General features: G+C 36.3%; 8 long non-coding RNA genes and 1 other non-coding gene across 10 annotated transcripts; 5 read left to right on the plus strand and 4 right to left on the minus strand.

Moving 5' to 3' along the window:
- Positions 1–135,696: 135,696 nt before the first annotated feature.
- On the minus strand, positions 135,697–650,537 carry LOC144580583 (uncharacterized). 2 transcript variants are annotated; one of them, XR_013530466.1, is made up of 3 exons: positions 650,439–650,537; positions 166,837–166,979; positions 135,697–135,842 (listed from the first exon to the last, which is right to left on the minus strand). It is a non-coding gene; the product is annotated as an uncharacterized LOC144580583 (long non-coding RNA). The 2 variants fall into 2 exon arrangements; XR_013530467.1 differs by lacking the exon at positions 650,439–650,537 and adding an exon at positions 257,481–257,972.
- LOC118149838 (U6 spliceosomal RNA) lies at positions 264,530–264,636 on the minus strand. Its single transcript, XR_004737548.1, has one exon. It is a non-coding gene; the product is annotated as a U6 spliceosomal RNA (small nuclear RNA).
- Positions 650,538–725,927: 75,390 nt separating the features above from the next.
- Positions 725,928–731,290, plus strand: LOC144580541 (uncharacterized). Its single transcript, XR_013530186.1, has 3 exons — positions 725,928–726,160; positions 728,091–728,156; positions 730,427–731,290. It is a non-coding gene; the product is annotated as an uncharacterized LOC144580541 (long non-coding RNA).
- A 100,954-nt stretch (positions 731,291–832,244) lies between these two features.
- On the plus strand, positions 832,245–844,667 carry LOC100894904 (uncharacterized). The gene is made up of 3 exons (XR_004737295.3): positions 832,245–832,483; positions 836,137–836,192; positions 840,448–844,667. It is a non-coding gene; the product is annotated as an uncharacterized LOC100894904 (long non-coding RNA).
- Positions 844,668–854,475: 9,808 nt separating this feature from the next.
- On the plus strand, positions 854,476–895,115 carry LOC128930271 (uncharacterized). The gene is made up of 3 exons (XR_008478121.2): positions 854,476–858,168; positions 882,497–882,618; positions 894,261–895,115. It is a non-coding gene; the product is annotated as an uncharacterized LOC128930271 (long non-coding RNA).
- A 17,252-nt stretch (positions 895,116–912,367) lies between these two features.
- Positions 912,368–935,085, plus strand: LOC118149702 (uncharacterized). Its single transcript, XR_004737327.3, has 3 exons — positions 912,368–912,678; positions 930,555–930,707; positions 931,953–935,085. It is a non-coding gene; the product is annotated as an uncharacterized LOC118149702 (long non-coding RNA).
- Positions 916,019–918,188, minus strand: LOC118149703 (uncharacterized). Its single transcript, XR_004737328.3, has 3 exons — positions 918,139–918,188; positions 917,909–918,016; positions 916,019–916,126 (listed from the first exon to the last, which is right to left on the minus strand). It is a non-coding gene; the product is annotated as an uncharacterized LOC118149703 (long non-coding RNA).
- LOC118149704 (uncharacterized) lies at positions 928,484–931,556 on the minus strand. Its single transcript, XR_004737329.3, has 3 exons — positions 931,499–931,556; positions 930,104–930,274; positions 928,484–928,906 (listed from the first exon to the last, which is right to left on the minus strand). It is a non-coding gene; the product is annotated as an uncharacterized LOC118149704 (long non-coding RNA).
- A 21,087-nt stretch (positions 935,086–956,172) lies between the features above and the next one.
- On the plus strand, positions 956,173–957,126 carry LOC144580585 (uncharacterized). The gene is made up of 2 exons (XR_013530471.1): positions 956,173–956,287; positions 956,402–957,126. It is a non-coding gene; the product is annotated as an uncharacterized LOC144580585 (long non-coding RNA).
- The last annotated feature ends 196,307 nt before the right edge of the window (positions 957,127–1,153,433 follow it).

Genomic DNA, 1,153,433 nt, shown 5'->3' on the forward strand with positions numbered 1-1,153,433 from the left:
CAAGTTTTACTGTGTTCACAGTGATTTTCTCTTGCTCATGTAATGAATCCTTATTTGTTTAATGATAGTGATTAAGTTTCTTAAATTACCAGAAATCAAATCCATTTCCCTCAGCACTGGGCATATACATGAGAACTTTCAGTTGTATATTCTCCAGGCTCCTTTTATAATGGCACTAAATATATATAAACAAGCATCTGTTGCAGTAATTTAAATGTTTTCTTCATATGCACTGCATGTATATTACATACAGAATGTGCTGTTTAACATATTCGTTATGTTCACAGATTAGTATCGCTATTTGTGAATAGCTGGCTTATAAATACCGCCAAGTAAATGTAGCAAAGTATATCTTTCAGAGTCAAATAGGAACATTTTTTATTTGATGATATGTTTTATATTTATTATTCAAGATCATGTTTCAAAGTACTTAGATTCTACAGCTATATGAGGTCACACCTCTCCTTGCTTTAGGTGATTTTCAAGAAAATAACTACCTTTTCTTAAACTATCCTGAGATTCAAATATGATTTTGACATTTGCTGCCTTGAAATAATGGTGCTAATTAAAATTAAAATTGGAATAGAAATGGAAAATAAAATGACAAAAAAGACCCTGCAGTTCATAAAAATATATGTAAAACAGAGTCAAAGAAAGAGAGTAGTTGGAAAATAGTATGCTAAATTGACTTTTTAAATAAGATGTTGGCAAGTATAATGGAGGTTTGTATATTCTACGTAGAATGAGATGACTTTTAACCCTACAGTTTTGGGCGCAGTGACAATTCATGTTTAAGAAACTAGATGGAACATGAATTAAACTATTCAAAATAAGAAAGGTTGGTGTATACACATTATCTTTTTTTTTTTCATCAATTTTGCTGCTTACAAATTCAAGTGGAATTGCAGAACAAAACCAACTTTATAAACATGCCATTTGACCTAAGCCCCGTATAAATGATACTAACCTTACTACCAGACTATAATAAAATGCTGTGTATTTAAAAAGCCAGTAAGTGTTTTTCCTATTCTTTTCCACTATGAACTTTTGCAGGTTTACATTAAACAGCTTAGAACAGCATATCCTACATTGAAGAATAGCCTCATGATGGTTTTATGAATAACTGATGTGCCAATTAGTTAATATTTCACCTTCAAATCATATGTGTGACTTGATCCACATTCAGACATTCTGTTGTTAATTTATTTAGCTATTTTAAAGATTGTATTAGTTGTATATTGCTATGTAACAAATAACCACAAATTTAGCAGCTTAAAACACTACACAATTTATTTTCTCTTAGTTTCTTTAGGTATACGATAACTCAAAGCATGGCATAGACATGTTCTCTGTTCAGGGCTTTGGAAAAGTACAGTCAAGCTGTCAGTCAAAACACAACTCTTTGGAGTCTCTGGGTCCTACTCCAAACTCATTCAGATTGTTGGAAAAATTCAGTGCCTTGTGGTTGAAGTACTGAGGTCCCTATTTTCTCGCTGTCAGTTAACAAGGTCAAATCTTATTTTTCCAACACTGCTCACAGTGCCTAGCCACACAGCTTCCAACATCAGTTCACAACAAAGCAAAGCTGTTTGCTTTCTTCTACACCAGCAGAAATATGACTCTAAAGTCTATATGAAGGGCTAGCTAAGGGAAATGCTTTACTTTCAAAGGACTCACTTAATTAAGTCAACTTCACCCAGCATAATCTCCCTATTTTTAGGGCAACCGATTTGAGACTTATTGCATATGCAAAATCCCTTCACAGGAGCACCTAGATTAGTGTTTGAATGCCTGGGATAACAGGCATCTATCTCAGGTTCCTGAACCTTGATGGACATCTTAGAATTCTCCCTACCACAAAAAGTGTAAGATAGGGCTTTTTATGTAGCAAAGACATTTTACAATAGACTTTTACAGTAAAATGGCATGGCCTTGAAAGATCAAGAAAAGAAAAGTCTGAGTTTTGACTCAGACTGCCTTGAGTTTACCTTTATGCACCATCCTTTGAGAAAGGCTTTTTACCATTTTTTAAGAAAAGTAAAATTCCACATCTCTTATAGGTAGAATTCCTATGTATCTTGATATACCCAGAAATACCCAGTAATAGCCAGTTTACCTCTGTTTTTCTGGTGATATAACTATGGTGCTGCTTATAGTACATTCTAAGATGTAGTCTTGTTTGGACAATAAGTCACATGGTCTACTTACATGGCTACTCTGAGATTCTAATAAGAATGTGTAAATAAAATATTGCAGTGTTTGGGTAATGAAGGCACTCAAAAGACAGTAGTATAGATCCCTCTTTTTTACCAGCCTAGATTTGTATAAATGCCATTGTGCAAAAGGTTTGTGTACACACCATCATATGACAAATACAAACAATTAACAAAATAAGAAACTAAAACTAAAATTGCATAAAATACACTTAGGGATGTAGAAAATTAGGTAATAAAAATTCAGAGCCAAAAATTACAAGTTAGTTTAAGAATATGAAATTTGAGTGAGTGTTTGTATGGAGCAGTGTTATATTAGGGTCCTTAGGATAGAATCTGGAATAATTTTTAAAAGATGAATCACATTTATACAAATTAAAAAGGAAGGGAAGATACTCAGTTAAAAAAAAAAAAAACTAATAGAACCCAGCGGATGAACAGCAACTGAGTTAGAAGTTCCATGTGGATAGAGCACAAAATGATGACAGGATCCAGTGACAGACACAGCCAAAAACCTGAAGTCTATTTCAAGCAATAAAAGATTCTGACAGCTGGGAAAGGACTATATATGTTTTTAATAGGTGACTGACACAGTCACAGTCTGTCAAATATTTGTAAAGGTCAAGGACTGAAAGAGGAAACAAGGTCAGGAGAAACTTCCAATTATTTGAACGAAAAGAGTCTTGAGTTAATACAGTAATGTCATGAACAAAAAGAGGAAAGAAGAAATACAAGGAATGGAAGTATATATGTGTAAGCATACATAAGTGTATATGTATACACACATGAAACAAAAGCATATATTTGTGCACATGCAAGTATAAATATATACACATGCATATATACTTTCACTTCTTGTATATGTGTAAATATACATATATGTGTGAATTTATCTAGCTCAAATCATATATATTGAATATAAAGATGCCAATCACTAAGGAATGTATGAAGGGGTCTACTGAATAAAAATAGAAAAAGGCATCAAGGTTAAGCAGTGGAAATACTAAAAATAAATATACTTACAAGAAAATCCCGTTAGCCCATAGCCAGGTATATGAATTATTATAGAAGCAAAGACTTTTTTAAGTGGGAAATAGAGTGATAAGCATGATTTGCACCTTATTAAACTGAAGCGTTATTGTGACCAAGGTATAGTAAGAACCTGACTAGTTAAATGTCTTCAAAGCAAGTACACTTTTTATGTGGTTGCTGCATTTTTGTCAACAGGGTGGCTATTTTATGATACAAGTATTATAATTAATTTCATCTTCAGAAAACCTATGTGGAAAAGTTTGGCAAGCAGGCAGGCTTCAAGGAGTCTTAAAAAGAAGACTGTGACATCTTGAGTCTGCCTGCTTAAGATATATTAAATATTATATACGCTATATATGGTGTTTATTATGTGTATTGTATATACACATGTTTAAATACCTACACATACATATATGAACACATGCATACATGAAACATATATCATATATATGTATGATAGCTACAGATCTTTATAGATCTTCAGTCTATATCTTTATAGATATATAGATATCATTAGTGCCTCATCAATTCAACTAACCCACCATCAACGTGAATGAAAAACTTAGAAAACAGAAAAAAATCAAAGACAAGATCTGTAAGAATGTTAACCTCAGTATGTCAAAACTTAGAACTATGTTGCTTAGATTTTTTTTCTTACTATAGCCCTAGATGTTTGAACTTACCCTTAATGACAGTTGAACAAAGAGTAAACGATATGCATATTCTCAATCTGTGATAAGTATTCTATTTGACTTACTATTTTTCACCCCATTACTTCCAGTGATCCAGTGAAAATGTGGGTTTCCATAGCATCCTTGACTGCCTTTCTATACTCCTAGGAAGTGTAATGGTCTCCCTCTGCATCTGGTAACTGATACCATTAATTAGACCTGACAAATTAATGATAGGATATATTAACCATATTTGTCTAAGCATTCCACAGATAGCTCCTGCTTCCAGTGAGAGTCATTTAGATTAAAAAATATTTAGAATCCTGAATTTTCCCATAAAGCTAGGTTCCCTAATCCCAAAATTATCTCAAATAGAATCTTTAAAAAGTTATTATGGTGATGGTTTACCAGTGTACACATATCAGATAGGATTTTTTCAATGGGTCATGCTGAAATTCATTACATGATTTTTATTCAAAAGTAGTAGAATTTCCATTGACTAACAAGTTTAAAACATCCTAATATTTGAGATATTTCTAAGGGTTAAAATCATCAGTATTTCCCTATTGCTAACCATATAAGCATTGTTCTTCTCAGCCAGATAAAGAACTTCATGTTCTGCCTTTCCCAATGTGTACCTCTTTTCTTTCATATGAACTATATTCCTGTTAAGTTGAATTACTTGCTAATTCATGAACATGCCTTGAGATATAATATCCTTTTGAAATTGGTTTTATTCAGACAAGCAAGATTTGTCTGTACCTGCTTAGTTCATCTTTATCTTATGAAAGTGCATGAGGCAAAGCAATTAATACATAACTCCATTCCTACAGTGTTTTGATGGTAGGAAACAGGTGTAGTATGGGTAGAACAGCTGCAAGTACTAGTCCTTCATTCATTCGCTTAACAAACTACCTGTGAGTTACTATGCCAAGTCTTGTGTATCAAGGTCAGCCAGCAAGGAATAAGTGGGAACAATACAAGCATGCAGAGTCCCAGCTTTTTTGCTCAGGAATCATGTAATTTAGAGAGTGAAGATGGAAAAGCTAGGGGGGATAGCACAGTCTCAGGCTTTGAGGAATCTTGCCTCTAGAAAAGATGAAGAGTCAATATAGAATTTAATTATGGTGCAAGCATAACTATTTAGCAAAACCCACGTTAGAATATAATATTTCTTTCCATTTTTACCCCAAGACTAAATCAGTAAGTCTTACAATCTAGTTCTGGGTTTCTTTTTTTTTTTTTTTTTTTTTGAGACGGAGTTTCGCTCTTGTTACCCAGGCTGGAGTGCAATGGCGCGATCTCGGCTCACCGCAACCTCCGCCTCCTGGGTTCAGGCAATTCTCCTGCCATAGTTTCTGAGTAGCTGGGATTACAGGCACGCGCCACCATGCCCAGCTAATTTTTTTTTTTTTGTATTTTTAGTAGAGACGGGGTTTCACCATGTTGACCAGGGTAGTCTCGATCTCTGGACCTCGTGATCCACCTGCCTCGGCCTCCCAAAGCTCCCTCGGCTGGGATTATAGGCGTGAGCCACCACACCCGGCCTGTTCTTGGTTTCTTAAGTGACTCCACAGCCAAACAGGAAATAGCTCATGCATCAGTACACGGTCATGTTTTACCTCTGCAAACATCTCAGACTGATAATTCTCTAGGCATAACAAAGCTGAGGAATCTGGTGATGTTCTTCAACATTTAGCCACAATGATCAAAATACCCCTCTAAATTTATCCCTTTTGTTGGAGGGAGTTGAAATAAACAATAAAAGAGGTGTAAACTGACCAATAAGATATGAGAAGCCATTCGTTTCAATTATGCTCATGGATCTATAGTAAAGTTCTTCAAGAAGCTTCCATTAAAAAATCGCATTGTCTAAAATGGTAAATTGAGGTATGATTGAAAAAGTCCATGTTGGGACTTATGCATTCACTAAGAAAATTAATACTGACATGTTGGAATTGTCGTGATTATTAAATACAATATAGGGAAGGGCATGAAAAATGCTGTTAATAGTGTACTCCATAATTACTGGTCTGTACAACTTGTCTGTAACTGTAATCATGTGTTTTCAACAGGCAGATAGCTTCCAAATTCAAGTGCCTCCATATCTCCGCTTCTTTGTCCAAGGATTTTCTCCAATACTCCTGAGGGTCACTAAACTGAAAGCAGTTCTCTCTTTTTTAAATATGAGGAATTAACATCCACGGCACAAGCCTCTGCCATTAGGGAATGAGAGTTGTATGATAGATAATCCAACTTCTTGCCCTCTGATCCTGTAATTCTGAGCTTGTACTACATAATTTCTCAACAGCTCCTCATTGTATTTGAGCTTCATTTGCCCACAGAAGTAAAACTAACACACCCTCTATTTATTCCCTTTCTTCCTTCCTTTCTCATTTTACTCACTCTTTCACGTGAAACTTCTGAGATCACCTCTCAATTGAAATACCAGCCCTCAAGGCCTTAACTCAGTGTCATGTTTTTGGGAAAACTTAAACTAAGTTAGTAGTTTTTTTTTTTTTCTCTTGTCTCTTTATTATCACAGTAATTTTAGACTTATTTAAATATTTAATTGTTATTTTGTTCTCTCTAATTTACAGGCTTATCTCTCCTACAATAAAAAGATAAACACAAATATAAGAAAATGATTGTATTTAACATTCTAACTTTATACCCATAAAATCAGTAAATGGTTGTCGAATGAATGAATGGCTGAATGGAAAATGGAAGATGTAAATCCATGAGTTGGTCTATACATTACTGTGTATTGCTTTGATCAATGTGGCAATAATTCAGATAGCAATAGCAGATGATAATTTTCATATTCTCTAAGGTTGTAAATCTTGACTCACCATAGTTCAGATTTCAAGGACCCGGGCTATCCTCTTTCCTGAAAAGGAAACTACAGTAGGTAATACTGATCCACTATGATAGTAAAACCATGGGCGGGCACCGTGACTCACACTGTAATACCAGCACCTTGGAAGGCTGAGATGGGCAGAGGTCAGAAGTTTGAGAACAGCCTGGTCAACATATTAAAACCCCATTTCTAATAAAAATACAAAAACTTATCAGGGCATGGCAGCAGGCACCTATAATCTCAGCTACTTGGGAGGGTGAGGCAGGAGAATCACTTGGACCCGGGAGCAGAGATTGCAGTGAGCTGAGATTGCACCATTGCACTCAAGCCCAGGCAACAGCGCAAGACTCCATCTCAAATAATAATAATAATAATAATAATAATAGTAAAGATATTTGGCCACCCAAGCTATGTGCAAACAAGTAAGATATCAATTTAGACTAAGGATCTCAGATGTATCTGGAAAAGTTTGGGAAAATAACATAGATAAAATTACTTTAGGTACTGATCTTTCTACTCCAGAAACTAACATGCCAATTGTAGGCACTTCTTTCCACATGAAATACTTGTTCAACAAGTTGAAACTGACAGTATGCAAAATGTTTTACTGCCATGTGTCAGGTAGCTTGATGCATTTTATGCCTGAATAAATGCAAAATGAAATTTTAGCTGAAGGTGATGTTATAGCAAATGGCTTTTCATAGAGCAGGGAATAAAGTATATGTCTCCCATGGAGAAACCCATGGTGACAATGGGTCTGATTCATATTTAATTGCCAGAATAAAATCAAATGTACGTAAACTCAGGCATGATAATAAATAAGAAGCAGAATTGGCTTTTTCTCTGACTACTGAATTGTCTAATGTTTGTTAAGAGAAGCAAACAGCATTATAGGTCCAAATATTACTCTAAGGTGTTATAAACTCTGTAACTTGCAGATTAACATTGAATGGTCTTTTGTAATGACACTGATTCTTTAGCAACATGGTTTGTCCCAAAAGACATATGTTGAAATGGTTTGCTGAAATTTTCCAATGAATTTCTTTAAACTTTCTAATGAATTTCTTTAAATTACTATAAACCTGATCTCTGCTCCAGGTTTTAACAATTGGATTGAATAATTATTGATTTCCTTTTTACCAAAATAACTTACTTTGCTATCTTCCCCATTTCTTACAAAGATGTTGAGTACTATATTTTATTTGTATTAACAGTTAATAAAAATATAACATATTATGTGAAATATCTTTATTTGGCATGAGAAGGTTATTTGCCTAAAATGAATCAGTGTAACTTTTAGCTTAAAAACTAGGCGCGCATTTAAAGTTTTAGTTTGTCCATATGGTCTAGTTATGAGAAATATGCACAATCTTGAAATTTTAACAATGGATTCTCCCAGCACCCCACAGGCTCTCTCTATGAACATCAAGCCCATGTCCCAGTGGATACCTCATATGAGTGCCATCTGAAAATACCTGTGTCTCACCAGCAGTTGTGAATCTTAACAGGTGGCTCTACTCTCCTGGTGTGGGAAAAGATGCATAATGTTGAGTACTTCAAAGCACTTCCTTAGTGAAAATAAATGGGAGGCTCTTAGCACCAGAGCTGGCTTTACAGGATCAAGAGAAGATACACAATTCTAAGACTTGTTCCCCTAAGAGAAAATAAGAGGAGTAGATTAAGAACTTTTTTAGTAAAGGACTGTGAAATCACCAGAATCTTTAGCTGGGCTTACAGAAAAGTTTGTTATACTTGAAAAAGACCTTTAGGGCTAGGCATGGTGGCGCATATCTATAATCCCAGCATTTTAGGAGACTGAGGCAGGAGGTTTGCTGAAGCCTGTGAGTTTGAGACCAGCCGGTGCAACATGGTGAAATCCTGTCTCTTCAAAAGGTAGCTGGGTGTGCTGGTGCTGCTGGGGAGGTTGAGGTGGGAGGATCACTTGAGCCTGGGAGGTGGAAGCAGCAGAGAGCCATGACTGCATCACTGTATTCCATCCTGGGTGACAGAGGGAGACCCTGTCTCAAAAAAAGAAAAGAAAGAAAAGCTCTTCACCATGAGCCCAGCTGGAAAAAGATGGAGAAGGTGACTGCTTCTTCAGATACAAAGATGTCAATATAATTTTCATTAAACATTAAAAAGCCAAGAGAATATGACACCACTAAAGGAAGAACATAAAGTTCCAGTGGCTGACACCAAAGAAATGGTAATCTGTAAATTACTTGACAAAAATTTAAAGTATTTATCTGAAAGAAGGTCAGTGAGCTACAAGATAAAACACACTGTCTATTCAATTAAACCAGAAAAATAACACATGAACAAATGAGAAGTTAAATAAAGAGATAACAACTATAGAGAGGAACCAAACATAACTTCTGGAGCTAAGGAATACAAAGTTTAAGCTGAAATATTTACTAGAGAGCTTCAAAAAGCAGTCTCAATCACACAGAGAAAGGAATGTGTGAATTCAAATATAATTCATTTGCAATCACATATTCAGAGGTACACAAAGAAGAAATAGGATAAAAGTATGAAGAAATCCTACAAAACCTGTTGGATACAATTCCAGAAGAATTTTAGTTTTTTTTTTTTCTGTCAATTTTTCAAAGTTAAAGACAAAGCAAAAGAAAAGTGACTTGTCCCACATAAAGGAACTATCATAAGGCTCTAGGTAGATATCTCAGCAGAAAACTTGTGGGCCACGAGAGATTGGAATTCAAGGTGATATATTCAGAGTGAGGCATTCATGGTGCTGAAAGAAAACACAAATATTAAAAAGAAAAAGAAATCTGCTAAGAATATTTAACCTAGAAAATCTGTCCTTTAGAAGTGAAGGAGAGCCTTTCCCAGAAAAGCAAAGACTGACAAACTTCACCACCACTAGACCCGCCTTAGAGAAAATGCTAATGGAAGTTCTTCAAGCTGAAATGAAAGGCCACTAATTAGTAACATAAAACAACAGGAAAGTATAAAACTCACTGATAACGTTAAGCACATTATCAAATTCAGAAAACTCCAATGCTTCAATGTTGGTGCTATTTCATATAATCTCTAGTGTATTGGTCAATTTAATGCAATTTGTATCAAACTTTCAGTGACATTTTTGACAAAAATAGGAAAAAAATTAAAATTCTTTTGGAACTACAAAGGCCCTGTATAGTCAAGGTAATCTGGAGCAAGAATAAAGCTGGAGACATAATGCTTTTTCATATCAAATTCAAATTACATTAGAAAGTGATAGTAATGAAAACAGTATGGTAACAGCATAAAACAAGCAGACAAACCAATAAGACACCATACAGAGTCCAGAAATAAACTCACACATATAAATCAAATATATATCAACAAGAGTGCCCAGAATACACAATGGAGAAATGCTGTTCTCTTTAATAACTGGTATTGGGAGAACTGGATATTAACATGCAAAATAATAAAATTGGATGCTTACCTAAAATAGTGCACAAAAATGAACACAAAGTATATTAAAGATCTAAATGTAAAATCTGAAATCATAAAACTCCTAAAAGAAAACATTGAAAAAAGGCTCCCTGTCCTTGGTCTTGGCAAAACGTTTTTTTGTATATAAAATCAAAAGCACAGGCAACAAAAGCAAAAACTAACAAATGGGATTACATTAAACTAAAAAGCTTCTGTACAATGAAGGAAACAACCAACAACTTAAAAGGCAACTGGTGGAATGGCATTAAACGTTTTCATATTATATCTCTGATAAGGGGTAAAAAAACACAATATACAATAAACGCATACAAATTGAATATCAAACAAACCAAACTCAAATTATTCCAATGAAAATAGGCAAAAGACATGAATAGACATTTTCCTAAAGAAGACACACTAATGTCTAGCAGGTATATGAAAAGCTGCTCACCATCACTAATCAGAGAAATACAAGTTAAAGCGACAATGAATATCACTTCACACTTGTTAGGATGGCTAGTATTAAAAAAATAATAAATGCAACAAGTGTTAACAAGGATTTTGAGGAAAGGGAATGCTTACACATTGATTGTGTAAATGTAAATTGATAGAGTCATTATGGAGAATAGTTTAAGATTCTTCAAAAATTAAAAATAGAAGTGTCATGTGATGTAGGAATATGACTTCTGGGTGTATAGCCAAGTAAACTGAAATCAATATGTTGAAGAGACATCAGAATTCCCTTATTTATTTAAACATTTTTCACACTAGTCAGATATATAAACAACATAGGTCATTGATGGGATGACACAAATAAAAGAGATTTTCTTTATATATAATGCTAAATAATATTCCAATATACATACATTATAATTGTACATAATAGAATTATATATAATGGAATATATATAATTATAATATATATGAACAGCATTTATATCAAACATATTACATAATATATACAAATTATATATAATCCTATTGTATATAGTTATAATATATAGTATAATACACAATTCAATTATATATATAATTCCAATCATATAATTACAATTTTATATGTAATTCCATTATATATATAAAGTGGAATATTATTTGGCCTTTAATAAAAAAGGAAATTCTGCCATTTGTGACAACATGGATGAGACTGGAAGTCATTTAAGTGAAATATTTCAGAAACAGAAAGAGAGATACTATATGATCTTACTCATATGTGGCATGTAAAATAGTAAAACGCAGAGATGCAGAGAATAAAATAGTGGTTTCCGGGGTCTAGAGAGACTGATTAATTTGGAGTGAGGCTTAAAAGACCCATAGATTCTCTTATGCAAGACAAATAAATTCTGGATCTCTATTATAAGGTATAATGTCTATAGCTAACAATACTTCATGGTGTACTTGAAATTTGTCAAGAGGGTATAGCTTACGTAGCTTCTATAAAGTGTTCCTACCAAAAATAAACACATACCCATAAAACCCCAATGATAATAATAAAGGAGGTGGGAAGAAACTTTGAAAGGCAATAGACACACCCCTTCAGAGGTGGTGGTGGTTTTACAGGTGTATACTTACCCTGAAACTCATTAAGATGTATATTTTAAATATGTTTAGGTATTTAAATGTCACTCATGCCTCAATGAGGTAATATTTAAAATACATTTATATTAGCTCTCATATTTCCCAATGTCATTACTTCACTTAAGTCTGAAAGATTCCTTTTAGTACTTCTTATAGGGCAACTGTACTAGAAACAATCTCGGTTTTTTGTCAATCTCTTTGAATTCATCTGACTTGAAGTTTATATTGAGCTTCGTGGTTGTATAGATTAATGTTTTCTTTCAAGTTCGAAAGCTTATTCCATTATTTCTACAAATATTATTTTTCCCATTTTCTATCTCTTCTCCTTCTAAAACTCCCATTATGCATATGCTTTTGTGTCTGATGATGTCTTACATAAGGTCTTTCATCTGAAACTCTGTTCATTTTTCTTTCTTGCATTTTTTTTCTGTTTCTCTGAGATCTGAGACTGTTCATTTTTCTTTTTTTCTCTCTTTTTCTGTTAAGTGTATAATCAACATATTTTTAAGTTTGCTAATTCTTTTTCTGCCAGATTACATCTGCTAGGCCCCTACTAGCAATATTTCACTGTGGTTATTGTACTTTTGAACTCCACAATTTTTGTTTTTAACTTTTATCTCTTTATCAATATTGTTTCTTTCCAATTTTTTATGTTTTATATTTAGACATGATTATATTTAGTCCTTTGAATGTATTTCAAATAACTGTTTTAAATCCTTTTTATTAGCAATATTAATAAAATATAAAATATTAACAACAATTTTTTTACTTTGAATCTACTGTTTGGGCCTCCTGAGACTGTTTCGGTTGACTTCATTCTCTCTGTGAGTGGGACATACTTCCTTCCTTCTTCGTATATCTAATGACTTTTTGTTTAAAAATAGCCATTTAAAAATATGTAATGTGGCAACTTTGAAAATCATGTTTTCTTCTCTTCCAAGCTTTTAATTTTATATTGCTGTATAATAACAATATAATAACAATAAAATTTTTATATTGCTATTGGTATTGCTGTTTGCTTATTTAGGGAATTTAATGAATTAATTCTATGAGGCCTGTATCCTTTGTAGTGTGTGCCCACTAACGTTTCTGCAATGTTAGCTTAGTGATCAGCTAGTGGTTGGACAGTAATGCCCTCAAAGGCCTTGGATCAATAAGTCTTCCTGCATTTGCAAAGGGTTCTAGGTGTGTCTTGTGGCTTACCTTCAGCCTCAGTTCAAAATTATAAAATTCTGTCTTATTCTTTATACTTTCTCAAGGTAAACAACAGCTGAGAGCCTTGGATATTCTCAGGTCTTTCTGTTTCATGCTAACACTCCTTGTTGTGTACACAACCCTATACCTGCATTTTAAACTTCATCCAAGGCCTGCTATGAACATTTCATTTCCAAGGTTTTTCTTTTAGGTATTTTAGTCAGCCTCTTTTCATTGCTGTTATCACTACCTCAGAGAGAGGTGGTGCAGAACAATTACCTGTCTTTGGATTCAACAGACTTACCCCAGGGAAATGACTGTTTTGCCTAGACTGAGGACTAAGTCAGGTCAAATAGCAACAAGAAGTCCTCCCCATGAGTGGGAATTCCTAGGAAACATCCAGAGTGATCAACTAATGACAATTCTCTGGCAATGGAGCATTTGGTAAGCTTTAGTCCTGTTTTATCCCTGTCAATGTCTGCTTGGCTGCTGGAATTCATTGTGATAATGGGCCTACTGGTTTTTATCCAAGGCTACAATGGAGGCGATAGAGTAGGATGGAAATAAGACAGAATACTAGAAAGCTCATTACCCCTACCAAGATTCCGGTGTTTTGTTGTTGTTGGTGGTGGTGGTGTGGGTTTTTTGTTTTTTTAAAAAACACTCTTTGGATTGTTAAAAAAATGGTTAAAGAGATCTAAAGAATTGATTGTGATGATTTTAATCTGTGTTGTGTTTCTTTTATGAACTAACAGGTATTTGGAGATTCTTATTCCATCATTCTTACTGACATAATTTTAATTTAGTTTTTCTTAATGTACTATGTATAGACAGCTTTATAAAAAAGGAAAGTGAATTTGAAAAAATGAGACAAGTTAAAAAAGAATAATGATGATGAAAAAAGACAGTTTTAAGAGGATAACTGTATTTATATTATTGCCACTCTAAAATGTAATTATTTCTATTCAATGAATTGTTACTATACAGTCAAAAGATGAAGCCCAAAATTAAATAACTTCATTTACAACAGCTTAGGAAAAAAAATATTTGATGGGATTCTTACATGTTGAGAAGAGGCCTTTTTTAACACACAGTCTTGTTGACCCTCCATATTTCAGAGAGAAATTTAATATTAGTAAAATTAAATACATACACATATACACATACCTACAGGTACAGATACACTTAGGGTATATAGTACAGTCAATTGTTAGGCTATACCTGTACAGCATGTTACTGTACTAAATACTGTAGACAATTGAACCACAATGGTAAGTATTTGTGTATCTAAATACATATGATTATAAAAAAGATATTCAATATACAATAAAAACACCACATAAAAGATAAAAAGTGGCACACTTGTATAGGGCACTTGTGAATGAAGCTTGTAGGACTAGAAGCGGCTCTGGATAAGTTAGTGAGTGAGTGGTGAGTGAATGTGAAGGTTGAGGACATTCCTGTACTCTGCTGTAGACTTCATAATCACTGCACAGTTACGCTACATCACATTCATTTAAAAAAATTCCTTTCCTCAATAAGTTAACCACATATTATTGCAATTTTCATACTTTATAATTTCTTATTTCTTAAAGGTTTTTTTTTTTACTATTTTTATAATAGCCTTTACATTTAAAATACAAACACATTGGACAGCTGCACAAAAATATTTTTTTGTTATGTTGCTATTCATAAGTTTTCTAATATTTTAAATTTTTAAATTTTATTTGTTAGCTTGTAAACCCATGTTAAAAACTAAAACAGTGACACAAACATTATCCTCAGCCTACACAGGGCCAGGGTCCTCAGTATCACTGTCTCATCTCCACATCTTTCCAACTCGAGGGTTATCAGTGATAGAAACACACATGGAGCTCTTATTCCCTATGATAATAATGCCTTCTTCTGAAATACAACCTGAAGGACATGCTTGAGGCTGTTTTCATTGTTAACATTATTTAATTTATTTATTTAAGATGAAATCTCACTCTGTCACCAGGCTGGAGTGCAGTGGTGCTATCTCAGCTCACTGCAACCTCTGCCTCCTGGGTTCAAGCGATTCTCCTGCCTCAGCCTCCCAAGTACCTGGGATTACAAGTGCGCGCCAGCATGCCCAGCTAATTTTTGTATTTTTAGTAGAGACAGGGCATTGGCCAAGATGGTCTCGATCTCTTGACCTCGTGATCCAGTCACTTTGGCCTCCCAAATTGCTGGGATTACAGATTACAGGCGTGAGCTCCCGCACCCGTCCTAACATTTATTTTTATAAGTAGAAGGAGGTCATTCCAAAATAACAATAAAAATCATACTATAGTAAATATATAAACCACTATCAAAGTCATTTATTATCATGCTCAAGTATTATGTACTATATATAACTGTATGTGTGAGAGTTTCCTATGACAGGCAGCACAACTGGTGTGCTTATATGAGCATCACCACAAACATGTGAGTAATGCATTGATTGTGCTATGGCATTATGACCACTCCAGAATCACTAAATGATAAGAATTTCTCAGCTTCATTATAATCTTATGGGAGCACCATTATATATGAAGTCCTTTGTTGACAAAAATATTCTTACGTGGGACATGACTATATAAACCTGATTCTTTTGATAACTTTTGTTGTGACCTTAGGAAAATTGTTCACTTTATCACCTCATGTTCTCTTTTTCTTAATTTGCAAAATGGGAATAGTAATAGTAGCTATATTGCCTTTCAAAAACTAAGAAAACAGTATATGTTTTAAAGAGATATTTTTTACGGGAAATTGCTTACACAGTTAATGAACGAAACAAGAAGTTGGCAAAGAGATGTGAGACAACTCAGAATTTAGAAAACAGGGAGCCACTAACATTCCATAGACTTGGAGGGAAAAGGAGGAAGTATTTTACTAGCGCTCAAAAGTAGGTCTGTTCATGGAAGTCACGGGAGAGTTGGCACAGAAAATTCAGGCACTATTTATATTTAATATCATACAGAAAAACTATATAAAGAAAACACTGACTTCATTTAACCTAAACGGACCTGTTGTTTGGCATCTCCTTAGGACAATAAAGTTTCCAAACTTTGTGCCTGACCCATCATATCAATGTATTTGCTTTTGGGCATAGTTGACTGTTACTCCTTGGGGAGTAAGGTTCATCCAGATCTGAGAAATGGGCTCAGTTGCCAAAACATAGGTATTGTTGGATGAGAAAAACAAAAGAGAGGGAGGGGAACTGAGACTTTATTATTTACTCCGGCATCTAGAAGCACTCTGTCATAGCAAAAACTGTAGACCTGAATTTGAATTGTGCCTTTGCCCCAGGGTTAACCTGTGTCGTGAATAAAATGAAGAACTTTCAGCGCCAATGTCTCTTACCTTTAAAATGTAGTGGCAATTATGCTTATTATTTCTTGCCTGAGTGACAGATACTACTGTCTATAAGTTTCCTTTTCAAATGAAATTACATAGGATCATGCGTTTTAAAGCAAGAACATACTATTGTTAATAAATGATACAAACTGCAACTAGTGAAAGCTTAAAAAGACCCTGTATTCTGGTATTCTCACATTCATAGTCCTTTACTTGTCTGTCTCTCGAGCCCCAGTCGTTCTTATGTTGTAGAGATTTCTGAACTTGGCATCCTTCTAGACTCTGAACTGCTATACTCTGATACATAAAATCTACTCTAAATATCTTGGGAACTGTTTAGAATAATCTCAAGCAAAGCGGCAAGTTGTAAGTGTTATTTAGAGGCTTTATTCAGATTTAAGGCTTTGTAAATAAAGTGGGTTTGCAAGAGAGTACAGAACTTAGTATTCTTTGTAGCAATTGATAAATAATAAATTATCTCAAAATTTATTGGCTAACATGAACAAAAACTCTTCTATCTCTCAGATATTGTGGTAGAATAATTCAAGACAGGCTCTGATTTGTGGTTCTGACTTGGCATCTTACATGTGATTACAATCAGACGGTGGCTGGAGCTACAAGAGGAGGTAGGAGAGAGCTGGGCATCTTTTTCTCTTAATGTAGTCTTAGAACTAATGTTGTTTTTTGCGTGTGGAATAATTTGAGCTTCCTCACAACATGGTGAGCTCAGCACAGTCAGACAGCTTACACAGTAGTTACAATCTCTGAAGACAGACAATACCTGAGAGAAAAATGAAAGGTGCATTGTGATCATGACCTAATGTATAATTGCTTATATTACAGGCTGTTGTTTGAAACAGTCTCAGAGCCCACGTGGTTTTAAGGGGAAGGAGATGAGAAGGATTCCACCTCTCACTAAGAGAAGAGTCAACATATTTATCTACTTCTTTCAAAATCACTGCAAGAAGTTTCTATTCTCTCCACTTTCATAAATTAGTCCCTGTTGCCTTATCAGAAAAATTTACTTGTAAAATGAGTCAATCAATCCAAAGCAAGTAGCACAGAGACTAATATATAATAAATTCTATATAAACCACAGGTACTAGTAACACTAGCTTAATTAATAAATATAGATATTTGCTTTTTAATAAAAAAAGAGGGCTTTTCAAGTGCAAAGATATAAATAATTTTCTGACTAGTGTTATGTAATTATCTTTACCCATCTACTGGTGAACAGAGAAGGTTATTCCTCAGTTTATTCAGGTGTCCATTAAGTTCTCTTATTTTTCTTTTAGTCTTTGCTTAATGGACCAAGAATTGACTGATTGATTGAGAAATAAATCAAGACACATTAGTACCTTAAATCCAATGTGTGAAATAAGAAGATGCTTGAAGGGATCTGAGAGATGAGAGAAAGAAAGAGAGAGAGAGAAAGCAAGCATGCAAATGGGTTTAAAGAAAGTCTGGCTTTTCTTTAATGTAATATGTCTGGCTTTAAGACTCTCAATCATCTTAGATAGTAATTAGTAGAGCAGATTCAAGTCACTTCGAATGCCATTGGAGCTCAAGTTCATGGAAGAAAATGCAAATTGACAGCAGTAGAAATGTTCAGCACTTAAAGCTCTACATTATAAATATTTCAGTGAGGTAAAAACAGAATCCACAGACATGCCTACTTGGAACAACATGAAACACAAAGTAAAATAAAATGAAAAACCAGTGGAGGGTTGGGGAGAAAGTACTTGCAGACTGATGTTTTTTGTAGCCTTGGTATTTTCCTTATACCACTATTAGATTTAGAACTCCATAAAGATAGGTATCTTTTATAACAAAGATATATAATTATATATATTACAATGATGTATACAGAAATTATATACATAATTTATGGTATGATACATAAAAATAATGTATAATATATAAACTATATGTGGAAATAATTTATTCATAAATTATAACATATTTTATTACATATTAAATCAATTTAGCCATACTATAAATATAATCTATAACTATTTTATTAATAGTAATAGATACTATCATCTGAATAAATTTATTTAAATAAATACCAAATAATGAATACTAATTATAGATTAATAGAGATATTCTGACTTAAATTAAATGTATGTATCATACAATTCAACCATTTATAGGGTACAATTCAGTGAGGGAGTTTTTAGTCTATTTTCAGAGTTGAGCAGACATTAATACATCCAATATTAGAATATTTATATTACTCTTTTAAAAAAATCTGTACACTCAATCAGTCCCACTACATAATTCCCTATATTTCCAGCCATAAAGAACCATTATTATACTTTCTATCTCCATAGACTGGTGCAGACATTTTATATAAAAGGTGTTATACAATATGTGGTCTTTTGTGTTCGGCTTTTTCACTTAGCATAGCATTTCCAAGGCACATCCATTTTGTGGCATATACTAGTATTTCAATTCTTTTATTACTTACTACTATTCTGTCATTGGGATATGTTACATTTTATACATCTATACCTGAATAGATTACCAATTAAATTATTTCTACATTTTGCTTATTATAAATGATGCTGTTATAAATATTTATGCATAAATTTTGATGTTGACATACGTTTTTAATTCTTTAGAGTATATACTTAGGAGTGAAATTGCTCGGTCATACGGTAACTCTTTAGTTTTTGCGTTTTTAAATCTAATGGGTTTCTACAGTAGACAACGTGGCAGAATTTTGTTTTTTTAATCAAGGCTGACAATGTTTGATTGAACAATTTATTTCATTTTTATTTAAGGTAATTATTGACATAGTTTATGTATTTATAGAGTTTATTAAATATTTTAATTTACTATTTCTGTTCATCTTCATCTATTCTTTTTTATTGTAGTTGTCACCTGATACCACATGCTCGCAATGACATATCTTTGCTTCCACACATCTTCTTTGTGCTGTTATTATAAACTATATTTTATGTAAAATATACCCCATATAATAATATTTTATAATTATTGTTTCTGACAAGAGTTTTTAAATCAATTAAGAAAAGAAAGGAGGATAAATATTATGTGAATTACCTTTTACAATTAAATAATTACCTTTACCAGTACTCTGGTATTGTTTATTTCCTAGTGTGAATTTAAATTAATGTCTTTTTATTTGCTTTTATTCTACATAATTTTCTTTAGTATTTCTCATAAAATAAGTCTGCTAGCAACACATTGCCTCAGTTTTTATTTACAATGAATTGCTCTGATTTTATCTTAATTTCAAAATATAGTGTTGCTGGGGTTTGGCTGAAGTTTTCCGTTTCTGATAGCATTTGGAATATGTCATATAACTTTTTTAGCCCCTATTTTGTCTGATGAGAAGTTGATTCTTAATTTTGTTAGAGTCCTTTTGTACATATAAATTGGTTTTCTTTTGCTAATTTCAAGATATTTTTTCTTAGTCTTTGTTTTTTTATTATTTCTACTATGATGTCTTTAGATCTAATTTTTTGTGTGTGTTTGTCTTACAGTTCAATGAGGGTTTTAGATTTGTAGATTCAGGTTTTTCCTAACATTTAAAAATTTTTCAACCATTATATCTTTGAATACTTTTCTGCTCTTTTCTTTCTCTTCTGGTACTCCCAAGGTACATACATTGATGTACTTAATAGTGTTCTAAATTTCTCTAAAGCTCTAATTATTATTCTTCATTTTTTCCCCTCATTGTCTTTTGGATTACACAATCTGTATCAATATGTCTTCATATTTCTGATTATTAATTCTTTCAATTCAGATACACTTTTGAGACCCTAGTATATTTTTTATTGAAACTAAGGTAATTTAACATTACAGTAAAGAATTTTTAGAATGAAGCAATATTCCTGTTCTCTCTCCCTCTTTTTCTTCCTCTCCTTCTCTCCTTTTTTTACTTTTCAACATCCTAGTTTCTCAGCTTTACTCAATACATTCCTCTGAACACCTGATTCCTTGTGATTCTCCCATCCCACTGAAACCTCCAATCCATTAAAAAAAAAAAAAAAAAAAAGAAAAGAAAAAAAAAAAACAGAAAATGCACTTGGGGCACATGGAGGCACAGTGCAGTGTTGTTGGAAAATAGTTATTCAGCACTTTCAGTGAGCAGGATGGGCACAGAGAAATGTCCCATAAAAAAAAAAAAAAAGAAATGGTGGTCTGCCATTTGTTGGATAGAACCTCCACCATAGGACTGTGGGATAGGTGCAATAACAGAGCCCCTGATCTCTTGGGTTCACCCAGTTGAAGCTTTATTATCTGCAACATAAAACTGAGGGGTGGGAACAAGAAATTTTGGTAGCTATTCCTCCTGGTGGGATGCTATAGTACCTATTTGAGAGCCAAGAAGGAGAAAGCCTCATTGTTTTGCCCACATAACCTGGAGTTTCTATGATGTTAATCTGGGGTAAAGATGAGTGAGAAAGTGAGTCATGGATCACGTTCCAATAACTCTCACTCATCTCATTGGAATTTAGTGGGTTCTCCTGAATGAACACTTCTTCATTTACTGCAAGCCCCCAAGATAAATTTTATACACTTTATATGTTTATTTTTAAAAATTTTCAACAGTTAATAGTTTTGCAGAGGATCAGGTCCATGGAGATTCTCCTACAACCATCCTAGAAGTTGTCTCAAAATAGTTATACTTTCACGTTATTCCTGACCTATGTATAGGTACACAAAGCCTAGCACTAATAAGATGTTTACAGAACGCTTTCTGTAAAAGAAAAGGGGAAAAAAAGAAAAGAAAAAACAGTAAGTGAACAAGGCTGAGGAATTCTAATACATAGACCAGTATTAAGTGCTGTGAAGTTGACTGCCCCCACATAAAGGTGCTCAACAATATGGACGCGGTGGCTCAAGCCTGTAATCCCAGCACTTTGGGAGGCCGAGGCAGGTGGATCACGAAGTCAAGAGATCGAGACCATCCTGGTCAACATGGTGAAACCCCGTCTCTACTAAAAATACAAAAAATTAGTTGGGCATGGTGGCGTGTGCCTGTAATCCCAGCTACTCAGGAGGCTGAGGCAGGAGAATTGACTGAACCCAGGAGGCGGAGGTTGCAGTGAGCCGAGATCGCGCCATTGCACTCCAGCCTGGGTAACAAGAGCAAAACTCCGTCTCAAAAAAAAAAAAAAAAAAAAAAAAAAAAAGAAAGAAAGAAAGAGAAATATAACTCAGTTTTGTTTTCTAATTTTGAAAATAGTATGCAAAGAGTATGTTTGGTTTCAGTTCTAAACAGCTTCAGTAGATCAGAATATACGTGTGCCAACAAAGTGGATTGGATCACCATGAAAGCAAGATAGCTCTGCCCTCCGCTTTTTTCAACTAATAGGCATCTTTCCATATATATTACTCTGTGCCCTCTAGAGAAAGCTGGCTCATTGTCAATTCGAACTGGAAACAAAAAATGCACAGAGGAGAATAAACACCTTCTCTGTTAACATGTTGAGGAAAACTTTACAAGAAATCTTTACATAGTATTTCAATAAAAACAAAAATTAATTTTTATTTTTTTGATAAAAATGAGTACTCTGCCCTGTTAGGTGTCTGGATATTTTATATGTAATTCTTGCAAAAAATGAGAATTTTGGGGGTGCGTGCTGTAATCCCGGCACTTGGCGAGGCAGAGGTTGGTGGATCACCTGATGTCAGGACTTCGAGACCAGCCTGGCCAAAATAATGAAACCTCATTTTTACTAAAAATACAAGATTTTTAGTAGGATTTAGTAGAAGCATGGTGGCGCATGCCTGTAATCCCAGGTACTCGAGAGGCTGCGGCAGGAGAATCACTTGAACCCGGGAGGAGACTGCAGTGAGCAAATATCGCACCATGACACTCTAGCCTGCTCAAAAAAAGTGCAATTCCATCTCAAAAAAGAAAAAAAAAAAAAATGCAGACTCTCATATAAGCTATTAAGTGAAGAAGTCTAAGTCAGGAATATCTGAAATCAATGTATTTTTTTCCCATAGTTACTGCATATCCTTTCAGTCATAGGAATAAAGTAAATCCATAGTATTTAAAAATATATATTTAGTCTTTATCCTCTGCTTCTGTGGCTAATCTATAAAAATGGGCTCTTTCAACCATAAGACTAAAACACTCTGTGACTTACTAAGCATTATTTAATAAACTTTTAGCTTTTTGCATTTCTTTTTGTTTCAGTATGTATTTTTTATTTTTATTTTATCTGAAATTCGCATTTGGATAACCAAAAAAAAAAGAAAAAGAAAAAGAAAAAAGCATGATTTTCTTCCTTTTACACTGAAAAACAAAACAACTCAAATGCATTTATTTTGTTTGTTCAGCTACAATACTACAAAAGTGTTTTAAAAATAAAATAGTATGGCAGGAAATGGGCTTTATACCAGATGTGTTTCATAAATTTCAGCTTTCCCATTCTTTAGTCAAAGGCCTTCACTAATTACTTTTTTGCAACACTATAAAAATACCTTTATATTATATTTGACATTAATTTAGTTTTGGGATGTCTGTCTTTTCTGACACTTTCCTATGGGGAAACCTCTAGTCCTGAATAAACTCGATATTGAAAGAAGGAAATGGGTCCAGATCACATGAAGTATATTTTTACATTAGAATTCTTTCTTAGCCACAACTACAAGTGTCATTTATATAAATCAGTTTATCAAGGACTGTGAAATTCTAGAATGCGGCAGTAATACTTATCAAACAATCATCTCTCAAATAATAATTGATTGTCTGTGTCCAACTTCGTTTCTTACTCACTGTTAATGCAAAATATTCATTGGAATTTTAAAGAAACCATAATCAAAGCAAAATATCTAACATGAACTTGTGATCACTGTTTTGAAAAATGTTTTTATCAATTAGTAAATGATGGAGAATTGTTTTTTCAAGATATGTTATAACATAAAACTCTTCCCTCAACTTTTCTTTAGTTCGTTGAAATTCATTTCTAAATTCAAATAGTTGTCATTTAACAGAATGCTAAGATTATACCCTGACAGTCTTCATAATTTGAATGTCCGAAGTCACAAAATCAGACCTTTACACTCTATAAATAGCAAATACAATCCATATTGAATACATTTGTAAAATCGCAATTATGGTTTCTGCTGTTTATACTTTGTAAATCACATATATATTCCGTGTTACTCAATTAGCTTGGTGCAAACAGAGCATGTCCAAAGGAAGGATATCAGGATGTGAGGAGATTTCCAAGCAAGCCCTTCAGGGAGTGAGTAAAAGTACTTTTTCCTTTTGATTTTCTGAAGAAAAAGAAAAGCCTAGATGAAAACTGTAATTTTCCTAAACCATTACACAGTGTTTCATGGGAAAGAATAACTTTGTAAATACCCTGTGTATTCAGGAAAAGATACTGATACAATGAAAAGCAAACATGTAAACAACCAGAAATGGAAAAAGATGTCTTAGTGTTTTGGAATATCATTTAAATACATTGGAATCTATGTTTTCATAGCCATTCAAGTGCCAGATTTTAGTTAAACTTATCAGAACTTTTTAACCCCGAGACCCTAAAATTAGCCAATTTATCCGTTGTCTTTCTGCTGCTGTTTTTTTAATGTGATTTTCAGTATACTGTTTTATCCAACTATCAATCCTGAGATATAAGTATGTCCTCCAAATTTTGACTTAGACGAATCCATTTCAACTTTTTATTGTGGTCCTTATTTTCCTAAAAATTTCATTTTTTTCTCTTAACTCTTTCCAATTGCCATAACATTTACCTTAAGGAATTATCTTTCCTGTCTTTTTTTTTTTTTTTTTTTTTCTGTCAGTAGCATTAAAACAAGTGAAAGAGCACTAATTTGCTCCCTAGGCCTGGATTCAAAGTTTCTTAACATAACCTGTCTACCTCTTTTCAATGAAGTTCATGTTCTCTATTATCAGACTATGTAAATTATACGATTTGCCCTTCCCACAGGGGAATCATTCCAAGACCCCAGGGGATCACTGAAATAATGGAGAGGACTGAACCCAAGCGCTGTGATGGTGCAACAGTTGATCTGACAACCAAGAAGACTCCTAAGTCTAAAGGTCTGGGAGCCTTTACAGAATGGATACACTGAGCAAAGAGATGATTTGTATCCCAGGATGTGAAGAGCGGGATAGCACAAAATTTCATCAGGCTACTTAGAAGAGTGGGCAATTTAAACTTCAGGAATGGCTTATTTCTGAAATTTTTCATTTATATTTTCAGACCACTGTTGACTATAGGTAACTAAAAGTTCAGAAAGCAAAACCATGGATAAGAGCAGACTACTGTACTTCAACCATCAGTTGTGTTTAAATATACAAAGAAGGAAGGACATCAAGTTTTATTTCATGTTCAGAATGTCCAAAGCCCTCTAATAAACAGTTTATGGCAATTATGTTATTTAAATTGTATTACAAACATAACAATAGATATTCTTTTTTTTTTAGCAGACGGTAATACCAGTGTTCAGTAGATTAAATAATGTTCCCATGTCACAGGTGTACTTTGACACCCAATTGCGTTCACATTCCACAAGTTTACCATATGATGTCAGCTCTGGTGGCCTGCAAGCTTGGTGCTTAAAAGAACTGTGCACTACTTCACTCACAGGTCTGGCAGTTGATTCTGGCTATCCTCTTCTGCCTCTTTAGAACTTAACTGCACCTGTGTACTGGGACAGTAACATGTCCTCTCCGTATGATCTGAGATTTCTTACAAAATGATAGCCTGGGCCGGGAGCAGTGGCTAATGCCTGTAAACCTAGGACTTTTGGAGGCCAAGACAGGTGAATCACCTCGGGTGGGGAGTTCGAGACCAGCGTAACCAACATGAAGAAACTCCGTCTTTACTAAAAATACAAAAAACTAGCCATGCATGGTGGCACATGCCTGTATTTCCAGCTACTCGGGAGGCTGAAACAAAAGAATAACTTGAACCCAGGAGGCAGAGGTTGTGGTGAGCTGAGATCATGCCAATACACTCCAGCCTGGGCAACATTAGTGAGAGTCCATCTCAAAAAAATAAATAAAAAGGTAGCCTGTTTCCAAAAGCAAGAACAAGGGAGGAGAGAAAGAAAAAAAGGAAAAGAAGAGAGAGCCACAAGAAATGTACATTGTCTTTAATAACCTAGCTATGAATCCTATACAAAGTCATTTCTGTTGCAATATATTGATTAAGGCAGTAACAAAAGAGAGGAGAAATAAACTGCCATTCTCTCCAGATACTACGAGGGCATGTGGTAATGAAATATCATTCTGAATATTTTAGAAAACATATTCTTCCACATTACCTAAGCAAGTTTATTAATGATACAAAGTAGACTTTTTCTACTATTCTGCATTGTTTTCCTTCTTCACTTGTTGATATGGGCCTTGGAGTGTGAGCCTGGACCAAAAGCCTTCCATAGATGAAACTGGATTTCATTAAGTACAATTGTTAGGTCTTTGACAGTTGCCTTAACAATTCTCACTGGCCTTGGAATCAACAATCAAAGTGCCACATTGATTTTACAAGTCTGGCTTTTAATATAACTGAATTTGCACCAAGTGCCCAAGAAAAACTAAAAACACCATTCACTCCTCTATAACATATTGTGATTGCATTGCAGTAAAATATTTGATGTTTAACAACAACTACAGTTACATTTCTGCCGTTGCGTATTGCAGTACGTACATAGAACGCATCGTCTTTCAGCATGTCAACAACGTATTTCTCCCTAAAGGGGTGAAATTATTATTTTACTGTTCCCTATTTTCTTTCTGTTTATTTTTAACATCAATTCTGAAAATACTATGGTCCTATAATGCCTTTTGTTCCAACTGTAGGTGTTTTCAAACTAATTAATGTGTAATAATTGGAAGTATATGAAGTATCAGACTGAAGTGGTTAAGAAAAAACAAGCAAACAAAGCCAAGGCTCCCGTGTTGAAGTTTACAAAGCTATGGTCAACATTATCAAATAAAGCTCCTCTTGCTTTGCAACCAATATAGCACATTTATAAACGAACATTTGGTCCTCAAAATGTTTGCTGTGCTTGGAATTCCTTCAAACATCCTCTTTTTCTTCACTTTATAAATTCTAACACTGACCATCTTCTTGCTTTATTTCACAAGAGCTGCTAAGGGAGTCTAGACTTTACGAAAATGTGTGTTCTTGAGAATTTATTTTCTGGAAATACAGAATATATGTACTTTTTTCTATTTCTTCTGCTAAGTACAACTAAAAACCTATGGCATTATATATAAAACACAGAATAGATACATATTATATATGAAATGCAGAATAGATACACTTTTCTATTTCTTCTGCCTAGTACAACTAAAAACCTAGGGCATTATATATAAAATACACATAAAAACATTGTGAAGGAGAGAAGAGAAACGTGCTTAAGGAACCCTGGGCCTAAGGAATGTCACAGTGGTGAATTCCTTGGGTTTCCTTTTTACCTTATTTATACCAGATCAGGAGCTAAAGAAGCCACCATACCAGAAATGTTAATGGCTACACACAGAAATCCCCAGTGAAAGTCTGCTGTCTTTAGCTGAAAGACCAGAAAAGAGGACTTCTGGCAAGAAAGTAATATTTTAGAAAATAATGTATTTTAGACAGACACCACAACAAAAATGGTGGCCCTACTCTCATTAACACTAGCACAGCCAGAATGATAAATACAGACTGCCACCTTCATTCAGCAGGATGCAATGATGTTTCCCAACACCTGCACCAGAGAAGCCTCAGAAAAGTGAGCCAGAATTTTCATCTCTATCACATGGTAGCTTTCAATTCCACTTCCAACATGGTATCAGAAGAGATACATGGGCAGCCTAGACTTGCAACCCTGCACCCCCATGTCAGCAGTAACAAGGCACCCCTCACCTCCCAGTTGGGGTTGTGTCAGAGGAAGCCTCGTAGGCTTTCACCACCACCAAGTATTAATAAGGCCACACGCACATCCCATGATGTTACATCTAATACAAAAAAACAGAGACATCACAAATTGAATAGAAAACACAACTAAAAGATGTCAGCACTGAGATGACAGAGTTATTAGAATTGTCTTCCAGAACAGAAAATGAAACACCGCATATTCTCACTCATAGGCGGGTGATGAAAAATGAGAACACATGGACACAGAAAGGGGAGTACTAAACACTGGGGTCTACTGGGGGGAAAAGGGGAGGGCCAGTGGGAGGGGGAGGTGGGGAGGGATAGCCTGGGGAGAAATGCCAAATGTGGGTGAAGGGGAGAAGGAAAGAAAAGCACACTGCCCTGTGTGTTCCTACGCAACTGTCTTGCATGCTCTGCTCATGTACCCCAAAACCTAAAATCCAATAAAAAATTAAAAAAAAAAAAAGAATTGTCTTCCAAAGATTTTAAAGTGACATCATAAAAATGACTAAACCAATGATTAAAAAGACATTTGAACTTGATAAAGAGCGTTTATGGAACTTACAGCTAACATTTACTTAATAATAAAAGACTGAATACATTCCTACTAAGGTTGAGAATGACAGATACCTTTTAAAACACAGTGCAATAAACATGGCAAAAAAATAAAATAAAAAAATAAAAGGCATGCAAATTATAAATAAAACTCCTTAATATGCAGATAATATTATTGTCTATATAGGCAATTCCAGGAAACCTACCAAGCTACAAAGAAAATATATTCAATAAATAATAAGAATTTCAATAAGGTTGCATGACAGAAGATAAACTTACACAAATCAAATATATTCCAATTGTTTAGCAACGAACACATGGACACCAAAATGGAATAAAGTAGTAAAATAAAAATATTTACATATAAACCTGAAAAACTCATGCAGGAGTAATATACCAAAAACTATAAGATGCTGATCAAAGAAATTAAAGATTTAAATAAATGAAGAAATTCAGGTTTACAGACTGGAAAATTCAACTTCGTAGTATAACAATTATCCCCAAATTGATATAAAAGTTGTATTCATTTGTTATTAAAATCTTAAAAAGAATTTTTAGAAATATATGCAAGATTATTCTAAAATATACAAGAAGAGGAATCTAGAAACACTAAAACAATTTTGAAAAATAAGAGTAAAATGAGAGAGAAATGTCTACTTTGTTTCAACACTCATTAAATAGCTCCAGTAATCAAGCCTCTAGTACTATTGGAGGGAAAGACATGTAGTTGAAGGGAACAGAATAGAGTCAAGAACTAAAACTACACAGATATGTCCATACGATTTTTGACAAAAATGTAAAAGGCAACTAAATGCAATAGAGATAACTTTTAAATCAATGCTGCTGGAGCAATTGAAACTCCACAGGCAAAAAATGAACCTCAAACTAACTTTTACATATTATATAAAAATGAAACAAAAATAGATTATAGAGTTAATTTAAAAAGCAATACAAAGAATTATATAAAAAATAAATAAACGGAAGATAATCTTTTGGATCCAGGACTATGGAAGAGGTAAGGCTAGGGTTCTTTGACTTGATACCAAAGTAACAATCTGTACCAAGAAAAAATGATAAATTATACTTCAACAAAATTAGGACATTTTACTCTGTGAGAACTCTGGCAATATGATGGAAAGACAAGCTACAGACTGGACGAAAAATGTAGAAACCATACCTCCATCAAAGAGCTAGTTTCTAGGCTATCTAGAAACCTCTCAAAACTCAACATTTAAAAAAAATCCAGTTAGAAAATAGTCAAAAGATATAAAGGGCGCTTCACCAAAGACAAATAATCACATAAAAAGCAGTTCAATATTATTATTCATTAGGATAATGCAGATGAAAATCATGTGAGCCATCACCAAACATCTATTAAAATGGTGATGATAGAGATAGATAGATAGATAGATAGATAGATAGATAGATAGATAGATAGATGATAGATAATAGATAAATAACAAATGCTGATGAGGATACTGATGAATTGATCCATTCATATTTTCCTTGTGGGAACTTAAAACGACATAACACTCTGGAGAAAACTTTAAAAATAATTTAAAATGCAACTACCACAAGACCAAACAATTGTACTCCTCAGCTTTTGTCCCAAATAAAGGAAAGCTTATGTTAACATGAAACTTCGGCATGGATGTTTATAACAGCTTTATTTATAAGAGTCCCGAATTGGAAACAACCCAGATATCCTTCAATGGATTAAAAGCTCACATTAACTATTATACATCCACAACATTAAACGTTAGTCAGCAATTTTTTAGAGATCATATTATTAATATAGGCAATAATCTAGATGAATCTCCAGAGTGTTATGCTCAGTGAAGAAGAGTTAATTCCAAAAGTTTACATACTATATTATTTCATTTACGTAACATTATGGCAATGACAAATTTACAGAATTGAAAAAGAGACCTAGTGGCTAGGGCTTAAAGAGGATATTGGGCATGAGGGAAGGAGTTTAGTTTTAAAAAGACAATATAGGGGATCTTTGCAGTGATGGAAATGTTCAGTATCTTGACTACAAATAGCACTATATTGGTTGTGATATTGTATTAGAGTTTTATAGAGACTTTTATTGGGGTAAACTGTGTGAACAGTATGTGAGATCTTTCTGCATTACTTCTTAAAACAGCACACCAATCTACAACTACTTCAAATTTAAAAGTGTAAAAGTAACATTGCATAATACTTTATTTGCTATGCTTTACATGTCACCTCTAACATATCATACTGAAAGTGTCCTGAAGATAGGCAATGGTACTTATTTTATTTAATTTATTTATGTATGTATTTATTTTGGAGACAGAGTCTTGCTCTGTCACCTAGGCTAGGGTTCAGTGGTACAACCTAGCTCACTGCAGTCTAGAAGTCCTAGTCTCAAGCAATCCTTCTGCCTCAGGCACACACCACCATTCCTAGCTAATTTATTTTTATTTTTATTTGTCTTATGGAGATGGGTATTGCTATGTTTTTCAAGCTGTTTTCTTTCTCTTTTGTTTTTCTTTTATCATACATTAAGTTCTGGGATACATGTGCGGAACATGCAGGTTTGTTACATAGGTGTACACGTGGCATGGTAGTTTTCTGCACCCAGCAACCTGTCATCTACATTAGGTATTTCTCCTAATACTCTCCCTCCCCTAGTGCCCCCACCGCTGACAGGCCCCAGTGTGTAATGTTCTCCTCCCTGTGTCCATGCGTTCCCATTTTTCAACTCCCACTTATGAGTGATAACATGCGGTGTTTGGTTTTCTGCTCTTGTATTAGTTTGCTGAGAATGATGGTTTCCAGATTCATCCATGTCCCTGCAAAGAACATGAACTCATCCTTTTTATGGCTGCATAGTATTCCATGTGTATATGTGCCACATTTTCTTTATCCAGTCTATCATTGATGGACATTTGGGTTGATTCCAAGTCTTTACTATTGTGAACAGTGCTGCAATGAACATACCTGTGCATGTGTCTTTATAGTAGGATGATTTATAATCCTTTGGATATATACCTAGTAATGGGACTGCTGTGTCAAATGGTATTTCTGGCTCTAGAGCCTTGAATCCCCACACTGTCTTCCACAATGGTTGAACTAATTTACACTCTCACCAACAGTATAAAAGCTTTCCTATTTCTCCACATTCTCTCCAGCAACTGTTGTTTCAAGCTGTTTTCTGATTCGTGGACTCAACCAACAGTTTCACCTCAGCCTCCAAAATCCCTGTGATTAGGAGAGTGACACACTCCAACTTGCCAAGAAACATTATTTAGCGCTTTCAGCTACTTTTTTCTGTGCCTGGTTCTCTTGACAATGGCTAACGAATCTTAAACACACCAGTCCCATTATTTCCCATTTCAGCATATCTCTACTTAAAACTTTTCCTTTGCCTCACACTGCTTTTTAATTAAAGAATAGCATAGACTTTGTGGCCCAGTATTAATCACTGTCTGTCCACTTCTTCAGTGGCATCTCATTCCTCTTCGCCTCTCTTTTGGTGCTTCAGGAAAACTGAACAGTTCCTGATCATGTCCAAGTCCTTCCTGGGTTGGATTTCCTGGCTTGGATCCTATGAACACTGGTCTTTCTTTCTGGAATGGCCTTTAAAAGACTACAATTAGTGGAATAAATTTAGTTACATACTGCTTGAGATTTTAAATAGTGGGCAGTGGGAACATAGTTTGAAAACAAGCTTTGCTGAAAAGATAAGGAAGCTATGAAGACAAACCAGAAAGATGATATTTGAATCCAATCTGAAGGGGCGTGTCACATAGTACAGCTCACTATAGTACTATACAATTATGTACTGCGAAATGATTATTTTCTGTTTTTGTTTTGGAGACAGTGTCCAGCTGCGACACCCAGGCTGGAGTGCAATGGTGTGACCTCGGCTCACTGCAAACTCCACCTCCCAGGGATTCTCCTGCCCCAGCCTCCTGAGTAGCTGGGATTACAGGTGCTCACCACCATGCCTGGCTAATTTTTGTATTTTTGGTAGAGGCAGGGTTTCACCATATTGTCCAGGCTGGTCTCAAACTCCTGACCTCAAGTGATCCACCTGCTTTGGCCTCCCAAACTGTTGAGATTACAGGCGTGAGCCACCATGCCAGGTCCATAAGAACGTTTCGGTCAACAACAAACTACATAGATGATGGCGATCCCCTGAGATTATACCACCATAATTTTACTGTACCTTTTCCATTTTTAGATACATTTAGACATGTAAACACTTACCACTGTGTTACAATTGCCTACCATATTCACTACAGTAACATACTGTACAGATGTGTAGCCTAGGAACAATAGGCTATGTCACATAGCCTAAGTGACCTAGGTTGTATAAGTACCCCTTATGATATTCACACAACAATGAAATTGTCTAATGATGCATATCTCAGAATGTAGCCTCCTCATCAGATAGATAAAAATGAATGATATATTTCTCCTCTACTATGCTATAAAAGGGTAGCATTTTGGAAATTTTGCTTATGATTTTCTCAAATGTTAGAAACATATGAGTTTGTCATCTTTAGAAGGTCTTCAAAGAGATTAAAATGCCAGCAATACAGTTGCTTAAATTGGTATGATTTTTAAAGGCACATATATTTACTAGTGACTTCTTTCTAAACATGAAGCATAATTCTAACAATGAAGATCCTTAGGCCTATGAGGCATTAGTACTTCTTCCACCCGCCTCATCTCCAGTCTCTATAATATGTGCTCACAAAAGCTGTCCTTTCACTGCAGCACTTCTTTCCACACATTTCCATACTTTAATGCATCAGGATAATCCCACAATTGCTTCACCTCTGGATCGGTTTCTCAGCTTTCCCCAAAACATTGCTATGTGGTTTTAGAATTAAGGAGAGGCAGTAGAGGGAGCTCTGACAGCATCAATTCTAGAGCCGTAAATATTTCCTTTTCCATGAGACGCAATCTCACAGCCTCAGTGAAGAATTAACACCTTGTGAGAGCCACTGTGATTTTTCGAGAAGAATATTTGAGATAATGCACATGAGAACAAATGCAGAAATTGTTTAAATATCCACATAGTGTCCCACTTTTATGGAGATCTTTAAAATCACTATTGATAAAAGACCATCTTACCATATACCTGGGAGACATCCCCATCCCTTTTTCTATATCTTTTCTGTTATCTTAAATGTCAACCATACATTTCAAAATCAATATGTAAAAGTATTTGGTAAAACACTGCAAAATTTAATTTGTATTTCTGATGGAAAAGGAGAACAAAATTAGGCTCCCTCTTCCCACCTCCTGGCCCCCCACTTATTTGTCCGTCTGATCAACAGTGGTTTCGATTTCCTGATCTTGAAACCTAATGCTAATTGAACTCTCCTGTGTTCCCCAAACCTACAGTTTACCATTCCATTGATGTCCTACCTGCCTTAACTAATCACAGACCAGTGGTTTGATGACAGAAAGAGCTAGTGACCTTCTCTGATATAGGTCCCTTAGAAAATTCTCTTCTGAGGTTAGTGCAAGTGACAAGACAAAATTCACAGCCATTGCTACTAATGACATCTAACAGCAGCATTAAAAATGGAAACCTCTTGGCACACCTAACAAAGGTCATCCAGAAAACAACAGTGCCAGCTTGCACTGAATACCAGAGTCTCTGCCCGTCATGAACCCAATTACTCCTTCCTCCTGTGTCTCAGGGTATCTGTAACTGCTCACCGGCCACCATCCTTGGAATGTGGCCACGAATCGTGCCATTGTCCTAAAATCAGGGGAAAGATTTCTTTCAGTGCATAGCCTGAAAGAAAAAAATAAAGTTAAAAAAATACTGAAGCTCACTTCTGCAATAAAACAAAATGTTTTTCATTGTTCTGCCACTTCTTGTCATTCAGACTTAGGACATCACTGTCGCTGATGCTGAACCCTAGGTTTTTTTTTATTTATTTTGTTTTGTTTCAATTTGTAAAGCAAGAATAGTAATGCCCATAGTGAGAGGCTTTGTAAGTATCAGAGATGATTCATGCAATGTTTGACACAATGATTGGCACAATGAGAGAGGTTTATTAAGATTGGCGTGTTATATGTATTGTGATTTATCATTTATTTGTCTTACTGAATAAGTTGGAAAAGTATTAAGATATCAGTTTAGTTGTTACTAGGAATTGATGTGATTATTTTTACATGTTATTTTGCTGTGGGGTACAGAGTCCTACTAAAAGGAGTGTCAGCACAAAATGTCCCCAGATTCAAACTGTCAATTTAAAATAAGTATCACCAATTATTCTCCATTATTTACATCAGCCAGCCGAGATACTGAAAACAGACTTGGTTAGAATTATAGAAGGAGTAGTAGAGTCAGTGGGAGAATACTGAGATCCATATCAAATACAGATCTGGAAGAATCATGAGCCTCATTCTAATAACTCAATTCAGAAGTCAGAAGCTAGAGAAAGTTTTCATTTTACATTAGGGTACAGATTTACAAGATCCTCGTTAGATTGGAAATTCATTTTAACTCACACTTGTGTGATAATTTTATTGTTTGAAAATTGTCTCCTTGAGGTTATAGCCATTAACTATCTATAGAACATAAGTTAAGTGTGGTATTTTCTTTAAGTGACTTTAAAAGTGAAAAAAAGTGGCTGCTTTGATACTCATCTACAACAAGTATAAACTTAGCGTCTACTTTGTGTACTATGTTTGGTCTTGAACTTATGACAATAAATATGCTAAACCCGTTTTCAAAATGCTTATAATTCAAAGGAAAGGCAGGCATTGAAACAAATTTGTCTTTAATAACACAATTATTATACAAGGTATAATAATCATGCTAAATAGTGATGAAAAAAGGCTTCACATATAGTTAACATAGGCATACCTCAGAGATATTGCAGGCTCAATCCCAGATCACCGCAATAAAACCTATATTTGAGTAAAGCAAGTCACACAGATGTTTTTCTTTTTCCATGTTTTTGAAAATCATAAGTCTATTAAGTCTATATATAGCCTACTAAGTGTGCAATAGCAGTATTTGTAAAAAAATTATACACACCTTAGTTAAAAAATACTTTATTTTTACAAAGTTCTAACAGCCATTTGAGCCTTTAACAGGTTGCATTCCTTTTGCTGGTAGAGGGTCTTGCCTCACTGCAGATGGCCGCTGACTCATCAGGATGGTTGTTGCTAAAGGTAGAGACGGTTGTGGCAATTTCTTAAAATAAGACAACAATAAAGTTTGCCACATCCGTTGATTCTTTCTTGTCACAAAAAGTTTCTTTGTAGCATGTGATGCCGTTTCATAGCATTTTACTCACAGTGGAACATCTTCCAATATTGGTGTCACTCCTTTCAAACTTTGCCACTGCTTTATCAACTAACAGTATATAACCTTCTAATTCCTTTGCTTTCATTTTTTTTTTTTTTTTTTTTTTGAGACCGAGTTTTCGCTCTTGTTACCCAGGCTGGAGTGCAATGGCGTGATCTCAGCTCACCGCAACCTCCGCCTCCTGGGTTCAGGCAATTCTCCTGCCTCAGCCTCCCGAGTAGCAGGGATTACAGGCACGCGCCACCATGCCCAGCTAATTTTTTGTATTTTTAGTAGAGACGGGGTTTCACCATCAATATTCACAGCAACTTCACCAGTAGTAGTTTCCATCTTAGACAATTTCTTTGCTCGTTCAAGAGAAGCAACACCTTGTCTATTAAAGTTTTATCATGAGATAGCACCAATTCAGTCATACCTTCAGGTTCCATTTCTAATGACAGTTGTCTGTTTATTTCCAGTATATCTACAGTTACTTCTTCCAGCCGAAGACTTAAACCCCTCAAAGTCATGTATGAAGGCTGGAATCACCTTCTTCCAAAGTCCTGTTAATGCTGATATTTTTATCTCCTTCCATGAACAATGAATGTCTTAATGGCATCTAGAATAGCAAACTATTTCCAGAAGGTTTTCATTGTACTTTGCTTAGATCCATCAAGGAAATTACTACCTATGGCAGCTATAGTTTTATAATATGTATTTCTTAAATAATGTCAAAATTATTTCTGATACATAGATTGCAGAATAGATTCTGTGTTATCAGACATGAAAACAACATAAATCTTCATCTGTATCTCCATCAGACCTCTTGATGCATTATCAATTAGCAGTAATATTTTGAAAGGATTTCTATTTTTTTTATTGAGCAGTAGGTCTCAACAGTAGGCATAAAATATTCAGGAAACCATGTGATAAACAGGTGGCCTGTCATCCAGAAGTTGTTACTCCATTGATAGAACACAGGCAGAGTAGAAATAGCATAATTTCTAGGGATCTTCTTAGGCTTTTTGACAAGGTAAATGAACATTGGCTTCAATTTAAAATCACCAGCTACTTCAGCCCCTAACAAAATAGCCAGTCCTTTGAAGGCAGACATTGACCTCTCCTCTCTAGGGTTATAAAAGTCCAAGTTGGTATCTTTTTTTCAATAGAAGACTTTTTCATCAACATTGAAAATCTGTTATTTAGTGTAGCCACCTTAATCAATAATCTTAGTTAGATCTTCTGAATATCTTGCTGTTGCTACTACATCAAGACTTGTTGTTTCACCCTGCAATTTTATGTTGTGGTGATAGCTTCTTTCTTTAAACTTCATGAACCAATCTCTGCTAGCTTCAGACTTTACTTCTGCAGCTTCCTGACCTCTCAGTCTTTATAGAATTCGTTGTTTACTTTTAAGGAATGTTTTGGCTGGTTTGATTTTTTTATCTAGACCATTCAAACTTTCTCCATGTTACCAATAAGGATATTTTGTTTCTTTCATTTGTTTGTTCACAGGAGTAGAACTTTTAGTTTCCTTCAAGAATTTTTCCTTTGCATTCACACCTTGGCCAAATGATTGGAGCAGAAGGCCTAGTTTTTGTCCTATATGGATTTTTTTCATGCCTTCCTTACTAAGCTTAATTGTTTCTAACTTTTGGTTAAGAATTAGATGTGACTTTTCTTTTAACTGGAGGCCATTATAGAGTCATAAAATGGCCTAATTTCCCTAATGTTGTATTTCAGGAAATAGGGAGGCCTGAGGTACGGGAGAGAAATGGAGGAACTGCGGATTGGTGGAGCAGTCAGAACACATGCAACATTATTGACTAAGTTCACTTTCTTACATGGGTACAGTTTGTGATGCCCCCACCAAATGATTACAATGTTGACATCTAAAATCAGCTATCAGGACAGTCTGAGATTCTGACATCAGCTGAAAGGAAAACCAAGTTACCAAGAAGGAACTAAGAAATAACCCACATTGGAAAGTAGAATGATCTATGGCCTTTTTTTTTTCACTATATTATTTCTCAACATCATAATCATCTTATTTATTCAGATCCATAGGCTTCTTTGACTTTTCCCGAAAAGTTGATTTCAACAGCATTTAAACAATGTTTTATAGTGACAACTCAGGTCCTTCTAGGAAAGAATATCATGTTATCTACATGGGCAGGTTTCTAAACAGCTAAATGAAAGGAATTCCTATCCTGTGCCTCAGATCATGCACTGACTATGCTGGTAAATTACATGCTATTCCCTCTAATTAGACTGAGACCTTCAATGGTAAGAGGACTATTTTATTTACTTTGAATGAACATCTTGAGGTGATCACTAAAATTGTTTTTAGTATCAATTCACCCCAAGAGGCCAAGAAATCTGGATTAAGTGGACATTTCTGAGGCAAGGTGTTTGTTTCAAAATGATAGGGGATATCACAGCCAACATTGCTATAGAAGCTATAGTCCAACATGCTACTAACAGGAGTGCTGGAAGGTGTAGTCAGGAGAAACTTAGAATGCCATGCAACAGAAGCATCAGAATATTTTCAAGAAGCACTACAGTTCAGTTGTGGTAAACTAGGGCTTCATCAAGTATCAGAAGACTGAATCTGTCAATATCAGGTTAAGAACAATTATCATTGCTCCTAACAACACTAACTACAAAGTAAAGGCCCTGGGTTTAAACTTTGTAGGACATAATTCAAATCCTGGCTTTTTCATATTATGGTTTCATACCCATGAAACCATATAATATAACAAAGTTTCAGGCTTCTCAACTGTAGAGAAAGAGAAACATACATTTATTCTTCAAAGTTATTGCAATAATTTGTTGGAATTATGTCTCACATAATGTATAGACCTTATACCTGCTCTTTCTTTCATGTGGAGATGGAGAACTACTGAAGAAAATAACCATCACACAGTCCCACATCTAGGTACCAGAACAAGTCTCTAGTAAAAGTTGAATTGAGCTTTAATATAGTGCCTACTGTGTGCTAGATATTTAGTTAATATTTGATACAGCAAATGACATAATACAATCACTTTTCAATGTTAGGAAGTAATGGATGATTCAGGTTTACTGAGAATATCATTTAAAACAAATTTCATAGAAATAGATTACTCCATTGTTCTTTTTTTATACAGAGGAAATAGGACAGAGATGAAGCATGTAGACAGAGCAACCAATGAGAGGCAAGGCTGACAATTAAACTGTGGCATAAGATTTTCAATTGTTCTCTTTATATATTTTTGTCTTTAAGAGTTAGGTTAAGTTGAATAGATAATCCAAGAGGTCCTTAGGTCACACTTACTCTTTGGCTCAAAATAATTCAATGACTGTTCTTTCAGATATATGGTTTTCAAAATGTTTTATGCAATAAACACACAATATATCTCAGGGTGGTGTTTTGTTTATGTATGGTGTGTGCCTGTATACAAGAGTTCTTTTCTACATATATTCTCCATAGATGCAGATTTATTTGATTTGAAGTAGATTAAATGCATGTGCATTTTCATATGGAACAAAGGGAATTGAGAGGCAGAGTGTTTGTCTTTCTGTTAGAGAAATACCATTTGCATTTATTCCTTGATTCATTTTTCAATAATTTTGCACTAAAAGTATTTTAAAGTAATAATATAATAAACACCTGAGTGCCACGGCCTGACTAAATAACATTGTAAGTTTTTATCATTGGCTTCATGGTTATTAAAATGAAATTGCGATTTCCTTTGTAAATTCTCCCTGAATCTATTCCCATCTCCCTACTCAAAAGTAATCACTCTCCTAATGTTTTTCCCTATTCTATTCCTACAAATGTTTATTATACTATAATTTATTTATGCATCTATAATCTATGTTTGCAATTGATTTTCATGTTCTCAAACTTTATATAATGTTATCATACAGCATGAATCATTCAGCATTTTGCTTTTCTTAGTAAATATTATAATTTGGGGATATTGGTGCACATATTTCCAGTTCATTCACTGCAATTCCAGCACAGGATTCTGGTTCATGAATATCTCATACTTTATCTGTATCCAATTGATGCACATTTAGTTCCAATTTTTACTGTTAAAAACAACACTGCAATTAAACCCTCTGGTGCATGTTTTTCTAAATATATTCCTAGAAGTCATGGATTTTTCTGGTTGTCACTTTTTAAGATTACTTGGAAAAATAGTGAGAATTTGGGGCAATTTACTTAATTTAACCCAGCTCAATTTCCTTGCTTAAAAATGAGGATTGTAAGTCCTATAAGATTTAACAAAAACAAAGTGATCATCTTTTATGAAATATCAGCAAATTAGGATAACAAATGGTCTCTCCCATTTTTTCTTTCTCATCCTAAATTGTGTCTGTAGACAGAGAACTGAACATACAAGGGTGCCACTGGGGCATTTAGCATTTCATGTGTTTATCTAAGTCAGAGAAGCTACCCATATAAATGAGAAACATCTACATTCTGTCTGAGTTTGTCTGAGTAACTTTTACATTGATATTCAAAATCATCATCTTTGAATTTCTGATTTTGTGACCCACATATGTGGGTGGTGTGTCTGTGTTTCTCTGATTTTCAAAAAGTAAAAGAAAACAATGCTGCTGAATCTTATTTCTTATTCTGTTCCATTTCTCCTTCTCTATTTTATATTCATTTGCTTGTCCTTGCTGAGGCTTCTCAGGCTTTTCAACCAAATGCAAACATTAAATGAAGGTTTTCCTGCAATTTCAAAGCAAAGCAATTACCCTAAAGGGAGAGAAGGCAATTGTTGATTGTCCACAAACATAGTGAGGCTCAGCATACACATTTGGAAGGAGAAAGGGAGGTCTGAGCTAAGAATAAGAATCCAGGACAGTGGTCCTGCTGGATACAAGTTGTTAGGACGGGGCAAGGAGAAAATCGAAGAATAAAGGTTATGTTCTTAATATGTATGTAGAAGACTCTGATATGAGAACCTCGTCTCTTTCACAAGACAGCACAAAACTGCCTGTGTTTGGGGATTTCAAGGTTATGAGAAAGCCAGTGTCATTCTTCATTTGCCACTGCCTCCGATAATCTTGTGTTGTGTCTGACTGTTGAGCCTTGATCCCCTCTCCATCATGACAGAGCCTATATTTTAGCCACCAAACTAAAAATTATATGCCTAATTTTATAGAATGTGCATTTTTAGAAAATGTATATAGCATAAATGTAATTTTTCCCTTTGGCCCAGAAATTATATTTCTCTGAATATGAACACATAATAATACTGTAAAACCAGTCTTATATTTATATATAAACATATTTATTTTCACATTCTTTAGACCTGAAAAAAGTGTAAAGCATTAAATGCATGATAACTAGGCAATAAATAACTTAAATAGCATATATTCATGTTAGAAAATATTACAGCACCTTTAAGTTGAACTTTATAATGAACTTACAATTTGTAAACAAGGGGAAAACTTCTCACATCAAGTTATGGAAGCAAAATATAATAATAATACAAGAGGGTTTCAATTGAATATATCGTCTACTACAAATTTAAAAAGGATGTAGGCAAGGTCCAATAGCTGACACCTGTAATTCCAGCAGTTTGAGAGGCCAAGACAGGAGGATTATTTGAGTCCAGGAGTTTGAGAATAGCCTGAACAATAGAGTGAGATCTCCTCTCTACAGATAAAATTTTAAGGATTAGCCAAGAGTGGTGGTGTGCACCTGTAGCTCCACCTACTCAGGAGGCTGAGGGAGGAGGATCACTTCAGCCCAGGAAGCAGAGGTTATAGTGAGTCCATGTAGCATGGCACACAAAAGAAATACTCTGTCTCAGAAAAGAAAAAGTACCTAATATGACTGAGGCATGAAAAGAAAAGTAAAAATGTAAATATATGGTCTGTTTTACTTTTAATACTAAATGCATTTTCCTTCATGTTTTTGTGTATGTTTATTCTATTGATACAATAGGTATGTGCTGATTTCACAGACTGGAAAAAAAAAGTCTTAAGTTTTAAACGATTGCCATTGTTTATGGGTAGTTTTATTGAGAGATGAGATAACTTGGACAGTATAAAAAAAAATCTTCTTCACAAAGATTGGCCACAAAGCCAGTCAAATGATTGGAATTCTACAGCCTCATTTACAACATGAGGCTCTATAACCAGATCTGCCCATGGGTCTACTCTCACTAGACTCGTGGTTTACAGAGGTCCTAAGGGAAAAATGCACAGATAAGTGTGAGGATGTTATACAGACATTCATTATTAAACAATGATCCACACTGTGGCAAAGCAGTCTTATTTCCTTGTTTATGTAGGGTAAAAGGCCATGTTTATTGCACCAAAAATTTCTCTCTGGCCTAAAGATGTTGAACAGATGCGGGGAATAGGTGGTCTCCCTTGAGTGGGCTTCTTCAACAAGTGGCGTGGAAAATGAGTGAGCTTTCAAGTCAAACACACCTAACAATTTGAAAGAATGTCTGATGTCTGTTAATCTGCTTTCTAAAATTTTATGTAAAATAAGCATCACTCCTCTTATGAGGTTGCTTTGAAGAATAATGTGGATGACATCTGTGAAACACCTTTAAAGCATGGTTTGTAACAGAATCAAAACTTTGTCAACTAGTAGCAAGCATTCAGCTCTTTCTGTTTCCATTGGAGGAAAGAATGAAGCAACAAGCAATTTGGGAACACAATTGAGCTGAAATAATAAACAAGGAATCAGGGTAAAAGGTAGTAAATCATAACACTAAGAAAAAAGAAGTAAGCAAAACAACAATACTAAAAACAGTAACTTCCAACGTCAATCACTTCTGATTACTGAGGCAAAGCAATTTCTAGTTAGCAACCATAATTTAATATAACTTGCTGTCAAAAGATTAGAAAGACCCCATAATAACTAATATACTTTGCTCTTGTTATAAACTCAATGTTGACTGAAGGCTCTTGAGTATTATGAGGCAGGCACAAAGATATTCCTTTCAGAATTGTTTCAGTAGTGAAACTCTGAAAACTAACTAAATGCCTATCAAAAGAGGAACAGAAAAAATATAATGGCTACATTACTGTAAATGACAACGACATGGTGGGCAAAAGCCATGGGTTAGAACTCTAGAGCAAAGGGTAGATGTGAAACTATATGTCATATGTGAACAAAACTATCCCATATCTCCAGAAATTATATTTACCTCAGAAACAACACACATGAAAGAATTCAAAGGCTGTAAGGTCCTTACACTGTCTGGGAATTTGAAAGGTAGTAACTAATAATAATATATAATATGTAAGAGATATAGGTAACAACATCATTACCAGCACTTATGACAAAAACAGTAACATTAATAATAATAAAATAACATATAACTAACAATCTAAAGAGTATAATAAAATAAAAGTAATAGGTAAATCTAAAGAAGTGCAAAAAAGAGAAAAGAAAAACAAAAAATATGTGGGACAAATAAAAACACATAATTGAGGTACTTTTAACACAAATATTATTTTGAATATCCAAGCTTTTTCAACCTGTGGCCCACAGGCCATATGCAGCCCAAGATGGCTTTGAATGCAACCCAACACAAATTCATAAACTTTTTAAAAACATTATGAGATTTTTGTAAGTTTTTTTTTAGCTCATCAGCAATTGTTAGTGTTATTGTATTTTATGTGTGGTCCAAGTCAATTCTTCTTTTAATGTGGCTCAGGGAAGCCAAAAGATTGTACACCCCTGAATTATGTTAAATAGTTGTAATTTGTCCAATTATAAGACAATGAATGACAATCTAGATAAATAATCCAATGACATACTGTTTATAAGAAACAAAATTTAAGTATAATAAATAATAGTTTATATATCTAGATATACAATGCAGAGACTAACATAAAACTTCATAAATGTGCTAATAAAAGACAGATTGTCATTTAAGACAATACTTATTGCAGAATGTACAGAGAGGCATTTTATGATGTTAAAAGAACTCTATCAGGAAGACATAATAATCTAAAACTTTATTTGCCTAAGACCATATTTTAAAATATATGAAGGAAACCTTCACTGAACAAAAATAGAAAAATTCATACTCTTAGAAAAATAAGTTACCATGTCTCTATAAAGATTTCATAAATAAAAAGAAAACAAATTAATAACATAAAATAACTTAGCACAATAATTAATGCAGTTTACAAAACTGACATATATATTTGGTATTTTATTTATTTATTTTTTAGAGGCAGTGTCTAACTCAGTCAACCAGGCTGGAGTGCAGTGGTACAATCGTGGTTCACTGCAGTCTTGAACACCTGGACTTAAGTGATTCTCCCCCCACCCCCCCATCTTCTGACAGCTGTGAAAATAGGTGAAAGCCAGTGTTCCCAGGTATTCTTTATAAAAATATGAAACATTGCAAAGAATAACTGCAAATACATATTCTTTTCTACTGTATTTAGAAATACTATGAAAAGTATCTATATGCTAGACCATAAGGTAATGCAGAATGAATTTTAAATGTCTAAAATTATGGATAGTTGAACATCCTAACACAATATAATTAATTTAAAAATCAATGATAGAAATGTACCTAGAAAATTCCCCAGTGTTGAAGATTACACAACAAAATTCTGAAGGACTTATGGATCACACAAAAAAAATCACAATAAATTTCAGAATGACTGCTAGATACATTAAGAGGAATGAAATAATACAAATTAGAGCAGGAACAAATGAAGTAGAGACTGTGTATCTAAAGGAAAAGCTCTGAAAATGCAAAATTGGATGGAGATCTGTTGTGAAAGAAAGAAAAGATAAAAATTAACAGCATCAGGAATGAGAACAGCAACAAAATTCTAAAGACACCTAAAAGCAGTAAACATTTTTACAGATAATATTTAAAAACTTCACTTAAAAACTTTGAAAAATGATCAATTATTTGAAAAATATTAATGCCAAACTGCACAAGAAGCAGAAAATCTGAAGACACTATATTTAGTAAGCTAATATAATATTGAAGTAAGACTTTTCCTACTAATCAAACTCCAGATCCAGATGGCATTACTTGTGAGTTACTCAAATACTTAAAATATAAATAGCACCAATCTTAAACAAAATTATACAGCGTATAGAACATATAGAATTTAATCAAATACCAGAGTCACTGGAAGAATAAAATTTTCAAGTCAATGTCTCATATGCACATAAGTGGAAATATCTTAATAAAACATTAAAAATGAATACTACATCATTATCTAAACAAGATGATATATGATATACAATGCGGCAGTAGGTATTGTTTCCACTTGAAGTTCAGTTAATGCAGTTTATCACATTAAGGATAATGCAGTTTATCACATTAAGCATGCCAAAAACATGCTTAATTCAAATCATTTTCAAAAGCATTTCATGAAATTCACCACCCATTTATGAATAAGCTCCATATGAACTGGAGATAATAGGACAGCTAACGTGATAAAGAGATGCTACAAGCACCAAACACTTTATAAATAACATTGTACTTAATGGTAAATTATTAAAAACTTTCCCACCGATTGGGAATTAGAAAAATGGTTCCATTACTGCTACTTTTTAAATGAATTTTTATCAGATTATCTAAAGAATAAGAACTAATTTTATATGTATATATATATATATATATATATATATATATATATATATTTCCACCCATCTCTATTGACAGATAAAAATAGATAGAGATGGAAAAGACAGAAATTAGAAACTTCATTATATACAAAATTAGATATTGCATTTCCATGCTCTTTAACAAACTATCAGAACATGAAATGGAAAAAGAAAGGGTAACATTTGCAATTGTATCAACGTAACATCAAACACTCAAGGAAAATGTAATGTTTAATACATGCAATACCTTTACAAAGTTAAAGAGAGAATAAAGAAGACTGAAATAAAGTAATATATGTATAATAGACTGGAATAATGTATTTTTAATAGATGTAATTCTGAACAAAAATTGTTGTTGTGTTTTGTTGTGTTTGTTTGTTTTGCATTCACTAGTTGTTTTACATTTTATATGCAAATGAAATGACTAACAACTACGATCTTTATAAAGCACATTGCTGGATAACTTAAACGATCAAACATGAAGACATACTCATTAAGGCAGTAGTGTAACACGGTCCAAAGTCAGACATACAGCAAAGACACATAGAAGCACACACACGTGTACAGTAAAATGATTCACAACAAATGTATCACTTCAGAGCACTAGAGAAATCTATGTCATTTCAATAAATAGTAAACATGTACTTGTTATAGTTTTACTAAACAAAATAAATTTATTAAATGTATACTCCTACAATATATCATACACAAAATAAATGCATGGTTTATAGATCTAAATGTGAAAGTGGAGCAATAAAGTTTCTAGAAGGCAACATACAGAGTAATTAATTCACTATTTGGGATGGACAAAAAGTGCTAACACTCATGGTGAATTTTATGTTTTAACCATAAAAGGAAAGGTTAATAATGTGAACTACATTAAAAATAAAAATTTCAGCTTGTATCAAAAGATGCCTTTAAGGAATGAAAATGGAAGCCACCAAGTAAGAAAAGACATTTGCAAAACATATTTGGCAAAGGACTTCTATCTAGAATATATATACTTACATATGTATGAAATTCTCAACAATGAAAAACAAATGCAAAGCAGTTGGAAAAGGACAAAGAAAAAGGGAGAAGGGAGGGGAGACATTGGTAAGCTCTCGAGTGACATTTTACAAAAACTGTATAACTTAATGTTCAACAAATATGTGAAAATTTCTGAATATTACTGATATACAGAGAAACTGAAATTAAAGGGCCAGCGTGGTGGCTCACGCCTGTAATCCCAGCACTTTGAGAGGCCGAGGAGGGTGAATCAGGAGGTCAGGAGTTCCAGACCAGCCTGATCAGCATGGTGAAACCCTTTCTCTACTAAAAATACAAAATAAATAAATAGCTGGTCATGGTGGTATATGCCTGTAATCCCAGCTACTCAGGAAACTGAGACAAGAGAATTGAACCCAGGAGGGGGAGGTTGCAGTGAGCCGAGATCAGGCCACTGAACTCCAACCTGGGTGACAAAGCGAGACTCCATCTCAAAAGAAAAAAAACCACAATAAATATATATTTCTAAGCCACCTGAATGACTAAAATTAACATAATTCTAAGCATGAAAGGATATGGAGGAATCTCAACTTTCATCTTGGAATAACCACTTTAGACATGTGTTTGAGATTATCTGTTAAAATCATACCTATGTGATCTAGCTACACTACTTACATATATAAGCTGGAGAAATACTCATTTAAATACCGCAAGGGCATATACAAAAATATTTATAGCAACAGTATTCATAATAGTCCCAAATTTCAAAAAAAAATGTTTATCAAGAATATAAAATAGATAAATAATTGGTGATATTACATGTAATATACAGAGCTCTGAGAATGCACAATCTAATGTTATATGCAATTATAAATACATATCTCTTGAATTTGAGGTTGTGTGAAAAAGGCCAAACACAAAAGAGCACACCCTGTACCATGTGATTCAGGCAGGCTTCTGGAGTTTTGTTATGTTCATTGTTTTGGTAGCATATGTTTCTGTTTTTTGTTTTTCCTTTTTGCAAAACATTTAAAAGCTGTATACTATGGCTTGTGTGTTTTATTTTATGTAATACTTTGAACAGTTTACCTACAAAGTGAAACCACATGTAATATATTTGGATCTAATTTAAGGAGATGCATATACAAACATTTAAAATGTTTTGAAGAGTCACATACCATTGAAGTCAAGAGTTGCCTCCAGTAATAATTTAGCTAGAAAATATGTTAAGATTTTAATGCTTTAAGTTGCAGTAATGCGAACAGTTTGTACAAAATACTTTTAGGTTGATATGCTAGCTGGGAGACTAAAATCCCAAGAATATGGTTAATATATCTTGAATTTGTGATGGAGTTTGTCTACTTAACATTTTTGAGCAATTTTCTCATTATAAAATGACATGTGGCACTTCGAATCTCTTTAACCAAAGCCAGACATCAAAGAATATAAAAACAGCTTTATTTTTTTAGTAATAGCTAAGGACAATGAATTGTTGCTAACTGGTACTTGGACCTGGACTACTATGTAATATACTTTATTTGCTCTTCAATAACTTAATTAAATAATGTGTGAAACAAACTAAACAAAATGAGAATATATTTCTGATAGTGACTCTAACTTGACTCTCAATTTCAAGACATTTAATAATTTCTAAAAACCCAAGATAAATTCCAGAAAATATTTGTGTCTCTGATTGATTATTTAGGACAGATATGCGTTGGTATCTCTGGCATATTGGCATATAAAATATACTGGTATATAGTTTGGATATAGTATTGTATCTGAAATTTCACACATTTTGACATTAAATATTGACTGAATTGTCATTTTTTCATTTCTTTCTTTTCTAGATTTGTGATTTTAAGTTTCTTAAATACGCTGATGTTCAATTTTACTTCTCTAAAATGATTCTATTAACAAATAATTTTCAGGATTCATGTAGGTCCATAAACTAATCTGTAGTTATATAAGGTAGAGATTGGTTTAACTGCAATTGCTGAGTGCATTTATTAATTTACGTTACTGAAATTGACTAAGTAATATTTAAATCTCTTCAGTCATCATCATGTGATGAAAGTGAAGCTCTGCACCTAATTCATTCAATGAAACTTAGATTATTATATGCTTATTTATATTTGGATATCCTTACATATTTTATTATAAGCTATTATTAGGTTGATGCAGAAGTAATTGAGGCTTTTGTCATTACTTTAAAGGCAAAAACCACAATTACTTTTTTATCAACCTTGTGTAAGGTTTCAATGGTACCAAAAAATTGGTCAGGGTAGCAAAATGGAGTATTATTAACAGTTACAGCTGGATGCGGTGGCTCACGCCCATAATCCCAGCACTTTGGGAGGCTGAGGTGGGTGGATTGTGAGGTCAAGAGATCAAGACCATCCTGGTCAACAGGATGAAACCCCGTCTCTACTAAACACACAAAAATTAGCTGGGCATGGTTGTATGTGCCTGTAGTCCCAGCTACTCAGGAGGCTGAGGCAGGAGAATTGCTTGAACCCAGGAGGCGGAGGTTGTGGTGAGCCGAGATAGTGCCATTGCACTCCAGTCTGGGTAACAACAGCGAAACTCAGTCTCAAAAAAAAAAAAAAAAATATAATATATATATATATATATATATATATATAAAACAGTTACAACAAAAAATACAATAAGAGAGATGAATATATCCTTGTTTATCTTTAGTCTAAACTTCTCATATTAAAAATGAAAAAGCTGAGGTCTAATGCCACCCAGTGATCAGGGTGGCAGACGACTGAATCTGAAGATATTGAAGAGAAGTTGAGTCATTTTTTAATATATCATTAATGAATTATCCTTAGTTTTATCGCATTCATACATTTTCAGTAGATCTAAAATCACTCTTTATTTATCAGAGTGGTACAATGGAAGAATACATGATGATTTTATTCTCTGTGTAATAGTCATTCATATTTAGGTTTTTATATATTTATGGATTTATATAAACTTTATTCATTTAGAGAATTTTTAATTTCACAGAAAGTTGAGTGGGAAATAGAATTTCCACGTGTTCACCCTACATGTGCAACCTCCCCACCATAAACATCATGCCCCAGAGAGGAACAGTTGTTGGAACCTATGAACCAACATTACCACATCATCATCACCCGAAGTCCTTAGTTTATATTATGGTTCACTCTGTGTTATATGTTCCATGGGTCAAAGAAATGAACAATTACATGCATCCACCATTCTGGTATCCTACAGAGCACTTTCACTGACCTAAGTATCTCCTATTCTCCACCTATTCATCTCTCCCTCTCTACAAATTACTGAAAACCATTAATATTTTTATAGTCTCCAGAGTTTTGCCTTTTCCAGAATGTCATAGAGTTGGAATCATATAGTATTATAGGCTTTTAGATTGGCATCTTTCAGTTAGTGATATGCATTTAATTTTCTTCTATGTATTTTTACAATTTGATAGCCCATTTATTTGTAGTGATGAATAATATTTCATTGCCTGGGTGGTACCACAACTATCCATTTTCCTACTGAAGAAAATCTTTGTTTCTTACAGGTTTCAACAATTAAGAACAAAACATCTGTGCACAAGTTATTGTGTAGACATAAGTTTTCAGTTTCTTTGGATAAATACCAAGGAACATCATTGCTTGATCATATAGCAAGTGTATGTTTAGTTTTATTTTAAAAACCCTCCAGGCCGGGCGCGATGGCTCAAGCCTGTAATCCCAGCACTTTGGGAGGCCGAGGCAGGTGGATCACGAGGTCAAGAGACCAAGACCATCCTGGTCAACGTGGTGAAACCTCGTCTCTACTAAAAATACAAAAACTTAGCTGGGCATGATGGCGCATGCCTGTAATCCCAGCTACTCAGGAGGCTGAGGCAGAATTGCCTGAACCCAGGAGGCAGAGGTTGCGGTGAGCAGAGATCGCGCCATTGCTCTCTAGCCTGGGTAACAAGAGCGAAACTCCACCTCAAAAAACAAACAAACAAACAAAAAAAACCTCCAAACTGTCTTTCAAATGGCATATCTAACAGCAATAAATAAAATTTCTATAGCTCCACATTTTCACTGGCAGTTGGTGAAGGCAGTGCTTTGGATTTTAGTCAACCTAGTAGGTGTGTAGTGATATCTAACTGGTGTTTTAATTTCAAAATCTCTAAAGATGTAAGATGTTGAGCATCTTTGCTCATGTTTATCTGCTACATATGTATCTTCTATAGCAAGGTGTCTTTATATATATTTTGCCCATTTTAACATCAGATTATTTTCTTGTTTCTTAGTTTCAAGAGTCCTTTGTACATACATTTTAGATAACAGTTTTTATCAGTTAAGTCTTTTGCAAATATTTTCTCCCAGTCTGTGGCATGTTCCTTTTCCTTTGGCAGTGCCATTTGAAGAACATAAATATTGTTTGCTTTTTTAAAAAATGTAATAATGTCCAATTTATCAATTCTATTATCCACAGATAGTGCCTTTGGTGATGTATGTAAAAACAAATTGACAAACGAAGTATTATCTGGATCTTCTCCTACAGTATCTTCTAGGTATTTCATTGTTATGCTTTATACATTTAGTTCTATGATGCTTTTTGAGTACCTTACTTATTTTTTGGTCTGAGATTTTTCAAAGGATGATGCTCAATGTCAAAAACCTCCATCAGTCTGTAAAGATACTACGAATATTCACCAGTGATGATTAGGAAGGAAGGAATTTCTTTCATTGATTGAGTATCCAAATTGAATCTGGCAACATACTGAATCATATGGGAGAACAGTCACAGAATCTTAGAATACATAAGCTGGAAAGAGAGCTGGGAAACTGTTCCCCTTTGATGGAAATGCATTTAATGCATCAACAGGCAGATAAAAATGAATGTCTTTGTCAAATAAGCTTTGAAAAATGTTAACTAACATGCAACATATGCCTTTACCTTCCAGATTTTTTAACCCATTAATTTATTAATGAATCTTGTAATTTTTCAAATGAGCAATACATGATTCAGAGTTTCCCAAACTCATTTTACTGAACAAATATATTTTTTCTTAATAAACTAGTGTTTTGAGTAGAAAACAACTTTATTTAATAGAAAAGAAAATAAACTCAAGATAAAAGTTTCAACATTAAGCCAAAAGTCATCCAGCTAGTTATGAGGCTATCAGAGGTGGCACAAAATGGATGAGTAAAAGTTACTATCAATTTTATTTGTATATTCTTCTCCCTTAAAAAACAGACTCATAAAATAAGGGATCACAGAGCATTTATTGGGATGTACCTAGGAATGGAGGAATGACATGATAATGGCCATGCCTTGACATTGAGCCCTAATGTCCTAATGGATATAATCTCTATCATAATATAAGTGATTGTGTTATGACTGAGTGGCTGTTCTAATTTTTGGGAGTTTATGTTTTCATGCATACATTGCTAACTCTAGCCTTTTATAATTGATGCAGCATCAAGACAGTGTTGCCTATGTTGTTTGGGGTCTTTCTTGACTTGCCCCACTGATCTCACTTACAATAACTATATTTAGACTGCTCTATTTGCCTGCTGACTTTGTATTCAGATATTATTTTTGTGGTTATCCATTCTTCAGTCATAGAAAAAATGTATCTGTTAATCGTGATTTATTTTCTCCTTAAAAAACACCATTAATTAAATTATTTTCCAATCGCATTTGGCTCCTTGCAGTGAAATAAATGCAAAGTGTAGGGACATGTATTCTTCACACAATTCCAAAAGAGTTGACATGGGAGCACTTTAGTGAGAATTCTGAGCAAAGATTAGCATTATGAAACAGCTTGTCCATCTGTTAGAACAAAAGCTAAATTGAATTCAGCTTTAGCATAATGCATGCATTTTCAAAGCAAAGTATTCATTCAAAGTATCTGTTGTACAGGTAGTGCAGTGTTCATTACTAAATGCCACACCACAAATAAAAAAACTTAACATTTTGAAGTCCTAGATATTGATAATTGAACTTTGGTACTATGACCCTCTCTAATAATCTATCCAGCAATAAAACAATAAAACTGGTTATATTTATACAGTTAATTTGTGCAGTGTCTGTCTGCCAATGTTTCCTATGTGTACCACAAAACAGAATAAAGACATTTTCAAAATATGCAGAATATTTTCTTAGTGAAATCTTATATTCATTAAGTGAACAAAGTCTTAAAGCATTTGATAAAACAAGTTTTGAGTTTTTATAGCAAAAACAAGTAAACAAATTTAAAAAACTCTTGAACATTTCACAAGTCATGCTCACATGAAGAAAGGACAACCACTTCATTCAAAAGGATGATGCTATCCTGATTGAGAAAAGACCAAGAGCTCACAAAGGCAGGTAGGTAATTGGCATAAATCTCAGTTCTTTTACTTACCAGCCATTTGGCCATGGGCAATGTAAGCGACTCATCTCATCTCAGTGTCCTCATTTGGCAAATGGTCAGAATGACAATTATATTGTCCTGTGTATTAAAAAGTGAATAATAGAACGTTACTAGAATAGTACTTAGAATTCAATAGATGTGCAGGAAATGATTTCCTCTTTTCATTTCACAGAAAAAGTGCTCATTTACAAATGCACAAGTTATTGTATAGTTCAGTGCTAGAGAAAGGAAGGAAAGCCACTTGCCCTTATCACGCTAATTTACTGAAACAAGGCTATATTGTGCAATAAAATAAGATATTGTGAATCATTCAAATGAAGAAAATTGAACTAGATCCAATTTGTATTGCAATTCAATAGTTACAACACTTGTGTTTCCTTAAATATTTCTTCTAAATGACACCTAGGTGATATGTAGAATACTTGGCTTTTTAAATATAATTTAAATTTTATTTGGCAGTTTGTAATACTATTAAGGTCCTTTTACTTCTGAAGAGGATAGAGTGAAAATCTGACTTACACAATAGAAATGAGCAAATGGTTTGAGAAGAAAATTCTCAAGGAAATTGAAATGGGCAAAAAATAAAGGTGTTTAACATATTTAGCCATCATAAAAATGTGAATGAACATCACAATAAGATTTAGCTGTTGTATTGTTATATATTATATTGTATCGTATTCAAGAGAACACGATTTAAAAACTTTACAACACTAATTATTGGGAAAGATGTGTGGAGAAACTAGACCATAAATACACTGTTGTTGGAATGCAAAATGATACAACAAATATATAGACCCTTATCCACCACACTATATACCTATCCTACAACACAGAATTCCATGTTTAGGTATTTATACAACAAAAATAATTACATGTGTTCTCACAAACTTTTTCTGAGTGTTCACAGCAGAACAGGAAATCAACAGATCAATGACTGTGAACTGAGGTAAATCTTAACAATGGAGAACTACTCAAAAAGAAAAAGAATCAACTAAGAGGTAGTGTATTAGTGTAGTCTCATTCTGCTATGAAGAAATATGTGCAACTGGGTAATTTATGAAGAAAAATAAATTTAATAGATTCAGAGTTCTACATGGTTAGGGAGGTCTCACAATCATGGCAGAAGGTGAAGGAGAAGCAGAGTCACATCTTATATGGCAGCAGGCAAGAGAGCATGTACAGGGGAACTCCCATTTATAAAGCCATCAGATCTAGTGACACTTAATCACTATCACAAAAATAGCATGGGAAAGACGCACCCCACGATTCAATTACCTCCCACTGAGTCCCTTCCATAACACATGGGGAATGAGATTTGGGTGGGGACACAGCCAAACTGTATCAGGTAGTTGGTGGAGAAGGAGCTGGATAAGTAGAAAACACTTATTATTTTCTACTTGACAGTCTCGCTCTGTCACCAGGCTGGAACGCAGTGGTGCGATTTTGGCTCACTGCAACCTTCCCCTCCCTGGCTCAAGTGATTCTCCAGCCTCAGCCTCCCCAACAGCTGGGACTACAGGCACATTCCACCATAATCAGCTAATTTTTGCATTTTTTAGTAGACACGGGGTTTCACCATGTTGTCTAGGATGGTCTCGAGCTCTTGACCACATGATTCACCCACCTCCCTTGACCTCCCAAAGTGCTGGGTTACAGGCATGAGACCTTTTAAAAGACTTTAAACTATGGTCAATAATATATATTTATTCTTTACTCAGTGGAAATCCATGAAATGTTTTAAGTCCAAAGGTGCCAAAAAACTTTGCAGGAACATAGATGAAGCTGGGACCCATCATTCTCAGCAAACTAACACAGGAACACAAAGCTAACTAAATACCACATGTTCCCACGCATAAGTGGGAGTTGAACAATGAGAACATGTGTGCACAGGAAAAGGAGAGTCACACTCTGGGACCTGTCAGGGAGTTGGGGGCAAGGGGAGGGATAGTATTAGGAGAAATACCTAATGTAGATTATGGGTTGATGGGTGTAGCAAACCAGCATGGCACATGTATACCTATGTAAAAAACCTGCATTTCTGCACATGTATCCCATAACTTAAAATAATAATAAAAAATGAAAAACAGTACTTTAGAACAAATTTTACTCTGGGTTGAAAATAGATTGTCGAAGATATAGTTGGGAGTCAAAACAGTGAAAAGAAAGTAAATAACTTATTGTAGCTATTTTACTGAGACAAAATGTGCATCTTTGATGGTAATGTAGCGAAATGAACCGATTTTAAACATACAAACACATTTTCATAAACATGCATATCTAGATTGATGTAGACATAGATATTGCTATAGGAACAAATGTAGATATATAGATATAGGTATGTAATATGGATATGAATGTTTCTATGAATATAAATATAGATTTGTAGAACTGACAAAGTTTTCTGATGACTGAATGTAGAAAAAGAGAAGGTGAAATTAGATATGCCTAATAGATTTCTGTCTTGGGAATTTGGGGAATGTGGTTCAACTTAAAAATTATGTAACACTGGGAAAAGAATAGACTTAAGATTTTTGTCATCTTAAGACTACAGCAACGTGAAGCAAACAAGAAGAAAATAATGCCAATGCCCAAAGCTATCTTGGAGCAGCAACAAGGAAAAATTGTATCTATTGCAGGTGTCTCAGGAGTGGTAACACTAACAATTTTTGTAGAGATGACAATGGATGCATGTGTAATTTGGGTCCCACTTCGATGATAACAATTGATCGATTAAATGTACAGCGGAGCAGTATAAATTATCTTTTAAGGGCTATCTTGTGTCAAATTTGCCAGATACATAATAAAAACAAATCCCTTTAAGACATAGACTTCTAGAAATACCAGTGTAATAGGACATTACTTCTCTACTAATCTGTGTAAAAACAAAACAGGCATAGCTAAATACCAAGAAGAACATTTTTTCTACCATAATATAAAAATAAATTTAGGCTTGTATACTTTTTTCTAACTGGAGAAATTCTAGATATCCATACAGTTTTCTTGAATATCTGCATAGTCACAAGGCCAAAATGAGCTACTTTAGGAAATATTTTTCATAATTTTCAATTTTTATGTAAAGATGGAAACATTTACTCTCTGGTTACTTGATGAAAATTTTAAATCTATTAGCAAAATAATGGAATTAGGTGGTTTTGAAATCACTAGCATAATTTGCCATGAGTTCAGTAAGTCAGGAACATCTTCCTTACAATCAAGGTACATAAAGATCTGGATGAAGGAACGTTAGCAGAGAAGACAACAGATGACATTATTAACCACAGGATATGAAATCTAGATCTGGACTTTACAGCCACTTAGCAAGTTACTTCACAATCTTATCTCTCACTTTTGTCATTTATACAATGAAAATAGCAGGTTTATACTACGTGAGGGTATTATAAAAATTAAATATATTCTCAGTCTGAAAATTGCTTTGGATATGAAAACAGTGAATATTAGTTTCTCTATTTATTAAATTATTCAACAAACACAGGACAGCACTAAATGAGAGCCATGCTGCATGTTGATGATGGTGATAAAGGAGTCCCTGTCCATGAAGATATCACATTCAAATAGGAAAAAGAGCCAATACCAAAGACTAATTCATTAAATAACTGACTCAGCGAAAAATGTAATGGAGAAAGGAAAAGGCTTGAGAAATAAGGATTTTTAAAAGTGAACAGGATAATTTAGATGAGCTAGTCATAATTGTCCTCTGTAAACAAAACCTGAGTAAAATGAAGGACTGAGCCATGCAAAGGTCCAGGTAAGACTATACCAGGTGAAGACAAGAGCTAAAGCAAGAGTCTTGAAATAGAAACCATGCTGGTGTCCTCAAGGACAGGTAGCGCTTTCAGTAGATGTGTGAAAAGAGATTATAGGGGATGAGAAGGACAGCAGGAAAATCTGTTAGTTTGTAACTACAGTCATTCAGAGTAGACATGATGAAGGAATTGGATCGGATTGATCAACAGATATTTGGACTTAGCCAAATTGCAAGTCATTTAATATCAGGAAGACTAGAAAGCTAAAATCACAAAGCAATACTCAGGGTTAAATTTGGTAGCATCTAATAACTTCTGGGGAATTAAAACCTGTAATACCCCTTAAATGCCGTTATATCAAAACTAAATGCATAATTCTCCACCGTGCTTTGTAGTTTAAAACAATAGCTAATTAGGTAATGAATATATGTTAATCATAAAATAACTAAAAGAAATATAACAAAAATAATTACAACACTACCTCCCAAATACACTCACTATTGATAGAGATAGGTAGATAGGTGGGTAGATAGATAATCTGTAGTTAGAAATACACCATAACACTTTTAGGCATTTTCTTTGGGTAAAATAGAAATAGACCCTAACACTCTCAGGCATTTGCTGTGAGCCAAACATTTTATAAATGTTTAAAAGTGGAATACTAATATCCACCCCATCAGTACATTTGTCCATATATCCTTCTAACCATCCACATTTCTAATTTAATGTATACGTTAATTAACATGACCATTTTTATTGTTAGCATATCCAAAGATGGAACTTTTGAACAATACAGATGACTTAACACTTCATAACTCTCATCGTTCTCTTTCTGTAACATATGTGGAAATCAGTAAGTGCTTTAAAGGACAGAATGACCTTAATGAAGACATTAAGTAACTGAAAAACAGAGACAACTTTAACTGTAGTAGAAGGTTAGAAAAAATTTTCTCATAGCCATTTTTTTTTCATGCTACCCTTGACTTGATCTGAGAAATTCATTGTAACATGAAAATTTAAAAAACCCTCCAGACCTTGAGGGAGGAATTTCATCAAATGCTTCTTTTCAAGTAATAGCACATACAAATAGAATACATGCATCTGTAAAATATTAAATATCAATGCAACATATAGTTATTCCAAAGTCATTCATTTTATATAAGATGTTAGGTCTTGATTCTCCTTTCAATATATCTTTGCTACTCTACTCCTGATAGATTTTTTTTTTCTTTTCAAATAACAGCTAGGTATGCGGATATGACAGCAGCACAGATTTTAGCTTCACACTGCATGCATTACCCAATCCAGGCTCACAGTAAGTTAGAAAGAAAACAATATATATACAATCAATTGTTGGTGTTTTAGTTAAGGATTCATTTTTTGTATTTGTTATGTGTGTATGTGTCCATTATAAAGAATGAAAGACAAAGCTGAAAGTTTTGGAAAGCGTAATTAAGGCAAAGTAAACACAGCATGAAGAGTCAGAGTTAACCAAACCTAATTCTCTGCCATACCGTAAGGAACGGACGCTTACTCACTGGAGAGTTTTGAGGACTGGTTTTAAATCCTAGTTTCATTTTGTGACATTTGACAACTTACTTATAATCAGAAAATGAAAGATTCTTTACCTGTAATATGAAAACATGAAAGAAGTAATTAGCTCAGAACCTTTGAGACAAATATATATATTATGAATATATATAAATATATATATATTATATATATATTTATCTCAAAGGTTTTGAGATAAATATATATTTATTATATATTCACATACATAGATATTTATAATATGTATTTATATTATATATATATTATAAATAGTGTCAATTTACTTATAGTGACACATTAGGGAAATGAAAACATCAGTAAATTCAAATAGAGGCAAGGCATCCTGAAGGAGGTGAAAGGAGTTACGACCTTACAGATGATTAGGCGTCAGCTTGCTCAGTACAAAGGTTGGTTGGAGGAGAAGGCATTCTAGGACAGAACATGGGAATAAAGATACCAGAGTATAATAATGCATCATTATATGCCATTATTTTAATATTATTATGCAGAGAGCTCAGGGTTCTAGAGAGACTGCACTTGTGAGTAGGCACCTTGCCTAGAATAGTACCTGGCCCAGAGTGAACACAAAATTAGATACATTAGGTTAATTAGACACTGCTATACATCTACGTCTTATAAATGCCAAAACTGGATGATAGGATGATCTTATTGGTCTTGAAATTTGCTTCTCTTTAGTAATAATTTTTGGCCGGATATTAGAGTCCCAACATTTAAAAATTAATGGGACAAAATCTTTACACGATGTTTCCATTATTAATACGCTTAGAGTTCTCGGCAAGGCGTCTTAATGTCTATAGATTCTAAGTGATGAGTAACTCTGGCCTGGCATCACTTCTTCTGCTCAGACATGTACCCCTACTCTCTGCGAATTTAAATTACCCTCTGTTAGACTACATAAAACAATTATTCCCAAGTTAAATTAAATCTCTGCAACAAATTTTTAGTCAGTTTTCTTGTCTTTAGCAAGAATTTTTTCTCTCATCTTGTTTTTGACAGTAACAAAGGCAAGAGTCTGAATGGAGAAACAGGGTCCCTTGACTCTATTTCCACTAAAGCTTGCTTATTTATAGAGATATGTTTCTAGTGCTCTATATTTACTCTGATGTTAACCTACTATTTGTTTGTTTGTTTTCATTGAAAAAAAAATCCAAAGAATTAATGAGCATACAGAAACAATAAAATATAATAAAGTTTGAATAATAACTTTAGAAGTTCTCATTTCCTGAATTGTTTTTTCCACTACATGCTGGTGAAGTTTCTCAGTAATGAATTGAAACACATAATCAATAAGCCAATATTGTTTATTTTTAAAGCCTTTAAAGAAGGAAATACAAAGAGTGACTGATTGGATACTCCTACCACTTTTAGCGACTTGAAGGCCAGTTACAATTTATTCCACAAATATCAGAGTATCTATGCATGTGTTTGTAAATTTTACAAGGATTTAACATACCGAAAATTGAGATACCTCCACTCAGTCATTCATTCACTAATTTATTCAGCATTTCAAGAGCAGTAACAAATGAGTCAGGACAACTAGACTTTGAAAAAGAAGACATTTTCCATTATGTGTTTAGACTTTTTGCATTACATGCTCACACTTTTCACTCTCTTGTAGATATTAAGACAAAGATGATGGAAGAACAAGAAATATGACCTGGTAATTATTCTGTTTCTCAATCACCCACTGTGAAGAAGGATGGAGAGTGGACTAAGAGTCCTGGAAATGAGGATGGAGAATGAAACAGATAAAGTAAAGATAGCTTAAGAGATGCTCATGTGGTAGAATTTACGTAATTTAGAACAGGAAAATGATAGAGAAAATCAACAAGGATATCTAGGACTTGAACTCAGATCTGGACCAAGCAAACCTAATAGACATTTACAGAACTCTCCACCCCAAATCCACAGAATATACATTCTTCTCAGCACCACATCACACCTACTCTAAAGTTGACCACATAATTGGAAGTAAATCACTCCTCAGCAAATGCAAAAGAACTGAAATCATAGCAAACAGTCTCTCAGACCACAGTGCAATCAAGATAGAACTCGGAATTCAGAAACTAACTCAGAACCGCACAGCTTCATGGAAACTGAACAACTGGCTCTTGAATGTTGACTGGAGAAACAATGAAATGAAGGCAGAAATAAAGAAGTTCTTCGAAACTAATCATAGTATAATGAGTAACAAGAAATATCATTTGTTGAGCACAAATTATATATTAGGCACTATGCTTAGTACCTTGCATGCCTAATCATACTTTAATAAAAACTATGTTTTAGGTAGTATTAATATGCTAATTTTTGAGTTGACTCGTCACAGTTCACAATGCTAGCATGTGTCATTGCTAAAATTTGAACCCCTTCGTTTCATTGTAGAGGTCATACTCTTAAGTAGGTAGCCATTTTAGCCATTTTTCTTACCTGCTGTCTTAGATTGTTTAGACTGCTGTAACAGAATACACAGACTGGGTGGCTTATAAACAATAGAAATACAGTGACACATTATTGGAGCCTGGGAAGTCCAAGATCAAGGTATCAGGATATTTGATACCTGGTGACAGTTGGCTTTCTAGTATCCTTGGTGTGTTCTGACTTGGTGGAAAGGACAAGGGAGCTCACTGGGACTTCTTTTATAAGAGCTAATTCTTAGGTCATTAGGGTGATGACCTCGTCATTTCTCAAAGGCCCTGCCTCCATATGATATTACTCGAGGATTAGGTTTCAATATATAAATGATGGAGAGAAGCAAATAAATGTTTGGTCTGTAAGCACTCGCTTTATTCTTTGTGACATCAGGACATAATGGAAACAACTCCAGAACAGAACTGAGACTTTTGGTTTGTATCCTGATGTCGCCATTTGTAAATCCTATGCACTTGGTTACTTGTGTTTTCAATATAAATCTTTGCTTCTAGAATAGTTCTATGGTAGCTGGAAACTCTTGCATCTAGAAAGTGGATATTTTAACATACTGTTCTGCCAATAATAACACATCCATATGTTGTTAGTGAGATAACTTAATTTTTCTAACAATATTTTATTGTTTGTAAAATAGGCATACACATCTGTCTCGCTGCTGTGATAACACTTTCAGATAAGGAAGTAAAAGTAATTAACATAGCACCTGACACATTTCTAACCAATAAAACATTAGATTAATCCACATTTCCTCCAAATAATAAGACAAGATAATCTAATATCTGTTCATCCATAAATTGAAGATCCAATAAACCATGGTTTCTTAACCTGAGATTAATGTAATGTTCTTTCCAGCAAGTAATCGAGACAAAATCACAGAGCATATGGTTATAATCAAGGTATTCTCACTACTACACAGATCTGTGCTCTATAAGTTATGGAAAGACAGTTTAGAAGAAAGAAAAGCTATGGGCAGATTTGCAAACTTAAAGTGGAATCTATTAGCCAGAATTCAAGCCAGAGATATCAGCCAAAGACTTATTTTTCTGGGACCACAAAGCTGCAAAGCACAGCAGGAGCCATTTGGATGTCAAGCAAGACAGAACACACGGGAAACATTTGTGATAAAGCTCAATATGATTAATGATCTTGAATGCTGTGGAAGGAAGGGATCATAAGGGTGAAATCTACAAAGAAATAATTTACTTAATGAAAGCGTTATACAATGATCAAGTTATTCTAATCCCTGTACCTCAATACTACACACACACACACACACACACCACATGGGTGTGCACACATGAAATTCTATTTATTTAGGATTAGGGAGGCAACCACCTAGCAAACAGATTCTCAGAATGCTCAGTAGAAAAAGCAATTGCTTGATAAGTTCAAATTTCAACATGTTTACTAGTTATACATTTCAAGTAATCTCTCCTGTTAAATTTTAGTTTTGTTTTATACCTCTATGGAAATTTAGGTGAAATCTATGAAAAAAAAACTATTGAAGTGTGAAACAATGCACCATAGAATACTTTTTCACAATGAACTTTCCCTTCTAAATCACTAGATGTCCATTTTTCATATCTAGCAGAGATTTTGTAGCAGATGAATATGGTTAGAAGCCCTAATATGTGGCAGAGTTTTAAAAAACTGTCTTCTCAGAGAGTAAAGAGATGGAGGCGAAAGGGAGTCAATTTGTGACTAAGTAAGACTAAGCCATGAAGACACATGGATATAATTTGCTAGTAGCTTCTGGGAGGAAGTTAAAGTCAGTGGGAAGTCATAGGTTGTGGGTCAGGAAACAGGGATCAAGCCAGTCACTTCTGGACTAGGTAAATGGGCTAGAAAATATGATATAATTGAAAGATGGTATCATGGTATGCATTAGGCTAAGTGTGTACCATGGTAATACCTGTTCAGTCCTGAGAAAGCCTCAACAGTCATAATTGCCAGAGAAGAAGGCGCCAGTGAAAATGGTTTCTCATTGGCTAGAGAATTACCCCTCTATGTTTAGGGAAGTGTTCTTTGATGTCAACCACAAACTCGGTTAGATCTTTGTGTTATGCTGCACAAACCTCTGGAGTTTTACTTCAGAGCTCCCAACAGCCTACTTATTAAATCACTCATCACTCTATCCATTGATTAATTTAACATATATTTATGGAATGCCTTCTCTATGTCAGGCACAATGCTAAGCCAATTGCCCTACTAAAACTCAACCTCATGAAGTTTTTGGGATTTTCTAAATTTTTAATTTAATTAATTAATTTATTTTGAGACAGGGTCTCAATCTGCTGCTCAGGCTGGAGTGCCATGGTGCAATATTGGCTCAGTGCAATCTCTACCTCCCAAGGCTCAAGTGATTCCACTCCCGAGTGTCTGGAGCTATAAGCACATGCAACCAGAGACAGGGTTTTGCCATGCTGCCCTGGCTGGTGCCCAACTCCTGAGCTCCAGTGATCTGCCCACCTTGGCTTCCCAAAGTGTTGGGATTACAAGTGTGGGTCATCGTGCCAGGCCAAAGTTTTTGGATATAAGGGAAACTTTAGTGCATGAGTTCCCTAAGGCCAGAGACTATTCCTTTTTCATGTATAAGCTAAGACCATGATCTAATACATGGCAAATAATCTTTATAGTATGATAGAATTTAACTAAATGATCCCCCAGAACTGCTCAAGCTCTACTATTCCAAAATAATGAGGATAATGACAACAATAATGATGTCAAACTGATAACAATAACTAACACTTTTTCATGTTCACTAAATGCCAGACTCTGGTAATTACTTTACATGAATTAAGTCACACTATACTCAGACAAGCATATAATCAGTCATTAATAGCTCACATTTTATATTTAAGGAAAGTGAGTCCTAGGTTAGTGAATGTGGACCAAATCTTGAGAACAAAAAACTGTAGAACCAGGAATCACACCCAGGATGACTGATTCTAAAACCACCATGTGATAGTATCTTCTTTCTGAAGAAACATTTGCCAGTGATAGATCAATATTGCTATGGGTAACAGCAGCACCAAAGTACAAATACACTCTTTCCAAATACAAATTTTAAAGACAGAAGAAATATCTGTTAAATACAATTTGGGATTTTCCTTCTATCCATCACACTCAATGCAGTTAAAAATTCAGGTAACTTTTTACAGCCTCCCTTGCCATTTAACTTGCCTCTCCATTACTTTGGCACAAGCATCACCATGGCAACCCTTTTCTTCCAATTGGGTTTACACTAATGTTTTTTCATGTTAACTACTGACCTCGAGAATACGCTCTAACTCTGGCTCTACTGTAAGTTAGGATAACACAGTTGTAAATGGCAAAAATGTACAACCAGAAAGGCTTTGAGCAGAGTCCCTGAGCTAGAATTATTCTCAGAGAAACAACGGTAGTAGTGGTATGAATAGTAATAACAACAGCTACTCTTTACTAAATTTATATGATATACCAGGACATCTAGGAAGTCTTCTATGTATGATATTTAATTCCTGGAAATAGTCCTGTGAGATAGATATTACAGCTAGGGAAACTGAGACACAGTGAGGTTAAGTAGTTTTCTAGAGTTCAAATACTTAAGTAGCTGATAAATCATGTATGATCAAATTTGTCAGACTCTATAGACCACTCTTTTTAAAAAAGGCTCAATGGCCTTTGCAGTGTGATTTTTAGGGACACCAATATCTACCTTTAGCTGGTTAATCTCTGGCAAATAATTTCCATGTCAATTGATTTAAATTGACTTTTCTAGAAGTAGAGTGTAAGACTAGGATTCTTGTGAAAGTTATTTATTGAAGGAATGCTCCCAGGAAAAGATACCAATGGGATGTCCCAAGTTCATTTTTTTCTCCTTTTTCTCCTCTCCCTTTCTCTCTCTCTCTCTCTCTCTCTCTCTCTCTCACACACACACACACACACACACACACAAACACACACTCACACACAAACATCATCATCATCATCATCACCATCATCATCTATACACAAGTCTTTGCCTCACATTAAAATTCTAGGAGAGAAAAATATCTGAATCACTGAATTTAAATCAGTTATCTAATTCTGGTTCCATAAAATCTGGCCAAGAAGACAGGATCATATAATAAATACACTGATATGGATACAATACTTCATATAAGGGTCAATTTTGAATAAAGAGGAGTAAACATACATCTCCTCAAAACTATCCTTCACATTTAGCCTCAAATAAATATCTGTAATACACAGCTGATTATAGCCACTGGCACAATAGAGCTATAAACTTGTTCATAGCTTTAATACAGGTTGTATTATTTAACCAACAGAGCACCCCTGGAGGTAGAGAGTTTCTTCAATATGCAAATGACTAAACAGCTCAGAGAACTAAATAATGTGTCTGGGGTCACTGATTGGCAGCAACAGAATCAAATTTTCTGTTTACCACACCATGCATCTTCACATCCCAGCTGCCTTAACAGATCCACTATTTCCAGGGAAACTGTTGTAGGAGTGTTAGAGTGCGTGTTCCTTTTATGATTCTCTCCATCCTTCCTCCTTCATTAAAACAGGGTCAAGAAGTCTAGCTCAGGTCTCAGCAGGCTCCTTTTAAGGAACAGCACCAGGTTCCCTGGAAACCATTCATCTTCCCTCCCTTACCAGAAGACTATCCACAGCCTGCCACTCTCACTGCTAGACTGTTTAGATAAATATCTCACAGATAATCTTTTTTCTCCCTTCTTTTCTACTTGAAACGCCCCCCATCCTTCTTTCCTCTGCAGTTTCCAAGGACTTAATCTGAGATAAGGGCAAGAATTTTCAAACTAGAAAGAATTTCTGCGGGTTCATTTGAAGTATAAACAACTCTCAGAAATTCAGTTTCACCACCACATAAGGAATGCCTGTGATGATCCAAGTACCAGAGGAAGATTTGGAGATGAAACAGAAATAAGGTGGCTTCACGTTGAGAAACATTAAGTACTTATTTTTAAAAATCAAACGTTGTGAATAAGAACAATATGGTTCATATTTTTAAATAGCTGGTAGTTACTGAGGGTATACTATGCTGCTCGTACAGTATTCTCTGCTTTATAAATGTTTTCTTCTTCAGTCTATTTCAGGACTCTTAGGATTGCATTATCATCACAGTTTACTGATGAAATATTGAAACTCATGAAAATATTACTAACAGTAATCCCATGTGAAATTCAAATATGTATTTTGTTTACTCTTTTTAATACAGGTAGTTTCCCTTTATCTATGATTTATTTTCACAGTTTTATTTACTCAAGGTCAACCATGATCCAAAAATGCTACATAAAATATTTTAAGTGTAAGAAATATCATATTCATGTAACTTTTATCACAGAATATTGTTACAACTGTTCTATTTTATTATTTGTTACTGTTTTAGTCTCTTAGTGTGCATAATCTGTATACTAAACTTGGTTATACATTTGTATATATAGTAAAAACATTGTATATTGGATGCAGTACTATCCACAGTTTCAGACATCCACTGAGGATCTTGAAATGTATCCCCCACAGATAAGGGGGGACTATAGTACCTTCTTTTATCTATTCTACCATTCAGTGAAATGTAATAATATATAAAACATAAGGGTATAATAAAACACACCAAAATGCCACACAAGATAAAGAGTTATATAAAATATTACATCCAAATGTGAAATTATGGATTCTTTCTTATACTCTAATCCTCATAATGTGATTGTCAGAGGTTAGTATTCTCGGGCAAGATTTCATTGGTAGTAGTCACAGGTCACATGCTTTCATCTATTTGGATTAGTCGATAATTCCATACTATGGAGAAGTGGGAAACAGGTGTTCAGAATCAAATTGGAAATTATTGGTGGGGGGATATGTAGATAATGAAGTTGCCTGAAACCAGTTGGATAGATATGGACAATTAGGGTCATTATACCCATAGAAAACGGGAAATGAGCAAGGGGAATAAAGAAAAGCAGGCAGGCAGCTCAAGACATCACAGAAGGTGATACAGAAGACTATGCCTAAACTCTGAGTTCTACTCACTCTGCATCTTGCTTCCTATGAGGCTTTATCTAATTCACCACTTACAGCTTCAATTCTCTCAGCTGTAATTTTATTATGAGTGATCACATGTAAACACAATGCCTAACTTTAGTTAAGTGTTCAAAACATGTTATCTGAAGTTCATAGAATAAATCCTCAACTTCAGCTTATACCTTGTTCCTGTTTCACTTAGATTTGAGTCCTGCCTGCCTCCATCTGTTGAAAGACATCCTTGGTCTCTTGTAGGTGCCAGCAGCCCTGGAGAATGGAGAGACAGGGAGCCCAATCACTAGATGTAGGAAGTAAGACATATATATCTCATATTGTGCATTAATTCCCATTGTAATCCCAGTAAAATATGGACAGAGATAAATTAATCCACTCACTTGGGAAATTGGATCATTTGCCTTGACTTCCTCTTTTCAATAGCACTGTTGTCCTGATCTGTACCTCCTGAGGATAGGAATCCTCATTTTTTTGCAAGGAATTTAAAGGGATGAAAGTTGTTGCAGAGCTATAAAACGTGCTGCAGTGTAAGTCGGATCTCATCCAAACAGCCACAGATGGACATTGATGGATTTGCCAATTATATCATCCCAGCATCTAATATGTAAAAGGAACATATTTCTGTCTCTCTTAAAGACTTCATGGGATGCTGACCATGGCTCTGTCTCGCCTCTCTCCCTGAAGCAGTAAATTTCAATGGAATTAATAGCTGAGCTTCTTTGAGTAGGCTTTCTGATAGGACTATATTAAAGGGCAGCAGTAAACTGTGTATTATAAATTTCACATTGATTGCCTCATCTTCCCACACATTCTCCAGAGGTGGCCGATGAAGAATCTCTAGTGTGATGATGGAGCTGTGGTTGTCTTCTTAAGGAAACCATATTGCCTAAGGTTAGGATTCTCAATGATGTCTACTTTTGTTCTTCTGGGTAACCTGCATACTAATGTAAAGTGTGGAATGAAAAAATGGAAATTAAATAAGATTTTAAGGGATCTTTAGAGAAGAAATCTAATATTGAGATTCCTTATTAGAGGTAAAGGAGATAGTTTCACTATTTTATCAAGTATTAGAAGAGCTTGAACTTTGGCTCAGATCATAAATACAGTTGTTAAAATGGTAAATGCCTGTTCCTTTGGCTGGAGTTGTGTCACCGCACCACGGACAGACTGATTATCTCTTGCTGAATCAGCTCTGACAAGCAGTGATGAATGTCTTTGATTAATAAAACATCGGGAATTAAATTAAATATTACTGAATACATGTAGTATCTTTGGTAGACAAGATCTTTCTATATATACAGCCTGTTCATGGGTGGAAAATAGTAACAGCTAATAATAAAAGTTAAATTTGACTGGGCACCTTTCATGTGATAGGCAGTGTTCTGAGTGCTTTACAAGTAGTGTCTTTTTAATTTTTAAAACAAGCCTGTAAGATATTTTGCATTTGTATTTTCCCTTTGCAGATGAGAAAAATGTAGCACTTTGCCTGGAATTTGCAAGATCTGGCTCAAGATATTGTTGTTTTATCAACTATAATATGCTTTAAAAATATTACAATGATGAGATGCTCAGTAGTGTAGTAGGCTGAATAATGGCCACTCAAATATCAGCCCCTAGTCCTTAGAACCTGAAAAATATTTTCAGATGAGAAGAGATTGTCTACGAATATCTAGAAAGTCCCTAAATCCATTGATCATTGACTTTGTCAGAGGGAGGCAGATTATACACATCGAAGCAGAGAAGATGATATGAAGACAGAGGCAGAGACTGGATACATGTTGCCAAAAGCAAGGAAACATTATCAGATACCAGAAGCCAGAAAAGGCAAGGAATGGATTTTTTCCTAGGGCCTCCAGAGGGAGAATAGCCCTGACTAAACGTGATACTTTAATATCATGCAAGTGAAGTAGCTGTTGACCTTCTGGGCTCTGGAAATCTGAAAGAATACATTTCTGTTGCTTTAATCTACAAAGTTTGCAGAAATTTGCTAAGGCAGCTATAGAAAACTCATACAGATTGTGAGAGTAAGCTCTACTTGAAAGACATGCTTCGTATCTTGTAGGTGTCAGCAGCCCTGGAGAATGGAAGAGACAAGGAGCTCAATCTCTAGGAGTAGGAAGTAAGAGACATGTATCTCATACAGTGCATTAATACATTTTTGAAAAATTTATCACAAATTTTATTGTATTCATAGAGGGGAGACTATATTTAGACCAGGGCCACTTAGTGATAACTCCAAGGAGTAGAAACCATGTTTACTGACTCCTAGCGTGACATTTTTGGCTCATAGGAAGCATCTTGTCTATTTAAACCAGAATGTCCTCTAGAGCACTCACATCAAAGACTCCTCTTCCTCCAGGGAACTCTTTCGGATTTAAAGTAGTCTTAAACTTAGATAGCAGTGCCTCTTTCTTTCTACATCTCAGTTGAAATCCTGACAGATTATCTTGTTCAAGATCTATGCTGCTTTTGAAAGAAAGTGGAATTTCAATCAACTAGAATGCAGTGTTTTCATGTTGAAAGATGTGTAACATTACTTACCTTCCATGGCTTTTGTATTAAAAGGTATAATATATGTAAAGGGCCATCTCTGAGTAATACTTGCTTTTCTTTTTAATTTTATTCACTTCCTTATCATATTATCAGCCATCTTTAGAGAGATAAAACAACTACATTTTCTGAAGGATTTTAATTTCTCATTTATACCACTGTTTGAATTTAAGTGTATCAGAGGCCAAACACAGTGGCTCTTGCCTATAATCCCAGCACTTTGGGAGTCCAAGGCAGGGAGATCATGAGGCCAGAGTTCGAGACCAGCTTGGCCAATATGCTGAAACCCTGTCTCTACTAAAAATACAAAAATAAGACGGGCATGGTGGTGCATGCTTATAGTTGCAGCTGCTCGGGAGGCTGAGGCAGAGAATCGCTTGAACCTGGGAGACAGGGGTTACAGTGAGCCAACGTCACACTACTGCACTCCAGCCTGGGTGACAGAGCAAAGCTCCATCTCATAAAAGTAAAAAATAAGCATCAGAGATCCATGGAAAGGTAGCATGTTGCACACAACACACACACACACACACGATTTAAAATGGAAAATTCTTTTTCGAATCATGGGATATGAAGTTTGCAGGACAACGTCAGACATGGCCTTACACTCCTTGCTCCTTTTCTCCGCTCTAGACTAGAGATGGTTGTTCTTGCCTTACCACCGCCAGGAAGGCTTGGGGGTGGGGGAAGGGGTTGGGGCCACAAATTACAAGGGATCTGGCACTTTTTTAACCTGGATAATTCCATGTACATATAAAAGATTAGAATTTAGATGACCTAATCCATAGTTTGAAGGGTACACCTTGTTTGTGCTAATCCTTCATGTATGAAAGCAGGAAGCAGGAAATCTTTAAGCCATTTGAGAAGCATTTGTGGGCACTATGTTGCAGCTGTAAAATAGAATCTTTCAGATCTTACAGATAAATCCACATTTTATATCATCACTTTCTCACCTCTGATTTCATTTATTTATTTATTTATTTAAATATGTTGATCTCTTCTTCATGACCTCATTCAATCATGGCATCTTTGGGGAAAAACTTCCACAATCCTTCAAAGTAGAGTAAGTCTCTTTTTGACCCATGCCCCATGCTTATTTCATGTCCCTGTGACAGCACTTATAACTACCCTGTAATAGATCTTTTCAAGTCAGTCTCCTCTGCTAATTCCCTGAAATGCACAGGTAATTTAAGCCAATCTGCACCATCCTACTTCTAACCATCCAGCTAGAATGCTATACCCTCTTCAATGGTGATACCCACAGATAACTGTAAAAGTCAAATTCTAACATCATCTTTCAATTTATCTACTCAGCCAAATCGCTTTCAGAGCTAATTCTTGACTCCAGATTGATTTCTCTTAATATCCCTTTCCCTGGTTTCATTTCATTTGGGCCACTTCCACCATTTTGACCTGGTCCTTCTCCTTAAGGATAATTTGAATTCTACTCCCAAGCAAGTGGCCTTCTAGTTAAAAAATAAATTTTAGAGGAGCCCTTTATAGGAAATTCACACATTGGCCCAACTATAAAGCTAGGAAGATCATAAAACATGATATCCTCATGGTTAGGGATCTATATCCCTATACTTCTTTAACCCTTTGACCAGTAATTTTGACATGATTTATATATTATCACTAAACACATGATGAGAGTAAATCTTAGGAAGAGAAAATTAAAATACTCTAATGATATTAAGATCTCACTGTGCTATAAAATCATGCAGCCACTTTATTTTAATTCAGATATAATGAACATCAACTACATGCTAGGCATTGAAGATTCAGTTATAACACTGATGTTCTGGAGATATATATAACAGAGTTCTGAAGACCAGTCCAGGAGTAAGTAGGTTGTTATAACTCACAGTGAAAAGGGTTTTGGTGGAGAAAGTCCCCTATGACAAGGAAGTAAAAGAAGATAGCTTACTCCAGACTAAAATATGTATAAGCATAGATTCTAAAAGGCAGTGACGTAGGGCACAGTGGCTCATGACTATAATCCAAGCACTTCAGGAGATGGAAGTGGAAGGGTCTCTTGAGCCCAGGAGTTCAAGACCAGCCTGGGCAACATAGGAAGAACCCATCTTTACAAATTAAAATAATAATTAGCAGGGCATGGTGGTGCACACCTGCAGTCCTAGCTACTTGGGAGACTATGGTGGAAGGTCTCTGGAGCCCAGGAGTGCAAGGTTGCTGTGAGCCATAATTGCACCACTGCTCTCCAACCCCAAGTGACAGAGTTAGATCCTTTCTCAAAAAATTAAAGTTAAAAAAAATTAAAAATAAAAGGAAATGACTCATGAAGGAAGAGGGATTAGTCAGGTAAAGAAGGAGGGAGAAAGCAATCCCCAATCCTCCTTCTCTCATTTCTCTTTACTTTCCAAAGTCCTTAAATGCATATTGAACATCTTGCTGTGTTTTAAGCTATATATTATAGCTGATATAAGTTCTGATATCCTCATTTCCCTCCACTTTATTCTAGATTATTTATCTTCATTTTGTAAAATCCACTCTGTAATTAGTCAGATATGATAAGCAATACAACAATTAAATCTCAGTATTCTGGTTATAAAAGCAAACTGATTTTATAGCAGGCCTATCACGAAAACTATATGGCTAATTGTTGAAAGCTCTTTAAAGTATGATCTTTGGGTTTAAGCAACACCCCAAACACACAAGTTGGTTTTATTCAAAAGACACAACTGGGTGGTTCCTGTAATAATTGGGATCATAATTTTCAGTGACTACCAAAGCTCTGTTCCTTGGTATTTAAATCCAAGTTCTAAAGAATTTGTGACATTATATTTCATGCTCTCCTCATATGACTGGAGGTAGAGTGTTTCAAGAGGCTTATAAAGGTTTCAAAATACAAGTCATGTTAGCACTGAGTAACAAAGCTATTTAAAATAACTAAGGGTTGTCACCCACAGAGATTGAAAGAGGTTGAAAGGTCCAGAATAACTACTGAGTTCATTTATATGCAAATACTTTCTCAGAAATGTGAGTCTTCAGCTCTGATATTTAGCAAGGCCAGCTGGAGGAGATTTTAGTGCAAGGGGTATTACCCAGTGCAATCTATCTGAGAGGATATTGCATCAACTTCAAACTAAGGGTTACATAAACAATTGTAAAAGCAAACTCACAATTTTCTGTAGGGTTTTTCAGCATATGGAGTCTTAGGTTTCCTCTCCCCTGTTGAATTTGATTGAGTCCTTTCCCATCACACAGATACTCATTTCTACAGGGCAGTCATTCTCCACCTTTTCCTAAGCACATTTTTCTCCACTCTCTGACTTCTCTGTTGCTCTCAGAAGCTAAGCTAGAGAATAGCAGCAGCATTTCCTTCTGTCTAGACCCCAAGGCAAGGCTGATCGGTCAACCTCTGCTTCCATTCCTTGAACACCTCTTGGCCACTAAAAGTGTCCAGTGTAGGGGACAATAATGAAAATGACAGTAGTCATGACTGCCTCATTTATGTTGTCTTAGGAGTGGCCTTTAGCTTGACTTTCCCAGATGGGCTTGTTAGTACTATTTCCATTTCCTAGATCAGGAAACCAAACATCTGAACAAAAGACAGATAATTTGTTATTGGCTTAGCTTGGATTCCAAATCAATTTTGTCTGACTGCAAATATCACACTCTCATCACAGGCAGAAGTTGTTCTCTGAACTTCGGATTATATAACCATATCATTAAAATCAAAATTCTAACTTCTGTTGTTGTTATGAAAAATAAACTGATTAACATGCAAAGCAAAGGAATCACATTACGTGCTCAATAAATAACATTTTTTTCTATTAGGATTCTGGGTAACAAGTAATATGTATTTGATTATTTGTTACAGTTACAGATACATGATAAGTGCTTAAGAAACAATTCCTGAGAAAATAAATAAATAATAAACCAAAAAATAGATGAATGATGGTTTGAAGTTTCCTACTAGTCTTTTTATTTTCCTTTGAAGTTTTCTAGACTTGGAATCCCTTCAGTTTTTCTGAAAGCAGATGAGAAATTTGGAGAAAAGGGGCTAATAGATATCCTACTAGCGAGTAAGGCATTGTAAAAACACATTAATTTTTCTGTTACTTATCTTTTCTCATGTTCCCAATTGATGCTGTCTCCCTGACTTCCTCTAGTTATAACGTACATACCTAAAAGTGGTAGAGAGGTTTATTTCCAGGGAGTCATCCTTACCCCCTCGAATTACAATGTATACACCCAAAATGGATAGCGAGGTTTATTTCCATCATTACACATATAACTGTATTATTATTGTAACATAAAAATTATCTATCACAAATTTGTCATCAGGTATATATTGAGTCACTACCCATGTACCAAATGTCTCTTACAAATAAAAAGGATGGTCAGGCGCAGTGGCTCATGCCTGTAATCCTAGCACTTACGGAGGCCAAGGGAGGCAGATCACTTGAGGTCAGGAGTTTGAGACCAGCCTGGCCAACATGGTGAAATCCTGTCTCTACTAAAAATACAAAAATTAGCTGGGCATAGTGGCTCGTGCCTGTAATCCCAGCTACCTGGGAGGCTGAATCAGGAGAATCCCTTGAACCCCGGAAGTGGAGGTTGCAGTGAGCTGAAATCAAGATATTGCAATCCAGCCCGGGAACAAGAGTGAAACACCATCTCAAAAACAAAAAAAGATAATAAATAAATAGTATGTATATACTAAGTTGAAATTGAATTTTTAAATAATACATTTCCCAGAACTTTTGTCATTGTAAAATTAAAGGAAATTAAAAATCTCTCTATATAACAACAGATGAAGAATGAGTATATCACTAATTACTATGTATTGATAAAGAGAATGATTGAGATTCTATATACATGGATATAAATGCACTGCAAAGCATATCGATAAATGGGGGAAAAGGAAAGTCACAAAATAATACAGAATGCACAACTCCATTAATATAAAAAAAAAGCAAATTCAGACACAGGCAGCTATAATTTTCTTACATTTTCCTGTGTAAATATACATGCATAATTGCTGTTGAAGGTGTCTACCCCTAGAGAGTAGAAGACTTGGAGGGTTTAGCTGAGACTTTCATATCGTTTGCTGCGTATTATGCAGTTTGTGATCAAACAAACAAAACAGGGTTAGACCTCAGTTCAACTAAATGTTATGGGTATGATATGGTAAAATTTTACGGGGATGATATGGGCATAAAGTCTTATCACAAGTGTATATTCTCTGTGGAAAAATATCTGTGTTCATATTTATAACATACTCTTCTTATTTATAACAGTTGTACTTGTGGAATTAAAACAACTATAATAACAAGTGAATTAATTTGGTGCACTCCTTGAATAGCAAATGTTGGTCTTAACCTTGCTAATGAAAATATCAAAAATAATCAATAACCCTCTCCTTCATATTACACGTGTGGAAAGTTAGGTCAAGATAAGGAAGGCTACCAGGCAAAATCACATAGCAAATTCCCAGTAGAGTCAAGGAATATACAAGTTGAAAGCCACATTTGGATTGATTATTTGGGACTTAGTTTTATTCTGAAATCAAAGAGAGTAAATAGAGTTTGATGTAAATAGAATTTGAAGGATTTAGTTATCTTAGTGGTGGCAGCATGTGTTTATTCTACAATACAAAGTAGGCAGAGGTGATACTTAACAATTAGAAAACACTGAGGTATAATTATGCATTGCTTTCACCATAAGACTGCTGAATACCACTCTGCCCCTTTCCTTTGATCTCAGCCTTGCAATTTGAAAGCCAGAGGAATGATAAATGGCCATGAAATAGAGACAAAGATTCTTTTTGTTTGTCCCACAGAATAGGAAGATAGTCAAATTGATCAGTCATCAAGCTATAATGATCTGAAATAAATCCCAGCCTCTTTTATGTGGCTTAGGAATTGAATGATTATGTCTGTTTGTAAATGAGCTTCCTTAATTGCTAACTGGTAATTTGGCATCCTGACATGAGTGTGTGTGAACTGTGATCCCTCACCCTGCACAATGGAAAAAAAGATTGATCTGAGAGAAATGAATGGAGAGCTATGTCTCCAAATTATAAATAATCGAAGCAGAGAGCAGGTGATGAGAAAAAGGCACAAGTTACTCCACCTGCCTTCAAAGAAATGACACTGATTCATCTGAATGAAGCTGCAGCCAGGATCTCTGACAGGTACATATTTGTTTATAGAAAACACCAAGCAAATAATAGAGTCAGTGGGATTTTCCATTTATAAGAAGAACAAAATGTGAGAAGACTTAACCATCCTGATCTTGGAAAAGCTTAACATATACGTGTGTGTGTGTGTGTGTGTGTGTGTGTGTGTGTGTGTGTGTGTGTGTGTTTGTAAAGCTACCTGAGATAGTAATTAAAAGGTATCTGAATGGATCAAGAAATATAAGAAAATGTTAAAAATGCACCTACTGAAATAATACAGATGCTTGAGCTAGCAAATATGGCTCGTGACCTACCATTTTAATTTACTTGCTGAGCTAAATGAGCAAATTTGCTAACTTTCTGAAATCTATTTCCTTCCTCTCTCTCAAAAAGAGGACAATGGGATCACAATTGACTTTTTGTGATGACTAAAAGAGGCTTTGAAAGTGGTATTGTCCAGTAAAATGTATAGAACATCTGGTAGGAACTATCTTCACTTTCTCTTGCTTAACTTGGAATTCAACAAAGGCAGTGATGTCAACATTTCACCGGCCCTTAGAAGACACTTGGTTATTCCCCTTTAATCACAAACACTTTTCTGAGTAATTTCTCCTTCTTTGAAATACAATAAACCTCATCCGTCACTCATACAGTTTCTTGTATTTTAGGTATTTAAAACCTTATTGATCATGATTATTTCAGAGTTTTTGCAGATTTTAAATACTATACTCTCAGGTCCTTACCTCTACTGCCATTCACTTCTCACTATTGATTGAACATTTTTCAAATTTGGATATCTTATGGATAATTCATGCACAAACTGATAATACATTTCTCTACCCACTACTAAAGTTTTCTTACAGAACATCCCTTATTTGGTTACTTCATTATCTTCTAATTTGAACAGCTAAAAAAAAAAATGTACTAGAATTCATTATGGGCCAAGAACTGGGAAAGGCACAAAACTGGTACCTTTACCACTTTCGTGAAGCTTACTACCTAGAGGAAAGTATAAATACAGCCTCTGATTAGTCTTGTAACTCTTAGTATTTATTTGGAATTAAGAAGAAGAGCCCCGGGTGGGTATTGTCTAACATTAATGTGGATACTTTCTCAAACCCTATAATTTCATGCCTTCATATCTTTGCTCACATTATCTTCCTGTTGGATAAAACACCCCATCATGCTCTACCAGATAAACTACAACCCATCCTCTAAGAGTTGTCTTAAATGCTTCTTTAGTTCTTCCTCAAGAAAAAATAGATTGTTTCCTTCTCTGTGCTTGCATGGCACCCCATGTCCACTTTATTTTTGTTTGTTTGTTCGTTTGTTTGTTTTTGAAATGGAGTTTCATTCTTGTTGCTCAGGCTGGAGTACGATGGTGTGATCTCAGCTCACTGCAACCTCTGCCTCCATGTTCTGGCAATTTTCCGGCCTCAGTCTCCCAATTAGCTGGGATTACAGGTATGTGCTACCATGCCTGGCTAATTTTGTACTTTTTTTAGTAGAGATGGAGTTTCACCATGTTGGCCAGGTTGTTCTTGAACTCCTGACCTCAGGTGATCCACCCACCTTGGCCTCCCAAAGTTCTGGGAGTACAGGCATGAGCCACTGTGCCCAGCCCACAATCTTATTTTAGTACTTACTATCTGTCCTTACAGTTATCTTTAAAGTGTCTGTCTCTCTTCTTAAGGGCACTGTAAGACTTTGCATTTTGAATGTCCAGTGTCTTGCACAATTCCAGAAACAGAAGTAATGAATGGCTGGCTGTTTGTGAATCTCTACTAAATCACTGAAATAAAACTGGGTGTCTTGAGATCAACTTCAAATTTTACGACTTCTTCAAGATTTAGGCAATAGCCACTTCCTTAATATATTATTTTTCTAAAACTCTTTACATGCCTCATTTCTGGGATTTAGTTTCTTTCTTGTAATGATTCACATTGCTGTCAATTGTTGTGTGGTTGCATTATTATCACGATGTAAATAAATTATCATGTGCCTAATTTTGTCCCTTCAGAATATTCCACCTTTGAGAGAAGGAGCCATATCTTAATGTTTACATTTTTTAAAATGCCAAAATTGAAAAGTGAATGCAAGGGACATGCAATAAAAAGTTTTAAAAAATGCATTAAACTGCAGTTTCAGAATTTAATGATTTATATTATGGTTGTTTAAGAATCTGCTTATTAAGTTGTTAAAATGAGTCTGATTTTGCTACCTTTAAAAAAGGCACATTTTACTTTGTTCCATAACCATTATTTCCATTCCAATAGCAGTTGCTAGTTCACAAACCACTTTTACATGCATTATGCTGTCTGATCCAGATAATTGTATTTTATAAATATGGAGAAGGTATGAAATAAAGGAAAGAATGCTAATTTAGAAGCAAAGAGAACTAATTGTTCAACTCTGTCTCCAGGAATTGGAGAAGCCATTTAAATTACCTCATGAAGTTTAACATGAAAAATAAAGATGTTGAGACCTGCTTTGATTGATAAAATTTTGAATTTCTGTTATTACCTTATTTTGGAATGTAAGCCAAAAAAATGCTATATTTCAGTCTAGTTAAAACTACAACTACTAAGATAAATTTGAAAATAATAATTAGTTACTACTGACCACAAAATTGTTTAAGTCTCTAGAGTTAAACACCGCCATTATTCTGAGCAGCATTGAGTTTTAACAAATACACATTAGAATTCTGCTTCTATTATGCAATTTTTAGTAGATCCTAAGTTACTGGAAAGAACTGTTACTTCTGATAATACTTTGAGATGTAGCTTGACCTTTTTCTCTTCCATTCAGCTGAAAATGGAAGCTGAGTACTCTAGTACTCACTTCAGCTGCAAAACTGAATTTTCTCAGATTATAGGTACACCATGTGTAAAGACAAAGAAGAAGTAACTAGGTGTCCCAGGTGGTAATGTCAGCTCTAGCTTCTATGTCGAAAATACCACAAACAAATGCCCTTTCTATTTCCAATTTAGAGTCTAGAGTGAACAATACGTAATTAGAGAAAATATCTAATTTGATGGGCTTTTTTGGGTAGCCAATGAGTCAGTATAATGCCTATTTTTCCAGTACCCTATACCTGAGAAATCTGCAGTTCAAGAAGATAGCTAGAAAAGTAGGCAGGCAGGTAGATGAGATAGATAGATAGATGATAGATAGATAGACAGGCAGGTAGATAGATAGATGATAGATAGATAGGTAGATAGATAGATAGATGATAGATAGATAGACAGGTAGATACATAGATAGATGATAGATAGATAGACAGGTAGATATATAGATAGATGATAGATAGACAGGCAGGTAGATAGATGATAGATAGATAGACACAGGCAGGTAGATAGATAGATGATAGATAGATAGACAGGTAGATAGATAGATAGATGATAGATAGACAGGCAGGTAGATAGATAGATGATAGATAGATAGGTAGATAGATAGATAGATGATAGACAGGTAGATAGATAGATAGATGATAGACAGGTAGATAGATAGATGATAGACAGGCAGGTAGATAGATAGATGATAGATAGGTAGATAGATAGATGATAGATAGGCAGGTAGATAGATGATAGATAGATAGACAGGTAGATAGATAGATGATAGATAGATAGACAGGTAGATAGATAGATGATAGATAGATAGGCAGGTAGATAGACAGGTAGATAGACAGATAGATAGATATAGATAGATAGATAGATAGATAGATAGATGACAGAGAGAGAGAAAGAGAGAGACAGACAGATAGATAGATAGATAGAGATAAAGAAAAGGCTGGAGATATTAAAATGATGATTACCAGAGGCTGGGAAGGGTAGTGGGGGTATAGGTAGGGCAGAGAGTGAGGAGGGTTAATTGGTACAAAAATCTGGTTAGACAGAATGAAAAGATCAATATTTGATAGCACAACAGTGTGACTACAGTGAACAATAATTTACTGTACATTTTTAAATGACTCAAAGAGTATAACTGGATTGTTTGTAAGACAAAGAGAGGTTAAAAGTTTGATGTGCTGGATACTCCATTAACTGTGATGTGAATATTATGCTTATATGCTTGTATCAAAATATCTTCCATAACCTATAAATATATATACCTACTATGTGCCCACAAAAATTTTTTAAAATAAAAGGCTGGAGGTATTTAACTTCCTATCTGTTGACTTCAAAGTTGCTCATTGCCATGGTTTCAGTGTTCCCACCAAAATTCATGCTGAGACATTAATTCTCAGTGTGAATATGTTGGGCTGTGAAACTTGAAACTGCTATGAGGTGGGGCCTGATGGTCGACACTGGGCCATGGGGCTTCCACTCTTGTGGACAGAGTCCTACAGTTCTCTTTGTAGCAGTCAGTTCTCTCTCTTCAAAGATGACATCAGTTCTCCTGGATTGGATCAGTTCCCAAGACAGTGGGTTGTTTTAAATAAAGGTCTCCCATCCCGTTTGCCTCCTTTGCCTTTGTCTGCTTTCCATTTGACCTTCCAGCATGTTATGAGACAGCACAAGATTCTCAGGAGAAACCAGAAAGATGCAGGCATCATTCATGTTGGACTTCTCAGTTCCAGAGAATCCTGAGCCAACAAACCTCTTTTCTTTAGAAATTACCCAGTCTTAGGTATTCTGTTTTAGCAACAGAAAATACACTAAGACACTCATGTCATGGTAGCCCCTAACCTGACTCACACACACATACATACCACACAGCCCCAGCTTGCTTGAGTGGTCTCATTGCTGTGGCCATTCGTATGCCACCTTATTTGGTGGATGTGCCATTTTTCTAGCTCTGTTAATCTATAAATTTGAATGAATTCTATATCAGTTTGTTAACAGTTTAACAAAAATTATGGATAGGGTAGGAGGGAGATGATTTTTAGCATGTTTTCCTCCCACTGTCTTGAAACAACTATGCTATTATAATTCCATAATCAATACATGTGCAATGATTTAATGCAAAAGGTAATAACCTATATCACCCTTTGCAGGTTTCCCTGAGGATTTATTTTTATTGTTTAGTTTACTATTTGCGTTTTAATTACACCTTCTCCCTTGCCATCCCCCACAAAATGTGGAAGGTAAACTCTCCTGGTTGCCCGCCAGCTGAGAAGAACACAATAGCTTTCATAAACATTGAACTAATCAATTAGAGTTTAGGGCTCTCATTTTAATTTATATAGCTAGTTGTTTCAGATCTGAGTGAATCTAAAGATTAAGGTTTGATTAAATGCATTAAACAAGTGGGTAAGATGTTTCTCTATCTCTTTAGTGTTTAAGAAAAAAAAGGGTGCTTCGCAAAATGATACAGAAGCAATGTTAATGAGTGCCTTGTCTGTTGCTTGCATTAATTAAAGCCATTCTCTTCTCCTTCTTAACTTCAAAGTACTTTGTATCAATGATAATTAATCGGAAAGGCCATTGCAATTCCTCTTGACAGAGACCTGGAAAAGAGATTTGATTTCAGTTTTAACTCTTGTTAGGAATTCAAGCCAACAATTTACATGTCTCATTTTACCCTGTGGCTTTGGAAAAGTGTGTCCAGTTTCATGGTGTCTTGTAGGTACTCTCAGTGAAATAATAACAGTAGCCATATTTTGAATATTTGAAATAAGTTTCAAAGGAAAAAAATGAAAGAAAAAAATAAAGTCGAAAGGCTCTGAACTCAAAAATACTGACAGTAAAACAATTCTCAATGCTGCTTAATTCATGAAAGATGTTGGGTTCTCTGTGATATTTCTTAAGATCAGAATCTTTTTAAAAGTCTTGTCTTGATCCCAGGAGCTTGAGGTTACAGTGAGCTATGATTGCCCAACTGCATATCAGGCTGGGAGACAGAGCAAGACCCTGTTTTTAAAAATGTTTTAAAACATTGCATAGAATTTTATGTAATGAATGGATGTTAGTGTATATAATTATGTCTTTACAAATGTGAGCATTTAGTATTGTACTAATTTTGCTATTGAAAGGTTTCCATAAAACTTAGGCTTGCCTTTTAGCATCCATGGACAAGGTTTGGTTTGCTTGATTTTTGTTTTGTTTTTATTGTTGCTATTGTTTTTCCCTTTGATAAATACTAGTGAATATAAATACTAAGCAAAGGTAATGAATATTTAAAATTTCTATAGATGATGACACATTTTGTTCTAAAAATACTGGGATTTTTACATTTTCACTATGAATTTGTGAGACTTTCCTTTGCCCCACCCTGTTGCCACTGATGAGTGTGAGTTAACACTTCTTCCTTTAAACAATATTTTAAAAGCCAGCACACTGTTGTTATATTACACATTTATTTAATACTATTGAAGTTGAGTCTTTCAAATGTGCATGGTCTTTTGTATTTTCTTGCCACTAAAGAGATTGGTCATATGTTTTCAATTTTTATAAGAGTTTTCAATAACCTTGATTTTTTAACTTGTCCTTTAAAAGTAAATTAATTGACCAATGTTATATTTATTTAAATATCCCAGGTAAATCTTCTGTATCCTCACATTTTCTAGCCAGTGTTAGTATCTACTCTCTGTTACCCATGCCATAAAGTCTAATCTATTTAATCTGCCAGATAATCCCTTCCATGATGTGACTTTTTTTTTAAGTTTTTACTTTTTCTTTTGTTAACTTTTTAGCTAAATCTTGTAGTATTTCTGAACTCACTTTTAAAGTCTACTTGGCATGAGAGCCTAGGATTACAATGGTGTGCAAGAAATGTTTGCTTCCCTGATCATTAATTCACTGTGGCCACCCATCCTGGAGTTCCAGCAAGCTTACTCTTAAAGATAGTACCTAACTCTCAGTGTTAGCACCTCAGTCATATTTCTCTATCTGAGATGGCTCTAGGAATTTGAGGACAGGCCCTGAAATAAATCAGTTTTTCTAATAATAAACTATTCTTTGCCACTTGTAAAAGCAATGTGATCATATTGTTAGAAGTAAAATGCTTGGTGCTGCAAAGTGGAACTAACACTCAGGCAAAAGTTTTCTCAGCAACGCAATTGACTTCTATAGAAGAGCACTTCCTGCATGAAAAGCAGAGGCAAGGGAGAGTGCCTAGAACAAAGACGAGCAGCAGACTTTATCTTTAATGCAGACTCTATTCTCGTGTCCTCTTCCTGTGGGCTGGGGTCAGACTGAACAATCTAGGCTAATTCTAATTGGCTATTGTTGACATCATCAAAGGAGGCAAGGGTGGGCTTTTGATGGGAAGGGTGGTTACGTAGGTGACGGTAAATGCTTGGGCATGCTTGATCACAGCAGATGTAGGGAGGGCTGATAGATGAATGGGTAAGATTACTTCTTAGAAAAGAACAAAGAACTAGAAACTGAAACTTTTTGAAGAGGAATTATTTGTTCTTAACAGCAACATGAAAGTGTTTTTCATAGTAGAAAAAATTAAAGACAGCCCTCATTACATGATGTTAACAGTGTTGGTAGTTTTTCATTCTTTTACCTTTAAAGGAAAGTTGATAGAAAGTGTAACAATAACTGAAAAATTGTAACCTCACAATAAATGTCAAAAAGCAACATTTTTATTAAATGAGATCATTGTAATTATAGTTTTGGATAGTTTAGATTATTCTTACTGTTCCTGCCACTGATCTTAAGTTGATGAATTCTACTTTCCCTCTCAAGTGATGTGTCCTTGACTGTATGACTGGCTTTGACCAATAGGAGGTTGGCAAAAGTGATGTATGCAGAATTCATATACAGTATGTAGTTGTGCAGCCTAACTTGGCTTTTTCACCTTAGTGATGTGCCTTGAGAGAACTATGCCCCATTGACCTGTTGTTTTAGACTCTTTGGTCCAAAACAAAAGTTCATGGAACAGTTCTAAATCCAACCCAGAGCCCAGAGCCATGTTCAGCTGGATCTGCATCCTGACACAAAGCCACCCAGCTTAGACCCTTCCAGCCTCAGCAAAATCACAGTTGACCTGGACCCCCTTCTCTGAGTGTGAGAATAAATGCTTATTATTGTAAGCTTAGTTTGGGGATCATTTGTTATATCCGTTCAGTAGTAACTTAAAGGTATAGCACTAGTGCCCTGGCATTCATAACAACAGTAATTGGTTGTCAAATGCTTACCATACCTTTTTTCACTTGATCTGCCTACAACTATAGATATTGCATTATCCTTATACACAGAAACTTTAAGTAATATATTGAAATAAAAATATAATGTTATACACCTAGCATTAGAATCCAGCCTTTCTGAATTTAGTACCCAGGTTCTTAGTGACTGTAACTCACGGTTTCACTAGATATCCAAAATATGACTCCCGAAGAAAACAACACAGTGTGTTTTAAGGTCCTCACAAGTGTATCAGATATTGTTTTCCTGTAGGTTTGAATCTGGCCTAATTTGACATGAATAGTACAAAATAAAGCAGTAATTCCTAATTCAAGTTATTCCTGGGAATTGCCCAGTGGGGTCAATGAGAAGAAGTTGAGGATGTTCAGGGTTCACCTTGGATATTCTCAAGCAGAAACTTCAGGACTAGGAACCATAGATGTTTATTTAGAATAAGTTGCTTAGGCAGTCTTAAAGAAGCCAGAATTTCATCTCTTCAAGGGCCTCTTATGGTAGGAATAGCGATTTTTTTTTAAATAAAAAGTCTGTTTATACTTTATTTTTGAAATGCAAAGTGACTTGAATCTCCATTTTTACTTGGAAAGAATGTCATGTCCAGTATACTGAGCTCAAAATATGGACTCATTAAGAAAACTTTACATTCCCTGTCTTAACGGTTTAAGGAGTACAACATCATGAAAGGTCATGGCAATGGAAATCAAAAAATCTCTGGTTCCAATTCCATCTTTGCCTTCCTAGCTGTGTGACTTCCGACAGGCCCCTTAAACTCTCTAAATTTAACTTCAATGATTAAAAATTGAGTTATTAAACCTATCGAGTAGGTTTTTGGGGAGGATTTATGAAGATAAAATATTTTAGAACATCTTGTTTAATGGCGTAACTTGTTCTGTGTTCAGTATACATCAGGAATCATGATCCTTTCTTATATAAATTAAGTTGCACATAAGGCTCGTGGAAATAAGAAAACAAAGGCGGTAAAAGTCTCAATTTTTGAAAGTCCTATGAGCATAGGATACTGGATGAGTGTCCTTCCTTAAAAAACACAATCCAGGAGTGAGCACCTAAGTAAATATGGAATTATGCCTCAGGATACAATTGTCTTCACAGTTTTTGTTTGCTGTCAAAAAAAAAAAAAAAAAAAAAGGAAACCAGACTTCTGATTGTCTGTGACCCCAGGGCCTTGGCACCAGAATCCCAAATTTGCAAAATAAGAAGCTGTCTCCAGGTAGTGAAATTGATTTGGAATGATTCTTTCTTCATTTTCTAAATTCACAAAAAGATATAATAATGTAAGATAACATATCTATGCATGCTTGCCTATCCCTAATTTAGAGCAATATTAACTTTTTGATACTTAAAAGATTGTTAGTTTTTTAAAGTAAATATGGTGGGAATTAAGCAACAGACAATATAATTGTTTGCATACAAAATAATATTATTTCCCATCTCAACCTATCCTGCCCCATTTTGCAGGCAGGCAAAGCAAATTATCAGCCATATATTCCTACTGGAAAATGAAATCCTAAAGATGTTAGGTTATATGCCCAAAAAACTACAAAAAATATAGGCAATAAAAAATATATTTTTTAATTCCTGACACAGTGTACATTTTACTAAAACTTGCTGAAATTTTGAGAAATTGTGTCCTGTTAGAAATCAGTATGCATATCAAAGTATGAAACTTCAATATCTCATTTATTTTCTAAATTATTACCACGCCTCTCAATCACTGGGATAATATTTTGTTTTATTATTCTCAATGGAGGGGATCAACTCTTTTTTTTTAAACCATGTTTTTATTTATTTTTTATTTTTAATACTGGTTTTGATGTGTCCAGAAAAGAGGTCTATATATTGCTATGTAGATATATAGTTAAGTAGATACCTCAGATGATGAATTTTTATAAAGACGAAGTATCCAGAAACAAACTTTTTGAAGCAGGAGTGAGTGAGAAGCCAAATCTGGTTACTGAGAGGTGAAATTTATGATGAACACAGTATCAAGGTGACAATCACAACCCAGAGAACTGAGTGCTGGCTGAGTTCAGAAGCGTATGACTACGACCAGGTCTCACAGTAAGCAAGTGGCAGAGTTTAGAGCCACCTGGTTGACTGCTATGATCAGATATGCAATGTGCTCAAAAGGTGTTTTGTTTTGTTTTTGAAATGTAGTTTCACTCTTGTTGCCCACGCTGGAGTGCCATGCCATGATCTCGGTTCGCTGCAACCTCCACCTCCCAGGTCCAAGCGATTCTCCTGCCTCAGCTTCCCAAGTAGCTGGGATTACAGGCATGCGCCACCATGCCTGGCTAATTTTGTATTTTTAGTAGAGATGGGGTTTCCTCATGTTGGTCGGGTTGGTCTCAAACTCCGGCCCTCAGGTGATCTGCACGCCTCAGCCTCCCAAAGTGCTGAGATTACAGGCATGAGCCACTGCACCCAGCTCAACAATTTTGATGGTGGGTAGAAACTTGAATGTATGGGTGAGATGTCTGCATGAAAGTGAGATGTTTTCAATTTATAATCTATGAGGCACTCAGCATCATCGACATAGTGGATGGCATAGCAACACATGGAAAAAAAGATATGTTTGTCTAAAAAGTACTTTGCTTTTGTTAAAAACATTATTTGGAAAAATAAATAAATAACATGCTGCAATACAGTGGTGTAAATTTTTATGTTTGGTTTCCAAATATCTTTCCCTTAGCAAATAGGTACATTTAAGTAGATAATACAAACAAGGAAGAGCTCTTTCCTTAGAGAATATGTATGGAATGTCTTCACCTTATCTAGTTTGGTACAAGGGAAAGTCCGCATAAGGCAGGGACTTGGTTTTGCTGTGACCATAAGATGGTGAGAAGTACTGAACACTCAGGATCACTTTTGTGTCCTGTTCCTGCCAAGTTCCTCCTGTCTTTCCAAAAATGACTCACTGTCACCATACCTCAAACCCAGGTTTCCTCATTAGTAAACTAAAAAGGCTCATTTGGCAATTTCTGAAATCATAAGCTTAGTCCACCTAGGCTCTGTTCTTGTCCAGAAAAAGCCAAGGGTCATATGAATGACTCCCCTATAAGATTATTTTTGCTTTGAGATGCTATGGCTTCAGAATATTTCTATTGCACCATATAATCACATTCAAAGTCATTTTAGTTGTTTTTTCTCTGTTTTAATTGTGAAATCTTCTTTCTTTCCTACTGTTCTGTGTTCTTTATTTTTCTCTGAACCTAATTTGATGGCAAAGTAAGGCCAGGAATATAAAGAAATTCATCCTCTAGCCATTGCATTAATTGATGTCTGGGAATAAGGTAATGATGTCTAATGAGACTGAATCAAGTGATTGGTACAAAATGCTGATTTTTGAATACATTTTATCTAACCATTTGAGCTGCCTTGAAAATTGGCATAATTATACAGTCTGAGCCTCTAAGATATGATAATTCTTGATTCAGAATTTTTATTTCACAGGAGAGGGAATGAGAAGGCAAGGTTTGATGTGAGTGACTTCAGTACCTATTGACTGTAACAGAATATACTTTTCAAACACACATGAAAAAAATGTAAATTATTAAATTATCTCAAGTGATTCTGAATCAGTAGACCCACCCTAACATCTACTACAAATGAAGCTTCTCTTTTCTTGACAAAAAGTCCCTCATAATCAAAGGACTATGAATATTCAGAACAAAAATGGGATTAGAAAATTTATGATGCTTATACAATGAGAGGAAAGAAATGAGATTGTTAATTCACTGGGTCACATCATATCCATTCCAGATTCCATGGTTTGACACTTCCTCCTCACTACAGAAGATTCATTATGAAGTAAAAGCAATATTAAAATACATTTTCCTGAATAATGGCAAGAAAATTGCTATAAAATTACTGGGAGTTAAAAAAGAAAATAATGCGTGTGTGTGCTAACATGTGTGAGCACACATTTTCCAATATACATGTAAGAATAAGCATTGATGAGAGGCAGAGTAAATGTTATGAACCCTATTTCCATATGATAAATCCTGTTATATGACTGTGAACTCCAAGTATCTGAGACAGATCTCAGTCAATTTAGGAAGTTTATTTTGCCAAAGTTAAGGACGCTTCTGTGACACAGCCTTAGGAAGTCCTGACGACATTTGCCTGTGGTGGTCGGGACGCAGCTCGCTTCTATATGTTTTTGGGAGAAATGAAACATCAATCAATATGGGTAAGATGTACAGTGGTTCAGTCTGGTTAGGCAGAACCACCGGAAGTGGAACCTTCCAGGTTAGAATTAGGTAAGAGACAAAAGGTTGCGTTATTTTGAGTTTTTGATCAGCCTTCCATTGAGTACAAAATTTAGTCTGGCTTAGTGAGTTTGTATTTTTAAATAAACAAATAGGGCAAAGGATGCAATCATTCATTTGTTTCAAATGAGCCCCAGAAAGATGACTTTGAGTTCTGTCTGCCTTTTGTCCACAAGGAATTCCCTCGTGCGCAAATTGTGAGAGGTAGGTTGCCCTAAGCAGTTCCCTGCCTGACTTTTCCCTTTAGTTTAGTGATTCGCGGGTGGGGGGGTCCCAAGATTTATTTTCCTTTAGCAACTCTATAAAGTCAGTGAAAACACATCCTCTTCCTTTCAAAAATGAAAATCACTACTGTATGTTACTGTGTTCCAGGAATTAGATAGTGCCATAAATGCCATAAAGTTGACTATGTCAAGCTCCCTATCCAGAGGAGCAGAATAATTAAGTAGAAAAGACAGCCTGTAAAATATCAGTTAAATATACTGTAGAAGATATAGTGATTTATTTGCCTCACCTGGACTGTTTCATTTTTATTTTTTAAATTTATTTATTTTACTTTAAGTTCTGGGGTACATGTGCAGAACATGCAGGTTGGTTAAATAGGTATACATGTGCCATGGAGGTTTGCTGAATGCATCACCCCATCATCTACATTAGGTATTTCTCAAGGGCTATCCCTTCCCAATCCCGCCACCCTCTGCTATCCCTTTTCTAACTCCCCACCCCCTTACAGGCCCTGGTATGTGATGTTTCCCTCCCTGAGTCCCTATGTTCTCATTGTTTAATACCCACTTATGAGTGAGAACATGCAGTGTTTGAGAAGGGATGAGTTCATGTCCTTTGCAGGATGATGAAGCTGGAAATCATCATTGTCAGCAAACTGACATCTGGACTGTTTTAACATACGCTGAAAGTTCACCCCTTCCCAATCTGCTTCCATGTCACTATTGTCTAAGGTGCCTTTAGTTGTCCTGCCGAAGTAACTGCTTTTCTAGAATGTGAAAAGCTGATTACGTCATCTCCCCAACACTACATTTGGAAAAACAAATCTGGTTTTGGGATTTTCTGACACTGTGTACATATTGATGATAAATCACAAATTTTAATTTTAGAGAGAAATAACTTTTCCTCTTGCTTTTCAATATTAGAAAATAGTTTTGTGTGAGGTATTTGATACATTAATATATGAACAAAGCCATTAATTTTTATCTTCACAAACAAAACAATATTTATGTGATAACATGAAGAAGAGGAAAACTGATTGTTTATGAACAAAGAGGCCATAAAATCATGATAAACGACTATGGGAAAAAATGGTATTTTAAAACTATTTTCAGCTTCTACACAAAAAGGTGGTACGCGCGCACACACACACACACACACACACAATCCTATTTTTAGAAGTCTAAAGCAAAAACTTTATTAGATTCTCAAAAATAAGGCAATCGTTATTCACTGTTACATCAATAGGTATATATTATAAGAACTGTATAAATATAGTGTTCAAACCGAATAACTAGAGTTCAAGCAAAAAAAAGAAAGATGACATATTGAATGAGCCAAGATTTCAAACTGTGCCTAGAGACCCTAAACCCAGCTACAACCCAGCTTATTTGTGAATTATATGCTAATGAATCTTACCCATAATAATATATATGTGTCTTTTGTTTTATTTATCAGGAAGCACCTACATTTAAGTGGAAATGAGTACCCAAAATATCTCTCTTTATATCCCTCACCAATCTTGTTTCTGTTTATTTCAATGATGTTGCTATCTTTTCATCCTGCACTGATCAGCTTTAATTATATCTGCTGATGCTCAAGTCACTGCAAAATTCCTCGCCATTTTTGAAATGCATTCAATTCAAATCAAAATAGTTTCAAAGTATCCCAGCAATCACCAAGGAAGAGTCTTTGTGGCTACTTCACTGAGAGCATTTGGAAGAAAGGGACTTATTTTATGTCTGTCCCAAAAACTGAAATATAACAAGAAGAGAATAAAGACAAAGCCCTTGTCTTTTCCTCAAGTTTTATCAATTTATATGATACTTAAGGGTCTAGACATCAACTTTGACCTGTCTGCTTCTGACTTACATGATATCAGAAAAGAAACAGTTTACAAATATTCTGTTACCTTATTCCCCTTCTATGTATTTTCTGTACTACTCACCATACAAACTCATGTTGAAAGGAATCCCTACTATAAACCCTCATAGCACAAATATGCAGTCATTAGTTTATGTTAAACCACACAAAAAATTGAAGAATAATAGAATTTATCTGTAAGAAAAGGGTAAGAATGGGAGGAAAAGGTAAATGAATTGTAATTATTTATCATGGATTAAAAATAATTCCGGGGTCATGTAAGATTCATCTTTGGTTCTAGCAAAGGTTACAGCACAGTTACATCAAACAAGGGTGTATTTCGTTCAGAACATCCACAATGAAATGAAGATACTTTTTTTTCACGTGAACAGCTTAGTTTAGGCTGAAGGGCTAATATTCTGAGAGGTTTTACAATTTGAAATGGATATCTGGGAAAGGTACGGGTTCATCACTGTAGTGACATCTGTATTGTGAGATGATCACTGATGGTAGTAGAATTTAAGAACATTTACTCACATTATAAGTTTCCAACTAGGCATGTCTGATTAGTTTTGTTAAGGAAGTTCTACCACAGTTAAATGCCAAGATACTTAACATATTTAGGTAGACACTTAAATTTTATTGAGACAAAAATAAATACATAGGCTTCTCCTGTCAATTTTTAATATTCTGCATTTAAAAAATTGTTTTAGTATGAAATTTAGAAAACCTCCCTTACTCTTTTGTGTATTTAAGCGAAATAAGTATCTGTGACTCTTTGGGAAGATGCTTTACAGAAGGACAGGGCTCTGTTTTTGCATTAAATAGACCCAAATGCCATGTTTCGCTGGTACAGCAATGAGCATTTATGCAAATCTGAAGAGTAGGCAGGTGCAAGAGCAAATTTCTTAATGCCATTTGCTCTGAAAATTATATAAAGGCTCTAAAGCTATGCTTTTTATAGTAAAGGATTTTTGTTTGGTATTTTTAAAAAATAACACCTGCTCCAAGCAGAAAAGTAAGTACCCATCCAGCAGGAAGTGGGCTGCTTTTTGTGGGGAAGGAGTTCCAGCTCTTGTCTCTAAGAAATAATAAGACAATAAAATGAAATATATTTTGAAAATGCTGAGGAGAGTGGTAGAGGTAGAAGGAGGAGAGTGAGAGGGGAGAGATTTTGCTTTTTGCACTGACAGATGCAGGCAAATGGCAGCTATTCAGCTCAGCCAAGGAGATGGCAGAACTCCACGGGACTCCATCTGGGGCCTGTTTCTTTGGCCTGTGAAGCCTGGCAGAGCTTTCCCCTGATAGGCCTATATTTCCCTTTCTCTTTCTACCCTGGCCTAAAATAAGCAGGCCTTTGTGTACAATTATCTGATTGACTCTCATGAGCTAATGACTCTTTTTTTTTTTGCTGGATGAACTTTCCTTCATCTTTTCAACACACTGCCGTAGACTCAACACTGAGTAATTAAGATCAGAGATTTGTTTATTCTGATTCCTTTCAACAAAGCTGAATTCTCCCTGACAATATATTTTGGTAACCTCCTTATTTTCAAAGAGAGGTAGATTTTCTTTTAATGTTTTAATTACATGATGTCTCAATATATTTGCCTGCTCCTGGAGACAATAGTAATTCACTCATATATTTGCTATACCTTTAAAGAGGTCTTATCGTGTGTTATCAAGAACTGGTGGGGCTGGAAACAAAGAAGCTAATTTTTCATTCTAGTTGTGTCATAAACTCCTTTCAGCCACTCAGTCTTGTAACATTTTTTTTTTTTTTTAGCTTTTCTGAATATAATGGCATTGTGGATATAAAAGCCATCTTCCCATTCACCTCCAAGGTTGGTTGCCTGTTTCTGTACTGATGTTCCATTCTCAAACATCCCCATGTACATCCCCCTGAAAATTATCATACAAATTAAGAACTACGAAAGAGGTAGGTTAACTTTTATTTGGCAAAAGATAAACAATATATAAGCATGAGCTTTACATCCAGCACTGTGCTAGGTGTAAGAAACATAAAATGAGTAGCATTTACCCCCCCTCATTAGAAAGCTCAAAATCTTCCTTAAGATTTAAATGTAGAAATATATCATCATTATAAAATTGTATATATTTATTTAATGTATCAAATAATAGAATAGACACTCTTAGGGGTGGTTCTTTTTTTTTTTTTTTTTTTTTTTTTTTTTTTTTTTTTTTTTTTTTTTTTGAGACGGAGTTTCGCTCTTGTTACCCAGGCTGGAGTGCAATGGCACGATCTCGGCTCACTGCAACCTCCGCCTCCTGGGTTCAGGCAATTCTCCTGCCTCAGCCTCCTGAGTAGCTGGGATTACAGGCACGTGCCACTGTGCCCAGCTAATTTTTTTTTGTATTTTTAGTAGAGACGGGGTTTCATCATGTGGACCAGAATGGTCTCGATCTCTTGACCTCGTGATCAGGTGGTTCTAAGTGACATTACAAGGCTCGCTACATTTGGTAAGGAAGGTCATCAGGCTGTATTTGGGGGAGCATCATAGGAAAAAGGGGAAGCATGTTATGAAAAGTGTTGCTAGCAGAGCTAATACATTGTGCCATTTAACAAGTTATTTATACTTTCTGAGACTCATTTGATTATAAAATGCAAGAGCTGGTTATATCACTGAGATTTTTCAGGTTTTAGCTTTCCTCCAGTGTACCCAGATCCTGTCCTCATGAATGTTAACAAGAAAATAATAATTAGGAAGCTAAATATGTTTGCTACATCCCCTGGTATGTACGTATGTATGTATTTTAGAGACAGCGTCTCTCTGTCACCCATGCTGGAGTGCAGTGGCATGATAGTAGCCCACAGCAGCCTCAAACTCCTGGGCTCAAGTGATCCTTTTCCCTCAGTGTCCCAAAGTGTTGAGATTACAGGCGTGAGCCACTGTGCCAGGCCAACACTGGTCTTCCGGAATGAACCCTTAATTAACCTCTTCAACCAGAGAAAGCAAAAACTTTTATTGAATGTCTAAACTACCCCAGTTACCGTGCTACTTTCTAGCCTGTATTAGTAGATTGTATCTATATTTTGAGTTATTTTTGTCTTATATACATTATAATTAAAGGTATACACATTTTCCAATCTCCTGTTCTGTCAAGGTAAGACCATTGATATTTTATGAGCACTTACATGGGATCAGATTAATATTCCACTCCTTAGTAGTTATGGAACCTCTGGCTGATTCATTAAAGTAACTCAATCTTAGTTTCTTTGCTGGCAAAAATGGAGATCCATTTCTTTTTTTCTAAAATCTACAACATATATAAAATACCCTGTTGAGTACATGGAAGATAGAAGATACTGAATATTTCATTTTATCTCTACCATCTCTGTCACATGTTTTCTTCTTATACTTCCTTTCATGCTTTCTTTCTTTGCTTGGTTTCTCTTTCCTGGGGTACCCCCTGAAAACAGAGTATGTGCATAACATATCTTAATTTTGCAATGGTAAAATAGTGCCTATGTCTTAACAAATGCTTTCTAAGACAGTCTTTGGGCCACCAATATCAGTGAGTTACTATATTTCTTTGTAAATATAGAATCATAGCCTGTAGTTCAAAATACCTGATTCAGAATATCTGAGGTTATACTTACCCATTTTATGAATATTCTCAAGTTAGTCTTATACATGTAGAAATCAGGGAATTTTTAATTCAAGAAATTCAGGAAAAATGTTTGTTAAAAACACATATGTGTGATGGGATTGTTCCCAATATTCTTCTCTTAAGGAAATGAGGATGGTCAGAAAGAAAAAAAAAGTAAGAAAGAAAATCATGTTTTTTAAAATCCACTAACCTCTTTGTATTAATAGTTTAAAGATAAAATAATGAGAGGGCATACTGAAGTTAGATTGAGTTAACTATGTTCTAGGAGATGATAAATTAGAAAAGATGCTGGGTCCAGTTATAGTCTCCAGTGATTCATGCCTTGATGAAATGATCAGAGAATTAAGGATCTTTTATTTTAAATGTGGTTATTAAAAAGAAATGAGATCAAATTTCCTAGGATCTTTGGCATTATTCTAGATGAACAAGGTTTTTCTGCTATAGAAAAATTCAACATAAATAAGACTCAATGAACTAGAAACTAGAAAATCATGGACATCCCTATAATGTAAAAACTCTGGTAATAGACTTTTCCATCATTCCCCTTAATCATTTATCTATTTTGAGGGTCAAGGAAAAGGTGTGTTAAGGTTTCTGAGTAATATTTCTAATGTGTAACTTTTCTAAACTCTTAATCCATTTTGCCTTTATCCTCTGCCTTTTCAGTTTTGAGTCTACAGGAGTTCTAGTGAGCACAGTGCAATTCCTTCGATACCTCTGTTGATTTCACTCCAAATGTTGACGTTTTATACCTTAGCTTTAATCAAAAAGTGTTTTGTTTCTTAATTCTTACCATGGGACGAGTCTGGTTCTACCATATCATCATTTGTATATGATCTCTAGAAATATGATTCTGCTGCTTTTGGGACTGGATTGATCTTTTTCCCAACTAAATATGCCCTTATCCTTACCAAAAGAATACAGGGACTCTTGCTAGTATTCTGTGAAATTTTGCCTGGAAATCCCAAGGAACTGAAATTGAGACCAATATCTGCTAAACATTGGAAATAAACTATAGATGGTTCTCAGCGATGTGTGGAAACACCAAAAGAATAAAAAAAAAATACATGAATTTTTGTTACCAGAAAGGAACCCTCTCTTTTATGAAAGGAGCTAATGACTAATACTTAACTCCAGTTTCAAATAGTTTCATATTGTTTACAACAGCTGAATACACTTATACATACATACCTTTTCATCCAAATGTGGGAGCATTTTCTACCTAAACTTATCCCTAACCTGCCTTAATTTTGCCTTCATTAGGTGCATTTTATCTATATGATGCCCTAATTTGATATTCTACTAATTCTTATTTGTACCTTCATTAGCAATTTATCGTTTCTCTTTGTCTTATTTGATTTCTAAGATCATCTTCATTTACCAGCCTTAATTCTATAGAAATCAATCCAAATAATAGTCAATTACCTAGCATTCAGCCAGAATTGCTCCAACTTTCTCAATAAGAGGTACTGTACTACCCGTGGCTAAATAATCTTCCTACTCATATGCCAATGTGTGAATTACATAGCAAGATGAACTTAAAAAAAATCTTCACCTTTCTACATTATCGATTTTTCTATGCTGGGTACAAAATATGTCTCTGGATTCTGTTATCTAATCGTGTCCTCAAACCTCACAATGGATTATGTCAAAATTTAGGCAATAATTTCAGCGTATGAATCATTAAGGTAAGAGACAAGATTTACCTTTGGTATTCTGGAGGACTCGAGGGATTGAGATAATGCATGCAACAAAGTTAATATAATAGGAAGTCATTACAGCATATTTGCAGAATGTCATTCTGGAGAATTATGTTTCCCACAGTCTTAGTTTGAATCAAAGTAGATGTAGAGGTTGTGTATAGCTTATAAAAGAGGTCATAATTGCATTGAAATATGAAACAAAACCACTAAAAACAAAGGGTGTATAATAGCATCTTTTAAACACATTTTACTGTTTTTTTAAAGTACTCTTTAAAAATATGGTATTTAATAAACCAAATATATGATACATCTAGGATGAGCTATTTAAAATATTACCTGAAGAAAACAGCACTGCACAGAGTTTACTAAAAAACAGAAATGTAAGCAAATGGTGATGCTTCTATTTGGGGCACTCCTGGTAGAGCAGGGGTGAAAATGGCGATGGCACTAGAGACACGGTTGAGGGTAGGGAAGTGGATAAGAGTGGGTGTGAAGATGGGGATGGGGGTGAAAATGGGAAAAGGATGAGGATGGAGTTGGAGTTAGGATTGTGGAGGTGGGAATGCAGATGGTGTGGGGACAGTAGTGTATATGTATGTAATATATATTTTATATTTATAAATGCATATATGTAATATATATTATAAATGTATATCTTATTACTTTATTATATTTATATTATCTATTTATAAATTTATATTACAATATATGTATATATTATATATGTGTGTGTGCATATATGATGTATATTATATATATATTTACTCTCCTGTCCCATTCCATCCCCATCCTCAACCTTCCCTCCATCTGCATCCCCACCTCCACTGTTCTAACCTCACTTGCTACTTGGGGACACGTGTGTACATACATACATATATCACACACATTTAGAGAACCATAGCTATGGTATGGGATTTTATTTGCAATTGGCAATCAGACTCATAAAACAAAAGTAAGCTTTCATCTTACACTGTGTTAGCTTAGTTTTATGAAAGTACACAGGGCAATAAACACATCAAGTATAGCACCTTCATCTCACTGAGAGAGCTGACAGCTTCTAGAGTGGACACATAGCCTCTTCCATCTCCTCACGTATAAGGGCCATGCATGGCTCCTAAGAATAAGATCCAAGGTGTCTGCAAGTCACTTTGGTACAAAGAAGAAGCCACCTTAGGTTTCCACCAATCTTTTATACTATTTGAGTCATATAGGCTTAAAACTGTCCTGACCACACAGCTTTACAAAATCAGGTGTGTCCCCAAGTAGCAAGTGAGGCACAACTATATTCTGCATTTATCTTAGCCCTTGAGTTCCTAAGGAAACATGACTGTGACATAAGAAATACAAAGTTCAAGGTCCCTTCCAGCCAAACCTGCAGAAACTGGGCCTAAGAAATCTGGTAGTCAGAACTATATAACAGTCATAAAATTTGGCAAATACTAACATATAGATATGGGAATTTGTATGGAATAAAAATCAAAATATTTGGCCCAGTGTGGTGGCTCACACCTGTAATACACACACTTTGGGAGGCCAAGGTGGATGGACCACCTGAGGTCAGGACTTCGAGACTAGCCTGGCCAACATGATGAAACCCCACCTCTACTAAAAATAGAAAATTAGCCGGCTGTGGTGGCAGGCACCTGTAGTCCCAGCTACTTAGTAGGCTGAGGCAGAAGAATTGCTTGAACCCAGGAGGTGGAGGTGGCAGTCAGCTGAGGTGGCACCACTGCACTCCAGCCTGGGCAACAGATTGAGACTCCATCTAAATAAATAAATAAATATTAAATTCTAAGTGGGATATGCAGAAAAGGCTTTACACAGGAGATTACATTTATGTTTATTAAGAAAATAAAGAAAAATATTAGTGGCTGGAAAATAAAGCTTGGAACAATTTAGGGAAAAGAAAGAGACAAGTAGAAAAATAGATGGTTAGATATTTGAGGTGGGGTATTGAGATTTCAAGATGATGGAAATATTGTGAGGACAGAATTCAAGTAATACGAAACTAGAAGGAAGGCTCAGCCCAATTGATTGGACTCTTTTGAATTAAAAACATTAATTCTTGTTTCTCTAATTATTTTGCACATTGAAAAATGCCTTGATAAATGTTTACATTATAAAAATATTAACATGGGTTACTATCAATTGTGAGGCTATTCATAATTTTGGAAAATAAAAATCACCTAAACTAGCAAAGGAGAAGAATAGCAAGTAAGCTTTGCTCCCCTCCACTTGAAGACATATATGTTTATTAATAAATGATGCATATGTTGGATGTGTATCAGAAAATGTTATATCCCATAGTATATTAAGCATTTCTGAAATAAGGGAAATTGGAAGAAACTAGACCAGAAAGAGCAGAAGTACCAAAATTTCCCAATCGGGAATGGGAAATTCCCTGATACACTGTCATCATAAATAACACAAATATTTTGTGTTTTATTGTTTGCTGATATACCATGTCTTAGAATAAAGTTTGGGGTTTCATGTAATCTAGATATATCTACTCCTCCCTCTAAAAGTTTATTAAAGCATTTTTTTTACTCATATAAAAATATTAACATCGAGCCAAGTTTCTATGATTTTTCTGACAATATTGAAATAAAAATATGTCACAAGGACAAAAAAACTCTCAGTTAAATCCCAAGGAATTAAGGTAATTTTGTTCTGAAATCACCTGCATTGTTACATTAGTACTTGCACGTCTTTGAAAATTTACATTGAACTGATATGGCTTCTTATAAAATGATTCAATTCTAAGAGATGATATTAAAATCTGTGAATTAATTAAGTTTAATTGATAAGAAATGAGGATACTTGTTGCATTCTTTTTACCCAAGATTTTATGACTATTTTGATCTTTATTACAAAAAAAGTATATAGTAATTTTGGAAATTTTTACTTCATTCTTGAGCATTGATTCTTTAATATTTCACAGCCACAACCAGTTTAGTTATATGCCTAGAGCAAATTTATCCCCTTGAGCACATTTTTTTTTAATTCTGTATTTAGAAGCTGGTTAATTTTTCTTCATTTTTCTAAGTGGTTATTTTAAAAAAGAAAGATGCTGACAAGGTTACAGAGAAAGTGGAACACTCATACACTGTTGGTGGGAGTGTAAATTAGTTCAACCATTGTGGAGAGCAGTATGGCAATTCCTCAAAGAGCCTGAAGCAGAACTACATTCAACTCAGCAATCCATTACTGGGTATGTACCCAGAGGAATATAACTCTTTCTACTATCAAGGTACATGCAGGTGAACGTTCTTCGCAGCATTTTTCACAAAATCAAAGACATGGAATCAACCTAAATGTCCATCAATAACAGATTGGATAAAGAAAATGTGGTACATATACACCATGGAATACAATGCAGCCATAAAAAGAATGAGATCATGGCTTTTGCGGGAACATGGATGGAGCTGGAGGCTATTATTCTTAGCAAACTATGCTGGAACAGAAAAAAAATACTGCACGTTCTCCTGTGTAAGTGGGAACTAAATAATAGGTCCCCATGAGCAAAAAGAGGGTCTACTTGAAGCTGAAGGTTGGGCGGAGGGAGAGGAGCAGAAAAGATAATTATTGGGTACTAGGCTGATAAAATAATCTGTACAACAATCCCTGTGACACAGGTTCACTTGTGGAACAAATCTTCAAATCCTTAAACCTAAAATAAATGTATTTTTAAAAAGACAATTATGCATATTTTTCCGACAATAGATTCTAGGCTCATTTATTAACAATTTGGAAATTCAAAAAATGTAAAGAAGTAAATAATTCCACCCATACCCTTCCCTTGGGTGCAGTCACCACCCACCGTTGTTATGGTTTCTTCTAGAAGTTTTCACTTTTTAAAACGTACATCCTGATATATTCTCATCTAATATCAAGACATAATCTTTCACCAAGTACTATCATTAGTTATTTCATAAAACACCCTTTAATGCATACATTAAATGATTAGTTGTATTGTAATTTATATTATGATTTTCAGTCTGGGGGAATTTATATACATGTTACTGTTTTGAGCTAGGGGTGGTGAGCGTATTTGTGAATATAGCTGTTTTGGGTTTAATGTTTTCTCATTGTCTGTTAAATGTTTAGCATTTATTTCTTCAAGTTATCTGAAACAAGAAAATCTACTTTTGCCTCTTAGAGGTAATCAGTATGGAAATAATAGAAAAAATTGCTTTTTTCACTACAAGTGAAACTTTGGCTGAAATTAAGAGGTCTCTTAATTTCAAAATGATTCATTATCAACCTATTTGCTTATTGAGATACTTAAAAATAACTGAACATATAAGTTTACTTTGTGAATAAACTTGTAGAGATCTCACACTGAATGTAGCAGTGTGGATCGTTTATTTTCATAGGACAATTGATACAGAAGAAAGTCATCCTGAAAAATATGGATAGAAATAAAATTTTACCAATATAATCAAATTTCTTAATTCCTAAACTCTCTTAGGTTAGTTGATGCTCAAACAGGTAGAGGAGGAACATGGAACATTCAAACTTGGTAATTTACAATAAGTTTAATAAAGTTATTTGTCTAGATGTGAGCAGGATATAGGGCAACCAGCATGGGATGGTGAAGCACCCCAGAGCTAATAATTCTGGGAGCATATATATTACTAGCAGGACTGATGAAGCAAGAGGAAACCCTGGTTACTGGAACATGAAGATGTGAGTTGGGTGAACAGGTTACTAGAAGTGAGCTATGGCTTTCGTTAAGGGACAGGATGGCCAGCAGTGAGCTCTCATGGATGGGTTTGTGAGAAATACACACCCGCAGCTGAGTGTCTCTCTACCCCCTAACCTTATTTTAATTTCTCCCACTAGCTAAATTTACATGGCCAGCAGAGAACAAAACAGGTGCCTCTAAAAATCAGTTTTCTGCTTCAGAGAAGGACAAAAAACAATTTAGAGGGGATTCAAATTCACAAATAATAGCACATTCTTAAAATGATTCTAAGACAGTTATTTGGGGTGGAGTCAGATATTGCTTTGTGAACAAGTAATTATTTTGTGTATTCCTGCTTTGTAAGTAAGGATAGAACTCTCTATTATAAAGCAAAATGAAAGAAAAAAGAAACTTTTTGGAAAAATCCCTTGATCCCTGTTGAACCTCAGCTTCAGGGGTAACAGAGCTGCTAGTAATTATAGCTTTTATAATGTATTTGTTTTTATTTATTTATTTAGCTGTTAGTTAGTTAATTTTTGCTATTGCCAGACATGGAGTTAGGTGCCAAGAGCACTCTCATCTGATCTCCACAGGTATTCCAAGGCCTAAATGGCCTGCCCACATATACACAGCTAAGTAGAGACAGAACCAAAATTTCAGCGTAAGCAATTTCTAGTGTTAGCACAATTAACTATTGTAATCTCTGTAAAGTGGACATCATTCCGCTACTAGGGAAGATGCCCTCACTATGTTTTACTATAGCCCCTCCCCTCCTCTTTATCCTCCAAAAAAGCAATTTTGTTTCTGTTTCTGTTGCTGTTGTTTAATTTTCTATATTTACCCCATTTCAGGTAGCCCTTCTTTCCGGGCGTTTGTTTCAGGTATTTTTCTCCGGAAGAAAGTTTTTGAGATGTAGACAACCATGCATGATATTTAGGATATTTTAGTGGGGAGAATTCTTAGGATAAGCATCTGAGAAAGGGAGGTGTTGGCCAGATGGAGAGCTGGATGCCTGTTGGGATTTGCAGACAGAGCCTTTGCACTCCCATGGTGCCCAGAAAAGAGAACTGACTCCGAGTGATGTTGTTTTCTGTATCTAAGGCAATCCACAGCATGGGGCTGGCAACCAACAGCTAAGGGTCATCTTAGTAGCACTCCCTCAGATGGAGAAATGAGCCTTTAATTCCTGAAGGGCGATCTGTGCAGTGCATCACAGGATGCTCCATGGTAATTATAAAACTCTTCTTTAATTCATAAGTGAAATAATATAAATTATGCACGTGCATGCATATACATATGTACTCTATTGTATGCATAAATATATTGGTATAAATATCAAATAAGGAAGTTATGGCATAGTCAATTAAAGGCAGTTACTGCAGTAACACCTTATAAAATATTTAATGTACATACTTACATATGCAAAAATATGTATGTGCATGTCTATGTAATCTGTGCTATTCCCAAATATAAAAGACTCATTGAAAAAGCTAATGAATTACTCAATTGCAGAAATATATGTGTTCATGTCTTACATTCATATTGGATCCTTGAATTAGGAGAACTGATTCCTGTCCATTATAAGCACAATTTCTGAATTCCTGCATCTAAATGACTAATGGTAGTGTAAATTGTACATGTTTATCATTATTAAAGAAAAGTAAATAAAGCTTCTGAGTGGTCCTGATTGTATGTTCACAGTGGGACAAATTGTTTATTTTTATACATAGGCCTACAAACTGTTAATTCATGAATCTGACTTCTTCCTTAGCCTTAAACTGTTTCTTCTGTAGCCTAGGAAAATGATATAGGGAAGTCAAGCTGCTCCTCTGGGGAGAGTTCTGAGAGGCAGAACCAGAGCAGAGTAGACATTTCAGAGAAAGAAAAGAGAAAAACAGCTGTACTCTCTATATTTTATTCCATTTAATCTTCACAATACACCCTAATCAAAAGGTACTTCCAAATAAAAAAGTCCACATTAGAGATTTTAGATTAACTTGTCCAAGATCACATATGATATATTTTTTGCAGCGTCATGATTAAACCTAGTTCTATTGACCCAAAATGCAAGTTTTAATACAGTTTGACCTACTAGGAATTTTTTTCAAAGGTATACTTGCATTTGATGTAGCCAACTGGAAGCACATATAAGATGAGCATCCTGGTGAAACACCAGACACTTTCTTTTCCTGTTTTTTCTATCTGCAATTCTTGACATGGATTTGTGAACATTCCTCTTTGGGAGAGAATTAATACTGATGCACCACAAAAAGAAATGAACTCTTAAAAATGTTAAAATCTTAAAGCAAAAGAATCATTAAGGCATCCAGATAAAAGTCAAATGAAGCTCCTTGTGACTGTCTTTAAGGTTTGGATTCAGATTCCTCAATTCTTGGATAAGTCTGCGCCACGGATTCTACTCTTCCTCCTTTAAAATTCAATGGCTGACGGAGGTTTGCTTTTGCTTCATTACTCTGCTCTTGGGAAGCAGTATTTTCTCAAAATTTTGGTGACATTTTTATTTCTCATGTTTAAAGGATCCCTCTCCAGCTCTTCCAGGGGTCACACATTTCTACCATCTCAGACAGATGGACTCTCTCATTCTTATCCAAGCTGGCAGTGTTAGAATTCAGGTGCTCATTTTTTTTTTCCTTTGATTTACCACTGCTCATTTACATCTCTGCCCATTAGATAGAATTGTCAATGCCTTTTTGTTTCTTTTTCCTTTCCCTCCAAATTACAACTCACCCAACTTGAATTAGGAGATATATTTTGGATTTTTCTAAAAATATAAGGGGCTTATTATCAATGAAAATCTGATCAAATGTAAGTAGAATTAATATAAATGTTAATTATTTAAAAATTGCATAGTATGTTTTATATATATATATATATATATTCAGGTTCTTAAGATAATTAATATATGCATTTAGAGTCTTTTTCTCTATTCCTGCAGCTCTGCTTGGATGTCAGGGTATTCAAGTAGCCTTCAATGCTTTTCTCCCAAATTAACAAGCATATTAATATTTCTCATATTGAATTATATTTTATCAAATCAAATATAATAGATTTGTGTTTTTCCTGAGTCAGAATATTTGAAACTAGCAAGCTCCAGAAGAGAAGAAATTAGTGTGGAGAAAAAAGATAAAAACAGATTAGAACCAGGACTCTGGCTATTAATGATTATGAAACATGTGTTTGGTTGCTTAATCTCTCTAAATGTTATTTTTCTCATCTCTAAAATGGTGCCATTACCAATGCCAATGTTTTAGCATTGTTGTGAGGACAAAATAAATTTTATATGTAAAATTTTTAACTCAAAATATGAACCATGCTAACTTTTTTGAAAATGCTTTATTACTGACATGAAGAGGTTTGGAGCTCAAGATATGTGGGTCTCCAATGGCAAGACAGTTATGCACACTGAGTTTTCGACTTTTCACTTCTAAAATGAGAAAAAGAAAACAAAGAAAAGCAAAAGCAAAGTCTCCTCTTGGCTTTAGTGAAGGCAGGTTTTCTTTGTTTGGCTTTGCTTATGTCATCATGATCAACATGTTTATTTTATCTGTGTCCTTAAATGACCATCACCCCCATTGCCTATTGCAGTGTTGGATTTTTTTTTTTTTGCAGCAGAATTATTGATGCATAATTTTAGAATGTTTTCATCACCCCCAAAAAAGTTTCTGTGCTTTTTTCAGGAACGCCCTTCCCCCCACAAACCTACTCATACACAATCTTCCTCCCTCCTCACACAGGTTCAAGCAACCTTAAATCTACTTTCTCTCTATCTCAACTTTACTATTCTGAACATTTCATATGAATAAAATCACATAATGTGTGATTATGTGGCTTACTGTGAATGTCTCCTTTAACATAACATAATGTTTTTAAGGTTCACCCACGCCATAACTTATGTAAGCACTTTGTTTTAGTTTATCATTGAATGTTCCATATGTGATATTCCACATATTTATCAATTGATCCACTGGCAGATATTTGGGTCATATGCACCTTTTGGCTATTCTGAATAATGCAACTATAAATATTTGTGTACACCATTTTGTTTGTATGAGCACTTTCATTTTTATTTATTTATGGTTTTGTAAACGGGTCTCACTCTGTCCCTAGGCTGGAGTGCAATGGCACAATCACAGCTCACTGCAACCTCCACCTCCCAAGCTCATGGGATCCTTCCATTTCAGCCTTCCTAATAGCTGGGACTAAAGGCATGTGCCACTATGCCCGGCTGATATTTTAATTTTTATAGAGATGGGGTTTTGCCATGTTGCCCAGGTTAAGTCTTGAATTCCAGAGCTCAAGTGATCCAATCCCACATCTCAGCCTCCCAAAGTGTTGGGATTACAGGCATGAGTCACCACATTTGGCCTGCTTTCATTTTTATTTGATGTATACCCAGAAGTGGAATTTCTGGATCAAATAACTCTGTTTAATTATTTGAGTAATGGAAAGACTGTTTTTTGAAACAATTATACCTTTTCGTATTCCAGCCAACAATGTATGACAGTTTTTATGTTTCTACATACTCACTGACACTATTTTCTGTGCTTTGTCTTTATTTTATTTTAGTAACAGCCATCCTAATGGGTGTAAGTGGTATTTTATTATGATTGTGATGTTCTTTTTCCTAATGAATCATGATGTTGAACATATTTTAATGAGTTTATTGGCCATTGGAACCATGACATTCTTCAATTGACATTGGAGAAATGTCAATTCATCTTTTGCCTATTCTTCAATTTAGTGGTTTGGTTCCTTACTGTTGAGTTGTAAAGTTATTTCTATAGTCTCGATATTAATCCTTTATTAATCATTATGTGTATTAATCCACATACGTGTTGCAAATATTTTCCCTCATTATGCAAACTGTTTTTTACGTTTTTGATGGTATTCTTTTGAAGCACAAAAGTTTTCATTTTGATAAACTCCAATTTTTAATGACTTGTGCTTTGATGATATATCTAAGAAACTGTCATCAAATCCAAGATTACAAAAAATTAGCTCCTTTGTTTTCTTGAAAGAATTTCATAGATTTAGCTCTCACATTTAAGTCAATGATCAATTTTGCCTCCATTGACTTGTCTCGGCATCTTGTTGGGAATCACGTAGGCATAGACATGGCAGTTTATTTCTGAGCGCTCAATTTGATTCCATTGATGTGTACGTGTTTCTTTCAGTATGAAAGTTCCAGGAAAACTGTTGCTTTGTGTTAAGTTATATTATCAGAAAGTGCACAGTTTCCAAATTTTTTCAGTATTTTGACTATTTAGAGTTCCTAGAGTTTTCATATGAATTTAGAATCAGCTTGTCCATTTCTACAAAATATGCTAAATGATATTGTGATGCAAAGAGTTTTCAATATAAGGATTAATTTTGTGAATGTTGTCTTCTTAACAATATTGTTTTCCAATTCATGAACATGAGATATGTCATAATCTATTTAGGTGTTTAATTTCTTTCAACACTACATTTTTTTACAAATTTTATTCTGTTTTTCAATTATTTTGTTAAATATATTCTCTGGTATTTTATTTCTTTTTCATCTTCTTATAAAGGTAAGTTTTTGTTTATTTATTTGAGACTGAGTCTCACTCTGTCACCCAGGCTGGAATGCAGTTGCACGATCTTGGCTTCCTGTAACCGCCGCCTCCTGGGTTCAAGAAATTCCCCTGCCTCAGCCTCCTGAGTAGATGGGATTACAGATGTCCACCAACACACCCAACTAATTTTTGTATTTTTAATAGAGATGGGTTTTCACCATGTTGGCCAGGCTGGTCTCAAACCCCTGACCTCAAGTGATCCACCTGCCTCGGCCTCCCAAAATGCTGAGACTACAGGCCTGAGACACTGCACCTGGCCTTAATCATTTATTTTTAAATTTTGTAATTGAATTATGCTTTTCAAGTGTACAGAACTATAATGCATTTTTGCATATTTATATACCCTGTAATCTTCCTGAACTCTTTAAAATATATTAATATTTTTAAATGAATATCTCTGAGTTTTCCATATATAAGATAACATTATCTTTTAATAGACAGTATTATATTCTCAATCTGGAGGATTTTTAGTTTACTTTCTTTCCTAACTGATCCTGCTACAACCTCTAGTATGATGTTGGATACAAATCGAACCTCCTTGTTTTGTTCTTGATCTTACTGTGGCACTTGTGGGTTTTTATAGATGCTCTGTAACAGATTCACTAACTCTTCTCACATAGTTCATCTGGTATTTTTATCAAAAAGGGTATGGATCTTGACAAGTGTTCTTTTTCTTTTTACATCTGTAGATATGATTATGTTGTATGTGTGTATGTGTGTGTGTGTGTGTGTGTGTGTGTGTGTGTGTGTAAGATAAAGTCTCACACTGTCGCTGTGGCTGGAGGACAATGGTGTGATCCCAGCCCACTGCAACCTCCCCCTCCCGGGTTCATGCGATTCTCCTGCCTCAGCCTCTCAAGTAGCTGGAATTACAGGTGCGTGCCACCATGCCCGGCTAATTTTCTGTATTTTTAGTACAGGTGACGGTTTCACTATGTTGGCCAGACTGGTCTCGAACTCTTGACCTCGTGATCCAACCACCTCAGCCTCTCAAACTGCTGGGATTACAGGTGTGAGCCACTGTACCCAGCCAATCTGTGTTTTATTCTATTGATAGAGCATATTATATCAAATGATTTTTGTTTGTTAAGCCAACATTAGATTCCTGGCATAAATTCCACTTGGTCTTGGTGTATAGAACATTTTATATGTTCCTGTAGTTGTAATGATAGTATTTTGTTGAAGAATTTTGTGTCTTTAGGGTGTAGTTTTTATATTACTATTTCAATATTTTTGCTAGTTATGGATTTTCTATTCCTTTTTGAGTCAGTTTTGATAATTTGTGGCTTTCTAGGAAATCGTTGAATCTATATAAATTGCCAAATTTATTGATTTGGTATACATTTGTAATATTTCCTTTTAAATTTCTTTAAGGTGGTAGTAATGTCCCCTCTTTAATTTCCTATTTTCATCACTTGAGTATTGCATCTCTTTTCCCTTGGCAATCTATTTAAAAATTTGTCAATTTTGTAGACTTTTTCCCTTCATTCATTTTCTCTATCATTTTCTGTTTTCATTTCATCAATTTCTACTCTAATAATGATGATGTCCTTCCTTTTGCTGGCTTTGGGTTTACTTTCTTATTGTTTTTCTAGTCTACTAGGGTAGAAGTTTTATTTATTGGCTTCTAGATTTTGTTTTAATAAAGGCACTTACAGCTTTCAGAGTCCCTTTAAGAACAGATTTAGCTGAATCCTATACATTTGGGTATGGATATTTTTACTATAATTTGTCTCAAGTATTTTCCACTTTATCTTGTGATTTTCTCTTTGACTCATTTGTTTTTAAAAAGTATGTTGTTTAAATTTTATAATTTCAATTATATTATTTCAGTGTTTTTGTTATTGATATCTCATTTCATTTTACTGTGGTCCTAGAGTATATTTTACATTATCAATTTGCTTAACTTTATTGAGGTTTATTTTATGACCTACCATGTGGTCTAATCTTACAATGCTGCAGATAAAATAGCTGTGTTAAAGATCTTTTCCATGAATTTAAACATCTGAGTCATCTTAGGGTCTCTTTTATTGAATTTTTTACTTTTAATATGGCTCATGTCTACCTATTTAACCTTGGTTTATATTTTACTTCATTGTTACTTGCTGGACACTGGGAGTAATAAATTGTGGGGAATACTAGAGGCTACCTTCCCTTAAAGGATGTTGTCTTGTATTCTGTTGGTAACTGACTGATGTCTCCTGGTCAACCATTCAGTCTTAGATTTATTTTTTATTAGTTCTCTTTATATTTTGGCCTCACTTCTAAAATGTGACTCTAACAACAGTATGCGATTCTTACTTCCTTGGTCTTTCATAGGTTTCAGTGAAATGCCTAAGTTGTTCAATAAGGTCTCTTAACCTAGATTGAACCAGAATTTCTATTTCTGGAGGCCTGCATAAACTCTGGTATTTCTCTTCAGTTCTTAGCTCTTCATTAACATTCTGCCAGGCCTCCATGTGACTCAGCCTATGCTAAAACAACACACTCCTGTGCCCAGGATCTATAATAAATGCTCATGCAGAATTCTGTCCTTTCTTTTCACAGTTCCCTATTCTCTGGTAACTTACTCAAACATTGTAGCTGCTTCAGCAGCTCAGAACACTGATCTGTCTCTTCAGGCTCCACAGGCTCAGCCCAGGCTTTATCTCCTCGATATGAAGCATGTCACAGGCCCACAGCAGAAAGCCAGGCAACATGTTGAACTTACCTAATCTGGTTGCTCTAAAATTTTACAAGCATGTCCTACTTGTTGCTCGTTGTCTGAAGAGAGAGAATTTATATATTTATTCTGGCCATATAGCTTCTTTCAGCATGAAGACAAGTCTTGTAACAGTTATACTCTTGTGTGGCTGGAAGCAGATGGCTGGATGTTTTTTTTTAAGCTGATGGAAATAATTATTTTCACCCACAGACTTTCTGGGAAGTGTTTATTTCTAGGACCCATGAAAATATTTGTTGAGCATGTCTCCAAGGAAGACTGGGTTTCATGCCAATAGGAGTTAGTAGGAATACAAAGTCACTGCTATTTCATTAAAATAAAGAAATGTATCTTTATTATGTCCTCCATCCTTAAAAGCATATTGTGTTATAATAACATGGTGGATCTTGTACATAAGGTTTCCATTCACTGATATATGAGCTACAAGTTATGAAGCTAGTTTTGAAAAAAGTGTCCTGAATTCAAGTTTAGCGGCCATAGAATTTACACTTCTTGTTGTATAACAAAAATATATATGCCTGCTAGTTATAAGAATGCTACTGTAAGCCACTATAGTTGCCTTTATTTAAACTTTTATTTTACATTAAGGGGGAGTATATGGAGGTTTGTGACAAGGATATATTGCATGATGCTGAGGTGTGGGTTCAATTAAACATGTCACCCAGATAGCAAGCATAGTATCCCAGTGAGTAGTTTTTCAACCCTTGCCCATCTCTTTCCCTCCTTTCTTTTATAGTTCTCAGGGTCTATTATTCCCATATTGATGCCCATGTGGGCCCAACTTACAGTTCCCACTTACAGGTAAGAACACGTGGTGTTTTGTTTACTGTATCTGCATTATGTTTGCTTAGGATAATGGCCTTCAGCTGCATTCATGTTGCAGCAAAGAACATGATTTTATCCTTTTTTAAGCCACTATAGTTAAACAAGAGGAAGTCTATGACCAAAGCTCCATCAGGTGACTATGGCTTCAACCAGGTTATAAAAACCGATGATCACAATATCATTCTAGTTCTCAGTGAATGCCACAATAAACGTACAGTTTTTAATGTATTCTGGTCAGATTTATCTAATAAATTGGACAGAGATAATTCTGAGGAGTCAGGGCACAGTGATATTGTCATGGAATCCATGGGGTGTCCCTTTGCTTGTTGGAAACCTTTGTGCCTGGCAGTTCCTTCTGCCTGAGTATTGCTTGTGCCCACTGAGCTCGTTCCATGCACTTGGTCCAGCAGGCTGTGCTTGGCTCATGCGACCAGCCCAGATCCCGTATCTGCCAAGGGCTAGTCGGGTGTAGGCAGAGAGGCGAGGGGTGTGTGGGCGAGTGAGCGTGGGGTTTGGCCACTGCGCACAGTCAGGCACACTGGCTGCGAAGTGGCTAGGCAGCTCCAGGCACCAGCACACGTACTGGCTCCATGGGAGGCTATGGCTGGACCAGATGTACTACAAGCCGCTTCTTCTTGGGGGTACTTGCATCTGGATGAGGGTAACGTGGTGTCACTCAGAAGCTTGAAGATGCCAGGAACTGCAGAGCTCTAAAGAGGGTTTCACACCTCTGGCTCAAGGAGCCCCTGGGTCTATGTTCCCATAAGGGCCAAAGCTTTTTTCTCCTTCTCGTCACCTGTAATATGGTAAGTGGGGGTGGGAGAGGGGCCTGTTTATGTTACAGCTCCTTCAGTCCCACCATTCAGCAGGTCCCGAGTTCAGGCAGGTCATCCTGTCAAGTGTCCAGCTGTCAGTGGAGAGGAGACCTACAGTGGGTAGCTCCTTTACACAGCTGGTAGTCCAGACATCCCTGTGAGTCTGGTTGAGTCCGGAGTTTTTATGGGCTTCAGAAGAGAGGAAATGTTGTGCTGATTGGTCCATGGGTGGCCATGGGTTGGCCTGGAAAAAGCACCTATCAGTTCTCACTCGAGGTCATGGACTCCATCCTAACTGATAGCCCAGGCCCCAGGCTTCAGGCTGTCCCTGGCTTGAAGATGTGGCTTCACCAGGTACCTGCCCCTTTCTGCCCAGGAGCTTGTCGTCCTCCTGCCACCATTAATTGTGTTGTCCACAGTTCCCAAGCTGTTTGTGTCAAGGGATGCCTGCAGGCCTGTGGCAAGCCACCCTCAGCCTCACCTTGGCCTCCCGCCCATGCTCCTTGGCACTCAAAATCTGGAAGGGACTGAGGAGTCAGGGGTTAGCATGGTCAGTGCCTCCCAAAGCATGTACACACCTGGGCAGGTTGCAATAGTGCCAGGGCTCAGCCTCAACTTTGCTCTGAAATCAAAGCAGGCACTGCAAACAGAGAGAGGTCACGCAGGGGGAGCAAGCACTTCTGAGCTTGCTGGGGCAGGGGGCTTCCTGGGCCCCCAAGAGCTCAGGAATGTCTGGGTTCACAGTACCTATTGGGTGCCTGCAGCTGTGCCCAGCAGGGTGGGGCTCCCATCCTGCCAACTGGGGCTCCCTCCTGTTCCCAACTCCCACCGGCTCCATGGAGGGCACAGACCTGGCTGTGCCTCCCCTGCAGCAGCCAGTGTCTTCACAATGGCCACCACTGTGATCAATATTGAATAAGGTGAAGTACTCTATAAACCAGGGGCTGATATTCTCATTGAGTTTCTATTTAACTGGGCAATTGTCAAAATAAAGTATTCAGTGGGGAGTTTTGAGTAGTGGCTCCAAACAAAATGTTGATTCCACTGAATTTAGAGTCTCTTGTAAAAGTTAATATGCATCAGCAATGGACTCCAAGTTAAATAACCATGTTCAGTGTTTGTTTGAGGAACAATATAAGTAAAGATACCTAAGCTTTTTATCTCCTGAGGGCAGATGTTTTTGATGAGCAGGCAGTAATGCTTCCTTCCTTACGTACTTTTAAAAATATAAATTAATGTCTTAACATTATGGCTTCTGTAGCAGTCTCTTGTGTTTTAGAATAGCATGAATCAATTCACCAAGGCTAGAGCCTTCTTATATTGTAAACCAGTGAAATTAAGTTTGTGAATCTGAAAAGCTGAAAAATCACCCCTGGGACTGAAGAAAATGTGAGAGTAAGATTGAGAAGCCATAATTCCCTATCTATCTTCCTACACAGTTTCATAGCCTTTGTCGTCTGAGGAAAAATGAAAGGTTTTCACCTCGCCAGTTAAAAGCTGTGAATGTGACCTAGATAATTCTTGGGGAATTTAAGTTGAAACACTTCTTTTAATGTCCTTTGAAAGGAAAAGCTACACCTTTATTACTCAGAATGAAATTGTAGTAAAAACAAGTGTATCAAAAGGGCTAGAGAGAGATGAAAACAAATTGTACTTCCAGGTAAGCTGCTTGAATCTATTTGGTCATTCTCTAAAATATCTAAAATCGTCTCATCATATTCAAATCACTAGAAACACTGTGGGGTGGGTGTGTGTGTGTGTGTGTGTGTGTGCGTGTGCGTGTGCATAATGGTTTAAATAATAACTAAACGTCATTCTCTGCAATAGAAATACACAACTTCACCCCAGAAATAAGAAAAACTTAACATTCAAGAAGTATCTAATTTAGGATTATAATGCTACAGTTTTCTCACTAAAAATATGACTCTGTTTTTTCTTTTCTTTTTGAGACGGAGTCACATTCTGTTGCCCAGGTGCAGTGGCGAGATCTTGGCTCACTGCAACTTCTGTTACCTGAGTTCAAGTGATTCTCCTGCCTCGACCTTCTGAGTAGCGGGGATTACAGATGCCTGCCAGCACACTGGCTAAGTTTTGTAGTTTTTAGTAGAGACAGGATTTGACCATGTTGACCAGGCTGATCTTGAACTTCTGACCTCATGATTCACCTGCCTCAGCCTCCCAAAGTGGTGGGACTACAGGAATGAACCACCACGCCCAGCCTAAACAGGACATTTTATCCCATAGTAGAGTTCTCTTTTGCTACTTGCCTCAAGACAATAAATTCTGGGCCAGGTGCGGTAGCTCATGCCTGTAATTTTGGGAGGCTGGGTTGGGTGGATTACCTGCTACTCAAGAGGCTGAGGCAGGAAAAGTGCTTGAACCCAGGAGGTGGAGGTTGTGGTGAGCTAAGATAGTGCCATTGTACTCCAGCCTCGGCAACAAGAGTGAAATTCCATCTCAACAAAGAAAAAGAAAAAAAGACAATAAATTCTGTAGTAAAATTTAATAGTTTTAACTTCATACTCGAATTAGATCAAAACAGAGGAGGATAAGCAGGATGATTACTTGGCTTGATTTTTAAATGTTTTATAGATATCCAATAAAATTTCACTGAATGATTAACAATTGACCTTGACACAATATCAGAGGTATTAAAGTTGAATAAATTTGGGCTGCTCAGTGTATGAAAAGAAAGTCTTCACCGGTCATGGTGGCTCAGACCTGTAATCTCAGCACATTGGGACGTCAAGGCAGGCAGATTGCTTGAGGTCAGGAGTTTAAGACTAGCCTGGCCAACACTGAGAAACCCTGTATCTACAAAAAATACAGAAACTAGCCAGGCATGGTGCTGTTCACCTGTAATCCCAGTTGCCTGGGAGGCTGAGGCAGGAGAATCATTTGAACCCAAGAGGCAGATGTTGCAGTGAGCTGAAATTACACCACTGCACTCCAGCCTGGGTGACAGAGTGAGACTTTGTTTCAGAAAAAAAAAAAAAAAGATAAAGTCTCCATGTTACCATTAGAAAATCTGACATTTAACCCAATTTAACAGGAAAGAGACATGGGGGATTATTTGTCCTGTTCCCCAGAAGAGTACATTTAAAAGGAGGAGGAATTTGGATCACTAAAAGAAAAAGAAAAAAAAGAAGGATGAAACAGTAAGTATTGTCTCCCAGTAGTTTAATTTGCTGGCCATGATAAGTAGTGTGGTTCATTGACTAAAGGGAATGAGAAAAGTATCATTTCTTCTTTGGAGATGAGCTTAACTGGGTGCCCTAAAAGATTTTCTCCATCATTGGGTATATAAAAATTTAAATATCTAAAGATTTCGATAATATGTCCATTTACTCAATAATTTATTCATATTTAATCTTGAGTAATTCATTTCTTCAGTTGTGCTAGTTACTATTGATCAAAGTTGTGGAAGATGCAGATTTATCTTACCCTTCACAGCTTCAAATATGAGAGTTCAGACGAGAAGTAAACAGACAATGTGTGCACCATGTGATAACAACTATAACTGAAAACGTAGAGGAATTATGGAAGCAGAAAGGAAGGGGATTTCAACACCAATACTTTTCACAACAGTACAGAGCATTCAGGCACCACCATGGAAATGCCACACTCCTCGAGACACTTATGGCAAATATTCTGGGACCACAGTAAATTTTGACTCATCATTGTGTTTAGAGTGTGCTGAGGGGCATGACAGAGAGCCCTTTTACCACTGAATGATTTTCCCTAGTGAAAGCAGTATTGTCACTAGGTTAGCCCAGTGTAGTCAAATGTTTTCTTCATCAATACTTCCCATTATGATCTTCATTAATAAATTTCTGTGAAATAAATTGAAATTATATCATAAACAGTTTTGGATTTAGTTAAGCAAATATTTTCTGTGATTTAATTGACTTAATTTTTTTAGATTTGCCAATCATTATATGTCAATTAGAAGCTTAAATAACTAATAATATTACTTTTAGAGTCTTCTTATTGGATGAAGAAAGTCCATTTAACCACCTGCAACTGTTTTCCTAAAAAAAAAAAAATGATGCCAATATAATAGAATAATTATTTCCATGTAGTGGAATGCAAGGTAGCAAGGTAAAACAGGCTTTGCCCCAAATAGCAATTAGAAGTAGCAAAGTAGAATGACCAAAGATCTCTTTTTTCTATGCATATTTTTATCTACTTTTATAATTTCTGGCTTCATTTTGAAAAAGAAGCTATAATATACATCTTTATAAAGTATAACTAGAGAAAACTCTATTTACTGCTGTACATATATGTTTTGATGTGGTCTATTATTAGTCTTAATTAAAAAATCTCAATATCCTCCTGAATGTCTATTCATCCTCTACTCTTAATTCATGGTATTTGCATGAGTTAGAGCACACCAGTGATAATAATGATGGTCAAAATTTATTGAAGACACCCTTACATAGGGTGTGCTAGCAATTTTCATAAACCAGGCACACAAACATTATTTTAAAAATATGAGTTATCTATTACAATTCACACTTTATATAGGGAAACTGGTAGCAAAAAAGATTAAGTAGCTTGCTGAAGATAATATAGTTATAATAATCTAGGGAACTTGGGCTCAAATCGGGCAACAGAATCCTAAAGATGAAATCAGAATATGACCAATCAGATATTTTCTTTTATCTTTTACTTTTTTTCTTTTTTTTTTTTTTTTTTTTTTTTTGATACAAGGTCTCATTGTGTCACCGAGGCTGAAGTGCAGTGGCATAATCATGGCTTACTGCAGCCCCTACCTCTAGGCTCAAGCAATCCTCCCATCTCAGCTTCCTGTGTAGCTAGGATGGAAATGTTCTTTTTCTTAAAGGTAAGGAATGGGCTGACGTCCAAATCAAACCAGTGGAATTAATAAATGTTTGGCTTTCTGGGAAAAGAATTACACTTCTCATATGGACTTGAACCTCTGAGTATGTAAGGGTTTTTGCTTCCTTCTAGTAACTTTGTGGCTGAAAAAATGAAGACTATGAAAAGGAAGGCAACCCAAGGCTGGACCTTACTTGAGACTTGTTGCTACCATTTGGACCAGAAGTCAAACTGGGCATAAATCTCTGAATTACTCAACAATTGAAAAGTACATAAACCAGTATGTTTATGCCACATTTTTCTGTTTCCTGAAAGAGCATTTTAACCAACGTGGTCCAAGCTTCACAGATTTCAAAGTTCATTGAGATGTCTTTAAGCAAAATCTTAGTGCATTTTACTGTCAGTGAAAACAAAGAGTTCAAAAATTATATCTTGACAGCATGGTCAATTTCCTCTTTGAGAAAATAAAAATGTAGTGTGTGTCTGTGTGTTTATACACAAACGCAATTTAGCCACGAGTCTTACATATTTTTTGTCAACTTAGTAAAAGCAACTATGCTTGTGTGTGTGTGTGTGTCTGTGTTTATATACAAACTTACATTTTCTACTATGGTCCTTGTTTGTCGTCTGTCATACTGCTGGGGAGAAGGGACAGTTTCATGCTTGTGTACACCTGCACTTTTCCCATCCAATCCGGAAATACGTCTTTTGTGAATGACATGCAAAATTAATGAGGCCCATTAACATAAGCTGAAAGACTGATACTCTTATATGTACAAGTGTTACATAAAATGTAGTTCCTAATAAGAACTTTTTTTCTTATTTATTTAACATTAGTGAAACAAGACCAGCAAAGTTGGAATATATCCTGGAGTTATTTGTTTATCCTGTCACAGAACATTTAATTTAAAGGTCTCTATAACTCAGAGAGAGACTTCTGTGTTTGCTCTGTTTGACTTCTGATATGTCTTTCCCAATCTTGACAACAATAACAAGATTGTGGGCAGATAAAAATAAAATATATGCCATTCATCATGCTACTTGCCAGGAACCAGAGAAACAAAGAAATATCAGTTATGGTCTGATTCCCCCCATCACAGTTACCGTCTGATAAGAACACAAAACGTATTTGCAACAATATGATGAATCCTATCATAAAGACATGAGGAAGGTATTACTAATCTTTGAATATACCACAATGCCTTACTCTGGGACTTGTGCAAAGGAGAAGCTCACTAAATGACACTTTAATTAATATTTTTAAAATGCATTGGGTTGTTTTGCAATTCAGGTAATAACCCATTGCAATGGCATATCTTTTTGTCTACAGATTTCATATAAGATCTATATTTCAACATCTGTTTATTTATTTATTTTAGTTTTGTTTTAAATTTTTTAGATTCCAGGGTGCATGTGCAGGTTTGTTACAAAGGTAAATGTGTGTCATGGTGGTTTGCTGTACCTCTTAACCCATCACATAGGTACTAAGCCCAACATGCATTAGCTCTTTTCTTAATTCTCCAAATTTATGTACCTTAACTTAGAAAGTATTTTTTAACTTGAAAAATTTTTGTAAGGCAATTGCCTTCTGTTACTTTTTGTATCTCAATCCAAAATCCATAATGTCACAATGTCACCCCAGTTCCATGCTTCGTAACCTGATAGTCATAAAAAAATATCCATAATGGAATCATCCCAGCAACTAATTACTATTTACTTTTCCTCTAGCAGGTAAACTATGTTGTATAAGTGGTGGTGATCTCATCATTCCATCACACTAACATTTCTGTATTTTACAAGCTCGACAACAGGAAATTCTACCTACTATAATATTTATTCTGTTGGGTCAAAGAAAGTCTGATTAGTTAACAGACACAGAATGAAAATTCAAATACGTTTTATTGTGATTCAGGCTGTTCCTCTTCTGGTCTCACTCAGAGATAGCACAGGTCTTCAGATACGGGAATCTCCATCTCTACCAATCTAGCAGTTCATGAGGGTATTAATTACCCACTATGACACGGCACAAGAGACCTTTGGCCATAGTTCAGCATCAAATATCAGCTTCACATGGGAAGAATCAGAAGAAAATAATGCCTTCAAAGATCCTTTTCCTGTAACATTTTAGAATTTCAATTCCCAATCTTTTCAGCTGAAAAATTCTGATTATTTTCTGTCACATGGGTTGTGCACAGAACACAACTGAAGCAAGATGACAGATACAAAATTACTCTAAGAACTAGAAAATGCAGGCTTTGATTTTCTAATTATAAAGTGACAGCAAAAATAATTATTTTAAAAATGAAGATATTATAATTTCTTTGTGTCTCTGAATTGTGTGACAGGCAAAGATTTTCAAGATAACATTATAAAGTGTTAACTGTACAATGCTTACTGTATCACACCACGTTACTAAGTGGAGCTATGCTCAACTCCGATTGTTTGTTCAATCAGGCTCAGGCTGATGTCTGTAGGAATTTCCACCCATATGTTAGGCAATGGTCTGAAGTAAAGCAGTATTCTTTGCCAGATTGTGCTGTTGTAATGCTTTCTAAAACAGCTGGAGTATGTTTTCCAATAGTACACAATGGCACCTAAATAGCTGTCTTCCTGTGATTTAGAGATTTTAAACTCATCCCCATGTTTAATTCATCATAAGACTCTGTTCTGACATTTTAATGAGTAATTTTTTAAAATGATGCTTATTTCTTAAAAGTTGTCTTTTTAAAAATATACTTTTGATGGACCTCTAACAAAACCAATGTTTGGGATTTTTCAGAGGAGGAAAAAGTAGCAATGTGGTGAAAATAGACAGTGGGGATAGATGACCAAATAATAAAACATCAGTCACCTATAAGGGAAAAGGAGTACACTAGGACTTGAAAATCAAATCTGAAATCCCAGTTCTTCTAAACTAATGAGCTCCTATGTATGTTGAGATAGAAAGTGACTGAATTTGTGATTAACTTCAGCTTGATTAACAGAGTTTATTGGTCAAAACAAACTACAACTTCCAAAGGTTGCAACTCCAAGCTAGGTCAGAGGTTGAATAAGATCATCCAGGAGCCAGGTATTTCTACCTCCATGTTCCATCATCCTAAAAGTAATAGCTTTATATTGTATGATTATCTCTTGACAGTTTCATGACATTGTTGAACTTGGTTGTTGCATATATGAATATTTCTTTATTCCATAGCAGGAAGAGCAAGTATGACAAAAGGGCAACACAGTTTATTCTAGAAAGAGGTTATAGATTTATATAAGATGAGAATCTTTTTCTAGCTAACTAATTTCTTATTAACCAGAATTGGGTAAAGCACACTTCCTTAGAGTAAACCTATTCAAAAGAATACAATTTCTAAAAATAGTAGAAATTTATAATTATTTGAAAGCAGACTAGAAATCTGTGTTTGAATAATTCCCTCAAGTGATTCTCATGCCTGCAAAAATTGTAAGACCAACCACACAACCAGTTTAGGTGGTGTGTTATTTTTCCTAGGGTGACTCATGACTTATGATCTAAATAAACCAGAAATGCTGGAACAAAAAAAAAAAAAAAAAAAAACATTGAATATGTTAGTGCAGGGGGTGGCTACTGTAAAACCAATTCCAACGTACTCTTAGGAATGCACCTGAACTCTTTAAGGTTTTGTTGTCTTTTATTTACTATGGGATTAATTCTTCCTACACGTCTCTCACATTAAAAGAACAAATAGAAATAGTGTAATAGAAGAATACTTAATATTAACTTTTGATGATGAAACAGAAAACAACAAACAAACAAGCAAAGAAAGAAACATGACTTTCTCCTAGAGTGCGGAAGTGAAAATGAAATGGAGAAATTGAGGTGAGAAAGTAAGAGTGGTAGCCAGGTCTTTAAAAGTGTACAGGAAATGTAATTTTTGTTGTTGTTGAATAATGGGCATACACTTCAGCCTAGACAACATTCAGAGTATGATTCTTCTCTATAATAAAATATCACAATAAATACTGTGAATCAATATCAAGAGGAAGCAATTAAATTATGGAGAGAAACTTTTTTTTCTGAATAAATAGCTACAGTGAAGCATTTTCCTAAATTAATAGAAGGAGCAAACATCCACAGAAATAAGTTGATTGAATATTACAATGAAAGGGGACATTTATAAATTGCAGTGGGGACTAAAAATACATTTCCAATTTTACTAAAGGATTTTGAAAATGACCAGTAAAGACATAGAGGTATAGAAAAAGGAAGTCATAAGAAACAAAAAGATGACAGAAGAAAACAGACAAAATTATTGAGACTGCATTAAACCATTTTCAGCCATACTGTCAAAAATTCCCATTAGTTCTTTAGTATGGAAGAATTAACACTTAATATCAAAATAAGTTAGATCATAGTAAATGTTTAGGTTTTATAACTTTGCAATGTAAAGGCTGTAGTGAATTCTATTTCATTCTCATTCTGAATTTTAAAAGACATTATTAATTTATGAATTTTTTACCCTTATATCTTAAAATCCTTCCAGACAGTACAGGTCCTAATAGTGAGAGCAGCATATGAGGATATTAAGTAAAATCCCAGTTGTTCAGAAAGGTTAATCAAAGATGACCACAGTCCCTGTACCTCCAAAAGAAGTTCCTTTAACAATAGTTACATCTGACTGGATTTGCCTTATGTACAGAAGTACTTAGTGAATTTTTCAAAGGTACCTAATAAATAAATTATTAATATTATTTTAAAACAGCATGAAATTCTAGCATAGAGAGAAAAGGAAATGTATTTGTAATCTTTCATGGCTTGTGTAATGTAAAAAAAATACTCATGGATAAGTGTCTTTCTAATTATTTTAGTCAGTAAAGATGGCTTACACCTGATCAGCTTGATAACTAGCAGGAAAAGAAATCCTCAGACACTGTGATACTGGGTATATTCTGTGCCTGACTAGACTCATTTATCACAGACAATCAATTTGATCACTGAAGAGAAAGAGGGCACGTCTAAGAGTAATTCAAAATATATTTGTACTTCAGAGCTTATACCTGTCAAATGGGATATTCTTTGAAGTCAACCCATTGTTGCTCTGACTTAAATTCTTTCCACTGTGGAACAAAAGTGCAGTAATTTTGAAAATGGCATTTTAAGTGAAGCTATTTACTTATACTTTACACTATATTATTATGTTTCAAAACCGAAAAAGAATTGTGTGGTATAAAATGAAGTATGTTTCTGTGAAAAATGCACTGAATACAATACAATTTTATGGATAGAGAGGTATGGAATTCTCAATTGTATAAATATTGCAATTCACAGAAAAAAGTTTCAGTAGAAAAGCATCAACCTTCATAGAAGGTCAAAATTAAAGTCCTATCTTTGTCATTGTCTATGACCTATGGGAGATTAATTCTCCGCTGTTAAATGAGATGCTTAGACTCAAAAAAGCTCTCTCTCTCTCTCTCTCTCTCTCTCTCTCTCTCTCTCAATTTCTCTAGATTTGAGTTTGTAAATTTCAATTTTGAAAATACATGTGAATGTGTGTGCATTTTAAAAATAAGTGTATTTCCTTATGAAAAGTTTCTGTAAGGAATGAAATAAGCAGATCTTTAAAAAATATATCTGTATTAATATCCTAGCAAGAAGCAAATGAAACACAGAAATTACACAGTTTTGAGGAGGTCATAATAAAGACACTATTTCAAAATACATAAAAATATATCAGTTAAACAACAAAGGATGGTGCATTTTCTTGAGGTTTTAGCCGCCCCTAAGTCTAAAGTGGTAACTAAATAGAAGGGATTACAGAGATTTGAAAAGAAAGGGTCTGATATTAAGTGCAACCTTGAAAAGAGCTTTTACTTAATTGAGTCACAAACATTCAGTGGTGATTCTTCAGAGAGGAAGTAAATACTCTGAGCTCACTTTCTTCCTCTCTTCCCCAATATTTTGTCACGAAACCCCATTGACTAGAGTCAATGTGAAGCTGGAGGAAAAAGGAATTGCGCTGATAAACTTCATACCTGTCAGTCTCAGTTAGGGGTACAGTGAGTGGAGAGGAAGCATAAATTAGATTGGAGAATAGTGAGACTTGGATCTTGGGAAGCAGAGGGAAGATACATTGTTTCATTGGTTTTGTTTGCCTTTAAATAAAATCATTGGACTGTATGCCAACAAATCACTAATATGACAAATTACTATCTGCTTCTCTGCAAATCACCTTTTTTGTGTAGATCAATCTATTAGATATTGTTTTACTTTGAAAAAGAGGGATATATTTATTCTATGCAGTATTATTCCAAATCCAAACTTATGAGTTTCAAATAATTAAAAATGGCAATGATTGCATGAACAGAAATTACTCAGGAACCTTCCATAAACCTAATACCTACAACATGCTTCAACATGCACTCACATATACACACACACATCATATGTACATGTGACACAATTGAAATACACATGAACTTGAAGCAATCACTTTAAATTAGGTAACCTTAACAGTAGCGAGTACTAATTGTTATAGATTCTCTGTAGAGAAATCTACATAGCAAATTGCCTAAGAACCTAGGCTCTGGATTAGATTACCCGGATCCGTTCTCAGCTTTGTTTCTTATACCCTGTGAATTCTTGATCAAGTTACTCAACATTTCTAAGCCTCAGTTACTTGTGTATAAACTGAGCATTTTTGGAAATCCTAATTGCTTTTTGGTGGGGAGTACCTGACAAAATAGTACGGGCAAAGAGCTTAGTATGATTTAGTTCAAGGGATATTAGATTAGTTACCAGTCATAGTAGCAGGGCTTTTCCTCTTCACACCCTTCTGCTTCTACTGCTAATAATGCTTCTACTTTATGTGGAAAAAATAGTCAAAAGTTTTGGGCATGTGTGTTTACTTTTATCATTGTAAGCACCTATTTAAAAGGTCAGGTGAGACAATAAATGTCATTCTATTTAATTTTAGCAAAATCTTTGATGCTGTTAAAATAGAGTAACATAGGAATTTCATGTGCTAGTCTCCATCTGAAAATGTAGCAGCTAAAAATGGAAAATCCCTACTAAAACAATTTCCTTTATATGTTACATACCTTGAAAGTAAAGAACCAGTGTCTTTATGGGTCACGCTGTACTTTCATTTGCCTGCTTATCTGTGATTCCCAACTGTGATCTAATCATAATTAATTAGGTAAATCTGGAGTGAGCACTTCTTTCACTAGGGAGTGTTTTATCTTAGCTGCTTATCCTAGAATGTTAGAGAAAACCAGGAATGTTTGTGAGGTACAAAAGTTGAAAATTTCTATTTAGAAATGAAGCCACACATAAATGCCTATGACAAATTCTACACCACATAATATGATGAGGATATTGACTATCTAATTAGGGAGCAGAGATGGATTTGAAGCCTGGATTTCTATCCCAGCTTAATGAACTGGCAGTTTATGTTTAAGTGGAAAATGAGGCCATACGGACTCAGGTATACATTTTCAATATCAACATATCTTGCTGAAACAGATTTTGGCATGATAAACCTAATTCAACCAGGGAAAGAACCATTTTTTTCTTTCCCAACTTGCTCTGCAAAATCTGTTTATCAGGCAACGGAACTAACAATTGAGTGCCTCATATATATGAAGCACAATAGTAGTGACTTTACATATAAAATTTTACTTGCAAGAATTTAAATGAATAGGTGAGGGAGGTACCACTGTAGATCATTTTTTTTTAATGTGTAAGTTGGAGAACATTATGAACAGTAATCATTTCAACTGAAGACACTGTCTGAAATCTAATCGCTTTACTCGTTTAAGATGATATATAAAAAAAAAAAACAGAAATCAGTAATGCCCTTGGCAGATGGCATAGAAGCTTAACCAAATCACATACATATTTCTCATCTTGCCTGAACTTGAGTCAGAAATGAAAAAATCTGAAAATAAGAAAGATCTAAACTTCCTTGCTTTCCCAAAAAGTGGACTCTTAATAAGTTATTTAAATAACTCATACCTTCTTTTATAATTTGAAAATGGATGCTTTTATTAGAAAGTCATGAAATATGAAACAGACACACATGGACTCAAATTCAAGTTCTACTACTTGTTTTAGAAACAAGTTTGAATAAATTAAACTCTGTGTTGCAGTTTTCTCATTTATGAGTAGTGCTACAACTACCTTAGAAGATACTTGAGAAATTAGACTAATAACAAGAAAAAAGTAACCATATATATTGTTATATACCACTTTCATTTCAGAATACTTCCAAACAAATTATCTCAAGAGGTAAAGTCAGCTTCTAGATTCACTAAGATTAGAGTAGCCCATCTCTCTTAGATTTTCCTTTTTACAACTAAAGAACTGTGGGAACAACATAATAAAGAAGCATACACCGACTCTGAGAGGTGGAAAAATGCCTGGCTACCTAAGAAGCTTAAGACTTGAATTACACTTCAGTGAATCTCCTGAGTTTTTTATTGCTTTGCATATACCACATACAGAAAGTTGCAGAAGACTCCAACATTTTACCACTAATAGGTAAAAACAAAAGAAGCTCCAAATAAAATATTTTTGCTCCTAGTCACAGAAAAGAGGGTGATCTAACCAAAATAAGAAAGTCTTTTTGGCAATACGTGCTCAACTACAAGCCAAAACCCAACTGGAAACATAACCTTCACTATACTTTCAGTATAGTGAGAGCACGGTGGTTGTCAGAGATGGAGGTGGGGACATGGGGGATGTGGGAGTGTCCATAAAAGGGTAACATAAGGAATCCTAGTTAGGAAATTGCTTGTATTTTGACTGCATCATTGTCAGAACTTTTCTAAATCATAACTGCTTGTGTTCATGTAAAGTATAGTCTCTTACTTTTTAGTTTGTAGTTTAAATGCAAAGAAAGAGTAGTGGCTTTTCTCCAGTGTTTTGTAGTATTCCTGTCCCCTTCAGTCCCTCCTGTGTGTATATTACCATACTTCAATGAAATAATAGGGCATTTAACAAAGATCCCTATGTGCAACACTTTATTTAGCATTTCTATTTTAAGTTTTCTAGGATATTAATTTACATGAAAATAAAATGAATAACAAAAAAAAGTTAGTATTGTACTATAGTTTTGCAGGACTGTTTCTCTGTATCCAGGGGAAACTCGATGAAGTATATACAAGGTGTTTATATAATATTTCAAATTACTGTTTTTGAGTCTACACTTATGCCAACATAAAATTAATTTAAAAAATAGTTTTGGTCATAAGATGTGCAAATCTTGGTCAATGTTCTGTAAGCTAGCTCTTGACTTCATGGGTAGAGGACTATGTAGTATAGCAGTAATTAATTAATGACGTCAAAATGAAATAACCCAAATAAGCAAGTATGCCTAGAGATTTCTCTCTGGTAAGTACTCGTTTTTTTTTTTGTTTTTTTTTTGTTTGTTTGTTTTTTTGCTGTGATGACATCAGTATGTCAAAATGTCTGGGTTTTTTTTGTTTTATTTTATTTTCATATTTGATGGTAATAATAACTTTTACATAGTACCGAAGTTTGATGGACAAATAAGATATAGATCTGTTGGCAAGAGAATAATTTTCAATGGAAGTGTTGCTTCCGATAAAACTATTTTAAAATATCACTTACGTTAACCTGAGTTATTGCTTATGGGAGTAACTTCTTCTAACTTGGTCAATTCCATGGACTCTCACTTTTTCTTCAGGAGACCTCCAATCATATTCCTTTATTTCCCCTTGTGATTCTCCACACCTGCCATTATCCTCAAAGATCTAGCTCTTTCCTATTATACCACCGTATCTTGTGCCACTCTCTTTTTCTCTCTGTATATGCCAGCAACACTGCCCACTAATTCGTTGCTTGAAGGAAAAACATTACATTTATCCGTACATTAAAATTATTTCTTTGTCCCTCACCAATTTCTTCTCACGCTCTCACTTTGCACATTCATGGCAAAAAGTTTGAGTTTACAGTTTGGGATCTATTTGCATTCTGTGTGTGTTTACAACTGTTTAAGGCTTGTGTTCCCCACTAGATCATAACCTCCCTGAAAGCAGAGGGCACAGCTTCATATTTTATCCCTTATACACCACAAATTACAAATGTTTACCAAATACTGGGGAACGGGGAAGTGAAAGAGAAAGAGAGAGACGGAGCAAAGTTAAAGAACATGAAGACCGAGAGGGAAAAATAGAGGGAGGGAAAAAAGAGGAGAAAGAAAAGAGTAAAGAATGAAGAGAAAGAAAATGAATAAAGGGAGAAAATTGAGGATTGGTATAGAATAAAGAGAGAAAATTGAGGCAATGTTAATTTGGCAATTTTACAGATAATTTTAGCACTACTATTAACTAGCTCCTTGTGACTTCTACTGGGCTCTGAAAAAGCAAAAACTCATCTTGGTCCAGGCAACAAAATTAGTAGATGTATTGAACACCTACAGTGTACCATGTGGGGGATTCATTAATAAAAATGGAAATATTGTGCTTACTTGAAATTTAACATATACTTGGAAAGAATCACATGAAAATTACAAAATAACATTATGGGCCTTTTGATACAGAATCTTAATCCTGGTGACATCTTGAAAAAGATACAGTATATGTCAACTTTAGATCATTGGAGAATACACAGAATTTTACAAAGGAAAACAGTCACATATTATACTGTCACCTTCTAATTACTACTGTCTGAATATGTGCAGACTTTTTTCTAGTCATTATTTTCTAAACAACGCAGTGTACTATTTACATTGCATTTACACTGTATTAAGTATAAGTAATCTAGAAATATTTAAAGTATATAGGAGGATGTGCACAGGTAATATGCAAATACTATATGATTTTATTTCAGAGATTTGTGCATCCATAGATTTTAATATTCTGGAGCAGTCCTGGAACTAACTCCCATGGCTATGGAGAGACAACTCTACTTTCTTGCTTGGCATTAAACATACTATTAATTGGTATACTAGAAATAGTTTATATTTTAAGCTGGATCATGGCTACATGTGATTACTTAAATTATTGAGCTATACACTAAAGTTTCATAAACTTTATGTACTTATTATTTATTTTTTCTTTGGGTGGTTGTTAAACTGAAGAAGAAAATGAGGGAGGAGGAGAAGAGAAAGGAAAAGAAAACTTGGTGAGAAATATGAGTAATGACTTTGAAACACAAATTATGATTTTCAAGAGAGACCAGATGTTGTCAGAGATGGTTTATTGGGAAGGTAATATGGATTTTGATGTAGTTACAATCTATCTTCACAATATTTAAGCTCTGTTAATATATCTTTAGATTTGCTTCCTAAGCCAAGCATAAAAATTAGAGTTTTTAAACTGTCCTGTCTCATTTGATTCAATCTTCCTAATAGTCAGGTACAAGAAAGATGAATATTTATCAGTTTATATGATCCTCAGGGAACTCATTATAGAATAAATAACAATAAGCAACAATACCTGCACTGGCGAATTATAATGTTAACTGAGGAAAGCGAAAGATTTATCTTGAATACCACAGAAGAGGCACATTCAGTTTGATCTTCCTACTTCTTTGGTTCTCTTTAAACATTTATGCTCCTTCATGTTCTAAATTTTCTGAGCCTCAATTCAAGGAGGAATTGAAGGCTACTCTGAATTTTGTTCCTTTGTATTCCTCTGATTCAGTTTTTCAAAGAGGCATGAGTGTTTGTAATGTTGTTTACATTATGCTAAAATCCACCATTTTCATTAAGACATGTCTAAGTGGTTGATTTCACCGAAATTCCTTTTGTTAGAAAGAATGCCAAGGTCAAGCGACCTTGAATAAAAAAGAGAGAATTGCAGGATCCACCATCTCAGAGTTGGGCACAAGGAACAATGACTCTGGATTTTAGTCTTTCTGCTTAGCTCTACCTGGTTTTACTGTGAAATGAGCTTTTCACATATAGCTGCTAAAATAAATGTCTATAGTCAAACTCCCCAGTCTTAGGACTTGCATTAAACAATGGAGCATTATTGAATTTCTGTAGATCAACCTCCTGAGAAAACATTTCCTCTATTTGGTCTTTGGTCTGAGCAATGTCATGACACTTGAATTAACAATCAAAACCATGCAAGTACTCTGTTTTGCCAGACCCTGTGTCCCAGGACCTCACAAAGCTAGATAGGTTGCTAAGATCCTCAGCTCAATTAAGACCACATTGCATGGGATGTTGAGTTCTGAAAGATGTATACTAAACAAATGGAGTAATGATGTGTCTACTAACGTGTCTAGGATGCAGATTTGGGGGATTGATTTGTTTATTAATCTTTGATCTTTTGATACAAATGCCCAATTATTTTTAATGTATGAGATATACTTTTTTTTTTTGTCTCCTCATTTTCTTGGATCTGTCCTTTTGAAATGAAAATTATCAGTGAATTAATGTTCCTGGAGACACTCCCCATGTAATTTCTCATTCTTCTTAACCTATCTTGTGAAATAGCCCCATCGCTTTCCACATTGACCTAATAACTCATAGAGGGTTAAGTCTTAAATCCTCATTCTTCTGATTTTTCTCTCATACACCCAGTCTCCCAATTTTCTTTACTTCAACTTTCAAATTACAAATTTTTTCTTCATAACCATTCTCCATATCTTGGTGTGGTGGAATTAATTCTCCTTCTCTCTTTGTCTATTTCTCTTATTCTTTAATCTCAGGAACAAAGTAGGAGATGACTACCACAAATTAATAGAAACTAATAAGTATAGGTGGTTAAATAGGCCTGAGTTTCATATTTGTAATTAGATAGTTGAATAACCTATAAAAATGCACTGAATTCCTCATTTATAAAGTGAGAGAAAATAATTCTTGTACCTCACTTTTTTTTAAGAAACAAGACAAGCAAAATATTAGCTGTTGCTTTGGTAAAATCTCTATCTAAAACAAGTAAATATTGTTTCACTAAGGTGATCAGCTCAAAGAAAAGTGTGTTTGTTTCTTTACTCATCCTAATGCTTAGGTAGGTCCCAACGTAAAGAGCAAATTCATAACTTCATCGCATGACTTGTAACAGCTCAACAAAATATCAACACACTTCAACATATTTTATATGCAAGATACCACTAAATTTCTATCAATTTTTGTGTACCTTATCCTTTATATATTTCTTCTTAGAAGGATTTTGTGTTTGGCTGAAGCGTTCTTTGTTTTCCTTCCACCCAAATTTTTGCTCTTTTTTTAACCAGAACAAATAACACTTATTCGAGTGAAATGTTTTCTAAATTCTGAAATCAACTGCAGGTGTTGGTGCTGGGACACTGAACACATACCTCTTAGCCTATCTAATAAATTGAATAATAGTTATATGTGTACATGTGTATATCTCCCTCAGGTGGTTAATACATTCGAGGACATAAAATATTTTATCTATTGTTACCAAGTTTTCTTTAAAATATTCTCTAATTTAGAATGTAGATTTTTACCAGGTCCAGGCTTGACTGAGGTAGGAAATAAGTATTTGTGCATATATTTTATTTGTATTATCTCTTCCAGCCCTCACAATAGAGTCATTTCTCAAAAGTGTTTTGCATGGCTAAATAAGCAGATGAAAAGACAAATTGGTAGGTGGAAGAATGAATGACTAGGCAAATGCTTTCTCGGTTAAAATGATTTTCAGTATATGTATTCATTCACTAAATATTTGTTAAACTTATCAAGTAAACCTGTTTTTTCTATTCTGATATAAATACACCTTAAGTGATTTATCATTCTAATTGCCTTGGAAAATAAACTCTTTTAAAACAGTTACTTCAGATAGTTTTCTTTCAAAATTTGCATTCTTCCAGCAAATTATTTATCATTAATTTGTATTGTACATTATGGTACAGACATATACAGGTTGCCTCTTCTGTGTTGCTTTCTGGAATGGTAAAGGGCTGCTTACACTTGGCCCCTTGATTCTCTTTGTACCATGCTCAGAGTGCTGGGGAAGCAGAGTCTGGGCTTCTTTCTGGGTCCTCAGGGAATCTTTTGAGGCTACTTTGCCCTGAGCAGTTTTATCCAAGCATGACATGTATCTGATTTCCTGTGAGGATGTTATACACAGAGAATCAATAACTCTTAGCAAAGAAGGGAAGATTAGTTTTAGCATCTTCTTGCAAAAGTGATAGCTTTATCTATTGATTAATATAAGTACATATAACCACATTATATCTAGCACACATTCATAGAGAAGACTAATAAGATCTGAATAGAACTATAATAAAATATTTTTTTAATTTCAGAAAATTTTTCATAACCCTTTAAAAATAAGCCTATTGGAAAGAATATTAAGAGATACTTTATATTTGTGAACCATGAACATGTTTTTGGCCAATAAAGACTCTAAATAGTGGAACAGAATACAGTTGATGATTAGAAGTCATATCCTCAACTTTATACCTCTGTCACTGTGACAACATGGGCACATATATATCCTGATTTGGTTCCATACCAGTCATATAATAATGTGGTCGCTAAAAAGATGAGACCATGATCCATTAGTTCTCTTATTCATTAAATCAAACAATGATTGTTAATGCCTAATATATTCTGAGCACTACCTTAGGTAATTGATGCATAGTAATTAGAAAAACAAAGATCACTCCTGACTTCATAGTACATAGTGTCTAGTGAAGAAAGAATATCAATTTACAGCTCAACCAATAAGCATTCAATTAGATAGCAAGGAAGAAATGCTAGAGTGTTAATAAACAAAATAGGACTCTGATGAAGATTAATTAAAGAAAGCTACTGAGTTAGGTTTACTTTGACAGACCTGAGACAAAAAGCAATAAAAAAAAGACCAATGAAAGACACTTAGAAAAAAAAAGGAGTTAGTTATGGAGTTGAAACAAGACAATTATTTTGGAAACTCAGAGGAAAAATAGAGAATTCGAACATAATGAAGAAAGGGGTAATGGCCCAAAGTTTAGTTGGAGAGTTTCAAACACTTTTTAATCTGATAAGGGGCTTTAATATTATTTTATGTTCAATAAACATTGAGATTTTTATTATTTAAAGTAATGGCATGTTCTAACTTATATTTTAAATATAATTCCAACTTACTGTTAAAAACAAAAAAGACTTAGAAAGAACAACAACCAAAATAGAGATGACTTGTGATATTTATTTTATTTGTCAACTTAACCAGGCTAAAAGATGCCCATATCGATGGTAGAACATTATTACTGAGTGTGTCAATGAGTATCCGTGGAATATATTAGCATTTGAATCAAGAGACTGGGTAATGGAGATCACCATTACCAATGTGAGTGGGCATTCCCCAATCTACTGAGTCATAACAGAACAAAAGGAAAACAACGTACAAATTTGTTCTCTGTTTGAATCAGGATATATACTTTCTCCTAACCTCAGACATCGGCAGTCTTGATTGTCAGAACTTCAGACTCAGACTAAATTTCCTGCTTCTGCAGCCGTCAGACAGATTATGGGAGTTCTTGGCCTCCATAATTATGTGAGTCGATTTCTATTTTATATTTGTGTCTGTGTTTGTGTATTTCTGTATGTATGTTACTGATTCTGTACTGATTCTGTTTACTATGAATAATACTCAAGAAACATATAAATTGAAATAATTGGGTCTGTCCCTGGAGATTTCGAGTGAGGGAAAACATCCCAAGACCTCCATCAGAAGCGAATACATCTGAATTATTTTCATTGAAATGTAGTTTAGATGGAGGACACTGGGGTGAGAAATTAATAAGATACTGCTAGCCTGAAGCTTATATGTCTTTGTGATATTCCCTGTCTGAATTAAGCTGAAATCAAGACACATTTCATTCTTTTTTGATATATGAAAATTTTCTAAATGTCTGTAATACCAAAGGGATCTGGACTCAAGTTATTTTTGAAAATTTAGAAAGCACAGACTCTGGATAGAAGTAAAAAAAAAAAAACTAAAAATACATGAATATTTCAGGAAATCATTCATTTATGTTCCCACATGCTTTTACTTATGTCGATGAACACAATCTTTCATTTCTTCCTTATTTTGTGAAAGAGAACCTGGGACTTGAATGACATTCAATCTTGTTAAATTCTGCTGTCTGGTATCAGTATAAACATCTATATTTGGAGCTTACTAGGATAATATATGAATATGATAAACTAGCTTTATCTTTCTGAATAAGAAAAAAATAAATTTGTTCTTTCTTTAGTTTCTTCTTCTCCCCAAAGAAGAATTGATATTGACAATATTCAAACTTTCATTTAGCTTTAGTTTTCTATGATAAATATTTGAGAACAGCAAAGAGATGGTTTCTCTTCTCTGTCTTACAGCTTGAAAATGGTTTTACATGAAAGATTTTCCTGATCCACATGATCATTGAGAAAAATCCAATAGGTAGGATGAGAACATATTCTATACTTTTCTAAGTTCTAGAGAATGCTGGATTCCTTGTTTGGTTTAACAAACATTCCTTTCACTGTGTGTCATGTATGGGGTACATAGAAACTCAAAATACAGTGTCTGTCTTCAGGGTATGCATGATCCAGTGTATTAGTTTGTTTTACACTGATGATACAGACAGACCCCAAACTGGAAACAAAGTAAGGTTTAATTGAACTTACAGTTCCACATGGCTAGGGAGGCCTCAGAATCATGGTGAGAGGTAAAAGGCACTTCTTACATGGTGGTAGCAAGAGAAAATGAGCAGGAAGAAAAAGCAGAAACCTCTGATAAACCCATCAGATCTCCTGAGACTTACTATCACAAGAATAGCACAGGGAAGACCGGCCCCCATGATTCAATTACTTACCCCTTGGTCCCTACCACAATAGGTGGGAATTCTGGGAGACACAATTCAAATTGAGATTTGGAGGAGACACAACCAAACCATTCCATCTGGTAAAAATAATTGGTGAGTAAATGACAATGAAAATCTAGGGAGAAATGATACATGATTGTGCTATTAATAACATTATGATCCTATAAAATTGGAGCACGGGTTTTTTTTTTTTCTTTTCTAAGTTTCCAAATAAATACTGTTCTTCTGGATTCTGTCCCAGGCTAATTGCTTCCTTAGCAATTTCCCAACATGTCTGACAGCTCCTATATAATTAAATAAAATAGTAGTTCAAGATATATCTTTAGCCACTAAAGTTGAAAGTAGTTTCGAGATTCTTTTCGGCAAGCTGATCAATACAGATTGCATGCCACATTGTCCACTCTGAATTTATTCCTATAGTTTATCTTAGCTTTGAGTGCAGCCATGGTTAATTGCTAATCCATATTCATTGAACACCACAAATGAGGGCATAGTCAGGAGATACTTCACGTACCATCTCATCTACTGTGGAAAGTTATAGGCTCAAATTTTCATCATCTTTTACAGTTGATTGATTTCTCTACATCTCTTAAAATAAAATTTTAAAAAATGAAAAAAAATACTATTGCAGATTATCACAAACTTTGCATGGTGAAGTTTAGCAGATAATGTCTTATTAGAAACACGGACATAATTTAAATTGCCATCATATACCAATTGAATTGGTTTAATTAGACTGTATGAGTTAAAGATATCTTTTTAGTTGTGAAATTATTTATATTTCCAAAGGCACTGACTCTACTAACATTGAAAATGTAATTATTTGGAATGCTTTATGAATTCTAGCTGAAATTACCCCTAAATTAATGTGAAGCATAGAGCTGTAAGCTAATGCTTCCTACTTAAGCTAATGCTTCCTACTTAAACTTCTAGATATTTCCAAATCAGCTTTATTCTTTCACCCTGAGTCTAGACATTGTTGAAAACTCTATAGTAGATGGGACACTAACGAATAGGGAAATAGGAAATTCACCTCTGGGATTCAGAATAGGTTAATTTTGTGGAGCTTTTCAGTTCTAAAATATTTTTTACTAATTTTATTTAATTCTTTGGTTATCCACTATGACATGCAAGCAAAAACTGAACTATGTAATCAACATTTTGATTTTTATAAGCAATTATTTATATAAATATTAGGAGGTAGCAATTTTTCAAATAAAAATGTTCGTGAAATGTAATCTCCATCTAGCCTTCAGATTTTTATAATTTTCTCTCATGTTAATGATTCCCCAACTATTTCCAGCAGTTGGTGAAATACTTTTCAATACTGATTTTATAAGTCCTTAATTATAAAAATACCATACCCATTTCTGCTTTCAATCATGTTTCCCACTTCTTTATTTGTTGCCTTAGTGTATTAAAAGAGAATTTAAAAACAGAGTGTTAGAAAATAGATGAAAGCTGTTTTTCTGCTGCTATAACGGAAAACCACAGACTGGGTAATTCATAAAGAAAAAAAAATGTATTTGACTCATGTATTTCTCTCAAAGTTGAGAAGTCTAAGAGCATAGTGCTGCATTAGAAGAGGGCCATCCCATGGCAGAAGGCAGAAGGGCAGGAGCAACCAAGCAAGACAGAGAGCAAAGAGGGGGAGAAATTAATCTTGTTATCAGAAGCCCAGTCTTGTAATAACTAACCCACTCCCAGGATAACGGCATTAATTTCTCCATGAGGGCAGAGCCTTTATAACTTAATCATCTCTTAAAGGTTTCACTCTTAATACTCTCAAAATGGTAATTAAGTTTTCAGCACATGAACTTTGGGAGACATTTGCAACTCATAACGAAAGCCATTCCCATGACCTTGTATAAGCAACATCAACTTATTGATCTTCTCTTATTGCCCCTATGAAATAACACTGGCTAAAATTTAAGAACATAAAAATAGCAAGTATTGGTCTTTTAGCTTTCAGGGTTACATATATTATTTTCTCTCAACCACAAATTCAATCATAATATTTTTGAAGTTGTACAAGAGGCAATACATCCTTGGCTTAAAAACGTAGTTTCGTATTGCGTTGTGGACAATATATAAACTTATATTCCTGGCTTTCCAGATCTCATGGCTCTATAGATGAGAAGAATGAGATTTAGAAAAACTAATTTTAATAACTAACACTGCTAACATGTGACCATGTATCTGAACTTGAGTCTAACTATTATGCTAACATTTTTTTATTGTTACAATCTGCAGATTATATAGGGTTTATCTTATTAAGAAAGTCTGTCAGTCTATGTCATAACAGAAGACGATGCAAAACAAAAAAGGGTTTAACTAAAGAGAAAATAATTAGAAATTATTTAGACAGTTGTAGGCAGAGTTATAGAAATCAAAATGAAATGGCTTGTAATCCCAGCATTTTGGAAGGCTGAGGTGGGTGGATCACTTGAGGTTAGCAGTTCGAGACCAGACTGACCAACATGGCAAACACTCTCTACTAAAAATACAAATTTTATCTGGGTATGGTAGCACACACCTGTAATCCCAGCTACTAGCAAGGCAGAGGCAGGAGGACTGCTTGAACCCAGGGGGCAGAGGTTTCAGTGAGCAGCAATCATGCCACTATACTCCAGCCTGGGTGACAGAGTAAGACTCCATCTCAAAAAATAATAATAATAATAATAACTTTAAAAAAGGAGCTGATGAATTGTACACTGACTAATAATAGCTAGAAGCAATTTCCATACCTAAATTGGATGGGACAAGGGAAGTTGACATCATTTCCTAGAGATTCTGTTGAAATAGAACTTGGGAGAAAGGCTACAAAATTGTATCCATAGAAAAAAATAAGTTATTTCAAGATCTACAGAAAAGCAGGAAATAATCCCAAACTATGTTATTTGATGCCTCTTATTGGCCAAACTCGACAAAAGTTGGAAGACATGGAGCCAAGGAGATGCCATCCTTAGAGATCACAGGACAGGACAGGTCAGAAAAGGGAAGAAACTAATTAGGAGGAGAAAGTAAAAATAACTAGTGCAAAAACTTTCTGGATACATCACAGTGGTGTTAGGGGTCCCTCCTAGGCGCCTCCTTTGCATTCTGTTTGGTTTTTATGTACATTTTTCTCATACTGTCTAAAAGTTACTTTTTTTGGTGGGGTGGAACAGAGTTTCCCTCTTGTTACCCAGGCTGGAGTGCAGTGGTGCGATCTCGGCTCACCACCACCTCTGCCTCCTGGGTTCAGGCAATTCTCCTGTCTCAGCCTCCTGAATAGCTGGGATTACAGGCACGCACCACCATGCCCAGCTAATTTTTTGTAGTTTTAATAGAGACAACGTTTCACCTTATTGACCAGGATGGTCTTGATCTCTTGACCTCGTGATCCACTCGTCCAGGCCTCCCAAAGTGCTGGGATGACAGGCGTGAGCCACCGCGCCCAGCAAAGTTACTTTTTTAATTGTCTTAATCTACTCCTATATCACAGCATGTGAGATCTGTAAGAAAATGCACTGTGTCTCTTTCTATCCCCACAATTTCACTTCTAATGACTAAGATAATACCTGGAACACATTTTGTACAATGTGTATGCTAAATGAACAAATGGGAATGAATTCATGTAAACAACAAAGAACCATTTTAAACTTCCAAATGTTCAAACTTCTAAATTATATAAGTGAACCAAATTATTTGTTCCTGTGTGGCAAAATTTGTTGTTGCTACTGTTGTGGTTGTGCTTGCTTGTGCATTTGTGTGCACGTGTGGTGTCTATGTGTAGGTGTACAGTTTACATATAGCAAGAGGCACAAATGTTAAGCATACCACTTTTCTACCATTAACATGTGCATACACTCACATGTTTAATAAATGGATTGATTTCCATGAATACTACTCAAAATCTAGGCAGAAAGTTTTGTCCCAATCAGTATTAGTAACTTATTAAATTGAAAACGGCAAAATTTCTATATGGCAGGACCTTAGAGTTGACAATGTGTTCTAGAGATCTGTTTTTAGGCTCCATTTTGCACGAGAAGCTTTCTGTTTTCACTTGTATTATTTGTTTATCTTGAGTGATTTGGGAATTGGTACTTATAAAATTAAAGGCAGAGGCACTAAAATACATTGTGTAAGTCTGTGAGGGACCATTCATACTTTAATTCACACTAGTGGCACCCTCTTGACAGTATGCTGGGATTCCAGTGATTAGCTAAAGCTGTCCCAAACCACTCTTTGGCCACTATCCCTAGCACCATTGTGTTCATCATGTTCAAAGGAACGGCTGACAATGATTCTGTGTGTTTGTTAAATAAATAGGCTCAGCTCGTAGTTTGGTGCTTATTAACCAATACACTGGATTTAGACAACTTGATACGCAGCCCACTGGCCTTATTACTTGTATTCCATCTTGAAATCTACTCAGAAGTTACATGTATGATACCAATGATTGTCCTGATCCCAGTTTCCTCATGTCAAAAAAGAGAAAAATTTTAAAACAAATCCAACTAGGGTAGATTTGGTAACAATAAAATTTTCAAAAATGTATAAAGTAAATAGCTCAATGTCTAAACCTTAATGTGACTACAACTAAACCATTTTCTTTTCCAGGTCATTGCCCAATTCTAGAAAAAGAACAAAATTAAGTGCACATCTTTACCTTTCCGTGAAGTATATCTTTAATTTAATAACCCCATTTCTTCTGGTTTCAGGCTGTCTCTAAGAGATCATACTGTATCCCAGTACTTTTTCTTGCCCAAGTCATTTGTTTGCCTGCATCAGTTTTCTAGCAATTTTGGCATGAACGCTATCAAAGACATTTTTTTTTCTTGAAAACATCAGTATTTATTTATTTATTTATTTATTATTTTCTTTTTTTTTTTTTAATTGCATTTTAGGTTTTGGGGTACATGTGCAGAGCATGCAATACAGTTGCATAGGTACACACATGGCAGTGTGTTTTGTTTGCTTTCTCCCCTTCACCCACATTTGGTATTTCTCCCCTGGCAATCCCTCCCCACCTCCCCCTCCCACTGGCCCTCCCCTTTTCCCCCTATAGACCCCAGTGTTTAGTACTCCCCTCTCTGTGTCCATGTGTTCTCATTTTTCATCACCCGCCTATGAGTGAGAATATGCGGTGTTTCATTTTCTGTTCTTGTGTCAGTTTGCTGAGAATGATGTTCTCCAGATTCATCCATGTCCCTATAAACGACACAAACTCATCATTTCTGATTGCTGCATAATATTCCATGGTGTATATGTGCCACATTTTCCCAATCCAGTCTATCATCGATGGGCATTTGGGTTGATTCCAGGTCTTTGCTATTGAACAGAACAGAGGCATCAGAGGCAACACAACATAGCTACAACCATACAATCTTTGATAAACCTGACAAAAACAAGCAATGGGGAAAGGACTCCCTGTTCAACAAATGGTGTTGGGAAAACTGGCTAGCCATGTGTAGAAAGCAGAAACTGGACCCCTTCCTGACACCTTACACCAAAATTAACTCCAGATGGATTAAAGACTTAAACATAAGACCCGGCACCATAAAAACCCTAGAAGGAAATCTAGGCAAAACCATCCAGGACATAGGAGTAGGCAAGGACTTCATGAACAAAACACCAAAAGCATTGGCAACAAAAGCCAAAATAGACAAATGGGACCTAATGAAACTCCACAGCTTCTGCACAGCAAAAGAAACAGTTTCTAGTGTGAATCGGCAACCAACAGAATGGGAAAAAATTTTTGCAGTTTACCCATCTGACAAAGGGCTGATATCCAGAATTTACAAAGAACTCAAACAGATTTACAGGAAAAAAACAAACAAGCCCATTCAAAATTGGGCAAAGGATATGAACAGACACTTTACGAAAGAAGACATATATGAGGCCAACAATCATATGAAAAAATGCTCATCGTCACTGGTCATCAGAGAGATGCAAATCAAAACCACATTGAGATACCATCTCACGCCAGTTAGAATGGCGATCATTAAAAAATCTGGAGACAACAGATGCTGGAGAGGATGTGGAGAAAAAGGAACACTGTTACACTGTTGGTGGGAGTGTAAATTAGTCCAACCATTGTGGAAGACGGTGTGGCGATTCCTCAAGGCCTTAGAAATAGAAATCCCATTTGACCCAGCAATCCCATTACTGGGTATATATCCAAAGGACTATAAATCGTTCTACTACAAGGACACATGCACACGAATGTTCATTGCAGTACTGTTTACAATATCAAAGACATTTATAAATAGATGAGTAATATTTGTTCCAGATTATGCCTTTATCCCCCTTCTTTAAGGGAACTGTGAACGTTTGTGATCTGTTTATATAGTTATATATATATATATATATATATATATATATAACCTTTAAAAACTTCCCTTTGTCTACCTATATGTTGAAGAATTAATGAACTTATTTATGCAAAAGAAATAAAGCAAGCAGATGTGGGAGAAGTTCACTTTATGACTTCAGTGAACTGGTTGTGTTCTGATTAAAGAATAATGCTTAGAACTTCATATTGACAACACAAGGGAAATTAGCATGTCCATATTTGAATTTAGTGCATAATTTGGCATGCAGTATAATACCACAAATATGCTAGTACATGCCTGCATAACAATTTGTGGCATGAATCACATGCAATATTTACTCTGAGTTGGTTTTAAAATGCATTTGGAAACCAGAATTAACCAGATGACATTTTATTATGTATTGGGACCGATGTAACGTAAAATTTAATTACATAATATTTCACACAGAGCTATGACAAAACATATATGAGCTTCCAAGACTCACCATGTCCTGAGGCTCTTTTCTTAAAAACTCAAATGCCATTTGTACCAAGTTCCTCTGAGAGAACAGACATGCTCTAGAGAATTGGTTACAACAAAGTAAAACAAACGATACAAAACAACTCCTCTGCAGCACCCTGAAAAGCATCACATGTAGATGGTGAGCTCGCCCCACTTTAATCCTCCTTGTGTTTACAAAGCTTCAGATTTTTGGTATCTAATTGCTAGCAAACAGTAGATAATAAAATGCACTCATCAAACCAAACAGGATTTGAGTTCATTTTGTGGCTACATTGTCTCTGTCTAAAAAAATTTTATCTGAAATGTGCTTAGTGAAAAGCCATTTTACACCTAGAGAGAGAAATTTAATTAGAATAAAGTGAATGAGCTGCCAATACCATCAATTCAGTAAGCATTTATTGAGTCTTACTGTTTACCCAGCACTGCGCAAGGAGACAAAGACATATGGGAGATTGAGTTTTTAAAGGCTTTTGTTTCCAGAACTTTCTATCTGAGGTTATGTGGTAGTATAGGAAACAGTCTCAAGGGCTACAGAAGAGGCCCTTTGATGCCCCCTCCCATGCTTCTGTTTCAAGAGCATCCTAACATTATTCCAAGCTGAGCAAGGGTGATGCAAAACGTCACTCAAAACTAAATCTGCATTTAAAGAAAATTTGGCCAAGTGTCTGGAATCCCAGCATTCTAGGAGGCTGAGACAGACGGATCACTTGAGGTCAGAAGTTCAAGACCAGCCTGGCCAACATGGCAAAATCCTATTCCTACTAATAATACAAATAATACAAAAATTAACCGGTTGTAGTGGTGGGTACCTATAATATCAGCTCCTGGGAAGACTGACGCAGGAGAATTGCCTGAACCCAAGAGGTGGAGGTTACAGTGAGCCAAGATCGCATCACTGCACCCCAGTCTGATCTGTAACAGTGAAGACTTGTCTCAATCAATCAATAAATAAACAAATACTTTAATGAGGCCCCTTCCCACATAATCTGTGATCTGCTTTTACTCTGTGGCCCTCTCTAGCACTAAGGCTTCCTACTAGCTCTCAGATCTTCCTTCAGATGTGTTTCAAGGAGGGGAGGTGGTGAAGATTGGAGCTGTGAAAATCTGGGTCTTCATCACAGTCATCTTAAAAGGAAGCTCTTTCGCTAGCTTCAGGTTATCTCAACCTGCAATTCAAAGATGCAAAGCTGGCGAGGGTATGTGGTAAATATGTCAGTAAGGTTGAACCTTAAAACAATTCCAGGGTGAAATAACACACACAGAGTTCCTGATTCATTAAAGGCAGCTAAATTCTGACCCAAAATATGTACCCATAAAATTGAGGGCGGCTATAACAGACCTCAGTGTCAGTTTCTCCATAAAGGGGAAATTTATATTCTCACCCTGAAATTATTCTTGCAATTACACAGCCGACTTTAATGCACTTTGAACAATTGTGATTACATTGTCAATGCCTTTATTCTTCTAGCTATATTGCCCCTCTTCCTACAATATTCATCATCTATAGCTCAACTCATAGTTTTGAATACCACCCAGGTATCACTTTTTTAGGAAATTCCTCTCTGTAATTCAGGCCTCTCAGTAATCCCACTATCAACACATTCACAATTATGCATTGGGATTGTCTATTTTGTCTCCCTCAGGCACTAGGTTGTAAACGTCTTAAGAAAGAGCATAGCCTCTTCCTGTGTGTCTCCACGTTCAACCACCATGCCTGGTACAATCTAAGTGCTGGACTAAAGAATAATCATCAGCTAAAAAATACTCTTTACTGAATTGGTCTCATAAATTTATGATTTATAGAAGCAAACTCTCAAAGAAAGATAGAAATCATTGCATTTAAGGATTAACCATTCTGGTCACAAGACAAATGACAGTTACATTTGCAAATGCCACTTCCACAATATATATATTTGGAGAAAAACACAAGCTTGTAAGTTAATACAATTATCTTTAGACACCATACTCAAGAACAAACTAATAATATCACTCTGTTAACTATGGTCTTAGATCAATTAGTTTTCAGACTTTTGCAGTTTCAGAAATCTTAACTTTAAATTTACCCATCAAAATCTATATCACGATGACCAGGTATTGACTATTTAATTTTTTAGTTCAGATCATAAACTCTACATAGGCAAGTCTGTGTACCAGAAAATTCAGTGACTTAACAGGTACCCTATATGATTCCCTCTGGTGAGATTTTGACTTAGGCACACTCTTTATTATAAGTCATGACTTGAACTCAAATGTCATGTAAAATAATACGCGAAGCCATATGTGAACTAGTACAGTGCAAGTCACCAAAAAGAGCTGTATCATTGAAAGATGAGATATCATGAAATTATATTTCCATTACATTGAACTCCTGATGATGCCAGCTGAGAGGCCAGTGATTTGATCCTCATACGTATTGAAATTTTCACAAAACAAAAGTCTGGGTATTTTTCCCAGATTCTGGTATCCAATTCTGCTAGATCTTTCTGTGCTCAGCATGAAAGCGGTGAGCAACAGGAGCCCATACACCTGTGACTATCCATGTTCCTATGAGATTATCTCAATAAACGCTGCTCTTAGAAGACTGTGCACATGTGCATCTTAATCATTTGGCCTTGTTTGCTTGACACTGAACAATATTCCCCCATGTTCTAACCCACAACACAATCAATTATTCCTTCTTCCTAGAGCCTTTTGTGTTAATGCTGAAATTTATATTGGTTGTTCAAAATCTATAATCAAAATTTGAGGTTGCAGAATATCCTGGAAAATCCATTTGTCATCTCTTTGATATAGAGTCCTCTTTTCTGTTTGCATACATGTCTGTCTATATCTATTCATTTTTCATTATTTCATAATTTAATGAATGTACAGTTTCCACCAAGAGATGTTTTTACAGTTTTTTAGCCCTTTTATGCTGTTCTCTCACTTGGTTGATAATTGGTTTTGATTATAGAAACCTAGGATTAAAGTATTTTTAATGAGAATTCTGATGGCATCGTTGTGACATATTTTATTATCCAAAATTACTGTTGAAAAGTCTTATTCTATATACATTTACATTATTTTGCATGTGACCTGTTTGTCTATTTAGAAGGCAATGAAGATCGTTATCTCTGATAATCTAAAACTTCATGGTTATATATCATGATGTGTGTGTGTGTGTGTGTGTGTGTCTTTTTGACGTTTTCAAGTTTCCTCTTCTGTGTTTTTACTGTTATCTATGTCTAAAACTTGGATTAAATTTTGAGACTTCCAATCAAACTTTAAAAAAACTGCATGTTCTACTTTTCATATTTTCATTTTTGCTTTAGTTTACTCCTTATACCTTCCCTTGATACTATCTTTTCAGCATTCTAGTGGTTAAGGAATACATGCACACACACACATACATGTATATGAAATGTTCTTCATTAAAAAAATTTTTATTTGCTCTTTGAATTTTACAAGTTCCTGTTTTCTTGATTCATCTGTCTCATGTTGAAGTATTTCCTCAAGTATTTAGCAGTTCTCGGGTATCCACTCAATAAAGCAAAGCAATGAAATATTGTGCATAGAGAAAGCATTAATGACTAGTTATCTTTGAGTTACAGTCTATGTATTGTAGCCCAACATTTTATTTGGGATATGTATGCAGAGGTATTTTTTTGGGTCACTCAGTCTGTCTAAAGGACAATCCTCTCATCTCTCACTTGAGTATGAATAAGCCATACTTCCTAAATGTGAAAAGGATGAACAATGAGGAATTGTCTGTAGTATACTATGCGAATCATTACTCTTTTCACTTTTAACTGTCCCATCCCCTGCTCAGTTTACCCCCATATTCTGACTAGCATGGCTGAGTCAGGTATTTTGATAAAAATCCTCTAAATAATAAACATAAATAAAACTATTTCTCATAAAAGGAAGAGTCAGTGGAGGAAGAAGGAGTAATTTCTAAGGTGTGTGAGATAAAAGAGAAGCAGGAGAGATACACAAGAATATCTGTAAATATCCCATGTTCACATCTGCATGAATTCACCTTCGAATTCTGAAACTCCCTCCACCCAACAGGTGTTCTTCAGGGCAAATTGTCCAGTTTCTGTCTTTTACGTCAGAAGACACTTATGACTTAATTTCTGCTCTTCTGTGACAGTTGCAACTCCTCCTCCTTCACCTGTATTCTAGCTGCCAAATTTGCTCAAAAAAATGAGTCTGCTCTTTTCTTCTCATCTGTCTCTTTGTAATTTAAGTACATAGCACCTTTACTCCTCTTTTTCTGCAGCATAGTGAGGGGTTAAAGGGAGGAAAATGAAACTGCATGTGGTCAATACCTTGCATTATATTTATTAGGTTGGCTAAAAGCTATTGCAGATTTTGCCATTGAAAGTTACAACTAGAAAAAGCAAAGAACATCTAAACTTTGAAAAAACAAACTTGACCTCAGTGTCAAATTATTAAATTTGACATGAAATGCTGAAGTGACATGAGTGGGGTTCACAGAGGTTGCACACATTTTTGCTTATGCAAAGAGAAAACTTAAGGACATGTAAAACACACATGTGAAAATTTAAATGGCTGGCACAGAAAATCAGATTGACTAAGTCAGGAAAATAGGTATAAAAGTGAGGTAAACTTTTTTCAACTCTAAATTATCTTTAGTGCTTGAAAGAGGAGGAAAAGTAGGCACACACATCCCATGGAAGAAAGTGGATGCCACACTTGGAAACAATAATATGGCAATATTAATGAAGAATTATTTTTATGCTACCTATTCTATTAATTCTGATTCTGGCACTCTAGCATATAAAGTGGCAGGGAGAGGCAAATATTCTAATAATAAATAAATCATACATAATTGGTGAAAGATTGAAAACAAAAACAAATGACAGAAAAACAACCCGGATACAAACTAGTAAACCAAGAAACTATCATTAAAGTGAAAAGGCCACCAACAGAAGGGAAAAAAGTTTTTGCAAGCTACCCAACTGACAAAGGGCTAATATCCAGAACCTACAAAGAACTTAAACAAGTTTACAAGAAAAAAACAAACAACACCATCAAAAAGTGGAAAAAGGATATGAACACTTCAAAAGAAGTCATTTATGCGGCCAACAAACATATGCAAAAAAGCTCATCCTCACCGGTCATTAGAGAAATGCAAATCAAAATCACATTGAGATATCATTTCATGCCAGTTAGAGTGGCGATCATGAAAAAATCTGGGGACAACAGATGCTGGAGAGGATGTGGAGAAATAGAAATGCTTTTACACTGTTGGTAGGAGTGTAAATTAGTTCAACCACTGTGGAAAACAGTGTGGCAATTTCTCAAGGATCTAGAACCAGTAATACCATTTAACCCAGCAATCCCATTACTGGGCACATACCCAAAGGATTATTAATCATTCTACTATAATGACGCATGCGCACATATGTTTATTGTGGCACTATTCACAATAGCAAAGACTTCGAACCAACCCAAATGCCCATAAATGATAGACTGCATAAAGAAAATGTGGCACATATACACCATGGACTACTATGCAGCCATAAAAAGAATAAGCTCATATTTGTTTCAGGGACATGGATGAAGCTGGAAACCATTATTCTCAGTAAACTGACACAAGAACAGAAAACCAAACACTGCATGTTCTCACTTATAAGTGGGTTTGAACAATGAGAACACATGGACAAAGGAAGGGGAACATCACACACCGGGGCCTGTTGGAGGGTGGTAAGCTAGGGGAGGGACAGCATAGGGTAGGGGGATCAAGGACGGATAACATTAGGAGAAATACCTAATGTAGATGACGGGGTGAATGGATGATGGATGCAGCAAATCACCATGGTATGTGTACACCCATGTAACAAACCTGCATGATCTGCACATGTACCCCAGAACTTAAAGGATAATAAATAATAATATTACATGAATAGGACTATATATATAAAGTTGTTACAGATTATGGTTTCACATATAAGAAAATACTTTCTACTGATAGTAGTTTTGAATGTTGGACACAAATTATGCATGCAATGTGGCCATGCTCACTTGGACAGGTTTGAATCATAATCCTGATAAACACAATCCCAATGCCATTATTCCAAATGTTGAAATCGTAAAAGATCAAAACTTCTCAACTGTCAATCCCTAAAGTCTCAAAGTCTTAACATCTAAAATCTCGAAAATCCCAATCCCAGGATAGTGGCAACATGTTAGGTGAAACCATTACCTTGTTATTTTCTTTATTTAAAAATTAGGTATGGTTTCAGGAGATGCATATGGGTGCCAAGATGACAAAAGGCAGACTTGTGGACTTAATTTTGGGTGTCAGTTTGCCTGGATTATGGAATACCTATAAACTTGGTAAATAATTATTTTGGGTATGTCTGTGAGGGTGTTTCAAGAGGAGATTAGTGTATGAGTCTGAGTAGATTTGGTGGAATGCTTATGTCAGTGTATATCGATTCATATAAGAATCTCACTCTACTGACTGTTTCTTTTGCCGTGCAGAAGCTGTGGAGTTTGATTAGGTCCCATTTGTCTATTTTGGCTTTTGTTGCCAATGCTTTTGGTGTTTTGATCATGAAGTCCTTGCCTACTCCTATGTCCTGAATGCTTTTGCCTAGATTTTCTTCCAGGGTTTTTATGGTGCCAGGTCTTGTGTTTAAGTCTTTAATCCATCTGGAGTTAATTTTAGTGTAAGGTGTCAGGAAGGGGTCCAGTTCCTGCTTTCTGCACATGGCTCGCCGGTTTTCCCAACACCATTTATTAAACAACCCAAATGGCCATCGATGATAGAGTGGACTGGGAAAATGTGGCACATATACACCATGGAATATTACGCAGCAATCAAAAACGATGAGTTTGTGTCCTTTGTAGGGACATGGATGAATTTGAAGAACATCATTCTCAGCAAACTGACACAAGAACAGAAAATGAAATAGCACATGTCCTCACTCATTGGCAGGTGATGAACAATGAGAACACATGGACACAGGGAGGGGAGCACTACACACGGGGGTCTACTGGAGGGAATAGGGGAGGGGCAGTTGGGGGGAGCTGGGGAGGGATAGCATGGGGAGAAATGCCAGATGTGGGTAAAGGGGAGGAAGGCAGCAAATCACACTGCCACATGTGTACCTATGCAACTATCTTGCATGTTCTGCACATGTACCCCAAAACCTAAAATGCAATTTAAAAAAAAAGAATTTCAAAGAGCAGCGTATTGTGAAAAATAAATGTGAAAGAATTCTTTGAGAAAAATTACATCCTAAAAAATAAAAAGCTGCTATTTATTGTGATGCAAGACTTTAAAATATGCTAATTATCATGAAAGGGACCAGCTCTTATGGACCATCTTTGGGCAATTGCCTATCATCTGTCCCCATAATCCACTTTTTCATAGGTCAAATTATCTTGTTAGGTTTTAGTATTTTTTCACAATTTTAAATTGTAAGCAGTACTTCTTTTACAATTTTGTATGGCTACATATTTTATCTCTTCCAGTAGCAGAGGTATAAATTGTGTGAAGACTTTTTAGAGTTCTAATTTGTTGATTGCATTTTTTTGCTAACTTAATCTCACAAAAGTGTATTACCACACCACTGACTTTTGTGTGTTATGCATGTACATAAAATCATTGAAACTTCCTCAATAAATGAATAGATGTCCTTTCTAAACATCTGCATTCATGAAAGATAAAAGTTCTAGAGATCTTGGCTCTTTGGCTAACTGTACATGCAGAGGTGACACATCACCATTTTTGACTGATCTATCAAAAGACTTTGATTGTTATTCACAATATTTCAGATGCTGGGTGTACAAAATTACCAACCATAATGATACCTGTTTGATCCATTTGATCTGTTTCTTTATAAATGTTGTTGGTCTGCTTATAACTATTATACTATTGTACCCATACAACCATCTTTAGTATACCTGAGTGCCTTTGCTTGCAGAAATATGTATGTTACCGTCACCTGTTTTATTGTGTTCTTATGATTCTCAAATGAATCCCCTTTTAAAAATACAAATATATCTTCTAAATAATTTTTAAATTGTTTTATTCAAAATGATATTGGCAGAAAATTTATCTTTTGAGATTGTGATTTTTTGACTCTAGGAATTTTGATCTTTTGGAATTTCAACATTTGGCATTTGAGATTTAGGATTCTGTCTTTTGTGGTATAATCGGCTCCCATTTGGACTCACCCTTGAAATCAGAAGACTCTTGCAACTTAGCAACCATTTGTTCATCTGTCTTTGGTACATTCCAACAAGCCCTACTTAAGTATACTTCCTATGTGTTCAGAATAAACCCAGAAAATCACAGTTGCTGACTGTATGCAGTTGAACAAAATAGCCAATCAATATGTTTCTCTTCTTCATTTAAACAAGGCAACATTTTCCTAGGTAGAAGTTGACTCATTGAAAGATGAAATTGGAACATTTGTTAATAAGAGAAACAACTGGAAACTGACCGTTTGAATCTGTGTTGAATGCTAGCAATGTTATGCCTTATAAGAGTGTATTCATTAGTTATAGAAATTGATGGAAGGTTAACTTCAGTGAGAGTGCACATTATAATCTCTCATGATGTCAGCTGCCTTTCCTAGTAAACTTCTAAAGTGCAACACAACTGGAATCTTTTCTACTTACTTCCTATTGATGAGTTTTACCTCTGAAGGGGTGGATTACCTGGCAGAATGAAATGTTTTTATTTATTTATTTATTCATTTTCATTGCAGTTTTGAGACAGAATCTCACTCTGTCACCCAAGCTGGAGTGAAGTGCAGTGGCACAATCATGGTTTACTGAAGCCTTGACCTCCCAGGCTCAAGCGATCCTCACACCTCTGCTTCAAGAGAAGCTGGGATTACAGGGATACACCATCATGTCTGGCTGATGTTTGTATTTTTCATAGTTACAAGGTCTTGCCATGTTGCCCAGGCTGATCTCAAACTTCTGGGCTCAAGCAACCCACCTACTTCACCCTGCCAAAGTGCTGGGATTACAAGTGTGAGCCACCACACCAGCCTACTCTTTTGTTCCTACATGAATTTAGCCACATAGCCTCACCATTGCAGAAGATTTTTGTGTTTCTTTCATGAAACTTATTAACTTAAACTTATTAACTTATTACATAATTATTACATGATCCTTTTTGGTTTTTTTTTTTTTTTGTAGACAAAGTCTCACTGGACTGAAGTGCAATGGTGTGATCTCGTCTCATTGCAACCTCCACCTCCAGGGTTCAGGCAGTTCTCCTGCCTCAGCCTCCCAAGTAGCTGGATTACAGGCACATGCCACCACACCTGACTAACATTCATATTTTTAGTAGAGATGGGTTTCACCAGGTTGGTCAGGCTGATCTCAAACTCCTGACCTCAATTGAGCCACTCACCTTGGCCCCAAAGTGCTGGGATTAGCATGAGCTACAGCATGAGCTACAGCACCCGGTCCAATTTTATTTTTTTAATTAGTCATTGTAACATACAATATTCTAAAAATGTCATTCTATGTAAATAGCAAGTGCTAGAGATGGGCACGTCATGTGATAGCACAGAAAACAACACATACACATGTCTCTCTGCCACCACAGATAAAATTTGTGATTCTACCCTTCACCTGCCGCATCTCAATTGCCTGGCACAATGCTAGACAGAATAAAAGCTATTCTCTAAGTTTATTTTTAAATAAATTGATGACTTCATAAGTGAACTAGGTGTTGGTGCACTGTATTATGTTACTATTTTTTTAATATTAAAAATTAAATTTATTTGTTGCATTTGCTCCTTTCTCTCTCTCCTGCCCCTACCCTCTCTTCTTGTAATTGTAAGCTTGAGGCTAAACAATCTTGCCCATCAATAAATGTTAAGTGAATGAATGAATAAATGAATGAATGGTAGTTCATGATCAAGGTCTCCATATTGTATCCTTGATATTCTTCTTTTCTCACAATCTTTTCTTAGCATATTCTCCCTAGTCAATCTCAGCAACTTCAATCATTTTGGCCATTATACCTATGCAGAAAACTTCCAAATAAATGTCTTCAAATCAGAATCCTTCTCACCTTCCACTCTATGTGTAGCTCTGCCAACTTGTTATCTACCGATATGACCCACTGGCTCCACAAACTGAATAATTTTATAACCCACCGTTTTGTGTTATTCATCCCCAGTACTCTGCCTTCAAGAAGCTCATATTCTAGTCAGGAAGAATAAATATAAAAGAAGTATAAATTATGAAGAGTGTCACATAACGGTGTTTCATACCCTTGTCATTCAGCATCTTGACTCTAGCAATTGTCTTTTGCTTCTCATCTTTGCCTTGGACTGATTTTCTAACATATTGGTGGGTTTAGTAGAGATAGATAAATGTAGGGAGTTCCTAGGATGAATGTCCTGGAAGAGGGTGGGATTTCATGATTTCTTTCCAGGAAATGTTTACATATAATGCCAGATAGTGATACTTAAATATATACCCAAAACAGTACCAGTATTCAAATTAGAATACATATGTTGCTGCCATCCAAATTCCTAACAATAAGGTTGAGATGATCATAGTCACTGAGTTACAGCAACAAAAGTATTGCCCAAGGGGAAACAAACAGGAAAGTCAATTGAATAAATAAAAAGTAGGCAATCAGCAGGTGGTTTGGAAAAATTCTGAACTTATATTGTCACAAACACAATTGTAAACTTTATGCCCATATTTGTCTGTGTCTTTTTGTTGAGAAATATATAGAGGGTGAGGTACACAGCAAGAAATATTTCCATTATATAACCATCTTCATAATGTATTTTAGAGTCCGTTTTTATGTATTCCTCCCAACTAGAATATGAGCTCTTGAAAACAGAGATGGCAATTATTTATCACATTAATTCTAGTACTTAGTCTAAGACCTGAGCTAGAATACGTGGTCGTGAACATTGGTTGAATGAATGAATGAAACATTGTCATAAGGCAGTAACAAGAAAGTCACTTACATAACTGCATAATGGTGTAATTACAACATGACTGCCCAGAATTTTCTGCTGAAATATTTTTCTGATCTTGATAAATTAAGATGATACCAGCTTCGTTCTTCCTCCAATCTGTCTATGCATCTCTTTGCCAGGTCTCACATCAGCAGTATTCTAAGGGGAAGTCAGCAAACTTTTTAATGACTTTGGAGATATCATCTCAAAGAAGTGATGTTGTGAGAAGAGCGATTTCATGCTGAATTCCATTCACTTCTGAGAGGGGCTTATACCGTTCCTTGCAATGGCAGGCACTCCAAAATAGTAGCCGAGAAGGAAAGCAACCGTAGGGAGATTCCCCTTCCTGCTGTTGATGAAAGAGTTTTTAGAATGAAGCTTATTGATCTTTGGTAAGTGAATGTTGCAATCGTAAAGTCTCCCTCCATGATATTTAACCAAAGTCCATTCTAAAGGAAGTCCTGCCTAACCCACTAAGCTGACTCTGTTGAACAAATTGATGAGGCCTCCCCCATCTTTTAGAGATGTATTCCTGGAAAGGCTTTTTCCCAGGATGTGAGTTCATTTCGAGTGAATCACATAGTTACCTATCTCTCAGGGAAGCAGATCCATTAGACAATAATTTTAGAGGAGGGGAAATGCCATGCTCTTAGTTGTCAAAATGAATTGCTTGCTAATATTTCTGTTTTGAAAACTCTTAAGGTAACTTTTGCTTCTTAAAGTTAGCTGTTACTAAAAGTCAAAAAGTTTAATATTGTTAGTTAATTTTTCTAAAAGCCATAAAAAATGTGATTCAGAATCATATTATTCCATATTTCAGAGAAGCATCATGAATCACTTTGTGGCATGGTAGTACTTGAATTTCTGCCCAGGCATTCCTCTGTAAGACCTCTATTAGAATCTTACTACCAGGAAGAGCTGCTGTTGCTGACAGTCTCACAGCTGATGTGTGATTTTAGACAAGATTTCTTAATTGCTGCAGATTCGCACAGACTGTGTAGTAGGCACAGTGATTAGTCTCAGTGATGAGAGTAACTGGAATGGTCACACCTCCTGTGCAAGGTATCTCATTGAGATTTTACATGTTTTTATTGAATGCCTAATATCTGACAGGCACAGAGCTGATGCACTTCCACATGGTTGCATTTAACTTTCACAACTATTTTGTGAAGTTTCTAATATTGTCTCTATTTTACAAGCGATGAAATTTAAGTATAGACAAATTAAGTGTTTTTCCTAAAATCATAGAGATGAAGTAGGAGAGAAAGGTTTAGATGTCAGATTTCCTGATTCTAACTTAGAGCTATTTTCTATAGTCTCAGCATATGACCTTTTACCATTCTACATTGACTTTACAGGATTTAATCCCTCATGCTCAGATGGTGCCTGGCAATTCCTGTTTATTGTCTCTATTTTCCAAGTATTTTATTATCTAATTTTATAAAGACCTGAAGTATGTATACTTTTTGGATATCTCATATTAAAAACATTATATTCTTCTGTTATTTAAACCAAGGGCCAGCAAATTACCACATGCTTTTGTAAATAAATCTTTATTGAAACATAGCCCCACCCATTTGTCTATGTATTGTCTATGGCTGCTTTTTTCCTGTGATGGCAGAGCTGAGAAGCAGCAACACAGATTTTATTAGCTTCAAAGTCTAATATATTTATAATTGGCCTTTTACAGACTCCTACCATAGAGAATTTAGAGTTCTGACTCTGAATATGGCCCTTACATTAATGTTAATCCACCTATGTGGCCTATTTGCTTTACTGTACTAAAATGCCCCTAGATAATGCTAAGGTAATTACACATTTTTAAATTATTGTCTAAAATGTTTGCTCACTCTTGGTTTAAGCCATGAAAAATTATTCACAGAAATTATTTGCATTTGTGCGTGCACATGCAGCAATGTTCACATATGCACTTAAAAATGTCAGACAAATCCTTTCTTGAAAAAGGCTGGGTTTGCATATGAATGTTCTAACTACATATATATGTTTCTGCCACCTCTCATACCCCGTCTTTCATTCCAGTTATTGCTGCAATGACAATTTTTCCAGAAAAAACATTTAGAAAGCTTGTCTCAGCTGAGCCACATGTCTCTCTCTTGCTGTCTTAGGCTTTCTCTGATGCCACAGGATGGGATGTCTGGAGACTCCTATTCCCATGCAGTACAAACTTGGACAAGCAAGGGAATTTACATCCCTTGGTCAATCCTTAATTCATGGGATGAAACAACAAAACAAAACAGTAGATAACACCACTTAATTTTGTCCCCTGCTCTCACAACTCAGAGATGCATTCTACATGGATCCTTGATGTAGAAGCCCAGGTGCCTATAATGATGACCAGTTTGATCATCCATCTTCAGACTGGCTTTTTGCTCTTCCCTCTTTACCCTATCTAATTTCTCACTCCTAATCCCCAGAACACTTCCTGAAATGAACTAATTATCCACCTACTCAAACCCACAGAATATCGAAATATGTACATATATTGCATAGTAGATAGACTGAATTTTGAGTTGGTGAAAGAGATATTTACTTCCAGCAATTTTCCCCTACCATGGCCACAGCATCTTTTATTGTGCATATGTGCCCCCATGAACCTTATAGGAGCCTTCTGAATCTTTTTCAATAGAGCATGTTTGAAAATTGCTACTAAATATTCAGAGTCACCACTGGAAATAAAAACTCTCTGTCATACCCAGTAACTCCAATACTATTTAAGCCTAAATGTAATACGTGTGGCGAGAGATAGGGGAGGGTAAGTACTCACAGACATACACCTATACTATGGCATCACACAACTTTATTTTAATGACTTGGTATTATTGAATACATTCAAAATATAATTTTATATTATATAATGATATAGTTAGTTAAAACGCTTGTAATATTTGAAAACTGGTTATATATATATATACATGCATACATATATATGTATGTATTGGGTGGCATTCAACATCAAAAAACCACAAAACGGAGAAATTCAAAATAGAACAAAAATACTAATACAAAGCAGTGATGTAATTTTTATCCAGCCTTTGACATTAGATTATTAGAATGTATTCTGTTCAATATTCATTGTTAGGTTCTCATATTTTAAAATGGTGAATGTTTTTCTTCATTTTTTGGACAGAAAAAAAGGGTAATGTGAAACACAATGCATTATGGGGTTGCTGTTTTGTGTTACTATTACTTAATTCAATTAGCACAATGTCTTCTCTCAGGAAACAGCAAGATGGTATTTATCAATCAGGTCCTAATATAACTGGCATCATCAGGATTCATAGACAATAGACTGTATTACAAGTTTAAAGAAGATACAGACATTCTCTTCAAAATGATGTCTCTTACACTCACCTTCCATAAAATCTGATGTCATAATATTATATCTTTTCTCTGTGAAGGTATTTTCTTGTCGGCTGCAGGAATTATGTCTTCTACTGCTATAAAATCTGTCCTTGATCCACAAAAGAAAGTCTTCTAGAGAAAATATAGTCTTTCAACACTATATTGGAATGATGAAGAGATTATGGGGCCTACTGTAAGACTCTCATAAGTCTATGTCTGGGATGTGTGTAGGTGTGTGTGTGTGTCCTTCTCTGACCCTCTGTCTCTTTCTCAGTAGGTTTTTATTGCTACTGTAATGAACTACCACAAACTTAGTGGCTTAAAACATCACAGATTTACTACAGTATAGTTCTTGAGGTCAGAAGTCAGATGCAGGTTTCACTGGACTAAAATCAATGTGTTGGCAGAACTGCATTTCTTATTGGAGGCGCTAGGAGATAATTTTTTTTCTTGCCCATTCTATCTTCTAAAGCCCATCAACACTCATTGCTCCTGTCTCCCTTGCTCTATCTTTGAGGTCAATAATCACATTTTCTGTATCATTCTTTTATAGTTATACTGCTCTCTGCCCATAGCTGAGAATGGTTTCCTACTTTTATGGACCTGTGTAATTAGAAATCTCACTCAAAATAATCTTCTCATCTCATAGTCTTAGTGCATTCTCACACTGCTATAAGGATATGCTTGAGACTGGATAATTTATAAAGGAAAAAAGTTTAATTGGCTCACAGTTCTGCAAGCTGTACTGGAAGCATGGCTGGGAAAGCCTCAGGAAACTTAGAATTATGGTGGAAGACGAAGGGGAAGCGGGCATGTCTTTCATGGCCAGAGCAGGAGGAAAAGAAGAAGGAGGAGACCCATACACTTTAAAATAACCATATCTCATGAGAACTCTATTATAAGAAGAGCACCAAAGCAGGAAATCTGCATCCAAGATCCAATAACCTCCTACCAGGTCCCACCTCCAACACTGGGGATTAAAATTCATGAGATTTGGGTGGAGACACACAGATCCAAACCATATCAGTCTACAACCTCAATCACATCTGAAAAATAACTTTTTCCATGTAAGATAACATATTCATAGGGTCTACGGTTTAGCATGTGGACATCTTCGGGTAAAGGACATGAGTCTACCTGGCATCCTCAATACAGAGACTAAAAGTATCTGTCGTATAAAACTACAGGATTGATTTAATCAGACGTTGTGGGTAAAGTGCCCACCATACTCTAGCCTACATGGAGTAATTTATAGGTGTAAGTAATTTTCCATTTTTCCCCACTTCCTTTGAGGTATTTAAACACTATGAAGTTTTTATGTGTCAGACATATAAGACTACAGCTGCCTGTTGAAAACTGTGTGTTACCATATTCTGGGTGATGATACTAACCTAGAACAGACATAGATTAAGAAGTGAGAAAAAATATTTGTTTAGTCAAATAGAAACATTCATGTGCACAAAAGTTACAAATTCACTAAGGAAGGACAATGTAAAAATATATTAATACTTTTTATCCATATCATTCTTATGTTCTCACTGTTTGTTAATAGTTTATTTTTATATCTTTCAAAACTAGATAGACCCATCCTTCAAAAGCAGAATTTTTTTTCTTATTTCTCATAGTATTTGTGTACCAAATGTTGTATGCGAGCATGTGTGAACTTGTGCAATACTTTGATCATAGTTACTACAGATATATTTATATAACATGCAGTGTTTTATATAATGGTCCATATAATGTATAAACATATGTTAAGCAAGGTTGTGCAATACAATAAATACATACATGTGTATGTATGTGTATACTCTATATTTTATTTATTCATATATACCTATGTTTGAGTTCTCCATCTGTTCATAAATAATTCAGTGTGTTAGAACAATATTTTGCATACATTAAATTCATATTTAGCTTTTATATCTGTGTTTATATATATGAGTTTATAGACACATGCTTTCTTTTTCCCCTTTGTCACTGAATTAATTGCCATGGCGTTTATTCTTCCCAAACTCCCCAAATCATGAGATAAACTAAAATGGTTGTGGTTTCAAGCTGTTAGCTATTGGGGTCATTTATTTCATACTGATTGACAGTGATGTAAGGTTGAAGTCAAGAATGGTTTTGAATTCCTAAGCAGTCCACAGAAAATGATGGAGTGAAAGATAATATTCCAGGACATGGTTAAAGAGAAGTAGAGATTAGGAGAAAAAACTCATGCACTCTCAAAATGGAAAAAATTGAACCCTAAGTTGTAAATTCACTTTTAAAGAAAACTGGCTCTTTGAGACTTCAACATAGTGCAGATATATAAATGTGAAAGACAGTATGTGTGCTATATTATCTATGTCTGGGTCTAATTAGGTCCTTTAGGAAAGAAAGAAAGAAAAAAGAGAAAGGAAAGAAAGAAAGAAAGATAAAGAAATTGGCTGGGTGTGGTGGCTCACGCCTGTAATCCTAGCACTTTGGGAGGCTGAGGTAGGTGGATCACATGAGGTCAGGAATTCAAGACCAGCCTGGCCATCATGGTGAAACCCCATCTTAAAAAAAAAAAGAAAGAAAGAAAGTTAAAGAAATTAAGAATGTCAGACAGGGCAGATACAGTGATTCACACCAGTTTTCCCAGTACTTTGGGAGGCTCAAGTGGGAAGATCACTTGAGACCAGGAATTCGAGACCAGCATGGGAAACATAGCAAGATTTTGTCTATACTAAATGATATTTTGACAAGAAATTAGTGAGTCCTGACAGTGCATTCCTGCAGTTTCAGCTACTCAGAAGCTGAGTCATTACTTGACCCCAGGAGTTCAAGGTTGAAGTGAGCTATGATCATGATTGCACCACTGCACTCCAGTGTGAGCAACAGGGGAGACTGCCAAAAAAGGAAAGGAAAGGAGAGGGAAGGGGAGGGGAGGGGAGGGGAAGGGAGGGAAAAAAAAGAAAAAGGAAAAAGAAAAAGTGACAGAGGTTTTAAATGAGATGCAAATCAATAAGTAGGTCAAATAAGCCAGGGTCTACGCAATTGGTTTTCCACCAGCTTAAAGGGCCAGTTCCTGCAATCTGTTATAGATATGATGCCATTTTCTTCTCTCTCTCTTTTTTATACTTTTAAAGCCTCCAGATGCACATGATATATATAATTCAGGCTTTTTAGAAATTGTGGTTCCTCTTGAAGCCACAATGATGCTGCTTTCAAATAAATAACTACTTTCAGTGTATTTACCTGTTTCTTGAATGTGTCCATCAAAATGTCCTAATGGTAATTTAGCTCACAGTGCATGATAGATCATGGTTTGGAAACACCACTATTTATGTTTAGGACTCTTTCACTTGCAGCATATGCTGCTCCCTTTCCTTAGAATCTCCTCTTTCTGGGCTGGGCGCAGTTGCTCATGCCTCTAATCTCAGCATTTTGGGAGGCTGAAGTGGTGGATTGCCTGAGGTCAGGAGTTCAAGACCAACCTGGCCAACATAGTAAAGCCCTCTCTCTTCTACAAATACAAAAAAAAAAAAAAATTAGCTGGGCATGGTGGTGGTCACTTGTAATCTCAGCTACTTGGGAGGCAGGATAATTAATTGAACCTGGGAGGCGGAGGTTGCAGTGAGCCAAGATAGCTCCATTGCACTCCAGCCTGGGCAATGAAAGTAAAACTCAGTCAAACACACACACACACACAAAGGATAATAAAAAGATTCTCCCCTGTCTTTCGCTTTTTCTTGTTTATAATGAATTCATCCTCTTGTCACCAAAAGTGAGTTTAGCATAGCGTACTGTCTTCTGAGCTAGACTGCTCAGGCCCAAATTCTGTGCCACTTACTGGCTGTGAGACCCTGGCAACATAATTTAATTATCTTTGTCTCTAATTTATTTCTTAGTGGGCTAAAAATGGCATTGTTCGTTCAGTATGCATGTTTATTATAAGAAATGAAAGAGCTGATGTACATGAAAGAGTTAGAAGGTTGCAGAATGAACTCAAAACATATTCAATATTATCAGACTCAAAATCAACATTTCTTTGAAGACTTCTCAGTACCCTCAAGTAAGTTTCAATCCTCATATTTTTCCATCATAGCACTTTTTAAAATCACACAGAGCAGGATTAAAACAAACTTTGGCATCAAGCACTTGCTGTTTGATCTTCAAGAAGTGATTGAACAAACTTGAATCTCTTTTTTCCTACCCACATTGCATCAACATTGTAAGAACTTATATAAAATATGAAAAGGACCTTAAACCTTGAAGTCACCTTGTGGTGGATAGCTATTATATTGGCATTGTCAAAGGTTATAAGGCTTGGCTATTCATAGAAGCACATTATGGAGTCTTAGGAATAAATAATCCTGCCTAGACAGAATCACATTGTTATTCTGGTTTTAAAACAAAAGTAATTTAATGCCTTCCAGATAAGCTCAACTTTCATATGTTGTCACCTGAGGCCAGGGAGAATATCGGTGGGAAACCAACTGGTATAAATAGATAGGGTTATCTGCTCTCGAAGTGTCTTTGAGCCTGTGAAATGACGGTCCTATAGTCAGATTTCCCAAAGTCTGTAAGAAGACTTCGGTTCCAGTGAAGTTTTTACCAGTGCATTAAAAAAACTGAGAGTAGCTTCCTTTATATAAGAAGTCTTAAGTTTGCCTGTTTACTCAAAGTCAATAAAACTAGCTCTTGAGTTTTTTCTAAGTATTCATTTGCCACTAATACAAAATTGAGTGAAAAAGTATTACTTTCAAGAAGAAAATATCTCATAACAAAAGTTGCCACATATTTAGTGCCAACACAGCCATGTTGTTTCATGCACATTATTTCATTTAATTCATACCAAAATCCTATGACTTAGATACTGCTATTATTTGCATCATGTAATAGAAGAAACTTGGAATAGTAAATAAATATTCATAGAAAATGAGAGGTGGAAAAGAGATTTACACTCAGTTTTTTCTTACTTCAAAACCCTGATTTTTCCATTAATTTGCACTGTCTTTCAAAAATAATAGTTAACTAGCACACATTACTGAAAACTAGAGCTGAACTGGAGATCAAGTTATGTAAGCTAAATGGTCATACTTAATTTGTAAAGTGAAGAACCACTTGATAATAGGATGACAAAAAAAAATGACAATTTGGTAAGAAGACCTTTATCTCAGTTCAATTCTTTGAGACAGAGTTTCGCTCTTGTTACCCAGGCTGGAGTGCAATGACGTGATCTCAGCTCACCGCAACCTCTGCCTCCTGGGTTCAGGCAATTCTCCTGCCTCAGCCGCCCGAGTAGCTGGGATTACAGGCACATGCCACCACGCCCAGCTAATTTTTTATATTTTTAGTAGAGATGGGGTTTCACCATGTATCTCAGTTCAATTCTTATGGCTAAAAACTAAAATGTGTGGGTAAGACATGTATTCTTTGTCCCACCTCCATCGATTATTACTATGTGAATTTAAAGTAGTTACTAACTATCAAAAGTTGTTTACTCTGCAAGCTGACCTATGACAAAAATTGGGGGGGCAGGTTTTTTCTTTTCTTTTCCTGTTTTTTTTTCTTTTTTCTTTTTTTTTTTTTTTTTGGCAGAGTCTTGCTCGTCACCAGGCACCAGGCTGGAGTGCAGTGGTGCAATCTTGGCTCACTGCAACCTCCACCTCTTAGGTCCAAGCAATTCTCCTGCCTCAGCCTCCCAAGTAGCTGGGACTACAGACACGTGCCACCACGCCCAGCTAATTATTTTTGTATTATTTTTTAGTAGAGACAGGGTTTCACTATGTTTGCCAGGATGGTTTCGATCTCTTGACCTCGTGATCTGCCCGCCTTGGCCTCCCAAAGTGCTGGGATTACAGGCGTTAGCCACCGTGCCCTGCCTTTTTTTTTTTTTTTTTTTTCTTTTTTTTTTAGAACCAGTCCTATATGTCATAGTAGAAAAAATGGGAAGTTACTACTGGTCACAGTTGTGGGCAAACAGGGTTCAATCCCACTTGAGACCACTGAGAGTTTGCAAAGGACAATTAAAACCTCATGTCTCCCAGGAAGAGTGAAGAAGCTAGAGCATTTATCCAACAACTTATGTCCATCACTGAGCAGGACTGCACTAGAGGCATTAATCCCTGTCATTTATGGGCTGCTCCATGGAGATGAGCCTGCTTCAATTGCAAAACTCTCAGTCAAATATCACAATTTCTGGAAGCAGAAAGCCATAAATGTATATAAAAATCATAACTGTGAAATTCCAATGCTTCTTTCCTTGAAAGTATCATCATTTTGAATTTGATTTTAGTAAATCCAGCTTTGTTTATTATTTCAATTATTTATCCAGCCTTGGATATTGCATCTGGTTTTTACCCGGCATTTATGCCATGGAACTCTCAGAGCAGTCTTTGGTAAAACTAAGATCCAGAATGCTGTTCACTGTACTGATCGGCCAGAGGATGGCCTATTAGATGTTCAATACTTCTTCAACTTCTTGGATAATTAGCAGAGTGAAAAGTAAAGAAGTCACAGGTTGGGACATTTAGGCAAGAGTGAATCACACAGATGAGGAATGTGTTCACCGTTTATTGTCCATTGTTTTAACCTGACTGAATACAAGATCAACAAGAGCACTGTACTCCTGGCAATTATTATGTATGTTAGAACATGGATTTTGCACTGTAGACAACATTTAACACCAGTCTATGGGGTACTGAATTGCTTTTTATAAAGTTCAAAACAAAGATTTATTTTCAAACAAAAAAATCATAACTACTGAGGACATATGGATAAGGTGCTGACATTGCCTATACTGAAATTTTCTGTCTATAAAATAGAAATAATAATTCATGGTCTGTCCAATGTAAATATTTTTAAGGTATAAATAACATGAATACCAAAATAGTTTGAGGGAAAATATTAACCAAATACTCTCTGTTGTTATTTTTCATGAAATCATTAAGGTTATTGTGGTAGCAAAATTGTATTAAATTACTTTAAGTGGTTTCTTTCCATGATGACAAATCTAGTATTTCCCATTTCAGCTCTTTGCTAAGCTGATGAGAGATGTACATAAATGATTGTCTTTCAAGGAATTTACTTTGCATTTTTCAACTGAGGGGAAGAGTCTTTTTTCCCCCTAGGGCATGTTCAGGAAACAATTTAAAAAAGCATTCTTATAGAAGAATATCTCCATTATCTTTGGGTATCCTTAGTAAGTAGTATATATATTAAAGGTGATTCATAAATATTTGATAGATATATGAATGAAATTTACAAAGTTGTATGTTAGACTAAAGGCTTTAAAAGTATATACTTCTAAGTTTATTACTATTATTATTTTGAGACAGGGTCTCACTGTCCCCCAGACTGGCGTTCGGTGATGCAATCATGGTTCACTGCAGCTTCAACCTCCTGGGTTCAAGTGATCATTCTATCTCAATCTCCTGGGTAGATAGAACTATAGTCATACATCACCATTCCTGGATAATTTTTAAATTATTTGAAGAGATGAGGCCCCACCATGTTGCCCAGGCTGCTCTCAACTTACTATGTTAAAGTGATCATTTCACCTTGGCTTCCCAAAGTGTTGGGATTTACAGGAGTGAACCACTGTGCCCAGCCAAGTTTATTATTTCTAAAATATTTGACTGTCATTTTTTTCTGACCTCAAATTTAGTGTTTTATGTTATAAGAACATTTTTTAAATGTCTTTTCTTATACTCCATTCATTACAATCAAAAGAGCAGGTATGCTCCCATCTTCCAACGAAGGAGAGCTTGTCATCATTTGTTTATCTGAAAGATAATGTTGACATTTGATTGTTTACTGCTTAAAAGATTTAAAAGAGTATTTTCCCACACCTGAGGAGATTCGTAAAACTCTTGTTAACTCAGTTGTACGTACTGAAAGCAGCCTATTGTCAACATATGGGGCAAACATATCTAAATGATATCAGAAACATTTTGGGAATCGTAACCAATTTCAAAGGTATTAATTATGGTGTCAAACAGCAAAATGTGTGCTAGAATGGATGGAAACTAGCAGCATCATGGTGTTTGTAAGCAATTTAAAATTTCAGGAATGAAATGGAGATTAGAAGAGGACAAAGAATAGAGTCAAAGGGTCAAACATCGAGGGCCTGGAAAAACAAAAACGTGCCAAACTGTTTTAGGTACATATAATTTAAGGATTTATAGCTAAGACCTAATATATCTAAAATTATATTTTCAAATAATATATCTAAATTAATATTATAAAATAATATATCTAAAACAATATTATATGTTTCAGGTAGTAAAATTTTCCAGGGTAGCCATCAACTGCACCATTAAAACTAAAACTGGAAAAGATACATGACATGTTCCAGGCTCAGAAAATGTGCAGTGCACTATGCGATCTCTAAAGGGGAGCTCACTTGGTGAGTCCCATTGCTAAGACATCTGTCTAGAGGAAATTTCTCATCATACATGGATCATGTCTGAGCAGGACACTGCTGTCTTCTGAGCTGAGAATGTGGAGATCAGAGATTGGGCAGCTGAGTCTAAGAGGTGTATGTTATAGACTGAACATTTGTATCCTTGTGTATATAATAGACTGAATGTTTGTGTCCTCCTGTATTAGTCTATTTCTGCTGCTATAACATAAATACCTTAGACTGGATGGCTTATAAACAATATAAATTTATTTCTCACATTTCTGGAGGTTAAGAAGTCTTAAGATCAAGGCACCAAAATACTCGATGTTGGCGAGGGCCTGCTCCTCTTACACAGCAGAAGGAGAAAGGAAGCTCTTTTCCACCTCTTTTATAAGCGCACTTAATCACTCTTCCTGAAATTTCTTCTCTTAATCTTAGCACATTGAGCATTGTGTTCCAACATTTGAATTTTGAGAAACAACATTCAGATCATAACATTCCCCTGCTCCAAATCGATATGTTGAAACCTAACTCCCAAGTGATGGTATCAGAAGGCCAAGGCTTTTGGAGGTAATTAAATTATTAAGGAAAAGACCCCATGAATGGGATTGGTGTCCTTAAATAAGAGATCTCAGAGAGACTCTAATCATTTTCTTTTCTTTCCATGTGAGGATACAAGGAGAAGTCAGTAGTCTACAACCTGGAAAAAAAAACCTCCAATAAACACAAAAACTGCCAATACTTCAATATTGAACTTTCCAGCCAGCGAAACTGTTAGAAATATATTTCTGTTGTTTATAAGCCAACCAGTCTATGGCATTTTTATTTCTTATAGTGGCCCAAACTGACTAAGACAGTGGTGAATCAATGAGAGCCCTGGGAATCCATATGGGGTCTCCCACAAGTTTGTGGCTGAGGGCTGCATTATATATGTACCAAATGGTTCATCTGACTCTTACCAGAATAAGCTTCTGTATAATTGAAAGCAGGGTAGATGTTAGTCATCAGGCAGTGCTTAGAGAAGAGTAATGGGAGAGGACATGAGATCCTGTCCCTGGCAGACTGCAGGGCTTTCCATATTATCTTATTTCCAATTCTGCACTATTTAGGATACAATAAATGCTATGACTTCAGAATAAAGATCACACAGAAAAGCAAGGTGTATTCTCCCCATAAAGAAAGCCTAAAATAAAGACTTGGTAAGATTTTTAGGCTAGATAAAGTACTATTCACTCCTACAGAAGTTAAGGAAGCTTTCTATAGATGCCCATTAACAAAATATAAAAACAAACCTACACAAGATAGTCAGGCCATAATTGACTGCAACAGACAAATGCATAAGGAAATCATGGTATTTCCATATAAAGAAATACTACTCAGCAATATAAAGGAATGAACTACTGAATCCCAAGACAAAAACAGATATTCAGAAACATTACACAGTGTGAAAGAAGTAAAACACAAGGCATAAACACTGTATGATTCACTTATATGGACTCTCAAGAAGATTAACTAATATAGGAGCAAAAAGCACACAAGTGGTTTATTAATTGAGTTTCATTTGTTTTTTTGCTGTTTTTTGGTTTCTTGTTTTTTGAGACGGAGTTTTGCTCTTGTTACCCAGGCTGGAGTGCAATGGCGCGATCTCGGCTCACCGCAACCTCCACCTCCTGGGTTCAGGCAATTCTTCTGCCTCAGCCTCCCAAGTAGCTGGGATTACAGGCACGCGCCACCGTGCCCAGCTAATTTTTTGTATTTTTAGTAGAGACGGGGTTTCACCATGATGACCAGGATGGTCTCGATCTCTTGATCTTGTGATCCATCTGCCTCGGCCTTCCAAAGTGCTGGGATCACAAGCATAAGCCACCACACCCACCAGAGACATTAGATTCTTATATATATTTCTCTCTCTCTCTCTGTCTCTCTCTCTCTCTCTCTCTCTCTCTCTCTCTCTCTCTCTCTCTCTCTCTCTCTCTCTCTCGTAAGGACACAGAAAGAAGGGGATTGTCCGCAAATGAAAAAGAAAGACTTCACTGAAAACTGAACACCTTGATCTTAGTCTTCTAGCCTCCAGAACTGTGCAGAAATAAGTAACTGTTGTAGAAGCCACCCAGTCGACGATACTTTTGTTATGGCAGCCCACGGCAGTGAATACAATGGCACATACATTTATTAAGACATACTAAACACTGTTTTTAAATATGTGTAAATTTTATTATATCTTAATTATACTTCAATACAATTGATTAAAAGATGCTATAAGGCCAGCATACCACTAGCAGTATGATTGAATGAGAAATAAAGCTGGAGATGGCTGCACAATACCTAGTTATTGTCTGCATATAAGTTCAATGGAAAGGACCAAACAACAACAACAAAACTTATCTGGAATTTTGGCAGAAGGAGGGAAACAGGCACAAAACACCTACATTATCCAGAAGTTATAATCAATATAATTTACAGTTTGATAAGTTGTGTTGCGATGAAGAAGACGAATGGGTCTCGACTTGTGCCCAAACTTCTGGAGTAAGTGACTAAGTGAATGATAATGACATCATATAAAATATGCGGCATCATGTAACTTGCAGATGGAAAGGAAGGTTCATTTATTTTGGGAATAATGGATTTGAGTTGCCTTGGGAATGTTCAAAAAATAGATGCTTCTGTGGCACTGACTATAGAGCTTTAAATTTTAGAAAAAAAAACTGTACTTGCCTATAAATTAGAAAGTCATTAGCATAGAACTGAGAATTATAATCATAAGAGTGAGTGAGATCACCCAGTCCGAGATGCTAGAAAAGGGAAAGAAATTAGCAGTGAACACATAAAAATATTAATATTTAGGAGACAGGCAGAGGAAGTCAAGTTCATGAAGGAGGCAAAGAAATACAAAAGAGTGAATTTTTAAAAAGGTGGTGTCACGGAAGTCAAGAGAATAGAGAATTTTGAAGAGAACAACATCAATAATGTCAAAGGCAGCTAAGGAACCTACTAAAAGAGTCCATTTAAATCTAAAACACATTTATTGGATTTGGCACTAAGAACTTGGAATGGCCAAGGACAAAAGAAAGAAATCCTGAGCTAAAAGCTAAGTTATCTGCATTCACATTCAGACTCTAGGTAATTGCTGTGCAGTACGGAACAACCTCCTTTGCCCCCATGAGCCTGAACACCCTCTTCTTCAAAATAAGATGATAAAAAAATTAGGTTGTAGGAAGGATGAAATGCAATAATGATCATAGGAACATTTTCTTGCTTCTGATGTTTTACTATATAAGCTGTTTTATGCAATCCACTTTGTGAGGAAGGAATAATGTTTGAGAAATATATTCATTTTAAGTTAATCGATCAGAAGAAGCTTCACTATGCTCCATAACTAAATATCAAAAATCTTCATAGCTTAACACAATGAAATTTTATTTTAAACTATACTAAACTTTACATACTCAACACAAATTGGTGGTAGATTTATGTCCACACATCACCCTATACCATTTTATGATGCAATGACAAACACATGTGTCTTCGGGTTCAGTGTGAAACGAGAAGAGAAAGGTGAAAAATCAAATACAGTCAATCAAATACTTTGGCCTTATGAAACAGCAAAGTTCCCTGATCCCCCTCACAAGATAGGTGGCAGGGGTGTGATCTGCCTCTTTGGTCACCACTGCTGCTGCTCAAACCCCTGATGGGAAGGGGAGCATACAGACGAACAGGTGCAGGAGCCCACGTGGGAGTGTGTTACAGTGTGCCCTTTTAGCCCTGCAGTCCATGGATGGCTTGAGTGTTAACCAGCTCAGTAGACCCTCTGCCTTTCTGCAGGGGCAGAGGGCCAGTGTGACAGTTTTCTGTATCCTGAGCTCTTATCCAGTATCCTGGAAGAATTGGGTCACACACAAGACTCAAAGGATGGATACAGGGGTTTTATTGTGTGGTAGAGATGGCTCTCAGCAGGAGGGATGTGTAGTGGAAAATGGTAATGGAATGGTATGAAGATCCTCTTCTGGAGTCTCACTGTCCACAAGCCAAACACCTCTCAGACCACCCTTGGATGAATTCCTCTTGGCATTCAGACATTCCTCCTCCTCTCTCTTTCTCTGTCACATCATTCTGCCCTTAATGTGTGTATCTCCTCATCTCTTTGCTTATCTGCCTGTGAAACCAGGGGTTCAGGGTTTATATGGGTACAGGATGGGGCTGTGGCAGGCCAAAAGGCAAAAACTGTGGCATGATAACAGGAATGTCTGTCCATATTTAGGGCCTTCAGGCTTGAGGGTGGGGCCTTTCTCAGGGACTGGCCTCTTTTATCCAGTGTTTTCCTGTCTCCAGTCCATATCAATGGAAGTGACAGGCCACTTCTTCTCATGTATTCTATTGACAAAATATTAGATATTTAATCATCTCAGTTTCAGAAAATTAGGAAATTTTAATTTTTCCATGCACTTTCAAGAAGACAAGAACCATAATTTTTATGGATACTTAGAACTCCTATTATAATACTCTAAAATAAGATTATAATTTATGGTCACTAGAAAGACATTTAAAAACAGATATACATACTTATGATCTCATTCAATGCAAGACAATATTCAACGTCCTTAATGTTGATACTTATAACATTTAACAATGTCCTTTAACTTTTCAGAAAAGCTTAATCTTTCCACTTACATTGTATATGAGTTGACTGGTAATACAAAAAGGCTTTAGAGTGCAGTGAAAAGAACATGGATGTTGGGTAAAATATGTATGCATATGTGTTCTACATACATGTTTCAAATATAGGCAAACTAAACTCTCAAAATTTGTCATATATTATCTTTATTATAATAAAAATATAATATATAATAAAGATATATCATTTATAAAGATAATATGATTATAATATATTATAAAGATATATAATATATATTATCTTGATAAAAGTGGTCATACTGCCCAAAGTAATTTATAGACTCAATGCTATCCCATCAAACTACCATTGACCTTTGTCACAGAATTGGGAAAAAAAAAAAAAAAAACACCTTAAACTTCATACAGAACCAAAAGAGAGCCTACATAGCCAAGACAATCCTAAGCAAAAAGAACAAAGCTGGAGGTATCACACTAACTGACTTCAAACTATACTACAAGGCTACAGTAATTAAAACAGCATAGTACTGGTACCAAAACAGAGATATAGACAAATGGAACAGAGCAGAGGCCTCAGAAGTAACGCCACACATTTACAACCATCTGATCTTTGACACATGACAAAAACAAGCAATGGGGAAAGGATTAACTGTTTAATTAATGGTTCTGGGAAAACCGGCTATCCATGTGCAGAAAGCTGAAACTGGACCCCTTCCTTACACCTTATACAAAAGTTAACTCCAGATGGATTAAAGATTTAAACATAAGACTTACCACCATATAAACCTAGAAAAAAACCTAGGCAAAACCATTCAGGACATAAGCATAGGCAAGGACGCCATGACTAAAACACCAAAAGCAACGGAAACAAAAGCCAAAATACACAAATGGGATCTAATCAAACTCCAGAGCTTCTGCACAGCAAAGAAACATTAGATTGAACTGGCAACCAACAGAATGGGAAAAAATTTTTGCAAGCTACCCATCTGACAAAGGGCTAATATCCAAAATCTACAAAGAACTAAAACAAATATATAAGAAAAAAGCAAACAAATCTATCAAAAAGCAGCCAAAAGATATGAAGAGATACTTTTCAAAAGAAGATCATGTGGCCAAGAAACACGAAAAAATGCTCATCCTCACTGGTCATTAGAGAAGCGCAAATCAAAACCACATTGAGATACCATCTCACACCAGTTAGAATGGCAGTTATTAAAATAGGAAGGTTTTACACTGTTGTTGGGAGTGTAAATTAGTTCAACCATTGTGGAAGACAGTGTGACAATTCCTCAAAAATCTAGAAACAGAAATATCATTTGACTCAGCAATCCCATTACTGGGTGTATACCCCCAAAATTATAAATCAATCTATTATAAAGACACATGCACTAGTATGTTCATTGCAGCAGTGTTTACAATAGCAAAGACGTGAAACAAATCCATATGCCCCTCAAAGAAAGACTGGATAAAACAATGTGGCACATATACACCATGGAATACCACACAGCCATAAAAATGGTTGCATTCATGTCCTTTTCAGGGACATGGATGAATCTGGAAACCATCATTTTCTACAAACTGACACAAGAACACAAAAACAAACCACCTCATGTTCTCACTCATAAGTGGGTGTTGAACAGTGAGAACACAAGGACACAGGGAGGGGAACATCACACCCTGGGGGTCTGTTGTGCGGTGAGGGGTTAGGGGAGGGATAGCAGGGGTTGAGGAGATTGGGAGGGATAACATTAGGAGAAATACCTAATGTAGGTGATCAGGGGATAGAGGCAGCAAACCACCACGGCATGTGTATACCTATGTAATAATCCCAGAACTTAAAGTAAAATAAAGTTTAAAAAAAAAGCTTTATGGTTTGTGTGCTGCTTTAATTTAATTGCAATCTTCCCTGAAGCCATAAGTCAATGTCAACATTTCAATCAAGATTTTAGGTCAAGCAGCTTAATTGTCAATTACCAGGTTGTTATCCGATCAGTTATTTTGTGTATTATTGAATTACTGAAATCATGGTCAGCAACACTTACCTTCCTGTTGTGAAAGGACATCTGCTTTTTGAGAAAAAATAATTCTTTCACTTTCCATAGTTCCTTCAGGTTCTCGTATAACTCGTTCTACTGCATTATCTCAGCGGTGACTGTTGACAACATGGCAAGCATCTTCTTAAAACCTATGAAGTATGGTTGGAAAATGATGCTGCTTTAGTGGAACATAGATGCCCTGTCTTGATATTTGGCCATTTGACATATGTCTGACATCTGGGCCATAGTTTGAGTAATTTAACACATGACTGCATATCTAAAGTTATGAAAGAGATACCCAAAAGTAAGTCTTGCTCCTGTTTCCAAACATTCAGTTACAATCAAGAATCAAGAAGCAGCATGTGCCAAAAGACTGCCAACAATATACATAAACAGTGATTCAAGCTCCCTGGAGAGAAATCACCTCTTTGTGTGTTTTTTTGGAAAAAATGTAATTTATATTATTACTGTAAAAATATAATGTGTAAAAATGCAGTTACCCCTCTTCATAGCCATAATTTATCAAAGTAACATATTGTAAACTAAATAAAATACAGATTATTAAAAGATACTCAACCTTAAAAATTTTAATCAATTTACATTAACATTTTTCTGACAATGTCACTTTCAATTTTAAAAGTACAACTGTAAATAGAAACCACTATGAACACAAATAAAAGTCCAGATTCATTTTCACAAATATTTTTCTCCTTTATTTTTTAGAAATAAAAAGTAACCCACCTATATTTGAATTAAACTGGTTTTAAATTAATTAAAAGCTGAAGGGTTGATTAATAAGAAGTATTGGCTAATCCTTCTAATCCTTAAGCAGATTATCTATAAATAGATTTCTGATGGTCATAGACTATGCAACACAAAAATACTGGAGTGCCTATTAAAAAATATGTAACTGTGCTTTAAAAACATAAACAAACAAAATCCTGAAACCAAAACCAATCACATAGTGTTTGTTAAAATAATTCAAATTTAATTGATAACATGCTTTATTGTTGGATTATGTTACAATGACAGAAGTTGATCATTGTCATCTCTGGAATTGTTTCTAGAGTTGTTCTTTATTACTGAGCTGTATTAGTCAGGGTTATCTACAGAAACAGAACCAACGGGTTTCATGATGGCAGTTACATGATGGTTTCACACAATTGTGGCTGCAACAAATGCTTCATATCATTTCAAAATTCTTAAATGTGTTAAGATTTATTTTGTAGCATAATGTATAATCTATCCTGGAGAATGTTCTTTGTGCACTTGAGAAGGATATGTATTCTGTTGTTGTGGGACAAAGCGTTCTATATATGTCTGTAGGTCCATTTAGTCTCAAGTTTGGTTCAAGTCCAATGATGGTGGGTGGGAGAGATAGGGAGGGAGGAGGGAGAGGAGAGGACAGAGAGAGAGAGAGAGAGAGAGAGAGAAAGAGGGGGGGAGCGAGAAGAAAGAGAGAGAGTAGCGAGAAGAGAGAAAGAGAGAGAGGAGAGGGAAGAGACAGAGAGAAAGAAATATAAACTTTACAGAATTGGCTCACATGACGGTGGGTGCTGGTAAGCCCAAAGTTTTCAGGGCAGGCTGGTAGGCTAGAGACTCAGAAGAGAGCTGATATTGCAATCCTGAGTCAGAAGTAGTCTGAAATTTAATGCTTCCTTCCTCAGGGGACCTCAGTCTTTTGCTTTAAGACCTTCAACTGTGAGGACTACCCACATTATGGAGGGTAATATGCTTTATTTATTGTCTACTGAGGTAAATGTTAATCACAACAAAATTACCTTCACAGCAACATCCCTACCAGTTCACTGACCAAATACCTAGACTTTAGTTTGAATCACACAAATAGCCATTACATGGGTATATCATCTTGTGTTTGTTTGTTAGGATGATTTCTTATTTTCATTATTATTTTTTAAAGTTTCTTGTAGGCTTTTGGGACTGTGTCAAAACCTCTCCAAAAAATATATGCATAATTCTTGATTATATCTATGGTAAAGATGAATTCGGTTTCTTTAGTGTGAAATTAATTGACATGGAACCCATAAAGGAATTTAGGCTAATCAGCTCTATAGTTTCACGATTGCTATGTAGTTACCTGGGTTCAGACATTTTTACAATGCACAACAAAGCAGAGTATAAAAAAAGCAAACAGGAAAATCTGTTTTATGGATTTTTAATATCTTCCTAAAAAAAATGGGAGTGACATCAGCAAGATTACAGAAGAGGAGATCCCACCAAGGGAAAGGCCTTCATGTGAGCGCTAGGCTCCTTTTTGTTGATAAAAGTTAACAATTAGACATCTATCCATAAATGAAAATATCCCTAGAGAATTCAGGAGTCCATTGAAGAAGCTGTAACAACACAGAGGGACAAATATCTGAGAATAACAGCACAAAACAAATAGGAAGAAGTTTCATTTTCCCTGCATTATCTCAAGCCCCAGGTCAGCATAGCACTGAGTGGGCATGCCCAACTCATGAGTTTCCTTCACAGTGAAAAGGAGAGCAAGATGAGTAACCAATTTCCCTAGTTTTTTGGAATGTGTTCCAAAGGACCCACTTTGATTGTACTCTATTCAGATTGCAAGGGAAATAAACATGACTTTGACATCTAAAGACAGCTAAGAACAAAGGCAAAGGGTGGGGATTATCAGTTTCAGCCACACAACAGGTCCCCCGACTATCTGCAGTGGCCTACTCTACAGAGAATCCCAACAGCCTTTGCCACTGAGGGCCTCAAAAGCCTTCATAGCTGATGTGCACCCTCTGCAGCTTTCAGTGCTGAAGATACCCCAGAGTTCGATATCATGAGCCACAAAGAGCTGCGACAAAGAGGAAATCGAGAATTTTCACTGCTAAGGAAACCAACAGCCAGCACGGACTCCATGAACCACTCAGTCTTAACCAGGGAGGGCCCTGCAGTTTCTTTGCCTTCTCAGACTTCTACTCTCTGAGCCATGCCTCTCCCTCCAACCTCTCTGGAGCTGCCCCAGCTGGTATTGCCATGTATGTTTTGGCCCCAGAATCTAGCAAGGTCACTGCATTTGTGTCTGCAAATGACCCAGATGTTTACCTCTAGTCCGAGCTCCCACTTCTGCATAGGTATCTGAAGCTGTCTCCTACAGCCATATGTATGCCCATCACTAACCCCAATTCCTGCAGCACTGTGTGGGCACATGGCCAGTCTAACCACTGTCAACAATCTCCACCACCACGTGCTAGTTCATAGCTGTTGTCCCTTAGAGCTGCACATGTGCATATTTCTAGTATTAGTCCCAGGAGCTACTTTGTGCACATAACTGGCCTAACCCCTGTTGCCAGCCCTCCCAATCACACACATGCTTGCAAATGGCCCCTGCAGTCATGTACTTGCTTGCCACTTACCCCAGTCCCTGTAGCAGCCTATACATGCCACAGGACCCTTCTGCTCTGCATGTGCTCACAAGTGACTCCTGCTCCTATGTACATGCCTACAGCTATCCAGCCTCTATAACACAGACTGTATGCACTGCTGGTCCCAGTTTCCACAACCAGTAGCTCTAACCCCTCATTACCAAGCCAGAGATGCTGCCAAAGACCCAAAAAGACCTTACAGCCACTGCAGACCCCTGAAGCCCTCACTGCCGAGAACCATGCAGATGTTGCAGACCCCAGCTTTCTGGGTGAATGAGACACTGTGATGCCCTGCATCTAGAGTCTCTGTGTGCCCCACACTTTGTGCCTGGTGACAGAGCACATTCCAGTCAGGCTCGCACTACACAAGTAAATGTCTTTCCTTACCAAAGCCAGTCTATGAAGTGTATAAGAGGGTACTATTTATTTGAATGTGTAGGCATCTATTGCAAGGCTACAAGAGTTGTAAGAAATCAGTCAAAATGATGTTACCTAAGGAATGACATAAATTAATAATAACCAAACCCAAATAAATAGAGATCCACAAATTCCCTAAGAATAAATCAAAATAATTGGTTTAAAGAAGATCAGTGAATTAAGAGATACATATAAACAATATAATAAAATCTGGAAAAAATAACAATGTTAAGAGATAGCAAAACATTAAAAATAACCAAAAAGAAATTTTGGAACTAAAAACACAATAACTAAAATTTAAAATGCAATATGTTCTCACTTACAAGTGGAAGCCGGATGATGGGAACACATGAATGCACATATTATGTACACAGTTGTAATTGTGACATCGAAAACAAAGAATATGTGGTAAGGAGTAAAAGCACACGGATTTTGTATATGATCAATGTTGTAATCAGCATAAAATATACTGTTTTAACTATAAGATGTTTTATGTGAGCCTTATGGTATCTATACAGCAAAAACCTATAGTAGATAAACATAAGATAAAGAGAAAAAAAAATTAAAGAATACCACGACAGAAAATCATCAAATCACAAGGAAATATAATAAGGAAAGACCAAAAATAGAAGTAGCAAAGAATCAACAAAGCAGACAAAAAGCAGTTAACAAAATGGGAGTAGTAAGTTCTTACCTCTCAATAATTACATTGAATTACATTGAATTTAAATGAATTAATTATCTAATCACAATCATCTAATACATAGAAGGGCTGAATGGATAAAACCAATACTCAACTACATACTGCTTACAAGAGAGTCACTTCAGCTTTAACTACATGCACAGACTGAAAGTGGAGATACGGAAAGAGATATTTCATTCGAATGTAAATCAAAAGAAAGCAAGTGTTTCTATTCTTATAGTAGTCAAAATAGACTTTGTTAAAAACTTTTCTAAAAGACAAAGATGGTCATTTAGTGATAAAGGGATCGATTGCTCAAAATGATATAAAAATTATATACATATATATATATATAATCTCCAATGTTACAGCACATAAATACATAAAGCAAATATTGACAGATGTAAAAGAAATAGAAAGCAATACAATAATAGTACTGGACTGTATTACTCCACTTTCAACAATTGATTGATGATCCAGACAAAAAAATCAATAAGGAATCATTGGACTTGAACCAAACTTGAGACTAAATGGACCTACAGACATATATAGAACGCTCTGTCCCACAACGACAGAATACATATCCTTCTCAAGTGCACAAAGAACATTTTTCAGGATAGATTATACATTATGCTACAAAATAAATCTTAACACATTTAAGAATTTTGAAATGATATGAAGCATTTGTTGCAGCCACAATTGTAGGAAACTAGAAGTCAATAACATGAGGAAAATTAGGAAATTTACAAATTTGTACAAGTTAATACACTTCTGAATAACCATCGAGTAAAAGAAGAAACCAAAACAGACAATTTTTTAAAAGTTTGGAGACAAACACAAATTAAAATCACAATATACTAAAATGTATGAGATGTAGCAAAAGCATCTTATAAATCTTAGATAAATTTATGGTGATAAAAGCATACATTAGGAAAACAAGAAGATCTTGTGTAAACAACCTAAGTTACTATTTCAAGGCACTAGAAAAAGAAAGATAAACTAAACACAAAGTCCGCAGAATGAAGGGTATATAAAAATCAAAAAAGAAATAAATAAAATAGAGACTAGAAAAATAATACAAAAGTTCAATAAAACTGAGAGTTGGTTTCTTGAAATGGACAAAATTGGCAAACTTTGGCTACATTAAGAAGAAAGCAGACATGTCTCTAATATACCAAAAGAAATCAGAAGTGGAAGAGGAGACATTATGACTATCACACAGAAATATAAATGATCATATGAGACTGCTCTGACAACAAATTCGATAACCTAGAATTAATGGATAAATTCTAAGAAACGGACAACCTACCAAAAGTGAGTGATAAAGAAAGAAAAAATCTGAACAGATCAATAATGAGTAAGGAGATTGAATCAGTAATCAAAAATCTTTCACCAAAGAAAAGTCCAGGACCAGTTGGCTTCACTGGTATATTCTAACAAATATAAAAAAATATATATCAAACAACAAGAAAAAACTAATCCTGAACATCCCCAAACTCTTTTAAAAAGTTAAATATATCAGGACACTTTCAAACCTAATTTATAAGGCTAGCATTGCCCTAACGCTAAAGCCAGACAAGAAAACTACAAGAATATTCATTATAGATTAATATTCCTGATTCACATAAATGCAAAAATCCTCCATAACATACTAACAAACCAAATTCAACAACACATTAAAAGTATCATTCACCTTGATCAAATTGCATTTATCCGTAGGATCCAAAGGTGGTTTGACATACACATTCAATAAATGTGATATACTGCATTAACAAAGTGAAGGATAAATGATATGATCATCACAGTAGAAGCAGAAAAAGCATTTGGCAAATTTAAACATTTTTTTCATCAAACACTCTAAAAATATTGATATAAGAGGGATTTACCTCACCGTAATACAGGCAATATATGTCATACACACAGCTAACGTCCTACACAGCAGTGAAAATCTGAAAGCATTTCCTCTAAGGTAAGGAAAATGTTAAGAGCCCCGCCCCATCCATCTCTACTCAACAATGTCCTGGAAGTTCTAAGGAGAGCAATTAGGCAAGAAAAAGAAATAAAAAATATGAAAACAGGAAAGAATAAAAAGTAAAACTGTCTCTTTGCAAATGACATGACCTTTAGGTTTTCTTTGACGCCACCAAAAAAAAAGGGGGGGGGGAGAGGAGAAAGAAAAATAAACTGTTAATCAGTGATTAAAAAATAAGCTCAGTAAAGTTTAGGATACCAAATCAATATCCAAAATTCAGTTGTGTTTCTATGCAGTAGTTATAAACTATCTAAAAAATAAATTAAGAAAGCCATATTTTTGTTATGGCACCAAAATGAATAAAATACTTAGAAATAAATTAAACAGGGAGGTGAAAGATCTGTACACTGAAAACTATAAGAAACTGATTTTAAAAACTGAAGAGACCAGGCATGGTGGCTCAAACCTGTAATCTCAGCACTTTGGAAGGCTGAGGTGGGCAGATCAGGAGGTCAGGAGTTCAAGACCAGGCTGACCAATATAGTGAAATCCCATATCTACTAAAAATACAAAAATTAGCTGGACACGGTGGTGTACCCCTGTATCTGAGCTACTCAGAAGGCTGAAGCAGGAGAATTGCTTGAAGCCAGAAGGTGGAGGTTGCAGTGAGCTGAAATCATGCCACTGCACTCCAACCATGGTGACACAGTGAGACTCTATCTCAAAAACAAAAACAAAACTACAAAAACAAAAAGCAAAAAACGTGAAGACACAAATAAGTGAAAAAGTATCTTCTTTTGATTGATTGAAATAATTAATATTATTAAAATGTCTATGCTACCTAAAGAGATCTATAGATTGAAAGTCATCCCTAATAAAATTTCAATAATATTATTCACAGAAAATTAAAACAGTTCTAAAATTTGCATATATATACACACACACACACATATACGTATATATGTATATACGTATGTGTGTGTGTATATATATATATATGTATCTAGTGTTCAACATCACTAATTATCAGGGAAAAGCATATCAAAATGAAAATGAGATATCACTCCATATCTATAAGGATGGCTATCATAAAAATGTCAAAAGATGACAAGTATGTTGAGGATGTGGAGACAAGCATATTCTTCTATACTGCTTGTATAAATATAAATTAATATAACCATTATGGAAAGTGGTATGGAAGTTCTCAAAAAATTCAAAATAGAACTACCATATTGTCCTTCAATAGCACTTCTGAGTATATATCCAAAGGAAAAACATATATTTCCAAGAAATATGTCCACTCCTTTGTTCACTGCAGCATTATTCACAATTGCTAAGATACAGAAACAGTCTAAGTGTCTATCAACCGAAAACTGATAAAGAAATGTGTGCATTTGTGTGTGCATGCATGTGTGTGTGTAAAATACATTGAAAGAGATTTATTATACCACATGATTTCACTTACATATGAACTCTAAAGAAAAGTCAAACTCCTATTAACGAAAGGATAATGGTGATTACCAGGGGCTAAGAGGTGGGGAAAAAGGGATATTATCAGTGAAAACTTATAAACATTCTGTTATAAGATGAATAAGTTCTGGGGACTGAACACACAACATATAAACTTTAGTTAATATACTTACAATTGTCTACCATAGTGGATCTCAAGTGTTGTCAACACACACATAAACACATATGCTGTGTATGTTTGATTGTGGCAATCATTATATCATCTATTATCATCTATATAAATCTCAAAAGATCATGTTGTATACCATGGATGTATACTTTTTAAATTTCAATATTACAAAATATATAAATACTAAAATATATAATATTTCTTTGTAACTCATGCTTCAACAAAGCTGGAAAATGAAGTTTAAAAACTAGAAATAAGGTTCTACACGTAATCCCAGCAATTTGGGAGGCCAAGACAGGCAGTTTCTTGAGCTCACGAGTTTAAGACCAGCCTGGGTAACACGACAAAAACCAACCTCTACAAAAAAATACAAAAATGAACTGGGCATGGTGACATGTTCCAGGTACTCAGGAAGCTGAGGTGGGAGGATGGCTTAAGCCTGAGAGGCAGAGATTTCAGTGAGCAAAGATTGTGCCACTGTACTCCAGCCTGGGTGACAGAGCCTGTGTCAAAATAAATAATTATATAAAAATAAAAATAAAAATTAGAAATAAACAAAATTGAAAAATACATGTTTGTCGATGTCTTATATAGAGTGGGAAAAACAGACATTAATGGTGACTCATTAAAGTATAATATTTTCTTCATTTCTTCCAAGGATTTATAGTTATCCTAACAATTTTCCTTTGTGTATAACAACAATTCTACATTTTTCTTGCTTTCAGCTTCTACCTCTGCTGTTCTTGGCAATTTGCCTTATGGAGTGCCCCATATTTTTATCCTTGATACATCTGGGCCCTGGTCATCTTCCTTTCTTTTTGGCTATGGCTGTGTTATTTTTCAATTTACCATTAAAACTGGGCATGAAAGCACAGTATATATTCCAATGAATCACTTGAGAGAAAAAACATTCTTCCATTTTCTAATTGTGTAGCATTATCTTGCTGGTTTCCAAATCCATGGATACCACCTGCTGAGTACACAATATGGCTTTTGATTTAGAATGTATGCTGCATCTGGAGGTTAGTGCTTCTTCTTTGCCAGAAAATGTCTCCTTTTCTAATTTAAAAACCTGCTCGATGGGTCTGAGATGCATCTTTATGAGGTCATTACACCACAACATCATACCAATGATTCTGAAATATGTGGTATGCAGTAAGATCAGTAATCCATCATTGTGTACCACTATTGTAGTTCCTCTTCTGTAAAGTGAGTAATACATGGTACCTCACATAGAATTCACTATACTGGTTCTGGCCATTGCCCATAGGGCAGGATAAGTAAACCTCTACTTATGATATGTGTCTATTTCTTGGAAACTATATAACTGCCTCTTTTGAATTGAAAGTCCAGTGTGGTCAACTGGGTACCAAGTAGCTAACTGCTTTACTTGGTCAATGGGGCCATATAGGAGATTCAGCATTGGTCTCTATTTTTAGCACACTGGGAGCTCAGCTGTGAAAGACCTAGATCAGCCTCAATGAATAGGAGCGCATGCCATTACCCCCATATAGCCTCTGTTCCACCACTGTGGCTATTGTGTTCATGCTTCAAGGTGCATCTCCCTAAAATGGTCAATGATAGAGGCCAGCTGAGGTTGGTTGGCTGGATCATGCTGTATATTTACTTGTCAAGTGTTTTTCCCATAATAATTGATGCTGTCTGGTGGGTGTTAACATGTAATATAAAGATATCATATTCTATGCCCACTCTCAAATGTTTGTCTGCATGCTTGTTGGCTAGATCTCTTTGGCCATAATCTTCCAATCTTTTTTCTTCTAGATTCTGACCCATTAGGTTGGCTGTTTGTGAGCCCCTATAAATCCATGTATACACTTGTCTCAGGCTACTGTACTTTTTATACACTTTGGATGATGATGTACACCACCCAGAGAGCTCCCCATTGTTTTTCTTTCTATGCTATCTTTTATGACAACTCATGAAAGATAGGCATGTAGTAAAACAGTCAAATATTATCTCTGATCCACATACTGAGCCAGTACTTATAAGAACCACACCATCCCATTTTCTCTTTCACCAGTTGGTGATAAGAAACACTCCCCTCCCCATATAGACATAGATATAAGCAGAGGGTGAGGCACAAGCACAAAAATAGAAGGTAGTTTCAAACTGCCTGCTTTTACAGTTTGCCTGGGCTTTTTATTCTTCTTACTATTCGATCCTGGCTGTTCTGCTTACATCTTATGTTGATCCCACCTGACCTTATCACTTGATGGGCCTAACAGAGCTCAGCTCATAAAGAATATTTTTACTTGTCCTAAATTGAAATAAAAGGAATGGACCTCCGTTCCCCTTCAGCCAATACATGACCATGAACCACCCCTGGGAGAAGGTACAAGGCGGTTTCCTGCAGCTGAGTGGACTGAATAACAAAAGACACAGCTGTGGGCCATCAACAGCAGATATTCCCAGCAGCTGTGTGTAGTTTTGCTTGACCATAAAGAGAGGATCTTGGTGCAACATGATATAATCAACTACAAAGAATATGTATTATATGCTTTGACCACCAGATAAAGAGTATGGTAAAAAAAAAAAAAAAAATCACAGTTTAACTAGTTGAGCAAATCTGAAATCTAATAGGATTTGTACTTTTACTTAATTTTGAAAAATTAATGGGAGCATACAGTGGGAGAGATGAAATTATATAAAGAAGTCAGCATTTGTAATGCATAAAGTCATAAAGGGGTGATGCATACCTTAGTGACAGTAAAACTCTTACGCTCTTCTGTTTGTCCAGAGTTTTTTTCAAAGAGAAAACTCTTCTTTCTTTTTTTTTTTTTTTGACTTAGAGTTTCGCTGTTGTTACCCGAATTTTTTTCAAAGAGAAAACTCTTATTTATTTCTTATTTCTAACAGCCTAGCTTAAATGTATCTTCATATGTAATGCTATCCCTGAATAAGTGTTCTAGTCTAACTTGAATGCCTCTGTTTCTCATTTCCTGAGATTTTCTCTACTTAAGTTCTAATATTCAGTTAGAAGTTAGCACTCTGGGCTGGGTGCAGTGGCTCAGGCTTGTAATCCCAGCACTTTGGGAGGCCAAGGCAGGCAGAGCACCTGAGATCAGGAGTTCAAGAGCACATGGTGAAACCCCATCTCTTAAATATACAAAAATTATCCGGGCATGGTGGCAGCTACTGGGGAGACTGAGGTATGAGAATCGCTTGAACCCAGAAGGTGGAGGTCGCAGTGATCCTAGATTGCCCCAGTGCACTCCAGCCTGGAGGATAGAGCCAGACTCTATCTCCAAAAACAGAAGTTAGCATTCTGCAAGAATGCTATAATCCCATTGAGGATGGATAATTGTTTTTATTTTTCTGTATCTACTCAGTGTGTAGCACAGTGATCTGTCTACAATAGGTGTCATAGCTTTTTCTGATGATTGAATAAATGCATGAAGCTTTCTTGGCAGGAATGCAGACAGACACTATGTGGATGAACTGAAATACAGTAAGACATAAATATTACTTGCTGTTTTCTAGCTTTGGGACTATGAAATGTTAGCAATGAGGAACCAGAAGCTTTAACGGAGGAAGAGCCAAAACTAGTTTAAAGCAAGAAAGATGGTTAGTCTGTCTTAACATTCACGATATGTACCCTACTAACTGCTTTCACATGTGAATAGGTGTTACTTTAATTCTCATTTTTAAAAAGTGTCTTATTCTTTCTTGCGGGAGAAAGAAAGGATAAAGGTGAAAAAATATAGGAAATAGATGACAAAAGTAGAATATATATTCTATAGAATGTCTGAACCTGACATAATCTTCTAGAAGCTCTTACTTTAAACTTGAAATAGCAGTTTGATTGTTCATGTATTCCACAGTTTGCATGGAAAACAGAGTATTTATTTCACATGTTTAACTTCCATTCCTGGTAGGTTTCACTGCAGTATTCACGTTTGGCATTTGGAATACATACTTCCCTTGCTAGGATATTCAGATGACTTCAGCTTATTGGCTGTTTACACCTAGATTGCTAGTTTTGCTAGCCGATTAGCGCTAGCACTATGACATTTCACTCTCATAGTTCTGTTGTTTTGTTCGTTTAGACAGAGTTTCACTCTGTTGTCCGGGCTGTAGTACAGTGGTTCAGTCACAGCTCACTGCAGCCTCCACCTCCAGGCTGAAGTGATCTTCCCACCTCACCCTTCCAAGTAACTGGGGCTACAGGTGTGCACCACCATACCTGGATAATTTTTTATTTTATTTTTAGTGGCTATGAGGTCTTGATATGTTGCCCAGGCTGATCTCAAACTCCTAGCCTCAGGTAATCTTCCTGCCGCAGCCTCCCAAAGTATTCAAATTATAGGTGTGAACCACTATGCCGGGCCTACTCTTGTTTTCTCTAACAGTTCTCTCTCATTGCATCCTCTGTTCATCTGAACTGTTGTCAATTTTTACTTTAATCACATACTTATGCAATGCATGTTGTCCCCAAATAGTTTTCAGGATGAGAGTAGTTGTGCACTTTCAAATATTTTAACTTTTTACTAAAAAACCAAATGTTTAAATCATTTAAAACTGTTTATTTGTTAAAATAAAAGACAAAGTACTTTACAAGTATTTTAATAAAATCCTTATAAACAATCTTCAAACACTCCTAAAATGTGGTGAAGTTGCACATTATGGGAATTTTAGGATTTTTAAAAAATAAATGCTTAGTATGGAAAATGTTTCTAATAAGTAGTCATTGCCTAGCTAGTGCCTATCACTGTCCATAAATTCTCATAAATTAATGAGTCTGATTTTCCACATCATCAATGTGCGTGCATGAATTATGTGGAGGTGTAATCATGTGATAACCATAACAGATGAGCTAATCATTGTGTATACTTAAGAATGATTTAGAAAGATTCGTGCTAGGATGCAGTAGAGATATAATGAAATGAGAGCCTAAACAGAAGGGACAGACTGAAAATGAAATTCTAGAAAAATACAACTTTATCTGCAGCTGTGTAGCTCAAGTTAAATTCATGCATCAGATAATTTCTAAGCTCTACTTAGTACTCTGCTACTACTACTTACTATGTTGCAGGCGTATACTGCCACACAGTGAGGCTAAAAACATAATATGGTAACTGTTCCCAAGATGTTCATGATCTTTTGGGAAAGAAAACATGTTGAAATAAATCAGGTTATGCTGCTGCTTTTGTTCAAAATTCTATAAGCAAATAAACATCAAACTCATTATTCAGTGAGACTGGTTTTGACTGAAGAACCTAATAGGACTTCTCAAATTAGTGCAATTTGTTGTGTAAATAGTCTTTCTACAGATGGAAAGGTCTAGGGAGCTAATTCCAGGCAGAAAAAGGATCCCAGTGACATAGGGACACAAAACTTCACAAAATTTACATTCAGGACAAAAAGTAACAGATGTTGGCAAATATGTAGAGAAAAAGAAATGCTTGTACACTGTTGGTGGGAAGGTAAGTTAGTGTAACATCTATGGAAAAGAGTATGGAAATTTCTCAAATAATTAAAAATAGAATTACCATTCAACGCAGAAATTCCACTAGTGGGCTTCCACTCAAGGGAAAAGAAATCACTCTATTGGCCTATCACTGCACTATTCACAATAGCAAAGTAATAGAATCAACCTAGGTTCCCACGATGGTGGATTGTATGAATAAATTGTGGCATACATACACCATGGAATACTATGCAGCCATAAAAAAGTGAAATTATGCCCTTTGCAGTAACATGGATGCAGCTGGAGTCCATTATCCTAATTGAGTTAGAAAATCAAATACTGTGAGTTGTAGGAGTTAAACACTGGGTATGCATGGACATAAAGACAGAAACAGTAGACACTGGGGACTCCAAGTGGGAGGAGAGAAGGAGAGCAGTGGGTCTGAAAAAACTACCTACTGGGTACGATGGTCACGATTTTGGTGGCAGGTTCAGTAGAAGCCTAAATCTCACATTGTGCAATATGCCCATGTGACAAATCTACACCTGTACCACTAAGTCTAAAATAACAATATGCATTTTAAAAATTCAGCTGTATTTTTTAAATTTAATCACTGTTGTCCACAGTATGTGGGAACAGAAAGAGTCCAGAGAGACAGATTTTTTGTCAAATTTTGAAGTGTTCTACAATTTATCTGATAGGCAAAGGGGAACCATCAAGAGGTTGGAAGGGTAAAACATTCCTGTGGTCTATATTTGAGGTCATCCTGATAGCACTGGGGATGAAAGAGCAAAGGAGTGAACAAATATAATATGTGATGCTTGAAAAGGGAATATATGACTGAAAAAATTTCAGAGGCATAAGCAGTAGAGGCATTTAAATAGGTTAGATGATCTGCTTATGCTGTGGAAGGAATTCTGGTGAAAAAGAGGGATGACTGGTTAATGAATGATTTCATTTTTTTCAGCCCTAAAATTATAAGATTTTATAATCTTCCAACACACAGTGGAATATGCACAGGTTTCAGGTCACAGGGCTTTGGATTAAAACCCCACCTCTGCCATCTTTTTAACATGAATCTTGGAATGGTCTTTAACCTTTTGGGGTCTGTTGTCTCATCTGTAAAATGAGGGTGAGCATTGAGTCTTGTTGTAAGGGCTGTGCTTAGCTCAGTGCCCAGTAGAGAGCAAATGCCCATTGAAGTGAATCTGCAGTCACTTAAGAGGAGAGATAAAGCAGTCATCTGGCCTTTGTTTAGTGGCATTTTGTTTTAAGAGGTCAGCCTTGATCTCATACCTTTATTGCAAAGCCACATGCACAGCCTTATGTTGAATAGATTCCTCTCTTACCCACACACTCTTATCACCTGTGACCAGGTGTATATTTGTACCCTGTCTTTATTTCAGCACTGAACTCTTAGAAATGTTCCCAGGGACCATCTGGCATTAATCCTAGGAAATGACAGATACTTAGACCAAATTACACAAGATTGAAAGCACCATTTGTTCAGCTATTAAACCAATGAAAGAACAATTTTGTCAAGAAAAAATGTTCAGTAAGGCAAAAATCTGTGTAAGATAACATCTTTTCTTTTTGTCCTGGGAGAGTAAAAATAGTAGCTCTATGTCATCAATATTTTAGGATGTTTTGAAATATGTTTAGTTAGAAATACAAGGGATATCAGAAGTAGTATTTCTTCTCCTATTTATGTCTGTAGTTCTCAAAATTATTTCCCAACAGCTGTTAAAACAAAAACAACAGTGTTTGCTTTGACTCTAAATACATTGAAGTGATATATTTCTAATTTTTTTCCCAGTTTCAAAATTAACATAGAGTTCAGTAAGCTAAGAAATTACATTTAAGAAGAAATAATATGCTAAATTATGGGAATAAGGTGAGCCAAGAATATTTTAGGTGGTATCCCAGTATTATATAACATTTTTAAATGCATTGTCTTATTCCTATTTTAAATTCCTGAAGGCCAAAGAGAAAAATAGGCTCATCGTTGTTTTACTTGCCCTCTATAGATCAGAGGGCAGGTAGTATCTATCTAAGGTCTGTTTCAAAGTATGATTATTTGGGTATATCTTGAAGATATTGTGTTTTGGTGAAAAGTCTAAAAGATATTTTCCATGAAGGACACGTTTAGTGTAAAACTGGGCATTGATCTGTCTGACTTCTACCTTTTTGTTTTGTTTTGTTCCTCATTGTTTTTGTTTTGCTTTGTTTTGTTTTGTTTGAGACAGAATCTCGTTCTGTCACCCAGGCTGGAGTGCAGTGGTGTGATTTCGGTTCACTGCAACCTCTGCCTCCCAGGTTCAGGCAATTCTCCTGCCTCAGCCTCCAAGGAGCTGGAACTACAGGTGTGTGCCACCACACCCAGTTATTTTTTGTATTTTTAGTAGAGACAGGGTTTCGCCATGTTGACCAGGCTGGTCTTGAACTCCTGACCTCAAGTGATCCACCTGCTTTGACCTCACAAAGTGCTAGGATTACAGGCTTGAGCCATACCATGACCAACCTTTGTCTGACCTCTGCGTTTGACTCTCCCAGTTGTCTGAACATAAGTGTCACCGAGATGACATAGGAGAGGGAAGAGACAGATTATAATTATTATTCATTCATCTAGTGTTAGTTCTCACGTTACTTAGTATTCAGGAAGAACTGGAGAAACCTGGGCTGGAGGACAATCAGAGAAGCAAGATACAGACATGTTTTGAATCACCCCTTCCCTTGGACTCAGGTCCAATTCTCTGAATCTTTTCTCTTTCCTTCTTTTGAAAAGAAATGTCCAGCATTACCAACTGTACGGGGAATTCTAATATAGCAGACAAAGCTGAGTTTTATCCTGAACTCAGGCTGGGGCCTTCCTCAACTTCAATTACCCCATCTGTCATTTTGCATTAAAACCGTGTCCTGGCATTCTGTCTCCTTATATAGAGTACAAACAGTGCTTGTCATAACCGCATCCTTTGGGCACAGAACCAGGTCAGGCATGTGGTCGGTACCTGTTTGTCAAACATCTGAATAGATGAATGTATCCATCCGTGTATGGAAGGTTTAATGAATGGTATCATTTAGAAGATAAAAGTACTTATTAGTAAATATTCATTGCACTCAAAGTAGACTTTGTATGTTAATAGGTGTCCCAAGGAAAAATTATATCAGCACAATAATAGCTTTCTGCCATTTTCTTTTGTGTTGCTATCATCCCTGACAGTGATAGTAATAGTTCGCCTTAGAAACTAAAGAAATCAGGTATCAGGTAATAAAGGGCTTATAATCAAGATGAAAAATGTCCCACGACTCCAGCCTATTCAAAATATTTATATAGAAACAGATGACTAAAAACGTAGAAGTGAGTGTTTTCTTATAATGCCTAAATTCTCTCCTTGGCCGGAAGCACTGAGGTTTTGGCCGCTGGAATATTTTTATTGCTAATAATGACTATTGTCGACAATCAATAAAGGCGAATTAATACTCAGAAACATTGGAGGAGAAAATTGCAAACTCGATATCCAAACACGCAGCTAGAAAAATTATTATCTAATTACCTTTAAGGTCAGTTTTGTGCACATTGTTTTTAATTATTTGTATTTTTTTCCAGAGACAGAAAATAAAATTCTGCTACAATGGAAATCACTGTATTGTGGTAACATGCTTGTGTTTTCCATGTGCTTTTTTAATCTGTTGAACTAAAAGACTATTTAATCTGTTGAACTAAAAGACTATATTTCATAAGGTTGAAATTTCATTCAATATATGCCATTAATTAACAATTTATTTTGTATTTCTTATTCCACAGTCTTTTTGATGATGCTTTGAAGAAAAGATAGATATGCAGTTAAAATTCACAATAAAATGTTTATAACATAAAACCACACTCCATTATTTTTCTTCCTTTCTTATCCTACTACCAGAACCAACTATCTCCTTTTTGTTTTGGTTTTTTTTTTTTAAGTTTTTTTGTTCATTTAGCTTCTTATTTTGCCATTTACCTCCATATATCTAAATGATATGTATATTCTAATTGTCTCCTAATCAAATTTAGACATTGTGTATTGTTTTAAGGTAGATGTAGACTGAGCCTATTCACACTTCCATCCTTTCTCCCTTCTACCAAATAAATTACATCTCTATTTTCCAGATAAATGAAAAATTATATTGCTATTCCTATATTTATATAAGTGGCATTTATAACTAAACCAAGAAACAAACTATGGCTTCATTCCACATTTTGAACAAGTGTTTGTTTTGTTTTGTTTATACATAACTTTTTTCTTTTGTATTGCTATCATCCCTGATAGTAATAGCAATAGCCTTAGAAACTAAAGAAATCAGGTATCGGGTACTAAAGAGTTTATAATTAAGATGAAAAATGTCTAAAAGTAACTAAGTGTAATTGTTAAGTAACTAAGGTCATCTTTTTAAATATTTCATGAGTTTTCCTTTGTTCAAAAGTAGTAATGGTAGTAGCAACACTTTGCATTATTACTGCCAAATCCCCAAAACTCAGCTTTCTCTAAAGGTTAGGTAGAAATTTTCAGAAAGGCCAACCTGATTCTAGGTATGCAGAGTGGGCCTGTGCAGGAGAATTTTGAAGGTAACTTTCTATTTTTTTTCTCTCTTCTCAAATGAAGCAATATTCAAGGTACTTCAAATCCTTAATCCATATTTTTAAAGCCACATTGAGTTCAACAAAATTTTCTCCACAATTTAGGGTGAAAGGAATTGTCCCTAAAAGCTGAAGCATTGACATCATAGTTATTGGAATTTCCTGAGCAAATTAACACAGTATGAACATTACCCATTGAAATAAAAACATGTTACTGAGTAGAAACTAACCCACTTTCATTTATGTATCAACTGTGTCCTGAATGTCCCCTTAAATGCCACCCTTGCTGGCATTCCAGATACACAGATGAGCAAGTTATCTTCTGCCTTCAAAGAAGGAAATTGTCCAATTACAAAGCAAGTGCCTAAGCTAGTAACTTGAATGCTTTTTGAGTCAGGATAATAGGTTAATAAAGTATTATATGATACAGAACAATCTCCAATATGTAAAATTAAGAAATACAAAATTATTTTAAAAATAATTTATGGAATATAGTTTAAGAATAATAATGGATTTATTTGCTTTATCTTGGGCTTGCATAGACAAATGGAGAGAGATTGTGTTTGTCACATGGATTGAGGAGTTATTTAGAAATCTAAGAAACTTTTGTAGATATCGCTGAAAGTTCTTTTTTTTTTTTTTTTTTTTTTTTTTTAGACAGGGTCTCACTGTCACCCAGGTTGGTGCAGTGTGCCATCTCTCAGCTCACTACAGCATCGACCTCCCTGAGCTCAAATGATCCTCCCATGTCAGTCTCCCAAGTAGCTGGCACTACAGGTGTGGGCCACAATGTTCAGCTAATTTTTTGTGTGTTTTGAGTAATGACAGAGTCTTGCTGTATTGCCCAGGCTGGTTTTGAACTACTAGACTCTAGCAATCTTCCCCAGTCAGCCTCTTAAAGTGCTGCATTACTGGTATGAGCCATTGTACCCAGCCATACTTTCTTATATGAGGAAAAGCAGCAAGACTTTCAAGATAAAGAGAACAATAAGGCAGGAATGTCAGAAGCAGGAAATGTTAGCTGCACTGACTGTATTACCAGAAGATGAGGCAAGTCCAGGTGAGCGAGGCAGGAGCCACAGCCAGGGCAGCATTGACAAGATTTTTGGTACTCTGTGAAGACCTTTGGTATGTGTTGCAGAATTGAAAATTATATACCTAGGAATGGCGACTAACCCCCAGGAAAGAACTTCATTGATTCAAATGAGTAACAAATTTTCTAGGGAATTCACTTTATAAGCAGTTCTGTACATGATAATGTATTTTTGGAATTTACTTAAAAATATTATTGAGTTTGTTAGTAGAAACAGAATAATTTGACACCATTTTTCATAATACAGCAGACCAGATTCCTGAAAACTTCACATTATGGAACCTCTTGTATATCAAATAAACATAATAAAAATGCTTTCTATTACCTAGCTGAACTTAGAAGAAATTAAAGAATATCCCCAAGGTCCAAACCATCAGTGGAAGCTGAAAACCAGAGTAAAACATGGGCATGAACACTTCTGCTATCCAGGGGCATTAGTCAATTCTAACCCAGTGAGGTGATATTTGTACAGCCTCAAGTGATAAATGGACAAATCATTGAGTTACTAAAGGGATAACGTTGGTGAAAAGGAAACAAAAATGTATTAGTGTGTTCTATGAGTGTTTGATTCAGGGCTATGGGAATAAATAAAACAACAAAACTGTCCTCTAAGGGTAGACTTCAACCTTTCCATCAATACCTACCTGTAGGGCGGAGATTTATACTGCATGCCATGGAATGACTTGGAAAAGTATTCGCTTTTCATTATTCACCTGACACAGTAATGAAAACCTTAATTAAACCACATGTTTATGATGCCATGTTATCTTTATTGTTCTAACTTACTTCATCCCCACATGGAAGAAAATTACAGAGTAAAAGAAAGAGAAAGAGGAATCAATCAGGGACCATTAAGGCCTGGGGCTTGGGTGAGATGTCTCAGCCTTGTTCCTACCAACTGAGTCAGAAAGCATAGGATACCTGATAGTCAACTGTATTTTAACAAATAAACTGCATAAAAATGAGAATCACCGGCAAATATAGTGGTTTAGAAACAAGTTGTGTTTTTATTGTCAGTTCCAATAAAATCTCCTTGCTAAAGTCTGTAAGTTTGTAAATTTTCAGTCACCTCATTAACGCATCTCCAATAAACGTACCTCAATGCCTTCTAGGACTTTATGTAGAAATACCAATGGCCTCTGAGATTTGACTTTTTCATGTATCAGTACGTGACTGCAGACAAATTGAAATGTGGGAGGAGAAACAGTGGGGATACCTGATTTTTCTTCTAAGTAAATAGGGAAAGAACACAGGTAGCATTGTGGATGGTGAACACTGACACTCCATTTCCAGACAAAGTACAAACTATTTTTCTTCTTTTATGCCTTCTATGAAATTAAATATTCAAACTTAAAGCCATTGAAACCTAAATTATTTGAGCCTTGAGAGGAATGTGACTATGTGGCCTGAGTCATGTAGCATGCAGCTGCAACTTCTGTTTCTCTGATTATAGATTAACTACCTCCCTTACTCCTGTACTATAGGAAGAGACAATGTGTGCCTGCCCAGCTCTGCAGACAAAATCAAGGTGTCCTGAAGGCACCCATAGAAGATGCCTCGACCTCCCTCCAGAAGCAGGTACCTCCTGGCTTGTGGAAGATCCGCTCTGATTTCACACAGGTTCCCCTGCATACAGAAAGCCTGAGACGATAAAACACGACCATTTTTTATTGAGATTCCCTCACTTCATTTCAGCAAGTGTAGGAAGCAGAAATATGTAGGATATGGGTGGAAAGCAAGAGTTGATTTAGCAAGGCATACACAGATACATAGCTCGTGATGTCAAATGGTCTCATAGGAAATCCTTTAAGCCAAACATACAGAGAACAACGTTTAATTTGAGGGGCACATGTAAATGCTGCTCACCTAGTGCCTTAAGAATTCAAATCCTGGTCTGGTGCGGTGACTCATGCCTGTAATTCCAGCACTTTGGGATGCCGAGACAGGCAGATCACCTGAGGTCAGAAGTTCGAGAGCAGCCTAGCCAAAATGGTTAAACCACATCTCTAATAAAAATACAAAAATTAGCCGGGTGTGGTGACAGGTGCCTTTAATCCCAGCTATTCCGAAGGTTGAGGTTAAGAGAATTTCTTGAATCCAGGAGGAGGATGTTGCAGTGAGCTGGGACTGTGGCACTGCACTCAAGCCTGGGTAACAGAGGGAGAGTCTGTCTCAAGTCTCAAAAACAAAGCAAAACACCTCTCAAGTCTCTTGGGATCACCAAGGCATATTAAAGGGAGGCATCAACTCAAGTGTGACCCCTTTAGAAGCCATTCTCACAAGCAGCACACCCAATCCTAAAACCTCCCACTAGGTCTTCTGACAACTCTGTCAAATTTCAGAAGGAAAATCTAAATTATGGCAATTGCACTTCTAAATCCAAGTCTTCCTCCTTAAGGAGGAGACTCATCATTAGAAACATTCGCTGGATTCATGTATAATACTGGGTCTCTTCATGCAAATATTTAGAAAAATGGTCTCACATAACTCTCAATGACCTGAAATTGCAATGTCCAAAATGGGGTATCTTTGAAATGCCTAAATTAGTTTATCTGTGTATTCAATTAGAAAGTAATCTTTAAAGTAAAACGAAATAACTGGGAGAGCTATTTTCAGAGGTACTTACAAGTTTCTAAAAGAGGTTTTGATAAAATCATTTCGTTGCAGAAGGAAAACAAACAAAAATAGTGCCAAAAACGATTTCTGAATTGAAAAAGACTGCTGAAATTGATTATCCTTCAGCTCCTCCTTCTCTTTGTGCCCCACTGACAAAAATTCTTTCACTAGACTCAGAAGGAATTTCCCATTCCTTCTGCTCGTCCTTCTTCTGCTGTTCCAACTCCATTTCAGGAACACCATCTCTGTTAGAGAAAAACCTGCCTTGGTTTATTAGCCATGGGCCATTGTAGAACTTGAGGGGATAATTAAAGAATTCTCAGATTTTCTTCCACACTATATTTGATTTACTTGGAAATTTGAATTAAATATTTGAATATATAATCCCAGATTCCCTGATTTGTATCACTGAGTTCACATGTTAGTGTCAGAAAGTAAAGCCAAAGATTGGTAGAAAAGACAAATTAAAGAAACGCTTTAGGATATCAATAAATTTTCTGAAGCAGATCATAAATGGCCCTGCAATCCTGTCAAAACTCTACTAAATGTTTTCCCTAGGCTTTTCTAAATCCTGCCACTCTACCCCCACCATCAGAAGAAATGATAGGATTACATAATGTCTCTTTCCTAGGGCAGACCTGCAACCCCAGCTCCCCATAAACACTAACATTATTTGGTTGACAGATGAATCTTACTTGAAGTGTAAACGTAGAATTAATCAAGGAGGTTATACTATAGTATATTTAATTGAGGAAATAGAAAGTGCTTATCTTCCAGAAGCAATCTTGGCTTAACAGAGTTAAAGCATTAATTAGAGCTTGTCAATTATCAAAAGAAGTAACTGTTAATAGTTACACAAACAGCTGATATGCTTTTGCAGTAGCTTATGACTTTAGAATACTGTGAAACAATGAGGATTTCCTGATTTTTTCCAGTAAGTCCATAAAAAAGTGGACACTTTGTTTTAAAATTATTGTAAGTCAAATTATTGCCATAGTCTTTACCATTATCAAGATTCCAGGCCATTCAAAGTCAAACCCTGCAGAAAGCAAGGGAAATCAATTGGTAGATTACATGATCTAAAGAGCTGCTCTAAATATATCTATACAGGAAAATCCACCCATTTTAACTTTTAAGAAAGCATTTGATTCTAATATAAAACCAGCTCAATCCACAGCTCCAAAAGCACAAGAAGAAAATCAGGAAAGAAAGACGGGACATACTCCTCTGAGACTGACTGTGGTACGGACCAAATGATCTACCCACACTTCCAACCAAATTATAGTCATTGTTCTTAGTATGTTTTCCAACTCGTTGAAACATAACCCAGGGAAGCTCTCATAGTTTTCAAGGTCATTTTTCTTTACAAGAAGGCCTTTTCAAAGTATGGCAATTGTATTTTATTCACCTACCACCATCACAAGGATGCAAGTATGTTCTAATGATGGTTTGTATGTTTTCTCATTGAGTAGAAGTATTTTCAAGCAGAAAAGCAATAGCCTTAGCAGTAAGCAAACTTAACAGATTAAAAAGAAATTATTCCAACATGAAGAGTTCCTCTAGAACTTTATGCTGATAGAGCTGCTCATTTCAGTAGACAAATAATCTAGTCAGTAGGATAAATACCTATCACTACAGTCATCTGCATTAGTGGAATGCACAAATAAAATAATTAAAACTCAACTGGCCACCTGTAATCTCAGCACTGTGTGAGGATGAGAGAAGAGGAAAGCCTAAGGCCAGAAGTTTGAAGCCACCCTGGACAACACAGAAACACCTTGACTCTAAAAAAAAAAAATTAAAACTTAGCCAGGAATGGTGACACATGCTTGTAGTCCCAGCTACTTGGGAGGCTGAGGTGGGAGGATTGTTTGAACCCAGGAGATCAAGGGTTCCGTGAACCTTGATCATACCAGTGCACTCCAGCCTGGGCAACAGAGCAAGAATTTGTCTCAAAGATAAATAAATAGGCCAGGTGCAGAAGCTCATGCCTGTAAACCCAGCACTTTGGGAGGCCAAGGTGGGTGGATTACCTGAGGCCAGAAGTTTAAGATCAGCCTGTCCAACCTAGTGATACCCCGTCTCTACTAAAAATACAAAAAATTGGCTGGGCATGATGGCACATTCTGTAATCCCAGCTACTCAGGATGCTGAGGCACAAGCATCACTTGAACTTGGGAGGTGGAGATTGGAGTGAGCCAAGATAATGCCACTATACTCCAGCCGGGGTGACAAAGTGAGACTGTCTTAAATCAATAAATACAAATGAAAATCTCAATTGGCAAAATTAACTGAGGTTTTTAAAACTCCTTGGCCAAAATCCTTTCCATTAGTTTAGCCTAATATCAACTCCTTTCAGTAAGTACCAACTGTCTCCACTTGGAATTTGAACAGGTAGATCTTTGAAAATGTCTCTAGGAAAATTTTAAATTAATAATATTAAAAGAAAATGTGCTCTATTATTGCAATGGTTTTAAAAACAGCTCACTGAAAACTGTAATTTAGTAAAAGACCCTTTCTACAGTGAGTTCCTGGACCTCTAGTACCCTGGGATTCAACCAGGAGTCTTTGACTATTTAATACAGAATTTTTTTTTTTTTTTTTTTTTTTTTTTTGAGACAGAGTCTTGCTCTGTCGCTAGGCTGGAGTGCAGTGGCACAATCTCGGCTCACTGCAACCTCTGCCTCCTGGGTTCAAACAATTCTTATGCCTCAGCCTCCTGAGCAGCTGGGACCACAGGTGTGTGCCACCATGCCCGGCTAATTTTTTTTGTATTTTTAGTAGAGACGGGGTTTGGTCTTCATCTCTTGACCTCGTGATCCGCCCACCTCGGCTTTGCAAAGTGCTGAGATTATAGGCGTGAGCCACCACACCTGGCCTGAAACAGAATCTTTTAAAAGACTCCTTCCAACAAGGTAGAAGGAACCTTATCAGGTGCTTCAGACTAACCCTTGTGCTGCTAAGGTAGAAGTAATTGATTTCTGAATACACATCACCCATTTAAAGAAAGTTACTTTGCCAATTTGTACTTCATCTCAGACTTGTGACCTACAATGGAAATTCTCCACAACCAGCAAAAATGAGAAGGCATCTGAGGGAGACAGCTTTTCCAAGACACCAGACTGTTAGGTTTTGTTGTTACTATTATCAGCTGTTGCCAATGAAGCAATCCTCTTTTTGCATTGGGCTGAGGTACAGAAAACCACTTGTTGGGTATACAGCCTCATGCCTCTTTCCAGTGAGTCTGGCCTACTATGGTGGGTATCTCCTTTCCAAGGACAAGATTGGGTAGAACACCAGAAACTTATCTGTTTCTCAAGAATAGTCACTGGTGCTTAACACTTGTATGGCCAAGGATATTATACATCACTGGCTTAATTATAGTACTCTACAAAGTAAAGGATATAGGGAAAGACTTTTGATAAATGAAACCAATTATTTAGCTTTAATGCTAGCGCTGATCAAACTGAGCAATAAGGCAACTCAATTTGAGGAGGACAGAACACAAATTTGAGATGGTCTTATTTGGTTTACTCTGTCTTTTGGTCAGCTTAGTGAACTTGCTCGTTCATGTTGGGAACAAAAGAATCACTCCAAAGACATGTGGCCCAATAGCACTGGGAACAAAAGAATCACACCAATGACACATGGCCCAATATCACTAGAATTATCAGATGGATACCCAAGGGAACAGTGTATTTACACCATGATATTACAACGTACTGATTGACATGGCACTGCCTGGGCACAGTGGCTGGGTGTTTAAACACTAACTTCAGATAAAACTGTTGGCTACGCAGCACCAATCTGTGGTCATGGCTACCATGAGGATATTTAGGACTTTATTTTGCAGGTTATATCTCAGTACAAGTTCAAATATTTCGTACTCTTTTAAAGCACCCACACTTCCCTTACTTACAATCTTGTCGATTCATTCTGTATTCTATTGATGTGATCATTTGGCTTCCATCCTTCTGCCACAACTGGGTTTTGTAGATGTCATTTGGCATGTAGATGCCCTAACCAATTATACAAGAAAAGGCCGGAACAATACCTCGTGGATATCTTGTTATTCAGCAATGAAGTTCACTTATGAGAAGGCTACCTTACAGACCCATATGGCATTAGACATACTCACTGCAGCCCAAGTGATAACCTGTGCTGTCATAAAAATTAGGTGTTGTGTGCATATCCCAAATGAATAAGGTAACATCACTAAATTAATTATTGATATTAAAACCCAAATAACCAGTCCTTTCTAAGCAATTGGCTAAGCAGCTTGTTTCGATTTTGGGGAACCTGGTAGCACAAGCTGTTACCTATTCTAGGAACTATAATCATTTGTTATGTTTCATCCTGTTTTTGTCTTTACTGCTGCTGTGGGATTTGTTTGCAGCAGAGCCAATGCAAAACTAAAAAATAATAATAAAAATAAAATAACAATCAGGCAAATAATTGCATTAATTGAAGAGATACAGCTATGTAGCCTGACCCAGGTCACAGGAGCACCTCCTTCATGTTGCTCTAAATTAGTCCACTGCCCCATCACCTTTATAACCTGACATTCCTTCTGCTACGGGATATTACTTTCTAGGAATGAGAATTCCTAGCGATGTGGGACTAAGCTTCTGAACATAAGAGGAGCCAAACGAGCTTGAATTCATCTATGATGTTTTCTTTGAAAGATCTTGATGAAAAGGAAGAAATTTGAAATTAAAAAATTTAAACATTAAGCTGTTGAAACTTTAAATTATTTGAGGCTTGAGAGGAGTGTGACTATGTAGCCTGAATCACATAGAATGCAGCTGAAAATTCTGCTTCTCTGATTACAGATTAGCTACCTTCCTTATTCCTGTACTATGGATGATTAGGAAATACTAAAAGGTGCAAGAGATAAGACCCTTCTTGAGTCCATTTACCCTCCTTAGGGAACATTAAAGCAATTTTCCTTGGAATGTAGCAAATTGTAACCAATCATATTGCTGCAACTTATGTATTGGCCTTGGAAGGGAAAATGTTGCAACTCTTCAATTTCCCTATCTCTCCCTAAATAAGCACAATCTTTATTTCTCCACTTGCAAGCACGGACTCCACTCTTTTTCAGTCAGTGTTATCCAAGTGGCTATCCTCATCCTTCACACTTGAATAAAAGCTACACTTAATCGTATCTCCAGATTTTCATTATTTAAGGTTGACACTTCCTTTATGCGCTTATTAATTTATTTTCATAATATTTATTTATTTAAGCCTTAATGTTTTTGAATACTACAGTTCACATTATGTGACTTTATATTCTCCCTTCATCATTATCATTGATTATCCCTGCTTTTTCATTAAACAACTTTGCACTTTGTATTAAATCACAATTGCCACGTGTAGGTAATCCTCTACTGCAGTAACTAATGCATTTTTCTTAAGATTACGAAGAAGGTTATGCAGACCTGAGGACACCTTATTGAATTAGAATGTACCAAATGTAGGGGCGTTACATATCCGGGATTTCTGCTTTACAGGGCATCACACTTGTTACTCCAAATCGTGTGTGTCTTCTGTAACGAGGAAAGTAAACTAAAAAATATCTTATGCAAATATTATGTGACTGACAGTTCATATACATTTTCCTTAACAAATCATTTAGCTATAATCATTTTATACATAATCCAAACCTCTCCAATATGTAACATTCTCGTCATGCCATCATAAGAAACAAAAAGTCAGGCGGGGTGTAGTGGCTCACGCCTGTAATCCCAGCACTTTGGGAGGCTGAGGCGGGTGGATCATGAGGTCAAGAGATCGAGACCATCCTGGTCAACATGGTGAAACCCCGTCTCTACTAAAAATACAAAAAATTAGCTGGGCATGGTGCGTGCCTGTAATCCCAGCTACTCAGGAGACTGAGGCAGGAGAATTCCTTGAACCCAGGAGGCGGAGGTTGTGGTGAGCCGAGATCGCGCCATTGCACTCCAGCCTGGGTAACAAGAGCGAAACTCGGTTTCAAAAAAAAAGAAAGAAAAGAAAAAGAAACAAAAAAAAATCAGATTCTAACCCAATTTATATGATACCCTAGGTATTTTTCTTTTACTCTGATAGTTTAAGTCAGCAAAGTCAAAAGCTGTGTGGTCGCATGTCAATTCCCTGAACTCTTTTTCTTGGCGTTTTTGAATTAGGAACAGTGAGAACTAATATGTAAACAACATCTACTTATGTCATGTACTATGGTGAGTGATTGGCCCACATCCTTTTTGTTTCTTTTCTCCCCCAAATGTCACAGCACACTATTTTCTTTTTAGAGTTGAAAGAATAGAACATTACTTGAAATGAATAATGTACAGAATACACCTGGTCAAGGAGTGAATAACTGATCAAATGAATCAGTTTTAGAGTTGAGATCCAAAGTCTAACTCTCTACTAGAAAGTATTAACAAGAAACCGATGGCCTAAAATAGGCAAAAATTGCTATCCATCACCAAGGAGTTCCACAATAACTGACCAGAGCTGAGCCAAGAAAAAACAATGCGAAGAACAAATACTAAATATTGAATATTTGCTAGAGAAAGTAACCACCCTTTTCTTCTCATTCATTTTGGGGGAAAAAGAGTAAACCTCCTTCCCAATCTAGATCTGGGAAATCAAATCAAATTCTCAGGTATGAAAAATCAGTATCAGGTGAATTAAAGAGGTAACATTAGGTACCATGCTAAAGGTGACAAACAACAGAGATATGGCCCCTGCTGGATACCCAAGTTTTGAAGTAGAAGCTGTGGGAAACAGTTCAAATTGATACAGGAGCTTAAAAAATTATTTAGGCAGATAGTGAGAGTTAAGAGAGTCCTTCGTGGAATTTCCTTTTAATAAAATGCAGCCCCAAAGTCTTTTTTTTTTTCTAACAAAAAGCAGCCTAAAAAATCAAGCTGCAAACATAGATAAGCAAGCAGGAAGCTTGCATAAGTAAATGCCAGCAGCTGTGCTAATAGAAAAGGGATACCTGGAAGCCAGGTATGTTCAACATGGAAGCTCTATCTTCCCTTTTCTTTGTTGCCACGTGTGCAGAAAAGAAGCAGGTAACATGGCACCAGCCAGGCAAAGAACCCATCTGCTTAATAAAAGACTAGGGTATGGTGGCCAGCTCCTTCCCACATTGTATAAATGGCGCACCTGGTCCAACCAATCCCTTGTACCCTATGTAAATCAGACACTGCTTCCGCTAGCTACTTATAAAATCAACTACGTCTCCCTGCAAATAGGGAGATCTGTTCAAACCCTCTCCCTTTGCACAAGGGCGCTTTTCTCTTTTGCCTGTTAAACTCCCACTCTTAAACTCACTTCTCGTTCTGTGTCCTTGATTTCCTTGGGGTGAGGCAACGAACCTTGGGTATTACTCCAGATGATCAAAGCCACTTCAAAATTACCTCATCTTGAACCTAATCACATTTATTTAGGGTGAATATTTAGTATATCAGCCAAATTAGGACCCTTCTTGAAGTGTGTGAAGGTCCGAATAATAATCAGATTTTGAGAGAAGGAATAAACAGGATGGTTCCGAGGAAGTCCAGTAGGTGTCGTTCCTGTATATGTAACACCAGGCCACTACTCGGAGGGCACCTGAACATGTTATCATGCCAATTAATGCCTCTCCACATTTTTCTCATTTATGGAGTTATACTTGTTCCTCAAATAGTGTCCTGTAATGGCCAATATACACCTCTTAGTTTGCTTTCCCAAACACCAACGTTTCTACATGCCTTAAATTATTTTTTATCAAAAAGAAAATAGACTCTTTTCATAAGTAACTCATTTTCCACCACTGGGGAAAAATGAGAAATATTGGAAATAGAATATTTTATCTCATCCATAAAATTAACAAATTAGTTCCAAAAGCATAAGAGAAACCCATGCAGAGCTCCTATAATCCCAGAGACCATCCACAGGAAACGCCAGGGGAAAGAATGATAAAAGAGCCCCAAGATCTCCAGTTAGGTTTTTTCCTATCACAAATTAACATTTCATAATAATAACTCCTCATCAATCCACTAAGGAAATATTCTGACAGGTGCTTCTTTGAGGCTATCAAATGAAAACTCTATTGTTTTTCTTACCCAAACATTATGAGAAGGAAACAGGGAAAAGAGCTGAAATGATCGTCATTTATCATTTGACACTGAAAATCTGAGCCTGTCTCTTGGGCATCTCTTCAGTTATGTATGTTTCCTTTTTGGTCCATGTATGATAAACTTTTGTCTGCAAAATAAATCACCTGAAGACAGCAGTAATGTTTCAGTTTTTATGAATGCAAAATATATAATCACTAATCAGAACTATCAACAATGCAAAATGACAGCAATGAGTCATATTTTTAGACATAAAATGGGACTCTGGTGTTGCAATACCTGCGGTAGCATTTTCATCAGAAAACTTAGAATTCCTTTTAGAGTCCTGAAATGATGCTTGCAGTTTTTGTATCTCTAGCTCCACTTACAGTCTTTTAGAAAGCAAGGAATCCCTAGTTCTAATAACACATTGAGACTAATGCTTTCTTTTAAGAGAGAGAAGTAAATTCTAGGGACAGAAAGTTGTATTATTACTCAGTGTTACACTGCTAGTGAGGACCACAGTTAGAACTGGAGCCTGGATGGAGCTGAGTCCCTGGCTCATTGTACTGTATTCTTCCAGCTTTATTGAGGTGACTGATAAAAATATATTTAAAGTATAAAAATGTGTTGTTTGACATATATATTCATTGTGAAATGACTATCACAATCAAGCTAACATATCCATTGCCTCACCTACCTACCATGTGTGCGTGCACATACATGTGTGTGTTCATGCAATGAGAACATGACATGTACTCTCAGCAAATTTCAAGAATTTATTATTAATTACAGTCACCATGCTGTAAATTATGCATCCAGAACTTAACTGAAAATTTGTACCTTTACCAATATTTACATTTTTCTTTCTCTCCCTCAGCACCTGATAACCACTACTCCTCTTTTACTATGCGTTTGACTTTTCATTTTTTTTTTATTACACATAAAAGTGTGATCATGCAGTATTTGTACTTCTGTGTTTAGCTAATTCCATTTAGCATAATGCCCGCAAGGTGCATCCATGTTGCTGCATTTGTATCAGCATCTTTGCCTTCATGACCATCTTTGTCCTCTGATACCTACCAGGGCTCTTAATTTTAATATTACTTTTATCCTTTATATATGCCATCCTATAATCTCTATTTAAGTCTCATATGGTAATATTGACCTTCTCCTGGCCTCCTTACACCCTGGCTTTAGCCTTTGTGTATTACCTTGGTTTCTCTTTATCCTTTATTTATGAATGCATTTATAAAGCTTAACCTTTGATAACATGCATATTAAATAGAATAGGCTTAAAAATGTCTCTGATCTTTTTTTATTTTTCCTCTCTTGGCATTCTCCTTCATTTATAAACTTGGAATAAAAGCTATTAAATGCATTAAAAATAAAAGAAACAAAATAGTATGAGAGGGATACATTTTTAAGGCTAATTATAATACTAAATATTGTCAGGTCTATATTTTAAGGAAAACATAACGGGAGTCTTATAGGAGGCACTTTATAAATAGTCCCTAGACTTTGACAACAGTCTTCTAGCTGGTGTCTTGGCTAGCAGCCACCTTCTCCTCCATTTCATTTCCATTCAACTGCCGAATTGATCTTCCTAAAATGCAAAATGCATCATTTCATTTAGGAGTCTACATGCCTTCTGTGACTTCCTATTACTCAGAGAAGAGAAGATACATTCATTAACTTTGAGGTTTTTCCATAATCTGCCCTATCCTCACCTTTCTAAATGTGTAGACTTGTCTCTGGCCACTGATCAAGACAAGTGGGATGCTTCCCCCCTTAACACCACCAAAATATTCTCTAATATATCATAACTTACTTTATGCCTCAGTGACTCAGTGTATATTATTTTTTTCTGCTTCAGATTTATCTCCCTCTTTTTGAAAAGGAAAACCTTTTTGCCCTGCAAGATCAAATTTAAATTTTAGAATTTCTGTAGTCGAGATCTATCCAAGATGGCCGACCACTAACAGCTCAGGATTGTAGCTCCCAGTGAAAGCTCAGAGAACGAGACGACGCCACATCATTAGACGAATTTTCGTCACTCACCGATTAGCCGACTCCCAGTGGAGGAGCCCCACGGGTCGCCAGCGCGACTCTTGTGGCCGCTGCAGCGGTTTTGCCGGCGTCTCGGCGCAGCAGCTCTTCACGCAGAGCCAACGGGACTGCTTCCCCTACTGACCAGAGTTTGGAGCTCCGGGAAGTCAGAGCCGCTTGTTGCGGACTCAAGAGGGAAGCCAGACCAGAGATTCCCGGGCAGAAGAGCACCATCAGTCTTATCGCTGCTATTTAGGCTGCCACAGTGGGTGGCTCGGATCCCAGCACTGGGAATCAGTAAGTCGGACGTCGACTCAGAAAACTAATTAGAAAGGCGGTTCATCTAAAATGAAGGGAAAAAAACAGCCTAAGAAGGCCGAGTATACTCAAAATCAGAACCCATCAGCAACGGAACAAGCCCTGATGGAAAAGGACTCATCAGCAACCGAACAAGCCCTGATGGAAAAGGACTCATCAGTAACGGAACAAGCCCTAATGGAAAAGGACTGTGTTCCATTATCTGAAGTAGGCTTTAAAAGGTGGATGATAAGAAACTTCTGGGAGTTAAAGGAACTTGTTCTAACCCAATGTAAAGAAACTAAGAACTTGGAAAAAAGGTTCGATGAAATGTTGAAAAGAATAGACAATATAGAGAGGAATACAAATGAACTTATGGAGTTGAAAAATACAACACGAGAACTTAGTGAAACATGTACAAGCTTAAACAGCCGAATGGATCAAGCAGAAGAAAGGGTATCAGAGGTCGAAGACCAACTTAATGAAACAAAACGACAAGACAAGAATAGAGAAAAAAGGATAAAAAGGAATGAGCAAAGTCTCCAAGAAATATGGGACTATGTGAAAAGACTTAATATACGCTTGATTGGTGTACCTGAATGTGACGGAGAGAATGAAGTCAAGCTGGAAAATACTCTCCAGGACATTATCCAGGAAAATTTTCCTAATTTAGCAAAGCAGGACACTATTCAACCCCAGGCAATACACAGAACACCACAAAGATATTCCTCAAGAAGACCAACCCCAAGGCACATAATCGTTAGATTCACCAAGATCGAAACGAAGGAGAAAATATTAAGGGCAGCCAGAGAGAAAGATCAAGTTACCCATAAAGGTAAGCCTATTAGGCTTACAGCAGATCTTTCAACGGAAACCCTACAAGCTAGAAGAGAGTGGGGGCCAATATTCAAGATACTTAAAGAACAAAACTTTCAGCCCAGAATTTCATATCCTGCCAATTTAAGCTTTACATTTGAAGGAAAAATAAAATCTTTTAGGAACAAGCAAGTACTCAGAGATTTTATTACCACCAGGCCTGCTTTACAAGAACTTCTAAAAGAAGCATTATACACAGAAAGGAACAACCAGTATGATCCTTTCTAAAAATACACCAAAAAGTAAAGAGCGTTAACACAAAGAAGAATTTTTATCAACAAAAGGACAAAATAGCCAGTTAATATCAAATGGCAGCAACCCTAAAGTTAAATCAACCAAATCTCCCAATCATAAGATACAGACAAAATCCAACGGTATATCCAAAGATATACATAGACTCAAAATAAAGGGTTGGAAAAAAAAAAAAACGTACCAACCAAATGGAGAGCAAAAATAAATAAATAAAAAGCAGGAGTTGCAATTTTCACATTTGACAAAACAGATTTCAAAGCTATAAGGATACAAGGGTAAAAGGATTAATGTAACAATAAGAGATCTTAACACCCAGATACATAAGACACACAGATTTAGATTCAATGAGACAACAAATTGATAACGATATCCAGGATTTGAACTCAGAGCCAGAACAAATAAACACAATAGAGGTCTCCATTTTAAACACATAAAATATGCATTAACCACTTTAAACACTCAAAATATTGATCGGCCATTATTGAAACCCATTTTAGGAATGAAGTAATATTCCTTTTTCCCCCTTTTTCTTTTTTTCCCCTTCTTTTTCTCTTAAAAAAAAAAAACCACATCTGGATTGTATGTATAAAGAAACTTAGGAGATTAGTGTCTCAAATGTTTTACGGTTTACATTTGAGCCTCTAATCCATCTGAAAGCAGGTTTTGCATATGTTGCAAAGTAGGGGTTCAATTTTGTTTTCTTCTAGATGAGCAAGTTGTATCAGTTACATTTATGATATATATGTGCCTTCCCCCCATTGTTTTGAATTATCCCTTTGATATGTGGTAAATTCTCTTATATACTGAGATTTACTCTGCTTTTTAAAGTTCTACTGCACTTATAAACTTAAAAATACATCTACACATCTACAAAATTAAATAACTTACTCAGCTAAATGGATAAGACAAAACATTTCACTGAAGGTATCCAAGTGGTGAAGATGAAAGAATTATTTAGGTGCCTTAATTTTCCATATCAAATTAAGAAATATTTTGCAATGCCTATTGATAATATAAATTCAAATATACAGAAGTTATAGTAATAAGTTACTTACTTTGATGTATTTCCTTATGACTTTTTTCATATGTATATACTATCATTACTATACATATGCCCTTAAAAAAAAAAAAAAAATAGAATTTCTGTAGTCTCCTAACTTATGCATTTATCCTTTCACAATCCATATACTCATTCAAAACATATTTGAGGGTGTTTTCTAGTTCCTTGGCTCTCTCGTACATCAGGGAGAAGAATGCTTAAAAAAGAAAAAAAAGCTTTTCTTCTCCCATACCATTTATATCCTAAAGGATAGAAAAATTAAAAATTAACAAATACTTAAGAATGTATTTAAAAATAATATTGACTACTATAATAAAAGCAAGGGTGTAGTCTTAAAATGCCAGGGAAAAGGGATGAGTGTTGTAAACTTGGTTGTTAGGGAGGCAACTTCTAGGAAGCTTTTCTCGAACAGAACGAGTGAAGGGGGCCAGAGTGGAAGAGACAGAGATTTCATACACATATTATAGGAATACAAAAAACCTAAAGGGAACCAAATTTGTTTCATTTGAAAGAAAAATAACAACAGAAGAAGGCTTTTATTAGAATGTGATGAACAAATGGAAATTGATAGAAGATGATGCACACACTTGTTGCGGGGTGTGGGGTGCAAATATCTGTACATACTCCTGCTTCACTGTTCCTATATCTATTATAACACTATTAAGCCATTTTCATATTTATTTTGCTTTGTGTGCTCGCATATCAGAGCCCCTACTACCTTGTGAGATACTTCCACAAAAAAACAGTTTACACATTTTGCCATATTTTCCTGTCCCTAGAATGGCCCGAGAAAACACAAAGTGTGTGTAGACTCATATGCTCATTCACTTATTTATTTCTTTATTCCAGGTGTATTTACTGAGGGTCCAATACAGATCAGGTAATATATATATAGACATTGGGGATTAACTGATAAGATTGCTGTAGCCTCTGCCTTTATTACAGAATACATTCACCAAATTACTGCATTGATTAATATAGAATTAAAATTTAATTGATAATATAAAGAAGAGATATGTATTCTATGATTAGGAATCAGGGAATATGTTCTAGTGGACTCTAAGCCACAATCTAAAGAATAAACTGGAGCTTATTTCATGAATATTTTGGCTGAAATGAGAGCTTAAGAAAATGCCCTAGTTGTGGAAGGCAAGATTTGCAGCATTGAAAAAAAGCTACCTTTGCAAATCTTAGAAAAGATTTTGCCTTTTACCCTAAGAACAATGGAAGTCCATCGTTTAATCTTAAGCAGCCACTCAAGTATTATTAATAATTAACTATACTTGGCAAACATTTTGAATTTCCAGTTCATGGCTAATCAATCTTGTCTCTACCCCTACTGCTGCCATAAAATAGAACAACATAGCCAGATGACTTTCCTGACAAAAACATGACATCAAATAACCTTCCTGCTTTCTTTCCAGGATCACACTTTCACTATTCTCATCTGTATACCTGTTCTCATGCCATTCCTGTAATGTTCATTTCCCAAAAAATGCAGTGTTATCACTTGTCTTTGTGACTTGGAACCTCTGTTCATTTGTGCTGCCACACATGAATGAATTCTCGTGAGAGGAGCAATAACATGAGAGATCAGGCATCTCTTCATGGGTTTTGTGCACAGGATTTACAATCTGGGGTTATCAATGACTATCTGGTATCTGTCTCACGCAACCAGAAATTGTTATTCATCTGGATGTGGAGTATGAGAATTTGTGATACATTTTCAGGGTTTTCTTTTATTTTTTTTTTAATTTTGATAAAATTAGTCTACAGAGGAAATTAATGATGCTGCCAAGCGGATTCAAAAGTTATAATCCTGCTAATGTCTTTAGGCATAGAATTCAACATTGAGAAGACTGCCTATCTCTACCCCAAACCAAACTATATTTTGATTTAATTTATGGAGGCAGACATACAGAAAGTCTCTAAGAAATAATTTAAGTATCTTCCAAGAAAAAAGATACAAGGGAAAAGGAATCAGGAATAATGTCACCATACTGGGCACAATGTTCTAGTTTTATTATGGCAGCAGTCACAGCTTCTGCATAAGATGTGGCTGCTTTATTGGACCCTGCTGACCACTAACCATGGCAAAACTAAAGAATAGCCCACCAAAAATATATATATATATGAGCAAACAAAAGAGACAAAGGAAAGAAAATAACAAAATGTACGCTTCTAGTTTACTTTCTCTCCCTCCTTCCCTCTCTTTCTCTCTCTCTGTACAGATTAATTTTTCATTTTTTAGAAGCTGTACACATATGAAGAATAGAATATTGCATGTCTGCTTTATTTATTCATTGCAATGGGATTTCTCAGCCTCTGCACTATTGATATTTAGGACTGAATAATTTGTTGCAAGGGGCTGTCCTGTGCATTGTAGCATTTTAAGCAGCATCTTTAACCTCTACCCACTAGATGCCACTAGCACCCTTCTGCCCCTGTCTGTGATACAAAAATATCTCCATATATTGGCAAAGGTTTTCTGGGGGCAATAGTGAGAACCACCGTATTACAAAATAAATTAAGTATCTAATATGATCAAGAAAATGTACTAGATAATTTACCTTTCCACATGCTCTCTGCCTTTGTCTATGTATCTATGTACAAAACTCATTAAGTTGTGTATATCCTGTAGGTATAATTCTTACATTATCTCATTTAATTCTCACAAATATTCTTGAACCAGATATTTTAATTACCTTCATTCAACTCCTGCTAAAACTAAGGTTCAGAGAAAGAGCTAACTTAAAATTCATAAACAATAATTTGTAGTAAAATTCAAAAACAGTAAAAGGTACACCCAGGATGGGAACTTGAATACTCTTATATAAACCACTGGCAAACTGAGAAATTTTTGATTAATTATAATTTGATATCTGAGTTTTACAAATAAAATGAAATTCACTACCTTATTACTATCTTTATATTTCAAATATGCACACAATAAAAATATCTTATGCATCTAAAAAGAGCATATTTTAAATGACCTTTCATGTCCTATTTCTGTTATATCTCTCACAATAACCTCAGGAGGGCAACATCACGGGAGTTATCCTCATTTTATAGCTGTAGTGACTGCGAATCAAGGAAGTTAAATGACTCACACAAGTACTTGTAGTTTATGTTCAACAGAACTTGGATTTATCATATATATATATATGCATATACACACACAAATGTAAACACCTATGTAAATGTCAAAATATAATGACCACTGGTTATGTCTCTAACATACTCATTTGGGGTTTTTTATTATTTTTTTAATTTCTTCTTAAAAAATGGGATACATGTGCAGAAAGTGCAGGTTTCTTACATAGCTATATGTGTGTCATGGTGGTTTGCTATACCTATTAACCCATGCATTAAGTTTCCTCCCCTTATTCTCTACCCCCCAAAAGGCCCTGATGTGTGTTGTTTCTCTCTATATAACCATGTGTTCTCAACGTTCAACTCCCACTTAGGGGTGAGAACATGGATGTTTGGTTTTCTGTTCCAGTGTTAGTTTGCTGAGGATGAGGGATTCCAGCTTCATCCATGTCCTGCAAAGGACATGATCTCATCTCTTTGTATGGCTTCATAGTATTCCATGGCATGTATGTGCCACATTTTCTTTATCCTGACTATCATTGATGGGCATTTGGATTGGTTGCGTGACCTTGCTATTATACATAGTACTGCAATAAACATACCTGTGCATGTGTATTTATAGTAGAATGATTTATATTCCTCTGGTTATATGCCCAGTGATGAGATTGCTGGGCCAAATGGCATATCTGGTTCTAGATCCTTGAGGAATTGCTATACTGTCTTCCACAATGGTTTAACTAATTTATATTCCCATCAGCAGTGTAAAAGTGTTCTTTTTTCTCAACAGCCTCGTCACATCTATTGTTCCTTGACTTTTTAATAATCACCATTCTGACTGGCTTGAGATGGTATTTCATTGTGCCTTTGACTTGTATATCTCTAAGGATAAGTGATGTTAAACTTCTTTTCATGTTTGTTGCCCACATAAGCGTCACCTTTTGAGAAGTGTCTGTTCATATTCTTTGCCCACTTTTTGATGAGGGTGTTTGTTTTTCTCTTGTAAATATGTTTAAAATTATTGTCAGATGGATAGATTGCAAAAATTTTATACCATTCTGTTGGTTGCCTGTTCACTGTGATGATAGTTTCTTGTGCTGCGCAGAAGCTCTACCGTTTACTTAGAACCCATTTGTTAATTTTGGCCTCTGTTGAAATTGCTTTTGGTGTTTTTGTCATGAATCTTACCAATTCCTATGTCCCAATGGTATTGCTTAAGTTTTATTCTAGGGTTTTTATGATTTCGTGTTGTACATTTAAGTTCTGAATCCATCTTGAGTTAAATTTTGTAAGGAAGTGGTCCAGTTTCATTTTTCTGCATATGGCTAACCAGTTTTTTCAGCACCATTTACTGAATAAAATGGAATCATAAAAATATTGAAATCATTCAGAGAATGCAGGTAAAGGTTGAATAAACCATGAGACAAATAAAAAGCTAGAAATAAGATGAAAGACCTAAAACTAATCATAAAAATAAATGCAAATATTAAATATCCCAGTAGATTTTTAAAAAACCCACAAGACCCAACTACATGCTAGCTGAAAGAAATTCTCTTTAATAAGAAAAAAGCAGGTTAAAACTAAAAGAACTGAAAAAGCTATGCCATGCTAATATTTATCAAAATAAAGTTGGATATAATATTATATAATAGTAATATTTGACTTTAGATTTTGGAGAAAATATATTACTATGGACAAAGATGATCACTTCATTATTATAAAGGAGGCAAGTCTTCAAGAGATCATAACAACCTTAAACGTTTATGTACCTAATAAGAGAGCTTTAAAATGCATAACTCACAACCCAATAAAACTGCAAAGAAAAACAGAAAAATAGACAAATGCACAGTCAGATATTTTAGTATATATCTCTCAATAATTGATAGGACAAATCCACCCAACATCTGATACCTGCAGTCCCATGTCTTGAAAATCCATTGCTTTATCTATTTTGCTTTTTATGATTTTCATTATTTTATGTCAAAGGTAAATGTAGTCCCTGTTATTTCATTTTTATCAGAGCAGAGGTATTTTATTTTTCAGGGCTAAGCTCAAATATCACTGCATCAAAGAGGCCTGCTATGAACTTTCTTCCTCTTACCTTTCCCTCATGTTATTAGATATTACATCCTTTATGTGTTTCCTTTATGTCTACTTTTCCAATGTATAATTATTTTTAATTATTTTCATAGTTCTCTTTCTTCTCTTAGACAATTTTTTTCATCACAATATGAGCCTGAAAAATCCCAGCAACTGTATGTTATAAAATAATTGCTTATTAAATATTAGCTGAATTGGTGAATAAATCTCAATGGTATTATTCTCTCTTCTACTTGTATTTGCTTCTCTTCTTAATCAAAATTTAACATTCATTGTTTATCAAAGAACTTTGTTAACCAGAATATTGGGTTAAGCAAAGAGACAAATTGCATTTCCCAGGGCCTCATTTTTTTGCAATGGAGTCACTCAGCTGGCTGAATTATACTCAAAAGGAGGATACAATGCTCAATATTTGCCCATGAAAAGCATTTGACATTCACATTGTTTGAAAACAATCCAAGCTGCCTTCTTTCCTCGTGTAGAACAGCTCCCTGAATTGTATCCTCCAAACGAGTTTACTTGAGTGGGAATTGGAAAATAAGTAGGAGCTTGTCAAGAGGTAAAGAAGGCAAAGTAAACTCTCCTAGAAATGACACAGGAGGTGACATATGTCTCACGCTACACGACCTTTCTGTCCCTCCAGCAACACGCATTACTCAGTTAGAAGAAGAAAAAAATTGAGCCATCAACCTGAGACACTGTTTAGTAACAACTAGCTTGTTTACAGCTCTTTCTCTAACATAAGATGCTGATCGACTTTTTGAATTATTTCTCTCACCTTCCTTTTAAGCAGAGAATTTCAAAGCTAGATATAATCTGCAGATAATATTACTTTCAAAGTGTCTACATATACTGAACACATAGTAGTCCTCTCTTACCCATGTTCTAACATCCCCATTGGATGCCTGTAACAAGGAATAGTATAAAATTCTATATATAATATTTTTTCCTATACATATGCACCTATAATAAAGTTTAATTTATAAATTAGACATAGCAAGAGAATAGCAATAATAGAGAAATTATATTAATATACTCTAATAAAATTATGTAAATGTGGTCTTTCTCTTAAAATATTTTAGTCTTATATTTACTTTTCTTCTTCTTGTGATGATGTGAGATGGTAAAGTGCCTATAATGACAAGGTGAACAGAGATGAATGACATAGGCATTGTGACATAATGTTAGGCTACTATGGACCTTCTGGGGATACATCAGGAGGAGGATCTTTTGCTTCAGATAATCCTGGATCACTGAGCCATGAAGATGTTGATAGTTGGATATCAGGGACAGACTATGTCAATGACTAATGGGCAGGTCACATCTACCTCATAGAAACATTGGACAAAGAGATTATTTTCATCCCAGGCAGGATGGAGCTGGATGGTGTAAGATTCTATCAAGCTACTCAGAGTAATATGTACTTTAAAACTTATAAATTGTTTACTTCTCAGATTTCATATTTAATATTTTCAGATCACAGTTGACTAGGGGAAACTAAAATAATGGGAAACAAAACCATGGATAAGGGAGTACTACTGTATATAGCTGGCCCTCCATATTCACACACTCTGCATCGCTGATTTAATCAGCCATGGATCAAAAAATGTTTGAAAAAATTAAAAAGAAGGATTGTTTCTGTACTGAACAAGTAAATACTTTTTCCCTTGTCATCGTTTCCTAAACAAGATAGTATGGGAACTATTTACATAGCATTTACATTACATTAGTATTAAAGGTAATCTTGTGATGATTTAAGGTATACAGAAGAATATGTTTAGGTTATATGCAATCACTACTCCATGTTATAAAAGCATTTCTAGCATCTGCATAATTTAATATCCACAGAGTGTCCTGAAATCAATCCCTCGTGGATACCGAGGGAAAACTATATTATATTTAAATGGGCTAAGAAGGAGAAAATGCAATAATTATTAAGGAAAAACTAATTTCTAGAGGTCCTTTAATTTAGGGAAATGGATATGTAAAAAACAGACACTGGATTTCTGTAGGGTAGGTCACTGTCTGATAAGTAGAGTACGAGTTCTAGAAATTTGAGGGTATTTGTGTAGGATAAAGTGTTATGGAGTGAGAACAGACATGTTATTGACTTTGAGAGCACAGAATATACCACTGGAAATTTAGAAAAAGCTTTTATTTAATCTTTTTAGTGATAAAAATTGTATATGTACAATCACATGCTAATGTAATAGAAATACCAGGGACTATAGGAGTCAGAACATATTCAATGATGTTAAGTGTGTTATCTAAGATCACATGGCTAATAAGTATAAGATCATGGATTTAAAGCCAGCTCTCTCAGATTTGAAAGGTGAGGCTCGTTGTTCTACTAGATTACCTAAAAATAGCAATATTTGTATTCTTAAAATAAGAATCTCCTCTTTTTGTGGTGCAGGTTAGGTGTTCAAGCTGTGTTAAATCACATCTTTGATGCTTATGTGGTCAGGATATGTGCCCTTGAGTGACTTAAAACTCAACACCCAGAAGTGAGTGGACCTTTCTACCATGCTTTTTATGCTAAGACTTCCATCAACGAGTGATTTTCTTGCTTTAAATTTAATGCTGACTCCATTGAAGCAGAAAATAGATTTGAAGACAATGAAAAATGCACCACTCTATTTCCCTAAGGCCTTCTCTGCACAGTAGGCCTTGAACAAAAGTAATTCCATGAGGGGAGACAAACAACCAAGTTAATCTTCAAATATAAAAATTTATTGTTTTTTTTGCTAAATTATTTTACTAAGCATTGATTTTCTGATTCTTATTATCCATCTTCAAATCACAAGGCTTAGTGTAGAATATGCTTACACTGTGATAAAATTCATAATCAAATGGAAAGAGGAAATAATCCCATCATGGTGTGTCATTTTTCTATCCAAGGGAACTTTGTAAGTTGCTGATAAGAATAAATTGCAGTGAATGAGAAAATCATGAGAAGTCAAAAATTAAAGACTCCTTAGTGATAACCCAGCACAGTCATTATTTTTTGCCTTCCAAGGGGAGGAACATTTTATTTTTTGAAGTGGAACTTTTTTATTGCTGTCTTTCTACATGTTGACCATGTGTTTAGAATATCTTCTAATGGGCTGAGCAAGGTGGCTCACGGCTGTAACCCCAGCACTTTGGGAGGCCAAAGCAGGCAAATCACAATGTCAGAAGATCAAGACTATCTTGGTCAACAGAGTGAAACCCCATCTCTACTAAAATACAAAAAATTAGCTGGGCCTAGTGGCACGCACCTGTAGTCCCAGCTACTTGGGAGGCTGAAGCAGGGGGATCACTTGAACCCGAGATGTGGCAGTTAGAGTGAGTGAAGATAATGCCACTGCCCTCCATCCTGGCAACAGAGCAAGACTCCACTGTCCCTCCCAAAATAATATCGTCTAATGTACCAACATTGTATTTATGGAGAAATAATGGCTAATACTGAATTTGCTCAATTTAAAAAGGAGAAAATATGCAGAGTTTATGATCATAAACAACAGTGGTAACAATTGCAAGCAGAACAACTCTCTGAAATCCAAATAATTCCTGACCTTCAAGAAAACCTAGTAGGTCTGAGGAGGTGATTGCCATAGTTGATTTCAGTGAGTTTTATGACAGCATATCCCCTCAAACAAAGTTGAAAGAGAAAGGGACAGTTGATTGCTTTATGGATTAAAGACTATTGAATAATATCAAACTGAGAGGCCAGATTGTGCCTTCAAGGGCATGGAGAGAAATCTGAGAAATATGTGACAATGGACTTGACAAGTGAGCATATGGAGGTAGAAGGAGTTATAGTGAGTTTAAAACGGAAGAAAGGTGAGATTTAACAGGATACGTTCGCAAAATTCCTGTATCATCCATTTGTGGTGTCCTTTCACTTGCTAGGTGCCTCATAAGTATTATAGCTTTAAAGTCTAGAGAAAAGGAGGCCACGTAGGAGACTTTAGGTGGTATGCAACCTCTAGGTGTCTTTGTTGGACCCACAAAGTGCTTATAGCTTCTATTTGTTGTGTCTCTAGACCAGTTTGCAAGAAGTGAGACTTCTGTTACTGTATGCTCTCAGTTTTCAATGTTCATGTGGTGGTTTCACCCTTTAAATAGCACAGTAAGTCTGCTTTTCAATTTGAAGTCTCCAATATTCTCTGTTGTCTGACAATCAGTTGACTTAACTTGTTTAAATAATTTGTCTGGCCTCTGATGCATTTGAATTTGTCATCTGATATAAATTGCTATGATATTTGAATTTTAAGACAAAGTTTCCAGGTTTCAATGAGCACCTATGATCTTGCTGAAATGCAGGTTGAAATTCTCTAGGTCCAGGATACTCCTTAAGGCTTATCCATCTAACAGGCTCCTGGGTGATGCCAAAACTGACGTTATACAGATCATACTTCAAGGAACAAGGATTTAAAGCAAGAGTCTTCTTCTGGGGCATGAAAAAATGGTTTACATGAAGGTGATTTATTTGGTAATATACTAGGGAATGGGAATACATGGAAAGTAAGTGACACAGAGAAGGAATGAGAGCTAATACGAGGATAAATTATCAAGTTGGCCACTAGTATGAATAACTAGTTACCAGTCCCACTGGGAATTTTTGAAAAGCTTTATGAAATATATGTCAAAATATACTGTCTGGGGGATAAAAAGGGGAAAATATCTATCAGATTTTTTTCCCATTGGCCAAAGGTGGGTCCCTGAGCCTGTACTTCCAGGTTGCACATAGTCCAGCTTGCAGAGACTTTTTCTATGACAGTCCCATCTTTACACATCAATGAAACCCCAGAGTATGAAGCAAAAATATTTACAACATGGACCAAGACAATGTGCTCTTCATGCTGCTCCTGCAGGGAACTAGTCAAGGCCTACTTAAATCAGCTGTCATGGGAACTATGAATGACTAAGAAGATTTTGAAGTGATACATAAGAACTCTGAGATGCTTTTGTATGACCATTGATGCCCTGAGCTGGAGCACTTGGCCACAAAACTCATGTTTCTTGGAGGCAAAAGCCAAATGGTCCTTCCAGCACTATGCAACACTGCTTTCCTCAAAGCAAAGTCATGATTTTACCATGATGCTAATGGTAAAAGCATAGGCACATTGCCAGACAATGTTTCTAGGGAGAAAAGAAGCATTGCATGTTTTTTTGTCTTCTTTTAAGATTAGCAGATGGCCTTTACTGGACTGGCAAAAGTTAGTGTATACTTTTCTCCTTCCAGACATTCTGTGGCCCCTTAGTGCCTTCCATTTCATAAAATGGTCACTAGTTGACAGACTGTCAGACCCAATTCTTCTTTCTACTCTCTAAATGAAAGCCATATTCTATAGTGGAATAATTATGCACTATTAGTACATGATACATGTACACATATAGATATGTAAGAAATCTCTCTCCTTTGAAGGACTATTCCTTTTAGCATTGCTGATAATGCTACTGAACCAAGCTCTGCATGCATTCCCTAAGTGAGTCCAACGGATCATCACCACTAACATAACAATGGCTTGAGAAACTACACACCTTTGGGTTGTAGGTGGCTCACCTTTCACTTTTTAAACTACATATATCTAAAACCAGAGTGGAATGGCAGCTTATTAGAGACATGCGACATTCTTTAAGTAATTACAATGTGTCCATGCATTTATTCCGTGCAATAAATATTTAAACCAGAATTCACTGTTCTTTTTTCAGGTTGGGGTAGATGTGTTCTGTGCTTAACTGTTATGATTTCATTACCCTGCCCTCAGGATGAAAAAGGTTATTGAAACCTAAGGGACTTTAAATGTGTCAGTAGCACACAGACAATCTTACACATGCATTTCTATCTGTTTTGGACTGTAAGAAACTGACATATTCAAAAACCGATGGGATTAAACAGAGCATCAAATGACCTACACTTGGCAAGAGGCCATGTTGTGTAGGGAGAGGAGCTTTGGCTCAAGTGTGAAAATAAATTCTCTGTATTCTTGAATTTGATTCCAGCTCTTCTTTAAAACAAAATTTGTGACTTCATATTTATTTTCTCGATTCTAAAACCCCAGTTTTCACATAGGTTTTTGTTCTTTTTAGACAGAGAGTTGCTCTGTCACCTAGGTTGGAGTGCGGTGGCATGATCTCAGCTCAATGCAACCTCTGCCTCCTGGTTTCAAGTGATTCTCTGCCTCAACCTCCTGAGTAGCTGGGACTACAAGTGTGCGCCACCATGCACAGCTAATTTTTTGCATTTTTAGTAGAAATGGTGTTTCACCCTGTTAGGCAAGATGGTCTCAATCTCCTGACCTCATGATCCACCCACCTCAGCCTCCCAAAATGCTGGGATTATAGGTGCCAGCCACCATGCCCAGCCTTCACATTCTTAAAAGAATCAAAATATTATTTTTGTTCATATCTCAGGACTTCCAAGGAAAACAAATATTTTAGTTTTGCCTTGTGCCACACACTGGGTGAAAAAAATAACAGATCAAGAGAGGGTAAGGTGCTTATAACCAAAAAAGGACCACATGGGGATTGTTCTGCATTTTTGCAAACCACAAGGGAGGTAATATATGTTTTTAATTCAGTAATTGCATCCTATTATTTACACCGCCTTTTCAATGCACCTGCTGCTACTTCATGGTCACTCTACTGTTTTCAAAAGTCTTCTTCAGTTTGCTGTTTGATGAGAAATCAATGACCACAAAAATAATGATAATGTTGACAAAGGTAACAACAATGACATATTTGTGTGTGAATATTACAATTTTAAAACCATGTGAGTATCTATTGCTCCTAAAAATGGCAAGTAAACAAGTCTTCATTTTTCATAGTGTCCATGAAGTTCTGAAAGAATAAGTCCCTTGATCTCACTAGCAGAATTAATAAGGTGTAGCTCTAGAATTTGAACCAGGTATATCTGGCTCCAAGGCCACAGTTGTTTTTAATGTCACACAATGACTGCACAATCATTAGTTCAATCTAGCATTATTAATTCTTCAAAAACCAGCCAGGAACTTCATCCTTCTTAAAGACAAAAATTTCCAGAACATCTGAACACTGCCCAAGCTCAACAAGATACTATTCTTTCCATGGTGCCCCATATTGAAGAGTTCCATGAATCATTCACTAGGATTCTATGGAAATAAATTGAAAGCTTCGTGAAATGGTATATGCAGAATAGCTAGAGATTGGACTTGAACTTGATATCCACAGAAGATAGGAATAAGACTCAAATATAAAATTGAATAACAAATTAGGCTCACTATAAGGAAATTATTCTCAAATGTATAGTTACTTAATACTTAGCATGCATTCTGTACTATTTGTTTTTTTAGGAGGCCATTATATGGCTACTTCTAACTGTCAAGAACACGCATTAGAAATAGCATTGGCTATCTTAAGAGACAGCAGATTCCCTTATGTTAGAAGTGTAAAATCACCAAATTGGGTTAGTGTTAGACAATTTCAAACTGCTATGGAGAACTGGATTAAATAACCCTTTATTTATTTTTTGCCCTTGATAATAAGTGATTCTCACAAAATCCATTTTCTGGGAATCTCAGACCTACTAGGCTGAGTATGAGTGGCACTCAAGAAAACCTTGGATAAATATTTCTGAGCAAAGAATCAGCTCACCTGTACATGCTGAGAGTTAGCACTGAACAAGGTGTGCAAACTATGGTGGCATATCCTCCACCATCTCAGGATATGAATAAGCAAATCACGTTTATGTCTCTTTCATCCTCTATTTAAATAAGAAATCCATCTATGTAAGTAGATGTACTTATTTAACTGAAAGAATCGGCATTTATTGGGTATCACTTAGTATGCAAGTACTAGGCCAGTTTTAGAGATTCAGAGAGAAAGAATAAACTTATCTTACAGTCCTGTCTTTTTTTTGTTGTTTTTTTGAGACAGAGTCTCACATTTGTTGCCCAGACTGGAGTGCAATGGTGCAATGTCTGCTCACTGCAACCTCAGCTGCATCCTGGGTTCAAGGGATTCTCCTGCCTCAGTCTCCCAAGTAGCTGGGATTATAGATGCCCACTACCACACCTGGCTAATTTTTGAATTTTTAGTAGAGACAGGGTTTCACCACATTGGCCAGACTAGTCTCAAGCTCCTGACCTCACATGATCCATCCACTGTGGTCTCCCAAAGTGATGGGATTACTGGCATGAGCCACTGCACCCGGCCAAGTTCATATTTTTATGGAGGCAAATGTAGGCATCTAACCTAAGAGGTAGCAGATGGGAGAGTGTTTCTTTCATTAGTGATAACAAATATGTGAATCGGTTAAGAAAACCCCAGCCTCCCCACACACATATTTAAACCTTCCCAGTTACTGCCCTTCTACCTATGAGAAAAATGCAATCACATTGTTTCCAAGTCCCTATTTTATCTTCGTCCAGTGCACTCTGAAAATCTCATCTTATCTACCATGCTTCACTGCATTTGCTATGTTCTAGAAATTCATGTGGGTATTTTTTTCTGCTTTTTAAATAGATCAGGCTCATTCTTATCCTCTGCTTGGATGTTTTACCTCAATTCTTCAAATGATTGGATTCTTCTAAAGAATTTTATTTCAGCTCAAAGTCACCCCCTCAAAATGATATTCTTGAATGATTACACATTATAAAGTACCTTTCACAAGACTCCCTCAGTAACAACCAACATAGTACAATTTCTCCCTAATATGTACTACTTCCTGACATTAGCTTGCATTCATATGGTCATCTTTTACTGTCTTTACATCTTCCAACTCGAATACACAATGCTTGTATGTGTGCACATGCATGCATACACCCCCCCACACACACACACAGAGAGAGAGAGAGAGAGAGAGAGAGAGAGAGAAATAAATTATACTAGAGTGAGATGTGTATAGATCATTTTCTCCATACCCTTAGTACCTGGTACATTGTTTGGCATAATAGGTGCTTGACAAATATGTAAAAAAGAGCTACATAAAAGAGAAAAAATGAATATACAGTGTAAAGAGAGAACTAGGGATAAGAAGTAACAGCGGGCATTCAGAGAGATGGAAAGTATAATAAGATTTCAAAGAAAATCTAAAAATCAGAAGAAAACATGGAAATTAGAACTTTCATAGAATTATCAGTAGAATGCATATAACAGAGACATAAATCAGAGAGCTTGAGATAACCCAGTAGAAACCCTCCAACACGCAATTAAATAAAGAGGAGAGACCCAAGAACAGTGGGATTATTTCAAAATGTAGAACAATTGCATAATTGGAATAGCAGAAGCAGGAAACCAAAGAAGATAGCAGAAGACATATTTGAAGTAATAATTACTGAATTTTTCAAAATGAATGGCAAACACCAAACCACAGATTTAGTGAGCTCAGAAAACACTAAGAAGGATTTTTAGAAAACAGTCCTATCATATGCAAATTATGGAAACCAAAGACAAAGGTAATATTGTGACAGAAGACAGAGAATAAACCATTTACTTATCTATAGAGTTAAATGAATAACAACAACACGGAGTGTGTCTTCAGAAGCTATAGCAGCAAAAAAAAAAAAAAAAAAAAAAAAAAAGAGTAGAGTTAAATATTTAGTTTTGGGAGAAAAACAAGCCTTCAACCTAGAATTCTATACCAATAAAATTATCCTTCAACAGGGAATGGAAATAAAGCTTTCTATGACAAACAAAAATTGAGGGAATTCATCACCTGTAGAACTGTCCTGCAAAAAATTTTATGAAAGTTATTTAGGAAAAATTTAAATTAAAACTATCTGAAAGTTAAATCTACATAATAAAGAAGAAGCATCTGAAAATAATAGATGAAAGAAGATAAAATATATTTTTTCATTTGAAGAGTTATCGTTTCATGTGAAGATAGGCTTATAAACTCTAGCGTAATGACTAAAATTAAAAAGAAAATATCTTGATATGCTAAGAAATTAGATTAAATAGAATCATATAAAATGATTAATTAGAAGCAGAGATGACATTAAAAGTTTAGGGCTGGAAAGAACACAAAGAAGTACAACAAACAAGAAATAGTTAAAAATATGATAGATATTAATCCAAATATGTCAATAGTCACTTATTATATAGACAATATAAAAATACTAATTAAAAGACAGCCAAGGAAATGAGAATAGCCAACTGTATTATATTATGGTGTTTCTTCTTTTTTTTTTTTATACAGAGTTTTACTCTTGTTTCCCAGGCTGGTGTGCAATGGCATGATCCCTGCTCACCGCAACCTCTGCCTCTTGAGTTCAAGTAATTCTCCTGCCTCAGCCTCCAGAGTAGCTGGGATTACAGGGATGTGCCACCAGGCATGGCTAATTTTGCATTTTTAGAGAGATGGTGTTTCCTCACGTTGGTCAGGCTGGTCTCGAACTCCAGACCTAAGGTGATTCGCCCACCTCAGCCTCCCAAAGTGCTGGGATTATAGGCATGAGCCACAGCATCCAGCTTATATATTGCTTTCAAGAAATGAATTTAAATACAAATATTAGGATATGTTAAGTGTAAGAGGATAAAGAAGGAAATTTCATACTAACACTTATCAAATAAAGCAGGAGTATCTGTATTAGTTGCACAGAAAGCAAATCTCAGGACATGGAAAATTGCCAGGGATACATATATCAGTCATATAATGATTCAATTATCCACAAAGTTCAGTTCTCCAAAAAGGCATTACAATCCTAAAAGTGTATGCACCTAATATCAGAGTATTAAAATATGTGAGATGAAAACTGATAGAATTGTTAGGATAAATAGACAAATACAGTATTATAGTTGAAGACTTCAACATGTCTCTTTCAATAAGGGATTAATTAGCTGGCTTGTCCAACACTATCAATTAACGTAATCTAGTTAACATTTTTTGGGATATTCCATTCAGCTATAACAGAACACACATTTCTCCTAATCTTCTCAGGTAATATTCAGCATCATAGAACATATTATAGTAAATAAAACACACATTAACAAACTCAAAGAAGTGATACAAAGTATATTTTTAGACTGCAATGGAATTAATCTAAAAATAAAAAAGAGAAAGACAACTGGAAATTTCCTAAATATTTGGAGATTTTAAAAAAAATTTAAAAACATACATAACAAAGTCTTAAGGTATGTTAATATATTATATTCTATACAATTTTCACATCATATATAACATACTAGATATTTGTGAACTAACATAGAACAAAATGAAAATGAATTAACAACTTACCAAAATTTGTGAGATATAACAAAATTAGATATTAGAAGAAAATTTATTGCATCCAATGCACATATTAGATGAGAAGAAAGATCTAAAATAAATAATGCAAATATTTCCACTTTAGAAAACTAGTAAAAACTAGACCAAAAACATGTAGAAAACAATAAAAGTTAGAGCAAAATAAAAGATATTAATGAATAGAAAACAGTAAACCTAAAAGTTGATTCTTTTAAAAGATAAATAAAATTGATAAATGTTAAACTTGGCTAACCAAGAACCGAAAAGAGAAAATAAAAGTCACAAACATCAGAACTGAAAGGGGGATGGATCATTAACGGCCCTCTGGATACTAAAGGGATAACAATGGAATGTCTCAGAAAACTCCATGACTTTTAAATAATAAAACGTATTTAATTCATTTAATTATTGGTGTCTGAGAGAGTGAACAAGAGAGAGCAAGCTACTTGAAAAACATATTTCAGGATATTGCCCATGAAAATTTCCCCAACCTTGCTAGAAAGGTCAACGTTCATATTCAGTAAATGGAGAGAACTCCTACCAGATACTTACAGCACACAACCCCCCCAAGACACATAGTCATTACATTCTCCAATGTGATCATGAAAGAACAAACATTAAATGCAGTTAGAGAGAAGGAACAGATCAGTTAAAACCTATTCCCACAAGGCTTAACAGAAATGCTATAAGCCAGAAGGGACTGAGGGTATATATTCAGGATTCTTAAAGAAAAGAAACTCCAGCCAAGAATTTCATATCCAGACAAACCAAGATATATAACCAAAGGGGAAAAAATACATTTTTCAGACAAGCAAATACTTGTCTATCAGACCTGCCTTATAAAATGTCCTGAAGGGAGTGATGAATGTGAAAAGGAAAGACCTTTACCAGCGATCACAAAAACACACGTAAGTACATAGAGCATTGACACTATAAAGCAACCAAGTAATAGTCAGCTAACTATAAAAAATAATTACTAATTCTAGGACTGGAACAGAAAATATGCAAGATGAGCCTACAGCATTTTGTAGTGACAAATGTAAAGAATTACTAAAAAGACAACAAAAACCAAGACACTATGGTGGGAGGTATAACAAAGGAACTCAAGATTCAACTGAAAAAGTATCAGATGGCCAAAGCTGGAACAATTTAGGCAATAAAACAAATACAGTAGGATAGATTAATAGCCCAAAGTAGCAAAGCAATATTTATGAATCTATATCTACAAATAGGTGATTGAATACCAATTCATTATAAATAAATGGGGCCCAAAAGTCAAATCTCTCATGCAGAACAGAGATAATTTATGTAGATACTCTGTCCTAAAAGGGATAGAGCATAATTCTCCACTCATGTATGTGCTATATAGAGTGTCTTCTTTTACAAGAATACAGTATGGAAAGAGAAGGTAATGACTTTATAAAGGAGAAATCTCAGCCATGTGAGCAAGTTTAATATCAATGGTGATAACAAAGGTTGTTAGTATGCACCTTCAACGTGACGTGATGAAATGACAGTCTCTGTTGTCTTTCTCTCAATACCCATAATCACAATCTGATCATAGAAAAAGCATCAGAGAAATCCAATTTAATGAATACTCCATAAACTATCTGACCAGTACTCCCTAAAATTAAGATTATCATAAACAAGGAAAGTATGATAAACTTGTTTAGTGAAGATGAGCCTAAGGAGAGATGATTACTAAGTGTAGTGTGGTATCCTAGATGGAGTTTTCAAACACATAAAGAACAACAGGGAAAAACTCAGAAAATTTAGATAAATTGTGGGTCTTATTTAATAACAATGTACCAGTATTGATTTATTAATAGTGAGCACTATGCCATAATAATTGAAGATCCCAATAATAGGTAAACTGGATTTAGAGAATGGGAACTTCCTTTACTATCTTCATAATTTCTCTGTACACCTAAAATTTTTCTAGAAATCAAGTTTATTAGCATTTTTAAAAATGCAGTTACATGACAGCCAGAGAAACAGGAAACAAAGTATAAATTTATATATCTGTCTATCATTTACTCATTCCTTTGACAACCTTGTAAAGAATAGCACTGATCTCCAAGTTCCTCACAGTCTGATGGAATAAAAAGTAAAAAGGCAGTAATAATTTTTACCCAGTGCAAAGACTATGCTTAGCCAAATTTAATCAGCATGTCTACTCTCTAAACCTTCCCATCTTTAAGAGTTCAGGTGCATCAGGAAAACCAAGGTGATAGCACCCACCATCCCATGTTATCCTGAAATCGTTTTTTTCAATGCAGATTATATAAAATGCTTAATAAAGTACCTTTTTCTTGATAAAAGTTGTAATGTTGACTATAAGATACTTTATTGTTCATGAGTGACTAGTCGAGAGATATTTTTAATTATTTCCATTAATTTTACTACATAGTCTATTTTCAAAATTCAAAATTAAAAGCAATAGGGCAGTGGCAAGGAATGAGAAAAAATATAATCACTAGAGGGTAAATTATGAGTGATGGTAAATTGTTAAATTTTAAAGAAAAATAAAGTAAATATTCTTGACTCTTATTTCAGGGAAATGTATAACAAATATTTACCCAGGAAAGCAGAATGGATGAAGAAAACTAACATTTGATAATCTGTTCTAGGTTCTAGGCCTTTTGTTAAATATTATTAGCAAAATGGGGTATTATTGATTTGTCCTCTGTCTTAGTTCAAGTTGCCATATCAAACTACCATAGACTGGATGGCTTAAATTACAGACATTTGTTTCTCACAGCTGTAGAGTGTGGGAAGTTAGAAGTCTAAGAAAAAGCTACTGGCTGATGTGATCCTTGGGAAGCATTCTCTTCCTGGCTTTCAGATTGCTGCCTTCTTCCCGTGTTCTCACATGGTGGAGAAAAGAATAAAGATCTGCGCTCTCTTCTTTTTCTCATATGGACAATAATGCCATCATCAGGGCCTCATCTTCATGGGCCTATTTCCCAAAGGCCCTTCTTCCCAATACCATGGAGTAGAGGGGACGGTAGATGAAGGTGACACAAACATTCAGTTCATAACATCACCATAAGCTCAAAGAGTAAATGTTATATTTTTTTATTTCTTCTTATTTTTCAGCTAACTTAACTAAGGTTCAGACAAGTTCATTAAGTTGTACAGGGTCTAACAGCAACTTCAGGTCTAGCTCCTGGCTACTGGCCGAGTTGTGCTCAGCTATGTAATTCACAGAAATAACTGTTGGTAGCAAATCTAAAAGCTCAGTGCCATAATACTGGGGAAGTTTATTTCTCTCCACTTTCATAGTGCAATTCAAGTCAGCAAAGACCCCTACATATTCTGTCTGGTAAATCTGACATCACCAAGAGATTTGGGGTCCTCCAATAGCTCCCCTGCAGTAGACCAGTAGAGTGGGAGAAAGATCATGAAGGATTATAGAATGTGTTGTTGCAGCTGTTGTGCTGGTGTTTAACAGCCACTTTTGCCTTTATTCCACTGGCCAGAATTCAGTTACAATGTCATGAATCACTGCAAGGAGAGCACAGAAATATAGTCTTGCTGCATGGGTAGGTAGAAAATGGAAAAGAACAGAAATGGTGTAATAAAACAAACAGCCTCAGCCTCAGTAGTAGAAAAGTCTCTCTGGAGCTTTAGTTTCAGAGAGAGGGTCCTCTGTTATGAAGGAAGCTGATTATAGCAACTCAAGCACAGTTTGGGGTTTATAGGCATGACATCACTTAGATGTGGGCAAAGAGGAAAAGGAAAGACTTTTATTGAAAGGAAATGTATCTCACCAAAAGACAAATCAAAATGAGCCAAACTGTATGTGAAAAAGGCAAGAGGTATGGGAAGTGTATAAGGATGGGAAATGAGCAGTACAGAAGTTCTGATTAGTCAGTATGAGGAACACTTCAAATGAAGCCAAGAGGTAATTAAAACTTAGGAAGGAAACCATATTGACTGTAATGTGAAGCAATAAACTCCAACTTTTAGCAACACTTCTTGGGGTATAGTCAGACTATTTCTGACAGTCTGTGATTCTTCTGATTGTAAAAAAGTAGAATGAGCTTAAGCCAAGACTTCAGGAATGTATACCATTCCAGGAAAGTAGCTTTCCTGTTGGGAAGCTTTATGGCTAAATATGAGCATGATCCCATTAAATCAATTGCATGCAGGTGTTAGAATTTTCAATAACATGTAGGGGTTGTAGGCTAAATCTTATCTCATCTAAAGAAAAGGCATCAGCACATGTTACCAGTGGTAAATTCCTGTGAGTCTGCAACAACCTCAATTTTTGCTGTCTCAGATGAAAGTATTTGACCAAGAAAACAAAAGATAGAGTGAGAGACTGAGGCAAGTTTTAGAACAGGAGTGAAAGTTTATTAAAATGTTTTAGAGCAGGAATAAAAGGAAGTAAAGTACACTTGGAAGAGGGCCACATGTGTGACTTGAGAGACTCATGTATGTAGTTTGAAGTTTGACTTAGAGTTTTCTATGTTGCTATTCTTCCAGGGTATGTATCTCTTCTCCCCTGAGTCTTCTTTGGGGTAAGCTGTCTGCACACACAGAGGCTTTCCAGCTTTTGAGAGGGGCCACATGTGCATTGTGTTTACTAGAGTTGTACGCATGCTCACTTGAGACATTTTTCCCTTACCAGTCCAATGTTCTCAGAAGGTCATGTACCAGTTAAACTCCACCAGTTTTCTTCTTAGTGTACATGCTTGAGTCCACTCACCTAATTCCTGAGATCTTATCAGGAAGCTACTCATCACCAGTTTCTGTTTTTTTCTATCTATTGGGAGACTGCTTTTCCCTAATGCTGTTAGTGACCAGTTATTATTTCAGACAGACAGTATAACAATCATCTGACTATCACTTGATGGTTGCCTGACATTCCCGATTTGTGGGGGAGGCTTCAGCCTTCCTTATGTGTGGCTAGCTATCTACTATAACACACATAGTTCTTAAGAAAGTCCAGAAAGGCCACTAGGTAGATAGAGGACAAAATTTGAAATCCTATTGTATTTTTTTATCCTTATCTTGTCAAACCCTGATTGTTACTTCCTAAAGTTATGTATAAATGGATTCTTTAAAACCCCGATGTCTTCTACATGGCTACATCTTACACCTGGCTTCATCATTTCTCATCCCATAACAGCAATTCGAACCTGTCCTTTTAACTATTCCATCTTCATGCCTTGTGTTTACTAGCTTGTTTCTTTGCTCCTGCATTCAATTCTTCCTAAAATGCAGGGCTTTCTCATTATGTACATGGAAATACCTACTTCATGATTGCCATAGTTCGGACATTTGACCCTCCAAACTTCATGTTGAAATTTGATTCTCAATGTTGCAGATGGGCCTTAATGAGAGTTGGCCTTAATTCACCTCAAGGGGGTGAATCCCTCATTAATTTCTTGGTGCTATCCTCACATCATCCTCATAGTTTCTGTGAGAGCTGGTTGTTTAAAGGAGTCTGGCACTTCCCTCATCTCTCTTTCTTGCTTCCTGTCTTGCAAAGTGGTCTCTGCATGTGCCAGCTCCCCTTCTCTTTCCATTATGAATGGAAATGCCTTGAGGCCCTCACCAGATACCAGCACCATGCTTCCTGTACAGCCTGCAGAACCATGAACCAAATAAACCTTTTTGCTTTATAAATTACCCACCCTCAGGCTTTCATTTATGGCAACACAAGTGGACTAAGAAGCACACTATTATATAATTTGCCATACAAATTTCTGCCTAAGTATTTATTACTTTGTTCGTATTATCGAATCACTGGAATGACATTTTCTGTTTGAAAAATAACCCCCAAATAATTAAAGGTCATAGCAAGACTATTTTAGACATTATTATTTGAAAAATCAAGGCAATACTTAATATTTCCTAGAGGACTTTTTTTTTTTTTTTTCAAAATCAGGCTAATTTCATTAAAAATAAGCAGACTAGAAATTTTTAATTGGGTATTTTACATGCTCAGATAAATAAAATAGTTTATATCTGAAGGTTTGATTAAAATCATTATTCCATTTTATTTTTAAAAATATATACATTTTCCATTGTTTCATCAAATATTTAGGTATTGCACATTAAGTACCTAACGTGGCCATGTTTCCTTTTCATAGAGAAGTTGGATGGTAGAATGATTCTCATGCCTGTAATCCCAGCACTTTGGGAGGCCGAGGCGGGTGGATCACGAGGTCAAGAGATAGAGACCATCCTGGTCAACATGGTGAAACCCCCTATCTACTCAAAATACAAAAAAAAAAAAAAAAAAAAGAAAAAAATTAGCTCGGCATGGTGGTGCCTGCCTGTATTCCCAGCTACTCAGGAGGCTGAGGTAGGAGAATTGCCTGAACCCAGGAGGTGGAGGTTGGGGTGAGCCGAGATCGCGCCATTGCACTCCAGCCTGGGTAATGAGCGAAACTCCGTCTCAAAAAAAAAAAAGAAAAGAAAAGAAAAGAAAAATAGCCATACACTGCTGAATTTCAATAACAACTCTAATAACTAGCATCCTTATAACTATACGAATATTAATTAATTTTTGCTAAATCCAATACTATCTTGAACAAAATAAAAATTTGCGTGACTGTGTAAAGCTAATTATTTTAGCTTTATGTCAAATGGGAACTCTCCTGAAATCAGGGACGGGCTTGCAATTTTGATACTCATAATCCAAGAGGTTCTGAGAATTTATAAAGCGACATAAAAGAGTTAATTATTTCCCCTTTGGTGAATTTGTATGTTTGAAATTTGATTAAAGTCTTTCTTCCTGACAAATGAAAACAGACATATAAGAAACAATACTGCCAAAACAGAGAGAGACAAAATTGCTAGTTAAAGGGAGACAGCTCTGGTGGATAGCTCTTGTTTGGAATTTTCTAGGCTCCTGTTGCCTTTGCTCATCTGAGGAATTCCTCTTTCTAGCTAATCTTACAGAGAGTCAGAATGCTTCTATGAGAAAAACCCCTCAGGAGAGGTGGCCAATTTCTAAGCTAGTCTAATTGGATGCTACTCTCCCATTGTCAGTACAGAGGGTATAATACACAGAGTAACTGCAAAAATATATTTGCTGATTTGTTGGTGTTGTCTATTAATTGGCAGAGGTAGCTGCATCTTGACAAGATACAAGTGGTTTTCTAGAGGAACATTCCTGATACAAAAAACGCTAAGTGTATTGCTCTTTCACTTGCAGAAATTTCCTTGATTTATTCCATATTCCAAACTTTGGTCTCAACCTACATAGATTCCAAGAATGTCTAATATTTTTCAAACTTTACTTTTCCTTTTACTCTTAACAGAGCTGCTACTGACTTTCAGGTCTCAGCTTCTTTTATGAAACCCTGAAAGCTTAGCTATACATTGCCTTCCCTGTCATTATGTAAGCCAAAAAATTAACCTACCTTTAGTCCCAAGTTAATCTAAGTTATTTCTGATACTCTCAACTCAAAAAGTTTTGATTAATTCAAATGTAAGAATATTTGTTGCTGACAATGGCTATAGAAACAAAGTATCTTATGCAAAATAGCTAATGATGTTGAGCATATGAAATGTGGTGAGTAAATATTCCTTTCTTTGGAGTCCTAATACTAATTTCACAAAAGAAGTAGAAAAATGGTCTTATTAAAATTAGCCACATAGAAAATTGTGCTCGTTATCATTTGACTTTACTTATACAGTGTGCCAAAATTGTTTCAAATTAAAATTAAGTTTTGACCTCTTTGATATTTAGCTTCTAATATTCACAACTTCTTTTAGGCAGAATTTTGCAGAATTCACTTTGCTTAACTTATTTCACTTGATAGAAAACAACTAAAGTGGGTCAAATATAGCTCATAATGCCTTTTTAATGGATACTAAAGAAGTTGAAAGACCAGGTAAGAAAAGGCTTGCTCCAAATTTCTCTACATAACTCATTTATTTTACAGAAAGTAATGTTCCAGTCTGCTAAGCTCAATAACCACCTGCTCTATAAAGTGAAAATTACCTATTCCATATGAATCTATTTATTTAATTTAGGTAGGTGAAAAAGTAGAATTACTTAAAAATCTATAAGGAACCATTTGTTCCAAAATGGTGGTATAGGCACAAGCAGGTTTTACTTATCTATCATGGAAAACCAAAAAAAAAAAAAAAGTGTGTGTGTGTGTGTTAAAAAAAATGTATATATAAGCTATGTTGAGATTATAACCAGCAACATCCCAAAACTCAAATATGAGGATGAGTGAGTTTCTGGAGCCACAAAGAAGTGAAGAAACCTTTGACCACATGGTAAGATAATTAAATTTTCATATCCACAATACCGTTCCCCTAACACGCCTGGTACCAGGTAAGCAAAAGTTTCCCCCAACTCAGTTTCTACTCTGGAAAAAGTCAGGTTCAGATGTTCAACTAGCTTTCTCATCTTATGTTCTTTAGAAGAAGACCTACCCAGGCCTTGGACCATGAGAAGCATCAAAAGTGCATGAAAGGAGACAGTTTTGAGACCAGCAAGTGACAAAGAGGGGAGGCAGGACTGAATGTCCACACTTGGCTTCACAACTGGGACAAAGGAGATACTAAATCGAAGTGGTTATTTAGCAGCAACATGTTGTGGGATGTACATTTCACATTTCCCTGAGCACAAATCCTTAGCTAGCCTTTCCACACTGCCTGGATATCCCCTTAAGGGCCTTTCTCATTCTGGACCAACAGGGCTCTAATCATTTGCTGTAGACAAGGCAAACCTGGGTTATAGGCACTACCTATTGCCAAAAAGGAGGCAATGACCTAGTAGTACAAAATATAAAATACTTAATATGTAAATTATAAAGAATGTCAAAGCAAACACACCCAAATAAACACGAACACAGGAAAAAATATCAGCGATCACAGTGCATCCTCAACCTTGGCTAAATAAACCTCTAATCAATTGAGACACCTTCCTCAGTCATATTTTTGTTTACTTCTTGGTAACCACAAAGGGATATTCTGAGTGGAGTTGGTCTGTGACCTGCAACAACTCTCCTATCTGGGCCCTGGTATCAGGTAGAGAGCTCTTTATGGCTCTGATCAAATGGACAATTTGTAAAGATCTAGGAGCTTCTCCCTCCAGAGATCCGGATCTCCCAAAAAATTTTGTTTGAGATGTGAGGTTTATTTTGCTGCAGAATTTATTTTTTCTAAGAGTTTTTATTGACTTCCATAAAGAAGGCTAGTTTCCTGCATCTGACATAGCAAAGTTTTCAGCTTGGACCCCATCTTCAGGTAAGGAGCTGGTTTGGTGTTTCATTTTGGGATTTGGTAGCAGAAGGTCAAGGTTTATTGCAGGTGGCTATAACTTCTCCTTATACTAAGAAATCATTTTGCCTATATTTAAATTTACTTTTTTCCCCAACTTTTATATCCACTCGGTTTTATCTATCATTTTTTTATTCCTTTAGTTTAAATAAAGCCTCTAGGCAAATTTACTATACTCTAACAAAACCACATTACCATGCTGCCTTATTACTATTATTTTTTACTAAAATCACATCCTACTTTCCCTATATATTTTAAAGGAAGCATTTTGTATCTTATATGTAGTTGTCTTAATTACATACATTTGTTATAAGGTAAGTTATATTTAGTGAAAAACTAGGAGGTAAGGAATTTTAATTATGAATCAGATGCAGAGCCTAGGACAAAGGACAGAGCTGCAGATAAGGCCTGACCCTTCCCAGGAGAGCCAGGAGGCAGAGTGCTGCCCAGGGGAATGCTACCTGTCACTAGGCCTTATCATGGCCATTTGTTTTTACAGCCTAGAGTCTAATGGCTCTAATCCAGACAAACAATTATCAAAAATATCACAGAAGTAGTTTATAAACTTAAACCATCCAGCAGGCAAAATCTGACCTGCCTAATTCAGATCAAACGTCTAAATTAAATTCTGAAGTCTTATATTTTATCTTACCAGTTTTAAAACTGTCTTACAGTTTTAAAATTGTCTCATTAACCAAAGATTACTAAAATTGCCTGACCTAAAAAGCGTTTGAGCTAGCGTTTGTGTTTTTGATTAAATATTTCGTTTAAGTGCTTCCTTTTTTTTTTAAGCCAATTAATTACAGCTCTTTTATATCTTTTGGTAGTGCAATATCACAGACATGAGACACATAAAATATATAGACATAGATCTTACAGCTTTATAAGATAGTTCATTTGCCAGTTTTCAAAGTTTTTCTTGTACACTTTATACTATCAATCTGTTTTCCGTCCCAAATAACTGCTTGGTAGGCAATCCTGAATTTGAATTTCTAAAGGGGCAAATCCTAAGCAATATAAGGTAGAAAATTTATACCTCAAAGCACAGAACCAAAATATTAAGGCTGAATAAACTCAAACCAAGGAAAAAACAGTGATATAAATAAAAGTTCAGTTGAGATATCCAGGAAAAGTACCTCAAAAAAGTTATTACTTACAAATTTAAAACAATGCTATGAGTTTCTAATATACACAGGCAGACACCATTCCAAGCAGAAACCTTTAAAAGATGTAAATTTTTTTGTAAAAAAGTGTTTGAGAGGAGTCAGCTAAATGACAGAAATTTATATTTTGGCACTCAAACTTAGCTTGTTTCTTAATTAGAATAGCAGTTTCTTGGTGGAGCCCTGTAGTGAATATGGGAAGGAAACATGTATATTTTAAGGACTAATATCTAAATATGTGAGAAGCAAGCACAGCTAGAAGGCAGAACACAGTTCCCCCAACAATCAAGGGTCCTATTTTTACATCAGATCTTGGGTTTCTCCGTAGAAGAAAATGCTATGGGATAAAGTGCTTTCACATTGTACCTGCTTGTAAGAACATCTCCCTTAGGCTGGTTGAAATGCAATGCAAAAGAAACTGAAGATGGCTTAACAGAGGAATAAGGTGGAATAAAAATAAATAGAACAATTTTTAAAAAGGAAGTAAACAGAGGTGCCAAGTACATAATGGTTTTAAAAAGTTTTAGAGAGCTAAAAAACAAAAGTTACCCAAATCAGGATAAAAAAGAGAAGAAGCATAAAGACTATATATATACATAATCTCCCAAAGGTCAAAGACAAATTTATAATCCTAAAAGCATAAAAGAATAGCTGCAAATAGCATATACATGTATTTTATCTGCAATGTTTTTACTGAAAGATTTTGAAGAATGGGGAAAAATTAGAAAGAAAACTAGAATCTTGGGACATGAAACTCACTATGCCAAGGAGATAGTTAAGCTTGGGAACTGAGTAATCAATGCTGTGTCTTTTTGTTCTTAGACAGCTGTAATTTTACAACTACATGTCATAGCCTCATTTCCTTTACTTCTTCTTTTTATATGTTTATCTTATATAAAATGTAGATCTACTGAGTGTGAGACAATGCATAATTATTTTTTTCTCTATTCTCTTTTCATATGTAAAATGTAGATTTACAGATGCTAATCAGAGCTTCAGGAGAATGTAACCATTTGACTCACTGCCTAACCTCCCTATCATTTCTTTCTCTCCTGCTTGCTCCTTCTCATTTAAATACTGAAGTTCACAAAAACCTCTTTGGAAAAAGCACAGATTACAAGTGTACTGTATTCTGTGTACGTGTGTGCGCACACACGCACGTGTGTGTGTGTGTGTTCCAGGTGCATCTTCAATGTTGGGTAAATCAACCTCTAATCTATTGAAGGAAAAAAAACATCAAAGCAGACAGAGAAGATTGGAATGAATATATAACTAGTCCTTCAATGCAAAGACAGAGCCCTACATCATGAGAAACAACAGCCAACAAGGAATCATGACCTCAACCCCACAAAAACAAAACAAAACAAAAAAACAGTCACTGACCATCACTGACCATAATAAGACAGCAATATGTGAGTTCTCTGACCAAGAATTTAAAATAACAGTTGCTTTTTTTCTTTTTCTTTTTTTTTTTTTTTTTTTTTTTGAGACAGAGTCTCACTCCATCACCAGGCGCCATGCTCACTGCACTCTCCACCTCCCAGGTTCAAGCAATTCTCCTGCCTCAGCCTCCCAAGTAGCTGGGACTACAGGCATGCACTACCACGCCCAGCTAATTTTTATGTATTTTTAGTAGAGACAGGGTTTCACCATGTTGGCTAGGATGGTCTGGATCTCTTGACCTCGTGATCTGCATGCCTCAGCCTCCCAAAGTGCTGGGATTACAGGCGTGAGCCACCGCGCCAGGCCTTAAAATAACAGTTTTAAAAATACACAGTGTTCTCTAAGATAACACAGAATAGCAATTCAGAAATTTATCCAAGTAATTTAACAAAGAAATTGAAATAGTTTTTAAAAATAAAATTGAATAAGAAGGCCGAACAGAAATAGCTCCAGAATGCAGTACCCAGCGAGAGACACACAGAAGCCGAATGATCTCCACATTTCCAAACGAGGTACCAGGCTCATTTCAATGGGTCTGGTTGGACAGTGGGTATAACACAGAGGGCAAAGTGGGGCAGAGTGACATGCTGCCCCACCTGGGAAGTGCAACTGACCAGCGAATCAGGGGCTATCCCCTCCAGGATTCTGGTTCAGATACTGCAAGTCACCCAAGCCCTAAGCAACCCCCTAAATGGGAGATGTTCACCAGACTGAAAAGCACCCACAAGTTACAGGAACAGAGCTGCCATGGGTTGTCAGCGAGAGCTAAATGGAAATATTGGCTAGCACTGAGAAAGCCCACAGAACAGACCTACCCACCCCCCAGAGAGCAGGTAATTCCCTGCTTCCTTGATACACCTTAATACACCTGGGCGAGTCCCTACCCAACAAACCCCAGAAAATTGAAGCCCTCTCGCTTAAGAGTTTCCTAGCCAGAACAAGGGTTCAAGCTCCACCAGGAACTATCGATAGAGATCGATGCAGAAAAGGGCAGCTGCCATTGCAGAGGCAGGTTTAATCTTCCAGTGTAAACAAAAGACACAGGAAATATACTCAGCAGCTCTGCTGAATCAGTGGCAGCCCAGCAGTGCCTCTGCAGGCAGACAGAGGAAAGGCTGCCTCCTCCAGCAGACCCCTGAGATCAAAGCTAGATAAATCCATGAAGAAGGGAAGAAACCGGAACAAAAAGGATGACACCATCAAAGACCAAAATGCCTCTCCTCCACCAATGGATCACAACTCCTCACCAGCAAGGGAACAAAGCAGGATGGAGAAAGAGTTTGACAAATTGACAGAAGTAGGCTTCAGAAGGTGGTTAATAACAAACTTCTCTGAGCTACAGGAACATATTCTAACCCAATGCAAAGAAACTAAAAACCTTGAGAAAATATTAGATGAAATGCTAACTAGAATAACCAGCTTAGAAAAGAACATAAATGAGTTGATGGAGCTGTAAAACACAGCACAGAAACTTTGTGAAGCATACACAAGTTTAAATAGCTGAATCGACCAGGCAGAAGAAAGGATATCAGAGATTGAAGATCAACTCAGTGAAATAAAATGAGCAGGCAAGATTAGAGAAAAGAGTGAAAAGAAATGAACAAAGCCTAAAAGAAATGTGGAATTATGTGAAAAGGCCTCATCTACACTTGATAGGTGTACCTGAATGTGACAGCAAGAATGAATTCAAGCTGGAAAACACACTTCAGAATATTATCCAGGAGAACTTCCCCAACCTAGCAAGGCAGGCCAACATTCAAATACAGGAAACACAGAGAACACCACAAAGATATTCCACAAGAAGAGCAACCCCAAAGCACATAATCGTCAGATTCACCAGGGTTGAAATGAAGAAAAAACACTAAGGGCAGCCAGGGGAGAAAGGTCACGTCATCGACAAAGGGAAGTCCATCAGACTCATAGTGTATCTCTCGTCAGAAACCCTACAAGCCAGAAGAGAGTGGGGACCAATATTCAACATCATTAAAGAAAATAACTTTCAACCCAGACTTTCATATCCAATCAAACTAAGCTTCATAAATGAAAGATAAATAAAATCCTTTATGGACAAGCAATTGCTGAGAGGGTTCATTGCCATCAGACCTGCCTCAAAAGAGGTCCTGAAGGAAGCACTAAACATGGAAAGGAACAATCAGTACCAGCCACTGCAAACATAAACCAAATGGTAAAGACCAACGATGCAATGAAGAAACAGCATCAACCAACGGGCAAAACAACCAACCACTAACAAAATGGCAGGATCAAATTCACACATAACAATATTAACATTAAATGTAAATGGCCTAAATGCCCCAATCAAAAGACACAGACTGAAAAACTGGATACAAAGTCAAGACCCATCCATGTGCTGTATTCAGGAGACCCATCTCATGTGCAAAGACACACATAGACTCAAAATAAAGGGATGAAAGAAGATTTACCAAGCAAATGGAAAGCAAAAAAGAGCAGAGGTTACAATCCTAGTCTGTGATAAAACGGATTTTAAATCAACAAAGATGAAAAGAGACAAAGAAGGGCATTACATAATGGTAAAAGGATCGATAAAACAAGAAGAGCTACCTATCCTAAATATATATGCACCCAACACAAGAACACCCAGACACATAAAGCAAGTTCTTAATGACCTACAAAGAGACTTAGACTCCTGCACAATAATAGTGGGAGACTTTAACATTCCACTGACAATATTGGACAGATCAACGAGATAGAAAATCAACAAGAATATCCAGGACTTGAATGCAGATCTGGACCAAGCAGACCTAATAGACATCTACAGAACTCTCCACCCCAAATCCACAGAATATACATTCTTCTCAGCACCACATCACACTTACTTTTAAATTGACCACATAATTGGAAATAAATCACTCCTCATCAAATGCAAAAGAACAGAAATCATAACAAACAGTCTCTCAGACCACAGTGCAATAAAATTAGAACTCAGGATGAAGAAACTAACTCAAAACCACATAACTTGATGGAAAGGAAACAACTGGCTCCTGAACGTCAACTAGATAAACAATGGATTAAAGGCAAAAATAAAGATGTTCTTCAAAATCAACAAGAACAAAGACACAATGTACCAGAATCTCTGGGACACATGCAAAGCAGTGTCCAGAGGGAAATTATAGCAACGAATGCCCACATGAGAAGCTGGGAAGTGAAGAAAGATCTAAAATTGACACCCTAACATCAAAATTGAAAGAGATAGAGGAACAAGATTAAAAAACTCAAAAACTAGCAGAAGACAAGAAATAACTAAGATCACAACAGAGTGAGAGGAGATAGAGACATAAAAAACCCTTAAAAAAAAAAAAAAAGACCAGGCATGGTGGCTCATGCCTATAATCCCAGCGCTTTGGGAGGCTGAGGTGGGTGGATCATGAGGTCAAGAGATTGAGACCATCCTGGTCAACATGGTGAAACCCCGTCTCTACTAAATATACAAAAATTAGCTGGGCATGGTGGCGCGTGCCTGTAGTCCCAGCTACTTGGGAGGCTGAGTCAAGAGAATTGCTTGAACCCAGGAGATGGATTGCGGTGAGCTGAGATTGTGCCATTGCACTCCAGCCTGGGTAACAAGAGTGAAACTCTGTCTCAAAAAAAAAAAAAAAAAAAAAAAAAAAAAACCATAAATCCAGGAGCTTGTTTTTGAAAGATCAACAAAATAGACCACTAGCCAGGCTAATAAAAAAGAGAGAAGAAACAAATAGATGTAATAAAAAATGATAAAGGTGATATCACCACTGATTCCACAGAAATACAAACTACCATCAGAAATTACTACAAACAACTCTATGCACATAATACAGTAAATATGTAAGAAATGGATAAATTCCTGGACATTTGCACCCTCCAAAGACTACACCAGAAAGAAGTAGAAACCCTGAATAGACCAATAACAAGGACTGAAGTTGAGGCAGCAATTAATAGCCTACCAACCATAAAAAGTCCAGGTCCAGAAGGGTTCACAGCCGAATTCTACCCATGTACAAAGAGGAGCTGGTACCATTCCTACTGAAACTATTCCAAACAATACAGAAAAAAAAAGGAATCCTCCCTAAATCATTTTATGGAACCAACATCATCCTGAAACCAGAATCTGGCAGAGACTCAACTAAAAAAGAAAACTAACTTCAGGCTAATATCCATGATGAATATCAATGCAAAAATCTTCAATAAAATACAGGCAAATCGAATGCAACCGCACATCAAAAAGCTTATTCATCAGGATAAGTAGGCTTTATCCTGGGGATGCAAGGCTTGTTCAACATACACAAGTCTACAAACTTAATCCATTGTATAAACAGAACCAAAGAGAAAAACCACATAATTATCTCAATAGATGCAGAGAAGGCCTTTGACAAAATTCAACAACTCTTTATGCCAAAAACCCTCAGTAAACTAGGTATGAATGGAACATATAACAAAATTATAAAAGCTATTTACAACAAACCCACATCCAATATCATACTGAAAGGCAAAAACTGGAAGTATTCCATTTGAAATCTGGCACTACACAAGGATGCCCTCTCTCACCCTTCCTATTTAATATAGTATTGAAATTTCTAGCCAGAACAATCAGGCAAGAAAAATAAATAAAGCGTATTCAATTAGGAAAGGAGGAAGTCAAATTATCTCTATTTGCAGAGATAATTGTATATTTAGAAGACCCCATCATCTTAGCCCAACATCTCCTTAAACTGATAAGCAACTTTAGCAAATCTCAGGATACAAAATCAATGTGCAGAAATCAAAAGCATTCTTATAAACCAATAACAGACAAACAGAGAGCCAAATCATGAGCAAACTCCCATTCACAATTGCTGAAAAGAGAATAAAATACCTAGAGCAACAAGAGCAAAACTCCATGTCAAAAATGAACAAACAACAAAAAACACAAAAAAAGAAATAGCTAGAACAGAATAATTCAAATGTTCCCAGCAAAAATAAAAAATAAATATTTAAGGTGATGAGCATGCCAATCACCCAGATTTGACTGCATGAACATATCAAATTATCACAGGCATTTCAAAAATATGTATATTTAATATATATTAACAAAAGTAAACATTTTTTAAGAAAAATTCTATAAGCATGAACCAATTATTTGGTAGAATGCAACTTCTGTATTCAAAATGGTTAGCATGTATATGGGGTTAAAATAAGTGTTTTCTTTTTTTTTAGAAAAGGGGGTTCTAATACAATCACAATAGCCCAAATGGTGCACTGATCATTTTCTGAGAATCATAATGTTAGCATACATTTTCTACAAAACTATATGACCTTTTATTGTAAATTTTAAATTACATTTAGTAAAGAAGAAAACTGTGACTGAAAAGGTAATGTAAGTAACTTTGTCAAGTCTCCAAAGCTAAAAATTATCAGAGATAAGAGTCCAAGCCTACTTACTAAAAAGTTCCTGATAGCCTGGGTGCAGTGGGTTACGCCTGTAATCCCAATCCTTTGGGAGACTGAAGCAGGTGAATCACCTAACCTCAGGAGTTCAAGATCACCCTAGCCAATATGATAAAACCCCGTCTCTAATAAAAAATACAAAAATTAGGTGTTGCGGCATGTGCCTGTAGTCCCAGCTACTCAGGAGGTTGAGATAGGAGAATTGCTTGAACCTGGGAAGTGGAGGTTGCAGTGAGCTGAGATCAGTTTACTCCTTACAATCAATTATTCAGTTTTCATCACCAAAGTGAAACCAGGTAGCTATTTTGCAATCTCAATATTTTTCTGTAGAATATGTTCTACTTAAATAATTTGTATAACAATAGCACTGGAATTCTTGTTTTCTTCATTGCCGATAAAAGTAATGTAGTTATTTTTTTTTTCTTCTAAAAATAGCCTCTAGGAACAAGCAACAAAAGACAAACAAATGTAACAAATATAAATAAAAAATTTATTTTGGAAAATAACTTCCAGAGTTATAAAGTGCTTCTCGAAACCTTACTTTAATGTCAGTTCTGGTTCAGATGTGGCAGAATAATTGTGTCCTCAATATTCTATTTTCATAAATGGCTTCTGTTAAGAATAGCTGGTATATAAGCTAAAAAGAGGCACACGAATCTTTTAAGAAAATGCCAAAATATCTCATAACACACAGGAGATGCTAAACAGACCGTATATAGCATTATTGTCTGCTAAATAATGGCCAGAGAAAAAGTCACTCTGGAAGATAAGATAATATTGTAGAGGAATGTATTAGGAAAATACGTAAGCTTACATTGAATTGGTCTCTTGGACTTGAGGCCAGCTTTAAGAGCAAGAAAATAGGTGAAGCTTATTCATACCAATGGTTACTTACAGGATTTGAAGTATTTTATCATCTTCATTCATTCCATAAAATTCATTGATCACCTACTATTTATCCAACACTGTTCAGGTCAGTGAGGATTTAACAGCATACAAAACCACAGCAACAAAAACGCAAATGTGCTGTAGCTTGCATTAGTAGGGTATGCTACTGCACATCAGGATAGAGATGAAATGCTGCTCTCAGGGGGACAATAACATCAATGTTAGCTGGTTTAGCAAGGCTTAGGTGGGAGTAGTAATAAACACTACTCAGTATGAAAGTGGGGCATGCATTCATGTACATGTGCTCCTGTTGTGTTTAAAATTCACATAATGCAATTGTTTCAATAAAGAGGGGTATAATCATTAGAGATATATTTACCATAACTTCATATGTTTATTGACTATTACTTATTTAATTCATTTAGTAATTTCTTTAGATTGTAAGACTTTTGTTTATTTTTGAAACTTCCTACCTAAGTTACAGAGTTTATGAATCAGTAGTTAAGCATTTATCTTTGTATCAGGAATGACATTTTTTATTTATTTTGACCAATTCCTGTGTCACAGGATTATTGAAGAGCTTAAGGTTTAATTTTATGTGTCAACTTGATTGTGTTAAGGGATAATCATATAGCTGGTAAGGCATTGTTTCTGTGTATCTCTGTGACAGTGTTTCTGGAAGATATTTGTATTTAACTCAGTAGACTGGGTAAGGAAGATCCACCATTACCCAATGTGAGGAGGCATCATCTAATCTGTTGAGGGACCAAATACAACAAAAGGGCAGAGGAAAGGTGAAGCTGTTCTTTACTGGAGCTCCTGCCTTGGGGCATTAGAACTCCAGTTTATTTGGCCTTTGGACTCTGAAACTTATACATGTGGTCCTCCAGCTTCTCAGGCTTTCAGCTTTAGACTGAGTACACCTTTGCCTGCCCTGGTTTCCAGACCTATTGACTCAAACTGAATTACACCACAGGCTTACCTAGTTCTTCAGCTTGGAGAGGGCATATTGTGGGACTCCTCAGCCTCCATAATCACTCTCATAATATGGATGCATGTATGTATCTATCTATCTATCTATCTATCTATCTATCTATCTATCTATCTATCTGTCTTCTATTACTTTTCTTTCTCTATCTATCCTATTCTGTTTATCTGAAGAACCCCAATGCAGTCCAACACATCTACCACTTATTAAACCCCGGATGAAGAAAAAAATTAAACATGTATAATTAACATCTTAGAAGGCAGGAGAGGACTATTTTATCAACTAAATTTAAAGAAAATAGTATAAATATTATTCCTCCTTCCATGGCTCTTCCTCTTTTGAAAACCAGCCTATTACAATTGTCAAGCAATATTTTTAGTTTGTGCCAAGCAGTGTGGTTGGTGCTTAGTGTATATCAGGGTGTGGGGAGCAAAGAAAAATAAAATAGGTTTTCCCTTTTTGCTTTTATGATACAATTTGTCTCTACTGTATAAGAATCTGAGCAACTTCTAATAATCAGAAACAGCATACCAACTCTTGATCTCCTGTTTGTAATTATCACACTTGATTGGGAATTCTCAGGAAGGGTCTTCAGAAGGAGCTATCAATTACTACTTTTGTATTCTATTCTTGGAGAGCAATTCTGAGTGGGCTTTTCAAATCTCCTTGATCTAATTTATTTGTGGGTGTAAAGCACGTAATGTTAAACTCCATATATATTGTTATCCATTTATATTTCTTTTCTTAGAAATCTAGTAAACCATATTTATATGAAGGATTAAATCAACACTATAAAATGGTGCTATTTAAATTGCAAGTGCACTTAATGCTTTCCAAATGAATTTAGCAACAATCAATATTACAGTCCAATTTCAACTCTTTTATTGTTCATATACAAAAATAACTACAAAAACAGCAATTTGACAATATATGGATTATTTCTTCTAGGCTTCTCCATGCCTTGGAAAAAAAAACAGAGAAAAATAAAGTGCCTATGTTTGTACAATTTTAAATCTAGATGGAATCTAAATTAATATCTAGGACAACATAATCTTTCCCCATAATACTTCCATTTATTTATTTTTTAGAGTTTATAAAATGAACTTTTAGATAGATTGTTACATAAGTTTATTAAATGAGACTATGAAAGTCTATCCAAATCTACCAAATCCAAGCGGTCTGGAATCACATACATATGTAGCAGCCTGAAAATGTTGGGTATTTGAATTTGTAGCCAATCAAAACCTATAGAGACAAATCCCCAATGGACAAAACAATATAAAATCTTTATTAATAATTCTTTCTTGTCAAATACACCAAATAAGACCAATGCTGTGGTTAATTAATGATTAATGTATAATTATGATTAATTTATGAAGATTAATTATAATTATTCAGTGAGTACTTAAAGTAATCCTTAAGAAATCCTCTATTTGATTTAAATATAGGTAAATAGTGAAAATGAGTACATAGTGAATGTGTATATACATTCTATATTGAATTAGTGAGCCCTCCATTAATTTAGTTACTTAATAAATCTACAGATTACATGTACTCAATTTAGTAGACTGAAAGTGAAATCTTAATTTATGATCTGTGTTTTGAAAACAAAGGCAATGTGATCAACATGTGTTTTTTTGTCCTGTGTTTCACTGCTCTTATCTAACGAGTAATTCCAGAAATGGGGAGCCCATGTTGCTCATATGAGCTCCTATGTCAGCCCCAACAAGTATGGCTCAGAAACCTGATCATAAAGCATATTAGTGACACCAAATGATGTTCCAAGATGTTTTTAATTACAGTATCATTATATATATATATGTAAATACACACATATATATGTATATATACATATATATATGGTATTTTATAAGACATTCATTTTCTAGGTTCTTCAGACAGTTTTTAAAATTTTTATTCCCTCCTCAACTAAATTTTTAAATTATCATTAGTTTGGACCTTTCATATTCCCCTTCATCCTTCATCACTTACACTGCTGTTACAAATTAGGATGAGAATCTAGTGACAGAAATAAAAACCAGGTATAAATCCCCATTTGTCATAGCAACAATAACTTTTTTATCCTAGAAAATTTTGACCAATATAAGCACCATGGAGGTAGGAACCAGGAGAAGGCCCCAGAAGCTAAATAACTTTTTATATCTTTACTTCCACAGAGATTCATGTACTCTATGACTGTAGCGTAGAACTCTAGGATGTCGGGTAAGTGTTGTCTGATGAAATAGACTTGAAGCAATCTGTGGTGGTTGCATGTAGTGTTGGCTTGAGAAAGGCTCTAAAGACTCAAGAGTTTTCGGGAGTGCAACATCATGCATAATTAATATTTGCCACATTTTGCCAGGCTTTTAGTGATCCTCACTGTTAGTGTCTAGACTACATATTTATGCTTTTGAGTTATGCTACTAAGTTACTATTCCTCTAAAATTTGCTGTGTTGCCTCTCACTTCATACTTTTCTGGATATAATTTCCCATTATTCTAGAAAGTCTTCAATGATACATTGGTTCACATTTCTTGTCATATCATTTCTTGTCATTTCTATTCCAGTCCAGTTAATTGCAGTGCCCAGACCCACACCATGAGTGCTGAGTGTTCACCTGACCCACATGAGGACAGTCAAGGCTTCTCATTCAAAGTCTGTACTTGATGGCTGGGTGCAGTGGCTCATGTCTGCAATCCTAGTACTTCGGGAGGGCAAAGCAGGCAGATCATCTGAGGTCAGGAGTTCGAGACCAGCCTGGGCAATATGGTGAAACCCTGTCTCTACTAAAAATACAAAATTAGCTGGGTGTGGTGGCGGGCACCTATAATCCTAGCTATTTGGCAGGCTGAGGAGGGAGAATCAGTTGAACCTGGGAGGCAGAGGTTGCACTGAGCTGAGATTATGCAATTACACTCCAGCCTACACATGGATAGCAGAGACTCAATTAATCAATGGTTGGGGCTAGAGCAAGAAGCTGGATAAAAGACAAATCTTGAAACTGTTGGTTAGACGACAGTTAGTTTAACATTTCTGAATTAGCTAAATGGAGGAACCAGCTAATGGCAGTCAATGAGCTACAGAAACTTTATCGTTTTTAGCAAGGAAACTTTCCCAACCAGTGAGCTTCCATCATCATATAAACACATCAATATTCTCTCCCCTTTCTGTTTATAATATATAGAAAATCATGGGTACAGGGCTACTCTCCATTGGAACGTTGGCTATAATGTATAAACATCTATGACTAGATGATGATGTCCTTTAACTAGAGTTTGGAGAGATGGTATGCATGCTACTAGGCTACTATTCCTCTATTTGTGTGTCTTTCCTCCCCGACAAAACGTATGGTGCTAGTGATGTGTACTGATGAATCCTTTGCTAAACATAGGTCTTAAGGAAACATAGCTGTGGCAGGACTTTATGAAATGCAAAATGAAAAAAAAAAAAGAGAGGCAAGGGAAATGTAATTTGGAGAAAGAGGAGGAAGGCAAAGATGGCAATGTAGCTGTAGCAGATTCTCAGATGGAAGCAAATTTAAGGAATGTCATTGTCTCTTAGAGACCATAGTACTAATCTTTTTTTCTCCATTCCAATTTCCAGGAGGACTGCCATTCCTGTTCCTGAGTTCCATGCAGTTCCTTCATTTGAAATGCCCTTTCTTTCATTCTCAGATTATTAGAATATTCATCCTTCATGGCTAAACTGCAATGTCAATGCTGCTGGGATGCCTGCCCTAATTTCTCAAGCCCAAATTAATCATTCTTTCATCTGCACTCTTTCAGAACTATACTTATGAATTTATTAAAGATTAATTTTACCCTACCATAATTTATTGGTAATAAATGAATTCTTCCTCCACTATAAGTTTCCATTAAGATAGTGATTGGGTCTAGTGTATATATGCACAAGCTACATGTTCTATACACAATTAAGATAAAATAAGCATTAAAATCTCACTATTAGGCCCTGTGACATATTTCTAAAATATGTCTTGAAAATATTATGTACTACTATATGAGAAAGATATCATCCCATTTTAAAGATAAAAAATTGGAACTTACATAAGTATAAAAATATATTTATATGTGTAAAACTAGTTAATAATACAGCTAGGATTCAAATCAAGATCTTTCCGATACTAACACCTACACCACTCAATAGCTGCTAAAATGAATTTTCATTCATGGTTTTATTGCCTAACCAAGATCAAATGCTGACCTTGGATCACAAGGTGTTGCTTAGATTAACATGAGATGAACTAAGCCATAATTTTATTGATGGTCATTAACAAGGCTTAGATAGTTTCTATACTCTTTCTTTAACAGCCTGGGGAAATCTTTGTTGTAAACACTTCAAAGAGAGTCCGGTTATCTCATCTTATAAAAAATTCTCTGCATATTTATATCAAAGAAAGGAAGACCAAGTTTAAAAAAAAGACATCGTGACAGAGACATTGTGTTATTCCTCTGGAGTTGTGCATGTCGAGCACTCATTGAAGACAGTGCAGGTGATGAGTTTATTCTTAGGCTGTCATGTGCTCAGTATTCACTGAGTATTCACATGGATTCCATTAATTCAAAAAGTGTGATAATTCAGACTCTGGCTGTTTGAAACAGTCTAAAAATATCACAAAACATATAGGCTTAATAATACACAAAGATTTTAAACAAGACTGCAAAATTGCAGAGAAAAATAGTTTCATGTAATTAAATTATGTTTCAACTAAATTTGACCATGCACACATTCTACACAGGCATCATGCATTACTGTCTCCAATATTTTTCTCAAATATTGAGAAAATCCCATTGTCAATGAAAGTTCACCCTTCCAAACACTACTCATATTCAAACTTCTCCAAGCAGAATATTCCTGATTCAGGCTCTAGTCCCAATCATTTGTCCTGTAAGAACCTTTTCTCTCTATGATTGCCATAAGGGATCATGCCATCTTTCAGATTCCCAGATCATTATATTTTTCTCTCTCCTATGACCCAGAAGGGAACTAACAAAATCTACACAAATACCTTGAGCTTGAAACTGACTTTAATGCTTCTTTCTATAAATATCTGATGCTCATGTAAAGACTCAGAGAAATAACATATCATCCAAAACACAAATGTTTTAAATACAGGAATCAAAATTTGAATCCAAATCTAACTGCAAATGCTATTCATTTAAATTTTGTCATCCTATTGCCTGTAGTCTGAAACTATATGCAATTGATTTCTATATCTAAGTAGGGCAGTTTTTACAAGTCCCCTCACACAGCACATACTAGATGAAAGCAAACCAAATGCTGAAACACATTATGGCTACACATAAATATACATAGTTAGTCTTATCTCTTAGTAAAACAGTCTTGAAGTCTTCGTCTAAATATCAAAGTTGATTTTCACTACACAGTATTAGCAATTCACTGGAGTTACTGTGTTTTTGAAGAGAATAAAGCAATATACCTTCCCAAAACAGGATCTATACTTAAATATTTTAAGATATTTAATAATTCAGATGTTTTATTACTTTGACACAGTCAGCTATTAAGACACTATTATTTCAAATTAATGAAGTTGGTTTGACAAGTATCCTTGGCTGGTGAGCAAAAAGAATGATTCTTGACCATGCTGAGAGCCTACTCAATCCAACAGTGTTAACCCAGGTAGCAGAAACACCCGGCATCCCAGACCTTAGCACTGTCTTAAAATCATACATTTATTTGTGGGAGCTGCAAAGACTTTCAAAAGAATGCACAGCTGACACTGAGATACCACAGAGGTCTTAAAATTTTATGATCTCTTTGTAATATTCAAATTTACAAAGTCTTCAGGGGCTTGAGGAAGTCACTGACCATATTGAGCCCAACTGGGAGGTACAGTCACAGTGCCAGAAAAATAAGAGCACCTCTCCAGCTGCCCAAGCAATCCTGTAACCAGCTTGACAAATCTAAGGCAGTGGATGTAAGCACTTGTAGTTTACTCAAAACCTTTGTAAATGATGTTTTCTAGTATCTAAAAGGACTATGTAAGGTCGACCATACGCACTGACACATCCCTCCACACAACCATGCACAAACAGTCGCCAGCACTCACTCTTTCTCCTTCTATTTTTTCTCTCTGTCTTCCCTTCTCTCTTTCAATGTCACATGAAAGTCAAATTGGGTGGCAAATAAAGCCTGGATCATGCAGAATTCCTGCAAACAAGGTAGGGTAATGTTATCAAGGGAAGCCTTAACTAAAGTCCATTGAAAAATGAACTGAATCAAAAGCTGGCAAAACTAAGTTTATCTTCTAGATTTTCAAGAGCACTGAGGTAGAGCAATATATCCAAGACACAGAGTACAGTGCCTGGCACAGAGCAGGGAGCTCAATAACTATTCAATAAAGAAGCCAATAGATGATGATATAGCATTGATAGGTTTGAATATGGAGAGATTTTTGTTTATATTATGTTCTATTGGTGATTACCTAACATTTTAGTTTAAATTATACAGGTAGTTCATATTTTAACCAGTGATATTTGTATGCCAATATTTCCCCTCCCTTTGAAAGTTGAGTGTATTGTTCACATTACAACATTATAAAATGTGACATGAATAAAAGTTTTTTTTTAATTTTTATTTTGAGACAAAGTCTCACTCTGTTGCCCATTTTGGAGTGCAGTGGCATCATCTTGGCTCACTGCAACCTCCACCTCTAGGGTTCAGGTAATTCTCGTGACTCAGCCTCCCCAAAAGCTGGGATTACAGGGATGCATCACCATCATCACCACACCCAGCTGAATTTTTTGTTTTTAGTAGAGACGGGGTTTCACCATGTTGGCAAGGCTGGTCTCTTGATCTCATGTGATCTGTCTGCCTTGGCCTCCCAAAGAGCTAGGATTACAAGCATGAGCCACTGCACCTGGCTATAAGCTAATTTTTTTAATTGATCAACAAGATACAGCCGTAACAGTGTTCTAATTTGTTAGGCCTAAATTCCTAAACAAAGTTATTGAATCAATAATAATAAGACCCAATATTTTCCTTGATTTTTGACAGATATTCGCTTCCATTTAGGCCCAAAAGAGAAGTGCCAATTAGCAATCATCATTTCTCTGATGAAGCATGATGCATTCAACATTTTATGTCCATGCGATATATAACTTAAAGCAGTGGGTAAAATTGACAAGATAGTACTCTCCATTTCAACCTAGGCCAACTATAGGCTGTTTATGCCTGATATGATTCCACAAATCCCTCAACCTGGCTATGGATCTCAACCTCATTATCCACAAGACTGCCAGATCTCCAACCATCACATTTGTTTCAAGAAGCAGAATAGAAAAAAATGATTAATAGCAAATAGAGGTAAACACCTTCTCTAATCAAGAACCAGAAATTCCATGACATTCCCTTTTTCATCTTCTTAACAACTTAATTACTGAGACAAAACTAGTGAGAAGGTGTAGTCTTTGCTCATAATTGACATGTGACCTGCCAAATATGTTATTATTATTATCATTATTGTAGAAGGCTAAAACAAATATTGACATAGACAAATAAATGTCTTAGCCACAATTAGCATGGTGTGTAATAAAACTCTGCATCTTGGGCATTGCAGTCCACCAGGGCAATGCCAAGACAAACTCTATACCTCTGGATTTCTCTTGCATGAGAAAACTGGAGATCTGCAAAGTGAAGCTGGGGTCAGTTTTCAATTTCATGTAACATATGTCTGTCAGCCATGTTCATCCTATGGGAAAGCAATATTCTTTTCTGAGGTCAAAGATAAGAATGGTCAACTGGTAAATTAGCACAATTTGCATCTTTTCTTCTTTCCTCATAAAGCAAGAATGCGTTTTTCTATTTTTACGTCTAGAGTTAAAGCACATTTAATTCAGTTAAAATCCATGGGTTAGTCAACAAGATTTAAAATCGAATACTAACTGATAATTCACTAACCTAATCATTCTACATCCACAGGGGCACAAAAAATTATTAGAAACCTCACACACTAAACACATACATACACTGAACACCCTGCATGCCATGATTCTTATGTGTCAAGGACAGGACTAAATGTTAGTGAAGGCAAATATAGCTTCTTATATTTGAAATAATCTATATCACTTTAAAATATTTTATATGCTGGGCACGGTAGCTCAAGCCTGTAATCCCAGCACTTTGGGAGGCGAGGCAGGTGGATCACAAGGTCAAGAGATTGAGACTATCCTGGTCAACATGGTGAAACCCCGTCTCAACTAAAAATACAAAAAATTAGCTGGGCATGGTGGTGCGTGCCTGTAATCCCAGCTACTCAGGAGGCTGAGGCAGGAGAATTGCCTGAACCCAGGAGGCGGAGGTTGTGGTGAGCCGAGATTGCGCCATCACACTCCAACCTGGGTAACAAGAGTGAAACTCTGTCTCAAAAAAAAAAAAAAAGATAATATATAACCTCTATCATAGCTAAGAAAACAACAACATGTAGCTTCTACACAGGAGGCAATTTATGATAGTGGGATACAAGTGTAAAGTATTACTCTAAATTGCAGGGTTCTAGACCTGCCTCTGCCTCAAACTTTTTCAGTTTTTGAGAAAGTTAAATAAGCTCTCTGAGGCTTCTTTCCTCCTCTGTAAAATCAAGGGGGATTTAGTTTCCTTAGGGACCTTACAGCTATGACAGTCTACGGATACACGGATTTTGTTGTCACTTTCAATCAAGTTTAATTTTCTTCAAGAATCAATCTTTTCACCTTTGGAAATTTGTTTCATCTCATAGGTCTTAAATTTATGTCTGTATCTCATGGCCTCAGTATTCCCAAATCCTTATTTTAGTTTTATACTTACAGTCAGCAAAGGTTCTATTTTTAGCAGTTTCCCAGAGGAACTGAAAGAGAGCCTCATCTTTGGCTCATTACCTCTGAGAGCCGACTCACTGATGCCTGCTGTTTCTACACCCTGTGCCCAGCTCCTGCCTGTAATTGTCACCAGGTCAACACAGGTTTGTCACCTCTGTCAAATGGGGAAATCAAAATGAGTTTTCTCATGTTGAAGGCTGACTTGGGTTTGGGTCCCTAGAGCTTGAGGCTATTCCATGCTGACTAGATAAAATGTCCCACTAAACAGCTATGGAAGAAACACACAAACAGGAGTTTGGTAGTTTCATTTTCATTTCTTTGTTTTCCAAATTAAAATTCCTAGTAAAAGGAAATCATGGCTGTGTCCAGATTCAGGACTCAATATCTGTGCTAATATAAAAAAAAAAAGCCAAGTTTAAAAACTATTTTATTTTTCTTTTCCATTGCTATGAAATTACAGGCCTGCTGTGCTATCAGAAGCTCATCTAGACAACAGAGGTAAAAATAGAAATAGATTATGAAGAAGAGATTGAATAATGGGTTTAAGGGTCCCTTCAGCAGTTGTGATATAGTCGTTTTTGCTTCCTGTTTCATAGACACTGGGCTATAGCTTCATGAGAAGCTTGACACACTCTCAAATCTTGCACATATACCAGCCACACCACAGGCCCTTGGCTAAGATCTCGGCAATCACAGGGAACACCCTCTGTCTCCATCTTTAATCTCCTATCTTTGACTTCTGGAATTAAATTGAGGACTATTTTTCAGCATATTTTATCTTGATTTGATTGTTCTCCAAAGTTGTGACTTTCTGCTGGTGGATAAATTCAAGAGATGATTGAATATTCCCAACCGTCTCAGTAAAGGAACAGACATCACGCTTTGCAGTTCAAAAGTTTTCAAATTGATTTTCAGATTGATTTTTTAGAAGCAATGCAAATCCATGAGAATCTTTTTAAATAAAATTTCTGCTGTCTTTTCTAACAAAATAGGAAGAATATATTTATCACATCCTGTGTGATAAGAATCAAGCCGGATAAATGGTAAATATTTTTTCTTTCAATTCTTACATTTAAAAATGTGTAAAACTGCTTTAAAATTGATGAAATTACAATGCTTGGAGATTGTAAATTTAAGGTTACTCAGTCCATAAAGGAAGATAGCTACAATTCAATTCCGTTGTGGCTTAAAATCCGGGATCTCTCCATCAAGAGTTATGCTAATTCTAGCTAGCTCAGGGTTTCTGCCAGTTAGCTGCTTAAGCCCTTCTTTTGTGACCTCACTAATCATCTTCCCCACCGCTTGCTTTTCATGCCTCTCTGCTGTTGCTGACAATTCTCTGGGATCTTCTTCCCTTTTCCTGACCTCATCTCAGTCAGGGTCCTACATTTGATCGACTGTGGCATGTGGTGCTGGTATACTTGGCTTTCCCTAAAAACTTAGAATCACTTTGCATCTTTGGTATTTTGTGCTATTTCAGAGAAAACATTGTGCTAATCCAGAACTTCTGAAGGCCAACAAGGACTGAGATTTCATTGGCCAGGTCCTTGCTGAATCAAGGACCTGGGCAGCTGAAAAGCAGGACAGTTTACACCCCAACCATATACATTCTTTCTGTATTTATTTTTATTAACCTCTATTTTATAAATTTATCTCTATTTATTTTAAGGTTGTCAACATGTCAACTTTCTGAATGCTTTTTTAGTCACTTCCTTTGGAAAGCCAAGAAATTTTGCAGGCTGATAGAGCTGAATATCATCAACTGGAAATATCATTTTGGGGAAGAGAATTTATACATTTCACTCCTTTTTTATCTGTGTTGAACTGCAAAAGGTGGAAAATTGAATCGTATGCTACTATCCGGTCAACAAATGTGCCCGTGCTAGCAATGCTTTATGATGGCTTTTCAGAGCTGTAGCCAAGTCCAATCCATGATTAAATACAAATTTTAACCTTCTTGCTTCACACAGAAAATGAGATTTGTGCCGTGGGCTTTTTTCCTAAAATGTTGAAACCAGCAGAAAGTCTCATGTTGCCACCCAGTTTTCCTTTCTACCATTTCTATTTGCATTTCATTAGCATAATGTTGAAAAATGGAAGCAACCAAAATTTTTTTCATAACTGAGCAGTGAGAGAAATGGACTATCCTGCACTCTTTCAACTGCCTATTACTTTAGGATAGGGCAGTGTAGTACATTAAATGATTACAAATTGATATTTTTCTTGTGCTCATACTCTTTCCATATTCTCTGTTTCTAACCGTATATATCATATGAGGAACAAAGCATTCTGAAATCTATATGATCATTATTTGTAAACACATATATTACTGAAAAATATGTATGACATCTAATAAGTTTCTTGTTTTTGAAAGTCCGCTCCTAAATAAGTCTTACCTATCTTTGTATGTTGACACAGTTCCTTGCTACAATTCACACTGCATAAAGATTAATGCCCTATTCCAGCCTTAACCTAATTTATTTATATTGTTAGGATATCTTGATATGAGAATAGGCATTTGAGAAAAGTCATGCTTAAATAACTAATGTAAGCTATAACATGCCCACTCTCTGAGCCTAGAAACAGTGTCTCTTTGATCTTAAGAGTCTTTCTAAAGAATAGCTACATCTGCATTGACTCAAAATGTTCAGCTAATATATATGAATAACTTCAGGAATTTGCAAAAGTGAGTAAATTTTCTTTCAGAATTATAACTATATGCTTAATGAATACCTGTGGGTTGCAATTGTGTGGCAGAGTCCAAATTTTATGATATCAAGCTGGCCAATGTATACATTTGACCAAAAATGCATCTTCAAATTGAATGCATCGAAGACAGAGGGCATGTGCCCTGTTTGGAGTGCTGGTGGAGATGTGAGTTAATTTATGTAAAATGACCCAATGAATTTGCTCAATCTTAAAAAAAAGAAATAAAGCTGACCATGCATTTATAATTTACTTCAGCTGCTAACCTGTGATTAGTGGCTCATTAGAGACTCCTATCATAAACCATTTACTTAATAAAATAGCCTCAATAGCAAGGACTCCAATTTTTCCTAAAATATTCTTTAAAAATTTTTATTTTATATTTAATTGACAACTATTGTACATATTTACAGGGTATAATCTAGAATTTAAATACATGTTTACATTGTGAGATAATAAATCACACTAATTAGCACATCTAGGTTTTTCTCTTGCGTGGAATAGGTTTGTCTAATCCTACACAATGGCAAGCCACTGCTTAGTGCAGAAAATTCTGTCTAGTGGTGAGACTACAACATATTTTGTTTGTTTGTGTTTTATATATGGGGATGCATTAGGATACAGAGATGTGCTGAGTAGCCTCTCCTCCAAGTGAACGTGTAAATAAAGCTTGATGTAGTAGTTCAGTAGTACATTCTGGCAGCTGACAGCGTCCCCATAGGACTCTCCCAGACACAGGTATGGAAATTTCTGGTGCAAAAAGGTTGGTTCTGGGACCCAGAAGTAGGGCAAGGTATCTGACATGAGGCCACCAGGGAAAGGTTTGGTGACAGGTAAAATATTTTTCAAGAATAGTGTCAAAGCTGGAAAACTGGAACAAAGACTATCTTAGAACCAGGTAGAACTGGTCACTCAATTATTTTTTCCCCAGACCAGTATTTCCATTCTCCATATTTCTCATTCATCCATTTGAGAATCACGGAGTGTGGACAAAAGCAACTTACCTTGAGTGATGTTCCATCCAGACAGCAGTGAGGCCTGTTTAAATAAGGCCACATCTAAATGCTCATTTCCACCAGTGTTCATGTTATCTGCAGAGCCCTAAGCGATCACCGACACTTTTCTCTGACACTTGACTAGTTTTCTGTGGTTAGTGGAGTCTTTCTAAACAGAAGCATTTTCTACTCACAATCTCTTTCTTGTTTGGCATCAATTTCTAAAACACTGGATAGTAGTATTTAAGAATTAGTCCCTCATGCTTCCAAGTACCATAATCCTACCTCCATGCTCAACTGCCTAACAAAAGCCACACAGAAGACTAAGGTTGATGATTCCAGGTGTCTTAAGTTGGCACCAAGCAGAACCAGAGGCTGGATGAAGAATTCAGGTGCAACTGAAATGTATTAAGAAAATGACCCTAGGAAGAACTATTAATAGCAAGGGAGTAAGGAGAGACAGTCTAGGAGGGAGAGAAGCTGAACAAAGGAGTGATTTCAGGTAAAGTCCTAAACGCAGCATTATCCCCAATAGAGCTTTGAATAAGAAATTACACCTGCATTTACTGCATTCTGAGAGAAGGAAGCTGGGCTGTTTTACTTCTCCACCAGTCATGGGTTATGGGCTACCCTGGAATTGAATAAAGGGGGACGGTTAAGTTCTCAAGTGTTTCTGGGTCTTCCCATGGATATGGAGTCTCCAGTACTCAAAGAGCCAGTCTTAGAAGTTTGTAGGTGTGAGAGGTTAACGGCAAAGCACAGAAAAGCTCAATGATGGGTCCAAAGATGTGCTAAAATAAATTTCATGAGATCTTAGCAGGGTGACAACCATTTTATCCATAAAAATAAGGATTTTAATTATGTAAAATATTGATGGGCACATAGAAATAGATATTTGTGCAGAGAAGGCTGTGGAGTAAGAGTAGAAAATCGCAGCTGCATTAAATAAGGTAATTTATATTCAAGTAAATGGTGAATTTAGCACCTTTACAGAAATTAACGGAGACATAATAAACTTATGCACCTCAATGTAGATAGGCAGAACTGTCACTTGCATTATTGGAACTGAATTGATTAATTCAATTGAGTTTTTAGGATAAAGCCAACCCATGAAATGCTTTGAATTCTTCACGTACCTGCTACATGGGTCATAGAGTCTCACACTTTAGAAAACAAAGAATCTTTGGGGTCTGTCTGGCCCAGGTGATCTTATGGGTTGTGTAGGCAAACCAGTTCAGAAATGGAAATAACTTTTTGCAGGCACACAGCAAATGTGATGTCATCACAAGTTATTATAAACTATTACCTGGTTTCAGTCCTTAGCATCTTTCATCAGAATTCCTAAAACACCAAACCAATACCAGGCTCATTACCATCCAAGCCATTCTCCACTTTTAGCAGGAACTAAAGCTGTTCCTTTAAATACTTTGGTTGCTTCATTTGTATTTACTGTGGCTCTTCTTTCTCATGTAGTTTTTCACCTCTCTAGCCTCCCCTCCTACTCCTAATTCCCCACACTGAATATACCAACCTACTTGTTTATATGAAAATGTTAATGTTCGCTAATGCTTCCATGTCTTCATACTGGCTGTTCTCTTTTAGAACAGTTTCTACACTCTCCCAAGCTTTAACTGGCTAAGGTAAGTCTAATACACGTAGAAAAGTTTTTGTCCTTTTTTTCTCCCACGAATCCTGTTTGTGTTTCTAGAGAGGGTATATCACTGGTTATTGTCATATACTGTTAACATCCCTGCCTTTCCCAGTAGAGTGCATATATTTCCAGAACAATCTTGTGTCTATTCATCCTGGCACATATGAAATATTCAACTGTATAATTATTGAAGATGATAATACATGTACTGTTGATATACTGTTGATCTCTGGAGCATCCAGAAGAGTCATTTCAAAGTGACTATGAAATGTAAAGGTAGGAGTAATAAATCGGAGTAATAATTGTCTATATCCCATAATTCACATTGTTAAGAGCTTCTCATTGTATTTTGCCATCTAGTAATTGAGGATACCCATTCAGAATCCCATTGGGATTGTGTTGCTTGTATACACAAATACCCCATTGATAGGCTGAAGGTTACTTAAAGGCCCAGAAAACTGAGGTTCTGTATGTTTGAATCTCTACTGTTAAGGATACTTTTGGTTGCAAGAAGCAACCAGCCATTTCATAAAAGGTAAGTTCTTGGCTCATCTAATTGGGAAGTCTAGAGCTGGTACAAAGAAAGGCACTGTCACATTATATATATCAAGCACCTCATATGGTATCTTTGATATTTGCTCTTCCTTCTCAACTCTGATGCCCTTAGTTTTCTTCATTATGTGAAGGCCCAGTGATAGATATTGGACTTAAGATTAGTGTTATTTTCAAAAGGACTATCATTGGAGATGAAGGATCTAAAGGCAAAAGGTGTCCCGGTTCCATAAAGGGACTCCCTAAGCTCCAAAATTCTTCTGTAAATTGCAAATGCGCATGCACACACACACACGAGAGAGAGAGAGAGAGAGAGAGAGAGAGAGAGAGAGAGAGAGAGAGAGAGAGAGAGAGAAGAGAGTTGAACTACATTTCTGCACATAGCCATAGGATTTTTCAGAGAGAAAATACCCTATCATGAGTGAGATTATTTCGTCTTACTGACATACATGGAACATTGGACAATTTCAGGATGCCTATGGGGCCTACAATTCTCCTATTTGGCATGGCTTTTACAAAATACAATGTTAGGATTTTCAAAGACACTTGTATGTATTTATGTATTTTTTTAAATTTTATGTAGGCTTTGATGATGCCAGTGGAAGCTGCCCATGGAGATATATTCGAAGGTTTCACATAGAGATGTTTTTAAATATCAGAGAGTGGTATCTTAATTTGAAAGTAAGTGAGCTAAGAAGCTCTGAAATCCTGAGCTGATAGTTAAAATGGAGACTAGTGTCACCTTTATCTCTTACTAGTTATATGGCCATGAGAAGTTATTTTAACCCTCCTGGATATAGTTTCTCTATCAGCAAAATAAGGATAATATCCACTTCATGGATTTGTTATCAGCAATGTTCAGCAGCAGCAAGAGAGAAAAGTGTTATTATATTGTCTGTATATGTATAGAACATTAATATTTTTTTAATTCTTGATTCTGGGTAAAATTTTTCATCTTTTTTTTAAACTTGTTGTTTATGTCTTAAATAGCTTGATGTTCTCAGTACAGATTTACAAACATTCTTTATCTTATTTGTTTATTTTTGGAAATAAGTGAAATGAATTTAGGTAGAGACGGAAAAAGAGAAGAAAAATCATCATGCAAAGAGCTGACTTCTATGCATCTAGGACACACGAAGTTGCAAATATTATTAAAAACTTATATTATTTCCACTAAAAGCCCTTGGAGATGTAACGAGGTGCTAATTGTCTTCACAGATTAACCTAATCATAAAATATCTATGCAGGGAGGGTTCTTAAAAGCAGCTGCTAGAGGATGTAAAAAATGCAGAATGTACCTCTTCCTGTGTCCCTTTTTGTCTTCTCACAGAAGACATAACTAATCCATTTTCAGGTACTTTGCTTCATAGTTATTTTCTATTACTATGCTTCCTTTACAGTGCCGTGCAAATAACATCAATCTAACATCTCAAAGTAATCCAAACTGCATATAGTACTGATGAAAATTATAATACATAAAGAGGGACTCAATTGCCTTCAGGCAAACAGCAAAAGACAACAATAACAAAAGCAGGGTGAGAGTTAGAATATAGACTTTCTAATACTCATTTATAAGAAAAGGATTTAAAACAAAGTTACAAAACCAAAGTAAATGTTGGGAACAAATGTACATGTGGTGACCTTCAGACTGTAGTTTCTTTGGGCATTAGAGAAAAATCCTACCCATCTGCCATATTAACATAACATGGAGAACACTGCCTGTGCTGGTTACAGAAAGAAGTACCAAAAAAGATGCAATGTATACAATGTACATTCAGTCAATAAGCCATGTAGTAAAGAAAAATATTCAGCTAGAATTTGGCTTGAAGGAAAGCAGGCTCATTTCTTCTTTTTTAGTTTAAGATTAATAAACGGGTTTTTTTTTCAGTTCACAGGTTTTCTGATAAACCAGAGATGTGATTTGATTATATACATGGGTTTCCTACTGGGAGAAAAGTAACCTTGATAATACACCCAACTCAATATTGTACAATAATCTTGTTTGCTAATTTTTTAAAGACTGTTAGAAGAAGACACTGTTAGAAGTGAACCTCATATATTATTCATAAGCCAAAAAGAGTCTGTTTTTAAGTTTATAAGTTTAACAAATCACTGAGTCTTGGATTGGAGAAATAACTCACCCAGGGTCACATAACTGGTGGCAGAGCCAAGGGTATAGCATTGATCTACATGATGCTGCAACCCATTCCCTCCCTAGCAAGGAGGAAACACTATATGTCCATTTGGAGAGGGAGGGCTGTGTTGATATGGTTTGGTTGTGTCCCCACCCAAAATCTCATCTTGAATTATAATCCCCATAATCTCCACTTGTCGAGGGTGGGATCAAGTGGAGGCAATTAAATCATGAGGACAGTTTCTCTCATGCTGTTCTCATGATAGTGAGTTCTCCTGAGATCTGATGGTTTTATAAACTTCTGGCTTTTTCCCTGTTGGAATTCATTTTCTCTCCTGCCACCCAGTAAGGAGGTGATTTCCACCATGAATGTAAGTTTCCTGAGGTTTCCTCCAGGAGAGTCAATTAAACCTCTGTCATTTATAAATTACCTAGTCTTGGGTATTTCTTCATAGCAGTGTGAGAACAGACTAATGCATGTATATTACACTAGATTAGTTTATAATGTGCTCAGTTATAATGGTTTTCATATATCATTGTATATGTAATTTCATTGCAACACATTTAAATTCAAAATTCTTTGAAAAGAATACATACAGGCACATAATTTAGTTGCTTAAGATCAAATAAGAAATAAGTGGTTGAAATTCTTAAAACTTTCGAAGTTTCTTATGTGTGAAATATAAATATCTAAATAAATATAATGAAAAATCCTTATATGCACTAAATATATACTAAATAATTTATCTAGCATATATACTATTTTATATTTATTGCTATGTGTACATGATTAGACATTTGTAATTTATATAGTGCCTCCTCAAAAACATCCATAGAGCTGTTTTGTATTTACAGATAATGCAATAGAAAGTTCATGGTTATATACAGCTTGTTGCTCCACCTGCCTAATACAGTTAAGACAGTCTTAGTTTTGCTTCTATAAATTTTAGAGATAATGCCTACATTAAGGAAGAGTGACATATAGTTGGAATGAGATGTGGTATATCAAAGGACCTGCTCGTAGTTGTTCCCTAAGTATATTAGATATAAGTTAGAGTATATATTAGGTATATTGGGTATGACCAGGAATTCTGAATGTAGATGAGAGAACTGAATTTCACAGAAGTTAAGAAATGGTGCAGAAGAGAGAAAAAGACGGATTGCAGCAAGACAGAATGTGTGGTGGAATCAGACAAAGAACATTATGTTCCAAGTACTTAGCAAGGATTCAACAAAAAGGCAGCCACTGTTATAGAGGAACTTTTCAATGGCCACACATGGGAGCTAGCAAATTGTTACTATGTTTTCTTTCCACCTGTCTCCCATCCAGCAATGTCTCCCACCATGCTGACCTGAAATATTGTTTCCCTGTGACTCAAACTTCAAATTTTTTGAATTGCCCTTTTCCGTCACTCCCAGCAGGGTCACTGAATATGACGTATCTTCTCTGTAATATGGTTGTACTCAACCATCATTACATTAGTTTATACTCATTCTTCTCACCAGATATGTTACTTGCTCTAGGAAAGCTTCATGGAAACCTTTTGAGGACAAATAATTCATTACGCACTCTTACAACATCATTTATTTCCTTTAAACATTTGTAAAACTTGGAAGTCTATATCTATCAAGATGAGTATATAGTAAACTATATCCATCTATTAGTCTGCTAGTTCCAAGAAGACCAGGTACTCAATGAGATGTGCTCACTTTTGTGTCTCCAGCATGTAGCAGTGTCTAGCACATAATATTCATTCAATAAATCATTGCAAAAAGAAATAAAGAAAATTCTCAGATTTGTATCCAGTCCTTACAACTTTCCCTCAAGTGGTATTAATTCTATATTTTATGAGAAATACTTTATTATTGATATCTGCCCCATTACAGTTTTGTGGAAGGAGAAGCTTTCTACCTTCTCTGACTTATGATACAAAGCTAGACACTAGCTGGGTAGTCAGAGACAGTACGGCATGGACACTGCTTTACACATAAGCCAGATAATTTATAAAATTCACTTACTGACTAGCCAAGGATGTTTGTGAATGCAAATGTTGCTCTGATGCCTGACTTATAATATTTGTGGTAAGCTCATGTTTATTCACTGGGAAACCTCTCTTAATTCTATCACATTGCAGAGATGGCATGGGTTATAGAAATGAATGGAATTGAGACATATGAAAAGAGCCTCAACCTAATTTTCTGGACAAATAAGTAGATCTGGGATGCAGAAACTAAATTTTGTAATGTCAAGAAAGTTTTTAGAAAATTTGTCTAAAAAGAGAAATCTTAATATTAAAGTCTTTCTCACACATTCTTTATTTTGTGGCCAGGAGAAAGAGGAAGAAAGGTTGCTAAATCCAAAAAGAGTAAGATTCTACAGTTCAGATAATTACTCCAACTCTATTTCAGCCTACTGATAATATATACTTAAATCTATCGTAGAACTGAAGTTAACAAGACCCACTGCTCTTAGTAAATAAAATGCATCCAGATAGTTATATTACTGCTCAATCCACAGTTTTATCTGCAGTATATGCTAATAGTTCTCTCAATATTGCTATATCATTTTCTAAATTGAAAAGTACAAATTAAGTTTTCTCATTACTCCGTAAACCACTGGCCAAATTATGTTGTTTTGAAATATCCAACTCTGTCAGTTTTCATCAATTGATCAGATGTAATAGTTTCTTTGATTAAATAAATTAAATGGGATTTGTGGCTGTCAGGTTTTCATCTTTTTCCCAATCATTATTTAAATTATATTTCTGTGTATACAGCTATATGTTAATGCTAGACAATGCATGCCGAGGTTGTGATAAATTATTAAAATTTGCTAAGGATGTATATGATTCAAGGTTATATTTTATGAAATAAAATACATACTTCATAGTAATATTCCCATATATTGCTAACAGCAAATAAACTTGAGAATGATCTGGTCATGCATCTATAGACATACTGTGCTTGCCCATGACTCAGTGATGACAGACTTTCTTATTCCCACAAGCACAACCATTTGTCATAATGAAAAAGCTTCTTTGTCACTAGTATCATACAGTGCAGCTCTGTTAAAGAGTCTTCTTTCCATTCTAGATTTAAATGTCACCTCCTCTTGAGGTCTGTTATTCAGATCCCCTGAAGAACTTGTTTTCATCTCTGAGCTCTTTCACTAGTTTCTCTGTCTTTTCTACATATGATCATTTTGTACGTTTGAAGACAATTATTTGGTTCACTGTGTTATTCCTACCTGAACATGCAGAAATCCAGGATTGTCTCTAGAATCCTCAGCACTGATTCAAAAACATTGGACTATTTTATGTAGTGTTGTAATAAACATAGAGGTTTGGGTATCTCTTCAATATATTGATTTTCTTTCATTTGGAAAAGAAATATTAGTAACCAAGATACAGAATCAATCTAACTATCCAACAACAAATGAACAAATAAAAACAATGTGATATATACACATACATAATGAAACACTATTCAATCTTTAAAAAATGAAATCCTGTTGATGCAGGATATGTAAGTCCCCCAAATTGGGGGTTAATCTGTGAGGGTTCTAAGCTTCTCCTGGGAAATAATTCAAGGGCACGCTGGTGTTGTTTTAAAAAGCAATCTCGTATTGAACTGTATCTCTTCAATGTGGAGAAGGGCTAAGAGTCAGTGTGCATGGAGTCAGCAAGGTATGGGTTCTTGGCAACTGTATTTATACTTACATAAACCCAGGTTCGATTACATGCAAATTAAGGGGTTGATTATTCAGATTTTTCTTGAAAAGAGACCATAACTTCCAGGTCATTGACATGGAAAGAGGTGATAACTTCCAGTTAACTGCCATGGCATTTGTAAACTGTCTTAGAACTGATGGGAATGTCTTATGCTAATGAGAAATGAGGGCAGCTAGGGATCACTTTCATTTCCATTCGCTGCTTCCAGCTGGTTTTCTTACTTTTTTCTGTCTGACCAAGATCTTTTGGTCAGCAGGGTTGTGACCAGAAAATAAGTTCTGTTGCCCCCTCAGAGATTAAATACTCCTCTTTAATATTAATGGGGCTACAGCAGGGCAGAAGTCCATCTTCTGTAACTGCTTCTCACTGATTTTATGGGTATAGTCCCTGACTAGCATTGGAAGAGTAAACTTTCTCTGGATACCTGATCAAAGGGACCCAATGGCATGATGTTTTTATTTTCTGGGTCAGAACCTTGTGGCAGCATCATCTTTATGTGAAATCTAGAAGATATAAATTTGCTAGGAGGCTGAAGAAGAAAATTACAATTTGAAACCAGAGAAAAATTAATGCTTCTATGCCCATATTATTTATTTATATGTTTGAAAAAAAATTAGCCTTAAGTTTTCTAGGGTTAGTAAGTGTAGGTTATGGAGTTCACCTTTTCTGCCTGCATAGATTCATAAGAAACAGGTTTAATCATAGACAGGTGTACCAAGTAGTGACCTCCTGAAGTTTAATAGCAATGGGGGTCATTACTAACATCTGATAATGAAAGGACTTTTTATTTTGTTTGTAATTTATCATCAGAGCATCTTTTATTTTTATTATTTGTTAAAATGTTTAGCATGACTAAATCTTTTGGTTTAACAAGAAGGTATTTTTTCCCCCTTTGGAAAAAAGGACAATATTTCATACTTTTGAAAGGCATCATGAAACTGTCCTAAATATCAAGTGGGGCATAGTGAAGTCTCCTGTCACGGCCTAAGTTTCTCAGGTTTCTTTGGGAATTCCTTTGGCCAAGGCACACAGAGTCAAAAGATTTATAGACAATTAAACATTCTAGGCCAGACAGGAATGGAGGAGACCAGGCACTCGTTAAAATTTAAAATCATTTCAAGAAATATAAGAATCAAAAACTGAAACCCAAAAATAAGGTTACACTTAAAAAAAATGAAGTGTATAGAATCAAATTATTCTTGGAGAAAGATTGCTTTTATAGACCACTAAGATTAAATATTTTATCATCAGGCCAAAATAACAGGAGAAGAAAAAGTTTAAAAACCTGACAAAAAAAAGCTAAAGGTGAGAGCCGTTACCCCAGGCCTTTCTAAAGGAAGCAAGAGCTGAAAGCAAGATATGACAACAGTTGAATCTCTGAGACAAAAATCTGAGGTGTACGAAAAGAACCTACTCATAGCATTAAAAGCTTTATTGTCTGTAAGCTGGTGAACCAATCCCTTAAAAAAGTTTGGTTTTGACATGAAGACCATTTTTAAGGAAGCCTATTGTAAAAATTTTCTTTTAATTACAGCTTGCCTAATCACACACAAAATTTCATAAATCCCCCTTCACGAACCCTGTTGTGACTTACACAGACCATCAACAATATGCTTTCATATTCTTACTTGTCCTATACTACCTCTTTCTTACGTAACTGGTTCTTTTACCCTAGGACAATAATTTGCCACACAATATTCTTTTTAAACAAAATTACATTTTCATTTATTTATTTATTTCTGAGACAGAGTTTCACTCTTGTCACCCAGGCTAGAGTGCAATGGTGCAATCTCAGATCATTGCAACCTCCACATCCTGCCTCAGCCTCCCAAGTAGCTGGAATTACAGGTACCAGCCACCATGCCCAGTGGAAGAAGGAGTGTATTTTTTTTCTTTCTCACTAGAGAAATGGTTAGGACATTGTTATTGTCTATAGTACCATTTATTTTATTATTATCATTTTTTTTTTGAGGTGCAATGGCGCAATCTCAGCTCACCGCAACCTCCGCCTCCTGGGTTCAGGCAATTCTCCTGCCTCACCTCCTCAAGTAGCTAGGATTACAGGCATGCACCACCATGCCCAGCTAATTTTTTGTATTTTTAGTAGAGACGGGGTTTCACCATGTTGACCAGGATGGTCTCGTTCTCTTGACCTCGTGATTCACTCGCCTCGGCCTCCCAAAGTGCTGGGATTACAGGCGCGAGCCACTGCACCTGGCCAGTAGCATCTTTTCTTATAGTAGGCACACAGATTCTGTCCCTGGGGCAGAAAATCAGGGGCTCTTGTCTGTGTATCCTAGATGCTGATCACACAACACTTTCTCAGGATGGGCAATTCTTATGTGGTGGGGCTTAAGGCAACTGTTAACAGTTGTGCTTTTTGGCTATTTCTTTTTGTTCTTTTTTTTCACCTCTTTCGTCCTGTCTCTTTTGTTCTAAACTGTAAAGGTCACATTTATGGGTTGACTCATAGAGGTTTGAGGTATTATTGTTGCTTTTATAGCTTCCTCCTAATGGATGAAGTAGTGGGTCCCATATAAGGTGCTTGCTCATCTGCTCAGCTCCATGGCCTACCAGGAAAGATGATGGCTTTTAAAAGAGTCTTTGATTAGTGTTACAGCTCTATAGCATGGATCACCATCTCATTGTTTCTCACCAATCACTGCCTCTCACTATCTTGCCATCCCATCAGTTGCCACATCACCACATCTTGTCTGGTCAGCATTCACTGCAGTCTCAGTGATCAGCAGTGGCTTGCCATCTCACCACACAGTAACTGCCATCTCTGCTGTGTCTCACAACTTCATCAGTACTGCCCATCACTTGCTTTCTTTGTCCTTGGAAATGATGTAGGACATGTGACTTTGCAAGTTGGGGCTTAGCCTGTGGGGATCCTTAGCTTTTCCCAGGATAGCATTCAAGGGTAAGCCAGTGTTATTGAACAGGAATCTTTAAATGAACCAGAGCTGCTCCATGCAGAGCAGGGCTAAATCACAGGCAGTGTGCTCAGAATAAACAACATATGGGCTGTTGGCAACTATATTAACACTCATGTAAACCCACTTTAATGTACATGCAAACTGAGGGATGGTCAATGCAAATTGGGGGTTGGTTGTTTAGAACTGTCTAGAAAAGGGGCAGTAACTTCTAGGTTATTGCCATGAAAAAGGGTGGTAACTTTTGAATTTTTGCCATGGCATTTGTAAACTGCCATGAGGCTGGTGGTAGTGTCTTATGATAATGAGCAGGGAAGGCAGCTGAGAATTGCTTTCATAGCCATCTCCTGGTTTCTGTGGTTTCTTCACTTTACCTGTCTGGACAAGATCTTAATTTGGTTAGCAGAGTTGTGACCAGAAAGTAAATCCTGCTGATCTCCTTTCTCATTATCATTCACAGAAACATAGATGAACCTGGAGGGCATTATGTTAAGTGAAACAAGTCAGGCACAGAAAGATAAACACCACATGTTCTCACTCATATGTAGGAACTGAAATAAATTGAATTCATTGAAGTAAAGCGTAGAATCATGTTTTTCTGAACCTGGAAAGGTTAGAGAGGAGGAGGATAGAGAGGGAGGCTGGATAAAAGATACATAAGAGAAATAAGTTCTATTGTTCTATAGTACTGTAGAGTGAATATAATTAACAATTTATTGTATATTTTCATAAGGCTGGAAGATTTTGAATGTTCTCAGAACGAAGAAATAATAAATGTTTGAGGCAATGGACATGCTAATTAACCTAATTTGTTCATTACATATAATCAAAATATAACTGTGTATCCCATAAACATGTATAATTATTATATGTCAACTAAAAAGAAAACAGTATGGACTAAAGAGGTTATTTGAACCTTCTATCATTTCTCTCCCAGTGTTACATGGACAAATGATAATTTATACTCATTCTTTCTAGATGTGTCAATGCTCAAAACAGGAGCAAAGGCATCGGTATGAGGACAACACTAGCCCTAAAGAGTTAACCTATATCTAGGATATCATGAAACCTCACATTCCCAAACAGGTGTTTCTGTTCTAATTCATTAGGACTCACAATGCTTTAGTAGGTATTCCTAAGGATTACTCACTTTCTAAAAGAGTGAAAAGGACATAAATATTTTTTGAGGCAATATACTTCATAAAAATCATAGTAAAAATTTTAAGAATGAAAATCCAAGTACCATGTGTGTTACAAAAGGCTCTAGTTTATCTTTTAAAACAACGACTCTGAAAACATACATAGCACATAAATAACAAAATGTTTTTATGATTGTGTTAAAAAGCATATTACAAACAGAATTTACACAGTGCTTTTGCGTTCTATGAAAATATCCAACTATGAATGTGAATAAATTAGTGAGTTCAAATATTCATTAGAATATAATATTTAAGGGCACGCATTTTGGATTCACCCACAAAAAAAGGTTATTTACTTAACCAGATATGGCTAACTTATATTTTATCTCTTTCTGCTTTGTTTTTATTACTTATGAGGTAGAAATACTAAAAATAGCTAGTCCAAAAGATGGAATGAGATAATGCGTGTAAATTGTTGTGAACAGAAATTGTATCAGAAGAGCATTTCGTACATATTAGATATCTTATATATCATGTGTAGAAACTAAAAGCATATTTTGATAACTATGGCTGTTAATGGTTATATTTAGGTAGTCCAATCTTTGTATTTCCTTTTATTTTTTTTCCGGGTTTTCTAATGCTCTCTAATTAATACGCATTACTTTTTCAACCACAAAAATATCTATTTAAAAATGATCTCTTTAAGTTTCTCTAACTTCCCTTCCACTGAACACTCTGATATGATTTATATTAGGGCTATGTGGGTACATGAAATATATTACTCAAAATAATACAATACAATGCCCTTCATATAAAACTGGAGCTCAGGTGGTATTACTTATGAATAACCTGTCAGCAAGTATATGTCTAAATTTAGAATGTAGCAAGAATACTCAGCTTCCAGTTTTTATCGAATTAGCACCAGAAACAACACCGAAGTGAGTAAACTGAGTTTTCCTTAGGAAATCTTATCAGGTACCAGGCAGATCACATCTCTATTCAGGTAATTGTATTTTATTAAAGGAAAATATCTTAATACACTGAACTTTCCCAGGGGACATAGAGAATAGTTTGTCCTCTAATTTATCGTCCTCCACTATAAATTCGCCAAGAAAATATTCAATAAATATTCTTGACAAAATGCTCCATGAATAAACATTAGGAGCAAATTATACAAATATGTATTATCACAAAGATTTAAACAGGCAACAAATCTATAATGCTGACTGTTAGAGCTCAATTTTTAATGAAACTCTTCCAAGTTTTTCGGCTGATTATCCAGTCTGCTGTGTATTTCCCATATGGTCAAATGCATGGAACCAGCAGACATATGGCCAGGTTAAATAAGCAGTCTTCAGCTGTACACCTCAGTGGAAACGACTGTCAGGCAAGGGCTGGTGGTGAGCATTCATTGATTTGGACTTCCTGTGACTCAGCCACCTAAGAGAATCTATCCTTCTGGGAATAAATTTGCAAATATGAAGTCATTCATAAGCTTTTCTTTGTATTTGGAACTGTAGAATTTATACATACTAATCAAAATTATTGATTGATTACCCTAAGTTTTCCACTGAATACCTAGATATCTAGGTTCCTGCGATGGTTAATTTTATATATTACCTTGACTGCATCCTGGCGTACTCGTATATGTGGTTAAACATTATTCCTGGATATGTCTCAGAGCATGTTTCTGGATAATATTAACATTTAAATCAGTAGACTGAATAAAGCAGATTGACCTCCCTGATGTAGATGAACCTCATCCAATCCATTGAAAGCCTAAATAGAATAAAAGGCTGGGTAAGTATTAATTTTCTTCCCTTAATTGTCTTTCAGCTGGGGCATCAGTCTTGTGACTTTGCACTAGGCCTCAGAAAAGAACTTGACGTCTTACCTCTTTGATTACCAGTTCGCAGAACTTGTCAGTCTTACCTATTTGGTTACCAGTTTGCCTACTGCAGATCTTGAACTCCTCAGCCTCCATAGTCTTATAAACCAGTTTCTCATAAGAAGTCTCTCTCTCTCTCTCTCTCCACACATACACACACACACACACACACACACACACACCTATGTATATATATAGGTTCTGTTTCTCTGAAGAAACATCTGTTCCCATTTTTTCTATCTCTCTGGAGAATGCTAATATGGCTCCTTTCCAGCTTTTGCATTCATTTTCCATAAGAACATCAACATGTTTTATAGCTTACGCTGTCTTAGTTTCCTTATCTGTGAAATCAGATTATTCTATCTATGGTTTATATATCACAGGATTTCACAGATTTTAGTATCAATGAACATAAAGTCAATGAACATAAAAGTGTTTGATATTTGAAAGGTGCTTTGAAAAGTAGGTCATATAATACTAATTATTATAGATTAAATCCAAATTATTCTTACATGCATGTATAAAATACGTTTGTTTAACAATGATGTACAGTGCAATGAAGACATGAAATACATGAAAATTGCTATGGTAACTGAACTGAATCACCAAGAAAGTCCAAGTTTAAGATTATAAATGTTATAAAGTGGCCGCATTGTGTTCTTTTTGCTTAGAATTGACTTGGCTATGCAGGCTCTCTTTTGGTTCCATATGAAGTTCATGGTGTTTTTATCCAGTTCTGTGAAGAAAGTCAATGGTAGCTTGATGGGGATAGCATTGATTCTGTAAATTACATTGGGCAGTATGGCCATTTTCATGATATTAATTCTTCCTAACCATGAACATGGAATGTTTCTCCATCTGTTTGTGTCCTCTCTTATTTCATTGAGCAGTGGTTTGTAGTTTTCCTTGAAGAGGTCCCTTATGTTCCTTGTGAGTTGTATTCCTAGGTATTTTATTCTTTTTGTAGCAATTGTGAATGGCAGTTCGTTCTTGATTTGGCTCTCTTTAAATCTGTTATTGGTGTAGAGGAATGCTTGTGATTTTTGCACATTGATTTTATATCCTGAGACTTTGAAAAATATGGAATGCTTCACAAATTTGTGTGTCATCCTTGCACAGGGGCCATGCTAATCTTCTCTGTATCATTCCAATTTTAGTATATGTGCTGCCGAAGTGAGCATGTCTGTTGTGTTTTATATTCATCAATATATTATCCATTACCTTGTTTCCTTAACTTCTAAAATAATTTCCTGTTTTATTACCTATACATTTACACCAATATTATCAATATGCACCAAAACATACAAATGTATATACCTTATTTTATCTAGCCAGTAATTTATATTTTGACCACTTGGCTTATTTTCCTCTTTATTTTTAATACCATGGATAATAATATTAGTATTTTGCATGAAGCTTTTCTATCTTTTACATTATTTATGCAGGTTGGCTTTCTAGCAAAGTAATTGCTTTGTCAAAAGACATTAGTCTTATTTTTCTAAAATATTTAAAACCTAAAACCAAATGAAAAGATACGTGCATATGACATAAGTCATAGTCAGTCACATTTGATGCAACTCTATGACTTTGGATTTTCCCCAACTATCCTCCAATTAGGCTATAGAAATTCAGTAGGTAAAAATAGTTTCTTATTTAAAAAAAAAAAAAGTTGTGAAATTATCCTTCTGACAAGGAATTATTATTTATTATTATTTTTTGAGCTGGAGTCTCACTCTGTTGCCCAGGCTGGAGCACAATGGCAAGAACTCGGCTCACTGCAACCTCCGCCTCACAGGTTCAAGCTATTCTCCTGCCTCAGCCTCCTGAGTAGCTGGGATTACAGGCACCTGCCACCATGCCCAGCTAATTTTTGTATTTTTAGTAGAGATGGTTTTTTGCCATATTGGTCAGGTTGGCCTGAACTCCTGACCTCAAGTGCTGCACCCTCCTTAGCCTCCCAAAGTTCTGAGATTACAGGTGATAGCCACGGTGCCTAGTCTCTGACAAGGAATTATTAACCAGAATATATAAAGAGCTCAAACAACTCGGGGCTGGGTGCAGTGGCTCACGCCTATAATCCCAGCACTTTGGGAGGCCGAGGCGGATGGATCACGAGGTCAAGAGATTGAGACCATCCTGGTCAACATGGTGAAACCCCATCTCTACTAAAAATACAAAAATTAGCTGGGCATGGTGGCGTGCACCTGTAGTCCCAGCTACTTGGGAGGCCGAGGCAGAAGGATTGCTTGAACCCAGGAGGCGGAGGTTGCAGTGAGCCAAGATCAAGCCGTTGCACTCCACCCTGGGTAACAAGAGGGAAACTCTATGTAAGAAAAAAAAAAAAAGAGCTCAAACAACTCAGTACCACAAAAAAAGCAAATAATCCAATTTAAAAATGGGTAGAAGATCTAAATTTTTAAACAAGACATACAGATTGCCAACTAGTATATAAAAATATTCAACATCGCTAATTACTAAGGAAATGCAAATGACAACCATAATAAGATATCATCCTACCCCAGGTAAAATGGCTTTTATAAAAAGAAAAAGAAAAAAAAAGAAACAGATACTGAAGAGAACATGGAGAAAGGGGAATGAAAATTAGTATAGCCACTATGGAAAACTGTATGGATGTTCTTCAAAATACTAAAAATAGTTCTACCATATGGTTTCATAATTCCACGATTAGGTATATATCCAAAAAATAAAAGAAAATCAATATATTGAAGAGATATCTTCACTCTCACGTTTATTGCAGGACTATTCACACTACCCAAAATATAAAATCAACACAACTGAATATTTTTCAGCCATAGAAAACAACACAGATGAATCTAAAGGTCACTCTGTTAAGTGGAATTAGCCCAGCAGAGAAGGACAAATATCACATGTTCTTACATATGGGAGCGAAAAAGTGGATCATATGACAATAGAGAGGAGGTCTGTGGTTACCAGAGACTGGGAAAGTTAGGGGAGAAGAGAGAATAAAAAGATGTTGATTAATGGGTGTAAAAATACAGTTTGAGAAAATAAATAGGATCTAGTGGTTGATAGATAGTAGGGTGGGTATAGTTTACAATAATCTATTGTACATTTCAAAATAACTAGAAAAGAATAATTTGACTGTTTCTTTGTGGCATAAAGAAAAAATAACATAGTTAAGGTGATGGATTACCCAAGCATATTGATCTGATCTTTACAAATTATATGACTGTATTAAATTATCACATGTATCCCCAAATTGTGTACATCTATGATGTATCAATTAAAAAACAGATAAAATAAATTGATATCATTTTTCCATTCTTGGATTATAAGGGGTAAGTCTGTCTAGGTCCTTAAAATCCAAAGGAAATATCACTCTGTGTATCTAACTGTAATGACCCATTAAATAGTCTGTTCAAAAAGATATTCTGTGCTCACTTCAATTTCTACCTGATTATTTCATTCCTATTAATAATATTTTAAATGTTTGAATTAATATGGCAGAACAAAACAATTAGCTAAAGTCACTAGAATATATCAAATCAATTTCTACATTATGGTGTAAAATAAATGTGATATTCTATCATGTTTATTAACTGATTATAGTAGAGACTTCAAGTAGATAATACTATGTATGCAAACTTCAGGCATTGTTTAATTTTAAATATTTTTAAGAACATGTAGTTACACTATATGCATAGTTTTGTGTATCTGTATGTATGTGAATACTCTTTTTGATCATAATCATGTCATCCTAAAACAAATCTTAGTTTAAATACATCAACCAATGACTTCTATTAATTAATTAAGTAAATCACTTGTTCTGTACCAGATTCCCTATCATCTTCTAAGTATATAAGATTAATTTATAATAACAAGCATAATTTTTGTTAAATTTATTCTTTCCATGGGGACCTCAAGTGCATTATTTCAATCCTCATATCTACCCCATGATGCAGTAACGTTGCTATCCTTGTCACAGGTAAGAAAACTTAACAGTCACTTGTCCAACATAATAGAGCTAGTAATTGGATAAATAAAGATATTCAAGTCACGACTATGTGGTTGCAAGTGACAGGCATATAAATTGAACTATGGTGGAAATTTGGTAATAGCTTTATTGGAGGGTGTATCAATAACTTATTGCTGAGCACGATCCACCTTAAAACGTAGTTACTTAGGAAAAACAAGAAAGAAAAGAGACACAAGGAAACTTAGAGGTGCTGGATATGTGTATTACTTTGACTGTAGCAATGGCATGAGTGTTTGCATATGTCCAAACTCTCATATTAATTATTTTTATTTGTTAAAAAATTGAGTATGTTGTATTTTGTGAGTACATAGTAGGTTTATATATTTATGGGGTATATGAGATGTTTTGATACAGACATATAAAGTGAAATAATTACATCATGGAGTATATAGAGTATCTGTCTCCTCAAGCATTTATCCTCTATGTTACAAATAATCCACTTACACTCAAGTTATTTTTAAATGTACAATTAAGTTATTATTGACTATAGTCACTTCATTGTGCTACAAATCTTATGTCTCATTCATTCTAACTATTTTTTTGTACCCATAAACCATCCCCACTTACTTCACCCCAACCCCCACCACTGCCCTTCCTGGACTCTGGAAACCATCCTTCTACTCTCTATGTCCATTAGTTCAATTGATTTCATGTTTAGATCCCACAATTAAGCTAGAATATGTGGTGTTTGTCTTTCTGTGCCTGGCTTATTTCACTTAATGATTCATGTTTTATTGGTTCATCATTTACTTTTTCTACTAAAGACAGGAGAAGTTTGCATACCCTAATTATAGTGTTATACGATTTGTGTCTTCTGTGTGCTTACTACTATCAGTGAATTTTGCACCTTCAGATGTTTTCTTCTTGCTCATTAACATCCTTTTCTTTCAGATTGAAGAGCTCCCTTTATTTAGCATTTCTTGTAGAACAGGGCTGATGCTGTTGAAAGCCCTCAATTTTTGTTTGTCTGGGAAGGTCTTTATTTCTCCTTTATGCTTGAAGGATATTTTTACCAGATATACTATTCTAGGGTAAAAGGTTTAGTTTTTTTTTCCTTCATCACTTTGAATACATCATTATGCCACTGTCTTCTGACATGTAAGATTTCCACTGAAAAATTTGCTGCCAGACATACTGAAGCTTAATGGTATCTGTTCGTATCTCTTGCTGCTTTTAGGATCCTTTGTTTATTCTTGGTCATTGGGAGTTTGGTTACTAAATGCCTTGAGATAGTCTCACTTTGGGTTAAATATACTTGGTGTTCCATAACCTTCCTGTACTTGGATATTAATATCTTTCTCTAAGTTTGGAAAGTTCTCTGTGATTATCCCATTGAATAGCATTTTTATCCCTACCTCTTTCTCTACATCCTCCTTCAAGCCAGTAAGTCGTAGGTTTGCTCTTTTGAGGCTATTTTCTAGATTTTGTAGGCATGTTTCATTGTTTTTTATTCCTTTTTATCTCCTCTGCCTGTGTAGTTTCAAATAGCCTGTCTTCAAGCTCACGAATTATTTCTTCTGGTTGGTCAGTTCTGCTATTAAAAGGCTCTGCTGCATCCTTCAGTATTCCAATTGCATTTTTCAGCTTCAGAAATTCTGTTGATTATTTTTAATTATTTTAATGTCTTTGTTACATTTATCTGATAGCATTGTGAATTCCCTCTCTGTGTTACCTTAAGTTTTGTTGAGCTTCTTCAACACAGCTATTTTGAATTCTTTGTCTGAAAGGTTGCATATTTCTGTTTCTCCCATTTAGTTATTCAGTTCATTTGATGAGGTCATGTTTCCCTGGTTGGTGTTGATAACTGTAGATGTTCTTTGGTGTCTGGGCATTGAAGAGTTAGGTATTTACTGCAGTCTTTGCTGTCTGACTGTCTGAGCTTACTTGTACTCATTCTTCTTGGGAAAACTTTCCAGATATTATAAAGGAATTGGGTATTGTTATATAAGCTGTATCTGCTTTAGGGGGCACCCAAGCCCAGTAATACTGTGGTTCTTACAGACTCATTGAGGTACTGTCTTGATTATATTGGACAAGATCCAGGAAAATTTTTTGGATTGCCAGACAGAGACTCTTGTTCCTTTTTCTTACTTTCTCCCAAATGAATGGAGCTTCTCTCTGTTCTGTGTCACCAAAAGTCACCATAAGTACCCATGTGGCCACCGTCACTATTACTGCAGTGATGATTAAGTCAGACCTGAAGCCAGAACAGCACTGGGTGATAACCAAGGTCTGCTGTGACCACTCCCCAGCTGCTGCCTATGTCCACTGCCTCAAGGCTCTACAGTAAGCTGGTGGCAAAGTCAACAAGGTTTATGTCCTTCCCTTTGTAGCAGTGAGTTCTCCCAGGCCCTAGAGGAGTCAAGAGGTGCCATGTGCTGTGTGGGAATCAAAGATTAGAGTCAAAAACCTTAGAAGTATATCTGGTGTTGTATTGTAGTGTGGCTGAGCTGGCACTCAAACCACAAGATGAAGTCCTTCCCACTCTTCCTTCCCTTTCCAAAGGCAGAGGATCCTCATCCCATGGCCACTGCCACCACAGGCCATGGTGAGTATTGCCGTACGACCACTGATGTTCCCTTAACACCCAAAGACTCTTAAGTCAGCTTGTGGTGAATGCTGCCTGGCCTGGAACTCACTTCAGGATAGTGGCCTCCTCTCTGGCCCAGGGTATGTCGGAAAATGCTGTGTAAGAGTCCAGTCCTAAATCAGGGACTTCACTTAGTGCTGTACCTTCCTGTGGCCATGCTGGTACCTAAGGGGCAAGACAAAGTTCCCTTACTCTTCTCTCTTCTTTTCTAAAAAAAAAGGAGTTTCACCCTATAGACACCACTGCTAGGAATGTGCTGAGTCTCACCTGAATCCAGCAGGTCAGGGGCTCACCTGAGGCCCTCCATGTAGTACCTGGGTATCACTGTTAGTTATTCAGGGTACAAAGGCTCTTCAGTTAGCATATGATGAATGCTGCCAGGACTGGGTCTTTCTCTTCAAAGCAGTGGGTTTTCTTCTGGCCCAGGGTGTGTCTAAAAATGTCATTCAGCAGCTAGGGTCTGGAATAGGTTCCTCCCAACTCTGACTGCTACCCTATCTTACTGTGGCTAAGATGGTATCCAAGATGCAAGACGAAGTTCTCCTCAAGTGGAAGGAAGGGGAGTTCCCTTGTGGAGCCATGAGCTGTGCAGCTGGGTTTGCAAGAGGGGTGATGCCATTGTTCCCAAAGCCACCCCTGTGTGTATCTCAGTAGGTTGTGTGACCTCCCGAGTCCATTGGTCCTTGGCCTTGTTCAGCACTAGCACTCACCTAAGAGTTACAGTTCTTATGGTCTAGACTGCTTTTCAAGTTTACTCAGAGACCCAGAGCCCTTCAGCCCATGGTAGCAAGGTTTGTAGAAGCTCAGGTTCTAAACAGTGGGATCGATGATTCCCCTGTGGCTATGGCTGCTTCAAATGCTCCCTCTGTGGGTCAGAGTCAGCTGAGTTTCTTCCAGTTGTTCTTTCTGCTCTAACAGGACAGCACCGAGTTCAATGCCTCACAATTGCTATGCTCTCCCTTTGCCAGTGCCGGGAGACACTCTGAGCACCATGCTGCGGTTTCTGGGGGTGGGGGTGGTATGGCATTCGTGATTCAGGACTGTTTTTTCAACTTCAGTGTCTTTTTTTTTTTTTTTTTTTTAAGGTAATATGCAGTTAAAACCAGGTACTATGAGTGCTCACTTGATTTTTGTTTTTTATGAAGGTTTTCTTTTTGAGCGTGTGTAGATAGTTGTTAAATTGGTGTCTTTGTGTGGGTGGGGCAATCAGGGGAGCCTTCTTTTCAGCCATTTTGCTCCACCCTTTAATTGGCTATTTTTAGAATAACTAATAAAGGTAAAATTAAAAGAGAGCAAAAGTAAGAATGAACAAGCAAGAGAAAAATAAATTAGCAATAGTGTAAAATGAAGGATTTACTGTTAGGGATTCAGAGAAACACCTCCAAGCGGGTTTGTGATTAAAACACTGAATGCTTCTGGGAGCACAAAAGGCTTGCCTGCCCTAGCTTGTTCTTATCCAGACAAGACATGGGCAGCTTCATTCTCTGGCATTGAATATAAAGTTTATCATCAAGGGGTTGCCTCTTAGCAATGTCATTCTAAGAAAACCAGTGAAGAAAGTTGGATGTCACCCCAGTTTGGGAATAATTACTAAGTATGTTTTCACCACGTTACTTTGTCACTTAAAGTGTTAACTTCCTCTGAGCTACTATTTCAGTTTATCTCCATAACCTATTATATTCTATCCTCTTAAATGGAATTATATTTTGACACTACGCAAAAGCCGTTAAAACAACTAGTAAAACATTTCAAACTAAATGCATGCAACCATTTTATTTCTCAGGAAATGTGTAACACTAAGATGAATACTAATCATTGTGGATTCATGGTGTATTAAGTAGTTCTGAAATAGTTTATCAAGAAAAAAATTTAGAGGAGATGTCTTCTGAAGGATGTTAAGCCTAAAGTCCAATTTGCTAAATCTTTCATTCAGGAGGAAAATAGGAAGCAATTGCAATGGATGCAGCAGGGATGCTAAGTTGTACAGAATTGTTCTTACCATTAAATAAACAACCCAACTAAACATTTCTTTTAAAGTAAGAGGCCAGGAAAAATGCATTCAATTTAGGACCCATACTCAAGCATCTGGACCTTTAAAAAAGAGAGCTAAAATTTGTCAAACTTTTTCTGTTCATAGATAAGAAAAATTTTTCATGGATGTAGTAGAAGTCACAGGTGAGATTGGGACTTACTGTCTGCTTCATCCGGGAATCTCTTTTGGGTGGATTTTAGGATTTTAAACATTATTAAATACTAATAGTGACATTTGCCACTTGGTGTTTAATATGTAGTAGTTCACATATTAACTCCTCCGGGAAGAATGTACATCTTCAAAAGCTAAGAAAATGACAAATATAATATGGCAGAAAGAACAAGTCAGTTTTTACAGAGTATATCTACTCCTTCAAACAAAAAATCTCAGTGCCTATCAAGTATCTCATTGTTCTCTGTAAAGTAAATGATACTGTTAAGACACATACTGCTGCAGCTCTTCCGATTCAATGTATTTTCTCTGTGATTAAAGAACTAAGGTTAGGCAAATTTAACATCTTAGCACTATTCTATTCTGACACTTTGTTCCCTTTTTCTAAGAAATGGAATATAAATGTACATCTGCTCCAATTTTCTACTCAGACTGGACCTCTTCAAGTTCTTTTTCACCACATCATTAGAAGCTATGTCTGACTCATTTCTATCTTTCTTGTATGATGAGTCTTTCTTGAATATGTGTTGCTTCTCCAGAGAAACAGTAATCTCCTAAAGAGTAGCAATAACCATATTTAATATATAGCTGGGTTCTTTGCAATAGGGTATCGTTTTATTTTGTTTCTACTTTTTTTCTTTGATTTGTTTTTTTTTAAGTTTTACACCCATGATGCCTTGAGTTTGAATCAAAACTCTAATGTTTACCACTTGTGTGAGCCATGTGTAATTATTTTTTCTGAAGGCTCAGTATTTCAGCTTTTCTGTCTGTAAAATAAAGATTACTATTATACATAATTCTTAGGGTTTTGTAAGTATAAAATGATATTATACCTGTAAAGTGCTTTAAAAAGTGTCTAGTACATGCTAGGCATTGAAATAATATTGCAAATTTGTATTAACTTGACAACACTCTAATTAAGCATTACATATGTATATGTAATAATAATAATCCTCCATTGTAGCAGACCTGGGATATATATTGGTAGAAAGTTTGAAATAATTATACTATTAATGATCTATTTGGCACTGACACTTGAATATATCTGACACTAATGCACAAATATTTAATGTTTAAAGACCAAAGTAGTACTTCTTTTTAGGTTCAGAACAGTTCCATCCTGTCTCCACTGTATCATTGCAACTCTAACCCTACATGTTATGTAAATCTCGGAGCAAACATTATATCCTGATGCCCCAAAGTCTCTAATTTTTCAATTATCTATTTTTTTTCTGATTTTCTCTCCCACTAACTTTTTGAATCCAATTTTAATTCTACCTTTCCTCTGTTCTATTTTCTCTCACTCTTAAAAAGGAAATCCAGTGATCTTTCTTAACTTCTTGCTACTTGTTAAGATGAATTTTTCATATTGACCTTATATTAGGGTATTATTTATCTAACAGTACAGTCATGTGCTGCACACTAATGTTTTGGTCAACTATGGACCACATACATAATGCTGTTTCCATAAGATTTTAATGGAGCTGAAAAATTCCTATTACCTAGAGATGTCATAGCACAATGCATTTCTGAGGTATTTGTAGTGATTTACAGTAAATAAATCTATTGCATTGCCAGGCACGTAACAAACAGTCTTAACACAATTGTGTAGGGTACAAAACACTTGATAATGATAATGAACAACTGCTTCTGGTTTATGTGTTTATAATACTACATGTTTTATTATTGCTTTAGTGTATATCTCTTCTATTTATTAAAAAAATGTTAGCTGTAAAACAACTTCAGGCAGGTCCTTCAGAAACTATTTCCGGGCCAGGTGTGGTCACTCACACCTGTAATCCCAGCACTTTGGGAGGCTCAGGAGGGTGGATCACAAGCTCAGGAGTCAAGACCAGCCTGGCCATTACGGTGAAACCCTGTCTCTACTAAAAATACAAAAAATTATTCTGGCATGGTAGTGAGTACCTGTAGTCTCAGCTACTTGGGAGGGTGAGGCAGGAGAATTGCTTGAACCTGGAGGCGGAGGTTGCAGTGAGCAGAGATGGCGCCACAGTACTCCAGTGTATGGGTGACTGAGCGAAACTCTAAATAAATAAATAAATAGATTTAGTACATGTTGTGTAGCTCAAGTGTAAAGTGTTTATAAATCTATAGTAGTGTACAATAATGTCTAGCTCTTCATATTCACTCACTGACTCACCAAAGAAACTTCCAGTCATGCAAACTTCATTCATTGTAAATGCCAAATACAGGTGTACCACTTTAAATCTTCGGTACCATTATTTTTTATTGTATATTTAGATGCCTAAATGCTTCGTTGTATTATAATTGCCTACAGTATACAGTACAGTAATATGCTATACATGCTTCTAACCCAGGAGCAACATGCTATACCATATACCCAGGTATATAGTAGACTATCCATCTAGGTCTGTGTAAGTACACACTACGATATTTGCACAATGACAAAATTGCCTAATGATGCATTTCTCAGAATGTATCTAATGTATGATAATATTCTATTAAACATGAACTCATAGAGAAGCAAAGAAGAGATAGTCAATGGCACTGCTATTAAAACACACAGAGTATATATAAGGTTACTTGTACTTCTCAATAAAGTAAATAGACACCTAGTTCATAAAGGTGTCAGAATGTGTCCAAGACTGTGGTTACTGTGACATTTAACAGGAAGCATTTATTAGCTTTTAAGCACAGAAAGGAAAGGAGATATCTCTGTAAGTATTATTATCATGTGAAATCCCTCAAGAATTGCTTTACTGCTTAGTGGCTGCAGTGTACTGCCTCCTCCTCATGTTGCTGTTATACATGGACAGATTAATTTCTGTCTGGTGCTTTGGCGCTCCATTAGATCGTTTTTGATGACTAAACTAACTTGTAAGACCTTTTTATTGAATTTTCCAGGCAGCCAGAGGACTTGCCAAAGGGATTTTTGTATAAGAGCCAAGGCTTTTTATTATATAGTGATTTCACACATGGTCTAGTGAGAGAAGACCTTTAATTTTTGCCTTGTAGAGGCCACTACACCACAAAATGGGGAGATGAGACATTGACAAATTTCTCTTGATATTTCTCAAGGATGTTCTGGTCTGTGGATAGTTCTTAGTTGAATGAACTTTCTGTGAGGGGAGGTGGACATTGAGATTTCCTATACCTTCATCCTTCATGTCAATCAAAGTCTCTTGATATTTCTGTTGCAGAGATTATTGGGATGTCTAATGGTATATAGCAAATACCCGCTATGAACTAGGTACTGTGCTGTAAGTATCCATTTGTTATTTCAAAGCATCCTCATACCAATCATAAAACAGTAAGTAACATTACTACAATATTACAGAAAAGTAGAGCAACCCAATTCAGAGATTTGGATAACATGAAACAGATCTGAATGTGCATATTTTTGAGTTTCAGGTGAGTTTTAATAGAAGACCTCTTTTACTATTCAAATGGTAAAATTATACCATCTTATATCTGATAACTGTAGCCAAGGTTATTAGAAAAATAACAGCAGGAATTGGTTGTTGATTTAAGGATTTTGCTTTATAATGTACTTTCTTCTGAAGTGAGTAGTCAGTACCTAATTTGAAAAATATGCACATGCATTAATGTATAAAGACGAAAATGATAATTAGCCAAATCCTACCATTCAGAACTAATTAAAGGCATTCTTTGCTTTGTATGTTTTCAATAGGGACATTTCAGTTCCAATGCCTTATTAAAATGACACACCAGTCTCTCAACAACACAGTTCAAATGTCAGTTACCACAGTCTATTGACTGTGAGCAATTGGATAAAATACAAACTTCACTGTTAATTCTTGAGTCCACAAATCACTACATGAATGGCAAATGTGCATCATGATTCAGGGATCAATCACATTACTTCTTTTCACATTTGGCAGTGACTGGACACTGCACATCTATTTTTTAGGTCATGCATAGAAAGAAAGTTATGTAATTGTGTTGCTTTCTTATCTGCCAGTGATGAACCCAAGTAACATTTTACAAAATCTGATAATCAAAAGAAAGAATTAAGGCTGGGCACGGTGGCTCACATCTGCAATCCCAGCACTTTGGGAGGCCACGGCAGGCAGATCATGAGATCAGGAGTTCAAGACCCATCTGGTCAACATAGTGAAACCCCATCTCTACTAAAAATACAAAAAATTAGCCAGGTGTGATGACACGTGCCTATAGTCTCAGCTACTTGAGAGGCTAAGGCAGGGGAATCACATGAACCTGGGAAGTGGAGGTTGCGGTGAGCTGAGATCACACCATTGACTCTATCGTGGTGAGTCTGTGATAGTGTGAGACTCCAAAAAAAGAAAAAGAAAGAAAGAAAGAAAAGAATGAATCAATGAATTAGGTAACAAGGATGGATGTGCAGAAAAGAAACAAAAAGTGATAGCAACGAAACTGAAACTGGATTTGATTAGAATATTTGGGGTGTTGAAAAATGAGAACACGTGGACTCAGGAAGAGGAGCATCACTCACTGAAGGCAGTTGACAGGGGCTAGGGGAGGGATGGAGAAGTGGGAAGAGAGGGGAGGGATAACATGGGGAGAAATGCTGGATATAGTATGCACCTATGCAACAACCCTGCCTGACTTGCACATGTACCCCAGAACCTAAAGTAAAATAAAATAAAATAAAATAAAAAGAAAATGGCAATAGCAAAGTGATGAATATCCTGGAGGAAGTAACAATATGTACACAAGACGGCAGAAATGTTTACCACTCTTTGCTTGAATTGAAAATAAAATGAAATTACAGAATAAACAGCTGACCATGGGAAAACGGTCACTGCCACAGTTTAAGAGACTCCGGATATGCAGTCAGGGAAACTTAGTGAAGGTAAATTTACTATCATACATGAGGAATGTGGCTGTGACAACAAAGATGAAACTAACCCAGAGGAAATGATGCTCACAAAAACTTCACTGTAAAAGAGTAGTTCCTTCAAAAGTATAGTTCAGAGCATTTTATGACATATAAAGCATGAAGAATAAAGTGTTGGAAAATGATGCAAACTTGGAAAGGTCTATCATAATTTATTAAGGCATACAAAAGATACCCCGTATGATAAATTATACAAGAAAAAGAAAATAAGCACAGTCAGACTACACCTGACCAGTTTATTTTTTAGCATGGAATAAAACATTTTAATGGATGAGTCCCTAGTGTTTTAATTAGAGTACACAAAATAAATCTCAATTTACTACTTTCTTTTTATTTGCTAGATATATCTGTGATCAAAAGCAAGAGAGTTTTCATCATTTTCACAATTTTTATAATGATCACAAACAATCACAACTTTTCCAACTGATTATTAAGACCACTTTTCTTTCTTTTTTTTTTCATATGAGACAAAGTCTTGCTTTGTCTGGAGTGCAATGGTGCAATCTCAGCTCATTGTAACCTCTGCCTACCAGGTTCAAGCGATTCCCCTGCCTCACCCTCCTGAGTAGCTGGGATAACAGACGTGGGCCACTATGCCAAGCTAATTTTTGTATTTTTAGTAAAGATGGGGTTTCAACATTTTGGCCAGGCTGGTCTTGAACTCCTGATATGATCAATCTGCCTCGGCCTCCCAAAGTGCTGAGATTACAGGCATGAGCCACCATGCCTAGCCCCAATTTTTACTTTCTATGTGCATGGATATGTTTGTGGCTCTGCACTACTGTCCAAACTGAGGACATCTGGTACTGTATAAAACGAGGTTGTTCTCATGACCAGAGTCCACTTAATTTTACCCTAGAAGACCTCATCTGTGTTGGAACATTTGCATTCATCCATGGCTGTTCACTGGCTTTGGGTTGCATGGTCTAGCTATATCTAGGGACTCTTGACACTTAGGGTCTGTCTCCAACCCAAAGCTATGTTAATTATGATGCATAACTCTAACAGCTACATGTTCTCCACTGCAGGAGCCATTTTGAATCTCCCTGGAAATAATCGCTTACTTCTTTGTTCCAAATGACAACTAGATTTCTCTTTGTTTCCCAGTGCTACACGACCTTTCTTGCACAAAGACACTAAAGAATTGACTGCTATTACCAATCACTTCATATTAAATCATTTTGATAATTTTGATGTGCTACACAAATTGCATCATTATTTATTTTGCTTTGTTCAATGAAAATTGTTACATAGGCTTTCATTTTTAAAGGAATTACTACTCCTTAATACTGATACTGCACTGGCTATATGAAAAGACATCATGTGACTGAATCGTAATTAGTTTCTTTTTGATGTCTTAGGTGGATTTAGATTTTAATAATTCTAAATATGACTGCAGAAACCATCTTTTTCTTCAAATTGTTCATATTTGAGATTATTTCCTAACTGATATTATTAAGTTAAAAAGCATAAACATAAGAATATATATATATACTAAACATATTTTTCTGGTAGTATACTTTTAATTTCCTTTGCTTTAAAAAAACCACATCACATTCTGGGTGAGTTTTTTCTAACAGGATCTGAATCCCTCTGCTCATAATGGAATAATAGTTGACAAAAATAATGTGGCAGGATTTTGTTTCTTCTGCTTTCAACCTGCACATAGAGTAGCAAGCAGAAGCAGTGAAAGGAAGCTCATTTTCTTATTGCTATTTAATAAAGGAGTATTTCAAAGCAGAATACTATTGTATGCAAGTTACTGCAACCAAGGTAAAAAAATCCACATTGGAATCACAGTTCCAAAATATGTGACTGAGAATACATGTTTTGGCATTTTTTTAATTCTTAAGTTCAAGAGAAAAGATGTAATATTTTCTTATTCATTTTTATCAATTAAAGAAACAAACTGAAAAGTATTTGCAGATTAAATCTTTCTAAATATATATTCCTTCATCTATTGGCAGAACTAGTTTATCTGCTTTTCTGCTTGTATAGAATCCATTTGCTTGTCAGCTCCAAAGAAATGCCTACTAATCACTAATACGTCACTGTTCCACTCATTTGAGGCTCAGGATTAATATGAGGCATTGAAAACCAAATCAAAATATTTTACAATAGCAAATAGAATAGAGAAATAATTTTGTAAACATTTAGAAGACTTTTATTGCCTTGAAGTGAAAGTATTTTATCCTATAATTTAACAAGGGTTTGCTAACTCTTTACTATGTATATCAATCATAATTATTTAAAATATTCTTGTAAAAGAGGAAGTCCTGTATGAACAAACATGATCCGAGCCTTCTGCCCACAGTCACATACTGACTCATCAAAATGATTATCAAAGCTTCTGGATCACCTGTTCACCTGTTGCTTCATTTTTCATTTCCTCTTAGTTTCTTTTTCACCTTAAAATATTGATTATTAAATATCATGTATGAAAAATCGAAGAGGCTCTGTAAGATCTTATTTTTATGAAAGATAATATATTTATATACTTATTAGAAATGAGTATCCAGCTAAATCGAAGCTTGGTGCCAGTGTTTAAAGATCTAGCCCAGTCACACTTGCCCTTAACTTGGGCTTGCACAGTTCAACATCACACCTGAGTGTCTGTGGAGTTTATCAGGACTCTTTACCCCTAATGGGTTCTGAATTCCATTTATACCTCTCTGCAATACTGGGTAACTGCTAAAATCTTTGCTGAGCTTCCTTTCTGAGGTACCTTTCTTTTTATTCTTTGAACTTTCTACTCTGTATTGAATAAATAGAAATGAGTAAAGACATTTAGGAAATAAGCCAAAACAAAGACCTAGATCTCCTTAATGAGCAGACCTTAACATGAAAGTGGCAAATACTTGTAAGGAAATAAATGACATAGTGAAAAATTTTAACAGAAAATTGGAACCTATTTTTAAATATTAATAGAAATTTTAGAATTGAAAAATAAAATTTCAGTTTATAGATTTATCAACAGAGAGGACATAGGAGATTTAAAAGAAAAGCTAGAAAATAGTAAATGTAAAAATCTGCCAAAATAAAACATCCAGATTGAATCATAAAGAGCAGAAAGTGAAGGAATACATAGAAAATAATATCAGAGACAAAAAGATAGTGGTTACAGGTAGTAATCAAATGCAATTAGAAACTCAAAAGAGGGAAGAGAGAATGATGAAAAAGTAGTATTTCAACAGCTGATTCCATGGAATATTCCAAACTTGGTAAACAACACCAACCTGTAGATTTAATGTATTCTAGGAACTCCAAGCAGAAAAAACCAAAACTATAAACAAAACCAACACCTAACAAAAACAAACAAACATAAAAACCCTAGGGATATATCGCTACTGAAAATTAAAAGAGAAAATTTTAAAAATGAACAAAAGAAAAATATACATTATCAAAAAGAGATCAGCTTTAAGATTTAAAGGTGATATCTCAGCAACAATGATGGAGCCCGGACACAACAAAATGACGCCTTTGGAGTGCTGAAGGAAAATGATTGCAAGTTTGATTTCTATAACCAATAAAAGTATCCCTCAAAAATAAAAGTAAAAAAAAAACATTTTGACCAAAAAAAGCTTAAAACATTAGAGAAGAGCAGACTTACAGTAAAGAAATTATGAGAAAAAAAATATGTTGTTCAAGCGTTAAGGCAGAAGAAAATCCCAGACAAAAAATCAGAAATGAAGAGAAAGGAAGAAGACCATGTCGAAGGATTAAATATGCTGCCAATTTAAAAATAGATTATCTATTTTACACAAATTTAAACTATCCTGTGAGATGAACATATGTGTAGAAATAGAATACATGGCAACATCAACAGAAAATAAACTTTTCGATGGAGCTTAAATATCTAAAATACTTATATTTTCTTGTCAATGGTAAACCTACTAATTTATACTAGGTTCTACCGAGTCAAGAATATTCAGAGTGATTAAAAGAAAACATGTAAAACTAGAGTAAAGCATGCAAATTTAGGAACTAGTAAAAACATTGAATAATTAAGATATTGATTTCATTAATAAAAAGATTAGAACAAAGAAAGATTGAACTAAGAGAAAATAAAAATTTAGATAATAGACTTAAACCAAAAATGTCGATATGTGAAATATGAATACAGGAATACTTCAAAAAAAAAAAAAGGAAAAAATCAACTACATGTTATTTTTAAAAGTCACAAACTATGTATAAGAAAGGAGAAACATTACAAGTAAAATTGTAAAGTTTTGATTACCATTTCAAGATGTAAGACGCTTGGAAGTTATCACTCTCATTGACAGAACAAGAAAAAATCTGAAGAAACTGAAATCTACAAGTTTGCTTGGGTCCATGGGAAAACTGAAGTCCCAAGACAGAAGTGTGAACTTTGAAAACTGTAGAAATGGTTAAATGCAAAGAATCATTGCTTATCAGGAAAGCCCACTTACATCAGTCTGTCACTGAGGCCATTACTGGAATAGAAAAACTTAAATCATAATAGGTGAAAAACTGGAGGCTCAGTGTGAACAAGCTTGAGAGTTAAAATCTCCAGGGGGCCTGGTGTTAAGGGAACCCAAAACTTTCTTGAGTTTTACCTCCAGGAACCCCACTAGGTTCTTGGTGTGCAGAATAAAATAAAAATCCCCTCATATTTATCAGGTGGAAAAGAAATGTAATAATTTTTAAATGCTTTTGATTATTCTGTTCTCTTTAATAAAATCATATCTGCAAAAGAAACTATTTTACCAGAGCCTCACAGCTTTGAATTGTACCAAAGAATAGCCAATCTGGAGGAAGGGCAATACTCTGTTCTAGACCCCAAAATATCAACAACAAGAAACAATCCAATTAACAAATAGGCAAAAGTTCTAAACACAATTCACCAAAAAAGATAGGCAGCAGATATGTACATGAAAGACGCAAATAAAACTCAAACTTTTATTTGCAGCTCTCTAATAAAAATATCATGTTTTCTTAGGGAAGTGCAGGTAAAAATAAGACACTACCATATACCTGTTAAAATGCCTAAAATCCAAAACACAGAACCAAACTCTAGGGAGGACATGAAGCAACAGGAACTCTCATTCACTGTTGATGGGAATGTAAATGGTACAACTTTGGAAGGCAATTTGGCAGTGTCTTGTGAAACTAAATATAGTTTTATCATAAGATTCAGTAACTGTACTCCTTTCAAATGAGTTGAAATATACGTTTACACAAAACTTGCATACGGATGTTTATAGGAGTTCTATGCATCATTGCCAAAATTTGACAAAAGGAAGATGGCCTCCAATGTGTTAACAGATAAACAAACCATGGTATATGCATGCAATGGAATACGATTCAGTGATAGAAAGAAATGGCTGATTGGAAAAGACATAAAAGAAACAGTCAACATTGCTAAATGAAAGAAGCCAATCTGAAAAATCTACAAACTGTATGTCTAAATAGTGTGTAGGACATTCTATAAAACAATGTTGCCTCAGTCTGTACCTTTTTTTTTCCTTTGTGATATTGCTGGCACCACACATTTTGCAGATAGTGACATATATTGAGCCCAAGGTAAATTTTAGACTATCTCTACCTCAGCACAGCACTTGCCATATTCTAAAAATAAATTTGAACACAATGAAACATCTCATTACACATGTAGTGAAATACATATCAATTTTAGGTATGTGCGCTCAGCTGATTGTGAAAGGTAAATGAAGACAAAAGTGAAAAGGAGTATCTAACCTTACTAGAAACATTAATGTAAAATTATTTAACATATTTAGGCTTTTTTTCCTTCTATAATTGTGAATTTAGGTCTAAATAATAATTTTTAATGACCCAGTTGAACATTAAATTCTGCATACACACACACACACACACACACACAGACAAATACGAACAGAGTAAGTCTTGACTTAATGTCATCCATATGTTCTTGGAAATCGTGATTTTTAGCAAAAGAATGTATAATGAAACTAATTTTCCCATAGGTTAATTGATATAAACAAGACTTAAGCTCTTACAGCGTATTTCTGGCAAGGTAAACATCACCAAACTTGTACATAAAGATTGAAACACTTATAATATTAATCACTGAAATAAATGTGAACTATATATACATTTAAGAAAGACTAATAATAAGATAATTATTTACATGAATTTCAGTTCAGGATCATGGGTGGTCAGATCCTATCCCATGCTGCATAGGGCGCCAGGCAGACCTCCCTGGACAGGATGCCATTCCCTTGAAAGGGGCACCCACACTCACTCACACTGGGACTATTTAGACATGCCATTCAACCTGAAATGCACCTCTTTGGGTTGTGGGAGGAAATCTAAGTACCCATATAAAACTCAGCTGAACATGGAGAGAACTTGTAAACTCTACCTGGATAGTGGCTTGACCAGCAAGAAATTTCCCTTCCTGCCCACCCATCAACTTTATAGCAAAATGACCTTGAATGAAACAATGTTTTTCGAGGACCTGCTGTAAACACATATACTTCTATATGTAGACACACAGTGGTGGTACAATGTAACTTCTCTAAGACAACCTGTTAAAATTTAGGACATGAACATAGGGAGATTAGTTTCCTAGAGTTCTATAAGCATCAGAAAATGAAGAACTATTTTAAATGGTATCTACATTAAAAAATGTTTCTTTCCCCTCACCAACATGAAAGAGAGGAACTAAATAAAATCTATATAGATTGATGTAAAAGAGAGAGAGAGAAAAAAACCTCTGCTTAGAAAAAGTATAGGGTCTGTTTTGAGATGCAGGGATAGCTAAACTCTATTTTCTTTTCTTTATTTGGGTTTTTAAAATTTTTTTAATGAAGCAAGGTATTTAAAAAATATATACAATTACATATATATCCACACACAACACTCAAAAGGAAGGAATCATTTTCTGTTCAGAATGCCAAAAAGCAGCTGTATATGAAGAATGCTTCATTTTACTATTTTCAAATATCCTTGACTTAAATAATGATTTATTTATTACTAAAAAAGCTCTGTTTGATATAATAGGTTGGTCAGCCTTTCACTGCATCAATTTTATTCTTAAATAAAAGGCTACCTCTGTGGCCCATTGAAGATTCACATCTTCTCCTGAGAGTGATTTTGTTCTAAATTTTCCTTGGTGCAGAGTGGCATATTCTAACTATTTTTTCTGCAACCATCTGGCCTTGGTGTAAGAAATCAATTCCACAGCAGCCATCGAACTCTGGTGCACTGAAAGGCATGTCCAAACTAAGCTTCCCTCAATATCTTTAGCACAACTGACCTTTTGTTCTTGCAGAAGCAGGCTCAATTGGAACCAGAAGGAACCTGTCATGCCATTTCCATGCCACAATATTCATTAGTTGGGGGCCATGATCTTCTGCATCTCTACAGAAGATTCTTGTTAACAAGCCTCAAGTCAGCAATCTGTTATTTCCCCGTGCCTCCACAACGTTTTTTCAGGATAACTAATTCTTAAATGAGCATTTTTTTCATGGCATATTCTCTTAACACTTTCAGACACCGTTCTCTTCAACAGCTATCCTTTGAAGACAGGAAAATCTATACCCTATAGCAAGTCATTTCAACACCCCTGGCACCCACAGGTCAGCCCTCCCACTGTCACTGCTGAGACAACTTCCAGGCACAGCAATTAGCACAAAGTAGAAGTTTAGTCACCAGGAAACTGCACAGCTCTGGATTTGATGTGTTTAGCCAAGAAAAGTAGGTAAAGTTCCCTCTTGATTCAAATTTTCTAGGAGGAAGACCCCTATCTTTCCTTACACTTACCAAATGATTTTGAGAAAAGGCACCAGACTCTGTACAAGTATGAAAAAGAGAACATCCAAGGGCAAATTTCAGGTCAATGTAGACTTTAGTGGAAAGAGTGTTAGTATTTTAGAACTACTATATATTTATATATTGCATATTATATAATCATTTTCACTTATAGAGTTCTTCATATTATGTTCAAATAGCTTACATTAGGAGAAGAATATAGGGATACATATGGCCTAAAGAAAAATAGTTGATATGGTTTGGCTGCGTCACCAACCAAATCTTGTCTTGAATTGTAACTACCTAAATTCCTGCTTGTTGGGAGGAACCCGGTGGGAGGTGACTGAATTATGGGAGTGGGTCTTTCCTGCGCTGTTCTCCTGATGGTGAATGAGTCTCAAGAGATCTGATGGTTTTAAAAAGAGGAGTTTCCCTGCACAAACTCTCTTTCCCTGCAACCATCCACGTAAGATGTGACTTGCTTCTCTTAGCCTTCCACCACGATTGTGAGGCCTCCTCAGCCACATGGAACTCTAAGTCCATTGAACCTCGTACTTTGTAAATTTCCCAGTCTTGGGTATGTCTTCATCAGCACATGAAAACAGACTAATAGGATAGTCTATCAAAAATAAGTTATGAGATTTTACAAGACAATTGAGCTGGTAAAATAATGACCAAATGATCAAGATGTCAAATACATAATAAGCATGATATCCTTGTTCTGGAATTTAACTGAGGGAAAAAAAAGTTGTGAATTAATACACTTCCTCAAATCCGTGAGACTGGAACTGGGGTGTCTTAATGTAGCCTTATTGGAGGTAGATTTTCTGTAATCTGATGTCTTGTCAGTTGCATGAGGTAGCAGAACTAGTGTTTTCTATCCTTTAATAACATCCTTCCTTCAATTTTTCTTTCTTGTCCACATGTTCTGTGCCTGGATCTTCATTTATAAAGGTGACTGACTGATGCCGTGAAGGGCTAATCATCGCAAAATAGTTCTACTACTTGTATTTACCTAAAGAGGGAGCAATGCATGCTATTCAGGGCCACAGGAGAAGCATCTTTTCTTGGTTAAGGCAAGAGGTGAGTGAGGGAAAAACCTAGGACAGAGCCTGTATTGGGGTATCTGCTGGAAAGACAGGGCAAAGCAGAATAAAGGGCTAATGGTTGGCCAGTAAATAAATTTGGCAGGCTCTGGACTACAGGGAGAGTCTCCAGTGGGCTGCTACCTCGTCTGGGTTAACTTAGGGCAGGGAACATACTGGTTTGGTGTGTGAGAGCTAAATAAAGAGGGTAGTTGGTGGGTAGAGACTAATGGTTGGCTCACATATGAAATTCACGCTTCTGCAGAGCTCTTTGCTAGCTCAAAGAACTGAATAGTCCTGGGAGGGCATCAAGAATACAGAACATAAGAAAATCTAAATAACATAGCAGTCCCTGGGATGAATGCATGGCACATAAACAAATATGAACTCTAAGTAAACATGGTTAAAACACCATTCTTCTTGGAGTGGGTACACAGAATAAGATTTAGAAATTCTGTTGACACATTTAAAGTTTAAACTTTAATGACTATAAAGTGGAGCTTGCCAATATTAGAAAAAAATGTCTGTTTATGAAGTACCAATTCCAATGAATCTGGAATAACCAATCATTTTGGTCTGTTTTCCCAGATAAAAGTCAAGAACCTTGAAGTTTCTTTCCAGAAAGGAACAGGCTGATATTGAATTAATGACAGAAAGATGAAAAGGAACAAAGGGAGATGAGAACAGGAAAGAGGATCAGAGGAAAGTGGGCTTCTTAAAGGCTGATCTTCAGTAATGTACTCAAAGGTAATTCATGCTGTGCACCACCTTACGGACCATGCTTGCTCATTGTTAGCTAAAAGCAAAAGAGTCTTCCTCCCAGTGACAGCTTTCCTTTCGACACCGTCTCATGTGTTTGACATTCCAGTGGAGTTAAGGAAACAGGCATCTTTGAAAGAGTATTGTTATACATAGCCACATAGGCTGGATGTAAGACCTCATGGGGAAGTCCTGGTGACTGCTTCTTTTGTTCGTCGGTAGTTTTAAAATAAAGCAGTGTCACTATGGAGGAAGATGTTCTAGCACAAACCTCTTTAAATGTGTTAAGGAGATTTTAGTTTCACTTCAGAATTGGACAAGATGGCCTTTAAATTTTCACTTTTTTATTAGACTTTTGATCTTATGTCAGTACCTCTTACATAACAGTACAGGGATCGTTTTGTTTATGGGGGCTGGAGGGAAAGAGTTAAAATTCTGTGGGCTTCTAGGTCAACAGAGTAATAATTACAGCTAAGAAGTATACTATGCCAAAGGAAGAACTGTGAAAATGTCATCCAAGGGATTAAAAAATACATGTAATTCTTCTTGCGCCTAAGAAAATGTCTTTAATTTCAGCCGGCTCTGTTAATTTCCAAAGACAGCTAAATTCCATCAGAATCAGTAATGCCCAGCAGCTGGTTAAGGGTGGAGTTAAGTGTCTCACTGCCTATGAAATGTGTCCTTTTATTATGTCTCAGGAAAGCAATGTGATACTTCTAATTTAATCAAAAGTAATCAGAATTAGTTCTTCCTCGTAAGAGAAGCTAGGTCGTTTTGGGGCTACAACTCTTTAAGTTAATCTGGTATTTGGTTTACATACTAGAAATAAAAATCCTAAAATGGAAAGTGGTATATGCATATTTTTAAGGATATAAGAACTATTAGCAATTGACGTAAATTTTCACTGAAAATACTTGGATTTTTTCTTCTAATGCTACATAATAACTATAATTTTACCTAATGGAAGGTAGTTTTGTGCTCACAAAATTTCAGCCTAGAAGTAAAAACTAGACATGGGACAGAATCCAAAACCTAGCTACCCGCTGTTAAAGAAAAATTACACCAAGGAAGACATTTTATTCAACCTACCAATTACATGCAAAAGATTTAGGCCAGGTACTTCCTGTCTGAATTAAGTATGTGAATATGACAGACCATATTCAGACATAATATTGTTCTTTAAAAAAATAATAATAGTTATTTAAATTTCCATAGTTTGGAAATTCAGATAGCAATGCCCAAGAAAAATGAAGAAAAAGTAAAACCAGCTTTACAAAGGTTATGACAGTGAGAGTAATCTAACATGGCTGATTCTGTGTCACTTCTAGCCTCAGGCTGGCTGTCTTCATTCATTCCTGGGTTTGGGTAATGCTAACAATGGGAGGAACTTAGATTATAGTTGAACTTTAAATAAAATAATAGTAACCCTTCTCAAAACTAAACTACCTTTGTAAAACAAATTAGATTTTCGCATTTCTGGTGACTGACTGCCTCCACCTGGAACCACCAGCCATGGTCCTAGGGCCCCTACTCAGAGGCTGACTCAGTACACAAGGACCATTTACCATACCTCTATGATTTCATCCCCAACCAACCAACATTCCCCACCAATTCTCTAGTCACCTACCTGCCAAACTATTGTCAAACAACCCTAACCTCCAAGCCCTTGGCAAGATTGATTTAAGCAATATTTTGCCATATTTCACATAACCAACCTAGTGTCAAATAAATTTTGTTAAATGTAATATCAGAGTCTTGGTAAATTGCTTTTGTCTGTGCAGTGGACAGTGAGAAATTCTGGGAGATTATTAATTTGGGGGCTCATCTGGGGTCATCCCTTGTGGGTGCCTGCACACGTTTTGTCAGCCACCACAGAATAACAGACCTTATATATAAGGTTTTTACAGGATCTAGAATCGCCTAAAAGGTACTCAGAGAAATAAAATTCAAGACAGGAAATTAGAAGCTATCCATAGAGGGAAAAAATAATAAATGACCAAAGTCTCCCAACTATCAAACCAGAAGGGATGCATTCCTTAAACCAGGAATTGAACCCTGGCTGGCACTGTGAAAGAGCAAAGACTTAGCTACTGAGCTATAGCATGGGCACTTGTCATTGTCCTTGCCAGAAGGAGTCTAGGGCAGTCATTTTCAAGCTTGCAAAGAATTCAGACTGCTCAAGAGAAGTTTCTAAGGCTAGCTATGACATTATTATGCATCTTTCTATTAATTCAACCCTTTTATTTTAATAGTGGAAAATGAGATCTATAAAATCCTTTTCATTTCAATGGCATACTTTAAATAGTGACTCAATCTAAAAGCCTTTTTAAAGCCCAAATAGTAATTTTCCAGGTTTTTACCACATAAGCAAGAGATACTTCTAAAGAGGGAGTGGAAGAGGTGTCCCCAGGTCTCCAAGAATTCTCTGTCAGAAATGGTAAGACAGAAGTCACTCAAAGGTTTGAAACATTTGGGTAAAAGAGTGTGCTGATGCGTCTAAGACCTCAGTCCTTTCAGACTGGCCACCTGACATGAGCCTGAAAATTACTGCCCTCCCAATGGTGGAGACCAAGAAAGAGGACCTCCACATGGTCAAAAATCAAGCTCCCGAAGACATAAAGAAAGAGAGGGAATTCTCATTCAGTTTTCGTTCAGCGAAGTTGTAACTGAGCCGTTGTAACTGAGCAGACTTGAAGGGCTGGCTTGAACAGCAGGCTCATGAAGGATGTAGGCCCATGTTTTATCTTGTGATAACTCTCTTTATGACAAAACAACACAGAAAGCCAAATTCATAACGCAACGTACACCAGATTCACTACAGCCTCAAACTGGTGTCATAAATCCATTTTCCCATTAATCAAAACCCTGCAGAGGAGACAACCAGTGATTTTTACCATTCACTCAATTGGCTTGCACAGAGAGAGAGATAGAGGGAGAGAGAGAGAGGTCAAAAGACCAGCTCGTAAGAAATTCGTTTCCTTTTGCTGGCTTGCCTAGTTTCTGGGTTTCATTTCTCTGCAGCTTCCAGAAGAGCAAAGCTTCTTTTGATAACTCTGTGCACTGTACCATACCTGTGGGATCCAAGCCACATGAAAAAAGATGATGCTTTTTCTTATTCATGAATCCATAGGCAAAAAACATTCCAATTATGCAAGATGCAGCCCAACAGGCTGAGTTATCATTTCCCATTCCAGCCAGAGTCACATGCATATGACAAAACACAAACACGAATCACCCTGCTCAGTGCCCAAGAATCAATGTAGCAAGGCTCAAACTTGCCGTTGTTAGTCCTTGGCATCTTTGATCTATTCAAGGTGTGGAGGGATGACCTCCAACCAGGAGATTAAACGGGTGGTCTGTGGGTAAAATGGAAGAGCTGAAGGTTACCTTGTGTTCGCTTCTGCTAACAGTTCCTTCAGGGCTCACCAAATGTGACTGATCAGAGAACTAAGAGAGCCTGCTGGATGTCCATCAGCAATTTATTCACAGATCTCCTTTATACCTACGAACTCACACAACAGAGTAAAAAGCAAAAGGCATTCCTAACCAAGATCCCAGACCAGCTTCCAATCCAGAAAAGTATTCTTCCAAACAGGCCCCCCTTTTCAGATCTAAGTGGGGAGAAATCTTCACAAACTTAGATTATTACTGTAATCCAGGGAGAGGTAAATAGTACCCTGATGGGTCTACAGTTCCTCCAGAGACGCCAACAGATAAGAAGGAAGGGGGCATTGATTGTGCCTGTAAGACTCACTAGACTGGTTTTAAATATATCTTCCAGGAGCTATCTTTCTAGTGAAATGAGGCCCAGGAACCATGGGTTGACAGTGCCTCACTGGTATGGAGAGATCCAGAGATGGCCCCTCAGCTCATTAAAAATAAGCTACTGCTAGAGGTAGCTAAGGCTTTGCTCTTTCACAGTGCCAGCCAGGGTTCAATTCCTGGTTTAAGGAATGCGTCCCTTCTGATTTGATAGTTGGGAGACTTTGGTCATTTATTATTTTTTCCCCCTATGGATAGCTTCTAATTTCCTGTCTTGAATTTTATTTCTCTGAGTACCTTTTAGGCGATTCTAGATCCTGTAAAAACCTTATATATAAGATTTTAATTAACTATTTAAGTTAATTAAAAATATATAAGCTTTTTGATTATAAATATGTATTTTAAAATAATAAACATTTAAAAATAGGGAAAAGAAACGTAAAAACTGGCAAATGAGGGATCTTACAACTCAGATCTGCTTCTGTCTGTGCATTTATATTTGTCATGTGTGTGCTGTTTCACTACCAAAATATACGAAAGCATTCTAAGTGGCTTAAAAGAAAAAGCAAGTGCTTAATCAAACATTTTCACATAAAAATCGAAATTTTAATGCCTTTCAGTTCATGTGACTTTAGTAATATTGTTAAAATAAAATAAAAATGTCTTCAGAATTTAGAAACTTGGTCTGAATTAGAAAGGGTAGATACTGTCTTTGCTAGATATTTTAAAGTTATAACTGTTTCTATGACTTTTTTTTTTGATAATTTGACTTGTCTGTTTTATAGCCATTAAATTCTAGGTAAAGCCTGGGGACATTAGTAATTAGCCATGTCCCTTGGTTATGCTGAAAAGAACAAGAGACATTCTCTGAAGTTCCGTCCTTATTCTGGGCTCCGCATGCGATACATAGGGAAATTTGTTTACTTACCAGGTTTCTCACTAAACATAAAAGTTGCCAGGAATTTGCATTGTAACATATATAATGAGACTATTAAAGAAATAGTTCTGCATGCAAAGTATATAAAGAAAGGACAATGTTTTGAGAAAAGGTTACAAGAAGCCATGGAACTATGCTTTTTTTTTTTTTTTTTAAGGAAAAGAAAAGCAATTTTATCTAGTTAAGAAGTTTTAAAGTTAAAGAAAGATAGGACAACACTGAAGGCTTAAGCAAGTTATAGAAGATTTAGAAAAGATTGATCTTGTGAAAGGAGTTCTGTGTGAGCAAGTTAGCCAAGCAGGTTTAGTTTTCTACACATCAAACATTGAAATAAAAAATACACTTATGCAGGGCCAGAATTTGGGGTCGTGTATCAAAATAACATTTTTTTGTAGCACTGATCTGCTGTTTAATAAAAATATTGTAGAGTGATAAAAGGTTTATAGAAATCTGATTAAGATTGAATAGATTTGTTTATAAGGTTTTATCAAAAATTGGGTTTAACATTACACTAATGCTATGGTGAAATTTGGTTTTCTCTTTTGAATAAGATTATTTGTGATATGGAGAATATTGAGAGATAATGATGGATTTTTGTTTTGATATTTTTTTCTTTTTTTGAGACAATCTTGCTCTATAGCCCAGGTGGGAGTGCAGTTCGCTTCAACTTCTGCCTCTCAGGTTCAAGCAATTCTCCTGCCTCAGCCTCCTGAGCAGCTCCAGCTATAGGCATGTGCCACCGCTACAGGTTTGCACCACCATATCTGCCTAATTATTTTTGTATCTTTGGTAGAGATGGAGTTTTGCCATGTTGCCCAGACTGGTCCGGAACTCCTGGACTCAAGCAATCCACCCACCTCAGCCTCCAAAAGTGCTAGGATTACAGGCATGAGCAAGTGAACCCAGACTTTGTTTGCCTTTTGAGTAAACTACAGAGAGAGAAAAGACAGATCTCACTGGCCTCATGCTGTCTTTATTGAGTCTTGTTTGAAAATCATAATTTCAAATTCCAAATTCAGTCCTTTTTACTTCATTTACTTTTTTAAGCTCTTAGGTTCCCTGAACCCCAAACAAGTTATGCTTGATTTATTTCATGTGTTAAAATCATACAGAGAGCAATGTCAAGCATAAAATGATGTTTGACTTTTGAGGGGGATGTATTTGTATGAATGTGTTATTGATATATGTTGCAGAATTGTGTGATACTCCAGTTGTTTTATCTGACTTTGTATATATTATCAAGAATAATTATCATTATTAGGGTAAATTGTTGTATGCCACAAAAATAAGAAAATTTTTTGTCAATCACATTATTAACCATGGCTCGTCTGAGACTATTATCATCCACAATTGTTGTTTTACTTTGATCCTTTTCAAAAGACAGTTTTATAATCAGCTATAGAACTCTGACAGGTAGTCTTAAATGCAGGTGTCTGGTAACTTTGTAAAGATTATGCCACTGGAATAGAGGGGAAAACTTCCAGGACTCTCATGGAGAGCTGATGTGTTCATGAATATTGAGCAGAACAGGAGTTAATTGCATGGGCTGAACTAATAAAATATTGAAATAATATTTTTATAGCTATCACCTGAAATTTTGCTGATTGTTTTGTTTCATTTTTCAGAGTCGGGAAAACTTCTACTTTGAGTTATTCATAGCTTTTAACAATTGAATAAAGTATACTTGCGGGCCAAATGTAAAATATATATTTTTTCTCTCTTTTTGATTTCTCCAGAATTTGGAAGCCATTTGTGAGTATTCGTACTTTGTGGCAATATAGTTATTTGCATAAGTTCAATGAGAATTTGTTTCATTTCTAACAGGATATAATTGGAGACAAAGTTTATGTTAACCAAGGCCTTGAGGAATTAAATATTTCCATACTGCTTTGAGGAATTAATATTACCTTAGAGAGATGATAAAAGCCCCTTAGAGACACTGGCCCTGTACCTAGAGATACTGACCTGTGGTTAGTAAGAATGTCACTTTCTGAGAGGCCTAGGAACCCCTAGTTGATTTGGGACCTCAAGGAGAGAGAAATTCTCCAAAGTCATACAAGTATCTGCAGGCACAGATAAATCCTTTTTTTGGGCCCAAAAAAGGTCTAATATGAGATTTCATATGAAGGTCTAATATGAGATTTCATATGAAGAAAAATTCAGCAAAGCCAGTTTAGAACAAAAAAAGCTAATATGGCGGGTAATTATTCTTGCTGAATTTTATGCTAATAATCAGGCCAAATATAATAAGACTGAAACTCATTTTACAAATAAATGGTTCTAGTATGATTTGTCTTTGGTAAAAATGAGGAACTGGAAAGACAAAAACTGTTTCAGTTTTGGGTGGGGACACAGATCTAAACTATATCACGGTTGCTCCCAAGATGTACAAAAACTATAGTACGCTTGTTGCTGTCCATCGTTTATGAGTTTGATGACAGTGTATCTGATTGGTTCTCAAGGTCATTTACCTGAACCCCTCAAGGCTTCAGGTCAGTTCTACAGGAACTCCTGAAACCAGGAGATTTTCTACTCACAATAGTTCTTATTGTTTGTCTTACAGTCTGCTGTTCACTTATGTGCTCTACTAAATCTGTTAATAAAATTACTAATATTTTTGTTATGCAGACTTTGGAATCCCAGCCAGGGGCTCATGAATACATAAAGAAAACTGAAAATAGTTGTTCCCTCTCTTCCTGGGAGCAACCCTGATATAGTTTAGATCTGTGTCCCCACCCAAATTTTAGGTCAGGTTGTAATCCTCAATGTTGGAGGTGGGGCCTGGTGGGAGGTGACTGGATCATGGGGGCTGTCTTTCATGAATGGCTCAGCACCATCCCTTTGGTGCTATTCTCATGATAGTGAGTTCTCACAAAATCAGGTTGTTTAAAAGTGTGTGGCACCTCCCCCATCTCTCTCCCTCCTTCTCTGACCATGTAAGACATGCCTGCTTCCCCTTCACCTTCTGCCATGATTGTAAGGTTCCCAAGGCTTCTCTAAAATCTGAGTAGATGCTGGCAAGGTTCCTGTAGAGCCTGTAGAACCATGAGCCAATTAAACCTCTTCTCTTTATAAATCACCCAGTAGTCTCAAGTATTTCTTTATAGCCATGTGAGAATGGACTAACACAAAACACTACCCTTATTATGCTCTCTCTCAACAGGAAGAAGATAAGAGTGGTTGTTGGCCTTTCCCCACCTCCATAGCTCACACCTGAGGACTGGGGTATGCTGAAAATCAAGGGGAGATTAAAATTGCCTTTGCAAAGATTCTGACAGTGAGAGAAATCTAATATGTCTGACTCTATCTTGCTTCTACACTCACAGGCTGGCTGTCTTCATTAAGTTAACCATGGGAGTAACTTAGTTTATAGTTTAACTTTAAATCAAGGATGATGATAGAAGCCCTTTCTCAAACCAAAATACCTTTGAAAAACTAACAAAAGGTCACAAGGTAGAATTTTAAGAGAAGCCTGAACTCTGCTAAGTTACAGGCATATTTAGTGGTTGACCAGCCATTGTTCTGGAGGTCACATGAATTGTAACTTGCCCAATTACTCTTGTAGAATACATCACTATTGTAGAATTTAAGATTGGTCTTTTGAGATGTTTTCCAGACTTTTGCATTTTTTAGTGACTTGCTAACTCTACCCAGACCCACCATTCAAGACTTAGCTGGTCTTATAGCCTTCACCCTGGGGCTGACTGAGTGCAAGAGGACTGTTTCTGCACCTCTATTATTTTACCCCAACAAGTTAATCCCCGTTCCTTAGCTACCTGCCCACCAAATTACTCTTGAAAAACCCTCATCTCCAAGACTTCAGGGAGACTGCCTTGTGTAATAACTCAATCTTTCATGTGGCAGGCATAGAATTAAACTCTTTACTACAATAATGAACTGGTTTTGTTGATGCAGTGGGCAGGAAGAACCCATCGATTGCAAAAGAATGGTGATATTGTTCGGATGTCCTCTCTAAATCTCATGTTGAGATGCAACCCCCAGCATTGGAGGTGGGGATTGTGCTCCCGATGGTGGGAGGTGTTTGAATGATGGTGACGACTCTATCATGACTTTTTGCAGTCCTCACAGTAGTGAGTGTGTTCTCACAAGATCTAGTTGTTTAAAGTGTGTGGCACATCCTTCCCTCTCTCTCTTTCTCTTGCTCCTGCCCTGGCCATGTGACATTCCTGCTACTACTTCACCTTCTGCCATAAGTAAAAGCTCCTTGAGGCCTCCCCCAAAGCCAAGCAAATACTTGCACATGCTTCCTATACAGCCTGTAGAACTGTGTGCCAATTAAACCTCTCTTCTTTATAAATTACCCCATATCAGATATTTCTTTATACGAATGCAAGAATGGCCCAACATAGATGGGTTTCCCAAGTGTTATTTGTATTTTTCTTTACTTCATCATTATCCAATTCTTTTGTCCTAGCCTCTTCTGGAAAATAACTTGGAAATGAAAAATGTAAGGGAAACAACATGAAATCATTCAATCATTCATTTACCAAGGAACATTTGTTATGTCCCAGATAGTTTAGTAAAGCATTATATCATTTAAAATTCACAACTTTGCACAGTACTTTTTAAATCATTTTTTCTTTTGAGGACGGAAAGAATTAAAAGGTTCACTCACTAGTTCAAGGTCGCACTATTGTGTAGAATAACCAAGATTTAAGCCAAGGTCTGTCCAGCTCTAACCTTTTACTATAACTGCTAATGAGTTTCTTAAATCCCTCTTTGAAAAAAAAAAAGAGGTGAAAACAAAAAAGAGGTCAGATAAAAGAAAGAACATAAGAGCATATTACAACCTTGTGACCTTGTAGTTTTTTTCTCATCCAGCACAGAATCCCTCAGTACTTCTGAAACAATTCTTCTGTAATTATCTGAAGCTAATGCCTAAGTTTAAAAGCATTTTACTGGTAATTATGTTTTATTTTAGTCTCCTTGGTCCTTTCTTAAGCATAGACGGGGAAACTTAAGCTGCTGTTGATGAAATAGCCCCATCTAAAATTACCTTCTAGCCCTAGACTATATCATAGTCATTTTAAAAGGATCTCTTTGCAGACATAAATGTTTTTTTTAATGTTTTCTTTCCTATTCTCATCTGATGTCTGGCCCCACCAGATGACCTACATCCTGAGGCACTGGTCTGCTTACATACATTCTTAAGGAACTTTATATCTGTCTCTACTGCTTCACTTCAAAATGCATTTGATGGAACATGGACTTATGACCATACTATTGTCTGGTGTATTTTCCTATAGAAGATAATAATGACATGCCTTCCAGGTGAAATTCTGGAAAGGCTGTATATTATGAGTTTCCTTTCTTGAAAATGACCACAATGTTGGAGGGTAAGAGCCATCTTATTAGACACATGTAGAAGGATGTAGCCATTAACATCAGGTAATCTGAGAACCCAGTCCTGCCACTTTCTATTTGTGCATTCTTGGACAAGAAGTTTCATATGTTGAAGTATGTTTTTCATTCCATTAAATTAGGATTAAAAATGTATGTTACATTTTATGGAGTTTAAAATGATGGTTTACCTGCAAAACAGAAAAGTATGGTTTATAAAAGCTTACACTTTGGAAACTGAGTCTCAAGTTTTGAATTATGGCTTCTAATTGCTCTTTGCAGTTTGGCAAGTTATTTAACCCTTCCATGCCTCAGCTCATTATATGTAAAATGAGGATAACAACAACTATCTAAGGGTAGTTGGACAATTGAATAATTCTTTAACAGAAATAAAAGATGGATAATACTACCTTTATGTTAGCGCTACAGACTATTAAGTATGATTGCTATAATCAGGGTAAATGTAAGTCTGTGTCTGAATTCAGAGAAGCACTATTAAGAAGGGGACTGTTATTAGTTTTGATTAAGATTTGAGTTCATATTTTCATTTACAGAGTGGTTGTTTCGGGAATGATATAGTCTTGTTTAAATGATACAGGTAAAACGTGAAGTCTGGAAAGCAGAATTTCAAGTTGACTTGGTGAATATCCTATTAGGAAGAAGGAGGCAATTTATGTGCAATTTCATGTACACATGGTCTTAAAAGATTTGTGCTATAACTTCTCTAATCCTAGGTACCTATACCAATTCCATATTTCATAAATACCACACACCTACTGCTTAGAAATCTTTCAATGACTTCTCATTTCTCTTAAGGTAAAGATCAGAATACTCAGTGTTGCCTACACAAGTTTCAACACAAAGGATGTGGCCCCATAGCTTCACCTTCATAACGTTCTTTTGCCTGCTGTCCCTCTCAAAGTCCTTTGAGGGGTCCATGTGACCTCCTCTACAGAGCCCTTGCTTCTGCTGTTCCCTTTTCTCTATTTTATCTACTTATCTTAATTTACCGTATTTCAGATCAAGTATTACTGCATGATATAAGCCTTCTCAGACATTCAAGATAAAGCTGAAATCCTTTTGCCTTTATTAAATGGTGTGGCTTTCCTTCTTAGCAATCAGCATTGCTAGAAATTATCATTTTGAGTGATAGTTTGATTTAGATATTTCTCCAATTAGATTCTAAGTTATCTAAAGGCAGACACTCTTAATCTGTTTCCTCAACATTATCATTTCATTGTTTTCTCATAGTGGACGTCTTAATGAATAAAAGAATGAATATATAAATATATATAAACACAAATACACAAACGTGCCTGTGTATATGACATAGACATTTCTATATATGTGTATATATATACACACACATCAATCTTGAAGCATGTAGCATTCATTATTAACAGGTTAATTCATTTCACAGATGTTTTTGTATGTATTGATAACTCAATAGAGGCCCAAACTTCCTCCACTTTTGAGAAATACAGTCATGAGTAAAAGGGAAATTTTGGGGTCAGGCTTAGCACATGGGTAGTAGAAAGGGTAAGGGCTGATTTCCACCTTTGAATGGTGCCTGTTCCCACCTCAGTGGTCCTTGGACTGCTGGATGAAGCAGACAAGACAGATGGACAGTGTGCAAGAACGACAGAAAGATGTATGTTGGAGTGGGCTGGCAACTGCTTATGTCTAGTTGCCTCGTGATGCATCACACTTGGATGTGGCCAAGTCACCACAGGCCATATGTACTGGTGTGGAGCAGAATCAGCTAAGTCACTGGGCAGTACATGGCGGGAAGGAGCAGAGGGAGTGTGGCTGACAGGTGGGCAGCGTGCATCACTTACCCAATTGCAGGTGACCTGAGCACTTTATAAGCAGATGCAGGTCTGGGTAGAGGTCACAAGCCACTTGGGGTGACAACTGACTTGCTGGTAGGAGATGAGGAGCCTCAGAGTGCATGGGTGGTGCCTGTGACACTGAGTTCTCCTGCATGATTCCTGGACACCTCAAGGAAGGATACAAATGATTTCCTTAAAAAGGTCTATTCTGGAGATGAGTCAGGATAGCCAACCAGATAGTCTGGAAGATCTTCTCTGACTGAGAGACCAGCCCATCAAGAGGATGGGCAAACTCTGACCAGACCATCACAACAAAGGCACTGAGAGGGGGTAGAGGAGAGGAGATCTAGACCCTGGATGTAAAGAGAGGAAGCTTGGAACTCTGCTCATGGTTGCTGAGCACCAGAGCTCATTCCTGTCCCTGAGTGGCTCCTAGGAAGAAAAGAATTAAAGAGACATGGAGTGGTCCATTCTCACCGTGTACCTGTGAAATCCTAGCTGCAGGAGATTCCGTGGCCCCTACAGACATTCGGCTATCAGGGAGAGCTGCCAGGAGAGGGGGCAGGGGCAAGATTCTGATCTACGCAGAGCTTGGAGGGTCTGTCATGGGAAGAGCAGAAGTGGAGCATGGCTATGATTGTCTAGTCCCAAGACTTGCCCTGATCCTTTAGGTGGCTTTGACCTTTGTTGACATGGACAGAGCTGGGATGTCTTGTCCATTGAACAGGGTCAGTCTAATCGGAGCACTCCCAGCTGCTGACCTCCCCTGGGATCCCCACCTGGATGCACTCACTTGTAGCACATCATCACATGCCCAACCAGGGCACATTCCAGTGATCAACACCACAGGTCCTTTGCCAGGAGACTCTGCTTAACTATCAGAGAGCTTCAGCTGATGGGCACCCACCAGCATGTTCTTGCCCACAGCCTTCCCTTACTAATTTTCTCTCATGCATGCACTCAAGAACCTTTCTACCACTGCCCTGCTCTTGTCAGCACATGCAAACAGACCCCATGTTCTACCCGCTGCCAGAGCATGGGTGTACGTAGACCCCAGTGTGCTGCCACCCTACCATCATCAGCACAAGTGAATGTGTGTATGTGCAGACCCCATAACCACAGCCCTGACAAAAAGGGTTTGCTGGCACTCCCCCACTTAAACGTTGTTGCCAGCAAACAAGGAATTCTAGATTATACCAGGAAGAAATTGAAACCCTGAACAGACCAATAATGAGCTTCAAAATTGAATAATTAATAAAAAGCCTACTAAGAAAGAGCACTGGTCCAGATGGATTCACAGCCAAATTCTACTCAATGTATAATGAATAGCTGATACCAATCCCACTGAAAGTATTCAAAAAAGTTTTAGGAGGCGGGCCTCTTCCCTTACCCATTATATGAGGCCCAGCATCATTCTAATACTGAATACTGGCAGAGATGCAATGAACAAAAAACTAGGCCTGTATCTCCAATGAATATAGATGTAAAACTTCTCAACAAAATACTAGCAAACCAAATCTAGCACTACATCAAAAACAAATTCATCACAGTTAAATAGACTTTATTCCTAGGATGCAAGTTGCTTGACAAAATCAATAAATATGATTCATCATCTAAACGGAACTAAAGACAAAAACCACATGATCACCTCAGTAGATGTAGAAAAGCCTTTTGAAAAAATCTAACACCACCACATGTTCAAAATCCCCAACAAACTAGAAATTGAAGGAACATACCTCAAAATACTAAGAGCCATCTATGACAAACCCACAACCAATATCATACCGAATGGAAAAATGTTGGAAGCATTTCCATTGAGAACAAGAACAAGAGAAGGATGGACACTCTCACCACTACAATTTGACCTAGTACTTGAAGTCCCAGTCAAAGCCATCAGGCAGGAGAAAGAAATAAGAGACATCCAAATAGAAAGAGAAGATGTTAATCTATCTCTCTTCACAGATGGTATGGTTCTATGCCTAGAAAACCCCATAGTCTCTGCCAAAAGTCATATTGATCTGATACACAATTTCAGAAAAGTTACAGGATATAAAATTAATGTAGGAAAATTGATACCATTTCTATACATCAATAATGTTCAAGCTGAGAGCCAAATCAAGAATGCAATTCAATTTACAATATCCATAAAAAGAATAAAATAGCTAGGAATACAGCTAAACCAGGAAGTGAAAGATATCTTCAATGAGTTTTGCAAAACACTACTGAAACAAATCAGAAACTATATATATATATAAAGGGAAAACATTCCATACTCATGAATAGGAATTAAAAATGGCCATGAAGCCTAAAACAATGTACAGATTTAATGCTATTCCTGTCAAATTACCAATGTCATTTTTTATGGAACTAGAAAACAAAAAACTATTCTAACATTCATATGGAACCAAAACAGAGCCCAAATAGCCAAAGCAATTCTAAGCCAAAAGAACAAAGCTGATGGCATTGCACTACCTGACTTTAAACTATTCTACAAGGCTATAGTAAGCAAAACAGTATGGTACTGGTATAAAAACAGATACAGGTGAGGCTGGGGATGAAATAAAAAGAAAGAAAACAAACAAATAGAAAAATAAAAATTAAAAAATAAAAAACAGATACATAGACCAGTGAAACATGTTAGAGAACCCAGGAAAATAAAAATTAAAAAATCCACAATCATCTGATTTTTGACAAAGTTGATAAAAGCAAGCAATAAGAAAAGGATTCCCTATTCAATAAATGATGCTGGGATAACTGGCTAACCATATGCAGAGGATTGAAACTAGACCCCCTTCCTTTCACCATATACAAAAATAAGCCCATGATGAATTAAAGATTTAAACATAAAGCCTAAAACTTAACAAAAAAAAAAAAAACCTAGCAAATATTATTCTGGAGCTAGGCACTGGTAAAGATTTCATAATGAAAATTCTAAAAGCAATTGCAAAACAAACAAACAAAAATAGACAAATGGGATGTAATTAAATGAAAGTCCTCTTGCACAGCCAAAGAAACTAGTATTAACAGAGCAAACAGACAACCTATAGAATGGGGAAAATATTTTCAAACATTTAACAAAGGTCTAATAAACAGAATCTATAAGGATCTTAAATAAAATAAGCACAAACAATTTAAAAATAGGCAAAGTACATGGACAATTGCTTCTCAAAAAAAGACATACATGTGGCCAACAAGCACATGAAAAAGTGCTCAATATCAGTAGTCATTAAGAAAATGCAAATCAAAATCACAATGAGATGCCATCTCACACCAGTCAGAATGGCTATTATTAAAAAGTCCAAAAACAACAGATGTTGGTGAGGTTGCAGAGAAAAGAAAATGTTTGTTAGTGGGAATGTACATTAGTTCAGCCACTGTAGAAACAGTTTGAAGATTTCTCAAAAATCTCAGCACTACCATTCAACCCAACTATCCCATTACTGGGTATATACCCAAAGGAATATAAATTGTTCTACCATAAAGACACATGCAAGTGTATGTGCATCATAGCACCATTCACAGTAGCAAGGATATGAAGTCTAACTAGATGCCTATCAACAGTTAACTGGATAAAGAAAATGTGGTATGTATCACCATGAAACACTACAGAGCCATAAAAAAAGAATGAAATTGTGTCCTTTGTAGCAATAAGGATAGAGCTGGAGGTCATTTATCCTAAGCTAACTAATTCAGGAACTGAAAATGAAATACTCATTGTTCTCATTTACAAGTGGGAGCTAAACATTGAGTACAAGTGGACACTGAGAAGGGAACCATAGACACTGTGGCTTAGTTGAGGGTGGGGGGTGGGAGAAGGGTGAGGATCAAAAAGCTATCTACTGGATACTATACTCATTACGAGGTGACAGAATAATCTGCACAACAAATCCCCACAACACACAATTTACCCATGTAACAAGCCTGAACATGTACCCTGAGCCTTAAATAAAATTTGGAAAGAAAATTTTAAAAGGGACAAGTGACCCAGCTCTGAGTTCTCATAGAGCTATTTTCTTTTATGGGAGTGAAGGTAAGAAAAATCACATGTATATATTAAAAATTTCTAAACTGTTAATACGAAGAACTCTAAACCATGTTAGGGAAATGGGTGACAGAAGTAAAAAGAGAAAATATTCCTAAGGTGATGTCATTTAGTGATAGATCCGAATTAAGCTGGAGAGGTTACCTTGCAAGGATTCCACCCACAACTACCTCCACATTCTTGGATGTTCTGTTTTGGATGCAACTAAAGGTATGCATTTGCTTCTTTGCTATCTCTTCCAATGTGATAGAGTGGAGATTTTATTTTATTCTAAGTGGTTACAATCTGAATATTCACAATAGCAAAAACATGAAATCAACTAAAGTGTCTATCAAAGGATGACTGGATAAGATGTGGTATCTATACAATGGAAGAGTATCCAGTCATAAAAGAGAATGAAACTATGTATTTTTCAGTAACAGGGGTGAAACTGGAGGCAATTATCTTAAGTGAAACAGGTCAAATGCAAAAAGAAAAATACCTCATGTTATCACTTATAAGTTGGAGCTAAATAATGTGTGCATGGAAATAGAGAATGGACATAGGCAGTGGAGACTCAGAAGGGAGGGGTTTGGAAGGGAGCAGTCAATGAAGAGAAATTACTTAATAGGTGTAATGTACACTATTTGGGTGACAGCTAACCTAAAGGCCCTGATCTCACCATTATAAAATCTATGCATGCAACAAAACTGCACACATATATCATACATTTATTTACAAAGTATAATATTAAAATAAAAATGGCTAAAATCGCTTTTCATAACAAGTATGTTTAAAGCAAATATTTGATCATTATAAATATCTGAAAGTATATACTTAATACTAATTACCTATGGCCACTCTATTAAGTCCTTATTATCTAGCTATGATAGGGTCTTGACCCACAATATCCAGGAAAAGTAGCCACTAACCACATATGACTGTAAAGCACAGGAAATACTGCTGTGTGCCTGAGGAACTGTATTTCTTATTTTAGTTTCATATAAATTAATTTACATTTACATTAAAAAAGGAAGCAGCATGATTTATTTTTCCATTGAACATTTCTTTCTTGTTTCCTCAGGTCTGCATTTCTATATTTGATGTATATGTGTTACAGAAGATATTGTTCCAAGTGGTATGCATGATAAACATGTCTGTTATTTGAAATATTATGTAAAACACATCACTAATCTAGACAGAGTTAATAGGTTGCTCTAGTTTAAATGACCATTTGTAGGTATATCTCTAATGTGTTGTAACATACTTATTTGAGTATTTTATGCAGAAAATAGGAGTTATTGTAGTGCCAATGGAATAGTAACTGATAATTAGATTGGGGTACATATTATTTGAATAGAAAGTAAATGTCTCCAGTATAAAACTATCAATATATTTTTAAAATAAAACAAAAGTATATCCATGATTCATAATTGAGTGAAAATGCAGCAAAGGAGCTGTAATATGTTGTAAGAGTTCATTTTCATACTGCTAGGAAGAAATACCTGAGACTGGGTAATTTTTAAAGAAAAAGTTTAATGAACTCACAGTTCCACATGGCTGGGGAGGCCTCACAATCATGGCAGAAAGCAAAGGAGGAGCAAAGGCACATCTTACCTGGTGGCAGGCAAGACAGCATATGCAGGGGAACTGCCCTTTATAAAGACATCAGATCTCGTGAGACTTATTTACTCTCATAAGAAGAGCATAGAAAAAAACCCATGATTCAGTTACTCCCCAAGGGGTCCCTCCCATGACACGTGAGGATTATTGGAGCTACAATTCAAGATGAGATTTGGGTGGGGACACAGCCAAACCATATCATATATGTAGAAGACCGAAGAAAAAAATGAAATGAGAAATAGGTGTATATAAAAGAATTCACATTGAATAACAAATACAATTTACTCTGGCAGAGTGAAAACACCATTTATTTGTACTGTTAAAATAATTAAGAGAATCAATTAGATAAAATTAAAAAATGTGTTTTTCTCAAGGGTCAGAATAGAATCGACAGATTTATTTGCCTGAAATCAGAAATAAATGTCCAATAACAACAAAAATCTTAATGACCTGTACAATGATATGGCCTTGTAATATTGACCAGACATAAAAATGCTTGGGTTTGCAGACAAAAAGAAATAATCAAGTTTTGATAGATGGACGGCAAAAGCAGTAATTATTTTAAAATTTTCTTATAATGAAAACATTTAAGTTTTACTTAAAATGACATATCCTCAATTAAACCAGCATAATTGCCTGCACAAAAACAAAACATTTCTAACAATATCAATTATCACTTGACTCAAAATTAGTTTAATTTGTTCTTGCTATAAGAGATACTAACTAATTAATATCTGAGTACATTTTAATCAAAAGACTTCAAAATTCAAAAAGAAATGTCAGTTCATGGTATAAAAAATTGAACTCATGACACATATATATTTGAAATGTTTGCATTTGATAGAGAATTTCAATTAAATATTTTTTAAAGTTTCTATGAAGATGAGTGATGCTCCAACTATGCTAAGTTAAAAACTAAAGTTATTGTAATAAAAAGTAAGAGACTGGTGTTCCCTTGTGTCACTCAACAGCATAATATGCATCTTATGTAAATTTAAAGGCTGGGCATGGTGGCTCATGCTGAGGCGTGTGGATCACATGATGCCAGGAGTTCGAGACCACCCTAGCCAACATGATGAAACCCGTCTTTACAAAAACTTTAAAAATTACCCAGGCATGGTGGTGCATACTTGTAATCATAGCTATTTGGGAGGCTGAGGCATGAGAATCAGTTGAAACCGGGAGGTGATGGAGGTTGCAGTGAGCTGAGATTGCAACACTGCACTCCAGCCTGGGCAACAGAGGGAGACTCTGTCTCCAAAATAAATAAATAAATAAATTTAGTTTTCTGAAAAAATCATTTATACATTCATATAAATATTTCAGAACTGCTTATTATAATATAATGTAATGGTCTCATGTTCTTTGCTATGCTCATTAGTTGAGAAGTCAAGAGATTCACAAAGATTTACCGTACTGTTAATTCAAATTCAAAATTTTCTTGAAATACAAGAATGTTTGCCAAATCTTCAATAATCAAAGATAAAAATGACAGCCTGCTTTATGTTTTCTACTGACATTGAGCTGAATATTAAAGAGATAAATTTGATGCTCCAAGGAAAAATGAAACTTATTCATGACTTTTCTATGGAAGAGACTTTATGTTAGACTTGAAACTCTTCATAAAACAGATAATTGGCTATGACTTACTACATTGTATAATGAGAATCAGTGCAGAAGATTGTATTTGTAAACAACAGCACCATGTAATTTGACTATAAAACTACAAGAGAAAATGATGAATACTTTTTGATGTTGATATATGTAGTATTGCTTTTCAATTTATGTAACATTCCTTTTAATTTGATATTTAAAATAATCAGTTGACACAAGATTTTGTCTATTAGGAATGATGTAGTTTTGAAATTAATTTGATTTTACTTCAAAGTCATATCAGTTCTTCTAAAAAGGATGATTTAGTTTGTCAATGTGAATATTCAAAGAAAATTATTTGGGGGCACTCTATTCAGCTACTGAAAAATTTAAAATATGTTTGGAACACTAGAGCATATGGATTTACTTTTTCAACTGCTAATCTTATAAAATCTAAGTACAGATTAAGCTTCTTTAATGAAGATTTAGCATCTTAATTGAGATGTGGTAAAAGTGTAAAATGCATGACTGCATATTCAAGGCCTAATATATAAACAATCTAAAATATTTCATGAATATATTATCTAGTGACTACATGTTAAAAAGAATCATATATTCCATACACTTCATTAAATACAATATATTATTGCACCTAACTACATGTTTATTTTTACTTTTTTAATGAGCCTACAAAAATGTTAAATTACATGTGCATCTTTCATTATTATTTGTATTGTACAGCACTGGTCCAGACACAGTCAAAACATGGAAATATGACAACTGATATCTACATAATGAATTAGTAATTTATACATTAAAATAATTTGTCCATTTTGTCACTACTCTTAATTCAGATTAGATTTATCTATATTTCCATGAAGTTAAGCCACCTTGTAAATTAGAGTTTCCCTTATTATTTTTTCTTTCTTATTATATTACTTCTGAATGATTTAACCCTTAAGCTTCATCTACTACAATTGAGAAAAAGTAGCACATATACAAAATATGAAGGAGATGTAATGGAAGCTGAACTTGGATTAAAAGAAAACATGTACAGGGAGTGGCAGAAGTCACGCATGTCTTGTTAATTAACTTCTTCTAACGACAGCTGGGTGGAGCATTTCAATGGGTCTTTACAGTAAATAAAGAAGGCTCAAATTACCTTATTTTATGACATTGGATTTAGGAATTGGCTACATCCTCCTTTTTGGGGTTGAAATTGGAAAGAATTATTTTCATGAGCATAGGAGAGATGATTATCATCACTATATTTAAATTTTATTAATGAATTACTAAGAAATTTTTATGTGGTAGTCTTAGTGCAAGTACATTAAGGGAATTTTCTCACTGAATTTTCACAAATATAGGAGGTAAGCTCTGTTAGTACTCCCGTAATACAGCTAAGGATGAAGGCTAGGAAATGTTCATTCATTTGCATAGTGTCGAAGAAGCTGAGAATATCAGTGGTGGTCTCTGTGAAATTAATACTAAAGGCAAAAACTACCAAAAGCAATAATACTAATACCTGCAGTCTTTGAGGTCACACTCTTGTCAGGAACGTTTGTTATTTAAGGCAACTATGATAAGTTTTCTTGCATCGGGCACCTAATAAAATATATTGAAAATGAAATATGTTCAAGAAAAGAGCAATCTGATCATAATTTTAATCTTAAAATGACTAATAAAGCAGATTTCCTTAAGAAAGATCTAGCCCAAGTTTGCCCCTTTGTTACTTACCAAATTTAATAAAGATGTTGACTAGTTTTCTCTCCCACTCTCTGATGTGCCCTTTACCTTAGCTTAGAATGCTTCTTCACATAGTTTTCTAGGCAGTTGCCACAATGGGTCGGGACTGGCACTTGAGTTAGCATACATTTGCCACTGTTCACCCAACATGACATTTGTATCAAGAACTTCTGGAACCAATTAGAAGAAAGGAAAGGAGAATGCTTAAATGAGAGAAGAAATAAGAGAAGTCAATCTGTATCTTGCAAAGTGTGATGCCAGTACATGGCTTCCTGATACTCTCCTTTCATCTGAGAGCCTTGACAGATGAAAAAAGACATAAAAGTCAAGAGTCAAAGGCTCAAGGCATTGCAGAGTCTAGAATGCGAGGGTATCCTAGCAACGCAAATTTTTCCTTCTGTTTTAGTGAGAGGATGTCAAAGGCTAAAGCCATGGCACCTACACTGCTGGCTTCATGGCCCATATATCCTATAGCTCCAATTAGAAGAGTTGGATATAAAATTTCCACTGCTCCAGTTCCTTCCCAAGGGACTTAGCAGTTGAAGGGGCACTGCAGTCCCTCTCATCTTCTATCAGTGCATGTGCGGATGCGTGTGTGTGTTATACCAGTGTCATTTCTGCTTTGGGGTCTTTATATTTTCTGTTTCTTCTGCCTGAAACACTTTTTCTCAGATTAAATGTGACAGTAAAGAGGATCTTGAGCTTTGGAACACAAGGGGTCTTATTTTTCTTGCTTACTGATAAATTACCCATGCATAGCCCCATGCTTTATACATAGTAAGCTGACAAATATTCAAAAGTAGATGAATATATAAAAGGACATTCATTTGAATGGAATTTTTTAAATCTCAAAACTCTTTCAACATGCATAGAATTTACAAAATGACTTGAGATATTAATGATTATTTTGTCCTGATTGTTCAGTTGAGGAAATTAAGGACAAATAGAAGACAATTTGCCCAAAATAACTCAGTGGGCAGGTGAGAACACAGGACTTCTGATTTCAAGACCTGTGTTCTTTCTAGTACAGAAATAAGTAGACATTAGGATTTTGTTTGGGTCTACTCTTTGAATATGGATTGATAAGATCTGAAAATTTTATGACATATCCCTATGTTTGATCCTTGCTCTCAAATTGGATACTCTCATTCCAGCACCTGAGCTGAGATACTGAAATATTATATACATTTTTATATTTCCAACTAAATCTCTATTTCTGAGGTTTTCATGGCTTTACATATTTTATGCCCTCCTTGCAAAGTGTCCTTCCTCCTTTTGCCTCCTTTCAAAGTCCTGTCTCATATATCCTGAGCCTTTCAGGAAGAGTCAATCATCTCCTTTTCCACATTCTTCCCTGGTCTGCTGTGCCCAGTGCCCATCCCTGATACTACATTGTGATATTTCATTTTCCCTGTGTACCTACCTGATCTCACTAGGCAGAATACGTATTGTAGTTAGTGGTGAACATTCAGTGCCTAGCCTTTCATGTTAAAAGATTGATCTTGGGTGCATGGCAAAAACAGAAAGTGTGATTATGTTGTGTGGAAGCTCTGTTCTAAGTTCTGTATGGAACCAGAATCCTTTTCAGCAACTGAAGGACAAAATCTAAAGCATCCCCACTGAGTAACACAGAAAAAGCCAAGATGCTGTGAAATAGAGAAACGTGTGGGTGATAAGGTAGTAATTAACCTCTTCGTATGTGTGCCCAACAGCAGTCTTCCACAGGGGCTAGGCAATTTGCAACGAAGATGAAGTTTAAGACATAAAAGGAAGTAAGATTGATCTCAAGAAGGCTCCATTTCACAAACACCTTTGGGCATTTACAATCAACACAGGTTTTCAACATATGCATTTGTGATTTTTTTTTCTTTTTCTAAAAACGGAAATACCTTTAAAAAGCAATCTTAGGAAATCAGAAAATACTCTCGTCTCTTACTTTCAGCAAAGTTGTAAGTGGGAATCTTGTTTATTATAGTTATGGTTTGAATACATTTACCAGAAATGTATAATAACACTACAGAGAGAAAGACAGTGCACGACTTGATGGGAGAGAAGATACTCTGAGTTAATCTGAATTCATATCACAGAGAGGAGGAAAAAAAGACATCAAATCATATTTGGTTGAATGATATATCTTACCCTGGGTCAAAACACTAAACAATACTTACAACTCACACAAACAACCTGATTCTGTAAATTTCTTTCTAAATTGAAGAGCAGATTCCTGCAGGCTTTGAAAGGGAATTCTTCCCTAAATTATCAGGTAATTTCCTCCACTCCAATTGAGCTATAATCAGACGTGGTCAAAATACTGTTCTAGAAAGTGTAATAGAAAATGAATTCAACAGAATCATGACTTTGTGGACCCACATCAGCAGAAAGGGGTCAGAAATGAAAATGGCAAATATATGAGCCAGACTTTAGCTGGTTTTTACTTGAAAACAAATTCATTATTGTACTGTATTCAGAAAGTTTTGAAACTACTGTAATTGAAAATACATTTTCATTTTATATATATTACTACATGAAGAAATGTGCCTTCACATGCACTCATTTTATACTCCTAATGATAATTTTTAAAAATGAGGCCCATGAAACTGAGCAAATTAGTATAGCTAAAATGTTGTGCATAGCTCTCCTGTTTTAGCCTCTGCAATAGAAGGTAACTTCAAATTAAGCCTTATACAGTGTCTTGGCCTGGTACACACCTATTCTTGGCATTTGATAAGAATGGAAAATCCAGATGCTTGGTACATCAGTATAAAGGAATGTAAGGGGAAGACTTTGATTTTCATTTTCCCTGCTTTCTGAACATAGTGATGTCCTTAGCATCACAGGATATTCAGTTGTTGGGTAAGTCTCAGGTTGCTGGAATGCAATTGGTGGGTGACATTACAGAGCGCTACTTTTACCCATTCATTCATTCATTCACTCATTCATTCATTTAACAATTTTTTTTGCATGCCAGTTGTGTGCCAGATGATGTTCTAAGCACTGGAGATAAAAAGGTGAACAAACAAGATCCTTGCCCTCAAGAAATCTGTGTGAATTGGCTAGAAAACAATCAATAAATAGTTAAGCAAAGCATTATTATTTTTTTTCTTGAGGTGGAATCTTGCTCTGTTACCCAGATTAGAGTACAGTGGCAGAATCGCAGCTCACTACAACCTCTGCTTCCCGGGTTCAAGTGATTCTTGTGCCTCAGCCTCCCAAGAAGCTAGGACTAGAGGTGTGTGCCACCACACCCAGCTAAGTTTTTTATTTTTAGTAGAGATGGCGTTTCACCAGTTGGCCAGGCTGGTCTCGAATTCCTGACCTCAAGTGACCCACCCACCTTGGCCTCCCAAAGTGCTGGGATTACTGGTGTGAGCCACCACACCCAGCCAAACAAATAATTATTGTTGGGAAATTTTATAGTTTATATTTTCTCCATAACACTTACTAGAAACTGTTATACCAGGCACAGTAGTGAGAGAATATCTTTCTGGGGTGGTCAGTTTGAGCTGACCACTGAAAGATGAAAAGAGCTGATCACAGAAAGAACAAAGAACGGAGGTTGGAAAGGTGGGACTGGACTATTTCATGTGAATCAGTGCATAAATCAGACATGTCTTCAACAAGGAACTTCCAATATGTCAAATGCCAAAACATTCATTTATTTCACAGATATATGTATATTGATTTTTCTTTAATGTTTTGAGTATGCATGCTTTTTTTATCTGTGGACTTATGTACTTAGTATTTTGTTGGCTTTCTCTAACCAGAGTATTCACAGGTTCATTCCCTTATTTCCTTTATTTTTGGCTGATACTGATCTATGCATTTAGGATTAAGTGCAAACGTCATATAAGATTTTCATGGCCCTTAATTATAAGTACATGTGGGCCTCCTTTTCTTTCTGTTAAGACACTTTTATATTTAATCTACAGATAAATGTGCACTGCCACTTCAAATACATAAGAAGGGGTGAATAAAGATGTAAAGAGAAGATCGTTCACTCTAGAAAGAATAAAAAGTCTGCACAAACTGAAAGAATCAGCACATGTGTTCACACAAAATAAGCAAATGGAAAATGGTTCACAGTGCAGGATAAGACATTATCCAAGAGTCTCAAGAAAAGATAAGAGAGCAGATCGCTGTTTCCTATTTGCTGGAAATGTAACAACTATGGCAACCCTTCCAGTGATAAGCGTGTGCTGAAGAGTGTCATGAGAAAGGAGTAATTATGGCAGGTTATTTGGTAACCAGACATTGTAGTGATGATATGCTTTTGGAAGGAGTTCTGGTAAGAGTGATAGTCAGAGAAGACACTTATTGCTACCTTCTGACATCTCAGTGGAGTTACTTCACTGGATGGGTTATCTGCTCTTTGACATGGTTAACCCAGGTAAGAGTGGATAAAAAAGTAGTTTGATGGGAAACTCAGAGATATTTCTATCCTGATCACACGATTACCAATCCAGAATAACACTATTTCTCAAATCTTTATGTAGAAAACCTAACTTGGTACTCAAAATACACCTGTGGGTTAAGTGTGTTTAACATTCCCCAATCCAGATGAGCCACCTAAAAGAGAAAGGGGCTGAGAACTTCACAGAGATCATAAAACCAGTGAATGACAGAGCTGGGGTAAAACTAAGGCAGAATAGGACTAAGTCCAAGTTCTTAAACATGTCCCAACCCTAAATCAAGGAAAGAATTAATGACTATTGGGGAGTGTCTATTTAATTATTAACTATGTGAATTAATTTATTATATAAGAAACACTGTGTCTAAACTCCCAGAAGTTCACGACTGGGGGAAATTTTTGAAATTTTGCCAGGGAGTATTTTGAAATGTCTGAATATATTTTTGGTTTTTACATCTAGGGATAAGGGCGTATTACTAGCACAGAGTGAAAAAGGTCAGTGAGTGGAGTTGCTAAGGATTCTCTAGTGCACAGGAGAGTATACATAACAAAGAAGAACTGTCCAACCTAAAATGCCAATAATGGTGCTATTGAGAAAACTTGTTCTAGCCTATACCCTAAAATCCCAATTTTGGAGAATCATATCTATGTAGAAGACATGACAGTCAAAATCAAAATAGATGGTGACATTCATAACAATGCCTGTACATGGTTCATAACTTTAACATTTTAGATATAAGCTGGAAAAATTTCATGTTTGTTTTAGTCTATTTTTAATGCAGTTTTAGAAAGATCACTTAATAGAAAAGATGTGATGATTAGACAGATTGGTGAAATTTCATGGGGGAATCAATTAAGAAGATGATATATAAATATATAGTGATCTAAGTAAAATATAATGTACATCTGAACCTGGTGAGGTGCAAGAAGGATCAGAGAAAAGGGAGCATTAGCCTTTCACACCCATCTAACATTACTGGGTTACCCACATTGATTAGAATGTGACGTTTTTTATTTATTTATTTATTTTTACTTTTGAAACTTCATCTTTTATTATGAAGCTGAGGATAATGTCAGTTTAATCTTTTGTTGCAAACAATGGTGTTTCATTTCTTATGTCTAAAAACATTTTAATCTATAAAATTAATTATATGTTCACAAATCAGACCATCGTCTTTCCGGTAAGCTGTGTATGCATATGTGCTCACACCACACACACACACACACACACACACATCCAATTTGTAGTTCTGAATTATTATTTAAAAGGTGTAGGTTTCATGTGAGAAATTTCATCCTCTGAAATTGCCTTGTCATTGAGGATAAGAAGAATTAAATTCAGCTACTGAAAGGAACAAAGACAAATATTGAAAGATGGGAGACTTTTCTAATCCACTGCAGAACTGTAGAGTCTTCTGTGAGATTAAGCTGAGACACCATTTGCAGAAATCACTAACTGTTACAGTTTATTAAAAGATTAAGACTAAATCTATTTGGGTAATATGTGGTTTGCAAGATGATAAATTTCTTTAAAATCAATGCTTTTGCTTTTCCATTTCCTCTCTACTCACTAAGAGGTAATCAACACGGGAGTAACTCTGATCACACTAAGAGAACATTCTCATCTTCATTAGTGCACAGTCGATGCAAGAAATTTTATTTTACATGAAAATCTAAAGAGAGTTCTCCTAAAATTAAAACCCTCTTCTGTTTCAACACATCAAGCTGCAGGGTTTCATAATCCCCATAATTAATATACTACTGTGCATACAACTTTCAAAATTGGGCTTCAGAAATTGTAAATAGAGGATACATGGTTGAAAATTAATAAAGTGTGATATCTCTCATCTTTTTATATTTCATTTCCACACCCTTCCTTTTGTGGGATTATGGAGAGGTGAGATGTGAGATAACAGAAGGAAATGTCAAAACAAAATCAGATTACTTTTACTTACTCTTTAATCTATAATATCTCCTTTATATGCAATATTGTATGCATGGAACAAAATGCAGATTGTTCTCTGGTGATAGTATTTATTTGGTTAATAATGCATTCATGAAGCCATTCTATTGTTCACTGAGCCAATAAAGTATTTCTTGAGCGTATACATTTTAGTCATTGTGTTGGGCACAAGGTGCCAAAATAATACATGATCTGTTTCCTCAGAGACTCAAGTTCTTGAGAAAAATTAGGCATAGAAACACAACACTGTAATAATAATTGTATAATGAGTGTCATGATTAAAGTAAATATGTGAAGTTACAATAATAATTAGAAGGGATCCTTAGCCTGTCTTGTGCCAAGGGTATTTGAGAAAGATGTAGAAAAGAAATGGCCAGTTTTTAATTGGGTGTAATTTAAAAACATAGAGGCAATCCAGTGATTGGATACCTTTTATTTTTTTATATAGGAGGAAAAATTATTAATGTGAAGCTAGAGTTTTCATTATATTTCCTTTATCTAGAGTTTTTACAATTTATTTCCAAGAAACAATAAACCAGTTAATTAAAAAAAACATGATGTTCACTGTTTTAGTTTTTCATTTATGTATGTGTTTCTTTTTCTTTCTTTCTTTGTTTTGGTTGCGGCATGGTGTCTGCTCTGTCTTGTTTCACTGGTGATTTCATATTTATCTCATTTCATCATGGTTACACAGTGTCTGTTGTAGTACTGCTTATATTCTGTGAACACTCTACATTCTGTTGGAAATACTGCTGACTTGTCATCTCTTTGCTGTCAGCAACCAGCTGCCAGCAATCAGGATCATTTTAAAAAATTTATTTTCCCAAACATACTACACATCATTAAATTTTCCTTCCCCAGTACAATGACATTTATACTGTTCTCACTTTAGTTTTCGATCTTAATCACAAAACAATGTTGCAGTAAGTAGTAAGTATACGTGTATATGCTCAGAAATAGAATTTCTCAGTAGTAGGAATATACATATTACATTTATCCGACAGTGACAAATTCTTACTCAACATGTCAGAACCAATATTCAATGTTTATGCTTTCTCAGTATTATAAAAATGTTAATAACACCTAATATTAGCCCAATCAATATTTATAGTCTTTTTTGTTTACCTATCTAATTCGTGTATGTGTGTGTGTGTCCTGATTAAGAACTTATTCATGTGTTGGTTGCCACTGGAATTTTTCTCTTCTGTGAATTACCTATTCCTTTATCCAAATTTACTTTGATTGCTTTTTCTTACTAATATTACATAATACTTACATTTTGTAAAATCAAATCAATTGTCAGTAGCTAATATCTCTATTAAGTATTCTACTTATATTTATGGCTGATTTATATTATTTTATCACAGAAATTTTTGATAAAGGCACATGGATCAAAAACAGCAAGGTCTAGAGAAAAATACATAAATTATTGTTAAAGAGAAGACATGGAGTAATCTACAAGCAGAAGGGGTGCAGGAGGAATGGAAAGAATCTCTTCTTCCTTGGAGCCATTATTAGTGAGCTAGTAATTATTTTCTTTACTGTTTGTGTCTACTGAGTTTGTATTTCCTAATGCTTACAATAAAAAGCATTTCAAATAGTTATAAAATGGATCTTTTATAATAATCAGTGCTTTTATTTATCTATACATGTATTCATTTACTCATTCATTCATTCATTCAACAGATAATTGTTGAGTGTCAACTTGTCTTAGGAATCATGTTAGGGCCTAGAGACTCAAATAAGAGTAAGAGATACAGGGTCACTGACCTTGTGGGCAATGAAAGATTGAATTCAATTAAGAGTCTCTCCTGTGAAATCTATGTAGGAATTACATTATGAGCTGATAGGATGGTGTATACAAAGTAGAGTGGATTCTCTCCTTTCTAACAGAACAGCAACCTTGGTTGGGTTTTACCAACTACATTTGCTGTTTACTCAGAGAATAGAACATTACACAGCAATTTGGACACTTCCAGACCCCAAATGTGATATGGAATTGTGGGCATTATTATGAGAGCATTTTGTAATCACTTTATGATCTTTAGATCTACTTTCTAAAGCACTTTAAATATGTATTACTGTCATGGTTTTTAGAAAGCTACAATAAGTAATTCTCTAATTCTACTTACATTAGATGTTTATATTTCAGTACTATTAGTTCTATGTATTGGATTTCTATAGGACTAATTAATTTTTATTTACTTTCAACATAGAAATATGAGTGGAAAAAGAATGTGTCTAGAAATAAAAACATTTGAATGCATTGGTATGAAGGGAGTAAAAATAAACTTACATTCTTTGGATGATTAGTATGTAGCAGGCAATAACCTTATTTAAATCCTCAAAATATGTATTTGTTTTTATTCACATTTTAGATATGAGAAAACTGAGACATGAGAAAAAGAAGTGATAACCTTCAGGCTATTAATTTGAAGTCACATATATCAGTGTCTAAATTAAAGTTCATCTCCTAATATCAGGTTGACTCAAAATTCCATTCATTTGGAATATGTGACAAAATTGTTTTACAAGACAGATTAAAGATTTCTCTTATGTAAAATGAAAATGAGAAAGCAAGGTAGCAAGCAATCAAGAAATAAAAGCCTTTCTGACTTGACAATTTCTCATGACCTGTCTTTGAGCTCCCAGAACTTGGGGGACCGAGGTGGGTGAATCACAAGGTCAGGAGTTCAAGACCAGCCTGGCCAACATGGTGGAACACTGTCTATACCTACCTACTTACTTATCTACCTACCTACCTTCCTTCCTTCCCTCCCTCCCTCCCTCCCTCCCTCCCTTCCTTCCTTCCTTCCCTCCCTTCCTCCTTCCTTTCTCTCTTTCTTTCTTTTCTTTCTTTCCCTTCCTCTCTCTCTCTTTCTTTCTGAAACTGCAATGGAAAGGTTTAAGAAGAAATCACAAACTAAAATTCCTACAAGTGGCAGGAATGCATGTGAACTGCATGAAGGAAAGAGTCACATACAGAAGTGAAATAGGGACCTTGGCTAACTGGAGAACATATGTACCAGCCAATTTTTGCCATGGAGGAATGAGAGTTCACTGTAGCAGATTTCAACTTTTGGAAGGAAGCCAGAAATAGAGGTTTTTAAATGTGACATCAGTAAACAAATAAGTCATGCATATGAGACTTCAAAACAGGAAAAACAAAATATTCTATTGAATTTCAAAATAACACTGTAGTATACAAACACCTATTTTGACAAGTGTAACTATCACATATAAGCAATTCTAGCTAAGCTATTTATGAAACATTTAAAAAATATTTTCGAAGACTTCATTGATTGCCATATTGATATATGCAAATTATAGTTGACCTAATTACTGTCACTATTTATAATTAAATATCGTGTAGTTGTAAGCAAAATGATGGAACTGGAGATCTGTAGCTCCAGTTCCCTTCACAAAATTACTAACTAGCTATCCACAAACAAGAACACCTCTGTGAAATCCCCAGAACCTAGCAATAAGGCTGAAGTACCCCCTTGGAGCTCAAAAAACCAAGAAAAGTTACCACTCATTCACCAGGCTTCATAGCACCAAAATGAGAAGGATCCCCTGAGTCTAGAGGTTTTCCATGGGAAAAAGATAACCTGACAGAAATTTAACTTCTCTAGCAGTATTGGGCACTTTCCAGGATACCCACTTTTGTCTCACCCTGCAGAGAACACTGGTGGAACTGGTAAGGCTAGAACACCTGGGATCAGCTAGAAACAAAGAAGGGGTATAGGGCTAACTCTTAGTTAGCTGATGTGTATCTCTACTGGTTGCCTTAATCACCCAGAAAGCCCAGAAAGAAATTCTGTCTGCACATGGAGCCTAGGCAGGTGACCCCATCTGGCAAGGGAGAATGGTCAGCAGTCCTATCTAAGTTTGCCAGCCAATGGTATAGCCTGGGAATTGAGTCTAAAAGGTAGCCACGACTAGGGAGGCAGCTCAGCTCAACTGTGGAGTACAGCCTGTGGTCTCTCTTGGTTGTGGAGCCCAGTCTACAGCCCAAGAAATCGTGGAGCATAGCCTTCAGGCCTGGCTGACTAAGAAGGCTGGCAAGCAAATCCGTGCTACTGAAAGGCATAGATAATGTCTCTGCCTGCCAATCTGACTGCAGCATATAGCCTGTAGTACTGCCTGAGCACAGAGTATAGCCAGAAAAAGCACTTAGCCTATAGCTTCACTCAAACATAGATGATTCCAGAACCCAGCCTGAGGCCATGCCCAATTATGAAGTTCAACTTACACTGACTGACTGCAGAGGCCAGTCTGCAGCCTTACCTGACCTCGAGAGTGTGCACAGTGGCTCTGCCTGACTAGAATCTTGGAAGCAAGTCCCACCTGCCTGTGGACATTACCTGCTTGCTTGTCTAGAACCCTAGGCTGTGCTGAATGTTCAAGGTTGTTCCTTGACAAGGAGAGGCTCTAAAGTTTTTAAAAAGTGACCATGTTCTCAAATGCCTGGACACGAATGAAGTATTCAAGGATCAGAACACCACCAAAGGAAACTAATAAAGTTCCAAAAATCTGCCCTGAAGAAATAAAGATCTATGATTTGACTAAAAAATAATTCAAAATAATCCTTTTAGATATTTGTAGTGAACTGTAATTAGCTAATCAACTTTAGAAAAATAATACATGAGCAAAAGGAGGAGTTCAACATTTTTGAAAACCTAGAGCTGAATAATTAATTTTATTCTCATTAATTTTATGAGCTCAAAAATTTAATAGAGTATTTCAATAGCAGACTCAGTGATGCAGAAAAAAAATGAGCTTAAAGGCAGGTAATAAATCATCAAGTCAGAAAGGCAAAAAGAAAAAAGTATGAAACAGAGTGAAGAAAGTCTATGGAATTTAGGGCCAAATGTGGTGGCTCATGCCTGTAATCCTAGCACTTTAGGAGGCTGAGATGGGTGAATCACGAGGTCAGGAGTTCAAGGCCAGCCTGGCCAACATGGTGAAACCCTATCCCCACTAAAATTACAAATAATTGGCTGGACATAGTGACAGGTGCCTGTTATCCCAGCTACTTGGGAGGGTGAGGCAGGAGAATCGATTGAACCAAGGAGGCGGAGGTTGCAGTGAGCTGAGATAGCATCACTGCACTCTAGCTCTGACTCCATCCCAAAAAAAAAAAGTCTGTGAAACTTTGAGACACCATCGACCCAAACAAGTATAACTACATTACAACACAATTGTAATCAGCATGGTCTGGTACAGACATAAAAACAAAAACAAAGTAGACCCATGGAACAGAATAGGAAGCCCAGGAATAAACCTATGTATCTAAGGTCAACAAATTGTTGGCAAAAGCCAAGAATTAACAATGAAAAATAATATTTTCTTCAATTAATGGTGTTAGTAATACTGCATATTCATATGCAGAACAACAGTGCTGGACTCCTACCACAAAACCACTCAAAAAAATGAACTAAAAGTGGATTTAGATCTTAAATGTCAGACCTTAAACTGTAAAACTGCTGGAAAAAAATATAGGGGAAAGCTCTTGAGAGTTAGCTTTGGCAATATTTTTTGCATATAACACCAAAAACACAGTTAAAAAATAAATAAAAAGGTGGAATTACATCAAACTAAAAATCTTCTGCACAAAAAAAAAGGAAAAATGAGAAGTCAACCTATGAAATGCAAAATAATTTGCACACCACGATTCTAAAAAGGAGTTAATATTAAAAATATATAAATAACACATACAACTAGATATCAAAATATATATATATAATAAATAATTTGATTCAAAAAATAGGCAAAGGACCTGAAATCACATTTTCCCAAAGATATACAAATGGATAATACATACTATATACCCTTTGTTTCTGAATCACTTGGAAATAACATATTCCCCTTTATACCTAAGAAATTCTGTGTATTTTTTAATAACAAGAAAATTCTCTTACATAATTATAGTATTATTAAATCAGGGAATTGATATTGATACATTATTATCACCTAAAACACAGGCCTTATCTAATGTTTTTAAATCTCTTTTTTTTTTTCAATTGCCTGACTACTGTCTTCATCCCAAAAGAAAGAAAAGGTTTGATCTGTTGTAAAATGGAACTTTTTTCAGTCTTTCTTTGCCTTACATAATCTTGATGTTTCTGAAGAATAGCCATTTATTTTAAAAATAACTCCAACTCTAATTTTGATATTTTCAAGTTTATTGGTATTAATATAAGTATATGCATATGTGTACATGCATATCACATATATGTATATATATAAGTAAATATTGGAGCTATGTACATATATACATGTATACTTTTATATATGTGTATATAAAAGTATATATTGGAACTATGTACATATATGATATATTCATATATATGAATATTTAAGAGCTATTCATATATATGAATATATTAACATATTTATATATTTACATATGGAAACGTTCATATATATTATTTTGCAACTATCTAGATATATAACAAGAGGCTATGGTGTTACTTGTATATATTTGGCTAAACATTATCTATTAATAAGATCATAGCCAAACCTTTTTCAATGCTTTACACTTTTCCCCTTTGATATTTAAGTCATTATTTTTTATTGATTTCGTGGCTTGAAGTAAAATACAGAAATATTTTTAAAAATAAAAATACCCAATTATTCTAAACTTATTTATTCATTCGAAACCCAGACTATATCTAATATTTCCTATATTTTTGAGAAATCAAATGTCAAAGGTCTATTTTGGGGGTTCTCTCTTCAGTTCATTTACTATTTGTTTATTCCAGTTCTTACATTGCACTTTCACAGTTTTATAGTTTTGTTGTTATAAAATCTGGGAGAACGAGTTCTATACAACAGTGTTTTAATACAATGGTGTCTTGGCTCTTGAAATAAAAATAAGCAGGACAAAACAATACATTAAAATTAGAACTCTCTTTGGCCTTGATACAATCCTAAATCAATATAGGTAGAAATGATATATTGACAATAGTGAGTGTTCTAATCTATAAACATAGGCCATCTTTCTATTTATTTAAGTCATCTCAAATGTCTCCTGAAAAGTGTACATGGTTATTTATAGAACTTGCAAACATTTTTTTTAGATTAAGAACTTTTTCTAGATTTTTAATGATATTAAGATGTTCCTTTTAAATTTTGTTTTATTTTGTACTTATTTCTACATCTAAAATCTGTTTTACAGGTTGATTCTTTTTTAGAAACCACAGTTTTTCTAGGTACACAATGGTATCACATACAAATAAAAAAATTCATTTTCTGTGTTATTGTTTTTTAATTCTCATTCACTTTGTTTCTTACTGTTGCCTTATTGCACAGGCAGAGATTTCTAACGCAAAATTCATTATAAGAGGTAATAGGAGAGAACTTTCTCCTTTCTTATTTCCAAAAGCAAGTTTTTTATGTTCTACAAAAGTATTTAAAAGGTTTATTGTAAATACTCATTATTAGAATTTTAAAAAACCCTTATCTTCCAAGGGATTTTACACAATCTCCTTTTCATAAATCAGAGAAACATTAAATTGTTTTATAAATCTTCTTTGTATGCATCTACAAAATTAATTAGGCAATGAATCACTTTAATCTTTTAATGTGATTAATTACATTGATTTTCTAATGTTAAGCAAGTCTTTCTTTCTTGGGGAAAAACTAATTAGGTCATGATATATTAACATATTTTATATATTACTGGGATAACTTTGCTAATATTTTGCTTAAGATATTTGTACCACTAATAAAGAACATAATTACTCATTTTTTATTTGTTTTGGGGATCAATGTTTTTCTGTCTTCATGAAATAAATATTTTCTTCTATCAATATATAGAAGAATACATCAAACATTGAAATTATTTATATTTTAAATATTTGGTAGAATTATACATTGAAGAAATTTAGGACTAGAGTTTTCTGTTATCAAAACTTAAAATCTTTTTATGGTTGCCTAATTTTTGTATCATTGTAAAAGCATTTCTATTTTTTCTTGTTACTGTATACATACAATATGTCCATTTCATCTGTATTTTCACATTTCTCTTAAAATTATTACTACATAAAATATTTATTAACTTCATTATCTGTAGTCATACCTTCTTCTCATGTCCTTCTTATTTTAAGTTCTTCATAAGATTTATTATAGAATTGTCAATATCATTAATCCTTCAAAAAGCAACTAAGCAAGCAAGTGAATTTGGGTCTTATTGATGCTCTGTATATTTTTCTTTTTCTTGCTCCTGATCTTGCTCTCGTCTTTAGTATTTCTTCCCTTATACATTCTATGAACTTATTTTGTTACTCATTCTCAAATTGCTGTTTCCAATGGTAATGTCATTAAGTTTTTCTTTCCTTTTTATAACATAAATAAAAGACTTAAAAGTTTAAATGTTGCTATTGATAAAAATTGATTTTGGAATGTTTTATTTGTTACTCAAGTCAAAATATAAACTATTTTTAATCATTTTCTGTTTTCATCCATGAATTACCGAGCAATGAATTGAATTGTCAAAATAACACAATGTTAGTTTTATCTTTATATTTAAAATCTGACTGATTGCACTATAGATGAAGGCAAACTATGAAATTTGGGGGAGTTGTTTAATCACCAAACACATGATCAAACTATAATTAATGTTCTGTGAATGCTTTAAAAAAAGTTGACTTGGTGGTTATTGGATGCAATGTTCTATAAAAATCAATTTCTAAAAATGTTTAAATAATGTTATTTGGTTATTTTTTATCAAGGTTTTCTACTGATTTTCCAGAATGTTTTTTTTAATATGCCCATTAGGATTTGCAAATTTCTTCTTGCAATTCTGTTAGCTTTTGTTGGTATATTTTGAGACCATATTACCAGATAAGAAAAGTAATTAAAATTGTGAATTTAGTTCACAATTTATCAATATAAGTAATAGGTTCCTTTGTATGTAGTAATGAATTATGCCTTAATTTTCTTTTTCCTTTTTTTTTTTTTTTTTTTGATAATAGTATAGATAGCCTGGATTTGATTAGTTTTATCATATGTCCTTTCCCACCCCACCCCACCCCCACTTTTTCCCTTGGAAGACTGGTAGTTGTTGCTTGCTTGCCTGTTGCTTTCAACATTATTTTTTGTGTGTGTTTCTGCAAACTCAGATTGATATGTTGTTCTCTAAAGAAGCTGTGTATTTGTTTCTGCTAAGTACCTAGGGACACATAGCATCACTTTTAATCACTATTGCATCCAATCTTGTTCAAAGTTTGAGAGTCCCTTGACCATCAAGGCTATGAATTCTCAGAACAGGGATAAACATTGTGGCCAAACAAGGGGAGGAGAGAACTATAGATTCAGCTTCCTCTCACCCTGGGAACATAGACATTAAGACCCAGGTCAATACTGGGAGGTGATATTACAACCTCACCCTGTTCAAGCTTGGGTCCTTACTTCTGGCTCTGGCTCAGAGGGACCAGATAACCTCAAAACATGTATTTTTGATGAGTTCTTTAGAATAATATGTGTAGCTTGGTGCTCCGATACTCCATATACTTTTCTGATTTTAGGGTTTTATTTTTTTCACAAAATTTTCATTAAAATTCTGTAATATTTTTTCAAATTCTGCTTTCATTTTGGTTTTTATTTATTTTTTAACTTAGTATTTGATACGTGTTATTTCTAGAGACAGTCATGTTCTGAGCTAAGCTATTCTGCCACTGAAAAAACTCAAATACTTCCACATATATTTTCTACTTTTATTTTCTAGTTCACGTTTTCTTGACTAACTAATATGGAAATAAATTGTAATTTTACATGATGCTAGCTCACTGACTTCAATATGTTTTTTCATTTACAAATGTGATAAACATTCACTAAAGGAGTTGTAAATTACACAAGGATCAGAACTATTGAATTGCCTTAGAGAAAGCCCACAGACAAGTCTTGACTAAATTGAGGTTATTTTTAATTTGAAAGTGCTTGCTTGTTTTTATTTCCTGACATCTACACACATTCACATTATCACAGGATTTGTCAATCAAATCCCTCTGTATGAGATCTAAACTAATATCGTGCTTTCCCTCTCCCCCACCATTAAACCAGGAAAATAACTTCAAAGAATCCATCCGAATGACTTTGATGAAAAACACAAATACATAGCATGATGTCTCGTGCATATGAAACTTTTAATATATGTTTGTTGAGTGAATTAAAATGTTAAATTGTTCCTGAAAATTACCTAGCTTATGTCAGATAAAATTTAATGGTCAACTTGTTAAATTGTTGTTTGACGTTTATAATATGTTTAAGAACACAGGCACCTAGAAATTATAAACGGAAGATAATTAAAATTTTGCACACACAAAAAAGTATATGTATCATTTATAATATATGTAAATCTTTGCTAATGTTTTGTTTTCACATGAGTTCTTAAACATATAAATTAGCACTAAATATGATTTATTTAAAAGTAAAACTTGAGTTCTCTCTGAGAAGTATATTTACCCTCTGTATAAATCTTGAGCTTTTAAAATGGAACATTAACTCCATTTGGGAGAGCACCAAGGGGTGTGTGTGTGTGTGTGTGTGTGTGTGTGCCAGTTTTAGATGTTTTCTGTTTTTCTGCATGTCTGTGTGTGCACATTTTTGTGTGTGTTCTCCACTAATCTCAAAACCAAGTGATTATGTAAAGTAAAAACAGATCTGGCCCTTGATTCTGAAAATAAGTGTAAGAGACATTATTTTAATTCACACCTTGCATCATGTGTGGCCAGCTAACTCACCAGTCATCATGATTAACAACTGTATTATTACCACAAGAGAACAATGATGTAAAATATTCTCCACTTATCATATGCCTACCTTGAAGCACACTCTGTGCCGGGCTCTATGAAAACGTGATTAACAAACCTAGTACCAACTTCCCCAATGCCTCCACATTACAGTTGGTTAAAACCCACAATTATAGCTGTAAATAACAGCCTAGGCCACATACTAAGCAAGAATTAGAACCCAGGTCAGACAGAACCAAAGGCCTTGTGATTACACTGATCAATGTTGCCTCACTAAACCTCTGTTCGGCTAAAAAAAAAAAAAAAGAACCTGCCTGGAAGACATTAATAAAAACTCCATATGATAAAATACAGTAGCCATTCCAGTATCTGTAACACAGGAGGGTTTTCATATATATATCTGTTGAGGAAAAATTCACACTTGAGAGATATATCTACATGTTTACTATCTATAAATCACTTGACCCCACCAGGCTGGAAACCCCATGAAGGCAAGAATATGAAGGTTTCCCAATAGCAAATCATAAAGCAGAGAAGCCAATACTAGAGATATAACTGAGAGATTTGGAGAATACACAGTCTAATTGCTCAACAAATATTTACCAAGCAGTATGTGTTAGGCAGTCTTTCAGGCCCTAGGGAAATCAAGAGTTATATGCAGACCTCATAGACAGAACTGATACAGGGTTTCAAAACAATGTGGTGAAGGCTAAAAAGGTTTAAGATGAATGGTATATTGGCCATACAAACTTAGTTTTCTATAGTAAAACTGCCGAGCTATAATTTAAAACATTATTTTGGAAAAAGATCTCTTACCATGTAGTTGTTTACCAAGGGAACAGTTATGTAAATAATCTTTCAAATTGACTTCCAATTACTTAGTAGATAGTCTATCTGACTACTGCATTTAACTTTGTCAGATGAATGGATGATACTCTGTTATTGCCTCATTTGCTTTCCTTGATAGTTATTCAATGAAAATAAATAATTCACCTAAATTGTCACAGACTGAAATTCAGGATCTTTGCTCACTCCAGACATGAATTTAAGTAGTAACAGCATAATTACCTGGTAATCGTTCTGTGATTACATTTACCTTAAGCTGTCACAACTTTAAAAAGTATCCTAATTGCAGCTCAAATAATAGCATTTCTCCCTCGATCACCTTATCTTCAGCTTAATTGTAATGCACAATAAAGGTATTTAATTTATTTGAAACATGATCAACTCATTCTGGACATTACAGAATGTTTAAAATAAAGTTATTAATGTGGACAGCTTCTCCTCTACACAGGTCCAAAAGGGAAATTAACCAGGAGGCACAAATAACATGTTAGTATTAAAAAACACTCTAAAATTACACTTCTAATTGCAAACATGTTTTGATCTTCTCTTTCTATAAAGCTCGACTGGCGACTGAAATATTTTTAGAATAATGGTAATTGGGCCAGCATGGATTACTGAAAAACAAAACTAATATTGTTTATAACTATTGATATTCCCACGCCTTCTTAATGAGACAACTTTCAGCCTGAAGGAGAAAGGATTTCATTAACCAAATGGAGAAAAGAAATTGTCAAGTATTTCCTTAGATAATTTTACCTGACTAATTCCTACTTTTTTTTTTTTTTTTATTTAGCTGATGTCGATGTTTTATTTTGGTAGTAAGTCTGTTTAGTTTAGAGGTTCTGACTGACAATTGATCCTTTGCCCTGTTCAGCTGAGATCGATGGTTCTGCTTCTCCCAGAAACTGAGATACTCCTAAACAGCAAAAAGAATACGTGTGAAGGAATCTATCCTCGGCCCTGTGAGTGGCTATGCAAGGCCTCGTTGGAATTGAAATGAAATTCAACACCCACTGATAACCATGGTTATCATGGTGACTAGGATAATGTGCTTAAGGTACTCACAACCACAAACAAGGATGCCTGGCTAACCCTCTTAGCCCTGGTTTCTTGGTGGAGGAATCTGAGTTAACTAGTCTTTTTGAAAGGTCTCAGCTTTTCTAAACAAAAGGTGGGTGGCAGATTGATCTATTTTGGGACCCATGTATTAAAGCAGGAGTGGTAACACCTCAGGAACAGTTTCATGGTGGTAACTGATATTAGCAATGAATGCCTCCAAAATGTGAATTTGGAACTGCATAATGATCCTGTTGCCTCTTTTATCCAGGAGATACAACTTTCGCTTCTGCCAACCTGGTGGTGTATCTCTGTTTCTATAGATTGTATATACACACATGTATATATACACATATGTAATCTATAATTTATTATGGAACGTGGCAAGAAAAGGGGTAACATAAGGAAATGAAGCTGTGTGCAGGGACTTTGGAGTAAAAGAGCTGTAGGTTCAAATTATAAGCAGTTAATTTTACCCTTTTGAAACTCAATTTCTGAAAATGTAACATGTGAGAAGTACTAAAATATAGTGTTATTGTAAGGACTCACTGGGATAATGTGCTTAGAGTACTTAGTATAGGTCTTTGAGGAATTGCCACACTGTCTTCCACAGTGGTTGAACTAATTTACTTTCCCACCGATGGTATAAAAGCACTTTTTTTTCTCCGCAACCTCACCAGCATTTGTTGCATTTTGCCTTTCAATAATAGCCATTCTGACTGGCATGAAACAGTATCAGATTGTGGTTTTGATTTGCAACATCACTGATTCACTGATTCTGTAACGATCAGTGATGTTAAGCTTTTTTAATGCTTGTTGGCTGCATGTATGTCTTCTTTGAGAAGTGTGTGTTCATGTCCTATGCCTACTTTTTAATCAAAGACCTAGAGGCAGAAATACAATTTGACCCAGCAATCCCATTACTGGGTATATACCCAAAGGAATATAAATCATTCTATTATAAAGAGACATGAACACATATGCTCATTGCCACACTATTCACAATAGCTAAGACACAGAATCAATCTAAATGCCCATCAGTGATCGACTGGATAAAGAAAATGTGGCCCATAGACATCATGGAATACTTTGCAGCCATAAAAATGAATGAAACGCTGTCCTTTGCAGGGATATGGATGGAGTTGGAAGCCATTATCCTCAGCAAACTAATGCAGGAATAGAAAACCAAACACTGCATGTTCTCACTTATATATGTGAGCTGAATAATAACAACATATGGAGACATGGGAGGAAACAATACACACTGGGACTTGTTGAGGGGGAGGGTTGGGTAAGGGAGAGCATCAGGAAGAATGGCTAATGGATACTGGGCTTAACACCTAGATGATGGGATGATCTGTGCAGCACACCACCATGGCACATGTTTACCTGTGTGATAAACCTACACATGTGCCCCTGAACTTAAAATAAAGGTTGAAAAAGAGGGAAAAAATGGTGCTTAGTATAGTGCCTGACATATAGAATGTACCATTATTGCAATATTATTATTAAATTTGGGTCATGTTCTGAATGCCTGGTTTCAACACTGTTTTTCTGTAAGTCCTCAATTCTGTCTTTGGCCAATCTGAATCTTTTAGTAAAATGTTAATAGATTTTATTTCACTGAATATACTGTGTCTGTGTATGTGTAGTATGATTTATTTAAAATATTAAACTGTTGTACCTGACCCTGTGTTTTTCCATTTCTACAATGATTTATAGTCCCTGTATTCTTTAAAGAATGATTTGACTTTATTGTGTCATTGACAGATATATTAATTTCTAAACTTTAACAAAAATATTTGTATTGGTGAACCTGCATTTTGTGGCTTTGTAAAATGACCATAACTGAAGCACTATATTCCAAAATTCTGCTTCTTATCTTACCTTTTTTTATTTACTATAAAACTTAAATTCACCCACTGTAGGTAAACATTTTAATGATTCTTAGGAAATTTATATACAGTAAGTTTATACATTACCATGACTCAGTTTGAGAATATTTTCATCACCATAAAAAATGTTTTCTCATGGCTATTGGCATGTGAATTCTTACTTTCATCCTAACCCCAAGCAACCATCGATGTACTTTCTATCTTACTTGTTACATCTTCTGAAGTTGATTATAACTGGAATCATGCAGTATTTACTCATTTGTGTCTGACTTTTTTTTTCCTTACAAGAGCTCCCGAAGGAACTGACATCATTTATTTAGTATGTTTCTGAGGTTTATTCATGTTGTTGCATTTATCTGTAATTGTTTTTTAGTTGTAGAGTATTATTCCACTATATGAATGAATCTCATTTGTTTGTCCATTTGCACATTGATGAATAGTGTATTTCCAGCCTAAAGTTAACATGAGTAACACTGCCATAAACATTTGTTCCTTGACCTTTTGCAAACGAATGGATCTTTTGGAATCTAACAAATTTAGCTCCTATTCTAAGAGAAAAGGAAAAATGCACCTCAACAAAAAAATATTATTCATGATTCGGTTTAAATTTCAGAGCCGCTTCAATCCCGAATGTCACTATAGTTCTCTAGATTCCCTAATTAAAAGCTTTTTTAAAGGATTTGCAGATCATTATTTTATGAATAGACCAACATTCTCATTTCTTTGTATAATATTATGATGGTACTGCATTTGAGAGAAGATGAAGCAACTGGCTCCCAAAGAACTAAAGTCATTTATCAAACTAATCATGATAAACAACACATAAACGGAGTGGCCCAGGGACAAAAAAAAAAAAAAAAAGAGCTGTGAACTGTTGTCACATCTGCTATGTTGCCAATGCTCTAACAGACAGGGCACTGGGCATCTACTCTGGGAAATGTATAATGCAGTAAAGCAACAAGACACATCAACATAATGACTTGATCTCACGTCTTGAATACTGCAAAAGAGAAACAAAAAGTAATGCAGATCATCACAATCTATCATGACTCTGAGCATTTGCCACATGCAGTATGCTAAGAGATGTGAAAAAAGACCAGTGTCAAGTGTAGTGCCTGCCCACAAGGAATGTGGAGTTCACTGGTCCTCCAAAGTTACAGAGAAAAGCTCCTACTATTGAGTTCTTAGAAAACAGTGTCTAAGTGCCAATTTCAACATCATGGAGTGATTTTAAAATCACTTTCTACAAGATTTATGAAGAATCTACAGCCAGGAACTGAGTTATCTCTAAAAATATAATTTGTTGATCACACACACACACACACACACACACACACACACACACAGTTTAGGCATTTAATTCATTATGGCTGTTAAGATCTGTCCCATTCCATTAAGAAAATAAGAGAGGACACAAACAAATGGAAAACCATTCCATGCTCATGGATAGGAAGAATCAATATGATGAAAATGGCTGTACTGCCCAAAGTAATTTATAGATTCAATGCTATCCCCAGAAACCTACCACTGAATTTCTTCACAGAATTGGAAAAAAACTACTTTATTTTTCATATGGAACCAAAAAAAAGAAGACAATTCTAACCAAAAAGAAAAAAGCTGGAGGCATCACACTACCTGACTTCAAACTATACGACAAGCCTACAATAATCAAAACAACATGGTACTGGCATAAAAACAGATATGTAGACCAATGTAACAGAACAGAAGCCTCAGAAATAATACCAAGCATCTACAACCATCTGATCTTTGACAGACCTTACAAAAACCAGCAATAGGGAAAGAATTTCCTATTTAATAAGTGGTGATGGGAAAACTGGCTAGCCATATGCAGAAAGCTGAAAATGGATCCCTTCTTTACACCTTATAAAAAAGTTAACTGAAGATGGATTAGAGAATTAAATGTTAAGACCTAAAACCATAAAAACTTTAGAATAAAATCTAGGTAAAACCATTCAGGAAATAGGCACGGGCAAAGACTTCATGATGAAAACACCAAAAGCAATGGCCACAAAAGCCAAAATAGACAAATGTGATCTAATTAAACTAAACAGCTTCTGCACAACAGAAAAACTATCATCAGAGTGAACAGGAAACCTACAGAATGGGAGAAAGTTTATGCAATCTATCCATCTGACAAAGGGTTAATGTACAGAATCTACAAAGAACTTAAATTTACAAGAAAAAAACCATCAAAAAGTAGTTGAAGTATATGAACAGACACTACTCAAAAGAAGACATCTATGCAGCCAACAAACATATGAAAAACAGCTCATCATCACTGGTCATAAGAGAAATGCAAATTAAAACCATATTGAGATACCATCTCAAGCTAGTTAGAATGGCAATCATTAAAAAGGAAGCAACAGATGCTGGAGAGGATGTGGAGAAATAAGAACGCTTTTACACAGTTGGTGGGAGTGTAAATTAGTTCAACCATTGTGGAAGACAGTGTGACTATTCCTTAAAGATCCAGAACTAGAAATACCATTTGACCCAGCAGTCTCATTACTAGGTATATACCCAAAGGATTATAAATCCTTCTACTACAAAGACACATTCATACGTAGTTTATTGTGACACTGTTCACAACAGCAAAGACTGGGAACCAACCCAAATGCCCATTGATGATATACTGGATAAAGAAAATGTGGCATATATATCTCACAGAATACTATGTAGGCATAAAAAAGGATGAGTTCATGTCCTTTGCAAGGATGTGGATGAAGCTGGAAACCATCATTCTCAGCAAACTCACACAAGACCAGAAAACCAAATACTGCATGTTCTCACTCGTAAGTTGGAGTGAACAGAGAGAACACAAGGAAGAGAACATCACACACCGGAGCTTGTCAGGTGGTGGGGAGGCTAAGGGGAGGGATAGCTTTAGAAGAAATACCTAAAGTAGATGATGGGTTGATGGGTGGAGCAAACCACCATGGCACATGTATATCTATGTAACAAACCTGCACATTCTGTACATGTACCCTAGAACTTAAAGTATAATTTAAAAAAATACATTGATGCCTGAAAATGTGGGATACTCAAGAAGCAGTAAGTTTTCAGATATGGTTAGAATGGGTATAGTGAAACATGTAGAGTGGAATTTTGTTCATCTCAGGATTTTAGCAGATAGGAAGGCAGAACAAACAATCAGAGGGTAAAGTCCAGTGAGGCTGATCCCCAGGTATGCCCCATGTTGGTGCTTCTCAGTAGGATGCTACCATAGCCTCTGTTTCCATCATATTTCCTGGTATAGAAAACTCATTTACATTGTCTCAGTTACTCTTCAGAACCACCTGGAGATGGAAAAGAAACAGACATCTTTGCCTCATTTTTAATCAGAAAACCTTTCCAGAGAGTTAATTGATTTTTTTGTCACATCCTGAAGATAGGTAGTTTTCTGATTTAAAGTTAGGACTGCTAACTGTAAATATAATAGTATTCTTAAATAGCCCTTGATCTTTGAAGTCAGACTATTGATATGGATAAAAAGAAGGTTTCCAGTAATGATAATGATGATATTATCTCCCCTGTTTATTTATTAACTTATTCCAAGATTGCTTATTTTCAAATATCTTTCACTCTCTATTAGTCTATATTTCAATTGAATATGAAAACAAAGAGCAAATCTTCAGCCAGACACATTAACTAAACATGGAGTGCTAGAAAATGAGAAAATATTGAGCCTCTTTCAGCAGCTGGCTGTTGGTAGATATCTCAAAATGACTATACTATTGAACAAGATCCTCAGGCAAACTAAATATACTTCTCATTACATATAATTTCCACAAAGTCAAGTTGTTTGTCAATGCCAAGCTGTCATAAAAAATGAAAACTGCTATTTCTCTCTCTCTCTCTCTCTCTCTCTCTCTCTCTCTCTCTCTCTCTCTCTCTCTCTCACACACACACACACACACACACACACACACATACAGAGAGAGAGAGAGAGAGAGAGAGAGAGAGAGAGAGAGAGAGAGAGAGAAATCCAAAGAACACAGAAATATAATGCACCCTCTTTGGCTCAAAAACTGCTATGCAGCATCTTGAGGGGTGTATTCCAATACATTTGGGTAGCACTCACATATGGAAATGTGTCAATTTGTAGCCTTTGGGTTTTCTCTGCACAGATAGTCTCAATACCAGAAATGGCTAAGGCTGCCTGATGGGCTGCTTCCTGTGAAGGCTGCACCCTCCCTCCCTTCAGCCTTTCTCTGTGATGACATATGTTCTGGTGCATTTGTCAGAAGAAGATGGAAACATATTGAATATGAAAGTTTCTGTTGCCTTTTTTTCCTTTCAAAGGATAGGAAAAATAAGAATTATTGAAACATTTATAAATAAATAGGAAAATATAAACGTTCTCTGAATTAAATGGTTCTTGTAAAATTAGGCAGCCATTTTTACTAGTACTCTAAATAATATTAGAACTTAAAGAAGGAGGAATTCTAAATACCTTGAGGGCTGTTAGACTAGTTTATTTCATCATTTCCTGCAATCATCATCTGAAGACAGATGATATGAAAAAATAAAAAGACCCTCTGAGATATTCACATGACAATTCCACTACATAGCATTCATTTAAGCACTCAGCAATTTGCTAAGTGGTTAGAAAATGGAATAAGGGTTCCCTGTTCTTAATGTTTCCATCATGGGGGATGGAGTGGGGAAATAAGCATATAAATGAGTGATTACACTGAGCATGTTAGGTTCTATCACAGGATAACACTGGCTAATAAAAACACAGCTATAAAGGTGTTTAAGACAACTTCATTCAAATGGACAAAGTTTGAACATTTAAAAATGAACTGGAGTTAGAGACCCAGAAAATATGAACTAAAAATAGGAATGTTGAGGGAGAAAATCAGCTAGCAAACGCAGTAAGTTTTTTGTGTTTTAATTTCATTTTTGTTTTTGTTTTCCCCCAAGAATAAGGTCAATAACTAGGGAAAAACATACTCAATAGATGGGGAGTGAAAAGTGCTAAATAAGAGACTACAGAATGACATTTTGGACAAGTTCCTGAATTGGAATTCTAACTGACTCGTTTATTTAATACACTTCTCTCAAGCTGGTCCTCTACAAGTTGCTGGTGGAACAGTGAGATTTAAAGAGAGGTGGTTCTTGCCCTCTTGGAGAATGAGAAATCCTTTATTGAAATAGGCAGATACTTCAAAATAAGCACACAAGTAAATATGTAATTAGTGTTATTTTATTAGGTGTCTTGAAGACAATTTTAATGTGATATGCAAGGCATTAGTCTTTGGTTATCAGAGTATTATCAAAGAATTATAAACTTAGGAAAGTTATGAAAAATCTCACTTTTTACTTAAGATTATTTATTCTGAAGAGAATAGATTTATTGTTTTTACAAGGTAATAGATTTGAAGTGTTCTCACTACCAAAATACTATAGGAGATAAAGCATATGTTAATTAGCTTGATTTAGCCATCTGCAATGTACACATAAATCAAAACACCATTTTGTACATTGTAAGTATATGCAATTTTTAATTTTCATTTTAAAAATAAATAAAAAAATTTTTTTAAACCACAGATGAAGCTGAATCATCAAAATTGAAGATATTTTAAGCCATCTTCACCTTAGCTGAACTTTTGACATTAGCGGCAGAGGGATAAAGAGGCAGGAACAATTTTAATGAATTCTCTGATGGAAATGCAATAGATTTTACATGAGGAACAAGTAAGAAGAAAGGATTTACTGAGCTTATGCCAAAATGGACAAAGGCATAAAGTCCATGAAAAGACTGTGTAATGTTGAAAGGAACTCCGCTCAGTTTACTCCCTCAGAGTAGAAAAATACAAAAGTGCATCCCTGGATAACTGATAGTATATTTTACAAAATGTAGTTCAATTTTTAGACATAGACTAAAAAAAAAATCTCTCAACAAAATTAGTCTTTTTTCAATTTAATATTTAATTTGATGTTTTACCATTTGCATTAGTGAAAGTCATTCACAGTGCTTCTAAAGAGCTATTCTTCATTCATGAGCAACTACACTATATCAGGCACTGACGAAGGTATACAAAACAGTCATGAGAAAAAGAAGGAGATGCTATCCTTACCTGCCATAGCGAGTTTAGTGGGCAAAGCAGATATCAATTATGATGAGAGGGAATGTCAGTTACTGAAGGATAAGATGACATGGAGAAAAACACGGGTGCAGTTAAAGTTTATATTAGAAGAAAAAAGTTAACAAAGCTTGAAAGGTCTACCAAATTCAAAATAGTGTGGAAATACTTTCACTCATATGAGCAGTAATAGCTTCAAATATGCTAAGCTGTTCCATGTGTTACAGAGGAAAGAATCTTGCATAATTGCCATGGAAGAAAAGAACAATTAACACTAGGAGAAAGGTAAAGGGTGGAGTAACTCATTACACTGTAAGGAGTAATTCCCTAATGATCAAAACAGTCTGATAATGAAAAAGTCTGGCTTTAGACGTAGAATTCCCCACCACTGGAAGCCTTCACACTCTAACTTAAAGAAGAATTCTTAGAAATGGTTTTCTGGGTGTTTGAATTCAAATGGTCAGGGTCTAGACAGTTCACTAACATGAATTCAGATTATTGAGGACTGACCAATTGTAGAGAACATACATTGTATAAAGCATTCATTTTTATATTGTATTACGTAGGCACATATAAATTGTTAATGCACAAATAATAATTTTAGGATGCTACAAGGCTTTGTTTGACTTTGGTGGCCCACCAGCAAGTTTGTGATTCTTATTAGGTTATGTGAAATGTTAAAAGACAGCTGAAAAAGATCTGAAGTGGTTATTTTCCTTTCCAGACTGATATCCAGCAGTTTCGTAATTCTCTGATAAAATTTCAGGATCCTGAGGAGGACATTGTTAGGCAAAAGCATTATCCCACAGTCCTTCAAATTATACCCTCCTTGTAATCTCTGACGTGGGTATAAGAACACAGAATGAACACTTGGGCTGTGACACTGCAAGGGTCTGAGCTCGTCACTGAATCTTAGTTTCCCACTGGCCACTGGAGAAACCCTGCTTTAATAGAGATAAACAGTCAGAGTCTTAAAAGTTAGCCATATTGGCCGGGCACAGCGGCTCACGCCTATAATCCCAGCACTTTGGTAAGCCGAGGTGGGTGGATCACAAGGTCAAGAGATCAAGACCATCCTGTTCAACATGGTGAAACCCCGTCTCTACTAAAAATACAAAAAATTAGCTGGGCATGGCGGGGCATGCCTGTAATCCCAGCTACTCGGGAGGCTGAGGCAGGAGAATTGCCTGAACCCAGGAGGCAGAGGTTGCAGTGAGCCGAGATTGTACCATTGCACTCCAGCCTGGGTAACAAGAGCGAAACTCCTTCTCAAAAAAAAAGTTAGCCATATTGCTGAATGGGCCAGGATCCTCGTTTGTGAAAAGTAAGGCGTGGAGAAGACAAATGACAAGCCCAGGGCAACTTGTCCTTATATTCCAGCAGACCTTGTACTGCCACTGCTCCCTTGCTCCTATTGTCAGACATCACTTCAGTGATTGCACCATGCCTTGTTGCATAATTGTTAGAAGATAACCCTACTCTGTAGTTCACTGGTTGACAGATGATCACTTGACCCAAATTGGGCCAAGCACAGTATTCTGACTCCCACAGACTGCCTTGCTACAGACCTGAGCATTGGCTTGGCCAATAATTTCCTCCCTGGGTTGATCAGAGATGGAAAAACAAAAGGTGAATTTATACTACTCAGAATTGTCAAGGGCTGTGTTTTCCATCATGTTAACACCACTACCAGAAAAAAAAAATCGACATGAACAGAAAGTAAGATTTATGAAAACGCCCTGAAGTTAGATACCATAGCACAAAACTGAGAGCTCCGAAAAAGCTTGTGCCTCTGTAACTGCTGCTCTGATGGCTGAGCCCACACTTCCTCAGGTGGCTTGGTGATTTTGTGAGATTATTTCAGTGTGCTGCTCATGTACCATTTCTTTTGATGTGAACTCCTTTTTTTATTATCTAATTTAGAGCCAAGTCTTAACAAATACATTCAATTATCTCTTTCAGAATTTGTTTTTGCTAAAATATGTCTTGGCACACAAAACCAAAAAAAGAATTACATGATTTTCTTTTTCTTCTTTTCTATAATAAAGAACTCATACAAATAAGAAACATGTAATGTTCACAATAGCTAAATGAAACACTACAATTAGCTCATTTTATTGTAAGTTTCAGACTTTATAGTAAACTTCAGACCCCACTAAGTGATATAGTCCACCAGTCCCCATGGCAGTCCCTGGTGAAGTCATTGGCTTCTCTTGAATCATCCACATTTCTCAGAAGCTGGAGAACTAAAAACTCTGCTTCTCCAAGGTCACCACCTGGACAATGTAATGGTCTTTGGCTGGATATGTAGGTGATATAGGAAATATAATTAACAAAGTAATCCAGGACCTCTTGTCCTCATATTCCTCATGCTATATGGGTAATTGTCACTTAGCAGTACCTGGGCAGATGTTATGGAGACAGATGGCAAATTCAGGGGAAGAGTAGTAACAGAGAGAGAGCAAGGAGAAAGATGGAGATTCCAATCTTGATCAGGCCACTCTAGTCTGGGCCAATTACTTAGTTTCTTTGAACTATTCAACTATTCTATTTCTGCACTATTAAATACAATAATTAAGTGAATAAGACATAAAGCACCTTGACATTTAAATGAAATCATGTATGTGGAGTGTCTTGTACACAGTCTAGATACGAATTACTTCCTTACCTGCCCAATCCCAGTAATATCTCCTCTGAGAGAGCCTAACCAGAAAATTAGAGGTGAGTAGGAGGAAAGAGATAAAGGAGAGGTTTACATAAACTCATTTTATCATTATTTCCAAGTTATCTGGCTAAAAGCCAATGCCACAATAATTTTATTTCAAATACATATATGCTCCCAGCTATAGTTAATATTTTTATTTTTCTAAAGTAACTTTCCTCTGGGTGTTTTAAGCACATGTGACAGGTTTCCCAGAACACTGTCATTCACCCAAACTAGAGACCGCTCCTCAAACTCTTTAGCAGTGAGAATAAATGATTGAGTAACTATCCACTACCAACTCTCCATTTTAAAGACACAAGAAAATTGACCTGTTAGAGGGAAAAAAGAGAAGATAATACTTTTCAGTCATATTTATTGAGCACTTGCCATATGCCAATCATCTGCCTAATCACTTCAATCAATAAAGAAACTTTATAGGAAACATACCTTAGGATTTTTCCTCACATTTGTTAGAAGTGCCATGTGCAAGGCATATTTAAAGGGCATAGAAATTGTGATAGCCATATAAACTAGAGAGTTAAAAAAAACAATGTTTCTGACCCCAAGAGGCCCCAAATATCAAAAACATCCCAATAGGTTACAGTAACCTATTGGGATGTTTTTGATATGTCCATATCTTAGAGAAAAACAAACTAAGATTCAGAGAGTATAATAAACGTGATCACTCATTCTTTTAAAATTCTATAGGAATGAATAACAGAATTTTAGATATAAAGACATTAGATATAGATATGTAGAAGCCACGTTAGGTTTAGGTATACAATTAAGGATTTAAATATCCTGTTCTCTATGTCATCCATGTTCATTGCAAGGTTAGCTCATTAACCCTTGATAATTTCTTGGTGGCTTCTTATGAAATACCTGCTCAATTCCCAATAGGATCTGAGGAGACAAAGATGAATAAAACCTTCACAAAATTTCTAAAAAGTTTACCCAGGAATTCTCATAAAACTCTCAAATTATTGACATAAGCATATCAGGAAAGGTGGCAAAAATGACACCAATGTCAAAAAAAGAAAGACACAATTCCTCACCAATATTCTAAATGATGTTAGGACCTGCATTTTCTAATCATGTTACATTTAATTCCCGCAAACTGTCCTTCTGGGTTTGATTATTTCATGGGTAAAGCCATGTGACATGGTTTTGTATTTCTTTGATTATGTTCAACTCTTGCCAAAAGACTGTCTTTTTCCCATTGAATGGTTTTATTCGCCTTCTCAATAATCATTAGATCATGTAGCAAGGATTTATTTCTAGAATCTTTATTCTACTCCATTGGTTTATATGCCTGACTTTATGCTAGTACCATACTGTTTAGATTGCTGTAGCTTTGTAGTAAGTTTTAAAATAAGGAATTGTGAGTACTTCAGCTTTCCTCTTCTTTTTCAAAATTTTATCTAATTGAGGTAACCATTGACTCTGATGGTAAGAAATCATCAGGACTTTTACATTCAAAGACCTAGCCCCATAAATATTTATGCCAAAGACCAAGTTTCTATAAAGCTCATTATATTCCTATTTATAAAAATTATACTAGTAATTATTTGGGTAAGTTTTATATTCATTGCTATACTACATGCATGGCATGAAAAAATATCAAGCACCTGGTAATAGCAGGTACATCATATGATAAATATGTTATATGTTTACAAGAAATGCTGATGACTGAAGGACCACTACTATTCACAATGATTTGATACCTACTCTGTTTATTTTTGTAAATCCTCTTGTGAACTGTTTCATTCTTGCCTGAAGTTTAGAGTGCACTGGAAGGACTGTCATGCAGGATTGTTTTTGGATTCAAATACATATTTGAATTTGACATATGGTTCTCTAAGGAGAGAAGTGTCTTTATGAAAGAAAAGTGATGAATGTGGGGAAAGAATTAAAATTTGTTCAGAAATCTTAAAAATAAAATCTTAAAAATAAACTTTAGAAATGGATAATAAAGAAACTGGAGGAAACCTTACCTCCCAGACATTGACCAAAATCCGTAACTTTTCCAATTAATGTCTTTTGCCTGTCTCTTTGTTGGTACTCTTTTTTCTGTTACTGTTTTTGTTACTGTTCTTTTGAGGTGACTGTGGTAAATGTGTTGTGATTTTCTCTGCAGTGTTCTCCCAAGCATGATGCGCCTTTATTTTTCTCGGCATTTCTTGAGTTCATTCTTAGAGCTGCTTTGTGCTTTGTACCATCTTGCAGGCCCTTCTGTTATCACAAAGATAATGTATAATCATCCCTGTAATTAGGATATAGTTAAATTTGCAACTTCATTTTGCAGCCAATTGTTATCTAGGTTCTGTGTCATCTTGGCAGCCTCGTTGTGGATGACTCATGCTGTGCACTGGGAAGCACAATAGTGCCAAAATTCCACAAACATTCTTGTCAAACGAGAGCTTCCAAGCTCATTACCAGTGTGCACACCAAAACATACCTACAATTCACAGGAGAAAGACAAGGTTTCAGAGGAGGTTAAGCTTTTTCCAGTTACCACAATCATGCTGCATAAGGACCCATGCAAGGGTTGCTTCTTGGGATTCTCCTGAAAACTGGAACTTTCTTATTTTGGCATGAAACATACATAAATAAAGGCAGGGGATCAGAAGAAAAAAATTAAGAGCAAAGCAACTATCAGTTCAATCTCGATATTGGTATTGCTAGTTAAAAGAATTGTGCTTTAATTGTGATTGGGAGAGAACTAGAAGAGCTTAATATTGAGAGATAAGTAACATGTATGACATTTGTAGAATTCTATTTATACAAATTGAACTTTGACATCACTTCATCTATTTAGCTTTTGTCTAAGCTTTCAATAAGTCATTCACTTATTTAATACAGATTTATATATACCATTTATTATTTGACCTCTTTAAATATGTAGATAAAAGAAGACAACATGGACAATTAGTTCTCATTACCCATAATTCTCCAACCTATTCTCAATCTATTTTTTTCCCAATCTCTTTGATCGAATAAAAGTGATCAAAGTCACTGACTTGGCTAAAAACATAACTTTATTTTAATCTGCTCTCCTCTTCATGCCTCATATCCAAGGTATCCACAAGTTTTGCCTATCGAATACCTAGCCATTCAGTGCTAAGCAAAATGAGTGTGGTCTCTCTTTTCCCAAGGGTGGATTACAGAAAAGCAAATGCACATTACTGAAATATTCATATCAATAGGTAACTATGAATCAATAATGTAAAAAGTATTGGCAGCATATAACTGAGAATATTAGGAAGAACTATTTCAAGGAAACAATAGCAGCACTGGTATTCAAAAGCTAAGTATAAATTAACTAGAAAGTATACTGGGCATGTGTGAAGTTTGGCCATTGTTCTAGGCATCCAGGTGGAAATCCAGAAACCATCATGTATAAAATCCATGAGGCCAAGGGAGAGAGTCTAGTTAAGAAAGTGAGTGAAAGCCTGTAGGGTTTGAACACAGGTATGGAGAGAGAATTCCCAGGTGAGAGCAGAGAGATGGCTAGGGCCTTCGGAGTTGGTCAAGAATTTATTCCTTACTTTGAAAACATTAGAGAAATGGGGATTACTGAGCGAGAATGGGGTCTCACTCCTTGCTACACTTCTGGCTCTTGGGAATCAAAAGTGTATAACCTGTATAAGAATATGAAAGGCCAATAAGGAAAATATATAGAGTATATGGTAGTAACAGCGTTTTCAAAGAGGTAATAGTGAATTCGTTAAATTTCAGGTTTATTTTCAAAGAGGTGATAGTGAATTTGTTAAATTAAGAGTAAGGACCAGGGGAAGCATAGTAGGTGAATAATGCAGTTTGCACAGAAGCAAAGTCTTGTATTCTGGTTACTGGAAGTTGTTGGGAACTGGTACCGAATAAAACAGGATGCAGAATCATCAAAAGGTGACAGGGCCAAAAATAGTCAATATTGGATAATTCAGAGATTAGTGTAAATTCCTTTAGAATTTGGATTTCACCCAAGTAAATGGTTCTCAAATTTTTCCATTTAAATATTCTCGATAGATAATAACTAGACTGTATTCCTCGGGGGACTTCGGATATAGTCTCAAAGCCAGCAATAAGCTCATTTGTTTTTTTAAAATATGCTATTTTTGTTCAAACATATGTGTGAATGCTGCATTTAACTATGATTAGTTGGTTTTATTATGAAAGACATATAGTGTCCAAATATTTAGAAAAATCAGTCCCATACTCATCCTATGCTATTGCATATCCTAGATGACCAGTTTATATCCCTAGTATCTGTATCCAGTTAAATATAACCCTAGTATTTGTATCCAGTTAAAGAAACAGCTAAAAGCAGCCTGCCATTGGGACTTCATAAGAGTGGCACTATCCAGTTTTTTATTTAAAAAGATCATTCTAGTTGAGAATATGGAGGGAGGATTGGAGAGTTAAAGAACTAGGCATTTAATACATATTTGTTGAATTGCTCTGTTAACTCTGACAAAAGCCAAATTTATACAATCCTATGCAATCACATTTGTATCCCATGTCCAAATTCAATACTTCCTCCTGAGGAATAAACCCAGGGCTGTGACCTAAATCACAGGGAATCACATGTTGTGGAGTCAGATTCATCACAGATTGACTTACTTCCCATTCTACAACCTCAGGCAGTATATACATTATATATATGGAATAATATAAAACATAATATTTCACATATTAATTATATCATCTGTGTATATATATATATATTAAATTACATCTTTGACTTTGTCAACAACCACAGCTTATTATAACAAAAGCAATCATTAACCAATAAAGTAATTTATTCTAGCCTTCATTTGGGAATAGAAATTATTGAAACTGTCCCCACAGGATTCAGAAGAGTTGTGTGCTAGGATCTGGACAGAAATACGGCTATAATTAAACATCAATTGACCTACATTCTGGCCCACTTCCTTGTTGTCAAATGTCAGGTAGCATTAGATATTGATGACTTGCATCCCTGTTGTCTCTACAGAAAAGATTTCTGACATTAAAATCATAAGTCTTTTGTTTAAGAATCATTTAAGATGATTTTCAGACCCCAAATTCCAGCAACCAGTTTGAAGACTCCCACAGAGGAATGAGATCAGCAGGCAAACATAGCTACTTCCTCTCCTTGTCCCATGAATTCACCCTGTACTCTTTGACCAATCGATAGTCATTATACTTTAGCCTACTCCGAAATGCTCTAATTCCACATTCTTTGGCAAGATGGATTTGGGGTTTCCTCCCATTTCCTCACTGGGTGATCCTATGATGAAACCTGTTTCTCTGTTGCAGCCTAATGTCTTGTCATACTGACTTGCTGTGTTCATTGGGCAATGAGCCTATGGTGGTTATATTGTAAAATAATTTTAAGAATGGAGGAAATTTAAAAACAGCTCTAGACTGAGCTGCTAAGAAGGATGCTTCATACAGGCCACCTGGAGCTGGAAGGAGAGCATCACCTACATTCCCAAGTAGGAAGTAAGCTCAGTGTGGGCCCGACCTTAGGGAAAAGAGGCCTGGGATGAGTGGAGATGGACCTGGGGAGAGTAAGAAAGCATTTTTCTTCAGCAGGAAGTGTTGTGAATGTGGAGGTCTAACTAACTGAGCAGGCAATATGAGGCACTCTATGTTGCTGCTACAGGCATTTCATGCAATTCTGAGAGAAGTCTTCTTGCTCCCTTACACAGTCTGCGAGAGAATCTCCCTCCCACCCGTTTTCTCTGTTAGGCTGGCCACTTTGTACTTAGAGTGTTTTTACCTTTATATATGTAATATATGTACCACACATAATAGTATATACATATTATATATATGTATATGCATATATAATATACATACCATATTCCAGGAAAGTAGGGAATCTAATATACATATATTAATATAATATATAAGTAGATAATATATCTATAATGTATAATAGGTAATACATGTATTAAAATAAGTAGGAAGTAAATCTATTATATATAATAAAGAATAAATATGTAATAAAAAGGGAATATATATTTTATATATATATATAAAATCTGCTTTCCAGGAATGTAGTGTGTATATTATATACATATACATATATAACATAGTAAATACTACTATATGTAATAAGTATATTATACTTATATATATTTAATACATATATAACATACATATATATGTATAATATATATATTTATAAGTATGTGTCTGTGTGTATTTTATTCCCTGCCTTCCAGAAATGTAGTATGTATATTATATACATATACATATATAACATAGTACATACTACTATATGTAGTAAGTATATTATACTTAAATATACATATATAGTATACGTATATAACATACATATGTGTCTGTATATATTTTATTCCCTGCTTTCCAGGAATGTAGTATGTATATTATATACATATACATATATAACATAGTACATACTACTATATGTAGTAAGTATATTATACTTAAATATACATATATAGTATACGTATATAACATACATATGTGTCTGTGTATATTTTATTCCCTGCTTTCCAGGAATGTAGTATGTATATTATATACATATACATATATAACATAGTACATACTACTATACATAGTAAGTATATTATACTTATATATACATATATAGTATACGTATATAACATACATATGTGTCTGTGTGTATTTTATTCCCTGCTTTCCAGGAATGTAGTATGTATATTGTATACATATACATATATAACATAGTACATACTATTATATGTAGTAAGTATATTATACTTATATATATATATATTATACATATATAACATACATATGTGTCTGTGTGTATTTTATTCCCTGCCTTCCAGAAATGTAGTATGTATATTATATACATATACATATATACCATAGTACATACTACTATATGTAGTAAGTATATTATACTTATATATACATATATAGTATATGTATATAACATACATATGTGTCTGTGTGTATTTTATTCCCTGCTTTCCAGGAATGCAGTTTGTTGTGATGGTTATAACATCTTCCTCAGTTTGACCAAACTTTAGATATTTTTCTTCCTAGCAACTAGCCTATGATATTATTTTTCCTGGAGCCTTTACTCTAGGAAAAAGCACTATTGTAGTATTTAATCTGTTCCTTCGAGAAGTAAATTTTATTCTAGACTTTTGCCCATTTTACAACCCAGAAATGTCTTTCTCAAAAATTTGGGAGCCATGTTTTAAAAATGTAATCCTGGAAGATGACACTCCTATCTCCCAGACTCCGTAACAGAGTAGAAGCCCAACTTCCCTAAGTGCCAATTAGCAAACATGGATCATGGCCGAGTGACACTGACCAAGCTCCCCTCTGAAAGCACTTTTCGACTGCATCACACAGTTCTTAAAACACTCCTGCCTTTTGTTTTTGCAGATTTCAGCATCTGTTTCCTATTTCAGAAGCCTCAAACAAAGCCTTTCTTGTCTTTTTAACTCGGTCTCGATTTTTTCATGACAAATGCACATTCATTTCTATTTCAAAGATGTTGAAAATTCTTCTAGCATTTCCTTCAGTGGTGCTACTTGAGAAGTCAGTAAATTTTTACTTATTGCTTAAATATACACCAAGTTGCAGACAATATTAAAGTAAAAGTCTGAATAAGAAAAAGACATAGTGTTAGCAGAAGCAAAGTGGGATGTTGGAGACCTTTGAGTTATTAGGCAGGCAGCAGTCTTATGAGCAGCATTTTCTATTGTTTAACCACTTCGAGGTATTTCACTGAATCTAAAATAATTTACTTAATATGCTCTGATAGAAAAAGAAAGCAAAGAATGGTTTTTTTTTAATAATTGTGTGCAGAGAAGTATGATGACAATATCTGGGAGGACGTATATTTTCTCCTGAGTTCCCAAAGAAACAATTTAGACAGTATACCATTTGTGGCCATTTAATGAAAAATACTTTGTGCAGTAATTTAGGGTGGCAGAGAATGTGAAGGACAAGGGTGCTGTGTAATAAGGGTAAGGGTTACATACGATTGTGCTCTATGAAATTTAGTGCTATTAGAAGCTACATAAATTTCTCATATAAACTAACTAGAGGTTTGTGAAAAAAATATTTCTTATTTTGATAAAATATGATTTTATGTATTCTAGAAAATAAATAGCTGCAGCCTGGAGTAGAAGCACCCCTAGACCACATCCTCCCCTTCACACATGACATTTCCGCTACTACCACTCTCTACAGGAACACAATTTGTCATTTCACCTTCCCATGGCAAGACCTAAATCTACCCTTCCCTTTGCAGAGCAGCAATAACTAGAAAGTAGGTGTGGAAATGCCCTTCAACTGTCAATCATATGAAAGGTACCTGCTGATTTCTATAAGTTGGTTGTGATAGCCTAGAAAGTGAGTGTGAAAAGAACTTAGAGGAATTTGGTGAGAAGTAAAAAGGAACGGGCTAAATTAAGAAACAATGAGACATCCTTCTCAGATAACCCAAAATGTTCAGAATTGGATAAGGGTCATAACACAATTTCCAACAAAACAAATTTATGAGAACAACTAGTTCAACACTTTTCAAATATCTGTTTAATTTTGGGGAGGCGCAGAAAATCATGTTCTGGATAGTCTGTGTGAATATAAAATTACATATATAGAGAGAAGTTTTGTGATAGAAGTGTCTCTGTGTGTATAAAATTATATGTGTGTGTGTGTGTGTGTGTGTGTGTGTGTGTGTAGAGAGAGAGAGAAGGATACTGTTAATATAAACTAGAGAAAGTGAATATAACTTTTCTGAAGAATTTTTAAGCTAACATTCCCAATTTTTCCATCTCCAGAGGCACCTGGGTACCTTTCCTTGGAAGCAAAAAAAAAAAAAAAAAAAGGTGATTTTCTGAAAAATTCCATCTATATTTAATTTTAGAGTAATTTATTCACACTTTTCTTCATTGAACCAATATTCCTGTTAAGCACATACTATGAAGTAGACATTTTTCTAAAGTTCTAGAGATTCAGCACAGAACTTAGTAGTTTTTACCTTACCCTTGTAAAGCTTATAGTCTAGTTACAAACAGGGACATAGATTATATCTGAATAAACAAATAAATCTAGAGAATATCCACTAGTACCCCTAGGATTAAATGCTTCTGTTTTGGGAAAATAGTAAGGAATCCAGTGTGACTAGAGTGAACAAAGAAGAGAGTTACAGAAAATGAGGTGAAAGTACAGGGGGAGATTAGACTCTGGCAGGCAATCAGAACCAGTCATCTAACTGAAGCAAGACAGGAAGCCACCGGAAGGCTTCATGCAGAGAAATTAACTGATTTATATTTCTAAAAGATAATTCTTGCTTTGTAATACTGAGTGAAAAAGGAGAATGGAAAACATTTAGAAAACAGAGAGTATTATGAGAAAATGTGGTCTCCATTTATGGCAAAGAAATTGACAGAGTGAAAACTTAATTTACTGAAATAGATCCAGGAAGGAATGAGATTGGAGAGGATGAGAAGTCAGGTATTCAGCTTTCCACTGAGATAAGCAGTTGAATATATTTGTTTTATGGTCAGGGACCACATTCAAACAGAAAACTAGACAGATACTCAATGCAGGTAATATTTAAAGCCAACATAGTAGATGAGATCACCTAGACCCTGGGCCCTGCTGAGTGTGTGTAAAGAGAGAAGAAAAGCTGTTATTTCCAGTTTCATTAGAAGAAGGAAACAGCAGAGGAGATGGTAGAGGGAGAAGCCAGTGAGGGAGGAGAAAAACTGAGAGAGACCATGTCCTAGAGGGTAACTGAAGAAGAGCTGATGAAATTCATCAGCTAAACTCGATAGGTCAAGTAAAATCAGGATTAAGAGTTGATCATTTTTTTTTTAGCATACTTAGACTGTTGGAGATTCTGCCAAAAACAGTGATGACGGATCGAGATGAAGGTGAAGACGAGTTTTAATGAAGTGAGTTCAAGAGCATATTGTTGCTATAAAGTGGAATATAGGGATGGGGTGATAGCTGGTGCATGATACATTTAATATGGATTTAGATGCGAGAAATAATGCCATGTTTCTATGCTGACAGTTATGATTCTTTGTAGAAAAGATTTTATAATACAGTAGAGACACGGGACGTTCCTGAAAAGATACTTTGAGTAGGCTGCAGGATATGGAGAGTAGTGCACAGATAGAGAAAAATGGTATTAGCTTAGAGTACAGATAATTCATCCAAAGTGACAGCAGGGAAAATTGAGCATGGTGGTATAGATGCAGTGTTTAGATAAATGTAGTAATTAAAGCTTATAGACATAGTTTTCTGACTGCTCCCTTTTTTCTTAGTAAACTAGAAGACAAGAGCATCAGCTTAGAGTAAGATGAGGTAGGACATACTCAAGTTCAATAAAGGCAAAAAAGGTGTGTAGTAGGAAATAGAAGAAAAAATTAATTAGAAAGTAGAATAGGATTGTCTGGTGAAATTGAGGTCTGGCTTATCATTAGCATTGTAAATTTTAAAGTGAGCCCACTCAGTAGTTTTGTGTGCCTCCTCACTCCCTATATTTTTATTAAGCTTCAAGAATGAAGATGATGTTATCTAATATTGGAGCTTGGCAGAGGAGTATTAAAAAGGGAGAAAGAATTACAAGAGTTGATGGTATAAATGTAAAGTTTGGTCACGGAATCTAAGGTTGGAAAGAAGTGAAGAGAGAATGTGAGGGGTAATGAGAAATAACTAAAGGGTAATCATGCCAAAGTATTAAAAGTCTAGTTGGTTTGAAGAATATTTGAGGTTGGTGTATTTGAGAGAGTGAACTAGAATTGTAGGTAGCTCAAACCTGAGCTAGGAGTATAGGGGACTGAAGTAAGGCAGAAGACCAGATTATTAGAAGAGAGTAGAGAAATTGAGAGGCTAGAGTCTTTGAAAGGATTATCTACATAGATGTTACAATCATTAAGAGTCTTGAAAGCAGCTGTGTTTGAGAGAGAGCAAGTAAGTCATTAACACCATTAAGTAATAAAGAGAAAAGCCTGGTAATCTGAACTTGAATCTACCACAAAAGCTTAGAGAGCATGTTGGCATAATGATATGGCATTTAATTCTGGGGCTTTGAGAGAGAAGGCTCGGAGGTTGCAGTGAGCCGAGATCACGTCACTGCACTCCAGCCTGGTGGCAACCGAACGAGACTCTGTCTTAAAAAATAAAATAAAAATAATGTAATTATTTTAAAAAATATTAATCGGCCAGGCGTGGTAGCTCACACCTGTAATCCCAGCATTTTGGGAGGACAAGGCAGGTGGATCCCTTGAGACCAATCTGGCCAACATGATGAAACCCGTCTCTACTAAAAATACAAAAATTAACTGGACATGGTGGTGCATACCTGTAATCCCAGCTACCTGGGAGGGGGAGGCAGAAGAATTCCTTGAACTTGGGAGGCAGAGGCTGCAGTGGATAGAGCCAGACTCTGTTTCCCCCACTTCACAAACAAACAAACAAATAAACAAACAAACAAACAAATAAATAAATAAATAAATAAATAAAAATTTTAAAAAAGAGAGAGAGAGAGAAGGAAGGCAAGGTAATTGCTAGGGAGCAGTTGTAAAGGTACTGAAAAGACCCCCTCATCTCTGCTCAGTCATATGAGGGATGTGGGAGAGGACTAATGCCATATCAAGAGCCAAAAAAAGGGAGGGGGATGTTTAGAAGAGAGATGGAAACTAAGTTTGCTGAAGAACTACTGTGGTTTCCTGATGGCAGATGAATAGGTTTCAGCTAAAAAAATAAATTAAATTAAAAAGTTCTGTAGGATAGTGTTATCTGCTTCTATGAGAGGGAGAAACTGGAGCTCTAAGAAATTATTTCCTCAAAATTATAAACCTCATACAATTTGAGACACAATTTGAATACTAGTGTCATTCCAAAGTTCAAGAACTCCTAAAATGTTTTCTGATCATGATTTAGACACTCTCTAATGCAGTTAGGGAAAGAGTAATATCTATGTGAAAATTACCTCTGACTCTTTCCAAATTCATTCTGCATGACATGCTAAAAACTAATACCAGTCTTTACCAGTTTTAAGATACTTCTGAAAATCACTTTTTTCTGCATCATTCATATTGAATACTTGATTATTTTGTGGATTGGAAAACATGTCATATAGTAAAAATAGATAGAAACGGACAGTCTGGGTTCAAACCCCAGCTTCTGAACTTTATTAGATGTGAGATTTGAACCAATCAGTCTCTCTGTTTCCATGTTTATAATATTTGGATAACAATATCTAACTTGTAGTTACATGAAAATGGTGTTGAGGTTGGAAAAGAAAGTTAAATTCAACACTTCTTATTTCTACATTATAAAGAATAATACTCATCATAATGATGATTTTTTTGTTCTTATGAGACAGCAGCAAAGAGAGGAAGAATAGGTATGCAATTTTTAAGCTGTTTATAGATGTTCTGTACCTAGATTTGTGTCTTCATTTTATAGACCTAAAATTTGTTTTTAATAAAGCACAATAATCAATGTTTATGTATCCAAAGGTAAACAGAGATGTATAGGGAGCATAAAGGTAATTTTTACTACAAAGCAAAAGGAGAACATTAGGTGTGATAGAAATTATTAATAGAGAGACAGAGAAAGAGAGGACTTAGGCAGTATGGTGGGATAAGTAATTGAGTTTTTTGAATTAGATCCCTAATATTTAAATGTAAGTTGTTTGCATGTCCCTAATGTAAAAAAATCCCTCATTCATATCAAGACTTGATTAAAGTCAGCTACAAATTCATGCCTTATTAACAGAAGAGTGAATCAATTGTTAGAGGAAGGAATAAATCATCCTTTCAAAGCCATATATTATTTAAAGAATTAGTGTTTAAACCCCACATCAATCCTACCCTGCTTTCTTCACTACTCTCCCCTTTTATTTTTCCTCTACTACTTTTGTGACTTGAGATTTGGGCTCTGTTTCTTGTACAGATCACCCTACCTTTGGGGAATTAACAACTTTTTTGCATTTCAGAAATCGGCCTAAAGGGACACCTCAAGGGCTTTATAACTCAAGGCTAGCTCAGAAAATAATTTAACCTGGTGTTTCTCCACAGAAAATACATGGATAAACTCGAACTTTTCAGCAGAAGTGAGAGTTGCTCAACCTAGATAAGAGATCATGCTCCAGAGAAAGGGAATGGGTTTGGCTTGTGACATTTCCATAAATGGCGGGGGTCCTGGACAAAATAACAAGCACTGACAAAGACAGGAAGAGTGAATAATTGCATGAAAGGCTGTGAGGTGTTGGACCTTGAGTGTGGCGGCTATGGCAGCAATAACTAGTACTCTCTGAGGCTGATCATGTTCGCCAAAAAGATTCTGCGAGGTTATATAACATAGCTCAAATGTCGAAGAAGTGTAGACAGACAGTTGGCAAAAATCAGTAATGGATAGGTGCATTTTATGCAGAAAGAAGAAGGTAACCACAAAAGCCATCAGGACTGAATGCCATAATCATCTTCATTTAAGTAGAACCAGGCAAGCATTAGGATATCATCACACAATATAACAAAAGTGATAGGGAGCCTTAACAGTGAGCGGCATTAGATTGTGGAAGTATTTCATGTGATGTTGAAAAATAAAGATATCTGATATTTTTGGGAGCTAAGTGTCAAGAACAAAATGAAACCAGGTCACACATTCATTTGAAAATAGAAAGTTAACTATCTTATCTTGTCAGAGGATGGTAATATAATTAACAAAAGTAGGTATACCTTTACTCTACGGTTAAGACTACTGAACCTCGTGTAAGATGCCTGAGTTAGAATCCTCATACAGAATTAATACCTCTCTCAAACAGTTGTTTCAAGTGTTCAATTAGCTCATTCATGTAAAGTAGCTCCCCCTAGCTCCAGACACATAGGAGGCACTCAAGAAGTATTAGTTTTATCAATAGTTGCACTCTAAATAATTTTGAAAAATTCCTAGCCACATTTTTATGACACAAAACAGACCTAAAATAACATACATTTAGAAAAAAAATACAATCATTATATATATGTAAAATATATATAAATATATATGTAAAATATAAATATACATATAAAAATATATTCTTATATATGGATTATATATGGATCTACTAGCTGGAGAAGAATGAGAACATTGGTCTGAATTTCTTTGGGAGATGAACAGATGACTAGGCTCCTTCCTTTTGATATAATTAGAACTCGTGGTGGTAAACTGGGCCACAGAATTGCCATCCCCGAATAATTGTGTTACTCTGTTTTATAAATACATTATCAGTAAAAAAAAATTTCAACCTTTTGTATTAACAAAGTTTAAACACTTGCAATATTTAAACTAATTACACTTTAACGGGAAATCTTGGCTTTTTAATATTATACAAGATAGACAGATGCTTCCCTGCCGGTGACAGTTGTCTTCCTAGGGCAATTAGTCAGTCTCCAAATGAAGACTTAAGCATTTCATTTTCAGCTTTAAGTATCAGCATTTAAATATGTTTGGAGTGTTAATTAATTTGCTTTTTTTTTAAAAAGCCATAAGAATGTTTCTGATAAATCGTAGATTCTTCATAATCAGTTGCTATATGGTTTTAGGTGTTTATGTATCCCCTTATTCATAAAATTATCAACATGCCCCACTTACAGTAATAAGGGTAAAATGCAAATTGAGAAGTTACTATTTTAATGTCATACAATTTGTGAAATTAGGGATGTATGCCATTTAAGGACCACTAATATGGCTATACATACTAACACTACTGTGGACATTGAGTGGTTTTCAGGTCCCATGTAGGTTGCTTGCACATACAATAACTATGGCTCATATTTTTGTGCTGCAGTTGAGACATTAATATCGTTGTGTTGCATAAGACATTTAACACTCAGAGAGCCCAGATACTTTGCGTCAGTTCACACATATACTAAAAGTATAGTCATAATTCTAATTCGAAATTTCTAATTTCAACATACTTTTTGTAACACACACTCTGCCTGGATACTTTGAGTAAAGTTTACTTAAACATAGAGAAGGTTTTGAAGTGTGAATAGTAGAATAATTTAATATTGCATTACATTGTGAATGATGCAGAAACATTGGGCTAGTGCTAGAAGAGCTGTTACTATTTCTGGTCCCATAGGGAAAATGATAGCAAATGGTAATTTAAATATAGTGTTGTGTTACAAATATATATTATATATTAAATATATAATATAAATGTATATATGTGATTAAAATGTAAATATATATAAGTAAATATATATTTATATGTAAATATATATTCATATGTAAATATATAAATATATATTACAATGTAAATATATGTAAGTAAATATATACTTAAGTAAATATATATACATATTTTATATATATTTAAAATATATATAAAATATATATATATATATTTACTTAAGTGTCATTTCATTTATTGTCACTCTCTTCTACTAAAGTATGTTTCCAAGAGAGGAAATATTGTACGTGTTTCTTTAAAAATGAACTTCAGTACCTAGTAGTATGCCTGGAATATAAAAAGTACTCAATAATTGTTAAGTTGACTAAAGTATAAAATTTAGGCATCAATTATGCATTGGCTAAAAAAATAGTATGTTTTGCTTATATAAGTTATTGCATGGTTGTACTTAAGGAAGACATATTTTAAAAGACAGGTTTCCCCAGTGTGAGCAGCATAGCAAGATCCTATCTCTACAAAAAAAAAAAAAAAAGAAAAAAGAAGAATTAGCCAGGCACGGTGGTACACGCCTGTAGTCTCAGCAACTTGGAAAGCTGAGTGGGAGAGTCATTTGGGCCCAGGACTTTGAGATTGCAGTGAGCTATGACTGCACCACTACCCTCCAGCCTAGGCAACCGAACAGGATCCCATCTCTTAAAAAAAAAAAAAAAAAAAAAAAAAAAAGCCGGGCGCGGTGGCTCACACGTATAATCCCAGCTCTTTGGGAGGCCAAGGCAGGTGGATCACGAGGTTAAGAGACTGAGACATCCTGGTCAACATGGTGAAACCCGTCTCTTCCAAAAATACAAAAATTAGCTGGGTATGGTGGCGCATGCCTGTAGTCCCAGCTACTCGGGAGGCTAAGGCAGGAGAATTGCCTGAACCCAGGAGGCGGAGGTTGCGGTGAGCCGAGATCGCGCCATTGCACTCCAACCTGGGTAACAAGAGCGAAACTCTGTCTCAAAAAAAGAAAAAAACAAGAAAGAACAAAAAAGGGGGAAAAAAAATCAGGTTCCCAAATATTGGATGATACTTTAATAAAATAAGCTCATATTATAAGAACAGTTTTATTACTCCTATTTTACTGACAAAGAATTGGAATTTAGGCAATTCCCACAAGGTCATGTTCCATATTATATGTCACTGTGACTCAGTTGAATCCAAATACAGTTTTACTTGCTAGAAAATAACATGTAATTTCTACTATCTTACTCTGGCTGAGCGCAGAGAAGACGTTCCAGGTGAGACTATTGTTGACAAGATTGAGTTAGAAGACTAAAAGAAACATACTCCGCTGGCAAGTAATGGCACTCTTTCAAAGGCAAATGAAGAGTAAGTGTCAATAGGCAGAGCTGGGTATATCGTGATTCTAAGGTTGATCGGTTTCAATCACTTTAACTGAAAGTGACTTCATTTAAGTGAAATTGCCCAATTGGCCAGCAATGTTTATCATTGTTCTCTTAAGATTCCCAAATGCTTGCCCATATCCCTGTCAGAGTGCCTACAATCTTTGTCATAATCTTTTCTCTTAGTTTGAAAGGAACAGTATTGGACAGTTTTATCAATTCCACAACCCTCCTAGAGGCAGAATGGGAACTTGGCACAAGACTAGGGCCTTTATTTTGGTCAAAAAAAATCAACTGCACCACTGATCTCTCTGTCATCTTTCATATATTCTGAGTATAAAGAAAGGATCAACTTCCTAAAAGTCTAATTAGTTTTTCACGCTCTCAGAGTCATGTTAACATGAGTGATTCTTTTTTTTTTTTTTTTTTTTGAGACGGAGTTTTGCTCTTGTTACCCAGGCTGGAGTGCAATAGCGCCATCTCGGCTCACTCCAACCTCCGCCTCCTGGGTTCAGGCAATTCTCCTGCCTCAGCCTCCCTAGTAGCTGGGATTACAGGCACGTGCCACCATGCCCAGCTAAATTTTTGTATTTTTAGTAGAGACGGGGTTTCACCATGTTGACCAGGATGGTCTCGATCTCTTGACCTCGTGATTCACCGGCCTCGGCCTCCCAAAGTGCTGGGATCACAGGCTTGAGCCACTGCGCCCTGCCATAAGTGATTCTTTTTAAGGAATTCTTGTTTTGAAGAGAAAGAGCCCCTTTAAAATTTTATAAACTGACTCTGGGTCACGCTTACTAGACTAAAGCTTGAAATAATTCCAGGCAAAGAAGAAAGCATAGTATAGTTAAATTAGATACCACCCCCATCACCCTCATTCCACTATACAGTTCCCCACATAGTGCCACTTCTTTCTGAATATGTGGCCCAGGATCCAAAGGGCTCATTTCAGTGACTGGGTTTTAGTATTTTAAGAATAAAGATAATATCAAAGATGTTTTTCTTAAATATAGGCTAAAAGTGGCTGGGCGCGGTAGCTCATACCTGTAATCCCAGCACTTTGGGAGGCCGAGGTGGGTGTATCACGAGGTCAGGAGATCCAGACCATCCTGGCTAACATGGTGACACCCTGTCTCTGCTAAAAGTATGAAAACTTAGTCAGGCATGGTGGTACATGCCTGGAATCCCAGCTATTCCAGAGACTGAGGCAGGAGAATGGCTTGAACGGGAGGCAGTGAGCTGAGATCTCACAACTACATTCCAGCCTGGGCGACAGAGCAAGACTCCATCTTAAAAAAAAAAAAAAAAGGAATAGGCTATCAGAAACACCTGAGAGCCTATTAAATTTAAATATTTATAGGACCCATGCACACTTACTAAATTTCTGAAACGGGATGAAGGAATCAGAAAATTGTTAAAACAGTTTCCTGAAGTGATCCTTAACACACACTAAAATTTTAAATCTAACTGCTCCCATCTGAACTCTCCTGTGCACCCCTATGCTCACAGGGAGTGGATGACTCCAGAAATACCAAGCCTCAATACTGTATGGCTCACCCTATTAGAACATCACTTTATGCCAAATTTAAAACTGTCTTTTTATAGCTGCCCACACATTCGGTCAAAATAAGATCAATTTCAACAGTTACAATGAGCATGGAACTCAGTATTTCTAATTTTTTTTTTCTAAACTATAAAAAGCTGGAAAAATCTAGAAGAAGAAGTGCTGTCACTGGGAAAACTTAAGAGCAATAGAAATGATCACTGACATAAAATAAAGTGGTATGATTTGGTAAGAGGCAAATGGAAGAAATAAAATCGCCAGTTGCTTCCCCTTAATAAAGAATTCTTTTCCCTCTAGTTGACATTCAGTATTATGAAAGACATGTAATTCTAAAAAAGTAATTTAAATTTTAACTTCATTATTTTATTAAAATTTTATTTTAAATCACATCATGATTTTACTACTTAAAGGGTTGGTTGGCTGTTGAATTATAGAATAATAAAGCTCCAGTGGTTGTGATTGGTATTTCAGTATCCGGTGTCAAATACTGACAAAGTCTAATCTCTTGTACTTCCTAACACAGCAATGTTTTAGAATATGCCAGACTATGTTTTACAACCTTTTCTCAGTTGCATCTGTCTTTTCCTGACTCTGCACCTTTTTCTGAAAAACCTTCCCACTGATTGAAAACCATCTTTCCCACCTCCTTTTCTCCTCCAACAACCACAATTTTTTTTTCGCTTGCAAATTGTGCATATTCTTCAGGGTTCAACTCAAATGCCTCTTCTAACTGAAAGAAGTGTGTGTGTGTGTGTGTGTGTGTGTATATATATGTACACACACACACATACACATACATACATGAATGTGTGCATGTGTGCACATGTTTGGGTTTTATATGTCTTAGTGAAATCTGTATTTGTATGATACATGCTTACCAACTTTAGTAATAATATTCATCCTCTTCTCTAGGTAATAATCACCATAGTTATATTGCCAGTTGCTCTGGCCTATATTTACCATATATGAGATTCTATGAAGTAATATTTAAGAAGGCAGGATTCAATGTCTGTCTTCCCGTGTTCACATTCAGAATTTACCACTGAGGGCTGCATGAGGTTGAACAAGCTCCTTGTATCCTCTTCTACAGATGAAGATAATATGAGAAAAAATATTCAGTGATTTATGTATAATGTAAGTATAAACAATATATACTTTCTATAATAACATGAGAAGATTGTTAGAAATTTATTATCATATTTGTACTACTATATTTCACAGACAAGGAAATGAGACTTAGAGATGAAAGACATCTCTCCCAACATTATGTACATAACAACAAATGAGCGCTGTAATAGACATTTTAATATGTGTAAATATTTTTTACCTACATATATCCTTTGTGACTGATACTGCGCTGAGTTTATTTTCTACCTGAGGATGCTAGATATTACTTCCACACATCTCTAATTACTCTGCCCAACCACACAGAATGCTTTTGTCACCCTGCCAGGAGGTAACTCAGATTTCATCATGTAAATTATAAAATAAGTTAGGAATAAGTATAGCATTCTGTCATCTGGCACCTAATTTGGGATATTAATATTTTTGTAACACTAAATATTGTCTGTTCCTCTATTATTCTTGTCTATCTCCTGCTACTTAGCCATCAGGAGTATTACACTATTAAAAATACCCTCTGGATTGAATGTGCTTTTTGTAAACTTATGACAGGCCATGCTTTGATTAAATCATAATATGCCAAAAATATAAGAAATATATATATATATATATTTAGGTAATTAACAGTTGGAATTAAGAGATGAATAGTACTTCCTCTTCCTTACCAGTTGGTTGGTGATTATAACTGGTATTTTCATCCAGGGCAATTTTTGTCATCAATTTTTCTTACAGAAACTTACAGCCACTTTATCTTTTCAGCTGCTGTAATTCGCCCAATTTCATATAAGGATTATAGAAGACTGAATTAAAATCAGACAAGAAATATACTACTTTCCAGAGTTTTATGTCTCAGTGGTATTAATCAACGGGCTGTGTTTGAATATTTTCACAATAATTCATGTACAGGACTATAGAATACTTTGCCCTGTCTTGCTATGGAAATTTTCCAAAATGTGTTATTTTTGATAATTCTTAAATTTCTAGCATGTTCTTTTTTTTTCTCTTCAGTGATGACACAAAAAGCCACTCTGCATCCTCTAAAGCAAGGATTCTAGGATTGGTCTGTAGAGTTACAGTACAGCCTGCAGTCCTCTCTTCCCCAAATGAGACAAATCTTTGAATTCATATTGGAAGTATTATGAGCAATGCAGGTACACTCCGTTAGGCAGCATCTTTGCCTCAAAAGGACAGAAGACCCCATTAGTAGAAATATTTTTTTTTGAAAACATTTGCATTATGTGGCACTCTGCTAGGTATTTGGTGTATGTCATTATGAATCCAGATAGATCCTTGATAATTAGGTGTTACTATTACCATTGTATAGAAGAAAAAACTGAGGATATAAGTGAGGAAGCTATTTTTTCATCTCAAAATGCTGGAACCAAAGAGGAGATAATTGTGACTGAGCCCCTTTAACTCAAAATGTATGCTCTATGTTTTTAATGTCCTATCCAAATATCATTTTCTAGACCAATTACAAGAAGCTTTCTTTTCTTTTTTTTTTCCTAGTAAATTTATGAATTCAGGTCTCATATTTAAGTCTTCAATTTGAGTTGATTTTTATACATCGTGTGATATAAGGTCCAATTTTACTCTCTGTATGTGAATATCCAGTTTTCCTTTTGTTTTTGTTTTTTGTTTTTTGTTTTTTTTGAGACAGAGTCTTGCTCTGTTGCCCAGGCTGGAGTATAGTGGTGTGATCTTGGCTCACTGCAACCTCTGCCTCTCAGGTTCAAGTGACTCTTCTGCTTCACCCTCCTGAGTAGCTGGGACTAGAGGCGCATATTACGGTGCTCAGCTAATTTTTGTATTTTTAGTAGAGACAGGGTTTCACCATATTGCCCAGGCTGGTCTCGAACTCCTGACCTCGTGATCTGCCCGCCTTGGCCTCCCAAAGTGCTTGAATTACAGGGGTGAGCCACTGTGCCTGGCCTGGATATCCAGTTTTGCTATCACCATCCTCTCTCTGTTGTGTTTTAGCATATTTGTCAACAATCAGTTGACTAGAGATGTGTGACTTTATACACCTTAACTATGTACAACTTGTAATTGTCAATTATACCTCAAGGAAGTTGGGAAAACATACATTCTTTTATCATTACTATCTATGTTAGGTTGACTCTAGAAGATTTAGAAAAAGAAAAAAAAAAGACTGCATAATTGCCAGTGAAGTGAAAAAGAACACTGAGAGGTCAAACTCGGGAGCAGCAGCAGAAACAGAAAACTTGAGAGGCTTTTCTATTTTGGTCACTTTGTTGTTACGTCTTGAACAAATTCATGGCACATATTTGCTATCCATTAATGCCTGTTAAACAAATTTAAGTTAATTACATTGACTTGTACAACCTAAAGGTAATTTTATTTTAGAGAACATCAGTAATACAGTTCAATTCAACAAGCCTGCATACATAATATAATCATCAAGAAAAGTGTTGTTAGAAATATAGATTCCTGAGGCCTCTCAGGTACTAATTCAGTAAGTTGGAACCCAAGAACCTGTAATTTGAATAATCACCCTGGTCATTTTTGTTCAGCTATCATGGCTGTTGCCACGTGGACAGAATCTAGATAGATAGAAAGTGACTAGATTTGAGCTCTGGGGAGAAAGAACAGAGATTGAATTCTAGAGCTATCTTTTGTCTTTTGGAATTTGTACTTACCTTCAGTGAATCCCATTTTGGTTTTATATTTAACATGGGATAACATTCTATACCTCACGTGTCTATGTATGGTAAGGCACAGAACACCTGCCACATAGCGGAGGCTTAAACAATCCTAGTAATTTTTATATAAACCCTGTATCTTAAACATCCCCATGCTAACCTAAGGGACGTGTTCTTCGGTGCTTCTTCATTTTGTTTTTTGGTGACCTAATGTGATGAGATGAACTCACTGGAATTTTAAATACAACGGAGAAGGCAGCAATGTCTTATTTTCTTTTCTCATATAACTCAACAAATATTGTTGGAGTTTTTTTATTATCTTCTTTAGATAATCTCTGCCCAGGAAAGCTAATAACATGAGATACATTTATTGGGAAAAATAGTCCATGAAAAGTTTAAATAGACCTGGTTTTCACCTAGGCATAGAAAGAGTAGGGGCCATTCTGAAGAATTGGGTACTAGAAACGAGGTACTAGATACTAGGTACTAGATATTAGGTAAAGCACATAGGTAATCAACTATTTTGTATCTGAAGATGTTTCTGGCCATGCCTGCTATGCTAGACCCATGAGACAGGTAGAAGCTAGCAAGTTGGAAAGAGACAAAGGAGGTTATTAAGACTCGACAAAAACTGATGAACAGGGAAAGGATTTTTCTTTCTTTTGAATTGTTGAAAATGAATGCCAATTTTTCTTAAAAGAAAAAAGCCATGTGACTTCAATCATGATAGGGGCTCTTATTATTGATCTGTTAGATGAAAGACTAATATAATTCTCACAGTGTTAGTGTGAGTGTGAAGAAGAAATACAGTAAGTTATGGAAGTAATTACATACCAATGACTCCCTGTTTCACAAATTATCTAGCATAAATTTTGGATATATTAAAGCATTTCTGTTGGAAAAGTCAGCAGTATAGGGTGTGGTTACAGGTATTTCAGGTGATGATTATTTTATTTACTCATTGAGAATTAGTAATCATTAATTGAGAAAAATGTGGAACAAATCCCTTTTGATGTCACATGGCACAAAAACTAAACCGAATTGGGATTCCTAAACTATAACAAAGTTAGATGAAAGCAATTATCTCATGAAGATAAATGGAGGTATGTGTGTCCTTTACTGTTCCATTATCATTCAGTCAACAGTAGGAATGTAGTTCTTTTAAATTTAAACAAGAATATAAATTCTCATAAGATAGCAATGTACTTGCTGAAGAAAATATTCCAGGAAATTAAAACAAATCCAGCAAAATCACAACATTATAGGGAGTGTTCTGTGGGAAGGAAAAAAGGAAGAGTCAAGAAAAATCAACCGCTTATAATCTACATTTAATGCCTCCCTCTCTTTCTCTTTCTGTGTGTTTGTGTGTGTGTGTGAGAGAGAGAGAGAGAGTGTGTGTGTGTTTATAATTAAGATTAAGAAGATATGGTGTCTACCTCTAAAGATTCTAACCAAGGGCACAAAAGCTGGAAGTAAACTATTGATTAGCATTGTGTTCTACAAAAGAGTAATTTCCAAAGAGTGTGGGAAAGGTCCTGTCTCTTCTTGCTTTTAGGAAGGAAGCCACACAAGGCTTTACAAAGAGGGCACTAATTTAATCTTGAAATCAGCATGGGATTGATGGGTAGTGACATTTCAGAAAGCAGAAAAAAGTATGTGCAAAGGCAAAAAGGGGTGTTTGGGGAATTAGGAGAAATTCATTATGGCTGAAGGATAGGTTGGGAGGAGAATAGACTGAAGAGTCAAAGAAATGTACATTTTCAAACGGCCTCATAAATAATAGCATAGAAAGCCATTCAAGGTGTTCACATACTTGACTGCTTAATTTCTTATTGCATAAGCAAATGATGGGTGGTTATCGAGTGCTTTTATGTACAATATTCAACTGAATTCTCATATCACTATGTAGTAGCCATATCCAAGCATTTTACAGATTAAAGAGGAGATATCAAGAGTATGATGTCACTTGGATAATCTCACTCAAACGGAAAGTGAAAGGTCTGAGCATAATACTTGGATGTGTTAATACACAGCTTTATTATTACAGAGAATTGTCTTGGATTCAAGTGAAAATAAAGCTAAGTCATATTAGATTTATCAAAACCATAAGCTACATTAAAGTTTTACAAAATCTAAGAAAATGTCATCCACTGAAACAACTGGATGGTCTTGAAGACATTCAAAATGGTCTTGAATAACATTAAATTAATTTCTATCTCTTAAAGTCACATTTGTCTCTTAAAGTCACATTTTTTTCTCTGCAGATACTGCTTCACATGCTAGGAAATATGATCATTGACAATTTTTTAAGTATTTTGTTGTATACTTTCAACTATGAGGACAATTCAGGCAAAGCTTTAATTTTTTTTTTAAATAGAGGTATGTGTGTCCTTTAGTGTCCCATTATTATACAGTCAATTTTCTCTTCTCCAATTTAACTTTAACTTTAAAAGAACTACATTCCTGCTGCTCTTGCGTTAATTTTTTTTTTTAAGGCCCGTGGCCAAGATTTCAATTCTAGACCAATAAAATCAAATGTAATATGGGGTTGTAAGGTTACGTGGCGTTCACATAGGAATGAAGAAAAAGACAAAACATATATCAGAGATATCCACAAAAGAGTCAGTGTTTACTTTGTAAAGCTATCATTTATTAAATGAAAAGTGGAGTAATGAGTTTATTAATATCATGTCATAGTTTTAAACTACGAAAGTGAGCTATAAGTATTTCTGTTTCAAAGCCAAACTACAATTAACTACTCCAGTCTGTGAGACTTTTTTTTTTTTTTTTTGAGACGGAGTTTCGCTCTTGTTACCCAGGCTGGAGTGCAATGGCGCGATCTCGGCTCACCGCAACCTCCGCCTCCTGGGTTCAGGGAATTCTCCTGCCTCAGCCTCCTGAGTAGCTAGGATTACAGGCAAGTGCCACCGTGCCCAGCTAATTTTTTGTATTTTTAGTAGAGATGAGGTTTCGCCATGTTGACCAGGATGGTCTCGATCCCTTGACCTTGTGATCCACCCGCCTCGGCCCCCCAAAGTGCTGGGTTTACAGGCGTGAGCCACCGCGCCCGGCCCCTATGAGACTTTTAGTCATCATTTTTCACCCTTGGAAAATGCTAAGATTAGTGTGATATGATAGGTACAGTTTTATCAGCCATCCAAAAAGACGTTGGTTCTATGTATTGCTTAGTCACTAATTTGGCATTTTTACCATATTCACATCATTTAACCTATCTGAGCCTACATTTTTCCAAGCTAGTAAAATAGATATGATAATGTCACCTTGAAATGATGTCAAGATAATTAGACACAATTTAGTTTCCGTATGAAACAAAATTAGTAACAACAACAAAAAAACAGAAATAAAACTTGGATCAATGAAATGTGAAGTCCATCAATATAACTATCTTTCTTACCGTAGTTATTGCTGTATTTCAGGACTTGACATGTAATTGAGGCTCAATAAATATTAGGAAAACATATTTAAATAATAGAATAAGGAATTAAATAAGTTGGATAATTGATACAAAAAAGTAATTTCATAATACACGATAATCCAAACAATCATTTCTCTACATGGAAATCATACAAATCAATTGTAAATATGTCAAACCATGGCAAATAAGTTAACTTGAAACTTTAAACAGATTTTAAAACTATTGGTAATGCTGAAGTGTATTGGCCATTGGTAATTAATATAGACCTTTAGATTTCAAAATGTGAAAAATCAAAGAATTATGTTTTTATGTAATTATGGAGAACTAAATTTCACAAAACTAATGAGAAATTGAAAGGTATCAACCTACTGATAACAAAGAAGTATTGAATCTTTAGAAACTATATTGAACTTGAGAGTGATTTGGCTCTTGTTGAGAAAACACTGAATGTTGAGTTTTTATTAAAATATAGGTGATGTCGACATTCAGAAGAAAAAATAATGCAGAATGACTTTGTACTGCCTCTATGGTGTCATTTTATCTGTAATATAAATCCTCTTTCAATAACTTCAGGGCACAAAAAATTTGTTATACTGCCTTTTCTGAGTTATAGAGTACAATCAAGAACTCTATAAATGTTGAATTCAGAAGTAGCAGCTGTGTTATCTGAAATACTGGTTTCCTTCCTGTTTACAACTTTGGCATTTATAATAGTTACTACAATGTAGTAATGGCCTCATCTCCTTTTACCATATTTCACATCATTTGTTTATTTATTTATCCTCATATTCTCTGCTTTCCAGATAAAATGCCCCTTTCCCCTTATTCTGGTTGTCTTTTGGTGTTCTGTCTTTGTAGCATACTTTGTTTGGAGGCTGCATACTATGGTATTGCATATCTGAGACAACATGCCTCTTCTTGGAACAATTCATCTTCACAGTAATGTTAGGAAATGTGCTTTTTTCCTGCCTCTACATCCTACTGGAACAATTTTAACCTAGAATGATTTGTGTTATGAAAGTCCACCAAGGAGATTTATAGGACCTCCTTCACTGGAGAGCTGTGCCAGGCATAATTAGGTGCACTGCACTGAGTACTTGAAGAATGCCATTCAGAAGTGCAGATGCCTGTTTGCACCCCTGGCCTCACCTTCAGGAAGCCAGGGGCTAGCCCAGCTGATTAGTCCTATTTTAATGAATTTACTTCCTAGATACAGTGGGGGTACATGTACTGGGTAAATAAAACCAATCAAAATAGGAGAAACTGGCCAGAACAGAGAGGCTACAATCTCCTTTCAAGTCTAAAATCCAGCAGGATGTCAAATCTTAAAGTTCCAAAATGATCTCCTTTCACTCCATGACTCAAGTCCAGGTTATGCTGATGCAAGAGGTCGGTTCTCATGGTCTTGGGAAGCTCTGCCCTGTGGCTCTGCAGGTTAAAGCCTTCCTCCCAGCTGCTTTTACAGGCTGGCATTGAGTGTCTGCAACTTTTCCAGGTGCAAGGGCCAAGCTGCCAGTGGATCTACCATTCTTGGGTCTAGAGGACAGTAGCCCACTTCTCACAGCTCAAATAGGCAATGTCCCAGCAGGGACTCTGTGTGGGGAATCCAATCCCACATTTCCCTTTTGCAATGCCCTAGCAGGGGTTCTTCATGAAAGCTCTACCCCTGCAACGAACTTCTGCCTGGGCATCCAGGCATTTTCATACATCCTCTGAAATCTAGGCAGAGGTTCTCAAACCCCAATTCTTGACTTCTGTGCATTTGCAGACTCAACATCATGTGGAAACTGCCAAGGCTTAGGACTTGCACCCTCAGAAGCCGTGGCCTGAGCTCTATGTTGGCCCCTTTCAGCCATGACTGGAGCAGCTGCAATGCAGGGCACCAAGTCCCTATGCTGCATAGAGCATGGGAACCCTGGGCCCAGCCCTTGAAACCATTTTTTCCTCCTAGGCTTTCAGGCCTATGATGGCAAAAGTTGCCATGAATGTCTCTGATATGCCCTGGATACATTTTCCCCATTGTCTTGGGGATTAACATTTGGCTACTCATTACTTATGTACATTTCTGAAGCTGGCTTGAGTTTCTCCTCAGAAAATAGGATTTTCTTTTCTATCACATTGTAAGGCTGCAAATTTTCCAAACTTTTATGCTCTGCTTCCCTTATAAAACTGAATGCCTTTAACAGCACCCAAGTCACTTCTTGAATGCTTTGCTGCTTAGAAATTTCTTCCACCAAATACCCTAAATCATCTCTCTCAAATTCAAAGTTTCAGATATCTCTAGAACAGGGACAAAATGCAGCCAGTCTCTTTTTCCCACAATATAACAAGTGTCACCTTTACTTCAGGTCCCAAAAAGTTCAGTTCCTCATCTCCATCTGAGACCATATCAGCCTGGATTTCATTGTCCATATCATTATTAGCATTTTGGTCAAAGCCATTGATGAAGTCTATAGGGAGTTCTAAACTTTCCCACATTTCCCTGTCTTCTTCTGAGCCCTCCAAACTGTTCCAACCTCTGCCTGTTACCTAGCTCCAAAGTTGCTTCCACATTTTCAGCTATCTTTTCAGCAGTGCCCCACTCTACTGGTACCAATATATTGTATTAGTCCATTTTCATGCTGCAGATAAAGAGGTATCTAAGACTGGAAAATTTACAAAAGAAAGAGATTTAGTGGGCTTACAGTTCCACAGGCCTAAGGAGGCCTCATCATCATGGTGGAAGGCAAAAAGAAGCAAGTCACATCTTACGTGGATGAAGGCAGGCAGAGAGAGAGCTCATGTAGGGAAACTCTTCTTTATAAAACCATCAGACCTCATAAGAGACTTATTCACTATCATGAAAACACTATGGGAAAGATTTGCCCCCATAAATTAATTACCTCCTACCAGGTCCCTCCAACAACATGTGGGAATTCAAGATAAGATTCAAGAATCTACATAGAAAGGGTGTCTTTATTAAAAAAAATTGATTTGTCACCATGACCACATTTACATAGTGCATTTCCAGCCCAAAGTTTCATTCTTTATAAAACTTTAAAATTCAAATTCAATTTAAATTTACCTGGCATTAGAACAATTCTCTCTCTCTTTCTCTAAACATACACATATACACACACACACACACACACACACACCCACCCCTATCTCTATATATAGATAGGTCAGTAGATTTAGATATATATTATACTCCCTCTCTCTCTCTCTATATATATATATGTATTTGTATCGCTATATAGTTATATGTCTATATATATATATCTGTATATAAATATGAATATAGCATTTTAATACTAACACATAGAATATATATATATATCCTTATATATCTCTCATATATATACATATAGAGAGAGTATAATATATGTAATATTCTTTGAATAAACTAGCCCTTAAATATCTTTCTTTCTCTCTCTCTATTCTCTCTAGATAGATAGATGGATAGGTAGATATATGCTCTCTCTCTCTATATATATATACATTTTTTCTGTATATAAATATAGATATATAGGTAGATATCATATGCTCTCTCTATATATACACAGTTATATAGATAAATGCTCTCTCTATATAGATATATATCCTCTCTATATAGATATATATTATATGCTTTCTCTATATATAGACATATGTTATATGCTCCCTTGTATCTACATATAGATATATAGATATGTATTATACACTCTATGTCTATAGATATATATGCTCCTTCTCTACATATAGACATATATTATACTCTTTCTACATATCTCTATATATAGACAGAGAGAAAAAGATATATATAGATATGTATTATGTTATCTATATATTATATACTCTATATAAAAATATAATATAATGCTCTATATACAGGTAGCTATATTAAACACTGTATATGTAGCTACATATATGTGCTCTATATATACACCTATAGATATATAGATACGTTTTCTCTATATAGAAATAGATATATAGATATGTATTACATATTCTGTATACATTTATCTATAGATACATATTAAACACTATATATAGATATATATTATATGCTCTCTCTCTACAGATATATATAATGCACTCTATAGATATATATAATACACTTTGTCTATATATATTATACACTCTTGATATATATATAGATATATTGCTATATATTATATGCTCTCTTTTTTATATAAAGATATAGATGTATAGATATACACTATTAAAGAGAGATATATAGAGCTATAAATTTTATATACTCTCTCAATATAAATTTATGTTATACACTCTCAATATATAGTTATATAGATACATGCTCTCTATATATATCTATAGACCTAGATATATTGATATATATTTTATGCTATCTATATCGCTATATAGACATACACTATACACTCTATATCAATAGATATATATTGATATAGATAAATATATGCTTTCTCTATATCTATATTTATATATATATGTAGAGATATACACTCTATAGATCTATTGGAATATATAGATATAAATATATTATAGCCCATCTATATTTATAGATATATATTATATACTCCATATGCAGATTAGATATATAGATATATGCTCTTTTTATATATATGCATATATATAAGGGCCAGCATCTTTAGAGACTATTATGTTAGTACACAAGTAAATACATTGATGCCCATTGAATCTATTCATGGCTTATTTTCTATTTGACTTTTTATTTTTGTTAGATTTTTAATACCAGCACATAGAATATATAATACTGTAGAATAAGGTTTATGTTTTATTTTACATATTTTGTGGGCTGAAGTTTCTTTCTTCTCAAATATCAGTAAGCTTCTTAGAATATATGATGAAATCATGGAAAACTTTCTATTTCTGACACTGGTTGCTTCAGCAACCTTTATAATTTTCTGTAAAACGTCATGAGAGTTAAACATTTAATGCTTCAAAATTAACACTGGTCTAGAACAAGTTACAGATAAAATTCATCAGAACGTTCTTGTTCATTAACTTTCTTATATTTTACTCAGGTTGCATTTTTGTTGTGGCTTTTATGGATTAAACAAAAAAAAGTAAATATCTAACTTGGGAAAGGATCTCATAGAGCATCTACTGAATCCTCTACAGTTACCAATGACACAAGTGAGGCCCAGAATAAGCAAGAGACTGTCTTTCCAAAGGGTTCACAACACATCTGGCCCTCAAATACATGCCTTTCTATTCTTAACCCTTAAATTTATGTGTTCCTATTCTTAACCCATTTTAGTCCACTTTATCTGGCTCTCTTTCAAAAATAATATATCACGGAGAGGGGAAGCAGTTTTTGAAAGTAATATTTTAAGCCTTCCTAGGGGCTGTATATAAGCACAAAGCCATGTATAAACATAAAGGGCTGACCTCCTAACTGCTGAAAACATCATATCTCAGTGATGTTTATTAATTATTAGTACATTTTGTAAATATGCCATGGTTCAGGAGAAGTCAGTTTTGATGTTCTTTCTCTTTGAGGATGTTTGAAAAGAAAATGAATTATTTAAATTATTATGTATGTATCATGAGCTTTATTACTATAACACAAAAAATACGACTATTGTTTAGTGTTATGATCCTGAAATTTTCCCTTTGGGCAAGTGATTAATATTTCACTGTGTCTGGTGTTTTATTCTTAATCCTGAAAAGGGAGGTATATCTTTAAGTGAAATCAGGCTTACCACTAGAGCAGTAAGTCAGTAAATGGAAGACAAACTGTCACCACAAAACACTAGGGGAAAATAATTACATCACATCAGCTGTGGAAGAAATCTCTTTTAGCCTCTGACTTTGTATGAAAACAAATGTTGAACAATGAGAACACATGGACACAGGGAGGGGAGCATCACACACTGGGGTCTGTCAGGGGGAAATAGAGGAGGGACAGCAGGGGGTGGAGAGTAGGGGAGAGAGAGCATGGGGAGAAATGCCAGATACGGGTGACGGGGAGGAAGGCAGCAGATCACACTGCCATGTGTGTACCTATGCAACTAACTTGCATGTTCTTCACATGTACCCAAAACCTAAAATTCAGTAAAAAAAAAAAAGAAAGAAAACAAATGGCAGTGGTAAAAGACCAGGAATTGCCATTGCAAACCTATTGGAACAGAAGTAAAAGAAGTTGGTGCTTAAAACCTGAACCTAGGCTTTTATTCCATCATGTCAACAGGACACACAGATGGTCCTGTGGGTTTCATGGTAGCTCAGATCAGAGAGAATCAGTGGCAACACACACAGAAATTTGCAGATATTCTCTGGCTCCATACACAAGCACTGGTATAGTAAAAAAGAGTAGCATCTTGGCACAGTTCAAGGGATGAGACAATTAAGTTAGGCAATGACTAACTTCCCCTTTTGTATTTTTTTTCCATTTTGCATTTTAAAAACCTAAATAAATATGTGGAACTCCCCTATGCTTTACTTTACCAAAAGTATGAATGACATCAAATTCCATCGTACTCACTGGCATAATTCCTCACCATGACTTAGGAGACCTTTTGAGATTCTCTTCTGCCTTTTTTTTTTCTGTGCAACAGGTGTCAAATTCTCTTTTATTTACCCTGCTATAGACAGTTTTATGTTTCTCAGTTTAAAATTTTTAAACATCTGGGCTTCATGTGAGTATGTGACACCATTTTTATTCTTAGAAAACTTGAGACTATCTTTGGTATGACAAAAAATAAATGGAAGACATTTGCAGGAGGCAGGATGAAAGGGGGGAATAATTCCAATTGAGACTGATTCACATTTTTCAAATGTCTCAGAGAAAGGAATGAGATAAGCCATTAAGAAAGATTGCTTCATGTTTGCAGATATTTACCAGTAAAATCTTACTATGCTTCCACTTAACAAATGAAAAAGAAAAAAATAGGACAATTGCATGTTGAGAAGTTGAGTAACTTCCCAGGTCCCCATATAGGCAGTGACTGGGAAGCTACCATTCCTGCTCTGTCTCCTTTCACTGCATTATGCTAATGGCCTGGTCTGAATGAAATGTAAATATCACATCTCTTCCATGACTCATAAAATGCCCAGTGTCTGAATAGGTTGATTTATTGTGTGTGGCCAAAAAAGAATCTACAGCATAATCGACTATAAAAAAATGCAACTATTAAAAACGACCATATATTCTCATTTTACAGATGAAGACATGGAAAAAGAGAGGAGAAATGACTGTCAACTAATCATTAATAGAATTTAATGAATTCAGTTCTGGTTATATCACTCTCCTTAATGTTACTTTATTGCTTCCCATTGAACTTAAATTCCAAACTCCTCACCTTTAGAGATACTTTTCTTCCCTTTTTTCCTATGCAACAAGTAGTTATCTTTTATTTGCCCTGCTATAGAATGTTTTATTTTCCTCAGTTTAAAACTGTTAAACAACTGTGCTTTATGACCATAGTCATTTTCCTCTATCCTTCCTTGCACACACAGTTCTATACCAACACCTATTTATACTTTAATCTTTCATGCCCTTCCTAGGTAGAACAAAAGTGGCTGCCTGAGTTATGTTGTGACATCACTTGTACCTTTTTACACTTGCTGAAGTTGAAATTAATTGTATTTTTAAATTTATTTTCAACCATATTCTCTCCTAGATTATAAACTTCACGAGAGTATGGATTACAACAATATATATTGAATGAATGAAAGTGGAATCAGGAATATCAGGACATCTCATCATATACACTGCTGGCAGGATTGTAAATTAGTTCAGCCACTGTGGAAAGCAGCATGTCAATTCCTCAAGTAACTAAAAACAGAATTACCATTTGACTCAGAAATTCTATTATTGGGTATATATATCCAAAGAAATATAAATCATTCTACCATAAAGATATATGCATGTGTATGTTCATTGCAGTGCTATTCACAGCAGCAAAGACATGGAGTCAACCTAAATGTCCATCAATGGTTGACCTGAAAAAGAAAATGTAGTGCATATACACCAGGGAATACTTTGCAACCATAAAAAAAGTATGAGATTATGTCCTCTGAAGCAACATGAATGGAGCTGAAGGCCATTATTCTCAGCAAACTAATGCAGGAACAGAAAACCAAACACCCATGTTCTCACTTACAAGTGAGAGGTGAACAATGAGAAAAAACAAACATAAACGGGATCATATACACTGGGAACTACTTGATGGTGGAGGATGGGAGGAGGGAGAGGATCAGAAAAAATACCATTCGGGTACTGTGCTGAATACCTGGGCAATGAAGTAATCTGTAAACCAAACCTCTATGACATGAGTTTACCTATATAACAAACCCACACATGTACCCCTGAACTTTAAACAAAAGTTACATAAAACACACAAACCACAATACAACACAGATGAACCTAGTGACATTATGCCAGGTGAAATAAACTAGGCACAGAAAAACCAATACACAAGATCTCACTTATGTGTGGAATCTAACACAATAGAAATCATAGATACAGGCAGTAGAGTGGTAGTCATCCGCAGCTGAGAGGTGGGGAGAATGGGGAGATTTTGATCAAAGCGTACACAATTGCAGTTAGAAGAAACACATTAGTATTTAAGGTGATGGATATGTTAATTATCTTGATTCAATCATTACACACTGTATACATATATCATAACATCACTCTGTACCCCATAATTACATATGATTACAATTTCTTAACCAAATGTTTACAATTTCACATGCACAAAATATTAGACATGAGAAAGATCCAAAAGGCTACGTCAATTTCTTATAGAATGTTTGAATTCTGTCTGCATGATGACTTCCTTAAATAGGAAACATTTTAGTTTTAAGTAAGTATTGTCTTTACAATGAAGACTTTCTACAGCTAGTTAACATTAGTTTTTCACTTGTTTAATGTTGTAAATTTTGAGCACCTCAGGATGATTTGTGAGCCTAGATTTGCTGCCAATTTTTTAAAAATATTGGAATAATTATTTACATAAAACATTTACTGGTAAATAAAATCAACGTGTATTTTATTATATGTTATTTATTTTGTTTTATTATTTTATTTTTTTGAGATGAGGTCTGGCTCTGTTACCCAGGTTGGAGTGCAGTGGCGCAATTTCAGCTTACCACAACCTCCGCCTCCCAGACTCAAGTGATCCTTCCACCTCAGCTTCCCGAGTTATCAGGGACCACAGGTGCACACCACTGTGCCCAGCTAACTTTTTGTATTTTTGGCCAAGGAAGGGTTTTGCCACGCTGCTCAGGCTGATTTGAACTCCTGTGCCCAAGGGATCTACCTTTCTCAGCATCCCCAAGTGCTGGGATTACAGGCAGGAACCACTGTGCCTGGGTAATATGTGTTATTTAAATAACAAACCTTATGCCATTGCAATAGATTTATAATGATGTGTGAAATCCAATGAAAATATGTGTGGAGACCTGTGGAACTGGCCAGTGTAAGAGCTAAACTTCATACCTGAGGAAGCTGGAAACTAAAGTCACTTGTTACTTTACATTATGATTTCCAGTGAGACTAAATATCAATCTAAGTTCAATCAGAATCAGATAAATCATTTTTCTTCTACTATATCCTTTTCTCCCTTCCTTGAAATGGGTGAGAATAGTGAAAACTTCCAAGTCAAAGCTAGCTTTTCCCCTAATGAGAATGTCTATTCTATTTTTTTGGGGGAGTTTCGCTCATTACCTAGGCTGGAGTGCAATGGCATGATCTCGGCTCACCCCAACCTCCGCCTCCTGGGTTCAGGCAATTCTCCTGTCTCAGCCTCCTGGGTAGCTGGGATTACAGGCACGCACCACCATGCCTAGCTAATTTTTTGTATTTTTAGTAGAGACGGGGTTTCACCATGTTGACCAGGATGGTCTCGATCTCTTGACCTCGTGATCCACCCACCTTGGCCTCCCAAAGTGCTGGGATTACAGGCTTGAGCCACCGCGCCCGGCCGTCTATTTTATTCTTAGCATTTCAGAGGATCTCTGTCTCCTGCTGACTACCAAATGGAATCACAATATGTTCTTCTCCACTCAAACTTTCCCTCACAAGGCAGCATCCATATGCTGCCAGGTCACTGTCGTGGGAATCCATTTGTTGACACCCACTTTTATTACATTCAGAGAACTATGTCAGTTACTATAAAACACCTATTTGAAACAATTTCATCTGCTGAAGAGTTTCACGCTGCCTGACTGTGACATCTCAGGTTGAGGACCAGAAGTATTTTTGATTCAATTTGTTTTTAATTAGAATTTTTAAATTTCAACTTTTTTTCTTTTAAATTCAAATATATTTGGCCAGGCATGGTAGCTCACCCCTATAATACCAGCACTGTGAGAGGCTGAGGTGGGAGAATTGCTTGAGGCCAGGAATCAAAACCAGCCTGGGAAACCTATAGCAAGACCCTCTCTTCATTTAAAATGATAAGCAAAACAATTGTCAAAGATATGTGCCTTTGATTATTCTAGACTTTATTTGCAAGAGTAGTCTTTCACTAGAGCAAACAACTTTTCTTTGACTTTGAAATCTTCCACTTGAAATTGACTGTAGTGAATTCTTATAATTTTAGATTGCTGCGATATCCTCTTTACCCCCAGTATCTTTTGATTAAAGTTGTTCCTTTCTCTGCTTAGCTTTGGTAGCTGCACCCATCTCATCAACATACATATTAACACATAAGTTTAACTTTCTCAGACTAGAAGCAGGGGTAAGTCCCCCTTTGGACTGTAGCTAGTTCTACACTTCCTCCCAGTTTCTCAAGGTGGTCAATCTAGACATATGCCTAATACAATCTCCTCCTGATTGTTATTTTTCTATGAAACAACCAGATATAACCTACCTGATTGGCCCCTCTCAGCCCACATGGACTATGTAGCTAGACATCTGTGACCACCTCATTGTTAAAGTGTGAAGACCTAGAACTCATGCCTGCTGGCTTTAAACTCAACAATTAAAAGTTCCCACAGGAAATCTGTTTGGATAATGCCTTTGAACCTAATACATGTGTGGCCTCCTTATATGCCATGTAACCCCCAAGACTTGTTAGTCTTAAAATTATTATTTTCATCTTGTGTTTTTCTGAATAATTGAAGAGGCATTCTCTATCTTAAAAAAATCTCAATCAAAACACCAACTTTTGGGTCTCCATCTGTCTGAGGCCTTTCAGAAGAATGCTGATCTCTACTTAGAATACTGTTCAGCATCTTCTCATAAGTTTCCACATACAACGTAAACATTTTACTCTGAGCATAATATAATACTATAACACTAACTGCCTCTCCTTGAAAATAGAAGCACCGGATCCTTTAATGTAAGAAGACTGATACGAGCATAATCAATAAAATTGGAACCAATTGGAAGATTTTTTCAGAGCGTTACTGTTGAATTGCATTTCTTGTGTGTATATTTATGTGCATGTATGTATGTGGGGGTGTTTTTATGTGCATGTGTGTGTGTTTTAATAGTTTCCAAACCCTGTGATCTTTTCTGAAAAGGACAAACAAGTTTTTAGTGCATGTGATGCTTATTTATTCCATTTAATCTTTTCAGTAGACAGCATGAGGTGTTTTCATGGAGTCTCCCCCATAGTATAAGGCAGAGAAACTCTGGTGTAGAGAGAGTAATAAACAACCCAAGATCATGACCAAATGGGTAATTGCATTCAAAGTTGAAAACAGGATTGTGAGATTTGAGATTATGCATTGTTTCCACTCTCTTCTGTATTTTTAAGCAGGAAGGAACCATATGTGTAGACATTCATAGTCTCTTTTCTTGGCACTTAATCCAATCAATTAAAAAAAAATCCCCAGAGCTCCAGATAGAATTTCCCAAAAAATAATGCATTGACTTTCTAAATTTGAAAGGAACTTCTATTGGACTATATGCAGAAAAACTCAAATGGAGTGGTGTTTCTCACTATTGGAAAGTAAGCATTTCCAAGAGAGGTAATTTCCAAGGCTGATGTAAAAATAAATAAATAAATCCAGCCATAAAAAAGGATGAGTTCATGTTCTTTGCAGGGACATGGATGAAGCTGGAAACCATCATTCTCAGCAAACTGACACAAGAACAGAAAACCAAACACCACATGTTCTCACTCATAAGTGGATGTTGAACAATGAGAATACATGGACACAGGGAGGGGAACATAACACACTGGGGCCTGTTGTGGGGTGGGGGACTAGGGGAGGGATAACAGTGGGTGGGGAGAGTAGGGAGGAATAACATTAGGAGAAATACCTAATGTAGATGACAGGGGGATGGATGCAGCAAACCACCATGGAACATGTATACATATGTAACAAACCTGCATAGGTATACAGGTGCACATGTACCTATGCAGGTTCTGCACATACACCCCAGAACATAAAGGTCTGCACATGTACCCCAGAACATACAGTCTGCATAGGTATACAGGTGCACATGTACATGTACTCCAGATCTGCAAAGCTTAAAACATCCTAAGTTAATGTAAAGTGAAAAAAGAAAGCAAGGGAGGAAGAGAAAAGGTAAAAGAAAAAGAGAGGAAAAGAAATGGGACTGAAAGAGAAGAAGGAAACAAAGTATGTATTGAGAAGCATTACTTTAATACTCAGGAAATTAAAGAGAAAATGCAGTCAGATTTAATTCTACCATTCATCATTTCTAGTTGCTCTTGGTGGTTGGAAGCAGTGGAAAAAACAATGACGAAGGTCTGTTAGAATGAACAACAGTGACTGAGAATGCCATTCAGGGACACATTTTTTAGGTTTGAGAATAAAAATGTTTTCATGTTGAGCGATGAACAATTGTAATATACCTGAAATATGAAGTAGTTACTCATTTGGAGGAATGTTCATAAAATACAGTGAATCCTTAAGTATGTTTTATTTTTCTAATCAAAGATTAAGTAAAGAGCATTATGAGATTTAATAATTACTATGCAAGTCCTACTCACCTACAATAACTCAGAACATCTTCAATGAAACATATACACAACTTCTAATAATGGCTATAGTGATCTTTCATTTTACCTTATTCTGTCTCTGAGCACACATAGTTATTTGCATATTACAGCTTCATATTCATTAATTCATTTACCTATATATTTGAGTGCTTATTGTCAGATTCTGTTTTTATAGAATTATACTTGCAAATAAATAAAAAAATTATCCTCTTCAATCAGTATTCTAGTGAGGGAGACAGATAACCAAATAAAGATTATTTTTAGATGTTCAAAAGTGCTATAAAGAAAATAACAGACGGGATCAATAGTAGGCAACAGAGGAGAGGTGTAATTAGATAGAGTACTCAGGGAAGATGCCAGTTAGAAGGTGAGATTTATGTGGGGGACTGAATGACGAGAAGCAGCCATCTGATGAACAGGGCTGAGAGTATTTTAGGTAGAGATGCATGTACCCTCCAGGTGTTGAGGTGAAGAAGAGTATAGTCCAACTTCTTAGAATACAAGAGAAGCTAGTGTGGCTGTAGCTTAATGAGCATGAAGGGTTAGGTTCAATTGAGAGTAAGGCAAAGGATAAGGTACTGTACGGATATGATATGCTTATTAACTTCTATCTAATTCACTCCAAGTTCTCTGGATTATTATCACCTGTATCTTATTGTGTGGACCTCAAAAAGCAATACCTTATACATTGAATTGAGCCATCAATATTCACTTGGAATAAGCCTTAGTACTAAACTGCCTAGTATTGTCAGGAGCATATCAATATGCATCATTTTTCACATGAGCATCTGTCAAGTGAAAATGTGCCAGGCACCATGCAATGTAGAAAGCAGCATGGGGAAATGGAAAAAGACTGAGTCAAAAGTCAGAGCATCATTCTAATCATTTTCTTCTACTTAGTATCTTTGCTGCATTAGTTAAGTATCTACCTCCTCTTTACCCACATGTCTTGATCTGTAGAATGTGGATATTCATGGTGAATCTGATCAAATAGATCAATGTTTGAATATATGAAGAACCTTAAAAAATAATACATAGAACCCTGAGAAGGCAGTATTGGGTTAAAGAGATTCTTGAAAATGAAAGACCCAACAAGGAAACAATATATGGGACAGGACCAGGAGAGCATAAATAAGCTTAGAATGTATAATTATACCCAAAGAACAATGAGAATGGACATTGCTATGCCTTTCATGTGATAAAGTCTAAGAATGGGTGGTGACTAGCTGTGGCTTTGTTTGCTTGTTTGTTTAGTTTTGTTTCTTTATGAATTAGGAGAGTTCATCTTAAATTGTAGACTTACATAGTCCCTGGCACATAATAAAAACTCAATGAATAAATGTTAGATGAATGAACAAATGGATAAACTGATAGATGTGTACCTCCACATAGTTAGTTACCAAAAGCCTTAGTATTTGATGGAATCAAACTTTTCAGACCTCTCTATGCTCAGGTGTGCAACAGAAATAAAACAAGCAACTTTCATCCTAAAATTCCAGGACTTGGAGGCTCTTCTGCAGTATCTATTTAGCAGGGTGTTTGGTGAAAACTAAAAAAATTATTGAAAGAACTAACTAGTGCGTGAGAACAGTTCAAAAAATTGTTATTTTAGATGACTGCTTTTGGATTCCCGGGTCATCTCCTTCAAAACCATCTTGACAATGTATTCAAAAGCAATTCCTAGGGCTCCACATGTATCAAATCTCTTAAACCTGAGCCTAAAAATCTGTTTTTATAAAAAGTTACTCACTTGATGCATTTTAATTCAAAAGTTTGATAACCTCTGTTTTGGTGGCTTAATTTTATTTCCCCCATTTGAGTTGTATTTGTAGGGGATATAAAGTTAGGGAAGTTATTGACTCCATTGAGAAGAAGAATTAGATAAAAATGTACAAAATATACAAAATAATTATTTTGATAAAATAAAATATGAGATGGGAAAAACAGAGAAATAATCCATGTTTAAAAATGTAGGACTAAGGATGACAGTAAATCCAGTAAATCTAGTCAACCATGTAATGTGGCTACTTCAAACACTAATCAATTCTCAGCTATAGTAATAAAAATTCCATACTCATTGGAACTAGAATAATGACAGCCCTGGATTTGTCAGATGACCACAGGTATACTGTGTTCACTTTCAGAAGGAGATTAAGTAAAACAAAATTGTGTGGGTTTAAAAGTAATGTCCTAAGAGAAATAACCAAGGACTTCAGAGTTTATTTTTTTCTTTGGGGAAAAAAAAATAAAAACCATAGACCAGTATGCAATTTTCCTTTAAGTTACTGAAGAGCTGATGTTACAGAGACTAGATTCTCTTGGCGAGGTGGGGCAGGGAAGGGGGGTGTTGAGAGAGAAAACAAATATTGAAAATGTCAGGGTGGTTATTTTGGCTCAATATAAAGATGTGTCTATTTCCTTGTACTATATTGTTAAAGGTTATGTTTAAGTGCTAGAAATATTATTTGAAATGTGGAAAGTTCTTATAATTGTTCACCCTTTAATAAGCATGTTCATTTCATGATCTTTTATAATCTTTTCTGTAACGAGTCTTTTAAAAATATTTGTAACATATCATTGAAAATCTAATTCAACATTTTATTCTGAAACTGCTATGTGGATTTCTATTTGTCATTTTTTGGGGGCACTATAGCTCACTAATGCTGGATCAAAATAAGCCATTTAGTTACTGACTATATATATTTAAACAGAAAGTTACTGACTATATATGTTTAAAAACTTCTACACAATATAGTATAAAATGTGAAATAAGATGCCTCAAGATAACAGAATCATAGAGCTCAAGGAATATTTTGAGGTCATTTCTATAGACAAGGATATAAGAATTCAAAATGTTCATGACAAATGTATATTATAATAAAACTATGCATAAATTTCTGAAAATTTTGCAGCAAAATAAGTTTTAAAAACTTGTTATAACATGTCTGAACAGGATACAGTTCGAGGCACTAAGCAGGATATTAGTTTCAAAAGAGCCTCTTTCAGAGCAACATAAATTTTACTAAAATTGGAGCAAGAACAAATATTACATTTATAGGAAAGCCTGGGTGGAAAAATGGTGAAATTACTGATGCTTCACAAAAAGTTTATGGGGACAATGACTCAAAGAAATCAGCAGTTTGAAAATGAATAATTCATTGTAAGAAAAATTAGAGGATATTGAAGATGCAGCCTGCAGTTTCTACATATACATCAATTTGGAAGATAATAATTCATCTTCTTCATGCCCTAATTGAAGAGGACTATTAACAGTACAAACAATGACCAACACCACAGACATCTGCTTATCATGACAGTGTTTTGAGAAATGTAGCCAAAAATTTACTGGAAAAAAAAAATGCCCAGGAAACCTTCATCAGAGAGTTCTCTACTATAACAATGCTGTTCATTGCTCTCATCAAACAAAGGTGATGTTTTTTAGAGTTTTGATGAAAACTCATTAGGCATCCATCTTACAATATCAATTTGACTGTTTCTGGCTACTTTTTTGTTTCCTAAGCCTAAAAAGTTTTTAAAGTTATCTGTCATTTTTTGACTTTTTAGGAATTGCCATTCGGACTGCTGCAAGATGGCGTCTCATTGTGCTTTTCATTTGCATTTCTCTAATAATTAGTGATGTTGAACGTTTTTCATGTTTTTTGGTTACTTGGGTGTCTTTTAGGAAAGTGTCCCTTCATGCATTTTATCTATTATTAATTTGATTATTTGTTTTTGTGTTTGTTGATTTGTTTCACTTTCTTGTAGATTCTGGATATTAGACCTCTGTTGGATCCATAGTGTGCAAAATTTTTCCCCCTTTCTGTAGATTGTCTCTTTACTATGTTATTTATTTTGTTGTGCAGAAGCTCTTTTGTTTAATTAAATCCTACTTGTCAATTTTTATTTTGTTGAAACTGTTTTTGGGAACTTAAACATAAATTATTTGCCAAAGCTGTTAATAAGGAGGTTATTTTCTAGATCTTCTTCTGGGATTCTCATAAATTTTTGATCCACTGTGAGCTAATTTTTGTATATGGTGAAAAGTAGGGTCTAGTTTCAATATTCTACATATAGCTAGCCAGTTATCCCAGCACAATTTGTTAAAAAGTCAAAAAATAATAGATACTGGTAAGCCGTGGAGAACAGGGAACACTTATATACTGTTGGTGGGAGTGAAAATTAGTTACGTTACTGCAGAAATGGGTTTGGAGTTTTCTCAGAAAACTTAAAACAGGACTACCATTCAACCAACAATTCCATTACTGGGTAAATACCCAAAAGAAAATAAATCATTCTACTAAAACACACACAAACTTGTATGTTCATTATAATGCTATTAACTATAGCAAAGACATGGTGTTGACCAAAGTGCTCATCAATTGTGGATTGAATAAAGAATGTGTGGTATATGTTAAGCACGGAATGCTATGCTGCCATAAAAAAGCACTTTGGGAGGCCGAGGCGGGTGGATCACAAGTCAAGAGATCAAGACCATCCTGGTCAACGTGGTGAAACCCCGTCACTATTAAAAATACAAAAAATTAGCTGGGCATGGTGGCGCATGCCTGTAATCCCAGCTACTCAGGAGGCTGAGGCAGGAAAATTGCCTGAACCTGGAAGGTGGAGGTTGCGGTGAGCCGAGATCATGCCATTGCACTCCAGCCTGGGTAACAAGAGTGAAACTCCGTCTCAAAAAAAGAATGAAATCATGTGTTCTGCAGAAACATGGATGCAGTTGTAAGCCATTATCTTAAGCAAACTAATAAAGGAACAGAAAACCAATTACCACATATTCTCACTTATAAATAGGAAGTAAACATTGAGTACACATGGACATAAAGATAGGAACAATACACCCTGGGGACTACTAGGAGGGGAGAGGGAAAGGGGCATGGGCTGAGAAACTGTTTATTGTATACTATGCCCTACTGCCTTTGTGAAGGAACCAACTGTACCCCAAACTTTTCCATTCTGTTGGTTGCCGGTTTTCTCTAATGATGGTTTCTTTTGCTGCACAGAAGCTCTAAATTTTAATTAAATCCCATTTGTCTATCTTGGCTTTTGTTGCCATTGCTTTTTGCGTTTTAGTCATGAAGTCCTTGCCTATGCCTATGTCCTGGATGCTTTTGCCTATGTTTTTTTTTTTTTCAGGTGTTTTTATGGTGTTAGGTTTTATATTTAAATCTTTAATCCATCTGGAGTTAATTTTAGTGTAAGGTGACAGGAAGGGGTCCAGTTTCTGCTTTCTGTACATTGCTAGCCAATCTTCTCAAACAGATAAGCAACTTCAGCAAAGTTTCAGGGCACAAATCAAGCTGCAGAAATCACAAGCATTCCTGTATACCAATAACAGACAGAGTGCCAAATCAGTAGCAAACTCCCATTCACAACTGCTACAAAGAGAATAAAATACCTAGGAATACAACTAACAAAGGATGTAAAGGACCTCTTCAAGGAGAACTACAAACCACTGCTCAATGAAATAGGAGAGGACACAAACAGATGGAAAAACATTCCATGTTCATGGTTAGGGAGAATCAATATCATGAAAATAGCCATGCTGCCCAAAGTAATTTATAAATTCAATGCTATCCCCATCAAGCTACCAATAACCTTCTTCACAGAACTGGAAAAAAACACTTTAAAATTCACATGGAATTACAAGAGAGCCCACATAGCCAAGACAGGCCTAAACAAAAAGAACAAAGCTGGAGGCATCACACTGCCAGACTTCAAACTATACAACAAGGCAACAGTAATCAAAACAGCGTGGTACTGGTACCAAAACAGAGACAGACCAATGGAACAGAACAGAGGCCTCAGAAGCAACACCACACATCTTCAATGAACTGGTCATTGACAAACCTGACAAAAATAAGCAATGGGGAAAGGACTCCATGTTTAATAAATGCTGTTGGAAAATCTCCATATTCAGAACTAGTCCTGAGGAAGGAAAGATCATTATTTCCTAGAGCGACCTCAGAATATTCCATAGAAGACAGAGGCATGAACTAAACCAGGAAGAGGGCTCTCAGCTATTAATTGTGCTGAGTTATATACATTGCTATGGTATTAAAAACTGTGCATGCTTATGAATTTGGCATAAAGGCATTATAATTAGGATAATAAATATCTAAATATTTGATATATATTAACTCATAAATGCCTTACAATAAAGTTATATCTACTTTCTATGATTATTTTCATTGGATAGACTTTTTTTTTCTTTTTATAACTCATATGTGATCAGGATGGGTCATCAAGATACAACCTGAGCCTAATAAATGTGCTCTGTATTTTCCAGTCTTCCATCCATCTGTTCAACCATTTCAGGCAAACAAATTTAATCTTAAAATTAAGCTTTCTGGAAAGACTTTGGAACGTAATCAAGGAACGTTTAAGGTATTTCCCCGGGGCTAGTACCAGGTGCCTTGGTAGATGTGGCATTATACATGCCAGATATGTTTTTACCCTCAACTGTCTTTTTTTAAAAAATCCTATTTTCATAACAGCTCCTAAAATTGAAGCCAATTAAATACAGTATTTCTATTTATTTGCAGAAGACATCTACTGCCAGATTTGTTCGGCTATGTAAGGCGGTCTATAATTTCTCACTTAAGAAGGTAATTTATTCATGACACTAATTGATAATGAAGTGATTATTAAAGCTACATGGTGTGTCATTTCTTTCCGTTTCTGTGTCATTGTATACTGAGTTGGAATCTGCCTTTTCTGAATCTCCGTGCCAGGATAATTATATGGCCATATGTAAATTACCACATCTAATCTTTCCGATTTTTGAATGAAAACATGGAATGGAATTACTGTAAATCCATAACCATTTAATACACATCATAAAAGAATTTTTAGAATTTAATATAAAGTGTAAGGTGAAAATTAATTTGAAAGAGCAATTTTAGGACATGTTATCAGAAATTAACTTTAATGATAAGTTTGGAGGGTTTTCAACTTAAGTGAAAGCTGCAGGATAATGCATTTATTCTCTTTACTAACTTCTTATTAATGTACCTGTGACTTGTCCTTTATTTTATGACAAGTTACTTGAAAGGTTGATTTGAGTGAGTCATAGTCATAATTATTAAGCAGTATAAAAAGATAATAGATTTTGGAACCTCTTTTTTATGTTTTTAAAGATCTTAAAATACTATTATGAACTCTTGCACTACTGAATCTAAAATAGGATCTTCTAAGTGTATGACTTTAGGCATCAATCCAAACTCAAAAGTTAACAGAAAGTAAAACTCCATATTAATAAATTCATTTCTCATAATGTATGAATTTCTGCCCATATATATAACATAAAAATTTGGGCATATGCATCCCATTCATTCAGAATCAAAGCAGGATTTTTATTTTCAGGGTTGACTATCACCTAGTGCAATGCTGAAACAAACAAACAAAAAATGTCTTTCACATAATAGCGAAATACCGGCATTGCCTGTTTTTCCCTTGTTCAGGCCAAAAACCGAAGTATTATATCTGTCTTTTCTTTGCACAGCCATCTAATCAGTCAGAAAATAATGTGGATTCATACTTTAAACCATGTACAGAAGAGAATATCTTCCCATGACCTTCAAATTTGCATCCTGGCTAATCCACTGTAGCCTCCATCTGAACTATTCAATAATCTAATTGGTTTCCCTGGTTCTGCTCTTGCCATCCTACAATGTATGCTCCATTCAGCAGCCAGGGTGAATCTCTTAAATGTGAATACAGTATTTCTTACCTGTTCAAAAACCTCCGGTGTCTTCTCATCACACTCAGAATAAAACTAAAATTCCCTACATGGCCAACTAAGTCAAGTACAACATATCATCTAACTGTATCACTCTGACTGTATCGCCTGAAACTCCTGCTCTTCTATCCAGCTCTAGTCATACTCACTGTATTTCTGCTTCTGGAAATACCTCATGTTTTTATCAGAGGCTTTGTACTCACTACTTCCTCTGCCTAGAATGTTTTCCCACTTTCAGATAGTTTTGTATGCTCCCTCCATTCAATCATATATACAGTGAAATGCCAGCTACTCTAAGGGGCGCTTCCTTGGCAGCCGACTTAAAGCAGTCTCCTTAAATTGCCTGCACGATTCTGTGTAGACCTTTCCTCACTTTATCTTCACAGTGTTTATCATTACATTAGACATGTGTTAATGTTGTTCTCTCTCTCAAAAGTATAAGCTCAATTAAGTGGCCTCCCCCTAAATCTCAAAGGAGTGCTTGCCTATAGTGATGACAATTTAGTGAATAGTTGAATAAGTTAATGAAGAAATTAATATATACCAATGTATAAAATGTATAAAAGTAGTAAGATGGATCATTTATCACAAACCCACTAGATAATTTCACATAATTGTGATTCCATTTGATTTGTTTCTTAGGCATAATTTATCAGAGAACATTGTACAGCAAATTTTTACATACATGATTTAAAAGTTCTTGAAAATATCCAACCCCTCCACCAACTATAAATACAATTCCTCAAAATGTAGCTGGATTAATAAGAGGCTAGAGCATAGCTCTAATTGTAATTTACTTATATAGCATAACAGAAACATTTAAAGAAATACTTTTAAAATATTTTAAAAATTGAAAAATTTTGTATTTGTGTGTGAAGAATTCAAATTCTCAGAGTATGTTTTTTAAAAATGGTATTCCATATATCCTTAAATTATCAAAATAACAAGTGACAATATAAACCAAAAATCAGAAAATAGGTAATAGGCTCTAAGAACGAACAAACAGTACCACCCTTACTTTCATATAAAAATATCATTATCATTGTCATCATTATTGTTGTTAGGATCATCACGATCAATAGTGATATAGCAAATCTGCAGACATTAAGCTGTTTATTTCTTTAGAGATATAAATCTCATTAATTCTTATATAATCTCATGTAACCTCTAACTCAATTACCTCCTGGCAAGGTATCAATATTTTTTCAGTGCCTTCAGTGGTTGTTTTCTTCGTCCCTATCCTTTGAATCTCAGACAGTTAATTATGTTTCTCATCTGGATTATTACTCTTCCTTTTATTCCTTGACACTTTAGTGTCTTGGGGTCTCTGCCTTTCACTTATTGACCATTTTTTGCAATTTCTCCTTGTCACATTTATATGACATTCCACTTCAGTGAATAAACAGTAGGACGGGTTTTCGTTTTCCTTGCTAGTTGAGTTGCTACCAACCAAGTTTCTGTCTGAGCACTCAATCTCTCTTCTCTTTAGAGTATCTCTTGTTATTTATACGGGCATCAGTCTCTGTAAACAATATACCTGTCACTATGAACAGCCATGGATGCCTTAAAACAAGGTCTAGAAAAGACTATGCAGAAATAAACATGAAGGTTGCATAGACTGTTTAATTTTCATCACCTTAATTTATGTGCAAGCAAGAGACAAAGGAAGAGAAGAGACTCAAGAAGACAGGTTATAAGAGAAAAAATTAGGTAATTTTTGTTGCTTCAGGTGACATTTTAAATGTTTTCATTTTATTTTCTCATCTAATATCTGTTACAATGTTGGAGATTGAAATAAATATTTCCCATTTTCAGATAAAGAATTGAGTTTTGCTATGTGCAACTAAAAGCCACACATTATAATGAGCATATCCAAGACCTGTGGATGACAGTTTCAAAAAGCATATCTCTCATCAAACTTTTTCCTGGAATGAAAGCATTAAGATTTTTCAAAGTCTATTTGAGCTTACATACCTCCCTGCCTCTCTGACCAAATCTAATCCAATAAACTCATTTGCTTTTTGTATTTCAATTTGTTGCACCAACTAGGACATTCTGTCCACATATCACAGAATGGGAGGGAGAAAAGGGAAGTTGGAATCTGTATTTTCACATTTCCCTCCCTGAAATATTCTTTCATCGATCCATACTAATTATGATGTAGACTTTTTAATATAGTTCTTTCTGTTATTTAGAAAAACTCCTCCTTTATTTTGAGCCTAGGAGCATAGAATGGACACATAGCAAGCTCTCTGTTCTCACTAGTTTTGGGTTTCTCACTAGCAGATTATTTTATTTTGCTTAGTTTCTGTTTTTTCATCATAAATTAATTTTCTATTAGACATTTTTATTTTGAGATAATTGTAAATACACATGCAGTTTTAGGATATAGTACAAAGATTTGTGATGTTATCCAGGTTCACCCAATGATAACATCTTTCTAAAGTACAGTATGATATTATAACCAGGTTATTCAAGCTAAAGAACATTTCCATCACCACAAGGATTCCTCACACCTTTCTACAGCCACAACCACTTTCTTCCAGCCTCAGGACTTCCATAACTTCCAGTAACCAATATTATGTTCCCATGTGTGTGTATTTGTGATTTTTAGAACATTATAAAGATAGAATCTTATGGTACCTAATCTTTCAGAATTGACTTTTTTATTCATCATAATTCTCTGGAGATTCATCCAAGCTATATGTATCAATAGTTTGCTTCTTTTTATTACCCAGAGTAGTCCATGGGATGGACCAGAATTTGTTTAAATATTCACTTATTGCTAGGCATATGGATCGCTTCCACAATGTTATTTTTGTCCTAAAAGTTTTACAATTTTGTATTTTACATGAAATCTATATTCTATTTTGAGGTAATACATGTATTAGTTATGAGACATAGGTTGAGAATTGTGTACGTGTATGTGTGTGTCTAGCACCATTGCTTACAAAGACTTTTCATGCTATTGCTTTTGCAATCAAATGGGCATTTGTGTGTGTGTCTATTTCTGGCTTCCACTGATATATACATTTGCTATTTCCCCACAAAAATCAAATGGTCTTGATTACTGTTGCTACATAATAAGTCTGAAATTTAGTAGAATAATTTCTCCCTTTTTATTCCTCTTTTTCACACTTCCTTAACCTATTCTAGTTCCTTCTATTTTCTATAAAATTTTACAATAATCTTGTCTATATAAATAAATTTGCTGGCATTTTAGGAGAATTTGAAAAAATCTACACATCAGTTTGGGGAGAATTGACATCTCTATTATGTTGACTTACAATCCATGAATATTGTACAATTTTTAATTTCTTTAGACCTTTATAAGTTCTTTCACCAAAGTCTTATGCTTTATTGTTTGAAGCATACAAATCCTGAAAATGTTAAATTTATACCTATTTTTTGAAATAATGTAAATTGCACTATATTTTTTTAAATGTGTTTCCATGTTAATTTCCATTACTAGTATATATAAATGCAATTGATTTTTTGCTTATTTTTTTAAACCCTGTGACCTTGCTGAGCCCATTTATTCATTCTGAAAGCTTTATTTTTAAATAGGCTCTTATCAGGTGCCTTTATTAGTTCTAGATTATTGGAACTACCTATATAGACACCTTTGTGATCTGCAGTAGATACAGATTTATCTCCTTATTTCATCCGTATGTCTTTTATTTCTTGCCTTATTGGCCTATTTCTAGCTTTTAGCTCTGGGTTGAATTAAAGCAGCAATAACAAACATCCTTGCATTGTTTCTAATTTTAGTGGGAAAGCATTCAGAATTTCACCTTTGAATATAATATTAGCTGTACTCTTAATAGATTTGTCAAGTTTTTAAATTATGAATTACATCTCTTTAATAGTTAGGGTACTATTCAAAATATTTGTTTTCCATTGAATGAACTGTGGTAGCTTATGATTTTTTGTTTTGTTTTGTTTGAGAAATTAGTCCATCTTATCCAAATTGTCAAGTTTACCTTTGTCATGAAACTCACAGTATTTTTCTTGCTTCAATGTCTGCAAAATCTGTAATATGTTCTGTTTCATTCTACTCTTTTTTAAATCACTCTTGTTAGAAATCTCTCAATTTTGGTAACTTTTTAAAGATCTAGCTTTGTTTCATTGATTTTTATCTATCATTTTTACTGTCAATTTTATTGTCTTTGTTACTTAACAATTTCATTCTTTCTGCTTATTTCGGTTTATTTTCCTCTAGGTTCTTGATATAAGAGTTTAGATTGTTTATTTAAAACTTTTCTTATTTATAATTTATGGATTTTGTACTACACATTTTCCTCTCAGCACTGTTTTATCTTAGTTCAACAAATTTTTATATATCGCATTCATATTTATTGCTTCATGTATTTTAAATTTTTTTGAGACTTTTCAGTTGAACCATAGATTATTTAGTATAGATTAAACATCTCCAATTTGAAAATCTGAAATGTGAAATGATTCAAAATCTGAAACTTTTTGACTGCCAGTATGACACCAGTTTAATTAGGTCCCACTTACCAATTTTTGTTTTTGTCTCAATTGTATTTGGGGACTTAGTCATAAATTCTTTGCCAAAGCCAATGTCTAGAATAGTATTTTCCAGGTGTTCTTCTAAGGTTTTTACTGTTCTAGGTCTTACATGCAATTCTTTAATTCATGTTGAGTTAATCTTTGTATATGGTGAAAAGAAAGGGTCCAGTTTCAGATTTTGGATCCATACAATTTCTACTGACACCAATGGTAAAGTTGGATAGCACTGCCTCGTCAGCACTGTGCAGTAGGGAAAGTTCTCAGGAACCCAGACTTTTACCCTTGCCAGACTGAAACAGGTACCTAACTCTGCTACTAAGGATGGTGTCAGAAAAGGCATGTATGCAGCCAGGACTTTCACCTCCAACTGGTATTTAGGAAACCCACACCCATTCATCACTAGGCTTCCTTTGACATACCCTCATGGTGCGTGGGTATGGGTTTCAACATCAGTCAGATGGAGATGAAAGTCTTCTTGTTCACATGGTTTTTCTGACACCACTCCAGCAGTAGGGCTATGAAGCCTCACGACAGCCTGGCAAGATGGATGGACTTCTAGGTTCTCCACTGGGCCTTTTCTGGCGTGAACAAGGGTACGGCCACAGTTTTTCCTTTGGTGTTTGGCTTAAGTAGACCAGTTATTATATAAATATTGTTTTGCTAAGCTACTCTTTTCTTTGTCCTTTGCTAGAAGAGCAGGGTTTTATTAGATAATTTTCTCTTCTGTACCGATTGGCATTCTGACTTGCTGGCTTCTCCTCTAAGTGTGGGACTATACAAGGCAAAGAGAAAACTAAAGGAACTCACCACTGTGCTGTTCCTTGAGTCTCAAATTCTGTAGCTTGTGAGCCTTCTTTTTGCATTTTTGAGGCTTCTTATATTTAAGTTTAAATGCCCAAGGTTATTCGTCCTCTTAGAGAAAAAAATAAGGAAATGTATGTGTAGTCCATCTTCATAGAAGCAGAAGTCCCTGCCACACCTATTTAAGTAACATTTTATAAACTATTTTTCAATTACTCAGTCTGACTATGTCATCCATTTTTTGATAGATCCCTAACTGATATACCTTACTTATTTATATCGATTCTGTCTCTCCTAAAAATTTACTTTTGGGATAGGATACATGCCAGATTCATATTCCTATTCATTGATAAATATCTAGGAGTATAAATATTTTTAAAGTCACAAAACATCAATATTCTATATTTTAAATTTTGGTGTCTAATCTTTATCTGTGTATCACTGTATAATAAAATCCCTAAAACAAACTAACCAAAGTGGTCTGTGACTTTTAACTAGCTAATGTTAGGAAATTTGGGGAGGAAAAAAAAAAACCTCACTCAGAATGCAAGTGGGGGAAGAAGAATAAGGTGTACAGCAGTGTCATGGGGACCCAGAACAAGAGAAGAAAGCACAATGCAACCTGAAAATATCTCTACTCTCTGCTCACAAACAATGATTTATTCTGTCTTACCATTTAAAGCACAACATGGCAATTTATTTCTCATCCTGGACTGCATTATTCTTGAGGGTACAGACCTGTTCTCTGTATCTCCAGTGCGCATATTACTCCTTCACAAACAGAAAGTGACTGGTAAAAGGTTTTGAATGTATTCCCCATACACCTACATAATAACTTATACATAATACATTTCAAACAAGCTTGATGAAAGAATGGCGACATTGCATATTGTGTCTTGAAAGAAATGTCCTTAGAAGAAACTGTATTTCCTTGCAAAAGACTGAATAGAGTCAATATAACAAATACTTTATCACAATATTCAAGCATACATCAACATTACTCAAGGATAATAAAGAAGAAACAATAGACATAACACCATATAATTAAAGTAGCTGAATTAATGCCATTTTATGGAAGGATTCACATTGTTTCTCTATCATTCTGTCATATTTTAAAACTTAATTTTAACTGGCCTCCAGACAACCTTTTATTTCTTTGGTCAATGAGAGGCAATCTTGTGTAATTTTTTATTTTATTATTATTTTTTGCATTATAAGATAGAGCTTTCTGAAATCATGTTTCTGAATTACAGTTAATAAAGGTCAGTCATCCAAGAATTTGATTGGTTGAATCTTATTTCATTAGGTATGATATGGTAATAGAGGAGATGAAGAAAGCCCATCTTATTAAGTTTAGCAATTTGAAAACCAAAAATCATTTTGGGATAATAGCATGCAGAATTCTTCAAGCTATTGAAGTGTACAGAAGATGTTAAAATAAACCACGGTGCTCTAAATGGAGAATTCATCCTATGCAAGAAAGATGAATTTATGCTAATTGTTCATTTAGAGTGAATAAAATTGCATTCTACTTTAGAAAGCACTGACCTCATCAGGGATTTATAAAGTTGGGAACGGAGAAAAGTGACTCTTCATTTTTCAAGAGCAAAAATTAATAAGTAAAAGAAGGCCATGACATGTAAGAATCTGATACTGCTATGGATATAATCTAATAAATATCAGGAATATATATATGAAAGAATATTAACTAAATAACAATGTTACATTCATCAGTTGTTTTCACACAACATGTCAAGTATTTTAGTTCCAATTCTCCTACATTTTTTCTTTAAGTTGTGAATCATCAGCAAAAAAACGAAAACATGGCCAAATTAAAAGCAGTAGAGCTGTGGTTAAAATGAATTGAGTAGGTTTTTTTCCAAAAGATGAGAGCATAGTGTATCAGAATATAGAAGCATTAGAAGCATTCTCCATTATTTCAGGTGCTTTTGCATTATTGTGCAGAAGGAATAACACTTTTTTTTTTCCAGAAACATGTAGGGGAAAATATATATATGTAAGTCACACCTGGGGAAGAAAAAACACAAGCCTTTATTTGCTAGACAGCCATCATGGAAATAAGGTACACAACAACCACACTTATGAGGGGCTACTGCTTTGTGCTTGAAATAAATTGTGCAGATATGTTCAGTAGCATCCTCAACAAACTGACTAAATGAATTACTAATATCTTATTTACCAGCATTTACCATGCCTTGAGGAAAGTTTAAAAACATATTAAAAGTATTTTATGCAAGAGATAGACATTATTTAATCCACTCCCACATCCCTTTTACAGATGAGAAAACTGATATTCAGGGTCACCAAGAAAATGTGTGTTATTGCAAAGATGACATTATTTTATATACATATATGCACACATATTAATATGTAATACATATACATCATGTACACACACACACAGACACACACATATTTATTTATATTTTATCCTAGGTCTTTAACAAAAAAAGAACTAAGCAGCTGGGCGTGGTGGCTCACGCCTGTAATCCCAGCACTTAGTGATGCCGAAGTGGGCCGATCACCTGAGATCAGGAGTTCAAGACCAGCCTGGCTAACATGGTGAAACCCTGTCTCTACTAAACATACAAAAATTAGCCAGGCATGGTGGCAGGCACCCATAATCTCAGGTACTTGGGAAGCCGAGGCAGGAGAATCATTTGAACCTGACAGGCAGAGATTGCAGTGAGCCGAGATCTCACCACTGCACTCCAGCTTGGGCAACAGGGCGAGAATTCATGTCAAAAAAATAAAAAACGACTTAAGTTATATATTTATTCTTGTGAAATTTTAGCAAGAAAGAAACAAATGAAAATTATACTGTTTGCCAAGCCTCACCAGCTCCTCCTCTACATTTCCAAAGAAGAAAACTTACTAAAACAGACTCACAGTATAGAACGAAGATGATGGGAAAAATTCATCTCTGCATTTCCCACCTCCTCACATTTCTGTGCTCACCTATTTTCATGTCACAAGGGGAGTGAAATGACATGGAGGGTCTTATATAAGATTACACTTTCAAAAATGTCTAATTTGAAGCCCCACTAATGGTGTTACACCATTTCAGGGCAACTAATCCTGTTGCATGTTTCCATATGTATGTAACTGATTTAGTTGTTCAGTGCTTTCCCACTGGCATTGTGAGTGTTAAATCCCACAGAGAGTATGAATGCCTGTTGTAATAATATCCAACTTCCAGCACCCACAGCTATATTCCTGTGCCATAATCCTGCAAATGGGATTCAGCTTTGGTCTGAAAATTAAAACAAACAAACAAACATGTATTTAATTATTTTATAAGAAGGAAGGAGGGAACGAAGAAAACAAAAACAAAAAAAAAATAGCCAACTTGTACATTGTTTAAAGTCACGTTTTAAAAATTAGATAAATCAGTGAAAATAATTAGATCTGTGTTATCAAATGTTTTGGGATTCAAATATCAAATAGAATCTCTATAAATGAATTATAAATTTAATTCACATATTCTACATATCTTGCTCTAGTTTTTTTCTATTCATGTAACTTGATTATGAAGGATAATTGAGAAAAAAATTTTATAACCTCTAACTTCATTAAATCTTTTTGAATTCTCTTTAAGAGAATCTAATGACAAATCTATCTCACAGAGCAATCAGTATAAAGCAATAGTTCTCAAAGTGTACTGACCACATGGACCTCCCCACAGGAAATTGGTAGAAATGCAAATTCCTACTCTAAATTCTTATTCAACACTATTGAATAAGTTTTGAGGTTGGTACCCAGGAATGTGTGATTTAATGAGTCCTCTGGGTGTTGTAGATAGAAGCTAAAGTTTCAGCATACTTATATAGAAACATATACATTAGAACAGTCATGGCTGGGCGTGGTGGCTCACACCTATAATCCAGCACTTTCAGAGGCCAACGCGGGTAAATCACGAGGTCAGGAGATCAAGACCAGCCTGAGAAAAAGGGTGAAACTCTGTTTCTACTAAAAATACAAAAATTAGCTGGGTATGGTGGCATGTGCTTATACTCCCAGCTACTTGGGAGGCTGAAGCAGGAGAATCACTTGAACCAGGGAGTCAGAGCTTGCAATGAGCCAAGATCACACCACTGCACTGGTGACAGATCCAGTCTCTGTCTCAAAAAAAAAAAAAAAAGATAAGAAAAAGAAGAAATAACACTTATTCTATTTTTTAAAGTTAATCCCTTGGACAATTTCTTAAAATAATAGGATGAATATATGCTATAGTAAAGTTCTATGCTTTCCTTAACTTGAAATTATGTCCATTCCCTTTGGATTTCAAAGATGAAACTTCAATAATTATAATAAAAGAGTAGAAATACCACAAAGCTGTTCCATCACATATAATTGCCAGCATTTTCCCTTACAGAAAGATAAAGGCAGAAAGCTTGTTTGTTTAGATGGAAATGTGTTGGTATCTGAATAGTGTGTTTTCAAGGTCTTCAAATTAACCCTTATGTTTCTATTTTTCCATTTGATAGCTGAAATTGCCAGTCTTTATGCATATTATGTTGAGATAGAAAAATTAAGGAAAGAGAGGTTAGAAGGTGGCTTTACAGTTGAGACGGGTTTTTGTGAGTAAACTTGAGATGGTGAAACCCCGTTTCTACTAACTATACAAAAATTAGTCAGACACAGTGACTTCTAGCTAGCAGGGTCAAGAGCAAGCTTCTCTTACAGCCTGAGGCTTATTTTACTGTATACATATACTTTATATGTTCTGGGGTACATGTGCAGAACATGCAGGTTTGTTACATAGGCATACATGTGCCATGGCGGTTTGCTGCATCCATCACCCAGTCATCTATATTAGGTATTTCTCCTAATACTATCCCTCCGCTAACCCCTACTCTTTTTAAGGGCCCTGTGGAGAACTGTGCTTTGAAGCAAGATTCTATTAGGGAGAGGTTGGGAAAGTGCTGGCTGTCCTGTTAGGATTAGGGCCCTTATGCTCTGTTGAAGCTATGGGCAGGGCTGATGTTTGAGGTTTTGGCCAAGTGGCCAAATAGAAACTTAAAGCTTAAGATGGTGGCATATTATGAAGATGGTGGTACTCTTGTCATATCTTATTAAGTGGCTGATAATAGTTATAAAGCAAACAGATGAAGAAAAAGTAGCCCTTTAATATGTTAGCAGTTATTCAGTTTAAGAAAACAAGAGCTCAGCCTTAGATATTTGAGACCATTTTCTTTTTACAGTAACAACTTTTGAGTGAATAATATATATGAGGATTGAATTAGGCATGAAGAAATAAGGTATTTGAAAATATTATTAGGCCAGGCATGGTGGCTCACGCCTGGAATCCCAACACTTTGGGAGGCTAAGGCAGGCAGATTACTTGAGGTCAGGAGTTCGAGACCAGCCTGGCCAACATGGTGAAAACTGTCTCTACTAAAAATAGAAAGATTAGTTGGGTGTGATGGTGAGTGCCTGTAATTCCAGCTACTCTGGGGGCTGAGGCCGGAGAATCACTTGAACCAGTTGCTGCACTCCAGCCTGCATAACAGAGCAGGACTCCATCTCAACAACAACAAAAAAGAAAAGAAAATATTATTATTAAAAGAAACATTGTGGAACTGGCATAATCTAAGCACATTCACTGAAACTGTTTCACAGGTACAACACAGGAAAAGGGTACCTTTTCTTCTTCATTTAATTTATTTTAAACTTATTCAAAATTAAAAGGTTATTCAGGAACTAGAATAAGAAAAGCTACTGTACATTTTCTAGTCTACCAATAATTGCAAGAAAGAAGTGCAAATTGAATCACACAAGCAACTGTTTTTATGTTATCATATTAGTCTGAAATATTATTTTAATTGAAAGTTCAACTGGCAATTAGAGAACTACATTTTGTGAACTTGGTGAGTCACCTTACTTCTCTGAGCCTTGGTGTTCTGTTTAAAATACAAGTGAATAAAACTGGATCTGTAATTTCCTTTTTCCTTTTTTGAAATGGAGTCTTGCTATGTTGCCAGGCTAGAGTACAGCGGCACGATCTTGGCTCACAGCAACTTCCGCCTCCTGGGTTCAGGCAATTCTCCTGCCTCAGCCTTGTGAGTTGCTGGGATTACAGGCACCCGCCACTGCGTCTCACTAATTTTTGTATAGTTAGTAGAAACGGGGTTTCACCATCTTGGCCAGGCTGGTCTCGAGCTCCTGACCTCATGATCCACCTGCCTCAGCCTCCCAAAGTGGAGCTGTAATTTCTACGCGTGATGTAGACAACTCTCAATAACTATTGTGATTTCATTAGAAGCCACAGTGAGAAAGAAGTTAGGGGTTTAGATGGAGGATCCCTACCCGAATCTTAAGTCAACAAGAGATAATCTGATTTGATTGGTATCCAACTTATCCAGCTGCCACTCCTACTTCTACTGTTATGTCTGTTCATAAAATTTTGTACTTTTTGGATGCTGTTTTGTTTATTAGAGAAGGTTCATTCAAATGGCATCATGCAAAGCTAGATTCACACTTGATATTTAGGATACTTGATGGATTTTGTTTCATGACTTGAAAACCAGAGTTGGCTGTTTCCTCCCAAAGTGAAGGTTGAGAATGGTGTGTTGGGTTTATGTGTAGATTCTCAAAAAGTTGGTTTTCTGTACCAATTGATAGAAGAAATTAATTCAAATTTTTAACATTTCCCCTAAAAGATAAACATTTTTAAAATCCAGTGTAAGTAAATGATATATAATAAATTATTCCTGCTGACGTGCCTTTTAAAAGCAAAATATGTCATTAAAATACAATTATACATTTTCAAATATATTAAAAAGTCAAAATAAATTGACATATATATCCACTAGCCAGATTCTACAATTACAATTTTACTCTTTTATTAGCACCATATTTATCAATTTATGCATTGCTTTATCTGTTCATGAATTCATCTGTTTTATGTTTTTTAGACAAACTTTGTTTAAATCGTTATGTTAGTATACTAAATACTTTAGGATTCACATAATTACTCAGTGCAAGATATTTATTTACAGTATTTTTACTTTTGAGATAAATTTATAAAGCTAAAAACTTAAGTCAATATTCACTTAGGTTTGACAAATGCATAGGTAAATATCAAATTATAGAATACTACTATTACTCAAGAAAATTCCCTCAATATCTGCCCTAAAGAATTAGCAACAGCCACCATTCTGAATTTTTCCAACATAATTTCTGCTTGATATACAATTTTATATAAATAGAATTATAGTTTATGTGCTTAATGTGTAAGTTGGCTTTCAATTACCACAATATTTTGAGATTCATTCATATTGTTGTGTGTATCAGTAATGTAGTCTCATGTATTGCTGATAGTTTTTCATTGCATGAATATAATGTAGTTTATTTTTTTTAGTCATTTTTTTGTTGTTGATGACTACTTGGTACTTGGGCAATTTTCCATTTAAGGCTAATACACATCAAGCATTATATACCTTTTTGTAACTCTTTTTTAAGCCTATGTCCTTTTTTTTTTTTTTTTTTTTGCCTTCTCTTGGGTGAATATCTAGAAGAATGGCTATTACATAGAGAAATGTGTGCTTAATACGAAAAAGAAATTTCCAGTCTTAGAAAGTGGTTGCATCATTGTACTTTCCACCAACAATTTATCAGAGTTCTAGTCATACTACTTTCCTGCCCACTTTGAATAGCAGCCAGTCTTTTTAATTTTGCCCATTTAAGTGGGTGAATAGTACTATCTCATTATGATTTTAATTTGTACTTTGCTGATAACAAATGCTATTATGCTTTTTAAATGTGCTTATTGGCCATTTGCATAACTTCTTTTGAAGTATCTGTTCAAATCTCTGCTCATTTGTTATTCAATTGTCTTTTTTATTATTGAATTGTATTTCTTTATATAGTTTGAATACCAGTCTTTTGTCTCTCTGCAAAAATATAGATTGTGAATATTTCTCACAACCTGTGACTTATCTATGTTCTTAATGTTATCTTTTAATGAACAGAATTTTATTTTACGATGACACTTAAACTTTTTTTTTTATGGTAATTACTTTGTGTTCTTTCAAAGAACTTTTGAGTACCCAAAATACATAGATATATTTGCCTATGCTTTATTCAATATCTTTGTTATTTTAATAGTTTTGTTGAGGTCTAGCTTCTGTTTCAAATTAAGTATATGTATTATGTGAGGTTGAGATTGAAGTTATTATTATTTTTTCCTATAAACATCTAGTTCCTCCATCATAATTTGTTGAGAGGATCTATTTTTTTTTTTTTCTGAGACGGAGTTTCGCTCTTGTTACCCAAGCTGGAGTCAATGGTGTGATCTTGGCTCATCGCAACCTCCACCTCCTGGGTTCAGGCAATTCTCCTGCCTTAGTCTCCTGAGTAGCTGGGATTACAGGCACGTGCCACCATGACCAGCTAATTTTTTGTATTTTTAGTAAAGACAGGGTTTCACCATGTTGACCAGGATGGTCTTGATATCTTGACCTCGTGATCCACCCACCTCAACCTTCCAAAGTGCTGGGGTTACAGGCTTGAGCCACCGCGCCCGGCCCGAAAGGATCTATTTTTATCCATTGAATTACTTTGGTGCTTTTGGTGAAAATTTAAATAATAATATAAAGTGACCATTTTGGGGATGTATTTTTATAACATTTCAATTATTTACTGTATTTCATGCTAATATTGTGGCTCTGAAATTATATTTTCTTCACATTAAACCTTGAAATTACATAATTTCTCTAACTTTGATCCTCCCCTTCAAAATTGTTTTAAAATACTTTGTGCCCTTAGTGCCTGCAAATACATTTTAAAATAAGCTTTTCAACTGCTTTTTTTTTTTTAAAGGCTGCTTGGATTATGGAAGAATTGTCATATTGACAATATTGAGTTTTTCAATCCATGACAATGGTATATCTCTTTATTCACTTTGGTATTTATTTTTATTTATCATTTTGTTCTTTGAGTCTAAAGAAATTCATATATTTGTCAAATAGATTTCCAAATTATTTATGAAATTTTAGGCAGAAATATTTAATTTCTATCTTATTTTCTGACTGCTGTCAGACTACAAAAACATAATAATTATATATATTAACTTGTAACTTAGGACTGTGATACATTTCATTGTGAGTTGTAAGATTTTGTGAATTTCTTAACATTTTCTACATGGGTAATCATCTCAGTTGCAAACAGAGACAATATTACTGTTTATTTTCACATCTTTATGACATTAAATTTATTCTTATTTTTCAATACTAAGACCAGCTTATACAATTCTGAATAGAAGTGGGGTAGTAAGCATGCATTATTTTTTTTTTATTTGGCCAGAAAAGTATTACACACTTCACTATTGAGTAGCTTCAGTCACCTTCAGGTTCTTGTGGATGTGCTTGTATTAAATCACAAAAGCTCACTCCAATCTTATACTTGCTCAGGGTTTTGCTTATTTCTTCATGAACAGGTGTTATTATTTTCTACTTTTTAAATTTATTTAAGTAACTATATTAGTCCATTTTCATGCTTCCGATAAAGACATACCCGAGAGTGGAAAGAAAATGGTTTAGCTGAACTTACAGTTTCACATGGCTGGGGAACCCTTAGAATCATGGAGGGAGGTGAAAGGCATTTTTATTACATGGTGACAGCAAGAGAAAAATGAGAGAGAAGCAAAGCAGAAATCCCTGATAAACTCATCAGATCTCAAGAGACTTAACCACTATCACAAGAACAGCATGGGAAAGACCACCTCGCGATTCAATTACTTCCCCCTGGGTCTCTTCTACAACACAGGAGAATTCTGGGAGATATAATTCAAGCTGAGATTTGGGTGGAGACATAGCCAAATCATACCAATAATCATATACTTTTAGCTTATACATTTAAATTCTTGATTACTTTTCAGGCAATTTTTGCATCAAAAAAGATCACTTGACCAAAAATTGATCAGTGCAGGGTTGTATTTATGAATGTTGTGTTATACTCACTTTGGATACTATTATCTCCCCGCTCCCAAAATGGTGTTTTTTTTCCCAATGATTTGTATTAATAGGTAATTAATTTGTTTAGATTGAAACAGCAAACCTTTTTGGATATAATTTTAATATTAAGTCAGTTTCTTAATCCTTAGCTGTGCTGCTTGGAATCTGCCTCACAAAAGCAGGTTTCAGAGATCAGAATTTGCTCCTTGCCTCTAGCTTGCTCCTTCCTGGGATTCCCTTCCCTTACTGTCAGTGGTTACAGATACCCAGAACTCTGTTTCTCTCTCTTTCTCTCTTTCTCTCTCTCTCTCTCTCTCTCTCTCTCTCTCTCTCTCTCTCTGTGTGTGTGTGTGTGTGTGTGTGTGTGTGTGTGTGTGTGTTTGTGTTTTGTTTTTTCAGACCACAAAGATTCTTGGTGTTCTATTTTTGTTCCTCCATGGAGCACTAATTTTGGCCTTTCCTCAGGCTAAATCTCAGTTAAAAGAGGAAATTCTCCCCAGTTATGTCCCGTTTCAGGTGTTCAGTGCTCTCCACAATGTGTTAGTAATGATCAGCTCTCCAGGAGTTTAAGTCGTTTTTTGCATTTTCATTCAGAGTTTATAGTCTCCTAATTTAGAAATGCTGGTTTGTTAAGAGCTTAGTTTGCACTTCAGAGGTTCACTTTTCACACACAGATTAAAGTTATTTTCTCAATGAAGAATTAGTGATTCTTAAACTCCTTAAACTACTTAAGCTTTTCCTTGTTAGGCTGTATATGCCTTAAATTTCTATAATCTTCAATTTTTAATGTATTCCATGTTTAGTCTTATTTATATTTTCCTGAACCATGTCCTTATATATACTCATCTCCAAGTGATTTATTTATTCATACAGTCTTTCATTCAGTCATTCAGAAATTTTGTGCTAAAGATAATGTCTTCTTTTAAAAGAGTCCCTTTGAGTTCTTATTTAATTCTGTTCAAAGTATATCTGTGGATTTCCTCTTGACTTCAAACATTTGAAAACCTAATTTTCTCTAGAATAAGAGTAAACTAACAGTAAAATATCATAAAATAACAATTTCTCTGTAAGAATTTCTATGGCTTTGGAGACAGAAAAAATGAAAGGTAGGGGGAGAAAGAAGGAAAGAGGGTGAGCAAAAGTGATTAGTTTCTTTGAATACCTAACTTTAACCTATCTCTGGTGCCTGAATTATGTAACTTGTAATCTGCACCACAGTTTTATTTGAAGTACCTAAATGTACTTAAAACTAATGCTTTACTTTATGTATGCTTTGCAATCATACCCCTTCTTCTCCACCTATCACCACTTCAGAAACTATTAAATGTGAATTCTCCAAATTTGATAATTGTCTGACTTAATTGAAGATATTTAATGAGTCAACCCATACATGTATGTTAATAAATGCCTGAATTAGCTGGAAAGAGATGATGCTTACTGATAGGCAGTCCACAAGTGCCCAGTGCAGGACCTTCTATCAGGCTGCTCTCTTGCTAGGGGATTACGCTTATTCCTGGCAACATCTGGAAAAATATGCCACCCTTTAAAATGATCCGAATTAGAGTTAAATTAACTGTAACCTATAGCATTCAGATGAAAGCAGCAGCCTACATTTTATAGAACAGAAAGGGGGAGATGTTTCTAGATGAAAAAACAGAAATATTCATTTTTACTGGATGTAATACCATTGCAAATATTATTGTAAATTCAAACAAAAGCAAACAAAATTAATGAAATGATAGACACAACCTATGCTTTTTAAGTCTGAAAGTTAGAAATGGGAGGATAGACTAAGAGTACTCTATACTTGTAGATAAAAACAGATTCTGGTGAAAAAAAGAGGAGGAACATTTAAATAAAGTTCAGTTCCTCCTCAAATTGGCTTTGGAACACATCGAGAAATTGATATATAGTGTTGATTGCAAGGACTGAAGAAAGTAATCCCGACCATGGGAGAAATATTTCAATTTGCAGTGCATGCTAAGAAATTCACAAAGTTATTTTATTAGATATTGAAAACTGATTCCTGAACCGTATTAGATAGAGTATTTGCACTGTTCCTGCGTGTATGTATGTCTATGTGTTCCTGCACACACACAAACTGTTCAAGCTTATATTTAGTTCATCAAATATAGTTAGTGTCTGGGATATGATTTCAGTTTTCTCAAAAAAAAAAAAAAAAGACCGATTGCTGATTTAGGCATTCCTAAGTATATTCCATATGTTAATACATGTTTCACACGTGCACATGTGCATGAACACACACAGTGCTGCAATAATGAATAATTATTGTTGAGAAATGATACATATTTTCTTAGCTTTTTAGAGATTTGCAGTGTCCAAGGATATATGAAAACTACTGAGAACCCTTGCATCAAGCAAAGTTGTTGGGAGTTGTTTTACTGTAATTTTTAGCTTAATACTTCCTTTCTATCTATATAATGTCTATTAATTAAAAAAAAAAAACCTCTGGGGCACTTTTTAGAAGCAGAAATACAAAAATATTTAAAAAGTTATGTCTAGACTTAATGTATCCCCGCTGACTACCACATTCACGGCTCTAGTGGCCAAAGATGATATGACAGGTAAATGTTACGTAAAGATTGGCTTGCAACTTCATAAACTCAAGTTGATGCATCATTTCTGAGAATCTTAGAGAAGCTAAAAATGAATTGAATATTCAAAGTAAACCAATAGGGAATTCCCTTTTGGGGCAAAATCAATGGTTTAAAAAATCTTCTCCCTTCATGTATCTTTGCAAGTCCAGTTCATGGACAAGCTGTACTTAATCTCCAGCACCACCAATCAGGTTTTCATCTCTACCTGCCTTAGCCAAATTTTCACACATCTCCCTAAAAGCCTAGTGTGTGTTGGTTCTTGATTTCCATTAATGCACTATTCTCTTCCTCGCTTTCTGAATGTATGCTTTTCTGTTCTCTCCCTGAAAATATGTACCAACTTTTTTCTGGAATTTTTTCTGTTACTGGCTGGCTGACCCATTTCCACTGTGTACATATGCACTGATGTAAACATAAAGTGTTTCTAGAATCATTTGGCTGGCAGAAGAAAGACAGAGAGGTGGAAGGGGGTTAGGGAGAGGTTGTGATCATTCAGCTATTTCCCTCCTGATTAAGCAAACTTCAAATAGTTTTAAAAAGTCACTTACTGAATTATGAGAGGATGCTAGTATGTTGTTCAATTTGTGTTAGACCTGTAAAGAGAAATTCGTTGTTTTAACTGTTTAAAAGGAGAAATTTTAAAATCCACATAATTATTGTTATACGTGTAACTGTGATAGGTAAACGCATCTTCAAAGTGTGGAACACAAGCATGTTTCAGCTACAGGAAACACGTTAAGCAGCAGCTACAGAGAAAACAGATTGCGCTGAATAGCTTTAGTCCAAGCAACCCTAAAGCGCCGGGTACTGAACACACATGTTTTTGACAAGTGATAGCCTGCTGCTCAGAAGTTTCAAATCACAGGCCACTCTAATAACTGATCAATTTTAGTTTCAATCAATGTGTGAAAATCAATAGTTAATGAGGCATGGTTTGCCTTAATTTGATATTGAGAATTTCATTTGAACTCTGTTTTAATAAATCCATATTTCCCTCAGGGTGAAAATATATTTTGATTATACAGATGTTCCGATGTCTTTTAGCCTTCAGAAAGAAACAATATTGCTTCTAGTATTGGTGGAAGCTTGTGGATCTTTCATATTTGATCAGAAATACATGCAATAAATTATTTTCTACTTTATAAAGGACACATGGAGAATGTGTGTATATATGTATATATGTTTGCCTGTGCACATGTGAGTGTGCATTGTGATGTTTATTTTAAAATATTAATTACACTGCCTTGTAGCACCTGATTTCATGGGAATCCACATTGGTAGAGATATTTATAACTAGGCAGTGGCAGAGAGATGAACATAATCCATGTTATCAGAATTGAACTCATCTTTACCTTTTTCCTTTAACTCTCACTGTAACTCTGCGTTGTCCTATACAAAGCGATTTTTTAAAAGACCTTGAACCGTAGGACTTCAAGAGAGTAACAGTAATTGTGACACCATACCTCAAGGCTCTATTCATTTGGGGAGATAATTTTAAAAATTATTATTATGGTAACATAATAATTAAAGTAGCAAACAACCAATATATATGGAATGATCCTTCTGGCATACCTCACATTGCGTCACTTCCTTCCTAGTAACTGCTGTGCTTCCCCTCACGCTTATGGGCTCTAGTGACTATCAAGATTGTAAAGGAGAAGAAAAATAGTAAAGAAATTGCAAGTGCTGTTCTAGGTTTTTATGGGAAGGAGATACAAATCAGTAAGTTGTCCTAAAGTTAAGGTCATTCTTTGTCAGTGTCACAGACTGTTCAGGCTGTTAGAACAAAAGTACCACAGACTGGGTGATGGCTTATACAACAAACGTGTTTGTTTTCCTTTTTCTCACAGTCCTGGACACTGAGTAGTCTAAGATCAGGACACGTGAAGATTCAGTACCCGGTAAGAGCTTGCTTTGGGGTTGTAGACTGTCATCTTCTTGCTGTGTCCTCACATGATGGATGAGCTCTCTGGAATCTCATTCATAAGAACACTAATCTCACTAAGGATTCATGAGGGATTTACCGTCATGACTAAATTTCCTCCTAAACGCCCAACCTCCAAATACCATCATATTGGAGGTTAGCATTTCAGTATATGAATCCGGGTCGGGGGTACAATATTTTGTCTATAATAGTGAGGAAAGAAAACCCTACTATGCCTCTTAGACATGTAACCTCAGGCTACTTAGGGAGACTTTCTGTGCCTGGGACTTTTCATCTGTGAAATTAGGATAAGATACAAACCTGTTATTTTTGGTGAGAATCAAAGGGAGACAAATATATGAATATACTAGAAGTACTACCTGAACATAGACACAGTTACTGCTATTATTATCACTAATATGGAGAGATTTTTTGGTATTGCATATTCTATTCAGAGATTTTTATGTTAAATAAATTATCACCATACACCAAAAATCCCTGGTGAAACATGGGAGTAATCTTTGTGTGGATGTGAAAAAATATCTACTGTTCATGGTCATTGACCGACCTCTAGAACTTATGACCTTTCTTTGCACTCATAACCTTGGTGATATAAATAATTCAGTATAATCAATAAAATACATTAAATTTCATGTTAAAATAGCCCTTAATTTTTTTTAATCTTGAGCCATCTCTTGAATATATTTGTGTCCAAATTTTTTTACAATGGTATGTGTTGAAACATGTACATTTTATCATTTAAAATTACACCAAATCTTGACCTTCATTATTTGCATAAAATTAACCTTTGAATAGCAAATTACAGAGACATCTGGAAGGATGAAACAGTAATAGTAAAAAGTACAAATTATGTAGTATACAACATATTTTGGAAGAGTTAAAATTGCTAAAAGCTACATATTTAATTATGCATGACCTGAATACTTTTGGAACAAATTTAATGTGTTCAAATAAGCACTGTTTCAAAGGGCACTTTGGAACAGAAATATAAACCGACATTCCCTTTTGCAACTTATTTTCTTACTCAATAGAACTTTACTTCTGAAAAAGAACATGAAAAAGATCCACTTAGTAGGTCACTGTTATTAGAAAAAAATGCAAATGAACAACTAAACTTCACTGCACAAATCAAGCTGCCTACTCTCCTGGGCATTATTTAGTGCTTAGTTTAATATTTTCCTAACATTTTAAGAGTTTTTGCAATTAAATATTAATACTTTTCTCAAAGAGAAAGAGAGATTTATTATCCTAAAGAGATGGTAGAAGGGAGGGATAGTGATCTGCATCAGCAGTTAGAATGAGGGACTGAAGAGAGTGGTTCATTAAGGAAAACATGCTGAGCCTCCTTTCTCTCACACACCAAAAATTCGCCTGCTTGTGTTTAACTATGTGGTGGAATTAAATAAAAAGTCAATATAGTCTCCAAATGACTGACTCGACTGGGCCAGGAATTCTCTAATCATAGTAGCAAGTCATTACAAGGTTGTGGACACATTACAGCATCCAAATATTCTCTTTGGATTAAAAAAAAACCTACAGACTTACTAGGCATCTTTGCATCTTAACTTGCCTGACTATATAGAGATGCGCACATAAGACGCCTGCTGACCTTACTTCAGTGCCTGCTGTATTGAATTCCATGGTCCTCCCTGCATAGGTGCTCCTTCAAGACTGCAACAATGACTTCTTGAGCTGCTGAGATGAGTGTAAACAATGGACAAATCTCAGCTAATCCCTTTTCTTGGGATGCAACATCAGCTGAATTAAGCTGCCTGAACAAAGGTCATGCCTTCTTTCTGATAGCATCCAGCATCAATTTACTGGTCTATGTGGGGTCTAAAGGCCTGGCACCCAAACCCTGATTCAAGACATTTCTGGAAATCCATTTCAGCTCCAGAGTGCCCTGTAAACACTTCAGGAAAATGCTGTGACTGCTTTTCAGTTTACATTTCTCTTTGTTCAATCATGCTTTGTTACTTCCTCAACAATGTTGATACTGAAAATAGTCCTCAATAAACTTATAGCATGAAAATATCTAAGAATCATCTTCTTGAAGAACTCAATGTGTAATATCTGCTATTAATATCATGTAACTCTATGACTTAGAACATGAGGCTCTTATTTGCAAAGGCTGCTTAATTGTTCTCTGTCCATGGTGTCTGAATATACATAGCATGGCTCTCTTCAACCCGCTCTGATTTCCTAAGGTCTCTCAGGTTAAGCTGCTTTGTGTCTTAGTTTGCATCAACATAGGATAGCCTAGTCTGCAAAACAACGAATTCTCAAGCTGCTGTGGCTTGAGCAAATAATGCGTAATTAAACAATTAAACTTCTTTTATTTTTTCAGAATAGAGATGCTTTCCTGTCACTCTCCTGAAACTGTTAATTCAGTTACCTAGGCTGACTCCATCTTGTAGTTAATATTTTCTGTAATGCAGAGTTTCCAAGTTACTGAGACAGAGGAGGAAAAGACATGGAAAAGACAAGTTTTCTCTAAATAGTCTTTGTCCCAATGTGACTTGAATTATTTCTGGTTGCATTGCATGAATCAGAATTGGTTGCATGGCTCTAACCCAACTGCATGGGAAGCTGGAAAATACTCACAGATAACTGACGTGCTATAAGTAAGTATAAAATTCCCATCCAGCAGCTATAAAATTTCCCTTAGCTACAGTTGCCCAAGTGAAATTTGACTCTAACAGTTTGTCACATATTGGGTGAGATGTGCCAAATATAACCTCTAAATGGATAAAATTGTTTGAATTTTCTTTTTCTATGATATGTACAAATGATGAAAAAGCCACTTTATTTTACTTATAAAAATATATATAATCGGCCGGCCACAGTGGCCACGCCTGTAATCCCAGAAATTCAGGAGGCTGAGGCAGGTGGATCATGAGGTCAAGAGATCGAGACCATGGTGAAACCCCATCTCTACTAAAAAATAAAAAAATTAGCGGGGCATGGTGGCGCTCGCCTATGGTCCCAGCTACTTGGGAGGCTGAGGCAGGAGAATTGCTTGAAACCGGGAGACGGAAGTTGCAGTGAGCCAAGATCATGCCAGTGCACTTCAGCCTGGTGCCTGGCAACAGAGCAAGACTCTGTCTAAAAATAAATAAATAAATATATATATATATATACACACACACACACACACACACACACATACATATACATATATATATATGTATATATATAAAAAAATCAACCGTGCATGGTGGCTCATGCCTGTAATCCCAACACTTTAGGAGGCTAGATGGATGAATCACAAGGTCAGGAGTTCGAGACCAGCCTGGCCAATATGGTTAAACCTGTCTTTACTAAAAATACAAAAATTAGCTGAGCATGGTGGCATGTGCCTGTAGTCCCAGCTACTCGAGAAGCTGAGGCAAGAAAATCACTTGAACTCAGGAGGCACAGGTTTCATTGAGCGGAGATCATGCCACTGCACTCCAGCCCGTGCAACAGAGGGAGACTCGATCTAAAAAATAATATACACACACACACACACACACACACACACACACATACACACACATACATATATACACATATATGATTTATAATTTAAAAATTATATATAAAATTTTAATTATATATAATTATATAAATTCTGTATATCAATTGTATATAATTATATAATCAAATTTTATATATATTAAGTTTATATGTATAATTACACATATATATATATAAAATCAATTAAGTCTCTGAACTTCAGTATCTTCATCTGCCATATAATAAAATATGTCCTGTCAATCAGTTAGTAGTTTGATGGAAAGCTCTCCATAAATATTGATGATTTTAGTTAGAGGTTCTACCCCTTTTCTCTAGGGTATGAATTTGCTCTTGTTTGTTATTTTTAATATTCCAACCTGGAAAAAGATGTCAGAAGGCAATCATTGACAAAACACCATAGAATGAGACTTAAAACATGATTTGGAAAGAAATGACTTATAAATATATATGTATCAGGTTTTTGGCAATTTGTCTTTAATATGGAAAGATACCGGCTTTAAGGAATGCAGCCTAAGTTTTCAAGGTTTCAAGAAACCCACTTGTTTGAGCGAGGAGGAACTTTCCAAGAAAAACAGTTTCTGATCTGTCCTAGAGATCAGGCTTTAAATATTGCCAGCTTTGGTTCCCATTTCCCACCCAAGCAAAAATCTTGCTCTGTCATTAACAAACAGTTTAACTTAGATCACGTTTCTTCATTTCTCAGGGCATCAGTTGTCTCATTTGTGAATATTACGTGAGAGAGAATCATATACTAGTACCTAATGACCAGATGCAGGCAGAGTTCTGGACAACAAGCTTCCCTCTGCCATATCCAGCCTTCTGTAATCTAAGCTCACTGAGTGCCCAAACTAAAAACTGTTCTTCACTGATTTCTAGAATTGAAACTCATATGCATAGGAGTAGTACGTCTACTACTCCTATTAATACTCAAACTCAAAGACTCAGTGCACTCATACCCAAGGGTTAATATGATTCTTTCCTAGATGTGAAACATAGTGGGACTAAGCAAATATTATTCATAACCCTATGAAATTGATACTCAAGCCTTCTTTGGCGTCAAGCCACCTTGGGTTCCCAAAAATTGATCATTGAATCCCCTAATGTGCTTTTCCTTTTTCTTTCCACCGTTGGAACAACCCATAGGCCTTCATTTCCACCAGATTTATTATTTCCCTCCCTAGTTTCTAAGACTTCCTTATGTAACAGAAATCTGTACTCCATCTTCTCCAAAAAGCTAACACCTGTGCCATCTGTTTTCTTTATAGAAAATCAAGACCTTAATTGTACCTAGTTCTCAAACATTTAGCTAATTCCCCTAGTCCTAGTCACAATCTTAGCTTACAACCTGATCCATTAGGCATCTCTCAATTCTAGTAAGAAAGAGCCTCATTATTAACTTCCAGACTCACTTGTTAATGTCTATTTGAGACATACCCCCATTGGGCATGGTGCTTTAAACACAGTCAATCAAAAAAGAAATTAGTCATCGCTTCCCCTATACTTTTTGTTTCTCATCTGGGAGTATAGCTCCACTATCTAGTAATTCACCCAATGTGGAAATCTATATGACTTTTTTGAGCCCTTCCTTTTCCTTAGCCCACATATACTCCACCATAAAACTATTACTCTGTCTTGATTTCAAATTTTTTTTCCCAGCCTACCTATCAGTTTCTTGTCCAAGATAACTGTAATCTGTAACCTTCATCCTGTAACTACTGCATATCTGAAAAAAATCTAGGCTCCCCTCACTCTCATCCATTGGATATAATATACCAAGTGAGAGTCTTAAAATTCTATGCCTATTATTTCTTCTTCAGTGGCTGCCATCTGTCTTTAGGATAAAGTCTGACCTTCTTTTTTTTTTTTTTTTATTTATTTCTTTATTTATTTATTTATTTTTTTTTTTTTATTGGATTATAGGTTTTGGGGTACATGAGCAGAGCATGCAAGACAGTTGCGTAGGTACACACATGGCAGTGTGCTTTGCTTTTCTTCTCCCCTTCACCCACATTTGGCATTTCTCCCCAGGCTATCCCTCCCCACCTCCCCCTCCCACTGGCCCTCCCCTTTTCCCCCCAATAGACCCCAGTGTTTAGTACTCCCCTCCCTGTGTCCATGTGTTCTCATTTTTCATCACCCACCTATGAGTGAGAATATGCGGTGTTTCATTTTCTGTTCTTGTGTCAGTTTGCTGAGGATGATGTTTTCCAGATTCATCCATGTACCTACAAACGACACGAACTCATCATTTCTGATTGCTGCATAATATTCCATGGTGTATATGTGCCACATTTTTCCAATCCAGTCTATTATCAATGGGCATTTGGGTTGATTCCAGGTCTTTGCTATTGTAAACAGTGCTGCAATGAACATTCGTGTACATGTGTCCTTATAGTAGAACGATTTATAGTCTTTTGGATATATACCCAGTAATGGGATTGCTGGGTCAAATGGAATTTCTATTTCTAAGGCCTTGAGGAATCGCCACACTGTCTTCCACAATGGTTGAACTAATTTACACTCCCACCAACAGTGTAAAAGTGTTCCTTTTTCTCCACATCCTCTCCAGCATCTGTTGTCTCCAGATTTTTTAATGATCGCCATTCTAACTGGCATGAGATGGTATCTCAGTGTGGTTTTGATTTGCATCTCTCTGATGACCAGTGACAACGAGCATTTTTTCATATGATTGTTGGCCTCATATATGTCTTCTTTCGTAAAGTATCTATTCATATCCTTTGCCCACTTTTGAATGGGCTTGTTTGTTTTTTTCCTGTAAATCTGCTTGAGTTGTTTGTAAATTCTGGATATCAGCCCTTTGTCAGATGGGTAGACTGCGAAAATTTTTTCCCATTCTGTTGGTTGCCGATCCACTCTAGTGACTGTTTCTTTTGCCGTGCAGAAGCTGGGGAGTTTCATTAGGTCCCATTTGTCTATTTTGGCTTTTGTTGCCAATGCTCTTGGTGTTTTGTTCATGAAGTCCTTGCCTACTCCTATGTCCTGGATAGCTTTGCCTAGATTTCCTTCTAGGGTTTTTATGGTGCCAGGTCTTATGTTTAAGTCTTTAATCCATCTGGAGTTAATTTTAGTGTAAGGTGTCAGGAAGGGGTCCAGTTTCTGCTTTCTGCACATGGCTAGCCAGTTTTCCCAACACCATTTGTTAAACATGGAATCCTTGCCCCATTGCTTGTTTTTGTCAGGTTTATCAAGGATTGTATAGTTGTATGTATGTTGTGTTGCCTCCGGTGCCTCTGTTTTGTTCCATTGGTCTATATCTCTGTTTTGGTACCAGTACCATGCTGTTTTGATTACTGTAGCCTTGTAGTATAGTTTGAAATCTGGTAGTGTGATGCCCCCCGCTGTGTTCTTTTTGCTTAGAATTGACTTGGCTATGCGGGCTCTCTTTTGGTTCCATATGAAGTTCATGGTGGTTTTTTCCAGTTCTGTGAAGAAAGTCAATGGTAGCTTGATGGGGATAGCGTTGATTCTGTAAATTACTTTGGGCAGTATAGCCATTTTCACGATATTAATTCTTCCTAACCATGAACATGGAATGTTTCTCCATCTGTTTGTGTCCTCTCTGATTTCGTTGAGCAGTGGTTTGTAGTTCTCCTTGAAGAGGTCCCTTACGTTCCTTGTGAGTTGTATTCCAAGGTATTTTATTCTTTTTGTAGCAATTGCGAATGGCAGTTCGCTCTTGATTTGGCTTTCTTTAAGTCTGTTATTGGTGTAGACGAATGCTTGTGATTTTTGCACATTGATTTTATATCCTGAGACTTTGCTGAAGTTGTTTATCAGTTTCAGGAGTTTTTGGGCTGAGGCGATGGGGTCTTCTAGGTATACTATCATGTCGTCTGCAAATAGAGACAATTTGGCTTCCACCTTTCCTATTTGAATACCCTTTATTTCTTTTTCTTGCCTGATTGCTCTGGCTAGAACTTCCAGTACTATATTGAATAGGAGTGGTGAGAGAGGGCATCCTTGTCTAGTGCCAGATTTCAAAGGGAATGCTTCCAGTTTTTGCCCATTCAGTATGATATTGGCTGTTGGTTTGTCATAAATAGCTTTTATTACTTTGAGATACGTTCCATCGATACCGAATTTATTGAGGGTTTTTAGCATAAAGGGCTGTTGAATTTTGTCAAATGCCTTCTCTGCGTCAATTGAGATAATCATGTGGTTTTTGTTTTTGGTTCTGTTTATGTGGTGAATTACGTTGATAGACTTGCGTATGTTGAACCAGCCTTGCATCCCTGGGATGAATCCTACTTGATCATGATGAATAAGTTTTTTGATTTGCTGTTGCAATCGGCTTGCCAATATTTTATTGAAGATTTTTGCATCTATGTTCATCATGGATATTGGCCTGAAGTTTTCTTTTCTCGTTGGGTCTCTGCCGGGTTTTGGTATCAGGATGATGTTGGTCTCATAAAATGATTTGGGAAGGATTCCCTCTTTTTGGATTGTTTGAAATAGTTTTAGAAGGAATGGTACCAGCTCCTCCTTGTGTGTCTGGTAGAATTCGGCTGTGAACCCATCTGGACCTGGGCTTTTTTTGTGAGGTAGGCTCTTAATTGCTGCCTCAACTTCAGACCTTGTTATTGGTCTATTCATAGTTTCAGCTTCCTCCTGGTTTAGGCTTGGGAGGACACAGGAGTCCAGGAATTTATCCATTTCTTCCAGGTTTACTAATTTATGTGCATAGAGTTGTTTGTAATATTCTCTGATGATGGTTTGAATTTCTGTGGAAACTGTAGTGATTTCCCCTTTATCATTTTTTATTGCATCTATTTGGTTGTTCTCTCTTTTATTTTTAATCAATCTGGCTAGTGGTCTATTTTGTTGATCTTTTCAAAAAACCAGCTCTTGGATTTATTGATTTTTTGAAGGGTTTTTCGTGTCTCAATCTCCTTCAGCTCAGCTCTGATCTTAGTAATTTCTTGTCTTCTGCTGGGTTTTGAGTTTTTTTGATCTTGCTCCTCTAGCTCTTTCAATTTTGACGATAGGGTGTCAATTTTGGATCTCTCCATTCTCCTCATATGGGCACTTATTGCTATATACTTTCCTCTAGAGACTGCTTTAAAAGTGTCCCAGAGGTTCTGGCACGTTGTGTCTTCGTTCTCATTGGTTTCGAAGAACTTCTTTATTTCTGCCTTCATTTCGTTGTTTACCCAGTCAACATTCAAGAGCCAGTTGTTCAGTTTCCATGAAGCTGTGCGGTTCTGGGTCGGTTTCTGAATTCTGAGTTCTAACTTGATTGCACTATGGTCTGAGAGGCTGTTTGTTATGATTTCAGTTGTTTTGCATTTGTTGAGCAGTGCTTTACTTCCAATTATGTGGTCAATTTTAGAGTAGGTGTGATGTGGTGCTGAGAAGAATGTGTATTCTGTGGATTTGGGGTGGAGAGTTCTGTAAATGTCCACCAGGTTTGCTTGCTCCAGGTCTGAGTTCAAGCCCTGGGTATCCTTGTTGATTTTCTGTCTGGTTGATCTGTCTAGTATTGACAGTGGAGTGTTAAAGTCTCCCACTATTATTGTGTGGGAGTCTAAGTCCTTCTGTAAGTCATTAAGAACTTGCCTTATGTATCTGGGTGCTCCTGTGTTGGGTCCATATATGTTTAGGATCGTTAGCTCTTCTTGTTGTATCGATCCTTTTACCATTATGTAATGGCCTTCTTTGTCTCTTTTGATCTTTGTTGCTTTAAAGTCTATTTTATCAGAGATGAGAATTGCAACTCCTGCTTTTTTTTGCTTTCCGTTAGCTTGGTAAATCTTCCTCCATCCCTTTATTTTGAGCCTTTGTGTATCCTTGCATGTGAGATGGGTTTCCTGGATACAGCACACTGATGGGTTTTGGATTTTTATCCAATTTGCCAGTCTGTGTCTTTTGATTGGTGCATTTAGTCCATTTACATTTAGGGTTAATATTGTTATGTGTGAATTTGATACTGCCATTTTGATTCTAAGTGGCTGTTTTGCCTGTTAGTTGTTGTAGATTCTTCATTATGTTGAAGCTCTTTAGCATTCAGTGTCATTTTGGAATGGCTGGTACTGATTGATCCTTTCTATGTGTAGTGCCTCTTTTAGGAGCTCTTGTAAAGCAGGCCTGGTGGTGACAAAATCTCTGAGTACTTGCTTGTTCGCAAAGGATTTTATTCTTCCTTCACTTCTGAAGCTCAGTTTGGCTGGATATGAAATTCTGGGTTGAAAGTTCTTTTCTTTAAGAATGTTGAATATTGGCCCCCACTCTCTTCTGGCTTGTAGTGTTTCTGCCGAGAGATCTGCTGTGAGTCTGATGGGCTTCCCTTTGTGGGTGACCCGACCTTTCTCTCTGGCTGCCCTTAGTATTCTCTCCTTTATTTCAACCCTGTTGAATCTGACGATTATGTGCCTTGGGGTTGCTCTTCTTGCGGAATATCTTTGTGGTGTTCTCTGTATTTCCTGCAATTGAGTGTTGGCTTGTCTTGCTAGGTGGGGGAAATTTTCCTGGATGATGTCCTGAAGAGTATTTTCCAGCTTGGATTCATTCTCTTTGTCCCCTTCTGGTACACCTATCAAACGTAGGTTAGGTCTTTTCACATAGTCCCACATTTCTTGGAGACTTTGTTCATTCCTTTTTGTGCTTTTTTCTCTGATCTTGGTTTCTCGTTTTATTTCATTGAGTTGGTCTTCGACTTCAGATATTCTTTCTTCTGCTTGGTCAATTCGGCTATTGAAACTTGCGTTTGCTTCGCGAAGTTCTCGTATTGTGTTTTTCAGCTCCTTTAATTCATTCATATTCCTCTCTAAGGTATCCATTCTTGTTATCATTTCCTCGAATCTTTTTTCAAATCTTTTTTCAAGGTTCTTAGTTTCTTTGCATTGATTTAATACATGATCTTTTAGCTCACAAAAGTTTCTCATTATCCATCTTCTGAAGTCTAATTCCGTCATTTCGTCACAGTCATTCTCCGTCCAGCTTTGTTCCCTTGCTGGTGAGGAGTTTTGGTCCTTTCTAGGAGGCGATGTGTTCTGGTTTCGGGTGTTTTCCTCCTTTTTGCGCTGGTTTCTTCCCATCTTTGTGGATTTGTCCACTGGTCGTCTGCGTAGTTGCTGACTTTTCGTTTCGGTCTCTGAGTGGACACCCAGAATGTTGATGATGAAGTATTTCTGTTGCTTGATTTTCCTTCTACCAGTCTAGCCCCTTCGCTGTACGACTGTTGAGGTCCGCTCCAGACCCTGCTTGTCTGGGGTGCACCTCTAGTAGCCGTGGCACAGCGAGGGATGCTACCAGTTTCTTTTTCTGCTCTCTTTGTCCCAGGATGATGCCTGCCTAATGACAGTCTTTTGGATATAGAGGGGTCAGGGAGCTGCTTGAGGAGACAGTTTGTACTTTATAGGGGTTTAATTGCTGAGCTGTGCACTCTGTTGTTCATTCAGGGCTGTTAGGCTGCTATGTTTGATTCTGCTGCAACACAGCTCATTAAACAACCCTTTTTTTTTTTCTCAAATGCTCTGTGTTGAGGGGTTTGGGCTTTATTTTTGGATGTCCGATCAGGTGTCCTGCCCAGCTAGAAGGCAGACTAGCCACTGTTTGGCTGCCGAGGCTCCGCCCTGCTGTTGTGTGATTCGCGCTGTTCCTGCCGGCTCTGCTGTGGTCTCCACCACGCCCTGCGGCGGAGTCTCTTCGTTGTAGTGTGTTGCCTCAGCAACGGCAGGCTGCGTCAGCAGTGGGCGTGTATCTCAGTAGGGACGGGTTGCCTCGGCAACGGCTGGCTGCGTCAGCAGTGGGCGTGTATCTCAGTTGGGGCAGGTTGCCTCGGCAACGGCTGGCTGCCTCAGCAGTGGGCGTGTATATCAGTTGGGGCAGGTTGCCTCCGTAGTGGTGGACGCCCCTCCCCCACAGAGCGTCTCGGACCGTCTGCCCGGGATAGTTTGAAATCGCGGTTTTGTTCGTCCCACTGGGTATCCCAAGCGATCTGTCCCTGCAATCCCCTGGGCTGGGCTACTGTGCAAGTCTCGTTCAGTCTCGAGTCCAGCCCTCTCAAGTCTCAGGTTGCCGGTTCAACAAGGCACCCGGACAAGCGCGCCCTGTGGGGATTGCTGGGTAGGGCCGGCCGCCGCCGCCCCGGCTGCCGGCTTCGCCAGGCAGACCTACTGCCTGGCGTCCCGTGTCTTTTTATACTTGGGAGTTTCCCCGTTCTGTGGGCAACAAAGATCAGTCTGGAAATGCAGCACTGACTCACCGTTTGCGAATTCAACGCGGGCTCCAATCCTGGGTTGTTCTCACAGCGCCATCTTGAGTCCCCTCAAGTCTGACCTTCTTAATATAACTTACATTGTCTTCTGTGGTCTTGAATTGGTTTACCTATCAAATCACTAATGCACTCTCTCACTGATTCTTCCCCAGCCACAATGTACTCACTTACTCCTAAAACATGCCCCGTTCTTGCTCACCTGAAAACTTTCACAAATACTTGCTTATTTGCCTCCTTCATCTTGGCCTGACTTTTGGTTACTATTCTAGTGTCTGTCTACATTTTTGTTTTTCAAAACTTCTCTCCAAATGGGTAGGATACTTGGTCCTGGTATAAATTTCTAGGTTATTCTGTTAGTTCATTTTATTATATTTATATTTCAAAATTAATCCTCATTCAATCTTCTGCCTTTTCTGCTTGTCTACGAGTGGTAGGATGGCAGACTTTACACTTCTCACGCTCACTACTTAATTCCCAGACCTGAACACAGTGTTTGGCATATGGTAGGTGCTTACTCAGTTACTGAGAATGAGCGGATGCCACAAATACACACTATACATTCTCTCATGGAGACTGCTCACTTCCACACCAACAGTATCAGAACTCCTGAACCACATAACGCAAAGCAGTATTGCTTATGTCTGAAAATATGAGCCTGATTCATGGCTCTATCGCTTACAACCTTTATGACCTTAGACAAGCTATTTGACTTCTTCATCTCTAAAAAGTAGCTTTTAAGATTACTTCACTGATTTTTGTGAGTGTTAAGATAGCCTATGTTAAGAGATTACCCTAGTGCCTGACACAGAGTAAACAATTGTTTTATGTCAACAATTATTAATGTTTTGGGATGAGGCTACGAAGTCCTATCTGTAGGGGTGTGATGGTTAATACTGTCAGCTTTCTTGGATTGAAGGATGCAAAGTACTGTTGCTAGCTGTGTCTGTGAGGGTGCTGCCTATTAACTTTTGAGTCAGTGGACTGGGAGAGGCAGACCCACACTCAATCTGGTTGGACACCATCTAATTAGCTGCTAGCACAGCAGAAATAAAGCAGGCAGAAAAAGTTGAATAGAGACTTGCTGAGTCTTCTGGCTTTCATCTTTCTCTCCTGCTGGATGCTTTTTGTCCACGAACACTAGATTCCAAGCTGTTCAGCTTTCGGACTCTGGACTTACACCATTGATTGGCCAGGGACTCGTGGGCCTTCAGCTACAGATTGAAGGCTTCCCAACTTTTGAGGTTTTGGGAGTCAAACTGGCTTCCTTGCTCCTCAGCTTTCAGACGGGCTATTGTAGGACTTTATCTGGTGATCCTGTGAGCCAATATGCCTTAATAAACTCCCCTCTGTATACACATCTATGCTATTGGTTCTGTCCCTCTGGAGAACCCTGACTAATACAGGGGTTGGAGGCAGGGGGAGCTGCTTTCATTATATCCAAGAATGGTTATAAAATCTTCAGTCCTTTCCCTTTTGTTTCCCATTGCCTTAATCATTTATGGGAATGATTCAATTACAGTTTCTAGTTAATGTACCTCATCTTAGTGCTTTTAAAATTCCATTCAAGTTAAACTTATTTAAGCAGTGAGAGAGGAAGTGATAGCCTTCTTTGCTGTTGATGGAACCTGACATGGGGCATGTCTGATTCATCAACTACAGACAGCATTTAACTTATTTATGAGGTATACCCTGCAAAATTTTTATGTTCAAGATTCTGCAGATTCTGAGATGGTTTTCAGACTTTCTAGGGGTTTTCAAAGTCTAGGGCCATTTCAGAAAAAAAAAAAAATATATTATTGGTAGTAATCACCAGGTTGCATTGATATCATTAGTGTTCTGTCCATGGGTGGAATCATTACTTCAAAGAGGTGTTCCAGATACTTTAATATACATATAATGATTCCAAGTGTGTATTTACTTGTGATGTTCCTCCCATTTTTTTTTTGTCATCATCTTAGTCCAAAATAAAATTAATTCTCTCCTAGACATCCACATCCTCTGTCTAACTTGCCTCCCTGAATTTCTATTTCTAGACCACATTTCAGTTTCTGTATCAAATATCTATTCGAAGTGCAAATTCCTATATTCCACTTCTAGGCACAAAACCATTCAATGTCTTTCCACTGGTGTTTTAGAGAAAACCTCAACATCTTCACATGGCTTAATTAATCCTCTCATTATCCATTGAGTACTCCCAGAACATCAGTTCTATCCTTCATACATCCCTTTCTTTTAGTTCTTGTAACATGCACAGGATCACTCACCTTCCTTGGAAGCTTTATGCAAGATCTTACCTTTTAATATGCTTCTTTCCATTGTACCACTCACCTTTGCCTAGTTACCTCCTCATCTTTTGAACAACAGATAAAACTTTGCTGTCTCAAGAGAACTTTCCTCAAGCCCCCGTCTGTGTCAGATCCTTTCGTTATATAGTCTCACAGAAAAACATGTTTACTTCACCATATTTATCTTAGTGACTATGTACTGATTTGTATACTTACTAATTAGATATTAACTAAGAGCATAGGGACTTGCTTTTCATTGTATTCCCACCTTCCACCTAGTATGTGAGACATGGTCTAACATAATTTTGGAAAGCACCATGAAACCTAACTTGAGATGTAGTAGGAATTTAGAGAAAATTAATATGAACAAGAATGCCTTCTAATCCATTTGCAATACTAAGTGGATCCAGAGATTGAGTCAAGACCACTGAACCAAACTACATAAAGTCAGAAATCTTACTTGTGACTATTTGTTACAGTATAATTACAACCAAAACAAATATGAATAATATGAGAATCTGTCTATGGGAAGCAAAACTTGTAAGTCATAGACTGATGTTGCAATAGTGGTTTTAATGTTTATATGAATTGGACTTTAGAATCATCAATTGAAGTGAAAGCTACATTCAGTGAACAATTTCTACTTAATGCTGAAGAGAAGGAGAAAGTTGGGAAATGAATCATTCTCAAGAGATTTCCAAGGGACATCGAGATCATGAATGTAATTCTCCACTGATTCATAGTTGGCTAACTTTGTACCCAAATTAGAAAGTTAACTTGTTAAATCTAAATATATTAGATTATTTAAATATGATATGCTTCATATCCACTTTGGCTCAGGAAACATCATATGTGATGGACATTCAAAAAAAAAAAAATACCACTGCCTCATGTGCACAAAACAGAGTGGTGCTTGATGAAGCAAAGAGAATATCTACAGTGTTTCAGACACTATATTAGAATACATTATTAAATATATATATATATATAATATATGAAATATATATATAATTAGTACTTCTCACAGTATTAGCCTTCACTGCCCTCTTTTAAAAATTTAATTAAGAGCTGAAAGGATCTCAGATAAATTATTTATAAAGCCTACACTATCTGTGCAATTGTAAAGGAAGTAGTCAAAGGTGAGACTAACACTCAAAGTTCTCGACTCCAAGGCTATAATGTTTCTACTCTACAACAGGCTAAACTGTAAGAGAAGAATATATAAAGAGGCAATATCTCAGTCTCTCTCTCTCTCTCTCTCTCTGTGTGTGTGTGTGTGTGTGTGTGTGTGTCTCGAGTTTTTACTCAAGCTCATTTTCTCTTCTTGAATGTAGGTGACATAAGTAGATATAAATACCACTAAATATCAACATAGACATAACCATGTCAGTAAAATGTTGTCTCTTCATTGATTTCCTCTATTCTGAGTTTCTTCTTTAATACTCAGTGAACACTGGAAGATTTATCATTAAATAATGGTATTAAATCCCTTATTATATTCTAGATTCATAATTGGACATTTAATATGATGGTCATCTATCTGTGGTACAACGTGATTCTGATGCTGTCTAACATATGACATTTTCCAATGTCATTTTTATATTTTGAGGCCTGATAAACTATCAGACATGGATGTGTAACTAGAAAGTCCTAAACTTGCAATTTAAATAAAGAATGCAAAATAATAACATAATTTTCAACTTTAAAACACAATTTTCATGTTTTAGGCAGAGACAGTTTTAACAAGTATACAAAATTGAATGATTGAAAGAAAATACTAAAATTAAAGAATCCTATAGTTGAAAATGGAGCACATACAGTAAAATAAAAATAAAAAAATATTTAGACATTATCTGGTAACTATATTTTTTCTTTGGTGTTATCTATGACAATTTAATCATTTAAAAATATATTTTTAAAAATCTCTCAAGATAAATTTCTAATCTATTCTTTATTTTCTGTATGACCAGGGTAGCATGTAATAGAGGAAAATGGAATAAATGAAAAAACTGGATAAATATTAGTTTCTGTATTAGATTTTAAAATACTAAAAATTATAAAATTATTGATATGTTCCTCTGGTTGAGGAACATTAATTGATAAACCCATAGGGAATAAATGTTATTATTGTGATAGAATAGAAGAGAAACTAGAACAAATGCTGGATTAGAATAACCCAATTTCCAGAATGCTGGAGGTGAGAGTCCAGTCCTCTTTATGACAATCGAACAGACTTTGGTTGGAAGAGAGAGGCTATTTTTGTGGATTGCTTTTTAAGAGATATGTAATTAATTCAGAACATATTACGATTAAAATTATAAGAATTATACATGAATTAGAAATCAAAATCCCCAGAATCTTCATCCTGGAAAAAAGTTGGAAATTGAACATTTCTTTACCTTAGAAATTTTTAAGCACTTATAAGTCTTCAACATCATACGATGTTAGAAATATTATTCAATTTTAGAAATACTATTAATCAGCAGAAACTACATGCCAGATTTTGGCAAAGAAAAAAGAAGATTCTTATTGCCAGAGTAACTCAAGAATAGAACAAACAATCCTGTATGACCTGTACATGTACCCCAGAACTTAAAGTACAATAAAAAATAAAAATAAATTTAAAAACCCAATAATCTCATTAAAAGTGGGCTAAGGACATGAATAGACAATTCTCAAATGAAGATATACAAATGGCCAATAAACATGAAAAAAATGCTCACCATCACTAATGATCAGGGAAATGCTAATCAAAACCACAAGGTGATACCACCTTATTCCTCCAAGAATGGTCATGGTAAAAAAATTAAAAAAACAGTAGGTGTTGGTGTGGCTGCGATGATCAGGGAACACTTCTACACTGCTGGTGGGAATGTAAACTAGTATAGCCACTGTGGAAAATAGGGTGGCAATTCCTTAAACAATTAAAAGTAGAACTACCATTTGATCCAGCAATTCCACTACTGGGTATCTACCCAGATGCAAATAAGTCATGATATGAAAAAGATACTTGCACATGCATGTTTATTGCAGCACAATTCACAATTGCAAAATTGTGGAACCAACCCAAATGTCCATCAATCAATGAGTGGATAAAGAAACTAGTATATCTATAGGATGGAATACTACTCAGCTATAAAGGGAATGAATTAACAGTAATTTGCAGTAACCTGGATGAGACTGGAGATTACTCTTCTAAGAGAACTAACTCAGGAATGGAAAACCATAGATCATATGTTCTCACTGATATGTAGGAGCTAAGCTCTGGGGATACAAAGGCTCAAGAATGATACAATGAACTTTGGGGTCTTGTGGGGAAGAGTGGGAGGGGGCAAGGGATAAAATACTACAAATAGGTGCAATGTATACTGCTCAGGTGGTGAGTGCACCAGGATCTCACAAATCATGACTAAAGAACTTATTCGTGTAACCAAAAAAAAAAAAAACTTCATGGAGTTTCAGAATGAAGAACCTAAGCTAGATTGAATTATCAATTGAAAGACATTCAAAACAAAAATGAAGCTTTGATTAATAGCTTGTACAAATGAATAGGCTAATAAATAACAAATAGTCATTTATTTATATTAAAATAGTTTTTGCAGAATGCTGAGTATTTGTCAATACTGTGCTTTAAACACCATAGGCATAGTACCTGGTCTGGTTAATTTCACAAAAAAGTGAGACAATATATACATTAACAAAACAGCACCAGTGGGATGTGAAATCTGCAGTCCAATTGAATATCTTCCTATCTATAAAAATATGTATTTTCCAATATTTAGTAGCATCAACCCCAAATTTCCATTTGTATGAACAGACTTTTGATGTTATTAAGAGAAAATGGCACACCATCTACTTGAAATAATTAGTAAAAGAGAAGTTGAAATTGAGAAAAGGAAAATTGAGTATACAGTTTAACAGATTTAGAGTAAATACATTTGCAATGTTGTTTGAGAAAAAATGAAATGAACTTTGAAGAGAAAAGGCGAACAATGTTAATGACATATGCTTATGAAAAGTTATCCAGGAATAAGATAAGTAAGGCTAGAATATTTGATTGCTAGAGAAAGGATAAATAAATACCTCTTCATCTACAGTAAGGGTGAGTATCACATTTTTCTGGGTCTGTAGGGTCATGCCAAGGCCTGCTTAGTAAGAATCAGTGTTATGAGTTATAAAATCAGTAAGAAATCAGTCATCTGGAAATAGGACTAGACCAAACCAAACAACAACAACAAAAGACCCAAATACCAAATGCCTTGTAATTTGTATACTATGTGACATAAAGACAGGCACGCGCACACACACACACACACACACACACTCTCACTCTCTCTCTCTCTCTCTCTCTCCCGGATATTATAATTAAAGAAGTTTACCCTAACAAAGGGACTTTAAATGAAAATTAATTATCTGAAATACTGACTTGATGATTATGCACAGAAAAGCTAGATCATGTTTTAGTAGCCCAAGTTTCTTATATTCATTTAACATAAATATTACATATAAAGATTTTCATAAGTAAACTTGTATCCTTATAAATATATACTTCCGATGCTATTTTAAAATTCTGATCAAAAATTATAAGTCCCAGATGGGGGTACTGTTGTATCTTATGTGTAGCTGTATTGGAATAGTTATTACACTGAATTTGGAAGTTTTATGTTGTTAACATCTATAGATTTCTGGCAAACCTACAGGGCACACTTTTTAACATTTTGAGAACATCACATTCTCCTTCAATATAGAAAAGCACATTTCAGCAATCAACATCAGAACATATTACTTGTGTTTCAAAGAAACAGAGTCCCAAAGCATTAATAAGTACTGACCTTGACTTTACTTAAAAATTGAATCTTTCTCAAAGTTGCCTTGAGGTCTATATGCACTATAATTTACTGAAGTAGTGTCACACTAGTAAGGAATCAATATTTGATATTTTTTTCTGTATGTTAAGAATGTTTTGTTGAATGTTGGCCAAAATAAAAACTGTTCTTGGTCAATTAAAGAGAGATCATTCCCAGACTTAGAGGCACATGGATGAAAGAAAGTAGTGGGGGCACACATAAATCTAGCTAAACACCCTGATTTCAGGATTTGCTTTATCTTTTCTCAATCTCATTCCATCTACTGGTAAGATTCAGAAGATATTTATTCCACTATGGGGTGTAAGAACGTAGGCACAAGTTATGATACCTGGTGGGAAAATTCACTGTAGCTAGTGAATATTTGTTCTACCCCAAGAAGACACTGTATAGTAAAATAAACATTCCTTAAAATATATTAATTTCAGAAGCTTTCTATAAATGTTCTCCAAAGTACACATATTTGTTGTAAATTGATTTTCTTTTACTCACTTTCATTGTAATCAGATAAACTATAGAAACATACCCTAATTCTATGAATCACCCACCATATAACTGAATATTACCCTCAGAATTCAAGTCCTAGATTTGCATTTGGATTTATGAAAGCATTTATATTAAATAGTACTATTTGGTTCATGCACAAGAAGCTGAAGTAAACTTAATGCATAGGTGATAAAATCACATGCAGTCAAGCCAGAAACAGAACAGAATTAATTCAACCAAAAAAGTTTTCTCAATATTTCAAAAGAGAAAATGTCAGGAAAGACTAAATCTCGATGTGACACCCATAATAATATATGCTATACAAATTCAAAGAAACTTTATTTTTAGCAGTTGGTGTTAGTTTCTCATTCTGAGTAATAATTTGATTCCAGAAAATGATAATTCTATTTTTGTTTTTTACTTTGGGGTGCATTAGACGTATGAGAATCTGTTTGTTGTTTCAGTATTTTCTGCACAATTTAATTTAGGCTAGAACTTAAGGTATTTATAAGTAGTTTATGTGAGTGTATATTTTAATCATATAGAAACAATTAGGGATCATTATATATTTTGCTCTTACAAAGATTACCGGTTTGAGAAATATGATTGTAGTAGGAAGAATAGTTACTGTCTTTAAACTCAGGTTCAAGAGTGTCAACTCCTCTAGTTTCTCTGAAAGCTTTGGCTTTAGCTTAACTGCACTGAGCCTCAATTTGCACCCAGATAAAATAGGGATAATAAAAATTCATCCTGCTTCTTTTATAAGGTGTTTGAGAGAATTAAATGAATAAAAAATATTAGAGTGCCTTGTAATCTGTAAAGTGCTGTATTAATGTAAGAGATTATTCATTTCATTATTATTAACAAACATTTCAACTCCCTATATCACAACATTGTGTAAGTTATCTTTATAGGAAAATGTCTAATGCCTTAGAATGCAAAATCAACTAATGAGTTTATTGCTGCCTTTCATGATTTGGAAGGTTTATCTCACATTAAAACCCACATTTTCTGCCACAAACACATTTCTGCATTTTGGGACTTAGCAAAAACAACTGCAATTTGAAAAGAAAGTGTTAGTTGATGTGTCTGCATTCAAAGAGTTTGACTATGAGCAAAATGTTGGGCTTTACTCTGGACATAAAAGAATTATTTAATTTCTAACTGAATTTTAGTTATAACACATCTTGGAAGAAGCTCATCTCTTTAACACTTGATGCATAGCTAATGAAAAAATATCATTTGTGGGGTCTGCAGTGGCTCTAGCCAGATAGATGTCCTGGCGCTTGAGGAGGCGAGGCCATGAGTTCAAGCCCAACCTGAGCAACGTTACAAGCTCTCATTGATTAACCAAAAAAAAAAAATATATATATATATATATATATATATATATATATATATATATATCATTTGTATAACCCTTAGTATAACTATCTATACTTTAAGTGCTCTGCAGATAAACTAGAAAACACATTTACAATGTTAAATATAAAGCGAGACATAAACAGTTTTGATACAAAATGACATATATATTTAATCTATATTTCTGATTGCTTTCTAAAGAACTTCTGGCAGTTATTTAAAAAATACAACAGGCCGGGTGCATTGGCTCACACCTGTAATCCCAGCACTTTGGGAGGCTGAAGTGGGAGGATCACAAGGTCAGAAGTATGAGACCAGCCTGGACAAAATGGTGAAACCCTGTCTCTACTGAAAATACACAAATGAGCTGTGAGCGGTGGCATGTGCCTGTAGTCTCAGCTACTCAGGATGTTGAGGCAGAAGAATCGCTTGAACCTGGGAAGTGGAGGTTGCAGTAAGCCAAGATTGAGCCACTGCACTCCAGCCCGGCAACAAAGTGAGACTCTGCCTCAAAAAACAAAAAACAAACAAAAAAAGCATAAAATTTAATTACAGGCAGAAATAGGACATCAAGTTCAAGGAAAAAGAAAGATGCGAATTTTTATCATACACTATTTTCTACTTGCTTCAAACATAAAATTACAATGTTAGCAGCTATGTAGTATTCCATACAGTGAATATATGATTGAAAGACATAGAACTTTAATCCATTTTTATGTAAAATAAGATCATTCATGTCTTTTTTGTCTATCATGGACCAAAATATATAAAATATGTTTGAATCTTTCATATTTTAGACCTTCGCAATGCTTTCCAAAGTGGTTTATGTGCATATTAATTTGTTCAAATAACATTAACTGAACGTTATTTATCTTCAGCCAATATTTCCAGGGCTCAAACTATTTACCATGTCATCTATAGCATACTTATTTTGATTCTACCTTGCTTGTATTAGAAATTTATTTAAAAATTCTCTTTCAGATTAAGGAAACCGTTAACATTTAAATGTATTTCTGCTAGTCAATAAGCATTGTTGTTCACTTTATGGTGAAAATGAAAGTTGCTTATAAAAAAGTATAGACCATCTTAAAATTTTCAGTTACACTGAACACAATGTTGGCATAAGGTACGTAGATTCTGAAGACAGATTTACCATATAAACAACTCATAAAAAAGAAGGCTGATGACTGGGAAAGATCATTTTAGAGAGTATGTTAGAGTTTACAGTCATAAGAAGATAAAACTTAAATTATTGCAAAGTTAAATAAAAGAAGAATTTGACAGTAGCCCTAGACATAGGCCACTTAGTCTGGGGTACTGGTTCTTCTGTGCACTCTGCATTTCATCTTCTATGTCTGGAGTTGCATCCTTAGGTATCAGCTAGGGCTCTGTATCTTTGTAGTACACAGAGAAGAGATGGGATCAATATTATTATAACCCTTTTAATGTATTATCTACTTGTACATTATTCTGTTTAGTATTAAACCATATTCAGTAGGCATTATCCCAATTTTATAGCTCATATTGATAATGCTAGGAGAGGTCAAGCCATCCACAACTTCTCAAGAATGTTCAATGAACTTGAACTTGCTGGTGTCTTAATTTAGCATCCATATTTCTACTAACCTACCCATTTGCCTCTATAAGGGCATGTCTCCCGGAACTATGGGGACTGCCCAAGCAAATACTGATGATCCAGCTGCTGTTACGTGAGAACTCATGACACCAGCATTTCCCTGAACAATAATATTCCAGCCAGATTTACATTTCTGGTACTGTCTCTCTGGAATGATGGAAGTTGGTCCAGTCTCCAGAATAAGGTCATTTTTTCAGATTTCCATTGTGTTTAGCATTGATTTTTTCCATGTTCTCTCTGTCTGTCCATAGGTCCTGAAATCACAGCTTACCTCAGTCCTTGGCCTACCTGTCAAAGAATCATCACTTGAAAGCCCTAACAATATGCGCAAAGCAAGTCCATGGAGCCATCAGTTTAATATGAAGGAAATAGAGAACACTGCATACAAGTTGGATTTTAGTGCAACTTCAAGAAGTGAGTAGGAATTAGACTGGAGGAAGGAAAGGTGTTATGTACATAGGGAAAAATCATTTCCAAATTAAACCTTTGAATTTAAAACCTGAACAATGTATTCAAGTAAAATCCTGTCCTCTTAGGCTGACATTCATTTACAAAATGCCAAAATAGCCCACTAGTACTAAAATTAATATATGACCAGAAGTTTACAAAACATATGTCCCTTTTTTTGTGAGATTATCGAATCCTCGGTTATTTGATGTAGGTAGAAAAGTTTTAATTATGATGACTTTACACATAGGAAAAATAACATCTCAATTATAAAGTTTAAATTTGTATAGCTAGAATATAGGATCTAGTTTGTGTCTGAACACAAACTTCTGTCTGCCCAAATAACATAGACTCTCTGTGTACATGTGTGTTTAACAAAAGTCAGTATTCTATCTCCAAGTCTTATGGGTCCCTACATAAGACTAGGAGATAGAATATTTGTGTGTTCTTAGTATCCTACCTAGTGTAACGAAAATATGACAAAAAATGTCAAATACTACATTTCCCTCCACCCCAATTTTACACACATTGTAGACTCCAGTAACTAATCTGGAGAATACAAGAAAAATAAACGTATACAAATACAATAAATAAAATTATAAAACAAACTGAATAATGTAAATGACAAAACAAATTGACAAATCAAAATAAAATAAGGTAGATGGCATGTAATTCAGCCCCTACATTTAGATAACACATATAAAAATAACGTGGGTGATTTTATAACTCAGAATCAAGCATTGTTGAACTGAAGATTAATGTTATCAATTTAGTGCCATCATTAGAAGTGTCTAAGCACTAAGTGCAACAATTGAATCATTTTGTGTGAATTGCTTAAATGATTGAAGGAGGAAAATCTTACGTATATTAATCCGAAATAGAGAGTGTGTGCGTGTGTGTGTGTGTGTGTGTGTGTGTGTGTGTACATATAGAGGGCCAGGTAGCTGGTACGGGGTCCTGGACAATAATTGTAACATGCCAGTGGTGAGGGTCCATGCAGACCACAGTTTTTGTAGCCCATAAATAATCAAGAGATGTTAGTGATGTTTTGTGTTCAATGGATATGTTAACACTACAATCTAAAGGAGCATATTAATTTTGAGATAATGTGGTGACATGAATGTTTGTTACAGTGTCTTTTCATGACTTTATTTGCTTTAATGTAATTTTAAAGCTGCTCTCACCCTTCAGCAATAATTTTCTAGCTTTGCCAGTATAATGCTGCACAGACTTTTCCAGAAGAATTATTGATAGTGAATTTTCTCAGAATGTAGAGATCCCTATGTGAGAGGTCATTGTGTTAATTTGTTGACTTGGCTGGCTTAGGTTGTTTATTCTCTTCTGATGTCAGCAGCTCAATTCTCCCTTCAAGAATTGCTTGTCTTCTTGACTTGCTTAAGGTCTTTGTGAAAAAGACAGTCATAATGCTTAGATATTCCTTAGTCAAACTTATGCATGTGACTCATGACTAGAACATCTGATCTGTTCTCCCAGAAATGTAAACCTTAAGCAGTGGCAGTAAGAACCACACGTGTTAGAGCTGCTTCACCCCAGGTGGTCCCTCAGAAGGCTGTCCCTGATATTCTCACCATAAACCCCCAACTTGTCCTAGCTCCTGTCTGCTGTGCTTTCTCAGATCTGATTCTTCAGCTTTGCTCTGACTTCCCGAGCTTTCTGGTAAACTTTGGTGAATTGTTTTCTTTTTGTTTCTTTCCTTTTCTTTTTTCTTTTGAATTAGCTGCAGTTTCTGTTGCTAGCAACCAAAACAACAAATTAAAAACAAAACACAAAGTAAATGAAACAGCACTTCACACATACAGCTAATCTGGTTGAGAAGCCTTATAATCGGATTTCATATGTTTACAGCACCCACCCTCCTGCTCAATTTGAGTTCAGAGGCTTGACTTCGCTACTGATCCCTCATATTTATTGTGCTCAGAGGTAGCCTTGTATTATAAAAAGGCAAAACAAAACTTCCTTTTATGGAGTCATATATCCCTTCCTTTCTTTACATTTAAGTGACATCAGGTTATCACTTCTGACTTAGGATGTTCTCTAATGATGGGGTTCAAAATATATTAGGTTGGTAATTGCAATTAAAAGTAACAGCAAAACCACAATTACTTTTGCACCAAACTAATACTATCCCAAAATATGACACCTTGACACTTGAGAAAGTAGCTGAACCCAGCGAGATGGTCACTCTGACTTTTTTCCACATGTCCCTCGTGAAGCAGTCATGAAACCTAGGAGTGATTTTCTTACCTTCTAGGAGATCAGGAGGCCCTCATGTGAAAAGTTCCCTCCCTATACCCTCAGAAAAACAATAATTTTTGTCTCTGAAGACACAGGAACACAAAGAAGAATTGGAATAAACAGGCCTCACCAAATTCCCCGCCCCAGTTTATTACTGTTACATTACACTATTTTATGTGATCATAGGACTACCTACTTTTTCACAAAGCCAAATGTAAAAAAAATACACAGGTTTACCATTTCTCTGAGTATTCATTTTATTGCAAAGGTTGCTGTCTATGTACAACCTATAATAAATAAATACATATGTTTTTCCATTGTTAATCTGTCTTTTGTCAGAGGGACCTCAGCCATAAATCCAGGATGAATGAGAAATAATGCTTTTGCTCCTCTATACCAACCAGCATCCTCTTTAACAGCACTATCGCTTGAGGAAATGATCACAACAGGTTGTGGTCTGAATTGCAGCAAGCTTTTTGTTTTTTCCACAGCCAACATCATTAAAAGATTTTACATATACCTACCAAAGAAAGACTATGGTGTATTTTAGGTCTCAACTGAGGGCCATGAAATATGTGCTTAAATAAGAAGCTTTATAATAAAGCCCAAGATTCAAAATTTAGAATTGTATGAAAAGGGTTGGGTAGATCTAAGTTCTATAAAATATGGTGAATGGAAAGGAGTTAAGCTGATAAATGACTGGGACTCTACCAAGATTATAACAAATAACTGGCATTTACATTCATTTTATTAGGCTGCTGTAATCTCATTCCATTAGCAGTTATCTTGTCATCCATTCCTGTAACTTCAAGTGTGCATTTCACATTGGAGAAAGCCTAGCTTTTTGTTATTTAATTCTCTTGCTGAGGAGCTAATCATTTCAGGTACAGTTGACATTCAGAACAGCACCGCCCAGCTCTAGATCTCACACTTCATCACTGCCTTAGACTGCCCTCTGGACATGGTACTAAAGTGAGAATTAGGAAACAATAAGAGAGCCAACTGCTGGAAGTACCTGTCCACGCAGAGGGAGGAAAGGGCTGCCTGCAAAAGACCAAGTTGTAAAGTTCATGGAGCTCTACATGTGCGTATTTCAAAGTGAAGGGGTAAGATGGAAGTCAGAGAGAAAATTTAAGTTATAAATGTAAAAACTGAAAAAAAATCCCAACAACAAGAGACAGCATGTGAGTGGGAGATGAGAGTGGAGGGCAGAGAGCTAAAGAGGCACCAGGCTATGGTCAATAAAGCCAGTGCTTATTTCCCTGAGTCACAAAGGATCAGGTCAAATGAAGGAGATTTTCGTTTGCATCTGCCTTTTACCTGAATGCAGTCTTGACAAAGCTCCATTTATCCTCTTTCTTCTTTGGTAAAGAAGACAGGACTGCCTTTGACAGTTTAAACATATTCATCCAATTACACATTAAATTCTGAGCAACACTAAACTCCTGTTGTGAAAATGCCCTGCAATACAGATTTGCAATCTTCTAGAACCATGATGTTTATCTAAATTGTCTGAGTTTCCTGACAAGATCGACAGACTAAAGAGGGGAGAATACTGTCAATTATTTTGAGCATTTTGGCAGATTCTTAAAGAAGTACACAAATCAGTAGTTTTTTTCAATATAACATGAATGTTTACTTTCTGTTTTATTTAGGGACAATATTGCTTGATTTTACTGTGTTGAATATATACAAATAGATCTACAATTTCCCTTTCTTCCTTCTAAGCAATTGCTATTCCCCTGGAAATATGGACCAAATAAGAAAGAGAAGCCAGTAGTGTTGTGAGGTGGAAATAGCGTCAAATTGACAGTCAGAAAAAGAGAATTTGCTTCCTGATTTTGCTATTAATCAGCCGAATAATCTTAGACCTGCCATAAACCTATCTGTGCCAAGTGCTTGTATACAAAATGAGATTAGACTTTATAACAGATAATCTCTATATTATTGTCCATAAATCAATTGTTTGAAAAATTGTTTGCATAAAATTTTAATATATTTGATATTTATTAAATATAATAAATGTGCAACCCCCTTGTAGACCCCTGCCCGGTACCCGATCCCAAGTAACAGCTCGAGCGAGAGTTGGAAGCCGAGTTCAGGTTTATTGGGACCAGCGGGCAGGCCAGGAAAGGAAGGAGATCGGGGCTGGCTGCGACTGCGCAGCTGGGGTAGGAGGGTTTTATAGTGGGGTGGACGGGGCGTGGACACAGGGCTGGCAGAGTGTCGTAGGAGCTTAGGATAGGCTGTCCGTCTCTGGGCAGGCTGCTGAGGTGGCTCAGAGGGTCATGTGTCGGTTCAGGACAGGCCGAGGCTTGGCGGGCTTTTCTGTTTGCGACGATTGGCTACTTGTCGTTGCTGGGCAGAACAGAACTGGTTTGGCGGGCTTTTCTCAAGGCAGCAAGAAGCCCGAGGGGAAGGCGGGGGCAAGTGACCTGGGGAAAGATGGCGGGGCTCTCTACCGAACAATAAATTTATATTATAAATTTTAATTTCTCATAAAAAATTTATTATGAGCTCCGAGTCCTCATATCTTTTTCATGTCTCACCAATAAAGATGAGATTATTTTTGTAAACATTTAAAATGTCAATTTTTTCCAAAGAAGTTATTTTAAACTGTAACAAACCATGGGTTCACTTTTCACAGAACTCTGTGTTTTCCTTCTTAATAGCAGTGACTTAGCTCATGGACAGTGTTATTAGGACTGTATATTTAGGCTGAAGAATGAGTCCCTTACACCTCTCTGTCATACATAGATTTTAAAACCTAATATTTAGCAGACTTAGTTCAGGAATCTTGTGTATCAGTTTACTGAATATGTGCAAATAGTCCTTTGGAGAACTCCCTAATAGGTAATAGCATTTTACTAAAGATTTTGTCAAGAAAATCTAACATTTGTAATATTAAAATATTTATTCTTCTATGAATCATTTAATTTCCCCCACAAGCTTTGAGATATTGTCCTATTGGTAAAGTTATTAATGACTTTGAAAAGAGGAAGAGAAATCTGTGGAATTGGGACAAATTAAATATTTTTATGTTATAGGGATATCTGGGCAAGGGACACAATCTCAACTAGATGGCTTCAAAGAAAATGCCCAAATTAGCACAGATATGAAAGAATATTTTAAGCGAAGATTTTCACCATTATGTGTTTAAAGCAGTAAGCAATGCTGGGTTTTTCATTTTCTTTTCGTCTTTAAATAAAAAAGCCATCATTTTTACTGCATTTTGTTTCATGCCAAAATTGTAATATTTGTTTTATTACACATGTATATACCTTTTATTACATTTTTGCACATGTATGTTTCTTGTGTAGATTATCAGGTCTTAGCGTAAACGAAAAATAAAACGTTAAGCTTCCTGAAATGACTGAATGAACCCACTCTGGGCCAAGTAAAACCTGAGAAACTGAATTCCCAGCTATGTTGGGAAGGAAAGTAGACGCACCTCATTATACCCTCTCCCTTTTGGGGATGAGGCTCAAGTAACCTAAGAGAGTCTGTTTCATTAGTCTTAGGATTTCTACATTGTCATGACTATGACACAGAGATCGTAAAACTGATGAAACAGACTATTTGTAGCAGTAAGATTGGTACCAAATTCTGATCTACCTCTGGTGTGGCATTACAGGAAAGAAGGCCAATCCTAAAGGAAATGAAAATATTTTATCCCAAAACATATTTTCTTGACATATTTTGAAAAAACCCTGCAAAGTCATAATTTGTATGGTAAATTTGAATCTATACTCTTCTTCTGTTTCTAGGTCCTTTCTCGATCTAGGAGAGATTTTTAAAAAGTTTGACTCTTTAAGGTCTGAAAAGGGATATTTACCGTATTCTTTCTATGGCTGCTACCTGGAGGTTTCATCTACATAACAAGAACCTTGGCTTCCACAACCTCCCTCACCTTAATTTAAACATTAACCTTAACTCTTTAGACAAAGCTTAGCTCTTTCAACCAATTGCCAATCAGAGAATCTTTGAATCCACCTAGGACCTGTAAGTCCCTCCTTCAAGATGTCTGCCATTTTGAGTCAAACCAATGCATATCTTACATATATTGATTTATATGTCTTCCTGTAACTGCTCTCACCCTGAAATGTACTAAACCTAAGTGGAACTTGATCACCTCCGGCACAATTTCTCAGGACCTCTGGAGACTGTTCCCTGGGTCATGGTCACTCACTGGCTCAGAAAAAATCCTCCTTAAATATTTTACAGTTTAGATTTTTTTGTTAAGATCAGCCTTGAACCTTGGGCCTTGAAAAACATATATTTATAAGTAGCTGTTTGAAAACTCCTACTCAAATGTTTGCCTTTACGTTAGAAGTCACTGCCTCAAGGAAGATTTCTCTGATTTCCCCAGGGTAAACTACTTCCTTTTAGACTTATAGTCTATACTTTTTATACCTATAGTCTCAGGTGTTTATATTCTATTTATTACTTTTCACTCTTTTTTTTTTTTTTTAGGCAAAAATCTCACTCTCTTGTCCAGGCTGGAGTGCAGTGGTGCGATCTCGGCTCACTGTAACCTCCACCTCCCAGGTTCAAGCGATTCTCGTGTCTCAGCCTCCCGAGTAATTGGGATTATAGGTGCATGCCACCGTGAGCTAAATTTTGTATTTTTAGTACAGATGAGGTTTGACCATGTTGGCCAGGCTTGTCTTGAATTACTAACCTCAGGCGATCCACCTGCCTCAGCCTCTCAAAGTGCTGGGATTACAGGCAGAAGCCACCACACCCAGCCTTAGTTATTACTTTCAAATTACATTTTCTAAATGGTTCTTTCCTCCTTTAGGCTTTAAGCTCCAGGGAGACAGAGATTTTTTCTTGTAGCTTGTTTAAAAAAAATTTTTTTTTAATTTATATTTTAAGTTCTGGGATACATGTACTGAGTGTTCAGGTTTGTTACATAGGTATATACATGTGCCATGGTGGTTTGCAGCACCTATCAACCCGTTATCTAGGTTTTAAGCCCTGCATGCATTAGGTATTTGTCCTAATGCTTTCCTTACACTTTCCCCCATCATCCAACAGGCCCTGATATGTGATGTTCCACTTCCTATGTCCATATGTTCTCATTATTTGGCTCCCATTGATGAATGAGAACATGCAGTGTTTGGTTTTCTGTTCCTGTGTTAGTTTGCTGAGAGTAATGATTTCCAGCTTCATCCATGTCCCTGCAAAGGACATGAACTCATTCTTTTTTATGGGTGCATAGTACTCCATGATATATATGTGCCACATTTTCTTTATTCTGGTGGGCTTTTAATTCAGTCTCTGGAACTCAGCCCTGACTCTAATCCATAGCAGGTCTGCATGAAATATTTCTTAAAAGAATGAAAGAACAAGTAAATAAATCATACTGGAACCAGTTTAACATCTTCATATGTAGTAAATGTGGGTTAAAAATTACAGTACTGAATTTAGTCAGGTATGTATATAAAACTTTTAGTTTTCTAAACACATCACTGATTCTATTCTGCAGCCTCCCCCCACTGTTTTTTGGAAGTGTTTGTGTCACAAGAGGCGCAAAGTTAGCGATAACTAGGTGCGTGCATGTTTGCATCTTGTCACAATATCAGGCTTTCATCCATGCTATTCCAATCATAGAAGCCACGAGCAACATCGAGTTTCCAAGAAGGCAATTCTCCTTAGTACTTTCCATTCACTCAGGAGTCAGAGCCACAGGAACGTGCAAGACACTCCACAAGCCAGTCAATATTGAAAACCACACATAACACCATACTTAACTCATATATCAATATTATAGAGTAAACATTCCACAACAAATAAAATAGCATTTACTATCAAGAGAAAAAGAGATAGGAGAAAGGGTTAATGAACCAGTCCAGGGGGAGCTAAGAAGACAAAAGCAGTCCTGGTCTGGGCCAGGTGGACCATTGGTCTTCAGGGAAGAGTGCTTGAGGTGGCAGAGCCTTTGCTGGCAGATGCCAAGCTCTTATTGATAAACGAAGTGACTGTAAAATGGTGTTAGTTAAGAGGATGGTTTCGAGCTGCTAAAGGCCTGTTGTGGCCTTGCTTGTGGCCTTATCTGGTTGGATGCAATCTTTACTTTTTATTTGTTTATTATGTAAAACATCTTATTCTTGTTGGCAAAATGCCCTATGAAGTATAAAATGAAGTGTTTTTCTAAGTTATGACAGTTATGCTAAGGATGCTCTATATAGTTTGTCTCTTTATTTGTAAGCCACTTGAGTAAGAAGGGCATTTCTGTATAAGCAGATCCTTTCTTTCCCCTTTTTTGCTTTGTTTTTATACCATTGGAATAATGTGCTTGCTCCTCTTTAACACACAACAGAGTAATGCAAACACACTGCTGCTAGTTTAGGATTTCTATTTAAGAATACAGGGCAATGTAGACCTGTGACAGCAGTGCCTAAGTACAGATGATACATCAACACTAGCATCTCATTAAGCCTAAAGAACACACATTTTAACCTAAAGAAAGCACATTTTGCTGCTTTCTCACTGAATGTTAAACACAATTACTTTCTCAAATGAGAGTTCACAGCTGTGATCTATTTATCTGTCTATCTGTCTATCCATTCGTCCATCTATAATCTATCTATCTGCCACTTAAATCTTTAAGAAAGAAAACCAATTCTTCTATTTGAGGAAATTTAAAATAACAGAGTGAGGAGTACCACTATAACTGATTATGCCAAATGACAATGTAAAGTTTTGGTAAAGGTTTAAGTGTGTTAGATAAAACATTTACGTGATCTTTTAAAAGATGCTCTCATCTAAGCCTAACAAACACTCTTTAAAAATCGTTGCATAAATTGCAATGTGACCCCCCAGGCCATCTCACTAATATCCCTTTATCCAATATATCTTGTTTCAGAATTCCCTTGAAAGGATGGAAGCATGTCAGATAAATTAAATGAAAGGAACAGATGTAGATTTAGTGATGTACATTCTGAGCTTGAACTTTTAATTTCACTAAATATTTCCCATCTTGTTGATCACATTATATTGAATGGAAATGTCGGAACTTCGATTTCCTCTACTACTTCATTTAATAAAGCTTTTGTCTCCTCTGAAGTCTTAAAGAGATGTTAGCTTTAAATCACATTGACTTCATTCTATGCAATTTACGTAAGTTGAAGAAATAAAAGTCTTTTCAAGAGTCACCATGGGGGCCTGAGAGGCCTCAAAGGAGTATTAAGACCTTGAGTCTAATGTGAGCTTCCTTGAACACAAAGCACAAATCCTCCCTGTGGAATACTAATGGCTTTTGTGTACAGTTACACAATAGTTGAGGAGTAGCCTGTGTATAAAACAGTCTTTAGGCTTGTGATTGAGAAATGCAACCCAGCTCTGGGGGAAAATAAAGCAGCTTTCCATGGGTGGTTATTACATGGCCCAATTTACACTGTAATAATTAACGGAAACTTAGAAAGGCTGAAAAGCAGTACATATTGAAAATCTAATTCATGGGTTTTGCAGCACATGCTTGAGTTGAGACTCAGGTTTCTATTGTTAGAAGAAAAACTTTAGACAAATTAAATAGTTTAATTGAGCAAAGAATGATTTGTGAATCAGCCTCCAGAAGCAGAATAGGTTAGAACAACTCAGGAGCTGCTACATGGCTGAATAACATTTATGGGTAGAAAAAGGAAAGTTACACACAGAAAAGGGAAGTGAGGAGCAGAAACAGCTGGATTGTTTACAGCTTGCGGTTTACCTTATTTGAATATGGTTTGAACAGTGAGACCCTGTGATTAACCAAAACTGGGCTACTGTGATTGGCTGAAACTAATCTACTTGTTACAAGAGTAGGTTACAATTTGAGGTGGGAGGATCCCTCAGGGATTTGGGGCTGCAATGAACTATGATCTGCTCACTGTTCCGCAGCAGCATGGGAAAGAGAGGGAGATTCTATCTGTGGAAAAAATGAGAAAAAAGAAGAAGAAGAAGAAGAAGAAGGAGGAGGAGGAGGAGGAGGAGGAGGAGGAGGAGGAGGAGGAGGAGGAGGAGGAGGAGGAGGAGGAGGAGGAGGAGAAAAGAGGAGTAGGTTACAATCTGTTTCTACATCCACTTAGGTTATAGTTCACTAGGTAAGGAGAAACTTTTATACTGAACTTAAAATATGTAAGGGGAAACTTTAGGCTAAACTGAATTTAACACTATAAAGGGCATTTTAGATATCCAAAATGTAGTGATGAATTTCATCTTTGATAAATAACAGTGGATTTACTCGAAGTTATCAGCTTTCTCAAAGCTGCAGTTTTACTTTTTTTTCTGAGAACATATGATTGATTTTAAATATCAACAGGATTCATTGCCAGAGCTCAAAAAGTTCAGGGCATGCTGAATTCCTAAAATAAACTGTGTATTGCATTTGTAATAGAACTTTACTATATAATTCATATGTCACTGAACAAGCCAGAACAGTTTTAATCATGACAGAAAGCCAAAATGTGTTACAAAATTATTGGTGATGTTTTGGGTCTAGCAAAACCCAAAAGTTCATAAAAGCAACATTGAATAATGCAACCTGGAGCAAATCCTTGTTCTTAAATATGGCTTAAAATGTATCACTTCATTCATATATATATATATATATATATATATATATATATATATATATATATGAATGAATGTCTGGGACCTACCTTAGCTAAAAATGAATTGGAGTCTCTGGGACTGCATTGTTCCATACATTAGCCATTAGCGCATGACAACTGCTGAGCAGGTGAAAGGGGATTAGCCTGAATTAAGATGCACTGTAAGTGAAAAAGTCAGTTTGGATTTCAAATATTTACTCTGAAGCCAACCAAAATACAGAGAAAGACTCCATATACTGACAAAGACTTTGACCAACGTTTACATAGGCTCCTCTGTGCAATCTTTTCAAATAGGTCCTATTCTTGAGTCCATCTTTAACCAATCTGTCAAGACCAGTTGTATAAAAATCCTACTAATTTAACAAGAATCTCTCCACCCTTGGTAGCTAATCACCCTTGATTTCTGATCAAGTTTCTTACCATCTACCCTTAATGCCCTTGGCCTGACTTTAGAAAGAACCCTGTTGAACCAGTTTAGCAAGAATCCCTCTATACTTGAATTGCCTCTTAAAATTTTCTATCAATTCTGCTCATTGGCAATAATTTACCAGCTGTCTAGGTTATATTTAGAGTTGAGGTCAATCCCTTCTTTATTATAATATTTTTGAATAATATGTTTCTCTTTTTAATAAGTTTCTAGTGAAGAATTTATCTTTAACAGTACAAAAGAATATTTTTCAAAATCAATTTTTTTATGGATTGCATATTAAAATAATATTTGAAATACATTGGATTAAAAAAATATTTTATTAATCACCTGTTTTTTACTTTTTCCTAAGGTAGCTGTTAGAAGACTTAAAGTTACGTATGTGACCTGCATTATATTTTTATTAGATAGCCCTGCTCTGGGAGTGATACCTGGACATCAGCAGAAGACATTCCAGCTGATTAAATGTGCAGCCTAGATGGTGACCTTCAATCTTTAATTAAACTAACACTGGAATAAAATTGCCTATGTTTTATACAAATGTTACAGACCTTACCATGTGATAAACATGATGATATGAGCTTTACCCTTAACTTATCATAGCAGCATGATATGGCAAATATTTATTATCCTCATTTTCTGCATAGTAAAGTGAAGCTTGGGAGACAAAGTGTCTTCTTGCCCTTTGTCGGAGAGGTAGGAAAGAGTCAGTATTTGAAGTCAGCTAATTTGACTCAAGAGTTCACATTACCCATTATTCCTTACTATTAGAGATAGCAAAGGCTATGTTGAGCTGATTTTGTACATGAAATAGCAACATGAATAAAACTGATATAAATTATACTATATTTAATGCCCTCTATATATTTGCAGTTTTTAAAGCCAGCATATATATGTTTGACCATCCTCACAGGCATTTATATAGATGCTATCATCTCCATTTTATCAATTAAAAGACAAATGCTCAGATCATTTTAAACTTGCCCCAAAGTTATATCGAACTTCACCTCACGTATGTCTCCTATAAAGATTGGCTTGGTAGCCCTGCTTCCTTCTTGGCACTACAGTAAATTTAACTATTTTAAGAGGCAGAGACTCCTGTGCTTGAAGTATAAAGCATATTTTCATCTGATTTAGATCATATGACTTATTGATGAAGAGTTTTTGAGCCAGCAAGTTTGGAAGTTAGTACTTGAATCTTTGCCTTGGTGTTGAGTCAAGCATGACCTTGGGCACGGAACATGAAACATGGTGTTAGTTAAGAGACTGGATAAAATGCCTTCTCAAATAGGATGTGTTAATTTTTTTTTTCTTTTTAATGAGACTGAGTCTCACTTTATCACTCAGGCTGAAGTGCAGTGGCACGATTACAACTTACTGCAGCCTACACCTCCTGGGCTCAAGCTATCCTCCCCCATCAGCTTCCCGAGTAGGTGAGACTACAGGCACAAGCCACAGTGTTCAACTAATTTTTATTTTTATTTTTTGTAGAGACAAAGCCTCTCTGTGTCTTCCATGCTGGAGTGCAGTGGCACCCTTGAACTCTGGCCTCAAATTAAAATCCAATTTTTCGTAGAGATGGGGGTCTTTTTTTTTCTAGACTAGTCTTGAACTCTGGCTTTAAGTGATCTGCCTGACGTGGCTTCCCAAAGTGTTTGAATTAGAGACATGAGTCATTGCATCCAGCCAGCTTTCTTAAATCCTTAGTAATATTTTTTATTTTTGTTTTCAAATATGTTTCTTCTGCTTTTGTTCTCAGCACTGTTTCATTGTCCTTAATTCGAATGTCCATGCTACTTTCATATTAGTATCTCTAGACATCTCTTCTTCATGCTAAATTATTGGACTGAACAATATAGGCATAAGCCTATGTCCTAGAATTTAAGAAGCATAAGCTTTGGCATCAGAGGGCCATAATTTACTGACTTCTAAGTGACCTTGGGCACAAAACTTCATCTGGGAAATAAGAAAATGTCTATTACTTTTTTCACTTGTAGGAATTAAATGAGATTTCTATAAAAATAATTGAACATGGTACTAAGGCCAGAGTAGTTAGTTAATAAAAATGGAAGGTCTATTTGCCTCTTTCCCCATAAGATACATATATTTCAACAAATCCACAAGCCTCTCACATAATACATACATGTACACACACACACACACACACACACACACACTTTAGCCAAGGAGGAATCACCCCAGTGTCGTGTTCTGGTACTAACATGGACCAGTAGTACCCACATAGTTCCCAACAGGACAATTTCAACACTCATTGTTGACCCTAAATTCCTCCTAACTTACCATATGTCATCTTCACTCTTTACTCAAAAATAATGTATATTTTGAATTTCTGTTCAGGAACAGGTCACCCCCACTTTTGCCTTTGTGTTTTGTGTTGTCCTACAGATATGCTCAAATCCTGACCTATAGTCCTATGACAGATAGTTTTTGGCCATGATCATCCCATCCAGGAGCCAACTGGTTTCCTAAAGCCTAAATTCTGTGTACTTTCTATTTTCATATAAATTCCCCCATAAAAATTAATGCAAATTTTTCCTAATTACTTTGTTTTTTAACACATAGATTCAACGCTAAGTCTTGTCTAGTAAATTAAATGGTATGGAACATTCTCTGGAAATGTAAATCCCTCTAGGATTTACAAGAGGGAGATCAGCTTAGCACATCAGAAAATATTCTCCAATCCCTTCCCTTTCAGCCTAAAGCCAGAACTACTTCTACTACCAACTTACCCTGTTATAGAATGTGAGGCTGTCATTACTAATTGTCTATAAAAATCCACATCTTTCATAGGGAATTTTAGCTAGATTCATCAGCGTTATACCCCAGTTTCCTTTCTAAAATGTAGGTTGACTTCTGCTGATATCATCTGAGATCAATGATGTGGCTGAAATTTTCTGGAGGTTCTCCTGTGGCCACAAGATCCAAGTTGACCTTAGTCATAGGACTGGATGATGATATCTGCAACTGTCAGAGCAACTTTTTCTATGTTGCCTGTGTCCATATGATCTCTCATCATTCAATAGCATAGCCCAGGGATTTTCATGTGATAACAGTGCTGATCCTTCACAGTGGAATTTGGTGTGAATAATGTGCCAGTTTTAGACTTCTGCTTTATGACAATGAGCATACATTTTTCATCATTTGATTTTTCTCTTTCTTCTTTATCTCTGTTCATATTTATCTCTTTCCTTCCTGTTTTTTTTTAAATACAGCTTCTTAATATGTCACCCAGGCTGAAGTGCAGTATGCAGTGGCATAATCACAGCTCACTACAGCCTCGAACTCCTGGGTTCAAGCCATTCTTTCACCTCAGCCTCCTAAATAGCTGAGACTACAGTTGTGCACCAACATGCCCGGCTAAGGTTTTTGTTTTTTGTAGAGACAGAATCTCGCTATGTTGCCCAGGTTGGTCTTGAACTACTGGGTCCAAGCAATCCTCCTGCCTTGGCCTTCTAAATTGCTGTGATTACAGGCATGAGTAGCTGCGCCATTTTCCCCATGATTTCCTTCCTTTCCTCACCTGCTGGAAACCAGATATGGTGATGCCTCAACTTCGATCATGTTGATAATGCCATTGGAACTATGTGTGGCGTATCAATAACTAAAAGGAGCTCGAGTCCTAGAATGGTTTTGAGGAGTGCTATTAAGACACTGATCACGCCTGTTCAACTGCTCCGTTACGTGAGAAAATCGTAACTCCTTGTTCTCAAGCTGCTGTGTTCTAAGGCTCACCCTACCAGGACACAAACCAAGTGGAGAACAAACCCAGCACGAACCTTCATAGGAGCTAACACGAAGATGAAGCATAGTAAGTTCAAAATTTCACATTAACTGAAATCTGAAAGAAAATGTAAACTAGGCATATTCTAATTAATGGAATCAAAACAGAAAACTTTTTCTCCCCAAATCCTCTCACGCGAGCTGAGGATAACAAAATGAAAGACCAGTGAAACCATTTCTACAATGACAAAAAAATATATATAGGAGGACTGTCTTTTCCTTGATGTAAAATATCAATACCCATGAATATCAAATCTAAGAATATTAAAAAGAGAATATAATAACCTGAGTTACAAGTTTGTCTAATGACAAATTCAGAACCACCATGCTGCCACAGAAAACTTAGTAAGAATAATGGTCATTAAGTGAGTTTTGTTATTTTCTTTATACTTAGTTGTATCTACATTGTAGCCAAGATAAATGCAATTTGTAAGTTTTACAGGACAGTTGAAGGAGGAGAGTTAAGTGATAGCATTCAAATAGCCCATCAAACTTTCATTCTTTTTCTATGGGGGATAATTACCTGTGGTTAGTAAGTAAACTTCCCTAGAGTATTGTTAGTATTTTGTGTGGTTTGGAAAATAGTCTCAAGGTTGTTCCTAAAAGGGTGGGAAATGGGGAAGAGATGGAGGAGTCCTCCTTTCCTCACAGTGATAGCAACCTCTAATTCATTCTCCGGAGGCCAAATCTAGTCACACTAATCTGTTAACTAAGAGAAAGTGGCCTAGAAAAGAAAAAAGAATCTTGAAAAGAGGTAGTATTTGTTTTATGGTGAACTTAGAAACAGATACATCTTTTTTACTCCATGTCTTAAAGGCCAACATATAATATATATATATATATATATATATATATATATATATATATATTTCAGAATATATATATTATAAAAAATATATATATTTCAGAATATATATATTATAAAAAATATATATATTTCAGAATATATATATTATAAAAAATATATATTTCAGAATATATATATTATAAAAAATATATATATTTCAGAATATATAATGAAAAAATATATTTTTATATATAATGAAAAAATTATATATATTATGAAAAAAATATATATTTTATATATATTATAAAACATATTATACATATATTTGATGAAAAAATATATATTACATATATTTTTTATGGAAAAAATATATTTTATATATATATTTGATGAAAAAAATATATATTTTATTTGGAACTGATTTGATGGTTTTAAATTCTCGCTTTCTGACTCATAGTGTTTCTTATTAACTCTTCTCTGTTGTGCTTGTTCATCTAATTAATTATCTTACCCTCTCTCCTGTGTTCTGGTTTCTAATAGGTTTCCTTTTCACCACTCACTGGATAGCCAAGAGTATCTGGCAATAAGAATCGGGTTTATTTGGAAAGTGTACTTGAACTGTAAGGGATGCAAAGATCCTGAACTGTAACATCATTCTAGAGATGACAAGACTGAGGCTTAAAGATGGAGAAAGCCCATTACCATTGTCATTAGAGAACGTGTGGCTGAGGGAGGACCAGATACCAGATCTAATCAGGAGTTATCAGCGGAACTATGTTATCCGCATACAATCTTCAAAGACGTTTTCCTACCTGGTCTCTTTCTTCCTTATTGCACATGGCCATAAATGTAATATTTGTCAAGGACTTCTCCAGTATTAAGTATCTAAAAGAAACAAGCTTCTATCAACTTATTTTGCAAAAGTTGACTTTTACTTACCAATAGGTAAAAGTTATTGGAAGATTATGACTATAAAAAAAATGGCCCAGTTTTCCTAAGTATGACTCCAGTTGTTATTTTTACTCACCTAAATCTTAACCATTTACTAAATTCTTCCACCAGTGAGCCACCCCAAGCTATTCTAGAAAACCGTTTCTTCCTCCCCTTTATTCCTAATACAGAAGGGAACATATGTATCATATATATGGATGTATATATGCTAAGTTGACAATGGAATAAGATTTTTTTTCCTCTTGAGTGGCTTTTCAGTTTCTTCTATGCTTTTCCCTTAACTTTTGTATCAGTAGTCAGTATATTTCTTAGAGCCAGAATCTGTGTCTTGTATATAGTATTGATTGCCCCATAACTCATGAGTAGAGTAAGCTTACCTTTGTTGAGTTCTCACAATGTGCTATGTATTCTGCAAAACATTTACAGATACCATTTCATTTAATCTTTATGAAAAACCCCTTGAGGTAGGGTTTATTACTCCCATTTCACATAAGAAGAAAACTAAAGTACAGTGCAAACACCCAAGAGAACTTCTCCAAGAACTAAAATATAATGAACCGTAAAACACAATTAAAATAAGATTATCTGCTCCTGACAGTGCTTGTTCTACTAAATGATATCAGCTGTCCTTATAATTTGGCACACATCAGGAACTTAATAAGTTATAAGAATTACAACTTATTATATGAATATGTAAATATTCCTGAATTTATAATATATGAGAATATATGTATATATGTATCATATATATCGACGTATGTATGTGTCTTTATAATTGTGAACTTACAGGCATGATTCAATCTAAAGACTTTCTTTCTGAATGGTTATGGTTAGGATTTTAAAAAGACCTACTACAATTTTTAGTTTGAGCAGTCTACATCTGTATTTTATATCTAACTGATGTTTTGCAAGGGAAGACTGTACTCAGGGATGTTAGCCAGTTCTCAAAAAATCATTTGCAGTCGCTTTATGCATTGCCTAAGAATAGTTTTCAATGTATGATTTAACATAGAGCTGGTAACACAGACTTTAAATCTAGGGTACATTTAATAAATAAAACTTTGACCATTAAATAGGAAATAATTTTAATCATGAAAATGCATCTAATAAATTTGAGATATAACGCTTACCAGAGTATTTTTCTTCCAACCTATATTGTTGACAGATGATCTTTTATAAACAAGCAACAATCATAAAGCTTGCAGAAAACGGTATTCTCTTATATAGGATTATTTAAAAACTTTCATCATCGTCTACCTATTCAATGCTCTTATTCAAGCATGTTCAAGCATGTCCACCAGTTAATGTTAAAAGTTGTAATGTTTATGGGCAACTAAATATTTCTGCAAATATGTTTGGCACTTGAAAGTTGGAATATAATGAGCAGACTTTGTGGCATTGTTCTGGGAAAAGTGAAGTCACATAAACACTCACAGTAGCAATGCGAAATCATCAATATTCAAGGCAGAGCTCAAATACTCTACAGCAATGAAATTTTATGAACAAAATGAGAGTCTAATCTACCAATCCAATCCAGGGACAGTGACTTCCTTAGAATAAATTTTTAAAAATTAGTTCAAGTAAACATTAATAGTCTCATTTTATAGTTAATATAGTGTTTATGAAAATTAAGGGTATTTGTTATGTAGATGAGTACAATAAGCACTAACAGCTTTTAGCAGACAGTATTTTGGAGAATGGGCTGAGAAAGTGTTCCAAATTATCATATCTCTGTAATAGCAATGTCACAATTTTCTAGTATTTAATAATAGTAATATAAAATTTATTGTAGTTTTTCAAATTACATTAATGACTTATATGTATATAAAATTAGTTAATATTTAATGACAATGATTAGATAATAAAGTTGTACATAGTAATATTTCATTAAAGAATCTTTTATACTCGCTAATGTATTATCAATAATGTAATAATTTATTAACATTATTCCAGGTAGAAGAGACTAGTTTTAAGATCGTATGATGGAATTGTAATGGCCTTTGGATAATGTGCTTTTTGCTAAACCAAGACCGGGAAAGTAAATGGGAGCTTAATGGTGTAACATCAAAATAACAAATATTTAAGAAGATGGAGAAAAATAGGGTTAAGGAGAGAGTGTTTTAATGCTCATTGATTTGAACTGCTTTTCTGTTTCACTACTTTGCAGTCATAAAACTAGATTCAAATAGAAATATCCATCTTGATATTTTTACATAATTAACCTTAAGTAGTTGGATACAGTCCATTCAAAAAATTCTAATATTTCTTGTTCCACTGAACTGATCTCTGCACCTAGTTCAAAAGAAATATTTAGTCAATAGTCACCATTTAACACATATTTGTTAAGTCTGAAGCAATATCTATCTGTGCTCAAAACAGGGAATGCAGTGGTCAAAAATTTAGACGGAAATGGTGCTCTCACTGAGTTCATAGCCTTGTGTACAGCTCTCTCTCCCCTCTCCTTTTTCTCTTTTAATGTATTAACAGCTAAGATGTAACACAAAAGAACTTGTGTCTAGTATAAGCCCTCCTAGCCATTACCACAGTGCCTTCATCTCAGCAACACTCCTAGAGAGGAAATTCACTGAAACTCACAGTACCCTTATGGTATGCAATAGCTGTGTACTTTTGCTTATTTCCAATTCTGGTTTCTCGACTACACAAAATTTCTTCCTTGGTGCCTTCTTTCCCGCCACCACCTCCTCCTTTCGTTCTCTCGTTGTCTTTATTTTATCTTTCCTCTTCTTTTCCTTTCTCTCTCTTTCCCTCTTTCTCTTTCTTTCTTCTCCTACTTCCATCTTTTTTCTTCCCTTCTGTTTTCCTTCTCCATCTTTATCTTTTCTTCCCCTTTGTCTTTCTCTTCCTCTTCTTCCTCCTCCTTCCCTTTCCTCTCCACTCTTCTCTCTTTTGTCTGTCTGCCTTTCTCTCTCTCTCTCTCCCTCTTCCCTCCCCATTTCCTATTATCTTTTAATCCAGAGACTTACGGATATGATACGAAGTTGAGCTCTAGAAACTCAGTATTATCAATGCTGATATGAAGCCACTGTAAGTAAGTGCTTCAACTGACTTGTGAGGCATGTACAGCACTGTTGAGTATGATTAGAAAAAGTAGGAAGATCACATAAGAGGAAGGACTGTATCCTTTTTTATACTACATCAACATTCAATGGGCATTGCTTCAATTCTTAAGCTCTCCATCCTCAAGGAAATAAAACTGCCTACTTGAAAGATAATGACATGAATAAACAGAGATAATTCAAGCTATTGGTTTGATACAACCAAGTTGGTTTGTAGCAATTTCTGAACTCGATTTTTACACTGTGCACTACCCCAAATAATGGGTTAAATGTGATTATGAAGATAAACTTTTTCTGTACATGTTAATATAATTGAATATATGCTTCCTTTAACAGAGTAAGCCTAATTTACAATATCATTTTAAATAAAAGTGAAAAAGATAGATTTCTAGACTGGTTTCCTGACAGTTGTCTTATTTTAAAAATAATTCCCAGCAATATACATTTGGTTTATGCAAGGCTAGAACATCATTGAAATAATACTTGTGTAAGCCATTTCTATAGTTAAGCATTACCTACTGTTCTCAATTAATTGATTAAAATAGTAGCAGCTACCAGGAATCCCCTGAATACCATCCAAGTTCCTGTATTTTTTTTTCCAGAAGATGTTTTAGTTTTTTTAAACACTTATTTAGAAGAAAAGTTGAGGACTAATCTCAACAGAATTTTATGACCTAAAATTATTTTAAAATTATCGTTATTGTATCATGCCCATGAACATTTTAGGAAGACATAAATCAGCTTGTCTTTTTATTTGAATCAGTAATTCTGTTGCCAGGAACTCATGTGATGACATGATTTATAAACAATGATGCACTTACAGACACAACAAGAATAAAAAATTGTAGAATTAAATAAAAAGCAACATATTATTAATTTATATAAATCATATTAAATTATGGTTTTTAATGCTTGATAATCTATAGATTGGGAAATATCCCACATGTAAGTTCTAGGTATAGTATACTTTATACCTACCCATTACTGTTAACCACTGCATTTCCAATAAACAGATTTTAAGTGATTCTCAGGTCTAGGTTGCCTTGAGAACCACAATACTCACTTCATTCAATAGCCCTAAAGTTCAGGACACTGAATTCAAATTTAGATCATGGTTGACTGCTTTAAGCTCATCAGCTAGTAAATATTTTAACAGTTATTTTCCTCAATAAAATGTAACTTAATATGAATGGACATGAAAAGAAGACATGTTTCTCTTGAGGCACCAATAGGTTGTTGAGTCCTGTGCCATGGATTTCCCTTGCCTTCTGTATTGCACCTTAATAGAGGTTAGCTAAGCATTAGGGCTTCAAGCAACCCAACGGAGGAGCCCGTACTCTAGATTATGGTATAGCCACAGGAGTTTTAAATAAATTTACAGTTCTGCTTTTCAATATGGTGGCCATTAGTCACATGTCGCCATTTAATTTAAATTGAGTTTTCTTTTTTTAAAAAAATCATAACTGTTATTACACTGGCTACATGTTAAATGCTCATAGTTACATGTGGAAAAGAATTTAGGCCTTTATTATATTAATTAGACCTATTTAACTGTTCTTTTTTTTAATTTTTATTTATTTCTTTTCTTTGAGATGAAGTCTTACTCTGTCGCCCAGGCTGTAGTGCAGTGGTGCGATTTCGGCTCACTGCAACCTCTGCCTCCCTGGTTCAAACGATTCTCTTGCCTCAGCTTTCTGTGTAGCTGGGATTACAAGTACCTGCCACCACATGCAGCTAATTTTTGTATTTTCAGTAGAGATGGGGTTTCACCATGTTGGTCAGGCTGGTCTTGAACTCCTGACCTTGTGATCCAAGTACTACGGAGTTGAAAACCAACAAATTTACTTCAAAACTCAAGATACTTTAGTGCTTAGCCAAAGTAAAATCAAAATAGCTCTTAACAGATCAGTAAGGTCTGCAGGCAGAGACCTCTGAGGCTGCTTTATTTTATTTGCCTTGATTTCAATATTATTTATGAATGCACTTTGTCTCATTAATGGGATTCTTCTTTAGTGTCTGCTTTTGCAGTGGCTTTCCACTTTACAGATGACAAAAATGAAGAGCAGAAGCATCATTCAATTAAAAAGAAGTAGCTATTAAATAATAAAGTTAAAATTTGACAGGACCCAGATTAGAGTTGGTCTATGTTAGGAAATAGAAAATGGGTACACATTATTATCAGAGGGAAGTAGGGGGGTCCCTTTAACATACTATTCAAAAGCAGTAATTTGGTCAAGGGTTCTGGAATGGCAGCATGAAGAGCTACATTGCCCAGTGCAACAGGTGAGAGCTGTTTTTGAAAGTGGCCCTAGGGGTGAACAGCAAAGGAAGAAATATCTGTTCAGAAACTTATATGAAAATAGGCAAAAAATGCAGGAGTCTGTAATATTTGAATTAAGACTACAATGGTTTCTTGTTCCCCACAGCAATCAGAACAAGATATTTTTTCTTGGGAAAAGCAGGATGTCAGTGTTTCTTATTCCATCCCCGTTACCTGCTGCAAAAGCTAAGTCCCAAGTGACCATAGTTGAGAGTTCTAGACTGCCTTCTTCTTCTCAGACACAACGGGTGAAAGAAAAGTTTCTACATTAGATGGAAAGTGTTTTACATCACATTTTACTACTCCCTCCCCAGCTCATGAAGTAGTGACCCCATGCCACAAGAGACAAGCTGAGAAAGGCCCAGGCTTCCACCTTCTCTCCGTGGTGCACTCAGCTATAGAGTAAGAATTTGACTTCCAGCTTGATATTCTTCCCACTTTGAACTCCAGAGATTGTGGCTGACGAATGAGTCTATTGAAAGGTTAACTTCTAATCTGTTCCCAAAGGAACTGATTTAATTAGCAATTGACACTGAAGAATTTCAAACCTAAAGGTGCTATCAAAAATAGTGGAAGTTAAGGTTAAACGCAATCGGGACCAGCCCAACTGCAGGTCTGATAATTTGCAGAGAAAAATCAGGTAACAAAACAGCTCAGATGAGACTTCATGGGGTTAGAACAAAAATCAATCACTGCTCATAGAAATTATTCCTTCAGGGCTGGGTACAGAGGCTCATTCCTATAATACCAGCATTTTGGGAGGCCAAGGTAGGAGGATCTTTGAGACTGGTAGTTCAGGTCCAGCCAGGGCAACATAGTGAGATCCTTTTTTTGCAGAAAATTCAACAATTAACTGGACATTGTACATATGCCTGTAGTCCCAGAATTTTGGGAGACCAATGTGGGAAGATCACTTGACACTGGGAGTTTGAGACAAGCCTGGACAACAAAATGAGACCCCCATCTCTACAAAAAAAATCAAATAACAATAACTGGGCATGGTGGTTCAAGCTTGTAGTCCCAGCTACTCAGGGAGGTTGAGGTGGGAGGATCACTTTATCCAAGGAATTTGTGGGTACCATGAGCTAAGATTACACCACTGTATTCCATCCTAGTCAACAGATTGAAACTCTGCCTCAAAATATTTTATTTTATTTATATTTTATTTCTTCATAAGTGCCAGATTTTCAAGTGATTTGTTTGTAGAGTGATGTGTGCCCCCGGGCATTGTTAACAATGCAATTAGTCCTCAATTAATAGAGAAAACCAGCTGAGTAGAGTCAGTGAAAGAGAAGAGAGGCCCTTCCAAACCCATTGTCTCTTTAGGGTGATGTAGGCATACACAAAACTGGGCCTTTCTGGTGAGCCTAAAAAGCTGAATTCTAGGGTGGGTGGGGGAATAGATTTTAACAAAATAACCCAATTCAGTCACAAAAAAATAAATAAAAGCAATAAGCCAATTGGAGAGAGACAATATCAAGAACTGTTACAATGTATTATTTAAAACATCTGCTTTCTAACAAACACAAAAAAAATGTGATGCATCTAACTAAATATAAAAGTACTACCCATACACCAGCACAAAACAAAACAAAAAAACAGGTATAAAAGGAAAATATCTTGGGCCCTCCCAAATCACTACACTAAAGGAAAAGGTCAAGCTGGCAACTGCTTAGAGCAAGCCTGCCTCACATTCTATTCAAAGTCACCCCTCTGCTCACTGACATAAATGCATATCTGATTGCCTCCTTTGGAAAGGCTAAGGAAACTCAAAAGAATGCAACCATTGGTCTCTTATCTACCTAAGACACGGAAGTCCCCTCCCTGCTTCGAGTTGCCCCTCCTCTGCAGACAGAACCAATACTCATCTTGCATACGTTGATGGATGTCTCATGTATCCTTAAAATGTGTAAAACCACGCTGTGTCCTGACCACCTTGGGCACATGTTGCTAGGACCTCCTGGGGCTGCATCTGAACCTCCCGAGTCTGTGGCAGGGGTGTGTGTCCTCAACCTTAGCAAAATAAACTTTCTAAATTAAACGAGACCTGTCTAAAGTTTTTGGTGTTCATACAGGCAACAAAAATTGCCTGTTAGAAAAACTGTATCAGAATTAACAGAAAAGGACCCCACATGAGCCAATATATATTCATGAATGTTAAAAAAAACCAAAGCTAAAAAAGTAAAGGAAGGTATGACACTGTTTCATAGACTAGAAAACATTAATAAAAAGAATATTTTTTAAAATTATTAAAATTGAAATAGAGTTCAAATTGAAGTAGAGTGGAATACTAAGTAACTGAAGTGAAAAATTCTCTAGAAGGACAAAACAGTAGATTTGAACTGGCAGAAGAAAGAATAAGCAAACCAGATGGATCAAGAGATTATGCCAGCTGAAGAGCAAAGAGGAAAAGGACTGAAAAGCAAAAATGAAGACAGCCTCACAGATATACAAGACATCATTCATTACATCAACTATCATGGGAACACAAGGAGGAGAGGAAAGAGAGAAAGCAGCAGAAAAACAATTTTAGAAAACACAGTAGCTAAGATTTCCCACATAAAAATAATAATCTGGCTATAATCCCAGCATTTTGGGAGGCTGAGGTGGGTGGATCACAAGAGGTCAGGAGTTTGAGACCAGCCTGACAAACATAGTGAAACCCTGTTTCTACTAAAAATACAAAAATTAGCTGGGCATGGTGGTGTGCACTTGTAATCCCAGCTACTCGGGAGGCTGAGGTGAGAGAATCAGTTGAACCTGGGAGGCAAAGGTTGTGGTAAGCCCAGATTGCATCACTGCATTCCAGCCTGGGTGACAGAGCAAGACTCTGTCACCAAAAAAACACACACACAAACAACAATAACCTATACATCTAGGAAGCTCAACAAACCACAAGAAAGATAAGTTTTAAAAGATTCACAAGCAGACACAGCATAGTAAAAGTGCTGGATGTTAATAACAAGCACAGCTACTTTCCAGCAGAAACACATAAGGCAGTGAACTATATTCTCAAAGTGGCCAAGGAAAACCAGAAAAAAAAAGTTCTGTTAAAAATTTTATTCTAACAAAGTTATCATTCCAAAATAAGGGCAATATAAAGTCTTTTCAAGATAAACAACAACAAAAAAGAATTTGTTGCTGGGATACTCACCTCATAACAAGTACTACAGCAAATTCTTTAGGCTAAAGGCAAGTAATCTCAGATAGCAACTCTAATACACACGCGCACACACACACACACACACACACACACACCAATAAAGCCAATTACATAATTATCAAACAAAAGAAACTACAAATAAAGCCTATTCTTCTTTTCTTAAATGCTTTAAAAGCCTGTTTGTGTGTGTGTGTGTGTGTGTGTGTGTGTGTGTAATGAATTGTTGGGCTTATAGAGAAATGTAATAAGGGTACAATGTATTTTCCAATACAATGCAACAAGATGGGAGGGAACAGAGCTGTATTTTTCTAAAAATGACTACATATGGAAAAGCGATACTTTTAACAACGTATGTTTTGGGCAAGAACCACTCAGAGATATAATAGATGTAACAGTAGTACGAAAACATGGGGGAAAGAAAATGAAGATATAAAGGAGTGAGATTTCTGAAAATCACTGAAATTCAGCTCGTATAAATTAGCAACTGTTTTTAATAAGTTAATGAACATATGATACACCCTAGAATAATCACTTAAAAAACTCAAAAATATTGTACAAATTAGTAAAGAATTTTGCAGGCTACATTAGAAAATAATTAGTTCAAAAAATAAAGAAATAGGAAGAAAAACAACATGAAGCATATAGAAAACAAAAAATAAAATTACAGGGACAAGCCCAGCTCTATCGATAACAACATTAAATGTGAATAAAGTAAGTGACTCAAGACAGAGAAACTGTCCGGTTGAGTTTTATAAAAAAGCAGTATTCGACTTTATGTTGCCTATGGCACATATACTTTAGATTCAATAATATAGATAAATTGAAAGTGATCAAGACAGTCCTAGTTCAAGAGTAGACATGTATATCAATGGAACAGAACTGAGATTCCAGAAATAAACTCACACATCTATGGTCAATCAACTTTTGACAAGGTGCTAAGAGCATCCAATGGGAAAAATACCTCGTTAGCAAATGGCGTTGAGACAATCGTGTAGCCAAATGTAAAATAATTAATTTGCACCTTTGTATCTCACACCATGTAGGAAAAAAATTGAAATATATACAAATTGATATATCTAAACAGTAGAGCTAAACATATATATTTCTTGCATTTCTTCAAAGAAAAGAGGACAATCTTCATGAATTTGGCAAAGGATTTACTGTTACTGTCTACATCATGAGTAACAAAAATACCAATAATTAAACTTTACTAAGCACTATTGTGAGTCAAAAGACACCATCAAGAAAATGAAAAGACAGTGGGACACGATGGCTCATGTCTGTAATTCCAGAACTTTGGGAGGCTGAGGCAGGTGGATCACAAGGTCAGGAGCTCAAGACCAGCCTGACCAACATGGTGAAACCCTATCTCTACTAAAAATACAAAAATCAGCTGGGTGTGGTGATGTGCACCTGTAATCCCAGCTACTCAGGAGGCTGAGGCAGGAGAATCACTGGAACCTAGGAGGCAGAGTTAGCAGTGAGCTGAGATGGCACCACTGCACTTCAGCCTGGGCAACAAAGAGAAACTCTGTCTCAAAAAAAAAAAAAGAAAAGAAAAGACAACCCACAGAATGATAAGACATGTATTCACAATATTTAAATAACTTTCACCGTGGTAATGCTTGCAACATATCAGCAAATATCCTATAATCTACTCAATTGTTCGTTTCTTTTTTTTTCAGACAGGTTCTCCCTTTGTCACCCAGGCTGGGGTGCAATGATGTGATTATAGCTCACTGTAACCTAAAACTCCTGTGCTCAAGCGATCCTCCTGCCTCAGCCTCCTGGGACTACAGGCACCTGTTCCACAGTCAGTTCATTTTTTTTTTTTTTTTTTTGAGACTGAGTTTCGCTCTTGTTACCCAGGCTGGAGTGCAATGGTGCGATCTCGGCTCACCGCAACCTCCGCCTCCTGGGTTCAGGCAATTCTCCTGCCTCAGCCCCCTGAGTAGCTGGGATTACAGGCACGCGCCACTGTGCCTAGCTAATTTTTTGTATTTCACCAAGTTGACCAGAATGGTTTCGATCTCTTCACCTCGTGATCCACCCGCCTCGGCCTCCCAAAGTGCTAGGATGACAGGCGTGAGCCACTGAGCCCACCCCCACTTTTTTTTTTTTTTTTTTTTGAGAGATGGGGTCTTGCTATGTTACCCAGGCTGTTATTCACCTCCTGGCCTCAAGTGATCCTACCCAAATTTGGCCTATCGAAGTGCTGGGATTACAGGCATGAGCCATCACACTAAGCAAACTGACACTTTAAATGGGGATAATTGTATGATATAGGAATTGTATCTCAATAAAGCTGTTTTTACAAGTAAAGAAAATAAAGAATAGTAATTTTATGATAAGTGGCTAATGAGGTGAGAGATTGATTAAACTAGGGCAATATAGGATAAATATTAAGAATTCCACTTAAAAGACCATGAGAATTATTTTCTAGTGAAGTAACAAGTATAATTATTCAAATCTGTCATTATTTTCAAACATAACTTTTCAGATAAAAATAAAAATACATTTATTTATTTATTGCATGTTTGCGATGCTTCAGCTTCATTTAAGCTTAGGTACTCAGAAATAGTTTTATGTGTCCACAAGGAAATTGCAACAAATCACAAAACTGGATGCAATTAAATGTCTGAAAATATGTGAATAGGTAAATAAATAATTGTGCATCAACTCTATTAAAAGCTGTAACATAAAATTTATAATTATTATGACCATCAAAAAAAGAAATACTCAAACACAGCAAATAGAGTACAAGACTGTAAACACAATATGATTATAACTATGTTAAAGGTTTAAGAAGCGTAAACAGCTACTATTAACTAAATACTAATTCTGTTAGAGGATGTACTAGAAGCTTTAAAGATGTTATAAAATTAATCTCTCTAAGACACTAAATGCCATACATTTTAAGATGCACCATCAAATTATTACCAATTCTTGGAGAGAAGGAAGGAAGAAAATAAAGCAACATAAAATGTTAAATTTATGCATTAATTACCTAATTATTTTTAATTTTTAACTTATTGTTTCCAAAGAACAAAAACATCATTTTCCAAGGTTACTTTCCAAGGTCGGATGTTTATTCCCCAATTCCTTCAGTGAGGTTTCGCCATACATTTGTACTATGGACTAAATTGTGTTCCCCCCAAAATTCTTATACTGCAGCCTTAACAACAATGTGAAAATATTTGAAGATAGGTCTTTTAGGAGTTAATCAAGGTTAATGAAGTCAAAGGATGTGGTTATAGGATTGGTGGCCTTATAAGAAGAAAAAGAGTGTTTCTCTCTCTCTCTCTCTCTCCCCCCCTCTCTCTCTCTCTTTCTCTTCCCCCCTCCCCCCACCTCCCTGTGTGTTTTTGTCTCTCTCTCTTCACATTGCTGAGGGAAGGCAATGTAAGGACAGGGAGAGAAGGTGGTGACTATCTCTAAGCCAGGAAGAGAGCTCTCACCAGAAACTCAACTTTTTGACACCTTAATTGTTGACTTCTCAGCAATTTTTTAAGCCAGGGAGAATGTATTATTTTTTATGGAAGCCCAAGCCAACTAATATAATTTGTAATAGAGTTGTATGTTTTTGGGTGTGTGGGGGGGGTCTAAGCCTTTATTCAGCCTTAGAACCCCCAGACATCCTGGTTGATTGTTGTTAAATTTTCATAAATTAAAGTTTATCTTTGTGATTCTATGTATTTTGCCAAGTGCAGAGTCATGTATCCACCACCTCAGCACCATACAGAGCAGTCCCATTACCCAAAAAATTCCCTATCCATTCCCTTTGTAGTCAACACCTCCTCTACTGGAAACATCTAGAAAGTAAATCTGTTCTATGTTTGTATTTTCCAGAGTGTCATGATAGTAAACTCATACAATACATCCTCTTTTGGATCTGGTTTCTTTGATTTAGTAAAATGTATTTTGGATTTATCCATGTTGTGCAACATGAAACTGCAGTTTATTAATTTATTACTTAATAGTACTCTATTGTAAGGATACAACAGTTTGCTTAGCAATCCACCCGTTGAAGGAGATTTTGCTTGCTTCCAGAGTCAGGGAACTTAGAAAATATAATCCATATAAACACTGTACTGTAGCTGGCAGATTTGTTTCTTATGGAGATATGGGTCAGCAATTCTGAGCTATATTACATGTGCACTGGGGTTGAAAATATAAGTAAGTGAATAGTCAGGGTGGAATCTGGTTTCTCTATGGGGAAGAAGAGAAGTTATGAATAAGTCAGGGGAGGTTAGAATGAATCCTTGTGTTACTGGCTTACAGTGGAGACACTATGAATTCATGTTTAACATAGAACCATTTTAACGTTTCCTTTTTCTACTTTAATTGGCTATTCCTTTTTTTAAAATCTTCTTCACATAAAAGCATAAGTTATTGGTTTTAGACCCATCTTTTCAAATAGAAATATTTACCTTCTTAAAAGAATTCTCAAAGTACTTATTTTACCTCTTTTTCTAAAATTTTGATATGGTGAGTTTCCAGTATTATTCAGATTGCAATATCTCAAATTTCTACTTGTCTTCATTAGTACATAGATTACTTAAGTGTATTGTTCAATATTCCTTCTAAGTATCTTATTACTTTAACATCTGTACTTCAATACTGTTACGGTCAGAGAATATGTTCTGTGGTTTCAATTATTCAAAATGTTTGAAGAATCAGTATAAAGTCTTTCAGCTTTTGTTATTTTCACTTGAAAGACTGTATTCAGCAGCTGTTGGGTACGATTTCTGTAAATATTATGTAAGTTTAAAATAGTATTGTTCAAATCTTCTGCATCTTCATTGGTGTTTCTTTTACTTCTCCACCACTTACTTAAAGACGAAGATTATTACAATCTCCAACTGTCATGGTTGATTTGAGTATTTCTTTCTTACCCAAATTTTGGTTCCTTATTTTGAATCAACGGTTTTTGTTATTTACACTGTGCTGTGTCCCGAATGTCTGTGCCTCTCCAAAGTTCATCTGTTGAAACTCTAATCTCTAATGTGATGGTTTTTTGGAGGGCCTATGGAAAGCAGTAATGTCATGAGGGTATATTCTACATGAGACCAGTGTTTTCATAAGAAGAGAAACTGGGAAGATGACCTTTCTCTCTGCCACGTAAGGAAATAGCAAGAAGGCATCCATTCCAAACCAGGAAGGGGGCCCTCACCAGGAACTGAATGGGCCGGCACTTTGATCTTGAACTTCCTGCCCTCCAAAAAATGTGAGAAAAAAAAATGTCTGTTGTATAGGTCAGTCATCCCTAACTTCTTTGGCTTCATAGAAGACAATTTTTCCACAGACCAGAGTTGGGGGATAATTTTGGGATGACTCCGGTGCATGACATTTATTGTGCACTTCATTCCTATTACTACATTGTAATATATAATGAAATAATCATACAACTCGCCATAATGTAGAATCAGTGGGAGCCCTGAGCTTGTTTTCCTGCAACTAGACAGTCCCATCTGGAGGTGATGGGAGACAGTGACAGATCTTCAGGCACTAGATTCTCATAAGGAGCACACAACATAGATCCCTCGCATGCACAGTTCACAACAGGGTTAGCGCTCCTATGACAATCTAATGCTGCCGCTGATCTGACAGGAGACAGAGCTTAGGCAGTCATGTGAGCCATGGGGAGCGGCTGTAAATACAGATAAATCTTTGCTGGCTCACCCACCACTCACCTCCTGCTGTGTAGCCTGGTTCTTGACAGGCTGCAGACAGGGACTGCTCTATAGCCCAAAGGTTGAGGACCCTTGGTTTAGGCCACCTGCCCTGTGGTATTCTTGTTATAGCAGTCCTAAGATGCATAGTTAGGATTGCTATGCCAGTTTATACCATTCTCTTTTCTTTTCTTTTCTTTTTTTCTTTTTTTTTGACATGGAGTCTCACTCTGTCGTCCAGGCTGGAGTGCAGTGGCACAATCTCAGCTTACTACAGTCTCCACCTCCTAGGTTCAAATGATTCTCCTGCCTCAGCCTCCTGAGTAGCTGGGATTACAGGTGCCTGCCACCATGCCTGGCTAATTTTTTAATATTTTTAGTAGAGGCAAAGTTTCTTCATGTTGGCCAGGATGGTCTCAAACTCCTAACCTCAGGTGATTCACCCACCTTGGCCTCCCAAAGCACTAGAATTACAGGCGTGAGCCACCACACCCAGCCACCTTTTTCTTTAATAATTATAAAATTTCCTTGTTCTCATGTGCTAATCTTTGTATTGAAGATTATATTATTTGGTATTAACACAGCCATTGCAGGTTTCTTATGATGATTTTATTGAATGTCATGTTACTTTCCTTTTGATCTCTGTGCCTTCATATATAAACCGTAGATCTTATACAAAGCATATAGTAGAGCTTTACTTTTTATACTGACTAATTAAAGCCTTCTAATTTTTGTGGTGAGTCTATTTACTTTAATTATTGATATGTTTGTGCATGATCCTCCCATCTTGTAATTTGTTTTTATATGCCTTATTTTATTTATTTATTTATTTATTTTTTTTTTGAGACAGAGTTTCGCTCTTGTTACCCAGGCTGGAGTGCAATGGCGCGATCTCGGCTCACCACAACCTCCGCCTCCTGGGTTCAGGCAATTCTCCTGCCTCAGCCTCCTGAATAGCTGGGATTACAGGCATGTGCCACCATGCCCAGCTAATTTTTTGTATTTTTAGTAGAGATGGGGTTTCACCATGTTGACCAGGATGGTCTCTATCTCTTGACCTCATGATCCACCCGCCTTGGCCTCCCAAAGTGCTGGGGTTACAGGCATGAGCCACCATGCCCGGCCCTATATGCCTTATTTTTGTTTTGTTTTTCTGTCCCTCTTTCCTTCGTTTGGGTGAATTAATTAAATATATGCATATACACCCTTTGTATTTTGGACCTCCTACTGACATTCTGGCTGAAGCTATTGTTTTAGTGGCTGTACTATAGATTACAATATGCATCTTTGACATACCACAGTATCTTCAGATAATATTTTAGTATTTCATCAACAATGTTGGGATATTACAAATTATAGTTCATTTCTCCTCAACTTTGCACTTTTTGGCATGAATTTCATTTCTACATATGTTATAAATCTCATAAGATATAGGTGTTGCTTTTTCTGTTAAACAGGTAACAGTCATTTAATGAAGCTTAAAATACAAAAAAAAAATAGTCTTCTTTTTTAAACTACTTATTTCTCTTTTCTGCTGCTCTTTCTTTCTACCTACTGGGACTTACTTCTGATATTGTATCCCTTAATAATAATTGCCAGGCATGGTGGCTCATGCCTGTAATCCAAGCATTTTGGAGGGCAAGGCAGGTGGATCACCTGAGGTCGGGAGTTCAAGACCAGCCTGACCAACATGGTGAAACCCTGTCTTAAAAAAAAAAAAAAAGGAAAGAATAATGAAGCTCTGTAATTATTTTTTGTAATTAAGACAAATTTTCTTAGTTTTGATGATTGTGAATATGTCTTTTTCACCTTCCGCTCTGAAGTGCCTTTTTATTGCCTGTGGAATTCTAGGTTGTGAGGTCATTTTTGTTTACTTTCAGTACTTTAAAGATGTTCTTCCATTATCTTCTATCCTACATTTTGTCTTTGATGAGAAGTCAGCTGCCATTCTTATCATTGGTTCCCTGATTAAAAATAGCTCATTTTTTACCCTCTGGCTGATGTAAAATGTTCTCTTTATTTTTAGGTTTCAGGATTTTACAGATGGTATAACTAGATTGCTTTGTCTTTGTGTTCAACCTTAATATTTGATGAGTGCTTTTTTTTGGTACATTGGTATTTTAAAATCAATCAGGTTTTAGAAACTTTATTATCTTTTGAGGTATTTCCTCTTCTTTTTTCTTTATTTCCTCTGATTTGGGAGCTTTACTCTCACATTTGCTATATAGTTTAACTTTGTTCTGCCGATCTTGAGGAGTTTTATATCATTTCTGTTTGGATTTTTTTAAGTTGACCTATTGAAGTTCACTGATGGCTCTGACAGATTTTAAGGTGGTCCTCAGGAGCTCCTCTTCCTGGTATCCACACCTTGTGTAAGCCCCTTTCCTTGAGCCTTTGAGTGTGGTTGGGACCTGTGATATGGTTTGGATGTGTGTCTCCTCCAAATCTCATGTTGAAATGTGATCCCCAGTGTTGAAGGTGGGGCCCAGTGGGAGGTGTTTGGATTATGGAGGCAGATCCTGCCTGAATGGCGTGGTGCCCTCCCTATGATAATGAATTCACACGAGAGCTGGCTGTTTAAAGGTGGGCGGCACGTCCTTCTTTCTCTGGTTCCGTCTCTCACTACTGCTCCCCATTCACCTTCTACCATGACTAAGTTTTCTGAGGCCTCACCAGAAGCAGATGCTGGAATCATGCTTGTATGGCCTGCAGAACGATGAGACAAGTAAACCTCTTTTCTTTATAAATTACCCAGCCTCAGGTATTCCTTTATGGCAACACAAAACTGACTAACAGGATGTGTGACACATGAATGTGATCACATAAGAGTCTGTTATCCACTGTGCTAGAGTTCCTATCTCTCTTCCTCCATCTGCGTCCTTTTCTCTCTTTCTTCCCTGCCCTCCATTCATTGCTGATTGTGGGTTTGGAAGAAGCAAGCTGCTATGAGTCCTATAACTGCTAGAAAATGAATTATGCCAACAAACTGCAGAAGCTTGAAAGCAGATCTTTTTCTTAGTCAAGCTTCTGACAGCAGCATTGTGAGCCCTTAAGCAGGGGATTCATCTAAGCCATTCTCAGATTACTGACTCATGGAAACTACTAGATAATAAATGTGTGTTATTTTAAGCAGCCAAATTTGTAATAAGTGTTACATGGCAATAGAAAACAAATGGGATGTCTCTTTTCTCTGTTGTGTCCAATATGATGCTAAATCCCTCAAATGAGTTTTTCATTTCTGATACCTCTGTGAAATAAAATAGAGTATGGGAACCCCAAACTATTATGACAAAAAGAAAGTTTAAGCTTGAGAACTGAGTCTCACAACACTGCTTTCCTTTTTTTCCCAAACAGACAGCTGTAATTTTGCAACTCTGTGTCATAGCCTCATTTATAAGTCAGGTTCCCACAGTGTTGGAAGGCCTCATATCTCCCCAGATGCTCTCCCTCACAAATTTCTCACCAGAAAGTAACTTATGAGCCTCTACAACTTTCATGGTACACATTTCCCCCACCAGAAGTAGCCCTAAAATTTCAATGTTCTGTTGAGTCTCACCCTGATAATGTCAATTACCAGTTTATTTTCCTAGATATAAGACAAGGATAAGACCAGAAACCATTCTTCCACCTACTCCAAGACAAATTCATGGTTTACTTTTCCCTTAACTCCATATTTTAGCATGCTTACTGTGTCTTATGTAAAATGTAGATTTAAAGAGAGTGAGACAACGCAGAATTGACTTTTTTTCCTACTTTCTCTTTTCACAAGTAAAATGTTGATTTACTCAAGCTAATCAGTCTCATAAGAATGTCACCATCTGCCTCAATGCCTACTTTCCTTCCTTTTCTTATCCTCCTGCTTATTCTTTCCCTTTCAAATACTGAAGATCTCTTGAGACCAGCCTAAGAAAAATAATGAGACCTTCTCTCAAAAAAAAAAAGAAAAGAAAAGAAAAGCACTCAATGGCTGGGCATGGTGGTTCATGCCTGCAATCACAGCACTTTGGGAGGCTGAGGCAGGAGGATCACTTGAGTCCTAAAGTCCAGGAGTCTGAGACCGGCCTGAGCAACCTGGTGAGATTCCATCTCTACCAAAAAAAAAAAAAAAAAAAAAAAAGCCAGGTGTGGTGGCTCATTCCTGTAGTCCAGGCTATTTGGGAGGCTGATGTTGGAAAATGGCTTGAGCCTAGGAGACCAAGTGTGCAGTGAGCCACGATTGCACCACGGCACTCAGCCTGGGTGACAGAGTGTGACCTTATCTCAAAAACTAAAAAAAATTAAGTTTTCAAAACTCCCGTTGGAAAGGTCACAGATGTTTTTGTGACATGTATTTTTCCAGGTGCATCCTCAACCTTGGCTAAATAAATTTCTCAGTTGAGACCTGCCTTAAACACTTTTTGTTAACATCTGATATTTTAAATTATCACACTGTTTTGTGACTCCATCTGAAATTTTCTTATTTGTTCATACATGTGGTCCACCATCTCCCGGATCATCTAATGTATTTTACATTTTTATTTTGAAATTTAACTCTGATAATTCTGTTTTCTGGCTATTTCTCTGTCTACTTTTATTGACTGTGTACATTCTCTTGACTTTGAGTCAAATTTCGCTGATTATTTGTTTTCTGTCAGACATTCTTTTTTATTGTATGTGAGAGACAACGTGTTGAGAAAACAGTAAAGACTGAAATGTTTGTGATTTTACCCCATTAAGGGGTAGGAGTCACCTTCGTTCTATTATTTTTCAGACTACTATTATGCAGGCTGGCTTAACCTAATCTCCGTGTGAGATGCCGGTAGAGATTTTGATGGCTTTAGTTACATTCAGTTTACTACTGGCTAAAATATTTTGAAGACAGTGCTTGTCCTTAGCAGGGCATGGGATCTGAGCACTGGCACAACTCTGGGTGTGTCTTTACATGTTACCTCACAGCCACCAGCTTCCCGAAACGGGAAGTATCTCTGCTTTACAGACCAGGTATCATATTTTTGTAACACTGGTAAAGTCTTCCTTTTCTCAATTCTTGACTTTTACTTTCTATATCCATGGATCTCTCTCAGATCTATTATGCAGACTTTAAGGGACCTTTTTAAGGGGCAAAGCATCGGTATCTTTCAGAAGGATTTCTTTGGATTCTCCCACTTGTCTCCTAACATTCACATACCTATGGCCTTCCCCCTTGGTGAAGGATCCTTATGCCTCAGGTGGGAACCTTTCTCAGTTTCTTTCCCTCTGCCATGCTTTGTATACTACCCTTAAGAATTCAGTGAAGAAATATGGAAAAGAATCAATGGATGTTTGCAGGCTTGCTCCTCAGCTGAGGTTAGTACGGATTCATGTCAGCTCACATGTTCCCATTCAAGTTTGATCAAAGCTTGGCATTCTTCTAGAAATCTCTTTCTATAGTGCATTTCTCCACCTGTTACCACTCTACCATGGTGAAAGCAGCTATGGATCTCTTCTTTTCCAGGAAGTGTTCGTCGCTTACATTTTGGTCTCCAGGCTGATTTCTTTTAACCATGGTTTTGTAGTATTAACCCTGTGATTAGGCTGGAAGCAATAGGCATTCATGAATATTTACATTTTAATAAGAAGTATCAATGCATTTCAGGAATTTGAATCTCTATACATCTGTTATCAAAATTTTACTTTTGCAGTAACCTAAATTGTTCTCCATATTCCCTAAACTCTCACCACAAAATACTTGAAAGTTTGAGGGAGCAGAGCTTGCATTACATGTAGCACTTAAACAATTATTGGGCAGACTTTTTTTCGTTAAGTTAACTGGACCTTAATTAGGTTTGTTGTTCAGTAGCAGGGAGTGTTATTGGAAATGCTCTCTAATCTTGTTCTTCAGCAAATAGAAATTCAGTATATAAAAAGAGAAAAATAAGAAAAAACAAGCATAAGACCATGATAAACCGAAGTGAAGAAAACTGATAGCATTTTTAGAAACCAGCAACATTTAATGAGAGTGAAGCAAACAGCAGAGTATTCGATAAATGAAACCAGACAAGAAAATGCAATAAAACAACTTGATCAAGGGATAAAAGGCCACGATCAGAGAAAACAACCTTATAAAGAAAGCAGTACCGGATTTTCCATAGAGACACTTAGAAGCAGAGAATACATTCAAAAATTCAGTCAAGTTGTAGTATCAGATCTCTATTTTATGAATATGTATCTCATGGAAAGTACTCCTTTTTATTTTCTACAAATGGCAAATGGAGTGGTCAATAAATAACCATGTTTTTATTTATGTAAAGCAAGTCCCCAAAAGAAAAAAAAACTGTTTGCTTGCTTTTATTTACAGTGAGATATAATATAGATAAAGGCTACATTTTATGATAGGCAAAAGAAAATTTAAAGTAGTAATTGTGAAGCAGATGCCATATAATTGGATTAAGTAGTCTTAATGATTTCAAAACTCTTGAATTACTCCTCAAATTACCCAATTTGAGAAATGTACTGAAAATCAGTATTTCTCCTAAGAGGGTTTTACAGATCAAGCTAATGGACTTTATTGAAAAAGTCTGATGTCTCTTATGGCAATTTAGGGAGAAGGGTAGAGTTTTAGGACTCATTACATACATTTTTATAAATGCCAAATTCTACACCCAGATCAACTTTGGTAACCACTATCCCCATTTCTATTCTATTTCTTATAAAGTAATTTATGTGAATTTAGCATTGATAATGATTTTTTAGGGAGCTAAAAACATTAGTATATAATCTTATTTATTCTTTAAAACTGCTCGTTAAGCAGTAAAGTGATGTCTTCTAAAATGGAAAAGATGGCTGTGGATACTTCTTTATATAATGATGTACCCTGCATTTTGCTGATTCATAGATCTTTGTATCTAATCTTAGTGCTTCTTCATTGTACAAAAACAACAGTTAAAGTGCAAATAAAATTTAGAAATTAGCAAACAGCCTTAATTATGCATGCTTGATTTCCTTGTTTGGCTCAGAATTCAATCCTTCATTGTCAGAGTTGCATGCTTATCACATCTTATTTGTTTATACCTGTATCCCAAGCACTAAATACATAGCTTGCACCCAGTAGACACTCAAGAAGTAATTCTGTAATACATAAATGAAAGTTTCTTCTATTGGAAGATAATGTTCATTACATTATATAGTCGTCTTCTTTTTTTACTTACACAGGAAAAAGTATGTATACGTATATACTGTAAACACATATACTTCAGACTTAATATATAACCATAAGTAGTCATATAATAATTAATCACTGATTTTATTATTTGTCAAACATAATTCTTTTCTCTTTAGTGATACTAATCCATTAATTTTAACAGTTCCTTTGTTTAGATACTGTTTCTATGCCCAGTTATTTTCTGTTAAGCACCTGAGAGAGAGGGGATAAATAAATTACCCTGGTCACACAGCTGCTAATGATATTATTGGGATTCAGAAACAGATGATTTTATGCAAGTCCACCTTTTAAAACATTAAACTCTACTGCCTCTCCAACTATTCAAACAAAAATGAGATGCTTGTATGTGAAGACACAATAATACCCTTGTTACTAAATTATTAGGAAATTTCCATATTCATTTTTTAGCACACATATACTACTATATTCAGAAATAAGCATGAGATATACATTATAAGGACATAGAGCATGAGATAGAACTCTATAAGAGGGTGATAGGGGAACTATAGGAAGGACTATAAATTTCTTAAGAAAATGCCGGAATTGCACGGTGATGCAGTACATTCCCACACTATTTGGTGGGAGTGAATGAGAGGCTTTGGATGTGAACATGGGTGTGCCTTTTTCACCTTGCTCGTGATTCAGCAGGTGCTCAATAAATGTGTGAGAAAGCAAGTAGGAAAATGAAGCAGGAAGGGACTCTTGAGGAAGGAGGTGAGGTGGTCTATGAAATGGGAATGTGCTTTTCCAAACCAGAGTTAAGACCCTGTCAGGCAGGGGCTGGTATCTATAATTCTTTCCAAGCCCTTCGTTTTAGGTCTAATGGAATGCAGAGATGTCCTTTTCTAGAAAGAATATTTAATCTGCTTATTTTTTTACAATCATCCAAATAATCTGCCTGGATAGCTGATGTAACATTATTACTAGACAAGAAAAGCAAGGCTTGGAATAATTAAATGAATGAACAGAGGCCACATAGCTCAGTGGGGGGGCTAGGATATTGTACTTGATTTTTTAGTTATAGAACATTATGTTTACAATGGTATATATTAAACTTCACCCTACCCTAAGACTTAATAATAAATAATTAAATATTCGTTCTTAAGTGTCTTACCTTTTGACAAACATGGATCTAAATTTTGAAAAAGCTTTTTCAATGAAACCTAATATTTCTAACCTTTCCTATACTCTCTGGACATATCTGAGTTTCATAAACCCATACAGTTAATCTTTCTATGAAAATCCCTTATGATGTGTTGTCAGAATTTCTTCCCACTTATAGTACCAGTTCAAACAGCTTTTTAGAGATAACTGTAATTCTTAGGAAAGCCTGAGTCCTTTATGGCTAATCCTTCACGTGGCAGCATCATTTACTTTATTTTTAGCCTCATTTAGTTCAAGCGACTGTCTCACTCTGACATCTACAGTGGCTTCCAGCTGTATCTGGTCTCCCAAAGGGACTCTGAAGGGAAATCAGAAATGAGTACTACAGGGTTTGAATGAATTTTCTCTGATTTTTACTAAATATGAAGCTTGCATGTTACATTTCTGGGGATATCCTGATTTCAATCTAGTGATAAATATTGGCATTTGGAGATAGTAAACCAACCATTGTAAATTCTTATTTTGGGTAGAGTTGCACAATCTCAAATATTTATGCAATAATTATTTTGCATACAATTTGTTTTCAGAGAAATTTAGCTTGAACTGGAAACTGATCATTTTCTGGGTCAGCCACACTGAAAGAGTGAGCATGCATGCATGCATCTATTCAATTACAAATTCACATATATCACTATTGAACAAACATACATTTAGCTTCTACAGTATATTAGATGCTAGATTCTGGGAATACATAATGCAGAAAGTGGCTTCTGATTACCAAGCCTCACGGTCTTGTAGAGATAACTTTGTGGAGCAAATCCTTAAAGGGCTTTATTGTTGACAAAGTCACTTGAACTCCAATTTTTACATTTTTATCAATTAATAACTGGAGATTTTTCCCCCTTCTTTACTCCACAGTCTCAAATATTCTAATGCATTGTTTCAATTGTTCATTGGTAGATATTTAAGATTTTATACCCAGAACTCTAAGGCACCGTTTTGATCATGGCTATCATAAATGGGATTACATAACATTTCCTAACCAGTTATTTGAATGTAAATAGCAAAGTTGTTGACTTTATTTTAATTTTGTTTTCAATTACATTACCGGGCTTTTGGATTATTTTTGCCTTTTTAATTTCAGCTGCTTTTGCTGGGTTTCCCAGGGGAAAAAATCATGTAATTCAAAAACAGGAAAAACTGTACTCTTAACTTCCAAAAAAAAAAAAAGAAAAGAAAAGAAAAACCTGTTATTTTGTTCTTTTCTGGTTTTATTAAAGATTACATATAGAATGCAGATCTATAATAATGAGATTAGTCATTCTCATCTTGATTATGTGCATTAAATGCTTTTACTGTTTTAGTATATTATTGTTTGTTTCAACTTTTTCTAAAATTAATTTTATTGCATTAAGGTAATGATTACTTCACTAATATTTTCTAGTAAGTATGGATTTTGAATTTTAAAAATGTCTTTAACGTCTCTTCAAGTGATTTATTTTTGTTGATTCACTGTTTTGATGGATTAAATAATTAGTGTCATAATGTTAAAATAGTCTTGAATGTGATATCTGTATTTTACTTATTCATTGTACAAGTATAGGCTCAAATTGCACAGTAAAGGAGAGTTTAATAAGCAAATTATTATACAAGCAAACTATTTATAAAATGGAGTCAGGTGTAAGGAAACCAGAAAACGGTGGTGTAGTACCATGGGACTAGTAATAGTGGGTAACCTTCACTATCTCTTGGCTGGAAGGGAAAGCAAAACGGGTAAACAGCACAGCTACATGGCCAGGACTGCTTGACCAGCAGTCTGACCCTTATTAGAAAGATGTAATCAACCAACTGTGACATTGTATGAAGGGAGTCAATGGAATGATTTCCTATGTCATCCCTGTCACTCACTGTTTTCTGCCCATGTAACCTGAGGCCAGAGGACAGAAAAGTCCACTGATATGCTTTTCTTTTTTTTTTTTTTTTTTTTGAGACAGAGTATTGCTCTGTCACCCAGGCTGCAGTGCAGTGGTGAGATCTTGGCTCATTGCAATCTCCACCTCCTGGGTTCAAGTGATTCTGCCTCAGCCTCCTGAGTAGCTGGGAATACAGGCACGTACCACCATGCTTAGCTAATTTTTGTATTTTTAGTAGAGATTGGATTATACCACGTTGGTCAGGCTGGCGAACTCCTGACCTCGTGATCCACCCACTTCGGCCTCCCAAATTGCTGGGATTACAGGTGTGAACCACTGTGCCCGGCCCCACTGATACTCTTTATGAGACCCTGATTCTAAGGCACAGAGCTGTGTGGAGCAAGAACCAGAATGAGGAAACAAAGACATCTCTAATCTCTATATCTAGAGTTTCGAAGAGCTTGGTATATTCCAGTCTCTGTACTATATATGATCATTTCCATTATACAACAAGAACTCTAATAAACCAGTAATGTTAAGAATTAATAAAGAAATAATAAAGATCCTGTGTTAAAGTTTGAGTGTGACAACTGTACCTAATAAAGAAATCAATGTGGCTAGAGCTTGGTGAGAAAGGAAGACTGACTTGGGATGAGGATAGAGAAGAATCCAGAAGATATTAAATAGGATTCAAGGGCTTGCAATTTACTGTAAGATGTCAGGTTTTTATTCTAGCTGCAATGGAAGTCTATTGCAAGGTTTTATGTAGAGAAGTGTTATGAGCAGAACATCTGACTTATTTCTTAAAAGAATTCCTGATAAAATCTCTGTACCAGATGATTGATATACGTAAGCCTACATAGAAATAAGTAGGTAATATTCTTTCTCTGAGTATGAATGGTGGGTAGATACGGGTTGGTGGGTGGAGATAGTTTGTTGACTATGTTGTTTTCTTTTTTCCAGGTCTTTGTTTACATCTTCCAGATTTAGGCTGGATGGTTTACATTTTTCTAAATGTGAAGAATGATTTAGAGATGTAATTCGTTATTCTAAACAATTGGTTGTTGGTTATAGTTTTAAAATGCCTTCAGGTATTTGTATTTCTGCATTTTATTTTTGTGTACTTATATTTATTTTCCTGACATATTTACTAGAAACTTTTCTACTTCATCGATGATTATTTTCTTGAAGAGCAACAGTTTTTCTATGTCCAATGTCTGTGTTAATTTTACACTAAAAAATGCTTTTAGTTGTACTGTCCTCATTTTCTGCTGTTTTTTTCCATGAAGAAGACTACTGACTACTATGTTTTTGAGCATAACTTGTAACCTGTTTTTACTCTTATTAGCTTAGTAATAACATTGAAATATTAAAATTTTATAAATTCCATGCTGATTGCACCTCATAGTTTTGACATGTAGTTAAGAGAATACCATTTGTTAACAATATGAAATCAGTTTTATTTTTCTATAGACCCATAAGATATAAGAATAGTGTTTTTACTTTTTATTTTTTCTATGAATCTTTCATTTAAATATGTATTTAATTTAATATTTTTCCAATGTTATTTCACATTAAAAATAACTTTACTATGATCATTTTAGGGTACATTTCCAAAAAGTTTCTAGTCATGTATTTGTGAGATCCAATATGAATATTTACAGATTAAATCTAGCTATTCTTTCTCTGTTGAAATTATGTTGGCTCTTTTCCTGAAAACCAATTGACTACAAATGTGTCAATCTATTCTGGATTCTCTACATGCCTATTTTTACAGTGATAATGTACTGTGTTGTACATTGTATCCTTATACTAAGTTCTACAACCAGGTAGCATAAACCACTGAAACCGTTCCTCCTTTTCAAACTTACATCAGCTATTTTAGTTGTTTTAAAAAACTTTCATATAAAATTTAGAATTCAGCTTCTCAGCTTTCGCAAACTGCATGCTGCAATTTTAACTGGAATTATTTTGAATTTATAGATTAATTTCTGGACAGTATCATCTTAAAAATAGCAAAACTGCCATTCACATGGTATATGTCTCCATATATTTAATGGTCTTAATTTTTCTCAGCCATGTTTTCTACTTTTTTCATTTGGAGGTCTTACACCTCTTTGGTTAAGCTCATTCATAATTATTTTTTCTGTGCTTTCAAGTTAATTCATTACTAGCATCACCCCACATAATTATCACCAGTAATCGATGAGGCCTTCGTAAATGAGAATAGAAGTTATCACCCAATTGTCTTTAATAAATTAAAAAATGTAAAAAATATTTTAAAAAAGTGAATTTCCACTTACAGATTAAATTGTCTAGTACAATATAATTGACATCTGAGTATCAACGGACATAGGATTAAGAGCAAACTATTATTGAAGAACTGGCTTCATCCCTTCCCAATATCACCTTGACAACTTTTTTCTAGTGTATTCTATGAAAATTTTCAATCTGAGATTCAAGTGTTCTACTTTTGTAATATTTTCTTATAGTTTTAAGTTTTTGTGCTGTTACATTGTTTTGTTCTTCTTTTACAGAGACTAAGATACCATAGACCTTGTATCTACTTTGTGTCTTCCATTTCCAGCATATTCTTAGTGAACTGTCAAACTGTTTTGTTTAATTCATTTTTACTTAGTCATACTTTTTTCTTTCATTCTACTTATTAAATTTGTATGAGTCTATTCAAACTCATAATTTAAAAAATACAAGGCACCTCATTTCTGAGATAATATTTTTGTTTTTCTTTTGTGTCTAAGTTCAGTTAGTTCTCTTCATTTCTCTCTGCTTTTAAAAATCTATTAATGTTCTTAGTATTTTAATTTCAAATTTTTTTCTTAATATTCTCAAATGTTTGCTTGATGACTCTTTTTTTTTTCCTTTTTTCCTGCAGGAATTTTCTTCCATTGAGAGTTTTTGTCGTTGTTTTTCTTTTCGCAAGACATCTGGTGGACTTATTAATTCCTCTCTTGTTCGTATATGTGGCATTTTAGGGTTTTGTAAAATTTCTAGTTAAATATCACCCTCTTCCATTTGTATTGCAAAGTCTAGATACATCAGTGGATTTGTTTCATTGATGGGAGAATGAATAGTTCCTCCAATTTTATGGCTATATTTTGTTGTGTAGAACTGTACATTTTCTTTTGCTTTTTTACTCTTCACAAATCAATTGCCAAAGGATGCTGCTCTTTTTCATTTTGACTTTTTTATCCCCCAGAATTTTGCTTGTTTTATTAAAGGCAATTTTATTTTCATGTAATTTTCTGACTTAGACCCACAGTAACTGGAGCATGATATAGACAGAGTCTACTACCAGAAAGACTCTCATACAAGGAATTGTATACGGTATTTAATATTTCTGTCTAGTTGCCTAACATTCATTACTTAATATATCTTGGGTGGAGATCCAGGAATCATCTCCCCTTTAGTTTCTGGTCACAGTGGGGCTCTTTCTATTTACCTGATCTGCTTGTCACCGCTACTCCTATCAGCCCCTCAGGACAAAGCAAAACTTCTATTTCTGCTCATTTCATTTTTCTCATATTACCAAATAGGTTTCATTTTCTTTTTTTCTTTTCTTTTCTTTTAGATGAGGTAAGAGTGGAATGGGACTGAATTAACAAAAGGAAGTAAATTTAAAAAGCTTTATTCTTCGTTTAAATACCCATTCCAAGAGATATACAGTATATTCTATGAATGTTCTTTGCAAATTACAAAATTAGCTGAGCCTATTCACATTATTTGTATATCTCAGAATTTTAAGAACCTATTTGATGATCTCAGTGGGAGGTTAATACTAATACACTTTTTGAAGGGATGGGGACAATACTTAATGCTAATAAACTTTTTTTCATGTAATGCTGGAGGAAAAGCAAAGAAACACTTATGCTTTTAATTGCACCATTTGTACTTTCTACAAGCTCCCCCTGTGATTGTAATTCACAATAATTTTGGGGAACCAGTACCAAAAATCCTTTACTGAAAAGAATAGTCAGGCATACTACTGAGCTTTGGTGTAGCAAAAGGTGTATTTTGGTTTTATTTATCCTACTAGGAAGCAGTAAGGGACCGGACACCTGGGAGCAGGACTGCAAAAACCTTCTCAAGTTTGTACATTCCCATGTTTCTTTTGGCCCGTAACTTCCTGATGGGCTCCCCTTAATGATCAACAAAAAAGTGATTCAGATGGAAAGAACTCCTATATTTGTCTTCCAAGGCAGTAAAGAAGGAATGGCTGGGAATATTTAGTACTATGCTGAAGTTGGGCTTGGGGGAGAAAACTCAGTGGAGAGTGTAGGTGTATCCTGGGGGTGTGAGGCAAAGAAAAAAGGAAGAAACTGGAGTGAGGAGAGTTTATTTATTGCTTAAATTGGGACAGTTTGGGATTGTTAGGCAAATGGTGTTCCCCATTTACTGATGGACTCAGACAAATGCAGTTTAATAGCATGTCTCAGTGAACCAAGAAACTAAATAAATTTTCATAGACTATTGAGCCAAGTATATATTTCTAAATCAAGCATAGAAAGGAAGAGAACCTCACACATCCCATAGTGTGCTAGTAGCCCCAGACAGTGAGAAACTCCTACATTTCTACACTTTCTATAAATTTCCTCTTGACTGAAAATATCAGTGCTTGAATAAAATTATTGATGGGTTTATCTCAGCCTAAAATTAAACACATATGTCATGTCTTAAATATTACTTATTTCCTACAGACATATCTCAAAAAATTTGTTATCATTTGCATAGTTTAATTCCCCCTTGCCAAATAACTTCTATCGACAATAAGCCCTATGCCCAATGGGTACTTGGCATTTATCAAGTAATTTTCACATGCATGATGACATGAAATCAATCATGCTTATATTAATCTCTGGAAACATGACCGTACTAGTCATGGAGGATTCAAACAACTCACATCACCGCAGCAACCCTGGGAGTCATCAGAACAAGAGTTAATAATAACATTGCTCAGATATTGATAATCAAGTAAGTACTTTCCTCAAGGTGTTTTGCCTTTAAAAGCTAAAAATGGAATCTTTGATCTCATATTTTGAGTCCAAATCCAAAACTGTTTATATCAAACATCATAGCTTCAGGGCTGTGATTGCTCATAGGTTTTATGCCAGGAGAGTACTTGAGGAATTGACAAAGTAAACAGATTATTGCTACACAATAACAGATATAAATTGAGCACTACCATGTGTAGAGATCTGCATTAAACATTTTCAAACATCATATTCTCGTCACAGTTGCCTTGTAAGAAACGAGACTTTGTCTTTTCAATTTACAGATAAGAAAGCAAAAACACAGATATTGGAAGAAAATTAATCTTTATAGCCATAGATCAATGGTGAATTATTTTCTGTTTATCCACTTAGAGGATGTCTGGCTTGGCAGATCTCCTTTAAAGTTATCCGTGTTGGAAACTTCCAGCCTCACCTTCAACTCAGAGAAGCAATATAAGAAGGGTCTTGCAGTCTCAGAATGAATGATGCTAGTCTCCAAATTTCTCATGTGCTAAAGCATCTTCCTGATCCTTTATCTGTTGTAAGTATATATGCTGAGGTTTATTTCTTGGCTTCTTTTAATTTTTATCTTCCTGTCTATATATCATCTAGATATCATTTATCTATCTCTGCTTCATAGTTACCTTTTCTTTTAATTAAAAAAATGGTAAGGCTGAGATTAAGAAGAATGTTTTATAGCATGGAATGGCTTTTCACTTGTCTGTGGCATCTCTGCATTCTTTGAGCAGTGTTTTGTTGCTCTTGTAGAGATCTTTCACTACCCTGGTTAGTATTCCTAGGAATTTCATTCTTTTTGTGGCACTTGCAAGTGGAATTGCTTTCCTGATTTGGCTCTCAACTTGACTGTTGTTGGTATACCAAAAAAGAGCCCAAACAACCAAAGGAATCCTAAGGAAAAAAAAAACAAAGCAGATGCATCACATCACCTAACTTCAAACTATACTACAGGGCTACAGTAACCAAACTTCACAGCACCGGTACAAAGCACAGACACATAAACCAACAGAACAGAAGGGAGAGCCTGTAAATAAGGCCTCACACTGACAACTATCTGATATTTGACAAAGTTGTAAGAACAAGCAATGGAGAAAGTTCTCCCTATTTAGTAAATGGTGCTGGGATGACTGACTGGCCATATGTAGAAGACTGAAACTAGAACCCTTCTTTACATCATATACAAAAATAAACTATACATGGATTAAAGACCTAAATACACAACCCAAAGCTATGAAATCCCTGGAAGACAAGCTAAGCAACACAATTCTGGACATAGGAATGAGCAAAGATTTCATGACCAAGGTGCCAAAAGCAATGGAAACAAAAGCAAAAATTGACAAATGGGATCTAATTGAACTGGAGAGCTTCTGCATACCAAAAGAAACTATCAGCAGAGTACCCAGACAACCTATAGAATGGGAGAAAATTTTCTCCGACTATTCATCTGAAAAAGATCTAAAATCCAGCATCTATAAGGAACTTAAACAAATTTACAAGCAAAAAACTAACAACCCTGTTACAAAGTGTGAAAAGCACATAAACCGCCATTTTTCAAAAGAAGGCATACGTGTGCCCAACAAGCACATGGAAAACGCTCAGTATCACTGATCGCTAGAGAAATGTAAATCAAAACCACCATAATATATCATCTCACAGCAGTCAGAATGGCTGTCACTAAAAAGTCAAATCATAACAGGATTAGATGAGGTTGTGGAGAAGAATGAATGCTGATACCCTATTGGTGGGAGTGTAAATCAGTTCAACCATTGCACAGAACAGTGTGGTGATTCCTCAAAGAAGCAATTATGTTTTTGGAAAATCAGCTCTGTAAAACAAAGGTATTGCCCTTTTTGTGGGTGGGCAAAGGTAGTTTCGAATAGCTCTCTGGGTGAGTGTTTCTGTTTCCCATCACTTGTCACACTAATGCACGAGTCTATAACATTTTATACTAAGGAAGATGAAAGTCAATTTTTCAATTATGCAGCAAAAATAAATGTATGCTTAACATTATGGCAGGTGCTTTTAGAGATAGAAAGCAGAGAGTAAGGAAAATAGCCATGTTTGAACTTAAATAGCCAAACTGAACTGTTTTTGATGCTGCATTTCTTTTTGTTTTGCTGGTTTTTCCGACTGATCTATGTACTGTTTTCCACACAATACAGATTTCAATGCACCTGAACTGTCATCAGGACACTGGCAGTCTGACATAATGAAGTTGTAATGACTGAGCAAATACTGTGACCAGTCTTTTTACATTACGTATACAAAGCACTTTTAGGTACGAGTATATTGGCCCTATAAAAAATACCTTTACTGTATCTTGCTTGAACTGTTTCAATGATTTCTCATGCTGACTCCCTGGATTTTATATTTTAGTTTTTTTCAAAACACTCTGCCCACTTTTGTTAAGCCAGTATTTATGAGATTTTAAGATAGAAGGTTTGAGAATCCTTCAGTGGCTTTCCTAACTCTCAAAGTCATTGATCATCCCAAGATCTATTTTTCCAAACTAATGGCACTTTTCTACTGTGTCACTGGGCAACCCACGTTTTATGAACCAATACAAGTTAACAATGTGCGTGAAGTTTTTTTTTTTTCCTACCCATTGATTGAATTCTCTTTGCCTACAACTCCAATTCTCACATCTATCTAGATCAAATTAAATTTTTGTTTATTTCCTGATTTCTCATTAGAAGTTTTAAACTTTGTGTCTTTAATGAGGCACTTACAACACTGTCTCATATTCTAGTTTTCTTTACTGGATTGTGAGTTCCTGACAGGCAAACTTATTATCTCCCTGCCTTAGTCTATTTGGGCTTCTATGCCAAAATATAATGGAGTGGTGGCTTATATGCAACAAAAATTTATTTCTCATAGTTCTGGAGACTGGGAAGTTCAAGATCAAGGTGTCAGCAGACTCGACGTCTGATGAGGACCTTCTTCCTCATTCAAAGATGGCCACTTTTTCACTGTCCTCAAATGGCGAAAGGGAAAAGGGAGTTCTCTGGAGTCTTTTTTATAAGGATATTAATTACATTCATAAGGTCTGTGCAATAATGAGCTTATCACCTCCCAGAGGCACGTCCCATAACATTGCATTGGGTATTAGCTTTTTAGCATACAAACAGGGATGTGGAATAAACATTCAGTCTAAAGCACTCCCTATATCTCTAAGTCCTCCCATAAATTATATGCATTCATTATTTTGTTTATTGTAACAGAACCAGCATTTGGTAGTTCTTTTTCTCAGCAGTATTCCCAAAGGAATCCTCAGTATATAAAAAAAATCCTAAATCGATTACTCCTTAGTTAGTTTCAATCTCTCTTTCCCAACTTATTGCAACATGGAAACAACTGGTTGGTTGTCTTTAAGGGTAGTTGGTATACAATGGCCATGAATTTAGTCATGAAAAGAAAACCTAGAAGAAATCATTGACATATTTCTGACTTTTACATCCACTTGCATCTCCTTTTTATTTTCCTTTTTTTTCCTAATCTGCATCTTTGGACCTTTGTACATTTTGTACACTTTTAATTCACTTTTGTAGATGGCTCAACTGTCCTCTGCACAAAACTATTTAAAAAAAAAATACCCTCCAGCTCCCCACAATGTAAAATATTTATGCATTTTATTTCTGTCTTATGGTTTAACTGTGACATACTATCATTATTACTATTCATTTGCAATTATTATTTTTATGACAATTAATTGCAAGCTATTCTAAGTCTCGGGGCTGGTGTGTTTATTTAGGAACTCTCTAGACATGGGCTGTAGGAAATGAGATCTAGGTTAACCTGAAGGATTATCCCATAGGAAAACATTATGCTGAAGTCATTTATTCTTCTTTCTTTTACTTCTACCCAAGTATGAGTTTGCCTGTATTTTCATATTATTTTCAAAGATACATACATGGTTCACAGCTTAATTCTCTGAGCAAGCAAACGTCAATATGAGCTTAAGGATGTTTATCTTGTCTAGCTTTCTGAGTGCATGCATTTTCTGTTCACTGTGCCTCAACTGAATTTTCTACCAAGAGAAAATCCTGGAGCTTTTTAATTTATGTGGTAGAAATTTCACAAGAAATAAAGTACCTACTTTCCCACCTTGGATAGAGAAAGGTAAATAAATACAGATTTCTCCATAAAAATCTGTTTAAGCTCTGAATTTTGTGATACTCTGACCCTACACATACTTGCCTTGCACATGACAGTATTATTTGCAAACAACTCTGTGTTTTCTTATTTTTTAAAACAGGGTACATTGTAAAGTAGATTTGTTGACAGGGAGATGTAGGTGCCATAAAAACCTGAAATTGGCTGGCATTGTCAGGGGTAAATACACAAGATTTGTTTTCTCATGGTCACAGAAAACTGGGACACGGACACACACAGAGTGAGGTTTAGAGAAGAAGCTTAATAGGTGAAAGAAAAGAGCTCTGTCTGTGGCCGAGAAGGGTACAGGAGAAACAGGTGGCAGGTTCGGCAGTGGAATGCAAGGGATTTTACAGATGAGTTTGAGGAGGTGGTGTTTGATTTACACAGGGCACAAAAAGGTGTTTGGACTAGGTGTGCCATTTACATAGCACATGAAAAGCTAGCTACCCCCATCCAAATCTTTTGTTATGCAGATGGTTCTCTACCTGGCCAGTGCCATGCTCCTGCTTCTTTACTGTACACATTGTTGACAATAGGGAAGATGGAGCCTGCATGATGAACATGCCTGGCCCTCAGGTAGCAGTTTTCTAGTGGCACAGCTTCTGGCATTTACCTTGCTTATCTATGTCTGCAGCTCAATTTTTTAGACTTCTCTGCTTGAAAAGAAATGATTTGGGAATTGCTTTTTGTTAAAAATGGAGATTCTGCTGAAAACTCTTTTACCCTCACTACCTGCCCAAACAATTTATTTCTAGCTTCTGTATCAGTGCCATACACAGGATGGGCACTCTGTGTCTGTCTTTTTAACTGTCTGTTTGCTGCATTTGGAGAACAAGGAATAGAAAAGGAACAGCTCTGGACACCAGACAAACCTAGTAGACAGCACACTCTATAAGATTAGGAAGCATGAATGCCCCAAACTCCATGTAGCTTCAAACTCCTAGTGTTATTGTTATGCTCAGAAAAAAATGTATTTGTTGAACAAAAAAACAAAAAGTAGCAAACATAAATGGGATGAAGTTATGGCTCTGGCATTTACCACTTGTTCTGCTAAGAATTAGATCTTTAACCATTATTTTCTTCTTCATTATTGCAATTAGGATCATACTACCTAATTTTCTGAATTGCTGCCACTTTTAAAGAAATGTGCCTGGCAGATTTTCTAAAATACAACAGATATTGAAGAGATGCTAATGGAATAAATGGATGAATTAATCAATGAATGGAAGAATAGGTGAAGGCGTAGCTTGATAGGTAGATGGATGGATGGATAGGTAGATGAAGTGAAACACTCAAATAGGAAGATGTTGGGGGCATAAAGATACATTCATAAGTTCACTTTAGTAATAATTCCTTAGAAAATAAGGAAGTGATTACTTGCTTTAGCCTCTGTCCTAATCGCAAAGTTATTAGCAGAATTCCATGGATCCTTTACACATATAGCTTAAATGACAGCCTCATTTTACCAGATCACCCCTGACTCCCTCACCCACCCCTGCCAGTTGCAAACACATTGGAAAATGAAAAAAAAAAAAAAAAAAAAAAAAAAAGGATGTCAAGGCAAGTATTAACTTTTGGCTCCCAAAGGTGCCATCTTTGTACTTAGCATTCATTCTCTACCTTCTTTTCCATTCTGTACTCGACAGGCTTGTGAATAGGAAGCAAAAGGATAGCAACTATTAAATTTGGAATGATAATCTAGCTTCATAAATTAGACCATTATTCTCCATTCACATTGTGAGAGTTATAAGGGAACATTTATCTCCTGTTATAAATTAAATTTCTAGATTTATATTTATATTGACAATGTTCATCTCTGCTTGTTTTTCTTCTCTTGATGTTCATAGTTAACAACAGTCTTTGAATACGTTAACAATTTGATCAGTTTCTTTAACAGAGTAATTTGTCTCCACTTAGCTGTAATTTATATATTTATTAACTTTTGGTATTTTTTAAAAAATAGATGGAGGGATACTGAAATGTATGTGCTTTTGTGTATGTGTATGTATATAGATGTGAATGTATGAATTCACAGTTGAAAAGAACATTATCTTTTTAAAAGGAACGAAACATTAGTCATCTTTCATTTCAGACTATATACTGAGTTACTTATTGGCTAACTTCATTAGCATTTCAGTAATGTAATGCTTTAATTGTCTATGAAATTGCTTTAGTCTTCCTCTTCTCAGTAATGAGAAATGCCTCACCCTATTGTAAAACTTCTGAAGTATTGTGTGCAGTTCTGAATCTCTGTGACCCTTTCAAACAGCATCTCTGGAAAACAAAACTTGCTGAACTTTTAAGCATGTTTTCCCAATGCCTTCACAAACCTGAATCCAGCCTATCTACTTAGCCAGTTTCTCCCCATTCACTATTTCCAAGATCCAAGATTCCCTAGTTTCTTCTAGCCCTTTGATTTTGCAAGGGAAGAATTTGATACCATAAAAGTCAAGTCCATACAAAGCAGTTAAAAAATATTACGGTTTGTTCGAATATATCTGCTAATTCCCAAGAATTGTTTTTCCTGAATCCACACTCTTGCCTCTCCTCATCTTCAAGACTGTATCTCCGTCTCAGTAATCCCCTTTTCACTCCTTTCCATGGTTGCATTTATCATGCAGTTATCATCTAAGTGACCATTGCCACATACTTTGTTTTTCCTGGCTCTATATTTCACCTGACAATTTTGTCTTTATTCCAAGTTGTTTTGGGATGTCCCCATAGAAAAATTTTTTCTAAACTGGCTTTATAACTAAATGGTTGTGTGTCTTACATGAGTCATTTAACCTCTCTGAGCCTTTATTTTCTCAACTGAGAAATAGATTCAATGACTTCTAACTGAAGGGGCTATTTGAAAGATTGTATTGAGAATGAAATGTAAAATAAAATAACGTGAATTATAAAATGGAGAAATAAATTATATCCTACGTTTGAGGATGTATCTTATCCTCAACATCTATTTTTAATCTAATAGTAAAAGAATGAGAAAAAGAAAGACAGAAATAGAAAGGAGAGAGAGAGAAAAAAATATTAAGACAGTGGAAAAAAGCATTCTACTTGTATAGAGAGACAAAGAATAGCCTACAATTCTTAAACTTGTAAATTAAATGATACTTGATAGGGAAAAGGGCAAGATTTGTGTTGCTTTTGTTTTGTTTCAGTAGATTGAAATCAGCAGCTCTTGAGAAAAGTCTGTCTTTTCATTCTAAAGAAAATCTCCTGAAATACATGATTTGCACATGTATTTAATGTAGTTACAACAAAAAATTGCTAATAATTTATTGAGTGAATTTTATTCATCTTAAGACACTGACCTTTCTCTACAAAGATAACTGCAGTTGCCTCCAGCTACGTGAATTACTTGAGATTTATTATTATTATTATTAGTGAGAGCAGATTTATTATTATTATTAGTGAGAGCAGATTTATTATTATTATTATTATTATTATTATTAGTGAGAGCAGATTTGGCAACTCTATTCTTGAGATGAGATGTCAACCAAATGCTCAAATATTTACGAATCGACATTTTGTGTCTTTTAAATATTCAGGCTTTCAAGGTGTATTCGTCCTCCCTAGTGTATAGCTATGAAGATTTGGTTACAAGAAAAAAAAAGCCACTGAAATAAAAAGGATGCTTTATAACACATGGCTTGAAATCTTAATGTGGTGCTGCAGATCAATCTAACCAATAAGCGTCAAAGTTCAGTTCCAGTATCAGTATTTTTATAATTTTTCTTTTTCTTTTTTTTTTTTTTCTATTTTCTCCTGTGGCTGGGTTATAAAAGACTGCAGGTAATGTTTGTGTTGTAAAATTGAGGCCAGTAATTTAATCCCCCCATAAAACTCGCTCACAATTGCAATAGCATTGAAATGGTACATAAATGAGTTCTTCATAAAGCAGAAAAGAAAAATGATGCAACAGTTAAGCTTTTTAATGATGGGCACTAAAGCAATGCTGCTGATTAGATTCTTTGCTAATTACCTTCTGTTACTTAGATTGGATGTATTTCAGCAGAATAGAAATGTCTATTCATAAATAGTTGTTTTCTTGGTAGCAATATGAAAACATTTGACTCTAAAGTTGAAAACTACCTCTCAGGATTGTATCATCCAGTCCTCAGCTAGCTGAGAAATGAAATCACGTGCCGTCTGAAACATTGCTAGAATAGCTTCTATTCCATTGGGCGGTATCTAAGTTACATAAAGAGGTGAAAATGCTGCAGCAGTAATATTTATGCTGAGACTTGCAAACCAAAAGGTCTGGGTGAAGAGTGCTTTTGAAGAAGAGGGCCAGACATGGAAAACACCGAGGCAAAAATGAGCTAAGGCTGTGAATAAAGCAGAACAAAGTCCAAGATGAATTTAGAGAGTTAGGAAGAAGTAACATGGGCTTTTTAGGCAAGTCCAAGATATTGGGGTTTTAGTCTAAGGATTATTGAAAAGCCTGGAGGGCCTAATTAAATAATACGATGATCAAATTAAGTCTTAAGAAAACAGAGCTGGATATGTTGGCTCATGCCTGTACGCCTGTAATCCCAGCACTTTGGGAGGCCAGGCAGGCAGATCACAAGGTCAGGAGTTTGAGACCAGCCTGTCCAATATAGTGAAATCCCATCTTTACTAAAAATACAAAAAATTAGTTGGGCATGGTGGCGTGGGTCTGTAGTCCCAGCTGCTCATGTGCCTGAGGCAGGAGAATTGCTTGAACCCAGGAGGCGGAGGTTGCAGTGAGCCAAGATCAGCCCCTGCACTCCAGCCTGGCAACAGTGTCAAAAGAAAGAGAGAGAGAGAGAGAAAGGAAGGAGAGAGAGAATCAGACTGTCGAAAGAGAAAGAGAGAGAAAGAGAAAGAGAGAGAAAGACAGGAGAGAGGGGGCGGGGGGAGAGAGAGAGAGAGAAATCACCTGTATGCCAAATGAACAATGGGCTGTGTGAGTTAAAGATGAAAATAGGGAGCCATATTAGAAGGCTATGGGGAATGAATTGTGACACCTGTATCCCCTACCAAAGTGATATACTAAATCCATAAACAGCAACATCACTTTGCAGTTAAGAAGATAACTAGGGTTCAATGAGGGCAAAAGAGTAGGCTTCTAATCCAACAGGAACGGTGGCCCCATGAGAGGAGAAACACACACTAGAAGCCAGGAAAATACACACACAGAGGGAAGGCTGTGTGAGGATGAGGCCACAGTGAGAAGGTGGCCTTCTGCAGTGAGGAAGACAGGCCTCTGCAAAAACCAACCTGCTTGGCACCTAAACCTTAGACTTCCAGCCTCCAGGGTTGTGAGAAAATAAGTTTCTATTAACAGAATATTACCCAGTCTGTGATATTTTGTTATGGCAGCCTGAGAAGAATAATATAAAGGTTATTGAGTAACCTTGGTAAGTAATAAAGGTGGTTTATATTATGTTGGTTAAAATCCAAATGGGGAGAAATAAACAAGGATAGAATATGTTTTAAAGGTGGAGCTTTCTCTCTGCTCATGAATTGGGAATAGAGTAAGGGATAGAGAGAAATGACAGTAATAGACCTACAGTTAGTTATACGGCAGCATCATTTTCTTATTCAGAGATAGATGAACAAGGAGCACTTGATGGGGAAATTGGTGGGTCTTCTTCTAACATGCTAATTTTGATATTCGTTTGAAGATATGAAGACATTGGACATATGAACAATATTTCAGATAGTTATATATTTGGAAGTCATTGTCACCTCCTATAAAAGCAGTAGTATTCTACTTGCTAATTTCTATTTATCCAGAATGTATTACTTACCGGATGAACTCTAATACCCATATGGGGACACACATAAACACTCACACACACATACACACACACTTGCCCAATTTCAACTAAGATGTATTAAATGGCTACTATATTGCAAGACTGCAATATCCTCTTGGATTGTGATTTGCCCTGTTGAAACACAGAACCTAGTATCTATCAAAAGTTTTCAGATGAGAGGAAGTATGGATTGAGTATATGAGTGTGGAATGTAGACAAGAAAGCAGACAATTAAAGTACAATGTGATTGTATTTGTCTGTTTTTATGCTGCTGATGAAGGCATACCTGAGTCTGGGCACTTTACAAAAGGAAGAGGTTTAACTTGACTCACAGTTCCACATAGCTGGGGAGGCCTCACAACCCTGGCAGAAGGTGAGGAGGAGCAAGTCACAGTTTATGTGGATGGCAGCAGGCAAAGGGAGAGCTTGTGCCGGCAAACTCCCATTTTAAAGCCATAAGAAGTCATGAGACTTACTCTCTATCACAAAATAGCACAGGAAAGACTAGCTCCCATGATTCGATCATCTCCCATTGGGTCCCTTCCACAATATGTAAGAATTATGGGAGCTACAAGATAAGATTTGAGGGAGACAGTCAAACCATATCAGTTGTAAATGCTGTCGTGTTATTACATATGAATTGAAATGGGACCTCACTGTCAGGATGGAGTGGTAGGTAATACACAGAAAGCCCTCTTCTCCCCAGTGTTTCAATCTTCAGTACCCGTGAATATGTTCTATGACATGGCAAAGAGAAATAAGGTTGCATGTATACTTAAAGTTGCTAATTAGCTAACCTTAAGATGGGGAATGTGTCCTGGGATTATCCAGGTAAGACCAGTGTAACTGCATGAGTTTCTAAACATGAAGGAGAGGGAGAAGAAAAGGTCAGAGAGATACAACATGAAAAGCTCCTAACTGTTGCTGTGTTTGAAAATGGAAGTTAAGCAGCCATGAGACAGGAAATGTGGGTGGACGTAGGAAACGAGAAAAGGAAAGGAATAGATTCTCCCCACAGAACCCACAGAAAATACATAGTTCTGCATACGCTTTGGTTTTAGCCCAGTGAGACCTGTGTAAGACTTCTGACCTACAGAATTTTAATAAATTTTTATTGTTATAAGCCATTAAATTTGTGGCAATTTGTTACTGTAACTATAAAAATTGAGTGCAGGTATGTAATGCAGATTTCAGGATCCAGGAGGTTTATTTTGGAAATTACAAATTGAAGACCGAATGATAAATACACGTTATTCCGTGGAAAACTGGAGGTGGAAAAGCACAGGAGATGAACTAAACAGAAGGGGTTGCAGTCAACAAGACCTGGAGTAAAGTCAAAGTACACACTGCGCAATCGTATTTGCACTATTATTTAGCAAATTCATCAAATCAAAATACGAAAATTCATGTAGTATTTACCATACAATTTAAGAAATTCTTCAATAACAATTTATTACAAATGCAGTGACCATGAGGTCATATTAAATAAAGACAACTTCAACTCCATATTAAATAATTATTTCTAGTTCTAGTCTTAAATATTTATGAGATAGTATAAAAGAATAAAAATAAAGAATGTATCCATCTATGACAAAAGTCATTGAAATCCCTTCCCCACCCCTGGCCATCTTTGTATTAGAAGCTTGTGTGAAGACAAGAACTTACTTGATGATATATGGCAAAGAGTAGCCTTGTGAGATGTGTAGACACCTTAGGAATATAGGAGAGGGTGAGTTAATTGACCAGAAAAATTGAAGATGAGAACTGGAAGAAACAAAAAAAATATTTAATATATGAAACACTTCATATGAAAGAAGTGGGCTGAGGGAGAGAAAATAATTTATAAGTTAAACAGAAAACAAACCCTCTAGTCCAATAAAATGTCATTATATCACATTTGTTTATTTCAGAGTTTCTATTATACCAAAAGTTAAATCATAAAATTTGAAATGTAATTCCATTCAATAAAAGATAAGTTGGTCTAAAAATCTTTTCTACTCACTCCAGCATTATAAAGGGACTCACTGTGCTGATGCAACCGGTGGAAGAGCATAGAGTTGGTCATTTTTGGTCCAATAAAAAATACTTAGTTATTCAATGGCCAGAAACTTATCAATATAAGCATAGAAAAATTTTAAATGTGTGTTAATATTAAGGGCTACCTTAATATAGCTCCGTTATTATCCCTATTTTTTGTGTAGAAACAGAATAAAACTGTTTATAATAAATGGCCTCAAACTTGGAACTTTGAGAAGCATAAAACTCTTTCTGTGATATTTGTCACTACCAATTATCAATTATTTCACTCAATTACCTAGTCTTCTGGTATATGCCACAGTCACTTACGAGTGTCATTAACATGAGTCAGTGTCATTTGTCATGACCTGATTTAATCAATGTAAGGGAATGTAAGAATTTAACATTGATAACCAGCCCTTTCTATAAATACAGGTCTAGATTACAGTATCACACACCTATAAAAAATATTGACAATATCAAATAATTACTGGCATATTCTAAATTCATGTTAGAACAGCAAAACAAAATAACTTGAATTATAGAAAACTAAATAAATTCTATACAAAGCAGAGTGAAGTAATAATGTACAGAAAAAGGCAAACTAGGTCAAGCAGTAGGTGAGTTTCAGGCCTTGCAGCTTTCACCAAACTGACAGGAGAGCTCTTGGGTTTAAGTAAAAATTGGTAGTAGCCTGGCAGGCCCCCCGCATTCCATAGACCAGTGGTGGAGATGGACACAGAATAAGGCTCCAGAGTCCATGGAAAGGAGAGGAAGGAGTGGAAAGTCACTTATATTGTGGTTTGCGTCCCAGCTTAGCTGTAATAAAAGAGAACACTGGGTAAATTTCTGAGGTTTTGACACCAGTCCCTGGCTCCCAGACAGCATCTCTGGACACCCCTGGGGCTTGGAGGAACTCACAACCCTTAAGGGAAGGGCTTTTGACAAGGCCCATTGCTGTGCTGGCTCCAGGTCTGATCCAGCACAATCCCAGTGGCGGTGGCCACAGGGCGCTGAATCACCACACACTCAGTTTCAAGTAGCTCAGCAGAGAGGGGTTGGGTGGGGCTGGGGGGGATTCCATATGTTTGGAGGAAAATAAGGGAAAAAGGACAACATTCACGATAACCAAGATTTGAATGCAACCTAAGTGTCCATTGACAAATGAATGGAAAAAGAAAATGTGGTACTTATACACAATGGAGTACCAGTTAGCCATTAAAAAAAAAAAAAAAAAAAAGATCCAGTCATTTGCAGCAATATGGATGGAACTGAAGGTCATTATGTTAAGTGAAATACCCCAAGCACAGAAAGACAAACATCACATATTCTCACTTATTTCTGAGTTCTAAAAATCACAATAATTGAACTCATGGAGATAGAGAATAGAAGGATGATTACTAAAGGCTGGTAAAGCCAGTTGAGGGTAAGGGTGAGGTGGGATGTTTAACAGGTTAAAAAAATAGAAAGAATGAGTAATACCTAGTATTTTATAGAAAAACAGGGGGTCTATACTCAATAACTATTTATTGTACATTTTAAAATAACTAAAAGAATATAAATAGATTGTACCATGAAGAAAAAACGCTTGAGGGGATGGATGCCCAAGTTTCCATGAAATTGTTATTATACAATGCATGCCTATACCAAATCCTCTCACGTATCACATAAATATACCTGTCTACCCTCAAAAATTAAATACTAAAAAAATTAAAATTAAAATTTAATTAAAAAGTAAACAATAGAATTTTAGATTTTATGTGTCTTATTTTAATTAAGATATACAAAATATTGAAGGAAGAAAAATGAGTAAAGGAACATGAATGGAAGGATACTAGAAATAGAACTATGCTTAAAGTATTCTTAATTGTAATTTAATGGTCAATATGTTTTATGGGGAGCAGAGGATAGATAAATATGATATCTGTAAATATGAATGAAATGAACTGGGTGGTTATCCAAAAACACATTAAAATACTTCTGTTAGTCCCTCTGGAATAAATTGTATATCCATTAAGCACTGATGTGGTAGGAAATTTCATCAAATAATTAAATGTAGTTATTGATAATATTAATAGTGTATATAATTTAATGACCGTTAACTCTGAACCAGGCTTATAGCATGCTGAATCATCATACTGATCTGATAAAAATTAGAATTATTATATTACACAGGCAGTAGTCATCCCTTAATCACAGTTTTGCTGTCCACAGTTTCAGTTACCTGTCATCAACTGTGGCCTGAAGGTAGGTAAATACAATCGAGTAAGATATTTTTAGAAAAAAACAGCACATTCTCATAATTTTTATTATGGCATATTGTTATCATTGTTCTATTTTGTTAATTATTGTTCTTAATGTCTTAATGTGCCTAAATTTTATAATTCAATGCTATCATAGGTATGTATTTATGGGAAAAATATAGTATATATAGGGTTCCATACTATCTGAGTTTTAGGCATATACATGGGTCTTGCATAATAAGGGAATTATGGTAATGTAAATGAGTCATAACAATTTTCTTTATTGCTCTTTTCTACCTATTTCACTCCCTTCCCTTCCCTTTGTCTCCTGTTCCTTCCTTCCCTCTATCCCTCCCTTTCCTCCTCCCTCCCTTCCTTTCTTTCAACAGCCATGTAATCTTGAATGTAAATCCTTCCTTGATCAAGCTTTCAGATACCCCTTTTCAGATGAGTTTTAACCAAAATGATGATTGCAGGCTTATGAGAGATTCTGCAGCAGAGAACTTAGCTAAGTCCTGGCTTGATTCCTAACTCATAGAAACTTTTAAATAATAAATCAGCATTACCTTAGGCTGCTAATTTTATGATAATATTGTTAGGTAGTAAGAGATAACCAATAAAGTAAATGTGGCTGGAATGTACTGAGAGTTACAGAGCTGGAATAAGATAAAGATGCAGGACACACGCAAGGGCCAAATTTTAGTGGTCTTGTAGATTATGATCAGAACTTTAGCATTTTTTCTACATGCAGTGGGAAGCCATTGAAGGATATGTAGTAAGAATGGTCACATAATCTGAATTACATTTTTAAAAGTCAGAAAATCAAACACCACATGTTCTCACTCATAGGCAGGTGTTGAACAATGAGAACACATGGACACAAGGAGAGGAGTATCACACACTGGGGTCTGTGGAAGGAAACTAGGGGAGGGACAGTGGAGGGGTGGGGAGTTGGGGAGGGATAACATGGGGAGAAATGCCAGATACAGGTGATGGGGAGGAAGGCAGCAAACCACATTGCCATGTATGTACCTATGCAACAATCTTGCATGTTTTTCACATGTACCCCAAAACCTAAAATGCAAGAAATAGATATATTAAAAAAAACCTCACTTCAGTCACTATATAGTGAATATTTTGTCTGAATAAAAAAACCTTGAAACTAGTAATGTGCAGTAGGGACAGCAGCTGTGTGAGCTCCAGTAGTCAAAGGTTACTTTGCAAAGGAAGAATTGCACTTATGTTTATAAAGTGTTTCGGATATGGATGGACCAAAGAGGCAATGGAGAAGACTGTACGATAGGAAGAAAAGGTTGAGAGTAGATATGAATATGGGAACGGATAAGCCCTATGTAAAGAGAATGCTTATAATTTGATTGCAACAGGGAGTCTGCATTAATCAATAAAAATAATTTGGATCAAGAAGAAACTGACTTTGATTATCTTATCAGAAAAGAGCAGCAGAATTGGAACTGGAGAGTCAGAGACTCAGGCTGAGCTCACATTCATAACTTATTGATAATGAGTCTCCCAGAGAGGTTCCTGAGAGAAGCTCTTCCAACTGTAGCAATGTGATGAAGATAAATGCTTTTTCACACATGGAGAGAAAATACTGAATCTCTTAAAGGAATAAATTAGTCATGAAAACTGATTATGTGCATCATGTGACAAAGTACTCATATGGAGCGTACTACATCAGAACTCTGGAAGGACCTTAACATGTGAATGATAGAAGATATAAGTATAATATTCTTTAATTTTCAAACATTGCAATATGCTGGAGATCAATCTTTAGGCATTTTAGTCTAAATTTAGTGCAGAAATAGGAAGATTAAGAATACAACAGAAAATGTACTGAAGTTGATAACTGAGGATCTGAATAAAGAAATATGTCACTTTATTTTGGGACAATAAAAACAAAATAAGACAAATAAGCACAGAATTTCATATTTGAGATATGATTACCTTTCAATATTTGTATAGCTCTGTGGAAGATAAAAACCCTCTCTCGTGCCTGCTTTCAGGAACAATGCCTTTAAAATATGTCAGTCTCTTGAAGCTGGCAAAATAACTCACTGGAGCTCAGATATTTGACAGCCTCTACTCTTGAAAGGACCAAATGGGGGCACAAAAGACCTCTTGTGAAAAGCCTCTGGGGTTTTAATACTGAGAATTTGTACACTTCTGGCAACACTATGTGGTATCAAGGAGAACACAAGGTACAAAAACTGTTGATCACTCAACAGTATATGTGCTTCACGGTTTGTACTCTAAGAATTATTTGCATTAGACCCAAAATTAAGTTTCCTTTTAGTGTGGTTTAGTAAAGTTTAACCAACAGTCATAGAAGATAAAAATTAGGGTTTACATCAATATCAAGCCTCTTTTCAACTTGGGGTCTTTGACTAAGAATTTTAAGTTCTCACAGTAAATTATTGTAAATATAGGATGATTATCTTTTTTCGTAGAGTTGAAGTGATCATTATATGTGAGCACACACTTGAATATTTTTGCTGGCACAAACTATATTAGATAATTTTTAGTTACTTTACATGCCATTTAATGTTTACACTATTCCTGTAATCCAGATATAAACTTTTTTTTTTCAGAAAAGGAAGCAATTTAATATCTTCAAACTTAAATCTATCTAAATTTAAACTTATTTTTATAATTTATGTTTATATAATTGATGCTATAAATGAGATAAAAATCCAGCTGTAATTTATCATCAGTCGATGAATGTTATTCATGCCCTGGTAGATTCAATATAAACTTCACATCTAGTTACATATTTAGAATAATAATGTTATACTCACTATTAAAATGTAACCTTTCCACTTACAGCATACTCTGTACATCTTACCATGTATATAGTATCGTCTTTATTTTGCATTGTTACTTTCCAAGCACTCAATAGGAAAATCTTTAACTATAAGACACACAAAATATATTTGTTCTGTGTATGAAATAATCTTTATTATTTTGTTGGCTGAATTTTCTCATAGATTATTCAATAATATACATGTTAAGCACATAATACAAGAGTAAACAAATATGAACCTAAACTTTTCTAATTATTTCCTAAAATTCCTCCAATTTAAAAATATTTACTACAGTTGAATTAAAGGGAGAAAAACATTAAGGGCCAAAAATTATTTTTTTCCCCGTAATTATACAGTGCTACTATCTCAGCTAAACTTGGTAAAGTGCAAAGAGTAAATATTCTCATTATTGTCAAAATAAAAAACTCTGTCTTTAAATTCTATTTTATTTTTCTTATTACTAAATGTCAGGTCAGCATAAGCACTAGTGAAAGATGAAGAATACTCATTAATAAGTTATGTTTTATGTAAAATTATCATGTCAATGCAATTAAGTATGTATAGATGTATGTTGACCAAGATTTGTTACAAGTAGCTAAATTCAAAACTACTTTTAAAATCAAAACATCCAATAAAATATGCTAATAACCAATAGGTAAATGAAAAGATAGTGAACATCATTAGTCATTAGGAAAATACATATTAAAAACAAAAAGAGATACTACTTTACAGCCACAGGATGGTTAAAACAAAAAGACAATTGCAAACAATACCAAGAATGTGGAAAAATTGAAAACCTCATACATTGATCATAAAATTGTAAAGTGGCACAGCCACTTTGGAAAACAGCCTGGCCACTCCTCAACTGGTTAAAGAAGTTACCATCTGACCCCGTAATTTGACTTTTAGATACATACCCAAGAAACTTGAATGTACATGTCCACATAAAAACCTGTATAGGAACACTCACGGAAGCATTATTCATAATACATCAAAATGGAAATAACCATCCTTACCACCCAATTGTTCATAAATTGAAACAAAAATATCAAAATGTAATATATCCACACAAAGAATATTATTTGGCCCTACAAAGAAATGAATTAACAATCTATTCTACAACAGGAATAATTCTTGATATCCTTATGCTAAATTAAGAAAGCAAAACACAAAAGAGAACACAGAGTATGTATATATTATATATTTATATACACAGAGTGCTGAGATGATCAGCAGCAATATTCCAATATCCAACTGAAATATGAGGATGAGACAAATCACAGGGCCACAGAGGCATGTAGAAATTATAAGAATCAGACTTCCACGTTCATAACATGATGATTTCTACACTGAAAAAAATGAGATTGAGGTAGACACCCCAGCTTCCCTACCATCTTCAGTTTCCTGGCAGAATACAAGTCCCTTCCACCAGCCACAGGAAGCATCATAAGTACTTTATGGGAGAAATATCCTTGATGATAGCCAGAGACAGAAGGGAGGTGAGACTACCATCCTTACCCTCAGACTCAGGCCTGGAATCTCTGCTCTGTAACTCAGCCAAAGATTTCAGATCAGAGTGGTTTTTCAGTAGCACTACATTGTAGAAGGTAGGTTCCACAGGTCCCCTTGGCACAAATCTCTAGTCAGCTACCCAAACTCCTGTAATATCCTCTTAAGAACTTTCCCCAATCTGGGCGACATACAGTATTCTGATATTTTAATAGAGTTGAAACAAACCTGGGCTTAAGGTGCCATCTAGTGCCAAAGAGAGAAAAAGCAGAAACAAAAAAGAAACATATTCAATAGGTAAACTACAAAAACTCTATGCAAATATTTCCAATAAACAAAACATCCAGACAGAGAAGACTGGAATAAATATCTAGTCTCTTAATGCAAAGACAGAGATACTCATCTACAAAAAACAACAGCAAGCAAGAAACCATGTCTCCTCAAACAAAGCAAAGAATGGCCTGAATGAGATGGCACTATGTGAGCTCTCTAACCTGTAATGCAAAATAGCAGCTTTAAGGAAATTCAGTGATTGCCAAGTTAATACAGTAAAGCAATTCAGAAAATTAACAAACAAATTGAAATAATAAAAGTTTTTAAACAAAAATCTTGGAACTGAAAAACACATTTGGTGAACTGCAAACTCATTAGGGAGTATCAACAACAGAATGGGTCAAGCAAAGGAAAGAATCGGTGAGCTCAAAGACAGCCTATTTTAAAATACACAGTCAGAGGAGGAAAAAAGAGTGAGATGAAACAGAAATTCACCACAAGACACAGAAAATTGACTCAGGCCAGGTGAGGTGGCTCAAATCTGTAATCCCAGCACCTCGTGAGTCCCAGGCAGGGGGATCACTTGAGGTTAGGTGTTTGAGACCAGACTGGCTAACAAGGCAAAATCCCATCTCTACTAAAAATATGAAAATTAGTTTGGTGTGGTTGTGTATGCCTGTGACCCCAGATACTCTGGAGGCTCAGGCAGAAAAATCCCTTGAGCCTGGGGGGTGGAGGCTGCCATAAGTTGAGATTGCACTGCTCCACACCAGCCTGGGAAATAGAGTGAAACTCCATCTCAAGTAAAACAAAACAAGCAAAAAAAAAAAAAAAAAAAAAAAAAAAACAAGCCTCAAAAGATCACGTCTGAGAAGTATTGATCACAACTGAGAAGTTGAGCAAGAGGAAGGAATAGAAAGTGTGTGTGTGTGTGTGTGTGTGTGTAAACTTCCCAAAAGTTTTAAATATTTAGTACAAACATAAATATTCAAGTACAGTAAGATCAGAGAACAAAACAAATTTGACTCAAATAAGACTACCTGACAAAGTCTGAATGCCCCATTCAAATCTTATATTGAGATTTAATCCCCAGTGTTGGAGGTAAGTGGGAGGTCTTTGGGTCATGGGACCAGATTCCTTATGGCTTGGTACCATCCTCATGATTGTGAGTGAATTCTTGTGAGCTCTGGTTGTTTAAAAGTGTGTGGAATCTTCCCCTTCACTCTCTCTTGACCATGCTCATAGCCATGCTCTGCTCCTGCTTCATTTTCTACCATGAGTAAACACTCCCTGAGCCCACCCTCCATGTCAAGCAGATATCGATGCTATGCTTGTTTAACCCACAGTAATATGAGCCAATTACACGTCTTGAGTATAATAAACTCTTAAACCTCAAGGACAAATAAAGTATTCTAAAAGCAGTAAGAGAAAAGAAGCAAATACATAAAACAATCTCCAATTTATCTGGAAACAGACTTCTCAATGAAAGCCACGCAAGCTGCGGGGGCGGGGGCACAATATTTTCAAAGTGCTGAAAGAAAAAAAATACTGCCATCCAAAAATCCAGCAAAGCTATCCTTTAAATGTGATAAAGTGTCTCCCAAAAAAACAAAAGCTGAGATAATTGACCACCACCAGAACCATCTTCCAACAAATGCTAAAGGGAGTTCTTCATTCTGAAAGAAAAATCAAAACACTAGTGTACAAAAAGAAAATATTTGTCATTTCTTTAAAAATATTTGTTGTATCTCTAAGATATTTTTGTAAGCCTTGTGGTAACCACAATACAAAAACTTACAATAAAATCACTAAAACTAAAAGCCAAGGCATTAAAACATTCCACTAGAGTTAATCACTTAACCACAAGGAAGATAGGGAGAAAGATAAAAGTTACAAAATAACCAGAAAATATGCAACAAAATGGTAGTAGTAAGTTTTTACTATCAGCAAATACACTTAATGTAAATGAATGCAACACTTCGAGTAAAAGACAGAGAACATCGGAATGGATAAAAAATAAGGCTCAACTATGAGCTGTCTACAAGAGACCCACTTCACCTATAAAGACACATATACCCTGAAAGTGAAAAATAGATTGCATACAAGTAGAAAATAAAAAACAATAGGAGTAGCTATACTAATATCAGAACAAAAAACACAAGTTCAAGACTATAAGGAGAAAAAAGTCATCATATAATGATTAAGAGATCAATTCTTCAAGAAGATGTAACTGTTATAAGTATCTATGTACCCAACACTGAAGCACACAAATGTATAAAGCAAACAGTGATAGATCTAAAGAGAGAAATAGACTGCAATATAATAATAATAATAATAGGGTATTAAACATTCCACTGTCAGTAATGAACAGATTATCTACACAGAAAACCAACAACAAAAACTTTGGAATTATTCTACATATTGGACCAGATAAACTAACATTTATCCAACTTTTTACGCAGCAGCTGCAAAATACACATTCTTTTATCAGCTCATGGGCCATTCTACAGAATAGACATATTTTAGGCCATGAAACATTTCAACAAACTTCAAAAAGTAGACATCGTTTCAATTACCTTTTCTGACCTCAGTGGAATAATACTAGCAATTAATAAGAAGAGGAACCACAGGAACTACACAAACACCTGAAAATTAAGCAAACTTCTGTTGAACAGCCATCAGGTCAATAAAGATATTAAGAAGAAAAATTAAACATTTTTTGAAACAAAGAAAAATGGAAAGACAATAATTACTTTTATAAATGTTGCTGGGAAAACTGGGTAGCCATATGCAGAAGAATGTAACTGGACTACTATCTCTGACTATATACAAAAATCAAATCAAAATGGATAAAAGTAATCAATCTGAGACCTGAAATTATGAAATTAATAGCCATAAACCTTTTGGAAAATAACTCAGGACACTGGTCTAGGCAAAAATTTTGTGTTAAGACTTTGGAAGCACAGGAAACGAGCAAAAATAGAGAAACAGGATACATGATGCTAAACAGCTTCTACACAGCAAACAATCAACAAAGTGAACTGGCAACCTACAGAACTGGAGAAAATATTTGCAAACTATTCATCAGAAAAGAAATTACAAGCTGGAATATATAAGGAGCTCAAATAACTCAATAGCAATAAAGCAAATAATCTGAAAAAAATGGGCCAAAGATCTGAATAGACATTTCTAAAAATCAGATGTACAAGTGGCCAAGTATATGAAATAATGCTCAACATCACTAATCATCAGAGAAATGCAAATCAAAACCATAACAAGATGTCATCTCATCCCAGTTAAATGGCCTGTATCAAAAAGACAGGGAATAACAGATACCGGTGAGGATGTGGAATAAGGAGAACCCTCATACATCGTTGGTGGCAACATAGATTAGTACAGCCACTATAGAGAATGGTATGGACGTTCCACAAAAAATTAAAAATACAACTTCTATATGACCCAGCAATTCCACTACTGGATGCATATCCAAAAGAAAGGAAATCAATATACTGAAGAGATATCTGCATTCCCATGTTTATTGCAGGACTATTCCCAATAGCCAAAATATGGAATCAGTCTAAGTGCCTCTTAATGAATGAACTGAAGAAAATGTGATGTATATACACAATAGAATATTCTTCAGCCACAAAAAAAGATTTTTAGTTTTTACTTTGCAGTGAATGTGAATGTTAGCTGTGGGTTTGTAATATGTGGCCTTGATTATTTTGATGTGTGTTCCTTTGACACCCAGTTTGTTGACAGGTTTTATCAAAAAGTGATTTTTTTCTTAACATGATCAGTACCAAAGTGTGCTCTTTCTCTGGGTCACTACTCTGCCCGGGGTTGCGTCCTCACCACCTACACTCTGTGCTCTCTGAGTGTACCACATTCTGCATCCATCTGCACAATCTTTAAGAGAAAACACTCAATGAGTTTTATTCACCAGAATATCCTAAACCACAGTACAGTGCTTGAAATCCAGGAAATATTCCATAAATATTTTGCCTATGGAATTAAAACATTTAATGGTTTTAATGGAAGTGTATATATATTAGAGTATTTCCAGCATTTACTAGGGTTTGAGTTGAGCATGGTATTGTATATACCAGCATATACAAATCAGCCTAATTTATTTTAACCACCTAAATATGTCTCAAATATCAAAACATAAGTCATTTGCTCATATATGGCCTTTCTCAATGAATTATTAATCTTGCAGTAACTGAGCCTTATTAGTGCCCATGTCAGATCAACTCTTTGAGAAATGTCAGGCATTTCAAATAAACAGGCATCCTCCCAATGGAGTGACAATGTCAGAAAAGGGGGCAAATGAATAGACAGGTATGTCCTAAGGAAGAAAATATAAATTAACAATGACTTTCTAAATATTCCACAAGGCAAACAGATTTAATTATCACCTTCAACCATTTCTCTATATATAGAAACAATATCTTTTCCTGGTATCTATTTAATTAAATAGTCTTTGCACAAAATCAATAATTAGTCACTCTAAAGACAGTTGAGGGATTTTAAGGTCAGCACAAGTCATAAATAGTCAGCTTTACCAAGTCAAATAAAATCACTGTATAAATTACAAAGAAAATTTAGACTTGGAAAGGGTGGTTCTATGTAACTAAAAGAAGTTTCTAATGTTATTGGTCATTTGTAGAGCAATTTTGTCAGTACAAAATCCACTTCTTTAATAAATAATACATAGAAGACAAACAAACTACTTAACAGCATGCAAACATTGCTTTAAGGATAATACCTTGACTTTGCTTCTTGAAAAGTTTTGGTCATAAAAGTAGCAATTATTTATTACATACCTTTACCTATTTTATAACCAAGAATTGTGCTAAGTACTTTCATATATAACTTCTAGTAAAACTAGAAGTTATATCAATTAACATTAGATATTATAATTTATTATTTTGTCAGAGTCTAGAGTTTTAAATATTACACAATGGAACACCCTACAATCTGTTGTTTTGGAAAAGAGTAAACTGATGATGATAGGAGAGAGAACTTTGCCCACATCAGACACATATTAAATGACAGAACTGGAATTCAAATGCAAGGCTATTTGACTCAAAAGTCAAATGTTTTACTCTAGTAAATTGAATGAATCAAATATATCATCAAATGAATATATGAGATAATAAATTAATGAATTATTTTATGAGCTTTGCACTACAACATGGCAATATGATCACTTTATTTCAATAGCTCTTTAAAATATTATTACAGAAATTGCAAATTCTACACATTTAAATGATCCCCCAGATAATCCTTATCTATCATCAACAATTATCAACTCATGGATTATTTCATATATATAGACACACATACACACACACACACACACACACACACACACACGCACTCTATTTCTCCCATCTCTGGATTATTTTGAGGCAAATTTCATACATATCATTTTATCCTTAAATAATTCAGTATCATCTCTGAAACATGGGGTTTATATATTTTTAAACATTCACAAGATCATTATCATACATTAAATAATAATTTGTTAGCATTATCAAGTGTCTAGCCAACATCCAAAGTACCCAGTTACTCCATTAATATTGTGAACTCTTACAGTGTGGTTTTAATCATCAGAATTCATAAAACAGTCATAGATCATGATCTAGTGATGTCTCAAAAATCTTATTAATCTATAGATTGTCTCTGTCCCTCACTCTGCCTGTAGTAGTCCATTCTCATGTTACTAGGAAGAAATACCCATGACTGAGTAATTTATAAGAAAAAGAGGTTTAATTGACTCACACTTTAGCATGGCTAAGAAAGCCTTGGGAAACTTAGAATCATGGCAGAAGGTGAACGGGAAGAAAGTTACCTTCTTCACAGGGTGACAGGAAGAAAAAGTGCTGAGCAAAGGGAGAAATGTCCCTAATAAAACTATCAGATCTCATGAGAACTCACTATCATGAGAAGAATATGGGGGTGACCGCCTCTATGATTCAATTATCTCCCACCAGGTCCCTCCCATGACATGTGGGGGTTATGGAGACTACAATTCAAAATGAAATTTGGGTGGGGACACAGCCAAATCATATTATTATATTCCTGGTCCCTCCCAAATCTCATATTCTCACATTTCAAAACACAATCATGCCCTTCCAACAGTCCCCACAGTCTTTGCTCATTCCAGCATTAACATGAAAGTTCAAGTTCAAAGTCCCATCTGAGACAAGGCAAGTCTCTTCTACCTATGAACCTGTAAAACTGAAAGCAAGTCAGTTACTTCCTAGATACAATGAAGGTACAGGCACTGCGTAAATTCACTCATTTCAAATGGGGAAAAAATGGCCAAAACAGGGGCTGCAGGCTGAATGCAAGTCTGAAATCCAATAGGGCAGTCATGAAACCTTAAAGTTCCAAAACGATACCCCCTCTCCTTCTTTAATTTCCATATAATTTATTTGCTGAAGAACCAGATTATTTGCCCTGCAGTTTCACTCAGTTCACATTTTGCTCATTGCATCCACAGTGTATTATTTAATATGACCATTTGTAATCTGTATTTTCTGCAAACTGATAGGTCGGGGTCAGGGTTTCTCAATCAACCTCAGTACTGTTGACATTTGTTAATGAAGTCATTCTGACAACACTTGGTTGTGGGGGGCCTTCCTGTGCTGTGTAGGATGTTTAGCAGCATCCCTGGCTTCTACCCCCTAGATGCCACTAGCACCTCCCCAACTGTGACAATAAAAAAATGTCTCCAGATTTTGGCAAATGTCTCCTGGAGAAAAAATTACACCTGGTTGAGAACACTGATCTAGACCAAAGTTGTTTTGTTCTGTTTTATTTACTATTATTAAGTTGCTACAAAATTCGTTAATTAATGGCAAAAGCTGCAATTAATTTTGTGCCAACGCTTGTATTTTTAGACTAATTCCTCTGAGATGTTGTTTTTGTTAGTTCTCTCTTTTATTGATGGTGGCAACCTTCTGTGAACGTTTTCCATATCTATAAAATCAGGAAGGGACCCAGAATGGTGACTTGCTAGTTCTATTAATCCTTTTGTATTTGTTTGTTTTCTTTTTTATTTGTTTTTGGCTGAGATAGTTCTATAAGGAGAAAGTTTTTCTTACTAATTATTTGGTTAGCCTGAGATAAAATTTGTGTAAAAAGGCAGAATAATGCTTGATTTTTTTTTCCTGTTACAAGTTTACAAAAGGGTAAGTCCTTGCCTTCTCCAAAGATAACTAGAACCGATAATTTTTGTTTTGTCTTCATAATAGTTAATTTTTGATAAAATCATATTGAATAAATTTAAATTCATTGTAATTAGTATTCCTATTGATGATCTACTTACCTTTGGCAAATACGACCTCTTTAGTCTGACTATTGAACTCTTTAGTTTTGATATGACTATGCTAGTCTTTGAGTACTTCCTCACTATTTGGTATAAATAAATGTTTTAGGTTCGTCCTTTGTATTTCCTGCACAGTTCCAGAATCCGGCATTTCTCCAAAAAGCTCTTGTTCCTTTTATTAAAATCCATTACTACTTAACTGGTAATAATTATATTTGATTTCTTTAAATTACTATAGAAAATTATTTATACTGCTTAGTCAGGATTATGAAAATGGAAAAAAATGTTTATTTTTGCAAGTCTTATTTTAGCAAGTCTTATTAGTACCTATAGACTGCAAAGATATTGAAGACACAATCCTCGTACCAGCAGCAACTAGTAGAGTATTTTGCGAATAGTTGGTGTCTCAGAAATGGTTGCTATGCAAAGAAATAAATGGTTTCTAGTGGAGTAATATTAGCGACATTAACATCTGTGCTGAGATATCAAATGGACATATTTTCAGTGACTTTCTTTCTTCCCTAACATTCAACTTTGGTTGCAAAGGAAGCTACCATTTTGAAAAGAACATAGATCTTCTTTATTAATGGAACCCAAAATACATTAAGCAGGGTAGCTATGATTTTAAGTTAAAAATAAAGCTATCTGTCCACATTAAAAAACAATAAGAGTCAAAGAAAATCACATTAATTTTCACTACCTGTAGAACAAATTAGCAAATGTTGTGACCATCTGTGAAAGACACCAGGGCCACATAAGACATGGAATTATTTAATGTGTTAAATCCATTTAAAATGTTTGTATCCTGTTAGTTCTAACATAATTACTATGTTAATTTCTGTGTGTTTTGCATATTAAACGGAACGCACTCTGGGAAGCTAATGGCCGCTATGTCAGCTTTTTATTAAATCACAAAATAAACATGCACAATTCTGCTTCCGAAGATAATTAGTTTACTATTTCTGCCAAAGTTTAAATATTGGGTATGCTTTGAAGATTTAACTTCCATTTGAGGTGGCAGTGGGTATGTGGTAGCTTCTAGATTCTTCAGATTGTCCTCAAGGCAAGAGCATCTTTATGGGAGAGAGAATTAAAAAGCTTTTTTTTTTCATTCTGTACCCTTAATTTTTAGCATTGCAGTTATAAAAGTAACCAACATAGGTCTATAGCATAGTTTTACATAGAACTATACCATAACGGGAGATGGAGTAGAGAAATAGATATGTTTCTTGGTGCAAAGCATTTTAATCAAGCGTGAAATATAAGATGCAAAATAAGTCTAGGTGACCTTTTTTTTTTTTTTGAGACAGTCTTGTTCTGTCACCCAGGTTGAAGTTCAGTGGAGCCATCTTGGTTCACTGCAACCTCTGCCTCCTAGGTTCAAGTGATTCTCCTGCCTCAGGCTCCTGAGTAGTTGAGATTACAGGCACTCACCACCACATACAGCTAATTTTTGTATTTTTAGTAGAAACAGGGTTTCACCATGTTGGCCAGGTTGGTCTTGAACTCCTGATCTTAGGTGATCCACCCATCTCAGCCTCCCAAAGTGCTGGGATTACAGGCTTGAGCCAACCAGCCTGGCCTAATACACTGCTTTTAAGCAAAAGCCATGTGAAGTTGATCAGGAAGTCCTGGAGTACCCATCTCCAGAATATGCATATCTGTTTGACAAAGATGAAAACTCATCAAAATAAACCAACATCAGAAATAAAAGCAAGACCAAATAAGCCTATTAACAGCAGCAGGCTATCTGCAGTGAGCTTCACTCACATTCTTCTCCATAGGCTTTTTCCACACGCCTGATCCACACAGCACGGCTACATGCCATTGCAGGCAGTTAAGGGCAAGATCCCTGCTTCAGAGAATACCAAGCATGCAGCCTGAGTTTTCTCATCTACTTCCCACACCTTTTCCGAGCAATACCCTAGGGAGACACTTTTGTGAGGTGGGCAGTGGCTATTGTGAGGCCTCTGATAGACTTACTTTAACCTCAGCTCTATCAAATACATTTAATATAATCTCAGGCATGTCCCTTTAGTTCTGAGTCCCAGTGTCCATTCTCATAAAGTAGAAGCAACACCAAACTTGTCATATATCTTTTGCAACATCAAGTGAGATAACTATGCAAAGAAAATAGTCCTGCTCTTGGCATATGGCACATGCTTTATATGTATACAATTTATGTATCTTTAAGCTATAATTAATATTTGTTTATTTATTAGTAGGGAGCATTTAGGGGGATAGAAGTACCCAGTTTTATTTCTTTAATTCCAGATAGACAGAATAAAAATGATGTTGGATTCTAATGCTAAAGAAAGAAGGTTAATAATATTAAGTTATAGTAATATTAAGATATTTTATAGAATTTGAATGAACTTCTAACAAAATTAACATCCAAATTTTATATTTATATTAAATATCTATTCCAATTATTTAAATAATATAAAGTAATTATTTGCCTTCTGATACTATCAACTTTTAATTTTCAAACATATTTTACATATGTTTTCTCATTTGGCCTTTCCTCATTTCATCTGAAATAAGGAGTACTGAAATAAGGACCAGTGTTGATGCATGTAATGATCTATACCAGGACATCCAAAGTAATTAATGGAATTGACCAAAGCTAGTGTATGACAAAGTCAAGACCAAATCCCAAGTGTTATTGCAACTAGCTTATGATTGGTTTCATGGCTGACCACAGTGGTTCATGACGGTAATCCCAGCACTTTGGGAGGCCAAGGCAGGTGGATCACCTGAGGTCAGGAGCTCAAGGCCAGCCTGGCCAATATGTTGAAACCCTATCTCTACTAAAAATACAAAAGTTAGCCAGAAGTGGTGGTACACCCTATAATCCCAGCTACTCAGAAGGCTGAGGCAGGAGGCTCACTTGAACTCAGGAGGTGGAGGTTGCAGTAAACTGAGACAGCACTACTGCACTCCAGCTTGGGTGACAGAGCAAGATTCCTTCTCAAAGAAAGATAAAAAGAAAGAGATTGGTTTCACCATTCAGATGATGACTTCCCTAAGGAGAGTGGAGTATTAGGTACACTTCTCCCTTCTGATTGGAACTTTCTCCTTTCTGATTTCTTCCTCATTATTTTATTTGGTTGCTTTCACATGAAAAAATGGAAAATTCAGCAGGTGAAAGGAAGACTTTCAGAATGATTTGAATCTCTAGTAACTGTAATGAGGTTAACACTTTTCAGGTTTTACATAAAATTTGCACATAAAATTATTCTAAAGCCTTTTCATTCATAAAAAATGCTTATTATTTTGTTGACTCAAGATCGTTATTGTTTTCATCAGTGATTACCCTCAGCTATAATGAAGTGATACCCAGAGGTAGCATTCCCCAAAGTGTATTCCGATGATGCATAATAAGCCTTCCTGGACAAGTGCATGTAAATTTAACCACTTTCCAGTGTTTCGGGTATTTGCTTGTCTTCCATAGTGCTTTTTATAACATTTTATCCAAGCTTTCGACTGACATTATGTAGAGGCAGTAATTTGTTTTGTGACTTTTGACCAAGTCAAACAGTGTCCTTAATATTCAACAATACCTTTTTTTTAAAATTGTGTCTTTTGAAAGGATTTAGATGATTAATTTTATAAAACATCTGGCACAAGGCTTTTCATTTAGTAAATTCTCAACACAGAAGTAAATCCTCAACACTTCTGTATCCCAGATTATTTTTTAATATTGTATTCAAAATTGAATAAGTAAATCAATTTTATTTATTGTTCAGTAAAGATTATTCTAATCACTACTTTCTTGAATATATCAGCATAGTAGTAAATCATATTATCAGGCATGTGTATTTTTATGCAGCGTTGTTCAATAGCTTTAGAGAATTTAGGTTTACCTTGCCCCTTCTCTCTATTTTACCAAGTTACATTTTCTCCAAAGCTGTTTGCAGCTATACTACCTTGAGGAGTCATAGTAGTATTCTTCTCAAGAAATACAGGGTTAAAACTACAGGTCAGTCTTAGCTGACCCTCTTAGGAGCTCACACATTTACCCATGCCCTGTTACTCTTGAACCAAACATTAGGGCTAAATTATGTTTGACCTCTGGAAACATTATTTCCCAAAAGGCTTTTTGATCTCTCACATAAATAAAGACCTGGCAAACCTCTCCTAGGAGTAGCCTGGACAGAACAGTATTTTGAGTAAATGCAATTTAGGACTAAATTGGAAATGTTCTCTTTGTTTTAAATTCTTAACTTTTAATTTTTATGGGTACACAGTAGGTAGCATTGAACATCAAATGCTTCACTTATTTAACAAAATGTGCTTTAGTTCTACACATGCTGTTGCCAAAAACAGGATCTCGTTTGTTTTATGACTGAGTGGTACTCCATTATGTATAAATACTACATTTGCTTTCTCCATTCATCTATTGATGGACACTTAGGTTGCTTCCAAATGTTGGCTATTATGAATAGTGCCACAGTGAACATGAGAGCACAGACATCTCTTTGATATACTTATTTCTTCTTGAGGTAGTATGTTCCTAGGATTGGGATTGCTGAATCACATGCTAACTTTTTTTATTTTTTGAAGAATTTTTCATACTGTTCCCTATAGTGGTTGCACTAATTTACATTCCCATCAACAGTGTACGAGGGTTCCCTTTTCTCCACATTCTCACCAGCATTCCTCATTTCCTGTCTTTTGAATGAAAGCTATTTTAATTAACTTGGGTGAGATGATATCATATTGCGATTTTAATTGGCATTTCTCTAATTATCAATGATGTTGAGCATGGGAATATTTTCTTAGGGTCTCTACTTACAGCTGGTGCTCAATATGCATAATGTGACATGCTTGTGCAACTTGTAGGGTGAGCAATTGTCCAGGTTTACCTGGGACTGAGAATATTCCTGGGATATGGACCTTTCAATGCTAAAACTAGAAAAGTCTGGGGCAAATAGAAACCTATCCTGTGTTGGAAAATGCCATGAAGTATACAGCTTCAATGCATAACATACCATCCATTTGTAGAATTATGTTTATCATTCATCTCTTGTACTCCGTCACATCTTTTCCAGGATGTAAATTCATCGAGGAGAGAGACTTTGCTTTAGTTCTTGTTATAAGTCATGTTAGTTACATGGTAGGTTTTCAAAAGATTTTTGAAAGAAGAAAATAAGGGAGGGATGGAGGGAAGAATGGAGAGTGGGGGAGGTAAATGAATGAAAAGAACAACAGAAGAAAGAAAAGGAGGGTTGAGTATATGCTTATTTATCTGTCTCTTTCAACGTCTTTGGCACCATTAAGGGAAACTGATACATACAAGGGGAATATTCCAGAAACTTAAGATTCTTCCTAGGCTGTATACAGTGAGTGACTCCTTGAGCCCTAAAATATGGGTAAGCAAGAGTTGCTTGGAAACCACTGATAACATGACTGCAAGTACTGAACAATGATGAAAATTTAAAAAAAAAGGCATTGTTTCAAATTATCATAGGCAATAAAAATCAGATTCATCTATATCTGCTGCCTTACAAGCCTAAAATCTCAGACTGATATATAATCATTGCTAATACTTTCCATTCAACCACACACTGCTTAATTCTGCCATGTTATTTTCTCCTGACTGAAATACTAAATCCTATATTACATATACTTCTTCCTGTTTTCCCTAGATCCATGAAAGCACTTTAGATTATTCAGTCTAATTCTGAAAGGGACTGACTCTGTGGAGTCTAAATGAAAAAGAGATGATGGTTTAAATTCATTGGCATGACATCCATGACCCTTCAATGCTGGAAGTAAAATGGATTCTCAATCTTGTTTCTTGCCACTCCCCTTTGCAGATGGATCAACATTCAATTCCACGGAATTCTGTCTGGTTGGGTTTTGAGGACTGGGTATAGGCTTGTTTATGATCAGGTCTTTCCATACATGACCTACCATATTTGCTTTGGCAAAGGCTGTGACATCTGTATCACCACTTTTGCCACTTCTACCCCCTGAAAATTTTCATGCATGTCTTCTGAAAAGCCACTGGTCAAAAGTGGTCATCCTTTTATCAATTTCACTGTAGAATTTAATATTTTAAATTAGAATTATTTATTTGTTTTACTTACAGACCATGATCTCTATGAGAGGGTTAGACTTTCATCTGCATCTCTCAAATCTTAATATCTAGCATAATGCCTGGTGCAGAAAAACAACTACCAATAAACAATACATGAGGCTTTATAAAAATATTAAGCAAACTAAGATGTTATTAAATATAAGGCATAAAATATTTTAAAAAAAACCTTTAATGCCTATTTTTTGTTTTCATTATTTTAATTTTTAAAAGTAATTATTAATCAATTCTTCAAAGTTTCAGAAAGTTTAGCATTTATTTGAAAAGCAATGTGAGTATACCTAGTTGTGTACTTTTTTCTTCTAATTAATTTATTTATGTTTTATTAAACTCCCTTTGAAAAACTTTTAAAATCTACATGCAGGCCAGGTACAGTAGCTCACACCTGTATTCCCAGCACTTTGGGACGCCAAAGCAGGCAGCTCATTTGAGTCTAGGAGTTCGAGACAAGCCTGAGCAGTATGGTGAAACCCTATGTATACCAAAAATACAAAAATTAGCTGGGCATGTGGTGGTGCGTGTCAGTTGTCCCAGCTACTCGGGAGGCTGAGGTGAGAGGATCACCTGAGCCCACAATGGTCAAGGCTTCAGTGAGCAGCTACTGTACCACTGCACTCCAGCCTGGGTGACAGTGAGAGACCCTGTCAAAAAAAAAACAAAAAACACTAGATCTATACAAGTAGTAAGAAATTTGCACCATACCTTCAGCTACATCTGGTACTTCTGTGATATTCATTGCATAAGGTAGGTTTTCGATGTTTTTATTGAGCCTCCCTGTGAAACAGGCTGTCACATGGCATAGTCATGAGAAACGTTTTCCAATCTCCTTTCAAAGTAGACTAGTTTCAAATTTATGGCAGTATATAATAATTTTGAACATCACCCTCAGTTCGCTGCACATTTAAACAGGCAAGGTTTTAAATAAAATGTGGTATGACTCTACAGAAGTGATATTAATGTAAAAAAGATCTGTTTTTACTTGAGTATTTTCAACTGCTTATATCTTCTTAAAATTCAAAAGTGGCTGTGACACGTATTGTCAGTGTGGCCTTGGGCAAGCCAGTAGAACTCTGTAAGCCACAGTGTGCTCTTCCGTAAACTCCTACAAATAATACCTTCAGGGCAAAGTTTCCTAAAGATAAACAAAATATAATATACATTTTTGCAGAGTACATGTTTCAAGAAACTATAGTTTATTTCTTTCATTTTTTTATTCCTAGAATTTTATACCCCTGCATTTCCCATGAAAGCTGTCTCTCACATTTACCCAGCCTGGAATTTGCTGTCTCTCATCTGATCTTCAAGTCAACCTCTGGGTAATTTTGCTAGCATCTTGACTGAGATGTGTTCTTGCTTTCCAGTATTTGCCTCTGTCTTTCCAGGCTCATTTTTAAGCTCACTATAGATGATGTCAAGAAACATTTCTGATAATAGTCTATTTCCTTTCTTTCCAATATTATATAATTTAATCTTTATTATTTCAGTGAGATGGAGTCCTGCTCTGACACCCAGGCTGGAGTGCAGTGATGCAATCTCAGCTCACTGCAACCTTTGCCTCCCGGGTTCAATGATTTTCTAGCCTCAGGTTCCCAAGTAACTGGGATAATAGGCACCTACCACCACACCCAGCAACTTTTTTGGCATTTTTTAGAAGAGACAGGGTTTTGCCGTGTTGGTCAGGCTGGTCTCAAACTCCTGACCTCAAGTGATCCACCCACCTCAGTTTCCCAAGGTGTTGGGATTACAGGCGTGAGCCACTGAACTCCACCAAACATTTATTTCTTATGTCACTATCTAGCTTGTATGCCTCTGCAATGGCTAAACCTCTTTGTCAACCAATAGGGCTTGCCCTGTGCTGGCTCCACACTATGTTTTGAACATTTTATTTTTGGACATTAACTATTGACTATTGTGACAGTTCTGAATAGGAAAATAACAAGAACGCACACACACACATAATTTCTCTCTGCATGCATGTAAATATGACCTGAGGAACAGAATGTAAGAAACATCATTGTGTTAAATACAGCCACCAATAGTAGTTAAAATATATACCCTTACATTTATATTTGTGCAATCAGATCTTTTTTTAAGTTTAGGGGTACATCTGCAAGTGTGATATATAGGTAAATTCATGCTAAGGGGGTTTGTTGTTCAGATTATTTGTCACCCAGGTATTAAACCTAGTACCCATTAGTTATTTTTCCTGATCCTTTCCTACCTCCCACCCTCTACCCTCCAGTAGGCCCCAGTGTCTGTTGTTCCCCTCTATATATCCATGTCTTCTTGTCATTAAGCTCCAACTTACAATTGAGAACGTGCCTTATTTCATTTCTCTTCTTGTTTTAGTTTGCTAGGGATAAGGGCCTCAAGCTCTATCCATGCTCCTGCAAATGACATGATCTTGTTCTTTTTAATGGCTGCATTAAAAAGTATTCCACAGTGTATCTCATTTTTTTTTTTTTTTTTGAGACGAAGTTTCGCTCTTGTTACCCAGGCTGGAGTGCAATGGCGCGATCTCGACTCACCGCAACCTCCGCCTCCTGGATTCAAGCAAGTCTCCTGCCTCGGCCTCCCGAGTAGCTGGGATTACAGGCACACGCCACCATGCCCAGCTAACTTTTTGTATTTTTAGTAGAGATGGGGTTTCACCATGCTGACCAGGATGGTCTCGATCTCTTGACCTCCTGATCCACCTGCCACGGCCTCCCAAAGTGCTGGGATTACAGGTGTGAGCCACCGCGCCTGGCCTGTTTTGGGCTTTTTTTTGGTAAACCAACAACAGTCAAGTAGAGAGCCAAATCAGGAACGCAATTCCACTTACAAGTGCCACAAAAAGAATGAAATACCTAGGAATACTAACCAGGGTAGTGAAAGATCTCTACAAGAGCAACAAAACACTGCTCAAAGAGTTCAGAGATGCCACAGACAAGTGAAAAACACATTCCATGCTCATGGACAGAATGAATTAACCTCTTTAAAATGGCCATGCTGCACAAAGCAATGTGTAGCTTCAATGCTATTCCTATCAAACTACCAATGGTATTCTTCACAGAACTGGAAAAGGAAGTACTTTAAAATTTATGTGGAACCAGATCACTTTATAGCAAGTGATAGTGTTTTAGAGTTATGAGGGATCTCACAGACTCCAAACTAAAGCTCAGAATTGGGAAGAGACTTGGCCAAGGACACAAAATCTCACTAACTTATGAAAGAAAGGCAGTGAGTATTACCTTTTGTGCATTTAGCTTTATTCTCCCTTGACTATTATTTTAGGCAAACTCATGCTTTAATATCACAGTAAGTTTCTGAGGGGCCTTAAAGGTATTTCATACTTTTGATTTTTGTAACAGCACACAGTCTTGCTAGGTTTTGCCTCATTAAAACAACATGTTAGACCAAATAGCTTTAAAGTCACACAGATAGTAAGGAGTAAAGCCACTGTTTTGCCATTCAAAAATATTTAGTTGGGCCGGGTGCGGTCGCTCATGCCTGTAATCCCAGCACTTTCAGAGGCCGAGCCAGGTGGATCACGAGGTTAAGAGATCGAGACCATCCTGGTCAACATGGTGAAACCCCGTCTCTACTAAAAATACAAAAAATTAGCTGGGCATGGTGGCGCGTGCCTGTAATCCCAGCTACTCAGGAGGCTGAGGCAGGAGAATTGCCTGAACCCAGGAGGCGGAGGTTGCAGTGAGCTGAGATCGCAACATTGCACTCCAGCCTGGGTAACAAGAGCGAAACTCCATCTTAAAAAAAATAAAAAAAAATTTAGTTAACATTTACTAGGTGCCAGGTATTGAGACACCAGGGAAACACTGGTGGACAAGACAGACAAAAGAATTCCTGCTCTCAAGGAGCCTGGATTCTACTGCATTGAAAAGTAACGAAAGAGTAAACAAGTAAACATTAAATTTTCAGAGATTGAGATAAAATCAACACCGTGATGGAATTGAGACAATGAAGAAAATTTTACTTTAAATCTGTGAGGAGAAATGACAGCTAAAGTATAAATAAAGGTTGAGAAAGGAGTTAGGCTTGCAAAATTCTGGGAGAAGTGAGCTTCAGAAATAGGGAAGAGGAGGTGAAAATATTCTTAGCAGGACTGAATCTTCAGTCTCCCAATTCTCAATCCCATGCTGTGTCAGAACTGACTGCTGACTCCTTTCTCCACCTTTGTTTAGAGAAGATATTTGTAGATAAACTTGTGTTCATGTAAATCCAGTATTTATTGATACTTCAGTTGTGCCTCCGTAATGACTCATTCCATTTATAAATGTCACCATCTGTTACTCTGTATACCCACTATATAGTACAAGTTGGAGGATGGAGCACTTTTTCCTTTCTCTTCCAACATTGTTTTCTGCCCAGTGCATTAACATACAGCTCAATTTACTACAGCTTGGCTCTAATATGCCATTTATAATTCAATTCTTGTATGAGCCACTTAGCTTTTTACTTTACTCTTACCAAAAGCTCCCTCTCCAACTGATCAGAGTCTCATTAGTTCCCTCTAGGCCAGCAACAATGCTAGCCTTCTTTGATAAACTGTCTCCCACAATTCCACCCTGTGTTTCTGTTATAGGGCCCTCCACCGAGTAAATGCTCAATTAATTATTTCCCGATCAGTTTTTTTTCATCTTTTTAAGTTGCTTGCAAAATAGATATTTGATTTGTTGTCAATCATAAGTTAATATTTGTATGATTTTTTAAACTTACCCTTTATGAAGCATTTGCTTCTACCCGGTCTTTTGGTTCTGTGGCAGGTTCATTGCTATTCCCATTCTTTCATGCTCAGACTCCACCTGTGCTTCAAGGAAAATTCAAATGCCTCTTCTTGCGTGAAGCTGTTCATGGTTCAGCCTAATTTCCCAAGAGTCCCATCACATGTTGCTGTCTGACTATATTACTTCAGAGCATCTGTCACTTCCTGCTCTGTGCAAAAGAACCTCTTCTGCAAGTTCTAATCTCCTTGAGTGCATATTTGATCTCTATATCCTCCTTAAAACCTCCAAAGAATCTACTTCTCTGGGGAAGAACATTAGATTTTGAGGTAACCAGAAATGGGGGAAATTTTTGTTCTACCTCTTTCATTAAAGTCCTTCGATTACGTGAGATTCAGTTTTATCGCTTGAAAAATAAGAGTGATAATCTCCATCTCATATACCCATTCTAAGTACCAAATGAGTAAATGTCTACACAGAACACATTGTGTAAGATTCTAGTTCTTCTACTTAATAGCTCTGGGATTTGGAAAGTTCTTTAACCTGTCTTAACTTCAATATCTTTATCTATAAAATGTAAAAATTGTGATGGTTACAACCTTTTAAACTCATTTTGAAAATTAAATGAGAAAATGAATATAAAGTACCTGACATAATTCTCAGCATATATTAATAATTTATGGTTATATGTCTGTCGCAGTGTCTTGTACATAGTAGGAATTGAATAAATAGTATTTATTGAATATTGTAGCTAATATTCAGATATTTCCTGTTTGTTAGTTGTGTGCTTAGACCACGTGCTAGCCACTCTGCTTAAGATTTGTAATACAAAAATGCATACAAAAGATGTAGTTACTGCCAGATGAAGTTTATGGTCAATAAAATATACATTAAACCTATTATTTTATCCTGCATATAAAATATATTCAATGCATGGAGTTGCACAAATATAAGTTTTATGAGTGAATGAGATATAGTGAAGAGTAGTCAGAGTTCTCTGAACAGATTCTGGGTCAGAAATGCGATCCTACTGCATGAAAGAATTTTTCAACTCTTTTTAAAAAACATTAATGTTTCTATAGGTAATAAACCATCAAATCGAGAAATCCAGAGTTTTTACATTTGGCTCAAAAAGCAATAAATGCAACAAAATTTAAAACTTTTTCCAGGAAACAAAATGAAAGAAGGAGCATTTCTACCAGTTTTCCCTAATTTTCTATTGTTTATACAAACTGCTTTTGCAAGATGTACTTCAGACAAGTGAATTATCAGCCTTAACTTTAGTATTGTTCCCCCAATTTATCTTCTGTGACTCAGCAGAATCTGACCAGGAGCCTAAGTCATAATTCAGTTGTTCTACACACTTAGTATGAAGGGGGGGGGGGAAGCATGGTGTAAATGAAAACTTGGAAAGCACACAGGTATATATATATATATATGTGTGTGTGTGTGTGTGTGTGTGTGTGTGTGTGTGTGTGTGTGTATCTTCAGACTTTTACAAAGAGGATTAAGACTTTCTGGTTTAGAGTTTTATGCCATTGGAGGGAAATGAATTTAAGAAACAAAAGAAAGAATTCCCATCTTCTACTACCTGGATCAGACTTTAAATCACTCTTCATCATTATCCTTCCTTTCCACATTGATGTATGTATTTTACCCTCCATAGAAGAAATAATTAATCATCACTTTATTGATAATGTCAGGTTGATATTTTGACCCATTCAGTAATCTCTTTTTATACAATGCATATTATTTCAGTTGACTTCCTCTTTAATTACCACTTAGAAAAAAAAGTCACGCTGTATATAGGTTTTGTGCACATTAAAATAATAGAGAGACTTTTAAACCAATAGTATCATCACATATCAATCCAATGAAACCAAAAAGAAACAGTAAATATTCTTTATGTAATAGTAATTAGTATACACATTTTTCTATAAAATTAATAACATATAGATTCTGCTTTTGTAATAATGGTATTACTTATAGAGGCACTGTGCACAGGGAATGTATGAGAGAGAGAAAGGGAGAAAAGGCAGAAAAAAAGACCCCCATAATTTCAACAAAAATATAATCTGCCAGAATGCATTTTAGTCATTTATATTCTTTCATTTCTTATTTTGCCTTTGAATAGTGTTTCTAGAATGTTGATATTATACTTTGTACACACTATATTCTGCATTTAAATGTAGTATTATAAGCTTGTTCTCATATTCCTGGAAACACTTTTCATGGCTGTTTAACAGTCCCACAGAATGTGTGCACACACGGTAGGATGGACAGAAGTTTTCTGTCTCCATCCCTTGGACTCACTCCATCCTCACTCCTGGAGGAGAAAGGATGGAGTGGTTAGAAAGATTTCATGTGAGCAGAGGAACTAATAGAACTTACGTTGTGTGTGGTTAGCAATGCTTGTAAGAGTAAAGTAGGATGTCTTCAGTGCTCCATGATGAAGAATTCCCGGTGACACCACTCAAACAATATGCCAGTGAAATGAGATGGCACTTATCAGTGGACATACAAGGTAGAGGGACAAACCCAGACCTCAAATGAGGGTTGTGGGGAAAGAAAAGTAAAGGAGGAGGAAAAAAAGGAAATGGGATCTAGGCCAAGGGTCTTCTGAGTATCTAAGGAAAGAGGATGTCTGACGTGCAGGTGACTAGGGAGAGTGGAGGAAAATCTGTGCCATACAATAGACTCGGTTGTATTTGCAACCATAATCATGTAAATTCAGATCCTACTGAAGATTAACTGAGCTCAAATGTCCTTTTAGCAAGTGAAAAATATGAATGTGGACATGAAAACTTTGATTTAAATAATAGGTTCTTGAAAGAACATTCCTTGTTTGCATGTTTATAGACTCAATAGTCCTGAAATCTTAAGGTATTCTTGATGTCTGGAGTAGGACAGGATGGGGGAAGGGAAAACCAAAAATATGACTGAACATAGCCACAGATTATCTCTTTATTATCTGAACTCAGTTTATATTTTGTTTCTGCTGCCTATTATTTGATACTTATTTAATTACATGCATTTCTGCTCCCCCATAGGCCTGACACCATCGTGTCTAGCACTTAAACATTGTGTGTGTGTACAGGCAAACCTCATTTTTTTTGTGATTTGTATTATTGTGCTTCAAATATATGTCATTTTTTATGAATTAAAGATTCAGGGCAACACTTCAATAAGCAAGTCTATCAGCACCGCTTTCTTCAATAGTATGTTCTCACTTCACATTTCTCTGTCATGTTCTGGTAATGCATGCAACATTTTACATGTTTTCATTATTATTATACTGAAATTACATATTACATATATTCACATGTATTATATTATTGTTGTGGTAATCTCTGATCAATGATCATTGATGTTACTATTACCATTGTTTTTATTTTAATGATAAGACAAGAAGCCACAAACTGTGCCCATATAAGACCACACATTTTTAAATAAATGTGTTATGTGTATTTTGACTAGTCCACTGACCTTCCATTCCCCCATCCCTCTCCCTTGCCTCAGGCCTCCCTATTTCCTGAGTCATAACAGGGAATGTTATGACTAATTAAAATTAGGTACATTAATAACCTTAAATGGCCTCTAAGCATTCAAGTGAAAGAAAGGGTTACATGTCTCTCATTTTAAATCAAAAGCTAGAAATGATTAAGGTTAGTGAGGAAGACATGTCAAAGCCAAGAGAGTGAAAAATCTAGGCCTTTTGCAACAATTAGCCAAGTTGTGAACGCAAAAGCAATGTTATTCAAGGAAACTGACCGTGCTACTACAGTGAACTCACAGATAAAAGCAGAACTGCTGTATTGCTGATGTGGAGAAAGTTTTAGTGGTCTAGACAGAAGATCAAACCAACCTCATGTCCTTAAGCCAAAGCCTAATCCAGAGCAATCCTCTAACTTCTTTCAGTTGTGAAGGTTGACAGAGTCGAGCAAACTGCAGAAGAAAATTTTGAAACCGGCAGAGGCTAGTTCACCAGATTTAAGGGAAGAAGCCATCTTTATAATATAACAGTGCAAGGTGAAGCAGCAAGTGTTATTGCGGAAGCTAAAGCAAGTCATTTAGAAGATCTAGCAACTGATGAAGGTGGCTGCACTAAACAGCAGATTTTCAACGTAGGCAAAAGGGCCTTATCTTGGAAACAGGCGGGATCTAGGATATTCTTGGCTAGAAAAGGCAAGTCAATTCCTGGCTTCAAAGTTTCAAAGGACAGGCTGACTCTCTTGTTAAGGGCAAATGCAGGTGTTGACCTTGAGTTGAACCCAATGTCTATTTGCCATTCCAAAGATCGTAAGCCCACAAAAATTAGGTTAAATCTACCTTGTGCTCTAAAATGAAATAACAAAGCCTGGATGGCAGTATATTAGTATATAAAGGTTTACTGAACATTTTATTGATTTATTTATTGATAGAATCTCACTCTGTTGCCCAGGCTGGAGTGCAATGGTGCAATCCCTGCTCACTTCAATCTCTGCCTCCTGGGTTCAAACAATTCTTCTACCTCACCCTCCTGAGTAGCTGGGACTACAAATGCACAAAACCATGCCTAGCTAATTTTTGTATTGTTAGTAGAGACAAGTTTTTTCCATGTTGGCCAGGCTGGTCTCTAACTCCTGACCTCAGGTGATCTATGTGCCTCGACCTCCCAAAGTGCTGGGATTATGAGAGTGAGCCATCACACTCAACCCTACTGAAAGTTTTTAAACCCACTATTGAGATCTACAGCTCAGAAAAAAAAATAATAAGAGTCTTTCAAAGTATTACTGCCCATTGACAATGAACCTGGTCACTCAAGAGCTCTGATGGAGACGTACAAGTAAATGCATATTGTTTTTATGCCTGTTGACATAACATCCATACTACAGCCCATGGATCAAGAAGTAATTTTGAGTTTCAAGCTGTATTATTTAAGAAATACACTTTATACCACTCTAGCTACATAGGCAGTGATTCCACTGATGGATCTATGCAAAAGAAATAGAAAACTTTATGAAAAGAATTCATCATTCTAGATGATGGCATTAAGAACATACATGGGTCATGAAGGAAGTCACGATATCAACTAACAGAAGTTTGGAAGAAGTTGATTTTAATCCTGCTGGGTGACTTTGAGGGATTCAAGACTTCAGTGGAGGAAGCAAATGCAGATGTGGTGGAAATATCAGAAGAACTAGAATGAGAAGTGGAGCCTAAAGATGAGACAGAATTGCTGTAATCTCATGATACAATTATAATAAATGAAGAGTTGATTCTAGTGGATGAGCGAAGCAAATAGATTCTTGAGATCAAAACTACTTTTGGGAAGATGCTAGAATCATTATTAAAATGAAAACAAAGGATTTAGAATAGTATGCATACTTAGTTAATAAAGCAGTGAGAGGGTTTGAGAGAACCGATTCCAATTTTGAAAGTTTTATTGTAAGTAAAATACTATCAAGAAGCACTTCATGACATGGATACATTTTTCACAAAAGGAAGAGTCAATTGATGTGTGAAAACTTCACTGTTGTCATCTTTTAGGAAATTATGGCCAGGTGCGGTTGATCACACCTATAATCCCAGCACTTTGGGAGGCCGAGGTGGGTAGATCACTTGAGGTCAGGAAGTTGATACTAGCCTGGCCCACATGGTGAAACCGTGTCTTTACTAAAAATACAAAAATTAGCTGGGTGTGGTGATGGGCACTTCTAATCCCAGCTACTCAGGAGGTGAGGCAGGAGAATCACTTGAACCTGGGAGGTGGAGGTTGCAGGACTGGACTCCAGCCTGGGCAACAAAGCAAGACTCTGTCCTCCTCCACACCGCCTCCATATCAAAAAGAAGAAGAAATTGACACAGCCAGCCTAGCCTTCAGCAACTATCACTCTGATGAGTCAGTAGCCAACATCATCAAGGCAAGACTCTGAATCAGAAAAAAGATTACAGTTTGCTGAAGATGCAGATAATTGTGAGCACTTTCAGCATTAAAGTATGTATGTTGGTTTCTGAGACATAATGCTATTGCATACTTTAACAGAATACAGTATAGTGTAAATGTAACTTTCATATGCACTGGGAAACAAACAAAAAAAATGCATGTGACTTGTTTTCCTGAGACAGTTGCTTCACTCTGGTGGTTTGGAATGGAAACCACAATGTCTTTGAGGTATGTCTGCATTTATATTTACAAAATGCATGATATGTCAATTTAATTATATCATTGAAATGTTTCCCATACATTGATGGAACAATCAAATAAATATTGGCCAGAGAAATGGTATGAATTTAAAACAAACAACATATACTCATTAAAAAAAAGAATTTGTGCCGTGCTTAAGTCCCTGATGTACTAAAAATATCAATTGAAACATCCAGTGCCCAAGAAATGTGGGAAAACAAGTAACTTACTCATCATTTGGTCCAAAGTTTTCTCAGCAATCAATTTAAGAAAATGGAAAGGTTGAGAGGTGGAGATGGGTTTGTCCTTTAAAGGGAAGTTCTGATCTAAAGGGAGAGCCCCTTGGAAATTAATTAGAGCCCAGTTGGAAGTAAAAAATATAGAATCTCAATGGCCCTGTGCTCCCCCAACCCATGCCATGCAGATAAAGCTGGAATGCATTTTCTGATAATCCGATCCTGAATTAATCATTCATTCCACCATGCACACGTGGCAATTCACGTCAAATACCATGTGGAGTGCATATTGCACTGACTTCTTTTAAACTTAGTTGTATGCTTGCTTGTCTTTCCTCCTGAATTAGAAGCTTTTTCAGGAGGTTAGCAAACCCCTTGTGAAGAGCACATCAAAAATGTTCTGTATTTAATTGATAAGAAGCATTTAAGATTAAAATGTGATTTCCTCAAATATGAGATTATTCATATGTGAGAAAAATATGTAGAATGTTTAAACTTATTTAATATTATTGCTGATATTACCAGCTTTTTGTGAAAAGGGAAAGCATGTGTGCTGACATTTGTGTCTGAGTGAGAAACTGACTGGGAGGAACAGATAGACTGACAGAAAGACAGAGAGCTGGCTCAATATTTCTTAAATATATATTTTTTAAGATAGTATTTAACTTGACATTAAAATAATTATATTGAGTGATTTCCCAGATATATTAACTACTTTACTTTAACCAAGCACTAAAATTTATATGTTTAAAAATGTGTAATTTAACAGATATAAGAATAAAAATTTGATAGAAAGTATATGCAATAAACTACTCAAATCAGAATCAACTAAAACATTTTTTAAAATAAAACCAACCTGTCACACATAATTTCAGATTTAAGATTTTTTTATTGAGCTCTATTTGGCTTATTTGAGGATAAGCAAAAATATTTTCACTTCCAGAGACAAACTGGTGACTCACACCTATAATCCCAGTGCTTTTGGTGGCTGACAAGGGAACATCACATGAGTTTGAGACAAGCCTATGCAATATAGTGAGAGTGCAACTCTACAACAATTAGTAATAAAAAAGAAATTAGCCAGGTGCTGAGGCAGAAGTATTATTTGAGCCCTCTGGTTCAAGGCTGTAGTGAATTATGATCAAGCCACTGCACTCCTGTCTGGGCGATGACAGAGCAAGACTTTGTCCCTAAAAAGTTAAAATTAATTGCAATCTGAAAACGCTGATCTACAAGTCCCTTTCTCCTCTAACAATTACTGTATCAATGACAGTTTAAGTTTGGCCCAGAAATAAATAGTTAAATATCTACTACCTGCTGAACATCAAGCCATATATTTTTATTTTTATTTTGTAATTATACTTTAAGTTCTGGGGTGCATGTGCAGCTCATGCAGGATTGTTACATAGGTATACACATGCCATCATGGTTTGTTCCATCCATCCCCCTGTCATCTACATTAGGTATTTCTCTTTTTAAGTTGGTATTTTATTTTTATGAAAGCAACACGGTAAGTAATATTATCCCAATTGTGTGTAGGATTCAATTAGTGTATCAATGATATACTAACTGTTAGAAAAGGAAGGGACTTGTAATTACCATTTGGTCAATTTAACTTGAGTAACTATCGGTAATCTATGGAGCCTGATAGTGTTAATGCAATTCCTTTTAATAAACTAAATTTGAAAAAAAAATGATGTTTTAAACTAACACTTTGCATCATGTCAGAGTTTACAAAGCAGTTTTACATATTTCATATAGTAAGAATAACTAAAATTTGATAGGAGAGCAGATTCTAAATGTTCTCACCACCTCACACAACACAACACAACACAACACACACACACACACAGAGAGACAAAATGGTAACTATGGGTGTAATGGATTTGTTAATTTAACTGTGATAATCAACACACAATGTGTATGTATACCAAATCATCACATTGTACTACTTAACTATATACAATTTTATTTGTCAATTATTTTAAAAATAAAACTAAGACAAACAACAACAACAATGCATGAGCACTGTTTGTCAGGTATAAAACTACTTTATGGTAGATTATTTTATTTACTTTTATGTAAATAAATACCCAAAGTGGTCATTTCTATTATTATCTCAATTTAACCAATGGAAAAAGTATATCTTAGACTGTTAATTTGCCAAAGGTTACACAGTGATTGTAGTAGGATTTGAACAAGGGCAATCTAATTCTATAACCCATAGTTTTCAATATTATGGCATACTATCTCTTTCAAAATAATGGTTTGAGAAATGTTTGGCCCAGAAATATTTAATAAATGTCTACTACCAGTGAATGTTGAGTTATATTTTTAAGTTGGTATTTTGTCTTCATTAAAGCAATGTGAGATAAGTAATCTTATGCCCACTGTATGGAGGATAAAGCTAAGACTCAGAGTTAGGGTAACTCATAGTTTAAAAACTGGCATATCCTGTCTTTTGACTTTGGATTTTAGAGTTTTCCACTAGGGCTTACAGTTGAACACAAAATGGGTTTCAGAAGTCGGAAGAGAAGCATGAAGGGTCCAGATATGGAGGACTCTTCCAAATGGGCAAGTCTTAGGAAACTTGAATCTGGAAAATCTACACTTACTATGGGAACACTTCAATCCAAGAAGAAAATGATTCAAATTGATTATCTTTATAGTCGAATCTTAGCAACCACATCATAAACAGGTTGGAAATAATAAGGCATCTTTTTTGTTTTGTTTTGTTTTGTTTTGTTTTGGAGACGGAATCTCACTCTGTCACCCAGGCTGGAATATAGTGGCACGATCTCAGCTAACTGCAACCTCTGCTTTTCTACTTCAAGCAATTCTCCTGCCTTAGCCTCCTAAGTAGCTAATGTTACAACATTACATGCCACCATACCCAGCTAATTTTTGAATTTTTAGTAGACATGGGGTTTTACCATTTTGGCCAGGCTGGTCTGGAACTCTTGACCTCAAGTGATCCACCTGCTTTGGTCTCCCAACGTGCTGGGATTAGAGGCATAAGCCACCATGCCCAGCCATGTTTGCTTTTTAACATGGGCAATGTACAATCATATAGTCAATGACATAAAATCCACTGATTGGAGGATAAATACACATATAAACAATTAAGGGAATAGAGAGTTGGTTGGTGATACAGAGACACTCAAAGATTTGTTACCAGACAGATTTTTAGGCAATTAGTTAGTAATCAAGATTCAATCTGGTTTTCGTTCTGTTTCAATTCTTCTCTATTTACACTTTCACTTTATTCTAATGGCTTCTGCCCTAGTCTTTTTGGTATGATCTAGCTTCCTGGAGTTTGATTTTAGGTGGTCTCTAAGAATTCTTCTGGACATATTATCTTTGGCTTTTCTATTCCTGGCTGCATTGGTCAATGTAGTAAACATAAATGGAATTCAGCAAATTTTTCTTGTTCTCAGTAACCTAGGAGAGCTTTTCCACCCCTTTGAAGTTAGGTGTGAACATATGTGATAGTAAATTTTATGCCAACTTGCAGAGTGTTTTTGGATGATATTAAGATTTAAATTGGTTAACTCTGAGTAAGCAGCTTGTTCTCTATAACGTAGGTGGGCCTTGTCTAATCAGTTGAAATCCTGATTAGAACAAAAAGATTGGTCCCCACTAAGCAAGAGAAAATTTTCCAGCAGATTACCTTCAAACTGTATCTGCACCATGGGCTTTCCTGGATCTCTGCCTGCTGACCTGAGGAAGGGAACTACACCATTGACTTTCCTGGGTCTCAAGCCTGCTGACTCTCATTACAAATTTGGACTTGTCAGTTTCCATAATCGAATGAACTGATTTCTTACAATAAATCTCTTTCTATATTGATACCCATCTTATTGGTTTTATTTCTTAGCAGCATGTGACTGACTAATGCAGCATATGACTTGCCTTTGTCACAGAAATGAGCATTGGTGTGATATATCACTATGAATTTTTAAGGAGGTCACATTTCACCAGGTTGCTGCCTTTGTGCCACAGTAAAAAGTAGAAGTCTGTGTTAAAAATAAAATATCTTTCAGCCTGGATCCCAAAATGGTCAGAAGGAATAGAATCCTTATTTTTATCCACGAAATTTTTTTGGGCTAATAATTAAGAGCAGGGTTTGTTTGTTACTTTGTCTAAACCTAGCCTAACTAATGCAAGTAGACGAATTCAACCTAATTCTGGATTGTAAAAAAAGAAACTCTCTTGTTTCTATCTGGGCTTGCCAACTCTAAACCTAAATGTGTATAGATTTAGAATTGATAGAAAAATTTTAATTACTACAAATTATAAAACTTGCAAGCTGAACACTTATTGTTTAACTTAATACAACATCATGTTCAGAATCAGTTACACCATTTTAATGTTCCTCTCTCTTCAAATACCTCATCGTTTCCCTCTTGCTTTTATGACAAAAGAGTGTGCTTCAGATATATGCCTCATAAAACTACATATTACAACATTGTCTATGGAGAAATATATTTTTCTGAAATGACTGCACTTACTGTTTGTGTGTTTCAAGGGCAGTATCAAAATCAACCTTTTTAGTCCCATTATAACATTAAATGCAACTTTCAACTTTCCGAATCTGAAGGCTAAAAATTACCTGTATAAATCTTCATAATATATGTTTGACAGAAACTGGCACTTAAAAAACATTTTCATGTGCTAAATTTAAATGATTCAGAGATATTCTGATTGAAGGTTTGAAATTGATCATTAAAAAAAAGAAGAAAAATGAGGGGATGTGTGATGTGTGTTGCGCTTTGCTTCACAAGAAACATTTGGAAATTTGCCTGACCTCTTATTTTTATTTATTTAAATTAACTATGGCAGTATTCATTCCCATCTGGCCCCCAGGAACAGTGAGCTAATTTAAAAAATAAAAGATACTTTAAAATATTGTTTAAACCATTTTAAATAATTCAGCCAATACAAGTGTTGAAAAAGCATCGTTTGGATTGGCAGAACAGAAGAACTAGGCTCTAGAGGTCAGCAAATCTGGATTTAGCCTTTGCTATGTATTAAAAAAAATTTAGATCAGGATGTCCCCAGGAGAAAATGCACTTTCTCCAAAATAATCCTTGAGAAGAAATGGACAGTGGGCTGGGCCTAATCTATTTTCTATTTGTAAGCCTTCCCACTCTTTTAGCTCCAGAGTTTAGATTATCAAGTTTGCTAGCAGTGTGGGTGTTTGGTATTTGAGACTCTGCATATTAATTCAATTTGAAATCTTATTTCACACTGAAACACATCCTGACAAAGCATCAACATCCTGTATGTACTGTTCATTCTCTGATAAGTCACGGAACGTTTTCCATTTAGTCTGAAACGACTTGAAGCCCACTTGAAAGGCAATACTAAAAGAACAATCCTAATGTCATTTACTTCTTCTCTCAGTCAACACATACTTTTGCCAGCATAGGAATATTGTTTTCCACCATCTGTGCAGAACAGAATTTGAGTTGTTGTTCAGGGTCAGTGAGAATGTGTTTAAAACAGTATGTATCTAGATTTTGACTCAAGCTCTGAACCCTAATTATGCATTGTTTGGAATTTAAAGTGGTTGCTCTGAAATCTTTTCTCTTCTGTCATTGACATATTGCACCAAAAGTGCAAAATAAAGTTTGGTGCGGTGGTAGGTAGGTCATTGCTTCATTTTTATGGCAATGTAAATCCAACAGCATTTCTTTCAGTTCATTTTGAAGATACAGTCTGAGAGAAATAATTTAAGAATCCATGAAAACAGTCATATACACCAGCATACAAACAAAATGTGACTGAAGGGCTTCAATATACTGAAAACAATTTTCAGATTAATTATTTGAAACTGATAGCGCCATTCCCATTTTAACAGATAACATAACTGAGGCTTAGAAATGATACGTGACTATCAAGCAGTAAAGCTTGATTTTTTAACTTAGGCAAAGGTTGTGTCGAAGCACACGTTGTACTTATTAAATAAACATGTTCCAATAATATTCTCTCATTTTGTACAGAGATGAATAAATTCCTCATAATGCTGAGATTGCACTAGGCTCTTTGCATAGAAAGCAAGAGATGGCACGAGGTCTTGTTCTTTCAGAATTTTAAAGAATAAATTATGAGGGAGAACATTTAGAAAGCAATTTCTATATTACTATAAGGATGTTATTTCTCAAACATAAAACTAATTACATATCATTTTGTTTAAACAGCTTTGACATCTCCCTGTGTCTCCAGGACAAAGTCTAAATTATTTAACATAGCATGAATCGAACCCAAACCCATTTACTAGTCTTCACCTCTAAAACGCTAATGTCCTTGTGTATTAGTTTCAGCTATGTTGAACTTCTTGTTTCTTCCAGAATGTGACTTCTTTTCACTTTTCTAAAATATTACTCATTTCTGACTTTTCTACCTAGAATTTCCTTCCATCCTTTAAAACGCAAGTACTTGCCTGTCAAGAATTATTTCAAATACTATCTTCTTCAGTAACTCTGTATTTTTTCATCCTTCCTGAAACATATGCATGCTTTCAAAATGCATCAGTGGGAGCTCTTATGTGTGTATTCTTTCTGGATAGACTGAATTTGACTAAATTTGACTATGTAGTAGAATAGCAGCCATTCAGTTTTTGCTTAATATGGAAAAAAAAAACCAAAGAAATAAAAACAAAGAAAGGGTAAGTGAAAATAAAAAATAAAAGTAAAAATTAAGACCATTACAAGAAAACATCCAGATACTTCCTTTTTAGCATTACATATTTTTACTTTATGTTCTGAGGTACATGTGAAGGATGTGCAGGTTTCTTACATAGGTAACACATCCGGATACCTCTTTCAGGAGAGCAATACCCTTTAGTTTATTTCACGACAATCCAAAGCAAATATATTCTATAATTATAAACATTAGCCAGATATATTTTTGAAGGAAGTTAATTTTGAACTGGGCATTTATTGAAATGGTGGATACTTAACAGCAAAAAACACACAGGTCTTGTTAGCTTCTACATATGCAAAGAAAGAAATTGCCATAGAAATTCTACGAACACACTTCAGCTATTGACAGAGATGGAAAAGCACAGGGTCCAAATGTGCACTTCAAATCTAGCCTATATGATTATCTTATTCTCTTTCTCTCTCTCACATACACAGACACTTTTTAAAAATAGATTTTGCAAATTATGAACACAAGATGGCCAATATTTTACACATTGTAATAAAACTTTGACTGTATTTCCTTTTTCTTTTTTTTTTTTTCTGGAGACAGGGTCTTGCTCTGTCGCCCAGGCTAGAGTGCAGTGACACGATCGTGGCTCACTGCAACTCCCACCTCCCAGGTTCAAGAGATTCTTCTGCCTCAGCCTTCCAAGTGGCTGGGACTACAGGTGTGTGCCACCACACCTGGCTAAATTTTTAGTAGAGATGGGGTTTTACCATGTTAGGCAGGATGGTCTCAATCTCCTGACCTCATGATCTGCCTGCCTTGGACTCCTAAAGTGCTGGGATTACAGGCATGGGCCACCATGCCCAGCCTGACTGTATTTCTTACAGTTCCTAGGTGGTTTCTTTCCTCTCTCTTATTTATTTATTTAGCTGGCTATGGTAATAGCTGGAACATGCCTCCAGTATCACTTCTGCTTCAGTAAATTCCCCTGGTTTATCCCTGGAAAAAACATAATCATACAATTAAAACTCAAAAAATGATACAATAAGCTCCAGAACAATATACATCCTGCACTTAGATAGGATTAGCTCCTTCTGAAAGTGGTGGGGCTTAGTACAAGATACATGAGTGGGGCCTAGAGATCTGCTTAGGTAGTCTCTCCAAAAATTGCAACATTGAAAATGACACACAGAAAAAAGAAGGAAAATCGCAAAAAACCAAAGTGGTGATACCATGGATGAATGGAAAAAGAGGAGGGAGGCTAGAGTAACCAGAAGGAAAACAAATTATATAATTTTCTGTGTTTCCTTCTCAGGACAAAAACCTTGCTCATTCAGGAAATTGGCAAGGATTCTTTGATTTGGAACTTCAAGGAAAGATCAGGTAGGCAAACATATTGAGCAGACTAAAAAAGACAGCTACCCTGCAGAGATAAAGAATTATTCCAACAGCCTCCACCCACCACCTGCCTCCATGCCGGTTTTTGGTGCATTCGCTGTTAGAAATTCACCTTAAACAATATAATCTGAAGGAACATAGGTCTGTGTGTTGAAGATGCCCTTGGATGATGAACCTCATGGTTAGTTGAGTGAAGAAGCACCGATATCCCAATGTCAAAACGTGCCAGTAAGTGAAGACATGCCGGAAGGAGTAAGTGTTGGTGTCTGAATGAAAAGAGTTGGCTACTGAGATGGTACTTATTTATTTATTTGTTTACAGATGTTTCAGTCCTGTTGCCTGGGCTGAACTGCTGTGGCACTGTCTCAGCTCACTGCAAACTCTGTCTCCTGGGTTCAAATGATTCTCCTGTCTCAGCCTCCTGAGTAGCTGAAATTACAGGCATCCACCACCACACCTGGCTAATATTTTGTGTTTTTAGTAGAGACAGGGTTTCACCATGTTGGCCATGCTGGTCTCGAACTTCTGACCTCAGGTGATCCACCTGCCTCAGCCTCCCAAAGTGCTGGGATTACAGGCATGAGCCACTGTGCCTGGCCAATGGTGACCACTATTTAAGAAGAGGCTGTGCCATATTGTTTTTAGGAAGTCACAGCTCTGGAATCAGACCAACATAGGCATTAATCCAGTCACTTCCAAAACTTAAGCAGATAACTTTATTCTGCCCCTATCTACAGTCTCATCTTGGGCCACTTTCCAAAGTTAACCACACTTCGGCCTCACAGGCCTGCTTCCCATCCACTGAGTCCTTCCAGCTACTGACCTTTGCTTTGACTTGAAGCCTGAAGCCAGCCTGTCAAGTAGATACATAATGTGAGCAACAAATCCAAGTCCCTTGTGTAATTACACATTTTCTAAAAGCTACATTAAAAAATTAAATAGGGAAGAGTATTGGTCCATTTTCATGTTTTCACACTCCTATAATGATGTAACCTTAGACTCGGTGATTTATAAAGAAAGGAGGTTTATTTGACTCACAGTTCTGCATGGCTGGGGTGACCTCAAAAAATGTACAATCATCAGGAATGGTGAAGAAGAAGCAAGGCAAGTCTTAAATGGTGGCAGGGGAGAGAGAGAGAAAGCACAGGGAAAGCTGCCATTTATAAAATGAGCAGATCTTGTGAGAACTCCCTATCAAGTGAACCCCATGGGTGAAACCTCCCCCATGATTCAATCACCTCCTTCCAGCTCCCTCTTTCGACATGTGGTGATTACAATTTAGGAGACATCTGTGTGGGCATACAGAGCCAAATGATATCAGAAAATTACTTTTAATATGTTTTATTTAACACACTACATAGAAAACATCAGCATTTTAACATGTAATTCATATTAAAAGTGAGGTATTGGGCTGGGTGTGGTGCTCACACCTGTAAACCCAGGCTTTTGGGAGGCTGAGGCAGGAGGGTCACCTGAGGTCGGAAGTTTGAGATCAGCCTGACAAACGTGGAGAAACCTCATCTCTACTAAAAATACAATATTAGCCTGGTGTGATGGTGCATGCCTGTAATCCCTGCTAATCGGGAAGCTGAGGTAGGAGAAGTGTTTGGACCTGAAAAGCGTAGGTTGAAGTGAGCTGAAATTGTACCACTGTACTTTCACCTGAGTGAAAAGAGTGAAACTCCATCTCAAAAAAAAAAATTTAAAAATAAATAAAGAAGTAAATAAAAGTGAGATATTGACGAGGTGTTATTGTATGTTCTTTTTATTTCTTTAGAATATTTAGATATTTGTCCTGTATTTCACACTAACACATACCTACATTTATGCTAGTCACATTTCGTGTCCTGCCTCAACTCAGTGTAGATTCAACCCTTGCCTTCTTCATTCTTTGTTCCCTCCAAAAGTCATGTTGTAATTTTGTCCCCAAGGTGGCAGTATTGAGAAGCAGGACCTTTAAGAGGAGACCGGGACATAAGCGGTCTGCCTTCATGAAAGGATCCATTCATTCATGGATTAATGAAAGAAATCATGGACTGGATGTACGCCTAGTGCTTAAGATTAGGACGTGACTGGATTTCTGCCTATTCCATGGGAGGGGAACCTATGGCTTTTATAAGATATGGAAGAGAAACCTAAGCTTAGACGTTAGCAGGCCTAGCCCCCTTGCTGTGTCATGTCCTGTGCTGCCTCGGGACTCTGCAGAGTCTCCACCATTGGGAAAGCTCTTACCTGAGACAGCCTTTTGACCTTGGTCTTCTCAGTTCCCATAATGGTAACAAACACATTCCTTTTCCTTATAAATTACCCAGTTACAGGTATTCTGTTCCAAGCAATAGGAAACAAAGACATCTTCTCTCCACGTTTACTTGGACAGCTGTTCTAATCTACTAGAATGGCTTAGAGAAAAGCTGCACTTTCAGATCACATTTTACCTTTGTATTATGTACTCCATGGTAGCCTACATTCCTTGATAGTGGGTTCATGCTAATTAATCACTCACACTGCAATCAGTTTAAAAACTGTCATCTTCATTAGACTGAAGGCTCCAGGACCACTCTTTTTATATAATCCTTATATCCCCAATGCTTACATAATGCCCAATAAGAGGAAGTATTTGACCAATGTCTGCTGACTAATCATCATTTAGTACCTCAGAAGCTTTATTTTCTCACCTGTAAAGTGGAGAAAAAATAATCCTACCTCATAGAATTGTGAGGTTTAAATATATTTGCATATGTATTTGTGTGTACTTACAACCAAGGCTGGAATATCATAACTGCTATATAGAATCTAGCTTTTGGTAACAGTTGCAGCAGACCTTCTACTCCTAACTTTGTGAGGGTTAACAATGTGCTAAGGGGTATATCATGGCACATGATAAGTCACCTATCATGTGACTTAATTATTTTAGGCTTAGTCTATTTATTATTTCATATATGTGTTAAATGATATATCATATTAATTAAATCTTTTAGTTTTGCTTTGGAGTCCCTACTTTGGATATAACGTTCTTAAGAGATCCAGGAAAATAAAGAGAATGCCTCATTTTGCAACAGTCTGCATACCTAATTACTAGAAATAGCAGCAAAGGGACATTGATTACGGCTCACATGAGACTGTCTAGTGAATATGGCTAGGAAGTAAGATCATTTGTCTGTAAACCAGAATTTCTAGATTGTATTCTTTCTCCTTTTATTAAAATATTATATAATTTAGTATGATATTTAAGTTTCTATATTTTTATTTGCCCTATAAGAAGTCGGATCAGTGATTCTCCATTGCCTAAATTTGGATCAGCCAAGAACATGTATCCTCATAACTGGTCTGTTTTTTAGTCCCCTTGCAGAGACATAGCCTGCTGGCCAGCTTACTGTGCTCTCTTTTCATTGCCCTTACTCCTTTAATCAGAAGTAGAGATGTGACAACATTGAGTCTCCTACAGGCTAAAGTGGACTGGGAAACACTGGGCTATACCATAAAAGGCCTGTCTGGCAAATGCTAATAATCCACATTGCATATTCCTCGTAACATAAAAACAGAAATTTACAGAACAAAATAATTGTTCATATAACCCATGCCCAAATTCTTTAAAAGCCTTTTTTAAAGCACTTTTTTTAACACTCCACACTGGTTTTCCATAGTGGTTGCACTAATTTACATTCCCACTGGAAGCATAGAAGTGTTCCCTTTTCACCACATTCACACCAACATCTACTGATCATTTGATTTTTTGACTTTGGCCTTTCTTAAGATGGTACCGTATTGTGGTTTTGATTTGCATTTTCCTGATCATTAGTGTTGCTGAGTATTTTTTTATACGTTTGTTGGCCGTTAGTGCGTCTCCTTTTGAGAATTGTCTATTCATGTCTTTAGTTCACTTTTTGATGGGATTGTTTGATTTTTTTCTTGGTAATTTGAGTTCCTTGTAGATTTGATATTAGTCCTTTTTTGGATTTATGTACTGTAAAGATTTTCTGCCACTCTGTGTGTTGTCTGTTTACTAACACAGACAATATCCCTCAAGGAAGTGTTATATGCAACTCACTATGAAGAAATTAGCAATGTCAATAATTCTTTGTTCTGAACAAACATCTGATATGCTTGCTGATTTCTACAATAAAAAGATGGTTGCATGGTGGAATTTTCCTTACTGAGGTCCAGTGTGGTTAGAATGACCAATAGGGATGTAGAAAGCCTATGGGTTGCAGGTAGATGTGGCAATTCTTCTAAATTGTTGCTCAAATTACAAACAACAGAGAACCCGATGATTTCATCAAGAAAGTCAAGACAAAATGGGATTTCAGAGCAAGAGAGGAAAGAAACTAAAGACATATGGTGGAGAAGAAAGGAAAGCAAGTAGGCGGCAGAGAATGGTTGTTGTCTACATTTGGTATGAGATAGCTTTGTATGTGTGTGTGAGACAAAGAAAAGAGACTAGGCAGATTCATCATGCATTATTCAAGGGTAAGGGATGAGATGCAGTCAGATGTGAGTTAGGCTGAGTTCCAAAACTACTATTTAAAAGTTGTATGGCCTTTGTTTAGTTGCTTAAGCCTGGTAAGCTTACACATTCTCACCTATAAAGTAGGGGAAATACCTGTATTAAAGATTTGCATTTCTTAGTTTGTTTTGCTTTGCTTGTTATGTTTCTATCATTAAATGGCACAGAATAAATATAAACCATAGTATTTCTCTGTCTCCTTCTTTCTTTCATCTGAATGTTATTGTACTTGTACAGTTCTGCATTTAGCTTGACCAGTCTTCTGTAGATTTCACACAGCGCACTTAGGAATACAAGCCAGATTAAAGAGAAAAATGTGACAAAATTGCAATGATGTATGCTTGTGTTTGTGTGTTGTGAAAATTAAAGGTATTGATTAAAACTTCCAATTTCTTGAATATTGATCAATTTTCTAGACTTTTAGATACCCTTAAACTATTTTCACTCTTAGGAATTTGTTTGTGCACACAAATAACTATTTAGGGCTACACAGAAGAAGAAACAATTTCTCCTTCCAATGTACCGATTTTTGTGTGTGGAAAAAGATCATATTTTAATATTCCTGAAGTTAGAGATCACAAGTGCTGGAATGAATATGATTGACATGAAACTCACTGAACAAGTAAAGGCATTCCTAAGTAATTGAGTCTTCAACAATTAAAGTTGAGCATTGCTGGCATACTGGCTAGATTGAATAAATCCAGGATACAGCACCCTTTGACCAGATCCTTGCCACCTATAGATATCAACTAACCTTTCATTTAATTTTAGGCAGCTCTGAATTTTCCAAATGAAGACATTTTTATGATAAACATTTTTAATATATAGTATATGGAAAATAAATTGAATGGGGAAAGAAGCACTAATTTTTTTAATCACAGCTGATTAACTCTCTCTGGAAAGCTGTCTGTGCTCTCTGAAGCCACATTTATCTGAAGTCTAAATCTCTGACATGCCTACATCATAGAAGAGTTGTGAGTTAGCCTGGAAATAAAAATGGATCTTATTGTATAATGAACGGTAAGACTATAAAGAGGTGTTATGTTCAATCCAATTTTACAAGGATCTATTGTTTCAATTCACCCATGTGATTATTTGTGGAAACTTGTTCATTCATTTAGCATGTATCTATCGAGCATCTGCTCCATTTTAAGTGTAGCTGGCACTCCAAATTTATTTTAATAAGAAATCATATTCAATAGATAATTTTGAGTATATTTAGTACCAAAAAAGAAAAGTACGGCTATTGCAGAATATTTTTGAGGAGAATTCCTGGGTCATTTGTCCGAGGTGATGCTACAGTGGGGTGGAAGAAGGTAATAAACATTTGAAGAAAGTGGAGAGGTTAGAATATAGTCATGAAGAATGGGAAAGCAATAAAATTAAAGGAAGATAAAGCAAGATTGTTAGACTGTTGCTAACCAATTAAATTTTGGTAACCATTAATTTACAATTAGATCAACTCACTATTGGGCTCTTGGAGCCAATCAGTACAGTTTTAGTAAATCAGTTTCAAGACACTGAATAGCATGTCTTGCTCTATGGTGATTTTTCAAGTGTCAGAGTTTAGTAATTTAATTGCAAGATGATGATGAGAAGGAAGGTGAATTGAAGCTGTGTCAGGGACTGTCAATTGCTTTAAATTGAGGTTTTTTTTCTTTCCCTATTTATTAGTCATAGCAATGGTATAATGTTGGTATTATTACTGAAATGCTATGTACAACAGAAATGAAGCTTAGTAAAGGTAAGAAACTTTCCTAAAGTCACAAATGACAAGAGCCAGGGATGAAATCAGATCAACTCATGTCTCAAGTTTATACTGTGTTCTTTCATGATGTTATCTCTCTAAGGGGCATGCTTTACATTATTCTGCTATGAGTAAAATTCTGATATGCACTTTGCCTAGGAGATGACAACGCTTGTCCTCTGAAATGTCTCTTAGTCAACAAGGCTGTGTTTCTTCAAAGATATGTGCAAATATGTGGCAATGCCTGCAGTGCTGTTCTGTGAAGCATGAAAAAGGTGACCTTGGCATGGGAGGGTTTGAAGACAGACATTTCTCAACATTTGCATCTGCACTGAAAGCCCCTGGAAATGGCCCCTGTAGACCACCAGATTTTGAGCCTGACCACATTTTGAAAGATCTGCCAGAATACATTAGCTACAAAACATTTTGTCAGGATTGACCTACTGACCTGATTAGTGGCTTGGCTCAACATTATCTATCTGGAAGCTGAAGCATGTCTGCCAAACACAATGGTCAGAGTGTTGGCAATACTGAAATTGAGCTGTTCTTTCTAATGGTGCCTTGCTAACAGGTTCATTTACCTCCTAGGGCCACTACTTGAATATTATGGTAATGTCATGCTTGGTGGGGTGGAAAATACAAAGGATTTGAAGCTAAACACATTTGAGTGTGAATTGATTTGACTGCTTAATAGTTTGCCTACTACAGTGTCACCTTAACAGTTGGGTTTTTGTTTTTGATTTGTGCTGTCTTCTAATCTATGAAATGGTGACAATGATTTTTCTCTCATAGAGTTGTTTTGAGCATTAGAGATGGCAACCCACAATACAAGTAGAAAACATTTGTTGAACGTTCATTGCTGCACAACATCGTATCAGGTGCTTTGCAAAGAAAAACACTTAACTGGGAAGAGAACATTACTTAGGGCCCATTATTATCTCAACTTTAAGGAAGTGGAAAAAAAGGTTATAGAGGTAAAATTTCCTTCCTTACACGACAACCTAAGAAACACCAGGTGTAGAATTTGGTTTTAGTAGATTATGATTCACCATTTGCCACTGTTGTCTTTGCTGCCTCTAATTTGGGGGATTGGCTAGAGACCATTGAGCAAAATGTCACATGGCATAGGCAAAAGCTTCAGAAAGTTTGCCTGGATATAGTTTACATCACTTAGTGCTCAACTCCTTGCAAACATGACAGAGAAAAATGTTAACTGGTCTACTGCGATCCTCAGCTCTCATCAATTACATTGAGCTTCCTCTAGACGGTGAACTAGTGGAATCACTTAAGCTCAAAGTAATTTACCATTCACAAGGCTAAATGTTTTGCAGAAGAGGTCTCTATTGATGTTCATTATCCCTAAAGTGTGTCCCTTTGGTGACAGATGAATTAAACATGAGAACTCTTCTTAAAGCATAAAAGTTGCCACAAACAACATTCTTCAAAGGGAAATGCAGACCTACTTGATTGTGTTTGTGTATGTGTGCAGTATGTAGTGCTCTCAGTATGTTTAATAAGATATCCACCTGCTAAGACTCATTCTCTTAAATATACTCTGTAGTAAAGATTATTCTTGAGAAAAATTAAGTCAAGAACATGGACAAAATGAATTGCCATAGTTCACGCAGTATATTTCCAGAAGGATCAAAAGAAGCACCAAAAGCATTAGATGAAGCAAAGGTGTTTATTTCACACCTACTACAAAGAGATCTCAAATCTAAATTTGTTCACAAATGTATTAAGACCTCAATTTAACCTATCTCTAACTATGAATAAATCTGATATTTTCAGTAAAGACCAAGTGTAAATTCACATTTTATGAAAGAAAACATCATGGTCAAGATTTCAACTGTAGTTGACAAATGAACTCTGCCTGACTCAGAAAGGCACCTCCTTCTAGTAACTTGATAGGAAACGTTGAACAAGCTATTAACCTGAGTAAATTTGGAATTGGGCACTTATTTATTAAATGAGGGTATTTAATTGCATGACTGCAGGAGGAAAGTTATAAAGTAAATTAATTTTGAGAATTTGAGGCTTAGATGTTATCTCTATGGATTACTGGCTGTATCCTGTCTATGAATAAGGAAATACTTCTGTAATTTGAGTGATGTGAAGGTGAATTCATACTACACATGCAAAGGCTTGCTATAATTAATAGATACCACTTATCTTCAAAATCTTAAATTCCTCAATTTCACAATTTTATCATTCTAAACCTGAGAGACCAGAAATTTTGATGTTCATGGGAAACTCACTTAACTTGTCTGGGCCTTACTTTTAACACAAATCTAATAAGGAAATCAGCTCTCTATTGTGAAGAATGTTTCAACTCCCCTGACGTACTGATAATGGCCTTTGGAACATTCTGCCGAAAATATTTCTAAGGCAATGTGAAGACCCCATAGAATAAACATACTATATGAATAAATCTGCCAAGAAGCAGGCATGCCACATGTGTTTCATTCAGAATTAGATGATTCATAATATTCTCTCCAGGTTTAAAGTCCAGGGTTATAGAATTTGTTGAAGTTTACACAGGAAATCAAGTTTCAAAGAAAGACGATGTGTCCCATTAGTCCTAGGGCAGTGACAAGATGATGCCATAAACAGACATTAAACAAAACACACAAGATGTGCTGAGGCCTATGCCAGGGTTAGTGGGTGATAAAAATTGAAGGAAAATCTCTGTCTTCAAAAAGCAAACTATCTGCTCAGGATTAATTAAGGAGCATACAGGCTTTTACAGGAGTCTCTGCATGATGCCATCAACAATGTCCACGAATGCACTCATGCTCATGGAATAGACATTTACAAACAACCTAGAAAAAAAAGTTTCTACCAACTGTATAATAATTCAGATTGAACAAGCATTTTTATGTGCCTGACACTGGGTAAAATTCAAGAACTTATATAACCCCACTACAAAGCATGAATCAGGTAATATGTAATTCCTATTTAATGTATTTTTAAACACAAGTTTAGAAAGTTTGATAAGTGTGTCCATGGTTGTATATTAGAATCTGTCCAAGTATATATTCAAGTGATGGCTTGGAGCAAAATTTGCTTGCGAACAAGTTGGTTCCTTTTACACACAATGTACAATTTCTTTTTATAAAAATGGAATGGATGCTCCTGTGATGGAAGGGACTCCTCTGCATCACAGGTGCCCAATTAAAACCTAGAAGAACAATTTTTCCTTTGGTATTTTTGTGCCTTGCAAGAAAAACACATCTCTAACTTTTATTGTCAAGATATACATTTTATATGAAAAATTAAAACTTAAAAGGGGTCTAGATAGATCTAAGTAAGCCTCGTAGTTTTCAAATTAAGAGAACAAAAAAGATAGCAAAAACAAAGTAGAGCCTAGTCTCAGAATGAGAGTAAAACTTCCAAACATTGATGAAAAAAGCTCCTTCAGTTTTACTACACTTGAGCCGTGTGTCGATGATATCATTTATGACATGGGTGAGATGCAACTGTTGAGAATGTCCAGTTCTGGAAGTACTGTGGGTTATCTAGATTTCATTCTCAGAGCTTGCACATTGGAATAAAAAGAGTGTTCGAAGATAAAGCAAAGGGCAGTAGTATATTGATCAGATTAATTTGAGGGTTGCTTTGAAGGAAGTCTAAAGAAACTAAGCTAAAAACAAAAAGGCAATAACAATTTCAACCCAACACCACAAATGTACAGCTGGATTGAAAAGTTTAGAAATAAGTTAGAGCAAAATATGCTAAAGAAGAGATGCAAAGAGAAAAAGATTCATGGCTATTTACACCCATGACTATCTCATCTAAGAATATTCATGTGGAAAACACTGCAAAATAATTGAGGCTCTGTAGTTTGACAATTTTAGTGGAGACCATTGAAACAGAAGCATTCCTATACGGGCAGAGAAAGCAAATGTAAGACATTATCTCATCTCTGGACAAGTATTTGATTCATAGATCCAACTTTAATTCATCCCTGGCCTAAGTATACATTTTTTGGAGTTATATATATGGTGGTACATAAAATAGATTCAGGTACAAGGAACTTGATTGAGATCCTACATCTGAAATATTAAGGACCCTTCGTCTCAAATATGAGGTGTCCAATAACAACTACAGTAAGAACTAGATTATCAAGATGGTTTAGTTAGCAGTGAGTCATCAGAGTATAAAACAATGGCCTTTTTAAAAAGCCTACCCTATAGTCATAGGATTAAGGCTTCATTAAGTCTACATTTGAGATCTAGCAGCCTTTAGGAGGAATGATAGGTGGAAGTCAAGAGTAGAGGATGAGGAGGTGCTGACTAGCAGTAGTGCTTTTATTACTGCATTGTGAAATAGTCATTCCTAGTTTTTGCTACGAGACTAGCACTTAATCCTATGTTTCTATGTTCTAAGGTTTAATTAGAATCTGTTTCTGTAATAACGTATGAAATGAACTTTATGATCGCATAAGGATCTCAAATAATAAGTAATCATCCAAGAAATTGAATTTTCTATGATGAAATAAAAATGGTCATTTCAGTTATAGCATAAACCTCAGATCCAGATTAAACTTAAAAAGAGGCAATCTTTTTCAGCCCCATCATGTCACGGTGAAACATTTATAGAATAGAGAAGGCGTGGTGGCTCAAGCCTGTAGTCCCAGCACTTTGGGAGACCGAGGCGGGTGGATCACGGGGTCAGGAGATCGATACCATCTTGGTCAACATGGTGAAACCCTGTATCTACTAAAAATACAAAAAATTCGCTGGGCATGGTGGCGCATGCCTGTAATCCCAGCTACTCAGGAGGCTGAGGCAGGAGAATTGCCTGGACCCAGGAGGCAGAGGTTGCAGTGAGCCGAGATCACGCCATTGCACTCCAGCCTGGGTAACAAGAGTGAAACTTTGTCTCAAAAAAAAAAAGAGAAAGCAGAGGACCCATTTAAGGTCACACAACTTCAACTTCTTGGTGGGGCAAGGATCCTGTCCTCATTTTCTAAATGATTTCTTTTCCCCAACAGATAGCATATTGTTAAATTCGACAAAACTACCACTATTTTTCTATCTCCCAAAATGAACCATCCTTTAATTGTCAATTTCCCTGTCTCCCTATAGCTCTTCATTTGACTAATTACTTACAGTCTATCCCTCTAACGTCTCCTCCATGAGGATTTTATTCCCTCTTGTCTTGACCATGTTAGTAACATCAACAGGTCTAGCAGCTAATGCTTTTCTCTAACCTAGTGAAGACACTTTTATTACTAAGGTTAGGGTGGCTTTCCGAAGGAGAACAGGGCACTTCCCCAAGAATATGGTAAAATCAATCTTAGAAAAAACAATATTTAGGAGTATAACATATCTGCAAAATCGATTTCCCTGATATGTAATTCTAATCACATACTTTGTCTAGTCCACAACTTTCAACATCTTCTAATTGCCAAATAAATTGTCATAATTTATCATTCTGCTATTCAAGAGCTCCCTAACATTGACTGATCTATCTTTTGAGCCATTTCCTCAATTCAGCCTCATAGCCATAGAATCTCTACTGTGATTTAACTGAGTAGTATCCGCGTTTGTTTTCTATAATGTCCATTTTCACACATTAAACATTGAAGGTAATCAATACATATGTAGTGAAATAAATGGAAAAACAGAACTGGTGATCCTGCCACATTTTACAACCCATTATAAATTAACACAGAAGTATTTTGGTTAGTTTTTCAGGGTTTGTCTAGGAAGGGATTACATCTGTATAAATAATTAGTGGTTCCAAGTTTCCAAAACTGATGACCAAGATCTTGGTCACAGATTTGCACCATTAATGTGTAGGCACTAATCAGTGATAGCCATCACTTATATTTTCTATGTCAGCTTGCCCTTAGTGGATACACAGAGGGTTATGAATATTGGAAGTATACATTATAGCTGGAAGACTGGAGTTAGATCCAATTTTGATGGCCAAGAGGGATGTAATGTTTAAAATGTGACCTCTTTAGAGGAAATTCCCCAAAGCTGTAGAATGAGAGGTTAAACACAACTGCCTTTATATTTTCTTATTTAGTATCACAGACTTTGCAATTTTAAAATAATATCCAGTCTCAGAAACTTCTTATAAGTAAAGAGCATTATTGGGGAACAATATTCGGAAAATGTCAAATCTAGTTTTCTTTTAATAAACTCATTGGTACAGATACATGTATGTTGAAATTGACATGTTTTGGGGGGTCAGCTATACATGGTTTAAGTGAAATGATAATAATCTAATTTCTTCATGAAAAAATAACTATAATGAAATTAGAAGATATAAACAACCAACATGTAATAAATGTGATAGCTTCCCCTCACCCAATGGCCCTCCTTTCTTTCTTTTTCAGTCTAGGGATGGATATATTTTCTGTATGAATATTAAGTGTAATTTGCTACCAGATTTAAAAAGCATATTCCTGACATGAGTGTAAAGAGCTTATGTACACCTGTAGTCCCACCCAGCTACTGGGGAGGCTGAGACAGAAGGATCACTTGAACCCAGGAGACGGAGGTTGCAGTGAGCTGAAATTCTAGCACTGCACTCCAGCTTGGGTGACAAGAGCAAAAATCTGTCACAAAAAAAACAAAAACAAACAAACAAGAATGTTAACCATATGTGAACAATAACTGATATGAAAGATGTTCCATGAAAATAATTCTTTCCTATGCAAGTTAACTTAGACATTTAGACATTTATCCTTAATAATAATACAACACAAAAGTACAATTTAAACTAAGAGTGCCTATGCAATTTTCAAGTTGCGATGCCTGAACAGAATACAATTTTAAAGCAGCACTTGTGTATAGACACACACATTTTAATCTCATTGATAGTTTTTCTTTTAGGATATATGCTGCATGAATTTTTCAACTCTCAAAACTTTTTAGTATTCACACAGGGTTGTCAAACCAAAAAATAATTCATTCTTTTTTGTACAAGAAGATACAAATAAAAAGAGAAACTTGGGCATGGAATTCCAAGAGGGGAAACAGGATAATCCTGGTATTTGCTAATAACAAATCATTCATCTCCAAGTAACAATACCTTGATAATCAACAGTTCCCATAGGGAAATGTCAGCCCAACTAAATCAATATTGCTTAAGATCACTGCCCACCTATTTTTACCCAGTTAGGATGCTGAGTAGAAATTGTAGTATATTGTTATGTGGACTTTACCATCAGAGAAACCTGGGATTCAGTCTGTACTCTGATACTGACTATCTTGCTACTTTGGGCAATTCCTTGATGTCTCTGAGTTTTAATTTATAATTATCATGTGTCAATCACAAGAAAAAAAAAGATAAAAAGGAAAATGGAAAATAATTCCACAAAAAACTGCTAAGATAATGGAATAAGATAATGTCTATAAAGCAAGAGACTAAAAATAGTTGCTCTTATCTTTATTGACTTGAGATGCGTTAGTTCTAGCCTGTATAAAAATCAATGGCAATACATGAAGGGTTTCTTTAACTCAGACTGTACAATGCTAACAGAGGCTTAAATAAGATTTTTTTTAGCCCATGTCCCACAACCATGTTCATTTAGGCACAGTTTAATAATGCAGTAAGTATAATACAATTATTTCAATATTCGCTGTTTATTTGTATAAATATAGACACACACACACACACCCCTACACGTTATTTGATGTTATAAAGCAACATAAAGTACTAAACCATAACCGCCAGCAATAACTATATACACATGTATATACAGATGTTGTTACATATATGTATATATACATATGTGTATGTTTATTTACCTTCATCTTTCTCTCATACATACATGAGAGATAAAATGTGTGTACGTGTATGTATTTATATAGTGAGTAGATAGAGCATTTAGTTTCCAACAGTGAAAAGATAATCAGTATTAAATGCAATAGCAAACACCTACTAAATAATGTGTTTTATTAATTAGATAACCATCTAATTTCAATTGTACTTTATTGCTGAACTTATCTCCAAGAAAACAAGCTTAGAAAGTTAATGGGTAAATCTAATTAGAATGTATCTCTTTCTGGCACTGTTTGGGGTTAGCTTACTGGCTGATTTTTCTGCTTGCAAATAAAGCATCAGAGTTTTAGTATGGCCTATGTTTTATTTACTTATAGATAACATTTTCATTTTAATAGAAATAATTTTAAAAATATTTTGTCCAGAAAAAATACAAATACAGTTAAAATGCAAAACTAGATCAGGAGAACTTTTGTTTTTTTTACTATTAAAGTAATAAATTTTAGCAAATATGTCATTAATCAGGTTAAACTGTACATGTAACTATTGTGTGTTTTAATAAAATTTTAATTAATTTAGAACAGTTTTAGATTTTGAGATTCTGTATAACTCACATTTGGTTTCCACTATAATTAACTTTTTTTGTTAGTATGGCACATTTGTTACAATGAATGAACAAATTTGATACATTTGGTTAGTGCATTATACACATTTTCTTAGTTTTTACCTAATGTTCTTTCTGTTTCAAGATATCGTATTATATTTAGTAGCTAAAGATCTTTAACCACCCATTAATTGTGACAGTTTTACAGACTTTTAAAGTTTTTGATGACCTTGACAATTTTGAGAATTGGTCAAGCATTTTGTAAATTGTACTTCAATTGAGATTTGTCTGGCACTTTTCTCAAGGTTAGAGTGAGAAAGCGAGTTATGTGCTTCTAGGAGGAGAACCAAAATTTTAAAGTGCCATTTTCTTACATGATATTAAGGGAGCGTGTTATCAACATGACATCACTATTGATGTTAAGCTTGATGCCTACCTGAAGTAATATTTCTCAGCTTTCTCCACTGTAAAGTGACTATTGATCCTTTCATACTGTACTCTTTGGAAGGAAGTCAGTATACACAGCCCACACTTAAGAGAGTGAGAAGTTATTTTTCATCTCCTTAATGGCAAAGTATCTATGTAAGTTCTCTGGAATTAGACATCAGAGAGCTGTCTATTCTCTCCATTTAAAGCGCTTATTCAATCATGTATTATTATTATTATTGAGACAGGGTCTCTGCTATTCTTTCCTGCTTCTCCACTTTGGAATGAAAATGTTCCTCTTATGCCTATCCCACTACTATATTTCGAAACCAAATGACTTGTTTAATACCATGGACTCACAGCTGAAAGGGAATGTGCTTTATGATTAATCACATATTTGAGTCTCATTCACATCCGATTTAGATAAAGCTTTGGACTTCAGACTTCTAAACTTGTTCTGGAACAAGATAACATTTAGGGGCTATTGAGATGGAATGAATGTGTTTTGCATGTGAGAAGAGCATGACTTCTGTGGGGGTGAGGACAGAGACAGAATGCTAAAGTCTGAATGTCAGTGTCTACCTAAACTTACTATGTTGAAACTTAATCTCTAGTAGGGTAATATTAAGAAATCGGGCTTTGGAGGAATGATTAAACCATGAGGGCTCCATCTACATGAATGGTAATAGTTCTTGTAACTAACAGAATTGCATGCTCTTGCACCCTTCTGCCATGTGTGGACTCCACAAGAAGGCACCAACTTCCAAGCAGAGAGCCAGCCTTCACCAGATACTGAATCCACTGGCACCTTGATCTTGGGCCTTCCAGTTCAAAAACTGTAATATATACATTTCTGTTGTTTTAAAATTACCTAGTCTAAGGCATTTTGTTACAGAAGCCTGGATGGACTAAGTTATGACCTCTCCTTTTTTTCTTTTATTTTTTTTTAAGACAGAGTCTCACTCTGTTGCCAGGCTGGAGTGCAGTGGTGCAATCTCGGCTCACTGCAACCTCTGCCTCCTGGATTCAAGCGATTCTCCTGCCTCAGCCTCCTGTGTAGCTGAGACTACTGGCGCCCACCACCACACATAGCTAATTTTTGCATTTTTTAGTAGAGATGGGGTTTTGCCATGTTGATCAGGCTGGTCTTGAACTCCTGACCTCAGGTGATTTACACACCTTGGCCTCCCAAAGTGCTGGGATTACAGACTTGAGCCACTGTGCCCAGTCTCTTGGGTTTCTAACACTATTATCGTATCTTTTTTTTTTTTTTCTTGGTTAGAAGTATAACACTTCTACTGACATTTTCAAATAATTGACTTCAACATTTATTGATTTTTTTTTTCAATTTCATTGAGGCCTGCTCTAATTTTTATTTCTTTGTTTTCTCCTTGCTTGTCATAGTTTGAATTGTTCTTCTTTCTGTTTTGCTAACATGAAAGTTATATTATTTAAAATGTTTAATGTTTTTTAATACATAAATTTACTGCTACAAATTTCTCTCTACATACTGATTTTTCTGCATCTCCCAAAATTTAATGATATATCTTTAATTTAAAACAGAGCACTTACATATTTCTTGAGATTTCTGACCCATGTTAGAAGTGTGTGTGTTTTATCTCTAAATAATTGGTGGCCTTAAAGATATAGTTTCTATATATGTTAATTTTCAGTTTAATTTATTTTGGGATGAAACCATTATTTGCATACTTTTAAATTTGCTAAAGTATAATTTCTGGCTCAGCATGTGTTTTATCTTGGTGAATATTCCATGCTCTTGCTGTATAAAGTGTTTTCTAAAATGTCAATTAGTCAAGTTGATTGATAGTTCTGTTCAGGTCCTCTATACCCTTACCAATTTTATATCTGCTTGATTTATCCCTTACTGAAAGAAAATGTTGCATCTTCAATTATAACAATAAGTTTATCTACTTCTCTTTTTTATTCTATCATTCTGTAATTTGACACTCTATTAGGTTTATACACCTTCAGGACTGTTTTATTTCTTGAGGAATTGACTCCTTTTTGATATGTAATGCCCCTCTTAATCCTCCATAATTTTCCTTTTTCTGAAACCTTATGTGTCTGAAACGAATTTAGTACTCCAGCTTTCTTCTGATTTACCACAGCATGCAATGTCATTCTCCATCAGTTACGTTTATCCTACCTATGTCTTTATATTTGAAATCAGTTTCTTGCAAATCAAAAATATGATGGCATCTTTATTTTTATCATCCACTCTGATGGTGTCTTTTATTTGTATTTTGATTATTATAATTATTTCTTTAATATGTTTTAATTCTTTATTAATTGTAACTTTTCTTTGTTTTCCCCCCATGTTTTCCTGACTTATCTGGTTAACATTCAGTATTTTATTGATTCTATCTCCTCTTGCAGCATATAAAACATACTTTAAAATATATTAGTATTTCTCCTGGAGTTTCCAATACGCATTATTTTTTTTACTAATCTATCTTCAAATAATACTATACCAGATCATATATTGCAGAGTTCCCACATAAAAATATTTCCAATTTCTTCCTCCCATCCTTTAGGACCATTGTCATCATTCCTTTTATTTATATGCTATAATCATTCAATGCATCATTACTATTACTAATCTAAACCATCAGTTATCTTTTAGGTAAATTAAGAATAAGAAAGAAAACATCTTTATGTATTTCTCCTCTCACATTTTTATTTATTTACATAAAGTTTCTTACCTATATCATTTTTCTCCTCTCTGAATAACCTCTTTTAAGATTTCTTGCAGGATATGACTGCTGAGAGTGAATTTCTTCAGTTCTTGTTTGTCTGAGAAAGGTTTAATTTCTCCTTTATTTCTTAAGAACAACTGATTTAACATACAATTTTAGTTTGGTGATTTATTTTTTTTTCAATACTTTAAATACTGGACTCCACTCTGTTCTTGCTTACAGGACTGCTGCTGAGTTCACTATAATTCTTATCCTATTTCCTCTAACTAAGTTGTTTTTCCTCCCTCTATAGTTTCTTCATGACTTTTTCTTTGGTTTCTGCTGTTTGAATATGATAGGCCTATGTATAATAATTTTTGAAGTCTTTAGTTATGTATTTTCTCTGCTCTATTTCTTTCCTTTTATTCTAGTATTCCAAAAACATATGTAATTTGCACATTTCAAAATTGTCCCACAGTTCCTGGTGGATGTTCTGGGTTTGTTTTGGTTTTTGTTGTTTGTTTGATTCTGTTTTCTCTTTGTCTTTCAGTTTCAGGAATTCCTGTTGACCTAACTTCAAGCTCGTGAATTACTTTCTTGACCATGTTCAATCTGAGAGTATTGAAGAAATTATTCATCTTTTACAATGCCTTTGCTTATCTCTTTCAATTTTCTTGTAGAGCTTCCATCTCTCTGCTTACATTAAACATCTGTTCTTCATGCTGTCAACTTTTCCATTAGAGCCCTTAACATATTAATCACGGTTTTAAAAAAGTCTTTATTTGATAATTTCAACTCCATGTTATGCTTGCTTTTTCTATTCTGACTCCTTTTTTCTTGCTTTCCTGGCATGTCTCGGAATTTTTTTATAAAGATGGACACACCATATTGGATGATGGTAACTAAGGAAAGTAGGTCATTAGTGTGAAGATGTAATCTGGCCAGTAGGGGGATGTTTGCGATGTTTGTTGTGGCTGTAGATCCTAAAGGTTTCAAAGTCTTCTAGTGTCCTTCTTTTTCTTTCCTTCTTAACTTTGATCTTCCCTAAGTAGCTCCCCTCATAGAACAACTGTGTCCTACAGCCCTTTTAGTTGTAATGCACTATTATTATGCTGGTGCTCTACTGGCATAGTAGTAAGATGCAAAGGGGGTAAGCATTCTATTGACTGTAATCATATTATCTAATATTAGTCTGGTAATTGTCCTGTTTCTCAGCCGTGACAGTCTCAAGTGTTTCTAAGCTTTTTGCTTAGTCTTAGGTAAGAAATGCAGGCTAGAAGGGGGATGGAGTTGAGTGATTTACTTTCCTCCATATTAAATAAAGCTCTGGTAAAGTGTGTTCTCTTGGAGTGGAAGCCTTTGTTAAAGAGAAAGCTGTATGAGTATTTAATAATGATTACTCTTCCCATCCACTGGCCAGAGCCAAGAGAGGATATATCTCAGGTCTTCATTGCAAGAATCTAGTGAGATTCCTTGGGGTTCCTGGAGGTAAAATTCCCAAAAGTCTGGGAATCCCTCTAACACTGTTTAAACCCCAGGGTTTTCTTACTCTTATGCTTGTCCAACAAATTATCAAAATTATCATTTAAGTCTGTTTATCAAAGTATCATTTCAGCAAGTGGTATCCAATGAGTATCTACTTTCTGCTGGGTGTAACTTCATTTTAAAATCATTAAAGATGTTGAAATTGAGATGGTAGTTACATAATTTGCCCACGATCACTCTGATAGTCAATTGTACAGTTCATATTTGAATCCTATATGGATTATTGACTTCAAAGCTATTATTTTACCTTCTCCTTCATCAGTATCAGATTATAGATATATAAACAATTGATTTTGCATTGTGGTAAACAGTAGGGATAGTGGGTGGGAATCGAGTAAAAATTCAGATAATATTGCTCTCCATCATCTCATATGCCCTTTCCCTCAACACTCAAAATTCAATCAAATTTAAAAATAAAATTAAAAACAAAATATTATTGCCTAGCCAATTAGGACAAATTCTGTGTGTGTACAATCACATTCATCTTGCAAGCCCACCTTGCTCTTTTTCCTAATACATTATTATAGATTTTTCAATGAAACATTTATTCTTCTTAAGACCTCTTTGTGTTTTATCAATATATGGAGAGGAATTACTGGCATCTTATTTGTTAAGAATAAAAGTTGTATCAGTTTATTTTAGTTATGTCATGAAAAATGCTTTATTTTCTGCTTGTCTGGGCTCTGGGTTGGAGTGAAACAGAGTTAGTGGAAAAGAGGAATCTGTGCAGCAGGCTTTTCCACACTTTACAGATTGTTACAAAGTGATAATTAACAATGTGCTAAATACTAGGTGATAATGCTCAAGAGAATAAGGTGAAAATTAATTATTTGAGATATGGTATCACTGGAATGGTTCATTTCCTTAAAAGCAATTGAAGCAGACAAATATTGACAGTCTCTAATTTTGAGGTATATAATACACTGTCATCAGCTCAATTGAATTGAACCACTTCTAGCCATTACCATCATCTTTCATTCATACTTCTATTCCTCCAACAAATATTTATTGAATGTCAATGTTGTGCCTGATACTGTGATAGATGCTGAGGATAAAGCTGTAAACAATAGACACATGGTCTCTTCTCTCATGGGAATTTTACTGTATCAATTGCTGTTACCATAAACATCATCATTTACATAGTCTATATAACTGTCACCATCATTGTTACCATCATCATCGACTCTAGGAACAAATTCTGTATTAACAGGAGAAATAGGAGAGGGAAAAACATTACGAGGAGACTATTATATTTCACAGGGTACTCTTTCTGTTTTCTTCTCATGCTCATTCTTATCTTTACAGTGCAAGTATCAAATGTGACTTTATAGAAAGACTTTTTTGACCACCCCATTTAAAGTATGCCATACCCTCAATTAATCTCTATGTGTTGGACACTCAAATTATACTTTCTAAATGAATGCATAAAATAGACATGTTTGATCTCTTGCCATATCTCCAATGACCACTGTGATACGTATGTCCAGAAATGGTCATCAGAGACACCAACCCATGAACTCAGGAATTGCACCAGGGTTTTATCTACAACCAACTCCTTTACCCCATCCCTGTCCACATCTCCTTCAGTTTACAATTGTGTAACGTGAAACTTCCCCTTGCTATTTCAAGGTGGGTATGCTACTCTGATGGTGCTGGTCCTACTAGTGATGACCCTCTACTACTATCCACCCAGGTCTTAGCAGCAATGACCTGCCTGATCAGTCCTGGGCTCCTACGTGTTAGAAGAGGGGAAATGAACAATATCATCCATTATACTGGTGAGTATTATGAAGAGCTAAATTAGAGTGACCATAGTGGGAACTGAAAAAAGGAGATGAATCAAAATGACAAAATAGAACATTCCAACTTACCAAAAGAGATGAGCTAAAAATGTTGCAGATATTATATGAGAAACAGAAGAATATGTTTCCACTCACTGTGATAACTCAGGAGGAATAGCAGAACAAATGGAGGAGATGGTCAGTTTCCCTGTACATGTGTTGATAATGCTGCCATTTGTTGGAAAAGTTAGCTTGAGAATAGAAAGATATGAAGATACAGAAATTTTAAGCAGTGATAGTTAAAACAATGCTTCTGCCATTCACTGGAATGGGGAGCAAACAAAATGAAGGTGATGATTGTTGCTGTTATAGAAATATTTAGGACGAGAGATCAAGCAGGCCACTTTAAAGACCCATGTTAGCCTTTTTTAATAATTCAGTTATAGCGTGTATTCTCTATCTAATGTATCAGTGCATCTATCTATCCATCCATACATCTATCCATGTACCTTGCATCCATCCATCCTTCTTCCCTCTATGTTGTGATTCACCATATAGATAAGAGAAGAAAAGGAAATTGACAATATGAAGCAATTTTTTAATGTAATAATAGGAGAAAAGACGAAGGGTAGGACCTTGGGGGAATGAGGCAATAAGATAGAATTATTGTCAGAGAGAGAGAAGGGGAGCTAGCAGCAAGGTCATGATAACACTGGAAGGATATGGATGCAAGAGGAAAAATAGTGTTAAATATGTGGTATGGGTCAGAGACAAAGATAGTCAAGATTTTTCCGATTCAGAATATATAACATTTTTCGTGAGTTTAGTTCAAATAGTCATGGGCGATCTCTAGGGGTGAGGGCAGACTCCAGCAGATCAGCAAGTGTAAGTGAGGGGACAGAACGTTTTATGAAGAGCAAAATGTGCTTCTGGGAAATGACATGCTAAGCACCTTAAAAATTTGTGTTCACTTAGTTTTGAAAGAGCTTCCCCCAGATAATTCCTATGCGGTCTCTCCTTTTTCTAATCAGCTCTCTGCTTAACTGTTCTTCCCCCTCAGAGAGGGCTGTTTTGACCACCTGTGCCTGTTTTCCTCTCCAGCCTCATTCTCTGTTCTTCTCTATCCTGTCCTGAATTCTACCAGGCTAGGTCATATTTACAGCACTGATGAACTTCCTTGACATTTTATTTCTGATAGGGTTTGTCTGTTGGAGAAAGGCATGTTAGTTTGGGGTACTTATTCCTCTGATGTTGGGGTAGTCACCACTAAAGTTCACAGTCCATTGCGTGTGGTTCTTTTTACACACTTTCTACTCTGTATTCTATTCCAGACTCCTTCATTTCTTCTTCCAGGCTGGTAAGGCAGACGGCCTGTACCTTCCCCAGAGGTATAAAACCACCGTGGGCTTTTCCCAGCATCCTGTCCATACCTTTTAAAAATAGTCTCTTTATTAAGTTACCTTTAATTATCTTAACTTAAATGTGCCATCTGGGTCCTGTAAGAACCCTCAGCAATATGTAATTCTGTATAAAATAGAGGCCCCATAACTCTTATTCCATTACACGGCTTTATTTTCCTTCAGAGTATTTATCACCATTTAGCATGGCTATATATTTATTTGTTTCCTATATTGCTTATTGTAATGTAAAATCCACAAGTTAATGGGCTATGTCTATTCTGTTTACTATTATATCCTGTCATCTAGAGCAATGCTTGCCATATAGGTCATATGCACTCACACACATGCGCGCGTGCACACACACACGATATATATACAAATCATACACCATATTGATCATAACATTGCCATTTAGCTTTATTTTTCATCTCTTCCTTCAATATCTTTAGAATGAGAAACATGTTATTTTCATATACTAAGTGGTTCATACTATCACAACAACTAATAAGTAATTATACCCTGAAATTTTTAAACCCTAAAAGTTTCAAATTTAAGAAAATGACATTTAAAACTACAATTGTGTGTGTCTGTGTCTGTGTGTGTGTGTGTGTGTGTGTGTGTGTGAGAGAGAGAGAGAGAGAGAGAGAGAGAGAAAGAGAGAAAGTCTGGGATGGCTATTCCAAAATTATTTTACTTCATATACTTGTAAGAGCAGATTTTCTATTTACCTACCACTATTTCAAAGTTTTGAAATTGACTGAATGAATCAACTTTCAGGGAGTACGTAAATTCCAAAGGGAAACTGGAAGAGAGATTATAGTAAAAGAGGAAAATAATATACCCATCTGTATTTCCATTTAACAGAACCTTGTAAAAATTACTGTTGAAACCCTTTTATATTCGCCAAGATTCCAGAGAATATTCAGTTTGCCAAAAAAAAAAAATAAATAAAATAACTGCATCTTTTAAAATTTTAAGCAGTATGGTGTGTTTAACTATGAGCTCTTTTTGAGTACTTAAGCCTCCCATATACATTTTTAATTTTGATTGCTCCAGTGAGCCATGAAGCTATTTGCTAGAGATATACTTCAGAAAGGAACTACCAACACAGTTAACTCACCACTTAGCCTTGCCCACTACATAATTACATGTAAGATAGCCTTTAAAAATATGCTGCTCTTTTTAAAGAAATAGTACGTAATAGAATAAAGTGTGTGGCACAGATTCATAATAATCTCTATAGCATTCCTATGATTGTAATTGTACTAAGGAAATTACAACACCTTGTAAGAGTTCTTTAATGTACAAATGTTTTCATATCAGTCATCAGTTTATACTAACAGCGAAGTAGTGGATAGTATTATTTCTAATTTCATTTAAAAAACCTGAGTAGTGAAGCAGTTAAGAGGCTTATTATTACCCAGGCAGCATTTAAGCTAAAATACAGACTGTCATAAGGTCCTACTTATAAGAAATTGTACTGAATCTTCTCCCATGAAAACTCTGAGACCTTGGGCAGATTGTTTACATTTTCTAATTCTTAGTTTTTTCAGCTATAAAACTGTTATTAGTAACATCTGGGTTATATTTTGACAAAGTTATATCACATGTAACTAACAAACTGATACATGATAATAATTGTGGTTTTATTATTTTGCTCTTATTCTAATTACAAATTCTGTGATTTAGATTTGAATTATATTTGGAATAAAAATATTTGTCCTATAGAAGTGCAAATAATTCATGATTGGGTTTCTTCCTAAAAGATCTATTTTTATAAAGATATTTTTGGGGATAAAATCATTGGCATTTATGGAGATAAAAGTTCAAATGATCATGCACCTTCAGCGGCAGACTTCAGTATGCTTCTATGTAATTATCACATCACTAAATCCACTGCAAGGAGGCAATGCAGATGGCCCTTTGTTTCCATCCTGCAAGAGGAGAAAATTGTCCTGGACTCAGAGAGCATTAGCTTTTAAATCTTATTTTTTCTCATCTACTTTCTTGTTTCTTTCAGTAAAATCATGTAACTTTCTAGCAGCTCAGCTCCTTAATTTATAAAATAGGCACAATAATATGTGTTTTTTCATGTGTACAAGAAGAGTTGCATGATTGAATCTTTTTATTAGTCAAGTTGATCTAGGTTACACGGATTTCCATGTAACCCCAAGTGTCAGTGTCACATCATAACAAATGGTTTGCTCATGCAACATTAACCATTGGTCTAGGTGATTCCCCAGACCAGCTGTCTTCTATGTGTCAACTCAGCATCTCTGGCAGCTTCTACCTGACTGTATGCTTCCACAAATGTTGTTGTAGAGGAAGCATGGTTTGGAAAGTTAAGTACCAACAGTTAAATGTCTCCATCTGGAAATAATACATGTAATTTGTGCTTTATTACAGCTAGGTAGGTGGTGTAACTTCTAGTGTACTGTACCACTGCAGGCTGATAATCATAGATAATGATATAGTTTTGAATGGCCACAAGGAAGATACTGAATATTTCCAACACAAAGAGATGATAAATATTTGAGATGATTACTCTGATCTGATCACTGTAAATATGGATCAGAATATCACTTTGTACTCCATAAATATGTGATATGATTAAATGTCACTTACAAAAAGCAATCACATGCCCATCACATGACTTTGAGTAGAGAAAACTAAGCCCTTTTCCTGGACTCCAATGTAGATGAAAACTTTATATTGCTGAACAGCAGTGTTACCGATAGGGATCATAGTTGCCAAGGAGAGTGTAGTTGAAGAATATAAAACCATTAAACTCCACATCAATGTAGATCACAAAGCAGTTTCCTATATACAAACAGGACATGACTTTAAGTCAAGTGAGTTCTTGGCTGTAATAGGTTATTCTTAAAATGGAATATGTGGCTTTATCACTATGAGAGAGAACTAGAAAATTCCTGTGGTATCATAAAACAAGTCTCAAGGCTGAAAAAGCAATGAATACTGCTCAAAGAGGCAAACCTTAGAACTGGAGAGGATTCTTATATGAAAGCTGTAGTGACCATTTTGCAGTTTTTTCTGAAAGACAGAAATAACAAATTCTAAAACTTATTTTTGCATGGATATGTACAGATACCACAGCATGGATTACAAATGAAGGTTCCAAACAGTAAGCAATTGCAGTATGAGAGATGGAGAAATTTCTGCAATTGCCATTTCCAGCCCACCATAATAAAATAATGTTTGAATTTAGATACTTTATTGTTTTAATTATCCTTGATCAATTATTTTTCTTGCATTCATAAAGTCTGGAGATAAAGAACCTCTGAAGTCCCTGTTTCCAATGGATTGAAGCAGATGCTGTTGGATTCCCAACTGGGTCCTCTTTCTTTATTAAGATATTGCTTCCATTTGGAATTGCTGCTAGTGTCTAAAACGCATACTCCCCTTTATTAGAATATTGTCCTTGGCTAACAGGAGGCAGCACACTCAGAGATGTCTGGGATACCAGGAGGACCTGCTTCTCTGAGGCATCCTAGAGTCAAACAGTGACTGATGGAATATCACTCTCTTGCCGTCTTTCCTTGAGGTGGGACTTCTGTGATACAAACTTATGCTCTAAAGTTTCCTGTGATGTGAGGTTGAGGCTGAACTCTGTATATCACACCCTTCCTAGGTTGTTTTTCCATCTTCACCTCTTCTCTCATTCCCTACAGATTTCTCTTGTGAACGCTATTTCAACAAATCACTTTCACAAGAAACTGTCTCAGGCTCTGCTTCAAGGCATGACCTAAGATCTTGGATATAGTCAACTTAATTCATGCTGTCAATATTCCAGTGCCTAGAACCAGTCAAGGGCTATACTTAGAGAAAACAATCTCTACAAGCTTATTTCTGCATGGGTTGGCTATGCTTTCCACAAACAAGACAACAAAAACGCACACTAGAAAGTCTTAAAACAATATCCTCTACCCTGGGGCTCTGCATTGAACCACAGAATATTGCTATACGCTCCATCAACAGGATATTTTGAGTCAGTATCACAGATAATGTGATATTATGACTGTATTCACTTGGCTGCTAATAACATAAAAATTGCACTGGACTTTGAGAGGTAGACAACACAATTTTTCTTTGATAATACAAGCATTGCTGACCTCTGAGATCACTGGGCTAGAAACTCTAAAAAAAATCCTGGTAGAGTTTCTTGAAACACAATGGAGTTCATAGTTCTGCCATAATATCCTTATTAAAGTCACAGGTACAATATGTCAAGCTCTGGACACCACATTCTAAGGGAAAATCTAGGGTAGTTCCCCATAGAAAATCTGGTGTTCAGGGAAAAAGGATTAGAGTTTTGGGGCATTGTGATGTAAACATGTGTCACAAGAACTGAAAAATTTTATGGATATATCCTCAGCATCTCCATTATGACTAATTACTACTTAGTAGCAATACTTTGAAATTGTATGCAAGTATTTATTGATTTCCAAGTCATCTAAATTAACTGCTATGAATCACATATTTTCTAATTAAATAAAAGTTGTAATTTGTTATTTAAATCTAAATTTCACAAATTATTGGATTGTGAGAAAATGTCTTTTTAAAATTATATTTCTTCTAAAAAGTTTAAGCAAATGCAAGAACTTCAGGTAACATTTTAGTTACTTTAAGAAAATGAATATTATTCTCCAATGAAACACTTATAATAAAATATATTTTTAAAAAGCAGGTACAATTAAGTAGAAGCAAACTCTTGGTTTGTAAATATCACACTGTAGCCCATAAGTATACACAATTATTATTTATTAATGAAGAGATAAATTTAAAAGCCCAGAGCAGGCCCAAAAAACAACTGAAAAAACAGACAACCAAACAAAAATCCCCCAAAACAAAACAGAGATGTCAAAAATTTCCAAAGGATTGAGACCCTCATGGTGGTATTTTTGCTGGTGTTGGAGCATCTAAGTATCATTACAACATCCAGCATCATTCTGAGATGAATGTTATGTTTTCAGACCCTCACACGTAGGTGGAGGTGCTTACGAGAGTCCAGGCTCTACCCAGATGAGCAATGTCAAAATCTCAGGAATCCAGGTTCACTTTCAAAATCACTGTAATGCTTTCCAAACTGAGACTGTTTCTAGTGATATTGTTAGGGTACTCAAGAAGAGCAATTAATCCACTTCTTGTCTTTTTACAACCTAAAATATAGAAAATATTTTTTCCCAATAGCTGCAGTTGCCAATGGTGGCAAACTATCTCACTGTATTTCATACTAACCTAAAGCAATCAGTCAGCGTTATCAGGCTATCCCACCACCTCTCCAACTTAGAACTTTCAGTAATAATGAAAGTATACATAGCAGATTTAAAATATCTCAAAAGAATGTAGATGGTGAGGTGATGGATGCAGCAAACCATCAAGGCACATGTATACCTATGTAACAAATCTGCACATTCTCCATATGTACCCCAGAACTTAAAATAATATGTTAAATGAAAAAGTACAATCGTATTGCCAATAACTGCTGGTGATATATAGTGTTTATATTTAGATCTGAGAAAGAATCTGCCTCACTCCAAGTAGTTGGTATACATGGAATGTGAAGTGATATTTTGTTTTCTATCTGATTAAATCCTGGAGAAGATAGGGCCAGGGTGGAAAGACATAAAGCTCTGGATTCTGACACATCTGTCTTTGAGAACTGGCTCTGCTATTTTCTGTCTGATTTTGGACAAGTGATTTTGCTTCTCTGTGCCTTAAAATAAATACTTTTAGTAATTTGAGAATAATGCTTAATTTATCTGCAGGACAAATGGGAGAATTTAGTAAGAATAATAATAGCTAACACATACACAGTGCTGATTATGTGCCAGCTCCCATTCTGAATGCATGAATGATTATAGAAAGGACACGTAGTTATATATGTTATCACATTTAATCCTTCTAGAAGCCTGTTTGATACTCTCATTATCTATTGCATTTTGCAGAAGAGGAAACTGAGTCATAGAGTTAAACTACTTTCACAAGGAGACACAGAAAATAATTTCAAGGTCCTAGTTCTGATACTAAGAAGTCTAATTCCAGAAGAAAAATAAGAAACTCTGGATACTGAACTATATTCATTTTTGGTGTTATTTCCATGAATCAATTGACAGAGTACACTGGGCACATCATGAGAAATAAATAATTTTAAGCTACCTGGCTTTGTCCCTTATCTTTTTGGGATAAACTGAACCACTAAAGACAGGTCAATTTTGTTGGTCTATTTATAAATTTTGTCTGTCTATTAACTGGCAATAACAATTCTAAACTTTTATTTCAAATTATTATCTTAATGACAGCCTATACTTCTTTTGCATAAACTTGTTGTCAAGTAATGCAGTAAACAAATGCCTGCCTCACAAGCAGCCCTTAGGTATGTTATGTAATTTTGGGGAAATGTAATAAACGTGGGCTATAGAGAGGGTTAGCTGTGTTTGACCAGCACAAACTTACATACAAATGCATAGTTTGCATTTGAGCCCCACAAACGAGGAATATAAAAACAATATTAAAGATAGATGATCACTGAAGTAGTATGTGCTTAAAATTCAAGCTTTTGAATGCGTTTTGTTTTTCATATGAGCACTGCTGATCCAGCATTTGTTATGCCATTTGACTATCCTGAGACCCAGGATAGATATTATGTGAAGCATTTGACAATTCAAGTAAAAGATAATCTGATTTTTTTTTCCCAAACTATTAAATAATAAATGAGTTTTAAAATTTAAATCAAAACAGTGGATTTCTCACAGTACATTATTGATAAGGTGCACTTATTCTAACAACATTTTCAAAGAACAATGTATTATTTACTGCCTTTACTAATAAAAATTCTAACAGAAATGAAGATATTAAACTAGAAAATAATGATCACACAGGCCTGAGTATATTAAACATTCCGGAGGGCACTTTACTTGGAAATTTCGGTTGAGAAAGTATGTAACATGATTTATTCCTCAAATTCCCTAAAATAATATTTTTTAACACTGGTCAGTAAAATACAAGTTCCTTATAATGGTGCAAGTTTTATAGCCAAACACTAAAACATGCAATAACTATTCCATGTGTGTTTCCGTACATAATGCCTACCTGAGTAATGCAACATGAGAAAGTGACAAGGATCTCTTCACAGTAATAAAGATACTACTTTAAAGACTTATTTCAGAGTTTCATTTTTTCCCTGCAATTTTTTTTTCCAGGAGTGTTTTGCTTCTTTTATTTTAAATTCCATAGCTAAAAATGTCAAGATTCATAAAAATATACTGACTGGAATTGTTTATTGAATGAATAAACGAATGCATGAATGATTGTAGAAAGGACAAAAACAATGAAGAGCTTCCCAGGGAACTCAAAAATTATAAACAAAGTTAAAAATGTAATATCATTACAGTAATTTTTTTGAGTCTCTGATACGTGGTGGTCTATTTGCTTAAAATAGCACATTTTAAAACTTTAATTTTAATTTGAAATTGTATTGCGGTAATTATAGATTTATATGCTGGGTAAGAAATAGTAAAGTAGGGCCAGGCGCAATGAATGTTGCCTGTAATCCTAGCACTTTGGAAGGCTGAGGCGAGTGAATCAGGAGGTAAGGAGTTTGAGGAGTTTGACCAACAGGGTGAAACTTTGTCTCTACTAAATTAGCCTGGCATGGTGTCTCACACCTGTAATCCCAGCTACTCAGGAAACTGAGGCAGGAGAATCGCTTGAACTTGGGAGGCGGAGGTTGCAGTGAGCCAAGATCAGACCACTGGACTCCAGTCTGGTGACAGAGCAAGACCCCGTTTCAAAAGAAAAACAAAAATGGGGAGGTGGGGGAGGATTGTTGTAAGAAATAGTAAAGAGAAGTCTCTTGTACACTTTGTCCAGTTCCCATTAATAGTGACAACTTACAAACCTGTAGTGCATTTTCATAACCAGAATATAAAATCTACCCACATTGTTAATATGTCCTTAATTTTATTTGTACATATGATTTGTATTGAGTTTTATAAAATTTTGTATACATCTTTGTAGGGGTGTTCATTGCCACAGTCAAGATAACACAATGATATTTGCATATCTAACCACACACATCTTACTCCTACCTCACACTATTTCCCTCGTCATAACTTATGGAAACTACCATCTCTATTTCTAAAATTGTGTCATTTCAAATATACTATATAAATTATATGTTTCATGGAACCTCTTGAGATTTTTATTCTTCATAATATCTAGAGATGTATGGAAGGTGTTGTAGTTATCAATAATTTATTGATTTTTATTGTTATGTGTGCACCACAGTTTGTATAATTATTTAGCTATTAAAGGACAGCTGAGCTGATTTCAGTTTTTGGGTATTACAAATAAAGCTCCTATAACTACTGATGCACAGGATTTCTTTTGTGTATATATTTTCATTTTAGGGGCATAAATTCCAAGAAATAAAATTGTATGGTTGTTGCAAGCTTAGTTTTATAAGAAGCTGCCAACATGTTTTCCAGAATGGCTGTACCATTTTACATTCCCACTAGCAGTGCACATGTAATTCAGTTTTCTCACATCCACATCAACAATTATTTGCCACTATGATATATTTTAAGCATGGGAGTAGTGATACATAATTGCATTAATTTGCATTTTTCTGATGGCTGTTGGTGTCAAACATTTTTATATGATTATTTGCCATCTATTTTTTCATTAAATGCCTGTTCATGTATTTTGCCCATTTGCTAAGTGGATTGTTTTTCTGTTGTTTTTAGAACTATATATATATATTTCTTACATATAGCTGTATGTGTGTATATATAGAGATTGGGAGACTATACACACACACAATTTTCTCCCATCTATACATACATGCACACATACATACACACACACACACATTCTCCCAATCTTTAGGTTCTTTTTTGATCTTCATATGGACTTCTCACAAAGTAAACTAAAATAATAAATTTGATGAGGTCCAGTACATCAATTGTCGCTTTCATTTGGAACCCTTTACTTTCCTCATTTTTAAATATCTTTGTATTGAGTATCAATTTATGCAATGATGTCATCATATCTGCTTCATAAGCAAATATAATTTATAAAACTCTTGAGGAAAAAATAGTCTGTTACATACCCATATTATTTTCTTTGTTTCTTCATTATTCCTAATGCTCCAAAGTTATTTCTTTTATTATTTATTTTTGAAGACTCTGTAAGGGTAGGTCTGCTAGCAACAAAATAGTCTCATTTTTCCATCTGAGATTTTCTTCATGTCCAATTCATTCCTGAAGAGTTTTGTCAGAAATGGAATCTGTGATTGACAGTTCTATTCCTTTACCACTTGAAAAAATGTTGTGCCACTCCTTCTGGCCTCAAGGCTTTAGATGAGAAATCCACTACTGACATTTAAAATGGTGTTCCCTAGAGGTAATATATTGTTTCTCTTTGGCTACTTTCAAGACACTTTGTCTTTAATTCAAAAGTTTAATTATGGCCGGGCGCGGTGGCTCAGGCCTATAATCCCAGCACTTTGGGAGGTCGAGGGGGGTGGATGATGAGGTCAAGAGATCCAGACCATCCTGGTCAACAAGGTGAAACCCCGTCTCTACAAAAAATACAAAAATTAGCTGGGTGTGGTGGTGCGCGCCTGTAATCCCAGCTACTCCGGAGGCTGAGGCAGGAGAATTGCTTGAACCCAGGAGGCGGAGGTTGCGGTGAGCCGAGATCCGCCATTGACAGCGAAACTCCATCTCAAAAAAAAAAAAAAAAAAAAAAAAATTAATTATTGCTTGCTATAGTGTAAGTTTGTTTGAGTTTATTCTGTTTGGGATTTCCTCAGCTTCTCAGACCTGCATGACGGTGTTTTTAACACATTTGGGAAGTTTTCAGTGATTATTTCATCAAATATTCTTTCAGCCTCACTTTTTCTTCTCTCCTCTTGATGCTCCAAAAATATGAATATTGGATGTTGTGATATTGTTCCAGAGGCCTCCGAGGCTCTGGTCATTTTTTCCCCCCAGTATGTTTTCTCTCTGCTGCTCAGATTTGGTTAAATTGCGCTGATTTGCCATCAAGTTTGCTGTTTCTTTCCTATACTGTCCTAATGCTACTCTTAAGTCCATTCAGTAAATTTTTTTGTTTCTGTTATTAACTTTAAATTTATTGTATTTTACAGCTTTTAAATTTTGATTTGGTTTATTTGCGTACAGACAATTTTTCTCTTATTTTCTATTTTTTTCATTTGTTCGAAGACACTTTGTATATAATTATTGAAATATTTTTATAATAATGGCTTTAAAATTCTCATAAGGTAGTTTCAGCATTTGATTCATATGGGTATTCACATCAGTTTATTATTCTTTCTCATTCGAGTGGTTTTCTTGGTACTTGATATGATGGGTGGATTTTCATTATATCCTTGACATTTTATCTATTACGTTTTCAAATTGTGGGTTCTATTTCAATGTTTGACTTAATAGGCAAACTCCCTCTTCATGTTTAGTATGTAAATCTTGATGTGCCTTTGTGGTCTGTGGTTCCAATAGCAGTTTAATTTTCAGAGCCTTTGTGATGTTATGTTCCCTTAGCATTTTCCCCCTGAGAAGCTGCCTGTTGTCTCAGGCCCTCTAAATCAAAGAGCAACTGCAGGCAGGCAGATGGTACTGTTAGTCTCTCCTTACTGTTTTTCTCCAAGCACTCCAGTGCCTCTAGACAGGGGCCGAGTTTTCCAGGCCTAGCCTCCTGCTGTGGATGGGTCCTCTTTTTGGTTGTACCTGAGCCCCAGTGTTTCTAGACTGGGGTAGGATAGAGAACCTCAGGACCGTGAGGATAAAGGAGATCCCAAGTGGAATTGCTTATTGTAATTGGGTCCCCTTTGCTGATTCTACCTACCTGTCCCTGTATTTCTCACTGGGGAAGGGGAGTCTCAGGTAACATTGAGTAGAAGAATGCTTTTGCTAGACACCTATTTTTAGCAAAGCTTCTGATGAATACTCCTTGATGGTGGTATTGGTGTTGAGGTCATCTAATGTCCTAAGAACTCCTGTCCTTTCAGGAAAAGAATTAACCTTCCTGGTCCAGCTTCTATGGCTAGGCAGATAGTCAAGAAATGGCACATCCAAGTAGATTTCTTCTATTGCATGGGGAAGGGGGACTTAGGATATCTTGCTACTGGGCTGTTCTTTTAGTCCGGGGTTCCAAACGTTTTACCTTCTTCTTATCATCTTTGCAGCCTTCCTTTTGTTATTTCCCCTATTATTTCCAGTATTTATGATGTAATCAACAAGGAGAAATAGGTCCACGCCATCCTTCAGGGCCTGAACTGCAAGGCCCTAAAATATTCATTTACACTAATAAAATGAAGATGGATATTCATTTTCTCTATTTGTCAGTGGGAAAAACTAAGGTACAGCATCTTGTGTTACTTGTTCAAGGTCAGGAAGTAAGTGACAGTAGAAATATCAAGCTTCATCTATCAGGACTAAAAATAAGAACTCTTTAATTTGTCTCTTTCTCTGCATGTGGAACCAGTGTAATAAATAGGAAAGCAACAGAAATAAAAAACCAAAAAAGCACAAGTTCTGAGAAACAATTCTTTACCTAATATCATTTATTTGAGGGGGAAAAGTATATGTGTTCATCAATTGTGTCATAGCAAACATAGACGCAAAGAAGATAAACAAAAAACAAATACCTCTGACAAATGTCAGCAAAAACCACAAGGACAGCTGTAGTGTGCACAGGATGTTCTCATAAAAGAAAAGCAGAATTCTGAAGGGCAGGTGTTGTTTTGGCAAAATGACCAGTTCAATTCTGTGGCTGGCTCCTTGGCCCACCATGTCCAAACCTGATTTCAGGAGGACTAGCACTAAAAAACAGGAGAAGCACATTTGGCTTGGGAGTTGGCCAGAGAGCAATGATAGCTGAGTTGATTTTAAACTGTCTTCTCAGCTTGGGAAGATTAAAAATGACTAACTCCTTTTCTCTGTCTTTCTTTGCTAGATATTTCAGATGCAGGCAGGAGGGCAGTCTGGAACTGACAACACCAGCAGTAATTACTGAGGAAACACTCTGTAAGGATAGGCTTTGTTTTGTTTTGTTGTCTTCAAATACCAAAGGCAAATAATGAAGTGTTTACGAGAAGTGAAAGATCATCTTTCACTCGTGTTCATGTTAATGAATTCCTGAATAAGTAAAAGAGATAATCTAAGCTATTGAGTAAATATGAACAAGCTCCAAATACAGAACCCAGAGAAATGGAGGTGGCAGTGCAGTGAACAGGAGAGGAGGGTGTGAGAGTTGAGGGAGGCCAAGGAGGATGGGGGAAGGCAATCTCAGCTCTTTCACGTGTCCTGGTATGTGAGAGGTAAAAAGCACAGAAGCAATTTTTGTTTTCTTCTTTTTTTTCCTTAATGAAAAGGGAATTTTATAAAATGACATGGAGGAATTGACTTGCAGATTTTTATCTAGGGAGTTTCCAAGAAGGGATGGATGTTTGCCAATGTGACAGAAAGCGCTTAGCAATTCTTTCCTCCCTAAAATCGGATTTGACACAAACTCTGCTCACACAAGGCAAATGCATCTAATAGACAGTGTTTTTGCTCCAAGGCAATTATCTGTCTGGTGCAACAACACATGAATTTTGTAATGGGAAGGGGAGAAGAATATCTACTATTTATTGAACACTTACTGTGTACTAGACATTGAATAAGATACTGTATATACAAAATTTCTCACAACACTGTTCTGCAGTAGGATTACACAATTATCTGATAAGCCAATATCTAATTAAAGAGATTTAATAAGTTGCCTAAAGTAGCGTAGCTAATAGTAATATAGCTGACATTAGAACCTAGAACTTTTAATTCAACATTTGTATTTACAAAAATTTTATTTTTATTTATTCACAAATATATTGAGTGAAAAAGTATTTTCTGTTTCATTTAAAATCTCAGAGCCCTTATATGCCAGTATGAATTACATACATTAGAAGAAGAGAGGGAGCAGTGGCTCATGCCTGTAATCCCAACACTTTGGGGCCCAAGATGGGAGAGTCACTGGAGGCCAGGAGTGTGACACCTGTGAGATCCCCGTCAAATAAAGTTTATATTGGGAATATCTTCTTGTAATTACAAAGGCTTCTATGTGGACATGGTTTGTTTCTGGCACTGTGCTAGGCATGAGACTCTGACTGCCCCTACTGAGCTAATAGACACGCAGCAGTGTTGTGAATACAAACATGATCAAGTTATCATGACCACATCCAAGGGGATCATTAGGTAGATGGATCATTATTCTATTTATACTTAGACTCCTGTCTTTACAATGTTTTAAAAATTACCCAGGCATGATCATGCATTATCTGTATTCCTAGGTACTGAGGACACTGAGGTATGAGGATCTCCTGAGCCTGTGAAGGAGGTAAAGGCTGCAGTGTGTCATGATTGAGTCACTGCAATTTAGCCTAGGCAAGAGAGATGTTTCAAAAGCAAAAAAAAAAAAAAAAAAAAAAAAAAAAGGAGGAAAATTTTTAGAAAATGACAATAAGTAAGTAAGTAGACTTTGGGATATTTTCCCCAGAAGTACTTGTAGTTTCAGAAATTAAATTAGGACTTTCAGGTTTAAATACTTCATACTAATTAGTCCCATCTCATTGAGCTATTTCTTCTCATCAAGGTATTTCTTTCTGCAATTTTTTTCACGTTTGTAAGCCTTCTTTAGAGTTTTAAAAACACATTTACATCCATCTTTTTGTTTTCATTTCACAAAGCCTAGGAGAGACTAGAATGCTTGTCCCCATTTCAAAGATGAGAAAACAGTCTCAAGAAAGTCAAAGTTCAAAGTCACAGCATTCTTCAGGAGTTATTTCTAAACTCAGCATAAAAGAAGTTTATTTTGATGTTATAGTCATAGTATTATCTGTCTTTTCATTGGACAGCTCTGGCAGAGTAGATACAATAGGAAAAATGAAGTCCCAGAAATATAATTTTTTTTTTTTTTTTGAGACAGAGTCTTGCTCTGTGGCCCAGGCTGCTCATAGCAACCCATCATCTAGGTTTTAAGCTATGACTGTTCCTACTAAGCTAATAGACATGCAGCAGTGTTGTGAATACAAACATGATCATGCATTAGGTAATTGATTGTTTTAATATCATGCATTAGGTAATTGATTGTTCTAAGTCTCTCCCTCCCCTTGCCCCTCACCCCCAGACAGATCCCGATGTGTGATGTTCCCTTCCCTGAGTCCATGTGTTCTCACTGTGCAACTCCCACTTATGAGCAAGAACATATGGTGTTTGGTTTTCTGTTCCTGTGTTAGTTTACCAAGAATAATGGCTTCCAGCTTCATCGATGTCCCCGCAAAGGACATTAACTCATTCTTTTTTAAGGCTGCAAAGTATTCCGAGGTATATCTGTGCCACATTTTCTTTATCCAGTCTATCATTGATGGGCATTTTGGTTGGCTCCAAGTCTTTGCTATTGGAAATAGTGCTACAATAAACATATGTGCGCATGTGTCTTTATAGAACAATTAATAATCCTTTGGGCATATACACAGAAATGGTATTGCTTGGTCCAATGATATTTTTGAAGGAACCCATCTTCTTGATTTGCTCTTCATACCTTCTACTTTCCATTTTGCACTGATTCTGAAGTCGAGCAAATGATGACAAAACTATTTTCCATTGCTTTTCTTCTCTTCCAGTCTTTCACGTGTCTTCTTTGGCCTGCTTTCTGTCACTTTCTATGCATCTTTAAAAACAGTAACATGTATCTATATGTGTTACTGGAAAGGTAGAGTTTGAACAGAGGAAGTAGGGGCATAGAGTTTGTAATCTCTTTTGTAGTTAGTTTTTCATTGAGAGTGTAAACTGCGTTTACAAAAGAGAAAGTGTGGATAATACTGATAGTTTCTGAACTGTTGGTCCTCAGGCAATGTGTTTAATTCCTGTAAGCCTCGGTTTCTACATCTGCCATATAGGACTTGTAATTAGCATTCACCTGGCATGCAGGTGGTGCTCACTAGGCTCCCATGAGGCTTAATTTCACTGAAATATTATTAGACAATGGGAGAATGCACCTTAAATTCAAAATACTAGAGCCATTCTTCTTTTAAATTTGTGAAGCATAGTTAATAACCAACCACCTTTTGTATAAGATCATTAAAGGCACTCTGAAAGTGCAAATACGTTTTTGATTTGAGGAACATTTTGATGTATGTCATGAATTGATTTATAGTCAATAAGATCATAGAAGGACCTCTATCTACATTAAGGTACTCTGTTAAAAAGTGAAACAAAACATACCCAGAGAGATCTGCTAACTTGCTCAAGGTGAAACATTACTCAGTGGAAAAACTAAAAACAGATTGTGTAATGGTAGGCTCTGAAACCAGACTAGAAAGCATGATACCCTGAAGTTTCAAGGAAGAACAGGAATATTAACGACAAAAGAGTGATTAGTAGTTAATACTTACTGATCTCTAATACTTGGTAAGGTACTGTTTTAAGTGACTTATGTGTAAAGGCTTGATGAGTATTTTAAACTTGGAAAATCAGTAAGAGTTTGTCCCTATATTACTGGAGACCAAACAATCTAGAGTTTTCTCATTCGATGCATGTAATTCCTTCTAAGCTGGAAATTGACTATATGTTAACAATTTTTCATTAAGATGATATCTATAAAAATTATACTGCTTTCATACAGCAAAAAGAAAATTACTTAATTATGTTTTTAACCTTTTAAAAGTATCTGATTATTTTTTGGTCAACTAACTCTATTATAAACACATCTTCTATCAGCAGATTTCTAATTTATTCATTTCTAATTACATAATAATACACAACATTTGCTGTTAAGCTCTGTGCATCTGAGCCAAATGGATTTTCTTAAATATAGACAAAGCAGAAAAATTGGAGCACTTGCCATTTTTATTATTGAGCTCTGAAAACAATTTCAGCATGCTGCACAGAGTTCCCTGAATAATTAATTTTAAATGGGAAGGGCATTCTGCCTTTGGTTACATTGCTGATTATTTTTAAATGTATATGGCATTGCTGCCATTCACAATAATTACCTGTCAAAGATTTCTGCCTTACTCTATATTCCATTTTGGCATCAAGATGTACCTATTACTATTTTTTAACATAAAATGCCTATTTGTATAATTGTTTAGCAGACACACAATCAGAAAATATTGTATTGACTAAAGAACTTTCTAAATGGACACATTTATCTGCATTAATATCAAATCATGTCACATTTTATTTACAGGGATAATAGGACATGGATGGATACCTGTTTCAGTTAAAAGTACAATATATTTCCATGTGTTTATTGGTGGTGAAGATGTTAATGGGCATTGTAACAAGGGAAACTTTACATGACTTGGGAAATCTACGTGACATAAGAAAAAGTTAATTTCAGCCTTGCCTCATTAGTCAGATCTGCCGCCAGCTAAAAATTGTCACCTCAGTATATTGTGCTTTCTGCTGTGCAGTACTAATAAAGATACTGACATACAAAACGAAGTAATTGGGCTTGGTTCTAGGAGGAGGGGGGATAAAATGTACAGGAATGAATGTGTTTATATCTGACCTTTCAGAAGAATCGCTCAAGGCACCAAGGGGGCAGTGCCTGTCATTGCTAATGGAGACTGTGGATTCAAGACTGTTCAAACAGTCTTGCATGTTTGAAAGGAACTACAGATGTTTATACATGCAGGCTTTCACAATAAAGAAATGCCAGGCATGACCTGGCATCTGTATAAACCAAACGCTGATGTGTGGAAATATATTTTGGGTAGGTAGCTTCATCATTACTTCAAAGCCTTTACAGGTACAGACATTACAAAAGGCCTGACTGTAACTCAAAAGGGATGAAGATGTTGGGGTGATATCGATGCAACAGTTGACATAGAACACTTTTACAAGCATGGATTCATTTGTTCCTATCTCAAAATGGGAGGTCAATATTATTATTCACAATATCTAAATGAGGTACAGATTTCAGAGACAGTAAGTTCCTTCTTTACATCACATAGCTGTTATTTGCATAAACATAAATTTGAATCCTTGGACTCAAAAAATATTTTAGATGAACAGTTTTCATACAACTCTATTGAGGTGTAATTTTCATGTAATAAAATTCACACTCTCGAAGTGTGTAGTCCAGTGAGTTTTGGCAAATACATGCATAATAAAACCACCACCATAATTAACACTTAGAATATTTCCATCAACACAAAATGTTTTATCCTATCCCTTTGCAGACAGTTTCTTCACAAGCCTCAGCCTCAGACAATCAAGATTTTTTTATCCATAGACATATGACTTTGAGATTGTCATATGAATAGGATTATACATAAGTAATCTTTTGTAGCCTCTTTTTTTTCAATGCATTGAAATTCCCCAAATATCGATACATACTGTGTCATGCATGCATCAACACTTGGTTCATGTTTATTGGTGATGATCTGTGTTATATATATATATATATATATATATTTATTTTATATATATAATAAATAAATATATATATAAAATAAATAAATAAATAAATAAATATATATATATATATAATCTCCCAATTTGTCTATGAACCAGCTGCAGGACGCTTGGGTTTTTAGTTTTTGGCTACTATGAATAATGCTATTAAAACTATTATGTACGTGTGTTAGTGTGAACACATGATTTCCTGCTTGGGAGGTAAATCTCTAGAAGTGCTGGAACATAAGGTAGGTGTACAGAACTTAGGACCTTGACATTATTATTAAGATTATCAGACTTAACCTTTAAATATTAAAGGTATAAATTTCCCTCAAACACAGCATAAGCTGCAGCTATCACATTTTGATAAATATGAATTTATTTTCATTGGATTTGACTTATCTTTTAATGTCTCAAGTGAAATCTTCATTTACCTATTTGTTTTATTTTCAAGTATCTGCAAATTTTTCCATTTTCACATTTTTATTGAGTGTTAATTTATTTTTTGGTCAGACAACATTTAGCATTTAAATCTTTTTATATTTAATGACACTTTTCTCCCCCAGTATATGAACTACTATGATTAAGATTCCAGGTGTACTTGCAAATAATATATATTTCTCTGGTTGGATGGCATATCCTATAAAGGTTAATGAAATTGTATGTCGACTGTATTGTTCAAGTCCATATATCCTTACTGATTTTTCAAATTTATTTGGTCTATTAATTATTGTAAGTGAAGTGTTAAAATATCAAACTGCAATTATGTATTCTCTATTTCTCCTCTTAATTCTATTAGTTTTTGCTTTGTGTGCTTTACAGCTCTTTTGTAATGCGTATAAACTTTGGGGATGTTTTTGGTTTTTTTTTTTTTTAATTGCATTTTAGGTTTTGGGGTACATGTGCAGAACATGCAAGATAGTTGCATAGGTACACACATGGCAGTGTGTTTTGCTGCCTTCCTCCCCTTCATCCATGTTTGGCATTTCTCCCCAGGCTATCCCTCCCCAGCTCCCCGCCGCCCGCTATCCCTCCCCTATTTCCCCGAATAGACCCCAGTGTGTAGTACTCCCTTCCCTGTGTCCATGTGTTCTCATTTTTCATCACCCGCCTATGAGTGAGAATATGCGGTATTTCATTTTCTGTTCTTATGTCCGTTTGCTGAGAATGATGTTCTCCAGATTCATCCACGTCCCTCCAAATGACACGAACTCATCATTTTTGATTGCTGCATAATATTCCATGGTGTATATGTGCTACATTTTCCCTGTCCAGTCTATCATCGATGGGCATTTGGGTTGGTTCCAGGTCTTTGCTATTGTAAACAGTGCTGCAATGAACTTTTGTGTGCATGTGTCCTTATAGTGGAATGATTTATAGTCCTTTGGATATATACCCAGTAATGGGATTGCTGGGTCACATGGAATTTCTATTTCTAAGGCCTTGAGGAATCGCCACACTGTCTTCTTCAACCATTGTGTTTTTGGTTTCTTAATTGATACTTTATCATTGTGAAGCATTCATTCATCTTTATACCTAATGCCTAATACTTTATATCTACATTTTTGATCTGAAATCTTCTCTTCTTACAGTCACCTTCACTTTCCCTAAGATAAGTGTTTTATGGTTTGTTATTTCTTAAACTTTCACATTTAACATAGCTGTTTTCAACATATCTGTGCCTTTACATCAAGGTCATGTCTTATACACAGCATATATTTGGGTTTAACTTTAGTATCTAATTATCTAATTACAAAATCTCTATCTTATAATGTGTAGTTCAGCATTATACTTGCTAGCAAACCTTGGCTTTTTAAATGCAAATTAACTGAAATTAAATAAAATTTTAAATTCAAAAGATAATATAGGAAAAAGAATCTAGGTGACCTTGGGCTTGGCAATAAGTATGTAGCTAAAACATCAAAAGCACAATCCATGAAAGAAAATAATTATAAGTTAAGCTTATTTAAAATTATTAACTTCTGCTCTGTGAAAACGCTGCTTAAAAAATGAAAAGACAAGTCACAAACTGGGAGAAAATATTTGCCGAACTGATATCTGATAAATGACTTGCATCCAAAATATACAAATATACAAAATCCCTTAACTCAAACCATCCAGTTAAAAGAAGGAAGATATATAGATGGTGTATGTGTGTGTGTGTGTGTGTGTGTGTGTGTGTGTGTGTACACCATCTTATCAAGGAAGACATAGATGATATATAAATATAAATATATATAAATATATAAAAAAATATATAAATATACATATATATACACAAAATCTTATCTTGTCAAAGAAGATATGTAGGTGGTGTGTATATTTATAGATATATTTCATATATATATGAAAATATGGTCAACATATTTCATCAGAGAAATGTAAATTAAACAAATTACATTACATTAAAACAAAACCAATATACTACTACCCACCTATTTGAATAGCTAAAAATAAAAAATGAAAATAAAAAACATAGGCAATACCAAATATTGGAAAGGATATGGACCCATAGGAATTCTCATTCTTTTTCTTGGTGAGAATACAGAATGGTGCAACATTTTGTGAGACATTTTCACAGCTTTTTACACAGCTAAACATAATTTCACTACACAATCTAGCTAGCAATCAAGTTCCAAATGAGTTGAAAACTTATGTCCATACAAAAACCTACACACAAATGTTTGTACAGCTTTGTTCATAATTGCCAAATATTGGAAGCAATCAAGATGCCCTATAATAGGTGGATGGATATATCAACTATGGTACATTCATCATTTAACAACCAAAGGAAATGAACTGTCAAGCTATGAGAAGAGCTAGAAGGATCTTAAATGCATATTGCTAAGCTGAAGAAGCCAGACAAGAAGGGCTATATGCTGTATGATTTTAAATATATGACATTTTAGAAATGGTGAAATTATAAAGACACACAAAATAACAATGGTTACTGGAGACTGAAAAGCTTGGAGGGAGGAATGAATAAGCAAAGAACTGAAGATTTTTATGACAGTGAAACTATTCTGTATGATATTATAATGGTGAATATATGACACTATGCGTTTGTCAAAACCCATGGAACTATACAGCATAAAGTGAACTCTAATGTAGACCATGAATTTTAGTTAAAATTCTGCATTGATATGGTTTAAATGTTGATATTCCCCTAAAATCTGTGTGTTGAAATCTAATGCCAAATGTGATAGTATTAAGAGATGGGTCCTTTGGGAAATGAGTCATGAGGGTTCCACTCCCACGAATGGGATTCCTGTTCTTTTATAAAAGAGACTCCAGGGAGCACCCTTGCTCCTCTGTCATGTAAGCACACAGAAGATGCCATCGAGGAGCAATTGGCTTTCACCAGACTCCAAGTCAGCTGGAGTCTTGATCTTACCCTTTCCAGCCTCCAGAACTGTGAGCAATATACCCTTGCTATTTATGAAATACTTAGTCTAAGATATTTTGTTATGGAAGCAGGAATGGACTAAGACATGTATCGATTTGATTCTCCAATTATAGCAAATGCACCACATCAATATAAAATATTAATAACTAAGAAAACTGTGAGCAGAGTGAGGAGTACATGGAAACTCTTCTTTTTCTGTTCAATTTTGCTGTAAAATTACATGTGTTTAAGCAAAGTCTATTAAGAAGCGTAGTTCTTCTCTTAACGGCAACCCTATTTCAATAATTCAATTGTCACACTGTATTGAACACTGCAAATATAGAACATTCTAATAATCTCAGGAGGTTCTTCTGAAAACCACTATTAGACCATTAGCATTTAACGTGTTTATCAATACAGCTGGCTTCAGTCTACCACTTTGCTATTTGTGTTTTCCCTTCTGTTTCTTTTTTTTTCTCTTTCCTTGCATTTTTTCTTTATGTAATGGGGCATATTTGTAATTCCTTTTATTTTTATTATTAATTAGCTCTTATTAGGTATTAAGTGGCTTTTCTACAGTTAGCAATATAAATCTTTAACTTTCCACAGTCTGTTTTTAGATAATAGTGTGTCATTTAACATAAAACATACAATTTAGAAAAATATAGCTTACAATAAAAGTTTATCATAATGTATTTTATGTACAACTTACAATGCACTTCTATTCCATCCACACCTATTTGGACTATAGCTGTCACACATTTTTCTACTTTATGTTATAAACCTCATAATACATTTTGTTAGTTTTGCTTTAAATTTTACATATATATTTATGTATTTTTTCAGTAATGCTACTTTATTGCTTGATTTCATTCCAAGAAAGAAACACAGCATACAATTACAAAGTGAGTTTGTGTCCAAGGTGACAAGAACCGACTATGTGCATTTTCTCAGTTTTTTTTTTTGAGATGCAGTTTTGCTCTGACGCCTACTACGCTGAGTGCAGTGGCGCAATCTCGGCTCATTGCAACCTCCTGGGTTCAAGTGATTCTCTTGCCTCAGCCTCGTGAGTAGCTGGGATTACAGGTACCGCTATCACACCTGGCTAAGTTTTTGTATTTTTAGTAGAGACAGGGTTTCACCATGTTGGCTAGGTTGGTCTCAAACTCCTGACCTCAGGTGATCCACACGCCTCGGCTTCCCAAAGTACTGTAATTACAGGCCTGAGCAATCTAGCCCAGCCTCAGTTTTATTTTTACAGGAACAATGTCTCATGGTCTTTGAATCTCAGCTTAATATTTTAGAATTATAGAGTGGTGATAGTTGTACAATTTTGTGAATATACTAACAATCACGATTATATACTTTTAAGGTTGAATTTTATATAGATTTGATCCAAACACTTTTGAAAACACTTCTGCAACACTGTATGCTAAAATTATATTTAAAAGGTTGTAGTGAGAAAAATGTTTATCTACATTCATCTTTTCTGTTCTTCATTCCTATTTCCTGCTTTCATGTACTTTCTGCATTATTTTTTCCATATTCTACAATATTCTGATGACTTCCTTTTGCATTTAAAAAAAGTTTCTTGGGCAAAAAATTATCTCAGCTTTTGTTTGTCTAGGAAATTGTTAGTTTTGCCTTTAATTTTAATGGTAATTTTAATGGAATGTAGAATTCTAACATCCTTTTGTTTTTCTTCCAGCATTTTAAATGCAACTTTCCATTGTCATGCACTATGTGAGAGGATTATAATTCTTCTTTTTAGTCCATATTAAATGTTTATTTTTCTTTCTGGGTTCTTATAAGATACGATCTTAATCTTTGATTTTCATAAATTTGAATATAATGTGACTTCCTGCAATCTTTTTATTCTTTGTAGGTTTTCCTGAGCTTCTTAGATGTGTGATGTTTTAGTATTGATTATAATTGAAAAACTCTTTAGCATTATTTCTTCTTTCTCCATTTTGCCTGGTACTTCAAACATATGTAGGTTAAATTACTTAATATGGTCTCAATAGTCACTGATGCTCTATTTTTTTCTTCTATTTTTTTCCTTTTCTTAACTTAGTTTAAATTTTCTTTACTGATGTTTATATTAACTGATATTGTCTTCTGCAGCATCTAACCTTCTGTTTAGTCATTAAAATTTTTTAACCTGACATAGCATTTTTCATTTCTCTGAGTTCCTATTTACTCTATGGCTTGCATTTCTTTCTTCTTTACATTTATGTTTTACTTTTAATCATTGCACATTCATCACTTTTAAAATTATTGTTTTCTAATTATACTGTGCCTGTCATTTCTGTGTCTGTTTCCACTGACTGATTTTTCTCTTGGTTACTGGTCATATGTTCTTCTTTCTTCAGTTGTCTTACACTGTTTTGGAAAACTTTCATTTTATGCACTTATTTACCATTTCTAATGGGCTTCATTTGTATATGCCAACTGAACTATTTTTCCATATTACAAAGAGCTTTCTTAATATATTGAAAATTTAAGTCCTTTTGTAAAAATGACTCTCAGTTTTGGTCTGAAGTATTTTGTCTGTCTGGACATTGTATTATGTTTCTAAATGCTGGATTCTGTTGTTTTTCTTTAAGATCTTTAGATTTAGTTCTGGCAGACAGTAAACAGTAAATTTACATTAAGCAGATTAGCTCGATCCTTTTGAAATTTGTTTTTAAGCTTTTTTTAAGGATCACATAGACAAGACTTTATTGCTGGTTTTTCTCTAATCCTGAGGAATGAGTCAGAGAGTGGGGGGTAGATCAACTAAATACTCTGAAGGTTCAGTGAGGTTTTCTCACTTTGACTTTCAGAAGTGAATTTTTTTCCAGCCCTGTTCAGATAGTTGGGAATTTTTAAACATGCAAATTTGTAGTAATTATTCTCCTGGCATACTAGGTCACAAAAATATTGACTCTCTGTAAAATCCAGCTCAGATGAGTTTTCAGAAACTTTCCAAAAGGAATAGAGCTAGTTTGTATAATCTGAAGCTTATATCATCATTTAATTCCTCTTTAAATTGCAAAATAAAAGTCAGGTAAGGAAGTATAAGTATGATTTTTAGGATGTGAAAATAAATCATTACAAGCGAAAGGTTAATATAATACACTGACAAATATTTTTGACATTACTAAATCCATGAAGTAGCATAGTATGTAAATTAAATAATGAGACTTTATAATTTTACCTGTTTAATCTGTGTACTCTGACCACATTATATATTTTTGATAGCATCAGAGATATAACTGATATGCCATATCAATTTAATGTATATAATTCAGTAGTTTTTATTATGTTCTCAGTTATACAACCATTCTTATAATCAATTTCAGAACATCTTCAGCTCCCTACAGAGAAATTCACTACTTGCTAGCCTTGTCTTCCCAAGTCTCTCCCACTTTACTGGCCATGGGCAACCACTATAGATTTGCCTATTCTCCATATTTTATATAAATAGAATCATACAATATGTGCTCTTGTGTGACTAGCTTCTTTCACATAGCATAATACTTTTAAGATTCACCCATAACATAGCATTAATCGGTACTTCACCTCTTTTTTGCCAAATAACCCATTGTATAATTATACCACATAATTTAAGCCATTCATCAGCTAATAAACATTTGTGTTGTTTCCACTTTGGGGCTGTTATAATTCTGCTATTAATATTCATGCACATGTTGTGTGTAGACATGTTTTTATTTCTCTTGGATACTTACCTAGGAGTGAAATTGCTGGACCATATGGTAACTCTATGTTTAACATGTTTTGGAGACTGTAAGACTGTTTTCAAAAGCTGCTGTATCATTTTACATTCCCACAAACAGTGTATGAAAGGTTCTGATATCTTCACATACAAGAATTTGTGATTGTCTTTCTGATCATCACAGTGGTTGTAAAGTGATATCTCATTATAATTTTAATTTGCATTTCCCTGATGACTAGTAATGTTGAGCATCTTTTCATGTGCTGAATGACCATTTCTGTATCTTTTTCAATGACATGTCTATTCAGATAACATATGTTAATATTTTTATACAGAAAGAATAGACATTACCAACTATCCCTTCTAGCATATTTGATTTTGAATTGCTATCTGGAATGTAAAAAACATGAAGCTTCAAATGCAAACATCTTGCTGCATGTAATACTGCTACCAGTTTTTATCCTCAGATTAAGGGGTTCTAATAAATTGCATCCTATGTGGTTTATACCAAATTGCCTACTTTTGATTCTACATCTGTATTTTAAATCTGAATAACTAATAGATTCCTAATAGAAGAGAGTATTTATTTAACCAGGCATTGATGAGAATTGAATTTTGTACTTAATTTTTACATTACAGTGTTTGATAATATTTCATAGACTAGCTTCTGGATCCATATATTTACAATCTTTCCTCTTCACACATTTTGAGTGCTAGGATTCATAAGCTACATTCCTATTAAGATATAGCATTAGTCCCTGCGCCTTTGTGGGGTAATGTCAGGTGAATCAGCAAAGCATGCATAAGGAATATTCCTGGAAGCTATTCCTATAATAGAAAACCAAAACTAGCCTAATTGTATTCTAACATGATGGTAAATCACGTAACTATATTATATTTAAATATAAATTAAATATATTCTCAATTCAATTTCCCCTTAGCTAGATGACAACAGGCACTCTAATATTACCTGCCATGAGATAAAGTGTGAGGCAGGACAAGTCAGAACAGAAAGAGAAATGGTCTTAATTGTAGTCAAAATATTTTCCTTTTAAGCATTTTACAAAATCATAAGGTCATGTGATAATACTGCACAAGAATACTGACAGACATATTCTATGTGTCCTAGTACTGGAAGTTTGTGGATAATGAAGGAGAAATCCAGTCTATTCCAAGAACTTAAGTATCAAGCCTTTTTATTATTTTTTTAATTGTAGTTTAGGTTCTGGGGTACATGTGCAGATCATGCAGGATTGTTACATAGGTACATATATGGCAAGGTGGTTTGCTGCCTCCATCCCCCCGTCACCTATATCTGGCATTTCTCCCATGTTATCCCTCCCCAACCTCCCCACCCCCTGCTGTCCCTCCCCTATTCTCCCCAAACAGACCCCAGTGTGTGATGCTCCCCGTCCCTGTGTCCATGTGTTCTCATTGTTCAACACCCTCCTATGAGTGAGAACATGCAGTGTTTGGTTTTCTGTTCTTGTGTCAGTTTGCCGAGAATGATGGTTTCCAGGTTTATCCATGTCCCTACAAAGGACAAGAACTCATTTTTTATGGCTGCATAGTATTCCATGGTGTAAAAAACTGTCTTTCCTATAAAAGTAAACACCACCATGAATGTTGCAATTTTTTTCTAGATTTATCAGCAATAAACAAATAGTACATTGGATGTATATTAGCTATAAGTGATTTATTACTCTAATAATATTGAATACTTTTGAACTTTACATAGTGGAAATCTTAATACGTTTATATGCTATGCCTTCCTTCTTTTGCCAATCTAAAGTAAAAATGGATAATATTTTGTGATAGGTAGCTAAATTTATTCATTTTCAATGCTATATAATAACACCAAATTTCTGTAAATATATCAACATTTATTTGATATACACATGCTATGCTGATGATTTTTTGGCCCTTGCTAGAGTATTATAGAAATTGTCATCATCATTTATGTATATATACACTATTGTATAAAGTGGAAAACTTTCTCTAAATGATGTCGTTAGGAATGATGGATCAAAGATTGAACATGTCCAAAGTTACTAAATCATGACAAACTCTTTTCCAAAATGATTATGAATCTTGACAACTGTTTTTCTTCTCCTTTCTCCTTCCCTCCATTTTCTTCCTTCCCTTCCCTTCCTCTTCCTTTCCTTTTTCTCTTTCTTTTCTTCCTTCACTACTTCTTTCCTTCCTTCCTTCCCTTCTTTTTCTTTCTTCCTTTATACTTTCCTTTCTCCACAGAAAATATTTTATTACCATTGCTTTTATAACCGAATCGCCACCTGTTAAGAAATTCTTCACATTGATGGTGTCCTCTTTGTCAATTAGGGTGTCTCATCCCAAGTGGATGCAGTACAGAAACAAACATAAATCAGTTAGACATCCATCAGTTTGGAAGTGAGGTGGAGCTGTTGCATTTTGGATTGCATGCCAGAAGGACACAGATTCAAGGATGCTGACAGATCTCCTCTCCATCACATAGAGAGGTTGGGTCCTTTCTGCATTAGAAGATGAGCTCAATAGAAGCACAAACAAAGAAAAGAGAGAGAGAGAGAGAGAGAGGGGAGGGGGGAGGTCTGCGTATCTAATTCTAGCTCTTGACATTCTATTATGTACAGTTTCATTTTGTAGTGGAAGGTTCAAAATGGTCTTTAAACCACAGTCAGATCACAGGAACACTCAATCAGTTGGGTGACACTGTGGTGTAAAATGTGGAACTCCAGCACATAATGCAAGAATCTGAGATGAGTTGAAAAGGAAGTGCATTCAGAGCAAAAATATGAGCTCCCCTGAAATATTCCAATAAACATTCTTATGCTAATGTGAGTTACATTTCTGACACTTGAAAGGGACCCAAAATTCCTAACATATACAGTGTCAAATTTGTTGAATAGATAAAACAAAATTAAGATAATGCATATTTCTTGTGCATCTGTTATATATTTCCATGAGACCAAAAGCATTCTCTGGAAGGTTAAATGAGGGAAAGACAATGAGAATATCTTGAAGATATTGCTGTATCTTATTCAAGAGGGACCTACAGAATATTTTACACATGTTCATACTTCACAAATAACCACAAGGAGACTAAGTTGACAGCTCATGTGCTATATTACAACTAGGAGTGATTATCTTTATATATGGATGTGTCATAATTTAGAAATTTAGAAATCCTGGGCAGCAACAGAGGTGACATTATAATCTGGACCATTTGAAGAAACAATGAATAATGCCTACAACAGTGAATATATACACATACAGAGACACCACATGAGAAAGAGTTGTTGAAAGTAAGGACGGGTGTCCTGAAGAAAAGCTACCAGGAAGGGGTAGTTTTCTAACATCCAAAGGCTGCAGAAAGAATCATGTGTAATTTAGTTGGAGACACTACAACTACTACATGGAAGAAACATAAAGTCTGGATATTTTTTAACTTTTAGCATTGAACTATTGCAATGTTCCTACGACTGCGTTAACATAGCATTATGTGTGAGTCTTAAACATACAATGAACATACATGATCCTCAAAGTGACTCCTAAACATACAATAAATAGGGTCATGTGAGTATAGCAGCAACATCATGTGGGATACAAACCCCAGAGAAAGTCTATTTGGTCTAAGCATTGGCTCTACTGAGCTGTGCTATCTCAGACACATTTATAAAACCTCTGAGTTTTCTAGATGATTTTTATGAAAATTGAGTTACTACAAGTAAAATTCAGTAAAAAGTTCTCATATACTAGATGCTCAATAACTTGCTCTTTTTTACCTTTGTACCATCTTCTTCCTCCTGTCATCATTAATATCACTATTATTTCACTCTTCTGTTTTAACTTTTCAAAGTCCTCTTAAAACCTGTAAGAGATTCCAAGCCTCTTTTATCTTCTTTTGTTATATAACGTCTGGCTTTTCTCTCTGGCCAAGTTACTTCTCCCATTCTATCGTTAATTCTTCATACCACTTCTAGTTACCCTGAAATGATTTTCTTTGCAGATGCTGGGTTGTACCCTACCCCCTTTATTTTCCTTCATTTTGCTGTACAATGGTTGGCCATTATTTTTTTGATTATATTTTCAAGGGAAAAATGAACCCTACTATCAACTGTACTAAATCTATGTCAGACACAAAATTCTAGTATTGAATGTATTATAACATAGGATGTTTGTTAGCTTTTAAGTATTTTCCAAGAGTGGATTGCAAAGCCTTAAACAAGAAGGACTATGTCCCTTTTACCTAGGATAACGTTTGACTCATTGGATATACTCACTCAATGCAAAGTTTGCTGAACTAAGGAAAGTTTAACAAGAAAAAAATTTGTCTCACAAATAGAAATATACATTCTAAGAATGCTCTCACAAAGACTCTCCAATACCTTATCATCTCTTAGTCTAAAATCAAATGACACCTTAGTCAGTCCATCTCATTCTGTATGTCAAACACTTGCTTTCATAATACTTAGATTTCTTTACAAAACTATTTTATTTACTATACAAACTTATTTTATTTACGTGTCTAGGGACTGTTTACTTGGCTTTTTAAAAAATATGTTTTGTTTTTGTCTTTTTCCATTATTTTAAGCTACATAGGAAATAGAAAGTGTTCTTAATTTCATCCCCCACACTGAGGTTAGGCAAACTCATAGTAGACACTAAATGAACAGTTGTGAAATTAACAGTTGAATATTGATATCACAGCCAAGCATAGACTTAATCATTTGTCAAATATATCTTTGACATTGATTTAACAATGGCATGGAGATTTGGAAGATGTTGCCAAACCTTAACATTTCTCTTCCCTGCAACCTAGAATCACCCTACTGAATCCAAGCACCACTGAAATGTGTGTTATGTAATTCAGCCAAATCCAATGCTGCCCTCAGTGCATTTCCCTTTTGCCAATTACAGAACTCATCTATTCTCTTTGCCATGTAGTTATTGAGCTTTTCTTGGCCAGGCATGCCACCCAGGGCCAGCCCAGGCATTAAGTTGACTGTCTGGCCTTCATTAGCTGCATCTAATTCATTCCCCAGAAAACACCCCCAGGCCATAAAATGCATCTGTGTGTTGTTTTTATTAGGTCATCTGATTGAGCAGATGCTGATGGCTCTAAAAAAGGAATATTTTCCCTGCCAAACTTAATTTGTTCTGTTTACACTGCAGGCAGGACCCATCAATAGTGCTATTTCCGTGTTTTAACATACCATTTCAGACCACAGAGTTATTTCTGTATTAGGACATCTAAAGTGCAGGGCAGTTTGTGAGAGTCACCTGATGACTCTTCTTTAGCATGCCACTGATTCAGAGATTCCCTAGGCATTTTGTTCATGTCCTTAGTTCTGTGTCATACTACTCTGTCCTCACTAGACTTTTCCAAACAGGGTTTGCTGCCCACATATTACCAATATCACCAATGGGCTTTCTCCTTCAAAAGATTCTCCAACTATAAAACAAGTTGGCTGAGGGTTTCTATAGCAAGAGATCTTTCTAAACACAGGCCTCATAATTCCAGGCTTAAAAGGAACATAACTTGTTTCTCATTGTCAACCCCTTAGAATGCTTAAATTCCTTCTAATATTTCCCAAATATGAATGTCCACTCCCTTCCTGAATGACTGCATTGATCTCCCTTTTTAAAGGCTGTTTATTAATTTTTGACATGGGAATGGTATAAAGGCAGAGATGCTCAACTTTCAGATTTCCTTTTTTATATGTTGGGGTAAAGTCTGCGTCTCTTTGACTCCCTTTAACTACCACTGTCATCTCAGAATAGCCACATATTGTCTTTTCAATAGTAAATAGCTACCCTCACCCAAAATTCTGTTCATCTCATTTCCTAGTTATTTCCTACAGAAGTAGTGTTCAGACAGTTCATAGCCCCAAACAGGCATGAAAAATACTAGTTATAACTAAGTGCAAGTTAAAGCAATGATTAACTTGAAAAAGCTATGAAATTCCTGCTTATTTATTGAGAGGACATTGGAAGACTAGAATGCTGCACCCCCATCATCCTTGGAGGTGCCAGCCGCCTTCTTAAATCTCACACTGATGTTACAAGGCTTGGGGTTTATATTTCACCCCATTTCCCTTTTCCCAAGTTCATTGGAAATGGGCAAAAAGTGGCCAATATGCAAAAGGATACCAAAGGAGCAAGGAGAAGAGAAAAGGAGCCAGATCAAATGCACCTCCAATTTCATGCTTGTAGAGAAGTTCAGCAGCCCCAGATTCTTTAACCAGCTGGTTTTCACTGCAGGATAAAGTGTTCCTCAGGATTTAGGCCTTCACAAAATGGCATTAATTATTTCAGGCCACTCGGTCTTGTACTGCATTAGTGTTTTGTTAATTGGTATCCTAGTGGCTTAAAAACATCATATAAATCCAGTGAAATCTGTGTGCAGTCAGCACGCCTTGAAAAAAAAAATTCAATGTGGCAAGTAGCTCAAAGCCCCTGAGGATCAATAGGAGTTATCTGGGCAGAGATTTCATTGTATTTATATTATACACCTTGCCTCCTTCAAGCTGTTGCCTGGTTTTCTTGATCTGACATGTGGGACTGAGGACAAAGCCAAGGTCAAAAACCAGGAGGTAAGCTGAAGGCTGGAGGCATTTTGCATGCCTGTGACTAGCATGTCCAAACCTCAGGAAGAGTCTCAGACGGTTCTCAGTCACTGCCTCAATCCCAATACTATTTAGCAAGAGAAAAGGCTATTTTTAGCAAGGTTGTATGGCAGCAAATCTAGAAAGAAACACACTTTATATGACACAATTTTTCCTTTATCGTTTTAGACTGTAATATGTCTTTCCATAATCAGGTCAGATCAATTCGTATTGGTTCTCAATTTCCTCTCCAACCTCTTATAAGATTTGATGGACAATGACTGTGAGAAGGAGAAAAGTAGGAAAAAATTGACTTAAATTTAAAAGACAGACTCTGAGTATAGTAAATTATAAGCATGAAAATAGATAGTAATAAAATACAAGGGTCAAATGGATGCAATGAAAAAAGGAGCTAAATTTTGGTGTTTAAATCTATGGCAGAAATCAGCCTTAAACAGGCAGATCCTTTAATAATATTGAAGTTTTCTGGTTGATTAATAATTACCACTTTTTCCTAGTGGTGCAGTCTTTTTGCTAATATTGCAAAAGATAGCTAAATATCTGTTTAAACAAACAGAAAAGATTAATGATACCAGTTAAGGATAGACTATGTTTTTAACTTATTTCAAAAGCCTCATCTTTTTGTATTGATTTCCTACTCTCAGACCTGCAGTGACTTCCATTCCCTATGGCTGTGCTGTCTAATATCGCAGTCACTGGCCACATGAGGCTAACGAGCACTAAAAGGGTAGTTAGTGTGATGCGGGCACTGAATTTGGCATCTGAATCTAGATGAGCTGTAAATGTAAAATGCACATAGAAAGTCAAAAATATGAAAATATATTATATAAATAATATTTCATATAGATTACAAATTCAAACAATTTTAGGTATGCTGAATTGAAATATATTGAAATTTATTTTACCTCTTCATTTGGTTTTTAAATGTGACTACTGGAAAGGTCAAGATTAAGTATGTGGCTTGCATTATTTTTTAATTAAACAATACTGCAGTGAGGCATAAGTCTGAACTTTCATCTGACTGTTTAAAGCCTTCTAAGATTGGGTACTCAAATAAGCTATGATTCATTCATTCATAAAACACTTACATGAATATGTCTATTACTGGCCCTAGGGGAGTTTGTAGAATTCAGAGAAGAGATGAAGGCTGGAGGTATAGAGCTTGGAGGTACCAGTCTACATAATTAAAATTGCAGCAATGAACTATGGTGCCCAGGGAAAGAGGGTAGTGAATAAAGATAAATTGTAATTCAAAACTAAAAAGTCATTGAAATTAATGGAAAAAAAAAAGGGAGAGGAGAGTCTCTGAAAGCAATCGAGAAGGAATGACGAGATCTTTTGGAAGTGAACAAGGGGAGAACTAGGCCAAATCTAGACTTACTGAAAAGGGTAAGTTTATAGGGAGTAGAGTGTTCTTTAGTCACAACTAATATTTAGCTTTAAATTCATGATGATATTGTTGAGAAAAAAAATTGTTAGTATTTGGAAAATCCAATTCAATGAGCTTTAAAGAGCATATTTTTTTTCACCAGTACCAAAGTCTGAGACATACAGACACTAACAGGCATGACCTCAGCCTGAGAATTTCCTAGGTTAGCCAGGAAGATATGTTAGTAGTGAAACAACTAAGCTAGAGGGAGAATGAGGTGGTCCCAGGGTAAGTGTGAAATCAGACAAAGGAGGGAAAAGTCCCCACTGGAAACTAAGAGGAAACGCTTTTGGGTGCAAATAAGGAGCATCTTGAAGAATGACCACAATTTCGGTGTGTTGAAATGAAAGCACAAAACTCTTCCAGTTCATGAGATGCCTAAATGTACAAGGATTTGGGTTACAGACTGACTACAAATCCAGCAAGGTCTTAAACACTTCAAAGGAATTTTGTCAGAAATTAAAAGGAAGATGATGGATAATCTATGAGTTGAGAAAAATGACACCTAAAAAATATTGCAATAACATTTGCTAATATAACCTCTGCCTGGTCATGGCAAGCACGATGGCAAATGTTCAAGATTTGGAGTCAGGGGAAGCAAGAAAAAAGACAAGACTGAATGTTTCAGTCGACATTTAGAATCTGTTTAATTAGATGAATGTCGCTATGCAGGTGGTCTACTGGCAGAAAGAAAATAAAAGTTTGTTAATACAGACATTTATTAGGAATACAGCCTGTTTTTTGAGGGAGTAACCAGGAAAATTTGAATATGAGACCCCTCCCACCAGTCTGGTCTCGGCTCTATGAAGACTCATTTACCAACATGTATAGTGGACCTTAGAGGAATGAAGCAACCATTCTAGAGCCCTTAATGTGAATGTAGAGGCCGTGATTATTAGGAAGTGTTAAAAGCACTGGCTGGCAGCTTAGATAAACAAGAATTAGAACCATCACAAATAACCAGGGGGAAGTGGCATTTGTTAGTATTCTGGGAGATGTTAAATCCATAGCAAATGGAAGTCTTAGCATTGACTGTTTCAGACAGCTGAGCAGTAGTAACCTCAGTGCTAAAAAACAGAACATATAGAGGAGAGTTACCAATTTATTGAGCTTCTCCTGCGTGTCTGGAATTTTCAAGTGGGTTCACTCGTTTTATACTATGAAGTAGTTGTATTAAAAGCATTCTTCAGACAAAAAAACTTGTCAGTTTGCAGATGCAGGGCGAACTTAAACCCATTTTGAAGTGGCTCCAAAGTCCTTGCAATGCCTTGTCAATGCTAAGTCATTTTCTTTTCTCTTTCTTTTGAAGAGCTAGAGGAAAAGATGGGAATTATATATTATATATTTATAATTTATTCTATACTAATTATATGCAAGATATGCTGGTTCTGCTGCCCCTGATATACATAATTTACTTAATCTGAACAACTTCAATTGATGTAAAGCATTAGGTGTTTGCTCCATGCTATCCTTCTGTGTGATGAATTTGCGAGATCAGAGAGAATGTTTTCAGGGACAAATGAGTTAACCAGGACCTTTCTCAGCTTCCTTTGGAGTCCTTGCCATAAAAGCAGGCTGTGAAGTAGACTAATGCTCTACTCTAATGGCTTCCCAAATCCTGCTACACTTCAAAGTCACCTGGGGAGCTTTGTAAATAGCTCTCATGCTAAGATTCCAACCTCAGAGATTCTGACTTGATTGGCCTGGGGAGGGTACACTGGTACCATAGAAAGTCTCTCCCAGTGGTCTGGGACACAGCCAGAGTAACTGAATAATGTCAGAAATAAGACTGAGGAGTGGTCAAAATCACATTAATAGCAGGAATGTTTCTTCTTTTTTGAAAATAGACTTTATTGTCTTCTGACCAATAAAATGTTGACTCTGTCTGAATCAGTCTGTTCCTCAACATTTCAGGGAGAATTTGACACAACCATAAATGGGCAGAGAAGTAACTGGATGTGCAGCTTCTGTGCTCTTCCCACCATGCAGGACCACACTCTACAAAGCCTTAGAAGTCTGGGCAGAGTCAGCACCCCATCAGCATGGTGTTCAGGCTGGACATAATTTATCTGATTCAAAGATTAAAGAATGGCCAGGAGTCCTTCTTTCTCAGTTCATGAGAAGCTGAGTTTCTCTGGGAAAGAAAAAAAAAGTGTTCTTAAATATGGGTAGATAGAACAAGAGTCAGGAGAAGATTAAAGAGATAGAGGGGATTAGAGGATAAAGGATGGTTCATATGGATAAACTTCAGAAGCCTAAGATATGGTATATGATCCTCCTCCTTCACCAACTTTGGGTGTAACAAGGGATGAGTTGAGTTAGACTTGAGCTTTTTTTTTTTTTTTTAGATTAACCTTTTGCATGCATTGATCTGGGCATGATTGAAGTACTTTGAGTAAAAGAATGTATAAGTCTCTGTTGGTGGATATTGTTTGTTTGACATAAGGGCGAAGTCCATGAATGTGCTACAGAAGCTCAGGATGTACTTCCAGATCACTGAGTTTGAGGATGTCTCATAATTACCATGTGAATTCGGCTGTGAACCCATCTGGACCTGGGCTTTTTTTGTGTGGTAGGCTCTTAATTGTTGCCTCAACTTCAGACTTTGTTATTGGTCTATTCATAGTTTCAGCTTCCTCCTGGTTTAGGCTTGGGAGGACACAGGTGTCCAGGAATTTATCCATTTCTTCCAGGTTTAGTGGTTTATGTGCATAGAGTTGTTTGTAATATTCTCTGATGATGGTTTGAATTTCTGTGAAATCTGTAGTGATTTTCCCTTTATTGTTTTTTATTGCATCTATTTGGTTATTCTCTCTTTTCTATCAATCTGGCCAGTGGTCTATTTTGTTGATCTTTTCAAAAAACCAGCTCTTGGATTTATTGATTTTTTGAAGGGTTTTTCGGGTCTCTATCTCCTTCAGTTCTGCTCTGATCTTAGTTATTTCTTGTCTTCTGCTAGGTTTTGCGTTTTTTTGATCTTGCTCCTCCAGTTCTTTCAATTTTGATGTTAGGGTGTCAATTTTGGATCTCTCCACTCTTCTCATGTGGGCACTTAGTGCTATACATTTTCCTCTAGAGACTGCTTTAAATGTGTCCCAGAGATTCTGGTATGTTGTATCTTTGTTCTTGTTGGTTTTGAAGAACTTCTTTATTTCTGCCTTCATTTCATTGTTTATCCAGTCAACATTCAAGAGCCAGTTGTTCAGTTTTCATGAAGCTGTGCGGTTCTGAGTTAGTTTCTGAATTCTGAGTTCTAACTTGATTGCACTATGGTCTGAGAGACTGTTATGATTTTAGTTGTTTTGCATTTGCTGAGGAGTGATTTACTTCCAATTATGTGGTCAATTTTAGAGTAGGTGTGATGTGGTGCTGAGAAGAATGTATATCCTGTGGATTTGGCATGGAGAGTTCTGTAAATGTCTATCAGATTTGCTTGTTCCTGGTCTGAGTTCAAGTCCTGGATATCCTTGTTAATTTTCTGTCTGGTTGATCTGTCTAATATTGATAGTGGAGTGTTAAAATCTCCCACTATTATTGTGTGGGAGTCTAAGTCTCTTTGTAAGTCATTAAGAACTTGCCCTATCTGGGTGCTCCTGTATTGGAAATTCTGGGTTGAAAGTTCTTTCTTTAAGGATGTTGAATATTGGCCCCCACTCTCTTCTGGCTTGTAGGGTTTCTGCCGAGAGATCTGCTGTGAGTCTGATGGGCTTCCCTTTGTGGGTGACCCGACCTTTCTTTCTGGCTGTCCTTAGCATTTTCTCCTTCATTTCAACCCTGGTGAATCTGACGATTATGTGCCTTGAGGTTGCTCTTCTTCTGAAATATTTTTGTGGTGTTCTCTGTATTTCCTGGACTTGAATATTGGCCTGCCTTGCTAGGTTGGGGAAATTTTCCTGAATAATATCCTGAAGAGTATTTTCCAGCTTGGATTCATTCTCTTCATCACATTCTGGTACACCTATCAAACGTAGGTTAGGTCTCTTCACATAGTCCCACATTTCTTGGAGACTTTGTTCATTCCTTTTTGTGCTTTTTTCTCTAATCTTGGTTTCTTATTTCATTGAGTTGATCTTCGACATCTGATATCCTTTCTTCTGCTTGGTCAATTCGGCTGTTGAAACTTGTGAATGCTTCGCGAAGTTCTCGTGTTGTTTTTCAGCTCCTTCAATTCACTCACATTCCTAAGTTGTCCTTTCTTGTTATCATTTCCTCAAATCTTTTTTCAAGGTTCTTAGTTTCTTTGCATTGAGCTAGAACATGTTCTTTTAGCTCACAGAAATTTCTCATTACCCACCTTCTGAAGTCTGATTCTGTCATTTCATCACACTCATTCTCCGTCCAGCTTTGTTCCCTTGCTGGTGAGGAGTTGTGGTCCCTTGTAGGAGGCGAGGTGTTCTGGTTTGGGGTGTTTTCCTCCTTTTTGCGCTAGTTTCTTCCCATCTTTGTGGATTTATCCACCTGTCATCTGAGTAGTTGCTGATTTTCCAATTGGGTCTCTGAGTGGACATCCAGATTGATGATGATGAAGTATTTCTGTTTCTTAGTTTTCCTTCTAACAGTCTGGCCCCTCTGCTGTAGGACTACTGGGGTCCACTCCAGGCCCTGCTTGCCTGGAGTACATCTGTAGCAGCTGCAGAACCGTGAGGGTTGCTACCCGTTTCTTCTTCTGCTATCTTTGTCCCTGAATGATGCCCACCAAATGTCAGTCTGATCAATCCTTTGTGAAGTGACTCTATGGATATATGGAGGTCAGGGAGCTGGTTGAGGAGACAGTCTATACATTATAGGAGCTCAAGTGCTGAGCTGTGAGCTCCATTGTTCATTCAGGGCTGCTAGGCAGGTACATTTAAGTCTGCTGCAGCAGAATTCATGAAGCCCTTTTTTTTTCCCTCAGGTGCTCTGCCCCGGCAAGTTAGGGCTTTAATTATGAGTATCTGTTGCACTGTCATGCCCAGCAAGGAGGTAGTTTAACCACTGCCTGCCTGTAGTGGCTATGCTGAGCTGCCGTGGTCTCCGCCCTGCTGCCATGGGCTCTGCCCTGTGGCTGTGGGCTCTGCCCTGCTGCCGTGTGTAATTCCCTGTAGTCCTGTTTATATGGGTGTGGTTAGAGCTGTCGTGGTGATGATGGCCCACCTCTGTAGTGGCAGACTCTGTTATGGAGGGTTGCCTTGGCAATAGCAGGCTGCTTCAGTAATGGCAGTGTACCTCGGTAGGGGTCAAGTGCCTCAGTAATGGCAGACACCCCCCCCCCCCCCGCTCCGAGCTGCACCATCCTGGGTCCGCTGTGCTTGCCGTGAAATTCTCAACCCCGAGCGTTTCCAATTGCTGTTTTGTTTTTGTGGGGGTGGGACCAGCCGAGCCTGATCACCTGGCTCCCTGCCTCAGAGCCCTTTTTTTTTTTTCTTAAGTTGAACAGTTGACTCTCTCCCAGGTGTTCCAGTCACCTGCTGAAAGGGCGCTGGGATCTGTGTGATTTCCCACGCACTGACCCACTGCGCCGGCTGGAACCACGTTGCTGCCCAGGAATCTCCTGGCCTGGCTTTCTGTTTAAGTCCCATTTAATCAGATGAATGTGCTAATCTGCCTTCTGAAATCTCCAATTGCTGGTTTAACAGGGCAACCAAACCAGTGTATTTTGTATGGAGTGCCGCTGCACTGCAGCCACGGCCCAAACAGCCACGCTGGCGGCCCGTGCGGCTCCTACACCTGGGAATCTCCTGGTCTGTGGGCAATAAAGACTTGTCTGGAAATGCAGCATCCACTCACCATCTGCAGTTTCACTGGGAGCTGCAATCCTGGGTTGGTCCTACAGTGCCATCTTCACTTGTTCCACCAAATCTTTATTTTTTTAATCTTAACTTTCCTGGTGTGTACATCACTTAATACCCCCAAATTACTACTCTTTTGATAATGCCCATTTTTCATGTCACACTACAAAATGCAGGTCTTTGGAATCAAACAGATTTGAATGTAAGATTCAGATCTTACATTTGAATGTGTGTGAGCCGAAGATAGCATAATTAATTTTATAATGATTATATAGCTGTTCCAAGTAGCATCTAAGAAGTAAAATATTTTTATAGAAATAGAATAATTCATTATGTGTTCCATAAATGTCACTAATTTTGTCTATTTGACATTTGAGGGACTTAATGTCATAATTGATTATGGTATGTTACTTGTATAATTGGGGAAAATGCTTTATGAAATGTAAAACATAATATTATTATTATTATTTTGCCAGGAATGGTGGCTTATGCCTGAAATTCCAGCACTTTACTTTGGGAAGCCAAGGCAGGTGGAACACCTAAGGTCAGGCGTTTGAGACCAGCCTGGCCAACATGGTGAAACCCATCTCTACAAAAAATACAAACATTTCCTGGGTGTGGCAATGTTTGCCTATAGTCCCAAGTACTCAGGAAGCTGAGGCATGAGAATTGCTTGAACTTGGGAACTGGTATTACAGCCAGACAAGATTGCATCACTGCAGTCTAGCTTGGACAACAGAGTGAGACTCTGTCTCAAAAAATACAAAGGTAAAATAATTTTTTTTTCAAACCAAGGTTATCATTAATTGCAATAACAATGGTGAAAGGATGCAGTGTCCAAGATCTCAGTGACCTTGCTCTTTTAATTATTTCATCAGAAGACATCAGAAGAGTGGGAAATGAGGAAGAAAATATTTTCATGTGAATTATAAATGCATGGAAGCTTTGGGCAAATGAGTCAGTGTTATTATCCTCACCTCAAGTTGTAGAACTTAGGGCTTCTGGAATCCACACTAAAGAGTTAGGTACAAGGAATCTCCAAAAGTTGTTTACTAGCTATACTTCTAGTTGAGGGCAAAAGCAGCAGTTCCTGCTCATTAGTAAGTCAAGCTGGTGTTGAAATTCAAGTTTCTAGAAGTTATGCTGGAATTACAGTGAGGAGTGAGTCATCCAGGATCCCACAGGCACATTGCCAGTGTCAGGAAGCTAATGGATTATGCTCACCACACAGGGATGCTGGGCCATGTAGGTGGCCTGACCTGGTTTGGCTGTGCAGTGCAGGAGATGCCTCTAATACCCAGCCAAGGCAGGGTTTCATGCAGTCCTGGTACGTTTTCTCCAAGCAGCTCTAACCCCAAGGAAAATGCTGCTTTTGCAGACTGAAAGCCTCGAAATTGCTTTAAAATGATTTAGTGAGGGCAAGCTTGACTCACGTCTCCCCAGGAGCAGGAATATTCTGAGGTGAAATGATAGCAGGATACTGAGAACTTGCCATGTGTTTTACATGTTGGAATGGAATCTTTACAACTACCACCTATATAATTATACACAATTTAAATATACTAGCTTATTTTATATAATCGTTTTATGCAGGAGATCTCTGAGGATTTATGAGATGGTGTAACTTTAATAGATTTCCCGAGTCAGTAAGGGTTGGTGCAGGGGTTCAAACCCGACTGTCAGGTAGCTGAAAAATTTTCTTTTTGTATTATTATTATTATTATTATTTTGTTGTTGTTGTTGTTGTTGTTGGAGCCTTGCTTTTTTGCCCAGGCTGGAATGCACTGGCACAATCTCAGCTCACCGCAACCTCTGCCTCCTGGGTTCAAGCAATTCTCCAGCCTCCCAGTAGCTGGGATTTCAGGCATATGCACCACACCCAGATCATTTCTGTAATTTTAGTAAAGACAGGATTTCACCATGTTGGCCAGGCTAGTCTCAAACTCCTGACCTCAAGTGATCTGCCCGTCTCAGCCTCCCAAAGTGCCTGTATTACCAGGATAAGCCACTGTGCCTGGCCGACATTTTCTTAACTATTCCATCTGTGTTTTGGAAACTTGGGTCATTTAAGCCCCTTCTGTGCCATGTTCAAATTATGTATTTAAAAAAATTTTTATGTAAAATAAGTGTGCCTCAATCTAAGCAGTGTTATCTATTAAACTACAGTTTTGATGCTTTATTTGTGATTATTTCCCCTAAAACATAGTGAGGTTAAAAAAATTTTTTTTGTTTTCTTATAAATTATGATCACGATACATCAGGGTAACATAGCCACTCAAGCATGTAGCCTCTCAAAAAATGTACCATTCTTCACTACTGTTTATCTGGGTTCTCTCTTTCTGCCCCCTTGCCTTTCTTCCTCTCTCCCTCCCTTTCATTGTTCCTTTCTCCATTCTGCCTCCAATTCTCAGGAACTCGACTGTGTCTGTTTTGGCCTTATTACACCTCCCACCATTGCCCGGTGCTTTTCTCAGCTGCTTCTCCCAATGCTTGGTTGCAGATTGGATCCCCACCTCTCCAGATCCCTGTCACAGAGCCTCCAGTTTCTTGAGAATCTCTTTAAAGAAATTAAATGGAGATGTGGGTTGGAAAAAAAGAAATACATGAGAATGACGACAATGGATACAATTATAGAGCTCTTACTATGTGCCAGGATATAAGTACTTTTCATATTTTAAATCTTCCAAAACTCATTACAACATTATGTGATAATAGTATTATTCTATGTTACAGAGGAGTACATGGAAACTGAGAGCACTTGTTTCTTGCCTAAAGTCACCAGCTTGGACCAGTATTTGACCTACACAGTCACTGGGCAGCTCAGAGTTGTAACCTCTTTTTTTAAAATGTTATGCTTTTTAAAAAGTTCTCCTTGGTCAATTCCTCTCTACAGGTTTTTGATCAGTTATTTAGATTTTTCTTGGAAACCCACCAAAATGTTCCTGGCAAAATCTTAGCCTTATTGTGAGAGTTGCTGGTTTTATTTCAGAAAGGGGAACTCATGAATGCCCGAACGTATATCAAATTTTCCATTCTGAAACTCTACAAAGGTCTTTAACCTTACACAAGAACATTCATTCCCAAACATAGTATAGGGAAAAATTTATGTTTATATAACTTAAAATAGGGTCTCTCTGTTTTAAGGATGGTCGTCAAGAGCTAAGACTATGTGGACATTGTAAAGTTCTGTTCTATGGTTTGAGTCATGAGCCACAACATTGAACCTTTGTGAATATAAATCTGCGTCCCTGAGTCATAGCTATGCTACAATACCAACCATGTAAGGACTACACCAAATTTTGGCTAATTATATCTTAAAAATAAACAAACACAAGAAACATTTTTTTTTATTTTGTATCAGAAAGGCTGGTAAATTGGAATAACCATGGCTTTTGGAATTAGGAGGATTTCAGTTAATGCCTGCCCACTAATGAGCTGGGGGACATAACATTAAAACAAGTTTTAGTTCGTCATCCAAAAAAGAGCCTAACAATCTCAGAAGAATTGGGGAAAATTAACTGCATCGAAAGGCTATTTAGCACTATGGCATGTGGAAGGGGTCCAGTGCTATACCAATCCACAACTTCTCTTTTTCACCATTTAGTTTCTCTTTTTTTTTTGAGATGGAGTTTTGCTGTTGTTACCTAGACTGGAGTGCAATGGCGCGAACTTGGCTCACCGCAACCTCCACCTCCTGGGTTCAAGCAATTCTCCTGCTTCAGCCTCCCGAGTAGCTGGGACTACAGGCATGCACCACCATGCCCAGCTAATTTTTGTATTTTTAGTAGAGACGGGGTTTCATCTTGTTGACCAGGATGGTCTTGATCTCTTGACCTTGTGATCCACACGCCTCCGCCTCCCAAAGTGCTAGGATTATAGGCGTGAGCCACTGCATCAGGCCCACAATTTCTAACATAACCAGTCCCTCTAAAATCCACATCCTGGAACACCAAAGCTTAAATATAAGTCTACGAAGCCCTTGAAGTGTTTAACTGTTCCTAAGACAAACATTTCTTCTCCAAATTTGAAGATACTCAGCAATTTCCTCTTGTCAGATCCTTTTTTTGTAAATCTTAGATTCAGAGACTTCAGCATCAACTATAGTCGATTCATCAAAAACAATCCAACCCTTCGTTTGGAAGTTCAGAATTTTTAAAGACAATTCAATTAATAGCATCCACCAACACATGTATTTTCTCTTCATACCTACGCTGACCTGGTATCTTTTCCTCCCTTTGTTCCTCTGTTTCCTCATCTCTCACCCTCTCTCCCACCCCCTGGTCCATGTTATGTGTTCCATTCAACTTCTATTTTTTCCCCTACCAGCCTCTAATTGACCTGCTTTCTTTCTGTCATTCTCCTATTATTTCTGTTTCCTCAGAAATGCATCTGGCAAAGATGGAGAAGGAATAAAGGCAATTGTGAAGGCAATGACTATGTACTCTTACATTGGTTTAAGAGAGTATTAAGGCATAAGAATGAGAATTCTCATATTAACACATTTGTCCAACCATATTTCAATTACTTTGCCGCATGTTATCCTGGCCTTTACTCTAGGAGCTCTTGAGTGCTATATCTTATTGGTACATCTATGCCTGAAAACACTGGACCTGAAGAACCCAACCATCCCTGAATCAAACCATCGCCCCTATCTTGGAAGCCCAGTCTCAACTGGCCAAGAATGCCAAGGATCTCTTACCTTCTCAATTGTCCAAGAATGCCTCAGCAAGTTGGGTGGAGGGTCACATGACCCTAACCCCACCCACTAGTGTTGGATCAGAGGCGAAGCCTTCCTCCCACTCAGGGTCCACAATGTTCTTTCTCCTGGGAATTTGGAATTCAGTTTCACCTTGTTCAATCAGGCTCTCTTTTGAAATCAGAGGTGATGTGGACCCATATCTATATCAGACATAGTTGTTCATGTGTTGGCAAAGCAGAAAAAAGCAAAGAGAATTAATTGTGGAGAGAAATGAAATATGAAAAGAGAGAGAAGAAAGGAGACAGGAGACAAAGAGAAAGAGAAAGAAAGATAACCAGAGATAAGAAGCTATATTGTCCTCTGAAGAATCTAGCTGTCTTCAATCCAACAGTGATTTATTCTTCAGTCCCAAGTTCAAGTGAGGCCCAACTAAATTTCCTGAACTCGGATGCTCTGAGAAACCTCTAGATTTTGTGTAAGCTACTCTGTAAGAATCATGTTTCTTATTCCAGGCAATATCTGAAAGAAATGGCATTAGACACAGAGATGGCAAACCTGTGGATTCAGTTCACATAAATTTTTATCTCTGAAGAATCATGTTAGAAAAATGTGATACCATTTTATCAATGGCTGCTTGGATGCATTGGCAGTAGGCTTTGTGAAATATTTAGGCTCATATGCCAGCAATTCTCAAGCTAATTCTAAATGGCACCCTTCAGTAATTCAGTAACTAGAGTTTGATACCTCCATCCAAAAAAATGACAAAACTGGATAAAAGGTCCAGAATCTGAGAGGTGAAGAAATACTTTTGAATATGTAGTTTGGACACAGACCAAGCTAGGTACAAGTCCCAGCTCTGTCACTTACTGACAATTGGGGCAAGTTATTTAATGGCACTAGGGCCAGGTGCACTGACTCAGGTTTGTAATCCTAGCACTTTGGGAGGCCAAGGCAGGTGGATCACCTGGGGTCAGGAGTTCAAGACCAGCCTGGCCAACTGCCAAAACTCCCTCTCTGCTAATAATACAAAAATTAGCCAGGTATGGTGGTGGGCACCTATAATGCCACCTACTCAGGAGGCTGAGACAGGAGAATCACTTGAACCTGGAGGGTAGAGGTTGCAGTTTGCCGAGACTGCACCACTTAACACCAGCCTGGGCTAAAGAGCAAAACTCTATCTCAAATAATAATAATAATAATAATAATGTCACTAGTACTCAGTTTTTTGTTAAACTGATATAACAGTGCCTATCTTTTCCGTGAGGATTATGAAGGAGAAAAAAGAAGAGGAGGTAGAATAAAGAAGAAGGGGGAGGAAAAAATAGAGCATGAGAGGTAAGGTTAAGGTAGAGAAAAGAAATGAGAAAAGTTTAATTGTTTTTCTTCAGCTCACCCTAAAGCACTTGCAGACTGACATATAGACGTGGAAGCTTTTACTCTATGGAACAATTTTAAGGAGTAGGTATGATTCTTAACTGTCACTTTTCATTCTTTTGGATAGTTCTTTAAGATATGAGGTCTCACTCTGTTGCCCAGGCTGGACTGTAGAGGTACAATCATACTCCAACCTCAAACTCCTGTACTCAAGCCATCATCTTGCCTCAGCCTCCCGAGTAGCTGGAACTACAGGTATGAGCCATCATGTCTGGCAAATTTTTATTTACTATTTTGTAGAGACAGGATTTCCCTGTGTTGCCTAGGCTGGTCTCAAACTCCTGGCTTCAAGCAGTCCTCCTGTCTCAGCCTCCCAAAGTGTTGGGATTACAGATGTTAACCTCTGCACCCAGCCCTGAACTAGTAACTAGTTATTTAATTTTTTATAAATTCTTTTTTTTATCTTTAGTAGCATAGAAATAGATGATTCATATGCATGACTTATCAAACCTCAATGATCCTAATTGAAGGTTTGGATACTCTGTTTTATCTCAAACTCAAAAATAAATATCAAAATCCCTCATATACCGTACGGTAGTTGAATTAATTTATTATTCAACAAAAGTATTAAATACCTGCTAACTTGTTTGTAATTTCCTCTCCTGTTTATAGATTTCCTCTGGCACTTTTAGTTAAGGGAAGCCCCTAGAAACTGCAGATTTTGTTTTGTACCTTACATGAATATCTGTTTTATACAACAGAAATGTGAAGACCACATTAGGAGCTGAGGATCTCTGAAGGGAAGCTGTGGATCTCTGTGTGTATGAATATAACATAATAGGAACCATATTTTGATGTCCTGATGTTGCTATGTGACTTGTCTTCAGCCCTATTATTACATTGGCTCTAATTATACCTATTATCCACTCTGCCACCTTATACCAATGTTCCCCGTTTTATTTTTCTGCTCTTCATATTAGGGAAAATAATTTAATCTTGAGTCCCTCTTTGCATAAAAATTTGAATTGCTCTGAATTGAGAATCTAAGTCTCAGTTCATCCTCTAATTCTGAAATTCATTAACAATATTTTACATAATCATTTTAACCCTATTGTTTCCCAGTTCGTTGTTTTATTTTTATTTTTTATTTTTTCCATCCATTAAATGGGACTAATAGCACTAATCTACCTTGGATGATCATGTGTTATACAATTCAGTATAACAATTTTCTACTATTTAAAGTAAAAGCTAATGTAGAGTTTCATTTTCCATCAATACTACTGTAGAGTTTATTGTTAATATTTTTAGTTTATTTGTATTTATTCTGTTTCATTTTTATGCCATATTTGTCCATTATCACCCTAGTCAAAAAAGAAAAAAGCTATTAAAAGAGTGATGTGACCTTTAAAATGTTCCAGAAAATTTTCATTAGTCATCTTCACTGCCTTCATCATTGTCCTCCTCCTGGTTTTCATAGTAGGAGTAGGAGTGTGAGCATAATTTTTACAGTGTGACTTCTAAAGGAAAGCACACATGCAGAAAAGCCTGAGTTGTTTGGTAATGAGGGAAGTCCAATCTTGCCTTATCCACACCTGCATACCACTGCCAAAGTTCCCTATCACTTTAGACTGTCTGTTTGAGAAGTGTGATATTGATTGCTGTGTTGCAGAAGCCAGCCTTGCAGCTGCATCCTCCAGAGAAAATGCCGACTGCGGCGGTACAGGATGGATGACTGACAGCCGGCACCCAGTCCTTTTTTTCCCCGACAAAGCTTTCTCTTGACGTTAATTTTCCATCTCCTCTCTTGTTAACGGTTGCCAGTTTCAACCTAATGCCCAACTGCCAATCAGCTATGATTATTTTTAATTAAGACCACTCATAAATTTCCCTCACGTAACTTGCACGGAAAGAAGGGGAATCCTTTTATTCATAATCGAATTTCATGTGCAAATTGCCTTCATCACACTTGTCTACCAGTCCTGTAATGTGCCAGTGAAAAAACAGCATTTTTTCCTATTCAGCCATGCATGAGCTCCTTACCTTGCCTCTTGGATACTCAGCCACAATTATCTATTTTTATTCATGTGTCATTAAATCTGCAGCAGCTGGGTCTTGACTGACTTGGCCCTTGCCCTCCATTGCCTGTGAATAGATGGCTCTGACTTCACTTGTGCCAGACTCTAAGGTGGACCTACAGAAATGACTTACAAGAAAATATCATAATGTGCTAATGATGATTCCCTGACAATGCATAAACCCCAACATGTTATGACCTGACAAGTATCAGAAAATACAGGAATCAAAATTACTTAGCAATGTAGAACATAAAATACACTAAGCTCCTTTGATTTAGAAAATTGTTTCTGATTTAGACCACTGTTTCTGTTTTTGTTTGTTTTAGACAGAGGCTCACTTTGTTGCCCAGGATGGAATGCAATGTCATGATCTCGGCTTAATGCAACCTCCACCTACCAGATTCAAGCGATTCTCCTGCCTCAGACTCTAGAGTAGCTGGGACTGTAGGTGCACACACTTGGTTAATTTTTGTATTTTCAATAGAGATGGGGTTTCACCGTTTTGGCCAGGCTGGTCTCGAACTCCTGATCTCAGGTTATCCACCCGCCTCAGTCTCCCAAAGTGCTGAGATTACAGGCATGAGCCACCACATCTGGTCTTTGTTTTTATTTTCTAAGAAAATTTTTACACATAATTAAAAGCTACCCATAAACACGAAGAAAAAATGTCCCCACTTTTTATTTTTCATTGTACTATGGAAAAATCAATAATTTGTGTGAAATTTTGAATGATAAAAAAGAAGTAATGTCTTCTGGACCATACACTCATTATAATTAGAAACTATTTCTAAATTTGGTTCTGGGCTTGAGATCCAAATCATATTTTGTGGCTATTATATCCACACCTGGAGAACGCCAAAGTATGGGAAGTCCTTTCAGTCTCTTAATCACAAAGTAGATGTTTAAAAACTCATGGCTATGGAAAGTTTTATGTAATGGAAAGAAGAAAATTCTGCCAAACATTCAATCATGCCAATCAAAGACCACTAGTGTTCTTTCATTCAGGGCCCAAGCAGACGTTTGGTGAGTTCTGGCTGCACATAGGTTTCATTTCTTCCTAGTAATGTTTAAAAATCTAAACCCTGGCCATGGCACTCTTGTGCTAAAAATCTTCCAGTGGTACCTGTCACTTAACATATTAAAGTTTATATTTCTTGGCAGCCTCTAAAAAGTCCTCATTGAATATCCCTCCGCCCCCCCCCACCCCTGCATTTCTCACTCTTTCCCCTTTTCATTTTGACTGACATTGGAGTGTTCAGTAAGCACGGAACTCTCCCATGTTCTTTATGTGTATTATGTCATTTAATTCTCACATGTGTATTTGCAGATCCATAAACTTAGACTTATCCTTAGAGAGGTGCCATAATCTGCCTAATGTCATAATCACTGGCAGAGATAGCATTGCCCATGTTCTCGAGGATTTTGTTGCATGGATATCCTAAAGTTCAACCATGCTGGGTTTACTCATGCATCATTGCAACAGTCACTCAGTACCTTGTCTCTTTCTGCTTTTAAAAGTTGCATGTGAATTAGAGACAGTGGCTCACACCTATAATCCCAGCATTCTGGGAGCCTGAGGCAGAAGGATCACTTGAGGCCAAGAGTTTCAGATCAGCCTTGGCAACATAGCAATATTCCATCTCTCCTAAAAAAAAAAAAAAATAGTTGGATGTGGTGGTGTGTACCTGTGGTCCCAGCTACTTGGAAGTCTGAGGTGGGTGGCTAACTTAAGCCTGGGAGTTCAAGGTTACAGTGAGCCTTGACTATGCCACTGCACTCCATCCTAGGTGACAGAGTAAGACCTTGTCTGAAAAACAAAATGAAATAAAAAGTAAACTGAAGCTTGCACATGATACCAACAGCTCATTCAATGTTTTCTAATTGTTTATTTCTCTTTACCTCACAATCTCCTAAAAGAAAAAAACTACACTTTTTTTTGTATCCAATGTCTAGTAAGAGACACATAGTGTAGACTGAATAAACAATATTTATGAATAATGACATACTGTCCACTGATGTGATATAAACACAAAATCACAGTGAAAGAATAGAAATTCAAGATGGAGAACATCATAACAATTTTACAGTAGATAGTAAATGCTCCCTGTGCACCAGTCACTTACACACAGAGTGTTGTATTTGATCTTCAGACCACACGTAATATGATTAAATTTTATCTCTGTTTGTCAAATAAGCCTATTTAAACCTTCTAAATCTTTAACCATCTATTTTTCTTTCTCTAGGAACACATGAACAGGAACACATCTGAGAGTATATGTGCCAACATTGTTAATAGTATTTTTTGACAGATAAAGTTATAAAAGCTTACATTTCTGCTGTGTTTACTGCCCTCTTTGAGTCATATGATCAAACTAATGAGAAAATATCTTCATAGCTGGGCATGGTGGCTCATGCCTGTAATCCCAGCACTTTCGGACCAGGAATTTGAGACCGGCCTGACCAAAGTGGTGAAACCCTGTCTTTACTAAAAATACAACAATTAGCTAGGTGTGGTGGCGGGTGCCTGCAGTCCCAGCTACTCAGGAGGCTGAGGCAGGAGAATCACTTGAACCCAGTGGGTGGAGGTTACAGTGAGCCAAGATTGTGCCACTGCACTCCAGACTAAATAAGAGCAAGACTTGGTCTCAAAAAAAAAAAATAAATAAAAATAAACTTTAGGACATGAATCAAGTATTTGATGTGTAGTGTTTGAAGAGATTTTGCATAACCAACCATGCATCAATCTGGAGTTAAAAGTCTGCACTGGTGAGAGAAATTTAGTAGCTACAGCACACAAAATGATAATTTATATATAAGGATAGATGCTATCAATGAGGTAAAATATAATGTAAAAAGAAAGATGGATTTTTCTGCTAATTCATTTAATACACCAAAAGGTTTACTTCATTCACACATATCTAATTATCATCTCCCACAAAACACATGGAGACTGCAAATGTAGCCCTTAACATGAGAAGCTGCAAATTCATTCAGCAAATTCTCATGGGGTTTCTCACATGTCCAACAGTAGTCATTCCACATAACTTTATCACATGTCATCTCAGGGAGGAGGTACTAACGTTATCAACATATTACAGATGAGGAAATTGAGACTCAGAATGATAAATATAACTTCTAAAAATTATCAATAAGTGGCTGATGGATAATTTTCAGAAGTTACATTCATCTTTCTGAGTCTTCTGATCTCTTCTCTAGATCATTTCAAGAAAAAGCAAGACAAAAGAAGACTGCAAAAGTCGTGCTTATACAAAAATGCTGTAGGAGCAGAAAAGAAGTCTGACTAATTCAGCTACAGGAGCTCAAATTATAGAAGTTGATTTAAAAACAAATTAAACATAAATAATTTAAATAAAATTAGTCTCACATAGGCATCTTTTTTTTTTTATGATGCTTTTATTTCTCTTCACTTCTCCCTTTCCCAACCCTGAAATAGTGAAATAGTGATGCTCCCAACAGAGCATGTAGAATGTAGGCTTGGCATTTTTATAGGATTAACTTCAAGATAGACTGTGGCAGATTAAAAATGGTCACAGGAATGTTGACATTTCTCTCACTGACAGATGGGGCATATCTCACCTCCCTTTGCATCTGAGCTGGCCTGTGACTGCACTGACAAACAGAATACATCAGAAGTGTTTTTATGCCAGTTCTGTGTCTAGCTTTGAAGAAGATTGGTAGCTTCTCTCTTGTTCTCTTGGAGCAGCAAGAGAACATCGGGAAGAGATCTGTATATGCTGAGCCTGCTCTGTTGTGAGAAAATCCAAACTAGCCACATAGAGAGGTTATATGGCAGAGAGAGAAATGCAGAGAGACAGAGAGAGACAGACAGATGCAACAGGGTATTCAAGTCATTCCGATTTCCACAAGACCTGAGACTTTATGCATCAGAGTCAGGTGGCCCCTGATGTGCTCTGACAAAAAAAATACAGATATTTAATTACAACAATGTAATGATTGAAGCCACCAAGTTTTGGTGTAGTTTTTTTATACCACAATCGATATCCAAAACAGAAAGTCAATTTCTTTTCACTTCTAGGCTTAGAAGAATTGAGAAAAAGTCAGCAGGTCTTTCTTCCCGCCTGCTCTTTCTTATCTCTTTTCCACACTGCACTTTTTAACCTAGCAATGCAAAGCCATAGTATAGGGAGATTCTGGCTGTGAATCGGGGTCACAGTTATTACACTGTTGGTAGGCTGAAGGGGAGCATAAATACTCACATTTGAAACTGAAAAGAGGGTAAATTGTCCACATGAACACCTTCTTTCAATCATTCGGCAAACCATCCCCGTGTCCCCGAGTCTGTCTTTATCAGTGGCACGCACTGCTATAACCTCACATAAAATAGTCTTTCACAGAAACTTTGGTCATTTAGAATCCATAGAAGCAGAAGCTCTGAAGAGCCTTAGATTCTATATAGTATATCTCCTTAGTTCTGTTGCAGTGTTTCTTCTCAAGTGAGAATTTCAAAGATAAAATTTTCTGAAGCTCAACTTTCAATATTTGCCAAAAAAAAAAAAAAATCTGTATCAACCATGTATTTTGAAAGAAGTGATTCAAGTCTACGGAGTAATACTGTCCCCTTTGCCAGGTGTTCATACTCAAATGGTTGCTATTTAATATTGTCTTGAAGTTTCTATCCCATATTAGGATTAAGACTCATGTAACACCAAATATAGAATAAAACTTAATGATGATCTAATCCAATCTTTTTTTCCCCCAAATGAGTTAAAGGAGGTCCTAAGATTATAAATGACTATTTTAAGGTTACTGGCTCAATTAGAGCTACTGACTATAAAACGAGGTTTCTTAACCTCATCACTATTGACATTTCAGGCTGGATTTTCTCTGTTGAGAAGGGCTGTCCTGTGAGTTGTAAAATGTTAAGCAGCAGCCCTGACCTCTACCCTCTAGATGCCAGTAGCACAAATGTTCCTCTTCATTTTTCCAATTATCCCCTAGTGAGCAAAATCACTCCTACGTTGAAAATCATTGCTCTTGAGGATCTAATATATGAATAAATTTTATTTTCTTCACTTTGCTTTCCTTTGCCTGCCCTCAACCTAACCTGGAGTTTATATGCCCACAACAGAGACAAATTAAAACTCTTTCCTTTTTTTAGAAGCCAGAATGTGATAGATTCAACAAATACGATGCATTTTTGAATGATGCTGACTAAATATTGAGGTAAGTCAATCAAAAAAAAAAAAAAAAAAAAACCGCAAGTCTCCATCTGGATCTCTCCAGAATGTTCTGGTTCTGGCCTGTTGCTATAACAGCTTACTGAGCAATCAATAAAATCTGATACTTCAAAGCCTGTTTTTTGGATGGCAGAGAATGTCAATCCCTGTTCTCATCAAACTGAGTGGAAAGAAACAGCTCTTTAAACATAAAGACATATTGCTCGTTGACTTCAGGTACATTCTTCTCAATTTAAATTGTTCTCTCCAATGATGACTTGAAGTTTTAGCAAGGTTGTGATGCTCTATGGTAGAAACACCTGTGGCATTTATTTTAAAGTCTTCAGAATCATTAGGAAAAAAAAGACCTCTTTAAAGAGACTTGTTCACTGACAATCTGTGTACTCACGATTTCATGAACTCACTCTCTACCAGATTTGTTTGTGTGGTTAGAAGATGCAATAATGAAAGGAAATTCACTGGACCCCAAAGAATCATGACAATGAAAGAAAACAAAACATAATCAGAGTCCATTGTGCTAACTGCAATGATAGACTTAGGCTTCAAGGGTTGAACTCAACATGTGAAAGAGGACTCAAAATGTGATTAGAAGTAGGACTAGCACAAAGAAGTGCAGTAATTTCTAGGCTACAGGAACATCATGAGCAAAGGCAGAGTGTCATTACATCATCCTTCTCTATTTAAATGACTAGAAGACATTTATATAATAACAACAAATTGTAGACTAGATTATTAATAGGAAACAAAAACAAGAAAATTGTTCTGGCTTCAGGTAAAGTTTTGATCTACACCAATAAGAGCTTGTACTTTCTCCTGGGGCAATGACAAGTCAACAGAGGTCTATGCAGGATGTGAAATGACCAGATTTTGGATTTTAAAAAGTTATTCAGAGGCTATAAAAAGAAATGCCAGATTAAAAGCTAGATGATAGCCCAAGAAAAAGATGATGAAAATCTGAAGTAAAGAAGAAGAGTTGGAGGGAAAAAGAAGAGTAAGAAGAAAAATAAGGTAAAAAGGTGGGAAATATATGGGGGAAAAAAATCTAAGGATGAACTGACAAACTTTTGTTACTAATTAGGCATGAGGATGAACTAGAAAGAAAGCTAAGAGAATGGAGGAGTATATTTAGGACTGAAGAAAATAAAACGTTTATTTTGGTGGTGCTGACTTTACAGTATCTACGAGATAATCAGTTTGTCTCAGAAGGAGTATAGCACACAGAGTAGAAAGACAAAGTAATGACAGAAAGCTCATCAACTCTCCATATAAGGGAGGTTTTTTTTCCCCTCAAATGTCAGATCTCACCATGGGACCTCTAATTATGTTCTCTCCCCCTGGAACTGCTTTCATGACCCCTGTAAAAAGCTTGACTTTTTAGACTAGGCACAGTGGTTCACACCTGTAATTCCAGAACTTTGGAAGGTAGAGGTGGGAGGATCAGTTGAGTTCAGGAGTTCGGGTCCAGGCTGAGCAACACAGCAAAACCTCATCTCTAATACACACACACACACACACACACGTGTGCACATGCTGGGCATGATGGCATAGACCCATGGGTCCAGTTACTTAGGAGGCTGAAGCAAGAGGATTGCTTGAGCCCAAGAGTTCAAGGTTGCAGTGAGCTGTGATAGTGTTATGGTACCCCAGCCTGGGTGACAGAGATCCTGTCTTAAAAATAAATAGTTTGACTTTTTAATTCTCAGTTCACAGTTTTAAACATTATTCTAGATATAAGCCATGTTCCTCCAGTTATTCTCTTATTGTACTTTTCTCGTTTTGTTTTTTGAGACAGGGTCTTGGCTCACTGCAACCTTAACCCCTGGGTTGAAGCAATTCTCCCACTTCAGACTCCAAAGTAGCTGGAACCACAGACATTGGCCACCATATCCTGCTAATTTTTTTTTTTTTTTTTTTTTTTTTTTTTTTTTTTGTACAGATGGGATTTCACATATTGGCCAGGCTGGTCTTGAACTTCTGATCTCAAGTGATCTTCCCCACCAGGCCTCCAATAGTGCTGTGATTACAGGTGTGAGTCACTGTGCCCAACCTTCTTTGATTCCTTCATAGAATATATACCACATGTAATTATGTAATGTTTCTATACTTGATCTGTCTCTTCTACCAAACTGCAAGCTCCGTAACAGCACAAACCCTAGTTGTTTAACTGACAAATACGTCCCCATTGTTTGGCACTGTGACTAAATGATCACTGAAATATTTGGTGAGTAAATAAATATTAGGTATATGAGTAATTTAAAAGGCTTAGCATTATTTGAAGCTTGGTATAAGAATGATTGGTATTTACACTTCGATACCTGGAACTATCATAAAACTGCCAAATTTGATTTCTGAGCCCAAGGGTTGACACTTTGAATTCCCCTTCCCTTCTCAGAAACAATAGCCTGAACTCCAGTCACTTGTTTTGTTCTCCTGGTCAACCACAAGAAACTGAGTTGCGGTATAGTTTGGAAAAGGCATTTGTTTTAAACTTACAATTGTGCCACAAATCCCTTGCTTAGGATCCTAAGCATCTCAAGAAATGAGAAATATATGTTACTGGAAGAGGAGCTGTTCTGTTTTTAGTGAATTATGCTGCTGCAATCATGTTCCATCAAGCTCAATTTCTAAATGACACAATGTGTGAAAAAGGTCAGACATTGTAGGATAAACTATGTTACTCTTATATTTCTGAAAGACATTGGAGGTGTGAGAGGATCAGAAGACAGGAAGATCTTTCTGGTCCAGGCTATAGACAGAGAATTAATTCATTAGATGCTTGCCCAAGCCTTCCTAAGCTATAAGATTTCATGAAATTGCTTCAGATTTTTATGGGTTCATTTTGTTTTAAAGAGAAATCCCGATGCATAACACACAGCTCACTCTTCTTCCCTTGCTTCATCAACTATTACAGTGCTTGAACACATTACTTCATCAGCTTCTTTGTCCTGTGATACAGTTTTGATGTGTCCCCACTCAAATCTCATCTTAAATTGTAACTCCCACAATTCCCATGTGTCATGGGAGGAATCCAGTGGGGAGTGATTAAATTATGGGGGTGTGCCTTTTCTGTGTTGTACTCATGACAGTAAATCAGTTTCATGAGATCTTATGTTTTATAAGGGGAAACTCATTTCACTTGGCTCTCATTCCCTTCTCTTGTTCACAGCCATGTGAGATGTGTCCTTCACCTTCCACCATGAATAGGAGGCTTCCCCAGCCATGTGGAACTGTAAGTCCAATAAACCTCTTTCTTTTGTAAATTGCATAGCCTCCAGTATGCCTTTATCAGAAGTCTGAAAATGGACTAATTCAATCAATTGGTACCAGTAGAGTGGGGTGGTGTTGAAAAGATGCATGAAAATGTGGAAGTGACTTTGGAATTGGGTAACAGGCAGTGGTTGGAACAGGTTGGAGGGCTCATAAGACGACAGGAAAATTTGGGAAAGTTTGGAACTTTCTAAAGACTTGTTGAAAGACTTTGACAAAAATGCTTATAGTGAAATGAACAATAAGGTCCAGACTGATGTGGTTGCAGATGGAGATGAGAAACTTGTTGAGAACTGGAGCAAGGGTGACTCTTGTTATGTTTTAGCAAACAGACTGGCAGCATTTTGCCCCTGCCCTAAAATTTTGTGGAACTCTGAACTTGAGGGAGATGATTTAAGTTATCTGGTGGAAGAAATTTCTAAGCAGCAAAGCTTTCAAGAGGTGAGTTGGGTGCTGTTAAAGGCATTCTGTTTCATAAGGGAAACAGAGCATTAAAGTTTGGAAAATTTGCAGCCTGACAATGTGATAGAAAGAAAACCCCATTTTCTGAGGAGAAATTCAAACTGGCTGCAGAAATTTGCATAAGTAATGAGGAACTAAATACCAATCCCTGAGACAATGGGTAAAATGTCTCCAGGGCAGGTCAGAGGTCTCCACAGCAATTCCTCCCATCACAGGCCTGCAGACCAAGGAGGAAAAAGTGGTTTTGTGGGCCAGGCCCAGGGTCCCCATGCTGTGTGCAGTCTATGAACTTGGTGCCCCATGTCCTAGCATCTCCAGCCATGGCTGAAATGGACTAAATCACAACTTTCAGGATGTGATTTCAGAAGGTGCAAGCAGCCAGCCTTGGCAGCTTCAACATGGTGTTGAGCCTGTGAGTATACAGAAGTCAAGAATTAGGCTTTGGGAATCTCCACCTAGATTTCAGCAGGTATATGACATGCCTCAGGTCCAGGCAGAAGTTTGCTGCAGGGGTGGGGCCCTCACAGATGACCCCTGCTAGGGCAGTGTGGAAGCAAAATGTGGGGTTGGAGCCTCCACACAGATTCCCTACTGGGGCACCACCTAGTAGAGCTGTGAAAAAAGGCATCTTCCAGACCCCAGAATGGTAGATCCACTGACAGCTTGCACTGTGCTCCTGGAAAAGCCACAGACACTCAGTGCCAGTCCATGAAAGCAGCTGGGATGGAGGCTGTACCCAGCAGAGCCACAGAAGCAGAGCTGCCCAAGACCATGGAAACCCATGTTTTGCATCAGCATGACACAGATTCAAGACATGGAGTCAAAGACAATCATTTTGGAGCTTTAAGAATTGACTGCCACACTGAATTTTGGGGTTGCAAGTAGCCTGTTTGTTTTGGCCAATTTCTCCCATTTGGAATGGCTATATTTGCCCAATGCCTTTATCTGCTTTGTACCCAAGAAGTAACCTGCCTTTGATTTTACAGGTTCATAGGCAGAAGTGACTGGCAATATCTCAGATGAAATACTGGAGTATAGAATTTTGAGTTAATGCTAAAATGAGTTAAGTCTTTGGGGCACTGTTGTCAAGACATGATTGCTTTTAAAATGTGAGAACATCGATTTGGGAGTGGCTGCGGGGAATTATATGGTTTCACTGTGTCCCAACCCAAATCCCATCTTGAATTTTCACTTCCACAATTCCCATGTGTTGTGGGAAGAAGCTGGTAGGAGGTGACTGAATTATGGGGGCAGGTCTTTCCTGCACCGTTCTCATGATAGTAAATGAGTCTCACGAGGTCTGATGGTTTGATAAGGGGAAACCCATTTTGTTTGGCTCTCATTCTCCTCTCATCTGCTGCCATGTGTACTTCGCCCTCCACCATGATTGTGAAGCCTCCCCAGCCATGTGGAACTGTAAGTCCAATAACCATCTTTCTTTTGTGAACTGCCCAGTCTCTGGTTTGTCCTTATCAGCAACATGAAAATGGACGAATACACCCTGGTAATCAGATTCTGATAAAAATCGCAATGCACAAATAATGTGTTGTACACCAACTCAGTTCTAAAGCTACATCATCATTTTCCTTATGTATTAAACAAAAATGTTACTTATACCTCATGGGTAGTTATACAGGGTAAACAAAATGCTTCAAGAAATACTCTATGACAGTGGCTAGCATTGCAGATGACTGACATATACATAGAAGAAAATATTTGCAAACTACACATCTGACAAAGTACTAGTATCCAGAATCTATAATAGAAAATACTCAAACAAATCAGCAAATAATCCCATCCATAAGTAGAGAAATGACATGAACGTTTTTCAAAAGAAGATATCCAAATGGCCAAACATACGAAACATGCTAAACATTACAAATAATCAGGGAAATGCAAATTTAAGCCACCTTACTCCTGCAAGAATGGCCATCATCAAAAAGTTTGAGAAACAATAAAAGTTAATGTGGATGTGGGGAAAAGGGAACACTATACATCGCTGGTGGAAATTTAAATTAGTACAATCACTATGAAAACCAGTATGGAGGTTCCTTAACAGCTAAAAGTAGATATGCCATTCAATCTGGCAATCCCACTACTACCCAAAGGAAATAAGTCATTATACAGACACTTGCATACATGTATTAATAAGGGCAGAATTCACAATTGCCAAGATGTGGAATCAACCTAGGTTCCCATTGACTAATGAGTAGATAAAGAAACTCTAGTATACATACACCATGAAATACTACTCAACCATTCAAAGGAATGCATAAAATCTCTTGCAACAACTTGGATGGAGCCGGAGGCCATTATTCTAAGTCAACTAACACAGGAGTAGAAAAGCAAAAACTCAGGAAGGGAAGCTAAGTTATGAGTAAGCAAAGTCATAGAAAGTAATATAATAAACCTTAAAGGCTCAGAAAGCAGGGGGTGAGAAGGGGCTAAGGATAGAAAATAACACATTCGGTGCAATGTACACTACTCAGGTCATGAGTGCACTAAAATCTCAGTATTCACTACTATATAATTCATTCACGTGACAAAAACCCCCTGTACCCCAAAAGCTATTGAAATAAACATTTTTCAAAAGCTGTCATCTCTGACCAAGAAAAAACAACTAAGTGTCTTCCCCCATAATGATTCATTCAAGTTAATGTGTATTGTAATGACATTTTAAGCATTGACTCTAAGTAGCGAGGACAGTGTGTTCTTAATTACCAAATACTCAATAATTATGAAATTAATGTATCTGCATTTAACTATCAGGGATATCTTTTATAAATCTAGTTTATTATATCACATGCTGCACACTATTTGCTTTCCATTCTTTATGACACTAGGGACATAGTTTGGCCAAAATCCTTCTAGTTGTATTTCAGATTAGCATCTTCTAACCCCACAACCTTATCTACTCTATATCCACAAAACTGTATTTATATGATGAGCATTTTATCAAGTCCTATTATGCTTTGTGCCTGAGCTAAACAATTAAGATAAAAGATGATTCAGAGCTGGGTGTGGTGGCTCACACCTGTAATCCCAGCATTTTGGGAGGCCCTGGCAGGCAGATCACAAGGTCAGGAGTCAAAGACCAGCCTGGCCAACATGGTGAAACCCTGTCTCTACTAAAAAACAAAACAAAACAGAAAAAACCCAGCCCCCCTCTCCAAAAAAAGAAAAACAATAGCTGGGTGTGGTGGCACATGCCTGTAATCCCAGCTATTTGGGATGCTGAGGCAAGAGAATCACTTGAACCCGGGAGGTAGACATTGTAGTAAGCCAAGATTGCACCACTGCACTCTAGCCTGGCAACAGAGTGAGACTCTGCTTAAAAAAAAAAAAAAAATCAGATGTAAGTCTTATACACCAGGGATAGACAGATGCAAAGGAGTCTTTGTAAAAATCTCTAAGTCTTTACAATTTCCTGTTAAGATAAAGTAACTTTACAACCATTTTATATATAAGGAAATGAGGGCTGAGATAAATTGAGATGCTAACACTAAGAGCATTCAACCAAGGCTCAAACATAGGGTTTGACCTTAGCTGACATTTGTGTTTTACTTTCATGGAGCACTCTACAGTCTTAGATTCATACAAAAGACAGGGCGGGAGTTGACATTCTTTCCAGCAGGAAAACAATGAAGTAAAAAATATCTTCTTGATTAATCCTAGTTCAGAAAACTTTATTTTAGACCACCAAAAAAGGTGAAAAAAAGTTTATAGGAAATTTTTATTTATTCACATTTTAATTAGTCTATTAGCATGTGGAGGTAATGCACTTAAACGGGACCTTGGCAGGAAAAGCACATTTTAAACAATAAGAAACCAGGGAAAACATTGAACATAGCTATTATTTTTGGCAAGAGTCTTTTCTTACAGCTTTTTTTTTCTTTTTGCTTCTCCTTTCTGATAACAAAAGGGGGAAAAGTTTAAATGGAAGAAGATTGCACAGAGGTGGGGATTAACACATTTAATTTACATAATGTCAGTGTGTTAAAGACTATGTAGGTGCAGTAGTATCAAATATTCTTAGTTAAGATTCTTATTGTGCACATTTCACCAAGTTCATTGTGCGGCTAAGTGAAAAAAGAACACCATTTCCTCAGCAAAGGCAGCACAAGATCTGCATAGAGGTATATAATTATTTAGAAAGAAGAGTAGCTCTTCTCTTGCTTCACTCCCCGGGTGATGTAATGGAGACATCACTGATGATATAATTTGACCCTTCTGGCCCATCAAATGGTGAAACCCACACAAAAACATAATACCAGATTTTTATTTTAAAAAATACAAAGCCACTGATGATGTTGGAAAGGTAGGTGTGTGTGTGTGTGTGTGTGTGTGTGTGTTTTAAGTAAAATCATCAAAATCCCTTTCTGTGAAAGACACAGATGGCTGCATAGTAGCTCTCCCTTTTGGATGCTGCTAATGCTCGCTGGCTTCTTTCACTCAGTTTTTTCAGACAGACCACAGTGCGTTCTTCTCTACCCAGAATGTTTAGCTTAATGCCTGCATTGGAACAGTGTTTCAGGAGTCTTCATTTGTCACTCAAAAATCAACTCAGCTGTCCTTTCGCCGGAAATCTTTGGTTTGATTTTTATCTCAAAGTTACTGTTTGGAAGTGAGGGAGGAGGAGAATGAGAACCAATGACCCAGTTTTAAGATCAATGGGGTGTAATGGACACATGGGATTCATCACAACTAACCAGGTTCAAAGAGAATGAGTGGGAATGCTTCCTCCCCTTGCATTTTACTTATTTTTAGCTATAGGAAACTTGACTGTTGTGACACTTGTGGGTACATGCCTTTACTTTCTATATCTCAGAGAATCTGGAGTGACAGTCCCATAGGTAATTTTGTGAAAGAGGGAATATTCAACTCTACATTGCAGTAATTCCCCCTTTGGGGCTCAAGTCTACATGTCCAGTGGTCCTTTAAGCTTTCTTACTTAGTTAGACCCTTTCCATATGAATAGGCCTGCTGCCCTGGTCCAGAGCTGCCTGGGACTGACTTGGTGTTCATTTGTCTATCTCTAGGTTAAAGTAATAGCAAGTTTATCTGGCTAACAGATCATCTGTTATACAGACTTCACGGTCACTGAAGAGCTGTTTACGCTTCCCTATGTATTCTTTGTTCTATTTCAGGTTGTTCAGAGTCCAGATTGGAAAATGGATGCTATACATAGCGTATTATCTAAGTGATAATGATGATGCCCGTTTAATAGTTTAAGACAAAAAGTGAAGGTTAAACTGAAAACATGCCAAACATCTTACACAGTAGCTATGAAAGACAACTCAAATAAAACTTGACCTCCCATTTCCAGGAAAATTTATACTGTTGGCCAGAAAAAGTCCCAAAGCTGTCCTGTCCTTTCTGGACAGAAATGTTCAGAATGATTGTTTTAGATGATTGCATGCATGACCCGTTCTTCCTTAAAACCATTTAATGGCTCTCCTAGATGAAGAAGACAAAGTTCAATGTCCCCGGCACAGCAAAGAGGACATTAAGCAATCTGACCATTCCTTTCATTTCCCTCATACCAGTCTTTTCCCCAGTTTAGGTCCTTCCAGGCCTGAGCTCACATTGAGCCTCCTGTCTGAAATGTTTTCATCTTTCCTTTTCCGATGGGTATTCTTACCTGGCTCACTTTTCAAGGCCAAACTCACATGCCTCTCTCTCTCTGCTAAAGAGTATTAATTGTTCTTACCTCTGTGTTTTCAGGACTTTTTATCCATATCTTTAATCACATTGTAACATCATTAATGTGTGTGTGTGTGTGTGTGTGTGTGTGTGTGTGTGTTTTCCTGGAAAAGCAAAGACTCCTAGAGGATAAAGATCATGAGTTTAACACTTCTGTGTCTACAGAGCCTGAAAAACACTGGGTAGTAAATAAACGTATAAGAATGAATATATAATACTCACAAAAGGTCTAATTTGGATTACAAAGTGTGAAAGAATTAAAATAAAACTCCATTATTTAAAAAGAAAAACACCACCTTTAAAACACAGATCATCAACCTCCCCCCCCTTTTTTCCTTGTTCTTCTTACATCCCTTTGCATTTATGGAGTTGTTAATTAGTTTCTTCTCCCTCTAGCTTTATAACTAGCTGTTGAGTATATGTGTTTATAAACCAAATGATGTTGGTTCTTATGTGATCAAATTATGTACAACTGATGACTGAGAGTGTTGCAGGGTATTTACGACAGCTTTGTGAAACTTGGGAACCATTTTTTAGGAGAATTTCAATCAAGAAAAAAAATGTTTTATCCCCACAGATACTGTCTGGCAAAAGCAATCGATTTTACAGAGAAATTGTATTCATAAATGCAAAATATTTTAACAAATATTAACAATGAAAAATAGCTAATTATTATTTAGTAATTAGTATGTGTCCAATACTTTTTAAGGCACTTTACAAATATTAAGTCATTTAATTCTCAAGATGATGCTTTTGAATATTTATAATTTCCCCAATTCACAGCTGAGAAAAATGAGGCTACAGGGCTAGGAAGTATCTCAGCCACTATCTGAACCTAATCAGCTGACTCTTGGTCCCACACTCTTAACAAATGTCACTATTGTGTAAAGCAAAATAAGGTCAAACAATTTCAAAATAGCTCATGCATTTTACTTGCAGTTCTGAAATGCTGTCAAAGGTCACAAGGTCTGAAGTAATGCTTTTCCGTTTTTTTTTTTTTTTTCTATTGCTCTCATACATCTCAGTGACTCCAGCATCATTCTCTCCAGTGCTCTGCATTTATTGCCTGCTCCGTAAACACTTCTCAGTCCTTGGCCTGTGCCACTTTCCTACTTTTCATTCTCCATTTCTGACTCTCAATCCTCATCAGCAATGTCGAATGGGACACCTAAGTAAGACAGTACCCTCCTCACCTCAAGAATCACCTCCTGAAGAAAGTTTTCCACAAGTAGCCAAACTGAAGCATCACCCGCTCATCCTTTATCCCATGCATTTTTTTAAACCAATGAGTCTCTGGATTTACTGTATTAATTTATGGGGCTCCCTCAATTCTGCTAGCACATGCATTTCTAGAAACCAAGAATATCATTTCAATCATCACTCAATCGCCTTGCTTATCCCCCCCCCCCCGCAAAACGAAACAAAAACAACAACAACAAAGTATAGTGGTCTCGCTGATTGGAGCTTATACAGAAGGAGAGAAAAGTCAGAGGCCTCATTACAATTGGTTTATGGGAAAAGCTTGAACACATTCACATTGTACTATTTTGGAGTAATATATCAACTTTTACATAATACTATATACTTAATGTATGTAACACTAATACACATAACTTCACCTGACATATATGTATATACATGTTTATTGTCAAGTCTTGAAACAATAAAAAAGATATCCCTAACATAGTTAAATATGTTAGAAATACATACATGAGGTCTGATTAAGACTCCAGACAAGATGTAGTCAAAAATTATGAGATTTTTTTCCTTCCATGTTCCAGTAACAAAGATCTGTAGTTATTGTCATAGACATAGCAATACCTGACTCTAGTAGTACTAGTGTATGCATCATTGATTATGTGTCAGCACTGAGTTTAACATTCTATGTGTTTTGTTCTTTTGCATTTTATGATTTATCGCAATGTTGTGAGAACAACACTTTCATTGCTTAATGAAATATGGGTAAAATGAGACTCAAAAATTTTTAATTATATTGCCCTGGGTCAGAAAGTCAGGATTCAGGCTGGGCGCAGTGGCTTACACCTGTAGTCACAGTACTTTGGGAGGCTGAGGCAGGTGGATCACCTGACATCAGTTGTTGGAGACAACCTGGTCAACACAGTGAAACCCTGTCTCTACTAAAAATACAAGACTTAGTCATGCATGGTGGTATGCGCCTGTAGTCCCAGCTATTTGGTAGGTGGAGGCAGGAGAATTGATTGAACCTGGGAGGTGGAGTTTGCAGTGAGCTGAGATTGTGCTACTGCACTCTAGCCTGGGAGACAGAGTAAAACTCTGTCTCAAAAACAAAACAAAACAATAGCAACAGCAAAAAGACAGGATTCAAACCTGAGTTTGACTGATTCTGGTCTATTGTCTTAACCACAATGCTGTAGGTTATTGAATATCACAAAGAGTCCAGTGCAAAACTGATCAAACAGATGGAGAAACATTCCATGTTCATGGTTAGGAAGAATTAATATCGTGAAAATGGCTATACTGCCCAAAGTAATTTACAGAATCAACGCTATCCCCATCAAGCTACCATTGACTTTCTTCACAGAACTGGAAAAAACCACCATGAACTTCATATGGAACCAAAAGAGAGCCCGCATAGCCAAGTCAATTCTAAGCAAAAAGAACACAGCGGGGGGCATCACACTACCGGATTTCAAACTATACTACAAGGCTACAGTAATCGAAACAGCATGGTACTGGTACCAAAACAGAGATATAGACCAATGGAACAAAACAGAGGCACCGGAGGCAACACAACATACATACAACTATACAATCTTTGATAAACCTGACAAAAACAAGCAATGGGGAAAGGATTCCATGTTTAACAAATGGTGTTGGGAAAACTGGCTAGCCATGTGCAGAAAGCAGAAACTGGACCCCTTCCTGACACCTTACACTAAAATTAACTCCAGATGGATTAAAGACTTAAACATAAGACCTGGCACCATAAAAACCCTAGAAGAAAATCTAGGCAAAACTATCCAGGACATAGGAGTAGGCAAGGACTTCATGAACAAAACACCAAAAGCATTGGCAACAAAAGCCAAAATAGACAAATGGGACCTAATGAAACTCCACAGCTTCTGCACGGCAAAAGAAACCGTCACTAGAGTGGATCGGCAACCAACAGAATGGGAAAAAATTTTTGCAGTTTACCCATCTGACAAAGGGCTGATATCCAGAATTTACAAAGAACTCAAACAGATTTACAGGAAAAAAACAAACAAGCCCATTCAAAAGTGGGCAAAGGATATGAACAGATACTTTACGAAAGAAGACATATATGAGGCCAACAATCATATGAAAAAATGCTCATCGTCACTGATCATCAGAGAGATGCAAATCAAAACCACATTGAGATACCATCTCACGCCAGTTAGAATGGCGATCATTAAAAAATCTGGAGACAACAGATGCTGGAGAGGATGTGGAGAAAAAGGAACACTTTTACACTGTTGGTGGGAGTGTAAATTAGTTCAACCATTGTGGAAGACGGTGTGGCGATTCCTCAAGGCCTTAGAAATAGAAATTCCATTTGACCCAGCAATCCCATTACTGGGTATATATCCAAAAGACTATAAATCATTCTACTATAAGGACACATGTACACGAATGTTCATTGCAGCACTGTTTACAATAGCAAAGACCTGGAATCAACCCAAATGCCCATTGATGATAGACTGGATTGGAAAAATGTGGCACATATACACCATGGAATATTATGCAGCAATCAGAAATGATGAGTTTGTGTCGTTTGTAGTGACATGGATGAATCTGGAGAACATCATCCTCAGCAAACTGACACAAGAACAGAAAATGAAACACCGCATATTCTCACTCATAGGTGGGTGATGAAAAATGAGAACACATGGACACAGAAAGGGGAGTACTAAACACTGGGGTCTATTGGGGGGAAAAGGGGAGGGCCAGTGGGAGGGGGAGGTGGGGAGGGATAGCCTGGGGAGAAAAGCCAAATGTGGGTGAAGGGGAGAAGAAAAGAAAGCACACTGCCATGTGTGTACCTACGCAACTGTCTTGCATGCTCTGCTCATGTACCCCAAAACCTATAATCCAATAAAAAATTAAAAAAAAAAAAGAAAGAAAATGGGAAAAAAAAAAATGTAGTAATTAACAACCCCCACTCCCTCCACTCCACCCCTACTGTCTCAGCTTTGTACAGAATAAAGAGTTAAAAGAAAGTATTTATTTCTTGTTAAAATTGTCACTGGGATGTAAAAGAAGTATGTTGTTGGCATTTATTTTTTCCAAATCTGACATTGCACATATTAAATGATTTTGCTATCCTCAGTCTTCTATGTTAAGGATAATTTTCATATCAACTAATAGTGCATCAAGAATATTTTGTTTACAATTCTATTTGTCTGCCAGAAACAGGGGCTGCTTTTTCTCTAAAGCATAATCTTGGGATCGGAGTGCTTTTATGACTTGGCAACTGTATTCCCAGGTTCTAGTCCATGGATTCTAAAGGAAATTTAACATGAGAACAACACACCTCTGGCAACAGTAGACAAGACAGCACACTGGTTTATTCCTGTAAACTTGTAAAGCTTTAGATGAAAGTCTTTCCTTATCATTAGCACTTTGCGGTCACTGAAAGTGGTTTATAAGAGACAAATCCTTGTGAAAAGTTGGAAGGGTAACAATTAGAGAAGAAATGTTATCCTTTCAACCATCCATTTTCTGCATGAGATTTTACTGTTTCTATATACTTGTTTGTAATAACTGTTTCTAGAACAAGAGTAAACTAAAGATGATACAAGTAATGTTGGAGTTATTTATTATGTGTAAGCTCTCCAGGGAATCAGATCATGTTCATATTTTACTTTGTTGTGTTCAAAATAGCAATCAGATTACAGTGTACATTCTAACCTTAAAATATTGCTGAATGATTGCTTAGTTCCTGTTTTATTATTTTTATCTATCTTACAAGTCACAGTATTACTCTTTTACTGATTAGAAAAAAAACTGAGGGAGATCTACCTAAATTAATATAGTATACTTTGATGATAGAAATTATTTTTCTATCCTGTTTCAGAATGACCCTCAGTCTTGGGATTTTCATGTATCAAAGGAATTTTTCTCCTTTGTTTTTTAAAATTATTGAATGGCTTGAGTGCGAGGAGACAATGGAAATGCCCCACAAACCTACAATAGCTCCATGCTGCTGTGCATGTTGCTCTGCCCCTTGAGCCATATGGTCCAGCAGAGTCAATTGTGCTTGAAGTATCAGCAGCAGATAGGGATGTTGTTTGGAGCCTTTGGCAGGCACCTATAGATGAATCACAGTACAAGCCTTTAGTTTTGGAGCAAGGCCCTGCCATCATTCATAGATAGCCATTCAACTTTCAACAAATAACTCTTAGCCTACTACTTGGCTTTGATGAAGACTGAATGCTTGGTCATAAACCATCAAATTGCCATGCAACCTGAGATGCCCATCATGAACTGAGTGTCACCTGGCCCACAAAGCCATAGGTGGGGTGTGCACAGCAACACTCCATGGAAGTGGTATATATGTGATATGATTGGGTCTTAGCAGTAGCAGTGTGTAAATTGTTTAAGGTTAAAGATAGATAGTGGGGTAATATATTCCTCCAGCTCCTTTCATATATAGTCATTCAATGCAGAACCACATGAATCAAGAAATGAAACAAAATCCTCATTTAGTTGGATTATTCCATCCAGTAAAAATTACTGTCCAAATGTCCTTTAATTATGAGATTTCATAAACTCAGTTTCATTATCTATAAATGTAGCTATCTAATACATAAGAGTAAGATATTAATACATAATATAAATTGCCCAGGATAAGGAAAACACAATACAAACTTGATATGTTAGTCTTTATGTTTATAGTTAAATGTACTGAGCTTTAAAAAGTTTTTCTAAAATATTGGCATAGTGGAGTAAGTATGAGTTTCTGCTTATGTTTTGCCTTTATACTTTTCTGTAGTTCCCAGTTTTTTTTAATGAGTATCTACTTGTTTTACCAAAATACATGTATTAGAATTTTTCCAAAAACCTGCATGTAGGATTAGTACCATTCTTTGTATATTACAAAATTTGCAAACCATTATTTACATGCTTCTTGGTATTTCATCAGGTGTACTTGCCTTAATATTTTGCTTTAGATAGTAATTTCAGGTTTCCTTTTTTTTTTTTCCTGGTTGTGTTTTACTTTTTACTTTCCTAAATGGCACTGGAATGAACATCTTATTTTGATTATAAGAAAATAGTAATTTAAAAAAATTTTACAGGCCAATATTGCTAGTAACTTCCTCTAAAGTCCTATTCTAAAGGAAGTTATTATTACTGTAATTGCTATTCTGCTTTAGAAGAAAACGCAAGGTCAATGTGAACAGGAAGACATTGTTCAACAGCTGATGACAGAGGAAGAGACCTTAATGTGTAGTATTTCATTTAGGAAAGGACTTAGGAAAGCTTCCTTATAATGACTAATTAATGCACTAATTTTATACTTAGGAAGAAATGGATATCAAAAACGAATTATGTGATCCCTGCTGACCACATATTAAAAAAAAATCATAATGAAAGCTAAGCTTTCAAATTAACTCATTGTTCTTTCAGTAATATAGTGTATATTTTTTTAAAAAAAGTAGATAAGCTAAAATTAATATCGATTGAAAACACCTGTGAAAATTTACAGCTGAAATTAGAAAAAAAATCACAAAGAAGTTTCTCAGTTTCTGTAGAAATGCTGTCATTTTAGTGTAGTTTCTGTATGACCAATACTAGATGCATTCAAGCCAGACTGCCATTAAAAGGTAAACTCAGCAAATATTTACTGTCTTTTAAAAGAAATGTACTATAACAATTAAAAAACATAGCAAACATAACACAATAGTTTTCTCTTGAAAACATTTAAAGCACTCACTTATAGGAATTCAGACTTGACTGGTCCAGTGGTTTCCAATCCCTGCATCTCTAAGAACAAAGGCAGTAATTGCCTAAGGACTACTCTATAGTTTTTAAGGATTTAACTCTTAAAACTTATTTGCAACAAGGCAGACACGGTAGCTCACGCCTGTAATCCTAACACTTTGGGAGGCCAAAGTGGGTGGATTATGAGATCAGGACTTTGAGACCAGCCTGGCCAATATGTTGAAACTCAGCCTCTACTAAAAATACAAAGTCAGCTGGGCATGGTGGCTCACAACTGTAGTCCCAGAAACTCCAGAGGCTGTGGCAGAAGAATCTCTTGAACCTGGGAGGCAGAGGTTGCAGTGAGCCAAGATTGTACCACTGCACTCCAGCCTAGGCAACAACAGCAAAACACCAACTCAAAAAAAATAAAAATTTGCAACATAAGCAGGCCAAACTAACAATTACGTTTTTCTTCTATTGGCTTACATTATACCAGTACACTGAGCTCTTCATGCTGATCAAGAGCTTTAATTGACAAATGCATATTGAAACATGTATAAATATAAATATATACTTCATATAGATATTACATACATCTATATCAGCATATATATGTATATTTTATATATATTATATATATATATAATATACACACATAAACTTATTTTATAACACTCATAGGAGTTCAAGGTATAATGTTGAACAAGATATAAACAGCAGTCCTGGCTCTCAGATTATGGGTACAAAGAAGTAAATGTTTACACCAAAAGGTACAAAGATGGACGGGGAAATAAAATGATTAGGACATGGTGCAATGGGGGCGCATTCATGATGCTTCTAACCAAGTCCTGGCTTTATAGAGGAAGCAATATCCAAGTGAAAACCAGAAATATAAGTAAAAGTTAGACAGGAAAAGGAGAACAGAGGTTTTTCAAGCATAAATAATAGCACAATACAGATCATAAATGCAGGAGAGAATGTTGAGAATGAAGGGAGCTGAAGCCTAATATAGTCCTAAGCAACATCTAATAGAGCACGATGCTTGGAATTCATGCCACTGTGAATGTCTGAAGGAATCTCATATGTTGAATGGAGCCCCAAAAGAAGGGATACAAGGTGGTGCTAATGAAAGCCTGTATTATAATCCTGCATTGGCCATGTGGTTTTTAGGCCAAGGATACCTGAATTGCCTAGGGCTATGTGTAATGGTCATCCCCGGAAAAGAGAAGCTCGGTGAAGTCTTCATGGTGTCAGAACCTTGGCTCAATTGTCAGGTTTCAGCAAAGAGTTCTATCTTCAGGGAGTCACAAAGCTTATCTGTAAACAGAATCAAGGAAACTCATCAAATTTATAGAGAACACATAGAACTGTGGCAGGGTGAACATGTGGGCTGATAGAGAGGGGTATGCCAGGGTACTAGATGTAGTCTTGGAGTACCATGGTAAACTCTAGAGACAGTCTGACTGGAAGAGTCACAGGATAGGATTCAGATGTGGCCTGCTCACAGAGATTATCTAATCTCTCTCATTTCCTAGGATTGTGTAGGAACTTCAGAGAACTAGTAGAGTAAAACTTGTTAGTTTTGATCATTTAGTGGGATTACTATCAATTGAAGAAGTATATGGAACATCAGCTATTACAGCAGGCATAAAAATAAGGATTTATAAATGTGTTTTGTTTACCACTGTTGCTGAATAATTTGAAGCATTCATTATTCTTAATGTTATATTCAATAATTATATTGACAATATGCTTATTAATAATTTAGGATACACTTGCTTTTTGTCTACTGCCCAGTATGCTGGAATTCGTTTTTTTTTTTTCTTTGTATTGTTACCTTCTTTGTACTTGCTTTTAATTCTATGAGTTATTCTGATTTGATCCAGTCACAAATTGTCACTCTCTATCCTATACTAAAAACAAGTAAGACTGGCACAATGTTTTTAATATGTGATTCTCCAACTTACGTGCCCAATCATGTACTGGTTCTAGTCATCCAGTACTAATTACCCAAACCTCGAAATCTTCTATCTGGGATTTAAGATCTTTTTGTCTTACTGTTTCCTTCTAGGTTTCCCCAGCTCTGCTTCCTGTTATTTCTCAGTGTTCATCTTTCCTTCATTCTTTCTTGCATTCGACAACACTTGTCTGGGCCAAAGTTTTCATCTGGTGATCAAAGTTTCCTTGAAACCTATCAGATGAACCGTTTGATGCCCAAGCCAGTGGGAATCTGATATTTATGAAATTTTTGAGACATATTAAATAAGTTGTCCTTTATCATTCACAGGGTATTGGTTTCATTGCCCCTCACACACACCAGAGAGAATCCAGAGAACTGAATTCTAGTCTCTGCTCTGTTACCATAGCCTTAAAATTTTCCTGTCAGTTTATCAAAAGGTTAACTTAACATATTAAGTACTTTCATAGCTCTTATTTCAGTGATTCCAGACAAATCTTTGTTGCTTTTAATCTGAAAAGTTTCAGAACATTTGCCCTCCTAGGATTGAGAATATTTATTAAAAAAAAAAAAGTGAGTGGTCTTTTCTGAGTCTAATATTACACAATTAAGTTAGAATCTATTTTTTAAGTGGTAAAATTATTCTATTGGTCCAAACTTTCATAGCACAGTTTTATTTTAAAGAATTATTTATATGTATACTATGGTTTTATGTTGCAAAACAGACAGCAAGAAGTTCAGAAATTTTGAAATTTATAAAAAGTCACCTGCAGTATCATTGCATTTATTTCATTTCCCATTCTCATTACTATCACTGTCAAAATAATAGGTTCAATTTGTGCTACATTCTCATTACAACCTTGAATGAGGCATTAGAATTTTAATGCCTAGTTTTTTCAAAGAATTGGAGATCATCCTGTATTACATTGACCTTTTCAATATTCCATATAAATGGATGGCTAGAAACCACCTTTGAGAAAATGTATTTATACCCCCTTTTCCCCTCACATTAACTTTTTTCCCCTCTTTAATCAGGGAGGGAAGCAGGAGAAACTGTCCAGTCAGACAGATACAAGTTCTGAAAAGGTCATGTCTGTGTGTGTTCATGTGTGTAAACACATTTATATATAAATACGTAAACATACACATAGAACAATGAACACATACACACAAAATATTGAAAAAATATATATCTTTTTATTATTTTAACATACTGGCATCCTAGTAATTACATCCTAAAGTTCATAACTCCCTCAAAATATACATATTAGGATGAGCTTTTCTTTTTTTAAATAGAGACAGGGTCTTGCTGTTTCCCAGGTTGGTTTCAAACTCCTGAGCTCAAGCACTCACCTCAGTTTCCTGAATCTCAAAATGCTGGGATTACAGCAGTGACCCATTGCATGTGGCCAGGGTAAGTTTCTTCTTATGCTGACTTATGAAATGCAGACTGAAGCTGGGCATCAGTACTTATAGGAGATTAATTATAATGTATTCACTACAATGTTGTGATTGTCTGATATTCCATGCTTATGATTTAGTGAAATAACATATGTGGGTATATGAGTATCATAAATAATAGCAAATATTATCTGAAATTTATTCAGAATTTATTAAGTGCCATGAATAGTGTAAGCAATGTACTTTTATTAAAATATTCTCATTGTAACCCAAGGTCTCACTGATATCTACAGCATCTGGGTGAAAAAACTGAGGCACAGAGATAGGTATTCACTGTCCAAGACCTTCTAGTCAATGTGATAAAGTCAGAAACAACGGAAATAACTTTACAAAGAAATAAGATAAAATATTTATAAAACATATTTAGTATATCAATGCTAAAAATTATACCCAAAGAATTCATTTTCTTGAAAAATCAATTTTGAGATGTGATTTTATCATACTAACAATTCTGATATAATTTTATTATACTATAATTTTAACACGCTATGTTTTATTATTGATTTTATTAAAATAAATGCTGTAATTTGCAAAAAGATAGATGGAAAGGAATCACATTTATAGACCTTTAGCCTCTCGATCACTGGGTTAATCATAAAATCCATACTTGGGCAAATCAGAAATGTCTGTTATAGGGTCATGTCTCACTGCAAAATCTAATTCAGAACCAAGGGTTATTTTATTATCATTTCTCCACTAGATCATAAGTAGTATTTTGGATAGATGTTACTACAAATTGTAGTAAATCCACAATAAAAAGAACCCTTAGCACCAATTTTTTTTAGTAAGACTAAGTATTTGTCATCATTAAATCCGATGTAATTTATTTATTTGCATACAGAATTTCTTTGTTCTTGATTATACCTTGAAAAACAGAAGTGGGGTGGGTGCTAGAGTGTGTCATTTCTATATGTTGGATTATTTTAAGTGCTTTAGTTCCATATTTAAGAATACCAACACATTTTTTGTGGTTAAAAATCATTCAAATCAAAACTGCACACTTCAAACAATGATTTGGTAGTGCCTGATTGTATGTTCTCTCATTAAAACTTTAAACTAAATTGAACTTTGTTCCCAGTTTAACTAATACACACATGAATATTCTACAGACAACTAAAACAAATTTCCAAGTTTTAATGTAGATTTTAAATACTATAATTTTCTGTATCTTCACTGTGGATTATGAGTGCTTAATTGCTATGTTATGGCTGCACTTATCAGAAAGCATTGGAAAGTGTTAATTACTTTGTACTTTAGTCAGTTATGAATGCATGTAAAATTTAACTTTTTCCTGAGAAGCATATAAAGTCCACATTTATTATGCTACAAAAACTTATGAAATGATTTAAAACAATTAACCCAAAGGTAGTTATACTCCATGTTTTAAACATTTGATGTTGCCTCAGATGAATCTTAGACAATTTGTTAAAAATATATATAGTAATTTTAATGAGACCAAATCATTGATGGGGAATGGAAAACAATGTGTGTATATATACATATGTGTGTGTACATATGCATGTATGTGTGTGTGTAGGTATATTTGGTCAACAGTTTGGAAAAAAAAAATAGGCGAGTAATAGAAAAAAGGCATAGAAATGTTTTTGAAGTAATCATCTGCTCCCATCATTTTCTTGGCACCCAGACACCAATACTACATCCTTGTTTTTCAGTCCAATAGAAAATCCTTTCTAAACTAAGGAACAGAAAACAAAGCACAGCGTGTCCTTACTTATAAGTGGGAGCTAAAAGAAAAGAACTCATGGATAGACAGAGGGGAGCAGATACTGGGAGGAGGGAGAGGATCAGGCAAAATAACTATTGGGTACTAAGATTATTCCCAGGGTGACAAAATAGTCTGCATAACAAATGCTTATAAGTTTACCTATGTAACAAACCTGCATATGTACCCCTGAACTTAAAAGCTAAACAAGTAATAAAATTCTTGCTAATATTTTCATGAGAAGATTTTTAGTGATTGAGAACTATTACCTGAGGTGGTTTTATACTACATTTAATTCAACTGCAATTATTTAAAAATGTTCTTTGTGCTTAACCGAAACATACTAAATTGTTGATTATATATGTTACAATCCATTAATAAATTTAAAAAACTATACGATGTTAAACAGTGATAAATAACAAGGACAAAACATTTAGCATAAAAAAGAATCTGTTCTGATTAAGACATAAACCTTGGCACTAAAGACTCTAGATGACTACCACATAATAGATTTGAGATCCTGGATTATCTCAGTCAAATGTTGTAAGAACCATGTGACTCAATACATAAACACAGTCTGACCTTACTTCTTGCCTCAGCATTCAACAGTCTTAATGATTCTGGTGATGTAATGTTGTTGGTGGTAATGGAAATGTTGGGAGCAGTGGTTTGCTAAGAGGAATGCAATCAGATTCATATCCTTATCAATATGGAGGCCTTTCAAACATTTGAGGACAAGGTTCAGTCCATTTAAGGCATCTCAGCATCAAAATTTCTTCCCTCTCATTCCTTAAATAGTTGTTGCTTTCTATTTTCTTCATTTTTTTTTTAGTGTCCTCCACAAAATTTCCATGTCTTAATTCATGTTCCCTAATTCAGTATGTGTGCATTTTTTATTGTTAAATTTGTAATTGACAGATAATTGTATAATTTATAATGTATAAAGTTTCAATATATATATACATTTTAGGAGTAAATTGAGCTAGTTAACATGTCCACTACCTTAACTGCTTATCACTTTTTTTTGTAGTAAAGGTGTTTAAAACATTAATTATGGTCACCATGATATGCAATAGATGTTTAAAACTTATTCCTATTGTTTAAATGAAACCTTGTACCCTTTGACCAATATATTCCTTTTCTGCTTCCCCCACACCCCAGCCTCTGGTAACTGTCATTTTAATTTCTGTTTCTACAAGATCAACTTTTTTGGAATCTACATGTAAGTAAAATAATACAGTTCATCCTTCTGTACCTGGCATGTTGAACTTATAAATTACATCCTTTCATGTAATTTCAGCACTATTCACAATAGTCAAGATATGGAAGCATCCTAAACTGTCCATCAACAGAAAAAGTAAATGTGGTATGCATATAAACACAATGGAATGCTATGCAGCCTTAAAAAAGGAAATTCTGTCATTAGCTTATATATATTATAAAATGACAAAAACAAAAGATGGATAAAAACTAAAAGTTGATCTAAGGAAAAAAACTCACCTGAAAATAAATAGCATTTTCAGGGCAGGTAAGAACATTTGATGGTCCCATCGCAGCAATGTGAAAACTTTAAGAATTATATTGAGAAGGCAAATATTCTGGCTACTTATTAGGTATCTATACATATTAGGTAGATATTTTTATTGAATTGTCATATTTTATATTTTAAGTTCTCTCACTTCCTCCCTTCTCCCTTATCTGTTTATCTTAACTGTCAGACTTCCATATGCTGTATTTCAGTGGTATGTATTTTAATTATTCCATCCTGTCAAATGCCATGGCTAAATTCCTTTTAAAAAATGAAAAAAAAAATCCTAAGGCTGATAGAGACAGAAAAGGATTTTTTTTCTTTATAAAGAAATAACCTCTTCTAGGTGTTTAAATGCCAAAGTAAGTCAATCAAACTATAATTGACTCTAATTGGGACACCCACAAGTTCTTAATCTTTTACAAAAGTACCTAAAGTTAAGAAGAGGTGAAAAATTCATCTGTGACACTAAGTATTAAAATCTGATCTAAGAGAATCTCTGATTCTGAATCAGAAAATAAAAATTCAAAGCATCACCCTCACTAAATTAGAAATAAGTCTACATCTTAATTCAAGAGATGGGCACCCTGTACCATTTTTAAACTATCAACCTGATTTTCCAAGAAATAACATGATAAATAAATGTTATGTTTAAGGAACACAAGAAATATAAAATTAGGATCTCAATTGTGATCTGAGGGAGAGAGTGTGATGTAATCAACTTTTGATGAAACATATCTTTCTGTTGGAGGAATGGTAGTTCCTGCCTATTTAACCTCTGAAATTAGTTTTTCTTTTTAATTAAAAACACACACAGCCTCATGGTTTGATAACAGTAAATACACAAACACATGGAAGGCAAAGTACCTGTTTCTACTCTGAACCTTGGAATTCCTCTAAACTTAAAACATGAATTCATTTGTAGAATGAAGTTTTTTGAGATTGCATAGAACTTGTAATATCCATGATTTGAAAATGCATGTTTGCTCAAATGGGTACTATCCATGAATATTCAGCTAATCGGATACTTTCTGTTCTCATTTGGATACTCATCTCTATAATATGACTTTGTAGTGGGAGAATACATCAGAGATTGAATGAAATTAACACAATACCAGGGAGAAACTTGCCAGAGGAAATGGTTGTGTGCCTTTGCTGAGACACGGATTTGGAAGGATATATGATGTCAATGCACATCTTGCTATTTTATTTTATTATTATTATTATTGAGATGGAGTTTCACTCTTGTTACCCAGGCTGGAGTGCAATGGAGTGATCTCGGCTCACCGCAACCTCTGCCTCCTGGGTTCAGGCAATTCTCCTGCCTCAGCCTCCTGAGTAGCTGGGATTACAGGCACGTGCCACCATGCCCAGCTAATTTTTTGTATTTTTAGTAGAGACGGGGTTTCACCATGTTGACCAGGATGGTCTCGATCTCTTGACCTCATGATCCACCTGCCTCGGCTTCCCAAAGTGCTGGGATTACAGGCATGAGCCACTGCACCCGGCCCGCTATTTTATTTTAAAAGCCAAATCTTTCCTCATGAGAAAACTTGGTTTTTGTTTATTTATTTAGTTTTTGAGATAGATTCTTGCTCTGTTGCTCAGGTTAGAGTGCAGTGTTGCAATCTTGGCTCACTGCAACCTCCACCTTCCAGGTTCAAGTGATTCTCCTGCCTTAGTCTCTGGAGAATCTGGGAGTACAGGTGCCTGCCACTGCACCAGATTTTTTTTTTTTTTTTTTCCAAGTAGAGAAAGGGTCTCACCTTGTTGGCCAGGCTGATATCAAACTACTGGCCTCTCAATTGATCCTCCTGCCTCAGCCTCCCAAAGGGCTGAGATTACAGGCATGAGCCACTGTGCTCAGACTTAGGTTTCTTACTTTCTGATAGACTCCAGCAAGAATGGTTTTAGACCTAGAGTTGACACTGTTCTTCATGGAAATAGATGTATTAAGAATGGCAAATATGAAAAGTGTCTTACAATGATTAAAATATTAGAAGAGTTATGATAAAAGGCAATAGAAATTAGGAATATTAAACTGGAAGCAATGAATGCTGCTGGATAGTTGAACAACTATCTACAAAGACATGTTGGTTTATAACATAGAATGAGGACAGTAATCCCTTTTTCAACATTCTTCACATGAGTAAACACCAAGTGCATTTAACTCACCAGAGAAAGGGGAGGGGACTGATCTGTCACACTACGTAAAAGAGACAGCCATAAACATTCAGGGTCTAACAGTGATCCATTATCTCTATGTCACACAGGTGTTTCTGGTATATCCATTTGCAAGAGATTAACACACTCACCATTGAATGTTTTTAATATGAACAAGATGATCATGGACAAGATCATCTTATATAATCTTGACTAAGAACTTAACTAATGCTAGTCATGAGATATTTTCGTTGCTGAACTTAAAAAAAGAAAAAGAAATCTCATTACAAATTCTTCTAGGCACTGCATTGGAATCGAAATCAGTAGAGATTGTATACAGGACATGAACTACCTGGAAACTGACATAAAGTTTATCCAAATATTATCTTAAACCTCAGTTTCAGGGAACTTGGAAACTGAGTTGGTCACTGCTGGATGCACAGTTGTAAATACCCCTTTTGCATAAGCACATTAATGATCAAATATTAGGTTACCCTTTTGTGACATTTTCTGAGCTTTAATTTTTATTTAATTGAAAGTATGTTAGAACTACTGTAACATTTAGAAGCATGACTCTGGGAAGGCCACGCATTCTGTCTTCTTAAATACATATTTATCCAGCAGGCTAACATTTTAAGAGACAACTATGCCAGCTGTTAACAAGATTTTATGGATTTAATGTTGACACATGAAAAGTATAATTTATGCTTTATCAATTGTTGACAAGGAAACCATTAACAAGAAATCAAGTCAATTGTGCTTTTTCAATTAAAAAGATGTACCTTTCGTAAAGTATCTGTTCATATCCTTTGCCCACTTTTGAATGGGCTTGTTTGTTTTTTTCCTGTAAATATGTTTGAGTTCTTTGTAAATTCTGGATATCAGCCCTTTGTCAGATGGGTAAACTGCAAAAATTTTTTCCCATTCTGTTGGTTGCCGATCCACTCTAGTGACTGTTTCTTTTGCCCTGCAGAAGCTGTGGAGTTTCATTAGGTCCCATTTGTCTATTTTGGCTTTTGTTGCCAATGCTTTTGGTGTTTTGTTCATGAAGTCCTTGCCTACTCCTATGTCCTGGATAGTTTTGCCTAGATAGAAATAGAAATTCCATTTGACCCAGCAATCCCATTACTGGGTATATATCCAAAAGACTATAAATCCTTCTACTATAAGGACACATGTACACGAATGTTCATTGCAGCACTGTTTACAATAGCAAAGACCTGGAATCAACCCAAATGCCCATTGATAATAGACTGGTTTGGAAAAATGTGGCACATATACACCATGGAATGTTATGCAGCAATCAGAAATGATGAGTTTGTGTCGTTTGTAGGGACATGGATGAATCTGGAAAACATCATCCTCAGCAAACTGACACAAGAACAGAAAATGAAACACCGCATATTCTCACTCATAGGTGGGTGATGAAAAATGAGAACACATGGACACAGAAAGGGGAGTACTAAACACTGGGGTCTATTGGGGGGAAAGGGGAGGGCCAGTGGGAGGGGGAGGTGGGGAGGGATAGCCTGGGGAGAAAAGCCAAATGTGGGTGAAGGGGAGAAGAAAAGAAAGCACACTGCCATGTGTGTACCTACGCAACTGTCTTGCATGCTCTGCTCATGTACCCCAAAACCTATAATCCAATAAAAAATTAAAAAAAAATAATAATAAATAAATAAATAACTTCAAAAAAAAAAAAAAAAGATGTACCACAGCATACAATTTAACCAGATATTTATTTCCTCCTAGCAACATGGGATTTACCTTTTAAAAATAAATAACAATAAACAAACAAAAAAAATTTGAAGTCCTCCAACATTTCTCCCTTCCTTCATACTGACTGATGAATAATCATGGAAAAATATTCAGCTCTAACTTGATGCTTCTGACACCTTTTTGTGTTCTAGTTGTGAAGTTAGGGATGTAATTCCTAACAGTTTTCTCATTACTGGCCATGATATTTTAAAAATTAGACTCAATAGCTGCACCGTAATTCCACTAACATTTACTTAGTTGCTTAAATTTGGGGAGAAGTTTCAAAGTAACTTAATTCTTTCACCTATACCTGAGATAGGTGTCAATATTCCTATTTGACAGAGGAGATTAACGCACTTGTAATATCACTAATACATCACGAGCAAATCAGGATTTGATCCTAGATTCTTTACCTTCAAGTCCAATGTTTTTCCATTGTACATAATCATGAACTTTTTAATGATAAGAAGAGGGTGGGGTGGGTGTGTGCTTGTGTGTATTTATCAGTTTTCAGGGAACTCTAGTGAACCAGCATGTCTTTCAACTATATACTTTGACATCTTGTGTAGTGGAAATACAATACTGCACATAGGTCTGTCTCTGTATATCTTAATTACATAGCTCACAGTATATCTTAATAGTTACATTGAATGGCCAGATACCTTAAGTGTGACTTTGTTGATTCTGTTGCTAGTCAGCTTAGTTGTTGAGAATAGTTTTTCCTAGAAACAAACATTGAAGGTCCAGTACAGTGGCTCATGCCTGTATTCCAGAACTTTGGAAGGCTGAGGCAGGCAGATCACTTGAGGTCAGGAGTTCAAGACCAGCCTGGCTAATATGGTGAATCCCCGTCTCCATTAAAAATATAAAAATTGGCTGGGTGTGGTGGTGCACACCTGTAATCCCAGCTACTTAGGAGTCCAAGGCAGGAGAATTGCTTGAACCCAGGAGGCACAGGTTGCAGTGAACTGAGATCATGCCATTGAATTCCAGCCTGGGTGACAGAGCAAGACCTCATCTCAAAAGAAACAAACACTGAACACTGGACAACATTTGTCTCACCATGTTCCAGATGCATAGTCCAGACATACGGGATTGTGTCTCTAGCCCCAGATGAGTATCTTATAAATACGTGTTATGTAAAAATGTGAGGAGAGAGAGAAAGATTAAGAGATCACTCCAAGAGCAAATTAGCTCAATATAAGAAAGGAACGCTCAGAGTTTAGGAGTTTCTGACAACCACAAGTCCAGAGTTGCAGGTTTCTAGAAGCGCTTTGTTGAAGGTTTTCTCTCAAACATGGAATCACCCCAGCATGTTTAAATTTATCTGCAATTTTAATAATTTTATTCACTTTTCATTTTAGTATCATATACTGTATGTTCTGACATAAACATTCTTTTTTTAAAAATTGCATGTTTTTCTATACAATATGACATACTGCATAATTTTGAAATTCTGTTCTCTACTGTTTCAAATTCAGAATCTAGAAAAGTGCCTGGAACACAGTAAACACTCCATAACTAGTTGTTAACTTGATTGTGGCAATGAAAAAGAGGACGAACAATGATTCTGGCATAGGGCAGTATTATAGACTGAAAAACTTTTACATCATCTTATTCTGAATTATGAACATTGTCACTGAAGTGTCTATAGTTCATCACCAATTTTTATTTCATAAATTTAATGCCATAGGTCAGAATTGCTTTTCTTTCATCTATTTTTGTTCTCAAATATGTTGAGAAAACTGTCAAAAGCAGTTCAAAAGGAAGGGGAAAATAGCCTGGTGAGGCTGCGAATAAAATTTTCCTTATTCATGTGATCTCTTTTATTAAAAAGGTCTCCCAAGCTTGGTTCCCTAAGCCAGGCTTAATTAAAGTTATTTGCTCTTAGCTTAGACTATGAATTGCCCCTACTCACTTCAAGGTGGAGTCTACCACTGACAGCAGAGTTGAAATCTAGGGGCTTTATTTTCCAAAGAATTTGTTCCTATGTCCTCAAATAAATTGCTTTAATTAAAATAACTTAGTGACCTTTTCTTTGCTCTCTTGGCTACAGAAATTTTCCACAACCCTCAGATTTGCCCTTGGATTGTTAAAAATACTGCACTGAAAAAGTGCCTTTTGTTCTCCTAGAAATATCTTTTTTGCAAATACCTCTTCTTTCTTTTTATGATGACTGTCTATGTTAGAGAAAATATTTGATTGATAAATGTTAACTCTACAGACGTAACATATTTCAAGCCGGGACAAAAGCCAAGTTCTTCTACATTTGAATCTTCTGGGTCTCACAAAATGATGTAGACTTAGTGGGTCTCAAAACATACATGATGAAATAAATAAGCAATTATATGATCACTTATTTACAAGACTTAGGATGATTTGAAATCACTGCAATATAGCAAAACTGCATTAACACATACAATTTTAAATGAACAGTTCTTTCAGTATAAGAGATATCATGACTACTCAAAATAACCAGGATGGCTAGATTTAGCAAGGACTTATGTGTTTCTACAATCGAAAGCATTTATCGAACTACATAATTGGCGAGCCGGTGTGCTTGGTGTGCAATGGAGCAGTGAACAAAACAGATAGTGTCTCCCTTTAGCACTTGCATGTTCTCATGGGATAAATCGATTTTAATTTGAATATCACATATAAACAAAATATATATAGCTGTGGTAAACTATGTGAAAGAAAGTTTTATAACCACAGAACTCAATTCAAACTAGAAGTACATGGAGGTAGAAGGGAAACAATATATACATACATATGTTATACATAAATAAATTTACATATATATTATAGTATATATGTATATAGTATATATGTATATATTTTATATAGTTATATATGTATATATTTATATATATATAATATAGTTATATATGTATATATTTTTATATATATTATAGTTATATAAATATATATGTATATATTTTTATATATATAATAGTTATATATTTATAGAATATATATGTGTGTGCGTGTACATATATATATAGCATATGTATGTGTGCACATATATATACACACACACACTACATATATATAGAAATAGTCACTCTGTTGCCCAGGCTGTAGCACAGTGGTGTGATCTGGGCTTGCTGCAACCTCAGTCTCCTGGATTCAACCAGTTCTCCTGCCTCGGCCTTCCAAGTACCTGGGACTGCAGGTGCCCACCACCATGCCAGGATAATTTTCGTATTTTTAGTAGAGATAGGGTTTTACCATGTTGGCCAGAGTGGTGTTGAACTCTTGACCTCAGGTGATCTGCTTGCCTGGGTCTCAGAAAGTGCTGAAATTACAGGCATAAGCCACCATAACCAGCCCTTCTCTTGAATTTCTTATGGCAGTTCTAAATGTCTTCTCTGGAATTTCTACTGTATTTGTCTAATTAGATACATTAAGGAGCTTTTGGGATAAGGAAATAGAGTCACACTGGAGGCACAAAAGAGTGGAATAATCAAGAATTATGACAAAATAGGTTTCTACAGAAAAATAAAAATGACATTTTCAGTTGGGGCCTCTTTGACTACCCTACATGAAAAAGCCACCTCTCTGCATGAATGTATCTCATTGTTCTGCCATTTTTCTTCATAAAATATATACACTTTTGTTTGTTTGCTGTCTTCCTGTTCACTAAGCCCAAGGAAGATTACAACTTTGTCATCCTGTTTACTCATTGATGGTATCTAGAAAAAAGCCTATGCTTACAGCCCACTCAATAAATAACTGTTGAATGATTAGATGATTATTGAAATAAACTTCAGAAGTGACCCAAGAGTTTTCTGTCCATTTGTACAAACCTCACAGGACTCGATCTTAATATAACTAGAGTTGCCATATTTTGTCAGATTAAAGTCTGTGTTTACCAATCTGGTACCTGGACAAAAGGATGAGAGAGGAGAAAATGCCACTGTTTCTTGAGTTACCTGATAGGGGTATCTAGCTGATGTACTGAATGTGGGTGTCTTGGACAACAGAGAAAACACTGGATGGCAAGTATATCAGTCCATTCTCACACTGTTATGAAGAAATACCAGGAACTGGGTAATTTATAAAGAAAAAGAGGTTTAATAGACTCACAGTTCCATAGAGCTTGGCAGAAGATGAAGTAGGAACAAAGGCAGGTCTTACATGGTGGCAGCCAAGAGAGCATGTGAAGGGGAACTGCTCTTTATAAAACTATCAGATCTTGTGAGACTTATTCACAATCACAAGAACAGCACCAGAAGAACCTGCCCCCATGATTTAATTACCCCCCACAGGGTCCCTTTCACAATACATGGGTATTATGGCAGCTACAATTCAAGTGAGATTTGAGTGGGGACAGCAAGTATAGGTAATAGTTGAAAAACAAATTAACTTTTTAATCTTCCTCTTCTAAATTAGAAAAGTTTAATTGGACTCATAGGACGTCACATTCTTGAAAATCTCTCATTCTTCCTTTTTTCTTCAGTCTCTACCTTTCTACAACAAATTAAAATAAATGGGTACATTTCAGAATATTCAGAATATTTTAGGTATGGTAGGCAACAGGCTCAAGTAGTACAGTTTAAAAGGCAATGATCAGTCACATACATTTGCATACACTTCAGACTAAACTTTTCCAAATATATGATTTTTAAAAAATATTTTAAAGACATGTTTCACAACTTCTAAATTTACCTGTTTAACACTCAATATGTATCTATGGATTGAGGGAGTGACTTTGAGATTCATTACGCAATCTTAGTAAATTCAAAATCATTTCTAATATAAGGAACATCTTTATTTTCCCATCTTTTAGCTGACATTTACTAAAATAGAGCACTTTGAGATTCAGCTAATATTTTTAATATATTTTTCAGGAAAAAAGAAAGTTTACATTATTTAATATGAAAAGAGATGTTATTTGCACATATAGTAGATGTTTTTTCTTTATATAAATTAATATTCCTAAAACATAGTATGATATATAGGATATGTGGTATTTATGTCTAAGTTTCATGGAGTAATAATTAAACCACTATTTCTAATTTTTATAGTTCCTCTAAAACACATATATACTCAGCCTGAACACTATTCACACTCTAGGTAAGATATTAGCCACATTGGAAGGCTCTCCTATAAATGATGAGATGTTTACCAGCACAACTGGCCTCTACCCATTAGATACAAGTTGGGTCTAACTCTTAAGTTGTGACAAACAGAAAGATATCCAGAGATTGCCAAATGTCCCTTGGCGGCGGGGGAAAAATTATCCCAGGTTGAACACCACTGCAATATAAAAATGTTTCTCACAGTTCCAGAGACAGAGAATTTAAATTTGAAGATCTCTGGTCCTTCTCAAAATTTATCAAATCAGAATCTCTAAGGATTCTGGGAATCTAAATTTTCACATGCATGCTTGATGTATACTGAGGAAATTGTAAGTTTAATACGCAAATACACCATGAGATAATCACAAAATGAAGCTCATTCCTGAGGAAGAGTGAAGACAGTGATCCTATGAGTTTAACATTATTTTTGTGATTTGCAGATGCACTGAGTAGTAATAAAAAACATACTTGCAACCAAAAGGAAGGTTTTATCAGATCTGTAGTAGGTAATTAATACCACACTGCATAAGAATTGGATTGCTAAGTGAAATGCCATTATTTCTATAGTTTTGGGCACATCTTGTGTCTAAACACTTAGTGAATAGTAGTAAACGTTAGTCTTTTCTTCCTTCCCTTTCTAAGCATTTCTATTTTGGAAAAAAAAAAAAATGGAAAGAGAAAACTCCCGTGCCTGTTTCATAAGAAAGCAATTAGAAGGAGCTTGTGATAATGCTTTGGAAAACACAAATGTTACTTATGCTAATAGGCCATTATTATTATCTATGGGATTTTTTTTAAGAAAATAGTCAAATTCCTGTTCTTCCTCTTTCCTTATGAGCTGCCTCCACACATAGTCCAGCTGTGGCATATGGTCAATTCTTGATTGTCTGTGAATGGATTAGTTGCCTTGTCAATTACCCGTGTGCACTGGGGGCTGACTCATTATCTAGCTGAACAGCTGCTAACACATCTGTCTTCTCCCACTCACATGGGATCCCCACAGAGGCATTCCCCTTTTACCAGCTCATACAACTATGCTCGTTTGCATTTTTCTCTGAAATAACCCAGCCTAACAGAGCTGCAGCCTAAGGGTTTGTGGGGGAAGGAAGTAGAAAGGAAAGAAGTCATCAAACACATTTCCAAATTTTATCTACTCTTTGTGAAGAGTCCCATAGATATTGGCCTCCTATCTACTACACAAGTAGATAATTTTTGTTTGACAAATGGTGTTTGCTCTATCAGCATATTTTTGTCTCCTGAAGTAGGATCAAGAGTTACATGGCAAAATAAAAGAAAGATAGTTATAAGAATTTCAGAAAAGTACAGGAAAGAGATTGATACTTTATATAATGTATGGTGGTAACTTTCAAACATATTCATAAACTCTTCAACCTTCCTCCCATTAAAAGTTGAGGGACATAAGCCTTCTCTTTGATTCCGGCTGATGTTAGTAAATAGTCTACTAGCTAAGTATGGCCACAGCATCATTACATGACTATCAAGTATAGATCATAAAGGTGATAGAGCTTCTGATTGATTTTTTAGAAAACTCAAACTAGAGAACTGAGCCACCATGGAATAAGTCTGACTGCCCTGAAGCCATGATACTATGAAGAAGCCTGAACTAGTTATGCTGAGACATCACATGGAGAATAACTGGGAAAACATGAAGAGACAGGGATCAGTCAGTCCCCATATGCTCCAGTCCCTTGCTGTTCCACCTTCAGCATCCATCTCACTGCAGCCCATAACCAGAACCACCAGCCTGAGCTGTCTCAAATTCCTGACCTACAGAAAATGTGAAAGATGCTACCATGATTATTGAAATCCTAAAGCATTAGGTTTGGGGGTAATTTGCAGTAGAGAGCTGATACGTCCTCTAATGTATCAACTTATACCCTGTTTGTTTGTTGTTGGTGGTGGGGTGTGTGTGTGTGTGTGTGTGTGTGTGTGTGTGTGTCTGTGTTTAAGAATTAGATTCTTCTCTGGCAGGAAAATGTAAAGGCCCAGTAATATAGGCATCTCTCTTTTATTTAACAAGCACATGTTATGTAAGACTCTTTTCCAGACAAAGCTAATTTGTAGTTAAGCACACTGTACATCCTGGACTGCTAGAATACATAAAGTACAGGATGGAGACAGGTGTTGGGGTGAATAACCAAGTAAGTAAATAAGGAGAATACAAATAGTGAAATGTGCTGATGCAGATAAAATATATAACAAGGTTTTATGCCAGGCAACTGTGACCTAATCGGAGAAGAGAGGCAAAAAGGCGAGTGGCTGGACTTTATTTCCCAACTCTCCAATGTAATATCTTGATATCTCTTGGGTATATACCATGTCAAAACTCAGCAACGTGACAGAACATGAAACACAGCTATAGGTAAAATCCATCATATAAATTGTGATGGCTTTAAGCTTCTTTGGGCTCTGGGGTCCTAGGTTTTTAAGCAAAAGTTTAACCAATTAGAAAACTGAAACCAACAACAAAAAATGAGAGAGTAAACTCATTATCAGATAAGATTTGGACCCCAGTTTCCAACCATTTGTTCATTGCTTTGCCTCAAGATTGAGACAAAAAGGGTCATTGACTTATTGGTGCTTTTGAGATATCTGCATTTGTGTTCCTTCTCATTAGTGTCTAGCAGCAAAAGCTTATTTTATTTTATACATAATAAATTCAATGAATCTCTACTATTCCAAACTGTGAGGGAAGGCAAAAAAAAAAAAAAAAAAAAAAAAAAAAAAAAAAAAAAAAGCTTTGCCCTTCAAACATTTATACTGTGTAAAAGCCTATTGTCCAAAAAACCTACTTATGTATTCTACAGGAGTTTATTAAACACCAATTTAGGGACTTATTACTAGGTGCTATAAGAGACAGCAAATAGTATCAGATAGTGTCACTAATGTCAGACTATATCTTTTCTTTCTTGTGGAAAGGATTAAGATAGTGTATCACATAATTTCATTCCAGATCACTTTCCCATCACATAAGCATTTGCAGTTGTAGTGTAACCATTTTCAAAGTTGTACTTTGAACTTGTACTCATATCTTTTCTGATTTTTTGAAACTTTTTTCTATTGCAATACTTTTTTTATTTTTGTTACTATTATTCCTATTAACAGTGTTAAAGATTTTTTTTTTTTTTTTTCTTTTGAGACGGAGTTTCGCTCGTTACCCAAGCTGGAGTGCAATGGCGCGATCTCAGCTCACTGCAACTTCCGCCTCCTGGGTTCAGGCAATTCTCCCGCCTCAGCCTCCTGAGTAGCTGGGACTACAGATACGCGCCACCATGCCCAGGTAATTTTTTGTATTTTTAGTAGAGACGGGGTTTCACCATGTTGACCAGGATGGTCTCGATCTCTTGACCTCGTGATCCACCCGCCTCGGCCTCCCAAAGTGCTGGGATTACAGGAGTGAGCCACCGCGCCTGGCAAAGATGATTTTTATCTATACACATCTGCAACCTTTATAGGACTTAAGAAGTGTTGTAGGTTATGGGTAATGTCATAGACTCTGGATGCAAAAATGCATGCTAAATGAATCTACGACTATTTGACCCTATGTACAGTTTTACACCCTATGCCTACGTTTTAGGGTCTGTAAAGTAGGACTAGTAATACTTCTTACCTTATGTTGCTCCTTTAAGAAGTAAACCAAAAGCGCTCAGCATGGTATATTGTATATATTTAACACTCAACAAAAATATTTTCATAAAATTACAACTTTATTTTATTTTGCTCAAAAAACCTCGTTTGGATAAATGTAGTTTTCTTATCCCATTCTGTCGAAGATGAAAGTTGAGACATTACATTGTTTGACTATGGTCACCTAGTAGTTGAATAGTTGGTATTCAAGTCTCAAACTTCTGAATTAATACCCAGATGTGATTCTATAGTTCTTAAGATTTTTCTAAAAAAATTTTCATCTTACTTAGTTCTATGATTAGAATTTAGGATCGATTGATTTTTCTTCTCTTTCACTCATTTCTCATATCAATGCAATAAGGCTTCTTAGTTCTTACTCCAAAATATATTATAAAACTATTCCCCATCTATGTTCCTGGATACCATTTGGTCCATGCCATTATCATGTCACAAGTGGATGGCAGCAAGAGTCAGCTTAATCATCCCATGTTGGCCTCCCATCCTCCTTTTCCAAGTATAGCACAGTACAAATCCCTTTTGGTGGTCTATCAGGGCTGACACAACATTGCTCTGCCTACTCCTCCTCTTCATCTCTCACGACCCCTTTCTCTGAGTCAGTAGCCTCAGATTCTTTGGCCTTCTGTCCAGTCATCTTAGGAGCTTCATCTGCCTATTCCCTGTCTGAAATGATCTTTGCTCCCAAAGCAATTCTTTTCATGACTAGATCCTACCTAAAACTCAGAAATAGACTTAAAATCATCTCTAGCATGGGGCTGTTCCTGTCCATGATTAGAAAATCCAAATGATTCTCTTCCCCCTGCAGCTTCATGCTTCTGTTTTACTTCATTTATAACACATTCTACTGTAGAAAATTACCTCTTTTGATCACTTGGCTAATTATTTATTATCCCTTTTCTTCTTCAACTAAAATATAAGTGCTAGAAAATTCATATACCTTGTTCATTACTGAATGCTCATTATGCAGAAAAATGTGAGGCACAGAATAGGCTTCCAATTAATACTTCCAGGATAATGAATTAACTACACTCTATGAAGTTTTGTTCAACTTAAGAGTTCACATAAAAGTACACATGTTCTAGCAAAGTTGGCATTTCCAAGGAATAGGATATCCATTTAAATATCTCTCACAATAAAGGCAGAAGGTAAATGGAGAGAAAAAGGCATTAGCAGAATATTAGTATATTAGTAATAACAATAGATTTAATGTTTAATAATTACTGAAATACGTTTAAGGAAAATTTACATATAGCCTATCATTTAATTGTTTCAACAAAGTTAGAGGCAGATGTTACTGTTCCCATTTTATAGACCAAAAAAAAAAAAAAGAAAGAAATTGAGGCCCAAAAAACTATGTCCCAAAGTCATCCTCTCCCCAAGTGATAGAGAAAATATTTGCAGCTAGATGAATCTGTCTCCAAAGACATTATTTGTAAAGACTCTTCCATAGAGCAGTCTGCTTTATTCTCACTGCCCGTTTTCAATGACAAAATAATCTTGCTAATTCCATCAAGAAAAAAACTGCTACCCCATTCATCGACAATACATCTGCTTTTGAAAACTGGCACTAATGGTTCTCAATCAAAACTTACTAAAGACCTTATTATCCTTACAGTTTTAAAGTCCAGCACAGTCACTGAAAAATTTAAGTTTTGTTTTTGATAAGGCCTCATCTGAGGGAATACAAAGACAAACTGAAAGCAAATGTCTCAACACTGATCACTCCACATTCAGAAACTCCAACGGGAACACAGGGACCTGCGTGTAAGCTCTGGTGTGTGGATCTTTTCAGCGCTTGCTGGTGAGCAGGACAAATGAAAGCGGCCTTGCGAGGCTGAACACCCATAATTGGGGTCAGAACACTGGATTTATTACGTTTTCCATTCACCAAAAGGCCTTTTCTTATGGTTCTATTTCATTTCCAGTTTCTTGTATTTTACACATTGAGTGAAATGCAAATGCGACATTTTAACTTCCAGAGGGACATTGAAACTGAACAGCTCTGTGCAGAGAGTATTTGGTATGGATTGGTGGGGTAGTGAGAAGAGAAAAGGTTATTACATCCAAAGGAAATTTAACTGAAGAGGAGGAAGGGAAATAAAAGATAGACTAAGTGACTCATATAAATGGGAAAACAGAATGACAGCAGAAGTGTACTGAAAATAAATCTGTTCCCTCGTTAAATTGTTTGAAAAAAATCTTTATTGGGAAAGTCTAAGAATTTTACATTAGCCAGGAAAATATAGATCATCTCTTCCTGGGTTGATTGATTAGAGGAAGAGGGTTTGTGGGGAAGAAATTCCAATCTCTTTTTATAAATAATATTTTAATTCTCTGCTACTTATTTACCAAGATCTTAAAAATATTATATTTTGGGGAGGTGGAGCTTGAATCTTATCACAGATTATAAATGGAAAATATATGCATTCATTTATATTTATGTTTATAGAAAATATCTGAGATTATATAACCCAAAATAGTAGGTAAGTAGTAGCAAAATACTACTGGGGCAGAAAAGAAATGGCAACAAAAAAAACCACAATAAATCTCTGATGAAGGTAAAGAATCCAGAAAGTCTAGTGAATTATTCAGTAACCATCGTGGAAGGTGACAGCTAAGGAACAGGTCAACAGAAGGGGAGGGTAGGACTCTCTGGTTGGGGGAGTTCCTATAGATGGAAATCTGGGTCAACAGTCAATGCAGCATGTCAATCTATATTTAATTGAGGAGATAAAAAGCCACTCACAAAGATGTCTCCTATTCTCTTTCTCAGAATTCCTAATGAAATACTCATATGTATCCATTGTCCAACTATGAACCTTAACGATATATTCACATTTTTGCACAGGCTTTGATTTTCTCTCTATCCCTCCTTCCCCATCCACCATCATCTCCCCACTAACTCCTGCTATTGGGGGTAGTAAGAAGAATCAGCTAGATTAAGGTTATGGGCATTCTTTTTCAAGAAGTAGTCTCTGCCTTTTTGTTCTTGGGCCCTATGCAGCTCTGAGACATGAGGACCATTAAAAAGACATAATGGAGAACATTTGTGAGGGTTTAAAGTTCAAAAGCAACATACTGACATTAGGACAGTCTCCCATGGTGTGGTGGTCTTCTTGCTTCCCTGTAAAAGAAAGTGCAGGAACAGCAAAAATCAAGAAAGCTCCAGCTATGTTCTTCTCCAACAGACTCTCAAAGGATGCTGCTAATAGTGTTCAGCAAACATCTGGACATGGTGCATCATAGCTGAAGCATGGCCCAGGTGTCTCTGCATAAATATCACTTGTGTCATGCACTGCTCAAGGGCCAGGCTCTTGTTCCCCTTGTTGTATATCCCAATAGAGAGTGTAATCTTGGGTCACAGAATATGTGACACTCTTCCTTGAAATACTTCCAGCTGCTGGTGTAATTGTTTTTGTTGGGATTATCAATTCAAAACGGCACAATCCAGCTTCAAAGTCATTGTTGTAGCCTTCTATACTATCTATCATTAACTCCTTATGTATATGATTTTCTTCTTCTAGGAAAAAGAAATCTAAGTCCATCATCTCATTCTCTTTCAACTGACATCTCAGAAGTTTCTAATGTTTTTCCTGGAGAAATAAAAAAGGAGTCAGGTAAAGGGCAGAGATCTTGTTAAATTTGATCCTTTACAAGAAGTTATGTTATCCTAATCACTTAAGTATATAACATATATAAGACCTTAGACCCCAGTGTGCTATAAGGAAATGAATTACAGCAATGGCTGGCAAGTGCCTAACACATATGACCATCTCGATGATTTTGTTAAAACTTTCTCAGGTCAAGCTGGCAGTAGTGGCTCATGTCTGTAATCCCAGCACTCTGGGAGGCCAAGGTGAGTGGAGCACTTGAGGTCAAGAGTTCAAGACCAGCATGGGCAACATGGTGAAATCCAATTTCTACTAAAAATACAAAAAAAAAATTAGCCAAGTGTGATGGCATGAACGCACCTGTAGTCCCAGGTACCTGGAAGGTTGAGGTACAAGAGAATTGCTTGAACCCAGGAGATGGAGCTTGCAGTGAGCTGAGATCTCACTACTGCACTTTAGCCTGGATGACAGAGTGAGACCCTGCCTCAAATAAATAAATAGGTCAGAGACCTGGCTTCACTCATTCACTGCGGGACATCAGGTGAGTCATTTCTCAGTTTGTTCTCTTATAAAATTAGACTAATAATTATTCTTTGTAATTCATAGGATGGTTTTGAAGATAAAAACTTAAAGAAACTTACAAACATAAATTACTATGAAAATTGGCATAGTCATTTTTGCAGGTCAAGTTGTCAGGTGTTATGAAGCTACCCTGGGTAAGTCGAAAATTCTCCTGTGCTGGAGCAGTGCTGTGGTTCTCAGTAGAATTTCACTACATTCTTTTGCTTTTATTATAATTTTAGGTTTCCACTGGTTCCTTCCACTTCTTTTAAACCTCTGAATCTGCTCAGACTCATTCACCTTTCATCCTCAAAAGTCAATAAAGTATAATTATTAACTCCAAATCTAAGCTAGCACCACTGATGAGCTGTCCACTCTTGCCATCATACAATAATACCTTTTACCTTCTGAGCTCAACATTTCTCTGTTGTCTCTAGATTTCTGTTGATATTTACTTTTAATCTCTTCAATGTGGTCATTTTATAGATTTCCCCTCAATTTTTAAGTTATTTTACTTTTCTTTCTTCTCTGCCTTCTGGTATCCTGGTTTGCTGTGATGAGAACTATTCTGTTCCAACCACAGACACTGAAGAAATCCATCCAGGCAAAAGTCAAACTATAGCCACTCAAAATGTGGGAGACAAAACAGCCCACTTTACTTCTCTGCTTCTAGCTTTTTCATTCACGCGTCCTTATGTACTAGTTGAATGAGCATGGGAAAGTTAATCTGAGTCTCAGTTTCCTCATGTCAAAAATAGGAATAATACTACCTGTCATCATGTGGATTACAGTAGAAAATGCATATGCGTAGCAGTTAGAATAGTATCTGACTTATAGCACATGAGCAATATATCTTAGCTATTTTTAACTCATTCTTAGGTTTAAATTTTTAAGTTAGCTGATTTCTATTTTATGAACTAGTCTGTTATTTGGCTGTTATTATGAATCAAAAAGACAAAAATAGCAAAAGGGCCGGTTTCTCTTGGTATGCCAGGGCTTGTGCTTATTCATTTTATATAGATTTGGAGAATTCTAATGACCTACCTCTGTGACCGGTACAAGACTGGTGGTAAAAGTGGTCACTGTCCAGGTGTTTTTTTCATGAGCAGTGAGCTCCAGTAATTTCACATTTCTGACCTCTTTATCTTCCTCATTCAATGTTTCCCAGGGGTGGAGGAACTACTTAGTTTGATTGATGTGTTTAGATGGAGAACTACAGGGCATACATTGCCTAGTCACTTTTGCTACCTGTCTCCTGAGAGCTACTCTCAGCCCTGCTCACATAGAATGTCTTCTGTTTTTCTGTGCCCTGCAAAATCTCTACAGGCTCAGGTACTCACATGGGAGGTTTGCAGTTTAGCAGCACTTATTCTTACTAAGTTGGTAAGTCTGACTACTTCTGGGTTTCAATATTAGAAAGTCCACATTCTGACGATGTGTAATACTGTGAGTTTTAGGATATAAAACTGATTTTTCAGTTCTCTATTACTGTGTTAGGACTACCAAAACAAAATGTCACAGATGGGGTGCTTTAAACAATAGAAATGTATTTTCTCACATTCTGGAGGCCAGAAGTTCAAGATCAATGTAAAAGGCATGTTTTCTTTCTCCTTGGGCCTCACTCCCTGACTCACAGATGACACTTTTCTCATTGTGTCCTCACGTGGCCTTTTCTCTGTGCATGGATATCCTTGGTGTCTCTTCCTCTTCTTACAAAACATACCAGCCATCCTGAATAAGGTCTCTACTCTTATAACTTCATTTGACCTTAATTATCTCTGTCCCCCTACCCGCAAACACAGTCACATTCTAAGGCACCCAGAGGGCTTTAACATAGGAATTTCGCAGGGACGGAATTCAGTTCATAACCAGTTGAGACTGGCCTTTCTCCCAGTTGTTTCCAAACCTTATGTTTAGGTAGGAGAATACAGGTAAGTCATTGTGGGAACCTCAATAGATTATAGCAGTGGTTTTAAACCTTATTTTATTAACTCCCTATGGAGCCTTTTTAGATATTGGCTTTCCCTAATCAAAACCCCTTCCCATCAAATCATAAGAGTGCACAGATACCTGTTTATGCACTGTGGCCCCTTGGAGGCTCATAAGCCATTCTAATCTCTGAGATGCTTTCACTCTGAGTACCAGTTATGCCCTTCTGGGGTGGTCTTGCATGCAATAAGGATTAAATGAAAGCAGAAACAGAAGTCAGCAAGTAAGCAATCTGAGCCATGGCAGAGCTCCTCAGCTTCTTCCAAAGCAGTACTGTGAGCCTTCAGCTCCAGGAACCTCAGAAAGGGAGGGTCCACACTCGATCTGTAGAACCCTCTTCTAAAAAGTAAGCATGTGTTTCTACCTCTTTATCCTTAATATATCACCATAGTTCAAGGGAATATTTGGGGTTGGTAGTCGGGCTTAAAATATAGACTAGGTGGCATATATAATATATGCATTTTATATAGTCTGGGTAAATGTGAGGTTCTTCAAAGTAACATGTCATTATCTTCTAGAATAGTTGAAACTAAGGCATGAAATACTCGTTTGATTCTCACTTGAGAGAGAGAGAGCCCATGTGAATTAGAATACTGTCAACAGAAAATGAAACAAAGGGGCTTTCAGATATGAGCACCCAATCAAAAGTTCCCGAGACAGGGATCCAAAATTGTAGATACTGATATGCTATTGGACTGCTTTTCATGTGGACAACCCTGAATATGTGCGGCACAGACTTATTTATTCAGTAAAAGCTAATGGATAACACTCCAGGCAATAACAGAAAAAGGTAATAAGATAACAGAAGATTAACAACAACAAACCTTTGAGAGCATTTCTATGCTAGGCTGGGGGCCAAACATAATCTCATTTAATAGTCACAACGACCCAAGGAGGCAGTTGCTATCATCACTCTCAGTCTGCAGATGAATCACAAGGAAGTTTAACAAGGTAAGAAGCTTGTTAGATGTCAAACTAAAGTCTATCTGATTACAGAGTCTGCATATTTTACCATTCACCATCCTGGCTGCTACCTGCTTCCAACTCCTGGGTAGAGATAATAAAACTAATCTTCACAATGCCAACACTACTCTTCTCAGAGTTTGCCTTTTTTATACGGTTAGAGGGCTCTCTCTGAGAGTTATCAGCTATTTATATTGTCATATGAAAGGAGAAGACATGGGCGATTTGTAGAGGAATTATTTACAGTGGCAGATCGGCAGCAGCGTAATCTGTATCACCAATAAAATCACAGTGCCCTCACAATGTCCACCCTGCTGAAGTAAGTATCACAGGCTGAAGTAAGTATTCCTACCTTACAAATGAGGACACCAAGGACTAGAGAATTCAGTGATTTATCTAAAGTTCTATATTCGGATAGAAGCATCAAAGAGAACTATACCTTCTGACTAAGTTTCCTGCCAGACCCACTACTTCACAGTTCCTCCCAAGCACGGCAGTTATCGTGACCTTCCCTCTGTCCCACTGTTTCCCTTCATACCCGTCTTCCCTTTCCCTTCCACACCACCACTGTGATTTTGAAGTTTTAGGTCATTTGGAGGAGGTCAACTTCTCCAGCAACCAGACAGTCTCTTGCTAAACAAGTCTGCAGTACATAAGGCATAGGAAGGATTTACATCTTTGACTCTCTTCCAGCAGATATTACTTATCTTGAACTGCCAGCAGAGCCTCGTCTCTATGATGTGTGTGACAGTGAAGAATAGCTTTTTGCTGCATTGCCAGGCTTGCTTGGGTAAAAGAAATTAGTAGTCATTGTTTGATGGAATGAATATTCAGGAACATCTCTGGGAAATCTGGGAAATCTTGGCAAGAATGGTAAGGTGTGAGACCTAGTCTTAGAGGCTAGGAAAATAATCCTCAATTCACTGAGCCCTTGCAATGATTTTGTAGAGACTTGGCAAGGAAGCAAAATATATATATATATGAGAGATAGATTATTCAACCTTCCTTAAGCCCCCTGTAGGCCATGTCTTTCCCAGTAAAACTGCTCTTGAATTACATATGTGAAAAAAGTTTGTTTATAACCTCATCCTTAAAAACCTAGCATCAATTGTGTCTCAACATAATCCTAAGCAGTGGTCATTATAGATAGTGGCTGGACATATATCCTAGTAGTGACTTGCATATATAAAAGAGTCAACAAATAATTTTTATTAATCGTATGCCCATTTCATTTATATTTATTTTTTCTAAAGCATAGTACCTCTTGAGTGATATGAGAGAAATCTGCATTTTATAGTATGCCTGCAGTACAATGACGTCTAGTTTTCAGACTTATCTTCACAGTCCTTAGCACAGAACAGAAAGATATTAATGAACCTATTTTCCAACTAATTCCTGAGAAATATCTGGAAATTTTCAGATTTTATAGTTAAAATTATTAAATTTGAGAGATATCTGGTTGATTCTGCAGAATTAGTTGAAATCAAGTCAAAATATACTTTTTCTCACAAATTTGATGTGTTTGAACTAGATTCTCTCAGTTTATTGCAGTATTTTCCTAACAGTAACAAAATATGTTTTAAACTTGTACTTATGTCAGTTTAATATTATTGGATCATGTGCAAAAGAGATTATTTTGTGCTTTTCCATTTTAACAGAGCAGTTGACCTCTGAATCCAGAATCTTATTTCAGCTTTAAAATTCCTCAGAATGAGATATAAGGTGGTGACAAACGTTAGTTCAAAATCCTACTTTGACATATAAAATAATGTGTTAAAAACTAAAACGCACTTGATAGGCACCAACATATTTTTTCAGCATAAGCATAGTGTCAAGCACTAACATAAACTATTTTGAAGGTTTTAATCACAGCACATATGTATTTTTTCCTCTATCTACTCCAATATCAAATGGTAGCAGTATAAGATCTACTTCTGAATAAATTAAGGGAATATGAGTATAACTCTCATTGCAAAATATATATTTTTTAAATGCTCAACGAATATATTTCATATATTATTTTCTATTTCAAATATACATGGGAAGCTCTATGCATTGTTTCATCTAAGGTGAACTCCTTATATGTGCCAGCCATTGATGAAAGAGTTACAGATCTCATAAAGGTAACTGCATACCATTCAAGGGACAAGAAGAGGTCACAGATAAAAAAAGAAAGCCATTTTCCAGCAGCATTAGCCAGCATTGGTCTAAATTAGGGTCCATCCATGTGTAGGTGTAGATGTAAGCATGAGATCAATTTCAGACAAGCTGCAGGACTGAAGGTATGGAGAGCCCCTTAAAAGAAGATACAGGTGGTGTTGGTTAAAGGAGGAGGAACCACTTGAACCCAGGAGGCGGAGGTTGCCGTGAGCCGAGATCGCGCCATTGCACTACAGCCTGGGTAACAAGAGGAAAACTCCGTCTTTAAAAAAAAAAAAAAAAAAAAAGGAGGAGGAATCAGATGATGGTGACCTAGCTAACATTTGCCCAATGCAGCACACATATCTGAATCTCTAGAAGTCTGACTAGTGGATTCGCATTTTTAACAAATTTCCTGTGTGATAAATAGTCATTACGGTTGAAGATCACTCTGTGTGTATAATTTCTGCATGTGCCTAAGGAAAAAAGGCAAAGGGGAATTCCTGAGAGTTGAGCAGGCACAATGAGTACAAAATTGACTGCTATAACTTCCCGGGGTGGTGGTAATGTGCAGTGCCATCATTAGGTAGGATTAGTATTGATTAATGTTTCCCATGCATGTGCATGAAGCACAGTAAGGGAGGATCCCCCGAACTTTGGTGAGAACTGGGCAAAGAAATAACTGAGGAAATAGAAGACAACAATGCAGAATGTCATGGGGATGTTTCCAGCAGGGTCAGCCCCCTGCTTTCCTGGAGTGTTTTTGTACTTTCCCAATAAAACTTTTATTTACAAAAAAAGAAAAAGAAAAGAAAAGAAATATCTGCATCTGCAAAAGTACCTTGCATAGTTTAAAAGAGGACACTACCATTTGATAATCTGCAGAATAATATTCTAGCGCACTGGAAAGAGAGGAGGGGAATAGCCACATGGGTTTTCCAGTGTGTTTGCCCCATTCTAATGTGTAGAGATATCTCTAACCTCCAGAGCATGTGACTGAGGAGGAAAAACCAGACAACTCCTTTTATAAGAGAAACACCACTTTTAGCTGAATGAAATTTTTAGTTTCCACATGAAATTGCATCTTCAGAAATTATTCTGTGTTTAGGCGGGGATGTACCTAAAAGGTCTAGATCATCTTTTTTTGTTTTCAATTGTACCTTGGGCTCTGGGGACATGTGCACATCCTGCATCCTGCAGGATTGTTGTATAGGTACATACATGCCATGGTGGTTTGCTGTCTCCATCCCCCTCAAGTCACCTACATCAGGCATTTCTCCCAGTGTTATTTCTCCCCACTCGACCCTTTTCCTCCCCTCCCCTCTATCCCCTCACCTACCCCCACACTGAGTGTTGTTCCCATCCCTGTGCCCAAGTGTTCTTATTGTTCGCCACCTGACTATAAGTGAAAACATGCAACATTTGGTTCTCTGTTCTTGTGTCAGTTTGCTGAGAATGATGGTTGCTACATTCATCCATGTCTCTACAAAAGACACAAACTCATCGTTTTTTATGACTGCACAGTATTCCATGGCTTATATGTGCCACATTTTTTTGTCCAGTCTATCACTGATGGGCATTTGGGTTGGTTCCAGGTCTTTGCCATTATAAACAGCACTGCAACAAACATATGTGTATATGTGTCTTTATAACAGAACAATTTATAATCCTTTGGGTATATACCCAGTAATGGGATTACTGGGTCAAATGGAATTTCTATGTCTAGATCAATGGTGACAAAAGCCAAAATAGACAAATGAGATCTAATTAAACTTAAGAGCTTCTGCATAGCAAAAGAAACAATCATTAGAGTGAACTGGCAACCAACAGAATGGGAAAAAAATGTTGCAATCTACCTATATGACAAAGGGCTAATATCCAGAATCTACAAAGAACTAAAGCAGATTTACTAGAAACAAGCAAACAAATCCATTCAAAAGTGGGTGAATGAGATGAACAGACACTTTATGCGGTCAACAAACATATGAAAAAATGCTCATCATCATTGGCCATTGGATCATCCATTCTGAACATACCAAAATTCAGCCACAGAGAAGCAAATCCAGTATCATATTATAAATTCAGATCCTCTCACTCTCAATTCAATGTTCCTTCAAGCTTGGATTCTAGAACCCTGAAGAGTATAAGGAATGGAATCTTAGCTTAGAGACTCTTTTGTCTTAGGTAGGTTGCCCCTTCCTGCTAACATGTACCACAAATGGGATTCTGCCTCCTGGTCATGAATCATCCCATATTTGCTAATACTCTGGTCTGTTTGCTTGCCCACTTAAAATGCAGCCCATCCATATGTGACTGGAAATCCTGATCAAACTGCAAGGGCAGTGGGAGACAGGAAGGGAAGAGTGGAGAACTTACCTCTCTTTGAGTACCATGGTCAAGGACAAACTAGTCAGATAAAACCACTAGGTCTGGGTATCTGCCTCGTTTGGGCTGCCTTGGTGGTTTCTTTCAAACTGACTTTTACCCAAACCTATAAAGAAATTGCTGAGATTGTCCAAGTAAACAGTCTATAAAAGGGTTTCTCAAACTTAGCCCTGCTGGGAAACTAAGCACTGTTCTCAAACTTATTTGGGGCCAGATGCTCCTTTGTTATAGGGTAGATCTGTGCATTGTAAGATGGTTAGCAGTGTCCCTGGCTTCTACCCACTAGATACTGGTAGTACCATAATTCTTCCCCAACCTCAGCTGTGACAACCCAAAATACCTTCAGAAGTTGTCAGATGTTGCCTAGGGTTGTTGCCAAATCACCTCCAGCTGAGAACCATTGATGTCTACAAACAACTAACTACACCTCACGTTCAATGATGTCTAGCTAGAGTCAGGATGGCTGCTGTTTGCTAAATAAGGTTTGTTTCTAAGTTACATTCTTAGTTCCCCTTGGGACAAGAATACTTTTTGATTATTGAGTTTTCATGAATTCATTTCTACAAAACTTTTTCTTGTTCCCAATACATTCTGCAAAATGCTGGTTGTAGCTGTGATATTCCACTCACTCTCTCCAATCTAAGGGTTCTGCCTCTGCATCTGTATTTGCTCACACAGAGGCTTCATCTGACAATTGACAGTACCTGCCATATTGTGCCTTATGAGTTGGCTATATTTGTTCATGGCTGAGTAGAAAGAGAAGTTTAAAATGACGTTGGACAAGAAAATTGCAAACTACTTAGAGAACATTCTGAGAAACTGATCCTCCAGTGAATGTAACTATAGGCCACATGCAACTTTTGGCAGTGCTTTTTAACACCAGCCAGCAAATGCAACACAAAACGAATTCAGGGCATTACTCTTGCCTTACAGTAAGTTCCACCATATGGATTCTCCTTACTCCTGGAAATTCTCTTTTCTACTTCTTCCCACTCTACTTCTTTCTAAAGTATGTATTTAGTACTTGAAACATTCTTGGCACAGACCAGGCCCTGGAGTTGAAGTTGAATTAGGCTGGATTCTCCCTCAGCATTTATCACAGTAGCCAGTACTGCGAATAGCAACAGATGAATCAACAGGTAACTCTTTCATGACAGAGGAGACACTGAATTGTTTCTGGGGACCTGGTAAATATTTTTTTTTCACAGACCAGAGAGATGTTTAAATGTAAAGATTTACCAAACATAAAATAATTGTGCAACAGTATATATTGAGGTAAAAAAAATTTGGAAATATATGCTATATATAATAAAGAACGTGTTTCTCAAATATTTGGTTAAAGGCAGGCAAGTGATATGGAGATATTTAGATGGAGAATATGAAAATAGGAAGGATTCTTTAATAGACATAAGCAAGTACCAAAAATATCCATGGGAAGTTATTAGGCAGGGAGTGACATCAGAGATGTAATTTTAGAGACATAATTATAGGTTAAAAACTTTTAACCTGACATATGACAGGTTAAAAGGGCTAAGACAGAAGGAAAGGAGAAACATTAAATGTAATAATTGCTTAACGATTTGAGATAATACTTGGTGGTACCTAAACAGAAGCCCTGGCAGTGGGGTTGTCATAAGAGTGTAAAGCTGTGTGGTAAAATGATTGGGGCTTTGCAGCTGATTGGTTGAAATGGTCAGGAGAGGAAAAGAAGTGGAGATGGCTCCCAGGCTTCAACCTAAGTGATCTGAGTCAAAGTAAAACCGACAAATTATATTTGGTCTTTTAGTGCCTTAGATGAGTCATGGGCTCTTCATGGTGGAAACATTTGATAATTTTTATTTTTTGAGACAAAGTTTCACTCTTGTTGGCCAGGCTGAAGTGCAATGGTGCAATCTTAGCTCACTGCAATCTCTGCCTCCCAGGTTCAGGGTTCAAGAGATTTTCCTGTCTCAGCCCCCTGAGTAGCTGGGATTACAGGTGCCCATCACCAAGCCTGACTAACTTTTTTGGCATTTTTAGTAGAGGTTTTCACCATGTTGGCCAGGCTGATATCAAACTCCTGAGCTCAAGTGATCCACTTGCCTCAGCCTCCCAAAGTGCTAGGATTACAGGTGTGAGCCATCGCACCTGGCCACGTTTTATAATTATAAATGGTACAGAGTCACAGGCTAATGCCCATCACAAAGACTCAGTTCCTTACCAAATTGCAGTTTTGAAAAACTCCTGTGATTCAACTGCTTTTCACTTTGACAATGGTTCTCTTAAGTGCATCACAGAAGTTCTTCTACCTCATGCACAGGTTTCTCAAGAGGCTCTTACTGAATTAATTGTCTGTGTCATCTCAATGATCCAAAGAATTCTATATTTAGTGACTGTAACTGCATACTTGCTAGACAGTATCTTCTGTGTAGGCATACATCAAAGGCCAAATAGACAACTGAGGCTTACTGTGCTTTGTATCAAGGAAATTCTATAGATTAACAGAGAAGGAAGTAGACTTGGCAGTACTAGATTTTGATGGATGGTTTTTTGATTGTTGGTTATGGAAATGTGGACATGTCTAATTTTGCCAGCCTCAGAATGACTTTTTGGAGACATTGTTTTGGGTTTAGATTTGATATTCACCCAGTAATGCACATCACATTTCATCCTTACTTTCCCAGCACCACGATTTGATGGACATGCAGAAACTTATGAGAACCACCATTTAAATTCCCTCCATTATAGGTAAGAGACAGTAAGACTCAGAGGGAAAGTGTTTTTCCCAAAGTCACACAGAGGAGAATATTAAATAAAGAGAATAATTGGCCAAATAAGTGTAAGGGCTTGGGTTTTGCCTTCTAAGGTTTCAAGCAAAACAAAACAAATGCAGTGCTATAATGAGTTAATGAGGTGTTTGATTCGGGGATGTTAAGCATTCACCAGAGGGTATTTATTGAATGCTCAGGGAAGGTTGGTGTTAAGGGCCAGGCAAGAAATTATCATCAGAATGACTCTTCCCCAGAAGGAAGTAATGTACATTTATACATAATGCTTACAAGTTAATTCTAGGTGGCCAGCTCATTCAACATACAGATATTATGTGTTAGCCAGCCTGAGAAAGTGATGTAGAAAAGACCTAATGACAAATGGAAGAATCCATACAGAGGAGAAAATATTCAGAAGAAAACGCAAAGCTTGTGGGATGCTCAATATCCCACCCCACCTATTTTTGGAGACATTCTACCAGAATATTGAGTTTCTGAATTTTGTGTTCCTATAATGGCAGGCAGACAGGTGAGAGCCACCTGCAATCACAAAGTTCACTGCTTGGTACTAGTGTACTGAGAAATTCCCCAAATCTTCCTTCCCTTCTAGATAATGGGGTAGGGTACAGGGAATGGAAAAAGGATGCGATTCAGGTGTGTATTGTCTTTTTCCTTTAATCTTCCTTCCCTTCTAGATAATGGGGTAGGGTGTAGGGAATGGAAAAAGGATCCGATTCAGGTGTGTGTTATTGTCTTCTTTTGCCTTTTCTTCTTTACCCACCTCCTGCAGTAATACCATGGAATTACTTTCCTTTTTTGCATCCAGTAATTTACATCAAAAATAATTCTCCAAGGAAAAGTATCTCAAAAAATCTGAAGGAAAGTTTTCAGGATTACTAAAATGCTCTGGAACCTCAACACTACTTCAGCAAATTGTGCATGTGTAACATTTATTTATTATGAACAAGTTCTTTGTGACTAGCTCGGAAGGTACACAAACCATACTGATAAAGCTGCTTGGTTCCTTAGTTTCCACATCTGTGGTGAGTAAGAGCAATTTGAGACTTTAAAGTATCAAATAAATGAGTTTCCATGTTGCTAACCCCTAGAAACTAATTGAAATCATGTGTTTTTCTACTTAAAGATTAGCTCTGACAGTGCTTCTGAAAATGAAAAGCAGAAAGTAGCACTCCACTTATTGTGATGTTCCACAGCCCTGCTACGGGCTCCAGAGTGGTCTCTAATGATTGCAGGTTTAGTGAGTGGCAAATCCTATAAATAAGAAAAAGTTTCAAATCACTTTCAGCTTGGCTGCCTCAAATTATGTAGAGTGTCTAAGATAATCTCCATTTCAGTTTGGTGTTGGGGTTTCAGATGAGATGACAGGGACCCCTCTGACTCAAAAGCAATATGAACACTTAACACTCACCCTGGAGTTCTCCTAGGTTCAGTGAGATTGCCAATTTACCCTTTGAGTGTGTTAACAAACAAAAGAAATGACAGAAAAAAAGCTTAAATTTGAAATAATGGCCCTGTAGTAGAATCTGCCAGTGTCTGCACCACCTACGTTGGCTATTTTTATGTGAAAGAGAGAATGTTACTCCCCCTTCCCAAGCCCCACATGCACTCATTCTGGCAGAATGTTTTTCTTAGTCATACAGGAATTAAGAAGCCCTTGGTAAGGTTTTCCTTTTAATAAAAAGCAGCCTGTAAAGTCGAGCTGCAGACATAGACAAGCACGCTGGGAGCTTGCACGGGTGAATGCCTACAGGAACTAGGGACTAGATATGTTCAAGATAGCAGCTCCATCTTCACTTCTCTGCCAGCCACCTTCACAATAAGGAGCAGACAAGATGGCGCCGCCCAAGGAGCATTCATTTGCATAATCAGATGAGGATGGAGTAACCAGCCTTTCCCGTATGCTATCTAAATATCATATCTGATTGAACCAATATGTAAGCCCTAGTAAATCAGACACTGCCTCATCAAGCTGGAATATAAAATCTGACACAACCACTGCCAGTGGGTCTTTCCCTCTTGGAGACTCCTATCTCTGCAGAGAGAGTTGTTTCTCTTTCTCATCTTCTTGTTAAACCACTGCTCCTAAACTCCTTATGTCCATGTCTTAATCTTTCCTGGCACGAGATGACAACCCTGAGTATATAACCCAGACAACATAGCTTCTTTATTAGCACACACTAAAATTAATCCAGAAAACACATCAATGTACAGTGATATTCTATCAAAATCACTTTTAGCCAGTTCACTAACTTTAAGAACAAATCACAATTTCAAAATGGTGGAAACACACAAACATGCTGTATTTCTTCTCACACTGCTGTGACAAAATACTCAAAACTGGGTAATTTATAAAGGAAAGAGGTTTAATTGACTCACAGTTCTGTATGGCTGGGGAGGTCTCAGGAAACTCACAATTACGGCAGAAGGCGAAGGAGAAGTACATACTCTCCTCACAAGGTGGCAGGAGCGAAAGAGAGATGGGAATAAGGAAGAGAGTCTTACAAATCCATCAGATCTCGTGAGAACTCACTCACCATCACGAGAACAAGAGGGGGAAACCACACCCATAATCCAATCACTTCCTTCCCTTGATTCATGGGGATTACAATTTGAGATGATATTTGGGTGGGAATGTGAAGCCAAACCCACACACACACACACAAAGCAGAACACTATAAGGCATATGAAAATACCCTTTGTTTTGTCTGCTTCTTTAAAAGGCACCCTAGTTAAGTATATCCTACTAACAATTTTAAGTCTTGCCTTTGCATTTAATTTCTTACTGAGCCCCATAATGCACCAAACTAAATGAGTAAGGCCCAAGTGTCTCCAATCTTAGCTTGTTCAATCTTAGCTAGAGATGGTTTACATTTCAGTTTAGAGCTCCTCTATAGGCCTCCGTTTTCCTATTTATAAAATAGCAGTTAAGACTCAGAGAGTCCTAAGGTCACTTTTTGCTATGATCTAAATGTGTTCCTTCAAATTTCATGTTGAAACTTAATCCCCAAGAAAACAATATTAAGAGATGGGACATTGAGGAGATAATTAGGTCATGAAGGTTTCACCCTTGTGAATGGGATCAGTGTCCTTATAAAAGAGGCTTTAACATGTGTGTATCTTCTGAACTATATTTACAAAGGGCTTGTTCATAACATACATGTTATGCACACACACACACACACACACACACAATTTGGTGAAGGAGTGTCGGGGTTCAAGGTCATCTTAGTAGCCCATCTGACTTTTTGGGCATGTGAAGATGCTTCCAGAAGATGCCATTCATGGAACTGGTCCTAACCAGACACTGAACCTTCTGGCAACATAATCTTTGATTTTCCAGCTTTCAAAACTATGGGAAATGCATTTCTATTATTTATAAATGGCTCAGTATATGGCGTTTTACTAAGGCAGCCTGAATGAACGAATACACTCCTTTTTAGTTCTAAATGTTCATCACGACATTCCATGAATTAACTTTAGTTCAAATCTAAACTTTAGAAAGTATATTAGCTAAAAATTATTCAGTAGTTTTAAAAAAATTTTGTAAAGAGGTGTCCATCAACTTAAACCATCTCCTTCCTCTTCTCACTAAATTCTCACCATTTAAGGTAGGCCAATGTCAGCCTCAAAACACATTCAGCTGACTCTAATCTCTGACTTCTCCAGCAGCTTAGTAGCTGCTTTATTTATCAGATGCACCTGAGTTTAGCTCCTGACTCAACCATTTTCCAGATCTGTGGTCTTTATTTAACCTCTTCATCCTGTTTTCTTATATACAAAACAGGGTTGTTTACATGCTTGCTCCTCTAACTATGATCTTCATTCCAGTATTTTCAGAATCACATAAGAGCCTGTTAGAAACACAGAATCTCAAGCTCAACCCCAGAACTTCTGAAACATAATCTGAATTTTAACAAGAATCACAAATGATTCTCATGCACATTAAAATTGGAGAAGCATTGGTTTATATAATAATGCAAAGAAAAGTGCTTTTAATTATTCCTAGCAGATACTAAGCACTCATTAAACACTGTTATGCTTATTACCTCAGTAAATATTAACTGGTCATAATTCTGAGAACATCAAGGAAGGGAGAATTGAAAAATTTGGATATTAACAACAATGTTTATAGCATTATAATTTCTTCTGTCAAAAATTTCACAACTGTTGCCAATAACTGATCTTTAATAAAGATGCTAAATGAAGTTGAAAAAAATTAGTATGCACTGTTTTAGAGAAAAACACACCAAGATCTAGTGATGTTACATATTCAAGAAAGTGGCAAAATGTACAAGGTCTTCCTATCTGTGTCTTACTTATTTTGGCCGCCAAATTCAGCTATTTCTGAAATAAAATTCCAAGTAGGTGTTGTCCCTATTAAATGTTGTTTAATGGTCCATTAAGTGCAACAGATAACCAAAATTTTGTGTTCTCCTATTGCTCTGGTTTGAATATTTGTGTCCCTTATGCCAAATTCATATGGTGAAATCCTAACCTCCAAGATGATATACTAGGTGAGGCCTTTGGAAGGTAATTAGATACTGAGGATGGAGAACACATGCATAGGATTAGTGCCTCATAAAAGAGACCCAAGAGATACCCCCACCACCAAGACTCCTGCCACTTCTTCCAAACGGGTTTTCAGGCTATTAGGAAGTGGGTCCTCATCAGGCATTGTTTTTTTCAGTGCTTTGGTCTTGGACTTCCGGCCTGCAGAATTGTCATAAATTTCCATGGTTTATCAGCAATCAGGTTGTGGTATTTTTGTTATGGTAGCCTGCGTGGACTAAGACAGCAATTTAGTCTCATCTTCCGATAACCTCCCCTACATTCTCCAATGTGCCTCCTACACTCTCCCAACAAGTCATCAAGATTCATGCTTTCGTCACTTTACACAGGAAATTTGCATCCTTTTAATGATTTACTTTTTGATCAACTGCAGATATCCTACTTCTTTAAGGCACTTCTTGCAAATTGCCTTCTCTGTGAAGAAATCTATGCTTCTTAGGAAGGCTTAGTTCTTCTGTGACTGTAATGGAGCATAATTTATGCTCTCTTTTTAGGTGCTGACTGCACTGTGTTGGAATTGTTTGCTGATCTATCAGTTCCTTCAGTAAATGGTGCACTCAATGAAGGAAAGTTCATTTCCATCACTCCCTTGGCTTAAATTCCTGGATTACTATTTGGCAAGAGCAGTGGATCTCAAACATCTATGTTAATAAGAAGCACACACAGGCTTATTAACACACAGATTGCTGAATCACAACTATAGAGTTTCTGATTTCATAGGTCTGAAATAGGGCCTGATAACTTGCATTTCTAATGAGAGGTGATGATGATACTGTTGGTGCAGACACTTTGAAAACCATTGACTTAAATTAGAAACTCAATGAACTTCATACTAAACATAAATTGATATGGAAGTGCTTAAAAACTCTGTACCTGATGTCAGATAGATCTGAGATCAAATTTTTGATCTTCCAATTACCAATTCTATGCATTTAAAAAAACAGATTCAGGGATACATGTGCAGATTTGTTACATGGATATATTGTGCCATGCTAAGGTTTGGGCTTCAACGGAACCTGTCACCTAAATAGTAAACATAGTATCCAACAGGTAGTTTTTCAAACTTGCCCCTCTCCCTCCACTTTTTCGAGTTTCTAATGTCTTAGTTTTCCATCTTTATGTCCAAATGTACAAAACATTTAGCTCCCACTTTAAGTACAAATGTGTTATTTGGTTTTCTGTTTCTGTATTAATTCACTTAGAGTAATGGCGTCCAGCTGCATCAAGGTTGCCACAAAGGCATGATTTCATGCTTTTTTTATGGCTGCATAGTATTTCATGGTATATATGTCTGCTTAATATTCCATGGTATATATGTGCCACATTTTATTCATTCAATCCACCCTTGATGTACACCTGTGTTGATTCAATGTCTCTGCTATTGTTAATAGGACTGTAATAAATATATATGTGTTTTTGTGTGTATATAGTGTTGGTCCTCAGAGCATTTGTTTTCTATCATTGCATAGCAAATTGCCACAAATGTAAGGGTTTAAAACATGTTTATTACAGTTTGAAAGTTCCTCAAAAAGGTAAAGATAATGTCATGGTTAATACTGAGTGTCAACTTAACTGGATTGAAGGATGCAAAGTATTGATCCTGGATGTGTCTGCGAAGTTGTTGCCAAAGGAGATTAACATTTGGGCTGGGAAATGCAGACACACCCTTAATCTGGGGGGACACCGTCTAATCAGCTGCCTGCATGGCTAGAATATAAAGCAGGCAAAAAAAGTGTGAAAAGACTAGACTGCTCTATCCTCCCAGCCTACATCTTTCTCCCGTGCTGGATGCTTCCTGCCCTCGAACATCAAACTCCAAGTTCTTTAGTTTTGGGACTCAGACTAGCTCTCCTTGCTCCTCAGCTTGCAGACAGCCTATTGTGGGACCTGTGAGCATGTGAGTTAATACTCACATATATATCCTATTAGTTCTGTCCCTCCAGAGAACCCTGAGTAATACACATAGAATATCCATACAATATGATAATTCTACTCCTAGTTAAATACTCAAAAGTATTGAAAGCAAGGACCTGTACACATATTCACACTATTCATTATAGCCAAAAGGAGGAAGCAGCTCAAAGGGCCATTGATGAACAAACAAATAAATAAAATGTTTTATACATGTACAATGCAATATTACTCAGCCACATAAAGAATGAAGTACTGATACATGCTACAATACCAGGAAGCCTCAAAAACATTAAGCCAAGCAAATGCAGTCAGACACTAAGGTTATGTAGTATATGATTCTATTTATATAATACATCCAGAACAACCTATAGGTATGGAAACAAATTGGTGGCTTTTAGGGGCTGGCAGGAGGCAAATAAAGAGTGACTGTTTCATGGGTACAGAGTTTCTTTTTGGGGTGATAAAATGTTTTAGAAATAGTGGTAATGGTGATACAACATGAGTATACTAAATGCCACAGAGTTATATGCTTCAAAATGGTTAACTTCGTGTGACTTTTACCTTGATTAAAAATGATTTAAAATACCCATTTATCTTCTTATAGTCTCCATGGGGTGGATTAGGAGCTTGGGCACATTTTAGCTGATTATTCTGCTCAAGAATTAAAAAAATCTTCAAATAAGCTTTAGTTAGGTTGAATTCTGATCAGAGACTTGATTGGGGAAGAATATTTTCCTAACCTCTCCTAAGTTGTTGACTGAATACATTTCTTTGTAGCTGTTGAATTCACAGCATTACATTTCTTCTTCTTTTTCTTTTTTTAGAAAAAAATAAAGGAAGAAAAAGAAAGAAAAGAAGAAAGAAAAAGAGAAAGGAAGAAAGAAAAGGAGAAAGAAAGAAAAAAAGAATGAAAGAGAGAAAGAAAGAGGAAGAGAAAGAGGGAGAGAGAACGAGAATCTTGCTCTATTGGCCAGGCTAGAATGCAGTCTAAAAATGGGTATTAAAAACCTCTTTTATGCCAATAAATGTCCTTACCAATGGAGACAGGAAGGAATAAGGGAGGAAAATAACAAACAAATAGCCAACCAATATTTCATTTAAACCTGTGAAATGTTATGCAATTGCTGAGGAGTGATTTACTTCCAATTTTGTGGTCACTTTTAGAATACGTGTGATGCGATACTGAGAAAAATGCATGTTTTGTGGATTTGGGGTGGAGAGTTCTGTAAATGTTTATTAAGTTTACTTATTCCAGGTCTAAGTTCAAGTCCTGGATATCCTTGTTAATTTTCTGTCTCATTGATCTGTCTAAGATTGACAATGTAGTGTTAAAGTCTCCCACTATTATTATGTGGGAGTCCAAGTCTCTTTGCAAGGCATTTCACTTCTTTAAGACTAGTAAGAAAGTAATTCTGACTTCTCTCCCCCCAATCTGAGCTACTGCATTGCAGTACCACTTTTGGGGCTCCAAAGCACTCCTTAAGCTCCTCTGTAGTATACCCACAAAATTGGTATTCATCCTTCAATACTGACATTCTCCATGTAGGCTATAGCTCATCTATCTGTGCTCCCAAGATGACCAATCACCACTTCTGCTTAAGTACTACACATCAAATTGAATTATAATTTTGTCTAGAGCTTTTCTACCTAAAATGCTAAGTTCTGGTAAAAAGTATATTGTATCTTCTTCATATACTGAATAGCTTGCACTATTTTTTCAGAAATCACTTGATAAGACACAGACAGGACAATATCCCCTTCGATTAAATCAAGCTCGAATGGTTTGAGACCTTAATTACAGCTGAAAAGTACCTTCACCTTTAGCAAATCACAGGATGTGCCTACACTCAAGGGGAGAGAGTAGATGGGGGTCACCTTAACACATAAATGCTACACAAACTTCCCAATGTTTAAAGTAAGAAGGTAATCGGTCTGTCTTAGGAGTTCAATGACACATAGTCACCCCAGGGCTAGTATACCGTGAATGCTTAATGAATATTAGTTATCATTATTATTATTTATCTCATTTATTATGCCAATTATCCTTCATTCTTCCTATAATCTATTCATCATAACTCTAATAAAGTAATTCATGCTGAAAAAGAAAACCTAATCATGATTATTAGATTTTACAGCTGAAGAGCACAGACCAAACACACCTGACTCCAGTGCTTCACAATATATTTTCAGGGAAAAAAAAATAGCATCTTAACCCCTGCAAGGAAGTGACAGGTGAGCTGCTAGGAAGAGGTGTCAGAGTTTTCTGTGGATGTCTGCCTGCAGTCAAAGTGCATCTTGGAGAGGGTTTAGAGGAGTGATTTTTCATCTGAATAATGGTGGCAATCAAATCAATGAGAGTTGATAGTGCTATTTGAGGCAGCTGCCTCAGGGTGCCTCCCTCTGAGGGCCTTGGTAAGCACTTCCAAGCTGTTGTTCCAGAGCCTTGTGCTATTACTTGTGTCTGATAATTGCAGCTTTTTCGCCGCCAGTATCGGCATATTCTGATTCTTCATGAAGCATAGGCAGCAGGCAGGTGAGGAGATGGATCTGGCCTATTTCTAAGCAGGAGGGAGTCCTATGATGAGGTTGGATATGCATGGACTCTAGGATCAAATAGACCTGGTTTCCATTTATGTTTGTTTTATCATGATCACACTATATTATTGGGAAATTACATGACTTAGGTAAACCTTAGCTTCTACATCTTTCAAATACAAATAATAATTTCTAAATTTTAGCATTGATTAAAACATTGTCTTCCACAAAACATGGCTGACTGCAGGGAGCTGTTTGGCTATTGTTGCTAATGTTGTTAATATCAGGGTTATTAAAATACTTAACACATGGCCAGCCACAGTGGCTCACTCCTGTAATTCCAGCACTTTGAGAAGCTGAGGTGGGCAGATCACCTGAGGTCAGGAGTTCAAGACCAGTCTGGCCAACATGATGAAACCCTGTCTCTACTAAAAATACAAAAATTAGCTGGGCATGGTGGCATGAGCCTGTAATCTCAGCTACTTGGGAGGCTGAGTCAGGAGAACTGCTTGACCCCAGGAGGCAGAGGTTGCAGTGAGCCATGATGGTACCACTGCACTCCAGTGTGCAGGGTGAGAGAGTAAGACTGTCTCACAAAAAATAAATAAAATAAAAACACCTAACACAGAACCTATTATGCTTCAGTGTCAGTGATGATCACCATTTATGCAAGGGCTCAAATGAAGAAAAGGGATTGCGTAATGTTAGACTTCCTGAAAGTCATGCTATATGAGTCAGAATCCCTGCTTAAGTTGTTAGCCCACCACAAATTATTTAAGTTATGCTAGTTATATCATCTATAAAATTGTGAGGTCACGGGGCCACTATAAGGATTGAAGAACTTGATCCAGTAGTTTTCTTCACAAATGCTTAGTATAAAGTGTGGGTGGGATTAAGATATTAAAGAGGGATTAAGAGGGGGAAAAAAGTAAGAATTCACAATTATTATTCTCCCTCCATAGTGTAAAATCTTATCTGTTCGGCTCTATCGTAGTACACGTTTGGTGCTCTGTACTATTAGTTAAGCTCCTCCTCTGTAGCTGATAGCAGTGGCAGCCCATGTGGAGGGGCCACAGCAAAGACACCAGCTATAGCAGGAGAGAAGTGGCTGGAGCTGAGTGCTCCATGGAGCAGGTGGGAGCCAGGAACATGCAGGAGCCCTGCCCACTTCTGAGTTGGCAGGGCAGGGGCCTTACCTTTCTGGGTGCAGCTGCAGCCATCTAGCCACAGCCATGGACCCAGGCATCCCTGCACTCCTGGGCGCCCAGGAAGACCTTCTCCCCCACAGGCCTGGCCTCTTCCCACTCCCATTGCCAGCTCCAATTTCAGAGCAAAGTTGTGGTCAAGCCCAGGTGCTGTTGTGACCTGGTCGTGTGTGTGCATGCTTGGGGTGGCACTGACATGCCAGCCCCCTACTGGCTTGGCCACCCCAGACTTTACATGTTGGGGGTGGCTGAAGGAAGCTCAGCACTGGTCTTCAGGAACCCTTAGACAGGAACAACCTGGGTGCTGTGGATGATACATAAATGGCAGCAGGAGAGAGACAGTCTCCTGAGCAGAAAGGGGTGGGTCTCCAGTGAAGCCCCACCTTCAAGCCAAGGACAACCTGAAGCGTGGGAGCCCAGCTTTCAGTTCTGGGTGGAGCCTCTGTCCTTGAGTGAGAACTTATGGTGCCTTTTCTGGGCCTACCCATGGCTGCTCATGGATCAATCAGCCTGCACTTCCTTCTGAAGCTGGTAAAAACCCTGGACTCAGCCAGACTCAGCCAGATTCAGCCAGACTCAGCCAGACTCAGGCAGACTGTGGGACAACCTGGCTGCAGATAAGAGCTACCCTCTCTGGGTCTCCCCTCTGCTGAGGACTACACACACTCCTTGGGACAACCTGCCTTGGAAAGGAGCTACCTACTTTGGGTGTCCTTGGAGCTGTACTGTTGCTCAGTAAAACACCTCTTTGCCTTGCTCACCCTCCAGTTGTCTGTGTATGTCATTCTTACTAACAAGAACTTAAGGCCCATTGAACGGTAAGACTGAAAGAGCTGTAACACAAACAGCTGAAACACACACACACACACCACCAGCCCCCAACTTACCACATTGTAGGCAACGAGAAGGAGAGAAGAGTTGGGGCTCCCTGAGCCAGGGCTGTGCCAACCTCTTTGGGGCTTTGCAGTTTCTGGCATCTCCCAGCTTCTGGGCACCACTTCATTCCCCTCATCCAGACATGGGTGCCCACAGCAGAAGGCACTTTGTTGCATTTGTTCCAGCCAAAGGCTTTCACAGAGCTGGCACCTGTGCTTGCACCTGGAGCTACCTGCTCCATCACAGCAGCTGCCATGCCTAGCTGTGACAGGGGCCAGACCCCACTCTCACTTGCTCATGCACCCCTTGCTACTCTGCACCTGGCTCCCATCTTCAGAGGTGTGGGATGCAGGCCAGTAACATGAGCTGAGTGTGGCCTGCCCAGCCAAGTGGGCAGAATGAGCCCAGTGGGCTCAAGCAAAACTCTGGCAAAGGTGTCACTGGCCACATAGGTTTTCAGCCAGAAAAGTGACACCCTAAAGATCCTGTAACATCCAGAGAATTTGTGTTCAACACTGACATTCTCCATGCAGGTTGTGACTTACGTTTCTGTGCTTCCAAGACAACCAACCACCACCTCTGCTTAAGTACTAAACACCACATTGAATTACAATTATTTGTTTAGAATTTGCCCCCCATCTAAAATGCTAAAATCTGGTAAAGATGATAACCTTTTTAATATGAGCAACAACTAGCACAAAACCCAACTAGTACTAGTTGTTTTATCTACGACTGAAAGTAAAGTGAGTGATTAAATAAATGAACAATGAACAATAAATGAATGTTCTCTGACATTATCCTGCAGATGTATCTTTGCCAAACAAGCATATCTGGTAAATGAGAGCTGTAATTCCCATTTGCACATAGGAATCCTTTTAAAATTCCTTGAGTGAGGGCTTTATGAAAACAATTCTCCCTCGAATCCCTTTTTAAAACACCATTCTGATAAAAAAAAAAAAAATTATCCCAAACAGTGTTACAACATTCTCTCCACAACTCTGTTTTCATTCAACACTAATAAATCCAACAACAAAATAAATAATGTAAAAAATGGAACAAAGTATTTTCTGTTATTTTTGAATGCTATTTATAAATATACTCTTTTCTTATTTACTGTTAATTGATTTTCAATAATTCTAATCCTTGTTCCAAGTTGCTCAGTACTTAAAAGTATGCAAGTTCCCTATTATTTTTCCAGCTTTACCAGAAGTTTTCTAATAGATAATCCTTTAAAGATATCTGTGATACCAAACTTTGCTTCCTGAGACCTGACTTAATTCATGCCTAAAGCAAAAAAAAAAAAAAAAAAAAAAAAAAGGCAGCTGGTATGACTTAGAGGATATAGAAATTCTATGGAAAATTTCTTGGTGAAAAATACAAAGGAAACTGGGTAAATGCTTTTGGTTCATTGATTGGGGTCCAAACTAATGGATGCCACTTCAAATGAGCAGACTCTGGTAACTGGTAGGGAATTAGGTGGGTCACAGAGAAGGACTAAGAAAGAAAGGAAGAAATAAACATAGAACACTGAGGGCCTCAGAAAGAAAATGGAGAAATGCCATTTCTTAAGTACTTACTCTGTGTAAGGCATCATTTTAGTCTGAGTATTTAACACACACAGATAACATCTAAATAGCATAAGGTCATCTACTCGCTGCCTCAAAATTTATATCCCACAACAGACAACTCTTTCTGAACTCTTGCTTGAAATATTCATAATGTATTTTTTCTATGGACTTTTATTATAATTTGCTTTCATTTTCCCTCTGCTCTGATATTTTCTGTTTTCATGGACTTTTTCCTTTTAGCTACATCTTCTCATACCTAAAACCTGAACTCAGGGGTCAAGGTTTCCAGAATATCTTACCTCTCCAATCATCTTATCTTTTTATTGACATAATAACCTGTGTGCATGTTCTGCTGCATATAATATTTTTCTATCTGCCTTTCCAGTCACTGATGAATAATAGCTGAATAATGAAGAAAAGGTGAATGAGGGCTCTCATTTTATCCTTCATAGAAAACCTATAGAAGAAGTGTTAGTTTCTGAATCTCACAGATGATGAATTAATTATCAGTATCATCATCAACTCAGGATTCAAAGCCTTCTCTATTGGAAATATGATTTCTCTTCTTGACACTCAGCAACATTATAATTCTTCAATTAGAATACAACCCTATAAAGAGAAAACAGTTATTGCTTGGGAAGAATAGTTATACCAAAAAACCAATATAGATCTTACAAGGAAAACCAGGATAATTTTTGCATTCTTAATGAGAAAAAGTGAAAGAAAGGAAGTAAACATTTCTGATGGATCAGAGAAGTGAAAATGCATTCTGTGTAATGAAATCTGTGTATGTCACACATGCCAGGAAGACACGTCAGAATAAAAGCTATAATCCATCTAAAGTGTTATAAACTTTCTCTTGTGCTCCTATTAATAGCACTGTTAGATGAAAGGAAAAGAGCAATGGCCTTGGATCTAGATGAAATGAATTCATTTGTCAGACCTGATGAACCCAGCACAGCTGGCATTTTAACAATGTGTCTGTGGACATGTTACCTAAACTCTTTAGCCTTAGTTTTCATTTCTGAAAACCAGATGTCACATTAACCTGGTAGAGCTGTTAAAGTATATCTATTAGATAATGGATATAAACCTCCCATCATAGTACTGGCACCTACTAAATACTCAATATTTAACAATGATAATGATGATGATGATGATGATGATGATGGTGATGATGATAACACCAAAAGTAATGCTATCTCACCTCCCTGAACTACAATGCTTCAAAGGATTTTAGAGAGTATCCTCAATGATGATGGATTCATTCTAAGTCAAGCTATGCACACACAGGATACTGACATTCTTCAGCACTCAAGTACTGTAGTGACTTTCTGCTATTGTTGAGAGAGTGGGCCCTGGGGACGAGGAGGGCTTGCTGTCTGTCTTGGTTTATCAATACCTTCTTACTATGAAGAGGGTGATGTAAGCACAAAGGAAACCTGGTCCATTTTATTATTATTAGATTATTAGCTTAGGCTTGATTTTTTTTAGATGGATCCTTGCACAAGCCCTCTGAAAGCAAGCGGTTGGTCTCACTGTAACTCTAGATAGAAAGGACTTCTCCTTCCTGCTGTGTCCAAGTCAGCAAATGGCCTCCTGAATGCTCAGAGAGCATCCTTGTTTATTTGAATGTAAGAAGAGAGGGAAAGTGGAGCTAAGTCTTTTTGACATTTCAAATCTATTTGTTTTACCTTCTTATTGACCTCCCTAACATATTATCCAAAGGTTATGCTCAGTGGGAAGCAGATCCTATGACAGTCTTAGAAGTACAAAAGGTTTAAAGGAGTCATTCTGTGAAAGGGCATGGGAGGAAGGATGAGTGGGCAGGGGAAGGCGTCAGATCACTATGGAGACCTGAAGAAAATCTCTGGCAACCTAAATAAGGAAGTCTGGATCAAAGATCATCCATGAGTTGAATCCTGTATTGAATAAAAATGGCTGGGCTCTGTACCATTGCATTCTTCAATAACTGGATGGAAGCCCCAGGATGGAGTATGATCTAGGCTAGAAAATTCCTGAAGCAGACCCTGAAAATGCAGTCAAGTGAAGACTGTTTACACACTCCACGAAGTTAGATGGAAAGTCTTTCCTTGAAAGAGAATATGAGTGGCACATCTCAGTATCTGCCACATAAATAATGATCCCCACATAGCACTCAACAATATAGTCAAAATTGATATTCCTTCTTCTGGAGGAAAAACTTTCCAACAAGGAACAGAAATTGTTTCTTTTCTTCACCTTGTAAAATGAAGAACATGATGATGGTGACAGTCTAAAGTAACTTTATTTGCTCTAAATTGTGTGCTTCTGCCGAAGGATATTTCTTATACTTTCAAAGTACTTACAGGATAAAATTAATTAAAAAAATTAAAATCCCCAATGTTGAGTATCTGGAAATTAATAAGAAAAAATAATAGAAAAGAACACAGCATTAATTTTGCTCTGACACCATTTTTGAATCATTCTTGGGATAGTAGTTTTCTCCAGGGGTTAAGTAAGTAGGAGAGAATGAATGAAAAGCTGTAGTATACTAGATAATTTGGAATAATAAATTTAAATTTTCAGTGAACATGAACTATTCCAATTAAGTTGTACATTTAATCATCTGTATCCTTTCTTAAAATAAAATACTTAAGCCTCTTTCCTCCAAAAAAGTCAATTTTCCTCAGAAACCTACTGAAGCCTGAACACTGAAATATGAGGAGCCACTCAGTCATGCATTCTACCAGACAGAGAGACAAATAATCCCACAGAGTTTCATTTAATCAACTAAACCCATTTTAGAAATGTTGGGTTGGGGTACTAAGTCAAGTTGGAGATTACACATGTCAGCAGAGTTAATGGCCTTTCTCTTTTGAGAAATTGTCATGGGGACAGAATTATATTTAAACTTGTGGTTGGGTTAAGTAAGAAAGTATTTAATTTAGCATATACCATATTGCCCAAGTGCACATTGAAATTAATCAATTAATCAATCAACCTTTTATTGAGTACCTATTAAATGTCAGAAGGAATGCTAGGCTTAGAGCCCCACAGGGAAGCATCAGTAAATTAAAAGAATTAAATGCTAGGATATGATGCACATGACTCACTGACTGGTTAGCAAAGGCTGAATCACTCCCATTGACTAAAAGCTTTCCAAAAATTGCCCATGAAATAAAAAGTGACTCTTTCAAATTTACAACAACACTGATAGGTATGCAAATTGTTCAAATATCTTTGAGGAAGAAATTGCCATGAGTTACACTGCAGAGAGGCTCAACTGAGAAGAAACCAGAGGTTGACTTTGTACACATCCATGGTCCATCAACTAGAGAGTCAATCAATAAACTAGTCCCAACATACACACTCTCCTCTCTTGTTTCATTATGAAAATTACTTACCTAAGTGCTAAGTGAAGGGGCCGAAAGTTGGAGGCTAAATTCTGCAATATAAAGTCATATAGATTTGCAGACAGAAAGGGAGCAAAAGGTAATGGAAAAGATGTAAGAAATTCTGGGAACTGTATTTCCTCATGCATTCTTTTAGATAGAGAACAACTAAGAACGGCTTTAAATTATTTTTAAAAAGTCACGTTTGTTCACTTGTGAGTTCTATCAGGCAGAAATAACAGCTATCTCACCTACACATCATCAGTTAGAAAAAACAGAGTAGATTTTTGCTAAAGTCCAACAGAGCCTCACCTGGCTTTGCCTAGGAAAACTACATGACAAGATACCCTTTAACTGAGCATCTGAGAAATACATTATAAAGACCTAGATGTTTATAAGGGAGGACATAAGGGAGAAACACTCCTGTAAGTCAAACAGGGAACAAACAACTTTGCAAGTTAAGCACATATACATGTTTGCTCAATACATGAAAAAAGAACTAACACCTAAGATTTAGCTTGAAAAGTCACATTTTCAAGTAACAAAAGCTTGAACATTTTTAGAAATGGGGGATTGCAAAATAAGACATGTTTCTCCAAGCTCATAGGCAAGTACATATATTTTAAAGACAATGCTTCCGTTGTTCTTTTAAAAGACATTGCTCTCATAGAACATAAGTTTTGGGTCTTGAAGGATGATGATATGATTTGGCTCTGTGTCCCCACCCAAATCCCATCTCAAATTGTAATCCCCATGTGTTGAGGGAAGGACCCAGTGGGAGGTGACTGGATCACAGGGGCAGATTTCCCCCTTGTTGTTCTTCTGATATGAGTGAGTTCTCATGAGATCTGATGGTTGTAAAGTGTGGCACTCCCCCCCTCACTCTCTCTGCCTCCTGCTTTCTAAGATGTGGTTGCTTCCCCTTGGCTTTCCATCATGCTCGTAAGTTTCCTGAGGGTTCCTCAGCCCTGCAGAACTGGGAGTCAATTAGACCTTTTTCCTTTATAAATTACCCAGTCTCAGGTAGTATCTTTATGAGTGTGGAAAATGGACTAATATAAATGAGTAGCACTCTGTTCAGAGAAAAAGATGTGAAAATACAAATCAAGATGATAAACCAGCATCTAAAAAAAATTGATTCTTGAACCAAAATGGCATTAAATAAACAAGCAAACAAACAACAATGAAACTCAGAATGCCTGGAGTTAGATCTGTGTGGTGGGAGGTAGTAAGAAATACAGTGACCATTTCTTTCAGGCCAGTGGGAACCACTGATGCTCTGGGTATTGCTTTTTTGGAGTTCTGAACAAAGGGATTTCTTCTGAATCTTGCCACATGATAAACAAAACTAAAAGTTGGGTAGACTGTGGTCAAGAGAAGTGATGAGATGTACTCAAGGCCATACAAAGAGTTACTGATTTTATTGCCAGGGGAAAATCCATGCTACACATTCCTGCAATGTGCTTAATCATTCTTGAAAAGAACTATTTCTGCCTACGAAAGCATCTGAAACAGTGAAAACGTCTGTGTGATTCTTTTTGTATTTTATGCAAATATACATATATTTTTATAAAATCTGTTCCCATCTGTCCTTTTAAAAAATGTGCTGCTAAAAAGAAAAAAATGTTTGGATAAGCACCTGGTTGTTTGTATCAATTATTGAGCACTTGGATATTTTCCATGGATAACCCTCGAAATAGATTATTCTTTAAAGGTTTTTCAATTATATCATTTATCAATACAGAGTTTCTCACACATACTCTCTGTGAAAAGACAAGGATTAAAGCTGTGCATTAGGCTACACCCTGAGACCTAGAGGAGCTGTAGACAAGTGGCATAGGTTTAACCATGACTTGAGTTTGCATTTGGTCCTTGCCACTAATTGTTTATGAGAACTTGGGGTATAATAAATGTCAGCCTTTCACCTAAACACCCTGCTCAGGCAGACTCCCCAGTTTCTTTGCTGGTATTTATAGATATGCATATAATAAAATCTATGCACTTATAGAAAGTTGGGTTAGAATTAGAACATTTCCATAGAGATGACCTAAGTATGATATGACATAATATATGTAAAATGCCTTATCCAGCACCTGAAACAGGTGTGTGGTTATAAATATTTATTCCCATCTTTTGCCATTACTCCTCAACCCCAGTCTCTGGCAAAACTAAGAGCTACCTGTGGACAGGGCATTCATCTTTCTATAATGCACATATCATATAGCATGTTATCGTGTGAACTGGAATTGTTCAATAAGTGGTTATATATTTAACAGCCCTTTCAGCCTCAGTTCTCTTGTGTGTACAGTCAGCATGAAAAGCATTCTCTCTTTTTTTTTTGAGACAGAGTTCTTGCTCTGTGGCCCAGTGGCGTAATTCTCCTGCCTCAGCCACTACCCCCTACACGGCCAAGTAGCTGGAACTGCAAGCATGCACCAACACACCTGGCTATTTTATTTTTTTGTATTTTAGGTAAGGATGAAGTTTTGCCATGTTGTCCAGACTGGTCTTAAAATCCTGGCCTCAAGTGATCTGCCTGCCTCAGCCTCCCAAAGTGCTGGGATTACAAGCGTGTGTCACCATGACCAGTCAGCATGAAAAGAAAACACTCTTTCAAAACTTCAACTGGGAATTTTTACCATATGAAACACTCATGTTAAACATTCAATAAATGTTAACCTTAATATCATAATATAGAAGCACTGTAGGCTGTGGTTAAAAACTTAGCAGCTGTAATGTCAAACACTAGATGTATGGCTTTGAACAAATCCTTTGAGTGATTTGTCCTTCCATTTCTTATCTGAAAATAGGCGATGATAACAGTATCTATATGACAAGATTGTTAGATTTGTTATTAAATTAATTAACATAAGCAAAGAACTTAGAATAATGTCTGATGTACAGTAGACACTATTTAATATTCCCAATTTTATTACAGTTAAATCTCCCATCAAAGATGTGTAAATGAGATATCAAAACACAATCCATTCTTGTTTTGCCTATTGTTTCATACTCTGCAATGAAGGGAGAGAGACAGAGAGAGGTATTTCTTTAGGGCTGGCTGCTTCGATCACAGATGTTACTCTGTTAGAAAAATCTCTGGTGCCACTTGCTATGAGCACCTGATAACCCCAGAAGATGTTTGCCTTCTGCTGCCTTGGGCTTTTTCAACTGTTCAAATCTCACCTCTCCCTTCCCTTCCGCTCTTCCTTGTCGGTTGTCGCCTTTGGATTCCAAACTGCAGCCAACGTCAGTCACTTTAGCAAACTCGAGTGCTGCTGTGGGCTGTTCTTTGAACCCCTTCCAGCAAGCTCATGGTGTTCATCTGTGCAGAGAGAAGAAGTCTGTGCAAAGAATTCTCCCCACTTGAGAGCTTCCAAGCATTTCCCTCGTGTCTTTGTACATCTCTATTCCAAATTCCTATGTCAGAAAGTTGACATTGTCTGAATTTTGAGTAAAATGTAACTTTTGGTGTATGGTGTTTCTTTAAGGATAAAATATTTCAAATCTTAGAGCAGGATATTTTTTCTCAGTGATACCAAAGTGGGCTTAATCTTGTGTTTTATTTTGGCAGGATTCTTCAGTCATCTCATGCTGTTTGAGATATGTTTCAGGTTTTTTCTATCTTTTCACAGACACCTACTTTACAGCTAGTTCTAGCCTCCACTACTTCCTAGCTATGGGCTGGTTTTTTAGGACTAATTGATTCATAAATTCAACAAATAGTTTTTCGATGCCAAATATGGCTCAGAATACTTTGATTTTGTGCCCTATTGCGTCTTCATTACTTCAATATATTTCCTATGCTTTCATTTCAGTGAGAATACACAGATACCAATCAGTATGCATACAAACAAATGCGTAAGCATAAATTAAGATAAGATCATCAAGAATATGAACATGGGCTCTGAAAGCAGAGAACAAGCCTGCCTACACATTAGAATGGTAGGGAAGACAGCCTGATGAAATTATATTCCAGGAGAAATCTAAAAGTTGAGTATGAAATCTAAAAGCTGAGTATGAATTTAATATGAGAGTGAAAATTCTTCAGGCTGAGGAGATGTGGAAATTTTCCAAAAGCACACTTGCTGGAAGGAATATGGCCTGTCACAGGATTTGGAAGGTCAGTGGAAAAAGACCAGTGATATATCAATGAAATGGAACATTATGAAGGTCAAGCTTGAAGGACGGAGCCTGTCTCACCAACTCAAATTGAGACTTATAAAAATGACTCTTTAATTCCTGTTAGGTTGGTCAATTCCTATTGCAAATTTTTTAAGCATTAGAACCTTGGTGGGAGAATTGTTTCTTAAGACCACTCAAATTCTCCAGCATTGTTTATTTCTGTACCCTCAACTCTCCCCACCTGGGATCCCCTCTAAGATAAGCTGCTCCTGGTTCAGAATTTGTAAAACATGTTTTATACTATTTCCTGGTTCAATGGATGTTGTTTATATTGTTGTAGATATTATAAACTGTTTCTAGTCTGCCCCCAATTAAACCTTATTTTTCTCTTGAGTTGATATTTGAGGGCACTTTGCTTGAAATAGCTGCCTTATTTTCCCTAAAATATTCCATTCCATCAACAGAGTGGAGACAATCTATCAAATGGGAGAAAATATTTGCAAACTAGGTACATGGCAAGAGACTAATATTGAGAATATACAAAGAACTCATACAATTCAACAGTTAACAAAAGAACTTAAAATATGGGCAAACCAAATAACCAAAGCAATCCTAAGCAAAAAGAAAACAAATCCAGAGGTATAATATTATGACTTTAAATATACTATAAGGGGCTATGGTAACCAAAACAGCATGGTAGAGGTATAGAAACAGACACGTAGACCAATGGAACAGAGCAGAGAACCCAGAAATAAAGAAATAAAGTCACACACCTACAACTATCTGATCTTCAACAAAGTCAGCAAAAGAAATCAATCGGGAAAGGACTCTCTATTCAACAGAGAGCCAGCTCGAATAGCTGGCTAGTCCTATGCAGAAGAATGAAACTGGGCCCATACTTTTCACTATATGCAAAAATTAACTCAAGATGGATTAAAGATTTAAATGTAAGACTTCAAACTATAAGAATCGGTGAAGAAAAAAAAAAAAAAACCTAGGAAACACCATTCTGAACATTGGCCTTGGGAAACTATTTATAAATAAGTCCCCAAAAGCAACTGCAATGAAAACAAAATTTGACAAGTGGGACTTAATTAAAGTAAAAGAAACTATGCACAGCACAGCAAAATAAACTATCAACAGAGTAAATAGATAACCTACAGAATGGGAAAAAAAAATTCCCAAACTGCATTCAACAATGGTCTCATGTCCAGAATTTATAAGGAATTGAAACAATTCAACAAGTGAAAAACAACTCCATTGAAAAATGTGCAAAAGAACATGAACTGACATGTCTCAAAACAAAACCCACAAACAGCCAACAAACATATGAAAAAAATGATTCACGTCACTAATAATCAGAGAAACGCAAATCAAAACGATGACATATTATCTCACACTACTTGGAGTGGCTACTATTGAAAAGTCAAAAAACAAAAGATGATGGCAAGGTTGTGGACACCAGGGAACACTTCTACACTGTTGGTGGGAATGTAAATTAGTCAAACCGCAGTGGAAGTTTGAAGATGTCTCAAATAACTTAGAACTACTATGCGACCCGGCAATCCTATTATTGGGTATATACTCAAAGGAATATAAATTGCCCTACCAAAAAGACATATGCATTCCTATGTTCATCACAGCATTATTTACAATAACAAAGACATGGAATCAACCTTGGTGCCCATCAACAGTGGATTGTATATAGCAAATGTGGTACCCATGCCCCATGAAATACTATGCAGCCAGAAAAACAAAATCATTGTCTTTGTAGCAACATGAATAGAGCCGGAAGCTCTTAACTTAAGTAAATTAATAAAAGAAACAGAAAACTTAATACTGCTTGTTCTCACTTATAAGTGGGAGCTAAACATTGAGTACACATGGACATAAAGATGACAACAATTCATACTCTGGACTCTGAAAGTGTGGATGGAGGAAAGGGGGCAAATATTGAATAACTGTTGGTTACTATGCTCAGTATCTGGGTAAAGGGATCATTTGTACCTCAAACCTCAGCATCATACAATACACCCATAATAAACCTTCATATGTCCCCCTAATTTAACATAAAGTTTCATATTATTTTAAAAAATGTGGGCAAAAGACATACTTAGACATTACTTAAAAGAAGATGTACAAATGGCCATTAAATCTATGAAATAATGCTCTCAGCACCACTAATTCTCAGTTCAATGCTAATCAAAGCCACAGTGAGATATTATTTCACGCCAGGTAGAATGACTATTATTAAAAAGACAAAAATTAATAGATGCTGGTGAGGATGTGGAGAAATCCTCACCAGCATCTGTTACATTGTGGAAATATAAATCCTCACCAGCATCTGTGATACGTTGTGGAAATATAAATTGATACAGCAACTGTGGAAAACAGTGTGGAGATTTCTCATAAAACTAAATATAGACCTACTATATGATCCAGCAATTTCACTACTGGGTATTTATCCAAAGGAAAACAAATCAACATATCAAAGGGATATCTGCACTCTTAAGCTTACCGCAGCACTATTTAGACGAGCAAAGATAGGAGACCGACTTAAGCATCCATCAACAGACAAATGCGTAATGACAAGGTGATAAATATTCACAACGGAATGCTATTTAGTTATGAAAAGAATAAAATCATTTCATTTGTAGCAATATAATGGATGGAACTTGGGGTCAAGATGTTAATTAAAATCACCCTGGCACAGAAAGACAATATTGTCTGTTCTCACTTATAGGTGTGAGCTAAAAAAGTTGGTCTGATAGGGATAGTGAGTAGAATGATGAAAACCAGAGGCTGGAAAGGGTGTGTGGTGGGGAGAGGCAGGGATAAAGAAAGGCTGATTAATAGGTACAAAAATAGGGTTAGATAGAAAGAATAAGTTCTAGTGTTCCATAGAGTTGTTGACTATATTAACAATAATGTATATTTCAAAAGTTAGAAAAAAATTTTTGAAATTTTTGAAATGTTTTTGGCACATTGAAATGACAAATGCCTGAATTTGTGAACCCCCAAATGCCTCAATGTAATCATTACATAGTTTATGAACATAATAAAATAGCATACCTACCACATAAATATATTAACATACTTATATCTATAATATAAAATATTATAAAAGAAATAAATTTTAAAATAAAATATATTTAAAATTTGATTATAATTTAATAGATATTAAAATACTTGTATTTATAAATTACTATGAAAGAAATAAATTTTAAGAAGATTTAGTCCCAACCCAGTTACCAAACCTCCTATACTAAAATCCAGACTCTTTGGGGTTTATGAGTTTTTCCAGCAATTATGGAGTTTAGGTCTTGGTCAGGCTTGGTCAAGCCTCACTGCTTCCTTAAGTATCTAACAGTGGGTTTAGCACAAGTCTTTAGAGATACCAGAGAAGGGAATAAATGTCGCAAATGTAAGAACTATTTATCTTAATCATTTTAAGTAAACCAAACAGGCCATTTGAATTAAGTACTGACACCAATAACAATATGTACAAACAATTTATACTTGAACTTTAATGATGAAACCAGAAAACAAGGCATAGTATCCAATTTCTTTCACCAGGTCTCTGTTATAAAGCAGGATATTTCCTACAACCAACAATATCCTTGGATTACCGGTTTTCTAAAGCCTAAAATGTCACCCGTATTGGGAAAAGCTTCTCTAAAGTAATCCTGATTACAGTCCCCCACCATCTTATTGAAGACCCCCCTCCATTAAATTTAATCTTTAGCCCTTCAGAGGAAATAGGCACCGAGAGCAAAAATATTTACCACTGGACTTGAATCCCCCTGTCCACTGCTCTACTGTCATTAAACAAGGAGACAGGGAAATGGAGCTTCTTAGCAGCTTGAGCTTCCATAACAAAATGCCATACATTGTGTGGTTTAAGCAACAGAAATTTATTTTCTCACAGTTCTAGGACAAATTCTAGATCAAGGTGCTAGCATTGTTGGTTTCTGAAATGGCTCTCTTCCTGATTTGTAAATGGCCACTTACTTTCTTTCTGTGTCCTCGCAAGCCATTCAGAGAGAGAGAGAGAGAGAGAGAGAGAGAGAGAGAGAGAGAGAGAGAGAGAGAGGAGAGAGAGAGAGACAGAGAGAGAGAGACAGAGAGAGAGAGAGTGAGAGAGAGAGAGAGAGAGAGAGGAGAGAGAGACAGAGAGACAGAGAGAGACAGAGAGAGAGAGAGAGAGAGAGGAGAGAGGCAAGCACTTTGGCGTTTCTTCTTATAAGGGCATTAATCTCATCACGAGGACCTCACCTTCACGAATTCATCTAAAATTAATTATCTCCCAAAGACCCTATCTCCAAATATCATCACAATCGGGTTTGGGGCTTCAACACAGAAACCTGGGGTGGAGGGGTCATTATATAGCACCTAGGAATTGGGATAATTTCCATTTTTAGTAGTTTCAATAATAACAGTTATTGAACAGTTACTGTATTATTTCTAACTCCATGGAAATGGATCCCAATAATGCTTTTATGTGTATTCAGAAACTCTTTCTGACTTCATGTTGACCCATAGAGGACTGGATCTTCAGCCTGTAGCATTTGGTTAGCCCCGAAGATTTGGATAACTTCTTCCTTTTTCCTTAATTTCAACAGATATGTGATCTCTGGCTTTTATTATATTTACCCTTATAGTGTATGTGATTACATTTCCCTGAGATAATTTGCATTGCCTGAAACAGGTATATACTTACATGTAAACCACCTTAATAATTTTAATTAGTTTAAAAAATACCAAATATCTAGTACACAAAATATCAGAAGTAAGACATATTCAGATAGGTGAGAATTTTTCAAGATATGTATGTATTTTTTACCTCATGACACTTGTCCTCAGCAGGAGCCTGGTGCATGTTTGCTGATGGATATATATCATGTGACAACACCACAGCTGATGGAAAATTGGCTCATTCTAAAAACAGCAGGGGACAAGGGCAGGGAGCAGGGTAGAGGAAGGCTGAGTTCACTTTCAATATGATACACTTTAAAGTGATTTTCCCCCCTCACTGAAATGCTTGGTTCTTCAGATGAGTTTGCTAATCTCCTAGATGGTGTTGTGTAGACCATATCTTAGCACAGCCCTGAAGTACTTAGTAAATTATCAGTAGAATAAATGCATAGATAAACCCCCAGTGCTGTCCCCCACTCATACCCTCACTCACATACACACAAAAAGCAGTAAAGATGAAAATTCTATTCACGTTTTTTTCTATTTTACTCTTCTCAGAAACACACACAGAATATGTTTTCCCCAGCTATAACATAGTATCAGACACTCGTGTCTATAAAAGAGAAGAATTAAATGCACATTTTAAATTAAAATTCCTTTTAAATATTTATTCAAAAGTCAAGCCATTAACTAGTTAAAATAATAGTCTGTGATTCCAGATGTTGATGTGAATTAACAAGTCAGCATGTTCGTGCTTTTTTTCACTAATATTTAATGAGCTTCTATTCTGTGTTGGGCCCTCTGTGTGGCTCTGAGGTTTTAAAAATGAAAAAGGTAGAGGCTGGGCCTTCATGATGCTCATAATCTAGCTGGAGAGATAAATATACAAATATATATATCATAGCACATGTTTTTATAATCAATTATATCCATATTAAAGATACAGTCTGTGACTCCAAAAATAAATACTTAAATAAGAGGAAACTGGGGTGATCAGGCATGGAGGCCGCAGAGACACTTAATAAATTCAATGGTGGAAATTCAAATGATGGTAAAAATTGCCAAGCAAAGCCTTTCACAAATATGTTCACCTTACAGTGCTCATTTTCATGTAAACTACTAATTTCAAGTAAAATTTCAAAAAAATATTTTAAAATGATTTTAGACTTATGGAAGAGTTTTTCCACTGTACTTAGACATCCTACATAACTTCCATCTGGATTTCTCAAATGTAAGTACCTTACCTAGTCAGAGTATAATTATCAAAAACAAGGTTAACATTGACAGAATGATATTGACTAATACATAGATCTCGCTACAATTAATAGGATCCAGGGTGGGTTTCTCATTCTAATCCTTCCCTTTGGCTACAGCAATTAGTTTTGGGATGGCTGAATGCCTTGTCATTGGCCAGTGATAAATAAATCAGGTGTTTTGATTGAATTTATTGGGAAATAAAAGATTCTTTTGTGCTAGAATTTCTAGATATAGAATGACTTAATCTTGGAGCTACTAGGGGAGAAGTATTTCAATATCAGGGATGGCCAGAGAAATACAGAGAGATGATTAATTCCAGGGTCATGTTAAAGGTACAACTGAAGATAGATATCTATTCCTGAATATTTAGTTACATGACTAAACAGATCACTTTTCTATTTAGACCACCTTGAGTCTGGTTTTTGTTACATGCTAAATAAAAATACAGATGTTTATGACTAATATGTGCACAAGCAATTTCTTTTAATTAAGAGCACTTTAAGTTGCATGTATATATAATTGTATAATTTCTACTGGAAACAAAGCTCTAAACAAATTGTAGAAAATGAAACTGTATCCTAAATGTGCTAACTTGTCGAAGGCAAATTTTTTTTAATTGAAAAAATATTCTTGGTCTCTTCGGGAGCTACTTTCTTATAGGAAGAAAATCTAATCGATTTCATTGATTAATGAGACAGTATACACATAGCAACTGGTACAGTGGTCTAGATTTTGTGCTAGACATTATGCCAGACAGTTAATGAATGTCAACACTCCTTTCTTTTCCAGAATTCACAGGACATTCTCACCGTTGTTACCAAAGATTGTTCATTGAGAATGGGAGCTTAGGGAGGTGGAAGAAATTACACTGTGACTCTTGGTGAATTCCTCAACTGTCCCTCTCACTTCCTCCTTTGGTGAAACTGGTGACTTGCTACGTGCTGGGAGATTGAAATTATCCTATTACATTCAGAATTTAAACAAAATTTGATATAAAAACTGCTGTGATTATTTTTCTGTTCTCATCTTTGAATGTTGCAGCCAGGATGATAGCCTGTGTGCCAAGTTTTCTGCCTGGAGGAAAATTGTGTGGCTGAGTTATAAATACATTGATGGATCCAGCTGGAACTGTCTCTTGTAATTTAATATGCAAAGAAATAATCTGAGTCATAGATGAAGACAAGCAGTTCCTTTTAGATAAGAGTGCTCTCTAAGTTTGGTTATGCAGATGACTTACAAGAGACTTCTTCCCAAGAAGAACAAGAAATAGTCTCAGGACCAGTGGGGCAAAGCCTTGACCTTGAATCTAGCATTCACTTGCCTGTCTTGTCATCCTTCCAAACATCAGCAAAGGGGCTTATACTACCTAAATTCTGCCTTAGTAAGTTTTACATTACAAAAAAAAAAAAGCTGTTTTCCAATGTTGAAAACAAAATGGATTTTAATTTCTATAAAGTATACATTTTTAATATTCCTTTGAATTAAATAATATGTATGGGTAACCACTATGAATGAGATAACAGGTTAAGCCATGGAGGAGCAGGATGACTAAAAAAAAATTGAAATTGGAGCCTGCTTCTGGAAATATAATGTTGAAGTCATAATTTAGTACAGAGCCAGTTTAAATACTTCTTAAGATACGACACCTTTAATTATTTTTAAAAGTTGATAAGGTGATAATGTTATTGTGTCAATAATAACATTAATAATTATGTAGTTAACAATTAATAATTATACTACTAGTGTTTTCTCAATAACCAGTGATATCATTTGATAACCTATGGGGCCCATTTCAGTTAACTATTGTTATCTAACAAGCTACTCCACAACTTAGTGGCTACAAATAGCAATTCAGTATTTATCATTAGCATGTGGAGTGATTAAGAGATTCTCCACTATTTTTACCTGAATTCCTTCTTGCATTGCATTATCAGAAGGATTGGCTGTCCTAGAAGGTGCCAGATGCTCTCATTTGCATTTCTGCTAGTTATAGCTGACTGTCTGCTGAGGCACTTCCATTGTCCTCCATGTGACCTCTCATTCTCCAGTACACTAGATTGGTTTCCTCAAATGGCAAGCCCAGAGCAATATTCCAAGAGGAATAAAACTTGCAAAACCTTTTAAGGCTCATCCTCAGAAGCTGCACAATTTCTCCTCCATTTTCTATCTGACAATAGATTATATAGCTAATATATTGTTGTGGGCCAATGATAATGACTCAGACCGGGGTACAGAAATGGGGAGGAGTGGATTAGTCTGATAACATTTTAAGATAAAACTATGTGAGAGAGACTTTCCAAAGCAAGTAACAAGTTCAGTCCAGATTCAAAAAGTAGAAAGCTTCTTATAAATTCTGGTTAGTAATCCCTTGTTGGTTGGATAGTTTGCAAATTTTTTCTCCCATTCTGTAGATGGTCTCTTCACTTTGTTAATTGTATTCTTTGTTGTGCATGATTTTATCTTGCTGTAATCTCATTTGTCTACTTTTTGCTTTTGTTGCCTGTGCTTTACCCTCACAAAATTTTGCCCACACCAATGTACTGGAGCATTTTCCCAAGGTTTCCTTCTAGTAAGATCAGAGTTTCATGCTTTAGATTTCAGTCATTGATACATTTTTATTTAATTTTTGTATATGGTAAGATGAAAGAAAAATAGAAAGAAAGAAAAGAAAGAAAGAGAGAGAAAGAAAGAAAGAGAAGGAAGGAAGGAAGGAAGGAAGGAAGGAAGGAAGGAAGGAAGGAAGGAAGGAAGGAAGAAAGGAATTCATTCTTCTGCATATGGATATTCAGTTTTCCCAGCACCAGTTATTAAAGAGACTTTCTTTTCTTCATTGTATGTTCTTAGTGCCTTTGCACATATGAGGTGGTTATAAATACATGTATTTATATCTAGGTTCTCTATTCCATTCTATTGGTCTGTGTGTTTGTTTTTACCCCAGTATCATGCTGATTTGAGTCTTATAACTTTGCAGTGTGTTTTGATGTCAGAAAGTGTGATGTCCCCTAGCTTTCTTGTTTTTGCTCAGAATTATTTTGGCTATTTGGAGTATTTGGTGTTTCCAGAAATATTGTAGAACTATTTTTTTTTCTAATTCTGTGAAAAACGTCATTTGTAATTTGACAGGGATTTCATTGAATCTGTAAATTGTTTAAGAAAAATTGTCCATTTTAACATTAATTCTATTAATCATGGTCATGGAATCTTTTCATTGTTCTGTGCTCTCTTCAAATTCTTTCATCAGTGTTTTATACCTTTTCTTGTACAGATCTTTCACTTTTCTGGTTAAATTAATTCCTAAATATTTTATATTATTTGCATCCTATTTTAAATGGCATTGCTCTTTTATTTCTTCTTCAGATTATTTACTGTTGGCATGTACAAATGCAACTGGCTTTTGTGTATTGATTTTGTATCCTGCAACTTTACTGGTTTTCCCAGTTCTAACAATTTTTGGTGAAGTGTTTTAAGTTTTTCTAAATATAAGAGTATACCATCTGAAAACAGGGATAATTTATCTTCTTTCTTTTCTATTTGGATGCTCTTTTTTTTTTTTTCTCTTGCCTAATTGCGCTGGCTAAAAATTCCAGCATTATGCTGAACAAAAGTAAAATTGGGCATCCTTGTCTTGTTCCAGATCTTAGAATAATGGCTTTTATTTATTTATTTTTTCTGGTTCAGTAAGCTGTTAGTTGTGGGTTGTCATATGTGGCCCCCTTTTACTTCTTAAGTATGTTCCTCCGTCCCAGGCTGTGGAAGAATTATTATTGTTATTATTTTATCATGAAGGGATGTGTAACTTTATTAAATGCTTTTTTAGCATATACTGAAGATAGAGAATAGATTGTCAGTTACCAGAAGTTAGGAAGGGTTGGGGTGTGAGATAAAGAGGTTGATGAATGAGCATAAATACACAGATAGATAGAGCAAATAAGACCTAGTGCCTGATAGAGCAGTAGAGTGACTACAGTTAACAATAATTTATTGCTCCTTTCAAAATAGGTAGAAGAGAATAATTTGAGTATTTCTAGCATAAAGAAAAGATGAATATTTAAGGTGATGGATCTTTCCAATTACACTGCTTTGATAGTTACACATTATGTGAATGTATCAAAATATCACATATTCCCCCAAAATATGTATATGTATAGTATATCAACTTAAAATAAAAAATCTGAAAAAACGTAGAGAAATACAAATGGGTAAACATGAGAAAGTTGAGGCTCAGACAATTAAGCGATAGAATAAATAGTAAATTGTAGAGTGAAGAGTCAAACATAGATAACCATGAGACAAATGATTTTGACTTTCCCACAGTATCCTGAGGTTTTTAGTGTAAGCAATTTCACCTCTAAGAGATTGTGTTATCTTTTATCATTCCTGATAGAGAGTGGTTGTATCTTATTAGTAAATAATAGAGGTTCAGAGAGTTGTGATTGTGCTACAAATTGGTAAATCTGGAGTATTATACAGAGTATTGATATTAAAATTCACTCCCCCCATCTGTCCACCATATCCACTAACATTTCAGTGATGTCATTAATTGATTGATTGGTTCATTCATTCATTCCCTCTAAATGCTCTGTGGATTGCATTGTCAGTGCATCAGAATAAACCAACCAGGGCAGCTAAAAGATTGTTGTGGGCGAGTGATGACTCAGAAGGCAGTATACAAATGAAGAGAAGTGAGTTAACCTTGATATCATTTTGAGATAAAACTATACAAGAGATCAATACTTGTCTTCAGCTTCATCCTGAAATCTTCCCCTGCTCTACTTTTTATTGCAAGGATTGAGCTGTGACTATCTCCAGCAGGCTTAATTTTTAAGGCTTTCTGGTCATAGAGATTCTCAATCAATGGAGTTACAGGTAAGAGTTGGGATGAAAAGAAATAAGGAGCACAGGAGTGTTTCACTTACTCTCTCTATGCTTCCTACCTCCATCCTCATACATCTGTGTATCCTACATGGCTTCAGTCTCTGGAGACTCTATTGAAAATCCCACCTCTGTTTCACCAGCCAAAGTGTGGTAGAAATTTCCTGTGTTCCTAGGTGGCTGCATATTGTTTTCTTGGCTTTAAGTTTATTTTACCAACAATGTTAGCAATTCCTGTTACCTGTTTCTTATTCTAAGTCCAATAACCCCTGGGAATCTACAGGGGATTGAGTCTAAGACATCATGGATACTGAAATCCATAGTATAAAATACTATGCTATTTTATACTATGCTATATAAAAATAGCATGGTATATGCATATAACCTGCACATGTCTTCCTATATACTTTAAATCATTTCTAGATTACTTATAGTACCTAACAAGGTAAATGTTATGTGAATAGTTGTTATGCTGTATTTTATTTGTATTATTTTTTATTGTCATAGTATTATTATTTTTAAACATATCTTTGATGTGTAGTTTGTTAAATCCCTGGAGGATGTGGAAACTGTTGGTATAGAACCTACCAATTCAGAGGACCAACTGTACTCACAGTGGTTTTTATTTTCCTGATTAGGCACTGGACTGATACTGATGGGCGATGAATGTCATGGAGAGTAATAGAGGAACCACAGTTTCAGGTTTGAGCAGCAAGGTAGTTGTAGGTTTCTCTTATTAATACTTGGAAGTCTTGCATGTGTTTGGAGTTACTCATTCACATCCTTTAAGACTTGGTTAAAATACCAATCCTCAGACAACTTTGCTTTGAACTTCGTAGGTAGAATTCATTAAGTTTGAATCCCAGATTTTTATTTTTCTATCATTTATCATGAATTGTATTTTTATTTCTTGCTTTCTTCATAAAAACATAAAGTCTACAGCAATAACGTCCTCTTTTTCCTTATTATGTTCCCAGTATACATACAGTGAGTGTTAAATTTGTATCTGTGGAGAGAAGATTGAAAAAAGAAAGAAAGGCAAATAGGAAGGAAAGAAGAAAGAAGGGAAGGGAAGGGAAGGGAAGGGAAGGGAAGGGAAGGGAAGGGAAGGGAAGGGAAGGGAAGGGAAGGGAAGGGAAGGGAAGGGAAGGGAAGGGAAGGGAAGGGAAGGGAAGGGAAGGGAAGGGAAGGGAAGGGAAGGGAAGGGAAGGGAAGGGAAGGGAAGGGAAGGGAAGGGAAGGGAAGGGAAGGGAAGGGAAGGGAAGGGAAGGGAAGTGGAGGGAAGGGGAGGGAAGTGGAAGGAAGGGAAGGGGAGGGGAGGGGAGAGGAGGGGAGGGGAGGGGAGGGGAGGGGAGAGGAGGGGAGGGGAGGGGAAGGGAGGGGAGGGACAAACCTTGGACTGCTTCCAAAATCTTCCATCACCCACCAGCACACACAAACCCATGTTAACAAGAACTTCTTTGCATCATGATGGACACAGGTTGACTCAGTCTACTTGCTTAAAATATCACTCATGTCAAGAACCAGCCTACATTTCTGGTCACACCTGTCCTGTCCCAATATGTTCGGATTATTTTATCCACCTACCAGGAACCACCTTTACCACTTTGTTAGGCCTCAGATGACAACAGATGTCTATGAATGAGTCTTTTCCTATGTCTGTCCACATAATATCTGGATATCTTATGGTCTTTCTGCCTAACTAGATATACCTTAAAAGCCTGACACTGCTGTTCTTCTTTACATGGAATAATACAGTAAGAAAGTAAGCCCCATCATAAATAACCTACCTCCACTTAAATGCAATTAATCAGTTCATTAATCAGATTAACCTATCTCCATTCAAATGCATTAATCAGATTTGATCCTCAGAGTAATAACTTCAAAGAAAGTGATTCAGAAAAAAAAAATAAGTAAATAAAAGGTGTGTAGATGGGAATTAGCTAGAGCCAGGTTCGTCCCTCCTCCACCAATTCTAAGTCTGATAAATTTCTTTCTGAACATACATCTTCACATTTGAAAGCAAAAAAACATTTATTCAGTGATAATTACAGTAAGTGAAATAAGGAATACATTAAGTAAACATTTGTTGGAAGAAGCAGAGAATTCAGCCTGTGTCTGAGTTACTATAAGACACATGTGCTTTTACAAGGGTGCAAAATAACAGCAGAGTGCCTGCTCCACTGAGAGGCTCATTAAATATGATCTCAACAAACCTCCAAATCCTGATTGATTTTGGATTACTAAATGTCAAAAGATGCCTATTCTACCCAGACACTATAATGTTTAATGCCACTGGAAATCCCACAAGACTCTGTCTTAGCCAGCCTTATTTGGCTGTGGTAATTGTTACTGTCCACCCAGTTTTTTCCTGTGTATTTGTGTCCACTTCATCTTCTACAAAACCCTCAATCTCAGCACTACTAACCCTCATGTAGTCATCTCCCATTGCCAAGCACCTTGTTTCTTTCTGAATTTTTGTACTTTTAGGTTATAAAGAAGTCATATTATAGACTTGGATTCATCAGCCTTTGCCCACACCCAATGATTCTTTCATAGAAACCATCCTAAATGCATTCTTTCTTCCCTTTCTCTACTACTTCTTCTTTAGATTTTGTCTACATTTTCTAACTGCGTAGTTTTTTTTCAATAGACTGCTAATGTGCTCACTGGAAGATCCTCAGTTCCTGTATATTTTACTATTTGTGTTGTTAATAGAGTAACTTTCCTTTTCAAATGCCACAAAAATAGATGAAAAATGACAATTCTATGCAGCCATTGTCTTTCCCAGTGTGATAACCTGGGTCCTCGGGGAGCAAGCGCAAACTTCATCCATAATATAGCACGCTCCTCACACTGCAGACCCTGTCTACTTTCCTGGCCTTGTCATTAAGGTGACAATACACTTTTTAAAATGCAACCGAACACTTACATTCACAATTATCTAAGACAAGACGTATTAACTGGGACTTCCCTTAGCAATCAGAGATGTGTATTCATTTTACTTATCTCTAATTTTAGGTACCTGAAGTGCTTATCTTTCCCATGAAAGCCCTGTGCTGTCACACCCTTCAGCCTTCGATCATGTTGTAACCTCTGCTCATAAAACTCCTCCCTCTTTTGCTTTCTAAGCACCTACACAATCTTGAAATGCTTGTGTTACTAATTTACCTGTGTGGTGAAGTATGCGGCAGAAGTACTGTTCATTTTGCAACGTTAACATGAGGCTGTATTGTAAGTAATACTATGTACTACTGTACACAGTATAAAATCATACCTCCCTCTCTCTGATCTTTCATTGTCAATTTGGAGGACTCAGCAGTCCTGCCTTACTCACTTTTGCATTTCCTGTGCCTAATACAAATGTTGGTCAGATAGTATATATACAATAAGTATGTTTTAGTAGTGGAAGAAGTCTCATTTGGCTTGACCAATGCTGCCTGAGCAATCATCATTACTGCATAGGACTGTATTTGAAATTCAGTCTAAGAGCCTCATGTCTTTTTTGAGGGTCCTTTGTATGTTTAAGATCACAAAAATGCATTTTGTGACTTGAATAATCCCAAGTGAAAGCAAAGAAATATAAAGTGAATACAAAGAAATATGAAGATATTCAGGTCTAATATGCCTCACTGGAATTCAACTGTGAGGCAGAAAGGTCTAGACAGAAAAAAGAAAACAATGGCATTTATAAATATAAAAACAACAGATAGTGATAAGTGTGAGTTGAAGAACTGGAGCATGTTAATACGCTGGCACCAAAGATGTGTGTATGATACGTGGGGTGGTCAGAAATTGCCTCTTTCTAAGGTGGTACCATTTCAGTTGAGATCTGTAGCACAAGAAACAAGTGGGGGAAGATGGGGAAGTGAGCATTACAAGGAAGAAAAGGAATACTACTTGTAGTTTTCCTGTTTTCAGCAAGTTTTCCCAGTTCTGGACATGTTTCTTTGGACTTCTTATCACCACATTCCTGCAGAATCTTCGAAAGTGGGATTGTATGACATAGAATATATATAAAAAGAATAACCACTAAAAAAAAAAAGAAAAAATAGCCACTGTGTTTTAATGCCTTCTCTCCATTTTTAATAGACTTTACTTTATAGACTCATTATATTTTAGTAGTTTTAGATTCACAGAAGAGTGAAAAGTACTTTCAAAAAGTAAGCAACCAATGCTTACTTTACTATCTCCATAGTTTTGGCTTTTCCAGAATATCACATACATGAATTATACTGTAGGTAGTCTGGCTTTTAGGCGGACTTCTTTTACTTAGTAACATACCTTTAACTTTCCTCCACATCTTTCTGTGGTTTGATAGCTCATTTAGTTTCACGATTCTTTTATTTTATTTTATGTTTTGCTATGTAATTCTTTAGGCATGTTGCATGCTATGCATTCTGGGCGTCACAACTTAAATTCTTTTGAACATGATGATGAAGATTTTTGAAAGTATAAAGCTAACTCTTCATAGATAAAAAACTAAAATTAAAAACAATCTCAAAATTAAAATATTTCCTTTCAAAGAAAAGGCACAATTGAGAACATGACTTTTGAAAATGAGTAACAAAAATAAGACTTAGCAGAGGAAGAAAAATGTAATATACCACCAAACACATGCACTCAGCAATCCTATCAACAGTATCACTGTCCTTGGCATTTTGCTTACCCACCAGCAGCCTCTAAGAATAAACAATACGAAGGAACAGCTTGTTCATCTCCTCATATGCTCCCAAACATATGTTATCAAAACTTTCCCTTTTAAAAATATCATTAAAAGCATTAAAGATAAATCAGGACTTTGTGGGTTTAATTCTTCAGAATATTGCATTTTAATTATTTAATAATATTCTGTATTTGACAAACATTTCTGAAGAATTGAGGAGTTTATAAAAAAAGGTTAATTCACTTCATTAATATTCTGGAATAGCCTAATATGTGTATGAACTGGGCAAAGAACATGCACCTTCTCTCAGGAGAACCCAAGACTAGTGTGCAACCTTGGGAAAACTGCATGAGTTCTTTAGGCCTTCATTTTCTCATCAGTAAAATATGGAGAGCAATAATATCTTTAGCTTGGAATTCTTATAAGGATTAATGAAGCATGGCATATTACAAGTAGAACATTGCTTGGCACATAATAAAGTGGTTAATACATACTTACCCTTAATCAATATGGGAAATATTTAACACCGTTTTCTGTGCATACTACATACTCATATAAACTCTGTATCTTTGGCATTGCTGTCATCATTATCCTTATTGTCAGGTTATAATTACTCGCTTCTTCATACACCCCTGATTTTTTTTTTTTTTGATCAGAAAAAAGATAATCAGTAGAGAGACTGACAGCAGGTCAATCAGACAGTCACCACTTAGAGAGGTCAAGTGTACATTTATAAAATTTTTATTAAGTGGACAGAACCTGTTTCTGATTAAGCCAAGGAAAATTTTTAATAGGTAAGATAGTTAAAGAGTTAGAGAGAGGAAGAGAAAAATAATAATACTGATTTAAAAATAAAGACAAATAAAGACAGAGAAAAGATGATAGTTTTGGCTAGAGATTCTTTCTTTTTAGATTCTTTAGATTATATTAATTACTTGAGAATCATAGCTTCAGAGAAATGGACACACTGTCTACAATTCAACTTTCTTGTATAATTTATTATTTGCTTTTTAACCCTTTAGTCTAATCATAACTTGACTTTTTTCTCTCTTTTCTTCAAATTGAAGGAGGAAGACTTAGAAATTTTAAGTGATGCTATCCTTTCGAAAGCTTTAGCTTTGCCAGAAAAATGGGAAAGCAGAAATTAGCAAGACATTTGTACACATGGTTTCATTGGTTTGGTACTTATTGGAATGCTTTCCTAAGACAATTTGTCAGTGGTTTTTAAAGATTTTAGTTAGCCATGAAACAGCCTGTTTAGAACTGTTCTTGTGTCAAAAAGAAGGGGAGGAGGGGAAATGATCCATTCTTAAGTAGAAAGAGATTTTTTGCTAATGCAACTCCCTAGAAGAATTAATACCATATCATAACTTTTCCCCCCTGTTGAAATAGTATGGTTTAAAATATAAAGATTCTATTCTTCCTTGGGAAAAAGCAATGTTTAAATTTTCCACCTGACATGTTAGAGTGTTACATTTCATGTCAGGTTGTTTCAGCCATGACAAATGATAGGAAGCCTCAGTGATACTAGGATACAAATTCTGAAGCTCGCATTGAGTTATCGTTGTGAGACATATCAGCCTGAAAACATACATGGGAAAGACGTACCATTCTGAAAAACAGAGATAATGCCCATGGTCCTAGAGATAGTGATGTTCATCATTTATCTGTGGTGCAGGTTGAAGGTAACAAAGCAAGAGAGTAACACTATTTATTCAGCTCAATAAAGTTAAGACAATAGAAAGATTTGTTGCAACTCAGTGGATAAACAAAAAAACAGCCAAGTATAACCAGTTGAGTTTAAATAAATAGTTCTGAGAATGACATGAAAGAGCTCTAAAATTTATCTCATATCTACTGTGTGCCAGGTGTATTTCAGTATATCACTTGATTTAATGATCACAATTTTTATGAAGGCAATTATTATTTTCAATCTTCATTTCTCCCTGAAAACAAATAATAAAGCAAGCAAAAACTACTTCATTTAACTAAATTGCTCACCATCTTATTCTTCAAGTTCTCTAAATACTGTAGAATTTCTTCCAAGTTATTTATTTTCTTTTGAGTCAAGAGCCCAATAGTGAGTTTTTCTGTTGTCACAAATAAGACCCTATTTCAGGCCTTCATTACCTCTGGCTTGAAGTTTTACAGTCACTTTCTTAACTGACTTTTTTCAAATTCAGTTCTCCCTTAAAGCTTTTCATCCACTGTAACTTAGTTTTTTATTATTTTTAAGTATAACACCAGTCATTCAGTTTTTTCCTCAGAAATTGCCCATTGGAATTATTTCCAGTTTTGGAATAGCTTCTAAGTAACCAAGAATTGCTGGCTTGGCCTCGGCTAATTTCCTATGGAAATAATTAGAAACCCACAGAAACACTCAACCCCCTTTTTCCTAGACAGTTTGGGAGGCCAAGATGGGCAGATTACCTGACATCAGGAGTTCAAGACCAGCCTAACCAACATGGTGAAACCCCATCTCTGCTAAAAAAAATACAAAAATTAGCCAGGTGGGGTGGTGGGTGCCTGCAGTCCCAGCTGCTCGGGAGGCTGAGGCAGGAGGATTGTTTGAACCCAGAGATGAAGGTTGCAGTGAGCTGACAGGGTGCCACTATACCCTAACCTGGGCGACAGAGTGAGACTCTGTCTCAAACAAACAAACAAAAAACAAAGACATTCTCTCCTAAAACATCAATGTTAAAGTATCTTAAATAGGCTGGAAGACCAACAAGGAAAAAAAAAAAAGTGGGGCCATTAAGCCAGTTCCTGAAATATTAGGAAAGAACAGGTAGAAAAATAGGAAGGTTGAGATGAGAAAGCATCCTTGAGCTGTTCATATGTAAAGGTTAGACGAATTAAAGATACTCATAGGTATATATTATAAATTCTTAGTCAAATGTACAGGTAGAAGAAAAAAATGTGGTTCACATATTGCCCCAAAATGTCAGGACTTTCCAAGAACTGGAGCCAAATTGGGAAACTGGCAGCCAATATTTGCTATGCAGCAAATCATAACAATCCAACCGTCAGGTATTTTGAGAGTCCCTTTGCCTCTTTTTCTTTCTTCTTCTTCTTCTTTTTTTTAGACAGAGTGTTACTCCATCACCAGGCACCAGGATGGAGTGCAGTGGCTGATCTCAGCTCACTGCAACCTCCGCCTCCCGGGTTCAAGCAATTCTCCTGCCTCAGCCTCCCGAGTAGCTGGGACTACAGGCATGCGCCACCACGCCCAACTAATTTTTGTATTGTTAGTAGAGACGGGGTTTCACCATGTTGGCCAGGATGGTCTCGATCTCTTGACCTCGTGATCCATCCGCCTCAGCCTCTCAAAATGCTGGGATTACAGGCGTAAGTCACCGCACGCGTCCCCCTTGACCTCTGATGATATTTCTTATCTTGGTTGAGAAAAGATTTATCTATCAACTCTGCAACCATTCTTCTACCACTGCATATGATATTCAGCTGGGACAAGTCTGGAGGCTCTTCCTTTTTTCCACAACCAGGATCTCAATTCCTACTTCTCTCAGACTAGGACATCTAAAAAACATTTGGCTAGGATGTAGTAGCTACAGGAATTGGCTGCAGATGGAGAAGGCGGTAGGATGGCTAGCGGTGGGCATGCATGAAAGAGATCGTCGTTGTCAGGTATTCCATCTGGCAGCTGATTTGAAAGCCTGATATTTTGGGATAAAACTGTATCTCTTCAGTCTATCAATCTATAGTAGATTAAAGCAGATACTATACTTGCAACTGGGCTCACAGCTATTTACAACAGCCTACTTCCACCTGCGGAATGCCACAGGCTTTCCTTATAAAGGCATGATTAAGCCAACTTCAACTGGTAGGCCTCTTCTATTCAGGCAACCAAAATGAAATAAAAATAAAATAAATCTGTTTAATCTTTATATTTCCTTAGAAATACATTATAGAGCAATGGAAAGATATATTTCACTGCTGTAAATTTTATAATTTAACATTGTAAAGGAAAGTCTGTTTTGATAGACTCGTTAATAGAAGGAGGTATAAGTCAGTTTAAAAAAGTATAAAAAGTTACATGCAGTATAAATCTACCTCTATCAATGTCAACATGTGTGTGGGTTTGGGAGGATTATATGTTCATGCTTAACTGGAAGCCAATATGTAAAATACATAATTATCACTTCTGAGTAATGGCTTTTGCATAACTTTCATCCTCTTATATGCTTTTCCATATTTTCAAATTTTCTATAGTGCTACATTTTCTCTTTATAGTAAAAATTTAATATGAATGAAACAATAAATCAATAGAGCAAGCATCCAGTAGCTCCTCATGTGCCGCGCCACTTAGGAATGCTGTGCTACTTCTCTTCCAAGGCCTTCTGCATTGTGATTCTAATTATCACTGCAGTGTTATTACCATTTTTCTTACAAACACACCAAACAGAACTTCTCACTTTCAAGAAGAGGAACCCTCTAGCCAAGGCACTTTAAACCTATATTAAGAAACACATACCAAAAAAAAAAAAAAAACCATATTGACAACATATTACTTTTATAGTCAGACAACTGATACTCACTGTTCAACACAAAAGGAAACTTCTGGTCCCTGGAATGCTGATCTCATTAACAAAAGGTTTAAGTGCTTTATGTTAAGGGAAAATATTATCCTGGAATTCATTATTTTGTCTATTCATTCACATATGCACACAATTTCCTTTTTCTTATCGTATATTCCAGATCATGTGACCCATTAACCACAACCCATATATTATGTATATGTCACCTGTGGCTGTCTTCATATCTTGCTTTTACTTGTTCTCTCCATCTGGTATCACTTTTGCAAAGCAATATTTCAAAGCCCAAATAAAATACCCCAACAGTTAGAGATAATATCCCTCCTTTGGCATCCTAAAGAGCTTACCCTAACATTGTGCAAGTACTTTTCCCCAATACATTCCTGAGTAAGGTCCAATATTTGAAGGGCAAGAGGCTCCCATTATCTGAGTTCCCAGTAAAAACATAACTGGGCACACAGTTAATAAATATGCATGGAAAAAGGGACTATCCAGGTTTTTCAATAGGTACCACAATCACTGGGAATTGTTCCAAGGAGCAGAGAGGAAGCCAGCCTCTGACTGCCCAGAAATGGGACTGTAGGGACCAAGGAAGGAAAGAGGAAAGGAGAGCACCAAAACTCTTTTAGTATTGTCACAGTGTTTACTCCCACAATTTTTACCTTCTTCACTATTTTTGCCTCAAGCTCTACCCAATATAATATGAATGGTAGAGACGGGGACCTGAAATTGGGATCGATCTCCACCACACTAACTGGAAATTATTCATGGCAAACAGTAAGATAGAATTGCCAGAGCCAAAGCAATGTTAATTACTTCCTTTTCCTAAAAATAAAGTTGCCAAGAGTTATAATAGGAACACAAAGAGAATGAGAAAAAAAAAATTTAATGCACAGGCTTTTCAAGTCCAAATACATTCTTCTCTTTACTTTAAAAGGGAAAAAATGATGGGGGCTTGTTGAAAGCTATGTAAAAAATACATGTGATATCTTTCATAGACATGTATATGTATGCATGCATTATAGATGTATATATTATTTTTTAAAATGATATATAATGTATACATCTATAATACACACATCTATTTGTATGTATAGATACATGTGTATGTGTATACACACACACACACATATATATGTATATATGTATTCCCTTTTATTTATAGTGTATCTGTGCATCAACTCAATAGTAGTATCTTGGAATTTTAAAAACAGGAGAAGCCTGAGATGTCATCAGGTCTGACTTTTCTTCTGTGCAGCAGATGCAGCTACACCGGAGCATATGGCCATCCTTTCACTGCTATGTTATGTGAATGTTTAATATTATTCCATTTCAACTTGACTTCAAGTTTCTTCAGGGAAGTCTGTCTGTGTGTTGCATAAAAGAATACCTGAGACTGAGTAATTTTTTTTTTTTTTTTTTTTTTTGAGATGGAGTTTTGCTCTTGTTACCCAGGCTGGAGTGCAATGGCACGATCTCGGCTCACCGCAACCTCTGCCTCCTGGGTTCAGGCAATTCTCCTGCCTCAGCCTCCTGAGTAGCTGAGATTACAGGCATGCGCCACCATGCCCTGCTTATTTTTTGTATTTTTAGTAGAGATGGGGTTTCACTATGTTGACCAGGATGGTCTCGATCTCTTGGCCTTGTGATCCAGAGACTGGGTAATTTTTAAAGAAAATACGTTTATTTAGCTGACAGTTCTACAGGCTCTATAAGCATGGTGCCAGAATATGCCTAGTTTCAGGCAAAGGCTGAGAAAGCTTTTAATCATGGTGGTAGGTTTATGGTGAGCATGTTTGTGACATGATGAGAGAGGGAACGAGAGAGGCCAGACCCTTTTGAACAAAAAGCTCTGAGTGAACTAATAGAGTGAGAATTTACTCATTACTATGGGGAAAGCACCAAGCCATTCATGAGGGATCCACTCCTGTGACCTAAATACCTCCCACTAGACCCCATCTCCAACACTGGGGATCACATTTCAACATGAGATTGGGAAGGGACAAACATCCAAACTCTATCAGTCTGCTTTATCTCTGTAACTTAAATTCCTACCTTAAGAAATGGTAAAAATTCACAAAATGGGGGAACAAATATATACATGACTTTTCTTTTAAGTAAGTAAAGGTATTAGACACTCTAATAATTTAAAAGTTCTGTTTTGCTTATATTTTACTAAAACTTTTCTTTTTCTATCCTTCACTGAGAATCTTGCTTTACTCTGAAAGCACAAAGCAAGAGTCTGTTCCCTCTTTTAATTATCAATTGCAGCTGCCAAGACCTCCCTTGTGCTTCTAATACCCTTGAGGTTCATTAATGGCAAATTTTCATGACCTCTTGGAACCCTTTCAATATTGGTTCAAGATGTCAATATTTCTTGGTCATTGCTGAACCCTAGGGCCATAGATTCTAAGCTATTGAATTTAGATTGGTTGCCGAAGTTTGAACTAGTGTATCACTTGACATTAACTGCTTTTAAAAACAAAGATTTCGCTGGGCGCGGTGGCTCACGCCTGTAATCCCAACACTTTGGGAGGCCGAGGCGGGTGGATCACGAGGTCAAGAGATCGAGACCATCCTGGTCAACATGGTGAAACCCCGTCTCTACTAAAAAATACAAAAAATTAGCCGGGCACAGTGGTGCGTGCCTGTAATCCCAGCTACTCGGGAGGCTGAGGCAGGAGAATTGCCTGAACCCAGGAGGCGGAGGTTGCGATGAGCCGAGATCGCGCCATTGCACTCTAGCCTGGGTAACGGGAGCAAAACTCCGTCTCAAAAAAAAAAAAAAAAAAAAAAAAAAGATTTCTAGATTTTTACTCCAGAGATTTTCCCATTTTACGGAAAAGTTTAAATGGTGACTTGTAAAGTTTCTCAGGTGATTCTGATATACTAATGTCAGATCTGAGGAAGTCAGTTGTTCATAACAGGATGCTGTTTGCTCCAAGAAGCACTTCCAGGAAGAAAATCCATGTGAGGAAGGGAGGGCTGAGACCAGAAGTAGAATGGCCCAAAGGTATAATTTACCACAAAGATGAAAATCCTTAATAATAATGTTCATCAAAATGCAGTACACATATGTATTACTAGAGGTAATTAGGGGTAAATTATAGTAATTTAGGGGTATAATAGAAAATATACCTCTTTAACACTAATTGACATATTAAGAAGTTTTTTCTTTGAATCATCTTTCAGTTATGCTGATTGCATCAAGGAGAAAGTCTTCATTTGGTGTCATCTCTTAATGCCTCTCTAACACTGGGTAATTTTCATAGGAAACAAAGACAAAGTTGCCCTTAGGTTCAGAGCCTTGGAGAAAATAAACTCTTATTAGAATTTAATAACATTCTTTTATTTTTCTTAGATTTATTTTGACCTTGTCTTTATGGCAAGTGATATCATTTTTCCATGTAAAACACTAATATATTCAAATCTCTTCAACACACATGCTTAAGGAAAAATAGTGTGTTTATTAAAATATAAAATGAATAATGCAGATTACATCTAGTTGAGAAAAATACCTTGAATATGGCAAGAAATGGCTACTGCGTAGAAAATTGATCATTAGTAATAGATTAAAAAATAGAAACACAGTTGAACCTGGAGAATGGTATGTTAAGTGAAATAAGCCAGAGAGAAATATAAATACTACATAATCTCATTTATATATAAAATGCAAAAAAAAAAAAAAGTAAAATGCCAAATACATACAAATGGAGAACAGAATGCTTGTTAGCAGTGGTAGGGAGAAGGAGAAAATGGAGGGATATAAGTCAAAGGGCACAAACATGCAGTTACATAGACTAAGCCTAAAGATGTAATGTACAGCAATAGGACTTCAATTAACAATATTGTATTATATGTTGGAAATTTGCTATGAGTGAATATTATGTGCTCTGATCCAAAAAAGAAAAATAAGAGGTAACTATAAAAGGTGATAGAGATGTAAAATTGCTTACCTACAGTAATAATTTCAATATGGATAAATAAAACATTATGTTATTGTATATCTTAAGTTTATACAATTAAAGGAAATAGCAAGTTATCAGAAGACTGCCAGAAACATGCTTCTGAGTGATTAGGAATAGGGAGAGAATAAGTAAGGAGTGAAATTTTAACTAGCTTCAGATTTCCTAAGAAAAATGTTCCTTTTGACATTTCTATGTTTCTGTTAGAAAGTTCTAGGGCCCACATTGTTTGAGAAAATTGTGGAAAAAATTAATTAGAAAATTGATTATCTCTTGCCCTTTGAGATCCTATCCACAGCACATCAATACAGGTATATTAGTCAAGGTACTCCAGACAAAGAGAACCAAACAACAACATCAATAACCATATATATATATATATATATATATATATATAGAGAGAGAGAGAGAGAGAGAGAGAGAGAGACACTTATTACATGGAAAATGGTTTACATGACAATAAAAGTTGACAAGTTCCAAGATATGCAGTCAGCAAACTGGAGACCCAGGGGAACTTATTGTGTAGTTCCAGCCTGAAAGCTGGCAGGTTTGAGACCCAGGCAGAGCCAATGCTTCACTTGGCATCCAAAAGCACAAAAATACCAGTATCCTAAAGAGATAATTCTAGGATGGGCTAGGAAGCACCACATGATTTGTCTCCCCACCCAAATAACAATTAAACTAGTAGAATCTGGCTGATGTAACTATATTGAAACTCTGAAGTTAACATTGACACCTTGTGACTTCAAGGGGAAGAATTAGATAGTAAATTGTGGTTAGTTTCAGTTTATTTTAGCACTAAGCACAGAAACAGCTACTCATCTGCCCATGGTAGGCAGCTGTGCATATATTTCTGGAGCAGACTGCACATGGTGTAAGTAAAAAGAACTCTGTCCTTCAAAAATCAGGAATCTGTGTTTTGATGACTGATCACTGCTTCTGATCACAGAGGTACAGACAAAAGAGGTGGGTGGTCACTGCTTTTACATCTGCCTTGATTGTGGCAATCCCCTCCTACTTCAGTTGAAGTCACTTCTAGGTAAGTGAAAGGGCTGATGCCCTTCTCCATCCCATTTCACTTTTCCTTTTTCCTTGTAAGAGTCACATAATGAAGACAAAGACACTGGAGAGTAACCGCATATGCTGGCAAAATTAGAAAGTGACAACAGAGCCCAGAAAAAGGCACAGGCTCAGAAAAAACCTAAAAAAACCATAAATTCATACCTCTGGTTAATCTTTGCACAGACAGCTTTCAACAATAAAACAAACAAACAAAATAACAAATAACAGATAATCTCAAGGAAAGAGAAGACTTATGTCCAGAGATACCACATTATTAGATTCAAAATGTCCAGTTTTCAACAAAAACTCACAAGGCACATAAGCAGCAGGAAATTATGAAAGAAAAATCTAAAATCATAGAAACATTGCTTAATAAAAACCTGATGGCAGATATATGAGACAAAGACTTTAAACAGTTGTCTTAAAAATGCTTAAAAATCTAAAGGAAGTTCTGAAGAATGTCAAGAAAATGATATATGAACAAAACTGGGAATGTTAACAAAGAGAACACATGAAAAGGAACAAAAAATTCTGGAGCTGAAAAATTTAATAACTAAAACTTAAAAATTTCTACAGGGATTCAAAAGCAAATATAAACAGGCACATAAAAAAAATACGTGCCTTGAAGAGAAAACAATGGAAATAATTAAGTCTGAGGAACAGAGAAAAAAAGCAAAATTAAAGTTTACAGAGCCTATGAGACCTGTAAGACACCATCAAGAACCAAGTTATGCTTTGTGGGAGTCCTAGAGGGAGAATAGAGAGAAAAAAGGGCAAAGACAATATTTTTAAAAATAATGATGAAAATATTCCCAAACTTGATGAAAGACATGAATATAAACAACCAATAAGTGGAACAAAGTTAAAGTGAGATGAATTCAAAGAGACCTACACCAAGACACATTATAAACAAACCTTTGAAAGAAAACATCAAAGAGGGAATCTTGAAAGCAGCAAGAAAGAAGCAGGTTGTCATGTATAGGGATTTTCAATAAGATTATCAGCATATTTCTCAACAGAAACTCTTGAGGCTAGAATGTAGTGAACCCATATTTTTAAAGTGGTGAAAGAAAAAAAAATCAACCAAGAATGTGGCAAAATAGTCCTACAAAAGTGAGGGAAAAATTAAGACATTCACAGATAAACAAATGCTGAGGGAGTTAGTTAACACTGGACATGCTCTGCAAGAAACACTCAAAAATATCCTGCAGAGAAAAATGAAAAGACACTAGAAATTAATCTATTTAAAAAATAAATATTTCAACAAAAGTAAGTGGGCAACTATAAAATCTAGTATTATGGGCAATTGCAAAATCTGGTGTTTTTTAAATGGTTTGCAACTTCGTTTTTTTCAATAAGATTTAAGAGACTAAAAAAAAAAACTAGCTTAAAACCTAGTATTATTGTAACTTTGGTTTAAAACTTTACATTTTATCTGCCATATAATTTAAGAGATAAATATATTTAAAATAATGGTAAGTTTATGCTTTTTGCACACAATGTATAAGTATATAATTTTGTGAATTCGGTACATCTGAAAATGGTGGTAATTGAGCTATAAAGAAGAAGAGTTTTGTTTCTTATTTGAGTTAAGCTGATATAGATTCAAGTTTTATAATTTTAGGATGTTAAATTTAATCTCCATGGTAACCACAAAGAAAATAGCTGTAAAATATATACCAAAAAAGTGAAAGGAATTTATGTTGCACTGCAAAAAAAGCAAACACACAGGAAAACAACAACAAAAAAAAAAGGAATGCAGGAAATAAAGGACCAAAAAAGCCATAAAGCATATAGAAAGCAGATAGTACAGTGACAGGAATAAGTCCCTTTTTATTAGTAATTACTTTTAATGTAAATGGTTAAAAGAGATTGGCAGGATTTTTCTCTAATGATTCAACTATACTCTCTCTACAAGAGACTCATCTTAGATATAAAAACACAAATAGATTGAAAGTGTTGACATATGCTGCACCCTGAATGAACCTTGAGGGCATTATGCTAAGTGAAATGAACTAGTCACAAAAAGAAGAAATACTTTATGATACCACTTACATAAGATACTTCGATCAATCACATTCATAGAGACAGACAGTAGAACAGTGAGTGCCAGAGGGGAGCTGGAAGGGGATAGAGAAAATAAGGAGTTATTGTGTAATGAGTATAAATTTTATTTTTAGAAGAACAAAAATGTTATGGAGGTGGATGATGCTGATGTATGCACAACATTATGATTGCATTTAATACCATTGAACTATACACTTTATATGGCTAAGATGGTAAATTTTGTTACCTGTATTTTACTACAGTAAATTTAAATTGGGGGAATAAAAAGAGAAAGAGAGAAAAAACCAATGACATTCTAACTTCAAGGCATCTGACAGGCTTCTTAATTATGAGAAGGTTAGCTTTTTTTGTCCTATTCAGACCTTCAACTGATGGGATGAAGTCCCTCCACAACAATCAGAGAGAACCATCTGCTTTACTCAAAGGTGCCCAATTTAAATGTTAATCTCATTCAGAAACATCTCCGAAGACACACCCAGAATAATGTTTGAGCAAATCTGGGCATGATGTAGCCATAAAATTAACCATCACTGTGGAAGGAAGGATGGATAGATAGAGAGAGAGATAGAATGTAAGGTTTAGATAGGCTTTATGTAGTGCAACATAATTTTTAGTTGTGGGCTTGAATATTTTTCTTGCAGTGACCTTGACCTATATTCTCCTGGCTTTCGTCCCTGTTCTTTCTACCTTCAGATGTGCTACTGCAGGAAACCTTCCTCTGCAGCTCAACTCCTGGCAGTGTCTTATAGAAGTTCCAGAAAGAAATCAGTGTCCTTAGGGGAGCAGGTTTGAATAGGATACATTTATTTAGGTCAACTTTTAAATCATTGTGAATATCCTCCACAGGCAGGATTCAACCAGCAAGGTCATGGGCATGTATTTCTGAGGTCTGCCTGTAACTGAAAAGTTTTATGTTACATTGAAAAAAAAAGAAGGGGAGAGTAATAATAAGCGTCAGTTGAAAGAGGTTATTTTGCTTGCTTGTTTGTTTGTTTTTTTTTTACAAAGTCAGATGAATATCCCTAAAACAACTCAAAGAGGCTTTAAATTTGAACTTTCAAAAAAAAACAGAAGAGACTAAGAGGCTCAGGACATCTGTGATAAAGTCACAATGGACAGCTGTCTGGCTTTTAAAATAATCAGTACTGTGGCAAGCAAATAAATCCAAATTCACAACTTAATTATTATATAACCAGTGATTTCCCTTAATCTTTTAAGCTTTAGTCACCTTGAGTATAAAATGAGCATGATAATATTCAGTGAAATTTTTCTGAGGATGAAATAATATCAGTGCATGAAATGATATTTCACAGTGACTAGCACATAGTAATGCTATTTGGCCCTCTTTTGCTTAAAATAAATTGAGGCTGTAGTAATATCATAAATAACAGAAGATACATTGATTTGTTTTGATAGCCATGCAAAGTCATCAAATAAGTGACTACATTCACGGATCTATAGAGACCATTCTTTCATCTCTAGAACACTGGGTAGAATGGCGAATTAATTCATGAATTAACTCCAACCAAAGTTGAAAAGAGGTTGTTAATGAATACATCCATAATAGATTAAATAGCCAGTAACACTCAGTGCTTTTATCCCTATTTCTTAACCTTAACATAAATTTTATAGCAAAAAATAGAAAATATGTGAACACATAAGTGATTATTGTTCTTAGTATTGAGAAATCTATGATCTAAGTGAGAATAATATTATATTCTGTCAATTAACTCATTCGAGCATTATTCTAAAAAAGTTTTCTCCTGAATTCTTACGTATAACCTTCACAATGTGCATTTTATGTAAACTATGTTTAATATTTATTTGAATATCAAATGCATTCAAAAGACATTTGGAATGGAAAAACAATATTTATCCCATAAAAGCATGAGGGGATACAGTCTCATAAGAAAACCATTTTCTGCATAATATTTCCTTAGGTAAGACTTAGAGCTTATATATTTCTTTCTTGATACATATTATTAAGTGTTCTTCTAAAAGGAAACAGATTTGAGAGGAAACAGATTAAAGTCCAGAGAATAATATATTTAAAATAGGTTATTTTTTGGAATCATTAAATTTGAATAGGGCATATTTAGTAAGAGAGGAAAAGTTAACATAAGTATATAGTTTCGTGCACTTTCAAAGAAGTATTTTAAGAAGTTTTCTTAGTTATATTTTAGTATTTGACTGTTCAGTGTCATAAAATTAATAAATATCAGAGCAGATATTTCTGCACTATTTTCAATGTTTATGTACTCCATATCTTGAGGTTTTTATGTCTCTGAATATGTATAATTCAATAAAAATATTTTAAAATACAAAATTAAATATATGCAATTGTAAAATTTCGGAAATTCACATAGGGTTAGTTTATATTAGGCAGAAAAAAAGGAGAAAGGTAATAATGAGTGTCAGAAAATGCTAAAATTTATATTTGTTCTGTAATAAATCATGGTTTTGTTTTTAAGAAACTTTTATAATAATAGAGCGAGACTTATTCTTTTAATGAGTAAGTTGTTTTGGAGACTACTGTAGTTTGGGATCATAACTCTTCACTTATTTCTATTCCTGACATAAATTTAAATAACAAAAATGGTTTATTAGTTCTAAATGAATAGTTAGGAAACTCAAACATCACTGAACAAATGCAGCTTTATATTATCTCTATCAGCTGACATAACTTCTAAAACTTGAATGGCAAAATTATTCCTCACTGAGAGAAAAAAAAAGAACCTTAAATCCCATTAGTCAATTTAGTTAATAAATACATGCAAACATAATTTCAGGTATAAAAGTTTAATAGCTATTATAAAACTTGTGAAACAGGATCATAGATAAAACAAAATCATGCATCATACTGAATAGGCAATAGTTGAAAGCATTTCCCCTAAGAACTTGAAGGAGAAAAGAATGCCCAGTTTTACTATTTCTATTTAATATATTATTGGAAGTCCAAGTCAGAGTGATCAGGCAAGAGAAAGAAATAAAAGGCATCAAAATTGGAAAAGAGAAAGTCAAATTATCTCTGTTTGCAAATCATATGTGATCTTATATCAAGAAAAACCTAAAGATTCTACAAAAATCTTTTAGATTTAATCAAGAAATTTAGTAAGGTTTTAGAAGACAAAATCAATAAACCAAACTTACTAGTGTTTTTATCCATCAACAATGATCTAGCTGGGAACCAGTTCAAGAAGGCACTACCATTTACAATAGCAACAAAAAATACCTAGGAATATATATCTAATCAAGGAGGTCAACAATCCCTACAAGAATAACTACAAAACCTGAATGAAAAAAAAATTATAGGTGATATAAACGATTGAAAAGACATCCCATGCTCATGAATTAGGAAAAATAATATCATTAAAATGACCATATTGCCCCAAACAATCTACAGATTTAGTGCGAATAAATCTATCAAAATGCTAATCTCATATTTACAGAATTAGAAAAAAAGAATCTAAAATTCATATGGAACCAAAAAACAGCCCAAATAGCAAAAGTAGTCCTTAGCCAAAAAAAAAAAAAAAAAAAAAAAAAAGCTGATGATATCACATTATCTGACCTCGGATACTACTAAAAGGCTATTGTGATCAAAACATCATGGTACTGGTATAAAAATATACAGATAGATTAATGGACCACAGCAGATAACCGACAAATAAAATCACATACCTATATCCAACTGATCTTTGATGAAATAAACAAGAACATACACTGGGGAAAGGACACCCTTTCAATAAATGGTGCAGGGAAAATTGGGTCACCAGATGCAGAAAAATTAATTCGGACCCCTATCTCTCACCATATACAAAAATCAACTCAAGATAGATTGAAGACTTAAATATAAGATCTGAAACTATAAAAATACTAGGATAAAACCTGGGAAAATAACTCTTCTGGACATTGGTTTAGGCAAAGAATGCATGACTAGGACATCAAATATAGACATGAGACTCAATTAAACTTAAAATATTTTCTGCATATCAAAAAAAAATCAACAGATTGAACAGACAACCTGCAGAATAAGAGAACATATTCACAAACCATGCATCTGATAGAGGATTAATATCCAGAATTTATAAGGAACTCATACAACTCAACAACAACACAATAATAATCCCATTAAAAAATGGACCAAAGAACATGAAAAGACATTTCACAAATAAGACATAAAATGACCAATAAGCACATAAAAAATGTTCATCATCACTAATCATCAGAGAAATTAAAATCAAAACCATAATAAGTATTATCTTATATCAGTCAGACTGGTTATTATTAAAAAGACAAAAATGACAGATGTTTATGGGGATAGAAAGAAAAGGGAACTCTTATACACTGTTGATGAAAATGTAAATCAGTACAACCTCTGTTAAAATAGTATGGACATTTCTCAATGAACTAACATAGAACTACCATTTGATCCAGCAATCCCACAGCTGGGTAGCTACACAAAGAAATAAAAACCATTGTATCTAAAATATATTGCATTTGTATGTTTATTACAACACTATTGGCAATACTAAAGATATTCATCAACCAAAGTGTATTTCCCCATTTCTCCTATTATAAGCACAAACCTCTCCAAGTACTGTAGTTACGAGATGTTCAAATAGTGTTCCCTGACTTGCATGGGACTCTCTTTTCTGTCAGTTATGTACCCTTCTTTTTTCTTTCTTTCTTTCTTTTTAAAAAACCTTTAACATGAGATGTACTCTTTTAATGAATTTTTAAGTGTACAATACAGTATTGTTAATTGTAGCCTCAGTATTGTTTAGCACATCACTAGACTTTATTCATCTTGCAGAACTAAAGCTTCATATCACATGAATAGCAACTACCCATACCGCTTCCCCCACAGACTCTAGCAACCTTTATTCTATTCTTTGCTTCAATGAATTTGACTACTCTATGTATCCTATACAGGTGAAATCATGGTATTTGTCTTTCTGCATCTGTCTTACTTCACTGAGAATAATGTCCTAAGGTTCATTCTTATTGTCACACATGGCAGAATTTTCTTCTTTTTAAAGGCTGAATAATATTCCATTGTATGTCTTTACCAAATCTGTTTATCTCTTCATCTGTCACTAAACATTCAGTCTGTTTCCAAATTTTGCCTATTGTGTATAAAGCTTCAATGAACAGATGAGTGTAAAGAAGATGTAATAACGGCCAATAGGTATTTGGAAAGGTGTTCAACATTATAATCATTAAGGAAATGAAAATTAAAACACAATGAGATATCACCTAACATATTAGAAAAGGGAACTCTATACACTGTTAATAGAGTGTATTATTACACTCCCCTTCTGACCAAGGCTTGGAGGACCCACATGGGTCCCCCGCACGACTCCTGAGACCGGCACAGCAGCTGTGACAGCACCTCAGCGTGGCAGCTCTCAGCGCAGAGTAAATGAGACTGGTTCCCCTTCTGACCGAGCTTTGGAGCCCGGGGAAGGCAGAGTCGCCCATTACAGACACAAGAAGGAAGCCAGACAGGAGAATCCTGGGCAGAAAAGCATCATCAGTCTAAACGCCGCCGTTCTGGCCCTGGGAACTAACAACTTGGACGTTCAATCAAGAGACCTATTCTGAAAGTTGGTAATTTCAGAGACGACAGGAGGAAAAATTTACAATGATGGGAAGAAACCAGCGTAAAAAGTCTGAGAATACACAAAATCAGAATGCTTCTCCCTCTAAAGATGATCACAGTTCCACATCAACAATGGAACAAGGCTTGACAGAGAACGAGCTCATTCCAGAATCACTCTTAAAGGAATGGATAATAAGAAACTTCTGTGAGTTAAAAGAACATGTTGTAGCCCAACGTAAAGAAACTAGGAACTTTGAAAAAAGGTTTGACGAAATCCTATTGAGAATAGACAACTTAGAGAGGAATAAAAGTGAATTAATGAAACTGAAGAATACAATACAGGAACTCTGAGAAGTATGCACAGGTTTAAACACTCAAATTGTTCAAGCAGAAGAAAGGATAGCAGAAGTCAAAGTCCAACTTAATGCAAGAAAACAAGAAGACAAGATTAGAGATAAAAGAATAAAAAGAAATGAGCAAAGTCTCCAAGAAATGTGGGACTATGTGAAAAGACCAAATTTACGTTTGATAGGTGTACCTGAATGCGACGGAGAGAATGAATCCAAGATGGAAAATATTCTTCAGGATATTATTCAGGAAAATTTTCCTGAACTAGCAAAGCAGGTCAACATTCAACCCCAGGTAATACAGAGAACACCACAAAGCTATTCCTCAAGAAGAGCAACCCCAAGGCACATAATCGTTAGACTCACCAGGGTTGAAACAAAGGAGAAAATACTAAGGGCAGCCAGAGAGAAAGGTCAGGTTACCCACAAAGGCAAGCCTATCAGACTTACAGCAGATCTCTCAGCAGAAACTCTACAAGCCAGAAGAGAGTGGGGGCCAATATTCAACATCCTCAAAGAACAGAACCTTCAGCCCAGAATTTCATATCCAGCCAAACTAAGCTTCACAACTGAAGGAAAAATAAAATCTTTTATGAACAAGCAAGAACTCAGAGATTTTATTACCACCAGGCCTGCTTTACAAGAGCTTCTGAAAGAAGCATTACACACAGAAAGAAACAACCAGTATTAGCCTTACTAAAAATATAACAAAAAGTAAAGAGCACCAACATAAAGAAGAATTTTCATCTACGAATGGATCAAACAGCCAGTTAACATCAAATGGCAGTAACCCTAAATTTAAATCGACTAAACCCCCCAATCAAAAGACACAGCCAAAACCCAACGGCATGTTACATCCGGACCTGTTTCACATGCAAGGATACACAAAGACTCAAAACAAAGGAATGGAGAAAGATTTACCAACCAAATGGAGAGCAAAAATAAATAAATAAATAAATAAAAAGCAGGAGTTGCAATTCTCATAGCGGATAAAATAGATTTTAAAGCAACAAAGATATAGTGGTAAAAGGATCAATGCAACAACAAGAGCTAACGATCCTAACACCCAGATACATAGAGACTTAGATTCAATGAGACAGAAAATTAATAAGGATATCAAGAACTCAAGTAAACTTAATAAATATTTATAGAGCTCTCCACTTCAAATACATAAAATATACATTCTTGTCAATACCACATCACAGCTACTCATAGGTTTAAATGAAACATTGATTGGCCATTATTAATACCCTTTTTTTTCAGAATAAAGCAATATTTCTGTTTGCCCTCCCTCTCTCTCTTCCTCTTTCTTTCTCTTTACTCATTTTTTTCTTTCCTTCTCTCAAAAAAAGAAATCAACTTGTAAACCTCTAGATCCAAGTCGACAATGTTTCTCTCATTGCTTGAATTCCTTCCTTCCCTTCCTTCCCTCCCTCCCTCCCTCCGCCTTCCTCCCTTCCTTCCTTCATCTTTTCCTTCCTCCCTCCCTTCCTCCTTCCTTCCCTTCCTGCCTTCCTACCTTCCTCCTTCCCTCCCAAAAAAAAAGGAAAAAAAAAAGAATTCCTATACGCCAACATTTTCTAGAAAATCTCATCATTGAATAACCATTTAACTATGTGTAATTTAGCATTTTTCAAACTTTTGTTTTTAAACATAAGTGTCCTTAGTAGCGTATCTAGCAACACAGACAACAATTATGACAATTGTTATATTAGGCTTTCAATTAATTTTAAAAAGCACTTTTATATAATTGTTTTTATTAAAATGCATTATTTCAAGCATATTGTTAAGCTAATTAAAGTGAATACCAAGGATGAAAAAATATTCAGTGTATGAAATTAAGTAAATATAGCGAGTGAGAAGCAATGAAAACTTTTTCCTTTTCTTCTTTCTGTGAAAAAATAGCCTGCTGAATTTAAACTAGTGAGTAAACAGCATATTTTTATCTTCATACTTTATCATCTTCAAATATATTTTAGTCTGACCTTAGAATATTTAAAAGTGGGGTATTTTTGGTCAAATTTGATAGTCTAAATAATGATGTTTTGAAGAATTTCTTTAAGTATATTGGCAGTTGTGATGGGGGCAGAGAATTATGTATCCAACAATAAATTTCTATTTTAGTAAATGCTACTTTGTTGCTATTGATGAAAAATAATTAAGACATGAGGGAAAAATCAAAAATACAAAGTATATATAGTGGAGTATGTCATCTAGCAACAGATATACCCAAAGAAGAGAAGATGTCTGTGAAAAATGATTAGAAGTAATTATTATGCAAAGCATGACATACATATTCATAGTACAAGAAATAAAGTAGACGCTCGAGAAAGTAAGGAAAAATCCTGGTGAATACAGGCTACCACCAAACTCTATGACTATATGCCCATGTCTGCCTCAAATATCATATCCAGTCATTAGACCTCTCTGGATCCTTTTCTGTTTATGTCCTTCACAAACCAAGGACTTCCTCTCACATACAGAACTTTCTTCTAAGTTCTCTTATACTGTGTCAGTTCCAAATATTTCTTGAGACCCTTTTCAATGTGGGTGCATTATTAAGTGGAGAACTGGAAGAGAAAATGCTCTCAATTGTACCACTCTCATTTCTGCTTTTATTCTCAAAGTGACATATATTCCTCTGCATTAGATTCTAATCTCTTAAAATGGATACTTGACTACATATAGTCTTCCATGTCACTTGTCTTCACTACCTTAGCTTGTTAACATAGTTATGTATTTATTTAAAATACATTATGGGTACTTTTCTCCACTGCAGGCCCACTGCTACCTCAGATGTTGAAAGGAGAGTACAAAACAGCAGAAATCACTGATTATGAGACCATGCATCAAATGTGATCAAAGTTAAGCCTGAAATAATGGATACACATAGAAGTAATGAATAAGAGTTTATGTGAGAGGATGACAGAAAAATGTCTTCCTTGAAATGATAATAATGTAGATCTTATAGCATTAGTAAGGACTACATTGGTAGAATTTTCAAGAAAGAGGCTGGGGTCTACCCTATAGGTTTGTTTTACTGGGGGAGTGGGCAGAGGTTTATATATATTAATCAAATTGATATTACTTTTACAGAAGCAGAAAATGTAGGTGGCCCTGTTCCAGCCCAGTCTAATGCAATTATTATCTCAAACTGCATCAAAGTGTATTTGTTTTACATGTCACAACATTTATTAAAACTATATTTCCACATCTCTTCTATTCTATTACAACCACAAACCACTCCAAGCACTCTATTTGCAAGATGTGCAAACAGTTTGCCCTGACTTGCATGGGACTTTTTTCTATTGGTTATGTACCCATCCTTTTTCTTTCTTTCTTTCTCTTTAAATTGTAGTAAGAACCTTTAACATGAGATGTACTCTTTTAATTAATTTTTAAGTGTACAATACAGTATTGTTAATTGTGGCCTCCAGATTGTACAGCATATCACTAGACTTTATTCATCCTGCATAACTAAAACTTCATATCTCATGAATAGCAACTACACATACCACTTTCCACACAGACCCTAGGAACCCTTATTCTATTCTCTGCTTCTATAAATTTGACTACTCTAGGTATCCTATGTAAGTGGAATCACAGCATTTGTGTTTCTGCATCTGCCTTACGTCATTGAGAATAACGTCCTTAAGGTTCATCCATATTGTCACACATGACATAATTTTCTTCTTTTTAAAGGCTTAATGATATTCCACTGTATGTCTATACCAGATTAATTTATCCATTCATGAGTCACTGAACATTTAGTCTATTTCCACATTTTGACTATTGTCTATAAAGCTTCAATGAACACAGGAGTATGAAGAAGACATAATAGTGGCCAAAGGTATATGGAAAGGTGCTCAACGTTATAATCATCAAAGAAATGCAAATCAAATGTCACCTAATATATTAGAACAACTATGACTAAAAGGATGGAGAGAACAAATGTCAGTGAGTGTGTGGAAAAATTAGGAAACTTTGTGCACCGTTGGTAGGAATGTAAAACGGTGCAGCCACTATGAAAAACAGATGGAAATTCCTTAAAAAATTGATCTAGCAATCCCAATTCTGGTATGTGCCCAAAAGAATTGAAATCAGGATTTCAAAGAGAAAAGTCTCCTTTTGCCGAGCAGCTCATTATTGGATTGGTATCTTTTCTCTTTAGAGATTATTAATGACACAAGGAACAAAGAATTAATATTTTTCCTTCTCTCCTTCTAATTTTTTCTCTTCATAAAATTTTCTGTTCTTGAAAGGATAAAAAGCAGGAAATTGGCTGTGCAGAAAAATAAAGAAATTGAGCAATTTAAGGTAAAAATCAGGTTCCAATTTTCTCAAAATTTATTTCAGGTAATATATATTATCTTTCCTGGGACAGAATTCAGTCAACTGGAACCTATGCAGTCAGTCAGATAACTTAGGTAAGAGGATCCATTCCCTGTGCTGTTAAACAAGAGCAAATATTTTACCAACAACTCAAGTGCCTTTCGCTTTACTTGTGGTTTCTGGTTCCATATGCCTTACATTGTTGAAACTTTTGTATCACATTTGCTCTGAAATATTTTTTCATGTAAAGTAGGTTTTTTTATATGGTACCAGTAAACTCAAAAAGTAAATTAGTTCAGAAATCAAGGCAAGATTTGCCATTGTTAGATCTGACAGAAAGAGAGGGTTTGCTGTTGTTGGTGTTTTTTGCTTTTGTTTTTGTTTTTTTAAGTCTCTGAATTCTCACCAGACTTATTGCAACTGTCAGATTTTCTTAAGACCAATTGACCCTCATGGAAACAGTTACTCACCTTTGAAATGTTAACACACAACAGAAAAATAAACCTCAAAGGCTATAAAAAGAGATGTTGCCCTAAGTTAAGGACAGTTGTTTCCCATTATAAACATAAAAGCATGATTAGATGTGGAGTACCTCCTTACTCATTCCGTGTGCAGATGAAATTAGAATTAACACTGAAAACCCTGAATATACAAAGTCCTTAGAAGCACCAGGTTTGGATGTTTTCACACTCTGCTTCTTAGATTCCTTGAGAGTCTATAGAGAAGCTCTAGAATCCACGTAGTGATTCCAAGTTTCTAAGAGTTACCTTTGGAATTTGATAATGGGAGATCAGAATTCCCAGGAATAGTCAGCAGTTTCTGAAATAATATATTCTATATTTTCATAGTATTTAAAAATATGTTTTAAAATATCACAATGAGAAGTTTTAAAAACAGTAAATCTTCTTGTGACAGGATTGTATTAAATATCTCAGGGGAGACTTTGTCAAAAAATACATAGAATATACACATGCTTTTTATTATATACAAATATATTATAAGATTATTTAAATAGTATGCAAAATGAATGCTGCATAATATAAATGTTTAATAATAGAAGATATGAAAGAAGGGAACCTTATCACTCAATGAATGCAAAATAAATTAAACTTAAAATATAATAGCAGAGGTATTTAATATTTAAAAGTTATTATTTTTGAAACGAAAGTTCAAAATGCACAAAGACCATCTTATAGTCTTAGTATTTTTCTACAACAAAATTTCCAGACAGAAAAATTTCTTTCATTTTGCATTGATGCTGGCTGAATTAGTACGGATTCACTTATAATCATGTTCACCTTTCATGATATGATATTTGTTGTTTCAATAAGTATTTCTTTTCTTAATGAAAAATCTTTTTGTCAACTTGTCTTAATTTTAATTTTTCCATAAAAATCTGAACTGCTTTTTCTACTTCAAATTTTAGATCAGTTTCTAACTTAATGTTAGAGTGTTCCACAGCAGCATTCACATATTCTTTTTGCATTTATTCTCTAAAAGATTTACATAGTGAGTATTCAAACACAAGGAAATCCCAGTGAACATTATTGAGTTGTATTTGAATAAAATAACATGTAGGCCTCCTAGAAAGGCTAACAGTACTACTCATACATTTGTGTTTACATTATCACTTTAAAAATTCATTTTGCCTCTAAAAGTTGTTACCTTTGGAACACCACTCAAAGATTTGTTTAAAGCATACTATAAGTCTAAAGTAATTAATATTTAACTGATTTGCAAGCATATCTCATCTTTGGCAGCAATAGACAGTGCCATAAACATTCATTTATAGCATGCAACAACTCTGAGGAAGATTAAATTACCAAATTGTTATTGCTTATCGCCTAGGTACTTCTATCCTGGCTCCCAGAAATGTCCACTTCATTCTTTAATTCCACATGCCGATATTACAGCTCTTGCTTTCTACTTGTTACTGATGGAATCCTTTTATCCAGTGATGTTTCCATACTGACCGTGAAGCTGTTATTTTCAAAGTGTAATTATAATAAATATATATTTTATTTTTTCTAAACTTCCCCTCAGAAATCAGTGGCACAATAATACAAAATACAATATTCATGTCATCAGAGTCCCAGAAAAAGAGAGGAAACTGTTTGATGTTTAAAAAGAAAAAAGAAGAGAGATAAACAAACAGATTCAAGGAGTTCAGTTAAATTTAAGTCCTCTGAAAATGGATGCCTTGAAATACATACAAACTGCTGAAAACTGAAGACACAAAATAAACTTTTTATATGGCCACAGGAAAATAAACTCTAAAGGAAGAACAGTCCCAATCACTAAAGACAAACATAAGAAGCTTAAAAAAGTGACTACACTTTTATGGTGGTCAAAGAAAAACAAGAAACAACAACAACAAAAACCTGTTAACAGAAAAACCCGTTAACCCAGAATGTTCTGTCCAGTAAAATTGTATTTTATAAATGAAGATGAATAAAGGCATTTTCAGTTTAAGAAAAACTGACAGAACCTGTTACCATCAGTCTTGCTCTCAAATTATCAGCAATGGATGTACTCTCAACAGAAAGAAATATCAAAAGGAAACTGAGAATTTTGGAAACAAAGAAAGAACAATGAAATGATAAATATATTGGGTAAATATAATAAACTATTCTTCTCCTTTGAGTTCTTCAAAATGTTTGACAGTTGAAAGCAAAAATGAGCTAGGCCCAGTGGCTCATGTCTGTAACACCAGAACTTTGGGAGGCTGAGGTGGTTGGATGACGTCAGCCATATGAGTTTGAGAACAACCTTGGTAACATAGTGAGATCTCATCTTCATTTTTTTAAAATAAAAAATTTTTAAAAACCAAAAATGATAACATTTGATAACATTTCATTTATATATAAATACACACACACACACACACACACACATAGCTGGAATACATATAAAAAACTATAACTAAGAGGAAAGTAAAGGCCTCTGTATGGTGGTGAGGTTTTTACTTCTCAATTGAAGTGATAACATGTTAATACTAACTATACTGTAAAAATATTAAGAATCTATATTATAATCTTTAGAGTAATTTAAAAATAACATTAGAAAGTTATAAGGAATAGATAATTTATTTGGACATACTAAAAATATTAAAATATTCCAAAAATGTAGGAAAATAGAAATAAAGAGATAACACAGAAAACCAGTAATAAAAATCATAGACTTGATCCAAACATATCAAAAATATAAAGTATCTAAATATACAAATTAAAAGCAAGAGATTGTGAGAATAAATTTTATTTTATTTTTTATTTTTATTTTATTTTTCTTATTTATTTATTTTTGAGACAGAATCTCACTTTGTTACCCAGACTGGAATGCAGCTGCACCATCTTGGGTCACTGCAACCTCCACCTCCCGGGTTCAAGCAATTCTTCTGTCTCAGCCTTCTGAGCAGCTGGGACTGTAGGCACCTGCCACTATGCCCAGCTAATTTTTGTATTTTGGGTAGAGATTGGGTTTCATCTTGTTGGTCAGGCTGGTCTTGAACTCCTGACCTCAGGTGATCCACCAGCCTCAGCCTTCCAAAGTGTTGGAAATATAGGCGTAAACCACCACACCCGGCCTTATTTTTATTTGTTTTGAAAGGTAGTCTCACTCTGTCACCCAGTCTGGAGTGTAGTAATAGAATAATTACAATGCAGCCTTGAACTCCTGGGCTCAAGTGACCCTCCTATTGTAGCCTCCCAAGTAGGCGGGATTACAGGCATGTATCACCACACCTGTCTAATTAAAATAAAAATAATAATAATCTGTAGAGATGCAATCTCTCTGTGTTTCCCAGGTTGTTAAAAAATTACTGGCATCAAGCAAACCTCCCACCTGGGCAACCCGAAGTGTTGGGATCACAGGCATAATAAATCACTGTGTCCTGCCCAAGAATGGATGTTAAAATAAAGATATGAACCAACTAAGTACTATCTATAAGAAATTCACTTCAGGTCAGACACAATGGCTCCTATCTATAATCCCAGCACTTTGGGAGGTCGAGGAATCACTTGAGTCCAGGAGTTCAAGACCAGCTTGGGCAACATGGTGAAATCCCATCTCTACAAAAAATTAACCAGGCATGGTACCATGCCCGGTAGCATGGAAGCATGTGCCTGTAGTCTGAGCTACTCAGAAAGCTGAGGTGGGAGGGTCACCTGAGCCCAGGAGTTTGAGGCTAAAGCAAGCCATGATTACACCACTGCAATCTAGCCTGGGTGACAGAATAAGACTCTGTCTTAAAAAAAAAAAAAGAGAGGGAGAGAGAGAAAAGAAAAAATAAATTCACTTTAAATATAATGATATAGGTCAAATAAAAGTAAAGACTAATAAAAAATAAATAAAGATATACTATGCAATGCTAATCCAGAGAAAAATGGAGTACTTATCTTAATATCAGAGAAAGAAGACTTCTAGTCAAAGAAAAATATTAGAAATAAAAAAGGCATTGCAAATAATAAAAGAATCAATTCACTAAAAATTGAAAAAAAAATAAATGTATATTTACCTCTCTACAGAGCTTTATATTATACAAGGGTAATCTGACCAAAATGAAAAAAGAAATAGATTAATCCACAATAATTAGGGATTTAAACCCTTTCACTTAGTAAAAAGAAAAATTAATATTAACAAAATCAACACTAGCATAGAAAAACTGAGCAATACCATTGATCAGCTGGATCTAATTGACATTTATACAGCATTCCGCTGAGCAACAAAACAATATGCATGCAACTGTGCATGGAACAGACACAAAGAAAGATTATATCTTGCATATTAAAATTGATCTGAATATTTTTAAATAATAGAAATTACATAAATTATGTTCTTGGATTCCAATAAAATTTAACAAGAAATCAGTCACAATCCTTTACCTTATTAAAGCCTTGCTTTTTAAATTTTTTTTTTAAGGAAGTTTTGCTCTGTCACCCAGGCTGGTGTGCAGTGGTGCAATCTCAGCTCACTGTAACTTCTGCCACCTGGGTTCAAGCAATTATTTGACCTCAGCCTGCTGAGTAGCTCAGATTACAGGTATAGGCCACCACACCCAGCTAATTTTTCTATTTTTAGTATAGACGGGGTTTCACCATGTTGGCTAGGCTGGTCTTGAACTCCTGATCTCGGGTGATCCACCCACCTCAGCCTCCCAAAGTTCCGGGATTACAGGCATGAACAACCACGCACAGCTGACATTTGCTTTTAAAATCTCATTTATGTAAAGCAGGTTTCCGTGCAGTACATAAAATCTCAAAAATCTCCTACAAAATATTACTGAATAAGTAATATTTGGTAACATAAATAATATAAATAAAGCAGAGTCCTATATATATATAGGACTATATATATATATATATATATATATATATGAATATATATATTTCTATATATATAAGAATTTCTATATATATAAGAATATATATATATATATATTCCTATATATATATATATATATATATATATATATACAGGATTATACCTATATAGGATTAAGTATATATATATTTAAATAAACCCATAACCAACTGTGGTTTTTCATGAGAATGAAAGGCTTGTTTAATATGTGAAAAATAATCTCACTATATAAGCAGTCTAATGAAGAAAATCTGCATGATCATACAAATTCATGCAGAAAAAGTAAATGACAAAATTCAGCATCTATCCTAATAAAAATTCACAGGAACCTATAAATAGAACTTCCTTAAGTTGATACAAGCCTATTTTGAGAGCTGCAAGCTAAAATGGGATTCTAGCGTCAGAGAGATTAGCAACCTTGCTTTAACAAAAAATGAATAAAAGCTGAGCATGTGTGTTTACAGTGTGTCTTTCATGTAATACTTCTTTTACCTAGCTGGTGGCCTAGCTGTCCTGTCGATGACCAGGGATCCCTCACACAGAGACCTTGATTATGCTGGCTGATGCCCTTGGGGCGCTTGTCTGATATGTGTCCAGTTATGCCTGCCTAACTGTTTCTTTAGTGTCGGGACCCTGCCTTGTGTTCTCCCTGAGATGCCAGGGTAAACCTAACTTGGGATAGTCCCTGGTTCTTCAGATGGAAAGTGAAAATTCAGTACACTACCACAGTAGGGAAAACATTCAAATATTTTTGCCAGAGATTCTGAGCAGACAGGGCTCAATGTGTTGGGAGAGCAATCCTCAGGGTTAACAGATTACATGAGGCAGGAATGAAGAGTCAAGCAGGGGAAGAGAGAGACAGAGACAGCATGGCAACTAGCAAAATATATACATAGGAAACAGGGTGTGGGTCATTTCAAATTTGAGGGCAAATGCTTAACTGGTCCCTTTGTAGGAAGCAGCAGAAAGGCAAAGAGCCCAGTCTGGTAGGTGGGAAAGACATCTCTAAGTTCTTATCTCTGGCCAAAGATTTGAGCCATTTTTGTGTGGTGCTCTATTTCTAATATCTAGGCAGTAGACTTTGCTGTGGCATACTTATTACAAGGGCATCTATAAGAAAAACTATAGCTAACCTTATACTTAATTGTGAAAGACAAAATTAATTCCCCCTAAGTTCAAGAACAAGGTAAGAATGTCTAGTCCTATTAAATATGCCATTCCTATTAAACAGGAAACTCTAGCTAGTGCAGTAAGACAAAATATACTTTTAAAAAGCATACAGATTTGAAATGAAGTACTAAAACTGCCGCACGTTGCAGGTGACATGATGGCCTAAGTAGAAAATTCCAAGGAGCAAAAAAACAAAATAAAACAGTAAAAGAATAAAACCTTTCAGGATTATTAAGAGACTTTAGCAAAGCGGAAGATGAATGACTAACACAAAAATCTACATTTCAATGTTCTACCAATGCAATTTATCAATATAGATGCACGTTTAAAAATGTTGTAAATATTTAAAATACTTCTGTAAGAAGATTTAAATTAGCTCCAAAAGAAAATGCTCATTAATAAATTTATAAAACACATCTAACAACTATCTTCTGAAAAGTTCAAGACACATGAAAGAAATCAAAGAAGACCTTAATAAATAAAGATGCATAGCATTTTCATGGATTGGAAGACTCAAATGAGTAAAAATGTCATCTCTCTCCACCTTTTTTTTTGCAGAGTTAATTTCAATAGAATCTCAGCAAGAAATTTATATTGATGTAGAGAAGCTCATTACAAAATTTATTTCAGAAAGCAATGGAACTAGAAGAAGCAAAACAACTTTAAAAAGAAAACATACTACCCAACTTTTAAAAATGTTTTAAGAAAAAAATATATATACTTTTAAAAAGATACTGTTAAAAATTAAATGATAAGCTTTGGAATGACAAAATACATATTTAAATCACGTATCTTACTTAAAGACTTATATCCAGAATAGATAACTAAGTCTCACAACTAAATAAATAGGAAGAAAACAAATGAACCATTAGTAAATGGCCAAAAAACTTGAATAGCTAATTCACCAAAGAGGGTTATTGTTGTCAAAAAAGCATATTTAAAAGATGTTCAATCTGCTAATCATTAGGAATATGCAAATTAAAAGCATGACATACCACTGTACGTCTATTAAAAAGCCATGAAAAATACTACTAGCATCAACTGTAGACAAGGATGTGGAGTAAGTGAAACTCTTGTATGTCATGTATGGGATGGCAAAATGGTACAAACCCTATTCTGGAAAACATCCTGGTGGGCTTTTATAAAATTGGACATATATTTATATGACCCAGAAACCCCATTCCTGGGTATTTTCACTAGAGAAATGAAAATGTATGTACACATAACAACCTAGTGTATGAAAGTTTTAGCAACTCTATTTGTAACTGACAAAATATGAAACAAACTTATCACCCTTCAAAGGGTAAATGGATAAACAAACTGTGGTGTATCCACAGTATGGCATATTCCTCAGAAAGACAACGGAATTGACTTTTGATATATAAGACAAATCGAATGAATCTCGGATTATTCCAGTTGGAAAAAAAGCCTGTCTCAAACGATTTTTTAAAATATATTTTATTGTACTTTAGGTTCTGGGGTACATGTGCAGAACATGCAGGACTGTTGCATAGGTACATACATGGAATTGTGGTTTGCTGCCTCCATCCCCCATCATCTATATCTGGCATTTCTCCCCATGTTAAACCTCCCCAGCTCCCTACCCCCCACTGTCCCCCACAATAGACCCCAGTGTGTGATGCTCCCCTCTCTGTGTCCATATGTTCTAATTGTGCAACACCTACCTATTATTGAGAATATGAGGTGTTTGATTTTCTGTTCTTGTGTCAATTTGCTGAGAATGATGGTTTCCAGTTTCATCCATGTCCTTACAAAGAACACAAACTCATCGTTTTTTATGGCTACATAGTATTCTATGGTGTATATGTGCCACATTTTCCTTGTCCAGTCTATCATGGATGGGCATTTGGGTTGATTCCAGGTCTTTGCTATTGTAAACAGTGCCATAATGAACATACATGTGCATGTGTCTTTATAATAGAATGATTTATAACCTTTTGGAAATATACCCAGTAATGGATTGCTGGGTCAAATGGCATTTCTACTTCTAGATCCTCTTCAAATGATATTTTATGATTTCACTGGCCTTCTCAAAAGATAAAACTACAGAGTACAGAACATATATTTTCAAGTGACAGTGTTGGGGAATGGGTAAAATTATAAAGGGATAACTTGGAGTGTGGGGTGCCAATGAAACTGTTTTGGATCCCATTTGTGGAATACATGGATCTATACCTGTGCTAAAATTTATAAAATGCTACAAGAAATAAAGTCTATTTTACTCTATGATAAATCAAATGATAAAATCACTCGTAGAAGCATGCTATTTTACTTAAATGATCACCAATATTTAACACTCTTATGTATAGTTGGCTGTTACTACAAAAAAATGAGACGTATTATTTGGGGGTAAATGAGAGAAACATTAAGGAAAGTTTTAAAACTATATTGCCAATATCATGGCAATGAGGAAGAGGGATGTCCTAAAATCATGAGGTCAGACGAGCATTTTAAAAGAACATATTTACCAAAACCAGATTGTTAATGAATAACTGAACTGGGTCTTAAATATTATTAATTGATTAGGAGAAACTATCGTTCCAGGTGTGGACACAGACATAGACCTTGGCCTATATATGGGCACTGGGATATCCTGGCATTTTCCCAAGAAAAATACAAATATTAAAATATGTCTAAGTCTGAGATTTGTAGAAGGATATAGATTCATATGGAAATTCAGTGGGAAAGGAACTCAAATTCAAAGAGCTAACTCTAGGAAAAGTAACATTCCATTTTATCTTGAGAGTAGTAGCGAACTACTGAACATTCTTAAGTGATAGCAGATGCCCCATCTATTGTCTTAATAGCTTTAAAAACAATAAAATTTTAAAACACTGCTAATGTAATGAATCTTAAAATATTGCTGGATCCTTTCAAATATTTACATGTTACTTCATTTGATTTATTTACTTTATATCTAAGAAAATGGATGTGGTCTTTGAATTTGTTAGCTTGTATATGTTTATTTGTTCTGCTTGTTGTCTTGGAGAAATGGAAAGATAGAAACATCAATAATACATTAAAAGAGAATACATAAAAATAATTTATTTTATATTTTAATTTATTTATTCCAAAAACACTTACTGGCACATACCCTATGCCCAGCAAGATATTAATCACTAGGAATTAAGACAACAAACAAATAACCAGTTAAAATGTCTGCCTTCAAAGGGCTCTTTGTCTCATAAAAGACACCAAAAGGTCGGTCTATGATTATACTGTGGTTTGGGTTACAGCAGAATTACCCACAAAATTTTGCAGATACACAGAAAAGAGACCCAAAATATAGCCTGAAGGTATTTTTGAGACTTGGAAGATAAGTGGGAATGAGCTAACAGACCACAGGAAGGATACATATGGCAAGCCCAGGAAATGGGCTTGGGTTTTTGCAATTGGGGCACATTCAAGAAAATGCAATTAATTTCACATGGTGAATGCATGGAGAAGTGGGAAGAGAGAGAAACCTGAACAAGACAGCTGGAGTCAGTTGATAATGGAACTTGTGTTTCATGTCAGGAAGAGTAAATCTAATACTTTGGTTCTGCCTTTCATTAGCTCTAAAACCCAATCAACATCTTTGGAAATTCAGTGTGCAAAACCAGATAATATAGCTTTCTAGTTATGTGTATGGGGAGGATTGGCAAAACAGTAAAACCAACAATGTTTCTAGCTGGTATGCCCTGAGTATCTCTCCTAGCCAAAGCTTGGGAAATATTGCAGTAATAATTGGGTAGTAACTATGGGACTTCCAGAAGAGAAATGATTATATCAGATTTACGATCTGGAGAGAATAGTATACATAAACAAGGGCAGTATTCACAGAGAGGAAAATCTCTGAAAAACACAAAAATGAAAAAATACCCTTTGACTTTAAGTGATCACCAATATATTCCATTGTAACATATAGTGGCATGTGGGTACCACAATATGAGACATGTTACATTTTCAGGTAAAGTATGCTTAAAGGAAGTTTTCCAACTTCATGTCAGTACAGAAGAGAACTGGTCTAAAATTATTAACCCACACTGGGAAAAATGTATCATTTTTTACTACAGCACACTTCTGTGACTCTTGGTCACCAAAATATGTGAAGATTCATCCCCACAACCAATCAATCAAATTCTGCAGCAGATTCTTCAGAGGACACAAGTTGGGTGTCCTCTAATTCAATTCAATGATCACACTACCTGCCAAGAGATAGCATCAGATCCAATAAGTTGAGGGTTCAGTCCCACATGATTGCCCTTCAATTTTTGTCTGTGCTTCTGACTGACTGGCTATAAATTGAGGCTCCCACCAACCCCTCCTTTGGTTCAATTAATTTGCTGGTAAGGCTCACAGAAATCAGGGAAACACTTATTTCTATTTCTGGTTTATTACAAAGAATATTATAAAGAATACAGATGAACAATCATTGCACAGAGCTAGGTATGTGGGAAGGGGCACAGAATTTCCCCATCCTGCCACTCTTCAGAAACATCCATGTGTTCAACTATCCAGAAGCCTATTCAAACTCAGTCCTTTGCGTGATATATCCTAGGTATGAATGATAATTCATTGGCCACTGGTGATCAGTTCAACCTTCAGTCCCTTTCCCCTTCCCAGAGTTTGAGGTGTGGGGCTGAAAGTCCCAAATCTCCAGTCATGCCTTGGTTTTTTGGGTAAACAAGCCTCATCTTGAAGCTATCTAGGGATCCCCAGCCACCAGTCAACTCATTAGCATGCAAAAACACTCATCACCCTAGAGACGCCTAGGATTTTAAAAGAGGTATGATAGAAAACTGGGAGGAAGACCAAATATATCTTTCACAATATTACACACATTCGTTATCAGAACACATTGAAAATAATAAGTTGTTTAATGAATAATATACTTCAGATTTTTATTTAGAAGGAAAAAAATCAGCTATTTCAACAATCCCTAATCAGAGTTTCTCTGTGTTCTGCAGGAATATTCATGTATCACAAGTTCCCCAGGGATATGTATGCACATTTGAATTTAATGAACCCTAAGTCTAGACTGTCACCTGATTGAGAGCTCAGTGTCTGCCTTATACATTCAAACATTGCACATGCCTCTTACAGTATTAAATAGAAACACAGACTTGGGGGTAATGTTTGTAGTTTTAACTTTTACAAATAATGGAAATGAGATTGAGAGAGGTTATGAGGCTTGTCTAAAGTCACACAGTCCTGCAAAGTTCTCCTGAAATTCAAACTAGATTACTTTACCTGACACAATGAGCAAGGAATCCACTAATGAAACTGTCTTTGCAAAATTATTATAATAAGAGAAATCTGACATGACTCACTGTCTCTTGCTTCTAGCCTCAAAGGCTGGCTGTCCACTCATGCATGGGCATGGGCCAAGCTAATTTGGGGGAAATTTTGGTTTATAGTTTAAATGATAATAACACTTTCCAAAAACTAAACTGCCCTTGTAAAACTAAGAAAGGCCACCAAGTCAAGAGAATGAGAGAGGCGTAAATTTTAGTAAGAAGGAGGTGTAGTCAAATAATTACTAGCAATACAAATAATTTATTATAGAGTCACAAGATTGACAACTTCCCTAATTACTCCTGCAGATAACATCACTATTGTAGAACCTAATATTGGCTTTATGAGATACCTTTTCATAGTTTTGCATTTATAAAAACCAGATGGCCCTACCTGAACTCACCGATCAGTCATGTGGCCCCCACCCAGGAACCAACTCAGTGCAAGAAGACAGCTTTGACTCCCTGTGATTTCATCTCCAACTCAACCAATCGGCACTCCCCACTCACTGGACTCCTACCCACCAAACTATCTGAAAAATTCCTAACTTCTGAGCCTTTGGGGGGATTTATTTGAGTAATAACTGTCTTCTGCTTGGCGTGGCTGGCCTCATGTCAATTACACTGTCTTTCCTGCAATACCATGGTCTCTATGAATTGAACTTGTTTGTGCAGTGGACAGAAAGAACTCTTCAGGTGGTTACACTAATATACTTATTTACACACACCCCAAACCAGAGACCCTGTCCTGTATTCCCCTGTGGACATTTCAAGTCTTTCATGGGGACAATTTATACTGAGATGGAATTATTACTTTTAAGAATTAATTCATAACAAATAATGTTGTTTGAGTTTTTGTTGTTATATGAAAAGCACTCAGGGGTGGTAAGGTTTATGTGTGTATATGATAGAGGTAGGATATCAAGACAAGGGCAATGACCTGCTTTCAAATTGTCATTTGCCTATAGTTTCAAGTTCTGATTATATCTAATCTAATTGCTTACTGCAGCTGAAGCTCAGAACAATAATTCCAGTTTTGCATTATGCTTTCCCTGTAGTCTCTTGAGGAGGTGCAAAGGATTTCTGAGAGCTGGAATAACCAGATGTCCGAAAGAAGCAGGAGATATAGCAAAGGGGTGAACCCAAAGGATTTGAAGCATCTAATCAAGAGATGACTCTTTTTAGTGAGTTGACTTTTTTATGTGCAAATGTGGATTAGTAAATCTCATTTATATCCTGATTGAGGTGTGAAGCTCCCTGGAGCTCCCATCAGTTCTTGGCCATTTGTTCTCCTCTAACAGAGAGTAAGTGCTGAGTTTTTTGTTTTTTATTTTTTTTAATTATTCAAGTCAGATTGACAAAGTATCTCCAAAAATTCCCCTGACCTGCCTAGAGTTAGGTGATAAGTAATTAAGATGTTGAGAGAGAGATAAAGACTCTTACCTTGCCTGATCCCTTCAGATGGCAGTGGGTTTTTAGATTGTAAGGCTCTATGAGAATGTTCTAATGTTCTTTTCTGATGACTTAGACCTAGGAGAGAATCAGTAGGAAGTAAAGCAATTATACTCATTGTGCAACTTAATGACACAATGTAATGTGTCTGCTAAATGGATGTGAATATATGTGGGTTATTAAAGCAAGGTTATGGATCTGAAGAAAGCAATAACCAAACTTTAAAACATTTATGACAATATTTAACAAGCTAATATTAAACAGACTTTTAAGGAGTTTCAAGCAACTTCATGTAATAAATGGAATTAACCAAAAAGAAACAGCAGCTCCAAGGAGTATCAATCCAATCAATCTTTTTCTCATTTTGTAATAATTTATTTGTATTATTCTCCCAGACACTGTGAACATATGTGTTTATTTCTTCTTTGATGTATTGGAACTCATTACCAAGGGGCTTTTTTTCTAACTATCCTCTGAAATATTAATATAAATTACAGACTCAAAACAATACTGCTTATAAATTAACTTCTATTTTATTTTATTTTTTTCCTGTACTTAAGTTCAAGTAAATTCCAATCCCAGCATCTAATTGTGCTTCTGTTAATGGGGATAGGAAGAAGATCTCAAGGTTTAGACCTTCCCATATGTGCTGTAAATTTGACATTTGTTTCAAAATACTGTTTTTGACACATAGGCAGCATATAAGCAATTTGTAGGATAGTGTGACTTCCTTACATATTGATACATTCACTATTGCTGATATTATTATAAAGTGCTGATACCATACACTTGCATTGGGACAAACTGAGATTTTTACTTGTAGTGTAAATCACAGGTAGAAAAAGTACTACAAAATTGTGCATTCTTAAAATTTGTTTTAATGGTGAAAAAGATACACAACATAAAATTTACCATTTTATTCATTTTAAGTTTATAGGTTGGGGGCTTTAAGTATATGCATATTGCTGTGTAGCCATTTCCATCATCTACCTTCAGAATATTTTTATCTTTTAAAACTAAAACTCTATATCCATAAAACAGTAACTCCTCATTCTACTTTCTCTCTGTCTCCCAACAACCCCATTCTAGTTTCAATCTTTATGATTTTGACTACCCTAGGTAACTCAGGTAAGTGGAATTATAGAGTATTTGATTTTTGGGACTGGCCTATTTCAAATAGCACAAGCTCTCAGGGTTTACCCATGTTGCATATGTCACAGTCTCATATCTTTTTAAGGCTGAATAATACATTACTGTCTGCATATACCACATTTTGTTCATCCATTCGTCTGTTGATGACGAACATTTGTGCTGTTTTCATATTTTGACTAATACAAATAATGCTGCTATGGACAAGAGTGCACAACATATGTGTTGGAGTTCTTATTATTTGTATTTGGTTATATATCCAGAAGTGGGATCCCTGCAACATATTGTAATTCTACATATAATTGAGGAATGGCCATATCATTTTTTTTGCAGTTACTGCCCCATTTTAGATTCCTGCCAACAATGCACAGCATTCCAATTTCTCCATATCCTTGGCAACACCTATTAGGCTTTATATTGTTTTAAATAAATCCATGCTAACAATGTGAAGTGATACCTCACTATGGTTTTTGATTCCCTTTTCCCTTATGATTAGTGGTGTTGAGCAACCGTCTTTTCCTGTATTTATTGACTATTTGTCTATCTTTAGAGAAATGACTATTCAAATTCCTTGACAATTTTAAAAAATAACCTTGGAGTTTTTGCTGTTATTGAGTAAAATTATGATCTTAATTGGATTTTCCATTTTAGTGTTTGTAAATTCATGGCTTTGAATTTTATTCAAGTGTCTTTACAACAATAAATGAGGTTGCTCTACATAAATTTTCATGGGTTGCCTCTTTGCATCTTTCAGCATGGATTTATACAATTTGCTAAATGTACTGGCCCATAACATAATTTAAGCTGAGCTGAACTCTTGTGTACAGATTCAAAAAATAAATAAATAAAATAACATCAAAAGTGCCAATCCAGGTACTTCTTATAGTCCACAATTTACTCCAAGGAGCTAAAAGAAAGCTACTAATTAGGCTCGGCGCGGGTGGCTCACGCCTATAATCCCAGCACTTTGGGAGGCTGAGGCTGGTGGATCACGAGGTCAAGAGATCGAGACCATACAGGTTAAAAATACAAAAAAGTTAGCTGGGCATAGTGGCGTGTGCCTGTAATCCCAGCTACTCAGGAGGCTGAGGCAGGAGAATTGCCTGAGCCCAGGAGACAGAGGTTGCCGTGAGCCGAGATCGTGCCATTGCACTCCAGCCTGGGTAACAGGAGCGAAACTCCATCTCAAAAAAAAAAAAAAAAAAAATTAGCTGGGCATGGTGGTGCACACCTGTAGTCCCAGCTACTTGGGAGGATGAGGCAGGAGAATTGCTTGAATCCAGGAGGTGGAGGTTGTGGTGAGCCGAGATAGCGCCATTGTACTCCAGCCTGCCTAACAAGAGCTAAGCTCCATCTCGAATCAAAAAAAAAAAAAAAAAAGGAAGTTACTAATTATTAGTTGTGTCTTACAAAAATAAGGAGTTGATGTTGTCAGAGGCATCAGAACCAGAAAAACTTCATTTTGAATAGGGGCTGCGTAAAATAAGGCTGAGATATACTAGCCTATATTCCCAGTTGATAAGACATCCTAAGTCTTAGGATGAGATAAGAAGTCAGCAGAAGATACAGATCATAAAGACCTTGATGATAAAACAGGCTGTGGTAAAGAAGATGATTAAAACACACCGAAATCAAGATGGTGAAGAGAGTGACATCTGGTCGTCCTCACTGCTGCACTCCCACCAGCGCCATGACAGTTTGCAAAAGCTATGGCAATGTCATATAGCAAAGTTACCCAATACGGTCTAAAAAGGGAGGCATACATAATCCACCCCTTGCTTAGCATATCATCAAGAAATAACCATAAAAACGGGCAACCAGCAGGCCATAGGGCTGCTCTGTCTATGGAGTAGCCATTCTTTTATTCCTTTACTTTTTTATAAATTTGCTTTCACTCTACTGTGTGGACTTGTCCTGAATTCTTTCTTGCAGGAGATCCAAGAACTCTCTCTTGAAGTCTAGATCAGGACCCTTATGGTAACAATGTGATATAAGATGCATTTTACCTTAGAAATAATAGAGTTGAATTTGGTTTAAGAATATACATTAACAGTAAAACACAAATTAACAAGTAGCAGAAACCAGATGCATAGAGCCTATTGCTTCTTTGACATCTCCAATTAGATGTCCATATGAAAAGCAGGACTAAAAGCATACTAACCTCACTGCTTTCCCTCCAAATCCTGATGTTCATTTAGTTCTCTCCTCCAGGCAATACTGCTCCTAGCCACTCATGTACTGGAGGCCAAAGCTCCGCAGGCATCATCTCATACTCCTCTGCACGCCCTCTCATCCCTCCCCATTCAATCCAGATACAAATTCAACCCCATAAATAACTCAAAAATGTATCGATTTCTTTCCATGCCTTTTGATATTTCCAAGTCCCAGGCCATCTTGACTGGAATACTGGAACAACTATAAGACTGGAGATTCTGATTTCATTTTTACCTCTTTCCAGCCTATTTTCTATATCATAAATCTTCATGAAACACAAACTTGCTAATGTCTTCTTCTTATCTCATACATTTTTATAAGGTTCTTGTTACCCTCAGGGTAAAGTATAAAGTTCTGATTTAGCTTGAAAGGCCCATTAGGATTGTGTCATGCACATTTATCTCCGCATACTCTTCTTTCCTCTTTTTCTCCTTTTCTTTGCCCCACCCTGTAGTCTTAAGTAAATCCCCCAAATGCATATTCTCAGCTTTAGAGCTTTGCTTACTTCACCATTTAGGTCTGGAACACACTTTACCTCCTCGAGCTTTGTAAGACTGACTCCTACTTCTGTTAGAGTAGGCAGACAGCTGGGAACCCCCAAGAAAAGGGAGGTCTGAAAAGTCTCACACCCCTAGACCACTGAAAACCTGCATTCTAGTTATAAAAAAGAGGAGGCTAAGTACCCAAGCAGAAGGATTGCCCCGTTAGATTCCCAGTAATTGCTCACTTTGTAGTTACCCTATCTGAATGTAGGTTATATGCTCCTATGGAGGGCAAAGGAGAAACTCCTAAGACACACTCAGGGGTAATAAATGCAGATTTAACTGCTATGCGCCCTTTCTAGGATGGCAGTAATGAGCAACGCAGTCAATAGGATTTCTGTCTAGCCCCAGCCTGCACATGCGCACCAACTAAGACTAACGGTGGGGTCCCAAAGACCTGTGGCAGGAACTAGGAGGGGACAAGGCAGAGACCTAAGGCAGGAGCAGAAAAACTAGACAAAGGAAAGGCAGAAACTTAAGACAGAGGTGGGAACTTCAAGAAGGAGTCTGACATAATGAAAACCCAGTGCAGAACTCTCAAAGCTGCTGCTGGCTCGATCCCTTCAGCCAGCTCTCTGCTTCATTTTTGAGCAGTTTACTCTCCCCTCAAATAACTCTCTGCTTTTTTCCTTCAGCAAATTCTCTACTTGGCTAAATCAGTCGCTTGGCAGAACACTTTCTCCAAGAGGACAAAGAAATGAGGATTACTGCCCTTCTGGTGACACTTCTATACCAATTGTAAATTTAGAAGAAATGCTTTCGTTATCTTTTCTTGACTCTTATATTTGGATAAAATGCCCCAACTTTCTGCTTTCACTCACCCAGTAATTTAGCTAAAGTAACTCATCACATTGTTGTCTTTTTTCCTTTTAGTTCATATGCTCCTCTGCCAGATTGAAATTCCTTGAGGGCCGACAACTCATCTGTTTTTCACATAGTTTTATTCAGTTCTCTAACGTAATGCCCAAGCATTAAGTTGGGGAATACCAATTCTTTATTTCACTGTCTCATCCCCCACAAAGTTAATATGTTGAAGTCCTAACTCCTTGTAACTCAGAATACAACTGTACTTTCACATAGGACCTTTAAAGAGGTAGTCAGGTTAAATGAGGTCATACGAATGGGCCCTAATTTAATATGACTGGTGTCCTTATAGGAAGAAAAGAAATCAGGGAAGCAAGGGCACAGAGGAAAGATCATGTGAAGACGCAGCTAGAAACAGCTGTACGCAAGCCAAGGAGAGAGGTTTCAGCAAACTAAACCTGCTAACACCTTCATCTTGGACTTTCAGCCTCCAGGGTTGTGAGAAATAAATTTACGTTACTGAAGGCACTTGCTCTGTGGTATTTTGTTACGACAACCCTAGCCAAATAATATACTGGCAAATGTAGACAGTTAATAAAAATGTGTTGAATAAGTGAAACTTAGAAAGACATTATCAAGAAAGATTTTCATAGATTTTTAATCAAACTTCGAAGTGATTATTTTAACAACACAAGTTTTACATATACTTTAAGTAATTTACTCTGCATGTTTTTCCTCTGTTCTAACAATCTTGTAAGTTGGTCATAATTCCCTCCAGTTTTCAGATGAAGAAACTGAAGTTCAAGGAGTTTAACTGCATTATCTGAGGATATTCAATTAGCAATAAGGTGAAATTTCAAAGCTCTGGTTTTGAATTCTATGTTCAGCATATTGTTATAATACTAACACCTCCAAAATCACCTCTTCTAACCATGTTGACTTTATTGTGGTTTCCATATAAACAATACAGTGGCATCGTTTTCTATATGTATCTATTTATATTATCAGTGAAAATTTGACTTTAAATATGATTTTGGGATATATAATACTTTGGGAAAATGAATAAATTTTCCTTGAGAAATAGGATTTCCTCAATGTTTGTGCTAAAATTCACTTGAGTCTACAAGGCACTAATTATTTGATGAATTTAGAGAGTTCACATTAAAAGGACATTTTAAAAAGTATATTTTGATGTGTTAAATGTCATATAGTTAATACCTGAGAGTTCATGTTAAATAACTATTCTTACAGCGCACATTTAAACTCATCTCTTGGCAGTATGATAGCAATGAAAGCCTATTAAACTCGGAGTTAGAGGCAACTGGCTTCACATCCTACAAGGAAGACTTTCAAGTGACATGTTCTTGATATTTAGGTCGTTTCTCTGGATGCCACTTTCATTTAAAATATAATGTGCACCTGAAAGAATGGTTTCGAGAATGAAAAGAATGAACAAATATAAAACCTCCTCACAATGGCTATTGCTGTTAACTTTGTCATGAAGGAAGAAAGATTTCCTTTAAGATTTTACAGCCAAATATCTCTTTAAAACCTAGAATAACAAAACCATATTTGAAGGCTATTAAAAAAGAAGAATTAAAAATAACAAGTTTGCATGTTTTATCTAGATCAGTGTCCTCCAAGTCTAAAACTCTGAAGCCATCTGAGGCTCTTCACCTAGACTGACACTACTCTTTTTTCTTGCAGAACTGACAAACGTCTGTGTATTTGTAATCTTTGGAAAGCTGTTGTTTCCATCTTTGGGCTTTATGGTGACAACAGAGCTTGAAGGAAAAAAAAAATGGCTAATTCTTGGGTCAAACCTCCAGAATTTTGTGTCCAATTATAAAGGAGTGGAACTTGAAGCAGCCGGTAAGCTATCCTTTAGCCTGCTTCAGCATAGTTCTCTTATTAGGTCTATAATTACCTCCTTTATTACTTAACAGAAGTTTGACTCTTTTCCCATCTTAAGGAAATTTTTGAAATCACTAAACTATACAGATAACCAGAGGAAGGGAATGTTTGACTGCTTCCAAAAACTTACTCATGATCTCTGCTATAGAATAGAGAATGAATAATGGCCTTCTGCAAATCTGGCAGGCTCTGGTTGTATTCAGTTTGTTGTCAAGTATGTCATGAGTTGATGAGCTTTGCCAAGTTCACAGTGGAAGAAAGTGTTCTGCCTCTTTCTTTCTTTCTCTTTCTTTCTTTCTTTCTTTCTTTCTTTCTTTCTTTCTTTTTCTTTCTTTCTTTCTTCTTTCTTTCTTTCTTTCTTTCTTTCTTCTCTTTCTTTCTTTCTTTCTTTCTTTCTTTCTTTCTTTCTTTCTTTCTTTCTCTCTCTCTCTCTTTCTTTCTTTCTTTCTCTCTCCCTCTTTCCTTTTCTCTTCTTTTCTTTTTTGAGACAGAGTTTTGCTCTTTGTTGCCCAGGCTGAAGTGCAATGGCATGATCTAGGCTCACTGCAATCTTCACCTCCCGGGTTCAAGTGACTCTCCTGCCTCAGTCTCTGGAGCAGCTTGGACTACAGGTGAGCATCATCACACCCAGCTAATTTTGTGTTTTAGTAGAGATGGGGTTTCGCCATGTTGGTCAGGTTGGTCTCCAACTCCTACCCTCAAGTGATCTGCCCACCTTGGCCTCCCAAAGTGCTGGGATTACAGGCGTGAGCCATTGTGTCTGGCCCTCTTCTTCTCTCTTAATAGGTGGAGAAGCTTCAGTTGTTTCTTTATTGCTTCTGTCATTTAAACAATAACAACAAGAAAAACTGGCCTAAATGGTGCTTATATTTGATTTGAGGAGTGCTTGAAAATAATACAATTTGCACATTTCCAAAATAGTCCCACATTTATCTAACCACTACTGTGAATGCTGTCTTCTCTTGTGTTTTGGCCACAAATTTTTTTTCTATATTTCTATAAAAATGATAATGTCTTCCTAGCTGTTTGTTCAACTACAATATACATGGTGACATGGGTGGGTATTGTTAAAAATAGTGAGAGGTGAGGCTGGGTGCAGTGGCTTATGCCTGTAATCCCAGTGCTTTGGGAGGCCAAGGCTGGCAGATCACCTGAGGTCAGGAGTTTGAGACCAGCCTGACCAATATTAAGGAACCCTGTCTCTACTAAAAATACAAAATATGGCAGGCACCTGTAATCCCAGCTACTAGGGAGACTGAGGCAGGAGAATCACTTGAACTCAGGAGAAGGAGGTTGCAGTGAGCAAAGGTCGTGCCATTGCACATCAGCCTGGGCAACAAGAACAAAACTCTGTCTCAAAAGAAGAATAATGAAAGGTGACATATACTATTGAGAAGGCAGAATAGTTTATTTGTAGAATAGGTGTTTGTTTTTTCAGAAAATGAATGCATAATTATTTTAGGAATTTCAGAAAACTTAAAGAGTAACAAAAAATTATTAATTTACTCTTCACACAGAAAACCCTTGTTAATAATTCTATATAATTTCTCTCAGGCATAATTTTTGTGCATATGTTTTATGTATAACAATCTATTATATATGTATGTGTATATATATATGCACACACACATATATGTAATTCCATTTTTATAATTTTAACTTAATTCATAAAAATTCACATTATTATAAAAAATGCATAAATATCATTAATTACTACATACTTTTTCATCTTATAGACATAGCTCAATTTATTTTTATTTGTTGTACATAAGTTCATTCATATTTGTAAGTAAAAAAGCAATGGATAAATGGAGAGATTTTGGTCAATCTCTAATACTTCAAGGAAAATAGTTTCAAAAATGACTAATCTAGATTATAGATTATTAGGATGTCAGGAGTTTGTCTTATCACTATGATGCCAAGCCATAGAACAACACCTGCCACATGGCATATCAGCTCCAATATTTGTAAGCGAATGAAAGAATAAATGAGTGATATCTATAAATATATATTATGGCATTGCTTTCTTTCTTGTGGCCAGTCTAGACAAGAACCTGGCTAGACATAATAAGCTATAAAAAGTAAGAAGGAAATATTTATTTAAAATACTAGTATGCAATGAACTCCCTGAAACAGTCTTAGTTGCTTTCAATAACATACACCCTCTTGTGTGGAGGCCAAGCCTTTGGGAATAGAGCTTCTGGATATTGACAATTATGAGGTAGCTAAAAATCTGAGGTCTTTGCTCTGGAGTTGGCTTGATTTAGGCTGAAAATGCTATTCAAAGTCACTTGCATATATAGGCATCGGCTGGCATCAATTGTCTTCAAACAGTAGCAATCTACAAGGCCTCCACTGTAAAGAATGGCGGAATAAAACATTTGGGTATCAGACCCTCAACAGTCACTCGTCTTCTTGTTAAATTCTTATGTCAGTTTTATTTTTCTTTGCTTTCATACACATTCACCCTTCCAATTTTGGCCTTTAAAGGTAAGTTACAGGATTCTTTCCTAAAACTCAATTTCCTTCTCCATATTTCAGGATTACTGGGAAGATTCTGTGAGATAATCTTGTGATATATCTGGCACAGTTTCAAAGAGTGACCAGGTACGTAATAAGTGATAGTTTCCCAACACCCCTTATTTTAGAGTTGATGACATTTGTGCTTCAATAATTTAAAGAGATTGACTTTCATTTAAAACAAAGGAAATCGGCAAATTATCAAAAGAAACTGAATCCCTGAAAGTTGACATAGGAGAGGCATTAAAATTTGAGGGGTGTGAAATTTTGTGTTAAAAATAATACTCTAGGAGATATATTTTGTCAGCAATACAAAAAGGCAGACTAGGAATTGAACATGAAGATATAACAGCTGTAGGAGTATTTATAAAAACACTTTATCAAAATAATACAAGGCCATGAAGATAAAAACCTCAGTATCAGGGTAGCTTTGGAATTTCTTACTTTCCAAAATAAGAAGAAAAACATCATAAAGTTGTATATATTTATTACTAAAAGTAACTATCTTTATTAGTATTTATTCTAAGAAAGTACTTTGTTCTTAAATCAAATAAAAAAACAAAAAGATAAAATAAAAAATTGGTTTCTGCTGAAAAAACTAAATATAGTATTTCCTGCATTAAGAATAAGAAGGGATGTAAGTGAAACCCAAGTGAATAAGTGACTTCTAACGGATTAAGTCTTACTACTTAAACGACACTTGAAAGACCCAAAAGACTAACGCATTCCACTTTTACAGCACTCTACTTAATCTCCCTTTATGACTATGCCATGAAAATAGCCAAATCCAAAATTCATCCAGGAAATGTTATATGAAAGTAAATAATTATGTTTATTTAATCACACGTATTACACCTTTGTTATTTATGAGGCACACCCTCTAAGACTTTTAGTAATAAGTAACTTAATTAATATGACAATAAAATTCACCCTCTTATGAGGTGATGTTGTTGGGGGGGATTGCTTTTGTTTCTTGTTGGGATGCCATTACTTATAAAGGTGTCAGTCATTATTTTCTCCTGACTTACGTGACTGGCATTAACAGTGGATACTCATTCTCTCTAAGAAAAAAAAAGAAAGAAAAAAAAAAAAAAGAAAACCCACTATTTCCATTGCTTTCCAAAATTTATTTTGTGTACAGCGAATAGTTAGCTGCTATATAGTTAAATTGGGAGGCATATGCTATCTACACCTATACTAAGTAATTGACTCTCACTTGCCAGCATCTTCAACCAAGATTCAAATTCCTGCAAAGTCATAAATCAATTTAGGCCATGGAGTTCTTGATTTCTCACAAAAGGGGATGTTTCATCTATAATCCCCAGGGTTTGTAGATGTCCTTAAATGGAATACTTGAATTGTACATAGAACGGGATAAGAGAATTCAAATGTAATTGGAATGCCTTTGTAAATGTTTGAAATTGGACCACATAGCACAATGGCATTATGATGGCAAAGCATAATTGTGTATCAATAGTACTAACTGGATTTTGTTTGGGAAATAAAATTAATTGCCCTGCACTCATTTGGTCTGGAAACACCAAATAAGTAACTTTGCTTTGATTGCTTCTTAGAAGGTGATTAAAAGTAGATAATCATTTTGTCACAAAGGCCAGTACACAAGAACAGTTGAATAAGCTGTGAGTGGTGAATGTGAACTCCATTCTGATTGGGGGCTTCAACTATGAAATCCATTAGATTCACTGCTTTTGTTTGAGCAGCTGTTGATCTGCAAACTTATTCAGTGTCAATGTTTATATTAAACATTTAGACACAGTATCAGTTTGCATTGTTTTAATCCAACAAAGTATGTATAGCCACTCAGTTTTGCATCTATTTATTTTGCAATGCATCCAAAAAAAAGTTGTAATGAAATTTACTTTCTGTTTTGTTTTTGCTTTTCTTTTCCCAAATGAGCCTTGCATAGACACATAAAGGAGGAACTGACTGAAATATTTTGGTGAACTTTTGGCAACTTATCTTTCTGAAATAAAATTTAACCTTAGAAATCCTCTCTTAGGCATAAATTCCAGGACCTGGTCACTCTTTCCAAAGGTGCCTCCAAAGATACTGAGAAAGAAAGTGTCTGGAATTTTCTCCGAGGAGAAATGCTGTGACTGGTAGCTCCCCAAACAATCTGCTTTTTGATAGTAAAACGATTTCCATAGTTTAAGTGTATTTTTGGCTGTTTTTTGTCACCAGAATATGATATGCTTGCTCTGTCTTGGGAACTTCCTTAAAATATGACATATATGTGGCCATTGGCCAGGAAAGAAATACATTGCCAAAAATTATATCAATCACTTGTTTCTTTTGAAAGTCCTGTTATCCCTTTAAATATTTATAATCTTTTTCAGAATTTGTTCAACCAGCAAAATTCATCAGAACTTCCTTTGGACTCTCCAGTATGTCCCACTTGAACTTGGGAATGAGACAGAAGCTGTGTAAACCTTGGGTTATTGTATAACCTCTGTGAAGCTCACTTTAAACACTCATGAAATTAGAGGAATTCTTACCATACAGGCTGACTGGGAGATTTGAAGGAAATGTAATTGTCATCACCAACAGTAATGTCTGCATGCAGCTTGTGCATGAGACATGCCAGTATCCTTCTTCAGGGGTTCAAGCATACTCTGGGAACCTCTTTGAGGTCCTGTAATTTTCTATAGCCACTGTATAAAGAGGAGATTTGAAGGTTAGGCAGAACCAATAGACTGAAATTAAAAAACTATTAAAAAATAAGCCTGCAGTCACTTGCTTACGGGACAAAAATACCGAATGCTTCATTTTGTTTTTGCAATCTTTTAATGCACCTTCTGACAGGTGGGACAGAAATAGCCAGGGCAGGGACCAAAGGAATTTTTGGACATGAACAGGTCTTTTGAGTCTACACAAGAACAACATGATATGGTAGACTGCTTAAGAATAACCCTGACCTCATATGTTGCTGCTGGTGTGGGGACATGGACAGCATGCAGTGAGGGAGGGCTGATAGAGAAACAGGGAAAGGGATAGAGAATCTACCCCTGTAGACTTACTCATCTGTTTTCAACCTATTCCTTTCCAGACCCTTCCTATAAGACTCTATTGTTTGCTTTCGTTTCTAAATTGTATGTATCATAGGCTAAATGAATGACTTTTTAGATAAAATAAAGTGTTTTTGCAAAGCTATTTGAATGGTATCACTGGTGTAATAAACCTTTAAGTTTGTCTTCAATAAACACATGTTTCTTTTCATTTCTCTTTAGGAGCCTCTATAAATAATGGTGATAGGTTTAATAGAAGTCAAATGAATAAAAATTAGAATTTTTAACTTATTATTGAGTGAATGGTGTATCCCCAATACTGCCATTGGGGAAAACTAAGTTCATTCTGTACTCGCCCAAAGTAATCTGATGAGTGGAATGAAGAGATGATAATAGCAATGCCTGTCATTTGTATTCTACCTTATACCTTGACAGAGCATGTTGGAGGCACATTATGTCATTTGATTATTGTTTTATTTCAGTGTGTCAAACATTGTGCCCTGGTCCCCATGATTCATTTGCCTGGTACAGGAGAAATCTGCATAGCTCTTTGCAATTTGGCTGCAGCCTACCTTTGGAGTTTTCCCAAGAGAGGATCCTAAAAAGAAATTGAATCACTGAAGGACTATGAGAGAGAATAATAAAAATTGAATTAATTTAGTGTAGGGTATCAGGAGAGGCAGCTGGGAGGGGGCACACTTTGAGATGTACAGGATAATCAACAGTTAACTGAGCAGGAGGCAGGATGTGAAGGGCTCTGCTTTAGGAGACAACGGGGGAGGGAACAATACAAGGAAACAGGGAGGCTTGCAGGACTCCAAGAAATGGAGCCTGTGCTGAGGAGAGCAAGCTGGAGAGGAAGGGAGAGTGACTGGGAGAGAGATGGAGGGAAAGGTGGAGAGAGAAATGGCAGAGAGAGAGAGGACAAGTGGAAGAGGGAGGGAGAGAGGGGAAAAGGAAGGAGAGATGGAGAGGAAGAGAGAGGGAGAATGGAGAGAGGAAGAAGGAGAGGAAAAAGAGAGGGTGCTATGGTTAGGATGCTCCCTACTACCCCCCACCCCAAACCTGATGTTGAAATTTGGTCTTCGGTGTTGGAAATGGGGCCTATTAGGATGTGTTTGGGTTATGGGGGTGGATCCCTCCTGAATGGCTTGGTGCTACCGCGGTAATGATAGAGACTTCCCACTACTGGTTCCTGGGAGAGCTGGTTGTTCAGTGCAGCCTTATGCCTTCCCCGCTTTCCATTTTCCTCTCTCACCATGTGACCTATGCACAAGCTTCCTTCCCTTCACCTTCTGCCATGAATGGAAGCAGCCTGTGGCCCTTACCGCATGCTAGTCCCCAGTTCGGAACTTTTCCAAGTGTCATAATTGTGAGCCAAATAACCTTTTTTTGTTTATAAATTACCCAGCCTCAGGTGTTGCTTTGCAGAAACACGATGGAGGGAGAGGGGGTGGGTGGGAGATGGACAGAATGGGAAGATGGGCAGAATGGGAAGAAAGAGAGGGAGGAGAGGGAAGAGGGAGGGAGAAAAAGGAGTGAGAAAAAGAGAGGAAAAGTGGGAGGAAGGGAGGAAAAGGAGAGAAGGTAAGGGAGAGAGGTAGAGGGAGGCAGAGGGGAAGAGAGGAGAGAGGGAGATAAAGGGGAGGGAGAGAATGGGACAGAGGGGCAGAAAAGGGTGGGAGAAAGAGAGGAAAAGAGAAAGAGAATGAGGAAGGGAAAAGAGAAAGGTAGAGACAGTGAGAGAGGGAGGGAGAGAAGGTAGAAAAAGAAAAGAAAGATGGGGAGAGAGGGACGTTAAAGGAGAAAAAGCCAGAGAGAAAAAGGGAGAGGCCAAGAGAAGGAAGAACAGGGAAAGAAAGGATGCTGGGAAAGGGAAAGGATGTGGAAAGAAAGAGCAGCAGAGAGAGAGGAAAAAGAGGGACCAAGGCAGGGAGATAGAAAGCCATTGAGTTAGCTAACAGTGAGAGATGAGATGAAAGAAAGGATAAGGTATGAAAAGTAATAGGAGAAAGGGGAGGACAGGACAAGAGAGGGAGATAGAAAAAGAAAATTGAAATAGAGGACAGGTGGGAAAGGGTAAGGGGTTTCAAGCCTGGACTATTCAGACCATTTTAAACCATGTTCAGATGTTGCACATTCTGTAAGAATTGCATAAAACATGGAGTGTTAAACGTGACAGTGCCATGATGAGATGTGTGGCTACATAAAAGAGAAACAATGACATTTTCCTTTAAAAGTTTAAAATCTAATATGGAGAGAAAGAAGTAAAGAAATATGTAAGGAAAGCAAAGTTAAGCAGTGTAAATCGGGGTGGGGAGGTCCCCTGGGCCATGGCTTGTACTGCGCTGTGTCTCGTTAGAAACTGGACGAGACAGTAGGAGGTGAGCAGAGGGCAGCAGGCATTACCTCCTATCAGACCTGGGCAGTATTAGATTCTTAGGAAGCTCAAACTCTGTTGTGAATTGTGTATATGAGGGACCTAGATTGGTGCTCCTATGAGAATCTACTAACACCTCATGATCTAAAATCCAAAATTACCTATCCCAGTCCATAGAAGAACTGTCTTTCATGAAACGAGTCAAAAACTTTGGGGACTTCTGGGTAAATAGCATGGTATAATTAAGTAGAGTGTGATATCCTAAATTATAGAAAGAAAACAAATACAAACTTGAGGGGGACCTGTAATAAAGATTGATGTCTGAGGTAAGTCTTAGAGGATTCACAGCTGCCAGGAGGCAAACAGGCAGGTGTAATTCAGGCAGAGGAAACAATGTGCACAGGTAGGCAGCTGAGAGAACCACAACTAGACAGGGATGTAAAACCCTGTGCACAGCCTGGGGGAAGGACGAGAGGTGGGCAGGGGAAGACCCTGAAGACCTTGTGATGAAAATGAGAAGTTTGATGAGAAGATGTTCAACCTCGTTAGTCATTAGGGAAATGCAAACCAAAGCCACGAGGGATACCATTTCATAGACACTAAGAGGAATATACTTGAAAGGAATTTTTAAAAAGACAGAAAGTAACAAGTGTTGAGCTGGGCATAGTGGCTCATGCCTGTAGTCTCAGCACTTGGGAAGGCTGAGGTGGGTGGATCACCTGAGGTCTGGAATTTGAGACTAGTCTAACCAATATGGTGAAATCTTGTCTCTACCAAAAATACAAAAATCGGTCTTGCATAGTGGCAGGTGCCTGTAATCCCAGCTACTCAGGAGTCTGAGACAGGAGAATTCCTTGAACTAGTCAGGGTTTGCAGTGAAGTGAGATCCCATCACTGCACTCCAGCTTGGGCAACAGAGGAAGACACTGACTCAAAGAAACTAAACAAAACAAACAAAAATAAAGCAGAAAGAAAGAAAATAACAAGTGTTGAGAAACCATATCATAGCATATTTGTACCTTGCTGTTGGGAATGTAAAATGGTTCAACTACCGTGGCAAACATATAAACCTAAAATTATCCTATAATCCAGAAATGTCAAGCCTAGGTGCCTACCAAAAGAAAAACTGAAACCAGGTACTCAGGCAAATACGTATTCAGACATGTCCATAGCCGTACTATTCACAATAGCCAAACGGGAGGACAACTCAAATGTTCGTGGACAGATAAATGGGTAAGTTGTGGTATACACATACACTGGAATATTTCTCAGCTATAAAAAAGGATCATATACCATTACATGCTGCAGTGTAACTAAACCTCAAAAACAGCTACATGAAAGAAGACAGACACAGAAGGTTACTTATAGTGTGATTTCACTTACAGGAAATATCCAAAATAGGTAAATCCATAGAGACAGAAAGCCAGTTGCTGTTAGCTAGGAGTAGGGAGAAGGGGAGGAATGGGGAACAATTGCTTAGTGGGTATGGAGTTTTCTTCTGTATGATTAAAATATTTTGGACCTAGAAGTGGTGATTGCACAATGCTGTGAATACATTATTTGTCACTACATTTTTACTTTACAATGTTTGATTGTAGGTCATGTCAATTTACCTCAGTAACAATGAAAATGAGAAGTTTCATGTTGGAAAATGAGAAGTTTCATTATATAAATCTCTGAAAGGAAGAAAGAATGAAGAAAGAGAAGAAGGAAGGAAGGAAAAGAAAGAAGAAATGAAAGAAGGGAGGGAGGTAAGAGAAGTGAGGAGAGGAAGGAAGGAGAGAAAAATGACAGATTCCGAGGTATGTTTCTGAAAGAAAACCGCCAAGAAAAAGAAACTCCTTGAAGACAAAGAGCCTACCTGGGGGACTTTGTAGCAATAAACCAAAATAAATAAGGAACTAAACTAGAACAAGATTTCAAAAAGTAAGGGAAAGGCTTGATTTTAGTAATAGTGAAGAGAGTAGAACCAGCATTACTTGATGTGCCAGCCAGGAGTGAGGAAAAGAGAGAGGGAAAGAGAGTGGCTTAACCTGGTGCATGGCTTTGCTCAAGGTACAGAGCTTTGGAGCAAAGATGATATATTTTCTACAGTCAGGTTTAGAGTTCCTGGAGCCAGGTATAGAAAGATGTCTGGATCTGAAATGTCTATTTGGTATTCATCCATTTACAGTTAGCTGTTTAAATCTTGCAATCAAAAGAGCTGATCTTTTAACATGATTTCATGAAGAGTAGTTCAAGTCCACATTTTCTGACTAGCTATCAGGTCTTATAATTATTTTTAGGCAGAAAACTTTTAGATAAAATATAAGAGCAAAACTCAGAGAAATATCCTCAGGGAAGTCAAATTGTATAAAGCATCTCTGCTGAGAGGCTGGTTTCATGGAGTTAGGACACAGCAGAGCCAATTATCCAAAGATTTATGAACAAAGTAGTCTGACTGATAAAGAGAAGACATAACCCAATAACAAAATTTTATTTTTTATTCTAATACAGTGTGTATGTGTGTGTGTGTGCGCCTGTGTGTGTGACTAAATGTGTACCTTTTCCTTAAAGCCAAATTGATTCTAAGGCTGACCAAGACCTGTTAATTATATATTATAATGCTGCAATCTATCATTACTTGATTTCCTAGGGAAAAATGATGAAAATTTTTCCAACATTAGGGGTATGGGCCATGTGGGCTGACAGAATCAGTTCACAGTGAGAAACTGACATGACAAGATGGGATGGTTTTAGCATTCCCATTGGCCAAATTCGGTCCAGATCATGCTAGGACTAAAGAGATTAGGAAAGGTTATTTCAGCTAAATATCTTTTTCTTGGGTTTCAGTCTCTTCTTAATTTGTGTGATAAGTGTGTTGAACAAGACAAGAAATTCTCTAATTTATTTTGCATACAGAATTACTGAGGAAGAATGTTAAAATGTACTATTAGGCATCATACAGATATACTTTAATCCAGTAGTACGTGATCCTGATACTGTTAGCACAAGAAATACTCGATAAGTCAAAGTTTAAGGCAGAATTCTTTGGTTCAATAATTTTATTTCCCTTCCTATGGCAATGATAAATCCTAACCATGGAACTTTTTGAGTAAGACCAATTACACACATAGTCATGTTGATTTCTTCTTCAAATAAAATGCACTTTCAGAGACTTTTCTTTATTCACACTATGAAAAACATAAACAATCTAGAGGAGAGTAGTGGATTGGATTAAAACCCTAAGACTTGGGGTTTTAAAGATTGTTATAGCTAGGTTTGTTTCAACTCTGGTAAATTAAACTATTATTTATTTTCCATCTAGGATAAACAGACACTGACATGGGCAATTCAGAGATAATACAGCATAGCTCAGGATCTCAAATACCAACAGGGTTAATGAACCTTGTAAAAGGTATAGCTGCATTAAAATGCTATACATACATATAAATCATGAAAAACAACAATTCATGCAATAGCAGAGCAGTACCTGAGAGAATGAATTAGCCTGCCAAAGAAACTGAGCAGTGTTAATAACAGTCTTTTGGGCCAGGCGTGGTGGCTCACGCCTGTAATCCCAGAATTTTGGGAGGCAGAGGTGGGCAGATCACGAGGTCAGGAGTTCGAGACCAGCCTGACCAACATGGTGAAACCCCATCTCTACTAAAAATACAATAACAACAACAAAAATTAACCGGGTGTGGTGGCGCATGCCTGTAATCCTAGCTACTCGGGAGAATTGCTTGAACTTGGGAGGTGAAGCTCGCAGTGATCAAGATCACTCCACTGTACTACAGCCTGGGTGACAGAGTGAGACTCTGTCTAAAAAAAAAAAAAAAAAAAAAAACACCAGTTTTTTGGCTTATGAAAGATTTTACTGAATTAAGAAAAGACATTCATATGATGGCACAGTGAATGTCGATTGAATTTGGATAGATCAGAAGTGATGTGTTTGGAGAGACCTATGTTTTGCATTAAATGATATGTACTAAGGATTTGTGTATATGAATAAATGCCTCTGCAAAATCTGCAGGCTGGACCAGCACATAACCAAGTATTTAGCATCAGGTATGACTCTGGCTGTAAGCAGTAAATTCCTGACTCAGCTAGGAGCAGCTAGCTGCCTGGGATACAGGAAATATGATTTCTGTTGCTAAATGCGAGTAGCTATTTTGAAGGATGTCTATACAGCCAAAGATCTGATGTCCTCCCATAATTCACCTGAAGAGAATAATGACATCCACAGAAAAATATAAAAAGGATAGCTAGTATTAATTAAGGGACACTCTGTGGCAGGCACTATTCTGAATGCTGTATACCTATTAACTAACTTGATTTTCAAAACTATATTGTGAGGCAAGTGCCATAATTGCTTCGGATTTGTTGCACAAAAGCTGGGTTTAAAGAGGCTAAGTGCTTTGCCCAAGGCCACACAGCAAGGTCACACAGCCAGCTGCAGAACGAGATGTGACATATGTTTATTTCATGCCAAATTCTTTGTCCTTTGCCTTGGCCATCCTATAATACTGCCTTATAAAAAACAATGGAGCCTTACACACTAAGCCTAGATACAGATGTTGAGTCTGTTTACCTTTTTAAGCTTTTCATCAGTTCAGGAAAGAAATCATGATTTAAAGAAAAAGAGAGAGAACAAGCTAAATAATAGTTTTCTCAGACAAAGGCAGGACCATTAGAGTCTTCCACTAGTTCTCAGAATCACAGGACCCCTCTGAATGTTCCATCTATCATTTGACAGCATGAAAACAATCAAATTATAGTCATCAAAGGGAAGGTAAATCCAGCCAAGAGACTGATGTTTTTTAAATGAGTGGAATTTGCTGAGCTAGCCTAGAGGAAGCTTCACGCTATTAGAGAGTTGTAGCTGCAAAGAAGAAAAGGGTAGCAGCCACACAAAGTGTCCTAGAGAGAAGATGTCTTTAAACTAGGGGCAAACTGTTAAGCTCCAAGACTGAATGGCTTGAGTGGCTCAAAAACTCACTCAGCCCCTCCAAAGACCTGAAGGCTTTCAGGTAATGCAGCACACAAAATGATATGCTGTTTTCCCAGATGTATTTGTTTAGAGATCACTCACATAGCTTGATCCATTGCTAATGTGATAGAAAAAAAAGAAAAGAAAAAAGCATTCTTCAAGTTGTATGTTTCATGCCCTTTGTGTTAGCATGAATGTTAAAGCTATATTTGCTTATTTTTATTTTTTTATTATGGTAAGAACACTTAACATGAGATCTATCCTCTTAACAAATTTTTGAGTGCACGGTATAGGCAGAAGATTGTACAGGAGATCTCTAAAACTGATTTATCTTGTAAAACTGAAACTTCGTACCTGTTTACTGTTTAACAGCAACTCCCCATTTCCTTCCCCTCCCAGTCCCTGGCAACTACAATTCTGCTCTCTGTTCCTATGAGTTTGACTATTCCATTTCATTTTATTTTGTTTTATTTTATTTTAAGACAGGGCCTCACTTTGTTTCCCAAGCCTGAGTACAGTGGCAATAACATGGCTCACTGCAGCCTTGACCTCCTGGGCTCAGGCGTAATCCTCCTGCCTCAGCCTCCTGTGTAGCTGGGACCACAGATGTACATCACCATGCCTGGCTAATTTTTTGATTTGTTTTTTGGAGAGAAGGAAGTACTTTTAATTCTTTGAAGAATTTACATACTGTTTTCCACAGTGGTTGTGCATTTTACATTCTTATTAACAGCATACAAGAGTTTCAACTTCTCTATATTATCACCAAGATTTTGCGTGATGCTCATTCTAACAAGTGTGAGTTGGAATCTCTTCACTGTTTTGATTTCCACTTTTTAATTATTAGTGATATTGAACATCTTTCCATATAATGGTTGGTTATTTATATGCCTTCTTTATAGAAATGTCTACTGAAGTCTTTTGCCCACTTTTAAAAAAATCAGAATGTTACTAATGTAAATAAAACAAACAAAAAAAAACTTTACAAAGATATAGAGAGATCAAGGCAAATCTGTGAATGGCAGGTTGATTATGTCATATTCAATATAATTGACACATTCCAGGAATCCTTTATGGATTAAAAGAAATGAAAAGAACATCTGGTCAGATGCCTCTATTTTACAGTTGGAGAGAGATCACAGAAAATATTTAACTTGGTCAAATCATTGAGAAAATTAATGACTCTCTCCAATAAAATCTGTATTTCCTAAATCTCATTCAATGATATTTCCAACAGGGCAGAAGCCAGTTCAGTTCTTTTTCCAAGTTATATTTAGAAAATTTCTATAAGTAATGTCTAATAAATAATTCAAATATTAGTTTAGGCCAGTCTTTTGATTTTCAGATAAAATAGAATCATCTTGCCATCTTACATTCAGAGGGAGATTCAAGTTCCTGTCTCCCAGCTCTGACCTTTTATGAATTTGATTGAACTTTTCCCTCACAATTTGTTTCTTCAACTGAATTAGAGAAGTTCCCACTTTTTCTGTACCTGCTATCACAGTTCCAACACTGCTTTAGCCCTAAGAAAAGCAACTCTATTTATTACTCCAAATAATTCTGCTGTTGATCTATCTGTGTATACAGACTATAAAAAAGGAGTTTCACCTGGCTGGGGTGGCTCACGCCTGTAATCCCAGCACTTTGGGAGGCCGAGGTGGGAGGATCACAAGGTCAGGAGATCAAGACCATACTAGCCAACATGGTGAAACCTCATCTCTAATAAAAATACAAAAATTAGCTGGGCATGGTGGCATGCACCTGTAATTCCAACTACTCGGGAGGCTGAGGCAGGAGAATCACTTGAACCCGGGAGGTGGAGGTTGTAGAGAGCCCGAGATTTCACCACTGTGCTCCAGCCTGGCGACAGAGCAAGAGTGTTTCAAAAGAAAAAACACGTTTCTACTTAAATCATGAGACAAAAAATATAAGAAACAAAATATTAGACATTTCTATTTCAAATTTCTGTTTTGAGACCACTTTTCCCTGGGCAGTTTTCACTGGCCGCTTAGACTTACTGCCTCCAAACTTGAACATGCCAATTTGCTTCCTCTTTTCTAAATTTCTCTTCTCCTCTCTTTCCCCTGTCCATACAAAGTACTGAAACCCACTATTTTCTCATGCACAGTATTTTCTTTTGTTTTGTTTCTACAATTTTTATACCATTTTGTAGCCATGCCCTGGGTACTCCATGTTCAATGGTAAATTGCTCCAACAAGGTAGTTTTCTTAAACTGAGGAACTCTAATGTCACGTTTGTCAATGCAATACCACAGTGTTTTCCTATTTGTGATGTACCAGTCAAGTTTTGGCTACAGTAATCCTATTTTTTTTTTCTTTTTCATAGAATGTAGATTTCCAAGAAATGTTTACATCCATCATGCTGCTCTAACTTCTCTGTTTCCATAAATCATAAATCATATGTTTACTTATGTTTACTCACCCCCCCCAACCAGCATGAGCCTTATGAAAGATGGAAGCCAGAAAGATGGAATATAATAGTTGTGCCCAAGAAAAGACAATTGATGTGATCAGAGGAACTGAAAATAAAGGTGAGCTTGGTGCCACTGAAATGGAGGAAGAAAGCCATTGGATGCTATATGTCTTGATTTGCCTCTTTGTAGACATGCCTCAGATGTCATGGCCCAGTAAAAGGTGTGAATGAAGCATCACTGAAAACACTCAATTAAAAAAAATCTCTTTTATCTAAGAAATTGAATAAAGAAACTCTTTAAGTACTCTTTCTCATAGTACACTTAATTGATACATGCCAGTGCTAGATACAAAGATAATCCCTGAAAGAGATGATGTCTAAAACTAGTGTTTCCTTTTTTTGTGCCTATCACCAGGACATAGAGGCTGATTCAGACCATTTTCCTTATGAAACAGAACACATAGGAATAAATGCATAAAATCGATATCCATCGATATACCCTACACCATCTTGTCCAGTGATTTATTTGTATCTCCTAAGTGCAAAGTGTCCACCATCAAGAGATTGGCGCCAGCCTGTTATAGTTCAAAGGCCAGACCTGGAATAACATGATCTGATAGTGCACTTTATTTTCTACCTCCAGCTTTCTAAAGTTCTTCAAAAGCAGAAAATAAAAATCCAGAATACCAAATACAAATAGGGCAACATGAGAAAAGTGTACAAGTTGCAAAGTCAAGACTGTATGGAACATGAAATTCTGAGGAAGAAAAAATAGGAATCTGACTGAGTATGCTATTGGCTTCTGCCACAATATTAAATTTGGGATTTGGGGACATAGGCCCTGTGTTGGATGTCATGGAAGATGAACAAAGTATTTAACATTACTATCTTTAGAAATTTGTATTCTGCTTAGAATGAATGCCTTTTTCTTTTATTTCAAGAAAACATTATTTACCATGTTTTATAAGAAATAATTCTTGTGACCCAGATCCTCAATAGATTATATAAACTACTATTTTCTTCTCTCTGTTCTTTATTTCCATTTAAAGCAGAATAATTTGAACAGTATTACAAATATTTATGTTTATGTAACCTTTTGATTAATATAAAAAAGAAAAATGAAAGCACGAGAGAGCACTAAATACTTGGATCCAGAAATTACTTGATCAATATTTTTATGATAACATTGTAAGTTAGTCATTAAACAGACCTTTGTCTGTGTGTGTGTGTGTGTGTGTGTATGTATTCCATGGTGCCTTTACTACATATTCTTGTACAATCCACCATTAATGGGCACTTAGGTTGATTCTGTCTTGGCTATTGTGAATAGTACAGCAATGAACACACAAGTGCATTTGTCATATGTATATATATATATATATATATATATATATATATATATAGAGAGAGAGAGAGAGAGAGAGAGAGAGAGAGAGAGAGATTAATGGAAGGAAGAATAAATGGATTGATGGATGGATACATGGAAATATATATAATAAATAGATAATCAGAAGGAAAACTAGAAGAAAGAAGAAGATGCTTGATAGTGACAAACATGACTAGGTAATATTTGTAAACAATCTATTTCTATTAGCACTGATATGTTAAATAAATGTACTTTATTTCTTTTATTTAAATTTAGGATAAAAAGAATCTTAAGAAAAACTAAAATAATTGCTAAATTTAAAAATGTTTCAGTCAAGCTCAGTGTCTTTTGCCTGTAAAATCAACAAGTTGGGAAACCAAGCCAGGAAAATCACTCGAAGCCGGAAGTTTGAGACAAACCTGGGCAGCATATCAGTACCTTGTCTTTACAAATTAAAAAACTATCTGGGTGTGGTGACACATCCTTGAAGCTCTAGCTACTCAGGAGGCTGAGGAGGAATAATTGCTTAAGCCCAGGAGTTGGGGGTTACAGTGAGCTATGATCATGCCACGGCACTCCAGCCTTTAAGGGGTTATGGTGGGTAGAGGGAGAGATTGTTCCAGAAAAACAAAAGGATTTTTTTCACATCAGGGAGTATAATTTATTAAAACATCCAATTTAAATTAAGAAAATACATTATTAAAATCATTAAGAGGTTAGTCATTGTTTTACCCACATATTTAAGGCAGTATGGATTGACTTCCTTTTATGCAAATAGTATAATTAGCACTCTGAAACATTTTACCCACATCCCATTTTTTATTGCTAATTATATTAGTGTTACTTTGTTAAGGATTACAGAGAGTACATTCTGTTCTGAATCGATAATTTCCTGTTGTTGGGACTTAGTTTTACAAATGGACTAAGTGAATGTCAGTTTTATTGTGAAATAATTTAGAAAAGGCACAAAAGACAAGAGGATAGTACAGGAAACCCAGGATTAATTTGAAACAAAACCAGTATACCAGGCTGTATTTAATATATGCTTGATATATTAATGTAGGCTACTTTGGAATTAGAGAGTAGTTACAAAATCATAGAGTCTGTAAATTGGTAGGCACAGGGAGCAGTTTTGCCCCGTAGGGGGAAACTGGACAATGAGTTGTCACAACTGGAGGTGCTGTGCCATTGGCACCTAGAAGGTAGAGGTGGAGTTTATGCTAAACATCCTAAAATGTGATGATTAGTACCCCACATGGAAAAATTTTCTGGCCCTTAATGTCAGTGATGCCTAGCCAAAAACCCTGTTGTAATTTGATTCACTGCTCAAAGCATAGATTTCCATGACACTTTCTGACTCCAGCGTTTTCCACTCTACTTGAGCACCTCTGTCTTTTCCTCTTGGTTTCTAAGGCTCCTCACCATCCTCATTATCTTGTTTCATGTCTTTTGAATGCCTAACAAGTTTGCTTCAAACTTCCAGAGTGGACCATTTTTGTCCTGTTAAATAGAATTTTTTTTCCAAATTAATTTCTGGAAAGCTATATTTAGAGTTCCTGGCTGGGTACAGTTGCTCATACTGGAAATCCCAGCACTTTGGTAGGCCAAGGCGGGTGAATCATGGGGTCAGGAGATCAAGACCATCCTGGCCAACATGGTGAAATCCCTTCTCTACTGAAAATACAAAAAAAAAAATTAGACAGGCATAGCAGTGCATGCCTGTAGTCCTGCTTACTCAGGAGGCTGAGGCAGGAGTATTGCTTGAACCTGGGAGGCGGAAGTTGCAGTGAGCAAAGATCGCACCACTGCACTCCAGCCTGAGCAGCAGAGCAAGACTCTGTCTCAAATACTACATACATACGTACGTACATACATACATACATACATACATATACATACATAAAAGTTCCTGAGCCAGAGCTAGACACCTAGGTAAGAATTATCCTTCTGGAAGACTTTTAATCAAGACTCCAGTTTCTGCTTCTGCTTGTGTTACTATTAAATACCACAAACCAGGCCGGGCGTGGTGGCTCACGACTATAATCCCGGCACTTTGGGAAGCCGAGGTGGGTAGGTCACGAGGTCAAGAGACTGAGACCATCCTGGTCAACATGGTGAAACCCCGTCTCCACTAAAAATACAAAATATTAGCTGGACATGGTGGCTCGTGCCTGTAATCCCAGCTACTCAGGAGGCTAAGGCAGGAGAATTGCCTGAACCCGGGAGGCGGAGGTTGCGGTGAGCCGAGATCGCACCATTGCACTCCAACCTGGGTAACAAGAGCGAAACTCCGTCTCAAAAAATAAATAAACAAATAAATAAATACCACGAACCTAGCTGCCTGCACTTCCCTGATGGCAAATTATTGTCTTTTGTATAATGTATAACCCTTGAAAATGTTCAAAACCTTTATAAACATATTTGTGCATTATATTGACAAAAATAACCTGAGTTAATATATTTACATCACTTCTCTATTCAATTAATATATTTATCAATAGTTTCTTCTTGTTGCTAAAAATAGATGGTAGCACATTTATAAACATATCAAGAAAGAATGTGATAGCTTTGCTGTGAGTGTCCTCAAATGAGCACTTCTCAATGGTAAGTCTAAGAAATCAGTAGTTACTTATGGGCATTTAGGAAGATTCATACGGATGCCTTATTTGAAAAATAAGAACAAGTTAAAAATCAATACAGAAAGAATGAAAAGTATGATATTTATGCAGATAGTGATTCAAAATAATTGAACAAGATTGTTTTCAGACACAGAATATATGATGTTTCCAGAGTGGCCTCAATAGTTAGAATTTCTTAGCACAAATTCCACACTATCACTTACTTTAATGGTTTTATCTGTAAAATGGGTGTGCTAAAACAGCAGCTGAATCAAAGTGTTATGCTGAGAATTATTTTAGGTAATTATGTAAAGCACATAGTACAGATTTTACTATGTAGTAATCATCCAATAAATATTAACAACTGTTACTATCATTAATCATTTTATAATCTAATCTTATCATACACATTCTTTTATTTTCAGATGAGCTTCATGGGTTTTAGGGGGATAAAGTGACTTTTAATAAGAAGTTAGCAAACTCAACATGCCAGAACTAAATCGTTTGTCTCCAAGTTTCTATACAACTTCCTATGCTCTGACCTCTTTTTTTTTTTTTTTTTTTTTTTTGTCTCTTTTCCCTTTTATGAATTAAGTTCAAAGGTCTGCACTACTGGCTGGTAGCAGCATCCCAAGAAGCACTTCATGAAAACAAAACAAAACAAAAACCTTGACTTCAAACCTTAAAACCTCAGCAGTCCTTTCCTCTTTTTTTTAAATAGATCTAGATGGACAATGTGAGGATATATTGACGACTCTCTCTGTGCATCTCCACTATTTATTTTCATTATTTTAATTTTAACTTTTTGTTTCTGAGCAATTAAAATTTTACTGGGAAGATCTCTTTCTCTCTCTCTATCTCTCTCTATTTCTCTCTCTCTCTCTTATTTTGAGATGGAGTTCCACTCTTATTGCCAAGGCTGGAGTGCAGTGGCATGATCTTAGCTCACTGCAACCTCACTTCCTGGGTTCAAGGTTTCTCCTGTCTCAGCCTCCTGAGTAGCTGGGATTACAGGCACATGTAGCCACACCCGGCTAATTTTGTATTTTTAGTAAAAATGGGATTTCATCATATTGGTCAAGCTGGTCTCGAACTCCCGATCTCAGGTGATCCTCCTGCCTCAGCCTCCCAAAGCGCTAGGATTATAGGCATGAGCCACCATGCCCGGCCAGGTGAGATCTCTTTTTCCCCCAAATTCCTCTCTTCATATATATCAACTATTTATATTTATTTATGCTAAGCTCCTCTTCTCCTGTTTATAGAACTCAAATAGAAGAAATCATTTTTATTCATTCTTCATCAATTCATTAATCTTATTTGCATTTGGTAATCCTTTCTAGAATTTATTTATTGTATGCACCAACTACTACATGGTAGGAATTTACGCTAGGCTCCCCAGGTACAAAGGTGAAAAGTATAACATTTAAATTCTCAAGGAGCAAATAAGCAACTAAGACAATTACTGTCTTGAAGCAATAGAGACATAGTAGAAGGTACTGTAATATGTCTTTTTAAAAATTTCCATAAGTTATTGGGGGTACAGGTGGTATTTGGTTACATGAGTATTATTTAGTGGTGATCTGTCAAATTTTGGTGCACCCATTATTTCAGCAATATGCACTGCACCATATTTGTAGTCTTTTATCCCTCCCAAACACTCTTCCCTCTGAGTCCCCCAAATCCATTGTATCATTCTTATGCCTTTGCAACCTCATAGATTAGCTTCCACATTCAGTGAGAACATACAATGTTTGGTTTTCCATTACTGAGTTGCTTCACTTAGAATAGTAGTCTTCAATCTCATCCAGGTGGCTGCAAATGCTATTAATTCATTCCTTTTTATGGCTGGATAGTATTCCATCATGTATCACAGTTTCTTTAGCCACTTGTTGATTGATGAGCATTTGTGTTGGTTCCACAATTTTGCAATTGTGAATTTTGCTGCTGTAAACATGCACATGTAAGTGTCTTTTTCAAATAATGACTTCTTTTTCTCTGGGTAGATACCCAGTAGTGGGATTGCTGGATCAAACAGTAGTTCTACTTTTACTTCTTTAGGGAATCTCTACACTGTTTTCCATAGAGACTGTACTAACGTATTTTTGTGGGGGAGTGAATGGAGGCTTTAAAATGAGAGTAGTAATCCAATTGATGCTCAGTGTCTTACTGAGGTTGTACTAGTGAACCAATCAAAAGTGGCTAAACAGGTGAAGTAGCACATAGTCCGTTGAGATGACATGGGGAATTCCGAAGATCACCTGACATTCCTGAAAGTCCTGTTTCAAATCTGTCTCTCACAAAGTCTGTTCATATATGCTTGACATCTGTTATTCTAAATATCTCCACGACACCTACACCCTGGTTTTACAACAAAGAAAATGCTTGTTCTCAGTCTAAATAGAAAATGGGACCCTCTCAGTTAACTCTAAAGAACAGAAAAATCATGTATCTATATATACCAAAACATAATAAAACAAAATGACTTTTAGGGATCATGTCTCCATGCCTATTTCTATTGCTACTTGTAATGCCAAACAATGGAGCAAAAGGCAGCAAGAAATTGCAGGAAGGAAATTCCTACTTCCTCCAGCCAATAGTTGACATCTCCACTCCACCCATATGGGATAGTAATTGAATCATTATGGTATCTCATGCTTGGAATATCAGTAAATGTGTGTCCAATAGTAATTTTCTAGTTTTTAAAAATAACATAAATGTTTTAGATCTGCAGAAATTATTAATCAGATCTTAACAATGAAATTATCAGAATCACTATGCTCAAAATTAAAGCAACCATGTCCTCACTCTCTGTTTGCCTGTATTTCAAGGCTTGGATATCAGCCCTGTTAACAACTATTCAGTATGGCAAGAAGACGGTGACATTAGCTAAGTTGCTAATAGTAGGAGGGTAATCCAAGCTAAATCTATCTTGCTTTGATGCATGGAGTTTGTCTATAAAAGGTATCCTTTTGTTGAAGTGTTAGAAGTATTTTCTCAATTAAGTGAATAACTGGTAATTTTAATTTTGTTCACAGCAAAACTTAAGAGATCAATATATATTATAATATATATGTATATATGTATGCATTATTATAATACATACATATATATGTATGCATTATTATAATACATACATATATATGTATTATATATATCGATCTCTTATAATATATAATACATATATGTATATTAGTCTTTAGAGGAGAGAGTTCATTAGATACTTATATTGAAATACAATTCCTTTAGGATCTTTCTAGACCAGAAAAATATTAGACACATTCAGGGAACTGGGAATATTCCAGAATTTCTGGAGTATAAAGCATGAAAGAGGAAATTCAAAAGGATTGGAATGGAGGGAGAAATAAGAACCATATTATGAAGTCTCTGGCACAGTTATCCGAGGAGTTGAGGTTCTTTCCTTTAGTCAACAGGCAGCCTCAGAATAATCTTGAGCAAGATAATTATTTGATTGATTGTATTATTATAGTTTTTTTTTGGGGGGGGGTGGATTTTAGTGGATGAGACTGAAACCAAAGGATTGTTTGTAAAACCTTTTTCCATAGTTTACATGTGGCAGCTTGAACAAAGGCACCGAAGGGTGAGTCAGAAAGTGGGCACAGGACATACAGAAAAGGTAAGATGAAGATAAATGTATGACTGCGTAGAGATGGGGTTTAAAATAGAAAATACTGTGAGGGGCATTCCTGTAGATGAAAAAACTAAACAGTTCTCTGCATCCAAATGCTCTCCCTACTATTACAGAAAATATTCAGTGATTGCTCACAATGCCTATTTCCCCTTTACACCCACAGGCAGACAGCACCTGCATGATTATTTATAAGCCTCCACATCTGGAGAACTAATTTGTTTGTGGACAGTTCCAGTTCCGCAGAGCAGTTAGCTATCACTCAGCTGCACCAAGTTCATTCAACCCTGATAATTAAATTAAATATCTACCAACATGAAAGAGACAGCAGAAACTTACCAACAATACCAAAAAGTTTTCCTGGACCCTCAAGAAAGTTGCACTGCATTATAATGGACACTGATAACATATTCTGTAGTGGAGTGATGGTCAATTTAATATTCCACTCATTTTAATGTGTCTGTGGTGTAGTCTAGCAGAATATGGTCTCACAAGTGAAGTAACACTTTGGCGGCTCAATATAATAGTACCGACATTACTATGGAGTTCAATATTACGTGGGCATAACCTTACTGAAGGAGATTTAATTACTTAAAATATCAGAAGGCCGACACTAGAACAATATCACTGCAAAGGTCTTTAGAAAGAGGTGCTTGAGTGTCGTGGATGCTGATTTCCACAAGTTCATTTGTTTTACTGATTTTATTTCTGCATTCATTTTCTCTGTTAAAGACATCATTGTCATTTTTTGCACATTCGACAAGTCTTAGAATCACCACTCCTCTTAAATATTTTTCTTTCTATTTCACTAAAAATAATGCATATACATTTTAAAATAATAAACAATCACAAGTAATCCCTTTCCCATCCCTAGGTCATGAGATATGTCTCTTTCTCTCTCTACAAGTGAACACTATCCCAATCCATTGTCTATCATTCCTGTGATAAGATAATCCTAAGAGCATGTGTATTTGTGTGTGTGTGTGCATTTGTCTGTCAAATTCTATGTCTTTTTACCACATTAGTGTATTTAAATTATATTAATACACTTTCTTATTTAATGCATCTTGGAAAGCATTTCATGTGAGCCAGAATGGATTGATTATGCAACACATCTCTATGGATTTTATTATAGAGATGCACCGTGACTTATTTAATGAATACTCCATTGATGGCTACTCAGGTTGTTTACAGTCTGTTCTAGACTGAATCATGTATTCTCAAAGTTTGTATTCTGAATATCTAACCCCCTCAAAATTCAGTGCCTCGGAATGTGACTATATTTGGGAGATAGAGCCGTTAAAGTGTTGATTAAGTTAAAATGAGGCCATTAGTGTGCCTAGAATCCAATCTATCTAGACTCCTTCTTGAAGGAGGAGATTTGAACACAAAGAGCCACTAGGGATTCCTGTGTACAGAGGCAGGACCATGGGAAGACACAGAGAAAAGACACTGTCTGCAAGTCAAAGATAGCCTTAGAAGAAAGCAGACCTATAAACACCTTGGTATTGGCCTTCCAGACTCTAGAAATATGAGAAAATAATTTCTGTTGCCACTAGTTGGTGATTTTGTTGTTGTTGTTATGAAAGCCTTTTTGCTATGTGTGTCAGCTTATTGATACACAGTCTCTTATCTTTACGACAAAACAGAAATTGGCCAGGCACAGTGGCTCATGCCAGTGATCTCGGCCCTTTGGGAGGCCGCGGCAAGTGAATCACTTGAGGTCAGGAGTTGGAGACTGCCTGGCCCACATGGTAAAACCCCGTCTCTATTAAAAATACAAAAATTAGCCCAGCGTGGTTGTGCAGGCCTGTAGTTCTAGCTACTCAGGATCAGGAGGCTGAGGCTGGAGAACTGCTTGAATACAGAGGCAGAGGTTGCAATGAGCTGATATCGTGACATTGCACTCTAGCCCAGGGAACAAGAGCGAGGTTCCATCTAAAACAAAACAAAACAAAACAAAACCACCAAAAACAAACAAAAAAAAAAATAGAAAGTAGTAATCTAGATGAGGTTACTACTTTTATTTCTATAGAATATAGTCTGTCAAAATGAATGTTGATGCTTATCACACTTTCACTGAATAGGATTACTTTTGTACAAAAGGTATCTTCTTTGGTTGAAATTTTATTTTTTAAATTTTGACTTAGTCTAAATATCTTTTCATCTGTTTACAACAACAACAAAAGTGGACATGCTCTTCCCAACTTCCTATTGAATCTTTATTTTTCTGCAGGGTTGTCTTTCAAAAACAAATTTTGAATTCTGTTGTAGTCATATCAGTCTTTATTTAGTGACTTTAGAAATTTGTTTCATTTTTTTCTTATTTAGAAATGTCTTTTCTGTCTATAATTTTGGAGCATTGTTTACAATTATCTTACTACTATTTTTATCTCTATTTAAAATAAATTCATGTACAATCTGATTATATTTGATAGAAAAATTGAAATACACATAAATATATGTATTATTCACATATATACGTACATTACATATGCACATTTACATATGATATCTATTATTCATGTTATCTCAGGATATGAGTTTTTCCCTCATTATTTTTCCCAATCATTCTCTTTATTCCTGTTTGCTTATGATTTAGAATCAATTAGAGTCTATTTCGAAGTATGAAGTTCTACTTACAACTTACTCTAGAATTATATATAATTATTAGATTAACTTAAGGATAACTGACTTATTTAACACATTAAGTTTTACCCCAAAATAATGATTAATTTTTTATAGACCTAAGTGTTCTTTTCATCATCATATAGAGCTCACACATTTTAAAAGATTACTCATAGGTATATTACATATTCTTTTTTTTTTTAGTTGGTTCTCTTGGATTTATTAAATATGCCACTAAAAGTTAACTTTCTTCAACCTTGTCTCATTCTCTCTCTTTTTTCCCATTTCTTTTCAATTCATTCTAGGTTCTGTATCATCTACTTCGTCTCACCTTAAATTTTGTAGCATCAATTTCTGTAACATCCAATATTGTGGGACCCTTGTGTTTTTGTTCTTTCTAGAAAAGTTGCTTGCTGTCATTTAATAATCCCAAATCTCATCATCCAACAACAATCCTGAATAAAAGCACCAGCAGATTTCTATTTTCTCCCCACATTGTACATGGGTGCAGAAGACATTGGGGGCCTATCACTTCTACCAAATCCACAGGCAGATAAAAATGGGAAGAGGGCAGTGTTTTCACTGGGGCAGGGTTGTTTAAACAGGGTTTAAAGAAATTCTCTTTGATCATTCCCTTGCAACTAAAATGGATTCCTGGGAAATTCAAAGGGCTCCGTTAGTGGGATAGTCTATTTCACTGGTAAGCCAAATTCTTAGCCAATGGTCTTTCTTGATCAAGCCCAACTGAAAACTCCAAAAGGAAACATTAGGCAGTAAACAACCTTGATTTTGTCTCCTTTCTCAACCTTTAAACGACTGTCATTCCTCAGCTCTAAGAGGTTGTATGATCCAATTAGGCAAATTGAAAAAGACTGCTTTTATGCAAAAGCGTGAGAAAGTTAATTGAAATTAAGCCAGGTTCAGTGAAAATGCTACAGACATCACTGATAATTTAGAGCAATTAAAAGATGTTGTCCTGAAGCAAGGCAGAAACATTAAGTTTAAAAGCCTGTTAAAAGAAAATTACTGAAAATATTTAAATGATATTATTCACCTAAGAAGGACTAGGGACATCTAAACCAATTAGAAATCATAAGGTATTTCATTAGTCAGAAGCTGTGTTCTTAAATCTATTGAGATGAGAATTTTTCACCTTGTATTCTTTGTTAATGCAAAGTAATCTGTTAAAAACAAAGCATTAACCCCAGTTTTGAGAACATTCTTCATGAAAATAGCTGTTGCAGCTCCATGATTAGATACGTTTCGCCATCTATAAAATAAGAGTGTTTTAATTAGAACAGTGGTTTGCAAGCTTTATTATTCAAAGATCTAAATGTTCTAGAAGATGGCTGGGCATGGTGCTCATCCCAGCACTTTGGGAATTTTGCATGATACTACTATACCAGCAATGCTGTTGAAAGCGGGCACTTTGGGAGGTTGCGGCAGGAGGATTTCTTGAGGCCAGGAGTTCAATTTCACCCTGGGAAGAGAAGGGAGTCCCCATCTCTACAAAAATAAAATAAAATAAAAATTAGCCAGGCATGGAGGTGCATGCCTGTTGTCCTAGCTACTCAGGAGGCTAAGAGAGGAGGATTGCTTGAGGCTAGGAAGTTGAGGCTGCAGTGAGCTATGACTGTGACAATAAACTACAAAACAAATAAATAAATAAATGCTCTAGGAGATAACTGGCCAGTATATTGGGCAGGATGAAGATGATGCAAAGAGCAAAGGAATGACCTGTTAGAATTCTCGAATACTCATGACTAAAACAAGAACGTCTCTGTTTCATTCTATTGAATGTACATGGAAAACAGAGACACCGTATTTCTGGTTCATCTTGGTACTATTTACCTTGGCCATAACATACATCATCATTCATTCAAGTTTTTTTTTTCCCCTGGAAGCTAGATACAGCCTTTGAATCTTTCTTAACAAAGTGATACAAGAAACTTGTCCAGAATGATCAGATGTGGCATGACAGATGAAACATTGGCAAATCTCTTACATAAGATTCTGCTTAGAAAATAATCCCTTTGTAGAATAAATACATAAGAAAATATAAAGATTTTGTATTAAAAATAAATAAAAGTGCTATACTAATCACTTAAAATCTTTCTACAGCCTTGATTCTTGTTTATATTTTTAAGCCCCAGGAATACTAGCCTCTTTATTTGTTTATAGACCCACCATTGCTCCTCCATACTCTCACTAAGTCATTGTCTAATGTGTTACTTGATCATATAATTTTGCTGAAATGGTCCTCATTTCTGGTCACAGAATATAAAAACCACCATTGCAGAATTGTGACTGAGACAGTGGCGGAGATCTGACCTGGCCAACTTCATCTTCTTTCTGATTACTAAAAAAGTTTGCCTTTTCCCAAAGCAAACCCCTTCTTGTCTGGGGACTAGACTGCCTTTGTAGGACTAACAAATTAGACAAAAGAATAGAAATTATGGTTTGGGAATCATGTAGCTAAAGGCTACAAGATTCTTACCCTCCCCAGATTGCTCCTGGGGATAACATCACTATTGTAAAACCAAAGATCAGTGAATGAGATGTTTTGCAGAACCTACCTTGATGGATCAGCTTCCACCACCCAGATTGATAAACTGGCTCTTCTGATCTTGTGACCCGCTTTGAGGAACTGACTCACCACAAGAGGACAGCTTGGACTCCCTGTAATTTCATCTCCAATCCAACCAATTGACACTCCTCCACTCATTCTCCCCACTCCCCACCAAATTGACCTTAAAAACTCATCCCCCAGTGCTCAGGGAGACTGAGATTTGAGTCATAATAAAACTCCAGTCTCCCCAACAACTGGCACTGCATGAATTACTCTTTCTCTACGGCAATTTCCCTGTCTTGGTAATTTGATTGTTTACTAAGAGGGCAAGGTGAACTCGTTGGGTAGTTTCAAATATAGGTGGCCAACTTAGAGGGGTTTTGGAAATTCTCCTTGTTCTGAACACAAAACAACAGCTCCCTATCAATGCTAAGCCTTGGGTTCTTTAAAACACACATATTTCCCTTAATGTTAAATGCCTCATGGAATCTCTCTTGCCACCTTTACATTTACATGCTAGAAAATTTCTGTCTGAAGTCTCTGTGCCCTCCATCCCTCCCCAAAAAAAATCGTATACCTTCCTAATCATTTTCTTTTTAAACCTAAATAATGGTTTTATCTCTGAAATATCTTGCTTTGACACTCCAGTCCAGTGCTTTTTGGACCATCCTCTCTTTTGTTAAGAACATGCCACCCAGGGAGCACTCACGTTGGATCCCCTTATTATAGGTGTGTGGTTTCATTCGTTTTGGTTTATGTTTCATTGCTTTGTTTTATTTTTCCATCTACTTCTTTCACTGATCAGTAGAACTATTGATAGGAAAGGCAGTTACAGATCTATACATTTTCCCCCAGGTTTCTGCCTATTAAAAAGAAAATAATAAATACATGTATGCATGCAAGCATGTAACGATGAACTGTGTAGTGCAAAAAATAGAATGAAAAACCCATGGATCCAAAGTCTTCACTGAACTATTTATAAACAAGCCAAAGAGAAACTTCTAAATTTTGGATTACTCCTTCAATAGGTCACCAGGATAATGCTTATCCCTGTTGGTTTTGTGGAACAGAAAATGCATGGCTGTTGGATGTGATCACTTTTTCTAGCTCTTGATAGAATCTGAGTGACTGAGTAGAGACTAACCTTCTTAGGTAATACATGCTGCTTAGATTTCAATTTGCACTGTCACCAGCTGACATTTATTAAAAGCCTAACATGTGCTAGGAACTGAAATATGTCCACCTCTAACTTATTCAGTATTTTATTGTTAATACACCAATTTTATGTCCATTGCCTTAAATCAGTTTTTATAAGCCTCAAAGCTGTCAGGAGGAAAGAACATGAGGTTCTTTTCAGGTAAGGAGAGCAAGTTCAAGAGAGGGGAAGAGATTTGCCTTAGACCTCTAAAATGAACAAAAGTTAAGCTGTGCCCTCAAGGAACATCAACTCTACCAGAAGATGCAGATACAAACTGAAAATACAAATTTAGTGTGATAAATGGTAGTAAATGCCAGGAAAATTGTGATGAATAGGAGGAAATTAACCCATTCTAGAGTTAAGAAAATGTTTCTTAGAATTGAAAATGGCCTTCTGAGTGGGCTCTCAGGAACCATTAAAAGTTAGCCAGGGGAGCATTTGTATCAGGAATATAGAAGACTGAAGAGCAATGCTTCAATTGTTGGAAGTAAAAGAAAACTGTTCTACTTAAGCAAATTACCTTAGGTCAATGGACCTAACACCTAAGCTGAGATTGCCGCTCAGTAGTAGGTGCAATAAGATAAATAACTTTTTTTTTTTTTTTGCCAAGCTCTACTTAGACTTTGTCTTGTGTGAAAATACCATTAGCAATATGAAGAGCACACAGGAGCAGGATAAATAATTGTAAGACCACCAAGTGCAATGATCTCAGCAAGAAATTATAGTTATCTAGTTTAGTCTCATGAAAATGAAAATAAATTTGTTTAGCTGTTTATGTAGAGGGAATTTGTCCTTAATTGAAAAGGGACCATCAGATAAAATTTCCTTAAGAAAAAATAAAAAGTTCAAAATGAATGGGAGGAGGGAATATACATATATACTGCACAGGGAAAGGCTGAGACTTGGAGGCAAATATAACAGAAGATATATCAGATATATAGAAAATATATTAGTACACATATATAGGAAGTTTGTTTTATATAGAAGAGTTAAATTCATGCTTATCCATGCTAACACAATAATTTTGGCAGCATACTGCTGAAAAATTCCATCATTTAATTCAGGACTTTACCTTGTTAAAGGTATTCCTCTTGTTCACATACTCGGTGCATGTGTGGAGTGGGGAATGGTGGTGTGAATTCAAAGCATGCAGAGGAGTAATCGAGTCATGGATTGGGGAGAAACTTTACACAGTGTTAAATCCTCAACTTTAACTAATATGAAACTGAACATTCAGAGAGGTAATGTGGTCCCAGTGCCATCACAAAACTTTTGATTCTTTAACAAGAATTTTCATATAGCTTCTTCGTATGACAATGAGTGAAGTATGTATCATTGAGAAACCTATTTTAGGGTTCCCAAAGCCTCAGGACCTCTTTGAAATACCTCCATATTTATCGGTTTAAACTAAGTCATGCAATAGTAGAAGAGAGTAAAACATCAGTGATGGAAAACAGAAACGGCTATTCCTTGTTCATATTATGATATGTGGGTAGGAGGCTCAGCTCCTCATTATGTTTGATCTGCCTTTGAGTGGGAGCCCTCTCTTAAATACCTTCACCTGAAGGAGGCCCATATGATATCCACTCATGTTTTGTTGATAAGAGGATGTCCATGATCATGTCTGAATTAGAGATGTATAGTCTTCTCCTGGGGCTGGAAACAGGAGAACTGGAAACAGAGTGAATGCATCTGAGTAGCATAAACTCAGCATGACTTCTTTGGAAATTGTCTGCAAATCTTATATCACATCAGAATAAGATTGTGGTACCCAGAGTTGGCAAAACTAAGTGAATAATTTATCCTATAGAATTCCTTAATAGGTATTTTTATTTGTGTGCATTCTCTTGAACCATAGAAGTATTATTCATGAAAAGAGAGTTGTAGAATAACAGAAAGAGAACTGTGACTAACTTATATTCCCAAGAACCATGCCATAGTTACCTGAGATCCAGATTACGCTGGAAGTGATGAGGAGAGGTTGAATAGAGGATATAAGTTAAAATGCCTGGGGTCCTTTTAATATTTCCTGACAAAGATGGAAGTGAAGACTGAGTGTCTGTCCTGGGCTTCCCACAAGGAGGACACCAAAACAGTACTTCACACACACAGTTCCTTGATGTATTTGACTGGTGAGAGCAAATAAAAAATGACAAGAGCTCTTGACATATTTTTTGAGGACTGAAGCAGGTGGAGAACATGATATGGAAGATGGCAGGTATGTACTCCAGGTAGTTGTCACTGAAAGAGCCTGAGGGCTCAAGGCATTATGGGAAGAAGGAGATGACCATCAGGACAGATATTTACTCTAAAGAAAGGAAGGGCAATATGAGAAGAGCAGACAGTTGCCACAGAAGGCACATTAGTAATTGCCCAGAGCGGCCTCATTCATGCTACCAGCCTCTGGATATTTTTTATTACTTTGTGCTCTCTAATTTTGCCATTTGGATCTCATTTGCATCCCTAATTATTCTCTTAATTTTTCCACCAAATTGTGCAAGCTTGGTTCAAACTTTAAAAAGAATAAACTCTTTCTCTATTACCATAGCCAAAGGCCAAAGCATTCTGACAAGTGAAATAACACAGGTGTCTAGGTGTCGATTTGTAACTACAACTAATCTGTCCATTTCATATCCATTCAATCTAATTTGGACTGTGGGCTGAGCATTGCGTTAAAATTAAAAGAGAGAGAGAGAAAAAGAGAGAGAGAGAGAGAGAGAAACACAGGTAGATGTTCCACCAATTAGCCGGCCCAGATATTCTGGGAGCCTCTGTCAACTCTTTTCTTCCCCAGAGAGAAGCAAGTAGCTTTCCTGTTTTCATTGTTCATTTACATCATGCTGAGCAGGAGGACCAATGGTATTTGCCAGCCCAAGCACTACCTTCATTCTTCCCAATGATACCAGACTCTACCATATCCATCACAGCACCAACTGGAAAAACAAAGGCCAGTTTTCAGGAGAGCTGTCTCAGAAAATGTGGGATGACAGATGTAGAAACCAGCCCCTTCCCTGGCCTGGGTGAAGCTGGGACCTGGAGGTCAAAATATGTCAATATGATGCTTACCGGGGTCAGAATTTCTGGGTGTGAAAAATCTCACTTCCTCCCTTGATGAGTTTGGTTTTATTTTCCTAGGGTGCAAGAACCTTTCAACTTGTTTCTTATTTCTCATAGAAGGAATTTGTCATGAATTTTTGCTGAATTGGTGTGCTGTTGGTGGTAAGAGAGGTTCTAGGGCTTCTGACTCTATCTTGCTGACATTACAACCGATGACACAGAAATGAAAAGGACTTATATTATGAACAATTACACAACAATAAACTGGATAACACAGATGTAATGGACAAGTTTCTGAAACTATACACATTACCAGGACTAAATCATGACAAAATAGAAAGTTTGAACAAATCTATAAATAGTATGGAGATTGACCCAGTAATCAAAAACATCCCAACAAAGAAAATCTAAGGATCAGATAGCTTCACTGATGAATGCTACCAAATATTAAAAAATAAAATAAAATTAATGCCAGTACTTCTCAATCTTTTTTGAAATATTTGAAGAGGAAGGGCACACCTAAACTCATTAAACTGATACCAAAGCCAGATAAAAACACCAAGAGAAAAGAAAGCTACAAGCCAGTATCCCTGATGAATATGCAAAAATATTCAATAAAATATTAGCAAACTGAATCTAAGAATCATACAACATAACCAAGTGGGATTTATTTCTGAGATGCAAGGATGATGAAAGTATGGAAATCAATTAATGTAATACATCACATTAATGGCATAGAGGATAAAAATTACATCATTTCGATAGATGCAGGAAAGAGTTTGACAAAATCAAACATGCTTTAATTATAAAAACTCTCAACAAACTAGAAATAGAAAGACGTGATCTCAAAATAGCAAAGACCACATATAAAAATCTTACAGCTAACACCATAATCAACTGCAAAAAACTGAAACCTTTTTTTTTTTTTTTTTGCCTAAAGTCAGAAAGAAGGCAAGGAAGCCCAATCTCATCACTTCTAGTCAATGTAGTATTTATTATCAGTCTTCACTAAAGCGAAACAATTAGGAAGGAAAAGAAACAAATGATGCAAATCAAAAAGGAAGGAATAAAATTGTTCATCTTTGCAGATAACATGATTTTTATAAGGAAAATACTTAAGACTCCTTTTAAGAAATAATGAGCAATTTTGGTAAAGTTGCAAGACACAAAATCAACATACAAAAATCAGCTGTTTCCGTACAGTAACAATGAACTGTCTAGAATCCAACCATCTCCCACCAAGTCCCTCCCTGGACGCATGGGGATTATGGGGATGACAATTTGAGATGAGATTTGAAAGGGGACACAGAGCCAAATCATATCAGAGGTAAAAGAAAGATGTGTACCTGGAAAACTACAAAATATTAATGAACAAAAATTAAAAAGCCCACACCAAATAAAAGCCTTTCCATGTTGATGGATCGGAAGGTATAATATTGTTAACATGCTATGGAAAATAATCTACAAATTCAATGCAGTCTCTCTCAAAACTACAATGTAATTTTTCACAGAAATAGAAAATAAAATTTTAAAATCCCTATGAAATCATGAAAGATCAAAATAGCCAAATCATTTTTGAAAAAGAAGAACAAAGCTAGGAGCATCAAATTTCCTGATTTCTAACTATATTACAAAGTTGCATTAATAAAAAGAAAATGGTAGTAGCATAAAGACAAACAAACAGACTAGTGGAAAAGAGTGTGGATTCCAGAAATAAGTTCATGTATTTACAGTCAACTGTTCTCTGATTGTTGTACTGGAGTGAGCATAGAAAGTCAACAGCAAGACAAAAGTATGCCACATTGCAGGGGCTTTATTGCCGGTGGCAATGAAGGACTAGCATCTCTCCAACCCGTGGCCCCAAAAGGAGGGTGTCAAGACCTTTTATACCCATAAATCACCTCGTGGGTGAGGGGCTTCAGACATTTCGAGGGCCAGTGGATTCTGTAAATTACCTCCTGGGCGAGATGAGGGTGAGGGGCTCCAGACATTCCAAGGACCAGGGGACTTTGGACATTCCGATTGTTACTTAAATCGTTCACAGAAGTCAAGATAAGCATTAGTTTATACATCGTCTGGGTAGGGTGGAAATTGCAGACCTTAATTACTTGTTACAAGTCAAAGGGGTCAAGATGGCGTGGGTTTGGACTGCTTGCCTGTCACATTAGGGCCTACAGAGAACGGTTTCAACAGAAAGCCAAGGTATGGTTGAGGGATGCGGTTTTATGGGGCTTTTAACACGTCACATTCCCCCATTGTTTTATTTACAGGAATTAAATCATTAATTCCTCCAGTAGGTTAGTATTGTTTGTTTGTTCTAAGCGAGTTTGTTATAGGGATTTACAGTATGGATTACGGTGGTGAGAGTGGTGACCATGAAGAGTGCACAAGACTTAGCTTTAGTGAATCAGGGGATGAGTGTTTGATGCTCTATTGTCCTTCTGGTGGGGCAGTCTTGATGTGGGTGTGATGAATCCAGGCCATTAGTCCATCCACCTTGAGTGCAGTGGGTGTGGTCAGGATAACCGTGTAGGGTCCCTTCTTACCGGGGTGAGGCCAGAGGTGGCAAATCTTTTAACAAGGACAGAGTCTCCGGGTTGGAAGGGGTGTGTCGGCTGGTCTGTAAGGTCTAATGGGGTGGGACGGGTGTCCTTAATGAGCTGGTGTACCTGGGATTGAACAGACTGGAGCACCTGTAAGGACTTAAGGAGTGTATAGTTATGGACTTCGGCATGCACAGTATCTGCAGGTCTGGGGAGTAAAGGAGGGGGCCTGCCAAACATAATTTTAAAAGGGGAGAAGCCTTTCTGGTAGGGGGTGCATTGGACATGGAGGAGGACAAAAGGAAGCAGGCTGACCCAGTTTTCACTGGTTTCTAAGATAAACTTTGTCAGGGTTTCTTTTAGGGTCCAGTTCATTCATTCAATTTGCCCAAACTCTGGGGATGATAGGCACAGTGTAATTTCCAAGATATACCCAGGGCCTTGGCTAAGCCCTGAGAAATTTGTGCAGTAAAGGGGGGCCCACTGTCTGACCGCAGCATTAGAGGGAGACCGAACCGAGGAACAAGGTCCTGTAATAGTTTTTTTGTGACCACCAAAGCAGTCTCAGACCTACTGGGGAAGACTTTTGACCCATCCAGAGAACGTATCTATAAACACCAGGAGGTATTTATAGCCACTTGCTGGGGGTTTTATTCCAGTGAAATTCATTTTCCAGTGCTCTCCAGGGCTAGCCCCTCTGAGTCTTACTCTTACCTGACTAGACCTGTTCCCTCCCGGATTTACTCAGGCACATACATCACACCGAGTAGTAATTTCCTTGACAAGTTCATGTAAGTGGGGAACGTAGTATTTGGCTTTTAGCAGCTCAGTTAGTTTGGTCTGTCCTAAGTGAGTGGCCTGGTGTGTGTCCTTAACTAGGACCTGTCCTAAAGCCTCGGAGACCACATTCCTTGTGTCTGACAGAATTCACCATTTTGTGGAATCTTGTGTACCCCCTTGTTCTTTAGCAAAGTTTTCTTCATCAGGTGAGTATGTAGGGGTGGGGGCAGGGTTGGGGCTGGCAGAGTTATAAGAAGAGTCAGAGGTTTTACTGGTCCCAAGGCTGCCTGTCTGGCTTGTAGGTCAGCTGCCCTATTTCCCCTCACTTCTGGTGAATCTCCCTTCTGGTGTCCTTTGCAGTGTATTAATGCCACTGCCTTGGGCTTCCATATAGCCTCTAGTAGGGCTAGGATTTCTTCTTTATTTTTGATGGCTTTTCCCTCTGAGGTAAGTAGTCCTCTTTCTTTATAAATGGCTCCATGTACATGAGCCGTACCAAAGACATACCGGCTATCCATGTAGATGTTAACAATTTTTCCCTCTACCCAGTCTAAGGCCCTTGTCAGAACTATGAGTTCTGCCTTCTGGGCTGAGGTTCCCAGAGGAAGGGCCTGGGCCCAAATAACCCTTTTGAGAATGACCATGGCTGGCCCAGCATACCTGACTCCATTGACCATGAAGCTGCTGCCATCCATATACAGTACTTCCTCTGGGTTCTGTAGAGGGATGTCAGTGAGGTCCGGTCGAGCAGCGTAGAGGACATCCGTTGTCTGTTGGCAATCATGTATGGGCTTCTCTGACTCCCTATTAGGTAGCAGCGTGGCGGGGTTTAAAACTGTAGCCTTTAAAAACCTTATAAGGGGCTAGTCCAAAAGTAAGCCCTGATATTTAACTATGAGAGCATTTGACATCCATTTTCCCAGAGCTCCAAGGAGTAGTGACTCCACTGCGTGGGGTGTCACTAAGTTTAACTCCTGCCCCAAGGTTAGATTGTCCGCCTCCTTGACTAACAGGGCTGTAGCTGCCACCGACTTCAGACAAGCTGGCCACCCAGAGACTACCGGATCAAGTCTTTTTGAAAAGTAGGCGACTGGCTGGGACCATGGTCCCAATGTCTGGGTTAGTACTCCCTTAGTGACTCCCCGTTTTTTTATGCACAAACAAGGGTTTAGAGATGTCTGGCAAGGCCAAGGCTGGGGGCATAGTCAGGGCAGTCTTGAGCTTGTCAAAAGCTCGTTGCTGTATCTCTGTCCAAGTCAAGGGCTGATTTCCTCCAGTGCAGGCATACAGGGGCTTGGTTATCTCAGCGAATCCCAAAATCCATAGCCTGCAGTACCCTACTGCCCCAAGGAATTCTCGAACTTGGCATTTCGTGGTTGGGGTGGGTATTTGCAGCGCTGCTTGGACTTGGCTTGGTGTCAGTGCCCGGTTGCCCTTTCATATGATATAACCCAGGTAAGTAACTTTCGGTTGGCAGAGTTGGGCCTTTTTAGCTGAGATCTAGTAACCCAAAGTCTGTAGGGTCTTTAATAATGACTGAGTGGTCTCTTTACAGGCCTCTTGGGTTTTCATAGTCAAAAGTAAGTCATCTACTTATTGGAGTAGGGTAAACTCAGGGAACTCAGCTCGAAAGGTGGTAAGATCTTGGCTAAGTGCCTCATTAAACAGAGTGGGGGAGTTTTTGAACCTCTGAGGCAGTCTTGTCCAAGTGAGTTGCCCCAAGACCCTAGTATCAGGGTGAGTCTATTTAAAAGCAAGTATGGGCTGGCTAACAGGGGCAAGTGGGATGTAAAAGAATGTATCCTTGAGATTCAAGACAGTGTAATGGTGGTGTTCTCGGCCCAAGAGACTTAGGAGGGTATACGGATTTGGAACCATAGGGTGGAGAGTTTCCACTCCTTGGTTTACCTCCCTTAAGTCCTGTACAGGCCCATAGTCCTTTGTGCCTGGTTTTAAGATAGGGAGCAAGGGGGTATTCCAGGGGGACTTACAGGTAGTAAGGATCTCTCCTTTTAGGAGTCTGGTTATATGTGGAGCAATTCCCCGTCTGGCTTCCTGGCTCATGGGTTATTGTCATACCTGGACTGGAGTTGCCATTGCCAATAGCTGGACCATGACTGGGGTACAGTGACTTGCCAAGTCTGGGGAATTTGTCTCAGCCCACACTCGGGGTTCATTCTATTGGAACTGGCAGAGGAGGTCTGGTGTTGGTGGTTGATCTGCCTCTGAGGATAAAGCTTCCTGCAAGAGATACGCCTCTGAGAGAGCACAGGTGATGAGGATTTGCTGAGATGGCCCTGATGCCAAGGGAGGAGGAATTGAGAGGCAAGCCTGACTCTCACAGAAAGAAGTATTTGCTTGAAGTTTGTGAAGTAAGTCCCATCCTAGGAGTGGGTACAGACACTCTGGAATGGCTAAGGAGTGGGTGTCGGTGCCGTTAGGCTTGTTATGGTGTTTCCTGTGGTCCCCTGGATAATTGTTTTTTACTGGATAGTGGTCCCAGAGGCTAAGGACCGAGTGGGCCACCTCGATGTCGACTAAAAAGCTGACAGATTTGTCCCCAACTCTTAAAGTGACCCTGGGCTTCTGGGGGCTTTAGTAAATAAGAGCCCCGGCCCAGTCAATCCTGACCTTCTAAATTGAGGATAGTCTTCAGTGGCTTTTCCTGAGCGGTTACTCTTCCTTTTCTCTTGGGGCGCTTATTCTTTCTAATTATTTCTCTTCTTTACAGTACGCACATTGGTTTCTTCCTAATGGGGGCTGGGGCCCCTGGGGCCCCTTTATAAGGCCCCCTGCCCTCGTGGACTGACTCCTGTCTCCTGAAGGGCTATTACTGCCTTAGTAACCTTTTTTGTCTTGTATGGCTCCAGGAGCATCCCTCTTATTGAAAACTTTCTGGGCAATTTCCAGTAATTGGTCAAATTCATTCCCTGGAATTCATCTAGTTTTTGTAACTTTTTCCTGATATCAGGGGCTGACTGGGAGACAAAGGCTAAGTTAATGGCCCCTTGGTTTTCCAGGGCCCCAGGGTCTATAGGAGTACAGGTCCGGTAAGCCTCTTGTAGGCGTTCCAGGAAAGCAGCTGGCGACTCCTGTGGACCCTGAGTCACTGTTCCTACCTTGGAGAGGTTGATAGGCCTCCTAGTCACCCCCTCAACCCCTGCTAAAAGAACCTGGTGAAAAGTGTTCAGAGCCTGGTGACCCCCCGCCCCAAGGCGTTGGGGTCCCATTGCGGTCAGGTAGAGGAAAAAATCTTTTCAATTCAGTCCCAGTTTTGTTTTGTTTTTCTACTGTTCCTCTCCCTGGACCTATGATGGCTTTCGGGACTTCCTGTCTAATTTTTCCTCTTTCCTCTGTGGTGAACAGAATCAGTAATAATTGTTGGCAGTCGTCCCAAGTGGGTTGATGAGTCTGGAGTACAGATTTTAAGAGCCCTGTCAAAGCCTGGGGCTTCTCAAAGAACAGGGGATGTTGAGCCTTCTGACAGAACTTACTCCATTGTAAAACCCCTCTGCCGCCTTAAGTTCCCCAGCCTCCTAGCACGACCCCCTCCCGGGGAACTTTCCATCTCAGCAAGTTTCTAACCCTCCCCCTCTCACTATTTTAGCAGTTCCGCAGCAGGACCACCTCCCAGGAACTCTCTTAGCAGTTTCCTAGCATGACCCCTTCCCTGGAACTATTGAACTCAGCAGTTCCCCAGCCCCTCTTCTCCTGCACAGCCCCTCACACTGGATGTGTCTGCCGGCTTGCAGGCCATAAAAATCCCATTGGCCACCCCACGGGTGCTGCGTGCCAATTTTGGGTGCAGCCCGGCAGCTTTTCCCTTGCTCTTACTAAAGTGTGTTCCAGAACTTGGTGTTTCGGCCCTCTCTTTAATTTCTTTTCTTTTTTTTTTTTAATTTTTTATTGCATTTTAGGTTTTGGGGTACATGTGCAGAACATGCAAGACAGTTGCATAGGTACACACATGGCAGTGTGTTTTGCTTCCTTTCTCCCCTTCACCCACATTTGGCATTTCTCCCCAGGCTATCCCACCCCAGATCCCCCCCCACCGCTGGCCCTCCCCTTTTCCCCCCAATAGACCCCAGTGTTTAGTACTCCCCTCCCTGTGTTCATGTGTTCTCATTTTTCATCACCCGCCTATAAGTGAGAATATGTGGACCTTCCAGTTATATAAGTCACTTGATGAGAAGGGGATGTGAACAAAGAATGGGTGACCCCGATTGTCTTCTCCTGTTGGGGGCACCTCTCAGAGAAGAAGGACCACCGGTGGGTGTGGAGCCCCACAGCCGGTGTGCAGGGGGGACAAGGTTTGGTTAATGGTACTATCCAGGGGGGTGCTGAGGCCCTGGTTCAGAGGGCCTTGAGTAGGGTGGAAATAATTCCTGATCCTCCACTGGGGTGGGGAGAATGGCTGGCCCAGAAGGGGCTTCCTTTGGGTCAGCTAACATGACCCAAAGTCTAGCCTGTTTTATGCAGCATTTTAGTCATGGAGGGGGTTGTTGACTAAATCCAACAATTGGTTAATGTATAGAAACTGGTCAGGGTGTCCAGGAGTTCCTGCAACCATTTTCTATACAGTCTGGGAAATTTTTTGAGTCATAGGTCCCAGTGTCAGGCCATCCAATTCCAAAATACAGCAATTCTAGCTTACATAAAGAGTGGAGTTTTCCAGGGGTTAATTTTACCCCATACTGGCCTGAAAACCCAACCTTGAAGTTGGCCGTCATGCATTAGAGGGGGGTACAAGGCCGAGAGCTAGAAGACCTCATTTGGTTTTTCCTTTAGCTTTTGAATTTCCCCCCAAGATATTTCACTAATTTAAGACTGGCTTCACTAAGGATTTGAACCAACAACCTTGCAGTTGCAGGCCCTATACCTTAGCTACTGTGCTAACAGGTCACTTGCATTACAAAGGGTCAGAAAGCTGTCTGCCCTATTTTTGGATGCAAATACTGCACCGTGAGGCAGTGTGGCCTGCCTGAAAGCCAGGCGGGGCTGGCGGCTGCAGAGCAAATGAAAAAAAATGTTTTTCACTTCAGTTTAAAACTGAGCTTGGAGCCCAGCCGCTTGGCCAGCTGCGAGTTCCCCACCCCTGCAGCTTTTGGCAGCCTTGACACAGGGAACCTAAAAAGCATTAAATTCCTTTCTCCCTATCTCTCTTTTTGCTCTCTCTCTCTTTTTTTCTTTGTCTCTGCCTCCTCTCTCCTCTTTCCCTCCCCTACTTTCTTACCTCTCGTCCTCTGTCTCTCTCCTTTCTCTCTCATACTTTCTGTCTCCTCTCTCCTCTTCCCCTCTCCTACTTTCTTTTCTCTCTTTCTCTTCTCTGTCTCTTTTTCTTTTGACAGAAGAGACAATTACTCCTTTTTTACCCTAAACAGGCAAAGAGGGCTAGTAGTTTCTTATTTAAAGTTTGATTCCCTACGACAGAGAAAAAAAACTACACTCAAGTCATTGCAGGTAGAATTTTCTCTCGGACATTAAAAAAAGGAAGAATGAGGCCTCAATGATAGAATAAGAAGAAGAAAAGAAAAGAGAACAGAATTATTTCCAGGGATGTGAACTCATCAGAGTTCCTTGAAGTCAATGGTCACTTAGCCAGTGGAGAATATTAGCCACCTCAAGAGTAACAGGTCTAAGCCACTGTATATCAGCTAACAGGAGTCTAACAAAACTGGTGAATCTACAATAAAGACAGAACCACGTATAGAATTGACAGACAAAGGATGGGGCCCCCCAGATGGGAGACCAGTCTGATGTCTGCCCAGCCATGTCCCCAGAGGGATGTTCCAGAGGGTCTTGGCTAAGGTGTACCCATATAAACCCCGGCCTGGTCACCTCAGAATTTTCAGTCCTGAGATGAATCACTGTAATGCCTTATGATGTCCCCATGGAACTGCGGGTGAAGGCCCACACAAGCCCTGTAGCCTTCCAGCCATGGGGCTACATATATACACACTCACTCTCTCACTCACACCAAGGTTATGGAAAACAAGCGAAAGCTAAATTACCCGAGCCTCCAGTGAGGTAACCCCAGCCTCCTGTGAGGTAACCAGAGCCTCCCGTGGGGTAACCCGAGCCTCCAGTGACATAGGCTTGCCTGGTCAGAGTTGCAATGACCGTGTCCGGTACCCTGACTCAGGCCCCCTGATAAACCGATCCCCTGATTTTCAGACCTGACTTACCTCTGGGGGTTCCTGGGACCCTGAGGAGTTTCAGGTGAATGTCGGCTGGGTAGTCACCCATCCTCCACGGGGCCAGAACTCTGGGGCCCTGAAACGTCTCAGGGGGTACCTCCCCTAAATGTCCCTGAGGTGGGAACAGCCACCCGGGTGAAACTCAGATGGCTTTTGTCTGGTGATGGACAAAGATAAATCTCGGTGGGACCTCCAAAATGTTGTACTGGAGCAAGCATAGGAAGTCAACACCAAGACAAAAGTATGCCAAACTGCAGGGTCTTTATTGCTGGCGGCCACGGAGGACTCACGTCTCTCCAACCCGTGGCCCTGATAGAAGGCTGTCAAGGCCTTTTTTATCCATAAACTACCTCAGGGGTGAGGGTGAGGGGCAGGGGTGGGGGTGAGGGGCTTCAGACATTCCGAGGGCTAGTGGATTCTGTAAATCACCTCCTGGGCAGAGATGAGGGTGAGGGGCTCCAGACATTCGAGGGCCAGGGGACTTTGGACATTCTGATTGTTACTTAAGTGGTTCACAGAAGTCAAGATAAGTGTTAGTTTACACATGGTTTGGGTAGTGGTGGGAATTACAGACCTTAATTACTTATTACAAGTCACAGGAGCCAAGATGGCATGGGTTTGAACTCCTCGCCTGTCACATTAGGGGTTACAGAGAGCAATTTCAACAGAAAGCCGAGATATGGTTGAGGGATGTAGTTTTATGCGGTTTTTACCATGTCACATGATAAAGGTTCCAAGAACACCCAATGAAGAAATAATAGTCTTTTCAATATAATGCTGTTGGGAAAACTGGATATCCACATGTAAAGGAATGGAATTAGACCCTTATCTTGTACCACAAACAAAAATCAACGCAAATGAATTAAAGATTTAAATATAAGAACCGAAACTGTAAAACCTCTAGAAGAAAACATGAGGAAAAACTTTGTGATGTTTGTTTTAGCAATGATTTTGTAAATAAGGCACCAAGAACACATACAATAAAAACAAAAATAAGTAAAATGACACCAAACTGAAAAGTTCTGGACAGCAAAAGAAACAAACAATAATAGAGTGAAAGACAACCTACAGAATGGGAGAAAATATTTGTAAATTACTCATCTGATAAGGGGTTTTTCTCTGCAATATATAAGGGACTCCTACAACTCAATAGTAAAAAAAAAATCTAATAATTTAAATGAAAGTGAAATAGGCACTTTGAATAGAAAGTTCTTCAAAGAAGGCATAGATGTATTTATATATCACCCTGAAGGCTATAAACTCCATGAAGAATGAGACCAAAAACCACTATCTAAAACACTCAATATGACTGGGACTTAGCATTCAATGAACACTTTATGAATGAATGAGTGATTAAATTAATAAGAGTATTACAATGGGCAAATATAAAACAGTTCCCCAGGAAAACCAGTGCATTGCTCCACACTGGGATTTCAAGCCAGACTGCACAGACTTGGCTTTGCAATCCCCGGAAATACTTTCTGCCTGTGCCTGGCAGCACCCCCAATGCCAGACTCTTCATGACCCCCAGTATTCTGATCTGGCATCCTGACAGCCTCAGATTTAAATCAACAATATTTTTCCAGCTATACTAACAGTTGAAGATTGAAGAAAAGTCAATTTTACTGCTGAAAATATAAGCTTCATCATGAGGTAAAAACCTGATGTTGTGGATGATGTGTTCACTTAACCTCTGCTAAGGGCAAAAATATGTGATTTATTGATTTTGATTTTCTAATAAAAAATTATGTCACCTTTCCATAGGCAACTTATTATAAGATGCTGGAGTCTTGGGCCCCATAAACAAAGATTGGTTAAAATATATCAAAAAGAGAATTTCAATATAAAAATCAATAAAATCATAGAAAAAGTATAATGAATCAAGATCAAAAGCAATTTCTTCTTGGGACATTATAATAACATTTATTAAAAAAATAAAAACAAAAACAAAACCTCAACTCATTTTCTGATCCTGAACAAAGTAGTAGATAATAGTGTTAGAAAAATTAACAAAACAAAAGTAATAGTAAGTAATGACAGTAGTAATAATAGCAGCTTCCCCTTACTGAGTACTCATTGCACAGCAGGTGCTGGGATGGAAGCTCAGAATAAATTACACTTAGATTCTAACACATTCTAAGAAGGAAACTTGACTTTTTTCACATAAATGATCATATTTAATACTCACAGCAATCCTTGGGAGGGTCTGCATTTTAATGTCCGTATTTTAGACTAAGAAAGTAGAGGCTCAGGGATATCAACTCACTGATGTCAAATCACAGTTAATATATGATGGAATCTAGATGATATCTGAACTCCAAATTTAAGGATCATGCCCATAAACCTCACCGCTCCACAGAAACACAGGAAAACACCAAACAAAATTCCATTAACCACCCTGCCAACTGGTAAAGATTTAATTATTTTTTAGGAGACTTGTAGGTCTTCTTTATTTTCATTTTTTAAAGTGGATCATCCCCAGGGTGATCCTCAGCTATTGCTCAGGCATTTACATTTTTGCTTATGATAGTGGGGAGTGTGCCACTGAAAGCCAGGGATTACTCTTTGGGAGCTACATTTAATCAAAAGTGATCCATAATTTCAAGCTCCAGTGCCTTCCACCACTTTATTAACTAGACAGTTGTTCACTGTGAAGCCTCCTCGCTCAGGTTTAAAATATGGCGTGTGATATGAAAACGACTCTTCTCTTTGCCACCTTCTGACTGCCCTTTTTAAAAGCTCAAGAAACAATTTTATCCTTTGGTTTCTTACTCTTCCCTAAATATTACAAATGAGTTGAAAAATATTAGACTTGCTAGTGAGGATATTCTTAGACAAAGTAGTTTATAATGTGTTTGTGAACATACATGATTGTGTGTCTATATGTGTGTTTGGGGAAGGAGCATTATTGTTAAAACATAAGGTTTCCCCCCACCTACATCTGAGGACCCATCCTGTCCAGCCTATTGCTCCAAACAGAAACCTAACTCCCAGCAAAGGGAGATATTGTAACTAACAGACTAGAATAGATCAAGGAGTACTATTAAATCCATCATGTCAATTATGAGATAAAAGGTACATAGTCTGTTTTCTCCCCTATGGCAATATAAGCATCAGAAATTATGTTTTATTAAGAAAAAAATAGAACAACAGATAAATTCTAAAGCCATAAAATGGCTCAAATAATTTTTAGATTATACAGCCACCTCTAAGCTCAGTCTCTTTCTTCCTTTCTCTTGTCCTCTCTCTTTCTTTCTTCCTTCCTTTCTTCATTTATTTTCTTGCTCTTTCCCACCACTTTATTTACATATAAAACTTTTTATGTCTTAGGTTTACTTTTCTCCAGGGCCAAAGAGAGTGGTTTTTATCACAGAATGGAAAATAAAACAACCAAAGCACTAGCCACAAGGGAAGCAGGACTACTGAATGGCATCTGGCAAAATGGTTGGCTCCTATTTTGAAGATGAGCTGGGAATCAATGGGGCAAGAAAAGAAAAAATTAAGCATAAACGGGGTAACTGGTAGAGACCATCAGCATTGCCTTTGTCTTCCCTCATCCCCAATTGGAGCATTGCATGTTATTGCATATTACATTTTTGAGTAAATTTGGTGGGCTTATACAACCAGGAGCAAGTAAGTGGCCCATTGAAATGCTATAATGAAAATAATGATGGGAAATTGGAGCCTAGTACTTCTTTCAAGGGCAGTGTTTGGATGTAGATAGCAATGGGGTTTGAACACTGTTTTTACAGAAGAAAGCTTGGAGAAATTCCTGTTTCTGTTTGCCACCTGCAAGACATTTTGTGAAAAAAATAAATACTGCATAGGTAAAATTGATTAATTAGATGGTGAGAAATTGGCAATGCCAAGTGATGGTTAACCTTTTGACTTATCAAAATATTTTAAAATCATTTGAGCCAACGAAAAATACCTTTATTTTCCCTATGCATCACTCATCTGGGCATTTAGAGATACTGAATTAATCCAGTTCACTGTATTATGATACTTCAGTTCAGTCTGGCAATATGAGGATGGACATATTGGTTGTAGTTTGTCACCAGCAAGACATTTCATTAAAAAAAAAAAACACTGTATAGGTAGAAGTGATTACATAGAAAGGTATCTTTTGATTCACTTTATTTGTCAGCTCCTGATGGTTTCCTGCAGAATCTTCAGGCAGCCAAGTATAGTAAAATTGTAGTAGTTTATAGTGTTTTTAAAAATAAAATATGCTTTTAGATTGTCAGCCCAGGGTCAATCTTGAAATCAAATTGTTGAATTAAATTACTCCTGAATAATGACATTCCCTTAGGATGGACAGAGACGGTCTTTTGCCAGAGAAGAAGCTTTTGAAGTTAGAAAGTTCTTGTCTGTTGCATTCTAGTTTGAGACTGGAACACTTTCATTGATTCTGGCTATATTCCTCTTCCATAAAATTTCTTTATGGCCACAAATATACTCAGTCTTGATTTCTAACTCTGTCTCCAGTCCATCCTTCTTATTGACTGTTTACTGACTATATACATTTGTCTGTATTTATATAATTGTTATACGTGGGCGCGTGCGTGCACACACACACACACACACAATGTATTATCGTGCTGATGAGCAGTATTAATTGCAAGATATGTAATATCAAGACAGAAACAATGTAAAGGTGGCAGAAGACATGAAAACTCAGCACTAGTCAGTCTCAGCCAGGAAAATTTACAGAACTCTTTCCCTGTGGTTACTTTTTCAGTTGCCTCATTATACTACTATTAATTTCTACTGTTCTTTGAGAGAAATCACATCCCAATGACAAGTAACATTGAAAGACCTTGGGCGCATCCAAGCTCAAAGATAAACTTTCTGGTATTGATATTGGATTAGCAGCTTAGACTATGTATGGTGTTTGAGGGATATGGAGGCTGATCAAGAAAAGCTATAGGACTACAAGAGGCAGTTGTGTACAAAGAGCTTCATTTAGCAATTCTCAGGCATGCTTGCATGAGAGGGATGTTCCTTTAGGGCAGGGTGTCATCCAGAGGCTTATGGTTACAGGGCCAGAAGGAGGGATTGGTAAGGAAATTCCAGTAAGACAGGAGGATGAAAGATAGGCTTCCTAGTATCAGTGATGATCCTCAGAAGCATAATAGGGAGTTTGTCAGAGAACTCTAAAGGGTAACGGTGACTTAGAGCAAGGGTCCCCAATACCCAGGCCACGGACTAGTGGTAGTCCGTGGCCTGTTAGGAACCAGGCTGCACAGTACAGGGTTGAGCAGCAGATGAGGGAAACTTTATCTGTATTATCCGCTGCTTCCCATGGCTGTGTCACTCCCAAGCGTCACCTCCTGTCAGATCAGCAGCAGAGGGATATAGATTGTGTGCTCCTAGTGAGAATTTAATGCCTGATGATCTTTCACTGTCTTCCATTACTCCCAGATGGGACCATCTAGTTTCAGGAAAACAAGCTCAGGGCCCCCACTGACTCTATATTAGGTGAGTTATATAATTATTTCATGATATATTATAACATAATAATAATATAAATAAAGTGTGCAACAAATTTAATTTGCTTAAATCATCCTGAAGCCATCCCCCTCCCCCACTCATGGAAAAATTGTCTTCCATGAAACAGGTCCCTGGTGACAAAAAGACTGGGGGACTGCTGGTTTAGATTATTAAAACCACAGCCTCTCCCTTACTAATGGCCAACAGATGCAGTAAAAGACTTTGGGGGTACACAAAGCAGATAGTCTCTAAATGACTAAAAGTCTACTTATTTGGATAATTTATTTTAATAATTTCAACTTTTAGATTCAGGGTGTATATGTGCAAGGTTGTTACAAGGGTATATAGCATGAGCTGAGATTTGGGGCACAAGTGATCTCATCACACAGCTACTGAGCATAGTGCCAATAGTTAGCTTTTATTTTATTTTATTTTATTTTTATTTTTATTTTTTTTTCAGATGGAGTCTCACTCACGTAGGCTGGAGTGCAGTGGCAAGTCCCAGCTCACTGCAGTCTCTGCCTCCAGGGTTCAAGTAATTCTCCTGCCTCAGCCTCCTTTGTAGCTGATAGTAAGAGTGTATGCCACCACACCTGGCTAATTTTTGTACTTTTAGTAGAGACACAGTTTCACCATGTTGCCCTGGCTGGTCTTGAGCTCATGACCTCAAGTGATCCGCCCTCCTTGGCCTCCTAAAGTGCTGGGATTATAGGCATGAGCCACTGCTCCCCTACCCAATAGTTACCTTTTCAATTCTTTCCTTCTCCTTCTCTTCCAGTAGTCCCCAGTGTCTAATGTAGCCATTATTATGTCCATGAGTACCTAATTACCTTTCACTTATAAATTAGTAATGTTTCTGCATTAATTTGTCTAGGATAATTGCCTCCAGCTGCATCCATGTTACTGGAAGGGACAAGATTCTGGTCTTTTTTATGACTGTGTAGTATTCCATGCTATATATTTACAATTCATTATCCAGTTGTTTGGATTATCTTTAAAACAATTGGGAGCATAAAATTTTCAGTTTGGTCACTACAGGTATTAATTTGCAGGGAAGAAATAACCTAGGGAGTAATACCAAGAGATTATTGTTTGGCTCATTTTTGAGCAGATTGCCACAAAGAACTGAGAGTATAAAAAACTAGGAGTATTTTCTGGACAAAGCACATGAAAAGGTCTTCTGTTTCTTTTGTTGTATGAATTTTTAAGAAAAAAAGAGGAGGATGTGGATTTGGAGAAAGCTGGGTTGACATACTTATTAACTCTTTGTTAAATAAGCCTTATCTGAATAATCTTTGGGCAGAACAAGGGACAAATCTTATGATATTGCTAATACTGGACCATGAATAACCCTGCCTAAAATTTTCCTAATAAAATAATAATGCCAATTATCTCAGATTCCAAAAGGCTTTGGCTACTAAAAGCATCTATGGAGCAGTAACACTCAGTACTCAAATGACCTTAACAACTTAGTTCCACCTACATTTCTGTTAAGGTTTCTATCACTGTGCATGAAACAACCTGATCTCCTGTCTTGCAAAAGAACCCAGAGGATTTGTTATTGTTTTATTCCATTTTGTTGTTGGTTTTGCTTTAAATAATTTTTGTTTTCTTTGAGACAGAGTTTTACTCTCGTTGCCCAGGCTAGAGTGCAATGATGCCATCTTGGTTCACTGTAACATCCGCCTCCCGGGTTCAAGCAATTCTCCTGCCTCAGCATCTCCAGTAGCTGGGATTACATGCAAGCAACACCATGCACAGCTAATTTTGTATTTCTAGTAGAGACAGGGTTTCACCATGTTGGACAGGTTGGTCTGGAACTCCTGACCTCAGGTGATACACCCGCCTTGGCCTCCTAAACTGCTGGGATTACAGGTGTGAGCCACTGCACCTAGCCTAAACAGTCTTTAAGCTAACCAATCTATTTATGCTGTCTAGAGATGCCCCAATCCATCCTAATTGGTCCATGGTGAATAGTGATAGATTTCTCCTTCCTTCCTTCCCTCCTTTCTTTCTTCCTCCCTTCCTTCCTTCCTTCCTCTCTCCCTCCCTCCCTCCCTCCCTCCCTCCCTCCCTCCCTCCCTCCCTCCCTTCCTTCCTTCCTTCCTTCCTTTCTTCCTTCCCTTCTTCCTTCTTTCCTTCCTTCCTTCCTCTTTCTTCCTTTTTGACAGTCTCACTTTGTCACCCAGCAGGGAGTACAGTGACCTTAACCTCCTGGGTTCAAGTAATCCTCTCACCTCAGCCTCCCGAGTATCTGGGGCTTCAGGTGTTCACCACCAGGCCCAGCTAATTTTATTTTATTTTATTTTTGTAGAGATGGAGTTTTGCCACGTTGTCCAGGCTGATCATGAACCCCTGGCCTCAAGCCATCTTTCAACCCTGGCCTCACAAAGTGCTGGCATGAGCCAACATACTTGGCCAGATTTCTGATTAATTATCCAGAAAAAATTATTAGTTACCTCCTTTGTAAAGTTATCTCTGAAGTTCCCAGGCAAAATGAATAAATGTGCCTTCTATGTTTCCATAGCATTTTACCTGTGATATTATTAAGGAAATTTTATGCTTCATATTATAATATTTTTTCTATAGTATAGGCTCCCCTCATCCTATCCCTTTAAGAGAATCCCTCTCATAATGTTAATTCTCTATGAGTTAGAGCAAGGTCTGACACACAAAGGTGCCAGATAACGGTTTGCTGTTTTTAGTAACTTTGCTAAATGTTTATCTGTCTGAATGAAATATGAATGTAATAACTTGTGCTAAAGGAGAATGTCAAAAGTGATTAATAATAATTATTTTATTATAAGAATATATATTAAAATTAGCAAAAAGTTAAAACAGATTTTTACAAAAGGCAGGAATGAATTTCAAAATATACAAAAAGTCTGATAGTATTTCAGAGTTCTATTATTTTTGATTATCTGAGGAAGGTAGAACCAGTTTTCCAGAATATTCTGTCCCATAGTTCAGTGAGGAAGCTTCTTTTGGGTGGCATACAACATTCTTCATGTCATAATGTCACATGTTCTCTCCATAGATGGGAGCCAAGAAAGTTGATGCCCTGAAGGTAAAGAGTAGATTAATGGTTACGAGAGGCCAAGAAGAGTAAAGGTGATAGGGGATGAAAACGAGCTGGTTAATAAGTACAAAACTACAGCCAGATAGGAGGAATAAGTTCTATATAGACTGACAATAGTTAACAATGATTTAATGTGTGTTTTAAAATAGCTAGAAGAGAATGTTTGGAATGTCCTCAGCACAAAGAAATTGAGGTTATTAATGTCCTAATTACCTTGATTTGATTATTATATGCATGTATCAAAATATCACATGTACCTCATACATATGGACAATTATTATTTAGCAATAAAAAATAAAATAAAATTTCACATACGTAAGACAAATTATCCAGGTTATGAAAAACCAGTGTCATTGGAATTTGCCCCTAAGAGAAATTTGATAATTATTAGAATAACAAGAAAAGTCACTCAGGGGCATGTCTATTTTAGCTATAATAGGGTGAATAAATTCTCCCTTGTTCACGCTACTTCTAGATTTTCTTTTACTTTACACCATCTGTTGGTCTGCATCCTGTGTTGCTTTGCGCATCATTTTGTAAGGCATAAGCAGAACACCTGCCTCACAGATGTTCCAAGGCTCAATCAGACACCCAGATGCAAAACTGATGAAAGGAGAATTGGTCAAATTTGAGGTGAGTAAAAATATATTGAATGCAATTAACAAATTTTCATGCATACAGAGAATAATGAGGAAAACTTATTAAGGATCTGCAGCTTAATTATGTTTTAGGCTCTGTACAATGAACTGTCTCTCTTTTCGTGGTTATATAGACTAAATTTCTGGATTACCTCACTTGATCACAAACATCGAAAATAAATCGTGGAGCAGAGCTGGCAATGTATCTATGACGGCAGTGGTGGCCCCTCTGGAGTGGGCTGCAGCCCACTGGCTGCCGCAGGGGAGGTGTGGTCAGGATTAGGTGTTTCAGGTGGGATCCCCACACCCCTGGGCACAGTTGTAGCTGCCCAGCTGCAGCTCCAGACCCAGACATGCCTGTGCTCTTGGAGGCTGAGGAAGTCCCTTGACCATGCAGGCTCGAAAGTGCTTCTTCTAGCTGCCTGGCCTCTCCCTGTTGCTTGTGCCCACTCAGGGGAGAGCAAAGCTGTGGCTGAGCCCAGCTACTGTCACAGTCTAGCAGGACATGTGCATGTTTAGGGGCAGTGCTGACCCAGTTTCCTGCCATCTCGGTTCCCTCGGGACTTTGGGTGCTATTGAGCATGGAAGAGAGGCTGAGCAGGGGCTTCATGACAGCTCTTCCAGGGCCCACAGGGGCCTGTTGGCATAAAGAGCCTGAGCGTCATGAACAACATGTTGATGGCAGAGGGAGACGGGTTCCTGGGCAGAAAGGGGTGGTTCACTGGAGAAATCTCAACTTCAGGCCAGGGGCAACTTGAAGCCTGAAGGCCAAGCTGTCAGTTCCAGGTGGAGTCCACAACCTGGAGTAAGAATTTATGGAGCTTTTTCTGGGCCTTCCCATGGCTGCCCATGGACTAATCAGCATACCCTTCCTCCCTTCTGAGCCCATAAAATCTCCCAGACTCAGCCAGACTCACACAGACTTTGCGATGACTTGTCTACAGAAAGGAGCTAAACACAGCAAGTCTCTTCTCAAGAGAGAGCTGGACACTCGTCAAGAGGACCTGCCTGCAGAAAGGAGTTCCTACTTCAAGTCTCCTGAGAACTGCTCTGTCGTTCAGTAATGCTCTTCTCAGCCTTGCTTACCCTCCAGTTGTCTATGTGCCTCATTTTTATGGACACAAGACAAGAACTCGGGACCTGTTGAATGGGAGTATTGAAAGAACTGTAACACAAACAGGATTGAAACACACCCACTCTTTTCCCTGTTGCAAACAATGAGAAGGAGAGAAGAGCCGTAGCCCTTTGGGGACCCCAGACCTAAGGGCTCCCTGAGCCAGGGCTGTGATTATCCTCTTGGGGCTCTGTGGTTTTTGGCATCTTCAAGCTTCTGGGTGTCACTTTTTTCCCCTTGTCCAGACATGGGTGCCTGCAACAGAAGCTGTGTGCAGTGCATCTGATCCAGCTGCAGCCTCACATGGAGCCAGCACCTGTGTCAGCACCTGGAGCTGCCCGCCCCACTGCAGCAGCTGGCATGCCTGGCTGTGTGCAGTGGTTGGACCCTGCACTTGCTTGCCCACACACCGCTCACCTCTTTGTGCCTGGCCTGCCCTTGGCAGATGTGGGATCCAGGCTGGTAGCATGAGCCAAGTGCAGCCTGCCAGGACAAGTGGGCAGAATGAGCTCAACAGGGAGCAAGCAATACTCAGGTAGAAGGTATCACTGACACAGAGGTTTCCAGCTGATGAAGTGACACCCCAAGGACCCTGTGACATTGACTACTAAATAAATAGTATTGCATAGTTTCTTCATTTGATATGTGTGATTGTAGATCTTCCAGGACAAATACATGGTACAGTCTGCATTATTGATGTTTTATAGACCCTGGTGGACATCACTAATCAATGACTGCCCTCTGGACAGCCACTACCAATCAATCAGAATGTGTATTTACATTAAAAGCTGTTTATCTTCATGTAGTTATTTTTATACACATGTCATATATTTCTTTATCTACATCTGTCTATCTCAAACAAGTTGGGAAAATACTGACACTCATTTTTCTCATCTTCCTTCAAATGTGTCTTATAAAGGTTTTCTTTGGTGAAACTATAATGAAGTCCCACTCTCCAGGAATTATCAAATACGCCACCTGTTCACATGTAATTTATCATTTGAAATTGTTATGGTTACATTTGTGTCCTTGCTTTATTTTTTTGATATCTCAAATGAAAATGTAAGCGGGGATGGATGCAGCAAACCACCATGGCACATATATACCCATGTAACAAACCTGCACGTTTTGCACATGTACTGTAAAACTTAAAGTATAATTTAAAAAATGGGGGGAGAAATGTAAGTTCTAAGAAAGTCAGAAGTGATCTGCCTAAACTTTTCTGTATCCCCAATATAGACAAAAGTGTTTAATAACTAGTGGTCACTCAATAAATGTTTGTTCAATGCAAGCAGTAAACTTTATAAGAGAAAGTCCAAGAGCAGGAACAAAAACGAGAGGTGTCTAATTCATACATATTACTTCTTTTTATCTGGAGAAAATGCTGTCCAAAATAAATATAATGTGAACCACATATGCAAATTTTAAATTTCTAGTAGACCCACCCAAAAATGGAAAAGAAGCAGGTAAAATGGATTTTAAGAATATATCTAGCTTAATACAATATATTCAAAGTAGTATCATTTTCTTATGGTTTTGATAATAAAATAATTAATGAGATATTTTCTTATTTTTTGAACTAAGCTACTGAAATCTGGTGTGTATGTTATACTCACAGCTCATTTTAATGTGAACTAGTCACATTTCAAATGCTTTGTAGCCATAGATGGCTAGTGTCTGCTGCATTGGACACTGTGCATCTAGAATATAGTTTGTGTGGGAGTTTCATGAAAAATGAGCCCAAATGGTATGGCTATAATTCAGTAAGCATGGCATGGTGAGATATGTAAAACAAATTAACAAAAAGAAGGAGATGATTATCAGTGTGTTCAAGGAAAAGTAACATAATGTATGTTGAAGTTAGAAGATGGCAAGAAAAATTTGGAATTTGGTTGCCACGAAAAAAGTAAGAAATAGCAAATATTTAAATTTAAGCAGTGACATAGACTGGGAAGGGTGGGGTAGATAAATCAGATTCAGTAAATATTTGCACGTAGACATTTATTCAATGCAACTTCACAAAAATCTTCTTATTTTACACCAATAAATATTTCCAGGTTTCCTTTAGAGTGATTTGCTGTGATAATAACAGTTAAGAATTATGAATCTTTTCACTCATAAAAGAAATCTTTTTACACCTTTACATTACACTCAGCTGACAGCAAACCTGTCAAAAAGCAAATTGATGGATGAAATATGAACATAACATTTAAAAACACTGAACCTCTTTATATAAAACTTGGTTGGAAGCTTAAAGTAGAAGTATCTTTTGAGGCTACCTTTTTGTATTCCATGAAAGATAGAAGAGGCTTCATGTAAGGGGTGTGCCATCCAAATACTGCCCCATCATTTCTGCTCATACAAAGGCAACAGTCCTTAAAGCCTGACTCAGACCTTGTTTCATCCATGAATATATAAGACTTTTGGGGCCTATAATGTACCAGGCATTGAGTTAGTTCCCACAAGTGAAATATCTCACTTGACCTATGATCTCTTGGAGCGCCCAACTATTCTCTAGCTCATTGCATTATCTAAAGAATGTGGGAGTGTTTACTCTCTTCTTTTACTCTATTCCTTTTTGCTAAAGCAAAATACATTAGTTCAAGTTTGCCAATGGATTAATAGACACCAGTGTACATCTAAAATACTTAGTACGTATTATTTTATTCTTTGTTGTTGTCCTTTGTTTGTTTCCTTTGAGACAGGGTCTTGCTCTGTCACCCAGACTGGAGTGCAATGGTACAAGCTCCACTTACTGCAGCCTCCTCCTCTTGGGTTCAAGTGATTATGGACCTCAGCCTCCTGAGTAGCTGGGACTACAGGTATGCACCACCACGCCCAGCTAATTTTTAGTTTTAGTAAAGACAGGATTTCACCATGTTGGCCAGGCTGGTCTTGAACTCCTAACCTCAGGTGATCTGCTCACCTTGGCCTCCCAAATTGCTGGGGTTACAGGTGTGATCTACTGGGCCCAGCTGTTTGTAACAACTCTATAATGTAAGCACTATTATTACCCAAATTTTCCAAATAGAAAACTCAGACTTAGAGATGTTAAGAAGCTTTCCAAATCATAAAGTGAAGAATAGATACGAACAACATTGTTCTAAAATTTAAAAACAACCATATCAAATATTTTTTTACCTCAAAAACATTTATTCTATTATTAAACCAACTTAAGGGCAACAGCAATGAGAGTTGCAAAAAGGAGACTGTCCACATGTTAGATAGTCCTGAAAAATTAAAGAAAATGAGAACTGAGATGATTTGTTTCAGTTGCATTTCCGGGGAGATCAACTTTGGTAACTTTTGAAGCAACATTTCAGATGAGAAAAGGGGAAGTCATTGTTATGCAGATTGCGATTGAGTAAGGAGTTCTGTAGGTAATACATTCTCCACTGGGAAATCCTAAAACCTCTTCCTCCACCTCATTTCAGTTCTGTAATCTGACTTCTCTGGGAAGTCACTGAAGGAGATGTGAGTAATATAATTGTTATAATTACTATCCAAGGTGAGCCTGATCTACTAACCAGTCATAGACCCTCAGAGTTAACAGTGACTTTATAAGCATGTAATTCAGCATCCTACCATAAACCTTTCCTTTTCTCTGGTATCTTTGGACAAAGCATACAATTTGATGACCTGAGATTAAATGTTAGTCCCTTTAGTTTATTTTAATTGTTAAATGAATGCAAAAATATAATTGTGAAAATAAATGCAATCTGTTAGTGCTACTCTGAAATTAAAGACACGATACATATGTGTATTTATATAGAGAAAGAGTTATATATTTTATTTTTCATATAATATGCAGTGACTTGACGATATGGTACATGATTTTTTTTTCTTCTTCTTCACCCTAAGGAGTCCTAATAATGATCTGTCTACTCATAAAACAACTCTTTGCCTTTCAGACATCATGACTGTTAATGCCTAACTCTCAGACTTGCTAAAAATAGTTTGAAATTCTTACGAGAAAGGGCTACTCAAAAACTTCATCCACTGATATGTTTCTTCTGTGAAACAGAGAGACTCTCAAATCTTATGGCACCACTGAAGTGTTAAAAGTATAATTCCTCATGTCCTTAATTCACCCCCAACTCAAAGTATGTTTTCTCTCTCAAACCATTCAGAGTAATTTTTGTTACCAATTCAGAAGAGTCTCTCAATTTCAGATTCGTTTTTTCCATCTAATTGTTTCTCTTTTTGTTTAACAGCTTTATTGAGGCATAATTGATAAAGAATAAAAACATATTTAATACGTACAATTTGATGAGTTTGGACATATACAAGTACCCATGATACTATTACAACAATCAAGGTAATAGACATACTTCCCAAAGTTTTCTCATGTCTTTATGTGTGTGTGTGTGTGTGTGTGTGTATTGTCTGTACATGTATGTGTGTTGTGTGTGTGCGTGTGTAGTTGGAGCACCTAACATGAGACTTGTCCTTTTAATCCTTTCTTATTGGCCATTTGTTTTCTGTTTAGCAGTGTATTGAGTGGTAATTGAGCAGGCCTGTTCTTAGTAAGAACCATCATCTTCCTCACTGAAGGTACTGAGCTTCAATTAAAACAAAGAAAATGCAGTGCAGTATGTAAGGGGCAATCAGAAATGTGTCGTCCAGGCTAACAAGCAATTTTTATTGCTGAGGTCGCAATGGTCCGAATTCATATGTTGAAATCCTAACCCCAAGACAATAGTATTAGAAAATGGGGCCTTTAAGAGGTGAATAGGGCAAAAGTCCTCATGAACGAGATTAGTGCCTTACAAAAGGAATCCTGGAGAGTTCTCTTCCCACTTTCCCAAAGTGATGACACAGTGAAAATTTATTAATCTATAAACCAGTAGAGACACTTTCATCAGACAGAATTGGCTGGTGCCTTGATCTTTTACTTCCCAGTTTCCAGAGCAATGAGAAATTTTCTTTGTTTATTAGATACTAATGTATGCTTTTTTTTGGTTGTAACAACTTGAACAAACTAACATAGAAATTTTGCACTGAGAAATGAGGATGCTGTCATCATAAATACCTAAAAACGTGGAAGCAGCTTTACAACCGGGGAATGGGCAGAGACTGGAAGAGCTTTGAGGTGCTTGCTGGAAAAAGCCTACACTGCCATAAATGAACCTGCAAAAGTATTTCTGGTGAGAGACAAGAAAAAAAAGAGGAGCACTGTCGACAGAGCCTCAGTCTCCTTAGAGAGTACTTAAGTAGTCCTGAACAGAATGTTGGTAGAAATATAGATGGCTAAGGCCAATCTGATGAGGTCTAAGACAGAAAAAAAGACAATGGAAGAAACACAATCCTTATTATAAAATGACAAAAATGTGGCTGAATTGTGATTGTATTCTGGTGTTTAGTGAAAGGTAGAACTTGCAAGCGACAAACATTAGATATTTGATTGAGTCAATTTTAAGCAAAGTGTTGAAGGAGTGTCCTGTTTTTACTTTACTGCTCCTCATAAAATCTGGGAAGAGAGAAATGACTTAAAGACAGAATCATTTATTAATCATTTTAAAGGGGCTGGGTGTGGTGGCTCATGCCTATACTAATCCCAGCACTCTGGTAGGCTGAGGTGGGTGGATCACCTGAAGTCAGGAGTTCAAGACCAGCTGGCCAACATGGCAAAACTCCATCTCTACTAAAAAATACAAAAAGTAGCTTGGCGTGGTGGCACACACTTATAATACTAATGATTCAGGAGGCTGAGGCTGGAGAATCACTTGAACCCAAGAGGCGGAGGTTACATTGAGCCGAGATGGAGATAGTGCCACTGTACTCCAGCGTAGGTGAGGGACAGTCTCTGGGGGGCTTCATATTGCTGCCCCATCATTAACTGGTTTCCTAAATGTCTGCTATCTCCAGTTACTTTATGTGCACGAAATGCTAACTATGATACCCACTTCTCAGGCTTATTGTGAGATTCAAAAGGAATACACATATAACCTTTTAAAACTGCAATTTGGCATATCATCCTAAATATTATTTGCTATCATTTTCATAGCTTTCTGAATTAGATAAAAATATTTGATATACATAGGTTCAGATGATATTCCATGGCATAAAATTTAAGGGATATGGTATAAGAAAGAATAGTCATCCTGAATGTAGCAGATCCTGTTATGCCAATTCCATGTCACTTAAAATATGCATTCAAATTTTTTTTTGCATGTCTAAATAAAATTGACATTTAGAAAAGCCACAGTGACTTGACACATTGATTTAGATCAACTCTAAGTAAATTTTGGTATTGGCAGAGGCATTTTAACCATTAGCAATAGTTTGGCCATATAAAAAGGACTCATTTTTATGACTAAGAATTTACTTATATGAAGCTCAGATAGGGATCAAATAGAAGCTAATATGTGAAGCAAAGGCAAGAAAATTAGCAAATGCAGATATAACTCCTCTTATTCTTTCATAGCCAAAGCTAATATGTGTGTATTCATATAAATTGACCAGAGCTATTATTACATGCTGGATGGTTATCGTATATGAATTGCGATACGTATGGAATTCGAAAACACTAATCATGATTGTTAGCAAAACAGTTTCATAAAAATTAATTAGCCTTTGCACTGTAAGACATTACAAACTAGCACATTACTTTTGCCTTGCGATCCATTTATTTCCCAAGCCTATATAAAATAATTACAATATACAGCGAAAGAAACCATATTCCTTAGGAAAAAATCTACAATTGTCTCCGGAAACTTTCCAAGGACAGGATTATGAGATAGCAAATTCATGATTCTCTGAATCATTACTTGAGTGTTTTTCTAACTTGAACTTACTCAGATTTATGCTCATTTTACCATTAAAATTAAAAAAGACAAGACTATATGCACTCTGATTTATAGGACTTGCATTTTTACCCAGTATGAACACATATCCTTACATATGAAACCTGAAAAATTAGCAATACTTCTTAAAGTATGCTAAAAAGTATAAAAGATTATTTTTCAAGGTTGTATTTGAGTTACTCTTCTCTAGCACAAGGGAACTATTTTAAACCAACTTATGAAGACTCCTTATATTTTCTCTGTGTTTTAGTTTTCCTAAAATGCCTTTATCAATTCTGCAATGAAACTGACGATATATAGAATCTCTCTCTTTCTCTTTTTCTCTCCCGCCCTTTCTCTCTCTCTCATAGACAATGACTATTCTTTCTCGGGGCAATTTCTATTTGGCAATAAATTCAGAGACATTTCCAAAGTCAAGAAAGAATGAGAGGAGCTGGGGATTACAAAGTTATAAAATGAAAGTTGCCTTGTTAAAGCATAAAATGATTGCAGGAAATGTCACTCCAGGGGAACAGTGTCTTGCCACTGATTTTCGCTAATGGAAACATTTGATCGACTCCAAGGAGAATGTTGCTTCATGATTACTAGGGCAGTGCCATTATTCAAAATTTCAGTCTGATTTTAGCACTAAGGATGAAGTTTTAATGCCCAATGATACTGAGTTCTTTTCAGAAATGAATGGCTCTTAAGATTCAGGAGTATTGGTTAGAAAGAACTCTACCCTTAAAGTTTAGAAGGCAGAATATGAATTGTAAATTTTTTGTGAACTTGAAACAGTGACTTAACTTTTCTGAGCTTTTCAAGATTGTGTAGTTCTTTCCCATTGACCCAGATAGATTTTCTAGATGTTATCTGTCCAACAATTATTCATTGTTGGTTTATTGATTGATTCATTCAGCAAGTATGTGTGTAGTGCTTTCCTTTACATAAATGAAAGCACAGCAGCTGTACAAAAGTTTTACTACTGACTTTGAGATTTAGTTTAACTGATGGATCATAAAATTAGCTTCAACATGCTGCCAAATAACTCTTCATTTTAACCCTAAAGTAGATGCTTCAGAGCTCAAGTAGAAAGATATCTTGTTCTTTGCTAAGATTATAGATTTACAGTTCATTACAATACGAGCTTCCTTCTAATAGTTTATAGATATTTTTCCTTATCAAAAGTATATTTTATATTACCAATTCTATGGTATTTGTTAGCACTTTAATAAAAACCGTGTCCCACTTTTGATTGAAAGCATCTTACCTTATTTCTTCGGCATACTGATACTCATTCATTTCCCAGCATTTTCTCTAATTCACCAAGAAAAAAGTGCTGTGTCAAGTGCTCAGGAGCAGCATGATATATCTGACCTAATCTCTTATTTTCTTTTATTCTATAAGCAAGTGCTGAGCATCTAGTACATTTTATTCTGACCCTTGAGAGACACAGGCTACATGAGATAAAGTCTACATATTTAGAATCTAACAGTATTAAAAGAGGAGCTAAGATGTTAAGGCCAATTACCATTAATACAAGGAAGATTGTGCTTATAGCCATTTATAACAGGGGAGCACAAGAAGTAAAGGCAATTATTTCAAAAAATTTTTTAAAAAAATTTATCATAAAATTACTTGTGTATTTATTTGACATACCTCACACATTTTAGTCAAATGTAACTAGTCTAAATAGTTGAACATTTATGCAATGAAAACAGAATCTTCTGTGTTTCCAAATTTGGGCCTGTCCTGTAATAGTCTAATAAGAATATGCTCTAATATAATCATATTATATTAGGATATATAATATATTCTAAATAATAATATTCTAAACTAAATATCAGTGCTAATTTATGAATTTTAAAAATGGGCATATTTACTGTCAGTTTAGAAAAATATATATACATCTTTGTTGCTCATTTACTGCGGGAAAACAACCTCAGAATTATTTTATGTCTTTGTATTTTATTTGGGTTATAATAAACTACATAGTGACTTAAAGGAATGGAATAGAGGATGTCTTCATTTGTTTTCATATACTGGATGTTAAAGAAATTTGCAAAAACAGCCCCAGTGCATCCGGCATGTATTTGCAGAGTTCAAGCTCTTACTCATTTATTTTAAAATGTTGCTTTGAAATCATCATTAACATTTTTTGAACACTCGTCCTATACAGAGCTCCCTTTTAAGTGTCTTTTAGGTTCCATCTCATTTAATCCTGACAATCATCACATGAGTCTTTTTTTTTTTCTTCAGATGAGAAATCTGAGTTATGAGAAGGTTAAGCAAATTCCACAAACCAAAATTTCGCTGAATTTCACAATCTGAGACATTTCTTCCCTGGCAGAGGAGTCGCAAGATAGTAAGTTGTAGAGTAATTACAAACCTAAGTTTTTAACCAGCTGAAGCTATTGTACATGTGAAAATTGAACCAACTACTTTGTAGCCAGATCAGCATATTTCACAGTTACCTCTTTTTTGCTTTCTCTGCAGAATTCCACACATGGTTTTACTTAATGTTAAGCTACGCATGAAAACCTGGTTTAATTGTAACTGAAGTGGCACTTTTCCCCCCGTTACTGCTACTACAGGACGAAGCGACTTTATGTTAACTCAACTGCACTGCTTATATTAGTGTATTATACCTGAATGTTACAAAGTTCTTAAGAAATTAACAGTGTAAGTGCTGTTCTTTGACTAATACTGGAATAGGGTAGGAGGTGGATTGTACTACAATTAAGCTAGTGAAAAAATGAGATTCAGAACAAAATATGCCTAACCATTTTCTCCTTAATTGAACTATATCATCTAGTATTGTTTATTTTATTGTATCATTCTAACTAAAATCAAAGATGCTACTACTACCACACACAGTCCTTTTAGGTAAGTTTTATAATATAGTTAGCATGTCATTATATTTAATATTTCTTAGAAATGTGCTTGGCAGAAAATGGCCACATTTGTGGAAATCATTTTATTTTTCTTTGTTCTAATTTGCTGTCAGATAATTTTCCATCAGCAGTTAATACTGTTCTAAGCTTGAGAGAAGGCATTAAAACCATTATTTGGAATCTTACTTGAAGATCTGAGTGCTAAAAACACTTTTGGGCAGGTGTCATCCATTTAAGAAAACACAATATCAGGTATTTCTCTGAAGCTATTTTTTAAAATTATTGAAAATATTTAAAAGTTGGATGTTGACTAAGAATATTTCCTGCAGGAGAATAACCTTGGTACTCTAAAGTAAAACTAAGTGAATCCAAGTAACTTAGTGAATATTTGGATTTCATGTACTCATTTTCTGCTTTTAAAATGTCCATATTGAAATTATCCAAAGCTGAAAAGAGGACAACTGCATGAGCTGAGTTATCCGCCTATCTACCTACATGCACATGTGACTTCATATATGGAAAATCTATTACTAAAAGTATATAGCCAGCTTTATCATCTCTATCATTCTACTATTACACATTGCTAGTTGAGACATTAAGGAGGTTTGATAATCATATTCCTCAGTTTTCTTTCTTTCTTTCTTTCTTTCTTTCTTTCTTTCTTTCTTTCTTTCTTTCTTTCTTTCTTTCTTTCTTTTCTTTTGTTGTTGAGGGGAGACCGAGTCTCACTCTGTCACCTAGGCTGGAGTACAGTGGCACAGTCACAGCTCACTGCGGCCTGGAACTCCCAGGCTTAAATGATGCTCTTGCCTCAGCCTTCTGAGGAGCTGGAACTACAGGTCCCTGTCACCACATTTAGCTTTTTGTTTGTTTGTTTGTTTTTTTGTTTGCTTGCTTTGTTTTGTTTTAGTTATTTGTAGAGAATGGTTCTCCATGTGTTCCCCAAGCTGGACTCAAACTCCTGGGCTCAAGTGATCCTCCCACCTTGGCCTCCCAAAGTGCTGGGATTACAGGCATGAGCCATCATGCCCAGCTATAGTCTTCAGTTGTCACCAGGCTAAAGGTTGTTGTTTCAAAAAACAAAATAATCTATAAATAGGAAACTAAATAATTTGTCTGATACTAAGCTAAGTTCCTCTATACAAAGGTGAGACCCTCCATCCCTAACTCCTATAGTTAGGGAAGGAAAGAAGGGATTGTAAACTTTGAGTAGATACCAATATCAAGCACATGATAACACATATTATATCAATGAATCCTGTATGCTGGACAATGCTGCCTCCTCTCGGAGACGTCTTCCCACGCCGCACCATGTATTCTGCTTTTCTTCTCCTACATCGTGGCAGTCTCTGAGATATTTTCCTGAGATCTCCCCTCGCTTACTTTGTCCAATCTTATCATTTTATCTCCCATGTTCAGATCTGGCTTTTTGTTAGCTCTGGCTACCACTGATTTGCTTGACAGATGAGAATGTACTGATTATCTGCACGTTCTTTAAGAAGGCAATACATGAAGAAGATTTATATCTATGATTGATTATTGGCAATGGCAATAATTGATTATTGCTGGCAGCCAACTGAGCTATAGATTTTTGTATTTCCCTCTTGTAATGTGTGTATATCAGTGTAACATGTATACACAATATTTGCACTAACATAATCTATGATAAATATCTCCTAGTTTTCAGGAAATATTTTTGAGAGTGGGATACGGTTATAATAGGATGAGTTAATCATGCTCAGTAGTTCTCAGCACATTCTTCATTAAACGGTCCTGTCTTCCTCCCTGCTTGACTGATTTCCTTTACCACTCCTTTTTCACAGATATCCTTCTCATCCTCTCATGAACAATGATTCCAAAATGCTGGTGTATCTATTTTTCTTTTTATGTATAAATACTAAACTTTTTATTTGTGTACATGCCTTTTTATTTATATAAGTTGTATTATACAATAGATTTCACCTGATTTTTAAGAATTTTCTTGCACTATGGTTTTAAGATCTATTCATATTTGATGTGAACCTCTATTATATTTTTCCCAGAAAACTTTTTAATAATAACCATCCAAGTATTAATCCTGTTGCCCAGCAAAATATCTTATAAAAATCTTTGCTTATTTGCTTTCATTCTCTAGTAAGACATATATACCAGAGGCCCATCCCAGAAAACTCTCATTTGGAGATCTAGAGTACCAGCAAGTTCTAAGCCTTTGTAATACTGGGGTTCAATCAAGATTAAGAACCAAAAGTAGGTTCCAGCTCTACACAATTCCTTATATTTCAACTCATACCCTTTATGTTATAAATCCCAACAATTCAATTACACCTGCTTTCTTGAAGAGTATCAGTGTCCAATTAATGCTAATGTTTTAAAATAATAGGTTCACCAAAACCCTCTGCAGGATCTGATATTAATTTGTGATTCCTCCCACTTAAAAGGTTATCTTAGTTTGCCTCTTTGCTTTCTCCAGTGCCTGTGACATAGACTTGGACACAAGCAGTAATTTTTGTTGCCGTTTTTTGTTTTTAAAATTTTATCTCAGGTTGGCTGGGCGCAGTGGCTCACGCCTATAATCCCAGCGCTTTGGGAGGCCAAGGTGGGCGGATCACTTGATGTCAGTAGTTTGAGGCCAGCCTGGACAACATGGTGAAACTCTGTCTCTACTAAACATATGAAAATTAGCCAGGAGTGGTGGTGGGTACCTTTCATTCCAGCTACTCGGGAAGCTAAGGCAGCTACTTGGGAGTGGAGGTTACAGTGAGCCAAGATCACATCACTGCATTCCAGCCTGGGCAACAGAGCAAAACTCCGTCACAAAAACAAAAAACAAAAACAACACTAAGAAAATAGAGTGAAGAAACAGAAAGTGATCAATGGAAGGAAGAAAGCCAGTAAGGTTTACATTATTGAAGTCTTTACCATCATGGACAACTGTGACTCAATCCTGTTGTTGACCTATGGAACCATGTAAAGCATTCCACAAAAATGTTCTAGCAAATGATCAGATGTGGGCATTTATCCAGTAAGTTCTGCAGCTCTTTGGTTGAGGATTAACCCCCTACCCTCCACCACGGGTGTTAAATGAGCTCCCCTTCCCCTGCTGTCAGGCTGTGCCTATGTTACCAGATGAGCAATTGCTTGATATTGGAAAAAGCCTAAAAGCTGCCACAGGGTTCCTTGAGATGAAATGCTGGAAGTTTGCAAAGTGCTGTCCCCAACAGCTATGCTGAAGCTAGAGGGGCCAAGGTAATGTGTTCTGGACCTCAAGTAGTGTCTGCTTGCAACGACTTTCTCTTACTATCCTTTGTTTTTGTTTTTGTTTTTTTTCCTTCCTGCCTGAAAATAAAAGTATGTTTGCATACTGTGTAAAAATCTAACACTAGGTAAGACAAAATCCTTTCCCATTCATAACCCCTTGACTTAATGGGAAAGACTGATCACTCAATCCAAAATGGTAGTGGAGAAGATATGCAATTGGAACAATTGAGACTGTTTTTACCAAATCACCTTGGGAAAGTCAGAGAATGCTAAGTGGGAAGGGCTAATCCCTGAGATTCATCTTAAATAATGTTTACAAGAAAGTCCATGACAGAAAACAACCTGTCTCATAACCATGCACTCTGATTATTTTTCTTCCATCTGCTTGCAGAAATAAATTATTCTGTTCTTGGCTTTCTCTCTTTATACATACTTTCGTTGTCATTGTGTATAATTTACCCTCTTTATTTGCCTGATTATTTGATTAATGTTTGCCTCCACAACTGACCAGAGGCCATTAGAACAGATACATCTGTTTCCATTTATCTTCCTTGAATCCCAAGCCCTAACACAGTGCCTGACATACAGGTAAATAAATAAAGAGATGAAATTATAGAGTCCCAAGATTGAGATTTAAGAGTCCAATGCTTGAGCAATCCCTTTACTATAAACTTAATGTATAACTTGAGGAAGGTAATTTTTCCTTCACGGGCCTCAGTTTTCACAGTTGGTTATTTTATTTAGAGTCCTAAAGTGGATCTTCTGTTGAATCTTTTATGACTCTAAATACCATGAAGGTAACTTGGCATTTTTGTTTTTTAATAAGTCTATAATGGCCATTCTTTGTCGAGGCTTTTGCCTTGGAAATGAATCAACCATCTTTACATAGCCATAGCAGTTACTTCCACAGACTGTAGCTCACGTCTACACAGTTCCAAAACCTTACCCCTTTTACTCTCCACATATACTGCATTTCTATATAGTCTTACTCTAGAAAGAGAAGGGTTTATTATTTAAATATCAAGCAACATAGACACAAGGGTGCTTCCCTTTGAAAAATCTTTGGTCCTCCGGTCTCAAATATTCACCAAGTAGATCTGTAACCAGGGAATATTTAAAGCCAGTATATATTTTGTTCTCTATTTTTAAAAAGAGACTTTTGTTTTTGTTTTTTTCCCAAATGAAGCATGTGGAATTGCTATGTTAATATAAATCAGGTAATGCCAGAGTTGAGATGTAGTGTCTGGTCAGCCCCCATTATGTGGAAGATCCATCTAGTCTCAGATGTTTCACTAAGTCACAAAATCTTTGGAGAGTTGGGGCAAAAACAGATCTGGTAAATTCACTGTGAAACATGGTTCCATAGACAATCATAACATGTTTCTAAAAGCAGAATAAATCCTCATTGGTAGAAAGTCACAAGATGATGGCCCAAATAGTCTTATTTCATGCATCCAAGCCTCTTGTTATCCTCTTGTGTACCCAGTTACAAAGTCAGAAGAGAGGTCACACATTCATAATGAACATGCATCCTCATATATAGAAGGGAACACATGACCCTGCTGGATATGCATCTGCAACTGCACAGAATACACTCTGAGAAAGACTATCTGGTGAGCTAAACATTTCCTTCAAACTTTCTGAGTTGTCAGCAGAACACAACGTCCCGTGCTGAAAATTATGCCAGACTTCCCCCCCAGAAATCACTCCATAAAAATTTAACTCTGTACCATTTCAAATTCATCTGAGAAAAAGAGAGATAAAATATCCTTAAATCAAAGAGATTTATGTATTCCAATAAAGCTGCAAGATTTTGTTTTGATGGCAATAATGCAAAAGCCCACAAATTAAATGCTCTTGAGGAATGATTATGGCTCCAGGAGTTATTTTGTTTTGATCAGGATTGAATAGCTGTGTAACTTGTCTGTTACAGTTGTACAGATTGCAGTTGTATTGATAAGTGGCTTATGAGAAATGGTGTTGAATGAGAAGGAAAGTATAATTTACTTTTAATTTGATTTCACTTGGTAAACCTGACTTTACAGCTTGTGCTGTACTTCTTTATTATTTGCCAGCCATGATACAAAGTAACCTGCCACCGGGGACATCAATTATGACCCCCCACCTCCCCACCCAATGAAGATTGCTGTCATCGGAAGGAATGCCATGCTCTCTGCCCGTATGTCAGTGATGAGTAAATTTAAAATTGCCTCTGACCTCGAAGGTAGTTTCCGCTTTTTCTCACTCCCTTTTGCCAGAGGGTCCTTCACTTTACTTGCTATTCACTAAAGAGCCACAGAGGCAGAATAGACTGAACAAGCAATCCGGAGGCCAGTCAAGATAAATTAGATGCTTAATTTATATTCCAGGCTTTGAGAAAGACTAATTACACAAAGACAGTTTGATAAAGTAATATAAGACTCTGCACATATTAGCCAGAGCCTGCTTCCGTGAAATTATTGCTGATATATGTGCTATGGGCTTAGATTTTGTGTGTGCAATTGTGCAGCGGGCACTATGAAACACATTCTCTGAAGGTATTAAAATTGGGTGCTATCTGCTAATCTTTTCTAATTTTATGCTGCCACTAAAAGACTATTCTTCCTTTGCTTTGTGACTTTATAGTACTCATTGAGATGAATATGAAACAGTTAAACAGGAAAGCTGAAGATATCATGGCCAAGAAAGACACTGAAAATGAAGCACAGACAATTTTCGTGGACCCAGTCACTAAAATATTGGTGAAAATAGGCCTTTTGAAGAATCATGCCGAATCTAAAGCTCTTGTCTTATCTCTTGAGAATTCAGTCTGTATGAGTGACCAGAGACACAGAATGCAAGATAGGAGCTGAAACACACTGATGGAACAGGAGAAGGCTTTGGCTGCAAATGTTACATTGTAAGATCACAGGATCAACAGCAGACTTTATATTCCAGATCTTTGTGTTTGTGGACAGTGGTTAATTGGGGTGGCCAAGAGCTCATGTTCTTGGGATAGCTTTAAACACTATAATTGAAATGTAAGCTTCACCTAATTGCATAAGAGAGGCTAAGAATTGGCTGCATTTAGTATAAATACTGATGGAAAGAAAAAGACATTTTAAAGTGAAGGGTGTGAGAAATAAGATAATTGGGAGAAGAAAAGAGGTGTTAGGTAATTAAAGGAGAAGTTTGAGGATATTCATGGAGTCAGAAGAGAAACAGCTCTCAAATTACAGGAAGGTAAAATTTTTGTAAGTTCCCAGTTAGGAGAAGATAGCATCAGAATCAAACACACACATGCACACACATACACACACACACTCACAAGAAAAGTCTTCATTTATTCCCAGAAAAGAATATTTAAAGCAAATATACATATAAAACAAACAAAAAATGTATTCAAAAAGTAATTGCAGCAAGGTACTAGAACACAGAATTTCTAGATAGGACAAGCACTGCCTATAGCAAAGTCAGACCTGAATAAATTTCTTGATTGTTCTACATGTTACATTTCCAGCACAGTGGCTGCTCCCAGGTGAATGATGGTGCAGAGGTCATGGATATCTGGGCCATAATATACATTCTTTCCTTTTCCTAGTTTTTAAGAGACACTTTCTTCCCTACCTGAACTTTGGTTCAGAAACCTCATAGGGTCAGAACCTTGTTTGCTGACTTTGAGTCAAGGGCTACCTTGGGGCTTCATAGAAGTTTTGACATTAAAAGGCCTCAATGCAGCTTCTCTAGAATTTCCCAAGAAAGTTTCAATTAATGATTTATAATTTCTCAAGGAGATGTGTTAAGTTCCTGAACATCTAAAATCCGCTTCGAAAAAATTCCTGTTCAGCCGGGCGTAGTGACTCACGCCTGTAATCCAAGCACTTTGGAGGCCAAGGCGGATGGATCACCTGAGGTTGGGAGTTCAAGACCAGCCTGACCAACACGGTGCAACCCCATCTTAAAAATAAATAAATAAATAAAATGAAAAGAAAAAATTCCTGTTCAACCCATGATTTAGCTTTTCTGGAATGTTACAGTACCCAATATCTCTTCTTTGATCTATAGAATGATCAGGAAATAATTATGGCTACAGACAAGTGCCTTTATATTCCTAAACTCCATGATAACTTGATTTGCAAACAGGGTTTCCTCGGCAACATGCCTTAGTTATGTGTTACACTCTCTAATTCCTCCCCTGACTCCAGCCATATCAGCATGAACTTGCTTTAACAACAATAACAACAACAACAACAACAACAACACAATCCTATATTTAAATTCTTTTCTGAGTCATAAACTGCTGATTACAAGTGCATGCTGGGAGACAACATAGCATCCTCCCTAAATACAAAAGGTCTGTAAGTTCTGAAGGTAGACTTCCTTGGTTCTGTATTTTGTCACAATGTAATCTTAGACATGTTATTTTTACAGCTCCAAATTATAGTTTTTTGTTTGTTTATTTAGTAATATACCAATGATAATGATAATGCCACTGGACTGCAAAGGGAATTAAATAGCATAATGTGTACAAAAAGCTTAGCGGCACGCTTGGCACACAATTAGTATTTAACAAAATTTCAGCTGCTACAGACTTCTCACCAGACTAGAACACATTTTTTTTTCCCAGAAACACATATGGATAATAATTCAAATGAAATAGAGAGTGGATTCTTTGCAATCTCAAAAGTACAGTGCTCTCAGTTACACACAAAAAAATTCTACTTCTGTTTAACAGATACAAAGATGAAGATGACATCTATGGAATCTTTTTCTTGCAACTGATGCATTCTTTAGTCCAGTAATATCACCCCACTTTGTATCCAAGACACTGACTCTGTTCATGTAGAATTCAGGTAAGTCCCCTAAAGTTCTTGGATCTTTTCCATCTGTAAAAAGGTGGTGGGAACATTTGTACACCAATGCTACTATTTTATGGCTTTCAGTTACCAGACTTATAAAACCTCAGTTTTATCTAAAAAGTTAACTTTAATATAATGTTTCATCAGTTACTAAAATATCTTCATTCTTGGTGTATTTCCAAGTTTAATTTCTAGCCTAATGACATAGAAATGACTACTTCCTCTGGCATAAGAAAGTAATCAGTAAATTAAATATTCTTATGTCTGTATTTCAAACTTAAAATTGCTTGTTGGAAGAATTCAAAGAAGTATTCTATTATAATCTTGAGCAAATGTATTAATATATTCAAAGCTCATTTGAATGTCTATTATGTGCTAGATATGCTACCTTCTAAAGAAAATATATATATGTTTATATATATACTTTATGATTTTGAGTGACATTATCTATTTTAACATTTACAATAATCTGATAAAAAAGGTGAATGATCTCCCATTTTAAGATAAGAAGTTTGATAGTGGGAGACACCAAGTGACTTTTACCTCATTCTGTAATTAAGTACTGGACAGCATGTAGACACAATCTATTAAAATTGTATGTCATTTCCAATCAAACTGCACTCATTCAGAAGTTTTGTATTTCTTTCATCACAAAGTCAGGAAACATCCAGTTCAATACATATCTTTATCAAAACTTTAACCTTATGATAAATAAAATCTTCTTTCTTAGCCTGAGTCAGTTTTAGGATATACTGTATTTCTGAATGATGAACTGACACAGTGAAAAGTAACGCATTATGCAGAGTTGGAGGGCCTGGAAAAATCAGCTGCTGTTGTTTTAGCTAATATATAACAATTTCAGGTTTTCTGACTAATGAAGCAGGGAATGGCATGTTTCTCTCTAAATGGTGCAGTTTCAGCTCTCAGCCGGGAACTTTATCAGAAATGCAGATTTAAAAAACAGAGTGGTCTATGCATCTGCTCAATAGAATGGGCTATGTGAATGCTTGTGAATTCTTTATTTTGGTAAACCTGATGATTTGAAAGCAGAGAGAATGGTTAAGTTCCCATGATTAGTAAATAAAGGGTTTGCGACTGAAATCCATTTCTTTCTGGCTTCTAAACCACAGCTCCTGTCCCTTTCTAATGGGAATCATCTTTTCATTATGGGGATTGAGGAGCTTATTCTTCTCTGTAGCCTCAGTGCCAAGCACATTTTGGGTGCTCAGTAAACAGGTGTTGACTTGTCTGTGTGGATGAACTTTTCATTGTAGCACCAAATACCTGCCTAAGCACTTCATTTCATGGGGCTGAGGGATAGAACTGGACCAGCCATGGACAATTACATTGTCATGTTATTTAAATTACTTATGAAGGCTGTTTATAACAACCTCATACAGAAAGTGATTATTTCATGCTTAACACCTTCTCAGTGAACTCACAGCATCTGAAGTGGTCTATTCCATTTTCGCAGGTGCACCTGAACCCACATGCATGCAGCATGGCATCATGTTGTTATTACCGGTTTTTTAAAATATGTTTACTTGTGGTTAGCTTATTATAAGCTAAAATCTGGTCCCCAAATTTCCATCATCTTTTCTGTCCTTTATTGGGGGACAAGCATGTAGTTTAATTGAACATATATATAATCTCACTATTTATATACAGTGTTTTCCAGCTTTTGCCAATTAAATACAAGGCCACAAAGGTTATTTTTCTTCTAAAAATACTTTTCTTCGACCATCATAAGCACAACTAATACCATGACCAAGGACACTTTCTGTACAATATCACCATGAAATTTCAATGTCAGTGAAAAAAAAAATATGTAGAAAAGAGAATTACCTTAAGGGCAAATTAAATATTGAGACAACACATTCCTTGATGTGTATAATAATTGCAAAAAACAATTTGATGAACATTTAAAGTTCAAACTGCCTAGATTTTTTTTCCCGGTGAAAAGAATACTGCGATTCATTTTCTGTATTTAAACAATGTGCTGCAATTAAATATTATTCAATATAAAACAGTCTATTTCAAAATATATGCTGTTATACCCAAATATATGTGTTTATATATGTAATATATTTATTTAACCCTCTATCTCCCAAAAGATTTACCACAAGTAAATTTCAAGAGAGCAATGACAAGTTTATCTTTTGCTCACTACTATATCTTCAATACATCAAACATTGCCTGCCATACAGTCAGTAATCAATAAATGTTTGTTGACTTAATTACCAATGAATCTAATCCTAAGAATTTCTAATGGTAAGAGCTTTGTGCTAGGCATTAGCTTACCACAGGTAATTCAAAGATGAATTTCATCTGTTCACTGTCTTTCAGGACCTAATAGTGTGTTGATTTTTATAAAAATGTATAGGGTAGGCATCACTTTAAATTAGTCCCATGTCCCAAAGCTGGCAGCGAAGGCTCAGTGAGACTGAGAGACTCGCTCAAGTTCACCTATCTAACAGTGGCAGAGCCAAGACTAGAACAAATCTGGTCCATCAGAAATTTCTTTCAGAAACTGTTCTGCATGCCAACAATTAAACTGCAAATGTTTAGAGTCAGGAATCTGAATGAGTCAACCTGAAGCAGCCCTTTAATGGACTCAGCCTCTGACTTGATTCTCAGTAAAAAAGCTAAAAGATACTTGGAGTGGTCCCAAGGAACTCAAACCTTTCACAGGATTCATGAGAATTAGAAGAGCTTTGGAGAAGGTTTTTTCCCAGAGTACCTAGAATTCCTAGTTGTAGAGGGAGATAGAAGGGAAGTACTGAGCCAGGGTTTTTAGCTGTGAATGGCACTGGTCTTGAAGCCTAAAAGACAGTTATACGGTTTTACTAATTTCTAGTGATTTTTGCAAAAATAGTTATTATGAGCATTGCACATTGAGTTGTCACTTTGAACACCTGGCTTATACAACAGGCTTTGTGCCCCAAAGGAAGACATATCAATACACTACCAAAGATTGGAACAACTAGCACCACACAATTTTTCCAAAAGTAAATACGTTAACATATGTTAAGTGCCTTGCAAATGGACGTCTTTAAATCATTTATTTCTAATTTTAGGACCATGTTTTCTAGAAGCAATCTCAAATAAGGACAGACTTTTTTGAAGAAATAGTATATGTATTTTTTTCAAATAATGGAAAAAAAATATTCAATATACAATGGCTTTAGGGTTGTATGATTTTTGTATGTGTGTGTGTGTGTGTCTGTGTATGTGTGTTCATTTTGTGACTATCGAACTACTACCTAAAATAGTTAATAGTTGTAAATGCAAAGCATTTTTTCATGGTGATAATTTTTAGTGGAAATTATTTTGCCTGATAGGATTTAACTTTCTCAAGGCACTGTTTCTCAAACAGCCTATTCCTAGGCTACAAAGGACATATTTGTAGCAGTCTGAGAAAATTTTATTTTTCTCTTTGGAAAAGAGATGATTCATTACTTAAATTTAAGAAACACTGTTTATTATAAAGTGTAAAGCCAAGTATATGACATATGCATGTGTTAACATATACAAACTTACACAAAATCCTAAAAGAAAATAAAAATGTTAAATGTTATTTTCTTTTCCAAATATTTTCATTTTAATGAATGTATATTTTCCTTACATCATAAACAAGCCAAAAACACAGTAAAAATACAGTAAAGCCATGTTAAAGTTACCCGTTATTAAATAGTGAAGTTCAAGTACATCTTATTTAGTTTTACTGTGTTTTACTTTGGATCACTTTTAACTCAAAATTGTATACATCAGCTCTACAGCTATCAGGTCATTTTGCATTTTACTAATTAGACAAGATCTGTTGAGAACATTTTAACATTTTTTAAATCTTTAAATGTATGTTCAGTAAAATTGCAATAATGCTACCTTTCTGATCAATTCTGGATTGTTTTAACACAGAAAAAGACATTTCCTATAGTTTCAGTAAAAGTATATTATAAAATATAAATTGCCAACTATATTACTCTTAAGATTAATAATAACTATAATTACAACCTGAGTAATGAATGCGTCTGATTCTCCACAGGGGAAAAAATTGATAAGAAAGAAGTGTATTTCAATCATTTAATTTGTTAGGGCATTTTGCTGGTGAAATTGGTATTATTACCTCTGTTTTTCAATATGAAAGTTAACACAGATATGTTAGCAACTTTAATAAGTTACATACGTTGTATACAGGTGAGAATGCCAGAATTTGAATTTGAACTTTTGGTCTTTACAAATGCTTTTTCACCATTACTATGCATTCCTGCCTCTGAAGTCCCCTTAAATATGAAGCCAAGAATCTTCCCTTGTCCCATGCAGCCCTTTTTCTCTGCATGTCACATGTCACCCTCCCTTTATCGGCGGTTCCACTGAAACCAGCTTCCTCATGCTCAATCTAGAGACCAAAACTTACCTGATATTTTTCTTTTCTTTTTCAGCTCAGTTAAAAAATATTTCTCTGTTTTCTTCTTTAGGTGTACTACTATGGACTACATACATCAGATACTGAGAAATATGCAGGTAAGATACAGACATTCTTCAGAGTCATTTTCATCATCTGCTATTCTTCAAGTTATCATTTAAAATATGCTCTGAAGATGTTTTTAAAGTACAATCTAAAACTTGAAAGAGGAGGTTCTCAATTCTGAATTGCTATTAGAGAACACACACACATGCACGCGTGCACACACCCACACATCCGTTATATCTATTTCTATCTGTCCATGCTTGTATGTCTGTACTTTGCCATCAGACTCATGGAGTTCAAAAGCAACACTGGCTTTCAGTGAATGCTCCTATAGCAATATTAGCTATTGCTGCTGACTCAGTGCTTATTTAAATGGAATAGCAGGGCCATTTCTTCCCATGTTATGGGCTTCAGTGCACAGCAGAGTGCAGCTAAGGCTTTGTTGGCACACATCTGAGTGACTCTCTACAGAGGTCACCTAAGGACACAAGAAATTGGAGGCCAGATAAATATCTCTTTTGCATCTTCAAAGACTGACCTTTCCAGGTCTACTTTAAAGAAGGAGATTTTTCTTCACTGCCAAGGACAAGAATCTGGCCTAAGCCCAAAGGTTAACAAAAGAATAAATAAATAATTACAAGATACCACTTCCTCATCAGAGCTTTCTAAGGTGGGAGCATTCACTGTTAGTGTCAATTCTGTACCAGGAAGAAAATCACTGGAACAAGGGTACTAAATTTGAACCAGGGCACCGTAGGAAGTGTGGTTGTAGGTATGGGCTTTGTACACAGATGAACCCAAATTTATACCTAAACATCCGAGTTCTACCTTCTAGTAGCGGTCTTTTGTGATCTGATAGACCCAAGGCAAGGGTTTAAGAAAAGAGATCCCAGGGAGTCCCTTCTTACTTAGTAAGAAGGAGTGCTTAGTAGTGAGTCAGAGACTGGGAAGGATTAATAGTTAACAAAGGATCTTTTAATAAGCAGGTTACAGTTATGCATAACTGAGGCTCAATCCCACTGGGAAACTCTAAGAGACAATATAAACATGTCTCAGAGTCGACCCAACAGGTAGGTCAAGAAGCTAGGTGTTTTTCTTCCACCTTCCTTTAGTCGTTGCCTGAAGTTACTTCTGAGACCATTAATATCCTGGCACACTAGGATATGTCTGTACATTGAGTAGAATCATCAGTATTTCACAAAGTCTTATTGAACATTAGCTGGAATTACATAAATAAAATGTCTAACAGTGTCCATTCCCAATGACTACAGAAAGAAAAGCCTAGCTATATTTCACTTTTAAGGGGTGGTTGACAAAGGTTACCTTTAAATATTCTCAGGAAATTCTTAAGTTTTAAGGCAGTCAACTCTATGGGCCACATGATGAAGGTCCTTGTAAAATAATATTTGATGTGCTTTTATCTAGGGATAGAGGTGCTTTATTTGAAGGTTAGGATAGGGGTAAGAATGAATTGTGAGTCCACTTACTAAGTAGCAAATGTGTATTAACTCCAGGGAAAGGAAAGGTCATAGAGAAGGAGGGAGGAAGTGAATTAATTACAAAGCATCTTGTTAAATAATTATAAGAACCTGAGAAAAGGTTAAAAGAATTATGGTACCACACACTAACTGCAGCCATGTCTATACTGCGCAAAGAGGTCAATTTATTGAACCAGGAGAAGAAAGAAAATATGCAAAGAAGAGGAGACAGCCTGAAATCGTAAAATTTTCAGGTTCCCTTTTGGTACATGGACGTCTAAATATATCCATTTACCTAGAAGAGTTATTTATGCATTGCGTTCAGTACTGTCTGTGACTATCTGTGCATGCGATGTCTGTTTATCAATGTGTTAAAATAGGATCTTTCCTTGAATTTTGTAGGAAAGGTATAATTACCTTTTCATGTATAACAAACACAACAAAATATACTATACAAAATAGAACCAATGCAAAATAATTTAAAGACCATGTAAGGGTATTTTATTTGATATAATTAGGTAACTTAATTGCTCTCTTAGGACTAATTCAGATTGAAAGCTTAGTTTGAGCCTTATCTGAGAGCTGAAATTTAACAGCATGCAGTTCTATGTGAAACATGTGAAAGAAGAAAGAGATCTGGTTTCAAGTTATGACTGTGTCCTGTATAGACGGAAGACAATGACATAATCTCTGCAACCTTCAGTCTGCTGGGCTACATGGTGAGAGTAAAAAGTCTTACCTTGGATGAAACGTATTTGCCAGTCTACAGTACTTCCTGGTGCTTACAGCACTATAACTCAGATATAATTAATTTAATCAATGTTCCTATGGAATGTTTTTATAGTTCAATGCTTGGCTCATGGTTTCCACATATGAGCCAGGATAAACAAATTGCTGTGTGACATGAGTCCACAGAGTATATGTGCTAGACATGCCACATATATTCATTACTAGAGGTACCACATATATTCATTTATTCACAATATGTGTCAATGACTATCAAATATGGGATCATTTAAGAACCATAGGGCAAAAAAAAAAAAAAAAAAATAGACAATCTAGCCATAGTTCACAAGTTGTTTGTTTTAATAGGGGATCTATTTATAATTAGCTACATAATTAACTATATAATTAATTACAATAAAGTCTCTCTAGGGATGTTTGGAAAAAATCAAGAATTAGTAATTACAAGTAATATCTGAGCTGATACTAGATCAGGCAGCAAGGCATATGGAGGTAAGAACAAGAATCTGAAGACTGTATGTTTAGGCTACAGCCCTACTTCTGGTACTGTTAGAATGATTTTGAGCAAGACATTTAACCCCTATATACTTTACGTTTCATTATCTTTAATATGGAGTCCTTGTAGGCCATACATTTTTTTGAGGGTGGCGGACACAGGGTGAGTAATGAGAATGGTGTCTGATATGTGGCAAAGGCTAATTAAGTGTTGGCTTTTATTATTATGTCCCAGATTTTAGATGAAGGGCTTTATGAACACCATTAGCTCATAGTACTATGAACTAAGGCTAGTGCCATCCTCATTTTATAGATGGGGAAATTTGGCTTCAAGACATTATTTTAACTTACACAGTTTTACATAGATAATCTATAACTGAGACAGGTTTTCTTCTATATGATGCAATGCAGGCTCTTACCCATTCAACATATATGCTCTTTGAAAAATTAGATAAAGCAAGGAGAAAAGTCAGGATAATGTCTTTGTTGAAAATGCAGACTTGAACAATTAAAGGATGTTGGCCTTTAAAAAGAGAGGGCTTAGAGGGCTTAGAGGCCAGGCACAGTGGCTCATGCCTGTAATCCTAGAATTTTGCTAGGCCAAGGTAGGAGGAGAGCTTGAGGCCAGGAGTTTGAGACCAGCCTGGGCAACACAGAAAGACCCTGTCTCTACAGGAAAAACAAAAACAAAAACACAACACTAAAAAACTTAACTTGGCCTGGTGATGCACACCTGTTGTTGTGGCTTGACTTTAGGAGCTAGAGGTTAGAGTGAACTATGATCACACCACTGCACTCCAGCCTGGGCAAAACAGCAAGACCCTTCTCCCTCCTGCACAAAAAAAATGAGGGCTTCTGATGTTATAATTGTGCCTGAAAAACAGTAGATGGGCTTGCTAATCTATATCTAATGTCCCTCTGTGTTTGGGATTCAATCATGATTGAAGCCAAGTTCTACTTGATATTGAAGAGACTTGATAAGAAAATAACCCCTCTTTCTAACAGGGCATATTGCCTTCTCTATGAAAGATTGTAATATATACTTAAAAGGGGCATAACCCAAATATATATATTTTTTCCACTCAAGAATCTAAATTAGCCTAGGTTCCTGAGACCAAGGGAAAACCCAAAAGAAACTGGTAAGTCTATGTGGGTGTTTTAAGAAGTCTGCTGGGGGTGGACTCAAGATGGTGCAGTGAGAACAACCGAGGATTGAAGCTCTCGGTGAATGCGTGGAGAGGGTGAGTCAGGGCCGCATTTCCACACGGATCTTCGTTGCCCACAGACCGGGGAAATTCCCAGGTATAAAAGAGACATGGGATGCCAGGCAGAGGTTTTGCCTGGTGCAGCTGGGAGCCGGTGCGGCCGGTGGCCAGCGCTGTACCGCAGTGGTGCTACATAGCACTCTGCACAAAGCGCACTGGTCCGGGTGCCCTGTTGAACCGGAAATCTGAGACTTGAGAGGGCTGAACTTGAAACTGAATGGGACTTGGACAGTGAGCCAGCCAAGGAGATTCCAGGAAAACAGCGTTTGGGGTAGCGCAGTGGGACAAACAAAATGGAGATTCCAAATGCTCCCAGTGGAAAGGTTTCCTTAGGGCACAGCTGAACCCAGTACGGTGCAGCTCCGTGGGGGAGGGTTGTCCACCATTACCGAAGCAATGGTACCGTGTACCCTACTGAGGTACACGCCCATTGCTGATGCAGCCTGACATTGCTGAGGCAACCCGCTACAACAGAGAGACTCCGCCGCAGGGCGTAGCTTGTGGCAGCAGGGCAGAGACCGCAGCAGAAGGGCAGAGCCTGCAGCAACAGGGCGAACCTCACACCAGCAGGGCGGAGCCTCGGCAGGCAAATAGTGACTAGACCGCCTCCTCGCTGGGCAGGACAGCACAACGGACACTCACAAAGAAAGCCCCAACCCCCCCGCCACGAGACAGAGCATCTGAAAAAAAAAGGTTTTTCTTTATGAGTTCTGTTGCAGCAGAATTAAACGTAGCAGCCTAACAGCCCTGAATGAACAACAGAGCCCACAGCTTAGCACTTGAGCTCCTATAAAGCACAGACTGTCTCCTCAAGCAGCTCCCTGACCCCTCTATATCCAGAAGACTGAGATTTGGCAGGCATCATTCTGGGACAAAGATAGCAGAAAAAGAAACTGGTAGTATCCCTCACTGTTTTGCAGCTGCTATAGGTGCACCCCAGACAAACAGGGCCTGGAGTGGTCCTCAGCAGTCGTACAGTTAGGGGCTAGACTGGTAGAAGGAAAACCAAGTAACAGAAATACTTCATCATCAACAATCTGGGCGTCCACTCAGAGACCCAATCAAAAAGTCAGCAACTACACAAATGACAGGTGGTTAAATCCACAAAGATGGAAAGAAACCAGCGCAAAAACGAGGAAAACACCCAAAACCAGAACACCTCATCTCCTAGAAAGGACCAAAACTCCTCACCAGCAAGGGAACAAAGCTGGACAGAGAATGACTGTGATGAAATGACAGAATTAGGCTTCAGAAGGTGGATAATGAGAAACTTTTGTGAGCTAAAAGAACATGTTTCAAATCAATGCAAAGAAACTAAGAACCTTGAAAAAAGATTCGAGGAAATGATAACAAGAATGGATAACTTAGAGAGGATTATGAATGAATTAAAGGAGATGAAAAACACAATACGAGAACTTCGCAAAGCATGCACAAGTTTCAATAGCTGAATTGACCAAGCAGAAGAAAGAATTTCAGAAGTCGAAGATCAACTCAATGAAATAAAACGAGAAACCAAGATCAGAAAAAAAAGCGCAAAAAGGAATGAACAAAGTCTCCAAGAAATGTGGGACTATGTGAAGAGACCTAACCTACGTTTGATAGGGGTACCAGAAGGGGACGAAGAGAATGAATCCAAGTTGTAAAATATTCTTCAGGACATTATCCAGGAAAATTTCCCCCACCTAGCAAGACAGGCCAACATTCAATTGCAGGAAATACGGAGAACACCACAAAGATATTCCGCAAGAAGAGCAACCCCAAGGCACATAATCGTAACATTCAACAAGGTTGAAATAAAGGAGAAAATACTAAGGGCAACCAGAGAGAAAGGTCGGGTCACCCACAAAGGGAAGCCCATCAGACTCACAGCAGATCTCTCGGCAGAAACTCTGCAAGCCAGAAGAGAGTGGGGGCCAATATTCAACATCCTCAAAGAAAAGAATTTTCAACCCAGAATTTCATATCCAGCCAAACTGAGCTTCAGAAGTGAAGGAAAAATAACATCCTTTGTGAACAAGCAAGTACTCAGAGATTTTGTCACCACCAGGCCTGCTTTACAAGAGCTCCTGAAAGAGGCACTACACATAGAAAGGATCAACCAGTACCAGCCATTCCAAAATCATACTAAATGCTAAAGAGCATCAACATAATGAAGAATCTACAACAACTAATGGGCAAAACAGCCAGCTAGCATCAAAAAGGCAGTATCAAATTCACACATAACAATATTAACCCTAAATGTAAATGGACTAAATGCACCAATCAAAAGACACAGACTGGCAAATTGGATAAAAAACCAAAACCCCTCGGTTTGCTTTATCCAGGAAACCCATCTCACATGCAAGGATACACAAAGGCTCAATATAAAGGGATGGAGGAAGATTTACCAAGCAAATGGAGAGCAAAAAAAAAGCAGGAGTTGCAATTCTCGTTTCTGATAAAATAGACTTTAAAGCAACAAAGATTAAAAGAGACAAAAAAGGCCATTACATAATGGTAAAAGGATCGATAAAACAAGAAGAGCTAACGATCCTAAACATATATGGACCCAATACAGGAGCACCCAGATACATACGGCAAGTTCTTAATGACCTACAAAGAGATTTAGACTCCCACACAATAATATTGGGAGACTTTAACACTCCACTGTCAACATTAGACAGATCAACCAGACAGAAAATCAACAAGGATATCCAGGGCTTGAACTCAGACCTGGAGCAAGCAAACCTGATAGACATTTACAGAACTCTCCACCCCAAATCCACAGAATATACATTCTTCTCAGCACCACATCACACCTACTCTAAAATTGACCACATAATTGGAAGTAAATCACTCCTCAGCAAATGCAAAACAACTGAAATCATAACAAACAGCCTCTCAGACCATAATGCAATCAAGTTAGAACTCAGAATTCAGAAACCAACCCAGAACCGCAGAGCTTCATGGAAACGGAACAACTGGCTCTTGAATGTTTACTGGATAAACAATGAAATGAAGGCAGAAATAAAGAAGTTCTTTGAAACCAACGAGAAGAAAGACACAACATGCCAGAATCTCTGGGACACATTTAAAGCAGTCTCTAGAGGAAAATATATAGCAATAAGTGCCCATATGAGGAGAATGGAGAGATCCAAAATTCAAACCCTATCATCAAAATTGAAAGAGCTAGAGAAGGAAGATCAAAAAAACTCAAAACCCAGCAGAAGACAAGAAATAACTAAGATCAGAGCTGAGCTGAAGGAGATTGAGACACAAAAAACCCTTCAAAAAATCAAATCCAAGAGCTGGTTTTTTGAAAAGATCAACAAAATAGACAGACCACTAGCCAGATGGATTAAAAAGAAAAGAGAGAACAACCAAATAGACGCAATAAAAAGTGATAAAGGGGAAATCACCACAGATTCCACAGAAATTCAAACCATAATCAGAGAATATTACAAACAACTCTATGCACATAAACTAGTAAACCTGGAAGAAATGGATAAATTCCTGGACTCCTGTGTCCTCCCAAGCCTAAACCAGGAGGAAGCTGAAACTATGAATAGACCAATAACAAGGTCAGAAGTCAAGGCAGCAATTAAGAGCCTACCACACAAAAAAAGCCCAGGTCCAGATGGGTTCACAGCCGAATTCTACCAGACACACAAAGAGGAGCTGGTACCATTTCTTCTGAAACTATTCCAAATAATCCAAAAAGAGGGAATCCTTCCCAAATCATTTTATGAGAGCAATATCATCCTGATACCAAAACCTGGTAGAGACCCAAAAAGAAAAGAAAGCTTCAGGCCAATATCCATGATGAACATAGACGCAAAAATCTTCAATAAAATATTGGCAAGATGATTGCAACAGCAAATCAAAAAACTTATCCATCATGATCAAGTAGGATTCATCCCGGGGATGCAAGGCTGGTTCAACATACGCAAGTCTATGAACGTAATTCACCACTTAAATAGAACCAAAAACAAAAACCACATGATTATCTCAATTGACACAGAGAAGGCGTTCAACAAAATTCAGCAGCCCTTTATGCTAAAAAGCCTCAATAAACTCGGTATCAATGGAACGTATCTCAAAGCAATAAAAGCTATTTATGACAAACCAACAGCCAATATCATACTGAATGGGCAAAAACTGGAAGCATTCCCTATGAAATCCGGCACTAGACAAGGATGCCCTCTTTCACCACTCTTATTCAATATAGTACTGAAAGTTCTAGCCAGAGCAATCAGGCAAGAAAAAGAAATAAAGGGTATTCAAATAGGAAAGGTGGAAGCCAAATTGTCTCTATTTATAGAGGACATGATAGTATATCTAGAAGATCCCATCACCTCAGCCCAAAAACTCCTGAAACTGATAAGCAACTTCAGCAAAGTCTCAGGATATAAAATCAATGTGCAAAAATCACAAGCATTCGTCTACACCAATAACAGACTTAAAGAAAGCCAAATCAAGAACGAACTGCCATTCACAATTGCTACAAAGACAATAAAATACCAGGAATACAACTCACAAGGAATGTAAGGGACCTCGTCAAGGAGAACTATAAACCACTGCTCAACGAAATCAGAGGACACAAACAGATGGAGAAATATTCCATGTTCATGGTTAGGAAGAATTAGTATCGTGAAAATGGCTATACTGCCCAAAGTAATTTACAGAATCAACGCTATCCCCATCAAGCTACCATTGACTTTCTTCACAGAACTGGAAAAAACCACCATGAACTTCATATGGAACCAAAAGAGAGCCTGCATAGCCAAGTCAATTCTAAGCAAAAAGAACACAGCGGGGGGCATCACACTACCAGATTTCAAACTATACTACAAGGCTACAGTAATCAAAACAGCATGGTACTGGTACCAAAACAGAGACATAGACCAATGGAACAAAACAGAGGCACCGGAGGCAACACAACATATCTACAACCATATAATATTTGATAAACATGACAAAAACAAGCAATGGGAAAGGATTCCCTATTTAACAAATGGTGTTGGGAAAACTGGCTAGCCATGTGCAGAAAGCAGAAACTGGACCCCTTCCTGACACCTTACACTAAAATTAACTCCAGATGGATTAAAGAATTAAACATAAGACCTCGCACCATAAAAACCCTAGAAGGAAATCTAGGCAAAACCATCCAGGACATAGGAGTAGGCAAGGACTTCATGACCAAAACACCAAAGCATTGGCAACAAAAGCCAAAATAGACAAATGGGACCCAAGGAAACTCCACAGCTTCTGCACGGCAAAAGAAACAGTCACTAGAGTGAATCGGCAAAAAACAGAATGGGAAAAAATTTTTGCAGTTTACCCATCTGACAAAGGGCTGATATCCAGAATTTACAAAAACTCAAACAGATTTACAGGAAAAAAACAAACAAGCCCATTCAAAAATGGCAAAGGATATGAACAGGCACTTTACAAAAGAAGACATATATGAGGCCAACAATCATATGAAAAAATGCTCATCATCACTGGTCATCAGAGAGCTGCAAATCAAAACCACATTGAGATACCATCTCACGCCAGTTAGAATGGCGATCATTAAAAAATCTGGAGACAACAGATGCTGGAAAGGATGTGGAGAAATAGAAACACTTTTACACTGTTGGTGGGAGTGTAAATTAGTTCAACCATTGTGGAAGACAGTGTGGCAATTTCTCAAGGCCTTAGAAATAGAAATTCTATTTGACCCAGCAATCCCATTACTGGGTATATATCCAAAGGACTATAAATCGTTCTACTATAAGGACACATGCACACGAATGTTCATTGCAGCAATGTTTACAATAGCAAAGACCTGGAATCAACCCAAATGCCCATTGACGATAGACTGGATTGGGAAAATGTGGCACATATACACCATGGAATATTATGCAGCAATCAGAAATGATGAGTTTGTGTCGTTTGTAGGGACATGGATGAATCTGGAGAACATCATTCTCAGCAAACTGACACAAGAACAGAAAATGAAATACCGCATATTCTCACTCATAGGCAGGTGATGAAAAATGAGAACACATGGACACAGGGAGGGGAGTACTAAACACTGGGGTCTATTGGGGGGAAAAGGGGAGGGCCAGTGGGAGGGGGAGCTGGGGAGGGATAGCCTGGGGAGAAATGCCAAATGTGGGTGAAGGGGAGAAAGGAAGCAAAACACACTGCCCTGTGTGTACCTATGCAACTGTATTGCATGCTCTGCACATGTACCCCAAAACTTAAAATGCAGTAAAAAATTAAAAAAAAAAAAAAAAGAAGTCTGCTGTGAAAGTTCAGAAAACCAAATGGCTAATTCAGACTGGGTACAGCTGAAAAGATGTTCATGGAAAATGAGTCTCACCTTGCGGCTGTAAAAAAGATGTGCAAGCTATTATTCTGCCATAATGAGCGTTTTATTGATAGTAGATTTTAACCCCCTTTGCTCAATTACCTTTTATTGTATTTCCTCCAAACCCTCCATTCCTAGGTGGGCATCTATTCAGTTATCTGCTCCAAAATCAAGTCATTAAACATATCCAGTAGTAAACAGAAAATACACTGAAAGTAGCTTATCTTACAAGGAGTACATATTCAGCTGGTAAAAATGAGTTAATGGGTTTTCTTTTTATGTCTTTATTTTTTTTTAATTTTTTATTGGATTATAGGTTTTGGGGTACATGAGCAGAGCATGCAAGACAGTTGCGTAGGTACACAGATGGCAGTGTGCTTTCTTTTCTTCTCCCCTTCATCCACATTTGGCATTTCTCCCCAGGCTATCCCTCCCCACCTCCCCCTCCCACTGGCCCTCCCCTTTTCCCCCAATAGACCCCAGTGTTTAGTACTCCCCTTTCTGTGTCCATGTGTTCTCATTTTTCATCACCCACCTATGAGTGAGAATATGCGATGTTTCATTTTCTGTTCTTGTGTCAGTTTGCTGAGGATGATGTTCTCCAGATTCATCCATGTCCCTACAAACGACACAAACTCATCATTTCTGATTGCTGCATAATATTCCATGGTGTATATGTGCCACATTTTTCCAATCCAGTCTATTATCAATGGGCATTTGGGTTGATTCCAGGTCTTTGCTATTGTAAACAGTGCTGCAATGAACATTCGTGTACATGTGTCCTTATAGTAGAACGATTTATAGTCTTTTGGATATATACCCAGTAATGGGATTGCTGGGTCAAATGGAATTTCTATTTCTAAGGCCTTGAGGAATCGCCACACCGTCTTCCACAATGGTTGAACTAATTTACACTCCCACCAACAGTGTAAAAGTGTTCCTTTTTCTCCACATCCTCTCCAGCATCTGTTGTCTCCAGATTTTTTAATGATCGCCATTCTAACTGGTGTGAGATGGTATCTCAATGTGGTTTTGATTTGCATCTCTCTGATGATCAGTGACGATGAGCATTTTTTCATATGATTGTTGGCCACATATATGTCTTCTTTCGTAAAGTGTCTGTTTATATCCTTTGCCCACTTTTGAATGGGCTTGTTTGTTTTTTTCCTGTAAATCTGTTTGAGTTCTTTGTAAATTCTGGATATCAGCCCTTTGTCAGATGGGTAGACTGCAAAAATTTTTTCCCATTCTGTTGGTTGGCGATCCACTCTAGTGACTGTTTCTTTTGCCGTGCAGAAGCTGTGGAGTTTCATTAGGTCCCATTTGTCTATTTTGGCTTTTGTTGCCAATGCTTTTGGTGTTTTGTTCATGAAGTCCTTGCCTACTCCTATGTCCTGGATAGTTTTGCCTAGATTTTCTTCTAGGGTTTTTATGGTGCCAGGTCTTATGTTTAAGTCTTTAATCCATCTGGAGTTAATTTTAGTGTAAGGTGTCAGGAAGGGGTCCAGTTTCTGCTTTCTGCACATGGCTAGCCAGTTTTCCCAACACCATTTGTTAAACATGGAATCCTTTCCCCATTGCTTGTTTTTGTCAGGTTTATCAAAGATTGTATAGTTGTATGTATGTTGTGTTGCCTCCGGTGCCTCTGTTTTGTTCCATTGGTCTATATCTCTGTTTTGGTACCAGTACCATGCTGTTTTGATTACTGTAGCCTTGTAGTATAGTTTGAAATCTGGTAGTGTGATGCCCCCGCTGTGTTCTTTTTGCTTAGAATTGACTTGGCTATGCGGGCTCTCTTTTGGTTCCATATGAAGTTCATGGTGGTTTTCTCCAGCTCTGTGAAGAAAGTCGATGGTAGCTTGATGGGGATAGCGTTGATTCTGTAAATTACTTTGGGAAGTATAGCCATTTTCACGATATTAATTCTTCCTAACCATGAACATGGAATGTTTCTCCATCTGTTTGTGTCCTCTCTGATTTCGTTGAGCAGTGGTTTGTAGTTCTCCTTGAAGAGGTCCCTTACGTTCCTTGTGAGTTGTATTCCAAGGTATTTTATTCTTTTTGTAGCAATTGCGAATGGCAGTTCGCTCTTGATTTGGCTTTCTTTAAGTCTGTTATTGGTGTAGACGAATGCTTGTGATTTTTGCACATTGATTTTATATCCTGAGACTTTGCTGAAGTTGTTTATCAGTTTCAGGAGTTTTTGGGCTGAGGCGATGGGGTCTTCTAGGTATACTATCATGTCGTCTGCAAATAGAGACAATTTGGCTTCCACCTTTCCTATTTGAATACCCTTTATTTCTTTTTCTTGCCTGATTGCTCTGGCTAGAACTTCCAGTACTATATTGAATAGGAGTGGTGACAGAGGGCATCCTTGTCTAGTGCCAGATTTCAAAGGGAATGCTTCCAGTTTTTGCCCATTCAATATGATATTGGCTGTTGGTTTGTCATAAATAGCTTTTATTACTTTGAGATACGTTCCATCGATACCGAGTTTATTGAGGGTTTTTAGCATAAAGGGCTGTTGAATTTTGTCAAATGCCTTCTCTGCGTCAATGGAGATAATCATGTGGTTTTTGTTTTTGGTTCTGTTTCTGTGGTGAATTACATTGATAGACTTGCGTATGTTGAACCAGCCTTGCATTCCTGGGATGAATCCTACTTGATCATGATGAATAAGTTTTTTGATTTGCTCTTGAAATCGGCTTGCCAATATTTTATTGAACATTTTTGCATCTATGTTCATCATGGATATTGGCCTGAAATTTTCTTTTCTCGTTGGGTCTCTGCCGGGTTTTGGTATCAGGATGATGTTGGTCTCATAAAATAATTTGGGAAGGATTCCCTCTTTTTGGATTGTTTGAAATAGTTTTAGAAGAAATGGTGCCAGCTCTTCCTTGTGTGTCTGGTAGAATTCGGCTGTGAACCCGTCTGGACATGGGCTTTTTTTTTGTGGTAGGCTCTTAATTGCTGCCTCAACTTCAGACCTTGTTATTGGTCTATTCATAGTTTCAGCTTCCTCCTGGTTTAGGCTTGGGAGGACACAGGAATCCAGGAAATTGTCCATTTCTTCCAGGTTTACTAGTTTATGCACATAGAGTTGTTTGTAATATTCTCTGATGATGGTTTGAATTTTTGTGGAATCTGTGGTGATTTCCCCTTTATCATTTTTTATTGCATCTATTTGGTTGTTCTCTCTTTTCTTTTTAATCCATCTGGCTAGTGGTCTGTCTATTTTGTTGATCTTTTCAAAAAACCAGCTCTTGGATTTATTGATTTTTTGAAGGGTTTTTCGTGTCTCAATCTCCTTCAACTCAGCTCTGATCTTAGTTATTTCTTGTCTTCTGCTGGGTTTTGAGTTTTTTTGATCTTGCTCCTCTAGCTCTTTCAATTTTGATGATAGGGTGTCAATTTTGGATCTCTCCATTCTCCTCATATGGGCACTTATTGCTATATACTTTCCTCTAGAGACTGCTTTAAATGTGTCCCAGAGGTTCTGGCACATTGTGTCTTCGTTCTCATTGGTTTCGAAGAACTTCTTTATTTCTGCCTTCATTTCATTGTTTGCCCAGTCAACATTCAAGAGCCAGTTGTTCAGTTTCCATGAAGCTGTGCGGTTCTGGGTCTGTTTCTGAATTCTGAGTTCTAACTTGATTGCACTATGGTCTGAGAGGCTGTTTGTTATGATTTCAGTTGTTTTGCATTTGTTGAGCAGTGCTTTACTTCCAATTATGTGGTCAATTTTAGAGTAGGTGTGATGTGGTGCTGAGAAGAATGTGTATTCTGTGGATTTGGGGTGGAGAGTTCTGTAAATGTCTATCAGGTTTGCTTGCTCCAGGTCTGAGTTCAAGCCCTGGATATCCTTGTGGATTTTTTGTCTGGTTGATCTGTCTAGTATTGACAGTGGAGTGTTAAAGTCTCCCACTATTATTGTGTGGGAGTCTAAGTCCTCTTGTAAGTCCTTAAGAACTTGCCTTATGTATCTGGGTGCTCCTGCATTGGGTCCATATATGTTTAGGATCGTTAGCTCTTCTTGTTGTATCGATTCTTTTACCATTATGTAATGGCCTTCTTTGTCTCTTTTGATCTTTGTTGCTTTAAAGTCTATTTTATCGGAGATGAGAATTGCAACTCCTGCTTTTTTTTGCTCTCCATTTGCTTGGTAAATCTTCCTCCATCCCTTTATTTTGAGCCTTTGTGTATCCTTGCATGTGAGATGGGTTTCCTGGATACAGCACACTGATGGGTTTTGGATTTTTATCCAATTTGCCAGTCTGTGTCTTTTGATTGGTGCATTTAGTCCATTTACATTTAGGGTTAATATTGTTATGTGTGAATTTGATACTGCCATTTTGATGCTAAGTGGCTGTTTTGCCTGTTAGTTGTTGTAGATTCTTCATTATGTTGAAGCTCTTTAGCATTCAGTGTGATTTTGGAATGGCTGGTACTGGTTGATTTTTTCTATGTGTAGTGCCTCTTTTAGGAGCTCTTGTAAAGCAGGCATGGTGGTGTCAAAATCTCTGAGTACTTGCTTGTTCGCAAAGGATTTTATTTTTCCTTCACTTCTGAAGCTCAGTTTGGCTGGATATGAAATTCTGGGTTGAAAGTTCTTTTCTTTAAGAATGTTGAATATTGGCCCCCACTCTCTTCTGGCTTGTAGTGTTTCTGCTGAGAGATCTGCTGTGAGTCTGATGGGCTTCCCTTTGTGGGTGACCCTACCTTTCTCTCTGGCTGCCCTTAGTATTCTCTCCTTTATTTCAACCCTATTGAATCTGACGATTATGTGCCTTGTGGTTGCTGTTCTTGCGGAATATCTTTGTGGTGTTCTCCGAATTTCCTGCAAGTGAGTGTTGGCCTGTCTTGCTAGGTGGGGGAAATTTTCCTGGATGATGTCCTGAAGAGTATTTTCCAACTTGGATTCATTCTCTTCGTCCCCTTCTGGTACACCTATCAAACGTAGGTTAGGTCTTTTCACATAGTCCCACGTTTCTTGGAGACTTTGTTCGTTCCTTTTTGCGTTTTTTTCTCTAATCTTGGTTTCTCGTTTTATTTCATTGAGTTGGTCTTCGACTTCAGATATTCTTTCTTCTGCTTGGTCAATTTGGCTATTGAAACTTGTGCATCCTTCGCGAAGTTCTCGTATTGTGTTTTTCAGCTCCTTTAATTCATTCATATTCCTCTCTAAGTTATCCATTCTTGTTATCATTACTCAAATCTTTTTTCAAATCTTTTCTCAAGGTTCTTAGTTTCTTTGCATTGATTTAATACATGATCTTTTAGCTCACCAAAGTTTCTCATTATCCATCTTCTGAAGTCTAATTCCGTCATTTCGTCACAGTCATTCTCCGTCCAGCTTTGTTCCCTTGCTGGTGAGGAGTTTTGGTCCTTTCTAGGAGGCGAGGTGTTCTGGTTTCGGGTGTTTTCCTCCTTTTTGCGCTGGTTTCTTTCCATCTTTGTGGATTTGTCTGCTGGTCGTCTGCGTAGTTGCTGACTTTTCGATTGGGTCTCTGAGTGGACACCCTCTCCGCCGACACAACGAGAACTCCAATCCTGGGTTGTTCTCACAGCGCCATCTTGAGTCCTCCACCGGTTCTTTTCTCTAACAAGGTTTTCTGTTAATATAACTCAACTCTACTACCTTGTGGCCTCTGTATCTTCCATTGTAAATTGTAATTACCTTTATAGGACAGGACTAAAAATTCTCTTTTTTAAGACAGAATCTTGCTCTGTTCCCGAGACTGGAGTGCAGTGGCATGATCTCGGCTCACTACAACTTCTGCCTCTCAGGTTGAAGTCCTTTTTTTTTTTTTTTTTTTTTTTTGAGATGCAGTTTCACTTTTGTTGCCCAGGCTAAAGTGCAACAGTTTAATCTTGGCTCATAGCAACCTCCACCTCCTGTGATCGAGGGATTCTCCTGCTTTAGCCTCATGAGTAGCTGTGATTACAGGCGACTGCCACCACGCCCAGCTGATTTTTTTTTTGTGTGTGTGTGTGTATTTTTAGTAGAGAAGGGGTTTAATCACGATGGGCAGGCTGGTGTCAAACTCCTGACCTCAGGTGATCAACTGCCTTGGCCTCCCAAAGTGCTGGGATGACAGGCGTGAGCCATCGTGCCCAGGCATGATTTCTTAAAATTTAAGATGGAGTTTTCTCCAGCTGCAGTAATTAACATGTTTGAAAACTAGAATGAATAAATAATCATAGCAAGTTCAACTTCAATTATCATTACAAATGTTTGTATTTATTTTTGCAAAACAATTGACATCTAATTAGCATGTTAAAAGTACTTGTTTTTAGATATTAATAGGATATCTCCTAAAAATCTTATAGTTATTTATTAAGGATATACCAGACATAGGCATAACCATAACTAACTCATAGCACTACATGATTTACTTCTCAAGTAATTGTTAGAATTATGACCATAGATTTACCTGTTTATTCATTCAATGATATGATACAGCAGAAGCCAATTGTTTCCTAAAATACACTAAGATTACTACAGCTAAATGATATGTATCCCCTCTATATTACTCCAGAATGCTAAAAGTTATAGATATCAGAGAATATATATATATATATATATATATATATATAACCTCTTAAACAAAACTATCCTTGCTTATAGAGCTTCTTCTAACTTTTAGTGCTCTTATAATGCTTTGATCGTGTTTTATTAGTTCTTATTACATTGATGATAATATTTGTTTACAAGTTAGACATTCCCATGGATTCATGAACTTCCAAAAAATGATATTGAAGTCTTTATTTCAGTTTATATTCCCAGTTCACGACATAATTGTTTAGAAAGTAACAGACATCCACAAAGTCTATGAAAAAGGATGGACTATCTACTGGTGTGTGATCTGTTGTTAAACTGTGCACTTTAAGTCTTTTTAAAGAGAGTTAACTCATGGAAAATTTTGGGCTTTGACATTAGACAGACTCAAAATGAGAAGCATGCCTCAGCCCTGCTCTGCTTAACATGAGCTAATCATGTAACCTCTGAACCTCAGATACCTCATCTGTAAAGGAGGAATTATATGCCATACCTCACAGAGTGATAGTAAGTATTTCGTGAGATAAATATAAATTTTGCCTGCTATGAGCATTAAAAGACCTCTTTTCTCCAACTCATACATCAACTGTAAAAGGTTTTCCTTTCAGCTTCAGCCCAGTTTGTGGCATAAAATAAACCCTTGGAATGTATAGTTTTTCTTCATGTTTTTTAAACGTAGAGATATGGAAATGTAATTAACTTCAAAAATGAAATTGCATTTGCAGAAAATTCACGTTGATCTCAATAACTCATTCCATGGCACGACCCTTGTTCTGCCTGTGATAGAAGGAAATGGAAAGGTATAGCCATTGTTAGCTTCACCTGGAAGTTTCCAATTGAGTGGCTCTGGAGAGCAGTCTCACTGACGCAATGAATGTTGCTTGGCCCAGTGTGCATGTGGCTTTGAGATGTCCCTTGGATTTCAGTATATCTGTCCTGCTCCCTCTGTCCCATAAAAAAGTGTATGAAGTGTTTTCCCTAACTCAAAACCTTTCATGTTTGGAAGGCAGTAAAATAGTCTGAAAAGCAGTATTTTTCTTTAATCTAAAGGAAGAGAGTGGAGCAGAGCCAGCTCTTAAAACGAAATAAAAATGCAAGCCAAGTGCAAATGCTAATATTTCAATTGCTGTCCTGGGTACAGAAACTCAGAAGTGTAACAAAGAAATCCGAATTCATATCTAAATGAGTCCTTACTTCAATATAGCTTAGAATAGACACTGCCTTTGATAGCATTTCGAGAGAGGTCAGTCTACCTAGTTAGGTCATCTCTTGTGACTGGGACCTCAGTTTCTCATTTTCCAGTGCCTCTATCATTGATTCGTTTGTTTGTTTGTGCTCTGTTTGTGTGTTCAGCAGCAGCTTATAAAATGTCTACTGATACCGCATTTCAGGTATCCCGGCCCTTTATAATTCCCTCCTTTAGAGTCTAGGCTGGAACTAATAATTTGCTTCTAAAGAACAAAAATTAGCAAAAGGAATGGGATATGACTTATGAGATTAGGCTATAAAAAGAGTCTTGTTTCTGTCTTGTTCAGCATCTCTTGCTTTCCCATTTGTTCGTTTTGGGGGAAGGCAGCTGCCATTTTGTGAGCTCTTCTATGGACAGGCCCACATGGTTAGGAAACGGAGGATGCATCCAGCCAGCAACCAGAGAGAAACGTCAGTCATCTGTTCAGTCACCCCAAAGAAACTAAATCTGAGCAACAGAAAATACTTTGAAATAAAAAAAAAATAAAATCAATCATACCAAAACACATCAGATTTTCTGGGATGTAACAAAACAGTGATCAGAGAAAAACCCCTTAATATTGAATTCTTGTTTTGTAAAAAGGAAAGATTTCTACTCAATAATCTAGGCTTCCAACTTAAAAAAAATAAAGAAAGAAATAAGAGACCAAAAAAAAAAAAAAAGAATGTGAGAAGAAAACAAGTAAAAACTAATAGCAGAAATCAATGAAATAGAAACAGAAATGAACATAGGAAAAAATCACTAAAACCAAAAGCTGATTCTTTGAAAAACTAAACTGATAAGCATCTAGCAAGACCGACAAAAAAGAATAAACAAATCATCAATATTAGTAATGAAAGGAAGTTTATCACTACAGACCACATAGACACTATAAAAATTTAAGAGAATATTACAAACAACTCTACACTCACGAATTTAACAATTTCCAGGAAATGAATGGTTCCTGAGAAGCCATAAATTTAAAAAAACTCACTAAGAATAAAAGAAAATTTCATAGTCCTATAATTACTAAGTAAGTTGAATTAATATTTAAGAAGTCAGTTTCGTTTTCAGAAGTAATCAGAACTGTTTCCTGTGTGTACTGCCCTATTGCCGTCTGGGAACTTCAGAGTGGTCTATCCTGCCGGTCATTGCTTCAAGCATAATGAATACTGCTTATGGTCAAATTCATGCAGGAATGGCTCATGGGTGATCCCAGAAGTTCAGAAACAAACCTATGATGTCCCTTTTTTTGAATTCCTCTCTCTTCATTTCTCTCATACTTTATGGCTCCCTGAGATTCCTTTTGGGAATTTTCATCCAGAAATCTGGGGCTTTATTTACACTGTTCTGCCATCCATTGCCTATAAATGCACCTGCATCTGGGGCCAAGTGGTAGAAGAAAAGAGAAAGAAAAAATAATCAGGAAGTTAATTTTATCCTTTGAGACTCATGGTTTTCCCTCCAGTGTTCAGTGCCTATGGGATATCCTGGGCTGAGGAACAACAGAATGAAGAAAAGAAAAATAATAGAAAATAGGAGGTTTTTCCTACTACCTAGGAATGTTAAGGGACCTCTTTCCATCTCCTGTATGAACTATAAGCTTATCTTTCAGCCCTCTCTGCTTGGGCTACAACCCAATTTCTGTTTTGGCCTTGCCTTAAGTGTAGGCTGGGAAACACTAAAAGGGGAGAAAAAAGATAATTTCAATGGTACTTAAATTCTTGTTTTCTTCCTCAGTGTGGCTGTTGCTTTCTATTTAGAGTCCTCAAACACCTGCTACATTTATTCTGTTCAGGTTTTACAACACATTCAGTGAGGAAAGAAAAACATTTTTTTCTCTAAAATTTAAATATCTCTCAAAATTCAAGTATTTCCTAATATTTTTGTAGGTTTTATTTTGTGTAAAAATAAAGAAATACCTACTATACTACCACTCAGAAAACACTTTTAGCTATTTAAGTGTGTACATTTGAAAAAAATGAATGTATGTTTTACCTCTAGGGGAAATGTATTCTAAAAATGCATGATTTGCACTATTGTGGAACGTCTTAAGAGTAGTGTAAATATTCTCACAATGTAAAAGTGCATTGTGCTGTCTGACAAATACAATGATAGGTTTTGCTGGCCTATGTATTTGGAAGATCTCACTAGAACATTTGGAACTAAAAACGGAAAAAAATGTGCCACAAAACTTTTGACGAATGTTTGTTATTTTGAGATTTATGATCTAGGATTTTTGACTCATAAGAGGTCTAGCTCACCCACTGAACTGCAGTTACTGTCAGTTTGAGGCACCAAGCTTTAACTCAACAACAATATTCACCAGATGCTCGGGGTATAAAAAAGAAAAGTCATCAAAATCAATATGAGCCTATTTTTACAGAAAACTGTACTTCATAAATAGCACTCCCTTCATCTTACAAGTTCAGAGCACAGAAGTTTCTTCTTTTTGGAGTTTATCAAAATTTTTTCTTGCTTTCCCTTTCTATCTCACTTTCTTTCTCCCCTATCTCTTTTTCTTTCCATTCCTCAAATTTGAAATTCAGTTTCTTAAAAGTTTATGCAAATTGATACAATTATTTAAGAACCATGGACCAAAAATCATGATGTGAAATCTCAATATATCAAGAAATAAGATATGTTTCTAATATATTTCATCCAAGGAAAGAATTAAATTTGAGAAAGAGTTCAGGGTAAAGTAGAGTGTAGAGAATGAAGTGATCAGCTTTCACTTGTAAAGTCAGAGAAATTGCCTTTGCCAAATCTAGTAAGTTTCAGATATCCTATCACTTGCAATCTTTGGGTTTCCATTTATACATAAATCTTCATGGAGAAAGTAATCTGACCTGGATCCTGGGGGAATTGTAGGAGACATCTACATTTGGGGCATTGGCTGGAGTGAAAACAGTATGTGCAAAGGCAATAAAGCACTTTTCAGAAAGTACCATATATTATACACACACTATATATATATACATATATATATGTATATATGTATGTGCATATATATGCATATATAAACATGTTAGTTCAAATACTAGCAATGATGAGCAGTAGTGGAATGCAAGATAGATACCTAATTTAACCAAAAGGGACTCATTTTAGAATTTTGCTACAAAAGGCAGCGACAGTTGCCTAGAAAGAGAAAATGACCCCAAATGAATAAGATCATCAGTTGAATTAAAAAAAATTATTTAAATTTAAATTTTAAATTTTCTGTAATATAGTTTATTTAATATTTTGTTTCACATATTATTTCTATTTTACAATATACAACATAACTTTAGATGTATAGATTATAATGATTAAAGTTTTTCTGCATTTATGCTCACCTTGAGGAATTTTTAGGTGGATTTTTATATAAAAATATCAGAAAAGCTGTATGGAGCAAGTGGCTTTAACCCACTGAGTTTCTGTTACTGTGTTCTCCAGTAGAGATAATAATATCTACCCATCTGGACACTGGAAGTGATGTCAGTGTTGTTTAGTTGGGATTGGAGCTTATTTATTTCTGGGATTTGCTTACAAGAGATCAGAGCAAGAAATGGAAACAAAAACTACAAGATTCATAGTCTTAAAGAGATTCAAGATTGATCCATAGAAACAACATGAGGACCACGTCCAAAGGGAAAAAGTACAAACAATAAATGAAATCAGGACTAGCTGTTTAGTTAAATGAAGTAGGAACAAGGGCTAAAATTAGAAAGGTATTGCCCTGGAAATTGCTGTTGACTTTTGATTGTATTCTTAGGGTATCAAAATGTAAGACTTGTCTATTATATGTATCAGGAGACCAGTGAAGACACACATGTTTTAGGTTGACTTAGAAGTATAGATAATAAGAACAAAGCATTAATTATTTATAAGCACTTGGAAATAGATTAAAATTATCTTTTGTTTTGATGGTGAATTTACTATTTACCTAGAGAATTTAAAACAATATATTAGAATTAATACAGTATTTAGTAAGGTTAATGCAGAAAAGATACATTTAAGCAATAGTCTTCCAGTGTTTCAACAACCTACTTCTAGAAATCATAACTGATTCTTTAATGTATCAGGGAATTACTAGTCATTAACCTGTGTTTGGCCCTCTTGTTGGTGGATATGTATAAATAAATATATAAAAGGAACAAAACCCTTGACCTTATTGAGTGCAATTCTAGATGGGATAAGTAAAATATATTCAGTAAACTCAAGAGATAAATACAATTGTATGGTGTGCGGGGGAGGTGCCACTGGGGTTGTGTACTTTGTCAGGCTTCTGGGAGCTGGGAACAGGCAGAAACCTCTCTCCCCAGGTTGTCAGGGAGCCCCACCCTCCCAGGCACAGCTGCAGTTGCCCAGCCACGGCTACAGACCTGGGCATCTCTGTGCTCTTGGGGGGGCAGGAAGCCCCTATCCCCACAGGTTCAGAAGTGCCTGTTTCCACTCCATGGCCTCTCCCTGCTGCTGGCACCTGCTCTGATTTTGGAGCAAAGCTGAGGCCAGGCCCAGGTGCTATAGTGAGCTGACCGGGACTGTGGACACTCAGGGAAGTGCTGACATGCTAGTTCCCCAGTTGCCTTGGCCTCCTCCAGATTTTGGGCACTGAGGAGTGAAGGAGGGAGGCCAAGGGTAGACTGAGGGCAGCTCAGTGTGGGCCTGCAAGCGCCCCTCAGTGTGAACAGCCTGGGTGCTGTAGACGGCATATTGAAGATAGGCTCCTGGGCAGAAAGGAGTAAGGTCTCAGGTAAAATCCCACCTTCAAGCCAGGACTGAAGACTGGGACCAGCCTGCCAGCTCTAGGTGTAGTTCTTGGCCCAGAGTGAGAACTTATAGTACTTTTTCCAGGCCCACCCATGGCTATCCTTGAACCCATCAGCATGCATGTCCTTTGTTCTGAGCCCATAAAAACCCTGGACTCAGCCAGACTTGTACAGATGTAAGGACTACCAGTTGTGGAAAAGAGCTACCCATTGAAGTTCTCCTCTCTACTGAGAGCTGGACACTGCTGCGAGCTGCACAACTTGTTGGGACAACCTGCCTACAGAAGTGAGTTATCCATTTTGGCTCTCCTGAGATCTATGCTGTCACTCAATGAAGCTTCTCTCCACCTTGCTCACCATCCAGTTGTCTGCCTACCTCATTCTTCCTGGATGTAGGACAAGAACTCAAGAGCTGCTGAATGGCTGGACTGAAGGCGCTGTAACACAAACAGGGCTGAAATACACCTTCTGCTCACTATGTTGCCTGTGATGAGAAGGAGAGAAGAACTGCTACCCTTAAGGGAGCCCAGACCCAAGGTCTCCCTGAGCCAGGGTTGTGACACCTCTTTGGCGCTTTGCAGTTCCTGGCATCTCCAGGCTTCTGGGCATCACTGTATTCCCCTCTCCAGATGTGGGTGTCCACAGTGGAACCCATTTGTGGTACATGTGGTCCAGCTGTAGCCTTGCACAAAGCCCACACCTGTGCCAGTGCCTGGAGCTGCCTGCCCTGCTGCACAGTCAGCATGTCTGGCCATGGGCAGTGGCCAGACCCCCCATGCTCGCTCACTCACACACCCCTCTCTGTTCTGCACCTGGCTTGCCCTTGGTAGGTGTGGGGTCCAGGCTGGTAGAGTGAGCCAAGTGCAACCTGCCAGGCTAAGTGGGGAGAATGAGCCCAGCTCTGAGTATGAGCAATATTCAGGCAGAAGGCGCCACCAGCCACAGAGGTTTTAGCTGATGAAGTGACATCCCAAGGATCCTGTGACACTACAAATTGAAAAATGTATTTGAGTACAAAAATTAACCAAGGGAGCAGAAAATTGGGTGTGAAAGGGATACTGTTCTAAATCGAGAGAGTATATTCTCAAGTTACATAATCAAATTGATATGACTTTGGTATGGAAATGGACAAAATATTCAGGGAAAATAAAAAGCAGAATGTTTCTAGAACTAGATCCCAGTATGCCATAATTTAATGTGTAGTAGAGATGTTACTTTAATTCAGTGGAATGAGACATGTCCTGTTTATTAAATTGAGCTGGAACAACCTTTATTCATTTGGAAGTAAATAAATAAAAGTGGACCACTCTTTCATACTAAGCAGAAAAATAAAACTCATTTAGAAGAAAACCTAGATACAAACATAATGGTAATAAAAAATGATATCAAAATTCTCTGGTGAAAACATAGAAAGTAAATACATCTTTCATTCATAAAATGTATATTTATTGAATCCTATTAGGTGTAATTCTAGGTGCTTGAGGCATACAATTAAATGAAACATGAACCTCCATGTTGAATAAATAGGAGAAAATAAGTAGCAAGCAAAATAAATAATTATACAATCTATTTTGCCAGGAGATAACAAGGGCTGTGAAGTATAGCGTGAAACTGGGAAAGAGATTGTGAATGCTGGGGCCAGAGACGGTGGGTAAGAGTAGGCCAGATTATGATTCTTTGTAATACCATAAAGTAGGACTCATTGAAAATATACTATTTGGCCAGTGCATTGATTCACACGTGTAATCCCAGTGCTTTGAGATACTGAGGCAAGAGGATCACTCCAAGTCATGAGTTCAAGGCCAACCTGGGTAACACAGTGATACCCCCATCTCCACAAAAAAGGAAAACACATTAGCTGGGCATGGTGGCATGTTCTTGCCTTCCTAGCTACTCGGAAGGCTGAGTCTGGAGAACTGTTTGAGCCCAGGGGGTTGAGGCAGCAGTAGGCTATGGTTACACCACTTCCCTCCAGTCCTGCTGGCAAAATGAGGCCCTGTCTGAAAGAGAGAGAGAGAGAGAGAGAGAGAGAGAGAGAGAGAGAGAGAGAGAGAGAGAGAGAGAGAGAGAAGGAAAGAAAGAAAAAAAAAGAAAGAAAGAAAAAGAAAGAGAGAAAGAAAGAAAGAAAGAAAGAAAGAAAGAAAGAAAGAATATTGCATTTGAGCCAAGACTTGATAAAACTGACTAGTAATTGAGGAAGATGCCTTAGATCACAGAGCTCTAAGCAGAGTCAGGAGCTGGTGCAAAGGTTCTAAGGTGTGTGTGTGTACACAGGAGAGCAAAGTCAGTATATGGCTTCAAGAACTGAGAAATATTGAGAGGTAAAATGGAATAAGGTCATATAGAGCATTGTAGGCTGTTTTAAGAACTTCTTAAATAACCATTCTTTATATGTGAATACTCAAAGTTAAGACCCAGTTGACAATATAGAAGTTAGAAATCTTTTCTGAGTTATAATACTATAAAAACAAAACATGCAAATCATAGATTTGAAAAATTGTAATTGCCATACCTGAGATGCACTACATTTTTAATGTACACAAAACAGAAAAATGAGTTAAATGCATTGAAGGCAATTTGCAAAGAACAAATCTAACAATTCAACAGACATATGAGAGTTTATCTGCCTTTATGGTAGTGAAGTGAATGAAACTTAAAATAACAGTGGCTTTTGAAATACCTATGAGACTAGCATAAGTTAAGAAAATAACTAAAATTTGAATTGCTGGATAAAATGCAAGAATATACTTTGCTAATGGAAATATCAATTAGTCTATTTTTAAACCAACTTGTAAGTATCTAGTAACATTAGTGACATTTATTGAAAGTATGGTTTTAAGTGGCTCCTTTTATAACTTTGTAACCTTTTTATAAAAATCATTTTAACTATTGATTTAGAAATATTTGAACAAAAAATCTTGATGGCCTATACAACCCTGATTGTGTGCATGCAAAAGACTACAGATGTGCACATAAACTGACACAGTGTTTTTTGGACGGACTTGAAATTTGAAGAAAGATACTCAGTAATTCTGGCTTTGAAATCCCCACCGTTTCAATTATAAATTTGTAATTTTTGTTTTATATATTATTATGTACATATACTTATTTATATGTACATATATATTCCAAACAGGTATTTTATTTTGTGTAACAATTCAAGCTTACAAAAATAGGCTTAATAATCTTTGTTTTATGCCGATATTCTTATGGCCTAGTGTGGAAACTGAGGCCCCAAGAAATATACAAATTTATATAGTGAATAACAAAGCCAGATGTAACTAACATTCTCTCCCTCACCCACCCTCTCTCACTTTCTTTCTCTCTCTTAACCATGCCAGTGTTCTCTGGAAAAAAGGGCGTGAGAACCTTGAATTACATGTTTCCACATATAAAGCTTGATTGTCTTCTTTGAGTCCACTCAGGATTTTTGCTATTATTTTCCAGCATCTCCCAAACGTTTTGAAGTTTATGTTTGAAATCAAGTAGCATGCAAAAGTTCCCTGGACTGGTGACAAATTTGTTCTTTGATTATTGTGCCATATTCCCCATTATAGAAATGTCAGAAGGAAACATCTGTCCAGCAAATTGCCGTGGAATAGAATTGAAGAATTGCTGGGAAATTCATACCATTCCATGGACAAGTGACAAACTATTCTGAAGGCATTGATACCAAAGCATTAACAACAGAAAAGAGAAAATAAAGAGCATTTTGTCTTAAGAATGAAAAAGAAAAGACAAATATAAATGTCAACCAAGGACCATAGATATTCTAAATTGTATTCCAAGTGGAAAACAGCAAGTCTTCCAACTTTGTGAAACACTTTCTTTAGGCAATAAAGATTACATTTGTTTACATCTGGCATCTTTAATCATCCTGATTTAGATTGTCTAGATTTATATAAATTAAACAGCCAAGACCAAGAAAACAAAGTAACTTGCCCAAGGTCACACAGTTAATTATCAGCAATGTCAAAACTAGATGTGTATTTTTTGACATGATCATTCCCCATCCTTTCCCTCATAGAATAACTCAGGATGACATATTGAATGAATGTAGAAAACAGATAATTCACAATTAGAGGAACAAAAAGGAAAATTAATCTTCAAAAACATATACCTAATATAACTGCACAGAAGACATTCTCTGCAATACTGATATTACTTTTTATATAAGTTTTTGGACATAAATAAAGGGTATGTGCTACGACCACAACTGGAAATAGTTTCTTGAGGGTGATACATGATTCAGCTCATAGCATCTTCTTTTTTGTGTCTTTTTGACCCAGAACTATAATTTTCACTTAATTTTGAGCACCTTGAATTCATGAAGTTTTTAATCATTATTATGTTAGGTCCTTGGGCCACTTAACATGATCACAAAGCAGGTATGAAAAAATGTTGAATGAATGAATTGATGGATGGACGAATATATTCCTGGCTTTTAAGTCAAAAATACTTCCACTTATTGACATGGGGCTTTAGGAAGTTGTTAGTTATTCCCAAGCTCTTAATCATGAAAATCCTTTGTGTATTAGTTAATTTTCATGCTGCTGATAAAGACATATCTGAGACTGGGCAGTTTACAAAAGAAAGAGGTTTATTGGAATTAAAGTTCTATGTGGCTGGGGAAGCCTCCCAATCATGGCAGAAGGTAAAAGGCACATCTTACATGGCAGCAGACAAAAGAAGATAGCTTGTGTAGGGAAATTCCCCTTTTAAAACCATGAAATATTAATAGACTTATTCACAATCAAGAAAAGAGCAAGGGAAAGATCTGCCCCCATGATTCAATTACCTGCAGCCGGGTTCCTCCCACGACACATGGGAATTCAAAATGAGGTTTGGGTAGGGACACAGCCAAACCATGTAACCTTGTTATTATACTGTATGTGTGTATGTGTGTGTGTGTCGATGCTACTTCCTGACTGTTGTCACTCAGAATCATGCCTTGTCTATGACACTTTAGTGTTCATGTGATATCAGAATGAGTTTGTTTTCTTGAACCATCTGACGACCTTTGATTGAAAATAGAACTTTGGGTCACTTATTGTTCCAACCATTAGAAGCAAAATAGGCAAAGACAACTTTTCTACTTCTGCAGAAAACTCACAAATGAGTTTAAGACAGATGCATAAATAACTAGAGAGCATTAAAAAGAGCTTCTGAGCTTTTTGGAGGTGAGACCTGAAGGATGAATATAAACTGTGCAGAGAAAGAATGTGGGTTTAGTGATAGGCAACAGAGTATTTGAAGAGGGCTTGCTTTTTTTTCCTGATGAATGGATCTGCATGTGGGAAGGTAAATGAGAAGGTCTGAGAGACTGTACACATTCACACATGTGAAATTTCTATGATTATTTGGAATAACAGAAGAAAGAAATTAAACCTGAAAGTAAAAAGAAGATAACATCTGGGAGGTGGAAGAAGAAAAGGATAAATCCCGAGATTAAGCAGAGCCACCCTTAGCAAAGCTTTGCAAACTGTATAACTGATACTCTATCAAGGATTTTTAAAATTTATTGAGCAGTTTTAAGAAGGGGGGATTATATTCAAGTTGCTTTTTTTTTTTTTTTGATGGAGTCTCGCTCCGTCACCAGGCTGGAGTGCAGCTGTGTGATCTCGCCTCACAGCAACCTCCACCTCCCAGGTTCAAGAGAGTCTCCTCCCTCAGCCTCCAGAGTAGCTGGGACTATAGACATGCACTAACACACTCAACTAATTTTTATATTTTTAGTAGATGGGGTTTCATCATGTTGGCTAGGATGGTCTTGATCTCTTGACCTCATGATCCGCCTGACTCAGCTGGGATTACAGGTGTGAGCCACTGCACTGGGCCTCAAGTCGCTTTTAAAATTACTTGATCTGCTCTGTGAAAGAAAATGGCTAGATCAGCAATGTTAAAAGGATATATGTTTCTTAATCTAAAAAGTAATGGTAATTGTAAACTGAATAGGCTTATTGGAAATGGGTTTTATACCCCTTGGTATAATGAGGCGGGTTGAATTTGAAATGGAGCCAAACACAGAGCCTGACACGAAGAATTCATTTAATATTCCTTAGCTTCTCTCTAGCCCTTTCTAATTTCCTTCTTTTCTCTTGCCTCGTCAAATATATTTTTTTTAAGCGGAACTGCACGTTGCTTCTCTTGTGTCTGTATTATGCATGCCTGTGAATAGTGGGGAATAAGCATTGGTCTAACTAGAGCCAAATTGCCAGGCAGCGCTGCCTTTTTTTTTTTTGAGAGGAGTTTCGCTCGTTACCCAGGCTGGAGTGCCATGGTGCGATCTGGGCTCACAGCAACCTCCGCCTCCTGGGTTCAGGCAATTCTCCTGCCTCAGCCTCCTGAGTAGCTGGAATTACAAGCATGCGCCACCATACCCAGCTAATTTTTTTTTTTTGTATTATTAGTAGAGACGGGGTTTCACCATGTTGACCAGGATGGTCTCGATCCTCGTGATCCACCCGCCTAGGCCTCCCAAAGTTCTGGGATTACAGGCTTGAGCCACCGCGCTCGGCCCAGCGCTGCCTTTAAAGACTCACATGGGGCAGGCACAGTGGCTCATCAACTGTAATCCCAGCACCTTGGGAAGCCAAGGTGGAAGGATGGCTTGAGTCCAGGAGTTTGAGACTAGCTTGGGCAATATGGTGGGACCCAATCTCTACAAAACAAAACAACAACAACAAAAAAACAATTAGATTGTCATGGTGGCACATGCCTGTAATCCCAGCCACTCAGGAAGCTGAGGCAGGATAGCTTGAGCCTGGGAGGTTGAGGCTGCAGTGAGCTATAATTGTGCCACTTAACTCCAGCCTAGGTGACAGGATGAAACTGTGTTTCAACTTAAAAAAAAAATCACACCTCATCCTTTCCATTGTCCTCTTTATTTCCTTTTAAGTTATATTTACATAGTCATCTGTCTACAGATGCTCTTTATCATGAGAGAGAAAAAAAAATAGCAGACTTTGAGCTCTTGTCCGGTCTTTGAGTGTGACATTGTTCCATGCTGATAGAATCTCTTCAGTCTTCAGGTATACATGGAACCGATTAAGCGAGGCATTTTTGTCATCCTCTACCATATGTTTACTTGATATCTGTGATCTTCTGAATGAGAACCTGGGGTAAAGTCATAAGATCATAAGGTCCATCTAAACTTGATACCAGCACCAGCATCCATTAATCCATTTGCTGTTTTAGAAGAAGGAGGCTTATTGTGCCGTATTTTGCCAAATAGCAAACTAGGAAAACTGTCAAAAGGGCATTATAGAAGAAACAAATCTTTCAATAAAATATGTCTCATTTTCATCATTTCAATTGCTTTGTAATTATGACCTATTTCTCCAGAAACAGCAGCTTTTCAGCAAGTGGTTGAGTCTCTAAAAATGTACTGATCATTTTCCTAAATAAACTGGGGGAAATTTTCTACAATAAGATAAAATGCTTCCTTCTTGTTCAAAGGAATGCCACAGTCACTGTCCACTGACAATTCAGTCTTGAAGGTCAAAGAAAACATCACACTTTTATTAATTTTTAAAAATCTTCCAGAAAGAGAATGTTCACAATTTCCACTGTGCTCACAAAAAACTTTGTAGCCACCTTGCACACCACTGCATAGTTTAATTTTGGCTTTGTCTGTCCATTGGTCCCACTAGTATCTTGTGATTACATTGTGTTCTCATCATGCCTTATCTCTGTGTATCTAAAATCTTCACATAAAAATAGGTGGTTAGAAAAAAATATGCTTTTAAAGGAATGGATGTATAGGCTCTCAGAAATGTATCCCAGGATTTTTTAAAATTACATTTAGAAACAATTATACAGTCACTGGAAATTGCAAAGTTAGTACAGAAAGTTCCCCTTTGACATTTAAATAACTCTTGCATGTCTTTAAAACAAGGAAATTGGTATCGTCACGATACAATTAACTAGAGTCTACTTGGATTTCACTAGGTTTTGCATGCACTGTTTTTTCTTTCTGTGTTAATTTTTGTACTTTTGTATGTAGCGTTATATGAGATTTTCTCACCTGTGTAGATTTATACAATCGCGATACAGAAATGCTCTGCCACTCAAAGGAACTACTTTTCTAGCCACACCCTCTTCCTCTGCACTAACTACAGGCAACCATTGATCTGTTGTCCCATTGCTGGAGTTGTGTTGTTTAGAAAATGTGATATAAATGGAATCATCTAGCACTTAACTTTCAAAGACTGACATTTTTCACTCAGTGTGATGCCCTTGAAATCCATCCAACTTGTTGCATTACCTGCCGTTTCATTTTTTTTAGTGCTTTCTATTATGGGATGGTACCACAGTGTGTTTCACCAGACTCCTCAGACGTTTAATATAATTTTCAAATTGTTTTATCATTACCCTCTCGTTCTTACACTTCTCTTAGGTAATAGTTAAAAAATTCTTTTTCCAAGATCCTTCTTGTGAATGTTTCTCATTAAATTCTCTATAAGCCATGTCCCCTATGAATGTGCCAGAGAGGAATAGCTGGATATCTAACTTGGCCTTCCAGCATTCTTCAACCTGGAACCAAGTTGAAGAACACAACTTCCCTGGTAGTTAGGACAAAATGGTTATAGGATCTTGGCAAGAATTTGGAACTGTACAGGTTACAGAAAGTGCTTTTGGTCAGCGTTCCTAATTCACTCTGTCCTGGTACACATTAACCTTTTACTCCAGGGTTCTTTAGCAATGCACTTCTAAGTGCTATCAGAGGGAATTTATTTGTTCTCAACCATGCGTAACTCAGTAAATCTGAGAGCTTGATCTTTGGGAGGAACGTTTTCTAAACAAAGATCATTTTGTATTTGATATAGCTCTTGCAAGAACTCAATGTAACAAAGTGATATATATTTATGGTTTCGCCAAAGTCTTTGGGTGGATAAGGAGGTGGTGGTGTGAGTTGGAAAGGCATCGTCGGCTTCTTCTTACTCTAGTAGTGGAGCTGGCATTTTTTTTTTTTCAGTACAATAATGATTCAAACACACAAAAGGAATCCCCATGATGCTAAATAAAAAAATACTTTGTGTTTTCTTTTTCTGCTTTTTTTTTCAATCTCACCCTGAGATCATGGCAAAGAATGGAAAGAAAAAAATAATAATAATGAGAGTCTGACTTAGTAAAAGTGAAGTTCTTTCTCTTTTGGTATCACAAAAACAGAGAAGTCCCCAGGCCTTTCATGTGTATTCTGGAAGGAATGCCTGCTTCCAAACATGGTAAGTTTAACCTTCTTAAAGTTACATTTTCCTGAATTATCAAGGCTCGATCTTGTTCTTTTGTTACTGAATACATCTCTCATAAAACTCAGATGCCTTTTTTGGGCTGACCCTGGAGCTGAGGGTGGAGGCAGCAAGGAGGTGGGTGAGGAGGAAGCCCATGTATTTCATGTTTCTTATAATCAGTTTCTTTCAGGGACTTCTTCAGGGACTGCCTGATCCCTGCACAATGCTCCTGCTCCTGATCAAAGAAAAGACATGTGATTTTGCAGTCTCCTTTAGCTCTCCTTCATGGAAATGATTCTCTTGATACCGAAACTAAAACATCGTCTAGGCATGGCTGAAAAGTAAGTGTTCTGGGCCTCTTTTCAACTTCTCCAAGCCCCAGACGCGACTGGAAATTGTTAAGCAGCATTTCTTATAGTTTCTTTCTGTTTTTACTATCTTGGTTTCCTTTATATGAATCATTTTTCACTGCAGCAAGAAAAGTGAGGGAGTGAAAGGTAACAGAGTGCTGCGGAATAGAATAATATTTGCTCTCTGCTGAGTCATCGGACACAGATCATTAGTTGGGGGCTTTCTAGGCTGAATTTCTAGCTGGACAGGGGTTTTAAAAATGAGAAAAACTGAAATTAACCCTCATGCTGATGGTCAGGATTTAACTAAGAATAGAAGTTTGCCTCTAAGAATGTTCAGGGAAATTTCTGAGACGATCTTGCCTAAGAACTTCCCACTTCTGGATTCCAATTTTTAACTCTAGTTTTATATTGAAATAGATGTGTCATGTTCTCCCAAAATCTGTGAAATATTTTATGTTCTATGATAGGATAAGTTAGGAACAAAAGCAGGGAATTTTCCAAATCTTGGGCCATGTTGTGAGTGGATATTTGGTGTAACAGAGAGAATTAGGTATTGAAGTCAGACAGGCCTGACTGTATTTTCCCAATATATCATCTACCAACTGATGATTTTTTGAGAAGCCCTGTTACCTTTTTGATCTGGAACATTGTAATGCTACCTTTCTTTCAAGTTTGTTGCTGAGATTATAATGTGAAAAATAAATCATAATTTATTATTAGTAAAATAGTATTTTATTATTAGAAATCTAAACTAGAAAAATGTAGATGTTGCACAGGCCTTCAAAATAGTTTACACAAGCACCCTGCATTTAAAAATAGTAAATCAAAACCTAATGACATGAACTTATAAATACAGGAAGCTAGTATTAGAGAACTTCTGACTCTTAGGTTATTATATGTAGAATAGTTTTAACATATTTATAACTTCTGTGTGTATACTTGTAAATATTTATAGTATATGGATACTCACTATTTACAATACTGGGTAAATCATCTTAGAGTAAATCTGGCATATATCTCATAAGAAAAATATTGTAAATGAAGGTAAAAGATTTGCAATCAATGACAACTCAAATGAAAATTAAAGTGATTCTGCTAGATTCAAACCAAAGATTAATTTCTACGTGAGGATACAACATGAGTTCACTTATTTTTATCATATCCAGCCTACATCTGACTTTGTTACCCAATAAATGTTATGCTGGGACTGTTATATAATATCCCACATTCAGCTGTTGTTCCAGCAGATGACATTAAAACTCCTTCATCCACTGTTAAGATAACAAGTAAGTTCCACTTCCTTGGAATTTCTGGCAATAATTGAGAACTTATTTAACATACGCCTAGAAAGACCAGCTGAAGAAGATAGAAAAATTATTATTCAACTTGTTCAGAGTCTGCCTAAAATGACCCTAGACTGATTGCACTGATGATTCGCATTGGATAGGAGGCCTGTGGCCCTTATGGTCGTAAAAAGACGCATCATCTGTGACCTTTACAATAGAAGATGGGGAAGACCAAGCCGGGCGAACAAATGTACAGATGTTGAAGGAGATAAAAATGTTCTTTCATACTTAGGGATTAAAGATACAATTTAATCTTTGAAAATGCATAAATTACATGATACATAAACAACCTTATATCTCCTCTAATCATATTACTCAAACAAAACACAGATTTATCCTAAGAGAAAGCTTTTACAATAGCTTAAGTGGACTGACACTCTTTTTCTTTTAAACTAATTAATAAACATGTAAGTGTAGAATACCGTCTTGTTAATTATGTCCATTGTACATAGCATAACCCCAGAACTTTTTCATCTTGCATAACTGGAACTCTACAGCCAGTGAACTCCTTATTTCCCGCTCTCCACAGCCCCTGGCAATCACCATTCAACCTTTTGCTACTAAGAGTTTGAGTACTTCAGATACCTCAGATAATTGGAATCATACAGTATTCAAAAGAATTGAAAGCAAGATCTCAAAGAGATATTATTTATACTCTGAAGTTTATTCTGTCATTATTCACAAATGCCAATATATGAAATAACCCCAAAGTCCATGTATGGATGAATGGATAATGAAAAGGTGATAATGATCTACCTATCTGTAGATATCTATCTATATATCACCTCTATCTATCTATCTATCTATCTATATCTACCTATTTATCACCTATCTGTTGATAGATAGATAGCTATAGATAAAGAGAGATATATAGATATCTACATCTCTATATTTATATATAAATATATAATTATAGATATAATCTACTCTATAAATATATAGGTATCTACATAGCGGTAGTGATATCTTTATATTTCTGTATCTATATAATTTTTGTTTTAGTAAATAAATTATATTCATATTATTTTATATTCATGAATTATATTTACATTATTCACATTACATAAATATGTAGATATATATATTTATTTATAGAGATATCTATATCTGTCTATCATCTATCTATCTATCTATCTATCTAATACACAGCCATAGTCTCTTAACGATGGGATTTTTTTTAGAAATGAATCCTTAAGTTGTTTTGCCATGTGTTGACAGAGTGTACATAGACGAATCTAAACATTACAGCCTACTACATGTCTAGGCTGATTATGTAAACATTTCTTATGAAGAGTTTGAGGCCAACCCATTATATATAAAATGTAAATATTACCTAGGGAAAAAAAACATGTTATATGTTTTATTAGTTTTATATAATATAAACAAGAACTTCTGCTCTTTGGGCCTCAGTATTTCTTACCGGTTTGAAAAAAGAAAGGAAGAGAAGAAAGAAAAAAACTGAAGCTCGTTATTTTCTAAAGGATGCTTGATAGTTAAAAGTTTTTGATAGTTAAGCTGAAGGAGTGTAGAGAGTTTCCAAGGGATTTGGATTCTAAAGGCTTTGATCTAAGTTTTCAGTCTGCCATTAAATAACTTTGTGTTCTGTTTTGTATCCTTGGTATCTTCATCTATAAAATTATGCTGTGATTTTAGGTAAATCACATAAAGCTGTAAATATGAAAATAATTTTTGTTTACTAAAAATATGAATGTTTTCTGATGATTTTATTAGTAGTGTTAGTCAATAGGATATACAAAGCCCAAGGACTGAAATGTTAACATTTATATATAAATATGTCAATATATAGATATAACATTTCTTTGTCACTTAACATCTGCTTACATTTTATCTGTCAAGGTCATGCATGTACTGGATTTATTTTTGCCAGTGACTTTAAGTGAATCTGAAATTGTTTAGGAGAATCCCAGAATTTGAGAATTGGGTAATAGGACCTGGAATCCAGGATCTAAAGATGCTAAGATAATTAACAAAGGCTAAGCTAAAGGCAAATAATGATTCCAGATAATTAATTAAGAAACAGTTTATGTTTGCCAGAAGTTGATTCTGGGATAAAAAAGCAATTCTAAATACTTATTTACATTTTGAAATATATTCTTATGCAGATACTCAGTGATAATGTTGATTTCAAGAACCGATCAAGAAGGATTGATAAGTGTTTCTCAAATACCAGTGAAGTGCTTGCCTGTCGCCCGGGCAAATTGCATGTATTATTTTGTGTAATCCTCCTGATAACTCTGTCAGATTTTAAAATGGAAACTCCTATTTCCATTTTAGGGATGTGGGGCTGAGTTGCAATGAATATCTAAAGTTCCCAGAGCTATGACACAGAGGTAAGATCTTACACCAGATATTCTATCTGTCTAGATATCTATCTATTATCTAAATCTACATAATACATTTGTATCTATTTGTATTAGTCCATTCTCTCATTACTATAAAGAAATACCCAAGACTGGGCAATTTATAAAGAAATGAGGTTTACTTGGCTCACAGTACAGCAGGCTTATACGAGAAGCATAACACTGGCATCTGCTTGGTTTCTGGGGAGATCTCAAGAAAATTATAATCATGAGAAAGGCAAAGTGGGAGCAGCACATCACATGGATGGAGGAGGAGCAAGAGAGCAAGGGTGAAAAGCTACACACTTTTAAATGACGAGATCACATGAGAACTCACTACTGTGATAACAGAACCAATGGGGATGGTGCTAAACCATTCATGAGAAATCTGCCCTCATGAGTGAGTCATCCCTCACCAGCCTCCATCTCCAACATTGGGGATTACAGTTCAGAGATTTGGGTGAGGACAGTTCCAAAACATATCATTATCAATGTATCTTTGTGTGCATGTATGTATCTTTCTGTCTGCCGATCTCTCTATTTCTGTACCTATAAAATACCTTGAGAAAGTAAGTCTGTATCTTATTTTCACATCTTGCTCAAGTAATATAAAGTGCCAACCACAAGTGAAAATCAACCTCAGGATCATGTCCACTGTATAGAATAAAGACAAAAGAAGAAGGATGGGTATAAGAAATCTGAAATAATTTATGAGTATAGGATGGGGTAGTATTTCTAGGAACAACATTTTAAATAACAGTAGGAATCCTGTTATAACCTTGTATAACTTCATGGAAGAAATGGAGAAAACAGGGAAAAGTAAAATAATTGTACAATTCAGTTATATTTTAACACTTGATTCACACCTTATTCAGATTAATCAGTTCTTAGTATTTCCTCAGAAGAAGAAGGAGTCTTAGGAAAACTTGAGATGCCCCAGAATCAACTTATTTGAATTATAGTTTACTTAATGGCTTTTGGCAGAAAAAAAAAGCCTGATCATATCAATAAATGTGTTATAGTTTTTGTGGCCTTTTTTTTTTTTTTTTTTTTTTTGGTTACCTGAAAAAGCTTGTATCTGCCTGGGAAAATAGAAAAAAAGGTAGGTATGTAAAAATATGTATGGGGAATAGTCAGAGAACCTGAGTGATTTAGCATAAAGTCATGTATGTTGCAAATTTAAACTCATTTATGAATCCCACCAATGATCCGAGTTCTTTCACCTCCCTCCTGAATTTTGCTTCTCAGAACTCATTGTGTATCTCTAGCAGGCTGGATCTGTCTTCTGGCATTACCAAAGACCTCAAGAAATGCTTGTGAATTTCTTAACTCTGTACTGATTCTTAATAAGCTAGTTCACCTGATTTATTTTATAATCCTACTTAGTTTTTCCAAACCCCATTCAAACTCTTCCATTCATTTAAATTAATTTTTGGTAGGGGCCTAATTATTTTATTTCCTCTGCACAGTATAGTGCTTTGAACATCATAGCTTCTCAGTAATATCTAAATAATTATGTTTTCTTGACTGCTAGGGATCCACTACTAGAGGCACCTGCATGCTGCTCTTCATCTCTGCACTCCTTAATATAGGTACCTTACTGTGCCTTTGCCAATAGCAAAGATAAAAATTTATGTTTAGAGAGATTGCACAAAGTGACATGATTAACTAGTGGGTATGAACATGAATTAAGCTCCATGCTTGTCGCATTACCCCAGTGCCTTAAAAGTTCTCAGGCAATGAATAAGGCATATTAGGGTCTTTATCCATACAAAAGGAAGAGTGCAGTAAAAGCTTTGAGAGTCTGTTCTTGCAATGACATTTGCACACTTCCACACAAGTGAACACTTAATTGACCCATTCCTCCTCTCCTGTAATGCAGGAGCTACCATTTGAAAAGGGATTGGAATATCTGCAAAAATGTTCTGAAAATATTCATGGGTTTCATGATTTTCTTAAAATATTGTTTCCAGATTTATATAGCCTTTCCCAGTACAAGGAATGTACTGGGAAAAGGCTATATATTGTTTCCTCTTATAATAAAACTAAAACACATTGTTTCCTCTTATAATAAAACTAAAAAAAAAAATTTCTTCCAAATGCTTCACAGCTTACCCTGTACACTCTGCTCTTTGATGTTGGATCTATTTTAGAGCTCATGGTAGGTAAGGCAGATGGAACCTTGTCTCATCTGCTTCCTGTCTCCATCAAGTTTCTTTCTGTAGGCTACAGAATGAACTAAAGGAAGATGACTACTTTATTTCTCACACCTAATGTGATCTGTGATTCATGATATATGCTATTACCTTGGAAGAACGAAAATAGGTTGTTTTATCCATTATAAGAGTTGACAAAACCAATATTCATGGAAAATAATTATAGTTTTAAAGTATGTTGTATGTTACAGGTCCTTTTATAGGTTGTTCACAAGCCTATGGTTGATATTAGTATTAACATTTTACAATAAGACCACTGAAGATTAAAGTGATAAGTACCACAGAGCTCGCCAATGGATTCAATTCAAATTGATCAGTATAAAATTAAGTTCTCCATAATGACATTTCACTGAGCAATTTTTGTGGATGCCTTTAAACTCTTGTGGCAACATGATAAAGCTGAGAAAGGAATATCTTCTGAGGCATGCTATCTAGCATAGTATAGGGAAAGGAGTAGACTTTGAAGACAGATCACGTGGGTTAAAATCCTGGCTCCATTATTTACAGCTATGTCACTGTGTTTAAGTCAGTAAAGTGCTCTTTGCCTCAATTTTCTCATTTGTAAAATAGAAGCAGTGATAATATGTATTATGAGAATTAAAAGAACAGTGGTGAGCACAGTATAGGAGGTACTATATGTATTTGTTTGCTCTCACACCTTACCCCAGGCACTCCCTAGGCAAGAAACTATCTTACCATTGAGTTTTATGAATAATATAACATCTTGAATAAAGAAACAAGATTCAACACCCTAGATCCTGCCACATACACATATGCATTCAGTTTAACAAGAAGCAGTGGAACATGTCTATTCTGTCTTTTTTTTTGGATTTCCTGTCTAGTGGTTTAATTACAAGGATAGAGGATAAATTTAGAGATGAGAATATATATGTATATATATATATATGCACAAATATGTTTGGTCTGCGATTTTTGAGTAGGTATATGGTTTTCAATCATCACTGTCTGCACATAAAATAACACAGAATTTAAGCATTATGTAACCTTAATTGTGAATTGGGAAAGGAGTGGATTCTTTTTTCCTTTTCAAAATACTTTCTTTATGTCTCTGAGTTTCTGAAAATCTTAGGTAATTTTCCCCCCTTTGGCATCTTGTCATATCTTGAAGGTCAGGCTGACAGCAATGGACAAGCTCAATTTCTTTCTGATTTCCCAAGGAGACTCATTGATATCCTTTTTTTCTGTAGTGTGTCATTGGGTCCCTCATATTAATAACAGAATACAGATCATCTGCAATTCTGATTATTAGTCAATCTTAAAAAATGAGGGATTCATTTAACTAGTATTGAAGAACTCATTTAAAATTCACTAGCAATTTATTTCTCCCGGGTTATAAGATAGATTAAGAAGCACTGAATGTGAAATAAGCCTGGATTCTTAATGCATAGGGGAACATATTTAGAAACTACCTAAAGGTAGCTTAAAACATAAAAAGATAAATTTTAAAATTATACTTAAGTAGATATTACGTCTTGAGATTCTATCAACTGAATTACTATTGTCTTAATGTTGTCATATTTTTTGGAGAATATTTCAACAGATATACGTCTGTACATATTGATGGGCATATAGAATAATGAATCATGCTTCTTAAATCAGGCCAAAATCAGTTCAAATCCTCTCATTGACATTTATTAACAGCCGGATCATGGGAGAATTGTTTATTTAACCTCTTTTATTATCAGTTTCTTCATTTATAACAGCAAGGAAAATAATTTTAGGCTTAGAGAAACCTTTTTAAATATCTATCATTTATTTCTTAGTCCACCTTAATCACTGAAACTATCCCTTGATGTGTGTATATGTATATTCAGCTATTCTGTAAGAATGAAGGAGTTATAATGTCTCATACATAGGTTTAATATTTGGAGCTTGGGCTCCAATCAAATATGTTTTCAGCTTTATATAAAAAATAAAGCGTTGGGGTGAAATAAAAGAAAAATATTCACCCAAACAAAAAGGGATGATGCTTCTAACATCTTTTTGTTTAACTGATTTTTGTCTTTTAGGGTTAATTATCTATCAAGTGCCTTTTACCTCCTTGCTGGGACCATCACATTCTATTTACTTTAAAGTCCTTCCAGAAATACTTAAGGAGATAACAAATCCCACCTGATCACTGGAATTTAGAAGAGGTTGGATACACAAAGCCGACATCCAGCATGATCGATGCATCTCTCTCCGACTTGTCCAAAACTCCAATTTGCTTTTTGCACATAATTTTACTAAAAAATAAGAATTGAAGTTAGACCTGTTTCTATGTTCATATCTATTAGCGTGCCAGTAGTTCCTCTTGAAAAATCCTGCATTTTCACTCATTCCTGGAGGCTCTGCTATCCAAGAGAAAATTTTTGTAGAATATGATCATTTCTAAACCAAAATGTTGATTCCCAATTGCTACTGTTTATTTAGTTTTCAGTTAGAACTGAGGCCATCTGGTAGAAACAATCAGTTAACATATTCATTAATCTGGATTAACTACTGAAAACGCTAGCTTATTTCATGGATCTCCCTTGTGTATAAAGGGACATTTAGTGATGACCATTGGGTTATGATGAATTTGAACTCCTGCAATTAGGTGTAACACCATTTATTTAAATAAAATTATGGGCCACATCTATTTGAGATATTCACTATCTTTCAGCTTCTCTAAAATCTGGCAATTTTCTTGTAATAATAAATTACAGAGTAAGAAAAAATAAGATTAGTAACTGACAAAAGAAGGCATAACAAAAAAAAATGAGTGACACTAATACTAATAACATGCAGCAGTTGCAAAGCATCTCCTATATGATAAACACTGGGTTCCACACTCTATGTCAGATACTTCATTTAATCTTCACAAATAGCATATAAATTTGAAATAGAAATTGTATTTCCATGTTACTAATGAAAAAACTGAGGTCAGAGGGGTTACGGGATAACCTACTCAAGACTGTAATTGCAATACCAGACGGATGTGTGTGATGTATCAAAGTGGGCAGAGCTGGGCCTCAAGGAATCTGTTTTGTGTCATGTCGTAACACATGCTTCTAACCTTTAGTATGGATTTGGCACAGTCTCTGTATCTTAGTATCACTCATTGACTATTTTAGTCCTCGGCAGAAGCACCCACTTGACAGGTGCTGTGGGGAATTTCTTCCCATGGCACACTTAGGGCTCATCATAAAAAAGTGGGGTCTCATAAATGTGATATTGTGTTATAGTTAGTTCCTAGAGGAATTGCATTTGTCCACATAACGTCATCTTTGTTCAAATATTTAATTATGTTTTTTATTTGATCAAAAGGTGTGAGTTTTGCATACATACACACACACACATAGATACACACACACATACACACTGGCTAGATTTAAATAAGCATTGATTTTTAGCACAGTATTGGTCTAGAATCACTGATTGTTTTTATTATGAAAGAAAAATTTACAGAAAAGTTTTATGTTCATAGCTGTTGATGTGAATCATGTTTTGATTATAATATCAAAATTTAGGTAGCTAATGTCTACAATCAATTTGTAATAGATTTTTACAAGATATTTATAGTCTGTCATCTTGAACTGCATAACTGAGAATAAATTTATATCATGTAATGCTTTTATAAAATATTCTTTCTTTTTTGGGGGATTTTAAAAAAATGTTTTATTGCATTTTAGGTTTTGGGGTACATGTGCAGAACGTGCAAGACAGTTGCATAGGTACACACATGGCAGTGTGTTTTGTTTCCTTTCTCCCCTTCACTCACATTTGTCATTTTTCCCCAGGCTATCCCTCCCCAGCTCCGCCCCCCCCCGCCCTCCCCTTTTCCCTCAAATAGACCCCAGTGTTTTGTGGCGATTACTCAAGGCCTTAGAAATAGAAATTCCATTTGACCCAGCAATCCCATTACTGGGGATATATCCAAAGGACTATAAATCGTTCTACTATAAGGACACATGCACACGAATGTTCATTGCAGCACTGTTTACAATAGCAAAGATCTGGAACCAACCCAAATGCCCATCTATGATAGATTGGATTGGGAAAATATTCTTTCATTTTTTTAATGAAGAGCAATCATTGTCATGTTTTTTTTACATATCATTTCACATTGTACCATACACATTAGAAATTTGGCCCATACTGTGGTAACATCAAAAAATAATGAATAAATTAATCTCAGCCAGTTTGTGTGTGTGTGTCTGTGTGTGTGTGTGCGTGTGTGTGTGTTAAACAATAATTGTTTAGGTCAAAAAAAAATTCTAGAAGTCAAGGACAAGAACTGTGTCTTAATCATTTTTGTTCCAGCAAAACATTGAAATGTATATCCTCCCAAATAGAAAGATTTAGCAGCATATACTGCTATTTTGCCTCTTCTTTTAATGCTAAAATATTTGTATTAAGTTTTTGTTTGCAAACAATGAGAAACCATCAGTTAACTCAAAAAGAAAAAAGTTCAATAGAAGGATATCAGCAAATGCACAGGGAGGCGAGTGTACCAGAGGAGGCTGGCCAAGAGCAAATAAGGATCCCATCCTGGCTTCTAGCTCTGCCTTTCATCTTAAGAAAGAGACACTGCTGCCTCCACTTCAAAATAAATGGTGAAATATCTACACCTTTCTCATTACTCACAGAAGGTTACAAGACCTGAGCAAAAACATTGATTGGCCACGGAGAAGCCAGGTCATGTGACCACGTTTTAGTTACCAGAAAAAGTAGGAGGAGTGACTACTGGACATTTTTATTTCTGGGTTTGGAGCAGCAGAAACAAAAAAGGTGACAAATGTCTCTTGGGAAATAATTAAATGGGGTTGATCATCTATTGATTTCAGTGAAGAGTTATTTTCACTACTAGAATAGGCTCATTTTGGAGGGGGAAAACAAAAATAAATTAGGCCAGAAAAACTACTCAGACTGTGTGTGTGTGTGTGTGTGTGTGTGTGTGTGTGTGTGTATTTTTTTGGGGGGGGGTTACTGTAACTTTGAGATCAAAACCATAACCATTCCCCAGTGAAAATGAGAATGTTCAAACTATTTAGCACTTTTCAGGTAGGAGAACTTGTCTGTCCAAGTGCAGTTAGTGAGCTAAATGAATGGAACAGGTTTATCATAATAACTTATAAGCTTCTTCTCACTTTTGTATTCCTGGGACTTACAAGACAAATAGAAATCAAAATCACACTTTTAAATTATCTGTGGGTCTCTTTTCAAGTTTGAAAGATGATTTCTTACAAAACGTTTCAATAAAAACTGAAGTCATAACCAAGTTTTCCAGCATAGCTGTTGCAGTCATTTCTGCCCAGCCACACTCTTCCAAAAGAAAAAAAAACCCAGTGAATCTGATAAAATCTTATAGGTGTGACCACATAAACAATACACGATTTTAAAAACATAGGAAATTCTTACACAAATGGTCAATTGAACTGAATGTCTGGAGTGATGAGATTAAATGTACCAGGGCTTTACACCTATGCATGAAGTTTTAACACGTCAACTTGACATCAATTTGACTTGTGTATTTTACTAACACTTTGGTTGTTTAAGCATTTTCAATTTTCAAAAACTGCCTTTTTCTCTCAGTATCATAAAATAATAATGATTGTACCCATCATCAACATTAACATAGCTTTGTGAAATCAGATACTTTAAACCAATGATTTATTTTGTCTTTATAATGACATGATATCAGCTTTTTAAAATGTTCTTTTTATTTTATCTGCTGGACTCTCACTATATTATTTAATCATAATGGGGATAGTGAATATCCCTGCCCAAACAGTCTCTAAGCTGGTGCCTGTCATCTGATTAGTAACACATAAATCTCTGTTGAATTTGATGAAAAAATCAAAAATTTCAAATTCAGATGAAATCTCTGAAATTTGATGAAGAAACTATTTATTATGTAATGCTAGATTAAAAGCAAGATGTAACAAAATGTTATATAGAAGAAGTCAGTCAAGAATGAATACATCCTATATAATTCAATTTTATGAACTTCGAGAACAAGAAAAATTTATACAGGTGACAGATATCAGTTTATCTCTGGAAAGAGTTTTGACTGGAAAGGCCAAGAAGAAGCCTTTAGGGGTACTGCAAGTGTTCTTATCTTGTGCTATATGCATATTAAATTCTACCTAAAACCAAATCATAAAATGATATGCATGTAGAATTCCTGAAAATTTTAAATATATGTGTGGGAGTATTTAATTATTTTGGAAAACATTCAAATATATTAAAGATCTTTTTTTCTTAAGATGCTGTAGTTATGTCTTTATGTCATATTTGTTATAATTTTGTTATGATTATGTATATATTTAATTAGTGAAGCCAAATATTTTATCATTGTATTACAATACCTATGAAGTCTGATACAGAGTTTATGCTCTAGAAAAATAAGTACAATTATTTGACCAGGAATAGAGCTGTTAATCTGAGTCAAAGGTTTTGAGCAGAAATAGATATTTAAGCTCACTTCATATATTTGTGTTTTAGATGAATGTCTACTTTCTTCTCCATAGTACCCTTAGTGCCTAGAATACTTCTTAACACAGAGTGGGACCTATTAAATATTTGTTAAATGAGTGAATGAATCTGATACACACTAAACTCTTACAATGGGCTTAAGCATCACTTGAAGCAGAACTCAAGTGTTCTCTACCTGTGATGAAATTGTGTTTCTCTCTTCCCAGATCGGTCGTGAATAAGCAATGAGGCATACTCTTAAGGAAAAGCCCTCCTAGTTTAAATAGCAAGTCATGTAGTGCAGCAGGAAAAGGGATGGGATTTAATGTCTGGCAGATTCATTTGAAACCCTGATTTTGTCACATTGTCTTTTTGTGAAGTTTGCCTGACTACCCAAATATTCAAGCCCAATTTTCTTCATCTGAAAAACAGAAATGTTCCTGAAATTGAAGTAGATAATGAAAGTCAGCCTCTACTAAGCATTCACTATGTACACTCTCTGTGCTAAAAACATTGCATATGTTACCATATTGCTTATATGCAAAGTATATGAATTACTTAGCACAAAGCTCAATATAAATATATTTCTTTTCTATGGCAATTCAATTCTTAAAATCATTCCAATTACTTTCTATATGTTTTCTCTAATTTCTTTTCTTTGAGTTTTAGATATTATTTTAGATCGTACTTTGTTAGCATTTATCTAAAGACTTTAAATTTCTTAACGAAATGAACCATTTGCTGTCTGAATTGTATAAAGTTCATTGAATTACCGAATCTTAGCATGGCCATTGATGACATGTAATCTTTCTTACAATAAACGTAGTATTTCTCTAATGAAGAGTCATTTGATGGATTTAGGATACAGATTATTTTTTGAGACAGGGTCTTGCTGTGTTGTCCAGGCTGGTCTTGAAATACTGGGCTCAAGCTACCCACCTGCCTCAGTCTCCTGAATATCTGGGACCACAGGCACACCCCACCATGTCTGTGGCTCTACGATACTTTAAATGACGTGGAGTTATTCTCTTCTGATATGCCCACAACTCTGTGCCTTCCACTCTTAGATCGTTCTTTTCTCTGAAATGGCATGGTTCTCTGACAAGCTGGAGATGGTTGCATATAAAAATCCCCATAAATTGATCATAAAAATAACAAGTAAGGTAGTGATAGCTCTATTCTATAAATTAAAACTTTGTAGGGAGTGGCATATTCAATTTAAGAGTTTTGACTCAGAGAAGGGTAAAGGTAGCAGAATCTGGAATACGTTCTGATAGGAAATAGGAGTGGTTGATTAAAAGAAGGTAAAATAATTTCTTAACTTCCAGGGATGTGTGCCAACATAGAAAATGTCTTGGCTAAGAAAGCGGAGAAGTGACATTTGCAGAGAAGATGCCATGGAAGAGAAAGGCAAACACAGACAGAGGCTCCTCCTTGAAAGTAGGTTTGAGAAAGGCGGCGGGTTGAGTGGATGGATTCAGGGACTCTAATCACATTAACAGTGCCAAAACAAATAGGAACTAATGTCACTTGAGTTTCTCTATAGTGAGGGAACTATGTCAGTTCCTCGTAGAGTGTCTGCTGTGTGTCAGGTTCTCTGCTAGGCATTTGGAGGAGTTATTTCATTCAGTATTCAGAGCAGCCTCCGTGTTAGGAATCATCCCAGATGAAGAAGCAGAGGCTGAGGGAGATGAGGTGGAGGAAAGAAGAGAAAAAGACATAAAAACTTTCCTCCTTTGGAAGACAAATGAGAATGAAGCATGAGCTTTTAAAAAGTACTGAGATTTCTCTCTACACCCCCTCCCAGCTTTTTTTAATGTCCTCAAAAGGCTGGGATTAGGAATCCTCCCACAGCCCATGTCTCCTGAGAACTAACATAGCACTGCTTCTGATTAAACTAACAGATTAGACCCAGTGGCATAAGGCACAGCTTCTCTCCTTTGAGAAAGAGCAAGAAAGAATGAAGTGTTAGATTGCAAAGCTAATTATACATTCTCTTCAAGTGTCAACCATCTGTTGCAATTGTTTAAAAAGCAGATATAAGTCAACTGTTGGGGCGGGATGTTTACTGTTGTGAACACACAGGAAGCTTCAACACCCGTGGAGAACCCTTGATCTGTCACGTGCCCGTAGGCTGCAGTGAGATTCTGCTGATGTCTTGGGAAACCCACCTTTTCAAGAGAGGTAAGTGATAGCTTCAGGTGCTGAAGGTTAAGGACCAGTCACAGAGACTCCTTCAGCACTGGAAAAAACCTTGAACATTATATGATCCACACTCAGCGTAAAGATGGGAAAACAGAGATAGAGTGAAGATAAGGTACTACCTATTACTTATAATCTTACAATTTTCTGCAGAAATTTTGTGTTTGCACATAGAGAGGTCTAAAGGGAGGGGTGGAACATTATTTTTTGTTTCTCTGTACTCCATATATAGTATAATAATGCAAAAAAAAATAAATGGAAAGTTCTTCTCAACATTGGAAAGTCAACAAAAAGAAGGAATTTGTCCAAGGGTGTGCTGCTAGTGATGGCCAGGGTCAATTGTAAAATGTTATAAAAATATAATCAATTGTAGTGTGGATGAAGGTCAGGATGCACAGAGAAAGTAGCACACTCTCTCCTACACCAGAGCCATGCTGTTTTTTTCCTTATCAACTTACTTATTGAATAAACTGAAAGTTCTACCAAACTGAGGCTGCCCATAATTCTCTTTGTTAAAAACAACTGGAATGAGACTGAAAGTTATTTTCACTTACATAATGGCAGTCAATTGACACCCAGCAATAAAGAACACTAACTCAAACCAGAAAAAAAACATTTTCTTCTGGTTCATTCTATTTCTGTGTGAATAGTGACATCTTTCTAATACAAGCAAATTTTGACTTTTCATATGAATGAATAAATTTAGTCTGAGACAAACAAGTGGAGATTATTATAGACATCATGGGCAGAACTGCCTCCAGCCCAGTTGCACTGGAGTCCACAATCACCCTGTGGAGGTGGGACGCATTCTCTTGCCTCCCTGACCTCACTCACCAGAGATGTGCATTTCACTATCAGCATGTCACAGTGCATCCAGTTAGTTATCTTTCATTGATTTGAATGAAAGGTAACTTTCATGTTTCTTTGTATAATTCTGTAATTTTTTTCTAGTTTTGCCATCACTAGCAGCATGGCCCTGGACAGCTTTCTTCTCTTTTTGTTGATGTTCCAATGCTGAGAAGAACTTCCTCTTCTCTTTTCTATGAAAAATCATAAAATCCCTTCACTTGTTCCTCATGAGATTTATTATCCAGACCCTGGGACTGCTTTCTGTGGAAGCATTCCAGGTGTCAGTGACTTGCAAAAAAAACATACTCAGGTTTAGCCAATGGAATTTGTGAAAAATAAATAGTGGTTCTAATAACACCTTGCCACTGAGTTCCCATTTAATTGAATCATACTCAGGGATCCAGGTAAGAATAATAAGTGGTTTCAGATTAATTACTTTTCCTCGAAACTGAACACAATTTTAACTCAGGACTTCAGTTGGCTGCTGAGTCTGTCCTTTATAATTTCCCTCTATTTTCATCTTTAAGTCGTGAACATTAGGCCCTGGGTCAACTTGACTACAATTTTTCAGCCACCTGCTTAGTCATTTGCAGCCATTTCCACCACTTTTTCAAAGAGTGAAATGGATCCTACTTTTTAATCTCAGATGTGGCTGATGAAGCACAGTAGAAGTTACATTCTTATCTGCCTTTGAAATTAGATAGGTGATTTTTCTTGTCAAGAGGAGAGGTCACTGAGATTCATACAAGGACGACTTTAAGGTGTTTAAATAATACTGCTTCCTTTTGCGGTTTGGGGCTGAAGATCTTTCAATGGGACTTAACTAGAAATTAGGTATCTTCTTACAGCTTGGAGAGAAATAAACGAGAAAACAAATTATTGCAGGAAAAATCACTGATTTTCTTCAGTTGATTGTTTTCACGTTTAGTGCTAATATCAGAGCTGCTGTGGCTATGTTAACCTCACGACTATTTTTACCGTGGGGACCACATCGTTTCTTCATACAAATGCTACTCAAATGACCACCTCACTCCCTCACTCAAGGAAGGCTACCATCAGTCACTATCCTTTTAATATCAAGGAAAATAAAACTATCAATGTATCTTATTTATTTAGTATTCATTTATTTGTAAACTACCCCCTAAAGATTTAAAGTGCATTTTAACAACAAAAAGCATATAATAAAATAATAAAAACAAAATGAGAGTAAGAAAACAGGGCTAAGGGGAAATATTATTGAGGATAGAAATTCAAAATCATGGGGGAAAACGTAATTAAATGTTCTCTCACATTATGGCCCCTTTCTCACCTCCCAGTTGGCCCCAATTTTCTTGAAAGCTAAGCATAATAATTTATTTAGTTTTTTTCATAAACAGGAACAAGATAATTGCATTATCTTGAGCGTTTTTATCCAGATCTTTATTATAGTTGCTGTGTAATGTCCTTGTTTTATTTTGCACTCTCTTTATTAGAGGGAAGATATATTACAGTTAATGTTAAGAGTAGTTTGTGTTTTGGTAAAAATACATAATATGAGAAATACAAGACACAAGGAGTGAATAGGAATGAGAGAATGCCTGAAGCTCAAATCCATGTAACTAAATTTCTCCAGATACTCTCAACAGTAGCGTTTGTTCTTAGCAATGTGATGCAATACAAAAGGAAGGACTCACAAAATAATGTCACCACAAAGTTCAGATGAGTATGACAGTCTAATTGCCCCATCTAGGGCAACGCAACCTTCACATACTGAGTTAGTCCTGCTGCAGACTAGAAACTCAAAGAGCTACAAGTAAGGAGTGTCTACCCTCCTTTTGATCTTGTTCCTCGGTTTGAGTAACTGGGATTTGGTCTTTTCTGATATTCTGGCCAAAAACTGGATCACTGCCTTAAAACAATGTCTAGTTATCCCTTCTTCTAACTGGAAGATATGCTTTGCTTTTGTCATACTTCTTAGGTATTGTATTTCTTGCCTTAAATCCTGTTCCTGTGGTTTGTCATCTGCCTTGACCTTTGCCATGAGTGTTCTTGGTATAATACCAGCCAGATCAATTCATCTGCTTAGTAGCTACAGTACTGACTTCTCTTTTTGGCTTCCTCCTAGGATATTTGAGGAATCATTTGGTCTGCAGGTCTCTACTCCTAACCATCTGAATTATGCAAACGTCAACCCAGTTAAATTCCAGTAATAAATGTTCATCTCTGGATAATTTTCCTTTAATCAATCATTAGAATCATTGCTTTAAAAAATGGTTCTGACTATATATAGGTGTTTTTCCCAGAGCTCTCCCTCAGGAAGCTAGGATGTATGGCAGTTCTTTCTTTTCTTTCTTTCCTTATAAAATTGCTATTACTAGGATCTCTGTTTTACAAGTGATAACAATGAGAAACAGAAAGCTTATGCTATTTGCCCAGGGTCACAGAATTAGTCAATGGCAGACATGTATTGACATTTCTCTCTTAAGGGCCAATGTTATGCAAATATTTTAATATAGTGTGTCTGTTTAAAAGTATGATTGTTTGTTATGAATTCAAACTGATATATTTCAAACTAGTAAGTAGCTTTATATTTCAAAGGTAAAATCTAAAATCATCTGGCTCAAATACGTTGTATCTTAATGGTCAAAGCCTTTGTGCTGAAAATGTTAAATTTTGTGTTCAGTTATAAGGAAGATCCTAGAGAAGGATCCAATGGGATACTTTTTCCACAAGTTTTATTTGAAGGCCTGATGTTGCATTTTATTTCTTTTTAGGTTATTTTATTTTATTTTATTATTTATTTATTTATTTTTTTAAAAGATGGGGTTTCACCATGATGGCCAGGCTGGTCTTGGATCACCTCAGTGATCCACCCACCTCGGCCTCCCAAAGTGCTAGGATTACAGGCGTGAGCCACTGCCCCCGGCAAGTTTTTTATTTTTTTTAATTAATCGATTTAGGTGTACAAGTGGTTTTCAGTGATATGAATAAACTGTATGGTGATGAAGTCTGGGCTTTTAATGTAGCCATCACCTGAATGGTGTAAATTGTACCCAAAAGGTGGTTTTTTTAATCTTAAAACCTCCTCCGCCCCCCTTGATTCTGAGTCTCTAATGGCAATTACACCACTCCATATGCCTCTGTCTACCCAGTGCTTAGCTCCCACTAATCAGTGAGATCATGTGGTAATTTGTTTTTCATTCCTGAGTTACTTCACATAGGATAATAACCTCCAGCTCCATCCAAGTTGCTACAAAAGACATTATTTTGGTTCCAATGAATGAGTAATGTTGGACACACAGTAGCTCACACCTGTAATCCCAGCATTTTGGGAAGCCAAGGTGAGACAACTGCTTGAGCCCAGGAGTTCAAGAGCAGGCTGGGCAACATAGTGAGACCCCGTATCAAAAAAAAAAAATAGTAGCCAGTCATGGTGGTGCACCTATACTCCCAGTTACTGGAGAGACTGAGGCAGAAGGATTGGTTGAGCCTGGGAGGCAAAAGTTGCAATGAGCCGAGCCTGTGGCACTACACGCCAGCCTGAGTGACAAAGGAAGACTTTGTCTAAAAAGAATAAAAATTAAAAAGAATGAATGGTCTTCTGTGGTATACATATACCACATTTTCTTTATTGGCTCCTTCGCTGAAGTTAGATTGGTTCTAAGACTTTGCAATTGCTAATTCTGCTGCTATAAACTTACAGATGCAGATGTCTTATTGCTATAGTGACTTTTCTTTTGGGTAGATGTCCAGTAGCAAGAATCTCTGGATTGAATGGTAGAGTTTTAGTGCTTTGAAACTCCATCCTGATTTCCACAGAGATTGTACTAATTTACCTTCCCACCCACAGTGTTCCCTTTTCGCTGCAGCCGCATCAACATTTGTTGTTTTTTGATTTTACTATTCTGAATGGAGTAAGGTGATATCTCATTATGGTTTTAAATTACATTTCTTTCCTGATTAGTGATCTTGAACATTTTGTCATATCTTTGTTGGACATTTGTAAATCTTCTTTTAAAAAATGTCTTTTCATGTCATTTACCCATTTTTTAAATGGATAACATTTTTTCTTACTGATGTGAGTTCCTTGTAGATTCACGGTACTAGTCCTTTTTCAGATGTATAGTTTGCAAATATTTTCTTCCCTTCTGTAGGTTGGCTATTTACTCTGTTGATTATTTATTTTGCTGCACAGAAGGCTTTTTGCTTGACTAAGTCTTATTTATTTTTATTTTTGTTGGATTTGCTTTCAGAGTCTTAGCCATAAATTATTTCATATGCCAATGTCCAGAGAAGTTTTTATTATTTTTTTTAATAAATTTTCTTCTAGAATGTTTATTGTTTTGGTCTTATACTTAAGTGTTTAATCCATCTTGAGTTAATTTTTGTATATGGTGAGACACAGGGATCCAGTTTCATTCTTCTGCATGTAGCTATGCAATTTTCCAGCACCATTTATTGAATAGAGTGTTTTCTCTCTCGCAGATATTTTTGTCTGCTTTGCCAAAGATTAGTTAGTTGTGTGCATTTTGCTTTAGTTTTGGTTTCTCTATGCTGTTCCATTGGCCAGTGTGTCTAATTTTACACAAGCGGCATGCTGTCTTGCTTACTATAGACTTGTTAGGTTATATGACGTTAGGTAAAGTGACATACCTCTAGATGTGGTCTTTTTGCTAAAGATTGCTTTGCCTATTTTGGCTCTTTTTGGTTCCCATACAAATCTTAGATTGTTTTCTCTAGTTCTGTGTATAATAACATTGGTGGTTTGACAGGAATTACATTGAGTCTGTAGATTGTTTTGGGCAGTGTGGTCACTGGCCAGCTCTGTAGTGGGAGTGTGTATCACTAAGACTGTCTCTCCTCTATTTAGGCTCTGGAGACTTAGAGCATTCTGTCTGACTCACAGTGCAAGTTGCTGCCCACTGCTGCTTTCAAAGTGTCTTTCACTATGTCTGTTGAGTTCCTGTCTTCTTCTTTGATAAAATACTGCCATGTGATTCTCTACACGTTATCTTTCTCTTTCCAAGTGATGAGGCAGGTTAACCAAGCCTCCAATCTGACATCATAAAAAATGCATTTTATTTCTAACTCTAGTTTCTTCTTGTCTGCTCTGTACCCTGCCCAGGGTTAGGCCCACATCAGAAAGATGTCTTTGGCCCTCTCCCTCCAACAGTGAACAGCTAAACGGCCAAGGTTTTTAAAGTGTGAAGACCCATCTCTGACAAGTCTGTTTCATTCCTGAGGTCTGGGATTCTGCTTTTGTCTCCATGACCAAGATGCTAATTCATCTTTTACAGGAGAGCTCTATTCTGAAAACCTTGCAGTTAAATTTTTGTGGGACCAGTTATTTTGCCTAACTATAAAAACAATTCCATTTCAGAAATAGAGGTTTCCTGCCATGGTTGAAATCCTGCTCTGAAGATAGTTCTATTTAGAAACATGGGATTTCACCATTTGACCTACTTTGTGTATTACTCCATGTTAGGGACGGTTCACTAATCGTGCAAGGCCCTAGAGGCTGGCAGAAGCTAGGAGAGGGAGGAGGGAGTGTTTTCTATCCTCAGCAACGTTCTGCCTCTCTCAGTAACTGGGATATGCCAGATCCAAAGTGAAGTCATCCAAGAAACCATCAACTCCCCATTTTCTTTATCACCTTAAGTATCCATTGTTCATTCTTTTATATCTTCATCCACTCTCTTCATTTTTCCTTTCTCTGACCTAGAGCTTATTTTCTTTTTCCACTTTAATACAAGCAAAAATCCCCAAAACAAGTATATTTTTTTTTAAACCTGAATCCTAGTAATTTTGCTGCATCTCTTCCCTTGGTTTACGGCCAACTTCTTGAAAGCATAGTGGAAAACTTTTCTGCATTCCTTCATGCCAACCACTCTGTTTAGCTGTGTCTTTCATTACCTTCTTAGAACCCCTCTGAATCTATTCCTCAGTGCAGAGTCCTAAATACTATTTGTCCTTAGAACAGAAATGTTAATACTGTTAAGCCCTCTTAAAATGCCCTCTTGTTTGAAAATCTTACCAACTATGGCTTCCTTGACATGAATGTTTTTTCTTGTCTATTCTTGAAAATAAAGAGTGGGTCTTCTGAACTCAGTAAGTGAAGTCTTGGGTTTGAATTTCTATTTATCAATTTAGCAGCCACATAATCATGGACAATTTCTTTATATCCCTAAGCTTCATTATATTCATTAAGTAAGCTTTCTATTAGCATCTATCACCATTATTTTTATAAAATATAAATGATATAATGCTTATAAAATGCTTAGCATAGGATGTGCTAAATATGTATCATATGCTACCTGTTATCAATACAATTTTATTGCTATTATTGTTGCTACCATTATCATTCTTCTTTACATTTCCTCAAATTCTTCTTCTTTACTTAAATTTAGCTACCTCTTTTGTTGAATCTTGACTCTTCATCTTGTATATATACCCTGGGTTATCTTAAACAAGTATGTATATTCTGGTAACTCTCAGTCTGTAACTTTGGTTTCATTTTATTCTATAAATTCTAAACTTTTTTTTTTTTTTTTTTTTGAGATGGAGTTTCGCTCTTGTCACCCAGGCTGGAGTGCAATGGCGCGATCTCAGCTCACCGCAACCTCCGCCTCCTGGGTTCAGGCGATTCTGCCTCAGCCTCCTGAGTAGCTGGGATTACAGGCACACGCCACCATGCCCAGCTAATTTTTTGTATTTTTAGTAGAGACGGGGGTTCACCATGTTGACCAGTATGGTCTCGGTCTGTTGACCTCATGACCCACCCACCTCGGCCTCCCAAAGTGCTGGGATTACAGGCTTGAGCCACCGCGCCCGGCCCAATTCTAAACTTTTATATGTGACAACCTAGTAGACAGCTCCTACTGCTCCTTGCACATGCAGCAGCAAAATGAATGTATATTTAAAAAAATAAACAAACAAGAAACAAAGAACATACATATAATAATAAGAGAATCATCATGCATTTACTCTGCCAGCTGTGTTAAAATCTGGGAAGCATCTTAGACTCATTCCCATGTCTGTATCTTACTCACCTGTAGATTTTAACAATAGAATTATGTAGATTTTAATAAACTAGACTATTTTTCCATTTTCATTCCTGGAGCATGGGTTCTTATCTCAACTGGATTAGCACAAAGAGTTTATCAACTATTCAGACCCTTTTGCATCCTCTATCCTACTTACAAGAGTAATTTTTTCCAAACTATAGTAAAAAAAAAACAAAAAATACATGAAGAAATAATACCATGTGTCTCCCCCAAGTTAAAACTCCTTTAGGGTCTATATTGCTCATAGGACCTATTCCAGGCTGCTTAGCCTGGCTTAGAGTATCATGCTCTGAGTACTACCCCCTCTTACTTAGAGGTTGCATGATACAATTGTTAAGAATAGGGCTCTAAAGTCATCTTGCCTGATTTAAAAATGTGCCTTCACCTCTTCTTGCCCATCATCTTGGGGATGTGTGATAGGCACCTTCTGTTTTCCCCTCTGAATCTGTACATCACCCTTCACCTGCTCTGCCAAGTAGCTCCCCTGCACTCTGAAGCCACCTAGCTCCCCAGCTCAGCAGTGCCACTTGGATTTGGCTGTTGAAAGCCACCTGCAGGACCTCCTCAGGACACCAAGAGAGTACTCCCTCCCTGCTGGGCTGCAAGGGTTGATAGTGCCTGTCTACTGATGGCCACAGCTCCAATTAGACAGACCTCTCCTATTCTGGGTTCTGGGTTCTGATAATTGCCTTCTCTTCTTTATGGCCTAAGGATCATAGCATCTTTTTTCACATTACCAGCCCCACGGTACTGTACAATCCATGATGACTTCCCTAAACCCATGGTTTTCAAACTTCAGAGTGCATCAGAATCACCTAGAGAGATTTTTAGTAAAGAAACTGCTGGACCTTATTCCCAGAAATTAAGATTATGTAATTCTAGGATAAGGCCTGAGAATTTGTGTTTCTTACAAATTCTTATATGATGCTGGTAGTCTGGTCTAGGGAACCACACTTTGAGGACCATTGGCTTAAACTATGTTCACAGCTTGATAAATAATCCCTCTATTACACAGTCCAGAATTATCCAATTTGAATGTTCTGTGGGTTCACCAACTGAGTTAATATGCCACTAACCTCTCTGGGACCCAGCTTCCTAATCTGCTTAATAAGGTAAATAGTAAAATTGTTCCAGTCTTATAATTCAATGGAAAGATGAAATGAGAGAATGGGTGAACAGTATGTGGCATGAAACAAAGGCTGAAGATGTACTAGCTAATGTTACCAAGTAGCAAAGTCTCATTCTTGCCTGCTTTCCAAGGCATATTCTGTATTTCAGCCAAATACAAGTAATTAAAATTGCTCAAAAATAAACTCCCACATTTCTATGGATACCATAGTTAATGTAGGTACTTTAGCCTGAAGTGCTCTCTGGCAGCTTTCCTGCCTCTTATATTTGTAATTTAATGCTTCAGAACTCAATTCAAGACTCCGGTGCATTCTTAGGATGAATGCTTTCACTTTCACTTCCTGAGGCCATCATACTTTTATCCCAACTTGGTTTTAAACTTGTCATAGGACACTCTTTTCATGCTTCTCTTCCTCACTGCACTATTGTGGGTAGCCATAGTGTTTTATACATCTTGGTAACCATAGTTCCTTGTCTATTACCTGAAGCAGAGTAAATATTCAATAAAGTTGAATCAAATTAATGCATGAATTATTTCTAGGCTTTGTTTCCTAAGAGTGACCATGTAATTTAGTTTTGCCTACAACACTGAGAAAAATAGAAACCCAAACCCAAAATGTCAGAAACCATTAGCACTGTAGTGGCAATGTGCACCTTTACTGTCACTGTTTCTCATTATCTGAATAAGACAGCACAAGGAAACAGATGGTTTGGGAAGGCATAAAATAAACACCAGTAACACAAAACCTGCCATTCAATAACACTAATCACACCACAGATTTTGGACAGTGACGTCTTCTCCACTTGCTAATAAAACTATTGTGAAACATATGTTCTGGGAAAAGTGAAAATAGATAAAGGAAAGTAAGAAAAATTTCAATCCTGCCACTTGCTTTAAAATACTTGTCTTTCTGGGATGCTTTGCTACAAATTTACTGAGTATACATAAAACGTTCTCCTTTTCAGAAGGCTCTTGTAGCATATAACCCTTCTCTTATTTACTTTGAAAACCAACCTGTGCTTTCTCTGAAATCCTGTCATTTTTGTTTGTAAAAGTATTTTATATTCTAAAGCTGAGATGATTTGCATAGGTCCAGGGTTCTTATTTCGTACAGATCTGACAGCTTTTCAGCAAAAATATTTCAAAGCCATTATGTAGAATTATTATTTTATGGCTTTTCTAAAGGATCATTTTGACTTTTAAAAGTTTTATGCTTTTGCGTGTTTAGAATTTAAATCTTCAAGTAGATACATCAAGAGAATCAGTGGAATTTTTGGCTCTATGCAGAAAATTTTATAATATAATGTATTTGAAATAAAAGTAGCATGACCCATTTCTGTACCAGAGGACATGGCACCAGGTCAGTTTCACTATTGGAAAGCATCATATATAATTTTTTCCTTATTAAATTTTCACCTTGGTCAAGTCTCCACTTGTTGCTCCAGTTAAAACCCTGGCTTTAGAATGCCATATTATTTTTTAAAATGTATAAAAGATAGTGTCTGAAACCATTTAGTATTTGAAGATTTTTAACTGAAAGATATTTGACTCTTAGAAAAAGATACTTGATAATAATCCAAACACAGAAATTTTTTATTGGATTCAAGTTAAATTCTTCCAAATTCAACCCACAAATACTTGGCACTACTTAACTCTCTGGGTAAAATGTAAAAACTGGCTCATCCTTCAAATATTTATTTGGTACTTTCTGTACTCCAGGCATTGAACTTGACGCTGATGGTACAAAGAAGAATGTCAGACTTGTATCACTTATTTCCTTGGGTTTACCAAAAATCATTGTGAAATGAGGGAGGCAGGTCCTTAGAGAAGTTGCTATGACTCAATGAGAAGTCAAAAGGAGCTGAGTGTTACAGGAATATAGAGAATGGAGGGATGAACTGAGAGTCAGAGGGATTATTCAGTTAAGTTGAGATACACCAGTGGGAAATTACTAATGGAATCTGAGAGCAGAGACTTACAGACACAGGACATCATGCTGAACAGATGCAAAACACAGAGAAGTGAACTCCCAAGTACTCTGAGACAACATCAGACTTTAAACTCCACAAGTAAGTGGCTGTGTCTAGCTCATGGGCCATTTTAGCCTAGTGTCTAGCACAGTGTGTAGCCTATTTTTTATTGGACATAAAATACTAATACTAAATGAAAGAATAAGTGCATGACTAAGCTACAGCTTTTGAGCTTTTGTCTTGTGATAGGAAAAGAGACAATGAGTCCTGAAAGTAAAAGTTTTGTCCAGGCATAGTGGCTCAGACCTGCAATCCCAGAACTTTGTGAGGCCAAGGCAGGAGGACTGCTTGAGGCCAGGAGTTAAAGACCAGCCTGGGCAGCATAGTGAGACCCAGCCTCTACAAAAATAATAAACTAGCTTGGTGTGGTGCTGTGTACCTGTTGTCCTAGCTACTCAGGAGGCTGAGGCAGGAGAATTCCTGGAGCCCAGGAAGTTGAGGTTGCAGTGAGCCATGATTTTACCACTGTACAGTCTGAGTGACAGATTGACACCATGCCTTAAAGTGCTCACACACACACACACACACACTCACACCTCACTAGGTTGGGAGTTGGTTGAAGTATGTGTTGTGATAATTACCTAGGACTTTATTCTGCAGCATATGAAAGATCATTATGGCTAAATATTAAACCAAAATTCCTCTGAACTAATACATTCTCCTTTAAATAAATATTTATTGAGCATCTACTGTGTACAATTGCAATATAATGCAGTGCAACTACATTCTGCCTCCTGTCCTCCTGAAGTTGTTATTCTAATGAGTATTATGACAATAAACAGGTATAACATAACGTAAATGTTCCAACCTTGATTTGTAATAAGTCTTGTGTACCAGAAAGTCCCCCAATTGCCTCTGCTTGCAGAATCCTACCAGTTTCCTGTTTTGTGGATAAAATGATGCTGTTACACAGCCATGGACTTTGTTTACGTATTGTCTGTGGCTGCTTTTCGTTTATGGCAATAGAGTTGAATGAGTGCGGTAGACACCTTAGGGCCTGTGAGCCCTAAACTATTCCTACCTGGTTTTTGCAGAAAGAATTTGCCAACCCTTGCCATAAATGAAGCAAATGAGGAACAGAGATGAAAACGAACAAAGAGTAGACCCTGCCAGATAGGATTCCAGAAATTACTTTGGTAAACAGTTGGCATTTAGTCAAAGGTGTGAATGATGAACAGAAGTCAGCCACATGGAGATAGGGAGGGGGCCCTTGAACAGGCAATAATGTGAGCAAAGGCCAAAGGCTGGAATGGCCTTGGTATGTTTGGTGTCCTCAGAGATGAGCAATGTAACTTGGAGGCATGATCAAACAGAGAAAGGGGTTGCTATGAGTTGATGTTAGAGATAAACCGCCTTGATCTCTCTATCAATCTGTCCATCTTTTTATCTGTGCAGATAAACCTTTGATGGGATAAAAAAAATCAGTTTAAAAACAACTCATGCAGACTTTAGCCTTTCAGTAAACACCTCTTGGATTTTCACTGTGAATTATTTTCATAGACATAGCAGGTATATTGATGACAAACATAGGCTCTTCTCCAACTGTGGCAATAAAGCTGGCATGAAGAAGGTTATTTGGGAGGCAAAACCAATTAAATCTGCATTTACGCTGATTTTGCAGTGATTCTAGAGTGATCCTTTTTTTCTTCTGGATGGCAGAGCTGGCAAAATGCTAACATATTCAATGTACCATGCACCACATGAAGCCCAGAGAGTATTTCTAGAAAATGATGATGGTTTTCTAAACTAGTCGAAAAGGGGAGGGTTATTTTAGCCCTAATGCACTCCACTATATCAAGTTGTTTGCTTGAATTATTTATGTGTGTATTGCGATTTTTAAACGGGAGCATCAGAGACACTTAAGCCACTGATAAGTTAAAGACGTTGTAGGTCATTCAAGGAGAATGTTAACTAGGGCAAGCGGCAGTGGCTGGAGAAATATGTCCAATCCACTTCACAAGTCACAGGGGCCTGGCTATCAGAGAGACGTGCATATGAAGATGGGATTCAGCTATTTTTCAACTCCATGAACTGAGGCACTTACTACCTTATGCCTAGCCTCAGTTTCCAAATCTCTAACCTTGAGATCATACATTCTGGACTAGAGTTTACTATAAGATTTAGTAATATGCCAAAAGAATAAAATATATAGTAAACATTATGAATTATGTCTATTTCTATGGTTATTATTATTATTTTACTCCAGAAAAATCTCAGTAAGCATAAGCATGCAAACTCACCACTAGGGATTTCACTGGGTACAGAACACCTTGGTTCTTGTGGTGTTGAAGAAAACATAAATCTCACAGAACTTAAAATCTGTGGGGAATAGGCCAGTGTTTTATGAATATCCTTGAGTGCTTGTTAAAATCCTGTGTCCTAAGCCCCATTCTAAAAATCACTGTATGAGAAGCTCCTAGGGAACAGCTAGAAAGCTACTTGTTCAACAGATAACCACGTAATACAAATTGTTTGATATTATTCAGTGATCATCCATGCAGACAAACACATATATGAATTTCTGCCTTAAAGGAAGCATGAACAAAATGCATTAGGGAATCCAAGGTGGGAAAAATACCTCTACATAAGGTCCGAATTTTCTGACTCTGAGAACATATTTAGGAAAAAGACAATTGTTATATACAACTAAAAATAAAATGAGTGAGAGTAAATGACAAAATATTTCTGAATCAAAAACAGTGGTGAATCTGAATAAAGTACTTATTTGCAGGTAAACTTCTTCTAGGATTTGCAGTTGAAAAATCATTTCTCATCAGCTAAAATATCATGAAATTTCAGTCACAGATGCTCCGTGAGAAGAGGGAGTATGTTTTGTTCAAATCTAATTAGTAAAATACAACAAGCAAACAAGGACCTGGCCTTAACATGTATCATACCAGGTTGCCCCACTTTCCAGGAAGGAATATGCTACGAGAAGTCAGATGTTAACAAGTCCAGGTCTCACAGTGTTCTGACAGTGCTGAGGTCAACATAGCCACTGGGAATAAGAATACCTAGCCCTGATTTTTTTTTAACTTCTATTTTAGGTTCAGGAGTACATGTGCAGATTTGTTATATAGGTAAATTACATGTGATGGGGGGCTAATATGCATATTATTTTGTCACCCAGGTAATAAACATAGTAGCTGATAGGTAGTTTTCCAGTCCTCTCCCTTCTCCCACCCTACACCTTCAAGTAGACCCTGGTGTCTGTTATTTTCTTTGTGTCCAGGTTTTCTCATCATCTCATCGCTTATGATGATGTTGTCGTCATAAGTAAGAACATGTGATGCTTGGTTTTCTGTTCCTGCATTAGTTTGCTTAGAATAATGGCCTCCAGTTCCAGCCATACTGTTGAAAAGGACATAATCTCATTCTTTCTTATGACAACATAGTAATTCATGGTATATATGATTTTCTCTATCCAATCTATCATTGATGAGCATCTACATTGATTCCATGTCTTTGCTCTTGTAAATAGTGCTGCAGTGAACATACATGTGCATATATCTTTATGTTGAATGACTCATATTCCTTTGAGTATATACCTAGTGAAGCAGACTTGCTGTCTGGGTAATATCAGAGGTTCATTGTCTCAGCGCCAAGGAGATCAAGGATGCAGACACACAAAGGGTGAGGTTTAGAGTAGAAATTTTATAGGTGTGAGAAAGAGAATAGCTCTCTCTCACAGACTGGGGTTCCAGAAAATGAGTTTTTGTTTCACAGTTTGGATACAGAGGCTTTTATAAGAAGCCCATAGGGGGTTGGTCATCTTATTTGCATAAGGCATACATTTCTGGTACTTCTACCCCATCTTCCTAGTGCTCATGTGGGCTCTTAGCTTGAGATACTCCATGTTGCTTTGTTCCCCTTACTGTGCATGCATCAGGGGACAACATTTTCTATTGTGGGCATATGTGGGTAAATCTCCTGTGTAGCCCTTCTTATCTATGTGCTTGTGGGGATGTCTTGGGCAAGCTCCCTAAGGAAGTTCCCTTATCTGTGCCTACAGCTTGATTTTTCAGGCTATTCTTTTGTTTGAAAGAATTTAACCAAGGACCTACTCTAAAACTGAGGACCCAACCTGGCTTCCTGATCAGTTTCTTCCTTTTTCCTCTCTTACTAGTAATAGGATTGTCAATACAGATCTTAAAACCCATCTGAACAATCCAAAGTCAGATATGGGGGCAAATACACAGGAAAAAAAAAGGCAGATTTTCAATTTTATTCTATAAAGAAAAGTTAGATAAAATAGCAGTGGTAAGAGGTAGTTGTAGCCAAAACAGTAGCGGTAGAAAGGCAATGGTGAGGCAACGATGGGCTATACACTTACTATAATCCAGTAGCAAAGCTTGAGTGCAACATCTCCGTTAATCTTCTGCCATCTTATGCATGGATAGTAAGGTTGACTCCATTTGACAGAGGAAGAAAGTCAGCTGTGATGCAGTCAAGTGCATTTCATTAGGTCAAAATCTTATAAATGGTTAAGCTGAGATTTTAACCCATGCTCTCTGACCTCTGACTTTATTTCAATTTAAAATTGCATCTAAGGAAGTAGGAATGAGAAGTCTGATTCTATTTTTTGTTGTTGGACTATGGACAGCTTTTAGACTCACCTCCTCATGCTCCACATCTGAAAAAACATAAGCAAGCTTTCCTCATTTGGCCCCCACAGGAAATTAAAACTGTGCAAATCCCTGCCCACCTGGACCTCTCACTGTGGGACGCTAACCTTTAATAATAAAAACCCAAACTGTTACCTACACAAAGGGTCAATTCAATTGCTTGCTTTCTGTGACAATCCAATGACCACAACCAAGGAGGATTTAACAAGGAAATTGCGTTACTTGCAAAGAGTAAAATGGACACCCACCAGGAATGGTTCCTTAAAGCAGTGCTACCTTTATATACAATACAGCAGAGCTTTCACTAGGCTGGTTAGTTGAGTCATTGTATATAGAGGTGTAGTAATGGCAGAGCAGATACAATCACCAATCATGCCCCTACATACGTCATGTGTATAGGATAGACAAGCTCCTCCCAGAGAGGTGCTTTTAGTATGGTAGTGAGGAAACTTCACCATGATTCATCTCCAACTCAGGCATCTCTGGATCTAACAAGTTTTGGTTTTCTCAGGCTGAGTTTCTTCCACGCACTTTTTGAAACAACAAGAATTCAAAGTTCAAACATTACAAGTGAAAACTTTTTCATAGTACACACCCCCAAAACCCAGGAGCCCTGGGTTACAAAAACCAGTTTTCTTTCCTTGCTATCTCAAGCCATATTTTGACCTTCCTGAAAGTCCTGCCCATTCTTCCCAGAGATTTAAATTATGTAAGTAATAAACCTTTTAAACCCTCTTGGGTTTAAATTTTGGGTGGGAGTTCATTTGCCTCTACAGGTGACCATAAAAATGTATCATTTAACTTGTCTCCAACTTTTATTTTTTCCCCCATATGCATTATTTTGATATTCTGCACAAAACACCCTCATCTCCATCCTCCTCCCTGCCACACTCAGGAACATTTTTTCAATAGTAAACGTGGAACATAACAGGTCTTTCTCTCTGAATATTGGAAATTATCACTAACCAAATATAGCCTCATGCCCTCCTGAGATCTGTGGCTGCTCTGGCATTCTTCTTCCTCTTCTTCTTATTTTTTCCAGACAGACAGAGTAGATTAATGTTGAGAAAATAGATGAAACATTTTTACCACCCTAGAACTATGTGTTTGTGTTAGTTATATGACTACAGGGAACTGTGGATATTCTTCAACTGTAGTCATATAAGATGCCTGAGATACAGTAGTTGTTGGAAATACTAAGCAATAGGAAAGGGACACTCTGTCTCAAAAGTCCTTCAAAGAGGCAGGAAAAGTAAGTAATGTCAGAAATATACCTGAGATATAATAGTGATATCAGGGCTTTGCTTTATATAGTTGGGACCTGTAGTTATCTAATAAATATTTTTCTCAGATTTGATTAAAAAACAAATAATGAAGCAACGGAAAAACTTATTTTCCTTAGCACCAACTGAGTAGCACCCATTAGAGAGACCCCTGTAGGTACCTTTACATTCTTGAGAAAATATCATGATATTAAAGTCAGGGCGTGACACAGTTGGCAGAATATCCCTTGAAAATATTTTGCCTTTCAGCTGCGAAAGTTTCTCTAACAAAGTGGATGTTAGAAGAAGCTCCCAGGCACCCCTGGCTATGTCTAGAGCTCATTATCTCCTCATTACAGGGAACCTGAGGGGGATGAGAAAAATGCATTCGGAAAGATGCATTCATGTTTTATTGATTGCCAACAGAGCTCAATTCTCTGAATTCTCACACTCTGGGATATTTTGTTAGGAAAATAAGCACAGTAGGCTCTTGTTTACATGCCCTCTTCCTTCTGGTACTATTGATTCCAGCACAGCACAAAACTGAACATCTTTCCCAATTAGGTTCTCATGAGCCACCTCCACACACGAACTAAAGCAAAGCTTTCAGTAAGCACATTGCTTATTGTCTCAGAGGATCTGAAACATATCCTATTGATTCAACCCCCTCTTTTGATGAATAAGAAAACTTGGGATTGGAGAAGTTAATTGGCTTGTCCCTGGTCACATAGCCAGTGGTGACAGAGACTAGGTTAGAATTCAGCATTCCTGATGTCTTCAATCACACCTTTTTGGTTATTCTAACAAGTCTGCAAATATTTTCCCATTTCTAGAGAAAAAAAGTAATAAAGAGGTAATTTTAAACTCTCCTCTGTAATTAAAACACGTATTACAGAGCCCATCTTGTCATGCTATGATAACTCAGTTTGTGGAGAATTCAGATTGTACTGGGAGGTAGCAAACTGGTGAGGGGGATGGGCAGTTGTGCTGAGGCTATGACAGATAATAGATCTGTGAAGAAACTTAGGAGATTTCATCCTGACATAAAGATACAACATAGTGAAAGCATTATTGCTGTCTTGAGGAAAAAGGAATTGATTGACTCTTAAGGGCAGAGGCAGGTGGAACCAATGAGAAAATTGTTATCAGCATGGACTTTGGAATCAGAGTGACTAGGATAACTTTGGGCAAAATATTACACTTTTTGAGTTTCAGTTTCTGTGCCTGTAAAATAGCGATAATACTCAATTTATGGAGATAATACTTAGAACAACTTTATAGGGTAGGTGTGAAAAGTATATTAGACCATATTAAGAATGGCTTTTCATGACACATTGATTGTGACAGGCAGTATTCTAAGCATTTTCTATGTGTACATTTATTTTTGTCCTCCCACAACCCTATGAAGCAAGTGCTATTATCTCTTTTTGAATTACAGAAAAACTGATGCACAGAAGAAAGAACTTATGGTTGGAAGAGCAAAGTTTTTGGGGTTTCGGTTTTTATCCGCTAAGTCAAATTAGCTCCAAAATTCATGATCTTCACCATTATGTCAGAATTAACATACTTTCTGAGCCCTTTACTGACCACGTAATAGCTGCTTGGTAACTTCTATAAAATAGTAATTTTTATAACAATAATAATCATTATTATTGTTAAAAATTAATGATAAATAAGGAAAAAAAGAAGAGGAGGTAGAGGGGCAGAGGAAGATGGTAATTAAGGAACTTGTCTAAGTTCATATAGGTGGTACCTCAGCCAGAAAAGGCTCGTTTTGCTAACAACTATGCACAAAATCTGAGTGGATTGATACAAATCACTTCTACTTACATTGAATTTTTCAAGGTAAGCCAGTAATCACACTTAATATCAGAGTATGTAGGGAAGTTCCATGATATGCATGCTTAGAAGAAATCAAATAGTTATTAACAGTCTTAATTACTTCTATTGTTAGTAAGTAGGAGAGCCAGAAATAGAAACTGGGTTTTAGCTTTTAAGAAAAAAATATCTGTATTCATTTTTTATGGCCACATTCCAAATTATATCTATTTGTCAGATTAAAGCAACTCACACTTTTCTCACATTTCTCAGGTCAGAAGTCCATGTGAGCTCAACTGGGTTCTCTAATGAAGGTCTCAGGAGGCTGAGATCAAGGGATGCGCAGGGCTGGACTCTTATACTTGAAGAAAAAGTTCATTTTCATGTTCATTCAGGTTGTTTACAGAATATTTTGTTGTAGTTGGAAGGTCCCCATTTCCTTGGGCGATTTCAAGCCGTGGCCTCTCATTGATTCTAGAGGCTATCTCCAGGTCTTTTCACATGGCCTATTTCATCTGCCAATCAGGAACAGTGTGTCATCTAAAACTTAATTTCTCTGGTTTCTCCTTCTGTCACTATCCAGATAAAATGTCCTATTTTTAACAGCCTATGCAATTATTAGGTTGGTGCAAAAGTAATTGCAATTTTCGACACTACTTTTAATAGTTCAGGCCTACCCAGATAATCTCTCTAACTGAATCACTTGTGCTATGTGACATACACAGTCATGGAAGTGGTAGTTCATCATATTTCTGAGTTCTGAGGTGTCTTAGTCAGTTTGTGCTGCTCTAAGAAAATATCAAAGTCTGGCTGTTGTGTTGTGAAGGCTGGGAAGTCAAAGATCAAGGCACCAGTAGATTCAGTGTTTTTGCAGATATGGTACCTTCTTATCCTCTTCACATCTGGAAGGGGCTAACTAGCTCCTTTTCATTTGTTTTATAGAACAGTAATTCCAATTATAAGGGTGCTGCCCTCATCAACTAATCAGTTCTCCAAAAGCCCCACCTCCTAATATCTAAAATAATTTCAACATATACACTTTCAGGGATTCAAACATTCAGACAATAGCATGAGGTTAAAGTGGAACATCTCTGATGGACTGTTTTAAAACAGTCTGCGGCACCATAGTATTCACCAAGGGTGACACAGCTTGTTTTCCAGGGCAAGTATTTCCTCCATTGCAAGCAAAAGTCACAGCCCAGGATGGAAGATCTTCTTTCAATTAAGTTTCAGAGAGGATATTTTGGCTTTCTGGAGCCTAAATCAAATACTTAACTACTGACTCTTATTCATTTTTATTTTTACATAGCAGAAGTAAATGTAATTTAACTGTATTATCTTGTAACAAATTACCACTAATAAAGTTGCTTAAGCTATCCTAATTTATTATCCTACAAGTCTTTAGGTGGAAAATGTGACACAGGCCTCACTAGGCTGAAATGAAAGTGTCTTCAGAGATGTATCCTATCCTTTCTCAGGTTTTAGAAAGACTCATTTCCTACCTTTTGTGGACTTTAGAAGCTGCCCACATTCCTTGATTCATGGTCTCCTTTTTCCATCTTCAAAGTCTACAATGCCAGATCAAGTACCCACATAGCATCTCTGCACCTTCATTCGTAATTGCAGCTCTCTTTAACCAAGTGTCCTTTAAAGGTTCTAAATAGGCTGGGTGCATTGGCTCACTCCTGTAATTGCAGCACTTTGGGGAGCCAAGGTGGGCAGATCACAAGGTCAGGAGATTGACACCATCCTGGCCAACATGGTAAAACTGCGTCTCTACTAAAATACAGAAAATTAGCCAGGCATGGTGGTGTGTTCCTGTAATCCCAGCTACTTGAGGGGCTGAGGCAGGGGAATGGCTTGAACCCAGGAGGCAGAGATTGCAGTGAGCTGAGATTAAGCCGTTGCACTCCAGCCTGGTGACAGAGCCAGACTCCATCTCAAAAACAAAAAAAAGTTCCAAATTATTATTTGTTTTTAAGGACTCATTTATTTAGATTTGTGTAGTCCAATATTCCAGGGTAATCTCCCCATTTCAAGATCATTATCCTTGATCACATCCACAAAATTCCTTTTGTGATATAAGGTAATACATTCACAGGTTTCAGGATTAGGTGACAGACAATTCTGTGGGTCATTTTTTCTGCCTATCACGCTGACTTAACCAAAAAATAGTGGAAATCAATTCTGAGGATTTTGCATTTCTCAGGCAAATTTAGGATTTCCAAAAGAGTTTGGAATTATAAACTGGAAGAACAGCTTCAATCTCTACCCATGTGTTTTCTCTGCTCCTTCTGAAAATCTGCTTAATTTTTTTTTTCTCATAGAAACCACCTTTTCTGTTTATCCAGTCCACATAATACAAAATGACTGTTCCACATCATCTCTTGATTTCATGATATTGGTCTAGCCACTGGCAGAGATTGTCTTGGCTATTTATCTGACCATATTTTCAAAAAACCTAATAGTGAAGCCTTGGTCTAATAAGCAACACCCACTGGTGTAGGATTATGAGACCAAATAACAGCTGCTAAAGATCAACCACAGGGTTCAAGGGTGATTACTCATAGACGGGAAATGTTGGCTTGTTCCCAAGGAAGAGGTGTCCATTTCATGTCAATCTGACCATGATTTTTATTGTATTCCTGCTGTAATTATGGTCTTTTCCACTAGAACAGTAAGACTACACATTGCCAGAAGAAATGTCTTCAGTTACCATGCAGCTAACATGTTGCACATGTGTGAAGCGGCTTTACATGTGCAGCTCATTGACGCATTAAAACTAATCTTGTGAATTTCAAAACATGAAAGAAACCAGACAAAATGCCATGGAAGAGATGACAGAAAGTTTTATATGCATGAAGAAATGGAAAATCCAGACACACATGGGATTTTGTTTCTATACACATGGACGCAGATGGTCAGGGCAGCAGTGCTTGCCAGGCAAAAATCATCAAGTAGCTTTCTAATGTTTCCTTTATTTTATATTGAATTCAGCTGATCAATAAAATTAAAAACTGACAAAGATACCATCTAAAAACTCAGCATAAGATAGGTAGAAATGTGGTCTTATGATTGGACAAAATATCAGACACAGTCTTATATCTGGTCTACTTGGGGAATATATATTGTCAAGATATATAATAAAGATGCATTGTAGTATTTGTGAAAAAAGGTCTGATTCAGAAGTAATAACAACTGAAAAATAGATACATATAATTATGCATTTGCTCAATTTAAATTTAAAACACTTATTTTTAAGTAAGTGTTTATTAGGTGTTAGAATGTGCTAAGTCAGTGGTTCTCAAATAAGGATGATTTCCAACTTAGGAAATTTGCCTAAGTCTGGAGACATTTTTGGTTGTCGGATCTGGGACAGTACTACTGGCATTCAGTGGATAGAGGCCAAGAACGCTGCTTGGAACTTCCTACAGTACACAGATTAGCCCCACTTACCCCATAAACAAAGAATTATCTGGCCCAGAAAGTTTGCAGTAGTAAGCTTGAGAAACCCCATGCTAGGCTTTGTGCCAGTCACCTGGGAAAATGGGAGCAGTTGTGAGTAAAGCATACGTCTCTATCCTTTTGCAGTACATATTAGATTTTTCCATGTTTCATCTAATGTCTGAGAGAACCCTGAAGCATGATTAAGGTCAGTGAAGTTGGTGAACACTAAAGTATAAGAAATTAGATTTCTGCTCACCATTTAGGGAGATTCTTCCTGGGAATGAGGCATTAAATCGAATAAAGCATGACTTTCTTTAAGTATATCTGGAATGGACTGTCCCTGTTGCATGAGACAGTTACAACTGTACAACTGAGGTGTGACTGGAAATAACATACACAGTATTCTTATTACTAAGATTTACTCCAAACCATTCAACTTTAAAATAATTGTTCAACTAACTTTATGCTGATGTTGTTGGTTAATCTGGCAGCAACACTCACTGATTATTCAAATCCAACATACAACTAAAAGTAAACTATCATTTTGAATCCTGCATGTGCAACTTCTGGGCTACATCTTGACTGTTCTGCATGGAATTGGCTAAAAAGACTTTATTCTCTCTTGTGGAATTTATGCTATTTTGCGTAAGGCCAATGAGGTAAATTTGAGTTGCATTCCCAAATATTTAATAATAAGGACTACTTTGTCTGGAAAATATTGCAAAGCATAGAAAAGTATAAAGGAAAAGAAAAACACCTGTAACCACATCACTGTATATATGATTCACTGTATACATAAGATATGCAGTGATTCACTGTATACGTAAGAATGTGTGTGATTATATGCCACATATATATAGCATATGTACTTATATTCATAAAAAACACATGGAGAGTCAAATGTATATGTTAAACAGTTGACCATGGGCTTCACATACACTGATTCAACCAACTGAGAACTTAAAATATTAAAAATGAAAATTATAGAACAGTAAAAAGTAATATAAATAAAAATACAATATGACAAATATTTACATGGCATTTATATTTTATTAGGCATTATAAATAATCTAGAGGCAATTTAAAATATACCGAAGGATATATGTAGGTTATATGCAAATGCTACTTCATTTTATAAAAGGGACTTGAACATCTGCTGATTGTATATTCCATAGGGATCCTGGAACAAATCCCTGGAACAAATTGATCCCAAGGGACAACTGTATACATACATGCATTTATAAGTATATTTACACATAAAATAGCATCATTCTGTGCAGACCTGCCATTTGATGAAAAATACGAACATCAGTTGCTATGTAAAGCTTGTTCTTTTATTTGGCTATACCATAAGCCCATTAGTCCAAAGCCTCTTGCTGAAATTTTGTCCATTTACAGTTCTTCACTATTATGTACAAAATTGCAATTTCTTTGTTTATTTCAGGATTAAATTTCTAGAAATTATTTTTCTGTTAATAGAATGAGGCTATTGATGCAGCTTTAAAAACTACCATTTATTAAGGTTGAATTAAAGAGTTGTCTTACTGCTTTGGTTATCACTTTTTCCTAATGTAAATGTCGAATGAATTTTCCCCAAATTATATACAGGCATTATTTTTCTCTCTCAAAAAACACTAATGCTAAATATAATCATTAAATTAAAAAGAAACAAATATCAAGTTTACAATTTTTGAATACTGAATAATATGACTTTATTTTACAAAAGGAAATAGAATATTGTGGAGGTGAACCTAGGTAGAGCATAGCAGAGGATAATAGGTAGAGGATACTTCACAAGGTTTTGGACACCTATTGTCAAACGATCTGAGTAGATATTTCTTCAAAGACAGAATACAAAAGACCAATGAGGGCATTAAAAAGTATGGTCCATACTGTAAGAAGTACTTTTTAAGTGGTCCATTTTCAGAAAACGGGCCCAGGCAAGATGGGGCAGCTCCCTTGCGGATGTGACAAGCCACATGGTACAGACATCTGGGAAGAGTGATAAGAGTCATAGAAGTCAGAGGGGAGGGCGTAAAGGGGAGGGGTTCTAATCCACAAAAGGAATGGAAGTTTTGCCATTGGGAAATTGAAACTTCAAGTGGGGAAGGGGACAAGATGTAATTTTATAAGGAGATAATGGAACCTAGGCGTCCTCTGGGAGGATTGCAACCCTGTAGTACTCAGCCTGTGAGGAACTGGGGGAGGGACTTGCGCACTAGGGGATAAATTGCTTGTTGAAAACGAGCTGGGTGTGCCTGCTTGCTAGACACCTGATCTTGCAAGACCACCATTAAAGTCTCACTCTCACTCTTCTTAGTGTCAGGAAGTCCATTCTTTGGGTTTGGACAGGTGGGTGTGTCTCTCACCAACAACATTAGCTATCAGGGAAATTTAAAAAAACAAAACAAAAATAAAAATAAGACACTACTCACATTAAGACTGCTATAACCAAAAAGAAAAGTATTAGTATTGACAAGAATGTGGAGACATTGAAACCCTCAAACACTGTTGTGCAAATATAAAATGGTACATCGACTTTGGAAAACCATCTGGCAGTTCCTGAAAAGTTTTATACCCATGGTTATCTTGTGACCCAACAGTTCCACTCCTAGGTAAATACCCAAGAGAAGTGAAAATATATGTTTATGCAAAAATATATATTCAAATACTTACAGCAGTGTTATTCATAATTGTCAAAAAGTAGAAACTTCCCCAATGCTCTTTAATCAGTGAATGGATAAACAAAACTTGGTATATCCATACAACAGAATGTTGACAATTAAAAGGAATAAATTAATGATATATGCCACAACGTGGAGATATTGTTAAATGAAAGAAGATAGTCACACACACCTCACTTATTTTATGATTTAATTTATATAAAATGTTTGGACTAGACAAATCTATAGAAACAAAAGTTGCCTGGGGCTGAGGGTTTCTAAGGTAAATTGACACTGGCTGATAATGGGTATAGATTGTTTTAGGGGTAATGAAATATCAGAAAACTGATTGTGGTGATATTTGTACAAGGCTGTGAATATACTAAAACAAACAAACAAAAAACACTCCATTGATTGTATGATGTAAATTTGTGAATTTTATATTATATGAATTATATCTCATAAAGATATTATGTTTTAAAAGATATGTATAACAGCTTTTCAGAGACATATTTATCTAAAAATTATGAAGATGAAAAAATCATGGGCACTTAATACTAAGGCAAAGGCCTATATTGATTAAGGCTTATTAAGCTTATACATTACATGACTTTCTAGCCATTATGTTATTTTATTTTCTCTGATTCTTTAACTTAAGTGGATTGACTGGTTTTCTTTCAAAAGGAATATTAGAAACATTAAATTAGAAGCAAGAGACTATGACGTTAAGGAAAGAAATGAAAGTTCTGCAAATAACAGTAAGGATGTAACTACAAAAAACTATATAAATAAATAGTATAATTAGGGGTCATTTTTCTACAGAGCAAGTAACTGGCCACTCTTCAGCAATGGATATCTATGAAGATGGTCACAATACTCAAGGTGGTTTTAACTTAAATTAACAATTTGTATTTAGTAAATCAGCAAGTACATAAATGTTTCAAAACAATTTAAAGCCAAAATGATTGATTTAAGCAAATTTAGATTTCAAAGTTGGATATATCAGCTATCTGTGGTATGTATGTGGTATGTATTTTATAAAATAATAAATTTCTAATTATTTCCAAGAAGATATTATAGTTTAATATTTCCTTATGTTTAACACATATAGAGACCGATTAGAAATGTCCCTCTTATACCATGAATATGTTTCCAATAAAGATGTAAACTGTGTGTTTATGTTCTTGTGTGTGTGATCATATGTTATTTACAAATTTGATAAGTGAAGAAGAACCCTATTAGAGAACCAAATACTCATCTCCTATGGCTTCATAATTTAAATCCAATGTCAACACAGGATCTATGACTCCTCCAAGTGTGGTTTTTATCACATGTGTATACAAGGGACATCCAGCACCTGTAAATGCTCTTCATAACAATTCTAGATTTTCTGTCCAGTTCAGCTTTCCCCTAAGCAATCTCTCCCAGTTAGTAATTAATGGTTTATTCATGTACAAAGTTTATTGTTTGTTTCTGAATGTGTCCTACTAACATTTCGGGCAATAGCAACAAATTAAAGTAATAATGGAGGAGAAAGCAAATAGGGTCCTGGAAATGCCAATGCTAGAAGATTGTAACTATACAGTCACATTCTGGTTTAGGGTTTCCATGTATTTGATTGGAAACAGTTGGGTTCAGTATTTCTGGGAAGGAGATTGAGAAATACACTTTTAAGTGTCCAGTATTTTCGAATTAAGTTTCATTATTTCCATTTTAGACTGTGATGTGCACTGAAGAATTCCTTTTCGCTTTCTCAATTTGGATTATATGTCACTATGTGGTTTATGACTCAGACACACTCATCTGTAACATTACTGACCTAGCAACAAGGGAACCTCAAAAACAGTGCTGGACACAGGCCTGTTGGCATGGTTATCAGTCCATATTAACATTGTCTGCCTTACAGTCTGCATGCAAACTGGTCAGCAGAACCAAATATATATATATTTTTTTACAGCTCTGTGAGTTGTGAACATGTTTTTCCTGGTTTTAAATACCTTGTATCTAACAATACAATGATTTAAAGATAATTACTTTCTTGTGTTTTTAAATAAAAAAGCTTATTGCCAAAAATTAAAGCCACCCAGAAAACACAAAGAGGAAAGCAAAAAATGTATAAATATCATACCTCCCACCTAAGCCAAATCATCATTATTTTCATTAGGGGAACAGCATTCCTCAAATACATCATATTTTAGGGTAAAATTGCATGTCAGCTGCATCTACAAACAGTAATTTTAAAAAATAATGCTGAGATTTTTTTTTGAAAGAAAGAACAAATGCTTTATTTTCCTATAGGGAAATTGAATTTTCCATAAAAGAAATATACAGTGCTTGTACTCCATGTAATTGGTAAGCATGCTTGAATCAGAGAGTCTGAGCCGAAGTGTACATCAGCACTGGGAGAACATAGCGTCTTTAAGAATTCACCACATTATTTTTTGAATGTTTCAACTTTTGCCAGAACTGAATATATATGTGTATGTATATAAATTCATATTTTGAAGTGGCAATTAAAATTATACTTGTGCCATATGAGAAATAGAACTTCCTCTAAACGTCTACATTAGCAAATAGGTACTCTGAACATGTTGTTAACTTATTTGAAGAAAATCATATCTATTAACAAATATTAGGTTAAGAATAAATTCCATCTCACATTTTTTCTAAGAGCTGCATATATTTCTGTTCATTTCTGTTAAGGGCAGACCCTGAAAGAATTTCCAGTTATTCCTGACTTTTGATATTCATAGTAGAAGGGACTGTGTTGTCTCCTCCCATGGAGTTGTGATAGGACTTGTTCCAAAGCCATAGGATATTGCAAAGGCGATGGAATGTCACTCCCTCCATTATGTTACATTATATAGCAAACGTCTTGGGATCTCACTTCATGATTACCTTATATTATAGGAGACACAATCTTCTTTGAAGACCTACATTAGATTTTTTTACTGTCTTAAGGGCATTGTAGAAGCAAGCTGCAATATTATGAGCTGTCTTTAAAGAGAATCTTTAGCAGGGAACTGTAGAAGCCCTCTAAAGACAGAGAGTGATCTATAAGAAAGATAATTAAGACCTGGGTACCTCAGTCCTATTTTCATAAATGATAAAATCTATCAAAACCTAAGGGAGTTTGGGAATGGGTCCATCCCCAGTTAAGCCTTCAGAAGAGCACTGCCAATGCCATGACTTCAGTCACACAGAGGAAGCAGCCAATCCATACCAAAATTCCTGCTCCACACTGTGAGCCAATCAATGTGCATTATTTGAAGCTACTAAGTGTGCACAATTTATTATATGTTAATTGGTAACTAATATATTTTTCTAAATTAATTGCAAGTGTGGACAAAAAAATGGTATGGGGCCGGCCGCAGTGGCTCAAGCCTGTAATCCCAGCACTTTGGGAGGCCAAGAAGGGTGGATCACGAGATCAAGAGATTGAGACCATCCTGGTCAACATGGTGAAACCCCGTCTCTACTAAAAATACAAAAAAAAATTAGCTGGGTGTGGTGGCATGTGCCTGTAATCCCAGCTACTCAGGAGGCTGAGGCAGGAGAATTGCCTGAACCCAGGAGGCAGACGTTGCGGTGAGCAGAGATCACACCATTGCACTCCAGCCTGGGTAACAAGAGTGAAACTCTGTCTAAAAAAAAAAAAAATGGTATGGATTCAACATATGGATGCAACAAATTGGCAGTGCAGATAGTTGAGAATAAATTATTTTAAATATATATTTATTATATATAGATTATTTTACATATGTATATGTACATATATTCATACATATATACACACATATATATTTTTTGGTTTGAAAATACAATGTGCATCTGACAAAATGGTGCATGGATATCAAAGCACTATTCTATGGGAAGCCTGAACTGTGATTTCTATTGCCATGGGAAACTTTGTGTAGTGTTTCTATGTGTGCATTTGTGTTACAGAATGTTTATGACATGCCTATTGTCCCCAGAGCAGGGAAACATGAGAGTTAAGACGCTCTTTATAGATGGTGTTACTCAGGCTATAAATCTTCCTATGTCATCGTTTATTCTTTCACATTTATTATCTTTTATGATATGTAGATGTGGCAAAGATTATCCCCACTTTACAGATGAAGGAGCATTTATTTGAAAGGATGCAGAACAAAAACAGATATAATTCATATACTAAAAGACACTTCATAGACAGTGTCACAATTAATCTCCAAACAGCCCTACATTGTATGATTTCTTATCTTCTTTGTGTTAATGATTAAACAGTTTAAGTGATTTACCCAGTTTCTTTTAGGAAGCGGCAGAACAGAAAGCTGCAATGGTTAATTTTATGCATCAGCTTGACTGAGCCATGGGGTGCCCAACATTTAGTCAAACATTATTCTGTGTGTATCTGTGGGGATCCTTCTGGATGAAATCAACATTTGAATTGCTAGACTGAATAAAGCAGATTGCTCTCCCCAATGTAGACAGGCTCATCCTTTCAGTTAAAGGTCTGAATAGAAAAAAAGAAAAAATGTTGACTTTCTGTCTTACTCCTTTCTATGTTGCTGTAAAGAAGGACCTCTTCAATGAGAACTACAAGCCACTGCTCAAGGAAATAAGAGAGGACACAAACAGATGGAAAAACATTCCATGCTCATGGTTAGGAAGAATCAATATTGTGAAAATGGCCTTACTGCCCAAAGCAATTGATAGATTCAACGCTATCCCCATCAAGCTACCAATGACCCTCTTCAAATAACTGGAAAAAACCACCTTAAACTTCATATGGAACCAAAAGAGAGCCCACATAGCCAAGACAATTCTAAGCAAAAAGAACAAAGCTGGAGGTACCATGCTACCTGACTTCAAACTATACTACAAGGGCAGTAATCAAAACAGCATAGTACTGGTACCAAAACAGAGATATAGACCAATGGAACAGAACAGAGGCCTCAGAGGCAATGCCGCACATCTATAATTATCTGATCTTTGACAAACCTGAGAAAAACAAGCAATGGGGAAAGGATTCCCTGTTTAATAAATGGTGTTGGGAAAACTGGCTAGCCATGTGCAGAAAGCAGAAACTGGACCTCTTTCTGACACCTTACACTAAAATTAACTCCAGATGGATTAAAGACTTAAACATAAGACCTAACACCATAAAAACCCTAGAAGAAAATCTAGGCAAAACCATGCAGGACATAGGCATAGGCAAGAACTTCATTACTAAAACACCAAAAGCATGGGCAACAAAAGCCAAAATAGACAAATGGGATCTAATTAAACTCCAGAGCTTCTGCACAGCAAAAGAAACAATCATTAGCGTGAACTGGCAACTAGTAGAATGGGAAAAAAAATTCTGCAATCTACCCATCTGACAAAAGGCTAATATCCAGAATCTACAAAGAACTAAAACAGATTTGCAAGAAAAAAACAAACCCATTCAAAATTGGGCAAAGGATATAAACAGACACTTTTCAAAATATGATACCAACAAATGTGAAAAAATGCTCATCATCCCTGGTCATTAGAGAAATGAAAATCAAAACCACATTGAGATACCATCTCATACCAGTTAGAATGGTGATTAAAAAATCTGGAGACAACAGATGCTGAAGAGGATAGGGAGAAATGGGAACACTTTTACACTGTTGGTTGGAGTATAAATTAGTTCAAGCATTGTGGAAGACAGTGTGGGGATTCCTCAAGAACCTAGAAATAGAAATTCCATTTGACCCAGCAATCCCATTACTGGGTATATATCCAAAGGATTATAACTCTTTCTATTATAAAGATACATGCACACATATGTTAATTGTGGCACTGTTTGCAATAGCAAAGACCTGGAACCAACCCAAATGCCCATAGATGATAGACTGGACAAGGAAAATGTGTCACATATATACCATGGAATACTATGGAGCCATAAAAAATGATGAGTCTGTGTGCTTTGTTGGGAATGGATGAATCTGGAAACCATCATTCTCAGCAAACTGACACAAGAACAGAAAATCAAACACCACTTGTTCTCACTCATAGGCAGGTGCTGAACAACAAGAACATATGGACAAAGAGGGGGAGCATCACACACTGGAACCTGTTGGGGGGGACTAGGGGAGGGACGGTAGGGGGGAGGGAGGTAGGGGAAGGAAAACATGGGGAGAAATGCCAGATATAGGTTATGGGGGGATGGAGGCAGCAAACTACCTTGCCACGTAGGTACCCATGCAACAATCCTGCATGTTCTGCACATGTACCCCAGAACCTAAAGTGCAAGTACACACACACACACACACACACACACGTAATTGCTAGTTTATAATTTGCTTATACAGGGCTTTCCTGAGGTGAATACGAATAGCAATTTATTTATTTATATAGATAAATCCAATATGTGGTGCTGAGAAGAAAAAAAGAAGTATGTGAGACTGGGTAATGAATTTATAAGGGAAGGAGGTTTATTTGGCTCTTCTGCAGGGTGTGCAAGAAGCATGGCACAAGCATCTGCTTCTGGAAAGGTACCTCAGGAAGCTTCCAATCACGGCAGCAGAGGACACAGAGAAGGGGAAGGTATGTCACATGGTGAGAGAGGCAGAAGGAAGGAGAGAAGAGGAAGGTGCTAGGCTCTTTTTAACCACCAGTTACCATAGGAACTAATAGAGTGAGAACTCAACACAGAGCCATGCATGAAGGATCTACCTGTGATGCAAACAACTTCCACTAGGCCCCACTTCCAATGCTGGGGATCAAAGTTCAACCTGAGATTCAAAGAGGACCAATATCCAAATTATATCACCCTCCCGTAAGTAAGAGGGCTCCCTGGAGCCCAGTGTATTTTAGTTCAAGCTACTGGGGAGGGTGAGACAGGAGGATTACTTGTGGAGCCCAGGGGTTCAAGTCCTGCCTGGGCAACATAGCAAGATCCCATCTCTAAAAAAATGGAAATCCTCTTGTCAGAGTACATCAGTTATTTCCTGTCTTCTAACTTGAACTGAAACATCCATATTTTTTAAGTCTCAAGCCTATAGATCTTGGGACTTTTTTAGCCTCCCTAATCACATCAGCCAATTTCTTATAATAATAATGATGATGATATAATATATAAGACATATATTCATTCTGTTTCACAGAAGCCTAGCAGCATTCTCCCTTGTATCAAAATCAGTGCTTTTTCTATGACGTTAATGCTTCTCTACAAATGAAAACCTGAAGCACATTTTATGCTAACACTTAGGAGTAAAAAAGAGTACCATTGCTTATTGTACACCATAAAGCATGTTTTCACAAGCACCATCTCAATTGTTTTGAAGATTATTTTTTAGCTCTCAGACCCCTTCTGCAATTCCAGAGCCCCAAAGAACACATCTTGAAGAAACAGTAAATAGTTCAACTGGTCTTTCACACTTCTGAAGATATGAATGACAGGGATTATTTTCTGTATTTGATATAGGAAGAAAAATCTGTGGGTTTAAGTGAATGTCTCATGGCAAAGCATGTTTTCAGCAAAGCCTAAAGAGCAGTGTCCTGATCTGGGGTAGTAGAATTCTGGCTTTATCATTTCCTCAATGATTATTTCTAAGAAGTTGGTTATTTCCAGTTAGCACACTCATGGAAACCACTAATGAGCATCCTCAAACTCTTTAACATCTTAGATAGCCTAACAAGTCCATACCAATTCTGTTGACTCTATCTGACTGAAACACAAAAGATAAAGAAGTACTTTATGTTTCATATGGAGAGCGAGACCATTATGAGAAAGCTAAAGTAGTCCAGTGGTTAGAGGAATTTTAGCTGTGTGAGTTAGGCAAATGTTTTCCCTCCCCTGCTTAGATTAATTCTCTGAAAATGAGGATGAGTATGCTATCTCATGGATTATTTTTGTGACAATTGAAGGACCATACAGAATAGCACCCATACTAGGATTAGAGATGATTACATTAGCTATCAGTAGATATGTAAATTATTCATAAGGTAAATATTATTTTAATTTTCAGATCATGAATTGGATATATTGAAAACATAGTTAGAAAATCAATGGCAGGTTGCCTCAATGAAGAGCAGCATGTTTTGTATAACATGGAAAAATAGAATTTCAATTTATTTTCAATAAGACCAAGTTCTACTAGCACACTGAAGTACTGAATGCCAAATTATCTCATTCAGACAAAAGTGAAATGTCCCAAGCTTAATAAAATAAGATAATTGGTTTTGGCTTTTATATTAAATTACTATTTGGCCACACACTGTAGTTTCAGAGCAGATGCCTTGCAGGTGAATGGAGCTATAGATGGGGTTACACATAAACCATATGTCCTCTTTATAAGTCTCCTTGTACTGTCTGTGGTTCATTGCTTTCCAGAACATAATGAAGACCAAGAGCTTATAATGCAGAAAGGGGTCAATCAGAAAGCACAGAAGCTAGAATGGGGTCTCCTCGTGGCCCAGGTAATGACTCATATCCTTATGTTGTGGCATGCAGTGTAAAGCAGGAAGAAGCACCTATCTGACCCTAGAGGGGTTCTTGGCCTTAAAACCTGCAAAATCTCATGTCGGGATCTGAAGATTGATAGGTCACTGGCAGGCTCCATGTGCTTTTCCAAAAAAAAAAGAAAAAGGAAAAAAAAGCACTAACAAAGAGGATCCCCATTGAGTTTTTAGTTAACTCCTTAACTAGTTTAAGCACCTAAGCTAACCACCTACAGATAATTGATATGTTATCTATACCGGGTCTTATGTTCACACAGTTAGAAAATACTTGCTTTTTACTTAAGTACTAAAGATACTTCTAACGTGGCTCTCAAATAACAGACACTATGCTAAAAAGAAAATGAAATTATAAGTCAAAATGACTAGGTTTTAATTATTCTTCTGCCATTAAACTCTGTGAGTCCCTATTGCTAAGTTATTTAGGTATTTAGGGTCTTAGTAAAGTCACCGTGAGGTTGAAACCATTGAAATCCCCATTTAAACAAATCAGGAAACTGAAGGTCAAAGAGTTGAGATATTTTATGGAAGACCACACAGCTGGTACGCAGCAGAGTCGAGTTTAAACCAGGTCCTTAACACCACTGCCCACAGTCTTGGACCTGCCTTTCTATCTCCTACTGTACTGAGTGCGTATCAGATCATTCTGAACAAGCGTCAAAGTGAATTGCTGGTTTTCACAGGACACAATCTTCTCTTTTATTGACTCTGTGATCATAAGTCAATTATTCCAACTTTTCTGAGCCTCTGTTTCCTTATCTGTAAAATGTAAATGAGATGATAAGAGTAGTTAAGTCAGCTTATTTTAAGGACTAAATAAATTATTACTTTTAAAGTGCTTAGAACAGGACATCAATAAACATTGTCTATAATTATTATTATTTATTATTTCTTGAGGCTACCTAGTGACTTAAAGCAGCAATTAGTATAGAGCCAGTATCAGCTGACAGGCGCAAGTGTCATTCACATTGAAGCAAACCGTGTAATAAAGGTAAATATCACCTCTAAATGCTACATTAAAAACACTGCTATTTACGGTACGAGCAAAAGACAGAGTTGAGCTGAGGCTGCGGCATAATCTCTCAATATTGGAAAAGCATTAGAATCACCTAGGAGCTTTAAAAAATGTGCATGGCCAAGTCCCATTTGATACCAACTAAAATAGAATCTCTGGGTGTGGATCCGCATAGCCTTACCTTTTTAAATCACACCCACGTCAATTGACTTGGAGTTAAGAAGGGGCCAGTTTATGAAGGATTTTGAATTCCATGACGAATTAGTATTTAGGTAGGGGAGTGGGGCTAGAAAATATTAGAGATTCTGCACAGGGCTACTATATACTTATTTATAAATCTTTTCACCTTTTAGGGATGGCTTCTGTTGTCGTCCTTTGGTTCAGAATAAAGAAGCTTTTAGTTTCCTGTTTCTTGAAATTCATCTAAACACACTTTCTCTGACTTGATTGTTCCATAATCAAATTGCCACCTCACTGGAAGCCAACCCTAATCCTATTCAGAGAATAACCATTTTCCTCCTGACCTGAAGTCTCACTTTTTATCTTGTTGGCTAGGTATTCAAGAAGTGCATTCAAACTGTTTAAAATCCTGGGAGTTAAGATCACCCTGACATTGTCAGGTAAAAATAAAAAGGAGAAGAAAGCAGAATATAATTTGCTTATCTTCAACATAGCTTTATTTCGTCCAGTTTTAAGCATGGCTTTGAAGTGTGTGTGTGTGTTAGTAGTAAGGACTAGGACTGTGTGGGAGCTCAGAGATGGGAAATGACAACTTTCTAGTCATGGAGCCATAACACATCCCCTCTCTGAGCAGTAACTCCTAACAAAAAATCACCTTTTGGGTGTTTAAGCATTTTTTTTTTTGCAAGAGAGTGACCCATGTCCAACCTGGTGAGTGAGTTGGCCCAGTAGAGTGGGACTGTTAATCAACTGGAAACCTATTTTAAGATCCAAGGATTTACAGTCTACAGCCATTAAAGTCTGCTCTATGTATTTAGTCTTTGTCCCTCCCCAACTGCTAAGATGCGTTAGTTTTAAGTTGTTTCTTAACGCAGGCTTTTGTTCTATCAGGAATGATATAGGAAAAGAGGAACATGAGATGAAGAGACAGTGCCCACCCTCAGAGTCATAATCCATTTGTGCATGTCTGGGAAGAAGACAGAGAAAGAAAGTTCCAAACGCATTACTGTATGGTAAGTAGCAGGCGTGGAGAGGGTGAAACACACTGGGACAGCCCCTACCTGACCCTCAGTCAGTAAAGAAAGACTTACTCAAAGAGGTGATCTGAATTGAGTTTTGTAGGGCTTCTCTATGAGAAAAGGGAAAAACACAGCCTGTGGAAAGCCAGAAGCAGCAAGAAAACAAGGCTCTTCTGCAGAGGTGCAATGTCAAGGGGTGCTATGAGTGAGTCAGACAAGAGATTGGCACATATAACATCATGGGCATTAAATGTGACAGGCAAGATTTCATCCTTTATTCTGAAGGTGACTCAAAAGTAATTTTGGCTTTTAAGTGGGAGAGCAACATAGTTTGGTTATTACTTTAGGTGAGAAGGAAGGCATTCCTGATTGCTACGTTTAAAATCACATGGGAATATCAGAGGAAAATGTCAGGTTATTGAAGGAATTCACGTTATATCATATAAGGAACAGATGATAGAACTGGTGCAGATTTTAGTCTGGGGGGGGGGATAAGACCAGTGTAGAATACCTGATGCCAGGTGAAAGAGGAAGAGACATTTTTATTTGAAATTTTTGGAAATCGAAGGCCTATTAATTACCGGTGCCGTATTTCAGTTCAACATAAATATACTCCCTCTTGATGTTCAGAATTGTTTCAAGATAGGTTGCTTTGCCTTTTGCATTTGATTGATCTTTGGTTGATGCTGTAAATGCACATATCCAATGGATACTGGGTTGGGTCTACTTACGTTCTTTGCAAAGACTGTATGCCCACGTGGATAGCTTTGGTCTCCTTATGCAGTCACTAGAAAGTGTGCCAAGGAAACAAACCAGTTAAAGGTCACTAGTGGAGCCAACTTCCTCAAGGGCTGAGATGGAAGTTCAGATAATGAGAATTCTTTGTACTCGTTGTAGGCACATTCTTTCAATTAGAAGCAAATAACAAAGTTAAGGTCCTTAGAAATCTGTGGCCTTCACCTTATAAGCAGAAGGACATGATCCGAAGAGTTCTTGATTGGGTCCTCCCTGCAAGGGATCTTATATCACTTTTTTTCATAAGCTATCATGATTTATAGGGCCCAGGCTCCTCTTTACAATTATATTACTGAACATCTTTTTTTTTTTTTAATTTCCAAAAACCTGGAAGTAAAATGTAGCTCATAAAATGCTACATGTTAATAAAAAGGATATTTTGAACTGGAACAAAGCGTAGAATAGTTATGTGTGCTTTACATGTGTAAATAGGTGTATAACATGTTATCACACATAATATGACTTTAACATATTATCTTTTAAACTACAATATTGTAGAGATGACAATCTATGAGTAATGAGAGTATTCATTGACACTCATAAAAATAAGAGAAAGGAAGGTTTGTAAATATCTATTCTTTCAGTTTAATATGCATTTCAGTGACAAATATGAACCAGTTTCCTGAGCAGCTGAACTGAGATCTAGAACCATTTTACTTGATATTTCATTTGACATTTTGAACTAATTTGCCTTTGAAATCATGGAACCAGAATAAAATTACATGTTGATTGATAATCTTAGAGCACTGTACTTGGAATCTATCAGGTTGAACCATACAGTGTTACCAATATTTAAACATTTTAACCTAACAATTGGCAATTTCTGTGGTTTACACTAAGGGAAGCCTTTGTTTCCGTCTTTGTTGTACCACAGAGACTTGAAAATTAAATAAGTTATTCAACCTCAGAACCTAAATTTTTCTCATCCTGTTAAATGTGGACAATAGCAGCAATCTTTTAGAGGTGTGTGGATTAAATGAGACACTGGGTGGGAAAACATATTGAAAATTGTAAAGTAATTTGAATTGCATTTAGAATCCTCAAAAACCCCAGTGAGATTGTTGGGTTTATAAACTTTCACTCCCTGCTGGTTAAGTGATTGCTTGGTTATAATACACAGGGGTTTATGTGTTTATATTTCTTTCTGAATATGATCTGACTTTCCTCTCATTTAGTGTTTATTCTCAAAGCTGTTTTTTTCCATCCTTGGATTTACAGTACAAATTTCTTCTGAATGGGTAGAATATTTATGCATTTCATTAACAATATGTACTCAGGCTTTCTGGTTCGTTCATCCAGTGAAATGCTCAGCAGAAAATGTGCTTGAGGATTTTCCCCTACCGTTAGGGAGCTGAAATTAATTCTATTATAATTTCCAGGAGCTTTAAGCATTTGTTTTGTTTAGGAGTCAAACAGCTGTGTTGGCAAAGCTTTTCTTATTGTTAATGTGTTTTGGCCATTTATATCTGGATGATACATTTTACAAGCATTGATCAGACAGCACTTTCAACAACTCTTTTATGGACTATGGTTCCAACCTCCAGTGAGCCCTTTTCAACCTTCAGTTTCTGTCCCTTTCAAATCTATTGTCCAACTTACCAGCAGAGTTTTACTTCCAATCATAAATGGGATTGTAATATCCTCTATTTAAAAAGAAGCTTTCATGACTCCCCTGTGTGTAAAGAATACAATTCCCAATACATTGTCTACTGTACAAGGACTCCTTAAAATATTACTTGGCAATAAATTGTCTGTAGCTTTCACTCTCCCTTCTCCTAAATCCAACTTACTAGACTCTTCACCATTTTCTAAATATTCTATCATAATGTTACTTTTTCTCTGCCTATTCACAACCTGGTCCTCTACCTGGAATGGCTTCTGTCTTCTTTGACTAGCAAAATCACCCTTATATGACAGCTCAAATGCCATTTCTCTATGAAGCCTCTTTCTCCTCCCCTAGGCAATTCATCATTTATTCCCCTTAGAACTGTGCACAATCTTTTTATGGTGATAATCTTCTTACTTATCTGTTTCTCTTTCTCCAGTTTGTGACCTCCCATAAGCAAGACCTCTTACTTACTCATGCTTGCTTCCCTAGGACCTAGATGCTCAGCTAACATTATTTAAAGGACATATGAAAGGTAGATCTTTCCTACATTTATGAATCCTGCTAGTCCTGCCTAAATGACTCACAATGAAAATTTGTAATTACTCAGTGAATGTCTAAATGTCTGAAGCTCTCAGAGGAGAAAATTACTGGAGTTTTCAAGAAAGACTGACTTTCAGATACATGATTTCCTACACCCTGGCAAAATGTGAAGGGGTATGTATAGGGTCTTCTTCCCCAAATCTGGCCATAAATAGAGATAACATGGAGATGATTTGTTTTCGTGTCTGGGAATAGCATCTGGCATTTGAGCTGATTGCTGGCTTAATGAGATGCTGTAGATGTTGGTGTTACATTCACATCACAGAAAGTGATTGTTTAACTGTATTTGCCCTCAGGGAGAACACATCTGCATTAGTTGGTTCATTGCATAGGATTTTTTTTTTTTTTAAGAGGGACAATGTTGAGTTACAATTGGCCCATAAATGAGGAACCACAAAGATGAGGGCTACACATGACATCATTAAAATAAAAGAAATTGAGGTAATTAGATGAACATGAAGAATAAAAGAGCTTCTATGTATTCACATTTGGGCCCACATAGGTGAAGATTTGACACAGGAAAGAGCTGTGAAATGCATGTCCCATTGTGCCAAAAGAAAAGTATACTCACTATAGGGAGGGCATCTTGTTTCTGCTACAGGGAGACAGGCTTCCTTAGCAAGTTAGCAAGTGAAACAAACTGCCACATAAAATAATTTTCTTTCTCTCTAAGCAGGAGGCAAACAATAATTTGTATTGCATTTATAGTAGTAGGGAGTAGACTAAACCAATGTTTCATAAACGTTATTATGCATATGAACAACCCAGGATCTGGGTTAAATCCAGATTTTTTCCAGAAGATCTGGGGTGGAACCTTGGATTCTTCAGTTCTAACATATTCCTAGCTAATGCTGCTACTGCTGCTCAGTGGTTCACACTCTGAGTAATGCTGCACTGGGTAATAGGGAAATGTCGTATCTCATAACTGTTAGGAACATACATTTAAAAATCAGAAAGCCCTGATTTGAGTTTCAATCAGATGTAACTCTGGGAAAGGTATTTACCTTTCCGAACTTTAATTTCCTCATCTATTAAATAGAAATTTCTATTGCCTCTCATATTGTCTTGGACCAGCTTAATGAGATGCTTGTATGCAGAACATTTAATGTCATGCTCAGTACATAGTAAGCTCCTCAATAATGTTAGTGATTATATTTTAGCTTTAACAATATAGTGTCTTTCATTTCATTTCTATAATTAAATTATTCTGATTTATTTCCAAATGTATCAGAATAGTAAGAAGACAAAAACTGCCCATAAAAATTAATTAAAGTGAATTTCATTATTCTGATCATATAATATTTAATAAAACTACAGCCAAGATCAGCCCAGTGCAATTTTTTTTTAACTATACTGATTGGAAGATTTAACTGAAATATTACCTATTTCTAAAATTTTATACCTTACTGATAACAACCAGGGGATTATCACTCATCTTTTGGGCTCCTCTTGTGTACCTGTTGCAGGCATCTCTTAAAGCATTCCCCATAGAACCATGCAAACAACTGCTTGAGTGCAAGTCTATCTCCTCCTCTGAAATGGGAATGTATTACACTCATGGACTACATCCTATACACATTGTGTCCCTACATGTATATCTAACATGTAGTATGGTCAATAATGGGTCCTCTACTATAATCAATGAACAAAAAGCACAGATGAATAGCTTAATGGAATAATGACTTGGGAAAACTCCATTGTTGGTGCTCACATTTTTCTTTTAAAAACTTCTTACTCTGTCATAAATTTTTCTGCCTCATTGAGATGGGGTTTTGCCCCAAGATACTGTGATGGTGATTTCCATCAAGATATCTTCAACAGAAAATATAATACTTGTCTTCTCTTTGAGGAAATTATATTTTAACCAGGGTTATTAGGAGATATATAGACACAGGTGAAGATATATCATTATATAAAAACAAACCAGAAACTGAGATATGATATAGATATTCGAAGTGAATTATAGGCCATTTCAAATTCTTTTCAAATGATAAATATGCATCTCTGTTTGTTCATGAGGTCAGTTTTGCATCATATCAAAGAGTGAAAATTAGGAATAAGGAAATTGTTCTGTTTGTGCTTTTGCTCTGACTTTATGGAAAGACACTTTCTTTTTTGGCACTAACTGGAGACACTCCATCCACTCAGCCAGGAGCATCATGCAGAGTATGCATCATTTGAGGAAATTCAAATGGCTGGGAAGTTAAGACCTCTAGCATCTAAAGAATCTTGCAGATCATCTTGTCTGTTCTTTTGTTTCTAGAGAGAACAGCTATGTTGAAATGCAGGCAGCCCCTTGTTTATATCATCCTTGTGGACTAAACATGATTGATTTATAACTCTTTTTTGCAAATACTTTCAAATACTGCAAAGGAAAGTGAGGCCAGGCATGGTACGACCCTTGCCCTGCTGACAATGGCAGCTACTAGAATTGAAAGTGGAGTAGATAGATAAATCTCTGTAATTCCTCATGAAACAAACTAACAACAGCAGAAAACAATATTGTTTATTTTATAACATTGATAATTGTTATTCTATTAATAGTAGCTGCTATTTATTTAGTGCTTCCAATGTTTTAGACATTGTACTAACACCTAAATGCATTTTCATTTTGGTTTGCTTTTTAATCTCTAGCAAACATCTGAGAAGGAGGTGCTATTATCCAATTTTAGACAATAGGAAAGTCATATTAGAGATTAATGATGTGGACAATATCAGATCTCTGTACATGCAAAGTCATGCCCATCACAGAGCTCTGTGCCTTGCTATCCACAGAAGCACCGTGATATCCATTTCAAAAATGGCAGCATCGCTTGTTCAAAATCCTTAGGATTGGTGAAAGATATACAAGAATTGGATTTCCCAGATAGAATGTTTATCTTTTTGAATCATAAAGATTAAGAGCACTAGTGTTTTTAAAAGCTTCTAAAGCAAATGCCTTAGAGGTATAATATGCACAATTCCTTGAATTTCTCTCTGAAGCTGCTCATGGAGTTTCACTCTCTATGTTGGCCACTAAAATCTTTAGCCCTATCTGTGCTTTGTGGCTTTCATTACAATGTTCCTCCTAGTGTCTGTAGTCAGAGGCTATAGGACACATGTGGCTGGATACAAAGTTAACCCTAGCATGAGGCACTCAGAACCAGCGGAGACCAGTATTAGGGCATGCAATAATCACTCTTCAGCAGGCTTAAGATCTTTAGGTTTTCCCCTATCTTTGAATTGAGGAGCTTCCAATTTGTGAGTTTTCCTTTTTGTTTTTTATGTTCAGTACAGCTGAGCCCACCTAGAGGGTCTGGCAGACCCATTGCTCAAGTCTGTAACTGAAATTGGATGGCCTGACTTCATATTCAATTGGAACATTTTTCTTATTTCTCTTTTTAAAAATCAATAAATGGTTTATGATGCCTTTCAAAGGGATTGAATGTGTGGAAATTAGGTTTTTCCATAGTATTATGGCAACTAAATACTCTGGAATAGATCCAGTTTTCAAATATCCATTCTTGTCCCCCATTTGTACATTAGGTCAATATTTGCTGACTTTTTATTAGAGAGATATGCTTTCCTCAGAGAGCAGAAAAGAAAAGGAAACCTTTTTGATCATCAGCATTTTTGGTCAGGAATTAGACTTGGAGATACACACACACACACACACACACATGCACACATACACATATACATATACACATATGTATATACTTGTGTAAATATGTATAGATGTGTGTGTGTGTATTTTGTCCTTATCATGCTCGCATTATAAAAGTGGAAAAATGTAAGCTTACAAATTTCTCATGGCTATACTGCTTTTGAGTAGCTGAGATAGAGTTCCAACGCGATAGTCTGTCTTTCAAGCCTATGGTCATTTTTCTCAATCTTCCTATATCCTCAAACTTATTTCTTAAAGGCAAATTTTTCCTTCTTCTTCCAAACCTTTTCTACTGAGAACACACCCCAGGCACCTGGTCATCTGGCAACAGATGCCAGGTAAAGGGGTAAATCTGTTCATCCTGAGCCTTCTATCTATTCTACCCCACTTCCTGCCTGTCCTGTCTTTTCCTAACTCCTTAATTCTTGCTCCTGGGAGATGTGAATCAAACACCATACACCAGAACTGGTGCTTGCCTGAAGAGCCGTGATTGATTGCCATGTACTAATTACTTGGAAGGATTGGGAGTGGGTACAAGAATAAAGATGATCATAGGACAGACAGTTAAAAAGAGATTTGTTTCTCTTTTTGCTGCTCCCCTGTCATTTGCAAATGTCTGTTGGTTTTCTTTCAGCATATTTGTGATTAAGAATCCTGCTGAGATGACACTCGGTGGTTAGAAAAGCCAAGTGTTTCTGCATTTCTGCCGGTAATTTAGCGGTGCATCCACGGGAAGCTCATCTGCACATTGCAAGAGCAAGGCTCTCCATAACCTTCTGAAAAGTCTGTTACCATTGATGTAAAAATACTAAGGTGAAATTTTCTAGGGAGAACATAACTGATGAAATATTATGAAGATTTTCATTAAGTTCTTTGACTATCAGGGTTTCACTGTATCTTGCTGCTTCTCTTAAACACCATTCTGATGATGATTAATAACCAAAAAAGTAAACAAAGCTTTTAGGTACTTTAGGTGACAGACGCACCCATCAGGTATCGTTACTGGAATATTTCTATGTATGAGTCAGGGCCAGGAGAGCGTTGAAATTAAATCTTTCTAAGGAAAATAACCTACACAGGTTTGCAGTATTCAAAATTATAAGAGTGACCCCTAGTGACTATGAAAGTGCTTAAATCTTTCCCGAATCTCAGTATAGTGTTCAATGTGAACGTCTGAAGAAAGAGGATATCCTTTTTTAAGGCACAAATTATTTATTTTGAATTTGGTGGTTATGTTTTAAAAATAATAGGAATGGGCTATCCCTCAAAACACTATTTTTTCACCCCTAGTAAAATGCATATGTGCTTTACTATTCCTCCTTCAGTTTACATCAAATATCCTGCATTTTGAACCTACTGCATGCAAAGTGCCCTGAACCTCTTAAAGATAGAAATATTAAGATATCCCAAAGTGCTGGGATTACAGGCTTGAGCCACTGTGCCCGGCCCAGGCGGGTGGATCACGAGGTCAAGAGATCGGGACCATCCTTGTCACCATGGTGAAACCCCGTCTCTACTAAAAATACAAAAAAAAAAAAAAAAAAAAAAAATTAGCTGGGCATGGTGGCACATGCCTGTAATCCCAGCTACTCAGGAGGCTGAGTCAGGAGAATTGCCTGAACCCAGGAGGCGGAGGTTGTGGTGAGCCGAGATCGCGCCACTGCACTCCAGCCTGGGTAACAAGAGCGAAACTCCAACTTAAAAAAAAAAAAAAAAAAAAAAAGGAATATTAAGGTCTCTTCATGGTTTCTATGGTGCCAGAAGAGTCAGGAGGAAAAAGACAAGCAAACAGAAGCCTTGCAGGGCAGTAGGGGGATGAAGGGATAAGTGAGACCACAAAGTGTCATAACAGGGGGCTCTAAGAGCAGAACCATTTGTGTAATGGTTGCAGGACAGATCAGATTAAGAGTTTACCCAAAGGGAAATGAGAGTGCTCTACCTAGGCACAAATAAATGAAACAACATGTGTTTGTGTAAGAATCACAAGTAGGCCAGGAGCTGTGGCTCATGGCTATAATCGCAGCACTTTGGGAGGCCGAGGTGGGCAGATCACTTGAGGTCAGGAGTTTGAGACCAGCCTGGCCAACATGGTGAGACTTCATCTCAACTAAAATACAAAAAATTAGCTGGGTGTGGTGGCATGTACCTGTAGTCCCATCTACCTGGGAGGCTGAGGCAGGAGAATGGTTCAAATCCAGAAGGCAGATGTTACAGTGAGCTGAGATCATGCCATTCTACTCCAGCCTAGAAGACAGAGCAAGACTCTATCTCAACAACAACAACAACAAAATAACAATAATTAAAAAAGAATCACAAGTATTTCAGCAGGGATAGAGACTTGAGTTATCAAGATGTACAAGATGGAGCTTGAGACAGAAGCATGAGATAGCTCAGGACAGTCTTTGTACATCGCGGTTGGCCATCCTGCTGAAGGCAATAGGACTAAGTTTAAGCAAGAAACTAAGGTGCACTGATTAGTATTTTGGAAGAATTGTCTGGCTTCTAGGCAGAAGGTAGTCTCAGAGCAACCAAGACTAGTTGCATAGAGACCAGATAGGAGGACTCCAGCATTCTCACTGTTGGAAATTTAAGGATTCTCTTTTTTCAGCTAAATCATAGACATCTGAGCCTGGTGCTTTATACTTTATTCAAATTCATATTATCAGTAGACATAATATGTTTTAAAAATGCATATTAAATAAAAATTAGCATTAATTTTGCTCTGAGCTAAATTACAATGCCATATCTCTGTGTGCATGTATAAATATGTTATATATATATACTTACATATGAATATGTCTGCAAATTATAAACACATGTATACTTTGATAATATATGTTAATGAAAAAGTATATATTTTGGTTGTGAAGTAGAAACATTAATTTAGATATAGTAACTATATAAACCACATCATGTTTTATTTTAGAATCAAACCTTAAATCTTCATTACATAAAGACTTTCAGTCAGTCACTGTGGTGTGCACTTATGGTTCCAGCTATTTTGGAGGAGGCTTGAACCCAGGAGTTTGAATCTGCAGTGGGCTATGATCATGCCCGTGAATAGCCAATGCATTCCAGCCTGAGCAGCATAACAAGACACTATCTCAAATGTGTATGTGTGTGTATATATATATATAACCAGAATGAACCTGAAGGTTTTGTATCCCTAATTTTTCCAGATATGATGTTAGAAATCCAAACATGGAACTATAAACGTTGTGTTGATGATTGAATGCTCACCTTTCTGATACATAAAAACACTTACTTCGACATCTTGCTAACTTGGTTTACTAGGGCTGCCATAGAGAATGCCACACACTGAATAGCTTAAGCAACAGAACTTTATTTTCTCACATTTCTGGAGGCTGGAAGTCCAAGATCAAAGTGTTGGCAGTTTTGCTTTTTCCTGAGGCCTTGCCCCTTGTAGACAGTATGGCCACCTTCTTGCAATGTTCACACATAGTCTTTTCTCTGTGCTTCCCTGATGCCTTTTCCTCTTCCTATGAGGACACCTGACATATTAGCTTAGGGTCTTAACTAACCTGACCTCTGACCTCAACTTCCAAGTATACAGTCACATTGGGAATTAGAGTTTTGATATACGAATTTTGGGGGAACATGATTCATTCCATAATGGCCGTAAATTTCCCCAATCAGGAAATGATGAAGAAGAGAACTCTTCTTCTAGAGTTATACTAAGGAAACATCAGGCATAATCAGAAGTGAGACTTTTGGCAACAGGAAAGGCAATAGGAGGCTGTGGAGTGTTACCCTATTGTCCCCTTCAAAACTAGGGCATTCATTCCTCCGGCTGCTGCAAGAGTTGCCTGCAGAGACAGCTCAAGGTTGGGTCGCTTTCCAGAATTTCCCAAAGCTGAAATCAGTTTCCTTGTTCAACGTTAGGTAGCAATATGAATTCAAAGTTGGACCAATATAGGCTCCCAAAGCCTAGGCCCTAAGCTTCTGCATGAATGGGACAACTCAGAAGTGACATCCGAAGTCCAGACTTTCCTGTGCTGATGGCTAAATCCTTCATTAAGCTTGCAGTGCAGCCCATCTTCTACCTCTGCCCAATTCTGTTTTCCACCTTCTCTTTCACAGAGTAGAACAGAGAGCACTGAACACAAATCTGTCTTATTATTCTCAAGAAATCTAATTTTATGTATGCCAAACATTGAGTGATGACCAACACTAAAATAATTCATTTTAATGATACCAATCTTCAGAAATAGATGACATAATTTATATCCACATTGTTTTTAAATTATTGATTATTCCTTAGTAATTTGTTTGGTATTACATTACACCATTATATAAGCACCATGAAGACAGGAATCTTACGAAATTCGTTCTTGGAAGCATTCATAGCATCAAATAATATACCTGAAATACTGGGCAAACACAAAAAGTATGTAAAATTATAGCTCGTTGCATCTTCTCTAGAAAGCAGATAAAAATCTTAGTGTAGGGCCGGGCGCAGTAGCTCACGCCTGTAATCCCAGCACTTTGGGAGGCCGAGGCGGATGGATCACGAGGGAGGTCAAGAGATCGAGACCATCCTGGTTAACATGGCAAAACCCCGTCTCTACTAAAAATACAAAAAATTAGCTGGGCATGGTGGCGCATGCCTGTAATCCCAGCTACTCAGGAGGCTGAGGCAGGAGAATTGCCTGAACCCAGGAGGTGGAGGTTGCGGTGAGCCGAGATGGCGCCATTGCACTCCAGCCTGGGTAACAAGAACGAAACTCCGACTCAAAAAAAAAAAAAAAAAAAAAAAAAAAATCTTGGTGTACTTTTGCATGTATAATTATTGCCTATCCATCAAAAACTGGGTCAAAAGCTACTCCTTCATAATGTTTGCATTGATTTATTCCAGGTAAAAGAATTATTCCTCACTGAGTTCTCTGCTGCTCCTTTACAATGTCTATTACTTCCTACCATTTATTACAGTTATTTAGCATTCTTTGCTACATTTTTTTTTATTAGACAGCAAACCAAGAAGTTGAATGAAGGACATTGCATCCATTCTTCATGATGGCTGGAGAAGGTATGGAAGAGGCAAGCCACATGTGTATGGAATGGTTTTTGAAGCATAAGCATTTGGATACATCTAAGATTTGGAACAATCTTCACCGTGATCGGGCAATGGCTTATATTGCAGTATCCCCTACTTTGCCTAACAATGTAATGTATTCACTTTGTTTTACAATTAATTTCTAATGAGTTCAAACTTATATATCTTCCTTGTGTCTTAAAGTAAATTTCAAATAATGGGATGTCAAGCTTCAGAATAGAGGGGTAGAGGTATACATATATATTCTGTTATATATTGCAATGATCTCCCTGATATTGATTTAAGTAATCACTACCTACCTCAATTCTGACATTGCTATAAATCACAAACCCTGACAAATTTTATAGCTGCCACCTTTGTTTGCTCCTATACTCTTAAATCTATCCAGTCCACCTATGCATGAAGTGGGAGGAAGAAAACCACCACAAACTAAACTTACATCTCCAGCTTGACATCAGGAAGTTCCAGACCCCCTCAATATCTACTGAATAGGTTCGTGCTCTCATCAAGTTCTGCTACATAACAAATTCTTGAACTCTGAGAGTTCTCTCTCACTTCTAGAACTCATCTTGCTGCGGAGTGGCATGGAGAATTTAACCCCTGCATCTTAAACATGCTACTTTTCATAGGACATAGTTGGAGCTCACACTCTTTCTCTTCTTTTAGATATTTTAGTCAATGAACTGTCTTAAACAAATATGAATAATGGCTGTTTTTCAGATAGCATCTGCTTAATTTAGGTTCCCAGAAATAAATACTGAGATGGAGATTGGTGTGTAAGCCTTTTTCTTTTCTTTCTTCTTCTTCCTTTTTTTTTCTTTTTCTTTTTTTTTTTTTTTTTTTTTTTTTTTGGTGAGTGCTGTCTTCAACATTGTCTTACACTAGGATGAAGTGCTTTTTAATACTCCTCCATGAAAAAGTTATTTGAGGCAGGCTACCTCCAGGGGAGAGGATGTGATCTTGGCAAGACAACTGTCTTTATCTGAGGCAATTCTCCAAGATGCTTGACAACTGAGGTCTGTCTGTTGGCAGCGTTTCCAGCAGCTGAGGCATAAGCCCCATCTTAAAACAAGATCTGGACAGTGTTGCATAGGTTCCTGTATTTGATAAGGTCCAAGAACCTTCCAATAGGTGAAAATGACTTAATAATCTAATTTTTAGAAATATAAGAAAAATTTCAGTGTGATGATCTTCCTGTGAGAATAATATATTGTTTCTCAAAGTGTGATTCTGGAACACCACTATTATTAGGAATACATTGGATACTGAATAAGAGTCTCTGGAAACAGATTCAAGGTTATTATATTAATTAATACCCCCCTAAAACCAGATGCAACAGACTATATATAGAATCAGTGGAAAAGACAGTTATGTAAAGGGGAGGATTTTCCTGGTCTTAAGGCAAAGCCATCTTTACTGGTGTGTGTTTGGCGGGGGAGAGGTAGGTGTATCTGTGTTGAATGAATAAGTAATCATGTTGATAACGTGACACACACATAGTAATTTAAGTGCAAATGGTATATGAAGGCCTATTTTAATAAAAACAATATTTTGAGGATTTAAGAGATTTTGTTAAGGTAGACTTTGAATGAGTGTTGAAAAATCTTTGAAAGAGGAGTAAATTCATTGATATGCAAGACATTTAACCATTTCAAGTATCCATAAGCAACCTCAGATATCCAAAGTCATTTTGAATCCTTATAGAAATGATAATTTGGTTAAAGTATTTTGTTAGATGGTGGCCAGGAATGAATCACTAGCTAGTGAAATTCATCTAGTAATAACCTGGGATCTACCAAAAAATACAGTTTTGTGCACAGAAACTGCAAGACATGATATAAATGTTGGCCTTCAAGATAGCCATAATTTTTTTATTATCACAATGAATCATATTCATTGTCATTAAAATCTCAGCTCTGTCAGCCCCTTGCCTTCCAGCTCAATGATGATGACTCAACATTTACATCTCCATCTGCAATATCTTGGCTAATCTCCAGATTTATTAATTCAAATGCCTGCTTGAAATCTCTACTTAGATTTCATATAATTCCACCTGAGCATTAACAGAGCCAAAGGAAAGCGTTCATTCTGTATCCCAATCCTCCCAAATCGGTCTCTGTCCTCCCCTATATCATTAAGTAATGCCACAATATTAAAATTGTTCAACTGAAAACTTGGAAAACAACCTCAATCTGTGATTCCTTCAGCACCTTCCTAAACCTTAATGCAGTATAATTGTCTTCAATTTGCCTCCTTCTCACTCTTCTCCCAACTCCAAGCCTATATTTTCTCCCTACAGCAGCCAGAGCCATCTTTTCATGTTATCATTAGGAAGCATTATTACCCTTTTGAAATATCACCAAAATCTTTTCATAATACATTTTATGACACCTACCCTATACTACACTTCCCTACTTGGTATGACCCCTGCTCATTTTCCCGAATCTTTCATCATTCTTTTCCTTGATTATTCTTCAAAGCACAGTGACATTCATATTGATTCTGGGAAAATAAAAGTGAATGCTTATCTTGGAAATTTTTTCTTACTGCATTATTTTTCCAGAATGATCTGCCTCCAGATCTTCTCCAGGAGGGAATCTGAATATTCCCACATGTACCCAAATATTATATTTCAGCCAGGCTTTTTCTTACAATCCAATATAAGCTACCACCTTGCCCATCTTCCCCTAACACATCACCTCTTACTTATTTCTTACGTTTGTCACTATACTATTTATTAGTGCTTATTAATTTATTAATATTCTTAAGATAATTGAAACTCTACAGATAAAGTATCTTGCTTGGCTTATTGGCTACCATGTTTTTAGCTTCAGTAACAATGCTTTGCATATTGCAAGCACTCAACAAATATTTCTGAATTAATTAATTGATATCAATCATAACAGCAATTGCTAACTTTATTTAGCACTTAATATGCACCAGTTTAAAGCAATTTAAAGGTGCTATTTTATTCCATACTTACGTTGGCTTTATGAGACACCAGTATACTAAAGAAAATTATAATTATTAAAAATTATAGTTTTATCCTGTAGAATTTACATTAGTAAACTTATGAGTGGCTTTATTTATCTGTTTATTATATAAGTATGGATATGAAAGTGTTCATGAATTTTTAATCAATTTCTACATAACTTCAAGGTAAAAAAGAATATACTAAAAGTAGTATATGTGAACTGCGGTATTTTTAAAACACTGTCTTGGTCCACTTTATGTTGCTATAAATACACCGGAGACTTGATAATTTAAACAAAAAAGAAACTGCAAGTAGCTCATGGTTCTTCAGGCTAAGAAGTTCAAAGACCTAACCCTGACTCCCAGCAAGGGCTTTCTTACTGTATTACAAGTGGAGATGGTGGAGAAGGACAAAAAGGAAGTGGACTCATGTAAAAATGGGAAAACGTAAGTGGTGCCCTGGCTTTATGACAAACTCACTCTGGTGGAAACGAATCCATTTCCCCAAGAACAATCCAGCTTCACAGGAAGGAGAACTGATTAATTCCTGTTAGAACAGAATCACGTCCTTCAGAGGCATCTGTACCCCTAACCAATTACCTCCTAATAGGTCTCCCCTCTCAACGTCACTGCATAAGGATGACACTTCAATATGAGTTTTGATGGAGGCAAACAAATTATACCCAAACCATAGTAAACTCACATATTTTCCTTGGCAATATTAAAAATCTTCTTACTTAAAGCAGATGAACTAGTGTCTAGAAGTAGAATATCTTTTAGTTATACAGAGATATTATGCTAATGGGGCTTATTCTTTCATTACTATAACGTATTTGAAAGTGTTCTCAAACTCTTTTGGAAAATAATCCATAGAAAAAATAACAATTCCTCATAGAACTTCAGAAAGCAATACTGCTGGAAAACAAAATAAAATATGTGATGGTGTTTTACTGATGGTAACAATATCATCTAATACTTGCTTGGCAAGATTAATATGCATCTAGGACTTGGAGCTATTAAAACTCATCAAAAGTATCTCATTAGAAGTTAAAGTATTAAGGAAATAGAATTGTAATTATCTAAATCATCAAAACAAATCTGCTTAAAATTTTATTCTCAGAGGTTTAGTAAAGAAGATATCATATGGCATTTTAAAATAAATATTCCTCATGACTATTCAAAGTAATCATGAGATTCTTCATCTTGGCCACATAGAGAAGTATGAGTTACTGCCTCTGAATTGTCCTGAGATGGCAAGACTTTCAAGGTGAGGATATCTAATAAACTCCCTGAGTGTTAGCTAATTAGCATCATGCTATCCTTCCAAATAAGTTGAATATGATGTACAAGTTATGGATTTGGGAAAATGGGAAGGATAACTTAAAAATATTTTGGAATCATCAGACTTAAAAACTATAATTTAAGATTTTTTTGTCATTTTTGTTGTTGTTTTTCAAGTAGAGGCAATAAATTTAGCTTCATAACCAATAGAGTCTGAGATTATGGTCAGGGAGATTATTACCAAATTCTGATGTGGACACCTTCTAACTTTATTTCTTTTTCTTTATGGCATTTACTATTGAACAATACGTGTAACATAAATTAGCTTGGCATGTTGGCATGTGCCTATAGTCCCAGCTACTCATGGAGGCTGAGGCAGGAGCGTCTCTTGAACCCGAGAGGCAGTGGTTGCTGTGAGATGAGATTGAGCCACTGCCCTCCGAACTGGGATACAGAGTGATACTCCATCTTGGAGAAAAAAGTGCCTATTAATTATAAAGAAAACTAAATGCTTAAGTACATACCTCATTCTCTCAGTTACTCTGTTTGATAAATGTTATGATTAATAATCTTTCATATATAAAATAGAGACTCAGATAATCAAGTAATTTCTCAAATAGGTTAAAAAAAACCTGAAGTTCAAATTCAGGTGCAGTGTTGATTAGAAAACACTGGGCCCCAATCTGTGATCCTTAGCCTGTTCTCGACCCCTTTTCTTCCATTTTCTTTTATAAAAGTTCAATGCAAGAGTATACAGTGATCAGAACCACGCCAGAGCCCATGGGAGACAGCAAAGAAAAAAGAATACATACCTGGATCTAATTCATACTTTTGTGCTGATAATTAAATGTGATTTTTTAAAAAAATGCTAAGCACATTGACTGGGTTATGGTAATGTACACCAAATTATTTAGTTTAGTTTTTCTCCTTCTCCTCCTATTCGATGATGATGGTGATGATAATGATAAATGATGACTCTATTTCTGTCTTCAGAAATTTAAATCTAATGAAAGCAACAAATATAAAGACAAATAAAATATTAAAAGAAAGAAATTTGGTAGATGATAGACATCTTGTGAGTAAAGGAGATGAATCTTAGAGTATTTGGTTTAAGAGATATCTTACATTTTGAGTATGATTTAGCTTAGTAGAGAAGAAGGAAGTCTCAACATTAAAACTTTCTTGAACAGAGATGTGAAAGAAACTCTCTCAGTCCCAAATTAACTTAAGGCTGAGTAGACAGTGGTAGAAGACCCTCTTCAGGAGATTCTGACTCCTTCTCTTCAATGCAGACCATCAAAGCTCCTGAGGTTTATAAAACTCCCTGCCGAATCCCACTCCATTTCAGAAGTGTCAAATTTCCCTACAAGAGAGGAATAAAAAGGAACACCTCTGTGGTGTCACATATATTCATCTCTCTCAACATACGCTTTAGAGCTATAATGTTCTGCCTCGAATCCAACGGAGAGGACTGTTCTAGGGCTTTCTAGAAGCAATGGCTCTGTGAATACCTGTTCTGGCTCTGATAACTTCCTCTATGAAACTTTCTGGCATTAAATTGACTGATTTTAGTCATTCCTATCCCTGCCCTGCTAAACCATGGTGGTTTGCAATGATTTTTAAAAAAAATTTTTCTAGTCACTGATTAGTTCAGCCAGGATGAATCTGATTTTTGCTTAGTACTGTGCAGATTTCCTCCTGTGAACTGCTGTTGGTCTGCTGGGTCCCTGCCAAGGACACTTCCTCACCTGGAATCTTGTTTAGCATTTCAGGCAGCAAGTTGGCAGCTGAGATGTTTGTAGTCATAGTAACTCCAGGGGAAGATTAGGGATGCACCCACGTGAAGATGTTTAGCCGTGTGAATGTGAAGCTGCCTTTCTCAATTCTTTCTTCTATCCATTCATTCACTGATTCATGCTCCACACACCTTCACTGAGAATCTCCTACATTTCCTACCTTGCATTTGATATAGGAAATGCAGACTTGAACATTACCTAGAATCTGCCTTTAAAAGGAACATTTATCATTTGATACGTGAAAAAAAATTTTGGGACTTATATATGCCAACCCTTCTCTGAATTATTGAAATGTAGGAAGGAGATGAATAGGACACAGTGCTTATCTGTATAGTATGTGTCATCTAGAAAAATCCAGAGGAAAAAAAGAGCAACCACTATACATAGGGCTCAGTACCATATACTTTATTTTAATCTAGTAAAATACACAGACATAAAAGCAAACTTCACTGCAGTGAGGGAAGTGTCACATAACTCTATAGCAGTGGATCTCAACCAGGTACTGTTTGGCTCTACCTGGGTACATTTAGTAGTGTCTAGATACACGTTTTAATGTCAGACCTGAGGCGTCTTACCAGCACTGAATAGGTTAAAGACAGCAGTGCTTCTAAAGGCCCTATAGTCTACAGGACAGTCCTCCACAACAGAGAGTTATCCAGCCCCATGTGTGAATAGTGCCCGAACTGAGCTTCACTCTACAGACATATGCAGATGACTATGAGTGAAAAGGAAGGTTTGAGTCACCATCTTGAGGATCAAAAAAAAAGGCTTTTCAAAAAGACATTTCAATTGGCTATTGTGGGCTTCACTATAAATTAGTATTAAATTAGTATGATTTCTTATGACCCTGAAACCTTACAGATTAAACACTGAGTGACAGGAACTCCTTTTTGGTTTCTTTTCACCGAAATTACTGGGGAATACTTTTTTCATGAAATTGTGTTAGATATTCCCAACTACTCTGTCATGGATATGAAACAAATAGCAAATACTATGTTCCTGTGAAAATTAAAACCCACAGGGATTGTGTTTTGTTTTATATATCCCTCTTAGTGCTAAGTTACCACTGTTCGTAAATGACATTGTTCATCAAGTCTGATAATTGCCAAAAATAAACCAGCCTACTCCAGCAATGAAGAAACAGGAAAAATAACAGAAATTCTCCGCAAGGTATAATAATAACGTCTTGTTGGACCAAAAGTTGTACTTTTGGGTAATTAAGTATCAGTTGCCTTTGATTTTTTTTAAGCTAATTAGAGACCTTCTATAATTTTACAATACCCTAGTTAAATAATCTGACAATAACATGTTCTTTTGGCTACTGTAGCTTTGTAGTATAGTTTGAAGTCAGGTAGCATGATGCCTCCAGCTTTGTTCTTTTGCTTAGGACTGTCTTGCCTCTACGGGCTCAATTTTGGTTTCAGATAAAATTTAAACTAGTTCTTTTTTTTCTAATTTGGTATTTTATTCTCTTTGTATAAATTGTAAATGGAAGATCACTCATGATTTGGCTCTGTTTGTCTATTATTGGTGTATAGGTATGTTTATTATTTTTGCACATTGATTTTGTATCCTTAGACTTTGCTGGAGTTGCTTATCAACTTTAGGAGATTTTGGGCTGAGAGGATGGGGTTTTCTAAATATACAATCCCAAACCAATATATAGATCAATGGAATAGAACAGAGGCCTCAGAAATAATGCCACCCATCTACGACCATCTGATCTTGGACAAACCTGACAAAAACAAGCAATGGGGAAAGGATTCCCTGTTTGATAAATAGTGTTTGAAAAACTGGCTAGCCATGTGCAGAAAACTGAAACTGGACCCCTTCCTTACACCTCATACAAAAATTAACTCAATATGGATTAAAGACATAAATGTAAGACATAAAACCATAAAAACCCTAAAAAAAATCTATGCAATACCATTTAGGATATAGGCATGGGCAAAGACTTCATGACTATAACACCAAAAACAATGGCAACAGAAGCCAAAATAGACAAATGGGATCTAATTAAACGTAAGAGCTTCTGCACAGCAAGAGAAACTATCAGCGGAGTGAACAGGCAACCTACAAAGGGAAGAAAATTCTTGCTATCCATTCATCTGACAAAGGGCTAATATCCAGAATCTACTTAGAATGTAAACAAATTTATAAAAAGGAAACAAACAATATCATCAAATAGTGGGCAAAGGATATGAACAGACACTTCTCAAAAGAAGACATTTATGGGGCCAACAAACATATGGAAAAAAGCTCATCATCACCGGTCATTAGAGAAATGCAAATCAAAACCACAATGAGATACTATCTCAGGCCACTTAGAATGGCGATCATTAAAATGTCAGGAAACGACAGATGCTGGAGAGGATGTGGAGAAATAGGAACACTTTTACACTGTTGGTGGGAGTGTAAGTTAATTGAACCATTGTGGAAGACAGTGTGGTGATTCCTCAATAATCTAGAACCAGAAATACCATTTGACCCAGAAATCCCATTACTGGGTATATACCCAAAAGATTATAAATCATTCTAGTGTAAAGACAAATGCACACTTATGTTTATTGCAGCACTATTCCCAATAGCAAAGACTTGGAACCAACTCAAATGCCCATCAGTGATAGACTGGATAAAGAAAATGTGACACATATACATGATGGAATACCATGCAGCCATAAAAAGATGGGTTCATGTCCTTTGCAGGGACATGCATGAAACTGGAAATCATCATTCTCAACAAACTGACATAGGAACAGAAAACCAAACAAGATGTGTTTTTACTCATAAGTGAGAGTTGAACAATGAGAACACATGGGCACAGGGAGGAGAATATCACATACTGGGGCCTATGGGTGGGTGGGAGACAAGGAGAGGGATAGCATTAAGAGAAATATCTAATGTAGATGATGGGTTGATAGGTGCAGCAGACCACCATGACACATGTATACTTACGTAACAAACTTGCATGTTCTGCACATGTATCTTAGAACTTAAAGTAAAATGAAATAATAATCTGACAACATTATTTTGAATAAGGACCATTAATGATGACTATTCAAACCCTTTAGAAGAGCATTGATTTGAGGAACTCCCCAAAAAAACTGCCAAGAAAACATAGAATTGTGCAGGGATCACATTTGGCAAGAAACAGAATAAGGAATGTAGTTGAGCTTCATTAGTTATTCCTCTAATGGACTTCCAACCTGCAGGCAGTGCCAGAGTTAATCAGGTAGATAACTCTCCAGATACCTGCATCACCTATTGGCTTATATCATTTGCCTACTTGACCATCTATAGCTATTTCCTTTCAAAACGAGTCACCAATGTCTGCTTATTCTACTATCTAAACATTTCTCTAAGCTATTTCTAATCTCCGCTGTCCAGTGCACAGCTGGTTTAGGATACTGACTACCATATTTTTTATAGTCTTTTCCCATGTTACATCTAAATTATTCAGCTAACATATTTATCTAAAATCACAAACATTTCAAATGCCTTTTTAAATGCATTTATTTTGAAAGAAATAATCAGGAATAAAAAACTACCTCAGGACAGAAATAGAAGATAACCTTAGAGCAATTACAATAAAAAACAAAAGGAGTTGCTTAATGCTACCTGAAAGCCATTATCTGGAGGTCACCTCTAACTGCTGAAAAGGGGATTAGCAAATTTTAGAGAGGTGTTAACAGCCATGATCAAACTGTGACCCTCTCTTCCATGTAATCAGGACAGAAATAGAACTGATAAAAGAACCTCATCATGTGAACAGTGCTAATTTTAATTTACTTTGCACCCTATAACTCATTTCATGCCTCACCAGTGGTATGGATCCCTCACTTTGAGAAACACTGATTCAGGCTTGTCATCTTAGCTTGGACCATGACAAAGCATTTAAATTGGCCTCTGTCTCATGCCCTCCCAGAGTGTCCACCACAATAGGCTCCCATGTAACTTGAAAAAGTAGTTTTTATTTTTTTCTTTTTAAACTTTCTGGCTTAAACCCATATAGTGGTTTCATTGCATGGTATGTGTCTCCAATAACAGTTACTACAATATTACAAAAAACAGAACTTTAAAAAATTTTTTTAAAGTTCTGAAAGTTGTGATTTGAGTTACCAAAAGACAATCATGAGAATATTGAAAGGCATAGATGTAGTTTATTTATTTCATCTTAGTCAATAATAATAACTAATATTTATAATATCAAATTACTCAACATACTTAAAAGACCAACAGTGTCAGGAACTATTCTAAGTAGTTGTATATATTAACAAATGAAACAGATCAGAAAACTGGAGTACAGTGAAGTGTCCCGTCCGACATTTCAAACCCTATTAGTGGCAGAAACAAAGCATCACTCAAACTGAATACAGGTGGTCTGGCTTCCGAGTCAATGTTTTCGGCCATCTTTTGTGTTGTATCTCATTAGAACTTTTGGTTACATTCACATTTAATAGGTTTGCATCCTTTCAGCTTGTTTAGATAAAATGAGGGACACTGATATGAAAAACCAATTTTATGCAAACTACAAGCACCCAGTTTTCTTCAGTTTGGTTATCAGTGGGCCTGAATTCCTGTGTGTGTGTGTGTGTGTGTGTGTGTGTGTTTGTGTGTGTGTCTTTGCCAAGACAAGAAGGGAAGATAAGAAGGGAAGAACAGAGGGTAGCTTTGCTAAATTGTATCAAAATAGCATATTAAGAGGTGGATTGTAAGATCATTTTTACACATTGGACATTAATTCTATTGAATACCATTGGATTTTGAAACTCTTTTTGTAGATTCTTTAAAAGGATCTTTTGCAGCTTGTGCTAAGCATAAAAAAGGATTATGCATTTTTAGTCCTGTCTTGCAAAGAGTTTATGATATCAACAGTTCCTATTTCCCATTTTCAGGGCAGAAGTAAATCTAGATTCTTTTTGCAAGGCACAGCTTGTCACAAATGCTAGACTAAACATTCAGAAATAAAGGTGAGCTCCAGAGAGAGCACAGAGCTTCCAAAGGCCAATTTGTACACCCTATCTTGAGAGCTATTTTCTGACAGACAACAAAAGATGCTGTTCTCGAAAGAAGAAGAGTTTATTTATTTGGGTTGTCTGCAGTAAGCTTGTTTGATGTTTCTTTGATTCTTGATCTTTGTTGGAGGAAAAGTAGAAGAGAAAGAGACAGAGGGAAAAACGTCTATTAAACTGGTAAAGTTCTGGTTCTAATTTTGGAATAAAGAATTCTTTAACCCAGCTGGAAATACAGATCTACCTTGGTTTTCCTTTCTCTGGCTTCCACACTTCTTTGCTGTGGGCTGTACTCCAGCTTTCCCTGCTGGCTCAGAACCACTTGGTCCTTGGGAGGATGCTGGCAAGGGGAGGAAGATATTCAATACTTTCAACTTACTCTCACCCCTTTTGTGAATATACAGGGAATTAAGATTAAGTTGCTACCTCCTATGTGGAATCTGGAGAGTCAGCTTTGATTATTAGACGCTGGCTCATCAGAATGGACTGTTGAGTACAGGGTCATTTTGAGTCTCTAAACTTTCTTATTCCATAGCCTTGGCCTAGTTAGTAGCACTCTTCTCAATTCTTTACCCCCTTCTTTCCTTCTCTCTCTCTTTCCCCCTTTCTGATTCTCTCTCTTGTGCATTCATTTAACAAACATTTCTTACAGGTTTTCTACTATTATCTATGGGAGTTATAAAGAAATTTCACAGGTATATTAAATGACAATTCTCTTATAAAGATGGCATAATATATAAGAAACTATATGTAATACTAGTTATTGGTTGGCTATTGGGATATCTTTGGGAGATATCTAGGACCTCTGCAGAACTGGAATTAGAAAAGTCACAGAAAGCCCAGACAATCCTATATCTTCATTCTTCTCTTCTATGCTTATCTCTAAATCTGTGCTATGTTTCCCTTTATACAAACTGCTTTTCTTGGTTGCTTCATGTTCATGGCACATATTTTCTAGGTTAAATTTCCTCGATTATACAAGTAAAACCAAACTAATTTATAGGCTCCCAGTCATAATTCCAAATTTCCCAGAAAGACAGTCTGATTGGCTCAGCTTACTTGAGATGTAATGCCAATGTTTAAGGGATTTCTTGAAGAAGAGCTTCTCTGTCTTTGCAGCCATAATCACTTGCTCTGTCTGTTAGGGAAGACCTCTCCTCTACTTTTGTAGTTTTGTTTTGAAGCCCCACATCACATCATCATTATCATCATCATCATCATCATCATCGTCACCCTGATTATCTAATAGAGTCATATTATGGCACCCTCTGGACTTGATTTCTCTCTCTGGGTGCCAACAGAGTACTTTAACATATAATAAATTTTCAATAAAAGTTAGTGACAGTATAGTAGTGATGATGATGGTGATCAGCAAGAAAAGAAAAAAAAATAATTCCAGACCAAATTGAAGTTAATTGAGTCAAATTTATCTCAATTAATTAATTGGATTAATAAGTCTGCTTAGGCCAAATTTATGTCCCCATACGGTAGCTATATAGATAAATAAGTAGACAGAGATAGTCTTAGAACAATGCATGATATGTAAGCAATCAGTAAATGACAGTTAATACTATTTATTCTTTCATATAAAGTAGCTTGAGGGGTGGAAAAAAACCTGTGTGTGCTTCTCTGTGTGTGTGTTTGTGTAAATGTATCTTTTCCCAAAATCCTTTCATTAAAAAAAATTTCTATGTCATTTTCCACAATCTTAATTATCCATTTTGGAATATTTCTTACTTTTTATGAATTGGTGTTTTGGGGGTACACACAGTTCAACATGGATTTTTGAAAATCATTTAATATTGTTAGTTTGTGCTGCTGGATGGGATAAGGACGAATGATGTCTTTATGGAAAATGTTTTTTAGTGTAAGAAAAAAAAGTTCTGGAAGTCCTAGCCTAGCCAGAGCAATTACACACATGCAGGAACACACACACACACACACACACACACACACACACACAGAGAGAGAGAGAGAGAGAGAGAGGAAAAAAAAATGAGGGCATCTTAATTGGAAAGGAAAGTGAAACTATCCTTGGTGGCAGTTAATATAATTTTATATTTAAAAAAACCTAAAGAGTCTACCAAAAAAACCTATTAGAACTGATAAACAAATTCAGTAAAATTGTGGATATAAAATTGAAGTACAAAAATCAGTAGCATTTTTATATGCCAAGAGCAAACAATCCGAAAAAGAAACTAGGAAGGCAATCCCATCTACAATCTCTACAAATAAAATAAAATTCCTAGAATTAAATTTACCCAAAGATGTTAAACATCTCTACATTTAAAACTGCAAATGTTAATGAAAGAAATTGGAGGGGGCACAAGAAATTGAAAAATGTCCCATATTTATGGATAGGAAGAATTAGTATTGTTAAAATGTCAATATTACACTCCCCCCAAAATTTACAGAATCAATGCAATACCTATCAAAATAACGCAGATATTTGAATCACAAAGGACCCAGAAAAGCTCAAGCAATTCTGAGCAAAAAGGACAAAGCTGAAGATATTACATTACCTGATTTCAAATTATAGTACAAAGCTATAATTAACAAGACAACAAGATATTGACATTATAACCATACATATAGGCTAATGGAAGAGAATAGAAAACCCTGAAATAAATCTAGGTTATTTGCAGTGAATTCATTTTCAACAAGGGTGCTAAGAACATACACTGAGAAAAGGGCAGTCTCTTCAAAAAATGGTGCTCAGAAAACTATATATCCATTTGCAAAAAATGAAACTATATTTCTATCTCTCACCATATAAGAAATCAAACTGAAATGGATTAAAGACATGATGTAAATCTAAGATCTGAAACTATAAAACTTCTAGAAGAAAACACTGGAGAAACACTTGAGGTTTATCTGGGCAAAGATTTCTTAAGTAAGACTTCAAAAGCACAGGCAACCAAAGTAAAAATGGACAAATAGAAGCACATCAAGCTAAAAAGCTTCCATATAGCAGAGGAAACAATCACCAAAGTAAAGAAGTAACCCACAAAATGGGAGAAAATATTTGCAAACCACTGGCAAGGGATTAATAACCAGAATATATAAGGAGCTCAAACACTGCAATAGGAAAAAAATAATCAGATTAAAAATGGGCAAAAGATCTGAAGAGACATTTCTCAAAAAAAAAAAAAGAAACAAATGACCAGTAAATATATGAAAAAATGACCAACATTAGTAATCATCAGGAAAATGCAAATCAAATAACAGTGAGATACCATTCCAGCTGAGTTATAATGGCTTTTATTGAAAAGGTAGACAATAATAGATGCTGGTGAGGATGTGGAGAAAGGGGAACCCCATACACTGTTGGTGGCAATGTAAATTATTACAGCTACTATGGAGAAGAGTATGAAGGCTCTTCAAAAAACTAAAAATAGAACTACTATGTGATCCAGCAATCCCTCAGCTGGGCATATTTCCGAAAGAAAGGAAATCAGTATATTGAAGAGATACCTGCACTACCATGTTTGTTGCAGCACTATTTATAATAACCAAAGATATAGAACCAACCTAAGTCCATTAGCAGATTAATGGATAAAACAAATGTGTCATATATAAACAGTAAAATATTATTTTACCACAAAAGAATTAAATTCTATCATTTGCAACCACATAGATGAACTAAAAGACCTTATGTTAAGTGAAATAAGCCAGGCACAGAAAGAAAAGAATATTACCTGAAAGAATTTGATTAATGAGTACAAAAATAGTTTGATGGAATAAATAAGATGTAGTGTTTGATGGCAGAATAGGGTGATTAGTTTACAATAATTTGTTGTCTATTTTAAAATAATTGAAACAGTGTAATTGAAGTGTTTCTATCACAAGAAATAATAAATTTTTGAGGTGATGGGTATCTCAAATACCCTGATTTGATTATTACAATTTGTATGCTTCTATTGAAACATCACAGCTGCTCCAGAAATATGTACAAGTACTATGTATTCTTAATAATAAAAAATAAAAATAAACAAAAAGAAATGAGAAAACAAAACAAAAATCTTAAGCAATTACTTAGATGTGCCTTTTCTCTCTTACCCAAACATATTGTGTATTTTTCTGTACCACTACTTTACAAGAGCTGTTTTCTATCCTAATATATCTGGGTGGGCATCAAATTCTCTTATAATATTTAAAACTTAGAATATTCACTATAGCCTTTGTGAAGATGTCCCCAGTTCTCACCTACTTGACCCTCAATATGTCTTCTTTAGGTATGCACAACAAAAGATAATCTTTGCCTTGTGAAAGGCCTGAGCAATATATATTTGATCTGCTGTTCAGTATTTGAGTTTCTGCCTTTGTGTATTAAGAAGTCCGCTATGTACCTGTATGTACCATGCTAGGCACACGGGAAACAGTGGTGAACAAAACAGACATCCAGATGCTTCTAGAACATATAGGTTAAGGGTCAATATGAACCATAAACTATAAATCAAAAGAAAAATACAAATCATTAACTGATTTTTTAAGAGTAAATGCCAGGAAGGTAAAGCTCAAGAAAAGTAATATCATACACTAGGGTGCAAAACTTAGCTTTGCCACTCAAAAAAAAAAAAAGGTGTCCCTGTGGAAACGGTGTTTAAGCTGAGACCTCAAGGATGAGTACAAGTTATCCAGTTATTGAAAAAGCAGACAATCAATTTGAGAAGGGTGGAAAGAAAAAGCAGATATGCTAACTCTCCTTCATACATGCATTTATCTATTCAACAAACATTAATTGAGTGCCCACTTGATGCTGAGTGCTCTTGGAGATTGAGGAAACACAGAAGAGAACAAGTTGGGAAATTTTAACTTGTTTGAACTGAAATTCTGGTGATGAAGGAAGAGAGCACAAGTTCTTTTGGAACTTAAATTCTAGTGGGGAAGACAAACACATGAGAAAGTGATGCTGTTTCAAGCTCTGACCTGTGTAATGAATGAAATCTATGGTCAGGCATGGTGGCTCATGCCTGTAATCCCAGCACTTCGGGAGGCCGAAGCAAGCGGATCACTTGAGGTCAGGAGCTTGAAATTAGCCTGGCCAACATGGTGAAACCTGGTTCTACTAAAAACACAAAAAGTAGCCGCGAGTGGTACCAGTAATTCCAGCCACTTGGGAGGCTGAGACAGGAGAATTGCTTGAACCCCGGAAGCAGAGGTTGCAGTGACTGAGATTGCACCACTGCATTCCAGCCTGGGCGACAGCAAGACTCCATCTCAAAAAAAAAAAAAATTATACACACACACACACACACCTCATATATATATATATATATATATATATATATATATATATATATATATATATTAGGGCTATGTGATAAGTAATGTTGGGAGAGAAGGAGCCAGCCATATGTAATAGGTGGGTCTGGGAAAACCTTTCAGAGGAGTTAAGTTTCAGTGGGTGAAAATGCAGTATCCATGGGGTTTGGTATAGTCGAAGTGAAGAAAGTCAGGGGCAGAGATGTGCATAATTCATCTGGAAAAGTATGTGAGACCAGATTCTGCAGGAATCTGTGAATTTTGAGTATTTTCCCAAGGGTAATGTGCAGCTATCAAAAGGTATTAAACAGAGGTGTCACATGGTCTTATTTGCATTTTGTAAAATGAGTAAAAACATCCTCTTGTGGAGCATGGATGGCTGTTAAAATCTCTCCTGAGATGCTAATAGGCATATAAACACTTGACACTGACTGTCTGTACTACTAAAGCTGACATGCGTGCAACCAGGTGACTCATTTATCCCCCTCCTAGGTACATTACCCAACATAAATGCATGAATATTTGCGCCAAAACAGATGTGCAGCATTTGATATTTGAAACATTTGAAATTGAAGCAACACTGTTTGTAGTACCTCCAACCTAAAACCAAACCAAATGTTCATCAAAAGTAGATTAAATAAATAATAATGTCATATTCATATAATGGAATACTTTGTAGGAATAAGAATAAACAAATTATTGCTACACACAACACTGAGGACCAGGACAAGCAAGACATTGAAAAAAGGAGCTACATGTCCAAGAGTATTGTGTGATTTCATTTATATAAATATTCAACTCTGGCCTTTAGTGTTTGAATTTAGAATCTGGTTGTCTTTGAGGAGGAGAATGGGAATACCTTTGAGGTGGCTTTGGGGTACTGGTGATGTTCCATTTCTTGACCCAGGGAGAAGTGGGCTACATGGGAATTTACATTACTATGAGTCATTGAGTTGCACAATTGTGATTTTTGCTCTTTTATTGTGTATTCTATAATTCAAATAAAATTATAATAAAACCAAGATCCCCCCCCCAAAAAATGTTAAGAACAATGGCCATCGGCCAAGCAAGACTTGATCATATCCCAGACCAGAAGGTATAAGAATTAATAAGTAGATTAAAGTGATACTATATGGACATTAAGATGCTCAATGATTGATCACTGAGGCATCAGGAGGAATCCGATAATTCTTAGAATTTTGTGCAAACTTACTCTCTCCCTCTCTTTTGTAAGCTTTTTAAAGGTGTGTCTGTTTCTCATTCCTATTATCCCCACAGCCAAGCACTACAATGGATGTGAAATAAATGTTCAACAAATGTTGAATTGATAAATAAACACCACACTTGCTGATGAAGCTGGAGGCTCTCATTTGATAGCAGAGGATAAAGAGCAGAAGAAAAGCAGGTCAGTAAGCTGTAGTGCTCTCAACTGTTACTTCATAGAAAAGGAAACAAATTTAGAGTTGTTTGGAACAGTGGTGTTGATGTTTTCTTAGGTCTCATGGACACGGCAATGAGTCCTGACATGGGGTGGGAGACCATCTATTTACAATCGGCACTCAACATAAGCCTTTTAAAGTTTTCTGCGGAAGCCGAGATGAAGTAAAAATAGCACCGTATTATTCTAAGTCTGACTGATGGGAACAGTTGCATAAAGGTTTCTTGTTAAGCGCATCAAACGTTACCCTTTGTGTGACTTTGGTTTAGCTTGCTAGTCTGATTAAATTCCATTCACCAGCAAAGGAAGCGATTGGTATTTATATGTCTGAAGCTGATCTGAGTCTGGCTGTCCTAGACAATGTGGATATTTCTGGAGAGAGAGGAAGAGAAAAGCCAGGGTTTATCCACTTGGTTTATTAATGGTCACCAAGAACAAACAGATACTGTGTAAGGTTTAGTAGATCTGCCTGTATCTGAGCTGTTTTACATCAGCTTTTTTTTCTTTCCTGGATTTATAAAGATTTGCACAGTCATATGCCAAAGCATTTTTTTTTTTCTTTAAGGTAAGTGGATTTTTTTCTACATTATATTAGATACTTAACCACTTTCTTAGAATGGGCATATTTAGAAAAAACTGTTTCTTTAAAAAAAAAAGTTTGTGACTATAAACAACAACTTCACAGTCTGGAACCAGGGCTGGGCCAAGGGATTTCGAGTGAGGCTGGCTAAGTTTTCACATCTCTGCACTTACTCTTGTAACAGACATGTAACACTAGTGAAGGTATTTGGACTATGGGCCCGGTTTTCCTTAACTGTAAAATCATAAGCATACTATATACCTAACCACTTTATCAGTATTTCAACCTTGAAATAATGTATATTTAATGCCTAAAATGATTCCTGGCATACCGAGACATGAACATATATACTACTGACATTCTCTTTGTCTCTATTCTGATGCTGAATTACAGTTCGTCTTTATGAACAGTTTTGTTTTATCTTATACCAAGAGCCCTAATTTATTTAACCCTGAGATAATTATATTTCAATTTAAATTTTGGCTTCCATTTACTTTCTCACCATCAACCATCAGTATTATTACTGTGTGTCAGTGGATGTTGGTATTCCCATTTATTCCTTTATCTGCTGTGAAATCAAGTATCTGCATTCACAGAAAGGAAGAGCAGAGTCTGAGTTCAGGCCTAAGGGGGCCTTCATGGGTGAGTCCTTGGGCTCTTAATATAGCCCTTGTACATCTTTCCTGGCTGCTCAGGAAACTCTTTATCCTTGAGGATTCTTGTTGGATAAGTGAGGTCTTACTGATAAGTGTTGGAAACTCCTCAAAAACTCATACTTATGTGCATGAAAGATAGAAGCCCTTTGTAAAAGTGAATAGAAATGAAGCTCAAATATCCTCAAAATATGACTATAATGCATTTTGTGAGGACAGACATTCTGCTAGGCTCATTTGCAAAAGGCACCAATATTTGGCTGGGCAAGGTGGCTCATGCCTGTAATCCCAGCATTTTGGGAGGCTGAGGCAGGCGGATCATGATTGTTGGTCAGGAGTTTGAGACCAGCCTAACCAACATGGTGAAACCCCGTCTCTATTAAAAATGCAAAAATCAGGTGGGCGTGGCACACACCTATAATCCCAGCTACTCAGGAGACTGAGGCACGAGAATCACTTCAACCCGGGAGACGAAAGTTGCAGTGAGCCAAGAATGCGCCACTGCACTCCAGCCTGGGTGACAGAGTGAGACTCCGTCTCAAAAAGAAAAAAGAAAAAGGCACCAATGTTAAGAATAACTACATATTCCTGCTTTAATAAAAAGACAAGTAGCTGAAACCAGTTTTACCAATAAGAAAAAATTAATATACTTTGAAAGGATCAGAGCAGAGCAAGGGGAGAAAAAGAGCAGATTTATAAGTTGGGAATGGTGACAAGTGTCTGTAATCCCAGCTACTCCGGAGGCTGCAAAGGGAGAATTGCTTGAGCCCAGGAGTTCAAAATCAGACTGGGAAACATAGTGAGACTGTGTCTCAAACACAATACACGCACACACACACACACACACACACACGACTGGGAAACATAGTGAGATTCTGTCTCACAACACACACAGACACAAACACACACACACACACACACACACACACGCACACATCAAACCCAGTTCACCAGGTTTCACCCTGTATCTGAGGTAGTAGGTCTGGAAGGAACTGGAATGATAATCTGAAATGCAGATGATCACACCAGGTAATGCCAGTTTTTCTGGTTGTGGGGCTCCGCTTTGAGAACTGGTTTGGATACTGGCTATTCAGAGTGGTCAGGCATGGTGCACAGACCAGTAGCACTGATGACCGCTGCGAGCAGTGTTGTGCATGCAGCCTCAGACTCCCTCTCAGACCTACTGGATCAGAACTTGTGGGCACAGTAAAACCTAAGACTTACTAGTTTTTGTTTGTTTGTTTTAAAGCAGATCTGAAAGCAAATAGGCAAATGGTCAGCCCACTGGTGGAAGAAAATCAACTGCAACCAAGGGTTAATATTTGAGCAGATTCATACTAAAATGGAGTATAAATAATTCTACATGTCAGGGAATTAAAATGGCACAGGGTAAGGGGATTTGTCACAATAATATCTCACAAATGGAGAAATATAGTTGTCTAGGATGTCTGACTGCGTACAAGTTACTTTTCACCCTCTGGGTGTGGACAGAGCTCAAAGAGTATACCATGACCTTCCTTTCTTCTATAAATTACTGACGCTAGTACCTCCCTGTCTGTGGATGCATTGAGAGATAACAATGCACCCTGATCTATGGCCTCTTTACTTCAGATTCTCAATCTTCAGTGCATGGATGAAGCCACCAATCTGGCAAAGCACCCAGGAGAAGCTATTACTTCATTTATGACACATTTAAATTTGTTGAATAAACAATTTTGTGTCTTCTATGAGGCCTATTACACTTGACCCTGAGAAGTACTTACTAATAATTTTTCAGTTAGTATTTATTGGAAGAACTCTAAATCAGCATTTCTAAATGAAGCTGAGTCCAGAGGGCAGAGGGCTGGTAGACAGATGATGGGGAAAGCTTACTCTCAACATTCCTTTAGAAAGTTGAGGTTTATAGAGGGTTGGTTTTGGCAACTCCACTGGAAACTTATGTTTGGATAGCCATCTAATTCTAAACCAGTTCTGACTTTGACCAGAATTTGGGTATGAGACAATAAATTAGCCTGATATTGTTGGAAAGAAATCTACTCAGGTTAAGAGTCAGAAAACAAACTTGCTTTTATTAGCTCTGTGACCTTGAATATAGCATTTAACATTGCTGAGGCTTAGAAGGTAGGACAGTATGGGTGGGAGGTGAGGGGACATTTACTGAGAGCAAAGACAAAAATCTCCTACAACAACAGATATGAGCCCTGCTTACTGTGTCTCCGTGCACTCAAAGACACATGCAAGAGGCACAGGGATGTGCATTAAAATGCAGAGTTTGCTGCAAGCAGTTATCAAATGAACTTGGTCACATCAGCCATGTTTCTAAACTTACCTGTCTTGATTCTTCTTCAGGAACAACTGTAGGCTGGTAATCAGATCTTACAGTATAGTAGTTAAGCTTATCATATTTGGTGTCTGACAGATACAGGCACAAATCTCAGGTCCACAACTATGTGAACATAGGCAAATTGCAAAACATTGTTAAGCCATTGTTTCCACATCTATAAAATGGAAAAAAATAATGGCTTCTGCCTCAATGCTGTATATGCTGAATGAGAGGGAAAATGTACAAAATCTCTTAGCATAACAGAGTACAGAACCTAATACAAACTTAGCCTCAATCAAGTCTAAATATTTTCACCACTGTGAATTGTGGATTATTTACTTACATTTTAATCCAAGTGGTTATTTCCATCTATTTCATGATCTTTGTCCTTCTAGGTATCTCCCATGTGATACTTTCACCTGGACTGCATTTCTGGCTAGTTAATGATTCCGAGGTCCTATGAATGAAATATGACCAGTCCTTTATCCCACCCTCTCTTAAGTTCAATTCCCATTCAGGTCCTAAACACATTAATCTTTTTTCCAGGTGTATTAAGTCGAGTTCCTTAGTAGTAGGTACCAGGAAAAGGATCCATGTAATACAAATAAATCAAGAATCATTTTCTTAAAAACGGTAAGAGATAGGGAATGGGGGAAGAAACAAAGGCCACACAAGAGTGTGTTATCAAACAAAGTGTCAGGAAGGTAAATGTTGGCTCAGTCCCACAGTGATCTCTGGAGACGGCACAGACGATACACAGGTTTGCAGGTAAACTAGCTCCCTGAAAATAATGGAATTATCCCAACCAGATGGCAACAATAAGTGATACCTATCACTTATTGTTTGAGAGCTGCCACAGAAATTTGAAGGTCTCCGTGTATTAAGGCAAGTTAGCTACTGATAGCCTGAGGGAAGGCTGCCTACTAAGAAGCACACGTGCCAGCTGTTGTGAGTAAAGGCATACATGGAACAGACACACGAAAACAGTGTAAAAGGAATCATGGGAACATAGGCAGAGCCTGACAGCATCTGCCATCACAATAATGCTAATATTAATGTAACCAGAAAAGGAGCCCTGATGCAGCCTCCAGGAGCATGTTCTTGCAGAAAGGAATTCAAGGTGAGTCGTAGAAAGAAGAGAGAGCTCATAGAAACCTACCCTATTACAGAGTAAAGCGTACTCAGAAAGCAAGAAGAGGAATGCTTCACAGTGAAAAGAGATAGTTTCTTGAAACCTACTCCATTACCAGGTAGTGTCCTCAGAAAGCAAGTGGAGGAACTCACTGTCTTTGTTTGAAGTTTTTCTTATATAGGAGTCTTATCTATGTAAAGAATAAACTAAGCTGTACCTACATGTGGGTGGGCCGAGAGCATGACAGAATTTATTATTTTATTGAGTTAAAGAAAACCATCTGTGACATGTTAGTGTATAAGTACATTAAATTATAGCTATAATTACCTTGAAAGCATATATTGTTATGGGTATTGGAACATTTGGGCTTCTGCTTTTGTCAGAGTTTATCCTTACAGACATTACCAAGCTGATTCCTTAGGTAAAAACGTTTTAGGACTATGGGTTATGATTAGCAAAGACTGTGCCTTGCCAGTTTTAAGATGATTTGATTTTAAAATGGTGTCACTCTGGCCTTCCTAGGCTCCTGCTTTCCTAACATTAATATCCCGGCAAAAAGTTTCTATGAACATAATAGTATGCCCTTTATACTTTCATCTTCGTTTCAATTAGCTGGGTAAGGATTATTAGTCCCATTGATGGATTGTTTAGGTTAATATCATTTGACACACACTCATATGTACACATACATAGACAGAAATACCTTCAAATTTCAGTTTAATAATTTATTCCATGATATTTGGCTTTACCATTAAAGTAGGTCATTTAGTTAATGAATTAATGATAGTTATACAAATTTGTGCTATATTGATTTACATAAAAAGGGGAGCAGTCTTTGACAGAATGTATTTTTATTTTAAGTATTTAAATCCCTTTTGAATTAAGGCAGTTTCAGTCATCAAAAGTTTGCATGTATAAATTGCACGGAAAAAATCCCAAAAGAGTGCAAAGAGAATACTTGTCTCTCAACTGGGCTACAAGAGACACACTTTTCTGAGATTGACTCATGATAGTTGTTATAATGGTGCATGTTAAAATTTTTTCTCAATAATATCAGAGCCAATATTAATTTTCAATTGCACATGTAAATAGCTGAATAAAGAATACCTGGATTTCTGCCATGTATTCCTCACTCCAGTTCCTGCTGATCAGTTGAACCCGTCATAACAAGATATGGATCAAAGTTGGACCTCAGAATTCCCCACCTATCAGTTCCTAGAATGAGAAAAGAGTTAAGAAACATCTAAATTCCTGATGTCTATTGATTCTGACATACACATAAAGCAAACTGCAGTAATTAGGGTCATACAAAGTTCCTATAGCCATCAGTGCATCACCTTTCCTCCTGGGAAAAAAGAACCAGGCAGTGGATCTTCTCCTTGACTCCTGGAACTCCAGGCTGCCTTTCTTTTTATATGAGTTAAGATGTGTTGGTTGCCTGGATACGGCTGAGCTTGTGAAAAAAATGTCACTGAGCTGCTGTCATGATGGCCATTTTATTACCATGATTTATAAATGGATTATCTGTGAAAATGGCTCTGGTTTTAATCATGCCCCCTGCAGGAAATGGCCTGTTCTTATTGGTTTGTTTCAATGACAGGTCCAGATATCCTGATATTTTATAACAGTTGGCAGATGCTTTACTGCAAATGATATCCATCCTACAGAAAGACTTAGTTAACTTCTAATAGCATTAACCTCAGGAAGTGTATCCTGCCCACCCCCTCAATCTTATTTCAGATTCCTTCATCTGGGGCATCAAGCTCTCCTTAGCTTTCAATCCAGCTTTCTTGTAACTCTGTTCTAAGGAGGAAGCAATCAACAACAACAAATTGCTTCCACAATGTTCCACATATGGGAACCAGTCTTTGATGTTTTACAACAAATGGATTTCAAATAGTGAATGGGAGAAGATGCACAGTTTCCTCTGCTTTGTGCTTCCACAGGAGGAAGCCAGTGCTTCCCGGGAGTGCCTGGAATCAATCCTATCATCATCATCATTATCATCATCATCAATTTATTGAGTGTTTATCCCAATCTGATAGCTTTACCTGTATTGTTCCTCACTTTCAAAAACAAAGCAGATAGTATTCAAAACAAGAATGATTCTTGTCACTCCCAGTCACATAAGGTTAATTTAAGTGACATAGTTAAGTTGGTAGGATTGAGATTCCACCCTGGTGTCTAGGATACAAATCTTCACTGCATTGCTTCCTCAAGTTTGGTCCAAGGAACATTAGTCCTCGAAAGTTTCCAAACCTCCATTCCCTATATGCAAAAAGATTCAAAAATAAAGAAGCAAAAATAAACATCTGGGGAATAATCTTGAAGATTCATTGTACATGCTAATATTCTGAAAGCTCTGAGGGTTTCTCCTTTCTGTTGATAGTTTTGTTTAACTGATCTTTTCTTAAAACTTAGCCAAACATGAAACAAGGTTTTGCTAAAAGTTTCACTAGAGTATGTTTCAGTGCCTATACTTACAGATTTTTTCTTTGTTATTTTTTATCTACTTAAATTTTAGGAGTTTGATATAATTTTATAATATTTGTAAAATCCATACACTCTGGCATTTCTTCCTTTGAAACACTCTTCTTTTCCCTCTTCACCATTTCCTTGTCTTGCTGATTTCCTTTCTTCTTACGTCTTGGTCCATCATTATCTTTTCTTTTTCTCATCACTGCAATAACCTTTATTTCACCAAGAACGCAGTGTGAGTACCATGGTTTTCCTCACTTCATCACAACTACAAAGATAAAGAGATTATGGATTTTGTCTAAAATTACAGAGCTAGAAAATGGCTGAACAGAGAGAGTCAACCCCCAAAGTTACTTTTGAATTTTGAACATAGAATCACAAGAAAGTGTGCCTAGACATAGTCTAATCCTATTGCATTTTTTTTTTTTGCTCTTGGAAATTTGAGTTTTTGAAGATTTAAGAGATGATACTGAAGCTTCACAGTGAAAAGGCAGTGGAGCAAGTATTAGAATTCAAATCTTCTCATCCTCAGGCTAAATCTGTCTCCAGAAGGATGTGAGTGTCACTTCTGGCAACACATCAAAAAGATTTTCTACCACTCCTTCTCATTTTAGGAGTTCAAATATGTGAATCAGGTCATCTAGCATGCAATATGCTCAACACCCTAACGCGTTTTGTAACTAAATGGAAACTCCACTTTTAATTAACTAACATTGATTAGCATATCAGTTACTCTAACTCATTACAAACAAATTGGACCAAAAATCTGACCATATGAGCATGAAATAAACACTATTAAATTTCTATTTAGATACAGATTCAACTAAACTGTTGCTTCTGGTATCAAAAACAAAATTATCCTTTACTGAGATTTAGCTTGGAATCAATATTAAAAGCCGTCTCTAGTTTTCATTTTGTATATTCCTCTCAGTGGAATTTCCTGATCACCTGAATGGTAATTAAATCACACCAAATGCAACTTACGTTCAGCTATAAGATTTTGTCAGACATAAAAAAAAATTAATAGATCTTAACATCTGAACGTTTGCAAGGTTTAAAATTTCCTTTAGGAATAGAAAAGAGACTATAGTTGTGTTCTTTTTGTAAGAAGCATATAAATAGGATATACACAAATCTGACCTAAATTGAGGCATGGTTATTTTCATTTATTAATATTCCAATTTTTAGAGCCAATTAAATGTGCTTCTTCTAAACAGTAATTCCCTCTAGCATTGCAAGATGATTTGTGTATTATTAGTTGTGTCTGCCACTAAAGGACAGCAAAAAAGGGAAAAGTGCCAACCTGCTCAAGTAACTCAGATGATGACCAGGTAAAAAACAACCAAAAAAGAGATAATATAAATTCGAAACCATAGCACTATGACAATCAATATGGGACATATCTGGCTTACTAAAACATGTCTAAGAATACAGTCAAGAAAATGGAATACGTCTGATTCAAAGTCAAGATACTTACATTTAAATCTTATTTCTCCACTAATTTTTCATCCTTTGATAAGAATGTTAATCTCTGTGAGCCCTAAATATTTTCATCTGGAATTTACAGAGAAACTGCATTTCCCCCCTTACTGTTATTTACTGTGAGTTAAAGGTAATTGATGTAAGTTTGTAATACATGTCTCACAGAGTAGGAGCTCAACACAAGGGTATTACATTACCTTGTGATTGACATTTGCATGAAAATGATGCTATATAGCCAGGTCTGGTTCCAAGTGGGTTATGAATTGAGTACAGTTCTACTTATAGGTACAGGGACTTTGTTTATGTCAGCTTCTTAAAGTTGAGATAGACAATTGATACATAAGAAAGTGTAAGCATATTTACTTTATTCACAGGCTGTAATCTCATTGGTGCTAATCAAATTGGAAACACTGCATTACTTTTTAAGCTATTACAATTACAGCTGAATGAATCTCTGATTTATTCAACAATGCCTATTGGAGACAACTGTCATAGAATAAACTGAGCTGAAAATGAATGGCAGTCAGCAGGTTATCATCTTTTAAAGAGAGCCAAAGCAGAACAGTGTATGAAAATATTATGAGATAGTTTGGTTGTATGATCTTTGCCAATACACTGATGTTCTGAGATTTCCAGCTTCTTTACATGTCAAGTGGCACTAACAATAATATATGGAGATCTATGTCTGAACCTATGACATAGATATGTGTGTATTATTTTATATGCATATTGGGTTTTTTTATTAGTGTGGCTTGTATATACACACATATGTACATACATAATCACTTTTCGGAAAATATTTATTACTATTAGAGAGTTATTAGGCACTAAGGTGAGCATGATGTTTATTTGTGTTATCAAAATAATAACATTGAAACAGAATATCAGGCTCATATTCCCCATATTTTGTTTGTCAAGATGACATCAAATATACATTAAAGAAGTCATCTTTAAAATTAATTTTTTAAAAAAGAGAAATAGGGAATGATTTAGAGATTTGTACTAGAGCAACCATCATGAAATCTGTTTGGTTCAACACACTATTGGACAGGTAGTTGTATTTAAATGTGGTCTGGCACTTGGCTCAGAAGTTGACTACCATCTTGAGCCTCTGACCTGAATTGCGCGCCTGCATGAAGATTCTCTCTCTCTCTCTCTCTCTCTCTCTCTCTCTCTCTCTCTCTCTCTCTCTCTCTGTCTCTCTCTCTCTCTCTCTCATTCAATTCTTATGAAGAATATTATAAACTTCTACTTTAAAGCAATAATCTGATTTCTTACTGAGTTTTCAAATATAAGGTATAATTTCAATGCTTTTAGAAAGAACTTCAGTCTCGCCAAAAATCATTGTTCTGATACATTGGCATAATCCTCATGTTTTGATTTTCTTTTTTCCTATCTCTATATAAATTATTTTACAGCTTTAAAAATTAAAATTAAGATATTTCAGTATTTTGTTTTCCATTTTTCTGTATCATTTATTTTCTTCCTTAAATTCATAGAAAGTAAATCTAGAGAAAAGGAGGAGGGTGACATTTAGAGAGAATCATGTTGTACCAGACATAGAACAGAACACATTACAGTGATGGTTTTGTCCAATCAGCACAGCCATCCTGTGAGATGGGTATAATTTCCAGATCTCACAAGTGAGTAAACCGAGGTACAGAGTGACTCTCCAGGGAGAGCTGAGCCTTGAACATGAGTTCTGGTGATTACAAACTACAGTTTTTCCACGCACTTATTCCTTTGAATGTCAGGGATCACACTCCTGTTCTATATAACTTGTCAGTCAAACAGAATGCTAAGCTTAGTTTTATCGTTCAGAGCCTCCAAGAAGTGACAGTTAGTGGTGAAAAAATAGGAGTAGATCATGCAATGAAATCGTCATTAAAGATTGGCTTTGTTTTATTGATGAAGTTAATAGGAAACTAACGCAAAATATTCAATATATTAGCTCTTCTCTAAATGAGAAACTTATGTGGAGACTTGGCAGTAATACAGAGGAGATTTTTGTATACTGGTCAAATGTGGTAGTGGTGCCCCTTCCAGCCTTCTCTTTCATTTCCTTCATCAATAGCGCGAAGCCTATCCTGATATCATCACCAACGTAAGTTAACGATGCTGATTCCTTCATCATGAATAGGAACACTCTACTGAAGATCACTGGATATGCCCCTTTGACCTGGGGAATCCAGTCAATCTATCCAACCTTAAAGTGGCTTCTTGGGAAGTTGTCTCTCATATTTTAATGGTCTGCAGGTCTTTGTCATTGGAAACTGAATTTCCCATTATAGTGGCAGAATTTGCTTATTGTCAAAACAATTACCACATTAAATGTCTCTGCTTGCAATTTATTTGGAAAGATGAGCCAATATTTTAGAAAGTACTACACATACCACACAAATGATACATGGGACACAAATAAACACACACGCACACGTGCAGGAAAAAAATGCTTGCTTCTTTACCGATGTCACTTGAAAAATCCTAGGTTCAATCATGTTGAAAATATTTTAAGCAGTAAACTTTTTTTTCAGACTCATTAAAATTGCCATATGAATGCCTGGCAAATGTATCTTTGCACATAGGGTTTTCTTCTATTCCTGGATTAAGTCTGAATTCTCGCTAAGTCAGTATAATTATACAGAAGGCATATATGAATGTATGGGACTATGATTATCCACAAACTTTGAAGATTTCTAAACAACATGTGCACAGAGCTTTATGTGGCAACACAGATTGGGGAAATGATGTCTTTCAATGAGATGGGAAGATGAGGACAAGATCATCATCAAAAGGAACAGAGAATAAATGAAACAGCTTAGCTCCCTTTGAAAAGACTCAGACACTTTTGTCATATGTGTTTTTAAAATTTCAGTAATGTCTAAATTGCACTGGATTCACTGGCTAGTTAAGCACCATGCACCTCCCAATAACTCCATCACGTAGGCCCTAAAGCCATTTATCTTTTCTCTGTTTTTTGTACTTTTGAGTAATCTGGAATTATAGAAAGAAGTAACTATAATGGCTACAGGCTCTGTGGCACTCAGACTTTGAAGTCAGATAAAACTTCATCACATCTTTGAGTTAATTGCCAGTATTTTAAAACCTTACTTTCAATAATATCCCCTTTTCAGCAAAATTTGCCCAAAACATTTCCCCTGCCAAATGACTATGGGTGAAGTTACAAACTCATTTTACACGTGAATCATAGTTTTGTCTATTTTCTGTTTTATAATAAAAGTGAATACTACTTATCTAAAAAATTTGATATACTAAATAAAAACATGAATATGAAGCCCTTAATATAAAGCTGGCATTGGTCAAAGGTTCCTTAATTATAAATGGTATCAGCAGTAGAAGTAGTAATAGAGACCCAGTAGTAATATCCACATCACTTATTTGTACACGATATTATTAATTCCGTTTATGAACAACCCTATGTCTACAGGTAGTTTCCAAGAGAAAAAAGAAACTAATTATTTTATAAATGGTTCTGGATCCCCATCATAAACCAGCACAATGGTTCACAACAAGTGAGCATTGAATCTAGAAAAGCCTTGTGTTAAGCAAAGAGCTAGGTGCCTCCATGTTGTTCAATGCCCGCCCTCACAGTAGACCCTTCTGCTACATGAGTCCCATGTTTGCTACAGATGGCTTTCTTCAGTTCTCAACAAACATTGTGAAAATGTTCCTGGAGACTAGGATCATTTAATTGTTCGAATTGTTCTTTTGAGAAAGCAAGTGGGCCAAGCACAATGTCTCATGTCTGTAATCTCAGCAGTTTAGGAGGCTGAGGTGTGCGGATCACTTGAGGTCAGGAGTTCGAGACCAGCCTGGCCAACATGGTAAAACCCCGTCTCTACTAAAAATACAAAGAATTAGCCAGGAGTGGTGGCGGGTGCCTGTAATCCCAGCTACTCGGGTAGGGGGGTGGGGGCTGAGGCATGAGAATTGCTTGAACCTGGGAGGTGAAGGTTTCAATGAACCGAAATCATGCCACTGCACTCCAGGCTTGGCAATGGAGCAAGACTTTGTCTCAAACAAACAAACCAAAAGAAACCAAGTGGACAACACAGCAGTTCTCACCCAAATCAGTCCATGTTATGATGAGACAAAAAAAAAGAAACAAGGTCTTTACCAAGTATAGACAAGAGGGACTATGAGCTTTAGATGACATAATCAACACATTAAATAGTATTCAAAGTAGGGCAACTAAAATAGTGGGGAATTAAAAGGAAATACTTGTACCATTAGAATAACATGTAAAGGCCAGTGAGTGGTTAATTTGATGATGAGACATCAGTGTGAACAAAGATCTGGCTACAACTATGTGTAACTTAGTAAATTCAACCCTAATTTATATTAATCTGGAAGGTCTATTAAGGAGTAATAGTTGAGTGTTGGGCAAGTTTTTCTGCAATCACAGTACATTCTTGTGCTTTAGTTTCCTAAAAAGATCAACTGAAACTGCATTTTCAAGTCCTGATTATAATCTTAGACTCAGAACTTTGAAGCAGGAAGGGACCTCAATAATAATGTAGACCAGCTTCTACAGACAGGTTTCACCATCCTGGCTGTCTAGGACAGAAAGTAAAATAAGGGCCTGTGGCTTTGTCCTGGCTCTGCAGGAGTGAGTGCCTGATTCTTTTATAAGGACTGCAATGGGCCAGGGCATAAGGTGAGTGGGAGGAGCAACATATTTGTGTGCATGTAACATGTTTGCCCAATCTATGCTGCTTCCTTGCTTCATAAGCGGACTCGGAAAGTTTCAGTTTCCCAGTGGACGTGCTTAGGTTATGGAAGAGGACGTGAATGGTTATCAGTGATGCGCAGTGAATAACTTGACTATATGCAAGATTTCTACGGACCTTTTGTTAGCCCGTGCTTTAGTTTGTATCTACCACATAGACAGAACTTGACTTAATGTGTTAATGACATGTTCGAATGATCCTTTAATAATGTCACTTATATGGAATTTACAATGTGTCAGGCGCTGTTCTAAGCACTTTCCTACCTATACTTTACTCATCCAATTCTCACTTATAACACATATATGAAGTATGTTCTATTTTGATAACTCCTATTTTACAGATTAGAAAACTAGACCCAGAGAGGTTAAAGATTTGGCTAAAGGACTGTGTAAGCAGCAGACCTAGAATTTGAACCCAGAAAACAGAACCAGAGTCTGTGGTCTGACCTACTTTGTTGCTTTCCTCTGTGGGATGTCTGTTAGGCTCCTGCATAAATAATAGTGGCAGAGCCTCTTTACAATAGCCTACGTGTGTCCCTGGATGTTCCAGGAGGACTTCTCTGGATATTCCAGTATTGCACTACCTGCTAGCACCTTAACTATCAGAGAAAGAGATGAGTACAGACCACTTGGAAGAGGCTACTGATTGTTATCATAATAGCTTTAAGAAGAACAGAAAAATAAAATTCCCATTCTCTCAAGCCAAATAAAGACTTCTTTCATGAGGAAATAAGACACATGAGGCCAAAACCAATCCTAGGACTCCTTTTAAATTAATGAATGGAGACATTGGGAGAGTGGTGTGTACACTCTCTCCTTTTAGTAGTCATTAATTTTCTTAAGAACTTGTTTTTTTTTTTTTTGACCCACTGGGCTATAAAAATTACATTTTGAAGTACTGAAAAGAAATTAGCAAAATTAGCAGTTAACAACAAAAAATATCTCTTTATAAAAGATGCATGCCCTAACCACAGTGTTCCTCTGAATTGTGTGCAACATGCTAATTACAAAGGACCCCAGGTTTTGTTAAGTATAGGCTTTTAATGAAAGAAACATAATCATAAGGCTAACTGCAGCTGTTGAGGAAAACAAAAAGGTTGAAATAACAGGGTGGACTGGGAAAGAATGAGAGAAATAAATACGCTTGCAATAAGATTTGTGGACCAGCGCCAGCAAAGTCAAAGGGAGGAGGGCTCCCAATCCAGTATTTCCCCATGGCTTGAGGACAGTATATGGGCATGTGTGCTTACAGGACATACAATTCCCAACTTACCCATTGGCAAGTCAAACTCACAGGCAGCTTTGGCCTGGGATAAGGGCTTAATCAAAGAACAATGGATTCAAGGCTATAAAAAGTTTAGGGTACTGTACTATAATAAAAATTGTGAAAGAATTTTTTAAGTACCTTCTGAGATAAATGTGTAAGTGGCATCAAGAACAACGAAAGGACTCAAATGCCGTCAGATGAAAGGGAATCGAGTAAATTTTTCTGAGAGGTACAGAAAAAGGATAATTTTTTAAATTTTTTTTTACATTTTAGGTTTTGGGGTACATGTGAAGAACATGCAAGATTGTTGCATAGGTACACACATGGCAGTGTGATTTGTTGCCTTCCTCCCCATCACTTATATCTGGCATTTCTCCCCATGCTATCTCTCCCCAGCTCCCCTCCCCTATTTCCCCCCGATAGACCCCAGTATGTGATGCTCCCCTCCCTGTGTCTATGTGTTCTCATTGTTCAACACCTGCCTATGAGTGAGAACATGCGGTGCTTGATTTTCTGTTCCTGTGTCAGTTTGCTGAGAATGATGGTTTCCAGGTTCATCCATGTCCCTACAAAGGACACAAACTCATCATTTTTGATAGCTGCATAATATTCCATGGTGTATATGCAGAAAAAGGATCTTTTTATGACAGATACAGATTATAATTAATTTTACAATTTAATTGTAAAATTAATACAAGGGCAGAGATGTTTACTCTCAATGACCACCTAGGCTTAGATACACAACTAAGGAGAGTCTTTTCTTTCTCTCCTGTGATTCCAACTATTTTAGAGCTTTCTACACCCTCTTCAATGTACCTTTCACTCTTTCTCTTATATCGTCCAGTTTTTTTTTTTTTCTCGGTGCTTACATTAACAGAAATGTCTTGTTCGTGTATGTCATTATTTGACATTCTTTCTTTCCAATTAGAAAGTCCACTTTGTGAGTGCTAGCACCTTGTCTATCGTATTGATTACATCTTCCCAGTACCATAAATGAAGTCTGATGTAGTGAGTTTGGATAAAATTTTAAATGATTGACTGACACTCATAGGAATGGTCTTCATTGGGAATTTGACCAGTATAGGAATTTGGATTCTAAGAAGATCAGAATTATATGTCAAGAACTTGAAAGCCTTGACAGAACAGGAGACAACAAGCAGCTCAGAGTCTCAGAGACAAGGAAAAGTCTCAGATATCAGGCAAAAGAAAAAAGATCCAGATGGGACTCACAGGCAAGCTGACCTGCTGCTTCACCCTCTTCTGTCTGTTATTCATCGAACACTTACTGTTCAACCACTGCACTCTACACATTAGACACTTGCGAAACAGTGACAAACAATGCCTAGCCACTCTACTGGAGGATCTTGGGTCTAGTAAGAAAGATAAATGTGTGATAGAGCAATTACAGCATAGAGGGAGAATTGGGACAGATTCTCCCAATTCTGTCTGAGATCTGACCTGTGGCAGGGACAGATGCCAGGGAGCATACCTGGGCTACATAAATAAAACTTAGATCTGAGTCAGATTATTAGGGAAGGTTGTAAGGCATGGACTAAAAAGACCTGGTAATGAACAGAGTAATTAGTTATCTGAATTGTGGGGAATTCGGAAATGGAGAGCTATGAAACAGGACCATTTTCCTTTCTACAAGTTTTTTGGAATGGGTATGGAAAGAAGACACAGTGAGTTGCCAGACTTTCCCAATGCAATACAATATTTTATTCCCAATACAATAGTCATTATTCACATGTAGCAATTTTAAGTTAAATTTTAATCAATTAAATGGAATTAAATTAAATTTTTGCTGCTTATATTAAGTGCTTGAGAGCCATATTGGACAGCACAAATATAAACCATCCCTAACATTACAGAATGTTCTATTAGACACTGCTGGTCTAAGGAGTATTAGCTATACTCTGCATTTTTTTTTTTTTTTTGCCTAAAGTCAAATAAACCAATTTTCTATGGCTCACAGTACTCAAAATTCTCTAATGTCATTCATTCATTGATTCATTCATTGATTCAAACAACAGTTAAGTGGCCATTATGTACTAGTTTCTGTTTGATGATGTGGGGACACAAAATTAGATGTGGCCAATCTGTCAGCGTATCTTATGGAGTATAGACCCTGTAGAAATAAAAGACAGTAAATAAATAAACACATCTAGACATCATATAACTTTAGGTAGTGATATACAGTTCAAAATGTCTAAAATGTTGTGAGTTTAAATTAGTTTGAATGGAGCCATTCTATATCTGAGTGCCCCTTCCTAGAGTTGAAATCAGTAACACCAGAAGTAAAATTTTTATCTGTTGTTTTACTTCTAAAGTAAATGCCATTCCTTTCAAATGCCTGCATATTGTACATTTTTCTCAATTATATTTTCTAGTTCAAATTCAGGGCAAGTGATCACATAAGCGCATTTTTTTTCATTTTTTAGGTTTGTGACTATATGGACAGAATGTATGACAAAAGAAAAATTAACTGAAATTTTGTTAATGGTTTGCACAATCATTACTGAAAAGCATATCCAGATAATCATGGAAAATCTGGTGATACTGTATCACTATCTGGGATCTGTGGCATTTTTCTACTTAATGGGAAAGACAGCATCTCTATATTTCAATATTTAAAGGCAGATCAGTTTTAGAAAATGCACAACTTTGTCAATCCTGTAATCATCTTATCAACTAAGTAAGAGAGAGAGAAGAGAGGGTTAAACACCACCCTCTGATTAAATAGCATCACCTTGCTTTAATGCAAACTTTTTGTTTAGATAAAGCATTATTATGTAATACTCTTAGCTTAAAAATCCTAAAAATTTACTAAACTTTAAAATTTTAGGAAGACTTTTGCCTTAAACATTGTCATAAATGGCTCTTTGAGGTTTAATGATTACTTACTATCATTGTATCATTTTGTTAAACTGTAACATTATTGCAGAAAAATGTCAAGGCAATTATTTAAAATTTGCCATTTGGTTTAGTGAAAATAAACATGGACTGTGCAATCAGGTCCCAAATGAGGCTTGTTCTGAGCCTCATTTGTTCCACACAGTAGAGACTTCATGAGTAAAGCCACATGAGTTTCCTTTTTTGTCCATCCAGAGGTAAGCACAGTTTATGTATGTTTGCTTAAGCAAGATTAAAGTTGGTAACAATTGAGATTTAATCTTGGTATTTAAAGCAGCTCACTTTTTTTTAATGCAGAAAATCTCTCAGCACTTAAATTTAAAGTTACAGCTGGAAGTAAAACGAATAATTGCTCATTAACTCTATCTCTCTATAGAGTAGTGACCAGGCCCAGTGAAATTCAGTAACTTACCTAATGCACAGCTGATGTTTTAACACTTTGTCATGAGGCTGGGTAATTCATCCAGTGCGCTTTTCTTGATGACCTAAGACGGGATAAATTCCTCTCAGGTGTCAGGAATGTTGTTTCTTTGATGTATTCAAAATCTAGCCATCTGCTTGAGTGAAATTCTGTCATCATTATCTGTCAGGGTGGAACGAAAGCAAACCCTTAAGCCTAGTGATAGAGTTTTTGGATGTTTGGCCCCTTCATATGTCATGTGATTCCCAGTGTGGGAGGTGAAGCCTGGTAGGAGGTGTTTGGGTCATGGGAAAGCCTTCCTCATGAACGGCTGGGTGTCCTCCCAGTGGTAATGAGTTACTTCAGGATCTGGTTGTGAAACAGACTCTTGGACCAGCTCTCTCTCTCTCTCTCTCTTTCTCTCTCTCTCTCTCTCTCTCTCTCTTTCCCCGCCTTTCTCCAGCCATATGACACACCAGCTCCCCCTTTGCCTTCTGCCATGAGGAAAAGCTTCATGAGGCCTTACCAGAAGCCAAGCAGACACTGGCACCATGCTTCTATAACCTGCAGAACAGCGAGTCAAGTACAGACGTCTTTATAAATTACCCAGCCTCAGGTATTCTTCTATAGCAATGCAAAGTGGACTCATACACTAATACACCTAAATAACTATTTCTAGTTGGAGGTATGGGAAAGCTTCAATGTTTATTCTTTGGTTTGGTTTGACTGTGCCTGTTTCTCCATCAAGAAATAGGCAAGCATTCGTCTTACTCAGTCAGTGTAACAACTTGGCTCATTTGGCCATAGTTAGAACCATGTCTGTAGAGGGTGAACAGATTAGTGCTAGTTCCATGAGGTAGAAAAAATTCTCACCACTTCTCAGTCTATTTTTCTAAGTTACTTCCTAAGCTGAATCTTGCAGGGAAATTTCTGAGAAATAGGGGTACAGACTGGGAATCTAACTGCTTCATCTTATCACACGCTTTGAGGTTAAAGAAATTATGGTACAGAGGCAATTTCAATAGTAACTGAATGATGATGATGATGATGTGTGTGTGTGTGTGTGTCTAAATGATGTCTATAAATTATAGTGGCAGTGTTTATAATAAATGTAATAGGCAAACAAAGTAAACCTAGGCCCTTGCCCTTACAAAGGTGACTTAAAGACCCTACTATGTGCCAGCCTTTTTCCAAATAGCACATATTGAAGAGTACATGGCTTTGCTCAGGGTGTGTCCCTGAAGATGAAATCCATTCCGAGGCATGGATTTAAGGAGTTTAAAGAAAAGAGACTGCCAGGATTTTTTTTGAAAAATGGAGATGTTTGAATAATTTAGGAGATTGTCAGTGATGAGACCACATAGAGGTTGTGAAACAGGCTATAGTATAAGACACGGTTTATCTCACCGAGGTTGGTTTTAAGAGCTTCTCTCCTTGGGAAGGAGTGAGGGACCTTTAAATGTGCAGTTGTTTACTTCCTGTTGCTAAGCATCTCATTCTCCACAGAATGTATGCTGGCTTTATTGGCATTTTGAAGAATAAGCTTCAGTAATCATAAATTATTCTCTCTTGTTTACTTACGAGGAAAAATCAAATTCCTGGAGATTGCGTTTGCTAACGTCTTTTAATAGAGCACTTTGGAGATGTTTTGGTAAATGGAAATGATGACCCACAGCTAACCTACAGTGTAATGTCATTGGTGTTTGTCTATAAAGTGATGCTCTGCTGTCTACAGTTTGAATCACTAAATTATGTCTCCCTTAAGCTGAATATATTACAATAGAAGAATTTTTAATATTATATTTTACAAAGAACACTATTGTAGCTTTTGGTTTTCATTCTTTTTTTTCTTTCTGTTCAGCTGGAAAGACATTGAAGTTTCAATTAAATAAGAGATCACATGACATTATATGTCAAAGCCAGAAGTAAGAAATTTACCATACAACTGACTAGGTACTTGGCTATGGGTGCTTTGAGCAGCACTCTTTCTACGTGGTATTTATGTTAATATAAATTGTATAAAATTATTTTAATGATATATACATTATATAAGTACATAAATAGTACATTATTTGAATATGTAAAAGTAATAGTATGAAATAGCACAATAATATATAAGTATGTAAATAGTTCACATGTAAATATAATAGTATATAAACAGTATACTAGTATAGTAATACATTATATAAATATGTAAATGGTATATTATATAAGTATGTAAATGCAACAGTATGTAAATAGTATAATAATGCATTCCATAAATATGTAAATAGTATATCATATAAGTGTGTAAATATATATAAATAATAAAATTGTATTATAATACATTACATAAATATGCAGAGGTAATAGTATGTAAATAATGCAACAGTAGAATACATTATATAAGTATGTAAATAGTACATTTTGTAAGTATGGAAAGGTAACATTATGGTAATAATACAACAGTAGAGTACAATATATAAGTATGTAAATACTATGTATTATATATGTATCTAACAGCATTTATTATACTGTAAATGCATTTTATATTATTTATTACATAATAAATGTATGTAATTACAAATACTAATTAACTCTAACAACTGCCACTAGTAGGGTTGTTAGAATAAGCCCAAAAAATCCACCCAGGCCCTGCAGTTAAATTTGAATTTAAGTCAATAAACAGAAATCTTTTTAGTATAAATATGTTTCTTGCAATATTTGGGACATAGTTATCTTAAAATAATTTATTGTTTTGCTGAAATTGAAATTTAACTTGGTGTCCTTTAACTGGTAATCTTAGTCATGAGAGTAATATAAGAGAACTCTCAAAGTAACTCATGTTGGTTTTATTTATTTCTCCTTGGATTTTTAGTATACACTTGCAGAATAGTGTAACATTTGTAAATACAATCTCTGCAGGCAAATATTGTGGGTTCAAATCTTCACACTGTGTTTTTTCAGCCATGTGAATTTAGACAATTTATTTAGTCTCTCATTGTTCCAATCTTCTGAGAATTAAAATGGAAATAATAATAATACAGACTTCATATAGTTTTTATATAAATGAAATGTTAATATAAGTAAATTTTTTACATGAACTTATTAGCATACCTAATACCCTCTCCAGTTTGTGCAACAGAGTATACATCCAATAAATACATTGAATAAGAATAGAATCAATATATATGTTGAATGAAAAAAGATAGATAGAGGGGAGAGAGAGCATGTGAGCAGCTGGGGCAGAAGAGAGAAAAGAGTCATCTGGAGTACTGAAAAGTACTATAGAAAACAGATTTGTATTTAATTAGGAAGAATAACCACACTTTCTCATAAGCAAGTAAGTTTCGCTCTAAAAATGATTGACAAATTTTGCTTTATTTCAAGGAGAAGTAGCATCAAAGTTAATAAAAAAATAAGCTGCCAAAATCTTACCCAAATAAATGCATTTGGAAAAGAATCCATCTCTCAGCTACTGTGAAAATAATAAAAAGATGTGTAGTAATGACACATTTCAGGAATAAATTTACAGATCATTGTTGAATACAATTCCACAAAGAGACCTCAGGGAAGGAGAGTCTATACAGTAATTAAATCACTCGTTGCCCTCACACATTGGCAGATCTACCGAGATGTCACTTAAGGGAATTTGAAGACTGCTGTCCCGTGGGAGCACTTCACTTTGGGGAACCTGAAGCTTTATTTAAACAGGTCATTTGCTCAATAGATTCTAAGAGTGATTATAGCAGTGACAGGTTTTCTTGTTATAGTAAGACATCTAACAAACCTTTCATTTATTCACCTATTAAGCCAAGTTGGATTTGTTCAATGGATGTAGTTATACTTTAAATGTTTCAGAATAAGAATTTTGGATACTTGTTTAAAAATCTAAAATTAATGGAATGGAAACTAGTGCTATTTTTATATTCTCTGTATCCAGCCATCAGTCTTACATATTATTAACATTGTGTAGAGGACAAAATTTGGGACCTGTCTGGTCTGTAAAGGCATCTATTTAAGAAATGCTGCAAGATTATTTTACTGGAGAATATGAGACTATGTATCAGAGTGTCAAAATTATCTGGTCAGTCATTTGAGGATGAAGCATGGAGGTGAATAACAAGAAGATATAGCATCAAATAGGGATTGATGAAGCAGGAAAAGAAAGAAAGAGACAGTAGACTGAGCAGGAGCCTGAGAGGTCAGATTTCCTTTGCTGAAGTTGGGGATGTGCTACAGAAACATCTTCGATTTGGTTTTGCAGATAGCCAAGAGGCCCAAGAGTAGGCAGGCCAGGTGAACTGTGCAAGACAATTTTTTTTAACTTCTCATATCTCATCCATTTTACTGGGAAGGGAAATACTTGATAGGAGTGGTATTGCAGGTGTATTGTAACAACAGGCCATGGAATCACACAGACCAGAAATCAATGCAGCCTCCGAAATTTAGCACCTTGGAAAATGTACTTAGCCACTCTCTACCTTGGTTTCCTTATTTGTACAGAGAAGGTTAAAAATTGTAGTTACTTTAAAAGGTTATAGTGATTAATAATTATTGAACTTCAGTACTGACTTAATAGGTATGGTAAAACAGCTGATAATAAGTCAGCAGACTCTCAAGCGTTTCTGTACCTTGATTATTGACAAACTCATTGTTTTACATCTTACTGAAGTACATGTGTGTGGGGAGGGGAATTCGTTCACAATACAATCTAAAGGAGATCAAACATCTGTAGGGACAGGTACCCAACGATAATAATATATATGAAAACATAAGCCATTTTTATTCTTTATCCCAAGTAATTTGAGGTACTCTAATGATGAAGCACTGGATTACACTGTGACCTCCTTAAGCGATGTGCAGCTTGGCTCCTCTCTCACGTTTTTGTTTCTTTTTAATATGCAAATGTGAGTGTGTGATCTTAGGTGTGTCTGCATGAGCTAACTTAAAATGAATTTAAGTACAGTTTTCTGAAATATTTATATTGAAATAAATTACTTAAAATTTTAAAAGGTTATTGTGAAAATAAACCATTAATATTTTCTATGTGCTTAACACTGAGTCTGGCTCAAAATAAGCTACAATAATGTAAGTTGCTATGATCACCAGATGTGTTATTTAAGTTCCTACCACTTTTCATAGCATCTTTCTCACCTGGACTCATAGTGGCTATTAAACAAATACGTGTATTTACATGTAGTTTTTTCTATAAAGGTCATTGGCTACATGTCCGAGAACTTGCAATTTATGTAAAACACATTCATCAAAACATTGCAAAAAGTTCATCAGAACAAATGAAATACACTAGATTTTTATAAGTATAAATATTAATAATTCAAAATTGTATTATGAGTGAAAAACCTCTCAGTATTTACTGAGAGGCCCATGAAAGGAATAAGTGAGAAATGGAAAAAGATTCAGTAGCTGAAGACTTGTTCGTAAGTGAAGATTACTTTAATCTACCATAATCAGAAAGTGCTGTTTTCCATTTATAAAATGTATGTATTCAGATGTGCACACTTGAGTTCAACCAGTCACATAGTACCCTGTGTGTACAGTCACTCTGTAAAACAACTAGTTTATGCTAAAGAGGAAGTCTAGGACCAAGGAACAATGCAAAGGACATGGGTATGTGACAAGTTCAAAAATTTTACAAAGAACCTTGCAGCTCAGATGTTGCAAACAAATTTTATCTCAATATGACATGCTAAATAGTAGCTTATCACCACCTTCACTGTCACGCCCATATTTAAAACACCTCCTCTAGGGTAATTAAGTTATGTAATCAGGTTATTTACTGTGCATAGTAAACCCTGGAAAAATATTTGTGCCATGAAGATAATCAGTCATCAACATTCTGAATTGTGTTGATCGCAACAAGCAACAAAGAAAGGAAATCTGTATTAATGACTATTTCGTAGACAAAGGGGTGGGGGTAGATTATTTGTAAACATGTCAGAAAATGTTATGTAGATTTCCATCATTTTGAAAGAAGATAAATATAAATAAACTACAATCTGCAAAAGACATCCACTGGTGGGCAGAGAAGAAACTATATGTGTATCAAAAAATTTTCCTGAATTAGTTAGCTTTACTTTGTGTTATTAGAGTTTAAATTTGCAGGTGATCTTGTATTCAGCATCAACTCTTTTGTAATAATATTAAATAACTTAGTGTTTTGGGTTGAGGTTGAAAACAAATGATATATATTTGTGTTTTTGCTTATCCTAAAATGACATCATAAATCCGAGAATTTATAAGATTATCAGTCTAGATTTTGTAGATTTTGAATTAATAATTAAAGCATAATTTTGCGTATCAGACCAGCATGTACCTTCTTATAATATCTTTAAGGCACAAAGGAAACCCTAATTTTCATTTACTTGTAGAGTACAAAAAGTACAGCTATATTCTAACACTTTCCTACTCAGGAAATGAAAACAATAAACTTACATTATTTTTATTTCTGTCAAAGGGAAAACATGAACAAACAATACATTTATATCAAAGAACTGATTATATAACTTTAGATACTTTTAGATTGCCTTCATTATCATTTTATTATCAATTATCTTAAATTTGATTATATTAAAAATGTAAGCTAAAGTCTCATTATTTAGGAAACAGGACTTTATCAATAATAAAAAAATATATCTGCAAATTTTTTTCCATTCAGAATGAACTGCAATATTTTTCTTACCAAGAATATAAACAATACACGTTGCAATATATATTTAAAATACTATTACCTTACAATTTTTTGCTCTGTTTCATTTTTATTTTTATTTAAACTCTTTGGCACTCTAATATCATGTTATAAAATTACAAACGGTAGGTTCAAATCTTTACTATATTAAATAATCCTAAAGGCCCAATTGAAAAAGAAAAATTATATTATAAGTACTTCCAGGCATAGCACAGTGCCTCATATCTGTAATCCCAGGACTTTGTGAGGCCAAGGCAGGTGGATAGCTAGAGTTCGTAATATGGCACCTTGCTTAGCTTCTCAGGACTTGGGAGGGTATGTGGGACCCAGTGTGACCTCTCTGTCTGGGGCAATACCTTTGCATGGTCTTCAGGTAGCTTCCTGTGTTAGTCTCAATGCCTGAGCTCTTCTGTGGCTAGTGCTGCTGGAGCCCACAGTGTGAATGTGGAACACTGGGGGTCTCTCATTTACAACTTTCTCCCAATGGGAAACATCTCTGGGCTCCCAGCTGATCCCAGATGAGCGAGCTGCCTCTGTTTCATCTTCTTTCCTTTAGATGTTACCTGTCACTTCTCTGTTCCTGTCATTATTCTCTCTTAAAAGATCTATTCAAAGTATAATCATATACTCACTATTTTTGTGTTTCTTTTTTTTCGAGACAGAGTTTCGCTCTTGTTACCTAGGCTGGAGTGCAATGGAGCGATCTCGGCTCACCGCAACCTCCGCCTCCTGGGTTCAAGCAATTCTCCTGCTTCAGCCTCCCGAATAGCTGGGATTACAGGCTGCGCCACCATGCTCAGCTAATTTTTGTATTTTTTAGTAGAGACGGGGTTTCGCCGTGTTGACCAGGATGGTCTCGATCTCTTGACCTCGTGATTCACCCGCCTCGGCCTCCCAAAATGCTGGGATTATACGCGTGAGCCACCGCGCCCGGCCCTATTTTGGTTTTTCTTTATGGAGGAGGTGGTTACCAGATGCCTCTAGTCAGCTGCTGAGTGTCTTACTTTTTTCAATGAATTTTGTATGTTTTGCTGTATCTTCTCTTTGCTTGCCATTTATCTCTTTGTAAGTTTTAAAATAAACATTTTGTTTTTATTATTCGTCTTTATATATTATAATATGTAGTAGTCAAAATTTATTTAATTTTCAAACTTAATATTTGATTTTATATTTGTCTTCTTTCTTTGCAAATTGAGTAATTTACTAGATAAAGGGGGCAGTGCAAATTTAGCCTTAACCAAGCGGGCTTTGAAATCAGACATGTGTTGTTATTCAACCTCTGCTAATTCCACCTTGGATGAATTACTTATCTTTTCCAAACGTTTTTACTTAAATGATGTTAATAAACACACCAATCTTTCAAGGCTGCTGAAAGTATTAAATGGAATGTTACATATGAATTTCTTAATGCACGAAGTAGCACATCCAAATAAATAAATAATGTGTATTGTTATTGTATTATTTAAAATCATCACTCTATTTAACATCATCACATTTTGTTTTATTCTTCTTATCTTCAATTTAGTTTAGATTTAAAAAATATTATCAGGGACTTAAAATCAGTTTCATGCTTTTGTTTCATTGATCACCTTGAAAACCTTATTTTTCAATATTATTATTTCTCTATTTTTAAAGTATTAACATTTTATGTTTTCACCATACTTCAAAGTTCTTTTTTTCCTCAGAATACACAAAAATTAAAATGGTGTAATGTAAATTCTTTGGGAATATGAGTATAATTAAATTTCTTTTAAAATTTTTCATTATCAAATACCAGGCACTAAACTTATACCGCTATATGCCCATGTCAGTCAAATAGTCAACATTATGCTAAGATGTGTAAATTTTTTTTTTAATGTTATCCATTTGTATTTTGGGTTTTTTGTTTTTGTTTTTGTTTTTGAGATGGAGTCTTGCTCTATTGCCCAGACTGAAGTCTAGTGGCACAATCTTGGCTATCTGCAACCTCTGCCTCCCGGATTCAAGCAATTCTCCTGACTAGGCCTCCTGAGTAGCTGGGATTACAGTTACGCACCACCATGCCCAGCTAATTTTTGTAGTTTTAGTAGATACAGGATTTCACCATGTTGGCCATGCTGATCAGGAACTCTCGACCTCAGGTAGACTGGCCACCTTGGCCTCCCAAAGTGCTGGAATTATAGCCGTGAGCCACTGCACCTGATCTTTTTTTTTTTTTTAATCTGATCATTGTAATCGAGCAGGTAAACTTTAAAATACTATATTGTTTTCTCATAACTTACTTAAAAGAAAATTCTTCACTTAAAGCAAAAAGCTTAACAATGTGAGTTAGCATTTGATATGCAACTAATGATGAGCAACTATTGCATAGAGGAGAAGGGAGTATTGAATGGGTAAATTAAATTATACTGTTGTAAAAGTATTACATTTGTGATGTGGGAAGAAACAAGATAAAGTCTGAAGCATCAGAAAGTAAAATAGAGTCTAAAGACTTAAAACTGCATTATTGCTGGGCATAGCTAAGAAATCAATAGAGGAAATAAAATGATCACTAAAACATTTTTAATGAATCAAAGCAATTCATTAAGGAAGCAACAGAAGAACAAAGAAGAAGGGACAATTTGAAAGCTTTTGGTTGGGTTAAAACCAGGTATAGCAATGATTTTATTAAAAGTAAGTGTACTAAATGCCTTAAATAAAAGCAAAGATTGTCACAATGAAAAAAATGGCAAGTTTTAACTTTTTCTGTCTATAAGAGATTCATTTTATCCTTAAATAACAGAAGAATTTTAAGTAAAAGGATAAAAAGTACCATACCAATATAGCAAGCATAAAAAATAACCTGGCATGGCTTCATGAATAAAAGTCAAAGTAGACTTGATGTAAAAAGTCATAATGAAGAAAAAGACTAAAATTATGTGGTGATATAGGAAGCAATGCATCAGAAAGACATGGTGTTTCTAAATAGCTCTTCACCGAGGTAATCAAAATTCACTTCTTGGACTCCCAGAACTAAAGGAATAAATAGATAAATCATCAAGTATAGCCGGATATTTTAACATCCTTGTTTCAACAACTAATTCAACTAATTGACCTAAAAATTGAGAAGTATATAGAAGAACTAAACAACATTATCAACCTCCTAGATCTAATTGTCATATTTAGAACTTCCTAATCTTATTCTATAGAAAACACATGCTTTTCAAGAGCCCACTGAACGTTCTTCAATATAGACTGTATGCTTGACCATAAAATAAATCTCCATACATTTTAAAAGTTTGAAAACTTAGAAAACACTTCCTGAAATATTAAATTTATAATCAATAACATAAAATATTTATAAAATCTTCAGATACCTGCAAATCAAAGTTTTAAATGATCCATCAGTCAAACTGAAAGAAGTAATACTATCTACTCTCACCATATCTATGCAATAAATAAATCATCATTATTTAAAATACAGATGATTACTATTACTACTATTAAAGATTGAAAAGACATAAAGCTCTCTGCTTATATTCTTGATAACTCCAACACAATTCTTTAACAGAAAATCCTTGGGATTTTTTTTTTAATCCTGGAACAAACAAATGAATTTAGAATGGTCTCAGGAAATAAAGTAAACATTCAAGAGTGAATTTTATTTCTTTATATTAGAAGCAAACTTTTCAAAATATCATTCACATATTATCCAAATATGAAATACATAGAGTTAAGTTTAACAACATATGTGCATGACCAGTACGATAAAAAGGCATAACTCTTTACCTAGAGACATAAATAAAATCTAATTTTTACTTAGAGAAATAAATACAATCTAAATAAATATAAATGTATGTTATGTTCATAGATTAAGTTAATAGACAAGTACATTTTCTCAATATCGATCTATAAATTCAGCTCAGAATTAACTGAAATCTTAACAGGACTTTTTGTAGGAATTACGAAGTAGACTGTAAAATTCATGTGGAAACACAAAGGACTTCAAATGGTCAAAATAACTTTGTAATAGTATAAAAATCCCAAGGATTGACACTACCTGACTGAAAGACTTATTGTAAGTTATTAAGGGTCATTATAGAATAATATCAATATAAAAACTGATATGTAAATCATTGAAACAGAATAGAGTCCAGAAATAGACATGCACATATATAGTGAATTGATTTTCAGTTGGGTGACTAAATTTAGTGTAAAATACTAGTAATTTCAGTAAATTATATTGAAAAATGGAATATCTCTAGGTGTACAAAATTGGCTTTAATGGACTTCTACCTCACATCACATGTACAACTGAATTAACACACCTAAAAGAAAACATAGGAGAAAAAAAATTTAACCTTTGTTTGGACAAACGTTTCTAATATGCGACACAAAAATTAATCATAACATTAAAAAATGAAGTTCAGCTTGCTCAAAAGTAAAACTTCTATGTTTAAAATGACATACCATCTAAAAATGAAAAGACTAAGTACTAGGTGACAAAAATTCTTAGCACACATATCTGAACAAATACTTAAGACCTGAATATAGAAAGAAATAATATAACCAAACAATAGAAAAGACATAAAGGAATTGAAAAATGAGCAAATGTATCAAACAAACACTTCTTTAAAGAAGATATGCAAATGGTAGATACTACATAAAAGGATGTGTAATAACATTAGTCATCTAAGAAGTGCAAATTAAGACCCAATGGGATACCATTTCATGCTTACTAGACTGGCCACAATTAAAGTAGAAGACATGGAATACCAATTCTACACAGTATGTTCCAACTGCTACCTCATGTACTGCAGATGGAGTGTAAAATAGTGCAACCACTTTTGAAAACATTTTTGACAGGTTTTCATAAAGTTAAACATATATTTAGCATAGTAGTATGTCTTCTAGGTATTTACCCAAGAGACATGAAAGCACGAATTTATAAAAATCTTGCATGTAAATGTAAATAACAGGCACATGTAAAACAGTCCAAACTAATAATAAACCAAATGTTCATCAGCAGTGAATCGATAAACAAACTGTGGTATATCCATTTAATTAATGCTACTCAGCAAAAATAAGAAATGAAAACTACTCATTAGATTAATCTCATAAATACTAGACTTTTGATCAAAAGAAACTGTACACAAGAGTCCAAACTTCATGCTTAGATTTATATAAATTCCAGAACAGGCAAAGGCAATCTATATTGATGGAAGTCAGATCAGTGTTTCCCTGGTTTGAGGAGTGAAGATGAGAAAGAATCAATAAATTTTCTACAGTAATTGAACTGTTCATTATCTTGGTAGCTGGTAGTTACATTAGCATACACAACTGTGAAAAGTACATTAGCATGTACAACTGTATACTAAATGTGTCTGAATTACATTTGTATATAAATTATACCTCAATAGATCACACACATACACATATGCACACCACTAGGCTGGACTTGTGACATGGTGACACTTTACCTACCTAAGACAAGAGTTAAAATCAATCCAATATCTCACTCTTCTATAACTGAACTGATTTGCATGGCTTTTGTTTCTTATTCCTATAGTTTAAAAAAATCAGAAGCAATCAGTCTTCAAAACCATAAGAATATGTTTTCATAGGTTCATGAGGTGGTTTGTGTTCATTCATTTTTAATTTGCTTTATTTTCTGATTTTACTTTCTGGGTTGGGAAGAGATCTATCTGGAAAGTGGTATCTGTCCAAGGTTCAGAAAATGTGGCTCTCCCATGGAATAAGACAAATCGTTTCCCATGTGATTAGAAATAAAGTAATATGGCAGGGAACAGTGGCTTACGCCTGTAATCTCAGCTCTTTGGGAGGTCAGGGCAGATGGATCACCTAAGGTCAGGAGTTCCAGACTAGCCTGACCAACATGACAAATCCCTGCTTTTACTAAAAATACAAAAAGCAGCTGGGTCTGGTGGTGCCTATAAGTATTTTCCTTGTCTTGCCCCATGGGAGTAAGATTCCTGCATTTATGAAGCACAGGTTGATTTGTAGCATCTGAGAAATTTCCAACTTCTTATAGCATATTATAATATCTGTATTTCTTGCCTTGGAATAGAAAAGGTGATGCTCCTATTTGTTTTCCAAACAAAAAGTGTGTGGTAAAGAAGTCATTTCTACCAGGATTCTTCATCTTGAGTTTTAGTGCAAGATTTTTCCTTCCAGAAAGCAAGGGACTATAACCAAGATTTCTGTATGGGGCAATGTGATTGGTATTCTTCTTGGGGTTACTTTCTCTGACTTGATCTCAGGTAGTAAATCCTAATCTTTAAAAAGCTACACAGCTTTTAGACTTTCAACAAACAGCAAGCATTAAGAACAATGACCAGTTTTCAAGATGGTTAATAGTATTTGTTTTAAAGGCAAAAGTGAACTGCATGGTGAAGGGAAAACCATGCTTTCCTTTTCCATTTTTTTTTTTTTTTTTTTTTTTTTTTGAGACAGAGTCTTGCCCCGTTGCCCAGGCTGGAGTTCAGTGGGGCAATCTTGGCTCACTGTAACCTCCACCTCCCAGATTCACATGATCTTCTCCCTCAGCCAACTGAGTAGATAGGACTACCACAGGCACCCGCCATCTTGCCAGGCTAATTTTTACATTTTTATTAGAGATGGGGTTTCACCTCTTTGGCTGGCTGTTCTCAAACTCCTGAGCTCAGTGTTCCACCTGACTCAGCCTCCCAAAGTGCTGAGATTCCAGGCGTGAGCCACCATGCCCCAGCTGCATTCCTTACTCTTTTAAGAATAGTGAATTTTTTCTGCTCGAGTAGGAAGTCTTTCTGAATCAAATACTGTCTTTTTCTTTCTGGTGTGCCACATATGATTTTCACTGTTATATAATGACAAAACCATCTGTAAAGCACTTATTATTCAAAGAAGACAAGACCTTAGGCTGTGTACATACCTCTCCATATTTTTACTTTAGTGACTACGAATATTCTTTGATTATTTCCTCTTTAATATGCTTTATTTTATTTAAAAATTCTACTTTTTTCAGGGATTCTAGATGAGTCAATTATGAGGTTCAGCAAGTAAATACAATTCTGCTGTGATGATGTTCCACAATGTTTCTACTGACAGCAACTCAAATGTATTGAAATCGAATTACATATGTTGCAACATTCTGAAAACTATTATTCTGAATCTAACTGATCTCACATAAAACCACAAAGATGATTTTCTGTTTTCTCTCCCTTTCTCATTCTGGGAATGGGTCATATCGGAGAAGTAAATCTTGGCTCTGATTTTCTTATGGAAATGCAATTTAAATGATCAGAAAGATGTTAGAAGAACTCTGAACTTTTGGGGAAGTTACCTAAATTCTAAGTATTCATTTTTATAAATTAAAGATGATAATTTCTATGCCACAAACTTATTACGAAGAATACTTGAGATAAGTTCTAAATGACATGTATTACAATAATTAGCAGTATGCATAGAACCCCAAAATGATTTCCTTTTCTGTCTCGATTATTAACAGTAAAAGTTGTATTTAATGATCCTATTTACCATTATGATATAAAACTAAGAAAATATTCCTTTAAATCCAGAGATATTAATTAAACAAAACTTTTTATTTTCAATTTCTTGAGAAATGAAACATGGTGTCTCTTTATTCAAATCACACCCATCACTCTCATATCTTGGAAATTAAAGGAATCATCACATCCAAGACTCAGTTCATTCCACCAGTGGCACAGACCTCCTATAGCGTTGTGATATGTGAGAGTGGACTGTTTGCGCTGCCAGCTGTTAACATATCCCGCACTTGTGGACCCCTACATGCATGGCTCTCTTTTACTCTCACTGGAATGGCAAGACCCCCAACAAAGCAAACTATTGGTATAAATGTCAAAAGCTGTGTCAGGAAGAGTTTTAAAATAAATGAATACTATGCAGCCATAAAAAAGAAGAAAATTATTTGCAGGAACATGGATGGAACTGGAGGCCATTATCCTTAGCAGGAATGGAAAATGCAGGAATAGAAAATCAAATATCACATGTTTTCACTTATAAGTGGGAGCTAAATAATGAGAGCACATAGATAGAAAGACGGGAATAACAGGCATGAGGGCTTACCTGAGGCAGGTGGGTGGGAGAAGGGAGAGGTTCAGAAAAAAAATCTTTCGGGTACCCAGGTGACAAATGTATCTATACAATAAATTGATGACTTAAGAGCTGACCTATATAAAACAAACCTGTACCTGTACCACTGAACCTAAAATAAAAGTTAATTTTTTTTTTAAAGGAATGCCTAGGCCAGACGTGGTGGCTTATGCTCGTAATTCCAGCAATTTAGGGGTCTGAGGCAGGTTGATCAGTTGAGGTCAGAAGTTCGAGGCCTGCCTGGCCAACATGGCAAAACCTAGTCTCTACTAAAAGCACAAAAATTTTCTGGGCATGGTGCCACATGCCTGTAATTCCAGCTACTCAGAAGGCAGAGGCACAAGGATCGCTTGAGCCAGGGAGGTGTAGGTTGCAGTGAGCCAAGATTGCCGCACTGCATTCCAGCCTGGGTGCTCTCTCTCTCAGAAAAAAAAAAGAAAAAAGAAAAAAAAGCAATATAGGTCCTGTCTCATTTCTGCATTCTAACAGGAAATAATCTGAAATTTTCTTTATACAAGACCAACTTGGATTCCAGTTCTGATTGACACCAATATAATCATTGTAATACAAAGAACACAGAGGGGATTCTAGTTTTGCCAAATTTGTATTATTGAGATACAACTAAGACATATTTATTATAGTATTTCAGAAGTAAAAGTCAAGACTGATTACAGGTTCTGGAAGTTTCTTGCAGTATGTATCAATCTGGAGATAACTTTAATGTATTTGCTTTTAAATATAAACATACTATCAATGATGAAAGTGTAAATACTGTGTATTTATTGCATGTCTTTATTTTCATTTATTTTAACTGCTCTGCAACTCTATACTTTTTCTTTCATTTTTACGCCTTCTATTAACTTCTCCTATATAGATGTGGAAAATATTTATAATCTGTAAGATTGTTTATCCATTCAACTATGTTTTATTTGTCCTTGCTTGAGTGGGATATCCTAAGCCTTCAGTAAAATATGTGAAATAGTTTCAGCCTCTCAAAGCATGAATTGAAATTGCTCCATCCTCTTCAGATATTCTGACTGATGGCAACAAGTGTTATCATTCAGCACCACGAATGTGATTTGAATGGACTGAAGCTATATTTTTACATTGTATATATCTAGCCCTGGTCTTCACTGGAACCAGGTAGAAACAAAACAAGATAATGATTAAAATCTTTCCTAGATAACCAGATAGCTAAACCTACATATTAAGTGGTAGAGTTTTTTGATGCTTTCCTGTTGTCCAAACTCTTAGAAAATCAAAGGAATGTAATGTTGAAGATGTAGAAAACAATAGGCATCTCCTAGGAGAGATGCATTTTAGAAATTCTCCATCATAGAGATATGGTTTGAGAAAATGACATTTAAGATTGATGGAACCTAAGTTTAGGCATGCATAACATTACAAGTGAAATGGTAAAATGTTACCAATTTTAAAAAGTATATGTTTTGCTCTCTTATTTAGCAATAATGAGGAATACTGCTAAAATGATAATTGCCAAATATTGAGTATGGAATAATTTCTTAATGCAATTCTAATCATTCTTTATACATTCTCATGTATGTATTTCTGTGTCTGTGTGTCTGTGTGTATAAACAAGCACACACATATATTTCTCAAAATCATGCAGCTGCTCTATAGCAGAAGAAGAACCAGAGCATACAACCAGATCTGTCCATACCAAGCACCTATCACCAATAGATACTTGAGTCATTATCTATTATATAAATTATAGGTAAAAGACACCTCTATTATAGGTAACAACTCAAGTATTCTCTACTCTTTCCACCAGGAAATTTATACTATGTGCCATTCAATTTCCATTATAGGTGTGAGATCTTTGTTTGACCAATCTCTTAGATTTTTCAGAGATCCCTTTTAGTGCTGTGGTTGTCCATGGTACACAGCAATTGCACATAGAAGTTGAGTGGAGACTTGTGGCCCAGGCTTGGTATTAATAGTGTGATGATTCTGTTCACAAAGAGACTGGAGAATTCTGCTCTGCCCTGGCTCCTTGTCAGTCTGATCGGTTTCCTCAATGCAGTCTTCCATGGGGCCAGTATCCTAGTACGTCCAGTGCTACTCCTGGGCCCCTCTGCTCAGGTCCACTAGTATTCTACTGTATATAATAATATTGCAGTAAAACTCTCTAGTCATGGTCTCTTTGAAAATAACAGGAAATAGACTTAGGTTCTGGCATATTGGATAACAAACCTAATTTCTAGCAGCAAGAAGCTCTTCAGGTTTCCATGAATTTGAGTGAATTTTAGTGGGACATCCACACAGGACAAATGCTACTTCTGGAATATTTGAACAATTCTGGGTGCTTTCAGGTCCCTGAGGAGACAGCCCTGATTAGTCACCACTAAAGTGACAAAATAAGTGTGGTTTCAAAGATATTAGGGTCCAATGATAGAAATGCAAAGAAATTCTAGTGACCAGTTATTCATGTAATCCCCCCCGGTAGGTTACCCATGTAACTTCTGTTTCCTTAAGTAGGCATCTCTTCTACTGAATGCAGTTGTATTCCATACATTTGCATTATATGCACCTGCTACATCCGACATCTTGAAGAGAGAGTGCAAACAAATAATTGGAAGTCAAAGAAAAAAATTGAACCAGAATGATAAAGTTTTCTTTCATTGCTTAATTTGAGGCAGTGTTCATGACTTCATTCATATTTGTTTTTGTTTGTTTTTGAGATAGAATCTTCCTCTTTTCCCAGGCTGGAATGCAGTGTTGTGATCTTGGCTCACTGCAAACTCCACCTCCTGGGCTCAAGTGATTCTCCTGCCTCAGCTTCCCCAGTAACTAGGATTACAGGCGCGTGCACCATCACACCTGGCTATTTTTCTTCTTTTGTATTTTTAGTAGAGACAGGGCTTCACTATGTTGGCCAGGCTGGTCTTGAACTCCTGACCTCAAGTGATCTGCCCACCTTGGCCTCCCAAAGTGCTGGGATTACAAGCATGAACCACTGTGCCTGGCCCATCCATACATGTTTATATGGAAAATGATGGCATATTCAAACAGAGTAATTATGTAAAGTTTAATGAAAGACTATCTATGAAGGTATCTGTGAGGTTAGGAGAACTAGGGATGGTGAGGTGCCAGGGACAATCAATGTTGAGAAACCCTTAACACCCTTTATTACACACAGGATCTGATTTTCCAACCATATTTCTGTCAATCAGAGATATTCCCTAAATAATATTATGGAGACTGGCAAACATAATCCAAAGACTTAGACCAAATAGAGATCTGGGAAGTCAAGGGTTTCTTCCCAGGTTCTTCCTTTCTGTACTGTCTGTACTATACAATTTTAGCTTTGCAAATTCTTTTAAATTTGCCCCATTCTTTCTTATTTTTATGTTATCATCATATTCTGTAGAAGTTATTCTCCTACACTTTTGTCTCAAGGATAACTGCATGTAAATCCATTCTGCTTTATCAAGAACAATGAAAATAATGACCACAATATAATTTATCAAGCAATGTGCCAAGCACTTTAATAAATACTATAAAATGTTTGATACTAAAAAAAACTTCGCTGATAGAAGCACTATTCATTCTATTTTAAAGACGAGTAAGTGAGGCAGTTTTTTAGTATTAGACAGCTATCAAGTTATAAAACTCAGCCTTATATTTTGGCCTCACTCTTTTTAATAAGGGTGAGTCAACAAATGAAAATTGTACATTTTTAAGTGTTTTATACATAGTTTGTGCTTTGATATAAGTATACCTTTTATAATGATCCAACAATCATTAATTAACCTGTCCTTCACCTGGCGTAGTCACCATTTTCACGTGTGTATGTTTGTGTGCAGAGAACACTTAAAATCTATTTCCTCAGCCAATTTTTTAAATTGACAATTCATTTTATGACTGAAAATATTTCATTGTATACATATGTAACTTTTTTTTTTTTTGAGACAGAGTTTCTCTCTTGTTACCCAGGCTGGAGTGCAATGGCACGATCTCGGCTCACCGCAACCTCTGCCTCCTGGGTTCAGGCAATTCTCCTGTCTCAGCCTCCTGAGTAGCTGGGATTATGGGCACGCGCCACCATGCCCAGCTAATTTTTGTATTTTTAGTAGAGACGGGGTTTCACCATGTTGACCAGGATGGTCTCGATCTCTTGACCTCGTGATTTACCAGCCTCAGCCTCCCAAAGTGCTGGGATTACAGTAAATTTTTAAAAATTTAACTTTTGTTTTAAGTTCCCAGGTACATGTGAAGTTTTTTATATAGGTAAATTTGTGTCATGGGGGTTTGTTGTACAGATAATTTTGTCACCCAGGTATTAAGCCTAGTACTCATTAGTTATTTTTCCTGATCCTTTCTCTCTTCTAACCCTCCACCCTCCAAAAGGCCCCAGTGTGTGTTGTTCCCCTCTGTGTGTCCACTTGTTCTCATCATTTAGCTACCATTTATAAGTGAGGATATGTGGTATTTGTTTTTGTTGTTGTTGTTCCTGTGTTAATTTGCTAAATATAATGCCCTCCAGCTTCATCTATGTTCCTGCAAAGGACCCCTTTGTTCCCCTTATACCATATACAAACATTAACTCAAGACGGATTAAAAAGTTAAATAGAAAATCCAAAACTATAAAATCCTGGAAGACAATTTAGGCAATACCATTCTGGATATAGGAAGAGGCAAAGCTTTCATGATGAAGATACCAAAAGCAATTGCAACAAAAACAAAAAATTGACAAATGGGATCTAATTAAACTAAAGACCTTCTGCACAGCAAAGGAAACTGTTAGCAGAGTTAACAGACAACCTACAGAACAAGAGCAAATTTTTGCAAATTATACATCTGACAAATGTGTAACATCCAGCATCTATAAAGAATTTAAACAAATTTATAAGCAAAAAACAAATAACCCCATTAAAAGTGGACAAAAAACATAAACAGATGCTTTTCAAAAGAAGTCGTATGTGCAGCCAACAATCACATGAATAAAAGCTTGACATAGCTACTTATTACAGAAATGTAAACTAAAGCTGCAATGAGATACCATTTTACACCGGTGAGAATGACTATTATTAAAAAGTCAAAAAATAACAGATTTTGGCAAGGCTGCAGAGAAAACAGAATGTGTATACACTGTTGGTGAATATGTAAATTAGTTCAACCATAGTGGAAGACAGAGTGGCAATCCTCCAAAGATCTAAAAACAGAAACACCATTCAACCCCAAGCCAGCAATTCAATTACTAGGCATTTACCAAAAGGGATATAAATCACTCTATTATGAAGACATATATGTGTATATGCTCACTGCAGCACAATTCACAGGAAGAAGTTCAAGGAATCAATCTAAATGTCCATTAATGGTAGACTGGATAAAGAAAATGTGGTACATATACACCATGGAATACTATGCAGCCATAAAAAGGAACAAGGTTATGTCCTTTGCAGAAACATGGATGGATCTAGAGGCCATTATTATTAGCAAATTTCAAGTATAAAATTAACTATGATTAACTATAGTCACAGTGGTATACACAGATCTCTAAAACTATTTGTCTTATAACTAAATGCGTGTAAAAATTGATCAATATCTTTCCATTTTTCCTACCCCTAGCCCCTGGCAACCACTATTCCATATTCTGTTTCTCTATGTTTCAACTATTTAACATTCCATGTAATGTAAATGTGACTTTCTGCGTCTGAGTTATTTTACTTGACATAACATCATCCAAGTTTATCCACATTGCTGCAATTGGAAGAATTTACTTCTTTGTTAAGCTAAATCATATATAATGAACTGTCATATGGTAATAGTTATGATGAAATATATATCAATGATATAAATCATGATTTCTTTATTAATTTGCCCATGAATGGACACTTAGGCTGTTTACCAATCGTAGTTATTGTAAACAATACTGCAATGAATTATAGCATCTTGTTAGTTTCCAATTCTGGATTGGAGACTGATTTAGCTTTCTATCTTTATCTCCTTGGTATCTACCACATTTGTTCTTAATGAACATTTGTTAATTACCTAACAAATATGGAAGCGTGTAGAAACTATTCAATGATTTTTCAAATAAATTTCAGACCCTTTATCACTTCCTTGAAGTAGATTGTTACTCTGCAACTCTCCTCCCAGCATTTACCACGTTGTAGTGATGTTCGGGTTGCAACTTAGTTGTTTGGTTCATGGTTTGGTTTGCAAGATGAGAGAATAAATTGTCCTTTTTCACTGTTATACACTTTTTCTTGAGGTCTCCCTTAGTGGTTAATGTATTTCTTTCAGCTGAAAATATAAACATAAAAATAAATGATCCTATTAGCTTGTAATTTTCATCTCCTGGGGTTGCTTTTAGTGCCTAATGGGGAATGTTTTTCTCTAAGAGAGGTCTAAATTGGTTTTGTTGCCCAATATGAGCCACATGCTGCAGCATATATCTCTACCAATGATTAATAAGATAGCCCTTCAGTAACTGTAAGGTAAGTGCAACGTTCATTCATACACAGGTACCTTGTCTGTTTTGCCTGCAGTAAATTCCTCTTTTAGAGAATTTTTCAAATTAAGGCTTTAAAGGAAAATAAGATCTAAAGATAGCCAAGCATCAAGAAATATTGCAAAAGAAAATTGTATTCTGTTAGATATACAACATTTTTACAATGGTCACATTTTATTTATTTTTCTAATATTTTTATTACCCATTCTGTCTGACAGGCATGAATTCAAATACGTCCTTGTCTCTTATCATTTGTTGAATGTGACATTTACTTGTTTTCCAGCAAACAGATACAAATAAATCTAAGTCAAATTTAATAGCATTTGCAAAGTACCAAGTCCTGTGTTTATATATAAAATGAGGGAAAATGTGCTAAGCACTTTAAGTCAGGTTGACAGAATTGTGTAAGAGTTTGGAGGAAATGCTGCCTTGAATTGTAGAATAAATATGAGTTTTAAGTCAATACAACATAGGTTTCAAGCCAGGATATGTATTTACTAGTTGATAACTTTGAGCAGTATGATTGCCTTTGCCTGTTTCCTGAACTTAATAATCAGAGGCAATGTTTGGTATGAAGAATTGTTCTGACACTTACACATTGTTGGTGGGAGCAGAAATCAGCTCAGCCACTATGGAAAGCAGTTTGGAGATTTCTCAAAGGACTAAGAAGAGAACTACCATTTGACTCAGCAATCCTATCACTGAGTATATATCCAAAAGAAAACATTAATAAATTTTTCTACCAATGTAAGGCGCATGTACTTATATGTGAGTTGCAGTACTATTTATAATAGCAAAGACATGGAAGCAACCTAGGTGCCTATTAACAGTGGATTCAATAAAGAAAATGTGATACATTTGCATCAAGGAATACTTATACAATTATAAAAAAGGAGGAAATCATATCCTTTGCAGTGACATGGATCCTAAGTGAATTAACACAGGAACAAAAAAGCAAATACTGCATGTTCTCACTTACAAGTGGGAGCTAAATCACTGAGTACATGTGAACATAAATATAAGAACAATAGACACCATTGGCTCCTAGAGGGTTAAGGGAGGAAGAAGGGCAGAGCTTGAACTACTAACTATTGGATACTATGCTCAATTAATGGGTGAGGGATTCAATTGTGCCTCAAAGCTCAGCATTACACAATATATGCCATATGTAATGTAGCAAATCTGCATATGTACTCCCTAAATCTAAAATAAACATTGAAACTATATTAGAAAAATGTATGTTCTGAGACTTAAACAGATATTATTTTTAAAGAACCTAACAGAACATTTGGCCTGTAGCAAGTGACCAGTAAATGCTAGATGGAATCTCCTTCTTTCATCTGGGGCCCTAAGAAGACATTTGAATTGTCTTTTGAAGCATGTGTCAGATTTCAAAGGTTATACCATGTTGATAGAAAAGATTGCACAGTAGGCTTTTCTGATATTAAGTTTTATTGGTTTCCTTATTTATTAACATAATATGTTGTGACTGTGGAATACTAGATAAGACTGCAGGTATACAAGACTACTGCAGTATAATTTCTTACATTGGACTTTTACTTGTTCTCTCTCTCACTTTCTCCCCCACTTAACTGACAAAAAAAAAAAAAAAAAGAGGACAAAAGAAAGGAAGTGACACACATGATAAAAATAGTTCTCTCTTAAAATTTGTATAAATATTATAAGTCAAGTCATCACTCTAATTATCTTGGTGAGCAAGCATTATCAACCCTTCTGTGTGAGAGAGCTCAATAACCATTTATATCACTTTATTAGAGACATAATAATTGTCCTCTCTTTTCTCATGCCTATGACCCAGTGCCTAGCTTGACCTCATAACTATCACATTCTAAATATTTGCTGAATTAGTAAATTTGGGATTGGATTTAATTTTCCTTCTCTTCTTAGGTTCATTAAGTGAAAGTCAGTTATACTATTGTCATGAAAAGACTAAATGCTGTTAACTTCTGATATACATGGTAAAGAGGGTATTTGTATTCAGCCAGTGTTTGGTCTAACTTGCTGTCTCTTCAAATGAGGGTTGTGTGGCCAAAGTTCCTTCAGAACTGAATAGTATTGATTTTTTTCTCTTATAAAAGCAACAACAAATATATAAACTCTCCTTCCTTCGTGAAATGTTTATATGCAAGACATACTGCCTATGTCTGTTTCCAAACACATATTCCCCAGCCCATTAGCTGTATATCTAAATATTTTACAGATTCTATTTTTCTACTAGTTGAACTTCTGACTAAAGCAATTTGTGATCAGTAAAATAGTCACCAAAATTAATATGTCAATTCAATATGTTTAAAGAATTTAATCAAAGCAGTTCTTTTCAGTGGGAAGCTATGTGCTACATTTTAAGAAATTAGCAAAACATGGATACTGAAAAGATAGGACAGATAAAAGATACAAAACACACACAAAGAAACTATAGTAAAATCTCAGTTATGAATATACAAATATATTAATATGAAGAAAATTTTAGAAAATCCTTCCCTAGAATTTGTAGATACAGGTACATCTATATGATTCCTCTCTTACTAGATGAAGTTTGCTGCCCCTCTGAAATACTTCAGTATTTTAAAATCTGTTCCTGAAATCTATGCAGCTCTAAGTGTAATAAGAATAAAAAGGACAATGTCTATCTCAGTTGATGCAATATATTTCTCATAAAGGTTTTGTGTGTGTGTGTGTGTCTGTGTGTGTCAAATAATAAATATGTTAACTCTTAATAGTACATTACTGGCAATATTCAAATCAAGAAGAACAAAAAATAAATTTGTACCAATGCAATTTTTCCACTTTTCTGTAAATTACAAATACTATATTTTGAAGAGGAATAAGAAAGCCAAAGAGTAATTTGAAAAGACAAGTATAAGAATTTACAAAAGATTATATATTTATATATAATTATATTTGTGTTTATGTATAATTAAGTATATATAATTTCCATATATATGTTGACATATATACATATATATGCACTTGAAAATTAGAGAAAAATGAATATAAACCCAATAAATTCTTATCCCATAATAGAAATGAACATCAGTACCAGGTCAATTCACCATGTATGGAAATCTGAGGGGGCTGATTGCTCACATTACTGGGTTCTAGGCTCTAAATTACTGGGAAAGGAGATACTAGGGTCAGATATATATCAATATATGTTCTGGCTTATATCAAAATGCACTTAGAAATTTCTCCCTGAATGAAATTTGCCTCACCAATCGTAGTCAAAACAGCAGGACAAATACCAGCTTTCACCCACTGCTGTGACCATCCTCACAGGTCTACAGAATAGCAGAGGAGATAACACCTATCTTTGACCTCTGTGTAGGCAGGACCTCAGGAAGCCAAAGGACAAAAATCACCCATGAGCTCCTACCAAAAACTTTCTCATTATCTTATCATCTGGTGGGAAGGAGAGAAGGAAATAGAGAGAAAGAGAAAGAGAGAGACTATAAGTATAGAGAGCCCAAAACTTTTTTGTCTTGGGAGATTCATATAGTTTGGCTGTGTCCCCCTAGATCTCACCTTGAGAAGTCAGCCATCATATAAGAAGTGTGGCTACTCTAGCATTGCTATGCTGTGAGAACGCCCAAACTAGTCATGTAGAATGGCTACATGTAGATAGAAAAAGAGAGGAAGAGAGAGACAGATAATGGGAATAACATTCAATAATGTGTCAAGGGTGGGACCAGGTGGAGATAATTGAATCAAGGGGCAGTTTCCCTCATACTATTCTTGTGGTAATGAAAAAGTCTCACGATAGCTGGTGGTTTTATAAATGGGACTTCCCCTACACAAGTTCTCTCTTGCCTGCTGCAATGTGAGACATACCTTTGCTCTTCTTTTGTCTTCTGCCATGATGGTGAGGCCTCCACAGTTATATGGAACTGTGAGTCCATTAAACCTCTTCCCTTTATACATTATCCAGTTTTGGGTATGTTAATATTAGCAGCATTAGACCAGACTAATACAGAGACCTATCAGGGAAAATGGAGTAGAGGCAATAGAAGGTCCACCCAAGCATCCCCTACTTTTCCACAGAGCTCCACTTTATGCATAGTGAAGATATAAGAAATGTTGACATTTTGTAAAATTCCCTCTACTTAGAAATAATCAACCATGTCCTTTTCCAAGAATGGTATCAAAATATACTGGTTCTTGAGTCCGTCAAACTCTGTAATTGGTTCAAATGTCCATAAATTGTTTGATATGTCTCCCATTAAGAGGTGGGGTCTATATCCTTTAACCTTATATTGTTTCTGGGCTAGATCTATGACTCCCTTTTGACCAACAGAATATGGCAGAAGTGAGACTATATCTTAAGTCTTTTGGAATTCTTACTCTGGGAGAAGTCAGCCATCATATAAGAAGTGTGGCTACTCTAGCATTGCTATGCTGTGAGAACGCCCAAACTAGTCATGTAGAATGGCTACATGTAGATAGAAAAAGAGAGGAAGAGAGAGACAGATAATGGGAAGCCCTGGCTGTGAGACTTATTCTAGCCAAGATATCAGAGAGACAAGTGAAGAAGAAATACTGAAAATTTGAGACCCAGCAGACATGATGTGGGGAAGAATTGGAGAGAGAGCCAGAACAAGGGTTCTAAGCACATGATCCCAATGGAGCTATCTCAGACATTTTCAGCTCTTCAAGCTATGCCAGCTGAGGCCTCTGTCATAGTGGAAAAGGGATAAACTCTTTCTATGGCACCCAGCCTCAATTCCTAACCCATAAAATTGCAAGCATACTAAAATGAAATTTGTTTCATGTCACTAATTCTGGAAATATTTTGTCATATGGCAATAGGTGACCAGAAAAGCTGGCTTTGAATTATTGCTTCTCTACTGCTATGGACTGAAATTTGTAACCCCAGAATTTTAACCCCTGATGTAACTGCATTTGGACATTTAGCCTTTTGAAGGTAATTAAGGTTGAATGAGGTCATAAGGGTGGAGGCCTGATCTAATGGGATTAGTATTCTTATAGGAAGAGATGTCAGAACTCTCTCTTTTTCTCTCTCAATTTCTTTCTGAAGACAGGCATGGAGAAAAGATCATATGAGAACAAAGCGAGAAGGTGGCTGTCTGCAGGAAGAGAGCCCTCATGAGAAACTGATTCTGCCAAACCTTGGTCTGGGATTTCCAACCTCCAGAACTGTGAACCATAAAATTCTATTGTTTAAGCCACCCAATCTATGCTATATTATTATGGCAGCCCCAGCAGATTAATACAACTACCTATGAACTGCAAGATCCAGGGCAGTTATTTAAACTTTCTTAGTCTTTATTTTCTCATCTGAAAAATAAGGGAAAAAAGATGCTAGTTCTTTCTCATGCCACTGTTGTGTGCATTAAATGAAATAATTTATGTGAAATCCTAAACATAATATCTGATACAGTGCACAACATAAATTTAATGTAATTATTATATTTCATTAAGCTATGCTGCTCAAAAACTGAAGAGTCATGAGAAGAAATAAAACCATAACACCAGTAAAATTCATAATAAAATTTATGCTGTAACCAGAAATATTCTTACTATGGAGTTTCAAGGCAATTCCACATTAAAATACTCTGAAAAATATGTTTCATGATACCATAGCAATGTTTCATTTATATACTAACAGTTAAAAATAGCATTATATTGCAGAATGACTTTATACCTCTCTAAGACGTGTTATTTCACGGGGAAACTGTGACCCTAGTTTATTCTGATGGAAGGAAAAAAGAAAGGAAGGAAGGAGTAAAGAGGAAAGAAAAAGAGAAGGGGAAAGAAAAGTGGGGAAGAAGGGATTCTATGAGGGAAAAGTCATATTCAATGTGAATTCATTTGATATGTGCATTTGGAGCTTAAAAATTAAAGACCATTTGGCTCAGTTAGGACTTTGTTCAGAAAAGGAAAGCTAGGAGAGTCTTTGTATGAAAGAATATTTATTATGGTGTTACTATATTAACAAAACATATTTAATCCCTTGACATATTCAACAATAATAATTTGTTGTTAATCTCTTATGAAGAATATTATTATTTATTAACCACTTATGTTTATTTAGAGTGAATAAATAAAAAAAAATAATTTAAATATCAGTACACCTAATAATAAACATAGGTGTATGAAGTTTATACATAACTATGATAGGAAAGTAATTACCAAAATATTACCAGCAGTTTTTAAGGATTAGCAAAATTATTGGTAATTTGTTTTATCTTTTTCCTCTTTTATATTTCCCAAATTTCTATCATAAATATGTACTTATTTTATATTATAAACACATAAAACCAAACAACCCTCTCTGCTTTCACTTAAGCAATAGCAACTCATGGAGTCATAAAATTATTTGCTATAGACATTATAAAACAAAATCCTCAGTGAAATTATCGTTATTTTTTTCTCAATAAAATTTATCTATCATCTTTAAAAACCTTTCTGACAGTTTTGTTGGAGATGTTAAAAGATAAAAAGATTTAAAACAGAAAAAAAAAATAGAAAGTTTTTCTCCTTTCTGCATCAAAGTGTATCTTGGGAGAAATCTTCAGAGAATTTTGGTGGAACTCAGATTAATCTTTGTTTTTACCTGCATGTTACTGTCAATCATATTAAGCTATGAGAAAAAGAAGATTCTACTGAGCATATTCTCATATATTTTGTTATTCATTTCCAATATATAACAACACTTTTTAAAAGCTGTTTATCCAATAAAGTCTCATGTGGTCCATGCATTACTTGACATCAAAACTTGAAACTATACCTGTTGCTTGAATCAGATGCCTACAATATTCTAGGGGATGGATAGACTTGACTTCAGTGATCTGTTTCTGTGGTCCCTCTCTGCTACAAATCCTTACTTCAAATTAACCTTTCAGCAAACACTAGCAAATATTTGTAGAGAATTTGCTTGCCTGTCCAGAATTGTGACAGTCTCTATGGGAACAAAATTTCAGGAGATATATGTTGGCTACCAGATTTTAGCAACACGATTGTGAGCTTACTCTTTAAAAATTATTTACAAATCCTTGCTAATATCAGTTCAGAGGGGACAGATAATCTTTAATAAGCATGTCTTTTCTCTGTATCTAATACACTAAAGATATTGAGTTTGGTTTGTAAATGATGTCTCCTTTTTAATTAGTTATTGCTTTTGAAGGTCAAAGTGTTACCCTGTCTTTTACAGGGCTAAACTTTCTTTCTGTCACTATTTAAAGGTGTCTGATCAATTAGCTTAGCTGTCCATGCTTGTGTGAAATCATACTTATTCTTGCACAACTAGGTACTTAGTCAGGAGTATAGACAGGGTCTGATTTGGAAACTGCCTCATAAAAATCTAATCAGAGGCCCGCAAGTGATTCTCACAGATGAACAGTGTTAAGACATTAATCTGCATTCATGCCCAAAATGTAGTTGAAAACTTCACTATGGTAAGTCACTTGGAAAAAAAAATGTATTTAGGCACTTGTTTCAAGTATGAAAACACTAATGCTAGGATCCCCTGATGAATAAAGACATTTTCCACAATATTAGTAGGCAATAGTAAGAGAAGAATGTCCTATCGCTACTACCCTTCCTCTTTCTTTCCAAAGGGATGGAGATGTGACTTAAGGCTGTTATTGTAATTTATAGTCTTCCAGATACTAGTATGCACTTCAAAGTGTCCTCCAGAGACTTCTTTTTTAAATATCTCTCGGATTGAGGCAGATACAGTATTTCTATAATACATTTAGGCCAGGAAATTTACTTCAAAACCATAGATTACCATTGTTTAACTCAAAGGGTTGGAAGTAAGAAAATGAGGTCCCTATCCTTGCTCATTAGTTACCATGCTTTTTATTTATAGCAATGAGTCCACTTAGCCATTCTGAGCCTCAATTTCATCATCCGTAAAATGAGGGTAACATAGCTGGTAGCAGCAGCATGTGCCTGTAGTCCCAGCTACTTGGAAGGTGGAGATAGGAGGATTCTCTGATCCCAAGAGTTCAAGTCCAGGCTGGGCAATGTGGGGAGATCCTGCTTCTATTTTTTAAAAATATCTATTTATTTCTTTTCTATCTACCTATCTATCTATCTATCTATCTATCTATCTATCATCTATCTATTTTCATTATCATCTATCATTTATGAAAATAAAAAAGAAAGAAAAAAATAATATAATGAAGATAATACCTTCAGTCACTCAAGATATTTGCAGATGTAAAATAAGATCTCAGCTCAAAGCCACACGGTAAACTGGGACTCACTAAGTCATTGTGAGGAGATTTAATTGGGTTAACTATTAACCTATCTTTTCCCTGGTACACTGTAGTTACCGGAAGTTATATATTTTAAAAAAACAGAAGAACCTCTCAAATACATATTAAACAAGAAAGATTTAGTTTTTAGATCTGCTTTTAATAGGGAAGAATTTAATGTTTGCAAACCAAAGTGAAACTGTTTTGCTAAACTGCCTTTCCTTTTCCATCCCATGCCTGAACCATCACCTCCCACTTAAGAGCCCTAATCACTGTGGGTGGAGAGCAGAGTGGCTGCACTCTGCCATTGACTAGAATGAGATTCAATTATCAAATGAAGGTTTATTAAAGCACGGGTTTTTTTTTCACTAACCTCTTCTCACCACCTGGCAATTCTCCTTCTAGAGAAACCCCGCCTCTGGCAGCATTACAGACAATGTTAACTTTTTACATGCATGAGGGCTGAACACAATTTCTAGCCAGTGTGTGAAAAGTCTGGAAGAAAAACACTCTTTTATAAAAGGAAATGAGTTTTAAGATGAAAGAATGAGATTTCAATGTGACAGGGGTACAATGTCTTGCCTTGAATAAAGGAACAGAGCACCAATTCCTTCAGAGCTGCAGGTGACCCCAGCTGGATAGAGGATACAAAAGTAATCGCCCTCCTACACCATGGAATGGACCCTTCATTTTGAAACCAGGCTGGTGTGCTGATTAGTTCTGCTAAGTGACTCTGAAGAGACCCATTTGTTTAGCACTACATGTAATTTTAAAGGAAAGGACGTGTCAGCAGCAGGGAGGAGAGTCAAATGAGGTCACTTGTGAAACAGCAGGAGAAATCCGTGGGTGCCTCTGCCTTGTTTTATTCTACTCCATCTCCACTGACCTCTGCTTCTGAAGACTGATGCACCAGCTAAATGGAACCTTCATTTTCTCATTCCACAAATGACCAGGCCGGCTCCTCAGTGCCCTCAGAAACAGATTTTCATTTCTCTATTGCTGGGGACACCACGCTTAACCCTTCAGGTTATAAGGCAGTTTCACCTGCAGACTCTCCATCAGTACATGCTGGTTCCCTCCATTTGTTCGAAATTCACATCTCTGATATGATTTTGTTTTGTGTGTGTGGGAGAATAAAGTGCACGCCACTCTCGTAGAAATGATAGAATATCCTAAGCTGACATTTTTGAGGTCTTCAACCTGACAAGCCAAGAAAGTAACTGAGCAGCACACTGACTTTTTACAGATTACTCTCAAGCTTAAATTGGTTTATGACCTTAAAATCAGGTCATAACCTGTCCTGTTTCAAAGCAAGCCAACTGAATCCGATTTTAGGTAAAAACAGCAATGTAATAAATGTTGCATTCTTGACTGATACTATTTTTTTTTTTTGTAAGAAGAGAAAAAAGAAAAATAATTAAAAAAAAAAAAAAACTAAACTAAAAGAAACTCCAAATGGTGAACCACATTGTTCTCGTCTCTGCAGTTCCAGGATATTGAAAATGTACGAGTATCATGGTGGTGATCATCTTAATTAGAAGTCTCTGGTGTAAGTTTTCCTCCCACCAATTTGTTAAGAGCCTGTGGCCAAAGACCTTGCCTTATTCATCTCCATTTTCCAAGGGTTTTTGAAGTGGGTTAGCATGCGGCAAGCACTCCAAAGTTTAAACTGAATGCGTCCATACTGAACAGAACATGAGTTTTCAGATTATAAACACACAAATTAAACAGGATGCTGAAGTTACCACTTACATATTTTTCTTTATGTGTCAAAACCTTATATTTTTCTGATCCTTTTTTCCCTATTATTTAGTGCTTCTGATTATCAGCTCGTGAGGCCCCTCTTTGGGGAGATTTTGATGGGTCTCACTGATTTCAGCACTTCTGAGCCACTTAAAAGGGGTTGAGAAATATAAGTTCTGTGCGGGTCAGAGGGTGGGTGTGTCAGTGGGGGTGTAGGTAAGTTCTTTTCAGTTGTCTATTTTTCTCAGGGAACATTAGCCAGGAACAAATAGAGGGATTTACAATTTAGTGTTTTATTTCTTTCCTTGTGGCATTCAATCTGTGTTTCAGCATTTGCTGGGCCATGTGGCTTTCATAAATAAATCGTCAAGGATTTAAGAATGGAAATATCACCAAGACGAGGACTGCCTATGTGATTCTGTGCATACTGTGCTTGGAGGCCCCCTTTGTGGAAGAAAAAATAGACACATTAAAAAGGCCCAGTGTATAAGATGCCAAGGGGTAAGAGTCAAATCCAGGGATTGTGACTCAGCAAGGTTAGCCTAATCACTTTGGGCCTCACTTTCTTTATCTATACAAATGGAGATAATACTTGCTTTGGGAAAAGTATTTGTGTGTGTGTGAATTTGATTTTAGTGGGCTGTAGGGCACAGGGTGGTAAGTGTCACAGTGGGGTATGATGCGCCGCGCACCTCCCACGGAATGTCCATTCACATTCTAATCTTTCTGCAGTAGTTTATGGGACATTTTCTTCTTCTTGGAGCTGTTCTTGCTGACAGCAGCCTCTGCAGGTCCACTGCCGACTGGCACCTCTTTGGAAGAGAATTTTTTTTTTTTTCTGGGTGATACTCCTGTTGTTTGACTCTTTGGGATCCCTACCTATTTCTTCCTTGGGTGAAGATTTCTTCTTCCTGGGAAGACTTGTGCTGGAGCAGCCTCTTCAAGATAACTGCTATAGTGGTTTGTCTGGGTCCCCAACCAAATCTCAACTCAAAGTGTAATCATAATCCCCACATGTCTAGGGAGAGACCTGGTGGGAGGTGATTGGATCACGGGAATGTTTTATCCAATGCTATTCTTGTGAAAATGAGTGAGTTCTCATGAGCTCTGAGATCTGATGGTTTTATAAGGGGCTCTTCCCCCTTCGCTCCACACTACTCGCTCTCCTGCAGTCTTGTGAGAAGACGCAACTTTGCTTCCCCTTCACCTTCCACCATGACTGTAAGTTGCCTGAGGCCTCCCAGCCATGTGAACCTGTGAGTCAATTGAACCTCTTTCCTTTATAAATTACCCAGTCTCAGGTATTTCTTTGTAGCACTGTGAAAGCAAATGAATACAGCTGCTGTCCAAATCCTTTCTGTAAAAAGATGTTTTTTCTTGGATTTGGAGAAAGAGGTAGATGAGTCTTCTATTCCATTTTCCCAAGGACCCATCTGCTGCTTTTTCTTTCTTTTTTTGGCGGGAGGAGGGGTTCAGTAGGGGACGGAGTTTCACTCTGTTGCCAGGCTGGAGAGCAATGGCACGATCTTGGCTCACTGCAATCTCTGCCTCTTGGGTTCAAGCAATTCTCCTGATTCAGCCTCCTGATCTGGGAATATGGCATGCATCACCATGCCAAGCTAATTTTTGTATTATAGTAGGGACGAGGTTTCACCATTTTGGTTAGGACGATCTCAATCTCTTGACCTTGTAATCCACTTGCCTCTGCCTCCCAAAGTGCTGGAATTACAGGCATGAGCCACTGTGACTAGCTGGGGCTTTTTCTTTTTTCTTCTTTTTGAGTTTTTTACTTGTCTCCTGAACCACTGCTTCCTTAATGACCTCCAGATTATTTCATGGAATCTGGATTCCACAAAATTAAATGTTACAACACCAATATATTCATTTATCATTTAATTCAATATTGTCAGCATTTAGAATACTCTAAACTTTTTGTGAGTCAAAGAAGTAGTGGTATGGAAAAACAAACCCGGAACCTACTCTTGTGTAGTTGATGGTTTAGTTAAAAAAATAATCAATCTGCTATTGTATAATGACAATCAGAAAACATGTTCAGGAGAATAAAAATAAATTTTATGGAAGCACAGATTGTTCACATAGAAAAGTCTTTAAGGAGGCTGACCTGAAAGAGATAACACAGCAGATCCCCTTTCCCTAGGTCAAGGTGGGATGTGCAAAATAAATGGATATTTTTCAGATTAATGAGGACTAGGAAAAGTGCTTCAATCAAAAAGGCCAGCAAGAGTGAAGGCCCCAGAGTGGCAGCTTGTGGTGTTTGAGTAAATAAATGGGCAATATGGTAGTCAGGTATCAATGGAGGTGGATGGTTGCCAGGAACGAGCCTGCCCTCATAGGCTTTGTAGACCATTTTAAGTATTTAAGTCTTTATATAAAGGCTCACTCCCTTTTAAATGCACTGGCATTATGCTTCTGAGTTCTAAATGGAAACAGAGTTGTGTTTTTTCAGTGATATTTAAAGTGATTGTTTTAGTAAAACTGAATGGTCTACAGCCCATCCTTTCCATTCTGAGCACCAGTCTTGAAGGAAATTCTTGGTGTACCATTTCAAGGTAGAGTATTCCAGGTCTTTTAGAGTCCCAGAATTTGAAAGGTTGTGCAGCATCCTCTTCCAAGTGTCCAGTGTCTGGCTGGAATGTGCAGAGCACAAGAGGACAGTACTATCATACAGATCTCCTGGGTCAAGAAGTTCTTCCTCTGCCATTTGGTTCCTTCTCCCCTACTATTCTCTCTCTCATCCTCTTTCTGGGAATCCCCACAACATTAAACTGAAAGATCAACAGTAGATCTATGTTATTATTTCTCTATTATGGACAGAGAAGATTGATACATAAGACAAAAAGGATCCATGAACAAATGAAAGCATAAAGAGAAATCGGGAAAATGAAAATGGAAAGTTGGGCACCAGAAGAATTGACCTTTCAAAATCCTAAACCTACTTAGCTAGCAAATCTAAATAATTGTATCATTACTTAGATTTTTGTTGTGAAGTTTTATTGTGAAAAAGAAAACTTTTAGCTGGCAGGCGTCAGAGAGAATAGATTACAAAATGTTTACTTATTGGACTTAAAGGGGTGCCTGACTCTTAGTTGATTATCTCCTGAATATGGAAAGAAAAGAAAAAAAGAGTAGAAAAGGGGATTCTTTACAGAATGTAGATTTTTTCTCGCAAGAGACAACTTTGCAGGACAATTTCAAGATATGACAAGGAAATGTATTTGAGGTTAAAATATTTTGATTGATTGATTGATTGATTGATTTGTTATGTGATGCTATACTTGAGGCAGATTGGAAAACAGATCACCTTCTATAGGGTTAAATAAACCCTCTCATGAGACTTTACGGTTTGTAGTCCTCAGTCCTTCCTTTATAGATACAGAAACTGAGGTTCAGGTATTACTAAACTTCCCAGGGTCACACGGTTAGTTAAGTGACACAGTCTTAATTTAAATACAAAGAGACAGACAATCTCTAGAACATACACTGTTCACCACTGTTCTATACTTCCATGTCCTAATAATTTCTATTTTTTTACTTTTAGACAAAGTTTAATGTACTAAAATCAAACTGGAGGTTATAAGCCATATAATCAAATAGAATTATACCACTTCACAGAAATTATCCCTAGTTTTACTGACGGCAAAATTATTTGGCTTGAAATAAGTTGAAAATATGGTTTGAATGTGTCCTCAAGTTTATGTGTTAGAACCTTAATTCCTAAAGCAACAGTGTTGAGTGTTGGGGCCTTTAACAGATGATCATGAAGTCTCTGCCTTCATAAATGAGTTGACATTGCAGTTGGATTGGGTTAGTTATTGTAGTTGTGGGCTCCTGATAAAAATATGGAGTTTCATCCCCTCTGTGGTCTCTCTGGAGGACTCATTTGCCCTGTGATGCCTTCTTCCATGTTATGATGAAGCCAGAGGAGGTCACATAATCTTGGACTTTCCAGCCTTCAGAACCTTGAGCTGAACAGAATTATATTTATTATAAATGACACAATCTGTGGTATTCTGTTACAGTAACATGAAATTGATTATGGCAGAAAATTACTGTTGAGACATGAGGCTGTTACTGTAAAAAAAATACCTGAAAATATGGAAACAGCTTTGGAACAAGGCAACACAGGATAGAGAGATTGGAGGAGTTGGCTAGAAAAGTCCTGTACTGCCACAAATGGAACATTAAGGGCAAATCTGGTGAAGACCGATGTGAAGAAAAGAGCTGTAGGGAGAGCCTAAATCATTTTAGGAATTACTTACGTGGTTATAATCAGAGTGTTGGTAAAAATATGGAACGTTTAAAAAAATTCCGATTAAGTGTTCACAGGGCATGGGCAAAATTCTGAATTGTGTCCATGATATTCCTTAAGGAATATCTTATTGGAAACAGAAGTAAAATCCATCCTTAGGCCGGGTGCGGTGGCCCACGCCTGTAATCCCAGCACTTTGGGAGGCCGAGGCGGGTGGATCACGAGGTCAAGAGATTGAGACCATCCTGGTTAACATGGTGAAACCCCGTCTCTACTAAAAGTACAAGAAAAAAAAAAATTAGCTGGGCATGGTGGCATGTGCCTGTAATCCCAGCTACTCAGGAGGCTGAGGCAGGAGAATTGCCTGAACCCAGGAGGCGGAGGTTGCAGTGAGCCGATATCGCGCCATTGCACTACAGCCTGGGTAACGAGCGAAACTACGTCTCAAAAAAAACAAAAACAAACAAAAAAAATCCATCCTTGTGATAAAGTGGCAAAAATCTTGCCTGAATTGTGTCCACACCCTTGGGCTTATGGAAGGTTAAGTTTAAGAACAATGAACTAGGAAATCTGGCAGAAGAAATACCTGAAGACGAAAGCATTCCAAGTGCCGCATGGTTACTTTTGGCCACTTACGGTAAGGTGAGAGAAGAGAGAAATCATTTGAAGATTAAATTTTAAATTAAAAAATGAACCAGAATGGACAGATTTTAAAAACTCTGAGCCTGGCCATGTAAAAAATGAAATAAACAAACAAACAAAATAATGTTCTAGGGAGAATAGTAAGGGTGTAGCCAAGTGGCTACTTGCTAAATAGATCAACAGAAATAGAAGGAATCTAAGTTATATTCATCAAGAAAATGGGAGAATGATTCTAAAGGCACTTCAGAGATCTAAGACAAGGTGGGACCCCAAGGGCAAAGTTTCCAGAGAGGCACCTGTGGGACCTCAGCATCACCATGCCCATGGCTTCAACACTCTACTGCACATCCAGGCACAGCACTCCTTGGCTGCCCCACAGATATGTCACAGGGGGCTTAAGTGCAGCTCCTGCTCAGCTCCAGAAGTTGCACATTAAACCTTGGCAACATCCTCATGGTGCTGACGCTGCAGATGCACAGATTATGGGAGCTGTGAAGTCAAGAAAACCTCCACCTAGATTTCAAAGAATATATCAGACAGCCTGAGGGACCAAGCAGATGCTTGTCACAGGGGCAGAGTCACCCCAGAGCACCGTCACTACGGCAATACATAGTGGAGTAGTGGGAGTTGGATCTGACAATATTGAAACAGAAGACCACAAAACTACAGAGCTACCAGCATGCAACTCCAGCCTGGGAAAGCTGCAAGCAAGAGACTCCCAGCAGTGAAACCTGCTGGGTGGCTGAGTCCAGCAAAGTCTTAGGGGCAGGTCTGTCTGGGCACTTTGCGGGGGCTTAGGATGCAGAACATATTGTTGAGGGAGATTATTCTCCAGCTTAGAACCTGTTTTCTCTGTTTGGTTTTAGACTTACTCAGGAGCAACTATCTGCTTCTTTCTGCCTATTTCTCCATTTGGAATGAAAATGTCTATCCTATCCCTGTTCCACCATTGCATTTTGGACACACCTAACTTGTTAACTTCACAGACTTACAGGTGGAAAGAAATTAGCAATGGGATGACTCATGCTTTGAGTCTCACCCACGTCTGATTCAGATTAGACTATGGACTTTGGACTTCTGAGGTATTGCTACAGTGAGTTAGGACTTTGGGGCTATTGGAATAAAATGAATGCACTTTGCATGTGAAAAGAACATAAATTTTAGGAGTCTGGGGCAGAATACTATGACTTGAATGTTTTCCCCAAGGTTTATGTATTGGAAACTTAACCCACAATACAACAGTGTGGAGAGGTGAAACCTTTAAGAGGTGATTAGGTTGCAAGGGCTCTACCCTCATGAAGTGATTAATTATATTATTGATGGAATGGGTTAGTTATAAAGGAAGTAGGTCCCTGATAGAAAGATTGCCTCTGACTCTCCTTTTTTCTCTCTAATGCACCTTTTCCATGTGATATGCCTTCTGCCATGTTATGACACAGCAAGAAGCCCCTCAACAGATGCAGACCCTCGCTTAGCCTTGAGCTTGCCAGCCTTCAGATATGTAAGACAAGTAAATTTCTTTTACTTGGTAATTAAAAATTACCCAGCTGGGAGTGGTGGCTCACACCTGTAATCCCAGCACTTTGGAAGGCCAAGGTAAGTGAATCATCTGAAGTCAGGAGTTCAAAATCAGCCTGGAGAACACCGTGAAACCCTGTCTCCACTAAAAATACAAAAATTAGCTGGGTGCAGCTACTCGGGAGGCTGAGGCAGGAGAATCGTTTGAGCCCAGGAGGCGGAGGTTGCAGTGAGCCAAGATTGCACCATTGCACTCCAACCTGAGCAACAGAGTGAAGACTCCATCTCAGAAAAAAAAAAAAAAATACCCAGCTTTAGGTATTCTGTTATGGTAACAGAAAGCAAACTAAGACATTTGGCTATTACTAGATCCTTCACAACAGTGTTATACTGAAATTCTACTTAAAAATGCCTTGAACAATAGGATCTAAAATTAAGCCATGTCTAATCAGCTGCCAGATTCTCCAAGCGTCCTGATTAGTTTGCATCTTTCAGAAAGAATCTTGAGTTAATGCTCATGCTTCATCCACTACTCCCCAGACTGATCTCACCACCCCTTTGAGATTTTGCTAAAAACCCAACACACTGTCTTTCAGGAGCATTATTATATAGCCTTAGTAACACGAACTGAATAAAAATGTACACATTACGGAGACTCGATTCCTCCAACAGTGATTGGAAATAGATCGGAAAGGCTGAGGCACTAACTCAACTAGCCATTCCATCATCAGTTTGTCTCAGGGTAGTAATAAACTTCTTGGTCTGCTAAATTTATGGAGTAGAAGTGTGAGCACAACCTCCCAGTGGTGCCCACGGCTTTGATCAGGTCAATAACAGTGGTCTGGAGGTCTGCATGCTGACCATTATAGGCGCTATGTGTACTCTCACCAATGTGCTGTTATTAGTCATTGCTTCCACAGTAGTTCCTCAGCTAAGAAGATAAATCTGGCTGCCTTAGGGGAGGATTTTGCATGAGATTGCATAAGAGTACTACTTAGGTACAAATGTAAGATTAAGTGTTTAACTGCCAAATACGCTCTATATTTATATATTCCACTAGCTAAGCCAGAAACTATGGACTATAAAAGAGCTAGACTAGTGCAGTCATGAATGACCCTCTTATTTAAGTCAAAGTATCACTTCTACCCTTGCAAGGGAAAAGGTGCCCTATGCTATGATGAAAAAAAAAAAAAAAACAACCCTCAGATTACGTTACCTATAAAGTGAATAAGCACAAGATGATCAAGCTTCCTTCTACATTTACAATGAATGTCGTGATATAATTGACTTACAACTTTATATCAAATTGGAAAGGCAAGTTTTATTGGTTCTTGAAGGATCGTGCTGTCTCTATCACTAAAACTTTGCGGGTACTATTCGGATTGCCTTGATCACTCCTCTCCTCATTGCCTAGTTAATTCCTGTTTATTTTCTTGGGAAGCTTTCTCAGATCTGGCTAACTAAACCTCCAGCCTTTATCCCATATGAATTCTAAGTTCAGTGTAGTCAACATATTTGTATCTGTCTTTCTTTACTCACTGTTATATTCTTATAGTATATAAGTAGAAAAATAGTAGGTATTGCAAGAAAGAATATAAGGCAAAAAAAAACTAAAAGTATTTTAGAAATTAAGATACACACTACAGATTTTTAAATGTCTGAACATAATTGCTTATCTCAATTCTAAAACTATCCATTTATTCTCTCATCTGTTTTCCAAGATATTTCTTAGTCTTTCACTATTTCCTAGATATTGGCTGGAACCTGGGTCTACAATGGTAAATAAAGTAAACAAATATATTTTTATGCAAACAATCTTTATTTTTATTGCCTTTTTCTTATTCTCTCACTCAGACAGAAATAAAAATATATATTTATTTACTAAAATAGATTGATTTAATCATAAGGCTCTATTTATGTATCAATGTTTGATGGCAAGCCTTATGTTTATTCTCTCCAAGAGTCCAGGAAGTTAATTCATAGAAAGGGATATTTAATAATTGCTCAAAAATCCAGACAGAATTTTCTTTGGAAGGAGCTCCTGGCTTTATAACTGTTCATCAGGATATATATGTCTTTGACATGCAGCATCAAAATACAAAACAAGTAAAGATCTTTTTCATAAACTAGGAATTATGTACTTTAAGTGACTTTTTTAATGTTAAATAGGAATTTTTCTCAAAGGATCATAGCCTTTGGAAACCATTACTAGAGAGTTGATGTAGTATGAGAAAAATAAGCATGTGCTATTGAAAAATGAGGCATTTGGATGTCCAACACATGCGTGTATTTCATGTGTATGATATGTTACTATATAACAGAGGACTGTCTGGAGCGACAGTTGGGTGTCAGAGGAGAAGCTTGGAATTTTTGCAGCAGCATGTTGACTAAAAGCCAAATGTAATAAAGTACATCTGGCTTGCTTTCTAGAGAAATCTAAGAAATTAATTTTTCTGCCAACTAGACCCAATTTCTATTGAATCCTTCTTACAAGCAAGTTAAGGTAGCTTTTACTCACATTATTTTTATTGTCCGGTTGCTTGTTTAGGGGAAATAGGGAAACAGCACAGCACATCTCTAATAAGAGTTTACTGAGTTTGCACACTTTTATGCAACAGCAAAGATCACCACAGGCAGTATAGTTAGGTGATTTGACACTCCAGCCTGGAATATTCATACTTATGAACAAAAATAGCTCTGCATAGTAGCCTAAAAATGAAAGTCATGTGCAATTCAACCACAAACCACATCTGCTCAAAATTTTAGTGGAACACATTAAATGGAAGTCATTTCACATTTGCACAACAGTTGGAGCATAATGCTGTTACCGCAATGCCTTAGACCAGAGATTCTCAAAGACAATTCCTGGACTAGCAGCATCAACATCACATGGGAACCTGTTAGAAATGCACATTCGCAGGCTTCATTTCAATTCTGGTCAGTCACAAGCTTTGGGAGTGGGGTCCAGAATCTGTATTTTAACAAGCCGTTCTAGGAATTTTGATGAACACTCAGACTGGAAAACATTGCCCTAGATTCAGGTAAGCCAAGTAAGTTCTGCCTCGGGAGTATTATCATCATAAATGACACTTTAATTCTTCATTCCCTGTTTTCATTTCTAAATTAGAGATGCACTAAACCAACCTAAGTTTTATCAGAGACATGTAATAGAAAGAACACAGTCAGACAGAATTGGCTTCAACATCTGGAATTCCCCATATGGGTTTGTTTAACAATGATAAAAGCTATTTTTATTGAGCAGTTAATAGGTGCAAAACTCCATGCTAAGTGCTTTCTTTATCTGTCTGAGTCCTCACAAAAATGCTGCAAGATAACATCATCCCCATTTTATAGATGAGTTGATGAGATTTAGAGAAGTTTTGTCAATTTAATAATTGGGATTGATACAAAGGATAATGAGGCTTACTTCAGAGCTTAGTTTGCACTATACTAGTTAAAAATAATTATTTTCTACCTAAAAAACCTCTTTACTCCAGAATAAAATAGAATAATACCATCAACCACATAGAAAATTGAGGAGTCAAATGAGAGAAGCTGGATGTTTAACATACTGTAGCTGCTCAAATCCTAAATTATTCTTTTCTTTCCACTCTGTAAGTATAATGTGATATGATATGCTATGATGATACAATAATATATATAAAACATGATTAAAGAGATCATTGAGGCAAAAATTTAGAAATGTTGCCTACCCCTATCAATTTTACTTTTTACATGTTTTGCAACTTTCATTTCACTACACTGTAAATTTAAATATTTTGGGAGAGCCTGCCAGGGTTTTATGTTTACCAAGTAGGAAGACTGTGGGGGACACACACTAAGGTGGCTGCCTGTGACCCTTGCCTCCTGATACTATACTCCCGTATAATACCCTCTCTTTGAGTATGGATGAGGATTTTGACTTGCTTTTCACTAAAAGAATATTACAAAAATGAGAAGATGCCACTCCATGATGATGTTATATGAGATTACCACTTTCATCTTGCTAGTACTCTGCCCTATACACTCTTCCTTGATGGCTTTTGATTAATCAAGCTGCCATGCATTAAGCTTCCCTGTAGAGTGGTTTGTGTTGCAAGGAATGGAGAGTAGCCTCTGGCTGACAGACAAAAAGGAATTGAGGTCCTTAATCTGACAGCCAGCAGGAACCAAATGCTGCCAACAATCACATTAGCTAGTAAGGAGATCCTTCCCCCATTGAGCTTTCAAATGAGATCTCAGGCCTGGATGACACCTTGATTGCAGTCTCCTAAGACCCTAAACCAGAAGACTCAGGTTAGCACAGATTTCTTACCCACAGTAACTGTGATGTAATATGCATATATTATTCATTTTAAACCTCTAAATTTGTTATGCAGCAATAGATAGTACAAAGGCAAAACAGTTTCAACTGTAGGCCATGTGATAGCTAATACACTCACTTCTTTTATTAAGTCTCTGTGTGGTATCCTTTTTGCAGAGAATGGTAGAAACCAGAATAAATTAGGCAAAAAGAGAAGTGATTTTCCTTAGCATTAAAATAAAAAGATGGCTGGGTGTGATGACTTATGCATGTAATTCCAGTATTTTCAGAATCTGAGGCAGGAGGACTGCTTGAGGTTAGGAGTTCGAGGCCAGCAAGGCAACACAGCCAGATCCTATCTCAACAAAACTGAAAATTTAAAAATGTGCATGATGTTGCATGCCTGTGGTCCTAGCTACTTATGAGGCTGAGGTAGGAGGATTGTTTGAGCCCAGGAGTTCAAGGCTGCAGTGAGGCATGATCATACAACTGCACTCTAGTCTGAGGAACAGAACAAGACTCTGTCTCTGAAAATAAATGAATGAATAAGCAAATAAAATTAAAAAAAGATAATGTTCTCTAAATAAGGATGGGAAAGCTTATGGATTAATAGAAGGCTGCTGATAATAGTACCACAGAGCCAATAAAATGGTTAACCAACAGAAATTTGACAGCCTTCTCCTTCTGGACTGCACCTTCTTACCTGTTCTTCAAAGGTCTCATCCAGGAATCCTCTCCTCTGGAAACTTGCCTAGAGAATTCTGTTCTGACATGACCCACTTCTGTGATCACATACTGCCTGACTCCACTCTTTCGTCTGGTTGTATTTCTGTCTCCCTCGTTTCATTCACCAGATACTGAGCTCTTTGTCTCTGCCTCTTGCTTTACCTTCTTCCTCTGGCCTTTCTTTCGCTGCTCCTCATCTTCATTCCTTACACAAGATCTCATATACACTACATGCTCAATCCATGATTCGCATATGCAAACCAGTTTTAAAAAAAATTTGGCCGGGTGCTGTGGCTCATGCCTATAATCCCTGCACTTTAGGAGGTCAAAGCAGGTGGATCACAAGGTCAAGAGATGGAGACCAGCCTGGCTAACATGGCAAAGCCCCATCTTTAACTAAAATTAGCTGGGCATGTTGACATGCACCTGTAATCCCAGCTATCAGGAAGTTGAGGGAGAATTGCTTGAACCCAGGAGGCAGAGGTTGCAGTGAGCCAAGATCACACCACTGCACTCCAGCCTGGTGACAGAGTGAGAGTCCATCTCAAACAAAAACAAAAACATTAACTTCTCCAATATTTTTCAGCAGTGAAGTCCAATGGTGGGTGCTGGTGTCAGACATTTCTAGCTCCAGGTGCTTACTTGTTGTCCTTCATGGTTCTGTGTCTTCCTGTTCTTCCTCCCATTTGTTCTCCTCCCTGTTTCTGCAACTTTTTTGTTCTCTTCCTTTTCCTCTTTCCCTGACTCTTTTCACCAGCCAAATTCCACATCTATCTCTGTTGTCTTCATTCTCAAACAAAGATTTTCCATGTAGCTCAATGATACCACCACCAACTCCAGGATTGCTACATCTTCCAAGCTAACCTTGACTTCATTAGTGTTCTTAAACATTTCTGTAAAGGGCTTATCTTGTCCCTGGTTATATCATGTATATTAGTCTGCTCTCAAGGTGCTAATAAAGACATACCCAAGACTGGGTAATTTATAAAAGAAAGAGGCCTAATTGATTTACAGTTCCATATGGCTGGGGAGACCTCACAATCATGGTGGAAGGTGAAGGAAGAGCAAAGTCACATCTTACATGGCAGCAGGCAAGAGAGAATGAGAGACAAGCAAAAGAAGAAATCCCATATAAAATCATCAGATCTTGTGAGACTTAATCACTACCACAAGAATTGTAGGAGGAAAACTGCTCCCATAATTCATTTATCTTTTCAATTACTTTTCCTACCACAACATGTGGCAATTATGGGAGCCACAGTTCAAGATGAGATTTGAGTGGGAACACAGCCAAACCATATCATCATATGACTGCCTCTGGGTGAATTATTTTGTCTTAGGGGATAATCTCCTGTCTTGCCAAACTTGGAAAAGCCTCTAACTTGGCCAGTTGCGTTACATGACTGATTGACACAACAGAGTGTCATGGAGTCATTGTACAGAATTCCCAAAAGGAAAAATCTCAGGACAAACTGAAGAAAAGTAGTTGATGGGAATGAAGGAGTAAGTGAAAATTCGACCAGCTCAGGTACAGCCTTATACCCATTTGGTATTTCATTAGGTTCATGTCCTCATCTCTTTAGTTTTCTGTTTTTTTTTTTTTTTTTTGAGATGGAGTTTTGCTCTTGTTACCCAGGCTGGAGTGCAATGGCGCGATCTCGGCTCACTGCAACCTCCGCCTCCTGGGTTCAGGCAATTCTCCTGCCTCAGCCTCCTGAGTAGCTGGGATTACAGGCACGTGCCACCATGCCCAGCTAATTTTTTTGTATTTTTAGTAGAGACGGGGTTTCACTATGCTGACCAGGATGGTCTCGATCTCTTCACCTTGTGATCCACCCGCCTCGGCCTCCCAAAGTGCTGGGATTACAGGCGTGAGCCACCACGCCCGTCCCCTAGTTTTCTGTTTTTCTATTTTTATGCCGCCTACCCCTCTCTCTTAAAAAATGAAATGTTCCAGGCTATCTAGAACATAATTTAATGATAAATGAACTCTTCATCACTCAACCTTTTAAAGGCTTCTGCTCCAACTATCCCAGCTTTTTATGATTTTTACTTTTAAAGCACTTTTTATATCACAATTCCTAAATTTTCAGTCAAATTCCTTTGCAAAGGAATCTCCCCTCACTCTCCCCTTCTCTTTGCAAAGCCACTGTTTGATCGAGTTATGTTTTTATATACAAAACATTTTAAGCAGCTTCAGTTGCTGATTTTACAAGGCACAGAAACAGAAATGATCGATGATCAGGACATTTGGCAGAAACTGAGACCTGAGCAACAACTCATGATATATTCTTGCCACAGAAGTGATTTGTTTTGTTTCATTTATTTAACTTTTATTTTAAACTCGGGGTTACATGTGCAGGTTTTTTGCATAGGTAAACTGTGCCATGGGGATTTCTTGTACACATTATTTCATTACCCAGGTATTAAGCCAATTGTCAATTAGTTACTTTTCCTCATCCTCTCCTTCCTCACTCTCTACCCTCTGATAGGCCCTAGTGTGTGTTGTCCCCTTCTATGTGTCCATGTGTTCTCATCATTTAGCTCCCACTTGTAAGTGAAAACATAAATTACTTGGTTCTCTGTTCCTGCTTTCGTTTTCTAAGGATAATGGTCTCCAGCTCCATCCAATCTGGGTGTTCTTTAAGCCAGACCCTGAAGATTCCATATGATTCCTCTAATGCAGGTGGCTCATTCTTTTCATCTTACCTTACTATGCAGATGTGCTTGTGATTTTCCCTACAACCCTTCTCAATCCTCCTTCTGTTCATTCTGACTTCTCCATTCAGACTACCCTTTCCTACCTGTCCTTCAAAGACTAATCTGACTCCCCTTGCCTGGGACACAGTCCCAGGAAACTCTACTCTGAAGGGAGAAATATTCTTGGTTGCTTCAGTGTAACCTGACCTCTCTCTTTAGTCCAGTTGGGTCTGTATCTTCCTTGTAAAAATGTTGAAATTCAAGAGAACAAGAACTGTACCTTTTGCATCCTTAGATGTTGAAATTAGCAGTATGTATGGCATATAGTAGGTGTGTAAATATTCATTAGGTTCAAAGAATCTGTAGCACCATATAATTTATACCATGATCCTGTATGACAGATACAATAAATTCTGGCATTTTATTCTGATTTTTAAATAATATTTGCTCACTACAGAATATTTGGAAAATATCACATAATATAAGATATAAAATAAAATCAATATTACTCATGACATGCAAAGACAATCACTGTTAACATTTTGATGTATTTATTTCTAAGCATTTTTTTGTGCTAAGCAAAAATGAAGCTATGGTCTATAACACTTCTCAGCTTGTTTTTCATCACTATCTATTCAGTGCAGTGTCCATCGATGGCCATTTGTGTTTCCACCCTCTCAAAAATGTTCATCCTTTTCTTAAAAAGCCCTCACTCTGGCCAGGTATGGTGGCTCACTCCTGCCATCCCAGCTACTTGGGAGGCTGAGGCAGCAGAATTGCTTGAACCCAGGAGGCAGAGGTTGCAGTGAGTAGAGATTGCACCATACACTCCAGCCTCGTGCCTGGCAACAGAGAGAGACTCTGTCTCAAAAAAAAAAAAAAAAAAAAAAAAACCCTTATCCTTTCTTTTCCTGCAGAACCCTTGCCTGTACTCTTCTGGTCAATTGCCCTCCCTTTGTGATTCCTTCTGTGAGACCTTTGAGTTATCTATTACTTTCTCAATGCTGGCCCATTACTAGTACATGCACTTCCTCACATACCTTTTCTTTAAGTACGAGTTTACAAGATATTTCACTCTTTTCACACTAAGCATCTCACTTTGCCTGTTCTCTTCCTCTGTTCCTTCTGCTTCTTTTTTGCCCCTTCTACCCTCTTCTTTACTTGTGATTTGACATATATGATACACTCAATACATGAATGCAAAATAAGTGAACTATGCCAGGAGCTCTCAGTTCTGTACCTGACATAGATGAGGAAAGAGAGGTAAGTGCAACTTACGACAATTGCCCAAGGACACACTGGTATGTTTCTTTCATTTTCCTGCAGGAGAAAAAGAAATCAATAGTCTGCAGTGTCTTTCCAATAAATTAAACACACACAAACCAGTTTTACATCTAGAGTGGGTATTTGCAATATTGATGCTCCGAAGTGAAATTGAGTGCTCCCCATCACAGAAATGTCTTCACAGCAGTGAATTCATGCTTCTGTCAGCCAAGAGCTGCAGTTGGACATTCCCTTAGGATTGGCATCACTCCAGGATTGGCAGCTTTTCCAGGAACAAACTCACCTTATTCTCTGAACTGGATGATCTACACAAAGGCTGAGGTGGTTTGTCTCACTGGGTATATTAGTTTGAAGGACAAAAAAGAAGCAAAGGAAAAGAGAGGCTTTGTCAGATCAAAGCGTCATTCCGTCATTCCCACTATGTCCCTCCCCCTCCTCCTGACTTTGCTTTGCTGAACTATAATTGTACCATCTTCTCCTTGAGGAAGACAGAAAAATAAAAGCCCTCAGTTGTGTAGACAAAGAGCCTGTTCTCCCTGAAGTCACCCCAGCAACACACAGCAGAGCTTCTCACAAACATGAGAGTGGTGTGATCCGTCTGCAAAGAACATTTTCCAGGTGCTGCCTTCTATGCTTTTTGGTTGTTTTCTTGTTTGTTTATTTGAGAAAATGACACAGAAATAAAGAAAAACAAGAGGCACATGGGTTTTGCTCACGCAGTAATATCCAATAGATAATTGTAAATGGATTTCACTGAAAGAAACTGAAGAGAGATTGTACAGTTGCGTGCAGAAAAAGAACATACAATTGAAGAGTCCATTACTAGAATCTGCAGGGTTCAAATGTTGCATGTCCTATCCTGACAGGGTATTACTGTAACCCATTGGCAGAAAGTGAACTTTTTGGTATGATCTGTGTTCTCAATCCAACTCATTTCCTAAATCAGTCAATAATGCTTATTGCATGCCTAATGTGTACACGGATGGAAGTTTTCAGTATTACTTTCTCAGCATGTTCACTTAGTGCTGTTGCGCTGGTTCAGGCCTATAAATCCAGCCCAGGCACAGTGGCTCACACCTGTAATCCCAGTACTTTGGAAGGCTGAGGAGGACAGATCATTTGAGGCCAGGCGTTCAAGACCAACCTGGGCAACTTGGTGATACCCCATCTCTACTGAAAATACAAAAATTATCTGAGTATGGTTGTGTGTACCTGTAATCCCAACTGCTTGAAAAGCTGAGACAAGAGAATTGCTTGAACCTGGGAGGTGGAAGGTGCAGTGAGCTGAGATTGTACCACTGCACTCCAGTCTGGGCAACAGAGCAAAAACAACAACAACAAAAAGAATCCAAGTTTTCTCAGACTGTGCTTCCAAGCGGCCTGACTAGAATGAGCAATAGCGTCCTAACCACGGTATAGTCTAAATAAAATTAGTGCCAAAAATGCCAAATCAAGTTCACTATGGTTAATTTATCTTCCATATCCCTAATTATAACAGTACTTAGGAACAAGGAATAATTATACCAGTGGTTTTTGAATTTAGGTTGTCAAGCCCCAGGCCTAATATTTCTGAATCTAGTCCTTTTCCAGTGATGCAGATGCTTCTGGTTTAGGACACCAGTTTGAGAAACACTGCTTAGCCAAGTGTGATGGCTTATGGCGGTAATTCCAGCACTTTGGGAGGCTGAGGTGGGAGGATCACTTAAGAACAGGAGTTTGAGACCAGCCTTGGAAACAAAGCAAAACCCAGTCTCTATACAAAATAAAATAATTAGCTGGGCATGGTGGCATGAGCCCACAGGCCCAGGCACTTGGGAAGCTGAAGCAGGAGGACCATTTGAATCCAGAGTTCAAGGCTGCAGTGAGCTATGATCACACACCTTCACTCCAGCTTGGGAGGCAGAGCAGGATCCTTTAAAAAAATAAAATAAAATAAAAAAGAGAAAGGATGGAGAATGAGAATTTGATCTTTGTTTAATATGGTTTATATACCAGGCAAAACACTATACTTATATAATATCGTCTTGTTTAATTCTTAAAATAAACTATTGCAGGCTGGGCAGCACAGTGCCTCACATCTGTAATCCAGGCACTTTGGGAGTCTAAGGTGGGCAGATCAGCTGAGGTCAGGAGTTCAGGATCAGCCTGGCGAACATGGAGAAACCCCATCTCTACTAAAAATACAAAAGTTAGCCAGGCATGATGGTACAGATCAGTAATCCAAGCTACTTGGGAGGCTGAGGCAGGATAACCGCTTGAACCTGGGAAGTGGAGGTTATAGTAAGCTGAGATCACACCAGGCTGCACTCCAGCCGGGGTGACAGAATGAGACTCTATCTCAAAGCAAACAAATAAGTAAACAAAAAACAAAACACTGCTCTATTTTATTTTTCACACAAGACACTTTCTACAACATAAGGCAGTAACACCAAATGCAACCTCCTTCATAGACTTCCTTTTCTAACTTTTTTTATCCTTAATTGAAATCCTTGAATGACAATAAAACTTGAGTGAATTATTTTCCTAGTTAGTGTGACGTTTCTCAAACATAGCTCCTCAGAACTCTGTAAAGTTGTATGGTTTAATGATATCAGCAGGGTAGAACGAGCAATATTGCATTTATTTGTTCACATGGTCATTTATTTGCTTATTCATCACATATCATATGGATTATTTGTCATAGATCTTCTGTTGCAGAGTGGAGAGACAAAGGTAAAAATGGTTTTAGGGGATCAGAGTCTGACAGGAGACACAAGTGAATATAAAACTAACAGACATTATTGCACAAGGACAGCAGCAAGTGTAAGGAAGGAGCTCCACTCTAACCAGATTGGAGAGAGATGCCAGGAAGCACATTCAGAGTACCTGATGCTGGACTGCTGTGGACAGTTTGAGAGTTTATGTCCCTAGTGGGGCTAGTGCTTGGCTTCCAGAATGAGGCTATGGCTAGCCATGGAGCAGTTTGCTGCTGTTGTTGCTGTTGAGCTTTCTTTAGATGCAACTGATATATAAAAAGTTCCACACATTTAATGTAAACATTTCGCTTAGTTTGAATATATGCATACATCCATGATATCACCATCATAACAAAGTAGTATACATATCTATCACCTCCAAAAATATTTGTGTGTTCTTTTGTGAATGTGTGGTTATTTTTTTGTAAGAGCACTGAAGATCTATCCACTTAACATACAGTATTTTAAAGTGTACAATACTGTATTGTTAACTATAGGTGTAAGATACAGCAGATCCTTAGAATTTATGTCTTTTATAACAGAAATGTTCTACTCACTGTAAAGCATTTCCCTTTTCCCCCTCTCTCCAGCCCCTGGAAGCCACCATTCTATTCTCTGCTTTTGTGTGTTTTACTATTTTAGAGACTCCATAAAAGTGGAATTATGAAATATTTTTCCTTAGACTGGCTTAATTCATTTCACATAATGTCCTTGAGGTTCATCTTAGTTGTCACAAACAGTAGAATTCCCTGCTTTTTAAAGGCTGGTTTAATATTCCGTTGTATATATCCGCCATATTTTCTTCATTCATTCATCTGTTGGTGGACACTTGTGTTGTTTCCATATCCTGGCTAATCTGAAATAATGCTGCAGTGCAGGCACTATGAGAAACAGTACTAAAGTCCCTAAAAAAAATGAAAAACAGAACTACCATATAATTCAGCAATCCAGTTTCTGGAAATATACACAAAGGAATACAGCAGAGATATTTGTTTATTTGTTTGTTTTAACAAGGACCTAATGCAATGATATTGGGGAAGTTAAGAGTATCTGGCTGAGAGACTGATCTGTCCCCTGAGTTTGAATCTTGACTTCCTTACTTGACACCTTCATGACCTTGGCAAGTCACCAAGTCATTCAGCTTCCCTAAGCGCCATTTGTAAATTTGTGAAACATAGATAATAAAGTGTTTTGATTGTGCTGAAGACCAAATTCAAAACAATGCAGCTAAAGCTTCTTGTTCAATGACTACCTGGTACATAGATAGTAGCATATAGCAAATAGGAACAAAATGGTTATGAGTACAAAAAACGTTATAATCTTACACTAATGAGAAGGCAAGGTTTGTTCAATGGTAGCAGAGACATAACATAAATGTGTACAACAGCCTTGCCCAACATACTCCCAGAACATCCACGTTAGTTTGTAAGCTAATTTTTCCGTGCAGCCTTCTGAGTTACTCATTGAAGTTTCTGCCTGAAAAGAGAACAGAGGAGAATTTTATACAGCTGGTTCAAAGTAAGTTGCAGTAGCTTAAGGCTTGAGGAGTGTGAATGCCTGGCTGACCATTGTTAGTAGTTCAACATAGGCTCCTTTAAGATCTGAGCCATTCTTACTCACATCTGTAATCTGATTTTTTAATACAAGCCGCAGACACAGAAGGTGGCAAGCCCATGAATACTGAATTAATAAACAATCTAAGTTTTGACTTAATTTTGTTCTTCTAGTTTTTGGGTCACTTTGTCAAAATGCAATAAGCCTGAACCATGCATCTGAAACAAAGATAGAATGTAAAGAGATAACATCTATTAAAATACTTTCCTCATTAGGCACACTTTTAATGCTTTAATGCACCTTCAAAAATTTCTTCATAAAAAAGCTTCTGTCCACAATTTTATTTAAAATGTTGTCTTATGGTTAAGCTCCATGGTGGGGTAAAATAGTTTTAAAATTTCCACAGTTTTTGTGTGTTTATGAGCACTAACAAATCATTTGCCAATACTTCAATTAATATTGTATGAAAGAATGCAGTTAGCTTTGCTTTTTTTTGGTATTATCCTTTTATTACAATTTGTGATGTGAAACCTATAGCATTCGTGAGATCAGTCATTGGGATTGGGAATAGGCTCATCACAAAGAATAAAACGCATGACCATAATGGTTAGAATATAATGATCGCCTCAAGCTCTCCTAACCCTCTGCCCTTCTTTTCACTCTGTGCTCTCTTCCTATTTTCAGCTTTGAGAACCCTTTCATATGATTTTTGCAAGTAAGGGATGGCTTATAAACTGGCACTATTTCTACATTATGATGGTTTCTCATTTTAAAGAAACTTCAGGCAGTTATCTCTAAGTTGGCACTACTGAGATCAAAAAGTTTCTTCGATGCTGAAGAACTCATTTCATGCCACTATACGTGTGAAAATACATTATTTTTTTTGGCAAAGGCCTTTTGTGGTGTTTGATAAATTTGGTAAAATTTGCTCTTCCTTACTTCAGTTGATATGAAAAGTATATAATTTGGACATGAGGTACTAGGGTTCTTTATTTTCCCAGTATATGATTTCCCAGAAGATTTACTCTTAATTAAGACAATCTCTTTCACCCTTACAATTAGCTGAGGCCCATTTTGATTCAATAATAAGGGTAGATGTCCCAATGTTTCACCACTGAAAATAGAATCTTCAGCCCATGGTTGCCTAATATCAAGATTCTGAGGCTCTTGGATTCTACAGGAATATTTCACATACCTGAGAGTTTACCATTATATTATCTGCAGTAAAATTTTTAGTAGATAGAGTAAAAGGACAAAATAGGTCAAAAATGGAAAAGTTCTATGAGTGACAGTAAAAGGATTTAAAATTAGGACTTGATAATTTTATTAATTTAGTAAATGGAAAAGTAAGTGCTTGTGTTGTAATACAGCCAATTATAATCATCTTATCATATCTCTTGCTGCTGCAGAGTGAGTGATGGAGTCTCCCTTTTGTGGGTAAGCACAACAGTCATTAATTTTAATGAGAGTAATGTGCTTCTTTTTTTTTTTTTAAGTGGAAATTGTTGAAGTGAGCACATTGAAACTTTGCACTGGCCTGAATGGAATGGTAAAAGCATCATCTCCCAGTTCAATAATGCACTAACCTGGAGGCCTTTGTATACCAGGTGCCATGGACAATGATTGCCAAGGAGTTATTGCACCAATAGGTAAATCTCTAATTTAAAAATGAGTGACATTGGCACTAAATTGAAGGTCAACTATTATGGTTGCTAATATTTCAAAGATTGCTATTACCTTCATAAAAGAGGCATATCTCACTTTATACAGCAATCAAAAAGCAAACATTTTTTTATTACATTGAATAAGGTAGCACAAAATCATGCTTTCTTCTGATGAGGATGATAAAAGAAAAACTTCATCTAAATTAAATTTAAAGGAGTTTAATAGAGCAATGAATGACTCAGGAATTGGACAGCACCCAGAATCAACAGCAGAGTCACAGAGACTCTAGGGGTGCCTCATGGTCAGAACAAATCTGTAGACATAAAAGGTAAAGTGATGTACAGGAATCAGAGTGAGGTACAGAAATAGCAAGATTGGTTAAAGCTCAGTGTTTGCCTTATTTGAACACAGTTTGAACACTCAGCAGTCTGTGAGTGTGTGATGTATGGCTGCTAGGATTGGTCAACACTCAGCTATTGTTATGGGTGCATAGTATGAAATTAGGTTTTTAGTTTTGTCTGACTATTAAAGTAGGTTACATTTCATCCACAAGGACTCATATACAGAAGTAGGGAGTCCTTCTCAGGCCATATTTAGTTTGCTTTAACAATCCCCCTATTTTGGTCATTTTCTCAATTTTGAAACATTGACCAAAACCTTAGTCATTGATTTAGTACTATTGTAAATGTATTTATATGGCTTTGGAACCCATTAGGAAACAGTAGAACAGTGGGTTTTGCAAGGAGGGAATAAAGACTGAGCAGAGAGTACCTCCATATGCTGGAACACCTGGTTTACGGGAGAAAAAAACAAAATCTGGTCTCTTCTAGGATCCATGTGTTTTCTTAAAGCCTTAGTTTGATGATGTCACATTTAGCATGAGTGACTCTATTTAAGTTTGGTTTGGTTTGTTGGGGCCTAGTGCATAAGTTCATTCCAAAATAATGGCCTTTCATAATTTTGTTTTAAAAAATCCCCCCTTTTGTCCAGGTTCTCACTTATCTTTTTTTGCTCTGACCAGAGCAAAATACGTGTGATAAAAGGTAGACATTAGTCACTCTGTTTAGCACCCAATATCAAACTGGCAAGGCTTAAATTTACCCTCAGATTGGCCCCGTCATTTTTAATCCAACCTCCGACTAGGAGTTTCAACACGTGGTCTCTGGGCAAGATGACGGCCCTGAGTAACAGAAAAGATAAGAAAGGGAAAGGAGAGAGAGAGAGAAAAGCATTGTCTGTGGCAGAGTTGAGAAGGCAAAATGATTAGTGAGCAGAGAAAGACCCACCCATTACAGCAACACTGAAAAATTCATGGGACTACTCTCAGTAGCAAAGGGATCTGTTCCAGCAGTCTCAGTAGCTCTCCTTTCCCCTGTTAGGGAGGAAAAGCTCCCCATGTTCCATGATCCTGTATATACCTAACTAATCCTGTAACCTACCACCATCAGCAAAGAGTGCAAGGCAGATTATTCGAAAGAGAATTGAAGTTGACATCTGATAGTGCCAAACTTCTTCTTAGACAAAAGAACTTTACTGAGAGCCCTCATTTTAAAATGTACTTCAGTGCATTTTTGTTCATTTGGAACATTCCACTGTAAGTTATTTTTAGTAAGATTTCACCATTTCTGTATGACTTTGCTGCCTCCCAGAACTAAAGTATAAGCTGGAAGGAACTCAGTTTTCCAGAAATTAAGGATCCCATTTTTACCTAAAATATTGGCTTTACTCTCAGGTTCTCTTGATTAACTTAACCAATGATTTTTCCTACCTAATCGTGCAATAAAAGTGAAATGAAAGGGTAGAACACAAAAATCCCTGAGAGCTTTCAAAAGTCAAATTTTATAACCCCTGCAATATTACTGCTTATTACTACTTCCTTTCCAACCCAGTCAGATATAAAAAGCCTCTAATTGGATCCAAGCCAGTTAATTCCTGGATCAAATCCGTTCCTAGACTCAGTCGTTTCTGTTATGATTCCAAACCCAGTTTGGACCAGAAATTTGTTCAAAGAAACTCAGAGAGCTCAAAACACATATCCGTGAAGCTCCAAAATCCAAGAGGGAGTTTACCCACAATCCCTAGCTGCTCTGAGAGATCAATGGAGAAAAATGGCTTCTCCAGGTACCTTGTGGGTGTTAGCTCAGTGCTCCTGGGGTTCACCAGAGGCGCCACTTCAGATCCCAATTCTGACACCATCTGATAAAAGAAAAACTTCTTCCAAATTAAATTTAAAGTTTAATTGAGCAATGAACGATTCACAAATCAGGCAGTCCCCAGAATCACAGCAAATTCACAGAGACTCCAGGGGTACCTTGAGGTCAGAACAGATTTATAGACAAAAACGTTAAGTGACGCACAGCAATTGGAAGTGAGGTACGGAAACAGTGAGATTGGTTAAAGCTCAGTATTTGCCTTATTTGAACGCAGTTTGAACACTCAGCAGTCTATGAGTGGTTGAAGCGTGGCCGCTGGGATTGGCCCACACTCAGCTATTGTTACGAGTTCATACTATTAAATCCGGTTTTCAATTTGTCTGACTGTTAAGCTAGGTTACAGTTCATCCACAAGGACTCAAATATAGAAGTACGGAGTTCTTCTCAGGCCATATTTAGTTTGTTTTAACAAGGAGATAACATACTATGTGATCTGTGTCCCTCCGAGATTCTCCTTATCCAAGAGCCTCAATCTCTCCAGGGCACTCACAAACTACTTTCATTCTAAAAGTTCTAAGGGTGGAGCCTTAGAACAAGTATTTTTAACAAATACTTCAAAAGGTCAGGATACAAGTTTCCAAGGATCCCTATTATGAGCCAGCCACATGCCACACTTTGAGCAGTGTGGGAATTATCTTTTTTTCTTTTTTTTTTTTTTGAGATGGAGTCTAGCTCTGTAGCCAGGCTGGAGTGCAGTGGCATGATCTCGGCTCACTGCATCTTCTGCTCCAAGGTTCAAGCGATTCCCCTGCCTCAGCCTCCCGAGTAGCTGGGACTACAGGAATGTGACTGTCTAATTTTTTGTGTTTTAGTAGAGTTGGGGTTTCACCATGTTGGCCAGGATGGTCTCGATCTCCTGATCTTGTGATCCACCCACCTTGGCCTCCCAAAGTGCTGGGATCACAAGTGTGAGCCACAGCACCCAGTTAGGAATTATCCTTAAAACTGGTTTACATCTCCTCACCCAGTTTTTCCTCCCTTCCTGTGGAACACCTTTTAAATTAAAAACTGGCAAAATCTTTATCTTAGATGTTATACATTGAAGACCTATATATTAAGATATGCTTAGTTGGACCTACATAGTTAAAAAATATATCTTGAATATGTTGTCACTGTTTACATATGGGAGATCTCATAGCAAAAAACAAATTTAAAGCTGCTCTTCAAATATTATTCCAACAGAACTAATTCAGGTCTTGGAGCAGAAAACTCATCATACTTTATCTGATTCAGCTCTTCCTTTTAATAATACCGATCTAGCTCTAGCTTTTAGCTAATGAATGGCCAGATATTTGAGGTTTCTGGAGCCTCTACAAAATACTCTCCCCTTCATGTCAAATACTGCCTTCAATGCCTGCACAGAAACTTCACCTCTAGCCGATGCCTGAGTTTTCCTCCAAACACATTTTCTCAGTGTTGTTTAATTTTTAACTCGGCTTTCCTATAGATTTTGCAGTGAATCTCTGTCCTCCGAAATCCTAAGATAAAGTTTGTCTTTTCTGTTTTTTTTTTTTTTTTGAGACAAAGTTTTGCTCTTATTACCCAGGCTGGAGTGCAATGGCGCAATCTCGGCTCACCGCAACCTCCGCCTCCTGGGTTCAGGCAATTCTCCTGCCTCAGCTGGGTTTACAGGCACATGCCACCATGCCCAGCTAATTTTTGTATTTTTAGTAGAGAAGGGGTTTTACCATGTTGACCAGGATTGTCTCAATCTCTTGAACTAGTGATCCACCCACCTTGGCCTCCCAAAGTGCTGGGATTATAAGCTTGAGCCAACATGCCTGGCCAAGTTTGTCTTTTCTTTAAAATTCAGGTTTCAGACAATTAAAATATTGTCAATTTTTCTTTCTTTCAATTTCGATTACTATTGGTTACTAGTGTTTAGGTCAATTTCTTAACAAATTGTACTGTTTATCTACTTTAACTGTTACAGGCCAGGAATTGTGGCTCATGCCTGTAATCCCAGCATCTGGGAGGCAGAGGCAGGTGGATCACCTGGGGTCAGGAGTTCGAGACCAGTCTGGCCAACATGACGAAACCTTGTCTCTACTAAAAATACAAAAATTAGCTGGGCTGGTTGCAGGCACCTGTAATCCCAACTACTTGGGAGGCTGAGGCAGGAAGATTGCTTGAAACTGGGAGGCGGTGATTGCAGTGAGCCGAGATGGTGCCATTGCACTCCAGGCTGGATGACAAGAGCAAAACTCTGTCTCAAAACAAAACAGAACAAAACAAACAAAAACAACTTACTGAGCTGGGAACCTAAATTAATTACCTGTGTATCTCTAAGGAGTGAACTTAAACCACACATGTTGTAGTTTCACATCCATGTTAAATATGACTGGATGGATGACTCTCTATTATAAACATACTTGGTACCTATGGTTTCTACAAGCTGGCATCAGTTTGTATTATTATTTCACATGACCTGCAAGGGATGCAGAAATCGAAGTTTTAGTCAGTGGTAGAAAAACAAAGATTAAGAGAAGAAGGAAACTTTGTCTAACATGCTAGCTATTCGTATTCCTTCAGAAATTTATGAGAATAAAATTACAGCCAGTTACATGCAGAAAGCACAGCATATTTGAGTTATCTACCATGTAAGGGGCAAAGGACAGAGAGCCAGAATCTAAGATAAGTGACTGTAACAAAGCAGATTCTCAATGAATATTTTCTTAATGATTAAATGAATGGACGTATAAGTTAATGAATTTGAAGATGAATGAGATTCCAGATGTCAGAGAACTCACATGCTAATGAGAACATGCTCAGGGTCATCATGACCAATTGTGCCAATTGAAAAAAGATGCTCCTCTTGGTTCCAATTAATCATAAAATGCAACCTCTTTGGACAAATACATTGCAAAACATGTGCCATTTTATTGTATTAATTATGTTCAGCTCATGCCAAAGAGCATTGTCCAATCACCAGGGCTACATTTAAGCATCCTGACTTGTAATAAGATTCCATACAGGGCACAACTTTCATAGCTGTATGTTGTAGCCCTGTGTGTATTCATGAAAACAACTGATGCCAATATTTTGTAATGAGCTCAGATAATAGAGTGTAACTGAAGAGGCAAGAGGATTGCAGATAAAGGATTCTCTCTCTAGGGCAAGGAGTTAGTGAAGGTTCGAAGGCAAAGCTGACTCCTGAAAGTCACCGTGGAGGATAAGGAGAGGTTAAGCAGTCCTGGTACACAAGGAAGGGCATTCCAGGGAGACGGACTCAGCATGTGCTCACACACAGGAGTATTCAGGGAATCTTGACAAAGGAGTGGGTGAGCAGGCAGGGATTTCATCAATTTTAAGCGAATATTATAGGAAATGATGGAAAGCATATAAACTAGAGTTAGATAACATAATAATCCTAACACATAATTAAGTCCTATTGAATATTTATAGGTGCCAGGAACTAATCTAAACTTTTTATATATTTCAGCTAAGCCACTGCTCTCAACAACCCCATGAGAAGTGGGATGAAAAGGACCTATGATCTAGATATTTTCTATGCACTGTCTACATTTTTAAAAGCCTATGAGTTGAGTTCTATCGTCATCTTTACAAAAGGATAAACCATGTATTTTATTTCTTCTTTTGTTTCTTTCTCCTCCTCCTCCTCCTCCTTCTTCTCCTTCTTCTTCTTGTTCCTCTTCCTCTTCCTCTTCTTTTTTTTTGACATGGAGTCTCACTCTGTCACCCAGCCTGGAGTGCATGGCATGATCTTGCCTCACTGCAACCTCCACCTCCCAGGTTCAAGCAATTCTCCTAAGTATCTGAAATTACAGGTGCCCGCCACCATGCCAGGTTAATTTTTGTGTTTTTAGTAGAGACAGAGTTTCATCATGTTGGCTAGGCTTGTCTCAAACTCCTGACCTCAGGTGATCTGCCTGCCTCGGCCCCCCAAGTTGCTGGGAATACAGGCATGAGCCACTGCACCCGGCCATAGATGTTTAATTCTCTTTGTTCTATCCAACCCTAAACTGCAGCTTAAAGCGATTAAGTGACTCAGCTAAGTTAAAACTTCAAAAGGATGATAGGATTGGGACGTCTAACCAGATTCCTGCTCCTAGAAAACAAGACCGGCCCATATATTAACAGACAAGTCACTGATAAGCCTTTTACTCCATTAAATGAGGAGTCTTCCTGGGTTCAACTGGCTGTAGCCAAGGTGAAAAATCCTGGAACAAAACATAGTTGCTAGGGCACAAAATTTGCTAAGAAAAATGAGCACCAATCACCAGAATCAGCAGGGGAGATACTTCACATGGTTTCCCAATAGGTCTACAGTAAGGGCAAGATGTTTTTATTTTTTGTGTAAGCTGTGGTAATAATTCAGAGAAACATCTGTATTTGAAAATTATAATTTTACAACACTGTATCCCAGTACTGCTAAAATGCTCCCTGTTGTATTTAGATGAGTAGCTCTATCAAGTTTACTTCAAGTTGAAGTAATGGTTCCATTTCACCCCTGTGGCTCATTTGGTGAAATATAAACATGCACCCGGGGGAAAATTATAAATAAAAATATAGTAGCATGGGTTTAGGTTCCTAATAACTGGAAATAAATTGAAGTTGTTTGGAAACTTTAAGATAGATGATAGATAGATAGATGATAGATAGATAGATAGATAGATAGATATTTAAATAGATTAGAGGACTTATGCACAGTATTAGCAGAGGTTACATTACTTTGAATATCTCCTGTGGAGCACAAAAATGAATAATAACTAATATATTTTGATCTTTATAAAAATGTTTTCAGATATAAAGTATTCATTATTACTCCCATTTTTGGGATGAGAAAATCAAATCAAGAGTTTCAGTTTAAATGGCACTCCTTAGGAAATAGCAAAGCTCAGAATGACTCTCAGAACTTTAAACGTCAAATCTCTGCACAATGCACCCCTTCGTGGTGCTGAAGAAGAAGAAAAAGAAGGAGGAGGAGGTGGAAGAGAAGAAGGAGAGGAGGAGGAAGGAGAAGAGGAAGAGGAGGAGAAGAAAGGGAAAAATAAAGAGGAGGAGGAAGAGAAGGAGGGGGAGGAGAACAAGAAAAAGGAGAAAAAGAAGAGGAGAAGAAGGAAGAGGAAAAAGAAGGAGGCAGAGGAGGAAGAGAAGGAGGGAGAGGAGAAAAGAAAAGGAAGAAGAAGAAGAAGGTGGCAGCCGCGGCAAAGGGGAAGGAGGAGGAGAAGGAGAAGAATGAGGAGAGAACAAGAGGAAAATAATTATTGATCTTCTGTTTGTCAGTTTGAAACTTGGCGGCAGTGCTAGAACAATTATTATTTAATGTGTGAAACTTCCAAAAATGAGCAAAATTTGGTCCTTTAGCATAACTTAGAACCTGAATGAATGTCATGCAATGGATGTCTGAAATCATTGTCCTATTTAAACTATTGGACTTCCAGCAATTGAATTGATATGGTTCTCTCTAATTTAGTGAAATGTTTAGAATACTACTTATTCACTCAACAGAAAAACATTGAGTCATCTCTTGGTTCCAGCTTTAATACAAGATACTAGAGACGGAGAACCCATAGCCACTGATTCTGAAAACAAAGAGGCTAATTGGAGACACCATATGCATAAGAGAAAATGAACCATCACAGCCCAACTTTTAACAGAGAGACATGTAGACTTAATCTAATTCCACAGAACAAGGAATGTGCTGAGCTGAATATCAAATTTTAGCTAGTGCAAGTTAACTCAAATTGAGGAAGAAAGCTCATTTTTGTAGTCAGGGAAGTAAATGCAAGATACAGAGAGGCGGGTGTATTTGAGAAACCTGAACAAAGATAACCAGTTGTTTCCTTCCTAAATAGTCATAGAAAGTTCTTAGACTTATTTGTAAATGTTTGATATTTATCACGCACCTATACTGTGTGTAGCACTGGCTTATACAGGTCTCCAATGAGCAAAGGGCAAATTTCAAATACTCCAGAAGTAGCACGTGTGATAAATGAATGGGTGAGACCTGTTTCCATGAAATATATGAAAAAGAAATTGCAATACAGGATCTAAAATCAATGCAGCTCTTGGAGAGAAAGGGCATCAGGTGCGTTAACAGCAGCTTTCATCTTTCAACAGCTAGTAATGCAATGGACTATGACAGGGAGAGATGCCAGCAGATCCTTAGGAAACATTAAATGTCAGAAGCAACAGACTCAGGAGTCTTAGAGCAAAGGGAGAAACTCATGGTATGATAGGGGCTTCATAGACCCAGATTTTTACTGCTAACGAGTCCTTTGGCTTTAGGTAAGGTTAAGATGTACTCCTCGGACACATTTTTTTGTATGTATTTTCTTGTCGTTGCACTGCTCTGGGCAGGATGGCCATGAAGGAAAATGTCAGCATAGGGAGGAAGGAAATACAAGGATTGGGGGAAAAAAAAAACATGTGCTTTAATTCCTTCCAGCATTCCTAAACACACATCTATGACAACATCCCCAACTCTTTTTTTATGTCATTTTAGGTTTTGGGGTACATGTGAAGAACATGCAAGATTGTTGCATAGGTACACACATGATAGCATGATTTGCTGCCTTCCTCCCCATCACCTATATCTGGCATTTCTCCCCATGCTCTCTCTCCCCAACTCCCCCCTCTGCTGTCCCTCCCCTATTTCCCCCCAACAGACCCCAGTGTGTAGTGCTCCCCTCCTGGTGTCCATCTGTTCTCATTGTTCAACACCCACCTATGAGTGAGAACATGTGGTGTTTGATTTTCTTTTCTCATGTCAGTTTTCTGAGAATGATGGTTTCCAGGTTCATCCATGTCCCTACAAAGGACACGAACTCATCGTTTTTGATTGCTGCATAATATTCCATGATGTATATGTGCCACATTTTCCCTGTCCAGTCTATCATCAATGGGCATTTGGGTTGGTTCCAGGTCTTTGCTATTGTAAACAGTGCTGCAATGAACATTCGTGTGCATGTGTCCTTATAGTAGAATGATTTATAATCCTTTGGATTTATACTCAGTAATGGGACTGCTGGGTCAAATAAAATTTCTATTTCTAGGTCCTTGAGGAATCGCCACACTGTCTTCCACAATGGTTGAACTAATTTACACTCCCACCAACAGTGTAAAAGTGTTCCTATTTCTCCACATCCTCTCCAGCATCTGTTGTCTCCAGATTTTTTAATGATCACCATTCTAACTGGCGTGAGATGGTATCTCAATGTGGTTTTGATTTGCATCTCTCTAATGACCAGTGATGATAGGCATTTTTTCATGTTTGTTGGCCTCATGTATGTCTTCTTTTGTAAAGTGTCGGTTCATATCCTTCACCCACTTTTGAATCAGCTTGTTTTTTTCTTGTAAATTTGTTTTAGTTCTTTGTAGATTCTGGATATCAGCCCTTTGTCAGATGGGTAGACTGCAAAAACTTTTTCCCATTCTGTTGGTTGCTGATTCACTCTAATGATTGTTTCTTTTGCCATGCAGAAGCTGTGGAGTTTGATTAGGTCCCATTTGTCTATTTTGGCTTTTGTTGCCAATGCTTTTGGTGTTTTGGTCATGAAATGCTTGCCTACGCCTATGTGCTGAATGGTTTTATCTAGATTTTCTTCTAGGGTTTTTATGGTGTTAGGTCTTATGTTTAAGTCCTTAATCCATCTGGAGTTAATTTTAGTGTAAGGTGTCAGGAAGGAGTCCAGTTTCTGCTTTCTGCACATGCCTAGCCAGTCTTCCCAACACCATTTATTAAACAGGGAATCTTCTCCCCATTGTTTGTTTTTGTCAGGTTTGTCAAAGATTAGATGGTTGTAGGTATGTTGTGTTGCCTCTGAGGCCTCTGTTCTGTTCCATTGGTCTATATCTCTGTTTTGGTATGAGTACCATGCTATTTTGATTACTGTAGCCTCTAGTACAGTTTGAAGTCCGGTGGTGTGATGCCTCCTGCTTTGTTCTTTTTGCTTAGAATTGACTTGGCCCTTTGGGCTCTCTTTTGGTTCCATATGAATTTTAAGGTGATTATTTCCAGTTCTGTGATGAAGGTCATTGGTAGCTTAATGGGGATAGCCTTGAATCTGTAAATTACTTTGGGCAGTATAGCCATTTTCATGATATTGATTCTTCCTAACTATGAACATGGAATGTTTCTCCATCTGTTTGTGTCCTCTCTTATTTTGTTGAACAGTGGTTCATAGTTCTCCTTGAAGAGGTCCCTTATGTTCTTTGTTAGTTGCATTCCTTGGTATTTTATTCTCTTTGTAGCAATTGTAAATGGCAGTTTGTTCTTTATTTGGCTCTCTTTAAGTCTGTTATTGGTGTTTAGGAATGCTTGTGATTTTTGCACATTGATTTTGTATCCTGAGACTTTGCTGAAGTTGCTTATCAGTTTCAGGAGATTTTGACCTGAGATGATAGGGTCTTCTAGATGTACAATTATGTCGTCTGCAAATAGAGACAATTTGACTTCCTCCTTTTCTATTTGAATACTCTTTATTTTTTTTTCTTGTCTGATTGCTCTGGCTAGAATTCCCAGTACTATATTGAATAGGAGTGGTGAGAGAGGGCATCCTTGTCTAGTGCCAAATTTCAAAGGGAATGGTTCCAGTTTTTGCCCATTCAGTATGATATTGGCTGTTGGTTTGTCATAAATAGTTTTTATTATTTTGAGACACGTTCCATCAAAACCTAGTTTATTGAGGGGTTTTAGCATAAAGAGCTGTTGAATTTTGTCAAAGGTCTTCTCTGCACCAATTGAAATAATCATGTGTTTTTTGTCTTTGGTTCTGTTTATGTGGTGAATCATGTTTATAGACTTGCATATGTTGAACCAGCCTTGCATCCCCAGGATGAATCCTACTTGATCGTAGTGGATAAGCTTTTTGATGGGCTGTTGCAATCGTTTGCCAGTATTTTGTGGAAGATTTTTGCATCTATGTTCATCATGGATATGGCTCTCTATGGCCGAATAAAGCAAAGTGCATTGCTCAAGAGGTCTGATACATTTAATAATCTGAGCACTATGGTTTAATGTATATTGAGGGAAGTTACATGGCTACATAGTGTTCATATGGGAGCCAGGTGGATGGATGCAGTTCAGTTCCTAGTTGTCCCTCTTACTGTGTCTAGTTTTCTTCTCTGTTAAAGGGAAATGACCATGGTGGCTCTCACATGCTACTGAAGTGAGGATGTAATGATAGATGCTGGAGAAATACTTAGCAAAATGTCTGGCACACAATAAGTGCTTCATTGATGTTAAATCTTCCGCTAATGTTTGATATTCTTATTTTTCTTCCTCTCTCTTTAAAAAAGTCCTCCTGGATCTTTAATATGGATTGAAATACTTCATTAGTATGGCTGTGATTATAGATAAGCAGGGTGGAAAAAGTTATACAGTGTTCAATGAGATTCCGTGTAGGAAAGAGAGTGAAAAAGAGAGAAGAATAAGAGGAAGAAGGAGAACGAAGAAGAAAGATATGAAGAGGAAGAAAAGTAAGAGGAAGAGGAGGAAGAAAAAGAAAATTGGTTTGCCTTGTTCTTGTTCCCTATAATTGTACCCTACAGCAAAATTCCTTTTTGTTCCTTCTACAAATATATATTGATCCAGTTCCATGTCCAGAACCTGTAATAAAGCCTTAATTTGTAATGAAAAATCTGCTACAGTTTTTCTTCAAGAATCAGTCTGAAACACAGCTACAAAATGAACTGACATCTATGATGATGACACATAGGAAGGCTCATGAGCAGTTCCTGGCCTGTCAGGTAAGTTAGTTGCAACTCAAATGGAGTCTGAGACTTGATGACTTTCATCCAGGTAAATGAATAGGTGGCAGAAAATTAATCAGACTTTAAGTGATTGGGTGTGCAAAGTTAAACAGAGAACACAGGTTGCTTTGGAAAGATAAGGGTAGTATGATATGGTGAAGACTGGAACTCAAAAGGGATGAGTGCTGGGGATCAAAGCAGTGGCCATCTCAGGAAGATCTTATGAGACAGAGATAGAAGCTTGGAGTTTATACTGACAGCAGGAGAAGACTTTCAGATATATCACTGGGTCAAATTTCCACTTAGCTTTCATAGATAACTCTTTTGTGCTCTTTGAAGTAGGGAGAATTACACAAGAATCATTTGGAAAATTATGATGAAGGATTATCACAGCCCACACTTGGGTGAAATGGTTGGAAGAAAGTAGAGTATGTGAACTCAAAGAACCTATGAGACAAAGTCAGCAGTATTTAAAATTATATTGAAAATGAAAGTTGAAAAGAAGGAAGAATGACAGATGACACAAAATATATTCATATGTTTCTAAGACAAATTTAAGGATAGAAGTCTTGAGATATCATCTTCCTTTGGGGAAAGATGAATAATGAGACTGGTTAAAAATAGAATATTCAGATAGTAAACTCATTTTTAGTACATGTGTTTTAATATTGGAGATATGGTTATTTAAAAAATTGTCTCTGATTATATAAGGATATCATAAACGGAAATCCTGAAATTCAGGTATAGGATTTGAGATTATTCTGTATTGTGTTTCTCCAGGAACTGGAATAAAATGTATTTGCTTTATTCAGATTGATGGTGATCTTCATGTTGTAATGATCTTTGTAAATACCCAGGAATCTCTCCAGATTCAACAGAGTTCTAGTTAAGCAGTCTTGCATACGTCTTTAAGTGAGCTCTAAAAAAGACCAGTTCCTAAAATAATTTGCAATACGAGGAGTCTTGATATTATCTCGCAGCCACAAAGGTAGGGGCTTTTTCTTCTTATTTATTTGCAAACGCTATCAAAATTTCTCTGAAAAGTGGAATTTTTAGTATTTGAAAATGCTTTGTTAGGTATTTTACTTCATTTAAGTGTGGCTGAATAATGCTTCTTTTGATTTTGGAGCGAATAACTCTGATCTTGCACTCCCCATGGCCCATAAAACTTCTGAACACAAAATAAAGGAAATGGTTATTCATCAAATTACCTAGGGAAAGGGAAGAGATTGCCAAATTACCTCTCCAGTCTGTTAACGCTGACTATCCAAACTATGAACTTTTTAACTATGTTGCTATTCTGGTATTCAGAGGTCATTTTTATGTAGTGACCTCTAACTATTTGGATAATAAACCTGAACTCACAGACTATTTTGTAGAGGAGTGAGGTTAAAAAAAAATTCAAATAGCATTTTCTAAAATAAGAGCGTGCTTTTTCTGATAGCAGGTGTGCCATTTTATTTCCCTAAATAAAGCCCTGAGTTCTGCTCTAGATTTTCCCAAAACATATTCAACAAAGAACTCCTCAAGGCCCTACTGTGTACAACACAGCAGAAAAATATAGGGTTAAATAATAGGATTTTTGCTATGGTTGAGCCGTGTCCCCATCAAAATCTCATCTTGAATTGTAGTTCTCATGAGTCCCATGTGTCATGGAAGGGACCCAGTGGGAGATGATTGATTCTCGGGGGTAATTACTCCCATGCTGTTCTTGTGATAGTGAGTTCTCTGAAGCTTTCGTGGTTTTGTAAGGATTCCCCCCTTTTGCTTAGCACTTACCCTTTCTGCTGCCTTCTGATAAAGGTTTTGTTCTTCCCCTTCACCTGCCATGATTTTAAGTTTCCTGAGGCCTTCCTACCAAGCAGAACTATGAGTTAATTAAACCTGTTTTCTTTATAAGTTATCCAGTCTCTGTTATGTCTTTATTAGCAGCATGAGAATGGATTAATACAGTAAACTGTTACCGAGGAAGTGAGGCACTGCTGGAGGCAACATTGGAACTGGGTAACAAGCAGAAATTGGAATATTTTGGAGAGCTCAGAAGAAGACAAGAAAATGGGGGAATGTTTGGAACATCCTAGAGACTTGTTGAATGACTTGGAGCAAAATGCTCATAGTGACATGGACAATGAAGTCCAGTCTGAAATGATCTCAGATGGAGATAAAAAACCCGTTCAGAACTGGAGCAAAGCTGACTCTTGCTGTGCTTTAGCAAACAGACTGGCGGCATTTTGCCCCTGTCCTAAAGATTTGTGGAACTTAGAACTTGAGAGAGATGATTTAGGGTATCTGGCAGAAGAAATTTGTAAGTAGCAGAGCATTCAAGGGGAAGCAGAGTATAAAACTTTGTAAAATTCGCAGCCTGACAATGCAATAGAAAAGAGAAACCCATTTTCTAGGAAGAAATCCAAGCCAAGTGCAGAAATTTGCATCAGTAATGAAAAGTCAAATATTAATTTTCAAGACAATGTGAAAAATGTTTCCAGGACATGTCAGGGACCTTCACAGCAGCCCCCTTCATCACAGGCCAGAGACCTAGAAGGGAAAAACAGTTTCATGGGGAGGGCCCAGGTCTCCCCTGCTCTGTGCAGCCTTACTACTTGATGCTCTGAGTCCCAGCTTAACAATGCTGATTTAATTTTATTTTAATGAAATATAAATATACTTATGAACCAATGTAAAGGAAAATTAAGTAAAAGATAGTTTACATTGATATACAAAAATCATGAAGTTGGTGTGTGAATAAGTGAGGTTCAGAAAACTCTTTAGATGTATACACAAGTATACAATTTGAAAATGTCATTGGTATTCACTTGTGAAGAAACCCCTGCTTTGGATGCTACATTCAAGCTCTTTAATTTACACACAAAGAGGACATGTCAAATGATCGACATGGTTCGACCAAACTAATATAAGGAATTGAGTTCCAGCAGCATCATTCAAAATAGTAAGTCTGGCTTCCAGATCCAGAACTACTCTCTTCCCATGACATTAGATTTACCTTCCAAAATGGTGATTCCTTTTTCCTTTGCTTCCCTTTAACCTAAAACTAGACTGCTATATCCATAGCCAAATTAAGTTAGTCTGGATCAGCAAATTATGTTTTGAACAGAACTGGAGAAAGTTCATTTGAGAAAATGACCATTGTAATTTACTTTCCGTTTCTTGATTGAGAGAATTGTTAATCAGTGTTGAGTATTGATTTCCTACATCTATCCACCCTGGAACCCATTACCTAGAGTTGGCTGTGTGAGAAGCAGACAAACAGCAAGTCTGAGCATGCTTTTAGAAGTGGCTGGTCTTGTGGTTCAAACTTGATCACATATTTTATATAGCTCTGTGCTTTTTTTGATGACTATACACTGTCGGTCATGTGATCCCTCTGTTTCTGAGATTCAGCTATTCTCGTCCATGGCAAGTTAACAAAAGAGGAGCACACAAGGCTCTAAAGGTGATGTGTTTACTCTGCATAGCCTATATTTTATATCATACCATCCCAAATACATTGTCCAAATGGGGTGGAAAGCTGTCCATTGGATTCGGAGAAAGAGAACGAGAGAGAGAGACTTAAGATTGTTAATTCTTTTATGCTTTATAATAAACTAAGTGGATAAAATCTCAGCTCAGAGCTTTAATTTCAGTCTTTCTACGCCTCAAATTTTAGACACTGCCTATTTCTTTCTTTTCCTGTCATTGTGCTTTAGTCTTTTTCACATCTACAGTGAATAGAGTAATACTTTCTGTAAGTAATATATCAGAGACTTTCAGTTGTAAAATTTTATGGCAAATATGCAAACAACTTAAACCTGAAAAAAATCACAAAGTAGAAATGATTTTCAGCTAAATGTCACCACAAGCAACCAACGTTTCAGCCAGAAGTAGACATAATAAAACATTTCCATAGCCAGATTGCACTTTCTCTTAGTATCTTAACACTATATACTGCTGGCAATGGCAGTGATAGGAGTAGAAGTAGCATTAGCAGTACTGTAGATGAGTGACCCCAGCATCTAACATTTGTTTGTCATTACAATCATTTATTATCAAGTATTGCTCATTGATAATCCTGGCCCTACCACATAGTAAAAGAGTTTCTTTGTGTAATTTATATAATCTCTTTAAGCCGTAGTTATTCATCTATAAAATGGGAGTAGTACTGGCTTCATGAATGTGACTTGAGTATTGTATTAGTTAATATATGTAAATAGAACAATTCTGTCACATAGGAAGTTTCTAATAAATGGTAGCTGATCAACTAATAGGCTGAAGCAGTATCTTTGCTAATGAAATTTTGATGCACCTTATTTTATTTTCTTACCTAACTGTCAAATTCAGAGTGACTAAGCAAAAATAAATAAACTTGGATTTAAACTCAAATGTGTCTGAGCACAAAGCCTGAGGGCTAAATCTTGAGCTCTTCTGGTTTCATTGGCTACAAGTTAGTCTCCTTGGCTCTAAGTCCTTGAGACCAAGGAAGAATGACTGAAAGCAAGAATGATGGAGCTCCATTGAACTTTTTATGTGACCTAATTAGTGATCGTGGGATATCTTATTTGAAAGCTGTGGGCCAATACTATAAGGAAACACATATCTATGTTGACGACCCATAACTGAACGCTTCTAAAGCTGGCCCATTGTTAATTTAAAGATCTGCTTGGCGAAAAGGGAGCTCTGAGACAAGTCATACCATCTAGAATAAGCATCATGCCAGAGGGCATATTTCTGCATGAGTTCCCTCAATGGCTGGTGTATAGTCTTCATTTTGCTTTTCATGCTCTTGCCAAATGAGGTCTTATTTTTATAGTTATACAGTATGCTGTAGTCTCCCATGGATGGTAAAAAAACAAGATTTCTATTGTTGGCTTTGTAAGCTATAATCATGTAATTGGAAACAGCTGTGCACACAAAAAATATAATTCAAAGTAGTTTAATTAATACATCTTCATTAACAAATTTCACTCATAATACTGATAATATTGTATGATTCTATAATCACATTATTTGGTCAACTTTTACTTTTCTAAAGAAACCTGAAAAGCATAAGATCTTGAGTATAATTTTATCTGATCTTCAACTCTCTTCTTGCTGCAATTCCCTTCTCTCCTCAAAATTGGAGGCCCATAAAATTATGCTTCAAAATTTGTCTTCATGGTGCAGTGGATGTTGTTGCATGCACACCCATTCCCCTTTCAAATCTGAGGTGCTCATTCTACCATCTTCTGTCAGTGCCTCACCTAAAATCACCCTCAGCTGAAGAGAACTGCCGTATCCAAGTCCATGGCCCCTTTCCATGCGCAGTCTGTACTCAATGACTGGTCAATTGTTAGGGAGTATAAAGGCTCTCTTTCTTTTCTTCATGTGGGCCCACTCTGAAGCGTCTGACAGTAGTAGGAATGGCTGCAACCCTTGTTGCAACTGTATCACAGATCAATTCTCCCTCCTGCCAATCCAGATTCCTTCACTCCCCCATGGATGTATACCCTGAAGATACTGTCTGCTGTAAAACTCCACATCAGCACTTGTTTTTTGAGGAACTCAACCCAAATATGTTTTAGACTAACTTTTACTTTATATTATTGTCCTTGACTTAGCTTTTTGATACCTTTCTCTTTCTTTGCAGCCCTCATTCTGACTCATTCTCTATTTACTGTTTGCTTTTTGACTCTACCTTTAAAATCTGCCTTTGCTGAATTCTTGTGGACTTAACATAGTAAATGTTATTGTTTACAAAGCCCTTATTCTAAATCCTAAACTTGGATTTAAACTCAAATGTGTCTGAGCACAAAGGCTGAGGGCTAAATCTTGAGCTCTTCTGCTTTCATTGGCTACAAGTTAGTCTCCTCGGCTCTAAGTCTGTGAGACAAAGGAAGAATGGTCTTTTCTGGTCTTACTAATTTGTATCAAACCTGAACAATGATATACTTTAATGAATCCACTTCTTCTATTTACATTTAAAACACACTTGCACACACACATCACATCACACCCCCCCTACAAACAATATACACACACCACAGCATACACACACACACAGTGTCCTATGTGGCTGAGTATTGCAGCATGATTCATTCAAAAGGAATCTTATTGTCTGAAACTTCAAATAAATTAATTTTAGAAGATAGCATTTTAATTTTTAAAAATAAGTCACAAAATATGTTATTTTTTATTAAGCACGTACTATATTCTAGATAACTTCTCACACATATTAATTAATTTATGCTTCATCCCTGGCCTCTCAAACATATATAATTATTTTTTCCTATTTTACACATAGAAGATATTGAGAAAGATACCTTAAGTTGCCATATTTCACCAGAAGGAAAAGGCTATTCAGGATATTTTAACCTGTTTTTTTAATGAGATCATTTGACATGGTAGCAACAGATTTTTTTTTTTATAAGATATCTGTCTTAAAACGCTGTTTAACTGTTTTCAATTCTATAAAGAGACATGATTAACATAAACTTTTCTGTAAAAAGTTCACAATATTGTAAACATATGCTTCTGAATGAACATTTGTCAAGTAAGCCTTTATATTTTTGATCTCTTACAATGCAAATATTTTTAATAGATGACAATATATTTGCATCATAAACTTTGTCAGTAGCTAATACTACAGTTCAAATTCAATTATAATTTCCAATCAACTATTTGAAGTTAAAATGTTTATTCAAATACTAGGGAGATCACTATTCTGAAATCCTTGACAACACCAGTACTCCAATTCAATACTGTCACATAAAGGAAAAATTATTTTATTTAAACAATAACAGAATTTTTGTATATCTGACTTTTTTATTTTAATGCAAACAATTACATTAATTGTTACCAACCAAGTCTTAATAAAGTACTATGAACATACCCACTTTAGGTTGGATTTATACAGAAGTTGAGAAAATTTAATAACAAATTTGTTATGATTTAATAGTCAGGGAAAAGAAACATTAATGGAAATCAGAATTTCTCTTGTCAATATTCTAACCTTAGCAGTTTTTTTTCATTTCAAGAAAATTTTATTCCCCCTCAGAGCTAACATTTTCTTCTGTAGTGCCGTAAGTGGCACTGATTTGGATAGTATTATCGACATTTCAACTATTCCCTGACAACAGTGGCAGAGTCACACCTCAAGTGCCTTCTGATGGTGACAAAAGTAGCTAATATCATCACATTCTGTTTTATTTCAATGCTTTTAAAGATGTTTCCAATCTATACTTTGATGATGCATAGCCAAGGCAGTCACATACTGTGCATTTCTAGGTGAGGCTCTGATTTTACATATGCTTGCTTTTTTTCTGGTATTAGTGAGATTGCGTGTCTTGGTTTTTGATGGAGTCAACTCCAGCAGTTATGCATACTTTATACCTAACTGAAATTCTGAAGCAGAATTAGAAAGGAAATAAAGAAAAGGAAAAATCTTATTTAGAAATAAAAAAGGAAGAAATTACCTAAGAACAAAATGTATTAGCTTGTTGCTAGAGAACGCGAGAGAATAAAAAGATATTAAATATCCAGATTATTAAAAATCCTACCCTTAAAACCTAACAAACAACATTGTCTAATTTCTAGGGGGTTTGCAATGGGAGAATTGTGCTATGAGGAAGAGTCCATCTATAAAGTTTTGATATTTTGTTCTTTTGCTTAACTCCAAATCTTTCCTTAAAATTTGAGTCCTTATCCAACTTTAACTGTCTCTCTTTGAAGAGTGATGGTCAGAAAAGCACAGGTTGTTTCTCAATTTAATTTACAAATTTGTTAGACTTAATGCAGTTTTAAGTGGGATGATTTGTGCTCTCAATTAGCTGTGTCTAAAATATTCTTCCACCACCAAAATGATTCCTAGAATATTTACGTTTAATATATTTTTAATAGGTTCCAAATCACAGAATTTTAAATGTGTAAACTTATGGGAAATAAATAACATCATTAAAATGGAATATGTATACACTTTAATTGCATTATCTAATTTCTCTTAGAAATGTTTTGGGAGAGAATGATGTTTAACCTAAAATTATACAGTGGTTCCTGCATCCCCGAATATAACAGGATGTGTCTCAGATTTATCTTAAGAATATAGCAAAGCTTTGAGGCTGCAGTGAGCCATGATTGTGCCGCTGTACTCCAGCCTGGGCAACAGAGAGAGACCCTATCTCAAAAACCAATCAATTTAAAAAGTTTTTAATAAAAAACTTATAAGGGCATAAGGTTTCTTTGGGGGGTTATAAAAAATGCTGCAAATTGGTTGTGCTGATGGTTGTACAACTGCCTGAATGCACTAAACCCATGGAACTGTACATTTTAATGGGTGAATTGTATGCTACATGAATTATATCACAATAAAGCTGTTATCAACAAAGAAAAAATGTATAGGAGGGCCGGGCGCGGTGGCTCAAGCCTGTAATCCCAGCACTTTGGGAAGCCGAGGCGGGTGGATCACGAGATCGAGACCATCCTGGTCAACATGGTGAAACCCCGTCTCTACTAAAAATACAAAAAATTAGCTGGGCATGGTGGCACGTGCCTGTAATCCCAGCTACTCAGGAGGCTGAGGCAGGAGAATTGCCTGAACCCAGGAGGCAGAGGTTGCAGTGAGCCGATATCGCGCCATTGCACTCCAGCCTGGGTAACGAGCGAAACTACGTCTCAAAAAAGAAAAGAAAAGAAAAGAAAAGAAAAAATGTATAGCAAAGCTGCTTTAAAAACAAACAAACAAACAACAACAACAACAACAACAAACCTGTGAGGATTCTTTATAGTGTTTAGTAGTCCTGATGCAGATGTTTTTTAAAATCAATATTTCCAACATACTTTCTGCAGTTGTGTTTACAAAGAATCGCTAGTTCTATGCTCTTGGTTAGATTTCATTTCTCAGCAGGTCAGATTTCCACGTACATAAATTTGGAAATGACAGTATCTGCTTTTTCAATTCTGTCTTTGTCATATAGGAGGACTTGAGAATGGGGAGAAGAGTTGGGCACTGTGGCTCATGCCTGTAATCTCAGCACTTTGAAAGGCCAAGGTGGGTAGATTGCTTGAGTTCAGGAGTTCAAGACCAGCCTGGGCAAAGTAGTAAAACCCTGTTTATACAGAAAAATACCAACAATTAGCCAGGTGGGGTGGTGAATGCCTGTGGTCCTAACTTTTTGGGAGGCTGGGGGTGCAGGGTATTGAGATGCCATGGCTGCATTCCAGTCTGGGTGACAGAATGAAACCCTGTCTCACCAACAAAAAAAGAGAGCGAGAGTGCGTGAGAAGAGAAACTAGAAACTTATTCGCCCCAATACACGCACTATTTAATATTAGATTAAGTTAGAGAATTTCTTAATAAATAATTCAGAAATTTAGAGAAAGTAGGAGGCCTCTTAGCATAAGGATCCCGTTCAGCATACCTACCTAATGTTGGCTTCCTTGATTCCTAATTGCTGACCAAGAGGGCTCCCAATGACCTTGATAATGGACATCTTTGTATTTCGTCTTTGATTTCTTGTCTAGCCACAGTCCCTTCTTCACTTGGAACTTTCATCCTCACCCAGGAAGCAATTTACAAGTACTTACTCCTGCCTATTTTATCTTATTTTATTTTATTTTTTGAGACGGAGTTTCGCTCTTGTTACCCAGGCTGGAGTGCAATGGCGCCATCTCGGCTCACCGCAACCTCTGCCTCCTGGGTTCAGGCAATTCTCCTGCCTCAGCCTCCTGAGTAGCTGGGATTACAGGCACGCACCACCGTGCCCAGCTAATTTTTTTTTTTTTTTTTTTTTTTTGTATTTTTATTAGAGACGAGGTTTCACCTTGTTGACCACGATGGTCTCGATCTCTAGACCTCGTGATCCACCCTCCTCGGCCTCCCAAAGTGCTGGGATTACAGGCATGAGCCACCTCTCCCGGTCTACTCCTGCCTATTAAAACACATTCAGCAGTAGCTAAGCTGTGTTTTGTGGGAAGAAGAGCAAGTCACTGTGCAGGTGTCCTGGGATGTAGCCCTGCTTTATAATGTTGGTGAGGCAGAAAACTTTAGGCCATGAAGAGTTTGTTTGAAGTGTTTTAGAACTTAAACAATACACTTCAGGGAATTTGGCTCAAAGGTTTGAATAAAGCCATGTTATGCAGGGTGAATAGTGAGGTGTAGCACACAAAGGTCAATGTGAAGTGAGACTGTTGAGTCAATTTCCTAATACTTATAATTATTGCTGGAAATTATTGTTGGGTTGATGACAATTTACAACTGAGGTTAAGTAGTTATTTCTTCCATCGCCAGGTGAATTTTCAGGTTTGTTCTTCATGGCACCATGTTTTGTATGCCTGGTGAAAATTACAATTAAAGGTCAATAGATGTATTTGTAGCGGTAAGGAGGTAATGCTTGCCTAAGCTTCCTGTTTACTGTGAACAGGTAAATGGCTGGATAAATAATGGCTGATTTTAATGAAAATGTAAATGTGTTCACATACGTAATTAATTAATCTTGTTAATTAAACTAACGATTTTCCACAGTTTATCAGTCACAGCTTCAAAAAATGAAATCACTTAATTGGTGCATGTTTCTTATTTTACTAAAAAATAGGCTTATGAGGACTTTAAAAAAGTGATTATCGTTTTATTTATTAAGGAGTGTGAAGGGTTTAGGAATTTCACTACATATTCTAAAGAAAGATGCTGGTATGAATAAATTCATTAACTGTGCATATTTAATTATTTTATTATACATCTTATTTGCATTCTAAAATTATTTTTCTGTCATGATATAAGAAATTTTTGAGGATTTCAGAATATATCTTAAGTGACATCAGCATAAATAGAAGCAATATTTATATTTTTAGTAGTTTGTATAAAAACTTTATTGCTGTTCTAAAATGATGCTAATCTACTATAAAGTTGTGGATACAATAAAAATAGGAAGCAGAAAGAAAAACACTACAACTGAATTCCCCAGGGAGAACACTACAGAAATTAGTACATTGTCCCAGTGGCTTCACTGGTCTCTGTGACAGTCTGTCTTTATCTGACACTGTGCTGCGTTCATCTCATATCTGTCTAACTTTGGACATGTCTTATCTCCCTAACTGCCTGAACCTGTATCTTATTGCTTGCTTCCTTTCTCTGTCCCTTTCTCTTTCTCCTTCAAATGTATGTTTATGTGTGCAAATAAAGTCACAATTATATGTTTTAGAAACTTTCATTTTTTATTTAACAATATTTCTTAAACCTATATAAAATATTACTTAAAGTATTTCTCCCCTTATCCATGGGGGATAACATTCAAACATTTGTAATGGATGTCTGACACCTTATATATGCAGTGCTTCTTCGTATATATACATAAGATGACAAACTTTATAAATTACACATGGGAAGGGATCAATAACAACAATAATAAAATAGAACAATTATAACAATATACGTAATCAAAATTATGTGAATGTGTTCTCTCTCTCTCTTTCAAAATATGCTACTGAACTCACCTATTTTTAGACTGCAATTGACTGCAAGTAACTTTAAGTGTGGAAAGCAAAACTGCAGATATGTAGGAACCACCGTGTACACAAATTATCACTAGAAGTTGAACAAATGCTGACTATTTTAGAAAAGACTTATGTATCACCAGCATATTATACACATACAGAGAATGATAGAAAATATATGAACACTGCACAGCTCAGAGCTTTATCAAATGCAATTATTTTCTATCAACATTTCAGACGTTGTAAGTAATCACATAAAAATAAGGAACTGATAGTTTCTGAATACCCAGCCCAACATGCATGGCGCTGCATCTCACTGTAGTTTTATTAATAATAGAGCATTTTCCTGATCATTAGAAGAGTTAAGAATCTTCTAACACATACTACTATTCAATTGTCATTTTCCATAAATTGCCTTCTTATATGGTGGATTTTCCATGTATGTTTGATTTTGTTTACAACAAATTTTCTTTTAAAATTTCTTTCTATAATGATTTTTACAGACAATGTTAATTAAATTTGTCAAATAATGTTGATGATTTTGTCATTGGTGCTTTAAAAGGAGGCCTTATGAGTGGGATATTCTATTTCTCCTCCTCCCCTTCCTCCTCCTTTTTCACCTTCTTCATCTTTTGTTTCTATCTTCTTTCTCTTCTCCTCCTCTTACTACTTTTCCTGCTCCCTCTTCTTCTCAGAAATCCCCTAATTTCATCTTCATTTTTTCTTGCAGCTTACATTTGAACTTTATCTTTGTATTGTATAGTTTTATTAGTATGCATTTTGATGCACACTATTCGGTATTCATCCTCTTCGGATTTACAGTGTCATTTCAGTTCAATTATGCATGTTTTTCTTCATTTCTGAAAAAAATGGTCAGCTTTTCAAACATTACAACTTTTCCTTTCCTCTATTCTTTTCTAAAACAATATATTTCTGTAGTGACATCTCAGTCTCTCCTGCATGTGTCCTTAATTTCAGTCCTGCATAGTAGACTCTGTATTTTCTTTTCACTAATTCTATGAGTTGTGTACAATATTAACACTGATTTTTGCCTTTTATTTCAATTACTGTATTCAACATATATAGCCTTTTGTTTGTGTCTTTTTCATAGCCTCATATATTCTTGTCCATGATTTCTTTTTTTTTTTAAATAAATGTTTATTACCTCTCCCTTTCTCTGAAGATTTGGAGTTTCATTAATTTTGAATTATTTATGTTTTTCTGTCAGATTTCATTTTTGGTGGATTAATTTGTCTCCTCAGGTGTTTAATGTTTGTGATTCTTTATGTATGTTGACTTAATATTTGTGATTCTTTATGTTAGTATGGTTTGTATTTTTTTGTACGTTTATGTTGACTAAAATTCAGTCAGTTTCTCTCTCTCTCTCTCTCTCTCTCTCTTTCTCTCTCTGTCTGTCTGTCTGTCTGTCTGTCTCTCTCTTTCTATGCTTGTTATAGTAAGGGGTATTGTCAAAGCATCCCTCTTTCTCCTTCCCCCTCCCTTTTTTGGTAGTCCTGCTTTTGAGGTCAGAATCACAGCGTTTTCATCCCTATTTGATCATGGGGATGTGACATATGCTGTCACTCCACCCATGTGGATTGATCAGTTCCTGGCTGACAGGCTGCTTGTGCTTTCCATTCTCTTTTTTTCTACATCACATAAGCCAAAGTTGTAGCAAATTGCAGCCTTCATCAGCACCTCTTCAGGGTCAGAGATGCGCCTTTCCATCCTGTGGTCTCAAGCTATAAAGTCTGGCTCCAAACCCAGCCATGTGTTGGTCACTTTATTCCCTATTTCTTGACAAAAACCAGCTGTCTCTGCCACAAGTGTTTGCTTCTGAACAGGAGCCATGCAAAACCCCAGAATTAGCTCTGCTTACCGTATTACCTTTCTTACCTTACTGCCTTTCTGTTCTAATTTGCTCTTTGGAAGTGGTTTTTGTTTTATTCTCTTATTGAATGCTACAATGTCTTTTCAAATTTCTGTTTTATAGTTTATATAAAATTACTAGGACATGTTTAGTGCTGGCTACAGTATGGGAATTGAAAATCTGAACTTAGAATGTTTTTCTGATTGTAAATTTAGGAATGCCCTTTGAATGCACTCATAATAATATCATTGCTTCTGTTATTTTTCTACTATTTTCTGTTTTTTCACTTAAGTAATTGAAGTGACACTTTCTACATTAAAAATAGTAAAATTTCTTTCCTGTATGTGTTTTATCTTAACTTTACCTTATGCAAAAGGATTTAAAGACATGCAGCTTTTAAAATTTTTAAATGATTTTAATGTCAGACATCAATTTTTACTTTTATAATGTATTAACTTGATGATTTACCTAGAAAAACCTATTTGCAAGAAAACAAGATAAAACTTCTTCTAGTTCGTTTGTTTAAACATTTTTTGTCTCTATAATTTATTTTAATAAATAAAAGAGTGACGTAGGAATCTCTCTTTCCATGAGGGTCTACAAGTATGCCAGCATAATTTTGAATAATTCATTATTTCTCCCTTTTTAAGTGAGAAATAGCATCTTCTCACTGGTAAGTTTGCATATATATTTGTTGTATTTGTGGACTTTATTATCTTTTATTAACTGGCTTATCATATACTTTTATGTGCTATAGATTATAATTTATGAAAATATTTCAAAGATCTGGTAATGCCTTGTTACTCTCTTCCTTCATTCTTTTTTTTTCCTAGCTATTTCCACAATTTTGACCTTTAAAGTAACTTTTTAAATTAAAATTAATTTTTTATGTTTTCCCTGCAGATGTTTTTATGCTATTGTTAAAGCAGTATAAGCAGCAGGCCATTCCCCTGGTTTTATTTCTGTACCAGAGCTCTTACATAAGCATATGTGAACTTAACTTATGAACATTTCTTGTAACTGACTTGAAAATGAAACAAAAGACAAAGAATGAGCTTCAATCAATTATGAACAGCCTACTACATACAAAAAGAAATCTCCCATCACATGCTAGTTATATAGGTCAAATGCCTCATGACACTATATTCAAATAAGAGAAAAACCTAGTTATAGTTAATCAAGTAATTTCTTTCCTTTGCTTCCATGTTCAGCCTACTATTCCCACTGCTTATGTTGCTGGGACAAAGCTCTCTGAACTTCTTCTGGTTTGGGATACTGTCCAATTCATGAATTGTTCCTTACTCAAATAAACTGTTAAATTTATTTTTCTAAAGTTTTTCTTTTAATAGCATTCATGAGAAATTCATTTAATGTACGTATCAATTTAAGCATGTGTGAATTGAGTATTCTTATAAAGATTTTAGATCTCACTGCACCCAAGTTGCATTTTATGTTCTTCATTACATAAAGACTATATGCAGTTCTTGAGGTTAGTGATTATTTATTGATCTTTATCATCATGAGGATTTTATTTCCTCTTTGACTTATACATAAAGAAGCCATTGATTTATTTCACTCATTTAATAGTCAACAACATCAGTACATTCTCTATTTCAATTAAAAAAAATTATTACTCATGGATATTTCAATAATACATTTTGATAATTTCAAAATGATTATAAACATGCCTGCTTTTTTCTCAAAAGATGCCAATCAGATTTCTTTCTCTCTTCTATTTTCTAGTTTTTTAAAAATAGTGTTTAATACTGTGGCTATTGTGAATAGTTGCATCTTTATTTTTACCATAATAAAATATTTTAACATTTCACAATCAAGCATAATACAGATTATTGACCTTTAAATTTTTTTAATGTCTTAATTCCTGTTTAAATAACTATATTATAAATTCTGCCAAAACCACATCATTTTTACAGTTTTGAATTAAACTTCTATTGGCCATGATGTATTACTCTATTATGGGATTCAATATGCCAACAGGTTATTTTTCATTTGCTGTTTGGAGATGAGATTGGAATCTAGTGTTTTTATTTTTGTGTTATATTCAGCAGATATTGGTGTTTGTGAGAATACACCATCTGAAAAATATTATTTCTGCTGCCCTACATAGGATTAGAGCTTAATTTTGAGAATTTATTCAGAATGAAATAGTACAAAATTGAGTTCTACTGGTTTGATTTTATAGTTATTCATGAAATAATTCATAATAAATGTAGAATGTGAGGGAAAAGGATATTACTGCACAGAAAAACTTTATTTAATCAATTAAAACTGAATAACAAATATTTACTATGAATGTTTTATATACATAATGCTATTCTAAGATACAGGAATAGAAAAAAGTAGTGTTTCTGGACATATGCAGTGTTCAAAAAGCTTACACTAGGGCACTTTGGGAGGCCGATGCAGGCAGATCATGAGGTCAAGAGATCAAGACCATCCTGGCCAACATGGTGAAACTCCATCTCTACTAAAATACAAAATTATCTGGCTATGGTAGTGCGCACCTGTAGTCCAAGCTACTCAGGAGGCTGAGGCAGGAGAATTGCTTGAGCCCAGGAGGTGGAGGTTGCAATGAGCTGAGATCCCACCACTGCACTCCAGCCTGGTGCCTGGCAACAGAGCAAGACCCTGTCTCAAAAAAAAAAAAAAAAAAGGCTTACATTCTAGTGAGGGGCAGTGAGAGTAATCAAGTAGACTAATTTCACTCTTTTAAAGTTACTATATTTATATATAAACTCTTATGATAGAAAATGAACCAAGTAAGGTGAGTCAAAGTGAATGGAAGGTGAAGAATGAAGGATGATATCCATTAAACTATTAAGGAGAGGCCTCCAGAGATGATATTTGAGCTGATATATACAAAGCACAAAACAGAATTAATTACTTAAATGGTATTTTTATGAAATATAAATGACAAACAGGGCACTTAAAATTATCTCTTCTTACTGTCTTTGGCACATACAATAAATTTTAAGTTTCTTTGGCAATAAATATTTTTAAAGATTTTTATGTATAAGGCATAAAAATATGAGTGTTTCTGGTATTTACACCCAAATCTGTGCATGCAAGAAAGAGAAGCCATCAGAGTGAGTCCCTTGGCAAAGTTTACACATATTTCAGCAACGCAGCTATGACTCAATATATTTAGAGACTCATCTCTGGATATTACTCCTACAGTTTATGAGACATAAGAAATTGTGCTTTGCTATTTTGTATTCATACTGGATTGGGACTGCACATTAGCTTGATAACAAGCCCAATTTGCCAATCTTGGCTCTGAGTGACTAATTTTAGATGTTCACAAATGTTAGTGATGTTGCATCCAAACAATAATAGTTTACATAATTGTTCCGGCACCACAGTATAAAATGGGATGCTTCCTCCCACTCAAGGTACCAAAAGAATGATTTGTCCAAGCTTTTAGGTATATCTCAGTAAGGAATCTTCCCCCAAAAATAAAAATAAAAATAAAAACCAATCTAATTATTAGCTTCTGAAGGGAAGACTTTGTGTTTTCCCATTCATTTTTTAACCCTTAGTTTTAACCTGGCATATTGTTTGGAGTTCTCAGTAAATACGTGAATGAAATATTTCTAATTCTATGTTTAACAGCAATTGAAGGATTTCTTAAGAAGTTACTGTGACCTGCAAAATAAGCTATGTTTAGTATACTGCAGGGTAATCTAATGAATAAATATTTATTTAAATTACTAATGAAGAAATTTAGGACCACAGAGAGAGATGTCTGGTTGTTAACTATCTGAATTATGCTATCCAAATAGCACTGGTGAATTCCTTTGCTAGGAGGGGCATTGCAAGTGAGTCAACCACTATCTGAAAAACATTTATCATAGGTCTTGTTCTAGGAGTTGTGGGTACAGCAACAAGTGCTAATATGTCCTTGCCCTCAAGTAACTTCCTTATATTCGGATGTCCTCATAGTCTCATATTCTCTTTCCTCTCTTGTTCAAAATCTATAACCTTACAAATATGGCCAATCTTGTCCTCTTTCTCTGCCCAATATAATTACTTCTACTTTTAAAAATAGATGGGATAACTTCAGGAATCTGAGTTGAAGCATATTAAACATATAAATAATTGCAGAGATCTCAATTTTTTTCCAGCTACTAGTCATAGTTTACTCTTTCATACAGAGAGATGTTTTCAATAGGACATAAAGTATTTACAACCATTTATCTGTTGCTCAGACAATACCATTCTTTTTGTGGTACTGGAGCTTCTGGGAAGAAAGAAAATGGTACTGAATGGATAATTCATCAAACCCTCAGAGTGTAAGGACATATGCATATACCATCTGTCAACAAGTTCTGATGTGAGAGATTCTGATGACTTTAGTAGAGTCTGAAGAAAGGGACAACAGAGCTGAGAATTTTTCTCTAAGTAAAGGCAACATGGAAGCTACAATTCCATAAGTCCCTCCTTTGTGGTGTCCTTGATCCCCCTCTCATGTTCCTGTCCTGCTGTGGGAGTCATCAGTTACAGCTTCTTGTGATAGTTCATTGTCTCATGGTGATATGTCTTTTTAATTCATTCTCATTTATTACACATAGGCTTCAGAAATACTAAATCCTCAGTCAGGTAATAAATTTTTGTTAGTAATGACAGTAACCAATAAAAAAAATTCAGCTCTCTTAAAATTAGCGTTCTGAAAACATCTGATTGTCTTGAGCAATCGTGTCATTCATCACCCAAACACCCACCTATTCATGTATTTATTTTTCCCTTAAAAAACTATTTGACAGTCTATCATGCATTAGAAATTGTGTTAATAATTCAGGGTTTCCTACAGAATTGATTGCTCATTAATTTGTTTTAAGAATTTTAAAAGGAAACAATTCAAATTTGTATATATACCTTTATGTACCTCTTAAATAAATGAATTATCTCCACTTTATCAAACTTTTTTCACCTATTGTGCTCTTCCACCATCCATTTTGTTCATGTGCCAATGACTTGGACTGCTTTTAAAATTTGTTCACACAAGTATGTTGTGCATTTGCATATGAAGGCAATTCCTTTCAAATTTTCACTTACCATTATGGAAAGCTACAACCCAGGATGCATTCATGCAGAGAGCATTTAGGAAATACATCTGTTTTGAGTCTCTTGAAACTGTGTTAGCTATTGCTACTGTGGCTTTTTAGATTTGTTTGTTAAATTAACCTGGGATAGTGACTAGAACAACAGACTGAGTTGAAGGTGTGTGGCAATTAATTTCCAGACATCTGGGACGCTTCCACTAGTTTGCAAGCATTCTGAGGGAAGAAAAACTGCCTTATTCAATGGTATGTACTTCCAGGGCATGTATGGTGCTGAAGAATATTTGTTGAATTGAAATCTACTGAAGAAAATTGTTATGTATCTAACTGAGTATGTCTCTATGTAAAATAAAAGCACTATTTTCTCAATGGCCAGAAACATATTCTTTCATTTCCCTGTTGCTTAATCTGGCTTTTAATCACCTAAAGCCAGACCTTGAGTTTAAATGATTATGAAAATAATTATGAGTGTCTATTCATTTGCTTCCTGGGATAACACAAAACATAGTTATGTGTGGGAAATTTAATACACACAATTGCATGCTTGAGTTTTCATTTTTACATTCCTACTAATTTAGTTTAGTTTTCATGCTCATGCTCTTTTCTCAATGTTTTAAGAAAACATGAAAACACAGCAAAGAGAACCTTTTAGTTTCATTAGAGGAAAATTGTTCTCAGGCCCAGAAGTCCTAAGCCCAATGCAGATATAAATTATTTCAGGCTTGGAAAACACAGGCTTACTTTGATTTACCGATTTTTTTCCCCCTTGATTTGCTTATAACCTCTCAGTGAGATTATACAAGTACTTTTTTATTATATGCTAAGGAAAAAGTCCTCTGTTTATGCAAACAATCTTTGCGAGACAAAATTATTTCCTCTCAGTGCTTCACAAACTCACCAAAATAGCCTGATTTCAGAAGCCCAAACATTAAATTTCTTGGGCTCAGGTGTTAATTGAAACTAGAAAAGGTGTGAAGCAATATAACTAAATTTTTTATACTAACAAAAGAAATTAAAAAGAAAAGAAAACTCAACTTCTCCATATTAACAAACTCATAACCATTCAGATTGAATTCAACTTTGGGTTAATTGCACTTTTGAATGCACGCTTGATTATGAGAGATGCAAATTAGACATGTGTATTGTTCTGACTTTTGTACCTGGGGAGTGCTCTGTTTGGATGAAAGAAGCTTCTATTTGATTTTAAGTCTTTGGGAACTGTTCTAAAGCATCAGAATTTTTAGTTTTGTGTTTACACTGCTCAACATGAAGGCAAGAAACAGCATGAAATGATTGCTTAATACTCAAATGTCTTTAAATTACAGTCTTTATAAAGCTGCTTCATTGAACTAGTAGATTTTTTCATCATTTTATTAGATGAATTGGCTTACATTGAAAATGTATAGTGTATTAAGTCCACAGAGCTAAAATAGTCAACTAGAGTTTGTACAATGATTATGAATATCCCAGTATCTAATTTAAACTGTTATCATTATAAATAAATCATTGAAATATCCAAACAACTCGTATTTATTATTCATATTATTTTTGTTTGCACTTGCCACATTATTTATTCATTTAATAACCAGAGCTTCTAGGCCCATGCATGTTTTTATGAACAATCATAAAATGTTGCTTTGTGATATACAGAGCCAAAAAGTATTTCAAGGTTACTGCTTCTCAACAGCTAGTAGATCTTAATTACTAGTTGTGTGAAACAATGTCTTAGATATGCAAGTTTTCATTTTCAGAATTGCCTCATATGTATTCAGTGATTCAGACTTCTAGCCAAGTGCTCTTATAGAAAGATGCAAATTAGTTTTTATGAGCATTACGGTAGAAGAAACTGATCTATATTTGCAGAACTTCTCAGTGATGAATAAACCCTTGATGTGATGAGCCCAAACTGCAGTTTGTGTTTATCGAACACACATTATTCCATTGAATATACATTTATTTGTACTCATTGAATATGGACTAATTATCTACTAATAGTCAAGCACTGTTAGTTTTGGTCACATACATAGTCACATTCAAATCTCACAATGACTGGGTGAGAAAGACACTACTATTTTCAAATATAAACACAGCAGTTTATAGTGAAAAGTAGTATTTTGGATACTAAAACACATCGTTTTTAACTAGTAATATCACTTACACCTTATACTGTATAACTTCAGAACTGGGAGTCAGTGTCACTGAGTTGATTTATGTGAGATTTACATCACCTCCCATATGGGATGTTCTGTGTAAAGGGATGAGAATGTTAATCTTCAGGGTGTTTTAAATATAATTTTAAATAAAGGAGTCTAACAAGTGTAGAACACTTTGGAGAATTTGTAGCATGTAGGAGATTATCAATAAATGTTTGTTTCCTCCCCCACTTCTCCCCATCCAGATGATGACTTGTCCAAAATCATACATCACGTGAGTGGCAAGTCCACAACTACAACTTTTCATTCCAAGTTTAGAACTTTGTTCAGTGGAATCAACTGCCTCCCTACTGGGGTATCATTGGTTATTTATTTCAACATTTTAGATTTAAATGTTCTGTATCCACATCCTTTTTGGATTGTGGCAGTGCCAAAGAATTGATCATTTTTAATATAATTACCATTTTTAGGAAATGGAAGAAGTTTTTCTATATTTTTCCATGACAGTTAATTGCAAGCATTAACTTGACTGAGCCACAGGATACCTAGATATTTGGTTAAACATTATTTTTGATGTGTTTGTGAGGGTGATTTTGGATGATTGGAATCTGTAGACTGAATAAAACAGACTGTACTTCCCATTGTGAGTGGACCGCCTTAAATATAGATGTCTGACTAGAACAAAAGGTGAGGTAAGAGAGAATTTGCTTACTTCATCTGACTGCTTTTGAGCTGAGACATTTTTCTTTTCCTGAACTCAAACTAGAACTTATACAATCAGCCTTTCTTGTTCTCAGGTCTTCAGACTCATAGTGGAGCTACACTGCAAGCTGACCTGGCTCTCCAGCTGTTACAGGGGAAACTGTAGTACTATCCAGACTTCATAACTGCATGAGCCAATTCTTTATACATGTATATCTATATGTCTCTGTATATGTGTGTGTATGTATGTGTGTGTGTGTGTGTGTGTGTGTATATATATATAAAACAATCTGTTGATTTTATTCTTTTCTGGAGAGTCCTAATGATCCATCTACATAGCTATCTATTCTATAAGTAGGGAAATAGTGTTGGAATAAAATAATTCCACTCAATTCTCTAAACACTTTTGGAATAATAATATTTATTAGACATGACTGCATATAAGGCACGATGTTCTGCACTATTGCTATAACAATGACCTAAAGTCAGTGAGATTCCTAATATCATAGAGTTTACATTTTCACTGAATAGTTTGTTATCAAATAATAACATGCACTAAAATACTAATGCAAAGTAGCATAGGATAAGTTACAGAATGAGACAGGAATATAAATATATTGGGTACCTGATCTGGTCTGAAAATCCAGAAATAATTCTTCTGGAAAAGGCTTCTGCAGTGAGTTCTGTAAAGTAAGTAAGAATTAAGTAGACAAATTAGTTGGGTAGCAAGGGTAAAATGAAGCATAGGTTAAGCAGATATAAAAACCTAGAAGCATGGTAAAATATAGTTATCTGGGGAAAAATCATAAAGAAAACTAAAAGAAGGTAAGCAGTCTTGGATACTCAGGAGGCTGATGTGGGAGGATCACTTGAGACCAGGAGTTGGAGGCTGCAATGAGCCACAGCCACACCACTGCATTCCAGTCTGGATTTCAGAGCAAGATCCTGTAAAAAATAAAATAAAATAAACCTCTTGCTCTTTCAATTTCACCCATTTTAGCCTTTTAAAATAAAACGAAACAATTAAAAATTTAAAAATATATATTTTAAAATGCTAACATGGGCAAAATGGAAACAGCAAGAGGTTGCACCAAATTACACATGTATCTTGAAAATATGTGCATCTCAATAAAAAGAAGAAAGATCAACCAAGAACAGATACATGATGAATCAGAACCAGATCCCATGTAGCCTGTAAGCCATAGGGAGGAGTTCAGTCTTTACTCTATAAGTATTCAATGGACAACAGACAAATAGTTTTAATGATAGGGATACTTAGCTATATAAATATATATGTATATATATAGCTATAGCTATATGTATATATATAAAGTTTGTTCTTGCTACTGTGCACATACTTACAAAAGAAGGGTTCAGAAGATGGATAGCAGAAAGTCAGTTTGGAGGTTGGTAAAGTGGACTGGGGCAAAAATACAACAGCTTGGAATAAGGTGGTGACAATGCTTACTCATGGGAAGAAGTGAATGAATCTAATAAATTGGTAGGATGTGCAGAGGAAAATCAGAAATGCAGTGGATTTTTGGTTATCTTCTCTAATCAAATTCCTGTCACAGCTCCTTTGGAAATCACGGTATATTGCTCATTTAATTGGCAAACTTCAATAAATCCAGTCATAGAAAAATTGGAATATTTGCCAAGTTTATATATATTAGTGAATATTACAAACCCTTTGAATGTGAAAAATGCACACATATGGGCATTATTATATAGTATGTGAATATTATAGTATTAAAATATTTCTATTATAATGCAATTACATGAAAAATGTGCAAGCTATGTTCTTATATGAATAAACAATTTGTTTTAAAAAAAAAACACTTGAAATGCAATTTTTCCCCCATTTGTACTTTAGCCTCCGAATTCTCCCCCATCTCAAACACAGATATTTTGAGGTAAAAGAAAACGGAGAGGATACACCAACATTGCAATTTTGGTTCACCAAAGGTGATGGGATATAGATAGTTTTGCATTATGATTTTCCCTTTTCCTATATATTCCACATTTTACATAATAATCATATATTACTTTTTAAAAAGTGAGAGAATAAATAACATAATGAGACCTTTGTTAATTATTTAGAAGATTATGCATTACAAGCCTATCCTAGGACAAGAAGGGAATCACTACTGACCTTTCGACATAATTTCTTCTTAGGCACATGTTTGAAATCATCATTATGATTTCAATTCTTACTATACAAGGCCTGTCTTGAAGGACTGAGGGAGTTTTAACAAGGAAAAGATATCAAAGCCAGGCCTGAAAAGGTATGTTACTGAAGTTGGGAAAGAGATACTGAATATTCCAGATATTGGAAACGATGAAGTCGGTAAAGCATTTATTTATTCAGCAATTATGTCAGAAGTATGTATTATATTTGCCAAGAGCCCTTCTTGTCATTAGGGATGTGTTAAGTGAAACGTGAGTATATTTTTCTACCACACATCAATGGTTTTGAAGAAGGGGAGGGTTTTCATTTAGTCTTGGTTTTGCCAGTTTTCTTAACCATATAAATGAAGAGCTTTCAAATTCTCCTACATCTTTACTGAAAAAGAAATAATTATTTTACATTATTAAAAATAGAGATGTTTAACAAAATCTATTAGAAAGAGTTTGTGGCTGTGTGTCTGTCTGGGTTTTTGTGTTTGTTTATTGAGATTCTTTTTGTACATGTGAATGGTGCTCCAGACATATTTTCTCATGTTTTGGCTTTCAGAATTATAAACTTGAATCAATCTGTTACTTTCTAAATTACAAAAGTTTGATATTATCGAAAACATTTTTTTTTTAAGTAAGGCTAAGAACTAACAGGGCTTCTAAGTTTTTATAACTTACAGAGAAATATTTTATGACTAAATTTAAAGACCCAGTTTAATAAAATTACTTTACTGAGTTCCAAAATCAGCCAGCTAAGGCATTTAAATGGTAGATATCAGCTATTAGTTATAAGCCTTGTTAGTCAAACCAACACAATTCAATAACTTTGCAATTTCATTTTTATCATCAATTATATCTTAATTTCTGGATGCGATGATTAGCTAGCATGGTATGTTGGTTAGAAGAAAGATAATGAGGGTGACTGAGAGAAAAAATGGTGTCCTGAATTACATTATCAAAATATTAGGGAGTTCAAAAGGAAAATGAGAACACATTATTTTTGTCTTTTAGGCAATATGGTACTTTATGGACTTACAGAGGACTGTCAGTTTAAAGTTGAAACTTGTTGGTAGATTCTGAAAATACCTCTTGTGTCATCTCAAAAGAACACTTTAGAAAATTCTCCAAATAAACCCAACAAACTCTAGACCATCACATTATATTCTAAAATTGGGAGCTGGCTATTCCTAAATTTAAACTGATTGTCTGTGTACTATAATGAAGAGGCAGATTAAGCAAAAAGAAAATTATCAACAGCAAGGACCTTCTCTCTATGTTATCAGATAATTAGATAATCAACCAAAATTAGGAGAGAAATAAAGGGATGTTGGTGAGACTAGTGGTTACTGATTGCCTAAAATATATGTAATACACATGAATAAGACATTGTTAGGTGAGGTAGATATAGAACATATGCTAAATCTTTATTTTTTTCTGTTCTCTATTTGTTTGTACTCTACACATTCAGAGTGTCAGTCAGGCAGGGGCAGAGTTTTTCCAGTCCCCAGAGACAAGCCGACGAAAGGAGAATCTGCATCTTGTTTCTATTGGAAAAAATATGAATCTATGAATCTGGATATATATTTTCTTATTCAACACGAGTGAACAAAGAAACAAAACTCAACAAATAAAACCTGAAAAACAAGGGAAAAAGAAATTGATACTTAGACAAATAAGCTTTTGTAAGGGACATACTTGGAACCAAATAATTTTGTAGAAATATATTTGTCACTTTTAAGAAGAGACAAGAAGACAACTTCTTGAAATTGTCATACAATGTCACACACAAAAAAAATGACCAAGTGGAAAAGGCAACATGTTAGTCTAGATTGAGAAAAGGAAAATTAATGATGTCTCAGCCATCTTTTCTCACCTTCTACCAAAATATTCATGTAACATGGGTGAACAAACACACAGCTGTGCTTGTTTGGAAGTTATGAATATCATGTCACTAGAATAAGTTTTTAGTAACCAAATTGTTAAGACACAAGAGGGTCCCAGAAAGAAAAATGGTTAAGAGATTTTTTATTATCACCAGTTTGTACTTGAACCTAGATAATTAAAGTTCTAATTTGAAGGATTGCTTCAAAGTGGCCCCATTTGCAGAATTTGGCTTCCAGGACAAGCTCATTTTATACATATCTCCCTACTGCTTTCTGACATGTGAAGGTAGAGGTAGGAGACAAGTCTGAAACAAATATTACCCAAAAATGGTGCACATCGGTGGTTTTGAACACTGAGCGAAATAATATATTTCAGGTGGACTCACATTGTTCCTTGTGCACAGTCAATAGAATATACAAGGCAAGAGAAGATGTTTTCTTGATCCAGGAAAGCTACATTTTAGAGATGAAAACCTGACACCCAGAAATTGGACTCAGTTTTGTGCATATGAAAGCAGAGGATGATTATACCAGAGGCTTTCTGTAACCTAAGAGAAAACCAAGCCACTCTACCCATTCTGCTTAAGGACTTCCATAGAATAGGCACCCACTTAATTAAGGATCTGTAACAAGATGTGGGAGGCAGGGTAGCATGAGACTTAGGAGAAACTTCTGCAAATTAAATAAAGAAAGTATTTAAAATCACAATTTTTGATGAAAATTTACTATACAAATAGGAATTGTGGAAAGAAAATTATTACCATGCAGCATAAAAGTAATAGTTTAATTCTGAAATATTAGGGCGTACTGGAAACTGTTGGAGCATAAATGATTTGCCTTTATCTAAAACATGCACTGAAACCAATTAGGTATAAGTTACATAAGTTACCGCTAAATAATTTACCTTCAGTGGAAGCCCATATTAAAACAATTCATGGGAAAAGCATTTTATTAAGATTCTGACACAGGAAACTGGACCTATGGAAAGTTAAAATTCATATAATGACATTCATTCAACACACATATATATATACATATACTTTTACTCTAGGTCAGACAGTGGTAGACACTGATAAATTAACTACAAATAGGATAGAGCACTTATGAGAGGCAGTGTGACATTTTTCTAAAACCAAGAAGGCAGAAGCCACCTTCATGCTCTGACTCTGACAACTTCTCTGCAATTTTGACTATGGAAAAATTATTTAAGTTCCTTGTACCTTAATTCCTCATTTGTAAAATAAGGAGAATGTTATTACAATTTGTATATTCATTTATACTTTATTATATTCATTTATCTATATTGGTATATGCATATATATCTATATATGGTTATGTATATACATAATTATACATGATTACATTTACTTATCCATACATATGATTGTCATTACCTGTAACATAGAGAATATCTCAATTACCAAGTATTTATATGTATATATGTGTTTTGAATATATAAATATGTGTGTATCTATATATAGGTATCTATACACACACACACACATAGGTACCTGTATGTAGATACACATGTATAGGTATCTATACACATATAAATATATGTAGATGCCTATATATAGATACACACATGTATATGTATATGTATATGTATATGTATATGTATATGTATATGTATATGTATATGCATATGTATATGCATGTGAAAGAGACAGCTTAGGATTGTATCAGCCTGTATTAAGTGCTATGGAAATGCATAAGAATTATCTTCAGGGAGGACTGCCAAGATGGCGTGGTAGGAACAAATCAGGATTGCAGATCTCAGTGAAGACGCAGAGGGTGAGTTCAATCCGCATTTCCAGATGGATCTTTGTTGCCCACAGAACGGGGAAATTCCCAGGTGTAGGAGAGACACGGGACGCCAGCGCAACTGTTTCGGCTCCCGCGGCAGTTTCAGCTGGCGCAGCAGCACACCGCACAGAACACACTGGTCTGGGTGCCCTGTTAAACCAGCAATCTGAGATTTGGGAGGGCAGATTAGCATATCCATCTGATTAAACAAGACTTGGACAGTGAGCCAGACCAGGAGATTTCTGGGAAGAGACATTTGAGTTGGTGCAGTGGGTCACTGCTTGGGAAATCACACAGATCCCGGTGCCCTATCAGCAGCCAACTGAAACACCTGGGAGAGAGTCAACCATTCAACTTAAAAAAAAAAAAAAAGAGGGCTCTGAGGCAAGGAGCCAGGTGATCAGGCTCGGCGGTTCCCACCCTCACAGGGACAAATAAAAAGGCGATTCAAAATGCTGGAGGTTGAGAGTTTCACTGAGGGCACAGCTGAACCCAGGAGAGTGCAGCTTGGTGGGGGAGGGGGGTCCGCCAATACCGAGGCACACTGCCCCTACTGAGGTACACTCCCATTGCTGATTCAGCCTGCTGTTGCCGAGCCAATCTGCCATAACAGAGAGATTCCACCAACAGGGTGGAGCCCGCAACAGCAGGGCAGAGCTCACAGCAACAGGGCAGAGCCCACGACAGTAGCGTGGAGCTCATGGAAGCAGGGCAGAGCCTCGGCAGGCAAATAGTAACTAGACTGCCTTCTAGATGGGCAGGAAGGTGCAACAGATACTCATAAAGAAAGCCCTAACTCCCCGAGACAGAGCATCAGAGGAAAAAAAGGGGTTTTGTGAGTTCTGCTGCAGCAGACTTAAATGCACCTGCCTAACAGCCCTGAATGATCAACGGAGCTCACAGCTCAGCACTTGAGCTCCCATAAAATACAGACCACCTCCTCTAGCAGCTCCCTGACCCCTGTATATCCAAAGAGTCACCTCAAAAAGGACTGATCAGACTGACATTTGGTGGGCATCATTCTGGGACAAAGATAGCAGAAGAAGAAACTGGTAGCACCCCTCACTGTTCCGCAGCTGCTACAGGTGTACCCCAGACAAGCAGGGCCTGGAGTGGACCTCAGCAGTCCTACAGCAGAGGGTCTACACTGTTAGAAGGAAAACAAAGTAACAGAAATACTTCATCATCAACAATCTGGGTGCCCACTCAGAGACCCAATCGAAAAGTCAGCAACTACTCAGACGACAGGTGGATAAACCCGCAAAGATGGGAAGAAACCAACGCAAAAGGAGGAAAACACCCGAAACCAAAACATCTCGCCTCCTACAAAGGACCAAAACTCCTCACCAGCAAGGGAGCAAAGCTGGACGGAGAATGAGTGTGACGAAATGATAAAATCAGACTTCAGAAGGTGGGTAATGAGAAACTTCCATGAGCTAAAGAACATGTTCTAAATCAATGCAAAGAAACTAAGAACATTGAAAAAAGATTTGAGGAAATGATAACAAGAATGGATAACTTAGAGAGGAATATGAATGAATTGAAGGAGCTGAAAAACACAACACGAGAACTTCGTGAAGCATGCACAAGTTTCAACAGCCAAATTGACCAAGCAGAAGAAAGAATATCAGAAGTCGAAGATCAACTCAATGAAATAAAACAAGAAACCAAGATTAGAGAAAAAAGCACAAAAAGGAATGAACAAAGTCTACAAGAAATGTGGGACTATGTGAAGAGACCTAACCTATGTTTGATAGGTGTACCAGAATGTGACGAAGATAATGATTCCAACCTAGAAAATACTCTTCAGGATATTATTCAGGAAAATTTCCCCAACCTAGCAAGGCAGGCCAATATTCAAGTCCAGGAAATACAGAGAACACCTCAAAGATATTCTGCATGAAGAGCAATCCCAAGGCACATAATCGTCAGATTCACCAGGGTTGAAATGAAGGAGAAAATACTAAGGGCAGCCAGAGAGAAAGGTCGGGTCACCCACAAAGGGAAGGCCATCAGACTCACAGCAGATCTCTTGGCAGAAACCCTACAAGCCAGAGGAGAGTGGGGGCCAATATTCAACATCCTTAAAGAAAAGAACTTTCAACCAAGAATTTCATATCCAGCCAAACTGAGCTTCATAAGTGAAGGAAAAATAAAATCCTTTGTGAACAAGCAAGTACTCAGAGATTTTGTCACCACCAGGCCTGCTTTACAAGAGCTCCTGAAAGAGGCACTACACATAGAAAGGAACAACCAGTACCAGCCATTCCAAAAACATACCAGATGCTAAAGAGCATCAACAAAATGAAGAATCTGCATCAACTAATGGGCAAAACAGCAGCTAGCATCAAAATGGCAGTAGCAAATTCACTCATAACAATATTGGCCCTAAATGTAAATGGGTTAAATGCACCAATCAAAAGACACAGACTGGCACATTGGATAAAAAACCAAAACCCATCGGTTTGCTGTATCCAGGAAAACCATCTCATATGCAAGGATACACAAAGGCTCAAAATAAAGGGATAGAGGAAGATTTACCAAGCAAATGGACAGCAAAAAAAAAAAAAAAAGCAGGAGTTGCAATTCTCATCTCTGATAAAATAAACTTTAGAGCAACAAAGATCAAAAGAGACAAAGAAGGTCATTACATAATGGTAAAAGGATTGATACAACAAGAAGAGCTAATGATCCTAAATATATATATATATATATATATATATATATATATATATATATAGACCCAATACAGGAGCACCCATATATATAAGGCAAGTTCATAATGACTTACAAAAAGACTGAGACTCCCACACAATAATATTGGGAGACTTTAACACTCCACTGTCAATATTACACAGATCAATCAGACAGAAAATCAACAAGGATATCCAGGGCTTGAACTCAGACATGGAACAAGCAAAACAGATAGACATTTACAGAACTCTCCACCCCAAATCCACAGAATATACATTCTTCTAAGCACCACATCACACCTACTCTAAAATAGACCACATAATTGGAAGTAAAGCACTCATCAGAAAATGCAAAACAACTGACATAATAACAAACAGTCTTTCAGACCATAGTGCAATCAAGCTAGAATTCAGAATACAGAAACTAACTCAGAACCACACAGCTTCATGGAAACTGAACAACTGGCTCTTGAATGTTGACTGGATAAACAATGAAATGAAGGCAGAAATAAAGAAGTTCTTTGAAACCAACAAGAATGAAGACACAACATACCAGGATCTATGGGACACATTTAAAGCAGTTTCTAGAGGAAAATATATAGCACTAAGTGCCCACATGAGAAGAGTGGAGAGATCCAAAATTGACACCCTATCATCAAAATTGAAAGAGCTAGAGGAGCGAGATCAAAAAAACTCAAAACCTAGCAGAAGACAAGAAATAACTAAGATCAGAGCTGAACTGAAGGAGATTGAGACACGAAAAACCCTTCAAAAAATCAATAAATCCAAGAGGTGGTTTTTTGAAAAGATCAACAAAATAGACAGCCCACTAGCCAGACTGATAAAGAAGAAAAGCAAGAACAACCAAATAGATGCAATAAAAAACGATAAAGGGGAAATCACCACAGATTTCACATAAATTCAAACCATCATCAGAGAATATTACAAACAACTCTATGCACATAAACTAGTAAACCTGGAAGAAATGGATAAATTCCTGGACACCTGTGTCCTCCCAAGCCTAAACCAGGAGGAAGCCGAAACTATGAAAAGACCAATAACAAGGTCTGAAGTTAAGGCAGCAATTAAGAGCCTACCACACAAAAAAAGCCAAGGTCCAGATGGGTTCACAGCAGAATTCTACCAGACACACATAGAGGAGCTGGTACCATTCCTTCTGAAACTATTTCATATAATCCACAAAGAAGGAATCCTTCCCAAATCATTTTATGAGACCAACATCATCCTGATACCAAAACCCAGCAGAGAATCAACAAGAAAAGAAAACTTCAGGCCAATATCCATGATGAACATAGATGCAAAAATCTTCGATAAAGTACTGGCAAGCCGATTGCAACAGCACATCCAAAAACTTATCCATCATGATCAAGTAGGATTAATTCCGGGGATGCAAGGCTGGTTCAACATACACAAGTCTATAAACGTAATTCACCACATAAACAGAACCAAAGACAAAAACCACATGATTATCTCAATTGATGCAGAGAAGGCATTTGACAAAATTCAACAGCACTTTATGATAAAAACCCTCAATAAATTTGGTATTGATGGAACGTATCTCAAAGTAATAAAAGCTATTTATGACAAACCAACAGCCAATATCATACTGAATGGGCAAAAACTGGAAGCATTCCCTTTGAAATCTGGCACTAGACAAGGATGCCCTCTCTCACCACTCCTATTTAATATAGTACTGGAAGTTCTAGCCAGAGCAATCAGGCAAGAAAAATAAATAAAGGGTATTCAAATAAGAAAGGTGGAAGCCAAATTGTCTCTATTTGCAGATGACATGATAGTATACCTAGGAGACCCCATTGTCTCAGCCCAAAAACTCCTGAAACTGATAAGCAACTTCAGCAAAGTCTCAGGATATAAAATCAATGTGCAAAAATCACATGCATTCCTATGCACCAATAACAGACTTAAAGAAAGCCAAATCAATCACAAACTGCCATTCACAATTGCTACAAAAGGAATAAAATACCTAGGAATACAACTTACAAGGAATGCAAGGGAACTCTTCAAGGAAAGCTACAAACCACTGCTCAACGAAATAAGAGAGGACACAAACAGATGGAAAAACTTTCCATGTTCATGGTTAGGAAGAATCAATATCATGAAAACGGCTATACTGCCCAAAGTAATTTACAGAATCAATGCTATCCCCATCAAGCTACCATTGACTTTCTTGACAGAACTGGAAAAGATCACCATGAACTTCACATGGAACCAAAAGAGAGCCCACATAGCCAAGTCAATTCTAAGCAAAAAGAACACAGCGGGAGGCATCACACTACTGGGCTTCAAACTATACTACAAGGCTACAGTAATCAAAACAGCATGGTACTGGTACCAAAACAGAGATATAGACCAATGAACAGAACAGAGGCATCGGAGGCAACACAATATATCTACAACCATACAATCTTTGATAAACCAGACAAAAACAAGCAATGGGGAAAGGACTCCCTGTTTAATAAATGGTGTTGGGAAAACTGGTTAGCCATGTGCAGAAAGCAGAAACTGGACCCCTTCCTGACACCTTACACTAAAATTGACTCCAGATGGATTAAAGACTTAAACATCAGACCTGGCACCATAAAAACCCTAGAAGAAAATCTAGACAAAACCATTCAGGACATAAGAGTAGGCAAGGATTTCATGACCAAAACACCAAAACATTGGCAACAAAAGCCAAAATAGACACATGGGACCTAATGAAACTCCACAGCTTCTGCACAGCAAAAGAAACAGTCACTAGAGTGAATCAGCAACCAACAGAATGGGAAAAAATTTTTGCAGTTTACCCATCTGACAAAGGGCTGATATCCAGAATTTACAAAGGACACAAACAGATTTACAGGAAAAAAACAAACAAGCCTTTCAAAAGTGGGCAAAGGATATGAACAGACACTTTACAAAAGAAGACATACATGAGGCCAACAAATATATGAAAAAATGCTCATCATCACTGGTCATTAGAGAGATGCAAATCAAAACCATATTGAGATACCATCTCACACCAGTTAGAATGGCGATCATTAAAAAATCTGGAGACAACAGATGCTGGAGAGGATGTGGAGAAAAAGGAACACTTTTACACTGTTGGTGGGAGTGTAAATTGGTTCAACCATTATGGAAGACAGTGTGGCGATTCCTCAAGGCTTTAGATATAGAAATTCCATTTGACTCAGCAATCCCATTACTGGTTATATATTCAAAGGACTATTAATTGGTCTACTATAAGGACACATGCACACAAATGTTCATTGCAGCACTGTTTACAATAGCAAAGACCTGGAACCAACCCAAATGCCCATCGATGATAGACTGGACAGGGAAAATATGGCACATATACACCATGGAATATTATGCAGCAATAAAAAATGATGAGTTTGTGTCATTTGTAGGGACATGGATGAATCTGGAGAACATCATTCTCAGCAAACTGACACAAGAACAGAAAATGAAATACTGCACATTCTCACTCATAGGCGGGTGATGAAAAATGAGAACCATGGAACAGGGAAGGGAGTACTACACACTGGGGTCTATTGGGGTGAATAGGGGAGGGACAGTTGTGGGGGGGAACTGGGGAGGGATAGCCTGGGGAGAAATGCCAAATGTGGGTGAAGGGGAGGAAGGCAGCAGAACACACTGCCATGTGTGTACCTATGCAACTATCTTGCATGTTCTGCACATGTACCCCAAAACCTAAAATGCAATTTAAAAAATCATCTTCATTAAAGATCTTACAATTTAGAAGATTAATAGGGTGTTTTGTTTTATTAATATAAGATTTTGAATTGTAATGGTTACAGATTGTTTTGGGGTATCAGAATGTGTCATTCTATTGGGGAAGTATGAGATGGTTTCATAGACATGGAGAGGTTGTGATGTGGTGCTGGTTCTTCTGATTTTTTTCTAAGTGGGAAAGAGGAACATTAGTGAAGAATGGGTTGTGCGATATTCAGGTATTATAAGCTCAGAAAGACTCATAAGACATTTGGGAGAAAAGAAACTGACTTCAACATATAGTGGATATTAGTGACACAGTAGAAATGTTATATTTCCTTGAAGTTGTTTGAAGTTTCTTATTCTATTCTGCAAAATTATTGGAGGACTTAATTAGTCCAGTATCAGTTCTTTGTAGTTTATCATATTGTTTAATTGATTTGACATCAATGTTCCTACCAGGAGAAAAAGAAATCTATGTCAATTTTTAAAGATAGTCTTAATATTTCTTCTCACTCTTAAAACTGCTATTATAAGTTTGCTAAGTTAAATTCTCTCACTTTCCTAAGTCAAATTTATTTCATGATTTGTTGAAATTGTCCATGGAAAATGATATCAGATAAGGGCTTTTAAACAGCAAGTGTTTAATACCTTTAACTCACTCAACATATATTCAAAAATAAGTATTACATTGTTTTAAATGCTGAAAATATAAATGCAGATAAAATATGTTATCTAGCATTGAGGAAAACATTGCTTTAGAGACTGTGCTTGTAGTTGATCTCTAAAGATCTTTCTAGATATAAACTGTGATCATTCAATGGAATTTTCAGTGTGATCAGAGGATTTTATCAGTCAAGTATCGGTTTTCAATGGTGGATCATATTGTTAAATAGATTTGATACCAGTTTTCTTACCTGGAAATAAATCCATGCTAAGTGGTAAAATATATGTTTAACATTCCCCTTATGATTAAAACTTTTTGACTCACCAGACTTTTTTAGTTTGATTCAAACTATTGATTTAGCAGTCTTCTTTTTTTGAGACAGAATCTTGCTCTGGCACCCAGGCTAGAGTGCAATGGTGTGATCTTGGCTCACTACTACCTCTGCCTCCCAGATTTAAGTGATTCTCCAGCTTCAGCCTCCAAAGTAGCTGGAATTACAGGTCTGAGTTACCACATCCAGCTGATTTTGTATTTTTAATAGAGATGGGATTTCGTCACCTTGGCCAGGCTGGTTTTGAACTCCTTACCTCAAGTGATCTGTTTGCCTCGGCCTCCCAAAGTGCTGGAATTACAGGCTGGAATTACAGTTATTACAGGCTGGGACTACAGGTGTGAACCATCACCTCCCGGCCCTGATTTAGCAGTATTCTTTACATAGTTTGTGCTTTAAATGAGCATAGATGAATATAAAAACATGAATGAATTAGGAATGGGGAATTTGGAACTTTCTTTTTTTTGAAAGAAGAGAAGGAAAGAAAGAAAAAAAGGAATGAAGGAGAGGAAGAAAGAGGAAGAAAAAGAGGGAGAGAGCGGGAATATTGCTTTATTCTAAAAATGGGTATTAATAATGGCCGATCAATATTTTGTGTATTTAAAGTGGAGAGCTCTATAAATATTTACTAAGTTTACTTGTTCTGGATCTGAGTTCAAGTCATGGATGTCCTTATTAATTTTCTGTCTCGTTGAGTCTAAATCTCTTTATGGGTCTTATGTATCTGAGTGTTAGGATTGTTAGCTCTTATTGTTGCATTGATCCTTGTACCACTATATCTTTGTGGAACTTTCAAGGAAGAAGTAGCTCAATGACAAATATTAGAGGGCAAAGAACTTGAATGGAACAAATTCTAAATTTGTTAATCTCCACTAGAAGATCCTTTGCCTGCCATCTTCTCTGGTACCAATCCTAGGTGTGCACTTTAGAACATGTTTTTTTCTGTATTAAAACCAATTTTCAACCAATAGTAAATGTTTAAATTAAATAAATAACTTAATTTTTCTTTCTGACCATTTCATGTTCTCAGAGTGAAATCTCAACAGTGAACTGTCCACTTATATCGTTGTTTAAAGTTAGTGCCAAATCTTCCAGGTTTTAGAGTGATTCTAGGCGTCTGTTGTGGCTCTCTCTTTTGGGAAATCACTGGGCAGCAAGACATGTCCACTTTTGTTGCCAGCAGACATAAGCAGACATCATGATGAATGTGAGGTGCTAAAGGAGTGGGCTCAGATTATATGGAGATATAAATTGAGGGGTATTTTATAATTTACTAGTCTCCATTCATTTTCCAAGCTAACAAACACTATTTGAATCCATATTTTTTCTTACCTTCATTCATTCTACTTCTCTTACTCTTATTCTTTCTTTAATTCATCAGACATCTGCAAATTCCTGTCAAATAGCAAAATGATGTTGGATAGGAGGGAGGGTAATGATAAGTATATTATTGATAATGGACTGGTTGGGCACAGGCATAAGATTCAATTCATCTGTAACTATGTGATAAATACAATAAGAGTAGCTTTCACTTTTTTACCTTTCAAATCTGTCAACCTCCCCCAACAGCACGTATCCTAGGTTTCTCTTTCAGACACAACTATTTTATCATCCACTGAATGCATACTTTGAGTCCTCCGTACTTTGTCTAATTACCTTTATTACTCTTCTTTACTTGTCCTAATAATGTAGCGGGTGACTTCCATGGCCATTAAATAAGGAAGCTGAAGTTTTGAAATGGGATAGTGCTCCCTTCCTCCTGAATTTTGATGTCCTAGTTCATGTTTTTACTGTTCTCTGATGAGCAAGGCCATCCAGTGCTAATAGACTATGATACATTAAGTAAACACATGGTTAAAATGTGAGACAGAGTAGACAACATAGGGCATTAAGGATCAGGCTAACTTTATTGTTAGTTCTGTGTGTGTCCTTGGGCAGACAGGAAAATCTTTCTGGGTCTCTCTTCATCTGTAAAATGCGGGTAACCAGTGCTTTTCTTCTCTTACCCATGGGGATATATTAAGAAAAGTTTCTGAAAACATGTTTCACATTGCATTTCCTGCATCTAACATAGAAGTAGTTACTGCATGTATGTTTTAAAACTATGTTAAATAAATGAGTAAATATATACTTTGAAAAGTAGAAAATGCTGTATTGTATACATATAATGGATTATTAGTACATTATATAGAGCTTGTGCACTTAGGGATGTTTGGAATATCTGTAGAAATAGCTTCTCATACTTTTCAGCTTGGTAAAATGGATATTAAATCAGTTCAAGGGTAAGAATGACATTATTCTATGAAGACTGAAGCCCTGGGATCTGATATTCATGCATGGAGGTTCCCACAATAGCCAGGGGCATGGTATCTTCATGCATCAAAATAATGGAACAATGTTGACAATAATGAAGATGAATCACATGATTTTAGGCATTGATAGACTTGTATTTTCAACCGTGAAAGTGTAGGTTATCCAAAGTGTTCGCCAATGCAGCTTAAAAACTGCTCAATAATTACACATCCAAATACATAGGAAACAAATGTAATACTTATTCTGTTACATGACAATGTTTTAAAATGTTTTCCAAATGAATAGTGGATATCACAATTGTTTGTATTATTAATAATCAAATGTATTATTAGTAATTGAATGGTGTATTATTAATAATTAAATGAGCAGGATAAACTTTGATGTTCACATTTTATTTTTGGTGTGTTTTTATGGGTTCTGTGGAAACTAAATCTTTTCTCATGAGCACCTTGAAATAGCTAAGTGATTTTCATCACCCAATACTTGAAGCTCAGAATAATGATCTTATCAACTACTCGTTGGCTAAAGAGTTATTTGTTATTAGACTCTCCTGATTAAAGGTACCTGGTGGACCAACTTGACTTATCTAGGGAGAATGCAAGTGTCCTTAACATAGCTTAAAACAATCTTCACATGTTGACTTCAGCTTGCCTGTTCAGGTATGTTATCTCAGTTAACCATTTGCTCCATACCTAGGAGTGAACTGCTATTCAAATACTGGCAGAAGAAAGACTTCCTACCATTGATAGAGAGACTTTGCTAAGACCAGAGTAAGAAGATGAGCATTAGCAAAAAGTGTGGGTTAGTAGAATAGCTTGATATCTGGGGATTCCAAATGTAAAAACAAAATGCTTGGCCTTTAATTCTGGAAACATGAAAGAGGCATACTTTGTCCTGTTCCTCCCACTAATTATAAGCAAGCACTGTAGAGCTTATATTTAAAGCAAATGTGAAAAGATTCTGAAAGCTGAAAGGATGAAGACAAACAGTCTAGAAATTTTAGGACTTAGGGAATAACATGGTGGTGAGTTTCCTGATTTTATTTTTGCCTAATAAATTCCAGAACTGGAGCTGAAGATGCTGGTAACCTGGAAATGCCAATGCATAGAATAAATAATGACTCCAAAAAAAATTGGCCTCTCTAGTAAAAAGACCAGGATGGGGCAATGAAAAAAGACAGAAAAACGTTCAATAATAACTGTTCCACTACAGCCAAATAACACACATGTCCACAAACGCATGCACACAGTCTGTAGCTCCACCCCCAACCCATCAGCAAAGGTAGAATGAAGAGCATAGACTTCCATCCTTTCCAGGTTGAAAGAAGATGCTCCAACCTTTCTGCAGAGAAACTTGAGAAAGCTTCAGAGTTTTCCCCATTGCCCAGCAGTAATAGCCTAGACTTTGACTTACACTTGGTAGTAATCAGGCACCCCATTCTCCCCATTGAGGTGATATCAGAGGAGATCGAGTAAAGGGTCAGGATATTCCGCACTGTCCATTGATAATCACACCACATCCATCTGTGTTTCAGGTCATCTGAATGGAGGATATCTCTAGCAGTATACTCAAAATAAATTATAATGGCACCAAAATGTCCAATCTTGACAAAATAAATAAACCCATAGATGTAAGAAGCTGAATAAACTCTAAAACAGCATAACCCTGACCCTGCAACGATCCACACAAACATACATCGTAGCCAAACTTGTGAAAACTAAGGGCAAACTAAAAAAATCTTGAAGGTAGCAAGAAAGAAATAGCAAATTACATATGGGTGGGGGGATGGGGGGAAACAATTCAAATGACAATAGATTTCTCATTTGAAACTGTGAAGACCAAAGAAAGCACATTGATTTTCAAGTGGTGAAAGGAGAAAAATGTTAACTTATAATTCTGTCTCCATCAAAAGTGTTCTTTAGGATTAAATGAAAAATTAAAAGATTCTCAGATGAAAGAAAACTAAAAGAATTTGTTGTTAGCAGACCTACCTTGGAGAATGGCTAGAGGAAGTTCTCTAACATAAAGGAAGCCACAAAAGATGAAACATGAAACAAGAAGGGAAAGAACACAGTGAGCAAAAAATATGTGTAAATACGACAGAAGCCCCTTGTATTGTATTTTCTAAATTAGGCTTGATGGTAGAAGTAAAAATGAGAGGCCGGGCGCGGTGGCTCATGCCTGTAATCCCAGCACTTTGGGAGGCTGAGGCGGGTGGATCACAAGGTCAAGAGATGACCATTCTGGTCAACATGGTGAAACCCCGTCTCTACTAAAAATACAAAAATTAGCTGGGCACAGTAGCGCGTGCCTGTAATCCCAGCTACTTGGGAGGCTGAGGCAGGAGAATTGCTTGAACCCAGGAGGCGGAGGTTGCAGTGAGCCGAGATCGCGCCATTGCACTCCAGCCTGGGTAACAAGAGTGAAACTCCGTCTCAAAAAACAAAACAAAACAAAACAAAAACAACAAAAAGAAGTAAAAATCAGAACACTGTCAGACGTGGTACTTAAATACATGTAAAGGGAAATTTTAAAACAATTATAAGTGGGGGATAGTAAAGGGATGTGAGATGTCTATATGTCAATTAAATTTACACATATACATTTATATTAAATATATGTAAATTTATATTTGTTGTGTATACCCACATATAATACAGTACCTACAGCAACCACAGAAAAAGGCATATAAAAGGAATACACTCAAAAATACTTAGGCCAAATCAAAATGTAACTCTAAAACACATTCAAATAATCCACAGAGGATGGAAAAGGAAAACAGATAAAAGAAAACAAAAGATGGGAGAAAATTTTTAAGAAGATGAAATGACTTGAGCCCTAATATAACAATAATTTTATTAAATCTAAATGTTATGAGTAACTCAAGTAAAACAAAGAAATTGAAAGAGTAGGTTAACATGACCCAGCTACATGCCATCTACAAAAAAAAAAAAAAAGAAAGAAAGAAAAGAAAAATCACTGAAAATACAGGTGGGGTGTGGTGGCTCATGCTTGTAATCCCAGCACTTTAGGAGGCTGAGGTGGGGGGCATCATGAGGTCAGGAGTTCAAGACCAGCCTGACCAGCATGGTAAAACCCTGTCTTTAATAAAAATACAAAATTTAGCTGGGTATGGTGGTGTGTGCCTGTACTCCCAGCTACTCAGGAGGCTGAGGTAGGAGAATCACTTGACCCTAGGAGGCAGAGGTTATAGTGTTAGACAGGAGGACTGAAATAAAAAAGATGAGAAAATATATAGCATGCAAAAGAGGTAAAAAGAAAGTGGGGGTGGCTATATCAATATCAGACAAAGTAGACTTGAGAAAAAGAGAAAGAAATTATATAATTATAAATGGTTAGTGCCTGAAGAAGATATTACCATCCTAAAAGTGTATACACCAGGTGACAGAGCTACAACAAATTAAAAAAACAACTTGTATAACTTAAAGGAGAAATAGATAAATTAGCAATTGCAATGAGCGAATTCAAAACTTCTATCTCTATAATTAATACATTAACTAGATAGAAAATAAGCAAGGATACAGAATAATTTAACTACAACATCAACAAATAGACTATAATTGCTATTCCTAGAATGATCCACTCAACAGAAAAGTAGACATCTTTTAAAATTTTTCTTGTAAGATTGTAAGATATTATAGAGTAGACCATATTTTATTACATTAAACCAACATCCAACAAATTTTAAAGAACTGAAATGACATATAATGTTACTATATTTAGCACACAGTGAAATCAAACTAGAAACTAATAAACAAAAGATAAAAACATCTCTACTTGCTGGAAAACTAAACAACACACTTCAATATAATCCATGGGTAAAGGAGGTAGTCCCAAGGGAAGTTTTAAAAAACAAGAGCAATGAACTGAATAAGAATAAAAGTGCAGTATATAAAAACTTGAGGGTCACAACTAAAACTGTCCTGAAGGGAAGTTTATTATACCAAATGATACATTATAAAAGAGGAAGCCTCAAAACAAAACCTAGGCTCTCACCTGAAAATCCTAGCAAAAGAGAAGCAAAATAAACACAAAGCAGCAGAAAGAAAAAAAAATTATGAAGCTTAATGCAAAAATACATGAAACTGAAAATGAGAAAACAATAAAAAATGTTCTGTTTTTTTGAAAAAATATTAATAAAATTGACAAAACTATAGCCCAACAGACAAGAAAAGACAGAGAATACACAAATTATCAATTTCAGGAGTGAAAGAGAGAATATCACTAAGAAACCTGTGACAAATAAAGGATAATAAGAAAATACTAGGAACAACTCTGCATATATCACTGCATTTGTTTTCTCCTTGAGCTGCAGCTACTGGCTGTCTTACTCCCTACTTAGAGGCCTGACATAATAGTCATCGAGATTTTTATTCTTGCTCTATTTCTAAGGATCTTTTAGTTGTCTTCCCAACCCCCACACCCAATAAATGATCCTAGTCAGAAAATCATTTCTTTCTCTTATTCAAGGAGTTCTGTTCCTCTATTTCTTTAATGCCCTCATAATCTTAAGCAGAAAATTCAAAATCCAGATTTCCAAATCTAAAATCCAAAATCCAGAAAATAAGGCAATTAGAAGGTTACTTTTCCTACTTTCCAACTTCACCGTGTTCCGTATCCCTACAAATACCCTCAATCAAGTCCATCAAGAAGCATGAGATTGCTCTGTCAGGAATGTCAATCACCACTTCTCTCTTAGGTTCTCTCTTCCTCGTCTTCTGATGGGGTCATCACTTTATGGTATTATGAAATTATTGTCAATCTCCTGCACTGTGAGGCCCTTGATGACAGAAACTTAAAGTTTTTTTATTTTGCATAAAATGCATATTGGATTTTATGTTGGTTCACAAAGGAAAACACTTCCAGGGACTCAAGGAACTTCTCAGAAATACAGATTATCAGGCTTGATCATGACATTCTGATTCCATACAACTTAGAAGAGGCACAGAAATCTGCATTTCCATAAACTCTTCATGAGATCTTCGTGCAGATGTCCCAAATTTAAGAAAAATTAGTAGAAATAGTGAATAACTAAATAAAAAATGGAAATAACAAATTTGCTGTATATATTTTGTTAAATTACTCATTCTAAATCCCTTTCCTAAATCTGAAAATAATTCCAACAAAACAACTATTTAAAATTACCTTCCAAAACATAAATGATATAAAACATCAAAACTATGTGTTAGCTGTAAAGGAAATAAGAAAAGTATTGATCGGTTGGTTAGTTTTAGTAGTGAAGCTTCTTTGAACGCTTTTATTTTTCAAGTTTATATCTTCCTAACACTTAATTATGAGCTAAACTCTTACATCTTCATTACTTCATATCAGCTTCACAATAACACTTAAACTAGAAAGGCAAGGGATTATTACTTTTTTCAGATATATGTGAAGAAAATAAAGCTCAAAAAGGTAAAGACACTTACCCATTCAAACAAATTCATTCCATCAGCTTATTACAATAGATATTTGTGATTTTTAATTTGGAAAATCAATACTTTTTATATGCATACATGTATATCTATAGACATAATCAACATAGATGTATGTTTATCACTTTGTTTTATATTCATTTTTCATGTTATCACAGACTTTATCATTTTTATTTGTCATTTATTCATATATTTTTATTCATTGACACTCATCCATCCTTTGAGGAAACACGATTTATTCATCCATCTACCTGCTACTGACAATTAGTTCATATCCACATTTTAAACTGCATTTTAAAAATAATCTTACAATAAACATATCTGTGACCAAATACCTATAACCTGTGTGTGTGTGTGTGTGTGTGTGTGTGTGTGTGTGTCTTGTAGGCATTTGAGATTTGAAACCAGATAGCCTGGTTTCAAAACTAGCTATTATGCAAATAAAACCTCACAGAGAAAGAAACAATCTCCCTTGATATGACTGTGAATGGTATAGCTTGACTAGAACATGAAAAACTATTTTTCTAATTTTAATTGTAAGACTTCAGCCAGACAGTTATACTTAAGACACTAGTTTGTAATCATTCACCACAAAGCAGAAAAATCTTCATTTGAATGAAATACTAAAGTCCTCAGCAAACCTTCCAATTTTGCTTCTGCATTTCCATAAACTCTTCATGAGATCTTGGTGCAGATGTCCCAAATTTAAGAAAAATTAGCAGCATATAGCATAGATCCATCCAATTTTAAGTCCCAGCATTTCTCAGAAAAACATGTTCACTTAACTTCTCCATTAATAACGAGGTTTACATGCATACAAATATAGTTAGAATATCTAGGAGACTATATCTATTATACAATATTTTTGCTAAACCTTAGACAAGAAAAGGGTCAAATTCCCAAATCCAAGATATAGGTAATATGCTAAATAAATGTAAAAAGCAAAATTATATAATAATTTGGGAATAAGAGGAAATATTTACACATGGAATTTGACTGAGGATATTATGCCTCAAATGGCCACAAAATAGGTCTTTGGGCTTTTAAAAGCCAAAGATTATATAGGAAACATGTTAGATATCTAGTTTATAAAACTATTAATATTGATAGTGATAATCTGCCTTTCAAAATTGTTAAAACTGTTAACCATTTGTTTTTGTCTTTGGTTATTGTTATGTGATGGATTACCTTTATTGATTTGCATATGCTGAAACAGCCTTACATCCCAGGGATGCCAACTTGATTGTGGAAGATAAGTTTTTTGATGGGCTGTTGGATTCAGTTTGCCAGTATTTTATTGAGGATTTTTGCTTCAATGTTCGTCAGGGACATTGGCCTGAAGTTTTCTTTTCATGTTGTGTTTCTTCCCTGTTTTGGTATCAGGATGATGCTGGCTTTTATAAAATGAGTTAGGAAGGAGTCCCTCCTTTTCAATTGTTTGGAATAGTTTCAGAAGGAATGGTACCAGCTCCTTTTTGTATTTCTGGCAGAATTCAGGTGTGAATCTGTCTGACCATGGGCTTTGTTTTTGTGTGTTTTTGGTTGGTAGGCTATTAATTACTAACTCAATTTCAGACCTTGTTAATGGTGTATTCAGGGATTCAACTTTTTTCTGGGTTGGCCTTTGTAGAGTGTACGCATCCAGGAATTTATCCATTTCTTCTAGATTTTCTAGTTTATTTGCATGGAGATGTTTGTGGTATTCTTTGATGGTAGTTTGTATTCCTGTGGGTTCAGTGGTAATATTCCTTTTATTATTTTTTATCATGTCAATTTGATTCTTCTTTCTCTTCTTTATTAGCTTAGCTAATGCTCTATCCATTTCGGTAATTTTTTCAAAAAAAAAAAAAAAAAACAGCTCCTAATCCATTTATTTTTTTGGAGGATTTTGTTTCTCTATTGCCTTCATTTCTTCTCTGATCTTAGTTAATTCTTGCTTTCTGTTAGTTTTTGGGTTATTTGCTCTCTAGGTCTTTTAATTGTGACATTAGGAAGTAGATCTGAGATCTTTCTGGTTTTCTGATATGGACATTTAGTGCTACAAATTTTCCTGTTAATACTGGTTTAGCTGTGTCCCAGAGATTTTAGTAAGTTGTCTTTTTGTTCTTACTGGTTTCAAAAATCTTCTTGATTTCTGCCTTAACTTTATTATTTACTCAGGAGTCATTCAAGAGCAGGTTGTTCAATTTCCATAAAATTATGTGGTTTTGAGTGAGTTTCTTAATCTTGAGTTCTAATTTGATTGCACTGTCATTTAAGAGACTGCTTGTTATGATTTCAGTTTTTTGCATTTGCTGAAGAGTGTTTTACTTCCACTTATGTGGTTGATTTTAGAGTAAGTGCCACATGGCACTGAGAAGAATGTATCATCTGTTGATTTGGGGTAGAGAGTTCTGTAGACATCTACTAGGTCCACTTGATCTAGAGCTGAGTTCAAGTCCTGAATATCTTTGTTAATTTTGTGTCTCATTGATCTGTCTAATACTGACTATGGGGTGTTAAAGTCTCCCACTACTATTATGTAGGAGTCTCAGTCTCTTTGTAGATTTCTAAGATGTTGTTTACGAATCTGGGTGCTCCTTTACTGGGTGCATATATATTCAGAATAGTTAGCTTTTCTTGTTGAATTGTTCCCTTTACCATTACATAATACCCTTCTTTGTTTTTTTTTTTTTTTTTTTTTTTTTTTTTTTTTTATCTCTGTTGGTTTAAAGTCTGTTTTGTCAGAGGGTAGCATTGCAACTCCTGATTTTTTTTTTCCTTTCCATTGGCTTAGTAAATTATCCTCCATCCTTTTATTTTGAGGCCATGTGTATATTTGCACATGAGATGGGTCTCCTAAATATAGACCACTGATGGGTCTTGACTCCTTATCCAATTTACCAGTCTGTCTTTTAATTGAGGAATTTAACCCATTTACATTTAAGGTTAGTATTATGTGCAAATTTGATCCTGTCATCATGATGCTATTTTTTATTTTGCACACTAGTTGATGCAGTTTCCTCATAGTGTCAATGGTCTTTACATTTTGGTGTGTTTTTGCCGTGTCTGGTACCAGTTTTTCCTTTCCATATTTAGTGCTTCTTTTAGGAGCTCTCGCAGGGCAGGCCCAGTGGTAACAAAATACCTCAGCATTTGCTTGTCTGTAGAGGATTTTGTTTTTCTTTTACTTATGAAGCTTAGTTTTGTTGGATATGAAATTCTGAGATGAAAATTATTTTCTTTAAGAATGTTGAATATTGGCCCCCAATCTCTTCTGGCTTGTAGAGTTTCTGCTTAGAAGTCCACTGTTAGTCTGATGGGCTTCCCTTTGTAGGTGACCTGGCCTTTCTATATGACTGCCCTTAATAGTTTTTCCTTCATTTAAACCTTGGAGAATCTGTTGGTTATGTGTCTTGGGGTTTATCTTCTCATGGCATATCTTAATGGTGTTCTCTGTATTTCCTCAATTTGCATTCTGGCATGTGTAACTAGGTAGGGGAAGTTCTGGATAATATCCTCGAGTGTGTTTTCCAGCTTGTTTCGATTCTCCCCATCTTATTCTGGTACTCCAATCAATCATAGGTTCAGTCTTTTTATGAAGTCCCATATTTCTTGGAGGCTTCATTCATTTCTTTTTATTTTTTTTCTCTATTCTTGTCTGCATGTCTTATTTCAGTAAGGTGGTCTTCAAACTCTGACACCTTTTCTTCTGCTTGGTCAATTTGGGTGTTAATACTAGTGTATGCTTCACAAAGTTCTTGTTCTGTGTTTTTCAGCTTCGTCAAGTAATTTATGTTCCTTTCTAAACTGGTTATTCTAGTTAGCAATCACTGTTATGTTTTAACAAAGTTCTTAGTTTCTCAGCATTGGGTTAGAACATGCTACTTTAGCTCGGTGTAGATTTTTATTACTCATCTTATGAAGCCTACTTTTGTCAGTTTGTCTATCTGATCCTCCATCCAGTTGTGTGCCCTTGACGGAGAGATGTTGCAATCTTTTGGAGGAGAAGAAGCAATCTCACCTTTTGGGTTTTCAGAATTTTTTGTTGATTTTTTATCATCTTGATGAGTTTGTCTAGTTTGGTCTTTGAGGTTGCTGACACTGGATGGGATTTTTGTGGGGGTATTTATTGTTGTTGTTGATGTTGATGTTGTTGCTTTCTGCTTGTTCATTTTTCTTTCAGTAGCCCATTTCCTCTTTTGTAGGGCTACTGCAGTTTTCTGGGGGTTCAGTTCAGGCACTATTCATCTGATTTGCTCTGGTGCCTGGAGATGTCACTCAAGAGGCTAGAGAACAGCAAAGATGGGTGCCAGCTCCTTCTTCTGGGTTCTCTGTCCTCGAGAGGCACCAACCTAATGCCAGTAGGATTGCTCCTGCATAGGGTATCTGAAAACCCCTATTGGAGGATCTCACCCATTCGGGTGGCATGGAGAGCAGAACCCATTTAATGAGGCACTTTGTCTGTTGGTGGAGAGATGTGCTTTGCTGGAGGGGAATGGAGTCGTCTGGGCTGTCCGGATGACTCAGAACTGCCAAGAGGAGAGGCTAAGTCTGCTGGCAGACAGAGACTGCAGCCACCCCTCCTGCTAGGGACTCAGGCCCAGGAAGATCAGAATTCTATCACTGGAGTTACTGGAGATCCTGCAGAGAAGCCTCATTCAATGAGGAAGGATGGATCAGGCTTAGGCCTGAAAAGACACTCTGACCAGTGTCTTTGTGGTCAGACACATGGCACAGACCATGTGTTTCAGGATGAAGCTGTCCAGCCTCTTTGCAAAGTGAGTATGAGATTAAGGCTAGAAGATGAGACCAGATGGTAACAAAGGGCCAAATTATGTAAGTTCTGGTAGAATTTTGGCTCCAGCAAGGGGAAAGCACAGCCTGGAACTAGAGAAATCAGTGTCACTCTTCCCCTGCCCAGGGAGCTTAGTGTGTTAGGCAGTTTCCAGTGGCAGTGCTGGCTATTGCTCCTCTCCCAAGGAACTCAAATGGCTTAGACAGACAGCCGGCAGCCACAGCAGGTGCTGGCTGCCTCTCCCTGCTGGGAGTTTGGTAGGCTAAGCAGATTAGGGCTGAGAGGCTATAAGAATGTGCATGTTCCAGGGATGAGACGCTAGGCCCTGGTGGCATGGGTTTGCAAGTAGGATCTTCAGGTTAGTGGGTTACATAGTTCCATGGAAAAAGCACAGTATTGTCCGCTGGGTAGCGTGCTCACTCACTGCCTCCCTGGCTGGAGGGAGGGGTTTCCCCTTCCCTTTGTGGCGCTCAGGTGGCCACAGCACCATACTGTTCTTCCTTCTCTCTGGGAGTCATGCCAGGCTTATAGTTAATTTTGGTGAGAGAACCTGGATACCCTGGTTGCTGGTGAAGGATTCACATGCTTATTACAGTATTTTTGTTTGTTTTTGTTTGTTTGTTTTCCAATGGGAGCCTCAGAATGCAGCTGCTTCTAGTCACCACCTTGATCCCACCCCCGAGTTACCTCCTTTTTATGGAGATCGAAGGTAGGATGCAGCTGGGGAAAAGATGGTTCATGTCTTCGTTGCTAGCTCAAGACAAAGCCCACCTCAGAACTTGTGCCCAAATTAGTACTCCTGTTTCACATATTCCACAAGAATGAATGATTATGGTTGATTGTTGTGCCTTCCTCATTATCTGAATGTAATCAAATTGATGTTTCAAAATACTTTATTTAACTCTGTTAAGGGGTAAACTTGTTTCTGGATGGTTACATGTGTACTGATAGAGAATCATGCCTGTTTCATCTATTGAACAAATATTTGAATACTATCTTAGAACAGGCATTACTCTAAGTGCTCGGGATACATCATTGAAAAAAAACACAATAATTCTTGCCCCTGTGTTGCTTGCATTCTAAACAGCACGTATAGACATAAATCCAAAATAAGAAAGCTATGCTTTAGGACATGATAGTACTGCATGGAAAAATAGAAAGAAAATACAGGCTTTTGTCATGATGTAAGTAAGGGTAGAGATTGCCAGCTATTCTTAATAGGCTTTTTAAATATTACCTCATTAAGAAGGTAATATCTTAATTTGGGGCAATACCTGAAGGAAGTAAAATGATTGAAAAATGCTGAGGATATCTAGTGGACAGGAATAATCCATGCAATGTTTCTGGGGAGCAGTCAAAGTGTGAATGGCTTGGGCAAAGTGAGTGTGAGAATAAGGCTAGAAGACAAGACCAGATGGTAACAAAGGGCCAAATTATGTAAGGTCTGGTAGAATTTGGTGTTTATTGTGAGTGAAATGAGAAGCTGTTGTAAGATTTGGTCTGAACAAAGGAACAACATGATGTTATTTAAACATTTAAAAAGTCATCCAGTTTTCTATTTTGAGAAAGGATTCAGGGATAGGATGGGACAAGAATAAAAGCAGAGGGGACTGGATGTTGGCTAGTTGCACACATCCATGCAGCTCAACCTGGTGCTTGGAACTATGATGGTGGCAGTGAGAGTGGGGTAAACTATTTGGTTCTAGTTACTTTTTGAAGTGAGGATCACCAAGATTTCCTACTGGGTAGTCTGTGGGACATGAAGGAAGAAAGGTGAGTCAAGAAGGAATCCAGTTTTTTGGGGATTAGTATCTAAAAGGAGCTTCCAACAGAGTTGAGAAACACTGCAGGTAAAGCAACTTTGAAGAGGAAAATCAGAAGTTGTCTTTTGGGCATATTATAATTTTAAAAAATATTAAATAAAATGGATGGAAAACTAAACCCATTTGTCATTTACTTCAACATAAAAGTATGGAATACATTGATTGTTCTCATTTTGGCTTTCCTAACCATTCCCTCAAGCAATACAGGAAGTGAACTTAATAGAATCAGTTATATTTATTGCTTTTTAAAACATAAATCTTCACATGTTCTAGTTGAAATGAATAGTGTGGTCCCTTGCAATTACTTGTTTCTTCCAACCTCTTCAAATATTTGAGAGGAAAATGGCCTTATCAGGTCATCATGGAGACTTTGCTATTGCTGAGCTAATAATACATTTTTTTAAAAAACTCCATTTAAATGGTGCAGATGAAAATCTATGCCTCCTTTCTATGTCACTCCCAAACACATTGGAAGATGAACCACAGGGGAAGCCCATATGTTAGAAAGGCATGCTTCATTTAGTTATTTCAACACGCTGGCTGAACGGTGCTATAGATGGAGTTGCTTAGAAAAGATTACATCTCTTGGCTTCTGGCAAAGGAAAAAAGCATTAAAAAAAGGCTGTACCGAGGGCTAAGAGATTTATTGAAATTCTACAGGAGGCTTACAGGAATGGTGAGCTTCTGACTTGTTATCAGGTACCCACATTTGGGCATCTTGACACTCTATAATTGAAATTCATTGCTTGACCTTTAGTCTATAAAAATGGTATGCTGTCATTAGCACTGACTGCTTGCTGTATTCTCCTGTCACTCCTTAGACCAGCTTAAACCATCTCAGATGAAATAGCCTATTTCGTGTCAGACCTCAGAGTTTGCCACTATTAAAGTGGAAAGCTAAGGGAATGTTTAGAAATGTGGTAAAGAATAATGCAGTAGAATTTCTAGAGAAGTAGAAGTCTTTCTTTTTTAAATTCCCTTTAAAAATTAATGCTCTCTGGTATGGTACCATCTCTATTATACTGCTCCTGTCAGAGTGAGAACCATTACTTTTTTAATTGCATTTTAATTTAACCTGTGAATGCCACACTATCTTACATTTGACAAAGTATTTGAATGTTAGTTCAACAAGAAGACAAGTTAATGTAAGAATTACACGGTAATAGTTCACATACACGATGTGAAGAATTGAGGCAATTATGTGGATATTTTAGCCGAAAAAGTCATGCTGCTATAGTTTTTTGAGAATTTTAGATAAAAGAGAATGGATAGGTTTGGGTGATTTAACCCACACTTTATTCTGAGAATGACTTTATTTATCAATTGATGTCACCAGTTGCAATCAGATGCTCAGAGAGATGTTAGTTGTTCTGGATATCTATGTTATAAGAGGAGCCACCACATTAACTAGAGAAATGGAATGACTTGGCTGTTGACAACTACAACTGTTGAACTGTCTCGAATCACCTAAACACATAGAGCTAAAGAGGATTCATCTTTTCGGTGACTTAAGAAACTAAACTGTAAAACATTGAAAATTATTCTACTTCCCTCTCTCCTATTCTCTGGTCTCAATTTTCCTTTAGGCAAAAACAGTCTTTAAAAACATTATTGTGAAAAAATCAAAGCACAGTGTTTAGAGTGATGAAAATATTTCTCTCAAGTCAATACTGTATTCTGTTCTAGATCATTCAGAAGCTTAACACATGCATAATTCTGACAGTTCTCTTTCCTCTCTTTCCACCACATTTAAAAGAGCCTTTTATCACTTATTTTCTTAAACAAGTCAAATGGCATCGGATTAGTACTGGAATACCAATATCTATGACTTGGCTTATTTTAAAACATTTTATTTATTTTTTCATTTTAATTTGTTTTTATTTCAATAACTCTGGGTGTACAGGTGGATTTTGGTTACATGGATAAATTGTATTGTGGTTAAAGTCTGAGATTTGAGTGTTCCTGTCGCCTGGATGGTATACATTGTACCTAATAGGTAGTTTTAGCCATCACCCTTTTGTCACCCTGCCCCCTTCTAAGTCTTCAATGTCCATTGTACCACTCCGTATGCCTTTGAATAACCATAGCTTAGCTCCCACTTACAGGTGAGGCCCTACAGTATTTAGTTTACCATTCCTGAGTTTCTTCACTTAGGTTAATGACTCAGTCCCATCCAAATTGCTACAGAAGAAATCATTTCATTCATTTTATTTTTGAGTAGTTTAGCATGGTCTATATATACTACATTTTCTTTATTCACTCGGTAGACACTTAAGTTGATTTCATAGTTTTGCAATTGTGAATTGTGCTACAATTAAAATATGTGTGCAGGTATCTTTTTGATATAATGACTTATTTTCTTTTGGGTAAATACCTATTTGTGGGATTTCTGGATGGAATGATAGATCTGCTTTTAGTTCTTTAAGAAATCTCTTACTGTTTTCCATAGGGGTTATGTTAATTTCCATTCCCACAAGTGGTGTGTAAATGTTCCCTTCTCACCACATCCATGTCAACATCTATTGTTTTCTGATTTTTTAATAATGTCCATTCTGATTGAAATAAAGTGGTATCTCATTGTGTTTTTAATTTACATTTCATTGATTAGTGATGCTGAGCATTTTTTTTCCTGTTTGTTGGCCACTTATGAATTTTCTTTTGATAATTGTTTATTCATGTTATTTGTCCTTTTTAAATAGGATTATTTGTTTATTTCGTATCGATTTGTCTGTGCTCCCTGTAGATTCTAGATATTAGTTATTTGTCAGACCCACAGTTTGCAAATATTTTTCTCATTCTGTGAATTGTCATTTTACTCTGCAGATTATTTATCTTGCTGTGCAGAAGATTCTGAGTATAATTAAGTCCCATTTATTTATTTTTGGTTTTGTTCCATTTGATTTCAAGGTCTTAGTTATAAATTCTTTGCTTAGGCCAATGTCCAGAAAAGCTTTCTTCCTAGATTTTCTTCTAGAATTTTTATGGTTTCAGGACTTACATTTAAGTCTTTTTCTTGAGTTAAATTTTGTATATGATGAGAAATAGGGATTCAGCTTCATTCATGCAGCTCTCCATTTTTTTCAGCACCATTTATTGAAAAGGGATCTTTTCCTCAGTTTAGGTTTTTGTGTACTTTGTCAAAGATCAGGTATTTGTAGGTATTCGGCTTCATTTCTGGGTTCTCTATTCTGTACCATTGGTCTGTATATCTCGTTTCATAAACGCACCATGCTTTTTGGGTTACTGCAGGCTTGTAGTATAATTTGAAGTCAGGTAACGTGATACCTCCATATTTGTTCTTTTTGATTAGGATCACTTTGGCTATTAGGGCTCTTTTTTGGATCTGTCTGAAAATTTTTTTTTATTTTATTAAAAAATTTCATTGAAATTTTGATAGGAAGAGCCTTGATTGCTTTGGTCAGTATGGTCATTTTCATGATGTTGGTTCTTGCAATCCATGAGCATGGGATATATTTACATTTGTTTGTGTGCTGGTATTTTGTTTAAAATATTTGCATCTATGTTCATCGGGAATATTGGTCTATAGTTTTCTTTCTTAGTTATATATTTTCCTGGATTTGGTACCAGAGTGACACTGGCTTTGTAAAATGAGTTGGGGAGGAGTCCTCTTCTTCGTGATCTTTTAGAATAGTTTCATTAGGATTGGTATCAGTTATTCATTGAATGTCCGGTAGAATTTGACTGCGAATCAGTCTGGTCTTAGGATTTTTTTTTTTTTTGGGTGGATTTTATATTATTGATTCACTCACACTGCTGGTTATTAGTCTTTTCAGGATTTCTATTTCTTTCTTATTCAAGGAAGGGAAGTTGGAGGTTTCCAGAAATTTTTTGATTTCCTCTAGATTTCCTAGGTTGTGTACATAGGTGTGCTCGTAGTAGTCTCAAATGATCTTTTATATTTCTCTGATATCAGTTGTAATGTCTCAATTTTCTTTTTCAATTGGACTTCTGTGAATCTTTTTTCTTGATTAATATAGCTAGTGTTCTATCAATTTTATTTTTTTTAAAAAAACAACTTTTCATTTAATTAATCTGTTTTCTCTTCTATAACATTCTTTATTTTTTATAAAGATAATACCGTGGTTTATTTAATCAGTCCCCTATAGTTAGACATGTAAATTTTATTCAGTTTTTACTAGTATACACTAAGTATGACAAACACCTTAGAAACTAAATAGTTCTACAGATTCATATTTCTTTTTATTTAATTTTAATTTTTTAAATTTTAAGTTTGGGGTACATGTGTAGATCTTGCAGGATTGTTGCATAGATATACACATGCCATGGTGGTTTGCTGCCTCCATCACCTCATCACCTACATTAGGTATTTCTCCTAAAGTTATTCCTTCCCAATATCCCCACACCCTGTTATCCCTCCCCTAGCTCCCAACCCCCCAACAGACCCCAGTGTGTGATGTTGCCTTCTCTGTGTCCATGTGTTCCCACTCCACTTCTGAGTGAGAACATGCAGTGTTTAGTTTTATGTTCTTGTGTCAGTTTGCTGAGAATGATGTTTCCAGATTCATCCATGTCCTTGAAAAGGACATGAACTCATTGCTTTTTATGGATACATAGTATTCCATGGTGTGTATGTGCCACATTTTCTTTATCCAGTCTATCATTGATAGGCATTTGGGTTGGTTCCAAGTCTTTGCTGTTGTAAACACTGCCACAGTGAACATACGTGTGCATGTGTCTTTATAATAGAATGATTTATAATCCTTTGGGTATATATCCAGTAAAGCGGTTGCTGGGTCAAATGGTATTTCTACCTTTTGATTCTTGAGGAATCGCGGCACTGTCTTCCACATGGTTGAACTAATTTACACTCCCTCCAACAGTGTAAAAGCATTCCTATTTCTCCACATTCTCTCCATCATCTGTTGTCTCCAGATTTTTTTATGATCATCATTCTAACTGGTGTCATTAATCTTTTATATTGTTTCCATTTTGATTAGTACTGCTCTTACCTTTGTTATTTCTTTCTTTCTGCTAACTTTGCATTTGATCTGTTCTTGTTTCTCTAGTTCCTTAATGTTGCCAATTTGTGATCTTTCTGACTTCTTAAAGTTGGAGTTTAGTGCTATAAACTTTTCTCCTAGCACTAATTCTGCTGCATCACAGAAGTTTTGATAATTTATTTCAGTGTCATCAGTAATTTTGAATTTTTTAAAAAAATTTTATCTTGATGTCATTGCTAAGCCCCAAATCATTCATCAGCAGACTGTTTAGTTTCCATGTTTTGTACGAGTTTGAGTGTTCTTTTTGGAAATGATTTCTACATTTATTCTACTGTGGTAAACAAAGATACTTGATATAACTTGGATTTTTAAATATTTATTGAAACTTTTCTTGTGGCTTATCATATGGTTTTTCATGGAAGATGTTCCATGTGCTGATGAAGAGAATGCATATTGTGCAGTTTTTAGATAGAATGTTCTGTAAATATCTGTTAGGTCCCTTTGTTATAGAATTCAATTTAAGGACAGTGTTTCTTTGTTGACTTCCTGCCTCAGTCTTCTGTCTCATGCTGAAAGTGGAGTGTTGAAGTACCATATTATTACTGTTATTTATTATTTTATTGCTGTGTATTTCTTTTTGTAAGAGAAAACAAATCACTACAACTATTTATCTAGTAGCAATTATTTTATTACTCTAGGAGCTGCACAGTTAGAAGTGCATACATATTTAGAATTGTTATGCTTTGTTGAATTGATACTTTTATTATTGTGTAATAACCTTTTTTCTTTGTTTTGTCTTTTTGTCTATTATTGTTTTAAACTCTGTTTTATCTGATATAAGAATAGCTACTTCTACTCACTTGTGGATTCCACTTGTGTAGAATGTCTTTTTCCAATACTTTGCCTTAAACCTTTAAGAATCTTTACATGTTAGGTGGGTCTCTTGAAGACAGTAGGTATACAGTTTATGGGTTTTTTTAATCTACTCTGCCAATTTGGTTCTTTTAATGGGACATTGAAACTATTTATATTGAAACTAATGAGATATGAGGTACTGTTCTAGGCATAGTATTGATTGATGCCTAGTTCTTTTTCTTTTTCTTCATTGTGTTACTCTTTTATAATGCATGTGAGTTCTATGCTTTGAAGAGTTTCTACACTGGTGTGTAGTGACCTTATGTTTCAACACTAGGATTTCTTTTAACATTTCTTGTAGGGCTACTCTAGTGTTGACAAATTCTCTCAGCTTTTGCTTGTCTAGGAAATACGTTATTTTTCCTTCATTTATAAAACTTAGTTTTGCTAAATTCAGACTCATTTACTGTTAGTCATTCTGTTTAGGAAGACTAAATATAGGACTCCAAACTCTTCTGGCTTGTAAGGTACCTGCTGAGAAGTCTGCTGTTAGTCTGATAAGTTTTCCTTTATAGGCTTCCAGATATTTTTGTCTCACTGCTATTAAAATTCTTTGTTTCATGTTGACTTTAGATAGTCTGATGACCATATGTCTTGGTGATATTCTTTTTATAATTAATCTCCTAGGAGTTCTTTAAGATTCTTGCTTTTAGATGTCTAAATCTCTAGCATGGCCAGGGAGGTTCTCTTTAATTATTCCTGCAAACATATTTTCCAAACTTTTCAGTTTTTCTTCTCCCACAGGCACACCTGTGATTCTTAGGTTTGGATATTTTACATAATCCCATATTTCTTGGAGACTACAATAATTTCTTTTAATTCATTTTTTCTTTATTTTTGTCTGATTAAGTAAATACAAAAGACTTATCTGCAAGCTCTAAAATTTATTTTCTACTTGGTCTTGTCTAATGCTAAAACTTTCCACTGCATTTTGTAGTTTACTAAATGTGTCTTTTACTTCCAGAACTTCTGACTGATATGTCTTTAAAATATCTATGTCTTTAGAAACATTTTCTTTTACATTATAAATTATTTTGTTAATTTCTTTATGCTGGTTTACTGCTTTCTCTGGTATCTCATTGAATAACCGAATAATTATCCTTTTCATTTGGTTATCTGGTATTTCAAAGATTTCATTTTGGTTTGTATCCATGGCTGGAGAGTTAATGTAATTTTTTAGTGGGCATTATATAATTTTATTTTTCATATTGCCAGAATTATTTTTCTGGTTCCTTCTCATTTGCTAGATTATTTTTAATATTGACTTTATTTTTTATTACATTGCATTTTAAAAATTACTTTTCCTTTTGATGATGTGACTTTAATTTTTATAATTTATCACCTAGCTTTTACTCTGAGTGCATTCAGTGACAAATACTCTGTGTGAGTTCCTTGATTATAGAGAACATTTGTGCAGTTGCTTTCTCAGATACTGGTTGTAGTAGCAATGTTCTGGGTGTGCGAGTAGGTTCACTGTCTCCTGTGGGGCCAGAACAGCAGAGGTCTCATGAAGTTTATTATTGTTCCCCATTAGTTTGGACTTCTAAAATTTCTTTTTTCCCAATATTTTATTCATTAGATTGGACAGTTTAGGCTTCAAGCAAGTAGGAGGTGTCCATAGGTAAAAATATACTGTGGCTATAGCAGGGTAAATACAATATCCCTGTGGTGGAAAGAGGTCCCAGCTTTGACAGAGGAAGCTGGCAAAGCTCTCAGTAACGTGCACTGAGGTCTTCACAGGGAGAAGGGAGGGGAGCCACCTCAGCTCTTCTTCCAGACCAAGAGGAAAGATATCTACCTCTTTGTCACACTCCTGACCCACTGTTGTAGCTATTAAGATAAAATAGGCAACTCTTTTTATCTTCAGGTATACTGATGTTCCATTTTGAGATGAACTGTGGCTCTGTCACTCAGTCAAGCCTGAACCTGGAGGGCATTGCTCCTGCAGGAATGCAATCACCCTGAAGTTTTCCAGAAAGGTTGTCTACAGATGCACTTATGCCAAGCTTCTGGGGGAGAAGCCCAAGCTATATCTGTAGTGATGAGTGATGGAAGAAAGAATTCCCCCTTTTCAAGACCCTTCACAACCACAAAGCCTGTCTGACTCTTGGGATAGAACTAGTCTTTCTCCATTGAGTACACCACTGCACCTGTGCTTCTGCTGAAAGAAACTTCCGAAAAATAGAATGTTCTGGGATTCAAGGCCTTAAGTTGGTTTCTTTTGTCCTATACAGTGCTCTCTAGATGTATTGCACTCCACCTTCCCCTGTGAGTAGCAGTCCCTGAGGGCCAGGTTACTGTGAACTCTGCTGCCCTTCTGTGTATAGCCGCCCTATGGGGCTGGTCAGTCTGGTGCTGGAGAATGTCTGCAAGGAATCCAGTGATGTGAAGATACAAGGGTTGAAGGACCCTGAGCAGAACAAAGATTCACAATGAGTGTACATTCAGTATAGTGCCTGCTGCTACAGCTCAGTTCTGGAAGGAAGACAAGAACCTTGTATGAGCCAGGTAATGCCCTCAAGGAGGCCCCAAATCATAGCATACTCCAGCATTTGTGCTTGTGCATGCGAGAAACTCTCCTTGAGGTTGGAACCCAGCAGTCTGCCACAGGGGCTAGAGTGTCTGAGAGCACTCCCACCCACCCTTTCCATGGAATACTAGGTCTCTCAGTGTTTGATCCCTGCCAGCTTCTTGTTACTTTCTTTTGTGCTTATGTGAACACACTGTAACTTCTTCCAGCGAACTCTCAGATAGTCTCTAGCACTCTTCTGGCAACATTCCATTTGGGCTATTATACACCATTAATTTTTGTTTTCTTTCTAAGGAGAATTGGTTACCTTTGTCTCTTGCCAGCCAACTAGAGAAGCTCTCTAATGCCTCAGGGTATGAAAAGGTGTGCAGGATGAGCTGTGGCTTGAGCTCCACTCAGCTCCAGAAGAGTCAGTGTTGGGTGGAGCTGGACCAAGCTGACATGTGCTCTCGTCTTCTTCCAGCAGTAAGTACCAGCAGCAGCTTTGCTGGGGGAAAGGCAGGAGAGTGGCGTAGATGCTGTAAGATTTTCTTGTTTTTACATAGCCTTAGTATATTGGCTTTCTCAAGTGTAGTAGTAACGTACTGGGCACATGGACAGCCTCAAGAACCCATGGTTAGCCAGGGTGATGTAGGCAATTGTAATAGCTGAGATTGCACAGAACTGTTCTTCATCCTAAGCTCTGTGTTATCGTGTCTGCAATGCTGTAATGGGCTGTGCTGATTGGCCTTCAGCCAGGAGGTGGTGCTTACAAATGGGTGCCAGCTGCAGTGGTAGCACTGGGATTTGTGCTTGCCTTATGTTACTTAGGGGAGGTACTCTGGTGTCTTAGGCAAGGGGTGGGGCTTTGGAGCTTTCAAACATCCCTCTCTATTGTATTACATTTCTAGGACAGGTAGAGGGGCAAAGTTGGGTGGGAGCTGGCTCAGGCAAGGTATGTTCTGGCTCCCCGTGTGTGGGTACAAGCAGCGATTTCAGTGGGGAGCAGAGGGAAGATTTTTGGCTGCTGGGGTAATATTCCAAGGAGAGGCACAGCATGAAAGACTCTGCACTGGGAAAGAGAGAGTAGCAAGCAGGGATGAGCCCCACACAGCTTCCATGTGTTTAATACGGCAGATCTCACATCCGAGGTATTCTGTTAGCAACAACTAGCTGGATTCCAGGCAGCTTGTGCTCAGAGTGCAAAACTACCCAAGGCCACAAGCCTTCTCAACTGGGACCAAAATCTGCCAGCTCTCAGGCCACACCTCACCTGGTTTGCCAGCAAAGCAGAGTCACCCAGCATTCTTTTTGCTCATCCCTTAGTTTTGGACAAGGGGTTAGTCACCACTCAAGATTATATCATAAATCTCAGTTGGAAGCTTCTCTTAGCTTGTGACCACCACCTGAGTTAGCCGTCAGACTTCCAGGAGTTCTCCTATTGATACAGAAGTGGGGAAGGAAAGTGTTGGGAAGGGAAGGGAGTGGTCCCTGGCCAGGGCTCCACCCCCATCCTGCGCCTATGGACCAATGTGAAGACAGGCACTCCTGCCTTGGTGCCCAAATGTTGCATTTCGCAAGACCACTCTGGCCTGCCATGTCCCCATTCTGTGCCTAGAAAAAACCTCAAGACTCTAACAGGCAGACAAACCAGTGGCTGGACATTGAGGGAGCATGCCAGTAGAGGAGCATACTGACAGATGCAGGCACACTGGCAGGCCATTGACTGGTGGAATGACGTGGAGTTTGGCCTGGGCAGTTGAAGGAGAGCCCATGCCATTGAGCAGCCCCACTCTAGGGGAAAACCTCTTCCTTTTGGCTTTGCCATCTGCTGAGAGCTACTTCCAGTGGTTAAAACCTTGCACTCATTCTCCAAGCCCATGTGATCTGGTTCTTCAGGTACACCAAGACAAGAAGTCCAGGATATAGAAAGCTCTCTTTCCTTGCGATAAGGCAGAGGTCTAACCGAGCTAATTGATGCAAGCCATCTATGAACGGCTTAACTAAAAGAGCATCCTGTAACACACACCCACTGGGGCTTCAGCTGTAGACATTCACCCCTACACACTGCAATAGGGTTGGAGCCCCACAACATGCCCGTCTGTGTGCTCCCCAAGAGGTTTGAGCAACTGGTCACTGAAGAAGCTAGCCACACTCCCATCATGCACCCTGAGAGGGTGCTAAAGGAACTTTTCCCATTTCATTATTAGTTAGGATCAGGAATTGCTTCCCTCCCTGCTGGGGTCTGGGAGTGCCTGTAAAGCATGTCTGGATTCTACTTCTTTTCATATACTTCCACAGCTGACTAAGCACCAGCGCAGTGCGGGGGCAAGGTGCTGCCCTGTAGCCTGGATTGCCCTGCTCGCTAGTGGGACTGTGCACCATGGAGACCATTTCTTCCCCTTTCATGCTCTGGAGACACAGCTTTTCTGCCTCTCTCATGGTGTAGGCTGCTGCCCCCCACTTCTTTCAAAGTGTCTGTGGTTTTTTTGTTTTTCTGTTGAGTTCCTGGGTTGCTTTTTGGTTAAAAGTTCACAACGCGAATCTCTACACACTATTTTGTCTTTCCAAGTAGAAAAGAAGGCTAACAATGCTTCCAATCCACCTCTGGGGGGGGGGGAATAAAAACCTTGGCTTCACTATTAATAATCACAGTGATCCTAATATGGGTCCCCTTAGCTAGTCTCAGAGTCTTTATACTCTAAAATGAATAGTTTGTATTTAGTAATCTAATGGATATTGTTTGCTGTCTTAGGCTCTGATTTGCAGGATTTCCAGGAATTGTGTTTTGCCCTTGACTAGAATGCTTTCTCTCACCCTCCCCATTACTTAGGTAAACTTTAGTGGGAGGTCTACAGCTATGAAACACGTGCCAGTGGAGCCATATGGTGGTTTTATAAGGACCCTGACAACATTCTCCCTGGCACCCCTTCTGAAATTGCCATCCTTGAGCCAATAACCTACTTTAAGATAAAGACCAACATGGATGAGGAAGCCTTATAGATAAAATGTGATGAAGCCATTGGATTTTGCTACCTAAAGAAGAAGTGGGAGAAGGTTGCTGTTTTGCTGATGTGGTGCTTAGAGAGGTGACTCCCAGGAAACACAGGTGTTCAAGAGACCGTGCTGCAATTATTTCACTTCTAGAGAGGAACACCTTAGGTACAGTGAAATCATACTTTGTTCATCTCAGTGTCCCTAGTGTCTAGACTAACACCTGTATTATAGTGAGCGTCCCATGAATATGTAGTGAAAAGAAAAAAAACAGAGATTAAAAAAAGAAAAAAAAGGAAATGAAGGTAATAGAAAGGCTCAGAAAGAAGGGAAAGGAACTCAGGGCAAGTCATCACATATTCTTTGTAGTAATACATCCTTTCCTGAACTAGAAGACCTTGACATTGCTAGACGTGACCAAAGAATTTTCTTTTTGTACATTTCAGGTTAACAGAGAACTACATTTTTGGTTTTAGAAAGGCAGCAATAATTATATTTTGGCTTTTAGTCTAGATGCTTAACATAGTTAAGGCGACAGTTCAAGCATATTAAATGAAGATAATTAAAATTTAAGAACAATCATCACGATCTCTTGTAACCTACATACACTGTTTAATGCTTACGTGGAATGAAACCAGTGTTCTCCATTGGCATTTTACACATGCACACACAAAGAGAATTTTTTAAAAAATCAAAGGCAATCATTCTAAATGTACTATGGTAGCATGTTAAAAATGTAGCAAATCCCTATATATTTAATGCAATAATTGTCACACTAAACAGGATAAACTTCTGCCTCCCCCTTTTTTTTGTGGAATAAGTAGTGAAATACCTAATTTGGCATTTGACTCTTAGATTATGTAACCTACCTAGTTCAGGATGGTCTTAGAATATTTCTCTGGTAATTTGTTCCATTTCCTGACTTCTTACAAGCAAAATGATAGTAACACCTTATCCTGATTCTTTTCTTCTTTTAGATTTATGTCTATTCTAATTAAATATGTATACATAAAGTCACCAAAAAAAATTTCTTTTTTGGTCTGTCTTCTTATCAAATACATCCATCAGCCCCTGTACAGGCCATCTTTCCTCCATCAAAACTATGAGGAAAAACCTGGATCTGTCTGATTTAGAGACCACGTGTGCTTCTCACATTGCCTACTTGAGAGGGTGCTCTTCTAGGGGTGACTAATCTTCTGGGTGCTCTTTTGCCAAAACGCTACTCTGGTTCCCAGTTTCCTGTGTTGAGTTACAAACAATTCGTCATTCCTGCAGTCACACTTTTCAAACCTGTCAGTTCTGCTAAAGAGCCATTTCATCAGTACCGTTTTCTACTCCCGAAGCAACATTTGGATTTCCATACAAGCAACTTGTCACATCTGAAGTTTTCTCACAAGTTTCAACTGAAAAACAATCCTAATTCTGCTTCGATTTAATTCTTCTTTTCATTGAAAATGTCTCTGTAGTCAAAGGATTAATGTCCAAACTTCCGCTATTACATCTTTTCTCTGTTTTGACACAAAAGATCTTCCAGCAGAATCAGTTTTGCTTTATTTAAACTTAGACAACAAATTTCTTTTTGAATTATATTTAAAAGGGTAATGAAACTACTGCTCATGCTATTGACTATGTCCATGGTGTGATAAATAATTTCTCACCTTTTCTGCACTGTACCCCAATGCCAAAGAGATAAGAAAGAATCAGAAAGGGGAAAGGACACTAAACCCTAGAGAAGAGAAGTAATTGGATTGATTTATGACATTTCCTCTACACACACACACACACACACACACACACACAGAGCATCTTTTAGATAAATTAATCAGTTTATTTGAATTGTAAATTCCTTTTCCATGGAGATTATATTGTATGTTCTACCTTTCCTATGAGATAGATTTAAAAAAACAACTAAAAATACTCTGAACTCTCTTTTTGAACTAAAATTTTATGTAAATGATTTAGGAAACTGAATTTATGCTTTATAAATAATTAAAATTCATACTACAGTAGGTGTTTTCTCTTTCTTATAATTGCTAATTTTTAAGTAATCTATTTTCTAATTATCAAAATTCTTTAAATTGAGATACACTTGGACCAACATTCCAAACTTGTCTGTAAGTGACAAACATATTAGTGGGATATTGCCATTAACTCTTCTAAATGGATATTGCAGCTGTCAAATTCTTCTCTAGAATATAAATAAATGTTCCTGAGGGTATTTTGCCATCCTACAAATACAACTTCTTGTAAGGAATAGAGTTGCATGAGATAGTACACACACAGGATAACATATGACTGTACTTAAAAATACATGTATTATTCATGACTATATATATTCCCATAAGAGCAAGGTGAAGGCCACTTGGAGGCTTCCAACAGAACAACTGGTACAGAAACTACTTTTGCCTTAAAATCATCTGCGTATTTAAATAATGATAAATATAAAAAATAATAAAAAAGAATATTCGCCAACATTTGCAGAGAGGCAAAGGAAATGGTAGGATGCGAATGGAAAGCATCATTTATCTAGTGTTGAGGAGACCTGCGGCACTCTTAGCTACAGCATTATTCAATGTGAATCCATGTTCAACTCTCAGCCTTCAGTCTCCTCATCCAGAAGATTGGTGGGAAATTGAAGAGCTCACAAACAAATCTAACTTTAGAAAACCTTAAAATTAAATTTTAAAAAATGATTAAAATGTCAGCAGGACTCTCTAAGTCCTGAGTGAAATTAGTAAGTTCAAACCACACAAATTATTTTTATAATCTTTGTTTTAAAGGAAAAAGCATATAAGCTTCCAAGTTGAAAATTTAAAAAAAAAAGCATTCCAAAGGGCTAAATTCGTGAGTAGCTCCTGAATTTACTAAATTGTGTTCAATTTCCAATATGAAATGAGTGTGATCAAAAAGGACTAATATATTTAGTCTACCTATTAATTAAATTCAAGGACAATATATATAATATTCTAAATCAGAAAATTCTACAAGATTATCTCTTCAAATATCCGGAAGTTATCCAAGGGCCCAATACACTGGTGCAGTGCATTTAAAATCTTATAGTCTGTTGTAAAGAGCAGTAACTACTAATTGGTAGAGTGTGTATGTGATTTGATCAATCAACTCAAAAGGAAACAAACATTTACTAAAACTGATTATCTGTCACCTACTTATTAGTCATTATTTTCAAGGCCTATCTTCCTTTTTTGATAAAAACATTGAGGATTAGAGATATTAGATCATTTGTTCTAGTGCTCACAATCTGTGGGTGAATGCTCGAAAGTATTCTAGGAGACTGCTCCGTCTGGCATAAATTATCAAATTTGTTTTGATATTAAAATGCTCTACACCACCCTTTCTAAAGGTAAGTAAACACGACTTGACTATCTTTACATTTTTATTATTATCTCAGCCATTGGTGATTTCAAGGAGGTAAGGCTTTTCCAGATATTTTTAATCTACTAGGAGTGGGACTCTGATGTAGGCAGTGCATTTGATTCCTCACCATCATAAACTTCAGACTCTGCAATTTTCTGTAGCTTTTATCTTCATCCAATTTTTCAAGCAGATGCCAGTTGCATAAGCAGTATCTACAGCCATTGCTCAGCAAATTCTTTCTCAGTTTTACAGCATAAACTGCTTTCTATGTTTTTTACTTATGGTCAAGTTTGTAGGAACCGTAATGTTGAAGTTAGTCCAAAAGAATGCTCATCCACCCCCTTGTTCTTCTGTGCTTGAAGAAAACTTGCAGCACTGATATATTGCCTGTATGTTGGAGTTTCTTCTGGCAGGAAAAATACAGATAACTTTATTGGAAATATAAAGCTTCATTGAACTCCTTCCCTCAGAGACGCTAGCAATAGTCTTTCCCTGAGACAACTGGATGCACTCCACTTACAATCCTTCTTCAACAATGCTATAAGAGGAGATTTAACAAAGAGAAAGAATGTCAACAAGTATTAGACCTATTTATTGTTGTTGGAGGCTAATAGGCCTAATCTCTGGAGATATCTTATAAATCTTTAGCAGGCAGCATTAAACATCAAAAATATGTTTATAAGGAATAAACAAATAAATGGTGAGATTGTATTGTCTTCCATTGTTCCTATAAGCTACCAATACTCTCCTGTAATTTTTGTAAATACAATCTTGAATCTACTATTGGAATTAACAGCTGAATTCAATCTCATCATACTGATATACCAGATCTTATTATGCTGGTAGCCCAACTTAGTGTTTATTCTTATTCTCCTATTTCCTTAAATTTTGGCCCTTATTTTATTTCTGTCACCACCTTATGACCCCTTGACTATATTGACAAAGTTCTTTCTTCCTACAGATTTATTCTTATGGGTAAACTTCCCAGAGAGAGAGAGAGAGAGAGAGAGAGAGGGAAAGAGAGAGAGAGTGTGTTTCAGTGGTGTCAGGTGTAAAAATTATAAAAATTATTGTTTACCAGGGCTTGTGATAAACTAGAAAAGAATAAATTCATATAAAGGGAATACTTGGGATTTGATATCAGACAATCATAGCCTTGAGTTGGGTTTAGAAAACATTTTCTATAAATAGCTAGATAGTAAATATTATCGCTTTTGTATACCATATGATATCTGTTACAACTATTCAACTCTGCTGTTGTGCTGTGAATGTGGCCATGCATAATGCATATATGAACGGTCACTGTTACGTTTCAATAAAACTTTATTTACAAAAACACGAAGTGAGTCAGATTTGGCCTTTTGGAAGTAGTTTACAGAACCTTACCTATAGAAATTGGGGTTCAGGGTTGTATGACCTCCTGTTTCAGGAAAAACTGGGTCACTAAATCTGTCCAGCGCAAATATGTTTATAGTCCCAGAAGACAAATAGTCATTTCCCAGTCAACAGAAAGGGGAGTAGAATGTCAATCTACACAAAATAATAAGTTTATGTGAGTTTAGAATATCTGGACAGTGCAAGTAACTTGATTTAGTTGTAGAACAGAATTTGTGTGGGTAACGTTAAGAAGACCAGATGGGGTTTGATGTAAGCCAATAAATGACATTCTCTTGTGTTCTTCTTTAATTAGACAGCATTAGGTTAGATAACGAATACATGAAAATGGATCTCTACATACTGGTTTTATTTTCAATAAAATAGAGTAGGAGACAGCTTACAAGTACAATCAGCATTGGGCCTTTCAATATTCATTCAACTTTTATCACCAGAATCCCACAACACACACACACGCACGCACACACACACTTAACAGGAACTTTGAAATGCTTGGGATGTAAAGAAGAAAGCTCGGTGTCTCTGGCTCCTGGTTGTCAGGGCTGGGAGTGTGGTAGAGGGCATAATATAATTGTCAACCAAACTCCCTGCCTTGGGGATTCGAGATTGATTTTCTCCACCCAATAGGGAAAGCTGAACCAGCGACTGCAACTACGAACAGAGTGACTATGTTCATAAAGAGGAAAAACAAGTGGAACAAGAGGCTAGAACTGTCTAGTGAGGAAAACATTTCTTCCATACTAGAGAACAGAAACGAAGTATCCCCTACCATCTGCAGCATAGAGAAGTTAAATATGAAATCCCTTGAGAAGTATACTGAATAATATATATACACACACATTATATATATAAATTATATATTATAGCAAGGAATAGTAATTTATTCCTTGCTATACTCGATATCAAAAATCTTAAAGTAGATAAATTATGTTAAAACGATTTATATTGTTAATTCCTCATAGCAAAACTGTATGACTTTGTGTCAAATCTATTAACACAATCCCTGTTACTAAATATCTATCCAAGTTGTGTGATGATGAGAAAATGCCATCCAAAAATTCCAACCCATCTGAAATGATTTAAAAGCAAGCAAAATCATCATAAAAGATCTAAGAGTTACTATTCTCTTAGACATGCATTTAAAGTCCCCAAGGGAAGCTTTTAATTTAATGCTTCACATTAAAAACTAGCCTTGAATTGTGCATTTGCCTTTGAGCCACTGCAAATAAATAAAAATTGTGCCATACATCTTAGTCAAGTATTCTCCATTAACAAATGGATTCAAGTACCTCAGCCTTGTTGGTTGTCCCCTGTATTTCAGAAGAATTTGAAACATTTACTCCCAGTCATTCCTGATTGAAATTCTGGAGCACTGCTGTTAAGCACACATCATGAAATATTTTTTTTTTTACTAGATCAAAATTTCCTTTTTCCCTTCAATAAAATAAGGTGATGAAATTCCTTAAAACTGCTAAGCTTTCGAAATCCAAACCTTCAAGTCACTGGTTTTAAAAATATTCAGGAACTGTAACAGCTGTGTGTGGCTGAAATACAACAGACAAATCACAGCTCTGGCATCTTGCAGCAATGAAAAAGCTGCTTATTATAAAAGGATGCTCTGTCTGTCCCATTGGAAATGTGAATATAAGTAAACTAGTGCTTATTTTTGTTCATTTATTCATTTTTCAAACAATTTTTAGTGCCTAAAAAGTAATAGGAGATAAGCATCTAGATGGAAATACAGACATCAAAACAAAAACATAATACAAAATGCTAAGCAACAAAATATTTTCCGGACAACATTGATTTCTAACAGTAATATTTTCTTGGAAACAAGGTTACATAGAAATAATGGTTTCATTTAGTTTTTCATTCATTTACCAAGTATTTATTAGTGGCTCCTGCACCAGGCACTTGCTAAATTCTGGGGATGAAACAATAAATAAGTTGAAAAAAACTTTTATCCTCGGGCAGTGTATAATTCAACACAGTGATTACAATCTTTCACTTTTTAAGCACACACTGAAGAGCAAGATATTTTTAAATGGTAACAAAAATATATAGTTATGTATTTGTGAAGAATATATATGTACACATTTACTTACTATAATATAAATACCCTGTAAAGCATCTGCCATATGCCAAAATGCAATAAAATACACAATGAGATGAAATTGTCTTTAAAACATTATTTTATATATTAACATTATTCATGCTTTGATCTCACTACTAGTATAATGAATACATTTGTGTAGGCAATTATGTAATACTACGTATTCACATAATACTATATTTAGTGAGAACAAATGAGTTTGTGTAAGTTTATTTTTAAATGCTTTGAATGTATGAAAGAGGTATTTAAAGATCTGATTCCAATTTCAGTTTTCAAAATTAATTTTAATGTCAATAATAAGCCCGACAAGATGTGTGTGTGTGTGTGTGTGTGTGTGTGTGTACATGACACCTAAACTCATGATATCTGTTCTCCATTATGTAATTGTGGGTGGGCCGCACTTAATAAATAACAATTTCCTATGATATGAAACAATGATTGGTTTCAGCATCCAATGAACTTCTAGGAATATTTATTAAGCAAAAATTATATTTTCTGTGTTTGTTTCCCTTTTCTCATCCTTTTTTGTAACATGTACATATCTGAGGGTTTAACAGAAAATACATATATTTACAAAAACAAAATTCCATAACTATGGAGAGTATTTCCAAACATTTGGTTCTGATCCTCATTCAGTCTGAATTTAATTTTTAAAGGATTAAATTTATCATTTACTGCTTAAAATATCACCTTTATTTTAAGACTTTTAAATCTCTAAGTATTCCCTATATTGGACCCAGCACCTTTGCAGGCTTGTGTAGGGCTTCAACACTCATACCCAGGGAAAGAGAAGATACGTCAAGTGCTCTGGAACAGAGAAGGGAGTCTTGAAGAAAATTTTTAAAAATTAAAAAGGAGAAGGTCTAGGATGCAGCGTAGTCCCAAGGGAAAGGATTGTCTGTGATGATATGGGAAAGCAACCTCCACAAGCTCAGACTATGGAGTGTAGCTTTGAAACGGGTACTAAGAATAGGACATGTCATGGAGAATGGAGCAATCTTGGGAATCTGAGATTCTCCCGCAGAAGAAAGTGGTACCATTGGAAAAGTCAGGGAGCTAGTGTCCTGCATGCTGAAATGATGCAACAAGCTCTCAGGTGGTACCCAATTCAAGAGCTGATTCCTGCACCCAGAAACAGACTAGTACATTGGTTCTCCAGGGTGTCTTCAGTGTCAACAGTCATAATCGTGTTACGTATTTGCTCTCACGGAATCCACTTTCTCTAACATGAACTCCTAGCATTGCAATTATGTATTCAATTTTCTTTTCCAGACAAGAAAGCCTTCATGAAGGGCCAGGTCTGTGTACGACTCTCTCCAAGCCCACTTCCTTTATAAAAAAAGGGTTCCAAAATATTTATTGGATGGACAATTTAAATATATTTTCATTGCTAATTTGGATTTTCTGCAATTGAATATAACATACTCTTCTTAGAAATAATCTACCCTAGAGAACTTTATCAGTTTGGACTCTTTTAGTCAATAATGACAGATAAATAAATATAATTATATTCATAGTAATACCAACTGATATAGTTTGGCTGTGCCCTACCCAAAACTCATTCTGAGTAGTAGCTTCCACAGTTCCTATGTGTTGTGGGAGGTAATCGAATTATGGGGTGCAACTTTTCCTTGGTGTTCTAGTGATAGGGAATAAGTCTCATGAGATCTGCTGGTTTTATAAAGGGGTTTCCTTGCACAAGCTCTCTTCTCTAGTTTGCTGCCATGTGAGACTTGCCTTTCACCTTCTACCATGATTGTGAGGCTTCCCCAGGCAAGTGGAACTGTGAGTCCATTAAATCTCTTTCTCCTTATATTACCCAGTCTCAGGTATGTCTTCATCAGCAGTGTGAAAACAGAATAATACACAAACAAACTCAACCAAAAAAGCTAAGCAAAAAGAAACATTTTCTTTGGCTCAGGTAGCAGACAGATCCAGCTTGAGGATGTGACTGGATACAAGGGTTCTGATAACATCAACAGATCCAGTTTCTGTCTAACTCCCATTTACAATTTTTCAGGTTGACTCTATCCTCCTTGTATTGCGAAAAAGATGGCAAAAGAAACTTCAATTCTACGTTGTCAAAATAGAAACTCTAGTGCAGAAAGAAACTTTTCAAGAAGTACCAACAAATTTGATTACATGTTTATATGTCATGGATTGAACCCTGAAACAATCACTGTAGCTGCAGAATGGTATTATGCTTATAGAGGATTAATTCCTAAACAAAAATGGAAGGTTATTGCTATATAACTAGGGAAATGAATGTTGCTAAAGTACAATATTCCCTTTAAAATAGAAAAATAACATATTTAAACTGCATGTATTGTCAAGCCCTAAGTTTCTTTGTAATTGTTGTGATTCTTCCAACTTTCTGCAGTTGCGGGTGTTTTTCACTAATGATGTTTTACTGCCAAATACACCATATGTTGATCTTCTCTAACAACCACTCTTAAGGAAAAGAGAGCTAAGGGGGCAGCAAGAGCCATTTAAACTCACTTACACTGAAACTGGATTCTTTACTGTCACACAGCTGACACTGACATATGTGCTAGAATTCCTTTCTAAAATGATGAAATTGTTTTGACAAGTCTTAAAGCTAGAGTAATTTTTACAACTGCAATGGCTATTATTCCCAGAATCCACTATGATTTGCAGCTATATACCTCTCTTGATACAAAAATGTTCATAGAAAAGGGAAAAATAACTCTTACATTCTATTGTATTTACCTCAAGCTTTACATATTAAACTCTTTGTTAACTCTAATCTTAAAATATATTCTAAGCTTCAATAATTCTTTGATCTTCAATATAACCAGTTTATTTTGAAAGTATTGTGGTAAGAACACATAACATGAGATCTACACACTTAGCAAGTTTTTGACTGAACAATACTTCATTATTGACTATAAATAGATTCAATGTTGTGCAAAAGATCTCCAAATCATATTAATCTTGCTCGACTGAAACTTTAAGATCAATGATTAATAACTTCCCATTTCTCCCTACCTCAGACCCCTGGTAACAACTATCCTACTCTTTGAATTTATAGATTCAACTATTTTAGATGCCTCTTATCAGTGGAATCATGCAATATTTATCTTGATGGGACTAGCTTATTTCACATACATAATGTCCTAAAAGTTCATTTAAGTTCATGTTTTAATTTTATTTCCTTTTAATGCTCAATAGCATTCAATTTTACCATATATTATTTCTTTAATTATTTGTATTTTACTTTAAGTTCCGGGATACATGTGCAGAACAGTGAGGTTTGTTACATAGGTATATGGGTGGCAGGGTGGTTTGCTGCACCTATTGAGCATTTTGAATGTTTTCTTTCTGTTTTTTGAAAAATAAATGGAACCTGACAGGGATTATATTGAATCTGTATGTTATTTTGGGTATATGGACATATTAATAATATTGTTTTACAATTAATGAACATAAGATATCTTTTCATTTCATCCTGCCTTGTTTATTTTATCAGTGTTTTGTAGCTTTTATTATTTAAGTCTTTCATCTCTTTAATCAAGTTTTTTTCTAAGTATTTATTTATTTTGGTGCCATTTTAAATAGCAAAGTTTTCCTAATTTCCTTTTACAATTGCTTGTTAGTTTATAAAATTGTAACTGACTTTGCATCTTAAATTGGTATTTTGCAATTTTACCAAATGTTTTTATGAGTTCTAACAGTTTCTTTCTCTCTCTTTCTTTCTTTTTGTCTTTAGGGTTTTCTATATGTGAGGTCTATTGTTTGCAAACAGAGACAATTTTACTTCTTCACTTCTTATTTGTATGCCTTTTATTTCTTCTTCTAGCCTAATTGCTTTGGGTAGGACTTCCAATACTTTGTTGAATACAAATAGCAACAATGGGCATCTTTGTCTCATGCCTAATCATAGAAGGAAAACTGATTTTTTCCACAACCAAGTATGGTATTAACGGTGGGCTTTTCATATATGGCCTTTATTACTACACTGAGGTTAAGTTTCTTCAATTCTAAGATTTTAGATTGCTTTTTATTATAGAAAATTATAATTTTTTTCAAATGCTTTTTGTACATTTATTGAAACAATGGTATAATTTTTATTCTTTATTACGTTAATATGGTATATCACATTAATTGATTTCTCATATATAGAACCATCCTTGCATACCAGGAATAAATCCCACTCAGTCATGGTGTATAATCCTTTTAATATGCTGCTGAATTCACGCTTGCTAATATTTTCTTGATAATATCTGCATCCATATTCATTATGGATATTGACCTATAGTTTTATGTTCTTCTAGAGTCTTTGTCTTCCTGTGATATCAGGATATAGTGGCTTCATAGAATGTGTTTGGAAGTGTTACTTCCTCTTCAATTTTTGGAAGAATTTGAGAAGAATTGAAATTTGTTCTTTAATTGTTGATGTAATTCACCAGTGAAGCCATCTGGTTCTGGACTTCTATTTGTTGGGAGGTTTTGATTACTGTTTCAATCTCCTTAGTAGCTGTGGCCCTTTTAAACTTTCTGCTTCTTGATTTTGTCTCAGTAATTTGTTTGTTTCTAGGTATTTATCTATTCTTCTAGGTTATATAGTTTGTTGGTTTACAATTATTTATAATAACCTCTTATAATCCTTTTTATTCCTTTGGCATCAGTTGTTAAGGTCTCTTTATTTATTTCTGATTTTATTTGTTTTAGTATTCTATCTTTCTTATTTGGTTAGTCTAGTTAAGGATTTGACAATTTTATCATTTCTAAAAACCAATTATTGCTTCTTGGTCTTTTGGTTAAGATTAAGTATAAAAATCAACTCAGCTTCAATCCTTTTTTTAAAGTTGATTTCCGATGTTGTATTTTGTTGCTTTTGGCTTAAATGTTTGTTGTTCACTTGCTTCTGTGACCTTTGTGCTTAGTTTGTTCTTGTTTTACAGCCATTGAATAGTATGTCAGGTTATTGTCATATTTCTTATTTATTTCAGATAATTGATTAGTCTTTACATTTTGAAATAACTTTAGACTTACAGGAGTTAAAAAAATGGCCTAAACAATTCTTGTATAAACTTTAGATCCCTCAAATCTTAACATTATACCACATTTACTTTAGACCATATTTTCTGAAATATTTGACAGTATGTTGCTGATGCAATGCATTTTTACTCTAGAATAAGTCTGTGTATATTTTCCCAAATATGTAACTACATCACAAAAAATCAAGAAATTAATATTAATACAGTGCTACAAACCTTACTGAATTTTTCCAATTGTCCCACTGTTGTGCTTTCTACATTTTTAATGTAGATTTTTATCACTATGAACTTCACTCTTCATACTGCTTTTTCTGCATCCATGTTTTCTTATGCTGTATTATTTTTTATTGCTTCAAAGTATTTTCTAATGCCTTTTTTATTTATTCATTGATCCAATGGTTATTCAACACTGCATTACTTTTCACTTATTTATGAATTTTCCACTTTTCCATGTGTTGATTTCTTGATTGATTTCATTGTGGTTGGAAAAGATACTTGGTGTGATTTCAGTCTTCTTAAATTTTAGACTTTTTGTGGCTTACCATGTCATCAATACTGTGGAATGTCTCATGTTCGCTTAAGAAAACTATGTATTCTGCTGTTGTTGAGTAGAGTGTTTTGTATGTGTTATTACTACCACTTTAAAAGTACAGCTTAAAATAGTAAATGTGGCTGACATAGCTCTAAATAATCTGCAGCATACTTTTCACTGCAGCATAATTTCTCATCATCCTAATTTAGCTCAGTACATTCCAGTCACCCTGGTCTTCTCTTTATTTTCAAACTGTCTATTTCTACTTCTTTCTGGGGACAATGTATTTTCTGTTCCTATAGCTTAGATGACTTCTTGCCAGCATTTAGAATTAAATTGTAAAGTACTTACATTGGGACACCTTTCTTAGTGTTTCATGATATCACTGTACCCTGAACTTTCTCTGCAGCCCTTGTGCAACTATAATGACATTTGTTAAAGGTCCTTTTGCATGCTTACTTCCTGCCACTGTTTTTGCTCCTGCCCTTAAACACCTATGCAATCCATTTCAAATTCCTGTTGGCTAATGGAGTGCATTTTATTAAGTGTTCAATAATTATTTTTTGGCTACATAAATGAATAAAATATTAAAGATCAAATTACACAGTATGTTTGCCAGAGTGTTTTTAATGTAAAAATATGGATAAAACCTATATATATGAAAATAATTACAAGATAAAATAGATTGTGTTTTACAAAAGACTTTAATACATATTTTCCTCTAAAAGAGTTTGCATTTTTCCAAAGATAAGAGAAATATAACTAAAGAATATATTTTATTTCTTTCTCATAAATTAAAATGTGGAAATACTTTTGTAGAAGAAATGAAAGCTCCTATTTACATAAAAGTATCCTAAATGTACAAAAGGCATCATGTATTCATTACATATTTTTTCAAACAAAGTCATTGACAGATGAATAATTTACTTATTCAAAAATTTGTATTAAATATCTACTATAACCTAGGTGCTAGATGAGACTTTTATACAAGAATAAACAGCGTGTAAAAAAGCACAGATGTAACAGAGAGAGCCTGTCAGAATAAGAAAATGAGTTTCCCTATGGCAGAGTAGTAGACTACTAGGCTTATTAAGAGAACATTAGTGAAACGCTAGCTTCTTAAAAACACGAAGAGGTAGAAAGGATGATAAGCTTATTTCAGAGGTTTGTGGGCTGAATCAACATGTACGGTTAGAAAATAGACCTGAATCATGCTTGTCTAACCTGAGACCCACATGCCACATGCAGCCTAGGACAGCTTTGAATATGGCACAACAGAAATTCATAAACTTTCTTAAAACATTATGAGATTTGTTTTGCTTTTTTTTTTTTAGCTCGTGGCCCAAGAATTATTCTTCTTCAAAAGTGGCCAAGGAAAGCTAAAAGATTGGACACCCCTGAAAATGGCCAAGTTAGACATACTTTGCATATCAGACATCATTCATACAAGATGCAAACGGACATCCCTGTGTCTAGTGGTTCTTTGACTAACTAAATCTCATTATGATGGATATCCAGGTGAATTGGTAACTCCTCGTGATCTATCTGTACTTATTCATTTATTTATTCATTTGTTTTACTAATATCTGTTGAAAGCCTATTAAATTTGTGGGTTTAAAATATATGCTAGAAATAATACACAAAAATGTGCTGATCCCTGAATGTTGTGCAATTTGTAGTGGAGAATTGAATACTGTATTAAGGGAGAAAACTGCCATGAAGTTTTCTCTGTCCTCTGGAGTCCTGCATTCTGCCACCTGTGGAATTCTGTCCTAGTCTATGAAACTGACATCTTATATATCCAGAGGAGTATTCTCTCCTCTTCACCATTTTCAGAACACTCTTGGCTGTTTTCTAAAGGTCTTCCAGTGTTTGCACAGAACACAGAGGATCTTCCTTCCCCAGGAGATGGAGGACTAGTATGAGTCTTGCAGCATTGTGATCAATGATAAACTGGATAAAGAAAATGTGGTGCACATAAACCACGGAATACTATGCAGCCATAAAAACGATGAGTTCTTGTCCTTTGTAGGGACATGGATAAAGCTGGAAACCATTATTCTGAGCAAACTGACGCAAGAACAGAAAACCATACACTGCATGTTTTCACTCATAAGTGAGTGTTGAACAATGAAAACACATAGACACAAGGAAGGGAACATCACACACCAGGGCCTGTTGGGGGTTGGGGCTAGGGGAGGGATAGCGGGGGTGGTGGGATAGGGGAGGAATCGCATTAGGAGAAATACCTAATGTAGATGATGAGGTGATGGATGCAGCAAACCACCATGTCACGTGTATACCTGTGTAACAAACCTGTATGTTCTGCACATGTACTCCAGAACGTAAAGTATAATAAAAATAAATTAATTAATTAAAAAAAGAGTTAGTTTCTAAGAGAGGTAGCCTTCTCTGAAAACTCTAGAGGCAGTTTTCTCTGGAGAGGCATCAGGAATTTCAACGATGATTCTGGCATTCTTCTGTAGACATCCAAAGCCATCTAGAAAGGAGAAAGAAAATATCTGGGCCTGCTTTGCAGAGGACTTATGTGACACTATAGATATTTCCCAAAATACCAGTAGAGGATTTTGAGAAGTGACCGAAACCACTGAAGGTGAAACGAGTCAGGAGATTCATATTGCATTTATTGATAAAATTGCTAGAAATTTGAAGAGACAGCCAAAGAAGAAAGGATATTCACTTATACTCCCCAGGAACTAAAATCAGTGTTTGCATTTATAAACATAGCTTCCAGTGTTTCTCAACATAAAAATGAGTTCAACACCATAATATTTTTTCATTCTGCCTTTTAAACTTACTATTATGCAAAAAGAATTGTTCATGCTTTTTCCAATTCACAATTAATGTCTATGTTATTTTCTCTTTTGAAGATGAGTAGTAACTTATTTAAGGATTTCTCTACTCTTAAGTGTTTTAGCCATTTTTATTTTTTATAATTATAATTAGTCATGCAAAGTAAAATATAATGTGCATATTATACTACTGCTTCTGCAATTATTTTTAGTATCCTTTCCCAGAATTTGATTCATTAGGTCAAGATAATTTTAAGTTTGCAAGCCAAATCATTTGACAATAAGTCATGCTATTTTTAATACAGCATTCTAACCAATTAAATGTTAATTGTTTGAAGTTTGCCAGTTGAATTGATGTTAAATGGAGCATGATTACTTTAAAAACTTTCATTTTATAAATTCACTAATGGCTTATGGAATATAATCCATTTTACAAACTAGAACTTCCTCTTAAACATCTAGAAGCTGATGAATCTCAGAGAAATCTCAGTTTATCCTGTTCCTAGAACTATTTATCTGATGAAATTTCACTTTTTTTCCCCTGGTGGATTGCCTTACATGTCATTTTAACTCTCATTACTGTATCTCTGTGGTAACGTCCAAACCCAAAATAAGTGGAAAGCTATCCACTAAGGTGATCCTCTTGTATATTTGTCTCTGGACTTTTTCATCATTTCTACAAATGTTACATGTTCCTATATTTACACAGCAGATAGTCATGCTGGAACGTTAGACGGAAAGAAAAACAGGTGAGAAGAGCTACGATGGCCAATTAGATGCAGCTAGGAAGAGCTTGTCCCACTGCAAGACCAAGCCATGAAGAAGACAAGCACACACTTAACAGATCTTGGGAAAGAAGGCATTGAGAGTGGATGGAAGGAGGATGCATATCCTGGGCTGAAAGGGGAAGAGGCTTGTAAACATGCATGGGGTTGCTGGGCACCAGGACTTGTTTCTGGCCCCAAGTGACTGCTGGGAAAAAGGGGAGTGAAATAGGTGTGCAGTGGCCCAATCTTTTCACAGATATCCAAAATCCTAGCTGCAGGAGACCCTATGACCAACATGGAAATTTGAGCTGGCAGGGAGAACTGCCTGGAGAGTTGGCAGAGACAAAACCTCCAGCGTGCAGGGAACCAGGAGAGCTGGATGAGGCGGCACTCATCCCCCAAGACTTGTCATACTCCTCTAAGTGGCTTCAGTCTTGCTGGTTGCCTGACCAACAAATCAGGGCCATCTTGCTCATGGAACAGGGCCAGTTTGATCTGAGCCGCCTGACTCCATATGCCAGCTTCTCCCAGGGTTCCTCACAGAAAGTACTTGCCTTTAGAGCAGCATTAACTGCCCAGCCATACCACATGCCAGCTGCCACCATAGCTCTTTCACTGACAGACCTTGCCTAACGGCGTTGTTGTTACAGACAGAATTCCACCACTGTGCAGCCACCAGTTGCCTCCCCCAATCACTGTTGACCCACTGGTGCCCAGCCAAAGCATCTTTGCCAGCACCTCCATTGGAGTGTTGTTGCCACAGTCAGGGGACACTTTGGCCCTTACAGCACAGCAGGTGGTCAACCTCAGGGGTTCACAGCATAAAGCTATGGGGCCAGTCCCAAGGCCCCAAGATTACAGAATGCAGCCCAGAAGTGTGGAGAAGAGCCTCGTTCCTCTAAAATCATCAAGAAATAAAGCCAATTGACTAACCTCAACTTATACCACAGTCAAACTCTCAAAGGCATCAAAGAATATAAAAGCAAAAAGCCCTGTCCAAAGGACAGCAACTTCAAACATTAAAGAAACATTAGATAAGGAAAACAAATGCACAAGAACCCAGGCAACTCTAAACTCTACTTACATTTAGATGTAGGAAGACACTTACATCCAAATGATCACACTAGCTTCCCAGAAATGGTTATTAACCAGTCTAAAATGGTTGAAACGACAAACACATAATTGAGAATCTTGGTGTCAACAAAGCTCATCGAGATTCAAGGGAAAGTTAAAAACTAATAGAAGGAATCTAAGGAATCCAAGGAATCTAGTAAACTGACACAAAAGCTAAAAGTTGAAGTAGCCATTTTAAGAAAGAACCAAACTGATATTCTAAATGTGAAAAACTCACCATATTAATTTTATAATACAATTGTAAGTATTAAAATCAGAAAAAAGTTGAAAAAAGAATCTCAGAGCTTGAAAATTTTTTCTTTGAATCAACCCCGTCAGACAAAAAGAAAGAAAAAGTAATCTAAAAATGAACTAAACCACAGAGATGTTTGGAATTACGTAAAGAGAACAAACTTACAACTCATCCGCATCTAAGAAAGAGGGAAATAGAGCAAGAAACTTGGAAAACATATTTAAAAATATCATAGACAAATATTTCCCAATCTCACTAGAGAGATTAATATAAAAATTCGGGAAATGCAGAAAACCCCTAGGAGATACTACACCAGATGACGATCACCAAAGCCTAGTCATCAGATTCTCCAAGGTCAATGAAAATGAAAAAATATTCAAGGCAAGTAGGGAGAAGGGATTAGTCATATACAAAGGGAAACCCCTCAGACTAACAGTGGACCTTTGAGCAGAAACATTACAAGCTAGAAGAGATTGAGAGTCTATATTCAGTGTATTAGTCCATTCTCACACTGCTATGAAGAATTGAGACTAGGTAATTTATAAAGAAAAGAGGTTTAATTGACTCAAGTTCTGCTAGGCTGAGGAGGCCTTAGCAACCTTACAATAATGATGGAAGAAAAAACAAACATGTCCCTCTTCACATGGTGGCAGGAGAGAAAAGAATGAGAGCAAAGTGGGGGAATAGCCCATTATAAAACCCTCAGATCTTGTGGAAACTCACCCACTATCGTGAGAACAGCATGAGGGTAACAACCCCCATGAGTCAACTACCTCCCCCTGGATCCCTCCCACTACATGTGGGGATCATAGGAACTACAATTTGAGATGAGATTTGGCTACACAGCCAAAACATATTATTCTGCCCCTGTCCCCTTCCAAGTCATGTCCTCACATTTCAAAACACACCCATGCCCTGCCAACAGTTTCCCAACATCTTAACTCATTCCAGCATTAACTCAAAAGTTCAAGTACAAAGTCTCATCTGAGACAAGGCAAGTCCCTTCTACCTACATGCCTGTAAAATCAAAAGCAAGTTAGTTACGTACTAGATACAATGGAGGTACAGGCATTGAGTAAATATGCCCATTCCAAATGGGAGAAGTGGGCCAACAAAGGGTCTACAGGCCCCATGGAAGTCCAAAAAAGCCAGAGAGTGGCAAGTTTGATAAAGAAGCAATACTCAATAGTATGCTATCCTCAAGAGACCCATCTTACAAGCAGTGACACCCACAGGCTCAAAGTAAAAGGATGGAGAAAGATTTGTTGAGCAAAGAAAAGATAAACAAAAGAACAGATGTTAATAATCTCAATGGATACAGAAAAGGCTTTAGATAAATTTCAATATCTCTTCATGTTAAAAATCATCAACAAAGGAGGCATCAAAGGAACATAGCTCAAAATAATATAAGCCATAAACCCAGGTCAACATCATACTCAATGGGCCAAAGTTGGAAGCATTTCTCTTGAGAACCAGAACAAGACAACACCTAGTAATGACAACTCTGGACACAGGTCTTGGCAAAGATGTCATGATGAAGGCTCCCAAAAGCTACAGATGCAAAATTTGACAAGTGAGACAAAATTAAAGAGCTTCTGCACAGTGAAAGAAACAATCAACAGAGTAAACATATATAATAGGAGAAAATATTTGCAAACTGTGCATCTGACAAAGGTCTAATATCCAGAATCTATAAGAAACTTGAACAAATCAGCAAGCAAAAAGCAACCCCATTAATAAATGAACAAAGGACATGAAAATCATTTGTAAAGAGAAGACATACATGAGGCCAACAAGCATATGAAAAAAATGCTCAACATCACTAAGCATTAGTGAAATGCACACTGAAACCACAGTGAGATACCATTTTATACCAGTCAGAAAGGCTATTAAAAAAAGTAAAAAATTAACATGTTGGTCAGGTTTCAGGAAAAGGGAATATTTATACACTGCTGGTAGGAATGCAAATTGGTTCAGCCACAGTGGGGAGCAGTTTGGAGATTTCTCAAAACACTTAAAACAGTACTACCATTTGACCCAGAAATCCTATTACTTGGTATATGCCCAAAGGAACTAAGTTGCTTTACCTTAAGGCACATACACATATATGTTCACCACATTAGCGAAGACATAGAATCAAGCCAGATGCCCATGAGTGGTGGACTGGATAAAGAGAACGTGGCAAATATACACCATGGAATACTGCAAAACCATAAAAAAGAATGAAATCATTCCTTTGCAGCAACATAGATGCAGCTGGAGGCCATTATCCTAAGGGGATCAACACAGAAAATCAAATACTGCATGTTCTAATTTACAAGCGGGAGCTAAACATTGAGTACGCATGGACACAAAGAAGAGAACAGCAGACATCAGGGTCTGCTTGAGGGTGGAGCGTGGGGGGATGCTGATGATTAAAAAACTATCTACTGGATACTATGATCACTAGCTGGATAACAAAATCATTTGTACACCAAACCCCAGCAACACACAATTTATCCATGTAGCGAATGTGCATGTGTATCTCCTGAACCTAAAATAAAAGCTGGAAGCAAAAATAAATCAGTAAAAACTAAGCAGTCTCTGCCACTTCAATGCTGTGTCTTATGTGGTAACTAATGACCTTTTGGGGTCTACCTGGGTCCTGGTGTATTAATCTAAGAAATTAGATGGTGAATCTATGTGATTTTATTTTATTTTTCTTCTTTGAAATCTCTATTTGCTGAAATTTTGTTGAGTTTGATACACATTTTTTTCCCGTGTTTAATACTTTTAGAATGAGAATTAGTCTTTTCACACATGTCAAAAGCCACACAGAGAAATGAGGAATTGATACTGACAGCACACAAACAAGCTTAGTGTTCTATGCAGGTATCTCATTATATGATTATCTACATGAAAGAGGCAAGATGAGGCCTCTAAATGGTGGTGTCCCATTGGGAATGGACTTTAATTTAAACTTAGCTTATTAATTGTCACTTAAAATGTATTTTACCAGATTGTAACAAGATGCAAGATTAAAATGACAATCATTTTGTGGATAGATAATTTCTAGTCGCATGCCAGGCAATGTGACTGAGGAAAATAGAAATGGTCAAAGCTCTCAAAATAGGTCATAGACTTTAAAGCTAACAGAAGTTGTTGTCAACAAAATATACACCATCAAGATCGTACTTTTAGACTAGTTTAAAAGCTTCCACCTTACTTTAGAATAAGTGCTTTAATTTTAAATGGTATATAATTCAAGTAAAGGGAAGAATAAGATAATAGATTTACATACCAATGAAAAACAGATGGAAACCCTGGATTCTCTTTTATATTCCTTTAAATGGTATTATCATTTTGAATTGTTGAAGATATAAAAAACAAAAATGCAAGTATCACAAAAAGCTGCATATGCATACACATCAGTATAACTGAAAGTGAATCAGAAAAAGTTATAAATACTGAATTAAAGGAATGTAAATTTGATACTTACGAAAAAGGTCATGAGAAATTAATGAATTAATTCATTCATGTTCAGTAGAAACAACAAAAGCTAGTGATTAACAGTGTTTTTTTTTTTAATTTTGTTTTCTGGAAAACTCTTTTTTACTTCGTGTTGCATCTCAATAAAGAAATATTTTTATGATTCTGTCCCTTCCAATATTATAAGTACATATCAACCCTTGAAATTTAAACTATTTTAGCTTTTCAAGGATCTCAACTTACTTACTTTTTGTTGTTAAATAAAGCACACTTTTATAGTATTTAAATCATTGCCTTCCATTTTCTGTGACGGTGTTGACATATTTTCTGGAAATATTAAAAAATTAAGAAATTTGGAATTATTCAGGAAGTTCACCATTCAGTATATTGTCTGGAAGTGATCATCAGTAACACCAGGGAAAAATGGATAGCTCAGAGAAGGGTCCTAAATAAAGTCAGCCCCGAGTAAACTTTTTTCTATAAAAGTCCAATAGTAAATTATTTTAATAAAAGAATGTTACTGAACTGTTGAATGAGTTGGAATGGGAAATTGGAAAGTCATTATGCTTCTCTTTCTACTCTTCTTCTGAAACATAAAGAATTCTAAAAATAACACCCACTTGTTATTATAATTTCCTCACATTCTCTGATCTTTGACACAATGCCCAGCAATCCCACCATGTGGCTAACTCAAAATTTACTCAAGTTGCTGACCTCTGGAGTTCATACATTTTTATTCAACAAATTTCTTAGAAATATAGCTCACTCGTCTTCCCATTTGGCTCTTAGTGTGGGGACCCCTCTCCAAGTTTCTCTGAGAGGAGTCTCCATGCTCTGGTAATTAGAGGAGTAAGTGTACTAAATATATTTTTAGCAGCAAAGAATATGCCATATAAATAAAGTAGCCAGGTGTAAGAGAAGAAGGAAGGAAGTACTGCAGGAGGTGCTGCTGGCTTTGTTCCCCCAGTAGAATTTTAAGTGCTTTCTAAACCTTTTAAAATACCTGGATACTGACATTCATAAGGCTTTGTAAAATTTAATTGTAGTAATCCCATTAAACTGAGAATAGTTCAGAAGAGTCATGAAGAGAAGTAAGGTTAGATAGGCAAGCGAAAGCACACTGCTGCAGCTCAATTACTTGAAAAATGAATTAAAAACTAATTTGATCTTATGTTTCCCCACAAGTACAGCTATTTTAAAAATTCATGTTGAATGTAACTACCCCAAAATGCTAAAATTGAGATTAATGTTTAAAAGTGTAAAATTATAAATTAATATAATAAAGGAAAGAAAAATACTAAGATTAGGTAAAATATCTTATTGAATTTGAAAATGGCTTTAAATGTATCCAGAGAGAAGCATCTCATCCCTCTACTCTATTCTGACATCATTGAGGCAGGATTTGGTCCTCTTATTCATCTTCACAAATCCCTGCACTGGAGACCTGTGATATTAGGGACACCCAGAAGGCCCTGTTTTCAGGAGCAGCCACTTTTCCCAGCCATGCTGGAACCAGGTAGCCCCAAATCCTGGCTCAAAAACACTGTATCTGCAAATGATCCAAGTAGAACCAACCAGATAATTATCTGGTGCTATGGTCGGAATGTATTTGTCCCCTCAAAATGCATATGTTGAAATCCCAAACCCTAAGGTGATGGAGCTAGGAAGAGGGGCCCTTGGAGATGATTAGGGCATAAGGGTAGAGTCTTCATGATTAGCATTAGTGCCATTATAGAAGAGCCCAGAGAGCTAGGTATCTCCTTTTACTATGTAAGAGCAAAGCAAGAAGTTGCCATTTATGAGAAAGTGGGACCTATCCAAACACTGAATCATCTGGCACATTGATCGTGGCCACCTTTCTGTCTCCAGAACTATGAGAAATAAATTTATGTTGCTTATGAATTTCCTAGTCTATGGTATTTTGTTATAACAGCCTAAATGAAGTAAGGCACCTGGATATCTGGAGTGGATAAAAATATCAACTCAATCCAGCCACAGTCTTTTGAAACTGGGGAGCTATAATCTTGGGAATTTTGTCATGTCCATGAGTAAAAGGGAAATAAATACTTCAGTAAATTTGATGATAGAGAACACAGAGCATGCAGTAAGATCATGATAGGGAGAGAGATATGATGATGGTTTTGTCCACGGATCCAAGTTTGCCTGAAATTAAACTAATGTTGCCATTAGGCTCTTGGAGAGATTTTTTTTTACTTTAGAGAAAACTCTTTAATTATTTATTTTAGAACATTTTGGGCTTATTGTTTTGAAGTCTAATTCTACCACGACATTGAATAAGACAGAATCACTAATGTATATAATTTCCCATCATTCCTTATGGCAATTCAGCCATTGTGTTCTAAATAAGTCTCTGTATTAAAGTTTAATTTGAGTTTCTCTTAACTCCAAAGAGAGTTGACTGGTATTTAGTGACACATAGTATATACTTATCAAATATTTTTAAAATATTGACTGATTGAATAAAAGCAAGGATTGATATGCTGACACTTTAGGTCACATGTTCTGAGTTTTGAAGGAGAGAATAGGTAACATTTTAAGAAATAAGAATAACACGAAGAGTACTTCAGATGAAAGTATTCCATCAGTCCAAGTAAGAAACAGAAAGACATAGACATGGGAGGGAAAAAAGACAATTTAGATGAAGGGTGATGTGAAGATAAAAACAAGATAGGACACAGAAATATCTAAGTGTTTGGGGTTTAGGTTTAGGAGTGAAGGAAAAGCACAGGACGTTTTAGGCGTTCGTGAGTGAAGGGATCACTTCTGCATTTTAGGACTATTTTGGGGTCTACATTTAACGTGGTAACAGGAACAGAGAGTAAATAGGCCAATACTGGTTAAAATACAAATACTAGTTGAATAGTTAAGTTATAAACTGCCCAAGTTTCAGCAAGCAGTGGAAAATTGGATGAATAAATTTATTTACACAAAGCAGAGAGATGTGGTAACGGGAAGCAGAGAGAAAGGGAGAGTAATTCAGAGGACTCCGGAATCCTTTTTAATTGTTTGTTTTCTCCAGAACTTTTCATCTTGCCTAGTTTCATAATCGCAACTTTGTACACTTGTGCAACATCTCTCCATTTCCACAACCCCAGCCCTGAAAACCACCATTCTACTCTCTACTGCTGTGACTTTGACATTTTGAGATTCCACATGTAAGTGATATCATGCATATTTGTTTTTCTGTGCCTAGCTTATTGCATGTAGCATAGTCTTCCAGATTCATCTATGTTATTGCAAATGACAGAATTTTCTTCATTTTTAAGGCAGAATTGTATTTATATATATGTTTGTGCATGTATTTGTGTATTACATTTTCTTTATTCTCACATCTATTGACATTTAGTTTGAATCAATATCTTCGCTATTGTGAATAATGATATATTGACCACATGGATGTATATATCTCTTTGACGTACTGATTTCTTGTCCTTAGATGTATACCAAGAAGAAGTGAGATTATTGAATCTTATGGTAATTCCTTACTTTTAATTAATTAATTAATTAATTTTGTGACAGAATCTCACTCTGTTGCCCAGACTGGCTGATGTAGTGGTGTGATCATGGCTCACTGCAGCTTCAACCTCCCCAGGCTCAGGTGATCCTCCCATTTGAGCCTCCCGAGTAGCTGGCACTACAGGCAATTGCCGTCATGCTTCTCTAACTGTTCTGTTTTTTGCTTTGTTTTGTAGAGATGGGGTTTTGCCACGTTACCCAGGCTGGTCTCAAACTCCTGTGCTCAAGCAATCCATTCCCATCTGCCTCCCTAAGTGTTTGGATTACAGGTGTGAGTCATTGCACCTAACCTAGTTTTTTTGTTTTGTTTTGTTTTGTTTTTTTTGAGAAACCTCCCTACTCTTTTTTATAATGACTGTCAATTTACATTCCCAACAACCGTGTATAGTGGAGAAACAGTATTCCTTTTCCTCCATATCTTTGTCAACACTAGTTCTCTTTGTCTTTCTGACAGTAGCATTCAAGCAGGTATGAGGTAATATCTCATTGTGGCTTTGATTTGCATTTCCCTGATGATTCGTGATGTGCATATTTTCTTTTGGGAAATAATTATTCAGATTCTTTGTCCATTTATTAATCAGGTTATATATTTTCTTGCTATTGAGTTGCTTGAGTTCATGATACATTTTGAATATTAATCCCTTATACAATATGTATGGTTTGAAATATTTTCCTCCCATTCCACAGGTTGTCTCTTCATTTTGTTGTTAGTTTTCTTCGTTATAAAGAGGCTTTTTGGTTTGATGCCAATCCATTTGTTAATTTTTGCTTTTGTTGTCTGTGCTTTTGGGATTATATCCAAAAAATCATTGCCCAAACTCATGTCAAAAGCTTTTCCCCTATGTTTACTTCCAGCACTTTAAAGAAGTATCCAATCTTTTGACTTTCCTGGGCCACATTGGAAGAAAAATTGTCTTGGACCACAGATAAAATACACTAACACTAATCATAGCTGATAAGATTTTAAAAAATGGCAAAAAAAATCTCATAATGTTTTAAGAAAGCTTACAAATGTGTGTTGGGCCACATCCAAAACCATCCTGGGCTGCAAGCAGTCCACAATCTGTGGGTTGGACAAACTTGTTTTACAGTTTCAGGATTTACATTTAGGACTCTAATTCATTTTATTTTTGTATATGGTATTTGATAAAGGCCCAATTTTATTCTTCTTCATGTGGATATTTAGTTTTCCTAATTCCACTTATTAAATAGACTGTCTTTTCCTTACTAATGTTCTTGGTGTCTTTGTTGAAGATTAATTAATTATAAATGCATTAATTTATTTCTGGGTTTTCTGTTTTGTTCCATTGCTCTATGTGTCTGTTTTTATGTCAGTACCATGTTGTTTTGATTACTGCAGTTTTGCAATATATTTTGACATTGGGTAGTGGGATGCTTCCAGCTTTGTTCTTTCATCTCCAGATTGCTTTGGTTATTCTTGGTCTTTTGCGGTTTCATAGACATTTTATTTTTTTTTCTATTTCTGTGAAAAAGTCATTTGGAATTTTGATAGAGCTTGTGTGGAATATGTAGATTGCTTTGAGTAATAAAGCTATTTAAAAATATTAAGTCTTCCAATCCATAAACACAAAATATGTTTTCATTTATTTGTGTCTTATTCTTTCATCAATGTTTTGTACTTTTCAGTGTATAGATCATTAACTTACTTTGTTTAACTTACTTCCAACTATTTTAATTTGTGTTGATCTTATCCTAAATAAAATCAATTTTTTTACTTTTTGAATAGTCTATTGTTAGTATATAGCAATACAACTAATTTTTGCATATTGATTTGGTATTCAACAACTTTACTAAGTTTGTTTTAGCAGCTTTTTGGTAAAGTCTTTAGGATTGTCTATATACAAGATCATTTAGTCTGCAAACAGAGATTATTATACTTCTTTCTTTCAAATGTGGATGTCAGAAGATTCTAGAGTCACATGTACAAAACTGTTATTCTATAGGGTAAATTTCAGAAGTTAAAGTGAAATCTATTTTTAAAGAAATGCATGTATGTTGTAAGTTTCATTTTAGACTTTTTAAGTTGAGATGTCAGAATGTAGGTGATTAGTAGGCAGAAGGAATGTATAAATGATGTTTAATAAGGAGTTACTTCAATATAAAATGATAATTAAAAATATAGTATTAAGTAAATTAGAGAACTATTAATTATTGTATTATTTCCAAATGTAAACATAGTACCTTTCTATGGGACACATCTTAGAATTCAATATACATATTTCATTTACTTTTACTTTTAGTGAAATATGACATGTTAAATCCAAAATTCCTATCACTATAACAATGTGAAATTATAGAGTCCAATTCTCTTGTTTAGGAGGTAAATCTATCCTCTGGGAGAAGTATTTTTAGAGGGGTTCTCTGCAAACGTATGTTGAATAAATGAACAGGATTAGAACTATAAGAGAGGACAGACCTTGTTTCATATTATTGTGTAACTCAGATCTAACACACAATTGACTTTTGAGACATGCTTAACATTAAATATATCCTTCCATTAAATCGTGAGTCCCAAGCTTACCTAAGGCCAGACAATGACAAATCAGTGCTGCTAACAGGTTAATAATTTGAGATCTGAAGTGGGAAAACACATACATAAATGGTCTTTTCTTCCTTCCTTCCCTCCCTCCCTTCCTCTCCCCATCCTTCCTTCCCCCCTCCTTTCTTTCCCTCCCTCCCTCCCTCCCTCCCTCCCTCCCTCCCTCCTTCCTTCCTTCCTTCCTTCCTTCCTTCCTTCCTTCCTTCCTTCCTTTCTGCCCTCCTTCCTTCCTTCCCTCATCCACATAAAAGTATTTGTAAAAAAATGCAAAAAGTTATTATATCTACTGGTTAGGTTGATAGAGAGAAAGTGATTGTCATTGTAAGAATATCTGAGTTTTAAGATTAAAAAATATGTTTGGTGGTCTAATCATTCCAGCACTGGGGCACTTCCCATCTGCAGATGCAGAGGGAATAAATCTGTGCTATTTTTGTGGTATTTATTTTATTTTTTCCTTCAACTCTCATCTATTAAGGTATTTATTAGTCATTGAAGAATAGATTGCTTCACAATCTGGTAAGAGAAAAATGAAAATATAAATTAATAATGAGACAGCATACTGGGTATCAAAATGGAAGATTCCAGTGTAGGCACCAGGCCCACCTCTAAAACTTTTGAGGCCTGATACAAGCATACACATGGGGGCCCATCTACCTTATTTCTAAATATTAAGAGTAATAAATATAGTTAACAACAGTTAAACAAAATATTGAATCTTGATAAATGCATGATCATAGCAAAAACAGAATAAGTACTTGTTAACTTGATTCTTTTTCTTCCTCAATCTTCTCTTCTAATCTCTTAAGAAATCCACATGACAAAGTTTCACTTTATTTTCCTCTTTATTTTTTGGAGAGGTAGGTAAAAGTTCATTTCTCCCCCTCTCCAGGGCAAGCTAACAGTGCTCCTTCCTCCATTTTTGCTGGGATTCTTCTTCCTGACCAAGTTAAAGTGAATACACATCTGTAAGGGACTCACAGCCCACATTTGGCTTGGGAACCTGAGACTCAAAAGCCAGGTCAGATTTAGAATTCTCATAACTTACTGGCACAGAAGAGCAGATAATTGGCCTATGCCCTTTTTGTTCTCATATCTAGCCTCATCTCAATACTCTGTGGTCTCTCACACATCAATTTAAAACCAGGAGCACACTTGAAAACTCTAACCACAACTCCGTACTCTGACTACAAGAAATTCCCTCCCAAGGGCAGACTTGAGAAAATCATCAGCATAGGTCTCAGAGGGACATTTCTGGCCATTTCAGTGTGGAATTCTGGAGCCTCTGAATTGTGGTATAGAAGAGAAGGGAACGTGGGGCTCCAGTAGTAAATATCCCCTGAGCCATCAGATTCTTCCCTTAAAGAGGAAAGGCATTCATGCTTCCTCTGATGCCAGGGTCTTTGATGCCAGCATTCTTGGCAAAGGTGAAGGCAGTACAGTCCAATACGGAAGCCACTAGCTACACCTGGCTATTTCAATTTTAATTGTAATTGATTAAATGTGAATAAAATCTAACACTTAGTTCTTCAGTATCACTAGCCACATTTCAAGTGCTCAGTAGATCTAATGGCCAATGACTACCACTGTGGACAGAGCAGATGTAGAACATCTCTCTTAAGAAGAAAGTTCTGTTGGACAGCATTAAAGCAGGCACGTCTGCAGCAGCTTGGTTTGACAGGCATGCTACTGAAAACACTTTTACTCAAATACGATAGAATTCCGTCTTCACAGATTATTGGTTTGGAGCAAGAATACCAAAGAGAATTGAGAAAAAAGTGAAAAAGCATGTTAGGATATAGGAGTAATTTTATAATTTACCTATGTTGGAATTTTGGCTTTATAGAAAATAGACTATATCTTATTTTACTTTAGTCCTATTGAAGTCTAGCTACATTCAATTACAATGATATATATAATAGTAAGATTATGCCCCTTAAAGAAAAAAATATAGAGAGTGTGGCCATTTCAACGAATGAAATGGAGCCAGAGTGGCATTGCTATAGGCTTAAAGTATTACTCTCTTCCTTGAAAATATTCAGACACTGTCTCTTTCGGTAGAGTGAATGTTAAAGTCCAAACAGCTAAGATTGAGAGTGAGCTCCTATTTTAGGGCCTCTGTGTAATCTGATCCTAATTTAACTCTCATGGGTAGTTGCTGGCTTTTCTCTCTCTTTCTCAGTTTTTCTTCATTTCCTTTAGTACCTCAGTGTGTGATGCTCTCCTGATCTATCTAACAGTTAATATTATGCATCAACTTGTCTAGGATATCTTCTCAGCTGACTGGCCAAACGCTAGTCTAGATGCTGCTATAAAGGTGTCGTTTAGATATGATTAAAATTTATAATCAGATTACTTTTCATAATGTTAGCCATTTGATCAGTTGAAGCCCTTAAGAGCAGAAAGGGATTGCTCAATGAAGAAGGAATTCTCAAGACTGAAACATTAACTCTCATCTGAATTTCTAGCCCATTGAGCTGACCTACAGGTTTCAGATTTGCCAGCCCTCACAACCCTCAATCAGGTGATCAAGTAAGCCAGTTACTTAATATCGATCTCTCTCTCTCTGTCCACACACATACACATATACATGTATATACACACATGAATGTATATGCATGTATACACACATGTGTATGTATACATGTATGCATATATACATATATATTATTGTGTTGTTATATTTATATATGTGGCTACAATAATATGCATATGTATATATGTATACATATATACACATACACATGTATATATGTGTAAATATACAAACATGTATGCATATATACACATGTGCATACATACAAATATACATATACTTATTGTATGCACATATTAATGTATATATGTATATATATACACATGTATGTATATATATATGAAATACATATCTACGTATGCTTACATGTATATGTAATCTCCTGTTGGTTCTGTTTCTGTGGAAAAGAAAGCTCAATACAATCTGGGTTTTCCCATCATCCCATCATATTCTCACTACCATAACCTCTCCTCACACTCTCAATTTGTCTAACTCCTATATATCTCTGTATCTTTCTTTTGAAGTCATTTTGTCCAGAAAGCATTTCATAACTGTTAAGTTGGTTCAATAGTTACCTTTCTTAGTGTTCCCAAAGTATTCCCAAAGTTCATTACCCTAATCCTTCCAATGTGACTATGCAATTGCCACAGGTTATCAGAAGGCAAAGATTTTTTTCTTGGAGGATGTTTTTCACAAGACCTAGAATAAAATAGATATTCACTAAATGTGTGCTGAAAAAAAATGAGTTAATTAATAACTATATAAATGAACAAATAAGGAATTATAAAATGGCAGAATAAGAAATACAGACAAAAAAATCACAGGGAAACATTTTCTAGAATATTAGTTAGATAAATGTGTGGAAGGAGATCAATCAAAGACATAGCCACAGCTAATCTCAGAGAGATGGAAAAATACTAATATTTATGATTAGCATCACCTGATGCCTGCTGCGGCCTTGATATGTACAGGCATGATTCTAGGCACTTAGTCATTTCACTGCAACTTCTTCACTACTTCATAAAATGCATGTTATGATGATCTCAAACTAGTGATTTTCCAAACAGTTGACAAACCCGAAACAGAAACACAGGACTCATGCACACTCTGCACAAGCTCGCACAGATAATAGGTAACGAAGACAAGATTTAGTCAGTTCAGACGGGTTGCACTGCCTGAGTTTACAATTCCTTCACAATACTGCTTCCAGACCCCTTGAAAGAAATATAATCTTTGAGAAGGGCTGAGTTCACATTGTTGTTGCCTCCAAACATAGCACTTGAACTCATTTTTTTATGTGTTATATTAAGCTTTAAATTGCCGATAACATTTCTTTTCCAACCAGTTTTCCACCAGTAAAGCTTGCCTGTGATTCTATAATTATTACCATCCATTACAGTCATATACATGTGACCTTACTTAAACATATCAAAGCATTCAGAATATGAGAAATTTTCTCAGGTAAACTGAAGGAGGAAATGACTGTTTACCAGGAAATCATTATCAGTATGAAATGGACTGCAAGTGGATGTTATTTAGCATGAAATCATGTAGAATGACCCTGAAAGATTTTTAAAAAGTAATCAAGAACATTCCATCTGCTCCCACCGATTCATAATAACTGGGAGTTCACCTTTCCAAACAAGAAAACGGATTCTGAATTTATAATATATTTCCACAGCACATAGAGGTCTAAGAGATTTGTGACCATGAGCTAACCTAAAATAAATAGAACTGCAGTCAGGTTTAAGAGTTCTTCATGGCTTTAAAATAAATTTTAATATGACATGACTTCTGAAAGAAATAAGAAATGGCTGTCAGGAAACATTAGATGTGAAAATAATTTGATAGATGCATTATGTATATAACAGAAAATACCTCCATTATCATCGTGAATACAATAGAAATAAAATCCATTGCTATAAGCTCATCAATTTTTGGTCAGGCCTGTGGGCTCACTCTTATTTTCAGTGTTAGGGAGGCCAAGGCAAGAGGACCACTTGAGACCAGGAATTCTAGACCAACCAGGAAAATATAGTGAGACCCTGACCAAAAAAAAAAAAAAAAATGTTTTTAAGTAGCCAGGTGTGGTGACATGTGCTTTTAGTCTTAGCTATTTGCGGGGAGCTGAGGTGGAAGGATCACTTGAATCCAGGAGTTGGAGACTGCAGTCAGCTATGATTGCACTCCAGCCTGTCTCTAATACAAAGCAAATAAATAAATAATATGTTTCTGTGACCTCATTCATTGTCTCTAAATCTTCTGGTCCTTTGATTCCATAAAATCCATGTTGAGTACACAGGGTTGTCAGCAGCCAATTGATCATGTTAGGGACTCTGACGGCCAGGGAGGGACAAACAGCTCTCCTGTGTTGGCTCCTGCTGTGTGGTAAAGCCTGCGTCTGGTATCCTTGCTAAAACAAATTGAAACTTAATCCAATGCTAAAATGGCTGTGTCCATATTACATTCAAGAAAACATTGAGAAAGCACAACTCTGCAGGGTGCAGGGACTAACCTGTATCGCCACAAAATTCCACAGATGTCAGCGCATCCATTTTTCTATCTAAGCAGGAAGCTGTTGTCTACTTCGCAATATGTGGTATTTATTCTTTGCTTATCTGTGCAATGACAAATCTGATCCATAATGCTGATTTAAAAGGCTTAGTAGATTCTTATGAATTTTCAGGAAAGTTTAAGTAGTGACTCACTTTCTTAATCTTCAAAAAAATATGATAATGCTCTCTTCATAGAAACATAAGAATTAGAATGAGAAAATGTAGGCTTATTATAAGCATCATCAGCTCAATATTCTTAAGTATGTTTCAATGTCTTTTAAAAAATACTTAAAATATTACCAGTTTATAAATACCTCACTATATCTCAATACTGTACATAATCTGAATCCAAACGGAACTTACATGGAAGTGTTCACATGACTTAAATTCATTTTGTACCAGACCACAAGGGTGTCACTCACATGCTCACCTTTTGTTTTACACCTTTTGTTTATACACTTTTTTTTATACATCCCGGTGTTCTAAACCAAAACCAAAACAAAAGAGCAAAATTTACCTTTTGGAGTCCATTATTCAATGATATGTAAAGTGATTTAGTGATGTTTGTTATCAGATGCAAGTAGACCTTAGTAAGATATTTTGACAGTCACATTGCAGCCAGATTTTTGAATTTTCAATAAATGCAAAAATGTTCTAGAGTGTATTTTAATTCTCCAAATGGATTAAAAAACGGATTTTCTTCCTGCAAAAAGTGTCATTGAAATATATTTGAAAGTCCCTAATGCCATTAATGTGGTCTAACTTAGCATGAATAAAAGCTTTTCTTTAGTAAAAACGGAACTACTATGAACAACCACTCTAGCAATAATCCCAGCAAGAAAGATATTTAATTATGTTAATGAAGGATATTCATTTTCCCTTGTTCCCCCCAACTTTTTTTTTTTTTTAACGGCTTCGCCATTTTCTTCACAGAAGTAGTTTGTTTCCTCATGCCCTGCCTTGGAAATCATTATTATTAACTGCCATAGGTCAGCTTAGGGCGATCATCTCAGCTATTCTTATAGTCTGATTTCTCTTTCATAACCCAGAAAACTGACCTTTATTGAATTTTAATTTTAGCTATAACTTTTAATGTTTCCATGACTCAAGAACAAATGCACTAAGTGAACAAGTCAGAACGGCAGGTTCTGTCACTATTTTTACTTTTCAAAGCAATCATAGAAAATAAACTATGGCCTGGGAACATAATGATTTTCATCCTGAGTTTTTGTCTGTGTGTTCTTAACTGGGTAATGTCAGAGCCCTTTGTATTCATTCAGTGTCTTCTGTCAGGGCCATTAATGAGCACCATGTGCCGGTGATGATTTTTCAAGCTGAAAGTGGAACTTTAAAAAAAAAAAGTTAGACTGATATTATCCTACTTAGACAAATTCCTATGCGTTTATATATTTATTATATTTTGTAATTATGGTGTTTTCAAGCATCAGATATACATATGGGAATGAGAAATGCAATCCAGAGCAAATGCATGCAGCAAAAATTTGTCTTTGAGATTCTGTTCCACCAATGTTGCTGCAGGAAACAGGTGAACAGCCTGGGTGATATAATAAAGCAGCGGTCCTCAACCTTTTCCAACCAGGGACTGGTTTCATGGAAGACAATTTTTCCACCGTGCAGGGTGGGGCGGGGCCATAATGGGTAGTTTCGGATTGAAACTGTTCCACCTCAGATCACCAGGCATTAAGGGTCTCAAAAGAGAAGGGACAACCCAGACCCCTCGCATGCGCAGTTCACGACAGGGATTGCCCTCCTATGAGAATCTAATTCTTCAGCTGATCTGTTAGGAGTCCCAGATCCGGCGGTAATGATCCCTTGCCTGCTCCTCACTTCCTGCTAGGCCCACCTGTACCCAGCCACCGCATGGGCATTCCAGACCCCTGCATTAAAAGACTTTCTGAGGGGTATTTGTATGATTATCTGCAGCTTAGGCTTGCCTAAGTATCAAATCATCCTTGTGTAAATGAAATCAATGAGCAACTGAATTTTGCATATGTCAGTGGGAATATTCTTCTGTAAAAACAAGCACTTGTGCAGATTGCCTGGATTTCTAGGTGGAGAGCAGTAAAAAGGATTTTCGGTGAGATTTGAATTCTCATGGGAAACCCAAAGACCAAGAAAGCAAAGAGTTGGTAATTGATAGTGGTTAAGATTACCTTTAAGAAAACTGTCTGTGGACTGCTATTTGAACTACTGACATTGATGGATTTGAGGGGTAAAAACGTTTATAGGTGCATCTCTTTTCTAACAGAAGTGTTAGTATTTAAACTCTCAAGAAGAAACAAGAGTTTATTTCAATATTTCTACACGTACATTTGCCACAGAGATTATTTTGACCAAGAAAAGCCATCATGTAGCCAGACATGGTGGCATGTGCCTGTAATCCCAGCTACCCAGGAGACCGAGGTGGGAAGATTGCTTGAACACAGGAGGTCAAGGCCGCAGTGAGCCATATTCACACCACTGCACTTCAATCCGAAACTACCCATTATGGCCCCGCCCCACCCTGCACGGTGGAAAAATTGTCTTCCATGAAACCACTCCCTGGTCGGAAAAGGTTGAGGACCGCTGCTTTATTATATCACCCAGGCTGTTCACCTGTTTTCCTGCAGCAACATTGGTGGAACAGAATCTCAAAGACAAATTTTGCTGCATGCATTTGCTCTGGATTGCATTTCTCATTCCCATATGTATATCTGATGCTTGAAAATGACCATAATTACATATATATATATATATATATATGTAACCTGGTCAAATCTTGAGGAAATGTTCCGTGATGTACCCCTTCTCTTGGACGGTAGCTATGTGCATTGCATATTAAAGACTGAAATAAGCCCTGCAACAAACACATCTTCTTAACTTTGTTTAAGCAGCATTTTATAAACTTAATTATCCACAACACACTTTTCCAGAAATAACTATTAACATTCCATTAAATTTATTCTTCTGATGTGTACATTTCAGAAATGATTAAAATGATGGACTAGATGACGTTTAAGGATACACCCAGCTTTAAATTTCAGGACCTCTGCTTTCGAAGTGTGGATATAGCTAAGCTCCACTCCTTTCCCCGGCTAACCATTCATCATTTACTATACTCAAGGGTGGAAGTTCCTCTACTTAGGACCTCGGTCTCCTGTGCTTTAATGAAAATCCATTATTCTTTTCTAGCTCCTCCTCGAACTTTGGGAGCCACTCCTGAGGTATCATCCTAATCAGAAATAACCCCGTTAATTAGCTGGAAGGCCACATATGTCACCTGTCAGAGTTCTCTCAAATACATATCAGTTCTTTGATCCATCCCTCAGAGAATCTATTCTCCCGTCTTTGTGTCCTCATTTTCTTTTTCTTTCTTTCTCTCCTTTCTTTCTCTCTCTCTTTCTTTCTTTCTTTTTTTCTTTTTCTTTCTTTCTTTCTTTCTTTTTTGAGATGGAGTCTCGCTCTGTAGCCCAGGCTGGAGTGCAGTGGCATGATCTCGGCTCTATGTAACCTCCACCTTCCTAGTTCAAGCAAGTCTCTCCCTCAGCCTCCCAAGTAGCTGGGATTACAGGAGCCTGACACCATGCCTGGCTAATTTTTGTATTTTTGGTAGAGAAGGGGTTTTACCATCTTGGCCAGGCTGGTCTTGAACATCTGACCTCATGATCCACCTGCCTTGCCCTCCCAAAGCCTTGGGATTACAGGAGTGAGCCACTGCACCTTGCCCTAATTTTCTTATTAAAAAGCCCATGGATTTGAACATGGCCATAAGAAGGACAGAGTTGAAGATGTAATAAACTCATAGTTGAAAAAGTCAAGAAAATGATCTGACTCCTGAAGAGCCTTTCAAAAGCATAACTGTTACAAAGTACAGGCTATTCTACATTTTTCTGTCCCCAACCTCTGACTTTAATTCACATGATGGTCCAGGTTTATGGAACCCCCTCCCCCAACATTTCAACCAGTCAGAGAAAATTAGCCACCAGCAACAGTTATCTCAAAAAGCTGGGGTAGGCTGGGCTTGGTGGCTCACGCCTGTAATCCCAGCACTTTGGAAGGGTGAGGTGGGTGGATCACCTGAAGTCAGGAGTTGGAGACCAGCCTAGGCAACATGGTCAAACCCCGTGTCTACTAAAACTACAAAAATTAGCTGGGCATGATGGTGCATGCCTGTAATCCTAGCTACCTGGAGGCTGAGACAGGAGCATGCTAGAATCCAGGAATAGGAGGTTGCAGTGAGCCGATGCCTGAGTGACAGAGCAAGACTCTGTCTCAAAAAAAAAAAAAAAAAAAAAAAAAGCTGGGTAATACATGTGGAGGGAAATGGGAGATGGGCTGTGGTATATCATAAGAAGAACTGGGCCTGGACCCACATTACTGTTCACTAAACATTCCTAACATTTCCCAGCTTCTTGCAGTTAATTAGTTGCACGAGACTAATTCTAGCTTGTCAATGTGATCAGAACGAATCTGTGTCATTTGGGAGCTATGACTGCAAAACACCACATACAAATCTTCGGGATCTGTTCCACTTAGCTGTGTGTCTTGAGGTGTCGGTACGAGATTGTGGAGGCTCTGTCGGCCCGTATACTTCAAGGACTACATGAAGCAGTGAACCCTACTCACCTATGTGGGACAGGTAGGCTGAGTGAGAAATAACTATTTGCTAAGCCCTCATTACACCGAGTTATTATCATAACCTGATGTTGCATCCCAGAGTCTCCGCTGGTTAACAACGATCTCCATTTCCACAGTGTGAAAGAACAGGAGACAGAATACTGCATACACTAAGTGCTATGTAGAAGGGAGCTAAGTTTTAGGTATAGAGACAAAGCAACTTCCAGTACCCATTTCTAATTGTGCCTTCAGCTATTCTCAACAGCCTCATTTCATACTCATGAAGTCCTATATTAAGGACCTGTCAAGATTGTGTTATAGATTCTTCACCTTGAGGGCCCCAGTTGACAATCAAAGTCAACATTTTAGTGTCCACATTTGTATGTGGTGTTTTGCAGTCATAGCTCCCAAATGACACAGATTCGAGTAAGGCAAGCAAATTCCCTTTCTTCTAAATAATTTACTCATCATAAGCCTTAATTTTGCGACACTGTCTTTATATAGAATGGTACAATTAGAAATGAAATCCTAAAAATAAATGTTCTGATTTCTCAATAGGAAAATTTGTTAAAGGAATGTCAAATCCTTCATAATTTTATTTACAGTAGCCACATTCTAATACATTCTTCTCAAGAAAAGATTTTAAAAGCCAAAAATATTTTATCTACATTGTAGCTAATAATGTTATTAAAATGTCTGACTTTTTAATTTTATCTTCCACTGTTATATACTTTGAGTAAATTTGTTCTATATCCAAAATATAAAATAAAATTTAAAAATATATACAGAGCACATTTGCTTAGGCTAGCCACGCTATTAACATGAATCAGCTTATAGGAAGAAAGTAAAATGCTTTGCCCCCTATTTTTCCAAGAGCAAGTAGAGTGTAGGTGAATTCAAAAGGGGAGAAAAGACATATAAATAACAATCTTTCAAACTTCTGTTCACGAATATTGTTTTTTGTCATCACAATTGCACAATGAAATATGAAAGTTCAATTTCCTCTTCATTTCCTTTTAATAAAACGTCTGTTCATTTCATTTCTGAGAGAAGATTGAATCTAAATTACTTTGACTTCTTTTGGCCTAACTTTGGTGATGCTACCAGACATGCAAAAGGAGGCCGTTTCAGGCATCATCCATGGAAATAAAGAGATACAGCTTCCATCTCTGTATTTACTCCTGGCTCTTTCTCTTTTGCTATGTGGATCCTCTGCACGATCAGTAAGTGCCAACTGCACATTAGATTACAGTTCCTGCTCCATCTTCTAACCAGGTCACTTGCAGAAAGAAGAAATCTACAAAAGTTCCCTTGCTGGGTTTTTCTAATCTATTCTACAACAAATGCATTTCCTAATGACGTGAGAAAATGGAGTCCTCTTTGGCAAGGTGGCATTTGAAATCACATGTGATGTTAGAAATGTTTTTGATGAACATTCATATTGTGGGTCGAATTGTGTTTCCAAAGATTATGTTGACATTCTAACCCCAATTACCTGAGACTATGTGGTTACTTGGAGATTGGATCACTGTGGTTATAATTAATTAAGTTGAGGTCATACTGGAGTAGGGTGGGCCCCCAACCCAACATGATTGGTGTCCTTGTAAAAGGGGGAAATTAGGAAACAGATACACACATGCCAGAAAAATGTCCTGTGAAAATTGGATTTATGCTCCCACAATTAAGGAACTACCAGAAACTAGAAGACAATCCTGGAACAGATTTTTTTCTAGAACTTCAGAAGAAGAATGGCTACACCAACACCTTGCTCTCAGATTTCTAGCCTCCAGAAAAGAGATACAATAAATGTCTGTTATGTTACACCAGCCCTAGCAAACTAATACAAACCAGAACACCACAAACAACTCAACTCTCAATGGTACCATTTTGCCTATGACAAAAACAAATAAACAAACATGAACTCCACAGTTTTCTTTGGCATAACTTTGAAGCTCTTGTTACTTAACATATGTGGATTTGTTCAGTCTAACACTTCTTTCACATGGTTTGACCCTCAAAATTTTAAGCCCTATTTTCCTACAAGTACCTTCTTCTTTCATCTCAGGCCTTTGAAAATGGAATTCCCTCTAAAAATGATGGACTGGATGTGATATGTGTACCATCACTTCCATAATAGACTCTGCTATTTTGTCATGGTAATTTTTAGCAGTGAACCCAAATGCTATTGCAGAAACCTCCTCACTAGGACTGTCCATGCCAACATTGCTAATCATCTGAAATTGGACTTCAATATGAAGAACATCTAAACCCACTTAATATACAACCTTTATCCAATGCCTACTGTGTTGCAGGGACCACATTTCCCCATTGGGAGAAATGAAGAAGAGCTTTTCATTTTCCTATGGGAACCAGGAATGTTTGCAGAGGACTTAGATTTCTTCCAACTGATGAATTAGAGTTAACCAGGAAAGTAGAAAGGAGGAGTGCTATCTAGGCCAAAGGGAGAGATTCTAGTATAAACACAGTGGCTGAAAGTTCGGGCTCTGTCATCATAACAATGGAGAAAAGTAAAAAACTTGGGTCAAAGCCTTGAGACCCACAATATTTAGAAGCAAGAAATAAAAAGAAAACTCAGAAAAAATATTGAGATCAGTGGTCAGTGAATAAGAAATAGGAGACACATCCTGTCCTGTAACTCCCTCCAGCCTCACCCTAAAAAGAAGAGATAGGCTCTGCCCAATGCAACTGAAATATGAGCATTGAGAATTGGCCATTTGATTTTGCAAGATGGACATCATTGTTGATTGCAGAAAAGGCTATTTTGAGGAGACAATAGGACCCAAGCCTGCTTGCAATAGATAAGAGAGTCATTGAAGTGAGAAAGTGAAGACAATGATTGAGGAGGTGCATTTTCAGATGTTTTAATTTCCCACAAAAGGACACAGAGAAAAAAGGCAGATGCTCAAGGGATTAATTAAATTAATATTTTTTCCTCTATCTTCCTTCAAGATGCAAAGCAAATTTTCATGCTAACAAGAATAGGGAGGAAAGACATGACCATGCAGTAGAAAGAAGTAACTATAAGAACAAAGTCCTTGAACAGTCCATGAGGATGGAATCCAGTGATTAAATCTGAAGTAAGCTTGGATAGAGGCAAAAAGATCTGATCCATGGTGACAGCAAGAATGCAGCGAATATGGCTATACATGCAAACAGATCGCTAAATTTGGTAGAAGGAAGATAAGGTTGTTTTCATATATATAGTATAGTGTTTTTTGTTTGTCCTCAATGAAACGGATTAACTTCATCAAGTAAAAGAGAGGAGAGAAAGTGGGTTTGGGGAGTTTGACATCCCCAGTATAGAGTAGATAAATAGAGAGGTATAGTCTGGCAGCTCTGAATGTTCATTACAAATGTCAAATTGCCTCAGTGAGCACAGTTCTGTTTTTCTATTATTTTCTAGTTGCATTCAGTGGTTTCAGTCTGTCACACAGTACTAGAGGTTGAAATTTAACCATGATTAGGATTTAGGCACACTTGTTTAATGATGGGAGGAATGGAAAGAGAACAGATCCTGTATTTAAGGGATTGAACTAATGACGGTCTATGTTCTCTACATTAGGGATGATAATAGACACGTGAAGGATACGTAGAGTAAAAAATATTGTTGCCAATGGATTGGAGGTCTCAGTAAGGTCAAAGAACTTCTGAATTGGGGGTAATAGCATAAGTGCTACAGAAAAACAAAATGTTGAGAGCAGAGTTCTACCCTAGAAAGTAAGATTTTGCAAATGATGTGGTTATTAATGATGTCTCAAATATGACCCTGGGAATGTGTTGCTGAGGTGAGCAATAATAGGCTGATAGAAGAATGTATTCAGACAGTCATCAGACTGGAGCATTGGATGAATAGTTTACGTGAATATTGAACTTTCTAAGAATAATAAAGAGCCAATTGTGAATAGTGTACAGAGATCTAATGGGAGAAATATTTAATGAATAAGAAGTGACTCAAAAGAAGTATTTAATAAATAAAGGAATAGTGAATAGAATAATCTGATCTTATGTGCTTTAAAGGAACTCAAGTTTTCGGGGAGGAGGGAAAAGAAATAGTTTGAACCAGTAACAAAAATCAAGAAAGAGGTCCATCCCACTTAAAGACCCTGTGGTAATCGTGAGGCAGGGGGCGATGGGGGGACAGTTTGAAACTCTCCAAATACCACGTTAAACACGGACAGAACAACTAGATACCAAAATCAAAATTAATAGAGAACATTTACAAAAATATTAGGTAACAAAGCATCACCACAAGTATTAAAATTCAATAGAGTAAGGAAAAAACACCAACAGACAGGAACTTTGATACCTGTTTTGAGAGGAGAGAGAACCAGTAAGGCAACATTAACAAAAGCCAGTAGGTATCCTCTAGAGGGCAGCACTGAAAAGTAGGGGGGACTTTAACCTTTGCAGAAGGAGAAGACTCACCTAGGGAAGTCTGAAAGGCTGGAGCAGCCCTGGCCCCGGGAACTTTCAGACCTGACTTGCCAGGCTCTCCCCTAGGCTTCTGGGAAGTTACAAGAAAGAAAGGAAAAAGAAAGACCAAAGTACAAAGGGATAAAAGATTAAAAATCCGAAGAAGCTCAACGGCAAGGCTCTGTATGTTTTAAAATTCATAAAAGAGAGACAGCTGTGGCTGTGTGTAGTCAGCACCTCCCTGAACGCTACCTCATTTTAGATATTTAGAAAAATGAATCTCGTGAAATTTAGCCACCCTAAAATGTCAAAGGAAAATTCTATTATGCGAAGAATAAGGGCAAGAAAAAGAATAACATGCTTGCAGATTATGGAAAAGCACAAACAAACAGAAAAAAATGCCTATAAAACCAGTCAACACTGTAACTATTTCAAAGTAAGCTAAAAGACATGAATTAGCAAGTCATACAAGATGTAAAAAATATAAATTAGAATTATAAAAAAAAAAAACAATTGTATCTTTAAAAATTAGAAAAAAACAAATATTTTAATAATCAAAACAAAGCAAAAAGAAACAGGAGAGTGGATAAACTCAATTTAAAATACCATATGAAAAGTAAAAAATAAAAATGAAGACAATTTTTAAATTCACAAAGTTGAAGAAATAGATAAAAAGGAGAGGAGAAAAAGTAATAACTGTTGAAAATAGGCAACAGTTATTCATGAGAAGAAAACCAACCCAAAGGAATAGAATAAATACTGTAAACTATAATTTGGAAATAAAATCTGAAACAAAAAATGAAGCAGATAGAAATGATGTGTTGAAAAGATCAACCAAGACTCACCAACACCAAGGTATATTCTAATAAAATGATTAGACTTTCAAGAATAAGAAAAAGTCATTTGAGTGTCTAGAAATACAAAATAAATGATTTATAAGAGCTATATAAGCTAAAATACCTCACAGCTTTACACTGATATCTACAGTTTAAAGACTATAAAGCTTTACCTTAAACTCTTCAATGTAAGATCTCTATTTTTATGCATATATATGCATGTAAATGTATATATGTACATACATTCTATATAATGTATATATGCATTCTATCTATACATATGCATACATACGTTATGTGTATATGTATATAGACATGCATACATATTATATGTCTATGGGTATATATATACACATATACATGTATATATAAATATGTATATACTATTTCTCTATTACATATTATATATAATCTATAGAATATAGTATGTTATATACATAGAGAGGATACACACACCACAGAGTGACATATGTATGTGTGTAGATGATGTGTTTGTGTATACACACAGTGCTATCAGCAAGAAAACACTGAGAAAATATGGACTCATCTGATTTTTCTGAGGAATCAGGAGATAATGAGCTTCAGACAACCAAAATAATTGAAAAGACACCAGTTCTTATGCTTATGCCTTTCTGATTGTTTGGTTATCTGAAGCTTGTTAATCAGTAGATTCCTCAGAAATAGATCAGATGAATACAGTATTCCCTTAGTGCTTTCTCATTGATAACATCTTGTCTTATTTTTTTATACCTGAAGGCCAGTTTTGCTGGATATAAAATTTTAAGACTCATATTCTTCCTTTGAGTATATGTGTTACTCTATTTTATGTTCGCATAAGGTATTGTCTTCACAAAGTCTGATGATGATCTATTTTCTGTCTCTTTAAGTCATCAGTCTTTACCCTTTGTCACAGCAGCAATGAGTAGTCTTCACACCAAGTTGTGTTCTTGGAAGGTTATTTCTCAAAAATAAAAACTAGAGCTTGAAGAAATATGTTATGTCAGTTCTGGTGCAGAAAATGTACAGAATGTACTATGGACAACAGGTCACATTCTGGTATGACAAGATATCAAAGAAGGTCATTAAAATCATATCCAAAAGATTTAAGTCACAACTTGAAGAGACTCCCAATGCCCAAACATGAAACTATAAGAGTTTTAATGATGATACTAAACTAACTACAATGGACAGAGGAATACATTGAGCTGTATGGTGAGTATGTGATCAGCACAATTCGGATTGAATTATATGTCAAATGACCTGGGTTTTTAATCACATAAAGTATAACAAAAGAAAAGGGATGGAGAAGGAACCTGTACATAAAAGACTTAAAAGGTATGTCAAATTAAGAAAAAAAAATGGGCAATAAAAAATTACAGTTCCTGGGGATGCATATGTGGATCATAAAAGTAGAAACCACAAGAAAGTGATTGCTATAAAAGTCAGGATAATGGTTACTTACGGCAAGAAAGAGGGTTTGTAATTGGATTGGGCACAACAAAAGAGTTTCTGGAGTGATTACAAAGTTTTCTCTGTTAGCTGAGAAGTACTTATCTTATAACAATTCACTGAGTCATGCATTTAACTTGTGTGCTTCTGTTGACCAATATTTGATAATGAAAGTATCCTTTTTAAGTCCTTGAAAATATATTTTTTAAGTACTTGAGAAAGTTGCAACAAAGTAGTAAACTCATCAGAGTCCATTCAGAATTCAATTAGAGCAAGAAAGTGAAGAAAACATCAGGAGACAAGTAAGGAGGTAGAGATTTGCTGCTGACAGACCATGTGTTCCAAAGGGAGTAGTGAAGAGCTATGCATTGGTTGTCATATATCAGGGTGCATCGCTTTCTCCTGGAGGACATTTAAAACACAATTAGCTCAGCCCCAACCCAGCGCTTTGGATTCTGTTAGGCTGGGTAAGGCATTAGAATATGCATTTTAATGAGTTTCCAGGTAACGCTGATGTTGCTAATCTGAAGATGACTCTTTGAGAATCACTGGGTTAGGTGACCAGGAAAAGAGGGGAACTTGAGTTAGATTAATGGTTCTGTGGACAACCAGAGGCCTTGTGGCTAAGGCAGGCAGAGATAAGAGGCAATTGGTTGTAATGGTGTCTTCTAGAGAGGTGAGTAAAAAAGTTATCAATATGGTAAAGCCTATTTTTGGGCTTGCTCCTAAAAACGCTGGGTGAAACGAGAGTTGGACACAACCAGAAGTGACCACCAGATTTCCAGGCCCCTACAGAGTCAACTTGAGTCTTCAGTGGATCAACATCTCAAACCCACCTGTAAACTCATCTTCAGCACAATAGTCAAGAAGCCCTGCTTTGGCATCTGTAGATGTGAGAAGGCCAAGACAAGGCTGGCATTAGGAGAATGGTAGACCTCTCTTGAATTCAGTTACCTCCCTGTGTTTGAGATGCAGTCTTGTTTTTATTCATGTCCATCACAACATTCCCCAGCCTTGTTAAAGAAATAGGCATTTAAGGTTCCTGTGTGACTGCAGGTTCCAGCTTACTCATTACTTACTACTTATCACATATAATTTAATTTGTCTTAACTTTCTAGACTCCCATTTTAGAATAATAAAGGTTTTAACTATTGAGGGTAGGATAAAAGTGACTACTAGAGCAGCACACATCTGAATCTTGGCCACATTGGCTCAAATGTTTATAAAGATTCTGTGAGACTGGTAATACTAGTTCCATAGAAAGAAAATAAGAATCTCATGGAGTTTAAAATGGCTGTTAAGGTTTTCATACATGATTACTGAGAAGAGTACTGATGATAAGCCAGTTCTGTCTGATTTCAAAAGTCAATCAGTTGATGTCCTGCATTTAGAATCTGAGTAGTAGAACAACACAGTCAAAACAACAAGGCAGGTAATACTATCTTCATATTACAAAGGAGAAAATTGAGCCTTAGAGAGAGTAGCTGGGTTCAGATAATGCAAACAAATAGGTGGGTAGATGGTTATTTAGATAAATGGAAACACTGCACGTATCCCATGTGACCAGCATCTCTCTGCATTTTTCTACAATGTATTCCCATTAAACCTCACCTACAGAAGGCATGAGTTAAGTATTCAATTGCTTGTCAAACAGAGGGAAAACAGGTTTACAAAGGCTTATCCAGTGTCACTCAATTAGTCCTGAACTCTTACTATGTTTACTTAACTGATAACTTAATGAATATATTTGCAATTTCCTCATTTTTTATTCTGTCCACTCTGTTCTAACCTCACTCAGACCTTTTGCCCACAGTCAGCTCTTTGAAGCTCTCTGACCTTGGGGGGGGGAAAAAAACACCCAGAACCTTAGAATCCAACTCTTTTGTTACAATCTTAAAGATAAAAAATATCTCCACATTTATTTTAACTTTAACATTTTCTGTGATTAGGTTGATTTGGAAGGAAGGCTAAGGTTGAGGCACTGGGGAATGGAATTCAAGCAATGCCTCCAAGCATAATTACATTTTACTTACTTAAAGGAAAACATGCCAACGCCAATGAACGTAGAAGAAAAAACAAATCACTATCAAAGGATGCAACTCAGATAGGAACCAATTCAGAACATATTACTGATGTCAAGGTAATCAATGGCATCTATCCTCAGGAGCAGAAGAAAAGCTGATCTGGAGCAAGAATGACCAGGGAGAAAACAGTCAAAAAAAATCTTACATTCTGAATTCTGGGAAGGCTCTGAGGACACAGAATCTTCCCCTAGAAAACAGGAATCTTCCAAAAGCCAATTTTGTACTTAAAAATATTCATTTATTCATTTGTTCGTTCACTCAACTATTGGTAGCCTAGATTGGTGGAAAAGGCACAGGCTGTGACATAGCAGAGATTAGGATTTAAGATCTGACTTTACCACTTACTGGGTTTGAACAAATTACTTCTTATCATGAGTCACAATTTCCTTAACTGAAAAAAAGAGATCTAGTAATACCTGTGAATTATCTTGAGGGTCAAATTGGAGACTATAGACAAAGTCCTTTCTGGTGATTTAGCAGACCATAAATATTAGCTATTAGTAACATTATTACATAAGCCATTTCATTATGTGCCAGTGTTACAACGACTGAATTTTTCAAACTAAACTTTATCCTCATGTTCCAACTTGCATGGAGGTCCTCTTGGGGAAGATGAGAAAGAAAACATTAAGATCAAAAATATTTCAGAAAATGCAAGAGGGAAGGTCCCTGCAGCTCTGGCCCTTGACCCACTATCGCTGGCTGCAGGACATGATGCCTGCCTGAGACGTTTGCTGTAATTAGTACTGAAAGGGTCCCTGGGGGTTTCAAAGGCGGCTGCTGAATCCACTTTCCTGTGTGGCTGACTTCCATGAGTTTAGGCGGATGGCCAAAGGAGTCAGATCTGGAGGGGCACATGCTTTTCTCAGGACGAAGTGAACAGATGAAAAGGAGAAAGGAAGGGGATGTCAGTGGACTTCCTAATGAGGTCTCTTCTTGTTGTGAGCCCTCTGGGCTGAGGAATTACTGTGCAGATCATTTGCTAATGAGCACAGCCATAGCCATCGAATGACCTTTAAATGTTCAAAGAATTTGGGATGATTCTACAGAGTGCCTTCCCTGACTTCGTGTGCCGAGAAGATGATAAATTTTAAAATGCAAGTCCTAGAAAAGACAATGGTACTAAAAGGACATTGGGGAAACAATGTTAAACTGTAAATTCTTTCCTTTCCTTAAAAAAATTTTTTGGAGACAGTGTCTTACTCTGTCACCCGTGCTGACAGGGTCCTGGCTCACTGCAACCTTGAACTCCTGGGTTCAAGTGATCTTTTCCCCCTTCAGCCACCCAAAACCCTGGGATTACAGGCATGAGCCACTGCACATAGCCTAAAGTGTATATCTATCTATCTATCTATCTATCTATATCTATCTATCTATCTATCTATCTATCTATCTATCTATACATCACATACACACACACACACAAGTCTTTTTTGCAACAAGGTATGGCTCTGTTGTATGATCTCAGCTCACTGCAATCTTCACCTCCAAGGCTTAAGCCATCCTCCCACCTTAGCGTCCTGAGTAGTTGGGACTACAGGTGCATCCCACCACACCTGGCTAATGTTTGTAGAGACAGGGTTTTGCCATGTTGTCCAAGCTTGTCTTGAACTCATGAGCTCAAGCAATCCATCCACCTAGGCCTCCGGAAGTACTGGGATTACAGGTGTGAGTTACCACGCCCAGCCAGGTGTATATTAATAAGAAAGGTTATGGAAATCCACCCTTTGTACATACCAGTGGGTTTCAGAGAGATAGCTCTTCCTCAGAAATCCGTAATTAGCAACTTGGGCCCAAATGCCTCTTTCTATGCCCCACTCCCAGTAGTTAAATCCTGAGGAGAGATTTTCTTCTTTACTCGTGGTTATTTAATGAATACTAAATAGATACGGTGCTGAGAATTTATATTACTCCTTCCCTCTACCCTCCTTTTTTCATTGCTTCCTTCTTTTGAATTGCATACATCTTAGGTAGCACATTAGAAAAAGATGTAAAACATATCAAAGCAATCTCTAAATGCCTTTCCTAATATTGACAAATTTCTCATTAGAACTGGATATCTGGGTCATCTTCTTTCTAATTCATTTTTATTAAACACAAATGTATGCACACATCTACACTTTGACCTTTTATGTTCAACTTTTTCTAAGAGAGACAGCATTTTTTATGGTTCTCTAAGTGCTTGCATGTTTATCAGCAAACCATGCACATTCAATCACACTCTCCTAATGAACTGCTGCTGTCAATTTAGTTCTCATAAACACACAAGTGAGGCAACATAGAGAGTGGTGATTCCTGAGACCAGGTCTGTGATACCCCAGGGTGTCTCCAATTACTTCCAGGTGGGAGTTGAGGATGTCATAAAATTTTCTGACAAAACTAATTTTAATCCACTTTAATTTGCAAAATTGCGGTCCATGAAGCACTTTGATTAAGAAGGACATTTCAGAAAATCAAGTGAGTCACAGTAGGGTATTGCAAATGGAAAAACAAACAAACAGAAATATTTGATATAGAAATTTATAACTAAGTACATTCTTTTCTGCTTTTTTTCACAGAGCATGTGGCAGCTCCTATCGTGATCCCAACAGTTGGGTAGGTACTAAGGTGTTAAGCAGAAGAAAATAAGGAAATCCAATATTTATTGAGAATTTTCAAGGTGTAGAGGTATAAGAGAAGTTTTGCATATTGAACTCATATCATCCCAAGAACCCATGTGGAACCCATGTGGACTATTTTACCAAAAAAGAGACTTAGGGCTTAGAGTCACTAAATAATAACTTATCAACCCAAAGTTGATAAAGCATGAAGATGGAATCTGAGCTTGGGCTTCTCATTCCACAGCCCATATTTTTTTCATTAATTTGTTTCATAAAAAGGATATAAAACCCTCAAAAGACAGCATGATCTGGTTGAGAAGAAAATACACTTGACAACTCAAGGACAACTAAATAAATACAATACAATATAAGAGCATCACATTTTATTTTAAAGAAATAAAAGCATATGAGATGTTAAAGTAAGCAAGTGGAAATAAACCAAGGTTTCATGAACTAGTAAACTTAAAACCTTGAATAATTAGTTTAAATTGGAAGACACAGAGAACAGAAATGGCATTGTAAATCAAGGGAAAGGTAGGAGCAATTAGTTGGATATGGAAAAGCCCACTTCGGTTACAGGGAGAGTGGCCCACTTGTGTAGAGCAGTAGTGGGAAATCTGTCTTATTAAGTCAAACATGGCCAGACTCAAAGAAACCTGCAAAACCTTAGAAGACAGTTGCCTCTTACCTCATCTAGTTGCTTTGTTTTGTTGATGTTGTTGTTTCTATGTATGCATTAACTACCTATTCTGTGTCAAGCATAAGAGAAAGCCAGATAAAAGCCTTGTACTAGGTGGAAATGTATTGTCTGTGTTCTAGTTCTAGCTTGATCACCGCATTAGTCCATTTTCATGCTGTGATAAAGACATACTCAAGACTGGGAAGGAAAAGAGGTTTAATGGACTTACAGTTCCACATGGCTGGGGAGGCCTCACAATCATGGTCAAAGGCAAGAAGGAGCAAGTCACATCTTACGTGGATGACCACAGACAAAAAGAGAGCTTGTGACCTATTTTTTTAAAAAATCAGGTCATGTGAGACTTATTTAATATGTCCAGAATAGCACAGAAAAGAAGCTGTGTAAGAGAACTCTCCTTTATAAAATTATCAGATCTCATGAGACTAATTCACTATCACAAGAACAGCAGGGAAAAAAACTTCCCCCATGATTCTATTACCTTCTGTTAAGTCCCTGCCCCAATACATGGGAATTATGGGAACTACAATTCAATATGAGATTTGGGTGGGGACACAGCCAAACCATATCAGAAATCTAAATTTCATTTCTTTACCTTAGGCCCTAAATGGTCTTTTTCCTGCTTTTCTCCAATTTTATTTATTAATCCATATATTTTCCCTCTCCATACTTCAGACGTACTGGCCCTTTTATCTGTTTTTCAGCCTTGCTAAAGTCATTTCTGCTACCCTAGGGCCTGGGTACCAGCTGTTCCCCCTGCCCAGAATGTTATCCCCACTGAATTTTGCATGTTTGTCACATTGTTGCCATTCAAGCATTAATTCAAATGTCATGTCCTCGAAGAGGCGTTCTCTGTGCCCAACCTAAAGAAGGTGTCCAGTTGTTGTCTATCAAATAATCTCCTTTAGTTGACTGGATTGTACTTAGCATTACTAAGTTTTTTCTTACATATGTCTTAGATAATTCTCATGTTTCCTTTTTCTCTGCATCCACTGGAATAAAGCTCATGAGGGCCAAGAAACTTTGCCTTCTTGTTCACTATTTTGTTCCTACCCATAGCAGTGCATCTGACATTCAGAACAGGCTCAACAAATATTTCCTACATTAATAAAACAGCAAACCAATGTTTGAATAGGAGTTTGTCATGAAGAACGTACATTTTTGTAGTCAGGCAGAAATTATATGCAGACTTATTTGGGTAGGGCGTGACTTGAATTTGAACATAATTTGGGTGGCTAATTAAGAAAGAGAAAATAATAGGTTCAGTACACTGTGCTCAGAAAGAATACAGCAAATAAAAAGTAACTGAAGAGAAATATTATAGAGAAATTTGGAAACATTCAGTGACTGATTAGTTTGAAAGGTTTCTGCTTTCTGGCCTGAGAGCTCATGTACGTATGAAGAATATAAGGTGGAAAGATTCCATTTGGCAGAAATGCAAAAGATGATGCCCCTTAGAATTGACATGGTGCATTCAAGGAAGGATATCTTGTAGAAAATTTATTGATTTCACATTTCAGGAAGGCCCAAAATACAGGAGTACTGATTTTGGCAAATGTGGTAAATAGAATTATTGTTCAAAAATGTTCACCCATTTCCCATGACTTTATGGGGAGAAGGGACTTCTCTGACTCTTAATTTTGGACCAGTCATGTGACTTTTTAAGAGAAAATATAGACAGATGCAAGAGGTTTAAAATGTGATGGGAAAGTAAGGGTTTGCCTCTCAGGCTTCTGCTTAGAGAAGCTTAGCTGCTGTGCTGAGAATGATGATGGATACATGAGAAACACTGGATCTAACCTGCAGCCAAAAGCCAAGCTCAGCGTAATTAAATCTAAGCCAACTTAACCCTAATCAATGTGAAGACATGTGAGCAAGAGTAAACAATTTATTTTTTCAATACACTGAGTTTTGGACTGGCTTTTAAAGCAGAGTTTTGGCAAGGTACAATTGATAAAGATTACCAAAAACAATAAAGAGTCAAAACTGTTTTTAAAAAGTGAACTTGTTAAATAAAATAGTATAGAAAATTGCAAGCAAATAAGTAATGATAGAGTACTGAAATATTTCATTGGAAAATAGTAATTGTCTTCATTCATTCTATATGAGTTCTCCCTTTGAATATTATTTTATTCATTTATTGATTCGCTTTTTTTATTCATTCATTTATTTAAAAATATATATTGACTGATATAGGCATTTGTGTGCCAGGATTATGGCAGAAGTCAAACTCTAATGTACATTATAGTCTCAATATTGAGGATGTCTAATAAACTTTTCTGCAAACTCTCTAAGATGTGTAACTATATCTTCAGACCGTCTACCATGCATCAGATCTGTATTTCAAAATGTCAGCATTACCTCCTAGATGCCCCAAAGGGGTCTTAAGTATTCAAATGCTAGGTTATTAACTTTCTTATCTTTCAATCAACAATCTACTCCATTTCATGTTTTTCCCATCTGTAAATCTGTGATCAACTTATTCAAGACAGGAAATCTGGAATGATTATTTCCTCCTTCTTCTACTCCATTCCCAGTCAGCATTCCCACACCATCAAGTCTGTTTGCTAAATGTTTGGTTCTTTCTGGGCAATACTCTCTTCTCAATCTCAAATCATCATTACACTTGCGAGGATCTCTCATCGCATTATAACAGACATTTTGTGTGTGTGAGAAAAATAAATGATAGAAAAACTATAAGAGACTTACACAATTGCCAGTACAATTATATCATTAGCTTTTCTCCAGCTAGAAAATTCATATTCATCTGCTAAATGCCAGCAGAAATGCCATCTCTATGTTGAGGATGAGTATTGCAAGCTGTTTGAGGTGGAAAGGATTGAGGTCTAAGAAAAAGTAGATATTTCTCCCAGCAGTTTGGTCTATGAGCCAAAAGAGGAGAAAGGAAGAGACTGAAACAGAATACTTGTATATAGAACCATTTCTCATTTCAAAACTTCAAACGATAACCAGAAATTAGAGCACTACATTTATTTTTTCTTAATTCCTACCAAATATTTTAAAATGAGTTCCCTGAAAGACTAGTTTATTTGTAAAAGAAAACACCAGACCTCAGAACCTCAATTTTCCTTATTAAAATAAATGAATTTTGGCTTTGTTTGTACTTAATCTTGGCTGGAAATTTACATTACCCAATCAGGAGTTAACAAGCCCCACAGGGAAAATCAAGTGTCTCATAAAAATTCCACAGGAAATCCACCAATAAATCACGGCAGACTAGGCTGTATATATGGAGATTTCTAGCCCTTCTAAAGTCTATTAAAACCCTTTAAATTCTGCTTTAGACAAAACATAAAGGAGGGTTGGGAGCTCTGTCATTCCTGAGAGGCCCTTCAATTTCCACATACTAATATTTAATCATTGAAACTGTCTATATACTCAAAATTAAGTCATTTAGGCCTGGTATATATAACACATTAATTTTATATAAACTGTTATTTTGACATGGAGTAGTTTACATAAAAGGGAAATAAAATTCTCTGGAGCTGAGCACAGAACATCCCTCTTCTACTCATTCTTTATTAAAAGAGAGTTGTAAAGATGGTTTAAAATGGCATTTGGAAAGCAGCCCTTGATGACATCTCTTCTACCTTTCTGTCAATGTACCTGTGAAGACAGCAACAGGGTAGGAAATCATATCTTTGAAAGCAAGCTGTGACCATTTTACAACCAGAATTCGAGAGGAATTTTGACTAACCTCAAGATTGAAGGCAAAAAATGGAAAAATTAAAATTAAAAAAAAAAACCAAAACACTAGAGATAGAGTATCCTCTTTTCCCAAAAAGTGAGTAGGAAGATTCTCGATTGCTCCCATCACTCTTTGGTCTTCATTTCATGAGTTTTTATTTTATAATTCCACAAATGTTAGATGAGCTGTTATCCACCTTACCCTCAGCTTTTTATGCCAATTTGTCATTTGATTGTGTGCATGTGTATCTGTGTGTCTGTGTAAGTATGTGTGGCTTTCTAAGTGCTATTTATTTTAATTCCCACCCCCTGTAGAAATTTCCAACCAACATCAAAGACAGTATAGAACTCAAAGAAGACAACTGGACAAAAGAAAAAGGAAATGATGGGCAATTGCATTCCTGGAGCTAGAAACAAGTCATTAGAAGTAAAACCTGTGTCCAAGGCTTCCTCTCCCCTCCCCCACACCCCAAGGAGAGAAAAAGCCCTTTTAAGAATTGATCCAGCTATCAATTTTCACCTTCCCCACCCATTTGTAGCATTAGAAAACCAGGTTTTGGGGACAGCAAACAACCACTTCTTGTACAGTAAAGTTGAGCTCTATAACAGGGGACATCACATGGACTTTGAAAATGAGGTTAATCAGCAAGCATTCAAGTGAACAGGGAGATGAAAATAAACCCACATCCTCTGTCTATTGTCAAATGTCAAAAATAAAAGCAATGCAAACAAAAAAGAGCCCGAGGCATCTGTACATCAATACAGGAATTAGGAAAATAGAATACTATTCTGAAGAGTCAGTGAGAGAAAGAGCAGGTCTTTCCTGTTCATAAAATAACTTACTGAAGATGGGAGACTAGATAGATTACATATATAATAGACACTAAGTCCAGCAGTGGCTTTATGACAGGAATAGACCTTGCCTCACTCATGTGGTTTTAAAATATAATACTTCCCATTCCCTCTGGGCCTTTTTACAGATAACTTAGAAAGTATTAAATTATTCTGTGTTTGGTGGTAGTCAATGAAAAAGAGATCCATGTTAATTCTTAATTCTAAGGAAACTTTTCTGGACTGAGAATTAGAAGTTCAGAACAAACGTGATCTCTCTTCTCTTCCTAAGACTCTTGAGTTACTGCATAGCTGTATAATTCCCATGTCTTAACTTTCTTTCCATTAAAAATATTAATAGTTTAATTTTTAGTTTCAAGCTTTTTAAATTTGGAAACTATTCAGATGATGTGGCTGTTTTACCAGCAGTCCTTTCATTTGGGGTGAGTCCCTTAACTTCCCTGTTTCCATTTTCACAATGTTGGAGGCAGTGATTGAATTTGATGGGCGGTTTTCATCTGTGGCATGTGGCATTGAGGCACTTCTAGGGTAAGGTTTCGGAGGCAGGGAATCAGGCAGGTCCAAAATCCCCATCCTTGCTTACCAGGGCAGTTCAGCATTCATCTGCTTTACATAGTGGCTTTCTGGATGCGAATGGGTTCTTATGTCTCTTTTATTTTCTTCTATTTTTTACCAAAAAGGAAAATCACTGAATCAAATGGCCATGCCATTGAATACTTTCAATTGGATAGATAGATAGATAGATCAATAGTTATCTATAGATCTAAATAACAGATAACTATAGATAGCACCTACGGATATAGATGGGTAACTATCTATAGATAGATAGTTATCTGCTTATATCTCTGACCACAAATGTCAGACAACCTGTTATCTACCTTATCCCCAGTATTTCATGCCAGTTTATTATTTGATTGTGTGCGTATGTCTATATCTCTAAAGTTATAGATAAATAACTATACTTTCAATTGCAATATAGATATCGATCTTTCTATACATATCTATATATAGATCGATCTATACATAGACATAAATATCTATGTTGATCTATAGATAGAGAAACAGATCTATCAATAGATATATAGAGAAGATAGAGCTCTATATAGGTAGAGATATATAAATAGAGATAAAGATATGTAGTAGACATAGAGATATATAGATCTATACAGAGTTATTTATCTATGTCTATATATTATGATTTACTTCCTTTCAGTGTACTTTTTACAGTCACAGTAAGATCAGACTAGTTTGCTTAAACATGTCTAACCTAGCAGTGTTAAATATGTAATCTAGACTAAATTCCTGATTTCACACTTTTGGTCTTGATAAAATTAATTCTTATTCCATTTGCCTAACTTTGAAATTTAAATTATACTAACATCAGGTTGTTGACAATGAAGGATACTGACAAGAAGGGTTTTTTGGTTCATTTGCTTCTAACACTATTTATGTAGGAAATGTTTCCAAACTTACATTTGACAGAATAAAATGTGGAAAAATATGCTTCTATTTATCTGACTCAAGAATATTGAAATAAAACTAATAATGGGAAAATCAACTATTGAGCAATTTTAGAATTAAGTATCTTTTACTCAAATCAATGGAATTTAAGGACTTCAGTCTTTTATATTTTTATCATAAATTGTACTTTAATGTCTAGATATAGCTGATTAGGAAATGTGGAGTGTAGTTTAAAAGAAATACAGCAGCAGTGAGGGCCTATTGAAGGGTCTCCTTGAGATATATTCGCTAAAGCTCTATCTAGACCACTCATAAATTTTTGGAGGCTAATTGATTTTGTTTTCTATTTACTGCTGCAGTAAATAATTTTATGGATTAGAAACAATTCCTATGCAAAGTCTTCAGTATATATTTAAAAAGAATAGAATTTTTCTCCTGCAGAGGTATGATATCACTCATACAACTATAATACTCTGTCTTCAATTAAAATAAAAGCCCCTTCCAAACCATTTTGGATGCTACACATATTATCATGTAGTTCTATACTGGAAGGTATAATAAACTGAAATGGAAGGCAAAATAAGAGAATAGACAATGCTGTGAAATCAAATTGCATCTATCTATTCATCAACCCAACACACATGGTTTTCACATCTTCTTCTTGTCCTGCCCTGTGCTGACTGCTTAAGACACAAACATTAACCCCATATATGATTCCTCAAAGAGCTCACGAGATCCTAAGTGAAGGGGCAAAAATATTGTACCCATAGTATAATACATGAGAATAGGTGATGAATAGAAACATATGTAGACATATGTTGAAATGTATGTGACTAGAGTCTGAACTGTAAGCAGACAGCTTGAAATTGCTGAACTTGGGAACAACATTGCATTGACTGTAAGGAAGTGCTCTTTGGTTTGAGACATACCTACATTGTAAAATCCCATTTTAGCTCCTTCCAGCTGTAAGACACTAGTCGCATTCTTCTCATCTCACAACTTTAGATCTCCTAGGTATAAAAATGGGGATAAAATAAATTTCACCCAAAGATTTTATGAGAATAGAAAGATGTAAAAATAATTGCTGATATTGTCAGGCAGGCAGGACATTTCTGAGAAACATTGTTCATTTTCCCTCCCTCATCTATATAAACTTACCATTTGAAGAGAGGGCATCCATGGGTGTAAATGCATCAAGTTGTGAGTGGAAAGCATGTGGCAGGATCCAGGGCTGGCTGGATTCTCTGTAGGGAACATGCTTTCTAGGAGTCAAGCCGATATAGTGGGGTGGGGTATGGGTCAGAGAAGGGAGTTAGGGTTGAATTTTCAAGCACTTTGTGTGTCATGATGAATTTTTATATTAGGGTTTTTCATCTACTTTAAATACAGTGATGGAATAATAGCATGAAAATTCAAAATTATTTTATACGCTACAATTTTCTAAATGCCAGTATTAAAAATCAATACCATTGTTTGCGTCAGAGCATATATCAAACTTCATTCTAACTAGATTAAATTACAAAATGTACAATTCAAACATTTATTTATTTGTCTATATTTATTTATGAGACAGGGTCTCACTCTGTCACCGTGGCTGGAGAGTAATAGTACAATCTTAGCTCACGGAAGCCTTGACCTCCTGGGCTTAAGTGATCCTCCCACGTCCAGCTCTAAGTAACTGGGACTGCCAGCACACACCACTAGGCCCAGATAATTGTGTGTGTGTGTGTGTGTGTGTGTGTGTGTCTGTGTCTGTGTCTGTGTTTGTGTGTTTTCATAGTGTTGGGGTTTTACCATGTCATGTTGCCCAGACTGGTCTCGAGCTCCTGAGCTCAAGCAATCAACCTGCCTCACCTCCTAAAATGCTAGGATTACAGGCATGAGCTATAATTCCCAGCCTAAACATAATTTTTAAACTAAAAAGCAAATATACACAACTAATAAATCATGGAAGGGCAAGACTTTTCTATTTATGCAATAAAATAACACAGAAAAGATGGAGAGCTTTGACTCTAGAATATTAGAAATTTGTCATGTACTGCAAAATAAAAAATCAGTTGGAAGGTAAACGGAATTGACAGACTACAGATCTACATGTGTTGATGCAATTCAGAGCTGTTTTCTTACTTGTTCTATACTGTGCACATATTCAGCCACCATTGCCCTAGTTTAAACGCATAGTAAATCTAAAAAGCAAGATCATTAATGTCATTCTACTAATCTGAGATCATGGAGGAGGGCATAGGAGCAAATACTAGTTTTTTAGACTGAATAATGCAAATGTTTCCATGAAAAAAGCACAGAAATACATTTCTCAAATGCAGTTTTCCAATAACACTTGGCAGGGCATTTATCAAATAATATTTGGCAGTGTAGACTGAGATGGTATATGTTCATCAAATTATATTGCCACAACTTTAGGGTCCTAATTAAACACAAGTTTTCTATTTATTTTAGTTCTTGGCTAATTTTGAAGCTTATCCTTGGCATTTATCTTAAAGCCACAAAATTAGCTATGTTGGAATTAATGACATAGAATCAACTACTATTTATTGAGTGCCAACAATACTGAGAATTGTGTGAGATGCTTCGAGTGTGTGATGTATTGTTGAATCTTTACAGAAGACTGTAACAGGTGCTTTCATTGGAATGAGATACAGAAACTGAAAGTTAGAGAGATAGAGTTAAATAGGTTGCTTCAAGTAATATAGCTAGGAGGAATTATTTTCCATGTTCTTACCCAATTCCTAAATTCTAATGTCCACTTACACCCCACATGATTGCTTTAGGAAGATTTACTTTATGACAAAGATCGTATAACAACATTGGAGATAGACTAAAATGAATGACCCTTCCTTTCAAAAGTAACAATGACCTTGACTGAGCTGTCTTGTTATTAGACAATGCCTCCTCTCTCTGTCTCAAACAGGTAAGTCTACCTCTGCAAAAATGTGTATCTCAATTATGTCATTTCATCTCATTGGTAATACTGGAAATTGAAAGTCTCAACTTTTGTTACAAATTAGCATTATCTAGAGAGTTTAAAAAATACTAGAATCCAGGACTGTCTCAAAAATTCAGACGTAAATGCTTGGGGCTGGGGCTGAAGCATTGGCATTTTCTTTTACAAGACTCTCCAGGTGATTATGAAGTGCAATCAAAATTAGGAATTATTGCCCTAGGTCCTTGGATATTTCAACAGCAGAAATTGGGGTTTGTTTTTTATGTTTAGAAAAATCTACTCCCAATTATACTACCACACTGTTTAAATAACATAACAAATTTCTTTCTCCTTTTTGTTTGGTTGAAATTATATACAGTCACTGCTGTTAGTTTGTGCTGGTAAGGCACTCTGGTTGAAACATGTATCCAGATTAATAATCATAAGAAAACTAATGAGCTCTTAATAGATGCAGTATGGCTGGTAAGCAAACTCATATCATGGGGGTTTATACAATGATAATATAACTGTTCTTTGATCATAAAAACTTTAAAACCACCTCACACAAGATTATACACACACACACACACACACAAATATATATATATATATATATATATATTTAGATTCAAGTAAGTCAGATATTTTTCTTGGCTATGCAATTTTTAGAAAATATTAAACATAAGTAAAACAAATTGATGAAGAGATTCTGCCAATTTTTAATCATAGGGTTGACTGAAGAATTCAGAGAAACTTTAAAGTTGGTTTCCAAAACTCTTTGCATTACCCTTCGCTCCCATTCCTAGATATGGCTAAGTCATAATTTAAAAATATATATTTCTCCAGATATACTGGAAAACTATGTGTTAAAGAAAGATAAATATTTCTTGCTCTAGGACTTGTCAGAGACTAAAATGATAAAATATATTAGACTCTTTAAGAAGAATGCAAGTTTTCTCAAATAAATTATTCTATCAGACTTTTCCTACTGCATTGTAGAGCTCTTCTGAAGCAGTGGACATATCAACAAACCCCACAAAATGTACTAAGATAAATGTATCTTATGTGCTGTTATATGTTATACCCAGGTTTGATATATCTCATGCCTCTAATCTAACTTTAATATGGCTTAAACTTAATATTTTGCAACAAAAGGACTGTTTAATAATTGCATAATGACAGGTTCCATTATGCCAGATGATATTAACAAAATTGTTCAAAGTCATGAAACAGCTTGATTCAAAACACTAAGGCACTCAGTCTCAGACGAATAAGATAAATACAACTTTTAAGATTAGTGGAGATGTGATTAACAAAAGAGAGAATGCTCATGTTTCCTGGTGGAAATATAAAAGGCAAAAATCACTGTGACATGGTACAAGTTCCTGAATGTCCTTAACTCACAGTTCTTAAAAGTTTTTACTTTCTTTACACCATTTTTGATGTTTCATTTTTTATTTTATTATTTTTGAGACTGAGTCTTGCTCTTTCACCAGGCTCGAGTGCAATGGTGCAATCTTGGCTCACTGCAACCTCTACCTCCTAGGTTCAGGAGATTTTTCTGCGTCAGCCTCCCAAGTAGCCAGGACTACAGGTGTGCACCACGACATCTAGCTAATTTTTGTATTTTTAGTAGAGACAGGTTTCACCATGTTGGTCAGGATGGTCTTAATCTATTTTTTTTTTTTTTTTGAGATGGAGTTTCGCTCTTGTTACCCAGGCTGGAGTGCAATGGTGTGATCTCGGCTCACCACAACCTCCGCCTCCTGGGTTCAGGCAATTCTCCTGCCTCAGCCTCCTGAGTAGCTGGGATTACAGGCACGGGCCACCATGCCCAGCTAATTTTTTGTATTTTTAGTAGAGACGGGGTTTCACCATGTTGACCAGGATGGTCTCAATCTCTTGACCTCGTGATCCACCTGCCTCGGCCTCCCAAAGTGCTGGGATTACAGGTGTGAGACACCGCACCCGGCCAGTCTCAATCTCTTGACCCCATGATCCACAGGCCTTGGCCTCCCAAATTGCTGGGATTACAGGAATGAGCCACCATGCCCAATCTCTTTACATCATTTTAAAAGCATGCCTCAAGATCATTTTTATCTGAGGCAAATACTATCTTCTCTTTCTCTTCTTTCTCTTTGTGCTGTTTTGTAGACACAGCGGCAGGAATGGAAGAATGAAGATGAAGAGAACAGCACATTTTAAAACTAAGAGATAAAAGAGTCGGCCAACAGGAGATGTAATTACCTGCTGTAAATCCGTGCAGTGGAACCCTTTGCCACTACTGGCATCAGAGAGACCAACCAACTGCTTAGTTATTAATAAAAACCCACCTCAGTCACTTAGGCACCGATATTTAGAGTGTATCAAGTTTACCTACCCTTAAATCTTGCCTTGACCAGAAAAATAATGAAAAAAAAAACCTGTTCTTTGGTCATGAAAAACGTGGAAATTACCATATGAAGTTATAAATTATAGCCTAATCAAACCCTTGAACTATTCTGCATGGAAGGTAACATTATTATTTCCATTCTATGGATCTGAGCTCAGACAGATGAAATTACTCCCACACCAAGAGGGTTAGACATGAAAGTTAGGGATCCTCACTCCTGATATTTGGCACTTCCCTCTATATCCCATTACACTTAATGGGTTTTCTCTCTACTTTCCTTATCTCCCTGACATCTCTGAGGGCATTTCATATGTATTGTTTATCTGGCTCTCTCTTATGTTATTGCAGCATTTCCCAAAATGTATTCCATAGAGTGTTTTCTGAGAAAGAAACTCATGATCAAGTCCATTAGGGAATGCTGGCTAATATATTTATTATTTTGATATCAATGATGTATGCATATTAGCATAATATAAGCTCTGAGAAGTTCTGCATTAAAGAAAGCTCCTCGAATAAATTTTTCCAAGTGTATATGACTTCAGAGATGTTTTCGTACTGTCTTCTATGATCATTGCTTAAATATCACAGAACTAAGTTCTAATTTGGTATTCTACCTATAGATCATCTTTCACTCACTCCCTAAATAGGACATAGGCTATCTGCCATGATTTTAATTTGGTATTTTTTGAACACTTCCACTAATCAGGTTGGGTAGATTATCTCCAAAGGCAGCTGTGGGTAACACAGAAGGATATAAGTATTTACAGCTCCTCCTCTCAAGAGACTGAGTCTATTTACCTTGGTTTTATGTAACTAATAGAAGGCAGCAAAATAGCACTGTTTCAGATCTGGAACTAGCCCTCAAGAGATCCGATCGTGTCAACTTTTGCTTTCATGTAAAACAAGTTGGATACAGGATACAAAATTAAGAGACACCGTGTAGAGACAGCAAGAGATCACATGGAAAATAACTGATGCTCTCTAGCCTACAGCCAGAACCAAGCTCCCAGATCTGTAAGTAAAGCCTTCTTGAATGTTCCAGCCCTATAAGTTCCCCACTGACATGAGAAACTTCAGCCAACGCCACATGGAGAAGAACCATCCAGCCAAGCCTCAGCATCATGAGCAATAATCAATCACTGTTATTTTAAGCCACAGCATGCTGGAATATTTTGTTGTGTAGCAACAAATAAAACACAGTTATCTCACACAATGGGGAAGAATCCAGGGCTATATTTGTAACTTTGTACTTCCTCTCAGTTTAGATTGTACAGGGACACTGGAAACATGGGTGACTACAAGGTTAAAAATTGCACAACAATGAGAGGAGATTCCTCTCTCCTCTGAACTGAGGCACATATTTGCTGTATGCTTACTTTTCTGCCAGGGTTCAACAACCTCATCTCTTAATTGTAAATCCTAAATGTACACTCACCAGAATGGATAGTTCCGGCCTCTACAACCCTGATCTTTTTCTTCTTTTCACATATCTTTTCCAAACCAGTCCTTATCCTTTCTTTCAGAAATTTCCATTATTTTCCTGTGAGCTCTTTGTCAATAAAAATTCCAAATGATAACTATTTAGTTATTGCAAACTTAGATCTATAGAGAAAAATTTGTGTTATTATTCTTGATTTTGCTGTTAATTGAGTTTAAATGGTGAAACTCTTTTAGGGAAGAGAGGTATTCAGCCTAATAGTGATTTTTAAAAACTACCTTATTTTAATACCTGTCTTAAATAAGGGATGCCAACATTATGTATAAAAAGTTTCCAGTAAGTGTATACATTTATAAACTTTTATTTTAAAACCTCATTTTATTCCAAAGCCCCAGCAGGATGGGCACACAGTCAACATTTGAAAAAAAAAAACATAATTTCTTTAAAATTTGTTTGTTTCTTTCCTTCCATTCTAACCCAACTGACAAAATCAACACATCTTCAGTCTAAGCTGGTGTTTTGTGGCCTCTTTATATTCTACTCTTTTGTCCTTTAATATAGATTCAGGAGGTTATAAAGATAAATTTTGTTAGAATATACAATTGTGGACACTAAGAGCTGGAAGGAACCATAAAAGCTACCTAAATCACATCAAATCTGGCAGCAATGGCAACACCGGAGCTTTGCTCCACTCTGGAAAATGTTAAATCAAACATAGGATCAACTATACCTGAGTCTCCCTGTCCCTGTCTTCCGTCCCTAGCCAGGACCCAGATGCCTATGTAAATAATCCCAATTAGAAATGCATTCATCACATAAAAACTCACCAAATGAATGCCTATAGGAAATAACACTCCAATAAATCTTGCAAAATGTCTGCTATTCACCATCTTCGAAGTTATGAGCATATGGAAATGAACATAATGTTTGCAATTAAAAGACTTACTTGACTTCAGGTACAGTAAAACCATGCCTGAACCTTTCAAACGTACTTCAATCCTATGAATAAGGTTCTATAAAAGTTGGAGTATGCTTTATTACATAGAGGTTTATCATTTATTTCTTAAAATTGTATTCTTTCAGTGTCTTGCTTCCTCCCTCAATGTGCTTTGCATGCATACATTACAGAGATGAAATCTGAAATTATTCCATGTATTTCAAAAGGAAATAGGTAATAATATTTTGTTGATGATCATTAAAATGACTTTGCATTAGCTATTATGAACTATTAAACTCAGAACATTAATGCCTCCCACTCATGATTATTTTAATGAGACATTCCATAAATTCTCCACCACGCCATAATTCCCTTTATAGTTCTTATTTATAGGGGTGTGTTTCTACAAAGTATTTTTGGAAATTAAATCATTTTCCTCTTCATTGCTTCCAAATGGAGATTTCTCTCTTTTAAGAAGCCAGCAAGATGAAGTCAAAAAAATTTAACTTCTCAGGGTCTTATTTTGCTCACTTGAGTTTCTTCTACATGGGGATTAGCAAGTTTTTCTTTAAAGAGCAAGCTAGCAAATATTTTAGATGGTTTGGACCAAGTCTCTGCTGTAGCTACTTGAGTTTACTTCATACAGCTAAAGCAGCCATACACAATATATAAATGAATGGGTCGGGGGCTGAGTCCCAATAATACAGGCCACAGGCTGAATTTGGCACAGCAGTCATAGTTTGCTGACTCATGTTCTACAAAATCCTATTCAGATGCTTTTTCTAGTACTCTATGGACCCTCTAAACACAGGAATATCACAATAGCCTGTAAAATCTTTTTTTGTTCATTTGTTTTTAATTTGAAGACCTATCTTATATTAACAAATTAATTTTTTAATTTGTTAAAATAAATGTATATTCAAACTTTTAAAACTACTGAAAAAAATTAAGGTTCTACATTTACAGGATGCTTCTTGGAATATGTCAATCCTGCCCTCATGTTCTATTGTTCATTTGTTTTGGGGGCTCTAGTTCCTCCATTATACAGAGAGAAATAGCATAATTTTAGTTCCTTCCTCATTCTTGCCAATTCAACCATTCACCTATCACAGTTCACTCACCTGTGACAGTACCCAGAACAAAAGTCAACACTCCAGGTGTGGAATGGCCATTGTTTCCCAGAGTAGAACCTTCATCTCCCTCACTTCAGACATTGTTTCTCTTAGCACCGTTTACAAACCCGTTATTGGACCAATCACGAGTCAACAATAATTTATGTTTGAGGAAATAATTAAAACTAGGAGGTTTGCAGTGGGAAAGAGAAAAGCCATATACAGTTAATAGTGGGACAGAAAGATGTGTGTTTTGTACAGTGGCGTTTTGGAGGCCAGAGGAGTAGCTCCCAAGTCCTCATGGGGGAAAGAGCTTAACTTCAGAGTGGGCAATGTAATGTTGCCTGTGTGCTGGCAGGATGTTTTCATGGGCTGAACTAAGGCCATGTCTTGTGTATTAAGGTTATATCCTTTGTTTTGCCCATGAGAAGGATGGAGAAAAGCTATCAGTGCACACAAAATCTCTCCTCCAGCTATTCCAGGCTAGGGAGATTAAATCAAAGTCATCCTAGGAGTGGTTGTTTGTCTTTATTTTGGGGAACTCCAGCACTGGGGTTACATCCATCTGTCTCTTGGTCTAAGAATAAACTATGAGGCTGCATTTAACAAACACTTGAGTTTTTTTTTTTTTTTTCTTTCTTTCTGCAAGTGCATGCTTCTGCTATCCTGACTTGGGTTCTCCTGCTCTGAGAGCTTCATTCTCAAATGTAGATGGCTCTCCCAGAATACTGCCTGGATTCCTGGGTAACAGGCAGGTGGATTTGCAAGCCTGTGACTTTCTCTGCAGGAGCCCTGAGAATGAGAATCCAGGGTTAACAGAGGGCTTGGCAGAGCAAGAAGGAAAGGGTAATGAACAGAGCACAGGCTAAATGTGGAGTCTTTCTCCTCCTTCCATTTGGCTCTGCAAGGTCAGAGGTTGATACAAGAGGACTGTACAATGTAAACTAAGAGTGGTCTGTCTCTACTTTCTGACAGCGTCTGTGCATTTGGCACCACTGAGCTCACTTGCTACACATCAGCGATGCTTAACCTCTCTGCAGCCTTCTCCACACTCCTGCCATTTGTTCTCAAACTGTGTCCTTATGTCTCTTATTTAAAACCAGTTGAGGGGTTAGTTACTAAAGTTTTAGATACAGCACAAATGTGCAAGAAAGGTTTTACTGTATTTTTATTTTCAAAGCAGTCCTTAAAATACATCCAACATTTTCAAACTTGATGTTTCCTATTTATTTTTTATTAACATATTTTTGCTAGGTCAATCACTCCTCTGTTAGAAATGTTATATATGACTTTGGAAAAATGAGACACCTTTGTTGAAATAGAGTTATGTGTGTCATCACTCACACGTCAGTGGTTCCAGGTCTTTGCTTAATGTGCGAAGTGACAATAATTCTGTCTGGCACCTGGGTCTGCAGCTATCTTTACAATGGTGACAAAGGATGAAACCTGAGCACATCATACATTCTCCAACTTGAATATAATTTCCTTCATTTGCAACAATTGGTTCTTCCTTCATCCTTTCTATCACAAAATATTGAGGAGCTCCTGCAATGTGTCAGGCCCTGTAGTAGATGCTAATATTTGAGACACAACCATGTAAAAACTTGTATATAATGTGCTTCTCCTGTCACATCCTTATCCAGAAAGATTCCAGCCCTCAATTTTTTTTCCACACTAAGATCTTCAGGGTGAAAAGCATCCACAGGAAGGAAAATTATAATATTGCAAATAAATATAACTTCAAGCCGAATGTCAGCAAAATGGCAGAATAGGACTCTTCTGTGCTCATCTCCCCATACAAACATCAATTTGAACAACTGTCCATGCACAAAAGTATCTTCATAATTGATAAGGAAACCCGGTAATAGATTGCAGCACACAGATGTAGCACAGAAATATGAAAAGATTCATTGAGGAGAGTAGGAAGCAGGCAAGGGAAGTGAACCAGATAGGTATCCAGAGTGAAAACCAACACGCCAACAGTGGAATGGTCACTGTTCCTCAAAGTAAAAGTTTCATCTCCTTCATTTTGGACATGACTTCGCTTTTAGCATGATTTATAAAGCCACTATTTGACAAATCATGTGCCAAGAATACAATGGCTCATGTACATTACCTATATCAGTCCTCACCCAGGCAGTCCAGTGTGGAGAGAGATACCCTGAATGGGAGAAGGGAAAGTATGTGAGCCCCAGACTTTGCCATCAGACCCTAGGACTGAGCCTTCCCCATACTGGGCAAGGCTGGGTAGGCAGTATGGGTAGGCTCCCAGGGACCCACACTCCAGTCTAGTATCTGCTGGTACAGGCTGAGCTTCCAGGAGCATTCAGATGCCAGGCTCCAGGCCTGTTCAGTGAACCATTGGCCCAAGGCTACAGATCAGCCTCAGTTCTGGTTTGGCCAACTGACCCAAGGCTTCAGGCTGCCCCAGAATGAGGCCTCCCCACAGGCTGTCTCTAGGGCCACCCTCAGCATTAAGCTGATCCCCATGGTCCCAGCCTTCAGGGCAACCCCAGTTCCAGGCCAGGCCCTGAAACTCCAGGTTCCAGGCTCATTTGAGTTTCCAGCCCAGCCCAGGGCCAAGTCAGTTCACACAACATCAACCTTCAGGCCCACTCCAGCACTAGGTCAGCACCTATGACCTCTGGTACCAGATCAGCACCTGCAGACACAGGTTCCAGTTCTGCCCACTGCCAGACTGGTCCCTGTGGCTTCACATTCCTGAACAGTCCCTCTGGTTCATGCTTAAGCAGACCTAGAATTTTGACCTGCTCCATCTGACCCAGGATCCAGGCTTATCCCAGTGGACCTTAGCACTGGTCCATCCTCCAAGGACTTAGGCTCCAGACTGGCTCTCTTTGTTCTAGAACCTCGGCCAGCTTTAACTGACTGAGGCTCCAGGCTGGCCCCCTCAATCTCAGGCATTATTTTAGCTCCTGTGGCTTTAAGCTCCAGCACCTGTGATCTCAGATTCTAGACCAGCACTGGTAGACTCAACCTGCATGTCTGTTGCAGCTCTAGGCCAGTTCCAAACTCCATGCCAGTCCCAGGCTCTGGTATATCCAGGATCTAGGCCTGCTCTGACAGAACTAAGGTGCAGACCCAGCCCTGTGGACCCTGTTGCCAGGCTAGCCTCCACAGACGTCTGCAGACTCAGGCTCCAGACTAGCTCCGGTGGACCCAGAACCCAGGCCCACTCCTTCATACTCAATCTTCGAGCCCATTCCACTGGACCTAATCTCCAGGCCCATCTCAGTACCTAGCCAGCTCCTGCATACTTAGGCTCAAGGATGCAGCCAGTGTCAGGTCAGCTCCTATGACCCCAGGCTTTAGTGTGGCCTCAACAGACCCAGGCTCCAGGCCTGCCCTCACAGACCCAGGCTCCAGTGCCATCTCCATAAATCAAATCAACTCAGTGAATTCAGGCTCCAGATCTAACCCCACAAACCCAGCTCACGTACCCACTGACCCAGGCACTAGACCAGTCTACCCAGGGACTGTAATGGCAACCCTTCCCATAGACCATTCCAGGTGGCCAGCCCCAAATTTCTGGACAGGCAGGCCGATTTTGGGATCTCCCAGAAAAAAAGCCAGTCTCCAAAGATTGAAATAAATCTCAAATTTTTCAAATGTTTAAATACCAATGCACAGCCACAATGATCAGAACAATCAGAGAAACACGGCACCAACAAAGGAAGAACAAAACACCAAAGCCCCTCCTGGAGAAACAGGGATGCATGAGCTGCTGGCGAATAATTCAAACTAATTGCTTCTAAGAAAGATCAGGAAAACTCAATAAAATAAAGATAAACAATTTAACAAAGGCAGGAAAACAGCAAATAATCAAATTAACAAAGTTAACAGATTGAGATTATTTTTTAAAAATCAAACAAAAATTTTGCCGATGAAAAACAATAAAGGAAATGAAAAATGCAACAGAGAGGGTCAATAGCAGAATTGATCGAGCAGAAGGAAGACTCTGTGAACTCAAAAATAAGTTATTTGAAAATACACAGAGAACAAGGAAAAAATGGAATAAAAAAGAGCAGAGACAGCTTATGGGATTTATGGAAAAATGAAAAGAGCCAATGTTTGAATTATAAGAACATGAAAGAAGAAAAAAGAGACCAGAAAAAACAACAATAAAATGTAAAGAAATAATAACAGAATACTTCCCAAATGTGGAGATGACAGGAAGGTCAAGTGTCTCCAATAAAATTTAACCCAAACAAGGCTCTACAAAGACATATAATCAAACTATCAAAGTCAAACTCTTCTGTATTCAAGAAGAGAAATTAAGCATATCACACAAAAGGAAGTACAACGAGGCTGGCTGCAACTAGCCTCAGTTAGAAGTGAAACCTTGTAGGTTTCATGTCTCAGATGAAGTCTTACAGGCCAAAAGAAAATAGGATAATAGATTCAACTGCCAAAGGAAAAGAAAAAAAAGCCTACCTAGAATATTGTAATTGTAAAATTCAATTGTAAAATTGAAACAGAGAGAAAGAATTTCACAGACAAACAAAAGCTGAAGGAGTTGATCACCACCAGATCTGTCTTGCAAGAAATGTCAAAGAGAGTTCTTCAAGCTAAAAGAAAAAGGCACTAAATAGTAACATGAAAACATATGAAAGTATAAAACTATCTGGCGAAAGTACACAGTCAAATTCAAAATATTGTAATACTATAATGGTACTGTGTAAATCAAATATATTTCAGATAATATGTTAGGAGACAAAATTACTACCAATAATAATAGCTACTATAACTTTTAAAGAATACACAATGTAAAAAAAACTGTAAATTGTGAAATCAAAAACCGAAGATGTTAGGGGAAGTGAAGTAAAAATGTTGAGTTTTTTAATGTAATTAAATTTAAGTAGTTATCAACTTAAAATAGCCTATTATAACTGTAAGATGTTTTATGTAAGTCTCATGGTAACTACAAAGCAAAAACTTACAGTAGATACAAAAAAATAAAAGTAAGGAATTAAAGCATAACACTAGAGAAAATCACCTAATTATAAAGAAAGAAAAAGATCTACAAAATATCAAGAAACCTGCAACAAAACCACAGTAGTAAGTACCTACAGAGCAGTAATTAACTTGAAGGAAATGTTGCAAATGCTTTGCCACTTCACATGTGAAAGTTGTTCTTTTTCTACAACTCTGTCTTTAAGGGAAAAATAAACAATAAAATAATTACTTTATCCAAGCCTTTAACCCACTTGGAGTTTCCTAACAATGCTGAGTAACTTCACTCCGTGTATTGTTAGGTTTATCCTGGTTTTATCTAGTACATATTTGGTATATTTAAGTAATGAAGTATAACTGCTATGCATGCTTATTTCCACATCATCAAGTAAACTATTGTTTCTACTGTAAAAAAACAGATTTTCATTTTGTGCATTTGAAAAATATATATGAGTAATTATCTAGCTACATAAAAATCACCTCACTTCTTTACGCAATAAAAAAGCAGTGCTCTCTATCAATTTATTAACAAAAGAAATAGAATCAATGATAACTGAGAAAACATCCTCCCTTGAAGTTGACTACATTGACTGTAGTAAGCAAAGCATCCTTTGATTATGATGAATGGGTTTTGCAGCCTTTTCATGACTGTGAAACATACAGTCTATAATGATGCTGTGAGGTACTTCTTTCTTAGCAAGCAATTCTGGGATTTACTCAAGCTTAGCAAGGGCATGATTGGTGTAGATCCATCCATATGTGACCAAGTGTTTTTATGCTTTTAACAGAAGTCTTTGATAGGCTTGAACACATCATTGTCTTTTCTTTTTGGATGCAATGGTTCATAACACAAGCCTTTGTCTGTGATCACTTTCTCTTTTATAAAGTACACAAACACTGACAGCTGAATGCAGTGATCAGCTGTTGTTGTCTTATCAGGTTGAATACCCAAGCACAAGGAACAAATCTTGATGTATTCTATAACCTGCTGCAAGAGATGCTTGCTAGGTTTATTAACGCTAACAAATCATTCCGTTTGACAGTAAAACATTGGGAAGCTGTTTTGCTTTGTTGTTTTTTAAATGTACAACTTACAATACTATTTTTTTATTTTATCATGTTTTAACTACAGTAAAACCTTCCCCCATACCATCCCGACTCAGATAGACTCAGATAGATCGATAGATAGTTAGATAAAACTTGTGACTAATGCATTAATGTGTATTCTTATACTTGCATTAAAAGAACCCAGTTCAAGCCGGCATTGAAAAAAGAATAACTTTATGAGCTTGTGTAATTGAAAAGTCCAGATATGAGTATGATTTCAGACTTGGCTGGATCCAGGGGCTCTTCCATATATTTAAGATATGGCTTTTATTCATCACTTTTATACTCTGTTCTCCTCCATATTTTTGTTTTCAGTACAAAAATATTTTCTACATATTTTTGTCTCCCCACCAACTAGAAGGTGAAGATATATATCCTCTGATTTTTAAGTTTAGAGGAAAATTATATCTCCCTCTAAAATTAAAAAAAAATAAAAGTAGAGTTTAGCCTTGGAGACTCAATGACTCAAAATGGCTCAGTCTGGATTATCTCAGTGTCCTGAAATAAAACTCTGAGGCCTGGTTGGCTAAGCCTTGTCACATACCCAACTCCTGACAGTAAACTTGGAGTCAGCTTCAACATACCCGGAAAGACTAAAGAAGATGTCTCCAGAATCAGGGTACTTTTACTAGAAGAAAAGAGATTGGATGCTGAGCACATAGAAACACCAAATATCATATTATAATTATAATATAAATATAATATTATTTCTATACTTTCCAAGCACCTCTCTAATCACCAATTCGCAAGTGCTCTCAATATTTTACTGTCATATCATGATCCAGTAGATTTCACCATGTGGAGGTCATATCCAACTCCATTCCCAAATCATATTTCAGTTCAGGCAGTGTCTGTGGCTTAAGACAGACATTACAAAATAATTTGCTGTAGAGTGCGCATTAAAGTCGTTGAGCTCTGTCCATTTTAAGTCATCCATGTGTGACCATTACCAACAAACAGCCTTGCAATTTGTATTTTTTCAACATGACATGGGCAAAAATTCACAGATGGTAGCACAATGGCATGGGTTTTTGTTCATTGCTTTCTTTGTTTTTGTGGGACTGCTCTCTTTCCAACTCACATAGTCAACGTCTAACTAAATTCAAGGAACAATTTTCAGTCAAATCACCATGTTGGTGAACATCAAGGAAAACATTATAATGCGGAAGAACAGATTTAACCATGACTATGGAATCAACTTAAGTAACTTCTTTCAACTTAGCTCACCGCTATAGAATCCTTGCTAGAGTTGCCATGGTACTAAAAATGCCAGCACAAATTTTATCTTGACATAGCCAGTACTGGTGCATTGTATGCCTTACGTTAGCTGTTTCAGCTTAATTTATATATTTAATGATCTGACTTTTAAACAAATCACGTGTCTCCCATTCCAAGACAAAACCACTTCTACTCTTGCTTACCAAGCATTGTTTCACAGGCTGAAAGGCAAATATATTCATGTCACAGTGTTGTGTGAAATGAAAGCTATAGACTGGAAAGTCCGGTATGAAACAGCCTCCACCAGAAATGCCCAGTGTGTACTATGCAAATACAGAAATATAATAAGAAAAATAGAAATGTCACTTTCTGCCTCTCATGACTTTCATCTTGCTTTTCCTTATTTCATCTGTACCAAATCGTGTATTTCTCACCCACTTACACATCAATTTCTGTTGGACACTCATGAAACAAAACCATGCATTTCACTTTACTCTCTCATGAAATCAAAGAATCTCTGCACTGAATAATGTCTTTCAGATCACCTGATTGTGTATTTAAATCACCGATATAAGATTCCCAAAAAGTAAACTATCTCAGAGTCTCTGCTTTATAATGGGAGAGGTATTTGAAGTGGTCCACATCACAGGGGCTGGGAGCTAGCACCTCTCAAACCAGCTCCCTCATATGAATGGGCAATTTTGATAATGTGCTTACCTCCTTTAAGACCCAATGTCATCATATGGAAATAATAATAGAAATAATGGGTTGAACCTCCTGGGATATGAGCAGGAAATTCATGAGGCAATACCTATATGGTTTAAAACAAATCTAGATTTATGTGGTAGAAGCTCAACAACTGATAATATCTATGTATCTATCTATATGTGCATATTTATATTTCCATTTTCAATGAAGTTTCATTTAATAATATAGCTACTATACACTGAAAAAATGTCATTGGGATAAAATCACACATAATTTCTTGGATGAGAAGCAAATTTTATTGAATTTCGGATTCTTTCCTTTAAGCTTTTATCCACTGAATATTCTTCTTTTCCATAGCTGAGATCATATTATGTCTCTATTTTAGAAACACATTTTTAATATTGTAACATAAATAATTCTCCATGTTACTAAAAATACTACACAAACATTACTAACAATTAACTTTTCACCATGTGGTCTTAGTCCAATTTAATTAACAATGCCCCTGTTTTTGAACATTGAGGACAGACATATTTTTCAAGCAACATTTGCATTAAACATGAGAACTATCTATATTGACATAGAGTTTGTTGGAAAGGAAATAGGGCAATATACACCTAATATAACCAAGGGGAATAAAAGATATTGGGTAAGATACAACAAAAAGGTATTCCTTTAGTTCTTCATTATATTTATAAGAATATTAACACTATTACCAATAATAACACTTATGTAAGTGCCTACCATGTGCCAGGCATGCTGCATTATTTAATTTTGTCATGCCAAAAGATTCGTGGGATGGATTTTATAGAAGAGGAAGCTGAAGCATAAGAGATGTAAGCAAGCTCATGTAACTAGTGACTGAGTCAGAATTTGAATCTAAATATGTCTGCCTAAAATGTCCTTGTCTTTTCACAAAATCAGGTGGCCAGACTACTTTGGTCTGCCCATGATTCTCACTCTGGGGTCAGGTGGATTCCTTGACAGCCATAGCAGAGCTAAGATTCTTTATTAGATTTCAAAAATACACAGATGTTATCAAAAAACAAACAAACAAAAATAAAGGAAATTTTTTTTTAAGAAGGTAATGCAGCTAAACGCCATGTGACAGGTTTTGTCCAAGCCGATTGTGGTGATCCCATTCCCTTTGCCGGGGGCAAATCTGATAATGGGCATATGACCTGATTCCGGCAAATAAGTTTTGAGATTTATTTTGAGAAGAAACAGTGGGGGTGGAATTCTGGGAAACATTTCTTCATGATAAAGAGAACCAATAAGTAAAGGTCCCTCTTCTTCCTCTTTTTTTGTCTTGGCTTAACATCTGGAACGCTGCAAAATCATTGATCCTGGGTTGAAGATGAAGTTAGCACAAAGAATGTCAATGGGGAGACATCATACAAGGGTGAGTCAGGAAAGATCTGCCATATTATCCTACCTCTGGACTTGATGCTATAGAAGATAATGAATTTCCTTATTGGTTAAGTCTATTTTGAGGCAAGTCATCTGTTACTTGTTACTAAAGGCATTCTATCTGACTTCAAGAGGATCCTTAGTAGCCTAAGATCCTTAAGTCAAGATCCTTAACTCAATCTATCTATCAATGCATTACACTTATTAAACATGTAATTATTTTGACCACATTTCTATTTTTTTCTTTTCTTTCTTTCTTTCTTTTTTTTTTTTTTTTTTTTTTTTTGAGACAGAGTCTTGCTCTGAAGCCCAGGCTGGAGTGCAGTGGCATGATCATGGCTCACTACAACCTCTGCCTCCCAGGTTCAAGTGATTCTCCTGCCTCAGCCTCCTGAGTAGCTGGGATTACAGGCACACACAACCACTCCCTGCTTATTTTTTTGAATTTGTAATAAAGACAGGGTTTCACCATGTTGGTCAGACTTGTCTCAAACTCCTGACCTTGTGATCGACCCATCTCAGCCTCCCATAGTCTGGGATTACAAGTGTGAGCCACTGCACCCGGCCACATTTCTACATCTATCATCCAAAGTGAAATGCATAAATTAACCCTGATGGGTTTTGGACAAATACCATTATTCCATTTAAATAATGAAAATCTAAAACCTACAAAAACTAAGTAACTTGAAGAAAGTGACTTAAATAAGTATTTGCGTCAGAATTGCAAAATAGTACCCTGACGCCAGGGTGCATGTTTTCATGTGAATTCACATAGAAACTCACATTTGAATGCTGCTGTATAGTAGCCTCCACATTTTTATGCTCATTATTCCACTTGATCTTTGACATCAAATCTACTACTTTGCAAATGCAGTTTTACTGTATCCACTCTTAAATGTGCTGTAGTCCAAGAAGGCATGTGAACTTTTCAAGGTGACATAGCAAGGAAAGAGAAATAGGCAAGACCCACTGTTCTGGAATGAATGTTTGTGATGTCCTCCCAGATTCATTTGTTGAAACTTTGCCCATCCATGTGATGGCATTAGGGAGTCAGATTTCAGGAGATAATTAGGATTAGATGAGATCATGAAGGCGGAGTCTTCATGAATGGGATTAGTCTTCTCATAGTAGTCAGAACTGAGCTTACTTCTCTCTCCCTGCTCTCAGACCAGCGAGAATCCAATGACGAATCTGCAGTCTGCATTTGGAAGAGGACCCGCACTAGAATCTGAGCATGGTCACACCCTGATGTTGGACTTCTAGCTTCCAAAACTGTGAGAACTGTATTTCTGTTGCTTTTAAGCCATTCTCGCTGTAATATTTTTGTTACAGCAGTCCAAACTGACTAGGATGCCTACCATAATGGATAGAACAGATTAACTCCAGCAAAACAGTGTTGTTCACCATGCAGTGCTCTTTATTTCAGTCTCTTTCATAGTAAAGCTAAGGCTAGTTCTGGCCAATGGTTATGAGTAAAATTGGTATGAATTATTCTTGGCCTGAGCTAGTTAGGAAAGGATGTAATTTCTTTGTGGCCTCTTAGACATTTTCCATTATTTTCATGGCTGGAAATGAAGAGCACCACAATACCAGAGTTGCTGGAAAAAAGCAGCCAAGGCCCAGCATAGATGTCCCAATTGATGATGGATGAGAGTTTCAAACCTCAATCCTGCACAGGATGAAATGACAAGAGCCCCAAACTTACATGCAAGCTAACATGAGTATACAAGCTAAAATTAACTCTGATATGTTCGGCCACTGGAATTTCAGGTGTTTGTGTTACCACAGCACATATATTCTAACTGATTCAGCTGCTAGAGTATCAATAGCTGGTTGGTTTAACCAGTACCTAAGGAGAAGTTTCATTTAACTTTTGAGTACCTAGTAGACCATTTCAACATATAACATCTTTCTAGGTTTTCAGCTTCTATTTTAAAGTCCTCAGATACAAAGTACTGGCACTTTTTAAAGCTCTTTCTTTACTTGCTTTTACATGGGTGAATAGTTGCTTTATTTATTATGCAGTTGGTGGTAGCTATGGAGAATTTTTCTTCACTAGGCTTCAGATTTATAGAGCTGGGCTGCCCTTTTATTAGGCAATATATTCAGTTTGGCATTCTTAGGTACCTAGAGAATTTGGCATAGATATACTTTTATCATAAAAAAAATTCTCATAATGATGATTATTAGCATACCCTGTTGTTTATCAAGCCCGAGTGAAAAAAAAATGCCTATGTAGTTTTGAGAGCCTAAGTCTTTTGGTCTTTGAGTAGAATAAAGAATAGCATAAATATTCCTGAGGCTTGGTGAATATACTAGCCAAAAATTGCATGAGCTACTAAAATTACAAATAGAGCATTGCTGCTGGTATCCTTGAAACTAAGGTTTCCCTACTGTACAATGGATTTAACACACATGCATTTCCCTGTTGTGCCTCCAGGGCATAGATACAATTTACTTGCCTCTTGAAAGCATCAAATCCCTCCTGACTGCTCCTGGGGAAAAGAGAAAAGCTCAGTCTTTTGCCCCTAACATTGCAGAGCCTGAGGAAACATTGGCAGTCTCCTAGTTGGAACTCCATAAATTACAGTCAAGAAAAAAAAAAAGCCAAGAGAATGGGAAATAATTGTCAAAAGGTGGCAAAGATAGTTAAGATCTAGCCCAATATTTTTCTCTATCTTATGTCTTCTTCTAGATCTCAAAAAAAGAAGCAACAGAACCACTTTATGCATCCTTCCCCCGCTTCCAAAAGTAACAGTCATCTTGCTCCATTTCTTGGACTTAACAATACAAAAATACAGTCTTTCGGGCTGGGCATGATCTCTCTGTATCAGTTAATCCTACCATTTGTTGAATATCTGCCGAATGGTCGAAACTAAACTACAGATTTTTTTTTTTTTTAATTCTCACAGCAATCCCATGAGATGGACATCACCATATGAGAAAGTCCAGAAAAATTAAGTGATTAGTCCTAAGTACACAGAGAACAAGAGATAAAGACAGAATTCAGAGTCAGATCCCTCCTCTCCAGTGTTCCTATATAACCCTCCTCAGGAACAAAGCAAAGCATCATTATCCCCATTTTACAGAAAGATAGCTGAGTCAAAAAATGTTAAGCAAATCATTTTAAATATTACATTAACTCAGTGACTGGAACCAAGTATGCCAAAATTTCCAATGATCAGAGATTATTTTTTGCTCCTCGCTAACCCATTGTTCTCTGTGTGGAATTTAATGGCATATGAAGTGAAGAATGGAATGAGTATGGTCAGAAATACCTGTTGTTCTCCTTTTAAACTTTCATTTTTCCAGATAAAATGAAATGTCTACATAGTATGTGTATTTCACCACTTAGAACATATCAAAGAGAGCTTTTTCTTTATACAAAGATAGAGCAGAGGTCGTCTGGCACACAACAGCACTCATTGCGGCTTTGCTATTGTCAGTGGAAAGAGGACTGTAACCACAAGATATAGGCAAGATCCAGACACGAAGGCGAAAGATGCCCTGAGACCTCAAGCCTTGTGATCTGCCTCATAGGCATCTATAAGCGTCACTTTTCAGCAGAACACCTATGTTCTCATGAATTATTTATTTCAGAACTTACTTAATTCTGGGAAAAAGGTGTTTGACCCAAAGTCATAGAATTTAGATAATAAATGATTTATCTTAAAAAGTAGCAAGTCGGCTATCTCATTTTGCGGATGAGAAAACTGTGATTTCAGAGAGGGGTTGTAGCTTGTCGAAGGCCTTGCAGATTGATTTGTGACAAAGTACAAACCAGACAAAAGGTTATCAGGAGTTTCATATCATGGCCAGCTGAATGACTGAAAGCCTGAATATATAATTTATAAACAATGTCATGGTGCTGTGGAGCAAAGAAAGTCAAACTGCAGAAAAAAAAAAAAAAAAAAAGAAGAGTGTGATGGTAACTTGAAGCCAAAGGCAGAGGCAAAGAAAGAAAGGTAATAATAAAATAATGAAATTTACTCTGTATTCAGTTAGCCAGCATTTATTCATCACTTCCTCTGTGGAAAAGCATAGCCCTATGCTCAGGGCAGTGAGAGGACAAAGTGATTACCTGGATTCTGTCTTTAAGGAACTCATGTTCTCTTATGGGCATCTACCTAGTCACAAAGGTTGGAAGAGATACATTTTGGAAGAGTAGTACAGATAAATTGGTTTAGAGAATCAGAGAAAGAACAGACGTCAGAGATGATCAATCACTGTCAGCCTACTAAACTGCAAGGAAATCTGCTCATAATTTAGGGGAGGGTCTTGTGCTGTTAGAGCTCCTGGAATTCCTCCAGCTCTCCAGCTTGGGAAGACACACTAAAAAAAATACAGAGCAGCTGTTTTAAAATAAAAAAGCAAGAAAGAACGTGTTGATCCTTCTCTTCACCACCCCACCCTCCAGTCACATATCTCCCTCAGGCTCCCCTTGCATATTCTTTTTCCATTCAAGCCTGCCTTATGAGTTCACCATAACTTAATTTCACATTTATTGATGTCTACTGTCTGTCTGCTGAACACAGAAGAGGCTACTTTATGTACATCTCATCAACTGCTCACCACATAGTAGACACATGACGTAACTAACTCCATTTACATATGGGAAAATTGGTACAGAGACTTTAAGTTGTTTGCCAAAATTCACACAGCTAGAATGCATTGGAGCCTGGGTTTCAGTCTTGAAACCAAAGCTCCAACTATGAGGAAAAGAAAATGATCAACTGGACTACAATAAAATAAAAAAGTATATGCATAAAATATATCATTAAATCTATCTATAAATTTATCCAAATGATAAATATAGCTTAAACATTCTCCTTAACATCTTAAATATAGCTTAAACATCATCTATATATCTATTTACCTAGATGAGAAGACAGACACACCACACACACACACACACACACACACACACACACACACACACACAAAGACAAAGAGAGATCATTTACTTCTTAAATTACATTTATTGATTTCCATACATGATTACTGGATACTGACTGGAGACATGAAGACACCATTCTCAAAAAGTCCTGCCATATAAGACAAGTCAATTTCCCCTTCTTGGGCTTCAGAAAAAAAACAAAAGCTGATTAAAATGAAGAAATATGCAATGAATTAAATTAAATATGTAGATGTCAGCTTCAAAAATTTCTGGTTGCAAATTCCAGGTTCAGTATTTTACTGGCTTCGGAACAAGTAACTTCGTCACTCAGTAACAGTTTTATCATCTGCAAGACCGGAAAGCAATAGTAAGTATCTTACATGGCTGTGCAATGTTAAACAAAACCGTGTATTTAAAATACTCAGTACGTTGCTGTTAAAAAGAAAAACAAAGCCTCAAACTGTGTTATTCCTTCACTGTCATACCAACATAAAAATCATCAGTACGGATGACTTCTGTTAACAAATGGGGGGTGGGAGGAATTCCTGCCACCACCATGGTTCATTCTGTAGCGGGAGTCAACTGGGTGTCTTCCAGTTCAATTCTGATACTGTCTACATGGACGGTGTCAGGTGTCACAGGTTGAGGGGTCAGTCTCAAGACATCCCCCCTTTTAGACACCAGGTCTCTGGAACTTCTGAATGACAGCCTTCAAGTAGGGGTTCCCACAGCCCCCTCTTTGGGTTTGATCAATTTGATGGAGGAGCTCACAGAACTCAGGAAAACACACTTACTGATTTGTTATAAAGTATATGACAAAGGATACAGATGAGGAAATACTTAGGGCATGGTATTGGGGGAGCACACAGAGCTTCCATGCCCTCCCTGGGTCCACCACCTTCCCTGAACCCCCAAGTGTTTAGCGATCCAGAAGCTCTTGAACCCTGTCTTCTCAGGTTTTTACATAGGCTTCATTATATAGGCATGGTCAACAATCATGCAGAAATGCCACTGGACAAAAAGCACTTTTTTTCGGTCCAGTGGCATTTCTGCATGGTTGTTTACCATGCAGGCCAGCGAGGCCTGACAGATTTTTCTTGGCATCTCTGTCTAGCATTCCTTCCTCTAGTGTATGGAACAAGACACTCTCTGAAATGAGCCTCTTTTGACCCACAGTTGGATTACAGACTACCCTGGGCTGGTGGAAGAAGGAAGGGAGAAAATTGGAAAAAGAGATTCTGTTTCCTGATTCCTACTTCTGAGGCCTAGAGGCCGATGGGAGTGTGAGCTTACTTTTGGACATGAATTTAAGAAAGGACAGGCATATAAGAGTTTTGTAGAGTAAAATCCTCACCACCAGTGAGAGAAGAAAGCAAAAATTCAAAATACTTCAAAAACGATAACCAGTTGCTTATGTGCTAACTACCTAAAGAAATTCATACAAGAGATTGAGAAAAACCTAAAGAAAATTAAAACCTAAAGTAAATTGAAATGTTGGCCCTGATTCTGATGAGCTTGGAAAGCTGGTACTGGCTCCTTCTTAGAGAGTGGGTATCTCTTTAAATGCCCACTTCCTCAGAGATTTCTTGACCTCCCTGAAAAGATAAAATCTTCTTGTTAAAAGAATTTGAGGAACTCCACAGTTCTCCTTCACACTGTCCGCTGTCTAAGACCCTGTACTTCACTCTGAGATCATCTGTCATCTTAGATAATATACAATCATTTTGAATGGTCTCTGCTTTCTGTCTTTATCACTGAATGGTAAATCATATGGGGAAAGAGACATATCCCTTGTTCACGATTTGCCCTCATGTTGCCCACAACAGTACCTGGCACAAGTGGCAAATAAAATAAGGTGAGAATAAGCATGAGAGTGATTGTTAGGAAATGAGAGGGAGAGGAGAGTTATAGAAATGTGGAGAATGAAGGATGCTGGGGTTTCATGCTAACCTTCTAAATCCAGGTTTAGAGCTTTTCTTTTTATTGCACCAGATTCCTTCCTTCTCTCCTATTTTCCACACTTTTTAAACTTTTCCTTGTTTGTTTGAGACAGAGTCTTGCTCTGTTGCCCAGGCTGGAGAGTAGTGATGAGATCACAGTTTACTGCAGGCTTGACTTCCCAGGCTCAAGAAATCCTCCCAAGTAGCTGGAAGTACAGGCTTGCAACGCCACACCCAGCTACTTTTTGTATTTTTGGTAGATATGGGATTTACCCATGTTACCCAGGGTGGTATCAAACTCCTGAACTCAAGCCATCTGTCTGCTTCTGCCTCCCAAATTGCTGGGATTATCGGTATGAGGTGCCGTATCCTACCATTTTAAACCTTTATTATGCAGCTAGATGTGGGGCGGGCCATTTTAAAAGGTCTCAGGGAAGCTTTTTATACTGGCTGGCTTGAGGCATAATTTGACTCACACATCAAACATAGGCAATGGAGAACCTGGGGTTCTGTAGTTATCAGCTCACTTTTATTTTTTATTATTTTATTTTATTTTTTGAGACAGGGTCTCCCTCTGTTGTCCAGGCTGGAGTGCAGTGATGTGATCTTGGTTCACTGCAACCTCTATCTTCCAGGCTTAGGCAATTCTTGTGCCTCAGCCTTCCGAGCAGCTGAGATTATAGGCGCACACCATCACACCAGCTAATTTTTGTATTTTTAATAGAGATCAGGTTTTACCATGTTAACCATGGCTAGTCTCAAACTCCTGGCCTCAAGGATCTACCCACCTTGTCCTTCCAAAGTGCTGGGATTACAGGTGTGAACCATTGCGTCTGGCCCTTATCATTGGCTCACTTTTAGTTGAGCCCAAATAAGGCACAGCTGAGGGAGAAAAGTGATTCGCTTGCGGACAGCTAATGTCAGTCACCTTGATGAGGTTAGCAGATTGAAGATCTACAACACCACCTCAAAGGTGGAAAGGGGTGTTTTTAACAGACAACACTCTTTGAACTCAAATCTGCTTCAGTCATGGGTCACCTTAATCCTTCCCTAGATTGAGAAGTCAATCTAATGTTTGCTTTTCCCAGGCATATCTTTACAGACAATTGGAAATAAATTAAACTCGAAGATTGAGTCCAGCCCATGTGACATCACTGTACATACAGCATTTTTTCTGGCTCATATTATTGACCTGGACTGGTCTACTACCCTGTCTCAGTCATCACCCTTGGTTATCAGGTGAGGCCCCAGCATTTTCTAGACACCTGTTAGTACTTGGCACACTGCCAGAAGGAAACTCAGAAGAACCATCATCCTATCCTCCTATTTTAATATAATGATTGAATTGGGCCCAGAGAGGAGAAATAATTTGGCTGAGGCTTCACATTATGAACCACTAAGATGGAGATAGATCTAGAGCCAGGTACCCTTGACCAAAGTCAAAAACCAGGTATGCTTGACCTGAGTCATGTATACCATTGGGAGAAAATTGCAACTTTTTAAAATTTTTCTTTCTTTTTTTTTTCCTTTTTTTTTTTTTGAGTCAGAAGCCTCACTCTGTTGCCCAGGCTGGAGTGCAGCAGTGGCACGATCTCAGCTGCTACCTCCTGGGTTCAAGCGATTCTCCTGCCTCAACCTCCCGAGTAGCTGGAACTACAGGCACGTGCCACTACACTTGGCTAATTTTTGTATTTTTAGTAGAGTTGGGGTTTCACCATGTTGGCCAGGCTGATCTCAATCTTGACCTTGTGATCTGCCTGCCTCGGCCTCCCAAAGTGCTGGGATTGCAGGCGTTAGCCACCATGCCCGGCCCCTTTCTTTTTTTAAAAAAAATGCATTGTAGATACTAGAACAAGCCCAGGTGGCAGGGCTACTTCCACCGCCATACATCCGGGTCCTCATTCTGCAAAGTAACTGATCCTTCTCGTACTTCCTCTCTTAAGTCAACAGAAAAGAAACGAGGCAGCTTCTCTCTTCCTATTTTCATTTAAGCCCAGGCTCAGGAAAAAAATCCCTCTCCCTCCACCTCAACACACACATATGTCTTCATTTAAACTAAGGACTTGAGGTCTACTAAATAACCCACTAAATACAGCAGCACACAGGATGGACACTTTTTAAATCCTATTATAGTTCATTTTAATGTAAATTTAGTGATCACTAAGGGGTGCCCCAAAGGCGGTGACTCTGATCCCTGCTACAACTGCCCTCCCCAGACATCTTGGAAAAATAAACAGAAAGAAACAAGTTCCACATTTTTCATGTCTGTTAACTTTCCCACATGTGGCAGCCACCTAGGTTACTGTAATAAGAAACTGTTATAATTAAGCCCTTTTCTCCCCCTGCCACACTGGTGCTCAGAGTCTGCAGGGAGCGATAAGAAAGTTCTGTTCTACTGGATATTTTGACGTTGTCTTTTGACATGCACAGCTATAGAATATAAAAGCTTTTTTTATTTGAGTTGTGGGAGACTGAAAATTGTATAAGCAATTATATGTGAATTGGAAATGCAATCTTAAATGTTGAACAAAGCGTATATTTTCTCCTAATTCCAATGAAGCTATATTTTTCTAATGGAGTCCCATAATGCAAACATATATAAAGAGAAAAATAAAAAAATAAAAAACCTTCACTCTTTCAGTTGGTTATAAGACCCTAGTATTATACAGAGAAACTTTATAACAGCATGGGAGTCTATAATCCCTCAGCAGGAGGATTAGAAATTTGCAATGAGAGAACTCCTTAATCTTGCACTTACATAACTACACATTTTTAAGATTTAAATGGTACAAATAAAAAAAATGAAGATCGTTTTGTTCTTTTCTAAAGGGTACTCATAGATAAATGATGACCGCTTAGAGCCTATTGAACGTTTGAAGCATTTGTAGAATGTAATTTATTCATACCAAATACATCAGAAAAGTAACTGTAGTGTTAAATTACAGCATGAAGAAATTAAAAGGCAGAAGTGAGCAGCTGAGCTTAAATGGATGCTCTGAGGTTTGTAGAAAATGTTAAAAGGGTTCACATGTTATTAATGTGAAAGTAAATATTTGGGCATATTGCAGGAAGACTTTCTCCCAGTGCCAGATAATAAAGTTTTTCATGGGATTGGTAGAAAGAAAAAACTGTTTAGTCTAGTTCATTTAATTTCCATATGCTTTATTAATAAATGATTATACCCCAAAGATGATGCTGTTACTTCCTTTATTCTTATTCGACTCTATCTAATTCCCCCATCAAGTTTATTCTCCAGCAAATAAAACAATCTTTATTTTCTTTTTCCTTATTGATTTTTCTGCATTTAGCAGAAATTTCACTGGATCAATAAGGCACACATTCTTGGGAACTTGAGGACCAGAGGCTAAGGAGTGCATGGGTGATAGGATCTCGGAAAACATAGACACTGCAGTCATCTGGCCCCAATTCCTTCCCGTTGTTACAAGAGTCATAGGCATAAAGAAGGAAAAGACAGGTCAAATGTCACTTGGCAAATTCATGACTTCAGCCTTAAACTTAGTATGCTGAGCTGGGTTTAATGGATAATTTATCTACATACCTTGGCCTCCCAAAGTGTTGAGATTACAGGCATAAGCCACTGCCCCAAGGCCCTATCATAGACTACTCGCTTTTAGATGTACCCAAATAAGGCACAACTGGGGGAGAAAAGTGCTTTGCTTGGCGACAGCTAATGTCAGTCATCTTGATGAGGTTAACAGATTTAAGATCTACAACATGCTTCAAGGGTGGAAATGGTGATTTTTAACAGACTACACTCTTTGAACCTGAGTCTGCTTCAGTCATGGGTCACCTTAATCCTTCCCTAGACTGAGGAGTCACTCTCCTAATGTTTGCTTTTCCCAGGCATATCTTTTTGCGAAGGTTTGAAATTGTTAATGCTACCTCTCTTTAAACCCTAAGTTGCATCTTGGAATTTTTCACTTTAGTAACTCTAAAATAACAACATGTTACTATAACAAGAGCAAAAAGTATATTCAAAATAAAACAAAACAAAAAATATACAACTGAATAATCAAATTAAATAAAAATGTTTAATCCTGAAGGAAATAATAAATATGCCTATAACTATATTCACAAGTTTGCCTAATATCCACACTGCCACCTGGTAAGTGTCTGGAAATTAAAACATCAAGATCAGCACATATTTTCCTCTAAATTGAAGCAGAAGAAAGCTTAGCAGAATAAGAGAAGAAAATAATTTTCTTACACAGGACACTAAAAGTTTTAACCATACTGGAAAAATAAAAAAAGATAAACTGAGCAACAATAAAACTTAAAGAAATCTATCATAAAGAAAAATCTCTATCTATCTGTGTAAATGAAGCAGGGAGGAAGAAATATACATATGTAATAATAGGTTAATATTGGGAGAATCTTGTAACCACCTGATGAGTTCTTCCTGCCTGCTGCACAAACAAAATCAACTTACGGAGGAGACCAAGGCATTTCAGTAAAGAAAGGGTTTAACTGATGGGAGACCAGCCACACCATGTGGGACATGGGGTTATTACTCATATTAATTTCCCCAAGAACTCAAGGATTAGACTTTTTAAGTATGATTTGGCTTGTAGGGAGTAGAGGGGAGTGCTAATTGGTGTGGTCAGAGATGAAATAATAGGGAGTTAAAGCTGTCGTCTTGTGCTGAGTCAGTTCCCGACAGAGGCCACAAGACTGGACGAGCCAGTTTATGGATCTGGGTGGTGATCCCTCAAGTGAGTACAGGGTCTACAAAGTATCTCTAGCACTACTCTTAGGTTTTACGATAGTGATGTTATCCTCAGGAGCGATTTGGGGAGGTTCAGAATCTTGCAACCCCCAGCTGCAGGATTTCTAAACATCATTTCTAATCTGGTAGCTAATTTGTTAGTTCTGCAAAGGCGGCCTAGTTCCCAGGCAGGAATGGGTTTGTTATCATCTTTGTTTCAATGTTAGACTGTAAACTCCCAAGTTTCTCCCAAATTTAGTTCAGCTTACACCAGGTAATGAACAAGGACAGTGTGGAGATTAGAAGCAAGATGGAGTCAATTAGATCAGATCTCTTTCACTGTTACAACTTTCTCAGTTATAATTTTTGCAAAGGTGATTTCAATCTGAGCAAGAGATTACCGATATGATATTTTCTTTTGTTCTTTGCAATGTATATATCTAACGAAGAACTCCTACTCATAATACATAAAGAACTCTTTCAAATCAATAAGGAAAAGTCAAGGAACGTTTTTTAGATGGGGAACATATGCAAATAAATGCTCAAATTCATCAGTAATCAGAGAAATTAACATAAAAGTATAATACCACAACTTACCCAAAACAATAGGAAAGAGGAAAGGAAGAAGAAACAGCCTAAGGAAAGAAGGAAGAAACAGATGAAAGGCAAATATGAATGAACAGACAATAGCAAGTATTGACAAGGATTTATAGTAACTAGAAATCTTCCACACTTCTGGTTGATATGCTATATGGTACAACCACTATGACAAACTGCTTATCAATAGCCTCTTCAGCCAAAATTCTCATATCCTGTTACCCAGCAATTCCACTCCAAGCTCAAATGTACATATGCATAAGAATGTTTATGTGTTCAATAAAAGACATGTACAAAATGTATATTTTCAAAAATGTTCATAGCAACACATTTTTATTTATATGTTGACTCATTTTATTTTATTATACTTTTTAAAAATTTTTATTATACTTTTAAGTTCTGGTGTACATGTCCAGAACTTGCAGGATTATTGCATAGGTACACACATGCCACGGTGGTTTGTTGCCTCCATCCACTCGTCATCTACGTCAGGCATTTCTCCCAGTGTTATCCCTCCCCAACCTCCCCAAGCCCCGATATCCCTCCCCCAAACCCCCACCCCCCAACAGACCCCGGTGTGTGATGTTCCCCTCCCTGTGTCCATGTGTTCTCATTGTTCAACACCCACCTATGAGTGAGAACATGCGGTGTTTGGGTTTTTGTTCTTGTGTCAGTTTGCTGAGAATGATGGTTTCCAGATTAATCCATGTCCCTGCAAATGAATCCATGTCACCCTTTTCTATGCTGCATAGTATTTCATGCTGTCTATGTGCTACATTTTCCTTGTCCAGTTTATCATTGATGGGCATTTGGGTTGGTTGCAAGTCTTTACTATTGTCAACAGTGCTGCCACTAACATACATGTGCAGTGTCTTTATAATAGAACAATTTATAATCCTTTGGATATATATCCATTAATGGGATTGTTGGGTCAAATGGAATTTCTCTTTTTAGATCCTTGAGCAATTGCTACAGTTTCTTCCACAATGGTTGAACTAATTTACACTCCCACCAACAGTATAAAAGTGTTCCTATTTCTTCACATCCTCTCCAGCATCTGTTATCTCCAGTTTTTTTAATGATCACCATTCTAACTGGCACGCGGTGGTATCTCAATGTGGTTTTCATTTGCATTTCTCTAATGACCAGTGATGATGAGCAGTTTTTCCTATGTTTGTTGGCTGCATAAATGTCTTATTTTGAAAAGTGTCTGTTCATATCCTTCACCCACTTTTTGATGGGGTTGTTTGTTTTTCCTTGTAAATCTGCTTTAATTCCTTGTAGATTCTGGATATCAGCCCTTTGTCAGACGGGTAGATTGCAAAAATTTTTTTTCAATTCTGTTGGTTGCCAGTTCACTCTATTGACTGTTTCTTTTGCCATGCAGAAGCTCTTAAGTTTAACTGGGTCCCATTGGTCTATTTTGGCTTTTGTTACCATTGCATTTGGTGTTTTAGTCATGAAGTCCTTGCCTATGCCTATGTCCTGAATGGTTTTGCCTAGGTTTTCTTCTAGGGTTTCTGTGGTGTTAGGTCTTATGTTTAAATCTTTAATCCATCTGGAGTTAATTTTCGTGTAAGGTGTTAGAAAGGAGTCCAGTTTCAGCTTCCTGCACATGGCTAGCCAGGTTTCCCAACACCATTTATTAAATAGGGAATTATTTCCCCATTGCTTGCTTTTGTCAGGTTTGTCAAAGATCCGATATTTGTAGATGTGTGGCATTACTTCTGAGGCCTCTGTTCTGTTCCATTGGTCTACATCTCTGTTTTGGTACCAGTACCATGATGTTTTTATTACTGTAGCCTTGTATTATAGTTTGAAGTCAGGTAGCATGATGCCTCCAGCTTTGTTGTTTTTGCTTAAGATTATCTTGGCTATGCAAGCTTTTTTTTTTTTTTTTGGTTCCATAGGAAGTTTAAAGTGTTTTCTTTCAGTTCTGTGAAGAAGGTCAATGGTAGTTTCATGTGGTTAGTATTGAATCTATCAATTATTTTGGGCAATATGGCCATTTTCACAATATTGATTCTTCCTAACCATGAGTATGGAATGTTTTTCCATCTGTTTGTGTCCTCTTTTATTTCCTTGAGCAGTGGTTTGTAGTTCTCCTTGAAGAGGTCCTTCACATCATTTTTTAGTTGCATTCTTAGGTATTTTATTCTCTTTGTAGCAGTTGTGAATGGGAGTTTGCTCATGATTTGGCTCTCTGTTTGTCTGTTATTGGTGTATAGGAATGCTTGTGATTTTTGCACATTGATTTTGTATCCTGGCACTTTACTGAAGTTGCTTATTATCTTAAGGAGACTTTGGGCTGTGATGATGGGGTCTTTTAAAAATATAATCCTGTCATCTCCTGTTGATGGGTAATGACCTCGCTCACATTGCAAGTGAAATATAGGGAACAGTGATGGAGGAAAGTAGTGGTTCCACTAGAGTTAAAGGCTGAAATCTGGTTGCAGAGGAATTTTTTTAAACAAAGCTTCAACATTTTCATCTGAAAGTTACAGAAAGGTCAACAAAATTTGGTGCCACTTGAAAACTTACATAAAATTATGTTTTAATATTTCTACGATTTACCCTGGATTCAAAGATTCCCAGGCAGTCATTGTTTCTTGCCTATAAGACAAAGATAAAGATTATCTTCTCAGTTCACATTGCTGATTTAGTATGATAATAGCTCACAGGCATTGACAATAAAAAATGGAGCATGCACCACAAGTATGTTGCTGTTCCTGCTGTTGTTGAAATACTCAAAACTATTTGGCTTTCATCATCATCAGACATGCACTGCGCAAATATAATGCAAAAGTTTCAGTCCAAATGAAGCAGAGAGAGTAAGGTCAAAAATGTTCTCATAACCTAAACATTTTAGAACCAAGTTGAAAAAAATTATCTCATTAAGTATTTAATTTAATTATTTTTCACTGCTTAGGGCTAATAGTGCCTGAACACATAGTTCTCCTTAATTTCATTAGCAGGCATTTATGAGTCCCTGTTGTGGGTGGATACAGAAGAAATATAAACTCTGGGGTATTTTTCTTTCTTATTAAGATAAAATGCAAAACAATTCATTGCAGTTTTTAAGGTTAAAATAAAGTAATCTTTTGAGGCTGCTTCTGGGAAGTATTCATCACCTTCCCCATTCAACAAAAGGAGGCATTAGTCCAAATTTCTACAACTAAAATTCATCCAGGGGACATACTTTCATTTGAACACATACTCAAATATTTCTGGGATATTAACTCCTTAATTCTAAAGAGAGCTTCAAAGTGATCACTTAAGCCTACATTTAGAATTTATTTCCATTGGTTCTTATTCTTATCCATTTTTCCTAATGGTTGAAGTTATTAAAAATACAAGGATTTAGTCAGAAAAGAGAAGTTTGTAGTCTCTGTTACAGGACTCACATAGTCATGATAAATCGTCCATCCCTGTTGAATTGCACACATACATCTTTCGTTTGATTGAAAAGTTCATTGTGACTATGAATGGAGGGCCCAATCTCTATTTGTCATCCCAAACTTACAGCATCCTCAAAAGCTTGCAAGGTATTTAGCTACGGAGAGATAAATTCCATTTCCTTTGGGTTTTCTGTAGAAATTCCTTTTCTGAATTGTACAGATGAACCTCACTCTGAAAAACAAGGAGAAATGATGGATATTTATCCCAAATGACATGGCAGACCCTGAAGTAATGAGCATTTATTTAATTCACAGCTCATATCCAGATGTTCCAGGAACAGGCTCAGTGGGGTTAGTGAGCCTAAGAAGTTATGCCACATATAAGAAGTTAAAAAAAAAGAATAGTCTACTGAAGAATGGACTTTTCCAGAAAATTTCTGCCTCTGCTGTCCTTGCAGAGGGTAGAAATTTGAGGACAGTGTTCCTAACATTTGTCTAATTTTGTCCCCAGTTCATTTGGGCTCTGGCATTAGACTGAATGGGAGGAAAATCTAGGTTCATCATGTATTAAGTGACAATATGTGAGTCACTTAATCTAACGGCACCTCAATTTCATCAGTACAAAGGGGTTATAATAATACCTACCTTGTAGGACTGTGGTATGAACCAAGAAAATGTCTAGTAAGTGCATCATACAGTACTTCGTACAAAATAAGAACATAATAACTGCTGTTATTAACAGTGTTTAATTGTTACTATTACTATTTTGTTTTCAAAATAGGGGATGGTTCCCTGTAACTGCAAATAAATTTAAACTTGAGAATTTCTTTGACTATTTGTCTTTTTTCTAGATTTCTTCAAGAAATATAAACTTGTTTATCTCAACCTTCAAACATTCCCACAACTCAAGGTGGCTCTTTCGGGTCCTTCTGGTTTTTATAGGTCTTAAGACATGGCTTCACTAAGGTGCTTTGGGAAACACACACACACACACACACACACACACACTCACACACACACACACACACACACACACACACACACAGAGCAGCAACAGCAACAGCAGCACATGGTTCTTTTTATTTCCAGCCATTTATGCATTTCTTCTGCAAACACTTATTGCATATGATGGCTCTGTACTATATCTCAAGATTGCCTTGGCTATGATCTCTAAGAAAATAACTTTTGTGTGTCTTAGATGCTCGTTATGCATGTGTGGAGGTGGGTGGTAAGGGCATATAACTTTAAGATTGTCAAATTTTCAGGGGGCATTGCTATAAAGCAAAGCTAAGGGGGTGGTGTGAAGGCTTTTGAAAGTGTGCCATCAGGGCAGATCCCCAGCTTGCTGCAGGCAGCCACTGAAAACAACCACCTTTCACAAACATCACTCTCGCTACTGGAGCTAAGGTCCTGGCTTCCAGGTCACTGCTCCTGCTTTTTGCTACTAGCCTGGTCCAGCTTTGACCAACCGTCTCTGCATGGATTGATGGAACTGCCTTTTCCTTGGGCTTCACTCCTGTGACACTGATTGACATCTGATTTCTTCCTGAGATTTGACTGGCAACCCATTCCTGGGTTTAGCTTAAAGTGCTTCTCTAGGAAGCGTGAGAGCTCACCCCAGCCCCATTTATTCACAAGGGCTGTTTTTTCTTTACAGAATTAATTGCATTTCAGGGACCTCCTTGCAGTTACTGATCTCTAGATCTGTGTGTCTGAAATTTCTTCACAGACAGCAAGAAGTTTGGTTTCTCCTTTTTCTTTGCTTCTCTTTCCCTGTATACATTTTCCTAGAATATTGTAGGTTTCTAATTAAAGTAATCACATTGTTTCATAGTTCCCAACTTACTGGATGCAGCAGCCTCCTCCGGAGCTCATGCCTAGAAGGGTTTTAGCTAAGTCTAGTTTCTCCACAGTAAATTGATCACATTCTGCCAATGTTCATTTTCCATAACCCACTAGTATTCAGGGTTGATCTATTTTAAAAATATGAAATGATGATCATTTAACAGCTGTTGTGAAAACCATTTACAAAGAACTGTTTTTAGGTTTTCACTAAAGCAGAGCTCCCTGATAGGATCCCTTCTAGTCATCTCTCTGAACCTTGATATATCAACAAGACCTGGTATTGATTAAGCCACTGGCACATAAAAGGCTGTACAGTGTAAAACAAACAAATGCAGAAAACACCATGGAATATGTGGGCAAACAGATCTGGATTCAAGGGCCTATTTTCAGCTGCTTGAAAATAGGTATCCTAACCTCTGAGTGTCTCACATTACTCATCCACACATTTGAGATATTGTCTACATTGAGGGTTTACATTAAATATTAAATTATATCAGATACACACACAACATTAAATTATATTATGTATGTATGGGATCTTATTGCTAGTAAATACCTGATAGAAAGAATAGCTATCATCATTATTCTTCACTGTGAAGAAAGAAACATTTTCTTGGGACAAAATTAATGTTAATTTAGGTTTAAAGCTGGTGTTAAAAAATAAGTAATCACAGAACTTTGGGTGGCTGAGCTGGATGGATCACCTGAGGTCAGGAATTTGAGACCAGCCTGGTCAACATGGCAAAACCTGATTCTACTAAAACTACAAAAATTAATTCCAGCTACTCAGGAGGCTGAGGCAGGAGAATGGCTTGAACCTAGGAGGCAAAGGTTGCAGTGAGCCGAGATCACACTATTGTACTCCAGCCTGGGTGACAGAGCAAGACTCCATTTAAAAAAAAAATACAAAATATTAGATATATATGTAGATGAAAATAATTTCAAAATTCTTTAGACTGATAAATATAAGCTCCACTCCTAAAATGTCCACCAACCTCAAGACTACATGAGTGCATTAACTGGGATATTTAGTGCCTATGAAATTGACTTAAAGTCATGCTGTCCCTTGGAATCTGTGCATCCAAATCAGAAAGGAATCAGCCCTAGGCCTTAGTTTCCTCTCTCTGCTCCCTCACTGCTATGTATTTAAGAGTTTACGAGCTTACAGTGCTTGAAATTCAGCCCTGAAAATTTGGGCTACATCTTCTTGGTCTCTGTAATGTTGCTTCCAATCTCCTGCCCCTGACCAGCTCCATGGGGATGTATCAAGTCTCCCACTTCAGTTTACCTCCAGCCCCACCAACATCTTAATGTACTGTATCACTCACTCTCAGACACGGAACTAAAAGTAGCCACTGGCTTCAACTGCTTGTTTGAAAAGGAAAAGCAAAAATGAGAGAGAGAACAGAAATGATGACAGTTCTCCCTTCCATCCAGGTCTATACCAAAGATCTTCTCCAGGGATAACTCCTGATTCAATTAAGCTCACCTGATTACATCTGCACATGCTGATGTGTAGCCGGCCTCCTGCCCAGCTTCTGCGCTCTCCTACTTGATGTCCCTCCATGCTCCAAAATCTTCTCCTGTCAGATGCGAGAGTCCAATTCACTGTGTTTCAGGCAAGTGGTAAAAGAGGCATTTTGACAAAAGCTTATTAGGGGCAGTTCTGGCGAGGCTTGCGGTTCAGAGAAGCACAATAACTGACAGATTGGCTTTTAAGTTAGACACTTTGCACGCACGTTCCAAAGCATCTGTACACTTCAGATTGTGTGTCACTCAGGGAGACTATCATGCAAAAGTCTCCATATATCCTGATGTTTAAGGACCAAAGTGACTGTACTCAAAGCCATCTTAGCCTGTTTGTCTTTCCCTTACGCGTGGTAAATATGTATATTTAATATGTTAATAAATATATGAAATATATGTGACTATTTTGTATGATCACAGAATATTTTAATACATATATTAAATATATATTATTAATAATATATAAAATGATATATTTAAAATAATGTTTTGATGATGATAATAAAAATGTTGATGATGATGGTGACTAATAATAATAGTAATTTAAAGGCCTGTTTTATTTTCAATAATCAAAGGTGAAGCTCTTGGAGAATGAACTGAGTACATCTTAATTTTTTTTTTCTTTTCAGCATGTAGAGTGACATATAGCAGGTGCTCAACATACTGGTTGAATTGGATTGAGTAATGCATACAGAAAACTTGAAGCAATCCATTCACTTGGTGTATTTGGTTTTGAAACTTTAGAGTTGTTTTCATTGCAAAGACTTTTCTTTAGACCTTTTCTTTATCTTTCAGAAATGATTGTATCTTTGGAAACTACCAAGGTAAGGGTAATTGAAGGCTTGCAAATGCAAAAGATATAGGCTTTACATTTTGAACAATTTCTTTACATCAATTTTCTTGCATTATTTTATGACTAGGATCTCTTATCTAAGCCAAAGCTAAGAGCATATAAAGCAGAGATTATTCACAGGTATTTTGAATCCCATTTGGCATTCAGTATTCTGATTATTTCTATTGTATCTGGCACACTATTTCTTTTCTTTGAAAAAGGAAAATAAATGTAGCAAGAAAAGCTCCTATAAGAAAAAAAAAAAAAGGATGGTGGATGTCTAATGATAATGACTGTGGCCGTTAAGATGCTTATTATCCTCCCTCATTGGAACTTCCATGAATTTTGATCCCTGGAAAATTAAAGTACAAGGAGGCAAGGAAAGTGGGTTATTATTTCTCTGTAAACCACTGCATCTCATTTCCCAATGAAAGTGGAGTGAACTAGGAGCCAACCATGACATCACAGGGAAGTAGAGAAGGAAGAGTGGCTGTGGAAATAGTTATGGTACAAATCACATGGTACACAATTTCAGTCGTAGGAATGGCCCACAGTGTAAATCTTCTCCCTCAAAGCAGAACAGTGTTTCCGTGTGCATGTAAGTAAGTTTTGTTGTTGGTGGTGTTGTTTTTAATCTACAGAGCCTTGAAGTAAATATACTAAAAATTACTTTCTGAGATTTTATATGCTGATGACTTAAAGCGATATATATATTTAAAATTTTTGAAATAGACATTCACAGATTTGGAAAGGTGGATGGATCTGCTTGTTTTGAAGCCATTCGAAAGGAATGGTTATTCTCACCCAGCCTCTCTTCTTCTTCCATACTTCTCAGGGCTACCTACTATATCTGGAGCCAAAATAAAGAAGTACCCACCAATCAAGTGGCATGTTTTGTCATCTTAGTTAGAGGAAATAAATATCTAAGCAGCTCAACCAATCCAGATGTGGCATGTGCAATTTGGCTTTGTCAGGCTAGATTATGATATATTCATAAGAATGAAATACTATACAATATTTGTATAACATTTGTTCTACTCAACTATTTGGTAATGTGACCTGGGATGCTCCACGGTGGTCTTGTGTTTCTCAGTAATTTGAAACTGTGTCTATGAGATTTAGACAAACGGTTCTCAACTAAGATCAATTTTCCACCCAAGAGACTTGAGAGTATGACTGGAAATATTCCTGACTCTCACATCTTGGAGGATTCCTTGGCATCTAGTAGTGGTGCCAGAGAGGCTGGTACAAACATTTAAATGCATAGGACATGCCCCCACAACAAAGTTATCTGATCCAAAATGTCAGTGCCCAGTAGGAAAACCTGGGCTACTGCCCTTCTTCCCAAGTGATGATCTGTGTACTGGCAGCATCAGCATCATCTGGAAACTTACTAGAAATGCAGTGTCTCCTCTTTCCCCCAGATTGAATCACATTATTTATTTGAGTAAGACTCCAGTGGGTTCATATGCTCATTGTAGTTTGAGAAGCACTAGGCTGGAGCGGTTGTTATTTATTCTTACTGGATCACCAAGTTGCCTGAGTAGCTCTCAAATAAACACAAAAAGTAACCACACTTTGCCATAACCTTGGAGACACTGATTCACTGGCCTAGGATAGTGATCCTGGCAGCAATAGTTTCTAAAATCTTCTTAAGTTATTTTAATGCGACACCAGGATCTAGACCTATTGGTTTGAAGTAGCTCAGAGTGGGGTGAATGTGTTTAGAATGAACAGATTTCTTGGTATGCTGAGGACAGGCCGACTTACACCTTTTGTACTGGTGTATTATAGCACCCCTTTTTGCTCTCAAATGTGTTCTGATCTTGGAGTAAGCAACAAGTTCTTTGAAAAATGCTAATTGCAAAAGATTAAGATAAATTGGAATTTATTAAAACTAAGAAATTTTGTTTCTCAAAAGATACCCTTAAGATTTTTAAGACACCTATAGAATGGAAATAAGGTATTTTAATGCATATATCTAATGAATAATTTGTTTGCACTAAATACAGAAGTATTCACAAACTCATAAAACTTATTTTAAAAGTATAAAAAGAAACTCTAACAAATCAAGAAGAAAAAGACAAGACAACCTATTAGGCAAAAGACCTGGGCATTCATTTCATAAGAGACACTCTGCAAATGGCTAGTAAACATATGAAAAAAAAATTCAACTTTATATTTGAGGAAATAAAAATTTCAAACACGATAAGCTATTAATACAAATCAATTGCATTTGTTAAGTGATAAAGACTGGTGATACCAAGTATTAAGTGAGGTAACAGGAATTCTCTTCATGCCTTGCAAAAGGGATACCAAGTTAATACAACCACTGTGAAAATATAAGGTGCAGTTTTGTACCAAATTTCAACATGTAAAAAACTATGCCCATGATCAATACTACTATTTATTATAAACCCAAAAGAAACACATATGTTAATCAAAATGCATGCATTAAATTTCTCATAGTAACATTAGTCATCACAGTCCAATGTTGGAAACTACTCAGATGCCCAACAGTAGAATTAATAAATAAATTAACTGGGATGCATTTACTATATACAATATTATACAGCAACAAGAGCGAGTGATCTTCAATTAAGCATAATGACATGGATGCATCTCTCAAACATAATACTGAGTGAGAGCAGCCAGATACTAGAGCACATTTAATAATTGCATTTCTATAAAACACAAAAATCAGCAAAACTAACACATGTTACTAAAAACTTGAATAGTGGTTACCCTTGAAGGAGGCAAAGCCTGCAGCAGAGTGTGAAGCACAGTCTGGTTGTTCCTGACGTTCTTTCTGCCACTGAACTTTGGAATCATTCATATGCTTGCTTTGTTACATGCATTGAATTGTATACTTAGGTGCATTCTTGAATATGGATAGTATACTTGATTTATATTTTAAGTATCTCATTTTGGATAATAACATTCATAGTCACCCTATTCTGAGGAAATGGTCTCAGGTCAACAGTACAGGGCCTGAAGAGCAATTATCCAATGTCTACGAGGGCAGCACTCCCTCTATTAAGCCTGAAGAATCCAGAGAGAACTGTAGGGCAATTTCACACTGACCCTTTTTAGTACAGTCATTCTTAACCTTGACTGCACGTTGGCATCATGTGGTGAGTCTCTAAAACTCCTGATAACTAAATCAGTAACTTTTTTTTTGTTTGTTTAAGACCAAGTCTTGCTCTGTTGCCCAGGCTGGAGTGCAGTGGCTCGATCTTGGCTCACTGCAACCTCTACTTCCAAGGTTCAAGCAATTCTCCTGTGTCAGCCTCCCAAGTAGCTGCAACTACAGGCGTACACCACTATGCCTGGCTAATTTTTGAAGTTTTAGTAGAAATGGGGTTTCACCATATTGGTCAGGCTGGTCTTGAATTCCTGACCTGAGGCTATCCACCCACCTTGGCCTCCAAAGTGCTGGGATTACAGATGTGAGCCACCTTGCCTGGCTAAATCAGTAACTGTTAAAGCTCTCCAGGTGAAGCCGATGTGCCAAGGACTGGGAACCACTGTGTTCACCCTGCCTTCCTGTGACTATGTGGACTTGTCACGTCACAATGTTATTATGATGGTCTTGACTGTAATCATCTGGACACTCTTATTTCCCTTTGAACAGTCATTAACTTATTTGCTATCTTGATAAGCATGCATTGTTTACTAGGTCTTGTGCTATGTACTAGGTGCTAGGCTATATAAAAATAGATTGTAAATCTCAGGGAGCAAAGACCATGTCTTTCTAGTTCTGTGCTATGCTATCAATGTCAAGCACAGGTATCTATAGCAGTCGTGGGAGGAACTCTGAATAACTTTTAGGAAAAACAAGAGTGAAGGAAGTATTTCAGATAGAAGAAGTAACAACATGAAGTATGGAGCCATTACTCACCATTAAAATGAAATGACCATCTCCTAATCCCAATGATCCTGCGAGGAACTCTGGATAACTCTTAGGAAAAGCAAGAGTGAAGAAAATATTTTACATAAAAGAAGAAATAACTGAAGGTATCGAGCCATTTCTCTCCATTAAAGCAAAATGACCACCTTCTAATCCCAGGGCTTTAGGAGACTCAACGATTTCAGAAATGGAAGACGCAACTCCAATAATAATAATAATAATAAATTCTGTTGTAAACACAGCTGGATTTTGCTTTTCTTCATTCTCTCATAATTTTATCATCAGTGCTTTAAATAGTGCCAATAGATGGTCAGTAAATATTTGTGGAATACATTGATAATTGAATGAGTGAATGAAAATATTCTTTCAACAAAGAAAGGATGAATTAACACTATCAAATAGGCCATCCACATCCTAGGTACCTCATGTTCTCATGCTATTTAACAGTCATGGCACAATTTAAATGGTAGGCATTATTATCCTCATCTCAAAGCATGCATAAAATACAAGGCACAGAGAATGCAAGGAATGTACAAGGTCACACGGCTATCTGGCAAAACTCAGATTCACATTCTGATTTGTTGCAATTGAGTGCCCCTCGTCTGGGCATCCCACTCCACAGAGCAGTGTGACTACGGGGAGCCTGGCATGTAATCCACCCAGGTCCATCTGGCCCTGCACTCCTCTGGGGCCAAGTGCCTTCCCCATGTACCTACTTCCCTAACACCAAGCCTTGCTTTTCTCTTGTCATTCATATTCATAATTCAGCATCAAATTATCTTATTAACACCATGCTGATTAAGATATGACAGGGTGGTCACTGTGGAATCAGACGTGTGTACATACCAACTAAGTGGCAATCTCCACCTTTCCAACCCTAAAGTTTTATTTGGGTCTCCTGAGGAGGAAAAAATAATTTTTGAGGATAATTATTTGTTTTGGAAAAAGCTTAGCAACTGACAGGAGAAAAATGAGCAGGAGACATCCTGGCCTTTGCTGGATTGTCCTGCTCCCTCCCTTCACCTTCTCATCTTCATTCTCTTCCCCTTCTTCCTCTTTGTCTTTCCCACTCCCTGAGCCCTCTCCTATCTCATTAGCATTTCTCCTCTGACCAGCATCTAGATAATACTGCAGGAACCATGGCCCTCATAAGTCACTTCTGTCTGGCATGACAAGTGATAGGCTATAGAGTATTTATGGGGATAGTCAACCTCTCACTGGATAGAGATTTAAGTAAAGTTCTTAGTGTTGTGGATTCGATCTATTTTGAGGATGCCTTTTGCTCTATTTTCTCCTTTTCTTAATTGCTGTATTAGTCTGGATTGTTATCTTTTAATATTTCCCATGAAACTTTTTGAAGTTCTCATGTGTGTCTGCATGTGTGTATGTGTGTGTGTATATATATATGTGCACACACACACACACACACACACACACACACATATATATATATATATATATATATATATACAGAGAGAGAGAGAGAGAGAGAGAGAGAGAGAGAGAAGGGGATTTATTTATAAGGAATTGGCTGGCTCATGCATCATAGGGACTAAGAATTCCTAAGATCTGCAGTCAACAAGTTGGAAACTCAGGAGAACCAAGGGTAGAATTCCAGCCAAAGTCCAAATCCAAAGGCAGAGGAGCACTGATGTCCCAACTCAAAGACAATCAAGCAAAGAGGAAGAGGTCTTTCTTATTCAGCCTTCTATTCTACTTAGGACCTCAACATATTGGGTAAGGCCCACTCACG

Source organism: Callithrix jacchus, chromosome 20 (genome assembly GCF_049354715.1).
Source record: "Callithrix jacchus isolate 240 chromosome 20, calJac240_pri, whole genome shotgun sequence".
NCBI lineage: Eukaryota > Metazoa > Chordata > Mammalia > Primates > Cebidae > Callithrix > Callithrix jacchus.